Here is a 1,153,433-nt window from a genome sequence, read left to right as displayed (position 1 = left end):
GAAGTTCGATTGCTTGCTTGTTTCTTTACTACTCAGTCATTGCCATTGGTGAGCCTACAATCTGACCTAGCAGTTTCTAGGCACTGAAATTATGGTTCTTTGATGGAACACCATAATTAGACAACTAAAATAAAGGACAACTCTGTGCTGAGACATTAGTATGGCCAGAGAGTAAGTGAGCAAATACCCCAATTTATGCTGTGCCATGGAGAATGAGTGTATTTTCTTTTAATATTTCTATGGTAATGATAGTGTAAATGCTGGCACTGAAATGATAAAAAATTGAGATGTAACTAAATTGGGAAAATGGGGAAAGGAGAAATAGGTATCATGGTGTAAGAGTGCCATATCAGTTGTATCTGTTAGGATTAGGTTTGGCTGTATATAAAATGAAAATACAAAAGAAGATAGACTTAAATAGATTGTAGGCTTATTTCCTCTCAGGTAAATGAGTTTGGGAGATGGACTGCCCAGATTGATCTGGAAGTTCCACCAAGTACTTGGAATCCTATGCCTTTTAAATCACTGTTTTGTCATGCTAGTATGTTGCCTTCCTCTTCAAGGACCAAAGTGGCTTCTGGAGATGTATTCATGACAACTGCATTCCAGGAAGCAGGAAAGAGGAAGAGGAGAAAGAAATCCTCATTCAGAAAAATACTGAATCATGAGTACAGATCAATAAATTATCATAAAGGGAACTCACCCAAGTAGCCACAACCCAGGTCAAGGAACAGAATATTACCGGCATCATAGGAACCCTTCCTGTGCTTCCTCCCAATCCCCAAAGTGTCCTTCTGCTCTCCAAGGATAACCACTATTCTCGCTTCTACCATTATAGATTGGCTTTTCCTACTTTTGCATTTTTAGAAATGAAAACATACAGTATATATTCTTCTGTGTTTGGATTCTTCAATGTAACATTATTTTCTGTGAACTAATCTATGTTCTTGTAAGTAGCACACTTCATTCAAGAACTTGGGAAATGTCATTTTATGTTCTTCTAGCTTCCATTGTTCTTGCTGAGAAGTAACCTGTAATTTTGAAGGTAATCTGCCCTATTTCTTTTTCTTTAAATTTCCATATAATTAACATACAATGTTATAGTAGTTTCAGGAGTACAATGTAGTAATTCAACAATTTTATACATTACTCACTGCTCATCACAATAAGTGTACTCTTAATCCTGTTAACTTATCTCACTCATCACTCTGGTAACCACCAGTTTGTTCTCTATAGTTAAGAGTCTGGTTTTTTTGGTTATCTCTTTGGTTATCTCTTCTTTATTTTTTGTCTGTTTTATTAAATTCCATATGTGAGTGAAATCTCTGGTATTTCTCTTTCTCTGACTGACTTATTTGGCATTATAACCTCTAGATCCATCAATGTTGTTGCAAATGGCAAGATTTCATTCTTTTTTATGGCTGCCATTGTATATGTATACCACCTCTTCTCTATCCATTCATGAGTTGAAGGACACTTGTGTTGCTTCCATAATTTGGCTCTTGTAAATAATGCTGCAGTAAACAGGGGTGCATGTATCTTTTTGAATTAGTGTTTTTGTATTCTTTTTTTTCCCTAAGATTTTATTTATTTATTTGACAGAGAGAGAGACAAGGCGAGACAGGCAACACAAGCAGGGGGAGTGGGAGAGGGAGAATCAGGCCTCCCGCAGAGCAGGGAACTGGATGCAGATGCGGGGCTGGATCGCAACACCCTGGGATCATGACCTGAGCCGAAGGCAGACACTTAACAACTGAGCCACCCAGGCGCCCCAGTGTTTTTGTATTTTTTGGGTAAATAGTAGTGGAATTACTGGCTCATTTGGTAATTCTATTTTTAATTTTTTGAGAAACATTTTTCCACAGTGGCTGCATCAGTTTGCATTCCCACCAGTAGTGCACAAGAGTTCCTTTTTCTTCACATTCTCACCAACACTTGTTTCTTGTGTTTCAAGACAGTGAGGTAGGCCAGAGACTTATGATTTAGCGGTAACCTTGGTCAAGTTACCTAAATATTCAAATCTTCTTTTTCCATCTCCTAACTAGGAATAGTGGTAGTATATATTTTATAAGGTTGTCATGAAAATTAAAATAATTCAAATAAGCACTTGGCTTACAGTAAATGTCACGTTATTTTTTATTGCCTAATAAAATATTTTTTAATAATAAAAAAAGATTTTCACAGTAGCCACTAAATCTTCATCTTCTTTGGTGGGTTATGCTCTATTTCCTTCTTTAGTTGGTTAGTTGGTTTCTGTTTTGAATCAGTGCTACCAGAATTAACTGTGCTTTCTCCAGATGTACACAAACTTTCAGCAATTTAATGTAAAGTCTTCTGAGTGTCTTTGTAGTTCTCAGTGTAATTTTACATTTTGCAAAAAGGACAGTAGGAAAATTCAAAATGTTCACTAAATGTACTACCCATCATATACAAAATTGACAGGACATGTACATCACTAGATATGTATACTAAACTTTTGTTTCCCTTTCTCTTTCCCCGTAGTGGGCGTGGATTTGCACAAACCTAATCAGTTCTACCAACTCATATTCAGCCCCCCTTATGCCTAATAGAATGTGTTAAATAACTGAAAGTGTATCTGTCTGGTAGCTGAGAAACAAAGACAAGACAAGAAAAAATTATACTACTCCTTTAATCCCTTTTAAACTCTTCTCCACACTCTAATTATTGGTTCTTCATCTGATTTAAAGATAAAATGTGGCATGTCATTCTCTAGGAGGTAACTATAATATTTTTAAGGTCTTGAGTCCTAAGATCTAGAAGAACCAATCCCTGTCTTACAATAGGAACAGCTGCTTTTATCTGGAGTCTCCTGTCTCCAGAGGTTAGCATAACATGAGTTAGCAGCATATACCATTTAAGGACAAATAAAAAAATTATTTACATTATTTTTTTTTTATTTTGAGAGAAAAAAAGTTCAGAACCAAGAAAAGTCTATTCAAGAAAAACAGAAGATCTCTTTGAACTTGGGACCTGTGTCTCATAGTATTTCTTATACAGTCACCATGCAAAAGGTGGCCTCAAGCCTTCAATTTTCCAGGGCCTCCAAAACACAGTTTTTCCTCCTACATTTCAATCTACTTCTGAAACACATATATAGCCTCCTTGGTAGGATCCATGTGCTAACATCACTATTTCCCCCTGTATATGTAATACAGTGGTCTATGTGTTTCAAGTAAAATAAAGATATTGACTGAATGAATGAAAAAGCAATTAGCATAACTTCAGGCAACACATTGATTTCTTTATGCTTTATCTTGTCATATTCTGAACAGTCTTTTAACAGTTTGTTAAACAGGTCTGGCTACTATTCTGCTCACTTCCATTTCCCCAGGAGAATGTAGGTAATGACGCTTTGGTTTTACCTGACTCTGATACTTATTAATGGCAATTTGAACACATTATTTCACCTTTGAGGTCTTCAGTTTATTCATCTGTAAAAGGAAGATAATGGCTCCTGCTGTGTTGACCTCACAGATTTTCAAAAGGATCTAAGAATCGATATGAAAGGCTTAAAATCTGCCAGTATACAAAAGGAATGTGTTCATATTAACCAAGCACTGAGCATGGGTCCATAGGCTGAGAAAGCCTTTAAGCAGAGGGTGCCTGTTAGGGAGTCCTGTGTTAGGTCTGCTCCTTCTAGGCTCTTGTTTCTCTCCTTAAATAACATGTAGTCACTTGCACTAGCTAACCAACACACTTCCCTGATTAGAGGGAAACATATGGCGCACACGGACAAAAATAAGGGAAAGTAGAAAGTCAAACATTGAATTGAATACCAAATTGATTTTAGTTTGGACTTAAAAATTATATGTTATCGGGGCTCCTGGGTGGCTCAAATGGTTAAGCGTCTGCCTTCGCCTCAGGTCATGATCCCAGGGTTCTGGGATCCAGCCCTACCTCAGGCTCCCGGCTCAGCGGGAGTCTGCTTCTCCCTCTCCCTCCGCCTCTACCCCTGCTTGTGCTCACTCTGTGTGTGTGTTTCTCTCTCAAATAAATAAATAAATCTTTAAAAAACAAAGAAAAAAATTGTATGTTGTCAACATTTAGCAGAGCCATTCAAAATATGCACCAGAAGTCATTTACTAGTTTTGCTACAATATAAGAACTATGTTCTTTCCCCCTTGATCTCTCACATTTCTTCTTGTCTATCTTTAATGTTTTTTCTCTGACATTTTTGTTGTAGGCTTGAATCTCCACCCATCTCTCCCTTCCCCTAAAAGGGCCAGGACAAACTTGATCTCTTTTAGATGTCCTCCTTAAAACCAAGTTAATGGCTCACCTTGTTTTTTACTCTGCCTGGTATAGCTGGAAGGAGCTTTTCCCAGCGGCTCTTCAAAGTACTAAGGGTTCTTGAAGGAGATATTCCTAGAGCAGGGATAAGAAGTATAGAAAAGGAAAAGACACAGAAGGAGAAATTAAAGTCTGCAACAAGCAAATATTCTGTATAAAAGTCTCTCAAGAAGTGATGTTTCTCTATTGATTTTCCAAACAAATGGGCTAGCTGAAGCCTGCCGAACAACCCATCTCTGGGACCCACATGCATTGCTTGGAACTTCACTTTCAAACATACAGCATCACTTCTTTTAGGATGTAGAGCTGTAGAAACGCACATATAACATATAATGGACGTATTGTATAAATAAGTTGTGTGTGTGTGTGTGTGTCAGCAGCATTAATTGTGACAAAACTAGTACTCAACAAATATTTATGGGGCATTTGTTACAAGCCCGGCACTATGTTAGGTGTTGGAGATGAAACTATGGATAAGACAAATATAGCTTAGAGTGTAGTTTGCTTACACTTTTATTATAGAGCTTTTGGTTTTTAAGTAAGCTTTTCTGCTTTCCTTAAAGTACTTAGCAGCAAACAGATAAAGAAAATATACTACAAATATATTTGAATTTAATGTGTTGCTTTTCCCAGCAGTTATGACTTCTTCGTTTACCTCCATGTGATCACTATGATACATAAGTAGTACTTGAAACATTGTCTGATCATGTGCCCAGTCAATAAAATTTAGGAGGAGGAGGAAGGTGAAGATGATAGAGTCAGAGAACTGTAATTAACTACTAGATTTGAAAATAGCTGTACCCTGAGATATGGGGAGGTGCAGTAAGTTGAAGAAGAACACTCGGGGCTTTGGGGCAAGTTCCAATATTTGCCATTTTCGTTTGGGCAGATTAGTCTCTTGGGGCCGCCATGTGCTCACTTATAAGAGGGGAGGATAAATCACATCTTCTTTTGTCACTGGAGGCTGCATGGATCAAATAATACAGTGTATGTGTTAATAATTTTGTGAGTTGTAAAAGTTCTATTAAATATAGTGGTTAGTAAAGATTTATGCTGAATATATATCAAAGTATCAGTAGATCCACCTTCTTTAAATGTAGCTAATGTTTTAATAAATTCACACTAACTGAATGCCCCAATTCACTGGAAAATGTGAGATCTATTTTTATTTCTCAGAATGCAAACACAAGGGATGTCTGAGATAGGCATATATTTCTTTTGTGGGAGGGATAGATGCTTAGTTGTTTGGAAAATGGTCCATGCTGGTGAATCTGTGCCATCTCTGTCATCTCCATAGCAACCAACTCTGATGTAACAAACAGAAGAACTTGATGGAGAGATCAAAAATAACTCAGAGATATGGTAATGGTAATTCAAAAGTTACTAGCAAAGTAAGAAAATTGTTTCCATGTAAATAATTTTCTCTTCCACTTCTGTTCTTAATGTGAAATTCTTCTTTGAAAGTTATTTGTTACTGTGGTTCTTAAATTGTAAATACCATCTATTCTTTTTTTCTATTAAAAAGTTAGTTGTTGCAGAGTGAAGCATTTTTAGTAAAACAAAACATGGCAGGCTTATAATTCCTGACTCACTTAAGGGAACATGTGGTATCTTGTGCAAGATAACATTCTTTGGTTCCAGCTGTGGTTCTAAGAGTAAAGTAGTCAGGAATGGATCTCACTATCCTTGACTCTTTGGCTGCCAAAGTTAGACTATTGAGGAATAAATGGACTGCTAACCAGAATTGTATTGTATGTCCTTGTCTGTTTTGGTATTTTTAGTATTTACCGACTAAAAGTGAATAGTAATAATGGTAAACATTTACACAGAGCTCACAACATGCAAACGATATTCTGGGAGGTGTGTGTGTGTTCTCATTCACTTTATTGTAACAATACTTTATGAAATAGGTACTATTATTATCCACAATTTACAGGGAACAGAGAATTTCAGTAACTTGCCTCAAATCACATAGCTGGTAATGTAAACAGTACTGTTTGTTTACTCTAGCCAATGGTAATTTACTTGGTTTGTTATCTAGAGGATCACCATCTAAGAATTATGATAGACCATACTGTAAGTAGTGTGATATCCCATTTTAATCAGGGATGATGAAACCCTTTTTTTTTTAAGATTTTGTATTTATTTATTTGACAGAGAGAGACACAGCAAGAGAGGGAACACAAGCAGGGGGAGTGGGAGAGGGAGAAGCAGGCTCCCCGTGGAGCAGGGAGCCCGATGTAGGGCTAGATCCCAGGACCCGGGGACCACATCCCAAGCCCAAGGCAGACGCTTAACGACTGAACCACCCAGGAGCCCCAGTGAAACCTTTAATACATAATTAGGTTCAGGGAAAAGGGAATGAGCGATGTTTTTCCTAAATAGGAAGGAACAAAGAAGAAGGGAGATATAGTATCTTTTGGTTCAGGCCAAATCCCTCTGCTGAACTTTGTAATAACATTGATAGCTACCATTTACATAAAGCACCTTTTATATGCTAGGCAATATAATGCATGTTTTCTATGTATTTCTCATTTAATTCTCACAATAGCCTGTTCTGTAGGTGTTATTTTCATTTTACAGGCGAGGAAATGGGGATGAAAGGATTTTGAGTATGTGATGGAATGATAGAATTGTCCAATAATTTTTTATTCTTTCAACTGGGCTGAAAAATTTTTAAAAGTTCATAATGGTGGGCAGTCCAGGGTTTAAATCTTAGGCTGTTTGATTCCAAACTCTAGAAAGTGATCAAAAGGAATTGATGAAATGTACTTACGCAAATGACTGGGTGCTTCTGCAAGAATATTTATCAAAGTAAATAGAGTGGGTGGATGTAGTTAAAAATTTATCATGTATGATTCTTGCCTTGCCTCTAGTAGATGCACTGGAGTGATAACTTATTGCATTCCTTGTGTATTTTGCTGTATCCCAGAGTCTCAGAGTTCACCCCATAAAAATGGCAAATATGCCTATGTTTTATTTTACGTTTATTCATTCATTCAAAAAAAATCCTTATTGAACACCAACTTTGACCACACACCATGCCAACTTACAGACATACAGAGATGACTTAAAACGTCTTCCTTGACCTCGGGGCACCTGAGTGGCACAGTCTGTTGAGCATCTGATACTTGGTTTTGGCTCAGGTGGTGATCTCAGGATCATCAGGTCAAGCCCTGTGTTGGGCTCCATGCTCAGCATGGAGTCTGCTCAAGATTCTCTCTTTCGGGCACCTGGTTGGCTCAGTTGGTTAAGCGACTGCCTTCGGCTCAGGTCATGATCCTGGGATCCTGGGATCCTGGGATCAAGTCCCACATCGGGCTCCCTCTGCTCAGCGGGGAGTCTGCTTCTCTCTCTGCCTCTGCCTGCCACTCCCCCTGCTTGTGCTCACTCTCTCTCTCTGTCAAATAAATAAATAAAATCTTTAAAAAAAAAAAAAAAAAGATTCTCTCCCTCTCCCCCTGCCCCTCCTCCTTGCTCTATCTCTCAAATAAATACATCTTTAAAAAAAAGTCTTCCTTGGCCTCAAGTTGCTCATAGCTGAGTGGATGGGATGATAAACAAATGATTACAAGTGAACATGTCAGACAAAACTCTCATGTAGGGAGTTTGGGAGTGGTAAGGGAAGGAATGTCAGACAGGAAGTAGTGTCTGTGCAGAGATTCAAAGGATGAATTGAACAATTTTTTTAGGTAGTCTGGGTATGGAAGCTGATTTCAACCATGGAGAGAAGAATGAGATGTTAACATAGCAATATGTGGAGAGAAAATAGAACAAATCTGCCTTGCCTGAAAACTGATCACTACTCTGAGACACGTGACTTTTTATTTTTGTATTAGCATCACTAATTTAATGCTTCTGATGTCACAAGAGGATATACACTTGCAAGACCTTTTGCAATAATACAGATCCATGAGGGAATTGTGGATGATTTCTCATTGTTTTCTACTGGTCACGCTTAAGGACATTTATCTGTTTCATGAAGCATATTTCAGGATTGTTTGTCCTATATGTTGCAAATGTAAGTATTTTAATTAGGAAGGTAGAAAGCTCAGGATGTACTGAAGTGTAATGGTTGAGTTGCAAATTGACCATTTATGATGATAAACTTACCCACCCAGAGCTCCTGGCAAATTGTAATTATCCTTTCAAGATTCTGCTTAGACACTACTTCCTTTCTCATCTTCCTTTCCTCATCACTGAAGGGTCTTTAGAAATGTTATCTTTTATCCCCCAATCAGTGAAAGTTTGTGAAATACAGCTATTTCTTTCAGCTTGAGGAACATCATCTTTTTTTTTATTTAAGATTAATTTATTTATTTGAGAGAGAGAGAGAGAGAGCGTGGGTGTGTAGGGAAGAGGGGCAGAGGGGCAAGCTCTAAACAGACTCTGCGCTGAGCTCAGAGCCCAACATGGGCCTCCATCCTACGACCCTGAGATCACCACCTGAGGTGAAACCAAGAGTCAGATGCTTAACCGACTGTGCCACCCAGGTGCCCTGAGGAACATCATGTTCTAAGTGAGGAATGTAAAAACAAACTTGTTTTCTTGACTCTTTTCACATGGTCATGTACAATCCTGATTTGCCTCATTTTTCGCCCATTCCAATCTCTCCCTTTGTCCTCAGAACTCTTTTACTTGTCCCTCTCTCCTCAATCTTAATCATCTGTTTTATTGACAATCCTCTGTCTATTCATAAATATGATTTTTTTCTCTACTCCCCAGTGTTTACGAATAATGGGCTGATGGGTAAATTACTCTCTTTTCAGAGCTTCCCCAAATTGATCTTTTACCTGCTAATAAATTTCCTAATCCATTGACTTCATACAATCCAGTGCTCCTGGGGTGTTTGTCTGGAATCAGACAATTGGAATCGATGACACCATACAAAAGCCAGATCCCTTATATTCGTGTGAGAGTGGGTGGGCTGGAGGAAAACAAGTCTTAAGCTTTCTAGAATCTTTAAATTTTTGAGCCTAAAAAAAATTTAGATATCGTTTAGTTCAGTCCTTTGATTTTAATGAAGAACAAACAAGTCCAGAATCCCACAGCAATAAGGGAAACCAAATTAGAAGGCGGGACCACACGCTTCAAGCTGTGCCACCATGCCCAGTCTCCCAGAGCAAATCTGCTGAAACCACATGGGCTTGGCCTTTTGTAAAATGTAGAAGGTTTTTTGTTTGTTTTGTTTTTCGTCCTCTAAAGACCTGGCCTGAAAAACACTATCCAGTCTGATTCAGGGTCTGATTGTCTTCACTGGAGTGCAAGGAAGTAGGAGATTACATTTCAAATTGTTCAGTGATGTCCTCAGCTCTGAAGCACTTTGCAGGTCAGAGAAAAGAGACATACATAGAAATTAGGTTCTTAAATATAATTCCAAGGCTATTTAAATTGCATGATTTAATACTATGTAAGGAAAAGGTGGGAAGCCTCAAAAGAAACTGACCTTTACCCCTTTGCTAAGGAAAGCATTTTTTGGCCTCTTAGTCTCACAATTGATATCTGAGTTTATACAATGAAATGCTGTATGATAGCCACATCACCCTGTCATTTACTTAAAATATTTATTTTTTTCTCTCTCTCAAGTCCTATCATTCATATGAGAAATATAAGGTCATTTTTATTATGTTCTATAGTAATTAAAGAAAAAATTTTTCCCTATCCTAGAAAGACCAAATTATGTTCTCCCTTTGGCACTCACAGTAAAATAATGGCCTCATAATGGGTCACTTTGCTCTTCTCTCAGGCCCAGAACACTTTCCTTCCCCTCACTGGCTCTGAGATCTGAAAGTTGCTTTTTATTTTCCTCTGTCGCTTCTCCTGAAACTTCGGGCCTTCTTCTGAGTGGCTATAGAACATGGTAATACACTTGCTCTCCTCCATGGTAATTTCCCTGAGGTATGGAATTTCATTCTTGCCATCTGAGCAGTGTTAAGGGATTTGGATCACTCTTTCAGAATTCATAGTACAATTTTCACAGGAGGATGCAGAAAAAATGAGTCTCATACCTAATTCTATGTAACAGTTGCAGTGGGAGCGGAAATGTAGAAGTTAGAGTCTAGGGGAGAAACTCAATTTTAAGTTTGGTAGGTTGCCTGCTGCTAGGGTGAACGGAGCATGAGTCTAAGTGTAACCCTGCCTTTTCTAGATAGAAATATCCAGAAATATATCCGAGCATATTAAAACACACCTGGAAATCATGAAACAAGCAGCAATGCATTCCTGTAGCCACCTCAATGGAGGCGGGGCTAAGCCGTGTCTGTTAAATGTGTTTTCTTATTTTTCCAATGTTCACTAGGTGTATAATACATATGTATGAACATAAATACATACATACGTCTGCCCCCAAGTAATCATTATGGGCGGTTTGTAATTTGCTGCTTTTATACAGAGGGCACTTTTAGAGGGCAAGTGTTAGTTATTTTACATCTTAAGGCAAGTCATTAGGTGAGGGCTGATCCTGCATTCCTTACCAGGAAATTACTCAGCAGGAGTTTGGAGGCAGAAACACATATAGAAATTATATGTCCTCAATGTGCATTTGACTCTCCTTTGGAGTTGTTCTTTATGGCCTAATGGATTGTTGAATACGTGTCTTGTAACTTCTATTCTTTATGTTCTGTTCTTTATGTCAGTGAAATTCTAAAACTGTGGTTGAAACTGGAACTAACATCCAAGGCAGCCTTGAAATGGAGAAAAGGTCACAGACGTGGCAGGGCTCATTCAAAGACAGTTCATCTCTGGTTTGCTCCTGTGGCTGAAATACCACCCTCACTAATGGCTTCAGGGCCCAAAGACTGTGGCTGCAAGGCTTCTTTGGGGGTGATGCAAATCCACTAAATCATTATCAAAGTGAGCTCTGTGTCTGAGGTATCTTTTATGTTTCCCCACAGTACATACAAGAGAACTGGGCGGGGAGGGATGGTTGGAGCAAAGTTTCCATCCGAAACTCCTGGAGAGCTGCATGGGGCTCTGACGGTCACTAGGGTTGCTAAATGGGGGTGAGGGAGGGCACCACCTGTCCGTCTGACTTTGCAGTATTAGCCAGCTTTTGTAGGGTTTTTTTCTCTGCATCATAGTCCACATAGAAAGTGATCGTATACGGAGAGCACACTGGGATTAAAGAGATCTCTGTTTTGGCACCTTTGTCACATACGTGCTGCTGCGTACTAGGTAGAAACCTGTGCCTTCAGAACAGACTACAAGCCGTGTCACTTTGGGCAGTTGATACTTGGCTAAGGTGCGGCTACTGCATATCATATTGGATACCTTGCTACTGGGCAGGCAGGGAACTAGGAGGGCTTTGGGTGTGGACCCACTCAACTGGGAGGCCTTCATGTAGAATATCCTTCTGTGACCCCACCTTGCTCTCAGCAGCTGGCTCTTCCTCCCAAGGGAGTGTTAACGGTAGGGGTGCAGTCGGAATGGCGCTAAAACAATGGTTATAGAGCTGTAGAAGCTTGTATCCTGGAACCCCACCACAAGAGCAGGCAATGGGGCAAGTCTAAAATGTTGACTGGTGTGGATTCCATGACTTTCTTTGCCCTGTGTAGACTCATGACATGCACTTAACTTTAAGGGTTATTTATAGTTTGCAGAAAGTTTTTCATGAGTGTTCCCTCATTTAATTTTCACAATAACCCTATGGGGTGAATATTATTATTTTGAAGATTATCTTGTTATTTTGCTGATGATGCCTCAAATGTACTTTTTTCTTCCATGTTGTTTCAACAAACAAACATAATTTAGCATAACACCTGTGGCCTGCAGACCTACCCCAAGACATACTGCCCCAAAGACATCATCATCCTAATCCCTGGAGGTTGTGAATTTGTTAAGGTTACATAGCAAAAGGGAATTAAGATTGCAGATGGAATTAAGGTTGCTAAATCAGCTACTAATCCCTTAAAATTGGGAGTTTATCCTGAATTATTTGGGTGGGCTCATTATAAACACAGGGAGTTTAGAAGTACAAGAATGGGCATGAGAGGTCAGAGTGGCGCTGTCTGAGAAGGACCAGACCCCCTGTTGCTGGCTTTGAAGACGAAGGAATGGGCTCAAGAGCCAGAGAATGTGGGTGGCTTCTAGAAGCCGGAAAAGGCAAGGAAACAGATTCTCTAGCGCTTCCAGAGGGGAACATAGTCTTACTGACATGTTGATTTTAGCCCAATTAAACTTGTGCAAGACCACTAACCTACAAAACAGTAAGGCAATAAATTTGCACTGTTTTAAGTTTGAGGTAATTGGTTACAGCAGCCATAAAAACTGACAGATTTTTCCACACAAGTGAATGGTCTAGGTAATTACAGTATAATAGTTTGATTGACAGTTTTAATCCTTTAGATGGAAATATCTATTAAATATATTTTACATTTCTCTACTTCATTAAACAGGATACACTGATCATAATTTGGAGCATAGTTGTGAACATAAAAATTTGAGGCTGCCATAGTAGAGATGAATTCCTGGAGCTACTGATGTAGGAAGGGCTGTTGACCATTATACTAAATAAGCCTAGCCCAGTTTTTTCTTTCTTTCTTTCTGTTTTTTCTTTCTTTCTATCTATCCTTCTTCCTTCCTTCCTTTCTTTTTTTTTTTAGTTCTTGAGTCTCATTTCTCTTTGTCACTTCTTTCTTGCTGCTGGCTGTTCATAAATTTCTACCAGCCACGCCCAATAATGCTTATAATCTGCTTATAACCAAACTTGTTAAAAAGTAACTTGAAATTATATTTAATTGAATTCAGAAAATATATTCTGAGTGATACACACACACATACATATGTATTTTTTCCTAATACGCTTGGTTTTTCAGAGGGTTGAACATAATATGAATGCATCATCTGTCAGCTATTCAGTATATATTTAATATTCACTAAGATCCTGTGAGATAAGTGGGAGACTACTAAATGCATAATTTCTGTGGGTTTATCTCTGTGTCTGACCTACCGGTGAGAACATGGTATTTTTAAATCAATAGCCTGGAGGTCAGGGCTGGAGGCTCTGAGATGCTTGCAAGTTCGAGATCCTGAAAAGCCTGCATGGTTGAGAGGTTTGAGAGAGAACACAGGTCAGGCTGAAGGAGAAGGCAGGCCTATGATAATGAGTTTGGGTTTTATTCCAAGAGGAGAGAATTAGGGAGAGAAGAAACATGATTTGAGCAAAAGATCACTTGACTACTGTGTAAAGAATAGATTGGGTGTGGGTGGGCAGTAAGCAGGAGTGGATGAGAGGAGAACTTAGTAGGGAAGCTGTGTGAGGCAATCCAGATGACAGAGTGGTGGCTTCAGCTAAGGTGGTAGCAGTGAACTAGAGAAGGGGATGGAGTCAAGATAGACTTTGGAAGCAGAGCATTTTATCCAGATCTTAAAGAAAAGGGTTATGATGTTATGTTGGGCAAAATATTAGTGTAATTTAGTGTAATGGAGAGCTCTAACTTAACATAAATCACATTTAGCACAAGGCAAAAGCCCTAAATATCATGGCAGAGGTATATATAGTATGAAAATCTTGACAACATTTAAATCAAGACTGACTGTTGCTCTCAGTGTCGGAAGCTTAAAATTGGGCCTCTCAACAAAGCTGGAGAAGCCCATCCCTTTGCCATCCTGTCCCCCAGAATATCCTTTCTCCTATTCCCAGTGCCAGAGCTCTGACTCTTGAGTCACCACTCAGGCAGGCCAGGCAGAATCCTGCCTGCTTTTGGCTCTGCAGTATATACCTATAACCCATGAGCCCTTCCAGAAAAGCTTGGAAATCTGACAGGAATGTTTACGTGAATCTTGCCCTATAGAAAATCAGTTTTTGTTTGAACTTATTTTGAGCTCTGAGATTTAAATAATGCTATCTCGAGCTTAAGAAAATCTAGAAAACTGATATATCATTGAATTAAGCAAAATATGCTTCACATGTTGAATTTCAGTTTATTTGAAAGTCTCTACACCTACTAAAACAATTGGTAGAATTCATCATTTTTCTACATTAAAAGTATTCTAACTGATCGCCAAAAAGAAAAGAATTGCTGCTTTTTAAAAACCTCTAAAAATGATAACAATAGAGTAGTCACAAGAAAGAAAACTTGACCGTCCTTTCTAAATCTTGTCTTTCAAGTAAGCTTAGATTGATTTTTTTTAATGTAAACAAAATCAAATGTTTTCCCCTACAACAGTACTCTTCAACAAATTGATATTCACAAAGAGTGCTTTGCTGTGTCCTAAGAATTTTAAATGAGTAATTAAGTCAGTGAAGTAAGCCTGTACGCATGTGGAAAATAACCAATGCCCAGAAGGTGACTCAGTGAGTGCCTGTTAACTGAATGGCCTCTAAGCCTCTTGACTGGAAGAGTTCAACTGTAGCTGCACATTAGAATCGCTTTGAAAAATGCTGAGTCTTGGGCCATACTCCAGACCAAATAAGTAGAATCTCTAGACGAGGGACTGGGGCATGATTGTTTTTGAGTTTTTCCAAATGCTCCCGAAATGCAGCCAAGATGGAACCATGGCTGCATGATCAATGATATTTTACTTTCAGACATATCAGGATTACTTAGGTGTTTTCTCCAAACTTACATGAATCTTAGAGAACTGGAATTCAGAACTGTCTGGATGAGAAGTTCATTCCATCAAGGGTACGAGGAAGTTGGCACTATTTGCTGCTTACTGTTAGAAAGAAGGTGTGTACCATGTGATTTCTTTGAAGAAGTGGCTAAAAACAACTCACCACCCCCTGAACAAAGCTACTTTCTCCATAGGTCAGACCTGCTTGGTTATTACAAAGAAGGCAAGACCTTAGAATACAATAAAAGAGGAAGCTTAGTAATTACTCCACCAAGTTTCAAGACACCTAAAAGACACCACTCCCATTAGGAAGATACTCCCGCCCCAGTACACACACACACACACACACACACACACACACACACACACACACACACAACTCTACATTTGAAGAAATTGATATGCACAGGAGATGAAAGCATCCTTTCTAAAGGAATACTTGAAACTATTCAAAGATGAAGGTCACAACTGAATTCCATTTTCTCAGTTTGTCTGAAGTACAGTAATCCACATTATGGTAGGCTCATTGAGCAAATACAAATTGATTTTAACAAATGGGTGAAGGAATATTACTTCCTCCACCACTAGCAGTGATTATGTGTTTTGGCCTCTTTTCTATAACTACCCAACATCTCTTAAAGTTATTATTCAGAGAGTTACAGGTTAACAGAGGGTTTTGTGTGGCTGAAACTGGTAAACATCTGGGAATCCAGGTGCTTGACATTTAAATTCTCTGTGGCAGAAGTGTTCCTTCATCATATGAAACTGTCACATTATTATTTTGCCTAATGATACCATCATTATCGTATTCACTTGAGTGACAAAATGCCAGAATCATGCTCATCAATTTTCTGCTGTGTCCTTCCAAATCAAAGAGCTTTTTCTTTCTAAATCTATCGAATTAGCATGGTGGGCTCAGGAACAGAGTGGAGTTTCAGTAGTAATATTCAAAAATTATATGCCATCTTAGGCCATCCCTGTAATTCATGCATTAAATTTAGTACTGCCAAGATTTAGCCATTTAAGCTTGAGTTGTTCTAAATTTAATTATGTGTGTCAAGACAAATATTTAAGTCTGAAAATTTCAACTGCAAGAAATAAGAAAAAAGTAAACATAATTTAGGGAGGATAAGAAGAAATATTCTTATTATACCAATCTACTAACCTATATGATTCTAATTCCTTTGACTGAGTTAAAAGAATTTGTTTTTCATGTATTTAAAAATGATGTTTTGTATGCATACATATTAAAGCATGTATAGTTAGTAGAAATTACATGAAAAATAGTTACAAGTGTTGAATATCTCTATTTAACAGATGATTTGGGGAGACTGAGTAAAGAAAGCAAAAAGAAAAGCAAGATACCTTAATTGTTAGGGACTTGAGTTGGAGTCAAATAACATGAGTTGAATCTTGGCTCAGCCACTTGTATGTGAACTGGGCAATTATTTAATTGTTCAAAGCCTTATTTCAGTGCTACCCAACTTATATGTTTGTTGTGAAGATAGAAGTAGACAACATTTCTGGCACATAAATGCTCAGTAGTTGTTAGCTATCAGTAATAGCAAGGATTACATTATATTATTACATATCACACTATATTACATTATATTAAATGATACTATATTGTTATAAAGTAACTTTATTCCAATTATAAGAGATACACAACAGAGATGAATAGACAAAGGGTATCTAGATTTCAGCTAACATTTGAGAGATACTTTAATAATATTAATGTAAATAAATCCCAAACCTGCAGGATGATAGTTCAGTATGATGAGATGATTAATTCTTAGATAACTAGTTGACATTAGTGCAATTGAACTCACTAAATAGGATCTGCTTCAGCTCAACTAATGGCACCATCTTAACACCCACTCAATCATGCAAGTAGGAACCTCTTGGGCCTCCGAGATATTTCTCACTCCTTCCCTGCTCTTCACCCCAACTGTGAACGCAGTCAATTTCATTGGTTACAACTCTTGAAAACCTCCAGACTCTTCATTCGTCCCCATTCCTCTCTCCTGCTCTAGTGTCACATTTGCCTCTCCTGCCCTGGGTCTCTGCTTTTCTCCCATTCTCCTGCGCACACTGTCTCTTGAATTCCTGGGTTAAGAGCTTTCCTTCTTTCCTAACGCATTTGCTCTCTCTGTCTTCCCTTCACTTCATAGAAAGTCCTTATCTTTCTTTCCATTACAGGATAGCTGAAAAACAAAATCCTAATATGAGAATTAATTAGTTAAAATCATTTTTTGAGCACAGTTTTACTGAATTCCCAAATTACTGATTTTCTGTTTCCCAATTAAAATTAGTCTGTGCAGTTAAACCCTCTGACTTCACACACATCTAGAAAATCAAGTGACATACGCAGAAGCCCTAGTTGCTAATGATTCTTTAATTCCACTTAAGTCAATACAGAGACATAGATTATACCAGCATAAAAACAAACTCAGTGGCCTTTTGCTATGTATCCAAGGAGAGATCTCAAGCATGAGGTAGGTAAGGTAGGTGGTATGGCACTTACAGCATGGGTTGTGGGGTCAGACTGCCCAATCACATCCATCTTTCTGGAGCCTTGGAGATGTTAGTCACTCTTTAGAAGAGATGCTATGAGAGTAACCATATTAAATGCTCAGCACAGTACCTATTCTATTTTCAGCATCCTATGACTGGTAGATCAAAATGATAATCCCATTCTGTGTCTTCTCAGAGTGTTTGTGTGTGTGAATGTGTGTGTCAGTGCTTTAATTTTCCCTTCAGAAGTGATCTCCAGCACAGTTCCAAAGAAAGAATGAATCAGGAGGGGAAAGGTACTTTTAAAGGAGTAGAAGGAATACATATAAAGGTTTATAAATCTTTTTTATAAATCTATTGTGTTGGCTTCCTGAAAATTTCCATTCATAAGTAATATTTATTCATTTATTTTAAAATACTGTCATAAATGTCTGTTGAGGGTCTACTAAGTCCACTGTTCCAGCCACTGGGGATACCACAGTGAAAAGAAACACAAAGTTCCTTTCCTGGTTTACATCCTAGGAGAGGGTGATCAATAAACCAGTAAATATACAGAATATCAGATGGTGACTGTAATAGAGAAAAATAAAGCAGGATGGAGAGCATGAGGTGTGTGGAATTTATTATTATTATTATTATTATTATTATTATTATTTGATGAAGACTGCTGCTCTCCTGCCTGACTGACCCTTACTGGTTCCATAAGAGGAGTAGATCAGCCTGCAGATAACGGCATATGTCAGTACAGTCAGCAGGGATGGGTCCGGCATAGGCTGGGGCTGTCAGGTGGGGCACACAGCAGAAACAACGTTCCTTTGCATAAGGAAATTCTGCAAATATAGCATTGTACTAATGTAATATGGAAGAGACACTAAAGACTAAGGGGAGTATCAAAAGAATGGAGCTAGAAAGAAACTTAGAGATGTAAATTGAATGGTGCACTCCCGTGCTTTCTAACACAAAGTTACTTCTCCAGTTAGGAAGATCTGAAAAGACAGACTGGAAGAAAGGAGCTTTAACTTAGCATTATAATGGACCTTTAAGAATAGATTGTGTTGATTCATTATGTAAAAGAACAAATCCTGGATTTTATAGAGAAAAATCTGATGAAGCCTCACTGTTAAGGTGTCTAGTGAGGAGGGGAGAGAAAGAGAGAGCAAAGAAGCCATCTGAGGGAAGAGGATTCCAGGCAGAGGGAACAGCAAGCGCAAAGTCCCAGAGGCAGGATCATAGTCATATTGTTTTATGAGCAGCAAGAAGACCTGTGAAAGAGATGAGGTCAGCAATGCAGAGAGTGGGGGGCAGGCAGAACACACCGAGTCTTTAGACCAATTTAAAGACTTTGGCTTTGGGCGCCTGGGTAGCTCAGTCGGTTAAGCATCTTCCTTCAGCTCAGGTCGTGATCCCGAGGTCCTGGGATCAAGCCCTGCATCGGACTCCCTGCCCAGCGGGGAGTCTGCTTCTCCCTCTCCCTCTGCCCCTCCCCCTGCTTGTGTTCTCTCTCTCTCTCTGTCAAGTAAATAAATAAATAATCTTAAAAAAATACTTTGGCTTTTACTCTGAGTGCAAATGGGACACCAGTGGAGGGTTTTTGGGTGGAGGAGTAACATGATTCAACTGATGCATTACGGGGATCTCTCCAGCTACTCTGTAGAGAATAGACTGAAGGAAACTGTGGGGGGGAGGGGCAGGCGGTGAGGGTGGAAGCAGGAAGCCCTGTTAGGAAATAATTGCAATAATCCAGTCAGGGTTGAAGGTGGCTTGGGCCAGCATGAAGGCTATGGAATTGGTGAAAGTGTTGAGATTCTGGATATAGTAATTTGAAAGTAGAGCTGACAGGGCTGACTGCTGGATCAACTTGTCACAGAATATAAAACGTTCTGTACGTTGGTGTATTGTCGCAATGAACACTCCTGACAAGCGTGAGAAGCAGGTGTTGCATTTACTTCATAAGAGGGAGAATTGGTGATCTGAGGCCTTAAAACAGGTATGAAGCCTAACAGCCTCAGCAGGGCAGAGGTGTGGTCTTGAGCCCCATGTTGTTATTCCCAGCTGCCTCCTCCCAGAGGAGCCTCTCTCCCCAAGAGTTCTTTTAAGGCCCCTTTATCCTCATACAACATCTATTTAAGGGCAGAACAAACATCTTAGTTCAATTCATAGTGCCTTCCTATTACATCTCCATTCTCTTATGCCATCGAATTTCCCACATTTCTCACACAATGTCTTCATGGTGTCCTGAGTGAAAAATTCACCAGCTTCCTCTTCATTTGGTGATAGGTAATTTCTGGCTTCATCTTGGCTGGACTCCCTACCTCTCTACCACTGCCCCATATACCTGTACTAAACACACACACACACAAATACACACACAAATTGAGTACAGTCATAAAATCACCTTGACTTTATTAAATGTAGTTTCCAGGTTAACATAACAACTCCAGTGTGTATTTTCTAACTGGAAAGGATAAAGAGAGCAAAATATAGCAATGGACCCATACAGAAAGTATCAATTAGTCCTCTTGCAAACTAGTTATTAAATCTCAGATATCACAAGGATGTCCTTTTTTGGCTTTGGCTTTGTCTGCTCAGTATAAAATAACTTGTTTTGTGTTTTTTTAAAACATTCTGGAATAGAACTGGTAGGGGAAAATGGTGTGAGGGGGATATGGAGTCAGGGAGATTTTTAAGCAGGCAAGTTACTTCCTTGAACATAATTAGAATCTACACAGCAGGATGCTGATTTTTCTCCTCATTCTCATGGTTGAGGAATAAATGAAAATTAACAGCATCTTTACTGAGGTGAAAATAAAGTGATTCCAGCTTAGTACCTTATAAAATCAAGTTAATTTCCATCCCTGTGATAAATAATCCCTCAAAGGCCTGTCAGTGAAAACTCAGATACATCTTTGGCAATTTTGTTCACTTTAGGTCCTGGATGGTGTTTTTTATAAAGGCAAGCACAGTGTGGGAGGGGTAATTGGTTAGACTCTAGACAAACTTTTGGCTCTCTCTGGTGCATCTGTGAAGAGAGTCACAGAAAGCTACTCACATCCTGGATTTTGGCATGCATGATGCCTTTCTTCCTGAGTCATCAGGGCACCAATATGAGGCCATTTGGCTGGATTGACTTCATCAGGAATTAGGCTATAATGTATGTTAGTATTCTTACCTCCAAGGAGAATATGATTAGTACTTATGGGTACAACTCTCCATTCTTTCATTCTCTCTTCTGTAAAATGAGTCTGAAGGGTTGGCTTGAAGTTACAGAGAAGAATGATTATGCACAGGCTTCCAAATCATCCAGCTCTCTACTTGTTCCTAAAAACAGTCAAATTAATTCTGTTACTTCAGTACTCTGTTTCTGTCGGCCTTGACACAATAAGTCACTTCTGAGAAATGGCAAGTCCTATGTCAGGATCCATCAGTGAAATGATTTTCCAACCTCAGTGGTTCCATGATAATGATTTTATAAGGACGATGAATGTGTGGCCTTCTGGTAGACAGGCAGCAAAGTACTCATCTCCAAATGTATAAAACAAATAGATTGAGGGTGTGGTCAGTCAATTATTGAATAAGAAGAAACTGTTCCTTATTCCATAGCAATTAATTGCTATAGATTCCATTCAATCATTTCTCTGTGGGAAATAGTCTTATGAAATGTAAACATTCCTGAGAAGGTAACATGTTAGGTTATTATCGACCACAGTAATTATGGTAGATTAAATTACTCTTCAAAATACTTGCAGGCTGGGCGTGGCATATGACTTGCTTGGGACTTAAGGTGGGCAGGTTGTAATTCCCTGCCCTTTGGGAATCAGAGCATGGTTTGATTCCCTGCCCTTTGGGCTAAGTGTGTGCCTTGCTTTGGCCAAAGGCATATTAGCAAACTGGATTGCATCATTGGCCTTGATCTCTTACATTTCTGCTATTGCTGTACTTCCCTTAGGATGCTTCTCTCCCCTCAACCTGGGCCCTAGGATGGCATACATGGAGAAGACAAGAGCTCAAACAGCAGTGAAGTCTGGTCTAAGCCAGTCAATCCTTAGCTGACCTGTATACATGTATCTCTTATTTTAAGTTCATATGTTTCTGGGTGGTTTGCGATGCAGTAACAGCTGAATAGCGATAACAATTTATTAATTGGACACTTAGTAGTTAAAGGTGCTAAATATACATTATCTCTGAAACAGTTGGTTTCATGTTAGATTAGTACAGTAAGTTTAGGATAGACTTCTAAATCCAATTGTACAATGATGTAAAAATGGATACACTGGAGTATCTATGGGGGGACATCTCCTTGCTTTCCTAAAAGAAAGGGGAAATCTAGAATATTCTATTTTATTTTCCCCCTGAGAGTGACTTAACAACTGTGGCAGTATGATACAATATGAGAATGGAATATGATAGTTTAAAAAGAAATAAAGAAGAATGAAAAAAATGTTTTAGTACCTACTTGTGACTTTTTAAGGATAGAAGATACATAGTATGATACAGTCATGTGCCAGGTTTCTATTTGGATTTACTCATTTATTTCATCCTCATAGCAATGAACTTAGGGGGTTGACACTATTATTATCCCCATTTTACAGCTGAAGAAACTGAGACATAGGAGTTTAAGGAAACTGTCATCCTCACCCAACTAAGAAATGGAAGCACCAGGACTAAAACCAAGGCAGACTGACTCCAGAGTCCATGTTGTAGCAAACCATGAATTAACCAAATCCTAAGGAACAGTACTACTGAAATTTGTAAGAAATATACAGCATTCCTGGGGCGCCTGGGTGGCTCAGTTGGTTAAGTGTCTGACTTCGGCTCAGATCATGATTTCGGGGTCCTGGGATGGAGCGCGAGTGGGGTTGAGTCGGGCTCTGTGCTCAGCGGGGAGCCTGCTTCTCACTCTCCCTTACCCTTTGCCCCTCCCCCCACTCGTGCTCGCTCTCTCTTTCTCAAATAAATAAAAAAAATCTTAAAAAGAAAAAGAAATATCCAGCATCCCCTAAGGGAACAAGGAACTCCCATCCCTTGATCCTTCATACATGTGAACCCCGCTGAATGGGGTGCCTTTCCCTCTTTGCCCAGCACATTCCTTAAGACTCACCCTAGATGCACTACCTCCAGAAAGCCTCCTTGGTCTCCCTAGTCTGGATTAGGTGTCTTTCTTCTATGTTTTGGTTCTCCTTGTGCTTATGTCATTCACCTTCAACACCGTGTTGTTACAGTTGATTTGCTGTGTCGCTTCCTCAGAATATGAACATCTGGAGAGCAGGAATTATGTCTTTGTGCTAGTTACACAGAAGGTTCTTAATAAAGGCCAGTTGTGAGTTGTATGAGATAATACACTTATGGGTACAATAAGTGATCGGTATTTGGAAAGATTCCTTATTACCTTTCCAACTTGATTTTATAACACTCTGCATCATCTAATAAGCTTCTTTCAAGCTGGTCTTCCAGTCTGAGAGCCCTCAGAGCTCTGGTCTCCCTCCAGGCCTTTTACATGGTAGCGTCCCTGCCAGGAGTGCTCCTCAGCCCTGCTCTTCCTATAGCTGGCTTCTTCACCTCTCGCAGCCCCCAGTAGCCTTGTCTGACTTCTTAAATCATCAACTCTACCTTGTTATCCCCTTTCAGTGCAGCCGCATGTGTTTCTTGCATATTGTATTGGGAGAGTCCATCAAGATACTAATTTGTGTTTTCTTTTTGTTGGTATAGAGGAATCAAAATACTGAGAGCTATTGTGTTTTGTTTTCTTTATTTTTCTCTCCCAGGTCTCAGAAGGCCTATTTTTAAAGAGGAGATTGTACTGGGTACTCCAGAAGGGAGAGAAGAAAGGCTAATGCCTGTGAGGTTGAGGGCCCAAGGTCGGAAGAAAACATTTCCAAACCCAGGGAAGGGACACAGGAGTGTGAATCCACAGGCAGTGGTTCCTTTCCAGTTTCCTGGCAGAATTTCACAGTTCTGCTGAGCAGGATCCTATTGTGTCTCTAGGAATGTTGGTCCCTTGGAACTAGACTCGTTGCCTTAGCTAAGAGTTCTGAGTTCAAATGTAGCATGGGGCAACAGGCTGCCTGCCCTTTCAGGGCCATGTGGGCTCAGTCACTTCAACAATCCAACCCCCACCATGCTGGCCTGAAGACTGAAGGAGGAGGAGGTGGCCCCTAAAATGACTGAGATTGAATTTCCCACCAGTTCAATGTGTTCGGGACTCAGAGGTAGGTTTAAATTTGTTTGAAGAGAACAGATTAATCTGACAGTTCAGGCTTACTTGACTATAATTCATACCTGCCACAAAAGCACTTATCACAATTTGCAATTATATATTAGGCTTTTTTCACTTGTTCATTGTTTGTCTTACAGATTCTAAGTTCGATGAGGGCAAGAAGGCACTCAAGTAATTTTTCTCAAATCAAATTCAAATTAATGAGTTTTGCACATGATATGGTAAAGACTGTTCACTTAACTCACTAGTGAAGTATACTTACCAGAGTGCAAGGTGGTAAACAGCATCAGGAAAAAAATAATCACAGAAAGGTCGAGAAGCTTTCTCCACTTCTTATTCCTATTTATCAGCAGCAGAAATTTAACTGAGAAAAATATTGCCAAATAACCTCTTCCAAAAGATTTCTTAAATATATAAGAGTCCTTGCGTTAGGTGATCTGTTGAAAATGAACAAGGGAATGGGGAGACGGGTGGTTGTAAGGGTAAAGAGGACAAGTACATGTGACAGGAAGGAAAGAGAAAAGGGCAAAGGGGGAAAAGGGCACACTAAGGGAAGGAGACTCAGTAAAGGCCTGGGGATGATTCCTGAGAAGTTGGTCAAGAACATTCTATAAGAACTGAGTGAGTGGACTTAGGGGAAAAATCACCATGAAAAGCATGCTCAAGTGATCAGGAGTCCTGTGGTGGCAGAGTCCTTGCCCATCTTTCCTCAGGAGAGATGGTCCATCATCTACATCTAGACCTGTACCAGTTAGTTCCCTCCTCAGCATGCTGCACTAGAACCTCACCACAGCCTGGCCAGTGGGACCCTGAAACAATAACAAGACTTGGGTGCATCCCTTTTTTAATAATTCTAATCAAAATATTTTTATTGATTCAAACAATATACATGCAGATATTAAAATATGAGATGGTTTGATGGCAAATTTCAAGATAATTGAATTGAAGTTGAATGTCTCTTTCTCCTTCTACTCCTGCCATGTGCCCTTCCTTTGCTTGCGCCTTTAGTATATAGTTAATCTTCTTGTTAGAGAGCCTGACCTCCCAAACACACATTATACAGTGGGACATCCATAAGTCCAAAGGAGAGAACCAGAAAACCCAGTGGGTATGAGTAAGGAAGAGCCATACCTGTAGTTTGGGGTCCCTGAACTAAACACATCTTAGATGCCTGAGCTGGTTCCACAAGTAATTACAAACAAGGGAAATACATGGTATTTTGAAGCATACAACAGGAGTTCCTAATCTTTTTGGGGATAGGGAGGGATTAAGGAAAACTTCCCCGAGGAAGCAACATTTTAGCTCCAGCCATGAAGATGATCTGGAAATGGTTAGAAGCAGGATGGAAATGTGAATGGAATTTTCTTTCGGAGCTGTTCTGGGGATGTGAGATCTCAGTTTTTGTCTTTATGCACCTATCTAGACCTCACTGTATACCATAATCTATATGAAGGGTTGATTATACAAAGGTAAAGAATGAGGTCTTCCACTCTCATAAAAAATTGTGCATAAAGTACAGAACTTATATTGCTCAGTTAGGGGATGCAGGTGACTATTTGGGTTGTTTATTTGTGTTCACTTCTCCTGAATTTGTCAATTGGTCTTACTATCACTTGCCTGGTTGTTCTATTCTTTACAAATCATTACAGCATTGAAGCATTCAAGTGCTAAGATTCTACCATGAGTACAGTGAGTTTGAGCTATATTTCTAATGGTAAAGATGGCTTTGTGCAGAGTGGCCTTAAAACCAGCCATTATCCTTGGATGCTCTGCATTTGGCCACAATGGACCACGGAAGAGAGGGTGTTGATGGAGCACCGTAAGAAAGTACAAGTCATCCATCTTTGATTTCCCTATAATGGTCCTGCAAAATGCTCTTCTGCCCCAAAGAAAACTTTAACTAGTCACAAGAGGGTGCTGGTTATGGGAAGGAAAATTACCTTTCCCCCATGCTTTAGCAGTAAAAGTAAGGATAAGAATCAGGGTTTGAGACAAAGGCTGTTATTCACTGGCTCTCTTTTTTAGTTATTGTTTTGATGGTGGTGAGCTTTGGAGTCAGGACAGAATGGAGATGTTGGGAGAGGAAGGGCATCTTTCAAAATTTACAAATTACTAATTAAAATGAAATGGCCTTTTGGCACTCTCTGAAGTGGGTTATTGTAAGAGAAAAAAATCACTTGTTTTCCTTTTGCTTTTGGCATTATAAATGAATATCCCCTTAGGAAAATTGTATGTGGAGACTCAGAGGATTCATTGCTCTATTCATTAAGTGTGACAGGAATGAAAATGATTTTATGAAAACAAGGCTGTATGAGTTGGATTATATTTTTTATTGCTTATAATCTAAATTTTTTCCAATGCCATCATAGCGGTATCTGTTGACAAATATTTTAGTAAGCTCTCAGTGTGTTTTCTCCCGAAAGTAACTGGATGAGGGTGAGAGAAAAGGAGGTTAGGTTAGAATAAAGACATAGAACCAACAGAACTCTGGTATCAACCCAGCCTGTTTTTATTCTAACTGGAAATCACATGTCAATGCCTTTTTTCAGGATCTGGCATTTACCATAAAGGAGACATTTAATCTAAAAAAGGCCAGAAAGACCAAAAAATATATAGAGAAGGACTATAAAGATAAGATATATATATATATACACATATATATATATATTTATGTTTCCAGGCAATAGATAGATACCATGATCATATATGAATAATGACAGAAAGACGGACTTCCCAGTACTTGTTAGCAAATTCACTTTTTGACTCTAGATATTTTGGGTAAGGTTTTCACTAATAAATAAACATGTATGAACAACTACCATGACAAAAACACCAAGGAATAAAAAACAGTTAACAGTTGTTGATATTAGAGTTAATAATTTGGCATTGTAATTCATACTGGATAATAAAACTACAGACAATGTTAAGTTCTGGTCAGTTGCTAAGTGGTTAGATCTTTAAAACCAATTTGGAAAAGGAAGACATGGAGCTATTGAACAGAGCTTTGGAAAACCATTCTTTAAGGATATTATTTCCCATGACCATACCTCTAGTTTCCAGAGTGCAAACTTAGTTTATGCCTACTGTCCCGCGTAAATATTAATGAATCCCTTTAACTCTAAAAGGTATACCAATTGGATAAAAAAAATTCTATCTACCCATGGGTCATCATGACTATCATGAAGTGGCTTCAGTTTGAGGAAGATGAACCATTTTGAATTCCAACTGAGTGTATTTATTGAGCAACCACTATAGACTCAGCAATGATAATAATAATAATGATAGCAGTAATCTTAGCAGGGAATGATTACCATGTTCTGGGTAATATACTGGGCACTTTACATGCATTAGCTCTTAAGTTTTGCAATAATCTTATGGAGTAAGTACTCTTATCACCATTATATTGATTAAAAAAAAAAAGAAATAGAAGCACCGAGTAATAACTTTCCCAAGGTCATACAGATAGTACGTATTGAATCCAATATTCAACATTTTTATTCCAAGCCCTATTTCCTTAACCATTTTTTTAATCAAGAAGCTTCCTAATGAGTTAAGTAATTAGGTTAGAGAGTATAGCATAAACACATGAAATAGATAACATGGAATAATTAATAAGATAAAATGTATTGTATTGCCTAGTTCCCAGGGGCTCGTCCATCTGTGGAACACAGAGTTATTGCAAGGAGTTTTTAAAAAGTTATATAAAGCATAAAACATTATTTATAAATTGAATAAATAATATGCTTCATGTCTCTGCTATACTTTTATGATTGATAAATTATACCTTAAATTAAAAGCAGTACAGAATTCCAAGTAGTTTCTTTTGTCAATTCAAAGATATTTTTCTTAAAACCCTACTACTTTCAAGTTTTATGTGACCAGGGTATGGAGGATACCAGCAAATCAATAAAAGCTGGATAAACAAATTGCCTAACAACAACAAGCTCCCTATATGGAGAAAGTGAGTGTGACTACTTGATAGTTGTATTGGGAGATGAAATGTGGTGATGTGTGTGTCTGGAACAGCATCAGGCACGTAGTAGATGCTTACTAAATGATTGCTCCACAAACGCTACTGAGGAACACATGTTGTGAGTAGGGTGTTTGGTGGCCATGGAATTTGGAGACGCCAGGATAAGAATGGAGAGATTAAAATGAGAAACATAAATGAGTTGTTGAAGACAGAAGGGGGTCTAGCAGGATAGGGCAGAAGAACAAGCGGGAGATGGTAGATGGTGGAAGTAGTAGTGATTGGGAATGGAGAATTTAAATATATGGTTACTTGAAAAGGAGAGTAGCACCCTCCAAAACACTCAGAAAATCCTTTGGGATATTTGCTTCCTTCTTTTCAACTATTGCTATAATTCGCTTTTCCAGAACTGCTTATTTATTTGAGAGAGAGAGTAAGCGGGGGAGGGGCAGAAGCAAGGGATAGAGAGAGAATCCTCAAGCAGACTCCCCCCATCAAGGGCAGAGCCTGCCCGGGGCTCTATCCCAGGACCCTGAGATCATGACTTGAGCTGAAATCAAGAGTCGGCTGCTTAACCAACTGAGCCACCCATTCATCTCTTTAAAGCCAAATTTTATGCATGTTGAATTATATATGCTAAAAGATAAACAGTGGGAGCATTTATAATAAGTTCAAAGAACAAATAAATGAAGTGATTTTTTTTTTGCACTTATATTCCTCATTGTTTTCCGGATGTTTTGTGATCATTCTCCACTCTGCATTGGGATGTGGTAAATGTTCTTAATTATGGTCGTCAGAATAATGAAAGAGTTTTCATATCACAGGTGTTGACAGCAAACAAATCTGTGGTTTCAGAAAGGGAAGTTTCAGTCTGAAGACAAATGAATGTTACAAAAGCAAAATAGATATTGCAAGGATCCTAATCTCAAATTTATAGGGAGAACAGCACATGTCATGCTGTGCAGCCCAGGTCTGGGACATTTAATAAAAGGAATGGCTTCCATTCCAATTCCAACAAGAACATTAATTGTTCTCTTCCTGCACTGTGTCTAGTGCTACAGCACAAATCTTCCCTTAATTTGATTTTGGAAGATTCAGAAAGGTCCCACTCTTGATCTGAATTGTTCCACTTAGCGGCATTATTGAGTTTTATCTCAGCAGCCTGGAGGTGAAACCCATCAACCAATCAGCACGTTTATACAGCATCCCTACTATGCATTTGGTTTTGTGTTAGGTGCCTTCTAGAGCCTACAATGGAATCACAGAGGCAAAACCTGCACATATGAAATAATAAGAAAACAATGAAGGCCAAACTGTGTGGAAATGACTCTCTATGCAATAGAAACCCAGAGAAAACAGAGATCAGTGCAGGCTAAATAGGTTTAAAATTTTTTTCTTATAATTTTAAATTATTATTATAAATCACTACCATTATAACAACATTTACTGTGCATTAAGTGCTCACCATATCCCAGGTACTATGCAAAGTACTCTGTGTGCCTTCTTTGATTTAATCCTCACAACAACTCTTTTCATTATTCCCACTTACATTGTGAGAAAACAACACACTCGTATTATTCCTAATTTATGAATGAGGATATTGACTCTTAACGTGGTTATGTAATTCAGCCATAGTCAGAGTTAGCAATGCCAGGATCCATACTTGAGTTCAAGTTTGTCTGACTCCCAAACCATTATGCACATGACCACAATATATTCTACTGTAAATTTGTAACAGGATGAAGTACATAAAGGAAGTCTTAAGTATATGTAGATTCCAAAAAGGAAGAGAGAAGAGGGAGGGTATTTCATTCAATAGGAGGAATAGCATACAGACATACACACTGGCACAAGAAGGAGCATGGCATCTGTTAGGAGCAGTGGAAAAGAATATGTCCAGAGCAGAAAGTTAGTGCCATGGAGGACTGCAAAGGCTGAGTGGATCTGGTTTGCATAGCCTTGTGCTGTGAATCTACACAAACCAAGGTGTGGAGCCTGAAGCTGGGTCAGACAGGCAACAGGTGGTACTATTCAATATTCTAATATCTGATAGCAAAAGATTTACATCACAGTGTGACTTGAAAGAAAACATGTATCTGATAAAGAACTTATATTGAGAATATATAAAGAATACTTAGAACTCAATAATAATAATAATAATAATAATAATAATAGGAATAGTAGGAAGACCAAACATTCTGATTTTTTTTAAAAAGACCAAAGATTTAAACAGAATATATGCTAGAATAGCTAATAAGCACATGAAAGATAATCAACATCATTACTCAATAAAGAAATGCAAATTTAAGCCATATTGAGATACCACTACACACCAACCAGAATGATTAAAATTTCAAGAACTTAGAATACCAAGTGTTGACAAGGATGTAGAAAAACTGGAACTCACATTCCACTGGTAGGAAGACAAAATGATTCAACCACATTGGAAAATAATATGGCAGTCTTTTTTATTATAAAATTTCCAGATGACTCAGCAATCCCATTTCTAAGTATTTACTCAAAAGAATTGAAAATATATGTCCACAAAAGGCATTATGCAAGTGTTCATAGTAGTTTTATTTAGAATAGCCAAAAACTGGCAACAATCTATATGTCCACCAACTGATGGCTGGATAAACAAATTGTGGTATATGGTGTATCCATAAATCAAATATTATTCAGAGGTTAAAAAAGAAGAAACTACTGATGTATGCAAAATTATGGATAAAGCTTCATTGACAAAATCAGTGTAGTTCTTAGCCATAGAGTTTTGGAAAAACTGAACTTTATTCCTTTTTGTTTCTCCTCCAAACAGTATCCTGTTCTCTACATTTAGTGTCAAAAAGAAAATACTATCATTGTCCCACTGGCATATGTTTACCTTTTAAATACTTTTGGAAATAAATCTATATGACTTAAATACTGTTGTACTATCCAAGAAGGGAAAAAAAACAACATCTTGAATTTTGTCAACAATAGGTTACTGTAGATTTTTTTTCACTCAATAGAGAATGCCTTGGTATAATACTTAGAAGTCATTGTCTTTATTACAGCATTTCCTTACCACCCATATCTGACATAAGAGTGGTCTTGTGTTGATATGTACTTGCTTCTACCCCAGTGATACACATTCACCCAACCATTCATTCAAAAACATTTTTTGAGTACTCTCTAAAATATTCAGTTCTATGCTAGATCCAGAGAATAAATCTTATTTCAAAGGCCTGAGCCTCCTGGCAGAGATAAGACATGCCAGTAGTTGATAAGGATATAGTATAATTGTCATTGGTTCTCACCTCTGGCTTCATAAGAGAATCACCAGGGAGACGTTTCAAGAAATGATATTGGGTTCCAACTGAGAGATTCTAGTTTAATTGGTCTGAGGCAGTGCCTGGACATTAGTATTTTTTTTTTTTTTAACAACACACAAGTAAATTTAATAGCATCTGTAATGGAGGAAAGTACAGGGTACTGTGGGAGCATTTGGGAGTTACCTAGGATCCAAAATAAATATCTGGTGGAATTGATTCACTCAATGAGAGAAAGAATATCTAATTAAATCAGGAAGAAGTTTCTCCTAACCAGATGCATCAGAATATGGCAAAACAGGAGAGTCCTTCACTCAACAAATACTTACTGAGTAATGTCTATATCAGAGGCACTGTCCAAAGACCTAAGAACTAGGTCGCAGTAACCAAACAGAAGTCACTCCTCCTCTTACAGAAATTATAGTATGATGGTAAATACTGACATTATACTATTAATTGTGGAAATGATAGTTAAATTACAATTCTAAAAAATGCTATAAAACACAGGAACTATGAGGGTCTAGCTGGATAGACCCAGCTCACTCTGGGTGGCCAGGAAGATTTATCTGAAGGACTGATATTTATGTTGAAACTTGAAGGATGGACAAATGGTTGTCAGCACTAATGGGAATGCAGAGAATTGCTAGCAGAGAAAAAAACTGTGAAAAGCCCTGATGTGGAATGCATGGTCAGTGGGTGGCCAAAGAACAGACTTAAAGTAGGGTTACGGAGGAAAGTATTTCTTCAGTGTGGCAGATTACCCAGGATTTAGTAGGCGATGCTGAGTCCTGAGTGTATCACATCCCTTCTGTTCCTGTGCAGCATCAGCATCAGCAACACATCAGTTTGTGTGTCTCTTGGCAGTTAACAAAATATTTCCACAAATATCTCATGTCCTCAAAACAGTCCTGTCTCTTAGATAATGTTCAAAGATGCTAATTGACTTGCTCAGCTTCACATAGCTTAAAAACAGTCTGTAGAACCCAAGGCTGATGACTCCAAACCTGAGCCTATTTCCATCACAACACAGCTAATATTTTTTAAATAAACTAATATTATATATATTGTATGCAGCTAAGTAAAGATTGCTCTGGTAACTTTAGAATCACTTGTCTAGATTTTATGACAGTACTAAGATGTCAGGAACACTTTGTGATTTGTTGTTTATTTTTATAAGAACGAAGGAATCAAAAGACAAAGGGCGAATTTAACAGTAGCTAGGCAGACCTGTCTAGATGAAAGGAATTTATCAAAATAGATCTTTGTTCAGAGCTAGAGGGGCCTTATTTACTCAGTAACTGCTTCCAAGAGGAAGTGAATGCCCACACTCCCTAGGACTAAATGTAAAGAAAAGAGAGGCTTCTCACTGCCCAAATTCTACAGATGAAAGAGAAAGAGCTTTGGCTTGTCAAACAAAGGTTCCAAGGAACCTATGGGAGCTCTGAGGAAGCAGCCAACAGATGCAGTCTTTGTACTGGTCTAGGGTGTTTGTCTGGCCAGGAGGGAAGCTGTGCCTTCCTCAGTTGCCTCCACGTGACCCAGGAACATGTTCACTGGCCGCCATTTTGATGATAGCATCAGATCAGAGCCACCACCTCCCCAAAGTGACACTCCCAAGGAATTTACCCAGTGCCTGCCTGAATGGAAAAGATTCATGGTAGCCATGGGACAAAGCAATTCATCCTTCTTGGCACTTTTGCTTGTAGTCCAGACTGGTTAGATTGTAAGTAGCTATTACCACAAAAAGATTCAGAGAGAAATATTTTCTATAGACATTAAATTGGGACACAAATTATGTATTTAAATAAGTAAACCACTACCTAGACAGAACCAAATGCCAGAAAAAGTAACATCTGATAACTTGCTGACAGTGTCAACTCTTTAATATTTGTCTCTATATCCTAAATTTGCAAAAATATAATACATATATATTCCAGAGAAGGGAAGTCAGGTAGTTTTGAGTTTGGGTGGGCATCTCAATTCCTTGAAAATAACCAAAGGTTTTATAAATACATGATTATCTCATTTGGTCAGTATTATTAGAAAGCAAAATATTTGAAAAGCAAATTTCTAGATTACTAAAAACAAACAAGTATCAAAATATATATTCCCCTATTTTTACTTTTTACCATCCTTTAGTATAATTGCCCTTTGTTTTCATCAGTTGTAGTTAAGAGGCTCAGTTTCCCTGTCCCTCCAGGCAGGCTCCCCATGGCCCTTTATTTCTCCGATCTCTTATCCAGTCTGTCTTCTGGTTTAACAGATTCCACCCCCTAAAAGTTCACATATTTAGTCTTGATTCCTCTTTTCCATTTCCACTTTGGTGTCAGAGTTCATGTATGACCTGAACTACTGCGAAATGTTTTAAATTCTTCTCATGGTTGCCTGCTTCTAACTCTATTGTCATTACTCTATTGTCAGGTGAGATGGCTATCTGCAGTGACAAAGCAGCACCTTGGGGCCAGGCTTGCTGTGCTTAGAGATTTTCCAACATCATGGAATCTGCCTTCCCAAGGTAAATCCCAGAAATCTACTTTCTCTGGCTTCTTGGTAGCAAGGGCACAGGTATGAGACCTGGGCTCCTTTACTTAGGCTCATCCGTGTAACACTTGGATTCAGAAGTGTGTAAGTAGAGGAAGGAAGCTCTACACATATCGCATTTTGCTGGCAATCGTGGCAGGAAGTCTGGTTCTGGAAACAGAGTCACTGTAGCATTCAGTGGAAGCAGCATCTCAGATGGCCATCTCCAGTGGAGCCCATCCTGAGCATGATATGGGGTATCATTTTTCAGAGTAGCCTAGAGTCTAGTTCTTCAGCTCTCCCAGGGGTTCCATGAATCACCCAGTATTCTTTCAGTAAAGTCCACTCTTTTTCTTACCCCTTATAAGCGTGGAGTAATCTTTCTGAAAGGTAAAACCAATCATTGCACTTCCCTACTTAAACTTCTTCAGGGCTCCCTACTGCCTACAGAATGAAGTCCGGATTCTTAACTTGGCATTCCGGGTTCATCATCATGTAGGTTCCATCAGCTTTTCCAGCCTCTTGCCCTCCATTCTCCCCACACAGACACTGATCCAGGCACACCAAACAACATGCAAGACCCTCGATGTGCCATTGTTTTTAGTGCTATACCCTTTGATTGGAATGCTCCTAATTCCACTTCTGTCTGTCCAGTAAACACTCCTCTCCTTCTTCATGTCTTAGCTCACCCTGACCTTTATTCCCTACAACCTCCTTGACAGTTATGCATTTCCCTTCTTTCTTTCAAGTTATGTTCTCCATATCTCTATTTTAATACTCATCACACTGCAGAAATTGTTTAGAGATTGGCCTTACCTACCCAGGCTGTATGCCTTTCAAAGTCAAAAACTAGGTGCTATTTATCCTTGTATACCCACTTCTAGCATAGTCCCTAATGCTTGATATGAGCTTTATATATCATGCGTGAATAGATAATGAATTCACCTAGTCCTTTTAATTCATTCAGCTTTACCTCTCTGTTTAAGTTCCTTTTATGCTTTAAATCTTCCAATGACCCAAATCTTACCAAAACCTATAGAATTTAAGTATAACCTGACCCTGCCTCTCTTCCAACCTGGGGAGCTGATAAGGGAGGATTCTTTTCAATCAAGAGTAGCAAGCATGCCCAGTTTTCATTGCTAAGTATGCCTATAGGGTGTAGGATCTGGCTGGAGGGCCTCAGGCATGGAATGACGCAAAGGGAAGGGGCGCTGTTGGTAGAGATGGAGACAAACAACGCTAGTAGCCACACATGAGAGATGGTGTGGGTGAAATGCAGCCACCAAAAAGCTGGATGGGAAGGAACCAGAACTGAAATGTGAGTTCAACGTTTTACAGAACTTTGTGGTGAATGGGGATCTACTTGGTCATTGGAAAATTCAAGATTGGGAAAAGGGAAAGAAGTTAAGGCTCACTGCCACTTACAGATTTCCAGTGGCCCTCAGAGGAGTTCCAGTCCCCCCAACGGCAAGTGGCAAGTGGAGAACTAAGAAAGAGCATGCTGTCATCTGTTGTTAGAAGGCAGTTAATATCTTACCCACAGATCAAATGAACTAAGGAATGCCACCAGTGGAAAAGTAAGCTAAAAAATGCATTAGAAATGACAAAGGAAATGACATAAATTAGATGAAATAAAAGCAACAGAAATTCAAACAACAGACACAGATTTAAAAAAAAAAAACATGTTTTAAAAAAGTTTTAAATTGAGTTGACAATTTACTGGTCTTTTATCCCTCTGTCTTTCCACTGGAGAGTGTACCCATCCTGTGCCAAAGCGGTTGGTGCCTGTGGCAGCCATTTCCTCGGGCTGATGTGTTGTCTACCATGGGTCCTTCTAGCAGAAGCAATGCTAATGGGCACCAGGGCTCACTGCCAGGTGCCCTCAGCCAGGCTGCACACAGGGGTGCAGGTCAGAGGGCCTTGCAGCAAACCACCATTGCAGGGCTTGTTGGGCCCCAATTTCTACGGTGGTGTTTTTGCAGAGTTCTAAAGAGAGCTCCCAAAGAGTTCATTTGGGCATCTGCAAAGATTTCAGTCTAAAATCAGTCAAGGTAAATGATTCTACAGCTAGGATTTCAATGTATTTTCTCCTCCTTCCCCCTTTCTCTTTTCATTAAGCTGAGTGACTTAGGCACTGATGTTTCCTGTCTCTAAAGCTGCTGGTGGTATGGTGATTTCATAGAGCATCTCATTCAGATTCTCCCACAGGGGCTAGTATCAAGACACTGACCCTGATCTATAATCAAATTCACTGGCTGTCTGAATCTGTCTCCTTGAAGTAGCAGAATCCTGCTGATATGATAGTAAATACTGCCCCTCTGGAAGGGAGCATTGTGTTTGAGGTCCTGGATTGTCCCGTAGAAGTGGTTGGGATGGCAAACACTGGGCAAAATCAGCACTGCAAATTTTTCACTACAAAAAGTAGATTATTTTGTTACTCTTAATGTATATTATTTATCAGTAAGGAATGGACATAGGGTATACTATAGGACTGTTTGTCTCTTACATTATGATGAGATGTTAAATTACAGTGGGATGGAGAGGTGACAAAGGTATTATCTTAGTGTGACCATGGTTTGAGTGAGCTTTTATCCATTAAGTTCTGTTGCTCATCTTGGATATAAGGACTTGAATTAAAAGACTCAAATGCCCAACTTCAGTTTGGCTTCTGTATGTTTAACTCCTATTACTGCTGGAGTAATAAATGTATCTGCTAGAGCATTCCCAAGCATAACTCATCGTAGGCTCATTTTATATTCCAGAGATTGCTTAGCAACGATATACAATAAACTGTGCTTCTCTTGGGATACAAAGATGGCGTTGACTTCTCGATTAGACCCGACTTTAACATTCTTTCTTAATTAATGATGACAGTTTGTTCTCTGAGTCATCCACACTCTGTGATATGTGGCTAGCTAGGTATAGATCTATCCTAAGGGTCACAGACAGAGTTTTAGTTGGAAGAACTATGAACAGGATTATATTCATGCCTTCAGTTCTGTTAGTATCATACTGAATCAGTTGCCAACATTTAAATATCAGGAAATTTCACATAAAAGATTATGTTACTGAGGGTTTTTTTTTTAAATCTGAGAAATCTGATAGCCTGGGACCTGTAGCATCTCATGCCAACAAACTGGCCCCGAGGATGGCTGCCTCCTCTCATGGGCTGTCTACTTTCGATTTTACCAAGGTTCTCTGCTTGCTCTTCCCTTTCATGTTTGACCGTCTTGAACCCAAAGGCATTGGAGTTTGCAGTCTCTGCTTAAGGGAAGGACACTCACCTTAATTAAAGTAATTCCTCCTCTGTGATGAAGAAAGCATGAATTTCCCACTTACTTTCACCACAACTGCATTTTATTTTCTCAATGGGATAAAGCTCTGTGGCCGGTGAATCAACAAGTCTGTCAGGATCAAACTAATTTTTGACACTCAAAAATAGATTACTTTAAGTGTTTAAAATTCTTAGTGAAATTTTTAGTTAATCTTAAGATTCTGTGAGTGCTCAGGATTTCTAAAATCCTTCATACCACGAACTAATCTACTCAGGTCAATCTCCATTCCTTTTGCCACCTCATTCATTCCCTTTGACCAGAACCCTCTCCCCAGACCCTCTGAAGATCCCAAATCTTTGTTTTTAGACTCCACTTAACTCTCAGTTTGTGCCAGGGCGAAGGGGACCACATGATGCAATTTTCCTTGGACAGCCCCACGGTAATTATTAATAGCATCCCTTTTGTTCTCAAAAGTGTCCATATTTGAGCAATAAAATAGATGGCTACCCTACCCTGCTACTTCAATCCATAATGATATCTGTGTTTGTGATTATCCTAACATACAGCAGTCCATGGTCTAGGATTTAACAATTATAATTTTCTTTTTTTTTTAAGATTATTTATTTATTTATTTATTTGACAGAGAGAGAGAGAGAGCACAAGTAGGGGGAGCAGCAGAGGGAGAGGGAGAAGCAGGCTTCCCACTGAACAGAGAGTCTGATGCGGGGCTCGATCCCAGGACCCTGAGAACATGACCTGAGCCGAAGGCAGACGCTTAACTGACTGAGCCACCCAGGCGTCCCTAACAATTATAATTTTCTTATTTAATAGCAGTCTTCTCTGAGTGTGAGGAGTTCTTTTTATCAACATTAAATTGAATGGGTACCTCTAACTACCTACCTCCCATAGAAGGCAAACTTCTTTCCAATAACAATAATTTACCTCATATTTGTTTAATTTTAGCACTTCTCAAAATGTGCTTTGGGGACTCCTGTGGGTCTACAAAATTGTTTTCATAATCAAAGACATTATTTGCTTTCCTCTCTCGCTCTCTCACCAGTATACAGTGGCATTTTCCAGAGGCAACATGACATGATATGGCAATAGATGGAATGTAAAGTCCAACTGTTTTCAGTCTCTAAAGAGATTTGCAAAAATGTGAAATAATACCATTATTCTCACAGTTTTTTTGAAGAGTAAATTTAGGCTCCTTAAAATGTATTATTGATGTTAGCCTATAATGGGGTTATTATTATTTTGGGTTTTAAACAAATTGCTAAATATTTAAAATTTTTCTCAATTTTATTTTCTAATGGCACATGAGAAAATGTTTAGGTAAGAGTATAGAGGATTCTGAGACTGATCGTTTGAGAACTGCTGACAAAGTGCTTTTATACTTTTCAAATAATTTCACATTTATTGTGTAATTTTGAGTCATTTTATCTTTTCTTAAATTGAGATGTGATTCACATGCTGTAATGTTCACTCTTAAATTCAGTGGATTTTTCATATATTCACAAAGTTGTAAAATTATCACTACTATCTAATTTCAGCATATTTTCATAACCAAAAAAGAAACCCCAGACCCATTAGTAATTAATCCCCATTCGCCCCTTTCCCCAGCCCCTGGCAACCGCTTATCTACTTTCTGTTTCTGTGGATTTGCCTATCCTGGGCATTTCATTTATAAGTTATTGTGCAATATGTAGCCTTTTATGTCTGGCTTCTTTTACTTAGCATGTTATCCAGGTTTATCCATGTGGTAACATGTATCAGGATCTCATTCTATTTTATGGCTTAATAATATTCCATTGTATGGATATACCAAACTTTGTTTATCCATTCATCATTTGGAATGTTTCCACTTTTCAAAAATCCTGTAAAAAATGCTCTTGTAAACATTCATATGTGAGTTTTTGTGTGCAGACATGTTTTTGTTTCACTTGGGTATAAACCTCAATGTGGAATTGCTAGGTCATATGGCAACTCCATGTTTAACATTTGAGGAACTTCCAAATTGTTTTTCAAAGCTGCTGCACAATTTTACATTCGCACCAATCACATATAGGGTTCAGTTCCTCTACATCCTTGCCAACATTTGTTATTGTCTTCCTTTTTTTATTGTAGCCACCCTAGTAAGTTTGAAATAATATTCCATTATGGTTTGATTTGCATTTCTTTGGTGGCCAATAATCTTGAGCATCTTTTTGTATGCATATTGGCCATTTGTATATCTTCTTTATAGAAACGTCTATTGAAATCTCTATCCCATTTTAAATTGTATTATTTGTGTTTTTATTGTTGAATTGTAATTTTAAAAAATATATTCTAGGTACTACACCCTTATCAGATATATGATTTTTAAATATTTTCTCTCATTTTGCGGGGTGTGTTTTCACTTTCTTGATAGTGTCTTGGAGCACAGAAGTTTTTAATTTTGATGAAATCCAAATTTGTCTAGATTTTTTTTGGTTACTTGTGGTTTTGGTATCAGGTCTAAAGAAAACAATGGCAGAGGTGTCAAGTGTTGGTGAAAAGATATAAATTTCCAATTATAAAATAAATAAGCCATGGGCATGTAATGTACTGCATTGTGACTATAGTTAATAATACTGTAATTATACATTTAAAAGTTACTATGAGAGTAGATCTTAAGAGTTCTCATCACAAGGAAGAAAAAATTTGTAACTATGTGTGGTGATGGATTTTAACTAGATTCCTGGTGACTATGTCTCAGTAGATACAAATATCCCAAACCATTATGCTGTATACCTGAAACTAATATAATAAGTCAATTATATCTCAATTAAAATAATAAACTAGATAAAGCCAACAACAACAACATGAATGAATGAATGAATGAATGAATGAGTAAATGAATGAAAATAAATAAACAAACCAATGCCAAATTTCAGGTCACAAATATTTAAACCAATGTTTCTTCTAAGAGTTTTATAGTTTTAGCCCTTACATTTAGTTCTTTGATCTATTTTGAATTAATTTTTGTATATAGTGTGAGGCAGGGTTGCGACTTCATTTTTTTGCATATGGATATACAGTTGTCCCAGCACTATTTATTTAAAAGACTCTTCTTTCCCCCATTGAATTATCTTCCTTGCCTTTTTCAGAGTAGTTTTACTTTTACCTCAATTTTCATTACTTCCAAGTCAGTCTCTACTAATTGTGCCTTTCACTCAAGTTCAAAGTGCACATTTCCGGATAGAGCACTGGCTGCCAGATAATTAGTGAAAACATGTGACAATGAAGTCAATTCTGAGACAGTTTACTCAATGTCTATGAAACATCTTCCAGGATGAGTGATCACAGCAAGCTGCTGGGTCTATGAAAAGATGAATGATTCTGTGTAAAATCATCTTAGTTTCCTTTTACTATATAGATTGGATTTCTTGACGTTCTATGTCCAGTAGGTTTGCTCCAAGGTGTTTTATTTATTTATTTATTTTTTTGAGGATTTTATTTATTTGACAGAGAGACACAGCGAGAGAGGGAACACAAGCAGGGGGAGTGGGAGAGGGAGAAGCAGGCTTCCCACTGAGCAGGGAGCCCGATGTGGGGCTCGATCCCAGGACGCTGGGATCATGACCTGAGCCGAAGGCAGATGCTTAATGACTGAGCCACCCAGGCGCCCCTCAAAGCTGTTTTAGGTAGCAAATCTCTTGCCTATTTATTTGGATTGACTTTGGATAGTTTGTTTTATATTGATAATAGCTTTTTTTTTCACTTTTAGAAGAAAGAGCACCAAAAGTTAGAAATCTGTACATTTTTTCTAGAAAATTTTGAGAATTCTACATTTTTTGAAAGAAAAATTTTAATGTACATACTGAAAAGTAATTATTTGACTATAAATCAGTTCTAGAAATATAGAATGTAAGAGCTGTGAGATCATATAAATCCTTGATTTTTTAAAGGGAGAATAATGAAGCCTACAAAAGCAAATATAGGAGACTATAACTAAGGTCTTGAAAGAGTTGAAAAATGGAAGGAACTTTAAAACTTGCAGTAGTAATCCAGATACAATACATATTTACAGAATCTATCTACTTGGTAAACAACTGGAGTGCTTCTCCCAGTATAAAAGAGTTGACTTATCAGCTATCATAATAATACATTAACTAAGCCAACAGGAACTAGGCAGCAAGGTTAAGATGAAAAGTTACCATGAGGCTGTCAGAACAAAGGAGTATCACAATAAGAGATGAAAATCAAGTAATTGTCTTCTAAGAAAGTATGGGATGGGGGAATAGCAGACAAATGCCTTGAATGTTTTAGATATGGAGAGTCTTGAGATTGAGAGTGGTTAAATTGGCCATTGAAAGACAAATTTTATACATGGCCAAATCTTAGAATAATGCTCCAAGGAGAATAAATATCAGATATAGAGAATATGGATTTGGGGTGGAGGATACTCCCACCCCTGTCCCCTTTGGCAACCGCCAATTTATTCTCCATATTGATGAGCCGGTTTCTGTTCTTTGTTTGTTTGTTCATTTGTTTTATTTTTTAGATTCCACATATAAGTGAAATCATGTGGTATTTGTCTTTCTATGACTTATTTCACTTAGCATAATACCCTCAAGGTTTATCCATGTTGTTGCAAATGGTAAGATCTCATTCTTCTTTATGGTTGAGTAATAGTCCATTGTATATATGTGTAAATATATAAATATAGATATATACCACATCTTCTTTATTCACTCATCTATCAGTGGAAATTTAGGCTGCTGCCATATGTTGGCTATTATAAATAATGCTGCAATAAACATGGGGTGTATATTATCTTTTCAAATTAGTGTTTTTATTTTCTTTGGGTAAATAACCAGTAGTAGAATTACTGGATTATATAGTATTTCCATTTTTAATTTTTTGAGGTACCTGCTTGGGTCTCTATCATTTCAGGTGATGCCTTCTTCCCCTGAGGGGAAGGTCTGAGATCCATTCACTCTCTCAGCCTTGGTCCTTCCCATTGCAGGCTCTCTCCTTCTCCAGGGGGCCTCTGACGAGATCCCCAAGTGGCTGATGCTGAGTCTTCCCAGGAGATAACATCCCTATAAGAGAAAAGAGAGGAAGGAGTGGCCAGGAGGAAAAATACTAGTGGTTTCCAACACTACTCGTTTCATATTAACTCCACATGGGATCTCTTGGAGTTTACAGAGTCACATATATGCATTCACACATATTTAATACTGATAACATTTCTTTTCTAGAAAATAATGAACATTTCTAATTTTTGAGTGATTACTGATAGATAGTTCTTCTTTCTCTGGTGAAAACCATGATATAATAAGTATAATTACTAATACTTCTTATCCAGACAAAAGCATATTTCAAAGTATAGAGGAAGAACTGTTTAGTGAAGCTGAGAGTAATTTATGCCTTAGAAAAAAATGGTTTATGTCCTTTTTGGCATTTATGCTAGCCAAGGAGTAGAGAGTAGACATAATCAGATGTGTAACAAAAACTTCTGGGAAGGTAGATTTCAAAAATTTTTAAAGAACTGTGGATTTGTGCTTAAAGATGGGAGACAGGACCATGCCATCCTGATTGCCAACAAGGCAAAAGTTGTTGCTGTTAACTGTACATGAGTGAGTGAGATGTCAATCTTGGGCCAGATTCTAGAATGGACTACATTTTACTAAAAGTACATGTCTACTAAAAGAAGACAATTCAATAGACCTGAGTTAATGAGTATCCAAGAGCTGCTTTCTAATGCAAGAATGTCAACTTGAAGAAAAGTATCTGGAGAGAGGAACCTATTGACTATATTATCAATGATTTTAGATAAAAATATGGAGGGCACTATCATTAAATATGTATATAGCATATGTATGTGATAGATGACAGAAGTCATGGCAATTTAAAACATGTAAAAATCTAACGAGATAGAAATTCACAGGGAAATTTTTCCATATTTTTCAGCATGACAACATAGGGATTACTAAGCTATAGCTCACAGAAAAATATTTTGAACGTTTATTGGATAGTAAGCTCAGAATGTTTCAGCAATGTAATAGGGCAATGCAAAACAAACTCTGCAGAGCAGCTTGCATTTCTATAAGAACCACATGAGAACTGCTCCTGTCTACCCAGCAGCATCTGCAATAGAGCACTGTATTCAGGTAATAGAGTTTAATACCTCTATTGGCCAGGGATAGAGAAAAAACTAGTTCATGCTTTTAATCTGAGATGAGTGCCCCGGATAGTGGAAAGACTTCAAGTTTGAGACCTGAGGAAGAGTTGAAGCAAGTGGACAAAGGGAGACTTCAAAAATATAAAGGTTGTCTGGAAGAGTAGCTGGATTTCTACCTCCCCATCTCTAGCCCAATGATCCCAAAAAGCAAATTTTAAAAAGTAGATGGAAGGTACAGGAAGACAAATTTTGGCTCAATCTCAGGAAAAAAAGAATCTAACAGAGAAGTGAGGGGTTATTTAAATATGGAATTTAAATATGGATTTAAATCATCCATGGTTAGAGCCACTCAAGAATGGGCTAGGGGTGCCTGGCTGGCTCAGTCAGAAGAGCATGGGATTCTTGCTCTCAGGATCGTGAGTTTGAGCCCCACGTTGGGTATAGAGATTACATACATACATACATAAGTTAGGAAAAAAAGAGAATGGGCTAAAAACACAATCAAACAAATGGGCTTTTCAGCACCAATGTGTCACAGGGGCCTAAACAATTTTCCAAACCAGAGATACTGTGATTCCCCACATGTAGAGGAAACCACATTATGTCAAGGCTCTTGCTGTGAGAATTTCTAATTAGTTATTTTAGGGACTATGATCATGGAGATTTTTGTAAAAGATAACAGAGATAACAGAATTAGTTGCGCTGTCACAACACGTGTCTTATGCTCTAAGCCATGAGGAATTCTTGGCCGTGTGCTTGGTGTCTTCCCCATTTGATGGTAAGCTGTCTTGTGGAGGCACCATATCTTATTTATATCAATTCACTTGCTTAGAAGGGTCCATTTTATTAGCCTCATTTCTTTTAAAATCTCCCAGAATTTAAACTACTCACCACTGTCATTTTATATCATGTTTATCCAGGCCAAAAGTATAAATTAAGCTGTGTCCTCATGGTCTGTAAATTAATGTGGTTTAACTGCACAATCATATAAATCGAGAGGAAAATACTCTTCTGAAAATGTACCTCTCTGAATCTGTGGTTAAAGAACATGGATGAAAATGTAAGCATAAATAACTTGTCAGAATAAATGTCAGTAGTTTCCTCATAAGGTCTTAAGTTGTCACAAGGCACACATTAACTTCTTATAAACAATGAATTTCCTCTATAAGCTACCATTTTTAACCCAAAGCTGCCAAACCCAAATAATAAAAGCCATATGGTGAAGAACAGTGAATGCTGTAGCTACGTCTACAGAAAATTACTGCAAGAGGGCAGCCTGGCTAACTCCCTGGGCTCATGGTAATGGCATGTTGTGAAATATTCTATACTTAGGTAAAAAATAACTTCCAAGGAAGATGGGTCAGCTTGACAGTAAGCTGGATTATGTCAATGCCACTTACTTACTATACTTAAAATGAATCACTGTTAGGAACTATGTGAACCCTTTCTCTCTTCACTGTCAACAAGGACAGGAGATGTTCCAAGCTCAAATGGACAATATGTTTGGTGGTGAAATGGTGGGAGAAATACCAATGTTTTTTCTGAGAGAGAAAAAACAGACCTAACGGCTGTGAGCAATGGTGAATTTCATAGCAGAACTGAGATCACGAGGGCCAAATTTTTACCTCCCTGGTTTCTTTAAACTGGTCTCTGTGGCTGTACCTAAAAGCAGTTTCTGACTGCCTGCTTTGAACCATATGAAATCCTTCTAACTTTACAAGAGGACTGAACACTTGGATCAGCTGGGATCATGTGGTCTGTTTCTGTGGTTCCTCAGCTTCCAATGCAGGGAGTCCTAGAATCAATTGTAAGCAATCCTCTCTTTACCTTAAACTCTGGTCTGCTTTCCCATCCAGATGCTGGCAACACCTGCTACATCCAGGAGTCCTGGGTTCGCCTCTGAATACCCTACAGGTTATCACGAGGATGACAGTACTGTCTCACATGTACAGATGGCTGGAACGTGACTGTTACATAAGGTGATTGGGCATGGGAGGGAAGGAGGGAGGGATGGGCAGGGAGCAAAAGTAAACAGAGTTCTAGACAATTCACCTTTCTTTTCTAATGGCATGCCAAGTATTCCAGAATGTCCTTTTTCCTCTTCTCTTCTCCTCCACATCTCCCTCTTCCTCCCTCCACCCCTAAATTTTTCCCTTTTATCCCCCAGAGAGCCCAAGATAAAGATATGGTCAGTCTTGGTCAAAGGGAAACGTTCCTCCCACCCCAGGAGAGGGTGTGACCAGTTGTATCTGGGCTGGAGTACTAAGGTGTTCTGGCAACTGCTTTTTTTTTTTTTTTTTTTTTTGCTGGAAATAGGTCCTCTTTTGGAATGTGCTTTGCTTCTCAGTTTGTGAGAGTTCAGGTCCTCACCTCCTAGGACACAGTTCAATCTTCACTGTTCAGTCAGCCATTTACTTCAGGGCATTGGAGGAATGATTACTAAAGTTGTGGTTAATAATCAGTATACAAATTTAGGTGTTTAGGAGTTGTGCAGGAATCTGGAGTCTCCAGGGTGATTTTCCTTCCCACATGATGGCTTTATCCTTTATATTAGGAAAGAAAAATTAAAATTGATACAGTTAATTGGTGTGGGCCTGGAAATTTTACTATATACATCATCTATATGTTTCACTTTCATCAAGAGAACTCACCTTAAAGAATGGAAAAGTGGTCCAGAGGAAATAAAAAAATATTAAAAATTACTGAGGAAACTGACCACTAGATGCTAGTTAGGAGGGAAAAAATTATCTTAGTTTTCATAGTGTCTAAAAAGGTTTGGGGGCACAGCTCACATATGGCACTCAGAGAGTAAACCCTTCACAGTGCAATGTCTAGAAGTTATGGAATTTATAACGTAACCAGAATATATAAATGGAGATGCACCATTAGTGAGTGTCAGAATTAAGGACTTGTCGAAGCTTAAAAACAAATGACTGTGAGGAGAAAATCTGACCTATATTGTTTGACTCGATGGTCTCAACAATAGCAATTGACTAAAAGTGCCATGCCCTTTGAACTCTAAAAATTCTAAGAATGAAAATAGGAACACACAGTAAAAGCATTCTGACTTTTTTTCCTAGTCAAAGTGTAAAGTATACACACTTTCTTGTCTTAGTATTTATGGGTACATTTGCAATGGAGCAAATATTCCCCCATTAAAGAAGCCACATCTCTCTGCAAACCTAATACTCTATTGAAGAACTGCTCTTATTTCTTTTAATTTAAATTCAATTAGCCAACACAGAGTACATCATTAGTTTCAGATGTAGTGTTCAACAATTCATCAGTTTTGTATAACACCCAGTACTCTTCTTATAAACCATACTCTATCAGCAATGAGGCTTTATTGGTTCCCATTCATCTATATTTGTAGGTAAGTTTACAGAAACTTTTCACAGAGTGTTCACTTGTACCTAGCACCTTGTTAGGGACATAAAGGGGAGTAAGTTACTGTCCCCTGTCCTCAGAGAGTTTGCAGTCTTATTGAAGATTTAAGATTTACATGTATTATTAAAATAGTAATTAGTATAAGTGATTTACTCCAGGCTGACTGTATCTTACAAATACCAAGTCAATGATTCTCAAATATTAGTATGCATGAAAACTATGTAGAAGGCCAACTAAACATGAAGCCATCTTTTGACCCAACAGGGCAGGGCTTCTGTACCATCGTCCAGCACTCCAGATTATTTGGCTGTAGTTGGCCCAGTGAGACTCCTGGGTGGGTGTGTGGAAAGTCAGGAATTATCAGGACAGATCTGTAGAAGGCAGCAGATTTGAGATGAGTCTACAAGTCACACTTCAAGGTTTGTGGGATTTAAATATAGAGAAGGGAAGCATATTCTTGAAAGAGGGAAAGGCCTGAAGAAAAACACAAATTTGGGAGCAAATGTGGTATAAGACAGAGATACCCAGAAAACAAGGCTGAGAGAAGCATGTAGGATATCCACATAAAAGCTGATTTCCACTCCCCTCAGGTTGACTGTCTACACAACTTACTTATCCTGGACAGTCTAACTTCTTTATGAAGGTACTCGGAGTATATACAGTAGGAATCTTTCTTTCTCTTTATGCTTATGCTTGAACCCAAGTTTCACATGTTATGTTCAACCATAAGGCTCAAGGAACATAAAAAAAAGCAAACCCTAGAGCTTCAGTTTCTAAGCCAACCAAATCATGTGTCTATATACAAATTCTAGATCTGATGATTTAGTGTTTAGTGTCACATTCATAGTCATTATGGTAGACATATGGCATAGTTCAAAAAAAAAAATCATTGCCTTAGGAACCAGAAAGAACAGGATTTACATCATTATTATATCATGTAGTACCTGGGACATTTTACATGGCCTCTTTGAATTTTAGTTTCCAAATCTATAAAAGAGAAATAATTATAACAATGCCTATAATTACAATATCTTGTATTGTGTTTTGAAGCTTAAATGAGGTGGTGGTGTAAATTCCCTGGCACATAGTAAATAACTGTGAATGAGTGAATAATGTTTCTAATATCTTTATATTTGTAAAGGACATGTTTTAAATGAAGTAATCCATGATTATGCCTTGATGTAATTCATTTTAGGTCATATAGGTCAAATATAACACAGTTGTAACATATTAAGAGAGATTTATGTTTTTCTGTACCAAGAAGAGGTGCACTTTGACAATTGTAGAGCTGGTTAACAATATGCTGTGATTTGAAGGACACCCTAAGATATGTTTCCAAGGGGGCCAAGGTCTCCCAAACGAGTGTCATTCTCTGGTGACCCCTGGGGAGGTATGCAGCTCACATCAGCCATTCATGCTTAGCATTAAGTATCCTGTCAGATCTCTGCTCTATGTGACAGTGAAACAAGAGATTGGCTGGACATAAAGGAAAGGTGGGACCATTTTGTAATAAGGGGCACCCACAGAAGACTGAGCTGGCTAGAGGGAGGGTCCTGCAAGCCTTAATCTGGTGAGGAAAGTACCAGAATAGAGAAAATAGGGCACAGAAAGGAGGCACTGACAAATGTCAAGAGTTTCCCCTTCAATCTCTGTCTGGTTTGAGTGCTACTGTTCCCTCATTTCTGTTAAATGTCACACAAATGCCTTTTCATTTTGGGTGTCATCTCATAAAGTAAAAACCTCTAAGATAAGAAAGTGAGGCTCAAATGCTCTCACCAGGTGGCCTAAGGAAATTTAAGAACAGAAGAGGTTTCTTAAAAAAAAAAAAAAATCATGCAATGAACTATACAGGGTGTTATATAGAAAAAAAACTATTGAAACAGTTTGAGTAACTCTGTTCCTTTAAGGTTTTTTTTTTTTTACACTTTTTATTATTATTGCTCCCTGTTCATTACTATCATTTGCAATTACCTTCTCTTTTTTTCACCTAAGAAATCCAAGATGTAATGTGCCTTTATGGTTTGGAGACTTTTTTTTTTTCCTGTTTACTCTGCTGATTTTCCTGATGTATCTTTAGAAATTTAGACAGAGGGGAAAAAAATGCTTTCTCATCTACATTGATAATATGGTGAGTGTTGGTGAAAGAATTTTCTTCTTTGATAGGAAAAGAAAGCAGAGTTACATTAGTGTGGAATTAGAAATAAGGTCTAAATGCTAACCATAGATTACATCAGAGTAAGGTTACTTATATGGAGAGAAATTGACTATAAATTGTAGAAAGAAATGTGTTCTGTTATACCTATGCATAGTAGTTGTTTAGTTGAAGAGTATTGGGTTATTAATTTACTACATAATGAGAAACAAACCAGACTCCTTAGCTCTGAGCAGTATTAAAATACATCCTCCAGGGGCGCCTGGGTGGCTCAGTCCTTAAGCGTCTGCCTTCGGCTCAGGCCTTCTCCCACTCTCCCTGCTTGTGTTCTCTCTCTTGCTGTGTCTCCCTCTGTCAAATAAATAAATAAAATCTTAAAAAAAAATAAAATACATCCTCCATATCACTGTTAGAACTATACCCATCTTTACACGTGCTTACACACACATATACATACACCCACACACACACACTCACCCCTTGGATGGCCCCAATGACCCATCTCTGTGCAGATTCCTTGTTAATTATTTAGTCAATATCAGCACAATAGTATCAACTCAATCCTGAAAGAGTGGAACAGGGAAGGGCTTATATAAGGCTTTATGATAACTTTTGGTTTTCTATCAAAAGAGGCCATAGGGTTCAAGAAATATACAGAACTTTGCTTTCAAACAGTAGATAAATCACTTTGCAACTGAATGTGGTACTGGGGAGAAAAGTGCTGCTCAACATCAGAAGCAGTGTTACTTATCTTTTGAATGAGTGCAGAGAATTCCTGAATGAGAGAGGTCAGGGGCACTTCTCTGAGCCAAACTTCATGTAGGCTGTGTAGAGGGTTGCCTCAACACATTATCTGAGAAGCCCTAGAAAAATCCATCTGTACCAAAACCTTTACCTTTCACACTGCCATACACTGAAATTCCTACTATTGGAATTGCTATTTCAATTCACACACTGAAAATGCACTTTCTTAGGAAGACCATTGGAGGCATCCGGTAGAGATTGCCCGAGGCACCACCCAAGTGCAGAGCCCAGAAGTCAGGGGATGTCAGAAGGGCCAGAGGAGCCTCACTGTGGGCAAACTTAATGAACCTCACAATTTTGCCTTCTCCTAGATACGGCCAGTCAATATTCTAGTTAATGTGAACAAATTAAGTAGGGAAAGAACAGTTGTATCTTTCACAAGCCACACTAGCAAGTGGAATGTGATTTCTTGCAAACACTCTTGGGCTTATCTCTCCATGTTAATTGTGACAGTAAAACAATAAAAATCAAGATTTAATTTTAACTCATGTTGATCATTCTAGGGCAGTAAGTGATGATGACGGGCTGGAGAAATATTAATCCACATTGGCTATTTAACATCTGCCTTATTTTGAGGAGAGCACTATCAAAGGCTCCTGCTCACGACAATGAAAATTCTCAGTTATATTTTAGTTTATCGCCGGTTTCTCCTTATAGTTTTCACTCTGTTGGTTTTACTGCCATTGCCAATCATCGTTCGCACCAAGGTAAGTGAACCTGGAGAATAGGCTGGTGGGTTTCCTGATTTATTTAATTGTCCTTTATTGTTTCTATGTAATTGCCTCGTTCAGACCTGAGTGGGGGGAGGGATGCCACTTTGAGTTGGAAGTCAGGATGGTCATATGTCGTGTTTTGTCCTCTGTTCTCCTTTTTAATGGTTAATGTTGGTTGATTCTCAGCATGACTAACTAGAATAATTAAATAATATACTCAGTCAGAATTGTTCTCTGCCTGGCAACTAGATGAGAGGAAGAGCAAAGAGGCACAAGCCTTGAGAGCTTGTCATTCTGGTTGATCAGTCTCCAAGGAGGAGCCTGGGTTAGCACAGTCCCCTCTCCCAAGCCTGGGCAGCAATGTGATACCCCGGGAAGAGCTAGAAAAACAACGGGGAGCCCCAGCCCCAGTAAATTAACACAGACTAATTTACTTGTCAGCTTCAAGGCTTGCTGTGGGCCACCAAACCTCCTAGAAATATTGTTTCCTTATGGGATGAGAAAGCATTGAAAGCATGAAGTAATTTTCCTTGGTCACTCAGAAAATTTAATAAATTATTACACCATGTTCTGATCATTTGATATTTTATTTCATTTTGGTATACTATAAGCATTTTTCTGTTTGCTTTTAAGTGTAGTCAGTCTACTAAGTCCAGAACAATAAACCCAGGACATTTTTAATCCCATGCTAAAATGATTCGAATTGGCACACGTTTAGTGAGCACCTTCTTTACGTCAGGCATGATGAGTGTCAGTTGCTAAGAGGACAAGCACTAGAGTTAGGCTTTCCGCTTTAGGTCCCAGGTATACCACTTACAAGCTGAGTAACCTGGGCAAATTAGTTAACTTCTCTATGCTTCTATTTTCTCATATGTGAGATTGGGATAGGCACAGGCTTGCTGTGAGGATTAAATGCCTAAGCACTCCTCAAGCACTTCCTCGGAGCAGTGCTGGCACACAGTAAGTAGGGCCACACGAGTCTCCCTAAACGTGTTGACCCACAGCTGGTGCAATTCCCACCACCCCAGGATGCCTTTCTGATGCTCTTCTCTAACAAGTATTAATCAAGGTTTTACCGGTCTGGGTTAAAATAGAATCAGTGATTATAATACGATGGATCCTCAAAAGTCTGCCCTCAAAAATCTGCCACTGCTCTGGGAACCTCTGAAGGAAATTCATGCGAGCTAATGAAAAGTCCTTTTTGATTCTACCGACGTCTCCTCTGCCTGTTAAGTTAGAGAAGGGACTGGCCTCTGCTGCCCCTGGCTATGGGTTTTCTGCTGCAGAGGGCAACCACCCAGCTCTAGCAGCTTCCCTTGGCTGGGCCTGTCCTCACACTGACATCTCACAATTTCCTGCTGAGGAAGGGAAGGACTCCCCACCCTTTTTGGTCAAAGATCATTCTGAACCCTCAAAGCCTTAAAGAATTTCTAGTGAAAACAATAGGCACAGTCCAGTGTTTTGGTTTGGTTGGTGTTGTTTTTTAAATTTTGTGTGATTAATCTTTCCCTCTCCTCCTTTTCCCTCCCACTCCAACTACTTCTGAAGACTCCTATATGGATCTCTGGTGGCCACTAGATGACAAATTGGAGGCACAGACACAGGGCTCTAATCTGAATACTCAACCCAAAACCCCTTTGAAGACTTGTTACTCTTTGTAGCATGCATGATGGCCTTCTCTTTTAACTTCCCTGGTCCCATGGGTTACCTAGACCTGGCTGAATTCTACCATTCTATGAATACATCCGGGTTCATACCTGGACCGCTGCTATATTGTAATATTTCTGGGTTAGTTTCAATTGAAGTCCTCACTTATGGCAGAGAAAATCAGAAATTTAACTAGTCAGTACAAACTTGGGCTATGGCTACTACTCCTTTGATGTACACATGCATGACACTTTATCTTCCATAATTTTCAGAGAAAGTTAATATAAATTCTTTGAAAGGGAGAACAACTAAATAAATGAAAAGCAGTGGTTTCAGTGCATCATTCATTAATCAGAAAGTGTATTGCTAAAAAATGCAGCCATTGATTTTTTTTTTTTTTTTTGCAAGGTGCTATGACAAGAGTACATTAGGTCTGTGGAGAAACCAGGGACCTGGCATCAAGTTGCATTCGATGAACTGTGTTCCTCTTTCCTTTTCCTCTAATCAACTCATTTGTTAAAATTCAATCAATGTTAATGTGAGGGTTTTTTCCTAGTACAATAACATGATTTCGTTTTTGTCTACTTCAAATACATATTTAATCATTCAATCAACTGCTAAATAAACTCAAAGAATATTATTTTAACTCTTGCTTACAATGAAAGCAGAACTTTTTTTTCAAAGAAAATAGGCCTTTGGAGGGTATGAACTTAAAGGAGAGGCTACTTTGACATGGATGCAAATCAATCTATTGTAAATTTCAGGTTACTGAACTGGAGAATTCAATGCTTCTAAACAGTAATAGAACAACTAAAGAATTCAAACAAAACAAAAAATCAATTTGCTTTATAAAAACACAGTAAGTCTATACGATGTAGAATGAACAGTGAATTACTGACTGTTGTTTGTTTTTGGGTTTTTGTTTTTTTTTTCATTTTTCTCCTGATTATTGAGTTGTTTCTATAGACTGGCTTTAACCCTTACTTTAATTCCATCTCAGTTCAGAGATGTGGCATCAATGATAAGAAACCCCCAGTGGTTTTGCAATGTAATATCCAAAGTGAAGGAGAAGGGATTCCCTTTGCAGAGCATACCTCTGTTCCAGGCATTCTGCCAGCTACTTTATCCAAATTATCTTATTTAACCTTCATTCCAAACCAAGAAGACAATCACATATGTTCTATCATTCCCATTTTACATTTGAGGAAATTGATGCTCAAAGATATATGACCCAACAGAGATCACATAGATGCTGTAGAAACTGGATTTAAACACAGAGTCTGTCAGAACTCAGAATTCATGCTTTAACAGTGGTTATGTTTTAGTCTTTTCTATATTTGTATTTTTGAGGATTTACCCTCTATTTTTGAAGAGTTATATAAAGTGTGGCTTGATAGTCATTATCAACAACTCAGGTATTTCTCTTTGTGATAAAACTTTAGACAGGTCAAACACAGACGAGGTGTATCTTGGCCATTTCCTCACTTGACCTCATGCTACTCAATGTCTTCAAGGTAGAACATTGCAATGATTCTAACCACTGGGGACAGGCCTATGAGGACTGAAGTAGTGGTCTTACATGCCATTTGCTGAATGTCCCAGAATCCCAGCTATACAAGTAGGTCATGTCAGTTTGTCAGGATATGCTGCCCCTTCCCTTCACACCTGTGCCCAGATATTCACCTGGAGTCACAGCATTAGGTTGGCATCTTACTATTTCTAGTATCTTGTTTTTATTTTTCTTAGTACTCTGTACTATTTCTGTACTCATTTTTTTCAATTCCTGACTTTTCTTTGTATTTCTATTAATAAAACAAAGAGACAAAAAGAAGGCCAGGGTGTTTTGAGGAGCAGTAAGTAGAGAAAATTGAGCAATAATATTTTCTGTGTGTAGAGTGCATTTCTTCCAGGTATATCTTTGTCTGGCTTATCTCTAGTTTATCTCTAATTAGGACCCCTTTTTTTAGATTTTATTTTATTTTTTTATTTATTTGAGAGAGAGAGCGAGTGAGCCCATGTGAGCATAAGTGAGGGGAGGGGAAGATGAAGAGGGTGGGGGAGAGAATCTCAAGCAGACTTTGCCCTGAGAGCAGAGCCCCACACCCAGTCCATCTCATGACCCTGAGATCTTGACCTGAGCTGAAAGTAAGAGTCCCATGCTTAGCCCTCTTAACTGACTGAGCCACCCAGATGCCCCAGGATCCCTTTTTGAGATAAGGAGAAGGGAAATAGACAGGCAGATATTGAGCAGCATGCCCTAGTTGATTGGTTATAGAACCAAAACCAGATTTCAGTTATCTCTCAGATACTTCAGAGTTTCTCTGCAAAATATTTTGCTCCAAGAGAGACTTGAAGAGAAAAGAGAATGGGAGAATCAACACAGCAGAGCATTAGTGCATAGACACAGCACGGGTTAGGGAAGGAGGAACTATAGCATTAAGGGCCAGCTGTATTTCTGCAAGTGTCATGTGTTATCTATGCTTCCTTCACAATATATTCATCTGCTATATCATGAATTTTAAAGTTATGATAGAAATGATAATAAATAGAAGAAATGATACATAATGAGAGACTTATGGTGCCAAATATTAAAAAAAAACAGGAAAAATATGCTCATAGAGAAATGCAACTTGTAAGTGATAAAGAATGTACTAGAAGGAGAGAAGTGGTATGTTGGGAAGTCTCACAGAGAAAATGAAAATGAAGGGGAGAGAATTTAAAATGACTACAAGCGAAAGAAGAGGAAAGGGAGGAATTCCAAGAAACCATGAACTTTGAAAGGGACAAGTCAAATAAACATATTAATAGAAATAATTGATACTGTCTTAACTGTTGGCTTAAAATACGGTAGAGATTTAAAATAAGGGGGGAAATGCTGTAAACTCCAAGAAAGTAAGCATTTTAGTCACAAAAGAGCATCAGAATGATGGAGGGCAAGAAAAAAGAAAAAATAGAAATCATGCTCATAGTAGTGTGGTAGATGAACAAAACCAGGAAACCCAAATTTGGTATATAGTCTTTCATGAATATTTTATGAGAACTTACAAACCCAAAGTATTGTGCTAAGTGAACTGTGGGATATAAACATAAGTTTAAATTAACGTTTCTGCTTTCGAGTAGCTTGCACAGTTTCTGAAAAGTCAATATACACTGTGGCAAACGTTAATCACAAAATAAGGTTGTATATAGGGGCGCCTGGGTGGCTCAGTCAGTTAAGCATCTGCCTTTAGCTCAGGTCATGATCCTGGAGTCCTGGGATTGAGCCCCACATTGGGCTCCTTGCTCAGCGGGGAGCCTGCTTCTCCCTCTCCTGCTCCCCCTGCCTGTGCTGTCTCTGTCTCTCACTATCTCTCTTTCTCTGTGTCAAATAAATAAATAAAATCTCTAAAAAAATAAGGTTGTATATAAATAAGTACCAAATGATTTAAACAAATCATTTGTGTCTAAACATGTAATTAAAAGGTAGATAAATCTCTGGGGATATATCCTCCTCCAGCCCCTCCATGCCCCCAACCATGCACAGTCCCACTTGCCCATCACCTGACTCTCCTTCTGCTTTCTTTGTCTCAGAGAACCTGCTAGCCTTCACCCCATTCCCAGCCTGAAACTTGTGTGTCATCTCAGATGCTGCAAATCATCAGACTATGTTGCCTCACCTCCTAAACCCACCCCCCTCCCATATGCTTCTTCATCTCCATTCCTGGCACTGCTTTCCTTGAGGCTATCCCATCTTTCTTTCCCATGGACCATTTCACAGTCTTTTCCCCAAAGTCTTCTGCCAGAGCACTATTTTTAAAATGCCAACCTGGTCCTATTGTACCCCTGGTCAAACTTCTTCAGTGATTCCCTTTTGCCTACAGGGGAAAAAATATCTACAGAAAACATGTATACACTGATGGATCTTCAAGATTTTGCCATTTGTTTGTTCTAACAACCCTCCCCTAAGCCCTCAATACCTGTCTCCCACATTCACATTTTCCACATTAGCGATATTTCGCTATTTGCAGTCCCTGGGTTACTATTGACTATTCATGGCTATTCTTGCCTCTCAGTCTTGGCACATGCTGTACCCTGGAATGCTCTTGCTCTGTCCTTCTTGAGAAAGGCAGCTCTGGCAGTGATACAAACTGAGAATCCTCTTCCATGCCCTCATTGCATAATGGATACCTCGGCCTAAGTTTTATAGTATGTATTCCATTTTGCTTTCATCATTCCCTCCCCCCCAGATGTAAATGCCTTAAGAACATAGTGCCAGTCATACAGGAGATAGCTGATAACTATGCTGAATGAATGACTGATGATTTCCCATGGCAGAAGGATGGGGGGAACTTAATCTAGATCTTGGAGGAAAGATAGGATGCGGGAGAAAGAAGATGATGAAAGGAAAGAACTTCCAATAGAGTAAGAAGTGTGGCAAAGGGACAGAACAAGAATGCTGATGTAAGAGGAGGGTGTCTCTTTTTTTCCTTCCATGGTACATTTTTATACCTAACTTGGTACTGATAATGAATGTGAATATCCATTATAAGCTTCATAGCAACCATTAGAAATACTCAATATCATCCCCATTTTTACAGATGAGCAGAGACTTAATGAAAGAGGTTAAGCAATTTGCCCAGTCACAGCCTGTAAAGGGAGTAAGAGGATTATCTGACTCCCAAACCCATCAAGGATATAGCTTCTTTAATGGTATTTATATCAGATCTTTAAAAGCTTACATACAGTTTGCCTTACTCCATTGTTTCTGGGTCTTCAGTTACAAAACCCTAAGGTGGGATGAGGCCTCCCTCTGCCTGGATTGCAAGGTAACCATGACCGATGGTGGACAGATAGTAGGAGCAAGCCAGACTTTGGTTGTCTAAGCTGCTGAGACTTAGGGACTTTTGCCACAGCATAGCCTCAGCCGCCCTGACTTCTCTCGCATATCCGAAAAAACTCCCCAAGTGATTCTGTCATGCAACCCCTGGCCCACTTCGTCATCTGTAAAGTGAACAAGACTCTTAAAAGAGTTTTTAAATGTTATCTGTGGATCTGCTGCCCCAGATTCACCTGAGCTACTTGTTTAAAAATCACAAGCTCTGGCTGTGAAGCCCAAGATGGTGCACGCTTACCAGACTCCTCCTGATTCTGAAGCAGTTAATCCACAGACTGCATTTTGATCACCTTCTAATGCATTCTCAGGTTAGAGAACCAGGTGAACTCCCTTGTGGTGCACAGGGGGTGAAGATGGTACATCTTCAATGCTAATTAGTTGCAGAGGTTAAATGAAAAGAAGGAGTTAAACATTCTCCAGTAATTGGCATAGTGGCTCCACCAGTTGCCTTTCCCTGCTATGGGCTAAAAACTAACACGAATGCTAGTTATTTTCCTTGACTTTGTAAGTTGAGCTCCTCCTTACTCTTTATCTCCCGATAGGAGAATATTTCTAATCATTTTAAGCCTTGCAATTAATATGGATTGAGTCTTGAGAAATCACTGCAGCAGAAGGGGTAGGTGTATCACAAACCATGCAAAGCCCTTTACAGGCTCTGTCAAATAATAATAGTGTTTTTCTTGTAGCACCCAGATTTAAAATGCATGATTTTTCTTCTTTCTTAATTGCTCTGCATTCCCTTTAGAAAATCAATTGCAGTGAGTGAGGCCTATGATTGGTCCTGCTTTTCTCAAGCTGTGCTGAGAGATCATACCCACATGCGTACTAATTCATCAGCCAATTGCTCCCTAATATCAGTTAGAGTGTCATTAAAAAATGGAGGGAAGGGGTAAAAAACTATATTTTACAGCCAATTTTTATTTCAATTCCCTCTGGAGGTATAATTTAAAAGAGAACCAAGGTGATTTTTAAATATAATCAGCCACACTTCCCAAGACAATTTGACAGTCGGAATTTGTGGGGGAGAAGCCATTATCCAAATGGCCTAGTCATAGCTTCATTTGCCTTCCTACCTCTGCAGCAAGTACCCTGGCTGCACTTGGTTGAGGTGGTTAAGACAAAATATGACTGTGTTATTGTTAAATGGGGCCTGGGGAAATATGAAAGTGTCAGCTGTGAGGAAGTAACCGATGCAGGAGAAGTTTTAGCTCCAGTTCTTGTTTACTGGCAAGAGAGATGAGAGCTCCAGGAAAACTGGAGAGACATTCCCCCACTGGGGTGAGGGTTAAGATATCCAGTGCCAGCAAGTAGGAGAGAAAAAAGAAAAGAAAACAAGGCAAAGGAAAGAGGCTCCTAGGTTGAAGAATTTTATGTTTAGGATAGCTATTAAGATTTTTATATAAGGATCAAGACATATAATTAGAAACAACTGTAGGAAGAACACAGAAAAACCATGAGAAGAAAACAGTTATTCAACAAATATTACTGAGTGCTTGCTACATGCCCGGTGCTGTAAACAACAAAATATATGCTTTCGTGGCATTTTTGCTTGGACTGAAGCCCAGCTCTACCACATACTAGCAATGTGATCATTGATCCCTGCTTGAACATGGAATTACAATACCCACCTCAAAGAATGTTGGTGTGGACTAAATAAGTCATGTGGAACACCAAGTATTGTATCTGGGTGTGTAGTAGGCATTCATAAATGTTATTTTCCCATCCTTTTACTTATTCATAAGTGAGAAAAGCAGATTTATCTATTTACTTGTTAGATGTCTTCACCTTTTAAATAAGTTCTTCTATCTATAAAGTTTATGATCAGCAGTGTAGATGAAGTTCATACAGTTAGGACACCTCTACCCCAACCATTCTCCACTTTAAATATGAAGCAAATACATGTTTCCGTTGACCAGAACGGTCAGACAAGCAAACAAGGGCAGTGAAGGTGAGAACCTATGGATGAAAATGCTCCCACATCATCCTGGGGTCAGTCAGGTTCAATGACCCAAATTAAGGGTAGAGAGTAGTTTTTTTGCTACCAAAAAAAAAAAAAAAGCTACAGACAGACAACTGTCTGTGGTAGCATTCATGGGAGGTAGACACTTCCCAGCCTCCCCACCAGGACCTGACTCAAGCTATTGGATACAGCTAGATGATTGGATTTGCATTGTCCTCCTGAGACAGGACCCCAGGCTGCCAAGATAAGACATTCCAGATGAGAACCTAGGGACTTACTAGAGGCAACTGTAAAGCTTCTAGATGAGGAATAAAGACTACAGAAAGAATAAACACAAAAATAAAACAACTACCACTCAATCTCAACATGCAAGAAGATAAGAAAGACTGAGGATAGTCAAACTATGGAAAGAGCCCAGATATCCATCGAGAGATGAATGAATAAAAAAGATGTGGGGTGGAATACTACTCAGCCATCAAAAAGAGGAAATCTTGCCTTTTGCAACAACGTGGATGGAACTAGAGGGTATTATGCTAAGCGAAATAAGTCAGTCAGAGAAAGACAATTATCATATGATTTCACTCATTTGTGCGATTTAAGAAACAAAACAGGATCATAGGGGAAGGGAGGGAAAAATAAAACAAGATGAAATCAGAGAGGGAGACAAACCATAAGAGACTCGTAATCACAGGAAACAAATTGAGGGTTGCTGGGTGGGTGTGTAGGGATGGGGTAGTTGGGTGATGGGCACTAAGGAGGGCATGTGATGTAATGAGCACTGGGTATTATATAAGACTGATGAGGGGCACCTGGGTGGCTCAGTTGGTTAAGTGTCTGCCTTCTGCTCAGGTCATGATCCCAGAGTCCTGGGATTGAGTCCCGAGTCAGGCTCCCTGCTCTGTGGGGGAGCTTGCTTCTCACTCTGCCTGCCACTCCCCCCTGCTTGTGCTCGCTCTCCCTCTCTCCCTCTCTCTGACAAATAAATAAAATCTTAAAAAAAAAAAGATGAATCACTAAACTTTACCTCTAAAACTAATAATACACTATATGTTAATTAACTGAATTTAAATTAAAAAAAGAAAGAAAAGCTTAATAATAATAAAAAAGAAAGACTGAGAATGGAATCAACACAGTGATGAAAGCACTTCAAATAGAATGAAAACAACAGGGGAATCAGGGCAAGTTTGAGGGTCTTGAGCTACAGATTGTAGAACTTGTTGAAAAGCTGTAATATTAAAAGAGTTTAATAATTTTGCAAGAAGTGATTTTTAAAAGGTGGCCATGATTGAGGGACAAAATAAAGAGCCCAGAAACATATGTGCCTGCATTTGTAAAAATTTGACATAGCAACAGGAATTGGTGGGGAGAAGATGGACCATCCAATTTAAAAAGCCAGGGCATTTTGGCTCTCCATTTTAAGAAAAATAAGGTATCAGTTTTCTATACAAATAAATCAAGGCCCCACACTTGAAAATTTTTAAACTTTAGAAAAAAATATGGAAGTACGTAATACAGGAAGAATTTCTCATACAAGGTAGTAAAAACAAACAAACAAAAAACATAACAAAGAATTTAAAAATAACTGCAGTAAAATCTTGTCATCCAAAAATAGAATAAAGCAAATTCCAGAGATCAGCCAGAGATTAAGAAAAATATTTGCAAATATTTCACTTATAAAGAAATAATTAAGAATCTAAAAATAGCCACAAATTCATGAAAAAGAGAAGCAAACAAGCAACAAAAAATGGTAAGAGGCTATAAATAAGGTAGTGTGCAGGAAAGAAACAATTATGTTCAATAACCATGAAAAAATACTTCAGTGCTATTCAAGCAAATACAAATTAAATTAAGAAGAACTTTTTCATACCATCAGATTGTCAAATAAATTAGCCCAATATACCAATGGTTGGTGAAAAAGGAACTTTCTCACATTGTTGGTACTGATGTAAACCGATACAACCATCTTGGATAGCAATTGGGCAATACCCACTACAATTAGAATCCACCCCTTCCATTCAGAAATTTCACTACTACTTTTATACTCTAGCTTAGAAAATTTCTTTCCTATATCCACATAAAGGTAGGTAAAAAGATGTTCATAGCCTCATAATAATGAAAAATTGAAGAGAAAGGGCGCCTGGGTGGCTCAGTTCGTTAAGTGACTGCCTTTGGCTCAGGTCATGATCCTGGAGTCCCAGGATCGAGTCCCACATCAGGCTCCCTGATCAGCAGGGAGTCTGCTTCTCCCTCTGACCCTCTGGCTCTCTTCCCTCTCGTGCTCTCTATCTCTCATTCTCTCTCTCTCAAATAAATAAACAAAATCTTTTAAAAAAACAAAAAGAATTGAAGGGAAAGACCCTTCAGTAGAAAAATGGACAAATGAATTGTAATACATATATAAAAAGAAATGCCATGTCCATTTAAAATGAATTAACAATAGGTCTACATGTATTAATATGAATGCATTCTTGAAATACATGAGTAAAAAGAGTAAAAAGGCATTCTTAGTGAAAAAACAAGTTGAAAAATAATATATGCAGTAAACCTTATTTGATTGTAAAACCGTATGTTGGGGTGCCTGGGTGGCTCAGTCGTTAAGTGTCTGCCTTCGGCTCAGGTCATGATCCCAGGGTCCTGGGATTGAGCCCCGCACCGAGCTCCCTGCTCGGCGGGAAGCCTGCTTCTCCCTCTCCCACTCCCCTTGCTTGTGTTTCCTCTCTCACTGTGTCTCTCTCTGTCAAATAAACTAAAAAAAAATCTTTAAAACTATATGTTGTTTATTAATGATAGAGATTTAGTGAAAAGAAGGAGTACATGCACCCCAATGTTCATAGCAGCAATGTCCACAATAGCCAAACTGGAAGGATCCGAGATGCCCTTCAACAGATGAATGGATAAAGAAGATGTGGTCCATATATACAATGGAATATTACTCAGCCATCGGAAAGGATGAATACCCACCATTTGCATCGACATGAATGGAACTGGAGGGGATTATGCTAAGTGAAATAAGTCAAGCAGAGAAAGGCAATTATCATATGGTTTCACTCCTATGTGGAACATAAGGAATAGGGTGGAAGACCACAGAGGAAGGGAGGGAAAACTGAACGGGAAGAAATCAGAGGGGGAGACAAATCATGAGAGACTCTGGACTCTGGGAACCAAACTGAGGGTTGCAGAAGGGAAGCAGGGTGGAGGAATGGGGTAACCGTATGGGGGGTATTAAGGAGGGCACGTGTGGTGATGAGCCCTGGGTGTTATACACAACTAATGAATCGTTGAACACTACATCAAAAACTAATGATGTACTATATGCTGGCTAAATGAACATAATAAAAAAAAATAAAGAAAAAAAGGATAGATTGCTAGAAGGTTTCTAATACATTTTTCTTTATTGTCAGGAAAGAGAAATTTCCTCTCCATATTGGTAATCAGTCTGCACTTAATAGCTTCATCTCTCTGGTGCTGTTGGAGAATCTTCATACAATAGAAAAGGTGGATGTGGCCCTAAGTGAGCCAGGGAGGCCCCGTGCACACACACAGAGTGGGAAACCCTGGTTAAGTGACATTACACCTCATGCTATGTAATGGGATTTACAACATCTGTATTCTGCACAATGGCCTCTGTCTGGCTGCATGTTGTTTGTTTGCTGAACAAAATTACCCATATAATTTTTGGAAATGGTAGGGAATATATAAATTTTTGAACAGAAAATTTTGTTATTTTATTTTGAGGTATTTTTATTTAAGGAAGCCCTCTCAACTCCCCGCACCCTTTGTTTCATGTAGTATTTTGGGACTGAATCATGATTTTAAAAAATCTTTTTTGTAAGATCGGTCTTAGACTTTTGAATCTTTTTTTCTTTCTATATTTTCCATCACAATAAACAAAACAGAAGTAGACATTATTGTGTTGCTCTAATTCAGCTCAAGAACTCATGTACCAATGTGCTTTGTTATTTCTAGAACAAAATGTTATTCAAATTATTACTTGTTATAGTTGCAGAGTTCATTTTAATAAGGATATCAGCGACTTCTACTAGACTTGAGAAGAATTGAAAGAGAGGGGAAAACAATTCACCCACAGTCTAACTGACTTGACAACTGGCCTTCTTTTATTGTTGCTTTATCATTGTTTGCCTGTGGTAGTAGGAGTGGTGATGGTTATGGCTACTGGTGGTAATGGTGGAGCGGCTCCATTTTAGGAGTAGAGGGATTGCTAAGAAGGCAGAGAGAGGGAAGAGAAAAACATTAAAGGGATCAACAGGAGACAAAGATGATATAGCTAGAGATAATGGGTCAGTCTCTGGATTTCTACTGAAAAAATAAAGGAATTTTTCCCCTACCGCAGAGCTGGTTCTGCGAATCAGATATCCAGGACACACTTCCAGTGGCAGCACAGACAACTTACGAGTTTTCTTCTTCATCAGAAGAACCTGTTCACCAAAAATTACTCACCCTAATATTAGTTTTTTTGAATATGTATGAATAATAGAAAACAATGAGATGTTTTCCTGTATCTTTTGTTACTTCTTCTTAACAAAAATGTTCACAGATCTTTGGTTTTAAAAAATAATTCTATATATTTTAATATTAGATTTTTTTTAAGATTTTATTTATTTATTTGACAGAGAGACACAGCGAGACAGGGAACACAAGCAGGGGGAGTGGGAGAGGGAGAAGCAGGCTTCCCGCTGAGCAGGGACCCCGATGCGGGGCTCTAGCCCAGGACCCTGGGACCATGACCTGATCCGAAGGCAGACGCTTAACAGCTGAGCCACCCAGGTGCCCCTTGATATTAGATTCTTAAAAGAAAATGCTTGACACTGTATCTGTATTAACTTTCTGTTGTTAAATGCCTGAAGGGTGTTGATGGGAAAGAACACTTTCCTGCCCATGACTCCAAGCCTGACCAAGAAAGATCACCTAACAGAAAACAGGAATTGGAAGGAGATAGTCCTAGGATGGTGGACCCATCAATAGGAAATCTGTGTAATTTATCAATAAGGGACACTTGAGAAGGAAAAGTGTTGTCAGAAAGACAACAGGTGGAAACCAGCACTATCCCAAGAAAACTGAGACAGATTGTCATCCTACCCACCCAGTCCTAGCCCTCTGGATAATTCTGTATTGCTCCTTTTCTAGACTTTAAGCTTTCTTTAAGTTATGAAAAATGGGGCATTTCCCACCGATTCTGGGAATGCAACTCTTAGGAACAATGCAGATATGATGCCTTAGCCAGTTGCAATTATAACCTCCTGGGACTCATATGCAAAAATATAAAATGTGCATGAGTGTTTGGGGGAAGCTCCATAGATAAGACATAAATTTGAACCTTAACACTGAAGGATGGGCAGAGTTTCAATATACGTTCTGAATCTGGGGATTGAATTTGGGTAGAACATTACCTGGAAGCAAGTGTCTGGTTTCCAAGTTGGACCCAGAGTTAAAGATAAAAGGGAAGGTCTGGAAGAGTAAGTAACCAAGTGCTTCTCAAACTTGAACCTGTATAAGAATCACCTGGGGAACCTGAAAATGCTGATTCTGATTCATTAATCTGGGGAAGGGCCTGATTTCTGCATTGCTCACAAGCTCTGAAGTCATGCTGATGCTGCTGGTCCATGGACCACCCTGGGGGTTGGGCAGAGCAATTCAAACAAACAGCCCAAGTGTTGATTCTGGAATGGTAAAACAAGATTTTTTTGCAAGGCAGAATATCAAGGTAGCATTTTTATTACCAGAGATTTTATTAAAATGCTAACAAAGGCCAAGCAGATGAGAGAATAAAGTGAAATGGTGCAGTGCTCTGCAGAACTGAAAAGTAAAATCATGTGGTATTTGTCTTTCCCTGTGTAACTTATTTCACTTAGCTTAATACCCTTGAGGGCCATTCGTGTTGCCACAAATGGCAACATTTTATTATTTTTTTCTGGCTGAGAGATTCCAACTAATGTGTGTGTGTGACATCTCCCCCTCTCTCTCTCTCTCTCTCTCTCTCTATATATATATATATATATATATATATATATATATATATTACATATATACACCACGTCTTTATCCATTCATCCATCAATGGACACTTAGATTGTTTCCATACCTTGGCTTTTGTAAGTAATGCTGCAATGAACATAGGGGTGTGTGTATCTTTTCAAATTAATGTTTTCATATTCTTCAGATAAGTACCCGGTAATGGAATTACTGAATCATATGGTAATTCTATTTTTAATTTTTTGAAGGACCTCCACACTGTTTTCCTTTTTGCCTACACAATTTACATTCCCACCAACAATGCATGAGGGTTAGGGTTTCCCTTTTCTCCACATCCTTGTCAGCACTTCTTATTTCTTTCCTTTTCATAGCCATTCTAACAGGTGTGGGTTGATCTCAATGTGGTTTTGATTTGCATTCCCCTGATGGTTAGTGATACTGAGCATCTTTCATGTACCTGTTGACCATCTATATGTCTTCTTTAGAAATGTCTATTCAGATCCTCTATTTTTTAATTATTGTTTTGTTACTGAGTTTTATGGATTATTTTTATATTTTGGATATTAACTCCTTACCAGATATATAATTTGCAGATATTTTCTCTAATTTATTAGGTTGACTTTTATTTGATTTCCTTCTCTATGCATAAGCTCTACAGTTTGATGCAGTCACATTTGTTTATTTTTGCTTTTGTTGCTTTTGCCTTTTGAGTTGGATCCAAAAAAAAGTATCACCAGGACCAGTATCAGGGAGCTTACTGCCTATGTTTTCTCCTAGTTATTTTATAAATTTCGGTCTTACATTCAAGTCTTTAATCCATTTTGAGTTACTTTTTGTATCTGGTATAAGGCAGTGGTCTAGTTTCATTCTTTTGCATGTGGCCATCCAGTTTTCTAAATACTATTTATTGAAGGGCTTGTCCTTTCTCCATTGTATACTCTTGGTTCCTTTGTCATAAATTAATTGACCATATATATGTGGGTTTATTTGTGAGTTCTCTATTCTGTCCATTGATCTATTAATCTGTTTTTTTAATAACTATTTTTGCTATTTATTTGAAGCACAGTAAAAAAAATCGGTACACTTTGGAATCTGTTTTTAATGCCAATACCATACTGTTTTGATTATTATAGATTTGTAATATGGTTTGAAATCAGGGAGTATGATGCCTCTAGCTTTGTTTTCTTTCTCAAGATTGCTTGGTTATTCAAGCTTTTTGTGTTCCATACAAATTTTAGCAGTTTGTTCAAATTCTGTGAAAAATGTCATTGAAATTTTGATAGGCATTTCATTGAATCTGTTGATTGCTTTGGGTAATATGGACATTTTAACAACATTAATTCTTTGAAACCATGAGCACAGATTATTTTTCCATTTATTTGTGTCTTCTTCGATTTCTTTCATGAATGTCTTACAGTATTTAATATATAGGGAGGTCTTTCACCTCCTGGTTGAATCTATTCCCAGGTATTTTATACTTTTTAATGCAGTTGTAAATGGGATTGTTTTCTTAATTTCTTTTTCTTACAGTTCATTGTTACTGTATAAAATGCAACAGATTTTTGTATATTGATTTTGTATCCTGCAATTTTATTGAATTTGTTTATTAGCCCTAATAGTTTTTTGGTGGAGTCTTTAAGATTTTTCTCTATATAATATTATGTCATCTGCAAATAGTGACAGTTTTACTTCTTCCTTCTAATTTGAAAGTCTTTTATTTCTTTTTATTGCCTAATTATTCTGGCTAGAACTTCCAGTACTGTGTTGAGTAGAAGTAGTGAGAATGGGTACATTTGTCTTGTTCCTGATCTTAAAGGAAAGGTTTTCAGCTTTTTACCATTGAGTATGATGATAGCTATGGGCTTGTTATATATGGCTTTCATTATATTGAGGTACATTCCCTCTATACTCACCTTGTTGAGAGCTTTTATCATAAATGGATGTTGAGTTTTGTCAGATGCTTTTTCTGCATCTACTGAGATGATCATATGAATTTTATCCTTCATTAATGTGGTGTATCATCTTGATAGATTTGTGGATGTTGAACCATTCCTGCATCTGTGGAATAAATCTTGCTTGATTGTGATGAATGAACCTTTTAACGTACTGTTGAATTCAGTTAGCTAATATTTTGTTGAGGATTCTGCATCTATGTTCATTAGGGATATTGGCCTGTAATTTTTTTTTTCTTGTGTGTCCTTTTCTGGGTTTGGTATCAGGTTGATGCTGGCCTCATAAAATGAATTTGTGAGCATTCCTATCTCTTCAATTTTTGGACAAGTTTAAGAATGAGAAGTGTTAAATCTTTGAATGTTTTGGTATAATTCTGTCTTGGAAGATTGTATTTTTCTAGGAATTTATCCATTTCTTCTAGTTTATCCAATTTGTTGGTGTATAATTTTTCATAGTAGTCTTTTATGATTATTTGTATTTCTTTGGTGTCAGGTGTAACTTATCTGATTTCATTCTGATTTTATTTATTTAAGCCCTCTCTCTTTTTTTCTTAGAGAGAAGTCTAGCTAAAGGTTTTTCAATTTTATCTTTCAAAGAACCAGATCTTGGTTTTATTGATCTTTTCTATTGTCTTTTTAGTCTCTATTTCATTTATTTCCACTCTGATCTTTATTTTCCTCCTTCTACTAACTTTGGACTTTATTGTTCTTTTCCTGGTTCCTTTGGGTGCAAGGTTAGTTTATTTGAGATTTTTCTTGTTTCTTGAGGTGGTAGCCTGCCAACAACTATGTCTCCAATTGTTTCAGATTTGTAGGGCCTAGAGATGCTCCATGGTCAGCAGAGCCAGGCACTCAAGGGGCATCTCCTGTGTTGGCTCTACTTGCCTGCTGGCTTTGGCAGGTTTGTGAGTGCAGGGCATTCAGCTCCCCAGCTCTGGCAGGGATGCAGGGGCAGTATAAGAGTGGGGCACACCCACTAGTGTTAACAAGGTAAAGGAAGAATGCCAAAATGGCACCAACTAGCACCTCTATCCCTGGACAGAGTCCTAATAGGCTCTGCCCCTCTCGAGATGCTTTAGATTAGCAAATGACTCTCCTTCATGTATGGTCTAGGCAATTTTCAAACTGCTGATTTTGTGCTGAGTCCCAGGGTGGATGAGTTTGTACATGAGCCCTTAAAGAGTAAAATCTCCATTCCCTACAGCTTCATGGTTCTCCTGAACCTAAGCCTCACTGGTTTTCAAAGTCAGACATTTCAGGAACTCTTCTCACTGGTGCAGATCCCAAGAGTTGAGGTGTCCAATGTGGGGCACAAATTCCTCACTCCTCAGGGAGAAACTCCGTATTTTGAGATACCTCCCAGTTGTGGGTCACCATACCGCACATTGGGGTTTTTGGTGAAACCACATCTTTGTCTCTCGTACCTGTCTGGATGTGGCTCTTTTATCCCTTGTTATGAAGGAAACTGTTCAGCTAGTTCTTCAGAAAAAAATTATCTCATGTGTAGCTGTAGATATGTTACATCTGTGGGAGGAAGTGGGTTCAGTTCTGCCATCTTGAACCCCAAATCTCAACCATTTCTTAACAATGCCCTAAAACAGAAACACACAATTTTATACCTAGCAAAGCAACAGATTCTCTTAGGAATTTCATTTCTGTTGAGTCTCCCTGTGTTTCCTCAGGAGCTCAGTTGTCTTTCTAAAAAGCAAAGCAGGAGGTTCTTAACCTCCAGGTCCATGTTACTTAGGAGCTGATTTAGTCTCATCCATGTCACATAACTTGGCATGTCCTTCTTTCTCTGAAACAAAGCACAGCAAAAAGTTTTTTCTAGGTTGATTTCTCCCTTTTATAGGAGGGGAAGGCAGGTATACACTGGTGCCAACCAATAGGCACCAGGGAATGCAATTGAAAGTCACATATGTCATGCCCCAGGGGAAAGGCAGTAACTTGACTACTTATGCACTCCAGAAGAACTGGAAGTTCTTTTTAGGCATTTTATAGGCAAATAAAGGTGAACACGAGCATTCATACACACTGAAAGGAGCACAGAAAATTGACTATACACCGTTATCTGTTTTGAAGGAAATGTGAAAGAAACTTTATGAAGGAGGATTTTTTGTTTTGTTTTTGGTTTTTCATGTGTACTAAATTTTGGCCCTTAGAATCCCTAAGAAATAACTACTGCCCAACTCAAAGGTGCAGAGGCCTTCAAGTTTCTTTTTACTTTCTCGGTGACACAACTCCATTCAGTACATGTGGTTGTGATTTAAATGATGATTTTCCAGCCTCATTATTTCACCTTGCATTTTTCCTTTGTTCTTTCCAGGAAGCAGAATGTGCCTACACACTCTTTGTCATTGCCATGTTTTGGCTTACAGAAGCTTTGCCTCTGTCAGTCACAGCTTTACTGCCTGGTTTAATGTTTCCGTTGTTTGGGATCATGACTTCTAAGAAGGTAAGTCCTCTTGCAAATGTTTGTCATAATTAGGTTCCTTATTTTGTGCTGATACTCCCACTGAGAAGAGTTGTATGGAAAAGGAACAAGAGGGGCACCTGGGTGGCTCAGGCAGTTGAGAGACCAACTCTTTGATTTCGTCTCAGGTCATGATCTTGGGGTTGTGAGATTGAGCCCCGTGTGAGGCTCAACACTCAGTAGGGAGTCTGCTTTAGAGTCTCTCCCTCTGCCCCTCCTCCTGCTCTCTCTCTCTCTCTCTCAAAATAAATAAATAAATCTTTTTTTTTTTTTTTTAAAGGAACAATAATCCTGCCTTCCCAGGCTGATATCTATGCCTGGTGTCTCCTTCCCAACAAAAGGACCAACCCTTTTACATCCTGCATTAGCTTTTTCTTTTCAGCAGAATTTGGTCTTGCACAGTGTTAGCAATTTCTGTTTTAATGAAGAAAAAGCTACCCTGTTTTCTTTTCCAGAAACCTGCCATTTCAAAAGATAAAGCCAAATTAACTTTCAGGTGTATTTCTATTTTGTTCTTGCTGAGAGGAGTTTATTCATGCTGAGAGGTGTTTCTTACCTTTATACAATCTAAGGGTACCCCCGTCTGAAGAAAATGGATTCAGTTTCCCATTAAAAGCATGAAATGCATTGGAATCAGAATATCTATCTTCATGCAGTCTCCACACCCAGCACACAACTGCCTAAACGATAGCTGAAAGAGTCTCAGGAAAGATGCCAAGTTCAAGATGCCAGTTCCTGCAATTTATCACGTTTGGACTTCTGTCTTCTGCCAAAGTCCAATATTGTTATCTTGAGGTTCATCTGTCTTGTAATGTGGGTGGAGATTTTTCTTTTTAACTAACCCATGATACAGGGCTTTTTTGTTCTGCGGGAAAAGGTATTCTTTTCCTTCTCTTTATGTCATTCTTCCTCAGTTTGTAGTTCAAACCATCTTTTTGCATTTCAGATCCATTTTGCTCCTCTTTTCTTACTGCATTTTTCCTTCCCTCATAATCCTGACTCTTTTCTTTCTAAACACCACTGATTGGGAAGAGAGGGCAGCCAGGGCTGACACTGCTGTCCCACAGAATCTGGGCTCTATAACTAAAGAAGTTTTTCAAACGCTCCAACACACTATGTGGCTCTTAGTAAAGGAAATTTTAAAAGAAGGGATTGGCAAATTCTCAAAAATAATGTGTCAAGTTGTTAACCCCTGTTCTGCTGGCTTGGGTGGTTGTACCTCTAAAGACAATTAAGTTCAACAGTGACATATTTGTCTCTTATGATTTAATAACAATAAAACTGACCCTTTTTTAAAAAGATTTTATTTATTTGACAGAGAGAGACACAGCGAGAGAGGGAACACAAGCAGGGGGAGGAGGAGAGGGAGATGGAGAAGCAGGCTTCCCACCAAGCAGGGAGCCTGATTCAGGGCTCGATCCCAGGACCCTGAGATCATGACGTGATCCGAAGGCAGATGCTTAACAACTGAGCCACCCAGGTGCCCCTAAAATTGACTTTTTTATAGAGGCTGAGATAAAAGCAAGATTAACTGGAATTGGGGCATTTCTGTAGCAAACAGGCTAGAGGAAGACAGGAGGAAAAGGGTGCCTAGGAAAGCCTGGCTTTGTGAGAACTGCCAAAGAAATATCTTTGCCTCTTTACAGGATGTGGAGGCCCAACTAGAGGCAGCGAAATTCTAAGTACCATCAGCAGTTGTATGACTCAGACTGCTGGTACCTGTCCAAGAGTCCATCATCCCCTGGAAGTATCAGCCTCAGACTAATTTAATGGCCATAGAATCTTAGACTTGGAAGCACATTCTTCTGGTCATTTCATGCTGGGGCAGATTCCTCCTCCCAATAGTTCTTATAGATGAGATCACTCAGGAAATGATTAAAGGCTTTTTGTGTATGGGCCCAAAATACCCCACAAGGAAATACATATCATTTTCGAAAACTCTGAATATTTAAGTCACTCACCTTTATTGAGCCCAAGTGTGAAACTCAGTCACTTTGACTCTAAATTTTTCTCTAAACACCTAAGATTACACACACACACGCACACATACAACAATAACAACAACAACAAAAACATCATCTTTTTTCCACATGACAATGTTGCTTGGATGTGAAAATAAATATCATTTCCTCCTTAAGTTGTCCTATCTCCCGTCTTTATGGTTTCCAGACCTCAACTCCCTTCTTTAACCCCACAACCTCCACCTGCTTCGTCTCCACCATCTTCATTCCTCTTCCTGGAACTACCTCTAGTTTATCAGTGATACTTAGAGATTAAATAGTTAATAAATGCAATGTCTGTCATGCGGTAAGCACTCAATATATATTAGCAATATTATTATTTTTTCTTTTTTTTTAAATTTTTTATTGTTATGTTAATCACCATACATTACATCATTAGTTTTTGATGCAGTGTTCCATGATTCATTGTTTGTTCATAACACCCAGTGCTCCATGCAGAACATGCCCTCCTCAATACCCATCACCAGGCTAACCCATCCCCCTACCCTCCTCCCCTCTAGAACCCTCAGTTTGTTTTTCAGAGTCCATTGTCTCTCAGGGTTCATCTCCCCCTCTGACTTACTCCCCTTCATTCTTCCTCTCCTGTTATCTTCTTCTTTTTCTTTTTTCTTAAAATATGTTGCGTTATTTGTTTCAGAAGTACAGATCTGTGATTCAACAGTCTTGCACAATTCACAGCACTCACTGTAGCACATACCCTCCCCAATGTCTATCACCCAGCCACCCCATCCCTCCCACCCCCAACCACTCCAGTAACACTCAGTTTGTTTCCTGAGATTAAGAATTCCTCATATCAGTGAGGTCATATGATACATGTCTTTCTCTGATTGACTTATTTCACTCAGCATAATACCCTCCAGTTCCATCCACGTCATTGCAAATGGCAAGATCTCATTCCTTTTGATGGCTGCATAATATTCCATTGTGTATATATACCACATCTTCTTTATCCATTCATCTGTCGATGGACATCTTGGCTCTTTCCACAGTTTGGCTATTGTGGACAAGCAATATTATTATTATTTGCACATTGGCAAGAGTGAATAGGTCACTCTAGAAACATTCTGACTGTTGCAAGGCTAAGTGAGTCTATCTTCCCTCTGGTATTTCAGCCTAAATCCATTTTAAACTTTATGTGACTTCTTTCACCTTAAGCTTAACAGGAACTTACAACAAATCAAAGTCCTTAGGACTTTTAGTATAGAAAACTTTTCTTCTCTTTCCAGATAGGGCAACTGATCTTTTACTAGGAAATATCTGACCAAAGCTACAGGGAAAGGTCTAGAGATTTAGTCAGAAGACCTGAGCTTAACACCTGATATTCACCACTAATTACTTGTATGATCCTGATCATGTCCCTTAGCAACTCTTTTTTTCTCATCTGTAAATAAGGAATGATGATGCCACAATATCCAGGGGTTATTGTAATAATCAAATAAAATAATATACGTGAACAATGATACATACTAGGCATCAAGTATTCTTATGAGTTTTAATATCCACAGTTAAAGGTGTTAAACTATCCTGCCAGCCTACTGAAGCATATTGGAATCTCAACTGCCATTGAGAATAATGTGTCTTTAATGTCCTCATCTAAGTTCAGAGCTCCACACAGCCTTCTCTTTGGCCACCATAATTTTAACCTCACTTTATGTATTTATTAAGCCAGTGCTAAATATCTATATGTTATTGAGAACCTTGTTGTAATAAAGAATATCAACAAATACTGAATTTCTCTCATATCCGTTGAATAAAATCTGAAATGCTAAATATTTAGTGTGCCCCATTAGATAGTCCAAATCAGATATCATTATTATTATTGTCATTGAAAATATGCTTATATGTAAATTTTATACATATAAATGTGGAGGTACACATACGTATATGCAGATGTTATATTACATATTTACTCAGTCATTTGATAAATATTTATGTGACTCTGATATATTCCCAAGACTCTGCTAGGCTCTTGGGAATATATCAATGAATAAATACAAACAAAAGTCCTTGTCTTCCTAGGAGAAAAGAGACAATAAACAACCTTAATATATGAGTAAATTACAATGAGTTAGGAGGTATTTGGTTTTATGAAAACATGCAACAGGATAATGAAGATCAGGAGAGAGTTGCAGTTTTAAATAGGATGATCAGAGTAGACCTCAATGAAGTGTGAATACCTGAACAAAGACTTACAGGAAATGAGGGAGTTAGTCATGTGGCTATTTGGGAAACAACCATTGCTGAGGGGCAAATACCCACCACAAAGACTTCAAGGCAGGTATATGTCTATAGTGTGACTAAAGCAAAATGAGTGAAGGGGAGAATGACAGAAGGTGATGTCAGGGAGATAATTTGTAGAGGGACTAGACCATCTAGGGCCAAAGTAGGCCACTGTAAAGTTTTAACTCTCAATGAAATGAGACCCTCTAGAAAGTTTTGAGTAGAAGAGTGACATGATCAATTTGACTTTTATTTAGAAGGATAATTTGGACTGCTGTGTTGAGAAACAAGGCAGAAGGAAGGAAATGGGTAGCAGGTTATTGCAATAATCCAGCTGAGAGGCCATGGTAATTCAGACCAGGGATAGTAATGGGGATATTGAATATATTGTTAATGTATTTTTAAGATAAAACCAACAAAATTTCCTGCATGATTTTATATGGCATATGATGGGGACGGGGAGAAGGATTCAAGGATGCCTCAGAACTTTTTGGCCTGGCAGTTGGAAAAATGGAGTTGCCATCAATTGAAATGGGGAAAACTATGGGCAGAGTAGGCTTGTTGCAAAAGAGAGGCTGACACTGGGAGTACAAAGTTTGACACTGTTTAAAATAACTATTTGATATCTAAGTGAAGGTGTTGAGTAGGCAGTTAAATACAAATGAGTCCAGATTTCATGAGATAGAGCTGAGTGGAAATATAAGTTTGAGAATCATCAACATATAGATGGAATTAAAAGCCCTAAAACTTGGTGGGGTGATTTAGAGAGTAAGTGAAGATTTAAAACAACAACAACAACAACAAAACAAAGAGGACAAAGAACTGAGCTCTGGAAAACTACAACATTCAGAGATTGGTGAGAAGAGAAAGTACTAGCAAAGAAGAAAGAAGGATAGGTTATTGAGGTAGAAGGAAGGCCAGGAGAGTGTGGGATCCTGGAATCCAAGTTTAGAAATGTTTTAAGGATGAGGCAATGATCAAATGTGTCAAATCTGCTAATAGATCAATTAATGTGAAAACTGAGAATCAAGCATTGGAATTAGCAACGAAGCATAAATAAATATTTTTTAAAACAACAAAATATATATGATATAATTCTAATCATATGCATCATAACTGACTTTTCTAAAAAATCTTATTTAATTCACAAACTTGATGTGAAGTATTATTTAACTTTAATGGGTAAGTATATTGACTTGTAGAAAGATTGTGAACTGGTACATTTTATAGCTAAGAGAGAGCCCAGGTGCTCTGATTGCAAAAGTGCATGTTTTTTGATGAAATCCCATTTTGAAACAGAAATATGACTACCTTGAGCTTAAAAATAGATTTCAAATTTCATTAGGAATTTTATTTGACATGCCTATTTTGCCTCAAAAATAGTTATAATTATCAGTGTCATTTACAAACCAGTAGCATTTTCTCTTGTTACCTCCTGTGTACATAGGCTATAAACAAACACATATGCTTGTGACTAATAAGCTACAAATACACTAACTCTGATGGAACCCAAAGAATAGGTAATAGAATGAGAAACAAAGAATGTGAAAATTCCTCCTTAAGTTTACAGTTGATTTCATTTAGACAGTTGGGCTACAGGCCATTTTTTGTTTACATAGTCTATTAAGACAATTGGCAAACTATGAATCTGAGGGCCAAATCTAGCCTGCTACCCAATTTTTAAAATAAAGTTTTGTTGGAAACACACAAACCCATGGTCATTCATTTACATAATGTCTTTGGCTACTTTTTTTGCTACAAAGACAAGTTGAATAGTTGCAATAGAAACAGTAAGACTCACAAAGTCTACAACACTTATTATCTGACCTTTTACAAAGTCTGCCAACTGCTGATAATCTAAAGAGATTACAACAAGAATATCTCATGGTCCTGGACTTCCTTCTATGTTTAATCACTTACTAATAATGGCTTGCTTCTATGCATTCCTTTGTATTTTTAAAGTAATCCTGTGTTTATTTTTTCATTGAATTCTCAAACTATTGGAATAGGGTACGTGGATCTTATTTTCATGAGCAAGACTGTAAAAGAGATAAAAGAAGAGGAAAACTCAAATGTCTATTCATTTTTCAGTAATCAACTTGAGTATCAGGTCCTGTAAGAAAACTTTCCCAATTCCCCTAGTAAAAGGTGGTCATTACTCTTTGAGCTTCAACTATAACTTGAAAAAATATTTCTCACACACCTATGATACCTTATTGCAGTCTTTGTTAACTTGTTTTTCACATATAATAACCTGTAAGCTCCTTGAGTCTGGGGACTTACTAATTCAGTATCTACTGAGTGCCAATATGTGCCAGGCTTGTGCTAAATCCATAAATACAGTGATCAGTAAAATATATCTCTGCCTTCAAAATATGTATAATCTAATAATGGGGATAATTAAGTAAATAAATGATCACTATATAGATGAAGATCTGCTCCCACAAAAGGAAGTAACATCCAACCAAGTTGAAGATAGTCAAGGAAGGCATCTTAGAAGAATTGACATCTGAGTTCATCCATGAAGGAAGATTATGGATAACCAAAATAAGAGAAGAGGGTCATTCCAGGTTAAATGACTGGCAAGTGTTGAAGCATTTCTGTGACTGGAGTATTTCACACGTAGGGAGAAGTTGGCAGAGCACTGAAAGTCTAAGCTGGAAAGGTGAGATGGGGCTAAATGATGAAGAGTCTTATAAGACATGTTGGGAAGATTGGATTTGGTCTTAAAAGACATGGAGTCCAGTGAAGAGTACAGGAAGCACAATGATGTGATTAGATTTACACTTCAGAAAAGTCGCTGTGACAATGGTAAGGGGCGGATTAGAAAGAGACAGATCAAACAGTAAGGAGCTTAATTAAGATAGTAATGTTTGAATAGAGCAAAGTGGACAATTTAAAATATATAGGGGAATGGGACACCTTTGTGGCTCAGTCAGTTTAGTGTCTGCCTTGGGCTCAGGTCATGATCCCGGGGTCCTGGGATCAAGTCCCCCATCGGGCTCCTTGCTCAGAGGGGAGCCTGCTTCTCCCTCTGCCTGCCACTCCCCCTGCTTGTGCTCTGTCTCTGACAAATAAATAAAAAATCTTTTAAAATAAAATAAAATAAAATATATGGGGGAACTAGAGATAATAGGACTTCATGACTAACACACACATACTGGAAGTGAAAAAGGAATCATAGCTGACTCTTAGGCTTCTAACTTGGGCAACTAAGTAGATGGAAGTTTCATTTGTCACGAAAAGGGATATGCTGAATTTTTAGATGTTTGTGGGAAATTCAAATGGAAATGACCAGCTGGATACACCAGACTTATCTGTTTGGATACAAAGATTTTAGTGTCTTCAGCATTCATTCAACAAATATGTATTGAATGCCCACTGTGTGCTGAACATTATTTTAGTCACATAGAGTTAGAAATTGAATCTGTAAGATTCAATCTTCAGGTGTACAAAACAAGAAGATTAGAGACAAAACCCTGTAGATACCAACATTTAAGAAAAGGGAAGAGCAAAAGTAATTTTCAATGTAGGCCAAGAAGAAAAATTCAGAGAGGCAGAGATAGACCCAGGGAGGAAAAAAAAAATGTTTCGTAAGTCTGTAAACACTAGTAAATTAATAATTTGAAATAATACTTGTACTGAGAGTAGTAACGACTGAGAGCGTTAGGAAGATAGAAGTTTGGGAACAGGGGTGCCTGGGTGGCTCAGTCATTAAACATCTGCCTTCAGCTCAGGTCATGATCCCAGGGTCCTGGGATCGAACCCCACATCGGGCTCCCTGCTCGGCAGGAAGCCTGCTCCTCCCTCTCCCTCTCCCCCTGCTTGTGTTCCCTCTCTCGCTGTGTCTCTCTCTGTCAAATAAATAAATAAAATCTTAAAAAAAAAAAGTTTGGGACAGAGTGTAGACAATTCATGATTGTGATCACTCTACTGATTTAGGAGCTCAGAGACCATAGCTTATTCATTGACTCTCTTCCTCCCTCTCTCATTCATGCAATATTATTTACTGAGCTCCTGTTCTGTACCAAGACTGTACTAGGTGCCAAATATGCAATGACTAGCAAAACAGATTCCTGGTCCTCTTAGAATGTATAGTATATTACAGAAGAATGCAACAAGCAGGTAAACACTATTGACATAATATAATATGCTATGAAGGAAACAAACAGGGCTCTGTAATACAGAAAAAATAGTAGAAACTATTTAGAAAATCTGGATATTTGAGGGCACCTGGGTGGATCAGTCATTAAGCGTCTGCCTTCGGCTCAGGTCCTGAACCCAGGGTCCTGGGATTGAGCCCCACATCTCGCTCTCTGCTCAGCGGGAAGCCTGCTTCTCCCTCTGCCTGCCGCTCCGCCTGCTCGTGCTCTCTCTCTATATATATCCCTCTCTCTCTCTGACAAATAAATAAATAAAATCTTAAAAAAAGAAAGAGAAAGAAATCTAGATGTTTGAGGATTGAAGAGGTGTGAAGAGGGAAAAACATGTCAGACATTTATCATTGCATTCCCTGTTCATATAACAGTTTTGGCGCATGGGAAACACTTATTCGGTGTTAGAGTAATTAATAAATGAGATAATAAGGAAATTGATAGAATTATTTTCTATTATGCAATTACTACAAAATGTAAAGAGTTAAATACAAACTGTGAAAAACATAATAAATCAACATAAAACATAATGAAGAAATTCACTTGTCCACTTTTAATTCCAAGGCTAATTTTTACTTTCTTTTTAAACCAAGCCAAGCTTAGTAAGTTATATTAAAAATGCTCATACAACTTAAAATAGCAAAATTATGAGAACTGATTTTTCTATTCCTTTGTGGTTTCATAATTTTCCAACTCTCCCATACCTTCTACTAGATATTGTTTTTTTTGAAGGGATATTTCCTCTTATAATCCTCTCCTTTCAGCACAGCCTCCTGACTCAGTTTAACCAAGCAGGTCCTAAAGTCAGGTCTCTTGAGTATCAGTCTCATGAAGCACTACACCTAAAAATTTAAAAATAAGGTTTCTGTGATTAAATAAGTTTGAAAAATATGTTGGGTGTGGAATCCCACTCTGTGAGTGGCAATGCATGTTAATATTTAAAGGTTTTGAGTTAGACTTACAGGAAAGAAAATTCTAATATTTCAAAACTCTGTTTTCTAAACTAATTAGGCCACAGAACCTTTTTGTTGTTGTTGTTTGAGAAAAAGATTATGTGCCTAACATTCTTAGGAGAATTCTCTGGTAAATAGGTTGACCCAAAGTGTCTGTATACTCTACTAATCTCTGAATGGTGTTAGCTAAAAATGGCTTAAGATGTTGGCTCCTATTCAAGGGTATTTATTTTATAGCAAATAATTTTGAAGGTAAAACCATTCAAAATATTTAGGAGTGACACTACAGTTTGGGCATAATGGATGGTAATGAAGACACTGGTGGGTTGGAGACTCAACTTGGACTTCCCCAAGTCACAGTCACTGCCATTCTTCCATAGCAGCATAAACCAGTTAACCCCAGTTTGGAGATAGAAAAATTAAGGCATTGAAGGCACTTGCCTAATGTTACACAGCTATTTCAAAACCCAGTATCTTGAGCACTCTTTTTTTGTATGTGTTTTCCCTTAACACTCCTATTTCTGGGTAAGCATATAGAACATAGTTAAATTTGTATTGTCACATATCTACATTTTTCTTAATAGAAAGATTAAGTAATTTGAAGGTCAAAGTTAAGAGTAGCAAAATAATGCTTTCTTGGGCAATATTATTTTTCCCCCACCAACATAAGTAATCATGGGTTTAATCATAAATTTCAGGTGGCATCTGCTTATTTCAAAGATTTTCATCTACTGCTAATTGGAGTCATCTGTTTAGCAACATCAATAGAAAAATGGAATTTGCACAAAAGGATTGCTCTGAGAATGGTGATGACGGTGGGTGTGAACCCAGCATGGTAAGTACTGCATTTCCTGTTCCAGGTTTACTTTCCAAACAGATCATTTTTGTGCAGAGCAAATAACTAAATAAGTAATGCACATCCAGGCAATCATTCATCACAATATAATTCATGCCTTTCTTTCCTCTGCAAATATGAAAGGGATATAAAGTATATTGGAGTTGTAGGAAGAAACAACAACAACTTTCAGGTCTAATTACAGGGAGATTGGAATAAGTGCACACAACCCTCCTACCTTTCATGCACGGTAGGAGCCAAAGCTGAGAGAAGCCTTGAACCCCAACAGACAAGATTGATAGACTTCAGAGTAGATTTCAGTCCTATCTTGTTTATTTGGCTGATCACACATTCAAGACTTGTTCAAGAGCATCCTTGATCATAGGGAGGATGTTAAGAACCAAAGACAAAGACATTACCGACAAAATACAAACGTGTAGAAACATTCCAAGGTGAACATTTTTCTTTTTACTTATTTATTTTTTTAAAAAAGATTTTGTTTATTCATTTGACAGAGACACAGCGAGAGAGGGAACACAAGCAGGGGGAGCGGGAGAGGGAGAAGCAGGCCTCCTGCCGAGCAGGTAGCCTGATGTGGGGCTCAGTGCAGGGCTTGATCCCAGGACCCTGGGAACATGACCTGACCCAAAGGCAGACGCTTAATGACTGAGCCACCTAGGCGCCCCAACATTTTTCTTTTTAAATGAACTGTTGCAAAGTGAAACAATCAATTAAGAAATTTCATCTACGGAATGTGAAATCACTCAGTTGACTGATTTTCCCCACTGAAATAAATGTTTTTTTCCATTAAATTAATTGGCTATTTTAGTTTTAATTCTAGCTCTTGTTAAGGACATAGTTGTGAGGGGCACCTGGGTGGCTCAGTCGTTATGTGTCTGCCGTCGACTCAGGACCGAGTCCCGCATGGGGCTCCCTGCTCGGCGGGAAGCCTGCTTCTCCCTCTCCCGCTCCCCCTGCTTGTGTTCCCTCTCTCACTGTGTCTCTCTCTGTCAAATAAATAAATAAAATCTTAAAAAAAAAAGAACATAGATGTGAGCTAAAAAAAGAATATTTCCAGTGTCATAAACACTTACATGATAGCATTAAGCTCTAAAGTCTTAGGTGGTTCTTCTCTTCTCATTTTTCTTTGAAAATAAGAAAATTTTATTGAATTACATTGCATGATTCATTCTAGAGTATATCCACATCTGTGTTTATGATTTATGAATCAAATAGGTTTGTTAAACACAAAAAATAACTCAGATGAGACAAATTTTTAAAATATTTGTTACTTAAAGTGTTTATAACATGTATGTATTAAGGGAATTTCACTCTTCATGCCTCGTGGGGTGCCTTAGATATGTTATCTTTTCCTTGACCATCGGCTCACTGACCACAGGGCTGGGGTAGTGAAGCCCACGGTGTAGCAAGAGTCTGTCCTTATACCACCGAGTAGCTTTGCAATTTAAGGCATTTTCACCACACAGAAGGTTTATCTGCTCACTATCTTTTTTTATAGGAGGATTTCATGCCTTGCCAATGCCTTAAATGAAAAGTATTTCTAGTTTACTTTTTATTGAGAATGATTTCCTTTTTTTTTTTTTAGATTTTACTTATTTGACAGAGAGACACAGCGAGAGAGGGAACACAAGCAAGGGGAGCGGGAGAGGGAGAAGCGGGCTTCCCGCTGAGCAGGGAGCCTGATGCGGGGCTCGATCCCAGGACCCTGAAGATATCTAAAGAGTTTTATTTTGTTTTACATGTAGAAATTATTCACCCGATCTGAATTTGAAACTGTAGAATCTGTCTTGTAGATTTACTTTTAAAGAGAGTCATAGAATTTCATAAATGGCTCCATATGGAAAGATGTGCTTCTGAATGATTTTCTGGGATCTCCCACTCAAAACAGATCATATTTCTTCCCCAAGTGTGATTTTGATAGCTTCTAGATATGATTTAAAATCCTACAGTCTTAGGTGTGTTATTTTTAAGGGAGAAGAACTACTTTATTTATAAGAGAGGACAATGTAATATATCCAGTTCTTGACCACAGGCAGGAATGTCAAACTCAGGAAAGCATAAATAATAGAATCTACAGAAAATTCTGAAACCTCATTTTAGCTAGTAATTTTAACCATTTCCTCCACCTACCATATATTGAACCAGAGTAGTCAACAGTAAAAAGTAGATTTATAAATACTAATTTCTCTCCTTGCTCTTGTGCCTCCTTGGCACACATACTAATTAATAAACAGAGATGTGACCAAAAGACAAAAGAAAGAGTAAGGGATCCTAAATTGAAAAACTGATTGCATTTCATCTTACTGGTATTTCAAGATAAGTGCCATCTGTAAAGGGCATTCAAATATTGGTATAATATTATAAGCTGTTCTGTTTTAAGAGAAGACATTTATGGTTCCAGGGAGACAAATCTCATAAGAACACCACTCTTCCATGTGCCGTTCTGATTCCTATCTGGCCATGACCATCTTCAGGGTTCGCCATCGGAGGGGAACCCTAACTTAAGTGTGTTTTGAAAAAATTCCCAATTTACAAACAACATTCTCTACAGTTAAATAATTCAGAGTTAGTTAAGCCAGAGAGCGCAGCTCATCCAAAAGGTCCTCTCGTTTCAGGCTGACATTGGGGTTCATGAGCAGTACTGCCTTTTTATCGATGTGGCTTAGCAACACCTCCACAGCTGCCATGGTGATGCCCATCGTGGAGGCCGTGGCACAGCAGATCATCAGCGCTGAGGCAGAGGTCGAGGCCACTCAGATGACTCATTTCAGTGGATCAATCAACCATGGACTGGAAACTGATGGTATCACATGTCGATACAGCCGCAGTGGGGTCTAATCATTTGGGCAGTTGGCAGAAACTCAAGAATTCTGGCTTATATTTTATTAACTGTCCATATGTGCATGATGTGAATTTAACTTTCTTCTTGCTGTATTTCCCAATAGTATACATTACCCAAATATTTTACCTTCAATTAGTGGTTGAATCTACATTCTCTGGAAAAAGAGGAAGAATGCCCTTTCTAGCCTCTAGCCAGTCTGATGGAATTCTCTCTCTGTCTCTCTCAGTAGACCCCAGGTTACTCTTTCATATTGAATTGACATTCTTGCACAATAGTGGGAATCTCTAATTCCCACATTCTATTTGGAAAGAGCATTACACTTGGCTGTGGTTATTTCTGGCTCTGATAAATTGCCCTGATGGAGTGGAAACATTGGGGTGATATTTCTATTTATAAAATACTTTATTAAGATGAATGTTATGTCAGTACAGGTGAATTTGTTTTCAGTTTCTAGTAATGCTTCCATCTTAACACACACACACACACACACACACACACACACACACACAGATAACCCTTTAAATTATTTTTCTTTTATTTAATGTTTTGCAGAAGGTGTTGAAACAAATGAGAGGAAAGAGAAAACAATACCAGTTCCAGGGTAAAGAATATTGACATTTTAATTAGGATTTTCTAAATTACATTTTAATAAAATTATAAACTGAGTCAATTTATATTTCAGATACAGTAATGATGCAGGAAAAATTTCAAGCAAGACAGAGCTGGAAAAGGTATATTAAATGTGATTCTTTCTAAATAATTATACATGAAATTATATTAGAGTTACAGTTAGAGATGTATGCATTTTATTTTTTATTTTTAGAGGGGGAGGGGGAGGGGCAGAGGGAGAGAGAGAATCCTAAGCAGGATCCAAGCTCAGTGTGGAGCCTGTCGTGGGGCTCAGTCTCATGACCCTCAGATCATGACCTGAGCTGAAATCAAGAGTGTGATGCTTAACCGACCAAGCTACCCAGGCGCCCTGAGATGTATACATTTTAAAATTTGTTACTTCCTTCCTTGTCTATAAATTACTTTGCTTACCTAAGTCGAAGCACAGTGTAATGGTTTGATAAGCCCTCATAGATAGACATAGACTAAAATCAACATTCTGATAGAAAACTTTTTAGGCTTTGAAAATTAGCATCATTATTATCTTCTTTTACTGAGTTCGTGGTGATGAGAGTTAGCATATGTAGTTTATTTTTTTTATTTTATTTTAAAGATTTTATTTACTTATTTGAGAGAGAGAGAATGAGAGATAGAGAGCACGAGAGGGAAGAGGGTCAGAGGGAGAAGCAGACTCCCTGCTGAGCAGGGAGCCCGATGTGGGACTCGGTCCCGGGACCCCAGGATCATGACCTGAGCCGAAGGCAGTCGCTTAACCAACTGAGCCACCCAGGCGCCCTAGCATATGTAGTTTAAAGAAATATAATTCCAGTCTCAGAATATTCTTTTGTTTTCTTATTAAAATCTTATTGGCCCAATAGCCTGATTTTCATTAGGACTATTCTCATTTCTTTCAGGTTATAAACTTAGAGCAACTCTTATTCATGTAATTACAATCCAGTTATCGTTAGTGTTTCCACTAAAAAAATTCAGTGCAGAATATATGAATTGCTACTGTCAAATACAGATGGAGGAGTTGTTGTAGTCATTCTTGCAATTAAAGGAAGGAAGGAGACTTTTGTAAACTATCACATGGAATTCATTTCGCCAGAATAAATCAATATAAAAACTCTATACTAAGTTGTACTGGGAGCAATAGATCTTGAGACCACTGAAAAATAATCCTACATAGAAATAGTTTTCCGGTAACCATAGCATTAGGAATAGGAGCGTGGGGCATATGTTCCTTCCTCAGGCTACAATACATTTACATGAAACTCAGTAGGAGAAAGAAAACCCTCTTGTTATTTACAGAAATCTTCAAGGAAAGAGTGATTTCTCTGTAAAGAGAAGACAAATAACAAAGATAAGTTTTAAGCCATTAGCTACAGGGTTTTAAACATGAGAATTGAATATATATTGCTGAAAACATTATCATCTTTAGGAATAGAAGTAATTCTTTTAAAACAGAAAATCAGCAGCATATGAGGTATTTACAGAAGAATACCTTAAAAATGAGCTTTAAAACTTATAAAAATTGGCAAGCATAAACAGAAAGAATATACTTGCACTCAGTAACTTTCTCATGGTCACATTTAGAAATCCAGTTTTCTGGCATGATGCCTAAATTTTGGGTCAAGCCCCTTCAAATCGATTTGACATCTAACGCTGTCCTTGGCATTATAGGAAGGCCCACTGTCGAAAAGTCCTGCTCCTTACTCTAAGCAGATCAGAGTCTAGTGGGGAAGATGGACTTTAAAAAAAAAAAATGTGTGTGACATAAATCCTACAACAAAAGTAGGCACAAGGGCTCAGTCTTCCAAAGGTGGAGCAACTAGGTCAATAAGGACGTATTGCAAGAGCGGGGCATGAGTGAAAGAGATCTGAGTCTGGGAGGAGACAGCAGGTTCAACCAGCAGAGTGCAGACTCCATGCATGCAGGGACCACGTCTACTTTGTTCACCATCTAATCCCCTGGCACGCTTCATTGCCTAGCACAGGGTAGGTATTCAGTAGATGTCTATCTTAATTAATTAATTAATTAATGAGTGAAAAGATAAGAAGTAGTCTCATTAGAAAAAGTAATGAATTCAAAGACCCAAATATATAGAGAGCAGGGCTTTTTCAGGAAACATCTCCACTGCAGGTGCTAGGGATGATTTGTGCTAGGTGAAATGTCTAGATAGCTTGAGCTGTGTTAAAAATAGTTGGTCATGCCACGCCAAAGGTTTTAGAGTTTATCTTAGAGAAAATAGGAATCTTTGAAACTGGAGAGCAGCATGGTCATTTCTGCCCATTGAGAAAATTACTATGGCAACACCTTGAAGGCAGAGAGTGTAAACCTAACTGGATTATTTGATTAATCAGACTTTGAGGACAAGAGAGAGAAAAGTATAGAAGATACCTCTGCTAGAGTAAACTAGGTAAAGGTAGGCTGTGATACCACTGATGGGGATGGGGAACAGAGAAGGAGGGATAAGTTTTCAGTGGGGAAAAGTAAGGTAATTTGGGTACATTTTAGGCAATGAAGATTGAGTTCTGAGTTTGGGAGAAGAGAGCAAGCAAGGCCTTTGAACAATGATTCTATGGTCTTTCTAGAACTCAGTGTATAAAAATTCAGCTTCGTGTAAAAGAAAAATTAAAGGATAACCTTTTACTTTACAAAAGTGTTCTTTATTAGAGATAACATGAAAGTATTACTTGCTTTTGGTGTCACATTAAAAAGTGTTGCCAAGACCAATGTTAAGGAGTATTTGCCTATGTTTTCTTCTAAGAGCTTTACAGTTTGGGTCTTATGTTTAGTCTTTAATCCATTTTGAGTTAACTTTTGTGAGGAGTATGAGATAGGGGTCCAGTTTTATTCTTTTGCATGTGTTTATCAAGTTTTCCCAACGCCATTTATTGAAGAAGTTGTCCTTTCCTCACTGAGTATCTTGACTCCTTGTCACATGTTGGTTCACTGTAAATATGAGGATTTATTTCTGGGCTCTCGATTCTGTTCCATTGGTCTGTGTGTCTATTTTTATGCCAATTCCAGACTGTTTTGATTATATAGCTTAGTAATATAGTTTGAAGCCAGGGAGTGTGATACCTTCAGCTTTGTTCTTCTTTCTCAGGATTGCTTTGGCTATTTGTGGACATTAATTTCATTTTTGGTGGAAAGAAAATAAGGGTTTGGAACTAAAATTTATCAGTCCTAAAATTCTTGTTAATAAAGCTGCAAATTTCTGATATAGATGATAATGATGGTAATTTTGCCTTTGCTGCTGCTGCTGATGGTGCTGATTACGCATTGGTTTTGAAGATGGTAGATAGTCAATAGGCCCTCAGATTCCAGAAACTGATTAGAGTAGCCATATTCGAGTGCTGCATATACCTAAAAATTGATGTTTTCCATGACTTGCCAAGTTCTCTTCTTATTATAGGCCATGACCCAAACATTAGCAGAGCTCCCTACTTGTGTCCCCAATAAAAGTAGTGGGTAGGTACTTAGCCTGTAAATCCCGCATGAGTCCAAAAGTAGTTAAAATATTTTTTGAGAAGAAAAGGAACAAAAAGAATGGATTACCCTAAAGGGACACCAGCAGTACATGGACAAATATATTTGTCAGCTTCTAGTAGGGTGACTGAGACACTAGTCATCATCACTCGTATTATTTCCATAAGAAACGAGTTCCAGATATCTGAAAATCATTCTTTACATATGAAAGGATAAATCAAGTTGCTAGATTTTCCCCTTCCTCACAAATACTAGTATCATTCAAAGAGATATCCCAGATTTTTATACTGGCTCAATTTCTAAACCTCCAGGCATCTTCAATGAAAGGAATTGGAAAATCAGTTTGCTTTTAATGAAAGGTCTAAGATCATTGTTTTCCATTCATCTTATATAATGTGTAATTCTCTAAAGGGAAAAATTCAAAGGAAAAATGTCCTTGAACAAATTAAATCTTGTTTTTTAATTAGGTGTTTAGTTTGGGGGTGAAAATCCTTATTGTTGAAAACCAAATTCTGTAAGAAAACACTGTTTAATGTTCTCCAAGAATTCAAAGAACCATATTAACAGTAATAAGCATAACTCCTAATATCATGGTCTAGGGACATTAATTCTGCCAAGTTAGGGGATATCAATTTTAGAATATCTGGTGTCCAGATCAAACATAAACAAAAGTTTGTTCTCCTTGGTTACTCTTCCATTCGATACTGGGTGGAATTGGATGGCAAAGCCAATTATTAGGGCTATTCAATCCTCACCTGACACAGCCTAGCTCTCTTCTTTCACTCCTCCAGCCAAATCCTGTAGTTTAGAGAGAGATGATGATAGAGAAAGAGCAGCACCGAAGTGCCGAGAGATAACAAGTGTTGGCAAGGATGTGGAGGAAGGGGAACCCCTGTGCACTGTTGGTGGGAACGTGAACTCCTGCGGCCACTATAGAAAACAGTATAGAGGTTCATCAAAAAACTAAAAATGGAATCACCATATAATCCAGCAATCCCACTTCTGGGTATATATCCAAAGGAAATGAAAACAAGATCTCAGAGGGATATCTGCACTCCTATGTTCATTGCAGCATTATTCAGAATAGCCACAATATGGAAAAAGTGTCCACCAATGGATGAATGGATAAAGAAGAGGTGTTATGCATATACAGTGGACTATTATTCAGCCATAAGAAAGAAGGAAATCCTGCCATTTGCAACAACATGGATGAAATTTGAGGGCAATATGCTAAGTGAAATAAGGCAGACAGAAAAATAACAAATACTGTGTGGTATCACTTATATGTAGAATCTAAAAAAATAAAAAGTAAAACTCACAGAAACAGAGTAAAAAAGTGGTTGTCAAGAGCTGTGGGGTGGGGTGCAAACTTTTGGCTTATTCCTATGAATAAGGTCCAAGGATATAATGTAAAACATGGTGACTATACTTAACACTGTTGTAGGTTGAAATAGGGTAGGGTAGTGGTATTTGAATGTCTGACGAAAGAAGAAAGAAAGAAAAAGAGAGGAAGGAAGGAAGGAAGGAAGGAAGGAAGGAAGGAAGGAAGGAAGGAAGGAAGGAAGGAAGGAAAGGAAGGAAGGAAGGAAGGAAGGAAGGAAGGAAGGAAGGAAGGAAGGAAAGGAAGGAAGGAAGGAAGGAAGGAAGGAAGGAAGGAAGGAAGGAAAGAAGGGAAGGAAGATAGACGTATGAGGTGACGGATATGTTGATTGGCTGGATTAGGGTAATCTCTTCATGATGTATGCATGTGTCAGATCACAACTGTACACTTTAAATATCTTAGAACTGTATTTGTCAATTATATCTCATTAGGGTTGGAAAACATTGTGGGATATTTTATGTGTACATCAAGGTGATGTGATGTGCATATTAACAGTGAAAGGAATTCCTCCATCTAGTTTATTGGCACCTAGATGTTTATCTAGTTTAGGCACTTCACATATTTTTTTATTATGTTCAATTAGCCAACATATAGTACACCATTAGTTTTTGACGTAGTGTTCACGTCACATATTTATCTTTTGCGTGTCTGTGTGTGTGTGTGTGTGACCACATTTGAGTTCTACACTCTTAACACATTTCAGTTGTGCAGTGCAGTGTTGTCCATTGCAGTTGCCAGATTTTGCACTGAATCTTCAGTCCTTATTCATCTTATAGCTGAAAGTTTGTACCCTTTACATGGTCTTTTTAACTGTGGCAGTTTCCTATGCCTCTGTGAATAGGAGAAGTTGAACTTTTAAAAGAAATCATAACTATCCTCTTTACTAATCCAATTAGAACATATTTCATTGAAAAATTTGGAAGCCTCGTTATCAATGTTATTATATCAGAACAAAAGATTAAATTTCTGATATATAATGGGGATCCAGTATCCTTCACAAACAGTATAGACTAGAGTGAAGGCTAATGCTTGCATATGGATAAGCAGGTAAAACCTAATTCATCTAAAATTACACCAGGTGTATTTTCTGATAAAAGAAGGGACTAATGATATACTATATATTGGCTAATTGAACATAATAATAAAAGAAAAGAAGGAAGTGGGTGGCAACAGTTGGTGAGGCAAATTCACTTCTGAATAAAGAATTATTTTAACATTTATTTTAAAAGAGAGAAAGGAATCACAGCAGCAACCTGTGACTATGACCTCACTACAGACTTCAATTTTTATTGCAGTCAAAGCCCTAGCTCCATTGGTATCTATACTTAGCTGTGTTTCCACAAAACATTTTGTTGTTAAAGAAATGATTGGCTGTTGATAATAGCTTTTGTCCCATATATCTTTCACTTTTGAATCACCAAAATGTAGTTCTTCACATTTGAAGTTATTGATATATCATCTAGCAAATAACATAAGGTCAGCCATGTTGGAAGCATCTGTACTTTCCTCTAAGTGTACGGTAAGCCTCCCACACTATATAATTTATTCTAATACTGTATTTCGTTTCTTAAAAATCTCAGCAGTGTTTTTCTATGCATCTTCCAATAATATTTCCTAACAAAAGAATACATTTATTTTACTTTATGCCCAAATTATTTTTATGTACTTGATTATGGAGTATTTTATACATATACATATTTATGAAATGTGACAGAAAAATTTAAAGAATAACAAAATGCATAAAATGGTGTATTCCACACCCCAACTTAATTAATTTTGAGAAATCTCCATGAACCTTTCTCTGATTCCATCCCCTTCCTCATAGTCACACATCCTTCCCCTTGATGAGACAGACACAGTCCAAAATGTTGTATTAATCATTCTCTTGTTTTCTTTTCAGTGTTTCCGCTTGTATTAGTTACTTGTTCATCACAACAAAGACCCCAAATAGCAATAGTTTTAACAAGATAGAAATAAGCTGGTATGGTGGCTCCACAATCACGATGACCCTGATTCTTTCTATCTCAGCTCTGCCATCCTCAGCACTTCACTGCTACCTCATGGGGCAAGATGGCTGCCTCATCTCCCTCTAACCATTCTCTACTCCAGCTAGCAGGACAAGGAGAGAGCAGAAGGCATATATACTTAGAAATTACTCTGTTACTTTCCTGGCTTTAGGATTATTCATATTTTCTATTTCTTCTTGAGTTGTATTTTTGGGGAACTTATGCATTCCATCTCAAATTTCCTAGCATGTGGTTGTTGATAATATCATCCACCAAGACCAATTTCATTTCTTAAGTATTTTTAGTTATAGTTTTTGTCATGGCTAATATTTCTACTTATGCTTTTAAACTTTTTTTGAAGTCTTTCAAAAATTTGTCTATTTTATTAGTCTTACAATTCTTGTCAAAAAACTGACTTTTGGCTCTTTGGTCATATTTTGTATGTATTCTAATTTATTCATTTCCTCTCTTTATTATATTGTTCTGTCTTTATTTTTGCATTCATTCTGCTGCTCTTTTACCTTTTAAATTAGACATTTACATTATGAAATTTGAGCTTTTCTTTTCTTCCAAAGTAAGAATTTAGGGAGATGAATTTTCTTCCATTAATTTAGCTGTACCACATATTTTTCAGTTCTTTCTGTCTTCTGGATTTCTATTATGAATTGCTTAGAAGTGTATTTTAAAATTTGAAATAAATGAGGCTTTTGTAACTACTTTTTGTTTTTTTGCTTTTTATTTCTAACTTAATTTAACTGTGCTCAGAAATTGGTTTGTATGACATCAGTTCTTCTAAACTTGTTGAGGCAGATTTGTGGGCTAGCACATGGTCGGTTGTGATAAATATTTCATTGTGCTTAAAAAGAATTGTATATTCTCAACTTACCGGTGCAATGTTTTCCAAATGTCTGTTAGATCAAGTTTGCTAGTTGTTTTTCAAATCGTCTGTGACCTAATTTTTTGTCTACTTAACCCAGCAATTAATGAAACTGTTTTGTTGAAATCTCCCTCTAGGATATGGGTATGTCCATTTCTCCTGCTAATTCTGTCAATTTTGGTTTCTGTATATTTTTAGATTATTTAGATTATGTTATTGTATCCCTACCAGTTTAGAATGTTTATATATTCCTGGTTAATTAATGCTTTTACCATTTTGCAGTGCCCCTCTCAATGTATAGTAATGTTTTGGGGGTCTTAGGGTTTATTTGTCTGATGCTAATGTAGCAATGCCAGCTTTTTTTTTTTTTACATTTATTTTATTTTATTTTAATTCCAGCATAGTTAACATACAGTGTTATATTAGTTTCAGGTGTACAATATAGTGATTCAACAATTCTGTGTATTAGTCAGTGCTCATCATGATGGGTGTACTCTTAAATCCCTTCACCTATTTCACCCAGCCCCCACCCACCTACCCTATGGTAACCATTAATTTGTTCTCTAAGTTAAGACTCTGTTTTTTGGTTTGTCTCTTTTTTCTTTGTTCATTTGTTTTATTTCTTAAGTTCCGCATATGACTGAAATGTATGATGTTTGTCTTTCTCTGACTGACTTGTTTCACTTAGCATTTATACCCTTTATATCCATCCATGTTCTTGCAAATGGCGATTTCATTCTTTTTTTGGCTGAGTAATATTCCATTGTGTGTGTGTGTGTATATATATATATAAGTATATACATTTTACATTATGTAAATATATACATTTCCAAATTATAGAAGCAGCCCAAGTATCCAGTCATCTACCGATGGACACTTGGGCTGCTTCCATAATTTGGCTATTATAAATAAGCATTATTTTTAAACAGCATTATATATAATGCTTCAATAAACATTGCAGTTTATACCTTTTTGAATTACTGTCATCATATTTTTTTGGATAACTACCCAGTAGTGGAATTATTGGATCATATGGTAATTCTATTTTTAATTTTTTGGAACCTCTATAGTATGGACATTTTAACAGTATTTGTTCTTCCATCCATAGCACAGAATATCTTTCCATTTGTTTCTATCATCTTCAGTTTCTTTCATCAAGGTTTTATAGTTTTCAGAGTCCCAGTCTTTCACTGCCTTGCTTAAGCTTATTCCTAGGTATTTTATTATTTTGGTGCAATTGTAAATTGGATTTTCTTAATTTCCCTTTCTGCTGTTTCATTATTAGTGTATAGAAATGCAAAGTATTTCTGTATATTGATTTTTGTATCCTACAACCTGACTTAATTCATGTACCAGTTCTAAAAGATTTTTGGTGGAGTCTTTCGGGTTTTCTATATATAGTATCATGTCATTTGCAAAGAGAGTAAATTTTACTTTTTCCTTACCATTTGGATGGCTTTTTTGTTGTCAGATTGCTGTGTCTAGGACTTCTAGTACTATGTTGAATAAAAGTGGTGAGAGAGGACATCCTTATCTTCTTCCTGATCTTAGGGGATAAGTTCTCAGTTTTTCACCACTGAGTATGATGTTGGCTGTGGGTTTTTCATATATGGTCTTTATTATGTTGAGGTATATTCCCTTTCTAAACCTACTTTATCAAGAGTTTTTGTCATGAATGGATGCTTTGCTTTGTCAAATGCTTTTTTTCTTTTGCATCTGTTGAAATGATCATATGGTTTTTATCCTTTCCCTTATTGATGTCATGTATCATGTTGATTGATTTGCAAATATTGAACCACACTTGCATCCCAGGAATGAATCCCACTTGATCATGAGGAATATTTTTTTAATGTATTGTTGAATTCAGTTTGCTAGTATTTTGTTGAGGATTTTTGCCTCTATATTTGTCATACATATTGGCCTCTAATTCTCTTTTTTTTATAGTGTCTTAATCGGGTTTTGGTATCAGACTATGCTGGCCTCATAGAATGAATCTGGAAGCTTTCCTTCCTCTTCTATTTTTTGGAATAGTTTGAGAAGATTAAGTATTAACTCTTCTTTGAATGTTTAGTAGAATTTACCTATGAAGCCATCGGATCCTGGACTTGGTTTTTTGGGAGTATTTTGATTACTGATTCAATTGCACTGGCTGGTAATTGGTCTGTTTAAATTTTGTTTCTTCTTGATTCAGTTTTGGGAGATTATATGTTTCTAGGAACATATCCATTTCTTCTGGGTTGTCTAATTTGTTGGCATATAATTTTTCATAATGTTGTTGTTGATGATGATGAGTCTGACTAAAGCTTTATCAATTTTGTTAGTCTTTTCAAAGAACCAGCTCCTGGTTTCATTGATCTGTTCTGTTATTTTCGTTTTTGTTTTTTGTTTTGTTTTTTAGTTTCTACTTTGTTTATTTCTGCTCTAATCTTAATTATTTCCTTTCTTCTACTTGTTTTGGGTTTTGTTTGTTGTTCTTTTTTAGCTCCTTTGGAGGTAAGGTTAGGTTGCTTATTTGAGAATTTTCTTGCTTCTTGAGGTAGGCCCATATTGCTGTATACTTCCCTCTCTGAACACATTTTGCTGCATCCCAAAGATTTTGGACCATTGTGTTTTTATTGTAATTTGTCTCTGTGTATTTTTAAATGTTCTCTTTCATTTCTTGGTTGACCCTTTCAGTGTTGCATAGCATGTTATTTAACCTCCATGTATTTGTACTCTTTCCAGATGTGTGTGGAGGGATGCAGGAGTTGATTTCTAGTTTCATAGTGCTGTGGTTGCAAAACATGCATGGTATGATTTCAATCTTTTTTAATTTGTTGAGACTTGTTTTGTGGTCTAATATGTGATCTATTCTGGAGAATGTTCCATGTGCACTTGAAAAGAACGTGCATTTGCTGTTTTAGAATGGAATGTTCTGAATATATCTGTTAGGTCCATTTGGTCCAAATATGTAATTCAAAGCCACTGTTTCCTTGTTGATTTTCTGTTTGGATGATCTATCCATTGATGTAAGTGGGGTGTTAAAGTCCCCTACTATTATTGTATTACTACCTATTACTTCCTTTATGTTTGCAGTTATTTGCTTTTTGTTCTTTATTTTTTAAAAGATTTTATTTATTTATTTGTCAGAGAGAGAGAGAGAGAGAGAGAGAGAGAGCACAGGCAGGGGAAGTGGCAGGTAGAGGGAGAGGGAGAAGCAGGCTCCCCGCTGAGCAAGGAGCTCGATACAGGACTCGATCCCAGGACCCTGGGATCATGACCTGAGCCAAAGGCAGATGCTTAACCAACTGAGCCACCCAGGCATCCAGTTTTTATTCTTTATTTAGTTTATCCTGTGCATGCGTGCGTGCGTGCGCACACGCACACACACACACACACACACACACACACACACTGATATTCTATGCTCTATTATTTTAGATTTCCTGAACATTTTATCATGTGTATTAATCAATTAGGTCTGCCATAACAAAACACCACAGACTTGGTTTAAACAACAAGAATTTATTTTCTTACATTTCTGTAAACTAAAAGTCTAAGATCAAGGAGCCATCAGGTTTAGTTTCTGGTGAGGCCTTTCTTCCTGGCTTGTAGACAGCTTGCTTGCTCATTATCTTCACATAGCATTTTCTCTCTGCAGAAGCAGAAAGAAAAAGAGAGATCTCTGGTCTCTCTTCCTCTTCTAAGGGCACCAGCTTTATCAGATTTTTAACGCCCCACCTTTGTGATGTCGTTTAACCTTAATTACCCCCTTAAGGTCCCTATCTCCAAATACAGGCACATTGGGTGTTAGGGCTTCAACATATGAATGTGAGGTGGACATAGTTCACACTATAACATCATATATGCTTTATTTATAAAAATGTAAAAATAATACATTATTTTCTTCCTCCTGAACAGGACAAAGACCTCAGGACATTTCAACTACTCTATCCCTTCCTATTTACATGTGATTGTTTTCTAATTTTTTAGTTCTAGTCTATCATTCTCCTATAAACTATATAATTTTATTTTTTAAATCAATGCTTTATAGGACTATGTATATATTTACTAGTATCTTTGCTCACCATTGTTTCTTGCTTCCTAGACATTCTATCTGGGGGGATGCTCCTTCTGCTTGAATATATCTTTTGAATGTACTTCAGAGAGTACCTTTCGGTTGTAAACTTTCAGTTTTGTTTTATAGAGAGATCTTTACAATTTCTGAAATATATTTTTGTGGTTATAGATTTCTAGATTGACCATTATTTTTTCTTTGCACATTGAGATGTAATTATACTGTTTGTTTTTTTTTTTTACTTTTTTGCTGTCGAGATATTTAAGCTAGTTGTCATTCACATTACCGTTCCTTTAATAAACAGTCCTTTCTCTTTGGTTACTTTAAAGATACGTGTGTGTCTATGTGCATGTATGTATGTTGAATCTTTTCCAATAATCCTTGAGAATTCTCAGCCATTATTTTCTCTGGTCTCCAGTTAAACACGTTAAACTTTCTCATTCTGTCTTCCAGACTTTTTAACATTTCTTTATTTTCCTTCTGTATCTTGCTGTACTACATTATGAATATCTTCAGATCTATCTCCTAGTTCATTAATTCTCCTTTTGGCTATGTCTGTTTTGTTGTTTGACCCATTTACTGAGTTTCTAAATTCAGTTATTTAGGTTTCAATTTCTATAAGTTCTATTTATCTCTCTTTAAGATTTCCTTGGTGATTTTTATAGTCTCTTTCTCTTTACTCATATTTTCCATCTCTCCTCTAATTTTGTTAATCATAAATTAATTTACTTATATGTCTAATAACTCTAGTGGCTGAAGTCCTGTAGATCTCTGTTTTGTTTTCTGCTGGTTCTCATTTTTGTTGCCTTATTAGTGTGTGTGTGTTGGGCGGGTGTTTTGTGCTCTTTTTGTCTTTTTCAATTTTTTATTTAAATTCCAGTTAACATACAGTGTAATATTAGTTTCAGGTGTATAATGTAGTGATTCACCACTTACATACAACACCCAGTGCTCATCACAAGTGCTCTCCTTAATCCCCATCACCTGTTTAACCCATCCCCCAACCCACCTCCCCTCCAGTAACCCTCAATTTGTCTTCTATAGTTAAGAGTCTGTTTTCTGGTTTCCTTCTCTTTTTTTCCCCTCTATGTTCATCTGTTTTGTTTCTTAAGTTCCACATATGAGTGAAATCATATGGTGTTTTTCTTTCTCTGACTGACTTATATTGCTTAGCATAATACTCTCTAGCTCAATCTATGTTATTGCAAATGGCAAGATTTCATTCTTTTTTATGGTTGAGTAATATTCCTGTGTGTGTGTATCACATCTTCTTTATCCATTCATCAGTTGATGGACATTGGGCAAATCTTTTCATAGTTTGGTTATTGTTGATAATTCTGCTATAAACATTGGGATGCATGTATCCCTTTGAATCAGTATTTTTGTATCCCTTGGATAAATATCTAGTAGTGCAACTGCTGGATCATAGGATAGTTCTATTTTTAACTTTTTGAGGAAACTCCATACTGTTTTCCAGAGTGGCTGCACCAGTTTGCATTCCCATTAACAGTGTAAGACGGTCCCCCTCTCTCTTCATCCTTGCCAACATCTGTTGTTTTCTGTGCTGTTAATTTTAGCCATTCTGACAGGTGTGGTATCTCAGTGTGGTTTTGATTTGTATTTCCCTGATGATGAGTGATGCTGATCATCTTTTCATGTGTCTGTTAGCCATCTGTATGTCTTCTTTGGAAAATCCCTATTCATGTCTTCTGCCCATTTTTAAACTGGATTATTTGTTTTTTGGGTGTTGAGTTTTATAAGTATTGAAATGCTAGGTTTCCTTGAAACTTCTCTGGAAATTCCTTAAGTCCTGAGTTGCAGCTGCATGGAAAAGTTTTTGTATTATTGTTTTTATTTTAACAGACAGGTAACACCAATTTAGGCTAAAAGTGCTCATGATTAGGAGGTTTCAGGCTACATTATGTTTTCCCTTAAGTCAGCATGAGATTTCCTTGCTGTCTACTTTTGCAAAGGACCCCAGCTTTATGAGTGGTTTTCCTATATAATTCCCCATAGAGGATGGGCCTTAGGCATTATCTGCCATACCCAGCTCTTTCTGCAAAAGAAAAAAATGAAATCCTCAGATCAAAAAGCTGCCTATCACTCACTTAAGATTCCCACTTCCACTTTTTTGAGGGTCAATGCAAATTCTTTACTTTTGTATTGTTTTGTGATACAGTTTTAAGGTTCTTTTTAAATATTTTAAATAGCATTTTATTTAACAGGAAATCTGATTTGTCATGTGGCTGAAAAGAAAAATCAACTATATTATTTATATATTATGTCAGTCATATTTACTGCTAAAGAAAGAAAAAGATTTTTTCCAATACATATATATTTTTATTTTTGGCTATTCACAAATAAATTACAAAGGAAGCTTCTAAATACTTAATATTTAGGATAATAACATTTTATAAAATAAATCTTAGACTTAATTATGATTTTCAATATTGCTGAAAAAATAGAATTTTTATAAAGAGTCCTCAGGCCTTAAGTGCTGAATTTTAAATATCTTTCTATTCATCATACTATTACTACATAAACTAATATTCTAATTCACAATATGCAACATAATTCATTATTAACTACAGTGGCTATAAATCATATTTCCAGGAGTCTTATTGATAACTTCAATTTTGTTACCAACTGCTCTGAGTTGTTCAAATTATAACAGATTAGATCCTTACCAGATCTTCATGAAGAGTTTGTATCAGGAGTAGGAGAAGGATCTCCTCTCATATTTTCTTGCTGTTCACTTATGCATTATCTTTATTGTAGGCTTTCTTTACATAAATAATTTCCTATAGAAATCATTTAAAGCAACATGCATGTCATGAAAGGGCTGTTTTAATTAAAACTAGAAAGCATAATCTGTTATCCACTTAACCAAGCACATGTAAACTCAATATGCGGAAAGCAAAGGAGACAGGGCCCCACTGTCATTCCCTCCTCACACTATGGAGATTTTACTCTCTCCCACTATCTTTCACCTAGATCATCTACCAATGTATGGACCATGAAGGGATCAAGGTCAGTCTGTGCAATAATTATTAGTTAAGATTCATTTATTTATCTTTTAATGTAAAAAGAGAAATATTGCATCTTCCAATAAAATGCCAGATTGAATAAGCCCATTTGCCTTCACTCTGTCCTAAATCTCCACTAAAACAAGAACAAATAGACCTTTTAAGTCGTAAGACACAATTACATAAATGTCAAGAGAAGAGATGACAGCAAAATCATTTTGGAAGCTGGAAAGTAAAAGGATGGGTAGGAAATGACTCAGTTATCTCATAAAAGTGTAATCCTAAACAACAGTGAGGAAAGACAATAAACAATGCAGGTTACATAGCAGCCGCCTTCAAAGTTTTTAAAATGTTGAAAATCAAGGGGTAAGTAAGAAATTGCTTATGAAAAGAGTTGAATTCCCATTTTTCCTCAACTCTACATAGAGGCAGCTGCTTCTTCTCCACCAAAGAGAAGTATCATCTTTAGACTGGTAAAGCAGAGGGTTAGGAGAACCAGACACAGTTCAGGTCACAGAAAGGTTTCACAATGAAAATAGGGGCATTTGTGAAGCAGTTTATCTGCTGAATGGTGAGAACCTTCCCTTTTACTCAACTGGTCCCAGGAGCCAGGCCTCTTCCCTCCAGGTGTCAGCAGGCAGGAGACCAGAAGGGCCTTCCCTGGAGAATGTAATCAACACAAAGAAAAGGTGAAAATGTATACTATTGGGTTTTCTCAGAAAAAGAAGAGGCCCACTCAGATGATACTTCAGTGAAGCCCACAGTCAACAACAACTCCCAAAGCACATGTACAGAGCTTCCAAACAGCTTTTCATTGTCTTAACTATGAACAAACAATGAGAAAGTTCTAGATATCTGAAGATAACCTCGGGCATGAAAGAGAGTTCCAAAGAAACAAAGAGGGAGCAGAAAGTTGCAGGAAACAGAGACTATGCAAGAAGAAAACACAGGAAAATAAACTATCATTAATATAGTCAGAAAGGCAAACAAAGGAATTGCATTCATGTAATATGAATGGTATCCTTTTTTTTCACAACATAGATATGTTTATTGTTTTATTTTTGCTTCTTATTTACAAACGTAGCATACAATACATGCTGTCTTGAACTTCCTTTTTTTAAGTTTTATTTTTTAGTAAATTTATACCCACTTCACCTATTTATCTGACTCCCTAACCCCCTACTTCTGGCAACTACCAATCTGTTCTCTGCATCTATGAGCTTGTTCTTTTGTTTTTGTATTTGTGGGTTTTTTTTTTTTTAAGATTCCACTTGTAAGAGAGATCATATAATATTTGTCTTTCTCTGACTTATTTCACTTAGCACAATGCCCTTGATTCCTATCTGTTTTGTCACAAATGGCAAGATTTTATTCATTTTTTATGGGTGAGTAATATTCCACTGTGTCCATATACCACAATTTCTTTATCCATTTATCCATCAACTGACACTAAGGTGGTTTCAATCATTGCTATTGTAAATAATGTTGCAATGAACATAAGCATGCATATTTCTTTTTGAGTTAGTGATTTCATTTTCTTTTGAAAAATACCCCAATGTAGAATTGCTACATTACATTACAGTTCTATTTTAATTTTTTGAGGAATTTCCATACTGTTTTCCATTGTGGCTACACCAATTTACATTCCCACCAACAGTGCACAAGGGTTCCCTTTTTTCCACATCCTCACCAACACTTAGTATTTCTTGTCCTTTTGATAATAGTTATACTAACAGGTATGAGATGATAGCTCATTGTGGTTTTAAGTTGTATTTCCCTGATGATTAATGATGTTGAGCATCTTTTCATGTGCCTGTTGGCCATTTGTATGTCTTCTTTGGGAAAAAGTCTGTTCAGACCTTCTGCCCATTTTTAAATCAAATTGTTTGGGTTTTTTGCTATGGAGCTGTTTGAGTTCTTTATATATTTTTGGATATTAGCCCTTTGTCAGAAATATGATTTGAAAATATTTTCTCTCATTTAGTAGGTTGTCTTTTCATTTTGTTGATGATTTCCTTTGCTGTGCAGAAGCTTTTTAGTATGATATATAATAGGAAATTCCAGAAAAAGAATAGAGAAAACTGAGGAGACTACATCAAAAATTGAAGAAAATTTCCATAGTGGAAGAATATAATCCCACTGGGTGCCAGCCAAGAGATGAAACACACATTGAGAAGGTTATTGATAGTTAAGAATATTATGAGAACAGAGAAAATCCTAAAAGTTTTCGAAAATGGGAAAAACTGATTCATTAAAAAGGATAAAAAATAAGAATGGCTGAAGACTTCTCTACAGCAACACTGGAAACTCAAACAATCGGAAAAAAAATGCCTTCAACATTCTGCATAACATTTATTTTCAATTTTGAAATCAATATCCAGTCAAACTATCAGTGAAGTGAGAAGATAGACTAAAGTCGAGGTAGATCTTTGTGGTTCTAGAGAGAAAAATGACTCGAGTTAAGACAAATTAGGAAGGCCTTGGAAGAGGTGCTCTAAGATTGTGAAGTTGGTAGAATATGTGATGTAGATTAAGTATCTTATCATTTGATTGTTCTGAGAGAAGATTTAAACAACCACAGAATAGTTTGGAGCCATTTAGTGGTTATCTAGAAAATTAAGCAAAACTCGGGAAACTAAGTAAGCAAGGAGGGGTAGAGAAGGAGTACAAAACAGGAAAAGTGATATAGATCATATTCCTCAGATGTTCATGGATCTCAACTCTAGACAACATTCTGAATGTTGAACTCTGCTCTAAGTAAAATTATCATGTAGCCATAATGGGAGGATGATGAGGACGTGGAAAGTCCTGAGTGTGTTCAGTGGTCAAGTCTATGAAAGAAAGCTTAATTCTCATCATTTAACATAGTAGAAACTTAATTATAATGCCTACAACTGAGAAATCAATATATGATATCATATTGATCTTATGCAAATAAATATCCAAAAAGAGCTAGAAGATTTTAAACTGGCTGCCTTAGGCAAGCAGAAAATGATTAGCCAGAACTAATATTTTGTACAATTAGCCTTGCATAATTATTTAAATATAAATAGAATCCCTGACATTTTCATACCACTCTCACCCCAGTGAATTATTTTGTACATAATTGGAGACCACTGGTTTAGTTCATGCTGGTCCATGTATGCATTTTTAGTAACCAAGATTGGTAATGTTCAATATGCCCCTGGAATCTGCAGTCACAGCCACCAGGTGGCGATAGTGAGTTATATCTGGATCTGCAAGATTTCTCTTCTGAAATCCCTTGAGCACCACCAGTGTGATGATGTCATGGGATTCTGCTTTTGATCATGTCCTAGACAAAATTCATCGGTCACTTGGAAGAATTTGTGGAAGGCATATCCACAAGGTCTTAGATGTCATGTATTTGTGTGAAATAACAAGCATAGCATTGGGATTGAATAAAAACAATAGGTTATAATTGCTGTGTTAAAAGCAGTATGAAATGTAATCAAGTGTAAAGTCTTAGATGTAGGCTTAAAAACACATAAATAAAAAGTGTTCTGGAAGGTAAAATGGTACAAAGGTAACCACTGATTGGAAACTCAGATACATGGATTCTGGTTTCAGCTCTACAGTGACCAGCTAGGTCACATTTGAGACTCATTTTGGTCTTCTGAAAAATGAGGTCTTTGTTCCACATTAATTTCTAAATACTTGCCTGCACTAAGAGTCCACAATTCTTTTATATATTGGAAAAACTTTTTTATGATTGTGGAAGATACAAAAAGTATCAAGAAGACAAAAGCCCCAATCCCATTGTTAATATTTTGACATATTTCATTTTAGTATATTCCTGGGCACTATGTGTGTGTGGATATATTTTTATTATAAAAATTTCATCATTCTGTGTATTTAATTTCACATAAGTCCCCCATCGTGAAACATTATAAAACAAGCACTTTCCCATTCAGTGTGTCCATGGCAATGTCCTTCAGTCACCTCAGCATGGGACGTTCCCTCTGGCCGTGTCATCCCCGACTGTCTCCAGCTTCACCCCTCTACATGCTTTGCTTTTCCTCCCTTCTTTGCATAGGAATCTTTTTTTTCTCTCCTAAACTCTTAAGAGAAAGTGCACCACACATACACACCAAATTCCTCCTCCACCTCTGAGAAATGTAGTGCTTACTTTGTTGTCCTGATATCTGCAAACACATGCTCGTAGCTTTCTATTCCAAATTCCTTTTGGGCCAGGGTCAAATCCCTTGGTCTCAGGTTGAAACCACTGTCTTAGGCAAAAGGCTAATCTGCTGAGGATCCTCCCTTCCCTTGTTTTTGTAGTTTCTGTACTAATAGTTGGCTCAATTAATGGTTCATCTCAGCCTTTCTTAAGAGCTCTTTTTCTGCCCATTGACCTTCACTACTGTCTCTCTGGTCTTCAGTCTTTACCCCTTACTACAGCATCATCTCTTCAATCAGCCCAGCAATCACATGAGATTTCCTAAGGATAAATGTTACAGTGAAAAGAGACAGGTGCCCATGACAAAGTTTCAAGAAATTCCAGTTTTAAGGAAGGATAAAGGAAAATGAATTGGCAAGGGAGATAGAGAAACAAGCAGAGATGTAGGAGAAAAACTACAAGAATGAGATATCACAGAACCCGCAAGAAGAGTTTTCCAGCAGGAACAAGTGATTAACTCTTTTGGGTACTGTCAAGAGGTCTACAAAACTGAGACTAAAAAGTATCTGTTGGGTTTAGTAATACACAGGTTATTGATAATCATAGCAAGTGCAGTTGGGGTGGAGTGAAGGGACACAAGTCAGGTTGGAGTGGTTAAAGGATTGGAGTCAGTGAATGTAGACAACTCTTTTAAGTAGTTTGGCTGTGAAAATGGCAGTGAGGTAGGGCAGTAGTTTAATTGAGAAGAAGGTAAAGAAGGCTGCCTTTTTTCCTTTTGTAAAGATGACTTGAAAATGATTAAATGTTGGTGGCACAGAAGCCAAATATCAAGCAAAGGACCACATGATGTGTAAACTTTTTTCTTGTTGAACAGAACTCAGGCACGGGAACCAAGTATCGAACAGAGAGGGACCACATGATGTGTAAACTTATGTGCTTGTGTATTGCTTACTCTTCTACCATTGGTGGACTGACAACCATCACCGGCACTTCTACCAACTTGATCTTCGCTGAGCATTTCAATATGTAAGTAAAGTTATTGGATCATTGATTTAATAAATAGGCAGCACGTGACTTACAAGGGTTATTCTTAACTGATTCAGAAAATTCAGGAACGGAAATTGCTGTACTGAGTTAATTCTCCTTTGTTTTTCATCAGGACATCTATAGGTCTAGAGACCTTCCCTTCTACTAGGAGTTAAATATGGAGGACATAGTGAATTAACAGGTGCTTAAAGATTCCCCAAGTCAGCTCAGAAGAGGTAACTCCTGGCTGACCATTCTGATCAAATGGGGAAAACATATCTCATTACAAATAATACTGCAAACGATAGTTAACTAAAGTGAATAGGGATTATTTTCATAGGAAAACCTATGTAGGGTTTGGAAACTAGCATTTGAACTTAAAAGATGAGTGGTGCACAAAGGTGCTAATGACAGAAGTCTGCCTAGAATTCAAAAAGATTTGAAGGATTGGGCAATTGCAAGAAATGGCAGTAATATTCTAAGAAAGATATATGACTCTAAATATAAGTTTGCAACTGTGATGTTAATCCATTGGAGAACATGCGGAATCTGTGCGTAGAGTCAGATAACTTGGGTTAAAAATTCCATAATTTTCAGACACTTACTTTGTAAATTTGAACAATAAAAAGTACATTACTCTCCCAAGACTTAAATTTTGCATATCTAAAATGATCACAGTTCAGATGATTATTGTGAGAATTAAATGAAGTAAACTATGTAAAAATATTTGACACTATTTATGAGAGCTCTTGTAAGAACTATTGAAACAATATTTTGAAAGTCTATGTTTTTACGTGAGGGCTCAAACTGATTCTACACCTGAGATGTATTTTCAAGTACTAATAGGACAGATTGTTGTCAGAGTTCCAGCAGGGTGGACAGCATTAAGGATGCCCTGGAACAGGATTTACGTATTTTCACAGAAAAATTAGGGTTCAGAATCAGGAAAACTACATTCTTCAAAGCAGATTCACAGATTTTATGAACTTTCTGAAATTATTTACAAAATGTTATGCATGCATAGCTTTTCCAAGAAATGTCTCACTCAAAAAATGTCACACTCCATTCTAAAAAGAACAAGAACTGTGTGCAAAGAACAGTGAGTGGTATAACAGTTTAGGACACTCTAACACAGACCACCATGTTTATTGATTATTTCTATGATTACACATCCATCCTGTATTCTCCAACAGCCAACTTAGAAAAGAACCTTAAAAAGTCATCTGGGGGGTGGGGCGCCTGGGTGGCTCAGTTGGTTAAGCGACTGACTTTGGCTCAGGTCATGATCCTGGAGTCCCGGGATCGAGCCCCGCATCGGGCTCCCTGCTCCGCGGGAAGCCTGCTTCTCCCTCTCCCACTCCCCCTGCTTGTGTTCCCTCTTTCGCTGTGTCTCTCTCTGTTATATAAATAAACAAAATCTTTAAAAAAAAAAGGCATCTGGTTTATAAGTGGGAGATTTCTGAAATTCACTGTGTCAGAAAGAATGTATCTAATGTATCACCTAATTCAAGACAGGAAATGTACCTGACCTCTTTGTAAAAGCTAGACTTCTATCCTTTTTCATGAATTCCCCAAGGAAAGAGATTCCACATTTTGGTCTTCTCGGTAAATCTTTTTCTAAAATTTATACCAAAATTTTATTGTTTTATTCTTGGTGTTAGAGGACTTCTGGCTTCCACCATTCCCATGAGGTTGATGTTGTTAAAGTAATCCTACTGAGTTTGTCCTTAGTCTGCAGTCTTGTACAATGCATCAACCAAATTTTCTTTCTTTTATTTAACTGTTCCCTTGACTCTTTGGATGCAGTAATGCATTTGCAGTGACAGATTGGGAGCATTGTAGCACTTTAAGCAAAGTGTTTTAGTAACTATTTTCCCTAATTATCCTTTCTTCTAATTCTCCTAATCATGGAAAATTGGCCAAATATTCTTTAAATTTAGAAAATGCTTAACATATACTTTGAAATTTGGTAAAGTCTTTTCTTCAAAAGTTTGCTTTAACATTAGGAAACATTTGCTTTTCCTATACACAAACAGAAAGAAACTCAAAGTATCCCTTCTTGATAGAAAATACTAGAATAGAGGGGGAAAACAACCGTATGTGAAAAAATATAATTGATGTTATTAAACAAGCCAGATATTTAACTCACTTTTTCTTAAATATTGGCCCTAAAAACACAACAGCATCTCAAAGCAACAATGGAATGAAATGCATTCAATTTCATTGGAAAAAGCACCAAAAACTTAAAACTACAGGGGAAAAAAAAAGATTTATATATTCTTTGTCCAGCTGTTTGGAGCTGCAGAGAAATTGCTCTTTATTTTCAAATATTCTACAATAACGCCACCTTTTCCTCTTGACACTGCTTGCCATCTTTTCTAAAGCAATATCAACAGTCATTTTGTATAATTTTATTTTGGATCTTGCCCAGCTCCATGGGTATATGAATCCTAAGAATCAATGATTTCGCACCATTGACATCTAGAGAAAGTTGCTATCTTACAAACAAATGGTGGGAAGAAGAGAATGAATAACACATTTCAAAACCTTTGTTTACCCTTCTATCCACCTATCAATCATGTACAGATATAAATATATTTATATGTGTATATATATGTATTTATAATGTCTTTTGTTCTCTTTTTTGCACAAAGAATGTAAGAACAGTGAATTCTGAGAAAGCTAAATTTTATTCGGTGCAAATAAAAACAAACACCCATTCACTCAGTCAGTCAACAAACATTTGTTGAGGACTGATGATGTGCACGGCACTGTTTTGAATTCTTTTGGAGAATGCAAAAAATAAAACTTGCCAGGAAGCTTTGAGATTCTATCTGGTTTTCTAGACAAAATATACATATGTGAAAATCATAAAAATTTTTTAAACAAAATAACATTTGGTTTTTGACAGGTAGGAGAGAAGTAAGGTGATATGTATTGAACTCTTTTTTTTAATTTAATTTTATTTTATTGTGTCATGTTAGTCACCTTACATTACATCATTAGTTTTTGATGTAGTGTTCCATATTCATTGTTTTCGTATAACACCCGATGATCCATGCGGTACGTGCCCTCCTTAATACCCATCACCGGAAATTTTAAATACATTTTAGTGCACACATATTCTTGCCGTGAAGGTGGCATATAAAGGTGAGTAAAGCATAGGCTCCGGGCTTAAATGCCTGTGTTGAAATCCCATCTTTTCCATTTACAAACTAGATGATCTTAGATTACTTACTCTCACAATGCATAAACAGGTGTTTTGCATTATTTCATGAAGGCACTTTTGGTTTCTTGCATGACCTCCACAAGTTACAGAAAATGTTATAGGAAACATTAAAATGCCATTGCATTAACTTTAAAGTTAAATTCAGACAGGAAACTCAGCTGTACGAAGAGCTAATTCTTCTTAGAAAAAGTGTTGTGAAATTCTAAATGTATTATAATTTATCCTTCAAAATAATTTATAAGAAATATGTCCCAGTGTTGTCACAGTCTATAAAACACTCTTAACAGAGGAATAGCCTATTTTCATTGTAGTTTGGTAGAATTACATATTGAAGCACATAATGTATGTTGTATTTCAGTGTATATTATTTCTAATTTAGATGTGAATTTTTGATTATTCATTAATACTATATCTCTTTGTGTATTATATAATAATATATTTCCAAAAGTAAAAAAAAAATTTTTTTGCTTACTTTAAAAAAAAAAGATTACTTACTCTCTTTAGGATTGTTACCTTGAAAGAAAATGGAATAATAATAAGGTTTCTCTCTTAGAGAGTTGTTTAAAGTTTTACAAAAAAATAAATAGTACTTTAAAAAATATCTAGTGCAGAGCATATGCTCAGTAAATGTTGGTTATTACCATTAGAGTTGAGAAAGTTGATGTTCAGCCTAGCAGACTGAGGTCCAAACCATGGTCATTCAAACCCTGAGTCTGTCTCCCTAAAAGATTACCGTCTAGAACCATTATTGAACACATCCTAAAAGAGGACTGTAGCTGTGTGTAGCACCCCTCGATCACTAGAGAAAACTTGTCTGTACAATATGGCCCAATTTAAAAGCATTAAACACTGTACTTATGGAGAAAATGAGTGAAAATAATTCATAAAATCAAAACACAAAAAGTTTGTAATTATTTTTTAGGGAGGCAGTAAAATAGTCTGTGGATTTTCTTTTCTTTTCTTTTTCTTACTGTTTAGAATACCACTGTGCAGATTGATTGCCATTCTAAGAGTCTGGGGACAGGAGACCAATTAGGAGTCTGTTACCAAAATGCTGACAGATTATAAGGGGCAGAACTAAGCTAGTTATGAAGTGATAGGATTTAGACTCAAGACACTGTACAGGCAGAAAGTGGTGAGCAATTAGGTGTGGGTATTTAAAGGCAATGAGAGGTTAGGGCAAGTCTGGGAAATTTTGCCAATATGGCTAGATAGATAGTGATGCCATGAACTTCTAGGTTCACTGGCGAAATTAACAAATTTGATTTTAGATATATTAAAATGGCCTTCTAAGAGCCTACCCACAAGATTTTCAGTAGACATTTACAAATGCATTGTTGTAGTTAAAAATTTGAGGGCTATATACATATAAACACAGAAATTAGCATCTTGAATGTAGAAATGGTCACATAGGGAGAAAAAAGTTAAAAGACTCAAAACATGGATAGACCCGTGGGAAATACTGACAAGAAAGAAGATGAGAAAAGTTCATCAAGTAGGTGGAGAACCAGGAGCATGTGGTGTTTTGAAAGCCAAATAAGACCATTTTCAAAATGGAGGATTAGTCAGGGATAAGCAGTGGGGCAGGAAGGTCAAGGAGGATGATGGCTAAGAAAAGGCTTGGCTCTTATCAGTGCCCTCCAACAAGACACGTGGGAGACAGGGCAGGACTTAAGACTGCAGAGAGTTAAGATGTGAGTCGTAGCGGGAAAGGGAAAGCAGCTAATTTAAGTGATTCTTTCAAGTTTGACAAAGCAAATAAGAAAGAACAAGCATGGTGCGACCAGAGGCAGAGGGTTCTCTCGGAACAAGGAAGATGTCAGGTTTGTTGTACACTCGGGAAGGAAACTGTAAAAGAGATGTGTGAAGTTTTGAAAAAGAAAGAGAAGAATATTGATTGGCTAGGTGTCAGGTAGAAGCGGAATGAAATTAGAAATAGGAGTAGAAATGTTAGTCTTGGAAAAGAAGGACATGTCGTCCTGAGTAATAACGAGGAGCAAGTAGAGAAAAAGTGAAGACGGAGAAATTTCAGATCATGTATACAATTCCCTCGTTTCACAGATGAGGAAACTGAGGCTCAGAGACTTTAAAGATTTATTTATTTATTTATTTTAGAGAGAGAGAGGGACAAGCGGAAAGGGCAGGGGGAGAGGGAGAGAGAATCTGAAGCAGATTCTGCACTGAGCATGGAGCCCAACTCGGGGCTCCATCTCATGAGCGTGAGATCATGATCTGAGCCCGAACCAAGAGTCGGTCACTGTACCAACTAGGTGCCCCAAGGCTCAGACACTTTAAGCGATGATCATTTGTCAGTGGAGGACCTGCCAGGTGAAGGCAGATGGCCTGAGTCCCAGTGCTCTTTACACCCGACAGCCTCTCTGTCTCACAGACCGTATGTGAGGGCGCCAATTTGGCAAAATTCTTAAAAAGCGAGTTTGCTGCCAGTAGCAAGAAGGACTACATCAGTATTCACATTCATGAGTTGCATTTTCTTTTTATAAAATGTAAGCATGCAAACATACCAAATGTCATTTGAAATAGTTGCAAAGCTAAGAGTGTGGCTAGTTAGACTGAACCATCCCCTTGTTGTCATGAGCTGATATATAGTTTGGAAGGCGATTTTCAGAATAATATTAAAAGATGGAGCTAATTATCTAACTGAACTATAAAGTACGAGATTTCTCACATTCTTGGTCTTTGAATCTAGCACCAGGGGTACCTAAATTCTGATTCATCTGTGATTAATTGATCATTAGCCTTAACTAATCCTTAGAATAGGACATTCTGGAAATATTTTTTGTTCTACCCACATCCTGTTACAACCTTACAGGTTTGTTAGATTTTTATTGGCTCCTCCATTAGGTAAATCCTGCTTGATCAGTGCTCTCTACCTGACCCTTATTCCATTCTGCTCCACTGATGATAGTCATCACATCATCTCCTCCTTTCCTGACAATATTGTTAATAAATACCACCCTGCAATTAACCCATTTCTTCCTACTCTGGTTCTTGAAAGACCTGCCAACTCTGTCAACTTCTTTCTGTACTTGTGCAGATGCTGTTTCATCTGAAACTCTGTTCAGTTACTCCTACACCACCATTCCCATCTCCTCTTATTGTAAACTATATTCACATTTCTATAAATTTGTCTCATCCACACTCATGCAGGCCGTCACCCCTGATGATTTGCAATCTTATAGAGTCTGCATGAATCATTGTCTAATTCTTTTAGCACACCAGGGGCACAGGTAGATGATCAATAAACATTGGCTGAGATGAACTGTACCAAGACATAAATGAAGTGCTTATTGTTCTTGGGAACCATCTAAATAAATAAATAATCTTTTGACATTAAAATTATGCTATTAAGGGAAATATTATTAGAGACAATTACTGCTTTCATAGCAGACTAGTTTTGGTGCATCAATATTATTTAACAGAATAGCTATTAGTTAAACGCAAAAAACAAATCTACCAAATGAAAGTGGAAGATTATCACAAGTAATATTTCATAACTTGCTAATTATCAAAGTATATTATTCAGCTTGTGGGTGTCAGCTGTGAAATATGTGGGTATACAAAGAGCATGGAAGGAAGTTTTATTATCAATAATTAGCACAGTCACTGTTACTAATTATGTGTTAAATTATAACTACTCTAGATTCACAAATTAAGAAATGGTAAAATATGTTTATAGGTACCCTACATTCAAAGCCCAACATCCTAACATTTCTTCTTGGCTAGTTACAAAGGGAGAAGGTAAACCAGTTACCTAGCAATAGCTACCTTCAAAAGTTACCACGATTTTCCTCTGGAGAGATGAGCAGTTCTATTTCTCAGAAATAATTTCTCTGGCAAATACTATAGAAGAAATTTGCGTACTGCCGAGTTTGGACTCAGACATTGGCTCAAATTTCAGTCCTGCCATATATTACCTTAACTTCTGTGAACATCAGTTCCTTCATCTACCAAATGGGGTGATACTAGAATGTATTATTGTGAAGATTAAATGGGATAATGCATGCGTGGCTCTTAGCAAGAGGGCCTGGCACATAGGAACTTGTCAGTAATGCTAGCTACTTTTGCTGCTGATTCTAGTTTTGCTATTGCTATTAGAAATATCAGCTTGGCTCATGAATAACAAGTAGTTAATATTTGAAAAGAAACGTTTGCAAATACACAAATACAAAACTGAAAAGTGGCTTTGACTCAGAAATAATCAAAGCAGTCATTAATCAAGAGGGCTATAATCCGTGTGGACACAGCTTATAGTGCTCTAAGGGCCAAAATTGGTTTCAAGGCTGTAAATTTCCACAACTAAATCCACTCTTTTAAGGTGACTTCTGTGTTTTCCTTAGTATCAATGCCATCATCATTCTGGGATTGGGCATAAAATCTGTAACAAGACTATCTTCCTGAGCTTCAGTAATGATGGGCACACATGCTTCAGGCCACAGCATGTCTCTGTCACGGCAAAATCATTTCTGTAGTGTTCTAAAATGTCCTTGCAACATCAAGTTTGTACCCTGGCTTATGGATATTTTGCAATATACATTGAACTTTGTATTTTCACTTGGGGACCGGAGTTGAGGGCACTGGGCTTTAATGAAAAGACATTGTATTTTAAACACTCCTTCTGGGGTAAAAATTCTGCTTGACTGTACAATCTGTGACCTTGAACAATCCATTTAACCTTCTGAAACTTAGTGTCTTCCTGTGTAAAATGGAAATATAATGCTTTCCTCACAGGATTTGTGTTAGCATTAAATGTGCTTAGCTCATCTGCTCATTCCTAAACCCCTGCCTGACCTCTAAAACTTAGATGCCCCAGAGTACACTCCCTGTTCCTCTTACCTCCATTTTCTCCTGAAAATTTCACACCCATTTCTGTGGTTTATATCACCAAATATTGGTAACTACCTATTTTATGTCTCTAACCTGCCCTCTGCTCTCAGTTCCAAACTCACTTATTTAACTGCCCGTCCAATGTGACCACTTGGAAACCTAAGGGACATCTCAAATTAACATGCCCCTTGCAGTGTTTTTGACCCACCACTCCCCTACTGGTCTGCCAGCCTGTTCTTCCCTCCGACTTCATTTCAATAAACGGCACTTGTTCCCCATTTCTCCACGTTTTGTGCCAAAAAGATTTAAAATCAATGGCCTTCTCTTCATCTTTACTGCTACCAGTCTGACTTCAGCTAAAATCTACTCTACTTCCTACTCTATTCTACCATATTCCTCTGCCAAACTTCTTTTGTCTTCTAATAAATCTCCTTGTGTGTTTGTTTTATATTACTGTTTTACAAATTACCATTAACTTAGTGGCTTAAAACAGCATGAATTTATGACCTCAGGATTTCAGGATTTCTAGGCCCAGGTTATCTGAGTCCCTTGCTCAGGATCTCACCAGGCTGAAATCAAGGTGGCAGCTGGGCCTTGAATTTCCACAGTCAGTGCCCTATTCCAAGATCATTCAGGTTGTTGAATTCAGTTCCCTGTGTTTGAATTACCAAGGTGCCTGTTTTATTGCTCATTTATTTGGCAGGGGGTCACCCTCAGCTTCTAGAGGCTATGCCTAGATCCTTGCCATGTCGCCCCTTCCTCTGGCTACATGAAAGCTCACTTCTTTAGGCCAGCAGGAAAGGCTGCCTCTTAAGGGTTCACCTGATTAGGTCAGACCCACCCAAGTCGCCCTTTTGTGTAACTCAGAGTCTATTAATGGGGACCTTGGTTACCGCTGCAAAATCCCTTCACTTTTTCCATAAAAGAACCTAATCACAGGAGTGAAATCTCGCCATATTCACAAATTCTACCCACACAGAAGGAGAGAGGATTATACAAGAAATGTAAACCAGGGGCAGAAATCTAGGGGGTCATCTTGGAATTCTGCCTATCACCCCTTGGCTTCCACTCTTGTTGCCTTCAATCCTAAGGATCCATCTAACCAGTATGTTTTATGTAAATCACAAATTTACATAGACTTTAAATTAGATCATGTCACTAACTTATTTCCTATGTTCCAATTACTCTTAATTGCATTTGTACTAAAATTCAAATTCCTTCTGATGGCCTACAAGTGTTTATATTATCTGACCCCTACTGGCTACTTCTTAGACTTTATTTCATGTCACTAACTTTAGCTCACCATCCACGACCACACTGGCCTTCTGATCCTCAAACATTCTACACTTATTCCTACCCCAGGGCCTTTGTACTTGCTATTTCCTCTGTCTGGAATGCTGTTTCCCAGTTATTTCCATGACTGGCTCTTTCTTGCCATTTAGATCTCATTTCAAATATTACCCTCTTTAACCACACTATGTAAAATTTCTCCCCCCTAGTAACTTTCTATTATGTTATTTGGTTATATTTTCTGATTCTTTTTATGCTTACCTATTTACTGCCTGTGCTCCTCATTTAAATGTAAACTTTATGAGAACCTGGACTACATCCATCTAATTCACCACTGTATCTCCAATATCCAGAAGAGTGCCTGATACATGGTAGACACCCAAAAATATACTGTTGGGTGAAAGAAAAGATTCTATCAGAATTAATTGGATTCAACATAGTTCCTGATGGAAGAATTCTATATTTACTTTAGGCAGATACTTGCAGTAACTTCACTTATACAGGGTATTAGGAAGTGGGGGGAAAAAAACAGTGAAACTAATACCTCACAGTATGCCATTCATTCCATTATCATTTGAAATAGGCACTGCAGATCTAAGTATAAAGGTTATGATCATGGAGGCCACTGTCCTGTGTGTTCACTTCCTTACTAATGAAAGAAACAAAAACAAAACAGAATTTAGCTTTTTCAGCCTTTCATTTTTCTAAATGAACTATCCTTCCAGGCAAAAATTCTAAGAAACCCCTCTTCAGTTAAACAAATTTTACAGGATTAGGTGGGGAGAACAGCACAGCCTGATTTCAAGGTATAAGCCATAGATGGTGAAAACTGAAATTGGGTTTAGCGTACCGTTTGGACCCTGCCTCTAGTAACATTTCTAAATGCCTTTAGGCTGAACAAAGTAACGTAGGGCATCAACCTGTAATTCAAGTCAATAAATTGATGGGAAATAAGCTTAAGCATTTCCTCCTTATTACATTTTCCAACTGAAGACAACAAACATTTTTTTTAAGTGAGCAATTCTTAATAGAAGCTCATGGACATGATAAAGCATTTTTCCATTCATCAATTCTCTGTATTCCCAAGCACGTCTTATTCATCATTTGTCATTTCTAATTGCATAATATGTAAGCTAAGCTTTGGATCTTTTTGTGTTAGATAATAATCATCCTCAACTTGCTAATGATAACTCTAGTATCCACAACAACTTCTTATAACCTCAAGGAAATTGTAGAAAACATTAGAAATCTAGAGTTTTAAAAGCCCATTATTTTTTTAAGTTTTTGCATTACTTAGCAACCATCCTAAAATAGAAGAAGAAATAATTTATAAAGTACAAAAATATAGCTTATGTTGATGCATGTAGCATGAGACATTTCGTTTATTTACATGACTTTTTTAAATGGAAAAATACAAAGTATGATTCAACTATAACAAGAATTTAAAAAGCTATCATTTCTATAAATTGCTTTATATTTTGTAACTTCAAAGGTAATTAAAATATGTTAATGGTGTTTTTATTGCTTCTGTTTAATTTCTGTACTTTCCAAAGTTCCAGCTACATCTTTGTGTCATTGTGTCAAGGAAAAAATCAAGGACAATTGTTTCTCAAATTTCCTGTTTTCCCCTCTTCTGTCATAAAATAGATAACTGTATGAGAATTTATTTGAAACATATACTACATTTTGGTTTTTGTTTTGTTTTGTTTTAAAGATTTTATTTATTTATTTGACAGAGAGAGACACAGCGAGAGAGGCAACACAAGCAGGGGGAGTGGGAGAGGGAGAAGCAGGCTTCCTGCAGAGCAGGGAGCCCAACGTGGGGCTCGATCCCAGGACCCTGGGATCATGACCTAAGCCGAAGTCAGATGCTTAACTGACTGAGCCACCCAGGCGCCCCGAAACTTATACTACATTTTGAAAAAATAAATGTGAGGTTACCAAAGAAACCGTGCTTGTCTCTGACCACCCCCCATTTTTTTGTTATTGTTTTGTGATTATGTGGGCTAAAACGCTGAAAATAACTAGGAGAAATAAAGGAAGAGCTCATGTTTTCCACAGAACTTTTGTTTTTATCTGGTTCAGATTTATTCCATTTGACTGAGCCCCAAAGCAATGTCTAATTCTAAGAAGAAAAGGCTAGCATATGCCTGGTAAGACTGTTACAGTTTCTTCAGGGCAGAGGAAACAGAGGGAAAACAGCCATAGGAGACAATATGGATGGATCAGAGTCCCTTCCCAAGTGCCTGGGATGCCAGCTACCATTGTGAAATGGTAACAGACATTCAGGTCCGTGAAATTCATTTTCATCTGCTCCCATATCCGCTCACCCCGCTCACATACTGATGCTTTGAGTGCTAACAAGGCACACATACCCATACGTTCCCACTTCTGGTGCATTCAGTGAGTGTCGGGCACTGTGCTAGCTTTCCCAAGCACTTCTTTACAGACTGAACAAAGGGAACAAAAATCATAACATACCCTCTTGCTTGTATGGGAAGTAGCAAAAATTATGCAGTTGCAGAATCAGGACAAAAGATAAGAGGTAAAACCAACTGCTAGACTTAATGATGAGAAGGTCCCACATCGTCTTTCTTAGCTGGGAGCCCGGGAAGGACGTGAACTGCTGCTTCTCCCCAAGGACCATCTGAAAGGATGGCACTTGCACACTCCCATGAACACTTTCCTGTCTTTTCACACAGGCGCTACCCTGACTGTCACTGCATTAACTTTGGATCATGGTTTATGCTTTCCTTCCCGGCTGCTATTATTATTCTATTATTGTCCTGGATCTGGCTTCAGTGGCTTTTCCTAGGATTCAAGTAAGTAAATATTGCATGTTAATCAGATAAATAAAAGTGTCTCAGTTCCCACTTCTCGGCTGCTCACCCAGGGGTCTTTCATCCATTTCATGCACATGGAGTTTTGGCACTTCTGTTCCTCAGAAAACTGCCACACATGAGCATGTATTTTAAGGATAAGCTAGAATATCATCTAAACAACGTTGGCTGTGAAGGAGAGTTTGTAAAAAGCAAATCCATCTCATTCTCCTTTGAGTCCTAAGCTAATAATTTATTAATCGGCCAGAAGGGCATAAGGAACTCATTATAAGAAGGACCCAGTCCAGCTTGTTAAAGTGGAATTTCAAGAGGTTTTGCCCCTCCTCTTGCTTGTATGTGGGGATTTCGTCTGATTATCTAGTTACTTTAAACTGTAACATGCAAGATTTCTGCTTCATCCTACCACCAAAATTGGTATGTCCTTGAAAAAAATCACATAAAGACCTGAGAGCGTGCCCTGTGGAAAGAATGTTAGATTAGGAATCAGAAGACCAGGGACAAAATGAGTGGTCTTTCTCAGTCTCAGTGTTTTCAACTGTAAAACGATGGAATTTAACTGGAAAGTCAGTCAGATCACTTACAATGCTGTAATTCTAGCACATATGGGTCCAAGGTGAAAAATGTCGAATATATGTATTCAAGGAGAATTTGCAAATTTTACCTTGGGTGGGACTGAAGCAGGTGCCTCATAAGTGCCTACGAGCTACGTAAATGACTTAAATGACAGCCAGCACTTAAAATTATGAAGGGCTCCACAGCAAAATCTAAAATGCCGCTTTATATATTCAACACATGTAACAGTACTCCACAAAGAAAGGGGAAATGACTAGAAATCAAACCCTGAGGATCTGTTCCTGAAAAAACAAAACAATTCAAATTCATCTTTATCGGCTTTTATTTAAATAATTTCAAGGACCTATGGAAAAAACAACATGTTATCTACTAAGCTAGTGAGACTGAAGTCAGCTATGTGTACTTCCTTGGAAAAGCAAAGCACTGGGATCAGGTGGTGTTCCATGCCCGGGCCCAGATTTTCCAAGCTGACTGGTATTCTTTCCTCTCTGTTCCTCTTCCTGGTTTTCCTCCAGAACCACCACAGTTTTATTAGTAGTGGGAAGATGGTACTGATAATTTTTTTAAAAAGATCTATTCGTCCAGACTGTGGGAGCAGCATGTGATGGTCCCCCTGCTGAAGCAAATGTGTGGAATGTCACTGACTTCAGCAGGTGGGCATCAGTGGGGAGAGGCCAGCTGCGTACTAAATGCCCCTTCCTGGAAATCCAAGCCTTTGGGGTCTATTCAGTTGCACAGGTAGCAATGCAAGGTGCAAAGGACAGGAATCCCAACTAAGGGAGGAAGCATCCGGTCACAGACCCATAGCGGTTTCCTTCTTTGTCACCATATATAATGACTTTATAAAAAATGTATGCAACCATTGCCATTATTTTGAAATGATCCACCATGTATAAAGGAGAAATTAAGAAAATAAAGGGCAGATGTAGTGAAAGGTGTTCTGTATGAGATCAGAAAAGCCTGCGAAGTGCATATGTTAGGTAAAGTCCATAAATCATGATCAGTGGCATATTTAAATAGTCCCGTTGCTGTCCGCTATCAGTTAGACATTACACAGCTTCATGCTCTGGCTAATTTTTCAGTGTCCATTTCAGTCAGTCAGGGTCTTCACCTCCAGAGGTTTTAGATCAACACACAGAAATTATCAGCCACTCCCCTGGCAGGCCGCCATACATTCTGATTAGTGTGTTGGCTGTTAACACAGTTAACTCACCCATTATAAATGACCCCAACATACTTGGGAAAAGAAGCTCATCTATCAGTGCCACTGAACTTATTTAAATGAAGAGGATGATGCATTGTCATATGCTTCATCAGTTCCTTTGTGAAGGCATTAACCTTCATTTATTTGTAGCAAAGCCAATATGGCTTTCAACCTAACTATTTATCATCCCCAACCAAAGGGACCAAGTACATGTGCAGTCTACGAGGTGGAAAACATTTTTTAAGGAGACTCACCTTTTTTTGTTTTTGTTTTTGTTTTTAGAAAGAGGGAAAGAACTGGGGGAAGTGCAGAGGGAGAGGGAGAGAATCTTCAGCAGGCTCCACAAGCAGCACAGAGCCCAATGCGGGGCACGATCTCCTAATCCTGAGATCATGACCCAAGAGTCAGATGCTTAACTGACTGAGCTATCAAGCACCCTGAGACTCACCTCTTTTTTTTTTTAATTCTACTTTTCTATTCCACAGTAGGATCTCAAAGTAGTCCATGGCTCAGTTTCTTATAATACTAGTATTTATATTGTGACAAGGGGTAAAATTTCAAGACTGGCACTAGTCAGTAATTTAGCTGAGATTATAAAAATTAAATATTACTTCATTGATCTTAAATATAACAACATCCATCTAATTATGTTCAGTGGTTGGGGTGTGCACAGGAAAATGATTTTGAATGTGTAGGATGGATGACTTAATTGAGAAAACTCTGTTCCTTCAAAGGCAACAATAGTTTAAACAAGTCTGAGTAGCAGAGCTACAGAAAAAATAAGTAAATAAAATGTCTTTGTGTGATAGCTACATTCACACCATCTTAGTCTTCCTATTTTCTCCCTCATATATATCCATGTTTAGCCCAGCGATTTTATAGGACAACATTATCCTGAACTCTTTCTTTTTCTAAAACTGCTTTTATTGAGGTATGATTGGCATACAAAAGCCATAGATATTTAACGTATACAACTTTATGTGTTTGGAGATACATATATGCCCATGAAGGAAGAGATCAGGGGAAGATGTGTGAAAAATACAGAACAAAAATAAGCCTTGAAAATTGAGCAAACCAGGCCAAACAGGAAGAAGGGGAGAGGACATTTGAAGGAGGAGATGAGGAGGTGTAGGCATTACACACAGATTTGTTATTGGCAGGGAGATTAGTATTTTATAAAGCTTTCACACAAATCTCTTCTATAAAGGGAGAATTCTTTGCTTAACAGGCTCCATTATTCTTTTCAGTTTTAAGGAGATGTTCACATGTGGCAAGACCAAAACAGCCAAACAAAAAGCCTGTGCTGAGGTGATTAAACAAGAATACCAAAAACTTGGGCCAATGAGGTAAGACACACACATGCACACAGGCATCCATGCAAACACACTCATCCTCACACACATACACACTGCTTATTCTGCAAGTACTTGTTTAAAGCTAAACATGCACTTAATTGTCTGTGGTGTATTTAGAACCCTTGATAAGAGCCTTGAACACGCTAACCATTGTAAATATAACTAATGTGACAAAATACATACTCTTGTCTAACTAAAATTTACCAGATAGAATGAAAAGAAGCCAAAGAGCCACAGAGGAGTCAAGTCCTTTTCTAACTCTGCAGATTCTCTCAAATTGTTGACACATAATCATCTGGTTTTTACAGTGTTTAGTGTTCTGCTAAAATTACTCTGCCTAGGGACGCCTGGGTGGCTCGGTTGGTTAAGCGGCTGCCTTCGGCCCGGGTCATGATCCCAGGGTCCTGGGATCGAGTCCCACATCGGGCTCCTTGCTCGGCAGGGAGCCTGCTTCTCCCTCTCTCTCCTTCTGCTTGTGCTCTCTCTGTCAAATAAATAAAATCTTTAAAAGAAAAAAAAAAAAGGACTCTGCCAATAGCTCAGGGAGTTTCTACAAATGTCCTGACTGAGAAGATAAACGAAAGGATTGGAATTTTCCCACAGGTATCAGGAAATTGTGACCTTGGTCCTCTTTGCTGTAATGGCTCTGCTGTGGTTTAGCCGAGATCCTGGGTTTATCTCTGGTTGGTCTGCGCTTTTTCCCAAGTAAGCATCCATGTTATGTCTGTCAACCCTTCCTGTTTTATTGTTTCTCTCCTCAGTGGTTCCTATAACTCTGAAAGATTGTATGGGACTCTTTTCCTTTCTTTCCATTGGAAAGATTGTTTAATTCTAATCTTTCCAGGAAAAAAAAATGGTAAGGAATGAAATCTAAGGTAAGACTGCAGATAAGATAATCATATACACTGTAACTAACAGTCAGGCTCTTTTGGACAAGGCCACGCCCATCCTTACAAAATTAGGAATGCAGTCAGAAAGCCATGTTCGCTGGTGCTTAGGAGTCTAGACTTTGGAGCCACACTGCTTGGCTTTCATTCCTTGCTTTTCCACTTTGGGCAAGTCACTTGCCAATCAGTTTCTTCATCTGCAAAATGAAGCCAATAATGGCACTTAACAATGGTGCTGCCCTTCTCCCTACATAAGTGCAATATACATGTTTATTATGTGAGGTAAATGCCACTCCATCCTTGTTAATAACCTCATATGAATTCACATGCTATGGTTTTTGCCACCTTATTTTTTGATTCAGTTCACTATCTTGTTTTTTTCTCTAATTATGTTCATTTTTATATGAGTTCACTATAAATCTATCCCTGCCCCTATTCTGTAGATAAGGAATTCCCGAGTAAGTAATAAGACTGACTCTACAAACTAATGTTAGCAGCTGGGTCGAGTTAATTTTATCTCACAGTGTCTTCTAGACCAGCAGTCATGCTGAGTCATATGAAGTGAGGGGGACGACGATAGCATGATTTTCTAAATTAAGGACCATCCTACATATCAATATAAATACTTTGGTTTTGAAATTTGTGTTGTTAATCCATCTTTCACTGATGTACTCTGGTTCCTAAATTGAGCAGATCTCTGATGATGACTTCCTGTCTCACATCCCACAGCAAGAATCCATGTTTGTGGGGACAGAAACCAAAATTGTTTGGGTTAAAAGTATTCTGCCCACATGGAATAAAGAATTCCCTCTCTTCTTGAATCAGGGCCTTCTGGCTATATAGGCATTGTCAACATTTTTTGAAGGTGCAAAGTCTGTGTGCAAATTTCTGGTGAACATACAAGTGCACCAATTCGACGTGGTAGCATGTTTCTTTTGTTGTTGTTGTTGTATTTTATTTTTTTTTCTATTTCTTTGTATTTTTAAAATTTTATTGTTATGTTAATCACCATACATTACATCATTAGTTTTGGATGTAGTGTTCCATGATTCACTGTTTATGTATAACACCCAGAGCTCCATGCAGAGCGTGCCCTCTTTAATACCCATCACCAGGCTAACCCATCCCCCCACTCCCCTCCCCTCTAGAACCCTCAGTTTGTTTTTCAGAGTCCATCGTCTCTCATGGTTTATCTCCCCCTCCGATTTCCCCCCCTTCATTCTTCCCCTCCTGCTATCTTCTTCTTTTTTTTTTTTTTTTAACATATATTGTATTATTTGTTTCCGAGGTACAGGTCTGTGATTCAACAGTCTTACACAATTCACAGCACTCACCATAGCACATACCCTCCCCAATGTCTATCAGAGAAAGACATGTATCGTGTGGTAGCATGTTTTAAAGGATCAGCTTCAGCTGATAAACTTTTTGCTTAGAACTAAGGCTTTCCACTTTGAAAAGTCTAAACAAAAGGCAGCATCCAATTATTCAAAGCAAGCTATTCATAGAAAGCTATCATTTAACAGTTTGAGTATTACTTTTTAGTTTTGTAATAGGTCCTAAACCAACATAAAGTAATTATTTTCCTTTTTATTTTTATTTTATTTATTTATTTTTTTTACCCCACTCCTATTACCTTAGGTAGGGAGAGCCTTCTCTAAACATCAGTGTTAAAAATCAAATGAAATCAGACAGTAGCTAATAAAAAACAGGAAGAAATCCCAGTAGGAAATTCAATATAATCAGTTTCTAATTTCTGTTCCTTACAGAAGGAAAGTGTAATATAGGAGATATTTTGTTCGCAGCAGAACAGAGTGTATTTGATATAGGCAGGTGCTCATGTTACCTAGAATTCTGAGAGAAAACAATGGGAACAGGAACAAAGGTTTGAGAGAAGAAGGGATTTGAGGATACAAATCTGATCAACTTTGATTCATAAGTTGCCAAAGCAAATAAAATTTGTGTAAGCTTAATATTTTGTAATAGTGAGACAATCTTTGTTCATAATAAACTGAAAATAAAATGAAAATAAACTAATAATAAAATAATTATAGTTTTAAAAGTCTTTGGAACAAAATTACTTCAGTATTTATGGCTTGATTTTATTTAAAGTATATTCTGTAGAATATATGTGTAATATAGAGATTTTAAGCATTTGGAATTTCCAAAGCTAGAATGATATATCAAGGTTTATAGCTACCACCTAATGTATTCATTCCATCTGTTTGAACCTGGGCTGAATTCAATGTGTCTTTTCATAAAACAAAATCAGTTTACGTGATCCCTGACCTAATTTGGCAAAAATACCATAAAAAATTACAACTCAAATAAGAGCAATAAGGAACAATTAAATAATAAATATTGGTTAAGTTTGTTGAATAAATTACACCAAGATAGCTTTTCACTCAGCAAAGAAATAAATAAAATCTATATTTAAGGAAAAGAGACTTCTTTATAAAGTTGTCAGAGTGAATAAAATAACGCATTTTCTTGATTATTTAGACTGCTCAAGTAAATCACAGAAATAGAGAGCTTCTATAGTAGGTACACGTTACTTAGTTACAAGGGAGCAAAATAATTCTAAGGTGTACACATGTCTTCTCAGACTCCAAGGATTCACTAGTTAATATTGCTGAATCTTAAAACTGAGTTCTAATAATTTATGTCTGTTTCATTCATATCTGGTTTCCAGGTGCTTCTTAACTGTTGAGGCTTCTGGGAGCCTATCTTTCTTGCTGAAATGGCGTGGTGATTCTAAGACTGCATCTGTTCCTGAGTCACTCTTAATTTGTACAGTGATCATTTATGAGCATCTCATAAACCATTCTAATAATTAATATTCTTGATTGAGTTTCATAGGGTGCAAAGCATTAAATGGGTTGATTTCATTTATATGATATGGTCAGGGCCTATAATCACAGTAGCAGGTGTTAAATCTTAGAAAAACAGATCAGTTTCTTTTCATAATTTACAGAAGGGTTTTGGAGGATGCCAGAAACACCCTTTCCTTGCCACAATCCAATAGGAGGATGTTATACAACAATTATACAGGGCTTTGTCTAGTCTAGCAATTGTTTTTGCCTCAATTCTCTGCCAGTGTAATTAAAGGAAGTAATTCAAAGAAAAAACTGTTTACCAAATCCTTAAGCTTTACCTAAAAAGGAATTTGCCATGTTGGGCTAGTGTGTCAGTATGTGTATTCATGGTTTTGAAAATAAGGAGACATATATGAAAACAATGGGCACATGGTCTGAAATTTTGGGCTCGGTTGGAAATTTGGTCGGAAATCCATAGATTTTAGACCAGATTATCCAGAAAAATTAATCTGTACCATCACTACTACTTGTATGCCAATAGCATAGTCAACTTCTGTTCAGTTCGTACAAATTCTTAATGCCAGTTTTTAATGTGCCCATCTGTCCTTTTCCAGGTACCCCGGTTTTGCTACAGATTCAACTGTTGCCTTACTTATAGGAATTCTATTCTTTCTTATCCCAGCTAAGAGATTGACTAAAACTACACCTACAGGAGAAATTGGTTGAGTATTATTTATAATTCTGAATGAATTCATTTCAACAGAAGAGCAAAAATTACAAAATTCCATTGGTTTCAGTTAGCACTTAGAAGGAATGGACATGCCCACATAGCCCCTGGCCTTGCATGCCCTGTGTGCACACCGCAATCCTTATTCAACCAGCACATGTCCTCCCCCTACAAGAAGGATCATCTTACTTGGCAGAAGTAAGAAGTAGATTTCCTTATGCACCATGGTTAGGACTCCACTTCGAGTGACACTATATATGGTCCACAATAAACCCACTTCCCCTGCCACAATCAGGATTAACCTTACTATTGGCAAACATAGGAACAAGAACTTGGAAGTCACACTTCATGATGAGCCCTTGGTAATAAATGCTGAGGATCTAAAAAGGTGAGGAGTTTCAAGGGAAAGGGCATTTACAGCCTCATAGTAATGCTGGAGAGAATGCAAATCAAGCCCACACTTAGCCAGAACCTAGTGTCGCAAATGAAAGACGAGGCATTCAGTGGGAGCATTCATTGTCTTTATAATACATGGACAAAAAAGTATATTTATGTGAACATACCCTCCTTCTCCTAACACACACATACTTTTAAAACATAGGATTCATCCATATCTGTGTTTTATACTAATGCAGCATGTTTTGGGTAGTCAGATTCCTATGTTGTTATTGTGGGACAAATAGTTTAAAATTGTTTGGAAATAGTCTAGTAGAGTTGTGGGGGTTTTTATTGTTGAGTTTTCTTTTATTTCTCTCTTTTCCTTCTTTTTTTACTGGAAGGAACAGGGATTCATGCAACTGGGTTGGCCCACCTGACTGCATGTGTTCAAATTGATAGACGACTAATGAGTCAGATGTCTAGGACATGATATATGTAAATAGCATAGCATTGATATAAGTGCCTTTTTGTTCATTACTTGAAACTAGAACACCTCAAAGTGTGTTATAAGGAGATATTAAAGTACCGGGTAATAATTTCTATGAGACCCTGAGGACACTGACCATTGCAGTCAAAGTCTTAAGGCCTGTCAGTGGCAAATGTTGAAGAACCAATGCTTGGCTTAACTTCCCTGGCTCCCACATCTGAATCCCCCTCTCAGGAAGAGCCTTGTTTCTGTTGGGGAGAAAGAATTTTCTTTGCCCTTCAAGATCCTTCTTGCTGGACTGAGAATCAAGTTGACATGAGGCAGATTAATGATAGAAGGTCAAATTTAATAGTGTATATACAGGGAATCCACACAGACAAGGAAGTTCCAAAGACAGTAACATGACACTTATATGAGCTAAGAAGAGGGGTAAGGGTCTGAGGATACAAAGAGGAGAAAGACCATTAGCAGAAAGGTAAAAGGAAATGTTTGGAAAACAAAGGGTGCCTTATTCTGCAGATAAGTCTCTTAGGTAAAGAGGAATCTTTATTAATCTGTCTCTCTTCCTGGTACAAGCAGGTAGTTGAGGGGAGGAGAAGAGCTTTTTCTGAATCTGCTGCGTTTTGATTGCTTTTAACTCAAAATAATGTTCATGCCAAAGTGGCCCACCTTGGGGCAGCCTGCAATTGGACCCCATACCCTACCCACCATTCTTTCTCTTCTCATTCTTCAACTCCTGTTCTCCCTGATAAACTCATTCACACTAGGTTTAAAAATGACAAATAAGACATCATATGTTAAATTTTATGTGAGAGGTACATTTCAGAGATGTTTGCATCTTTACAGGGTATATGCTTTAATTCAAGCAAGAAATAGCAAAATTTCCATCAGTGGTGATCGTAGGTTTGGTTTAGGTTTGGGGGAAGGAAATAGGAAGGAGTCTTAATGGTAACCCTAAAATCTTACCATGTAGAAGGCTGCTTGTTACACACAAATGTTAAATGGGAATAATATATTCATGGATGACCTTTTTTGTCAATAAATCAAATGAGCCATTATGACCCAAATATCAAGAGAAATCTTTATGATAATTGCTTTATAGGAATTGTAAGAGTCTTACGAATGATACTTAAATTATTTAATCTGGAATTTGAATTTAAACTGAAATCCTGATGAATCTATTATGGCCCTCCTCATGATTTGAAAAAACAATATTCAAGTAAATGTTAGTGAATAAAGTTATATTACACGGATGATATTAGAACCAATAGCATATTACAGACATTTTGCATAGCAGAGAAGAGTACAGTCCAATGCACTGTGTTGCTCATAGTAGAAAAAGATGTTAGTTGAATGAGTGAATGAATGAATGGAGGAATGAATGAAAGGCATTATAAATGACAATGTTATAATCTATCAAAATTTACTCTGTAATATGATCCAATGGATTTTTCCAAGTTATGGCATTTTTAAAAATTTTTTTGTAATGCGGTGTTCCACCTCAGCCAGGTAGAAATTACTCAAAGTTCAAATCAAGTTCCCTATCCAAAAACAATATAGGAATATTAAAAACTTCTTGTGAGATGGTGATTTAGGATAATAGAAAAAAATGTCATATTGTCATATGTTAAGCAATGTGTAACTATAGGACTTGTGTTTTTGCAGTTGCTTTTGATTATTCTCCACTGATTACTTGGAAAGAATTCCAGTCATTCATGCCCTGGGATATAGCCATTCTTGTTGGTGGAGGGTTTGCCTTGGCAGATGGCTGTGAGGTAATACTCTGTGCCTAAGATATTTAACAATTAACTTAGACTTTTCAAAAGAAGAACAGGAGATATTCAAGCTTTGGCATATTCAACTTTATTCTATCATTTAATGATGCAGAATTCAATAGCCATGCAGTAAGTATACCACACAGATGAAGTGGGTTTAATAATTTTTACAGGCTGCAGGTATAAAACATCATTTTTTTATGATGTCCTAATATGTGAAAAGGAATAAAGCAAAGAAGATTAGAATTCTCTCACATTTTTTTTTTTTAAGAGAGAGAGAAAGCAAGGGCGGGTGGACAGGGAGGAGCAGAGGGGGAGAGAGAGAGATTCTCAAGCAGACTCCATTGCTGAGTGCAGAGCCTGACCCTGAGATCATGACCTGAGCTGAGATCAAGAGTCGGACCCTTAACTGACTGAGCCACCCAGGCACCTCAAAGATTAGAATTCTTAATCCGTAAAATAGTATTAGAAAATTAGCTAGTAAGAAAAAAAATAAAATCATGTACAATGACTCCTACCAAAACATTTTCTTTATAACTTTACCTTATTTCATGATGAATTTGAGTAGCTCACAGACTTCCCTTCAATATATCATAGTCCTAAGGCTGTCAAAGAAGGAGAATGAGAAATAATAGTACTTCATTACATCATTTATTTATTACATTATTTATTACCTATCAAGTACATTAAAGGTACTTTGTACATGTCTATTGAATGAAGTCCAGAGAGAATTTTACATAACCATGGCTAATATTGTATTATGTCCAATTTTAGGGAGAAATAAAGCCACCATGAGGAATAACGTTGCTATTTCTTTGGCCTATCATCTATCCAGTTTATATAAAGTACAAGTTTGGGGAGGCCTTTGTTACTTGAAAGTCACTGTAGGACTCCTAGAAGAAAAGTATCTTCTCAAAAAGTCCATGAAAAATTTTTACTCTTTGACTCATTAAAAACCTCTCACTTCTGGGGGCGCCTGGGTGGCTCAGTCATTAAGCGTCTGCCTTCGGCTCAGGTCATGATCCCAGGGTCCTGGGATCGAGCCCTGCATCGGCCTCCCTGCTCAGCAGGAAGCCTGCTTCTCCCTCTCCCACTCCCCCTGCTTGTGTTCCTGCTGTCGCTATCTCTCTCTCTCTCTCTGTCAAATAAATAAATAAAATCTAAACAACAACAAAAAAAACACAAAAACTCTCATTTCTGGATTTCATAGCCTTCTGTGAAACACAAAGCTCACAGCTGTTCCATTTCCTTATTCAGTCATCAAAGTAGAAAGGATGGTGAGAGAGATATGTGTGTCCAGCCTTTTAGTTTCTGGAAAGTTAAATTTTTATTCTTCTCAAGACAAATAACTATCTGCTATCTTCTTAATAGCCTATAGGGAGACTTTTTTGCTTCTGACTTCATTGTCATTTTTTCTGTATGGTATTTGGACACTGAGCTCTCAGCAATATGATTTAGTAATGGATGAAAATCCTAGAAATTGTCTCAATTCTGAGTGGCACTTACAATGTTGTTTTACGTCTAGATTTGGCTTGCCTCATAGACCACTCAAATTAAAATGATAGAAATATAAAGCAAATACACTTTTCTACTGTTTCAGCAAGAATGAGATCTGGTTTCTGAGAAATCAATAACTTCCATTCTTTTGACTGATAATTTGAATTATGAGGGAATCAGAATCAGCAATTCTGACATTGATATGAATTCTGTTCATCTCTGCTTCCCAGAATATCTGTCTGAATTGGACCCTAGATACTCAAAGGAATTTTAAAAGCATTACCCAGACCCTAGAATTGCAAAATTTAAGAAAATGAAAAGGCACAGACTTCCTCTGATACACTAGGCTCTCTCACTGGCAGAATTAGGGAAACCATGGAGGGAGATCTATGAAATTCCTAGTATATAGAATTAAATTTCTATGGGACATCTAGAATAACCCTACCCCTGAGTGGGTATACTGAAGCCATGAGCTTCAAAAATACGGCTGTGGACAAATATGCCTTTAGAAACTGATTTCACAAAGATTTTGAAGACATTTACTCTTTTAAAATTTTGTTCCAAACTGTAATTAGCTTGGCAAATGGCCAGAACTAGATAACCCTTCTGGGTGGGAGCTGTGAGATAGCAGCTAGCTCCTAAAGCATTCACCTTTTTGTAGTTCCCTGTCTCTTAAATGCCCCTTAACATTGTTTTAACATAAGCACAGTACACTAAGTGACTGAGGTATGAGTAATATTTATGTACTCATAATGGCAAACTTTAAACATTGATTTAATAAAAAATGTTAATATACGAGTAAAAGAAATAGAGGGACAGGAAATATATATATGGTGCATGGTGTAAGAAAGCTAAATCCTTATGTAACATATTAGAAAACCAGTAAATAATGTCTAAATTTGAAAATTAGGAAAAAGCATAATTTAAAAAGTAGCTATAAATAGCTAATATGGGTTGAAAATTGTCTCTGAGGAACACAACTTAGGAGAGGAGAGAGGTAGACCAGAGGGCTGCCATTTTCCTAAAGCCCTATAGTCCCACATGACTTGTTAAAATAGCCACATGTATTATTTTTTAAAAGATTTATTTATTTATTTATTTATTTATTTATTTATTTATTTATTAGAGAGCGAGAGAGCATGGACGAGAGAGAGTGATTGAGAGTACAAGTAGAGGGAGCTGCAGGCAGAGGGAGAAGCAGGCTCCCTGCTGAGCAAGAAGCCCGATATGGGACTCGATCCCAGGGCCCTGGGATCATGACCTGAGCTGAAGGCAGCCGCTTAACCGACTGAGCCACCCAGGCGTCCCTAAAATATCCACATATATTAATTAGATAAAATTAAAATTTAATTGAAAAAATGTGAGAAGACAATTCAAATTTCCTAAAGCATGTCAATAGTGTTAAAATAAGAATAATTGAGAGTTCCTCCATGTCAAAGCCACCTAGATCTTCCAAACCATGGAAAAATATGAAAGATTAAACTTATGTTTCAGAAACTGAGTTCTTAGAGCAAGTGATACATTTTATACATTTAAATTGTGTCTGATTAAAATGAATTGTTAATGAATAACATTGCAATTTTGTTTTTTTTAGGAGTCAGGACTATCTAAGTGGATAGGAAATAAATTATCTCCTCTAGGTTCATTACCAGTATGGCTAATCATTCTGATATCTTCTTTGCTCGTCACATCTTTAACAGAGGTAGCCAGCAATCCAGCTACCATTACCCTCCTTCTCCCTATATTATCTCCACTGGTAAGTATCTCATTCAGCTGCTGTTATACTAATCAAAAGAGTAGTGTTCTACTATGCTTGTTCTCATATTGTGGTATAGAATCATTTTTGACACGAATGGTTTCCTGTAAGTAACTTATAGAGTGGTCTTTATTTGCATTAATAAACTTTTAGGAGACCTCAACTCAGGAGAACTCTTTTCTTCCACATTGAAGCAGCAGGATCTTAAGAGAAGCACTTACCTTCTCTCTGCCGGGATATTTCATTTGCAGATAACTGGGAGGGTCGGCCTAGATCCTTCCTAGCTGTAAGACTTTGGGAGTCCATGTTTGCTGGCAACGTTAGTATTTAGATCTCTAACACTGACACTTCTCCCTCCAGATTATTCCTCAATTTCTGAGAAGTGGTTCATATAAGTGATTTGCAAGTGAATGAAAAGCTAGGCTTACACTTCAGGCTTTAAGCTTAAATATCTTAGACACAGTTCTCTATGGCCCAGGGAATAATTTTAAAAGATAAGTAAAAAACAGATTTGCAAGGAGAGAGAGGAAAAGACAATCTTCCTTTTTCCTCCCCACGTAGCTAGCAATTACAAGAAATAGCTTTAAGTAAAATGTTTTTCTTATTGGGACAGCTCAGTGTGGTGAGAGGGTAGCACATTAAATTAAGAAGGACTGCCCTTCTGGAATTGTTCCTCTACCAGCTCAAGGGGCATATGTTGGCATTCTTAGGCTGCTGCTTCAAGTTAGAGAAGAAATGTAGGCAGTTTATATTGGTAAAATATCATTTTGGTTTTTCTGTTTTTCACTTCTCAACACGGCACAGTTAGAAAATTATGTGATGAATTAAGAATAGTAGTAACTGTCCTTCTGTGATGATCCCTAAGCAAATTTTATTTTCTTTATTTATTTTTAAAGATTTTATTTATTTATTTGACAGAGGGAGACACAGCGAGAGAGGGAACACAAGCAGGGGGAGCGGGAGCGGGAGAGGGAGAAGCAGGCTTCCCGCGGAGCAGGGAGCCCGTTGTGGGGCTCCATCCCAGGACCTCAGGATCACGACCTGAGCCGAAGGAAGATGCTTAACTGACTCAGCCACCCAGGCGCCCCCCTCAGCAAATTTTAAATTATATATGGCACAAAGGCAGTAAAGTTAATGGAATAGTGAGATGCTTTGGAGCCAGAGGAACCTGCGACCCTTCATAAGCTCTCCTGCTTGCCAGCTTTGTTTTGGACAAGTTACTTTAGCCTTTCTGGGCCTTAGTTTCTTCTTCTGTTATTTGGGGCTATAGTAGCCATCTCATGAGTCATTGGGAAAATTCAGTTATTTTACATAAATGCACACACACAGAACACTTAGCGCTAGATAAATAATAAATTGTTTCTGTTTTTATTTAGTTCCTAGAATAAATGATACTTTATTTTCTAAATGAACCGAGCTCTAATACTTAAATGAGCACCAATAACCATATAAAAAACAAGAAGAGAGATTTCTGAAAAATACTCTTTAAGTTATAACTGCATTTATGTGTATAATATTATATTTAGATTTTTACCTGCTTCCGGGAAAGCTTATCATAGTGATTTTGTTCATTTTGATCCTTGGTGCCTACCTTAAAATTTTACATAGACTCCTTTTTATCTTTTCCAACAGGCCGAAGCCATTCAAGTGAACCCTCTTTATATTTTGATACCTTCTACTCTGTGTACTTCATTTGCATTCCTCCTACCAGTAGCAAATCCGCCCAATGCTATTGTTTTTTCGTATGGCCATCTAAAAGTTATTGACATGGTGAGTGAGCTGAAAGAAAGCAATCAGATCCAATAGACATTTTTGTGTGTGATGTCTTGGGTTATCACTCCTTTTACACACTAATCAGCTGCCAGGAAAAGCATGGCTTGAGTTCTGCTTCTGAAGGTGAGTACATGATTGGTCACAGAATTATTTTTAAGAATGATAACCAGAAGCAAACCTGCCATTAGAATTTACAGTCACAAATACAGAAATACTGAATGCATCAGTAATGTCCTAGAAAAATGAAAAGAGTGGTAGTCAAGGACTAGCTTGAGAATACTCTAGTCTTCCCTCAGTCTTGATTACCAACGTCCAAACCGAACAAGAATATAACAAAAGTAAATTCAGTGAGCTTACTATGCAAATGCAGTTCCAAAGTAAGTCCCAGTTCCCTCCTTCCACACATAGTGCTGTCCCTACCACCCTGCAATGTAAAAACTCTGGGAAGGTCTCTATGCAGAAGTCACATAATATCCTTTTGGAAAAGAAAATCTGCATAATACAATATAACCATTGTCCAGTGTATGTGAATTAAAAAAAAATAAAAACAGGATTCTGGAATAAATGAGTGGCTTGCATGAATAGTAAATGGGCCTCTGTAATAATCATTGCTAGGTATCCCCTTTTCTTTTGGGGCTCCATGTTTTAATACAGAGAACTCAGAGATAAGCAAGCTTTCTCTGTAAAAAGATAGTAAATATTTGACACTGTCTGGGCCATATGCTCTCTATCACAACTACTCAGTTCTGCCATTGTATCATGAATGCAGCCAACACCAATATGGAACCACCGTGGGTGTGGTCGCAGAAAACTTAATTTACCAAAACAGGTCATGAACAGTAGTTTGCCAACCTCTGTTTTAATGGATAGAAAGCAACTTTGAAATTTTTAGTGGATACCAGGATGATGATATAAGAGCCAGAAAAATGAGAACTCTAAGGAAGATGAATAGAAGTGGCATTTTATTAAATCTCAATAAGAGAATACTGAAGGCTAAGCTAATAATGGTATTGAGTGAATATGAAGGATCCAGTTATCATATAGTGACCTGAACCTTATCCACTGAAATATAAGACCTCAAAACTCATATTCTGATTTAACATGAAATGGCAAATTTTTAAAAGGATTTTTTTTAATCAGAAGAGGAACCCCATAGAATCTCCAACTAAATCTCATTTAGTTGGGGACAGATTCTCTTTTGACATGCATGGAAGAACTCACTGTTTTATGACATGACAACAGTTTATACTAATCATTTATGATGCATGTAAATCTGACATATACTTTCTGCTATAGTATTCTGATTCTGCTATAGGTTTTGTCTTCAGAAAACTGACATTTATGCTCTTTCCTATTCAAGGTTAAAGCTGGACTTGGCGTTAATATTGTGGGTGTTGCTGTGGTGATGCTGGGCATGTCCACGTGGATTGGGGCTATGTTTGACCTCTCTACTTACCCTTCTTGGGCTCCTCCAATTAGTAATGAGACCATGCCATGACAAGCATGAATGTTATGACTATCCTGTGGTGAGTTTTGAGAACCATTGAGAATTCACTGCAGATTTGGCATTGGAAAATTGATGACACATTTAAATCAGTCCTGATCTCACTACTGTGGTTCTAGTAAACATCCAAAACCTGCTGTCATAACCCAGAGTTCACAATTCCTTTGAGATGCAACCAAAGAGCATCTACGTGCCTTTATCAAGAAACGCACAGCTGAGATTTTGCTCATGAACCGTATGCATCCTGCTTCAACATAAGAGTAATTTATAACATGACCTTCAAAGAGATTAGGTGATTTGCTTCATTTTACAGTTTGGGTTTGGTGTAGCATGTCAAACATCAATTTATTATTTCAGAAACTTCCCACAGAGTAAGAAATAAAATATACCAGTTAATTAGGTACTTGGATAAATCCTTTCTGTAGTGTTGTTGAAGGGAATTTGTTGAAAAACCAAAACTGTGGCCAGCTGGTGGTACAAAAGAAAGGTTTAATCTAAATGAAATGTGCATTCTCTCATTTAAAAAGCACCAGATTATTCTTGATGTATACATATGGTATGAAAATTGAAATTGAATTAGTAGTTTCAAAATTATAGTTGAATCCACTAAATAACAGAAAACTCATGGATAAGGATTAATTTCTACTCGACCTTATGGTTAGATTAATATAATTCATATCTTTAATATCTCAGTGCACTAGGAAATGCATTTTGTAGAGCTATGAATAATGCTTGCTATGATTTGCACTGTTAGCACAGTATAGTTATAAAAGAAAGCTAAACACTATAAAACTATTAACACATTTATGTAAATGTATAGCAATTTTTCTTGTTTATCTTCAGAAATACATAAAGTCAGGGGCATCTGGGTGGCTCAGTCAGTTAAGCATCTGACTCTTGATTTCGGCTCAGGTCATGGTCTCAGAGATGTGAGATTGAGCCCCACGTCAGGCTCCGTGCTGGGCCTGGAGCTTGCTTAAGATTCTCTCTCTCTGGGGCTCCTGGGTGGCTCAGTTGGTTAAGCGACTGCCTTCAGCTCAGGTCATGATGCTGGAGTCCCGGGATCAAGTCCCGCATCGGGCTCCCTGCTCGGCAGGGAGTCTGCTTCTCCCTCTGACCCTCCCCTCTCTCATGTGCTCTCTCTCTCTCTCTCTCTCTCTCTCTCTTATTCTTACTCTCAAATAAATAAAATCTTTAAAAAAAAAAAGATTCTCTCTCTCCCTCTTCCTTTACCCCTCCCCCTGCTCTCTCTCTCTCTCAAAAAATAAAAAAGATTTTAAAAAATTAAAAAATAGAAATACATAGGTCATATGTAAAAAGAGAAGATTGAGAAATTTAAATGAATTATCACTATGTGTAGAGACAGAAAAAAGTCACATAACTCCATTATTATCAACATTGAGGTGAAATATCAGATGGAAAATAAGAATAAAAAATTGAAACTACTGACAAATTTACAAAAGAGAAAATAAATTATTCATGGGCAAACAAAAACAAAAAGGAAAGAAAAGAAAGAGATCTGAACGAACGAAAGTTGAAAGAGAATAATCTCCGAACACTAAGGATGTGAAGAGGAATAAGGTCTATTGACATTCCAAAATCCGACTATAGGGAGAAAAAAATGACAATCAAAAACAAAATAATGTGCAGTTAGGAAAAGATGGATGAGTTAAAACATAATAATTCTCATGCTAAAAATAAAAAGGAAGACAGGTTAAGAAAATACCTTTGGTATTTTTAATCTTCATAGAAGTCATCAGACCTGGTTTGGGTTTTTTGCAAATGATAGTATTTATAAAGTTGTTCTTAAAAATTAAATATAGTAAAAAGTATTTTTAAAAAGGAAGACATTTCCTTAAAAAATTATATATGATAGATTGTCCATTATTTTGTTTATTCATCAATGCAAAATTTATCATTTTTTAAAAATTTGTCCATTTAAGCCTTAAAATATATTTCTGCTCTATGTATATCTTCTAAGTTCCCTCTATTCACTTGTTTCTTTCCCTATCATATGTTACACATTTTCTTATGATCAATAGTATTTCTTTTTGGCTTTTTTCTAGTCATTCAATTTATCAGTGCTGAATTATATTATGTGATGAATACATTTTAATTATGAAAATGAAATGACTTTTCAAATTAGAATGAGTAAGTTTTGCTCTCAAGAGAATAATATAAACATTTCAACCTGAATCATTTTAATGAATTACTTCCAACAGCTGCCCCTGAGTACAGGAAAAATAATACTTTGTCAAAATTTGTTTAAGTGAGCCATATCATTCTCTTGCTACATCTTTCTGTTTAGTTGACATATCAAAAATGACTTAACTCATCCATTTCACATTTGTCCCATTTACATCAAAGTTCTCAAGCTATTTTAGTTTGAAAGTTGAATACTGTCTTTGAAAGTTTCCAAAAGGGAATCTGAACAGATGATCAAACAAATCTCTGTCCTCCCACTCTATGGTAGACAGTGTTTTTGTTATTATCCTGATCCTTAAAGGTTCGCTAGAAATCTTTGTCACTTTAAATCCCAGGATCTTACTTAGGATTGGATCTTGTCTAGATAATAGTAGCAATTTCACTAAGTGCCTATTTACTGTCTGTTCATACAAGTGCTTTAGAAGACTCCACTGGCATATGTGTATCCTTCACTGCCCTCAACTGCCTCTCTACACGTAAGCATCTCTAGAATTCAGACTTCTTTCCTTTCAAATGTCTGCACTCTTCCCACCTTACTTGGTATCCAGGGCTTTGTTCTCTCTTTTCAGCCTGGGAGGTAGGGAAGTACACTTTTAGCCAACGGCACTAATTAACCCTATTAGCCAAAATTGATAAAACAATATCCTGATAAAACAATAAAACAAAACCTTAACTGTTTCTTGACATGTATACTACATAGTATTATATTTCAAAGATTTAATATTAGATACATTATTCTATCTCTGCCATGGCTAAATATATTGGTAAGGATCATTGTGATCCTTTTGTTCAAAGTTTTATTGATTTAGTTAATGAATGACTACCTTTGCTTGGCTATGTGGACTTGAGCAAATTAAATGTTTTTTTACTTTTAGGAGGAGGAGGGTTGTACTAATAATGAAAGAATAAACCCAAACAAACTGGGTCAGTTTTAGTACTCTAACATAATCTAAAAAGGAGAAGTTAAAATTGTTACTCTAGGACACCATTAGCCATGTTATTCAGAAATGAAGCACTTTAGCCAAAGTAAAAATTTACTAGGTAAGTTTTGGGAATGGAAATATCAAAACCACAGGTCCTCGTTATAGAAGCAAGACCAGACTAGCCCAAGAGTAAACAGTAAAACAGCATATAACTAAAGCAGAAATTAAAGGGTTTTTCCAAACATGGGGATCTTCATTTGCCTAGGAAGAAAAAGGCACAGCGTTTAAAAAAGAAATAGAGGGGCTTTCCTTACTTATAGTATGGTAGTATAGATACTGGGGGCAGTTTTAGGGGGTAGATCTTAAAGCCAATTAATAAAAAATATTGTATAACATACATTCCCATGTCAGCAAGAAAATAACCAAAGTCCTCAAAAGAAAAAGATGATGGAGCACCAGCAAGAATCCAGACACTTAAACAAGGATTGACAGTGGCAACTGCTAATCCCTAGAGATCTCAAAATTTTCTTTTAATAGGCACACAGGGAATAAGGGATGGGAGACAAAGCCAGGACCCAAGCAAGTTGTGCGTTGAGTGGAAAACTACATAGAGTGAGGATCTCAAAGGACTATTCTCCGAGAAAATGTGAGCTAGGAAAAAAAAACCCATCCTATAGAGGGAAACATCAAGGGAACCTTGATGTTTTGGTCTATGCACCAGGTAAAAGGGTTAAATCTCCCTTGAGAATTCATAACTGTGCAGGTTATGGGCTTAAAGTCTCACTACCAGTTTATGTGGGGAAAAAAAACGTTAATCTCAAACTTTAAAATAATCCTGGGTTGGTAGTATGCCTAAGTACCTGGCAAAAGAAGGAACACCTTCTTCAACCAGGGGCTCGAAGAATTTCTAGAGTTAAAGCTTCATAGGGGATTATAATCAAAACGTGTAAAGTCTGCCAAGACATAAAATATACTGTTCAAAAGCCACATAAACAAAAGAGACAATCCAAAGTACAAAGACAACAGATACTCTAATTGTCAAATACAGAATATAAAATGAGGAAGTATGTTTGAAAATATAAAAGAGGGTATTGGAAATATCATAATAATAATTGTGGTAATAAATGTCTCCCTAAGATTTCTGTCTCCTGATTATTGAAACACTAATCTAGGTACTGCTGTGAAGGGGTTTTGCAGATGTAATTAAGACTATTAATCAGCTAGCCTTAAAGTATGCAGATTATCCAAGTGGTCCTAATGTGATCATATGAGCCTTTAAAAGCAAAAGAGGGGGCTGGGTGGCTCAGTCATTAAGCGTCTGCCTTCAGCTCAGGTCATGATCCCAGGGATCGAGCCCCGCATCGGGCTCCCCACTCCACAGGAAGCCTGCTCCTCCCTCTCCCACTCACCCTGCTTGTGTTCCATCTCTCGCTGTGTCTCTCTCTGTCAAATAAATAAATAAAATCTTTAAAAAAAATAAAGCAAAAGAGGAAGGTAGAAGAGTCAAGTGGGACAAAATGAGACAATGGGAAATCAGAGAGATTTAAAGCCTGAGAAGGACTGGACTCATTATTGGTGGATTTGAAGATGAAAGGAGTTATAAGCCAGGGAATGCAGAAAGCCTCTAGGAGCTGAGAATGACCCCTGGTTGAAATCCAACAAGAAAACAGAGGCCTCGGTCCTACAGGTACATGGAACTGAATTCTGCCAACCACATGGGAAGAGCCTAGAAGTAGATTCTCCTTAAGAGCAGAGCCTGGCAGACGCCTTGATCTTAGGCCTATGAGACTTGTTTTGGACAGGTCTGCTAATCTACAGAATTTTAAGATAATAATGACTACTGTTTTAAGCCCCTAAATTTTTATGTTTTGACAACAACAGAAATCAAATATAATAAGGAACGAGAGACTATGAAAAGTGACCAGATAGATCTGAAAAATATCAAATAGAAATTTTAGATTGAAAAGTATAATATTCTAATTTTGCCCTCAGGTCCCCATTTTCCTGGCAGCAGAACACTTAATCTAATTAAATCTAAGTCAAATTCACCATTGAAGTGTTTTAACTGATTTCAGAGTTTAACTTAGTCAACTTAGTTTTTGTGTTTTAGAGCCTCTCTCTTATTTCCTTCAGCTTAGGGTTTTTATCTAAGTTTTATAGACCATACATATGAAACTCTCACTGGGTGGCAGAAACCCATCTAGTCTTTGTGATTGGACTGGCTTCCACTGAGATGTACATCCCTTTGAAGTGTACAATTCCCATTGGCTTTATCATTCACTTTTGATTCGAAGATCTACTCATGCAACTCACATCATCCCTGAAATCAACGTCTCTTCATCACAACCACACGCCCTATTGATCCACCACTTCAGGAGCTTACAGGACTTTGGATGCTCTCTGCATCTCTCTGGGGTCCAAGCAGTCTTAGGAGGAAGGTGTGTCTAAGTCCTACCTGTACTTAGACACTCCTTGCCATTAGCCTACTCTGCTGCAGGACTCCATGTTAAGTGCAAGGGAGAGAGAGCATGAAGCTCACATCTTATACCCAGAAGAGTCAGTATATTAATTAGTTCATGGCAACAATAATGAATGTAATCTATAGCCACAGAACAGAGCAAATCGGCCCAGCTCAAGAAGACACCAAAGCCATTGTTTGTCTAAAGCAGTGTTTATGAGCATAGGATCTGGAGGCTGACTGCTGGGACTGAATTCCTGCTCTACCACTCACCATCCCATCCTCAGATATGTTAGTTAACCTCTGTATGCTGCACTTTCCTCATCTGAAAATGGGCCTCTGGAGGCAGAAGGATATTTTCATAGAGTTATAAAAATTAAAGGAGTTAATACACAGGGAACACTTACAGCAGTAACTGTAAGTAAAAGCTCAATATTAGATAGCATTCTTGTTAATGTTGTATCATTTGTATTCCTTACTACATCACACAGAAGTAATTGCACTGATAGAATCACTAGCCTTGGTGAAACTCCTTCTTCAGAAGACTCTTAGCCAGGATCTCACTGAAACCTTAGATTTACACCTACTGAATGGAGCACTGGGTGTTAAACACAAACAATGAATCATGGAACACTACATCAAAAACTAATGATGTAATGTATGGTGATTAACATAATAAAATAAAATAAAATAAACCTTTGATTTACGTTAGAAAGGTTACTCCTAGTCTATAACACCTAAGTAGAGATTTCCAGAGAATCGTTTCATTTTTACCCAATTGGTCCTTGGTTGAGAGAGAACACTGGAGGTGAAACAGTGAACAAAATATATATTTTTTTAAATGAATCTCCATTTATAGAATTCAGCGCACAAAGAAAATATAGGAAAATTTAGACACCATATACAATAATACTACAAACCAAGTTCAATAACTTCTTGAAATAACGTGGCATGTTGGTATTGAATGAGCCTCTCACTCCATTAAATGATTCTCATCATTAGTTTTCATTTCAGGGATTTTCAAATAGTTCAACCCCCCCACCCCCATTGCCAGTGCTCCCTGGAGTATTGTCGGCAGGGTTGTTGATGAATCCTGACAGCTGTAGTTCTGCACACCTGCTGAGCTGAGTGCACCCTCTGACCTCCCCACTGCAGCACATCCACGGCTGGGCCACTGAGTCAGACGCCATGCCTTTGTGGATATCGTTCTGTAAAAAGTATGCAGTGAAGATTACCAAAATATCAGAAATGTCACGTAGCCTCCTCCTTCATTCCGGGAAAATTTATGTGCTCTAGCATCCATGCGTAATAGCCAGCATTTCCATTATTTTCCTTATTTATTCTAATTGCTTCATTCTGTCTTTTTTAATTTAGCACACCTCTCTTTCTTGACACATTGTCTTTTTTTTAAAAAGCAAATGTGTTTGGACTTCTCAGAAAGTCAGATACTATGTCTGTTATAATCTCAAGAATAGTGGTCTCTTACAGTGCTTCTACACAAAGAAATGACAAATATACATCTACTCCAAATTCTATTATGGCCTATGGATATATTTTCAAATAAAGCTTGAAAATGAAATACCTTATATTTTGTGCAGTGGCTTTCAAACTCCAAGTCATCTTGATAGAGAGTGGGGGAAATTTTTGGTGGAAAAGCTTAGGGAAGAAGAGATGTTCTGAATAAGGAAGTTTGATTTATCTTAAAATGACTGCCATGAAATTGCTTCTGGTTTGAAGAAAGACTAATTCCTCGAACAATTTTGTATCTGTTAGAATGCTGGCCTTCCAGACTAGCTTCCTTTCCTTCCTTAACACTTCTTGATGGAGTTTAGGGACTTTCACTACCTTTGACAATTAAAATAAGCTGTGTACCAGAAGCAAAAATTTTTGAGACTAGAACAGGAACCCAATGAACTCTAGTCATAACACATAAATCAACTTAGGAAGAACTGACATCTTAAAAATTTTGAGTCTCCTGATCCATGAACGCATTGTATCTCTCTATTTATTTAGGTATTCTTTAATTTCCCTGAGCAGTGTTATAGAGTTTTCAATGTACAGTCTTGTTCATCTTTAAGCACATTTATCCCTAAGTGTTTCATATTTTTAATATTACTATATTTCATTTTTTGATGCTATTGTAAGTGGTCTTGTTTTTTAGCTTCAATTCTGAATTGAATTTCTGAATTGCCAGGATTTAGAAATGCCATTTATTTTTATAAATTGATTTTGTACCTGCACCCTCACTAAGCTAACTTATTATTTCTAGTTGGGTTTTTTTTTTATATAGATTTCATAAGATTTTGTACATAATATCTTCTGTGAATAAACTCAGTGATATTTCATCCTTTCCAATCCGGATACTTTTATTTCTCATTTTATCTTAAGGTATCCTTGTCTTTTTTCTGGAGAGCCTCGGTGGTGCAGTCAGTTAAGTGTCCGACTCTTGGTTTAGGTTCAAGCTGTGATCTCAAGGTTGTGGGATAGAGCCCCATGTTGGGCTCCACAACCGGTGTGGGGTCTGCTTGGGTTTCTCTCTCCCTATTCCTCTGCCCCGCCCCCCTGCGATCTTTCTCTCTCAAATAAATAAATCGTTTTAAAAAAGGATGTCCTTGTCTTTTTTCTTCTTTTAGTAGCAAAGCATTTTTTTTACCATTAATTATGAATGTTGGCTGTAGAATTTTCAGAGCCTCTTTATCAGATTGAGGAAACTTCTAATGCTAGTTTGCTGAGTTTTTGTTTGTTTGTGTTTTAATCAGGAATGGATGTCAGAATTTGCCAAATACTCTTGCTACATCTTTGGAGGTGATCTTACGATTTTCTTTTTTAGTCTGTTAATATGCTAAATTACATTGAATTAAACAAACTTTGAACATGATATTTTGTATTTTTTATTTATGATTAGATTTTATTCACTAATATTTTGTTAAGAATTTTTGCACCAATGTTCAGGAGGGGCATTGTCTATAACTCTCTTACTTTGTTGTTGTTGTTGTATTAGGGTAATTTTGCTTCAGAGAATGAGTTAGGAAGCATATTCTTCTCTTGTCTGCAAGAGTTGTAGAATTTAAATCCTTTTAAACTTACTGAGATTTGTTTATGAAAGAAATTGTTTATCTTGATAAATATTCTGCCTTAAAAATGATATGTATTCTGCTGTTGTTGGGCAGAGTCTTCTAAAGTGTCAATTGGGTCAACTTGGTTGCTACTTTTTCTCGTAGTCTATATTCTTACTGATTCTTTTCCTACTTGTTCTATCAGTTATATATTGAGAGAGGAATGTTGAAATCTTAGCCGATAATTGTGGATTTGTCAATTCTCCTTGCATTTTTATCAGGTTTTGCTTTATGTTTATCAAAGTTCTATTTTTTGGTTGGTGTGCCAGTGTTTAAAATTGCTATGCACTCTATGCCTTTATCGCTATATAATGCTTTTTATCAATGTTGATATTCTTCACTCTGAAATATATTGATATTAATATAAGTATTATAACTTTTTAAATTAGTTTTAGCATGGGTTATCTTTCTCCAGCCTTTTATTTTTAACCTACTGTGTCTTTATATAAAGTGAGTTTCTTGTAAGAAATATAATTGAAGCTTGTTTTCTTATGTTTTAATCAAATATGACAGATTCTGTCTTTTAATTTAGGTGTTTGGGCCATTTATATTTAAAGTGATTATTGGTATAATTGCATTTAAATCTACCATTTTGATTTTTTTTCTATATTATTTTTTCTGTGCTTTGTTTTCCCCTTATCCTGCCCTCCTTTGGATTAATTGACTACTTTTTTTTAATACTTTTTACTATTTAATTTTATTTCATTTCTTGACTTACTGTAATTTTTGCAGTTGCTTGAAGATTTATAGTATACATCTTTAACTTACCGCAATTTACTTTAAGTAATATAATTGTATAATTATATAATTACAATATTAGTTTATACCTATAACCCCCCCTTACCACTTTGTGTTGTCATATATTTTATTTCTATATGTATCATAAACTCAAAAATGCATTGCTACTATTTTTTATCTAAATAGTCAAATATCTTTTGAAAATATCAAAAATTGTTTTATATTTCCCCACATTCTTCATTACTTTTATATAGGCTTGTTATTTCAATTTCTACCAGATATAATTTTTATTCTTTAGCTTTTGTAAGTTGAAAAAGTATATTTTTGCTTTCGTTTTTGAAGAATATTTTCACTTGGAATGGAATTTTAGATTGACAGTATTTCCCTCTCAGGAATTTAAAGTTGTGTCACAGTCTTCTGGTTTCTATTCTTTTTGATGAGAAATGTACTTTAATTTGTAACTCTGTTCCTCTATATGTAATGTGTATTTTTTTTTTCTTCTGGCTGCTTTTAAGATTTTTCTTTATTACTGATTTTGTGCAATCTAATTGTGAGGTACGTTGATGTAATTTTGTTTGTTTCTAGTGTTCAGGATTCATTAGGCTTCAAAGTATATATAGAGTTTTTTTAAAAATCAAATCTAGAAAACCTTCATCCACTATTCCTTAAAATATTCTCTCTACTCTTTTTATTTCAAGGACTATAATTACAAACATATTTGGTCACTTGAAATTATCCCAAAGTACACTGAATCTGTTTTTGCTTTTTGTTTTTTCCATCATTTTCTCTGTGTGTATCATCTTGGATAGTTTCTATTGCTACATCTTTTGGTTCACCAATTCTTTCTTCTGCATCGCCTAATCTTCTGTTAATTCCATCAAGTATATTTTCCATCACAAACTTTGTAATTTTCAACCCTAGAAATTTGATTTGGGTCTTTTATATTTTTCCTGTCATTATTGAGCATACTCATATTTTTCTCTACCTTCTTGAACATACATAATATAGTTTTAATAACTTTTAATGTTCTTGTCTACTAATTCTATCATATATGTCATTTCTGCTTCGATGCCTATTGCTTGATTTTTCTCTTTTAAGAGTCAGATTTTCCTGTTTTTCCTGCCTGGTAATTTTTTTTCAATTGAAAAAAAGGCATTGCTTATTTTGCTTTGTTTAATACCAGATATTATTATTTATTTTTATTTTTTTCCTATATACTTGAATGTTATTCTGGGGCACAGTTGCATTATTTGGAAACAGTTTGATCCTTTTAAGGTTTGCTCTTAAGATTTATTGGGTGAGACCAGAAAACCCTTTAGTCTACAGCTACATTTGCCTCAGTACTAAGGCAATAATACCCTTTTGAGTATTGTACTTGATGCTCCACTAATTTTAAGGATTTCCATTCTAGCTGGTGGGAACATGAATTATTCCCAGCCTTGTGTTAGTTTTTGGAATTGTTTCCATGTAACAATTTTAATTAGTTCTTCTGCACCCTCAGGTAGTTTCCTAAGAGACTTGTGTTGATCAGTAGTCAGCAGAATAGCAGACAGGATTCCTGGAGATCTCTCTGCACATGTCTGTGCATGTTTCTCCTTTCTGATACTCTGCCTGAAAACTATAACCACCGGTCCTCTTCAGACTCCCAGCTCCATCTATTCAACATGTGATCACCAGTATCTGCCTGGATTCCCCCTTTTTTGAACTGCTGCCTAGAAACTCTCCCCTTGTTCTAAGTTGGAATAATCATAGGACTCTCTTTCAGAACTCACTGTCCTATGTCACCTGATGTCCAATGTCTGAAAACTGCTGTTTCGTATAATTTTTCCTATTTTAGTTGTTTTAGCAGAGGGTAAATCCTGTTTCTCAGGCTGCATTTTGCCAAAAGTGGAAGTATCTAGAAGAGTCAGATTTAATTATAATCCTTTTTGTTTTTTCCTAGTAAGGTTGGAATCAGAACAAGTTGAGTTAATGGTTCTGAAGTCTCCAATTTTAATCACTGGTGTATAATGCAGCTCTTAAATAAAAGAGTAAATACTAGATGAGGAGCTTCTTTGGTGGTATTCGGAAGTAGAGAGGGTTACTTCATGAATGCAATTTTGAATTTGTCGAGTTTGAGATTTATTCACTACTTATGAGAGACTCAAGAAGAAATAACTAAAGGGCACTTAAATAATACAAATATGAAATGGAGGACAATGGTCAGACCTGCATTCTAGTTTAACATATAAGATGAAGTGAGTCTAGAACATAGAAAAATTGTGTAAGAACACCCTTTCTGTTTTTTCTTCAACTTCAATACTATGATAGCTACCTAATATTAATGTCTTAAATTGTTTATGTATTTTTAATTTTTTTAATTCAAAACGGAAGATTTTATGGCCGTAGTTGAAAGTATGCTGGGACAAATGTAACTCATATTTTTTGTTGTTGTTTATATGTAAAAATAACAAAGGGGTAAACAAATTTAAAATCTTGGGTTAATTGTTCAGAGAACAATTCAGCCCCAAAGTAAGTTCAACCTGAGAGGATAGGTCTCTGATAGAGGTTGTGGTCTGACAAGAATATTTTATCTTCACAGCCACAGAGCTTTATGGGTAGATCATCTAACAAATGTCAAATGAATAATAAATAATGACAGGTTATTCCTCAGGGTCTGGGAAGTTATTCTTGACTACAGTCCTTGATATTGTTTTCCATAAACTTTTAATCTCCATCTCAGCTGTGAAAGTAATTGCTTCTGGTCAGAGCTGGGGGTCCACTGGGACCAAGCAGTCCTCTCCTCAGGGAATCCAGTAGGTTCCTCTTACATGCCCTCATCCTCCTCCATACAGAACCTACTCATGGGGCCTCCTTAGAATTTAAATAGGGCCAGAATTCATCATCAGAACTGGAATTTGAATTCTTTTATTGCATCTGTAGTCAGGACTGTATGTGTGATTTAATGTGCTAGAGATTTTATACTTTGAGTTAAAAGTAGTTTTATAGTTAATATATTACTGAAGGCTACTGTTACTTGTATTTACTTCCCCATTTTTTTTTTTTATAAATCCAGAATTCTAAAGGTTATAAAGAACCTCAGTCTTCCCATGGAGACAGAAGTCCCACTGGCCACTATGTACATTCCATTTCCTATATCTATCTTCTTTATCTTCATATATTCATTTGACTAAAGAATATAAACAAAGAAACACAACTATATACAATTCTCTAACACACTTTGGAACATTTCTAGTAGCTTGCTTTTTAAAATCTGTCATTAGCCAAGTAGTTTACAAAATATAAAGCAAGTTTCCAAGAAAGAGCATTTTTAACTAGTAATCCTTGATGGGTTTTCCTGGGAAAACCTATGTGGAAAGCAGAGATGATAACTCAACACACAAATACTACTTGCTATAATATTACTATTGCATCTTATTCAATCTCCTCTGAATCTATTCTCCAAACGTTATGCACATTGAATCAGTAGTAAAGTGGCTCAGTATATCCAATAAGAACACTCAAAAAAAATTTAAAATAGACTTTAAATTTAGACTTTTTGAATGTCACAACAGAGCCAGACTAAATAGTTTACCCAACTTCAAGACTTACTATATAGATGCAGTAATCAAGACTATGTGGTATTGGGAAAGACATGGATATATATAGTTGACACAGAATGAACAACCATAACTAGTCCCACATAAATATGCCTATTTTTGACAAAGGTACAAAAGCAATTTAATGGAGGAAAACTTTCCAGCAAATGGTGCTGGAGAAGTGAACATCCACAGACAAAAACAGAAAACAAAGCAAACAAAACTTTGACCTAAGCTTCATACTTTGTATGAAAATTAGCTCAAGATTGATCACGAACTTAAATGCATAAATGTAAAATTCTAAATGTAAAATGCATAAAATTATAAAACGTTTAGAAAAAAACATGGAAGATAATCTTCACGGATCTTAGCAAAGCGTTCTTAGACTTAACACCAAAAGTATAATCCATGAAAGCAAAAATTGATAAATGGACATCAAAATTTAAAATTTAAATTTGCTCAACAAATACCCCATTAGGAGAATGAAAAAACAAGCCACGAAATGAGAGAAAATATTTGCAAACCACAGAAAATAATACTGATAATGGATGAAGAACTCTTAAAACTCAGTAAACAATCCAATTAGAAAATGGGCAAAAGATATGAAGATACACTTCCTAAAGGAGCATATACAGATGTTAAATAAGCACATGAAAAAATGTTCAACATCATTATCCATTAGGTAAATGCAAATTAAAACCACAATGAGATATTACTACACCCGTGTCAGAATGGCTAAAATAAAGAATAATGACAGCACCAAATGCTGGCGAGAATGTGGAGAAACTCAATCACTCAGACATTGTGTGGGAATACAAGTAGTACAGCCAGTCTGGAAAACAAATTGGCAGCTTCTTAGCAAAAAAATTGGACATGAAACTGCCCTATGACCCAGCAATTGCAATCCTGGACATTTATTCCGGAGAAATGAAAATGTATGTTCATACAAAAACCTACATACAAGTGTTTATAGCAGCTTACTAGTGAAAGTCAAAACTTGGAAATGACCTAGTTGTCCCTCAAAGTGTGAATGGTTAAGCAAACTGTGACACATCCATACCGCAGAATATCACTCAGCATTAAAAAGGAACAAACTTTGCTTTGCCCTAAGTTAGGTCCTTGTAAGGTCCACTGAAATTCCTAAAGCGTCTTTGGCCACACAAGTTGGCAAGGCGTGCCTTGAGCGCCTCTTCAGTGTTGGTGATGTTGCGCTTAGTGAGGTGGTAAGAGTTTTGTGGGAGTAGCTATAAATATTTATTACTGACATCGTTCTGAGTCCTACTCAAACAGTAACTTATGGAGGTTGGGTTGGAAGGTGCTGTTGACAGATTGGCTGTTAGAAGTACAGACATCACTTTTCAGCTACACCTGAACTTTGGTGAACTGAAGAGATGGATGCAACACTCTGCATGTTCAGAAGCAGTATTGAGCCTCATTTTTTTCTTTTTCTTTTTATTCTTCACAATCCATCTGTTTTTCATTCTTACTATCTGAATGGCTATAATGCACTCAGAATGTCTGTGTGAATTGAAAGATGCATCACACCATAGTTTCATGTTTTCAAAGAATTTTCACATTGTTCATTCTTAGTAGAGTCTGGTTAAGTGCCTCCTAAGAGGCAAAGCAACAATATCTGAACTATCAGAGCAATTTTTAGTGTATCTTCTAACTCTTCTCCATGAAAAAATGGCAGCTCGTGAATTAAACTTTCCAAAATTTTCTTGACATTTTCTAATCTCCTTTTTTAAATCCCTTAGAAAAAAATATGACAAATGCTGATTTAATAGTGCCCTCTGTCTCCCAAGTTTTGTTCTTAATTCCTATCAGCATCTATACAAACATTCTAGGAAGAGTTGGAAAATCAGCTATGTCCCCCCCGCCCACACCACTGCCACTCCCATTTAGAGGGAGATTCCTGTTAGAATTAGTTGGGGGCTGATTCAACCTGTTGTACAAAGCATTATTTTAAAGTGAGACCTTGTGATGGGTTCTAGGAATTCTTTGTGAAAATGTATCATTGTAATAAATATTTCTGTCACTCTTGGGGAAAAAAATCAGAATTTTCTTCCGGAAAAGATCATTTAGTCCACATTTTCACTTTTTGGATAAATGTGGGTGCTCAAAGATCTTTGATATGAAAAGCTCATTGATCAGTTGATTTTAAAGAAGGTATGACCAAGTTGTTTTCAATGAATGAGTGGCAAATGAAAGCCTGGAGTGGGGAGATAAAAGAATATAATAGAACCATGTTTATCCAATATTATTTAAATATTATCAAGGGGCGCCTGGGTGGCTCAGTAGGTTAAGCATTCAACTCTTGATTTCAGCTCAAGTCATGATCTCAGGGAGTCTGCTTGAAGATTCTCTACCTCTGCCCCTCCCCCTGCTCACATGTAGGCATGCTCGCTCTCTCTCTCTCTAAAATAAATAAATCTTTAAATAAATAAATACTATCAATATGCCTTTGGATTTAGATTATTTGCCAGAGTACTATTGTCTAATTTAAGATTAGGAAAGTAAAGTATGTGTGTGTGTGTGTATGTGTGTGTGTGTGTGTGTGTGTGTGTGTTTATGTGTGTATATGACTTAAGAGCCTGGTTCAGGAGTAAGAAATACCGGGGCTCAAGGCACCTGTGGCACAGTTGGTTAAGCCTCTGCCTTCAGCTCAGGTCATGATCCCAGGGTCCTGGGATCCAGCCCAAGGTCGAGCTCCTTGCTCAGCGGGAGCCTGCTTCCCCCTCTCTCGCTGCCCTCCCTCCCCCGCTCGTGCTCTCTCTCTTCTTTCTCTCTCAAATAAATAAATAACTAATCTTTAAAAAAGAAAGAAAGAAAGAAAGAAATACCAGGGCTCAAATATTGCCATTCCCAGTTGCATTACTTTGGCCTGATTATTTAACTCGCTAACCCTCAGTTTCTCTGTAAAATGTCATAATAGTAGTTAACTATTGAGATTGCAAAACATAATGCATGTATTTATTTTTCAGGAAGCATTTTAAAATAGTCCTTACTATTTTATTATTGCTTATAAAATACATTTTTCCCTATATGGATCACTGTTTTTATACAAGAGTAGGATTAGAAAATCAACTCCTTTTTTGAATCCTCTTGATAGTTTCTTTTAATCTGTTTATTTTTAAACTTTTACCCTGGACTTCCTTCCAAGAAAGATTGCAATTAGATTATAGATATTACAATCTAAGACAATTTTTTAAAAATAGAGGAAGAAAGAGCATACATAGGGAAAATAAATACAGGAAAATCAGTTGAAGCTAAATGCATTACAGTACATTTAAGATACATTTCATATAGTCAGGTGTCTGTTTACCTTCCTGATAAAGAAGATCCTACCCTTATATAATAGTGAAGCTCCTGAGCTGTTTCTTAGAATGCTCTATAATAAAATCCCATAAAAATAATCACAAGACATCACTCAGGAAAAGCAAGTCTTGTTATGGGTGAGAAGTAGGGGTGAGTTGAGGTGGGGTGAGGGCAGAGTGGAGGAGAAATGCCACACTTTTAGTTCAGGTGTTTGGTATCCTACTGGCTTGACCCTGAATATTTTATCTAAAGAATGACGGCCATAGTCTTCGAAATATATTCCATATATATCAATTGTTTTTATCTATTCTTAATTATGAAATACTTCAAATATATAGAAAAGCACAGAAAATATCAGTAACAATAGCAGTATACCCACTATCCCATGAACCCACCATGCAAATTTTTAAAATTAGTAACAATTTATAATATTCATTCCATATATTTTTTCCAAAAGAAATAAGTGATCCAAATAATATCTAAAGCCCCCTAAAACTCATTACTGCCACCAAAGGTAATCACTAACCTCATTCCCATCTAATCCATGATATCATACATTTTCTATATTTGTGTGTATGTAAAATCAATTTATAGTACTGTGTTTGGAGTGTTTTTTAAGTTTTATATAATTTTTATCATTCTATGGGTACATTTTTACAATATATTTTTCTTAGGAACTGTAACACTATGTGTAGATCTAGTTTATTCATTTTAATTTCTGTATAGCATTAGATTTTATTTTAAAACACATTTTTATCAACTCCTCTAATAATGGACAATATTTTTTTCCTAGTAATAGTCTTGCACATGGCTCATTGTGCACATATATGAATTTCTCTAGAGAAGATCAATGCAATTGAAATTGCTCAGTTCCAGAGTATGGACATCTCCAATTTTACTAGGTATTGCCTAGTTGTCTTTCAGTAGTGATTGTATTCATTTATACTCCAAGTATGACAGCAATATACAGGAGTTCTCATTTGCCCACATCCTTTTCAACATTTGTTGTTAAACATTTCAATTCTTGCCATTCTCATAGGAAATTTATCTTGATATTGCTTTAACATTTTTCTAATATTTTCTGAGGTTGAGCATTTTTCCATATATTTATTAGCCAGCCCTTGGAATTTCATGTTCTTTGAATTGTCTATAAATTGGGTTTCCCTAACCTTCTGTTATTTCTTTTTATTGGTTTATAGTAATTCTTTACTTTAGATAACAGTCCTCATGCTGGTTGGCAGGTTGTTGCGGCTACTGCGGTGGTTGTTCTTGTTGTTGTTGTTTTTCATGATGGATTACCGTTGAACCAAATTGTTCATTTTAACATAGTAAAACTTATGTGTTGTTTCCTTTAGCATTTTGTGTTTTTTGTCTTTTTTGCCCTTTATGAATATACTCTATACACTCATTTAAGAAACACGTCCCTGCCCCCCAATATCATAAAGCTATTTTCTTATGTTTTGCAGCAATGTTCATATAAAAATTAGTTTATAAGTTTTCTTTCTTTGTCTTTGTCCAACTTTATTTTCATATCAAGGTTACAATATTCTTATCATGTAAGTTAAGTTATCTTTCCCACTTTTTCAATTCCCTGGAGTTATTTATATCAGGTATAGATTATCTTTCTTCTGAGACTCGAGAAAAATTGGCTATATAAATACCTAGGATTTTCCCACAAAATTTTGCTGTGAAAGTTCTCATATAGCCAAGTTGAAGGAATTGTGGTGAAGGTCCTTCTACCTACTACCTAGATTCTACCACTAACATTTTACTCTACTTGCTTTATCACATATCTGTCCGTCTCTCCATCCCTCTACCCAACTAGATTTTTGGTTAGTAAATAGATGTGATTCTACTTTGATGTTATAAATCAATTCAGATTTTAAAAATTTTGTTATGAATGACTTTCCCCTTAGTTTTCAATATTATTGGAATAAAATTTTCAATATGATCTTGTTATTTTGTCTACTATATTTGTAACTGTGTCCATCTCCCCATTATTTTTTTCACAAATTGATCACAAACTATTTCATAAAACATCTCAATAAAGTACAACAAATAGATTTTAGACAATGCTTCATGACCCCAATGTAATAAAATTAGTAGCTAATAACCAAAAGATAGTTCAAAATAACCCCATATGTTTAGACGTCTTAAAAACATCTCTAATAAATGGTAATACAATGTGAACCATATTTTATGTTGTTGTGTTTGTTACATATGTTCTAGATATTACTTGCCAATAACATCTCCATGCTGTCAGTATTTATTGCTACCAGCTGATTTGTGGTTAGATTCAATACACATTTTCTTTTGTACTGCATTTGTTCAGATCCTGTTTTATGTGCTTTAATAAGATCCTACAGTCTTATTTTTATAGGTCCCAGGCTGATTTTATGTTACTGATGTTATCATCAGAACAAATACTTTTTCCCTGAGCTACTTTTCCTGTGGAATTCTATACAATGTTCAGCCAATTCACTGTAATCAGTACATGCTTCGCTTCACTTATTTCAACATGGCTAAAAGCTGTGATCTCATCTGTTCTTGCTAGAAGATGGCATGTGTCACTGATTTTCCTTACTCAGATTTCTGTTCCTAGCCAGATTAGTTTTTTCCTGACTCGGAAAAAGCGGTTGCTTGAAGAACATTTGCTGAACACAACGAATGACAATTGTGCACTCACTGTTCCTGGTCCTGGTATCTCCAGGTTTCCCCTCAGATATTTCCCCCTGATGTTCAGAGTCAGTCCCATGAGGACTTCTGGACTAGACCACCGCACTTACACTTCCCTCACTCAGCTAGTCACAAGACACTTATTAGACTCGAAGCTGTCTTGGGGCCCAGCATTAATAAAAAGAGTAGCTCACCCATTTTACGGTACAGTAGGCATGGTTCTGGGGGATTTCCATGTGCTTACTCACATATTTTGGATGCAAAGATTTTATTTCACAGTAGTCATAAAAACATTTTTAACCTTCCTACAGTGAGATGTTATTTGATGTTTGCCTTACCAGTTTGTTAAAGGTGGAAAAATTAATTTAATTCAGATTCAGCAGCAGCAAGATTAGTGATAAGCAAGTTTTCAGCATTTTCCTCTTGCCCTTATGGTTAAGATTAAGATTGCCACTACAGATTAGATTAACATAATTTCAATTATTATTTGCATAGCCTATGGAAAAATATGCAAAGGCAGCCAAACATAATTTATTATTTGGCCTTTAATATACTTAAAGTCTTGCCAGTGACTGTAGAAGGTTATAAATGACCCTCGCAGAATTTTTTTTTCATTATTTTTTTCCTTCTTCATTCATTTGGTGTTATTTACTAAAGCTACAGTCAGTGCCTTTGCATGCTTATCTAATGGTTTTTGTTCGTGTTCAGATAGATAAGGGAAAGTACATATACAGTCCCCAGGCCCTCTATGGGATTTGACCTCGGGTTTTCCTGGGTGCTGAGCCACTTCCTAATGTTGGTGACTGCATGCTTGCACTTCCTTTGTTAGCTGCATGATGTATCTGTGGGTTGCAGAGCCAAGGGATTCAGGATTTTAATTCTCTTTTGAGTCAAATTCTTTAGGCTTGCTCTTAGTCTTCTCGATTCTGGGCAAAAACTCCTTCTTCTAATCACTGTGGAGGTAAGTGTTTGCCCTGAGCCAGGCTCTGCCCCACTTCTCATTCCTTACAACATAGGGGAGAGGACAGGGGCACTTCTGCCGAACCTCCTGAGGGAAGGAAGGAAAACGAACAAACAAAACATGCAGCCCTTTCATGTGCATTCACGTCTCTTCTTCTGGGAGATTCTGATTTGCTACACACTGGCTCAATGGGGAGAACTAGTTTACTCGTTGGTCTTTGAATGTCTTTCCTTCTCCCTGCAGTATTTATCAGGGTTTCTCAACAACGTAACTACTGACACTGTAGTCCAGGTCAGTCTTTTATGTGAGGAGCTGTCCCGGGCATCGTAGGATGTGTAGCAGCTCTCTTGGCCTCTACCTTCCAGATGCCAGGAGCAAACGTCCTCCATTTGTGACGACCATAGTTATCTCTGGACTATGTCAAATATCTCCTGGGGGGCAGAATTACCCCAGTTAAGGACCACTAATATATATTACATTTAGCTGTAATTATAGATACTATTAATCTAACTTACAGAAGATAAATAATTACAGAAAACAAGGATGGCTATTGTAACAAAATACATTTTAAAATTTTACATTTAAAAAAGCAAGTACAATATGTTTTTTAAGTTGATCAGATTGACAAAAATATTAAATAATTCAGTAGATGGGAATAATGTTGAAATGACCAAGAGCACTGCATTGGAGCCCACCAGGACTTAACAACTAGCGGTCAGGCATCTATACTATAGTGACTGAGAAGCACTCCCCCTGCTTTCCTTCAGCAGTACTAGAATGGGTCCTCTGCTCTAGAAATTGGGCAGAGGACTGGGGTTGCAGGAATGACAAATGAAACAAAGCAGTCCTTGTCTTCAAACATTGTTTGACAAATATCGTTTTTCTGAAGATATAATCCTAATAAATTCAAGGAATCTAGATAGTATGAAGTTGAATGAAAGTTTAATTCTAAATTTTGTCATTTTCTCAATTTTTGCCAAACTACCTTTGCCAGTGTCAATAAAATAAAATTTTACTAATTTTTGTCAGTGAAAGAAAGATCATTGTGAATTGCCAAAAACTGTTTAATAAATCTTTTTTGTATTTTCTATTGTTATTCAAATTAAATTAACTAAAACTTTGCCATAATAATTTTAGGAATCTGGGCGCCTGGGTGGCTCAGTTGGTTAAGCGACTGCCTTCGGCTCAGGTCATGATCCTGGAGTCACGGGATCGAGTCCCACATCGGGCTCCCTGCTCAGCGGGGAGTCTGCTTCTCCCTCTGACCCTCTTCCCTCTTGTGCTCTCTATCTCTCATTCTCTCTCTCTCAAATAAACAAATAAAATCTTTAAAAAAAATAATTTTAGGAATCTGTTTTCATGACTAGGTAAACATGACTTTAAATTGGCTTGTCATTTGTTTATGTTCATACGTTCTTCTTCAGAATATATATTTCCCTTAACAATATATATTCAAAATATGACATGATAACATATTTCATTAGTTTATAATGAGTGCAGAAAATATCTCTCTGTAAGACTAGTCCGTGAAGTATTTGCCTTTCCTTCACTGATATACATTGAGATCTTTTGCAATGTTTTGTTATTACAATTAGGTGATGGGCATTAAGTAGGGCCCATGATGTGATGAGCACTGGGTGTTATACCAACTGATAAATTATTGAACACTACATCTGAAACTAATGATGTACTATATGTTGGCTAATTGAATTTAAATAAAAACTTAAAAAAAAATAAAATCCTCACCTCAGCTTTCAAAAAAAAGGCTTAAACAAAACAAACAAAAGATACTGCAATGAAAAGCCTTCTTCATGTCCCCTTGTGCGCTTAATTGCCTGTTCATATATTTTCCCATTTATTTTTCTATTGAGTTGTTTGGCTTCTATTTATTAAACTGTTGAATTTCTTTATACATTCTTGCTTGTAATCCTTTGACGCTTAGAGTTGCATATATCTTATCCTGGTGAATGACCGTCTTTTGCCTTTGTTTATTTTGTTTTTTTAATCGAGTTGAAGATTTTAGATTTAAACCCTCATTAAATTAGCTTTTAATCCTCATTTTTACCAAATTAATGTTTTCTTTATGTTTTATTGTATATGTATCTTACGTAAGAAAAGCCTTCTCTACTCCACTTATAAAGTTATTCCCTATAATTTCTTTTAAAATATTTGTTTTGCTTTTAACATTTGTTTTTAATCCATTTAAAATGTATTTTTGTAAATACTGAGGATAAGCATCTATGTTTAAGTTTTCAGTATGAATAAACCTATTGGCCTGGTAATATAAGGTGAGCAGTCTAATATTTTCCCCATCAATTTATAAGACTGTCTTCACATGCCAAACTCCCTTAGAAGAATAATCCCTGTGTGGGGACTTTAATCTCTTTTATTTACCTGTTGGTCCCAGGTTTTTTTTAAATAAAGTTTTAATACCGTTTTTAAATAAGATTTATTTTTGGAATAATTTTGGATTTACAAGAAAACTGCAAAGACAGTATAATTATTCATGGTGTGCACCCAAGTTCCTCTATTATTGACACCTTAATAAGTATGGTATGTTACAATTAATGAACCAATATTGGTACATTATTATTAACAAAAATACATTCTTTAGTCACATTTCCTAGTTTTACTTAATGTCCTGTTTCTGTTCCAGGATAAGACCACATTAAATTGTCCTATCTCCTTAGGCTCACCTAACAATTTCTCAGACTTTCTTTGTTTTAACGATCTTGACAGTGTTGAAAGGTACTGGTCAGGTAGTTTATAGAATGTCACTTATTGGGATTTGTCTAATGTTTTTTTCTCATTATTAGACTGGGCCTCTAGGTTTTTTGATCCGCTTGGGTGCCTGCCCTGCTCTCCCCAGAAAGCTTCATTATGTGAGTAATACAACTTTTCATACCCTCTTGGTGCTTGTGTGGCTTATTAGCCTGACATAGGAACTAAATTTGAGGAGGGGAGACAGTCAATCCTGCCTCAGTAGGATGGCCATAACAGTTACATTGTTCATTAAAACAAATTAAGATCTTTGAATTGAGGCCCTAAACTGTGTTCTAGTGAATGTTTACAGAGCAACTAAATATTCTTTTAAACTTCTCACCAGGATATCAATTATGAATGTGTGGTGATAGATTTTGTGTTGCATCTGTCTGACTTTCCCCTGTGGCTCAACATGATACTCTCTCTGAGATCATAGTCATTCTCTTATATTTAAAAAAAAAAAAAAAGCTCTAAGGCTTTGCTTCTAATGTTTTGGTATTTAATATAGCTTTGAATTTATTTTGTGCTGCTATAAGGAAAAGATATAATTTTATTTTCTATATAAATGACCAATTATTCTAATACTGTTTGTTGAATGCCCTTATCTTTCCCCACTGGTTTGAAAGCCTCTGTCATATAAAAACATTTCCCTGTAAGTTTGTGCAATACCACCATAGACTTCAAGAAGGGGAGCCTCTAGCTTAGGGCCCATGCTTCAAAGGGTCTGCTGTGGTCCCCCTCCAGCCACATCCCTTCCTGTGGTGAGAGGAGACAGCAAGGCAAGAGACAGCAAGGCAAGAGCCCATGTCACAGTTTTAAACCTAGCTAGTGATAGATACCCTGGATCCCAGAATTCCATGCCCAAACAACTCTGGGCCCACCTATATGGCCTGCACAGTGTGCTTCCCCCAAGAGAGACCATACCACAATAGGCCTGAGGACTGGCCAAGTGGATGCTGTGTTGGTGGATTCGTGGAAAGAGCTTGGATGTATAGGCTAGGGTCCTGGTGTCCACACATAATGTGCATGAGACCTTTGGGAATGGGAAGAGGACAGGGTTAGGCTGAGATTCAGGAGCTGGAGTCTGAGGTCTGCTTCTCCTGTACCACCACATTCTGAGACAGAACTCCAGGAATCCAAGAATTATAAATTCAAATCTTGCCTTCCAAATATATATACATATAAATGTGTATATGTCAGATTAAAAAGATAAAATATATTTCACTTGTTTGCTAGCTTAGTTAAATGGCACACGGGTTTCCATTTGCACTCTTGCACTAGATCCTACAAATGTTAAGGGGCATCTTGTGTTTGTGTATGTTTCTAGGTTCTTTATCTTGTTCCCCTGGGCTATTTGTCTGTTCCTGTTTCAGTAGCACCCTGCCGTAATTACTATAATAGTTAACCAAAAGGGCAATCGCTGCCGATTTTGTTCAAAATTATCCTAGTCATTTTTGTCCTTTTTTCCTCCGATATAAATTTGGGGGATCAGCATATCAAGCTAAAAAAAAGTCTCCCTTAAGCTATCACTTTACAAAAAAACTGTTTTATTCTCTTTCTAATTTAGAAGCTCCCTTTCAGCCTAATTTATGAATTTTCTCATATTTTAACTCCCTGCCATTGGTTCTGTCTTAGCCTCTGAATCAGTCGTTCTAGACCAGAGGTGATTTTTGTCCTCCAGGGGACATTTGATGATGTCTGGAGACATTCTTTGGTTGTCACAACGGAAGTGAGGGGTGCCACTGGCATGCAATGGGTAGAGACAGGGATGCTGTCAAATGTCCTCAAATGCACAGGACAGCCCCGAGAACAAACTGTCCGACCCAAAATGTCAATAGTGCCAAGTGCCCCAGAACCCTGCTCCGGGTGGCACAGGAACATGTAGACCCATTGATACATACCTACACATCTGTGTACGTTAGACGTGTGTGTACTTGTTTGCACATATGCGAGTATATTGTAATCAGTGCTTAGGTAACTACTTTCTCACCCACTGCCCCTCATCTGAGATTCGCAAAGCAATTTACCAACATTATCTTGTTAATCCTCATCCAATGCTCTAGAAATACGTGACAACATGATTACACTTGTTTTATCAATTCAGAGACACAGATTAAGTGCCTTACCAGTGTTCTTTACAAAAGAAAAATTATTGAAAAACATATTTCATGAAGTCCCCTGCTTCAGCTATTATGTGATAGTTGATAGTTTCATCCTTTCTTCTACTTATAGAAGTTGGATGACTTTTCTTCAGGCAACAATACACTTACTACTTTTCAACATGCTATTTAATTCTAAGTACCTAATTCTTAACATAGAAAGGAATCCAATTTTAATGCACATTTTAAAATTTTATCTAAGTGGGTAGAAATATTTTCATACTTGAAGAAAAAAATCTAAGGAAAACTTCTATAGAAAATTGTAATGGGGGCACCTGGGTGGCTCAGCCAGTTAAGCGACTGCCTTCGGCTCAGGTCATGATCCTGGAGTCCCAGGATCGAGTCCCACATCAGGCTTCCTGCTCGGCGGGGAGTCGGCTTCTCCCTCTGACCCTCTCCCCTCTTGTGCTCATTCTCTCTCTCTCTCTCTCTCTCAAATAAATAAAATCTTTTAAAAAAAAGAAAGAAAATTGTAATGGGTTAGTGATTAAAAATCTGAAAAGAGCTAATGCTATAAAGGAATTTACTAAACTAATGAGAAGCAGTGCCTTTAGGTTTTAGACTTCATTTGTAAGCCTAATATTTAAAAGCAAACTGATCTTCAGTAATTCTGGAGGGATTATTACTAGACACATTGGTTCTTATGAAATCATAAATCTGGATGTGCCTATAAAAGAATAGTTCATGCTGAAGGCACTGGTCATAAGGGCAAGCACATCTTCTTTGCTCCCATAGCTGGTGGAATTATACTTAAGTATGTGTGATGGTTAATTTTATGTGTCAGCTTGGCTGGGCCATGGTGTCCAGATATGTGGTCAGACATTATTCTGGATAATTCTGTGATAATCGTTGTTTTGGATGAGATTAGCACTTAAAATAGCAACTTAGGATAAAGCTGATTACCCTCCTTAATGTGGATGGGCCTCATCAGGAGAATTCCTGAGAACCATAGCCTGACCTCCTCCTAGCAAGAGGGAATTCTGCAGCAGATGGTCTGTGCACTTGAAGTACAACATTGGCTCTTTCTGGATCTCCAGCAGGTTTGGGACTTGCCAGCCTCAATATTCATGAGTCAATTCCTTAAAATAGGTACCTTTCCATACAAAGACACACACCCTATTTGTTCTGTTTCTCTAGAGAACTCTGAGTAATACAGTATGTAATGAAATTCTTTTTGTAAAAATTCTTTATTATCAGTGATATGTGGAAAAATGGATTGAGAAACGTATACTTTGAACTAAAAAGAATTATACACAGTGTCAAGTAGCCAGTTGTGTTTTCTTTTATTTAGACAATTGGTTTACACACTCTTTCATCTTTCTCTACTCTCAAATCCCATCAATGTGCTGTGAGTAGTAGAAACATACTGAGATAAATATCACATATCCAGTTCTCCTGTCCTTGAACATATGGGAAACTGAATTTCCTAGGAGTTCTTGCACTTAGGCAGGCCAGTGGGACTGGTCTTGGCTAAAGAAATGTGAATAGAAATGACCTGTGTCACTTCCAGGTTGAGGCAGTAGAAATCTTCCTGTGCAATTCTCCCGTCTCCCTGCTCCCCTCCTACAGCAAACCCTGAAACCTGATGTTGAAATGTCGGTACCTCCCATAACCAAAATCCTTGAATGAGCCTGGGGAACAGAGCCAGCCTCTGCCTGGCTCTGATACAGAAATATACCTTTATTGTCTTTAACCACTGGAATTCCTGGCTGTTTTACCACAGCATAACCTAGTCTACCCTGACCAATATATATGGCAATGCTTCCTTGCTGGCACTCCTTAAATACTGGGAGAAAAGTTGATTGCAACTATATCCTTTTGAAACATGGTCATATTCTCTAAAAGAACAATAAGGTGCATCCAGAATTAATACAATATATCAAGAATTAATTAAGAAAGTTCTAAAATTAACACTACCGTGTTATATGATACTTTGATTAAATCCAAACATATTTAAATCAGTTTATGTTATATCACTTTATGTCTCACAGTTTTTCTGACATTGTCCAAATCATCTCAATTCCCTGTACCACCATTTCCTTACTACAATGTTATAAAAATTAGGAAGATGACTAGTTTTTTAACATTGTGAGCTTCTCAGAGAAACGTATTTAACAAATAACAGCACAAGTTTTATTTGAGGCTAACATTCCAGGGCACATACAAATCAAAGAATAGTGATCACATAATTTTAGACCCATTAATGTATCATAAGGAGATATAAATTGACGTTATGTACCTGACTTAGTTCTCTCTTCTACTTCCTCGCCTTCTAGAAGTGATGAAACATAGATATCACAATGTTTTTCTGGTTCCTGAGCTAGACTTCCCATCTACATGGAAGGAAGATTTGCTTCTCAGGAAAAAAAAAAAAAGAAAAATACTTAAAGCTCAAACTTACATCAACAGCGACAAGCACTGGGTCTTAGTCATTTGCCCTGCCAGAGTAAACAGCTTTTCAAATCTAAAAGTCATGAAGAGCATGTTGGATTGGCCTTACTTTCTGCGTGTAAGCCCTGGATCTAAAAGTTACTCTCTTGTGATGCTGTACTAGTCATTTAATCAACCTTACCCTCAATTTCCTCATTTCAAAAATACATTTATAAATATGTAGCTCATATAGGTATATCTAGTGCTTAATAATTACTCAAAATTATTGATTGAATAAATACAAGAATGAATGGGTGGGTGGTAACTATGAAATTCATAGATTGAGATAATGCCTGTGAAAATATTTTCTAAATGATTAAGAGCTCTAACATATAAGGTATTATCAATAAAAAAGTGTTTTGAAAACATTATCTCTAATGTTTATTAGATGAGAGTCTGCAACCTTGGGTTAGCAATGTAGAATTCTTATGGATTCTGTAAGCACTTAGTGGACTCCTCAGAAGCTTTGTAGCAACCAGAACAAAAGGAAACTTCCATGCTCCACCCCCACCCCCCCAATCTGTCCCTGGAAACACATGTTCACAACATGTTTGAACCTCATGATGGAGTTGGAGTTTCTGCACCGGGAAGCTAAAGTTTGGCCTTTCTAAAAACAGTGACTCAGTAGTTTGAGAGGGACCACAGAGGGGATGCCTCTACACTTCAACCTTCTATACTCATCTCTCAGAGAAGATAGGCTGTCAGGGAAGAGGGGGGATATCCATTCCAATGGCGCCGCTAGGGAAGAACTTTCTCCAAAACAATGAATACATGTGAAAGACTTGTATTCATGACCTTGAAGTGGTACAGGAATTAGGTTTAATCTGCTATATAGTTTAGGGTATTGAAATCACAGGAACCTCCAAAAGGTGAAGCAACTGCTTCAGACCAGACCTTCAAAGAAAGCCTTTGAGCTTAAGCTGCAGTACTTCAAACGGTTACAGACTCTGACATCTATGAGTTCTTCAAAAGATCAACTTGTGTCTGGTTCTGATTTGCTATTGATTTAGAGAAAATTCTTTATTTTCTTTGGGCATCAAAGTTTGTTTTTGTCATAAGCAAGAGCCTCTCCTAGCCCACTCCCCCCAGACCCAGCTCATTGCAGAATTCTCAAAGGATTTCATCACCAATAAAGACTGACTTTAACTCAGGAAATTTACTTAGAATTTTAGAGTATTAGGCAATTTGCTACTTATCTGTGAGATCCATCTTTGACATAAAATAAAGCTATTAAATTTGCTATTATCATTTCTAAGACAGTAGGACAGCCTAATTAGGTAATGACTGGTGATGACAATTATACCATCTTTATTTTTCCTTGTATTATCTAAACTTCCCTCCTCTCCCCACACCAGTGCCATTATCACCACCACAATCAAACTCCTTTTTCATTGGTTTAATCATATTCTGCTGGCAATGGTTTGTAAGACAAACAATAACAAAAAGTCTCAAGAAAAAGAGAGTTTAACATTTTCACAACTCCTTAGTTTTTAAAGAATTTCAAGGAGCTCCATTCATAGTGGACAGCCACCAGATAGCTACAAATGGATGTAATCTAAGTCCAAAGATATTTTCCAAAAATAACACTCCTTAGGGTCACTACCTTAAGTCTGAAGCAATTAACATGAGGGCAGAAAGCTCCCCGTGGTTTGCGGCTTTCTTTATATGGTTCCTGATATTTGCTCTCAGGGGTTTCAGTAAGTCTAGAGTGATTTCTTCTAAGTATGCAAGAATGAAGGTGTACCAACATAGCTCACTCGCTTGTTCTCTCTCTCTCCTTGTCTCCAACAACCCATAGGATATAGGGGGTATAAACACGCTTCCCTACTCCAGCCAATAACATTCCTGAAACAAAACAATGGATTATTAACACCAGAGATTGTCAAACTACTTGTAATAAAATAGTTACACAAATTATGAAATGTAATCTGCAGTTTTGTTCTATTGTTTTCATTAAGATTGAGTAGACAAAGTGGTAGAGACCTCTCACTACATGCAAATAAATTCTTTTCTCATCCAGGCCTCTCCCCATCCTCCACCAAAACCCTTCTGGTCACACTAATTATATGAGGCAGCTTGTCAGGACAATGGAGGCTTTCATGCCCACCACAGATAATCACATTTGGGTGTCAAAGCAAACGTTCTACCAAAGTTGAATAAGTAAGGAAGATTTTATGCAAAGCTATTGCAACAGGAGAGCAAGGCCAGAACTGAGTTTGAATTCATGTCCGTTGAAATAAAAGGCAGGAGAGTTTGTAAGCACTGCGGTGAGCTTGTGGAAGGGTGCTGGAGGACATCAGGAGGGAGGGTTGGTTAATGAGATGTGTGGAGCCACTGAGTTATTCCTGAGTTTGCGAATGTTTTTCTCTGTGATTAGGCCATCTCTGTTTGCTACTATACACCCACAGAACTAAAAGTTAGCCTCCTATTCTCCCACAGAAACTGTGGCCCTCTCCCCTTGATGATTACATTTTAAAGAAATAACCTCCAGCTCCAGGAGAAATACATTCCTGGGTTTAAAACTGGCAAAAGGCTTCTAAAAGGTTTATATCTCAAAGGGGCAGAGAAAGAATTTACATGTTTCCTAAAGCAGATGCTCTGAGAAAAGAGAGGTCAGGAGCCTGGAATCAGGAAGAAGTCTGTCTGAAGTCAGGCAAGCTGAGAGGAATGTTAAGGCTGTCTTGGTCATGGGTCCATTTTAGTTGCTGCTGAACTAGAGTGTCTCCATATGACATTCTACAAAATAAAATTTGGCAGAGTATGGACTTATTTTCACGGCATACAATAAGGGTTAGCCACAGAATGGCCTCGTTGGGAGAAGTTTCTCCTCTAAGTCAGATCTCCACATAAGTAATCATTGAAAACTACATGATGTCAGTATGTTTTTCCAGTATGTTCTTACTGACTATTGTAATCAAAACACAAAACTGATTTTCAAATGAAATCAAGTCACCATATGGTTCAAGTGACCTGAAGAAAAGCAGATGCTTTCTGGGTACTTGCTTTATGCTCAGACATGAAGGAGAAAAACTTTTCTTCTTTTTGATGATATACAATGATGGAGCTGCTAGTTTGCTCCCCACTTCCAAACATCACAGAATGAGCTTTCTTACCAAAAACCAAGGACTTTGGTTTTCATTGCTACCTCAAACCCTCCCCAACTCCCACCCCTGGTACTTTTTGTTCTTTTGTTTGTTCATTTGGAAGTTGAGAAGCTTGCTTACCACCTTGCTCTTAGAATATAATTTGAGTTCTGTTTCTCTAGGCACCCAGAAGCCAGAAGACCTAACACAAATAAAATTAACTGCATTTTAAACCAGGCTCTAAGCTGGTTAATGGAAAATGAGATGAATTGTTTCTGAATGGATATCAACGCTCATCCTTGCCATTGGAACACCTGTCCTGACAAATAAAAGAACTGTTGCTTAAAAAATAATTTTCTGTGTATAAATCTCTGTGTATTTCTAATCATACTCATTGTCATATAAACAAAGTGTAAGTTAGAAAGGAGCTCACTTTCCAATAGTTGGATCTTCATTTCCTAACATTCATCCACAGTCTCTGCTGGATTACTCACCCATACCTGTGCACATTGTTCCCACCATATGTTTGCCTCTACCAGCAGCCATCAAAAATTACCCAGCCTCTGGGCTAGAATATTGCCCTAATTGTTACTTCTCTAAGGTGCTTAGAGCCAACCACTCACAGATTGCTTTTTTCTAAAGGATGTGGTTTCTTAGTATTCATCTGTGTTTTCTTTGTTTCTTTTTCTAGCTTTATTGAGAGAGATGTGACGTATTGTATAAAAGGTGTACAACGTGATAATTTGATATATGTATATATTGTCAAATGATTACCACAATAAGATTAGTTAACACTTCCGTCACCTCACGTATTTACCTTTGTGTGTGTGTGGTGAGAACATTTAAGATCTCCTCTCTCAGCAACTCTCAAGTGTACAATACTGTATTGTTAACTATAGTCATCATGATGCACCTTAGGTCACCAGAACTTATTTATAAGTGAAAATTTGTACCCTTTGACCGATATCACCCCATTTCCTCCACACCCCATTTATTTCCTTATGCCTTTAGTGCATGTTGGGCTATTCAATTGAGTTAAGTGGACACAGATTACAACTTTTTAAAAAATTCTGATTGGCCACAGTCACCCTTGACTGAAGTCTTAACACTTCTATAATAATTATGCTAATGACCATCTAATCAGAAGAAAATACTTCAGTGTCACCTACTGTAAGGCATATCTTTAGGGCTGTTTTGGTTAGCATCAGATCATTTGTAGTCTTATAAAGTCTTCGTGACCAAAATATTAAATGGGAGAGACCACTGAAGATTTTAGATATAGTGCAAAATCAGGAAATGGAGTCACTTTGACAAGATTAGATATTATTATCAATTCCTTGAAGTAACATGATAAATACTTCATGGGAAAAAATGGCTTATTGAATGTTAATAACAAAATTAATCAGAAGGAAGGAAAGAAGAACTATACATAGTGTATATTTGAGTGTGTATGTATGCATGTGTGTGCTTAGAACTGGTTAAGAATGAGCCTACTTTGAGATTGGAAAACTGGTAACTATCCGAAAAGCTAACTCAGCAATATCAGAATTGGATTCTCTCCACTGTGCCATGGGTCTTGCTTCCTTCCCAGAGAGAAATGATAGAATATTTACCTTTTCCTGACCTCCTGATTGTACTTTGCCATTAGTTGTCCTTCCTTACTGAAGTTCCAACAAATTGGGGGTGAGGTGAAGGAATGTTTCTCTCTCTGGAGTCTAGGTGTTTCTGGATTGACTTCACAATGTCTCAATCACGCTGACGTCTACCAAGTGCCAGTGATTCTTGCTGAAGTGTTGGCAACAGTCTCATTTGGGAAACATCCTGGGACTGGGAATACAAATCTGGGGGTGCACGGTGGGGTGCACAGTATGACCCTGATGTCTGGATAGGTAGGGACTTCTGATTCAGTAAGAATCTCTCTCTCTGCTCACCTAAAACTTGCTGGCTGGGGATCTGGCCTCTGCGGCCTGGCTCGTACTTACCTCACCTCTGAGTCTTCAAGGCCACAACAAAGCTCTGGTCATCATGTCACTGTTTGGTCTGGGGCACGGCTGTTTTACTCATATGGCATCAGTAGCTTCACTGGTAGCAAGGATTTGGGGGTTCTGAGGAATGTCTGGGTTTGGTAGGAACTTCTGCCCATCTCTGAGACCCACATTGGCTTTATGAAGATATTTCAATTTCACTAAAACGCATTCCACATCTGGCTGACTGGACCCCTGTCATTTCCCCCTAAGCTTAAACACATAGGTAAGGCATGTACTGACCTTTCTATCTACAGGCAGGTATGATTTCAGCATGTGAACCCAGGAACTGCACTCCTTGCTTTATCTTCTATGATTGATGAGTATTCTGTTACAAAAATCCAAGTGGACATAAATATTTCCTAATACTGGATCCTACTGACTATCCCATTAACCCAAGTCTCTGTTTAGCCCCAAGGTCTGCAAGCCCTGTTTCAATTCAATGCATTTTCTAACCATGAAGCAATGTCCTCTTACCTCATACCTGACACAACGATTGATACCTGTGACATTCCCGGTGACAAACAGCTTCTTGCAGTGTTACCCAAACATACTTGATCTTGGCAGCTTGGTTTCCATGGGACTTGGTCTCAGCTACTGAGGAGGTTCCAGTCTAATTATGAGTGTCAGAGACCTCTGCTCCCTTTTCAGGAAAGATTCTAGTTCCTAAATAAACTGTGTGTCTCAGGAGGAAAGATAATACCTCATTTCCAGCTTGCAAGTTTGAAGTCGTTTTTTACACCCTTTCATTCTGGGTATCTCACATAATACTGCCTCTGTCTAATTCATCTGTGCGGGAGGGTAGGGGGAAATAGACTAGAAAATTTGAAATATGGCTTTTGTGTGTACTCAGGAAGAAATGAGATCATCAGTCAGAGCCCAGGGACCGTCAAAACTCATTTCTTGACTTAACAGTGTACAGTTCAACCCAGGATTCCCACACATACACCCTCAGGAATTGCTTTAGGACCCACAGTGGAAGGTGAGGTTTTAACCAAAAGAAAACAAACTTGACAAAACCATTACATTTCAAAAGAAACTTAAGTATGCATTTGAAAAGAAGGGGGTTAGGGCAATCAGACCAAAGAGGAGGTGGACAGTCATGGTCTATGATGATGATTCAAGGGAATCAAGGGATGATTATTCAAGGGAATAGACCATTCAGGATAGTTTTAAATTGAGTTTTTAACTTTTAGAGAGTGTGACAAAGTTCAGTTGATTACAGGGGGTTTTCCTCTTCAACTGTCTAAGACATCAAATTCCAGGCACTGTATTCTCACAGCCGTTGTAACTCCTATTTCACACTCACTCTCATGATCTCCTTCTTACTCTTAGGCGTTGCTTTCTATTATTTAAAAACATAAATCAAGTACCCTGGAAAATGTGGCATTAGAGGGTACTGATTCAAACAGGGTTTCAGTAGGCAAACCAAATAATAGATCTTAAATCTTAATATGACCACAATAAAACGGAGTCACTTGGGGACTCAACATGGTGGTGTATCAGAAGAATATCCATACATACCCCAGAGATGTGTTTAGATATTTCTTTTTTTTTTTTTAAGATTTTATTTATTTATTTGACAGAGAGAGACACAGCGAGAGAGGGAACACAAGCAGGGGGAGTGGGAGAGGGAGAAGCAGGCTTCCCGCGGAGCAGGGAGCCCGATGCGGGGCTCGATCCCAGGACTCTGGGATCATGACCTGAGCCGAAGGCAGACGCTTAACGACGGAGCCACCCAGGAGCCCGTGTTTAGATATTTCTCATGTTAAATTTCTTCTCTTGAAACCCAGCTGGTCAAAAATTGATCCTTCTTTCTCTTTCTACACAGTCCTTTTAAGGCCTGATCTGTCTCTCCCATTTACTTCCTTTTCAGGGCTCCTCAACTCAGCCTAAGCCAAATCTATAAATCACCTGCCCACAGAAGTTCTTGCCTTGAGAGGAGAAAGCCTCCTCCTTCTGAAGAAGGAAAACAGACAAACAAACAAAAATCTGCCTCCTCAGAATCCCCCAGCTTGAATGTTTGAAGCAGAGTTTAGATTTTGGCCAACTCGAGTCACGTGTAAAGGCTTTTCTTACATCCCTTCTGAACAACACGGAGAAGCCCAATTGTCCTCTGCCTAGAGGCTGCCCCATGGTCCCGACTGGCAATATTTTCTCCTCACTCAACTACATTTTAGAACAGCATATTTGTAAAGTAGCTTTTCTTTTTAAATTTTTTGCAGTTAATAATTTCAAGAAGCTGAATAATATCAATAAACAAGGTAAGTCCAAAGATACAAAATTAAATTTTTAAGTTTTACAAGTGATGTCCCCAGCCCCTAAGTGGATTACAAAGTTCAACTCCTGACGTGGGCTTTCTAGGCTCCCTGTAGGCTCTGCTATTACCTGATTCTGGTTCTCTGAGTCTTTGCAGAAGCAATACAGTTCAATGGTTATGAGGACAGGCTCCGAGACTCACAGCTCCATGCTCACTGACAGGTTATTTAAAGACCACCCTATGCCCCATCTCTGTGTGACAGATGATGATCAGTTGGAGGCACTGGCATCAAGATGGCATCAAGATGGCTCAGCTGACTATGCCAATATCCCAAGACTCCACCCTTCCCCCTGTGTCTGTAGATAAGATCTCTGCTGAGTTTACCTGAACACATCTCTTCCTTGAAGTCTTCAAGATTCTAAGACACTATTGTTCACATGAAAAAAATCTGGGATGCACTCAGTCTCTAGTTCTTTTTCTTTTCTTTTTTTTTAATCTATGAAGCCACTTTGATTTTACCCAGAAAAGTTCGCAAAAGAATTGATCAGAAAATAAACTATCCTGAGGCACCTGGGTGGCTCAGTCGATTGAGCTCAGCAGGGAGTCTGCTTGAGCTTCTCTCTCCCTCTGTCCCTCCCCCTGCTCATACTTGCACTCTCTCTCTATCTTTATCCCAAAATAAATAAATAAAATCTTAAAAGGAACAATCCTGAAAATAATGACGATGCTTCATAATGTGATTTTCTTAAATCTAAGGACACAGTATGGATCTCTCTAAAGAAGCTAGAAAGTGATTTGCTCTCAATTCCAACAGTTTTGAAATGTTATTCTTTTTTTTTAAGATTTTATTTATTTATTTAATTGACAGAGAGAGAGAGAGAACGAGAGAGGGACCACAAGCAGGGGGAGTGGGAGAGGGAGAAGCAGGCTTCCCGTCGAGCAGGGAGCCCGAGGCGGGGCTCGATCCCAGGACCCCAGGATCATGACCTGAGCTGAAGGCAGACGCTTAACGACTGAGCCACCCAGGCGCCCCTTGAAATGTTATTCTTTAAGGAACTCTAAGCAAGCTTGAGGAGGAAGTTATATCACTTTCATTTAAAGTTGCCAGATTATTCAAAATGAGCGAATATAACTTTCTTATTTCCTGAAATTTTTTTTATAGATTGCCGTTTTTATTACACAAAGACTTGGTAAAGAAAAAAAATCAAAACAGGTAGAAACTAGCTCACCTATTTTTCTTTTCAGACCATACATTTTTAGTACCTAGCACAATATCCTTTCTATTCCCGATTATTTTTAGCAAAAGTTTTTCCACTCTTAGATTATGTAGAGATAGACTGCCAAAAATTTATCATTAACAAGTGGCATTTAAATGGCAATTTTTCAATAGTAAAGTATAAGGCTATAATTAATAGCCATTATTGATGTGTCAAAATACCACACACTCAGTTCATACCTGTGATTGTAGTCTATGATTAGCCAAGTTGAGAAAAGGTATATCCCTGGTATGTTGTTGCATTTGACTTACAAATTTTTCAAAGATTGTTTTAAATCATATTTGTTCCAACATTCTGTTTAAGTGAAATTGTCTCAGAAATTAGATTTGGGGATGCCTCGGTGGCTCAGTCATTAAGCGTCTGCCTTTGGCTCAGGTCATGATCCCAGGGTCCTGGGATCGAGCCCCGCATCGGTCTCCCTGCTCTGCGAGAAGCCTGCTTCTCCCTCTCCCACTCCCCCTGCTTGTGTTCCCTCTCTCGCTGTCTCTCTCTGTCAAATAAATAAAACAAAATCTTTAAAAAAAATTAGATTGGCTAAAATATCAAATGCCTGTTTGGAATGGGACTTTGCAAAAGCAGTGTTTATTCACTGTGCGTTTTAAATCAATTGAACTCGGTGCCATACATTAGAGTTGCCTGGGAAGGTTTAATTTTTTTTTTTGTATTAATAGTGGAAGAGCCTAAAGATTTAAATTTAATTGGGCTAGAGTGAAGCTTCTAAAAAGAGCCAAGATCTGAACCACTGATTTTCCCTAACAGGGACAATTGAAGTGTCAGGAAAAACTGTAGGACCAGGAATCTGTACATTAGTTGGTATCTTTTTATTCATGAAGGGTTGATTTAAAACTAACCAATGATGCAAAGGTCCCTTATCTATTTTCATGTTTGATATCCCTATATATTTTCTTTTTTTAAAGATCTATTTATTTATTTTAGAGAGAAAGAGCACAAGCAGGAGGGGCAGAGGGAGAAGGAGAGAGAAACTCAAGCAGATTCAATGTGGGGTTCAATCTCACGACCCTGAGATCAACACCTGAGCTGAAACCAAGAATGGGATGCTTAACCGACTGAGGCATCTAGGCACCCCTCCCTATATATTTTCTTAAAGGTGGTTCACCCCAATTCATATGGGCCTTTATTTGTGAGCAAGCATATGGGGGAGACAAACTTCACAGAGAAACTAAGAATGAACCATCTCACTTTAAATGCAAAACCTAGACAAGCTTCCTTATGTAGTGATCTGGACCAGAGCCCTTTCTATTGTTATCTTGGGGGCGTCTCAGGGCTGTAAAGGGTGAAATACCCCAGGAAACACTATGCTTCTGATTCTAAAGTCAAAAGTCTAGAGAGACCATGTCCCATCCTCTTGCTGATTCAGAAGAAGATAGAAGATCTGAAAAAGGAGGAATTCCTTACAGTGCCTGGAAATGCGAAAGGCCTGGGCAGAAATACGGAAACGCGCACTCCCTGCTTCCCAAAGGATCAGAGTTCAGTAGCATTTTGCTCACCCAAAGGACACATTTCTGGCAATCTCCCCACCCCTGACACATAACAGACGCTCTGTAAACCCTTTGGGAATTGATTAGAAAAATGGCAATAATAAAATGCTTGAATCCACAGAAAAAGAAGTCCTCTTTTGAACCTCAGATAAAAGCCCATTGATTTACAATAATGAGGAAATGATTTTTTTTTTAATTTAACAAACTTGGTCATCTGTGTCCCTAGATTACATTAAACAACCTTTTAGAAAGGCCAGTTAGGCTGTTGAGCTAGAAGCTGATGCTGAGAAAGAACAGCTGATATAAAATCCAGAGCTGGAAAAATAGGGTCTCATTGCATTCACAGTAAAACTGAAATAACTGAAATGTATCACTCCAGTTGCATAAGAGAACTTCATATTTTGTCCAGGATACTGTACTTAACAGGACAGGAAAATATCTAACGTACATTAAAAAAATGTGACTTTATCCAAATGGCTTAAATGTAACAGTCAATAAATTCTAAGCCTTAATTATTAAAATTTCAATTATGGGGAACGATTTATTTTCTGATAAAGCTACACAGATGGAACAATAGTCTTTTTCTCTTCTATATGAAATTAAGACTCCTGGTCCTAGAGCAGATATATACTCACCGTGTTCGCCCTGAAAGCCAGTAATTGCCACACTTCCTGTTACCGTTCTCCCAATGGATTGAATGCCAGTCAATGTTAGCTACCGACTCCTGGGGGTTTCTGAAGCTTGCATGCTGACTCTGTAATTAAAAACCTGGGCCAGGAAGTAATTGTCAGCTCAAGCCTTCCCTCCTACTGTTGAATGTCTGTCAACTCAAGGATTTATTTTTTTAATATGAGAAAATGTCAGTTGCCGTCTGAAATAAAGTTTTTGATGATTCAAGCAAACATTGAATACCTGATGGTTAAATAAGAAAAATACAAAAAATACAGCATTGCTTTGAAAGCAACTCCTTTCCCATCGTGAAAAGGATTTTACCCAAGAATGCATCATAGATCATAAATGTTATATATTCCTATTTTGTAAATTGTGTGTGTGTGTGTATATTTTAGGGTTAGTATTTTTTAATAAGAAGAACCAAAAAAAAAAAAACCCAGGATCTCTTATCACTACATCTGTTCCTATGAACGTAAAAACATTCTTAGTAAGAAAATACCATGAAGTTTAGTAACAAAGATAATATTTCTTCATCATGAGCTTTAACACTTGATTGGACAACAGTATGCCCATCCCGATTTCATGCCAAAATGACAGTCTAATATTTTTTAATTCAGAAAGAAAAACAGCTGACTTATTCTGAATACAGTTGACCCTTGAACAATGCAGGTAAAGAGAGTAAGATGAAGTCAGTCATGTCAAACAGTGATGTAAGCAGCCAAGGACTTTGCAGCTAAGACTAGATGTCACTGAAATGAACAAAGGTTGATGACACCCAGAATTGATAACCAGCAGAACCAGAGGAGGCCAGCAAAGGCCCAAGACTGATTAAACGCCATGAAAAAGAGAGGACTCTTGCAGCAAACTTCCAGATTCTCCAGATGCTGACCCTTTCACATCTGACCACATCAAAAGCCAACTGCAGCTGAAGACTCCTTCTGGCTGATCTCTGAACAGAACAGAGATCCTCCACGGCTTGCACGTGATAAGCAGCACCTGCCAAGTGCTGACTCTGCCTGGACCGAGGCCTCATCTCAGCTGTGTGCTCTCGGATTGACTTCGAGTTTGGGGGTGACCTTCTTGCCCCTGGTTGTATCTTGTTTGTTGTGTGACTTTGTCTTGTGCTTTGCTTTGTGTGACGGGTATGAAGCCGACTTAAATGCATAGTAAAATATCACTGAGTTTGGAAGCCTGAAACTGCTTTGTAAGTATATTAATCTCGCTTTAGAATTGAATAAAGCTGACATTGTGGAAAGACACACTCATGTGAGTGCACCTTCATAGTGTGCTGGCAACAGCAGGGGTGAGGGGGACCAACCCCTGCGCAGCTGAAAATATGCATGTAACTTCTGACTCCTCAAAAAGTTAACTGCTAATAGCCCACTGTGAACCACAAATCATACCAATAACATAAACAGTCAATTAACACATATTTTGTATATGTATTATATACTATATTCTAATGATGTAGAGAAAGAAAATATTATCAAGAAAGCCGTAAGTGAGGGCGCCTGGGTGGCTCAGTTGGTTAAGCAACTGCCTTCAGCTCAGGTCATGATCCTGGAGTCCCGGGATCGAGTCCCACATCAGGCTCCCTGCTCTGCGGGGAGTCTGCTTCTCCCTCTGACCCTCTTCCCTCTCGTGCTCTCTATCTCTCATTCTCTCTCTCTCAAATAAATAATAAAATAAAATCTTTAAAAAAAAAAAAGAAAGCCGTAAGTGAGGGGCACCTGGGAGATTCAGTCAGTTAAGGATCCGACTCTTGGTTGACTCTTGGTTTTTGGCTTAGGTCATGATCTCGGGGTGTGGGTTGAGACTCAGGTAGGGCTCCGTGCTCAACCCACAGTCTGCTTGAGATTCTCTCTCCCTCTCCCTTAGCCCCTCCCCTCCTTGCTTACATGCTTGCTCACTCTCTCTCAAATAAATAAATAAATAAATAAATAAATAAATCTTTTTTTTTAAAGAAAGTCATAAGGAAGAGAAAATATATTTACTGTTCTGTACTGTATTTATTAAAAAAAAAATTCTTCCTATAAGTGAACCCGCATAGTTCAAAGCTGCATTGTTCAAGGGTCAACTATATATGCCGGTGGTAGTACTTCCTTCCCAAATTCATTCGTGCAAGTTTGAGTAGGCTTTATCTACATTTATTTCTAAGTGATCGAGAAAGTGTAATGGTAATAGCTCATTTCAGTCTTGTCCTCCCATCAGCTACAACTTCAGCCACGTAGATTCTCCTGAATGACCTGTGTTGTGAAACAACTCTACTTCCACAAGACATCACTGTCACCCCATCACACCTTTTCCCCTTGAGTTCTTCCCCAGAAAGAACCAGGACACCAGCGTTTGTACAGTGTTGTGGCTCTGCCCTTTCATGTGTTCCTCCTTGAAAATGAGCCATTCTTGTTCTGCACACATCCCTGCTCCCAGAGACTTTCAGCAAGAGACTTACAGAACACTGTCCCCTCCACGTCCCTCCTCATCACTTCCTTCCCACATGAGCCATTCTGGCATTGGAGTCTCCTTCCTCTTCCTCAACTGTCATAAACAAAGGCCTCATGCAAATCAATCCCTCATGAAGATCCATCCCTTTAGACTTGTTTGACCTTAAGTCACTAGGAAGGGTATCCCCTCCACATTTCTTCCTTCAAATGACTTTTATGGAGACCTTTATAAATTTCCAGTGAATAGCTTAAAAAAAAAAAAAACCTATACAGGATAAAGGGTAATGATAGGATGTTAAGAAAGAAAAAACACACTAAAGGAAGAGGAACATTACAGTCATTCCTCTTCCTAAACTAGATGAGTAGCAATAGGGTGTACATGTGTGATTATATCTAATACCTGCTTTTATGAATTGCTTCTAGATCACTTTCACTATAAACCTTAACAGTAACAATTCCATCCTTATTTCATAGTTTTATGAATATGTCTAGAGGCCTATTTGAGGAGTACACTTGATAAATCCAGTTAATAGCTAATAACTCTCTAAGACCACTCAATTGCTAAAGAAAGTGGCACATGCTAAGTTTTTATTTGCAGGCACTGAAATAAATTACTACATTTTGATCCCACACAGTTAGAGGTAGGGATTACTAATGATGCTAAGTCCCATTACTAATCTTTTTCTTGCACAATCAGGAAATACATTTTCAACGTCTTGCAAAATATAAGAAACTATGTTAGGTATTTTGATGCATTAAGAAAATAAAAATAAAGTCAGTGACCTGAAGATCACTTACCATCTAGTTTGGGAAGGAAAACATGTACATACAAATAAATATAAGGCCATACACTGTATTCCAAGTTCGTAGATTTGTAAAGCTTCGGAAATGTAGAGTTTTTAAAGAATATGTACTTCATACTTATACAAGAGCATAGACTCCTGATTAGTAACTGTACAGAGATAAATTTTGTGTTCTTGATCTTTTGCAATGAAAATCTCTATGTAGCTTAGCAAAACCAACTAGTTGAGACCTTATTATTGATATATGAATTCCTTCTTTTGAAATAAGAATATGGTTTCTTTGAAATACATTCTTGTTTGTTTGATAGGTGATAAATGCATTTGGCATGATATTCAAAAGGTAAAATATATAAACAGTGAAAAGTAAATTTTAACCTCTTTTTCCTTCTCTAGTTACCAGTCCCCCTCCCCACCCCAGCCAATACTTTTACCAGTTCCTTGTATATCTTTCTGGACAAATATTATACCTTTACAAACTGTACATACATGCTCTGCCTTTTGACATAAATGGCAGCATAGTATACATACTCTTTATTTTATTCACTAAATAACATAACTTATAGTTATGATATTCCATACTAGTCCATGTGAAAGTGGATATACCATAATGCTTTTTTTTTTTTATTTTATTATGTTATGTTAGTCACCATACATTGCATCATTCGTTTTGGATGGAGGGTTCCATGATTCATTGCTTGTGTATAACACCCGGTGCTCCACGCAGAACGTGCCCTCTTTAATACCCATCACCAGGCTAACCCATCCTCCCACCCCCTCCCCTCTAGAACCTCGGTTTGTTTCCCGCAGTCCATCGTCTTATACGTGGAACATGAGGAATAGCAGGGAGGACCATAATGCATTTAATCAGTACCCTATTAAAGAACATGTAGTTATTTTCCAATTTTGCAAGTGCAAGCAATATTTTAGTGAATATCCTTGTACATACATTATTTCACACATGAAGTGGAATTGCTGGATTAAAGGGAGGTGCATTTTAAATTCTGATAGACACAGTCAATTTCCTTCCAGCAATAGATTTCTTCAATGGCAAATCACTTATGAAAATAGCAAACTCGTGGAGCAAGCTGAACATCTGTTTTCTTATGCAAGAACCAAGTGGTTTAAAGCTTTACATTTTAAGGCTATATCTATAACCAGAGTGATAAGGCCAAAATTATTCAAGAGCTATTTCAAATGAAGCATATGTCTTTAAAATTAGCCATAGTCGGACGCCTAGGTGGCTCAGTCGTTAAGCGTCTGCTTTCCGCTCAGGTCACGATCCCGGGGTCCTGGGATCGAGCCCCGCATCGGGCTCCCTGCTCGGCGGGAAGCCTGCTTCTCCCTCTCCCACTGCCCCTGCTTGTGTTCCCTCTCTCGCTGTGTCTCTTTCTGTCAAATAAACAAATAAAATTAAAAAATAAATAAATAAAATAAAATAAAATTAGCCATAGTCCATAGAGTACAATTGTCGGGGAACAAATTTTGAGGACAAATTTGGGTGCCTTTGTTTTTAACTAGCATTAAGTTCATAAGCAGGGTAAATTTGGAAATTTTCTGTCAGTGGGATCAACAAATATGGTCTAATCATTTTTCTGAATATTTCCCCCAGTGTTTTATTCTTTTACATCAACAAACAATATTTGACAAATATTTATTGAATATCTATTATGAGTCAGGTACTGTTAGATACTGAGCATGACAGTGAATATGACATGGCCTCTGACTTCTATTAGAAAAGCCTCATACAGAGAGAACAACATGTTAAAAAAAAAAAAGGCAGTCAAGTGGTACAGATGTGTTAACAAGGACCAGTGGATATACGAAGAAAAATATCAATTGTATCTGAGGAAGAAGAAAAGACTTCATAGAGGAGATAGCACGTGACCTGAGTTTGACAAGTTGATGTTCAACGTGCACACGGAAGATGGGGCTGACATGAGGAAGCAGACACCAGGAGGATGAAAACATTTGTCATAGTCCATGAAAAAAATTCAGAATAGTCACAGAGATAGACGTAAGTAAACACACAAACACATGTATGTGTGTATATACAAAATATATATTATATCACATATAGGATATATATATAATACACCATGTATTATATACATCGTATATATTTATACTTATATATAAAACTGTGGAAGGGTAAGGGATAAAACCATGGATTACTAGGGAGGGTAAGGGATAAAACCATGGATTGGGGAGGGCAAGGGAAGAACCAGAAAAGGAATGCATCTTGAGACAAGGTTGGAAGGGAAGTCAAAGACTAGATCCTGAAAAAGCTCTGTATGATATATTAAGATATTTTGACTTTGTATCTCCTAAGACCAAGCAGTGCACCACTGCCCATACTGATAACGCTAAATCTGTTACAGTTTCACATTCCATGAACAATTCAGCTCTGGGGTGGCTGAGGGTGCAGGAAAACTCCCAACCAGACAAGTCCCTCTGAACAAGTAATCTCATCCATTTACACAAGGATACATATAATTTTCTATGTGTGCCATGATAAAGGGAAAGGTAAAGACAAATGGGCAGGTAATAGGCTACTTAAGCTCCTAAATCACATGCAGTTTGGAAAGATCACTAGGAAGTGCATAAAAGATAAAGAAGGTTTAAAGGCCAAGTACTGAGTTGAGAATTGATAATAAAAAGGTACAATTAATTTCTCCCAGGAGGTAAAAGGATGGCACCCACATTTTGGCTTCATTGACCAAGAGAATAATAATGCCTTTTGCTGAGTTTAAGGGCAAAAGATGAGAAAGAGCTTTTGCAAGAAGGATGAGTTGAACATTAGAGTAGTCCTTGAATGTCAAATACCAGAGGGACACATTAGTTACACATGAGATGCCCATAGAGATATCGAATGTGAACATTGGCTATATGTGTCCTTAAAATCAAGTATTAGAAACTGTAGATACTGCAATTATCCTGTTCCCATTAGAAACTGCCCTAACTGTGAATAACAACTATGTGGAAAGTGGCTTAAACAAGATTGAGAATTTCTGGCCATGTAGCTTGACCAATCTGGAGTTGGATATTCCAGACTTGATGCTTTAGCTCCAGGGTAAGATCAATGACCCAGACACCCTAAGAGTTTCCAATGCACTATGTTTTCTGGTGGTTTCCCACTTTAAAGTCACCACAAGGTCATAAAACGGCTGCTGTAGTCCTAGCCAAAACATCCACATTCCAGAGAGGAAGAAGGAGAAAAAGGAAAGGACAAAAGGCCAGTTGAGTTTAGTCATTCTGTTACGATTTCCCAGAGACATTAAACTTGCCTCCAGAATGAAGCTGGACCCTTTGGGGTGACTGAAGTCTAGAGAGCCTGGAGAAAGAAGGTATCCCCACGGGAAGAAGCCTTTGTATGTACAGAAAGGCAACTTGCAAAAAATAAGGTTTCACATACACCCCCGTCCCCCACCCCCCACCCCGCACCGGGCTTTCATTTGCATCTGATCAGCTAGTCATGCATTTGTTCACTTCCTCATAATGGACTGTGCCCAAACACATTTCTAGATGCTGGGAGCATGAAGAAGTGCATCAATCAAAATAAAATAGTAAGTATTGAAAATAGTTTCAAGTATATCTGAATCATAAAGTTTGTACTAGTGGTTATCCTTATTTATTAATGCCTTTCTATACGCTCAGCATACCATAAGAAAGGAGAAGCACTGTGATGTAACTAATATAGATCTTGAGTTTTTTACAAGTACAAATTTTGGTTGAAGGAAAGGAGATAAAAGACCAAGGGCCTGAGCTCTTTTTTGGATCACCACATGTCAACGGTGTTAATCTCCGCAGCTATGGTCATGGCCAAATGGTTGTGCTACCTCCCAGATTAGAGGTTCTTTCCAGCTGACAACTAAGAATTTATGTCAACATAAGGGGTGTCAGTGAGATGAAAAACAAAACTAGAACATTCTATGCTGTCTTGGTGTTGCGTGAGGACCTTTTAATTCTAGCAAAAGTTGCAGTGCATTTGTGGTGTTTGCTGGTAAACTTGCCTCGTAAACCAGTGTTGGTTTGTACTCTGGCATTCTCACTGCCAAATGTTAGTACAACAACAACACTGGCTAACTATTGCATTTCCTTCCAGAAAAACCATTCGATAGTCCTTGTCTAAGGAATGGCCCATTCAATAAAAATCATTGCAATCATGACTATTATATGAACAGATCAACTTCTGACATTTCTGCCTTTAAAAACATCATACCCACCAATCACCCTACTCCTTTTAACGGTTTTCCTTTTGTGACTCAGACGTTTCCTTTTCAATTACCATCCTATTTTCCTTTTAATTAACACTTAGTGGAAAATGCTATGACAATGTTATGAAAATAATCCCACACAAAACCTTTAAGAATTTTATTTTCCATTAGCCTCCATTGTGAGAGTTGTTTTCATGTCTTCTGAAAGGCACATTTAATCGACCAAGAATCACAGTAGTTTAGGAGATGAGGGGATATTTGTGTGCATTCTCTCAGCTCAGAGACAATACGCCACAGATCTCCCCAAGCTGACCACATCTAGTGAGTAGTTGGGTGCTTCACACCTGATGGCTTTCTTTGGTTTCTTAATAACAACGATTGCATTTTTCAAGTGATAAATATTCTTGGCAGCTCAGGTAACTTTTCAGATTTTTTTTCTACTTTTGGCAGGACTTGTATCATCTTTTTTGGGTTTATCTGTTCTTCCTGCCTTCTATTTTCTTCCCTGCTTCCGACAGCTAAGAAATATAGAATATGTCTTTTACTTTCATTCTCAAACTTTCAGGCCTTCACAAAAAGTAGAGAAAAATGTCTGAAGTTAATGAAAGGCAATTTTTCCTTCACCCACTGGAGAAATTGAAAATATGACCTTTCGAAAAGACATATACAGAGACAGCTTAAAGTCTGATAAAATCTATGTCAAATTAAGTGACCCCCCCCCATCCCATAATTGCTCTTCAGGTGGTTGAGCTCCATCAGGATTACTCAGGACCCAGACTAGCTTGAGCAATTTACAAATACTTTCTCCCTTTTCCCTGTGAATTACCCCTTAGTTTTGGCCCCATTACTTCTCCCTGTCATTTTCCAGCTTTCACCCATTTGCAGACTAAATTACTCGTCAGACATGAGGAACCTTGAACACCAATTTCATGCACAGAAAGTGGAAACGAAGAAGCTCAGAGCAATGTCTCTTTTACTTGAAAAGAGCATCTTTATTTCTGTGCCAAGAAGAAAATACGTGCCCTGTTCTGGGTTTATGTCTCACTAATAATTTAATCTGCACTTAGTCTCATTTTTAAATTGTAAAATAGGGATAAATAATCATTTTAGAGTGGTTTCGAGATTGGAGAAAGGTCCTTTTATATGATCAATAAAAGAGGTTATAGTAGGAATAATAAGATGAAGCAAATGACTGTCTAGCACTTTCAGCAACATAAAGGGCTTTCACATGCAGGTTTCATATTATATATTTTTTAATTTGCCTTCACAACAATCTCAATAATTAGATAGCTAGTAGATACCACAGATACGGGAAGTCAGAAAATTCAAGTGATTTGATCAAAGGTCACACACTTTGAAGGAATCAAAACCTTGACTAAAACAAGGACATCTGATTTCACTCCCCAGACTGTCTATGCATTCAAAATAAAATAAAATTTGACTAAATCTGTTTATCTTCATTCATAAAATACTATTGTTCTGATCACTGAAAAATAGACTCTAAAAATGAGAAAAGTCTTATATTCCAGTCTTTCACTCTATCCATAAATCTTTTTCACAACATATCAAATCCTCTGAATTCTTCTTAAATGCCAGTGTCAGAGAGCATCCCACCTTTTATATGGCAGCCTGTTTCACTGTTTGAGTTATCCTATCTTTCGTGGAACCAATTTTTTCTACCCCTCATCTTCAAAGCCCCGATGCCATTTGCCCTCTCTATGTAGGGCATTCTGCCTGGCATTTGGTTACATTCTTCAGATGGATCTTTCACCCTAGCCTTCCAGATAACTACTGTATGATGGCTCTGCATATATTTTAAAATAGGTTTTCTCTCTGTTCTGTCTTCTCTTAGGTAAATTCCCCCAAATCCTGATATGAGACATTTACCTGCTTCCTCTCTAGCCTTGGCATCTGTTTTTTGAACATTTCCTAATTGTCAAAAGAGCATCCAGGGGCACCTGGCTGGCTCAGTCGGTTAAGCGGCTGCCTTCGGCTCAGGTCATAATCCCAGGGTCCTGGGATCGAGCCCCGCATCGGGCTCCCTGCTCGGCGGGGAGCCTGCTTCTCCTCTCCCTCTGCCTGCCTCTCTGCCTACTTGTTCTCTCTCTGTATCTCTCTGCCAAATAAATAAATAAAACCTTTAAAAAAAAAAAAGAGCATCCAGTTGAAACGCCAGCTCTCTTCTCTAGAAGACATTGGAAGAGTCACTTAGATATTTAAAACCTCAACCACCCTCTCCTGCCCTCCATGAAGGGATAAGAAAACCAAAGCCCAGACGGCTAAGTAATTTGTCTAAGGACACAAAGTTTGTGGCCCAGGACTCCTCAATCATATGCAGTAATATTATTCTATTATCATCATGATACTAATGATTCTCCCTTCTTAGATCTGCAAATATGAAATGCTGAAAAGTCACTGGGATGTTAAAACAGTCACCGAAAGAATGTTCTCAGTTGATTCTGCACTAAATTGGTCATTTGGTGTACCTTTTTCTTGGGGTTAACCCCTGAAAAATGTCAGGGCTCCCACAGAAGCAATCTTTGCACTTTCACGGAAAATCACCCCCTAGACCATTATAGTCTACATTATAGGTCAAATGATATCATGCATTCTACCTCCAGCAAAAATTACTTGCAAGACTATAGTTGAATCTCTGTTGCTGACCTTCTGAATGATTTAAGGAATATCTTAGATGTCTCCCAGTTACTAAAATTAGCCTACCTGGGGTACTAGAAAAAAGAATATTATATACTTACAGTGTATTTCTAAGATCTTGGTACAAGGAAGTATTAGATATACAAATATTTATTAACTGGTATAATTGAGGAATAGGTTGTTTTGATTATTCCTCAAGGTTTCCGGCTGAGCATTCATCTCCTCACGAAATAAAATGGCTGGGGCAATGCAAAGATTCGCCACAGAAAGTCTCCTTTATGTGTGTATAATTGCATGGTTGTTTTTTTTTTTTTAAGACTTTATTTATTTGACAGAGAGAGACACAGCGAGAGAGGGAACACAAGGAGGGGGAGTGGGAGAGGGCGAAGCAGGCTTCCCGCCGAGCAGGGAGCCCGATGCGGGGCTCGATCCCAGGATCCTAAGATCATGACCTGAGCGGAAGGCAGACGCTTAACGACTGAGCCACCCAGGCGCCCCTACATGGTTTTATTTTTAAACAATGTGTTTTAAAACAGGTGGTTACCAGAGGGGAGGAGAGTGGGGGGTCGGGTGAAATACGTGAAGGGGATTAAGAGTATACTTGTCTTGATGAACACCGAGGAATATATGGAATTGTTGGACCACGATATTGTACACCGGAAACTAATGCAACACTATCTATTAACTACACTGGAATTACAATTAAAAAAATAAATATGGTAATTCTACAGACTAAAATCTGACAGCAAGATAACCAATAACAATATTAATACATTTTAAAAGTTTAAGTAGGCACACAGGAAAAATAAATCCTCTAAATTTTACATAAGTAGAAAGCTTAAAGAATGAATAGTAATAATATCAAAATTTAAAAATCAGAAAAATAAGAGGTCTGAGGTGTTTCTGAGAAATACCAGAAGCTTAAAAAGTATTTGTGATGGTCATAATTAAAATGCTATAGACTGTCCATCCATCCCTGCTTTAACGTCTTAGAGGCTATGATTAATATGCTTATATAATTAAAGCTAACTTCTAAAAATCTTTATTCCCTATGGATTAAGATCACTGAAGTCTCTAAAAACAGATTTCTTCTTCTTTTTTATTGTAACAATAATACATATTCAACTTGGAAAACTGGGGGAAGCATATCCACAAAAATTAAAATTATTAACTCTGTTACTCAAATGAGATCAGTGAGAATTCTGCCATTTATCCATTTAGCCTTTATATATGCCTAGATGTAAATATGAAATATTTGGGTCATATGATATATGACATATATATAGTGTAACTTTTTTTTCACTTTTGAAAATACCATAAAGACTTCTCCCTACTTTTTAGTATTCTTCAAAAATGACTTTACTAAAAATACTGTTGAGACATTATTATGGATATATCAAAATGTGTTTAGCTCCCCTATGATGCATTGTTTCCATTTATTGTAATTCAACTTCTTTCTGGTAAACAATATTGTGTATACATGTAATGTATGTTTTATATACATATATACACATACATATGGGAGCATAAGATAGAGCTATCTTAAAGTTTCTTGGTGCATATTACTAAAACACCTTACAGAATTTAATGATTTATACTCCCACCAGACAAATATGGAATGCCTGTATTTTTTTAACTTGTTCTAACTTGCACCTATCATTATTATTATTAAGAGTACTGTGGTAAACAGGAGAATAGTCCCCCAAAGATGTCTTTGTCCACATCTCCAAAACCTGTGAATATGTTCCCTTACATGGCCAGAGGGACTCTGCAGATGCGATTAAGATGTGAGATGGGGTGATCATCCTGGATTGTCCTAGTGGGCTCAGTATGGTCACCAGTATCGTTATAAGAGGGAGACAGCCTCAAGGAATCAGAGTAGGCATTGTGACAGCAGAGGGAGAGAAGATGTGGTGACCAAAGCAGAGGACAGACAGGGAGAGATAAAGATGTGGCACTGTTGGCCTTGAAGATGGAGGGAGGAGCCACAAGCCAAAAAAAAAAAAAAAAAAACGCAGGTAGTCTTTGAAAAGCTCAAAAGGCCAGGAAATAGATTGAAATAGATTCTTCCCTAGAATTCTTAGGATACAGGAACACAGCCCTTCTGATCTCCGAACTGTAAGATAATACATCTGTGTTGTAAATTAGTGGTAATTTGTTACAACAGCAATAGAAATTAACACAGCTGCTGTCATTGATTGTGGTTATTGTTAAATTATTGCAGGTCATCTTTTAGACTATAAATACATTGTCTTTTTTACTTTTACTTTCATGAACATAAAAAATGCTTGACAGTACCCAGAGACCATCTGTTGATACCCACGTTAATAAAATCATAGGTCTTAATCAGTGGAAGAAGTAGGTTTCATTTACATCCTTGAAGACGTGTAGACTCAAAGACCATTAGCTCTCCAGGGGAGTTTAGAGACCATGTAGTCCCACAAAAACTAAGTCTTTTTACTCAGGAGGAATACTTCAAATTTTTGAAGAAGCGATGAACATTTAGGTGACAGATTTATTTCACTTAACTTTAATTCAAATTCATAATGAGAATCACAGTCGCCTGCTATGTAGACATGAAAGCAGAGATCATCAAAGGACCTCCCAACAATACGACAAGTAGGAAAACCAGTCAGAACCTAGGAAGAAGTCACACCAAATAATTGATTGGGGAAGGCAACAACAAGTTCTTGCTAGGCTTTCCTCATGAAACAGAAGCTGGGTCCAGTCCCTATTTTACAGATATTGTGTGTTGTAACCAGACGCCGCTTTGGAATCAATCAGTAGCCTGCAATGCCCTGCACCAGCTTCTTTTAGGACCTTGTCAAAATGAGAATGACACCCTACTTTGAACAGGCCCAGTTTAATTGGCTTTTTTAAATAAACAATGAGATGGAAGATTCTGGACACCAAAGAATGGAATTCTGTTAAAATGACTGTCAACCTATACCCTTCAATACTTACTCTTGTTCAAAATAACATTCCACCCTTGGCCAGCGAGTCTTCTGTTCTCAAATTTTTGAGCAGATACCAAGTAAACATGTTAGTCCAGGTTTTCTGAGAAGCAAACATCAAGATGGGAATAAATGTGCAAGGATTGTAATATGAGAAATGCCCATGTGAATGGAATAAAGAAGAAGTTGGAGAAGCCTAGGAAAGATTGAGATGAAAGTCTGACTTCAAACGAAGGAGAGAGCCCATTTTCTCTAGCCAGCCAGAGATGCCATGCTCTGGAAATAGGAATACCTGGATTCTAACTACCAACCCCGCGCTACTCTCTAAAAGTTGTGCAAATGTGGACAAGTGAAAATTCTCCAAGACTTAGTTTCTTTGGCAGCTGAACAGAGATACTAATAGTGTTCCCCTGCTATGGCTGTGCTAGTAAATGAAATAATGCATATAATTCTACTCAGTGATTAGCATTAAACTTTCAATAAATCTGGTTATTACTGGGTGGCTCAGTCGGTTAAACATCTGCCTTCGGCTCAGGTCATGATCCCAGGGTCCTGGGATCAAGCCCCATGTCGGGCTCTCTGCTCAGAGGGGAGCCTGATTTTCCCTCTCCCTCTGCCCGCCCCCACCCTGCTCGTTCTCACTCTCTCTGTTAAATAAAAAAATAAAATCTTTTTTTAAAAATCTGGCTATTACAAATATAACTTGATTAGCTCACTTCTCTTCTAGATAAAAGGAAAATGGCTTAAAAACAACATTTCTCTTTTAAGATGCAGCATAGGATAGTGAACAGTGTTATGAAGATATTCAGAAAGTGTGGGCTGTGCCATCCTACAGACCAGAGTTTCAATCACATTTCTGCCCCCTGAAGCTTACTGACATATTGTAAATTAATTAAAATTCCTGAGACTTTCCTCATCTATAAAATAAGGGCAATAATAATATCTATAGCATATAGATATAGTTGTTTGAAGGATTAAATAAGGTAATAAATGTATTCAAAATGCCTACCCAGTGCCTAGCACATACTAAGAACACAGTAAGTTTTAGTTATAATCAACCATTGTTCTCTGTTACATATGATAATTTCATGGCTGATAAGTTAAGTAGAGTCATCAATTCCTAAAGCTAATAACTGCAAATTATTATCCTCAATATTTTCATCATATTTTTAAAAAATGTTTTTTTATAAAATTTCTTTTCATGTTATTTTTCATTATTCACGTACTCAGTGGTCACACTTGTCATCCTTGCCAGGGGATATGCCCATTTCAGAGGATGTGCCCTCAATGTGCCCATTTCAGCAGCTTTGTTTCTTTCTTCTTAGATTTTGCTTCTAAGCTGCTTAAGTGCTTGGTAGCCAGAGATGCAAATTTAACTCAATTGTGAATAAAATAAGAATAAATATATTATGAATGAGAGGCTGAGAGATTTTCCTTGGGCAGAGTATTGAGCTTGATTACCAAGATGTCTTCCAAATGCATTTTAATCTCCAAAGGCCACCTTCCCAAGCCTCTTGACTCTGCAATATTTCCCCATAAGAACTGAGTCTCAAGCAGGTTGCAGTTGCTAACTATAGTCCTGTGCACATAAAAAAAAGATGCCAATAATGGTTGTTAATTGAGTGAAATGGAAATAAGCTGAAACTTAGTAACATTATGGCCAGTCTTCTTTCAGTGTAAAGGTGTTACAGACTAAATTGTCTATAAATGTTCACATTATTTCTATCAATCGTGTCACATATCTGGTCATTCATCCTTAGGAACTTTGATTTTCTATCTTTTACACCAATGAAAAAATGAAAACTTTGCTAGTCCTGTGGCAATCCTCTGTGAGGATCCATTCCTGTGTCTGATTAGACAAGTATTGGTATATGAGCCTGCCTTTAGTCGTGGCAAACATTCAATATCCCTCTGCTTATTTGGTTTTAAAAAGGTTTGTGAAGTGTACATCTGGGTATTCTCAGCACTTCATTTTCCTTCTTTTCCAAGTGGCATTTAATACTAAACAAAAGCTGATCAGGGGTTGAGAATTATCCTTGGCCCCTTGTGTTTCCATGGTTACAGGTCTGTGTTGTTCATCTTCCGAATTCAGCCTCAATGACTTACACTACCTTTGTGACCCATGCTTATTAAATCTTGATTACTATGTTCCATCTGTGTTGGCCTCTTACTTATACACCACAATAGCTTCTAAAGGAGGCAGTCTTCCTACATTGTGATTGAAGCATCTGAACACAAACACCACTTTTTTCAGTATTTCTCACTTCTCATGACACAGTCCACACTAAAATAACTGGCCCCTTTTCAAGTTACGCTTTGAGGAAAGTAACATCTTTTTAACCTCTTTTAACAATGCTATTCCTTCACAATTCTCTCCAATGTATGATTAATCATCCACTTTTCTACCTTCCCATCTAGAAAAACTATTATTTGTTTGTTTGTTTGTTTGTTTGTTTGTTTGTTTGTTTGTTTTATGGCCAGAGTAAGGAACAGATTAATGTAATCTAGAAAACATTGAAGCAGTGCTACTCAATTAATAGAACATTATAACACTAGTTAACAGAATCTATTTTGAAAATGAAAATATCATTCAATTCATTCAGGAGTGCCTGCTGCCCTTTGTAAGTAGATTTTAGAAATCTTAGATGAGACTATATGTAGAATAGAGAAAACTGAATTATCAAAGGAAGGTAATTAATAAGTGGTCTATGTCAGAATTAGGCATAGCTGCATGTACCAAGAGTAATAAAAATAATAATGATGTCTTTAGTAAAAGAGAAGTTTATTTTTCTCATAAAAGGATTCTAAAAGGCTTTTGGCTTTCGGCTCGGGGAGGCAAAGGTGCAACTTTCTTCGGTTGTCCCGAATTCGGGTTCATCCGACACCAGCCACCTCCGCCATGCCGCCTAAGTTCGACCCCAACGAGATCAAAGTCGTGTACCTGAGGTGCCCCGGTGGTGAAGTCGGTGCCACGTCTGCCCTGGCCCCGAAGATAGGCCTGCTGGGTCTGTCTCCAAAAAAGGTTGGTGATGACATCGCCAAGGCAACCAGTGATTGGAAGGGTCTAAGGATTACGGTGAAACTGACCATTCAGAACAGACAGACCCAGATTGAAGTGGTACCTTCTGCCTCTGCCCTGATTATCAAAGCCCTCAAGGAACCACCAAGAGACAGAAAGAAGCAGAAAAACATTAAGCACAGTGGAAATATCACTTTTGATGAGATTGTCAATATTGCCCGACAGATGTGACACCGATCTTTAGCCAGAGAACTCTCTGGAACCATTAAAGAGATCCTGGGGACTGTCCAGTCTGTGGGCTGCAATGTAGATGGCCGCCACCCTCATGACATCATAGATGACATCAACAGTGGTGCGCTGGAATGCCCGGCTAGTTAACTACAAAGAAAAATGTTTCAATAAAGGATCGTTTGACAACCAGTGGGGGGGGGGGGGGAAGGATTCTAAAAGTAGGTAGTCCCTGGAAGGAATAGCAGCTCTGTGGTCATGGGGACCCAGGCTTCTTGCACCTTACTGTCTCAGGATCTTTAGCAGGCTGATTCACAATCCAGTATGGTTGCTAGAGCTCTACTGCTGTACCTACATTCCAGGAAACAAGATGGAGAAAGGGGAGGACTCTCTGAAACTCTACCCATCATATGTGCTTATATCTCTTTGGCCAAAGCTTAGTTATATGGTCGCCTATAATGCAAAGGAGTCTGAGAAATGTAGTCTCCTAAATGGGCTACCAGGTGACCACCTAAAAATCAAGATTCTGTCACTACAGAAAAGGAAAATGGATATTGTGAACAACTGGTAGTCTCTATCACAAGTTCCAAAAAATACAACATAAAGATTATAAAGGATGCCATGAATAATATGCACTACAGACAAAATCATATTTAAATAACTGCTGTAGCACTGGAAAGAAAACTGTTTAACATATTTCTTCATTTTAAGGACTATTTGACAAATTAAATTTTAATCTCTTCCCCTTCTTTTTTTTTAAGATTTTATTTATTTATTTGAGAGAGAGAGAATGAGAGATAGAGAGCACGAGAGGGAAGAGGGTCAGGGGGGAGAAGCAGACCCCCTGCTGAGCAGGGAGCCCGATGCGGGACTCGATCCCAGGACTCCAGGAGCATGACCTGAGCCGAAGGCAGTCGCTTAGCCAACTGAGCCACCCAGGCGCCCTGTCTTCCCCCTTCTTATCTCACAGTATCATCTTTATCTTCTATATGCAATTTAATAATAAAGATAATTGACATTTATTGACCAAACTAAGTGCTAGGCAATGAGCTACATTTTAAAACCCTCAAGCCAAACTTTTGAGGTGTTTATAATTTATTTCCACTTTATAGAAAACAAATTTGAGGAGGTAAGTAATTTGACCAAAGTCATAGAACTATGAAGTGGTGAAGCCAAGACTCTAACTCACTCAAGTTGACCAGGGAATTCTGTTCCCCTATACTATAGCACTATTCACTTACTGTAATTAGCATTTGTCTCTTATGCTACTTCTACATACAATTTGTACCTCCCTTACTTTCTGCTTTTTATATCCAATTACCATTTTCTACTCATTTTCTAAACTAGCACTAGATAAATAACCTAGCTTTTCTACTAAGAAGCAATTTAGGGTTAGTTAGTGTGTTCATTATCCTATATTGCTTAATAGAGTCCTTTGCATAAAAGTAGGTGCTCATTAAATAATTAGGGGCAACATATAAGATGGCTGGAAGAAGGTAATGGGTAATATACTGGTGAATGGCTTCAGGTGAATGATGGAGGAAGAAATAGACCATAATGCATGGGCTGGATGCCTGGGTGTTGCAGTCAGTTAAGTGCCTGACTCTTGATTTTGGCTCAGGTGGTGATCTCAGGGTCATGACATGGAGCCCTGCAGGGGACTCCACGCTCAGTGCAGAGTCTGTTTACAGTTTCTCTCTCCCTTTCCTTCTGCCCCTCTCCCCTGCTCTCTCTCTCTCTCTCTCTCTAAAATAAATAAATAAATCTCTTTAAAAAATAAAGTGTGGTCAGAAAAAGCAGAAATGCCAGGTGAGTCTACACCATTCAGTTTTGCATTAAAAGATTAGAGATTAAATAAAGGTTACAAGGCTTAGCAGGATTTTGTGCAATTTGGTTCTCATTGTTTGGGTTTTGTTTGTTTTGATTTTAACATCTGGGAATGCTGAGAATGTCTGAGGTATAAAAAGTCTCAGGAACTAAGGAGAAAGATAATGTTTGTAAAGGAGAGGACAAAATGTAAATGTAACCCCAGAGGAAGTGGGATGAGATGAGGCGGTAAATGAAGAGCAGAGCCTCAGCAAAGACAGTGAAGTCCATTTTCCTGAACTGTATGGAAAGATGGAGGCACAGGAACAACAATTAACGTCCTTTACAACAACCTGAGGTCAGGCACTATTGCTAGTGGAGGAATTGAGGAGAGGAGAGGAAGTAGAGATGAAAAGGAATAAAAGAGGGAAAATGTTGGCGTCCAGCCAAGAAGTGACCCATGAACTAGACATGGGAGGTCAGGCACAGGAAAGTCATCAAGGGACATCATTACAGATGGGCAAGTGAGGATGGCAGCAAGAGCCGTCCTGGAGGAGCTAGTGAAGACGTCATAAGGGGAAAGGGAAGCTACTGACATGAAAAGCAGCCAGCGAAATGGATGAAGACCAAGGAGGCTGAAAACAGGGCCAGGGTATCTGGAGGAGAAGACTGAGGTATGTGAGGGAGATGAGAGGTGAGCAAACTCTTCCTCTGATAAACATTCTCTAGTCAGGTCATCGCATTAGAAGGTCATTTGAAACAATGTGCTACTTTAGCATATGACAAAACAGGAAAAAAAGAACATTCTGTACAGATCTAATCTATGGGGTGTTCAAAACAACAGCATGTTATTTATTATCATATTTCATAATCACAGAGTCATTATACCGAACTGACATTTCTCTCAAGTACTCCTTTTATTTTCCTCACCACCGCTACGTTTAGCTTCTATGATACTCTTTACAAATTTATCTCTTTGGTTAAATGAAGTCTTGAACTGTTCCTTCATGAAATAATGAATAAATCAGAATGTACTCCAGACACAAGGCCACATCGCCACCAGCGGTAACTTTCAGCTGTGGTAATGCAAAGGAGAGATTTCTCCCTGAAGAGATCTCTATGATAGTTTCTATACCATTACAGCATTCGTGTTTAATTATTTACTGAACATGGCATGGATTTCCAATCATTTATCTACCTTTCTTCCTCTGGTCCCCTTTCTGGTAATGAGTAAAGATTTTCAAGAAGTTAGGGATAGCCTTAGAAAAGTTTACAATAACATTAGCAAATTTCAACAAATCATCCAAGAAAATATTCTTTGGGCTCTTACTATGATCCCAACACTGTGTGGGCACTGGGGACACAGTAGTGCACAAAACAAAGTTCCTGCCATCATGCACCTTAATTTCTGATGAAGCAAGCGGACACCAAACAAAAAATTTAGTTTGTGGTATATCAGTTGAGAATAAGTGCCATGAGGAAAAAAAAAAAAAAAAAGGAAAAGATAGGATATGAGGTAGTATTAGAGAGAGGAGTAGGGTAGGGAGGGAGAAAATGCAGTCTTACAGAAGTTTGATAGAAGCCTTCCTTGTGAGGGTGGTATTTGAGCAAAGATCAGAAGGAACTGAGACAGTAAACTAGGTATCTCTGAGAAGTAGTTAAGTGGGACAGGGAATAACAGACCCAAAGACCCTAAGAGACCCTGAAGCTGGAGCCAGGATGGTCAGAGAAATGATGGGGATGGGGAGAGGAAGATCTTGTTGAGTATCATAATATGGGAAGACATTAGAGGATTTTGTGCAGAGCAGTAACCGATTTGGCTCACATTTTAAAAGGATCACTCTGGACCCTTGTTGAGAATAAACAGTAGATGGCAGTAGTAGAGAGTCACACAGACGGTAGAAAAGCAATTGCAATACTGAAGTGAGAGATGATGGGAGCTTGCTCGAGAAGAGCATTAGCAGAAATAGTAAAAAGTGATAGGCTTCTGGGTAAATTCTGGATATCCGTATTTGCTAGTGGATGGGATATGGGATATGAAAGAAAGAAGGAGTCAGCAGTGACTCCATTATTTTCATCATGAGCAAGTGGAAAGTTGGAGATGCCATTTGGGGCAATGAAGATGACTATAGGAAAAGCAAGTATGTTGCTTTTCTACTGACGCTGAGGGAGACCGAGGCAATGGATATAAGGCTAATTGCTCCTTTTGCAGTGAGGTTCGATTAATGGTGACATCTGGTAACATTTTCATAGCAATAGAAAATGGGTAATAACCAAAAATTGGAGCTGGTTCTCAAATTTTCTTGAGGCAGGAATGAAGTGCAGCAGGTCTTTGAGTAGAATTCAGGGGCGTTTATCTGTTTTTTCCCTCCCGCCGCAGCATCACAAGTAAGGACCTGCACCTTGTATCAGTCCCATCCACCATCACCCCCCATTCAGGGCTGTTCCATCAATAGCAGGGGCTCACATCTAATTTGCTTATTGATTCCAAAGAAAAATCTAATACTTATGGATAATGTTCTCTATTGGATCAACTGAATTCTCTTACTTAATGAAGCAAAGTTAAGTGATTCTGAAATAAAACATTTGCTGCTGTGTAAAAGTTGTATCTACTTTTCTTTATCCCAAATACAATATAACCTAAATATCTTTAACTTTTTATTTCCTATTTCCTCTCTTTGCAAGGCAAGACAGTCTTTTAAAATATTCTACAAACAAAAACAAAAACCAAAAACAAAAATAACTCCCAATTTAGAAACGTTTGGCCTTCATGTCCACACTCTCTGTTCTGTTCCCTTTCTTCTCATCTTTATTCCAGTTGTGGAATATTATAAGGGAGCATACTATGGGTCAAGCAAGAGCCTGAAGACCTTGATCTGGATTTTGACTCCTTAGCTACGCTGTGTCTGCTACCATAAGAATAAAGGCCTTCATAAACTACTAAATGACCAGTTAGTTAACTAAATCATGCATTTTTATTCCTTATTATCCAGGAGGACACTTTTTGTGTTTATCTAGTTGTAAAGGAAAGAAATAAGCTGATGAATCATATCCAAAACCGATTACATTGTGAAAAACTGGGAAGGGATATTGAAACTGGCACGCCATATGTTTTAATGTTTCTATATTACATATATATGCTAATATTTGAATTCATTTGAGTCTTTTTGTATCCCATATCTCTCTCCAGAAGGTGATTAAAGGATATAGGAGACTAAGTTGCAAATACACATATATATGAAAATGAGAGAGAATACAAATAAGTGAAAATGTATGCAAAGGACCCTGATAGTCCAAATATGTTAGTAACTGGATGTACTCTCCACAGACTTATGTTCTACTAGCCTTGTTTTCTCTTTTTTAATAGCACTATTATAGTATTTATCTACTGTTATTTCCTTAAGTTCACTAATCTTTTCATCTGCTCTTTTTCCAGCTTTATTGAGATATTATTTACATAGAACATATGTAAGTTTAAAGTATACAGTGTAATGAGATGATACACATGTAGAGTGAAATGATTACTACAATAAAATTAGTTAACACCACATCCCCTCACATAATTACCTTTGTGTGTGTGTGGTGATAATATGTATTTATTTATTTAAAGATTTTTATTCATTTATTTATTGAGAGAGAGAGAGTGCCTGTGCCCATGTGCAGGCAAGAGGGAGAGAGAGAATCTCAAGCAGACTCTGGGCTGAGCACAGAGCCCTACGGGGGTGGCTGAATCCCATGACCCTGAGATCATGACCTGAGCCGAAATCAAGAGTCAAATGCTTAACCAGCTGAGCCACCCAGGCGCCCCTGTGGTGATAACATTTAAAATCTATTCTCTTAACAGCTTTCAGGTCTATAATACACTATTGTTAATTATAGTCACCGTCATGTATATTAGATCCACAGAACTTATTCACCCTATAACTGGAAGTTTACACCCTTTGAGCAACATCACCTCATTTTCCCCAGCCCCTGGCAACTACCATCTTATTCTCTATTTTTATGAATTCAGCTTTTTAAAATTCCACATATAAGTGAAAATATATAGTATTTGTCCTTCTGTGTGTGGCTTATTTTACTTTTCATAATGTCCTCAAGGTCTCCATCCATGACATTGATTATATATATATATATATATATATATATATATATATATATATCACATCTTCTTCATTTATTCATCCATCAGGAGACACTCAGAATATTTCCATATTTTGGCTAATGTGACTAATGCTGCAATAAAAATGGGGGTGCATATATCTCTAAGATAGTGGTTTAATTTCCTTTGGAAATATACCCAGAAGTAGGTTGCTAGATCCTGTGGTAGTTCTATTTTAAATTTCTTGAGGAACCTCCATACTGTTTTCCACAGTGGCTGCACCAGTTTGCATTCCCTCCAACAGTGCACAAGGGTACTTTTCTCCACATCCTCTCCAACACTTGTTCTCTCTTGTCTTTTTGGTAATAGCCATTTTTACAGATGTGAGGTGACACCTCATTGTGGTTTTGGATTTGCCTTTCCCTGATGTGAATCTAATATGCTATCAATCCATCCAGCCCATTTCTTGCAGTTCCTTTCATGTTTAATCTATTTCCTCTTTTATCAGGTTCACCACATCCCCCTCTAGGACCTGCTGGGACTTTTTGTTTGCAGCCTGCCACCCAGGAAAGGAGATGGGTCAGTTCCTGAGGGCTGTATTTGTTGCCTTGTAGGGAGAGGCCTCTACAGCAACTTCTAGCATGGGAAATCTACTAGCTCTTGCAGGGAATGGTGGGGTACTTCTGAAAGTGTTGCGCGTTCAGTGGTATCTGTATAGCCAAAATCCTGAAGGGTAGGCATTCCATATTTAAGTATCCCAGGTTTTCCCAAACAGGGCCCTGACTTAACCACAGCAAACCTGTCTTGGCTGAACATTTAAATAGTTCTGGATCTCTGCAACATTATCAAATCTTCATTTCACAGCTCAGTTCTGTCTGCTGTTAGTTCTTCTACTGTAAGAGGTAAGGGTCTCGTGATAAGCTACCAAAGGAGCCTCTGGCTTTCACACTTAGCCTTTAACTGCTTGTCAATGAATCTCAGTTTCTTCTTAATCGTCTCCAGGGTGTCAATACAACTTGGCAGAAACCAACCAACTACTTGTAGGTATTGTACCCTCCCTATTTTCAAATGACTAAATCATCACAACTACAAGAGCAGTTCATTCCACTGAGCTGTTTTCCCAGGTCACCACTGGTGAACCTTTAGCAACCAAGGTACCATATTGTGCCAGGGGCTATGTGTGTCTCCAAATAACATTCATAATGAGGTCCTCTCTGCCTGCTGGGATAAGAATGAGTGAGTCTCCAAATCCAATCTTATCACCTCATGCTTAACTGACTGAGCCACCCAGGTGCCCCATTTTTTTAATATAAAGACTAAATTCTAAGTTTAACCAGAGGATTCATTAAAGCAATCTTGTTGGAAGCAAGGAGGATCTTATTCTTATGACTGCTTCCTTTGCTAGTTTGTAAAATCCAGAGAACAGGAAAGAATAAGCATCTGCCTTTGGCTCAGGTCATGGTCCCAGGGTCCTGGGATCAAGTCCTGCATCGGGCTCCCTGCTCAGGGGAGAGCCTGATTCTCTCTCTCCCTCTGTTGCTTCCCCTGCTTGTACGCTCTCTCTCTCTTTCTCTCTGTTAAATAAATAAATAAAATCTTGAAAAAGATTTTTTAAATTGTGTCTCCTATATTTGCATTTGATATATAGTTTTCATGGAAAAGCTTACGTAGGGAGTTCCAAGCCTATGGACAAGGTTCTGTCTCATGCACATTTCCCTGTCCAAGTGTTGCATTGTAGCTTTTTATTGACTCTAAGTCATGGAAATGGTAGACTGACTGGATTTAAAGACATTGGGTCAGATTGGACATTCCCCCGATATTTCCAGCAGCAAAAATTCTAAGAAAAAATGTGACAAACATTTATCAGCTATGATTTGATTAAAGGCAGTTTACACCATCAACACCCCTTTTGTCTTTGACCCCAGTGGCAATTAACAGCTTTTATTCGTCTGCTGTTTGTGTGCTTAGGTGTGAAGTGGTCCTAGCAGGATACTGGCATGTAGTTGGCATCTTTACCCTTGAGAAATGATTGTTTGCAAACTTCAGGGACATAGTCCCAGCAGAGCCTTACTTGCCTCTGCAAAGAACGTTGAGGCAGCCTGTGACCAACGCTGAATTCTGGGATAAGACAAAAACAGGAGGCTCAAGAACTCGTGTCCTCTGTCGCTGTATTTCTCAATCCCTTCCTTTTTCTCATCTTCCTGTCTTTTCTTGCATTTTCATTCCTCTTGTTCTCTGTGTTCCTATGCAAATCTTCTGGGCAGTACAGACATGGGCAAACTTTCCATGAGGGCTGCCACCATTGCTTGCATCCAGGGCTGGCTGAGGAGTTACTGACCTTGGAGTTGAGAAAGACACAGAAGGAAACCAAGTGAAGGTCTCTCACAGCTCTTCAGGAGCTCATCTGTCTCTTCTTTTTACCATGTATCATTAAGATTTACTTCAAAACCTCTAAGGTGCTCAACCTTTGGAAATATTGCACTGCCCCAAATTAGAACAAGGATACTTTCACAGTGGGATGTTGTTTATTACAAACAAAAGCAAAATCGTACTTCTTTTATATGCATAGAGAGTCTCAGCTTGGGCCAAAGTTTGTCTTCCCTTGGAGTCAAGATAAATTTATTTATAACAGGAGCACCCTGAGGAGTAGCCAGGTGACAAGGTCCTAAATCCTCCCAAGGTTAGAAGGAACCGGATAGGATGTATTCATATCAGTAATTCTCAAACTTTATCAGGCACCAAATTACCTACAAGCCTTGTTAAAATTCAGATTGTTTGGTCCCACCTCTGGAATTTCTGATTCAACAGGTCTGGGTAGGGCCCAAGAATTTACATGTCTAAGTATTTTCCAGGTGTTAATGATGCTGTTAATCCAGGGGAACCATGGCTTTGGACATGGCAAAAGAGGAGTGTCTCTGAAGGTATTGCGTATTGTGCTGTCCTAACCCCTTGCAGCCTCAGGGATTTACACTATGTCCTAGGGAGACAGAGACAAAGTAAATGAAACATCTCTGAGGCTCTGGAGTATTTGGTTTTGGTATCTTTCTAATTGAATCTAATAGGAGAAGGAGGAAATTATTCTCATCCATAGTTAGAACCCTCTACCTTGAGTGTTCAAATGTTTTAAGGCATTGTGGATAGCGCCTGGTCGGAACGATGAAACAGACACAGTGCTTAGTGCACGTATGTATGTCACCTGAAACACACTTCTTTTGCTGATGACAGTTGTGGTGGTGGACTTTAACTCCTTTGGTCAGAATTTTGCCTAAGGTCTTTGAGTGGCATCATTTCAGTATCAGATTATAGTTCTTGTACTTTCTATAATTTGCAATTTGCCAATTGACTGGGTACATGCTCCCAGGGTTTCAATAATGTGTACATTCAATAAATTAGAAACTAAACAAATTAATGCTATGATTCTTACTTAAAGAATGAGATAAAAAGGAAAGAAAAACATTACTTGCTTCAGGCCACAGAGGTTGGTAGCAGAATTAGAAATAGGAGAGAGAATGCTCCCTAACTTTCTTCATGGACCACCTTAGTTACTGTTAGATAATTCTTTTAAACTGCTGACCATTTTCAAATGAAAAAGATCAATTCTGATTATTATTGCATGCTAGTGACACAAGGAAGAAAATGTGTTTGGCTAACTGGGAAACAGCTATATCCACTGTTTTTTGATAAATCTGGGATTGCTTTAACAAGGGTCGAAGGCACAAAAACTCCATGACAATTCTGTGGAGGGAAGAGTTCTATTTTTCAGGAAAGAGAGTTATGAAGGAGAAGGTAGGTAAATAAAGTGTGCTGCTCATTTTGGGGTGAAAATGAAATCATTTTCCCCACAGTCTTTAAGGATGGATGCAATCTTCCTCCACAGAACAAATAAATACCAGGAAAAATGAGAGACTGTCACAGATGGAAAAGAAGCTTCCCCTACTATGTATAGGAGCAAGAGTAGGTTTAAATCATGTCCAAAGTTGGATTATCTCTGGATTTATATAACACAAAGAAACTTTAAAAGAGGTATACAGAGTACAAATCTTCATAGGATCTTCAGAGAAGGCTTTGTGTAGAAGCCACAGCCCTAAATGTTGTATAATATGCAGGCTCTGTTATTAGACAATTAAAACATGCATGGGGTTCGTGAATGCTTTGAAAATATGACACATATAGCATTAAAAATTGCATTTGTAGTCGTAGAGAAATGGTGGCTTTTCTAGTATGATTAATGTACCAGAATTGGGGATGATATTAGAAGAATCATATGCATATTCACAGATTTGGAAACTAGGAGAGCTCCAGCAAAATGTATATCGTGTGAATGCATGGAGGGATAAAATAGATCTAAAGAAGGCCATCTTCATACTATGGATGGATGAGAAACATTTCCTGAAGAATCGGACACTTTCGTCATTTTTCCAGCTGCTAAAAACTTGTGAAATTAAGAGCTCACTTCACCTTACAGATGGTGTTCAAGGTAAAAATGCATGCGGCGGTTTTGTAATTGTCACTAAACATTAGGTATTTTCCCCACAGAGGTGGCTCTAAAGCCGTGGATCTAACACTAAGCTGCCATTTAGAATTAGGTAGGGTGACTTTTTTAAAAACCTGATACCCAGGCTACGGCTGAGACAATTAAAGCAGAGTATTAGGGATGGACCTTAGGCCTTGGTTATTGATTTTATTATTTTTTTATTTTTACAGCTTTATTGAGGTATAATTGATATACAGTTGACCCTTGAACACAGGTTGAAACTGCATGGGTCCACTCATACGCAGATTTCTTATAGTACAGTACAATCAATGCATTTTCTCTTCCTTATGGCTTCCTTAATAACATTTTTTCCTCTAGCTTACTTTATTGTAAGAATACAGTTTATGTATATATAAATACAAAATATGTGTTAAAGGACTGTGTTATCAGTAAGGCTTCTGGTCAACAACCGGTTATTTGTAGTTAAATTCTGAGGAGTCAAAAGTTATATGTAGACTTTTAGCTACATGGGCGGTTTGTGCTCCTGATGCCACGTTGCTCAAGGGTCAACTATACAAAAAACAACTGTACAAAAAAATATTTAATGTGTACAATTTGATGAGTTTAGACATATGCAAACACTGGCGATACCATCACTACAAGGTAATAACCATGTGCGACACCTCTCAGAGTTTCCTTGTGTCCCTCTGTTTTTGTTTTGTTTTGTTTTGTTTTGTTTTTGTGGTAAGAACACTTAACACTACCCTCTTGACAAATTTTGAATGCACAATACCATGTTGTTAACTATAGATACCATGTCGTATAGCAGATCTCTAGCACTTATTCATCTAGCATAACTTAAACATTTTGCCTATTGAATAACAATAACCCATTTTCCCCGCTACCCAGCCCCTGGAAACCACTATTATATTCTCTGCTTCTATGAACTTGACTATTTTTGATATGTCATATCAGTGGAATCACACAGTGTTCATCCCACTGTGACTAGTTTATTTCATTTAGGATGTCCTCCAAGTTCATCCATGTTGTCACAAATAGCAAGATTTCCTTCTTTATTAAGACTGAATAATATTCTACTGTATATACACACACACACACACACACACCATATTTTCTTTATCTATTCATCTGTTGATGGACATTTGGGTCGTTTCCACCTCTTGACTATTATGAATAGTGTTACAGTGGACAGGGGAGTACAGACATCTCGATGAGACCCTGATTTCAACCTTTGGATATCTACCCAGAAGTGAGATTGCTGGATATCTGGTAGTTCTATTTTTAGGTTTTTGAGGAATCTCCATGTTATTTTTCATAGTAGTTATTACACCATTTCATAGTCCCACCAACAGTATTCTAATTTCTCTGCAGCTTCTCCAATGCTTATCTTTTTGTTTTTTTAAATAATGGTCATCCTAGCAGATATGAGGTGACAGCTTATTGTAGGTTTTTTCTCTTTTTTCTTCTTTATTTTGATTTTTTTGTTTTTTTTAAGATTTTCGTTTATTTATTCTCAGAACAAAGAGTAAATCGTTTATTTTCCACAGTTTATTGCTTTTGACTTGCATTTTCCTGGTAATTAATGACGTTGAGTATATTTCTGTACACCTCTTGGCCATTTTGCAGGATACAAAATTGATACAGAAAACTGGTTGCATTTCCATACACTAATAATGAACCATCTAAAAAAATTCAGAAAACAATTCTACCTACAATAGCATCAAAAAGGATAATATACTTAGGAATGAACTTTTTTTTTTCCTATAAAAATAGAAAAATAATTCTAAAGTTCATATGGGACCACAGAAGAATCAGAATAACCAAAGGAAGCTTGAAAAAGAACAAACAGCTGGAGACATCACATGTTGTGATTTCTAAGTATATTACGGAGTTGCAGTAATTAAAACATGCAGCATGGTACTGGTATACAGACAGACATGTATACTAACAGAACAGAACAGAGAGCCCAGAAATAAACCTATGCATACACAGTCAACTGATCATTGACAAGGAACGGGGAAAGGATAGTCTCTTCAACAATGGTGTTGGGAAAACTGGATACGCACATGCAAAAGAAAGAAATTGGACCCTTATACTAAAGGACACTATACTATTGGACCCTATACCAAAATCAACACAAAATGCATTAAAGACTTCAATGTGAAACTAGAAACTGTACAACTCCTAGAAGAAAATATAGGGGAAAGTTCCTTGACATTGGACTTGGCAATGACTTCTTGAATATGACACCAAAAGCACAGGCAACATAAGCAAAAATAGACAAGTTAGGACAACATCAAACTAAAAAGTTTCTGTATAGCAAAGGAAACAACTGACAAGGATAAACGGGCAACCTAAGGCATAGGAGAAAATATTTGCAAACCATATACATAATAAAGGGCTGATTTCCAAAAGGTATAATGAACTCCTAAAAGTCAATAGCAAAAAGCAAATAACCTGGTTTAAAAATGGGCAAAGGACTTGAACAGACATTTTCCCAAAGACGTCAGTTACTGTTTCTAAAGCTCCGCAGGCGACTCCACGTGCAGCATTACTGCTTATAGGGGTCTCAGGCGAAACTCCTGCATGTACTATGTAGCTCCCAAGTGGTCTACCTATATTTACCCTTTTTTATAACCTGATTTGTCACAGGAGTCTGAGTCTATTCTATTGAGATTTTCCCTTTGTATAAACTCATTATTTTGGTAGTTACCAAATATAGGTACCTACAAATAAAAGGCAAACTAACATAGAGTTTGGTTATCTGTCTCTGTATTAGTTTCCTATTCCTGCTGTAAGAAGTTACTACAAATGTAAGGGTTTAAAACAACACAAATTTATTATCTTAAAGTTCTGGAGGGCAAAGTCTGAAGTAAGTCTTAAGGGGCTAAATCCAGGTGTCCACATAGCCGTGTTCCTTCTGGAGGTTCTAGGGCAGAATCTGTCCTTGCCTTTTCCTGCTTCTAGAAGCCGCCTAGATTCCTTGGGTTGTGACTCTGATCTCTGCTTCCATCATCACATCTCCTTCTCTGACTCTCACCTCCCTGCCTTTTTTTTGTAAGGACCTTTGTGATTACACTAGGTCCACCTGGGGTCCACCTTTTCCAGGATCATCATCTTATCTCAAAATATTTAACTTAATCACATCTGTGAAGTCTTTTTCCATTTAAGGTAACGTAATCCCAGGTTTTGGGGAGTCAGATGTATTCGGGGGCCACTATTTTATCTACAATAATGTAAATAAACTACCATGTGATGGGACGTGACCAGAGCATTATTGAATTTACATGATATTAAGCTGGGGCTCATTTTGCCAGTCCCATTGGTTCAAACACTGATCAACAATACATATTCACAACAGTGCAGATCATGAGAATCTCTCTCCACAATGTCACATATGATTATAAGTCACCATTTGTCTCACTCAATTTCAATGCATTTGTCCAAATGAAATGCCAAGTCACAACTTTTTTCCGAAAAAAAATAGCTGCCAGTTTGAGCACACTTATATTTTAGCATCCTTGCCAATTTCAGTTGTTTGAATAACATAGGAATATAATCATAGTGTGTATTCTCTATAATGCTAGGATGCTGGCCCTTACACTTATAATATAGTAGAACATATGGTGTTCTAGTCAGCCCTCCTTGTACTCATCATTCATTCAGTAGATATTTTCTAAGTACCTACTAGGTGCTGTAGTGTTCTAGTTGCTAAATCGAGGGACCCCAGAGATTGCTCTATAGGATTCACATGCACACACGATAAAAGACTCAACCTTTGAACTCCTAACCTCAGGGAACATCAACCACCAGGCTATAGGGATTCACTTTGTACGTTTCACATTCAGAGAATCTGGGTTATTTGATTGGTCACTGTCACAAAGAGAGTGCTCTGTGGAGTAGAGAGTGATGCCATCTCTCAGGATGCAGGCCAGCCTGCCTGTGGCTGGTTTTGACAGATGTTCATTCCTGGTCAAACAAGTGTGGCTGGTATTGTCATGAGGGCTACAGCATGAGGACTGGACTTAAGGACCCCTCAGAAAGAGGTCTGGAGCATCATGAGCATTCTGAGGTTTCTCCAAGTGAGGCAGTGTCTATAGGGGGCAACATGTTTAGTGTATCCAGGACAAAAGGCAGATGTTAATGCTGTTATTGCATATTTCACTTATTATCATTTCTTATCTATTCTTTCTCCCTCCTTATGTGTGGATACATTTCAACCCATTCATCTTTTTTTTTTTTAAGATTTTATTTGTTTATTTGACAGAGAGAGAGAGACAACAAGAGCAGGAACACAAGCAGGCGAGTGGGAGAGGGAGAAGCAGGCCTCCCGCCGAGCAGGGAGCCCGATATGGGGCTCGATCCCAGGACCCCGGGATCATGACCCGAGCTGAAGGCAGACGCTTAACGACTGAGCCACCCAGGCGCCCCAACTCATTCATCTTTTAACTGCAAACTATTGTCATCTCACTTTTTAATTTTCTGATTCTTGCATTTTATGGAGAATGCAAAGCAGATGCTTTCTAATATTCTGTTTTCTAGTGTAATTTTTTTAAACTATGGTTCACCTTTGTATCATGAGTTCAGTGGTTTATTGTGTTATGTTTAAGAATCCTAAGCTTCATCTTGGATTACTTCTGTTTTCTCTTCTTTGAATGATTAAAGTCCATAAGACGTGTTGCTTATCACATGGAAGGTCAATGACTTTCACTTTGTCTCTATCACCAACTAGCAATTATTAGAATTTTCCTCTCATTTTTGAAGCCACTAATTAAATATTTGGTACCTATCTGGTATAGTTTTCCTGAACTCATTTCCTGAATTCATCCTCTACTCTACCTATATAGCTATGAATTAATTCCTAGATATTTGGAAGTCATGTGTAGCTTAGCCCTTGTCCAAAACAGTGCTAATGTCTACAGACAAATGCACAGGCTTCTGCTTATAGGGATCTTTTTGTCTTTCAGTCTTTCAATCCCATCTTCATGTTTCAAGGTGCCACGTATCACCACATGTTCACTTCCACATGAGAAACCTTGGATACTCAGAACTGTGGTTTCTGAATCAAGCTAGAAAAAGAGCTAGCTTCATGGGGGTGCCATTGTAACTGTTTGAGCAACTGCAAACCAATTTTGCCTCTAGGGAGAACATGAAGAGTAGAAGGGCAAGGAGTTAAGCTTCCAAGTCCCCTGTAATAGCTTAGAGTGTAAACACAGGTCTGCTTCACCACAGGCCACTGGCTGCTGAGCTCAGGCTCAGGACCTGTAGGGACGGGGCTTTGAGCATCATAGCATATGATAAGGACTAGTCCAGCAGAGGCCACGGTGCACTGCTGCAAAGGGAAGTGGCTGGCTGGTGCAGAATACTCAGCAGGTGCCTGATAATTCAGACCATCCAGCATCTCCTGAGGTCAGACTTGCTTGTGAGCCCACAGGAGACACTTCCAGGAATAATTCATAGGTACTTTACAGAGGGCTACAATTTTACAGAACCAGATTACACCAGAGTCAGGGGCATTTGAAGTTACTGCCATCGGTGACTCGGTTGTTCTGGTATTCCAAACAAAGAGAGCAAAGCTTCTAGGCTTCTCTATTCAGCAGGCCTACTTTTCAAAAATTGTTTTACTAGTGGTGAGAGGGCCCTCTTTATTCATCTCGGGTAATGCCAGCAGTGACAAAAAGAGCCTAGCCATGTGAGGAGGCAAAAAACAGTAATGTCGATGGAACAAGAACAATTCCCAAAGATAGATAAGACATATGCTCAAGGCATTGAAATTGGCAGAACAACAGCTAAGGATGCTACCCCACCATTGCAGGGAGTGCAGTGGGGGTGTGCGGTGATTTCTCAGAGTTTAGGAATTCAATGGGGAGTTATGAAAGTGGTCTGCATTGGATGGGGGTACTTGAAGGTCTGGAATTCCAGCAACTTTGTGGGTAGAAACTGAGAGTAAAGGCTTTTTTTTATTATTTTTAATTGACACTCACACTTTGGTTGTAGCATCTGTCCCCTGCCCACTGTAGAAGCCAGGGAGGCAGGGTTTCTGAAGTTTGCATCGTTACAGCACTCAGTCAGCAGAATAGAAATATTACCCAGACATGAATGGACAGTGAAGGCCTTATCTTTCCTGTGGTTCAAATTTTAGGTTAAAAAAATAAGGATATCATTTAAAGAAGACGGATAAGTAAGCTAAAGACACCTCCAACAGAAAAAGAGCATGACGATCAAAGAAGTATGTCTCTTATGGCAATAATCAAATCACTTCAGGAGCAGGAAACTACATTCAAAAAACATCTCCCCGCATCCAGGCCTGATAATAAACCATCAAGCAAAGTATAAGCAAATCTTGCAGCTAGGAAAAAGGCAAAACCAAAAATGAGCCAGGGAAAATTTGCATCCAGAGGGAGGTATTTTCTTGCATGAGACAGTAGCAGACCTGGAACCTATTCCCTACCAGGAAATTATTGCAGAGATTCTGAGTCTGTGTCCAAGAAGATACTTGGGGGTGGAAGGATAATGCCCCTCCAACTCCTTCATAATCATCTATGTGCTTGAATCCTTGACAGTAACTGTACAGAGCAACTTAATTTTTGCAGTGCTGGGCAGGGAGGCTGTCATCGATGGACTTGATTCTTACCTGCCTGGGCATCTGCTGCTTCTGTCTACACTGGGTGTCAGTGCTGAACAATTTTTGCTCCTATTTTAACCCTAATTATGTATTTGGGTACTTACCGATCACCTGGGAATTTACTAATACTCTTACTTACTGGTTAACTAGCTTACTTGCTGTCTTCCACTGGGTCAGTCTCCTCCTTTACCTGCCCCATCCTCCTCTGGCCAAGGTGGAGAATTTTGAGGTTTGTTCCTTGGCTGTTGCTGGATTCTCTGTTGATTTCTTTTGTGTCAATTGACACAAGAGCCTTTTCAGCTATTAGGAATTATATGAATATTCACTTAATCACCATGGGGCATTTCTGACTGCCAATTACTTTCCACGTTATTATGAATCCCTTCTCCACAAGAATTTATTGCCCGCACCCTGAACGCTCTCCGTGCCAAGCCCTCAATCTACTTTCCTAACTGTAGTCAAAAAAAGGTCTTGCCATCCCCCTCTCTCTCTGCTGCTTCTGAACATTTATCCAATGACATAAATTTCCTTGTTTCTCTACCAAACACTGTCCCTTCATTCCTTTAAAACTCAAGTCAAAATGTAACTCATCTTTCATTTTCCTTCACCAAGACACAGTACTCTTCCCAGAATAGCAGACTACTTTGCAAGTCTGGGTTCATCCTTGAACCTCTCCAAATATCCGTAACCTAATTGGATCAATTGTATATGGTTTCCATTGGCTGGATTCTTGTCTCTCTACTGTACTACAAGTTGGAATGAACTTTCTAGGAAGATTCCTAGATTGCAGCTTAGCTGGTTTTTGGACATACAACCCAAGTGTCAGCTGGGAACTCCTCTTACTTTGTAAAATCTGAGTTACATGGGCTTAAATTTTCTCTTCTCTTCTGTGTTCTGTCACAGTCCAAAGCCCTCTTCAAATGGATAAGAATATGAGAACCACATAGTCCTCCATTGAAAATCACCTATAGGATTTTCCTGTTCTCTGGAAGCCCTTTTCAGCCTCCTCAACCCCACAGACTTCTCTCATACCTTTTTCCTTGCAAGACCCAGTCCTACCTTCTTACCATGGCAGCTCTCTCATCATTTCTCTCCTCTTCACCCTCACCCATGAGCAACAAAGTGTCTTGGCAACAGCCAACTCTCAGACCTTTGAGCCTCAGTTTCCAACAGCTCCAGGCACTTATCAAGGTATTTTTTCCTAAAGACAGCTTCATCTCTGAAGGCATTCTGTTGCCAGAGCTTTCACCTTTTATGTAAATTGGGCATGGCTGATGAACCAAACTTCTGGCTCTGTCACTAGAAGGCTGAAACACCTCCTGAGAGAAAACCATTCTATGAGAGAAAGGATGCAAGTATCTCAAGCTAGACTGTGAATGGAAGAGAATGGAAGTTCTCATCTGGTCTTGGTCTATCACTCCAGTTTGTCTCCCAGTCAAGCCATCCCTTGAATTCATATTTGCGATATAGAAGTACAGTCTGAAAGACCACTTTCACCAAAGACTCTGTGCCATTCGGCATACCTCAGCAGTGCTGCTACTATTGCCCAGAAGGGTCTCCATGAGGCCTTAGCATTTCCCAAGCTCCAATTGTTCAACTATGGTGGAAGGTGGATGGAATCTGGTGGGTGCAGTAATATCTGGGGAGCTCAGTCATAACCCAATGAAGACTCAGACCCAATGGGACTGAGAAGAAAAAAGGAAAATGAGAGGTGGGGATCAGCATTGTGTTATCTGACCAGACACCTCTAAGAATACTTGGCAAGCTGGTGGGGAGCTGAGTTGCAAGGGTTTGGGATCCCAACGGAATAGGTTTTTGGACATACAACCCAAGTGTCAGCTGGGAACTCCTCTTACTTTGTAAAATCTGAGTTACATGGGCTTAAATTTTCTCTTCTCTTCTGTGTTCTGTCACAGTCCAAAGCCCTCTTCAAATGGGTAAGAACATGAGAACCACATAGTCCTCCATTGAAAATCACCTATAGGACTTTCCTGTTTTTGGACATACAGGGAAAAGAGCCAGTAAAATTTGAATTACTGCCACTGGTCAATTGTAGTATCCACATCTTGCATGTTGTAAAAACTCAGAAAGCTGAGAAAAAACAAAAACTGTAACCTCCATACATGTATAAATAGAGAACAGGAGGAAAAAAAAAAAAAACCTTCCCCTCAAGTAACACATACATAGACACTCTTCCAGAAGTGGTTAAATATTTGTCATACTCTGTCTTCTTTTGTAGAAAGTGCAATGGAAACTTATTCTGGATATACATAAGGTATTAGGGGTAGTCGAAGGGATCCAGAAATCAAAAAAATAATAAAATAGAAACTGAAATAATAAATATCCCTTATATTTGTGGCACCTAATAATTCACAAAGAGCTTTCACATACATTTTATCATTTGCAACAAAAAAGACAAGTCAAGATCATCCAATCCAACTCAGCAGAAAAACAGATCTAAAAATGTCAAGTGAATTACCTAAATTCACACTGCTGGTTAATATCAGACCTAAGAGTCAAAGAAAAAGAAAAGGAACCTGAGGGATAAATTTTAAGAAGAAAAGAGTTTTAATTTGGGAAAAGATGGTTAGCACGTACAAGGGAAACACTTTATAAACAATAACAGTGACATTTAGACCAAGAACAAGGAAAATTCTCTTCGAGAGTTGAAGTTAGCTAGAAATGAAATTCAGGCACCAAAGGGCTATGTACCTGTTTTGTCCAACTTTTAAATAGTCTACCCTATATAATACTCATTATTTTTTAAAGATTTTTTTTCTTTACTTATTTGAGAGAGAGAGACAGAGAAGCAACAGAGATAGCAAGAGAAAGCACGAGCTGGGAGGAGAGAGAGAAGCAGGCTCCCCGCTGAGCAGAGAGCCCAATGCGGGGCTCGAACCCAGGACCCTGGGATCATGACCTGAGCCGAAGGCAACCACTTAACCAACTGAGCCACCCAGGTGCCCTTATATAATAGTCATTATTAACACACATGCATAGAGTACATTTGCCCGATAACCCACAACAAACAGGGATCAGAAAGATAAAGAAGGCTGTGGCCTTCGTTTTTAGGAGCAAATGTTTAGAAGCCCATGGATAGTGGCAGTGAATTCAGGAGGAGCCATGTGAGTGCTGCAGCCCAGCACCTGTATGCACTCATATACCATCTATACACCAAAACTTTAGCAACTGCAAGACAGATTCTCCACCCTTCACACAATGCCCCATGAGCTTAAGCCTTGAAACTCTACTGAATTTGTTGTTTAGTTCCTAGTGTATTTTGGTTAAACCTGGTTTCTGTGTGCCCCCCATGTATAGCTGCATCACCTCCCTTGGGACCAAGCACATGGAGCCAGCCACAGACTCAGGGAAGGTATGGGTTTGGCACTCAGGGCATTGGCGGTGCCTGTGGGTCAGTAGGAGGGATCCTATGGTGAGGTTTTCCCAGCAACTCATGGGCAGGCTTCCCGCTGGAGCCCAAAACAGAGTCAGTAGTAACCCCATCCCTTTAATGTCCTCTGATATTTTTTGTGCCTCTTTTCCAATCTCTTCCCTACCCCAAGTCAGGGAATTCCTGCTTGAATACTCTGGGTGCCACAGAAAAGAAATGGGTCTCTTTAGTAGTGTCCCCACAGCTGGGGAACCAAGCACTCACTCAACCCCTTCTCTTTCTCCTATGGCAGAGGTGGCCAACCTGTTCCTCTTACCTACGCCAATGTGTCCAAACTCTTTTTTCGCTTTTTCTCTCCAATGGAGTGCTGGAACTTCTCCTCTGGAGAATCTGAACTTCCAGAAAGACCCTCTCACCAGTGAGTATCTACCTAACTTGAGATCCACATGCTCCTAAACTACAGCCAAAAGGAGCTGAAACCAGTTCACAGGCTCCTGCTGGCTCCCTAGCCCAAACCAATGTCTGTTTGCCTATTACCTGATCCACGGTTGGGCAAACCTCCTCCCAGGTCCCCTGGCTTATGGTGCTAGATCCCACAACGACCACAGAGTCAATTTTGTTTGTGAATGGAAGCTGAATTTTAGTTGTTAAAGGAGGGAGTGGTGTCTGGGTGGATCAGTCAGTTAAACATCCAACTCTTGATTTCAGCTCAGGTCATGATCTCAGAGTGGTGAGATGGAGCCCTGTGTATGGCTCCGTGCTGGGCATGGAGCCTGCTTAGGATTCTCTCTCTCCTTCTGTCCCTCCCGCCCTCTAAAGAAATAAATAAAAAGAAAAAGAAAAATTTTAAAAAGGAGGACATCTTTTGTCCTCATTCCTTATAAAAGGAAGGACATCTTAGGCCTCTTTGAGTTGATGTCACTCTGTCTGCTCCTTGATAATGCAGCTTTCTACACATAAGAAATGCAATTAATGTTAAATGGTGATGGTGACAATGGGATGATGAGTAACAACACTGAATTTTGATGAGACAACACAGGAATTGCCTCAGATCTCATTTATTCCATAAATATTTACCGTCAACCTACTGTGTACACTGTTGGGAATACGAAAATGGGCTGGCCGCCGTATCAAGCAGTGCTCCTGGGAAACAAGGCTCCTCCCGGAGAGCTCCCACGAGTTTTGTTATCCATGTGGGACTGATTAGATCAGCTTTGACGCTTCTTGTTTCAAGAGAATCTATGCGTGTTCCACAACGGAGCCAGAGCTGAAAGGAGCTCAGTAGTAAGTGCCTCTCCCAACTGTACTAAGGAATGATCAAGGGCAGAAATCCTGTCTTGAAGAACAGGAAATAGCTTGCATTTGCACTCCTTCCCCAACAGAGGGCACCAATGGCCAGATTACAAAAGCACCAGGCAATTAGACCTTAATTTTATTTTCCCCTCCCCTCGGGGGTCCTGTAAGAGCAAGAAGGGATTGCGGGGAGTGAAAAAATTAAACCCACACTTCCTTCCATGCTGGTCTCCAACCTCGGGACTAGACCTAAGATAGGAGAAGAGATGCAGATTTTAATTAGATATGACATTAATATTGATTTAGACTCTTTAAAACCTGAAAATGAGACGAGTCTTCGAAACCTGTGGAATCTATAATGCCATCAAGAGGTGAGAAAGGATGATCTCTGGAATATGTTTGGAGGCAGAGGTTGGAGAAGAGCTGTTTCTTTGGAGCTCAGTCTATTCAATCATTTTGTTACATGAGACTTGAAAGTCAGAAGATGTGAAATACCTCTATATTTCCTTTGAGATTGCTTGTCCTGGGTTGTGTAGTACATTCCCCCACATAAAAAGACCTTGAGATACATTCCTTGCTCAGAAGGAACTAAACCAAAGTTCAAGGTAAAGGTCTACCTCCTTCCTTTTCTTGCCACTCTGACCACCACAACTCCCTCTCCATGAATCCAGGCAGAGCAGTCTTAAACTGTGCCCTGGGTCAAAATCATTTCCTAAGATACTCCTGACCCAGAGTCCTGCTCTCCTGCCTATCCCGGTGTTTGTGTTTACATTCTGTTAATGGTGCTATTGCCCTATTAATCGTCCTTACTGATCTTGTATCTCAATTGTAAATTGTGGCAAGTTCCTTCCAGAATTGGTCTTGCGAAAGATGAAGAGCAAGAGAAAACAAAGAAGGTTTACCAGGGACAGTGAAGGAATAACACTGAAGCAATAAAACAATCATAACACAACTGCATTTGCAAACCAGTTTTTAAAAACTATCCAGATTTACTTTTATTCCAGAAACACACATTAAAGGAGAGAGTTTAGGGGACTCTCTCCTGTAAAGCCTAGAGGGATATCTGCTCACAATCAGTGGAAAATAAGTTATTTCTGTGACGATTCTTAATGTCAAAATGCTTCCTAACAGGGAGAGAAAATGCATCTTTGGCCTTTCTAGAAAAAGCTTTAAATAGAATTCTTGAGACACATCCACCATCTATTAGTCATGTCTTAAGCTCCCAAAGCAACATTTTCTTAAGATTATTTGTTCTATTTTTAATAAAACTTACAAAATTGATCCTAAGCGTAAAATGACTTTTTGCTAGTTTTGGTAGCAAGGATAGAGTTGTATAAACTATTTTGCAGTGCCAAGTTTCCTCAAAAAAAATTTTTTTAGAGACAATATATCAAAAATGACAGGTTAAATTGGTTAGATAAGAGATAAATTCCTTATCATGAATTAAGTTTTTGTTTAAATTTTAACCTAAATGATATTTTTTAAAAGATTTTTTTTTAAAAAATATGCTAGATGTAAGAAACTGAAACACAGCCAAGATACAGTCAAAATGACTGCAAATAATCCCCTACATTTGCAGGGAAAATAGATCTTAAAATTTAAGTTTCGAATTAGAAGAAAGATAAGTTTCACAAGCCTTCATTCTTAATGTCTAAAGATAGACTGTGTAGGTCGATATTTCTTGAGAATATTGGCAGATTGGTGTTGTCAGCACTTGATGGTTTGAATGAGACCCACTCCCAGAAACTTGGAAATAAGATTATCTTCTGAAGAGTAAATCAAGGAATCAACTTTCCTCCCTACTTTCTGCTCTAAATGGAGTAACCTAGGAATTAACCAGAAAATGGGTGGCTAGAGCATAAGATTTTAGTCAGTATATAGTTTCAGGGAGGGCTAAGAAATGAGGCAGAAGCAATGCAACCAGCAGAAATACCCAACCACACCACAGAGTTATTCCAGCAACACCATCTGCCACTTGGCATCCATGACGTTAGGGAACAGGCAACAGAACTAGCATCTCATCTGTCCTGAGAGCCTCAGATGCCTGTGACCCAAGATCAGATCTCACCTACGCAGCCACCACCCCACATCACCTACTCCCTCCTTGTGCGACTCTGGTGGGTGCCTCTGCTTACTGAACGTGGATCACACATCCATCGCTAGCTGCAGAGTCTGAAAAATGTCATGTTTTCATATTCCAGCCTTCAGTGAAGGCTCACAGGAAGGGAGCTGCAGTGGGCACAGGGGGAGGCAAAGCAGTCTCTCCACAACTTTCTTATGCAAATACCTATATTCTGTAATTTATAGACCTTACACATCTACTACCATTTTTCACTAATAAGAAAACTAGTTAAGTATAGCCAAAAATGTGTTTATACCTGAAATGGATATGAAAATAAATCATAAACGCTCTCAAGCAATGGATAACAGAAAGAAAAAAATATATATATATAACATCAACAAGGATAATTTAAATATGGCTCCCTTGGCATTTGTTAAAATCAAGGATCCCAAGGGCGCCTGGGTGGCTCAGTCAGTTAAGCATCTATCTGCCTTCAGCTCAGGTCATGATCCCAGGGTCCTGGGATCGAGCCCCACGTCGGGCTCCCTGCTTGGGGGAAACCTGCTTCTCCCTCTCCCTCTGTCTGCCGTTCCTCCTGCTTGTGTTCTTTCTCTCTTTCTGTCTTAAACAAATAAAATATTTTTAAAAAATCAAGGATCCCAAACTCTAATAATTTCAGGACTAGTCATATAAATATGTGAAGAACGTATAACACAATGGTAAACTTGGCAATACACACTGTCCTGCTCCCCGTGTCTCTTGCATTCTGTTGCAATGAGGGGAAAAACTTAAATGTAATGGCAGGGAAGGGCAAGAAGAGATTATTAGCTGTAGTAGATGGGCTTCATTTCCTTCCCTGATCCACTTTATCAAGTCAGTGCACTTCGCTCCTAGCTGTTGTCACTATCAGCTGCTAATAGCTCACAGAGCTCCCTTCTTAAGAGAATTGCCAACCAGCAACAGAAACAGCCTTACTCAGGAAACTATTTTCAGCCTACATATTGTAGTCTACAGCCAATGACTGAATGATACAGAGTATAAAAATCCAACCCCCTTGGGCCAGACTAACTCCTTGGGGCAATTCATACTCAGAAGTCCCTTTGAGCTCCCACAACCTTACCTAGCTTTTCCCACCACCTGCCCAACCCAGCATCCCTCACTCATTTTCTCCTGAGAACACTCCTTCGATACATCATTTGAACAAGAAGCTGCTCAAGTTTTGCTTCTAGGGAATTAAGATAAGCTAAGAAACTAGGTAATTTCAGTATTGTTGTAGTAGAAAAATAGAAAAAGGCAAAGAAAAAGAAGGCACAAAAAATTAATAAAGAGAAATATATGAGAGCTAAACAGCGTAAAAAAATGCATGTATGTTGAACTCTAAACTCTAACAGCAGATAATATACCTTATTTTTAATTGTACATGTAACATGTTATGAAAACTGACCACACATTAGACCAAAAAGAAAAAAATCCAAAAGTTTCAAAATGAAAATAATACTAAAAGCATTATTTGACACAATGCAATAAACCTGGATATTAATAATAAAAATGTTTAAAAGGACGTTTTTACATAAATATTGAAAAACATGCTAATAAAACAACTCGAGTCAAGAGAGAACACAAGATTTCAAAATTTATTGGTAATAGCTGAAAATATAACCCATCAAATCTATGAGATACAACTAAAGCTGTTTTAGTGTTGAATGCCTATAAAAATACAAATACAAAAGTAAAATTCGTTAGACACCTTACTCAAAAAGCTATAAAAGGAAAACAAAAGAAAGCAAGAGGAAATTAATAAAGATAAAAACAAAAAATTGATGGATTTGAAAACTGAAGAAGAGTTAAACCAATAAAATCCAAAGAAGTTAGTTAAAAATTTTAACACAATGGACAGATTACTAGCTAATTTAATCTAGAAATAAAGGGAAAAACCAAAATTATCCAAAATTATAACTGACAAAAGAGAAATAAACACTAAAACGGAACTGTAGGGGCACCTGGGTGGCTCAGTCAGTTAAGCCTGTGACTCTTGGTTTCAGCTCAGGTCATGAGCTCAGGACCCTGAGATCAAGCATCACCTGGGGCTCTGAGCTTAGGGCAGAGTCTGCTTGAGGTTCTCTCTCTCCCTGTCCCTGCATCCCTCCCCTACTCACATTCTCTTGCTCTCTAAAATAAATAATCTTTAAAATAAAAACAGAACTTTTAAAGAGAATAATGAAACTCCTTTGTGAAACTGAGCAAATCAAATTTTTTTAAAGATTTATTTGTCTATTTCAGAGAGAGAGAGAGAGAGCAAGGGGGGCTGAGGGAGGAGAGGAAGAGACAGAGAGAGTCTCAAACAGACTCCGCACTGAGTGCGGAGCCCACAAAGGGCTCAATCTCAGGACCCTGAGATCACCACCCCCCAGTTAAAACCAAGAGTTGATGCTTAACCAACTGTGCCACCCAGACACCTCTGAGCAAATCCATTTTAAAATATGGATGAAACAAATCATTTTCTAAAATAATGCAACAGAAGGACTTCCAGTTTTTGGCTCCACATGGAAGGAGCTTGGAAGTTGCCATTCTGACCCAACAGCAAGTCAGTTGCTGAACAGACCCTGGCAAAGGTTACTTGGGCCAGGTGACAAGAGTAACCTCATCAGTGGTATGTCATGTTGATCGCCCTGGCCCTTAGTTTGAAGTAATGAGAATGACATTTTGTCTCTGGGGTCTTCCTCCTAGACACCCAGTCTAAACGTGAGAAAAACATCAGACAAACCCAAACTGAACTGATATTTTACAAAGTATCTCAGCAGTACTCCTCAAAAGCCCTCAAAAAAGTCTGAGAAACTGTGCCGGACCAGAAGAGGCTAAGGCACCATTGTGACTAAATGCAATGTGATATCTTGGGTCAGATTCCAGAACAGAAAAAGCACATTAAGGAAAAACTAGCAAAATCTGAATAAACTTCAGAAGTTAGTTAATAGTGACTCATCAAAGTTAGATCCTGAGTTGTGACAAATGTGCTGTATGTACCCTAATTAACAATCAGGGAAACCAAGTATTAGCGCTCTTTGCTCAACACTTGAAACTCTTTTGTAAATCTAAACTATTTTAAAATCAAAGTTTGTTTTTAAAGAGCAATTAAATTGCCTCATATTTCCAACATTTGGGTCACTTCTTTGTCTCTTGAGAGTGATTCTGTTTTTCTTACCTGTGTGTTTCATCATGTTTTGATTGAAGGACAGACCTCGTATGTAGAGGTTGAGGTAAATAATATTTGTACCTAGAAACAGCATGTTCTAGGGGCGCCTGGGTGGCTCCGTCATTAAGCGTCTGACTTCGGCTCAGGTCATGATCCCAGGGTCCTGGGATCGAGCCCTGCATTGGGCTCCCTGCTCAGTGAGGAGCCTGCTTCTCCCTCTCTCTGCCCCTTCCCCTGCTTGTGCGTGCGGGCATGCGCGCTCTCTCTCTCTGTCAAATAAATAAATAATCTTTCCAAAAAAAAGGAAGAAGAAGAAAGAAACAGCATGTTCTTTCTTCTGCCAGGGTGCAAGTATGGTGGCTGACATGTCCTCCTGCCTTGTTCTACCCTAAGTGATCCTTCCCATACATCCCTTCCTCCTTGAAGGGTGTTGTCCCTCCGTGGGTTTCAGATTGCTCAATTGCCTGATGTCTTTAGCTCTCTTATGGGTTCAAGAAAAGTTATGATTTTGTCATTTATCCAGCTCTTTCTCATTGATAGATGGGAGCATGTTCTTTTCAGCTTCCTACATCCTAGGTGTGAGAAAAAACTCCAGAGATTTCTCCCTGACTTTGTATACTACATTTGAGCATGCATATTGGGAGGAATGAAATGGATGAAAGTGATTGGAATCATATATTTTAAAATAAGAGATTCTGAAGGTTTGAAAAGAATTACAGAATCCTATCACTGCAAGGAATATATTAGCAGCCATCTATCCTAGATAAAATCTTTAGGCCATGTCCTGTTTTGTTAAAATTAAAATTTCACTCCTCATATTCCTTCCAGGATACTCTAGTTAAAAATCACTATGTCTGGGGCACCTGGGTGGCTCAGTCGTTAAGCGTCTGCCTTCGGCTCAGGTCATGATCCCAGGGTCCTGGGATCGAGCCCCACATCGGGCTCCCTGCTCCGCGGGAAGCCTGCTTCTCCCTCTCCCACTCCCCCTGCTTGTGTTCCTTCTCCCGCTGTGTGTCTCTGTCAAATAAATAAATAAAATCTTTTTAAAAAATCACTATGTTTCCTGCACATCCCTATCAATCAAAAAATATCTATCGTACTTTTCTTTCAGCTGAACTGAAAAGCATAGCAAATGAAAAGTTACAATATTGAGAAGGTTTTCCAACTCTACGTAAACTCCTTTCCTGATTCTGGTTTTACACCAGTATATGGAATCTTCCCCCTCCTCAGGTAGAAAATAATTCACTATTCCAAACACTCACCAAATAAATATATTTCTTCTATAATGTGCCTTTCAGAGAGAAGCACTTCTTACAGTGAATTCTTTACACTGACACCACACACCAATGTGTTATTCACAAGGATGGGGATATATAAAATGGGCAGATGGTGGGAGGTCAGGCCTAGCTCTTTTTGCAAGAAGGTTGAAAGATGGATTATAATAAAACAAAACTGCCCCATCTAAGGACTCATCATGTCTAAGCCAAATGTGGTAAGCACCAAACAGTCAAAATACTGAGGTGACGGAACAAATTCAGATTAAGTGTCTCCAGTCTCTTATCTGAAGCAGAAATCCCCGTGAAGAAATCAGGAACAACTGCAAAGTGAGACCTGAAGGCCATGACCTATCTTCTTTTTTTGTAATTCTCAAATGCTGGGGAGGAAAAAAAATCCTGCAATTATACCATTGACTAGTAAAATTTAACCTTGTAGAAGTGTTCCCTAAACTTTCCTTAATATAAGGATGCCTGCATCTGGTTTGGCTCAGGTCATGATCTCAGGGCCCTGGGACTGAGTCCCGCATCAGGCTCCCTGCTCCGCGGGAAGCCTGTTTCTCCCTCTCCCACTCCCCCCTGCTTTTTTTCCCTCTCTCGCCGTGTCTCTCTGTCAAATAAATAAATAAAATCTTAAAAAAAAAAAAAAGAATCATCTGGCTTCTTATTAAAAATACAGATTCCTGGGGGTGCCAGGATGGCTCAGCCGTTAAGCGTCTGCCTTCGGCTCAGGTCATGGTCCCAGGATCCTGGGATCGAGCCCCACATCGGGCTCCCTGCTCCGCGGGAAGCCTGCTCCTCCCTCCCCCACTCCCCCTGCTTGTGTTCCCTCTCTCGCTGTGTCTCTCTCTGTCAAATCAATAAATAAAATCTTTAAAAAAATACAGATTCCTGGGAAGTATTCCAGATTAACAAATCAGAATCTCCAGAAAAGGTTCCACAAATTATGCACTTTCAACTACAACCTATGGGATTCCTTGGATCAGAATTATTTGGGAAACACAGTCAGAACGCAGTCTCTTCGATAATTCCTTGCCCTAAGCAGCATTTTTGTATTACTAGCTAATCATTTCTGATGATGAAGGCCTGATAATCCTGATGCTTAACACTAAAATATTAAATATGAGGAGCTGCTTGTGTGCTTATTAAACTATAATTTCCTTTCTGGAGATATAAACAGATGAAATTCAATGTTGAATTCACCTTACAGTAAGTTTTAGTGAAAACCTGTTAGGTAGCAAGCTAACCAAAGTGTTTTATTTTTGCCTGAATTATTTCCTTTAGAAAATTATTCAAGGACAAGAGATAACTTTTTTAAACAAATTATTCCAATGCATATAAAATTATATGAGCAAGAATACATCAATTCATATACATATGACTGAGAGTGGAATCATTGCTCCAAACCTCTTGAGAGTATGTCTCACACTGAACCCAGGTTGAGAGCCTCTTGGTGAACTATCTAGGGCTCTATACTTCAGCACAAAAGGGGTTTCTAATGAGGAGAACTTTGTCTTTTGTAGTAAAGATGAAAGGCATTGAGGCTTGGTTTTAATTTGGGGGAAAAGGATGAAAATACTGCAGAGACCTGTTTTGTTTTGTTTTGTGTTTAGGTTTTTATTTACTTCAGAGAGTTCTTTGAATTCTCCTATGAACTATCTCCTAAGCTTTTATTGTTGACCGGTAGGCAGTGTTTCTTAATGTTTGGCTCAAGAGTCAGAAGTGCTAGAAGTTAAGTGTTTAAAGTGCTAATTCCTAGGCATCCTTAGACTTACAGAATTCATATTTTAAATATGGAATCCAGAAAGTTACATTTTTAAAGGTCTTCCACATTATTTAGATGAATTTTGAAGTTGGAAAATCAGTGTCCTAAAGTATGGGTCTGCAAATCTTTTTCTGGAAAGGGCCAAATACTAAGTATTTTTATTTATTTTTAAACTACTTTTTTGAGGTATGATTGACATGTAAAAATCTGTACACATTTAATGTACACAGATGTATGAGTTTGGGGGCAAGTATGCACCCATGAAACCATCACCACCATTAAGATCATATATTCATAACCTCCCACAGTTCCCTTCAACCCCCTTTATTATTATTACCATTGTTGTTTCAGTGTGGTAAAAACATTTCAGGTAAGATCTACCCTTTGAGCATATTTTAAGTATACAATACACTATTGATAGCTATAGGCACTGTGCTGTATAGTAGATTGCCAGAACTTACTTCTCTGGCAAAACGGAAACTTTGTACCCTTGGCCATTACCCTCCCCCTCCCCCCCGCCAATGTTCATAGCAGCAATGTCCGCAATAGCCAAACTGTGGAAAGAGCCGAGAGGCCCTTCAACAGATGAATGGACAAAGAAGATGTGGTCCACATATACAGTGGAATATTACTCAGCCATCAGAAAGGATGAATACCCAACTTTTACATCAACATGGAGGGGTCTGGAGGAGATGATGCTAAGTGAACTAAGTCAAGCGGAGAAAGTCAATTATCATATGGTTTCACTTATCTGTGGAACGTAAGGAACAGCATGGAGGACATTAGGAGAAGGAAGGGAAAAATGAGGGGGGGGGGAGATAAACCATGAAAGACTATGGACTCCGGGAAACAAACTGAGGGTTTTAGAGGGGAGGGGGGAGGGGGGATGGATTAGCCCAGTGACGGGTATTAAGGAGGGCATGTACCGCATGGAGCACTGGGTGTTATATGAAAACAATGAATTGTGGTTCACTACATCAAAAACTAAAGATGTATTGTATGGTGACTAATATAACATAATAAAATTAAAAAAAACAAACAAACTGAAACTTTGTGCCCTTGGCCATAACCCGCCCCCCGCCCCCCATTTCCCTTCCTAGCCCCTGGCAGCCACTTTTCTACTCAGGGCTTCTGTGAGTTTGATTATTTTAGATTCTACCTATAAATGATATCATACAGTATTTGTCTTTCTGTGTTGGATTATTTCACGCAGCATAATGTCCTCCAGGTCTATCCATGTTGTCACAAATGACAGGATTTCCTGCTTTTTCGAGGCGGAATATCCCACTTTGTGTGTATATCACTTTTTCTTTATGCGTTCACCTGTCGGTGGACATGGGTGGTTTCCCTATCTTGGCTATTGTGAATAGTGCTGCAATGAATAGACAAGTACAGGTATCTCTTCAAGATCCTGATTAAAAAAAAAAAGATCCTGATTTTAATTCCTTTGGATAAATGTCCACAAGTGGACTTGCTGGATCATACGGTTGTTCTATTTTTCATTTTTGAGGAGATAATGTGATTTTAGCGTGCATTTAGCTAGAGAGATAAACAAAATTATACTTTTATCCAGAATGTTTTTGTGCTGTCTACCTTTAAAAGAAACTCAATAATTCTAATTACATTTTTAATAAAACTCAGAAACTCCAGTCATAATTAAGTGCTTCTTTTATTTGTAGCTTACTTAGAAACTGACTTTGACTTCCAGAGCTCTGGAGACAAATTATAATACTCCCCATTGAAATCTCTACCAGTCGCCCTTTGGCTTAATGTCTTTTGACCTGATTCCTTTAACATTATGTGAAAGACAGATGAACATACTCTTATGTTTACAAAACTTATTTCCTACCAAATTTCTATAATTTTCTAGAACCAATATCTTAACTTTAGCATCAGCTTTATTTTTATTTTATACCAAAATATTGCTACGTCCAAGAACTATAAAGTTCTCTTCAAAGGTAAATTTTTCTTTATCAGAGGCATTCTAAGATGCCACAGGTTCCCACCATCACACCTCTCTTTCTGTCTTCATTATTCTCATCACCTAATTCCCACATCCACCACACATACTCACCCACACTCACACTGACACAAGCTGCACATCCTCTCTCTCTTTTTATTTTATTTTATTTTATTTTATTTATTTATTTGACACACAGAGAGACACAGGGAGAGAGGGAACACAAGCAAGGGGAGTGGGAGAGGGAAAAGCAGACTTCCCATGGAGCAGGGAGCCCAATGCAGGGCTTGATCCCAGGATCCTGGGATCATGACCTGAGCAGAAGGCAGATGCTTAAAAACTGAGCCACCCAGGCGCCTCCGCACATCCTCTCTTTTTCCACAGACAACTCAACATCGTTGCCTGGGCTTTGCCTATTTACTAATCAAATGTTTGCATAAGAGAAAATCTAAGTGGTTATAACAGAGAAATTGGAAGAGAATGGAAAGGAATGCAGAAAGGGTTGTTTTGGGCTAGTCATGAAATGAACTGACTGCATAGAAAAGGATCTGTATATACATCTCTGCCTCCATGATCTTGAAAGAATCTGATGACATGGATGTGTTAATACAGAGCTTGAGAGCTGGGAGAGATCTTTGAGTCCTCTGGTACAAAGCCCTCAGGAAAGAAAGAAAAAGTAATAGGAGTAGAGAGTAGGTGACTTAATTCAGGAATTTAAGTAGTTGGTGGGGAAATGAGAATTAGAAACTGCATCTGTCAGTTTTTCAATTAAGATGCCAGTTTTTTCTATTCACACATCCTTAGCAGAGTGTACTCATCCTAACCCATATGAGACAAGACTGATATTTTCAGACCTCCTCTTCCAGGATCATTATCAGCACAGTAAGAGTGGCTGTGTATTCGCCAGTGCTCAGGGTTCAGGGCAACTAGCTGTATTCAGATTGCACAAGGAAAAGAACTATGATTAGTTTATGCTAATTAATTTGGGTTTGTTGCATAAATACACAAGAAGTAAACTAAATAGTAAACAGTATCAGTTATCCCATAACCAGGCCTCACAGAGCACTGGAATGTTAGTGCAAAGCAATTCTAGGGACCCCAATTTTTTGTTCCTATTCAGCAGTGACATCTTTGTTCCCTACCTCAGTGTTCTGATATGATGTTGACTCAGCTAATCTCCAAATTTAATGCTCTTATTTTTACTAATAATAGATTTTCCCCCTTTCTCTGTATGTATGACCAATACCAACTCCCTTAGAAAAATGACAGTCACCATTTAATATGGAACAACTCACACATGACAGAGCACTTGTGCCCACTGCCAAGGCCATGAGTTAACCCCCGGATTTGGTTCTTTTAGGTCAGATGCTCATCCCTGTTTCCATCAGTCATGGCCAAGGTGGTGGCATAAAATATGGCATCATATGACCTAAAGATTCCTCAGTGGAAGTCATGGGTATAGCAGCCCTATGGTTTCCAAAAAGGTCATTGTAACCACAAGCACTTCACATGGCCCTGCCTATGAAGAAATAAGCTTTTTAAAAAATATACACAATGAAGTAATACATAATATATACATGTAGTACACATAAAGCAAAGGGTTTTCTGGCTGCAACTGAATGTACACAGTAGTCACACCTGAAATGAGTGATGACAAAGGCGGGTGGGGTGGGGGCATGAAGCTTCACAGATGAAGAGAAAAGAAGAAAAGTCAACAAAAACAAGATTTTGTAAGCAAGAGAGCAGATGTTTGGTCACTGACTCAGCATTACTGAGGAAGTTGAATCCTAAACTGAAAATATGGAAAACCAAGAAGCAAACCAATTTATACCACGTAACCCATGAAAGAAATGAAGGCACCGGGCACCTTCGGAAGTTGGGGTGGAAATGGAGTAAGAACAAGAGGTGTTGCTGAAGTCTGTTAAGAGAGCAGTGGCATCCCCAGTTCCTCTGCCTGCCCTGGCAAAGCCTGAGGCTTATTCTCTAGGGAGGCTGGAACAGAGGGTGTGTGAAGTGGGGGGCACTGGCAGAGCTGAGATGGAGTACCATACTGAAAAGTGCCTTCTGCCAGGACTCAGAATAGAGAAAACCAGCAGCTGAGTTTATGCCTTTTCAGGAGATTAGGAACACTTTCCTGAGGAAGTCAACTACTAGGGGTTCCCTAAACAAATGTCAAGCCAGATCACCCTGCAGTGAATCCCACCTTCGACTCACACCAATCCTGAGCACAGAGCTTCCCATCAGCCTTTTGGTGCCATATTCTTTAATACAATTAAATAACATCTCCAGATAGTTGATGAAAGCTTCTAATAGGAAGGGAAGAGAAACAAGACCACAGGGAATAGTAACTTGGGGGAAACAAAACTTTGAAAGGACTTCGTGGTGAACACTCCCCTAATAAATCACAACTCTCTGTGGCCACCCCCTTTGCAAAGGGGTTATTGCTTCTCCTCTCATCAAGAGAGTGAATTTCTCCACCCCCTTGAATCTGGGCAGGCCAGTGAAGTACTTTGAGAATGTGTCAAGGGAGTCTAGTAGCCTCTGCTCTTGCCCTCTTAGACCCCAGGAACTGTCCAGCCAGCCCACAGAATCATGAGAAATAGTAAATGGAATTGTTTTAAACCACCAAGTTTGACATGTATTCACTTTAAGATTGCAGGAGAAGGGGCACCTGGGTGGCTCAGTTGGTTAAGCGTCTGCCTTCAGATCAGGTCATGATCCTGGAGTCCCAGGATCGAGCCCCATATAGGGCTCCCTGCTCAGCAGGGAGTCTGCTTCTCCCTCTGACCCTCCTCCCTCTCATGCTCTCTATCATTCTCTCTCTCTCTCTCAATAAATAAAAATCTTTAAAAAAAAAGATTGCAGGAGAATCATGGTCTTACCCTTTTAAAAATATGCTTTAGCAACAACCAGGTCTCCATTTTTCTCAAGTTGAGATAATGACAAACTGTGGGAGAAAAGGCAAAATAAGCATGTTACTTAGAGGAATGGGGCTTAATGTCAAAAGAATCCATTAAAACTTTAAAGTGTCACTTTTCCTAACAATCTTTATAGAACTCTTGTTTTCTCAAAGTCCTATGCATGTGTAACTTCGATAAAAGCTAAAACTACATCTCAAAATGTAAAAGCCAAAGAAAAAAGAGAGAGAGGGAAATGCACCAAAATGTTCATGATGGTATTGGATGCCTGAATGGTAGATTGTAAGTGATTTTTATTTTGTAGTTATGTATTGACTTATGTATTCTCTAACATTTCTCTATTTTCCAAATTTTCAACAATGAGCATGTATTGCTTACATAATCAGAAAGAAAAAAATTAGAGAGATAGAGAAAAAAAATAAGAAAAATGAGAAAGCCCTCTTGACCAGGCTTAATTCCCAAGTTCTCCCTTGCCCCCACATCTCTTCCCATTCTCTTTAGGCTTCTGAATGTTTTCTTTTCTTTTTTTTTTTTTAAGATTTTATTTATTCATTTGTCAGAGAGAGAGAGAGAGAGCGTGAGCTGCAGGCAGAGGCAGAGGGAGAAGCAGGCTCTCCGCTGAGCAAGGAACTCAATGCGGGACTCGATCCCAGGACTCCAGGATCATGACCTGAGCCGAAGGTAGACGCTTAACCAACTGAGCCACCCAGGCGTCCCAGGTTTCTGAATGTTTTCATCTCTTTCTTGCTCTCACACATAATGAGAACACACAATCAGTTCCTCCACAATTGTCAACTCTTTTTAGGTTTTTGGTTCTTCTTGAATACAAACCTCAGAAAAATAAAGTTGCCTGTATATGGCAACTTTTTTGATTTCTAAAAATTCTCTGTGTTTCTCCATAACATTTTGTCTCTGCTCTACCCTAACCCCTAAGGCTACTGGCTCTGCCTTCCTATTCTATTCTCTCCCATCTAGAGGTACAAACTCAGATCCTCCATGTTTATGATTTGATAGCAGGTTAAAGAGTGATTTGACATATCTGTGTTGAATTACAATCCACTTTCCCAAACTGTTTTTCCTCAAGTCTGGGCTCATGTTGGCCAGCAAAACATTCATCCCTGGTTCCACTCCCTGTAAGCTCTCTTTAAGGGGAGCTGTGACATTGAATGTCACTGTTCATCCTTTAAGAGCACATGGTAGGCTGTCTACACTGTTGCTCATGTTACAGGTTGATCTGCGTGAAACACATACAATCTCCACAAACCTAAGGGTCTTACGGAATGGATCATTTAAGGAGACAACCCATATTAGAAAGATTTTTCTAGGATGTTAGTTCTTTCATTCTTCGAAAAAAGGCTAATTTCACAAATAAAACATTGTAGAGACAGGGAAGGCTGAAAGGAAAGGACAGATAAGGATTTGTCTTTCACTAACACATAAATATTTTATATGTGAAAGCTGGGGTAAGCTTCTACTCTGGTGTTTGAATTTTTTATTCTCCAGCTGAAATATTTTTTTCACATTGCAGCGGGAATATTATAACACAACAGCATTTTCTAACCTTGCCGCTGTCACACACAACTGTTATGGTTCACCCCTTGAAATTTTGCTTCAGATTACCCATGTAAGTGATTATCAATACTTTGCACATATGCTTTATAGATTAGTTTCAATATCTGCACTTTTGGTGGAAAACAGTCTTCCTCATCCTCTTTTCTCACCTATTGGAGGAGGGGTGAGGGTGGGAGGAGAAAAAACTGTTAGAAGCTAAGGGCAGGGCTAAAGTATGAGTATTCATGACTAAAGTATTCACTCGTATCTAAAAAAGCCTACTTGCGTGAATTGTTACAATAAACAACTCTAAGAGCAGGGAAAGATGCTTGTTTTTAGGTGGAGCACAGCTTGTATTTATATACAGTGTAAGGTCTTGATGTATAAACACTAGAAGTTACTGCAGCCTCTCTCTCTAAAAAATAGCACCTACTTCCTTTGTGCTGAGGAGGGACTAGGAAGCTCTCCACTGTGTCGGAGAAAAATCATCCAAGGGAAAGAAGGAAGGAGGGAAGGAGGCAAGCAAACAAGGAAGGAAGGAAGGAAGGCAAGAAAAGCAGAGAAGAAAGAAGGAATGCTACTGATTTACACTCTACTAACCAACTCAAATCCACAAAGAAATTTTAGAAATACTGATTTATATTAAGAAAAACATTCCTACCTTATATTCAGAAGTGGGGAAAGGGATGTCTGGTCACATTGAAAAAAGAATGCTAGATTCTGTCTTATAAAGCTGTGAACAATAATAATCTATAGTTAAGACTTTGTGTTTAAAGGTACCGAAGAAAATAAGAAGACTGAAAAGAAATTACCTTTATTCTATCTCCCAGAGTTTGTGGGCATAGCTGGTTATGTGTGGTCTAGTAGGGAGCACAGGTACCAGCACAGGAGACTTGGGCCACATACTTGGATTTAGAGAACTTTTGGAGGATGACAATTTGGGTTTTTGGTTTTGTTTTGTTTTATGTTTTTTTGGTCAGGGTGTATTAAAATGTTTTAATTTTATAAAATAAAAAAGTGATAGAGATTAAGAAAACTAAATGTGATAGAGATTAAGAAAATAAAAGAAAATCTACAAAGAATGGGGATGGGAGAGGGAAGTTACCAACCTCTACCAACCCTGATTCTTCCACCTATATTTTATCACAACTCTTGAATCTCACTTTAAACACAATCTTTGTCTGCCTTGTAACACCATTCCAAATTTTCCTTCTCTTCCCTTCAAATTTCCACATTTACCCCTTTTCTCTTATTCCCTCCACTTCTTTTCTTGCTTGTCTTCCTTCCCCCGCACCTTCTCTAATAGCAGGAGATATGCAAGTTGTAGAGCAAAATAGAAGTACTATTTTTATTTTTATTTCTAAGATTTTATTTATTTATTGGACAGAGAAAGAGCACAAGCAGGGGGAGGGCAGGCAGAGGCAGAGGGAGAAGCAGGCTCCCTGCTGAGCAAGGATCCTGATGTGGGGCTCGATCCCAGGACCCTGGGATCGTGACCTGAGCCGAAGGCAGACGCTCAACCGACTGAGCCACCCAGGCGTCCCAGAAGTAGTATTTTTTTAAAAAGATGGTAAAAAAAAAAAAAAAAGGAAACACAGCAGAACATTTGGGAAATCAGTTCAATTCTGCTTCCTCTCTGCAAAAGCAGGACGAAGAAAAAGGAGGAGGAGGAGAAGCAGGAAGAAGAGATGAAGAGAGAGGAGGAGAGGAAGGAGGAGGAGAGCATTTCCATAAATAATCTCTGGCAGCCTGTGGGGGCAATAGGACCCAAACTTGAAGCACTATGAGTGACCAAGCCAAAGAAGGGGGATCAACCGAGAGAGGGTGCTAATGAAGAGTGAAAAGCACAGGATTAGTGGTAAATATAAAACCAACAAGAAAGCTGTTAAAATATCTATTCAGTGCTCTCAGTTGGTTAAAGCAAAAGTATGATAATCCATTAGAAAGGCTTTTGTTTCAATAGTATCAAATGTCATAGGAATTAGGAAGCAAAATCATGGCTGAGGACATTGTTGAAAAAATATATTAACACTTGGAAAGTTATAGCACACATAAATTCTTAAATACTGCCCACTCAAAAGTATTAATAATTCAACTTAATATGTAGCTGCTAGTTCAGACAAATGGTTTTAGCATATTTATTTAAATAATGAAAGACTTCATTAATTATGAAGATTGGTGGTGGGATAAAAAGGCATTCAAATTGGTCTCTTTCTATGATATGTTCTTATAGAAAGTGTTAAAATCCTCTAAATTTAAGCATAGATGAGATTTGCAATCTATTAGAACACCAAAAACTAAGGGCTGTAATATTGCTAAATATTTATTTGTACTCAGTATTACACATCCTGTAAGGTTTTACCTCTTCTTTTTTTAATTTGATGATCATACCCAACAGATTGCTTGATTGTTCTATGTCCAATTTTCTTGTGAATATTCTAAGTAATAAATTTTTACATAAGTGGAATAATAGCCAGCTAAGAAACTTTATTAAAAAACATACTATGATAGGTAGAGAGGCTTATCAGTAAATTTAATTTCTAGTAGTAGGACAACTGTGTTAGAGCAAACTCACTTGTAGAGATAAATATACTTTTAAAAATACGTTTTCTTTGGGTGTTGAGTTTGATAAGTTCTTTATAGATTTTGGATACTAGCCATTTGCAACGACGTGGATGGAACTGGAGGGTGTTATGCTGAGTGAAATAAGTCAATCAGAGAAAGACATGTATCATATGACCTCACTGATATGAGGAATTCTTAATCTCAGGAAACAAACTGAGGGTTGCTGGAGTGGTCGGGGGTGGGAGGGATGGGGTGGCTGGGTGATAGACTTTGGGGAGGGTATGTGCTACGGTGAGCGCTGTGAATTGTGTAAGACTGTTGAATCACAGATCTGTACTTCTGAAACAAAAAACGCAACATATTTTAAGAAAAAAGAAAAAGAAGAAGATAGCAGGAGAGGAAGAATGAAGGGGAGTAAGTCAGAGGGGGAGAGGAACCAGGAGAGATGATGGACTCTGAAAAACAAACTGAGGTTTCTGGAGGGGAGGAGGGTGGGGGGATGGGTTAGCCTGGTGATGGGTATTGAGGAGGGCACATTCTGCATGGAGCACTGGGTGTTATGAACAAACAATGAATCATGGAACAGTACACCAAAACAAATTATGTAATATATGGTGATTAACATAACAATAAAAAAATTAAAAAAAATAAAAATAAAAATACGTTTTCTAAGTTAATTCAGTCAAAACTGCTGATCATCTTCTCTCTGTTCAAGACCTTATATTAGGCACTAAGATGGGTCAAATGTTTTAGGTGAGAAACAAAAATACAAGTAATTACAAAACCACATTTGCTTTTATGTACACTTTAATAGTTCAGCAGTACGGTGGGAGATCAGAAGTGGGAGAGATAAAGATAATAATGGAAAGATCGAGAAATCCCCATGGATTGGTAAGAATAATGCAGTGCCTTCCACAGACATCACAGGGAAAGAAAATTTGAAAAGGTGAAAAACAAGAGCTAAGGCCCAGGGGTACGCATCTCTTATTTCTGAAGTTTCTTTCCTGTATCCATCTGAAATCGGATGCTCTGTGATTTCCACCCCTCTGATGTTTCTCCTGCCTCTGGGGTCACACACACTAGACCTATTCATTCTTTTAAAAGAAGGCTTTTAATTACTGCTGATTGTGTCTGAGTCTTTTGTAAGTAAAGATCTTTTGTTCCTTCTTAAATTACAATTTTTAAGTGTTTCTTAACTGTCAAAATTGAATCACTTTATTATCTCCATTGTTTTCTTCTAAATCAATTTCAGATTGACATACTATTTCAAATGTGTTGTCAAATGTCTTTCAGTGGGTCCAAAACAAAACCGGATTACAAGCTTTCTCTCTCCCAAACACAAATGAAATAAACAATAACCTAAAATGGCAAATGTATTGCAATCAAAGTAAAAAGTAGAAAATTCTGGGGCTTTTGTATATGGCTCTGAACTCCCAAGAAGTATTAAAGGAAAAAGTGAATTGAAATCCTAAAAGTCTCACTAATACTATCAATGTGGAGAGAAATGTACAATAAGGTGAGTAGGAAGCAGGGGAAAGCCTTAGGAGTAGAAAGCAATATAGTTTTTCAGGTTTTTAAAAGCCCAGCAGAGGCAGAATATGTCGTTAAGGATTGCCATCATTGTAGGCGTTAATCCCAAAATAGAGGACCAATGTAAAGACTTAAACCACTCGCTCTTAAAAACATAGCATACCTTGGACAAAATGGTGTAGATCCCATGAGGACTGGAGAGGGCCATTAACAAAATATTAAACAAGAACTCAGCATTCAAATCCTATGAGGAAGGCTGCTTCATATTTCATATTTCAGAAAGGTGAATAAAATGTAGTCCCCACTTTTTAAGCAGATGATAAGTCTTAGTAAAGTGTTAAGGCCACTTGAAAGAATTCAATCACTTTACATCCAAAACATTGAGAATGTCTAGATCCAACTGCCCACATCAAATATGAGCAAGCTGAGGAAAAAAAGCAAAAACAACAACAAAGGAAAAATAAGAAAACAGAGAGAGAAGGATGAGAACAAAGCATACAGAGATGAAGAACCCGCTACGGAAGAAGGCATTATCCAAGGTAAAGAAAATCTTCCAACTGTGCTTTGAGCCATAGAAAAATAGAATATGGATAGGAATTCAATAAGGCATAAAATCAAGGAGAAGAAGATAAAGCAGCTATATAAATAGCTATGAAGAAACACACTGAGAAAAAAACACATTATTTCAGAACTAACCAATACCTTAGAATCAGCAAGGAACAGAAAATCTGTTAGTTGCATAGAGGAAAGAACTGAATATCACTGTAACAGCCAACTAAGAATATCAGGTCTCAAGCCCTGAAACCTGCAAATACTACCTGATCAAGGAAAAGGGTCTTTTCAGATGTGATTAAGTGAAGGATCCTGACATGGAGAGATGATCCTGGGTTACCCAGGGGTGCCTGAAATCTAAGATGTCTCTCTCTTATAGGGAGAAAGATAAATGTCCCTATAAGATAGAGACGAAGGGAGATCTGTCCCACATAGTAGAGGAGGAGGCAATGTGACCAAGGAGGCAGAGGCTGGAATGATAAGTGCCACATCCACAGGAAAGGATGCTGGCAGCCACCAGAAGCTGGAAGAAGGGGAACGGAGTCTTCCTAGAACCTCCAGGGAGCACAGCCCTGCAGACACCTTGATTTCAGCTCAGTGAGACTGATTTCAGACTTCTGGCCTCCAGAACTCAGAGAACAAATTCCTGGTGTTTTAAGCCACTAAGTTTGTGGTGCTTTATGACAGTAGCCTCAGGAAACTACAGAGGGAGATGACTGCTCCAGCTTTGCCTTCCAAACCCTGTGAAGTTTTCTGTCCAGCTCTAACCTAAAACCGTATAGGCAAGCAGATTGTAGGAAAAGTAATTCCACCTTAACCAAGTTGATATGGTTGGTAAGCCAACACATGAGTAGCCTGAGGTTTCCAAACAAGAACCTCAGAGGTTTGGAACAATTGCTCTGTAATCAGAAACCATTCAAACTAAACAAATCTATATTTGCTTGTAAAATGAGCTACTCTCTTTTTATCTTGTTCTTTAATGATGCTTATTATTTTCACGTCCAAGATGTCCATTCAAGCTTAACCAGTTTGCTCCTGATGTCCATTTCAGGCTTATACTGCAATGAGGTCATGATTTTACTCTTGCAAACACATATTGGGGAAAAAGGAAGTTACTTCTTAAAATTATTTACAAAAATTTGAGAAGATACAGCAAGTAACAAAGACTGCTAGTATTTAGGTAGTTGACTATCTTCCGATCTGCTTCCAGAGTGAAGGATTACATAGGAACAGAGTAAAACTGCACTACATGTGGGATACATCTGACGCTCACCACCCAATATTTTTTCTGATTATATCTTTCATTTATTTTTAAAAAAACAGAATCAAAGAGCAGCATTTTCTGATGTGCAAGACAGGCATGCCTGAATGATTTTAAGTTTCATGCAACATGATATAAAAATTAATCACATAGAGATAAAGATATTCCCTTTCCAAATATCTTTCCATCGATTATACCAAAGAGAAAGTCTCAACCTCTTGCTAGTGTCTTAAACACACTTTAAATAAACTTATCTCTTGGGGCACCGGGTGGCTCAGCCAGTTAAGCATCTGCCTTCTGCTTGGGTCATGATCCCAGAGTCCTGGGATCAAGCCCCACATCTGGCTCCCTGCTCAGCAGAGAGCCTGATTTTCCCTCTCCCTCTGCCGTTCCTCCTGCTTGTGCGTTCTCTCTCTCCCCCTGTCAAATAAAAAAATTTTAAAAAATAAACTGATCTCTTTAAAATAGAGATCAGGTCTCAGGCCACGGGCCTTTGGCAGGCAATAGGATTTGCTATAATTTGTTTATTGTCTTCAATGCACTTACTTTTAATAAATGTCTTCTGCTTACTCCAAATCACATCAAGTTCTATTTATATTAGTTATAGAAAGTCAAGTTAAGGAATATGGTCAATAAGTAATATTAAAAGTGAATGTGGACACGGCAAGTATTATGAAGGTAGTACAAAAATAAATGGACTTAGGGAAACAGTGTGTGGGGAAATCATGCAATGCACATCCACCAAAACTGGCTGTCACTGCCGTAAGTGACACGCAGAAAGTGACAGTACCATGAGAGGTTATTTGCTGTGTACCGAAGCTATTGTATTTATACTTCGAGTTGTTCTTCACAAGGGATATTCCCTAGTAAAGAACAGTTACATGTGTAAAACCAGACTCCATTAGTTGTGATGCAGGTTCAGCTGCTATTACTGGTAACCAAGTTAAAAATGGCTCAGATAAAATAGAATTGTATTTCTTTCTCCTGTAATAGTCATATTGCAAGTAGCCTGGGAGGTTCCCATTTCTCTTGTTGCTCCTCTTGCCCTGCTGGAGCTGCTACAGTTTCAATGATGCCTTAGCACAGGTTCTGTTCAATGATGCCTTAGCGCGCACATTCTACATTTCACATAGCAGGATGAAGGAAGAGGCGAAGCGAGGGAAAGCTCCTCCCCTTTAAGTGCTGTATCCTGGTAAGGGCTAAAGCATACGGCCACTTTTCAATATAAAGGAGGTTGGTTGGTGGGTCATATGGTCCAGTGAAAATTCCATTACTCTAGAAGAAGAGAATGGATATTAATGGGCAGACAGCAGTCAGTTTAAAGAGCCAAGGGATTTCTCAACACAGAAAAGATGAAATTATATTTAGTGTTATTTATCATTACAGCATCTTATTGTACCTTATGGTTCTATTCCATACTAAATTAAATACAAACCTCTTGGCCTAAAGCTCAAGTACCTTCACAGTTGTCTACAACATAAAAATATGACATTAAGCTGCAAAGACAGTTTGAAATGGCAACCCATTCGAGTTGCTTCTTTTTTTGTTTTTTTAAAGATTTTATTTATTTATTTGACAGAGAGAGACACAGCGAGAGAGGGAACACAAGCAGGGGGAGCGGGAGAGGGAGAAGCAGGCTTCCCGCTGAGCAGGGAGCCCAACACAGGGCTTGATGCGGGGCTTGATCCCAGGACCCTGGGATCATGACCTGAGCCGAAGGCAGATGCTTAACGACTGAGCCACCCAGGCGCCCCTCGAATTGCTTCTTTTAAAAAGCTATACAATGTGACTGAATTTATCTGGCCGAATCTGATAATTAAGCAAGATGGGAATTTGAGCACTTAAGAGCCTGTGTATATGGTTTATTTCTTGATGACATCCACTGACACTAAAGCCTAGAAAGGTATTTATATATTTTTAGCTCTACTAATGACCAGCAGGTCACAGAAGGTAAACTTAAGACTCCCATAGAAGAGGCTGACACTGATAAATGGAAATGAGGTTAAACAGAATCATTATAAAAATCCCTCTGGTAAAACTTCAAAAAAACAGAAGTTAAAGCCAGATGCTTCTGGTCCACAGTTCATCCCATTTAAGTCTACACAAGCATCAAAAAAGCCCTCTTCTAAGACTTCAGAGCAAATGTCGAAGGTTTTGGGAATGGCAGGAGGAGTGGTTAGCACTTGCCACTTTTGGGATATTTTATATGAGGACCCCAAAATCATATAACTTGAGTTATGGGAAGCCCCTGAAATCTGTCCTGGATCTAAGGATCTTAAATCATTTTCAACATCATGATAGCACCATTGGGAAAATAACTTTTAAACTTTCAGTATCAGGAGGGCACGTGATGTGATGAGCACTGGGTGTTACATGCAACTGATGAATTGTTGAACACTACGTCTGAAACTAATGATGTGCTATGTGTTGGCTGATTGAATTTAAATAAATAAATAAATAAACCTTCAGTATCTTGGAAATGACTGCGACATGTGGTAAGCAGAAAGTTTAGTGGGACACCCTGACCACCCTCCCTGAGAATCACATAGATTCCACTCCAATATAACAGTGAAAATAGAGTGAAAACAATCATTAATATAATAGAGTGGTATTAGTACTTACTACTCAAACGGTATCAGAATATAAGAATTCACTCATATATCAGAGCAGAACATGTTCTCATTCAAGTATGTATGACCTAACACTATTTCTCTTTCAAATCTTAGAATATTTTCAGTATGTAAAGAATTGTGTCCATCCGTCCTTAAAAATTAATGCTACACTGGGCATGAGGTAGGCATTAGTTTAACTGTTATAAGGTATAGCTCTAAACAAAATTGTAGAGTAAGCAGAACCTCTGTCTTCACTTCCAGCCTCGCTGTTTTGCAATTTCCTCTTCCTGCTGGTGTCTTTCCCTAATCTCTCCGGCACCTGATCTCCTTGCATTCTCCTCTACCCTATCCCCCCATGGCCTCGCTTCTGACTTGCTCCATGCTAGTCTTCCTCTCAGAGAAGGATCTTCTACACAATGGCAATAGTACATTACATTTCGTATTCAACTTTGAAAAGACTAAGGACAGGGTGGCTGGATATTCCTGCCCTTTTCCACCAATAATATCCTGGATTCCCATGAAAGAATTCATGCCCCACTCATTCTTGGTCATGTCATTTGGATTGGATAAACCATTCCCAGCTCTAGGGGTGAGCCATAGATTGCCTTTTGTCATCTGTAGTCAAGTGCCCCTGGAAGGTCAGGCAGGTTTTTAGTAGAAATAAAGAGTATAAGGATTGTGGAGTTGGTTAGTTACTTCTAAAAAAAAAAAAAAAAAAAAAAACACTTGGGAAAAGAAAATGGTGAGTTTAGTTTTAAATTCCCAGCTCAAGGTCTAGAGAATACACAAAAACTTCCTTACATCCTATAGCTAAATAGATAAGATTTCTGAAATAAACCCAAAGTCCAATCCTGCAGGTGGCTAAATTATAATGTACACAGAATTCACAGCCACAGATTCTCTTACGTTAAAGTTATAGAACTGATTAGAAAAGAGTGGGAACTATGAAAACTGATTAAGTTCTAGAGAAGCTGGGCACCTTGAACTTCCAAATTATGCTGTGCCTCCTTTGCCAGAAGTAGCTTATTTTCACTGTAGAAGGAGGTTAGACTCTTCTTGCCTAAAGAACTTGTAATGACTTTCCCAAGAGAGTTGCTAATGCAAGAAATCTTAATTTTCTTCTTACTATTACTCCTGACCTATAACTATATTAAAATCCAGGGTACTGAGAAAAAAGTATGACCTGGGAAGTAGTACCATACACAATATTGCAAGATTCTGCCAATATACACAAACCAAAACCTGAGGAATGTTTATCATAATGGATTCTAAGGGTTTAGAATCAGGTAGAAGGAATGCAATATTGGCCAAACCAAACTTACTGATGTAGGGGGATTAATGAGAAATTTTGAATTTAATGTCTTACCTAAAGTAGCTTGGATTGGCTCTATGGGCTCAATTGCTTGACTGAAATTTGTAGTTAAATGTGGTTTATGCTGACTGAAGTTTCATTGAAAAACCCAAATTACCCTGGTATTCTGCGAGAAATGTATAACATATTTAAGGATTAGTGGAAGGCTGTAGTGACCTTATAACATGTGACTTCCTCACCCATCAATCAGGTTATGTCCCCAAGGAAGGTCTGGAGGACACTACCTTTTTAAAGGCTTTGAGAAGTAAGCTAGTGAAGGGATCACCAGTATCCTTGAAGGCCTCTGTAATAGCTGTTCTCTGGAGGTCAGGAGTAACAGTGGGCAATGCTGCTATTAAAATAGTTCTCTCTCTCGGGGTGCCTAGGTGGCTCAGTTGGTTAAGCATCTGACTAATGGTTTTGGCTCAGGTCATGATCTCAGGGTTGGGAGATTAAGGGTGGGCTCCACACTCAACAGGGAGTCTGCATGAAATTCTTTCCCCCTCTGACTTTCTCCCTCTCCCTTCCCCTCTGCTCCTCCCCCTACTCGTTCTCTCTCTCTCTTTCTCTTAAATAAATAAATAAATAAATAAATAGATAGATAGATAGATAGATAGATAGATAGATAGATAAAACCTATAAAATAAAATAGGTTCTCTGAATTCCATGTGGGAAAGTACAATCCCAGTGTACTATGAGCCAAGTGCCAGGTCGTAATTGTCAGAGCCAAAGAAGGTACAGTTAAAATAGGAAGCAGACTAATTTGACCAGTAGTGATCTTTGGCACTGGCTAGTTGATTATGGTGATTATAGGTCTGAAATATATGAGCAGCCTATAAAAGCCATAATTTATTTGAATAATTGGAACAGCTCTAATAACTGAATAATGGTGAACAGAAATCTAACTTAAATCATCTCAATAGAGAGTCCCAGTCCTTCAATCAATTCCCAGACTTGAGCCAATTTACAGATAGAAAACCCCCTGAATGAAGGCAAGGCTGGGATTCCTTGAGGAGGGACCCTCATCCATTACCAAAAAATTATCTTATAAAACTTCATAGCCTTCTTCAAAGGGATTGTGGACAGGTGCCTGGGTGGCTCGGTTGGTTAAGCAACTGCCTTCGGCTCAGGTCATGATGCTGGAGTCCCGGGATCAAGTCCCGCATTGGGCTCCCTGCTCGGCGGGGAGTCTGCTTCTCCCTCTGACCCTCCCCCCTCTCATGTGCGTTCTCTCTCTCTCTCATTCTTTCTCTCAAGTAAATAAATAAAATCTTAAAAAAAAAAAGCATTGTGGACATTTACCAATGTGACTGAATTGAGGAAAGGGAAACACCCAGATTTGAGGGAATTGGGCCCTGTCTATAAACTAAAGCTAATTTGGGGGGCAAAACCCCACCAGTCAGGCAAGAGGCTTATGGAAGTCAGGTGACTAATAAGGTTTTGGTTCATGTCTGCCTCGTAGTGGCTCCAGTAGGACTTCTATCCACTCTAGTAATTTTTCCAATCCCAGAAAACAGAATTGAAATAGACATACCTAACAATTGCCAGAATCCCCATAGTAGTTCCCTGACCCATAGAGTAAGGCAGGAATTATAGTAGGAAGAGCCAAGTGGAAGCCTCTAGAACTGCACTGAATTATCATAAATTTAATGAGATGGTGACTCCTGTTGTAGTGCTATTCTAGATGTGTTTCTTGACTAGAATAAATCAACATAGTCCCCTGGTTCCTCGTGTGCAGCTATTAAACCAGTGAATATCCTTTCCTCTAATACTTACTAGAAACAACCAAGAGTAGTTTGCTTTCAACCCACTGCCTCTCTGTCATATTTAGTCTTCAGGCACTTTGATAATCTATCTATCCCATAGGATATGATGCTGGTCTAATACAATGGTATTACACTGATTGGACCTTCCTGGTAAGCAGAAATAGAAACCCTGGTAAGTCACATATAGGTCAGGGGGTAGGAAATTACCTCCATGAAAATTCAGGGTCTGATGGTCTCTTTGTAGTTTAGGGACATTATATACTTTATTTGGGTGTACTGCTACAAACCATTTACTGAAAAACCTGAAAGGCTGCAAGTTTGAAATGGGCCCAAAGCAAAAGATAGCTCTACAACAGTTCCAGGATGCAGTATGAGTTGTTCTGCCATCTGAGTCATAGGACCCAGCAGATCAGTAATGTCTGAAATGTCTGGGCAGAGAGGGATGCTGTATGGAGTCTTGGCCAGACCCTATAGGGGAAATATATCACAGAAATATATTTTAGGGCAAAGCTATGCTATCATCTGCCGAGAACTATTTCTCTTTTGAAAAATAGTTTATGGCTTGCCAATAAAGGTAAATAGAGACTGAGTGCTTGACCACCGGTCCTTGAGTTAGTATATTTTCTGAGATGCCCATGATGAACTGGGAGTTGCCTGATGCCCAAATCATAGTAAGAGTAACACTCCCTCCCTCAGGAAAAAGTAGTATAAATAAGATCAGAGTCAGACAGGTCGTGAGGCACAAGTAACAACAGCAAATGGCTCAGATTCCCTAAAAAGTAATTCTTTAAAATTCTACTACCTTCTCCACGATGTCAAGAATTCCTTGAGAACAGAGAATATGACGTGTTCATCGCTTTATCTGTAATGCTTGGAAAAATCCCCAGCAAATTTCAACACATTTTTATTGAATGGGTCCAAGCATAAAATAATTAGGGCCTAGACAAGGAATGTGCGAATACAGCAGAAAGGAATTAATGGGTTAAATTAAATTAGCAAAAGAGTTGTCTTCTGAGCCAAGTGTTGAGAGCACAGTTGGGGAACAATCAGGCAGCATGGGAAGCATGGACAATGGCAGTGAGAGTTCTGCTTTTTTTAACTAAACCTGGGGCAGAAAAATGAAATATTACTGGAAGATATAAATAGAAATTTCAGAAAAAGAAATGCCAGAATGATGCAATGAAGTTTAGTGTCTGTGAATGTCAGATATAAGGAGTTCTTTGAGGCAATTAGCATCCTAAGGAAACAGAAGGTCCTCCAGAAAGGATCATCATCAAATTAAAGGGGGTCATGAAGAAGAAGCAAGCAAAGAAGAAACTTAAACAATGGAGAAACAAGAATAATGTAGTTGTGTCAAATTTGGCAGGTCTAACAGTATTGTCAAATATGGAGTCAAGAAGGATAAGAATAGACCCTTGGCTTTAGATATCTTCGGTCACTCTTTAATTGCAATGATTTCAGTAAAATGGAAATAATGGAAACCACAATAGAAAGCCACAAAATTTGAAAAAAAAAATAGGGAAAGGCTGCAGGGATAGTCTATTTGATCAAGATGAAACAGAGAGGAAGTAGATGCATTCAGGGTGAGTACACACTAGGCAGGGGACATACCTCCTCCCAGTTTGAATACAGCAGGGTTGGAAGCAATGGGGAGAAGGTGAACAATGAGAGAGAAAGCAAGAAATACAGGCATGGGGATGAGACTGAGACAGGTGGATGGGTGAAAAATAAGTATGTCTGTGGAGAACAGCTGGTTTATGATTATGATATTGGGAGACGGAGGAAAGTGAAAAGAGATTAAGTCTCACAATCAGTGATGTTTCCCCAAAAGTCCACCTCACAGGGCCTGGGAAGAAAGGATCGATAGGGAATGATAGATTTTCAAAACTGTGAGTGCTCATTACTCGTAAAGAAAGGAAGAATAAAAAGCTGAAGATTATAGAAAAATATGCATTGCTTCACTTTGATTTGCCTTGTCAGTCTCATAAGCTTTCATTTTAATTGTATTCCAAGTACACAGGACTACACTTGATTATAGTCATGCATTTTGGATTAGTGAATATTTAACAATAAACTTTATCATGACTTATGTGCTAAATTATGCTGTGTACTCAGTAACCTCAACTATGAAATATAATATTCCAGATTCTAGTTCAGTTGTAAGGTACATGCCCATTAACAGAATCTTTAAAAGCCTATACATATAAATCCCAAATTTAAATATGAAAATCATATATATCATACAATCTTCGGTTTGGAAGAGATAGAGAGATTTAAGAAGTGTTCTTTACTCTTGCCCCATAAGATTCAACAAAGTTTTAGAGGCTTTCCACTGAAGTGAAGTTTATTATTTTAAATATTTTCCTTCTACTTCATTATTCCTATTTTCAATCTAAAAACTCAATAGCCTTAATATAGTTCGAATTTATTTGTTTATTACTTTGTTTATTTTCCTCATTTTGTATAAGAATTCCAAGGGAGGGGCACCTGGGTAGCTCAGTTGTTAAGCGTCTGCCTCCAGCTCAGGTCATGATCCCAGGGTCCTGGGATCAAGCCCTGCATCAAGCCCCATGTCAGCCTCCCTGCTCAGCGGGAAGCCTGCTTCTCCCTCTCCCATTCCCCCTGCTTGTGTTCCCTCTCTCGCTGTGTCTCTCTCCGTCAAATAAATAAATAAAATCTTAAAAAAAAAAAAAGAATTCCAAGGGAATAGGAGAGGAGGAATTACCTTCAAACTCCTATACTAATGTTGCTTTCATTGAATCACATTCAATTAATTGGCACCTAACCCCAAACCTATGTGCAACCTCCTGAAAAAAAAATTTAATTAAAAAAATGTTCAGTAAGCATGTTCAGTGAAAGATGTCCAAGTGTTGATTTTCAAGACTATTTTTTTCTATACATATTAGGCTACCAGTTCTGCAATTCTCTTCTTTTACTATCAAGACAGAGCAGTCATAAACATAGCTAGTCATTAGGAGCTTGGGTGTTTGTAATAAAATGAAAATTGCCTTGTTCCTGTTACTGATGATCTCTCTCCCTTTGCTGGTAGTGAGTAGCAACTATTAAATGAGGTTTTAATACTAATTCTTTGCTAAGCTCTCTGAGGTTGCAAGGGAAAGACAAGCCAAGTTAGATGATATTACATTATTATAAGGATGGCCCTGAAAAGTAAAGAAGCATGGAAACTGTCTCAGCACTATACTCCTGTTCAGAAGTGCATCACCTCCAGGGATAGGATTGCATTGAGTTCCATGAAGAATGAGCAAGGGCCCATTTTCACCCAGGATTTTTCAGACTAAGGACCAGGACCCCACCTCCTATTGTGGTAGCTTCACATTAACCAGACCAGCCAGTATGGAACATCTCATTTTGGCTGAATATTGCATCAAGTCATCTCAGTAGCAGATGGCATACCTTAAGTCTGTAAGATGGCACATTTTATGTCTATATTTTATGTCCAAGTTTACTTTATGCAGGGCACCCATTCATAGCTGGATCCCCGTATCTATTTCATTTTGTGCACCTGCCATAAACCATAGTAACTTAAAACAGAACCTCATTTCCTTATAAAGGCTCTGAAGGTCACCCTTGTCCACCGTTCCTTTCTGGTATCATTGCTTCTGTAGGTAGGTACTGCCAAAATAGTAAAACATTTGTTGTCAAATGTGAGTATGTAAGATTAACCTGTAACGCTTATTTAAAATGTAGGTTTCAATCCACAATGCCTAGATATTTTGATTAAATAAATCTAGGGAGAGACTAGTGCTTCCATTTTTAAAAAGCACCTTCTGTGTTTCTGATGAAAGTGGTAGAGGATTGCACTTTGAGAAATTCTGTAGAGAGAAAATCTGGGAATTGATGTTTTCTCCGTCTGCTCTGCTTTTTCCAGAGTCACTTAAGGCTATTCAGAGTTTTACCTGGTCACGTAATCTTGCAGTAAGGTTCTTTAAACTCTAAATGTTTCAGAATCAGACCAAGATACCCATAGAACAAGAACAGAACTCATTAAGGACAAAGGTAGTTCTAGAAGTTACCTATCACATCAAAATAAGAAAAAAAATGCTGTATCAGAAATTATTTTGTGCAAAATGCTTGTAATTCACCACCATCATCACTTCTACACTGTTAGACGCTGTTAGAATGGAGGCTATTAGAAGACTCCACCCAGCTGGGTTTGGAAACTTGAAGAGATCATAGCCTGGTGGCAGATGGTAGCTGGGGAAATAACGCAAAGCACAACTAAATGATAGCAGGAAAATGAGGATCCATATTGAGAGGGAACACACCATAATCTTTAACTAATGAGAAATTAAGTTCAGTTAACTAAGCTTGTCCAAGCCTTCAGTATTATGTAGTGTGAGCTTTTGGAAAAACATCTTTGCCTAACATGAATAAACCATTTCTTTTATAGACAACTTAAACATAATCATTTATCTTCTTATATTGACAGTGAGATAGCTTCATTACCAAGCTTTCTTTAAAATACTTTCTAATTGATTATTTCTATTTAACAGGTATTTATGAATAAATTTAGAAAGAGACAAAACATCATTGGGAAATTTTGCTGCTGGGTTTGCAATATGAAACTTATAAACAACTTTATTTGGAAGTAGTAGAGGCCAACTTTCCTCTACATGTACCTTCCCCAGAAAGATTATATGGGTAATACTTCTAAAATATTATGGGAGGTTTAATTGAAACTACATAATTTAGGATATAGGATTTGGAGAAGCAATGTCAACTAGCAAGAAAGGAAATACAGGCTCCGAAGGAAAAATCACAAAGGCTAAGCATCAGAGAAGCTGGGATAAATAAAAGCTAAGACAGGGCAAGGGGCCAAATAATGGGGTGGCTGAGAGCATGGACTTTTATCTCTCTCTCTTTCTTTTTTGCCTAGGTTTGCAACCCTAACCCTTCTCTATCTGTAAAGAAGGGATAGTAACAGTATCTCTTTCACAAGACTGTTGCAAAGAGACGAGGAGTTACCATAGGTAAATGACTTAGAACAGTGCCTGGCACATAGCAAATTCCAAGTAGCTCTTGGCTGTTATTCTTTTTTTTTAATTTATTTATTTGACAGAGAGAGAGACACAGTGAGAGAGGGAACACAAGCAGGGGGAGCGGGAGAGGGAGACGCAGGCTTCCCTGTGGAGCAGGGAGCCCGATGCGGGGCTCGATCCCAGGACCCTGGGATCATGACCTGAGCTGAAGGCAGATGCTTAATGAGCCACCCAGGCGCCCCTCTTGGCTCTTATTCTTAACTGCAGGAGATTCATGCTACTCTTAAGACAGAAGGGTTTAAATAATAAAACCTTTCCCAGAGGTAAGCTAAATCCCTTCCTCTCTTTCAATTTAAACTCATATTCTCTTATTCTGTCATTCATGGCAGCAGGGAATAGTTGGACACTCTTCTCTGCATGATGACCCTTCACACTCTGAGTGATTTCATGTAATGGGAAACATTTGTGGATGTAGAGCTCTTCAGGGAAAAGCATGTCCCAATCTAATTTCACAAAGTAATGTCAGAAAGGAAACAATCAATGAGGTTAGTCCAAATCAAAGCACTTTAGAGGAAGTCTTTTAATCCATCTTTAGGCCAGTAAAGCTTGGCGAGAGAATCACTGATGTCCAAAGGAGGGGTAAGAAAGTGTTTCTTACATCTATACTTCTTACTATATTTTGAGGCTAAAATTAAAAGTTAGGGAAAGATTTAATCTAGTAAATCAGTATGATTTAGGGTCTGTTTCTACATTAGGATATCAGAGTATTTATAACACACGATTTTGATTTATCCTTATCTTGGTTTTAGTTTCCTATTTTAAGTAACAACATGAAGGCAAAGGACACCATTTACACATATTCAAATTTTCACAGAACCTAGCCAATGGTTTACCTATTACAAGTGTTCATTAAGGGGTGCCTGGGTGGCTCAGTCGTTAAGCGTCTGCCTTTGGCTCAGGTCATGATCCCAGGGTCCTGGGATCTAGCCCCGCATCGGGCTCCCTGCTCAGCGGGAAGCCTGCTTCTCCCTCTCCCACTCCCCCTGCTTGTGTTCCCTCTCTCGCTGTCTCTCTCTGTGTCAAATAAATAAATAAATAAAATCTTAAAAAAAAAGTGTTCATTAAGTATTAGTGCTCAATGAGTATATAGTGAACAAATTAGAAATTAGGAACTAACAATTTCTGAGCTCTGTTTATTGGAAATAATGACATCCAGGGAATATCACACTGTGATATAAACATTCAATAAATATATATTTCTTCAAGCAGTGCAGACAAACAGCAAATAAAAGTTTAAACTCATTTTCTTTAATGAGTGCTAAGGGTGCTCATAGGCCAATTGGGGGATTCACGGGTGAGGTGTCCCAGTATCTCATGGATGGGGTTCTTGATGGGAATCCCTGATTCAGTTAGTGGGATCTGCGTCCCTTTAATATCCTCTGAGAATCTTATCGGCCACTCTCTCAGCCTCCTTCCTCTCTCTCCTCATGCAGCACAGGACTCAGTACTCCATATATGGTGAGAAGGAATTGGGCCTCCATGGCAACATGCCTGCCACAGGGCTGGGGTAGCTTGGTTCTCAGTCCCATGCACTCACGGTCCCTGATGGGAGAGAGATCAGAGGCGAGGAAGATCTCCCTTGGCACTGAGCTATGCCCCTTGTCAGGGAGGCATAACACAGGTGAAGTCAAACTGTTCCTCTTACTCTCTCTAATGCATCTAAACTCATACTTTTTTTTTCTCCAATGTTGGGCTGGAGCTTCTTCCCTGAAAACTTGGACTTCCACAAAGTTTCTCTCATCCCTGGCTGATTGTCTAAGACTGTCCACAACCAAGAGGGGCTGGATCCAGCTCACAGGCCACTGCAGAGTCCACAGACAGGACCAAGGTCTATATACCTATTACTCAACACATGGGTAGGTGAGACTCCTCTCAGGTTTTTTGGTAGATTGTGCTGGATCCCACAGTTCCCACAAATACACTTAGTGGATTGATGCCAAATTACTGTTGTGAATGGGGGATACAACAAGGGACATCTTATTCAGCCATGTTGCTGATATCACTCTTGAACATACACTTAACTCATAGAGATTCTTCCCTAATTAGAAATGTATTTTGTGTCTGTGTCATAGTCTCTGTCACCACTGAACCAATACCACACTGAGACCTTCCAAGATTTCTTCTCATTCTCTTTAAGTTCCGAGGTTGTTTCATTTGGCTACTTTAATCCCAATAAATAAATCAGAGCATTTGACATTGCAGGCCCAGGGTTCTTCCTTTCAAGTAGTATCAGGATATGTTCTACATATTAAACATTAATACATGTAATTCTTCTGCCGTTTCCCACAAGACAGAATTGAAAGATATATATTCAGGATGATTTTTTTTCCCTAAAAAGTCTAAAATGTTTCTCAATGTTTTTTCATTACTCATATCATATCTTCTATATGTATTTAGGAAACGGGCAAAGAGCTTTACAGTACTCAAGATCAGGGAGCCTGGCTCAGTCGGTACAGCATGTGACTCTTGATCTCAGGGTTGTGACTTTGAATCCCGTATTGGGTGTAGAGATTACTTAAAATCTTTTAAAAAAATACTCAAGATAATGTAATGTGAAACAAAATTAGAACCCAGTGACTACAAACTGTCTGAATTACAGCTTTGCAATAATCTTCCAGTAATTGCAAGAGCTTAAGATGTCTCCATTGCATTTCAAAATCTCTTAAATACAAGCTTGTTTTTACATTTAATGTTCTGTAGGATTTTACTTAGCTTTTACTCATGTTCATCTTCACCTTTTTTTTCATCTTCTATATTCAGAGTTTAGGCAGTTTCTTACTACATTGTCATTTCCAGGTGAGGTTGGTGAATGACTGCTGATGACATTTAAACTGTAGAGAATTCATAAATATCTAAAATATTCCTTACTTGCATGAACTTTTCATTCTTTTAAATTAAAATATTTAGAATTCATAAATCTCCTATTAAAATTCACATGTGGGGCACCTGGGTGGCTCAGTCAGTTAAGCATCTGCCTTCTGCTCAAGTCATGATCCTGGGGTCCTGGGATCGAGCCCCACATCAGGCTCCCTGCTCAGCGGGGAGTCTGATTCTCCATCTCCCTCTGCCCTTCCCCCCCTGCTCATGCATGCTCGCTCTCTCTCGCTCTCTCTCTCTCAAATAAATAAAATCTTTTTAAAATTTTTAAAAAATTAAAAAAAATTCACATGTGAGGGGCACATGGGTGGGTCAGTCAGTTGGGTGTCAAACTCTTGGTGTCAGTCCAGGCTGTAATCTTGGGGTCATGGGATAGAGCCCCACGTCCAGGTCCACACTCAGCATGGAGACTGCTTGTCCCTCTCCCTACCCTGCCTCGCATGCTCCCTTTCTCTCTCTGAAATAAATAAATAAAATCTTTAAAATTTAAATGTGATACTTGGAATAGATAATATTTTAAGTCATTATAACTAACACTTTTTATAATCAAATTAGTCAATATACATAGTTTATTGAATCTTAAGTAGATACTCTTTGTAACTAATTCAATTCCTCTGTTCATGGATTTATTATTTTTTGAGGACTATTTATTAAAAAAACTGTAATTTAGCTTTTGACCGGGGTAAGCAGGTTAATACACAACTCTGTATAAGTTAATGAACACTTATTTCAGTGATGGAAATTTTTTTAAATAAAATAAAGAGATTGAGACCTGGAGGCAGGGAAATTAGCTTAAACCTAAATGGTACTTTCAAAATAAATGTTATGTGAACTTAAAAAGTTGATGGGTTCAAGGATCAAAACTACCACCTAAAATGGAAATTGAATAAACTCTTTCCAACAGTTACAAATTACCAGGTAAAAAATGACTACAGAAAGAAAGCAACTCACAAAGGAAAAAAACATGAGCAACAAATGTTGAAAATCTTTGACTAAATATTTACAAATCAAATGTATGTTGGGGCACCTGGGTGACTCAGTCAGTTAATCATCTGCCTTCCTCTCAGGTCATGATCCCGGGGTCCTGAGATCGAGCCCCGCGTCGGGCTCCCTGCTCAGTGGGGAGTCTGCTTCTCCCTGTCGCCTAGCTCATGCTCTGTCTCTCTCTGTCAAATAAAGTCTTTTTAAAAATCCATGTTAGAAAAACAATGTGATACCAGGGTTTGTTTGTTTTTTAACTCCCAAATTGTCCTATTTTTTTAAGATTTTATTTATTTGAGAGAGAGAGTAGGAGGACGGGCAGAGGGAGAGGGAGAAGCAGGTTCCCCACTAAGCAGGGAATCTGAAACAACATGGCTCTTCATCCCAGGACCCAGAGATCATGACCTAAGCTGAAGTGAGACACTTCACCGACTGAGCCACTCAGGACCCCCTCAAATTGTCCTATTTTAAAAATTAATAACAATTGTATTAAGAATAGAAAAAGAAAAAAAACAGTTAATCCCTTATATTGATGGAAGCAATATTAATTGATATAGCCTCCCTGGCAATTGGATGACATGTACACAAATTTTCTGGCAAATAAAAAATATATACCAAACATCTTGAAATATATGTTTATCAACTTAGAAAGACCTCTCCTAAAAAGTCGTTCAGAGGAAATATTTAATGTTATCTGCAAAAACATAGCTGCATTAGTAAGGGCTATAAATGTCCAATAATCTAGATTAAGTAATTGTGTTTCACAAAGTGACAGGTAGAGTTACTCAAAATTAGAAAGCTCAATTTTGTAAAGAATAAAAATATTTATGCATATATAAATATAAATAGTTGTAATTTCTAGAGTATATACCTGGGAACTTCTGTGATATCTATTTTTTTATGATCCTATTATTTCTATTTTACTATTTATAATTTTTGTGCAGTGATCATGTATTTAATCAAGTTTTTAAAAAGTAACCTAATAATTATTTTACAGAAATGGCATATGCCTTAAATATATCATCCAAAAAAATCTCCTTATGCTGTGATGCTTTTTAATGAAAGAAAATTGGGTAGTGTATAAACACCTGTTGAGCCATATAGTCAGCACCATCCCCATCTCTGACAACCGCCCTTCCTCACCCTGGTAGAAGAACCCCACAGCTGTCTTTGTACTGGCTAAAGCTGTTGGGACCAGGGTTGGGCATTTGTACAAACAAGGCCACTTCCAGTCTCTTTCCCTTTATCTGGAACTGGAATTCAGATCAGTGAGCAAAACCTGAACTGAAAACAAACCTAGATCTATGGGATGTTGTGAAAGAAAGGTAGAGGAAATTAGCCTACTGAGAGATAGAAAGAAGGTGAGGAAAGAATAGAGAGATGACAGACTGTGGAACTACCAGAAAGATGAAAAGGAGTAATCCTAGTTCTGAGCTCTTTCCAAAGCTACCAGGCCTGATTGTACTTCCTGTCTCAGGATTCCAGGAGAAACCTATATCCTATGATAAGCTACTTTAAGTAAGTTTCTGTTATTTGTAAAGAAAAAGCATAGATTAAGAAATAAGTCTATCAGTTAAGAAAGCAGAAATCACACCAATTATTTTAACCAGAAAATTTAATAGAAGGAATTGATTTAACAGTTACTGGAGGATCAAAAATAGAAAAAAGAAAACACTCAAGTATCATAGAGGTAGCAAGTGCAATAGGAAGCTACCACTTACAGGGCTGGCATAATAAAGGGAAGAAAGTAGCAATATTATGAAAACTAGCAGTTTGAGAACAGGCTGCCTGACTGGGGCTTGTAACTCAATGATCTTAGAGAAGAGGCCCCGAGGACCTGGGCCTCAGACAGCTGAGAATATGATGCCAGCCAAATGGGGCTGGTATCTCTGAGAAGGCAAAGTGAGACTGGTTGTAGCAGTTTGGGGGCAAGAAGTCAAAAGTAGAACCAAAGGCTACTGTTATCTACTGCTACTTCTGGGGTGAAAAACCAATGCTCAGGTGGTGTTGACAGTGGCAAGAAGCAAAACAGGAAAGAACACATCCTTTTTTCCTTCTTCAGCCTCCAGTCTTCCTTTAGAATTCTCTATTGTCAAAGTCTATGAGGGATGCAACTGGCAAAACAAAAATGTGGTTTGCATAGTCCCAGCCCTAGTAATACAAGGCAGAACAGGAAACAGTAGGTTTGAAACAGCAAGAAAATAGCTTAATAACAAGCAAATATGGTAGAAGTAAATTTTATGTTACTTCTTAATTCTATGTTTATGCCAAATACAGTCTAAAAATACTTCCAAAATGAATGAATAACACTGTAGAGAAACCATAGAAACCATTCAATAGATCAATTAGCAAATTCGGGGGAAATTTGCTATTTTGGCAGCCTGTGTTTCGCTAAAAAAAGTCTTTTAATTAGCTTTGTTTAGTCCTACATATAATTAAGTTTGTGAATTTAGGAGCAATTTTATATATTTCAGTTGAACAAAAATAAGAAAATGTTAGCACCTTTTTGTTGAAAAATATTATTTTGACAGTACTAAAACCTCATGCAAGAAAGAATAGAAAGATAAAAATAAATGGTAACTATATGAGGTGATGAATATGTTAACTAACTTGATTGTGTTAATCACTTCACAACGCATGCTTATATCAAAACATCACATTATATATCTTAAACATATACAGTTATTTGTCAGAAAAGAATAGAAAAATTAAATACTCCTAAATCTATTAAAGAAAATAAATCTATTATTTTTATAAAACAAAGAAAACCACATTCTCCAAAAACTTCATTACTGAAAATTTCCAAACACTAAAATAACAAGACCAATCCTGGATAAACTCTTTCAAAGGATAGAGGAAGAGCAGCTATTTCCTATTTCATTTTTTGCCAACATAGATACTGCAAGAAAGAGAAATTACAGACCACCCTTTCTTGCAAATACAGAGGCAAAAATCCTTTTAAAATGTTGTCAAGTCAAATGTAGCTATATATAAAAAGGATAATGCATCAAAACTAACTGGGGTTTATCCCAGGAATGTAAGGTTAGGTAAACATTCAAAAATTAACATGTGTAATTTTTTACATTAACAGAATAAAGGAAAAAATAATCATTTCAATAAGTACAAAAATAGTATTTAATAAAATCCAATACCTACTCATAATTAAAAAAAAAAAACAAACCTCTTCCCATACTGGGACTAGAAAGGACTATTCATATTCTTATAATGCTTGTCTATGAACAATTCATAGCTAACACTATACTTAATGATAAGAGAGTAAATACTTTCACCCTGAAGGCAGGAACAAGACTCAAATGTCAACACCCACCATTCCTATTCAACATTGTACCAGAGGTCTTAACCTGTTATAAGACAAGTAAAAGAAATAAAGGGTATAAAGATCAGAGAGAAAGAAGAAAACTATTTGTATATGACATGTGTATATATTTTTTAAAAGCCAGGAAAACTATTGGAAGTAATAAGTGATTTTGGCAAAAGTGCAGGATTAACAACATTAATAACAAAGTTATTAACAAGGTTAACATACAATTTTTTTTCAATATACTGGAAATGAATAAGTGGAAAGTAAAATTTTATTTTTTTTAATTTTTTGAAAGATTTTATTTTACTTTTTTATGTAAGCCTCATACCCAACATGGGGATTGAACTTACGACCCTGAGATCAAGAGTCACATTTTCTACTGACTGAGCCAGCCAAGCCCCCCTAAGGAAAGTATAATTTTAAACAGTGTCATTTGCAATAGCATCAAGATCATCAAACACCTAAAACTAAATCTAATAAAAGATGTGCAATGCCTCTACACTAAAAATTTCAAAAACTTATTAAGAAAAATCAAGTAAATAAAGTAGCATTCACCATATTTATGACTTGGTAGCCTCAATATTTTTAAAATATCAATTCTCTCCAAATTAACCTCTGGTTTCAATGTAATGCCAACCAAAAATTCAGGAAGATGGTATTTATGAGTATGTAAACTGACAAGATATTTCTAAGAGTCACATAAAAATTCAAGCCAAGACCATCTTAGATAAAAGCTAAGACCATCTTAGATAAAAACAAACTTGGAGGACTTACGACTATCATATTTCAGAACTTGTTATAATGCCACAATAATTAAAACTATAACATTGGTGCAAGGATAGATAAATGGGACAATGGAACCAAGTGGCAAAAGCACCACAGCAATTCATGGAGAAATGAATTGCTTTTCAATAAATGGCTCTACAGTAATTGAAAATTTATAAAAAATAAAAAGGAGCTTGACTCTTTACTTCATGCACTATGCAAAAATTAAACTGAGGTCTATCAAAGGTAAATGTGAACAGAAAATAAATGAAGCAAAAAGAAGGGGGAAAAACCCAGGGGACAATATCTTTATTATTTTGGGGTAGGCAAATATTTCTTACACAGAACACAAAAAACAGTAGCAATAAAAAATGGATATGTTGGACTGCTTTAAAATTAAAAACCTCTTTTCATTAAAAGACACCATTATTGGGTTTGAAAACGTTACTGGAAAATGATATTTGCAGTTTCTGCAACTGTCAAGGGCTTATTTAACAGTTTATACAAATGCCCAGGATATTTAAGAACTCACACAAATCCATTAAAGACAAACACAAGAGAAAATTGAGCCAAAAAAGGAAACAGTCATTACAAAGAAGAGGAAAGTGAAATAGTTAGTAAATACACAAAAACATGTTCAAGTTTACTACACTATCAAATTCCACAAAAATATCAGAATGAGAAGAATAGGCAAGGATGACAAGAATGTGAAACAATTGGAATTGTCATACACTGAAGTAGACATTTATTTATATTGATATTATCACTTGGGGAAATTGTTTGGCAATATCTACTCATATGGGGGCGTCTGGGTGGCTCAGTCAGTTAAGCGGCTGCCTTTGGCTCAGGTCGTGATCCCGGGGTCTTGGGCTTGAGCCCTGCATTGGGCTCCTTGCTCAGCAGGGAGCCTGCTTCTCCCTCTCCCTCTGCCTGCAGCTCCCCATATTTGTGCTCTCTTTCTCGTTATCTCTCTCTGTCAAATAAATAAATAAAATCTTATACACACACACCACACACACATACACACACCCTCATGTGGAACATAAACACACCTTATCAAGTTTCTATTCCTAGATACATACTTAAGAGAAATGCCTACAAATGTTAAGAAGGACATATACAAGAATATTCATGGCAGTGTTGTTTGAATAAATCAAAACTGGATTAATGTCAATGTCTACTTACAGTAAAACTGATCAATAATTTGTAGTATATATTTTTTAAAGATGTTATTTATTTATTTGTCAGAGGGAACACAAGCAGGGGGAGCAGCAGGAAGAGGGAGAAGCAGGCTCTCCACAGCAGGGAGCCCAATGCGGGACTCAGTCCCAGGACCCTGGGATCATGACCTGGGATCAAAACTGAGCCACCTAGGTGCCCCATAAATGGTGGTACATTTTTAAAAACAAAATGCTATAGGGACACCTGGGTGGTGCAGGTGGTAAATCATGCAACCCTTGGTTTTGGCTCAGGTTGTGATCTAGGGGTTGTGGGATCTAGCCCCATGGGGCTCCGCATTCCTCACAGAGCCTGCTTGGGATTTTCTCTCCCTCTCCCTCTGCCCCTCCCTCCTGTGTGCTCTCTCTCTCTCTCTAAAGTAAATGAATAAATCTTAAAAAAAAAAAAAGAAAAAGATTAAAAAAAAAAACCCAGGATGCTATAAATTAGTGACAATGATTAAACTACAATTTCATACAACAGCAGAAATTTACTGTTAGAAGAAAGAAGCCATAACCAAAAAAGAATACAGTCCAAGATTCCATTCACAGAAAGTTTAAAAAAATGGGCAAAACTAATTAATTCCATTAAGTCAGGATATTGGCTACCCTCGAAATAAGAGGGACAGGAGGGGCATAAAGGGGCCTACTGAAGTGCTCATAATGTGCTGGTTAAGTGGGCATGTTCATTTTGTGAAAACACATTAAGCTACTCTTACGATTTGTGTACTTATAAAATATGTGTTATAATCCAATAAAATTTGCATTAGCAAACCTGAATGGAAAGATTAAGCAGCTAATTAGACACAGATGAGAAATAATGTGATGACTGGAAAACAGATCTGAAGAAACTGAAAAATACAGCACAGTGAGAAAATATGAAAAATTAAAAGATACAGAAGGTAGAATTGAATGAGGATAAATACAAACTGATACACACTTAGATACAGTGTAGTGAGATACAGAATGATTCAAATCAATAATGAAGAAAATGGCCACCATGACATAATAGCATGTCAGGAACCTGAGCTTTATCTTAGTAATATCACAACAAAATTATTTCATATATATGAACATCAGTTTCCTTGTTCAAAAAATGTAGGAGGAGGGGAGAGAGAGAGAGAGAGAACCGAATAAGATGAGCTGCACTGTACTAAAAAATTTATGCTTCTTGATCTTTTAATATTCTATTTTTTTAATTTTTATTGTTATGTTAATCACCATACATGACATCATTAGTTTTGGATGTAGTGTTCCATGATTCATTGTTTGTGCATAACACCCAGCGCTCCACGCAGAGTGTGCCCTCCTTAATACCCATCACCAGGCCAACCCATCCCCCCACCCCCTCTCCTCTAGAACCCCTTGATCTTTTAATATTCTTGATTAGACAAAACCTCATTTTCCTTTTTTCCCTTGAAGAAATTGGTACTTTTAACATCTCATGCTTCGTGGTTTTTATTCACATATGTGCCATGGTAATAATTTCTCTGTCTGGTACCGGGTTTTGAATAAAAACAAAACTGCAGTATTTGATGATATATAAGGAAAATTTTTTTTCATGGAAGCATGCATACATATTTTGATGGAATTGTTTTTCTGATCTAACACATGATTTAGATGTTTTTGCAGGACAAGGATAATGTGTTGGGAATATATTGAGTTCATTATGAAAACAGGTTGTACTAATATCAGGTATAGAAATGATACATTAGAGTCCAAGAGAACAGTGCCAAGCAAATTATAATTATCATTTTTCAGTGATCTTTAAAATAGGGTGCTATAGAACCTTGGCTAGGAAGATCATAATCACTACCCTTTACTGAATAGCTGCTAGGTCAGCTGTTTTGTGGGTCCTCTCTTATAAACCATATTACAATGTTGTATATAGTGACCATGAGATAAAATGTATGTATGGGGAAATGATGAGGGGATTGAGGCTCAAGGATTAATAATTCACCTAAACTCACAGATCCGGTCATTGACAACAATGGATCCACTCTCAGGTCTCTTGGGTTTTATGAGACCATTGTCTTTCCCACTTTTGAGATAATGAGAATGCCTTGCATTCTCCTTTCATATCAGGAAAGTTGTTCCCTATGAAACATCTCTGCCACATTTGAATTTGAAGAAAATATATACCAAATGAGGAAAAGTGTATAGAAATGCAGGAAATAATATTGAGAAGTTGGTTTTTTTTAATATAAATTGTTATTTACTATCTGGTGAACAATACAAAATCTTCACATAAAAAAGAGCAAATTGGGGCTCAGTAGGTTGAGAGTCCCACTCTTGATTTGGGCTCAGGTCATGATCTCAGGGTCATGAGATTGAGTCCCTCATGGTCAGCATGGAGACTGCTTGTCCCTCTCCCCCCTCCTTCTCCCCCGCCCCGATGTGTGTGCATGTGCACACGTATGCTCTGGCTCTCTCTCCGTCAAATAAATGAATAAATGAATAAATGAATGAATAAATAAATATTTTTTAAAAAGGAGCAAATTGGCTCTTATTTCTAAATCCATAAATGCAGTTGGTAGTGGTCTTATAAAAACTGCTAGGTGGCTCAGTTGATTAAGCGACTGCCTTCAGCTCAGGTCATGATCCTGGAGTCCCGGGATCAGGTCCCATATCGGGCTCCCTGCTCAGCAGGGAGTCTGCTTCTCCCTCTGACCCTCTCCCCTCTCATGCTCTCTCTCTATCTCATTCTCTTTCTCAAATAAATAAAATCTTTTAAAAAAAACTGCCTTACTAGAATGTCTTACAGAAACATGACATTAGGTTACTAATTTAGGATCTGTTTAAAGAGGTGCCCGGGTAGCTCAGTCATTAAGCGCCCTTCAGCAGGGTCCTGGGATCGAGCCCCGCATCGGGCTCCCTGCTCAGCGGGAAGCCTGCTTCTCCCTCTCCCACTCCCCCTGCTTGTGTTCCCTCTCTCGCTATGTCTCTCTCTGTCAAATAAATAAAATCTAAAAAAAAGATAGTATTAATTCTCTCTGTTTTCTATGTTATCCAGAATAAACTACCTTATTTGGAGAAAGATGCTTCTGAGGCAAGAAGCACAATGAAGCAGCTCAAAGTTTCTTACTCTTAAGGGTGGTGATTGTTCCTTATTAAATCAGTGGTCAGAGATCAGCAAGGCTGCCTCCAAAGTAATTTCGGATGAATCAAGCCCTAGGGAATCAAGGCAAAGGTTTCCTATGCACATGTTAATTTGAGTATGTCTCATGGCGCCAAGGCAGTCACAGAACCCACAGCAATGAGCATGCTAATAAAGTAGCTGCGTGTACAAGTGGGGAAAGAGAAGTTGAATAGGGCCCTGGTCTAGTTTAACCACCAGATTTCTTTCTATTTTAAATTTTCACAACAAAGTGGTTATGCAAGCTCAGGTAAATCTCAAGAGGTTGAATAATGATTCACAAACCAATTGGAATGTTTCCATTTGAAATGTAGTCATAAAAAGGGACACTGGCTGGCTCACTCAGGAGAGCATGCGACTCTTGATATTGGGGTTGTGAGTTCAAGCCCCACATTGAGTGTAAAGATGACTTAAATACGTTTTAAAAAGTAGTCATAAATAAATATAAATGTAGTCATTATTTTGGTAATGCCATTGATTGCTTAATGCTGCTAGTTTCTTTAACAGTGAGAGGTAGCAGAATATGTACCACCCCCACAAATATGCCATTTTGGCATATTGATTATTTTGAGTCAAAGTTAAGAAACAGTAAGGACACTCTTAACTGCTTCTGACCCTTCCTTTGTCCCCCTGAAAGCAGAAAACAAATCTCCATGTAAAAGATAGCCTCCCTATACCAGGAGGAAGAGAAACATCCTCATTACCAGAGACAGGAAATTTAGGGCTGAGAAGGCTGTATAAATAAACCTTGTTGCTTCTTCACTAATTTACTACCCCAAGCCCAAACTTCTTTGTCTTGTCAATTCTTTGCAAATTTGTTGTTTGTATAAAAGGCATAAAAAACACCTACTTTGGTCACTTCTTTGAGTACTGCATTTGATGGGCTCCTGTACATACGAAATTACATTTGTTTTGGTTTTTTTTCTTGTTACTCTGTCTTATGTCGATTTAATTATTAGACCAGCCAAAGCACCTCGAAGGGAAGTAAAGGTTTCCTCCCCTCCAGCAGAAAAGGGAAATGTAAACCCTTGCCGTAATTGCCAATACACTGCTTTACACAGAAAACCACTGAACTGGAATGGAAGCTATACCAGGTTTTCAGTTAATGAGGTTTCTCAATCAGTCAGCAATAGTTGCTGAGTGCCTGCTCTAGGGGTGCACTTTTCCAAGTAAACTCTGTGTTGTTTGATTTTCTATGTATAGCTACAAATGCCTTTCCAAAATTTGGAAGAAGGGGAAATGAGTTTGCTTTAAGAGACAAACATTGAAATGAACATATAAAGCAGCAATAAGCAGATCTGCCTCAAAGAGACTGAATGGCTCCCCTGGCTAATGGTAACTTGATTGAATGAAATAACAGCGTATTTAAAGGACGCCTGTGTTAATGAATGGAGAAACGATTTAGTGACAGACACATAAAGGGACAGAATAAGAGAGAGTGAGAATGAGGAAGTGGGGGAAGAGAAAGAGAATGTGAAAATCCAAGTATCTAGGGGGAAAAAATGAATCAGGCCAACGCAAGTCAGATGTAAATTAAGCATTGGAATATTGTACTTCTATGGGTAAAAACAAATAAAAAATAAGAGGCTTAATTCTCCCTGTTGAACATAAGAGAACTTCTCTCCCACTTCCCCTTTCTTAGAGAATTTACTTAGAAAGCTTGTACGTTCTTTCTCTCGTCTTTGAAATGTATATGTCTTTTATTTTTTTATTTAGATATAATTGACATAAAACATTATATTAGTTTTAGGTGTATGACATAACGATTTGCTATTTGTATATACTGTGAAATGTTCACTGCACTAAGCCTAATTAACATTCCTCACCATACATAGTTACAAATCGTTCTTTTCTTTTTTTTTTAAAGATTTTATTTTTACTTATTCATGAAAGACAGAGAGAGAGAGAGAGAGAGAAGCAGAGGGAGAAGCAGGCTCCCAAGGAGCAGGGAGCCCGATGCGGGACTCGATCCCAGCACCCCGGGATCATGACCCGAGCTGAAGGCAGACGCCCAACCATTTGAGCCACCCAGGCGCCCCAAATTGTTCTTTTCTTGTGATGAAAACTTTTAAGATCTACTCTCTTAGCAACTTGCAAATACGCAATATAGTATTATTAACTATAGTCTCCATGCGGTACATTATATCCCTGTGAGTTATTCCCCCATCCCCTATCTCAGACAACCACCAATCCCTTCTCTGTATCCATAAGCTCAGGGTTTTTTTGTGTGTGTTTTTTTGTTGTTGTTTTGTAGGGTATTGTGTGTGTGTGTGTTTTGTTTGTTTGTTTGTTCTAGATTCTAGATATAAGTGAGATTGTATGGTATAGGGTTTTTTTAAAAGTTAAATAAACCTTGGGGAGCCTGGATAGCTAGGTTGGTTGAGCCTCCACCTTTGGCTCAGGTGGTAATTTCGGGGTCCTGAGATTGAGCCCCATGTAGACTCCATGCTCAGTGGGGAGTCTGCTTCTCCCTCTCTCTCTCTGCCCCTCCTCCGCACTCATGGGCACGAGTACTCTCTCTCTCTCTCTCTCTCTCTCTGTCTCTCTCAAATAAGTAAATAAAATCTTAAAAAAAAAGTTAGATAAGCCTCTTACTAGTTTTAAGAGCTAGAAATGTCTTTCTCAATGACCTAGGAGTCATCTCTTTGAAAATGTAATAATCAAATCAAGACAGATAACACCCCTACTTCCTAGTTTCTGTGGGAGATTAGTGGCCTAACTTCAGTAAGAGTCTCATTCTAAGGGGCAAAACTGCTTCCTGTCATAAAGATATAAGAATTTTTTTTCTTTTGGGTAAACCAATTAGCCAACACAGATGGTCATCCCAATTACCAAGTTAATTAAGGATGAACTATGTGTGACAAATGGTGCTGTTCTCTTAAGAACTAGTTATTGTTCATCCTGAGAACATTTATATAATGGATTGTATCTGCTTGGCTATACAAGAGTGAGACTTTTTGTTTTTGCAGTCTCTTCGGTGGATTGTCTGTGATGTGTATCACATTGTGGTTTATTGCTTATTCAATAATAAAATTGTTTACCTTCTCTTCTATCTTTGTGGTAAGAGTTTCTGTGCTAGGAGAAGATTTTGTTTCTAATTATATTTCTCCAACACAACTCTCTTTGCTCTAATTCCATGGTTATTCCAATTCTTGATTATAAATGGCTTTCCCTTAACAGTCTGCATCCAATGCATTAAATAGGTGTGAGAATTTTTGACTTGCATTATTTTTCTCCTAGTAAAATAATAAGCATTTGATTATACACATCAGTCTCTATGAGTATGATTATTGTTAGTACACTTTCAAAGAAGAGTCCATTCTTAATTATGCTGTCAAATTTTTAGGCTTGTAAATCTGAGAACCAACTTCCAACCCCTGATGAATGGCCAAGATGAATACTATTCTGCTTCAACTCTTAGCAATAGCCAGCAGGCTTTCCCTAGTGAATTACTTTACACGTGCACCTTTTCATGTAAAATTTCTTCAGAAACAAGAAGACAACAGATTGGAAAAACTTGTCTCCCTAGAAAAAATTGCTGAATGTTAAAGCACATGTTGTCTGTTCAGATCTTGCTCTTAGCTTTGCACTAAAAAGAGGTAAGTCTTCGGACATCTTTAAATTTCTTTCTGGAATATCCAAGGGAATTTATCAAGGTGGAAAGAAAGAAGTATTCTACTGAGGAATGAAGGAAAGAAAACAAAAATTTATGTTTCAGTGTTTCTATCCTAACATCTCTCAGATACAGGGCTTGGTAGATAGCAGATAGAGAACGCTGTTCTCTGCCTAATTTCCATTAAAAAAATATATGGAAGACTGAAGAAAGTCTACAGGTTAATTATTCTTTCTATTACCAAATGCCCATTTTATCCTACATTTGTTGTAGATGCTCTTAGGTAACATTAAAATAGAAAAAATATCAATTTTCTGGGAAATTTCAAGGTGCCATTGACTATCTGGAGCTGACCTTTTCATTTAATAACATGCGTGATCCCTACTCCTTCATGTGAAGTTCTAATAACAAGCTCTCATCTCTATTTATTCCTTCTATGCTCATTTTGTCATTCAGCCTCTTAGTATGCTGGCATACTTTTATCCAGAGCAGCTCATGTTAGTGTATCAGTTTTTCTCTATACTATATAGAACCTAAAACTATGTATATACTTCACCTAGCTATAGCCAGGCTGCACATGTATAAATTGTTTAAGATATAAAATTACTGAGAGACACCTGGCTGGTTCAGTTGGTGGAGGGTACAACTCTTGATCTTGGGGTTGTAGGTTCAATTCCCATGTTGGGTATAGAGATTACTTAAAGAAATAAAATCTTAAAAAATAAAATAAAATAAAATTACTGAGATTTATGTTCATTTGAAGTTTGGAGTACTTAATTTTTATTCTAGATTATCTTATCCTCCAGCATTTTAGTTTTCATTTGTTTACTAATAAACTTTCTGGTTTGTGAGTTCATGGTTTTGTGATTTGCTTGAATTTTGGTTATGATACATACTGGTGGTGTGTCCTGAACTAATTTTATTGATCAAACTAATTATTCATCTGAACCTCATCCAAAAACTGAAAATATTTGTGAATATAGTGGCTAGTTACATTTTAATCTCATCCCTCATTTTCATGCTTTGTAAGAAAAAGGGTAATAGATGTATAGGCTTACTAATCTCAAAATTTTATTCCAACTTAACCCCAAAATGCATAAAATATATACTCCTTGTCATACTCATCAAGGGTGAAAAACTACAAATGTAAAAAAAAATGGACATTTGATAATAGAAAAAATAATTAATCTGTAGAATTTCTTCAGTCTTCCATATATATCTTTTAATGGAAATTAGGCAAAGAGAATGAAAGAAAATGGTGAATATTAACAACTCAACATATATTTCAAGATACAACTTAAAACAGTACTTCTGAACTTAATCACACATATCACATACACATATAAACTTCTATATAGACACACATACATGTACACACACGCACACACACACTTTCTCCTTTATTTTCAGAATTCCCCATAATATTTTGCACCTCTCTTATGATTGAGATTATTTTTTTTCTTATGTTATGTTAATCACCATACATTACATCATTAGTTTTTGATATAGTGTTCCATGATTGAGATTAATATCTGAAGTTTTCTTTCTATAATTTTCTCTAAATTCTTACTAATAATTTTCACTTGTTAAAAAATGTTCTATCTCATTGTATGTTACAAATGATAGGTTATTGAGGTGGCTTTTTGCTTCACTGTAAGATACCATAAATCTCATTTACAATAAAGCACATGCATATCCTCATCTCCACTTCCAAACAACCCAACTGATTTTTAGTTACTCTTCAAGTGTAAGAACTTTTTTTTTTTTAAGTAAGCTCTAGGCCCAACATAGGGATTGAACTCCTGACCCCAAGGTCAAGAGATGCATGCTCTACTGATTGAGCCAGCCAGGCACCCCAAGAACTTTTAATAATAGCCTTAAACATCTGCTTTGTCTTACCCTTTTCAATGCTTATCAAGAAAATTACAAATGAAGAACAGACTCTTCTAATTAAAATATATTAACATTATTATATCATTAGGAATGTGATTTCTTAAAAAAGTATAGTAAAATTTTGCAATTTAGTGTTATATTTAGCAGTTAAAATGTTATTTCATTTAATATTGTTCTAGAGAGTTTTGAAATGCTACATTCAAAAACATTAAAACAGAAGGAGAAATTTGGGCTTAAATTAATAAATCACAAGATTCCGGTAAGTCTGATAAAACCATTCTGTAAATGGCAAGAATATGATAAATGGCAAGATTCATTGGCACCCAGTAGAACCTGAGATGCCAAGAAAACCAAAATATCAAATTATTTTCTTATTTTATGTTAACATACCTGTTTGTCAGTTGCAAAGTTGCAAAGAATTCAAAGAATCATGTCTGATTACTTTAGTACTTTTCTGTGCTGGCTGAGCAATGTCAGGAGAAGTTCACCAAAATAAATAGGAACATTGATGTGGTCTTTCTTGGGGCCAGAGCATATGGTTGGTTATGCACAGATCTAGGGAGGGTCACTCACATTCATGGTTGCCCCGGACTTGTGTCTGTCAGGCTGTCTGTCAGGATGGATGTACATGTCTTGAGAAAGAGAAGGTTTTTTTCCTGATATGAACAAAAAGCATTATTCAGGCTGCAGCTAGACTCAGACTCTAGATACACACTGAAAAGCAATAATACAATAAGCCAGAATCTCTGCCTGATTAGATGACAGCTTCAACTAACCTTGCATCTTTTGTATATGGAAATTCAAATGTAATATTTCCTCAAGAAATTTAGTGACTTTAATGGAGGATACCATATTATGAAATAAAATAATAAAAATTATTAGCATTTATAGTATAAATAGAAATAGAAATCTACTGAGTTTATTATTGGTTTCTCCCTGTTGCAGTCCTAATTTATTTCAGTCAAAAAATGGCTAAAAATTTTGAACATCATGGTATGAAATGCAATACAATTAGACAAAATACAGGAAAAAATTTTTAATGAATAATACATTCAAAAAGTAATAGAAGAAATATAATGAAAAGTACAACCAGAAAAATAATGGTACATTAAACTACTTAAGAATATTACAAAGAAAGAAATAGTTGCCTATTAAATGCTATTAAAAAGAGTAATATAACAAATAGCATGAACTTGAAAGCAATATATTAATATATAGCCAAGAGAGAAGGTAAGTCCATGCATTAACACTTATGCTCTGATTTAGAAGATACAGGAAAGGAAACTTGTAATAAACTCCTCAAAATAGGAGAGCAAAAACTTAACATTGAAGAACAGTTATAGATGCTTGTAATAGGCAGAATCAAAGAACTGGGGGAAGAGATCTTGAATAACAGAAAGGAAAACCAGTGGAAAGCTGTCTTGTGGTCAGGAGATCTCTGAGGAGCTCACTATAAGAGAAGGATAATAATGAAAACATCAGAATAAGTTCCAGAAGTAAGAGGAAATAAGAGTAGGCAGAAAGGAAGAGTAGCCCCCAAAGTGAAGAAGCAAGTATTCCAAAAGGCAGTAGGTATAATCTAGGATGAAAAGTCTCTTGCTGGCTTGAGTTTGCATCCTATCTGTCCTATTCAACTGGCTGTGTGACCTTGGGCAAGGTAGTAACCCCTTTAAGGATCAAATAGGTATGTGTATGTAAGATTTTTACCATAATAATATGCAGTATGTATGTTCAGCCATCTAATCATGAATATATATATATGTGTATATATATATACACATATATCTATATATCTATATATATCTCATACATATTATTATGGCAAAAACCAAAGGGAAAAAAGAGAAATGTTGCAACCAGGAATAGTATTCAAAAGAGTTTTAGTTTGAGCCTGGAAATTCCAAGATGTAGAGGAAATAGAAAGGATGGCAGATCCTTCTCACCATAGAGTTATGAATATTATTAACTGATTCCTCTTCATCCCTAGGCAGTTTAGAGACTGAGCCATTCAGAGTTTCTGTTGACCATACCTACACCAGGCCTTCTTGGGAGTTAGTTTTTCCAATGATTTCCTCAAAATGCAACTGAACATTTAGTTGATTATGTTGATAGTTTTGTGGTTGATGATGTTTATTAGTCCTACCAATCTGGGTCTCTTTCTTCCTTCCTAGCAAAACCCTTTCTTTGATCACATGACTATCCCTTCTTCTCCAGGGCTTGGCCTGATTGTCTAAGAATGAAGGTGAATTCTAGTGATCGGTTCAGGGATCTAGGCCTAAGCCAATCAGCACACGGCACACCTTAGGCTGCAAGATTTAGTCACAAGTGGGTATGTGACCAAATTCTGGCTAATTGGGAGAGATTTGCTGAAGATTTCTGTGGGGGGAGGAGGAAGCATCTTTGGTATTATAAGATGGTTCTCTCTGCATCCTTTCTGTCTTTTTCTGGTGTAGTAACAGGTGATGTGCAATATAGCATTTTCACAACTATGTAGAGAGCAGCCTAAGGAAAAACCCAATACTCCGAGGAAGGCAGGGGGAAACTATGAAAGAAACAGAAACAGAATTATGGAATTAAACAGACCTAAAGTTGGGCCTCTGGAGTCTCAGTCATATAAGCCAATAAATTTTCTTACTGTTTAAGCCAGTTTGAATTGGACTTTGACGTACTTCTGTGTGAATTGGGTTCCATATCAAAAGATCTCTGGTTCATTCTCTGACCAGAGTGCCCTTTATCCAGTTTGCTTGACCTTATAAATTACTGTATTTTAGCCAGGAGGACTTTAGGTCATAAAAATCTTGGGGGATCTCCTGATCAATTACAGAATGTACCAAAGAATTAAAGACTTCTTAGATACCATTATTTTAGGGAAATCTTCCACTTGTTTGGACTAGTTTGTCCTTTTGTTCCAGATTAACAAATAAAACAATAGATTTCTTTCTCATACTTTCTTTTGCTAATATAAGTAGAGCTTGGATATAGTACAAAGCCCAGAGGTGTACCCAGTGATTTCTGAGTCCTTTTCTCTTTTAGATTAGTATATGGCTACCATGGGGCTTCTATTCAGAACTGTCCTTCATAGGAAGTAGGCTGCTAAGAAAGAAAACTGAGGGGCACCTGTGTGGCTCAGTTGTTAAGCGTCTGCCTTTGGCTCAGCTCATGATCCCAGGGTCCTGGGATCGAGCCCCGCATCGGGCTCCCTGCTCAGTGGGAAGCCTGCTTCTCCCTCTCCCACTCCCCCTGCTTGTGTTCTCTCTCTCGCTGTGTCTCTCTCTCAAATAAATAAAATCTTAAAAAAAAAATGAGATGATTCTAACCTAAGACAGTTTTGTCTAAATGAAAAAATAAGACAAAAATTAAATTAAATTCATTATGAATTTTATACTATATTTTTAATGAATAGAGACAGTAGAATTCGTATGTTATGTTAAATAGCCTGAAATTATTACAATTTTAATAATACTGAATAATATTGGAAATCAAGGAAATGTACACTGGAGGAAAAATAATTCAAAACTTAAGAGTCTATTTTCAAAAGTCAAACTAACAATTTTTTGTGGCTTTCATCTTCAAATCACTATCCTCTCAAAATGCATTTTATTTCCAATCTGTGTAAGTAGCACTCCATTTCTTTTACTTCAGTGAGTTTTTTTTCTCATTATTTGTTCACCAATACTTAGTTAATTTGCTCTCCAGAAATAAGCTTTAGGGGAAAACATGTTGAACATATTTTAACAAATCTCAAATTTCAGGCTACTAAGAATTTGTTTAGTTGCTGTGTCCCTGGACCATGGGCTTGTACCCAAGCCCTGCTACAAGTGATCTTTCACAGCACATCTGTATCTCTTGCTTCACAGGTGTTTGGTCACGTTTTAAAAATTATTTGACAAGAAAATTATTCATTGATTAGTGGTGAGTTCAGATATTACCTCCTTTGGGAAGGCTGTCTGGAATCTTCTAAAGCTACCCCTGGTTCATTTAAGGTCTTCTAAGGAATGTGCCTAGTTTCTGCCATTCTTTACCAAAAAGTTGGAGACCTTTCACTTCCTCTCCATATTGCCATATTGAAATATTTGCAATTCATAGAGGTTAAGAGACTGGGTTCCTGAGTTAGACTATCTGCATTCAAATTCCAGCTGTGTTACTTTGTAATTGAGCAACCTTGAGGAAGTTACTTAATATCTCCAAGTCTCAATTTCTTCAGCTGTAAAGTTGGCATAATAATAGAGCAGTACTTAATGGAGGTTTTGTGAAGATCAAGAGAAAAGCTCTTAATAAAATGCCTGGCTTGTACTACACGTTTTCACCCTTATATATATATATGGCAATGCTTCTGGGTTTAACATTAGCTATTATTATTACTGTTGTTATTATTAGCTACTTAAATATTTTACTTTCAGTGTGATTAGACACTACATTTCAAATAGTAATGAAATTCTGTTATGAGAAGGAAGGCTGTTGATTTAAGGTAGCTTTGGAAAAATTCCAGGCAATTTTATAGCCAAGAATTAACAGTATTAACAAGAAGCATTCATGGAAGAATTGTGTTTTTATTGTTCGTAGGCTATCTTTATACAGGAAAACAAGTGTAATATTCCAGTCAGTCTATATTTCCAGTCAGTCTTCAACCCAACATTTGAATTCAATGGTTACTATCTTCAGGGCATTAGCATGTGGATATCTTATTACACAAACTCTAGAATTCAAATAAACACTTGATAGTGATGGGGGAGAAATGTTAATAGTACTTTGCTATATATGCAAAATCCTGCAAACTTTCTTGTATTTCCCTGCATGCTTTATCATTGTGGAAAAGTATGGGTTGTGAGAGACTTAGAAAATAGACAACTAACTAAAAATGCTGATTATTTAGTAAACTCTTTATTTTTTCTTCCCAGTTCCAGCTCTTGAAAATTTGTGTGTGGTGGAAATATATGTAGGTATATGTTTGCCAGAGGAAAATTTATTTATGTATATTGCAATGCTTCTCGGTGAAAAATCCCCCAAAATTCGGTCTATTAGAATTTCAAAGAATCTCACATGACTGTTTACTGTGATTCTTTATTATTACCTCTTTGAAATATTCAAGTTGAAAAAATTAAATTAGTTGGAACTAACAGAGACTATCTTGTTAAAAGCTTAACTGTGACTTTTGGTTGGACAACAGAAAAATTTGAGTTTATTTTGGAAACTGACCCTTGAAACTCTACTCTGTGGTTTGTAAACTTCATATGCAGGAAAGAGAAGAACAAATGTAAGACCAACTTGCTGATTCAAGTGTGCCAACTGTAAGAGGGAAACCAATTAGAAACCAGTAACAGTCTCCTCAGAGATGCACTAAATTGGGTCTGAATTCCGTTAGCTTTTGTAAGCACTTAAACATTACCATGACCTCATGAGTACCTTCTCTGAATTCCAGAGACTGTGTATGAAATGTTTAATTCATTTTTTTTGTCAGTACTTCCAATTCTTTTAATGAGATTACATGTACTACTTCTAGTATTTAATTTTACACCTGAAAATTCTTTCCCAAATTAAAAAAAAAAATCAACGCTTTTGTGTATCAGCAGTGTCTAAAGTAATGGCACTAACTAACGTCTATTACAACAGTCCCCCCATTGTCTGCAGGGGATATGTACCAAGACCGCAAGTGGATGCCTGTGGATAAAACAGAACCTTATATATACTTTTTTTCCTGTACATACAAAGCTATGATAAAGTTCAATTAATAAATTAGGCACAGTAAGAGCTTAACAACAATAACTAATAATAAAATAGAACAATTTAATAATCCACTATAATAAAAAATTATGTGAATGTGGTCTTTCTCTCAAAAATGCCTTACTGTACTGTACTCACCCTTCCTGGGATGATGAGAGATGATAAAACGACCATGTGAGGACATGAAACAGGGAGCATGACGCAGGCGTCATGTCTAAACTAGGCTACGATTGACCTTCTGCAGATTCGCGGGTTCCTCAGGGGGATCATCTGCTTCCGGATTCCCATTGACGGAGGGTAACTGAAACCGCGGGATGTGAAACTGCAGATAAGGGGGGACTACTTGAAACTTGAAACTATTTACAAGAGTTCAGTGGTATTACCTTCTTTTATTTTGCAATGAATATCATCTGCCAAAAAAAAATGTCAATTCTCTATAGGTCATTTTATTCCATGCCTTTTGGAAAACTTTTTATTTTTTTAATCAACTTCATTAAGTTATAATTTACAAATAATGAACTACATCCAATAAACTATACGATTTGTTGAGCTTTGACAGACGTATGCATCTGTAAAACTACTGCTTTGACTTGAGACAAAGAATGTTTTCATAACCCCCAAACGTTCCCCATGGGGACTCGCAATCCATCTCTCCCTCTGCTCCTGGTCCCAAGAAACTACTGATCTGCCTTCTGTTATGACAGGTTAGTTTGCAATTTCCATACTTTTATATAAAAAGAATTATACATATGTACTTCTTGTGTCTGGCTTTTTTCACTCATCATGGTATTTTTGAGATTCATCCATGTTGCATGTATCAGTAGTTCACTCCTTCTTATTGCTGAGTAGTAATAGATTGTATGCATTTGCCACATTTTTCCCCATTCACCTATTTATTTTGATAGCTTCTGGCTTTTGGCTATTGTGAATAATGCTGATCTGAGCATTCATTTACAAGTCTTTGTGTGGACACGGGTTTTCATTTCTCTAGGGTAAATATGTACTTAGGAATAGAATTGCTGGTTCATATGGTAATTACATGTTTAAATGGATAAGAAACTGCCAAACAATTGTTCAAAGTGTTTGTACCATTTTACATTCTCACCTAGTAGAGTGTAAGTTCTAGTGCTCCATATCCTCACCAACAATTAGTATTGTTGGTCTTTTTTTTTAAATTTTATTTTATTATGTTATGTTAATCACCATACATCATTAGTTTTTGATGTAGTGTTCCTTGATTCATTGTTTGCGTATAACATCCAGTGCTCCATTCAATACGTGCCCTCTTTTTAGTTTTGATTCAGAGGAGTATGTAGGACTGTGTCATTACGGTTTAATCACTTTAGTGAACATCACTTTTAAAAGTGGAGCAGAGAGGTGCCTGGGTGGCTCAGTAGGTTAAGCATCTGCCTTCAGCTCGGGTCATGATCCCAGGGTCCTGGGATGGAGCCCCATATCAGGTTCCTTGCTCAGCGGGAAGCCTGCTTCTCCCTCTCCCTCTGCCCCCTACCCCCTGCTTGTGCTCTCTCTCTCTTGCTCTCGCTCTATCGTAAATAAAAAATAAAATCTTTAAAAAAAATAGAAGTGGGGCAGAAGTGAAACTCAATGAAGCTAGGTTCCATTTCTGTTCTATCCCTAATTCTATTCAATAAGTTTAATTCATCATCTACCTTGTGTCATGTACTGTGTTAGGAAAGAGACAAGAATAAGAAATTGTTTCCCAGAAGATTTCACTTCGTGAGACAGGAGTAAAAAAAATATCACATACAATCTAGTTGCTGCTGTAGTAAAGGTTTAGAAAAATATATTGACAGTCACAGATGAAGGAAGAAAAGTTGGAGAAGACTTCACAGAGGTGGTGTCACTCAAATTGAGTTATCTCCATTATAATTCCTTTTGAAAAGGAAATTCATTTATAACAGAAAATTTAGAAAAAAAATAAATAAGGTTATTTACTTCATAAACTGTATTTTAGATGCTAGTAATCCCATATGGACCAAAAAGCTGAACAAGGAGATGGGCCTTAAATAAGAAAGAGAAACCCAGTTGCCTGATAGGTCTTCCCTACAGATGAGTCATACACTGATATGGTTACTAGAGCTAGCCTCACTTAACTGTAAGCCTATTGTCCTGCCAAACAAATGTGCTTCCTTGGAAAAAAAGGAATGGGTCTGAGAGAAAACAAGATGGGTACGAGAGGCCTGGAGGTGGGCAGAGACATAAGAAATAGTAGTGCCTACTATTTACCCAGAGCTCACCATGGGACAAGCATCCTAAGTGTTTTGTTGAATTCTTACAGCAACCTTAGGTGGGTTTTACATAGAGAGAAGCTGAGGTAAGAGATATTAGGGCTACCATGGTAGATTAAATGATTATTTCAAAAAATTCACTCTCCCCCACCCTTACTTTCCCACCCTGTTGATACTTGGTTTGGTCCTGTGACTGGCTTTGGCCTCATGGCTGACAGAGTGTACTTCCCTGTCCCTTTCCTTAGAAAGACTTTGGGTTTGGCCAAAGTCTTTCTAAGATTTGCTTTGGCCAGTGAGATGCTAATAGGTATAACACAAGTAGAAGGCTTAAAATATGCATGCAGGGATGGCTTCTTCTCTTAATGCCTCTGCTATCACAATGAAACGGACTTGCCCTAGATAGTCTACGGGTACAAAGAGGATGAAAGACAGGTGGAACAGTCCTGGAACCAACCTGTAATTTAGAGCACAGTCCAGCTTAGACCAGGTGAACCCACAGACAAGTGAGAAAGAATAGTTGATTATTGTTTATTCCACTGAGTTTTAGGGTGGTTTGTTATTCAGACCCCTAAGTGTCAGAAAGAATATGAACTCTTGACAATATGGCTACAGAGTCTATGGCTACCACTCATTCGGCTATTTTCAGATATCTTGGTAAAGATAATTGGTTGGAGGATGAAAGATAACCAGGAGGAACTTATGGGTCTGGAATTAAAAGAATATTTTAATCAAAGAAGTAAACCTTGACAAAGTATTTAATCCCTCTGTGCCTTCCTTATAAAACTATCGTGAGGGGCGCCTGGGTGACTCAGTTGGTTAAGCGACTGCCTTCGGCTCAGGTCATGATCCTGGAGTCCCAGGATCGAGTCCCGCATGGGGCTCCCTGTGAAGCAGGGAGTCTACTTCTCCCTCTGACCCTCTTCCCCCTCATGCTCTCTCTCTACCATTCTCTCTCTCTCTCTAATAAATAAATAAAAAAAATCTTAAAAAAAAACTATTGTGAAAAAGAAAATGCAGTAATAGCTATCAAATCTCTTTGAATATGGTAAAGGTGTTATGGAAATGCTAGTTTCTCTTTTAAGTCTATTTTCTTTCCTGCTGTTTCTCAGTGCCTTAAAGAGTACCTTAAGTGCGATAGGTGCTCATTAAATATTTAAGAGAAATTAAAGTGAATTTTTCTGAAATAGTATTCTCATTTTGAAAATGACAAAAATACTTTTGAAAATGACAAAAACACAAAGTATTTTTATCATTAGGGAAGTAAAGTCTAGGAAGTCACTTTCTCTCATAGCAGATTTGTATGGGATATACTCTCCCGAGGGTGTCTGCTTCCTGCCCCACCACCCAACTAAAGTCACTCAAACTAATTCTCTATAAATCCTCACCTTAAATGAGAATGCTATTGCTGTCTTATACTAGGATACTTTCTGCCTCAGAGAGTGTTTTATTAATGGGAAAATATTTGAATTTAATATTTGCTCTGCAGCTTAAAAATTGACTTTCATTTATACAATACAGATAATTCAGAAAATAGACAAATGAGCATCTGGGTTTAAAAGTTGGGTAACTATGATAGATAGAAAATGTCCATTTGCCTTTTTTCCTTCTCTGTTTACCACAAACAAAGCAAGATCTAGCCAAATGAGATATCTCATTAAATCACTTTAGGATTCAGGTCATGGCAATGGTTAGTTTGGTTTGGGATAGGTGAGCAGTTTGGTTCCCTACATCATCACAGGAAAATTCAAGGACTAGAGATGTTATTTAACTTGCTCTATTTTCTATTATAACACAGACTGCCTTTTTATCCCAAAACTTCAATGATTTCCCGAGAAAATTTTTGGTGGTATAGATAAAGGGTTACACCAGTTCCAAACTTTCCTGTTAAAATATTAAATGGGAACATTTGAACAGTATTACATCACTGCCATGAAACTAACAGTCTGGAAGCAATAAATTTTACTTAAGTATCCTTCATTGTAGTGAGTGCTTCACCCTGTGACAGATACTCTCCAGTGAGGGTTTCGAGTGAAACTCCTTCTATCTCAGCTAAAAAATCTTTTAATAGCTACTCCTAATCCTGAACCATTTTTGGCCTCCAGTTAATATGTGTTAGGAATGTAATTAATCTATCACTATCAGTAGTACATTAAGAGTTATAGACTAACCCCAGTATTGAAAGAAAGGAGAAGGGGCACCTGGGTGGCTCAGTTGTTAAGTGTCTGCCTTTGGCTCAGGTCATGATCCCAGGGTCCTGGGATCGAGCCCCACATCGAGCCCCACATCGAGCCCCACATCGGGCTCCCTGCTCCGCGAGAAGCCTGCTTCTCCCTCTCCCACTCCCCCTGCTTGTGTTCCCTCTCTCGCTGTGTCTGTCTCTGTCAAATAAATGAATAAAATCTTTAAAAGAAAAAAAGGAGAAGATCAATTTTCTCATTATTCTTGCTGTAGATTTTCATAATGATTTCTTTGCTTTATTTCTTGAAAACCTATTGTATCTGTTCAAAGACCACATGTTTGCAATTCTTGATTTGGACACTCTGTAAGATAAGGGAAATAAATATCAGGAATATGAATTTAACTGATATCCTGATTTTTTGGACAGGATCCAGGGTATTAAAGCTGATTTTAGTCTACTCAAAAAAACTTACCTAATTTTATGGTCCCTAGACTTTGGATGAAATAGAAACTAAAAAGGAGGAGAAACTAAAAAGGAATTTAGCCTTCTAGTAGGGACTTGAATCTTTTTTTAAAAGAGAGAAAAAGAAAAGAAAGGACTGAATTGCTCCAGATTCCATGGTTTGGGAAAGACCAAGACCACAGTATTATTTTTAAAATCTGATAAAAACAATTTTTTTAATTAAAAGAATTTCTCAAGTTCAATGTTGTATAAACTCAAAAATTTGGGAGGCCTTAACAGCTTCCTCTCATTTTTGTGTAATACCCATTTCTTAAGTACTTTAGTTGTACTTCTTATATTTCTTTCCGATTATTCCCTTTCCTCTATTTTCATTGCCTTCACCTATTCTTGTCCTCTTGTCATCTCTACAGTGCAGCCTGAGTGATTTTTATTCTAAAAAATAAAACATGAATATAATTCTGATGCTTAACACCCATCATTGCTCATAGGATAAAGGCCAAAACCTTGGGTACGGTCGATAGGGCTCTAGGATCTGGCTTCAGTTCTGGGCATTCCAGGTACTCCGGCCTTCCTTCAGGGACTTGGAACAAACCATATTCCTTCTTGCCTCAGGGCCTTCAAATACATCCCCCTTTCTGCCTGAAATATTATATAGATCTAGATGTGTACACACACACACACACGTATATATACATATACTCATTATTGAAATTATCAAACATATTTATACTAACAGTACTAATCTTATTTCATCTTTGGCACCAACCACCCCACCTCCAGCCCAGATAATTTTGAAGCAAATCCCAGCCATATTATGAAAGACACTTTCTAATTCATGCTTATCTTTATGATCTCTGCTCAAGCACCACCTGCTTCCCTCATCCCTCTGTCAGAATGGGTCATACCTGCCTGTCTCAGGCTGTCTTCTGTTTACTAGTACAGTACTTCATAATGACTACTAATCTATTCAGTTTTCTACAAAACTATAGCATCATATTAGCTTAAGAGGTGTAATGATGATGTGTCATTCAGAAGATGCACTGTTTAAATGGAGAAAAAAATCTGAGCAGTTGACAGAAAAAATTGAATATGCCCCCAAATTATAGCAGTAAGTATTTTCTTTGAGATTTTCATGTGGTTATGTGATGGGGACTTGGTTCCTGCCTTAGATACACCTATATAGATATTATTGCCCTTTATGACTTCAAATAATTCCTTTCGGGAACACATCTCCCCTACAATGGTTTCTATTCCTTTGGTATAAGATTGTTTATCTTAAACACAAAGGATCCTGTAACCAATTTTTAAGTACTCTCTTTATTAAATCTGCTTATGAGTGATAATTAGGTAGGATCTGAAATATTACTTCTGACTACCTCACCCTAAATCAGAAATACATTATACAATTAGCACATCTTAAATTACCTTTCTCTTACCCGGTAAATAATCTTACTAGATAGAGAAAATTATTGAGTTAGTTCCTCTATAGTTCAACATTAGAAAGGAAGTGCTTTCATGTGATGTCATTTCTAATTTCCATCAAATTGGATGTTTCAAAGGACTTTTTAAAGACTATTGTTAAACTTGCTAGAAATTGATACAGTATATAATTCAACTGCTTCATTTGTCTAACATGGTATGTGTAAAGTGGTTATTCTTTAGAAAATGTCAGTTGAAATGAGGATTTCAATTATTTCGTTCACCTAGAGTTGGTGACTAAATTTGGGGTAAAGTCATTTTAGCAATTGTGTGATATATGAAAAATAAGTATGTAAAGATTCTGGTTACACTTATACCAACAACTCTACAGCATAAGACTTTTTACAGGTTAAATGCTAACCTAGTCTTGTAACCATATTTGTAAAAGATGTATTTTAGCATTCAAGTGTCTGAGCAAATTAAAGATACAGCACCATCTTATGGATATTTCTATATCTGTAAAATTTGGCAATGCAAAAATCATTTTGAGTTTGTGAGGGGAAATCTTTATCAGAAAAAAATTGTAGAAGGAGAATATTTTAACATAACAAAGAAAAATGATATAGTATCAAATAATCTGAATATATATGTGCATGTATGAATGTGTGTGTTTCTGATGGCATGGTAAATGAAGGCACAAACTGAGATTTGTAATTCTTTTTCCTTTCAAAATTAGGAATTCTTTTTTCTTTTTTAAGATTTTTATTTATTTATTTGACACAGAGAGAGAGATAGCACAAGCAGGGGGAGTGGCAGGCAGAGGGAGAGGGAGAAGTAGACTCCTCGCAGAGCAGGGAGCCTGATCTGGGGCTCGATTCCAGGACCCTGGGATCATGACCTGAGCTGAAGGCAGATACTTAATCGCCTGAGCCACCCAGGCACCCCCAAAATTAGGAATTCTAATAAAAAGAAAAATAAACAACTTTCATTATGATATAAATTCATAACTTTGTGAATTAAGACATGAAGCCGAGGATACTGTCAGTCTCTAAATGACACCTCAATGTCACTGATTATCACCTTGCTAAGATGCTTTAAAACTACAGTACTACTGAGAAGTAGAAGTGTTACTAGCCATAAATCATACTTCCTAAAGAATGCTGAGAAGTTTAGGTGATAACAAACCTATTTAACTCTCTGCTGATACTGTGTAACTGGTAATAAAGTCTCCTTATGTTTATCTAGTATTTAAATGTTTTCATAAGTGATTTATGCCATTATGTTTAGATTTTAGATGAGGATATTTTTGAACAAACTCTTCTTAATAATCCTTATTATTGTAATGTAGAACACAAAGCAGTTTAAGGAGATTACAGAAAAATTGATGAACAAAACTCCCCAATTAATTGTTAAGGTATAGTTAGGTATGTATTGTTCATATTCATAATCTGAGTGCACCTTAGTTATCAAGCATGGGCCTTTGGCATTACATGATTTACCTATTTCATATTTTACAGAGTTACTCCACTCTAAAACACAGATTCAGTGATTCTTAGCGTTTTGTTGTCTTGAACTCCATGATAAAAGCTTTGGAACCTCTTCTTAAGAAAACAGTCCATGGATACCATACATTTTGCATACAATTTTAGGGGCTCTGGACTCCTTGGAGCTCATTCATGCCCTATGATTTTAAAATAATATTCTCCTTGGGCGCCTGGGTGGCTCAGTTGGTTAAGCGACTGCCTTCGGTTCAGGTCATGATCCTGGAGTCCTGGGATCGAGTCCCGCATCGGGCTCCCTGCTCAGCGGGGGGTCTGCTTCTCCCTCTGACCCTCCCCCTTTTCATGTATTCTCTCTCTCTCTCATTCTCACTCTCTCAAAATAAATAATAAACAAATCTTTAAAAAATAAAATAATATTCTACTTATTTTAACATTTATTTCTTTAGGCCCTATTTTAATAAGCAAAAGCCAGGAACTTAATTGCAAAAATATGAAGTCTTCTTGTGGTAGAGAGAATCTATAATTTTTACACACACACACACACACACACACACACACACACACACACACGCTCCTATTTGGTTTTAACTCATTTCCCCCCACAACTAAATTATATAAAAAGATCAGTGTAAGCAAAGGGGTTCTTTTTGGTTTACTTTTATATAGATTTTATTTCCATGTTATTTACTTAAGAGTGAGATCTAAATATATGATGTTGTCTCCAAACGATATAGAATATTTGGCTTTATCCAAACAGGTAGTATAGTTTCTAACAATATCCTGATAGGAATCATTTTCTATATAATACAGACTTGAATCTAAATTTCTAAGTTTCATTTCAAATGGAAACTTGTCACCAATTATTCCTAGATGTCCACATTAATAGAAAAAATATAATATAAAGTTGAAAAATTCTAAGCATACCATATACATATTTTTATGTTTATTTCTTAAATGTAGACAGGTGTTTTATGGCTTAATAAGAAACCCAGGGAGGGTGCCTGGGTGGCTCAGATGGTTAAGCGTCTGCCTTCAGCTCAGGTCATGATCCCGGGGTCCTGGGATCGAGTCCCGCATCGGGCTCCCTGCTCAGCGGGAAGCCTGCTTCTCCCTCTGCCTCTCTCTCTCTCTCTCTCTCTGTCTCTCATGAATAAATAAAAAAAAAAAGAAACCCAGGGAAATTTAATAGACTTATAATAATAGTATGATGTTTAAATTCAGATCCAAGATACTATATTAGATGTTAAATTAAATTTTTAAATCAAATGCGGAATTATTTCTATATAGAAATAACTTTATTAATATTCTAGAAATATCTTGCTAATTTAATACAATGCTTTAATTTTTGAGAGAGACTGCATAAAATTTATGAAAAATTTAAAGATCTGATCACTTAAAATAGGAATGAAAAATTTCACAAGCTGTACTTTTAACTGTAATAAGATCCGTGGGATATATTTGTTCAACATAGTGTAATACCTACTTTATTCTGAAATCGGCAGAGAGAAGAATATTTGTGAGTGAATATTTGCTGAATAACAACAATGTGTTGGGGCGCCTGAGTGGCTCAGTTGTTAAGCATCTGCCTTTGGCTCAGGTCATGATCCCAGGGTCCTGGGATCGAGCCCCGCATCAAGCTCCCCATCGAGCTCCCTGCTCCGCAGGAAGCCTGCTTCTCCCTCTCCCACTCCCCCTGCTTGTGTTCCCTCTCTGTCAAATAAATAAAATCTTTAAAACAACAACAACAACAACAACAACAACAACAACAATGTGTTAGTTATACAATAGTAAAATTAGAAACTTGAAGACTAAGCATTCTCAAAATATGGTCCTTAAACCCCTGGGCATCCCTAAGGCCCTATCGGAGAGGTTGAAAATATTTCCATATGAATACCAAGATGTTGTTTGTCTTTTCCACCATGTGGACATCACACAGATGCCACCGAAGCCGAAGCAATGGTGGATTCATGCTGGAGCTTCAGCATGGATCAAGGCAATTGCTCCAAAATTCACTAGTACTCACGGTGTTCTTCACCTGCTCACACTCACAGAAGGAAAACAAAAGAGCGAATATCACTTAAAAATTATTTCTGATTAAACAGTAAAGAATATTAATTGTGTTAAACCTCAACCCTTGGGGATGCATTTAAAAAAATATTCTGTGAGGTGAAATGAGAGGTATATCTAAAACACTTCTGCATAATGAAGTGTAATGGTTGTCTGGAGGAGAAGGGACTGTTTGAGTTGCAAGCTGAACTAGCTGCCTTCTCATAGAATGTAGTTTTTACTGGAGAGAACAACTTGACAAACAAATTATAATTATTTATACTTAGATAATCTGGCAGACGTTTGCTCAAACGTGAGTGAAGGGAGCTTGTCACAACTGACAGTATGGTTGCCAGTGATAAAATTCAGCCTTTGCAGCAAAAATTAGAATTTGGAAAACTTCTGTCTGCAGTTGTGAGCTTGACAGTTTTCTGGTACTTAATGACTTTTTTTTTATGAGATTGCTGGTTATTGACGAATGTGCTTTTTTAGGGGTGCTATATAATTAAACTGTCAACTTCTGGACAATCGCCGTTACCCAGGGAACAAGTGTCAGAAAGGTTTATTGATGTGGTTTTAGATTCCACATTGCAACTAATCTTAACGAAACAACCACTTGTTGAGTTTTGGGGTAATATCAAAATAGAATAGCCACAATTACATAAAAAGGCTATTAAAATACTCCTTCCTTTTTCAACTGCATATCTATGTGAGATTGGATTGTCTTCATCTATTTCAAACAAGACAATATATTTCAACAGGTTGAATGTAGAAGCAGATATGAGAATCTACGATTGCTATTAAGTCAGACATTCAAAAGATTTGCAATGTGTAAAATGATGCCACTCTTCCCACCCAGCTTTTGATTTTGGAAATATAGTAGTTTTTCCGAAAAATATATAACTTATGCTATATAATAGGTTTGTTATTATTATGTTTAAATGAATTAATAAAGAACTATTTCTAAATTTTCTTAGTTTTATTTTTCTAGTGTTAAAAATACTAATAAATATAATCCACAGAACCAAAAGATCTTGGGGTCCTTAGCAACTTTTAAGAGTGTAAATAGGTCCTGAGAATATGTTTGCTAATCTCTACTACAGACCAGAGTAATAGTAGTTAATAAAAATATCTTCATTTTCCTCATGTAATGTAATTTAACTATCACTTATAATGTCTCTATAATATCTATATATTGTCTCTATATAATGTGTGTATAATATCACTTATAATGTCTCTAATAAAAACTCTACCTCAATTTAGTTTGATTTTTTTGAGCATTATTTTTGAAATGGTGTAAGTTTTTTTTACAGTAGAATTTTCATCTCTTAGGTGAGACATTGGCTGTATTTCTAGTCAATCAGTGCAATGCTGTCTTTACAGTGTCCTAATATAGTGCTTAATATAGAATAGGCACTCAATAAATATTATCGATTGGCAGAAAATACGTTTAGCAACAAAGTCAATGTAAGTTCAAAAAAACTATGAAAGCTAGAGGGAAAAAACCTCTACTTATTGCCTTATCCATTTGTGAGCATAATTCCTAGATTTTACCCATTCCCACAAAAAACTCATAGTTTGTGTCTTTCTTAACATTTAAAATACAAACATCTCTTCTAGGCTAAATGCCCACTTCTCTAGGAGAACATAACCACCACATACATTATATATCTTGAGTTAATGTAAGACTTTTCTCATGACATTTTGAGCACATAGGTCACAATATGCTTCTGCCTTTTTTTCTCCCTGTACTTCACAACCAATTCATTTCTGTTACTTCCTCCAAATTTGTCACAAAGTGGAAAATTAAAGAACAAAACTGTAATCAATCATTAATGAATGGCCACAGATTGAATAGGAACAGAAGGAAAGTAGCTGCTTCTTGTGGGGTCAGACCTTCTTATAAAAATTATGAAATCTCTGAGATCTTAATAAAATACCTTAACACGGGGGTGCCTGGGTGGCTCAGTTGGTTAAGCATCTGCCTTCGGCTCAGGTCATGATCCCAGGGTCCTGGGATCGAGTTACGCATCAGGCTCCCTGCTCACTAGGGGGTCTGCTTCTCCCTCTGCCCCTCCCATCACTCATGCTTGCTCTCTCTCTCTTTCTGAAATAATAGAAAAATATCTTAACACATATTTGGAAGTTTCTTTATTCTGGTTCTTTCAAGACAAATAATTTAGAAATATAAATTCTAAGTTATGTAAAACCCAGTAAAAATGCATGGAATCATTTACTATATTATCTACAGTTTGTTTCTATAGTTCTATGGTTAGCAATGAGCTAAATAATAAAGCAATTATTATAACAGTAAAATACTCGGCATTTGCTGAGTACTTACTCTGTACCAAAGAGTTTTTTTAGTACTTTGCATGCATTATCTTATTTAATCTTCACAAGCAATTCTTTGACTGTATTGCATGTGTATGTGTATGTGTCTCTATCAGTGTGGACTATTCATTTACTGGTCCATTTGTGCTAATCATCTGCATGTATTTTTACCCAATACCTGTAGAAGGTGGAGTCCTAGAACAATTCTCTGCTATGATTCAAATTCTAACTGGAGAGGAGAGAAAGGGAAAGCTGAGCAAAGAGAGGAAAGGGATTTAAGTGAGGTTGCCAGGAGAATTATTGCCTCATAAGATATAAATACTCACCTTAAAATCTGTTGTTCTTCTCTGACTTCTGTAAATGCACATTCTTTTTCTTAGCTGGGTTTGTGAGTTGACAGTTTTCCCATACATATTTGTAAAAATGGTTTTTCTTTTGACCTGAAAAAGATTCCTCTCTCTGTTGTAATATAATTTTAGCCATAACTAGACTACAAAAAATAATAGACTGCCCAATTCCAAAACACTTAAGGGATATTTTGTGACTTTTTTCGCTATTACCACAAGAGCATATATTACCATAATTTCTTATTTTGCTCATGTCTGTTTCGTATGCATCGCCTCAGGGGATAACTTTTATTGTTTTTATCTACTCAGAATAGTGCATAGCCTAGAGTGGGTGCCCACAAAAATGCCTGTTTAATGAAAGAATGATTTCATCTGTGACTTGAAAGAGTTAATATCTTCCTTTCAGGTCAAATGCACAAATCAATTCTCAGCCAGAAAACAGACCCCCTATAGCTATTCAGGTCACACACCTGTTTCCTTAAATATCATTGCCAAAACACATTTTATATTCTATTTTATTACTGTGCATCCATCTTTCCGTAGCATTAGAGGTGTTTCATTAAACAGCAGTGTAAGTTCAATTTGTTTTTATATTCACCTTGACAAAATTAAAAATGAATCATTGAATAAGGTCATGTGTATTTTGTGTATTTATGAAATTGTACAAACCAATCATAGTCTTATGTTGGGCATGATTTATTCAATTATCCGGGAGCATCAACTGATGTTTTAATTACCTGAAAGGATAATATTTAAGGCAGAAATTTGGCAAGAACATCCATGTAAGCACAAAATTAAAAATGTTAATCAAGGGGCGCCTGGGTGGCTCAGTCATTAAGCGTCTGCCTTCGGCTCAGGTCATGATCCCAGGGTCCTGGGATCGAGCCCCACATCGAGCTCCCTGCTCCTCAGGAAGTCTGCTTCTCCCTCTCCCACTTCCCTTGCTTGTGTTCCCTCTCTAGCTGTGTCTCTCTCTGTCAAATAAATAAATAAAATCTTTAAAAAAATGTTAATCAAGAACAATTAATTTTTAATGATCACGTTGTCTTTTCAGGTTCCTTTTCTTTGAACCATCCCTTAATTGGAGAAGAGTCAGGGAGGGTTCCTCAGAGACCCATCCTTGGCCTTCTTCTCACTCTGAATACATGATTTCTGGCCCTAACCATCTGCATCTGTAGCTTCCACTAGCACCAATATGCTGATGATTCCCTTATCCCATAACAAGTTTGAGTAACAGCTTTGCCTCTCCAACTGAGCCTAGGATCTCTGTGATAGTCTCCTCAAAACTTCATGTTTCTCCAAACCTATATGTCTTCTAGAAGTCCATATTTCATCTATTATCAGTCAAATTACCCAAACTGAGAATCATATTCTTTCCTTAACCCTCTTCCTCAGCTCCTCATCCATATTCTGTTAATTCCTTTGTCCATCTTTTTTTTAAAAGATTTTATTTATTTATTTGAGATAGAGAGAATGAGAGACAGAGAGCACGAGAGGGAACATGGTCAGAGGGAGAAGCAGACTCCCTGCCGAGCAGGGAGCCCGATGCGGGATTCGATCCTGGGACTCCAGGATCATGACCTGAGCCGAAGGCAGTCGCTGAACCAACTGAGCCACCCAGGCGCCCTCCTTTGTCCATCTCTTAAGCTTCCCTCCTTCCCTTCTCTCCTGTTTAAATTCAAGCCCTCATTGTGTCTCCCCCAGATTTTCTTAGTAATTTCACTGGTATTTTGTTCCTGTCTTCACTGCCCTTACCTTGCTCCAGAGTCTGACTCTTAGGAGTTACAGATCACCTTAGGTTGTACCTTACTTAAACCTTTATGTGTATCCCCATTTTCTTCAGGATATGGTTTAAATTCCAAAGCATGGCATACAAGACCAGGATGCCTGCCCACTGTCCTGCTCAATGCTGAATTTGTCTCTGACTGTTCTCTAGTCTCACCTCCTCCATCTTCATATACATCCTTCACTTCAGGCATGCCAGTTTACTTGCAATTCTCCAAATGTGGCAAACAATTTCATCCCTTTGCAAACGTGGTTCCTCCTTCTTCCAGTGCCCTCACCCCAATAGCTCTGAATCATTCTTCAAGACACATGTCAAGCATCCTTCCCTTACTCTGTCCTGCATGAGGTAGTTCTCTGTATTACCATTATCCTTGGGGTTATTGGAACAATCATCAGACTGCAATATCAATATTTATTTTCTTTTTTAAAATAAGTTATTTTTTCATTTGTCATTCTTTAATCTACAAACTTAAGGTCTAAGACTGTATCTTGTTCTTCTAAATATACCTAGCATAGTTTTAACATATGTTAGTTTTTTAAGCAATGTATGTTTAATTACTTAAACACATTCTTTGTTGTCTTTTGGATATTTCTTTAATTTATGCCCCTTAAACCATTTTCATCTTCATAGAGAAAATACTGTAGATCTTATTCTAAAAATTATTAGTTGTTTTCCAGTGGGCCCCCCAAGGCTTGGAGAATCTTTAATTTGATAACTATTTTTGGTAGGAAGAGAATAATAAGCTATCACATCAAGTGGTATTAACTAATTAAAAAAGGAAACAAAAATATACCTTTCCTTGGCAAGAAAAATAAAGGCAATAAAGCTGCTATATTTAAATTATACTTTTATGTTGCTAGGAATTAAACTCTTAGTTATCACTTTAAAAAATAATACACTTAATATACTGATTTATAATCAGACAGATTATAATAGAAAAAGCCACATTTGGAACTAGAAAGGACTCACTATGTTGAGTCTTTGTTCTAACAGTTGTATAGGAAAGAGGATTCTCTAAGTCTCAGGTTCCTTTTCTGTACAAAGGAACTAAAAATGAATGACACTGTGTATGTAAAGGGCTTAGTGCATTCATGGCTACAAAGCCCATAAAACGTAACTGTCATCATCACCATCATCATCACCTGTTAACCAAAGGTTACTTTGGTCATATTAGATAAGCACATTTACAAAACTTTGCAAATGTAATTTGCTATGTATATAAGCAGTAGATACCATGACTTAAATGAGTAGGCCTGTCATTTATTATTTACCTTGCCGAGCATAAAACATTGTCTTTAAACCAGTTTCTGAGATATCCTCTTCCTTGGCAGTTGGAAATCCGCCATTAGTAATGCCCTCAATGAACATTTTATCACTGTGGGCACCCATTAAGGATTGATAGATAGGCAAGATTCCCTAGGAGTAAATATCTCCTTGTCTTTTTACCCCATCTAGGGAGAATGTCAGTAAATGCAGAAGGAAAGCCTCTCTCTTGTGTAGCTAACCGTGGAAGTGGCTTGAAAGACTGCTTTTTGGCCATAGAGTAGACAAGCTCCGAGCCGGTAGTGTCACCTGCCCGGTGATATTTCCCCTGAGCTTCACAATCCCTCCGCTTGCTTGGCTACAGCACACCGCACCTTGTGTTGAATGCACTATATTTCGTATTTCCCCCTCTCCTCCGGATTGAGAACATCAGAAACAGTCACCAGAACAAACTCCCAGGTGGTTCCGGCATTGGGACTGAAAAATCTGTGCAGATAAGACAGGCTTCAGGTGCAGCCTCGAGACGCCCACTTGAGGCCAGAACCAACAATGACCGAGTGTTTGTGTGCTCCGCGGGCTCGGCCAAACGCTAACAGTGCTGGACACCGGGCGTGTGCTCAAATATTTGTTGGATATATGTCTACACTACACAACCTGTTTTGAGTCAACCGCATCCCAACCTAGAAAATAATCCAGCTATGTGTGAGCTGAACCTGAGTGCCATTTCGCAAATACAAATTCTATCTTCTTCATGCGTCTGCGGGAATAAAAACAGTTTAAAAAGGAAGCCTCGCGTGTTTTGTTTTGTTTTGTTTCCTCTTGTCAGGAACGTTCCTCTGACTTTGTAATTTGGACTATCAGCAAGAGCGTCAAACAGCAGCAGAGCAGAGCGAGAGACTTTTCAAAGTCTCTTCTCAACGTTATTTTTAAGGTGAGCGGCTCAGGCCCCACTTTAACGCACTTGGGTTCAAGCCTGGGCATCAGGTTCGGGTCTGAATGGTGCTCCGGCCGCTCTCCTCACCTGGGGGGGCGGGGCGAATGCGGGCAGCTGTCTGGCCCCCGTCCTCCTGCTCTTCGGGAATCTGGTGGGAGAAAAAGGACGTGTGGCGGGGGTCCAGGCAGTCCAGGCAACCCCGGGTGTGCGCACTCAGAGCCACCAAGTCCAGCCCCCCCCTGCCTTTGCAAACTGCGCGTCCCGGTACCCGGCACCTGGGCCCCGGCAGTAGCTGCGGCGCGCGCACGCGCACTCGGCGACCCCGCGCCCGCTCAACATTTTATTCCACGTGTTGCTTGTTGTAGGAGCCACAGGTTCCCCACCTGCGCCCGGGCGCTCCGGCCGCCCGGCCTCTGCCCACGGGCATTGCAGGATCACGGGGTTGGCGGGCCCCGGGCCGGCCGAGGAATTCACGAGGCGCTCACGTTCACCTCCAACGCTAACTCCGCCTATTTAATCCCGGCGGCTCCCCCTCTTCTCCCGGCTCCTGCCCGCCCCTTTCGCCCTGGTGGTAGGAAACATTCCGGTCCCAACTCGACGTGTCCGGAAAGCTCCGGCCAGCTTTCCCTTTCGTTCTGCGACTGCTGCGGCCGGCCCCGGGGCTTTCTCAGACCGGCAGGCGCGGCTGCCCTGGGTGAGGTGCCTGGGGGCCGCGGGCCGAGCGGCGGGGCGCCCCGAGCACTATGCTGGACCCGTCTTCCAGTGAAGAGGAGTCGGACGAAGGGTTAGAAGAGGAGAGCCGCGATGTGCTGGTGGCGGCCGGCGGCTCGCAGCGAGCGCCACCGGCCCCGGCTCGCGAAGGGCGGCGGGACGCGCCGGGGCGCGCCGGCGGGGGCAGCGCGGCCAGACCAGTGAGCCCAAGCCCCTCGGTGCTCAGCGAGGGGCGAGATGAGCCCGAGAGGCAACTGGATGAGGAGCAGGAGCGGAGGATCCGCCTGCAGCTCTACGTCTTCGTGGTGAGGTGTATCGCTTACCCCTTCAACGCTAAGCAGCCCACTGACATGGCCCGGAGACAGCAGAAGGTGAGTTGCACGCAGGACCGGCCGCCTCTAGCCGCCACTTCTTCCTCTCCGGAGTTTTCTTTTGGGAGACCTCTGGGTCGCTTGCCCTCTGCCCTTGTTCAACGCGGGTACTATTTTTGTTGGTCTTCGAGGTTCGAGGGAAGACCGTCCTTTAGCTGGCTGGGTATCGGGTTGCAGAGGACGCATCCTCCCCTAGCCCCCACTTTCCGTTGGCAGAACCTGTCAGCTCGGCATCCGTGCGAGTAACCGGTAGCGCCGGCTGTGCGGTGGTTGCACCCGGTGGGGCTCCGCTCCGGCCAGGTTAGAACGCAACTCCTATCAATTTAATTTTCTAACAACAGTGGTGCATTCCTGTCCACCCAGTTCAGCTGGAGCTGGGCTTTGCTGTGGGTGTAAATGACTGTGTAGTTAGGCGAAGTAGGAATCTGGACACTTCTGTTAGCTAGAGAAGCCTTCACTAGGGCGAAGGGGTAGAGATTTTCCCCAGTGAATAAAAGTTAAGTTTCCTATATTGCTGCAAAACTAGGACTTCAAATCCTAAACCTTGGAGAGGGTACGGAGTTTGGTGGCGTTGCTGTAGGCTGGTAATTCCTGGTCTGGGCAGGCCTAATGAAACGCACTATTGATGAAAAACAAAGGATTGGCGCGTTGCCACTTATTAAATGCTTTTTTTAATCCTAAAGTGATAAGGAGTTCCAGGTGTAGTATCTTCCGACCTTAGTTTTAAAACCAGATTCTAGGGTACTAATGTAGTAACACATGAAAGTCATGACTCAAGTTGCCCTAATCGGGTAAATGTTCCAAATAAAACATGTCTAGTAAATATTTCTAATAGAAAGATTTCTCCTGAAACTTCAGGTTCATCAATTTCCTTAGTTGGACAATACGTGGAGATCCAGAGAGCTTGTAATCTGCCCAAGGCATGTTTTGATGCATAGCTGTTTTCTGAAGTATTAAGCATGTGAGGCACTTCAAAAAAATTTGGAAAGCTTTTTGAACTGCCTTCTGAAACACCACTACATCTTCCACTAAAGGCAGTCTTCCCGCCACCCTCCCACCCTCATTTATCCAGTCTTTAAAAACACCTAAACCAAGAAAGCTGTTTTGAACCCTTCATTCTCTGGTAGTCCTTATGGGAGGGTTCTCCACAGCTGTCACCTGATTACAGATCCTTCCAGAACCTAACCTGTAGGTAATTCAGTCAAGGCTAGAGCTGGAAAAGATGTTGGTACTCTCTAGGCAAATTCCTCATTTTGGAGGAGAGCACTATAAGCACCATTTCCTAATGTCAAACGAATTGGCACTATTGAAGTTACCATCCCTCGGGTCGGTTGTGAGCACCCCATGGAGTTCTTGCGTACCTTCCATCCCACTCATAGGTAAGTGCTTCCTCATCGTATTGCAGTTACCTGTTGCTGCTTCGCTCCCATAGGTCAAGCAGCTTTTAACTTCACTAGTCCTTAACTTAGTGTAGGTAACTTTTGGCCTGTGCTCTATGTGGTTCTATATACTTCTGAATGCTATCCAGTCATCACTTTGATCATACGTCATTTAAGCTTATTTTTAGTGTATTAAAGTATAAAAATGTATCAAACTAAAGATGTAATGTATGGTGACTAACATAACTTAGTAAAATGTATGGTTAAACCAACGGTATCTGTTCGGACTTTTTGGCTTCTGTAAAAAGACACTGGTAGCCCAGTATCAGTTAACTTCACATTTTGTTGAAACTTTCATTTGTAGCTGCAGATCTGACTCCTACTTAAAAAGTTTCTACAGAACTTCAACTTTCAAACAGGTACATTTATACTAAGGAAACTATTATAACCTTATCCAGGTGTTACCAAATCCAAACAAAACCCTGCATCTGATCATCTGATCTCGGCAAAATGTTTGGAATGCTTAGAGACTTCAATTCTGTAAATGGGAGAATTGCATACAGTCAGATTAACTTTTGTGAATTTTATTAAGGGCGAGGCCATATAACAGCCTGTGTGTATTTCCCTTATTCAAAAGGCTTTTTTTTTTTAAATAAACATGCTTACTAAAGAGAGCTGGAGCATTTCTTGGCAGGTTTCCTCCTAGGACAGTGAAGTGGGAATTCATATTCTTGTGAATTTGCACAAGTCAATGCCAAAAACTTTAAGTCTTGAATTATAGTTATATAAAAATAACAGCATAATTGCAAAATCACTAATCCGTCGTATGTTTTTATTCTGTATCTTCAAGTTTAGGTATCTAGTAAAAGGATTTTTTTTTTTTTAGATTTTATTTGACAGACACAGGGAACACAAGCAGGGGAAGTGGGAGAGGGAGTAGCAGGCTTCCTGCCTGAGCAGGGAGCCCGATGTGGGGCTTTGATCCCAGGACCCTGGGATCATGACCTGAGCTGAAGGTAGATGCTTAATGACTGAGCCACCCAGGCACCTTTAGTAAAGGATTTAAAGGCTTAAATGTTGAAATGCGTATTGCTGCTTAACTTTAAGAATTTTAGAAATTCTCAGATTGAGATCTAAAAGCGTCTTCATCTTATAAATGACAGAAGACCCTTACCTTGACTGCCCTAGCTCTCTGTTAAGGGCAGGTGAGTTTCCGTGAACTAGAGCTGAGCCCCCTTGTGGTTTTGGGTTTTTTTTTCCCCCCTTTCTTGGTTAGAAGGCCCACAAATCAAGTTAGGGATTTTAGCCAGGAGTTATTTGTAAAAGCTTAGTAGCATTAAACTCGGTTGACTAAAACATGCCTTTCTTTGCTTTTTGGCTGGAAAACTTCGACTCGGAGCAATCACAGTGGCCGGCGGATGGCAGTTAGGCCCTGTGACTACTGATGGCTGGACCCGGGTACTGACAAAGCTTCGTACCCGTGGTCACACCACCTGAACGAACATACCCAGGGGTTCACATGTGATACAAATACGAAGTAACCACTAATGGGAAAAGGACTTCAGCTGGGAAGTGCCTAAGCCTGATGCTTATTTACCTTGGTTACTTTTGCACCATCCAAACACCACAGCAATAAACTTTGACTCTAGATCTTTGGTTAAAGGTGGAATCAGTGTTGAAACTACAAAACAGTGGCACAGATCACAACTGTTTCATCATAAGGCAAACTATATAAAGGCAGGTTGTTGAGCCTTTGGAAAACCTGGGGACCCTGTAGGAAGACAGGTGAACAGGTGATTAGAATGTAGGAAGAGTCTGACAAACATAATGGCCACCGTAGCAGAGGTTAAGTACATTCACTCATACAGATACGGGCTTAGACTACAGGTCTCCACTTATAACTACATTCTAGATGTACAGGACTTAAAGTGCTAATAGTTTAGCTGGGTCTGTAGGTTTCTAGTGGTTGCACGGTTTTTGTTTTCATTGGATTTAGTAAAGTCAGCTGTTGAAGGAGCCAACTATTCAGAAATAAGGAATTAGTACCTAATAACTTTGTATGAATCCTATACTCATGTTTACAGTGGCCATGCACATAAAATGCAATCACTAGATTGACTTATTAAACCTTCGTATAGAATAATCATTTCCACCACTTTGCATAATTTTCTTTTAATTCTAAATTTGGGAAATGTATGCAAATACTGTGAAATGACATGTGGGGGAAGTAAGCTCATTAGGTAAAACTGTTCAGAAGAGTGCATTATAGGGAAATAGTATTGGGTGAAAAAGTAGGCTCTTCCCTGGAACTGACATCTGAATGTTCCATTACAATAAAAGGGCCATTTTTTATCTCTGGAAATGATAGCCCCTTATGTCTTTAACATTCTTAGTTAACTGCTTAGATGATCCCCCAAGTTCAGAGAAAGCCGGTTTTCTAGAAAAACCCTACAGATTTACAAAGGTTGAGAATCCTTACCTTATAAGAGTCCTTGTCTTAGTGCTGTGTTGCCCCTCTTTGGTGCCAAAGCTACAACTGTGGCCTTAGTGTATTCTCAGCAGGGTCTATCCTATAAAAACTTGTCTGGATACGTGGAAGTGTCCGATTTAGTCCATGTTTCAAAGAATTAGGTATAGTTTGGGGAAAAGGAACAAAAGCAAAGTTGTCTAATCTTTGGAAACTAATGTTAAACGTGTGGATTTTGCCTTTAAGATCTTGACAGAGTAGGAACCCAAGCGGTGGGAGAGGGAGAAGCAGGCTCCCACCGAGCAGGGGGCCCGCTGTGGGACTTGATCCCAGGACCATGACCTGAGCTGAAGGCAGACACTTAACAGTTGAGCCACCCAGGCGCCCATTGCTTTATTTTAGAGTGTTCATAGGGACCCTCTAACTGTGGAGCCTGGTGTGGGGCTCAAACTCACGACCCTGAAACCATGACCTGAGCTGAAACCAAGAGTTGGACATTTCAACCGACTGAGCTACCCACGTACTCCCCCCCCCCGCCCCAAACATGCTTTTTGAGATCTCCCGAATCCCCCACCAACCCTTGTAAAGGAAGCCATAAAAACAGTAATACCTGTTGGTACAGAACTAAGGACTGCCGAGCAAAACTGTTAATGCCACTATCAAACCTGAGAGACAGTGTAGGAGCCCAGTAGTATGCCTTGCTTTACTTGTTTGCGGGTTTCCAGCAGCTGATATGAAAGTCTTAAAGCCACCCTCTTTGGGAGTTAGGATAATTCATCCCATGTACATGATGGTGCAAATGTAGAAGGGTATGGGTTATGTTGGCTTCTAATAACCAGGAATACATTGTCCTCTGGGGAGTGAGGTGGAAACGCATTAAAGCAATCTCAGACTGGACTTCAGTATCTTGGGAAGATGTGTGTTGCTTCAGTTCCTTCAGCCCTCCGCAGGGTATCTTGAGGCCATAGCACTTTTTTTTTTTTTTTAAGATTTATTTGACGGAGACAGCGAGAGAGGGAACACAAGCAGTGGGAGAGGGAGAAGCGGGCTTCCCGCGGAGCAGGGAGCCTGATGCTGGGCTCGATCCCAGGACTCTGGGATCATAACCTGAGCCGAAGGCAGATGCTTAACCCACTGAGCCACCCAGGCCCCCATAGTACTTAATTTAATGGAATGAGTTGTGCTAATGAGAACTCAGATGGATTAAGTGATATTGGCGTTGGCTGCTTTCAAAAGTGAAATCGGCTGTACTTGTGATACACCGTGACTGCTTATAAAGTGAAATGATGTAATCCTGTTTTCCCTCTTTAGTTTTTTTCTTTTAATGGAAACTGTTCCCTTTATTTGTACACTCACAAGATAGCACAGTTTGTAAGGTCATTAAAGAATTTTAAAATGAAAACTAATTGCCAGGTTATGAAATATGGAAATTCTGAGTGGAAAATCCCACCAGTTAATTTGGTAGTGAGGCAGGCCTTTTGGGTGATTGTGCTATTTTGTATGCATTTCAAGTTTATTTAGATCTTTGGGAAGGAAGTGGTGGGTCACGGAGTCCTGTGTGCTTCAATCTTTAGGCTATAAAAGTCCTAATGATTATAACTAGTGGATATATCATTGGAAAAAAGGGCACCTTCCCAAAGTTAGGAATGTTTAGGAATCAAATTATGAAACTATTGTCCTAATTTGGTAACCCTTCATTTTAGGACTACTGTTTTGGTCCCTTTGTTTCAAAATCAGCTAAGGAGTTTGGTAGGATTTCCTTTAAAAACAAAACCCCAAAAAACCAAAAACCTGTGATTTCTATCTTCAGCTGTGTGTTAGAATTACCTGGAGAGCTCTTAAGAATCCCATCATCCAAGTTGCACCCCTAACTAATGAAATCGGTCTCTGAGGTTGTAGTCTTAAAGCTTCCTTGGTGATTCCAGTGTACAACCAAGGTTGAGAACGGCTGCTTGTTGTCGTTAAAGCTACAGGGAACTGAGCTTATTTTAACCTGGGCAAGGTGAAAGTGTTTTCAGTAATGAGTGAGATTACTGAGTAATTAAACCAGTATTCCATATTAAGGTAAAGGCAGCAGGGATGCTCTAAGCGTGGAACCAACCTATCCAAATAATAATCTACACTTTATTGAATCAATACAGTGGGAGACCGGTACATATTAGACTTCTAAAAGGTCTTTAATTAGGTAATATGCTAGAGGCGATTAAATTGCATTTGCAATTGTGTAATTCAGTATAAAACCACAGATCCCGGATTTAGCAACAGAAAATATAGGATGCTCAGGGTAAGCCTGAGTGTTGCCTTCCATCCCAAAATAAACTGGGGGAGTATAGTGAAATCTCAGAGTAGGAGTTGACACTGAGTAATGTCTAACTGGAGAGTAAATTTCACCAAGGTCTTTGAAGATCATTAGTGGGAGGAATATTTCCCCTGTGTATGCGGTAGTAGTCAGTGAAGGTCTTTCAAAAAGTAAATTTCAGAGGCATTCTTAAATAATTGTCTTTTAAGTGAAGTACTTAAATTTCTTTAAACAGTTTTAAGTGTTTTGATATTTCTATGTAGTCTTTTGGCAACATTTTAGCATTAGGTAGACAGTATGGAAAACCTATTTCAAATTAGATTTAGTGTCAAGTCAGTGTTGTGTACCTGAAACTAACATTGTGTATCAACTATAATAAATTAAAACATTAATGGGTTAAGTTGGTTTGCGTTTGAGAGTCTATTTGTAGAGCATCATTGATGGTCTTTTTGAAATTTTATATCCTCACTTTGTAAACCTTATGGTTTGAATATTTCCATTTTCTAACCTTCAAGTTAGTGATGAATCTGCGATGAAAATGTTACTGGGGCAAAGGGTATGACCAATTTAAAGGCTATCTTTCCAGTCTGGTAGCTGAGATAGTTAACTTGCTGTTAGCTGATTGTGAGGGCGAATGTATGTGTATGGTCTAATATCCTTTTATCATTTTTCTATTGAGATATTGGTTTTACTGATATGAACTCTTATATGTTGAGGATAGTGTTCCTTTGTGGAGGGGGTTTCTATAATCTGTCTCTTACTGTTTTTAGATCTACTTCAATTTTTTTTTTCCTCTTAACGTTGAGTTTCTTTGACAACTTCCCATCTAGAATTGTTTGAAGCAAGGAGTTGACTTATTTCCCTAAATGGCTAAGCAGGTCTTGCAGCCTAATTGATTATGCTCTACTTCCATTACTAAGCTGTAAGTCAAGTTCATATTGTTTCCTTCATTAACTCATTGGTCGAATATTTATTATGCCTCTACTTAACACTATCAGATGTCTTAGAAATACAGTAAAGAATAAAACAAGCAGAAGTTCCCTCACAGGCTAGTGTTCAATAACTTAGATTGTATATTTTTCTTTATATCTTTAGGTTACCTATTCTAATTGATCTAGGTCTTCCTATTGCTAGTATCATATAATTTTGATTTAGGCTAATCCTGTATCTTAATAACCTGATGGGATTAGTTCCTATTTGTCAAATTCTTTTCATTCTGTCCACCCCCCCTTTTTTTTTTCTTAATGGCAGCAGTATTGAAGCAGCTAGGAGAGCATTGTCTTCAGAGGGCCTGGCTTCATTCTTCAGTAGTGTCCGTGCATGTATCCACCTCATGTATGAGGATGGCATTTCCTGTCTTTGGGTGCTGGCTTTTTCACTAGTAAAATGGGGATAATGGCCACATAGAATTCTTGTCATAATTAAATTAGATGACATATATATAAAGTGCTTAGTTACTGATGCATATGCTCCAGACTAGACGCTATCATTTTTTTTGTTAAGCCTGTTGGGGGAAACTATTTTACTAAATTCACTCTTCTAGCAACATAAACATCTCTTAGTAAAGCCTCTTATGTCTTTGTGAAGTTTTGTAGGTTTCATTATGTAGACTGAGGTTTATAACCAAGGCTATTTTTTTTTTTTAAGATTTTATTTGACAGCAAGAGAGGGAACACGAGCAGGGGGAGTGGGAGAGGGAGAAGCAGGCTTCCTGTGGAGCAGGGAGCCTGATGTGGGGCTCGATCCCGGGACCCTGGGACCATGACCTGAGCCGAAGGCAGACGCTTAATGACTGAGCCACCCAGGTGCTCCAACCAAGGTTATTTTTAAACATTTTATAATTTTTTGTGGCTTATCTTTTTCTATTACTGTTAAATTCTAAACTAGGCTATTTTAAAAAAAATTTTTTTTAAACTTAATATTTTTTAAAGACTTTTGAGAAAGGGAGAGAGAGCGAGAGAAAGCACAAGCAGGGGGTGGGGGGTGTTGCGGAGAGAGAGAAGCAGGTTCCCTGCAGGGAGCCTGATATGGGGCTGGATCCCAGGATCCTGGGATCATGACCTGAGCAGAAGGCAGATGCTTAACCAACTGAGCCACCCAGGCCCCCCTAAACTAACTTCATTTTAACTGTTCATGTTACTATATACTACTGATTGTTTCAGTAATGATTACCTGATCCTTCTAGAATGTCTATGTGGGTGGCTGAATCTTCTGATAGTAATGACTTGTTCTTTCCAGTAGCTCTACCTTTTCTGTTTGATGTCACTAGTAAGAATGTTCAGAATAGTGTATTTTTTTTGCCCTACCTTTGTCTTTATCCTGGCTTTACTGAGGAATGCTTTTGGTATTACACCAAGGAATACACTGTTAGTATTTTAGAATATTCTTTATTGTTACACTATTTTTTTACATTAAAAGGATAAAGATACCAGGAATTGACTTTGAATGTTATCAAATTACTTGACATCAGTTGAGGTAATTGCCTTAATTTTACTGATGTGACTAGTTTTCATGTTTTTTTTTTTTAAGATTTTATTTATTTGACAGGGAGAGACACAGCGAGAGGGGACACAAGCAGGGGCGGTGTGAGAGGGAGAAGCAGGCTTCCCGTGGAGCAGGGAACCTGACGGGCTCAATCCCATCATGACCTGAGCGGAAGGCAGACGCTTAACGACTGAGCAACCCAGCACCCCTAGTTTTCATATTGTTAAACCATATTTACATTTCTAGGGTAATTGCTCCCTGATTGTTTTTTTTTTTTTTTTTAAAGAACACTTGATTTCCAGTTCCCTAGACTTTCATTTATTTTTACCTGTATTCAGAAAGGTCTGTCACTTTCTATGCTGGCTGTCGTTGTAACAGGTTTGATTTTTAAGGAATAGTATTAAGTGAGGAATATAAACTTTTTTCTCAAGAGGTTTTTTTTTTTTTGGTATATAAGATAACAGACGCTTGTTTGACAGCAGAAAGACTTCACTCATGAAATTACCTATATCCAGAATCTATTTTGGATTTTTTCCTCTTCATCCTATTAGATATTCTCCTTATTCCACATTCAAATATGAAGATCATGACTTCGGAGAATTGGCCATATGTCTTGTTTTCTCTACAGTTTTCAGTCTTCAGATTTTATCCTTTCTTTAAAATGACTAGAGGGGCATCTGGGTGGCTCAGTCAAGTATCTCTTTGGTTCAGGTCATGATCCCAGGGTCCTGGGATTGAGCCCCGTGTTGGGCTCCCTGCTCAGCGGGGAGCCTGCCTCTCCCTCTCCTCCGGACCCTTCCCCCTGCTTGTGCTCTTGCTTGCTCTCACTAGTATGCGTGCACGCGCTCTCAAATGAATAAATAAAAAATCTGTCAATATTAGCCCAGATACTCTTGTTTTTATAAATATACATGTTAACTTCGTAAACTTTGTTTTATAGTTTCTCTTTTCCTAAGGTTTTTTTTTGGGGGGGAAGGGGCTGAGTGAGAGAGAAACATGGTTCTTTTTTTTTTTTTAAAGATTTATTTATTTTAGAGAGAATGAGAGATAGAGAGCACATGAGAGGGAAGAGGGTCAGAGGGAGAAGCAGGCTCCCTGCTGAGCAGGGAGCCCGATGTGGGACTTGATCCCGGGACCCCAGGATCATGACCTGAGCCGAAGGCAGGTGCTTAACCAACTGAGCCACCCAGGTGCCCCAAACGTGGTTCTTTTATCTGGCAGCTTAATTAGGATCCTTTTATTTTCTGCTTTGTAATAAAATGAAAGTATATGAGGCTATGAATTCTAGATACGGTTTGGCATCAGTCTGTAATAAACTTTTGCTAATGTTACTTATTTTTCTCTTGAACTAGTATTAATATAGTTAACTGGAATATTAAATTTTTACTGTTGAAGTTTTTAATTTCTAATTTTATGTTGACAGTGTGGTTCACTGAACTATATCTTTGTAGTATAATTAGTTTTTTAAAATTTAATTTTTTTTTTAGAGTGCAAGTGGGGGTGGGGGCAGAAAGAATCTCAAGCAGATTCCATGCTGACTATGGAGCCCCACACAGCGCTTGATTCCATGCCCTCGAGATCGTGACCTGAGTCTTATGTGTAACCAACTCAGCCACACAAGCACCCCAGTTAGTAGTAGTTTATATCACAAATCATGAAGCAAATTTTCTGACTTTAGGATTTTTTTATACATCTAATTAGTTTTATAGTAATTCCTATCTTATTTGTCTTTATAGTACTGTGTTATCCTGCTATAACTGTATCTTTAATTTGCTTTATATTTCCAGAAGTATTTAACTCAAAAGCTTTGATGCTAAATTCTTAATAGTATAAAGATAAGTATATACTTAAAGGGAGTTCCTTTTCACTGATTTTGATCCATTTAGTGTGGTACTGGACAAGAATTCTACTTTAAAGTTGGACAAAGTTGAAATTGGAGTTTATTAGATACTGATATCCATAACATACCTGCTCCTGTTCACCTATATATACACATATATCTGCATATGCATGTGTGCCTACACACATTTTGAGGTTATTTTATATTGAGAAAAATTAACAGTTTTTGCCTAGTCTTTGCTTTTATAAGAGCTTGAAACTGTCATTGCCAATGTATCCATCTTATTTTCCATTTTGTTCTGTGTTTTCGGTTTCCTTTGCTTTTTGTTTTGTCTTCATGGCATTTGAACTCTCCTATCCTGGAGCCAGGGACAGATAGTGACAGGATATAAATCTTATGCCTTCCTCATGGTTGTGCTTATTGTTTTGATTCACTGGGCAGAGCATGTGTGTTTTAAGAAACTTATGTCTCTAGGGGCGCCTGGGTGGCTCAGTTGGTTAAGCGACTGCCTTCGGCTCAGGTCATGATCCTGGAGCCCCGGGATTGAGTCCCACATCGGGCTCCCTGCACAGCAGGGAGTCTGTTTCTCCCTCTGACCCTCTTCCCTCTCATGCTCTCTATCTCTCATTCTTTCTCTCTCAAAATCTTTAAAAAAAAAAAAAAAAAAAAAAAAAACTTATGTCTCTAGTTTTCTTCATGGGTTATGAAATTAGTGGACGTTCATCTGAATGGATTTCAGTTTTATATTCAGTCTGCAGTATTTCCTTTAAAGATACTTTTATGTATCTGCATGAATACTGGAAGCTGGGAAAATTAAATTATGCTATGAAACCTGTATTTTTATTACTTTCACAAATTTAAGGAAATATATTCCAAATTTTATTTAAAGAGATGAGAATCTTATTTTAATTTAGTTCTCTAGAAAAATATTTAAAACTCCAAACACTGCTTTAGCCAAAAAGGCTTACAAAGTGCTGAGTATCCTCGGGAGCCATTCTGAATTATAACAAGACCACTATTGCCTACATTTGTGAAGCTCTGGTTTTCCTAACCAGAAGTACTTTATGTACTCTTGAGCAGTGGGAGGTAGAGAACTAAAAGGCATGTTCTTGTTCTCTCAACCCTGCTTCAACTAGAGGGCCACTCTGCTTTCCATGATAGAACAGTATACCTGAAATGACTGGGGGAAGTCAAAATGTCCTAATAACCTTAATTTTTCATAATTGTGTTTCAAGCGTACAATCCCATAATTCCTATAAATTCTGGGCTTTGGACTTTATTTCCTTTTTCACTCTTACAAATATGTGAGAGAAGTGATGTGGGGATATACAGTTTAATCTAGTATAGACCATGCCATAAGGGAGCTAAACCTAATACATGAGATGTTGAATTTGTGGTCCTTCAAATAAGTAGAGATCAAAAGGACAATTGTTTGGAGTTTAGGAGGGATTTGGGTACAAGAGGTAGATTTGAGAATTGTCACGTGGATTGTAATTGAAATCATGGGCCTGGGTGTGGTAGAAAAGCGGATCCAGCAAAGAGGTTTTAATGCGTTGGTCTTTAGGATTTAAGGGGGAGAGAAGGTTGAGCTAACAAAAATGGAGAAGGGGCAGCTGATCTAGAAGAAAGCCAGCATGGTCTGTGTCAAACTGAGGAAAGAACTGTTTAATACAATGAAGTAGAGAACAACAAGAGCTACTGGTCAAGTAGGATGGGGACTGGAAACGCTACTTGGATTCAGCAGTATAGAGATGACACTACCAACTCATTTTAGGTTTAATTTCACAATCCACTTCCCATGTTATTTCTAAGCTGTTATTCATATGCTGAATTCAACCTTTCTTACATTATCTGACAAACAGCTTGACTTCTACAGGATGGCTTTGCCACCCAAAACTAAGCTTCAGTGCTGTGCTTTGTATAGACTGTTGTGTAGAGGAACGGTATAAATATAAACGTATTTTGTGAAAGTGAGAAAATTATTGATAAGCAGGTTTCAAATGTGGTACAACTGAGATCTACATAAAGGGTGCGACAAATAGCAGATCTTTGATGTTAATTGGTATTTACGGGGTTTAGTAGTTCTTAATTTCAATTGTGTGTAAAACTGTCAAAGATTTTCGTGCAAATGCTGGAATACATAAAAGTGGAATGGAAGGTGGTTAATACCCCTAGCTTGTTGGTAATCTCTCGCCCCTCCCGTGTTGTCTCCTTCCTCTTGGCCTTTCCAGCCTTCCCTCTTGTTTCCGGGAGGCCCCTACCTGTAGCAGAGCAGGGCTCTGCCCTTGTCCTCTCTAGATTGCTGTCTGATGTGTGAAAAGGATGGATACTTCAGGATGCTGTGACGATCCTAGAGGACTTCTGAAAAGTACCTAGCACAGTGCCTGGCATGGAGTAGATCTTCAAAGGTGTTCCCCGCCCCCCCCCCCCCGTTTTCTCATTTTCACTTAGAAAAACGTTCTATAAAGCCTATTACATTTCGGGAGCAAATATTGAGGCAATATTTAAACAGGCGTTGTGTACTAGGCTCTATTTTAGGCACTGGGAGTGTAGGTGTGGACAAAACAGCCCTCATGAAAGCTCTAGTGGAAGAGATGATTATCAACAAATACACATGTAAGTATTAAGACACGGTGACTGTGGAAGGGGGTTTAGCATCCCTAGCTATTTTAGGTAGGGTGGTCAGGGAAAGGCTCCCTGAGGAGCAGGTATTGGTTGAGTTAAGCAAAAGTATTGGAGCCACTTGAAAATGGGGTGTAGGGTGAGGAGAAAGAACATCCGGGTGGCATTAACAGGAAGTACAAAGAGCTTTGAGTGGTGAGCGTAGCTGCCTTCCAAAGAGCTTTGAGGTGGAATAAGGTTAGTTTAGGAAGAACAGCAACGAAGTTACAGTGGCTAGAGTGGGATGAGAACTGGAAAGTGGAGAAGGCATGAATCTGGAGTGATAGGCATGGGCAAGCTCACCTACATTCTGTAAGTCATGTTAACATGTTCAAAATTTAAGTTTGGGAAGCTAATGAGTTTTGAGCCAGTACAAGAAGTGACCAGATTAAAAATCTAAAAGGATCTTTGACCTGAAAATACACTGCATAACTCCAGTGGCCACCATTTATGTGGAATTTAATTCACACCCTTAAAGTTGTGTAGCCTTGAGAATAGGCTATAGGGGCAAGCGTGGAAGTGGGAAGACCAGTTACGAGGTTCGGGCAGTGGTTCAGGTTTGAATAGGATGGTCGCCTCAGAGGTGGTGTATAATACAGGAAGCATTTGCCCCACGTTATAATGTATTTGAGCTTAAATAATCAGTATGGACAATACTACTTCGAGATTCTAATTTGCTGAAACTAGGCTATTACATATTTATGTAGCTAAACACAACCTTAACTAGTCCCTTAACCTTTCGGGACTTAGAATTAGTCTGCTTGTGCCTCCCCATTGCCAGTCAGCTTCCCAGAAGGAGCCTTTTTAACTCCTCACACTTTTTAGTACCTCTGGGAAATACTTCATAAACTGAAATACCCACTCCACTTTCTCTCATTCTTTCTAGACTTTAGCCATTACTTCCCGTAGAACACACAGGGGGGAGGGTCTGTTCACTCCTACAAGCACCTGGCTTCCTTCTACTTGGAATACAGTTCTTTACCATTATTGGTTTCTGCTGGTTGCTTCCAATCTGTTATCACCTTCTTATAAGCAATAGAATTGTTAGGCACATGGCTCTCTGGCTGAAGACATTTCTTGTCTTGCCCTCCCTTTCCTTTTGTTATCCACGGGACTGAGCATGATCGTCCAGAGAATGTGGGTCAAGAACAAAACTCTGGAGGACGGCAACTTTATTTCTCCCACGTGAGAACAGGACTACATCCTATGGCAGCATCAGTCTTGATGAGGAATTACACAGGCGATATCTTTGTTTTTACACAGTTTTGGAAGACCCAGAGGCAGGCTTCCGAGATTTCACTGAGGAAGGCAGTAAGTGAGTCTTGCCAGAATGAGAGCAAGGATGTGGCAGACAAATTGTTGCCCCAAATTATTGGTGGCTGGGGAACAATCAGAATCTGCTATTCCACCACCACCTGCGGTTAGCCATAGCCAGAAGACTGATTTCAGACTAGTGGGGGTATGAAGAGAAGTGATGTGTGCAAATGTATGGGCCATTCTCTGGGAAGGGAAGGAAACCTTCTCTACCTTTTAAGGTCTTCTAGCTGGACTGAGAATTAAATTTACGTGAGACCAAGAGAAAAAAGGTTTATTGCGTGCACACACAGGACCAATAATTAGAGACCTAAATGACTAAGGCACTTTTTCACTTTTTAGGCAAAGAAAATAAATCAGAGGAATTGACAGGACAAAGAACTGAACTTGGGGAGCTTCAGTTAGTAAGGAATTCTAAACAGAATTTGGGCCAGGGTAGTAAATTAGTAAAGGGTTGTTTGTGTAACCTTCCAGGTTCTAAATTTTCCATCTCTTGTGATAAAGATGTGTTTACCTCCTGGTACAGGGAGGATACATCTTGTGTGGGAGATGATTTCCTGCTTTTGGGGGCACAGAGCAGGGTCTGAGTGTTCTCCTTGCAGCATCTGTCTCAAGTAACTTAAAGTAATATGCCAGGGTCACCTGGGGTGGCTCAGTTGGTTAAGCATCTGACCCTTGGTTTCGGCTCAGGTCATGATTTTGATCTTGTGAGATTGAGCCCTATGTGGGGCTCCATGCTCAGCGGGGAGTCTGCTTGAGTTTCTCTCTTCCCCTTCCCATCCTGCTCCTTTAAAAAAAAAAAATGCCAGAGTGGCCCATGATGGGGCAGCCTGCCTTGGACTCTACATCTGAAACAAGAGGGGAGGGGAATGTCTCCACTGCCATGCCCCTCTGCCCTTTCTCACTGGCCTGAAGAGCTGTCTCAGTCTGCGGGTTACAGTAGCCATTCGGATGAAGAGATGGTTGCTACTTGAGGGAAGCTGAGCCACACAACTTGCAGAGGGAGATTTCTGCTTCTCCTGTTCATGCTAGTTCTTCAAGTTCCTTGATTTTTGTTAAAGTAGGTCTATTCTGTCCATACTCTAACTACAATTAGTCTTGTAATAGAAACAATCACCTGTTTTGTTTCTTGTCCTGGTGTATGGGTCAGGAGACTGCAGGGATTTCAGACACTGGAATTTAAATCCATTGTCAACACCTGCACCTAGACCCTTCTGTAAGGAAAATGCCCTCCCAAGGTTAATTTTATCTTTAAGAATCCTTAAGATTTCTGTACTTTGTAGTAGTTGACTCTAGAACCTGAAAGCTTAGTGAGTGGAGTTTATATCAAGACTATCAAACTACCTAGTATGCATTGGTTGCATTTCTTACAAAACTTGAAACTTTTCTTGAGTTCTTGTCTGTTTTGTCTCCCTTCCTTGTCTCCTTAGGTTGTTGCAAATTATAAACCAGTGATTCTCAATGGGGTTAGAAAATACCCCCAGCAGACATTTAAAAAAAATTCTGTGGGGTATGTTGGCTTTCTCCATGATTGGGGGTGGGGGTTGCTACTGGTATTTAGTAGGTAGGGTCCAGGGATTCTAGAAAACCTGAAATGCATGATGATTTGTCTTTCATCCTACATAGCATTTGAATGTCCTTTTGGGCATTTATTTAGGTAAAGCCTGTCTGTAGTTATTTGAGCCTAGAGTAGAGCTTTTTATAAAATACAAAATGTCTTGTCTTTGGGTTTATTTTATTTTTTTAAGATTTTATTTGAGAAAGAGCAAGCATGGCGGCGGGGGGCGGGGGAGGGTCAGAGGGAGAAGCATAGTCCCTACTGAGCAGGGAGCTTGATGTGGGACCAATCCCGGGACTCCAGGATCATGATCTGAGCCAAAGGCAGTCACTTAACCAACTGAGCCACCCGGGCACCCTTTTGTGTGTTTAATATATACGATCTTCCTAGAACTACAACTTCTGGGTAAGTTTGGGAAGAGATTCAATTTTATTAATTTTTTTTTTAGGAACTTTTCTGAGAATTGCTCACCCTATTGAAGAAATGTCCCCGACAGCAATGGTACCTGTGATTGCGTTTCTGAGGCAGGATGCTTGTGTCTGCTTTTATTTTGAATTGTTCCATTCTCCTGGATTTTTATGGATAAGTGAACTGTTGAACCCTTCAAAATATCAAAAAGGAGTAGTGTTGACGACATGCAGCTCATTTACCTTAAACAGACTTCCACATTATATATGTGCATATACGTGTCTAGTTTATTTTCTTAGACCAGCTATGCTTAAGCACTTATATCTGAAATGTTATTTCCCTTCATCTTATTCCAGGTAGGATGTTGTGTTTGTGAAAATATGAGCAGATTCTATAACCTAGTGATAAATTTCACTTTTGTGTAGCAAAAGGGTTATCTTTTTCTAAAGGGGGAGGCTTATGAGTTAGGGCCTAGTTGGAAATCGCTGTCACACCAAGGGGCAACTCAAAGATGAGAGGGTCAGACAGCTTTAAGGGAACCGATGAGGGATGGGGCAGCCTTCAATGTTCACGGAGGGAAGACCTTACTGTCTGTAGGCCTCCATGCGCAAACGGAGGGAACTCGGGCCTGAACTGACCAGGAACCAAAGGTGTGGGAGTAAGTTGTCTGTCAGAGGCTGTGGTCTCCAGGAGAATACAGTCATGACCAAAGGGTGCATGGTAGCGAGGGAGCCCAGAGATGGTCTCCTGTCAGCCTGTATTTCCCTCTCTGATTTTGTGTGGGTCCCTCATGAAAAGGGAATCCCAAAGAGAAACTGAAGAGCAAATATGCCTGGCTGTTAGGGCCTATTAGTCCTGTAAGCCAGAAAGCTGGGTAGACAATAGGAGAGAATGGATCTGGAGAACAAAGGGGGAATCCAGCACATGGGATGTCTGATTAGGTTTGGAGGTCACTGTTCTAATGGCTAACGTTGATCTCTTTACCTCTTCCCCCACCCCCACGTCTGTCCCCCCCTGTAGCCTTCCTCTGGTTTACTCTAATGTGAACTCTCAGCTGAACAACAGGCTTAGAGTTGGGATTCTCTTTTCATAGTTCTTGTGAGTTGAAGGCCTTGTGTTCCCATTTCCTAATACTGTTTGAACCTTTTCACATGCACCTTTGGAAGAGTGTGACGAATTTTCTGAATCTATGTGGGTTTGAAATTTTCTTTGTTTTGATAGAGAAATTGGGCATTGAAATCTGGGTTGAAATCCTCCTCCCTTGGAACTTTGAAGGCTTTAATGCACCTTCTTCCAGCTCCCAGTGTTGCTAATGAAAAGTTTGAAGTCTGGTTTCATTTTTAAAAGACCCATTTTTTTTTCCTTTCTCATGTTTTTAATGTTAGCTTTAGAGGGTTCTAAAATGTTAAAATCTCTTAGCTTTAAAATTTTGTTGTGCTAGGTACTTGTTAATTCACCCTGGCTATAGGCACACTTTTTAACCCAAGGAAATTCTTACTTTTTGTGAACTTGTGATGGACAAAGGTTGGGTTATAAAGGATGGTGGTTGCTCTTAAGGTGAGGCAGCTCCTTGGAATCACTCTACTGTTGTAATCACTCTACTGTCTTAGCACACTTACAAATTTCACAAGGTTCTATGTGGATGAATTTTCTAGTCCTACTTTGGAGATTATTTAAAGTGTTCTTGGCCACCTCTTGGCTTTGTTTTAAGTATCAGTAATATAAAGTTAGCTTCCGAAAATCCAAGAACTGGGGTGCCTGGGTGGCTCAGTCATTAAGCGTCTGCCTTCGGCTCAGGTCATGATCCCAGGGTCCTGGGATTGAGCTCCACATCGGGTTCCCTGCTCCGCGGGAAGCCTGCTTCTCCCTCTCCCACTGTCTCTCTCTCTAATAAATCTTAAAAAAAAAAAAATCCAAGAACAGAACAATGTATTTGTATTATATGTGTAATTAAAATACTCCCTATCTTTTTTGATTTAATTTTCTATATGAATTACTAGTTTTATCTTTATCTTCCATGTGGACTAATGGAGCTACTAACTGGAATAAAGCCCATAGTCTCCACTGACCCTGATGATGAAATAGAAACATCTGGCTGAGAAAGGGATTTCAAAAGAAACTTGTTGGTTATTCAACACTGTTTTTGTGTAGGGGCATTAACCAGTTGCTGCAAACATTAAATTGTGACCTAACCAACTTTTTTCAACGTGTGTGTGTATGATTCCCAAGTTCAGTCAGTCACTTATGAAATGGAGTCTTTGGGGATTTTAATGTTAAATATTGCAAACTTACAATGAACCAAAACCCAGTTAATTTGATTATTTCAAGCATTGTTAAGAGCACACCAGTAAGGGAGTAGTGGAGAATTAGTATATTCTGAAAAAGAATTTGTGGGGTATGAGCTACGGTCCAGGAAGAGGCCTGAATTTTATCAGTAATACCTTGGGAAGTTATTGTCATAGTGCATGGCCCTCAGGCCATGCTCCCCGACGAGATCAATCTGTTGCTTTCAGTAGGTAGTAACATCAGTATTTTCCCCCAAGAGCCAAGTATGTGACAATGAGAACAGTTTAACTTTTATGAAGCAACTTTTATTTTCCTTAAAGTGTTTGCTTAAATCCTGCCTTTTTTTTTTTTTTTACTTGTGAGGTCCCTGATGAGAAAGCACATAAGACCCCTAGTGTCTTCAATAATTTCAGAATTACATATTGCTGTTCAGAGGCCTGACAGAGTAGTGTGCATATCTTCACAAAAATAGTTTAAAATGTCAGCTATAAATAAGGTGCTCAAAACCTTGTTGACCAGCTGCTGAGGTGTTCTTCAGAGCATGAAGGTTAAAAAGGGGTAAAATAGATAATGGCTTTCTAAAATAAATGAGTAGAATTGAATGGCACTTAACAGTGTGCACACCAAACGTGTTAGACGTTTGAGCTCATCTTATTTCTATTTCTGTATTTGCTCAGAATGTAAGCAGGCTGCCTTAGGTCAGTTTGTAAATGATGGTATCAGAATTATCTGATCTGTGTTTCCACACCCTTGGATCTTGAATTCACGGACTTCCCAAGGTGTTTTTTTTCCTTGCAAAATAGAAATGTATCCCTGGTATATGAGCTCTTACCTAAAACTGGTTGGATCGCACTGAAGTCAGGAGTACGCGGCTATATCACAGGACAAGTGATGTGACCCAATGCATTACCGTCTACAGTTACAGCCTGACTTAAAGGGACTTGAAAGTGTTTTTGATCTTCTACAGTAGCTTTATAAAGGCAATTACTTGGGGTTGTATGGGAAATTGAGTAGGAGATCTTAATATGTCAGGACCTCATAATTGGAATTCTGAATTCTCATAAACTGTAATGGGGGTCTATCAAACTGCTAAGAGGGTTATTGATTTTGGTTCCAAGTGCCTGCCACTCGGGCACATGGATGGAGGACTTCCAATTCCTTTCATCAAAGCAACACTGAATCTGGTTATGGAAAACGGTTATCACTTAGTGGCGGTAGCTCAACCTGGGTTTCTTGTACTGTTTTTTTTACTATCTCCAGAACTATATATTTCTATATATTTTTCCTGAGTATAGAAATAATGTGCTTGTAGCCAAGTCCGGAAACAGAAGTTGGGAGGAAAATACTCAGGATCTGACCAGAGGTAACAGTGAGTGCTGAACAGTTCGTCATGACGGTTGCCATGCCTACTTTGCCATTGATCATGCTATAAACTATTCTGTATCTTGGCTTTTTTTCCCCCCCACTCCACATAATATCCTGAATATTTTCCTATTGAAAAAACTTAATGGTCTTATACTCGTTCCTCCTACACACCCCGATTTAACATTTATGCCATGAGCTTAGCGTACCTTTTAGGGATGAGGGATGGATTTCACAATATTTCTAGACTGGGTGTTACGAGTGTGCATATTTTGAACTTTGTAGTATATAGTTGAACCCTGACTAGTATAGGGTTGGGGCACCAAGCCCCCTGCACCTCATGCAGTGAAATCTGTGTATACCTTTTGACTCCCCAATAGTGCTAATAGTTGACTCGTGACTGGAAGCCTTACTGATAAAAAGTCAATCAATATACTGTAGGTTATGTATATTATATACTATATTCTTAAAATCTAGAGAAAACATTAAAATCCTAAGGAAGAGAATACGTTAGCTGCACTTACGGGGGGGAGCCCTCATATACAAGTGGACCCACACAGTTCAAACACCCGTTCAAGGGGCAACCATAATTGAATAATTATACCGATCTATACATACACACCTGTGAAGAGTCTAAGAATACCTGTCTCACTTCGTCCTTGCCAACCTTGACTATACTATTCAAGATGTCTTTGTAAAGTTGGTTTCTTTTGTTTTCACAAAGACAGTCTTACTGTGCTCTATGAAGAGTTAGTTGTCTTTGTATATTGGACATAAAAGGGATCTTAAAAATGTTGATATGCTGGCTTTTTACATGTTCTTGTAGCTGTTGTTGGGCCCACTGTGAAGAGTCTTGTGAGACAAGGGGGGACCCAAGAATCCATGTTGGTGTGTCCGGAAAGCTTGTCAGGAGAGGTTTGTGTGTGTAAGAGGAGTATACTGGTGGCAGTGGGGAGTTGGGCGTGTCAGTTGGTCTAGAGGAGGAGAACATGAATGGATGAACTAGAAGGGCTGTACAGTGTTTAAACAATGAGAAGCAAACGGGCTGATGTGAACGAGGATTTAATGATGATCCTTAGGATCTCGCTGGTGCCCCCTGTGAGATGTGTAACAGGAGGAAAGGACTTGGGGAATTTCCAGTGAGGATTTTGTTGCCTCTGAACAGAAAGGCCGTCTAATAGCTTGAACCACTGGGCTTCACTTCTCTCCCTTTACAAGAACACAGTGCTGGCATGACTCACCTGCAGTCTCATCCCTACTGTGACGCTTTCGCTGTCGTGGTGGCAACTACCTACATGTGAGGCATTTATGTTCCAAGTGGAAGGAAAGGAGGAGCCATGGGCTTCATCGTAGAGAGACTATTCTGGAAAGGAGATCCCCTTCCCACTTCGATGACTTTCTATATCTTATTGGCAAACCATAGCTGTAAGGAGGCTGGGATGTTAGGTTTTTCTTACCAGCCTCTGTACAAGAGGAAAGCAAAGGAAGAGGGATTTGGAAAAGCAGTTAAGCCACCGAGAGTATGCCAACAAGGGGGGCAGAATATAAACTAAGTTTTGGCCATGTTTATAGAGAAGGCTTCTATGCAATGGAAAACACTACCTAGAATTCAGAAGTGGTCAGGGTTTGAAATCTAGACCTAGGTGCAATCTGCATTTGCTTCGTATTTAGTCTTATAACTGAAGGACTTCAAGGTTTTTCTGTGGCTTCTAAATTCCATTTTGTAGGTCTCCTGTCGGTTGTATCAAGATCACATCCTGCAGAGGGGGGAAGACCATGTCCTGTACCTTCCAGCCATAAGGCCGGATTCCCCGTGACCTCTTATCCTGCTCCAGTGTGCTGTTATTTCATTAATTGCCTTCGATTCTTCTGGATATGTTTAAGTGTGGAGGGGAGGGTCCTTTATCCATGTTTGGAGTTTGAATTCCAGTCTGTAGTTTATCAGATGACACATTTTTCAACTCCTGTCCATACAGTTGACCTTTGAACAACCTGGGTTTGAACTGCACGGTCCACTTACATGTGGATTTTTTAGAGTACTATAAATGCAATTTCTCTTGCGATTTTATAACTTTTTAAGCTAATTGTAAGACTATAGTATATTATAAAACCTGTAAAGTATGTGTTACTGACTTACTGGAAAACTTCCAGTCAACAGGAAACTGTTAAGTTTTTGGGGAGTCAGGTTATATTTAGGTTTTGGACTACATAGTAGTTGATGCCCCTAACACCTGCATTGTTCAAGGGTTCACTGTATATACCTTTACATATCTGGGGGATTGGATTGCTCCTAGACTAAATGTATGTAGGAGCTCTAAATTCCAGTGACTGTTCCCTTACTGGATGTCCACCGTTCTAAGATAGGGAGAACTAGCTTCCAGGCAGAATACTGCGAAGGGATACTGAGTGTAAGGAAGTGATCCTTCTAGGAAATTTGCAATCCCTTTTTATAGGATGGTGCTTGTTTTCCCCTCCATGTCCTTTCCTGTCCTGACAGCCGCAGTTGGGGGATCAAAGTGACACTTGAAAAGCTTTTCAGACTACTTCCTCTCTGGGGAGAAAGGCTTTTAAGCAATTCAGAGCTTTTATAGGTTATATTTGTATGGGTTGTATTCGTATATAACAAGGCAGTAAACATTATCTAATTTTTTAGGTCTGACGCAAATATGGTGATGTCCCTTTATGCTATGACTTTCAAGGACATGAATCATTTTTGAATTAGTGGTGACTAACAGTTGTAGTGCTGAAGTTGTTTTCAGATCCGTGAGGGTACTTATCTTCCCTGGGGTCAATCCCACAGTCCCTTTATACCAAACGCTTATGCAACACAATAGCACCTTAAGTGTTTTTTCTATAGAAATTGTTACTCTCGCAGGTACTTGAAGCTAAATTTTCTATCCTTGTTTATGCATACTGTTTATCTGCAAGGATAATAAATGTTAACCTGGAGGTTGCTCATGCAAGTCTCCCTAGTCCTTGAATGTACAGCACTCCCTGTTCCAGCCCAGCTGAGCATTGTGATGGAGGGGGTCTGGTTTGCCCATGTTCTGTAGCAAATGTGGGTGGTACCTTTGTCTTGACACCTTAATGGTTCAAGTTTCTCTATTGACTTTTCTGTACATAGACTTCACCTCCTTTGACTTTTTAATAATAACATGCTGTGAGTAAGGGTAGGTGAAAGTAAGACTCACTTCTGGCAGCTTCTAGGACATGGGCCCAGAGGTGCCTGAAGCCTGGTGGTGTTGACTGATAGCGGCAGGGTCTCCAGAAGGACTGGGATGAGGTTTTCTGAGCTGTATGCCATGAGGAGCCTCTGGGGCTTTTTGCCTTGGGCTCCAGATTAAGGGAATGTTTGTAAAGCACTGAACAGTGGTATGCAGTACATGTCCCCCACCTCTTCTTCCTCCCACACTCCACTGCCCCCCTTTCTCCTTCTGCCTCTCCCTTCTCTTCCATCTCCCCCTTGATATTCCCTCAGCCCGATTTCCCTGGGCAGTGTGGGATATGAATAGTGTAGATCATCACAGAATACATACATACCTTCCAGATCCTAATTTAACACAACATATAAACATTTATTTTTATTTTTTGATGGAGGAGTACATAAGGATCTAGTCAGAAAAACTATCACAAAGTGGTTTAAGAGAGGGGATGTAATATAGGGAACTAGTTGCTAAGGTATTAGGAAAGCCAAAAGCAAATAGGAATCTGTTATGCAATGCAGAGGTTACCAGCTTCAGGAAGCAGCTACCATTCCTTGGGCTAAAGTGGGGGAAGGATAGGGTTGGTGTTATTAGAGCCAGGGATGGGGTGGGCTGCCTGGTGGGAGTTGAACTCAGGATCTGGGGCCATCCAGTGGTAACTGGAACCGTGGAGGGGACTGCCCTTGGGGACGTGGAACAATGGAGATGGGGCTACTGCTGGAGGTGCCACCTGAAATAGAAGAGGTTGGGTGAGAAATACCTTGACCTTTCTATTCATGATGTCCACTTTCAGGCTAGCCTGTCTCCAATCAGCTGTCCAGGCAGCCTGGGCACTGAAGTCTGGGGGGTTCAGTCATGTGAAGGGGAAGACAGGAATAGATGGGGAGGCAAACAGGCCAAGGACAGACACAAAGGCCAGGGCCTTTTCCTTAAGGATGGTTCTAAAGATTGTAGTCCTGTTACTTCTCTAGCATGAGGCATGTCCTTAATGTACCTTCCATATCTTATCTCCACTTTAGATTCCTTTAATTGGTGCTAGTTCTTTAATTTCCTAGGATTTTTGGAGTGGAGATTATAAAGCAGTCTGCATGCAGGATTCTGCAGTAGCCTTCAAAACTTGTTTTCCTGCTTTTGTCCTTACCACCTCCAACTCGAATGTGATCTCTACAGTCAGTCAGTGATTCCTTTGTAACGGAAGTCCAACTGCTTCTCTGTTCAGGACCTCCACTGGGTTCCCCTGTGCTCCTAGAACACCTTCACCGTGGCCTGCAAGGCTCCGTGTGATCTGCCCCCTTTTATCTCTTAGACCTCTGCCTTGATCTTTCTGCTCTAAACTATCTTCCTGTTCTGGAACACGCTGGCATGTTCTTAAATCTGCCCCTTTGTTCTCTCTCTCTCTCTCTCTCTCTCTCTCTCTCTCTCTCTCTAATTTGCCTCCTCTTCTTTCTTTACACAATTCCTGATTCTCCCCCCCCCCCCGTTTTAATTTTCCCTGTTGTACCGATCACCTAATATATAATGAGTATTCACCCTTACCTACTCTCTCCCATAAGCTCAATGAGGGCAGGGAGTTTTGCCAGTTCTGTTCATAGAATGTCTGGCACATGCAGTCTTTGAAGGAATGGCTAGAAAATCTTCCTAGATTGTCAAAATTTCTTATCTTTTTCAATTGTATTACATTTAATGGGACAGTATTTTACCAACTTTTAACGAGTATTTTGTTTAATTTTTAATAGAAAACTTCACTCAATAGACTGAGACCCTACTCTGATATCTTTTACATGTTTAATGTTGGCTTCTTGGTGGACCCAAACTAATGACACTGAAATAAAAGCCTCACTGTTGAGCCAAAGGCAGGGGAGGAAGGAGAGAGATCTGGAGGAAAAGCATTCAAGGTTCAGGGAACAGTGAGAACAAAGGGGCAGATGTAAGAGCATGCCAGCATGTTCTAGAACACCAGGGAGGTAATTTAGCTAGTTGAAAAACGCAACCATCTCATTGTGAACTTATAACTTGTCCTAGTCAGAGCAGAAATGCTTGGATGACCAGCGAGGAGCCTACTAGCTATAATATGCCCTTGGCGCAGACTAAGAAAGTTGCCAAGGTGAATGGAGAGCGTCTAATAAACTTGTCTTGACTGGCTATGTTGGAGCTTCTGCTAATAGTATTACCTTGTGAGCCTGTCCCCCGTCCCATCCCATCTCCCCCCCCCCCACCTCTGTCTCCTGATCAGTGAAATCATAGAATATTTGACTCATTTCACTTAGCATAATATCCTGTAGGTCTATCCATGTTGTCACAAATGGCAAGATTTCTTTTTTTTTTTTTGCTGAGTAATACTCTATTGCATATATATCCCACATGTTCATCTGTTGATGGACACTTATGTTGCTTCTGTATCTGGACTATTGTAAATGATGCCTCAGTGAACATAAGGGTACATGTATCTCTGAATTGATACTCTTATTTTCATGGATAACTAGAAATGGAATTGCCGTACAATTTAGCAATTCAATTTTTAAATTTTTGAGGATCCTCCATCCTGTTTGTCACTGTGGCTGTGCCAATTTATATGCCCACGAACAGTGCACAGGGGTTCTCTTTCTCTACATCCTTGCCAACACATGTTTTCTTTTTGAGAAGAGCCAGTCTGACAGGTGTAAAGTGATAGCTCATTGTGGCTTTGACTGCATTTTCCTGATTAGTGATGTTGAGGGTCTTTCCATGTTCCTGTTGGCCATCTGTAGGTCTTTGGAAAAACGTCTGTGCATCTATTCTGCCCAACCTTTAATTGGGTTTTTTATATTAAGCTATGTAAATTCTTCATGTATTTTGGATGTTAACTCCTTACCTGGATGTGATTTGCAAATATCTTCAGTAGGTTGCCTATTTTGTCTCCTTTGCTGTGCAAAAGCTTTCTAGTTTGATGTAATCCCATTTGTTTAGCTTCTGTTGACCTTACCTGAGGAGACTGGTCCCCAAAAAATTGTGAAGACCAATGTCAGAGAGCTTACTGCCTATGTTTTCTTCTAGGAGGTTTATGTGATTTTTTTTTTGACTTTTGACTAAGCAGATTAAATATAATGAAAATAAGTTTTACCCAGGCATCTTACAGATTGAGGAGAAATTCAGAATGTGCCAACATTCTTCAGTAGAGCCATGCAACATTTGGATAAACATGAATAAATTACATTTGTGTTTATCAAATAGTGGGCAACTAACTGTTACCACTGATAGAACTAGGACTTTGAGTTGTCTCTAGATAGCTTAGTAAGGGGGCTGAGTTTAGATTGAATTTTTTAGCCTTCAGATGAAAACTGATAGATGCAGAAGGCTGGGAGGTTTAGTAATTATTCGTTAACCTGCCTGGGACTTTGGGAAGCAGGTTCCATGCTCTTGCATCTATTCTCTTAATACAGTATGGAAAGCTGTTCTAAGATGCTTCAGAAACCTTTTCTTGTGAAGTCTTAAAAATGTAGGGGAGAAAAAAATGACCTTGCTTTAACCCTTCTAGGTTCTTGGCTGAGACCATCCCCCCTGTAATAAAAGATTGAAAGGTGAGAAACAGTGGTTTAATATTCTGTGTGCCTCCCTACTCATGGGAAAGACCTAGGAAGACTCAGTAACTCCCTCAGTGGCCAAAGCCAGAACATTAAACACTATCTCCAGTTAATGACAAAAGATGGTAGTCTGGGGGAGGATGGAGAAAAAAAGCCAGTTATGGGAGGTTATCAGGCAAAGCACAGTAAACAAGGACATGTGGTTACAGATCTAAGTTAGTTGCCTTCTCCATTGATAAGAGTTTCTAGAGATTCAGTCATCCCCCTCCCTCCTGGTACAGAGGAGATACTTACAAATGAAGACTGCTTATAAATGTTTAACTGTCTCTTTCAGAAGGGGTAACTTCCACTTGGTTTTCAGAGCTGCTCTTGTGTCTGCTCTTGAAAGTCATGAGCTCAAGATAATCCTTTTGCCAAAGAGGCATAATTTGGGGTGGCAAATTTCCTTTTTATAACTTGTGTTTGTAAACAGTGAAGTTCCTTAGATGCACTTTCTCTCCCCTTTCTGATCTCCACTGCTTCTGAGTTTGGTATGAGATGCTTGAAGCTTTTTGGTTGCCTGGGTGTCCAAAATTGTTGAGGAGAAAAGTTAGCATTGCTTGTTATACACAGATGCAGTGTGTGTGTATAGTCCATTAACAGGCAAATACTTCAATTTGCAGTGACCTCTGAGAAGAGCAGTGGGGGGGAAGGTATTGGAGGTGGTATTCTGTCACTTACTCACATCTAATCTTGATGTTAGAGACTTTGTGAGCCCTGGCTCTTCATCCATGGCGAAAACACTCAGCACAGACCTGGTGCATGGTAGACTGTAGATAAATGGTTTTTTCTCTCTAAGGTTGTGCAGGTGTTTGCCAATTTGAGGGGAGACTTTTCCTTTTGACTTTTTCCGTGTAAATTGAGAGATTCAGATTCCCTTGTCCTCATTCCAGCAGTGACTCTGGTATCTGAGGACTGTTTCTGAGGAAGGGCTTGTTTGCCTTGGAATTCTGCCTTGGCAGGGACTTCGCTGTTAGTCCTAGTTATGAGGCTTGAGAGGGCATTGCTTTTATCAGGGACATTTATTAAAACAGCAAAAGCTTAGCTCTAAGAAGATACTGAGTATTCTAATGAGATCATCTCATTAGATAGGAGGTTCAGATCTTCTGGCAAATTACCATGTGGTTCTATAACAAGTTATCTTGTTTCCACCCTAATAGTTTGTGTAGGCAGGATGTTTATTGGCTTTGCTAATTGCTTTCAGTCTTAAATATTAACCAGCACTATTATAATACCTTTATTGCTCTTACTACTGTTAGCTATTCTATGCTAGGAACACTTTCTCTTTTCTAGACTATGAAATAAAAATTTGCTTCAGGGAAGTTAAGTAAATAACTGATAAAGGCTATCGGGTTTGAATGGCAACGTCACTAATTCCTAGCAGTGTGAGCTGAAACAAAGTTATGAAAATGTGTTAAATGGGTAAAAGAATAGTATCTTTCCCATGGGGGGCTCTTGATGAAATGAAGACTTTGAGTTAGACATAGAGAAATGTGGTGGCTCTTGTTCAAACAAGTGAAATGAGAACAATAAATACAGTAAAATGGGGGGGGGAAGAGCTACACACAGTTATCGAAGAAAGCAAAAGACGCATGAATTTATCACTGAAGACTTCTGGTAAGCAATAACTATCGAACTAGATTAGAAGAGAAGAATGAGGTTGGGGCGCCTGGGTGGCTCGGTTGGTTGAGCATTGCACTCTTGGTTTCAGCTCAGGTCATGATCTCAGGGTCCTGGGATTGAGCCCTGCTTCTGACTAGGATTCTGCTTGAGATTCTCTCCCTCTGCTTTTGCCACCCCCTACCCCCGCTTATGTGTGGGCATGCTCTCTAAAATCTTAAAAAAACAAAACAACAACAAAAAAGGAATAGTGGACTAGAGAGACTTCAGGTTTTACTTTTTATTAAATTCAAGTTTCTAAAGCCATGGTTCTCAAACTGCAGCATATGTTAGCCACCTAACGGGAGGCTTCTGCAGTGCACCTTCCTGAGCCTACTGGCAGGCATTCTGGGTCAACAGGTGTGGGATAGGGCAGAGGAATTTACATTTGAACAAGCACCAAAGTTATGACTACGAGCAGCCTCTGGTTAGAGGGATGTTGCAGGGTCATACGTAGCATGGCATACTGCTAGGAGTGGATGCCAACTTGAGGGTTGTCTCAGGATGTGAAGGTTTCAGTTGACTTTGTCACATTACTAATAGGCTGTATTAGGGTTGTCTAGACAAGTAGAACCACTTTGTGGTTAGAGGGGAGGGGGGAATGCTCCAGGAGAGAAGAGGTTTGTTGTTTTTTTTTTTTTTTTAAGATTTTATTTACTTGAGAGAGGAGGGGGGAGAGGGGTCGGAGGGAGAAGCAGGCTTCCCACCAAATAAGGAGCCCGATGTGGGACTTCATCCCGGGACTCCAGGATCATGACTGGAGCTGAAGGCAATTGCCCAACCAACTGAGCCACCCAGGTGCCCCAAGAGAAGAGGTTTAATAAGGGAATTGGCTCACCTGATTATGGAGGCCATTCTGCAGTCTGCTGTCAGCAAGCTAGAGAACCAGGAAGGCCATTGACGTAATTCTGAGTCCAGAGGCATAAGAATTGAAGGACCAGTGGTTTAAGTCCTCATACAAGTTTGAAGATACAAAAGCCAAGACCACTGATGTCCAAGGGCAAGAGAAGATGGATGATGCTACACAGTCAGCAAATGGACCCTTCTCTACCTTTTTTGTTAATTGGATCCTCACTGGATTCATGATGTCCATCAGCATTGGAAAGGACAAACTTTATTCTGTCTCCTAATTCAAATGCTAATCTCTGGGGAAATACACTCATACACACCCAGAAATGTTTACCAGCTTTCTGGGGCTCCTTTTAGTTCAGTGACATTGATTGGTAAAATCATCACATCAGCTTTATCGTTTACTGGAACTTGAGTTTTGACTGTGTTTGGGTCTATTTGTTGTTGTTACCTACCTAGATGTAAATAACTGGTCTGTCTTCGGCTATTAGAGTTAGCACAGACTTCTATTTAATAGCTTCCATCACAACTTTTATTTCTGTAATTCTCATGCTAAATCCCTGAATATATTTCACTTTAAAATTGGGGTGGCACTTCAAATACCTTGTCCTTGGCTTTAGATTTCTTGTATTAGGCGACTTTTGCATCTGACTAAACTCAACCTAGAGTTTGCTTTTGAGACTTGAGAAACTCATCCATAAAGCTTCTCAACACTGGTTAAAAAATTACCACAATTTTCTTGATATTTGAGAGATTTGTACCTTTTGCTTTAGGCTACAATTTAGTATACAATCTTTCTAGCATATGAAGCAATTTTTCTTGCACAGGCTTGTTAAATCAGTTTTTCATCTTTTTATTCCTTAGAGATGAATAAACCTTGCTTACTAGGTTTTATAGTACCATTATCACTTAATATTTGAACATCCTCAGCACTTTAATACGACTAAGTGGAATATGTAAGATGCAATGCTTACCATTTAGTACCTTGCATTACAATAAATGTCTCAAACCTAATCGTGAAATCCCTGCAGATAAACAGCTAGAACTCAGCATCTTTCCTTACCCCTCGATTTTTAGGATAGAGGTATATGTGCCAGTTTTCTCTCTTGATATTTTAACCATTGTGCTGATGTGCAAAAACAATACAACTTGGTGTTCCTTCAAACGCCTATTTTCCCCCCCTTAGATGGAATGTCCAGTAGGTACTGTAACTTTTCCTGGGCAATAACTTGGGTAATAGATCAATTCTGCCGCCTGTAGTCCTACAAATCTCATTTTGGTAATTTTCAATTTTAAGTTGTAGTCAAAACCCCAAACTTCGAAGTTTGAAGATCTTCCTCCTCAATATGAGGGCCTGCTTCAGGCTGAAGGTTGCAGTGGGATAGTTAGTACCGTGGGAGAGATTTATAAATGAAGCTTCATGTAAAAAAAAAAAAAAAGGGAAAAACAAACTTGAAATAAACACATGGGACATTTATGCAAGAGGGCTGATTTTAATCGGGGTGATTGGAGAAGGCACCAAAGAGATGGCATTTGAATGAGGTCTTAAGACTAAAAGGAGATGGTTTCAAAGGAATAGGAGAGTGGCAGGTATGTTGAGAGTAGTTGGTATAATCTGGTGGGATTTGCAGTATAACAGACATGGAGGGGTGATAAAGTTGGAAAGGTCAAATTGTGGATGTTTGGGTACCATGCAAAGAAATTGGGATTTAATGAAGGGAATACTCCTTAGTTATAACTCCATACACATCCAGCCCAGCCTCAGGTCTGAGCTTGGGGCATGATGATTTTCAAAGATGTGATAAAGGATTGACAGTGATGTCACACAGCCACCAATCCAAGGACTTTGAGAAAGCTCTTAATCATCTTAATCTTTTGTGGCCATTATCCTGCTTCTGATGGACAGCAATAACCCCTCTTCTCCCTCATTCCTAGTATTTGTGGTAGAAAACTGAGGATATCTATCTGGCTCAGATCCTATCAGTGGGGAAATGGTGATTAAAAAGCCTAATTTGAAGTTTTAAATTTCTCAGAAGCACCTTGATCTTGCCCTGCTATGAGCTTACGGGGTAAGAAAAACTGGAGAAAACATAACCTACAATATATATACATACACACGCATATATATGGACTTGGCAACAAAACCTCAGAATAAAATATTGGTACATCTTTTCATTTAAATATTTAGGCCACATGTCTATACATCTGAGTTTTGCTCAGTCTCTTAAAATCGCCTGCTGTAAATCTCTTTTGCCTCTTAAACTCAAATAGCTGACCTTTCTAACCACATCAAACCTCTGATTTCCAATCCTTTATTTGGTGTGGTTTTGGGTAGTGTTGTCACATGGTTGCATACATTATACCTGAATTCCTGTCTGCAAACTGTAAGTTAGGATGCATCACTGTAGAGGTATTTTAAGAGGTATATTCTACTTACTTAACCTATATTTTCCATTCTAATATTTGAGTGCCAGTCTTCTAAAATGTTCCCTGTGTGTAAATAGGATATAGGCTGTCCGGTGATAATGCCTTGTTATGGCATGTTCTTTGAGAGGGGAACTCCTAGACATGATTGCAGATACATGTCTCTTCGGTGACCAATCTAGATCGCAGGGATGACCAAGATTCCTAGTAAGTAGCCCTTTTTAGAGGAAAGGGCAAGCAGCCTTAGCTTTAAAGCTATGAAAGAGTTTGCCACTGATCTTAGAAGATGAATTTTAATATGAATGTGAAATCCGACTTAAGTCCTGACACTTAACCCCATCTTGTAGGTTCAGCCTCACCCCTCCCAGGCGGGGCTAGTTTTGGCTTTTGTTGGGCTTGTATGAGGAGTTTGGAAGCAGAAAGCCATAGACTCAGCTTTCTGCTGGGCTGGTGTTCAGCCCCGTTCTCATCTTGGTGCCCTAGTTGCCTGGAAACTGAGTTCCTACCTTGCTCATCTGTGAGCACTTCTCTGCTGGGGATCCTAGTTTCCTTTCAGATACAATGTACTACTTTTGAATTCCTTGTTCACCTTTTTATCAGACCTGTGTGCTCATAATGCCTTCTAACTTGTCCTCCACCTGGATCCTGTTTTCACTTTCAATCTTTGGTGCCCCCTCAACCCCCATTTCATTTTGTAGGCTCCTCTTATTTCAGATCCCTTACACCCAGGTCCTCTTTACACTCTCTTCATTAACTGACTCTCTTGCTCTTGTACTCTGATCAGTGTAGAATTTCAAGTCAGGCTTTCTATACTCTGTCTTGCCAGACTGCTTAATTTTATGGTGAAATTATCTTTTCTTCGTCAGATGTCGTAATCTAGTGTGACAGCATAACTTCCCAAGGAACTAGATTCTTCATTAGAGAGCTCACACACGCATTGCTGCCTCTGCATTTTAACTATTATCCTTTGTATCAAAGCACCAACTTTGCTGTTTCCCTCTCCAGGGTGTCATTTTTTCTGATAACTGATCTCATGATTTCATGTCTAGGTATATATACATATGCCTGATTACAGCTGAAGAATTTAAAGCTCTTACATAGCATAGTTTATTCAGGGACACATTGGATAGCCAGAGATGAAACCAAGAACAGGACACACCTCTTGCTAATCTTGGATTCTTGTAGCCCTCTTTAAGGAGGTTAATGCAAAGTCCATTAATATGGGCTGGTGGTTAAGCTGATCCTCTTGATTCCCTGTCTTTTGTCTCAGGAAGATGTCTCCGTAGTTACGTAAGCCTGGACAGGATCTTCAGGATAGCTTTCTTCTATAGCTGAGACGTGACTGTACTTGCCACAGGGCTAATGTAGTTGCTGTTGGGAGCTTAGGGGAAGCTGGGTTATAAGGAAATGAGAAGTCTTGGGTCAGGAGAGTAGGAGATTTCAAATATGTGAATGACAACCTAAATTTTCAAGGAAAGGATCTAAAAACTAATGTTGGAGAACGAGGGTGCAAACTTTTTCTAAATATGTTCATTTTAAAATTCGGTAGTGAGACCACTGAATCACTTGTTCTTAATTCTGTTGGGACCAGTACTTTTTTTTTTTTTAAATAACCAATAATGCATAATACCACTTTTTGTGTCCTAAAGTAGAATTCATTGATCATATAGCCATATTTAAATGTTTATAACAAATGGATGATAGTACAATGCCCTATCTATAACACGAAGTAAAAATAACTGTAGTAAACTAACGTGTAAATCAATGTGTAAGTACTTGAGTACAGATGTCTAGAAGATCTAATTTAAAATGCATGTGCTCCTATTTATATAAAATCATGGGATGTACCAATCACCAGGGCAGTGACATAAGTGTATACGGTTGTTGATTCAAAGAACATGGCCTGCAATATGATTTTTCCAAACTAGCAAAACTGTTAAGATTTCTAGTAAAATATGGTCTTTCCTAGATTTGCATAGTAGTTGTATTTTTGAAAAATTGTGTATATATTTAGAACTACACATAAATACTTTTATATAAACTTAGTATTGGGCTCAAATAAGTGTATCTTTCATCTATGTGGATGTCCTAGAGGATGTTTGAAGGTCCAGGACCATCCTTCATGTAGATCATTTAGCATAACTAGCCCCTGCTCATCTGATGTCATCTGTCTCTTCACCCCCATGTCATTGGGACAACATAAATAACCCCACAGATTTTCAGAAATGTTCCTCAGTGAGGGTGGTCTGTGGCTTTCTTATCATTTGGCTGGTGATCCACACCTGTAGATGAACTTCCAGTCTACCTTTTAGATTTGAGTAACTGGGTGGATGGTGGTGCATTTCCTTCTCAAAGCGTTGCCTTTGAGATGACTGATCCAAGCACCTTGATGAAACTCACTGGCTCTCGAGGTCTGGGCTAAAATCAGACTGAACCGTCGGGAAGGTTCAGAGGCTAATAGCATTGTAAACAGATTTTGATAAGGATTGCCAGGGCAATTGATGATAAAGTCTATTTCTTTTGAAACAGGATCCTGTCTGGTTAGAGGAGGCAATCACTACATCTGAGGTAGCTTGCCCAGAGGCTACCAGATTTTATCATTGATAGTACATCTCAAGTTTGTGTCAAATATCTCTTCATTTTTTGTGTGTGTCAAATATCTCTTCATTTTAAAGTTTGATTGTAATTCTTAGACTGCCACTTCAAAGGTCAAAGTAATGGTACAAGTAGATTAGTTACATTCCTTCTAAACTTAACATTTTGATGTTTTGATAGCTTTTTCCATTATGGCAGATACAAGTGTCATTCTGTGGGTTGCCTTCTCCATCCTTCTGTATTGAGGGGAAATTTCATCCTGCTTTTGGTAGGAAAGAAAAATACCCCATTTAGTAAAGGAGTACAGGCTCTTGTTAGTGTTTTTTCGGAAGTGGGAATTATCTAGCAGCCACAGAGCACTAAGGAAGCCTTTTGTTTTTCCAACTTTGTTATCCTTAGCTAGTTGTGAAAAGCACCATAATCTCTTAAGTACCTTTATCATATGATATTAAAGCATTGTTTTCCTTTGTGCCTTCCTTTCACATACAGTTTTTGATTTCTGCCCTGACTAGAGATTTTTTTTTTTTTTTGAGGTGCTTTTAAACAAAACCAAAACCAAAAAAATCTCCCATGGTATTGTGGCTACTGAAAGGCTTTTAACAAGTTCTCTAATTTCCTTTAATTATCTTTAGAGCAAAATCATGATTGTTTTCAAATTAAGCATTGCCTGGGCCCTTACTAGGTGATGTGAGACACCTGTTTTTCTCGTTTTCGTCCCTTTCCTACCTCTATATTTTGATAGTGGTCTTTGAATTTCTAGAATGTTAACACATACCATTTTAAACACGTAGATTCACATGGTTAGGACTTCAACATACAAAGGCTGTGTGCTTATTTTTCTTGTGTCATTCTGTAAGCACTATGTTGTTGGACTTCATAATAAGCTTAGTGATTTTTTTCCCCCCATATTATCACTTTTTGGTACTTAGGATTATTGTGAATATTAATAAGTGTCAGTTTCTGAGATGGTTAAAAAGGAATGGAGGAAAGTTGCAGATGGCCAGGGGCCTTCCACTGCGTTTTAGGGCATGATCTGAAACTGGCAAGAACAAAGCTGCAAACTAGAATTAAAGCAGAAGAGAGGTCCTGAGACTCGGCTCACCCTGTCATACCAGATTTTTCTGTTTGCTCCTCTAGACCCACCTTCCACCCTTTCTCACCCTGTTTTCAGCCCCAGAGGCTGACCTGTATGGACTCTTAGCCTCAGGCTCCTGGTTAGGTTTGGCTCTGGGGAGCCTGGCTGAAGCTGGAGGTATAGGGGAAGACAGAAGTCCGTGTAGTCATCCCCCATTTCTGCCCCCTAGGATCGTCTGGAGTGGGCTGTGCTCCTCAGCCAGAGCTCACTGCTCTCCACAGAGCAGCCAACTGTGTCGCTGTTTCTCAGAGTGGCAGTGACTGCTCCATCACCTCTTTCTGGTCTAGGAGTGGTAACAGTTCAGCCACTGTTGTCTAGGCCAGAGTTCCATCCCTTGTGGTTCTGTTACGCTCACACCTTGTAAATCACTCTATTGTAAAAAAAAAAAAAAAAAAAAAAAAAAAAAAAAAAATTCCTTTTATCCCATTCTGAGTGTCCCATCTCTTTCTGGGACTCTGACTGAAGGACTGGTCGTACTGGATAGTTGGCTTAGAGTAGAAAATTGAGTACCACGCTTAGTAGGAATTAGGCTCTTGAAATTTGGATTCAGTTGACTCAGTCTTGAAGATCTTCAGTTCTTCTAAGAATGGTTTTAGAGTAGTTGAGAATCCAAGTCAATTTTTCTTTTTCTTTTTCTTTGACTATTTTATGGTAGGCAGAGAGGTTCTGTTCCGCCCCCCCCCCCCCAATAATCAGATCTTTGGATTTTTTTTTTTGCTACTCTTATAGCAAACTTTGAGAGAAATTAATATCCCTATGGAAACCTAATAAATACTCAACTTTCATCTTCACCTCTAATAAATTGGCTTTAAATTTATGGTTGCTGTAGCATGCTTTATGCTACAAAGTACATTTAAATGGAAAGTTTTCTGTGGTGCTGCATTACCTAGTTATTTTTCCTAATCCTTGAGCTTGATAGTAAATTTATCATACATCCCATATAATTAGATCTTAGACTTCTAATTTTTTTTCTCCATCTGGTCTAATTTTGATTTTTAGTGGTAGTGTGTAATGTGCAAGGTGGAGCTAAACTGCCTTGTCCCTTTCATATTTTTCTATTCGACATTCTTTCAAAATAAGCTTTATTTTGTCAATTTCTACTGGTAGTTTGACTATTACATGTATATACAAGTATATATACCATATGTGTCTTATTTGTGTACTAGAACTGTAGACGCACTTTCCAATTGTAATGTTGACCATTACCCCCACAAAATCTCCACTCTAAATAGTTTGAAGAGTTTTAAACAGTTCAAACTCCAATACAAGCACTAAAAAGAATTTAGCCTGGGTAAAAGACTGCTAAATGATGCCCTTAGATCACTGCATGTAACCTCTAGCATGGCAGTCTGTGAAACAGCAGTGATAGTTTGATAGACTTGTATTTTCTGGAATATTAGTTAAAAAAAGACATTGTGTTGCAATAAATAACCTTTATATTCACAACCTTTCTACCTTTTTGGTGTATGAGCATGCAAGTTTTATTATATACGTAGCTTTAGTAAAGAATCTTTTCTATAGATAGTGTATCTGCAAATAATAGAGCAATTTATACAATACTTTGCTATCCATTTCATATCACTAAAAATTTGCAAAGGGATTTTAATGATGGGAATACTTTTTTTTTTTTTTAAATCGGATAGATTTGAAGAGAAGTTCTCCACTTTGCCATGAAGCGTATTTTGGCTTCTGTTTAGTATGGTACATTTTATCATGTTTATCAACTTCCTGCCATTCCTAAAATGTTTTAACTCAGAAAAATGAAAAATTGTTTTGTGCTTTTTCAGATACTTGATGCAATAATAAAACCCCTTATAAGTTGGAGGCTGCCACTCTGAGGCTTTCTCAGTTTGTAGTATGTGGCTACTTTTTTTACTTTTTTATTATTTTTATTTATTATGTTAATCACCATACATTAGTGGCTACTTTTGGGTAATTGTTTCATCAGTTTTAGATATGATAGAATTAGGCTCTCAGGCTCTGTTGGGCATCTATGCTGTGTACCAGTGTGTCCCTTAAGGAGGTTTGATGTGACTCTGGCACCCTTGAGTCCACTCTCTCAGCTCTGGTATACAGTGGTACAGAAAAGACAGCAAGAAAGCCAGAAGGAATCTGGAAGTTGGTGATGGTAGATTGCTTATTTTCTTTTCAGTGCTGTTTCGTAGACTGCCATGCTAGAGGCTATATGCAGTGATCTAAGGGCATCACTTAGCAGTGTTTTAGCCAGGATGAAAAAACTCCTTTTAATGCTTGTACTGGAGTTTAAACTGTCCAAAACTCTCAAAACTAATTGTTTAGGGTGGAGATTTTGTGGGGTTAATGGCCAACATTACAAATGGAAAACGGATCTGTAGTTACAAAGTAAATGTTACTACACAAATGAGACCTGCATGGTAGACATGTATACTTGTATATGCATGTGATAAATATATTCTCTTAGCTGGCAAAGTGTTGTACTCTTATAAGTCAACTAATAAAACCAAATTGTTAACTATAAAATTCTATTCTTAGTGGCTTGGATGCTTTGAATCTTTACAACCGAGTTGTTTCAGTAACCTTGAAAAACAGAACGGTCTGTATTCTGTAAGTAAATTCTAATACATGTTAGATTCTTACATAACCTTGCCTTTTATCTAATAACTTATTTTCACATGCAATATTCACTACTTAAATGACTATTGGAAAGCATCATTGAACAGACATGGAATGCAGGGACCAAAAATTTCCACTTCTGAGTAGATCTGAGTAAATGATCTAAGTTTTCAATTGGTTGTCTTTATCTTCACTTCCTGTTTCGTCAAAAGGTAAAACCAAAGGTAACTTGATTTTTAACACTTAAGGGATTGGTTTTCCTTATAAAAGACTTAAATGTAATCCATATTTTGGATTCCCGTTTATTTAAAAATTTGTAAAGACTTTATTTTTAAGTAATCTCTGTATCCGGCGTGGGGCTCGAACTCCCAACCCCCAAGATCAAGAGTCCCATGCTCCACTGAGCCAGCTAGGTGCCCCGGGTTCCTTTTCCTTTTAAAATTGTAACTAACTTGCTTACGTAGTTAATGCTTGCCTACCTCTAGAGAAGCACTTGCTCATTTTTTTTTTTTTTTCCATGTCCTGGCACGCTTAGGATCGTTTCTCTAGTACCTCCTGGTAACTGGGCAAGTGGCTTCCCTCATTAGGAGTCAATGGGACCAGGTGATTCTTGCTGTCCTGGGCCCAACTTTATTTCTGGTTTATGGCACGTGTGCTGTATAGAGCTCATGACAAACTTAGGCAGCACAGTGAATCAGTTCTTCAATACTGTTGTTGGTAAACACAAAGCCCTGTAGGAATGGCTCCAGTCATTCAGTTTTGCTGTTCTTCCTTGTTTCAGGGCTCTGAGTCATGTGGTTTTTCCCTCTTCTGCTCAAACCTTCAGTGGTTCCCTAATCCAGAAAAGTGGAGGGTCTTACAGTGACCTGCAGGATCTCTCCTGTCAGCCCTTTCACGTCCCATCTTACCCACCCTTGCTTCCCTGTTTTTTACTCACTGGCAGTCTCTCTGCACTGCCTTCTGCATGTTAGCCATGTTCTCTCTGCTCTTTGCTCTGAGATGTTCTTCCCCAGAGATATGTGTGACCTGGCCCGAGACCAGCCTGGTCATTCTTTGAAAAATGGATTGGATTTTCAGTTTCCCTATGCATTACCAACTTAGCTAATAAGGGAACTTGGGTTTGTGCTGGTCTTTTTGGGAAAGGTAAACTGCAAAATCTGGAAAGTATCTCTGCTTGTTCTTGTCGAAACTGAATTCTTGAATGTCTTTACCACTGAATCCATTGGCATTTTCAGCTGCTGTTTTCCTACCCCTCTATAGCATGGGATGTTGCCCTGCTTAAAATGGTCTCCTCGCTGAATTTTGGTAATTCTGCCCTTACTCTAAGTCTGTAATGCTTTGATGGTTCTTTTTTCTTTTTTCTATTTTTTGCACATGGGATTTTTTTTTTTCTCCAGCTATTTCTGGTTAATTGCCCGAGTTAGACCTTGATTTTCAGTTATTACCCGTTTAGTCTACCTTAACTATCTGACCTATTCCCATGATGTTAGCTGTCACCTCTGCTCTCGCAGGCCTGTCTTGGTCGTTATCTTTGACATTCCTTCCTGAACAGTTCATAAATTTATTGTAGCCAAATGTGTTTAAGGTGTTCTCTGGTTCCTGGCTGTCATTTTTCTGTAGCAGTTCAAACCTTGTTTAAGAACCAGCTCAAATATATTTTCCATCTGAAACCTTCCCTGAGCACTCAATCTGATATTTCCTGAATTGGTACATTCTTATAAAGTCCATAAATTAATCAAGGACTTTTGTTAACTTGAATGAATTTTTTTAAAAAACCTTAATGCTGTTGAAGTAAAAAATTTTTAAAGGAGGGCGCCTGGGTGGCTCAGTTGGTTAAGCAACTGCCTTCAGCTTGGGTCATGATCCTGGAATCCTCGGATCGAGTCCCACATTGGGCTCCCCGCTGAGCAGGGAGTCTGCTTCTCTCTCTGACCCTCTTCCCTCTCGTGCTCTTTCTCTCTCTCAAATAGATAAAATCTTTAAAAAAAATTTTTTAAAGGAAATGTCTTTTTGGGTATAAAATCTTAAAACCACTTCCTCAAATTTAGTATTTAAACTTAAAGCATGATACATGTACCGTTTGTTGAACTGATTCACAGTATTTTTATAGGATGAAAAAATGGTCAATTTCAGTAGGAATTAATGCAAACCACTAAATACCCATTTTATCTATTAAAGCTTTTGAATCTTGTCATGGCCTGTTGTGTTAAAACTATCTCGTATGATCATGATTATGTAAAATGGAAGTAGATATGTAATGGACAGAACAAAGGCTAGGAGGAAATATGAAAATGTTAACTTCACTATCCATTCACAACTGCCTTCCCTCCCTAGGTAATTTCCCCAATTTTCTGATACGAATAGGTGTCCAAGTATTATGTTGCCATTTTGTAGTTAAAGGAGTTGTAGTCACATGAGCTAAGGAAAAAAAGTGAGAAATGGTATATTTCATCATGAAACCTTTTTTTTTTTTTAAAAGTAGACTCTATGCCCAGTGTGGAGCCCAAAGCAGGGCTTGAACTCACGACCCTAAGATCATCATCTGAGCTGATATCAAGAGTTGGACGCTTAACTGTCGGGGCAACCCAGGCACCCCATGAAACTATTTTTTTCATTAAAAATTAAGACTTTAATTTTTCTGTATTGGACTTGGAACTGTCTTTAACCTTTTATTTTTACAAATTGTTTCCTTTATGATCTTTTTGTCTGTTTTCTGAATAACCTACTAAATAGAAATTGAAGATCCCCTAGTGTTTAGATGCAACTTTTTTTTTGCAGTTATTACAAACTAGAAAATGGAAATTATTGAAAAAAAATCTACTGAACCTGTTTATCCTCTTCTAATGCACAGTATATGGGAGCAGTTAAAATTCTTATTTTGGTACTTACTGCTTATTTTTGAATTGTTGCATATTCAGAATAGTTTGTCTCTGCAGATCTTTTGAAACCAGTGGGATTTTCATCCTTTGATTTTTAGCAGCATTCTGACTAATAACTCTTCATTGATTTCATGCTATTTCTATAGCATTGTCAATGAATAGAATGCCATTTTTTTGTCTTCATATAAAATAGAATCTTCACTCTGTAGATTTTACATTTACTTTGCCTTTTAATTTTGCAGTGGACACACTTTTGGTGATTTCCCAGGACTGGGAATCTCTGCAATATAGTGTTGGGTTAATGGCAGGGACTATGGAGGCAAACTGAATTGCATGGTGGTTCTGTTTCTTACTGCTTGTGTGATCTTGGGCAACCTAACCTTTCTGTGTCTCAAGTATTCTCACCTTGAGGGCGCCTGGGTGGCTCAGTTGGTTAAGCGACTGCCTTAGGCTCAGGTCATGACCCTGGAGTCCCGGGATCGAGTCCCACATCGGGCTCCCTGCTCGGCGGGGAGTCTGCTTCTCCCTCGGACCCTCTTCCCTCTCCTGCTATCTCTCATTCTCTCTCTCTCTCAAATAAATAAAATCTTTAAAAAAAAAAAAAATATTCTCACCTTGAAATGGGGAGAATAGTTTCTTCCTGTACTACTTTACCCTGTGATCACTGCTGGAAGTATAATGGATAGTTGTATATATAGTTGTATGCCTCATTCTGTGAATTCACAAGGATTTTTGTCTTACTGCATGTCACAATACTTGAAAAGGTAGCTGCTCTTTGTGCTGTTTTGGCTGAGCGTGGCCTAAATGAGTTACAATCGTGCTGTCAACTTCTGAGATGTTAGAGCCGTCTTTGATAAGATTTTTGTTGAAGATTTTTAAACAGTTGTTAAAAATGCATCTTTTCTGCAGGGTTAAACTTGAACTTATATTTTTAAGCCGTTCTAAAATACACTTAATACATGAAATGGTAGGAGATAAAGGTTTAGGGTTACTTAAGAGTGAAGTATCCTCTTGATATACCAGTTTAACTATATTCTAAGCTTTTCCTACAAAACTTTTATGCCTTCTTCACATCTAAAAGAAAGCTGAATCCATCTACCAGTTTAACATTAATCTTCCTTCACAGGGTAATTGAAAAAATTGTGGCTTTTGCATGCTGCAAGGGTAGGAGTGTGGGAGGTCAACCTTGTAATGCTGTTCACAAAGGTTTTTTCTTGTAAAAACCATTTAACAAAATCAATGTAGTATCTCTCCAAAGTGTGGAGGGAAGGAAATTTCTAAATTTTCCTTTTGGATTCTCTGCTTCCCCCTTTTGTTGAAGGAAAGTAGAACACATTAGAATTGGTGCAAGTAGTATAAACTTCACCTTAAAATATGGTAGGTAGAATTGGTTGGATTAGAGAGTGGAGAACAGTGCTTTTTGACCACAAAAGAATACTTAGGCATTATCATGGCAGACCTTGGTCCGTGAGCTTCCAATCATTATGGCCCTGTTCCTTTTTGAAGGACAGGGTAGGACCATCATATTTTTTTTTAATCATGTTTTGTTTGTTTGTTTGACTTTTTAAAATGGTGATTTGGAGATGAACAGATTTTTTTTTTTTACAAAAAGTATTTAATAAAACATTTATACACTTAAGTTCCAAAAAAATGGCATCAGAGACAACCGGACGAGAACTGTAAAATGTGATGGGAAGATGAGCTAGAGGGGAACAGCACGGTGTCAGGGTGTTTTGGGTTCCCCCCACAGAAGGCCAGCCACACCTAGCATTTCCTGACTTGCATCCTGGAGTATCTTCAGGTGTTAAAAATTAACTATCCACTTCAGGTTTTATATCCAGTGGAGCCACCTGCCATTCGTAAGTTGAAAGTAAAGGTATAGAAAAATTAGAGCCTGCTAACATTAATAAACGGTAGGAGCAGGGCACCTGGGTGGCTCAGTTGATTAAGTGTCTGCCTTGGGCTCAGGTCGTGATCTCAGGGTTCTTGGATGGAGCTCTGCTTTTGGCTCCCTGCTCAGTGGGGAGTCGGCTTCTCCCTCTCCCTCTGCTTCTTCCTGCTCATGTGTATGAGTGCTCGCTTGCGTTTGTGGTGCGTGCGCGCTCGCACTTGCTCGCGCTTTCTCATAAAATCCTAACAAACCCAGTAGGAGTGGCTGTCAGTACCTGATAACTTAGACTTTAGAGCAAAGAAAATTGTTGCAAAGGGGTACACTACCTAATGTAAAAGTCCGAAGACAGGACTCTTAAATGTGCACATACCAAACAATGCCTCAATAAAGCAAAAATTGGTAGAACTGAAACAGATCTCCACATTTTAGTTGGACATAAACACATCACTCCTGGCCATTGATAGAACAACTAGACAAATCAAAAAAGGTTTCGGGAAAGCTGAACACAGCCACCACTGAATGTCAAAGTGCTTATTTCCTTGAAAGAAACTCCACCTGATCATAGTATAGAATTCTTTGTATTGCTGAATTATATTCCTTAATACTTTGAAGACTTTTGCATCTGGTGATTTTTTTGCATGGTCTGTGTAATCCTGGTATCAGGGTAATGACAGGTTTATAAAAGGGGAAATACTCTGTTTTCTAGAAGAGATTGTATAGAACTATGGTTATTCTTTAAACATTAGCTAGAATTCTCCAGTGAAACCATCTAGGCTGGGACACTTTTTTTATATGATTTTAAATTAAAAATTCAAACTACTTAATTACAGGGTTATTCAGATTATGTGTTTCCTCCTCAATGACTTGTAGTTTTGTTTTTTGAGGAATTGACGCATTGTTTTGGTAAGCTGTTAAATTTATGAGCATAGAGTTCATAGTATTGACTCATATTTTTTTTTTAAGATTTTTAAAATTTATTTGACAGAGAGAGACACAGGGAGAGAGGGAACACAAACGGGGAGTGAGAGAGGGAGAAGCAGGCTTCCTGCTGAGCAGGGAGCCCGATGTGGAACTCGATCCCAGGACCCTAGGATCATGACCTGAGCCGAAGGCAGATGCTTAACGACTGAGCCACCCAGGCGCCCCATTCACTCATATTTTTAATGGCTGCAGGATCTATAGTGTTGTATTTCATTCCTGATAATGGTGATGTGTCTTTTTCTTTATGGCCATTTTTAGAAGTTTAAGACTGACTTTTGCCCCAAGAACTAACTTTTTCTCCATTGATCTGCCCCCCCCCCCCCCCCCCGCTTAAATTGGGTTTATTTTGTTCTTTTTCTAGGTTCTTGATCTGAGAGCTTAGATTGTTTTATAAATCTAGATACATCATATATACATGTTTATTCAATTTAATGTTTCTCAAAAATTCTCTCGAGACCCTCTTTGACCCATTGATTATTTAGAAGTGCATTGCTTAGTTCTCAGATGTTTGGAAATTTTCCTGTTGTCTCTGTTACTGATTTCTAGTTTGGTCCCATTGTAGTCAGGTAAACACAGTGTATCGGTTACATTTTTTTTTAAGTTTGTGGCCTAGAATATGGTATATTTTGATATATGCTTTCATGGCATTTGAATGTATTCTGGGCAGAGTGTTAACATTACATTCTTTTAGTTGAAGGTGTTGAATTCTATGTCACTGCTGATGGTCTTTCCTAGTAATTTGAAGTGTTGAAGTTTCTAACTAATTGTAGACGAGGATATTTGCAGTTTTATGAGTTTTGCTTTACATATCTTGCAGCCTTGTGTCTTTGGTGCACACACATTTAGGTTAGGGATGTCATCTTGGTGAATTGACTTGTGTAATATCTACTAATTTTCTTTGCTCTGAAGTCTGTTTTATGAGAGTCCTAATTTCCTTTCGACAGTGTTTGCATAATATCTTTATATTTACTTTCAACTGTCTGTGTCCTTTTTGAAGTGAGTTTATTGTAAGCAGTATATAGTTGGGTCATGGTTTTTAATGTAGTGTATCTGTCTTTAATTGGTATGTTTAAATCATTTGTATTTAATATAACCATTTCTATTTTAGGGTATAAATCTGCCATTTCGTTTCCTCATTTTCACTTCCCTCTTGGTCCGGACTGCGTATGGATTACTTTAATGTATCTACGTATAAGTAAGTCTTGATAGCGTTCTAAGAGGTAGCTCTGGGTATTACCTAAATATACATAACTTGTGACAATCTACCTTTTTACTATTCCTATTGAAATTTAGACTCTCATTTTTATAGTGTTTTAAGTATTTCCTATATTCCTGTGTGTGGGTGTACAGCCCACATCTTATCTGTCAGTGGACACTTAGGTTGCTTTCATATGTTGGCTATTGCAGACAGTGGTGCAATAAACATAGGGGTACACGTATATTTTTGAATTAGTGTTTTTGTGTTCTTCAGATAAATACCCAGTAATGGAATTACTGGATTATAGGGTATTTCTATCTTTAATTTTTTTAAGAATCTCCATACTGTTTTCCACAGTGGTTGCACCAGTTTACATTTCCACCAACAGTGCACAAGTGTTCCTTCCCCCCCCCTTCACATCCTTGTGACTACTTGCTATTACTCTTTTGATTTTAGCCATTCAGACAGGTGTGAGATGAGCTCATTGTGGTTTTGATTTGCATTTCCCTGGTGAATGATGTTGAGTAAGTATCCTTCCCTGTGTTTGGCCATCTGTGTGTTGTCTTTGGAAAAAATGTCTATTCAGGTTCTCTACCTGTTTAATTGGATTGTTTTTCAGGGTTATGTAAGTTCTTCATATATTTTGGATATTAACTCCTTCCAAAATATATCCTGTATAAATATCTTCTCCCATTCAGTAAGTTGCCATTTTGTGATGTTGATGGTTTACTTTGTTGTACAAAAGCTTTTTATTTGGATGTAGTCCTGATAGTTTTTCACTTTTGTTTCCCTCACCTTAGGAGACCTGTCTAGGAAATTGTTGCTGTGGCTGATGTCAGAGGTTACTGCTTGTGTTTTCTAGGTTAGTGGTTTTGTGTCTGACCTTTCGGTCTTTAATCCTTTTTGAGTTTATCTTTGTGTCGGTTATTAGAAAGTAGTCCAGTGTCGTTTTCTACATGTAGCTGTCCAGTTCTCCCAGAACCATTTATTGAAGAGACCTTTCCCAGTTGTTTAATCTTGCCTCCTTTGTCATAGATTAATTGACCATATAAGCATGGATTTGTGTCTGTTTTGTGCCAGATCCAGGCTATTTTGACTTCTGCAGCTTTGTGGTAGGTTATGAAATCTGGAATTGATAATTTCAGATTTGTTCTTTCTCAGGATTGCTTTGGCTGTTCATGGTCTTTTGTGGTTCCATACAAATTTTAGTATTCTAGTTCTGTGGAAAAATGCTGTTGATACTTTGAGAAGGATTGCATTAAATCTATAGATTGCTTTGGGTTACATGGATATTTTAACAATATTCCAATCCATGACCATGGAGTAGATTTGTGTAGTCTTCAGATTCTTTCATCAGTGTTTTTATAGTTTTTAGGGTACAGGTCTTTCACCTCCTTGTTACATTAATTCCTAGGTATCGTACTCTTTTTGGTACCATCCTAAATGGAATTGTTTCCTTAATTTCTTTTGTTACTAGTGTATAGAAATGCTACTGATTTCTGGGTATTAATTTTGTATCCTGCAACTTTACTGAATCCATTTATTCTCTAATAGTTTTCAGTGGAGGTTTTCGATTTTCTATGTAAACGTATTAGACATAAAATAGATGAGCTCTTGTCATTTGTGACAACATGGATGGACCTAGAGGGTATTCTGTTAAATAAGTCAGACTGAGAAAGATAACACATGATTTTACTCATGTGCAATTTTAAAAGAAAGCAACAACAAAAGAATAAATAAAAAGCAGAATGAGGCCCATAAATCCAGAACAAACTGATGGTTGCCTGAAGGAAGGGGGTGGGGATAGGGGCTAATGGGTGAAGGGGAGTGGAAGAGAGTCTTCCAGTTATGGAATGAATAAGTCATGGGAATAAAAGGTGCACAGAGTAGGGAATATAGTCAATGATACTGTAATAGCGTTGTATGGTGACAGATGGTAGCTACACTTGTGATGAATATAGCCTAAGAGGTAGAGAAGTTGACTCATCATACATCAGAAACCAGTGTAACAGTGTATGTCAACTATACTGAAAAACAAAATGGATGAAATAATTTTTATACACACTATTGGAGTGATACTGAAACAATAAGTTTTGCTTCAACCATCAAACGTAATTTAGAACTCTGAGAAGGAGGAAAGCTTTATCTATTTACCTGTATTTTGGCTTATTCTGTTGTTCTGCCTTCCTGATATTCCAGGATACTTTCTTTTGGTCTCTTTCTGCTTAGAAAACACTTCAGCCATTGTTTTAAAGTAGGTTTGATTGTGAAAAGTTCTAGTTTTTCTTTATCAGAGAAAGTCTGGATTTCCCTTCTATTTCTTTATTTTTGTTGGATATAGGATTGTGGGTTGACTGTTTCTTCCACCTCTTGCAGAACATTGTGCTACTTCTGGTCTCCAGGATTTCCAATGAGAAATTTTCTATAAAGTGTGTCATATTTTTCAGCTGCTTAAAAGATTTTTTTTTTTTAAGATTTCAGAAGTTCAATTATGTGTCCTCTCATAGATTTCTTTGGGGTTATTGTGTTTGGAGTTTTCCGAGCTGCTTGAATCTGTAGGTTTATGTCTCCCAGAAAACAGTTTTCAGCCACCATTCACTACTTTCTCACACTCCATCTTGTTTCTCCTCTGCTGTGATTCCAATGACACAAAATTTAATTATAATCCCATAGTTGGCCAAGGCTCTGTTCATTTTCTTCAGTTTATTTTCTCTTTGTTCAGATAGGACATACCCTGTTCTGATTTCTAGTTCACGGATTCTTTCCTCTGTTCCCTCCATTCTGTCATTGAATTCATGCACTGAATTTATTTTTTATTAAAGATTTTATTTATTTGACAGAGACACCGTGAGAGAGGGAACACAAGCAGGGGGAGTGGGAGAGGGAGAAACAGGCTCCCCACCGAGCAGGGAGCCTGATGAGGGGCTTGATTCCGGGACTCCGGGATCATGACCTGAGCCGAAGGCACACACTTAACTGAGCCACCCAGGCGCCCCTGGTCCTTATTTTATATGTGAGACCCAAGATTTTTAGTTCTGCTTACTGGGCGGAATAGGGAAAAGTACATCTACTCAGTCTTCCCAGAAGCAAAAGTGTACTTTACAACACTTCTTGACAGAATTCTGGAAATCAAAGATTAGTTTTCACCAGGGGTTAGGGACCAGTTGGGGTGATGTTCTAAATGGGCAATATGAATAATCCTTACTGTTTTGTATTGATGGTGTTGAATTATAGGAACCATCACTGGTGATGAAATCATTTATAACCTAATGTGCATATACAAGGAACACAAGGCTAGAGAAATTTAAGGTAGATGGATTGTGTCAATGTCAACATACTGACTTCAGTATTATACTTTAGTTTTGCAAATTATTACCATGGGACAAACCAGACATTGGACCTCTTTATTTCAATTGTGTGTGATCCTACAGTTATCTCAGTAAAAAATTTTTAACTGAAAATAAGTTAATGAATTCAAAAACACAAAACTTTGTTTCCAAAACTAAAACTATAGGGTAAGGTATATTCACAAAATCTTGCTTTCAGTGACATCCCCTCCCTCTTTCCCTAGATAACCATGTCAGTGTTTTTTGTTTGTTGTTCTCCTATTGCTTTGGGAAATACATTTTATATCCATTTTAACTTTGCTCCCTTGCTGTTCCCACTCACAAAGAATCCTATTGAAAGATTGTCTATCATGCTTTTTTCATTTAATAGTTTTCCTTGGTCGCTCTATGTTGATCACTCTATGTAGACTGGTCTCTTAGAGCTTTATCATTGCATTGCATGGGTAAATCATAGTAATGACATGATTTTTGTGCTGTAGTTATTTTGTAATTTTGTATTTCTGAGTATATTTTGGAATACACTAGAGATGGGATTTCTGGATTAAGTATAAATATTGGCCAATTTGTGAGAATTTTTAATTCTAGAGAATTGATAATTAATACTAGGGTGGGATAATCCTCCCCTCCACCCAATTACTATACTTTTTCTGTCTATTCTTGCTATTTTTCTACTTTGAACTTTTCAGTCAACAATCGAAGGGCACCTGCATTGTTTGTTATTGGATGATGTCTATATTTCATTGGTCACAAAACTTAGTATATGAAAAGGAGGGCATATCCTCTTGGTGAGGAAGAAATGGATTTATTAATGTTGAAAAAACTGGATAGACGTATGGAAAAGTAAAATTAGATTGTTCCTGTGCATCATGTGAGGAACAAAGTTTCAGATTCAGAATACATTCCAAATACAGAAAATGAAATTGTACAAGCACTTAGGAGTGGAGAAGACATTCCTATACAAGATTCAAATGCAGAGGCAGTTAAGACATTAGTACATTTGCCAAAGATTAGAAGCAAGGTTGAAATAATCAGACAAACTGGAAATCTTCACTACATGTCGCACAGAATAAGGACTAACCTTGATTTGTAAGGAGCTACTAAAAAATGAAAGTAATAACCTAAAAGAAAAAAGGATAAGAGAGTAAGTGCAAGTGGCCCTTAAACATAGGAAAGTGTAAAAGCAATTGTTAGTTAAAACAACGAGAGCTCATTTCTTCTGATCAGAGTGGCAGAATTCTAGAAGTTAATCTTCTGGCTGGCAAAGCACTGAGAAGACTCTGACATTGCCTAGTAGTTCAAATTCAGTGCTTGTGCAGAAGTCTTTTCAAGGTGCAGTTAAGAGCATGAACACTATCACTAGATGTTATAAATACTCCCTTAGCTACGTGACCTTGCACAAATTTCTTGACTTCCCTGTTTCTCATCTTGTCGATGAACTAGGGATGGTAAAAATATTTATCTTGGGTGATTTCTGTGAGAATGATACATTAAAAGAAAATATGGGTTTTCCCCCCCCCCATTACTTGTATTACTGATTCCTAATTTTTGTTAAATGACTGTTAGGGTAACTCAGTAAGCTGAAGACCTAGGAGTACAAGAAGGTACTTGAAGGTTGAGACTGGGCAGTTGCAAGCCAGTGCCTTGTGCCTGTGCAAGTCAGTGTTTGGGAAGATCAGGTGTGGAATTAGAGCTCTGTGAAGTGGGGGGAGGTACAGCAGAATCCCAGAGTGCTTTTTTGAAAACCCTGAACCACCTCTACCCTTCCAGCGATAGGCTATTCACCTACCTGAGTAGATGGTGAGGGACCTGGGTAGGAAAAAGGACAGAACCTGGTGCAGGGTGGGCAAGAGACTTTTTCAGAGACCCAGCTCCAAAGGTTAGGTCTGTCCCAGGTTCTGTTTTGTTAAAATTCCTGAGTGAACATTCAGTGGAGTCCATATCTTGCAATGAAAAATAACTTTTTGAATTGCAGCTGATCTCCATCCATAGTTAGAAGACCCCGCTACTCAGATGGTGGACAGATAGGACAGTTACCTTTAGAAATTCAGAATCTCTAGGCCCACCCCAAGCCTATTAAAAGTAGACTCTGCATTTCAAGAGGATCTCCAGGGGGATTTGTATGCATATCTCAGAATCAGAAGCACTGTTTACTTGAGACTCTTAGAGGAAAGCTATCTAGGGGAGTGGGAGAAAGAGACTATATTCATAACTTAAAACTTTATAACCTGATTGGTTTCCTTTTTCATTACCAGTATTGAGACCTCATGGATGTATCCTAATCTATTAATCATTTATATGCTAAGATGGTGTTTAAACAAGGTACATCATTGTCACTTAATACTTCAAGCTTAGGAGTTAGGTTCTAGTCTACCCGTTTTACAGTGGGGGAAACTGAGACAAGGGCAGCTTTTTTTTTTTTTTTTCCTTCCCTAAATAGAAGAGCATTGTGCAATTAGGACCTCACTGTGAGAGGAGCATCAGGTGTTTCTCTACTGAAAAGGATTGAAGAGTTTGGAGCACACTCCTTGAATAAAAATGATTTCTTTAAAAGCTAAATAAAATTTAAAAATTTAGGAAGTAGAACTTCATTTTGAGACAGTAGAATTCATCTTCTAACAATAACTGGGTTAATTCCAAGCAGAATGATTGCAATTAGAGCTGCTGTCTGAGAGTTGAAAGGAAACTTTGCTATCAGTGACTGGTAAGTTAGAGGTGGTAATTGATGTAGTTTTATAATTATGCAGGAACTGGTGAGTTTATTCTGCATTTGCCTTGTCAAGGTTAATGATGCTCTGGAATATACTGTGAATTTTTGTTTTTCATTATTAGCCATGGCAGGTTTTTTTTTTGTTTTTTCCCCCCTTTGAGGTCTATTTCTGTTGCATTGCTACATGGCCTGACCTGCCTAGAGCATTCCTTGCTTATGCTGCAGCCAGGGAATAACTTCTAGAATAACATATTTTACCTGACTTCTAAATGAGGGTTAATGTTTTGATCTTTTGTTAAAAATTGTAGAGGAACTTTGCTGGGGTACAGCTTTGTGAAATCAGTTTCTCGAGATGTGAGGTCAAAGCATAATCATTTGAAGTTTATTCTTGAGCATTATATGGGACCTTGAGCACACTTCTTTCTAGAAGCAAATTAGCATTTTGGGTTAGTTTAGGAGTACATCTCTAGTGGGTGAGCTTTGCAGATACTCTTTTAACACTTTGACTAAGGAAAGCATACATGATGTGTACAATGATAATTTAATGAGTTTCAGGAGTAACATACTGAAAGTTTTATTGTACCTATGTTGCAAAGTCTCTGCAGAAGTCTTTTTTTAAGCCTTCCTTACATTTTAATATTCTTTTTTTTTTTTAAGATTTTATTTATTTGACAGACACACAGCAAGAGGGGGAGTGAGAGAGGGAGAAGCAGGCTTCCCGCCGAGCCGAGAGCCCAATGCGGGGCTCGATCCCAGGACCCTGGGATAATGACCCGAGCCGAAGGCAGACGCTTAACAGCTGAGCCACCCAGGCGCCCCTTCCTTACATTTTAAATACATCTTGGCTTTTGCCTGTAAAAACTGCCTGCTTCAGCTTTATTTTCCTTCATGCTTTCTAATTTGAGCGTTAAGCTTTGTGCAAAAGCTCTGTGGGACCGACCTAGGAATAATTCCCACTCAGCCCGTTAATAGTACACAGACCGTGAATCAAGTGTCTAAAGGAGGATTCTATTAACCAAACTACAATCAGTTTAATAAAATTACAACTGTGTGTGAACATCATAGTTTGATTCACAGGAACTTATAAGAAAAATAGATGTTGGCTGTCTTTAAAACCATACAATAAAATAACTGCATATTTATTGGTATAAATACTAAATATTTTCGGCTTTGTGGGCCATAGTGTCTCTGTATCAACTCTTGGAATGCAAAAGCAGTCCTAGCATGCAAATGAATGGGCATGGCTGTGTCCCAACAAAACTGGACACAAGTTTTAACGTGATATAATTCTTGGTATGTGGTGAATAATATACTTGATTTAAAAAAAAATTTAGGGTGAGACTGGGTGGCTCAGTCGTTAAGCGTCTGCCTTCAGCTCAGGTCACGATCCCAGGGTCCTGGGATCGAGCCCCGCATCGGGCTCCCTGCTCTGCAGGAAGCTTGCTTCTCCCTCTCCCACTAGCCCTGCTTGTGCTCCCTCTCTCGCTGTGTCTCTGTCAAATAAATAAAATCTTTAAAAAAAAAATTTAAACACGGGAATATTGTTTTGGTAGGACATACAAAGCTTGCTAAGCCCCATAATACAGATTTTCTAGTTTTCATTGATACTGTTATGGTTACAGGGGTGCAGTTAAGATGCTGTTTAGAGTATTTCATTTGATATTTCAAAATTCTACGTTTGTTTCAGGCTTCACTAAATTAAGATTTCCTGTTATTTTGTTTATGTGATATGCTTAGTATATCTTCCTCTGTCCCTTGAGGATTTTGCTAATATTACCACCCAGGATATTCCCAGCTTGACTTGTTTTTCAAAATGCTTAGCCAGGATATCAGTTGGAAGGCAGAATAGCTTGATGTAGTTGGACCTTGTAACCGGGTTTCACATGCTAGCCGTGGGCTCACTTTTCCTTAGCCGCCTCTTACTAAGCTTTAAAATGGGAATAATAGGATTAGCTTTGCCCCCATGTCCCTACACACACATGAATAAAGTAATTTTAAAATTGAAGCTGGGGAAATGCAAATTTAAAACCATGAGCTCCCACTACAAACCTGTTAGAATGGCCAAAACTCGAAACATTGACAACAGCAAATGCTGATGTGGAACAATGAGAACTCCCATGGCTGGTGAGAATATAAACTGGAACAGTTGTTCTGGAAGACAGTTTGATAGCTTCTAAGAACATACTCTTACCATACAGTTCAGCAATTCTCATTACTCTTTGTCCAGAGTACTTGAAAACTTATATCTACACTGGCAGCTTTATTCATAATTTCCAAAACGTGGATGCAACCAAGATGTTTTTCAGTAAGTGAGTGGATAAATAAGCTGGTATATTTAGACAGGGAATATTAGTGCTTAAAAGAAATATCAAGCCATAAAAGTGGGGGAACCTTAATGCATATTACTACTAAGTGAAGGAACTGATTTGGAAAGGTTTCTGTATGATTCCAGCTATGATCTAGAAAAGGCAAAACTATAGAGAAGATAAATGGCTGCTGAGGGATAGGGAAGGGAGGGATGAATAGGCAGAGCACAGGATTTTTAGGGCAATGAAAATACTGATACCGTAGTCACGGGTACACGTCATTAGTATACGTTTGTCTGTAAACCATAGATTGAATAATACCAAGCGTGAATTTTCAGGTAAACGAAGGCCTTTGGATGATTATGTCAGTGTAGGGTTAATAACTGTAGCAAATACACTACTCTGGAGGATTTTTTTTTTTAAAGATTTTATTTATTTGACAGAGACAGACACAGAGCTGGAACATAAGCAGGGGGAGTGGGAGAGGGAGAAGCAGGCTTCCCGCTGAGCAAGGAGCCCGATGTGGGGCTCGATCCCAGGACCCTGGGATCATGACCTGAGCCGAAGGCAGACGCTAACGTATTGGATCTAGCATAAAGGTGATGCCCTTCACACCCATTCCCATACACTGTTAATACTTGCAATTCCCATATTAAAAAGTTTTTATACCTTTTTTCGTTTTCTACATTTACCATCTAAGACCTTTTTTAGCTTTTAGCATTTGTTCCGAGTTTTAGATCTGTAACTGACAATAAGGAAATGCTGCTTCCGGTTTTTTTTTTTTTTTGGAAGTTCTATTTTCTGTCAGTATATCATGAAAATCCTTTAGAATAACTCAACATCTATAGCGTTCATGGATGTATGGCACCATGCAAATGGGGAATTGATGTATTACCAGAAATCACTGAATAAGGTACTGATACAAGTACTGATAAGATACTGTTTAGTCTCTGGGGACTTCCTTTCATGGAATTTGGAAGACTAGGAGGGGGAGAAATAAGTGGAATTCCCAACTAGCTGAGGACCTAGAATACTAGAATCTTTAAAAGAGGAAAAAGTAACAGCAAATGATATAAATGATTGAATAAATAAGAGTTTGCTCAGTTTAGCAAATAACTTGCCTAATTAGTAGTCTTAGCAGTGGGTAATATAATAAAACAATGGTTTCCGAGGATGTTTTAGCTGCATATATTAAAAACACCCCTTAGTAATATGCATTTAAGAGTCCTCCATGTCTTTTCATGGCTTGATAGTTGATATTTGTGGGTATTTTGTAAAATGCATTACAAAACTGTTTTTTACTAAGATGTGAGGAAGCATTTCTTAGACCCTTGCCATGTTTTAAAAATTTTAGTTAATCTTTTTGTGATCCAAAATACACAACATACATGCAGAAAACCATGTGAAACAGCTTAATGGGTTATTAAAGGGACACAGCCTTGTTTTGGTGGCAAGGTAGTAGTAGTCTTGCCAAGAACTCCAGAAGCCCACCAGTGTCCTCTCTAAGAATATAAGTAACCTGTGGTCCTAAATTTAAATTGGAGTTATCAGTATGAACTTCTGTATGTATAAATACCTGTATATCAAAATCCTATCTCTATATAAAGGTAAAAACTCGGGGCATCTGGGTGGCTCAGATGTTGAGCGTCTGCCTTTGGCTCGGGTCGTGATCCCAGGGTCCTGGGATCCAGCCCCGTGTAGGGCTCCCTGCTCAGCGGGAAGCCTGCTTCTCCCTCTCCCACTCCCCCTGCTTGTGTTCCTTCCCTCACTGTCTCTCTCTCTGTCAAATAAAATCTTTAAAAAAAAAAAAAATAACTCATATTTCCCAGCTCTTCCCTTTCTACTGAGAACACACAAACGATAATCTAGTACTAATGAGCATCCCTTGTGCCAAGACTGAGTTCTTGAAATACTGCTGTCCATAAATTGATCCAGTATCTTAGTTTTACTGAAATAGAACGTAATTGTGGCAAACTCGGGGGCTTCAGAAAATGTCAGGTGGATAGTATGCCTGTGTTCAGAGCTATGTGACTTTGGTTTGCTTTACATTTACAATGAGAACTTCAGTTTTGAGCTAAGAAATAATTCATCCTCAAAGTCCGTATCCCTCAAGACAATGCTCAAGTATCTTCATCGATCTTGTCCAATGTCAAGGGAGCAGTTAAGTTTGGTCACTTCAGTAGTAGTTGAAGCTGCTGTTACCCAGTCTTCAGGACCTTGATCAGTAAAGTTGTCCTGATGGTTAAGAATGAGTGGCAGAGAATTCAACAGAACCATACTAGAATTCGGTAAAACTGCACTTATTTCTAGATCAGAAAGGTGTGTAACGATATGGATGGTGAAGTTAAAAAATATGAACATAGAATGTAGGGATTCCAATCCAAACATGACTGCACCGTCAAAGTATCAGGGTCCAATTTGGAGGCAGAAACTTGCAAAGTAATTTGAAAAAGAAAAACTTTGATTAACAACCTACCACAAAAGGAGTGAATAGAACTTTAAATGATGTCTTAATGGGATAGATGAGCCCATCCAAGTGTTATGGGCTGAATTGTGCCCCCTCAAAATGCATATGTTGAAATCCTAATCCCCCCAGTATGTCATCATATTTGGAGATAAGGTCTTTAAAGATGTCACCAAGTTAAAATGAGGCTGTTACGGTGGGTCCTCATCCAATCTGATTGGTGTCCTTACAAGTAGGGGGGAGATGAAGACATAAGAGACAACCAGGGTTGTATGTGCATGGAAGAAAAACCACGTGAGGACCCAGCAAGGGGGCAACCATCTGTAAGGCAAGGATAGGGGCCTCAGAAGAAACTGAACCTGCTGACACCTTGACCTTGGACTTCAGCTTCCAGAATTATGAGAAAACAAATTCCTATGTTCAAGGCACCTAGTCTATGGTATTGTTATGGCAGCTTTAGCAAGTTAATAAACCGAGGAAGCAACAAACTTGGGAAGGGATCCCCCTGTCCAAGACTGGAATTGAGAGCTCATTGTAGAAAGTATGGTTCTAGCCCACAGTATACCAGAAGTTTCCTGAGTTGTCCAGGCCACCACTGGTCCACAGTTGCCAAGCAAGCAGGATACTACCCCTCCAGATTAGAAACAGCTTGAGTCTAGTAGGCAGGGATTCAGATGGGCCCGGACGGTGGAAGAAGGCAGAAGCATTCTAGCAATGGAAGCATGCCCACTGGCCAAGTGGAACAAGGCCTAGGGTGTACCATATCCAGCGCCAAAGGCTATAGTAGAGTGTTGATTGGGCCAAGGTTTGGGGCTGTGCCTCACTGAGAGTCTGTGGTTTGGGGCATGCAGCTGGGGTGGAGTACTGTGTGTCCCCTGTTCACACTGCTTACAGCTGGGGAATGGGACTAAGCAGCCGTGAACCCAGGCACGTTCGAACCAGGGAAGAATGCCCCTTCCTCCTGCAATGTCCCACCGGCATTTTCCACTGACCCTTTAACACCATGTTCACTGCAAGGAGGAATATTTCTCCGTGTTCAGCTCTCTCCTCTCAGGGTAGGCAAAAGGTGGATTTGGAGCCATGGGACGGTAGAATGTCAGCTGTCCTACATGTTCTCCCTCTTCCATAAACGAACAGTCTTTAACCTTGTTTGGGAATTTAAAAAAAAAAAAACAAAAACAAAACTTCCAACTGACTTATATTGCTTTTAATATTGCCCATCTTTAGATAAGCCAATAAAACAGACTCTTCTCTATAGACAACAAATGGTTACCAGAGGGAAGTGGGGGGAATGGGTGAAAGAGGTGAAGGGGATTGAGTCCACTTTTGATGAGCACTGAGTAATATACAGAATTGAGTCACTGTACTGTGTACCTAAAACATAACGCTGTAGGTTAACTACCCTGGAATTAAAATTTAAAGATGGGCATTTAAAAAAAAAATAACAGGCTAAACAGATTGCTAGGCTTGAGGCTAGCTATAACTGTCGAGGGAAAGAATGTAAGTGACAGTTTTGGCAAAAATGCTTAGTGCTACCCTAAGGAACTCATGGTTTAGTCTGTATTATATTCACGGAGATTGCTATATTAGATAGCAATGATAAGCTATGATAAGCTGCAAGAGAAAGAAAAAAATCATTGGGGTTGCTATTAATGGATTACAGGAATCTGGATGAAAACTTGCTATACAGACACATGAACTTAAGTCAGTGTTAAAGCAGCATTTATGTTATAAATCCATTAACTGTCCTTGCCAATATAGTGAAGTTACTAGGGGGAATTAGGCAATAAACTGTAGATTCTGGCCTTTATTTCCCAATCAGAACACTTTGTTAGATGTGTTTATTTTTTAATTTTATTTGACAGAGCGAGAGCAGGAACAGAAGCAGCGGGAGAGGGAGAGCAGGCTTCCTGCTGAGCAGGGAGTCCGATGCGGGCGGGGCTCGATCCCAGGACCCTGGGATCATGACCTGAGCCGAAGGCAGACACCTAACGACTGAGCCACTCAGGCGCCCCTGTTAGATGTGTTTTAGTTTGGGTGCAGTAGTAGGAGAAGAAATGACAGGTCAAATTTTTATTGCCGGTTCTAAGCAAATTTATTTCTGTATAGAACTGAGCTGGTCACAAAAGTGATTTATTTACTCAGAAGGGAACACTAACCTATGTTTTCATAAACACAACAAATTTTTGTGGCTTTGATTTGTAGTTCTTTGCCCTACGTTATGAGTAGCTTCTGACAATGCAAGTCTCCCATCTCGTGACTCTGCCACAATAAGAATATCTGAAAACCCGAAGTCACTGGGGTTAGTAGCTCTTAATTACACTTCCAGAAAGGATCCTATGACAAAGGTTGGCGTATCCAGTGCTCTAAGTACTGCTGCAGAGAGAAAGGACTTCTACTTAAATGAGAAAGTACTGCTTTGTAGCAGAGTTCACAATTAAGAGCCCTAAAAAAAACCTCCATACAGAGCTAGTGTTTTGGGTCAGTGTGCCTGTGTCTTTTTATCCCTCCATTCAAGTTTAAGCATGGGAAGGGCTGCAGCAAATCAGTAGTACCCATGTACATTTTTTTTTTCCTTTTCCTCTTTGTTTGGGAAAGGAGTCTTTTCTGAGATGAGAGGTGCACCTTTCCTAGGAACTGCAGTGTGTAATGTTGCCACTTGTCAGTGTTGGCTTTCACCAGCCCTTGATAGTTCTGAGACCCTCCATTTGGCTTCTCCTGATACCTGTCCTGGTAATCTAATTGCTTGACTCTTAACCGGGGAAGAAGGCTATGACAGGATAAAAGATTTGGGAAGACTATACTTGCAAATGAATAAGTACGGAGGGTTTTGATCTCCGGATCTGTTAAAATTAGTTTAGGTGCAGATAAATCGTGTTTTATTGTTGAATGTACGAAAGCAGAAGAAAAAAACCAAAGGATTTCTCCCGTACTTAGCAAGTCCCTGTGCTGGGTCTTAGGTATAGAAATACAAGGAGGAATCATGTAGCTTTTGCCCTCAGGAAACTGGGCCTGGATGTTCCATTATTAACTATAATTAATACTAAACGGATAACATTGCTAAATAGAAGTCCTCCTTAGTACACATTCTTTTGATAAGAATGCTCCTTACCAATCCCAAGCGTTTACTTACTGTTTCACATGAGGTTCTATCACATTTTTCTAGTTTAAGTGTATTAGAAATAGCAAATAAGAGACAACTTGCGGAGGTAGAATAGGGATTACGGGGAAGAAAAAGGATAGTTGACTTTAAGGCAAGACCTAGAAAAATCCTATCAGGTGTGTAAGAATTTGAGGTATGTCAATCCAGTCATTAAATATAGGGAGACTGACCCTCTATGGTACATGGTGTCCTGAGGACATCTCTGTTACAACCTAGAGGAGTAGTCTCCAGAGGTTTAAGAAAAGCTTAAGTATTTTCTGCTTCATTGACTCAATACGGCATACTCTAGTCAAACCAAAAATGCTTGGCATTTCCTTAATGCCAATGAAGAAATAATCTATAAAAATGGTAAATTGATCTCTTGGCTTTAAAACGATCAGTGATTCTAAAACTGTCAGCCATTCATTTGCACAGGATTTCAGAGCGCATACTTTTACATCAAAAATAGTTTCCTGAAAGAAAAGATAACTCTTACAACTTATATCTGTGGCTGTTAAAAAAACAAAAACAAAAACAAAAAAAGTGATGGTCTTCAGTGGTTGTGAATGTTTATGTTTCAACTCCTGGGCTGGGTGTGTGTGTGTGTGTGTCTGTGTCTGAATATATAGAGATATGCCTTGTTTTGGGTTACAAGAAGTCATTTTAGGGCGCCTGGGTGGCTCAATCAGTTAAAGTATCTGCCTTCAGCTTAGGTCATGATCCCGGAGTCCCAGGATTGAGTCCCACATCAGGCTCCCTGCTCAGCAGGGAGTCTGCTTCTCCCTCCGACCCTCCCCCTTCTCATGCTTTCTCTCTCTCTCTCTCTCTCTCTCTCTCTCTCAAATCTTTACAAGAAATTGTTTTTTTCCTTAAAAAATAATTTATAAAACTTTTTTTTAAGAAATAAAAAGTTATTTATTTTTAGAGCTTGAGCTGGCGGCGGGGGGTTCTTAAGCAGACTCCACACCCAGCAAGAGCAGGACGCAGGGCTCAGTCTCATGACCCGGAGATCATGACCTGAGCTGAAATTGAGTCAGACTCTTACCCGACTGAGCCACCCAGGTGCCTCACATAAAAAGCCATTTCAGGGGCGCCTGGGTGGCTCAGTCGTTAAGCGTCTGCCTTCAGCTCAGGTCATGGTCCCAGGGTCCTGGGATCGAGCCCTGCATCGGGCTCCCTGCTCCGCGGGAAGCCTGCTTCTCCTCCCACTCCCCCTGCTTGTGTTCCCTCTCTCACTGTGTCTCTGTCAAATAAATAAATAAAATCTTAAAAAAAAAAAAAGCCACTTCAAAGGAAGTTGAAAAGTTTAAAGAAAGTTCACTGTTTTTTTTTCTCTTCTAGAGAAATACTGGTTATGCCAGTGCCCTGCACTGATGGGGGGAAGGGAAGTGCAGGGGTCAGGATTAAAGCTTTGCCCTAGACTTTTCCAAGCAAACTTAGAGTTCAGGTCCAGTCACATCCTCAGTCAGGGACAGGCAAGAGCATTGCAGTGACTGGGAACATGGGACCACAGCGGATTGATGGCCCTTTCCCACCGTTTGGCCAGGGTATAGCTGTTAGTTACTTGAAGCAAAAGACTTAGTGTGAGCATGGTTGTGATTTTTTTTTTTTTTTAAGATTTTGACAGACACAGCGAGAGAGCGAACATAAGCAGGGGGAGTGGCAGAGGGAGAAGCAGGCTTCCCGCCGAGCAGGGAGCCCAATGCGGGGCTCGATCCCAGGACCCTGAGATCATGACCTGAGCCGAAGGCAGATGCTTAACGACTGAGCCACCCAGGCGCTCTGGTAGTGATTTTTTTCCCCCCCATTCAAGACTGGTTAAAAAAAAAAAAAAAAACCTGGTTAAAAAGAACAGCTGGGAGTTCAAAAGCTGAAAGCCTGAGGATAGGAATTGTCATTTTACGTCGTCCACCCCCCCACCTCAGTTAAATTTGAGTATAAATGTACTAAAAGAACCAGGACTTAAGCATTCATCTTGGTTATTTAAAACCGTGTCAATAGCTCTGTTTGAAGTGCATAATGCTCAGTTGACAATGTCTAGTTTTCTTAATTAGAACAATGCTTAAAGATGAATTTGAATATCTTCTTTATCCAACTTTTTTCCCTTGAAGAGACCAGTGATGTCAGAGGCCTGAGCTGTGAAGCCACAAGATCACTATCTAGTGGTTAAAGGTTACTGCAATAGAGGGTTTGTGTCACATTATCATACATGGTTCTGATTGAGTTGGTCATTTTCCACGGTATTCTGTGTCACGGTGGTAGCAATCCAACATTCTTGCAGATCCCCAAGTGAGACTCCACAATGAAATGTTTGCTTCCCTACTCTTTGTCTTATATTACTAGGGCAGGAATTGAGGGAGGTGGTTATTGTTCCTACCTTGCAAAGAAAGAAATGGGCCTTTCTGGATTGTGACTACTCTTTGCAAAATACTGGCAATATGTATTTCACTGAAGATTTATATTTGGAAGGTAAGGGATTAAGTGGATTTCTACAAACAGCACTGAGCTGTAGGACTTGTTCACTGGTTAAAAAAAAAAAAATTAGTGGGCGCCTGGGTGGCTCAGATGGTTGGGCGTCTGCCTTAGGCTCAGATCATAATCCCAGGGTCCTGGGATTGAGTCCCACATGGGGCTCCCTGCTCCTTGGGAGCCTGCTTCTCCCTCTTCCTGTCTCTCATGAATGAATAAATCCTAAAAAAAAAAAAAAAAAAATTAGTGGTTGAGTTCATATACATTATGATAAGGTAATAAGGGAGTTGAGGGGCGAAGTGAAGAGGTCTATATCCTTAAAATACATGCATATAATACACCGATGTTGGTTTTTTTAATTAAAAACCATTGTTATAGAAATATAAAAATATTAAAAATATGAAACAATGTTAAAGGTAGTCGTCATAAGAACTATATCCTTTTGTATATATAAATTTGATTATAAAACGGGGATTGTGGTCTGCATGGTCTTCTACAAGTTACCAGCTATCCTTAACTACTTGTCAGCAATGTCATTTTAATGAGGTTTATATTATTCTGTTGTATGCATGTGTAACTAACCAACTGCTTAGACTTTTGGATGGTTCAAAAAAAAAAAACTGTTTTGAGGAACATGTTCTTCTTTTAAGAACAAGCCTCTGTGCCAGACATGCCAGGCCTTGGAGAGGAGATGTGATTTCTTCAGTGATGGAACTTATGTTCTGATGGAAGTGCTCAAGAGTATGCAGGTGGATGGGAACGAGATGGTTATGGTTTGAGATTTATAATGGGCTAGACTTGCACCTGGGATGTGTATGGGCATGTGTGTGTGTATCTACATTAAAGTCCGAGAAGGAAGGTTTTGAGCTGAAGTCCAACCAATGAGACTGGGCCAGCTGTTAGAGAAATGAAGTAGAGCATTTGAGGGCAGGAAGAATAGGAGGTCCTAAGTCCCTGAGGCAGCAATGGCCTCAGCTTGTGGTAAAAAGGAAGAGAGATCTTTGACCATCTATTTTTTTCCTCTTTGAAGATGAATTATATGTAGGTTCAGTGTTAACTTTAAAAGTTGGCCTCTTTTTCCCCCAAATATAGGGTAATTTCAGGGGGATATTTGGCATTCATGGTGTAGATTCTTCCATAATAGAAACATAAACTCTACTCAGGTTATTAAGTCTATGAACTTTTAAGATTTTACCCATATTGACACTTCTTAGACATTTTGAGTTTAAAAAAACTTATGAGACTTAATTTTGTTGTCTTTATATTTAAATCCTTACTAAAGTCTAATAGTTAAAAAAAAAAAATTCTCTTGGCTCTTCCATGTAGATTGATCTGTGATTTCCAGTAAAAACAACTCTTCCTTTTCTAATAATGCATATTTTTGACTAGTAGTATTGCATTGACTAAAAACTCCAGTATATAAGTAGTAGCAGTGGTACTAGGTATCCTTGTCTTTTTCCTGATCTAAATTGGAGCTTACCTAATATTTCACAGTTAATTGTGCAGAATTTGTGCTAGATCTACTTTGATACCCTTTACTAAATGAAGAAACTTGAATATTCCTTGCTTGCTTAACGTTTTCTTAGCAAAAGGTGATGAATTACTTAGATCCTTTTAAGCATTAATATGATCACATGGCTTTTGTTATTTGTTAATTGTAACAGATTTCATTAGGATATTTCTTGCATACCGAACCATCTGTGCATTCCTGGCATAAACCTTAGTGGGTTTAGGTACTTTGTTACTTAGGAGCTTGATATAAATACAGGTTCTCAGGCCTCTTCTGGCTACTGAACCAGAATCTGAATTTTAAAAAGATTCCCACGTGGGGTGCCTGGGTGGCTTAGTTGGTTAAGCATCTGCCTTCAGCTCAGGTCATGATCTCAGGTCCTGGGATTGAGCCCTGCATCTCCCTGTCCCTCTGCCGTGCCCCCTGCTTGTGCACACAGGGCTCTTGCTCTCTCAAAAAAAAAAAAAAATCTTAAAAAAAAAAAAAAAACTCCCAGGTGACTTACATGAATGTTAAAGTTTAAGAACCATTGTCCTAGAACTTGATTTTTTGTAAAGGTTACATATGTATTTTTAAAATATTAATCTGTGAGGTAAAAATTTTTCATTTATTTTGACAAGTTAGATTGAGTGCTGCGCTTGGAGATGTTAAACTTTCCAACATGACTGCATTTATCAAAGTACTTCTCATACTGTGAATCAAATAAGAATAGAGCTAGTGTCATGGCTCTGGATGTATCTGTTCATTTACTGTGAATGTGTAATATATTCCAGGTATTGAACTTGACTGTAGACAGTGCAGTAATCTGTGTAGATAGTATTTATGGGGCACTGTTTACCTGTGATAGTGTTTACTTCCCAGGATAAGGGAGTGTTAGGTATTTTGTATTTACTGTGGATAAGCCAGAGGCAGCCTATTTAAAGTTCATTAGCTTGTAGGTGGCACGGCCAGGAGATGTAGATTTATCTCCCTTGATTTTGAGGTTCAGGGACTTTTCTTCTACACCAATAAATGTATTAACTGGGGGGAAAAGTGAATATTAGGCATCAAACCAAATCCTGTAGAAGAGAAAGAGAATAATTGAATATTCTTAGAGTTGTAATTGTTAAGTATATGTTAACGAAGTGCCACTGTTTATCTCCTTATTCAGGGTTTTTGATGAAAAGATTGTTTAATTTGGTTCCATTTTAATTCTTGAGGTTAATTATGTGTTGTGTGTTTACTTAATGAGCTATGCTCAAAACCTATTTTTGTCTTATGTAAAAAAAAAAAACTTTTTTGAATTTAGTCACCATTTTATAGTTAATATTTTCAGATAAATTGGCACTATCTCAGGGTTGGTATTTAAAGTGCTAAATCTTTGAATGCTAGGAAGATTACAAACTTGAATCTGATTTAGTTTACAAAGCCATTAGATTTATCGTACGACTGTGAAAATGTGACCAGCATTTTCACAATGGAAGACCATTTTTCTAAATGTGGGTTACACCTGAACAGATGATTGCTGTAGTACTCCTTGCCATTGATAGAGGATTGGGGGGGGGGGGCACCTAGCAGTCCAAAGTAACCGTTGAGTACTTTCTGCAAAGGGGAGACTTCTCTTCCCCCTATTATCTGCTGCTTGATCTTTCTAAGGCAAGTTTATATAAATACCTTTTATGAGCTCAGGAAACCTCAAACATTCCTCCCATAATGTAGCTCTTTTATTTTCCTCTGAAACAAGAGTTCCATGAGGTAGAGTTTAAAATAAAATGGAAGTCTCTAGAGTTCCAGTATAGTTGGGTCTACAAAAAAGTGTGTGATGGAGGCTGTGGTAGAATTTCTTATAATTTTAATAAGAGATCCTTGTCATGTCTTTGGTTTGAAAGGTTATTTTGTAATATTTTGCACTGACCAAAGCTTTGTGAAGACTAACCTTTGTTTGGCTTTGTAGTATTTGGGATAATAAAGGATGTGTGTATGGTTGATGTAGAGACAGAGGCTATAAATACCATCTAGGTACCTGTGGTTCTACTTGAGAGAGTTTAGCCTTGTTTCAGCTAGTAATTCATATCTTAGGTAACTTTGTGGGGTAGTTTATATGCTTATTTTGGCTTTTCATCAAGGAGAGTAGCATATTACCTTGATCCCAGGGGCTGAGTGAGCTGCAGCCTTGAGCAAGCAATGATGGTTAAGTTGAGGATGATGGTGTGTTCTGGGAGGTTCATAGTGTTTTCTGTTCTTATTTGCTCTTGATAGTTAAAATGGGTTCGGGAAGGAAAGAACTCATTTGTTAAAGCTTTACTGTGGAGTTAGAGTGCTTTTATAGGTAATCTTGAAGGTATTATGAAGATGAGGATTCCATATCTGAACTTTAGTCAGAGAATAATATTAAAAGGTTAGGGGTTGGAGGGATGGACCAAGGAGTTTTAAACAGTGGAAATGGAAAGATACAGGGGAAAACTTGGGAAATCATAAAGGGCCTGAGTGGTCTTTTTACATGCTTGACACCATGAATCTCTGCTACTTTTAGGGAAGTTTTTAGTGTATGTATGTGGTATGGCTGCAAAGTATGACTTTTAGGTTTCTTCATTTGCACTCAGTACTCTTTGGATGAACTAAAGTATTCATCTTGGATTGTTCAGACATGCAGTCAGGAATCACATCAGAAGTATACAAATCCTATCCATGGTATATTGACTAGAAGTTGATGTAAGATAAACATTTGTGCTGTTAGGGTAATCAGTTGATCTTGAGAGACCAGATGCTTTCCTTATTAGTTTGTTGGCTTGGGGTGAGCAACCTACCTTTATTTGTTCTCTCCAATTATGTGTAAAGGGAGCGTCTTGTAATTCCGTTTCTTTACTTTGCTTTATAAAATAAGCTTCTTGAAAGATATCAGGTCTAATTTACTTGAAATCCATAATTTCATGCTACTAAATACCTTTGAGAATCTAATGGGTGCTTCTTTAAAGGCTGTTGAATTTTTAATAAAGGTAATTTAAAATGATACGTTTTCTGGACTATCTTTGTTTCAGTTTGTTACCAGAGGAATGGTGATCTCTGTTCACCAAAGGGTATACTTGGAAATACATTCCACTTGGTTCAAGATTATGATTTGATTGATAGACACTGAGTCTGCTTCCTGTTTTTAGGTTCATTTCTTTTTAATATTCAATACAAAAAAGCAAGTGTGATGTGTGGGATTTGGTCTGTTGCTTACAGGCTGACTTAACCGCTTGATTTAGTTCCCTTAAGGCATAAACATGAATATAAAATGTATTTTCTTCGTCAGACTTTGAGAAATAATTAGATGCATATAAATCATTTCATTTAATGACAACATTGAGATAAAGATGCATTTATTTGGTTTAATCAACCCATTTGATAATTTCTAAAGCTTAAATGCCTTTAATTCTGAACAAATATTTTAGATTGTGGTTTATAATTAGATTGAGTTTGTTTTTTTAAATTTAAAAACTTACTCTGAAATTGAAAAATTTCCAAGGCTGTTTTTAGAAAAATTCTTTGATGTCTTGCTATGCTGAGAATAATTAAATAGCAATAAAATATGTTGATAAAGTCAGTAAATTACAGTGTACTTGGTAATGGCATCCTCTATAATCTTTCTCCAGGTTGTGTTTGAAAAGCTGTTGTTAATCGGGCAGATGCTATTAATTACTGTGCTGGTATATCTCACTATGTGTTTCACTCTTACCCTTTGCCCAATTCAGAACATACTCAAGATTTAGTTGACATTGAGTAACAACCCAAGGAAGACTAAGAATGTTCAAAAGAAGAACTAAGAATAGTAAGGTTTAAGAATTCGTGTGTGTATCTCTGAAAAGAACACCATCTCATCCCATCTCTGGTTTCCCCAGTGTATTTCTACAGTATAAAATTTAAAAGGTAGTATCTTAAACCAAAGTGGAAAAATGATTTCTTACATCAGATTGTGATGTAAAAGTAAGAATTTCAGCATCTGAACCTCATACATTACAAATTGGTTATTCGTAATCTTTACTCACCAGCACAGTGTCATACAGTATATTCTGCTCTGGTCAGTACGGTCTACAGTGTTTAAGAATAGTAATTCAGACAACTGGTAGAATGGAGGTGCCTTTGCATTCACTGTGGGCATACCGCATATGCAGCTCTGAATTTAAAGTGATTTGTACCTTTTTCCCTTTGTTGTACTTCAGGTGCTACCATTTACTGTTGTACTTGCTTAGAGTTGATATTCCTAATCCTTCAGTGTTATGACTTGATAGCCTGGAAAAGTTACAAAGATGGGCTCTTGGGACACTTGGGTTCTACAGAGGGCTTAGTTCTTTTTCTGCTTGTGAATTTTCAAATAGCAACTCAATTAGGCAGAACTAGTCATGCATTGGATTATCTTGTAAGAGCTATTTTGAGAGCTTAAATTTGAAACCTAGGTGGTGTTCATGAACTATAATTTCAAGAATGAAGGACAGAGTACTAGATGTAGATAACTTTAAAAAAATCAATTTCATGTGGATTAAGTTGGATGTTTCATTAAGGGTTCGTTTGATCTTTATATGTCTTGATATTTTTAAAGTCCTGTATTTCCTGAATTTTTGAATTCATTTCTACAGTCTTTATTTTAAAAAAAAAGTGGATGTGAGAAGATTAGGAGCATTTTCTTAAACTTCTTTTTTTTTTTTAAAGATTTTATTTATTTATTAGAATGAGAGATAGAAAGCACGAGAGGGAAGAGGGTCAGAGGGAGAAGCTGACTCACCGCTGAGCAGGAAGCCCGATGCGGGACTCGATCGTGGGACTCCAGGGTCATGACCTGAGCTGAAGGCAGTCGCTTTAACCAACTGAGCCACCCAGGCGCCCCTATTAGGAGCATTTTCTTGAGTTACGGAAGAACTTTAATAAAATTGCATTTAAGGAAAAACTCATCTTCTCTGACAGTTTTTCTGCTTTTGATCCACAACTGTATTGCAGACTTTGATACAGGGACTTGTATTTCTTGGAAGAGCAAAAACAACTCCAAAACCTGCATGATAGGATTCTTTATTCTTCTGTGAATACATTATACTTATTTCCTTCACCCTACCTTTTTGTTTTCAAAGATTTAGAGTGTGAGAGTGCATGCACAAGCACGGGAGGGAGAGAGAATCTCAAGCAGACTCTTTGCTGAGCATGGAGCCCGATACTGGGCTCGATCTCTCCACCCTGAGCTGATGACCTGAGCCGAAACCAAGAGTTGGGTGCTTTACCGACAGCACCACCCAGGCGCCCCTTTAGCACCCTACCTTTACAGTTTATTTTTCTAAGAAAATGGGTTAAGTGCCATTTTTATTTTCTACGAACTCTGTATTCAAGTCCGTGCTCTGTTAAGGAAACTAGTTTTGTAGCTCTTAGCATTGCAGAGAATTCCCCATGCATAGTTTTGCCTTTCTAAATGGTGGTGGGTTTTTTTGTTTGTTTTGTTTTTGCTTTGTGTTTCCATGCACAAGTTTTTCAAATCTTACGTTGTCAAATTATCAGTGTTTTCCTTTTGGCCTCTGGGTTTTATGTACAAATAACTTTTGAAAAGGATTCATTGAATATACACATTTATCTATGGACATTTTTAGCTATGTGTTAAAGTATTTCTTCTCTGGAAGTAGGGGAATTTGTATTGTTGTTCTCTGGGTTTGGGGACTAAGGATGTTTGGGGTTAGGTTGTAATGCTTATATAGTAAGTGGTTGAACATTTTGTATTCCTTTGCAGTTATCCCCTCTAAGACCTCTCTGAGTGCTTTCTAAAGCAAGATAAAGTGGTTGAGGCCATTAAGTAAGAGCTCTCACTACTAATTACTGGGCTTTGGAGTAAATGAACCAATTAGAGGCTAACCCTTCCTTGAAATGTATTGGCCTTAGAGGACATGGGCTAGTAAAGCAGTAAGCCAGCCTTTCTGACAGATAGAAAAGGGGTTATAAAAACGTGAAGTCCTGAGTAGACTCTGGATGCTACAGTTGGCATTCTGCATCATTCCAGCCCACATGACACCCTAATACTGAAATCTTTTACTCTGAGGACATTTTCTTCACCCCCTCACTGACTTCTTTGTGTCACATGGGTCCAGTGCAACCAGTCTGAGGACCTAGGAACACTGTTATCCTTGCCTCTGCCATTGGACACTTCCCATCTCTGAGGACATGGGAACTTGAGAGTATCTTAAAGCCTGGGACGTAGGCAAGTACTGCTTCCTCCTTTGTGGTCAATGTCTGATGACAGCGAGGGTGCTTTGAGCCTTCAGAGTAAGGGCTAGTGAAATACAGAAATGTTTGTACTGCTGAAGCAGGCAATTCTTTAATTGTGGTGACGGCTTGAGGACTTAAACCCTAGGGAGGACAAGTTCACCTAAGTCTGACTGAATACAGGTGACAGAGTGGAGCCCTGTGACCTCAGACTTCATGCATAAGATTTTGGTAGAATCTAAACTCAGTTATGGAAAGGGTGGTTACCTAAAGACTTCCTGAGGTTCTTGCCATAGCCAAATCAGCCTAAGACCATCAGGGACAAAGCTGTTGTACAACAAAGTCATTTTTATTCTTTGCAACAAGGGAGATAACACAGCAGAGGAACCGCTCAGCTTCTCACCAATAAAAGGAAAATAGAGTTATAGGATTTTGGAGAAGAGTGAAGTTTAGGTGAAATGTAAATAAACTTTGCGATAGGTTTAGAGCAGGACGATGTGAAAATAGGTTAACGTCACTGCAAAGTGGACCATGATCCTGTTTCCTTGGAAGCTACAAAGTTGAGTGATGTGGAAATGTTGTATCCATAGACCTTTCTGAATTTCCACACCTGGGTTGTAAATCAAGTTTACTACTTTGTCCAAGTGACTTAGATCTTCCAGGCAGAAGTGAAATGCTTCATTCTGACCATTAGGATTTCAAACAGCAAAATTTTTGATAATCTGATTTTAGAGAACTCAGTTCCTTCATGAGTAAGAAAATGTATGCTTGAGGGGGTTAATTATGGCACTATACCTTAGCAGGAGTCATTGAGGAAAATAATGCTTCCTATTAATGTAGAAGGTGGCTCCAGCCTGATGAATAGCTGGGCAGATTTTTACTTTAAGTTAATTTGTACCTCCTCATTCTTCAGTAGGGTGCACTCAGTCTCCAAGGACATTTATGCCATCTAGCCTGAGCACTGTTCTTCAGGGATTCCTTGTCCTCTTTGGATTGACCATACCTGCACAAATACCTTTCCAGTATTTTTAGGCTGGTGCTTGGACCTTGAGAGCTGTCTAGTGAGGGTTAGGGGTCACATATTCAATACTGCTTTGCCTCATCCCCGGACTAACATGAATTTTTGTGAGTAGTGGAAGATAATCCCGAAGGATCCTCTGCTAATGTCAGACTTCCTGAAACGCGATTACTTTGTCAGGTTTGGATTTACTCCCATTTCCCTGCCCCAGACACACATTTGGGAGCCTGCAATGGGCCCTGTAATGCACTAGACACTTAATGTTAATACAAGGTGGTTTTGTTTTTGTTTTTGTTTTTGTCTTTTGGGAGCTCTGTTGGGGGAGATGGATATGGAAGCAAATGGTTGCAGTAATACAATAGTGTTAAAGGTGGACTGTTGGGGACAGAGTTGGTGTTGATGAAATGCCCATTTCCAACTTCCATTTGAACTTAAATGACTGTTGATTTACCTGGAATTTGGGCCTTGTGTTGGAATATATCTGGGCTCAGAGTCCAACAGTTTAGAGAACACATCATCCAGAAATTTTGTAATAGCTGGTAGTTTTCATAGACCCTTCTGCGATGCCCCAAGAAAGGGTTCGTGATACTTGACACTGCTATCAAATGGCATGAAAAATGAGTGGTTAAACTTTCCGCTTTTCCTTCTGAGTGGGGAGACACCTTGTGAAACCCTTATGAGATGCAGGGAGATTAAATATCTTAAATCACTCAACTAGTACGAACATGAGCTGTTCCTGGTGCTTAGTTTTATTTTAGGAATGGCTTACCCAGAGAATATTTAGAGGAATTAGGAATTGTTTCCAAATAGTTTTGTGTATTTCTTAAGGGAGTCACTTCTTATATGCCAGGCATATAGGTAGCCTTACCTAGCATTTTCTAGCACTGGGGATGTGGCTGTGAGAAACGCCAATGCTTCATTCTCCTGCAACCTGGTTTTTAGTGGAAAGAATGATTTGGGCTGGGAAGATAGTCATAAGCAGTCTTGATTCTCCTTTCATCTGTTTTCCAGTGTGCGCTTTTATTTCAAATTTGTTTTCTTTTGAATAGAGGGTAGCCAAAATCAGTTTGAAGACAAAACCACTTTTATAGAAAGTGGAATCTGATGATGTTTTATTGCCCTTTACTTCCCATGGAATAAAGATCTAAAAATACTATTTGTAATCCTGTCTTAAATCTGGGACTCAAAACATGAGTAAAAACATTCACACCTGAAGATTAGAAGGCAAAATTATTCACAGAAGTTGTGCTGTATATTTAATTGACTACTGAATACCACACACACTGCTAAATCCATAAATACCAAAATTAAGTTCTTACAAGCAAAATTTTCCAATGTTGACAAATATTAGATACAAGAATGTCCATTCCCTATTCACCCATTTTCAGCTAAACATCCTTGTTATACAAATCTAATCTATAAATGTGTTGCTTATCTATTTGTAAATCATTTGGACTTTAGTTCAGGCATTCTGATTAGTCCTTTCTCCTAGTTTCTTGATTGCATAATCACCCTCCTTCCCCTTTGAAATTTGCTGTTGGCCTTCTAATACTCATTATTAGCTGACCTACCATTCTGCCTGGCCTCTCACCCATATTTTCCTAATGCTGCTAATTTGCTGCCTAAATGAACAAAACCGATATATAGATCTTGACTATGACATGGGAAATGTAAAAGATGAAAGTCCATATGATCCCTCCTTAGAGGGTATAGTTTGAAGATCTGGGTATTTCTGAGTATGTTTTATTTCTGTTAGAACCTTGTTACCTGGCTCTTCTGAGCTACAAGGACCTGTGAGCAGCAGGTATAAGGGTGGGGCTTCAGGGAAAAGGAGACTTTCTCTAGTCGGAGCCTTGTGAGAGAGCAATGTTGGTACCATAGGATAAAGAACTTCAAAGAGATCCTGGAAAAAGCCTGGCCTTCAGAGATTTGAAGGTTCCTAGGAGTAGGGGTATGAAAATGTGCTGGATGTCTCTGACCCCCAAAAGCCCAAGAGGAAGCTGAATGGCTAGACTGGGTCATCCATGCTTTTGAGCCTGAGAAGATGATAGGCTTGAGAGCAAAGAGGCTTCCCTCTGCTCTCTGCAAGGGATTGGCAACCTCTTCACAAAGCTCACATGAGTGTGATTTAGAACGAAGTTAGGGCTCTGGTTGTCAAACTTACCTGGGGAGCTTACCTAAGTACTGATGCCTGAGTACCTACTCCAGGGATTCTTCCCCCCTCCCCAAGATTTTATTAATTTATTTGACAGGGGGAGAGACAGAGCGAGAGCACAAGCAGGGGGAGTGGGAGAGGGAGAAGCAGGCTTCCCGCTGAGCAGGGAGCCTGATGCGGGGCTCGATCCCAGGACCCTGGGATCATGACCTGAGCCGAAGTCAGATGCTTAACGACTGAGCCACCCAGGCTCCCTCTACTCCAGGGATTCTTATTTAATAGGCCCTGAGCTTTAGGAATCTTAAACTCCCCAGCCACCCAAGTGAATGTAATGTGCAGCTGGATCAGAGAACCACCAGACTGGAACCAGCAAAGATAACAATCTACAGAAGACAACCTGCAGCCAGGAAAAGGAAAATAAATACAAATTTGGAGTGAGGTATTTTACTGGAGGAGACCTGTTAAATACTTGGGGGAAAAAAAGGAAAGAAAAAGCACCTAAGGAGATTCATTTGCAGCACCTAAAAATCTTAAGCATGATTCCCAATTACTTCATGAATAAAAGGGAGGTTGGTCACTGCTGAGATCTTCCAGTGTTCTGGAAGATCAGGAACAAAGATAGTTCAAATTACAGAAGTATGAAAAGATGAGAAGATAAAAATCATAAGGGGAAAAATATGAGAATGGGAGAATAGATTCCAGAGGTCTGGCAGGCAAGTAACAAGTTCAGTGAGGTGAAAAAAAAAACATAAATAGTAAAGATGAGAATTATGTAATTGTAAACAGTCTTCCTGACCTGAGCATAGGAAAGATTTGGGCCAGCAAATTTAAATAGCTCACTAAGGTCTAGGTTCACCTGAGAAAGACCTGTGGTCTAGACCTATTTTGGTAAAAAGTATGTTCTCCAAAGCTATAGATGGTTCCTGGGAGAAGAAGAAAAATCCACTTACTTTAGAAAACAGTGGGAGGTGGGAACCAGCCTGGCATTGGCTTTCTCATCTGCAAGTCAGGAAGAGAGGATATGGGGATAACCACACATAACTGAGAGAAATGGACCATAATCCAAGAATCCTATTTCCAACTTACATAACTTACTTGCCTACATGAAAGATGTTTGAAGATATGCACAAATTTAGAGAATGACCCATACCTAACCTATTGGAAGGAAAAGTGCTAACCAAATACTAAAAGAATCTGAACAGGGACCTCAGGATGGGAAAAGCTACAGCAAATACTGACCATAAACCTTAACATATTTGTGTGTAGATAATTGGAAATTAAACCTAGATGGAGATAGCTGTGTGGGGAATTTGTAACTTAAGTGCAAAATAAGGACGCATTGTCTTCTTAGAAAACCTAAAAGTAAACTGTGTCAGACAACTTAAAAGTTGAGAGTGGTAGGCCGAGAAGTGGAAGCATTCTAAAAAGATCACAGGAGTGTTGAGGGGAAATTCAAAAGAAAACACACACTGAGCTTACTAGGGGTATGAAAGGGTAAATAGAAGGTCATAGTGGAAAAACTCAGTTTATCTTAATGGAAGTAGTTGTAATCTTGTTTTCAAAGAATGGAGCGCTATCATCTGATGAGACCAGGGAGAAGGAAGGTGACTAATGGAATGGAAGAATGTCCAATGTCCCAATTAATAAGGTGGGGGGTAAATAAACTGATAAATTCTTCGAAATAAATTTGTAATAAATTTTGTTTAATGCCTCTTGTTCAAATGTTCTTAAGTATCATTGTTATCATTTTAGAAAATCCAAAGTAAGTCAGCAGTATTAATGGCAAAGGCAAATAGGATTGAGAATAGAAAGGAAAGAATAGATATTGAATAAATAGACATTTATTTTGATAAGTTAAAAACGTAGATCCCAAACATCAGTTAAACTATAAAGCAATAAAGAAAGAAAAAGAATAGACTAGAAAATCCATACATGTAATACATTATATCCTCATGTTTGGTGTAGAAGACCAAATACTACTTAGCATGTACTGATGTGCTAGAACTTCGTAAGTCCTTTCCAATGAAAACTAATAGAAACTTAAAGGCAGTAAGTAAAACTTTAGAATAAATAGTTACTAGTACAGTTTCAGTACAACCAAGTTATCTAGTTGTAGTATATTTAACATTTCTTGAAGATCTTAGAATAGTAAAATAGCAAAGTTGTTGAAAGAGGCTATCCCTGTTACTGAGAGATGTAATTTTAAACCTAGAAAACTCAGTCTAGTAAATAGAATTTGATAAGGTTGCTAGGTACATGGTAAATACCCAAATATCAGGCATCTGCACTACACACAAAGCATCTAGAAATAAAGTAATTTAGAGTGACAGAACCAAATATTTAGTGACAAATTCAAGATAAGTGTAAGACCTACATAATGTGAAAATAAACCAAAGTTTTTCCCAACATAAAATCAAATCTGAACAAATCAACTTATACTTGTCCTAAGATGGAAGATTCAATACCAATAAATACAAGTCACTCAATGTACACATTTAAAGGCTTTTCAGATCCCAACATGGTTATTTTTTTAATTGGAAGAAATAGTTTATGGAGAATAAGTGCTTGGGTAGAAAAATTACTGAGGGGGAAACTGGCTTACTCAGTCTTCTCTAAATACTACAAACTCTGTACAATCAATACAGTATTGTGTTAAAAGTTTAAATAGGTGAGTGGAACAACATTAAAAATTTAAATACTTGAATTTAACATGTGATAATTTTTTATGAAAAGTATGCTAGGAAAGGATATTCTTTACTGAATGGTACCGACATGATTGAAGGAAATGAGAATTTTTATATTGGGATAAAAGAACAAATAGAAAAAGTCAAGAGTAGTAGAACACTTCACCAGGACTAGAAGCACAAACTATAAAAGAAAAATAACGACTTGAAAAAATTCTCTGAATAGCAGAAGAGACCATAGTGAAAAGCACCCCCATCCCCACCTTGCAAATACAGTACAAAATGATGTATTTATGGCAATTATGTGGAAAGACCTGGTAATAGACAAGAACAGGGTAATGGGAAACAGAACAATTCAGAGAAGAGCAAATCCAGATGATCAACAAATTGATGAAAAAATGCAAATTAGAATAAATGCTTTCTACTTATCAGAATAATTTTATTTATTTTTGATAGCAAGTGAGAGCTGGTGGGGTTGGGGGTGGGGGGAGAGGGAGAATCTTAAGCAGGCTCCACACCCAGCATGGAGTCTGATGCAGGGCTCTATCTCATGACCCTGAGATCATGACCTGAGCTGAAATCAAGAGTTGGACACTTAACCGACTGAGCCACCCAGGCGCCCCTCAGACTAATAATTTTGAAATAACACTTTATCATGGATATAGCAGGAAAGGTATTCTTGTAACATCTTAGAGGGATCTGTTGATTAAAATTTAATATATTTCAGTATTTCCACATGTGGAACTACCCTATAGAATAAAAGCACCATTAAGAAAGGATATTTGTGGAAGAATGGTTATTGGTACATTGTTTGTAGTGACATAAAAGTGAAAACAACCTGAGTGCTGTCAGAAGGAGAATGGCCATAGGAATTGTGCCACATCCAAGTATCCTGTAGTAGTCTGCAGGTCCTAAGAGAAGGGCTCAGAGCTAAACCAGATTACTTGGGAGGGGAGGTTTCTCTGGAGGTGTACTAGTTGAGAGATGTAGGCTACCAAAAGCTGTAATTTCCCATTCTCTCCTAAAACAATTATGATTTAAAATGCCTGTGTATTTAATCGTGAGCATGTTTTTAAGATTTTTATTTATTTATTTATTTGACAGATAGCACAAGTAAGAAGAGCAGCAGGGAGAGGGAGAAGCAGGCTCTCCGCTGAGCAGGGAGCCTGACGTGGGGCTCAATCCTAGATTCCTTGAATCATGACCTGAGCCGAAGGCAGCCGCTTAACCGACTGAGCCAGCCAGGCACCCCTGTGAGCATGTTTTTATCTACAGAATTGGATATGGAGAAAAATAGTCAAAGTTGTATTACCAATTTTTAGTACTTGTGGTAGAGGTGTTCTGAGTTTCTTTGTAAGATTAAAAAGTGAGTTTGGTGAGGAAGAATACGGACTCAGGAAAGAAAAATAAAAAGATTGTGTGAAATGTAGGGGCTTATGTACAACTGTATATGTAGACAGTTTTAGGGGCGCCTGGGTGGCTCAGTTGGTTAAGCGACTGCCTTCGGCTCCCTTCGGCTCGGGTCATGATCCTGGAGTCCTGGGATCGGGTCCCGCATCGGGCTCCCTGCTCGGCAGGGAGTCTGCTTCTCCCTCTGACCCTCCCCACTCTCATGTGCGCGTGCGTGCGCGCACTCTCTCTCTCTCTCTCAAATAAATAAAAAAAAAAAAGATTGTGTGAAATGTAGGGGCTTATGTACAACTGTATATGTAGACAGTTTTAAAATCGGTCTTTCTTCAGGTGTCTTGACCTCAAGATAAGTTGAGCCTACCTACCTACCTCTTTCCTCCTAAAAATATTGAAAAGATGAACAACAACAAAAAACATGGAAGGATACCACTGAGTAGCTAAGGCCATTGAGGAATTTCTAGAAGTTCTGCAGCAGACAGGGTGAGGTCAGGAGAAAAGTCCAGTAATGCTGACTGGTCCTTGATTCAACACATGGAACTTCTCAGGAAGGGACTAGTCATTGGGTGAGTTTCACCCAAAAGGCTTCAGTAAGTGTGTAGTTTCAGAGTAGCAGGATCGTGAAAAATGATGGGTGGGTGATGGAGTGGTGCACAGGGTAACAAAATGAACATGCATCAGTTAATTCTACCTGTGTGACTCCTTGACATTCTCACTGAAGACTGTTCTGAAAAACAAACGGGCCTTTGCTGCAATGGGTTTTGTGTGGACACTCAATTCTTGAAGACCTAGAAGGGTTATTTACTGGGTGGTGGAGGGTGGGAGATGTGAACCAAGGTTCATGCGCCATCGTATATTGTGGGCAGGTGTCCTAGTTCAGCTTCTCTAGCACATGCTCCTCTTTCTCATGCTGGGCAGAGTTGACTCTCCTGCCCCTTTGCTTTGAGCTTGGCCTTTGGACTTCAGCGAATGCAGTGTTTGTGGGTGTTACTTGAGCAGAGGTTTGAAATGTGGTACCTGGTTGGGGTTGGCTGCCTGAGAGCTGCCAACCTCCACTATGAGAAGAACGTCTTGGTGTACCTTCTGTTCCTCAGCCTGGTCCCAGAGTGAGACCAGTAGAACAGTCACCCTAGTTGACCAGGAATTGGAAGCAGAGCTACCCCAGCCTGAGGCTAGTGTATTGGTTGGGGCAATAGCTGAATGAGACAATTTATAGAGAGGAAAAACCTGTTGTTGTTTTACAGGTCTCAGAACTATAAGCTCCTCTGTCTTTACTAGAAAAATTTTTTTTGAACTTGAGAAGAAGTACCCAAATGGAAAAGGAATCCTAATAGGAACTTGGAGGTGGAATGGAAGAATCAGCAGTGAACACCGAAATTAGTAAAACTTATCGTAAATGTTGAAATACCAGTTCATAAGAAGGCTGTGAATCTTAACACAGTTGTTAGGAAAGGGTTTTCAAAATTCAAGAGCTGTTCTGGAGTCTGAGCTCAGTAAATTTCAGGAGGCTGGCAGGGAAAGGAAATTAAAACCTTGTTTACGGTCCTGTTTTACTAGGGGGAAGACTATAGAGTTGATGCTTTTTTTTTTTTTTTTTTAAAGATTTATTTACTTGACAGAGAGGGAACACAGGCAGGGGGAGTGGGAGAGGGAGAGAAGCAGGCTTCCCACTGAGCAGGGAGCCCAGTGCAGGGCTCGATCCCAGGACCCTGGGAGCTGAAGGCAGACGCTTAATGACTGAGCCACCCAGGCACCTGAGCTGAAGGCAGACGCTTAATGACTGAGCCACCCAGGCGCCCTAAAGGGTTGACTCTTGATGATGATAAGCACATATAGGTGCAAATAGGTTAAATTAAAGGTAAGAAAAAAACCTCAGTATTAAAACAAAATGAAAACAAACAAAAAAAAATCTGTCCTCTGTGACAGAGGGAGATTTTGTTTCCTAACCAGGGTAATACCTTTCCTCCTCCTGGGAGGAAGTTTGGAGAGATGTGCAAGCAGCTCCTTTAAAAAAATCACATTTCCTAAACCACAGGATTCTTTAGCTGGGACACAAACCCACTGTTCATGCCAGCATCTTGCATCACCTCAGTGGGACTTAGCAAGGAGAACCCATGGAACGTGAAGCTAATGCTGCCTTTTGTGTTGTGAATAGTATCTTTTAATCTTTGACCCAGGAGTCTTGTCTCCTGTGCCAGCATCTATAAAGCAATGGCAGTCCAATTTGTTACCTTGCAAACAATAAAATCTCAGACTTTTCAGATATTTTGCTGTACTGTTTATCAAATATTTTGCGTATCACCCCTGGATAAAAGGTACAGCACGTGGAGAGTCTAATTGTCATCAAACTTTTATAACCCAAAACACAGCAACTGAATCTATAAAAACTAAAACTTCTGGAAGGTAGGTTATTCTGTACTTTAAAAGTCCTATTTGAGAGACTTTAACACAGTTCTCTCAGAATTTAACAGATGGCCAAATCTCCCTCAAATTTTCGTCTGTCACCCTCAGAAAGCTTGATTATATAAAATATGTATACACATATATACCAAATATTAAACAATACATAAAATAGTTATAGTCTAACCCTCCAATGAAATTTTAATATTAAAAAGTAGAAACAATGCAGTCTTTATTTGCTTTCCTAAATCCATTTAAACTAGAAGTTTGAAATGAGCAAAAATCCTAACCTAACAGAAATGAAACATTCTTCTAAATAATTTTAGAATCAAAGAGGGTATCAAATGTGAAATTACACTGCAGGATTGGTAAGAGACCTATAGCAAATGTTATGGCGAGTGGTTAAACTGTAGTTGGTAGAAAATTCATAACCTTATGCTTTGATTAAACAAAAGGATATGAAAATAAAAATTCAGACCTAGAAACTAGGGAGTCTTAACTAACTTTTCCTTGGAAATGGTTCTGGTTCTTACTGCTAAATATAAGCTTGTGCTAACACATTGTTCCATTTTTAGAAAAGAAAATAGCTTTTTAGCTTTGAAAGAAATTGACTTGAGAAGGCTTTTTTGTCAGCTAGTATGTTTCCAGAGTGTGTATTTTTATTTTTATAGGAAGACTTGAATAAGTTTCAGCAAATTTTTTATATTCAAAAACAGCTTTCAATAATTTAAACGTACCTTTTAGAGATTAATACATATGACAATATGTAGTGCTTGAAATTTAAATAAAATTGAAGAGTTATTTTCTTCTAAAATCTAAAATGCTTATAAGACTTTAATTCAGCATCTGAACTACATTGATTTTTTTCTGGCAGTTTTTTTTTTTTTTTTACAGCCTGTTAATAAAAAATTTGACCTATAATACACAAAGTTTGCACAAGACAAAACTAAGCAAACATAAGTTTATAATCCATACAGCATGCAGAACAAACAAGGTGAAGAAAAATGTGAATGCCAAACATCCGAGAGCAAAACTGTTGAGCTCTGTCTTCATTCCTTTAAAATGTAAAAGGTGATTTAAGTAAAGCTTCACAAGGGAAGTGGACTGAGAATTTGAAGTGCTGTCACTGAGACGTAGTTTGCTATAGTAGTCAAGATTAAAGTATTCTGTATGCCAACTTTTTTTCTGATATTAAAGCAATGCCAGAAAAATACTTGTTCATTTTCTAACATTTAGGATGTGTAAACATATAAAGTCCTTATGAATCGTATGTTTCTTTTGTGAAGCATTTTCCAGGTGTTTGTGTGTCCCAGGTGCATCCTCCAGCCATTCTTTCCATGGTGTTTTATGCACAGTAGTAGGTTTATTAGTGTAGGTAGCATTGAAGTTTAAACAGTGTTTTTTTTTTTTTTAACATAAGCAGTTTGGTGCTGTCATTAATAACAGCACTCAGTAAATGAACACTGATTTTTGAACCAATTATTAGGATTGATTTATTATAGAAGAATTGCTTAATTTAAGCAGAACACACAATATGTAGCTCTTAGGCCAGCTAGCATTTCAGAAATGCCAACTGCCAATTTTTGTGCTCAGTTAGGTTTAAAAGTTCCCATAGCACCATGTCCTTTCTAGCACTGAGCGTTACAACTTTTTTTAAAGTATTAATTTAATAACATTTAGTGTGCTTTTTTTCATTACTAGAGCAATCGGACATCTTAAAAGTATTTAAGTCATATGAATTACTCATGTCTTCCCTTTTCTGCTTGATCTAATAAAGTTAACATTTTGCCTATTTCATATGGGGAATCTGTGACATACAAAAGTTTTGTGTATTTAGGATCATGGATTCATTTCCTTGCCTTGGAAAGTCCTTTCATATCAAGAGGGTACATTTTCACCTTTATTTTCTTGTAGTGTTACATGGTTTAAGTATCTTATCTAGGTGTAGAAGAGTGCTTTGTGGTTACTGGATTTGCATGAAGTAAGCATGTGGATCTGTGAAGAGCTGATGTCCAACTTTCCAGAAATATATGGTAGGTTTCTCCAAGTATTTACACTTTAAATCTCTCTGTAAAGATTTTCCTTTGTATGGACTCTGAATATTACATACTTTCTCCTGTATTTTACTCTGGGATTATTTTTGCCCCTGGATTTTTCTGTTACATCAAATAATTTTACTACTCAGGAATTTGTTGTTCACAAATTGAGCTATATCTGTTGAACTTACTGAACTCCCTCATATACAATTCAGGTTTTCAGGATAGAAAGTAGTACCCAACGGTAAGGTGATATTCTTGCTTAGGGTTGTCCTCGGTTTTTCACCCATTAAGAATGCTGTTCATTGTTTTGAGATGTAGGTTGTAATGTTCTTCCCAAGATTTATTTAAGTTTTAAAATTAGGAATCCATGTAGAATTTGACAGATGCTTCCTAACATGTATTAAGATCATTAAATGGTGTTGGAGAGTTCGACCTGTTGAAGTGACCCACGAGTCAAATTTGTATTTTAAACCATTCTTGAAGAAATCTGACCTAGTCTTGGTGAATTATTATTTTAACATAAGAATGAAATTGATCCACTTTCATTTTCCCAAATACTTAAAATCAGAATTTTTCAGGAATTTTTTGTGTGCTCCCCACACTTCCTGTCTGCTTGTCTGTCCTTCTGTTCTTTAATGGCTTCACTCTTCATTGAATTGATCAGCACAGTTCTACCCTTAAAATAGTGGAACCTGCCTTGGGGATGGCCATCTTCCCCGCCCTAAAACACAGATCTGATCATGTCAGTTCAATTTTTAAAGTCAGTGGTGTCCAATTACCTTCGCTGTGAAACTGAAGCTCTTCAGTGGAGTCGCATCTAGCCTTGATGTGCTTTAGGTTCCCACAGTCACCCTTGTTCCAGTCTTCACTGCATCACTTTATTTTACAGAAGCAGGATGTGAGGTTCTTGTAGCCTGGAATGACCTACTGCCTGGTTGGCCTGGTGACCCCTGCAGCTTCCCTCATAGGTTCAGAATCCTCCTCATCTTGGAAGTGTTTGGTGATACCTTAGCTGTGCACACTTAATGTAGGTGTCATTCTTCCCTACTCCCATTATATTCACATTTGCATTCTACCTGTTGTTCAGTCTTTTAATTACTTTTCTGGCCTTTTCACCACTACACAGGACAGCTAGCATGTTTGGCCTTATTCATCTGACTGTGCCTCCTAAATAATAGAGGCTCAATATTTATCTGAGTGAATGGATGGAAAAACAGACTACCTGTAGCCTGCATTATAGTAGATCCTGGTCTTTTCCTCTTCTGCCTCACTGCTACCAGTGTTCTTTCTAGGAGATAAATCCTTTTTTTTTTTTAAGATTTTATTTATTTGACAGAGACACAGTGAGAGAGGGAACACAAGCAGGGGGAGTGGGAGAGGGAGAAGCAGGCTTCCCGCCGAGCAGGGAGCCCGATGCGGGGCTCGATCCCAGGACCCTGGGATTATGACCTGAGCCGAAGGCAGACGCTCACGACTGAGCCACCCAGGCACCCTGATAAATCCAGTTCTTTTATAACAGCATTGTAAATCCATTAATGGATCTCAACACCCACATGATAAAGGACTGAAAGCACTGTTTCTCCAGACTTCAACAGCCTAAGGTTGTGGTTCTGAACTCCTGACTTTTAGAATCTTCTGGGGAGCTTTGAAAAACAATGGGGATGTCTACACCCTGCCCCAGACCAGTTATATTAATCCCTGGGGTTTGGGTCTCAATATGGGTATTTTCCCAAACTCCCTTGATTCTGATATGCAGCAAGGTGAAATTTGCCCAGCTCACAGCTAGAGAATTTCCAGTAGCCTCCAGTCAAGTCCCTCAGTTCATCTAGGAAGACCGGAGTCCAGGACTGAGGGAGCATGGAGAATTCATCCTGGCTCTGTTTGACTTCTCTGCTGAGCCCTGCTTCATTGCTCTGAGAGTGGCTCTTCAGGGCCTTGATGGCCTGGTGGTCTGCAAAGCCATGTGAGTGCCCTGCTGCCTCCTCACCATGTGGCATGCTTGCTGTCAGAACTGCCCCATGGGTGCCACCCTATACACGGCAGGCACCTCACATCTTCAGCGTGCAGGAGCTGGACCCTATTCTTTGTAGCTCTCCTGAGTTTACGTTTCTGTATTTGCTTTACCTAACCTGTACTGGGCACTGGGGGCAAGAAAGACTGCTTTTCTTTGTCATTCTCCCTTATGAAATGGACACCAAAAGAAATGAAGCTCCCTTAAGCGCCCAATATGTACTAAGTTAGTGGGATGTCTTAGCTGAGGTTGCTCTAACAGTGTACTTATTATAAGCTGGGTGCCTTAAAGACTTATTTCTCAATTTTGGACGCCTGGGAAGTCCAAGATCAGAGGGCCGGCAGAGTCACTGTATTGTGAACGTGCTCCCTCGTTCATAGACACTGCCCTCTCACTGTCCTCACTGGCCCAGAGAAGGAGCATTTGTCTCCTCCTTTTTCTATCAGGACACTAATCCCCTCTCAAAGGACCTGCTTTCATCACCCAGTCTAACCCTAATTCCCTCCCCAGTGCTGGACCTCCAGATACCATCACAGTGGGGATTAGGATTTCAAAATATGAATTCTGAGGGGAGGGACACAAACTTTCTCTAACCTGGGACCAGTGGCACTTGAGTTGCAGATGCTGTGTCCAGTAAACTGAGGAGGTTACTTTGTCACTTAACAAAATGGTCTGATGCACTCTTTAAAGGAGCTTCTGTTTTTTAATGTGAGGGACCCTGTTACTCCTCATGTTCTTATATTTTTTTGAGTTTTCTTGAGGTATTGACTTTATAATCCTCATGATATAGGGTGAAGTGTGGATGGGGTAGGAAAAAATGTGTGTGGCTGGTGCTGTGAACAGACTGATGACACACAGTGTGCTTACTCAGGCAAGGTGTCCTGAAGGGTTAGGAGTTCTATAGACACACCTGGGTTCCATTTTTTTTTTTTTTAAGGTTTATTTATTTTAGAGCATGAGTTGAGGGAGGGCCAGAGGTGGGGAGAGAATATCTCAAACAGCCTCCCTGCTGAGCACGGAGCCGATGCGGAGCTCAGTCTCAGGACCATGAGCTCATGACCTGAGCCAAGCCTAAGAGTTGGATGCTTAACTGACTGTGCCACCCGGGTGCTCCTGGGCTCTAGTCTTTATCCCATCAATTATAGTTGGTGTCCTTGGGTAGCCACTTAACCTCTTCATACCTCAGTTTCCCTATTTGTAAAACAGATACTTGTTCTTATATCATGGGTGGTTGTGTGGATTGAGTTAATTATGTAAAGCACTTACAGTAATACTTGACACAGAGCTAACATTTACTAAACACTTCTATAATTATGGACTGTAACCCTCAGTGGCCATTTGAGATTTCTCTTACTATCTCCATTTTGAAGGAGGAAAAACCAGCTTTAGAGATGTTAACTGGATAACCCAGGATATGTGATTTAACAGCAGACAGATTCAAATCCATGTGTGTCTCAGCCTGAAGCCTCTACTTTTTGTTATAGCCTATTGCTCCTGAAATAGAGGAAGGCATTTAAACCACTCATGAGTATTTTCTTAGAAGTCTTTAATTAGGAAGTGTGCAGTTTTTACTTGACCTGAGAACCACTGAGAATATTGACCTTTGACAAAGGGATTAATGTCATTCCAGTATACACATAGGGAACGATTTAGAGGAGAGAGGGTCCTCAGGTAAAGAACTGGCAATGCAAGGTGACAGAGTCTGACAGGGGTGGAGTCAGGGAGTAGTGCAGATGTTGTGGCCTGCAGGGCTCCGAGTCCTCAGAGTTGTGCTCCTGCAGCCCATGGATCCCAACCGCTGCTTTCCCAAAGCATAGATAGCTCTGCCACATTAGGAACCATGCTGTCAAGGCGCTTTCCAAAGGGAGAACGTGAGATTTGGACTCGAATTGTTTATGAATGGTAAAACCATGTGTTGGTAGAAGAATAAGAGGTGTCTTGTCCAATCATAAGACTAACCAGGGTTGTCTTGAGGGAAGTGCTAATAAAACAGAAAGTCAAATTAGACTTGTCTCAGTGACTTGATTCTCTAAAACTCTTGTGGTCTGCATCTCCTGTGAAACGTAGAACAAGTTTGACAGTGCACTTTGAATGGCAGCCTTGCGGTGACCTGGAAATACTTAGGGCAGCTGTGGCTTTTTTCTTGGGTGGCACTTAGTATATGCTGTCTTTCAAGTTATCTGTGTTTTCTATTATAAACTCTGCTTTGAAACATGGTTATCATTCCTCATTTGGGTTTTCTTTTTAGAGTAAAATGTCTCTCCTATGCTTTCTTGTGACTTTAGATGTAAGGGATCTTTGGGCTACTCAATACTTGAAGACAAAACCTAAAAGGGAAAACACTTAAGTCTAAACATATGGCTTCCGAAGGAACTGTTATTACTTATATAATTATCCACAATATGATTTTCCTCATATCTACGCAGAAACTAAAAATAGCACATATCTTTTTCTGCAAAACTAAAGACGTTATTTTGTGTCTTCTTGAGGCATTTTGTTTTCAATCTGGAAAAAAATTAGTCTTCTATAACTGATAATGTTTTAAAGATCAGTACTGAAAGACCAGTGGGTGAGGTAAGATGACCTTTCTGAAAACCTTTCAGGTCGTTCTTTTACTTGATGTTAAGATTGACTAGTCCTCTTTCTGCCTCCTATATTTGCTTTAAAATTTTCTAATAGGATGGTTTTACTTAGATTCATGTATGACTTTGTATATTTCTCATAAGACTGACTAAATGTTCATGTTACCTTCATACTTGCTACCCAAGCCCTCAAGTAGTAGCTAGGAAATGAAAGTTGTAAACCTGAATTTAGGCTTGGTAGTATCTGCAGTTTTCCTATGATTGTCAGGTGCTTGTCTCACTCAGCCAAATTGGTGATTAGACATTTGAAGTTGCCTGCTGTAAGCCCTCCTTTATTAAGGGACAGTTTGGCTTTAATTATCACGTTTCCCTTTATTAATTTGTGGTTGACACCTGGCTGTAGACTATAATAAAAGCTGTATAGAAGGCCACTCATTTTAGCCATAACTGCCACCTGACCTTATTTTTCTAGAATTGTTAAAAAAAAATGCAAGCTTACTGTCTCCCCTGGGAAATAACAAAGGAGAGGCAGTAGATTAGGCACAGTAAGGAAACCAGAATTCTAGAAGCCCAGTTTTTCAACATAGATAATCTAAGTTCTATTAAACATTTTTTTCACCCTTTTTAACTATAATCTCATGAAATGATTGAAAATCTGGGAGTTCTTCCAATCACTGCTAGTCCCCTTCATCATATTTACTATGAACGCTTGGAGTTAAATAATTTGGAATGTCAGTAAGTGCCTAATCTACAGTTACTACAGTCATTTACACACTACCACACTGGAGGGATAAGGCAAAGGGAGTAAGTCACAGGCACAGTGGGTGTGCAAGATGTGTAGAATTAGAGCCTTTGTGGGTCTCACTGCATGCTTTTGAATGTCTTCTCATCTATTGACTTGTCCTTGTAGATGTCATTCCTCTCCAACTGGGAAGTTTAGGTTTCTTGAAAAGCACAGTGGGTGGCACTTTTGGTGGTTTCTGAGGAAATTAAGAGGGTGGGGTGGCATATAGTGTTCAAAAGTGTAGACTTTGGAATTAACAGACCCCGATTTGGAATCCTCCCTCTCTCACTTCCAGGCTCTGCCTCACAGAGTTAGTGAGTTTATTATCTAAAACCTAGGAAGCATTCAATAAAGGAAGACCTTGTAACTATCCTGGAAAAAATTAAAATGACATTACGTGCACATTTAAAAACTCATTAAAGTTTCTGAAAGTGTTTGGAAGCATTCAAAATTTGATAGCATTGAAAACACAATTTGGCAGGCGGCCTTCTCCTGAATCTTTCCTTATATCATCTAGGGAATAATGACTTTTTATTAAATAATAAGTGTTAGAGGCTTGTCTTTTATATTTGGCTTTTGTATTTTGTACGTATTGGTCATCTCATTCTTAAGTCAGTCCTGTGAAGGAAGTACTATTATCCCCACTTTATAGATAAGAAACGGAGCTCTAAAGAGTGACTTTCCCACTAACTAGCAAATGGTGAAACTGGCATTTAACTTGAGCTCCGTCAACAGGATCTGAGACCTGTCATTCCTTAGCCTGTTAGCTAGGGTGTTGTCATCTGCTGAAAAACATTATCCCACACTCTGTGCCACAAAGTCCTTTTAAAAGCTTTCGAAATAACGCTTACATATTTGAGATTTACTGCCTCTTGCACTGGTGTCTACCCTTGAGAACACCTTGTCTTAGGTGTTAGCAAGATAGCTTTTCAGAATCATCTTGGTGTTGAAGGGTTTTCTGAGCCAAATCTGTATATTGAAAGGGAAAGAACTGTTCTCTCCCTGCCCCATGGTTCAAAGAACATGAACTGTAGGACATGTAACAGTAACTGTTTTGGGGGTTTTGAGGAGAGTGAACTTAAGTGAGTAAAATGATCACAGATGCAAAAAACTGTATCTGTATAAAACATTTCTAAAAATACAGCTGGCTAGCAATCTACATTAACTTTATAATGACTGTGGCGCAAATAATTGAAAAACTGTTGCTTCATGTGAGAAATTGAACCTAGAAATCAAACACATCTGAGGATTGGCATATTAGCTCCACAGACTGCTAGCTCTTGGGTGACCTTGGGAATATCACCTATCTGGAGTATTTAACTGTAAATGAGATTTAATAAAAATGACAACATAGGTTTGTTTAGATGATTAAATGGGTTTACATTTCAGCTAGCATAGCTACATAGGAGTCTTTCAGTTATTGATGGCTGCTCCTTCAACTGATTTTTAATGTTTCTACATAAAGGACACAATGTCTCTAACAAAGTGTGTGCTTCAGTTTTAGAAATAGTGCAGACAGCTTTATTTTGAATAGACACTGCAACACTGTTAGTGCAGTGGGTGCTGTAGGAAGCTCTGAAGCTGAGAAAAAGTTGATAATGATGGTCCTTCTGGTGTAGAGAGCCTGGGAACTAGTGATTCATGAGTTCCTGACCGCTGCTACCACCTCCCAGGGACTAACTGGTCAGTCACTGGTCCATGCACTTAGCAAATAATAGTTTCTTACCATACTCCGGGTACTCTTCTGGGTGCTCGTTAAACACCTTTAGTTTCCAGGGTTTCAGTTTATCTTTTTGTTTTTGTTTTTGTTTTTTTTACCCCCATAGGTCAATCGTAAGCAGTGTAAAATGACCAAATTTTCTGAGGCCATTTTAATCCCTTCTAGGAGGGAGAATTAAATCTACTATCGGACTTAAGCTTAAAAATTCTTGACTTAGAGATAGACCCTCCAATTGAGACCCTGTTAGATGTCATTGTTACTTGAGCCCTGACTTTCTGCTGGAGATAAATCCAGCTCTTTCAAAGCTCTGATCTGGCCATTGCATCGTTTGGAGTGCCTGAACTCTGCTACATGCCAGAAAATGTACGGTTTAATTGGTATAATCCATCAGTGTCAAGAGCTTCCATCAGAGAAGCCCCTGCAATGGGACTGGATTGATGAGCATAAGTCAGGGAGTGTGACCCTGTGTATGTCTGAGAGCCAGATGACCTGGCCCACCATCTGCCCTGAGCAGAGGTGAGTAGGAGGGAGCACAAGGAGCAGAAAAGGCAGGTAGGAGGATGCCTGGGCTGCAAGTGTTGCTTTCAGTGTAACACTTTTTGGGTTTTGTAGATGGGGAAATGAAGCTTAGAGAGGTGAAATGATCTCCTGCCAGCTGGTTTTAACCGGTTAGTGGCATACCTGTCTTGAATGCACCCAGTACTCTCCCTTCTCTGTGCTTTGGTATTTGGCCCTTGCCTCTTACCTGGAACAGACTTCCCATTGATACTTCCATGACTTAACTCTTCCACTGAGGTCTCCAGGCTTAAATGCTTAAAGAGTTCTTCCCTCCCTCGCCATCTTATCTAAAATAGCACGCCTCTTTATCCTTCTCTGCTTTCTTCTGCTTTATTCCACTCAGCATCGTCTTACACAGTTACATATATTTATTTGCATCTTTGTCTTTCTATCTAGAATGTAAGCTCCACAGAGGCTGACTGTGGGTTCTCTTCACAATTTTATTCTCAATGCCTAAGAAATGCTTGGCACATAGGAGGTGCTAGATATTAAGGAACAGACTTGTTAATCAGACACTTTTATGTCTACAGTCACCAAGTATTCTGGTTGCCGCGGATACAGTTATAAATAGGATAGCCACTCTGTCAAGATCCTACTCTCTAGTGGAAGATGGACAAAACAAGTTGAGTGTGTGTGCTATCCTGTGATAGGGATGTTGGTAGGGCGAGAAGGGAACATGGGGGATAGGAGGGTCTCCAGGCTTAGAGATCAGGGGGCTGCCCTGAGCATGTGGTCCTCTGCGTCTCCGAAGCAGCTTGAGTGGAGCAGGAGTGTGGGAGTGTTGGGCTGGGGCAAGTGGATACCAGGCAGGGGGAGCTCTAAATGGAAACACCTGGACAAATAGGGGACCTGAGAGCATTTCAAGCATTAAGTTGTTTGGATGAGGAGATCTGGGGGGGAAAAAAAGTTTTTTAAAAATATTTTTTCATTTGAGACCCAGAGGGAGAGGGACCCCGGGATCTGACCTGAGCCGAAGGCAGACGCTTAACCATCTCAGCCACCCAGGCGCCCCGATCTGAAAAATTTCTTGACCCAGTTGAATATATAAACCTGTAGTAATACTGGTGAAATAGTCAAATTTACGTGCGTAATCTTGGTACGTTAAATCCTGTATCCTGTAGAAACGAAAATCCTGCCTTTTTCTATTATAATAACTTGAAATGTCTCAAACTTTTAATGTGTATCTTCCATGTTGCTCTTGTCATAAGTAGAACCCCTTTGGGGCTACCTAACAAAGTCTTCCAGAGCTGCTTATTTTTACTTTGATAAAGTCATTATTCATACAGTAATAAACGCTGTGAGCAACTCCTTCGTGCCAGGCACAGTGACTGAAAATGGACAAAAACCCTTACTCTCAAGGATAGAGTTTACATTTTGAATGTTTGTGATCGTGCTTTTTGGATGTAGGTTTGGTGTTAAACACTGTTAAGAAAATAATTTTTTTTTTTTTTTTTTTTAAAGATTGTATTTATCTGACAGAGCGAAAGCATGGGGAGAGGGAGAAGCAGGCTCCCTGCCAAGCGGGGAGCCTGACGTGGGGCTTGATCTCAAGTCTCTGGGATCATGACCTCAGCCGAAGCAGCCGCTTACTCGACCAAGCCACCCAGGTGCCCCTCATTTTTCCTTTCTTCTGTTTCTTACAATTACACATGGCCATATTCATGTTTATATACTGAGGTAATCCATTTTAACTGTTGTGAGCTGACTTCCTGTCTCTGTGGTTTAGGCTTTAGTGCAGTTATCCTACATTCTATCCAATATCCCCTTTGCTTCCCTTCCCTCTCTCCTTATTGGCATAGGGTTATATTTTTCTTACATCACCATTCATTGTTTTTTGCATATATGATATTCAATACTGGGAATTGTACAGTTGTCCTTTTGTTTTTTTTCCTGAAGCTAATAATGACTTAGTTCCTTACTTAGAACTTCCAGCTACAAACTTGCCCTCACTATCTAAAAGCCTCTCAACACAGCTCTCCACAACTTGGTCATCTTGAGGAAAGAAAACATCCTTTTTTTTTTTTTTTTTTTTTTGGTGGTCCCATCTCTGTGGGGACCTTCATTGATTATGAGACTGGGTGCTCTGTAGGCTGCTTTTCGGTTTTGTTGGAATTTTCTTTTGCTGTTATCCTAGGTGTTCCTTTTTAAGACAGGAATATCAGAAATTCAAACTACAGTGTGGAAGGCCACAGAGCTTTGGGGTCCTAGATACAAAACTAGTGTCTGTTACAGTGTTGATGAAGAAATAGCACGCCTTGATGTCATCATTTGACTGTCTTAGGAACTAGGGAGAGTTACAGGGTTTGAACCAAGAGCAAAAGAGCAACTGTGTTTGCAAAAAAAAAAAAAAAAGATGTTCAAAGGAATAGGAGTTTCAAATCTATATTAGAAAAAACTGTAACAAGGATTAAAATCAACATCTAATTAGTAAAGATACACTTAACCACATAGCTTTGGTGACATTTTAGAATTCACTTGTAGTGAGATTGCAAGTCAGTCATGAGCTGATTTTTTTTTTCCCACAGGTGTCCTATGTTGAAAGTTCTCGGGGCCAGCTAAGGCACAGGTGGCAAAGATGCTTTGATTATATCACCAATGACTCTGAAGATACAAACGATCCCCTGTTGGATCATAGCATAGAAACCTCTCACTGCTTTGCCCATGTACGCGTGTCATTGTTACTCTTCTCCTAAAAGACAATAGGAAAGTACTGTTTTGATAGTCCCTCCGTTCTTGCTTTTATGTCTTCATTAACTGGTTTGTTCAGTGACCTGTACATGTAATCAAGAAATATAAATGGGTGAACAAACCAACTGATACACAGCAGGGCATGGTGAAAATTGTGGGTAGCTAAAAGAACGTGTCCTGTGAAGGAGTCCATCACTTCTCAGGTGCAGCTAATAGTTACGACCCCAGCATAGTAAAATTGTCCTCCTTCCTCCCTTTCTCCTTTTCCTTCCTTGTCCAGAAGTTCAATTTTTAATAATGTCATTTTGAAAATCACCTTTGTCCTTTGGGTTCGTTCAGAACTTGGACCAGTAACCACCAGCTAAGTTTTGTTTTCTCAGTCTTGAGAGAGCATACCTGTGCTGCTGCTCAGGCTTCTTGGGTAAAGTTGACTTAGGTGTGCTGCCTCGCAGGGCCTCTTGGTTACTTCTTTGGCAGATGGCTCTGAGGCTCCCAGACTGTGGTTCTTCCTCCGGAGAGCTGGGTATCCCTGAGGGATTTTTACATATTGCAGGGGCTTCTCCGTTCCCTTTTTCTTAAGAGTTTATTTGTAAGTAATCTCTACACCCAACCAGGGGCTCGAACTCGCAACCCCAAGATCAAGAGTTGTGCCCTCCACCAACTGAACCAGCCAGGTGCCCCTTCCTTTTTCTCTTGAATCATTTTCCCTCTTACCAAGATCTCTTGCTTTGGCCGAACAAAACAACCCCAAAAAGGTACAGTGGCAAAGTGCACTGTGATGACAGCCCCTAACAAATCTGCCTTTTGAGTCATAGCCCTCCAGTTTGAACAGCATTGTCCTTTACGACTGGTGCATACCTGTCATCTATGATTTCCACCATCTTGGGAATTCCATTGGCCTCACGCCTTGGTTGAAACTTCTGTTCTCTTGGAGGATGTCCTCTTTCTTGGGAGAGCATCTCATTTTGATGAAGTACATCCTCCAGTAATTTCCTGAGAGATGATGGTTCATGGGAGGAATATTTTCTAAATTGTTGAAATTTGAAAAAGTTTCACCTTTTCACTGACCCACTCAATTGATAGTTGGACTAGGTAAAGAATTTTAAGTAGAGAGCCATTGTCCTCAGCTTTTTTAAAGACTTTGCTCCATTGTCTTAGTTCCTGGTGAGTCTGAAGCCATTCTAACTCATCTTTTTATTATAGTTGATGTGCTTTGATTCATAATCAGAATTCAGAAATACTGTATCACCTTGTTTTATTACAAGGTAATTTGCATGATAAAGTGTACCAAGGTAGAGTAATATTTCTCTTTGTAATTCTGAAAAATCAGAACTGTAACTTTGTGAAAAGTTTCTTTTCTAACCTTGCATTTCAAGCCACCCTTTGTCATGTGTCTTAATCCTTTTTGTCTACTGACATCTGCTTCATTACTCTTCAGAGTGCGTGCTTTTTCAGTAGAAGAATGGTTACTCAGAGCCATAATAATCTTAATGGTTTTGGCAGTATCTCCCAAGACTGTGGTTATCCATTTAGTGAGAAGATAGTGAATTTTTTATCCTATTCAGCTTCATAAAAATATGGTTTACTGCTCTGAAATTACATGGATTCCTTGGCCTCTTCTTTTTCCTTTAGGACTTTGATTCCCCACCCCCCGGCCCCGAAGTAAGAAAGCCCTTAGACACTATTTTTAGTTTGTGCTAAGTAAAAATTTCCTTTCTAAACAAATGCAGTCTTTGAATATGTTAACCTTAAACTGCTTTTTTTTTCCTTAGTCATTTTCCCCTTGAACTTTCTTAAAGATTGGTTTAAGAAACGTTGATGGTTTGCAGCTATCACTGTCTTTTTGTTGTTTTGTTTTTAAATTCCAAAGGCTTTCATGATAGAAGAAATAATTAAATGAATTCGATTATTTTTAATTCTGAAAGGTGGTTCAGCATCAGCTCTGAGGACTGCTTAGGGAAAAGGTCAGTAAACTTAATGCAAATCACATCTTCCTTTGGTTTTAAGTAGCTTTTGCCCCTATGTCCCTGCAAGTCTGATTTCATATCATTTTAAGAATGATAGAGATGAGTTGATGTGTGCCTGTTTAAAAAAGTGGCAACAACTTAGAAGATTTCCTATTCCAAATATACTAAGAAGTACAGGTGCTAAAATTCATGTTTATACCTAAATCACCTCTTAATTTGTCTCGAAATAATTACTTTGTACATTCATTGTACCTTATATCCCGTAGAGACTTTCAAAATAAGGTGCAAGATTGCATTTGCTTCACCTCTGTGGTCACTGCAGTATGTATGAGAATGTTTATAAGAGTCTTAAGGTGAATGATCAAAGATTTTAGAGGTTGAAGTAAAATACAGTGAAAAGTTTCCTTTATTTGCAGCCTAACCATTTTCTTACTGTGCTGAGGTTGAGGGCATAACACCAAACAGAATTAGAAATTAACTTGAGAACCTAGAGGGAATATAAAAAAAAAAAAGATCTGACACTTTTTATAATTGACACACAGTATTCCTAGTTTCAGGTGTACAAGATAGTGATTCACTATATTTATACATTTTGAGATGATCACCATGGTAGGTCCGGTTACTATCTCTTACTATACAAAATTATTACAGTATTATAGACTGTATTCTCTATGCTGTACATTTCATCCCTGTGACTTATTTTATAACTGGAAGTTTGTGCCTGTTAATCTCCTTCACTTCACCCCTTGCCTGGGGCACCTCCTGGTTCCCTGTATCTGAGTCTGTTGCTGCTGTTGGTGGTGGTTTAAAATTCCACCTACAAGTGAAATCATAATACTTGTTTTTCTTTGATTTATTTTACTTAGCCTAATACCCCCTAGGTCCACCCATGTTTCACAAATGTCTAGATTTCATTTTTTTTTAATGCCTGAGTAATACTGTATGTATATACCACATATTCTTGATCCATCTACCAAAAGAACAGTGAGGTTGCTTCCCTATCTTGGCTATTGTAAATAGTGCTGCAGTGAACATAAGGGTATACATATCTTTTTGAATTAGTATTTTCTTTTTTGTCTGATAAATACCTGGAAGTAATATTGCTGGATCATATGGTGGTTCTACTTTTAATGTTTTGAGAAACCTCATACTGTTTGCTGCAGTGTCTATACCAATTTACGTTTTCACCAGTAATGCTTAAGGGTTCCGTTTTCTCCACATCCTCATCAATGCTTACTTATTTCTCCTACTTCTGATCCTAGTGATTCTGACTGTGTGAGGGTATAGCTTATTGTGATTTAGATTTGCATTTTCCTGATGATTCGTGATATTGAGCATCTTTTCATGGTTCTGTTGGCCCTCTGGATGTCTTTGGAAAAATGTCTATACAGGTCTTCTGCTCATTTTTAATCAGATTGTTTTTTTTGTAACTGAGTTTTGTGAGTTCTTTATGTATTTTGAGATTCAACCCCTGATACATTATTTGCAGGTATCTTCCCATTAAGTAGGTTGCCCTTTCATTTTATTGGTTTCCTTTCCTGTATAATAGCTTTTCAGTTTGATGCTGTCTTGTTTTTTTGGTTGTCCTTGCCTGAGGAGATGAGATCTATAAAAACAAACACAAAAAAAACCAAAACTGCTAAGAGCAGTATCAAAGAGCAAGTGCCTATGTTTTCTTAGAGTTTTACGGTTTCAGGTCTTAAATTTAAGTTCTTAATACATTTGAGTTTATTTTTCTGTGTTGTATAATAAAATGGCCCAGTTTCATTTTTTTTGCATGTAGCTAAAGCTTTTTCAATGCCATTTATTGAAGATTGTCTTTTCCCCATTGTTTTCTTGCCTCCTTTGTCATAGTTAACTATGTAAGCTTAGGTTTATTTCTGGGCTTTCTGTTCTCTTGATCTATGTGTCTGTTTTTGTGTCCATACCATACTGTATTAATAACTATAGCTTTGTAAGATAGTTTGAAATCAGGTAGGATGATCCCTCCAGCTTCCTTAAGATTGCTTTGGCTGTTTGCAGTCTTTTGTGGTTCCATACAAAGTTTTGAGTTTTTCTAGTTCTGAATAAAATGCCATTGGTTATTTTGATGGGGATTATATTGAATCTGTAGATTACTTTGAGTAGAATGAACATTTTAACAATATTCCAGTTTCTCAGCACAGTAAACGTTGCCATTTATTTGTGTCATCAATGTTGGAGGATTTTCAGAATACAGGTCTTTCATGTCCTTGGTTAAATTTATTTCTGGGTATTCTTCTTGCTGCCATTATAAATGGGATTTGTTAAAAAAAAATTTGTAGTTAGTATATAGAAATAAACAGATTTCTATGTATTTTGTATCCTGCAACTTTACTGAATTCTAATCTTTTGGTGGAGTCTAGAGTTTTCTATATATAGTATCATGTCATCGGCAGCTTGTGACAGTTTACTATCCAATTTGGATGTCTTTTATTTTTTTTCTTGCCTAGTTGCTGTGGCTAAGATTTCTAGTACTGTTGAATAAAAATGGTGAGAGTGGGCATCCTGGTTCCTGATTGTAGGAGAAAAGTTTTCAGTTTTTCACCATCGAGTATGATGTTAGCTGTGGGCTTGCCATATGGCCTTTATCACATTGAGGTATGTTCTGTTTGTGCCCACTTTGAGTTTATAGCGTAAATATTGAATTTTGTCAAATGCTGCTTCTACATATGTTGAGATAATCATGACTTTTACCGTTCATTTTGTGAGTGTGGTATATCGTGTTGATTTGTGGGTGTTAAACCATCCTTACATCCTTGGAATGCACGATCCTTTTACTATATTGTTGAATTTAATTCACTGATAGAATTTTTGCATATATATTCACTAGGGATACTAGCCTGTAATTTTTTTTGCAGTGTCTTTGTGTGGTTTTGATATCAGGATAATTCTGGTCTCATAAAATTAGGAAGTTTTTTTTTTTCCTCTCCAGGCTTTTGGAATAATTTGAGGATGATAGGTATTCACTCTTTAAATGTTTGGAATTACTTGTGAAGCCATCTGGACCTGGTGTTTGTTGATTACTGATTGAATTTTGTTACTAGTAATCTGTCTATTCAGATTTCCTGTTTCTTCATGATTCAGTCTTGGAATATTGTTTCTAGGAATTTATCCATTCTTCTAAGTTGTCTGATTTGTTGGCAGTTATCAACCAAAAAAGAAGTCATAGTAACAAAAACATAATTTAATCCAAGATCTAAAAACTACAAGGAAGTCTTTAACAAAGCATAAAGGGAAGCAAGCTTATTTGTTTCATTTGCTTCTGATAGATTTGATGCCTGTTAAGAAAATACTAGGTTGTGAATGTTACTGTCAAATGATGTTTTTTAAACTTTAGCATTTTATGTAGGAAGAAGAGAATTATTTTAGGGAATCCTAGCTATATTTGTATGGTTATCTTATGCTTCTGCTGATCTTAATTTTTTCTTTGAACTATGTGGATATACTCATGAAGACAGCCGGGGTTTGATGTAGATAAGTTTTTTATGACTTTAAAATGAACTCTGTATAAGCAGTATCATGTGAGTAATGACCACCTCCTTTTTTGGGGTCTAAAATGACAATTTTTCAAGTATGTAATCGTTGCTTATCAGTTTTTTAAATTTTATTTAGATTCAATTAGCCAACATATAGTACATCATTAGTTTCAGATGTAATTTCAATAATTCATCAGTCTTATGACACCCAGTGCTCATCACATCATGTGCCCTCCTTAATGTCCATCACCCATTTACCCCATTCCCCCACCTACCTCCCTTCCAGCAACCCTGAGTTTGTTTCCTAGAGTTAAGAGTCTCTTGTGGTTTGTCTCCCTCTCTGATGAATTCCTCTTCAGTCTTCCTGCCCTTCCCCTATGATCCTCTCTGCTATTTCTTAAATTCTACATGAGTGAAACCATGTGATAATTGTCTTTGTCTGATTTATTTTGCTCAGCATAATCCCTTCCAGTTCCATCCATGTCAGTGTAAATGGTAAATATCCATCCCTTCTGATGGCTGAGTAGTATTCCTGTGTGTGTGTGTGTGTGTGTGTGTGTGTATAAAATCCACATCATCTTTATCCATTCATCTGTCAATGGACATCTCAGCTCTTTCCACAGTTTGGCTGTTGTGGACATTGTTGCTATGAACTTTGGGGTGCAGGTGCCCCTTTGGATCATTACTAGGTATTTACCCCAAAGATACAAATGTAGTGATCTGCTAGTCTTTTAATTCAACTAGAGATTGAATGTCCAAGAGGGAATGTTATGTCAGAGTATTGTTTAATTTTTCAAATTTCAGCCAGTATTCAGGACATGAATGTCAGGACTGACTACGTTTGTAACATAAATTACTACAAACCATCTAGCCCAGAAACCTAGGTTTTTGGGTTGGGTCAAATGAGCCTCAACCAAAGGTATTTCCATCCTCTCTATTGCCACATTTTATAATAAGGAGCACTTTGAAAAATATGCCCAACTTAAGTTAACAGAAGCTGATTAGCAGTGTTTGAAACATCACCTTTTGGCCATATTTCAGAGGTTTCTCACTTAGCTGGAGCTCACTAACAGTAGTCATTATGCGTATGACCAAGGGCTGCCTTGTTAGAAGAATTTTAGGAAGTGCCATTCACATTTACTCAACATAAAAGATACCCATCCTGGAGTTGTGCAATATAACAGTTCTGTATGCTGCATTGTGGGGTGCAAACTAGAGGGTATAAGGATATCTGTAAGGGACAGTTCAGGACATTTTTTTTTATGATGAATGACTATGACCTGGGATTTGAAAATCAATTATTAAGGGTATAAATATTCTTTAAATGTAGCATCTCTTAATAAATGTGGTAGATATACTTTTGTAATATAAAGGAATTTCAGATTGAACTTATAGCAAGAATTTCAAAATGCTTATGCATAATTAGATGATCTGCAGTATTAGGACACAACACAAATGATAATACCAGCTAAACAGTGCTAGTGACTTGTTTTAACCTCACTTTTCTGAAGTTGAGTTGTTTTGAATCTGTCAGCTTTGTCAGTACATATTAATATATAATCATAGAGTCCATGTAATTTTTGATTCGTTCATTCTGGTGCTCCAGTGTCAGCCACCTTTCGAAGCCAGTAACTATCCAACAACAAATCTGCAAGGAAACTAAAAGGTGATTTTTTTTTTTAAAGACAAACTTTTCTGTGCCATCAGGGTGCTGTGGTAGGAAACAATAACAAATGATGGTCTGATCCTGTTGGTTCACATACATGCTGAAAACAGATGGGACAGTAGCAGCTTGGATTATCTTCACCATTTTGTTAACATAATTGAATGTGGAATCCAGGCAAACTTCTATAGGAAGGGTTCTTTGGAAGAAAATGATGTGTTAATTAAATTGCAGTGTTTCCAGGATATACTCTTGATGGTGAAGCCTTCATATATTTCCGTCAGTGCAGAGCATAAACACCGGCCTTGTTTGTGTAATGTCTTGTTTCTCTCTTTTCTTCTGCCACAGAGGATATTTCATCCTTAGTAGTTTGTTAGGGGATTTCTCTACAAAACAAATAGTGTCCTTCTAAGCATGACTGTTCTGGAATTTTAGGTAAATGAGACCATTTAAACAGCTGCAGATTCATTAATATGTAATGAAAATTCTTTTTAATCTTTGGAATTGTGTCTGTCCTCTGACCTCTTCATCACTAAGAATTTTGACAAATGACACCTTTTCAGTATCCTTTGCTTCACTCATCCCATATGCAGTTTAATGTTAACATGTAACTATGTGATTTTGCAGTTTATGTGAGATGCTTTGGCTTTTAATTGCATGAGCTTGAGCTCTTGAGTCCAGTTTGATACACTTGTCAACTAGCTCATAAATTTTCAAAGATTAAAAAATTCTTCACTTTTTAATGTTTAACATGGATGTATTTATGGGGAAGTATCAGCATGGTTTGTGTAGTACTTTTGCTTAACTTGCTAATGTTTACAATGAAATAAAACAGACTGCAGAAAAGAATTACCGGAAAACACAAATCCAGATCTAGTATGATCCTCATACTGCCTAGTTAGTGTCAAACCTTTTTAGTTGTCACTATTATCTGAAGGTATTCTAAATTAAAAAGGAAAAAAAAATGTTGCCCATTTTAGTGCAAAGACATCCGTAAAAAATTTTTACTTAGATCTAAAGGAGACTGAGCTATTTTGAAGTTGGAGACTTAATCCAAAAAAAAAAAAAAAAAGTGTAAGATTGCCTGCTTAAAGAATGTTAAGTAAGACTACACAAAAATTTAAAAATAGGTTTAGGAAATACTGAGACACAAATGTCCTTTCACTCAACAATTGAAAATTAGGAACTCACACAAATGTAGCTGTTCATAAAATAAAAAATTAGAAATAATACCTATTTTTGAAGTTCTACAGGCCCTTAATCCTTTCAGTCAAATTGCATGAATTGAACATTTTTCCAAATCACCAAATTCCTTCAAGAGTCGGACTTGGGTTAACTAATAGAACAAAAGCAATAGTAGATAAATTTGTAAACAGTTGATGAAGTTCACACAAAGACAGTAATAGGAGTGGTAGTAGTAATGATCACCAATGCTACTTTCTAGGTTAGTAGGAAAAATTGTGAAATACAAAAGCAAGTTAAACAGAATGAAAACTAAATATTTTACAGGTGTATGCTCAACCAACCCTCCCGTGAGTGGGTAGGGGGAGTATGTGTATATTCTGCACGTATGCATATGCATTTATGTGTTAATATGTATATAATTGAGTGTGCTCTAAATTAGTCCTATCTTTGGCAGTCATAGCTGTTAAGTAAAGTGTACTCTTTTACAAACCAAGATCACGGGAAGAAAATTTCCTTAAATCGCAACTGTATTTTGAAGCATCATAGTTTATTTTACAAAATACTGGAACAAAGATGTATTTTTCCCAAAATATCACTACACTCTTTGAAGGTAGGCTTATTTCTTCTTATCCCCATGTTCATCACAGTACTTGGTATGCGACAGGTTCTTGAATATTTGTTGAACTGAGTTACTGAATATTTGAAGAAACATTAAATACTAAGAGCCTTTTTAAAATAAAAGTTGAGGCAGTTATGGCTTTAAAGTTTCCTGTTTGTGTGCATTTAGAAAACTTTAGGACAATGTAGTAATTGAGAAGTGATATGTACGTCTTTAGCCTTAAACAATGAATGTGAGAATGAATTTTTGTGCTGCATATGTATGTAGCATAAAGTGCATCTCCTTTCCTTAGAAAAGTTAGTTTTGACTTAATCATGCCCTACAAGATTGTATTTAAAAAACGTGCTTTTAAGATGTATATTAATAAGAGACTAATTTCTAGGTACCAGTTGATAGCATTGACAAGTAATTTTTTCCGCAAGGGCTGTGGACTAAGTGATCAACGACCAGAAAATCCACTGGGCACTTTGTCGGGTTAACTCCTTTTGGGGAGTAGAAGTTGCAGTTTCAGTAATCATATTCTTTCCTATTCATTCTCCTATCCCTTCCTCCCCACAGCCTTGTCTGCTCTCTCTCCCTTCTTCCTTCTCCTTTTCCTCTGCTGGCTCAATTCCTAATTAGGAGGGAAAATTATTGGTGCCCTATCCTTTAGGAGAAGGCTGTTGGCTTAGTGAACTAATGTTAAGCTGCCATGCATTTTATTATTTTTTTTTCAAGATACAAATCAATTTCCATTTGCATTTTAAAGAACTAATGGGTTTTAATACTACTCCAGGAACTTTTAACAAGGCAGAGGTTCTGGAAACAATATTATAACCCAAAGAATTTGTCATTATAGAATGCCAGACATTTTAGTAGGCAAAGGTAGGGTAGGTGAGTAATGTTTAGGAAGATGTGACAAATCACAGAACTGTCACATGGAAGCCTTTTGAGTTGTATAAAACTTACCCAATGTTTTTTCATTTTAGCTACTTTATGTAATTCCTTGTAATATACTAGTGACTGTAATGCTAAATTATATTTTAAATTGTTACTGTTTTAATTTTTATATTGATGTTTATAATTCTGTCTTGTAGCCAAATTTTGCTGTAATATCCAGGAACATTTCAAGAATTTATACTACTCAGGACTTCAGAAAACTATTTCAGAAAGCATGAGAATGTGCTACTCTTTGCTACAAAAGTAATTTGGATGGTATTGTAATTTAGCAATGTCAATAGATACAGCATAAGTAGGGTTTGTTCATAGAATTTTTTTGTGAGAAACTAAACAGAAACTAACACTGGAATGTCTTCCAAAATGAAAAAAAAAATTCAGATGTACTTTAGCCCAAAATATTTAAGTTTTCTGTTCTATATATTCACATCCTAGATTATCTTTCAGTTTTTAGCATTTTGAATCCCTTTCGAGTTATCTTGAGTTTTCTGGGACATCTGCTTTGTGAATCTAAATTTTCTCCTATAAAATGGAACTGATAATAGTCCTAAACATTAACGAAGAGTAAATAAGACTCTTCTAGTTGGCTTGGCTCTAGGTCTTTAGGTGGGCAGTAGATGGAGTAGAGCCAAAGGCAGTCCTAAGAGACAGTTTTAGGACCAAAATGCAAATGCTGTGGCCTCAATTACATGGCACTTCACTGTTCAGCAGCCTTTATTTTCATGCCTTCGCTCTAGTGTAGGTTTCCTCTTAAGACAGATGTGTTATGTGGCAATATATAGGACATGTGGTTACCAATGAGTGGTACTACACAGTGACCCTTCTCCATCCCTGTCATTTTTGTTGCATTTGGAATTTCTGTGTGGCCCAAGTCTTTCCATGTTTATTTGAATTACTTTAATTGCTTACAGTATGTCTGGCATTCTGTATGTTGTTTGGTTTTTAACTTGTAGGTTTGGTATATAAAGTCAACATCTTCTACAAGATTCAGACATGTTAAAGTTACATATGTGAGGACTAATTTTTCTGGGCAAGTTTCTAACTTCTACCACACTATGTGTGCTGAGACTTCTGCCTCAGTAGAGGAGGTGGCCGAACCTCATGGGTTCTGTATGTTAATTCCCCATGCCCTGGAAATATCCTGTATCATTATGTCTAATGAGAAGTTTCTTCATATATAAGCCATTTATATGGTATGTGCTCTCCAAGCAGACAAGATTTCAGACTTAAGTTCCTGTATCTTAAAATATGGCTCATAATTACAGTAACCAGAAGACAAATCTCCTTTATTTCTCATGAGTAAAAATCTAAAAGTTGCTTTTTAGTCCTGTGTATCATGCTTCTGTTTTTCCATTTTGTTAGCTTCAACTCCACAATTTGGATTTTTTACTAAATACTATGCTCTGTAAATAAACCGAAATCAATGATGCCTCTCTACATTTGGTTTAGTTGGGTAGATGTCTTAACTCATGGGTACCAGATGCAGCAATCCTCTAACCTAGCTGAACATCAGACCCTCCAGAATTTAATTGAATAGCTTTCCAGGTTACTGTATTCAGAACTCTGACATAGTAGGTCTTTAGTATCTGCCTTTCTAAAAAGTTTCAAAGATTGTGATGAGCCAGGTTTGAGAAACTCACTGGCTTTAACATTCTTTTAAAAGCGATCACACTTGGGGCACTTGGGTGGCTCAGTCATTGAGCGTCTGCCTTCAGCTCAAGTCATGATCCCAGGGTCCTGGGATCGAGCCCCGCATCAGGCTCCCCGTTCTGCGGGAAGCCTGCTTCTCCCTCTCCTGCTCCCCCTGCTTGTGTTCCCTCTCTGGCTGTCTCTCTCTCTGTCAAATAAAAATAAAATCTTTAAAAAAAAAGGCGATCACACTTGCCTCTTAGTGGGATCTACATTTGTCCAGTTTTTGTCTTGCACAGCATATTGAGTTGTGTTGTGAAAAATTTCCTTTTGAGCTTCCTTTTCAGATAACACTGAAAAGATAAAGGATTTGGAAGTGACTTTTAACTGTGACACGTTGTCAGGTCCTAAGAGGCAGAGAAACACAAGACAATGCAGAGAACAAAGAGAAGATGTTCTCAAAGCCTTAGTGAGTCAGAAGGTAGAATACAAATAGAAGTGTAGGATACCCAGTTACATGAGAATTTTAGGTAAACAGTAGATAATGTTTAGCATAAGTGTAGCCCATGTATTTCATATGACATACTTAACACTAAAAACTACCCCAAATACATGGTTAGCCTAAGTATTTTATCATTATCCATTGCTTATCTGAAATTCAAATTTATTGGGACAGCCTGTATCTGGCAGCCTTACCTGGAAGCCCACTGGTGTAAAAGGAGGCGGTGGTATCCTGCTTAGTATCCTGCTTAGACTCCCCAGTGTAGCAAAAAGTAGCCATTCAACTAAATTAGCTAGAAGCAGGCTGTATTTTAAAATACCTTATTTTGTTTTCAGTTACTTGAAAGCTAGCTTTGTAGTTGACAGAATAAACTATTTGCTTTTTCTTAGTGGGGAAATGTTTATGTAGTCTGGTTTGACCTCACTTTGTGTACAAGTGCCTTTACTTACCAGCAGTATTTTATACAGGATTGAGCATTGCTTTTAGAATCTAAAAATCTAAAGCAAATATTTGTCATTCTAGTCTAAGTATTCACTTCTTTTAATGTTAATCTTGAAGGAGGACTTTTATCTGTCTAATCTTCACAAATCCTTGAATTTGCTGATGCAGATGTTATGCCATGACATTGCGGAGGTATCCTAGCATTTTTTTGCTAGCTAAACTTTTGTTAGGTTAAAGAAGGAAGTAAACAATTCCCTTCAAAGGGATAGTGTGATCTGTGCAGTAGTAAACATGAGTTAATTCATTTGAATTCTTAAAAGTTGTTGCAGCTAAGATTTCTGTTTTAGATACAGGCTAGAATTTTATTTGTTAGGGAAACATTGTTAGGCATTAGGAAACATTAATCTTTATTTCTTCAGTGCAGTTTTCCAGGTCAAGCCTCCTTATTGGCAAGGTCAGGACAGAGTAGCACTGCTAGTTTGCCTACATAATAGTCCTTCTCTAGCTACAGTTCTTCCTTAACCAGACTTTTGTATGTATTCGGATACCAGACCGCCATTGTGCGGGACTGGCTGGATTCCTCTCGAATCTCTACGGTGACCCTTGACTCGTCAGTCATGACTGTCTTTTCTCAACTTCAGGGATTTCTTTAGGAATGGACCCATGAATCCTTTCTGGATAGTAACATGTAGGAGAGAAATCCTACATGTAGGGGTGTGCTGATTCTGGGGAAGTTTCCTCACTCTACCCCTTTTTGGAGTAAAAGTACTTTAATCTTTGGTTTTTGTGACAGGATGCTTTGATGGAGTTAATATGGGTTTCTTTGGAGGCAGGGAAACTGAGGACAAACCAGCACATGAAGGATATTTACAGATAGAAAAGGCCTGGATCCTTGATAACTTCATTGAGCAACTGAATTAACTGATCTGGAGCCCTCTTTTCTTGAGATATGCCAGTAAACCCATTTATTGTTTAATAGGCCCTTTTGAGTTGGACCTTTTGTAACTTTCAGTCCAGTGCACTCAAACCAAATTAGAGGAGTAAGGTAGATGCTCTCTCATGAGAGTCTGCCACTGTGTGTGTCAGAGGGATGGGTCAACAAAGATGGCAAGCTGAGATTTCCTTTCCCCTTTTTATAGACAGCCATTTCTCACCCATGATGTATCTGCTTTAGAAGGAAAGCAAAAACTTAAAACATTTCTGAAGAAAGCAAATAGAGATCATATTTTCTTGCAGAAGAAATCCCGGAGCACTTATTAGCTCCTGGAAAAGGCCATTGTGTGGCTTGGAGCTGGTCAGCATGTTTAAGCTTTTAGACAAGTTCACAGTTGTGTGTTGCTGGTCTGTCCAAATTCTTTGTGATGAATATAAAATCACTGTGTCTTCAGCATACGGAACTTTGCCATGAAATACCAGATGGCACCGAGGCACAAAGTTCTTCCTGCCGGAGAACAATATCATCTGCAAAACAGAACTAGTCACACTGCAGCTCAGCAAAGAAATCCTTGGCTGTTTCTTAGGCCTCACTGAATCTGGTCATGAACTTAGCACACAGTCTATCTTGGAATTTCAAGACTGTTTCTTCCCAACTCCTCACTCAGTTATGTTACTGTTGGTGTCTTTTGCCAGTGGTTAGGACAGGGTACCTGCCCAGAAAAGCCATAATGCCTGGTGATACCCTCTTCCACTTTAGATTTTCTCCCACTCTGGATGACTTCATATCAGCAAATACTAAGTGGGAGTGAGGCCATCTAGATGACTGGCATCCCTGTGTAAGGAACATGTACTTTAGTAAGGAGAAAGTCCTGTTAGGCAAATGCCAGAGTATGAGGGGTATAAGTGACACACAGAACGGGATGACTTCATTTGAGGGGAGCAGGTGGAAGGAGGTTTCTTAGAGGTTTCATTTGGGTTACTTTATAAAGGAAGAAAGGAAATCTAAGGAGTTTTGCTAGGCTCTGATGGTCCTGTGTCTTGACCTGGGTGTGGAGAATGTTTGGCTCAAGAAGGAACCCCAAAGGTAGCCAGTGGCTAAGAGTGTGCTAGTCAGATGTACCTGGGTCTGCCTCCAAGTTAGGTGAACTGGACCACTTCCTTAACTTACCTGGTCTTAGCTTCAGATTTGACATAAGGAACCTAACTCATGGGGGCTTAGAATAATCCTTGTAAAGAGGTTAGAAATGTACTTACTGTGTGGTGAGTGGTCAAGTAGTATTACCTATTACTAGGTATTAAATTACACATTTATTAAGGGTAATCAAGGGAAAGTCCTATTGTTTCAAAAGGGCAATCCTCTTACCTACCTTGACATGAGCTATCAGGTTTGTAGGAAGCTGGGACTCTACTACCTTTGGCTTATGACACACTGCTGCTTCTGACTTTGCAAGTGGTGAGGTGGCAGAATGTGTGCTGACTGCTTCCTAGTTCCTGCCTTTTTTTTTTTTTTTTTTTTTTAACATCGTTCATCTCCAAGATGACTTTTTTGGGAAGCCTTAGTGATTTTTGTCAGATCTTAATGGAGGAGAGGGTGAATCTTGATGGCAGTAAGAACATCTCAGAATGCCTCAGAAGGTTTGTACACCCATAGTCCTCTCTGACTTGCTTGATGGCAACAGATTGCTAAGACTGTTATATATGATCGTTGGTGTATTCGTCAGGGTTCTGTAGAGAAATAGAACGAATAGGGTACAGATCTAAGAGATTATTACAGGAATTGACTCACATGGTTAGGGAGGCTGAGAAGTCCCACAGTCTCCCCTCTGCAAGCTGGAGAACCCAGAAAGCTGGTATAATTCAGTCTGAGTCCAAAGGCCCAAGAACCAGGAGCTCTGATGTCCAAGGGTGGGAAAGATGAATGTCACAGCTCAAGGAGAGTGAGAAGTCACCTTTGATTAGCTTTTTTCTGTTGGGGCCTTCAATGAATTAGATGATGCCGGCCTATATTGGTGAGAGTGGATCTCTTTATTCAGTCTACTGAATAAAGTGCTAATCTCTTCTAGAAACACTTCCACAGACCTACTGAGAAACAGTTTTTTTACCAGCTCTAGTCAAGTGGACGGATACAAACCAAGTGTGATAATTTTTATTTGCTTTTGATGAGCTTATTAGTTGGGACCATTAAAAAGGCCTTCATAGGTCCATCTCATTCTGAGTAGTGGATGAAGCTGATGCTGGAATGAATAAGAAGGGCTTAAAGCAGATTGTTGGAGGATAATGAGAAGATTTGCCAGTTTGCTCTCAACCTATATTCATGTTCAGGAACATGAAACAGTCCTATTGAATAACTGTTCCACACTTGACCGGATTCTCTCTTGTAAGATTAAACTGAATGAAGACTGTCAAATAACATGTCAGTGGGATAGGCAGCATGTAATGAGAGGGTAAAAACCATGGCCTTGGATTGAGGATGCCTAGCTTAGGATCTTGGTCTTATGACCTAACTAGTTTTGTACCTTGACCTCTAAGCCTCTTTTCTCATCCATACCGTGAGACTAATAATACCCACTTCACTCTCTCTGGCAATGGAAAACACTAGGTTAATACTTAGGTATTGCCTTTTGGCTCTTGTTCAGTTTCTCCTGAAATCAGTCCTACCATAGGACTTGGCTACAAGCTATAGACCGTGGGTCATATTGCTGTGAGCGAGGCCACACCTGTTGGGCAGGATGTAGCATGACCCTGTTCATCTGCCTTCAGTGGCCGTTTGACCATCACATTTCTCTCTGCCACTGCCATCCAATTGAAATCTGAGCCATGTAAGTAATTTAAAATTTTCTAGTGACCTTTTAAAAACAGATGAAAGACGTTTTAATAATTTACCCTGTATATACAAAATGTTTTTAGTATATAACCAATATTTAAGTATTAGTCACAGATGAAAATCATTTTAATAATTTACCCTATATATACAAAATGTTTTTCAACATATAACCAGTATTTAAGTATTAGTGAGATGCTGTGTATTTTTTGTTGTACTGAGTATTTGAAATTTGGTATGTTAGACTTTGAGCACATGTCACCTTGGACTAGCCACGTTTCAAGTGCGTGGTGGTCAGGCATGGTTATGTACTGGACAGCCTAGCTCTGGGCAGTTTATCGTTAATTGTCCATCTGCATCCATCTTAAGATTGGTTTTTGTCTCTGACTTCTGCAGTTTTGGAAATAAAATCACCATGTTTTTTTTGTTTGCTTGTTTCACCATGTATTTCTAAAACGGCAGTTACAAAGCATTTAATGTGTTAAACACTTTTCCCCCTATTATAGTACTGACAACAGCCTTATTAAATTGTATGTTATTACTATCATCATTGTTTAGATAGGGAACTGGATGGAGACATGGAGGTTAAGTGGCCTGAAGACCCTACAAATTGTTGGGGGATCCTGGAAACTGACAAAGGTGGTCTGACACCAGAGGCCGTGCTCTTCATTACTGCCCCATTTGTCACCTATAACCTTGTCGATGAAATAGGTGAACATATCTGATAGCTGTTTTCTGATACATTGTGGTGGATTGAGGTAATCTTGAGGTTTTATAATTGCATGCTAGACCAACTTTTTTGTGGGGGTAGGTGAGTATGAGTGGAAGATGTCGCTATGCTAGTAAGGAATAGTTTCATAGCAACTGGCCTTCCATTTGTTCCTTTGCCCACTTTTTCATTCTTTAAAAAAAATTGAGCATATTCTATGAGCTAAAAATCATGTTCTAATCCTGATGCAAATTTTATTCTAGTGGGGACATGTAAAAAGCAAAATATACAATCTCTATGACACATCAGATGGTGACAAACACCTCTTACTGGGGTGGGGGTGGAGGAGAGAGTGACCATGAGGGAAACAATAGTATGGTGAAGAGAAAGAATATAGGCTTTAGCCAGGCTGCTGCTGCTTTTTTTTTTTTTTTTTTAATTTATTTGAAAGAGAGAGGGAGAGAGAGAGCATGAGAGAGGGGAGGGTCAGAGGGAGAAGCAGACTCCCTGCTGAGTAGGGAGCCCGACGCGGGGACTCGATCCCTGGACTCCAGGATCATGACCTGAGCCGAAGGCAGTCGCTCAACCAACTGAGCTATCCAGGCGCCCCAGAATATTTCTAGGCTTTAGATCAGGATACTGGTTTAGATTCTTTCCCTGGCTCTTACCAGGTGTGAAGTTACACAAGGTGCCTATCTTCTTTGAGCTTAATTTCTTCATTTAAAAAATGTAGATAAACACTTTATCTATAGCAGCTTAAGGAAGATTTGATGGACATGTGTGGAATGTGTTTAGTACAGTGTAGCAAGGAAATTGATAGAATTCATGGATTGAACATTCCTAGTTAAAGTATTCACCAGCAGGTTCCCTCCCCTACCCCCCAATCACATAACGGCATGTAATCTTGCTGAGGCTTGAATTTGACTAGGAGGCCATTGAGAATATGGATAGACGTGTAGTTCACTTAGTGACTGAGTAAGCCTAGCCTGGAGCCCATTTGTTTATGATACACAGTGGGATTTTGTTGTTCTGTACTCATCACAGTATATATTTCATTATAAAATGTTCAAGTAGAGGTTGGAAATTTGGGGCTTTTTCATCCCCACTTTCAGTACTGTGGGACAATAGAATTCAGTCTGCCAAAATAAATTCTGGGGTTCACTGTTCATTGGGGCAAGTTTACTGGATAAAGTGTTTTTCATATAAAGTAACTTATGGAATGAATGTTTTATCTCATAATTAAAATAACCTTACCAGCAAGGAATGGTAGTAATATATGGCATTTTCTCCTTGGTTGGGTACCTCATTGGGATTTGTATGCATTAGGATTCAGTTTGGTCAGTAATAGGCCCCAATTAAGAGTGATCTATATATAGGTTTATTTCTCTTTTTATGTAAAAGAAATTGGGGGGCGTAGTTGGTCCAGGGTTACAATGGCTGCTCCCCATTGAGAAGGACATCAGGCTCTATCTTATACCATCTTTATGGGCCGACCTGAGCATTCTAGAAAACACCTCAGATTCCAGCTTAGAGGAGGAAAGCGTTAAAAGTGTTGGATTTTCATCTACCTTTTAGAGTTTCCTGCAAGTCACACACACTTTCGCTTTTTTTTTTAATTTTTTATTGTTATGTTAATCACCATGTATTACATCATTTGTTTTGGTGTAGTGTTCCATTATTCATTGTTTGTTCATAACACCCAGTGCTCCATGCAGAATGTGCCCTTTTTAATACCCATCACCAGGCTAACCCATCCCCCTACCCTCCTAGGCGTTAACGTGGAAATAACCAGGTAAGGCTGGTATTTGTAGTCTCAGATAGGCGTATCCGAGATATCTGTTACAAAAAAGCGCAAGAGAAGTTATTTGGGTAGGAAACTACTAATAGCAATGCCTTCCACAGGATTTATCATGTATGAGACATGGTCACAGCCCCTTTGTTATCCTGTTCTGATAGGCGGTTTGGAGAAGTTTGTTGTTTCGGAAACATGGAATGCACAGATTATTTTATCCCAATGGTTTTATGTAGATCGTTTTGACGGACTGTGAAGGAGGGAAAAATGAAAATGTGCTTTAGTCTTTCCATGTTAAAATCTTTTACTATGTCTCATGAACAGGCATTAAAGCTATGCTTGTGTATTTCAGAGACCATCTGTGCCTGGAGTAAATCCTTTGACTTCCTTGAAAAATGTTTGTCAGTATCTCTTTGAGGTATATGCACACACCGTCACCCACCCTCCAATCCTGGAGGTACCATACCCGCTAGTCACCTGGTACTTTGCTGTGGAATCTGTGATCGCCTTGACTTACCCGGGTATCACACTGCACCCCCTCCCCACCCCCACCACAAGCGTAAAGACTGGATGGGAGAGCACAGGCCAGAGCAGGCTTTGCAAGCAGTGCTTGCTGGATTCCTGAGCCCCTGACTATCATAAATGGTTGGTCTCCTGCTAGTCAAGATACGGGCCTAAGTCTTCAGTTGATCGTGACTTAGAGTGAAAAGGCTAGAATCTAAATTGAACACGAAAAAAAAAAAAAAAACCAAACACCTAAGAAACATAAAACATCTCTGAACTTTGAAAATTGTTTTTCCTATTTATTACAGATAAATTACCCCTGCCAGCCAAGAATCTTAAAACTTAGCTTTCACTGTCAGTATTTGAAGTGTTTTGTTTATAAAGCTAATCTGTTGGCTGTATTTAGATATTTGCAAGGATGTTTATGTTCTAGTTTCTGCAGTTTAGTTGCATATAAAAAGCTCTCTAAAAATTCCCATTGGATAACTTTCACATTAAAACTTTCTCTGTATTTGAAAAATGTTACGCATTCATTGGTAAACATACTAGTGTGGAGACAGTATGTGGGGAAAAACGAAAATACAGGATAAATCATGATAAAGTCAACTGCCCCAAAGAATGTTAATTGTGTCAAACTGGACGAACCCATGCAATAACAGGTTTCCTGTTTCTTAAACTGAACTAAAGTTTTCTTATAATGACCTGTCATTAGGTGAAGGAATTAGAATTCTAACAAAATATTAATCAAATGGAACAATAGACCAGATCTAGCAAGATGAAATGTGGCTTAATGAAACATGTAAGAATGTTTTAGAAATTTTTGTTGATAAGGACGAAGTGAGTCAGTTGATGTGACTGCCAAGAAGAGTTAATTTGTTTTTGGTGTGAATTAATAGTGCTTAGAATGTGGGAAGAGGCCCTCCCACTTGTCTGTGTTGGCCACACTATCTTAGGAGAATCAGGACCTGTCTACCCAGCACATTTTAGGAAGCACATTACTATTGTAATGAGTTTCATTTGTATGTTATAGCTTTCAATGTGCTTTTTTGTACTTAGATGTAACTAAGTTTTATTTAACAGTTGAATACTTAATTTGTGAACAAATTGGAGAATACCCTTAGGATGTTGGGGAACTGGCAGAGTGAATCCTGGAAAGGAGAAGACTCACAAACAAGCCAGCACCTGTCTTCCAGTTTCTGAACTGCTTTGTGGAAGAAGGAAAGTAACGTTTATTCTGGTTTGTCTTAGTGTTAGAACTAGGATTGTAGGAAAGTCATAGGGGAAACAGGTTTCAGTTCTTGAAAATGAGCATAGGCTTTATTGTGAGGTAATGAAGGTGTGTATTTTAATAGGCTCAGAGGGAGGCTGAGAGAGGACTTCATAGGGATTTTGTAAAGATTATGCGTTGATCAGAATATTGAATAGGATTACTATTATGGTTCTGTTTTTGGTCTAAGTATCAAAGATATGCTCAACCTTGAAATGTTAAATGTTAAAAAAAAAAAAAATGGGACTGTCAAGTTCAAATCTTCTACTTGAACGGAGAATTGAAAAGTCAGTTCATTTGTTGTCCAGTCTCCCTGCAGGAAGATCAGATCTAAACTATATGCAATGCGTCATAATCACTGAGTTAAAAGATTTGCAAAGTTGCCATCGTAGCTTATTTTAAATCTAAATTAAAATTTTAGGGAAGAATCCTGTGATTTAAAATTCTAAAATGAATATAACAGTATAGGTTGAAAAATCTTTCACTTATTTTCCATCTGTCCAGTGCCCACAGCCATCCTTCTTCCATAGTTTCCATCTGCATATGGAAACAAATTCACATACGTGTTCTAATTTTTCCCCTTTTCTATGGGAGTGGTGGCTTATTTTTACCTACTGTTCTATAACTAGCTTCCTTCCGCCCAGATATTTTGAAGATGTTTTTTATATCCGTACATAAGGGAACTTGTTCTTTTTATGGAGCTAATAGTATTGCCACTGTTTGAATGTAGCATTTATTAGTCCTCTATTTATGAAAATTTAGGCTATTAGCTTCTTTTTTCCCCCTGCCACTGAGCTTGGGGGTGGGGGATGACTAGCTGCTACTGTGCTAGAAGCTAAAATTGGCCAAAATTAACTGCAATTTACATTCAAGCCTTCCCCTATAAGTTGCAAGCCTTCGATCGACTCCAGAATCCCAAAATATTTACATCAGGCAGAAACTGCCAGTGCAGTTGTAATCTAGGTGGGGGAGAGAGATTTCTGGTGCTTCCGACTCCACGACTCCACCATCTTCCCAGAATCCTTCCTCTGTCATGTAGATTTAATTTGTATTTTACTTATTATGAATGAAGTTAGGCCTGCTATCCTAGCTTAAGTATATCCATTTTGTCCACTTTTATATTGACTTACTGGTCAGATTTTTTTTTTTTTTTTGAAGAGTTTATTCATTTAACAGAGAGAGACAGCGAGAGAGGGAACACAAGCAGGAGGAGCTGGAAAGGAGAAGCAGGCTCCCCGCTGAGCAGGGAGCCCGATGTGGGGCTTGATCCCAGGAGCCTGGGACCATGACCTGAGCCGAAGGCAGATGCTTAACAACTGAGCCACCCAGGCGCCCCCACTGGTCAGATTCTTAATAGCGTCTGGGATCCATGTTTGGAAATTAGCTCCTTTTTTTTTTTTTTTGGCATGATGGCATTTTTTTTTCTTTTTTACTTTTCTTAAAATTTTTTAGTGTTATGTTAATCACCATACATTACATCATTAGTTTTGGATGTAGTGTTCCATGATTCATTGTTTGTGCATAACACCCAGTGCTCCACGCAGAACGTGCTCTCTTTAATACCCATCACCAGGCTAACCCATCCCCCCACGCCCCTCCCCTCTAGAACCCTCAGTTTGTTTTTCAGAGTCCATCATCTCTCATGGTTCGTCTAAGGAAATTAGCTCTTAAAGATGGAAGTTACACACATGTATTTTTACTCATTAGTCTTTTTCTAATGATTTTGCCTATGGTATTTTTGCCATGCACAATTTATTTATTTTTATTTTTAACATTTAAATTTATGACTTGGGGATTTCGGATCATGGTTAGAAAGGTGTTTCACATACTAGCATTAAAAGGAATTTTTTTCTTCATGTATCTTTACAGTTTCATCTTTTTATAGTTCCAGTGAATTAAAACTTTTAATGTAACAGTAGGTGTGATGGTACAATTTAATTTTTTTCCTGCTTGGCTACCCAGTTACTTTAACACCATTGATTGAATAGACCATCTTTTACTGCTGACTTGTGCTATAATGGTATTTTCTAGTACATTTCTGAGTGCATTTGGATCTAATTCTTGGGTCTTTTCCATTAGTCGTTCTGTTGATGTAAAATATGGTTTATTTTGATAATGCAAATAGAATTAAGGGAACTCTACATTCTAAACGGCTATCTCTACAGCTAGATTTAAAATTCAATTGTTTTCCTCCCAATCTTTTGTGGAAATACAGACCTCTCTACTTAAAAAGTACTTATTGACTCCTTATATATCACTGTAATATTGGCTGACATTTTAGGTCTTAAATGTAACTGCAGCAACTGTTGTTCATATAAACGTTGAAGTCTGGTGTTTAGCCAGGTGCTTCTGGCACGTTTGTGAACTATGCCAGCATTGTTGGGAGTTTCCAAGAAGTTAGTTTGCTCAGATCTCCTTGGTGTTCATGAATTTTCCATGCCATAATCCCCAAAAATTAACTCCTTGGTACAGTGGTGAAATAAACACTGTAAAGAACAGAGTGCGTCTGCTGAAAGAAAATTGAGGTTTTCAGGTTTTGAAAGCTATGGTTTTGTTTGTTTGTTTGTTTTGTTTTTGTTTTAATCAAATGACGGAGATGGGGCAAAGGCTCAGTAAGATCCCCTCCAGTCTGTTATTTCTACATTTTTCCGTGTCCATTATGTTACCTGGACACTTGGTTTTCAGGTTGAAGCCCTTCCTAGCAGCTCCCGGGCTTGGCAGCTGAAGTGCTCTCAGCTGTCTGCCATCCTGTCTCCATCTGGTCCTTTTCTGAGCCATGCTTAGAGAGCTGACGTCGTGGACTTAATTGGCCTTCCCAGTGCATACACACAAAAGGTCCCTGCTTTGACGCTCTCCATATTACAGAAGCAGAAAGTGTAATATGGTGATGCCTCTGCATTTGATTTCGGTTTAGCTTTCCCTAAAATGAAGGAGATAACCTTAAACAGAGTGGTCTTTTTCCATCCCTGCTCAGGGGAAGAGGTTTCTTATACTGGGTACAATAGGACCATTCTCTTCCAGTCTGTTACTACCAGCAACAGTTTCTCTACAAACTGTCTTATTAGATTCCTGGATCTAACAAAGAAGGGCGCTTTTTTTTTTTTTTTTTTTTTTTTGGAAAGCACTTGTCTCCTATTTGAATGGCATTTTAATAAGCCTTTTGAACAGATTTAAGCTGAGGTCGTATCAGCCTTCATTTTGAAACCAAATCCTACCAGTTTGTCTTTCTTTCCTAATCCATCATTTTCTCCTCAGCATATTTCCAAATGCTTCCCATCTCTCTGTAGAATCCAGAACTGGATTGAGTTCTTCAATAGTGGGATGAGGATCAAATGAAATGGAAAGGTCACTCCTTTCCTGTTCCTTATGGTATCTTGGGATTGTGTGGTTTTATCTGGAAAACTGTGTTCTCTCAGCAGTTGAGCATTTTCCAACTGGTGCCTGACCTCCGGTGCCCCACCTCTGGTGAAGTCTGTGCCCCATGGTCAGGGCTGACTTCAGGGGCACAGTTGCACAGGGCTCCGTGCTTAGAAGGGCCCATGCTTGGTGTAAAGCTCTGTGTCTACCATCTTGAAATTCGTAATTTTTTAACAAGGAGCTCCTCATTCTCACATTGCACTGAGCCCTACAAATTAAGTAGCTGACCCTGGTGACTGATGACCAGAAGACATGGTTGATAAGTCATGGTTCATGTCCCACCCACCCTCAGTAGTAATGATGGCAGTCAGACCCAGGGTGAGGGAATCTGTGCGCTTGAACTCTCCCCTCCCCTGGTGTACGGCTCTTCCCTTGGTGCGCTTACACATGTACTCCCTGTCTGCCTATTGCCTCTCTGTTCTCAGGATTTGTCTCATCAGTTGTCTGTCTTACCTCAAGCATTGAGGTATGTGCATGGAATCCAAACTTTTAGCATCAAAAGATGTTCTTTCCAGAGGATTCTTTCTCAGGGTTCCTCTGTACTCTGTGCTCTTCCTTCCTATTATCCTTCATCTAAGGCAGCTGTTGTTCACCCATCTCCAAGGATACTTGTCCTCTATGCTCTCTCTGTTCAGGACAAATGGCAATTTTGCACAACAGTTCACTTCTCATCTGAATTTTAGATTTTACCTGCTTCTGTAAAGGAGACTGGGGTAGTAAACACAGGAACTCCATCTGGTGTAGAAATTTATAGTGCATTGCAGTATTAGGATTCCCCAGTATGAGAAGTGAATTGGAAACATTTTAAAATTGAGCCATGGTACAAGTAGTAGTTTTTTAGCTTTTTTTTTTTCCTTTAACATAAAACTAGTTCTAGGTGTTAACTTTCAGCAATAATTTTTAAGAATCGTTATATTTCTCTGATTGGCTAATGTTTCAGCTAATTCCCTCTTTTCCTTACAGCTTAATAAGCAACAATTGCAGTTACTGAAAGACCGGTTCCAGGCCTTCCTCAACGGAGAAACCCAAATTGTGGCTGATGAAGCATTTTGCAATGCAGTTCGGAGTTACTACGAGGTAAGTTTAAAGAGTTTTGTTTTTGATACTTTGATGCTTTTTATAAAAGTTTTTAAAAGTGTCTTTCCCATTTTAAGGAACTCATTAGTAATGTAGGAAGGCTGTGAGTTTGCAACCTTTCCAAAAGCATTGTCAATTATATTTTGCAATTGGAAAACTAATTCCACAACCTGGTTTCCAGAGATAAATAGAATTGGAAATTATTGACATGTTTTGAGGAGAAGTAAAGTGTTTAGAAAAATTCTTCTGGCAGTGATATAGCTGAGTATAGCTATCTTTGGGTTCACATGTCTAAATTATCCTTTTTAATCGGGATTTTAATAGTAAATTGCTATCTTGTGCCATTTTGTTCCCTAAGCCTTAAAATTAAGGCTAGTACTAATTTCAGTAGGGTAAATTGAATTCTTTTTTCTTCTTGGAGGAGTAATACTACCAGTACCACCTTGCTATTTGTTGTGGTTTTAGTTTGTGATTCATCAGGAATTCTCTATGGATTACCCATGAGCACCAATTTTCACACATGGTCATTAACTGCTTCAGTGAGTTGCCAGTAGATGTTAAATTTAGAAAATTTCCTTTTTATCCTAAGCGTTTCAGAGTCATTGGGGGAATGCATTCCTTCTTATTGTGTAGACAATCTATTTTTTTTTTTAAATCTTTACCTGTAGAAGCAGAACATGCATTATATGTTAAAAAAAAAAAAGATAGTAGGAAGGGAAAAATGAAGGGGGGGGAATCGGGGGGAGACGAACCATGAGAGACTATGGACTCTGAGAAACAAACTGAGGGTTCTAGAGGGGAGGGAAGTGGGGGGGATGGGTTAGCCTGGTGATGGGTATTAAAGAGGGCACATACTGCATGGAGCACTGGGTGTTATATGCAAACAATGAGTCATGGAACACTACATCAAAAACTAATGATGCAATGTATGGTGATTAACATAATAAATAAAAGAAGCAGAACGTGCAAACATATTAGACTAGGAAAAAGAAAATATGGAGAATGCAGTAGGTCAGATATTCCCTCACACAGGGTATATCTTTGCATGAAGAATAACTGGATATACAGATAATTGGTTGGATTTGTAATTCATTGGTGGTATGCCTTAGAAGTTACTTCGTGCAACCCAAGGGGGGTTTGTATTACCCCAAGAGCTGGCCTGTTGAATTGTATAAAAGCATAGACATCTTGCTTACCAAATATGTGAATGGCATGAGTCTCATGACAGTAGTGATATTATCTAACTGGATCTTGACTCAAAATACCTTAAGTATAGGACCTCAAAAATCTTAAGTATAGGACATTTTATTTCATCTTGAGTCAGTCTTGCAAGGTGAAATCTTGCATTGATAAGGGCCTATACTAGCATCATGTAATGAAAGAAAAGCTAAAGCTAAAAGTCTGTGTTCAGGAAAAAGGAAATGGGGTTCAGGAAAGTAATTTGTGTAAAAAGATATAATTTTAAAAATTAAACAGTTCATTTTTGGTTTGGGTAAATGTATTATGGCCACTGGGCATGTTAACATTAGGAAAACAAACTGGATGAGGGGAATGTGTGGGAGCTTGCAGTGATATATCTGCCGCTTGTATAAATATAAATATGTATATTTATAAATATAAAATTATTCCAAAATATATTCCAAACTGTGTTTTAATATGCTTATTAAATAACTTAATGTGGGGCACCTGGGCAGCTCATTTGGTTAAATGTCGGATTTTTGGCTTAGGTCATGATCTCTCACGGTTGTGAGATCGAGCCCTGCATCAGGCTCCACACTGGGCATGGAGCCTGCTTAAGATTTTCTCCCTCTCCCTCTCTCCGTCCCCTAACCCCTGCTCAGGCTTGTTCACTTTTTCTCTCTTAAAAAAAAACAAAAACAAAAAAACCATAAAACACCTAATGTGATATGGCCACACTTTCACAAAAGGCACGCTTACGCTGTGTCGATGGAAAGATTGTAACTTTCATTAAAGAGTGTCCCCGTTGTATTCTACATGAGGATTGTATTCTCTTCTGGGTGCCATATATTAAAATGTGGACAAACTTAGGGTTATCTGGTGTGGAACATATCATATGTAGGTTATTTGAAGGAACAGGAGATGTTTAATCAGGAGATGGATTAAGTTGTGTTGTATTTGGAACCCACAGTAAACTAGGACTACGATGGAAACTAAAGTGGGAAGATTCCAATCCAACATCAGATTAATTGCACTGTCCAAATGTGGAATTGGCTGGTGAGGGCAGCATCCCTGGAGGCTAGATTCTGGCTGCACTTCACAATCACTTGGAAGGCATATTGCCCCAACAGGTCCTGAAACTCTCCCCTGGACTTAGTGAATCAGAATTTCAGAATCTCTACTTATCAAAGCTCCTCAGATTGTTCTACAATTGGTAGGTTTCTAACCAGTGGAATTAGAGGATTATTTGTTGGGATTGTTACAGAAAGAGTTGTAAGAACTAAAGAGGTGGTTGGACTAGGTGATCTAGTCTTTCTGGCCAGTGTTTACTTCTGAGACTCTGTCTACCTTGTCTTTGTGCAACCCTCAAAGCAGTGTTAAGATTGGTGATATTAATAATGTGTTTATGGAGACTATATTCCTGGTTGACATTTGGGAGTTACTCTCTAGGTGGCACACAGTTGGTACTTAAACTCTTGAATAATAAGGACATTTTGTTGGATAAATATGGTAAAAAGTTTTTTTTTTGCTTAACTTTTTTCCCCTCATAAGTCTTTTCCCTTTATTTTAGGATTACGGTTTTGTATACTTTGCTATAACTAACAGTGCCGGTAGTCTCTCTTAACTTCATATGGTATTTTTTGTGGCCTAATAAAAATACGCAAGTGTTTTCTTCCAGTGTCTCTGGTAAAGAGTACAAATATTACCCACAAATTAGAGACAGAAACTAATGCTCACAGATGTTAAATGACTTGTCTGGTGCTATATATTAAGTAAGCATCTGAGTTAAATATGAATCTAGATTTTCAGACTCATATAGTTGTTTCCTAGTTGCGTTTTGGATACACCTGTGTCAGGTAGTGTGCGCGAAGCACTTTGAAAAATATTTCATTCTTTAGAATAAACCCTTTAGTTGCTGGAGTGGTTGGGGGTGGGAGGAATGGGGTGGCTGGGTGATAGACATTGGGGAAGATATGTGCTACGGTGAGCGCTGTGAATTGTGTAAGACTGTTGAATCACAGATCTGAAACAAATAACGCAACATATTTTAAGAAAAAAGAAAAAGAAGAAGATAGCAGGAGAGGAAGAATGAAAGGGAGTAAGTCAGAGGGGGGACGAACCAGGAGAGATGATGGACTCTGAAAACAAACTGAGGGTTCTGGAGGGGAGGAGGGTAGGGGGATGGGTTAGCCTGGTGATGGGTATTAAAGAGGGCACATTCTGCATGGAGCACTGGGTGTTATGAACAAACAATGAATCATGGAACACTACACCAAAACAAATTATGTAATATATGGTGATTAACATAACAATAAAAAATTTAAAAAAGAATAAACCCTTTAAACAGACTTGTCTATTTCATCTCTAAAATAAGGGTGCTAAATCTGTTTAGCTAATTAATAGAGCTAAAATTTCTCTTTCCACTAAAGCTTTTGAAAAGTACCTTCTTGGGTTCCACCCAAGACTGAGTCAGAATTCCTGAGGATGGAGCATCTGAAGTTTGAACTTGGATCTGGATGATTTCAATTCACCCTATTTTGAGAAACATGTTGAACTAGAACTTACAACTACTAGAATAGGGGTTCCCTGAAGGAGCCATTTTTGTCCTAGTTGTTATTATATCCCCAGTGTGTAGCACACAAATGCATTCAGCAAATATTTGTTGACTAAGTAATTGAGGATTGTGGCACTTATTTCTCTATGTAGAAATTTTGTATTTTCTTTATTTTCCTCCACAACTCTATTTTCCTGAAAGTATTGTTTGTAAAAGTATCGAGTTTGTTTTGATTGTAACTGTTCTCATTCATGGTTTGTTTCTTCAAAGACTGCAAATATTTCAGAAGCATGGCTGAGCTTTTGTGTTCTTTCTAACTTAGTATTCTATAGTTCTATGATCTTTTTTGGCTTCTTACATCCTTTTGAGGTCTATCTTTTTTCAGGGATATTTTGTTTGCTATATACAACTGTTTTCAACCATTAATAATCTTGTCAGTAATTTTCTCATTTATTAGGTTTTGTAGCCTTTAGCTGTGATGGCCATTTCTAACTAATGATAGACCTGAAAAATCCTAGTAAGTGTGTACTGATTAAACAATATATATTCATACTCTAGGAACACAAATTCTCCCAAAGTCTGAGGCTACTGATTTTTTTTTTTTTTTAGTTTCATAAATGCTATTTAATGATTTTATGGTCTTTTCCGCTTGGTTGAATGTCTGTTTTCTAAAGACAAGAGTTACCTGTGTGTTTTTTATTGGTTATAACTTCAGGTACTTGGTTTATATTACTTTATACCTGGGATCTTAATTATAGTACTTAAAATATAGGTTTTCCTTTATGTTATTTGACCTAAAACATTTCTTCAAGGTACATTCATTACTTTAAAAGATCATATCTTTCAACTAGATCATGACAGGATTGGATTTTAATATTTTGTGGTGCCGTCTTGGGGGTGCATTCATGTATCTTTGTTTTAATAAATACTTACCATGAATACTATGCAGAATGCTATATATATTGTGAAGGCAATGATTTTTATTTGACAACATAATTTTTATCACATGCATTTTGGTAAGATGTCCTAAGTTTGGCTTCAATATCAACCTATAAAGTACTAAGAAAAAGAAGTCTGTTTTTGGAGAAATTTCACCAGTCTTTGTTCCCATAAAGTTGAGCATAATTAGAAAAAAAAAAAAAATGGACCCAAGCATGTAAGCCACCTAACGAGGCAGCCACAGTGGTACAGAGGGACCAGAACAGGAAAAGAAGAAATGCAGGTAGTATACGTAGCTGCTTAATAAAAGCTAACAGTAATAATCTCGGTAATTTTATTGTTGCTAATGATTGTTAGATTCTGCTGTACTTTTTTTTAATTGAAATTTTTTTCCCTTCGTGTGTGTGTGTGTGTGTGTGTGTGTGTGTGTGAGAGAGAGAGAGAGAGAGAGAGTGCGTGTGTTTTATCCCCTGTAAATAACTTACTGTCGGGAGGGAGGCATAAAGTGGACATTAATTTTACAAATATTTGGTTTTTTTGTTTTTCACTTTAGGAAACTTAAGATGATTCTGGGAATGGGGAAACAGGTCTTACTGCAACCTAATACTCTCCAACTTGTTCTTGCCATCAGGTACCTGCTCGTTTCACAAAAATCAAGTGGGCTTCATCCAAATATAAACAAGGACAGTGTGATTTATAACAGATATGTGGGAAAGTAAATGGCCTTTCTCAGGGATTTCCAAAAGAATATACAAGTGCTTAGTAGTTGCTTTCAACATACCAAACTTAAAAGGTTTAGTGGTGGTGGTGGTGGTGGGTTGGCTTTGTTCACAACTTCTGAGAAAGGGTGTGATTTTTCTTTTTCTACTTGTTTATGTTCTTTTGGTTTTGAAGACTGGATGAGAGTTGTAGGAGTGTTCAGTGTTTAAAAAATTGCCAAAAATGTATTGTCATTAGTCTCACCCCCACCATCACCATTTGCTTTTCAGATTTTCTACCTGCTAATAAGACAGAATGAGTCTTAAGACTAAGTTAAATTGAAATTAAAAATTTTTTCAGTGTTTCTCAAATTTCATATAAAATGAAAAATTTAGTATTAAAATATTTTGAACTCTAATTTAGGCCCTTTTATTACATAGAATTTTTAAATTCTGGGATTCAGAAGATTTCTACTTTATTAAAGAACAGTTTTAAATAGAAGTAATACATACTTATGTTAGGGAATTAAAGAATACAGAGGAAAACTTGCTATCCGAATGATAAGGGAAATGTGTGTTCTAAGGTGGCCCACCCAGCCAGCAGGGGAATCCCAGTCCCGGCCCAAGGGCCGTTCCGGGTTTTCCCTCCTGCCCTGCCTGCAGTGCCTCGGAAAGTGCCACATAATATGGAAGTAAAAGTGTATAAATTACCCCCTTTGTGCGCCGGCCTCAGACCTTTGGAGATCATCCTCCTCTGAGCCCGCCAGCGTTAAATAAACCTCCTATCCTCCAAGATCTCCGAGTGCTGCTTGGTTCTTCCATCGGCTGATCCAATCCAGGTTCCGTGACACTAAAACTATTGTTAAAAACCAGTATTTAAAAAAAGGAAAAGAAAACCAATATCCCCTATAATTCCAAACCCTGTAAACAGCTCCTTTTAACAGTTTAGTGTTTCTCTTTTGTACATATGAAACTGGAATCATTTGATTTTTTTTTTGCATACTACGTCATGAGCATTCTTTAACAGCAAATGTTCTCCATAAACATGGTTTTGAATAGCTGCATGATAGACCATCGATAAAAAAAAAAAATCTATTTAATTTCCTTCTTGTTAGACATTTAAACTTTTTCTATTTTTACCTACAAAAATGCTGAAATGATGGTGCATGCTCATTTACTTCTGCAAGTGGTATTACTGGTTGATCTGAAATGAGCATTGTTTACTCTTTATACAGGTTTCTAAATTGCCCTCAAGAAAAGTAGTATCAATTTATGGAACTAAAACAGTGAGAGTGCCATTTTTTTCCCCTCCACACTGGTACTATCATAAAATAAATCCCAACTATTTGGTTGTCTTGTTCCTGCTTTTGGGAAGTTTTAACACTCCATATTGGCCATTCTCGTTTCTTTATGAATTACCTATTCATATCGTTTGTCCATTTTTCCATTTGAATATTTTTTTATTTTTTTAACACGGATTTATAGAGGTATGTGGGTGGCTCAGTTAGTTAAGCATCTGATTCTTGGTTTCAGTGTAAGTCATGATCCCAGGGTCATGAGATCCAGCCTTGCATGGGGCTTCTTTCTCAGCGGGGAGTCTGCTTGAGATTCTCTCCCTATGCTGGTTCAATCTCTTGCTCTCAAATACCTTTAAAAAAAAATACACTGATCTATAAGTGTTCTTTATCGACCAAGAAGACTATTAATCCTTTGTTATGCTGTAGTCACTCATTTTGCACATTTCCTTACCTCCAATACTGCATTTTCTATTCTGGTGGAATGAAAGGCACATTCACATCCCAAGTGGAGACTGCACTGCATTTTGTCTGCTTTGGATTTTCTTGTTCAAAAACCATTTGTGACCGTGCTTTCCCACCGTGTTTCCACCCTTCCAGCTACCACCCTTCTTGGATTAGTAGCTGTGTGAGTAGATAGCTGAAGGTTGGTATAACTCATGTCATAGCTGTGGACCTGTTTCTTCATCTGCTGAAGGGGGAAGAGATCTCAAACTGCTTCTAATTGCACAAGTCTCTGAAAAGTAGTTTGTGTCTTGCTACTTTTCCTTTCTTTGTCTTGTATACTCTCACATCTCGAAGATGAAAAAAATAAAGGAATGTGGCTTGATAGTGCAGTTCTAGGACAAATTTCTGGGCCATAGTTTTGAATTTTATACTCACATATTAAAACAAAGCAAAACTGTATTTTCCCAGTCCAGAACCCCAAGGAACTTCAGCCTGCTTCTCCCATGGAAATTGGGGTATCTGTTCCAGCTTTCTGGGACCAGCAATCACTTTGGTATCCTTCCTTTTACCTACTTTCCTTCCCTGACGTTATACCCTAACTCTTAGTATTTACTTAAAAATTAAGTGCAGAGGTGCCTGGCTGGCTCAGTCAGTAGAGTACGCAACCCTTAATCTCAGGGTTGTGAGTTCAAGCCCCACATTGGGTATAGAGCTTACTTAAAAGGAATACACCCAAGGGCTGGCCTACTGTGGTGGTCCAGGTGACAGTGACATATGGCCTAGAATGAGAGCCCTGGAAATAAAGATCAGTGGGATGATTGGGATATATTTGGAGTATAGAGATTAGTCTCTGACCTTGATCTTTATCCCCGTCTACCTTGTGTTAACCTTAATAAAATTGTCAGTTAATAAAAAGTGCAGTTGTTTGTTTGGCTTGTGAAAACTGAGAACCTTTTAATGCTTTTTTGTTTTGCTTTATGTAATTACTCTTTTAGAATTAATAGGCACAGCCTGAGTGTTACTTTGTGTGTGTGCCAACTAGAGGGAGAGAGGCTGAGCAGGTCTGCTTTTAACTATTTTCATGAGAATTTCTGTATCATTTTACTTTGGGATAGAAAGATTTACTTTTCATATTCCAAGGGATGTTTGACCTGTCAAAATCCTTTAAAATTCGAAATAATGCCGTGGAAAAGGGGTGTTTTTTTCATAGTGAACTGATGATTGCTGAGTAAACCAAGATTGGCAGCCTGTGCAGGAGGGTATATAAAAAGGTCAGCACATTCATAGATGAAATCCAGTAACCAGTAATGAGAAGTGAGGTTTTAAATTTGCATAAAGCTCTGCAGATCACATTGTATTTGTTGTTTTAGATAGTAGCGGTTTTATTTCACATCACATTTTCTTAAATTCTAAGGGTGGCATTTTCAATTAAGCATTCTGTGAGAATCTGGAAAATGTGTTTTCATGTCTGAGATACCGGTTTCTATTGAGGGGAGCTTGCTGTATGCTGCCTGTCAGTGTGTTTTGTAGACTTGCCTGCCGCCTTGATGGTATCCATTTTGTGGTGAAGAAGGCGTAGTCCATAGGTAGTAGGATTTCGTTGCTTGAAGGCAGCTGAGGAAATTAGTCTGAGCATTTTCCTCTCTTTCACATATTTTTAGAAGAACTCGTGATGGGGTTTTTCAGACTTACATGACGTATTTGTGACAGAGGGCGTGGTTAGACTTTATTAACGCTTAATCTTCTCCATCTACATTCTCATACAAGGATATGATATTTTTACAGTAGGTTGTAGGTTAGTATACCTAGTGCAGCATTCCACTTTGGCCAGGGATTTGGAAATTCAATCCAAGCCAGGTAGCCACAAAGAACAGAAGCACATGTGGCTTACTTCAGGTCAGCGTTCTCTAATCCCCAAGCCCAGGGTGCACGTTCTTGTGCACCCAGATGCTTATTTTTGAGTGGTGCCATAGTCTTGTTACACTTGGACTAACATCATGATTCAGGAAGTATTTAGACCTATCTTGGTCTAACTATCATGCTCTCTATCGGGCACTCTTGGTTCTTTAGATAAAATCCAAGTCAGCAAAGCCATATCCTTCTTCCGGAAAAAAATACCACGGTACTGTTATAGAAAATCTGAGTAGAGGGGCGCCTGGGTGGCTCAGTTGGTTAAGCGACTGCCTTCGGCTCAGGTCATGATCCTGGAGTCCCGGGATCGAGTCCCACATCGGGCTTCCTGCTTAGCAGGGAGTCTGCTTCTCCCTCTGACCCTCTTCCCTCTCGTGCTTTCTATCTCTCATTCTCTCTCTCTCTCAAACAAATAAAATCTTTAAAAAAAAAAAAAGAAAATCTGAGTAGTGACACGTCCGCGGCTTTCTGATGGGCGAGCTGTTGGGTTACACATCACATTTTGTTACGTTTATTCCTTCATTAATAAGAGAAATGCTCTTTAAGTGTCTTTGAGAACTTGCTTCGTTTTATTCCTGTTACTTTATATCATTTTAAGATTAACATTTCTTTGAAAAACCGTATGAGGCAAGTTGTGTCTTATGTGGATTGTTTTTTACATCAAAGTTCTTCCTAATATTACAGTTAATTTCTTTGATTACCTGGAGCATTTTTTTTCTTTTTTTTTTAAGATTTTATTTATTTGAGAGAGAGAGAGAGAGCCCATGAGAGGGGGGAGGGTCAGAGGGAGAAGCAGACTCCCTGCCGAGCAGGGAGCCCGATGCGGGACTCGATCCAGGGACTCCAGCATCATGACCTGAGCCGAAGGCAGTTGCTTAACCAACTGAGCCACCCAGGCGCCCTGGAGCATTTTTCAGTTTCTAAAAGTTTTCAGGGGTAAATAGTTTCCCTGAGACTTTGTGACCCCGAAAGGGTCGTCACACTTTGTGGTTGTTTGAATATCACTCTTAATTCGAGTGTGTTTCCTCTGCTTTATGTTCTGTCAGGTTTACTCAATAGAGCCTTTTTTTTTTTTTAAGATTTTATTTATTTATTTGACAGAGAGAGACACAGCGAGAGAGGGAATACAAGCGGGGGGAGTGGGAGAGGGAGAAGCAGGCTTCCCGCGGAGCAGGGAGCCCGACTCTATCCAAGGACTCTGGGATCACGACCTGAGCCAAAGGCAGATGCTTAATGACTGAGCCACCCAGGCACCCCCAGACAAAAAGCTTTAAATAGAGGCTCAATGAAAAAGGCTCTCTTGAGGGGTGCCTGGGTGGCTTAGTCGTTAAGTGTCTACCTTTGGCTCAGGTCGTGATCCCAGGGTCCTGGGACCGAGCCCTGCAACAGGCTCCCTTCTTCTCCCTCTCCCTCTGCCTGCACTCTCACTCTCTCTCTGTCAAATAAAATCTTAAAAAGCTTTTTTTTTTTTTTTTTTGGTCAACTGGTTTTAGGGGCGAGACTTTGAATCGCATGTACCATTCCTTGTTAGCATAGTCCCCGTGGATGCTGGTCTCACCTTGATCGAAGTTTTTCTCTCCCATAGTCCTAAAAAATGGATAGAAAGAGTTCTTAAAGCGTAAGGTATTAAACAGGTAAAATATGCAATACAGTGACTAGCTAAGATAGTCATTCGTTGATCATCTGTTTCTTAGTACATTTTGGGTATAGCTTATGTGACTTTTGTTTTCAAAGTGCTTACTTACTAAAAGGCCTGTTTTCATTTGGTACCCCACAAAACCAACAATATACATAGTTTCACACTTCACAGTTGAAAAAACGGTTTTGTCAGTAAAGGTACCTCTAGGATGGAGAATCTTATTTTCAGAAGATCACTGGGAGGAGCATTCTTTTGCATAGAAATCTAGGTTTGTGATGGGAGTTTTATTTAAAAGTAGTAGAGCTGGTGAAATAACATTTGTTGTCTTGATAAAGGACAGCTATTCGGAAAAAAAAATTGAAGCTGCTTAGGAAGTACCTACTATTAGCCAAAGGGATAATATAGAAGCTGTTAACATTTATCCCGTAATCCTTCATCCATCCACTATGTGTGAGGGGCTATGCAGGTGCCCTCCAGGTGCTTAGCTTCTACCTTGCTCTCAAGTACTAGATTTTAAGGGTATAAGACACATTCCCAACTTTCGTAGCTGTGATTAGAGGAAGGATCATGAAGAATGCTAAAAGAGACAGTTTCAGAGGGAAACTGATTAGTTGTGATTTACAGTTGAGGTTCTTAATCTGGATAGAATTCAGGGAATCTGTGAGCATAGATGGGGAAATATACCTTTAATTTCACTAACCTCTAATTGAAATTTAGCATTTACTTACATGATGTACACAACAAAGTACAGTAGAACTAGCCATATCTGTGGCTTTGTCCCTAATCAGAATACATGTATTTTTTTTTTAATGTAAATTCTAGTTAACATATGGTGCAACATGGGTTTCAGGAGTAGAATTCAGGGATTCAAAGATATATGTATTTTCATATCACATATTTGATTGCAGCTATCTTGGAAATCTGGGTAAGTTCCTGAACTACACTGAAATTACAGTACTTTTAAATCCCCTAGAGGGGAGGGGGTGGGGGGATGGGTTAGCCTGGTAATGGGTATTAAAGAGGGCACGTACTGAATGGAGCACTGGGTGTTATATGCAAACAATCATGGAACACTACATCAAAAACTAATGATGTAGTGTATGGTGGTTAACATAAAAACAAACAAAAATCCTTTAGTACATCTTGTTAATGAGGAATTGGAGATGCACATAAATTACTGTAGCACACATTTGTTTTTAAAAATATTTTCATAATTGTGTTTAAAAGCCTTATTCTGGGAAAGGATTCAGAGGCTTTGCTAGACTGCCAAAAGGTTCCTGTTACCAAAATGGGGACTTTTGAAGGCTTCATCACAGAGGAAATAGTTTAAAGCACAAGGGGTAAAAGCGGGCAAAGAAAATGGTGTTTTGTTTCTGTGTTGGAACAGCAGATTTAACACCTTTTAACTATGTGACTCCTGGAAATGAACCTTGCTCTTTCATTTTATTCATCTGTGAAACAGTGATAATGCACCTACCTCCCAGGATTGTTGATGGTTAAACCAATTAATGAATTTAAATTGCTAAGCACGGTGCTAAATGTGAGCTATTATTATTATACCTGGAGCATTGCTTTCCCAAAAGTACTTGGCTTTTTTGTGGGGGGGGAGGGCGGCCGGTTCAGCACTTAATTCATATTATCATGTGTATTGCTTCCTAATTAAAAGCTCTTTCAGAGCAGGAAACCATGGCTTATATGCTGCTGAACATCTAGACACTAATCAATTTTGAATTAAATAGCTCATCTGATAAACATTTATTGAAATGCTAATCAGGTACTGTCTTAAGCCCTGGAAATAAAAGATGAATAAGGCAAGGTCCCTTGACCTCAGAGTCCAGTCTGTTGGGAAAGAGGGTTGCAGGAGCAGTTGATGATTAAAATCATCCTGGCCAACTTTACTAGCATGGAGTAGGAATGATTGAAACCACATGCATTCTTCTAAAGTTCTCCCTTCTCTGTTGAGCAAACCCAGGAAGATTTGAATGTGCTGGCACCTACCTTGACATGAAAATATTAGGCACATAAAAGTTGACATTTTGTGGATTTCTCATGAAGCTATGAAAATTAAGCATGTTAATTTACCACAGGGCGTGGCACATAATGCATTTCAAATGGTAACTTTTCAGTTGAACCATAGGAAACTGCCAGTATCTGTTTTTGATGTACTAAAAAGCTTCCTTTGGATACACCTAATAGTATTTAAAGCTGTAATAATTCTACTTGCTTTCTCCTAGGGGTGGTTTTGTGTGGCAGTAATCTTAGGAACATCTAGTTACTGGTCAAGAATCAAACATCATTCACTTTTAAGAACAGGACCGGAGGCATATCATTTATAGGGGGCCAAGTAGAAGATCCCAGAGGTTCTTCTGGGATGTATTCATTCATGTGATGTATCACCATTCATGTGATGGTGATACATACTTTTATAATACCTTACACTTAATGTCAAGGTCTATTTAAGCATGTACAATTTTAACAGCATTAATACTGTGTGTGTTCCTAATTTTGTTTCCACATGTTGCACATTTTCTTTCAAATCACATTTAGAAGTTAATACACTTATATTTAATTCAACGAGATGGTGTTTACACTGTGGCACACATCTATTGTCTCTAAAACAGTTAACACTGACCAGTTGGCGAGACACCCTCAGCATGACACTCCGATTTGTTTTATTTCTCTTCAGCCAACATTTGGGTATCCGCTGATCATGTGGTTATGGAGTGGCCCTGCCTGTGCTCCAGAATTAGGGGAAAATAGCGAACTGTTAAATTCAAACATAATGTTTAGGAAACATTTTAGTAATTGTAGTTCTCTATTGCAAGAACTCTCCTTTTTCAGTAAGTTTTTTTTCCATTTTGGGATGGTACGTACGTGTTTTCACTTTTTAAATTACAACAAATAGTTGCAAAGGAAATTTTTCCTTACCCAATGGGCTTTAATCTTCACATGATTTTGATGAAGCAGTAAGTGATGATTTCTTATGTGATTTTTTTTTTCAGTCAGCTTGGACTCTATTTAATCTTTTATTACTGCTGGGATTTTAGCTTGACTAGTTTTCTCTGTTCTGAAAGTTTCTATGTCACATAGGCCAGGATGGGAATTAAATTCCCCTATATGCTGCTTTTCTTGTAAAATTATATGCACATCTAGTATAGCAGGGATAGGTGTTAAAGCAGTGATCATTATAGGGACGCCTGGGTGGCTCAGTCAGTTAAGCATCTGCCTTTGGCTCAGGTCGTGATCCTGGGGTCCTGGGATTGAGTCCCACGTCAGGCTCCCTGCTCAGCGGGAAGCCTGCTTCTCCCTCTGTCTGCCGTTCCCCGCTGCTCATGCTCTCTCTCTGAAAAATAAATAAAATCTTAAAAAAAAAAAAAGGCAGTGAACATTATAGATGGATTATGAAGGTCCTTCAAGAGGTGAGGCATTAAATAGACTTCTCGTCAGTTCTGTCCATGTTGGGAAGAAAAGGAGGCCAGCTTCCCTCCCTCTTTCTGTGCCTGGGAGCCTTTGTTTTTAAAAGTGGCTTCACTGTGTGCTCTAGTTGGGCACTCAGAGTGAGGAGGGGCAGTGTGAACTTGCCCCCCCCTTATTTCCTTGCAGCATGGAGAAAGTAGATGATTTGAACAAGCTAGGGAGCAGAGAGAAGGGCTGTTTGGGAGACTTCCCTGCTGGCTCCCCTCCATGCAGAGCTGCACACCTCAGTCAGACTGGCACTTTTCTCTTTCACCCCCTTGGCCTGCCTTTCTCCTTCCCTTCCCCTTCTTTTCCCGTACTTCCTCCACCCACTCTAAAGAGCTCTCTGTATACTCAGCTCTGCCCCTGCCCCACCCCCCCCACCCCCCCACCCCCCGCCTCTGAAGTGACTCCTGGCCCCTCTCCTTCCCACACTGGAGACCCTGGTTTGCCCATGGCTGTCACCAAGTATGCGAAGGAGGCTAAGTCCTTAGAACATAGAGGGATTTGCATCTTGGCTGCTGCTTTTTTTTTTTTTTTTTTAAACTTAGCCTCTTCAAAATTGTTACACTTAAGATGGCATCAGGTAGGAGTCCCTGAAGATTTTTTACTATTGAACTAATAAGTGGCAAGTGATTATTGTAAATGCAGCAGGTTGGAGATAAAAACAAGATCAAATGCACCTTGACTTTAGATTCCTGGCCAAATTCTGTGTGAGAAAGAGGTTTATTTGCTTCTGTTCACTGCTCTGTCAAACTAGTGGACAGTTCAGGTCCTTGGCTCCCCTCATTGTCACTGAGTCTGTGGTTGTTGCACTTCTCTGCTCCATAGTGTGTTCTCATTCTTTTCAGTGTCGCGTTATAGTGCTTGCATGTTTGATCAGTTTGTTGACAGTTTTTTTTTTTATCTTTGTCTTGTTCTAGCAGCCTGAATGGACTAAAACACCATACACTGGGTGACTTAAAACAACAAACAGAAACTTATTTCTTGAAGTTCTGTAGACTGTGAAGTCGAAGATATGGTTCTGGCAGATACAGTGGGGTGGCTGGCGAGGAACTGCTTCCTGGTTCACAGGTGGTGCTTTCTTGCTGTGTCCTCAGAGTGGAAGGGGCTAGGGAGCTCCGTGAAGTCTAAGAGCCCTGATCTCATCATTGAGGGCTCTACACCCAGGACTTAAGTCTTCCAAAGGCCCCACCTCCTAATACCATCACATTGGGTGCTAGGATTTCAACTTAGGAATTTGGTGGGACACAAGCCTTCAAATCATAGCACCTCATTTCAGTAAATTGCCTCTTACATACTTGACTAGTCATCATTGGGGAGAGAAACAGGAGTTGCTGAAGATAACCTGTGCATTTTGCTTTTCATTATCCTCTGCCCTGTTGGCTCTTGCCACCTTCCTTATCCAGAGAACACTACCTGTCCTGTAGGACTGCGCTCCCTGCTCACATCCTGCAATCCTCCCTCCTCTCTCCATCGTCCTTCCACTTCTCCCTTATCCTCTCATGATTTTTCCATGGCAGAAGATTTATAGATGTGTGGGAATATAATGGGGAACATGGAATATGAAGTTGCTGGCGTTGTCAGAGGAAGAATGTAATGATTGAATTGCATAGTGACCGTCACATAAACTACACAAAGTTTCTACCTTAGTAAACCTTAAATGTGTATTTAAAAATGTGGAATATAATACAGATAAGGAGTATTTCATTATTTTCTGCCCAGTAATTTTACTACATGAGTAAAATGATTGTTCTTTCCGGGGTGCATTCTTAAATTTAAGGCCCTTGGAGCTAAAAGATGGTAAGATTTCAGTTGCTAAATGTTGTGTAAGATTTTCTGCAGTAGACTGTTTACACATTATTTTAAAGCTACTTCATTATTACTATTAACTTTAGGGTATGAAAATTAATTTTTCATTTATAAGATAACTTCCACATGGAAAATCTAAGTATTAACTGTTAGCCAATTTGTAGTCTCATTGGGAGAAGAAAGTTTCTGCCACTTTTATGTCATGTTTATAATTTGTGTAGAAAACTTTTATATGGTCTTACTCATTTAATGTTTTCACTTAAAAATTAAGACTTATCCACAAGAATGTTTTTTAAAAATGTCTTTGTACCTTTGAGATGACTGGGTGGCTCTTGTCGGTTAAGTGTCCAACTCTGGATTTCAGCTCAGGTCATGATCTTGGGGTTGTGAGATCGAGCCCCACATCAGGCTCTGTGCTGGGCGTGGAGCCTGCTTAAGAGTCTCTCTCTCCCTCTGCTCCTCTCCCCTCCTCATGCGTGTGCTCTCTAAAAGAAAAAATAATAAAATGGTTTTGTACCTTCAATTTATACATTTTTGAAGTTGCCAGGTTATTTAGGCATTGCTACTAAATATCTGTCCTATTTTGCTTGTTTGGCGGGAGCAAACTGAGAAGAGGAGAAAACTTCTTAATTGGATTCTTGAAGCTGTTTGGAAAATTAATGCAAAGGGGTAAAAAGTGATAATGCCAGATGGAAATAACCTGGGAATCTGTCATACTTGAATTCAAAAATATTAAATGTACAGAACAGTTAATATTAGGAAAGATTACTTGCACTTTAAAATCTTTGTTTTGCCATTTAGTTCATTATAAATTTCCCTTAAGTGCCAAATTTTGTTGGTATATCGAAAAATTAGATAGAACACGTGTGTTAGATTGTCAAAATTTAAAGTTTTCTTAGAATAAAAAGCGTGTTCGCATTCCACGTAGAAACTAAACATTTTCTTCCACATGGAGTGGCTATAAATAGACTCACAGTGCTTCAGATCAGATTTGCTCCAAATGAATTCATTGTAAACTTTTGAAAAAAAAAATTTTCATGTTGAAATGTGTATGAAATATATGGCCCTTAGTAAAATCTGTGGGATCATGATCATGTTGTTCTTAATGTCTCTGTTAGGGTCACAGGGATGACTTTAAGCTTCAGTGGTATATTACTAAGAGTAGACAATTGGAATTTCTACTTCAGAGTTGTGTACTTCTTGTGTTTTATAGTTGTAGAACTTGCTTTTCCTCACAGGTTGTGTGAAAGTTTTAAGCCTTATATTTTGGAGAATTTTTTGAGCATGACAGGTGAGGATAGCTGGTTTTGTCCATGGGAAAGCACCTCTTTATTTAGAGGCGGGGCTGTATTTACACTGTAGACCTTACTCAAAGGAGCATGCACTCAGTTGGAACTGCAAGTGGGCCACACAGGTGGCCCTGGTACACAGGCCTAGAATAAGGCTGGTGTTTTCCTAGGCATAGGTATGTGGAAGAGAATCTTTTCATGTCTTTGAGGTATAGGCAGAACAATTGCAAGGCAAATCCTGTGTGGCTTATAGATGAGCCAAATTTGGATTCATGCTGTTTTTCCATAGGTTTTCTCCACCAGCCAAACCTTCTCCAGGAGGCAGGATTATAAGGCCTAATCAATCCTAACTAGTAACAGTGGACAGTCCAATAATGTTCGCTTACTAAAGGGTAAGTCATGTCACTGGAGAGAACACCCATGCTATTTAGTCCTGGGGATGGGTAAAGGGTATTTGCAAGTTAGGAGGTTTTATATATGATGGAAGAGCTCAAGAATCCTGAAACCTGCTAACAGACATTCATCATTGCTAAGAAGGAAGCAGTGTCTTAAATGGCATTCTCAAAGTGAAGATGGGTTCTTCCACCACCTACTTAGTAAATTCAGAGTGTTAACTTCTACCTTTTAATGGGACTGTTTAGGTTCACAGGTCAAAGTCAGAACATCTGCCATGGACTGAATAGCATCTTGAGAACACTAAAACCAAGGCTGTTTGTTTGTTTGTTTCCTTAAACGTTTAACTTTTACTTTTCTGTCTCTGCTAGAGTCTTCACTAAATAAACCGTTGCCTCCGGTAGCTGCTGTATTGCTGAGTCTGGGTATTTAATTCTGTAGATAATAGCCACAAAGAATAAACTTGAAAGTAGTAAACATAAATAAAGGTAGTAAAACACTGAAGTCTAGTTATCGTAGACTCATGAGACAAATGCTACCAAGATTAATGAAAAAAATGCATGAATAAGCGCAATTAGATAAGCACAGATAGCACAATTCGAGTTAAGTTGGGGTTTTTTTTTTTAAGATTTTATTTTTTTGACAGAGGAAACACAAGCAGGGGGAGTGGAAGAGAGAGAAGTTATTATTAATAACTGTTCTGGAAGTTAGAAGGAATTTTTTTGATAAGGCTAGTATATCTTTGTACAAACCATATTTGAAAAATAGAAGAATAGAAAACTAAACATCGGTCTTTTTTGTGTTTTTTAAAGATTTTATTTATTTGACAGATAGCAAGAGCAGGAACAAAAGCACGGAGGGTGGGAGAGGGAGAAGCAGGCTTCCTGTGGATCAGGGAGCCCAATGTGAGGCTCGATCCCAGGGCCCTGGCATCATGATCTGAGCTGAAGGCAGACGCTTAAGAACTGAGCCACCCAGGGGCCCCAACATCAGTCTTTTTATATGGATACAAAAATCCTTAATAAAATATTAAATAAATTTCAGTGCTGTATATCATGAGTGGGTGAGTCAATATTAGAAAAACTATTAATAAGATAAGAGAAAGATCATGATTATATTAATATAACAAATGGCATTAATACAATTCAACATGTGTTCAGGATAAAAATATCCAAGATAAAAATGGGCACTAAAAAGATTCTTGAATATCAGAAATTTACAGAAAGTATCATAGTTAATGATGAAGACTTGAAGTTTTCAAAAGAAAATCAGGAATAAGACAAGAAATGCTACCCTCCGTTACACCCTCCCTTACTATAATGTACTTCTAGTAACTGCGGATATGAAAGAGTCCTTAAACGTGGAAAGGTAAAATATTCATAAGTGTGGGTGCTGTGTTTTCTACCTAGACCATTTCGGGATGAGCTATTGAGAAGGTACAAAAACATTAATGACTTCGATTGCTGGATGCAAACTAGACAGACATACAGAAACCTGTAGCACTTTTGTTAAATAACCTAGCAGAAGATGGCAGTAAGAAAAAATAATTCTCAAAAGCATTAAAACCTAAAGTACCTGTTAGATATAAATCTGACTGCAAGGCCCCAGGGGAGAGATACTATGAAGTATTAATGAACATACAGAACTTGTTTCTGAATGGGAGGATTTGATGTCCTAACTTGCCAGTTAACCTATCCATGTAGTGAGGAAGTCATTTCAATGACAATCTCCAACAGGATTTTGCTTTGTCTTACATTACTTGATAAGTTGATACTGAAACTTATATGGAAAAGCCAAAGGATCAAGAATAGCCAAGATGATGCAGAAGAGGAGAAAAGGCGTGGGGAGATTTGCCCTACCAGGGTCAAGTGAGTGTAACTGAGATGGCTTGTTTATCTCCACTCACTATTAATAGTGTCATAATAGGTCATAAATAAACCCATGCGTAGATGTAAACAGGTTTCACAAGTGGCATTATAAACTTTTAATGAAATGATGGACTGATAAATAAACATTACTAGGATAATTGGTTACCCATAGAAGTTAAAGATAATACTGGATTCTGCCCTCACACTCTGCGCAAATACATTCTACACATTAAATACAGAAATGCGAAAATCAAGAACTTTGAGGAAAAAGGGAAAGAAAACAAAGGATGACAGGATTTTTAAGGCAAAGAAGGCACAAACTGAAGTGAAATTTTAAAAGCTGAAATACTTCATAGGACTAAACAAGGGGGCCAGATTAAACAGATGGTATTACGAACAACAAGCCTATAATCAACATAGGCTTAATACCTAAAATATATGTAACTCCTGTACATCTGTATGAAAAGGCAAACAGTCCCTGAACAGAATGAGTAAAGGATATGAATAACAATTCAAAGAATAGGAAATCTAAGTGGTTAATAAACTGTAATAATTTTATGTAGCTGCTGTAACAGTTGCCACAAACTGGCTTAAATTTATTTTCCTAGGGCACCTGGGTGGCTCAGTCATTAAGCGTCTGCCTTTAGCTCAGGTCATGGTCTCAGGGTCCTGGGATCAAGCCCCTCATCGGGCTCCCTGCTCGGCGGGAAGCCTGCTTCTCCCTCTCCCACTCCCCCTGCTTGTGTTCCCTCTCTCGCTCTCTTTCTGCCAAATAAAATCTTTAAAAAAAAATAAACTTATTCTCCTAGTTTGGGAGGTTAGACATCTGAAATCAAGATGTAAGCAAGTCTCCAGTCTCTCAAAGGTTTAGGGTAGACTCCTTCAAAGCTGCTTCCTGCTTTTTGGTGTCCTTTTGCATTGTCTTCCTCAGCCTTCTGATCCTGTCGCTCCGGAGTCTGCCTTCATTTTAATATTGCCACCTTCCTGTCTGTCAAATCTTCCCTGTGTCTCATAAGGACTCTTGTCATTGGATTTGGACCCACCTGGTAATTGAAGATGATTTCTTCATTTCAAGATCCTTAATTTTATCTGCAGAGACTTTTTTTCAACAGAAGTAACATTCACAAGCTCTGGAGATTTGACAGGGATGTCAGATATATCTTGGAGTAATTCAACCCACTACGAAATCAAGAGATGATTAACATTCCTAGTAATCAAGGATATTCAGATTAAAATGAGCTACCATTTGTCTTTCAGTTTGGCAAATTTGAAAAAAAAAAAATGAAATTTTAATAAGGGTATAGGGGAATGAGGACTTACATGCTTCTGGCTTAAGTTGTAAATCTTTGTAAACATTCTGCTCAGTTTCTAGAAGCCTAGTGCCTATACCTTATGACCTGGAGATTGAACTTCCAGGGTGTACTTTAGAGAAATTCAAGCACGAGAAAACCCATACAGAAAGGTCCATTGTGACATTGTTTGCAACGTTAAAGAAGGGAAGACAGCTCAAATACTTATCAATAGATGAGTGAATAAATATAAAGCATGACCTGTTTATACAGTAGAATACTATAAAATCGGTAAATCTCAGACATCAAAAAAATTGGAAAATGATTTGTATAGTATAGTTCTATTTATAGTTGTATAATATGTAGTGTAACTTTCTATAAATACATGCACATAATGCTCACTAAAATTAGCATATTCAGATTGGGGTTTATCTCTGGAACTCTCGATTATTGTTTTGGGTATATATAAAGGGCTTCTGATTTCCTTAAAAAAGACATACTGTACAGAGTTGCATAGTGTTCTCCCAAATTGATTCTTTAGATCCTCAGAATGTGACTTTATTTGGAAATAGGATTGTTGCAGATGTAATGAAGGTGAGGGTATACTGGAGTAGAGTATGCTCTTAATTCCTATGGCTACTATTGTCAGAAGGAAAAAGAGCTCCAGGGGAGAGAACATCTTGAAAAGATGAACACAGGGGCAGACATGGGAGTGACATGTCTGTAAGCCAAGGGACTAAGGATTGCTGGGAACCACCAGAATGTGGTAGAAAGGCATGGACCAGCTTCTCTTTGAGCTTGCAGTAGGGACCAGTCCTGCCAACACTTCTTTAATTTTCTATTTCTAGTTTCCAGAACTATGAGGGAGAAAAAAAAATCCTGTTTCAAGGCATTCAGTCTGTGGTATTTTGTTACACAGATCTGGAAACTGAATGTGTGTCCAAGATGTTAAGAATCATTGAAGTTGGGTGATGAGTACCTGAGTATTCTAAAATTCTGTTTTTAATATTGCATCTTAAATTAAAAGCAAACAACTCCCCCCAATTTGAATTTTCTATGATTAACCTTTTTAAGGGAGTTGAAGGACAAAATGTGTACCTAATTGTCAATGAGCACTGTTCCATGTTACAGATGGCATCATAGCTGATACTTGTGGTAAAACCTCAACAGTACATTTCCTATAGTCCGTTAAGATTTTAAATATTAGGGCGCCTGGGTGGCTCAGTCGTTAAGCGTCTGCCTTCAGCTCAGGTCATGATCCCAGGGTCCTGGGATCGAGTCCCACATCGGGCTCCCTGCTCAGCGGGAAGCCTGCTTCTCCCTCTCCCACTCCCCCTGCTTGTGTTCCTGCTCTCGCTGTCTCTCTCTGTCAAATAAATAAAATCTTAAAAAAAAAAAAAGATTTTAAATATTAAAGTAGGGGACTCAGTATCGGAAAAAGTTGCTCTTGGCCAGTATCTAATATGGAAAATAATTGTGCATCTGGACCTAGTTATAAAAACAAGTAATTAGGCTATGAGACATTCATGTGGACTTTGGGGTCAAATCTTGATTAATCTATGTAACTACTTCTATGGTGTTTAATAGATTACTTGATTTCAGTTTTCTCATTTATAGCATGGAGATTATAGTTTACCTCATTGTATTGTGAATAGTAAAATATCTAAAGTGCTAATCACCAACATTCAGTAAAGACTCAAATTGGAGCTTGTGTTCATAGCAATAGCATTATAAATCACTATATTTCAACAAATTATAGAAGTACTATAGTTGAAATACTAGCTAGAACAGTTTGTAAGACAACTATACTAATAACCTTGAGAGTAATTTTTATTCCTGTACATGGCAGTGGGTTTTGTCTAATTTGCTCTCACTCTGTGTCTCGAACTCAGTAGCCCATCCTGCATATTTCTGAGACACGTATGTAAAAAACCCACTAATTTTGTGTGTCTGTCTTCCTAGTTTTTCATGGGTTCTTTCTATAATTGTTTCACCTATGGCCCTACTTGTTTGATTTTATTCTGTGATCGATGAAAGAAAAGTATTCAGTTTTCTAGAGAATTTAAAAGGAAAAACTGAAGACCACTAGAAATAACTTAAGTTGTAGAGAGGATAGAAAATGTTAACTTTATATACTTGGAGGTAAAGAGACTGTCGCTCACATGTATTTTCAGGTTAACTCTCACTTTCACTCTTTTTTAAAAGTTTTATTTTAATCACCCGGTGCTCATCACAACAGATGCATTCCTTAATCCCCATCACCTCTATTTACCCCATCCCCCATTTCATCCTACCCACATCCCCTCTGGTAAGCATCTGTTTGTTCTCTATAGTTAAGTCTGTGTCTTAGTTTGTCTTTTTTTTCTTTTTGCCCCTTTTGCTCATGTGCATTGTTTCTTAAATTACACGAGTGAAATCAGATGGTATTTCCCTGACTTATTTCACTTAGCATAATACTCTTTAGGTCCATCCATATCATTCCAAATGGCAAGATTTCATTCTTTATGGCTGAATAATATTCCAGAGAGAGAGAGAGAGTGTGTGTGCGCGCGCGCGCGCGTGCCTACATGCATGCCACATCTTCATCAATTGATGGATACTCATGCTGCTTCTCTATCTTGGCTACTGTAAGAAATGCTGCTATAAACAGGGGTGCATGCACCCCTTTGTATTAGTGTTCTTGTATTCTTTGGGTAAATACCCAGTAGTGTGATTGCTGGATAGTAGGGTAGTTCTGTTTTTAAGTTTTTGAGGAACCTCCACATTGTTTTCTACAGTGGCATCCCCACCAACTGTGTAAGAAGATTTTTTTTTCTCCACATCCTCACTGACACCTGTTGTTTGTGTTGTTAATTTTAGCTATTCTGACAAGTGTGAAGTGATAACCTTATAGTTTCAGTTTGCATTTCCTTGATAAGCATCTTTTCATGTGTCTGTTGGCCAACTATATGTTTTCTTTTTTTTTTTGGCCAACTATATATTTTCTTTGGAGAAATACTTATTCATTTGCCCATTTTTTAATCATTTGCTTTTGAGATGTTGAGTTGTGTGAGTTCTTCATATATTTTGTATAACCCTTTATTAGATATGTTATTTGGAAATCTCTTCTCTCATTCCTTAAGTGGCCTTTTAGTTGCATTGATTGCTTCCTTCACTGTGCCGAAGCTTTTTATTTTGATATAGTCCCAATAGTTTGTTTTTGCTTTTGTTTCCCTTGCCTCAGGACATCTGTCCAGAGAAAAGTTGCTGTGGTTGATGTCAGAGAAATTATTGCCTGTGCTCTTTTCTAGGACTTTTAAGGTTTTACGTGTCATCCAGGTCTGTAATCCATTTTGAGTTTATTTTTGTGTATTGTGTAAGAAAGTGGTCCAGTTTCATTTTCCTGCTGATAGCTCTCCAATTTTCCCAACATTTGTTCAAGACACTGTCTTTTTCTCATTGGATATTGTTTCTTGCTTCGTTAAAGATTAATTGGCCATGTAATTATGGGTTTAATTTTGGATTTTCTAATCTGTTCTATTTGTCTATGTATGTCTTTTTGTGCCGGTACCATACCATTTTGATTACTACAGCTTTGTAATATAACTTGGAAGTCCAGAATTGTGATGCCTCCAGCTTTGCTTTTCTTTTTCAAGATTGTTTTGGGTATTCAGGGTCTTTTGTGGTTCCATACAAATTTTAGGATTATTTGTTCTCGTTCTGTGAAAAATGCTCTTGGTATTTTGATAGGGATTGTGTTAAATGTGTAGATTGCTTTGGGTAGTATAGCCATTTTAACAATACGTGTTCTTTCGATCCATGAGTATGGAATGTCTTTCCATTTCTTTGTATCATGTTCAATTTCTTTAATCATTAGTGATTTACAGTTTTTAGAGTACAGGTCTTTCATCTCTTTAGGCTTATTCCTAGGTTTTGTATTTTAGGTGCAATTATAAATGGGATTGTTTTCTTAATTTCTTCCTGCTGCTTCATTATTGGTGTAGAGAAGTGCAACAGATTTCTGTAGATTGATTTTGTACTCTGCAACTTTACTGAATTTGCTTATCATTTCAAGCAGTTTTTTGGTGGAGTCCTCTGGGTTTTCTGTAGATAGTATCATGTCATCTGCAAGTAGTGGAAGTTTGACTTTGTCCTTACTGATTTGGATGCCTTTTATTTCTTGTCTAATTGTTATGGCTAGGACTTCCAGTACTATGTTGAATAAAAGTTGAGAGGGAGGGGCATCTGGCTGGCTCAGTCATTAAAGCCTGTGACTCTTGATGTCAGGATTGTGGGTTTGAGCCCCACATTGGGTGTGAAGATAAGAAAAATCTTTTAAAAAAACAAACCCAAAATAAAACAAAAAAAAACAAACTAAAAGTGATGAGAATGGACATTCTTTTCTCGTTCCTGACCTTAGGGAACATTGAGGATGATAGCACTGGGTTTTTCATAGATGGCCTTTATTTATTTATTTATTGTTTAAAGATTTTATTTATTTATTTGACAGAGAGAGACACAGTGAGAGAGGGAACACAAGCAGGGGGAGTGGGAGAGGGAGAAGCAGGCTTCCCACTGAGCAGGGAGCCCAATGCGGGGCTCGATCCCAGGACCCTGGGATCATGACCTGAGCCGAAGGCAGACACTTAATGACTGAGCCACCCAGGCGCCCCATAGATGGCCTTTATTATGTTGTGGTATGTTCCCTCTAAACCGACTTTGCTGAGGGTTTTATCCTGAATGGATGTTGTACTTTGTCAAATGCTTTCTCTGTGTCTATTGAAATGACCACACAGTTTTTATTCTTTCTCTTATTGATGTGTTACATTGATTTGTCAATATTGAACCATGCTTACAATCCAAGAATAAATCTCACTTGATCATGGTATTTTTTTTTTTTTAATACATCTTGCCTGATCCCTGTGCACTGTTCTCCCTCCCTCCCTGACCTCTTTCCACAGAAGGGGGCTCCCTCCCCTTCACAGCGCTGTGGCTTTTCTCTCCCCCAGTTCATGTCTCCAGACCTCCTGTTGGCCATGTTCTCTCCCTCCGGTTGTGCCAATTGTTTTTTTAATCCTCTGATCATTTTCCTAGTAGTTCAAAATGATTTGATGCTGATCTAGATGTGTTCAAGGGATGAGGCAAGCTCAGGGTCCCCCTACTACTTGCACCATCTTATCTCCTCCTCCTTTAATATATGTCTGCATCCCAAAGGTTTTGAGCCATTGTTTTCATTAGCTTCCTCGTACTTTTTAATTTCATTTCCTGGTTGCCCCATTCATTGTTTAGTAGTAAGTTATTTAACCCTCATGTTTTTTGTGGTCTTTCCGGATTTTTTTCTTGTGGATGACTTCTAGTTTCATAGCTGTTGTGGTCAGAAACGATGCATGCTAAGACTTGGATCTTTTTTAATTTGTTGAGACTTGTCTTGTGGCCCAATATGTGATCTGTTCTGGAGAATGTTCCATGTGCAGTTGAAAAATGTATTCTGTTGTTTTAGGATGGAATGTTCTGAATATATCTGTTAAATCCATCTGGTCCAGTGTGTCATTCAAAGTCAATTTTTTCTTGATTTTCTGTTTTCATGATCTGTTGATGTGTTAAAGTTCCCTAGTCCTGTATTATTAGTGATTAGTTCCTTTGTGTTATTAACTCTTTTAATTACTTTGGTTCTCCCATGTTGGGTGCATAAATACTTAAAATTGTTATATCTTCTTGTTGTTATATCTTCTTTATTATATAGTGTCCTTTTTTGTCTCTTGTTACAGTCTTTGTTTTAAAGTCTATTTTGTTTGGTTTCGGTATTGTTACTCCAGCTTTCTTTTGACATCCATTTGCATGATAAATGTTTCTCCATCCCCTCACTTTTTTTTTTTTTTTTTTAAGGATTTTATTTTAGAGCACAAGCGGGAGGGAGAGGGAGAAGCAGACTCTCTGCTGAGCAGGGAGCCAAACACAGGGCTTGATCCCAAGACCCTGGGATCATGACCTAAGCCAAAGACCGATGCTTAACCAACTGAGCCACCCAGGCACCCCTCCATTCCCTCACTTTCATTCTGCAGGTGTGTTTAGGTCCGAAATGAGTCTCCTGTAGGCATCATATAGATGAGTCTTATGTTTTATCCATTCCATCACTCTATGTCTTCTTGATTGGAGCTTTTAGTCCACTTTTACATTCAAAGTAATTATTGATATGTATGTATTGCCATTTTATTACTTGTTGCTGAAGATTTTCCCTCATCCTTTATTGTCATTTTCTCTTTCATTGTTTGCTGGTTTAAATGGTATGTTTGGATTTCTTTTTAGTCCTTGCATTTTTTTAAAGTTCTTGAAAGTATTTTTACTTCACATTGAAAAATGAACAGCTTTCCACACTGTTCATTGCAAGATACACAGTATTCACAAATACAGTGCTGGTCATTTGAGGATATGTGCACACCTCAATTTCTCCTTCATGCTTTTTCTTTTAGAAAGATTCTGTTTACCAAAAAGAAACTTTAGCAGTACAGGAAAAACTATTTTCCCAATAAATTTACAAAAACCTAAGATTCCCAATGGAATCAAGATTATCTTCCCGCTACCATCACCTTAAGATAATCACATGCTTACTGGAACGCTAATATCTGCACCCTAAGAGTACATTTACTTTCAACAATGAGGGTGATTCTTAAAACAACAAAAGAAAAAACTTCAGTGTGGTAAATGTAACAGTGGATCTCTGCACATATTAAGTGTCTGAAATAGGCAGCTAATACTGGATTTAGTATTATTTTATAAACGTTCCCTTAGCGGTAAACATCAGTCTACACGTTCGCAAGAGTCCTAGAAATAAATACAGTGATTATGCACAGTATGTTATGACAAACTAGTTTCAAAGAACAAAAGATCAACATCTTGATAAAAATTCTGATTAGAATAAAATGGGACTCGAAAATTTAAAACATTGTCAAAATAACATCACATTTAAAATTTTTCACAGTTTACACAAGTATGAGGAGTTTCCAGTTGTGGAACACATTTTTCTGTTGTGAATTAAAATATGAACATATTGGAAACTTAATTTCAGTGATGACAGCAGTTTGGGTCTTACTTTAGCATTATTTTCTTTATAAAAAGTTGCACTAAGTGTCCATTAATAGTCTGATTGGTCTTCAGTATTTCATAAATGTATATAAAAGAAATTCTTAAAAGCCAATAGTACTTTATATGTATGTATATTGGTGATTTTTGATTTGTCATTGTCATTAGGTTTATATATAACATATGCATATAGCAGTATATATTAAGTTGATGGTTCTTTAAGTTTGAACCTATTCTTTACTCCCCACATTTTAGGTATACAGAAATACTAATGATACAAATACAGAAATACTAATACTTTTGTGTTTCCTACCTTTATACACTGTCACTTGGTTTCCCTTTCCACTCAGAGTCCCCTTTAATATTTCTTGCAGAGCTGCTTTAGTGGGCATGAACTCCTTTAGTTTTTGTTTGGGAAATTGTTTCTCTTCTTCTGAATGCTAACCTTGCTGGATAGAGTATTCTTGGCTTCAGGTTTTACCCATTCAGCACTTTGAATATATCATCCCACTCCTGTCTAGCTTGCAACCCTGCTGCAGAAAAATCTGATAACTTTATGGAGTTTTCCTTTGTATATAATGGGTCATCTTTGGTCTTGCTGTTTTTAGTGTTTTTTCTGTATCACTACATTTTGCCATATTAAATTATGATACGTCTTGGTGTGGATCTGCTTTTGTTAATTTTGTTGGGAGATCTCTGTGCCTCCTGGATCTGGATATCAGTTTCCTTCCCCAAATTAGGGAACGTTGCAGCCATTATTTCTTCCAATTATATTCTCTGTCCCCTTTTCTCTGTTCTTTTTTTGGGGTCTCCTATAATATGAATGTTACTATGTTTGATGGAATCACCAAGTTCCTTAAACCTGTTCTCATTTTGCATAATTCCTTTTCTCTCTTTTGTTCAGCTTGATTTCTTTCCATTACTCTGTCTTCTAGGTTATTAATTTGTTCCTCTGTTTCTTCCACTGTGCTGTTCATTCCATCAAGCGTGTTTCTGATTTTGTTTTTTGAGCCCTTTGTTATTCTTTATCTCTTTGTTAAGGGTTTCACTCATGTCTTTCACTCTTTTCTCAAGTCCAGTTAGTATCCTTATGATCATTGCTTTAAAGTCTCCATCAGGCATGTTACTTATATCTGTTTCACTTTGATCTCCTCCTGTGGCCTTGTCCTGTTCTTTCATTTGGGACGTTTCTCTGTCTTATTTTGTCAAAGTCTCTGTGCCTGTTTCTCTGTGTTAGGAAAGTCCGTTGCTTCTCTTGTTCTTGAGAGCAATGACCTTATGAAGAAGAGGTCCTGTAGTGCCCTGCCGTTTAGTGTGCTCTCTTCCCCAGGGTCTGGTGCTTCTGTGGTTGTCTTCAGTGGGTGCTTCATGCACTCTGCTGTCGTGTCCTGGCTGTTTTTTCCTTCAGGCCAGTCTTCTGCAGAAGCTCTCTTTGTATGTTGTGGGCATCGTTTGGTCTCTGGTCTGAATGTGGCAAGTTTTAAGTAGGTATGCTCTGATCTGCTTGTGAAATGAGATCTGTCTCTGCTGCCACCAGAACAGAGGACTTCCAGGACGTGCAAAAACTCCTGGATTGGGAGTTGCATTGTGGGCAGGGGGTTTGGGCCAGTTTTCTGGGAGAGAAGGGTCCTGCTAAGGCCAAGACTGAGGCAAGTGTGACAGGAAGGGTAGTTCCACCAGAGTATGGGGGCAGGGCTTGGGTGTAAGCAATTCGATAGTGAGTGTGGGTGCTGGCTGGTTCCTGCAGGTGGCCCTGTGTGGTGCTGAAGCATTCCTTTGTTCTTGGAGGGGTCTCCCCCTTCATGCTTCCTCTCTGGGACATCCTCTGAGGTGAGCAACTAACCTCCCCCACTGTATGCCCCAGGTGCTCTTCAGGTTGGCATTTCCACCCTCTATGTCTGTGGGCTGTTTACCCTTCCTTCTTGCTAATAGCAACCCCCAGATCCTCTGAGCTCTCCCAGAGCAGAGTGTGCTGACCTTTAAGACTCCAGGCTTTTAGCCCTGCTGGTTGCAAGAACTCATGAAATTTGGACCCTGTCACGTTCCAAGCCACTTGCCGTAGAGGTTCATTTTTCTCCATGTGCTACCCTCTGTGCTTAGTCTGTCTCTCACCCTTCTCTGCAACTGCAGCTCCCTCCCCATTACAGTGTCCATGACCTTTTTCTCCCAAGCTGCATCTCTGCACTTCCCACTTTCTTTGATATGGCTTCTTCTCTGTCTAGTGATGGAGGTTGTCCTGCCAGTCTTCGGATTGATTTCTGGGGTACTTAGTATGATTTCATAGATATCTAGTTGTATTCCTAGGACAAGGCAAGCCTAAGGTCATCCTGCTCTGTTGCCATCTTCCCACAGTCTACTTTCCCTCCTGCTTTATGTGGGATGTCAATCATTTAGTTTTTCCACTTGCGTAATTTTAGTGTCTTTGCAATTAGTGGAACATAAGTAATTCAACTCTATATCTTGCATAGAATGAATTCTCTTATGTGGATTTTACAAACCCTTTGTTTCCTTAAATCTCAAATTAAGTTTTGAGTCATTGGTGACCTGAATGCTGTTCTTGGAATTTGATATGGGTTAATAATGTAACAAGTAGTGAAATAAGGCTCCTTTTCAATGTACTGAACAGTACCATGCCAGGAGAGTTTATCAAAAGGTTTACTACTTTGTTTTTATGGGAGATGTCTGGGTATGAGGGAACATAAAAGACCTTTTGTTTGAAGTTTGTCATGTACACTAGGAAAATAATCATAATCAAACTCTTTCTTACCACCTATTGTGAATCCCAAAATACTTTCTCTAATGGACAATCGTGTTAGCTGTTTAGTTGGAGACGGTAAGAGGTGTTTATATGCTAGGTCTCTAGTCTTTAAGAGTGGATTTTATATGGGGAAAAGTGATACGAGATGTTCTATGTCAATATAGATTTTCTTGGAATTCTAGGATTTTAATCAAGGTTTCTAGGGATTGCAGGATTTGACTTCATTTTGGCTAGTGTTAATAGAAAGCCTTCTGGGTTGCTGAGAAAGTTGGTTTCATTTAGAACTTTGTTTTCGGTATTACTGCTGATATGATTTAGGGCTTTGAGGTGCTGAAATGTTACAAAATTAATCTGATAGTTATAATCATTTGATGTATAACTTGAGGTATATAGATATGTTGATACACAGACTAAAGGATTTTTAATTCAATGGTGTCTACTTATACATTAGAAAGAGTTGTTACTTTTGGGTGCCTGGGTGGCTCAGTTGGTTAAGCGACTGTCTTCGGCTCAGGTAATGATCCTGTGCTCTATCTCATTCTTGTGCTCTATCTTGTGCTCTATCTCATTCTCTCTCTCAAATAAATAAATAAATAAATATTTTAAAAAAGAAAGAGTTGTTACTTTATGGCTGTATAATGTTCCATTTTTCAAATACAAAGATGTGGATGGAATTCTTTTGGAGAGAAAATGTCAGGTGGCCTCTGCTCCTGTGATATTAAATAAGCCTTTTCTGGACAACTGTTGTCAAAGTCATTCTTAGCTGAGGAAAGACTTGTCAAATAATTGCCTGTTTTTATATATATATATATATATATATTTTTTTTTAATGGGTGGCTTTATAAAGCAGAGGTTGCCAAAGCTGCTGGCATGTCTTCATATTTTGAAAAATAAATGCTTAAAAAGTCAAACATTTGACAGGGACCCTGAGTACTAGCCCCTGTGCTAATACAGCAGCAAAGGGGGAGGAAACAGGTGTCACAAAAAAGGGTGAACACTGCTCCTCACAAGACATTTTAAGTCAAGCAAAAGTATGAACAGACACAAGCATACATGCAATCTATGGCAAGATTTACTGTCAGATGCAAAAGACAGTGTGTCATAGCAGCAGGTGCGTTTGGGGAGATTGCAAAGGGAAGACTGAGATTAGTCTTAAAGCTTCAGAAGAACTTTATTTGGTGGAAAGTGGAGGGAAATAGGCTGTGTAGACTTGGGAAGGGGAAAGAGGGCCCATTTAGTGAGCCCTGCCACGCCAGCAGTGTACTTGGTGATTTACAAATAAATGTGAAAGTGGTCATCTGATGATACTCCATGGTGCTGCGGGGCTGACATTACTTCACCTTACAGATGAAAAATCTGAGGCTCAGTGTGCCTCACCTCACCTCACCTCACCTCAGCGAGCATGTGGTCAGGACTGGGTTTCGGAGTGGGTCTGCACACAGCTGGGGGCGTCAGCACAGTTGCTGTGGGTATGATGCCTCCATCCCCCTGTTTTTGATTATCTGCTGCCTCCCAGGAGGGATTCAATTACCTTGTAAATGAGGAAGGGTTTTGTGACCTGTGAATTGGAAAAATATAACCGATCTAAGTGGGAAAATCTTCTTAATTACCTCTACCCTGCTATTTCTGACTGCTAAGTGCTTACTCAGAGTTAACTGTGCTCAGTGGGACTGGTCTTAGGAAGGCAAAACCTAGAAACCTTCGATGACTGACTTTGGCTTTGAAAGGTCTAGAATCTACTTTAAGGTTTAGAAGAACTTTAAAATGGCAGAGCCTCAAAAGCGGCCTTCATATACATTTGGTCTTCATTGTTGGCTCTTGTTAACTACAGGAGCAAAATAGTCTATTAAGAGAACGGGACAAGTTTTGGTATGCCCCCCCCCCTTTTATTGAGTATATTCCCTGTTCTCCACCCTTTCAAATAAAAATCCAGTCTAAATGATAGAGTTAATATTTAGATGTCTTTTGTCCTAGGATTAAAGAAAGATGAGCATACCATCCGATACTGTCCTTAATCTTGTGTTTACTTAAGGATGTTTACCTCCTTCCTCTATCCTCCTTAATGCAAAGGTTACAGTGTGAAGGTTTTCCCCAATTACTTCTCAGACTGGTAGTAATATGTTCCTTCTCTGTTGATTACCAATCTATGTTCTAACTAGGTAGACTGAGAAGAAAAAATTGTCTTTCAATTTAGTGTTAGTTATGTGAACCTTGAATTCTGAATGCAGAATGGAATATAATTTATGTAGTTTGATTTACACCCATTACAGTTTAAAGGGTCATATCCTAAAAGCTCATTTATCTTTGTGTTCAAGTATGGCTATAGGAAATCCAGTGTGGAGTATTAGTCTACAGAACAATTAAAGATTGAACTCATGATGCATTTTCTAGCTATGTTATGCTCTAAAATTATCACCTTTGTAAAGATAAAACTAAATATGTTACTGCATGAGGAATAGCATAGGTTAAAATATGGAGGATAATGACACTAACAATTTATTCAAACTTCACTGAGAACTTAGGATGTGCTAGATATTGTGGTAGAGGATGAGTGCTGGAAAAAAAAGAGTAAGTTTGAGTCCCAGGCCTCAAGGAGATTAATAGATAATTTTGTAGAGGGAGTTGTATCAGCTGCTACATAATAAACCACGCCAAAACTCTGTATATCAGGACAATTTTTTGCATAAACTGAAAAATGAGAGTCAGTATCTGTTACTGCTTAGAAGTCTAGGGTTGACTAGGTGAGTCTTCAGGTCTTGCCTAGACTCCGTCTTTATGATCACATAGACATCTCTGCTCGTCTTAGGCTCTTGCACATGTTGGCCCATCTGTAGATTGATCTCAGGTAGGCTCAGCTAGGATACCTAGGCTGTCCTCCAAGGTTTCTTCTCATCTGTTAGGCTAGTCTACTTTACTTGAGGGTGGTGGGGTTCCAAGAGATGGGGAATGGGGAAGAATATAAGGCCTCCTGAGGCTTAGGCTCAGAACTGACACATCAGTACTCCTGCTCTAGTCTGTTCACCTGTATAAGTCACCGGTCCCTCCAGATTCAAGGGGTATAGAAATAAATCCCATGATAGAAGGACCTGCTAAGTCACCTTGCAGGTGGTGTCACTAGAGGGAAGGAGGTAATTGGTGTCATTTGCAATCAGTGTACCTACCGTAGAGACAGTTTAGTACAAGGGATAAAGCCTGTGTAAGGTCTTATATAGTGACTGCTGCAATAGGAGTCTGGGAAGCCATAAGCTGTTTGAATTGAGGAAGCGTAAATTTCAGGATTGATAATAGTAGAAAATTAGGCTGGATGAAAGGAAAGAGGACCAGGCTGGAGAGGCTTAATATTCCATTCTTAGATGCTTGGTATTATCCTTTGGATAGAGCAAGCCATCTAAGGTTTTCAGCAAACATGAATGCCATTGTAAACTTCATTACTTTCTGCCTATAGGTTGCTCTGGCAACAGAATGAATCCAAGGTGAGCAAAACAGTGATGGGAGATTAGATAAGATGCTATTGCAGAATTGTACACTGTGGGAATGATTTTGAAGGCTAAACTACAGCAGTGGAAAGTATTCAAGTGTGGTAAACCTGACCGTGTTAATCCTTCATTCAAACAAGCTCTTTTGAGCCAGTGTTAAGTGTTTGAGAAATGTGAGTATTCTTCTTCCTCAATGTCGTGATGGCTTCTTGGAGCTTTGGAGCTCTTACACAACTAAGCTTTGTTCATGCGTCTGACTGTTAGGCATGCAGTAAATAGAAAGGAATAGTAATCCTGGCTCACATTAGTGAAGGAATCGTGGTTAGTGATGTGGTGATTTAAAATGTGTCTGCTTTGGCTGTTTTCTCTAATATACTTATTTACCAGAGCCTTTAATGAAATTGAAAGTCATTGTATTGATTAATATAAATAATAAGAGCCTGAGTAAATTTTGTGGTTTTTCATGCATCTGGACCTGCCCTAGTACATAGTATGTGACTTTCAAGGTAGTTCAGAAACTCATGTTATTTTTAAACTTTACTGTATTTCACTTGAGCATATTCAGAACTCTTTTCTGGGTTCAGAAATATTAAGAGGAGAAAGTCCATTTGTATATTAAAGAATTTTTATTGCATTTATCTGAGAATATGTGAGCCTAGTGATTAACTTATGGGAGAAATTGAGAAAATACATTATGAGAACTTAACAGTTTACAATCAAATATAATGTTAAGCTAAGATTTAGTTTTATCTTTAAACATCTTTAAAGATAACTACTTTCGGAAAATATCAGCATTATTTGCTTTTTGGTGGTTCTCTGTGAACGACTTTGAGTCAGTAATCTCTTCCTGCCAAATCCCATTATGATGCATTTAATTACTTGCAGAAAAGCTACATGGTTTTCAAACTTAAATGCAAATCCAGTGTGTTTTGTGGATTCCTGGAGATCTCAAATATCATAGCCCTGGATACTGTGACTTGCGAAATAATTTATTGAAGTTTCTTCAGTATTCCCTGTATCTTAGAGGTACTATCTGGGCAATGCTATCTGAATATATTTGGCTATTTCTCTCATCAGAGTAGAGATTTCTGGAAGTTTGAGCATTCTTAACAAAGGTTGATGAATAGCAGAGGAATAGAAATCACCTGCTTTACACACCCCCCAACTTAATGAAAATTATAACCTTGAAATTTTAGTTGGAACCTAGAAGTTTATATACATGCACATTCCTAATTTGTGTGTAATTCCTTTCTCTTGCCTAGATGATGACCTCCTTAACATAGGAGCCATGTTGTGTTCCTTGTAATATAGGCTCTGGCTTCTGTTAGTACAGAGTGTAGAGTGTGTATTGCATGTTTGTTGTGGTTAATGATTATTTAAGTATCGTTCCTTTGGGTAGAACTCAGGAATTTACAGCCTGTAGCTGTTTTACCTACTCACATTCCAGTTTATACCTTTTTTCCTTGGTGGCAGAGTACCAGTTAGGTTTACAGTCCCCCTCACCATGTGCTCTGCTAGGGGACGGGTTCTCCCCAGCAGGGTAAATCGTGATTAACTGAGTTTGTCATGATAATTCTATGATTTCTAGGGGGTCCCATTAGGCATGGGTTTGTGAAGCACTGCTAGCCAGAGTGACATCAAGTTTTGTAGAGATATGGCAGAAGAAAAGTCTCTCTGTGCTTCTGGATGGTCTGCCATTCTGCCTGTTGATATGTGAAATAACAGTAGTTGCCTTGGGGGATCATGATGTGAGCCTACGTAAGACGAAAACCGATGTACTTAGGTAGAATGACAAGATGGAAGGAGGGGATTTTTGAACCACTGGATCAGCCAACCATGTCAGTTCTCTTTAACCCTCCTGCAAAGTTCAGAGTGAAAACTTCTTTCACCTTGCTGTTAAAAAGAAAGGAAGTCTATATATTGAATAAATTGTCTAAAAGGAACAGATTAGAATAGCATCAGTCATCCAGTCCACATGCCCTCCCCCTTCTTTTCTATTCAAGCATCCTGGCCCCAGGATAGAAGGCTCTTGGGTCTGGTCCTGATAAAATGGACGCAGTGTGTAATCAGGCTTCATGGACTAATAGGTTGCTTGTGCAGGTGTCCATTGTGTCTATTCCAAGGAAAATGGGAAAGGGTGTCATTTTTGATGTATTGTCAGTTATAAAAACTTACTCCCTGATAAGAGCTCAGATGTGTTTGTTTTTCATGGAGAAGTGAGTTTTGGGATGGTTCCTTCCTCCCAAGCCTGTTCCATTAGTTTCTTAGCCTTACTATTGACATTTTAGGACCAGCTAATTAATTCCCAGGGCTGTCTTGTGCATTTTGGGATGTTTAAAAGTTGTCCCTGGCCTCTACCCAGTAGATGCCAGTAGTACTGTGTCATTGTGACAGTCAAATATCTCCAGAAATAGCCAGATGTCCCTCAAAAGGGAAAGTTGTCCCCCATTTGGAAACCACTGTGTTGAGGGGGCAAAGGATTGTTTCTTATAGTTGCATTTGTTCTAAGACTCAGGTAGAAGACAGGGGAAGTTCCATCATTGCCTTAATCACTTCACCTTATGGTGAGAAAAATAAAATAGTAAACTTTTCAAATCCGTCTGTTCAAACATATGAAGAACCTTGAGATTTGAGATGTTTTGAGCCAAAATATAGTTACTGTTTAAACTCTTAACCCTTAAAAATTAGCAAACTAAAAGAATTACTTTTTTTTTTTTACCAACTCTACTGAGGCATAATTAACAAAAATTGTATATATTTAAGGTGTACAATGTGATGTTTTGATATATGTATACATTTTGATATTCTAGCAATTAAGCTAGTTAACATATCCATCCCCTCACATAGTTACCATTTGTGGGTGAGAGAGATAAGGATACTTGAGGTCTGCTTTCTTCGCCAATTTTGAGTATACATTATTATTTACTACAGTCACCATGCTGTACATTAGGTGTCTACAAGTTAGTGATTTTTTTTTTTAATAAACTAATTTGGAAGGAGGTAATTCCAGTGTTTTAAATTCTATTCCACTGGTGGTTTTTTTTTTTTTTTCTCAAGTGTCGTTGACACCCAATGTTACATTACTTTCAGGTGTACACATGTTTGGACAAGTTTATATATGATGCCCTGCTCACAAGCGTAGCTACCATCTGTCACCAAACATGCTTTACAATACCATTGACCGTATTCCTTATGCTGTGCTGTTTATTTCCATGACTTAGAGAATTACTTCTTAAAATCCTACCCCCAAATGTTAAATAATCACAGATGTAAACAGCCTCTAATGTGATGATATAAACTGTTGTCTTAGTAAGGCTTCACTTCATCAATGTTAATAGAATGGGCCAGGGATTCACTCGGTTTGAAACTGGGAAAAGTCTACATTTTATCTGTCTTTACAACATGCTCGAAGAAAATGGTATGAATGATACGAGTTTGTTTCCAATTTTACTTTTAAAAATGAATATTAACTTAAATATTATGGGCTGGGGAGTACAATTAAATGTTTTTGTCAAAATGAAAAAATTCTTCCAACATGCCTTTGGTTTCTTTTTGTCTTTTAGTCTGTTTTTTGTTGTTGTATCCCCAGGGTGTTATAGCATGCCTGGGGCATAGGCTACGTCCTGTATAAAGTAAGTAAATGTTTGAGTGTTGCCAGTTTTTTGAAGCCTTGAAACAGAACTCAAGTGAAGATTTAAAATAGAAGCAAACCAGCATTAAAGGATCTTTAAAGCAGTAAAGATGCCATGGTTTGCAACAATAAAGTAATATGGTGATTGGCGACAGTTGTGGTCATCCTTTCCTCAATCCACTACTACCCTTCCAGTTACCACATCTGTTAATTCAGCCTTTGAAGTAACTAGCGGACCTGTCTGTTCCTCTGCTTCTCTACTCCGCCATTTCAGGAGTCCAAGCCACTGTCTACTTAAGCTCATCTTAACCGCTCTACTCTCCTCCTCCAATCCACTTCCCACGTAGGGCAGCCAAAGTGCACTTGTTAACAAGTCAGCATTTTGAAATGCTTATAAGTTGCCTCCCCAGCTTGGAACTCCCCACATGGTTCTCTTGTCCTTGGGACCTAATCCAAAATCCTTGGTGTAACATTTACTACCCTGAACACCGACTGCTATTTGCTTTCCTCTCTCATTAACTTTCACACTCTCTTCTCTCATCTTGCCAAACATATATTGCTTCAGATCCTTTCACTTGCTATGTCTTTCCTGTGTTGGGGTCTTGAAACTGCCATTTCCTCTCCCTGATATATTATTCTTTTCTTGGGTAATTCTGATTTATCTTTCAAGTCTTAGGCTAAGTACCACTTCCTTAGGGGAGAATGCTTTGCACCTCTAGTTAAAGTCTGGCTCCTTTTATATTATTCTTGATACTCTTGTTTTCCTTTCAGAACCATATTTATAATGTATAAGCTACAACTTGCAGCTATACGTGTGTGTGTGTGTGTGTGTGTGTGTTTAAAATCTGCCCTCACCAGATAGTAAGCTCCAGTAGGTGTGTCTGTTTACCTGTCTGGTGTATGAACCATGCTTAGTGTTTACCTGGCACATAGTAGGTTCTTAGTAATGATTTTAGTGAAAAGTTGAATTTGTCTTTCATGTTGGCAATGTATCAATCTTAAAACATGTTTATTGTCCTCATGTTGAATCTGGGATAAGCATTTAATGTTGGGAGAGAGTGGGAATGATTTGTTCCTACTGCCCATTGATTAGCATATTGGGTAGCATAGAACCATGCATGAGAAATGGTGACTGGCCAACCACATGCACTAATACATAAATTTATATTTTGCTTAACAGAAAAACAATATAAAGTGGTATTAGGCAGCTTTTCACTTTATTCAGAACTGGGGAAGACACTCAAAGCTTAAAAATATAAATTTCCCTGTTTATTGCTTTAGAGTTTATTCAAATTGTTATATACCATGAGTCCTTGCTTAGTAGCTTTTTGGCCAATAGGATTTCAGTATGCAGTACACTAATATAAACAACTGGATTGGCTTAACTACCTCTGATGTCACAATTTCCCCATTAGGAAGTCATAATTTTCTTGAAATCACATTATAGTAATAACAACTCTTGTTATTCTGTTTCATTATAAGAAAGATAATCTACCAAAAATAAAAATGCTGGAAGGAGTAGCATACCTTTGATCGACGCAGACCTTTTTCCATTTGTGCGCTTTAATATCTACTGCCAACAATTGGAGTTAGCTTCTTTGCTTTATAATTGATGTTTTGTTTTTTGTTTGTCAGTTAATAGGCAAATGGAGGAATGAGCCTACTTCAAATTACTCCTTCAACTCATAGTTCTGTTTCATCGCGACTGTTAAGGCTTAGCATCTTTCTACTACTTAGCCTTCCTGACTCTAAAGGAAAAGCCATTTGGACAGCCCACCTGAATATAACCTTTCAGGTGGGAAATCGGATTATATCAGAATTAGGAGAGAGTGGAGTGTTTGGAAATCATTCTCCTTTGGAAAGGGTGTCTGGTGCCTTGGTACTTCCTGAAGGATGGAATCAGAACGCTTGTAATCCTATGACCAACTTCAGCAGACCTGAACAGGCAGACTCTTGGTTGGCCCTCATTGAACGGGGAGGCTGTACTTTTACACACAAAATCAATGTGGCAGCAGAGAAGGGAGCAAATGGGGTGATCATCTATAACTATCCAGGTACTGGCAACAAAGTGTTTCCCATGTCTCACCAGGGAACAGAAAATATAGTCGCGGTGATGATAGGCCACTTGAAAGGCATGGAACTTTTGCACTTGATTCAGAAGGGAGTTTATGTGACGATCATCATTGAAGTGGGGAGAATGCACATGCCATGGCTGAGCCATTATGTCATGTCTCTGTTCACCTTCCTGGCTGCCACAGTTGCCTACCTTTTCTTGTACTGTGCATGGAGACCTCGAGTGCCCAATTCTTCCACCAGGAGGCGAAGACAGATAAAAGCAGATGTGAAGAAAGCTATTGGTCAGCTTCAACTGCGAGTGCTCAAGGAAGGGGATAAGGAACTAGATCCAAATGAAGACAGTTGTGTTGTTTGCTTTGACATATACAAACCCCAAGACGTAGTACGTATTTTAACTTGCAAACATTTTTTCCATAAGGCATGCATTGACCCCTGGCTTTTAGCCCATAGGACATGCCCCATGTGCAAGTGTGACATTCTGAAAACTTAAACCTGGAGAATCTTCTGAAGATGTAAGCGAGTCTTTCCAAAGAAATTACATGAATTCTCTTTTAGCACTTTTATGTAGAGAAAAAACTGAACTTCATCTTCTCTACCTAAGTACTAATGAGGATGAAATTTGTGTGTTTTTAAAATAAAACTCCATATCATGCCCAGGTATTTGAACTTGTTGTTTTTCTATTAGGTTGCTACTTTTTTGCCCTTATCCAAATAAGAAAATTAGTATATGTTAAAAACAAATTAGTCTTCAAATTAAAATGATTGTGACATTGAGGCCACAGAGAGTCGTGATACTTTAAAGTTTCTTTTTTTATATTTCCATATTTTTGACATCTAATATCGTTGTTAAATAAATTTCATTATAGAATTAGATCTTGATTTAATTCTCCATGGTTAATTAATACCAGGAAATCTGGTTTCCAAAGTTACTAAGTAATGTGTTCTAGGTAATTATTTTAGATGATAGCACCTCTGGTTATATAACTAAAATATTTTAAATTGTTATAGGCTTCATTTAGGGCAGCATCACAAAAAAATCACTTTTGTTTGCCATAGCCCTTTAAATCCTAGCATAGTGAATTAGCTAGGGTGGCAGATTTCCCTTCTAGAAGTGACCGTAGTAAATGCTTTTGTTTTCTTAAAATGGTGATGAGTGTGTCTCTGGGAATTTTGATATAAATCTAGAATGGAGCTGAAATTTTGTTTAATTGCGTTTACAAATTGTGTCTTTTGCCTCATTTTGCTTCTCTTCTTGAGTAGATAAAACACCTGTGTATAACAATAAGAGGTTGAAAGATTTGAGTTATGGTTTTGACTAAAATATTTGTGGGTGAAATGCTAAACCGTTGATATCCAACTTAGATGACACTTTGAGTCTACACACTATGTACTACACACTTTCAAGAATGGGTTGTATGGAAATAAAATCAGATGAATGGCCTTTGGGAAAGAAGATGGACCATTGTGAGCTGTAATTTACACGGTAATATTTTCCTTTTATGCTGTTTTGGTTGGGCCTATAGGGCCTTTTTCTCTTCCTTTCCTGCCTCAAATTATTTTGGTTCACATTTCATAAAAAGAACTAGCTCCCTTAGTCCTGGTAAGACCTAATCAAAACGGTCTCTTAGCATCCTCTGTGTAAAGGTCAGACCTTTGTGTTTAAGGTCAAAGTTCTTGGTTTCCTAGCTAGTGGATGAGAACCACTGAGAAATACCCTCAAGAAGGTGTATGGCAGCACCAGGGGTTGGCCACGTTTGTTAGTTCACAAGTCGCTTTGGTCTCAAGTCATTTTGTGACATTGATGTAAGTGTAGCAAAAATAAAGGCAGAGCTGATGACGGTGTGTGTGTGTGTGCACGCGCACTTGCGTGCACGCGCTCATGCGCGGGTGGGTTCACCAGGGATGTTTGTTGATTTTTGGCAAAGGTTTTGCTCAAAGCATCTATGACCTTTAACACTGCTGTCAGTGGTTAACTCTAAATGGGGACCTTGACGTTTTTCTTTTTTAAAATCAGTAGCTTCCTTTTTGTTTGAAATGAATTATGCTAAACTAAGACTGCTATGTATAATTTTTTTCCTCCTACTCTTCCTTTCTTCCCTCAAAATATTGTTAGATCAGTAGCAGATGCCAAGATCTGCAGAGAAAAGAGTTTAATGTTCTTTACTGCTGTCATCCCTATGGAGAGTCAATGTAAGAGTGAAGAAGTGAAGCTGAAGTAATCTAACAGGATTTAGAAATCAAAATCCTCCTTTTAAAAATCCAAATCAAAACCAGACTGAACCAACCAACCTGAGCAAGCAATTATTAAATAAATTTAGTACAATGGTTTACATGATAAATAAAAAATTTGCACCATGACCAAAATGTGAGTTAAAAGTGGTACTACAGAGCTCACTGCTTTTACCACATAATTATTCATAGTACTAATTTCTAATTATTTAAAACTTGCCATCTTGTTACATGTTTCCTTGATTTATTGTCAAGAAAAATAATTCTGTGGCTTTCTTGCATATGCTTTCAAGTCTTGTATATGCATGTGTTGTATGATTTTTATATTTAATTTTTTGTTTAAAGTGATACCTGTTAACATGTAGCTCAAGGATTGAATTGATTTTACAATCTAGAAATCACCCCTAACAGTATTTGAAGCATTCGGGCCAGTAAGTTTCCAGCAGGCTCAAAGCTCTTCTCTAATTGGCTGTGTTGTCTTTTATGTCATAATCACATTACCCAACTGTAAACAGTATCTGGAGTTTACATTAGTGAGACTGGGATTTTTTTTTTTTTCAATCTAAAGTGTTTCTCTCGCAAATAAAACATCTGAACCTCATAAGACATCTTTAAGAATTTCTTAGAAAAACATGCTGGAAGACAGTGAAACTTGTTTTCACCCGGAAGATTTTTCTCATGTTGTTGTTCTGAATTGATTTTCAACAGATGTGGAAGCCACATCTTTTTGTTGGGTTGGTACTTCAGTCTCTAGGTGAAGAGAGAGATGAGTCTACTCAGGATTGGCACTCACAGAAACAACACTGCATCTTCCTGGCTTATGAAATTTAGTTTTCTTTGGCTTCTTAGTCAGAACTGTTGCAGAGCTAGTGCTGTTTGGACTGCTTACATGAACATATCCTTTCACGTTAGGAATCGCATGTTGTCAGAGTTGGGGGAAACTGGAGTGTTTGGAAGAAGTTCCACTTTGAAGAGAGTGGCAGGAGTTATCGTGCCACCAGAGGGGAAAACTCAAAATGCGTGTAATCCCAATACCAGTTTCAGAAGATCAAAGAACTCCGAGACCTGGCTCGCCCTTGTTGAACGGGGAGGTTGTACCTTCACGCAGAAAATTAAGGTAGCTGTTGAGAAGGGAGCCAGTGGAGTGATCATCTACAACTTTCCAGGAACTGGTAATCAGATTTTTCCCATGTCTCATCAGGCCTTTGAAGACATCGTTGTGGTGATGATCGGTAACCTAAAGGGCATGGAGATTTTGCACTTAATTCAGAAGGGAGTTCATGTCACAGTCATAGTTGAGGTGGGGAGAAAACACATCATCTGGATGAATCACTATTTTGTGTCTTTTGTGATCGTCACAACTGCTACTTTAGCATATTTCATCTTTTATCATATTTGGAGACTTCGGATAGCCAGGATTCAGAACCGGAGATGGCAGCGGTTAACGACCGATCTCAAGAAAGCCTTTGGCCAGCTTCAGCTTCGGGTGCTGAAGGAGGGGGACGAGGAAATCAGTCCGAATGGAGATAGCTGCGTAGTTTGCTTTGAACTCTATAAGCCTAATGATACAGTGCGTATTCTCACTTGTAAACATTTTTTCCACAAGAATTGCATCGACCCCTGGATTCTGGCCCATGGGACCTGTCCTATGTGCAAATGTGACATTCTTAAAGCTTTGGGCATTCAGGTGGATGTTGAAGATGGAATAGAATCTTTGCAAGTTCTCATGTCGAATGAATTGTCTGGTAACCCCCCTAGTGAAGAGGGGACAAACAACGAACTTCCTCCTGCAGGAGGGTCAGACAAAGTGACCCCTGTGGCGGAGGAGGAGGAACCCTCTGCTCAGAACGACAGCCAGCCTCGTGCAGTAGCGGGAGATGTTCATCCTTCACCTTGACAGCATGACCTTTGAGGAACTGGATTAAACCTGTTTGTCAACTCAAGTCCTAATACTTGACAAGCAGTTGGTTTGTTTGAAGTGTGGTTTTTGTGTCCCTTTCTGTTACTTTGGTAACTGTCTCCATTCTTTGTCAAGCGGAAAAAGGGCCTAGCAGGATTTTTTTGTTCCATTTTTTTTTTTTTTTTTTTTTTTGCCTTTGCTAAATGTTAACTGTTTGTCAGTGTCTGTCATTCCTATGAGTATATATGGCTGTTTCTACATACAGGTGCATGTTAAAATCGAGGACAAATTTTTTCCCCCTAAATGTTTGTACATATATTGGGCTCTATATTGGTAAGAAAATTGTTAATACATTTGTATGTTCCTTATACAGAAACCATCAGTTAAGTTTGGAAAAGAAAAATTATCTTTTACGTGCTAGGAAGAGTACTTTTTTGAGATTATATATAGTACAATATACTACCTTTGAAGTCATTGTGCTGTGTTTTTTCATTCTTATCATGAAAATTTTGCTGTTCAGAATTTTATTACTCTTGACAAGCAGTCCTTTTCAAGCTGTTAGTACCTTTTAATGTGATTTGTATATGCATAATGATAGCAATTTTAAAATAAAAACACTAGCTCTTTTAAATAATTCCGTGCCCAGTATTGCATATAATTAATACATGTTCATAATTTGTAGAAAGATTTAAATGATAAATCCTCTGTTTAGTTTTTTTCCCATGTGTTCCACCATACTACCCAGTTTGTTTTGCCATTAAATATTTAAAATATGCTAGGTTATTTTGGAGATAGATATCACAATGTAGATTTATTATGACATCTTGGAATTGTGTTTATTTTGTTCACTGTATTCCCAGGATCTAGCACAGTGCTGGGCACTCAAATACTTTTGGAGTGAAGGAATGAATCAGTACTTTATTCATTATGTAAATATGTGTTAAAAGAAAAACTGGACAGTTTATCCCAATCATACACAATAATGGGAAGTTAATCCTGAAAATTTTCACCCTAAATCACCTTGACAAAATGGAAAACTGATTTTTTTTTTTTTAGCCCAGAATCCCTTATTTCAGTTTAGCATGCACAGTTTTAACAAGGACCTTTGAACTCTCCTGAGCTGATAGTGGGGTTTTGGTTCTTGTGCAACACTAGAGAGACATCTATTAGGAGTGGTTTCTTGAGTTTAGGGCTAATACTGGAATTCAGAGACAGGTGGAAGGGCAATAATTGGTTCTAACTATAACACCAAGCAAGACTGAAAGAGGGAGAATCAATCAGCTAAGGCCTGGGCGAATCAGCACACAGCAAAATGCATCCAAGATGACCAGGTTGGGGGGGGTGGGGGGGGTGAAACCTGACTGGGTATGCACAGGCTTTTTTATACCCAATCCTGGAGAGCTTTGACTAAGTTAATCAAAGGAGATGCTCTTTGAAAGAACTGTAGAGCACCCATACTGGGGAGGATTTAGCAGGAATGCTATTTTGAGGATCTTTCTCAATTTATCTGGGAGAATAAAGTTATATTCTGAGGTACTAAGGATCACATTGAAAAGACAGGACCCTGAGGACCCTTTGAGGGGCTACACCTAGTAGGAGCTGAGGCTAAACCAGGATAAATTGACTTTCTCAGACTGGCCACTGTTAGCATCTCTGCCCCTAGGGCTAGTAGTTCATGGGGCTAGCTAAGGTGGCTTCCACCAGCTGCCCAAGAGATTGTTTGGGGCTATGGAAGTAAATGCATCTGGCAGGGCTGGCAGCCCCTGAATCCAGGTTTTAGAGTCATTACCATTCTGTGTCATCCTAGCAAATTAACCTGGGGGGCATGTTCCATGACAGACCCAGAACTTGAGGAATTTGTTGTTTGCTCTTCACACTAACACTGCTCTTGCCTTCTCTTTCAGTCCTTCTCTGCACCCTCATTGGTTTCGTTTCTTTTCTTCGTTCTTCGTCGTCAACCTAAAACCTGACTCGTGTATGAAATTAACATTGACTCACTTTTATAATTCAGTGTCTTGTTAATATGGACATTTAACCCAGCGTTTGTTTGTCTCCGTTTGAGAATTTTCAGTGGATGCCCTTTGAAGGGGGTTAGAACCTATGTTCGGGTCAGTGAGCTCGGGAACTGTCATCACTGAGTGCCGACCATGTAGTAGGCGGTGGACTAAGTGCTTTCTATTGCTTTTTCTTATGTCAGAACAAAACAGTTTTAGTTTTTGTCTTTAGAGTGTTGTAAACAGATCAATAAACTACTTTTAGTCTCAATTTAATAACCAGGACCTGGAAATAAGACTGCTATGTCAAATGTAAGGTATTCATTGTAGTAGGTTTTTATCTACTTTTTGGGTTACATCATTTTCTCTTTCCATAGTGATGTAAATAAATTTTGTCATAATGGCATGGCACTATAATATGAAGTATTCTGCCCCTAATACCAATGTCATGATGCATTTCCCTTGCATTTCTTCTTTGTATGTATTTTTGCATTCTCCAGTAGTTTGATTACCCACACTCATCTCTCATGGGGGTTGATGTTCCTTATAAAAATGCAACTTTTTAAATTCATTACTGGGATAAATTAGATTTAATATTTACTGAAGTGAAAAGGATTCTATTTTTTTTTTAAAGATTTTATTATTTGAGAGAGAGAGAGAATGAGAGAGAGAGAGCACGAGAGGGGAGAGGGTCAGAGGGAGAAGCAGACTCCCTGCTGAGCAGGGAGCCCGATGCGGGACTCGATCCCGGGACTCCAGGATCATGACCTGAGCCGAAGGCACTCGCTTAACCAACTGAGCCACCCAGGCGCCCAGTGAAAAGGATTCTAAAGAACTTGACAACTGATTGGGTGATGCAGTAGGTGATTTTATCTATACATTTCCTTGTCTTACAGGACACACTAAACTAAATGTATGTATCCCTGTCTCTTACCATAGACTTACTATAAGGCAACTGTACTATAGAGAGATGTTGGTCAGCCGTAATACTTACCATAGTGTGAGTATTTCCAAGGGTTTAATGAGCTTGGAATCTGGCGTTTCTGATGGTATTTAAGTTTAGTGTATAGTTAGTGTTTTCTCCTTTTACAAACATACTGGTTTTTGAAGTAGCACACAGGAATCCAGTGAGGGGAAAGGATCAGAATTTGGAGAAACACTGATGTAAAAAGAGCAAGCCTTCACATATTGCTACTGTGTGGAGGAATCATGGTGACTCCATATTCTTTACTCCATCATTTACTATGGGTACCAGTTTCTGGATTTTAGAATTTATTTAGCTTTGTATTTAGTGCATGTTTTAAATGATTAGTGCTCAGTGATGAGGATTAAGGATTATGTGTTATTGCAATAACCAACACAAATATCTTAATATATGCCTGTTTTTCTAAACTACAAGAACTTTTTTGGCAGAGGGAATGATGCACCTGAGATGAGTAGCTCCCTGTGTGCACAGGTGTCAGAGCTCTTCATCACATCCCTCCACAAAAACCTCCCTTTTTTATAGACCACCTATAAGCATAACACCTGTCTTCACAATTGTGCTGTCATCTTAGACCTCCTAAGATTCAGTGCTCCTTGGTGACTTCAGCTGCTGACATGAATTTTCCTCATTGTTAATGACCAGGGTAGTCCTGATTTCAAAACTTCTCTGTTCATCTCTCAATTCAGTAACACAACATTGTTGCCACACATCGGCTTTTGTCATTTTTGGAAAATTTCCCAGCTAACAGCATCTTTTTCGGAATTCCCTCTCTGAATTTACTTGACCTTTCATTTCTACCCTTTGCTCTTTGTTGTCACTCCAAGCAGGGTTTCCTGCACCCATTCTTTCTCAGCCCATCTCTTTTCCAGCTGCAGCCTAGAACCAACTGTAAGCCGTTTGCTTTACCACATGCCTCTGAATTTCTTGCCTTCTAGACTTCTTTACCAGGACCATTTGTTGGTCCTGAGTCCTCTCTATTGATTTTCACCGGATGTTTACTTCCATTTAAAAATTCTTTATTCTCTTAACTCCTTTTTTAAAATTTCTCATTGATCAGTACTTCTTGGCCTTGTCTGCACATCAGAATCCCTTGGGAAGCTTTTAAAATTCTCAGTGCCCAGGCTGCACCCAGGACCTGTACTCTGGGACTCAGGCATCAGAATTTTTTTTAGTTACCCAGTTGATTCCAATGTGCAGACAAGATTGAGAACTGCTACCCTAAGGCTGTCCCAAAGAGCCTTTACATTAATCAAGTTCTCAATTTCGCCTTTTGCTTCTTTCACATTGACTTGTTTTCTCTTTACTCAAAATATTGAGGTAGAAATCTAAACATCAATCATAAGTGGTGATATTTCATGAATAGTAATTGATAAAGGCTTCTGGGAATATGAAGGAATGGATTTCAACTAGAGAAGCAAGGGATACTTAGAAGGAAATAACATTTGAAATGGAGCTACCATTTGGGAATGATATGAACAATAATTGTTCCTTTCCCCAAAGAAAGATGTTTATTGGTAATTCAGGCAAAAAAAAAATAAGAAGAATTTAACCCTGATAAATCGTGGATTCTTAATATTTTTCTTTTACAAGTTTTTATTTAAATTCCAGTTGACATACAGTGTAATATTAGTTTCAAGTGTAGAAGTCAGTGATTCATCGCCTATATACAACACCCAGTGCTGCTCATGACAAGTGCACTTCTTAATCCTCATCGCCCATTTAACCCATCCCCTGGCCCATTCTCCTCTAGCAACTCAGATCGTTCTCCATACTAACAACAGGGTTTTATAAGGAAGTGGTGTCCTATAGAACTTTGGTTAAGGAACTCAAAGACCAGGAATTCCAGAGGCTGTTGTAATAATCCAGGAGTGATAAAGACAAAATATGAATAAAAGCAATAGTAGGTGAATCAGGTTAGATAACATGGGTCACCTTCAAGGTAATGTTCTTTGATTTCATTTGCTCATTTGTATTTTCTACCTCTTTTTTTAATGACCAGGGTATCACTGATTTCAAAACTTGTCTATACCCATAACCTTCATCTTCTGTTTACCTCCAGTGTAGCAACACGGATACAGAATGGAAGGGTTAGGGTTGGGAACGGTTAAGGAAGGGTCAAGGATGACTCCTGGATTTCTGGCTGGGGCAGTAGGTGATGATGATGCCATTCAGTGAGGTAGAAAATAGGTGAAGCAGGTTCGGGGTGGAAGAGGAGTTCAAATTTTGAGTATGCTGGATTTGAGGAATCCAAGGAATTTATGGTAATGTTCACTACACATCTGAAAGTATAGGTCTATGCAAATTAAATGAGGTAAGTGAAAACATAGCAAAAGGCATGATGTATGCTAAGTACTCAATTGTGATTTACTAGCAAATCAACCCACCGTTGACTTTTTATATTAGTAATTTTCTAAAATGTAAAATTTAATGCTACTTTGGATTCCTTGATTTTATAGTATCCCCATGTACAGTGCTGTATGAGTTTCTCTCTCGAAAAAGGATGGTGAGGGGGTGGTAGTGGTAATACCAATTTCATTATAACAAGGACTTAAAACGTAGAAACTTAATCCTAACAAAAACTGAGGTATGCACTATTATTATCCCATTCTTTAGATGAGAAAACTAGAGACCCACAGAGGCTAACCAATTCGCCCAGTGTTAAGCAGCTGTTATGTGACAGGATCTATGTTTGACGTTGATCTGGTTTCACAGCTCCTGGTCTTTACCACTACCCTATAGTTGGCAAGAAAAGCTAGTGTTTAAGAAGAGAGTGTTAGATGAGTCCTGTTTAGAGGACTTAGAGGATTGGGCCTTAGAAAAAAAACTCCCAGCTAAAAGGTATTGGGAGTGCTAGTGGGAGGGTAGAATAGTGGTAACTGGTGCAATCTCAATGTAATTAGTGATAAAGCAGTGTGGGTGGGTGAGGGTGTGGGCAGGATGTATCTGAGAAGGGAAAGTTGAGCTCCAGGGGAAAGCCTGCTTACAATTAGGAAGTACTGATTCTGGAATTGATCTCTTGTGTAAAAAATGAATTAGTTGGGGGGTGGAGAGGGAGTCTGTGTAGCCTTTTTTTTCCTTTGCAATTCGAGAGCATTAAAAATATTTATAATTCCCCCTTAGTAATTACCATTCCATTTGAAAGTTCAGTGATAAGCACAGTTGCCTATGGAAAAGACCACTATGCTTTTACATCAGATGACCTGTATGTGTGTCCTTTCCCCAAGGCAGAACATCTCAGAACAACAGTCCTCAGGCCAGGAGTGGCAGCATCACTTCCAACAATTGTTGGAAATGCAGATTCTCAGGCCCCACTGCAGAACTCATGGAGTCGGAAAATTGAGTGTGGTGGGGGGGCAGATACCTGTTTTAACAAGTCCTCCAGATGATTTTGATGAACATTCAAGTTTAGGGACCTCTACTGGGTCTCAAAGTCAGTTTATGTTCAAAAAAGAATGTATCACATAGATGTAATCAGAATGAAAAAGTATAATACATGAAGATAATTGTGCATCTTAAAGCAGTACACAGATAAAAGTTGCTATTGTTACATTGAGACACATTTAGGCATATTTCATGTGCCCACCTTCTCTGATTTGTGCGTGACTTGTGCATATAAATGCTTATTCCCTTCCTTTCCCAGTTCTGGTTTCTCTACCATCACTATTACACTGCCAGGGGATTTGTGAGAAAGCATATGAGTTCCAAAGTAGAAAGTTAGAAAAAAAAACCCAAAAAGCAGAAAGAGCTTAGGGCAGTCCAAACACTAGGTTGGGCAGCCCACACTGGGTAAAGATGGTTCCTAATACCACCTATTTAGTAAAGGTCTGAAAATATTAAAACAGGACAATAGATGAAATGCAGAGGGGAATTATATAAATTCCTAGGTTTGGGTTCATAAACCCAGCTTCACAAATGAGGGAGACCTAGTGTCCATAAAAATGTAGCAGAACTAGGGCGCCTGGGTGGCTCAGTTGGTTAAGCGACTGCCTTCGGCTCAGGTCACAATCCTGGAGTCCCGGGATCGAGTCCCGCATCGGGCTCCCTGCTCAGCAGGGAGTCTGCTTCTTCCCCTGAACCTCTTCCCTCTCATGCTCTCTATCTCTCATTCTCTCTCTCTCAAATAAATAAATAAAAAATCTTAAAAAAAAAAAAAAAAGTAGCAGAACTACATCTAAGCAGGCCCCCTGAAGGTGCGTGGCATCTTCTGTGTTAATAGCACCACTGCTTCTGTAGCTAGAATTACTCCTTTTCGTGTTAATGGTGAGATCTTACCCCAATGGCAAATTCACTGATTTCATTCGTTCAACAGATATTGAGCGACCTGGAATTACAAGGGTGAACCATACAGATCCCATTGCTCTAATGGAACTTGCTTTCTGCTGGGATTAAGTTATAGTACAGATGTAGTACTTTAAGTGGTTGTAAGGGCTGTGGAGAAAAATAAAACTGAAAACAGGGCAGGAACCGTCAGAGGCAGAGTTGCAGTTTTAAATGGAGGAGGCTTCACTAAGAAGATGAACAATGGAACCAAAGACCTGGAAAGAATGCAGGCTCTGCACGGGAACACATATGTGGGAATTGCAGCATGTGTGGAGAGCCACCAGCTTAGTAAGGGGGCCTGTCACTTGAGCAGTGGTTAACCTGGAAGGTTGGACACCATGTTAGCTGCCATTAAAAATTCGAAGAATGGCCTTGGGAAGAACTTATATTTCCTTTGGTATTATAGGGGATAGAAGTCTGTGCGAACAGTACTACTATAAGGCAAGTATTGCCACTAGGAAGCAAGGGATAAGGCAGAGGGAGAGAATCCTCAGACTCCCCGCTGAAGTGCGAGCCCAACACAAAATTCCATTCCACGACCTTGAGATCATGACCAGAGCCGAAATCAAGAGTCAGACACCTAAACCCATGGAGCCACCCAGGCGCCCCAGGGGAATCCAAGTTCTGAAAGGCTCTTGGATTTGTACCTTTGAAGTCCCTCACTATCCTGAAAACCCAATCCTGGGATTAAAAACCAACATTGTTCCATGCATAGTTGCCATCTGGTGGAAAAATGAATAACTACAAGGTATAAACTACAGAAATTGATTCAACAAATATTTATTGAGAGCCATTAGATGCCAGAGAGATTCTGGTTCAGTGGTTTTGGGGCTCATTTTTCTTTGACTTAGGATGTTTGCTTTGAAGATTGACTTTTCAGAATTTTATTTCATTTTCATTTTGGAACTTCATTTCTCTGCTGTAGGCTCCTGGCTTGTCAAGAGTAAGTAACTTGGTGTCCTTAAGAGTCATGTTGTAGATACCTAGAATATGAAAGGATAGTAGCTCATTCTCTAGTATCTTGACAGTATTGTAGAAAATAAAGCAACTTGGTTTTTAGAAATATTTAAGTTTTTATTTATTAGAGTGAGAGCAAGAGCAGGATAAGGAGCAGAGGGAGAAGCAGACTCCCCGCTGAGCAGGGAGCCGGATGCAGGGCTCAATCCCGGGGACTCCAGGATCATGACCTGAGCCGAAGGCAGACGCTTAACTGACTGAGCCACCTGTGCACCCAGTTTTTAGAAATATTCTTTCTAAATTTTCTGTGTCAACATTAGTATATCACCAGTCTTCTCAAAAGTGTCCTGAGCTACTGTACCTGCAGCGAAGGGGCCGGTGTTTGTTTTCCAATCCATTGCGGATTATTTTGTAAAATAAAAATCATGTGTTTGACTTATTCTAAATTGCATAACAAAAATAATTTGGATTGATGGAGGTGTAGATGGATATGTGAGAGAAATGCTAGACTAAAATGTCATTTGTAGAATCTAGCCTGGAGGTATAGGTCAGAACAAAGGCAGTTGTTGCATGTTTTAACTTAGGATTTCTTCACATTCGATAAAGGACTGAGTTTGGGTTAAATGATTTTTCAAACCACTACAAACCTTTCTTTCAGTTTTTCTGGTGGACACTTTCATAACAAAATGTTGGTGTAGAATTCTGCTTTTGGATGTCAGGGCAATGTCACATCACTGTAAGTTTCTAAAAATTCTCTGTACTTAGTGATGGACAGATATTAATAATTTGGGTACTGGCTTGGTCCATGGCTCACACTTCCATAACACTGACTAAACTCTTGATTTATTCTGTAATACTAAAGTTGTGTTAAGAAAGTTGTTATCCCTCTTCCACTAGTGAGGAGACTGAGCCAGGATGCTGGAGGGTTTCTCAGCTCGTGTCACGCCCTAAACACCCGGGTCTGATTCCCCTCCGGTGTGTGTTGCATTATTTCCCCGCTGACAAAAGGAGAGTGGCACAGAAACGAGGGTGAAGTGAACAGAATTACAGAATTGACTTTAGAATATTGTAAAGCTGGAAGACTGAGCACATTTTCTTTGCTCCATATAATAAAGGATTTATTGAACATTAAATACTATGAGACTACAGAAGTAATACACTAAATTAAATTTTTTTCTGTATCGGAAAAAAAATCACTTTATAAAATAGGTAGAACAAAATAGCTCAACCCAGGAACTTAGTGTTTTCTTTTTTTTTTCTTTTTTTTTTTTTTTTTTAAAGATTTTTGTTAGAGAAAGCCCACAAGCAGTGGGGAGGGGCAGAGAGAGAAGCAGGCTCCCCACTGAACAGGGAGCCCGACATGGGACTTGATCCCAGGACCCTGGGATCATGACCTGGGCCAAAGGCAGACCCTTAAAGAAGTGAGCCACCGAGGCGCCCCTTAGTGTTTTCTGTGGTACCATGAAATGTGGAATGAAATAAGAGTGAGGGCATGGGTTAAGGGAGGGTAGTGTCTTTTTTCACTTTATATATTCATATAGAAATTTACTGTAGAAGTTCACATTTGCTATGTCCTAGCTTTTCCACTGTGAACGGGTTTTTTTTTTTTTTTTTTTTTTTTTTCTCCCCCTAAACCATCTCAGTCTCGGGATTGGAAGGCCAGCTGATGCCCAGTGATCTTGCTTCTCTGTGTATGTTTGTCCTTTGGCTTGGTAACTTTTTTAGTTTCAGGCTCTGTAGTTACAGGGTTAAGGAAAGTATGCCATTGGCTTAGGGAAGTTTAAGGAAATCATTGTGTTGGAAAAATACCTGTAAAGAAAACTAAAGGATCTGCTATTAGCTGATATTAGATTAAAAAAAAAAAAAAACTTTCTAAAAACTCTATAATATTGATGATAGGAATAGCATATATTTTTACCAAAAAAAGTTTCATATATTTCAGATCTTTATGTTTATTTGGATATAAACTTTCCTCAGTTGAACCACAGGACAATGCAAGAAGATTTTTGTAGCTTAGAGGGTTTAGATTTGCTCTAAGGGTATTAGGTTAGTTACAAGGAAGGGTCCTTTGAGAGCATCTGCTTTCTAGTTTAAAGATAGAGGTGTAAACTTATCACTTTCCTAATTTATTTTTCAAATAAAAGATTGTTTGCTATCAGTTTTTTCTTTTTTTTTCTTTTTTTTTTTTTTTTACATTTGCTAAGGGAAAGGGACTGGTTAAATCATTGGTTTCCAAACCTTTGAAATTCATGGATCAGTGAACACCAAGGTCAAGTATATCCTTCCTATTATTTTTTGCCAAGAAAGATGAACCACAATAAGAAAAAATTAACCCACAATTTATTAACATTGTACTATAAGTGGCTTGTTGAACCTATGATTTCTATTATAATGAATAAATTTAGCTTTACTAAAATTACTTTGCAATCTACATTAACTTACACTGAATCAGGGAAAACTACATCCCACAGGGGTCAAAACACCACCTTTTGGATTCAGTAACTTTCCAAAGTACATTACTAATAAAAGGACCTCATGATTGCCTTTGAAATTTGAGTGTTGAATGATACCAGACCTTACAGAGGTTTAAGGGTGCAGGTCTAATGAAATTCATAGCCTAAGGAAGGGAGAAATACAGTGATGCTCTACAGAATTTGCTGTGGCATGAGGACAGCTATGTTTGATCCCTTCAGGGAGGATGGGGAGCTCCTCCCTGAAGGCTCAGAATAAAGAAATGGTATCAAGCAGTGAGAAGCTTCATAGAGGAGGTAGAGAGTAACAGAAACTTCCACCTCCCGATTCTTTTCATCCCCTAAAATCTGTTGCTCCTTTTTAATGAACCATAAGCTGGTAAATCCCCAAATTGGATTGCATGGGGGCGGGGGGGGGGGGGGCAGGGCAAGAAGAGGGCTCTCAAGTGAGACCGTCTGGGCTTAAACTTTCACTTTTCCACTCTTCCACTCCTGGTTACGTGATCTCTGGCCTGTTTCTTTTCCCCCCTCTATGCTTTATTTTTTAATTTTTTTAAATTATTTTTTAAAGCCTTTAGAATAGATGCTAGCACCTACTTTGTATTGTGAAGGTTAATATTCTAGCTTTTTTCAAAATGCTGTTTTAATCACATGACTCCCTGACTTTAATGTTTGGAAAGCATTCCATGTCCTCGAGATAAAAGCCAAATACCTTCCAAGTCTTATGAACCCTGTCCCTCCTCTCTGGCATCTTCTCATGCCCCTAGATCCTTTCTCCCTTCACTGAAGCCCAAGGACCATTTCAAGCCCACTTAGACCAGCTGTTTCCCCCATCCACTATCCCTTGGTCTCCCCACATTTCTAAATGAATTCCTCTCCATTTTCATATCTCCACTCACCTCCTTAGGGAATCCTCTGTGACCTCCTCAGATGAGTTCAGAATGTGGTTACAAACTCTCATGACTCCTGAAATTCCTAATAGTATTCACTAAGCCGCGGTCCTATTAGTTTGTGTAATTATTTCTTTTCCTCCAGTGTAAGTTCTGTGAAGGCAGCAAACTCATCTTTGGCTCGCTAGTATATTTCCAACACTGAGCACATTGCCCAGCACATAGTATGTTTTGACAACATATTTATGGAACAAATGGGTGAGGTATGGGAGAAGAAACTTGTCGCGTGTTGTGCTAAACAAGTGTGCCCCTTTATTGGAACAGAAACTATGTTCTCCAGAGAGATGGAAGGGAAGACTGGAAAGGCAGCTTGAAAGACCCCAGATGGATGAAGAGGATGACACAATACAGTCCCGATAGGGAACCTAATGACTGGCTTTGGGCATATGAAGTGAGCTGATAAATACTGGTGTTGACAATAGAAAATGAGAAATTGACACGTAGTGGGACTAAATCCATCACTGTTAAAAGGCTTCATGAATTGGTAACACCTGAAAAATCATTTTAAAAACAGCCATTGTTTATGCACAGCATACATTATGGGAATTAGTAGTAGTTGGCATTATTAAGGAGAAGAAGGCATCTCTTACAAGTGGGGCTCTGTACTTTCTCCGTGTTTTTCTGGCAGAACACATGTGGGCAGCCTTCCCAGGAAGCATCTCATGGATAGCCACAATGATTTGGCAAGCAGATAATGTTCTTCTCGTCATTATACAATCCTTCTGAAGCAAAGAAGCAATGCATGGATCAGATCAAAAGTAACGTGTGAACAATAAGTGCTTTTGTGGGAAAGTGTATTTGAAGTTTTATTTGGACAGTTGAGCAGACTTTTTGCAGATACAGTATTCTGTGGTAGTCCTCACATTTCAGTTTTGTTACTCACCATGACTTTTTTTAGTATATAAACCGAGCAGGTGAATGGAAAGCACCATTGGTGCTCAGCAGGCGCCTGTACAAGATATAACTCGCTAAAATATGGAAAACTGTGACTACATGCTATGTTACAGTTTTTTGATGTCCCTTTTCTAACTCCCACACTGAACTGGTTGGGTGTTCGGTGACATTTTCACATTAAAGGTCACTGATGGGTACGGGCCAACATCTGTGGAATTACCAATCAGAATTATGGCTGCCAGGGGTGAAACTTGGATAGGAGTGGGAGAATTTCGAGAGAATAAGTACTGTTGCTTTTGGATTCCATTAGTCTCTGTTCTTCCAATATGTGACCTTAGGCCAGTTACTTCACAGCCTAAATCACTTAATCTATAAAAAATAAAAATAAAAATGGCATAGGGTGATTGTGGGCACAAAAGGAGATAACATGTGAAGAGCTGTAGGGAGACAGAATACCTGCTCATCAGTGAGTTTGTCCATAAACAGAATTCCCATGGCTGCTTCAGTACCAGTATGGTGCCCTAGATGTACCCCAGACAGAATCTCTTTGAGGATCCTGGGGCTTAGAGCAGAAAGCTGGTACGTATGCATCCAAGGCTTGGAGACCAACTTCTAGGACCAGCCTCTTTATATGGCCACACTTTATCTGCCTTTAATTTAATTATTTCTGTGAGAGGATACAAGATTAAGATCGTTTATATCTCCTGGGACTAAGTCCATCATTGTTAGTTCCATAACTTATAATACCTGAAAAATCTTTAAAAACTATCATTTCTGCAATTATAGCAGATTGTCATTTATGCATTGTTTTTAAACAATATACATTTTTCTTCACAAAACTAGTTTTACTTTCCTCTGTGACATTACTCATGCATCCTTCTGAGATGTCTTTCTCCCATTCATGTGGACAAGGTCTATGTCTTAGGTTAAGCATATAATTAAAAATCAGTAAATCTTAGTGGTTAATTGAAGTTATGCAAGTGCATCGTTGGGGAAATAACCATCCATACCATTCATTCCCTCCTCATTAGCTCATTCCATGGATATTTTCTAAGTGCTTGTTCTTAGTGCTTGGCCTGGTGGTAGGCACTAAGAAACCGTCTTTGGTTTCACTCTCCACTGTGGAGGCTTACACTCTATAGTGAGTACAAAAAAAAAAAAAAAATGGCACTGGAACCTGGACTTAGTTATCACAATTACAAAGTGATAAGTACTTTAAAGGAGAAAAAAAGGGTACTAGGATTACATACAAACAACACAGGATCAGGCTGATTCAAGGCAATTGGTGAAGGAATCACTAAAGAAGGGTTGATGGAGTAGGGATCTGATGCATTATTAAGAGATAATTAGATGATGGTGAGATGGTGTGAAGTTTTGGAAAGAAGACGAGTGGAGCTAGTGCATGGAGGATGAGCAAGGGAGAATGCCTAGTGATGAAGCCAGAGTGGCAGTTTGGAGCTATTTGAAGTAGGACCTTGGTGACAATTTTGGTGGAAAGTCAGTGAAGAATTTGTAAGCTGGAGAAGGATTGAAATGACCAGATTTAAAAAACAAACAAACAAAACCACTAGTTTGATACTACTGAAGGGAAAAAGTTGGGGAAATGGGAGTTGGGTGGCTTTTAGGAAAATTTGTGAGGCAGGAAGCCTAGTTAAGAGGCTGTTGCTCTTAGCCAGCTGAGACAGAATGAGGGGCGTGAAGAACTCTTGTGGGCACAAGAGGAGGAAAGATGATCTGGAGGAATTTAGGGGCTGGTGGGGTCATCAGGGTTTAGTGACAAGTTGTAAGTTGGGAAATAAACATGGAGAGGATGGAGGAGTTGAGAATGGTTTCCAGGTCTCAGAAGAAGTAGGATCTGACATTCACTGAAGCAGATAGAAGGCAGAGCAAACAATAGGAAAAGTCATGCATTCTGTTATGCGATTTGTCCCACTGGCACCGTAACCTTACACGTAAGGAGAGCTATTGGTTGGTATTAGCCATGTCTGAAGCTTGAGTGATATGAGGATCATTTGTTGGATTGCACTTTGTGATGGTGTCAGAATTGGGAGCATGTGCAAAATGGATGCTCGTCAGCACAGAATCCCAAAGGGGAGCACGGAAGAGAGAAGCAGCCTTCTTAGGATGGTAGACCTTCCTTTCCTATACCTCGGATCAGAGGAGGACTGTTGCTTACTTCTGCTTTCAGATCATTGCTTTTCCTTCCTCATGCAAACTCTCTCTTGTCTGCTGGAGTGTATTCCTTTCAGCCATACCACGTCTTATACGTTCGGTTTTTTAGTGTGTATCCGTCTCCTGGTTCCTCTCACACAGGCATCCATAGCTCAGGAAATCTGGGAGCTAGATGCCTATCTAATCTTCTTTAGCTTCAAGAGAATTCAGTGTCTATAGATAGTCCTTACTTTCTTCAACGAATCTTTATTCAGCTCTAATTATAGGACAGGCTCCATATTAGGCACTGGATTCAGAAGCATACAAAACCGAGTGTCTGCTCTGGTGGTACATACTCTCTATTTTGGGGAGACAAATATGTATCTGGTGCCATGTACTAAAAAGAAAACTAGAGCAAGATAAAAGGGTAAGAATGACAAATAGGCGGGGGTGTGGGGGGGGAACTTCTCTCAGAAAAATGATATAACGGAGACCCACATGAAGCAAGAGTAAACTGTGTGGGTATATGAATGTATTACGTATTGCTGTATAACAAATTAGCCCAGAATTTAGCAACTCAAAACGATAAATATGTCTTGTCATCTCCCAGTGCCTTAACGTTAGGAACCAGGGAGTAGCTTTTAGCTGATGTTTCTGCTTCAGGTCTCACATGAAATTGCAGTCCTAATCTCAGGGGGGCCACATCGTCATTATTTTGTCATCCATACCTTAAACTACCCCGTTCCTGACTTGTCTCCCTCCTTGCCTAAATGCAGTTTCCCAGTCCAGCTTCTCCCTCATTCCCTTTTTTTTTTCCTGCTTCCTAAAAGAAAAGACGTTTGCTGTCTTAATTTTGGCAACTTGTCCTCTTTCATCTCCTGTAGATGGGCTCCCACTCTCTTCCACACCAGGAAATCTCTGTCAAAGGTGACCTCTGATGATAAAGACCAGTCTATTCCTAATTTAGTTGATTTCTCTTGTGTCATTTGGTTCTCTTTCTCTTGAGATGCTCTCCCCTCTTGATCACTAATACGGTATTTTGCCTTCTACTTCTCTGACACTACCAGCCTCTCTTGGATCAAGTTCTTCTGCCAATTGTTTAAATGTAGGTATTTCTTAGAGTCTTGTTCTTGACTCTTTGTTTTTAGTTTACTTTGTCTTCAAAGCTGACTCCTACGAAAACTAAGCTAATAATCCCTGATGCCCCCCCCACCCCCTCTACAAATATGTTGTTCATCTGTATTCTTCTTTGGTTAATGGAATCTAGGCACCCCAGTTTTAAAAAAATCATGAAAATTTTCCTGCCTTTTTACATTCTGTAAATAACCAACATATGTTAATTCTGTCTTCTCTAACTCCCTCTTACCTCTCCCTAGTTCTCTAGCCCATGACCTTTGCCCTAGATCAAACCCTTCCTATTTTTACCTGGTCTGCTGTACTTGTTGGATAACTGATATCCCAATCTCTGTTCTGGTTTATTGTCCTCTACCCTTGATGCTGCCACCAGTTTTTTGTGTAACTCTTGTTTCTCAGCATGTTAATACCTGAGTTTCCCAGCCATCACCGACTCTCGGTTATCAGAGAGAGCTCAGATCCCTTGCTTGGCACATGGTGCATTTTGCCATCTGGTCTCTATTGGTCTGCTTAGCACAACTTTTGCTGCCCTCACCCTTAAATTTAATGCTCCTGCAGGATGAAAGTTCTTACGTTGCCCTCAAAAGGCTATGCTGTTTATTCCTCTATGCTTTTTACTTCTGTTGTTTTCCTGAAATGTGTTTTCTCCCTTTTCCCCTTCAACCCACAGGTCATTCAAATCACAGGTCCCTGTCTTTGTTTTGTGCCCCCTTTGTCCTCAACCTTGTCCCTAGACGGTGGAGTTCATAACTTCCTTTTCTTTACTCCCCTTGAATAGGCTGCCATTCTTGCTCTTACTGTATTTATCCTGTCTCTCCCTGGTTGCGTGAGCTTTGAGGGCAGGGTCTCTGGCCCGTTCACTCTTCTGTCCCCTCAATACTTAGCAAAAGGCCTGACACAAAGTTACTTAGTAAGTATCCATAAATAACATGTAATTTGACTGAGTTAGTATGGTTTTAGGTAGGGTTTTATAGGGGAGTTAACACTCCAAAGACTTATTATCCTTGCTTCAAAAAACATTGTTGGGTTACTTGGTAGAATTGAGGACTGAGTTAGGCAGAAGTTGAGAAAAATAAAAATCCCTGCCAACTTAAAAGTATTAGATACCAAGTAATTAAAAGCTTTTTCTGAAGCCAGCATTAAGGTATTTATATTGCACATTAAACAGATCTTGCTGTTCCAGCTTCATACGCAATTACCAAATTTTTAAAAGTTGTTTGTCTCAACTCTAAATACTCTCCCATAGAAAGAATGTTACTTTTATTTCTGTATCGGGGTGCAATCTGGAGACAGAAACCACACAACTGAGTAGGGAAAATTTAATCAGTGAGAGATTGGTTGCAGTGGGTGAGGAAAACTGGAGAATATAGGAGTAGCAGATACAGGGAGCACAGCATCCAGGGAAGGAACAAATCTGGAAGAGGGTCCTGCTCCCCACATCTCAAAGCCTGGGATCCAGACCTCATTGGAGAAGATGTGGCATGTCCTACTGCATGGCAGAGAGTTTGACTGAAGTGCCACACTAATGGGACAACTGGGGAGTCTGCCTTCTGAGGTGCGGCACTGTAGAACTCACTGGGGATCTGCCAGTGGGGGCGGTGCACTAGGAAGCCACCCTCAGGCTGGGAATAAGTTGCCCACGTGTTCGTGCCCCATGCCTGCAGGTGTAAGAAGAGAGCCCTTCTTCCTCCAGTGTCCCTCCAAAACTTTGTAAAGTTGTGCTGACACAGGCAGGGTACTGGGAGGGTAGCACAGAAAAGTAATAAATTGACTACTTTGACTCCTGAGCTTCCATATGTTCCCATTTAACAATATAAAAGTCTCATAGGAATTGGGAAAAAATACATGTATATATAATTTATCTTGAATTCTAGTACCCAGTGAGAGTTGTGCAATGAAATGAGGGTGGCAAAGGAGATGAAGGCACCCTTAATGTGTCCCGAAGTAGTTAATGGTATTCTTGGACAAAGTACTTATGGAATATCTTTATTTTCGTTGATCTGCATAAAGTAAAGGCATTATTCTTACACCTGTCTCTTAAGAATTAGTTTCAGCTTAGAAACAGAAAATAAGTCTTTTCTATACTGACTGAGGCACAGCTGATGAAGAGACAGGAAACATTGTGTATATGTGTTGAATGTTTGCCCAATGTAGAATTTATAACCCCTGTTTCAGTACATTAGCCAAAATGTTCGAGAGTCAGGAATCCTCTGGCCCTTGAGCAAAGATAGGAAACAACATTTTGGGTGAATGACTCTAAAAGGGGAGAAATCAAATATTGGGGAAAAGTTTAGAGTCAGGTGATGGTCAGTGGGACCAGTGAGGCCACTTTATACAGAACATGTGTGCTGCTTACCCACACGCCAGACAGACATGATGATAGTCTAGTCCAAGTAGTGGGGTCCTAACTCAGTACCATTATTCTAAGTCAGTTTTTAGGGTAAAAGTTGACATGGATTTTTGTTTCATAAGCTTAACAGATCTAACTCATGGGGACTGCACTGAATAATCCTACAGGCTCTTCTGGGAGAATTTTTTGTCGTCATAGGAAAAATAGGAATAAAAGTGTTACCTGCTTCGAAGAGGATTCTTAGGACTATTGATGATGGAATAGATATTTAATGAATCTTGACTGATATTTGTTGATATTTGGGTCTGTAACTTAGAAGAAAGGAGAGTTCTAAGGCCAACTCTGATGTTTTGCTCAGTAAGACATTATTACCCACCTCTTCCTGTCAATTTCACGAACTTCTCTCTCTGTGGTTGTCTTTGTATGTTATTGCCTGGTACTAGGGAACATCTAGATATTTCTTACAGATTTTGCTTTTCTGTCATCCATTCTTACCGGCTCTGAGACATGTGCAAGAAGTTGGGGGACTGGTGAAGTCAGGGATGGGGGGATGGTTGCACCCTAATCCCCCAGCTGTGGAGGAGCTTTGATTAAGTTATACATGCTGGGTGCTGACTTGGATATCAGCTATTGACCTTCCGATCCTCATTCAAATAATTGGGAACCCCCTCCCTGCTGAAAAACTAGCCAGAACTCTAAAGTACAGATAAAGAAGTTGAGTTTACATCTCCAATTAACTTCTTAACTCTGAAAGGATTCAGTTGCAGAGATGCCCATGACCTTCATGTGGGGATGCATGTAGTTCAGGTTGGCTCATCATACGATTTCTTAGCTTTCATTACTGCCTCTTGTAAACATTTCATCATTTTAGAAGATTGGGGTCCTTTATGTCATTATTTACCATATGTTATAAAACATTTTGAATCATTGTAGAATACTTGGTGTCATAATTCTGGCTGGATTGTTAGAAGCAAGGAGTGTTAGTGTTCCTGCCTAATTGTAAATGGGTTTTTTGTCTGTTTTTTGTGTCTTCTAGGTTTTTCTGAAGAGTGATCGAGTGGCCAGAATGGTTCAGAGTGGAGGGTGTTCTGCTAATGACTTCAGAGAGGTGTTTAAGAAAAACATAGAAAAACGTGTGCGGAGTCTGCCAGAAATTGATGGCTTGAGCAAAGAGACGGTGCTTAGTTCATGGATAGCTAAATATGATGCCATTTACAGAGGTGAAGAGGACATGTGCAAACAGTCCAATAGAATGGCCCTAAGTGCTGTGTCTGAACTTATTCTGAGCAAGGAACAACTCTATGAGATGTTTCAGCAGATTCTGGGTATTAAAAAACTAGAACACCAACTCCTTTATAATGCATGTCAGGTAAGTGGTCCATATTTCCCATTCCCCCACCTGGCTCAGAATGAACATCAAATATTTACAAGCCTATGAAAATGTACATTTTATAATCACTTTGCAAAGTTGAGTGAAAATGAATTTTAATAAATTGAGTAGTGGTATTTGAAAGAAACTTTGAAAGAATTATTTGATAGAGGGAGAAGAATATCAGTACATTCTATCCTGTAAGTAATTGTTCCCATGTGCCTTATGTTAGGACATCAGATTTTTACCTATTGGGTACATAAGGGGAATACCCCAAATAATAAAATGAAAATCAGCTGTTATCTAAAAAAGTTGGGCAATTTATAATAGGCAGGTATTACTGACTGCAAAATAATTTTTTTCATAAAGTTATGTTGGTCTTCTGAATTCTATGGAATTGAAACTTCAGAATTTCTTTAACCCAGCCGGATAGAAATGAATGAAAATGTTGCTGAACTATGTAATTTAGAGATGACCAAGTAAGAAATATTTTTTCTCTTCAGTTGTTATTTGAATCATACATAGGACAAATTGAATGAAATATCATGTTCCACATCTTTCATCTTTGGGCCTTATGATTTGTCTAATGTATTCATTTCATGTTTGCATTTTGTTTATTTTGGTGGTATAAATTATTTAACTATGCCCTAATATACAATTTAAATAGACAAAATTCAGGCATTTTGAAATTCATGCATTCATTAGAGTTACACTTCTATAATGTACATTTACATTTATTTTTAATCTTTTCACAAATCTTCTCTTAATTTCTGCTTTCTATGTGTATCATTTGCTTTGCATTACTAACTTGTGAATCACTTCAAATGAATAAATTGACAGGTAATAGTAAAGCAATGTAGCATCTTAAGCCTGTGAACAATTCATGCATTCGTCATAATTGTTTTCACTATTATTAAACCAGGTAGTTATTTGACAATAGTGGCAGATGACTATAAAACCACAATCTTCTGTTTTAAAAGGTTAATGCAACTGGGACTTTGTATTTTTAATGAAACAGTAACTCATTTGTACAGCTAAATATTGATGAACATGACTTAGTTAAATTCAGATTCACACATTTGGTAGATATTTATTGAGTATTTATTCAAGTTTTTGACTTGCTGGGTGTTGGGGAAACCAAGCTGAGCAAATGAAGATATTTGTTCTCCGTATCTCCATATGTTGAAGTCTAGTAGAGCAGATGGACCTCTAAAATGAGTTATAACAAATGCATTGAAACTTATACTGGGTGTTACAGGGTCATAACGTCCGCTGACATCAGTTGTTTTTTTTTTTTTTAATAATTGCAACAGTGTTATGTCTTTTTATGTAATTAACTCCTTTATCATTGTATAAAATCCCTCTTTATCCCTGATAACTTTTTTTTTTCCTGAAGTCTGCTTTGTCTTAAACTAATACAGCTACTCCAGCTTTCTTTTGATTAGTTAGCCTGGTGTCTTTCTCTATTTACTGTTAACCTATCTGATTCCTTATGTTTTTAAAGTGGGTTTCTGGTGGACAGCATCAAATTGCCTCTTGGGTTTTTTGTGTTTTTTTTTTTTCTTTTTAATCCAGTTGGACATCTCTGTCTTTTAATGGCTATGTTTAGGTTATTTATATTTAAAGTGATATAGTTGGCTGAAGTTCTAGAGTCTTAGTTAAGGATTGTCACTTCCTTGGATTTGTCATTTATCCCTTGTCCCCTTCCCCACCCATTTCTGCTTTCTCTCATTTGAATTGAGCATTTTATGTGATTCAGTTTTATGTGATTTTCCTTTGATGTACTGTGTTTTTTGGTGTTTTTTTTTTTTAAACTTCGTTAGGAGTTGTTTAGTGGTGGCTCTAGGGTTTACAATCTACATTTTAAAATATTCAAGTCCATATTCAAATAACATTATAAGTCTTCAAGTGTAGTACAGCTGTCCTAGAATAGAGAATTTCCAAATCCTCCCTCCCATCCCTTGTGACATCTGTCATTTATTTCACTGATATTTCTGTCCTTCATTACCGTGTTGTTTTTATCATCTAGTGCATTGTTACTATTATTGCCTTAAATAGTTAATTTTTAGATATTAAGAATAAGAAAACAAGAAAAAAAAATTTTTGTATTTTACCTTCATCCTTCTCCTGATACTCTTTGTGTAGACCCAAGTTTCTGACTGGTGTCATTTTCCTTATTTTTCTGAAAAACTTCTTTAAATACCTCTTGCAAGGCAGGACAATTGGTGATGAGGTCCTCAGTTTTTGTTTGTCTGTTTTTCCTTCATGTTTAAAGGATAATTTCACTGGATATAGGATTCTCAGTTAGCCTTTTTTTCCTCTTTCAACACTCTGAAGGTTTCAATTCATGCTTTTCTTGCTTGCATGCTTTCTGATGAGAAGTCTGAAGCTCCTGTGATCTGACTTCAGTATTTTCTCCTTGTCTTAGTTTCCTGAGTTTGAGTATGATATGCCCTAGGGATAGGCTTTATGATTCTCTTGCTTGGCATTCTCTGAACTTTCTGTTTCTGTGGGTTGGTGTCTGTCATTCAGTTTGTGGAAAATTCTCGGCCATGATTACTTCAGATTTTCCTTCTGTCCCATTCTCAGCTCCTTCCTGTAGTCCAGTTATATTTGTGTCACCTATATTTGATATTGTCCCACAGTTATGGGATGTTTGTTTTTGTTTTTTTTTTTCCTTGCATTTGAGATTGGGAAGTGTATGTTGACCTTTCTTCAAGTTCACTGACTCTTCCTCAGAATCCTCAGGTCTGCTGATGAGCCCATCAAAGGCTGTGTTCATTTCTGCTAGTGTTACTAACCTCTAGCATTTCTCTTTGAGTCTTTCTTGGAGTTCCCATCTACCTATTCACATTACCCATCTGTCCTTGCATGTTTTTAACTTTTTCCATTAGAGCCCTTAATTTATTAATCTAAGTTAAACTTTTTTTTTTTTTTAATAACTAACATCTCTGTCACCACTAAATCCCATTGGGATGCTTGCTTTGTTTCCAGTCTGTGTTTCATTTTCTCTTTTGGCATGTTTTGTAAGTTTTTTTTTGAAAGCCAGGCCTGTTGTATCAGATTATAAGAACTGAGGCATATTTGCCTTTAGTGTGAGAATTTACATTAATCTGATGGAAGGTAGGCTGTGTTTAATGTTTATTGTAATGTCTGTAGGTGCAAGAAGCTTCAAATTCTCCTAATGTCCTTTTGATTTGAGGCTTTCCTGAGTATTCATCTTCAGAAAGAGTCTTACAGCTCCTCCGCTGTTACCCCGGAGCTGTGTTGGTGTTGTGGTAGAGTGTTGGGGAGTAGGGACTGTTCTACAGTCTGACTGGATTTTTAGTAGGCCTAGGTCTCGGGGCTGTAGCCTTCACAGATGTTTCTGTCCCTTGTCTAGGAGTATGGCTTCCCTTCCCACCATGTGCCTTATTCCCTTCCTCGTTTAAAGGATATCCAGTCTGTTTCCTTGAAGTTGTGCCGCCTCTTCACTCAGGTGTTATTTTTCCCAGTAGAAGAGTTCAGAAGGCTGCAAAAGACTGCAGAGGGTAGCCTTTTCTCTCTCCAGCAGGGACAATTATTCAGTGTTTCCTTTTGGCAAAATCCATCCCCCTTTGTTAGGTAGAAGAATGTGGGAGTTTTAACAGTGGTTTTTCTTCCCTTCTTCCTGCCAAGTCTACAGGGGCATCTTTCTTGGATCCCTACAATGAGAACTTAGTGGGATTACTATAGAGCCCCCTTCTGATGACAGCACCAGGAGTTTCTCATTCTCTGCACTCAGCTTCTAGTAATTTGTCCAAATTAGTTGTCAGGTAAGTAGTCCTACTCTTTATGGCCCCTACTGACTTCTGTTTCCAATATTACACCTCTCTGGTTTTGATTGTGTCTCCAGGTGTTGGGTTAGTGGTTTGCCCTGCAACCTTCGTTCTCGGACAAGTCCAAGAAAAGTCATTGATTTTCAGGTTGTTTAGCTCTTTGTTTTAAAAATGGGAGTGATGACTTCCAATCTCTTTACAGGTCTGAGCTCAAACTGCAATTCCTTTGGTTCTGAGATTTGAAAAACTCTTAAGGATTATTTCTTTGATAGACTTGAAAAAAATTACAAAAAATACTCGTATAAATAAAGGAAGAGCTGTACTTTGGAGTAACAATCATTTTATGAAGTCAGTGAAATAATGAAAATGGATGAAAACGGCTGAGATTCTTTTTTCTTTCTCAAGGGCATATGTATCTTATTCTTCCATTGTGTTTCAACAGAGGTCTAAAAAGAAAAGGTGATAGAAAGCACAGACAGTAGACTGCCTTTTACAGGAAAGGAATAGTTGGAGAAGAGGAATAGTGGAGCAGGGTTTGGGGGAGTGGAGAAAGGACCTTAAAGCTAGCTGAGCTGTTGGAACCTGGCTCCAGGTACAGGTCGGTGAAATTTACTCCACTTTCCTGACATCTCAGGAAAGGCTTAGAGACTTACTAACTGTAACTCTTCTGTATTGGTTCACCCTTAGCTGGTCCCTTGTTTTTTGCTGGTAGTGGTCCCCTAGGACATCTCTCAGATATGTGCTTGCTTCAGGGTCAGAAGCTCTGCATACAGAGCTGTTCTGTTAAGATGTGCAGGATGGTATAGTCCCTGGTACTTAAGGAAAAACCAGAATGTGAAGGGTGCAGTGCCAGAGCTGCAGCCTGATGCCACCCAAGCTTCATGTGGTCACAGTCTCGTCCCAGAGCTGTAGGATCAGCATCAGCAATGGAAAAACAGAAAAGCAGAGGTGGTTACATTATGTTTGATTAGAGCCAGGAACTTAGTAATTATCAAAATTAAGGCATGAAAGTAAAACCTGAATGTAGAGGATATCACAAATTATAAAACTAGGGATAATTGAAAGAAAAATTATTACATGTTACCAAAAAATAAAGAATAAGAACAATCCAGATATTTCATAGATTAGCTCTTGTGCTAGTAAAACCACCTGCCACACTTTGGATTCTTTGGTTTGAGTGTGTTTGTATTGCTGCACATTTACAGAACAAAGCATTAGGTAACGAAGGAAGGAGCTCATTCTAAAATGAGCAACATAACAATATAAGAATCTGATATTGTTAGCCATGATTTACTTGACTAGAAGTACAGTGAAGTAACAGGACAGAAGGAAAAAGTGTGTTCGTGAAAAGTTTAATTTCAGAGTAGTTTTAAGGAAATGCAGTGAATTTCAAGTAAATATAGTTACACCTTTAAAGAAACAGTTGATATTAAAGCCATGTATTTTATAATCTTGTTAAAAATTTTTTCACCTATTTTTTAATAAAATGCTGCTACTTAAGTGGTACTAGTAATCAGCTGCCTTTAAACAAAAAATAGGTTATTAAAGATTATTTTAAAATGTGACAAAGGGGGGGGTTGCCTGGGTGGCTCAGTCATTAAGCATCTGCCTTCGTCTCAGGTCATGATCCCACGGTCCTGGGATTGAGCCCCTCATCTGGCTCCCTGCTCAGCGGGAGGCCTGTTTCTCCCCCTCCCACTCCCCCTGCTTGTGTTCCCTCTCTCGCTGTGTCTCTCTCTGTCAAATAAATAAATAAAATCTCTAAAAAAAAAATGTGACAAAGGGTAATACATTATGTTCAAGTCATGTAGTTAACTTAGTCTCCATAATCATGTACAAATATAATAAATTATGTACCAAGCAGTGTGTTGAATGATAGGAACACAGAGACCAGACCTAGTTTTTTGCTAGATTTATTTTTTAAAAGAAAAAAAAAAAAAACGCCATCATAAATGCCACAGTGGTGTAGTGAGATCCTGGCTCTATGTTCTTGAGGTTGAAAAGAACACAGTATTGGAGGAGTGTCATGAAAACACCAGAATAAGATGCTAAAGAGGTATTCTGCCAGGAGGGATGAGCATGTTGTAAAGCATCCAAAACAGCTTTGGCACTTGGGGAACTCCAGGTCTTTGTTGCTGCTGGAGTATAAGGAAGAGAAGGGACTGTGGTTTGAGATGACAATTAGCAGATGTAGGTTAAGGATGTTGCAAACTGGAGAGCGATGCGGTCCTACAGGACCAGAGTGTGCATGGTGGGACCATATCAACAGTATCTCTCTTCTTACTTCTTAATTTGTATTTTAAGAGAATTGGTAACTGAATTTGACAGCTATCTGAATCCTCATCTTCTCTGCCCAAGGCTACCTTTATTAATATTGCATAACCTCATTCCATTAACTGAAAAAAGTGACCCATCCATATTTACCCAAGAGTCCAAGGAAATTTAACTGAAATCTTCCTCTAAATATCCCTCTACCCGAATTTCTTATAGTCTGAAGACTGTAAGAACTCTGAGTGATACTACAGAATAGTTGCACATTTTAAGGGATAAGCAGGAATAATTTACAAATGGTTAAAAAGTAGTGTTCAGGGGCACCTGGGTGGCTCAGTCTGTTAAGTATCTGCCTTTGGTCATGATCTCAGGGTCCTGGGATGGATCCCTGCTACAGGCTCCCTGCTCAGAGTGGGGGTGGTGGTCTGGTTCTCCCTCTCCCTCTGCCTCTCCCCCCTGCCACGTGCCTGGACAGCTTGCTCCCTCAAATAAAAAAAAAAATTTTTTTAAGTAGGTTTATGATACCCTTTCTCAGGAATTTTTGGAGCTTTGGAGTTTAAGCAGTTTGGGCTTAAGAGTTTTAAGGAAATCAGCAAATCTAGGCAGTTGCTGTGTTTCTTGCCCATCTCACTGTGAGTCTTCCCTTGGAAGATCTGCATTCAGGATGTCAAAGGAAAGTAGAAGAGGGAAATTGCTGTCTGCCTTTCACCTCTTTTTTCTCAACTAGTGTGTGATTTGATAATACTTTTTATTTAATATAACTTGTCTACTTTGGCAGAAATAAAGCACACCCTACAGAGGCAGTTAAATTTGATAACAAAAATCATTTTCAAAATAAGAAAATAAAGCTGTAGAAATGACAATTAGGAGGTTATACTTTTCAAATCTAGATAATTTTAAAGCTCAAATGCTGAGGAAAATCTTCAAGTAAATGCCATGAAATGGCAGTTATGTTTTAGGGTACAGCAAGAAGAAACTTCAGACCTTAAGAATGAGTCAATTTTATAGTATCTGATTTTTGAAATTCTGGAATTAATAATTGGAATGGCCATAATATTTATATACATGTTCATTTTTTTTTTTAAGATTTTACTTGACAGAGTGTGCAAGAGAGAGCGATAGTGATGGTGGGGGGAGAAGGGGAGCATACTCCCCACTGAGCAGGGAGGCCAACTCAGGGCTCAGTCCCAGGACGCTGAACCAAAGGCAGACGCTTAACCATCTGAGCCACCCAGGCACCCTACATGTTCAATTTTTTTTTTTTTTATTTGACAGAGAGCAGGAGCAGGGGGAGGGCAGAAGGAGAGGGAGCAGCAGACTCCACGCTGAGTGTGGAGCCCGGTGCATGGCTGATCCCAAGACCCAGAGATCATGACCTGAGCCAAAGGCAGACGTTTAACCAACTGAACCACCCAGGCAGCCCCATGTTCACTTTTTTAAATGAACGTGTCGTGATACAAATTAGATGACTCTGATTTCATTTAAATGAATTTGGATATCTGATTAGTAATAATGAATCAATTTCCTCTCTAAAAATTAAAATTGTGAATACAATTTTAATATATTAAATCACATATTTTTTATCAGTAAGTTTTTTTTCATTTGACTATGCATTATTTTGTTTTTTTACCTATGGGCCTATATATAAGGGAACTACGTAAGAATATTCCTAAGTAAGATTTCTCCTAAAATGTTTTAATTCACTTTTTCACAAATCGGACTAGATCACAGGTATAGGCTACCATCACACATTCTTTGGATTTATTTTTAGATTCTTCATTACCCAGATCTAGCCTATAGAAAGTAGGGTGGTATTCCGACTTTTCCATTTTTTATTTTTTTAAAGATTGATTTATTAGACTGTGCACACACACACACACAGAGGGACAGGGAGAGGGAGAAGCAGATGAGGGACTCAATCCCAGGACTCTAGGATCATGACCTAAGCCGAAGGCAGATGCTTAACTGACTGAGCCACTTAGGCGCCCCATTTTTTTAATGAGAACAGACGTCTTAGAGACGAGGCATCTTTGTAGTAGTAGTGGGGTGCGGGGCAGGGGTGCGGGAGTATTTTTGCTAATGTACTTCAAGACCTGCTCTCAACTCTTAATGAAAAAGGATCATGTGGATATACTGTTCCAAGTATAAGTAACTATGTCTTTCCCATGAAAATATTCTATCAAAATTAAAATGAGATGTTTAAAAAATGTCAGCAAGGGAAAATGCAAAAATGACAAGATTTGGTTCTTTGAAGGTATTTACATGTGGTGAGGAGACAGATCTATAAAGAAAATGTAATGTTAAAAAAAAGAAAATGGTATAGTTAAACAGTATGTTACTGAGGGTATGTATACAGCATGATGTGAGGATGTGGATGACCGTATTTTAATTTAATAGATGATAGTTTGCACAGATTTCTTTAGTGTTCACCCTGGCTGCACATTAGTATGACCCAAGGAGCTTTAAAAACCACTGGACACCTGGGCCCCACCTCAGACTAAGTGAAACAATCTGTGGAAAATAGGACCCACTGTCTATTTTTAAAAAAGCCCTCTTTCTACATTATGGTGATGAAGATGCACGGTTAGGTTGGGAATCCCTGGCCTGACTGTCCATCGAAGACTTAATGCCAAGGTGACCTCAAACTGTAGGGGAGGCTGAGAAACCATCTAGTAATGTGTCCAGGAAGAAGAGGTGATCTGGCAGTGTGGAAAACCTAATTTTCGTCTGGAGCTTTAATGAAAGTTTAATGAAGATTCTAAGAAGGCACAAATTCCTGAATTTTAGAAGATGGAAAGAAATTTGATAGACAGATGGAAAATAACATTTACAAAGGCACAAGGAGAGTGAAAAGCTTGGAATCTGTTAGGAAGGTATGCCATGTGTATTGCTGGAGTAGCAGGAGATGAGGCTAAAGAGTTAGGACTTGAATATTAAGGGCCTAAATGCTAGCCAGAAGAGCTTGGAATTTATCATGAGCTAGGGAACACAGGTAGGCTGTAAGCAATGACAGGAAAGGAACAGTTTGGGATTCTGGAAAGATCCTTCTCTGGGGCCTAAAGAATGGATTTCATATCTTCCATACCCTGCCACCCTGTGGACATAACCCGGCATTATTATTTTTTTTTTTTTTCCTGCTCCTTGCCCTTGTATGGTCCTGTTTTATTTCTCAGTTGCCCGTGAAGTTCCTAGACTACTGGATTGGACCCTAGGAGTCTGTTTTCACGTTCTCTTGGATCTATGCCCTTCAGATTCTGTGCTTCAGAATCCTTCTGGGCTCCCCCCAAACTTGGGAACTTTGGCTTGAGTCAAAACACTAGAACACCTGATTGCTTGGAAAGGGACAAAGATGGAAGTCTAGGAATTCAGGCAGAAACTGGGAGTCCACTTGGGTCTATGGCATAAGACCTACCATTTACTAGAACTTTGAGTAATACCGCCTATTCCTCTCCCTTTTTATAGAAAAGGTAGTATGTTTTAATGGCTTTCTTTCCATTTGTTAATGTTTATATGATGCAGCCTTTGTTAACCATGGTCTGATGGGGCATCTGTGATTAGGGTTTTCTTTCAACATAGTGCCTACTCTAGTCAGGCACTGTTCTAGGCTCTCTATATGGCATTCCCTCTTCTCAAGGAGCAGCATTTTTGGAGGGAAAAGTGTGGGGGAGAAATCGGGAGTTCTGTTTTGTACATGCTGAAAACGAGATACTAAACATCCATGTGGAAATGGCAGGTGGTGGTCAGGTATGCAGATCTGAAATTCCAGCGAGTCATCAGGGTTGGCATATGGATTTGGGAATCATTTAGATAGAGTTAGTATTTGAAGCCAGGGGACACTATGGGATCATTTTAGGAGAGTCTGGAGCTCAAGATGAGAAGGGGCCTAGGATAGAGTACTATGGACACCAGGATTTAGAGGCTGCACAGAAGGGACAGAGCCAGTGAGGTAGGAGGAAAACCAGAGTGTGGTGTCAGGGAAGCCAAGAGAAGACTTGTCAAAGAAGGAGAGTGTTTATGCCACAAGCTGCTCAGAGGTCAGGGAAGATGACAATGAAGTGACCCTTGCATGTGTCATGGTAGAAGGCACTCTTGACTGTCCTGGAGTCAGTTAAGAGTAGAACCGGGAAGGTAAGAAAATAGAATTAACAGAAAAATCTTTAGGGGATCAACCAGTAACAACATTATATATTCAAGAAATCCCTTCTATATAGTACTTGGAATCATTTTATTAAATTTGTTGGGCATTTATGTGCCAAGCTCATGCCATCAGACTTTCTTCTTAAGTGTTTATTACTTTTCAACTTTTAGAAATGTATGGCCCAGAAAACTTAACACTCATTTCTTTTGGTAGATGGTTAGACCAACTTCTCTGTTTTTATAATCCACTTAGAAAAAAAAAATTTGAAAAGGCTGAGGAAGAGAGGTGGTCACATTCTCACAAAAGAGTACCTGGTGATATTTCATGTTTTGAGCTGATTATCAGGGTCATAATATCCTAAATCCTCTTTGCTTTAGAGTATAAAACATTTCCATTTACCCTAATCACATTAGAGCAGGGCCAACTGATCATTATCTTAGTAAGATTTTACTTGTGTAACGGGTGGCTGTGATTGATCTGGCTATTTGTTACAAACTTAGAGAAAGGCCTTTATTATTGTTCACTGTTTAAAATGATGTTATTTTCTATTTGTGAGTGTTTTCATGTTTCTCATATGAAGATCTCCAGATTAATAAGGCTTACCTTTCTGTCTGTGAATCTTCATCAGAGGTTTGTGAACTCATTTTGTACACGGTATGGTACCAAGAGCAATAGTGTTTGAAAAATATGGATAGGTTCGCTACCCTGTTTTTGAGAAATGAGATGCTACTGTGATTGTTTCACTGAGTTAGATCCACTGAAAAATACTGTAGTGATTAAAAACAACAACAAAACAAAAACTCACTCTGCTTATTTTGACTATCACTGCCTTTTACCCTTTTCACTTAGGTCAGCTCCTCTGCATTCTGTCTCACCATAGCCCAGGGCAAACTGGTGAATCTGAAACTCCTCAGACACAGTAGGTTCAAAATGCCATTTTTTTCCCCTCATCCCAAATGTGTGGCTCTCCTTCTATTTGTGTTCAGCCTTCCGACTCCTAACCATCAGTCCTTTTATGTCTTCCAGCCCAATTACCTGCATTGCTGCTTTATCCATAATACTATATCATCTCTTTCATGTCCATGGCCATTGCCATAGCTCAAGACTTTAGTACCTCCTAGATGGAGCATGGCAGTAACTTCTTAACTGCTTCCCCCTTCCAACTTTACATATATTGCCAGATTAATATTATTGGAGCACCATCTTGTTCTTATCATGACCCAATTTCGATTAGAGAAAAATGGCTCCTCTCTGTCCACAGAATGAGGTTCATACCCGTTGTTGTTCCATCTGGCCCCCACCTGCCTTACTTATGTTCTTTCCCATGTAGTAGTTCTTTACATACCCTGTGTTCTGTGTAAACTGAATCACTCCCTGTATTTTCTTGGATTTTAATTTTGACTCCTATTATTCTCTTCACTTGGTATTCCCCTTCTTCATTCTTCAAGACCCAAGAGAAATTCCCTGCTCTCGCCCCCAGTCTTTTTTCTTAAATATTGGGGGAGGAGGGGAAAAAATGAGGAATTTACAATTCCTTATCATTACCTAAAAGCCTATCCTATTCTACTTTATATTATATGTAAATTTATATATAATAAAATATATAATATATATATTTATATATAATAAATTCTTCTACTTCACTTTAATAGCTTGAGCCTGGGATATTTAATCTTTATACCATTAATTCTGCAATAATATTTAATGTGTTTCCTATTGTGTGTACTCACAGATAGTGAATGACTGAAAGAGTGGAAATTGAAAGTGTGGCATTGGGAATGTTTTGAAGCATTTAAGTTGAATCCTGCTGTCAGACTGCCCTGTCCCTTATTAACTGTGTGACCTTGACCTGGGAAAATTGCTTAAAGCAACCTGTGCTTCAGATTTTTCATCATTAAAGTGGGAGGAAGTTATGACCTGTCCCATAAGGTTGTTCTGAGGCTTAAATGCTCATGTAGGACAGTCCTTACATGTAGTAAGTGCTGTATAAATTTAGTTCTCTTTGTTTGTTTGTTTGACAGAGAGAGACACAGTGAGAGCAGGAGCACAAGCAGGGGGAGTGGGAGAGGGAGAAGCAGGCCTCCTGCCAAGCAGGGAGCCCAATGCGGGGCTCGATCCCAGAATCCTGGGATCATGACCTGAGTCGAAGGCAGATACCCAACGACTGAGCCACCCAGGCACCCCATAAATTTAGTTCTTTTTAGTCCTGATGAGGCTGGAGTTCTGATGTGCTCTGTGTTACCTAATACTAAAGTCTTTCAATTTCAGCATTACTTAATTATTAATGTGAATGTGTACTCAACTATTTTATCGAGGTGAATATAGTTAAGTGTTGCTTGAAAGTATTATGAGCTCATTACTTTTGTCCAGAAGATAAAATGCTAATATCAAATGAAATACTAAAAAAGATTTCATGATGTAAAAAAACTTGCCATCTACCATTTTAGAGAATATGCATGCGTTGTCTTCAGGCTATTGAAGTCCCATGGTTTTTATGTTTGAGGTTAAATTCTTATGTTCTTGCTTTTGAACATTTTGATCCATTATTTAATATAGTTTAGTTCAGTTCACATAGGGTAATTTTATATCTAATTAACTCATCTTTTCCCTACTTTTTACGATTCAAATGAAAGCATGGTTTGGGAAATGTACTTTTCTCCCCAGTTTTATTGAAAAATATTGACCTGTATCCCTGTATAAGTTTAAAATGTACAGCATGATGGTTTGATTTACATACATTGTGAAATGATTAGCTAGCTTCCATCTTCTCATATAGATACAATAAAGAAAAAATATTTTTTCCTTGTGATAAGAACTCTTAACAACTTTTCCATATATCCTACTGCAGTGTTAGCTACATTCCTCATGCTGTACATTACATCCCTAGTGCTTATTTATCTTATTACTGGAAGTTTAGACTTTTTGACCACCCTCCTCCATTTTCCCTCACTTTCTCCCCACCTGCCTTTGGTAACAACAAGTCTGAACTCTTTCAATGAGTTTTGTTTTTTAAATTAGGAAAAAAAAATGTTTTTTAGATTACACACCAAAGTGAGATCATACAGTATTTATCTTTCTTTGCCTTATTCTACTTAGTATAATGCCTTTAAGGTCCATACTGTCACAAATGGTAGGATTTCCTCTTTTTTATGGGTGAATAGTATTCCACAACTTCTTTATCCCATCCATCAATGGACATTTAGATTGTTTCCATGTCTTGGCTATTGTAAATAATGCTGTTATGAACATGGGAGTGCAGATATCTTTCCAAATTTGTGTTTTCATTTCCTTTGGATATATTCCCAGAAGTGGAATTGCTAGACCATATGGTGATTCCATTTTTAATTTTTTGATGATCCTCCATACTGTTTTCCATAGTGACTGCACTAATTTATAGTCCTACCAACAGTGCACACAGGTTTCCTTTTCTCCACATCCATGCCAACATTTGTTATCTGTTTTGATGATGACCATTATAACAAGAATAAGGTGATATTTTTGTGGTTTTAATTTGCATTTACCTAATGACTTGTGAAGTTAAGCATCTTTTCATGTACCTGTTGGCCTTTCATTTATCTTCTTTGGAGAAATATCCATTCAGGTCCTTTGTTCATTTTTTAAATTGTGGGGGTTTTTTGCTTTTGATTTGTATGAATTCTTTATATATTTTGTATATTAGCCTCTTAACAGATGTGTACTTTGAAAATATTTCTTCATTCCATAGGTTTTCTTTTCAGTTTGTTGATGGTTTCTTTTGCTGAGCAGAAGCTTTTTAGTGTGATATAGTTCTACTTATTTATATTTGATTTTGTTGCTTTTGCTTTAGGTATCATATCCAAAAAAGTCATTACCAAGACCCAGGTCAAGGAGCTTTTATTTCCTGTGTTTTCTTCTAGGATTTTTATGGTTTCAGGTCTTCTATTTAAGTCTTTAATTCATCTTGAGTTAAATTTTCTGAGGGGTATAGGGCATGGGTCCAGTTTCATTCTCTTACATGTGAATATCTAATTATCCCAGCAGCATTTATTAAAGAGATTGTCTTTTCTCCATTGAGCATTTTAGGCTCCCTAGTCAAATATTAGTTGACTGTACATACTTGGGTTCTCCAATTTCGGGGTTCTCAAATCTGTTCAATTTGTGTGTGTGTGTTTATGTTAGTACCATACTATTTTTGATGACTGTAGTTCTGTAGCTCTGTAGTATATCTTGAAATCGGAAAGTGTGATGGTGCCTGCTTTTGTTATTTCTCAAGACTTCTTTGGCTTTTCAGGGTCTTTTGTGTTCTGTATAAATTTCAGGTGTGTTTTTCCTTCTGTAAAAAAGAAATGCCATTGGAATTTGATAGGGTCTTCCAGTCCATGAACACAGGATACCTTTCCACTTGTGTATGTTTTCTTCAATTTCTCTTATCTATCAGTGTCTTTGAGTTTTCAGAGTAGAGATCTTTCACTTTGTTAGTAAAATTTATGCCTAAGTATTTTATTGTTTTTTATGCTATTGTTAATGGTATTTTTTCCAGAAAATTCATTGTTAGTATACAGAAATGCCACTAGTTTTTGTAGCTTATTTTTGTATCCTGTAACTACTGAATTCATTGATTAGATCTAACAGGTTTTTTGGTTGAGTCTTTAAGATTTTCTGTACATGAAACGATATTCTCTACAGATAGGGACCAATTTACTTCTTGGCAGTTCTGAAACCTTTTATTTCTTTTTCTTGCCTGGTTGCTTTAGTTAGGACTTCTAGTATTATCTTGAATAGGAGTGCTGAGGGTGGGCACCCTTGTGTTACTCCTGATCTTAGAGAAAAAGCTTTTAACCTTTCACCATTAAGTCTGATGTAAGCTGTGGGCTGGTTTATTATGCTGAGATAAGTATGTCCTTCTGTGAAATGCATTTTTAAGACTCTTAGAATTATTTTACAAGGACCATGGCGGAACTGCTATTTCTGAGTCAGGTTTTTTTTTATATATATATATATATATATATATATAATCTGGAAGATCAGAATGATATAAGGGAATTTTTTTTAAATGCTTTGTATCTAGCAGACATAATGTTACCTGAATCATACGTAACATCTTATATGCAATGTGTTTCTCTTGAGGGTATGGGAATAACGTCATCTTCTTACATTCTTTTTGTTGCATGAAATTACAAAAAGTTTGTTACCGTGTTGTTGGCTCATCTCAGTGATCAGGAAAAAGGGAGGGATGGGGTTTTTGTTTTTAAGAGAGATTGACTCACAGAAGATCAGTTTGCAGGAGATGTTAGGGTCCAAGAGCCTTGTAATTATTCTTTATATTTGCATTAAAATTGAGACCAGTTATGTGAATTCCACCATTCAAGAAGGATTTGTTTTACTCCTCTTGATAGGGTAGGATGAGCTAACAAGGGACCTACACTGCAATTTGGGGTAGAGGTCTTAAATGTCTGAAGTTCAACAATAAGAGGAAACTGTGAAAGATAGGTCATCAGATAGTACCTGCTTTATTATTAAATGATTGGTTAGGTAATGTCAGATTTGGAGATTGATTGAAACAATGAAGATAGGTTAAGAATGTCCCAGGCAGAAGAAACACAAGCAAAATGCATGACTGGGAAAATGTAACATCTTTGGTAAACACTGAACAAACTGATTTGTATAGATAGTGGAATTACCCAAGAAATTGAAAAGAGAATGGAATAAAATTTGGGAGGACCAGGATACTAAACTAAGGTGTTCGTGTTTATTCTTTTATTTACTTTTATTACTCTTTTATTACTCTTTATTCATGTTCACTTATTCATTTAATCCCTCATCTCCTTTCTTTTTCCTTACCTCCCCCCCTTCTCTGAGATTATAGCCTGATCAAGGGTAGTGGGAATGATATGTAGAAATGGGAGCCATGATGAAGAGTGGATGATGATAAACAGGTTTACTTTTAGGTGAGGGCATTGTAGGTGCGTAAAAGGAAAGGCCTTGCCTTCAGTTGGGAAGCTGGAACTCAGGACAAATGCCGGTGGTACATACTGACTTACGGCATTGTTTTGAGAAGTAACTGGAGATACTCTGATGTCTAGAACAGCCAAGGACCTGCGTGTGTGTTTGTAGTATGGGGGGTGGTGTGGCAGCATAGAAAACAGCAGAAATAACCAGTAGGGTAGAGTTAGGCTCTATTTTTGTGATAAATTTTGGTTCAAGTAATAATAGAGAATTAACACAACTTATTGATGCAGTAGATTAATTTGACACTTAAAGCTTTTGATCAGTAATTTTAGGTTCTGTTGCAAAATCCATATATATTTGGTACTGTCAAATAAACACTGGGCTACTAGAAAACTCTATGATAAAGTGTTTGTTGGAGTGTTCTTTTGGAATCAGTGTTAGGTTTGTGCCAGTTACTACTTATGATATATTATCTGTAAATGACCAGATTTATGTATAATATACAGTGGACCAGCATATGAACAGGGAAAACACGAAGTTTATATAACAAATCCTAGTGTACTTGCGTTTTTCATACTGAAGGATAAAGATGAATATTACAAAACAATATAATTTGTTTGAAAAGTATGCCATAATTGGAGTGTGAAGTCAGAGAAAAAACTAATTTCTTCAGTGGGAAAAAGGACATAATTGAGTAGGGTCGGCATGTACAAAGGTATCATTATGGAAAAATAGCTATTCCTTTTTTTAGTGATTGACAATGTTAATACAGTTATCCTGGTTCTAGAAAATATATTAATGAGGGAGGGTGATGATGCTAAACAGTGCTATGAAAAGTGCTTTTTATAAATGATCTTTTTTTAAAGATATGAACAAATTTAATGAATTCAAGTATTTGATATTTGTAGTTTTTAGAGCATTGGATAAAAGATATCACAAGTTATAAAATGGAGGTGTTGGGTGAAACTTGGTAAAGTTATTTTTATGCTGTTTAAAATTTTCATAACTGTAGTAGAGTTGGGCTTTGGGTCCTCCTGAGGCCTTCTGCAAAGGGAGATTTGCTGATCCCTGCGGTCTCTTGGAGCTTGTTTCCAGTGACACGAGGGGAATGTGGGGAGTGGGGCAAGGGAAGTCTAGGGTTGGAGATTTGCAAGTCAAGACCAGTAGGCTGCTGCATCAGGTCAGCATTTTCTCTACTCACAGTCCATTTTTTAGTATTTCCCTCTTTGCAAATCCATTGTGATGCTAATCAACCAGGAAACACATCTCTTCCATCACTGAATTCTTATAGTACCTGATCTGTAGCTTTCTTATGGCCATTGTATTCTGTTCTGTGTACTGTTTTCACTATTTTTGGTATAAAGTGTGAGCTCCTGGAAGGCCCTTACTTTTGTAGCTACTGAAGAGCCTACATCATGGTTGCTGTACAGTAGGTGTAAGAAAGGGTAAATAGTAAAATAACTGGACCATTACCAACACTTTTGAGAGCATGTGTCTTAGTGTCCCTTTACAGAGATTTAACAAATCTCTGTAAAGAGTAAGGTTGATGATGTGTAGGTCTGAGGGTGGCCGTCTTCCATGGTTTATGTTTTAAAAAGACACATAGCCTCTTCTAGAAGAAATGGATAGAGGCTTCTAGAAAGATTTCCCCAAAGCATGGTTCTTTACCTCTTTTTTAGTTAGGGAGTTTGCCACCCTTTTGAGTTATGAAATTCAAACCATTCCCCAAGGGAAAAAAAAATGCATAACTCTACAGAGTTTTGCTCACAACTTGAGTGATTCAGATTCCCAAAGGCCCAGTTTAAGAACTCCCTAGCCTAGAGAATTTTAAATGTGGAAACCACAAGCCCTATATAAAGAACAGGAGGAAAAAATATATATGTGTATTAAAGATTTGTCAAGCTAGTGAAATATTTTCATCATTGAAGTGGTCATTGATTTTTTTTAATATGGCAATTAATGATTTTGAAGTGGTTACTGAAACTGTTAATTTTCAACTGATAATTGAAAATGCTTTGTGTAAATAGATACTAGAGGCATTGCAGAGAACAAAGATACATTTGGGCGCCTATTATGGTCCTGACCATTGATTGACTCTTTAAAAAACGTGAAAAATAGGGATGCCTGGGTGTCTCAGTCGGTTAAGTATCTGCCTTCGGCTCAGGTCATGATCCCAGGGTCCTGGGATCGAGTCCGGCATTGGGCTCCCTGCTCAGCGGGGAATCTGCTTTGTTCTCTCTCTCTCTCTGTCTCTCTGACAAATAAATAAAGCCTTATCAAAAAATGTGAAAAATATTCTGTGATAGAGGATTCTGAATGTGGAAACAGTACTTCCTATGAAATGAACAGGAGGAAAATAAAAGTACATTTCCTATGCTAAATATTTGCCGGTCCAGAAAAATATCTTGATAACTGAAGTAGTAATTGATTTTGAAGTGTTAATTGAAATTGATCATTTTCAATTGATAATTGAAAATGCTCTGTACACTAGATACTAGGGGCATTGCAGAGAAAAAAAGATACATTTGGGCATGCTGTGTGCCAGGAAAGGATATCTGTGAGGTAAGTAATCTCTTGTCACAATGTGTTCAAATCAAGAATTTAAAGAAAATGTGGTTGTCCTCATAAAGTGAGGCTTGCGTCTGGGCCCTACCATGGACTCCAGAGCCCACATATCTCCATTTTCTTTATCTCATACCCCAAATCAGGCACTAGAGACAGAGGTGCTATCCAGCATTTTAAAATCTGATGTCCCACATCTGTGAACCATCTAGGCTTGATTGATTGATTGATTGATTTTGTGGAGGGGAAGATGGAGGAGGTGGTGTAAAAACCCAAGTTCTCTGGAGGGTTCAGAAAAGAAAAAGCATTACTTGCACCATAACCATATGTACAACTGCTCTGGTGAAAGATCTACTTGAAGTGGCCAGGAAGACCCTCTACCATAAAAAAAGTAGAGTCCTGGCCAGGAACTCAGAATACCTGAATTTTGGTCTGCTTAAATAATGTGATCTAGGTTTCACTCTACATGACTCTAGATTGGATTGGATGTGGGCTGTGAGGGAAAAGAAAAGGCTAAAGATGACACCTAGGTTTTGGGCTTGGGCAACTGGGTGAATAGATGAGCTGTTTATATGACATGGCATTATTCATCGAAGGAGTGATTGGTATGGGGAGCTGGAAGTCAAGATTGCATTTTGGGTTTGTTAGTCTTCATGCAAATTGAAATGGTAAATAAGCAGTTGGAAATGTAAATCAAACTTCTGAAGGGTTGGAGCTATAGATACATGCTGTTTATGACCATGTGCTTTGAGGAAAGCACCCAGGTGGTGAACATGTAGATTAAGAGGTCCGAGGGCCCCTCCAATATTTACAAATGTTAACCTCTCCAGTTTCATAGTGGAAATTAAAATCCATTTGCCTTATTAGAATTTATTTTTTGAACATTTTGAAAAGCAGTACATTATTAAATCTAACCAACGGGATTGGCTGGAGGGAGGTTGGTGTGGTTATAAAAGAGCAACATATGGTGTTAAAAGTCTGCAGTGTTTTGGGGTACCTGGGTGGCTCAGTTGGCTGGGCATCCCACTCTTGGATTAGGCTTGGGTCATGGTCTTGTGGCCCCATGTCAGGCTCCGTGCTCAGTGAGGAATCTGATTGAGGATTCTCTGCCTCTGTCCCTCCCCTCACACATGCTCACGTGTGTGTGCACATGTGCTTGCTCTCAAATCTTAAAAAATATTCTTCAGTGTTTTGACTGTAGTGGTGAATATATGAATTTAGATAAATTAGATAATAGAGTAATACAAATGGTAAACATAAAACTGAGAAACTCTGGATAAGATGGACGATTATATCAAAGTCAGGATCCTGGTTGTGATATAATAGTACAGTTTGGTAAGATGCTGCCATTGGAGGAAACTAGGCTGTGTATAATGGGTGTATCTATTTCTTATAACTGCATGTGAAACTAATTTCAATTGAGAAGTTAACTTTTAAGAAAACATAATTATATAAGCTTTCAATTAATTTTAAAACAAAAGTAATAAACACTCAAGAAAACAAGGGGCACCTGGGTGGCATAACTGGTTAAGCATACACCCTTGGTTTCAGTTTAGGTCATGACCTCAGGGTCATGAGATTGAGCCCCAAGTCTGGCTTTGTGCTCAGCAGAGTCTGCATGAGATTCTCTCTCCCTCTTCTTCTCCACCTCCTGCTTGTGAACACATGCTCTCTCTCTAAAATAATAAATAAATCTCTAACAAAACCCCCAAAACATGGGACATTAACATTCTTACATGTAAAAACAAAAAAAGTTAACCAACTGATTTACCTCCTTCAATTCTATCTAGTGTTACATTACACAAGGATATAAAAAAAAATGTCTGTCTTAGCTTTTCCTTTTTTTTTTTTTTTCCTTAACACGTTTGGGAGTATGCATTTCTAGTTTCACAAAATGATAGCAGTAGTCACCAAAGTTAGTAATCTCTGAAAATTTAATTAAATTAAGAGAAGGCTATTCAAATGTTATTTGGTACAGCGGTGCTCTGCTTTTCTCTGCCTACATTTTTCCAGAGAAATGCAGTTAAGGTATTAATATTTTTCAGAAGTAGTAGCAAATGTCTCTTACAAAGAAAATACTTGCAAAATCCAGAAGTGAGTCAAATAACTTCACTTAAAATTAAGAGCTGTTAATATAAAGATATATTTGAAGATGTTAAGTAGTGTTTTGTGAAGTTTGAAGAACTATGACCTTCTGTTTTCAGATGTTGAATACTATTTCTTAGTGGAATTAGAACTCCTTACATGCATGTAACCATTTTAATTTTTCTATGTAAAGATATTTATCAGCATTTAAGCAAAGATGAGATTGTTTACACATTTAGTGTATTTGAAGTATTGTAGTTACAGGTTCTTACACGTAATTTTTGCTTTTAGGACTTTGATTTCAGTCACCTGGAACAGATATGCCACACAGTCTTTAACAATTTTGTTAGTTTTTAATGTAAATCATTTTGACTTTGAACACAGTAAAGAGAAGCTTTGTTTCTTTGACTTTGCATCCTATTAATTAACTTGTGTTTGTTCTTGAGATGACATAGAAAATTATTTACCAGTGATTTAGTTTAAGAAAATTTTGGCTAGGGGCACCTGGGTGGCTCAGTCAGTTAAGTGTCTGCCTTCTGCGCAGGTCATTATCCCAGTGTCCTGGGATTGAGCCCTGTGTGGGGCTCCCTGCTCAGCGGGAAGCCTGCTTCTCCCTCTCTCTCTGTACCTCCCCCTGCTCATGCATGCATGCTCTCGCTCTCTCAAATAAATGAATAAAATCTTAAAAATCTTGGCTGTTTTTAAACTTGATTTCAAATGAATTTGATTTTTTTTTAAAGATTTTATTTATTTATTCATGAAAGAGAGAGAAGCAGGCTCCCAAGGAGCAGGGAGCCTGACACGGGACTCGATCCCAGGACTCTGGGATCATGACCTGAGCCGAAGGCAGACGCTTAACCATCTGAGCCACCCAGGCGCCCTGAATTTGATATTTTTTTAATCAACCTGGAAACATTTTTTTTAGGAAGGTAACCCCAGATCTGTTTTTCTAATGAATAAATATCAGAATTCCTATGTCCCTCTAATCCGTTGTTTGTGCTGGACACAAAGTGTTCTTTCCAAAATCCTGTTTAAAATCTCTCAAAGAATTCCCGTTGTTGTAGGAACCAACTCTAGATGCCCTATTGTGGCTGCGAAGAGTAGTTTATGAAGTAGCTGGCCTCTCTCTAGCCCCATCTCCCATGTACCTTCCCCCGCCCCCCAGTATCTATCATTTCTACAACTATTCATCTCACCTCCAAACTCCTGGTGCTTTTACTAAAACATCTTCCCCATGTCTTGACTCTTTATATATGTCCCGACACCACCATCCTGTCAACCTGCATTGCCCCTACTCATCTTTTTCAGGCTTTTTTTTTTTTTAAGGCTGCTTTAAAGAATGTAATCTGGTCAGTTTGAAGTTCTTCAGGAAATAGAAAAGTTAATCTGTATTCTCCTGGGTGGTTTAATGTTGTACTCAATATTAATCCAGTCTTCAGGTGCACCTTTATTATACCACAGTTGTATTGTTGTCCAGGTTTCTTTATGTTGGAAATAACAAAGGGAAAGGAATTAAAGTCAGGAGAGACATTTGTAGTCCACCCAGTGCATCCCACACTGTGCGTGGCTCGTAGGACCTCCTCAATATAGCAGTTTCTATAATGAACTAATAAAGGAAATTGATTATCAATAATTGGGGGGAAGGGAATCATAGGGAAAAGTTAAAAGAAATTATATAAGAAAGATTATTTCACTGGATAAGTGAAAGTAATTTTCCATGTAAATATCTTTAAAAATGATAGCATGCTTCTCTTGCTTTCAATCAAATTTAGCAGAAGAGAATGGAATTCTAATGTGCCAATCTGTAAGAGAGTGGAAGGGTTTCTTGGCAGCATGAGGCTGTTGATACTAGAGTGAGGAGAATATGAAGGTTTAAATGGTAGAAAGTTCTATCAGTTAATCAAATGGTACTTTTATAGTTTAGCACTAATACACAAACTTGTTATAAAAATGAAGGGAATATTTTTTGAAAGGAAAAAGAAGTAAAACATTATTCAGAATCTCACCACTCTGGAAATTTGAAAGAACAAAACAAGATATTTATCTATCTGGAACTACTTAGGGCTGACCTTCACAAAGAGGGATGGACTGAATAAGCTTAAAGACAATTTAATGTAATTTCAAGGAAACAAGGACTTCCTGGTTTTAGAGTTGTTGTGGACAGGTTGGACAAGGAATTACTATAATTAGATTTTTTATAAAATGAGCTATTACCCTGAGCAATTTAATAACTTTTGTGAACAAAACCAAAATGAAAAGTGCCCAAGAAATTTAATTGGACTGCCATTCTGTGTTGTCAATAGGTAGCTGAGAGAATTTATTAAAAACAAAAATTGAGTCGTTAAGTCTTTACTTTAATCTGTAGGTCACTGTCATTAAGTAATCACATATGTGTAATTTCTATTTTAAAGCTGGATAATGCAGATGAACAAGCAGCCCAGATCAGAAGGGAACTTGATGGTCGTTTGCAGTTGGCAGAGAAAATGACGAAGGTAAATTATTAACTTTGACATAGTGTACGACATTTCTTTTTACTCCTGTTTCTGTGAGCTGAAAAAGTTCTGTATAGATAGTATAATTTTATCATTTTCTTCTCTGTGTGCATGCCTCTTAAGCCCAAATATCTGAGTGCATATTATCTAAATGGAGCATATTATCTATTTTACATATCCTTCCTTACACATAGAACATGTTTAAACTCAATAACTTTTGCAGATTATTCTGAAAGCAATGCCTGAATTTCTCAAATGGCCATATTTAGAAGAATTTCAATACTGTGCTACATATAACCTAATTAGGGAGTAAAACATTGTCTCTGCAAAAATCACGTATTCCAAGATATCCAACATGGTGCTTGGCACATAGTGGAGTCAGCTAATATTTGAATGGATGAAAAATCTAACTGGAAGTTTCTAGTAAAAGACTCTCACAGATGGTGGTCAATATAATTTATTCATATAGTCACTGTGTTTCTCTGTAACAGGAATAAGTTTTAAACAAAACCATTAATTTCTTCTTAATGCTTAATATTTTTTAGAGTACATGGAACTTCATTATTTGCATCATTCTTTAGTAAATTGATGCATAAATTTATTAGTGGTAAAAGAAAATTCTTTCCCAATAGACTTGAAGTTATAGTGCTATTAATCTGAGGTATGATTTTTTTTCCCTTTTTTCCCTTCTAGTCAAAACTTTGAATATTTGGAGGTACACTCTTCCTTTACCTCCCTCCATCTTTCTGAAGAATCCTCCCTATTGAGGGAATTTTCATTTCTTTAAATTTTAGGTATGATGTGTAAAGTATGCAAATATTTAGTTTACAGCTCAGTGAATGTATGTGTACATGGCCCATGTTAACCACCTTCCAGATCATGATAGTGAACTTTTCCAGCCTTTGAGAAGAAGAAACATCCCATGCTGATTTTAACAATTGAAATATTTTTGTTTTTGCAAAGGAAAATGCATTTATGAATAATGTGTAAGTTTTCAGAATACTAGTACTGTGTTATCTAAAAGTATATAAAAAGTAGGGAAATTGTTGAGAAATTGGAGATAAACAGGAAAGTTGTGAAAATTAAGAGAAATTTAGGTAGCAGAGATGACAGTAAGTTGTGAGAACAAAGCCAGAGATAGATGAAGAGGAATTTCCAGATGAATGAAGACATAGAGTGCTATGAATTAGGGGCTAAAGAGTTACATTCACACAAAGAACAGTGGTTAAAAGGGCAACATGCCATGTTACTATCCTCAGGATATCTGGAGAGGCACTACATCTTGTAGAGATTCAGATGTCGAATTTATAGGATGAAAGTCAAGTAGATTAAGGCTATTGGAAGCTTTAGAGAGGACAACACTTTCCCCAAAACCCTTAGCTGAATTGGAAAACTGGCTGGAAAGACATTGCTTTTCTTGAAGACCTGAGACTGGGAGAGACTCCAGAGAGATGTTCCAGACCCTGTGAGGCAGGACTCTGGATCTGTGACCCACATTTGTAGATTGCCTAGGTGGATATAGATAATAGATATGAATACACTGAGACTGTGCATATTGTAATGAGTTGGATTTGCTTCTCTAAGGGCCTGGCTGAGGATGTGATGCTTTAGAGTAAAGTTTAGTTGAATTTCTGGAGGGTTGTGAAACAGGAGGGAGGGTCTTGGGTGTCTCAAGTTCATGCCTGGGAGGAAAATGTGGGTTTATAACCTTTGGACTTGAGAGGAAAGGGTGAGTGAGGCACATAGACTTCTCTTTGTCAGCACCCCAATGATTTCATCACAAACATTGATATGTTTAAAAAAGTGTGGAGAAGGAAGTGAAGCCAATGGAATTGGAAGGGGAGTGCTCGCTTCGGCAGCACATATACTAAAATTGGAATTGGAAGGGGAAAAAAGCCACCAAAAATAAGATGCCTTTTGGTGAGTATATTGACATAGGAGATAAAACTTGTTTAATTGCTTTCTGATTCAATTTCACCAATTGTAAGCCATCTTCATAAAATATTCATAAAGCTAATTATAAGTTACTGACCTTGTTGCATTATATTTCTACAAAAATCCTATGAACCCCTGAGGACAGAGGATACAATGAGTCTATTGTATAGACTAGGAGATTGAGATTTAGGGAAGATTACTGACTTCAAGGTTACATAACAAATAACATGGAGGCTGGCTTCAAACCCTGGTCTTTGACTTTGCTCTCTTAGGCCCCCAGCTGCCTCTTCAGTCTGATAAATCCAGAAGTGTGGTCCATTAATAATCATTGGTAATCAATAACACCTCCTATCATACTTCACAGCACAATATAACAACAAGAAAACCCCAGGGCAGAAATTTCTTTTAAAGGATAGAAGTATTGACTTTATTTTTTGTTTTAAAGATTTTATTTATTTATTTGACAGAGGGAGAAGAGCAAGAAGAGCAGGGGGAGAGGGAGAAACAGGCTCTCCGCAGAGCGGAGAGCCTGATGCAGGACTCAATCCCAGGACCCTGAGATTATGACCTGAGCCGAAGGCAGACGCTTAACCAACTGAGCCAGCCAGGCACCCTAGAAGTATTGACTTTAATACTTTAGCCAAGGCATAATTATAGGAAGTAGTAGGAAAAATGTGAACTGGGCCAGAAAAACCTGTAGGCAAATCCATGATTGCTCTTTCTTTTGATAGAGAACATTGGGCAAGTTTATTTAACTTTTTGGAGCCTGAATTTTTCTATCCATAAATTCAATGAATAAATGTTTATTGAACACCTACTAAAATAACCTGGCAATGTTGTAGGCCCGTGAGATACATCCAGACAGATATGTAGCTGTCTTGGGATAAAACCAGACAAAAATATCCCTGCCATGCCCTGGTGGAGATTGCATTTGGGAGAGCTGATAATAAGCAAGGAATGTTCCATATAACTGAATTATGGAAGGTGATCATTTCCTATTTAGAAAATAAAGACAAGGTGGAATCAGGAGTGTAGGGTGCTTAAAATTTCCAGTTAAGTGGTCAGGCTGGGCCAGTTCTTGGCAGTTCTGTCTTGTCAGTTACACGAAAAAAGAAAAAACTTGGAATCATCTCTCTGACTCCCTTCTTTTTCTCGTGCCTCATGACAAATTTATTAGGAAATCCATTTGCATTTGCCTTCAGAGTATTTCTAGAATCTGACAGCTGTCCCCATCTTCCACCTACCAGTCTGGTCCAGGTTTCATCTAGTGGAAGGTTAGAAGCGCTTTAAAAGGGACTAAATTTGAATACTGAGAATTTTTTTATGGAACAAGCATTTTCATGTATATAATGTGTTAGGGCCACTGAGTGAGTAAATTAGAACATTTAAACCATGGTTTATGAGAACAACTCAGAGTTAAACTAAAGAATAACCCTATTTCTGAGTCTGTTCTAATTTAAAAGATTAAATTTAACATGTATAGTTGCCTGAAGTACAGTTGATTTTTGTTTCCAAGTAAAGAGGCAACATAAGCAGGCTAAATAAAGTTGATAAAATACTATTAATAAACCTCAGAGCTTTAAAGCAGAGTTGTCTGTCTTTTCCCCCAGAGAGGAAAAAAAATTGGGTATAGTCTATTTCTTGAAAAGCTGGAAAATGCCGATTAGACCATCAATTTTGGTGATTCCTGCCAGTCTCCTTGAAAAATGATCGCGAATGATGTGTTTTTAACTAAAGCTAAATAAGAATTTGGCTTTTTATGTGCTAATGCTAAGTTTTCCATATAATAACACCTTAAAATTTAAAAAAAAAAAAATTGGCGCATCCAAACTTTCAAACGTGATCTTTTTTTTTTGCTTTGCTAAAGTAAAATTTTTATAAAGGCAAAATTATGACTCCTACAAATATAAACACACAATAAAGATCTCATTCAGTGCATAATGAGTGAGCAAACTAGTTACATGTTAAAACTAATCCAAAGAGCATATCAAAACTGGGTGTTTTTAGGCAAGGTTAAAACAAGATTCCCGGATTAGATCTAAAAGTGGTCAATTTCCAGTGAGGTTTTAAACTATAACCATTGGATTATCTTACTGAGCAGACACACATTATTTGCATCTTTTCCAGACAAAATTCTGTAAGTTAACATGTAACTTCACCGTTGGGACTTTGAATCAATAAACAGTAAGTTGAACGAAGTATATTTGCTCAGATGACCCTTGGATGGCCTTTGCCCCCATAGGACATTGAAAGGACCTGCCCCCTCATCTTTTTGCCTCATTTCTGAGTTTTGGATACTTTTCATAACAGCTTTTAAAGTCAGTGCAGGGGTGCCTGGATGGCTCAGTCGTTAGGCATCTGCCTTCGCCTCAGGTCTTGATCCCAGGGTCCTGGGATCGAGCCCCGCATCAGGCTCCCTGCTCTGAGGGGAAGCCTGTTTCTCCCTTTCCCACTCCCCCTGCTTGTGTTCCCTCTCTCTCTCGCTCGCTCTCTGTCAAATAAATAAATAAAATCTTAAAAAAAAGTCAGTGCATACACCGGGTGTTATATACAACTAAATGAATCATTGAACATTGTATCAAAAACTAAAGATGTACTATACGTTGGTTAATTGAATTTAAATAAAAAAATAAAGGCAGTGCATAAATATAAAAATCTTTTTATGGCTTATTTTGCTTGTGTTTTTTTCTTTTACATGCATTGAGAAACCATTCCAAAACATTACTTTTTTTTCTCCAAAGGAAAACAAGGTATTCTGTAACTGAAGAGTTATGTTTTTCCTGAGGTTGCAAACTTTTTTGGAATGTTGCTTCACACTCTAGAGGAATGTTAAAAGGATCCCTAAGAGTCTTCCTTAAGAAAGTTCATTATGAGGGGCGCCTGGGTGGCTCAGTTGGTTAAGCGACTGCTTTCGGCTCAGGTCATGATCCTGGAGTCCCGGGATCAAGTCCCACATCGGGCTCCCTGCTCAGCGGGAAGCCTGCTTCTCCCTCTGACCCTCTTCCCTCTCGTGCTCTCTCTCATTCTCTCTCTCTCAAATAAATAAAATCTTAAAAAAAAAAAGTTTTAAAAAAAGAAAGTTAATTATGAATGTGGATACTTAATTACTATATGATAATATGCAATTTTAGTATTGATTATATGTAAATTATGTTAAAAGAAATATGTGACAGTTGTATTTGGGGAAAAGAGAAACAGGTGGCCTGAGACTCTGGGACTGATTTGTGAAGTGGCACCAGATGTTGCTTTCCATCCCATGAAAACACTGGTGCAGGTGAGTCACAGGTTAGGTACAGGATGATGAGAGCATTCTGGATGGGTTCCAGTCATCCCAGAGATGGGGATTTCTTAGGTTATACTTGGAATGATGCCAAGGGAAACTCTGAGAAAGGCACTGATTTTTCTGGAGCATTAAGCAGTCATTTGCAAGGTGGTTGCTTTAGGCTTTCATTCCCAGCCAGTTTTGTATGGTAGTCAACCCACTACGTCATACTTCATATCATAAAGCTATAAACTCTCTTTAAGGGAAGAGCTAATGCCAGGTTTTTAAAGATTATGAAAGAGCCAATAGTGTGAGAAGGCCTCCTTTTGCTGTTGGTAGGAATATAAATGGGTATAATCATCTTTAAGGGCAGTTTGGCATATCTGTCAGTATCTGTCTAAATACCAGTATTGGGAATGTCCTTTTCATAGAGTTGAAAGAAACCAAAATCTGATTACAGTAATCTAAGGATCAAATGGCAACGCTCATGTAATTCAGGAAGAAAATGAATCTTCTAAATTGATATTGTTATTCTTTTTTATGTACAGCTTTATTCATAAGTTGGCCTTTTGCTTTAAATTTAAGATTTTCTAAACCTTTACTAAAAAAACTGAATTTATGGTCATAAGGGATCTGGTCACATTTGTGTGATGTGAAAATTCTAGAAATATCATATTGCTATTATGTATTTTTTAATTTGAATGCTTATAAAAAGGATATCCTCTTACTATACATTTTGGTAAGAAAAATGTTTAAGATGTCTGTTTCCTAACAGGCAAAGCAGCATATACTGAATGTTTTTCTGACCAACCAGTTTACCCTAAGCAATTCAAAGTTAACAGTGACTAAGATTTATCTAGATACTAAATTTTCTTGCATGTAGGTTTTGAGTTTTTCCTTAGGCAAGTCTTATCAAAAATAGTTAATGTGAAAATGTTATTCATTTTGTACCATAATGATTCTGAATAAGGGATGTAAGGTACTCTTAGACATAATCAAAATTGCCAAAGCCTGATGATTTTAAAACCTGGGAGAGTAAAGTATTAGGTAGGTGCATATATATTGAGTGTCACAATTTCTAAGACAGAGATATACATCATATAATCTTCTATGATAAAATTGAAATATGACTTTTGTAACATTGTTTTTTTAAAAATTATTTTCAAGGAAAGAAACTTCCCCAAATTTATAGCAAAAGAAATGGAGAATATGTATATAGAAGAGTTGCGGTCTTCAGTGAATTTGCTAATGGCCAATTTGGAAAGTCTTCCAGTTTCGAAAGGTGGTCCAGAATTTAAATTACAAAAATTAAAACGTTCACAGAATTCTGCCTTTTTGGACATAGGCGATGAGAATGAGATTCAGCTGTCAAAGTCCGATGTGGTGCTGTCATTCACCTTAGAGGTAGGTGACTTTATCCCATGCTCGCCTCTGACAGCATAGATGAAACTGCAAAATAATTTCTGCTGACCTTCGTGGTAACTTTTTGAATTGAAAGCAGTGTGATATATTTTGAAGAAGTTACATTATTCCTCATTTGCTAGGCAATCAGGTTGTGAATGCAAATTAATACAAATTGTGTTTTAAATGTAATAGCAGTTTTAGGACTAAATAATAAGTTTTGAAAAAATTCGTCTTTGTGCCAACTAGCCTGGTGTAAGTTTATTGATAAAGTAAGCACTAAAGCAACTTGAGTGGAAATAGGATTTAAACACATAATTGAATTCTCTGTAATTTGGGAATTACTTTCAAGCTTTTGGTTAGCTTTGTTTTTAACCTACCTCACCTATGGTATTTTTGTAGAATCAAATCACACCAGCCAGCTTTGAAACACAGTATTGGGTGCATATAGATGATAAGTAGAGAATTCTTCCTTTCCAGGATGTCCAGTTTCATTATACAGTACATAGTATAAAGGATAGGAACAAATGTCATGCATTTAAAATTGTGTTCCCTGAGACTTCAGAGTTTTATGCTTTTTATACAATTCACTGGAAACCAGATACTGATGCAGACTCTTACCACAGCCACCTGTTGATTTTTTTATTACATTTTTTCATTGCTGATCTGTGTATTTGGGCTAATCCATGTATATGTTTATGCGTTTATACATGACACAAATATATATACTTGCTATATCAAGCTTAAATTTATAGCGCTCTCAAAAATTAAAGCTTGTTATTCCTTCCTTGCATTGTTAAATTATCTTTGCTCGTGCCCACTACTGCTATTGAAGTTTCTGGATTGATGGAGTCTTAGGAGGTACCATTTTAAATTTCTTGATACTACTTTTGGCTTGCTTAGTTTGTGGTAGATAAAGCCAAAGCCAATGTGTGCTTTTGTTCTTTATTCCACTTAATCAACTCTAAGATAAATTCAGGCTTGAGGATAAGCCAACTGCCTCTCTTTCTTAACTTCCATGCTAATGATTGCTTTGTAGGTTAATATATTAAATTTACTATCAGAGTTAGAAATAGGTTTTCTTCTGACTGGAAACTCTGTTCTGGGATTGCCTAATGATTTTGCCATTACTCTGGGTTTCTTCTCAATCTCTTTGCCATTACTGGGTTTCTTCTCAGTCTCTTTGGTATCTTAAAGAAATATTTAATGGGAAACTACACAGTATCTTACATGTAGAAGTCTGTTTTCCTACTGACCAAGATACAAAGTGCCAAGGTTTTTTTTTTTTTTTAAGGATTTGTGCAACATAAAATTAGTTATAATTTGTAAAGCAAATTATTTTTGTAATGTATAAACCTACCATGCAGAACTGGAAACTGTTCAAGACACCTTCTCTTTTCTGTATTGTTTAAAAGTTTTAAACACAATTGTAAATAATTGGCTTTTATGAACTCTTTTCCCTTTTGAAAACAAAATTATCCTCATGAGTTAGTGTCTGTGTGAAACTATGAATTGTTCTGTACTTTATTGCCAGTATATTAAACAGGGTTGCTCAGTTAACAGTAAAATGGTGTTAGAGAAAATGAGTTAAAACTTCATTTTACATGGTCTGAGAAGCTTGCCTATTTATAAAATTGTTTTGATAGTCCTCTATTACTATGTCCATATAAGGCAGATATTTTCCTTCCATAGCATAATAGAGATGTTTTCTATGATACACTTCCAGTATGATAAATAGGAGTTGTGTGTCCAACAAGAAAATGAAGTCACATTCAGTGCACATTACACAGTGCTTACCTGTGGACACCTGAGAGAATAGATGAGGTCCCCCTCTGTCCCCAGGGCCTCTGACCTCAGCCTAACTAAGCTCCGTAATTATCCCTGGCCCATTATCCAAGCCTTGCTACTCAGCCTAAGAAAGTTCTGAAAGGCAAGCAGTTATTCCAGTTTAAGGGTCTCCCATTTTGTCAGTCAGGCTTAGAATTGGTCCAGTGGGAAAAGTTTTTTCTACAAACTAAAGGCTGAGTCTAGAGAATAAGTGCAGGTTTGAAAAACTGTTTAAATTTTATCACCTCTTTTAAAATTGCTACTGACTGCTCTCTTCTCTCACCACACCGTGTTCTCTTGCCAACCTGAATTTTTGTCACAGCTCTTACCACCTAACGTGTAATTCAGTTATTTTTATTATTCATTATTTGCCTGATTCTACTAAAATGTAAGCTACAGGAAGTTAAGGTCTTGTTTTCACTGAGGTATCACAAGAGCCTAAAACACTACCTGGCACACAGTTGACTTGATAAATACTGATTGAATTGGGGACTTTGATGGTATCAAAAAGCAGCAGTTAAAAAAAAAGAAAGAAAGAAAGAAAAAAGCAGCAGTTAGCCACAACACGATTACATTTAGGTCGCTTCATTCCTGAAACCTTCAGAGACAATAATAAAGCAAGAGCGAAGCTAACTCACAAAACCATAAGCCATCCCGTGGTATGTTAAATATTGAGTAAGGGGAAGGCAGCCCAGGTTAATCTACGAAGTTGAGTCTGCATGTTGGAAGATAAATGGTGTCACTGGTATGAGTACAGATGATTTTCACACTGTTTTCATTGGTATTGGGCTCGCAGACCCTGTGAGGGCTTCTTTATGTGGTAGTATATGGTCCCCAAATACTGCTCAGCTTCATTTTCTCAAAACTGCACGTGACTCAGTGCCACATAACTCTCGGGACAGTGCATTATTCAGAAGCATGTTACCAAGCTTTATATTTTGTACATGACTGCCTTCTTTTTGCCTCTAGAATAATTCTGTGTATATTATCTCTATTATATCAGTCACAGAGATTGGGGAAGTGGGGATGGAATTGAGACTACATTCATTTTCCATGGTTCTATTACCAAGTTTTTTGGGGAACTGATCGAAACAGTTACCTGAAATTAGGTCAGTTGATGGTCCATGGAATTCGTGGCTGTCTTTATCATTAAAGATTGAGACCAGCTACATTTTTTTTTTATGCCTTTTGGAAATCAGATCTGTAGATGTGTTGTTTTATTTATATGTATGGACTCAGAACAGAAGTTACTTCTTTTGAAAGTGGCAGTTCTGCCAAAGAAAACATTCCTGGCACAGATGGGAGTACTAGTTTGTGGAGTGGGAAATGGTTTCACAAGTTGTGTGTTTCAGGAGGTCCTGTTTACAGTAGCTTGTAGGAGAGGTGACAGAAATAGTGCTAAGCAGGTGTTTCCTTTCTTCTCTCTTGAACTTTGTTGAACACGCTTGAGAAAGAGATGCAGGGCAAATAAGCATATTTCCAAATATGAACTAAAAGATTTCTACATTATGTGTACACAATTCTCTTGCTTCCTGTATTTTAAGTGACCTTCCATAAATTTTATTAAGAAGCCATTTCGGTCATGTTGTTAAGTCCCTGTGGAATCGGTTTTTGATTGATAGTTAAATAGGTCATTTGTCTCAGCTTCTGCTTAGCTTTATTTGTCTAAAGATCTAATGAGTTTCAAAACGATTAACAACGACATTGATTTATTAAGAATATATACCTCCTTTTGCTTACTTTCCATCAACGAGATGAAGTGCTTTGTTCTAACTTCCTTGAATGTCTGACAGCAGCTAAGAAAGGTGTTACTGGTCTCTATCAGTTCTTAGTCTGTTTTCTGTTATGCCCTTATTTTTATTCATGGCGTTGGTATGCATTTCAGTGTGATAAAATGACAAAAGTCTTGGTTGAGAAAGGAGAATGGTTCTGAGTTTGACCTTTCTTTTTTAGTGATTAGTTTCCCATTATTTTCATGGGGGGAAAAAAGGCGTTTATATTTATGAACATAACCCTTCTGTTGTGAAGATTAAAAGGAAGAATAGTTTCTTTTAAGATGGTTTCTTTGAGAACTTTTGCCTCAAGATTCGTATCACAACTCAATGAAAAGTGGAATGACTTATAATGTATTAAATGATCAATACATGATGTTTTTAGTGGATATTTTGGTAGCTACATGGCATGAATGCTGTTAATCTTGTTTGTACAAATAAAACATGAGATCAATAAAGACATGAATGTGCATATTATAAAAATGCCATTGAATATATTTTATGAGTTTCAAGAACTTAGGAAACTTCAGGATGCAAGTTTTGATTGAAAAAAAAAACTATAGCAAAAATACTCAATAATACTTACATTTTATGTGTACACCCAGTGAAAATGTTAGGTTACAATATTTTAAATCAGCCTTTTATATGAACATTAAAAAGCCCACTTGAAAAATATTTGTTTCTCTTTTTTCTAGGAGTTACAGATGCGTAATACAGTATCAGTCTTTCTACCCATTCCCAGTGTGCTGCATTAAGTTAGCACATACCTTTAGTGGAAAAGTCCTTTTTTTCCTTGCGAAGTTAGTAGTGAGATAGTCATTGGGCAAGTTATATTTTCCATACTTCATAATAAGATATACATTTTCTATAATGAATATTCTTTTATAAATATTAATAGTCCTCTAAAATAAGTGAATATAGAAAGATCTGATGATGTCACATACTGATAACCACAAATTGGGATGATGATGATGTGCACCACTCATAAATATACTTTCACTTTATGTGGAACTCAACCTGTACTGCTTTTAGCACATTCACTGAATTTTCATGGGTAATTCCTCTTTACCTCATGCAGACTTGCTATCATATTTTAAGGATCTGAGTTTATACCTCACTTAACTCAGTCAGGCTTATATTTAGAGATCTTAACCTTACTTTAATAAGCTGCAGGAGATATTTCTTCAATACTAGGCTTCCTCAGAATGTTACTTACTGTACCTTCCATGAATACAGGTGGATTCTAAGGAAGATAAAATACCATTGGTGTTACCAGATAATTTTATCAGCTGATCGTTCTACTTGTAATCAATGCTGCTATCTCTATGTCTTGTTAAAGGCTACCAATTTGATGTATCATTTAAAAAATTTTTTTTGTCTTTAGATTGTCATAATGGAAGTGCAAGGTTTGAAGTCCGTTGCTCCCAATCGAATTGTTTACTGTACAATGGAAGTGGAAGGAGGAGAAAAACTTCAGACAGACCAGGCTGAAGCCTCAAGGCCACAGTAAGCCAGCTGAAAAAAAAATTTCCCCTTCCAAAGAAACATGGTTTATTTATTTGCAGCATTGTGTGATTTTATACTCCAAAAGCGTTCTTGGTTAGCTTTGTTTCAACTGTGTTAGAATCATTGTGTGCCTTTCTAGGTAAGGATGCTATAATTAGAACTGTAGCAGAATCCCTGTGTAGTACAGGGAGAAAATCTAACCTGCAAAGGAGAAGCTAGTTATTTAGCCAGTCAGTGTTTGTAAGCCATTTAAAAGGAGAGCATGTGTAACCATGTGTTATTTAAAAGGTGGTGCTAGATCCTATTTCAGTTTCTAGACAAAAAAAAAAAAAAAAAAAAACTATAACCTAATAGCCCTAATAGCTTTTCCATTTCCACGTATTACTAATGACTATATAACACTGATGATGTTGAGGTGGATACAGTTTTGCCCAGTGTCTTAGAATACTTAAGGAATAGGCTTGAGTTAGAGAACCAATTAATGACAACCGCACAGTAATCAGAAGCTAAAACTGTTCTTTGCTGGCAGTTTCAGGTTTCAAAATCTGGGAATGAGTTTAAGTTTGGAAGATGTTCTTTTTAACCGATTGAAACTTGGGAAGCATCACAGTCTCTGGTAGAAATAACCAGGCTAGTCTGAGGAATTTGAGTGAAAATTTCCTGGCTTTCATTTGTACACTGCCTTGAGAAGAGATGTTTTTTCCTTCCTCAGGACTTACGATTTTTGTCTTAGCACAGCATGATGATGTGACCTGTTCATTCAGGATATGTCTGATCAGATCCTGGTTGGCCGTGGTTAGATAGAGGTGAACAAAAACTTTCATTTTCCTTAGGCCAGGCACAAGGGTAAGGTGGGGACACAGATACAAAAGTAATAGGACAGATGTGCACAGAGTATTATGAGATGGAGAAGCAGCAAGTTGCAACTTCTCACCCTGCCTTATAAAAACTCTTACAGGTCTACCGCTAACCAGCCTCTCATTACCTCTGGGACCTCACCTAGCCTCTGGTCAGTTACTGGACTTCATGTAATTCCTCAAACATATCATTACACTTGCTTTTCCCTCTGCCTGCCTTCCCATTTATCTTTATATGTCTGGATCCTTGGTATTAGACATTTCTCCAAAGAAGACCTACAAATGACTAAGAGACACATGAAAAAATGCTCATCACTCATCATCAGGGAAATACAAATCAAAACCACAATGAGATACCACCCCACACTGGTCAGAATGGCTAAAATTAACTCAGGAAACAACAGATGTTGGTGAGGTTGCATAAAAAGGGGAACCCTCTAACACAAATGCAAGCTGGTGCAGCCACTCGGAAAACAGTATGGAGCTTCTTCAGAAAGTTAAAAATAGAGCTATCCTATGACCCAGCAATTGCACCACTAGGTATTTATCCAAAGAATACAAACATAGTGATTTGAAGGGGGACATGCACCCCGATGTTTATAGCAGCAATGTTCACAACTGCCAAAATATGGAAAGAGCCCAGATTTCCATCGGCAGATGAATGGATAAAGTTGTGTGTATATATACAATGGACTACTACTCAGCCACTAAAAAGAATGAAATCGTGCCATTTGCAATGATGTGGCTGGGACTAGAGCGTATTATGCTAAGTGAAATCAGAGAAAGACATACCAAATATTTCACTCATGTGGAATTTAAGAAACAAAAAAGATGAACGTAGGGGAAAGGAAGGAAAAATAAAAATAAAAACAGAGGCAAACCATAAGAGATTCTTAACTATAGGGAACAAACTGAGGGTTGCTGGAGGGGACATGGGTGGGTGGGACGGGGTAATTGGGTGATGGGTATTAAGGAGGGCACTTGATGTAATGAGCACTGGTTGTTATATGCACCTGATCAATCACTAAACTCTACCTCGAAATAAATAATAACTATGATTTCAGCACAGGTCTTGATCTCGGGGTTGTGATGTTCAAACTCCTGCATTGGGCTCCATGCTGGGCATGGAGCCTACTTTAAAAAAATCTTAAACCTCACTTGCTGAGAACACCTCTTTTAGATAACCCAATATGAAGCAGATATTCTCTGGCTCATTTTAATCTTTGACTAATGTGCTTCTTATCTGTTCACTTTGTATTTCCCCCTTGAGAAAAGGGTAGATACCTTGTCCTGTTTGATCTTCTAGTACCCAGTAGGCTGTCAGAATTTATTCAGTTGCTTGCACTTATTTTTATGACTTAGTCACAGTAAATATTGAAGGGTGTAGTATTTACTCCTGCAGGCAATTAGAGTTGAGTTACAGTGTGACAATAAAGTGACAGTGAGAATAAACAACTTTTTAAAAAAAAATATTTTATGTTTGACAGAGAGAGACACAGCGAGAGAGGAACCCAAGCAGTGGGAGTGGGAGAGGGAGAAGCAGGCTTCCCATGGAGCAGGGAGCCCAATGCGGGGCTCAATCCCAGGACCCTGGGTTCATGACCTGAGCCGAAGGCGGACGCTTAACTACTGAGCCACCCAGTCGCCCCAAACAACTCTTTTTAAAAGATGCTTTAGATCTAGGAGGAGGCTGTGAGATAGAAGGAAATTGACTGGGGCTATTTTTGGCAGGGCATATGGATTCAAGGGAGAGGTTTGGTTTTTGTTTTAAAGGTTATATTAGTCTGTATTAGTATATTCAGAGAGTTGTGCAACCATCAGCAATTCTAGAACATATTCATCACCTCAAAAGAAACACTGTACCCTGTGTAAGGAAAACTGTACATCAACCTCAGATTACCCCCATCCTGACCGACTACTAAGTGACTTTCTGTCTCTATGGATTTGCTTATTCTGGGCATTTCAAATAAATAGAATCATCTAGTATGTGCTCTTTTGTGACTGGTTTCTTTCCCTTAACGTAATGTTTTCTGCTTCCTCCATCTTCTGGCATGTATCAGAATTTCATTTCTTTTTATGACCAGATCATAGTCTAGTGCATGTAGATACCACATTTTGTTTATCCATTCATTTAGATTGAGGACACTTGGGTTGTTTCCACCTTGTGGCTACTGTGAATGCTGCAACCAAAGTTGTACTGATACCTGTGTGAGTCCCTGTTTTCATTTGTTTTAGGTACATACATAGGAGTGGAATCACTGGACCATGTAATAATTGCATGTATAGATTTTTGAGGATCTACCAAACTGCTTCCCACAGTGATAGCACCATTTTATTTTCCCACTGACAATGCGAGTTTCAGTTTCTTCACATTCTCACCAATACTTATTATTTGCCGTATGCACAGTCATTCTAGCAGGGGTGACGTGATATCTCATTGTGATTTGATTTACACTTCGCTCGTGACTAATCATGTTGAGCATATCTTCCTATGTTGTATTAGCTATTTGTTTTTTTTTCCTAAGATTTTATTTTATTTATTCATGAGAGACAGAGAGAGAGAGGCAGAGGCAGAGGGAGAAGCAGGCTCCCTGCCTAGCAGGGAGCCCAATGCGGGACTCGATCCCAGGACCCTGGGATCATGACCTGAGCCGAAGGCAGACGCTTAACCGACTGAGCCACCCAGGTGTCCCTGTATTAGCTATTTGTATATCTCTTTAGAGGAATGTCTATTTAAGTCTTTTGCTCCTTTTATATTGAGTTGTCTTTTAAGTTGTAAGAGCTATTTATATATTCTAGATGTTAGATTCTTGTATATGATTTGCAAATGTTTTCTCCCATTGTGTAGATTATCTTTTTATTTTCTTGATATTGTCTTTTGATACTGTTCAATTTATCTATTTCGTTGTTGCTTATGCTTTTGGACCTGTGTTTAAGAATCTAGTGCTCAATCCAAGGTCACAAAAATTTAACCCCATGTTTTCTCCTAAGGCTTTCATAGTTTTACCTCTTACATTTAGATCATTAATCCATTTTAAAGATTTATTTATTTCGAGAAAGAGAGTGCACGTGCGTGTGCACAAGCAGGGAGAGGGGCAGAGGAGGAGGGAGAGGGAGAATCTCAAGCAGACTCCACACTGAGTGTGGAACCCCACGAGATCATGACCTGAGCAGAAACCAAGAGTCAGCTGCGTAACCTACTAAGCCACCCAGGTGCACTCATTAATCTACTTCTAAGTTGAGTTTTATTTGTGGTAGGATGTAAGGGTTCGACTTCCTTTATTTGCATGTAACAATTCAGTTGTCCAGTTCTTAAGTTGAAGAAACTGTTCCTTTTCCATTAAATATTCTTGGTACTCTTTTGAAAATCAGTTTACATAGATATATGGGTTTGTTTCTGGACTCTGAGTTGTATTACATTGATGCCCTTATGCACATTATTTTGCTTACCATTGCCTTGTATGAAGTGGGTTTTGTTTTTATTTTATTTTTTATTTTTTTTTTGGCCTTGGGTGACGTTTTAAAATCACGGGTATGTGTCTTCCAGCTATGTTCTTTCTCAGTATCATTTTGGCTATTCTGAATGTCCGTATGACCTTTAGGATAAATTTGCCAGTTTCTACAAAGGTTTTGCAAATATCTCTAGCTGGGATTCTCATAGCAATTGTACTGAATCTGATCAATTTGGAGAGTACTGCCATCTTAATTAACAATGTTTTCTTCCTATTCATGAATGTAGAGTGTCTTTCTAGTTATTTAGACCTTTGTTTCTTTTAATAATAGTTTGTAGTTTTCAAAGTGTAAGTTTTGCACTTTGCTTAAATTTATTCCCAGTATTGTTTTCTTCAGTTATTTTGGATTATTTATTGTAAGTATATAAAAATAATTTTTAAAATATTGATCTTGCATGCTGCACCCTTGCTGAACTTGTTAATTCTAATGGTGGTTTTTTTATTAGATTTCTTAGATTTCTTTTTATATAAGATCATGTCATCTGCAAGTAGTGATAATTGTATTTCTTTCTGCCTGATCTGAATGCCATTTATTTATTTATTTACTTACTTACTTACTTACTTACTTACTTACTTACTTACTTACTTACCTACCCTGACTAGTTCCTTCACTGCAGTGTTGGGTAGAAGTGTCAGGAGTAGACATCCTTGCATTCTTCTTGATTTTAGTAGGAAAGCATGTATTTTTCATGATTAAGTATAATGCTAGCTCTGGATTTTTTATAGATGCCTGTTACCAATTTGAGGAAGTTCCTTTCTGTTCATAAGCTTTGTTAGTGTTTTCATCATGAAAAGATGTTAGATTTTGTCAAATGCTTTCTCTGCCTCTGTTGAGATGATCAAATGGGTTTTGCTTTTATCCTATTGAAGGTGCATTACATTATTTAATTTTTAGGTGTCAAACCAACCTTGTATTCCTGGCATAATTTGCACCTGGTCATTATGTATAATTCTTTTTATTTGTTACAGCATTCAGTTCTCCAGTATTTTGTTAAGGACTTTTGCATCTCTTTTAAGAAATAGTGGTCTAGGGGTGCCTGGGTGGCTCAGTTGTTAAGCGTCTGCCTTCGGCTCAGGTCATAATCCCAGGGTCCTGGCCCCACATCAGCCTCCCTGCTCAGTGGGAAGCCTCCTTCTCCCTCTCCCACTCCCCCTGCTTGTGTTCCTTCTCTCACTGTCTCTCTCTCTCTCTGTGTCAAATAAAATCTTTAAAAAAAAAAAATAGTGCTCTATAATCCTTTTTTTTTGAGACCTATCTGATTTTATATTGGCCTCATAGAATGAATTTGGAAGTGGTCTCCCTTTTTTTTGAAAAGTATGAACAATTGGTATTAATTCCTTAAATGTTTGGTAGAATTTACCAGGGAAGCCATCTGGGGCTGGACTTTTCTTTGTAGGTAGTTCTCCATTACTAATTTAATCTCTTTATTGTAGATCTATTTAGAGTGTCTGTTTCTTCTTGTCAGTTTTAGTATTTGGTGTATTTAGAGTAATTTGTCCATTTCATTCAAGTTACCTAATTTATTGGCATACATTTGTTTATAGTATTCATTTATAACATGTTTTATTTCCATTAAATATTCCCTCTTTCATTTCTAAAATGAATTCAATGAATTCTAATATTCGAATCTCCTTTTTCTTAGTCCATCAGGCTAAAAAAATATTTTTAAAAAAACCCAAATTTGGGGTGCCTGGGTGGCTCAGTCATTAAGCATCTGCCTTCGGCTCAGGCCTTGATCCCAGGGTCCTGGGATCGAGCCCCGCATGGGGCTCCCTGCTCAGTGGGAAGCCTGCTTCTCTCTCTCCCACTCCCCCTGCTTGTGTTTCCTCTCTCGCTGAGTCTCTCTGTCAAATAAATGAATAAAATCTTAAAAACAAAACAAAACAAAACAAAACAAAAAAAACTCTTGTTTCATTGATTTCCACTGTAATCTTCTTTATTTCCTTCCCTTTTTTCCTTTAGGTTTAGTTTGCTCTTTTTCTAATGTCTTAAGGTGGAAAGTTATATTTTTGAGTTGAGCTCTTCTTAATACAGGCATTTACATCTATAAATTTCCTTCTAAGCACTGCTTGAGCAGCATCCCATAAATACCAGTATGTTCTCTACATTTTCACTGCAGCAAGGAGACTTGGATCGGGAAAGTGTTATTTGTATAGTAAATAGTCATTGGAAGAAGTTTCTCAGTAGCAAGAGAATAAAAGACTCAGATCCTATCATGCCACCCCAGTGACTGAGGGAATAGAAGTCACTCCTGAAACCCATCGGGAACGCAACAGTATGTCACCACTCACTGGTTGGGAAGCTCCTTTATGGCAAGTATATATATATATATATATATTTTTTTTTTATGTTTCTTACTTAGTTCAGGCTGCTATAACAGAAATACAGTTTTAATACTGGGTGGCTTAAACAACAAACATTATTTCTCACAGTTGTGGATGCTGGAAGTGTGAGATCAAGGTGCCAGCACTTTCTGGGACCACCTCCTTGCCAGGTCCTCAGATGGTGGGGAGAGAGCTCTTACATCTCTTCATCCTCTTATAGGGATACCAGTTCGATCATGGGGGCTCCATCCCCATGATCTCATTCACATCCACCTCTCACAGCCCCCCACCTCAAGACATTATCACATTAGGGATTACAGCTTCAACATCTGAACTTTTGGGGGTGCACATTCAGGCCTCTCAAAATTCATGTCTTCACCTGCAAAATAGTTTAATTCTATCCCAACAGCTCCAGTATTTACCTCATTCTAGCATCAGTTCTGAAGTCTAAAATCCAAAGTCATCTAAATATTATCTAAATCAGATATGGGTAAAGTGAATTATGTTTCATTCTGAGGCAAAGTTCCTCTCCAGCTGTGAACCTGTGAAACCAGATAAGTTATATGCTTCATGACAACAGTGGTGGGAGAAGTACAGAATAGATATTCCAGTTCAGAAACAGAGAAATGAGGAATAGAATGGGTGACAAGTCCCAAGTAAATCTAAAACCTAGCAAGATAAACTCCTTTCGACATTAAGGCCCAAGAGTACTCTTTGGTTCCATGCTTTGCCTTCTGGACCCACTAAGGCAGTGATGACACCTGTATGGCTCTGCTGGATGGATGTTTTGCCCCTGTACCTTCTGATGGCTGCCATCTGGCATGTTGAAACCAAGGCAGCGGCCCCATCTACGAGGCCCTGCTAGGCAGAGGTCTAAGCCTTTGAAACTGAGGTGGAGATAGTCCTATCCGTGCCCTGCCAACTCCTCCAAACCCTTGCAGGCTTGTTGCACTAAAGTCCTGTGCTGGGATTGGCAGTCCTAATGATCTCTGAATCACCTTTGGAGTCATTCCTCCCTCGTCTTGAAGACTAGAATGTGTTCATAGCTGAATCTCTGGTCCAGTTTTGTAGGGTCTAAAGGAGTTCAACAGTCTTCCTTCATTTGTTTCCATCCCCTTCAGTTTTAACCAACAGTGTTCCTGCTGAGATGGTTGATTAGGTTCGTGGTTCATACCTATACTTACCTCCTTATCTAATGTCTGTCTACCACACCTTTAGCGTTCTCTTCTGAACATGCTTTCTCATTATGGACAGACTGAGAATCTTTAAAATCTTTATGATCTGGTAACTTTTTACATAACTGTTGTCTTTAATTTATTTTCTCTTTTTTTTTAATTAAAAAAATTTTTTTTAATTCATTTTCTCTTATTGCATTTTACTGTAAGCAGTCAGGAGCAACCAAGCCACTCCTTCAACACTTTACTTAGAAATTTCCTCAGGTCATTCTCCAGTTTCATTGCATGGAGGTTCTACATTTCACAACACACTAGAATATGAACACAATTCAGCCAGCCTCTTTGCAACTGATAACAAAGATAATCTTTTTTGCGGTTTGCAGTAACATGTTCCTCCTTTCCACTGAGACCTCATCAAAATAGCCTTTACCATCCATATTTTTACCAACATTGTGTTCGTAAATATTATGTATTCTCTGAAAAGATGGAAGCTTCCTCTATAGCTCTCTTTTCTTACTGAACCTTCGCCAGAATTTCCTTTAGAGTCCCTTCATTGTAATATTGGCTCTTCCTAGCATCTCAAAATTCTTCCAGCCTCTAGCCATTATTAGCCAGTTCCAAAGCTGCTTCCACATTTTTAGGTATTTGTTACAGCAGCACCACACTTTTCAGTTTGGGCTACTACAAGAAAAATACCATAGATTGGGTGGTTTAAACAGCAAACATTTATTTTGTACAATTTTGGAGAGAGAAGTCCGAGATCAGGGCACCAACAGAGTCAGGTTCTTGGTGAGGGCCCTCTTCTTGCTTTACACGGGGCTAAGTTCTCCCTGTGCCCTCACAGAGTGGAGAGACAGACCACCACCTCCATGACCTCATTCGAACTCGATTCCCTCCCAAAGGCCCTAACTCCGAATACCATCACACTGAGGATTTGTGCCTCAACATGTGAATTTGGAAGTGGGGGGCATAAACACTAGGACAATGGTAGTCCATGAAATCTTGAGGGGGTGCAAATGCCCTAAGAGTTAGAATACCGTGTTATTTTTTACAGAATCTTTTTAAAAAGCTTTATTGAGGTATAATTTATACAGCATAAAATTCTTCCATTGTCAAGTAGATGATTTTCAGTAAATTTATGTACTTGTACTGTTATCAGCTTGTGCTGCTATCAATTCAGTTTTAAAACATATCACTTGAGAAAGTCTCTCATGTCCGTTTGCAGTCTTGCAGCTGCCAGTTCCAGGAAGCCACTCATCTACTGGCTAGTGCTAGAGTTTTATTTTTTTCTGGACATTTCATATAAATGAAATCATGGACTCTGTAGTCTTTCGTATCTGGCTTTTTTCATTTAGCCTAATTTCTGCAAAATTTATTGATACTTAAATATTTGGTCAATCAAATGAATTAACTTTTTTATCAGTAGTTATTTTAACAATAACTTTTTTCACAAGTAGATTTTCATAAGGTGTCTCATTTAATTTATGATGTATTCATAAAGAGATTCTGATAATAGGGAACATCTGACTGGATAATTTAAATGAATTAACATGCTTACAAGTTAGAAAATATTACCATAATCCTCCAGTACTTTTTTTATTCTTACCACAAGGAAATTTGGCTAAAATAGCTTTTCTCTTTCCTCATGAACACTGAGTTAACTGTAAAATGAATTAAATGATTTATATTTACCATTATATCCCAGGGGCAGATTACCTTAAAAATATCTTCTGAATGCTAACCAACTGTGGCTTTTCAGCAGTGTGGTTGCTTTTATCTTGAACTCATCTTGCACAACAGGAAAGAGATTCATCTCCTCCATCATTATAGTGAATCATGCCTCAGACACGTTTTCTAAATTTTTAGCTTCAACAGTTTGTGTGGTATTGGAGATCAATTCATCCTTCTGATACTGATTAAAGTGCCTTATTTAGTCCATATTTCCAATAAACTTAAGGTTTCTAGCCACTGTCTGTTTCATTCCTGTAGTTCATATTTCCTGCCAGCAATTAGGTGGAAACAATATGTAAGGTTGGTACATAACAGAATATAGAATCTGAGATCTAATAAAAGTGTGTTTATAGACAAGTTTGGTTTATAAAGGGTAGTAATGAGTTAATCTATTAACGTTTTTATTTTTTAACAGAGGGAAGGGAATGTAGGTAAACTGTATTTCCGTTAGGGAGGAAACTATCCATGGATTTTTAAGTCATTGTTTCATAGTCCCTCAGTGAGCCAGGAAAGGTTTTGTTCTCTGTAAATAGATGCACAGAAACACTGTTGCTACACGGGTATAGCTGTTTACCATTTCCAGACATTTTGTTACTTGATTTTTAGCCCATTTCCTTAATGATACCACTTGAAAGGAAAGGGAGCGTAAGAATGACAGAGTGACGTGGGAAGGCTCAGGTAGTCATCACAGATCTCTTGACAACATCGTGCCTACAAATAATGACCATCCTTTGAGTGCCCAAAAAACACAAAAGCTAATAATATCCTATGGAAGGCGAAGATAGATCTTGGTACCAGGGAGATAAAAGCAAAAAAAATTGTTGGTAAAAACAAACCAGGAACTGGGAGGAAGGGGAAATTGGGGAGTTGCTCTTCAAGGTATATGAAGTTTCTGTTATGCAAGATGAATAATTCTAGAGACCTGCTGTGCAATATTAGGCTTGCAGTGAACAGTACTGTACTGTACACTTAAACATTTAAGAGGGTTGGTCTCATGTTGTTCTTACCACAGTAAAAAAAAGATATAAAGGGAAGCAGCACTGTTTTGGGGAGGGTTTGTTTTGTTGTTACCATACTGTATCTCTTTGATGCCATAGAGCTATTTTATTAAAGATATTTGAAGGTTAATTGGTCTCTGCTCCCCACCCTCTGAAAGTAATAAAATAGAAAAGTAAGGAGCAATAAGGAAAACTGATAAGTTTTATCATTAGAGAGATATATTTACAGATACGAGGACAGAACATTCTTCAACTTCATGAAAATAATAGGAAATACAGGCTCCAGTACCCGTTTCTGGAAACTCTAAATTCTGAATCAGAATTGTAATAATCTATCAAATTATGGAGAGAATAATGCCACTACAAGTGGAAAGCTTATCACAGTGACGAGGTGTTGGGACAGGTGTTTGAGAGATTAAATACAGACTGCATATAAACTAAAAGACACTAGCCATGCTTTTTATAAAAGCATATTAGCTTTCATTTTAGTAATTTCTGGGTTTGTTTTCATTAGCCTGCTGCTCTTGCAGACCAGAGATCAAATATACTACATTTTTAAATCTATCAAAAAGCGTGCCTGTTTTTAATGAACCTAAAGGTAAACAGTTGAATGGTGTTAAGTTTCATCTTTTCTCATTTCCATCTTTAAAAACATGAGATTGTTTTGTCTTATATAAATGAATTCACCAGAAGTAACATTTCTCTAAGCTGATGCTCCTGGTGCAGAACAAAAATGTAGCCTAAAGAGACAAACATTGGCCAAATACAGAAATTACATTCATTGAGAATTTATTTGGAAGTAAAGGAAGCTAATTTGAGGATCCTTGTAATTAGTGACATCAGAATTAAAGGGAAAATATGATAGATTAAGGTTCCAGATGCTGGCTGAAGAGCCCTAGTGAGCTGAAATGGAAAATGAACAGTGAGAGGGCTTGGGAGAAACTTTATATAATTGTGATTATCAACATCTCTGTGACAGATTTACAGCTTGCAAATAACTTCCCTTTATCATCTGTGACTTTTTTTCAGAGCAACCTCTTGTAGTTTTTTCATTATTATTCCATTCGATTTTTGGAACCAGTGTATTGAATGGGCTAAATTTGGTGGAGCGTGAGTAGCAACAACTTAATTTTTATCCCTGTGTTACTCTGAGACATGCTCCAGGATTCACCTTCCGTATGCTTTGAAGACATCTTGGCAGAAACCATGGCTCTTCCGGTCGTTGTTAGGCATTAAGTAACATGTTCAGGTATTACCATTTTCAGACAGGTTTAAATAAAAAACTTAAGCCTTTTCAAAACTTGTTCCTTTTCTTCCAGCTCATCCAGAAACCTGCAGGAGGGGAAAAGGTGCTGTCTTCTGTTCTGTTCACTCCCCTTCTTTCGTCTGTTCGTATACTTATTCTACCACTTTTGGGTAGGGTTGAGCTTGGAAGGAGGGGAAAAGGTGAAGGGCCACCATGTTTCTGTGCGTAGGGGCTCTTTGTAGTCCTCTCACTTAGCAAATGCCTTTTGTTACGGCACACGTCCACGTCGAAATTTGCTCTAGTGCGGCTCACCCTGCTGCCAGGAGCTTGGGACATCACACTACTCCGTCCTAGAATGATGCATCCTGTAGCTGCCCTCTTCCTCTTCCCTGAGCTACTGACTTAATAATATTACCCACATAGCCTCTTCCTGCTTGCATTTAATCTCCTTAGCAGATGGCTCCAATGTGGTAGAAGCTCCTTGAAGACAGGGACTGTGTATTGTACCTCCTGGTTTCTGTCTAGCACCAGCTGCAGGAATATGGACAAATAGTGCTTAGTAATCTACATGTCTACCCATTAGAGTGTGAAAAATACAGTCTCCCAGTAGGTTCCACGGTATAACACCTGAGCCAGCACCGCTTATAATCAGAATGTCGAGTCCTGTTTTCCCATCCCCAGCTTCCATTTTTCTAGAAATTCCTTGGAAAACATGCTCTGAAGAGCCAGTTCTTCTGCTTGTGTGTGCTGAGTGGCAACTGGAATTCAGGATCACTTCCCACTCTTGCTTACCCTGGCTTTCCTGAGATGGGGGACCTTCTGGGTAAACAAGACCACTTCCCCAGGGAGACACAGGGACAAGTATATTTTTAATAGAATCAATATATGATTCCTTGGTTTGTAAGTACTCATTCCTAAAGCTCTTCTTTCTAGAAAAGAGCCTGCTATATGCAAGTTCTTTCTCAACTCCCTTTTCACAGGCTCTCTTCTTTGACTTTGCAAAGGAAAGGCACATCTCTCAACCAACTTGAGTCTTAACCATGATTCTTGTCCTAGAGTGCAAAAACCTCCAGGTCACCATTCAAAAGGAAAATTTGTGATGTGTTTTGAGAAAGTGATAGACAAATGATGTCATAAATCCTTCTGTAAATTAGGTGGCTTGTACTTCTTTGCTTTCAATAAAGAGGAAGGATGTGTTTTCAACTGCTAAATGATTGAAAAATAATTTTTGCTTATCAGTCACTGTATTTGGTGACATTTCAGTAGAAAATAATTAAGCAAGTTAATGGAAATTACTATAATAATGTTTACTAATTTTTTGTACCTATAATAGGAAAACAAAATCCTAGCAATTGATCAGTTGAGATCGATGATGAACTCAATCTAGAATTAAGTAGTAGTCACCTTTTAGACACATTAACTAATTGGAGGGGGGAGAAAAGCACTGTCCATTTCAATAAGAGACGCATATCAAAATTTTTTTATATTTACTATGAATCACTTGTCATATTTATTTTTGGATCACTTGAATACTGTTAGTAATTATAATAAAAACTAAATACAGAAGGAATTTTATTTCCTAGTTTTTGATTTGGTTTTTGACAAATAACTGTGTATATTTAAGGTTTAAAACCATGCTTTGGTATGTGTTATGAAATGATTATCGCAGTCAAAGTAATTAACCTGTCTTTCGCATCCCATAGTTACCTTTTGTGTATATGTGATGAGATTGAGATCTACTTATACTCTTTTAGCAAATTTTAAGTATATAATACATTACAAACTATATGTCTATAGTCACCATATTGTAATTAGTTCTTGAGAATTTACTCATAAATGACACCTTGTACCCTTTGATTAATATCTCCCCATTTCTTCCACCCTACAGCTTCTGATAACCACCATTCTCATGCTGTTACTATGAGTTTGACTTTTTTTTTTTTTTTTAGATTCCATACATAAGCTAGACCATGCAATATTTATCTTTCTGCATATGGCTTATTTCACTTGACATAATACCCTCCAGGTACATACATGTTGTTGCAAATGACAGGACTTACTTCTCTTTTAAGGCTGCATGATACTCCATTGTGTGTATATACCACATTTTCTTTAGCCATTCTATTCTTGATGAGTACTCAAGTTGTTTCCATATTTTAGCTACTGTGAAGAATACTGTAGTGAACATAGGAATGCAGATATCTCTTCAAAATAATGTTCTTATTTCCTTTAGATATATACTCAGGAGTGCAATTGATGGATCATATGGTAGTTCTATTTTTAATTTTTTGAGGAAACACCACACTGTTTTCCGTAATGGTTGTGCCACTTTATGTTCTCACTAAAATGCAAATGTTTTTCACATCCTCACCAATACTTATCTTTTGACTTTCTGGTAATAGCCATCCTAACAGATGTGAGGTAGTACCTCGTGGTTTTGATTTGCATTTCCCTGATGATGAGTGATATTGAGCATCTCTTCATACACTTATTGGCCATTTATAGGTTTTCTTTGGAAGAATGTTCAGTTAATTTACCCATTTTTATTAGGGTTATTTGATTTTTGCTATTGAGTTGTAGGAATTCCTTATATATTTTAGATAGTAATCCTTTATCAGATGTACGCTTTGCAAATATTCCAGAAGTTGCTTTTTCACTTTGTTGATTATTTTCTTTGCTGTGCAAAAGCTTTTTAGTTTGATTTTACCTTTTGTTGCCTGTGTTTCTGGTGTAATCCAAAAAAATCCTTGCCAACACAGAGTGCTTTTCCTCTGTGTTTTCTTTCAGGAGTTGTATGGTTTCAGGAATCATGTTTAAGTCTTTAATTCATTTTGAGTTTTTTTGTGTAAGATAAGGACCCAGTTTTACTCTTTCACATATGGGTGTTCAGTTTTCCCAGCGCCATTTATGAAAGAGACCCCATCCTTGCCCCATTGTACATTCTTGGTGCCTTTGATGAAAATCAGTTGAACACACATGCATGGGTTTGTTTCTGGGCTGTGTTTTTTGTTCCTTGGTCTGTGTGTCTTTTTTCATGGCAGTACCATATTGTTTTGATTACTATAGCTTTGTAATATTGTTTGAAATCAGGAAGTGTGATGCCTTCAGTTTAGTTCTTCTTTCTCAAGATTGCTTGAGCTGTTCAGCGGTTTTTGTGGTTCCAAACTAATTTTAGAATTTTTTTTCCATTTCTTTGAGAACTGCCATGGGAATTTTGATAGGGATTATATTGACTCTGTTAGAGCACTTTGGGTAGAATAGACATTTTAACAGTAATCTTCTGAATCGTGAACACGGGATATCTTCCAGTTTGTACTTTTGACAGTGCTTTTCATTAACATGTTATAGTTCTCAGTGTTCAGATCATTCACCTTTTTGGTTAAATTTATTCCTACATATTTTATTCTTCTTGTTGCTGTTGTAAATGGGACTGTTTTTTAATGCCTTATGGATAGTTTATTGTTAGTGTATAGAAATGCAAGTGATTTTTGTATGTTGATTTTTGTATCCTGCATCTTTACTGAATTTATTCATTACTTTTAAAAGGTTTTTTTTTTTTTTAGGTGGAGTCCTTAGGGTTTTCTATATGTAAGATCATGTTTTCTGCAGAGCCAGTTTTATTTCTTCCTTTCTGGTTTTCATGCCTCTTTCAGTCTCTTTCTCTTTGTGCCTTTCTTTCTCTCCTTCCTTTCTTCCCTTCTTTTCCTTTCTCCCTCCCCTCCCCTCCTTTCTTCCTTCTTCCTTCCCTTATTTCTCCCTCCCTCCCTTATTTCTTCTTTCCTTCCTTCCTCCCTTCCACTGCTTAATTGCTCCGGCTAGGACTTCCATATTATATTGAATATAAGTGGCAAGAATGAGCACTTTTGCCTTGTTCCTGATCTTTTTTTTTTTTAATATTTATTTGACAGAGACAGACACAGCGAGAGCAGGAACACAAGCAGGGGGAGTGGGAGAGGGAGAAGCAGGCCTCCCGCTGAGCAGGGAGTCTGATGCAGGGCTCGATCCCAGGACCCTGGGATCATGACCTGAGCCGAAGGCAGACGCTTAACGACTGAGCCACCCAGGCGCCCTGGCTTGTTCTTGATCTTAGATGAAAGGCTTTGTGTTTTCCACTGTTGAGTGTGATGTTTTATATACTTTTATATTGAGTATATTCCTGAAGGAGATAAATATGTATTTTTATATAGATAGGTATCTTATATAGATAGGTATCTTTATAGATACAACATTATACATATTAATATATATTTTCTTTAGAGAGCATTATCATCAGAGAAACTAAAACATATAAATTTGGTACAGATAATTATGATAGGGTCCTCAAAACATACTCAGGTATTAAAATATAGTAGAATAAAACGAAGTTTCTGCGGGGGGGAAATGGCATCAAAGTAGAATCTCAAGGTAAATGAAATAATGTCAAATTTCTTTTTTTTTTTAAAGATGTATTTAGAGTGTGAGTAGGGGAGAGGGGTCGAGGGAGAGGAAGAGAGAGAGAGAGAGAGAGAGAGAGAATCCTCAAGCAGACTTGCAGCTAAGCACAAAGGCCAGACACAGGTCTTGATCTCATGACCTGAGCCAAAATCGAGAGTTGGACTCTTAACTGACTGAGCCACCCAGGCACCCCTCAAATTTCTGTTAAAGAAGAGTTATACAGGTGTTTTTAAAATGGATGGTGGTGGGATTATCTTGCTATGATAGAGTCTATTGAATCCCCTTAAGAATGACATCACAGTTTTTTTTATATATTTTTTAATTAACATATAATGTATTATTTGTTTCAGGGGTACAGGTCTGTGGTTCATCAGTCTTTTTTCTTTTTCTTAAGATTTTATTTATTTATTTGACAGAGATGAGAGAGGGAACACAAGCAGGGGGAGGGGGAGAGGGAGAAGCAGGCTTCCTGCTGAGCAGGGAGCCCGGTGCAGGGCTCGATCCCAGGACCCTGGGATCATGACCTGTGCCGAAGGCAGACGTTTAACCGACGGAGCCACCCAGGCGCCCCTGTGATTCATCAATCTTACACAATTCACAGCACTCACCATAGCACATAGCCTCCCCAGTGTCCATCACCAGCCACCCCATCCCTCCCACCCCCTCCACTCCAGCAACCCTCAGTTTGTTTCCTGAGATCAATAGTCTCTTATGGTTTGTCCCCCTCTCTGGTTTCATCTTGTTTCATTTTTCCCCTCCCTTCCCCTATGATCCTCTGTCTTGTTTCTCAAATTCCTCATATCAGTGAGATCATATGATATTTGTCTTTCTCTGATTGACTTATTTCACTTAGCATAATACCCTCTAGCTCCATCCACATCATTGAAAATAGCAAGATTTCATTTTTTTTTTTTTTAAAGATTTTATTTATTCATTTGACAGGGAGGGACGGTGAGAGAGGGAACACAAGCAGGGGGAGTGGGAGAAGGAGAAGCAGGTTTCCTGCCGGGCAGGGAGCCTGATGCGGGGCTCGATCCCAGCACCCTAGGATCATGACCTGAGCTGAAGGCAGATGCTCAACCGACTGAGCCACCCAGGCGCCCCAAGATTTCATTTTTTGATGGCTGCATAATATTCCATTGTGCGTGTGTGTGTGTGTGTGTGTGTGTGTGTGTATTCTTTATCCATTTATCTGTTGATGGACATCTAGGCTCTTTCCATAGTTTGGCTATTGTGAACATTGCTGCTATAAAAATGGTGCAAGAATGACATCACAATTTTCTTTTAAATATCATTGGTTACAGCATACCAGGGATTAGACCCTTTGCAACCCTTAACATTTAAATTTAAAATTTCTAGATGTGAACTTGAAAATGTGTGAAGAGTGTATGTAGGTTTTCAAGCATGCCATGTGTTAGAGTCAGACTCAGTCCTGCGGTCAGAAGATATTACCGTTGCTATGCTTTAGATGCAAACTACTTAACTCATGTGGTCAAAAGAATGCCCTTATTCTTAGCCTCTCCTATCCTTCTATCAAGAATTCAGCTTGGCAGTCTAGGAGAGGTCCCTGGGGCCCCACCTCCACTGCAGCTGCTACACATCTTCACCCAGACCAAAGCAGTGCCTAAGGGTGTGACATAGGGCCAGTCTTCTCTTGAGACATGTATGCAATGATAACTGCTTGGAAAACTGCTGTGAGGAGAGAACTGGGGTAGCACATACAAAGGATTTGCCAGGATCCTTGGGACAATCAATGAATAAAGAATGATGATGATGATATCAAGAAGTAGAAAAGATGTTTTAGGAAACCTAATTGAATAGTATTTAATGTGAAGTGGTAAATAAGTTTCAGAAATGACCAGAATTTGTAATCATTAGACATAGAAAGACCTATATTGGGAGTAAGAGTTAAGGAGGTAGAGTTTTTAAAGAATTCAGATTTCAAGATTTTAAAATGGTACTTTCAGAGTGATTATAGTGGGCATCTATCAGGACAACATGGTTTTAAGGAAAAGAATGAAACAGACTGGAATATAAATCCCAGCTTTGCCACAGATGCTAGTTATAGGTGTGATAATTTTTTGACAAACCCATGTTATCATGGCTAGTTGATTGTCTTCCAGTGTGTGCCTTTATTGGTGAAATGGGACAATATGGTTGGTATCGAGGATTGTATTGTGAATTGAGATAATGTGTGTGGGAACACTCAATTGCGTTCTTCTGCTTTTACCTCTCTCCATATGCTATTTTTTCTTTTAGCCTTTGTTTTGTATGTTTGCCACTGAATTTTTTAATGTTTCTTTCTTTAAAATGTGTACGTGTTCTCTTAGCATCCTGTTTTTAAAGTCCAGAGAATTACGGAAGGGGGCTCACATTTGATGAAGGATTGAGTGCTCTTGACAACATGAAAGAAATTTATTTTATGAAGTGAAATGGGCTTTTATCTCCAGAGCCCTGCCTGAGATTTTTGGCTGGGGTGTTTTTATTGTCATATAATATTTTTTTGGTAAGAACCCCATAACCATTTTTTTTTTAAGATTTGAGAGTTAGTTTCAATCACATGTAGACAGTTTTCAACATGAATAGTGGCCTAGGGTCAGTTATAAAGGGACAGCATTTTTTGGTTGTCATATATTTCCTATCAGCATTGGTTTTGTTTCTAAGTTGATGTCATTGAAGATTTATATCAGCTCTGGTAAAATGCAGCTGTCAGAGGATTGCTAGCCCTGGGCATCAGAGCATTCTGCAATTGTTGACAGTAACCTTGCAGCCATGTCTTCCATGTTGGCACCGTGTTACTACATTATGTGCAGGGCACTCAACTGTGACTTGTACAGGAGCTGCAGAATTGAAATGCAGCTGGGGACTCCCACGACAGGTGACATGTGGATGTGCAAAAGAAAGCATAAGCCTAAATTCACTGCAACCCTATATTACTGGGATTGTGTGAGATATGGGGCGATCTGTCTTGGAATCCTTTGTGGGCCCTCAGTGGTGAGAAGGGAAGACAGGAGGTTGTTTCTGTAAATTAGAGTGTTTAAAATGGTCCTCAGTGACCTGGAGATACAACTAAGTAGTGGTCAGAAGGGCCATACTCCACCATGCCTCTACATCAGAGCAGGGTGCTTCCTTTGGCTTCCAAGACCAGTAGAGTTGGGGGAAGGTTTTGCACACAGATTGATCTCGGCACAGTCTTTTTGTATTATAGCATTTTTTTACTTAAACCTAGTCAAATATTAATACAATGTATTATGATGTTTTAAATTTTTATATTCATTCTAATGACTCCTCATTTTGGGATAATATCTATAGCATGTATATTTATGTATATACACATATAGATTTTTTTTTCAGCTTGGTAACTGAAATACAATTGCAGTAGTTAGATGAAGACTGACATCCTTCTCAAGTGAGATTTATTCATTATTGTGGTAAGAACACAGCATAGAATCTCCCCTCTTAATAAATTTTAAGTGCACAATACAGTATTTTTTACTATAAGCAAAATGATTTTCACTAGATCTCTAGAATTTATTCATCTCCTATAACTGAAACTTTTTACTTATTTTATTTAAAGATTGATTTGAGAGTGAGAGGATGTACATGCATGTGGGGCGGGGGCAGTGGGAAAGCTCTACTGCGCATGGAGCCCAACACGGTGCTCCATCTCATGAACCTGAGATCATGACCTGAGCTGAAACCACAAGTCAGATGCTCAACCAGCCGAGCCACCCAGGCGCCCCAGAAACTTTTTACTTCTTTTGAACAGCACTTCCTCACTTCCCTCCCCCCCCCCCCGCCTCCAAGTCCTGGCAACCACCATTCGGCTCTATTTGTCCTTTTGTGACTAGCTAATTATATATAGTATAATGCCTTCAAGGTTCATCCCTGTTGTCACATGTGGCAGGATTTCATTCTTGTTTAAGGTGGAGTGATTTTACACACCTTCTTTATCCGTTCATCCATTGGTAATGTGTTTCGGTTGTTCCATATCTTAAATAGTGTCAACAATGCTGCAACGAGCTTGGGAGTACTAATATATCTTTGAGATCCTGATTTCAATTCTTTTAGATATATACCCAGAAGAGGATTGCGCTGGATTGTGTAGTAGTTCAATTTTTTAAATTTTTTGATGAACCTCCATACTGTTGTCCATACTGAATGTACCATTTTATATTTCCACGAACACTGTTATGAGGGTTTCATTTTCTCCATATCCTGGCTGTTGCTTTGTTATCTTTTGTTTTTTAGATTAATAGCCATCCTAAGAGGTGTGAGGTAGTCTCTCATCGTGGTTTTGACTTGCATTTCCCTGATGATTACAGATGTTGAGCATCTTTTCATGTGCCTTTGGCCATTTATTTATCTTGTTTGGAGATATGTCTATATAAGTCCTTCACCCATTTTCTAATTTTTTTTTTGGTCTGGGGTTTTTGTGTTTTTGTTTTTGTTTTACTATTGAGTTGTATTTTCTATATGCTTTGGATATTAACCAAAATTATTAATATCAGATAATATTTGCATATATTTTCTCACATTTCATAGGTTGCATTTTCATTGTTTGTTTCCTCTGCTGTGCAGAAGGTTTTTTTTTTGTTTTTATTATTTTTTTTTGCATTCTACTCCCAAGTATATTTTGAAGAGAAAGTTTGCTTTTCTTTTTTTTTTTTCCTATTAACATATAATGTTAAGATGCTTAACGACTGAGCCACCCAGGCGCCCCACTATCATATTGTTTTAATTACTATAGGTTTGTAATGTATTTTGAAATCAAGAAGTGTGATACTTTGTTTCTCAAAATTGCTTTGGCTGTTCAGTCTGTAGTGATTCCATTTGATTTTTAGGATTTTTTAATTTTTGTAAATGCTGGAATTTTGATAGGAATTACATTGAATTTGTAGTTTGCTTTGGGCAATATGAACAGTCTGAGCAATAATAAATTTTCCAATCCATGAACATGGGGTATCTTTCCATTTAATTATTCTTAAATTCTTAAGTTTTTTCATCAATTTTATGTACTTTTCATTCTATTAGTCTTTACCACCTTGGTTAAGTCTATTCCTAAATTAATATTCTTTTTGATGCTATTGTTAATGGGATTTTTTTTCCTAATTTCCTCTGGATAATTCATTGTTAGCATACAGGAATGCAATTGATTTTTGCATATTCATTTTGTATCCTGCAAATTGATTAAATTTGTTACGGAGTTTTAACAATTTTTTGTGGAATCTTTAGTGTTTTCTACATACAAAATAATATCTGCAAACAGATCATTTTACTTCTTCCATTCTAATTTGTATGCTTTTTAAATTCTTTTTTTTTTTTTTCATAATTGCTCTGGCTAGTACTTCCAGTACTGTACTGAATAAAGTGCTAAGAGAGAGCATCCTTGCCTTGTTTCTGATCTTAGAAGAAAAGTTTTCTGCTTTTCACCATCAAGTATGGTGTTAGCTGTAGGCTTGTCATATATGGCCAATATTTTATTGAGTTAAATTTCTTTTATACCTAATTTTTTCAGAGATTTTTATCATGAAGGATGTCGAATTTTGTCAAACGCTCTCTGTTGTGATGATCATGTGATTTGTATTGTTCATTCTGTTACTACGGTGTATCCCATTGATTTTCATATGTTGAAGCATTTTTGCATCCCAGGAATAAACTCACTTAGTCATGGTGTATGATCCTTTTAATTATTTTGTTTTGCTGATATTTTGTAGAGGACTTTTGTATCTATATATGCCAAGGATATTGGCCTATAATTTTTCTTGCTATGTCTTTGTCTGGCTTTGGTATCTGGATAATGCTGGCCTTTTAAAATGAGTTTGAAAGTGTCCTCTTCAGGGGCACCTGGGTGGCTCAGTTGGTTAAGCGTCTGACTCTTGATTTCCACTCAGGTCATGATCTCGGGGTCGTGAGACAGAGCCCCACACTGAGTAGGGAGTCTGCTTAAGATTCTCTCTCCCCTTCTCCCTCTGCCCTTCCCCTGCCCCCCTCCTGCTCACATGCTCTCACTCTTGAAAAATAGAAAATAAAAGGAAAGTGTTCTCTTCAGTTTTTTGGAAGAGTTTGAGAAGTGATTAGTACTTAATTCTTTCTAAAAATTGTGATTTAATTTACCAGTGAAGCCATCTGATCTTGGGCTTTTCTTGTTGACAGGTTTTTGATGACTCATTCAATGTCCTTGCTAGTTATAGGCATGATAAGATTTTTTTATCTCTTCATCAGTCTTGTATGTTTCTAAGAATTTATCCATTTCTTCTAGGTTATTCCATTTATTGGTATTCAGAACAGTCTCTTACATGATTTTATTTATGTGGCGTGAGTTGTAAGGTCTCTTTTGTTTCTGATTTGGAGTCTTCTCTCTCCTGTCCTATCTAGCTAAAGGTTGGACAGTTTGGTTTAGGAAATTTCTGCTCCAACTACAGAAGTGATGTTTCTTTCCCCTACCAAGGCACTTTTATTAATGTATCATGACAGTGACTTTCCTATTTTCAGATATTTTTGTTACTAATTTACTAATGAGTTGATTATTTTTAAATTTATATAATTTTTAAAAAAAAATAATTTTTAAGCCTTCCTGTTTAGAAGAAAGGGGTACATCTATAGTATTGTCAATTTTTTTTTTAAGATTTTATTTATTTATTTGAGAGAGAGAGAATGAGAGATAGAAAGCACGAGAGGGAAGAGGGTCAGAGGGAGAAGCAGACTCCCTGCTGAGCAGGGAGCCCGATGTGGGACTCGATCCCGGGACCCCAGGATCATGACCTGAGCCGAAGGCAGTCGCTTAACCAACTGAGCCACCCAGGCGCCCTATAGTATTGTCAATTATCAATTGACTTTGACTTTGGCAGAATGAGACTTATTATTCATGGTCGTTGGTCCTACTACATAAAAGTTGAAGAACCCTTTAAGTATAGGAACCCTATTAACTGGAAGATAGGACAGTGTTTTTTCTTAAGTTTTCTTTTGTTTTAAGAAAAGAGTAAGTCTTCTATAAATTTAAGGGGGGATTTTGGTGGCTTTATTTTTTTGTACTTTAACATCTTCCAAATTAAAACTATAGGCTCTAGAAATATCGCTGCAAGTATAATGACATTAACATCATTTTAAATAGAGTTTTAAAAGTTTGGGTGCCTGGGTGGCTCAGTTGGTTAAGCAACTGTCTTCAGCCCAGGTCATGATCCTGGAGTCCCGGGATCGAGTCCCGCATCGGGCTCCCTGCTCAGCGAGGAGCCTGTTTCTCCCTCTAACCCTCCCTCCTATCATGTTCTCTCTCTCTCTCTCTCTCTCTCTCTCTCTCTCTCATTCTCACTCTCTCAAAATAAATAAATCTTAAAAAAAAAAAAGTTTGGGAGACAAAACCTATTTTTAAATTGTTCTTGGAAAGGCTTCATTGACACAAGACCACCAAAGAAACCACAGTGATGGTAATTTGGCAAAAGAAATAAAAGAAGTATTAGTCAATTTTTAGACAAGAACACTTTTGTTATCTTGGCTCAGATGTCCTTATTATATAAAATGCAAGATGGATTTGTTTGGCAAAGATACCATATCTTTTGGCTTTTATAAAATAGCAAAATTTTACCTGGAGCAAGTTTTTGAAATTCTGACTGTGTTCTTATGTTTAATTTTCCTCTTTTTGCCATAATATAGCTTTGTTGGCAGATGGCAACATTTGGATCATATCAAATTTGGCAAATTCTCATAAGACTCTTCAAAAATTTTAATATTTGCATGTGAAAAGTTTTACGTAGCTCTACCAGAATGGTAGAGGCAAAGTCTTCTGCATTTTTCTTATTTTCATACCCTGTATTACTCCACATTTAAATAAGGTAAATGTCTAGGAAGAACGTGAATGTGTGTATTGCAAATACAATTTTAGGGATATAGCAGCTTAACCTATCATCTTCCACATTTAAAAACTGTGTTCATAAGGTGGCATCTTGTATTTTTGTTAAAATCAATAGCTGAAGGTCAATATTCACATCAACATTGAACAACTTTTCCAGTAGATTGCCTTGAAAAATTCAAAACATTTACATCCACTTACTTATTTTACATAGGGGCCAGTGTTTCAGATCACCCCATTCTCCTGCTTTCTGCTCAATAGTGGATTCCAGGTGAAGGCTGCAGAACTAACTTCTAGGAGAGAGACTTGTTATTTAGGAAATTAGGCTTGTGGGGAATAGGGCCACAACAGATGTACATTTTTTAAGTTCACTTCCAAACACCTTCATGTCATAACTATATTTTGGTGGATTTCAGTATTTACGTGAACTCCTTTCTTAAGCACACATCCTACTTACAGTGGGGACTAGAATTATAAATGGCTTAGACTAAGCGACTCAGTTTTTGCGGCAAACTCATTAAAATTGCAGAACTATTTGTGGAAGGGCTCTGAACAGGTTTGTGGACTTAATGCAATTAGTCACTTTTGTGATGAGACTTACTGACAGATGGACCTGTTTCTCCCATACTCAGACAGATTGGTGATTACATTAAAATTTCATCACTAATATTTTCTTGGGCATATCCGTGAATGTTTGGTGGCTTAGTTTTTCAGAGAAGGTCCCCAACCAAGCCAGTGACCTTTGCTGTTGTCCCTCAGTTGGTAGGATCTTTAAAAAGCGAAAGCTTGTTTACACCAAGCTGAGCTTGGCTTTGTTGCTTTGACTCTGTGGGGTTGCTCTTTCTGTTCACAAAGAGGCTAATTCGTTTACTTAGCTACTTTCTGTTGTTTGCCTTGTTTTTTTGCCATCGTGTAGCTTGGGGATGGCTTGGACAAAAAGTGTACATCCATGTTATAATTACTCTTTTCTTAAAACCCGTGCAAAGATGTAATACTCAAACACCACTTTCTTAGAAATTGATCACAATTATTCAGTTTTTATAGCACTACTTATGTAAATTAAGATATATTAGCAGAAGGATAATTAATCCAATCTAGAAATATTCATCCATATGGCATGGATGAGCAAGAACTTCACAGTAGAATATAATCACTCTCTTTTAGGAGATAGAAGACAGATAAAATTTATTCTGTACTACTTTAATATGTGAGTAATTCATATTGTATGTGGCATTATTCCTTCTGCAAGAAACTTCTACAGTGGGCCAACACTTGTGATAGAATACAAAGACAAATAGCTTTCAGATTTGGAAGGCTGTTACTGAAAGTAATTCAACAATGGACAGAATCCCCTTTTTAATTATCCAGATTAATACTGGATTCGCATAGCCTTCTGTCTGGATATCTTCACTTGGGTATCTTACAGACCCTGAAATTGAATGCATTAAAAATAGAAACACTTACTTTTTACCTTTAACACTCTTCCTGTGTATCATCCCAGTGTGTGGTACCTCCATCTACACAGGTGCCCAAGCCAGAAACTTGGGCATTCAACTTTCCTCCCCTTTCCAGTCCTTATATCTAAATCCTGTCGGTTGTGCCTCCTCAGTGCCCAACAGAACAATTTCCCTTCGCATGCCTTCGTGGTCAGCAGCTTGGTTCCGCCTTTGCTAACTTTATTTCATGAGCCTCTACTCGGTCTCCCTGCCTCCCTGCTTGCCTCCCCTGCATTCCAATTTCTAAAACAGATCAGGTTATGTCATTGCCCTCAACATTTTTTAGTGACTTCCCTTTGCCTTCCCTTTGCCTGACTCTGCGTTTACCTGACTTCCACTTCTCCACCGCGCCCCCTTGCATTTGGCCAGCTACCGTATTTTGAAGCAGGAGCGTGATACTACATTTTTATGGGAGCAGTTTTCATCTGTGGAACGGTCCCCCACATCCTAGGTAAGTTAGCTCCCATAGCCTCTGCCCATACACATATTTAAATGCCCTGAGAAGGAGGAGGTACTGTTTGTGGGGAGAACCAGTATCTGTCCTTGTACGTGGCCTGCCTGCCTTTTGCCCCTACCTGTCTCCCCTAGGGGAGGCTTTAGGGTTCTCTCCTCTCTGAAGCCTTCCTGAGCCCTTGCCCTCACTTTCCCCAGCGGGCTTCCTCAACACCGTGTGTACTTTGTCCCCCAAGCTCTGTATGTTGTAGTTTCCTTTATCCATTGCTGCTCAAAAGCCAGGAGCTCCTTGAAGGCAGAAGCCCGGTCTTGTTCAGCATCGCATCCTCAGTGGCTCTGTGACTGACCTCTGTTTGATGAAACATTTGACCCTTAATAACTGACAATAGTATTCTCTTGAATCTATTAAGCATCACTGAGATTAATTAGTCTGTAGGGAAAATACTGATTAACAAAACTAGATATGCATATGAAACTGTAGATACACGCTGACTAGTCTTCTAGTGTTCATGCATAAGAAAGCTAAACATGAGTCTGGACGTACTAGCAGCTGGGAGCCAGTTGTCACCCTAATTTCCACCCACCATGCAGTTAAATACAATCTGCTAAGTGACATTGTATATTGTCCCCACAGCTTCCTTCCCAAATTGCAAATAATCTAACACTGATACCCCATCTTATACATCCAGAACATTTGTACAGTGACAAAAACAGTGTATATTAAAATCTCCTCTATAAATCACATGCAGTTTCTAGGGGAAAACACCCTTTAAATGTAAGCTGGAACTTTAACATTCCTTAAAGTTATTATAATAATCTAATTTTTTAAAAGGTATTTTTCAAAAATATTTTTGTAACAAAGGTAGGATATTTTTATTTAACCAAATACACAACTGTGCTTGTTTTCACTTAAAAATTTTCCATCCACATTGGTTACTTATTTCACATATGTAAGTATTAACAAGTGACAGCTAAAAATATATACATATAGGTAATTAAGAAAAAGGAAGTTGTAATTCCAGAATAATTAAATATCCAACCAGGCAACTAAACTCTATTTTGTAAACATAGGATTTGGGAGGTCGAAGGACCCAGATAATATTTTGTCTTCTAAAAACAAATTATTCCCTTTTTTAAAAGAAATGTTAAGATGCCAAGTCTGGCTTTGTCACAAGTTCTGTATGCTTCCATTGAAAAACGTGGCAAATGTATCTTCCCTGATTGAACTGGAATACAAAGCCACAGTTAAATGTGATGATTCTTCTGACGCTATAAACGTATCAGACATATTTCATTAACTTAATGTTTGTGAGGTATGAAAAGGGAAATTAGAAGTAAACTACCTTTCTCATCTGAATTAGTTTTGCAATGTGTACAAATAGTCTTTGCCTCAGTATTTCATTTTTTATGCCAGGGAAGACTTTGGTGGATAAAAAGATCAGAGATCTACCTCATAGAGAAAATTATGGTTACTACTTAAGCAGTAGCATTTAATTCTTGTGAAGTATTCTGTAATAATTCTCTACTTAAGCCAGCTGGACACAGGTGCAATGATGGTAGGATAAAAAAAAGTGTACCCAAACAACTGAAAAAAACCCACAAAATAGTTTTATGCAATCACTGCAAAGCTTTACAAAAAATTTAAGTGCTCAAAAATAGATGCTTAATGAATAAATTATTAAGACACACCTGTTACTTGTTAACAAATTTTGCCTTAAGAAAGTTCTACTTTTTCACTCTGTTGAGACAGGTTGGGTAAGAAATGAATAGTAGTCTCAGGTAAACACACTTAAAATGTATCCATGTGTTTATCAGCTGTGACAGTTCTCATATGATATTCACTGCTTTAGAATATTAACCACTATAAATATGCTAAAACCACGTATGATATTAGTTAAATGCGATGTCATATTTTAAGATACAGAAGTGGCTTTCAGATTCAGGTGATTGCTCTTATTTAACAGTATCCCCCATTCCTTTCCTTGAGTTGGTTGCATTATCCATAAAAACTATTCATGCATAAATATGAAAAATGTTGCCTATGTTTGTGTGTATCGCTGACAGTCTGATCTAGAGCTAATGTACAGGGAACTTGTGCAGTCGTCCCACATGGCAGATTGAAGAAGCACAGTTCCTCATCTGATCCAGTTCCCCTCCTGTATTTAACATAGTAAAATATACTTGTCAAGAAAACTTGGTCATCCAAATACTGTAGCTCTTCTCATAGTCCTTTGAGGACTGGTTAGAATAAAGTATATGGTGTCATTTATTAAATCATTTTGAGCTCTGCCAAGTGCTGCACAGGTCCTGGGGTTGAAATGATGACTAAAATCAGACATAGCTATGGCCAATGGCACTTGTCATCTAAAGCAGGGGAGACAGGCATTCATAGCTAAGCATCTAGGAACATATTACAAACTGGGTAACTGCTTTGAAGGAAATGAATATAATCCTATGCAATCCTATCAGGTGTACGATATGGTGATTCAACACTTCCATACATCACCTGGTAGTGATCATGACGAGAGTACTCCTTAGTCCCCATCATCCCCATCACCTAGTTTAACTCATCCCTCCCACCCACCTCTCCTCTGGTAACCATCAGTTTGTTCTATAGTTAAGAGTCTGTTTCTTGAGTATTGTAACATACACCGGTCATACCCAGAGCCACAGTGGTGGCTGCGGTGAGGGATGAACTGCTTACACAGCTGTAGATAGACAGCTGTAGCTGCTAAGACAGATCTTAAAGGTAGAGAAGTAATACAGGGAGTCTTCCATATTAAAATGAAGGTCACTCTTCAGCTTTCCTCAGCACGATAGTACTGCATTTCCTACTTCTCCCTTTCCCTACAAGCCTAAGTCCTTAGCGGCTGGACTCTGTGTTCCTTCATCTTTGTATTCCTCACATTCAGCTCCATGATGGGCACATACTAAGTGCTTATTACAGATCCATTCCAGAGGTTTCACAAGTGAGAACAAGAAATACAGAAAGCGTCCTTATTTAAAGGCTCCTTCAAGTGCCAGTGACGTAAATGTTGGAGAAACCCAGATCAAGGCAGCAGTTTCCAGTTCTTTAAAACCCTAACAGGTTTTATTCTTCTTTTAACTCATGAGTCCCAAAATTATTTTCCAGAATATCAGTGTGAGTATCCTTAAGTTTAAAAATAAGCATGTCTGTGTTGCGTTTATGTTCTAGGGTTATCTCAAAACTTAGTCCCTGGCCATCAGAAGTCTGCAAGCAGGCATTTCTTTTCCTGAATAACATGGGGAGAGGTCTCCTAGGAACCAGGGGCAGCAAGTGCCCACAGTGACTGCTTAGTTTGCGAAGGTTGCTTGACCGGATATCTCCTGAGGCTGTTTGCCCTGTCCCCGCTCCGCTGGTGCTCCAGGGGCTGGTGCTCCAGGGGTTGGTGCTCCAGGGGCTGGTTTCAGCCGTCTCCTTGTTTTGCATACTATAGCATCTGCCTGCCTTGTGCCTTTTTTGAGCACCTCCTGCTTTCTGAGATCTTCTCAACCCCCTCAAGGAATGATGTCAAGGAATTCTACCCTCTGGAAATCTCAGATATTTGTGTAATTCAGAAACTTCTCTCCTCCCAAGCTCCTCCTGTGAGGTTGAAAAGTCTTTTTATTTCACCCAAAGAAACTGTCATTTAGGAAAGAGAAACAGTTTTATCTTCAGGGAGATCCTCAGGAGGACCATTCCTAGGAGAAATGAAGTAAACCAGGATAGATAATTCAGTCTGGTATTCTCTCTAATGCCCCCATGTTACTGCTTTAAGGACCAAGAGTCTTTTACCTTGGGAGAAGCTGGAAACATTGGAGGAGCATTTGCTTTTAAATGTAAACCATTAAAAATAGATGCACTGACATTATAGTACCTTGGCAATTTCAAGGTCTTCAAATTAGGAAAATAAAGAAGAAAGCATTTTCACACTGTACGTCTGGCCTCCAAGAGCATTAACATGCCTTGAAGTTCTATCAAATTAGAGATTAATTATTGGAATATCTGGTAAAACAAATACTAGTTACAGATGGATTTTCCAATTTACTAGTAACAATATGCTTTACTGATGAGTGATAATTATAGTTTGAAACCCTGTATTTTAAATTTCTTAAGTACATTTTATCTTCGAAGGATAATGAATTCTTTCACACTTGAAAGTTTTTTTTTTTTTTTTCAGTTCGTATAACACAATCACATTTTACTTCTGTGTCAAAAACAAAACAAAACGAAACAAAAACAGGGACAAACCAGGCTGATGTTCTCAAATTACTTAAAGGTTGAGGTTATAACCCCAGGATGAACAAACATACTTTGATAAGAATGTGTAGGTGATTAATTATTGGTTTATTCAGTATAGTTGTGCTCATTTCTGCACCAGTACATTTTATTATTTGAACCTCTTTCTAGAGAACTATTGTATAACACACTTCGTGCTTTAAAGTTAATGTAGCTTATATCAGTTATTTTATATTTCTGTAAGTGCTTTAAAATCTTGGTTTCCATCTTATAAAAAGTTACACTTTATTGTACTGCCTTGACCAAGTAAAATCGTAATGCAAGATATGACAAATGATTCTCTTTAAAATTAGATGCTTCAAGCTAATATCTTTGAACTACCCTGTTATGAAGGAGAGAAAGGAAAATGTTTCCGAGGGATTCTATCTTCTATTTTTTTCTGAAACCTGATTTTGTGCTAACATGCTTGCTAGACTTTCCCAGAAGAAAATGGTATAAGTATAATATGATTACTCCGGATATGGAGGTTTAATGGCATGAATACTTCATAAATGAAATACAGACTTTAGAGGATAATTTTAGCCTGTTGTTCTTGAAGCTTTAGCAATCTTTAGAGCAGCAAAATGGGAGCTGTCTCTTTGAAGGGAAACGGAAATGTCTAAGACACAACAAGAAAGAATGAAGTTGAAGCCCCTGGGATTTTTTTCTCTTACTATGAAAGTGATCAGTACCCACCTCAAGCCATCCCCAAATATTTTTTTGCCTTGGGGCACCTGGGTGGCTCAGTCGTTAAGCGTCTGCCTTCGGCTCAGGTCATGATCCCGGGGTCCTGGGATCGAGCCCTGCATCGGGCTCCCTGCTCGGCAGGAGGCCTGCTTCTCCCTCTCCCACTCCCCCTGCTTGTGTTCCCTCTCTCATTGTGTCTCCCTCTGTCAAATAATGTCAAATAAATAAATAAAATCTTTAAAAAAAAATTTTTTTTTGCCTTCAAGTGCAAAATACCATCCCAGGATTTCTTCTTTTGCCATGTTGAATAGATAACATTGTATTGTCTTTCCATCCTAATCAAAAGTTTTAATGTAGCATTTTTGAAAGATATCCCAAAAGTCTAGTGATAAAACTTAGTTTAATTGTAAAGGATATTTTCTAGTTGTTCTGTTCACATTTGCATCATGTCAGCATTTTAGACTGAATTATTTTTTAAAGGAAGATTAAGGTAATGTGCAAAATACTTAAAATTTAGAGTAACACTGAGGTTATAACTCTCCTTATCCCAGGTTGGTCTCCTTCTGATCCTCTTCTCCCTCTCCGCCCCCCCTCGCTTCAGCACCCCCCCTTCCTCTCTCTCTGTCCTCTTTTTTGTCATGTTTTGCTATTAGTGGAAGCCTCTCTCTTTGTAGTTTCTTACATTGTCTGGATTTTAGTGTTGCCTTTTTATGAAGTTGATTAAGCTTTAATGTTCCCAACTATTATCTTTTCCAGGTACGTATCATTTTGCTTGTGCAGTAAAGCTAACGTAGTACTACTATGGATACTAATAACTGTAGTCATTCCATGTGCGCTTTCTGTATGATGGGTGCCGTGCCATTATGGGTGTTAACTTAATTGCCTCCATTTACATCTCATCAGTTTTTTTTAATTTTTATTGTTCTGTTCATCACCATACGTGACATCATTAGTTTTGGATGTAGTGTTCCATGACTCATTGTTTGTGCGTAACACCCAGTGCTCCGCGCAGAACGTGCCCTCTTTAATACCCATCACCGGGCTGACCCATCCCCCCACCCGCCTCCCCCCTAGAACCCTCAGTTTGTTTCTCAGAGTCCATCGTCTCTCCTGGTTCGTCTACACCTCATCAGTTTGATGAGGAAACTAGTATGAAGTTATGGTAAAGTTGATCACCCAGGCTCCCTGTGCATGCTGGAATTGGTCTTTGAGTCCAGAAACGGTCTCTGGGGTCCGCCCTGTTTAGCTGCGTCTCCATCACTCTACTCTGCCGTGGGCAAGGGCTCTGGTACTGGTTCTCATTTTTTTTTTTTTTTTTTAATAAATCTGACTCCCCCCACCCCATCTTTACATGAAACTATTTAGAAGAAGGTTATATTTGTGTAGTTAATGTCATTCAGGCTGGCTATCATTGTATAGCTATACAGAATAATTCCTTTGGTTTTGCTGAAAGAACAGAATAGAATACTTTGACCTAAATAACAATGTGATTTGTCAGGTAAATGTTATCTTCATGACCGAGAAAGCCATGCCATGATTTCGTTCATTCACATAGCTATGTTGCCTTGGCTATACTACTGACCTCTACGTGGTTCAAATTTGATATCAAATTGAAATTTCAAATATGTTTACGGTATGTCAACAACAGTAATAGCAATAAGTGAAGCAGCTTTTATAAACACTGTTGATCACCCAACTTAAACTAATTTCATTAAATGTATAGGAAATTTATTTTAATAATTATTTTTTTTGAAATCCTGTATCACATGGGAGACAGTAGGATTTGTACATAGGGTCACTGTTAGAAATTACAATTAATAAAATTTGTTACAGATTGTGAATGCTTATGGAAATCAACCATTACATTTCAAACAGTGGAAGTTTAAAGACACATTCTTTGAGAATGACATTTTCTTTAGATAAAATATGTATTTAAAAAACAATTCATGGGGCACATGGGTGGCTCGGTTGGTCAAGCATCCAACTCTTGATTTCAGCTCAGGTTATGATCTCAGGGTCCTAGGATCAAGCCCCAAATTGGGCTTTGCACTCCCTCTCCTCCTGCCTCTCCCCCCACCTGTTGTGCTCTCTCTCTCTCTCAAAAAAATAAAATAAATCTTAAAAAAAGGTTCATTTAATATATTTTGTAAATTTAGTCTACATTAGGGTTATCCAGAGAGACAGATATATGTAGATCTAAATATATTCTCTTCAAAAAAAGTATTTATTTATTTGAAAAAGAGATTGGGAGAGAGAAAGCACGAGTGACATGAAGGGCGGAGGGAGAAGCAGACTCCCTGCCAAGCAGGGAGCTTGATGCGGGGCCATCCCACCAAGACCCCAGGATCATGACCTGAGCCGAAGGCAGACCCTTAACCAGCTGAGCCACCCAGGCTCCCCTAGATCTAAATATATTTTATTAAAAACTCTATGTATATGGAGAGAGAGAGAGAGAGTTTTTAAAGAACTTATTCATGTGATTATGGATGTTGGCAAGTCTGAAATCTGTAGGGCAAGCCAGCAGGCTGAATATTAAGGTAAGAGTTGATGTTACAGTCTTGATCCACAATTCACAGTGCAGAATAGACAGGCTGGAAATTTAAGCAGAATTTTGTTTTTTTGTTTTTTTTTATGTTAATCACCATACTTCATTAGTTTTTGATGTAGTGTTCCATGATTCATTGTTTGTGTATAACACCCAGTGCTCCATTCAGTACATGCCCTCTTCAATACCCATCACCAGACTAATCCCTACCCCCCTCCCAACTAGAACCCTCAGTTTGTTTCTCAGAGCCCATAGTCTCTCATGGTTCGTCTCCCCCTCCAAAATACCCCCCTTCATTTTTCCCTTCCTACTATCTTCTTTTTTTTTTAACATGTAATGTATTATTTGTTTCAGAGGTACAGGTCTGTGATTCAATAGTCTTACGCAATTTGCAGTGCTCACCATAGCACATACCCTCCCCAATGTCTATCACCCAGCCACCCCATCCCTCCCACCCCCCACCACTCCAGCAACCCTCAGTTTGTTTCCTGAGATTAAGAATTCCTCATATCAGTGAGGTCATATGATATATGTCTTTCTCTGATTGACTTATTTCGCTCAGCATAATACCCTCCAGTTCCGTCCATGTTGTTGCAAATGGCAAGGTTTCATTCCTTTTGATGGCTGCATGATATTCCATTATATATTTATACCACATCTTCTTTATCCATTCATCTATTGATAGGACATCCTGGCTCTTTCCATACTTTGGTTGCTGTGGACATTGCTGCTGTAAACATTGGGGTGCACATACCCCTTCGGATCCCTACATTTGTATCTTTGGGGTAAATACCCAGTAGTGCAATTGCTGGGTCATATGGTAGCTCTGTTTTCAACTTTTTGAGGAACCTCCATACTGTTTTCCAGAGTGGCTACACCAGCTTGCATTCCCACCAACAGTGTAGGAGCGTTCCCCTTTCTCCACATACCTGCCAACATCTGTCGTTTCCTGACTTGTTAATTTTAGCCATGTTGACTGGTGTGAGGTGGTATCTCATTGAGGTTTTGATTTGGATTTCCCTGATGCCGAGCGATGTTGAGCACTTTTTCATGTGTCTGTTGGCCATTTGGATGTCTTCTTTGGAAAAATGTCTGTGCATGTCTTCTGCCCATTTCTTGATCATTTGTTCTTTGGGTGTTGAGTTTGATAAGTTCTTTATAGATTTTGGATACTAGCCCTTTATCTGATATGTCATTTGCAAATATCTTCTCCCATTCTGTTGGTTGTCTTTTGGATTTTTTGACTGTTTGTTTTGCTGTGCAAAAGCTTTTTATCTTGATGAAGTCCCAATAGTTCATTTTTGCCCTTGCTTCCCTTGCCTTTGGTGATGTTTCTAGGAAGAAGCTGCTGCGGCTGAGGTCCAAGAGGTTGCTGCCTGTGTTCTCCTTTAGGATTTTGATGGACTCCTGTCTCACCTTTAGGTCTTTCAACCATTTTGAGTATTTTTGTGTGTGATGTAAGGAAATGGTCCAGTTTCATTCTTCTGCAAACAGACACATAGATCAATGGAACAGAATAGACAGCCCAGAAATGGACCCTCAACTCTATGGTCAGCTAATCTTCGACAAAAGCAGGAAAGAATGTCCAATGGAAAAAAGACAGTCTCTTCAACAAATGGTGTTGGGAAAATTGGACAGCCACATGCAGAAGAATACTCAATGTATTTTTAAAGGAAGTTTAAAATCTGTCCTACAGATTATTAAAATTGAAAGTGAAGGATGCTTACAATAAAATTTTGAAATCCTAACAAACTTGGATTTTATATTACAATGAATAATTTTAAAATTTGGACTTTTAGTAGAACAGGGTTCTTTGTGCTGCATTTTATTTACATAGATATGTTTCCTATGAATCAGCTTTTAAAATGACTTAGTATATTCTTTTATATTTAAGAATAGTTTAAAATCTTGGGCTGTCTTAGAGTTCTGTCCTTGGTTGTCTTTTTGTTGTTGTTGTTTTTAAAGAGAGCACATGAGAGCACACACGTATGTGAGTTGGGGGTGGGGGCAGGGCAGAAAGCAAGAGGGAGGGTGAGAATTCCAAGCAGGCTTCATGCCCAGTGCAGAGCCAGACACAGGGCTTGATCTCACGACCCTGAGATCATGACCTGGACTGAAATCAAGAGTTGGACATTTAACGGACCTAGCCACCCAGGTGCCTTTGTAGTAGTTAAAATTGGAAACAACCTTAAGGTCCATCAGGAGAAGAGTGATCGAATAAACTCTGGCACAGCCATACAAGGCGGGGAGGGGAATGCTTTACTGTCTTAAAATTCTGTAAAGTCCATGTATTGATAAGATCAATATGTAGTGTTATGTACAAGCACAAGTTATAGAGCAATTTGAGTATCCCTTTTATTTAAAAATAAATTTAAAAAACTGTGCTTAGGTACACACATACACGAATGGATAGAGATACATATATATGCCTGGATTTGTAAAGATACAAATTCCTACCATCATGGAGTTTTTAATGGACACATTTCATATGTACATTCATTCTTGTAGTTTCTATTATCACCTCTGTGAATAACTCTCAAATCTGTATCTTTATTTGCAGGCTTGTAGCTAAAGTCCAGACCTGAATTTCCAGCAACTTACAGGAATCAGACTCTTTAGTTTTCAAATAAGTCCCTTCACCTCTTGTAGTTTTGACCATGGTAAATAATGCCACCAGCTGTCCACATTTCCGCAGAAATGTAGTTATCTTCACTGTTCTATCCTTTTTCTTTGGCTTAAATCCATCAGTAATTGATAAACTGATACATTTGGGCCCTGGGAAATGACATAGAAATGTTGAACTTTTTAAATATCAAAAGCTGCTCTTCCAAAAGTGTCTTCTGCTTTAAAAGAGTTTTCCATAAAACTGTCTTAATTGTTCATATTAATAAGCAATGCTGTATTGAAAAGAACTTGTTCAGTGCTTAATATTATTTTTAGAATGCTTTCAATGTTGTGTTTATTTTTACTTATATAACAGATTCTTAGTAATTCTTTTTAAGCTTCTCAATTTTAAGTTACTCAGTTAAGAAGAGATAGCCCTGTATATTTATAATAGTGACATCTTGCATTTACATTGTATGTTTTACAAGTCGAATGTACCTGTTTTATATACACATCTGTTTCAGAATAGTTTTAGTGCATTCCTGGCTGTTGTGAGCAGGACAATGACAGAAAAATACCAACAGATATAGGCAAGGGATACAGCTTTTCTTATGCAATTAAAGGCTGCTAAAGCTCCCCTGCATAGAGCTGCATGCACAGGGACACAGCTGTGTGTTCTCAACCAGGCAAGTTGCCCTGGCATCCAGGCCCCAGAAGGGTACACAGCTGCCCATGATTCTGTTTGACACTCCTGAGGATACATAGCATCAGGCCTTTCTGATCAGCTCACTGCATCCCATTCTCAAGCCTTGCTTTTCCTTCTTGACCCCTCCTGCAGAGCTTGTGAAGAGTGTTCAACTACCTTGTCACCAAATATGAGTAATTCAAAGTAATTCAAAGCAATCCTGACGGTTTATCATGAATTAGGTGAATCTAAATCAGTTTGAGGGACAAATCTCCTGTAGGACAGCAGAAAGAGACCTCAGACCTATATGAAATTGATTGCAGAAAACTTGGGAAGAGTTTGACCAAATATCTGATGTTTGAATATTTAAGTTATGAGCCTAAACTTTATTGAGGCAAATATCCTTAGATAAGTGTTACATCATTTTAATCTTAAAATGCCTGCTATGAAAATGATAATCTGTAGTTGGATTGTTAATATTTTTCATGCTACAGTTATTTTAAGAATTTTATTTCTTTCCCTATAGTTAGATCTTTTTTTTTTTTAAAGATTTATTTGAGAGAGAGAGCACAAGCAGGGGGTGCACAGGGAGAGAGAGAGAGAAAGAGAATACCAAGCAGACTCCCCGCTGAACACGGAGCTGGACAAGGGGTTCGGTCTCCCACCCTGAGATCACAACCTGAGCCAAAAGCAAGAGTCGGATGCTTAACCAACTAGGCCACTCAGGTGCCCCTCTAGTTAGATCCTTATTTCATGTTTTCTCTTATAAAATAAATGATGTATTTGGAATTACAGATTATTGTTAATTATTTTAATAACTCAATTTTTGTAATAGAATTAATGGTAATTTGGTAAAGAAAACATCATTTAAAAGCAATCACTAGGGGCACGTGGGTGGCTCAGTCGTTGGGCGTCTGCCTTCAGCTCAGGTCATGATCCCAGGGTCCTGGGATCAAGCCCCGCATTGGGCTCCCTGCTCCGCGGGAAGCCCGCTTCTCCCTCTCCCACTGCCCCTGCTTGTGTTCCCTCTCTTGCTGTGTCTCTCTCTCTCTCAAATAAATAAAATCTTAAAAAAAAAAAAAAGCAATTACTAGATTGAAAATAAGGCAAAACTGTTATTTGTAAGAAGAGTTTATAACTTTCTTGTATACCAGCATCTGTCAGACAATATAAAGGACACAGATTCTTTAGAATTCCAAAATATAAAATACTATGAAATGACTTTAACACAGAATGTGTAGGAACTACATAGTAGAAAAAAGTTTAAGACTTTATCAAAAAATATTAGGATAGATTTTAATAAATGGAGAGAACTCCCTTTTATTGAATAGAAGTATAGTAAGTTGGAAATGTCTGTTTCCTTCTTGTTCTAACTAGTATCCTAATATCTCATAAAGCCACAAGAATTCAAACAGTATAGCACAGCTCAGGAGATCAATCTTTAGGACAAAGTTCAACATCAAACCCCAGTTTTTATAATACCATAAATATATTTGACTTCTAAACTAAATGAGATCAGGGTAGATGAAAAATTAAGGTAAAATGCCATTTAACATCACTATTAAATTTTAGAAACTTGAAGGTTTAAACAGAAACATGTTGAAGAAATAAAGTTAATATTTATATAATCTTTGGTTAAGTAAAGACTCCTTAAGCAGGATGTCAAAATCAGAAACTATAAATAAAAGTGCTAGAATGTGGCTATCTAATATTTTTAAACTATACATTTAAAAAAGCCATGAAAAGAGTTAAATAGAAAATAGCCAGCTGTGACAATATTTGCCATATATGGTATCAGAAACAGCACATGTCTTTATCTTCAGAGGTTTTTTTTCAAATCAAAAGAAAGCCTAATGTAATATATAAATGGACAACTGTAATAAAAAATCAAGTCATAAAAGAAATTCAGATGACTAATAGAGAAAATGCTCAGTCTTAGAAGTAATTTTTAAAAGTGCAGTTTAGAACCCTGTTCAACTCTGTATGATTGGATTTATTATAGTTATGAGTTTATATGTCTTTCTTCCCTACCAGTCTAAGCTCATCTAGGTCAGGACCTGTTGTCTTGATTTTTTATTACTATTTTTTTAATGCCTGCCCTTCCCTATATGCCTGTCACATAGTTGGATAAAAGGATGGAGAGATAGATGAAATAATTTTGAAGTTACATATGCCCTGTTCTTCCGTGCTGGTCATAGATAAGGAATGTAGGTTGAGCCTATTTGTAAGTTTTAACTTCTGTCATCATGTATGCATTATAGGTTCACAATAACAATTTTGAATCAAGGGATTTGGATGATTTTTGATAACTGTTGCACTGTTAATGATTTTCAACATACTTTGAAACAAACATGCTAGTAATTTTTGAGAATCCTTTTAGGTCTCGGTTTGAATCTAGTTCTATACATACTCTTAAAAGCATGTCAGGAACGCAAGGCAAGGTTCAGAGGGATATATGTTACAGTATATATTCAGATTATTTGTCATCTATCATCTATTAGAATATAAGTTCCAAAAGAATAGAGACTTTGGTTGCTGACACTAGAGTATTGTCTGGCGAATTTAAAGTACTCAGTAAGTTTTTTGAAAGAAGAGGCCTAGATTGTTTTGTGTCCTTCCCTCACCACCACCTTACATCACACCTAGCCTTATATCACCTTCTTAGCCATCATTTTAAGTAGCAGCCAAATATTCCTTTGTAGGCCACATAATTTACATGATCTTCCCTTCATATTAGATACTTCAGTTGCTTGCTTTTGCTTTTATGCATAATGCTATAGTGAATATGTTCCTGCTTATAGTCTTTCCAGTATTTATGATTATCTTGTTAGGGCAAATTCTTAGAAATAGCCTTACTGGATGAATAGACATGGACGTATATTTTGGCTCATGGTACAAATTTCCAGTATACTTAATAGCAAATACATAATTAATGTCAGTTTTTTCAGTTGGTATGTGAACTACTGTATGTTTTCATAGCCAGGAAGTCCTGCTGTCCTCATAAAGGTGCTTTGTAGATATTTTATCTTTTGAAAATTTACATTGGAAGTCTGAATCCTCATAAATAATACATTCATAGAAGTAGGAAAAGGCAATGTATTTTGAGTCAAAGCAAATTGACAGCAAGGGTAATGTATTCTTTTATCACATAATACAGAGAAAATAGTGGGAAGATAATAACTGGTATTAATTCCTGAAAGTGTTTAAACATGCCAATTAGGTAGAAAACAAGGAAATATCTTGGTGAATATTGAAAATATTCACCTATTACTTCTTCCCTCCTTCCTTGCCTTTTTGGGGGGTAGGGTGGGAGGGAGGACTTTGTTTTTAATTCATTTATTATAGAATTCATAAGCATTTTCAAACTATATATCTTTCTAACTTTTAGTTTTTATAAGAGAAATTATCAAGGGGGTGCATTTTGTATTCCGGAATGTCGGGGTTTATAAGGACTATTAAATACCACTATATATTTATGCACCCCTTTAAATTACACATTTTTGTCAAATATCATAAAAGCTTAGTCCTTTGGCTTTTACAGTTAGGATTTGCTGGTATCCTTGTGCCTTTGCTTCTCCCTGACTGAAAGCATGTTTTTTATTTAATTTTCTCTCCTTTCACAGGAGCTGACCATTAGTATTCCCTCCCCTTGACTCAGGAGGTCCCAGACCTTGTTAGGTAGACAAATTCTTGTGGATAGCTTACCGGGGCCTGTGATAGTCCTGTAGCCTGCCTTTAGTGGCATAAGTTTTCGGAATGGATATCCCGGATTGCTTTCCAAATTCTAAATTACTAATGTCTTCCTATTAAGTCATCTAGCTCTTTATTTTCTAATAAATTACTGGCTTTACTTGCAATGTGTTGATTAGGTTCCTTGTGTGACTTCCCTAAGCATGTTTTGTACCTTATCACCATTCCTAGCATAGTATTCTCTAATTTTACACAAGTCTAATGGTAGAAAAATAATCATGGCCTTCAGATGATAAAAGATAGTGCATATTCAAAGGCCATGGTTACTATTAAATATTTTTATATCTCCAAATAGAATACCAAAAGTTGACAAAAATATGAAAGGAAGTTGTCAAAATCTCTGATCTTGATGGGAGATGATACTTTTACCTTGCTATATAAAGGATATCAAAAGATCAGTAATGATAAAATAGATTTAAATAGCACAGTTAACAAGCTTGACCTAATGGCCACATATACAACATTGTACCCACAATGGAGAATACTTTTTATTTCCACATACTCATGGAAGAGTTAAAGACCCACATAAACACACACACACACACACACACACACACAGGCCTACATATTTTGGAATATATAAAAGCTAGTTTCAGTTATTTCAGGAGATGAGTATCTTGCAAGTTCTATTATTTAACCCAATGTAATAAGCGTAGGACTTACTTGGAAAAAGTAAAACTTCATTTATAAATTCTAGAAACACCTGTAAACAGCTAAATAATAACAAAAATAATGTAAATTTGTGGGACACTGTACTTAAAGTGGTTAAGGGAAATGTATAACCTGAAATGATTATAATGCTAAGCTTGAATTCTTAGAACAAAAGAAAGACTTAAAATTAATGAGCCATGCTTTCAAGTTAAAAATGTAAAACAACAGCAGAATTAACACGGATAAATTACAGTGAAATAAAAAAGCAGAGTTTAATGAAATAGAAAACAAGCATGTAACAGGAGATCATGAAAGTCAAGCAGTAGTACTTTGAAAAGAATAATAATACAAACCTATATCAGAGTTAAAAATGGAAAAAATATTAGGAATGAAAAAAGATATGTAACTATAGATGCAAAAGATAAGAGGTATTTTACAACTTTGTGCAAATACTTTTGAAAAAGATGAAATAACTTTTTCTAGTAATATATCAAAATCGGTTCAAATAGAAAATTGGAGTAGTTTTATGACTATAACCAGTGAAGAAATAGAATCAGTAGCAAATATCTTCCCACAAAAAAACATTGGACCCAAATAGCTTAATGGGTAAGCTCCAAGAACAGATAATTCTTTTTTTTTTTTTTACAGAATCTTCCAGATAATAAAAATGTGGCACTGTTCAACTCATCAAAAAGGCTAGCATAACAAAAACAGGACAATGCAAGAATATAAATCTACAAGAAAAAAAAAAGGAAATCTGCAGGCTAGTCTCAATCATGAATATTGATACAAAATGCCAAACTACAGCATTCTAAATCTGTTTTTTTTTTTTTTTAAGGAAATAGGTTTATCTTTGAAAAGCAAGAAAATGCTAAACCACCACAATTACTAATCATCACAGTAGGTATAGGAAAAAAGTTTAATAGAGCATTCATTTCTGGATTACAGATAGGTAGGATCTTTCTATGATCTATATCTGATATCTCTGATATATCTATGACCATCCATAAAATGTACCTGCATCTGTGATAGAAAATCCAGGACATAACTGATACACCATAATATATATCACATATCTGATATATGTGTATAAAACGCATACTCTGATTTATTTGTGGTTATCTAATGAACTCAGAAGAGAATTTCCTTTACCCATGAAAGACCAGCTATAAGATACCTGGAGCAATGATCACCTCTAGAGGTAAAATGCTAAAAATACTCCCTTTAAAAAGAAATTTAAGACAATAATAAATATAGACCCCAGAATCCTAGCTACTCTGGTGGTAGTGTGGGCTTGGGTTGAGAGGAAGATGTGACCAGGGTAGGGCACAAAGAGGACTCTTCTGATATACTGGTATATTCTCCCTCTTAACTTGAGTGGTGGGAATGCTGATTTTTATTCTTTAAACTGTATCTCATTTTTGGACACTTAAGATATGATTTACATAATAAAATGTGTTTAGTGAGTAGATGAGAGATGTCTAGTGAATAAAGATTTAGAGATGTAGGGGTGGAAAACTTTTCCTTCTAGTTTCTTTGGCTGGTCTAATAATTGACATAAGGCAGATTAACAGAAGAAAAACGAATTTAATTTGTATGTATATGAAATATGAGACTCAAAGAAGTGACCAAGGGGGCAGCTTTTATATTTCTTAGACAAACAATAAATTTGTGAAGAATTGACAGAGAAGTTTGAGCTCTGGGGATGGTACGTTAGTAAAGAAGTAATGAGGTTTGTTTATACAGTCTCCTTGGCCCTAAATTCCCTGTTTTTGGTAATAAGGATATTTTCTACTACGGGTGACTGGGGAGGGTATCTTTCATGTGGGAGATGTATTTCCTGCTTTCAGGGGCACAATGGAGGAGTCAGAGTATCCTTGTTGCACTTAAGTAACTTTAATTCAAGATAATGTGCCAAAATGGCATATATTGGAGTGGCCTGTCCTGAACCCTCAAAGAATAGTTGTTGAAGATGTGTGTTTATGAAGGATCTGAGGTAAACGGCAATTTTCTGGGAGTTCCCAGGGTCATGAGTGAGCACAGTTCTTTACATATGCATTGTTGTTTATTTGTCTTATTCTAACAGAATTGGCAGCGCCTTTCCCTTCACGTATCATCCTTGCGCAGGGCCATGCTAATCTTGTATTGTTCCAATTTTAATATATGTGCTGCCAAAGCGAGCATGCATTTCCCTTCATGTAAAGTGGCAAGGAGATGGGGTTAAAAGATGAAGTTCATCAAGTCCCCCAGTGATGGTTAATGTGGTCGTCAGTATATTTCTCTTTGGAGAACGGCATGTTGCTGTAGATGGGAAATTACAAACAATTGTATAAAACAGGATAAGTACTTTTGAGGGATTTTGACATTAGAGGAAAAAAACAAATTTTTATGAGGAGAATTAGTTTAAAAGATGAACAAATTCTATATAAACCTGTTAGGCTGTGTCTACATGGCTACTACAAATCTTTGATTTCAATGGTAACGAAAATGTCTCGAAGGATTAGTTTTCCACATTTAATCACAGGACACCAAATAAAGACAAATATGTCCTGGGAATCTACTCCAGAGTTGTCATCTGGATGGCCTTGACCACTCAAGGCTGAAGATCTCACACACGAGATTGAGAATTTTTCTCCCTTATTTTGGTCCTGAATCCCTTTTCATTTTTAGTCTTAGTTTAGCTCTACTTTATCTCAGGCCATCTTAATTCTATGAAATGGCAAAAAATTCTTTGCTGACCCCTTTCTAGAAGTCTAAATAAAAATTAAGCTGCTTTTCCATCCTAATTGAATCTGTCCTTTTCCTCTAGCATAGGACTTTAATTTCGGAGAACAAGTGGCGTCTGGATATGGGTTTCCGCGGTCACTGAAGTGGCCTCTGCTTTACTGTACACATATTACGGTGTTATCACTGCTGTGGTTGCAGAGGAAGACGGCACAGTTATTCCGTTTTTATTAGACTTTCCTCCATTTTTTTTGTATTTCCCAAGCTTACTGAATGTGGTTTATAAAACAAAGTTCAGATAATGCCTTGAGAAGGGTAAATTTGTTTTTTTAAAACAATAAAAGAAAATCTGTATTTTTCTATGGCGATTTACTTGTAGCAGGGATCCTTGTTTTGTTAAATCTCACTTTTGTGAGTTTTTCTCAATGGCATTTTCTTCCTGCTATGCTGTGTCTCGTGTCTGTGATCTCAGAGTTATGAGAAATATTGATAAGATTTTTTAATACCAGGTGTGTGCCAGTTGACTTTGTAAATACGCTATGATGAATTGGTGTGTGGCAAAGCTGAGATGCCACTAATTAAAAGATAAGCCAAGAAAAATGTTATTTTGTTATGATGATTTGAAAAGCCAGATGTCGACAGACTTACTCCATTCCTAGGAGAGTGTGTTGGGAAATTAACTGCAAAACGTTCATATTTTTACAATGCTTATTTCTTTCCTTTTGATAGGAGCTTTTACAAATCATATAAAGTAATAGACTTGAGATAATTACCTCCACTTTTTAAAATATAAAATGTCTAGTAAAGACTTTCCAAGAAGTGATAGGGTAAAGTCTTCATGCAACAAAAGGTTTCCATGAAACTGTCTTTTATATAAAGAAACTTTTAGCGATTTCTCTCTAGGCTTCCATAATAATGGGGTTATAATTTGTATTTGAATAAACAGTAGATTTCAGTGACTACGTATGTAATGCTTTACCTTAACCTAAATTCTCATTGTACACTGTCCTTTATACTCTTATGTGCTAATTTTTGGAACAGCTTTGGAATTATTATAAGCTGTAAAACTTATTGTTATTTTTCTTCTTGACTGTGCCATCTGTCAGAAACAAAAGCAAAGATAAAAATCTCATTGAGCCACAAAAGATTCTGTATGGCTTAATGGGCCTTCTAAGGAGATACATCTGTCTGGAAAAAAAATGCTGCATTTTAAAGAAAATCTTTGTGACTTTGTTGCAGATGGGGAACTCAAGGTGATTTCACCACCACCCATCCTCGGCCTGTGGTCAAAGTGAAACTCTTCACGGAAAGCACTGGGGTCCTGGCCCTTGAAGATAAAGAACTGGGAAGGGTGAGTCGTACTCAGCCCTGTGTGTTCAAGGTCACACATTTTTACTTCTTTTGATTCACAGTTAAAGTAGACCAGTATGTAGCGTGTGAACTTTCTGTTCATAAACTACGTAAAATAATTTATTTGTAATTTTCCACAGTCCCGGATTACAGCTCCAATTTATTGAACATAATTGTCAATGACTTAGAAAGTAGTGTGATGGGCTTTGGGTATGTAAAGGATGCGTATACTAAGATCATAGGGACCTGTTTTTCTTACACATGTACTGCTCAGTGGATGTGAATGGTACAGGCCAACTTGTCCTTCTTGGTGAGAAGTAATTCTCATTTAAACATTTCTGTCCATGAGTTAAAAGCAGTATCTTGTTCTTTGAGGTCATCTGTTTAGGTCCATTATGATTTGACTGATTAGAATATCTAAGGCTACTTCTCTCTTACCACTCCTGCTTTCCCTGTGAGAAGCTCTTTTTCACACATCTTTTAACACTGAATTTTTTATCCTGTACTTACCTCATACCTGGAATATATTTATCCTCTAATGCTAGTGTCTCTCCACTATACTCAGCTTCTTCTGGCAGTTAAAAGCATTAAGATTAGGGTAGATTTGTGATCTTAACACCTCTCTGTGTGAAAGATTATCTGTAGTCTCATTTATAAAGTAGATGGGCTTCAGTGAGTAGGCTATAAAGTTATCTTCTGTAGCGTGGATCTCTCTTCCCCAGACCTGAAGACTGAATTGATAGGTATTTTCCAGAGGTTAAAGCCTTCCAAAAATCTTCCTTGAAAATTTCTGGTGATGATTGACAGCTTGTGTGGTGCTAGATTTTGAAGGATACTGGGATCATTGGGTATATTGGAATTTTTTTTCTCCAAAGTTGTGATTTCTATTCATTTCAAATCCTTCTCTTCTGTCTCCTTTAGAGTTTTTCCATTTCTAGGGATTTTGTGAATCCGTACCCACACTCCAGAAATTGAGAGTCAGCAATCACATTCCCAATTTCGTCCTCTGTTTCCTTATTAAATGTATTTGTTAAGACTTACAAGCTAAGCCATACCATTCATTCATGTGCCTACATATTTGTGCACTGATTCATCCAACAAAAGTGTAGAGGTAGCATAATCTCACAGAAGAGCCCTGGAGATTACATTTGGTCTTATGGATTGATGAATCAGAATTTTTCATTTAAACTATTATTATGTTAATTTTACCCTATTTCCTTTATAACTATTTTGTACTGTCTAATAGCAGCCATTTTAAGTCTAAAGCTATAATGTATTTCTTTCGGTATTTTTAATTCATTTCTCCACTGGCCATATATATATTTAAGCAGGTTTTATTTTATTTTTTTTATTTTTTTAAATATTTATTTATTTGACAGAGAGGGAACACAAGCAGGGGGAGTGGGAGAGGGAGAAGCAGGCTTCCCGTGGAACAGGGAGCCCGATGCAGGGCTCGATCCCAGGACCCTGGGATCATGACCTGAGCAGGAGGCAGACACTTAACGACTGAGCCACCCAGGCGCCCCTAAGCAGGTTTTAAATTGGGTATGTAAGTGGTATGTTTTCCTGTCAGTTGTATGTCTGAGAAAGGCCTCATACCCCTTTGCTCCCTTCATATAAGACCACTTTTCTTTCCGTATAAGAGTTTCTGAACCCCAGCACTATTGATATTTTGAGCAGGAAAATGCTTTGTTGTTAGGAGCTTTTCTGTACACTTTAGTTAGCAGCATTCATAGCCTCTGTCAGATGGCAGTAGTTCACCCAGTCTTAAATCAAGATGATCAAAAATGTCTCCAGACATTGCTAAATGTCCCCTGGGAGCTGTGCAGCATCACCCTACTTAGAGATCCATTGAACTATACTAATGATCTGAGTAGGTTCCATGATTATAATTATGATTTATGTGTTAATGACTTCCAATTTTTTATTTTTCTTTCTTGGAGCTTTGGATTGCATATCCAGCCTGCATACTTGGTATTTCTAGTTGCATTTAACAGTTGTCTCAAACTAAATTTTTCTAAAATAGAACTTAATGATTAGCACCCCCATAAAGTCTTTCAGAGAGGCAGTTTTCAAGCCAGTGACCTTGACATATAATACTCCTGTCTATTTGCAAGTTCTGTCAGCTTTCCCTAAATTTATTCCGAATATATCCACATCTTAATATCTCCTCTGCCCTAGTTCAGGACACCATCCTTCCTCGCTGGTGATAGTTTGCTTTACTGCTGTGCCATTTATCATCTTGTCCCCTCTAATCTAGCTTTCACACTTCAGCCACTATGATCTATTTAAAATTCAAAACAAATCACATCATTCCGCCCTTAAAATCTTCGTGTCTTCTCTTTTATTTGGATTAAAATTCAGACTCCTCATCATAGTGTAGCATGCCCAAGAATGGTTCGCAGGGTGGGACCCTGGATCAGCAACATCAGCAGTATCTGGAAAATTGTTAGAAATGCACATTCTCAGAATCTGCTGGACTTGCTCTGCTGGACCAGAAACTCTGAAGGTGATGTGCTGCGGTCTGTTTAACGAGGCCTCCTGGCAATTTCCACACACACCAACATTGAAGTACCCTGCTATAAATGAACTGACCTCTTCCTCTGATTTCATCTCCTGTCACAGCCACCTTGCTTACTATCATCGTTCCTCCATACTCAGCTTTCTTTCTGTTCCTCAAACATACCTGATTCATTCCTGCTTTAAACTTTGGATCTTCAGATGGGTTATAATCTGAGCCCGTGGATGTATACACTGGTGTGCAGAAGACGCTGGTGATCCTCTCTGGGTCGTGGAGCTACTAGTAATGTTTGCTATGTATTTATCTACTTTTATACTGAGAAGCAGGAATAGTTTTTTTTTTTTTTAATTTGAAGGAAAAGGGCTTACATCATCTGAAATTTAGTCTAAACTTTTATAAATAGATATCTAGAGATCTTAGTTTTAAAGTGAAGTTTTCTAATTAAAATTTTGCATAGCAGTTGAATTCAAAGATGAGCAACACAATCTATAAAATAGATTCATACCACAAGGAGATACCACCACTGTACAGCTGGTAAAATGGCTAAGGTACAAGAAAGCTGACAATAACAAATGTTGACAAAGATGCAGAACAACAGAAACTTAATCTCTGCTGGTAGAAATGCAAAACCATACAGCCACTTTGGGAATACAATTTGCCAGGTTTTTTTTGTTTTTTTTTGTTTTTTTTTTTTTTAAGTGAAACATAGACATGCCATATCACCCAGCAGTTTCCCTCTTAGGTATTTATACAAGGGTTTATTAGTAAATATATGGGAATGTTTATAACAGCTTTATTCGTAATCACTAAAAACTGGAGGAGTGAGAGGTCCTTCAACAGAGGAATGGATAAACTGTGGTACCTCCATAATAAACTTAACTCATGCAACAACATAGATGAAACTTAAATGCAAGGGAAAGAAATCGGATCGCTCGCCCCATTTAATGCTCTCTGAGAATGGTAGTAACATTTCATGGTGAGACAGAAAAGTGAGAATCCGATTAAGACCACTCAGCAAGTGCAAGAGTCAGTGTTTGAACTTGGGTGGTTTGACCCCAAAACCTATGTTCTAAATCATTAAGTAGAACACCTGATAAGATGAAGAAATTTGGCAGTATTTTACAAATTATGGTATGAGTGTGGGCCAATTTAATTTCATGGCTTAATGCAAGAATGAGATATTATTTAAGCTAATGTCATTTTATGCATAGTTCTTTAATACATTTTATATCATTTTATGCCATGGGTTTGCTTCTTATTACAGTACTCTCTGGCTGCGCTTTTATATGTGACAGTGATTCTCAACCCTGTGTGTGCATAAGAACCCCCTTAGGGAGTGCATGATGTGAGCCCACACTTTTCTTTTGGTTGGTTTGGGGTGAGTCCAGACAGTATTTTAAGCACTTCTCAGGAGATAGTATGTGCATATAAGGTTGAGAAGCACTGGTGCAAAAAGTATCACTGGGCAACCAGGGTTGAGAACTAGTAAGTCCTAGGGGTAAGAAAAAGTCTATAGGGGTGCCTGGGTGGCTCAGTTGGTTAAGTGACTGCCTTCAGCTCAGGTCATGATCCTGGAGTCCCAGGATTGAGTCCCGCATCGGGCTCCCTGCTCAGCGGGGAGCCTGCTTCTCCCTCTGACCCTCCCCCCTCATGTACTCTCTCGCTCTCGCTCTCTCAAATAAATAAATCTCTTAAAAAAAATCTATAGCATATAGTTTTGCAAAATGATAGTTCAAATTTAAGTAGGCATTGGGCAGTTGAAGGTTAGGTTCTTTGGCAAGTGCTTGTAATGCAGATTTTGTTTGTAGATGGCAGGTGCAAATACCTATTTATGGAAATGGAGGTGGCATATGGAGATTTTTCATCTGAATTGGTGGCCAACCCTCCACCCAGTGCTACTTAGGGAATACCTGGAGGCAAAAATAGCGAATTTTTCATACAATGCGCTTGTTCCAGCAGGCAAATAGTTGACCAGTCAAGCACCCAAAAGTATATAGTTCATCAGTGATATTGTAATAGTACTGGATGGTGACAGATGGTAACTATGCTTGTGGTGAGCACAGCATGAGGTATCAACTTGTCAAATCACTATGTTTGTACACCTAAAACTAATGTAACATTATGTGTCAACTAGCTCAAATAAAAAAAAAATTAAAGATGATTTTGTCCCTAAGACTTTAAAAGCAAGGCTTACCTAGATAGCCATATAAATTTCTAAATAATTATGTCACAGGACATCTATGTGGACAGTGAGGTTTCCATTGAGTCTTTCAGAATGAATTCTTGCACTCCTTAGTAACTTTTAAACTTGCTGAAAGGTGTTCTTGAGTACAAAATGAATTTTTATTTATTTTTTTAATTCTTAAAGATTTATTTATTTGAGAGAGAGTGAGAACAGAAGCAGAGGGGGGAGCAGAGGGAGAGGAAGAGAGAATCCTCAAGCCGACTCCCCACTGACTGGATTCTGGTGCAGGGCTTGATCCCAGGACCCTGAGAACATGATGAGCTGAAATTAAGAGTTGGATGCTTAACTGACTGAGCCACCCAGGCACCCCCAAAATGAATTTTTAAAGTTTCCACCTAAGTGGCTTTTTAGTTTTAGAAGCATTGATATAAAGACATTCTAAAGGTTGTTAGAAAAAGCCTAGTGTCTGTTCATACACTTTGAGTTGATGGCCTTGGTACCACATCATCAGTATACATAGAAGGTTGCTGGTTCTTCTGCCTCTCTGAGGATGGAGACTCATGCAAATCCAAGAACCTGTTTTCCTTTACAAAGCATTGGAGCCAGATCATTGTTCTTCTAATTTGATTAAATAATATTTTAAGATAGCAAAAGACTTAACAGTTTGCTTACCTCTTAGATATACATTTTGAGAGTAGGAATATTTTTGAAAGTAAGGTTTTCATTTTGTGTATTTCTCTCACTTTTTCTGTTTGAATAGCTCTACTTCTATTTAACATTTCTTGAGATGTTGTTACCTCATAATTCACAGTGACAGTCTTCATGCTTGTTTTACAAATACAAATACTATATGGAAACAGCAGCTGGTGGTTGATTTCAGATACATTTTAAATATTAAGGTAAATTAGAACTGCTGAATTGATTACTCTATTAAAGTGAACTATTTCAAGCAGCTTGTAATAGCTTAGTGTAGCAAGTAAAAATTAGCTTATATTTGCCTTTTTCATTGAGTTGTTCTCTTTGCATTATGAAGCATCAAAGGAGATCTATCTGAAGAATGGTCAGAATATGCATGATTTTTGTTTTTGAAACTTGACAAGAGAGAAGTGATACAGTAGTGTGTTAAAAGGTCTGTCTTCTTGGGAGAGAAATACCGTGAGGAGCTCTAACTGGTCAGTCTAATTTTCTCTCTTGCCCCTCTCGTTTTTCTGGAGCATATCCTTTTCTGTTTTTCTCATTTGTACAGCATTGGGTGAGTTGAATTCTCTAAGTTCTTCATTAATGTTAAAACTTTTAGGAGCTACTTTAATTATTTTAGCCAAACTTAGTATATTTGATATCCCATATATAACTGGTTAGAACCCGTTGAGCTTAAACATTTCTCTGATTGCCTGGTTTATACACAGTCATCATAGAACTTCTGATTTCAACACACAAAGTAATAAATTAGGAGTAGACTACAGATATTTTGAGAAAGCATCCTAATTTTTCAAAATAAATACGCAGTTAACTTAGTAAAAATTACTTTAGGGTTTTTTCCTTCACTCCAAACAGTTGAAATTTATATTTGAGGATTAAAAAAAAAAAAGTTTCCAGCATTATACGAATTTGATTCATCTACATGTGAATCAAGCATTACAGAAGCTGCTAGCAAAATCATGATATGTATTTTTCTTCCCCTTGAGAGCAGAACTTAATATCTAGTTTTATTGAAATTGCCAGCATTGGATGACTGTTATCGTGACCAGTGAATTAACATTCTCTACTGCAGAGTGGAATGGAGACTCATTTGGCATGAGTGTGCCTAATTCATGTGCCTAATTCAACTCACCCTATACTGTGGACTTTAATTTTTGTAGTTTTAGCAAGCAGTGTAGCTTCTCTGAAACTGCAAATCACAGAAAAGATCTCCTTCCTCCTCTAGTCCATTCATATAGCCATTTGTCATAGGACTCTGCTGTCCTATCTCAAGAGCCATGCCAGTGACAAGAGGCAGGACCACAGACAGGTGGAGGACCAGAGATAATTCATACATGACGCACATTCTTTCTAAATACTTTTTCTCGCTGCAATTAATTATGTCTGGCTCATTAATCACATGCTGTGAAGCGTTATGAGTGATAAGAAGACTTATCATTCAGAGTCTGACTTCGAAGGAAGGGAGCCTCCAATAACATGCTTCAGTTGTTAGTGACTCTACCTCAGACCCTTGCTAAGGAGTTGGCTGGCATCTTCAGTATAGAAGTAAAGGAAAGCATTTTCTTTCTCACATTCAGGAGGGTGAACAGGTTGTAAATAGTCATCCTCCATGGTGGTTCCATGTGGGTGATTATATTAGCAGAAGTTGACATTTCAGTTTCCCCATGGTAATAGAGATCTGCCTCTCTCCCAGAAAGAACAGATAATAGACACATACACTATACTTATCTCTTATTTCTAATAGGTGTGGTGTTATTTCATTATGGTTTTAATTTGCCCTTCTCTAACGACTAATGTAATCATGTTGAACATCTTTTTGCATGCTTATCATCCGTATGTCGTCTTTGATGAATCCACCATTTTTTTTTTTTTTTGAGAGCATGCATGTATGAGCTGGGGGCAGGGCAGAGGGAGAAGCTCCACACCCAACACAGAGCCTGTTCCAGGGCTCAATCTCATGACCCTGAGGTCATGACCTGAGCTGAAATCAAGAGTTGGACGCTTAACCCACTGAGCCACCCAAATGCCCCAATGAATCCCCAATTTTTAATTGAGTTGCTTATTGTTCTTGAGTCTGGAAAGACCATAATAAATTGTTTACATCTCCTTTATCAGAGATATGTTTTGTAAATATTCTCCCAGTCTGTAGTTTGTCTTTTCATTCTGTTAACAGTGTGTTTCAAAGAGCAGGAGTTTTTAATTTTGATGAAGTCCAACTTGTGAATTTGTTTTTATCGCTCATACTTTTGGCGCTGTATCTAAGAAATCTTTGCCTAGCCCAAGGTCAGAATTCTCTGTTTTCTGTTAGAAGTTTTACAGTTTTAGGTTTTTACATTTAGATCTTTGATCCATTTCTAGTTAATTTTTTTTATATCTAGAGCTAGAGCTATGTATAGATTGAAGTCTACTTTTTTGATATATGAATATCTGGGTGTTCTAGTACTATTTATTGAAAAAACTTTCTTCACTGAATTTCCTTAGCACTTTTGTTGCAAATCAATTGTATATGTATCTTTGGGTCTATTTCTGGACTCTCTAGTCTGTTCCGTTGATCTGTTTTCCTGTATTAATGCCAGTGGTGCACTGCTCTGATTAGCTTTATCGTAAGTCTGTGATATCAAGGACTGGTAATTCTCCAGCTTTGTTTTTGTTTTTTATTCTTCAGTTCCTTTAAGTTCTTTGCTTTCTCCTATGAATTTTAAAATCGGTTTGTAGCTTTCTATAAAAAATACTCAGTGTTATTTTGACTGATTGCATTGAATCTGTAGATCAGTTTAGGAGTTGATCAACAGTATTGGGTCTTTTGACCCATGAATATAGTATATCCTTCCCTTTTTTTTTAAGTCTTGCTTCATTCCTCATAGCAAGGTTTGGCTTTTTTTTTTTTTTTTTTTTTTTTACCTGATCTGTCATTGAGTATTTCATATTTTTGATGCTATTCTACATTGTATCATTTTGTTTTAATTTTTTAAATTAGATATTGCCAGTATGTTGAAATACAAATGACTTTTCTGTATTGATCTTCTATCCTGCAGTGTTGCTAAACTCACTAGTTGTAGTAGCACTTTGTAGATTGTTTTTCCATAGACAGTATTGTTGTCTAAAAATACACTTTGTTTTTCCTTTCTAATCTAGGTGGTTTTAATTTCTTTTTGTTGCCTTATTACACCTACTAGAACTTTCAATACAGTGTTGAACAGAAGTAGTGAAAATGGACATCCTTATCTTGTTCTCAATCTCTTGGGGAAAGCATCCAGTCTTCCACATTAAGTATAATACGAGCTGTGTAGGGTTCTTTGGTGGATCCCCTTCATCAAGCTGATAAAGTTCCTCCTGCTAATTTTTATTTGGGCTGTGATATTTATTATTTCTTTTATGTATCTTGGGTTTAATTTATAATACTTTTTCTATTTCTTGAAAGTGGAAGACATTGATTTGAGAAAACGGTTTTTTCTAAACTAGGTATTTGGTGCTATAAATGCTCATTTGCTAATTATTGTGCTAGCGGCATCCCACAAATTTTTATCTTTTTCATTTTCATCCTTTTGAAAATACTACATTTTATTTTGATTTTTTTTTCCTTTGGCCATAGGTTATTGAGCATGCGTTATTTAGTTTCCACATATTTTAGAGTTTTTCAGAGTTCTGTTATTAATTTCTAATTGAAGTCTGTTATGATTAGAGAATACACTTAGAGAACTTTGATCCTTTTAAAATTTACTGAGGCTTAGTTTATCACCCACAATATGGTCCATCTGGTGAATGTTCTGCATGTATTTATAAAGACGATGTATTCCTCCACTGTTTAATAGGGTGTTTCAAAAAAGTGTAATAGTTCAAATTATTATTCAGATCTGCCATATCTTTATTGGTTTTCTATCTACCTTTTTTTAATCAATTTTTGAGAAATTGGTATTCGTCTCTGAATATAATTTTGGATTTGTTCTGTCATTTTTTTGCTTCTTGTATCTTGAAGATCTGTTGCTAGGTGCATAAATACTAATGATCTCCATGTCCTTTTTATTAATTAACTGCTTTGTCATTATGAAATGACCTTCCTTATCCCCTGTAATACACTTTGCTTTAAAATCTACTTTATCTCAGCCATTCCAGGTTTTTTAAACCAGTGTTAGCATGTTATCCTTTCCATCCTTTAATCTATTTCTTTACTTTTAACATATGTTTATTTAAGCAACGTATAACTGGGTCTCTCTTTTTTATTCAGATTTATCTGGCAATCTTTTAATCATTATTATGATTTATTGATATGGTTAAGTTTAAATCTATCATTTAGCTATTTGTTCCGTCTCTCCTGTCCTGTATTCCCTTTTTTCTCTTCTTTAGACTAATTGAATGTTTTTATGGTTCCATTTTTTTTCTTTGTTAACTTATTATCAATAACTTATCCTAGGCGTTGCTTTAACTCATCACAGCGTAACTTCAGGTGATATTCGAAGACTGTGTGTCATGTAAAAAACTTACCACACTAGTGTATTTCCATTTTCTTTTAAAGGGAGGCCTAGGACGTAGTATCATTTCACCAACATCTAATAGGTTCTGACCTGCAGTGCATGTCCAGTTGTTGGGGAGATGAATGAACAAATGAATCTCTTGAACTTTGCCTGATTCAGTTTCATTCCTCCTATGGAAAATTGTGGTAGACAGTAGCATAACTCCCTTTGTTTGAATGCCCGAGCTTCCTTACCAAGTGATAAACTGAAACAATTGCAGAATAAGGTATGGTTTAGATCCTACAGGAAGAGTGAGGTTCTAGCCCATGTCTTTTAATACATGGGGGAAGCAGGTTAGAACATCCTCAGGTCCATTACGAACCTCCTCTTACAGTTGCTGCATTAAGAAAGGAAGTTCCTATGCATCTTGGAGCTGTTTGGGGCCACTTAAGAATATTCACCTTCATGGTGTTTAGCACGGGTACAGAAAAGCTAGGTAATTCTATTCCCTACTAGTTATTATTTGTAGTGTTTGAGTCAAAAACAATTTCTTTAGATAAAAGTACAAGATTCAGATTAATTTTTGAGCACCAGAAACTGAGAAGTTTAAAACTTGTTTCCAGAAGACCTTGACTTGGCTCTTGGCTCTGTAGGACGAGTGGACAAGTCACTTAACTTCTCGTTCTGTGCCCTGACCTTTATTCCCCACCACCCTCTATCTTACTGTATATTGAATGTCTATCAGATATATTTAAGGATGAAGCTGGAGTTACCCAAGTTTAGACATAGTCTGTAACTTCCTCCTTCCCATCCTACTGTTGTATGTTCTGGATTCACAGAAAGAAAATTGACTTGGCTCTAAAAATTCTTACAGTACTTAAATCAATAGATAAATACTACATGCATATGTATTCTGACAGTATTTAATAACCCAAGCAAGAACAAAGCTACGTTAGTTATTATAATGTTTGTGAAATAATTAAGGGAATAATTTGTTGGATTGAGGAGGAGGGATGTAACATTGAGAGTGTCTTTTGTTATCCTGGAGTAATTTTCCTTAGTTATTCGTTTAACTTCAGTGTCAAGTTATTTACATAACGAGAGTGATGCCTATCTTTTAAGGGTGATGTGAGAATTAATTTAAATTTCACAAAGCACTTTGGAGGCATTCAGTTGAAAGGTTCTTTATAAATGCCAGGCATTATAAGAAATGTGATAAAGCTACTCATGCAGTATCCTCTCATAGAAACTGTATTGGTAAGGAAATATAAAGGTTACTGCTATTCATAATTTATGGTTGAGGGGAATAGATCAAGAATAATAATGATGGTTTTCTGTCTAGACAAGTCTTAAAAAACACAGATGTAGCTGTTCCAATAAATTGCTCCATCCAAGGAGAAGTATGAAATTGGCACCTTACAAGCAATAAAAGTGATGTATTAAGATGAATAAAGGCCTATATCTTTAATTGAGCCATAAAAAACATAGTGACAGCCTTGACTATGTCTTTCAAAATCTTCAACAAAGACTTCGTAATAGAAGAAATAATCCTTGATCATTTGGATATATGAAACTTTAAATTTGTTAGAAATTTATGCATGATGGTCTTCATTCCAGTAACCAAAATAATCATCCTCGTGATTAATCATTTAAAAAGTTTATAGGATAAAGAAAGTCAAAACTTTAACAAAACAAAAAAATTAAGATTTCATAAAAGCAGAATGCTTCAGGAATGTGAGAGAAATAATCACACACAAAAACCTCTTGTTAAAGTAACCAGACAAAGCTACTGATAGAAGTCTAAATGTAAAAATATCTTTGAATCACACACTTGGCAGAAGAAATTTAAAAGGTAAGTTTAGGGTTTTTTTTTTTTAATCAAACCTCTGCATTTAGTGTTCTTTTGTGATCAAATCTCAGCCTTTATTGTCTCTATTAGTTTCCTGTTGTGACTTTGACAAATTACCAAAAACAATACAAATTTATTGTCTTACATTTGTGGAGGTCAGAAGTCCAAAATGAATCTCAGTAAGCTAAAATCAAGATGTTGGCAGAGTGGAGTTCCTTTCCAGAGGATCTAAGGGAGAATGCAATTTATTTTTACCTTTTAAGCTTCTAGAGACTGCTTATATTCCTTGGCTCATGGCCCCCTTCCATGTCCAAAGCCATCACTGTCCAGTTGAGCGTTTCTCGCATCTCATGGCTCTGACACCCGCTCTTTTACCTTCTGCTTCCCTAAGAACTCTGGTAGTTGTATTGGGCCCACCTAGATAACCTAGGGTTATCTTCCTATTTTAAGGTTGGCTAAATAGGGATCTGAATTCCACCTGCTACCTCAATTCTCTTTTGCCATATAAGGTAACCTATTCATAGTTTCTGGAGATGAGGATGTGTAGAGACATCTTTGGGAAACTTTATCACAGGAATGGAAAGATGAGAGTTTCATAAATGTTTACAGACTGGCAAGTAAATGGCATGCAAAAGCTGGCCTACAGAATTACTACTGTCATTTTCTGTTACCAAATTTGGCAAGCCCTTTTCTCTTTTCACCTCAGTTAAAGTGTCAATTTTAGGCTTGCATTTTTATTCCTAATTTCTCTGAGCATTTATCTATCCTGTCAGCCAACCAACAAATACTTGGTAAGTGCCTACTCTAGGATATGAAGGGGAATCATGGTGAAGGAGGGCTTAATTGAAGATACTGGGTTACATTAACCTAGAAGCCACAGATGAGATACTCTACTACACAATGGCTTCTGCCTTCAGGGAGCATAGTCTACTAAATGCACTCTAAGAGCCCCTTCATATAATGGTTCATTATGAAGTAGAGATTTCAGAAAAGATTTAGGAATAATTTATCCACCTTGGTTTTTCTTTTCCATACGCTCTCCTCAACCCCCATCCTGCAAATAACAAGGTTTTTAATCTCTATCTTTTAACGAGTTAATGTCAGGAAAAAGTACTGAATCAAGATAATACTTTTTTCTTTTACGCTTTTATTTGAAAAGGGCCTTATTAAAAAAAGTATGATATAGAAGGAAGGAGTTGAATGGTTCTCTGTCAGGCCAAGTACACATTTGGTAAGGGGTTGGGAGTTTGATCAGTTCCATATTGTAAATTCCAGGATTCTTTCCAACTTTGAAAATAAAGGGAGCTGGATTTAGCCTACAGACAATGAGGTTGACGGAAGACTTAATGCTAATCTTTCAGTACACAAAAGAGCATTGTGTTGGTGAGAGTGAGCAGGTGTTCTGTGTTTCAGCTAAGTAGGACAGGAAGCGGTGATATTAAATCGAAGGGGAAATAATTTCGACAAAGCAACCTCGAGTGTATTAAAACACTGGAAAATGTTACTAAGGATGTAGATTTCTCTCAGAAAAATCTTTTGATTTATATCTTCTCCACACACTGAAAATACAGAGGCTCTGATATTGGAGAAAATATATCCTAGTTATTAACATGTGCTAAATACAAATTTATTGAAATGAAGTAAATTCAGTTAGTCTTTCTCTCAAGGTTATAGCTCTCAGGAAGGTACTTGGTACTTGAAAAGTTCACATTGTGAACCTTAGCTAAAGTATAAATTCTTAGTCATTATGAATCTTAGCTAAAGTGTAAAATCTCCATCATTTGAAGGAGAAAGATAGAAAAATGTCAGCTGAACCCAGAAAGTCAAGGTCTCGCATAGAGATAGCTCTGCTTATCTGAGATGTTCCCTTACACGTACGTGTCCTTATAGAACTCTATCTCAAGGACATCTGATTGTCAGCAGAAAGGATTTTTAATCACAAATTAAAACATGATTCAAGCTAATAGCATTTTTGCTCTCTTCTTACTCCTTTTCAAAGATGTATTTTTTTTTTCAACGATGTATTTTTAAGGCCAGTTTATCTCTCGGTTGTTAGGACACCTTACCACACCTCTGCTCTGGGATGTATACAGCTAGGTAGAGGGGGATTATTCTTTACTCAGGGGTATAAAAATGTGATTGTTATTTCCTGCCTTAAAAGCATCTTTTAATGGCATGTTATGGGATAGCCTATAAACTGCTTGGCAAAACACGCTCCTCTACAGCTTACTCCCAGTCTTCCTTTCTGCTCTCAACTGTCAGCACAACTTCCCACTTCCTTGCCCTCTGCACCCTCCCTGGCTTATTGCCCCTACCTTTGCAAACAGGGCTCTTCTAGCCGAAGTGATCTTGCCCAACCTGCCCTATCTTGATCACCTAAGAGTTAAATGAAGTGCTTTCTTCTTCCTCCGATAGATTTGTGTTCTTGAAACTATCACAGTCTGGTCTCACATAACTTGCTGAGATCTTGAGTGATTTTTCTGTTAAACCAGGCAATACCCTTTTCCATTTTTACTGTGCTTACCCTCTCATTTGCCATTTGGCACTGTTCGCCATTTCCTACTCCCTGAAACACTGTCCACCTTGAATATTGTGCATCACATTCTGGTTTTTCTGCCTCCTTGGCCTCTAGTCTCAATTATAGAGTTCTCTTCCTAATCCTCAAAAGTTTGTGTTTCACCCTTTTTAAAAAAGTATTATCGGCTGTATTCCCTATGCTGTACTTTTTATCTCTGTCACTTATTTTATAGCTGGAAGTTTGTACCTCGTGATCCCTGTCAGTGATTTTGCCCATATCCCTATCCACCACCCCTTGGCAACCACCAGTTCTCCGTATTGTAGAGTCTGGGTTTTTCCTGTTCTTTGTTTTGTTTGTTTTTTAGATTCCACATGTAAGTGAAGTCATAGGGCATTTATCTTCCTCTGACCTATTTCACTCAACATGATTGCTTTTAGGTCCACCCATGTTGTTTGAAAGGGCAAGAGCTCATTTTTTATGTCTGAGTAATATTCCATTGTGTATATATACCACATCTTCTTCATCTGTTGATGGACACTGGGGTTGCTTTCATATCTTGGCTATTGTAAATAATGCAGCAAGAAATAGAGGGGTATGTACATCTTCTTGAATTAGTGTTTTTGTTTTCTTTGGATATATACCCAGTCATGGAATTACTAGATCATATGATAAGTCTATTTTTCATTTTTTGAGGAACTGCCAGTCCTCTTTTCCACAGTGGTTGCACCTACTTACATTCACAGTGCAAGAAGCTTCCCTTTTCTCCGCATCCTTACCGACATGTATTTTGTATGTTTTTGAGCCTAGTCCTTCTGACAGGTATGAGGTGATATCTCATTGTGATTTGCATTTGCCTGATGAAGAGTGATGTGAGCATCTTTTCATGTGACTGTTGATGAGATAGAGAATTGACATGGCAGAAGATCTAATGAGCGAGCATTTGTATTGGTTGAAGTCCTGGGCGGGGGCGGGGAGAGCAATCAATGGAAGCTGCCTGGGGAGAGGTTCAGGGAACAAAGAAAGAGCTGACCAATTAAGCTTGGGGAAGGGCTTGAGAACCAAAGAATATTAGCATATATCTTCAGTATCTTCAGTTAAGCCCTTCTTCACCATGATTCCCCTTCATATCCTAGAGTAGGCACTTAGCAAGTATTTGTTGGTTGGCTGACAGGATGTGTGTCTTTTTCTAGAGGGCCACTCTTAGGGTGGCTCAGTTCCAACAGCCTCGTGTCTTTGTCTCAGTTTCTTCCCCCTGTCTTGCCTTGTAATTCTTATGGGTTCTTTGAGACTCCCAAGTGGAAGTAATTTCCCTATGCATTCTGTCCTGATTTCTTCCAGAATTGCTGGTTGCACCCATCTTTGAGCTAGAATTTTATCAAGTACGTATCTCTATTTTAATTTAAGACTAAAATGCCATTATTGTGGTCACATACTCTCTTTTTCTTCCTCTACGCTAACAGTTATTTATAGAAATGGGCAATGAATTGCTTACCTAGCCCCAGGGCCTATCTAGCTCCCTTTAGTTGTAATTTTTTCCCTTTAGTTTTTACATTTTTCAGATCTTTGTTGAAATTGTTTAGAAATTTAGAAGGCCTTAAACGTATAGGTCACAAAGTTAAAATCATGCGAAATGTGCACAAAAGTACATAGCTTGGCTTTAATATATTTTAATAGGAGGAAAACAGTGTAGAGGTGTCAGCTTGTACAAATATATGTTAAGATCCCATGAACCTCATATTATTCTAAACATTATGTATATATGTATATTTACACTTCATTCTTAAGGGTTTCTTTCTGTATATTAAATTTGACAGAATTTTAAACAAAGCCTAAAAAAATTTGTGTTTTTCATTACACCTCTGCAAAGATAGCAAGTAATGTTGACATTTTATTATGAAGACGATAGGTTGGTTTTATATTTAAGGTAAGGAATCATAAAATGTGTCAAGCTAAGTGACAAGACATTTAAAGTGTTGGTGACAAAAATAAGCTAGAAGAAGCAGAAATGTGTATAGAAGTGTTCAGAGAAGTGAATAGCAAAGAATAGGCAACTTTGCTAAATAATAGAAGAAGCTAACTATTTTGTATAGAGCTATAATTTAACTTAGATGTAAACCTGGAATATAGCAGAATCCTTAGTAAATTTTTATATCTGTTAAATATTTTAATTACTATGCCAAGTCCTATTCAAGTAGAACAGCTTATCTTAAAATCTGTAAGCACTTTCCTGTGAAAGAGCCTGGATGCCAAACTCTGTTAATGTACTACTTAGGGTCCTACTAAATGCTGCAACAAACATTTCACGAGTTCAAAACAGTAACACCTGCGGAACAGTTTGTGATGGGCATTCCTGATAGGTGGGGTACGTTTCCTCCATGCGGTGATTCAGGGCTGTAGTTTCTTCCATTTTATGTTATGGCTCTCATTTCCTAGAGCATTGGAGTTCTCTGCATGTGGCTAGCAGATGAGTAAAAAGGGATGAAGAAGGCATACATGTATCTTCATCATTTTTCCCCAAAGTGACGCTTACCACTTCTCTGCATATTCCATTAGCTAGAACTTTCATATGTCCCTACTTAGATGCAAGAGGAGCTAGAAAATATAATCTCTGGCTGACTAGCTGCTTCTAGCAAGTTCTATGCTAGGGAAAGCACTAATCCTAGTACACAGATGACCGGCATTAGTTGGCCCCCTGTAGCCAAAGATGAGAATAGTTGTGTTCCCCTTCCTTCTACGCGGAGAACACATTCACTTCAACTCCAGGGAATCAACCCAAAGTCTCAGCCAGGCCAGAATCCAGCGTCTCCATCAGGCCCAGCTGGGGCTCTGGTGACCTGTGAGCTGGAGTTCATGTTACCCACCTACTGTCCACCTCCCCTCCCCACCCTGCTCTAGCACCAGTCCAGTCTACAGCAGTGGAACAGGTGCAGGAGAGCTGCCGGCCAAGTAGCCCATTCGGGGAAAAGAAAAAAAAAAGTTGCAGTGGAAAATCCATAGCAATATTTGTCCAGGGACGGCACTGAATTCCTGTCCTGGCAGTGTTGAGGATCTCTTGATTAGACCCTTGTTCTGCATCTGAAAAAGAACTCCTTTGTCCTTTATTGCTCCTGGCCCTTTGGGGCCTACACATGGGGAGTCGCTGCCTGTCTGTTATCATCTGTGGCAACATCACGTAGAGGGCCATGACCACTTCATGTGTGTGCAATTTGGGGACCTGGAAACTGCCTTACAGTCATTGTTAAGACTAAGTCCAGGGTTTATCCATCAGTACAGTTATTTTACAAACAGTGTATTTCATATGTATGGACCTCCGTTTGTTACACGTGTCAGTGTTTGTCCCAAGAAACAGACAGTTTTGGGTCTTTCAAGTCCCGAGAAACAGACAATTCTAGGTCTTTCAAAAGGAAGAAATGTAACACAGGGTATTAGCTTCACATGTGATAGAACAGAGCCACCAAAGAAATGACAGTGAGTAAACTCAGAGACTGACAAAATCAGAAAACTTTGGTACATCTTAGGGATAGAAGTGCAGTAAGGGGAAGTAAGATCATCAGATAATATCTGAGCTCTTAGCTCTGATAAGAAGAAACTATGGACTCCCTGAGGGATCTGAGCCATCCGTATTCTTTCACCTTTGAGTGTCCCCACGTAATGGGCCCTCACATGTTTAATTGAACAGAGTTAAGCAGTAAATCCTTCCACTGACTTAAAAGTACACATTAGGAAACTGAAATGTGGCAGAAATGGTATTCAGTAGTAAGAGGATCCTTAATTTGTGGATCGGATGCAATTAGTTGTTTGGGGACCTTATTTAGTAACTGTCATCAGCATTTAGAGAATGAGAAAATGGCCAAAATATTCATTTAAGTATTCTCATCCTGTATTTAAATATTCGTTTAAATATTCTCATCCTCTCATCCTTTTGGAGTTTGGTACAATACCAATTTTTGTGCAAACAAGGAAGAATTAAAAAGGAATAGAGTCTTTAGGTGGCTCATGCCAAAATAAATTTGGGGGATAAAAGGATGTAGTAGGCAGAACAAGAAAAAGCTTTCCAGAATCGCTAGGGGAATGGCAGCTATATAGCTTCAGAGAGCGAGATGCAGCTCTTAGTCTTTGTTTCTTTTTTGGAATCTTCCCCTAAGTTGATAATAACGTTGTTTTGTCTACTGGTTTGAGCCAAAAATTATCACTTTTTTTTTTTAACTCTCATTTAAGAAAGAATCTGTAAAATATTCCACTGGATATTTTAGCCGTCAGAAAGGACTAATTCTATGATACCATTTTTTTAAAATATCACAAATGCCATTTTATGTATTGCTGGATGTGCCTTTATATGCTCAAGTGTATAGATAAGCTGGATTCACGTCAGCTGTGGCTTTTAGGATAGGCTTGAGAAAAGTCTCAAAATAGTAGTTGCATTTAACAACGTGGAAGTTGAGAATAGTTTAAGTAGCTTTTATGACTGTTGTCTTTCCTAGAGAGAAAAAGAGCTTTGCTTGAAAATTTCTCTGTGAATAGTTCCACTTATCCATGGAAATGAAGACTTTTGTGTTTTGGCAGAGCATGCCAAATTCAGTTGCCATGTTTTGTTTGTAAGAACATTTTAGCATACCTGAGCATGTTTATAATTCTTCCATTTACATAGAAATTTCAGGTTGGTTGACTTTTCACATTGGTATAAAATAAGAGTGGCTTAAAATATACATACTGCATTTCATATCTTTATCCTTCAGAAGATAGTTCTCCCATTTAAAAAATATCAAGGCTTGGATATAGGCCGTGTCTAAATAATGTTATGACTGACTGAAGTGGGGAAAATATATCATTTTATGTACAGGCACTCCTCAGAGTTACTATGAGTTTAGTTCCAGAGTTCTGCAATAAAATGGATATCCTGATAAAGTGAGTCAAATGAGTTTTTTGGTTTCTCAGTGTATATAAAAGTTATGTTTACACTATACTGTATTATGTGTGCAATAACATTGTCTTTAAAAAGTAACTACCTTAATTAAAAAACACTTATTACTAAAAACGTTAACCATCATCTGAGCTTTCAGGAAATCATAATCTTTTTGCTGGTGGAGGATCCTGCCTTGATGTCGATGATCACTGACTGATCAGGGTGGTGGTTCCTGAAGGTTAGGGTGGCCATGGTAACTTCTTAAATTAAGACCACATGAAGTTGGCTGTTATTGATGGACTCTTCATGAACAATTTCTCAAGCATGTGATGCTGTTTGCTAGCATTTTACAAACAGTAGAACTAACTTCAGAATTAGAATCAATCCTCTCAAACCCTGCCACTGCATTACCAACTAAGTCTGTGTAATATTCTAAAAATTTTGTTGTCAATTCAGCAGTCTTCACAGCATCTTCATCAGGGGTAGATTCCATCTCAAACCACTTCCACAAGAAGTACCTTCTTACCTGCTAAAGGTTACCAGGACACTGCAGCCCTGTATTGAGTGACTCTGCCTGTCATGTGAACACTTACAGGCCATTGCAGGGTAACTGGTTGGCCGAATTTCAATATTGTTGTAACTCAAGGAATAGTTGTTCAGTCATATCTTCAGGTTCTACTTCTGGTTCTCTTGCTGTTTCCACCACATCTGCACTTACTTCCTCCACTGAAGTTTTGAAACCTCCCAAAATCATCCAGGAGAATTGGAATCCACTTCTTCCAAACTCCTGCTACTGTTGATATTTCGACCTCTTCCCGTGAATCATAAATGTTCTTAATGGCGTCTAGAATGGTGAATCCCTTCCAGAAGGTTTCTCTTTACCTTGCCTAGATCCATCAGAGGAGTCATTATCTATGGCAGCTTTAGCCTTATGGAATGTGTTTCTTACATAGGACTTCAAAGTGAAAATCACTCCTCGATCCATGGGCCGCAGGATAGACGGTGTGTTAGCAAGCATGGAAAGAACATTAATCTCATTGTAATATTTTGAAAGAAACCTTTTTTTTTTTCTGAGCAGTAGGCTTCAACAGTGGACTTAAAATAGCCAGTAAACCTTGTTTTAAACAGATGTGCTGTTATCAAGACTTTGTTATTCCATTTATAGAGCTCAAGCAGAGCAGATTTGGTATCATTCTTTAAGGGCCCTAGGATTTTTGGAATGGTAGGTAAATGAGCCTTAGCCTCAATTTAAGGTCAACAGTTACATTAGCCCTTAATAAGAGTCTGCCTGTCCCTTTGATGCTTTGAAGCCAGTGATTGACTTCTCCTCTCTAGCTATGAAAGTCTAAGATGACCTCTTCTTCCAATAGAATACTGTTTGATTGAAAATTGTACATGTACATTGAAAATGTTGTTTAGTGTTGCCACTTTTATTAGTTAGATCTTCAGATAACTTGCTGTGGCTTCTACATCAGCACTAACTGCTTCACCTTGTACTTCTATGTTATGGAGACGGCTTCTTTCCTTAAACCTCATGAACCAGCCTCTGCTAGTTTCAGACTTTCCTTCTGCAGCTTCCTTATCTCTCTCAGCCTTCACAGAATTGAAGAGAGTTAGGGTCTTGCTCTGGATTAAGCCTTGGTTCTAGGGAATATTATAGCTTATTTGATCTTCTCTCACAACCACTAAAACTTTCTCTGTATTAGCAATAAGTCTGTTTTGCTTTTTATCCCTGGTGCATGCACTAGAGTACACTTTTAATTTCCTTCAAGAACTTTCCCTTTGCAATGACAACATGGCCCAGGAGACCTAGCCTTCAGCCTATCTTGGCTTTTGACATGCCTTCCTCACTAAGCTTAGTGATTTCTAGTTTTTTATTTAAAGTGAGACACGTGACTCCTTCTTTCACTTGAACACTCAGAGGTTATTGTAAGGTTAGTATCTTAATTTCAATATTATTGTGTCTCGGGGAATAGGGAGACCCAAGGAGAGGGAGAGAGACAGCGTAATAATCAATTAGTAGAGCAGTCAGAAAACACACATTTATAAACGCAAATTTAAGTTTGCTGTCCTACGTGAGCATGGTTCGTGATGCCCCCAAACAGTTGGAATAGTAACATCACAGTTGTTCACTGATCACAGATCACCATAGCAAATATAATAATAATGTAAAAATTTGAAACATTTTGAGAATTACCAAAATGTGACGGGACGTGAGGTTTCAAGTAGGCCTGCTCAACGCAGGGTTGCCACAGACTTTCAGCTTGTAAAATGCAGTATCTGTGAAGAACAAGAAAGTGAAATGCACTAAGATGAGGTAGGCTTGTATATGAAGAGTAAGCTCTTCTTCTGTGTTGGCTTTGTGAAGCTGTAGAGTTCTGAAATAATCACATGGTAATTTGGAGGTTTTGTTAAAAATTATTTTGTTTCAGTCATAGTTTCTCATAGTTTCTAAAACATGTTATCAGGGGGGAAAATCCTTTGGTAGTGACCTAAGGCAGAAAATGTGCTATGATGTCAGTCTTTTCCATCTCTAATTGAGTTGATTTCCTTTAATACTATTTTACAATGAAAATATTAAAATGAGTTAGTTTTGCTGCCTAAAATAATTGGTTTTACTTTTTTAAACATGCTATCTATAATTTCAAAAAATACTTCTTTCTGAACTTTTGTCCTGAGGAGTTTAGAATAGTCTTGAAATTATAGGTGTCTAACAAGTATTTCTCAGCTGTCAATTCAGCTGGAGCCTTTGTGCTCTTACCTCATTATGAAGTGACACAGGAAGAAAACTCGTTATGTGATAATATGAAAACACATATTTGTCAAAAAGATAAATGAGTCTGTATTGAAAACCCATCTGTTGTGGTGGGAGTCAAATGGTTTAGACACATTTGGGCATGATACCTTCTTTTTAAACAGGAAAACAGAGAAAAGATTTCCGTTCCAATCATTAGACACTGTATTGTGCACTTAAATGTTTTCTTTCTTTTTTGTCTTTTACAGGTGATATTATACCCAACTTCTAATAGCTCCAAGTCAGCTGAGTTGCACCGAATGGTAGTTCCAAAAAATAGCCAGGACTCTGACTTAAAAATCAAATTAGCAGTGCGAATGGATAAACCACCACATATGAAACATAGTGGGTGAGTGTGTACTTGAAGATCTTTTTCTCCTGAATTACTGGATTTAATTTCAATGTATCTCTTTTGTCAGTTTACTGACAGAGCCAGTAAGTATATCATGGAATATCCCCAAAAATGACATTTATGGAATAACTTAATTTTTTAAACTCCTAGATACCTTTTTATCTAAATACATGGGTATTTAGTTAAGATAACTGCTTCTATGCTAACAAAATATTGGTAATCGATTGCAGTGGTATTCTACATCATTTATATTGATGAAGAGTAGTGATAGATGGAGATAAACTCTAAGAGATACTTTCCAAAATATAATGCTGGTTCAAACTAGTATAGCATTCAGGTCTCCAGAAATAAACTTACATAAAATAGATTAAAGCTAAAATGTTATTCAGATACAACCCCAGGAGGCTGTGCAAGTTTTGTCAGGGAGGGATGTGAGTGTTCATCCAGTGTGTGAGTGGAAAATGGCATCACTCCTGGAGGAACTGACGCTGCTGGGTAAGCCTGTTTCCTGGGGACTACCGTGCGCCGGGGTCAGCCCTCATCTCAACCAGGGTTCTTTTTCCCTTGTAGTTGGTGAGGTAACAGGTCTGAACTCTTGAATCTAATAAAATGAGTTCTTTAAAAACCTGGGTCTTTCTCACATGAACCCTGTGGGACTCACTACAGTCAAATCCCAGCACAGGGCTGTTAGTTATTAGGAAGGAATGCAACCTTTTTTCACAGTGGAGAGAAGCAGTTGCTAAAATGGCTCCCTCTGAGATTAGCGACCAACATAAGAGTCTAAGAACGTGCATTCCTGTATGGAGAGGTGCCGTCTGCTGGCTTTGGAGCCAGATCACCAGCACTGCGGCGGAGTTAACTGATGAGTCAATAAGATAAGGATTCTTTGGATGACTAACAGGGACTGAGGGCTACATTGCTTCCTTGGTTTGGATGGGCAGTGTGTAAGCAGCATCAGAACGAGGCTCACTGATGGGAAGAACAGCTCAGAGGGTGGGCTCTTTGAAAGGAAAATGTAGCCCACATTATGGCATCTTCAGTGTAGTAACACAAACTAAAGGCCAGCCATGACTCAGCTCATAATGGAGATGGAGTTCCTGGGATTTAATATTTAGAGTTCTTCTCATTCCTCCCTCTACCTGCTCACCATTGATTTATTTAGCAGGCTTGTATTGAGCGCTTACTCTGTTCCTTCTGGAACAAACCTCAAGAGACAAATGGGATCTGGTGGAAAGAACACTTCTGATTTTAGGTGCAGTTAGTCATGAAAATCTCACAAGACACCTGACTTTTGAGATGAAACTTGAAGTATGAATTTGGGTGGGCAATGAGGAGGAAGGGCATCCCAGTCACATGACATAGCATATCCATGGTCAATAAAGAGTTCTGGAAGGACTTTTAGCCAGTGAAGACAAGTTGGGTACAGCTGGCATAGAGAGTGAGAATATTACCACCCTAAAGTGCTTAGAGACTAGTAGAGTCTAGAGTTAGGCATAAAGGAACACATAGTCCAGGCACTGCAGTTATTTCTCTACTATTTTTATATCAGTCTCTTTTGATGAAGGGCACCATCATGGCCATCACCATGATGAATACCCCTGGAGCCTTCAAAGTGTCCCAAGAACCAAGACACTAAACAGGAGGTTGGGCACATAGCAAGTCTGCAGCCTTTCACTTCTGTGGGAAGAAAGCCCTGCTCTCCTCTTTGGCAACTTCTTCCTTTAGAATGCTCCAGGGCAGGTGGGGCAGTCCAGCCCCTGCCAAGACTTGATTTTTTGGTTGGTTGTTTTCCTTCCCCCCCCCCTTTTTTTTTTTAATCCTTTACACTGAAGGAGAACTGGTTTTTATCTTATCTCTGAGCCCTTGACTAAGTCAGGAACCCCAGGATGGGTCTGGAGTTGACTTCTGTCAAAGACTAACCGGTGAAGGGGATCACTAAAGAAAATTGTAATCTCAAAATAGCCTCTCAATTTAATATAGAAAGCCCAAGAACTCACTTTGGATTCAGATCAGGAATGCTTTAGATCCAGCCACATGAATTATTATCTGCCATTCCTAAAAGATACCAATAGGCAATTCTAGACATTCAGGTATCTCTGCAGTTTATAGTATGTAAAAGGAAGGAGTTCTAGAACTGAAAATACATGTGATGCTGTCCTGCTAGTTTGTATGTTATGCAGCATAATCAAGAATATCATATTTCATAATAGAGATTCAGTAGAAACTAATGTCCATATTGGACATAATGATGATGATGATCAACCAGAATTAAAGGTTTTCAGCGTTGCTGTCATGGCAGTTTATCCCTATGGGCAGGTACAGGTGCTTTAGCACAAGCAGCTGTTTGGGTTCCTTGGTGCTTGTGGAAACACAAAAATATTTTAAATATCACCCCTGTGTATATGGGCAAACATGATTTGACGTACATCATAACTGTATTCATCTTTTTTCTGCAGTGTCTCATAAATGGATTTTACTGAACTTAATTACATTTAAGAAGAGAAAGTCCACTAACCTTTTTCTTCCAAGTACTCTATCATATGCCAAAGCGATAATAGGATATGAGTAGTAGATTAATAGCATTTTGCTTTGGGGCTGGGTTGTGTTCTGTCAATAATTCATCCGATAATGAATAATTAATAGATGAGTAATGAATAATTGAAAAAGAGACAAGTCAAGTTAAAAAAAGATTAATTTATCTTTAAAATATGGCAGACCCCTCTTATAGATAGACTTGTCAAGTGGATTAAACAATAAATTGGGAGGGTTATGGATTTTTATCTTCAGAGCACTTTTGAGAACTAGACTTTGAAATCCTCTGGGTCTTTAGTTATAAAAACCTGTTGGATGTTCTAAGAATGTGGGCATCTCTTATGTGAACTATTATAACGTGTAATGAATATTCATCACTATATATATATAGCACCTGTGTGGGCCTTCACTATATTTTACCAGTGTTTATTTTTTGTGTCCCCAACTGCCCTGTGAGTTTCTTAGACCTGTTTGAATCTCAGTGCCCCACCCCCAGTATGCAGTCAAGGATAGGTATTAATATAATAATGATGATGAAAATAGTAGTATGGTCCTTAGAGTTTTAAGGAAAAAATGGCAGTAAGTTACATTCCTAAGTTGAGATACAAAGGGTTCTAAACACAAGTTAGAGGGTAGAGTATAATTTTAACGTGAAAAATATCTAAAACAAATGTGTTTGGTTCTCAACTGTTGCCTTTTTAAATAACCTTTTTTTTTAAAAAAAAGATTTTATTTATTTGAGAGAGAGTGAGAGAGAGAGCACAGAGGGGGTAGGGTCAGAGGGAGAAGCAGACTCCCTGCCAGCAGGAAGCCCGATGTGGGACTCGATCCCAGGACTCCAGAATCATGACCTGGGTGGCTTAACCAACTGTGCCATCCAGGTGCCCTAAATAACCTTTTTATAAGCAGAAAAATAGATCTGATAAAAACCTTTTTATATAATCTCAGGAAACAAACTGAGGGTTACTGGAGTGGTTAGGGTGTGGGAGGGATGGGGTGGCTGGGTGTTAGACATTGGGGAGGGTATGTGCTATGGTGAGCACTGTGAATTGTGCAAGACTTGAATCACAGATCTGTACCTCTGAAACAAATAATGCAATATATGTTAAGGAAAAAAAAGAAGAAGAAGATAGCAGGAGGGGAAGAATGAAGGGGAGTAAATCGGAGGGGGAGAGAACCATGAGAGACAATGGACTCTGAAAAACAAACTGAGGGTTCTAGAGGAGAGGGGGGTGGGGGGATGGGTTAGCCTGGTGATGGGTATTAAAGAGGGCATGTTCTGCGTGGAGCACTGGGTGTTACGCACAAACAATGAATCATGGAACACTACATCAAAAACTAATGATGTAATGTATGGTGATATAACAAAAAAATTAAAAAAAAACTTTTTATAAGCAGAAAAATATATCTGATAAAAAGCTCATGTTTCTCTGATAATTAATCAGTCCATGACTAGACATTATAGTTTTTTTTAAAAAATAGGATTGACTACATGTAAATGAAAATATACTTATTTTAAATAAAATAAAGATGATTTCATTCTTTTAAAACCAAACTGGACATTACCACATGACATAGATTTGATTTTTTAAAAAGGGCTCATTTATTCTTTGGGAATATGTCCTATAGACTAATTATATAAACTCATATATATCTGTTAAATGAATTACCAGCTAGGTTTTGAATGGCTAAATAATTCATATCCAGTTTTTAAATTTATTTTCCTCCTTTTTTGGGTGGCTGGAAGACAGAAGTGTTCTTGAACAAATGGACTGTCCTTTAGCATAGCCTAGTGGCTAAGTAACAGTATTAACTTAAATCCCAGAATACCATTCCTGTTTTTATTAAATAACATTTTCCTAAATCAGGTGTTATTTTTTCAGTCAAAAGAAAGGTAAAATAAAATGGAACTAAATAAAACAAATGATTCTTATGACAATTCTACAATGGTAAAGGAGAAAGAAGAAAATTAAACTCACAAATACGTAAAGGCAGATGATCTGGATCTATCCGAGGTCTGCATGCAGCTGATTATTTTATAGGAAAAAATAAATAAAAACTTCGTGAGTGTATAACTATATAATAGTTTTGTCACAGTTAAGAACTGGGAAGATAAAATGTTAGCCAAAGCACTGTCCCATAAATCTCCTGTTTCTCTTTGTAGCAGAATCATGCTTGGCTCTTTAAACATTTGTTGATTAAACAGATGTACTGAAATATTTTGTAATTGTCATTTATTAAAGTCTCTGTTAATTTATATCATAAAGATTTAAAAGGCACTAGGCCTGTTTCTTGCTTCAGGGGAGACACAGTAGTTCAGCTTCCAGCCGGAAGAACAGCATAAGCACCAAGCTGTCTGCATTATTATTGTCCCGTGCTTTCCCAGAGAGCCGACCAGCCATGCATTCAGGGGCTGGGGTGTCATGCTGTCAAACTTGGCATTTGCTCATAAGTTGAAATGACTGCACTTTAATAAAACTGCACTGTTGATGATTTTAAGGTTTATGATCTGCAATTTGTTTAGGGGATAGTCCATGATCAAAGGGAAGGAAGATCTTACTTTTGTCAAGGTGGCGTTTGCTGAGAGGATCCAGGCCTTACAGAAAGTACAGGTCTGTTTTTTTCCCTGGAAAAAGTTCTCAATTTAAGTTGAGTTTTTAGAATGATTTTCCTACATGTCCTTGTCTAAAATAACTGTGTTTTGACATGTGAACCTATATGTAGGTCTGTTTGCCTTCCCAATGTGAGTTTACCTTATTCTGACTTATTCTAATTTCATAGAAATCCCACTTCTTAATGCCTTGCCAAAACTTCTGACAAAAGTATTTTGCTAGGTTCTTAATAATTTTTTTCCCAAACACAGCTTTCAGCTTCCAGAAGAGAAGTCTGTCTGTGATACTTTGTAAACATCAGCGTAACTGTTACAGAATGATAAAAAAGAGGAAGCCCTAAAGCCAACTTTGTTTTTCCAAATGCCTTATATTCATGTCCCTTCCTATATGCTAACTTAAATCATTAAGAACTTTGTTTCATTTTAATTTACTAGTGACTAATTATGTAATAATTAGTATGGTAGAAACATTTTCAAGCATGGCTTTAATAATCACTAAACTAGATGTTTTAACTTCTAACTCTCTTTGTAAAACTTCTCTGATTTCTCCTGTAATAAATTAGTTTGCCTTTAAGCTTCAGTGCAGCTTTCTGTTCAACACCCTTTTACTCTCAAGAGTTTTCTCCAGGGCGTAATATTTTAACCTATGTTATTTTCTTCTTTTTCACGAATCAAATAACTACACTCTTTTGCTTTCAGGTATCCTTCAGTGTCCTATCTGAGCATCTAAAAGGAAATCAAGCCAAGTAATTAAAAGTAGAATATGAGGTCTTTTAAAATTTTCTTTCAGAACAGACAGACCATATTCATAGGTTATCCTAATTATTTTGGGGCATTCAAAAAATTATAGTGAAAACTATTTAGGAATACTATATAATTTTATAAACAGCATACAGGATTATAATAGGTCAGTTCCATCTCAATTGCTGCCTTACCATAAAATTTTTGTACTAGGTACTGACAGAATAGTACTTTTTGTTTCTTTGCATGCATCCAGAAGTTTTAAAATATTAACACTGAGTTTATAAAGCAAAATCTTGGGCTTGTTAAGTGAGCATTGTGGGAGGTCAGGAAAGATTTGGACTTTATTTAAAATTTTTTAGTTCCTTCCTCTGACTTGTGTAGTTGAATGGTGTACAGATGGAGGACAGGGCAGTGACAGTTGTAGTAAGAGCCAGGACCCTTGTCCTTGTCCCAGTTCTGTCACTAACGTCGGTGACTCACCACACCTGTCCTGGCCTGCTTTCATCGACTGCTGAAGGGGATGTCCGACTAGGGAATTTGAATGGCCCCTTCAGAAATTTATGATTTATCATTTCCTCCCTCACCCCTCCAGGAGCATATGGCACTCATCCCGTGGTGTGCCTGCGCAGAGAGAATGTGCAGAGTTTAGGGTGAATAGAGCTGGCAGAAGGGAGGACACCTGGGAAGATAAGATATTTGGGGTTTATTTGAATCTTCTCAAGACAAGAAAAGGAAGTATGAAGACTGAAACATCAGGCTGCTTTTATGTAAAGTTAGTCTGAAAAATACACTATAGTTATAGAATTGCTTCTATTCTGATAGTAGTAAAACACAGATGGATATAGAGGCAGCTGGGTAGCTCAGTTAAGTGTCCAACTCCTGATTTCGGCTTAGGTCATGATCTCAGGATTGTGAGATTGAGCCCTGCGTCGGACTCCACGCTTGGCATGGAGCCTGCTGAAGATTCTTCCTCTGCCTCGGCCCCTCCCCCTCCTCCCTCTCTTAAAAAAAAAAAAAAAAAAAAAAAAAACAGAAAAGAGATGCATATAAAACTTGAGAAATGAAATACACTAAATAGAAAAATGCTACTATGAGTGAAATTTTCTTTATTTTCCAGATTTTGCTGTTATGATGAACGAATGCAGTAATCAAAGATCAAATAGGTTTTCTTCTAATTAAAAAATAGGTAAATTTGTTGTACCAAAAATCTGATTGTTAGGGAAATTCATTTGAGAGGATTCCTTAAGGAGAGTCTTGAAGGGCTCCTGTCCATCCAATATTTAAAGGGTCAGCATGGCTTAGGAGCATGAGCTCTGGAGCCAGACCACCTGCCTTCACATCCTGGCTCTCCCGGTTAATAGCTATGGGATCCTGGGAAAGTTATGAAACCTCTCTGTGCTTCAGTTTCTTCATAGATTGAGAGGAAGAGTACTTTTTTATTGCAATATAATTAACATACTGGTTTCAGGTGTACATCATAGCTTTAAGAATTCTGTACTCAGTGCTCATCATGATAAGTGTGGTCATCTGTCCCCATATAATGTTACCACAATATTGTGTAATGCTGTACCTTTCATCTCTGTGACTTATTTATAACTGGCAGTTTGTACCTCGTAATCCTCTCTATTTCACTCATCCTGTTCTCCACTTCTCCTCTGGGAGCCACTAGCTTGTTCTCTGTATTTTAGAATCTGAGTTTTTTCTGTTTGTTTCTTTTTCTTTTTTTTAGATTCCACATATAAGTGAAATGCATTGGACTTTCTCTGATTTATTTCACTTAGCATAATACCCTCTAGATCCATCCATGTTGCTACAAATGGCAAGATCTCATTCTTTATAGCTGAATAATAATCTTTTGTATATAGATACCACATTTTCGTTATCCAACACTTGGGTCACTTCCATCTCTTGGCTATTATAAGTAATACTGCAATAAACATAGAGTATGTAAATCTTTCCAAATTAATATTTTCATTTTCTTTAGGTAAGTACCCAGTACTGAAATTACTGGGTTGTGTGGCATTTCTATTTTTAATTTTTGAGGAACCTCAGTACTATTTTCCACAGTGGCTGCACCAGTGTACATTCCTACCAAGAGTACGTGAGGATTCCTTTTTCTCCACACCCTCGCCAACGCTGATTTCTTTTTGATACTACCCATTCTGACGGGTGTGAGGTCATATCTCAGTGTGGTTTTGATTTGTGTTTCCCTGATGATTAGTGAGGCTGAGCGTCTTTTCATGTCTTTAGAAAATGTCTTTTCTGTATGTCTTCTTTGGAAAAACATCTCTTCAGGTCCACTTTAAAATCAGATTATTGTGGTTTCATACAAACTTTAGTATTCTAGCTCTATGAAAAATGCTGTTGGTATTTTGATAGGGAGTGCGCTGAATCTGTAGATTTTTTTCTGTAGACATTTCAACAATATTCCAATTCATGAGCATGGAATATCTTTGCATTTGTTTGTGTCCTCTTCAGTTTCTTTCATGATTGTTTATAGTTCTCAGAGTACCAATGTTTAACCTCCTTGGTTGTTTATTTTTAGGTATTTTTTGATGCAATTGTAAATGGGATTGTTTTCTTGATTTCTCTTTATGCTACTTTGTTGTATAGAAATGCAACACATTTCTGTATATTTTGTATCTTGCAACTTCACTGAATTCATTTATCAGTTCTGGTAGTTTTTTTGGTTGAGTCTCTAGGGTTTTCCTCTATGTACTATCACATCATCTGCAAATACTGATAGTTTTACTTCTTCCTTACCAATTTGGATGCCTTTTATTTCTTGTCTGGCTGCTGTGGCTGGGACTTCCAGTATTGTGTTGAGTAAAAGTGGTGAGCGTACACATCCTTGTCTCGTTCCTGATCTTAGAGGGAAAGCTTTCAGTTTTTCACCATTGAGTATGATGTTTGCTGTGGGTTTTTCATATTTGGAGAAGTAGTATCTTAATGTGTACAACGTGCTTGCAGGAATCGCTGGCTAGCTCACAGTAATGTTGTGTTTTAGCTACTGATAAAACCCTAAAGAAAGCATGTTTGAGTTGAGACACTTACTAAAAGAAGGAAAAATAAACATTAAATAATTAAAATATGAAACAAAACAAAGACCGAAAGGCCATGATGAGAAATGCCAGTGTGTCAGAGGAGCTACAACAGGGCTGGGTGGAGTGTGCTGCTCGGGCATTGGCGGAATAGGATGTAGAGAAGACGTTTGTGGACCGTACTAAGGAGTACAACCCCTCCTGGCCCTGCGTCATGGCGAGGAAGGAACTTTGGTAGTTGGGTGACCCATGAAACCAAACACTTCATCTGCTCCTACCTGGGCCAACTGGCCGTTCTGCTATTTCAGTCTGGTTAAAAGCATGGCCTGTGTCACACACCCAGTGATCCATCCAAGAACAAGGACTGCAGCCCAAATTCCAAATACCAGAGACTGAAATTTTTAGCCTTGTCTAAGGGAACACCTCAATCTTTGAAACTTTATTGTGTTTTGTACAGGTTCCTCTCTGTACGAATTTGTTGTGGCAATAAAACAATTAGTAAAACAGCTTACATTTGTATTTTCTGTTCTATACCTCTCTGCCCCATATTTTTTTCTCCTCAAAATCCATTCCTTTAAAAAAAAAAAATCTATCAGAGACATAGGCACTAGCTACGATTTGTTCAAATCTAGGGTTGAAAATACCCTATCACTTGATCTTGAGTAGGGTAGAGGGGGTCAGTCTTTCCAGTCCTTGAGGTTAGTTTCTGTGGGATATAATAAGACTAGCCTACACACCGTTCCAGGATTTATCACCCATCATGCAACCATCATGCACGGAAGAATACACTCAGACGTGCATGTCAGGAAATGGATGGCAGAGAAACTTTTGGATTAAGTCTTACTACCGATCTGATAAATACTATCTTTGCTCATTTTGTTAAATGTTGCTATAGAATGTTCTGGGCCTTGGGTCTCAGGTGGTGTTGATGAATGTGTAGTGGAACCTTTTTTTCTAAGCTTCCTGTGGCTGTGAAATAAGTTGATAATAAGTTGAGGTGATGAGACGTTTGCTGGGCTCTAGGTTATTCCCCTCCCTTTCTTCCTGCCTTATCCCAAAAGGATGCTCTAAAAATTAAAGGTGGTCTTAAAAGGAAAAATGAAGCTTTTTGAGCAGGAGCATTCCATGTAATTCTAATAAGGTGTTTCCAGGAGTTTAAACAAGTAAGCCTGTTGCGGTGTGATTTAACTAGCTGTGTTAGAAACCCCATTAACAATTAAATGAATGAAGAAAAAAAAACACTATTTCCAACTCACCCCCCACCTCTGACAACTTTCTCTTGCTCCTTCTCAGGCACCCATGAGGACTGTTACCGAGCAGTAGAGGGGACCTAGACTGGGCGACCTAGGCTCTAGCCAGGTCTGCCTGCAGGGTGCCCTGAGTCTGTAGGTACGTGGCTCCTTAGTTTCTTCATCTTTAAAACAGCATGTTGAGCTCACTAAAATTTTTTTAGTTTTCTTCCGGCTCTGAAATTTTTCAATTTTATTTTAAACCTAAAATTTGATGTCCTAAGGAAAGTAAGATAGCAATAGTTCATATTCTTGGGATAGGATGGAAACAGGTAAATGATTTTCAAGCCACGTCATTCACTTTAAGGATATCATAAATAGGAGGCAGGGTACAAAGTGGTTAAGAACACAGGCTTTGGGAGTTAGACCTAGGTTTAAACTTGAGCCCTGTCATTTTTAGGCAAACTTGGTCAAATTCCTTAACTTCTCATAGCCTCACTTTTCTCAGCTCTAAAGGTGAATTGTCCCGAGCAAGAAATGAGATGTACTCCTAAGGCATGTAGCACAGTGCCTGTATAGGCTAAGTGCTCAATCAGCTAGTAACAATCAGTATCAGAATAAATGTTATTTTAAAAAATTATAGTCCCATGAACTGTAATAAAACCTTCTAGTTTTAAACACATTGTTAGATTTTATTTGGAAGAAAATGCTCAAAGACAGATGGGGAAAGGGCATGCAAATCCTAATTCCTTCAGAGTATAAAAATTATGTCCCCCATTAGGGCCCTCTGCTTTAATTGTTAGGCTTTAATGTGTTTTTATTTGACAGCTATTATGGATGTAGGTGGTGGTAGCTTGTGTGTGTATTTTTGGCTGCTAACTTTATTTTGCCTTCTCTATGTCCAAAGGGAGAAATTACATAAGAGTGCTCAGTTAAGCTCAAGTTCTAAAAAACAAAACAAAAAAACACCTGAAGATTATTTCATAGCAAGCAGGAAGAGTAAGCTAGGACTGCACTGGGCTGTAAAATAAAGGGAAAAGTTCTGAACTTATTTTTTAAATGGCAGAAGCTTTCAAAGCCTGTTATTTTAAATAACTAGTGGTGTCTTATATGTTTTTAGGGCAGTGGCTAATTTTGCTTTTAATTTTCTTGTTTAAATCATTGGACGAGCATGGATCCTCTCTAGCTCTAAGTAGTCTGTCAGGTTTTGCTAGTTGCGGTATTAAAATCTGCCCACTTTTGAATAAGTTGTTGATCTCAGTAATTTTTACATGCCAAGTAAGTTTTGTGTGTTTTAAATTTTTTATACGTGCTTCATTTAAGGAGGGATTGAAAAGTTGACTCAGTACTTATTCAGAACCTTGCGTTTTGTAGTTACCATAGCATCCAAGACGTTCGTGTAGTTGAATAATTACTCTAATTAAATATGCTGATGTTTTATGAAAATAATCGCCGGGAGACTTTGGCATCGTTGAGATGGCGGTTCTGAAGATGCTGCTTGAATGTTCTCAGCTGGTCCCTGGTACAGGCCCTTCCCAGTGGCGGACACTGAAACCCTTCCCCCACCTCTGCCCCCACACTTGACAGTTGTCTGATCATATGTGCTGTAGTGCGCAAGGGCCCATCCTCACCACCCTCCACAGAATAGTGCCTTTTCCCCCTCACTTCCAGCTTTCTCTCCTAACGGGCTTCATTCTTTAAGCTCTTCTCATTACCTGCTATTATATTTATTGGCTGCTACTAGTCTCACCACTAGAATGTTATCTCAATTTGGGTGAGTTACTATTGACTAGCTCCCCCCCCACCCCCATCAAATCTAATTTCCAGAGGAAAATTTTCATTGTCTTACTGCTATTTTTATACCTTGTTTGCTTGTTTAGAAAACTGCCTACTGATTAGAAGCTAAATTCTAGAGTGAATGTTTTCTTTTCCAAAGAAAGAACAGAATGCAGAATTTATGTTCACAGTTCTTTCATATTCAAAAGAAGTGTTGGATTGATTGGGTATAAACTTCAAATTATGGCATTATCTAATGGGTACCACTGTAAATTTGTTGGAATATGCTTCAAAGTATTTCTCCAGAGGAATTACAGTAGGTTTTATTAGTCCAAAGTCTTCTATAGGACTAGAAATCTAAAGACTTAAGAAAAAAATGTATTCCTGTCCAAAAAACTTGAAATTCAAAATCCTTATTCTCTGCAGGGAGGCTTCCTTTCATAGCTTTTTGCCTAACTATGACGCAGAAAGATTTTTTTTAATACCTATTACCTGCCAACATTTTATATTTAGACCATTTCTGTGATATGTGTTAGACCTGTAGGACAGTGTTCATATGCAAGAATGATAAATAACCAGTACTTATTAAAGGCAAAAAAGAAAACTAGATTTGAGCTCTGTTTATACTGTCTTTGTGGAATCAATAAAAGTCTTTCACCTTTTTTTCCTATAGTAACTCCTGATTTGAAAGTCCTATTTATTTCAGAATTTATTCTGTCAATTCTGTTTCATGAACACTTTTACTCCATTTACATTGGCCCCCCAAAAAAACTTCATGAAAATATTCTCCCCAACAACTGACAAAGAAGAACAAAGAGAAAAACTAATGCCTTGATCATCAGAGACAGGAAGCCTCAGGGATCTATCAGAGGGGAGGGAGTGGTAGAGCAGAGGGAGCAAGCCAAGAACCTCTGACTGCTGTCAGCTTGTGTAAAGATTGCAAAGGGGTCAGAGCCTAGTGTGGGTCCAAAGCAGGAAGAAATTTAGGAGCCTGAAGGGTACAAGAACTAGAAGACAGGATGAAGCTTGGTAGTAGTGAAACACAGTTAGTAGCAAAAGAACTTGATCAACATATATTGCTGCAAAGCTGGCCTCATTTGGAAGACCCTGACAGCAAAGTAGGTTTGGGGTGGGGGTGGTGGGTGGTAATGACCGATCCAAAGGGAAGAAAACGGGTGTTAGTGGAAAGTAGGGATGGGTAGAACACCTGAGAATACAGAAACGATCAAAGAAATCTCTTCAAAAGTAGTCCCAACTCCACTACTTTCACGAAGGACATCCAGTCCTAAGGAATACTTCCTTAATCCTCTCTTTAGGATCATAGCTAGAGTCTAACAAAATGGGGCATTGGTAATGGGGCATAAAAATCACATCACAATCATGGTTCCATATTAAGACTGTTTGAAATGCCTGAAAATCATCAAGTTGATAATGAGGAAGATAGCAAATGAATTTGTTTCAGCTTGATGGATGGATGTTCTGATTATAAAAAGAATCATCACAACTTTAACATTAATACCAGTGTTAATGGCATGAACAGAGAGAGCACAGAGTTCGCAAGTATTGAAATGTCTAATCACTCGTCCTGGGATCCTTCATATCCACATCAGAAGAAAATTCTATTTTCATGATTTTAAAAATGTGTTGCCTTTATAAAAAATATGAATATATATTTTAGTGCCTTTGCTTATTTCATATATCAGTACTTCTGAAAAATTTTTAAAAATTGACCGTGGGTTAGAGGGATATAGCAGCAGACCAAATATCAGTCAGAAAATTTGAATATCCACTATTTCCACCTTTGTGAGATAGGTAACCTTTTTGCCAGTTAGGTCTTTAGATTTGTCTTTAACCACTTTTCACTTACAGTAGTTAATCCCTATCTCTCCATAGTATTTCCCACAGACAAACCGTTTCCATTCCTTCTCCCAACCCTAATTCAGTCTCTACCCGCACCCCCCCCCCAAAAAAGAAAACCTGTTTCGGTAACTTTTGTACTGATCTGCCTGTATTCACCTGTTTTCCAAACTATTCAGGAATTTTGGAATACTATTTATATTTCTGCCAAAAAATTTTTAGTGCTTCCCATTGCTAATGGGATTAGATTCACATTCTGTAGCCCAGCATTCAAATTCTTCAAAAATCTAACCCCATGTAGTCTTTTTTCTTTTTTTAAAGAGTTTTATTTTTATTTGTGAGAGAGAGCACAAGCTAGGGGAGGGGCAGAAGGAGAGGAACAAGCAGACTCCCCACTGAGCAGGGAGCCTGACATGGGGCTCAATCCCAGCGCCCTGGGATCACGACCTGAGCTGAAGGCAGATGTTTAACCAACTGAGCCACCTAGGTGCCCCCCACCCATGTAATTTTTTTCAACCCCTTCTCCTTAAGGTACTCAGCGCAAACCCCTAACTTTGGCGAAATCAATCTGTTCATATACCCGACCATGCTTTTACTAACTCAACCCTATTTCTTCTACTCTCACTCAACCTAGTATGGGTCTAGTACTAGGTTACATGTTTTCCCACACTAGTATGGATGTGCCAAGAAAAGTAATTTGTTTTCTCTCTAAACTTCCTCATGAGCGGACTGTCCACTGACTGCCAAGTAATTTTGTCCCCACACCCCTGGTTTTGAGAGAACTGGTCATCTTCGCATGGGTCGTCTTATACCAGAAGAGTGGGCTTTCCTTCCTTCTGTCTGCCTAGAACCTTCCTTACGTAAAACTCTTCAGTCAGCCAGAACTCCCTTTGCTACGTTGAAGGAAGAGATATGCTTATTTAAAAAATTCATCCATAAGTGGATCCAATAAATGGACTCCCTCAACTACATCTTTTGCCATATATGTTCCTTCCAACATTGGGCGCATCCATGTGACTTGCTTTGGCCCCTGGAACAGTAGCAAACTTGGCACAAGCAGAGGCTTAAAAAAGCACTCATGCATTTTCACTTCCTCTCCTGCTCTCTGCCTTCATCATGAGGACACATATGGGCTAGATCACTATAGGAGCAGAAATGAATAAGCCCTGTTCTGGCTGAGATCTCAGACATCAGTGAGCCCCCACGAAATGAACAAAGCCAGCTAGCCAATTTAGAGCTGACCCATAGATTGATGAGTGGGTCAGGTAGATAGAGCCCAGATCAGATCAGTAGTAGTGCTTAGTGAATAATAGGTTTGTGAAAAATGGTAAGTGATGTTTTAAAGTACTAAGTTTTAGGATGGTATGTTATACAGTGAAGGCTGATACTGTGCACTCTTGCTACTAAAGCCTATTCATTTTTTTTCCTCTCTTCTATACATCAGATGTCCTAACCCTTGGTCTGTGCTATAGTTATCTATACATGTAATTATGTATGTAATCTTTCCTGTATAATATGCCTTTCTCTATATGATAATTTATTGATTTTATCAAAATGGGCATTTAAGCGATTTCCAGATTTTGGCTACTTGAGACAGTGCTACTATAAGCGTCTTGTGTAGATCTTCTGGGAAATATATGCTGTTTTTCCTGAGAGTGTACCTGAGTAAAATTGCTGAATTGATGACAATGTAAATGTTATCTTTACAAAATAATGCTACCCTTTTTCAAGTTTTACCACCAGTTGCAACAATATACATTGCCTCCGATTGTGGTAAAAAGCCAAAGACAAAAGAATCTTACAGTTGGATACATTATCATATATTTAGAGAAAAGCATATTATACAGGAAAGATTACATACATAATTACATGTGTAGATAACTATTGGCATATTTGAAAGTTGCTAAGGGAGTAGATCTTAAAAGTTCTCATCACAAGAAAAAAAAATGCATAACTGTGAGGTGCTGGATGTTAACCAGACGTCCTGTGATCATTTTGCAATATATACAAGTATTGAATTGTTCTGTTGTACACCTGAAACCAATGTTGTATGTCCTTTAATCCTCAGTTTAAAAAATGAATAAGGAGTGGACCCGAAATGAGTAAAATTAGTGTAAAATGAATAAGATAGCTACAAGAAAACAGGAAGATGTTTCAGGTTGCAAATACTGCAGAGAGAGAATATGGATAAACTTATGTTTTGCCATACCACTTTTAGCTTTGGACACAAATACACCTTTTTATTCAAAGGAAGACAAGTTTTCCGTTAAGTTTAGTCTTTGCCTTGACCTTAAGTAAGACACAGTTGTGGACTTTTGATAAGATCTCTTTACAGTTTCCAAAACTTACACTTAATTATAGACATGTATATTGTTCAAAGGTTTGACCATTAGACTTTACTAAGTAGATCTGAGAGAATGAAGGTGTTAGGTGCCATGTTTTAATTTTATGGTATAGAATTACATATTCTGTGTAACTTTGAGATGTTTTCATATTATAGTAGTAATAGGCATTATAAAAAATGAGTTATAAGGGAATAATCAAAAAGGACATAAAAGTCTACCTCATATTTTTAAAAATTTATGCATTTAAAAATTAAAAATGAAAGTCCTTCTGTATTCTCTGATCCTATCAGCAGTATTAACGATTTTGTGCATGTATCTTCGTTATATTAATATATTCAATTTAGAGTAGTTTTAGAGGTCTCATTTTCAGCAGTGATATTTTTGCTACCATCAAGCACATTAATGTTCTGACCATTAAAGTCATATCATGAATAAATGGGTTAAAAATTATTTCTTAATTAAAATTACTCCTGCAGCTTGCATTTCTACAAAATCAATTGGTTGTAATAAATTATATAAAATGAAAAGTTGAACTTTGTGATACAGAGCACAAATTGCATTAATGATTGATAATATGCATGAAATGAAAAATTACTAGGCAGGGAGGAGAAAGTGTTTATCCTGCTGCCAAATATTCAGTGAATGGATTATAGCTGTGATCATCCCTCTAATGTTTCTCATAGTAATTGTCAGGAAGAGGCATGAAGAATCATGGGACCTTAATAATATGCCTTGCCATTTTAATTGCTGAGACAAGTAAGAGAATCTTAATTGCCAGGAGATGCATTACTAATTAAAGTGTCATTCTACATTCATTCTGAAATAATTAGCTTGAATATTTGTAAGAGCTGAGATATAAATTTAGTTCCAAATTCAACAGCATACCCACAACAGACTTTGTTAAAATGATCTATGGTTAAGAAAGGTTAACAATCATAAAATTTTTAATGTTTCCTTAATTTGGTACAATTTAATTTTTATTGGATTATTGAACTTGAAAGAATGGAGTTCATAGAATCGTAAAACTTAGTATGGTTTTTAAATTGCTGTAACACTAAGTTGAATTCCTAAATTCCTTTCATATTTCTGGGATATTGATATTTTGTTTTGACATTTATAACAATTCAGGAAAAACCTTTAATGAATAATGATGTCAACACAGAGTTACATTATAATGTATGAATTATAAGGTCTGTTAACACTACGTGGCAACTTATAAATTAGTCATGATTCAGTGGACTTTTAAAATTCGGGAGTAAAGTAAGTTTGAGATTAAGTAGTTAAGACTTATGTACATTGTTACATATTGTCCTAGGTCATTCCTTCTCATTATGTAACATTCCATAGTATTTATCACATTTTGTCTGTGCAGTCCTCTAATGATGAACACCTGAATTGTCTCCAGTCCATCATAATAAATAGTGCTCCCAATTGTCTCCCTTTGTGTTCACTTGTAGGCCTATATAAGAATTTCTCCGCCACATGTAGCCAAGAATCAGACCTACACATACTTAATTTAATTAAGTATTCCAGGATTGCTTTCCAGTTTATCTGTTCCTATTTACAATGCTACTTCCCTGTATCATTACCCAAAATTAGTACATGTACGTTTCTAATTTTTGCTTTTTCTGATGAGTGGGAAATGTTTTATTATGTTTCATGAGTTTAAATACCTATCCCTATGCATTTCCACTAGTTAGGCTCCTGCTTTTGTGATTCAGGTGTTCTTTCTTCCCTGCCAATTCACTTTTTGTTTTAAATTCTTTTCATTGTTTTGCAAATGTTCCTTCTCTATATCAACATTGTCCAGTAGAACTTCAGTGATGGAAATATGTACCTGGACTGTCCAGTAGGTTGAACTGCTGTGATGCTAAGTTGAATTCCTCAATTTCTTTCAGCTCCCCGGGATATTGATATTTTTTCATTATTTTGTTTCAGGATTTATCATAGTGTGGGGACTACATGTGACTTTTGAGCACTTAAAATGTGGCTAGCATGACTGAGGAGACAACATTTTTATTCTACTTAATTTTTGTTAATCTCAATTTAAATAGCAGGGCACCTGGGTGGCTCAGTCGGTTAAGCATCCCTCCCTTGATTTCAGTTCAGGTCTTGATTTCAGGGTCCTGAGTTCAAGCCTAGTGTGGACCTAGGCATACTTGTCTACTCTGCTAGCAAGAGGTTCCAGATAATCTTTTGTTGGTTTTAACTATTACAAACATCCTCTTGATCGATAACCTTCTTGAACAGAAATGCTTAATGGTCAAATCCATCAATTTTTCTCCCATGTATTTGTGCTTTTTGGGTTGTTTTAAAAGTGTCCTCCATCTCTAAATGACAGAAATAATCTCCTTCATTTTCTTAAATTTATACATTTATCTTTTATTTTTAGGTCTTTAATCCATATAGAGCTTCCTTTGGAATATGGTATGAGAAAGGCCTCCAACTTTTCTCAACAAGCCAGTTTTCCCCCTTCATGGGGAATCCACCTCCACCTTTGCTTTTGTGGTATAGAAGAAGGCATTGTTTGTAGTAAGCTCACTTGATCAATTCTCTTATTCTATTATCTGCAAGTAATAGTTTTTTCCTGTTAATTTAGTGTCCTTTCTTTTATAATATGGTCCAGGACCTCTAGTGCTATGTTACTTAGAAGTGATAGCAGGCAAACTTGCCTTTTCCCAGTCTTTTGTTTTGTTTTGTTTTTTAAGATTTTATTCATTTATTTGTCAGCACAAGCAGGGGATGTGGCAGGCAGAGATCTCTAGCAGGCTCCCCGCTGAGCAGAGAGCTGACACAGGACTCAGTCCCAGGACATTGAGATCATGACCTGAGCCAAAGGCAGATGCTTAACGACTGAGCCACCCAGGCATCCTGCCTTTTCCCAGTCTTAGAACTGAATCTGTATTAGGTTGTCCAGAAAAACAGAACCAATAGGATACACAAACACGTGTGTTTATATTAGATATATCATAAGGAATTGGCTCACGGGATTATGGAGTTTGACAATTCCAAAATCTAGATAGCTAATGTCTGAAGGCCCAAAGTTCCATAGAACCAGGAAAAGCCGATGCCCCAATTTGAAGGCCATCAGGCAGGACTTCATGTTTTAGTTCAAAGACTGTCAGGAGAATTCTCTCTTACTGAAGGGAAGGTCAGCTTTTTGTTCTCTTCAACCAAGGCCTTTAACCAAGATGAGTTCGACCCACTTTAGAGAGAGCAATCTACGTGGTCTACCAATTTAAATGTTAATTTCATCCAAAAAGCATCCTCACAGGAACACCCAAAATAATGTTTGACTCAACTTGGCTCAGCCAAGTTGACCCATAAAATTGACCCATCACAGTATCTAAGATTTCATTTATTAAGCATATTTGCTTTATGTTCTTGGTATGCAGCTTTGCTAAATTTCTTAAACCAAAAGTGGTTAAACTTTTTCAAATGCAAATGCTTTCTCAGATCAAATTAATAGTACCTTTTTTCTCCTTTCACCATCAGTATGGTGATTTACATTGGTGGGTTTTCTTTGTCTCTGAGACTCGTAAGTTTTACTATTAGATGTCGGGGTGTTGACCTATTTTTATTGATTTTGAGAGGGGTTCTCTGTGCCTCCTGGATGTTGATGCCTGTTTCCTTCCTCACATTAGGGAAGTTCTCTACTATTATTTGCTCCAATATACCTTCTGCCCCTCTCTCTCTCTCTTCTTCTTCTGGGATCCCAATTATTCTAATGTTGTTTCGTCTTATCGAATCACTTATCTCTCGAATTCTGCCCTCGTGATCCTGTAGTTGTTTCTCCCTCTTTTTCTCAGCCTCTTTATTTTCCATCATTTGGTCTTCTATATCACTGATTCTCTCTTCTGCCTCATTTATCCTAGCAGTTAGTGCCCCCATTTTTGATTGCACCTCATCAATAGCCTTTTTGATTTCGACTTGGTTAGATTTTAGTTCTTTTATTTCTCCAGAAAGGGTTTCTCTAATAACTTCCACGCTTTTTTCAAGCCCAGCTAGTATCTTTAAAGTCATGATTCTGAACTCTAGGTCTGCCATCGTACTAATGTCCGTATTGAGTAGGTCCCTGGCTGACGGTACTACCTCTCGTTCTTTTTGCTAAGGTGATTTTTTTCGTCTTGTCAGTTTGTCCAGAGGAGAATAGATGAATGAGAGAACAAAATGCTAACAGGTTTACAACGTCCCCAGCAAATATACTGTATACAAATCAGAAAAGACCTGAAACCAGGGGAAAAGAAAGGGAAAGAAAGAAAAAAGAAAGAGAAAAAAAAAAAAAGAAAAAAAATAAAAACAAAAACAGAACAATACAAAAAAAGCAGAATGTGATCAAATATGATCGGGCTAGTGCATAGATCAGTGCCACACACTAGATTTTGGGCGTATTTTGGTCTGTTAGAAAAAAGTGCCTCCTAAAATTTTAAAGGAAGAAAGACATATATGTACAAAATAAGGGTTGATACAATGAAGGGATAGAAGATGACTGTAAAGATGAAAATTATAAAAGATTTTATAAAAGGACTTGATAAGATAAGAAGTTTGAAAAAAGAAAGAAGATTAAAGAAAAGAAAAAAGAAAAAAGGGAGAGAATGTGATCAGGCAGGAGACTAGAACAGAACCATACACTAGTGATTTAGGGTATATTTTTATCTGTTAGAAGAAACTATCTCAAAATTTTAAAGAGAGAACAACATATATATATATGCCAAAAATAAGGGTAACTACTATGAAGGGATAAAATATGACTCTAAAAATGAAAAAAAAATTTTTTTTTAAAAAAGAGATTGATGTTTGAAAAAGGGAAAAAGAAAAAGAAAAAAAAACAAATTAACTTTGATGAACTAATGAATCATGGTAAAAAAAAAAAAGCCATGAATTCTATGTGCAGTATTCTCCTAGCGCTGGAGTTCTCCCGTTCTCCTTGATCGGTAAACTTGGTCTTGGCTTGCTGGCTGTTCTTGCTGATCTTCTGGGGGAGGGGCCTGTTGCTGTGGTTTCCAAATGTTTTTGCCGGAGGCTGAATTGCCCCGCCCTTGTCGGTCAGGGCTAAGCAAGCTGCTCGGGTTTGCTCTCAGGAGCTTTTGTTCCCTGCAAGCTCTCCGTACAGCCTTGGAGGACCAGGGCAAAAATGGTGGCCTCCCAATCTCCGCCCGGAGGAGCTGAGAACTCAGGGCCCCGCTCCTCAGTGCACCCCCAGAGAAAAGCAGTCACTCCCTTGTCCCTGGTCTCCGGCCGCTCTCCGTGCTCACCCGGCCTGTGACCGAGCGTTTCTATCTCTGGCACCCGACCCCGTGTGGAGTCTCCAAACCCAGCATATCCCTGCGGTGCGTTCCCGCGCCGATCCTCCCCGGGAAGGAAGGAGAGTCTCCCCGGATTTGCCGCTTGTTGGGTCCCTGCTGCAGGAGCAGTGGCCCGACTGGGCCGCGGATCACAGTTTATGGCAACCCCGAGCTCAGAGCCCGCGCCTCGGCTCCGTCTCTGAAGCCGGCTTCCCCGCTCCAATACCTGGGAGCTCTGGCGCACTCAGGCTCCCCCGGTCTTTCTGTGACCCCAAGGGTCCTGAGACCCCACTGTCCCGCGAGGGTTCCACCCCCGCTTAGCCACTGGAGCGACGTCCCTCAGCGGAGCCGACTTCTAAAAGGTCCGATTTTGTGCTCCGCGGCTCTAGCACTTGCCAGAAGCGGCCGGCGGAGGCCCCTCCCCCGCCGTCTATCCTCCTGAATATCACCTCGGATTCACTTCTCCGCACGCCCTACCTTCCAGTAAGTGGTCGCTTCTCTGTTCAGAGAGTTGTTGCTACTCTCCTCTTTGATCTCCTGTTGAGTTCGTACATTGGTGGGTTTTCTGATGTTAAACCATCCTTACATTTACAGAACACAATGTTTTATTAAAGTTATTTTAAATATAAATATTCTCAGCATTGGCAAAGAACACACATCACCAAATTCATTATCTATAAATTGATGATGATTCATAGTATTCACACATACTGAACGAGTCCAACAACTGTAGTCTGCTTCAGAAATGATGTATGTCTAACAGTGGAGTGAGCAAGAAAGGAAATATTTTCTTGTTTCAAAATTCCAATAGATACTAATTTTTGATGCACCATAGCTAGAACGCATGTCATCTTAGAATCCAGTTCTTTCATAGCTAGTCAAAATTAGTTTTCACAGGTGTAACATATTAAATTTTTATGCCATGAGTTTTAATTTTTATGCCACAAATTTTTGGGGGGATAGTGAATCTGTCAGATCTCAAGTTTATTCTCCTTGGAGTTCATTGAACCTGTTTGATGTAAAAACTAATAAAAACTAATATTTCTTGGGGCCCGTGGGTGGCTCAGTGGGTTAAGTGTCTGCCTTTGGCTCAGGTCATGATCCCAGAGTCCTGGGATCCAGCCCCGAGCTCCATATCTGGCTCCCTGCTTGGCGGGGAGTCTGTTTTTCCCACTCCCTCTGCTCCTACCCCCCCCCCAGCTCATGCTCTCTCTCAAATAAATAAAATCTTTAAAAACAAACAAAAACCATTTCTCATCACATTTGAGAAGTTTTTGGCTTTTCTTCTGAGACTTCCATTATGTGTATGTTGGGGGTGCTACATGGAATTCCACCAATCTCTGAGCCAATCATTGCGCCTTTTTTCTTCCCCTCCTCCTTTATTTCTGTTCCTCAGACTGGATAACCTCAATTGCCTGTTTTCATATATATGGATTCTCTGCCAGCTCCAATGTACTATTGAGTCCTTTTAGTGAATTTTTAATATCCATTCTTTTACCTTTTTTTAAGATTTTATTTATTAGAGAGAGAGAGAGAGCCCAAAAGGGGCTAGGGTCAGAGGGAGAAGCAGACTCCCTGCTGAGCAGGGAGCCTGATGTGGGACTCGATCCTGGGACAAGGCAGTTGCTTAACCAACTGAGCCACACAGGCACCCTCCATTCTTTTACTTTTAAATGCCAGAATTTTTTTTATGATTTGTTTCCTTATTGACATTCTTTTCTTGATGAGACATTGTTTCATAACTTATTCTATAGACAGTGTTTTCATTAGTTTGGGAAAATATTTAAATGTCTAATATTGTCTTGTGTCTTCTGCCTTATTCTATGGATATTATGATAAAATTTGGGTTTTGAGAAACCCAGTTATACAAACATGATTTCTATGAGGATGCCTTGCCCTGTTCCAGATTTTCTCCTTTTTCCCAATAGTGAGAGGTAGTCTAGGGTTTCTTCTAAGGTCTTAGCCCCTCGTCCTCTAGTATGGTTGGAAAAGTAAGACTTACAGTTAAATTCTTTGAAAAGTTCTAAAAGCCTCCAAAAAAAAAATTTGAGTCACTTTTGGTGATGTTAGAATCAATATTGCATCCCATCAACCTGCAGAGTACCATTATCCATGAAAACAAGGTCTATTTGCCATGGAATTCTTGTCAAAGTTTCAAATACATGTGTCTTCATCAGAGATGCAGTGATATTCTTCATTAGTTCTCAAGGGAATATATGGTCAATATAAATAATAACTTGTGCCCTTTCTGTACAAGTTATGTGAGCATACTGGAAAGAGTCCTTCACAGCAGCAAGGAGTAGTTTAAATAGGACATGTATCCATTATCTGGTAGAATATTACCCTTTTAGAGTACACATCTGTTATACTACTAATTAGCAAGATGAAGCATATGATTTCTTATACCTGTGACATCAAAATAAAGTAATTGCTTTAAATAGATTTAAAGGAGTTAGGCCCTTTATATTCTTATTTAGTTCTTACAGCTTAATGTGAAATTATATATATAGTTTATATGATGCATTTATATATCATTTATATGATCTTGATGTCACTATTATATCAATTTACAGAGAGATTACTGAGGCAAAGGAAGGTAAGGAATTTGATTAAAGTCCTATAACTAGTAAGTAACCGTGGTTTAAACCTATTTGTCTGATTCCAGAGCTTGTTCCCTAAACCACTAGACAACACCACCTAATAACACACAATACTTTTCTCAAGTGATTGCAGTAGGAGTTCACAAAAGTCAAATGCTGCCAAAGGCCAGGCAAATCAAATAAATGCATGAAGTCATTAAGAATAAGGTCATGAAGAGTGGAATAGTCCAGATAATGGGAAAAAGAGAACATGAAAAGCAATTCAAACTGTATATTTTTAATGCTGTGCTTTCAAAGCACATCTGCAGGCCAGATTTGTCTCATAAGGTCACCATTTTGCATCTCTTGGTTTATGGAAATTGTCTCTCTCTGTTCTTACCTTTGAAAAAATTTTAAGGCTTTGCTGGTTGCCACAGACTCAGAAATAGCATTTATTTTTTAATGAGTAAGGGACCTTGAGTTACATATTTTTTCATTGATTTCATTGAGGTAAGAGAATGAAAGGAATTTTAAAATATTTTGAAACCTTCATATGTTCTCTTAAAATAAGTCCTCATTGATGGACACTGCTATTACTCTGCCATCTAATCAAATGATCCTTTCCATTGTCTCCATTGTGGTTATCTGATATTAAGGTTTTAGAGGCTTGGCCCTATTGGTTACTGAATAAGTAATTGGAAAATCCTAAATATTAGGGTCTCGATTTAGGACATAATCCAACATCAGTCTAATATTTATTCATCCTGTCAGAATTGTGTCCATCCACAGACTAGGAGTGATGAATATCTTAATTCATAAGTATGTTTTAAGTCTGTGTCTTGGTCATAAATCTAAAAACAAATCTGCATAACCTCTTTTAGCCAAGTGAATATACTTGATCCCCTCTGTGTAGTTATTTTGCTAAAATAACAGATACTCTGTGGGGAGGGCTTTGTGGAAATAGGCTTTACATGTTAAAAGCTTAGAGTATTCCTAGTTCAAGGAATTTACCTTAGTACAAAAGCAAATGGTTTAGATTGTTTAAATGTAAAATTAGGTAACAAAAGTCCTCACGTTAAATGCTCCGGAGTTTAGATAAAAATCAAAATCATTCCTTTAAAAGAGTTCAGTAAATAGAATTTAGAGCACCAGATATTCAGACTCCTAAATCAGTGGCAAATTAGGTAATACACGGGGCTGGAGATGTGAATATTATATAATGAGGATAATAAAGGAGTTGAATGTGGTATGCCTCGGGTGCACGTTAGTAGCTAATTCCAATAAGAATGCTTTGCAATCATTTGCCGGTTGAGATGCATGTGTTCAGCTAAATGGAAATCTTGGACGTTCTCTCATACACCCCATTATTTGTAATTGAACACCTGATTTCTATCATGCAACAAATTAACATCTGCACTGGATCTGTCTTTTATGCATATGGATACACTGATTAGAATTTTGCCGATAGGCAGATACTTGAAAACAAAAAGACAACATTGTGAAACACTTCCAGCCATAATTTTTGATTACATATTGAGAATCGTTTAATTATCTTACTCCATTTAATTAGCCCTTCTACTTAGGTCAATTGCTTTTTTTATTAGCATGACGTGTTGGCAATTTGTTAATTGGCATGAAATAACATGAGACTTTTCTGGGTATTTTGTATGAGATACATATTTCATGTGTGCTTAAGGAAGTTACGGGAACTGCAGAGAAGTAAATGTATTCATTAGTCCCCTTACAGCATTTGCCAGTGTCACTGTGTGGTGCCACCGAAACCCGTATGTCTGCCCTTTGAACTTCTGTTCTGCTATTATGTCGAATGAGTTTGTTTGGTGACAAAAATTTGTCGACCCTGGGTATGTATACATTTAAAATAGAAGGTTCTTTTCTGAAATTAAGAGAACAATAAAAAGTGAAGAGTGGTGCCTGGGTGGCTCAGACGGTGACGTCTGCCTTCAGCTCAGGTCATGGTCCTGGGGTCCTGGGCTCGAGCCCTGGCCCTGGGTCTGGCTCCCCTCTGAGCAGGGAGTCTGCTTCTCCCTCTCTCTCCCTCTTCTGCTCGCCCTGCTTGTGCACTCTCTCTCTCTCTCTCTCAAATAAATAAATAAAATCTTTAAAAAAAAAAGTGAGGAGATGGGGATGTGTGTGGGTGGGTGGGTGGGTGGTAGGTGAGAGGGAGATAGGCAGAGAGATACATACATGCATGTAAGAAAGTTATTAAGAAAAGGATTTAGTCAGTATGAGGTGTTTAAGCTCCAGTCCTCTTTGCCAGTGTTTTGTGTTTTAATTTTGGCCTATCAGCGGTTTCCTTTTGCAAAAAAATAAGTGGAAGCTGAGGCGCTTTTAAATGAATTACAGAATATAATCCACAAATATCTATCGAGGTATTACTACACCGAGGAAGGAAAGTTTATTTTCTTCTGAAGACTTCCTCTAGGATATGATGCAGACAGCTACCGGTCTCCTGCGCTTGGGGGGGGGGCGGGGGGGCAGATGTGTGGCCACCGCCCATTTCACCACTAACTCTTAACTACTGTATTATATTCAATCACTTAAGTACAAATCATTTTTCCCCTAAACCCTAAATTATTATCACAATTTTGAGGAAATGTGTGATGGTGAGAATGGAGAGCATAGAATAAAGTTAGTTTTCCTGTTAGTCATTTCTTTATATTCTAACTAGGATTTGCGGTTATGTCAGACCAACATAAAATTAAAGAGCTAAAAGAAATTTGGGGATTACTTGGCCCAACATTAATGTTGTATAAGGAAAACAGTGAAGGGCAAGAGTGGTTAAGTCTTACTAAAATATGTACAGGTGTTTATGCAGCTGACCCGTACTGAAGCTTTGCTGGACAAAGCACCACGGTGGACATTCTGGCAAATAAAAAATAAATTTACATAAACTCCATCCCCTTGAGAACCGGTCCATTTTCCTTTCTTGTTAGTAATTTTTTTCATCCACTTGGGGGCACTGTGATCAAATTTTAGAAGAAGAGAAAAGTTATTTTGATTTCTGTCACTTAGAAAAATTGTTTATAGTATTCTAAGGAAATCTTAACTGATTATATACTTTTAGGTAAAAATACGTTTTAAAACATATAGGCGTGGCTGTGGTTTTTGTTTTGTTGAAGTTTCAGAACAGGTATAGATTAATAAGTGGTTAATGTTTGGTCTCTGGACCCAGGTGCACCAGCACCAGATTCTCAGGCCTGGTCTACTCAGAGCCCAGCAGTCTGTATTTTCACAAACTCTCTGTGTAAGATTTCAGTTCTTGCTAAGATGTGAGAACAACTGAATAAGGATTAAGTGGGTTTTGACGTGTTTTTGAATTTCTAACTGTTCAGAAATTATTGGGTTAAAAATTAGCTTATCACATATGCATGAAATATTGTGAAAATATATTTCTAGGAAATGTTACTTTACACTATAAGTAAATGAATCTGAAAAAAGAAGCTGTTTTTGGCCTATGATTATATAGCTGGGTCCATAGGAGTCAGAATGGTTAGTTGATTGGTCACTTTCACCCCCCTCAAATTTAATCAAATGAAAATTTGAAATGTCACTTGTTTTAATATAGATTAATCAGTCGATTAATGGAATTTCTCAAATCTAACTCCTTGTGATGACATCCAGGCATGGCCTATATTTCAACATCATGCTGCTGACAGTATTTCTTTACATTTTATAAGTATCTTTACCTTTAAAGATCTGTTATTGATTGGGTCATTAGATTCTCCTGTAAGAAACCAATCATTAGAGGCACCTGGCTGGCTCAGTCTGTGGAGCTGGTAACTCTAATCGCAAGGTCAGAAGATTGAGCCCCACGCTGGGCCTAGAGCTTTAAAAAAAAAAAAAAAAAACCAAAAAATAAGAAAAGTGAAAAAAAATCTATTTACAGTTAGTAAAAACAGACTCTGCTGAGACCAGTTTTAGGATTCTTATTCCCTCTGAGTGTAACATTTAGTATAGCGACTATACTAATTCTCTTTTTAATAAGTAGTTTTGTTCCTCTGTTCCTGAGAGTTTGTGGAAACTACTAAAGGAAATACCACTGCACTTAAGAACTCCAATACTTTAATGTTTTACTCAGGAGGGAAGATCTGGAGATCGGGGTGACCAGGTGGCAGGATTGGGACTGTGAGTTTTCCCTCCCCGGAAAGATTCTCTCACATCCTTCAAAGTACGCTAGGCCTCTGATATGCCCTGTCTCCACCTCGTTTTCTTTCTCTGCCATTGTAGACTTTCCTTCCTTGTTTCTCTTTGTTCGGTTAAAGCAGTGTAGAACTTCCAAAAGTCTTTATGCCGAGGGAGAACAAATGATATAGTCACAAAGAATATGAGAAGCACCTGTACGGGTTGCCTTCATTCTTGTGGCTTCTGACAGTTCACGTGCTGTCCTCCAATAACTGCACTCTCCTCAGAAGGCTGACCTGACTTAGCACCCTTTGAGGGTCCCCTCCTGTTTAGCTCTTGTCTTTGCTCCAGATGTAGACTCGTATCTTAACACCTGCAACCGGGGAATGGCCTCCTGTGTAAGGAAGCACTTTCTTACAGCCAAGCCAGAAACCAGGACAGCATGCCTCTCGCCCAGTACACAGTGCGTGGCCTTGATCTTACTGATCTGAGATGAAGACCACATTCTCCATATGTAAGAGGTGAAATCTTTCATGACCGTAATTGTTTTATGGATATAGCAGCTGGGAACCCTTCCTTCACAGTTAACTATAATTATAAAATGAATCTTGTGGCAAAGTCAGAAAGGGTAAATGTTGAATGAATATATTGTAAGGTAATACTTAAAGGTAGTCTAACGTAGTTTTTGTAATATTAAAAGTAGCAAAAGTTTTTTATAAACTGTTGTAATTTACAGCAATAACTATAACTACCTTATAAGACTGTTGTATTAACTAAGGTAATGTATGTAAATCACAAAATGCCAGCAATTCAATAAATCTCAAAAGATAAAATGTAACCTGGTTCAAAGAAACAATAAAATGAATTGAGAATAGTTATTTGAAGAATACCAGTTTAGATGGTATGTTATGACAGAATATATTCTAATGTAATATTATATAGTCTGTCATATTGCTTAAAATTTTTTTTTGTTTTGACTTTTTGTTACTTGTAGATGGAATAGAAAGGGAAATTAACTTGAATGCTAGCAGAATAAGTCTCACCAGAAACCTTATTTCAGACTTTATTGTTGGAAATTCCCTTAATATTTACTAGAATTTTGTACTGCTTTTTAGAGTTCCAAAATACATTTTAGTTTTGTTTGATGATTGAGGATCATTTATTCACCTATGATCATCTGTTTGGAAATCTCGGACTTGTAAGAATGCCTGTGATAGCTTATCTTCACTTTTCATAATATTTTCTACCTTATGTTAATGTTTCTAGGGAGCATGTCTTGTGTCCTAAACTATACAAAATAAATATTAAGTATCACTAAAGGGCACTATTTCCAAGATAATAGGTCTTATAATCTCTGAAGTAAGTTTTATTTTTTTGTCTGTTTCCTTCTACTCATGGAGCAGAGGCAGGCAGGAAAAGTCCTTGATAAACTGAAAATTATTTGGATCCTTGTCAATTACACTGTAATTTATGACTTTCTAATAATCCATGCATCCTATTGAAAAGCAGATCTATATGTGCCAGCCACTGAATCATACCCCAGACCCCAGGATATAATTATAATAGGGACCTTCAAACAAGCTTCCCATTTTATTTCCCTAGGAAAAAATAGGCCTCCTTAACTGAAAATGGACATCTCAAATTTCTTTGCAGTTCTTCTGCTATTTAGGTGGTGCCAACATAAAAAGAATTGGGGCGGGGGAGGTAGAAGTCAATGTCTTCTATGTACTAATTTTTTTTTTGCACTGTGTTTTATTATTGGGGTTTTAAGTATCAAGAAAAATTCAGAGAGTGGGGCACCTGGGTGGCTTTAGTCCATCAGTCTCAGGGTATTGGTCTCTGCGTGAGTGTGGAACCTGCTTGAGAGTCTCTCGCCCTCTGCCCCTCCCCCCGCTCATGCTTTCTCTCTGTATCTCTCAAAAAAAAAAAAAATTTCAGGAATACCTTTGGAATGGCTTTATTCTTTTCTGTGAAGTAATCTTGATACCTTACAAATTTATGGAACAGAATTTTAATCTTTATCCCTAGCTGTATGGCTAAATGGCACCGGGCCTCTGCTTATATTTGTTTTAAAATTAGATGCTGCTATATTTTTTAATAAATAGTGAAATGGTTATTTATCTCCTTTACTCCATATGTATTTTTCTATTTTACATACACTTTGGCCTATGAATGTGAAACTCTCGAACGATTCCATCAGGAAGGGAATATTGAGATATTTGAACTAATGTGTATTTGAATACATTTGAAATAATGTACATTAACCTTGGGGGAAACCTTGATTTCCTATACTGACACATGCCTTAAAATGCAAGAAAGAAAAGGACCAGATTTTGTTCCAAAGTTGCATTTTAAAGGAAAGTATCTTTGGAAGTGTTACAGTTTTTGTTTGACAAAGTAGTTCTATATTTTTCCAGTAGATGGCGCAAGCACTCCCTGAAAACAGAACAATATTTTTGTCCTTTGAGAACTTGGTAATAAAGGTGGCACTATTTAAGGAGTATTAAGTAACGTTCAGGACATTTTCTTTTTTAAAAAATGTAAGAAGAAAGGTTAGAAGAAGGTGACATGGTAGTTCCTTTTGGACATATCAAACTTGTCAAGACATTTTATCAAATTAATGTAGGAAAACTTTAATGCTTAGTAGTAGGTGAATGATCAGAGATACCACTAAGGTCAGTTTTAACCAGAAATGCCTGAAACTTGAAATTCTGAATATGTTTTGTAAATGTCAAAGGTTTTTTTCTATTAACTATCTTGATTTCATTTTTCTTTGTATCCTACATTCATAGGCAGAAGTACTGTGAACATAGTCTAAGAGGCAAATAAATAAATGGAATTCTTAAGCTTTCAAATTAAAGGAGAATGGGAAACATTTTACAGGCCTGGCCCAGTGAATCCCAGCCTCACTGTACATGGCCCCCTTTATTTTGTTATTCTCCCTCAAATAAATAGATATAGGTGAGAAAGAAACTGTATGTCAAAGTACATTTTTCCGCAGTATTCTAGAATTTGTTGATAAATAGCAACTGCTTGAGAACCTAAGGAAGTCAGTAACTGGGAAACATATATGTACTCCACAGAAATAATATTTTATCAGATGAATGAGAAGATCTAGTTTTGTGGTAACTTGTGCAATATCCTAGTTATACTTGATTTTAGAAAAATAGACAAATTTTTGCCCCACTCTTTGAAAGTTTTTTTTTAATGGACAAAGTTGTAAAATTTATTGTCACTCCCCCATGCTTTCCAGAAAGTCCTTCAAAAAAGATTGCAATATTTTTCAGTATGTTCTACTACTACTGCTCTTATGATGATATCTTGATTGACATTGTGCTTTGTAGTCCCAAAGGCCCGTTTATATGCATCATGTCACTGTTTTTGTAATGACACTGTTTGTGATACTCAGGGCAGATACTGCTGTCCCTATTTTATATGGGAATAAAAGGGAAAGTCATACCAGGCACATACAGGTAAAGGGACTTGAAAGATATCATTTGTTTCTGTCTTTCTCTTCTTCCCCTCTCCTTCCCTGTCTCTCTCTGAATATTTTCACTTTTTCATCCCTGTTTTGAAAAAGCAGTTATTGCACACCCCTGATACTTCTTCCACATGGAGGCACATCCGTGAGCTCATACTCATGGCCTCTTCCCACCCTTGCATCGGACTTCCCTGATTGGCTAGCCGGAAGGCAGGAACTGCGCCTGCATAGATCAGCCCTTTCCACTCTGTGCCTTGAAGGCGAGTTGACCATAGGGAGTACCCGTTCTCTGCTGCTCCCTGAATAAGTCTGTCAGTGGCAGGATCTTCACACGGACAGGCCTGTCCTGTTCAGCGAGGTCTATGACTGAAGATCAGAAAATATGTCTGATGATAATACTGAATTAGGTGATGTTTTTGCCTCTTGTTACCTCTGTTCTCTGAAGCTAACTTGTTCAGAATCAAGACAAGAGGAAAATACTTTTAAAGTATTGGGCCTTCTCAGAGACTCCGACAATGTCCATGTATCAGCAAATTTTAAAAAAAAAGAATATCGGTAGAGTTAGAAATCTGGGGGAATTTTGAGATCGATAGACATAGAATGTATTCTGTTCCATTTTGACTAAAAGTCCCCTATGATGCTGTGGCCTTGGGGCCGTTTCCAGCATTGGTTCACACTGTGTCACCTAACGTTCAGGAGTCTCAGGGGCACCTGGCTGGCTCAGATGGTAGAGCCTGTGACTCTTGATCTCAAGGTTGTGAGTTCAAGCCCCATGTTGGGGCTTAAAAAAAAGAAAGTTCAGGAGTCCCTTTTTTGGATAATGGGGTGGTGGGTGGACTGGACTCCTGAAATTCTGCGACTGCTTTCATAGCAGCTGCTTCCTGCTCCCCTTGGGTTTTGATCTTCCATATTAAGTTAAATATTAGAATAACATTCTGCTAAAACTGTTTGAATACTCATGATTAAGTAAGTATAAAAATACCAACTTTGTGGAATATCCAAAGTCTATCCAGGGCTTTTTCTTTTACCTTGATACATATTATATAAATTTTTGCTGCAGATTTACTTTCCTTCTGTTTTTATTATAGTTGTTCCTAATGACAGACCTAGAAGCAGCCATTTAGTCATTCCAAAAATGTTTATGGATTATCTGCTATATAAAGGCATGGTGCTGGGGTGGAGTGGTGAGTCATGAGGGATGTGGCCCTTGCCCTTACAAGGACTTAATGGTCTTGTATTAGAAACAGACTAGTTCAATAGGACTTGCCATAGGCCATGGCAGGGCTATGGAAGAAGTGTCCACATCTTGCCTAATACATGTAATAAAGGAATATGACCTCATTAGGGATATCAGGGAGGGCTTCTCTGAGAAAGGTGATAGTTGATCTGAGCGATGGGAAGAAGTTGGAAATGTGAGACTCAAGATCTAAATTAATTTAAGTTGTGGGAAGTGAATGAAATTGCAAGAGGCATCGGACTGATGGGATAAGACAGAGAACACACAAACTATTAGAGGAGCAGGGAGAACAGAGCATCTGTGCAAAGGAGTACATGGCGTCAAAGAAAGTGTCCACGCATCTCAGCACAGGCAGTATCTACAGATGTGAGATAGTACTGAGATCTAGGACCAACTCATGTCCAGAATTCAAGAGCAGGGTATCAGAGAAAGATGAGCAAGAACAAGAGCAAAGCTGGGTCCTTGGCCTGTGTATCAGGTAGCTTATCCACACATTCAGGGCAGGGGATGAGACACTGAGGCCAAGGTATACAGCATCAGGGCTGGAGTGATAGTCCCTCAAGTCTTGAACCAGAGCTCCACACGGTCCTCCATGACTACAGATAAGATGGGTCACGAGGCATAAAATTGAAGTTCAAGTGACACAGTGTAAGTAGGACAAGGCTGTTAGGGAAGCAAATCTGTGAAACATACTGGGTGTCAGGAGGAATTCGAGTGCCTTTGTAAATGATTCACATGAGGTTAAGTGAGTTGAAAGACGGGTATAGTTTGTTTTCTAAATTTCAGAGTCCTCCAGAAATGTCCTCGTTAACCAAGACCAGAGAGTAACATTAGAGAACAAGAGATCATTCAGAAATCAAATGTAATCCATGGAGATTATGATCCAAATATTACAGAAAACTTTTTTTGCCCCAAACAAATATTTATAGATTCCTAGTAGAATGATGTTAGAGGCGAAGAAGACATTTTAGTTATGATTAGGATATTCATAAACTCTGAACAGAGTGTAAAAACTCAGTTGTGTAGTTTTATTGCCTAAAGACTCATTATCAGTATTTTAGTCTGATCAATTTCCCAAAGTGCATGCTGGAGAACATTACTCCTACAAGATATTCTATGAAGAAGTTTCTGTAATTTTGGAGATGCTACATCCACCTATTCTCCCCTCCTTTCCCCATTTCTTAGTGCGTCTTCCACGTCTACTATAAACTCTTACTCATCTCCTCATACAGAATGTTTAGCTTTGTTTAGCTCAGTATTTCTCACATGTATTTGCCCACCAAATTTGTTCTTTTTCTTCATAATACTTGGTATCCAGATGTCCCAAGACACACAGTGGAAAACACTGAATCTCAAATTACCTTCTTGATGATTTTCTTTTTAGAGTGTATATAGTTTATAAATGGGCATTTTGTGTACACATTTCATATTGAATATATCCTAAATATGAAGGAGGTAGAGCAGGTATCTTTCCATTTACAGAAAACAGAGACCTAAAATTTTCTGCTAACTCAGGATTACCTGTATTGTATATAATGTTTAAAAGTGATTATTTTTCTTTGCTTTGGGAATATTGTGCCCCCAAAGGGAAGGCATTTTCAGTAGTCAATAAGATACAGTTTGACACAGGGCACCTGGGTGGCTCAATCGGTTAAGATGTCTGCCTTTGGCTCAGGTTGTGATCTCAGGGTCCTGGGATAGAGTCCCTCATCGGGCTCCTTGCTCAGCCCGGCGCGTGCTTCTCCCTCTCTCTGCCCTTCCCCCAGCTCATGTTCTCTGTCTCTGTCTCTCAAATAAATAAATGAAATCTTTTTAAGAAGATACAATTTGATACATAAAAACCCCTTGCTAAAACTTTTATTATTACCAAACCATTTGCATTTTTAAAAAGAGGAGAGTTTAATGGATTATCTCACAAAAATATCTAGGATTGTCTAGGTGAATTATTTCATTTTAATCGGTAGGTGCCCCAGAGCTTCTTCACCAAGTGCGGAGTGTCTTTTTGGACTATGTCCCTAGCATGACACCCAGAGAGTCACATCTTCACAGCCTGTACCCTCCTCACAGGGGAAGGAGGCATAGATGCAAGTTAGCCTGGTTGGAGTGGGTTGCTCAGTACATTGTTTGGACATATTTTCACTCATCCCCTTCCGAGACAGTTTATAATCCACTTGGAAAGCTAATTTTCTTTAACTTTTAACAGAGCAGTAAAGCTTTTGCACATGCAGAAAAGCATTACTTATTTTCAAGGGCATTTAAGCAGGAAAAACATGAAGCCAGGCCTACAAAACCTGCTCTCTGTGTTAGAGTTTTTGAGAATGAGACTCTAACATATTTGTGTAAGTTTATAAATATCAGTGTTGGTGAGACCATGAACCATTAAAGAACTGTTTTAGGGCATGTTTTCTGTTGAGATATAAAAGAATGCTGCTGATTAGTTCTCAAAGATAGATACAGGAAAAACTGCTTTTCTAATAGATTTTCTCTGTACGGTGTGACTTAGATTGTTTGGCTTATGTGTCTTTGTTTAAAAGTACTATTCATAGACTACTTCTATAATTTCCCCAGTGTAGTTTTGTTTCTAGGGGACAGCGCATTGCCCTTTATTTTAGATCTCCTTTAGGAACGGCCGCTCATAGTTGTTAGTGTTTTAGCTGAGGCTGGGGTACTAGAGTCTTCCCATCCTGTCAGTGTGCCTCTGTTCACATCCAAGAGTATATCAGCGATGGCAAGCCAGTTTTTAGAAGACAGCTTTGACATCTCAGACTGTTCTACTTATTCTGGTAACGCTAACGCGGGCTGAGATTTCACTCAGACTTAACTGAGCGTAAACTACCACAAGATGGGACTTCTGAGGAAAAGGAGGGGAGACCCTTTTTATGTCACTGAAATTCTGTAAACTGTGATCCAGAAAATGAGTGAAGAACTCTACCTCTTACTCAAGTTTGCTTTTGTAAGTCTGTTTGTACAGCACACCCATTTCAAATTCTTGTTCTACTTGTAAGAGTCCCGGATTTTTCTTCATTCATAATTTCTTTCAAAATGTTAAGTAATTTTGTTCGGTGGTGATCCTTTCCTTGCCTCCCCGCCTCACATCCTCTTTCCCGCAAGAATTCAGGAAGTATAAAAGCCATTGTAAAGTATTTATTTCTAGGTTTCTTAATGCCCAGGTCACACTGTTGTCTTGAATCAGTTTCTTTCTGTCGTCCTTAGCTGAAAAATGAACCCCCTCCCCCCCCAAAAGGCTTATCTTGCGGGGTTAAATAAAAGAAAGAATGCGGTAAAAGGAAGATTCCTTTTATGCAGGCAGCAGAGAACGTGCAGGATGACTGAAAGTGCCTGAGGGCATTTGGTCCCTATTGGTTTTCACATCAGATGCAATGGTGCCCACAGATAGCCTGTATTGTTGTCAGTTAAATGGGATCATGAGTGTCTGAAAGGTGTTTGAGAATGAACCGAAAATCATTTTCACAAGTGGATGATTACTTCTGCCACATGTTAACCGAACTCTATCAGAATGGCCCAGATTTTTGAGCCTGCATTAATTGCTCTTTCAACCTTGACTGAGGTTTCTCTTTAAGAAAGCCCTTTCCACGACTAAACGACTCTATATATTGATTTTTTTTTCCTTTCTGTATTTTTCCTTGAAAAATGAAGCCTTGTATAAGGAAGACTTTATCATTCAAATGTAGATTGATTGTTCCATTTCTTTGAATTGAAAGCTAGACTCAAGCGATCCAACAAAAGTCAGTCCTTTTTTCCAAGCAGTGAATAATTCCCATATTCTATATACGATTATGTTTTTCATATATTCATTGGTAATGATTTTTCTTCATAAAGTGAAACCATGAACTCCCACAGCATGGACCCAGTGCTAATAAATTGTCATATTTTCCTTTCTATTAGAACTGTATGCCACCACTCTAATTGAAACTTAACTACAATATTTAGTAATATGTTTGGAGAATTTTTGTATGTTGAAGTATTCTTAGAACAATCTTTAAGTTAGGTTTTATAAAGTGCTTTTAAAGTATTTGGATAGTTGTGATTAGTTTCTCCATGTTCCCATTTTCCATTTCAAATATGGCATAGAGAATATTAGCTGTTTATTTACTAGAATAGTGTAGGATATATTGGAGTGTAGGATATATTGTGTTACAAAGTTGAATTAAATCTCAATTTTAAAAATTAACCAGAAAACGAGTTCTTGAAATTTCATCGACTTTTGTGCTTATACACATTAGCAGAGAATATATACCATTTACAGAAAAATGGTTTAACTTATTATTAAAACTAATTTCAGGGGGGTTTTGGCTTACAGGAAGACAAATCACAGAATGATATATGTGAATCTACTTTTAAAAAAACATTCAAGGGGGCACTGTGTAAAAACAAGCATTTAAAATAATTTTATTTCACCAGCATTGCAACGTGAACATGTGATGAAATTTAAATATCTCTCTGAAAAATCAAGAAAAATAAGCATTGTAATATTACTGATTTTTGTTTGCTTGAAGCTTGTTTTTACCGAACTCCACTTTTCTCAATCTGTTGTTGAGACCATTTTATTGGTAATAATACATACTGTTAATGAGCAACACATATCTAAAGAAAAGTGCCCTATTCCTGCTGTCACAGAACATCCTGATGGATTTCATAAAGGCTCTGCTCTTGTTTGTCCACAAATGAAAACTTTTAGAAGCAACGTGGGTTATTAACACATAACTCTTTAAAGGATCATAGTGATATCATAAAGACTGTACCATTTTTAGTGTTGAGATTCTCTCCTGACTATATATAGCTCGTGATAGAGAAGATGAAAAATAATGCTTTGTTTGCCTTGTTGATAGTAACTTGAGGTTTGGCCTTACCAAAGTTCTTTAATTTTCTCTTCTTTCTTCTCTTCACTTGACATTTTCCCTAACAGCATCCACATCCTATTTTAATATGCAATCAAAAATCTTAAAATTCAGGGTGGCATATCTTCTATATTTGAGGATAGAGCATGACCCAAAAATAGCAACACCAAAAAAAAAAAAAAAAGTCATAGGCAAATGAAACATTGATACACTTTTAGTTGGTTTTGTGCTTTGTTTTCTAGCAACAATTGCTATGTCTCTTTGGAGCAAATAGTACTCCCCATTAGAAGCAGCCCTAGAAGAGGGATTAATTCTTTAAGATTATTGCTGTGTTTATACTGATTTATAAAACCAAATGCTTCAAGGCTTTAAGTCTTATGTGTTAAATCCAAGCTTTGTGTCAGTGCTGCTAATTTCTTTGTTACCTAATCCCATGTAAGAAGAGAAGATTTTAAAGTTAAGCAGGCAATTTTTTGTTCAAAGGGAACAACTTCTTAATACCTTAAGTTGGATGTATTGATGAAAGCAAACACTATTAAATAGTATCGGAGCAGTTACTTTTAAGTAATTCAAAATACTCTAGTTACATGAGTATTGTGCTGCATTGAAAATATTTCAGTGGAAAAAATGTTATATATTTAGTACAAATTAGGATTGGAAATATGTGCTTTTCAAGTATGTTGTATACAATAGATTATCTCTCTTATTCCCATTCAAATAATTCTTGGGTCAAATTTAATTTTGATTAGGGTTTTTTTTTTTTCCTAGGGCCATACTCTGAGGCCTGGAGAATGTAGTAGGACTATGAAAATTGCTGATATGTGTTCCTTCATTTTCCATCCATTTGTTACTTAGCTGAAATAATTTAACAAGGATGAATAAAAAGGCTTTTTTAAAAACCAAATTCTATAGGTTGAGGAAAATGAGTAATGTTGAAAGCCTCATGAAAAAAGCAACAAAAAACAAAAAACTGGCTTTCCTCTTTAAAACCTCTTCAAAATAAGGTGAAAAAAACCAGCAGTATGCATTAGAGAATGTTGCTATTATGCTCTATGATAAATATTTATTTTACTGGATAACATTATAAATTGTCACATAAAGCCCAATTAACTGTATGTTCCCGGTTTGGTATTTGGCAGGTCTGATTTACATACCTTAAAAAAAAAAAAAACTGTCTTTTTTATTTGAGTTAATCATACAGTTGACTGAGAGGAAGCTAATAATGACTCAGCAGGTTACAAAATATTCAGGGAGAATACAACTGCTGCGCAGACCCACTGACCTGTAGAACACTAACCAAGGTAGTCTCTGTCCAGAATGACAAATACACTTCCTACAAGATCTTCTTTACACCTTTATTTGGTACAATCAGATTTCATAAAGCAATAAAAAACCAATTCGTTCAGAATCCAGAAAGGAAAATATTAATAGATATTTAAAACTCTATGAAACAGAAATGGATGACAGGTAAATAACTTTCAGTGATCTGTTTAATTAATACGATTGCTAGATTTAGCTCTATCAACCATACCTTCTCCTTTACAGAATCATGATGTTCATAATTGATGTTCATAATAATGGTCCCAAGATGATATAGGGTTCTTTCTAAATCATTAAAAATCAAATTATATTTTATAACTATTTGAAATCAAACTGGCTTATGTATACACATTCTTCAAAAATTCGTTATGGATATAGTCTCTATATAGAGCAACTCAATTTTCAATAATTAAGAATACTCAGATATCACTATGTAAGTGTAATGAACTAAATCTTACTGCCTAGTAGAGCATAATGTGTTAAATGTAACTTTAGTATCTTTTTTCTGAAATAAAAAAAATCTTACTAGATTTTTATCCATAAAAGAGAATTTATAACCTAACACTCAACATTAAAAAAAAAAAAAAAAAAAAAGGAGCAGGGCGCCTGGGTGGCTCAGTTGGTTAAGCGACTGCCTTCGGCTCAGGTCATGATCCTGGGGTCCCGGGATCAAGTCCCGCATCAGGCTCCCCGCTCGGCGGAGAGCCTGCTTCTCCCTCTGACCCTCTTCCCTCTCATGCTCTCTCTCTGTCTCTCGTTCTCTCTCTCTCTCTCAAATAAAATCTTAAAAAAAAGGAGAGAATGTATTTTGATTTTTATAGATGTTTCTAATAAATTGATTATGTGATGACCATTTGATCATTCAAATGATTTTGGCTTTTTCCTCACTCTCTCCACAATTCAACTCTCGTAAAGCTAAGACCACCAAACCACAAACTTGGGAATAGCCTTGAAACCTGGTAAACCATTTAACCATTAAAGCTTATAGGAGTTCTCCCCTGTACTCATGATACCTGGAGACCACAGATGATATTTGTCACTGTATTTGGCTTTGTCATACTGGAAATATGATTTATGGCTCTATAATGATTATATTCCCCAGGTCCTTCATAGTATTTTTTTTTTCTGATAATGAAGATAAGACGTGATCTCAAACATTGTCAGTGGTAATATAAAATTGTACAGCCACTGTAGAAAACCAGTTTGGCAGTTTCATATAAAGTTAAGCACACACTTTATAATTCAGTAATCCTGCTCCTAGATATTTACCTGAGAGGAGTGAAAACACAGGCCCACCCAAAGACCTGTGCATGCATGTTTATAGCAGTTTTGTTTGATTGCTAGAAAAGTGAAAGCAATCCAGATGTCCACCAACTGGTAAATGGATAAACACATTGAAGTGACTTCATACAATAAAATATAATATTCAGTAATGGAAAGGAATGAACTCCTGATACAGGCAACAACGGGGGTGAATCTCAAAAGACTTTTACTAAGTGAAAGAAGCCAAACACAAAAAGGCTCCATATCATATTTTTCCATCTTTATGGCATTCTGAAAAACAGCTGTAAAGTCAGAAGTCAGAACAGTTGCTGCAGAGCTGGGGGATATGAGGAGGAGATTGATCATAAGAGGACCTGAGGGAAACTTCGGAGGGATGCAGATGTTCTGTAAGTCCATTGTGTTGGTGGTTACATTGCTATGTCAACACTCACCAAATTATATACCTAAAGTGGAGGATTCTTACTTTATGTAAACTATACCAATAAGCCTTACTTTAAAAAAATGGAAGACATGCTTAGTGTAGAAATTGTGAAAATGTAAAGGCATAAAGAGCAATATGAAGGAACACCTGGCTGGTTCAGTAGAACATGCAACTCTTGATCTTGAGGTTGCAAGTTCGAGCCCCACATTGGGCATAGAGATTATTAAAAAATAAAAAGAACATTATGAAATTCGTTTTTAATCTCAACAGCCCAGTATTAACTGCAGGCTTAATATTTTGATGTATCTTTCTGGATTTTCTTCCCATGCATATACTACGAGCTCATGTGACTGCTTTTTTTTTTTTAATCTAGCATTATAATAATTTTTCCACATCATTCTTTTTTGACATCACTTTTAGTGGCAACTTTTACTCATTCCTTACCATTTGATCCTTAGACGGTTTTGAGTTTTTGATTTTAAACAGTACTGATGAACATCTTGTTCTTCATTCTTCCCTCAATTTTAAATATCTTTTATGCCCAGAATCTAATTTTATACCAGTGAAAAAGCAGCTGGACAGTGATTCTAGAAACCTATTGCCAGAAATCATTCTTTGGGAAAAAACCCTCAAATTTGTTGAAATTAAGCTCAGTGTGTTCTTATTCAGTATAGCTATCTTTTCTCATGTATTCCTGTCCATTTTATTTCATAAAATTTTAGTCTGGTTAATGGAAAACTGGAGGGCAGAAACTATTCACTTTTGCTACATAGCATTTATAACATTTCCTTTATGCAGTCAATCTTTTGTTGAATGTAATTTTTTTTTCTTAGGCAGAGAATAAAACTCTCCTGCCCAGCTGCTTCCTAGATACACTTGTCCATTTGTGACTTCCATATATGATTGATTGAATTCCTTCTTTGAGTGTAACACCCCAAAATATCTCACAGCCCAACATGCTAATGCTTACCTTGGTTCCAGTCTCAAATTGTCTTTTATTCAATTTCTTATATCCTCTCCCAACCTCCAGTATACATACATGTGCACCCACTGCTCTGCTGTTTTCAGAGAAATCCTACATTGTTGTTCCCAGTTTGTCGATCCATGGTTTTGAATGATGTTGCAGCAGGTAGTAGTATTCCTCGTGCAGGACCTTCACTCTCAGCAAGGCTTACACTTGCCGATGGTGTTGATGGTTTGCGTATCTCTATTCACTTTCACTTATATGTGACCCAGTTGCCCAGCAGCATGCTGAGTGAGACCCTTGAAGGAGCTCAGAAGCAGGCAGTCGTCATGGGCAAAGGTGATTCCAAATGTCTCCTGTGGCTCCTAGGCAGGTGTTTGGTGCAGATGTTGTGAGTGCACTTTTATACAGCACATCTGTTGTGTCTCCGGTATCTAGCTCCTGGGGTCATTGCTGTTAACCCTGTAATAGGAGTTAGGGTGTGTGCATTTCAGGAGAGGGAAATTACATAGGAAATACAAAAAGAGAGCAGCTAAACACCTACCACCAAAACCACAGAAGAGAAATTAGAGGCTGGAGCAGAGGTGGGGCAAAGGGTTTTAAAGGAACCTCAGGAGGAGATAGTGAACAGGTGAGAACAGTAGCAGTGGATGTCTCTGTCAGTCGCTAAATGAATTCACATTATATCCAGGAGCACAGGCAATGTGGTGTCAAGGATATTGTGCAAGCCAAATGGAAGTTCACCTAGCTAGCTGATGTGTCTGAAACAAAGTACATAATTGACTTGGGCAGTGTGGATGATGATTTCCAATGCAAAAGCCTAGTTTTTATTTTGACTTTTAGTAACTGCATGTTTGTTTTCTTGATTCTGAAAATTTAGAACCCAAGAAATCAAGCTCATAGATACAGAGAACAGATTGGTAGTTGCCAGAGGAGGGAGAGCTTGGGGTGGGACAAATGGGGGAAGGGGTATTAAAAAAAACTTTTAAAAAGTGCCCATTCATTTCAACATACCTTAGCCAACATCTTGCATTTCTTTTTTAAAAGGGGGCAAGAACGTTTGCTTTGCTTTTGCAAAAGAGAATTATTTTAATGAGACAGCAATGAAAAATTCAAGCTAAGATTTTAGTTTTAAAAGTTGTGAAAGTCTCTGGGGCGCCTGGGTAGCTCAGTCACTTGAGCCTCTGACTCTGGGTTTAGGCTCAGGTCATGATCTCTGGGTTTTAAGATGGAGCCCCATGTGGGCTCTTCCTTTCCCTCTCTCTCTGCCCCTTCCCCTGCTCTCATGCTCTCCCTAAATAAATAAATAAATATTTAAAAACAAAATTAAAAAAATAAAAATTGTGAAAGTCTCAAGACTTTAAGCCCCCAAATAAATGAATAACCATAGCTTAATACTCAGAATTTTATATAAATTTAGTTTGAGTAACCTTTACAGAGATCAATCTTCACTTCAGAAGAAAAGAACAGTGATAAAATATTGAAAAATCTTTAATTTAAAAATTAGGCCTGTATTTGTCATATTTCAAACTTCTAACAATGTTTTCCACTTTTGTAGGCGGTGTGTATAAGTTTCTGTGGTATAATTTCAAAACAGGTCTCCATGATATGCTTCACTTCATTAATTTTTAATTTCTTCTTCCTCCTTGATGTATATGCCTACATCTGTATATTCAGTAAGAACAAAATTTTATTCTCAGATGATTGACTACTTTATTCATTTCCATTCATATTACTGTTAGCAATGCAGAGTTAAAGAAAAGCCCTGGGGGTGACTATGTTGAATTATGCCATGTTCTCTCCACATACATTATTGCCGAATTTCATAGTTAGGGAAATTTGCAGCAAGATACTTCCATAAATCAGCTAAACCACCAAATTATGAGGTTGGCAGAGACCCTAGAAATCAGCAAGCCCAGTCCTGCCATTTATAGTTGAAAAAACAGAAACCAAGGTGGGTGCCAGCATAACTTGGGGTCACCCAGCTGGACAGTGACCCTTTGCTCTGGGTTCTTGACTCTACAGCCGCCGCCTCCTTAGGCCACACTCCTCAGCCCTGGTCATCTGAGAGCTGAGTCCTCTATTCCCAGTTTGTAGCCTTTGTCTCTCCTAAGAAGTGTGTGTAAGAATAAAATTCCCACTGGTTCTTTGATTATCCTTTCTAGCTCCAACTTCGCTCAATTTGTAGTAAGAACTGACAAATTGATAAGCCACATAAATCAATTCCCTTTCAAGAACCTAGAATAAGCTCAGTCATTTTGTAACACAGAAGCTACATGTTGTCTCAGCTTTCAAATGAACTAAACTTTGCCTTTAGCAGGCTAGTCTCAAGAAAAGAATACCTATGGAAGAAATATGATTACACAGAGCCACAACATTATTCATCTAAAATATTCTTTGCTTGTTTTTCTTACCAGATATCTGTATGCCCTAGGACAGAAGGTTTGGAAAAGATGGAAAAAACGTTACTTTGTTCTTGTTCAGGTTAGTAAATTATTTTCCTGTTACAGAATCAATCTAAGAGTGCTCAAGCTTTTGCGTACTGGGTTAGATCTATTGATATTCACTGTGTTAGAGATGAAAACTAAAAAAAAAAAAAAACTTAAATATTTCATTTCAAAATAAAAGTAAATTTTTTCACATGCTAACACAAGTAACCTTTTTATGTAAAATAACTGTTTTCTGAATCAAACAATTTAGGGAAATGAGCGGCATTATTTTACACTCTTGCCCATCTCTTTAATGTGTCGCTTAATAGAATGCAGCTGTATTTTCATATCTGCTTCTACATTCAATGTGTTGCAATATCAGATGAAATTTAGCCTTTGGAAAATTCCACCATACACACATGAGAGAGTAGCTGTGAAAAAGACTAATGATGTCTGAATATTATTACAAAAATAGTTTTGACCTCTCAGATTCTCTGAAAAGATCTTAAATTCTTCAGGATGACAGGACCATACCTTGGGAAAAACTGCATCATTTTGATATTTTATAGATAAACCATAATACTTAGAAGCTCCCATTTTTATTTTTATTTTTTTAAAGATTTTATTTATTTATTTGACAGAGAATGAGATAGATAGAGCATGAGAGGGGGGAGGGTCAGAGGGAGAAGCAGATTCCCTACTGAGCAGGGAGTCCGATGCGGGACTCGATCCCGGGACTCCAGGATCATGGCCTGAGCCGAAGGCAGTCGCCTAACCAACTGAGCCACCCAGGCATATAAAATACAAATACAATTTGTATTTTTATACAAATATTCCATTTTTATCATCTATTCACATAATTATATCAGTAAATTACCTGGGCTGGTAGATTTGTTTGCAATAGGATTCTGAATATAGGCAGATTACTGGGATATTCAGTCTCTGTTTTGTTTTTTAATCATAGATAACCTTTGCTCATAGAATATACTCATCAAAATAAATTTACAGTAAGGAATAAATTTCTGAGTAGTAGTCATTCCATTCTATGATGAATCCAAGCTATTTTATCCCCAGTGGATATATATGAAAAGAAAATCTTGTCGATTCCTGCCCACACATTAAGCAAACTTTAAATGGACTGTATCAGAATAACATGGCAAAATGCTAAGGAAGGAAAACTGTCATTTCCAGATGTAAGGTTATCTATCTATTGTTGGATGTGCCACAGTGGCATGGTAACTTCATGAAAAGTATAAAAATTCAGTCAAAGGTAGTTTTATCTGCATGGCAAACAGCCAGCCTTTTTGGTTAAAATGTAGCCTTGTGATTGGAACCATTATTTGGTCAACTAATTTAACAAAAGATACACATACTTGTACACATGTAGGTTGGGCAGTCTTGATATAAAGCCCAAGCATTTGCTTTGAGTAAGGGTCTCCTGTTTGGAGTTCTGGGTGATCTGTTCTCCGAAAACCATACCCATATGACCTCTTCTTTGGTTTCCACGTTTAATTTCTTTACGTTGTTATAAGAACTTAAACGCATTTACTAAGCAGTTTTAATGCAGATCTTTCTGGACATTTGATTTTATTCCTATTTATAGATGGCTCACATCTAATTTGACAAGTTTGTATTAGCAACTTTATCACATCTTTCTAAATCACTCGAGTGATTTTTCATAGAAACAGCAGCTTTTTCATAGTCCTACTTCATGCATTACTATGCAGACTCTTTTTTAATAGCTGATGTTATTGGCACAAACCAACCTAACTGACTCTTAATAAGCACAGAGTTTTACCTATTAGTCATTACATTTTTTTATTTTTCCTTTTCTTAAAGACTTTATCTTTTTAAAGCAGTTTTAGGTTCACAACAAAACTGAGAGGAAGGTACAGAGATTTTCCATATACCCCCTACCCCCACACATGCCATGGTCTCCCCCATCAGCAACATCACTTGATACATTTGTTACCAAGGACGAACCAACACTGGCACATCATAGTCATCCAATGTGCATTGTTTACGTTAGGGTTCACTCTTAGTGTTGTATATTATATGTGTTCGGACAAATGTATAATGGCATATATCCATCGTTGAAATGTCATACAGAGTATATTCACTGCCCTGAAAATCCTGTTCCCTCTCTATTCGGCCCTTCTCTCCTCTGTGACAACCATTGATCTTTTTACTGTCTCCATAGTTTCCCCTTTTCCAGGATGTTCTATAATTGGAATCATATAGCACACACAGCCTTTTCAGATTGGTTTCTCTCACTTAGTAATATGCTTGTAAGTTTCCTCCATGTCCTTTCATAGCTTGATAGCTCATTTCTTTTTAATACTGAATAATAATCTATATTCCATTGTCTGGGTGAATCACAGTTTATTCATTCACTTATTGAAGGGCATCTTGGTTGCTTCTGAGTTTTCGCAATTATGTATAAAGTTGCTGTAAACACTCCTGGGCAAGTTTTTGTGTAGACATAAGTTTTCAACTCCTTTGGGTCAATACCAAAGACTATAATTGCTGGATCATTTCTATTATGTTTTAAAGAATGAATCAGAGTGTTCATTAATCTAGAGGTCTGGTTAAGTGACAGGCTAAGAGAGTTTCAACTATGTTAATTGTATATATGAAAATTGAGTTTATTAGATTAGTCTTGAGAGATCAGATGATCACCTCATGGTTTTGGCCAGGTGAGATTTGAGGTAATCCTTTACTCCTTACCTTATTTTCTAGCATATGATCACAAGAATCAGAAATTATAGGACAAACATGTATACTTTGATGATCACCCTATAAAAGAGTTTTGAAATGAAAGAAAGAATTAGAGTACTTTGAGATCATTAACTGGTATACCTTTGAGGAGCATTAACCCTGTCTTTGGGAAGCTAGAAAGTTCTGTCAGTAACAAAAATAAATTTAACATTTTTTTAAGATTTTTATTTATTTGAGAGAGTGTGCAAGTGAGCAAGCGGGGGAGGGGTAGAGGAAGAGAATCTCAAGCAGACTGCCCTCTAAGCACTCGTGACTCTCAGATCATGATCCGAGCTGAAACCAAGAGTCGGATGCTTAACCAACTGAGCCACCCAGGCACCCCAAGTATAACATTTTAAAAGGCAAAATTTAATTTAAACCCATAATTAAAATTTAAATGTAAACCATACACTCCATAATTGAAATTTAGAGAAAACACTACCAGACTATAATGAATTCAGATTTATTCCACCTGAGATGTCATCTTAAAATCTGAAGTAAAATTTAAGCATTATAATTTTGCACAAATATATGTACATACGTGCACTCATACAGAGAATCCCATGCCAAGTGTTTTGAGGTAAACGTGCCAGTACTCTGGCAACTTTTTGAAGTTGTAAATACGATTGGATCTTCCTTTCAATTCCAAATGTAATGGTCAGACAAACTGAATGCACACACTTCAAAATCAAGATGGATGTGTATGGAGATTCCATGAGAGCGACCCATTGGGAAGAACTGGGTAGTTTTTATTAGTATTTTTAAAGAGCGCTCTCATTCTATTGGCACGCAGCTTGTAGGTTCATACCTGCAGGCTGCATTACTGGAAAGCGAAGGAGTCATTTTTTGAGGGAGAACACTATACCCCTGCTGTGTCTGCTGCTGCCGTCGGCAGAATGGTGCCCTGGCGATAATGTGAATCTCATCACCACTTGTGAGTGTGTATTATATGAGTGATATAGCTGGAGATGTAACCATCAGCTCAAGAATTTGTGCTCATAGAAACTGATTGAGAGTCAGATTTGGCCAGCTGCAAAGTCATTGTTCAAAGTGAACACTCGAATAGCTGCTGAGGTGAAAAGACCTTCATAAAAACATTTAAAGCAGAGTTCAAAATAGGAAAATAAATTATTTACTAATGTGGGGTGCTTATTTAGCTTCCAAGTAAGGTCGTAAGTAAGATTAATTTCGGTCCCCATTTAGATTCTGAAGTCCGTACAGTTACCAGTGTATTGAATAGATTTTCATGTTTTTTAAGAGGCTGCTTTTTCTTTTTTTTTTTAAATGAAGGTGGTAAATGTTGGTCCAAGCCAAATTGAAGGAACAATTGATTTTAGAAGAATATGTTTGACATCTTACCAAAACTTAAGTGTTTCTTATTCATTTTTCTTGTGCTTATTCAGTGGTCTAGTATTAGATTTGGAGGATACCATTGTTGTAAAGTACTTATGACACTAATACATTTTTGTTCATTATAGTACAACCATTTAATATCTTTAAAATTCTCTGATTTACTCAAACTGAATTCCTAATTCTGTAATCTGCTAATGACTATTCAAATAACCGTTATGTCCCCACATGTTGCATATTCTGTGCTAAATCCAGGCATTTTTGAAGCACTCACCTACTCCAGTTATTGCTATATTTTTTTCTAATATTTATTAAGCAGTAGTAGCAGACATTTATGTGAAGCACTTTCAACACATGATCTTTTTTAATCCTCAGAATAAGGTATGTTTGAGGGATAGGTAATAAATATCCCTGTTGTACAGATATAATCTGTGTACAAAGGAGTTCTGTCATTTACCTGGAATTATAAAGTCAGTATGTGGTAGAGTCAAGCATTCAAATCCAAATTTAGTCTACAGAGTAAACTTTTATTTTCCCTGCCCTAATGCTAAGATTCAAGTGATGCACACAAATGAAGACAAATAGCTACAGGAATCATCACGGTGGATCATTAATTTCATGAGGTACAAAACAGTTTGACTAGACATGGCCATTAAGTGAAAGCACAGAGAGTCTCATGCTCGTGAAGGCTACTTACTGCGTGACATCTCTGGAAACTGAAGTAGACATCAGTGTTGTTTTGGCCCTGTATCAAAGTGTTCACTGCTTGTTGTCGATGTGTCAGAATCATGACTTGAAGTTGCTGCAAACAACAGCAGGCTATCAAGACATAATGTTAATTACACATCAGCTGAGTTGGCACAGGATGTAAACAGTCATCCATGTCACTGAGTGATCCGTGCCTGCTGCAAACATCCGAGAAGCACTCTGTTAGTGAGATGCCATCAGAAATCTGCTTGAGACTTAAGTGGCTGCCCCAGCCTGTTGCTACCTGAAATATTCAGTACACATGGAGACCCACTGCAGCACGCTGCTGTCACGTATTTGAGAGTACCATTACGACATGAAGTTATGTGGTCTAGATTTAGTCTTAGGACATCAGCTATTGGCTGAGAGCAATGTGAAGTGAAGAAATGTATTGTTTGTCGGATCAAGAAAGTCATGGGATAGTGGCTCTCTAGCTTTATGTTTTAAATTGATTGAAAATTTACAAACCCAGGGCATGTTCAGTGTAGGATGAAATCAAATCATACAGAATTATTTATGGAGAAAATAAAAGGCCCTCATCAACAATACCCCTACCAGCATTGCCACCTTATTCCATTCTCATTTTCAAAGGATCACTGCCAAGTAACCACTGCCAGTAGAGTGGCTTTCTGAAATTCTATCTGTGTGTGTGTGTGTGTGTGTGTGCGCGCGCGCGTGCACACATATTTTCTGATTTGTGTGTGCTTATTTTCTTAATAGAATCAGTCCATATATATATTCTATATATTGCTTTGTTCCCCTTTGAAAATATTACAGATGAGGTGCCATGTCACTATATAAAAATCCACTTTATTCTTTTGACTGGATGATTGGATCCCATAGTATGGATTAACGTAATTTATGTAACAGTTCCCCCTTTTTTGGACATTTAAGTTTTTCCTTTTTTTTTTTTAATAAGCAATGGTAGGGCGCACCTGGGTGGCTCAATCAGTTAAGCATCCGGCTCTTGATTTTGGCTCAGGTCATGATCTCAGGGTCGTGAGATCAAGCCCCAAGTTGGGCTCTGCAGTGAGTGTAGAGCCTGCTTAAGATTCTCTCTCCCTCTCCATCTGCCCCTTCCTCTCTGTTCTCTCCCTCTCCCTCTCTCTCTAAAAAAAATAAAATAAGCAATGGTACAATCAACACACACACACACACGCAGTCCTTATGTATTAAGCTTTGTGTGTGGGGGGGAATATTCTTATAGAAATAGAATAACTGGGCCAAAAGGCATGGATACCTATAATAAGTAAGATTATAAAGCTTTAGATGACTCAGGAGTACTTAGTCACCAGAACTTTGGCTTGTTTTTTCATTTGTCATTTTTTGTAACTAATAAGTAGTCATTATGTGTCAGCATGTGTTATTTTATCTTTCAAGATGCACACACTTGCAATATGGAAGAAAATTGAAAGTTATTGGTTATAGGGCTTATTTGGAACAAAATGTTAGTGGACAAGAATTTTTTCTTTAGATTTTTTTTTATTTTTTTAGCACGCTTTTTTTTTCTGTTAGTAACTTTATTTATTTTTTATTATGTTAATCACCATACATTACATCATTAGTTTTTGATGTAGTGTTCCATGATTCATTGTTTGCGTATAATACCCAGTTTTATTTTTTAAGATAATTCTTGCTTTGTGATCATTGAATTTTCCATTGGGAAGAAAAAAATGGTCCTATTATTTTATACAATTTACCCCTGGACATTAACAGTACATTAACTTTTCAAAATCGTTCTAAAATATGAGCTGTTATGATTTACCTGTATCTCAGGAGCTAAAATTATAAAAGGTGAAGTGAACATAGGGCCAGATTTAGCAAGGAGAATCTCCTATGGATCAGGTGGTGATCCCAATGCAAAAATGCCTCTTTTATATACCCCCGGTGTTCCCTTAAAACTTTTGTTTCTATCTTCATGTTTAGATTCCAGGGAACTGTCTGATTCCTCTTATTGTATCGCTCGTACCTACAAAAACGCAGAGGACCTATGAATGAGAATCGTGCAGTGTTATGAAGTCAGAATTAAGTATTGGTAGGCTCAGGGGTTTTTTTTTTGTTTTTGTTTTTGTTTTGAAAATTGCTTTACAAGTCTCAATTTTTAAATGCTGTGCATATGTGTAGCTTATGTGTATATGTATATTTATATGCAATATAGATCTTTCTACATACATACTTGTATGACTGCCACATAGTAAAGACTCAGTAAATATTTAAAGAAGTGAGTATTATCTGTCCTTTAATTTGGATTCCTTCTCACACCTCTATGTGGGACCTAAACCTGACTTCTGTTTGGGCGTACCTGACAAAGCCGCGGTGTCCTGGTTGATGTACAGCCAGAACACAGAACAGAGGGCTGTAGCCCTCCAGGTTTCCTGCCGCTGGACTAGCTGAAACTGCTCTCATTGTCACACGGCTCTTATCTACCCATGTCATCGTAGCAGCTTCCACTTTCTGCCATTCTCCCTATAATCCCTTGTTTGCATTGCCAAAATAATCTATTTGAGGCATAACTCCAATTTTGCCACTTGCTGCTTAAATCGTTCTGTGACTTCCCATTACGCTTAGAATTACCCCGACCATGCCCCAGAGAAGATCCTACATGTTCTGGGCCTTAGCTTCCTCTTTGGTGAGTCCTCTGTCCCACTGAGCAGCACTTCAACTTGCAGTGTTCTGCCCCAGATTAGGTACAGTGCCAAGAATTGGAGTTTAGTACCTCAGAGTCGCTAGCCTCCCTCACCAAATGTACCTCAAATAAATACATAATATGGGCTTATTTTTTAGTGGGTGATTTCTATGCGAATATACCTTTGAATTAAGTTCCCTGCCTTTCTTTCATCTAGTGGTTGTTCGGCTACTTTTAAACCCGTCTATAGAAATTCTGAACATTTTATTGTTTTCATTTCCCCACGGCTGGCTCATTCTACCTACCCATTTAAGTACCAGGTCAAATGTCATCTCAAATGGGCCTTTTCTGTCCACCCAATCTGAAGTATGTCAACTCACTCCATGTCCCAGTACCTTGTTTTCTATTTTTCAGAGCATTTATTTCTAATCACAATGATCTTTTTTTATTTAAAAATTTCCTATTATTTCTTTACCTCTTCTAGAATATATGTTCCATGAAAACAAGGACCTAGTCTTTCTTATAATCTACTGTGAGTAGAAACAATTTATTAAATAAATACATGTGCATCACCCTGAGCATTGTTTTTAAAAGACTGCCTTTCCCCTCTTTAATTTATACACCAACTGCTAAATCGTTTTTACGCCGTTTGGTCAAAACAGTAAATATATATTCCCCTCAAATCCATCATGATCTTGAAGATATATTCCTTTCCCTTGATTAAATTAAGCTGTGGGATTTTTTTTTTTTTTTTTAAATAAGTCTAGCAGCACCTTTGGCCTCTGCCAAGAACGTTTCCAGCTAAGGATTTTTTAAGCCTTAATCTTTACTGAAATTAGATGGTGGCAGTTGCTAAGCTGTCAGCTGTTAACATGATCTCTGCCGTAGGAATACAGCATGCAAATGCGAATGTTGTGGTCTCTCAAAACTCATAGTTAGCACTCACACATGTGGACACAGACAGGTGTTGGACAGGTTGGCAATTGAAAATGAAATGGGAGGATTCCCAGACCAGATGCAGAGACCTCATGGGACCTTAGCAACTTAAGTGAAGGTGCCCTGTCAGAGGTAGTGATGCCAAAACCTGATTTAATGCTGTCCTCAGATTAAAGTCTGTTTATATCCCCCAATTTTCAATAAATCCATTCTTTATGGAGTTAAGAGTGGATTGAGTTAAGGATATTGGATGTTTGTCATAGCTGTGTCTTTCCATTGAAAGGATTTTCAACTGCAATATAGTACATTATATAAGCTTTGTTCGGTAATATACAAGTAAGCTTATAAGTGAAAACAAATACTAGGTCAGACCACCTGTTTCTGTCTAATTCCCTGTCATGTGGTGATGAAGCAGAGTGGAGGCTGCAAAATCTCCAGCTTGGGAGCCCAGGAAGCAGGGTACCTCCCCCCGCCGCCCCCCACCCCCGGTCCCATAGCTTCTCTTTCAGTGACATATTTTAACTTAGTGCCAGCTGATGGTGACACTTCTTTCAGAGTGCAACTTCTCCCAATTACCCTCAATTTGGATATTGGCTAGCAAACCAGTAGGTATAAGGTGTTAATGCCATTCAGAAGCATTCACTGGAATGTGCCCTGCAGGTTCATTGTAGAGTTGGCTTCAGGAATGTGCTTTAACATGACCTTGCACAAGAGATGGGTAATGTGAAAGCTCTTGGGGATACTAAAGAACTCACAAAGAAGTGTAAAATGCAGCATCATTTTATGGAACTAGAACCAGGAGGCAGGGAGTTAAAAGAATGGTATTCATAGCTGCTTCTGGAACCAATGTATTCAAAAGCCAAACGGTACTTTTTCAGTTGTCTCCTGGGTTGGGTTTCCTAATTCTTAGTGATAGCTTTGTTAGCCCTTGGTGTTTTGTTACTCTTCCATCTGTGCTCTTTGTTGAAACCCACAGCCCAATAATCCACGACAGATTCTGGGTCTGGTGAGTGACTTTTGAGATAGTAAAATATTAAATAAAATGTTAAAAGAAGTATGACTTTTGAGATAGTAAAATATTAAATAAAATGTTAAAAGAAGTACAAAATGAAACAAACGTTTAATACTTTATCATTTAAACCACTATGGCTTTAGAAAGTAGGTGATTCCTTTGAAGGTGAAGGTTTTTTTTGTTTTATGCTTTTTTAGTATTTCTAAAGATCTTGAATTTGGGACTTAAAATTTTATATATCGTTCGTGTTAAATAATTATTTAAAGTTAGCTAGAAATATAGTACTTAAATCCTAAAACAGCTACTGGACTTGTATCAAGCTATATTAAAGAAAGAAGCAACACTGATGTTAAGCATTTTACATTACATGTGGAAAAACAAGTCTTTTGACAGGTAATTTTGAAGACTAGATCTTAAATGGCAAACAAATTTTTAGCATTTTAGGTGGCTTACACATATCATGTCTGGGTTCTTTAGTGCATGACCACATGAACATAATTAATGTAGAAATCTTTAGAGATGAATCCTTTTTTTAAAAAGAATAACAATTTCAAAAACCTACATGAAAATGTATAATCAAGATAATGTCCATTAGAAATAAAGGGGATAGTATCTAAAACTACATTTAGGCATCTCCATGTTTTCTTTCTCAGGTTCTTGTTCATTTACGATTTATTCAACAAGTCTGTGAGCTGAATGGGAAAGAAACAGCCTGGGGGGAGAAGAGAGGAAAGGAGGGAGGTGGGGAGAGAACCAAGTGAGGCTGGGACACAGAAGCCGAGACAGGAAAGCCAACGGCCCTCAGGTCCTTCACAGCAGAGAAACGTGTGTCCCCAGAATCAGTTCAGTCCCCAAATCGGCCAGGTGCCTTCACTCTGTTACAGCAACAAGGCACATCTCCAACCCCCAATGAAAGGATTCTTGGAAGTCACAAAGGAAGAGAGAGAGGATGATGGTTTCCTGACAGCAGGGTGTCAGGAAATGTGTTGGGGACTCCTGCCCCACAGGCAAGTAGGTGCCAGGTGCTCTACATCAGTTATCTCTGGTTCTCCCAGAGCTCTGGGGCGTGCAGTAGCCTTGTCTCCTTTGACAGGAAATCGGACTGACATATGTAAGGGTTAAAGTGATTTCCCCAAGGTCATATCCGAGATGAGTTGGAAAGAGGAAGTGAGGGAATGAAAGTGGGGCTTCTGTTTCGCAATGGCAGACTCCTGTTAAACCTGGCTTGTCTGCCTTCCCTTCTGTTTGAAACACCTTCATATGATTATCCTCAGAGAGCCCTTTTCTGGCCCAGTTACCGAAAATATACCCCCTTCAAAATCATTCTCTTTACTCTGTTTTGTTTTTCTTCACAAATGATTCACACTCAAAATTGTTTGAGATACTTATTTGTGGAGTCTTTTCCATTCTGTATGAGATTGATTTTTTCTATTTTTTTTTTTTTTTTCTGATTCCGAGGCTGGGGACACTCTTGTAATGCTCAGGACCTAGAAATATTCATTGTAGATACTCAGTAAATATTTGTTGAATGAATGAATGAGAGGGGAAAATACCCATAAGAACGGGGGAAGATATGAAAATTATAAATGCAAATGGAACTAAAGTCAGTTATTTACCAGACTGACTAGTAAACAATGAAAAACTAATTCCCAGATCTCTAAAAGATGTCAAAGAAGGACTAAATGTATCTTTCTAAAAGACCAGACTACATTCATGCTAGTCTTCAAACTCTTTTGCTAATATGTCCCTTAAAATAATTTTGTACAACTTGTACTTTATTATACATTATTATACATTATGGTCATGTAAATTTTTTTTTTTTTTTTTAGAGGGAGAGCAGGGGGGTGGGGGAGGCAGAGGGAGAGGTAAGACAGATTTTTTTTTTTTAAGATTTTATTTATTTATTTGACAGAGACAGCACACAAGCAGGAGGAGCAGCAGGGAGAGGGAGAAGCAGGCTCCCCGCTGAGCAGGGAGCCCACTGCTCAATCCCAGGACCCAGGGACCATGACCTCAGCCAAATGCAGACACTTAACTGACTGAGCCACCCAGGCGACCCAGGAGAGATTCTTAAGCAGGCTCCAGGCTCCCTACACAGGGCGTGATCTCACGGCCCTGAGATCATGACCTGAGCTGAAATCAAGAGCCAGATGCTCAACTGACTCAGTCAGCCAGGTGCCTCAGGTCGTTGTAAACTTTTCATCATAAATTTATATAGTCACAGTGGGTACAGTTTCTAAAATAAAACCATTAGTTAATTGTAAGCATGCCAAATAGAATCTAATGCTGCTGTGATTCTGTAGCTACCTGTAACCATTGAAAATTGTATTTTATTAGCTTTTTCTCCTCCTATTTTTATTTCCCTGGGTCTTCCCCAACAGAATTTTACTCTTAGGAAATAAGTATTATGTTTCAGAATCCTCTTCAATCACTCTGTCATGCTTCTCTGCAATTAAAAAGTGTACAAAATTGGAATTAAAAAAAAATTCCTATGAAGTCCTAACTGTCAATACCTTAGAATGTGACCTTAGTTGGAAATAGTGTTCTAATTAGGATGAGGTCATACTGGAAAAGAGTGGGCCCCTAATTCGGTATGACCGGTGTCCTTCTAAAGAAGAAGGCGTTTGGGCGTAGTCATGCACACAGGGAGAACTCCTTGTAAAGATAAAGGCGGAGATGGAGATGATGCTTCTGCAAGCCAAGACATGCCAAAAATTGATAGCAAACCACTAGATGTGATGGGCAAGACCAGGGATAGATTCTCCCTCACAGCCCTCAGAAGGAACCAACCTTGATTTTAGACTTCCAGCCTCCAGAACAGGGAGACAATAAACTTCTGTTTATGCCACATAAATAAACAAACTTAAGCTGAGAACAGAGATTTCTAAGAGACATAAAAAATAACATAGGGAAGACAGAAAGTCCCTTTCCTTAAAAATAGCTACTTCTTATGCTAAACACCCAGATTTGTTTCCCTTTCTCCCAGTGTTTGAACAAACCAAGTCAGGTAAACTACCTCGCTTGAATAAAAATAAGACTGCGAAAAGGAGAAAACAAACTCTTATAAACAAAAGCGTTTAAGTATTAAAAATTATTTTATATTGATGTACATTTGCAATCATGACTAGCAGACAACTGATAAGAGTATATAGATACATGACAAAACCTGAAGGACAATTATTAAACGTAAAAAAGTTAAATTTTATTGTAAATGCCCATCTTCATGAGCTGGTAGCTTCCCTTCCCAAATTTCCTGTAAATGAGTAATTTTTTCTAAAATGAGAAAGGGTTTCAGATTGATTCCTTGTTTATAGCATTATTTAGAGACGTAAGCATGGAGAAGCCTGGCTCACCTAAGTAGGTAGATGGAAACAGTTTTGTCAAGCATCACTCATTTTCTCAACTGGTGTTGTGTGTGTGTGTGTGTGTGTGTGTGTGTTTTAAGTTCCTAAGTTAGATGCCCCAAACACATAGTGATCTAGCATAAAAACAATTTTTAAAAATATTTTTAGTATTCTATCATCTTATAATTAAATTAGTTCCTTCTATAATTCTGCCAAAAGCAAAAAATGTAAAAACTAATATTCAAATACTTTGTTTTGCCTCTGAATGTAGAGAACCATCCTGTTGCAACTGAAGAATTCCTATCCAAACCTTACTACATAAATGCCTGCTAGAAAATGATAGTTGGGTTAGAGAAAGCCGTTCGTTTCTACTTTCTCTCCAGCTTGAGATTGAGGAGGTAAATCCTGTCAGTTCTCTAGTGGGAGATGAAGGGGAATCAATGAGAATTTCCTGTCATTCGGCAAAAATCAGACCTGGAAAGATTACTGTTGGTTCGAGGATAAGAGGAAAGGTGGTGGGGGGAGGGGGGCTGGAGACCTATGACGGGATTCTATAATATTAATCCTTATTTTGCTTAATTTATAAGAAACATGGACTCTATTGAAAAGTTTGAAAATGAGAGTTGGATTTGATTAATAGAAGAGATCTGACAGAAATAAGACAATAAAACAAAAAAACTGATGTTGTTTTAGGCAATAATGTACAGAATGAACACTACACAGAATGAAGTCAGTAACAGAAGACAGGAGAAGCTCTAAGTCCAAAAACTCTACCCACAGTGGCAAATATTAAAGGAAATACCCAATATGATAAAAAAAAAAAAAAACTGCTTATCTAAGTGAGAAGAGAACACAGATAAAACAGAGTAGCAGTAAAAGTAACAGTGAAAGTAAAAAACAATAAAAGGAACATTTTCTGATATTTAAAAGAAATTAGTCTGCAGATAAACGGACTTCCACATTTCAGGAAATTTAGTGACAAGATATCTTCAAACATTTCTTATGAAATATTTTTTTCTATTAAAAGTATGTGCGTTGGGATGTGTGGGTGTCTCATTTGGTTAAGCGTCTGCCTTTGGCTCAGGTCCTGATCCCTGGGGGTCCTGGGATGGAGCCCTGCGTCAGGCTCCCTGCTTAGCGGGGATTCTGCTGCCTCCTTTCTCTTCACCCTCCCCCTGCTTATGCTCTCCCTCTCCAATAAAATCTTTGAAAAAAATGTGTGTTGCCTCCTACATCTTAACACTCAACTACAAAAGTCAGTAGAGTTAGATCTACAGAGAATTGATTGGAAATTGTGTGACTTGAGAATTTAGTATACATCTGTGATCTGTAAGTCTCCTTCCTGAAAATGTTTAAAGCAGAACTCCTGGTATTTGAGATGAATGAGTATAGTTTCTCAGAAATATGAAACTTAAAATATAAAAGAATTAGAGTAATAATAGAGCTAAATATTACTGTTATAAAATATCTTGAGTCAAACATAGACATGAAAAGTGATTCCTGACCAAGTTATGAAGTATGAAGTAATTTTCTTTTTAAAACAGATTTATTTATTTTAGAGAGCGGTGGGGGGTAGGTGGCAGAGGGAGAGGGAGAGACAGAATCCCAAGCAGATTTCCCGCTGAGCACAGAGCCTGATGCAGGGCTCAGTCAGGACCCTGATCATGAGCTGAGCTGAAATCAAGAGTCAGATGCTCAACCAACTGAGCCACCCAGACACCCCATGAAGTAATTAGAACAAAATGTGAAACCTGATTTCCAGATTTTTGTCAAAGTTAATGAATGGAGTGATGAAAACAGGCTGTACTCCTCAAGTTATATGAGAAACAGTCAAAAGTGATTTTGTTTTTTAATAAATATGGGGTTAGCTCTGTCCTTGAAAGTTTTAAAGTAACTAGTATAGAATAAAAATGGGATGCTGAGAAAACTTCAGTAAACCTAAAACATTTTTGAACACTGCGTCATAAACTAATGTACTATATGGTGGCTAACTGAACATAATAAAAAAAATTTTAAAAACCCTAAAACAGAAGACAGCTATGTGTGTGTGTGTATATATATATATATATATTTATTCTTACTATATATGTATTAAATATACATATTAGGAATCCGATTCTCAGAATAGGATTAACCAACAAATCCGTATGTATGGTGATTTTAAGAGCTACACCGCAAACAGCAAGAATATGGAGAGAAAGTAACATGACAATATTCAGACGAAGGAAAATTTAAGAGCAGTATTAAACACATCAAAGGATGATCATTTTATATTCATTGAAAATATAACCAGTGGGGCACCCAGGTGGCTCAGTCGTTAAGCGTCTGCCTTCGGCTCAGGTCATGATCCCAGGGTCCTGGGATCGAGCCCCACATCGGGCTCCCTGCTCCGCGGGAAGCCTGCTTCTCCCTCTCCCACTCCCCCTGCTTGTGTTCCCTCTCTCGCTGTCTCTCTCTCTCTGTCAAATAAAATCTTTAAAAAAAAAAAAAAACAATTATTGTAAAACAAATGGTGATTTATTGAATATGTATCTGAGAGAAGAAAATAAAGGGATAATGCCTCAAATTCCTTGCTATTCAATTCACTTTCCTTTCTCTCCCATACCTAATAGTAGTCTTAATAATCTTTGATTATAGTTTCTTACGGATAACTATGTATTTTATAGCTATCTTAAATAACTTTGCCAGAAAATAAGAGGTAATTGGCTTATTTGGGAAAGCAGTATAAGTTTCAGAATGTGAATTATAAAATAGTATGGTCTATTAGAAGGAATTCCTAATGAGATTTGAGGAGACTTGTATTTCTAGACTAAAGATGATGATTTCCTCCTAGGTGACCTTGGGAAAGTCAGTTTCCTCATCTGTGAACTCTGGAGTTGAGATCATCATCTCAAGGGTCCAGAACCCTGATCCCTCAATAGTACTGTGTTCTAGAGAATAATCTTATGTTTTCTTTTCACTGAAGCTTAGCTCTGGATTTAACTCTTTATGATTTAGTGAGACCTGAGTCCCCTAGATATCATAGTCTCCAGTTTCGTAATGTATTCTCTTAAGATCCTCTCCACACAGGGGGAGATAAACCATGAGAGACGATGGACTCTGAGAAACAAACTGAGGGTTCTAGAGGGGAGGGGGGTGGGGGGATGGGTTAGCCTGGTGATGGGTATTAAAGAGGGCACGTTCTGCGTGGAGCACTGGGTGTTATGCACAAACAATGAATCATGGAACACTACATCAAAAACTAATGATGTAATGTATGGTGATGAACATAACAATAAAAAGATCCTCTCCACACAAAATCTATAATCCTATCAAATGTAACAATATTTCATTCGTTAATTTCTATTGATTAAATACCTTGTAGAGTGTAAAGACAGTACTATCAGAAAGTAAACCTATAATGTGGAATCTAATCCAATCTATACTATTACATAATATGTATCTTACATATATATAAGAATGAAATTGTACGAATTATTAAGTTCCATTACAATTCCAAAGCTGCTAATTATTTTTCCAGGTCAGTTTTCAGTTTGCACTACTTTCTAATATTTTGGCTTTACCTTTCTTTCCAAGTAAAAACAGAAAATACAGCAAGATCCCACTTAACGTGAATCAGATGTTTTTGAGAAAGTAGGAATTTCTTTTTAAAATAATCACTCCCTAATCACTTGTTTCCCAATTATTTTTTGATTTATTATTTCATTTTGTTTTTTCCTGAATTATCTTAGCATTTTAATGGGTTTCTTATGACTGTGATTACATCATAGCTACCAGGATACCTGAAAGAGTAAGAATGTGGTTCCCCTATGTCTGAAATCTGGGTCCATCACAAAATGGATGCTTAAGACAGACTAGTTAGATAAAGGAATGAATTTAGCCTCATGTTTTTTGTTTCCTGAACATTTTAATTGGAGTGTTTGACATTTTAAAAAAATAAAATATTACTTGTAAGTGGAGGAAGATTCGTTAAAGAGTACAAGTTGGGTAATTTGGACTGCTAGACTATTAGTATTTTTTTTTTAAACAAGGCTTAGTATGTGATCTGTACTATCAAATAGATTTTCGAATGTGGTTGAATATTTTATTGAATTGAAGTAAATTTAACTTCATGGAGAAATTAAAAGGCAGGGACTGTATGCCAGACAGTGTGGGAGCTGGTGACTCAGAAACAAAGAACACACACTAGTAAATGCAGCTAGAAACTGTGTGAAGGGGACAAGTTTGTAAGGGTCTTCGAAGGAGGAGTAGGGTTTTCTAGATTAGGAAATATAAACCATGCGATTTTAAAGGTGAAGGTGATATACTCCTGCTTGGGAGTTCAGGTGGAAAAATGAATAAAAGTGGGCGAGTCTTGTTGGAGAGCCTGTCTGGAGTACCAAATGCAGTGGTAGCTCTAAATTCCAACTAATATTTGCGGGAGATTTTTGCAAGCCGGGCGGGGAAGACAGACCTTTCCGGGTGAGTCATCTCTCTCCCAGCAGATTCCAGATTCTTCATGTGGTGATGTGTCAGGAGACTTTCTTTCAGCCAGGTTTTTAAAATTCTTCCAAATGAAAGAACGGAACAGGAAAATGAAGTATTGCCTCAATAAATTTTCTATTTTGTTAATAATTGGTCACAAAAGTATTCCTTGGTACTAGTTTCCTGAAGTCTAATAATTATATTTTAACTATAAGACAAATCTGAACATATTTTGGTTTCATATACTAACCCCATCATAGATTTTTTTTTCCCCCTGGAATGTAGTGAACTGTGTCAGTAACATATAGTTTTTCCTCATACATATAAAAGTTAGACCTGTTACTCAGAATCTCCATAAAAAAAGAAGAAAATTGAAGGATTAGCCAAAGGATTCAAATTGGTGGTCTTGGCTAGTCCTAAGGTAATGCTAAGAATTCTTTTGTGGAAAACACCTAGAAGTGCTGGGTAAGTTATAACAGCTGTATTGCATAGCGGTATTGCAAGAAGGAAAACCACACGCGCCAAATAGTGAAGGCTTCTGCATTGATCTTGCAGCTGTATTGGGGCTGGTTTATGGGGACAAGGTGTTGATGTTGGTGTGTAGGGATTTTATTGTTCACTCCGAGAACGAAAACATACCCTGAGGCATTCTCAAAGTGGGAATTTGGATAAGAGATCTTCTTTTAAAGAACTTAGAAGAGCTCGATCTCTGTGAAATGTGGACTAGAAGAAAAACTGCCCCCAGGCTAGTAAATTTATATTTGGCCTGAGGCTCTGAATATGGAGTAAAAATGACTCCTGAGAATTTGTAACTATTAGCCTATACTCAGAGAATGTTGAAGTTCTAAGTTATTTTATACAAATATAAGGGAAATGCCCAAGTGAAGAAATTAACACAAAAAGTACTTCTGGATTGATGATGTTTCTGAGGCATCTGACATTTAAAAAAAAAAAATTGTTTTTGGAAATATGAACCTTTAACATAGGTCTTATAAAATATCCCCAGATGAACCGGTGCTGGATATGAGCTCATCATTAAAAATTACAAAACAATAAATTATTTACACACCCAAGAATTTCAGTAATAATTGTCATCTATATAAACTATAAAGTAATTGCATTTACAGTGATGAAATTTATAAACTGATTCAAAAGTACAAGAAAAGAACAAAACAACATAATATGAAAAATGAACAAGCAGATTTGGCATGGGGCTATGTAGAGCTACTAGTAAAAATTTAAAACAATCATTGAAATTACACCCTTTTTGGACAGGTTAGACAGTAGTTTAGACACATCTAAAGAGAAAATTAGTGATGTAATTGATAGAATATTATAATCTTAAGAAATTACTACTCAGCATAGAGAAATGAAGAAGCATAAAATATGCAAAGAGCTAAAAGACAGGAAATTATCTAAAGTTCCAAGATACTTCACATAGAATTTGAAGAAAGAATAAAGGGAAAATGAGGTAGAGTCAACATTTGGAAAGATAAGTGAACAAGATTCTAAAATTGATAAAAGTCATGAATTCTCAGATACAAGAAATACTACAATTATCAATCAGGGTAAACATTAAAACTCCCCAAAATTTCACAGTAAAACTACAGGATAACAGGGGTGCCTCATTGCCTTAGTCGGTAGAGCATGTGATTGGTTTTTTTTTTAATTTTTTATTGTTATGTTAATCACCATACATTACATCATTAGTTTTTAATATAGTGTTCCATGATTCATTGTTTGTGCATAACACCCAGTGCTCCACGCAGAACGTGCCCTCTTTAATACCCATCACCAGGCTATCCCATCCCCCCGCCCACCTCCCCTCTAGAACCCTCAGTTTGTTTTTCAGAGTCCATCATCTCTCACGGTTCGTCTCCCCATCCGATTCCCCCCCCCCTCATTCTTCCCCTCCTGCTTTCTTTTTTTTTTTTTAAAGATATATTGCATTATTTGTTTCAGAGGTACAGATCTGTGATTCAACAGTCTTGTACAATTCACAGCGCTCACCATAGCACATACCCTCCCCAGTGTCTATCACCCAGCCACCCCCTCCCTCCCACCCCCCACCGCTCCAGCAACCCTCAGTGTGTTTCCTGAGATTAAGAATTCCTCATATCAGTGAGGTCATATGATACATGTCTTTCTCTGATTGACTTATTTCACGCAGCATAACACCCTCCAGTTCCATCCACGTCGTTGCAAATGGCAAGATCTCATTCCTTTTGATGGCTGCGTAATATTCCATTGTGTATATATACACCACATCTTTATCCATTCATCTGTCGATGGACATCTTGGCTCTTTCCACAGTTTGGCTATTGTGCACATTGCTGCTATAAACATTGGGGTGCATGTACCCCTTCGGATCCCTACATTTGTATCTTTGGGGTAAATACCCAATAGTGCAATTGCTGGATCATTTTGAAAACCGCTCTGTTTTCAACTTTTGAGGAACCTCCATACTGTTTTCCAGCGCGGTTGCACCAGCTTGCATTCCCACCAACAGTGTAGGAGCGTTCCCCTTTCTCCACATCCCCGCCAACATCTGTCGTTTCCTGACTTGTTAATTTTAGCCATTCTGACTGGTGTGACGTGGTATCTCGTTGAGGTTTTGATTTGGATTTCTCTGATGCCGAGCAATGTTGAGCACTTTTTCATGTGTCTGTTGGTGGTAGAGCATGTGATTCTTGATCTCAGGGTTGTAAGTTTTGCCGCACATTGGGGGTAGAGTTTACTTATTTTTTTTTTAATTAAAAATTAAAACACAGGCTAACAAAGATAAAGAAAACATTTAAGAGAAACCAGAGAGAAAAAGCAAATTAACTACAAGGGGACCAAAGTTGGACTTTATCAAACTTTTCAACATGGATATATAAGCTTTCTGACAATGGAATAATATCTTCAAAGTGCTGAAGGATTACTAGCCTAGAATACTATATAACCACCTAAACAGTCATTCATAAGGGAGAATTAAAGACTTATTTTAAAATAAACACTGACTCAAAAAGCTTTTACTAAAGAAGGAAATTGAACTCAATGATGGAGTGTGATTCAAGGAACATTAGTGGCCAAAAAATGGGTAAAGACAAGGGCCGCTATAAATATCGACTGTATCAGATGACATATTTTAGTATAAGGCATATACGTGTAAGATTATGTGTCTTCAAAAAATATAAAGCAACATTCGAGGGAATTGTATGAAGAAGTCACAGATAGATAGCATTGGTAGGAAATTTTAACATACCTCTCAATAATTGACACATCGGAAGAAATATTAGAAAACCGTGTAGTATATTTTTCTACGCAATTAGTAAATTTGATATAATGGATATAATCACTGAACAATAATTGCAAAAGATGCATTCTTTTTAAGCATTCTTTTAACAATTGGCTGTGCCCTAGGCAATAGAGCAGGTCTCAAAAAAGACCAAAATTCTGAATCATTCTGGTCACAGTGGAATTACTTTAAAACTCAGTAATAAAAGTGGAACTGCAGATCCAAATTTAAAAGCACACTTGTAAATAACTCGTGTAGAAAAGAACAAATGAATATGAGAAATACTTAGAACTGAACTAATGAAAATGCTATATATAACTTGTGAGATGAAGCGAAGGTAAATTTAGAATAAACCTAAATATACATGCATTTAGGTTTGTTGAATTATAAACGAATAACAACTGAAAATGGATAAGCTAAGTAGATGAATTAAAATATTTGTGAAAAAATAAAGTTAACTACCCCCCAAAAGAAGGGAGAAGTAATAAAGCTCACAGAAATTGGGCGCCTGGGTGGCTCAGTTGGTTAAGCGACTGCATTCGGCTCAGGTCATGATCCTGGAGTCCCGGGATCAAGTCCCGCATTGGGCTCCCTGCTCAGCAGGGAGTCTGCTCCCTCTGCCCCTCCTCCCTCTCATGTGCTCTCTCTCTCTCATTCTCTCTCTCAAATAAATAAATAAAATCTTTAAAAAAAAAAACTCACAGAAATTAAGGAATAGAAAACAAAAAGTAACAAAATGCAAAGATATTCTTTGCAAGCACTCAAAAAAGGAAATAAACTTTTAGCAAAACTGATTGTGGAAAAAGGATTTGAATGACTGATACATTAGAAAATGAGCAAACTTGTTTAATAAAGAAACCCACAGAAAAAGAAATCCCAAGTGTAAAAAAATATGAGGAAATGCTCAGCTCTATTAGTAATGAGAATTGTACATTCAGATACTCGTGAGATACCACTTCCCATTCATCAAAATTGGTAAAATATAAAAAGACTCAAAATACCAAGTTCGGCAAAGATGGGTAGTATCAGAAGCTCTCATGTACCACTAGTGTATGTATGAATTGGAAAGTAGTTTTGCAATATCTAATGAGGATGAAGGTACACACGCCCTACAACCTAGCAGTTCTGCTCCCTGGTGTAGCCCTTCAAATAGCTCTCACACGTGTGCAAGAATGACTGTTGGGCATTATTTTTAATGGCAGCAAGTGTAAGAAACTGAAGGCCATCACTAGAACATTGGGTAAGGTGTGATAATTCAGTTCGAAGTATATGTATCAAGGTGGTTAAATATGTTGAACTTTGGGGAGGGGAGGTTGCAGAAGAAATGTGTCTGATTCATTCATACAAAGTTTTAAAATGTGTGAAGAAATACTTTATCAATTTACTTACATGGTAATTGTGATTTATAATAAATATATATTTGGTCTTCATCCCCATTCTAACACAGAACCCTTCTACTTTCCTAATGAGTGCTAAAGGTGACTTTTGTTATGTTACTGGTGACTTGTAGAACCCACCTAAGGATGGGCAGCTGCTTGCCTAGAGGACCAACAGTGTATTAGAGAGTTGGAACTTTCACTCTCACCTACCCCTCACCCTCCCAGACCTAGGGGAGGGGAGAGGGGCTGGACATTGAATAAATCGCTAATGGCCAGTGATTTAATCAGCCATGCCACTATAATGAAGCCTCTATAAAAATCTAAAAGAAGAGGATTGGGAGAGTTTCCAGGCTGGTGAACAGTTGATTTAGGGAGGAGGTTGTGGGAACTCCTAATCTGTAGCCCGTCAGAAATACAGGTAATAATTTGGACTAGTATCTGAAGTACAAGGAAAGGGTAGACAGGAACCTCCTATCTATAGATTACAGCCTGGGGTTATGACTGCATCTGAAGAGGGGGTTAGGGTGAGTCAGTCTTGTAGGACTGAACCCTTAATCTACGGAATTCTAATTCTGTGTGCTCTCTTGGTATAGAGTTAGAATTGAGTGTATTGTGGGACACCCAGGTGGTATCCAGAGCATTGTTTGGTGTGGAAGCCACCCTGCCTACATACCCAACAGGTTGGAATTGGGTCTAGGAACCTAAAATATTATATGTAATAAAACTTTTAAAACATGCATAGAAATAATAAGCACAAAGTTCAGCGTGGTAATTACCTCTGTGGAGAGAGAAAAGAAAATGTGTTTGGGGGCGCCTGGGTGGCTCAGTTGGTTAAGTGACTGCCTTCGGCTCAGGTCATGATCCTGGAGTCCCGGGATCGAGTCCCACATCGGGCTCCCTGCTCAGCAGGGAGTCTGCTTCTCCCTCTGACCCTCTTCCCTCTCATGCTTTCTATCTCTCATTCTCTCTCTCTCTCAAATAAATAAATAAAATCTTTAAAAAAAATGTATTTGAGTAGATAAAACTAAACAAAAAATTCTAAAGTATATATATACAAGAAGTTATGATTCGGGGACACCTGGGTGGCTTCTGTCTTCAACTCAGGTCATGATTCCAGGGTCCTGGGATCGAGTCCCACATCGGGCTCCTGGCTCAGTGGGGAGCCTGCTTCTCCCTCTGACCCTCTTCCCTCTCATGCTGTTTCTCTCTCTCTCTCTCTCTCTCTCTCTCTCTCTCAAATAAAATCTTAAAAAGAAAAAGTTATGATTCAGGGGCACCTGGGTAGTTCAATTGGTTAAAAGCAACTCTTGGTTTCAGCTCAGGTCATGATCTCAGAGTCATAAGATCGAGCCCTGTGTCAGGCTCCACACCCTGTGTGGAGTTTGCTTAAGCTTCTTTCTCCCTCTTCCGCACACATGCGCTCTCTCGCTCTCACTCGCTCTCTCTCTCAAATCTTTAAAAAATACACATGTTAGTATATTGTACTTTTGTTCATGCTTGAAATATTTTATACTTTTAAGATAACACTGCATTAAATCACTATGGAAGAATAGTGGAACTTGAGACTAAGTTATTGGCCTTAAGTAAGAGAATGAGCTTCTTTTTAGAACAAGTAACGGAAGTATAGTGTCATCGTTCACCCCCCACCACATCTCTCCCAATCTCTCCAGATCCCCCGCAATCATACCTTTTTACACAAGGAAACTGAAGCCGCCTTTAGTAACGGATCTCTGTAGGAGCCACCACCAGGTTTCATCTGTAAGCCTTGAGCATAGGCAGGTGAAAAAGTAAATTCATTGACAGTCTGTGAGGGCAAGGAAAGGAGAACTTCAGAGTACAAGAACCACAGGTGTTCTCAGGTTATTTGCCTCACGATTCCCAAAGGTTTTACTTTTTTTTTTTTCAAAATAAATAGCTGTACTCTTTTTCCTCGTTAAAATATGATTCAGGGGCACCTGGCTGGCTCAGTCGGTAGAACATGCGACTAGATGTCAGGAGTTGTGAGCTTGAGCCCCATATTCAATGTAGAGGTTACTTAAAATTTTTTTAAACATAATTCATATTTTTTAAAAAACTCTAAATAAAATCACCCACAATTGTACTTTCTAATAATTACTATAGATATTTTAGTCTGTGTCTTACTCATATGTATATATAGTGTTTACCCAAAAGAGCACACTCTACAGTTTTGTTTTTCACCGACTTTTTATGTTATGATGTTATCTTCGAAATAGTTCCGTGTCTGGAAAAAAAAAGAAATCCGTCATATGTGTTTTGATGGCTGAATAGCATTCTACTGTGTGGTTGTGCCATAATGTATTTAACCAAACCACTGTTGTTTTTTTCCAGTTTTTGCTTATGTTCAGTACTGTGGTGAACACACTTCACATGCATCTTTGAATACTTGTCCATTTGTTTATTTGGAATAAGTTCTTAGAAGGGGATTTGCTGGCTCAAAGGGATTGCATAATACATAGTAAGGCTTACAGAGTATGAGTTTCCAGCGGGCTGGAGACTCAGGCAGGAGTTGATGCTCCAATCCGAAAGCAGAATCACCTCTTCTCTCAGTAACCTCAGTTGCTGCTCTTCTCTGTCCCTCCATATCGATAGAGACTAGTTCTTTGTTGAATATATATTTTGCATACATCTTCTCTTAGTTTGTGGGTTTGCCTTTTTACTTTCTTCGTGGTATCCTTTAACGAGGAGAATTTCTTAATTTTAACATAGTCCAAGTAATTTTTTTCTTTCATAATTAGCTCCCTTTTGAGTCCTCTTTAATCTTTGTCTATTAAAAACTATTTTTATGTTTCCTTAGTTTCATCTGTATTTAAAAGTGGAAAGGGGGCATAATTCACATTACTCAAAACTGTTTTCCGTGGATCCTGTGTTGTAAGATATTTTGCAGTTTAGGTATTAATCTACCAAACGTTCTTATCTCCTCCTGGGAACAGCACCTCCTGTCTCTATTTTGGGGGAACTTCTCAGAGCCCACCTGTTGTAGCATGTGACATTCTTGGCCACAGATGTAAGCTCTTGACCCAAATTGGGCTAATGTTACTCTTACCCCTTAGCCACGGTGATTGGTGCAAATACGGCCTCATGACTCAGGGTGGGACAGCCAGGGAGGTGACTGAGAGCTGTTTGCAACTGTGGTTCTCGGTCAGCCAGACTGCCCCACAAGAAAATGAAGCCAGTTTCAAAAGAGAAGTAGAATGGAGAGACAGCGGATCTTGGCAGTGTTAAGTCACTGGCTGCCTAAAAACTCACTTACCAGGACCTTCCTGTGAGTTTGGTTACAGTAAATTCTCAACATTTATTAAAATCTTTTTTTCTTTTGCTTTAGTTGAAGGTTAAAATCAGCATGCTTTAAAATGTAGTTCCTTGGTGCCCCTGGGTGGCTCAGTCGGTTAAGTGTTGGACTCTTAATTTCAGCTCAGGTCGGGATCTCGGGGTCGTGAGACCCAGCCCCACATGGGCTCTACACTGAGCCTGGAGCCTGCCTAAGATTCCGTCCCTCTGCCCCCACTACCTCGCTCTCTCCCACACAAGCGCACACTCTCCCTCTCTCTCTCTCTAAAAAAAATAAAATAATATGTAATTCCATGATCATGTAAGTTTGAGAATGCTCCTGTTGTCTTACCCTTAGAGATTCACAAAGTATGTTAGCCTATTAAAGGTCATAAGAAAACATGCAGTAGAAGAAGCCTGTTTAGTTAACCCAGTAATTCTCAACCTTATCTTTAACATGAATGCTTTTTTATGATGCTTCTATTAATATCTCATAGAATCTTGGCCAGCAGATTGTTGGTTTGGGAAATGCTGGCTCATAGGCATGGAAGGCCTAACTGCAAGCTGACAGATGAAAGGTGCTTTAATCCCTGAGCTAGGTTTTGAAAAATGCTGATATTTAATAATTTATGAGCAAAGCATGTTATCTTTTAAATTTGGCAAAGAGTCTTCTGATAAAAAAAAAATTTAATGCAAGCAGTCTGCAAACCTTTTCTTGTACAGGTTAGCCAATACACATTTGCTATGTGCAGTTATAGAGAAAAAAAGTCTGAACCACAAGAACTAATGCAACTTGAAGGATACACTGTGGATTACACAGATCCCCACCCAGGTAATTCTAAATTGTATCACTTTCTCTGCCATTCATGTATTGATGAAATTCTCATAAATATCCTATCTCTGTTCTAGATTTCAAACTCCATTGAATGAATAGGGGGCATATTTCACTTATGTAGCTAGTAGACAAGACTTCATGAGATTCAAAGTATATCTTTCTGAGGGCTACTTAGCTTTAGCCATAACTCATCATTTGTTATCTTTAAGACAAGGGTACAATATGTGAAAGTTACTGTAACAGAAAAATTATATGAGAAATATCAGCAATGCTTATATGAACTTCTTTACTGGAAAGCCAAAAGGTAAAAGAGACAGAAATAGGGAAAGAAGCAGCAAATGAATTTTTGTATATTCTACCAATTTTCTTCCCCATATCATATTCTTAAATTTTCTCCCTACTTCCATATTAATACTACGTATATACTAGGTGCTTGGTATCTAACATTGGTGAGGGAATGAATTAAATATGTGGAGATTAATGAAATTAACAAAGCAATACTAAGAAATACGTAGATTTAATGCAGAGATTAAGGATTTAATATGGAGAGATTAAAAGTAGGAATCTGTGATCCCGTTCACTAATTGGTCACAGAAAAATGCAAAATAGCTTCTATGTCAAAGAATTTTGCAAAGGATAAAATACCATACAGATACAAGTATTGTTTTTGCCCTACCTGTGTTTCTTTTCTGCTAAAATCACCATATATTTCTCCTGCAGGTAGAATGAGAAATGTGCCAAAAGATAAGACTTTCTTCTCTGGCCTGAGTTTGCAGACTGTGCTATATATTTCTATGGAGTAGGTTTTTATGACTTGCAGAATGTTACTGTGTCATGAACTGTTCGTTTCCTTAAGCTGTTTTTAATTTTTAAAGTGATATGGAAGTTTAAACCTTTCTCCTGTTAACAGCATTGAGCTACTAATGTCAAACTGATTCTCTTCTATGTGACTGTTTAGTGCATGAGCTTGAAATCTGCCAATTATGTAAGTTTTTAATGACGTCTTTCTTCCTCCACAGGCCTTCAGGGTGGTCAGATGTTCTTTAATGCAGTTAAAGAAGGAGACACTGTGATATTTGCCAGTGATGATGAACAGGATAGAATATTATGGGTTCAGGCCATGTATAGGGCCACAGGTCAGTCATATAAACCCATTCCTGCGATTCAAACCCAGAAACTGAATCCTAAAGGAGGGACTCTCCATGCAGATGCTCAGCTTTGTAAGTTTTGTTGAAAAATAATTGGATTATCAATTAATAACCTTAATAAGATAAAAAATTGAGACACATTTGTTCAGTATAATAGTTTACATCATTAATGAATTCCTAATTGAATAAAAATCATTTGTATTAGAAGCCATAGAATCAACTCTAATTTTTTCACACAGATCTGGAATAAATGTTGCGTGGGTTTTCAGTCATGAATTTGCCAAGCATTAGGGTATAATCTCCAGAACATACAAGAAAACTCTCTAAAACTTCTCCAATAAAGTTTACTTAAACTTACTGTTTTACCTTATATGTTCTATAAAATTGGGAAAAGTATTACAAAATCAAATCAGCATTGATAGGACTCCAGAACACCAAAATGATGAACCATCACTTCCTAGGGTTGTTCTTAACAGTCCAGAAGGATAATAGGGCTATTTTCTGTTGTAGATTGATAAAAAAGAGCAAGTCATCAAGCCAACTTTATCTAAATACCTTAGTCTTCATGTCATCCTTTGTATGCTAATTTAAATCATTTTAAAAAACATTTTTCATTTGAATCTATAAATGATTAATAACAAATGATATACTAATTATAGAAATATTTTCAAACACAGCTTTAATAATCATTAAACCAAATATTCTAACTTGTTATACTCCTTTGCAAAGCTTCTTTGGTCTCGTCTGTAATGTCAGTTTTTCTATGACTTTAAATTCAATTTTTGACTTTTCAATTAAAAGGTTCTACTATTAAGGTTCTTCTCCAGGGGAGTAACATCTTGACATGCGTTATTTTGGTCTTGTACTCTCTTGTATCAAATAACTACTCTCTTTTCACTATCACATCTGGGCATCTTCACGGCACATTAAGCCAAAAATTAAAGATGGAATATGAGCTCAAATCCAGCGACCTTTGTGTTTCAGGGTTAGAAGTATACCTCTTTAAACTTACCACAGTCCGTCTTCACGGCACTTCATCAATAGTATATGCAGCTTAAAAGAGTATACTTCCGTTTCTCCCCTTCTAGCCTCTAGACCGTTCTTGTCCTACATCTTACTTCTACACGTATTATAAATCCCACAATACCTTGCTATTATAATTATTGCCTTAACAGTCAATTACCTTTTAGGGAAATTTAAATAATATCAGAAAATATTTGTTTAATATACTTACCCAAGTAGTTATCAGTTCCAGTGTTCCGTTGTCTTGTAGAAATCTTTTACTTCTTGGGGCGCCTGGGTGGCTCCGTCGTTAAGCGTCTGCCTTCGGCTCAGGTCATGATCCCAGGGCCCTGGGATCGAGCCCCGCATCGGGCTCCCTGCTGGGCGGGGACCCTGCTTCTCCCTCTCCCCCTGCCTGCTGCTTCCCACTTGTGCTTACTCTCTTGCTCGCTCTCTCTCTCGCTCTCTGTCAAGTCTTAAAATATATATATATATTTCTTGAAAGACTTCTTGTGACTTCAGTGCAAGTCTGGTGGTGATTAATTTTTTTAGCTTTCTTATATATGAAAAAGTAATTTACCTTCATTTTGAAAAAAAAATTCTTTCAGTACTTTAAAGACTTTGCCTCATACTCTAACACCTTTTTTTATAATGAGAAATGTGTTCATTTTTGCCTGTTTCTCTGTACATAATATGTCTTTTTTCCCTCTAGCTGCTTTAAAGATTTTCTCTTTAACACTGGTGTTGAGCAGTTAGTTTATAATGTGCCTTGATTTAGTTTTCTTCATGACAATGTCCTTGAGTTTTATTCTAAGACACAGTTAAGTCACTTGGAAACAGTTCAGTCTTTTCCAGTTTTACTCTTAAGTTTTGTTAGGTGGAACTAAACAGTATCTAGTCTTGGATTAATTTTCCCCATTTCTGGACCACGATTCTTCTTAAAGACTCTAAGTGATGACCCATGAATTTTGAGGTTTCCTACTGACTGTTGACAACAAGTACTATTGCAGGCTCTGTGTGAGTTTTGGGCACTGCCCCCTCTCATCCTTTAGGATGATTTCTTCTCTGGCCAGAGGTGGTCTCCTCACATGTGTGAAGCAATCAGTATTCAACTGAATATGGAAAGAGGAAGGGGGAGGAAACCGTATTCTTGCAAGCAGACTCTAGCCATTTTGACCTTCCTGAATTGTCGGTCCGTCTTCTCAACTTGGGGAGCACACTAGCGCTTTGTGGGTTCTTGTTCCCTGTGCCTCAGCTTTGAAAGTTTCTCCGGGTCTTAACTTGATTCTCAGCTCACCACATTTGTTTCCTGCTTCTCAGGAATCACTCTCCTGGGTTGTCTGATGTCCAATGTTTTGAGAACTATTTCTTTAATGTATTTTTTTCTGAATTTTTAGTTGTTTCAGATAGGAGGTAAATCTGTTCTCCATGACTGCACCCTGACAAGACACAGAATGATTGTTTTTTGCAAGTTAGGGCAAGATTTCTCAACCTCAGCACTATTAACATTTTGGGCCAGATAATGCTTTGTTTCAGGGGTTGCCAGGAGGGCTAACCTGTGAATTATAGGATGCTTAGCTTCATCCTTGGCTTCCACTCACTAGATTCCAGTAGCAAACCATACCCCCCCAATCTGATAACCAAAAATATCTTCAGACATTGCCAAATGTTGGGGGGAAGCAGAGTTAAAGATGGGCTTAGAAACACCCTCATTTGAGAACCACTGAGTTACAGTGACTTGAAAATTATATTTGTGAAAAGGTCTCCTCATTCACTTGTGTTTCAGTATTTTTTTTCACATCCTAAGTGTAAGAAATACCCAACCCCTGGCCTAGAACATTAAGACCATGACTATGGGGCGCCTGGGTGGCTCAGATGGTTAAGCGTCTGCCTTCGGCTCAGGTCATGATCCCAGGGTCCTGGGATCGAGTCCTGCATTGGGCTCCCTGCTCCTTGAGAGCCTGCTTCTCCCTCTGCTTCTCTCTCTCTCTCTCCCCCCCATCCCCCCCCGTCTCTCATGAATAAATAAATAAAATCTTAAAAAAAAAAAAAGACCATGACTATGCAATATAGAATTAATGAATATAAGATCTAGTAATCAGTTGATTCAAATAACCATGTAATCTCTTTCTCACAAACCCTTTCTACGATCAGATATCAGCCTATTGTCAAAGCAGTGTTGTTTGGCTAAGTGGAATGGAGTTTTCTATCCCCTTGATTCACTTGTTCCAAAAAATCCAAACTTGGGGCGCCTGGGTGGCTCAGTCTTTGAGCGTCTGCCTTCTGCTCAGGTCATGATCCCAGCGTCCTGGGATCAAGCCCCGCATCAGGCTCCCTGCTCAGCGGGAAGCCTGCTTCTCCCTCTCCCACTCCCCCTGCTTGTGTTCCTGCTCTCGCTGTCTCTCTCTATGTCAAATAAATTAAAAAAATAAATAAAATTTAAAAAAAAAATCCAAACTTGTTCTAAAAAGCCACACTGTTTTGGTTATGTTAACAACAGCTTTCCTGTATTCCAGATGTTTAGTAAAGTTTTCTATCACAGAAGACCCTGCTGTTTTATCTTTCTTTAAAAAGGTGGGGGAGAGGAGGAAGGAAGAAAAATGTGTTTGTACCTCATTGAATGAGAATACTGATCTTGACCTATCTCAGAGAATCCATCCATTGGACTTCTCCAGAGAGTAGATAGCCCTTAATATTTTCTTCCCTTCTCCGATTTCCCTGGCATTTCCTTTTCTTCGTTTTTGATCACCTCTAGGAAGAACAACTTTTAGAGTCATTAGTAGAAAGTAAGAAAATGATACGAAATTAAAATGACTAGTTATAGAAATTAGTATGCTCCTAATCCATTAAAATATGCTTTTTCATTCCTCTGCTGACCTGTAGCCGGGAAGGGTAAGTATTTTCATGATTTTTTTTTTTTTTTGCTTCATTGTAGTAAAATCTTTATAGTAATGTGATTTTTTTAAAGGAATATCATGATCTTGTTTGCAATGTCAGTCTCCTACTTTCTAGGCAAACCCAGAATATTTAGGTTAACTTTACCATTTATGAAAAAATATCTATTTTTGCCAAAGAGTAAAGTAGAAACAACCTAATACCTACCATTCATGTGGGAATAAAGGTAATGGCTGTGAAGGTGTTATAATAGCATGGAAAAGAAATACTCAGTAATGTTAAGTGGAAAAATACTAAATTATGTATGTGATATTATAACTTAAAAAATTTTATAAATATAGGTAGAATTATACCTAAACTATTCACAGTGGATGAGTTTAAAGGGTTTAGTTACTGATTCATTTCCTCTGTTTTCTGAATTATCTCTGAAGTATCTGTTAGAACTTAAAGAAAGCTCTTTTTAAAAACTAAACACACTGACTAAATGTTGAGATAGAACAAAATAATAAATTTCCAAAGTCTACCTTATTTGAAGGCAACCTTATCTGTTTTAGTATATAAATGATGGTATGTATTTACAGATTTTTCTGGTACGTGAATCTATTCGACTTCGCGGTTTCTTTGATTTTCAGGATATTTAGAAATTCTAAGAAAAGGTAAATTGAACAGGTAGGGTGCTATCCAGATTTTCTGCTTCAAACAGTGCATTGCCTTTTGCCAGACTGACAGACATTCTTTGGTTAAACTATCCTTCACTATGCAAAGCACCTGTTTTTCATTTTTCTCTCTTCTGTATATAATGTAATGCAATATGTATGTAATATAATACAACACAATACTAGTTGACTTCTAATAATAAAGAAATGTCAAAAATGAACCAGAAAAGTTACCTTCTTTTTAAGTCAAATTTTTTTTAAAAAATTCTTAAATCAGAATATAAACTTACATTTAATTTTATGAGCTTATTTTCTTGATTGATCTTACAAGTTAAATTTCACACTTCATAGGTATGTTTTACTTTACATTGAATATATTATTTCACGTAAATGTTGAATACTGGTTTGCTTTGTTTATGATTCTAGGTCTGTATGTGTTGATTAAAATTGTCATGCGAAAATACTACTTATTTGTTATTTGCCCCAGAAAGCAAGATGTGTAAATTCATACATCCGTTTTTAGTCAGTTTAACAAAAACAAGCTAAGAAATTATTTGGGTCAATAATAGAGGTGTGAACAAACTCCTAATTAATATATGTATTGTTGTTTCTTTTTGGTGTTCAGCATAAAATGTGTACGTAAAACAAAAAATATCAACCAAAATAATCCACGTAGAATTTTGTAACATAAAACTTCCTATTAATGGCCACATAGGTGCTATAAAAATACATGAGGTCCTTCTCTGTGCCATGTTTACCTTCTTGTGAATTTTCAAGCTCAGTGAGAGTCTGAGCGACAAGGAAAGTATAATCAGATGTGGTATCAGTAAATGCAGCTACGGGCAAGCTCTTAACCATAAGACAATTTTAAACCAAGTTATTGTATTTCAAAAGGTTCATATGCTGCTTAGTTCAGTTCAGGATTTTGCAGAGGAGCAGATGAGCCCTTAGGTAGCAGCACCTTCTTCATAGTCCTTTTGGTACTTGATTCCCAGGCCTGGACACCTGAGTGGTCTCAGAATGCTAATGAACGGCTACCTCTTCTCCTGCAGTATCTCATTTGCCTCTCCCCCACTTCCTTTTCCTCGCCTGTTTTATATCCCTAATTTCTCTCAACACCAGGAGCAGCAGGAAAAAAAAAAAAAAAAAAAAAGAAATGCAGCATCCTTAGAATTAGTTGCGAAGGAAGAAGAAACGTGTCAGTTAAATTTTTTCCCCATCTCACATTTGGAACTCGGACTTAGATGCCTGTCCTGGGTCTTGGATTCTGGAGCACATAGGGGCTGGCTGTGGTCAGTGCCCACCAAAGAGCCCCCTCACATACACCACAGGGGGGCCTACCAGCTTGCTAATAGTCCTCACGTTGTTTTGTAGGCTAGCTATTTTCAAGTCAGTGTTAACTGTTTAAATTGGTACCGTCAGCCTCCTTATTCTTTTCCCTTGACTTCCAACAGCTATTACCCTAATGAAAAATTTAAATTTTCAGGTTCCATTTGAATAAGCTTCTATAATTCCATAAATCTATAGCAAATAATAATCTTTCTCAATTTGGGTTTTATTCCATCCACTTCTTCCACACCTGGTGACAGTACCACCTAAAGATGCTGGAGCATATATCCAATTGTTACCATAGAAACTCTCCACCAGTATCCTCAATTACCATGTCCCACATCTGTAGTTAGTCCATAGGTTAATCATGACAATTTATGACAGTTTTGCTGTGCATTGTTCAAGCTCATATCTTGTTGGCTTCTTTTGATAATTTTCTTACATCATTTTGGAAGACAAACTGAACTGAAATTTGTCATTATCAGTGAACATTTGATTAGTGCCATGAATAATTTTTCATTTAAAACTAGTCACCATAATTTTGTGTTTTAATAAACATTAATTGAAGATAATCGAGCATAACCCAGTTTTAAAGCAAGTCTCCAAGCCTTGCATTTGGTTATGTAATTGATTGAAAGCACAGTTCATTTGATCCAGATGATATCTCTGTGTTTTCTAAGAGTAGATGTTGATATGTTATGCCAAGAGAAAACTATATGAAAATATTATTTTACAGAAATAAAACTAGGTAATATTTTAACAATAGATGTTTTCTTATTTTACTTTAGTTCATAAGAGGATTTTAAAGTGAAAGATTTCTCACACAGGGAGATCAAAACTGTTGCTTTTTCAAAGTTTATTTCTTCATAAATTCATGGAAACTAATCAGTGGTGTGTGGTGAAGTATATTTGCATAAAATATTTTGTTTTTTTATTATGTTAATCAACCATACATTACAGTATCATTAGTTTTGGATGTAGTGTTACATGATTCGTTGTTTGCATATAACACCCAGTGCTCCATTCCGTACATGCCCTCCTTAATACCCATCACCAGGCTAACCCATCCCCCCACCCCCTCCCCTCTAGAACCCTCAGTTTGTTTCTCAGAGTCCATCGTCTCTCATGGTTCATGTCCCCCTCCAATTTCCCCCCCTTCACCCTGGTTTCTCTTCAGATTGCATAAAATATTTTAAATTGTGCTTATCAGACATAAAAAGAAAGAAATAGAGATTCTTGTCTTTACAGCCTGTGTTTTGAAGATGGGATAATCCCTAAGAATACATTTCACTTTCATAGAATTATGGCGCCAGAGAGATTGTAGGTTGTTTTTTTTTTTTAATAGAATATTGTTCGCCTACAAGTTTTATCACTGTCAATATGGGGTCTGTTTTGTGATTTAAACTGCTATTAGGAATATTTTTATCACTAAAGGTAATCATTGGCAAAGTAATTTTTCATTCATGTGTGTGATTCCAAAGGGCTTGACACATTAGCACATATATAGTTTAGAATTATATTTCTTGAGGAAAATGCTTCATAAAGTATATTCATTTTTGAAAATATGATTTAATTATAGAAATGAAACAGACTCAATTTTTTTTCAAGAACTTGTAGATATTATTTAAAGGCCATATACCCATTGCTTTAAAATAAATATTTTGCTCCTATAACCCATTATAAAAGGTAGAAGTACAAAGAGGATTATGTAGAACATACTGTATGTATTTAAATATGTAATGTATGTATTTTGTAGAATAAAAGAGTGATGGATTTTCTGTGGAATTTCTTATATATCCTGTTCTTAATAGATAAGTCATTAATTGGTGTTATTTTTAACTTGTTATGACCTTCTCTGGTGAAAGAAATAATAAAATTCAGCAGTTGTTTTATAAAACTAGGAATTACATAAAGGTGACACTAAAAGTTTTTTTTACTCAAATAAATGGATAAATGAAGACTTTAAGATTCTTTAAAATATAAAATAACGGTTTTATAATATATGTGCCTGCATTTTTCAGTATTCTGTCTACTCATTTTATATTATTTCACATTATCATTTATGTAACTTTGAAAGACTTTCATTTGAAAGATCATCAGACATAAGAATAAAATACAAGAGAAGTTGAATCGTCTCATTTCTCAGTTCAGGAAAAGCGGTTTAATAACATTTAGTGTTCATCCAATTAATACTGATTTACCATATGTAATGCATTTAATCATTCAGTTAAGTAATTAGTAAATGTAAAGGAATACATATGCCAATTTCTCCTTGGATCATAACCTCATACCTTCCATCGTCAATGAACACCCATTGATGCTTACTTGCCACAATCACCTTTTGATATCTGTCACTGATGTGAGATCTTTTTTTTTTTTTTTAATGTGATTCTGAAGACCCTTCAGCTTGAATTACGTAGTTCTTCCATCCACAAGTATGGCTGAAAGTTGAATTTGACATAGGATCAATATGATCTGGGCTAAATATCTAAATGTGACTGATTATGTTAGCATCATGTCCACAGATCAATACTGAGTTTTATTATGAGCCTGACTCTATAATTGCGTTTAATCAATAAACTTTTGTCTCCTTTCCTTTGCAATTTTAGGATTGTACCATATAGGTTTTAAAAACTACATTCAGCTTACATTTAGGACTCTACTTCTTATAATTACCAGAATGAGATCTATCTATGAATTTTAAGGAACAATGGAGCCTCAGCTCTACCATTGTCAGGAGAGTCCACTTTTATCCCGATAACTGATTGCTTGCCCAATGTGCGCTACATTTCTAACAGAGCTAATGTAGTAACACCCCAGCACTCCTTTTGGGTGGTGTATGGCTTTTTCTCTATATACTTAGTAAATAACTCACATTGAAGACTTTGACAAAACATACCATTAATGAAAGCAATCATAAAAGCTTGCCTTTTGATAAACCCGCAGGGTCTACAGGCGTTGAAAGATGCAATCTGTAAAGAACAGTAAATTTGGACCTTTGATTGAAGTGCCATTTGGGACGTTATGCTTTGTCTGCATATTTGCACAAACATGATGCTCCCTTTTTCATGTCTCCTAAACTTGAAGCTTGAGAGCATTCATTGCCATTTCTACATTAAGGTTGGTCCCATTAAATAAGACTCAAAAAAAAAAAAAAAAAAGACTGGAAGTGGTCCAGCGGAAGCCTGTGTGTTCATTTCTGCCCTAGTTTGCCATTTGGAAAGCAAGCTTCTAGCCATCGTTGCTGTTTTTTATGAATAGATCTCGGTTCTTTTCCAGTTGGTTCCTTCTGTAAATACATACTTAAAGCGCATCTACCTTTCTTAAAATTGGAAAATAAGATCAGTTCTCTGATGAATATTAAAAGTAGCTTTGAAAATAGAAATTTCCTCATTTCAAATGATTTGCAGATTTTTCCAGGTAATTATTCATTAGACTCCAAAAAATTACAATCTATGTTACTATGCTGAATTCTTGGCATCGTATTTTTTGTAATACAAAATAGCCTGTTATCATGAGGCATGCATTTTGTGTTCAAAAACTGTATTTGCCATTATTAAGCCAGAAAAATAAATGTATTATACATGCTTTTTTGAATTTACAGATGCAGACCGTTTTCAGAAACATGGTATGGATGAGTTTATTTCTGCTAATCCTTGCAAGCTAGACCACGCCTTCCTTTTTAGAATACTGCAGAGGCAGACTTTGGATCACAGACTGAATGATTCCTATTCTTGCTTGGTAAGTACAAGTCTGTCTCTCCAGTCTCATAGGTTAGAATGAAAGTTTTTTTTTTTTTTTTTAAGTGAGAAACACTTGTTATGAAGCAGCATTTTATTCCTGACTCCTTTAATAACTGTAGTTGGGAGTTAAGGATGAAGGATTCCAATCGATTGCTTCCCAATTTGAAAATTATACACTTGAAGACCACTGCCGGGCCACTCAATAGACAGGAGAATAGACTCAAACAGACCCTGAATTGTGGTTTATCAGTCCCTCTGGAGAAGGCTGAATGAAAATAAAGGCTTTAATGAAGATAAAACAACCTCTGGGACAGGATTTACTAACACCTGTATAGACGTCTTAAGGTTTAAATTCTGCTCACCAAATGTTGCTATCTTTTATTTTTCTCTTTTGTTCCTAGAAGGACAATCCAAGTGATGGGGGAAAGAAACAGTGCGAGAAATATGACAGGGCCCCATGTAACAGAGAAAATCTTTGGTTTCATTTAGCCCTCCAAAGATAGTTTGAATTCCTTAAAAATAAATAAATAAATGGGATTGAATCGTGTAAACTGCTACTCTGTCTGTGTTGAAACCGGCCAAAATTTGGAATATAAAATATAATTTACTTTTTGAAGGAATGCTTGACTTCCTCAGAATGTGGGCATTAAACTGCAGCCTAGGCATCCATATGTGCCCTTCCAAGGATTTATATTGTCGGTGGCAGTTCCTCTGAAATGTATCTATCACCACAGAGTCTCTTGGCTCCTGAATGTGGTAGCTACCTACAGTAAAGCTACCTTGTCTTTAAGATTTCAGACAGGATGTGCTCCAAGCTCACTGGAGGTGTTTGAATAGACAGGAAGAACTGAAACCACTTATTGTTGTGATGACAACTTACTGCCCTGATAAATCACTTTTTTAAATTTTTTTTTTCCTGATAAATCATTTATAGACTTTAAGTACCTATTATTCTGTAACTGTAACTGTATGGCTTAAACCCGATCCGGCCCAAACTTTACATGAAGAGGAAGAGCATCACAAAACCCTATGCTGTCTTTCCAGGGGGAAACACACCTAGAGTGGACACCAATAAGGGACTTCCCTGGTGGATTCCACTCAGCGGAGGGAGTTACTGAATTATTAGAAGTTGTTTGGGTGATGTGGATGATCGCATGTGATGAGGAGTCTGAGGAGAACACTACCGTGTGTCTTCAACTGTATCTAAAGGGTAGTAAGCATGGTGTGATGAGACTGTTTAGAGGCAGGATGGTCCTGGATGTAAACCATGACTCAACAACTGATTTTCAGTGTCCCGAGCGGTTCACTAAAGGTCACCGAACCGTAGCCTATGTGTCTAACCTGGAGACCGCAGTAACTCCCAGACATGTTGTCTGTCTAGTTGAGCGCCTGCACCATCACCACAGTATTTGAGTGCGCTTTTTTCTCCCCTATTCTTCTGTGTGTTACTGCTGCTGTACCTTTTTGCACTTCTCACCCATCTTTTCCTTCTCTTGCAAAATTATCCTGCCCCCTTTTAAAACTGTTTATTTTTAGACCATATGATCCATCGAAACATTTTATAAAGCAACTCTGCTTAACCCTGACCTCCACTGTTAGCCAAGCCGGCTACCTGCTGGTTCAGTTGGCTCACAAGCATCCACGTACACACACGCACCCTTCACATCTCATTTTGAGAGAACCAGAAACTATTGTAAGCCATTAGCCCTTGTTATATGGTCCTAGAGGGACAAAGAGAATGAGAACAATGTCCCAAATATGCAAATTCCCAAATAGGATGTGTTTACTACCACTAGACTTAACTGGAATTTTCTTAGTTCACTTTATAAAATGTTTTTGGCAACTAGGCAGTTTCAATTATAGTATCTGCTTTAACCATTCTCTTTATAATTGATTCATACAGGGTTTGAAGTTTTTCAGAATGTTATTCTCTGTGACTGATGATTTAGATACTGTGAATAAATTTGGCCAACTTTGAATGACAGTGGAGAAAAGCAGGTAGCCCGTGTCTTGCCGTGGCAATGAAGAGAGAACAGTATTCGATTACGAGTGTCCCAGATCAGGTCCAAAATTGATGACATTAGCTTTATGAAAATAATATGAAACCTACCACTAATTTAAAAAAAAAATGTCAAAAGACACTTGGATTCAGCTTCTTCTTACAGTGTCAAAGAGTGCCTGCAGAAAAGCAAATCCTAGTACAGAAAGGAAATTTTTTTTTCTTTTGCAGGGTTGGTTTAGCCCTGGCCAAGTCTTTGTGTTAGATGAGTACTGTGCCCGTTATGGTGTGAGAGGCTGTCACAGACATCTCTGCTACCTTACAGAACTGATGGAACATTCAGAAAATGGTGCTGTCATTGACCCAACCCTGCTCCATTACAGCTTTGCATTCTGCGCCTCTCATGTGCACGGCAACAGGTATTTTTACTTACAAACACACAGTGAAATGTGTAGGGTTGACTTGGGAAGAGAGAAAAATGTGCTTTGCCCCTATCACCTAGTAACAGATTTTAAATAGCAAACACTTCTTGCAAGAGGCGGGGAAAAAACTCACAAAGGAAAAATGTACATCAATATGCTGTTGATTTACGTTGGCTGCACTTTAGGTTTCTTTTTGCCGTTAAAGCCACTTGATAGAGAAAGGAAGGGAATATCTATGAGATTAGAAGTTGCCTTTTAGTCCTTATGTACCACCTAGTACTAGGGTGGCGCAGCTTAAGTGTCCTCTGTATTTCTATTGTTATGCATATGTATGTCTGGGTAAGGCTTGCTGATAGGTTTGTGTATACCTGATGCTTCTTGCTTTTCCACTGTGGAATAAGCTTTCACTGATAAAGCAAGATAAATAAGGAGGTTTATGTGGTGTCTTCTCTTAGCCCCTTCCCTAATCTATACTTCATTTTATTTTATTTTATTTTTAATTTTATTTATTTGTCCGGGGGAGCACAAGCAGGGGGAGCGGCAGGCTGAGGGAGAAGTAGGCTCCCCGCTAAGCAAGGAGCCCCCCTAATCTATACTTTAGGAACAAGTGTCCCCTTTTAGTGTTTTGAGCCAAAAGGGTAAAAAGTCACCTAATGCAGGCCCCAACCATCATGTGCCTCTAAGCTTAAAATCTCTCCGTGTCTCAGTCCCTCTCTTCTCTTAATCCTGTTCCCAGGGAACCTTTTCAGGGGTTCCCCCCACAAAGGAGGTACCCTTTCTCCCATCCCCCTTTTAGCTTGTTTCAACCATTATTCCTTCTCTTTCTCTCTCTCTGTACTTCTTTTCTTCCCACAAGCCTGTGTAAGCTTTTACTAGCCTCACAACAGAACAGAGTGGTCAAGGGATTCTGAAGTCAGACTGCCTGGGTTCAAAGTAATACGAATTAATAGTGTGAGGTAGGGCAAGCCTCATAATCTAGTCTTGTCTGAACTTCCCTATCTGTGGGAAAGATATAACGGAGTATCTCTCTCAGAATTCATGAATCATCATAGGGATCAAATGCATTAATGTATATCAAGCACTTCGAACAGTGCCTGGCACATGAATAGTCAAAAAAAGAGTTTAACTGGTAGCTCACATTGTCTTAAGTATCGGTAAGCTGTCAAGCTACCTTTCCATTGTTCTCTTTTATCTTCCCAACCAAATTTCCATCTCCATTCCTCTCATTGGGCTTCTAGCTCCTCCCTTGCCAACAAGGCTTCTTGAGATAGACTGGGTAAGGACCTAACCCAGTAGCCTTTTCTCCAGCTTCGCCCCCCCTTACTCCCATTGAAAAGTTGATGCTCCGGACTTTCCAAGGACTTGTGCTACTTGAGACGCCGCTTATCTGCCCTGATGCAGCACTATCTCATCTCGGCTCCCTTCTTATTTATTTTTGACCATCTCTTTGCTAATAACTTTTTTTTCCTCCAGACTCCCAAGTGCAGTATAGTTCTTTTCTCACATCTGTTCTTGAACTTGCTCTGTTCTGAGAATTTTTCTACTTCACAGAAAAATTGTACTTCAGTGATCTTGCCCCTTTCCACAGCTTCAGTGACCTGTCTTTATACAGAGAATTCCAAACCAATTACTTTCCTAAGCTATAGGTCTCTATCAACAATTGACAGCTTGAATGTTCGGGCACTTTCAACTCTCTGTGTATAAAATGAAGTCCATCATCTTGGGGTGCCCGGGTGGCTCAGTTGGTTAAGCCTCCAACTCTTGATTTTGGCTCAGGTCATGATCTCAGGGTCATGGAGATCGAGCCCCACATTGGGCTCAGTGCAGGGTCTGCTTGGGATTCTCTTTCTCCTCTCCCCCTGCCAGTCCACCCCCCTCTAAAATAAATACATGTTTAAAAAAGAAATTGAGTCCATCATCTCACTAAACCAGCTCCTGTACCTCTTTTAGCTCCTAACAGGGTGCCTGGCAAAAAGTAACTCTCCTGGCACAAAATAGGTGTTCAGTAAACATTTGGTTAATGAATGAATGACTGCATTAGTTATGTGAATATCACTTCCATTCATGGCCTATTCATTTTCCATTCATCTTTTTCTTTCACCTCCTAGACCCAGTCTGTTGCCTGTGCCAATGTTCTGCCTTTATAGCACCCTATCATTTCCATTGCACTATCCACACTCAAGCCTTCTTTTTCTTCTGGCTTATTTATTTTTATACATCTCTCTACTACTTCTTTTTCTCCCAACAACAGTCTAGCAATCACCTTCAGAATTACAGATTAACTTTTATTATACTCCTTTTGGAAAACTTCAGATTCTTGTTTGATTATGAAATTAAAGGTAGGTTCCAAGCTATAATAGTATCAGGGTTTTCTCAACATCATTCCTGCCCCGTCCACCCAGACGTCTCTCCCAGTACCCCTCCCCCATGATCTTTAACCCAGGCAACTTGTTTATTCTCCACGTAATGTTTCTTTTCCCAAGTTTGTGATAGTCCGGTATCATAAAACTCCTTGAAGAAGACTTCTGTTGACACGGACACAGAACACCTTTTGTCTGTAGTTTCCTTATAAACTTTATCGTGCAAACCGACATGCTAAATCCACACACACTGCCCTCCTTCTATCCCACAAGGTCATATTTTGAAGACAAAAATTGGTTCTCTTCACCTGTTATGCTCTGTAGGAGGATGTGCCACATTGCCTTGCATGTTGTGGGCACACAGTAATTTTTTTTTTTAAGATTTGATTTATTTATTTGACAGAGACACAGCGAGAGAGGGAACACAAGCAGGGGGAGTGGGAGAGGGAGAAGCAGGCTTCCCGCAGAGCAGGGAGCCCAATGCGGGGCTCGATCCCAGGACCCCGGGATCATGACCTGAGCCGAAGGCAGACGCTTTTAACGACGGAGCCACGCAGGCGCCCCCACAATAAATATTTTTGAATTGAAGTTGTTGTTGTTGCCACTTCTCATCCCACAGTAAAAGAAAACCAGTTCTAGTCTCAGGATCAGTTCAGGGTTTTACCTCATTATGGAACTCATCCTTACTTGGGCATTAGGGGAAAGTTGCAGACGGTAGCCTTGTCTCCCATTACTCCAAAGTAAACTGTCTGCACTCCACAAGCTTCGCCGGGTGGGGTGGGGGCGGGGCGGGGGCAGTAAGGGAGCGGCGAGAACAGGGGACAGTTGGGATGGCTAACAGACAACCAACATGCGCGGCTTTTTTACTACACCGGTTTCTTAGCTCCTGGTTCTGTCTGTCTTCCTCCCGACCAGTGGATATCAAAAGACAGGTCTCCCAATGTTAGGCAGGACTCGGAAATGCAAGAGGATAAAAAGGTTGCAGTCAAACAGACACACCCAGAGAATTGTGTATGATCAAATTGTTGTAGTCATTGACACTGAAAGGGATAATCAAATTGAGAACATTAAGTAGGAAATTCAGCTGATGCTTCCCCCGAAACGGGTGTGTTTGAGACACATTCTAATGGAAAGTTACTGAGGCACCTGGAAGCTGCTGCCTCGAGGCAGCTGATTTGAATCTATAGGTTGCCATAGTTACTTTTATTCTGTAAAACTATTGTTTTCTCTATAATGGCACACCGTAAAGTGTAATTTAAGGTGTGTTTATATGTTCATGCATGCATTATACCTAATATTACACATTAAATCGATTTTCCAGGTTAAAATGTGTACATTTTCAGGTATCTCTGGGTGGTATAAAACAAATTGGAGTCGGTCTGGGATTCAACATTTGGGTGACATGTAGCTTAAGAAAAAGGAGAAATGCCGGTTTTAGGGAAATTTGAACCTCAGTTTAAGGTAGAAGTTATCTAAGATAAACTGAAGGGGTATGATGTTTCCTGTAATCTGTAGAGTCTAACAGATGTCATTCAGAAATGTCATGCTGTCACAATGAAAGAATAAAAAAAGAGGCAAAAGATCCCTACTTGAGTCTGGCTCTAAAATCTGCAAAGTGACCCAGGTTGGGCAGATCACTTAACCTTTCTGAAACTCTAAGGTGTCATGTGTAAAAGGGGAAATATGGTAATTATACTCTATCAGTATTGATTAGTTGTTTTTCTGTCATGCTTGCCTTTGCCAGTCAGCCACGGGGATGTAAATTGTGAGAGGAGAAAACCGGGAAAAGTAGGTAGAGCTGCAATACCTCATGCTAAGTGGAAATACTGCAGCGCATATGTAATTAGACTCTTCAGTTTTTTGCTAATAGAATGTTCGGGTTTTAGCAACCTCGCCATATGAGCATAAGCTTCTCTTATCCAGGTCTGCAGTATCTGATATTTATATAGACTTTTGTTGAAAATACTGTCAGTGTCAAGTCTGACTTTTCTACAGTGCTTGCCATAGTCTCTCTTTATGATCATTTTTATGTCTGTCAAGACACGCATTCAGAGCACCGTTTTGCTCATTACCTGAGCTACCTCTGTCAAAAATTCAAAAAGGAAAAAGGATCGCCTTTTGTTATCGACTGAAGTGAAGGACAACAGTGCTGTCTGGATTGGAAATGCTTCCGGGAGCACATCCTTATTACCCAGCTTTGAGCTCTCTAGGTGCTCTCTGCCACCACATCTCCCGTGAATAGCACTCGGAGCGCTTCAGAATAAAAGAATAGAGTTAAACAGAAAAGGTCTGGCTGGTGCTAAGACTGAGGAAGAGAGAGAAAAAGGAAGGAAGAAAAAAGTGAGTCAAGGACAGAAACAGACACATTCCTGCAGGAGGAATGTGTCTCACACAGCCTCACACTCGGCGATTGCGCCGCTGAGGACCCACAGCAAGGAGAAAAGAGACTTTTGGAGACAATGCATTACAGGGCAAAGTTCTAGGTTGATATGTGTGGTTATACATCTCGGTTTTGCTAGTCAGGCTGAGGGTGGGGAAGGTTAAGCAGCAACACAGAATGGCTTTTATGTGTCCGCTTACCGTAAGGTGTGTGTGTCCAATGTCTTCATGGGCTCTGGGGCAGTTTAGTAGGGCCATCTGCGGCCTGCTCCGCACCCGACAAGGGCCAGCTCAGCTGCACCAGCTTTCAAGTACAGGTACCGGACGACGACATGACTGGAGTGCATATACAAAGTAATCCCTACTTTCTCTGGACTCCAGGTTATGTCACAGAGTAGTAGGTGGCCTCCGTGGAATCAGTCACGTTATTATATGACGATGTCTCTGTCTTCATAGATGATAACATTTCCTCTTATCTATCACTTCAGAAATTGTGCCTCAACTTCCTGTCTCTAATTTTAGAGACCATGATGCCTTTGTGAGTAAAATCATGGATGATTGCATCAAATAGGCTCATCAAGGATTTTCCTTACGACTTTCTTTTTTTCCTTTACCACTTCTTCGTGCTAGTCTTTGATATATGACGTAGAGAAAATAAGTGTAAATGTCCTATCAGTTGCGAATCTGGAGACTCGCTTCTGGGACAGGTGGGCAACCAGATCAAATGCTGTAAACAAGATTTGTCTTCATGTAATGTGGCCAGGTGAACAGGTTTCATCCTACTGGTGCAAAGGTGGAAGGGACGGTGACCAATGAGTACCTCCTCAGTATACCCTGAGGCTTCTTTGTGGATTCTATCCGAAACTATAGAACAACCTCAGATCTGCCTCAGTCAGGCTTGCCCAGCAATGTCATCTGTCCCCACCGAGCTTGGAGTTCACTACTAGAGCAAAGTCGTTACGCCTTTCAAAACAAGACAGACAAAAACAGAAAGGGAGTGGTAGGTGAAGAGACTTAGTATGTGGCAAATAGCACTGAGCTAGGAGAACATCTGCCTCCCTGCCCTGGCTCTCCTATTTCATTTTGAGCAGTTGGTCCTGTCTGAGCCTCAGTTTCTCATCTGTTCACGATGAATAACTCTATCAATGCCGTGTACCTCCCGTTGCTGGAAAACACTGTGGGCCCTAACGTGACAGTGGCAAAGATGTGGCCGAAAGCAGGAGTCAGGAACCCAGTCACCCAGGGTAAGTGAGTCCCTAGACTGCAACCCGAGGAATAGTTATTAAGGTCAGTTACCTCTGTTTTCCCTCCACACCATTCATTCACAGCATAAAGCTCGAGATTTTTCTGAAATAATGCACAAAAGAGCCTACTGAAGGAAAATCATTAAGGAAGAGAGAAGACAAAGGATTTCTTCAATACGTGTTAGCGTTCAAATCAGGTTAACAACAGATGCAAGAGCTACCCACTAGTGTAGCTTTTCTTAAGCGTGGGACCTTTAGAGCCTTCTTCGTGTCTAGAATTAGGTGTGGAAAAGTTTGGGGTCTTCAGTTGGATTTCCATGTAATTTTCTAATGTACTAAAGTTTTTTAAGAATGTAGTATGTAATGCTGTTACATAAAAAGCTATCTGTGCACATCTATACCACTTAACTGTTACTATTACCAGTCAGTTTAGGGTTTTTAGATGTGTATTTATTTATTTTTTTTTATTTATTTTTAAAGATTTTATTTATTCATTTGAGACAGATACAGAGAGAGAGAGAGCATGAGCAGGGAAGAGGCAGAGGGAGGGGGAGAAGCAGGCTCCCAGCCGAGCCGGGAGCCAGACATGGGGCTGGATCCCAGGACCCTGGGTTCATGACCCGAGCCGAAGGCAGACACTTAACTGAGCCACCCAGGTGCCCCTAGATCTATGTTGACGCACAGAATTGGCCTACTGTTTTCCTTTCTCCCACTGCTCCTGTCAAGATGTGGTATCCAGGTTATCATAGCCATATAAAATGAGTTCGGGGAGCTTTCCAGCTTGCTCTGGATAAGTGTCAAATGACTTTTTTTTTTTTAATATTTATCAATAACTCATCTTTAAAACTATCTGGGCTTTGAGACTTATATGTGGAAAGATTTTTACCTACTGCATTAGTTTATTTTGTAGTTAAAGTACTATACAAGCTTTCTGTTTATCTCTTGACTGAGTTTTGTCAGGTTACGGCTTTTCAAGAAATAGTGCATTTTATCTAAGTTTTCAAATGCATTGATATTAAGTTCACATTGTTCTCTTTGTACTTTTTGCTCTACCTGCTTTTTGCACATTCTAATATTGTTTATTTTTACCTTCTCTTTTTTCTCCCCAGTTCATCGTGCCAAAAGTTCGTAAACTTTATTAGTCTTTTCAATAATGTAACTTTCGGCTTTGTTGAACTAGACTGCTCCTTCCCCTTTTCATTAATTTTTTTAAAAATCAACTTTTTAGAATAATTTTAGATTTGCAGAAATATTGGAAGGATATTACAGGGAATTTCTGTATTTGTTCCCTCTAATGTTCCATCCTATATTAGCATGGTACATTTGTCAAAACTTAAGAAACCAACATTGGCACGTTACCGTTAACTGACTACCGGTTCTTATCTGGATTTCCCAGTCCATTTTTTTTTGTCCTTGTTATTGATGTCCTTTTGTTCTGTCCCAAGGTCCAACTCAGGATGCCATTCATGCTGCCTTCAATTTGTCATGGCTCCTCTGATCTGTGGCTGTTCCTCGGTCTTGTCTTCTTTTTCACAGCCTTGACAGTTTTGGGGAGTTCTGGTCGAGTATCTTGTCAAACATCCCTCAACTTGGGTTTGTGTGACATTTTCATGGTTAGAGGTGATGGGTTTTTGAAGAGATAAATGCTCTCTTCTCCCAGCCTATCAGGGAGTACATGATACCCAGAGGACATCACTGGTCATGTTAGCCATGATCACGTGGGTAAGGTAATATATGCCAGGTTTCTCCACTCTAAAGAAAGTACTTTGCTTTCTCTATATTTTTTGAAAGTAAGTCACTAGGTCCACCTCACACTCAAGTGGAATTAAATGGCATTTCCCAGAGGGAGGACCAGTTACATACTTCATTTGGAATTCTTCTGCAAGGAAAATTGTCCATTCTCCTCTATTTAATCAACCATTTGTTTATATCAATCCGATTCATATGTAGTTATTTGATACTTCGGGTTATAATCTGATACTGCTTTTATTTTCTTGCTCAGATCGTTCCACCTTGAGCCACAGAGCTCTTTTAGGCTTACTCCCTGTGATGTGCCCCATCCTTTTTTTAATTTAAAGCACTTTGTTACTTTCTGGTACTAAAACATGCTGCAAAGTCCTCTTGTATTTTCGGTGACTGATGAGTGGAAAGTTGTCACTACCATGTGGTTTCTTCCTTCTGCTTAGGCCAATTGTTACTTTGTATCATACTTTGTACTTGAGGTTATTTATTAAGGCACATTCAAGTTTTAAATTGTTAAATCTTCCGGTAAATGGAAATTATTATTATCTAATGATCCTTTTAATAACTATCAATGCATTTTGCATTCAAGTTTCCTTAGATGGTTATTAATGTAACCTTCTTTTGGTGGGTATTTGTCTGATATGTTTATTCATACTTTTAGCCTTTCTGTATTTTTGTGTTTTAGTGTACCTTATAAATAGCAAACTAGATTCTGATTTAATTCTCCATTATGACAATTTCTTTTTTTTTTTTTTTAATCCACTTAGTCCATTTACAATTAGCATGTGTGTTGATGCAAGTAAATTCATTTCTACCATTTGATTTTGGCCTTTTTTTTTTTTTTTTGACTCATGTTTGTAAGCTTTTTGTTTTTCTTGCCTCCTTGTTTCATCCAGAATCTTCTATTTTTTCCTCCTCAATAGTTTACATTTTCCAACATTGAGATTTTACTGTGCATATTGCTTATATTTTTAGTTTTATGGTAATCAACAAATTTCCTCTCCTTCTAAGAGTGGAACATTTTGCTCCAGCCATGCCCTTCCTCTCTCACATGCTTATTTTGCCTGGTATTTTAGTGGTGTCCTTGTTTATTTATATTCTGTTTTGTACTCAATACTTGCTTAGATTTAGAAATTATTTTCCTTTTTCCTAAAGTATATTCTCTGGAATTTCTGATAATGGAGCACCTATAGATAGTGAATTTTTATTTGGAATTGTGCTTGTTTCATCCACATTTTATAAAGAAAATTTTGCTAGGTGTGCAGTTCTAGATTGACAGTTACTTTCTCTCAGAACTTTGAAGATAATACTCTATTTCCTTGTGGCTTCCCCTATTACCAATACAAAGGCCGTTCACAATCAAATTGCCATTCTTTTGAGGAGGATTAGTCTTTGCTCTCCAGATACTTTCAAGATTATTTTGTTCTTTAGTGTTTTGTGGGTTTGCTATAACATATCCACATGTGGATTTCTTTTCATGGATTCTGTTTGGGATTCCTGTGGATTTCTGATCCATGTGCCCTGATATTGAGTAAGTGTGGATTTCTTTGAATTTACTCTGATTTGGATGTGAAGATCCATGTTTGCCATCATCCTGGAATATTATTATCTCTTTAAATACTGTTTCTACTCTAATCTCACTCTTTTCTAAAATTCCAAGGATCATATATGAGGCATTTTATCTTCTGTATCTCTTTTAATGTCTGTAATACATATTCTGTCTACTTATTTCTCCAGCTGCATTCTTTGTTATATTTTTAGTTCTCTTCTACTCAGAACTTGGCAAAGTTTTTTCTATAAAGGGCCAGATAGTAAACATAATACGTCTTTTGGGCTTTGTGGGTCGTATGGTCTCTGCTACAATTGTTCAACTCTGTGTTTTAGTGCAAAAAGAGCCATGAGCAATATGTAAACAAGTGAGTGTGGTTTGTGTTCTTTTTTTTTTTTTAAACGATTTTATTTATTTGACAGAGACACAGCGAGAGAGTGAACACAAGCAGGGGGAGAGGGAGAAGCAGGCTTCCCGCTGAGCAGGGAGCCCGATGTAGGGCTTGATCCCAGGACCCTGGGATCATGACCTGAGCTGAAGGCAGACACTTACTGACTAAGCCACTCAGGTGCCCCTTGTGGTTTGTGTTCTAATAAAACTTTATTCATAAAAACAGGTGGTGGGCTATAGTTTGCCAACCTTTTCTCTACTTAATTCTCTTTAGCTATAACATCTACTTTTCAACCCATATATTGCTAATTTCAATTACTAAATATTTTAGTTCTGGAAATACTATTGGGTTCTTTTTAAAACCCATTTGATTGTTTCTGAACATCTCTGATTTGATTCTTGGTTTTTATCCACCCCCTTTTTTCCTTAGACCTTTTATAAATTCTATTCTGATCAATTTCAATAACTAAATTTTCTAGGTGTTTATGTCTTATTTCCGCTGATATTTTTGCCGTGGTCTCTGTTTTCTTATTCAGCTAGTGTTTGGGGTTTTTTTTGTTTGTTTTGTTTTTAGTAAGCAAATATACTTGAAATTCATGAGAATTCTACAAGGCCTGGTTTGAGAATACTTTCTTTTAAAGAGGATTTGCTCTTTTATTTGGTGATGGAGGTGCTACTGGAGCTACTTTATTTTCTTATCTTGGCGATTTCTTGATTGCATAGGTAGTTCCCAGTTTAATGAGGCCAGGCATATGGTGCATATTCTCAGGAAAGACTCCTTCACTCCCTCTTTAGATGTAGAAACAGATTTTCTTGTTGGCTCCCCCTTACAAGAATATTGATTCTTTCTGGACCATCCTTTAACTGAGAGTACAGCCCATTCATGGGTCCCAGTCTTTGCAGGAATCTCAGGTTCAGCGGTCTGTGGGGTCGCAGACCCAGTGGTGCATTCTCTTAAACACGGCTGTAAAGCCTCCTTAGTACACACATTTTCCCCCAAGGCAGCCCTGATGTTCATATTCATCCCTACTTTGGTTCCAGTTTCTGGTTCATTTTCATTTTCCTAGCCTTTGGAGAGTTTGACTTTCTTAGAAGTTTACCTCATTTAACTATATGCTTGTTATAACTTATGCAGTGTTTAGGTGTTTTGTAGTGAAAAGGTTTATTTGGGGTATCAAGTCGATCCGCTATACTAGGAGCAGAAGTCACATGATAAAATTTCCGTTTTGAAAAAAAAAAATATTTGAACATCTCTCTGGAGAACCTGTTGGAGCCCTTTCTATAACCTCTACTTCAGGTTGCACCGATTAACTGCTGCTCGTCTGTCACATCTCAACTTCAATATCATCCCAAACTGAGTCCTTCCCCGAAAATCCATACTACCTCAAAGCTTTGTACTTTTGCCCTTCTTCGGTGTAATTGTACATTACTGTCTGATTTTTCTTTTTTACGCCTTTCCCTATTATAAACTCTGTTAGGGCAGGAGACATTTTTGTTGTGCTTGTGATAAGGAAAATCTGTGTCCTAAGATGGCCGACCGAGCCAGCAAGAGAGTCCCAGTCCTTGCCCCGGGGCTCTTCCGGCTTCTTCTCCCTGCTGTGCTTCCCTCACGCACCAGTCCTGGTCCTTCTCCCTGCCCTGCTTCACGCACGCGCCAAAAGTGCCAAGTATGCAGAAGTAGAAGTGTATAAATTGCTCCCTTTGTGCTCGGGGCTCAGACCTTTGGAGAGCACTCTCTGAGCCCACTGGCATTAAATAAACCTCTTATCTCCAAGATCTGCAAGTGCCCCTTGGTTCTTCCGTCGGGCGATCCAGTCCAAGTTCCGTAACACTAGTAGTATCCCCAGGACCTAGGCAGGTACTCAGTAAATATCTGTTAAGTAAGGAAATGAATGACATGGGACCATTGGTTTACAAATTTTATGGGTGAAATATTGGGGCCCTTAGTAGAGTTCACAATTAACTATTGTTCTTAATCAAATGCAATGATTTTTATGACCCATGGAAAGACCCTGTGTAAACCAGAAAAATTGTATCATTTTACCACACAGAAATTAATAGATTAAGACAATGAAATACCTTTTTATGTATAAAATTGAAAATGATTATAACAAATGATAAAAACCGCAGTTGATGAGGTTGCAGGGAAATTAATCATTTCACGCACATGGGTCACAGTGCAAACTGATAAGTACTTTCTTAAAAAGCAATTTTGTAGTATCAAATGTTGAAAATATCATTACATTTGCCTTAGCTTGGGCTGCCATAACAAAATTCCATCAACTAGGTGGCTTAAACAATAGAAATGTACTTTCTCACAGTTCTGGAGACGGAAGTCAGAGGCCAGCAGTCAGGTTCTGGGGGAGACTCTCTTCCTGGCTTGCAGATGACTGCCTTCTCCCTCTGTCCTCAGAGAAAATCTCACTCTTGCTCTTCTCATAAGGCCACTGGTCCTATCAGATTAGTGCTCTACCCTTATGACTGACCTCTTTTAACCTTAATTACCTCCTAAGCGGCTCATCTCCAAATGTACTAACATTGGGGGATAGGACTTCAACATATGATTTTCATTCAGGGTGGACACACTTCAATCCACAGCACCACTTAAACTAACAATATGCTTTTAGGAATTTACCCCAAGAGGGCACCTGGGTGGCTCAGTCGGTTAAGCATCTGCCTTCGGCTCAGGTCATGATCCCAGGGTCCTGGGATCCAGCCCCACATCAGGCTCCCTGCTCAGGGGGTGCCTGCTTCTCTCTCTCCCCCTGCTACTCCCCCTGCTTGTTCTCGTTCTCTCTCTCTCTCTCTCTCTCTCTCTCTCTCTCTCTCTCTCTCTCTCTGTGTAAAATAAATAAATAAAGTCTTTAAAAAAAGAAAAAAGGAATTTACCCCAAGGAAATAATAAGAGATGGGTTAAAAAAATTATAGTGTTAAGATTATATATATATATGTAAGAATATAAGTATATCATATACTCTATGGAGGAAGAAATACAGGGAAAAAGTCTAAATTCAAATGGAATATTGGATTAATAAATTCTGGTACATCCATAAAATGAAGTATGATGCTTCTATTAAAAAAGCATATATTAGGATTTTTGAATAATGTGAGATGTTGATACTTCATTATAAGAATTAAAAAATAATCCAATTACAAATCAGAATTAAAACATTATGATTAGGGGTGTCTGGGTGGCTCAGTCAGTTGAGCAGCTGCCTTCGGCTCAGGTCACGGTCCCAGGGTCCTGGGATCGAGCCCCGCATCGGGCTTCCTGTTCCGCGGGGAGCCTGCTTCTCCCTCTCCCACTCCCCCTGCTTGTGATCCCTCTCTTGCTGTGTTTCTCTCTGTCAAATAAATAAAATCTTAAAAAAAAAAAGTTATGATTAGATTTTATAGAATGAAAACTGGAATTATATTTACAAAAGAATATTACCTATTATTTATAATTGGGACATCTAAAGAAATTTTAATTTTTGTCTTTTGTTTTTCTGGATTGCTCTCCTAAATTACGTTCATATAGACCTTTAACTAAAAAATTGGTTTGTTAAAATAATATTAGGTATGGGTCAAAGATGACCTATCAGAGAATACTACCAATCTTATGCTCTTTATTTTTGTCTAAAAATCACCATGATATTTTATTTCTCTTGACTTGTAGAATGATGTGCAGTAATGAATTTAGTTTGATTCCAGGAGAGGCCAGTTATCAAACACCTTGATTACTGTCCATGACCTGTATGTTTGTCAGTAACTTAACAAAAAGCTGAGTCACAAGATCTCATACCTTCATAGAGTCCAATTACTGCATTTTTTAAGAAGTATCTTGTTTTTTAGAACCTCCAAAGAAAATAGACTACAGTAGGAAATACAAATAAGAATTAGGGAGGAGTGCTTGGAAAGAAAACAGGATTTTAAAATTTCATTTGCGAAGTATTTTCTCCTAGAAAATGTTTCTTCTAGCTCAGTGAACGTAAGGGTCAATTAATTTCTTCTGGATAAGTAAAACTTCCGGGAAAATTAAAGGACACTGATTATGTGACCAATATATGACCATCCAAATGAGGTACCATTTTGTTTGGAACAGTAAGACGTGTTCTAGGTTAGGGAACAGAAATATGAGACTGTTGTTTTCTTCCTTCTCTTTCCATCATTTCTTATTCTCATGCTGTGTCTTCCTCTCCTTTTTATTCTCTTCACAAATGGACATTGATGGGAAATACACGAAGTGCAAAGTGACTTTTACCTGCTGTGCTGTGAGCAGAATTGACAGTCCAGAAATGCTACTCCCTACGTGTCTCTCCCCTTCCCACTTTGTCTAGAGGAAGCTAAGATGTCCCACATTCCTCATGGGAGAGGGCACATGAAAAGAAGCCTCTAAGAAACTCAGAATCACCATGAACTTGGTCATCGGCCCTGTCATTGCTTGCAAAATAGCTTTTATTGCAAGCCTCCAAACTGCCATGACAAAGGATGGTACTTGATGAGCTGGGGAGGGAGGGGGTTGGGAAATCTAGCTCATCAATTTACCAGACTTGCCTACACAATGTTAACTCCAGGGGTATTAGTTCCTGAGGACTCTGTTCCAGGCAACATACAGACTCCTAGAGATTATAAAACCAAGGACACTTTTATCCCTCAAGTATCTAGAGGTTGGTCTAGCTGATAAAACGATTGAGAAAATAACCATGGAATATGTTACAGTTTTCATTAAATAATAAAACAGATGGCTTGTCAGCACTAAATGATGCTTTTTAAGTGGGAATTGTGGAGAGATCCCATGATTAAATAATTTTGAGAAGTGATGTCAAACCGATTTCTTTACTATCAGACTTCTCAAACACCTTAATATGCCTTGCTTCCATTATGGACCTCCAGCAAGGTCTCATAATTTGAGACCAGAAAAAATCCTTGGGCTTTCTAACCCTCTTTTTTGGAGGATGTTTTCAGGAGCATTGTTTTTTAAAAACCTGTTGGCTGCCGGATGAAATGGGTATTAAAATTCGTTCTTATTGTTCTTTATGGGCCTCTGAAAGGTTATATTATACTGGAAAAAAGGACCATAAAATGTATGAACTATAAACTGTTCAAGGGAAGTGAAGCTATGAGGTTAGTCCATATTTAAATATTTAAGCACATTCCCTCATTGATGTTTGCTCTTCTGCTCAAATGCCTGACTCTACAACCCAGTTTCACACTCTTTTCCTCTTAGATCTTTCTTGAAATATAATGTAATGATTCTTTCCTTCATAGAAACTAATTTCTTATCAGAACTACCTCAAAAGCCATGAGAGGTAGAAGATGGAGAAGATAATACTGTTCCTCTCTCTTGTTTCTGAGTAGTCTTTCAAAAACACCCTTCTCAATTTAGAGCTTACATTGTACTTTTTTACAGAAAGAGTTGATAGTGATGACAAGAGGGCCAGAATACAGAATGGATTCTGTTTGTTTCTAAATGCCTAATCTTCCAGATTGATGAATAGCACGAGTTCTAAAATCCGTCATGAGAGCTCTTCGTTCATGTAGGAATTTAATAAAATAAATTTGTATAGGCCTTAATACGTATAGGAACTATTTTTGGACAAATCTGCCTTTCAAAAAAGGGTGTGTGTGTGTACGTGCGCCTGCATATGATGCTTTCTCTGAAGGCAGAATGAGACCCATAGGCAGATAGATGTAAGAGGAAGATGTTGAGCATCAGTGGCAGAGTTCCATTGTGTGCGAATTCCTTTTTTTAAGAATCTTTCCAGTATAATTAACACAGACCTAACTACATTTGCTGTCCCTTTGCTTATTATGTAATGCCAGAAGGAAGTTCTGTGTCCTAACTTGTTTATATCTATAAATAAAGGAAATGCGTCTACCATTAAACTTTCTTTTATAATTTGCTCATATCTTAAACTTTCATGGAACATTATTCTTACAAAAATCATGTGATCTCAATAACTACAGGCCCCAGGAAAAAAAATGATAAGTTTAAATCTCGAGACATGAGAATGCCCTTTTTTTCTTGGGACAACTTTACTATTTATTTATCGGTCATAGAATTAAGCTCCAAATAACATTCAAATCAGAAAATTGGCCTTTTACTTTAGAATTTTCAATAACCATATTTTAACATTGTCTTTTTATCAGTATCAAAGAGGCATTACATATTTTACTTTTGTTACCTCGGGGGGAAAATTCTTTTATTGAGACTTAAAGCAAATGATTTCACTAATAATTAAAATGGCAGGTAAATACTAAAAATTTTATGCTAAATGTAAAAACAGCTAACTTTTGTCAGATCTTTTTACCCAGAGTACTTAACTATTATTCCTGTACTGTTTGCTTTTCAAAAAATTTCCCATTTTACGTACTGTTAAATGATTTAAAACATTCCAATTAATGTATGCCCTATTAATACTAATAAGCAATATTTGTGATATTACTCATTCATGAGTTTTTATTATCTGCTATACCTGGTATTTTTATATTCGGTGTATTGTTTATTCACGTCCTTAGCATTTATTTGCCGTTTAGCATTTAGCATCAATTTGCCAGCTGCCATTCTGGGTACCAGGGGTGCAGCACAAAGGAGGCAAACAATAAACAGATCTATCACATGTGGGGTGATGGCATATTATGTACAATGACCAGCAATAAAACATGCTAAAGGAGAAGAGACCTGTGGGAATGAAAGATTACACCTTTACAGCAGGTGGTTAGAGGTAACCTCATTAATCCTGAGTCATGTGGGTAGACATGAGAAGACAGTGAGCAAGCCCTGTGTGCCTCGGGAAAGACCCTCCCAGGGAGCAGCATGTGCAAAGGCCCTGAGGCCTGTGAGTTTGAGTCCTGTGTTTGAGGAATAGCTAGGAGGCCGGAGTGGCTAGAGTGAAGGGACCTGCTAGGAGGGGTAGAGAAGATCAGAGTGAGTGTGTGTGTGTGTGTGTGGGGGGGGGGGTGTCCTGTAAGGTCTTGCAGATCATTATACGAATTTTGGCTTTTGGAATGAGTATTAGCATTATAAGGTATGGCTTAGGCTTGGAAAAGGCTCGCTGTAGTGTGTTACCAATACTCTGACATAGAAAAGACTAGAAGAGGGAGACTAAGGAGGTTGTAACCATACTTGGGATATGTTTTGAAGGTACAGCTGACAGCAATTAATTTATAAGCTGAGTTTATAAAGCTATTATTTTAAATCTCTATTACCCTGGGTCTACTAGATGAATGTTCATAGAATACAAGTAGTTTAAGTTTCTCTTAAAGCTGCCTCCTGCAAGTATAAATTTTAAGGACTGACTTTGTTGAGTTTTTTTTTTTTTTATCAGTGGTGCCTGGGTGGCTCAGTTGGTTAAGCATCTGCCTTTGGCTCAGGTCATGATCCCAGGGTCGTGGGATGGAGCCCTATGTCTCACTCTCTGCTCAGCGGGGAGCCTGCTTCTCTCTCACCCTCTGCCTGATGCTCCGCCTGCTTGTGCATGCTCTCTTTCTCTCTCTCAAATAAATAAATAAAATCTTTTTAAAAAGTAAAGAATTACTGATTCAGGAGCAGATATTTGAAATTTTATTGGTATTTAAGCTTTCTGCCTTATATAAGTAATATAGAAAATGTCTGAGGTAAGTATATTTAAAATATTCCACATTACTTCTCAGATACAGTTTACATTTTTTTTAAAGATTTTATTTATTTGAGAGAATGACAGAGAGAGAGAGAGCACATGGGGGAGGGTCAGAGGGAGAAGCAGACTCCCTGCTGAGCAGGGAGCCCGATGTGGGACAAGATCCCAGGACTCCAGGATCATGACCTGAGCCGAAGGCAGTCGCTTAACCAACTGAGCCACCCAGGTGCCCCAGTTTACATTTTTTAACAGAGATTTTTTTCCTCTTTATTATTTTCTGTGAAATGTAGGGGAAAGAGAATAAGACATGGGCACTAAGAGCGCCAGATTTAGAATGCAAGAGAACCTAGGTGTTCAAGTCCAGGCTCCTACTCTTTCTAGCTGTGCGACCTTGGGGAAGTCACCGAACCTTCCTGAGCTTCAGCAGCTTCCTTTCTTGGAGTCTGGAGAATGGGTTGCTGTGTATGCGTATAAAACAGCACAGTACCAGGGGCATATTTAGAATGTTCTTATTTATCATTGTTATGTTTATTTTAATAATGGCTATGACAAGGAAGATATTGATGACATAGGACATGTTTGCGTTTATTGGAAAGAATAATTTTAATATTCTTTAAAAGATTTTATTTATTTATTTGACAGAGCAGGAGCAGGGGTAGGGACAGAGGGAGAGGGAGAGGGAGAAGCAGATTCGAGCTGAGGAAGGAGTCTGACACAGGGCTGGATCCCAGGACCCCGTGGTCATGACCTGAGCTGACTGACAACTGAGCCACCCAGGCGCCCCAGGAAAAATAATTTTAGAAGGAGCTTTAGGCATGACTGTAGCAAAGCTGTTATTTATTTTATTCCCAATCACTTAGGTATAGATGTCCACTTCATATACCTAATATTCAGTACATAGTCTGGTGTATGCACTAAAAGGCATGTAAATAAGGACAGGTCCAAAATACTATTGTATTTAACTTGTCAGGTGTATACTGAATTTAATAATAAACTCACTAAAATGACAGCCTTTCACTGTATATAACCATCTTTATCTTAGTGAAAGTTGACACAAGTGATGTTCCTCTGACTTACCTTTCTCGCTTTTCATCACCTAAACCCCTGGCTCCATTGTGCCGGGTAGGCGAGGTGCCCCAGTGAAGTTTAATATGACAGGATGACTTGCTGTATCGCTGTGAATCACAATCTCCTTTGACAGTTGGAGCAAACAGTAAAATTCACTCTAATATAACCATGTGGTGTCTGTCAGCAAAGCCAAAGAACCGTATCAGTGGTCAGAATAATAAATATATAAGTTCTTTATTCTTTTTCACCAAGTTTGCATAGGTGTATATAGTGAAATGCTGACCCACAACTTTGTGGTATGGATTTCTGTGCTATCTTTATGATAACACAATGTAGTTATAGTTTGCATCTGAATGCTCAAATTCCCAAGTTAATAATATATATAATACTCTCTGCTTGAACTTTTGTGATCATTGTTATACTTACTCTTAAGTTATAGTCTTGGTTTTGTGCTATCGTTAGCTCAGTGGGAATTGACTCTGAAGTAATATGTGAAAAAATCTATTATATTATAAATTATTGTAATAGGATAAATTATTATAAAGTATTGGGGTTAGCTCAGAGTTCATTATTTTGTAATTTATAGATCAGACTTTCTTTTCTCCTTCCTAAAAATATTTGAAAGACCAGTATTTGCCATTAGTTTTTCTGCAGTTCACATCGAAAATACATTCCGGTAGAATGTACTATTCTGACTATGAAATAAAATAATTGATGTTTCCCTACTTAGGAATGAAGTATAATTGTAAGATTTTCAAAGCATAAATTCCAGCAGCATGTGCGTTTCTGAAATAATAAATTATTTACTCTATAATGGCAAAAATTTTTTCAGACTTAAATGATGCTTTGAGATGAGTAAAAGGTCTTTAGGTCATTATGATTCAGGTATAACTTTAATTGCTTTTATCCTAATTGAGTAGTCGCAAGCATCAAAGATACACATGCACACACATGTTTATATGTGAAACAAGAGTGGGAGCGCCAAATAGCAATCTTCTGGGGAAAGATATATCAAGCATTCATTTTTCTTTGTTTTTCATAATCATTTCTACCTATCTTATCCATAAGTATTAAAAATTAGTTAAAATTATAAGTACATAAGTCTTTGGGAACTAAAATATAATCTTTAGAAAAATAAGCTAATAAAGGGAGAAATGATTGGTGTTTATCAAGTGCAAAAGATTCATTTTGTTGAAATAGACACTTTTTGAATATGAGATTAATAGGTCTTATTGCATTAACAAAGTTACAGTTCATAGGTTCAAAATTTTTGATGACTTATACAAGCAGATACTTTTTTTTTTTTTTTAAGGTTTATTTATTTGACAGAGAGACCGCGAGAGAGGGAACACAAGCAGGGAGAGTGGGAGAGGGAGAAGCAGGCTTTCCGCCGAGCAGGGAGCCCGATGCGGGGCTCGATCCCAGGACCCTGGGATCATGACCTGAGCCGAAGGCAGACGCTTAATGACTGAGCCACCCAGGCGCCCCAATATACAACCAGATACTTAAACTGATATAGAATAAATTCTAAATCATTATTAGAAATATTTTATACTTTTAATCCTGATCTTAAGTAAAAGAAGATTTCTGTTCAGTCTTCCTAACTACCTCTAAAAGTCCTGATGTGAACTTGCCTTGATTCCATAGGGATATTTGGCTGAGCCCAAAATGCAGGAACATAGCTGATCTGTGTTCTCTATAAGTTTTTATTCAACTATTTGTTTTGAATTATAAGCCCCCACATTTAAACAAAAAAATAATGCAGTAAATCACCAAATGTATTCAAATTTTCTGTGTTTTTTACAATTAGAATGAAATCTCCAGTTTCACATTAGCTTAATTTTTACTTGGAAGAAAAGTAGTTAAAACATTTTAGTTTGCATTCAGTATGCTTTTATAATATTTTCATCCATGGGATATTTATTCAATTTGTCAAATGTTTGGTACCACATAAAACACTTTTCACTACCATTCTCAAGGACTAGTCATTGTTTTCAGTAGATCTGGAAAATATTTATTGTAATCCTTTACCTTGAAGGCTGTTTAAAACAGAATAATTCCATTCCATTCATTCCAGGTCAGAATATGAAGCAAATGGCTACAAATACCTCCTTTAAATAAATTTCCATTATAAAGATTTTATTTATTTATTTGACACACACAGAGAGAGCGAGAGAGAGAGAGAGAGAGAGAGAGAGCGCACGCGCACAAGCAGGGGGAGCGGCAGGCAGAGGGAGAAGCAGGCTTCCTGCATGAGCAGGGAGCCCAATGTGGGGCTCGATCCCAGGACCCTGGGATCATGGCCTGAGCTGAAGGCAGCGGTTTAACCAACTGAGCCACCCAGGCGCCCCATAAATTTCCATTATAGATGCAAGTAATATGTATAACTGTGGCCCAATATGCATTTTCCTTAATTATTCTTCAGGGAACTAGAGATAATAAAGATATATGTATATACAAATATATTTAAAAATAAAGATATATAAAAAATATGAAAGTAAACATTCAATCAGTATAAATTACTGATTCTGTTTGTTTGTTTGTTTGTTTTCCAGGCCTGATGGAATTGGAACTGTTTCAATGGAAGAAAAAGAGAGATTTGAGGAGATAAAAGAAAGACTCTCTTCCCTTTTAGAAAATCAGATAAGCCATTTCAGGTATATCCTCTATTCATTAAAATTAAGTATTTACTTTCTTCACTCAACACACCGGTTCCCTATAGAGGTTTATTATGTCTTTCTGTGGCTACTCAAGAACTACCAGTAGCTTCTTCTCCATTGCCTGCCAAGTAAGATCCATATTCCTCAGTCTGTGGTCTCCTTCTAAGCCTGCCATTCAGTTTCCACCATTCATTAAGGTAGGTTCCTTACCCCTTCAATTTGTGGAATGCATCTCTCACTTGCTTGTGCATTTCTCATCCTCAAGTAACCTCTTCCCCCGGTTCTAGTGAGTAGTCCTCCCTCTCTCTGAATCACCAGGCAAGGAGCTTCTTGTGTCCTGTCTTCATAGTAGAGCGGTTTTCGATCATTCCAGCAAAGACTGGAAAACCTGAAGTCTTTTAGCATTTATCATCTGTACTCTTCACTAGTCACTTATCACATAGTTATAATACCCATTTCTTAAGTCATTAGTTATTTACATTTTGTGAGAACAAGGGCCTTGTTGCCTGGCACAGTTCCTTGCTCAAAAAAATTAACCATTGATACTAAGAAACATTTACAGAATGAAAGATCAAAATCTTGATATTTTTTTCCCCTGATTATAGTTAGCTCAATAGAACCTAATGGTTAAAAAGGGAAATATTTCTGGAGAATGCAATTCAAGACAAAGGTGAAAACAAAGAAAGAGGGGTAGTTAAGATCCCTGAAGAGAAAATGAGTGGTAAAGAGGACAGACTCTCCATAGTGATAGTTAATAGAAACCCCAAGTGATGATTGAGCTTAGAAAGCAACCAGTTCTGATGAGAGCAGGTCAGAAAAATTCTTCAAGTGAATTAAATTGACAAAATACTTAGATGTTTTAGCATGTTGAGAGAGGATTTACCCACCTGGAATTGAGTTTGGAGTTCTATTTTAAAAAGATAATAAAGGGGCACCTGGGTGGCTCAGTTGGTTAAGCGTCTGCCTTCAACTCAGGTCATGATCCCAGGGTCCTGGGATCGAGCCCCGCATCGGGCTCCCTGCTCGGCGGGGAGCCTGCTTCTCCCTCTCCCACTCCCCCTGCTTGTGTTCCCTCTCTTGCTGTCTGTCTGTCTGTCTGTCTCTCTCTCTCTCTGTCAATTAAATAAATAAAATCTTTAAAACAAAATAAAAAAGATATTAAAAACAAAGACAGGTATTAATTATAAACAAAATAATGACATGTAAATCATAGTAAATACCGTGTCTCAGCTATCTAGCACATTTAAATAATATAAATACTGAATTTAACCCCCCAAAATGGCATAACTGTGTTAAAAGATAAGAAGGGCAGGAATTACATTTAGGATGGGGGAAAGCAGTCAAAAAAAGGAAAAAAAAAGCTACATATGTCTAAAGTGGAGTAACAGGATTATATTTACCCTCCCATCTGAAACAAAAAAATTAAAAAAAATTTTTTTTTCGATGTGGAAAAATGCTTTTCAGCACATTAAGCATACGACAATGAATACAAGTGGTTCTTGAGAGATGAGAAACAAATGAATAAGCCCTTTCATTTTCTCCGCTTGGCACCAGGAGAGTGCTTCTGAGCCATGGCCCAGGGAGGAGAATCCCAGTGGACACTCTGACTTGAGGAGACAGAGATGTGAGTCCAGGGAGGGCAAGGCACCCAGAGTTTGCAGGTCAAACTTCTGAAGAGGAGAGGAGAGACCTGCAGGTGTTTGCTGAGGGGCCCCCTGGAGTCTTCAACTGAGTATTGATTTGAACATGTATGTAAGGAAACTATTTGAAGTCAGACAGATAATCCTTTCACTCTGTGGTAGGATTACAGGAGATAATCCTCAAAGCTAACATAGAGCTAAGAGGAGTACCAGTTTCTACCACCCAGATTGGAAAGCTTCTAAGTCATGGACAGAGGGTCAAATACTCAAGAGAATTCTTGCCTCAGTAATAGAAAAAAATTAGCCCTGTTTTTATTGCTCCTAATAAGGATTAAAATCAAGTTTCAAATAAATCAAACTGTTTTTAAGTAATTTAACTGCATTCCAGAGCAAAGTTCAAGAATAAAGGAATGCAAAAATATTGAGCCACCAATAATGTAAAATAATAATGTCTAGCATCCAGTCAAAAATTTCTAGGCATACAAAGAAATGGTAAAATATGACCAATGAGGAGAATGAAAACAGCCAAAAGTGGAAGTGACACAGAAGATAGAATTAGTAAACAATAATATTAAAAGAATTCTTACCAAATGTCATATGTTCAACCTCTTAAGGGCGCCTATGGAAAACCTACAACTTCATACTTAACAATGAAAGATTGAATGTTTTTCACCTGAGATCAAAAGCAAGGCAAGGATGTCTGCTCAAAAATCAGTAATCAAGGTTGTGTGGTGTGCACAGTTCAGAAATCCACTCATACACATGTGGTCAATTGATTTTCAAAGATATACAAAGATAATTTGCAAAGTACACTTTTTTCAATAAATGGTGCTAGAACTATTAGATAGCCACATGCAAAAGATTGACCTGGACCCATACCTCATACCTGATTAAAAAGTTAACTCAAAATGGGTAGACCTAGAAAACAGAAAATCTCTTTGTTCTTGTATGAAACAAAGATTCTTCAAAACACCAAAATCATGATTCATAAATGGAACAGTGTTACCTTGAACTTCATCAACATTAAGAACTTTTGATCTTCCAAAGACATTGATAAGGGAATAAAAAGGTATATCTCAGAATGGGAAAAAGTATTTGCACAATACATATCCCACCAAATACTTCTTTCTATCCAGAATATATAAGTAACTCTTAAAACTTAGTAAGAAATGAAACAACCCAATAAAAAAATTGTTTCTGATATTTCACCAAAGACACATGGCAAAAAGCCATATGAAAAGATGCTCAATGTCATTATTCTTTAGGGAAATACAAACTAAAACACAATGCAGTACTACTACATTATTTGTATAACTAAAATTAAAAAAATAATTACCACCCAACAAGTGTTGGCATGGATATGAAACTGGAACTCTGCATATACTCTTGATAGGAGTACAACCCACTTTGTAAGATGGTTTGCAGGTTTTTAAAAATTCAGACACCTAACATAATACCCAGCCATCCCGCTGGTAGGTATTCTCCAAGAGAATTGAAAGCCCATGTCCACACAAAGACTTTCATGTGAATGTTCATACAGCATTACTTCATAATAGCTGAATATGAAAACAAGCCAGATGGCCATGCCAAGGAGGAGATAAACAGTGTATGGCAATACTTCTGAGCAGTAAAAAGGAATGAACGGTTGATAGCATGAATATCAAAATATACTGCGAGAAATCAGATGCAATGAAGTGTGTACTGTAAGATTCCTCTTATATAAAATTATAGAAAATACAAACTAATTCAAATACAAAGTAAATCAGTGGTTGCCTGGGCCCAAGGGGTGGGGAAGAAACATTTGGCAGTCATGAATATGTATATTAAATTGATTGTGGTGATGGTTTCACAGGTATATACATATGTGAAAACTTATCAAATTATATATTTTAAATATGTGCAGTTGTATGTCATTTATACCTCTAAATCTATTTAAAGCTAAGTACCTCCATGGTGGGAAGTTAGTAGACTAATATATAAAAGTGAAAAATCAAGAATTTGAAACATTAACATGTAGGTTAGGAATAAAAAGTTTAAATACAGAAAGAAATAGCTAAAAGTTAAAAACGTTTTTTTCTGGAGAAATTACTTGGGGCGTGGGGTGCAAATGACATAAAAACTTCTGTTTTTCATAAGAAGCCTTTAGAAGAAGTTTCCTTTCAGACTATGTGTATATATAATTTTGATAAAAAGAAATACTGTATTTTAAAATGGTAAAGAAAAACAGTTTAATTGTGGGACATGTCTATGCAGGCTCATCTATCTGTGTAATTAATTTACTAAGGTAGGAATCATGGTGATTTTAATTTATTCAGATTAGATATTAAACTTGGTTGAATTTTATTTGATGATTGAGTATTTTCCACTTTGCTTTGTTACTACAGAGCTGTCAAAGTGGTAAAAACCCAAAATATCCTGAAAGGCAGAACAAAACTATTCCTTTCTTTTAAAACCCGTTTTGTAAAGATTAATTAAGCCTCTGTGTAGTTATTTTCTGTACTTTATTGATTCAGGATTACTTGTACTCTGTAAATGTGTTGAATTATTTACACATCATGGGCAGCTAATGCTAATTCAGAACATACCCAGTGGGACCTCAGAGCCCTGAAATGCTAAATGTAATCTGGGGATCAGTAACATTCCATTCATAAAATGTGTCACCCACAGGTTAATGGAAATAAACAATAGGAAAGACAATGGGTGGATTATGCAAATACACTGAAAAGATTTAAGCAGGGGGAGGGGACTATAAGAACCCAATTTGTGTTTTATTTAAACGTGGATTAAGGTTTATGGTATACAAAATGATGAAAGCTACTTTGCTAATTTGCTAATGCTCTAAAAAGCAACACTGCACAGGAAAAAAAAAACAAATTGGTTGTTGCTTTTGTGCATGGTAGCAGAGGAGTAAGAGAATGCATTGAAGCACGAGTTAGTTGAAGGAAACTTTTAACAGTAAGTGAAATAAACACTGTTCTGAAGAAAAATTGAACTAGATTTATGATGTTTCTTGCATTTATCTGACACTAATAAAAGTTTCATAAAACTAAAACCCAATCCTAATATGAATTTAACAACTACTTTCTGAGAAATCCATCTTTAATCAGTCTTTAAAATTTGCTGCTATAAAACAAGTTGAATTTAAATGTGTGTTTTTAGGGAAACCTGTTCAGATTGTCTTGTGAAAAAAATAATTTCATTGTGGATTACACCTTAGAAGATGTGTTTACCAAGTCCCTGAATAATGGCAAAGGACGTGGAAATCTATAAACTTCAAGTCACTGGTTTGAAGATTTCTAATCCAGACAGCTCAGCTGCCTTTAGCACTTGATCTTGAGGCAGGGGGCGGTGGTTGGGGAGAACGTGATTTACTGAACCTGATTCAAGAAAACCAGGAGCTCCAGCAGGATGAAGAGGCCCTGACATTCTCTGCTCTTTAAGTGGAAAGTGACCTGAAGAGGAACCCCCGTGTAGAGAGCAATAAATCTGTTACCACCATGTGTCAGCTAACTTCTGAGGAGCCCACTCCCTCGCCCAGCCTCTGACCCTGATTGGGGAACACCGCGATGACCTGCCTTCTGGTTGTTGGTGTATATTAGGAATGCACGGCACTAGAAAACTGAGGATAACCTTCCCCACCGGCAAATTGCGGAGCTCTGGAAAGTTTGTGTTTTGTGTGGGGAGGTTGTAGAGTTAGCTACTGGCATAATAGACAGGCAGATGTCAGGAAAGGGGGGGGCAGGTGGAACCTGTTTTGTACTCGAAGTTGTGTCTGTGGGATGTGCTTCCATCTCAAGCCACACATAAGTACAGGAGGAAATGGGGGAAATCATTTTGTTTATCATGGGGCTTGAATAACAGCAAACCTTAAGAAGATTTTAGGAAATGTATTTTAATTATCTCTTTACTGGTAGAATCTTGGAGGTTTTTGTTTTGTTTAATTTACTATGTTCTTTCTGAACATCATCAAAATTTTAGAACCTTTTCATCACAGTTGATACCCTTACTGTTAAAAGAAATTGAAAGCATGGAACCAGGTAAACTTCTGCCGTTAAGATTTTCCCAGATGGGTTGATGCTATTTTAACCGCCTTTCACTGTTCTTCAATAATGCCAAGTAATAGAAGAGGGAATTATTGAGCAGTCTTGGATATTAAATGTTTGACTTTTTTGTTCCTCCTTTTGTTTTTAAAGATACTGTTTTCCCTTTGGACGACCTGAAGGTGCTCTAAAAGCTACGCTTTCGTTACTTGAAAGGGTACGTTCGAACACTACTTTATAAATGCTATTTGCACTCTCAGTTGCTGTGTATTTTAGTGACTGAACCAGGCAGACAGGCCCATTCCTCACAACGAGTGTGTTCTCTGAGGCTGTCAGTCACATTTCATCACTTTCTCACCTGCTCTTAACTACATCTAACTCTTCCTGCCTCCTACTTCTTCCTCCCCACAGCTTTTCGGAAGCCCACCCCTGCCATCTGAGGCTGAGTTGATGGCATCTTGGCGTACCCATTTTCCCCACCTCTTAATTTCCCTCATGAAATAGTCTTTTTTTTTTTTTTCAGTGAAGTATAATCATCCGTTTTTCAGACTTCACAGTTGTCTTTCATTACCCTCCCCCTACCCCCGACTTATTTGTGCATCTACCTGTCCCATTTCTCATACCTATAAGGGTTTATCACTTAACATGCCCAAACGTATCCTTCCTTTCATTCTAAATCAGTCTCAAATTTCATTTCAACTCGTGTTACTTTAAATGAATTCATGAATTGTGAAAATTCGTTTTCCCTCAAAACATAAATAGCAAACAAGGCTTTCCTAGCCGTGCTAAAATAATTTATTAATGAAAGTACATTCTCCACTCCTGTTTTTGTAGCAGACAAGGTTTGAAAGGGAAGTATCATTTTCATTTATTTATAAAACTATTCATATGCTAGTTGGAGCCTAACAGTTAAGTGATGTGGACAATTCCTGTTCCTTATCAGCATTAAAATGAATTTCTAAGGATCATCTATATCATGGTAATATATATATACACATATATAGTATATAATATCATGATTATTCTGGTTCTGGTTTATTGACTTCAAAGCACTTGGTCTTGTCCACTTTTCTGCCAAAGAATTCTAGATATATTACACTGTTTATCAGCACTTCTATTAAAAGCAAAAAGGAAAGGCATTTTTCAGTGATTCAAGGACCTGCAAGATGAGGCTAGAACTGATGACTGTATACAATGGTTGCATATGTCTGTCCCTGTTTTATCCTTGATTCCTGCACTTCATATGATAGAAATATTATTATAGCAGTTACCTGTTTTATTAGAATTTTTATAATAAAGCTGTGTGTAACCCAGTCTTTTCCAAAGTATTCATTTCATCCAATTCGTTGAGGTATCATAGAAAAGATAAAATCTTTGCGGAGTGCTTTACTTTTGGAACGGCATCCCATCCTGAGTACCTGATACAGCCTCTCCATGCGCTGGTTTCCATGATAGAGCTCCCCTCCTCCCCCAGCAGGGAAGAGTTCCTAATGGCATAGATGCCCTTATGTACAGACACGGGGCAGGATGAACAGTGACCTTTTTTCCACCTAAAGTCACTTACCATGTCTCTTGCTGAACTGAGAGAGAAATGGTAGGGCCATTCTTCATTTCCATGTCTCTGTACTTATTGACGTCTTAAAAAAACAAAATCTGCATGTGAATTCGTCATACTTACTATGCTTTGGAAGAAATGGAGGGGATACAGGAAACAAGCTGTGTCTCCCTTTTTGCTCTTGCCAGGCCTTAATCTGTATTTTGCCAGGAAAGAGGATACAATTCCCCCCACTCCAAATTAAATATCCAGCTCCTGGGTAATATAAACTATCACCTGATTTCAACCCTGGACTCACCTCTGTAACAGACATATACATTCTAATTTTAACAGCTATTTCTATTATTTAAAAGTGTGTCAGGCTCCTCGGTGGCTCATTTGGTTAAGCATCTGACCCTTGATTTCGACTCAGGGCATGATCTTAGGGTTGTGGGATTGCACCCCACTTTGGGCTCCATGCTGTCTTGGAGCCTGCTTAAGATTCTCTCCCTCCCTCTCCCTCTGCCCTCTCTCCCTTGCCCCCCACCCCCCCACTTGTGCATGTGCGCTCTCTCTGTCTTAATGAATGAGTGAATGAATGAATGAATGTGTGTCACCATGGGAAGGTCTAATGGTAAAGTTCATGGTTATGCATATGGGACAAAATTAATTTTAAATTTAAACTTTAGTAATAATCACATTAAAAACAGTACATTTAAAAACATAATAGTACATTAATGCTTGTTTTTTTTAACTATCAGCAGAAGGATTTTTTTGCCTATAAAGAATCTAATGTGTAGTTCTAATTAAAGTACCAAATATATATAAATGTGTTAAAGATTTTTAATATGAGACTATGAAGAATAATTGAATTTGATGGGAAGGAAATTTTTAAGTGATAAGATTTGCTGTTTTGAAAAAGAAAGTTTGCCTAACAAAATTAGAATATGTTGTGAAGGATCACCAATGCTTAAATGGTTGAGTAAATTTGAGATTATAAAATCCTTTGTGCTGAGGCTGATTGAAAGAGAATGAAATCATAAAGCATGGAATGGATGGTTTCATATTCTTTTGATGAGCCTTTAAGGTAAAAGACTAATAGAATAGTAAGAATACTTACTGTTCTTGTTTTCTCTATATTCACATTTTGCCTTCTATTTTATAATTTGAATATAAGTAAAGCCAGAAAAGCTGCATTAACTATACGAAAAGATAGAGGTTAACTAATGGTATAATCAAAACTGACTGTAAGCAATTTTACCACTGAGAAAGTTTTAAGGAAATTATCAGTGAGTCATTATAAAAGTGCTTAAATACATTATGTTTTGAATTCTGGATATAATTGTATTTTCCCTTGGCCAATAGTAATACTTCTAAGGGAAAAACAAAACAAAACAAAACAAAAATATATTTAGGAACTCAACAGAAAATCTGTTGTTTTTTAATTTCAGAAAGTTTCCGTGTATTTTAACATTTGATATTCCATTCATTTCACTAAAAGATTTTCTCCCCCTCAACAGATTAAGTAATTAAAGTTTAATTGTGGAATTAGAGATCTTTATTTTTATAGAGCTCAAAAACAGTGCTTGTTCTTCATAGAATTTTTTACTGTTTTCATATATATATATATATTGCTCAAAAGATTTAAAGCTTTTCTATCAGGGATGTGCAAGACAAACTTTATTACTTGTCCCAAGGACTATAATCCTGATCTGAAACAATTGCTCTGATGGTGTTGTGGGCCCCTGGAGGAAAAGTGACAGTCATCACATGAAACGGTGGTTTGGCCTATGGGAGGTTTTGATGTGCATAAATGAGGCTTGGACAGGAGGAGCCAAGATTGGAGGATTACATTCCCGGTCGTGAAGTGCCGACTCCTTACTTTCCCCCAGTGTTACCTAGGACCCCTTCCTCATAATAGATCTAGGACATTTTGTGTAATTTGATTGCAGTCTCTGTTTTATGCAATCTCTCTCTCTCCCCCTCTTCAGGTTTTAATGAAAGATATCGCCACTCCCATACCAGCTGAAGATGTGAAAAAAGTGGTCAGAAAATGTCTCGAGAAAGCAGCCTTGATCAATTACACTAGACTCACAGAATACGCCAAAATAGAAGGTCAGTGCACTGAGCGATTGTCCAAGTGGCAGTGAGAGCCAACAATGCCTATTAACTGAATTTTCTGTGAGAAGTTCTTTCCTTTCCTGAACAAACCTGTACCGTGGCTAAGGGAAATGTCTCATTAAAATCTCAGCTGGTGAACTGAAGAGCTTTTTCCTATTCATTGCTTTAATATGCCTCCTGGGACTCTGCTTGAATGAAAGACCCAGGATTCGTGCTTAAGTTGTCCTTTGTTCTTATTTTGAGTTTTCAAGGAACCAAAAGGTGTTTTCATGGGTTGTATTTTTTGACATTACCGTAAGTATGTCTAACGTTTAAACTATGGGTAGTGTCTTCTTTCCCAATCAGTAACGGTATAGTGTTACATAATTTTATTTTCTGTTCAACAGTGTCTCGCAGAGAAGGAGGAAACTTGATTATGGTGAGGGCCAAAATAAACTGATAGAATTCCCTGCAACTTTTCATTGCTTGCCGTATATTAATGCACTTGAAAGATTACAGAGGACTGCACATTTTTTCCTCTTCCTTCAGGTTTCATTCATTAAGAATACTGAAATTTAAGATGCTTAGAAATAACTAGATTGAAATTCGTAGCAAAGTCACAAAATCAGCTTTATTCAGCAGTCCTTTGATATAATTAAAAATAGGAAGGGCCTCAAATATTTTGCTTTAATTATCATACAACTGGCTTGTGTAGTACAAGTAGCATTAACTTAGGGGAAAAGTTTGCAATGTTAAATACTTATATCTAAAAATAAAAGTAAATCCTCTATTAGAAAAATTTTAGTAACTTTAATATAAAATTGTACTTAATTATAAATTTATTATTGATATTAAGATAGTTTTATCAAAATTGGGATGATGAAAAAGATTGAGTATAATTGGCTGTGTTATATCCTTTTTTCCTCTCCAAATCTGATCAGGCTTTCCAACAAGCATGCAATAACCAACCTCCTGAGTGATTAACAAAAAAGCCATCCCATCACTATAGCAACCAATATTATATCATGAGAGTAACAACATGAAACCTCCTTAGTTACCAGTTTAACATCATTAATTATGATATCATGTTGTGTTAAAGCAAAAGCAATGAATATTAGATAATTTGGGGAAAGTGGAAGATAAACATTGGTTTTCACATCTTGAATACCCATTCAAACAATTTTTATGTTTTGGAATATTATGTGTTGTGAACATGGGTTGAAAGAATTGATACAAAAATAGACATATTAAAACCTTTCAAATCTGATAAAGGGGAAAAAGTTTGTGCATAACTTGAATAAACATAAAATTGTTTTATCCAGATGTTTCAAATCTATCCAAAAAACCTATGAGAATCCTTTTGTTCTTAACTGTCTATTCTAATTAATATTTTTGACCATTATCTTGTCCAAGAATACTGAAAAGATATGCAGAATATTTCTATTTTCTGGTCAGAGTCCATTTTAACATGTACAAATAAAATTATTTGTCACAGCTTTTATTAATTAGCTAGCTTTTATTAATTAGCTAGGCGTGTTAACACTGGGGGTCAGAAGACATAGCTGTTCTTCTGGATCACACAAAAAAATAAGTCTGTTAGAGAAGAGCCTACCATAGGACTAAATGGACAGTGGGCAGGGAATTCTCCTACTTCTTTCCCTTCTGGAGTCACCTGTCTCTTATTTCAAGTTGACTGTGAGAATATTCTAGAAAATGGATCCTAGAAATCTAATTGGGTGGGACTACTGAGCAGTCTCCATTTTCAAAACAAAACAAAACAAAATACATGCTTAGTATATGAGAAAACTTCTGTGCATTTCATTATCTCCCTTTCTTCCAACCCCCCATTCTTATATCTAAAAAAGGAAAGCACTTTTTGTTTATGCTCAGGACCAGACCAAGAACAAAATCTAATTTAAGTTAGAAATAGGAAGTGGCTACTTTTCCTTGCTTGGTTGACCTCCTGCATTATGTGAACAGCATGGGTAGAATCTGTTTCTCTCCTAAATTGTCTCTTCTTACATTTTAGGCCCAGCAGAAAAGGAAGCAGGTAATGAATGTTTGTGCATGCACGTGTCGTTATTTCTATTGTGGTGCGTGATGTTTGATGTTGATGAAGAGCTGTCCGCTTTTCAGGGCTCCTTATTAGATCACGTTGGTTAAGATACTGAGAATACTTTGATTTTGTTGGAACTATTGTTAATGCTTTGTAGGGAAAATACAGGCCATTTATGTCTGTAAAAGTTCAGTGATGTTTTTTATAAAATTCAAAGCAAAAAACCTGAGGTTGTATTAATGTTATACATTATGTTTTAAGCATGGACACTAATCTTAGTTGGAAGCTGTTGCCAATATTTGGAGGGCTCTTACAGCTAGAAAAGAGGACATCTTTCCTTTATCACTCCTGAAAAATAACAGAATAAAAAGCATAAATGCTATTAAATAGGAAGTAAGCAGCTCTTACCTCTGAAAGTTGCTCATCAGAGGAATGAACAGGGGTTCTGAAATCCCAGCCTCAGGCAGTTGCTAGGAAAGCGTTCTTCTCCTGGTCTCTGAATTTGTAAAGGTTTTCTTACTTTTTTCTTATGCCACTTATCACCACTGTAATTACTTTAATTGCATGTGCTGTTGTCTGTTTATCCTACCTGTCTCTTCTTTAGCCCCTTGCAGGCAGGGTCCTGACTGAACGCGTTCGCTGTTGGGTGCCAGCACCCAGCCCTGCGCCGCTGACACAAAGTAGGCTCTCAGTGCTATGGAGAGAGATGAGAGGTTAGCTAGTTAGTTCATCCAGTGATGAACCTGCCTAGTCCCAGTTCCCTTCTCTCATTCAAACCCTGCGTGCAGCATTATAGACAAGTTTGACTTGTTTTTAACTAAAGTCTTCGAGTAACGGGCTCTGTTTCTATTTTTCCTAACTTTTTCAATTCTGTTTCAGTATTTGACCTCAGAAAGCATCAGGCACAGAATGTTCTGAGCCAGGAGAAGGGGAAAGAACACACCTACAATGATCACTAAAGTGCACTTTAGAGACTACCATCACCTCTTATGACAGCCCATTGTAATAGCAGCAGTCCTATGCTCTTTGACAAACTTTTTCAAAATCTCTTATGGCATTTTATCCCTCACAATGTTTCTGTTGTGAAGATAGTTCGTATGTAGTTGACCCACAGTAAGTCCAGAGGTGTTAGGGGTTTCCCACTGACATAAAGAAGTCAGCCAGCTGGGACTTGTATCAGGCGTCCTGATCCCCATCCTACAGAGTCTGCCTCCTTCCCTTATGAAATGTGAAGGGGTCGCAGTGCGCCTTCATGAAGGATGGGGCAAAGGCACCATGTAAATTTGCACACATTCCCATTAAAAAGAGGGGAGAATGGGAGAGTACTCCCATGTACTTCACTTCCAGACAGAAGCCACATATTCGACATTTATACTACCACTCCATGGTACAGGCTGATAACTCTAGGAGAAACACTTTTCTTAATATTAAATGCCCCCAGGGGCGCCTGGCTGGCTCAGTCGGTGGAGCATGGGATGCTTCATCTTGGGGTTGTGAGTTCAAGCCCCATGTTGGGTGTAGAGATTACTTAAAAATAAAAAAATAAAAGTCTTTAAGGAGGTGCCTGGGTGGTGCAGTCAGTCAAGCGTCCAACTCTTGGTTTCAGCTGGGGTCATGATTTTAGGGTTGTAAAATAGAGGTGTTAGGCTCCATGCTCGGTGCACAGTCTGCTGAAAGCCCTCTTTCCCTCTGCACCCCGACCCCGTGCTCATTCGCTTGCTCATTCTTTCTCTCTCAGTGAAATAAATAAATCTTTAAAAAGTCTTCAAAAAATTTTTAATAATAGAATTAAATAGAAAAGAGGGAAAAATCAGTGTAGACTAGGTGATTTAAGTGGATTGAAGGGGAAAGCTAATCTCAGTTGAAGAATCTTCTGAAGTAACAGAAGAGGGGTTTTGAAGAAATAATAGTTCTATTTCTTTGGTTGCATTTGGTAGCAAGTTAACAGGGTTACCTAGTAAATGTTCTTGGAAGTACTTTTAAAAGTGACTAAAAATGAGAGAGTCAGTTACATGTGTAAGAGCTCAAATGCTTGATAAGACTTCCAAGCAGTATTCTCTTGGGCATTATGATCCTGTTCCTCAGTTAGTTTGTCATCTAGAGAAGAGTTGAATGCTGCCCAAGATTTGTCATGATTTTGTCATCTATTGACTGCCTATTCCCTCAGGCTTTTTTATTTACTCTGCTTCATTAGTTCCTTAAACAACTCTACAAAACAGAGACTTTAGAAGAGGTAACCGAGACTTCAGAAAAAAGTCAGTAAGCTGCACAAGGGTGTGCTGTTGTTACTCGATTCAGCAGACATGAGATTTGCACCCCTGTATCTCCATGTTCCTGGGTTGCCCTGCCCCCAGGGCTGATTCCGAGTGCTGACCTCAACACCTCAGGCACGTCGCAAGAGCCAAGGGGTCATTTTTGCCAAAAGTATAGATATTTGATAAGAGCAAACATTTATTACCAGGAACTGTTGTAAGCACTTTACATGTATCCATTCACCCTTTCCAATAAATATTTTTTTTATTGATTTTCCGGGAAACTGAAGCAGGGAGGCCACTAGCCATACTAGCCAGAAACAGCTAGGAAGGGGGAGATTACAACACACTATCTTCCTGTTGAGCTGCTGTCTTATTTAACTGCGTCTTCCTGCCTCCCATTTCTCGGCAACTTGGGTAGTTAAATTTACACTCGGTTAAAATATGTGGACATTTGAAAGGAAGTCTGAAACAGTACGGTCCATAGAATTACAATGAAAGCTATAGATGTACCTTAAAATTTTCTAGTAGTCACATTAAAGAGGTAAAAAGGAAACAGGTGAAATTAATTTTAATAATAGTTCATTTAACCTAATATATCCAAAATATTATTTTTAAATGTATTCAATATACAAAATTATTGAGATATTTTACATTAGTTTTTCATACATAGTCTTTGAAGTTGGGTGTGTATTTTACTCTACTAGCCCTTTTTTTTTTTTTAAAGATTTTATTTATTTGATAGAGAGCGACACAACCAGAGAGGGAACACAAGCAGGGGGAGAGGCAGAGGGAGAGGGAGAAGCAGGCTCCCCGCGGAGCAGGGAGCCCGATGTGGGGCTCGATCCCAGGACCCTGGGATCATGACCTGAGCCGAAGGCAGACGCTTAACGACTGAGCCACCCAGGCGCCCCTCTACTAGCACTTTTTATAGCCCCATTTCAAATACTTGTTTACCTGTGGCTAGTGGCTGCTGAATTAATTGGACAGCACAGATCCTATCATAAGGCTAAGAGTTGGACTCCAGAATCTGAATCTTTTTGTTTTTTCCCCCACAGACACACATCTCACACTGTCAGGTGTTGAAAGTGATTAAAATTTGTAACCTCTCCCCTCCCCCAACCCACATCATCTCCTTCCCTTCCCTACGGTACACGGTATAGTTCGTTCATACTACTATTGTCCTAGAAGGTTTGCTCCACTAGGGCAAGACTTCTGCATTTCAATAACTGCTCTATCTCCAGTGCTGAAAGACGTGCCTGGCACATATTTGGTACTCAATAAATATTTATTGAATAAATGAATGAGTTTATGGCAGAGAGGCTATTTATAGCAGAGAGAACATCTGTAAACTGACAAACTGGCTTGCAAAAGGTCATCCAAATCAATCACTGAATAATTAACAATATAAAAGCAAAAACTAACCACTTAAAAATAACAAGATTGGAAAAATTAAACCAGAATTTCATGCTCTTGTCATGCGCAGGGAGCGGGGGGGGGGGGGGGGGGACTAACTCAGGATCACAGAAGCCAGAGGTTATAGAGAACAACTGCATTAACAATATTTAGCAGTCTAACCTGTTTCAGTTGTTTCTATAATTCAGCATATGCTCAGTTGGACCCCTAGTTCTCTCTTCCATCCTTGGGAATTCTTCACATTCTCCATCTGCAACACAAATTTGCAGAATAAAGGGATTTTTTGGCTTTGTAATAAATGAAATAGAACAAATGCCCTCTCTCTCTCAATGACTTCTTTCCTTCTTGGGAATTCTTTGCATTTGTTTCATGAGAACAGATAGTTCATTTTGAGAATTTAAGGTTTCTAGAAAGCATTTTTTTTTAATTTTAAGAAATGTTTGAGATTTACACGGCTGCAAAATCAGTTTTCTTCCTTGATTTAATTTTATCATGACTGCTTAATGTAATGGTAAGATTCTTTTTACAGTATTTATAATCTAGGGTTCAAAAAGGTACTGAAACTTCTTTTCCTAATTGTGTGTCTTTTTTTTTTAATGGTATACCTTGTTGATGCAAACTAGCTCCTTTTAAAGGAGAATCAATTCCTTCATTCAAGGAATTTCTTATAGACAAGAACAGCAATAATGCATCTAATAACAGTCCCTGCTTTCTCCTGAAAACTATGCACTGTATGAGGACTTAAGATAAAAGAGAGACAGCTCCTTAGAGCTTGCCTTGACCTGAGATCTTTTGCCTACATTTGGGAGCTAGACTTATTTTTAATCTCAAAACATGGAGGTGCCCTAAACCAAAGGTAGCATGGAGTGAACAGGCAAAGTCTTTGTGCACTGAGGATCTGCCTGGGCCCTTTGGTTGCCAGGTTTCCAGGTCTAACCCCCAAGTGCTCTCATTTTCAAAGTCTCCGTTGAACAGGTAGAGATGCTTTCCCAGAGGGCCACACTGCTTGCTTTCTTGGAGAGAAGTTGCACTTTGGCAGTCCTTATATCATTAGGATGTATTTGCCATCTGGGTGGCATTTTAATTTAACATTCCATTGTCAAAGTGTAGTGATAAATAATAAATAAATAAAATCTGTTGTATAGAAGTGAGTAGATAAAAACTGCACAGTTGATGAGGATATTTTTTTGTTAGTGAATAATTTTTTACTAATATTTCTAGAATAACCATTTTCTTTCATAAAAGTTGTATGTGTTTTCTTAAAAATTTGATTTAAACATTTTTTGAGTATTATATGTTACAATGAATTCACGTTACTAACGTCTAAATAATAGACCTGAAATTTTGTGCTCCCATTAGAATTGATGATATTCTGATGGAGGTAATTTGCATATTGGAAGAAACAATTCTCAGCTTGAAAACTAGAAAGCAAGTTGAGGAATCAAAGAATTTCTTTGTAGCCTTTTTGGACATGGCTTGGACAGTGGGACTTTGGCATGAAACTTAAACCTCTGTGACCATTTCTGCTTCTGAGTCACAGATGATTTAGAGACAAATTGATAAATGTAATTTCTGGCTGTAAGAGAGAATGACTTATTGTCATCTTTGAAATTTTTGAGAAAATCCAAAATCTAGAAAGAGCTTTTAGTTTATAAAAATATGTGTATGTAGAGTAAAAACGCTGGTTGAGCTACATCATCTGGATAGGATCAAATTAAAATTTATTTTTGTCCTATATAAAAAGAAAAACTGGATATTTTTCAGATGATCAATGGATGCTTTAAATCACCTAAGAAGATAAATTTTTTCTGATAGCCATAAATTACTTTTATTCCATCATCTAATATGCAATTGAAATGTTAATTTTAAACTGTCTTTTTCTCATCAATATATTGAGTTAAATGTCTTTAACACCACTTCCTTGCTACATCAGTAGCCTTAGTCTATGTAATGTATACACCAGAAGGCATTAGGACCATATTCTCTTTTAAGTACTATGTAAGTGATATGAATTTGGCCATTTCCACAGCTGATCTGGAATGAATGAGGATTTGTAGTATGTTTATTTGCTTCGGCTCTTTTCCCACCACCTCACCAGCCACACAAGATAATAACCCCGCACTGTGTAATTTGTGTTCACACCAATTAGTTAGCTCATGACAATGTTGACAGATTAATTCCTATGAATCAAGAGATGTTTTGGGGACATAATAAGCAGTAGTTGCAGGGATTATTGACTAGAAGAGGCAAATGAAGACATTAGCCTCCAACTGACAGGGCTTTAGAGCTGTCTGTATACCTTCCGGTAGCTCAAGGCAGACTTCAGACGTGAGGAGTGTGTTGCACAGTTGAACATTAGCTCTCTGCACACTCAGGTAACGAACTACGTGAAAAGTCACATGAGGCCATAGGAGCACCCGGTATACCAGTGGCAGCATGATGGTAATGCCGGAAACACTCTCAGGGCCACTGCACTCACTACCCACAGCTTTAGTGACCAAAGGACTTGGAGGGTTCTGTCAACTCCTGACAAACCATGGAGACATTTAAGGACACTTAGCGCCCTCTCCTCTAAAATTGGTTCTGAGTCTGCATTTCATTAACATCCTTCCTGCTTTATCTGAGTTTAATTGTGAGGAGGCATTAGTATCTGTCACTCGATTAAAAACAACTACTGACAGCACTTTCCTGCCGCCTCTGGTTTGGGCTTCTCGTACCTTACGTTGGCGTTAATGTTGCCCGCACTGGATGATTTGTCATGCTTATGCCAAGGTCTTCTGTGACCTTAAGTAGTGGTACCTTTCCTTGACTCACAGTCTTGGTCATGAGCCATCCACCTTTTCCTTCTTTATTTTTGTAGTGTGAGTTATAATAGATGAGGACAGTCTCCATCAAGGATGGTCGCAGCTAATCCCATATTCAAAATGAAACTGGATTCAATCTTGATTGATGTTCTCTTTCCAAATCAGTCTATCACAGGAACTTGATCTTAAGTTCTTAAGATCTTGATCTTAAATAAATTTAGATATTCAAGAGCAGTCCCTTCCTTTCCACCTTCGAAGCAGAGTAAGCCCCAGCTCTCTAGCTCTGTACCTACAAACTTATCAGCTTCCCCACCTACCCATGTCTCCTGTTCTCCAGCATCAAGGAATGAGGTATCTTCCTCTTCAAGGTTGACTCATCCACCTGTGATATTGATCTCAATTGCACCTACTTATTTCTGGATGGAATTTACTCTATCATATATCTCTTTCTCCTGTTCCTCCCTCTTTCTACGTATTTCCTTTCCATCTATAACCATGGTGTCTCCCTAAACAAAGCTGCCTTACCCTGACCTCTCCACTGCCTTCCATCTGCCATCCAAAGAGCGGCATATACTCAATTTTATTTCACTCACCTTCACTGCACTTGTCTCCCCAAAGAAGTTTGGTTTCCAGTCTCACCAGTCTGTCTCATGGGGAGGTACGCTAGCTGGGAGTATAGCTGAGCAGAGGGAGAGTGAATGGGGCATTGCCTTGAGACAATCCGTTCCTTTCCTTTTGCCTTTGGAATTGATAGCAGTGGCTGGTATCTGTGGCATTGTCAAGACTGGGCCCGGCTGTGCTGCCAAGGCATGGACACTGAAATGGCCTGAGCCACTCTCAGGTAGTCACACCTTCACTCCTCTGCATCCCAGCCTCTGGCCTCGTGAATTACAACCTCAGGAGACTTTTGGTCAAGTGCTGCAGCTTTGAATCTCACAGATTAAGAATGAATCCCTATCCTTAGGCGTTGCCTAATGGATTAATAGTAAAAGGGAATTACCCACATTGGTTCTGTATTCTGGGATCCTGTGCTCCAAAGCTGAAGTTTCTCTGTCCTCAAAGAACACAGGCAAGCACCTGCCCACCATCTCATCCTGAGTTTCTCCAAATGGCTATGAGCTCTCAGATCAAAATAATTAGACTCCAGGGGTGCCTGGGTGGCTCAGTTGTTAAGCATCTGCCTTTGGCTCAGGTCATGATCCCAGAGTCCTGGGATCGAGCCCCGCATCGGGCTCCTTGCTCAGTGAGAGGCCTGCTTCTCCTTCTCCCACTCCCCCTGCTTGTGTTCCCTCTCTCTCTGTGTCTCTCTCTGTGAAATGGATAAATAAAATCTTAAAAAAAAAAAAAAATAGACGCCTGAGGAGTACAGCCCTTATAAAAGACAAATGGTATCTATCATCTAGAACTTATTATTCTTAGGAGCAAAAATTGAAATTAAGCATAATGCATACACTCAAGGACATGTAGGAAAATTCTAAAAATATGATGCAAGAACAAGAAGTCATGAAAAACCAAATGGAAATATTAGGTATGAAAATAATATGGTTTTAAGAAACACTGGATACAGGATGAATACAGCTGAAGAACTTATTAGTCATCGGGGAGATCAAAGCGAAGCAGTAGGAAAGGCAAAAGATGTAGACAATGTAAAAGGAAAGCTAAGTGATGTGGAGAATAGAAACAGTAAGATAGACTTTCATTAGAGTAAGGGAAAAAATGCAGATAAATACAGTATGAGAGGAAAATAACAAGAGATACAAGAGATATAGAAAATAATGGAAGAGTATTATGAACAAAGACAAAAGTTGAAAATCTAGATGAAACTGATACATTTCTTGAAAAACTGTGTTGGTGCGATCAACACAAGAAATGAAACTCAGGCCAGACAGTTTTAAAGAAATTGAAATAGTGTCAGACCCTCCCATTCCCAAATCCCTAAGCCTGGATTGGTTTTGGAGGTGAGTTCTACCAAATTTTTTAGGAACAAATCCTATACAAAATAAGTTCAGTGAAATGGAAAATGAGTGAAAGCTGTCCACTTCATTTCATGAAGCAAATATAATCTTAATTCCCAAACCTGATAAAGGCAGTAGAACAAAAGAACATCATTATAGGCCCATTTCACTGAGAATATATGCAAAATCTCTAAGTATAAGATCACAAAAATCCAACAGTGTATTGGGAAAATAATCCATGGGGTTTATACCAGGAATATAAAAGGAGTTCAGCATCAGGAAACTAACAAGCTAAAAGCAAAACTCATATCTCAAGAGATGTTTTTTAAAAAAAGTATGTGAAACAGTTCAGTGCTAACATGATCAAAAATTATACTGTTAGCATCCTAGAATTCCTTAACTTTATAAAACCCATATAGAAAAAACCTACAGCAAATATTTTACATAATGAAGAAAGTTTAGAGGCATTCCCACTAGGATTAGTGACAAGTACTTACAGTATCATTGTCATAACACTGAGAGTCTTGGACGACATTAAAGAAATGAAAAAAGTAAATCCAAAGAATGGAAAGAGGAGATAAAACTACCATTGCAGAGGGAAGAAAAAAAAATCATTATAGATGAAATGATCATCTCTCTAGAAAATCCAACAGGATCTACATAGAACCTTTTAGCTAAAAGAGTTCAGTAAGTTTGCCAGATGTAAAGTCAACTTGCTAAAATCAATACCCTTTCTCTACACTAGTGGTTCTCAAATGTTTAGTCTCACAAACTAGTACACTCTAAAGATTGAGATCCCAAAGAGCTTTGGTTTAGATGGATTATTTCTACCAATATTTACCATATTAGAAGTAAAACTGAGAAACTTATAAAATATTAATATTTACAATTAACAATAGGGAACTCATCACCTGTCAACATAAATAGCTTTTGAAAAAAAAAAAAATTTTTGCACACCTCTTTAATTGCTGTCCTAATAAAAGACAGCCAGATTCTCATAGGTGCTTCTTGCATTGAGCCTTTTGCAATATGTTATCTTGGTTGATATATATTTTTAAGAAATCTGGCCTCATGCTGATATGTAGTTGGAAAAAGGAGGAGTATTTTAATAGATGTTTGTAGGTAATTATGGGTTTTCCTCTGTGATATTATACCAAAGCTTGGCAAGTGATAATTTCTTACAGTTTAATTGCAATGTAGAATCTGAAAGCATATCAATGAACTTTTTATACTATTAAACCAATTGGTTCATCATGTATTTTGAATAGATCTTTTGCCATGCATGATTTTTTTTAACACAATGTACCAATCATTTGGAAAATATTGGTCCACGGAGTTAAGATCTTTTTAGTGTTAACAAATATGTCAAAAAGTCACCCTTATTAATATCACCTGCCTCATCAGAAAAGTCTCAAAGTCTTGGGAGGCTGTCAAGTTCATGACAGATACAAGTTTTCTAATATTCTGGTTTTCCTTGAAAGCTTTAATTTTATAATTAGCAACAAATACTGTTTTTTTTAAGTGACAGGTTGATTTCATTTTTTTCAGAAAATGCCTGCCAAATGTCCCCAAGTCTAAATAAGCAGACTTTGTCCATCAGTAGTCTTTTCAACTAAATGGTTCTCTGAAAATAACAGTGCCCCCCCCCAGACTCAAACAATCACATACTTCTCCTTTAGACAGTCATTCCACTTCAGTATGCAGATGTGCTTTATGCAAAGTTTTCATTTTGTCACAGATATTTAAAAATGTGTGCTCAGGAAGGGCAGGGATTCAATAAAGTTTGTTTTACTGTTTTATCAAGGACTTTTGTATGTAAAACTGGCTTTTTTTCTGGTATGCGTGGGGGTAAAGAACCCAGGGAGGAGTAGAATTTAGCACCATGGCCTTGATATGCGCTGAGGTAACAGCCTTTTTACCTGCCATTGCTTTTGTACCATCACTGTAAACATCAACAGAGTCAAAAAGGCAAAAAACATTTCAGTATTATGAAAATAATTTTGACCTCACGGATCCCTAGTGGTCCATGGACCACACTCAGAGAACCACTGTTCCACACCATAGATCAACTAGCTAAAAAAATATAAACAAAAGTATCTTTTACAGTAACCAAACTATAAGGCATCCAGGAATTGACTTTGCCAAAAGCATGTAAAATTTCCTAGAGGAAAGGTTATAGAGAGTAATATAAGTAGATATAAGACAGGGGCGCCTGTGTGGTCTAGTAGGTTAAGCAACTGACTCTTGGTTTCAGCTCAGGTCCTGATCTCAGGGTCATGAGATCGAGCCTGGGGTCAGGGCTCTGTGTTCAGTGTGGACTCTGCTTAAGACTCTCTCTCCTTCGCCCCTGTCCCCCACGCTCCGCCCCTGCTCACACATGCTCTCACACTCTCGCACTCTCTCTCTCTCTCAAATCTTTAAAAAAAAAAATCAGTATAGGATGGTCCATGCTCTAAGAGGGATGACTTGATAGTATAATATATAAACTTTCCCCAAAATTAATCTATACATTCACTGCAGTGTCCCATCAGAATTCCAGAGTTTTTTTTAAAAGAACATGATAGGGCACCTGGGTGGCTCAGTTGGTTGAGCGACTGCCTTCGGCTCAGGTCATGATCCTGGAGTCTTGGGATCGAGTCCCACATCGGGCTCCCTGCTCAGCAGGGAGTCTGCTTCTCCCTCTGACCCTCCTCCCTCTCGTGCTGTCTCTCATTTCTCTCTCTCAAATAAATAAATAAAATCTTTAAAAAAATAAAAATAAAAGAACATGATAAATTTAAATGGAAGAATAAAGGCTATTAAATAAGTCAACCTAAGGGAAAAAAGGTGTATGAAGACTTGCCTTGCCTGACACTAAGATTACAAAATCATCACCACATCCTGTGAAGAAGAATGTAGACTCATGTACAGATAGGAGCCCCCTATGCTTCATCCATAATAAAGTGGGAACATAAGTTAGTGGGGAAAGGATGGGCTGTTTCAGAGATGTTAGAAGGAAGGACTGGGTGGTGCAGTGGGATAAGGGCCCGACTTTAGGTTTTGGCTTAGGTTGTGATATCAGGGGCCTGGGATGGAGCCCTGCAGGGAGGGGGTGCAGCACTGAGTTGGGAGGCTTGAGACTGACTCCCTCTATCTCTGCCCTTCCCCACTGCACGCACGTGCACACATGCCCTCTCCCTAAAAAACTTTTTTAAAAGAAGGACTTATTTAGTGGGGGAAAAAAAAAAAAACTGAATCATTCTCTGATAGAAACATGGTCTCCAGAGCCATCAGAAACTTCACTGTAATGAAGTCAGTGTCAACCACCGTGGATTTAGTATTTCTCTTTATTGTAAGTATCCCCAACTCATGTTTTTACCTTTTCACTTCCTTGATGATTTTTCGAAGCTTATCTGGTATCTGTTTGAGTTGAAGCAAAATTGCTTTAACTTTCTTATAAAACATGACATGTGCCATTTTAGTTACTTCATTTTCTACATAGAATTGTCAGCTAACCATCTACACTTGGACAAAAATACTTAGCCCCCTCTGAACTGATGCCTTGAAAGCTCCATGAATCATATTGATTCACAGTTGCAAGAGGAAAAAGGTTCATAAAAATAAGATAAGGTAACCACACAAAAGAGTGCATCAGGAGTTACTTAATTGAATATATCCCATATTCCCCAGGATCTGGAAAATATATATATTCTTCCAAAAGCTTCCCTTTGATGAATATTTGTCTTCTGTAGGAATTTTCAGTGAGAACATAAGCACCTCCTGAAAAAACAAAGCATTTATGTAATGTCTCCTTTGGCATGCCCCTTACTGGGACGTATTCCCTCAGCTGTGATCTATAACACTCTGAACAGCTCTTGCTGGAATCTTGTCTCCTTCCTCTGAAGATGCATAGAAATCTCATTATGAGTGTTCAACACCTGTTCCCTAAAAGGTCCCAGAAAGGATGTCCACTCACTTGACAATGTGTCATGTATTTGTTGTGTGTGTCTGTGTGTGTGGGTGGGTGGTTTGGGTTTGTTGTTGTTTTGTTTTTTTTTTTTACTTGTATGTGGAATGCAATGCACAGATAAATGCAGTTTTGACATAGCAAGTTTTCTTTCTTGAGCAGTTTGGTAGAATTTATCCTCCTCCAAATCCAAAGTTTGAAACCAACTGATTGGTGACCTTTTCATTTATTTACTAACATGTGTCAACAGGTAAACCAAGTGACATAGAGCAGTGTGGCTTCTGCAGCAGCTTGTTAATCTGAGTAGTTTAGATGTATTCAAAAGTCTTTTACAATTGGACAAAACCAGAGTAATGCAAACTGACAGATTTTACCTCTTTATTTCTCAACAGAGTTTGTACGTACTCAGAGCCTGGACAGATGAATAGTTTTAGAAACTAGAGTTCATTACTTAGGGGCCATAAATAAGTGGCCATATAGCTGCAAGCACTAAATGAAAAGGCCTAATCAGTGTTTGTAATGCCAGATTTTTTTTATTTCAGAAAAACCTGTAAAATATCCCTGAGGCATTTTATATACACACACTTTCATAGTGGCCAGCAAACCCAGGATGTTAAAACTGTAGAAATATTCAAGATATCACTAAGCCCAACCCTCCTCTCTACACCTGTCCAACAAGGAGACATTGTCCAAATCTGAGCATCAAATATCACTACTAATGCATTAGTTGGCTGCCCTAACACATCTTTCTTCTATGTCAAAGGAAACAGAGATACATATAGACATCAAGATCTTGGACTCATTCCTTAGCACCCAACATTACAAATCTTTTCAAAGTATATCTTTCATATTGTTTTCTTTCCTTCTCCTTCAGCTTGCCTCCCAGCTGGGCAGCCTCTACAGTCCCTTTCACCCTCCTGTTGCCCTTTTCCTAACATCTTCATCCCCACTACCTCATGAGATCCTGCCTTGCCTGACTCCCATTGTTTATGACAGACCTTCTCCTTGAGAATGAAAGAGAGTTTAAGGGGCAGGAGGAGAATGAGAGTATGGAGGTGTGATGGTACTTTGGTGCATGGATATAACAAATGACCATGGAAAGGCTGTTTTAAGTAAATGTAGTTAGAAGACAAGAAGAATTAGGCCTGGAATTTAAGATTCTATAGACCTTAATTATGTGATAATTTAGTATTGGCCTGGTTATTTATTATTATATATTAAAACTATTATTCTGATGGCTTTCAATTTCTGAATCTGAATTATATTGAGAGGAAATGTACAATGTATGTATAAAGAACAGTAATACCAAGGAGACCATTTATCAGTTTCAGCTGCTGAATATATATCAGCATGAGGTGTGTGTGTGTGTGTGTGTGTGTGTGTGTGTGTGTGTGTGTGTGTGTGTGTGTGTGTGTGTGTGTATGATATAGAGGATGTGTAGATATATATCAGGGCTAAAGACCAGGCTTTAGGAAAACCCCTGTTATACAGTTAGCAGGTAGAATTGCCAGTGGAAAATTTTTATGCTGTCATTAGAATCCTGCAGCAAGGGGGGGAAATCGGAGGGGGAGACCAACCATGAGAGGTGATGGACTCTGAAAAACAAACTGAGGGTTCTAGAGGGGAGGGGGGTGGGGGGATGGGTTAGCCTGGTGATGGGTATTAAAGAGGGCACGTTCTGCGTGGAGCACTGGGTGTTATGCACAAACAATGAATCATGGAACACTACATCCAGAACTAATGATGTATGGTGATTAACAGAACAATAAAAAATTTAAAAAAAAATCCTGCGGCATATTTCCAGCCACAGCCAACCAGAGCTAGCTAAATATCCATTGTAGAGAGTTTTCTTCTCTCTCAAGCCTTCATAGTCCTTGCAGCCAGCAACACTATAATGATTTTTTTTTTTCCTATGAGATCTTGGATCTTCCTGATTCACAGACTTGAGAGCTAGGGTCTCAGTAGTTAAAAGGACAACTTTAATGAAACTCAAACCAAGGTGTCTGTGTTTCTCCACTCTTATAAAATCACAACAGTTGTCTGTGACAACTGTTAAAGTACATATTAAAGCCTACTGATATTTGTCTAATTCTATCACCATCATCCCTTATTTTAAGATCTTAAGAGGAGACTGTGTCTCCATATTCCTCCTAAAGAAAGTCTCACAAAGCATCACTGACATTTATCTCACGTATGTATCTGGCCTTTTATGGCCCATTACTCCTGGATCTCCACTTGTTCTTGGCTTCTGCAGACTGTTCAGTTTGGGTCCAGTCTGGCTGCTATTGGCCTATATATTCCAGTGGCCAATTCTTCTTTGTTCCACAGTTGACCATTTGCTTAAAAATGAATTTATTGGTGGGCAAGATAATGCAGGTAAAGTAGTTAATGTGACCGTCACCACAGGACAATTATTCCGAAGTACTACATCATTAGCATGGTTAATTCCAAAGAGGTATTACCTGGAACTTTGTTTTAAATGACAGTGTCATTAAATGATTTGGTCCCAAAGGGGTGCTAGGAATTAGCAGGCCACAGACCTATTTGTTTTCAAACTTCTGTGTTATTAGTATTCTCACAGATCTTAAACAGTTGTACAGAGGCCATAACATACTAGATATTTTCATTCACACAGAATTGTTCAAATATGCACACTATGGTATCTGGAATGTCATTACAGAAAAGTAAAACGTGTTCAGATTCTACAGAAAAAGTCCCCTTTCTCTCCTAAAATGAAGTTTATACAAGGGGTCAGATAAAGGAGGAAATAATCTGAAGTTTCAACAGGTCACCCTTGTATTTAAACTCATTTTTCATAGACCCTAGTAGTTCTCAGAGTGCATTCCCCAGACCAGCATCATTGGCATTTCCCTGGAACTTGTTAGGTGAATTCTTGGGTCCTAAACAAGACCTACTGAATCTGAAACTCCAAGAGCGATGCCAGGCAATCTGTGTTTTAACAAGCTTTCCAGGAGGTTCTGGTGCCTGCTGAAGTTGAGAACCACAGATCTTACCACTGGATGACCTTTGGGATTCCAAGTAAAAGAAATCAGATGTCGTACCCTTGGCCCAACTTTCTTGATCTTTTAAACCTGGCAAGGCAAAGCTTCACTGCTTGGGTCTCAGTGTATCCCAGGCGAATGCTTCCGTGTTGCTGATCTCCCTACTCCTTCCAAGCTGTGGTCCTTTGTCTCCTTTCCCTACAGAGTGTTCATGTTTGCCTTCCCTCATGCTCTTTCCTCTTTTTCTTTCCCTCAGGACCCACAGGACCTGTTGCTCCTCCTTAAGTCTTACAAGTTTCTCACCTCAGTTCCCTCCTGAGTGTCAGGGCTTTCTCCTCATCTCTCTGATTGATAATCTTTAGAGGAAGGGAGAGCAACAGAAGAGTGTGTTTCTTTTTGTTTTCTTCAGACAGAAGGAAGAGAAAGGTGGGAGCCTTCACTATTAGACTGCTGCTAGCTTTCTCTAATCTAAGGTTTCTGACCTCAAACACATTACCCATTAAAAGAAACATTTCTTTCTGAAGATCTCCATGTTATCCGTGAGCAATTTAAAACCTTCCTATTGACATATCTTTGATCCTATTTCATGCAAGATAATAATGCAGTTCTTGCATATTGAATGCATTTAATTCACTCTCCATCAGAGCTTTATAGCAGAACTTCCTCATATTTAACAAAAACAGATGATACGTAGCTATCTTATACGTAGCTAACCTTATAATCTGGTTAGGGAGAAAGATACAGATACAGAAATTCTTGGAGGCAGAAATATTACCTTATTCATCATTGTATCCCTTTAGTTGTTAGTACAGTACCTTTCAGGCAATAAATGTTTGTTGAGTCAAATTCAGGGTCACAAAATCGGGATGTTGAAGAACCAAGCAAGAAATCTTAGTGCATATACAGGAATTACTTTTTGATGCACTCTAGCTGGTTATCATGACCTAGATGCAAGGAAGAGGAATATTATGATGGTGTTATTGCCATGGTCCTTCAATTCACCATCTTAAATTCTCTCCCCCACTGGAATTTTCAAACTTTTTTTTATTATTATTATCGAATTCTATTTTTTGTTTAGTTGCAAGTATAGATATGAGTTTGTAAGACTTAAGGTCAAAACCTTACAAATTTTTCCGTATCCTATATGGAAAAAAAAGGACTGAAATTATCTTATTGGTCTTTTTCCCAGGTCCTCTCACAACCTTCACTCTGAGCATTACTGTGTATCCGCCACTGGAGTTTTTGATGGGAAATAGCTGGAGGGGAGGCAGCTGGGGAGAATGTGCTGGAAGTATGCAATGGGGGAGCAGAATTAAAACCTACCAGAGCAAAACAGCCAAGCTGTCTTCTTAATGTCTCCCCACCTCCCTACCTTTTCTCCAGTGAGACCTCTTCTTAAATGTACAGAGGTATAATTAAAAGGAATATCTTTGAACAGCCAGGGAGTATTATTGTAAAAAAGTAAAAATGTTCCAAAATGAGGAAAGATCATACCTAAGATCAGTGCATTGAAAGTCATGAAGAAACCTCGCCACTCTGGGCATATTCATTTTAAATGTTATTATTTGAAATGTATTACAACCCTCAGCAACTTGGTGTGAAGCTTGAAGAATATAGAGATATCTGTAATACCTTGAAAAATGTTACAAAAAGTGAAAGTGAACATTTTGAGGAGGAATTCTCAAATATTCAGTGTTCAGATTTTTAATGGGGTTGTTGATAACCTTGTTATCTACTAGAGTTCTGACTATAAAATGCATTTAACTTCTTGGCGATAGTCAAATGAGTGACAGCCAGAGATGGCATACACAGCGTACTTGATAAGATGCTATTTATTTAAAGTATTAGAGTGGCCATTATGTTCAAGTACAAAGTTCTCTCAATAAATTTAGTCTAGGAAAAATAAAATGTTTTAGACTGTTTTTAAGTTTCAGTAGAACACAGCGTACTCTCAGAGCTTTATTTAAGGTAGTGTCAAATATAAAAGCTGGTTTTGACATATTCACTCGTAAACAGAAATAAGTTTTCAGGTTGTTTCTGTGATTATTCTCCATTATTGCATACTTATTGGTAAGGATATGGTGACTTTAAAAACTCTTGAAACTTTCAGCCATTTCAGAAGTTTCTATTGAGTATGTACGGTCAGTTTAGTGTGTGTATATGTGTGTGTTATTCAGAGAATTGAAAATGAAAAAGAATTCAAGTCTTTGCATTATTGCCTCTTACCTGGCATCAGAGGTAAGATTTTAATCCTATCTCAAGTGCCCTGTATGAACTTGGACACCTCCTTTAACCTCTCCAAGAACTCTTTTTCCTAATCTGGAAATAGGGGCCATAATTATCTAACTTGCAGAATGGTTGTAAGGATTCAGTAAATAATGTAACTAAAGTTGGTAGGAAAAATAATTTCTTTTGTGATAAAAACAAATATTGTTGTCTTTCTATTTCCTTATGAAAAACACATGATCTAAACATAGAAATATGTTTAAGCAATATAATCCAATGTCGAGAAAGCACAACATTTATATTTATAGGAAGCATAGAATTTATTAGCTAGAAAGAATTGTAGAGATTATAAGGTTCAGTGACTTCCTAGCATTTGTTTGGCTTATGACCACTTTGAGAATGTGAGAGTTATGATCCTTCTTGCCCCCAAATGCCTCTCTACACAGAAATTAGCATATAATTTTAAGGATACACCCTAAAACCTATTCCTAATCTCTAAGTCCCTTGGGTCAAGAATTCTCAATTTAATTCACCACTTTGAATCTAAAGATGGAAAAATTAAGGAATATAAGTGAAATATAAGTGATATGCTCTTGAGAATTAAAAATTATTTTGAGAACTCTTTTTTTTTTTTTTTTTTAATTATATCTACCTGACAGAGAGAGACACAGCGAGAGAGGGAACACAAGCAGGGGGAGTGGGAGAGGGAGAAGCAGGCTTCCCGCGGAGCAGGGAGCCCGATGTGGGGCTCGATCCCAGGACCCTGGGATCATGACCTGAGCCAAAGGCAGATGCCCAACGATGGAGCCACCCAGGCACCCCGAGAACTCTTACAAAGAAGTCATTCTCTTACACTTTAAGAATACAGCCTTCATCAGTTTTTTGAGCATTGTTCTCAGACTGCAACTGCATTTCATTTGTGGACTTGCTGACTAGTCCACCTTTGGCGCATGTTAATGACAAGAGCTCTTTGCAGTCGCAGACAAGTTAATTGAAATAATTTGGGTACTGATTTTACTTTTAACACACTTTTTCCCAAAAAATTGTGTTCTTGCATTGTCAGTAAACATTCATTAGGTACCTGTGATACTGAGAGCACAAGATAATGAGACCCAGTTTCTGACTTTGATTTGGGCACAGTCGAGTAATAGGCTCACAAGCCCATAAGAGGGGAGCCCAGAGAGAGGAGCAATTCATTCAGCCCCAGAACTTTGAGAAGGTCCCACATTTAAGGTAACATTCAAGTTGTATCTTCAATGATGAGTAGGAGTTTTCTAGGCAGAGAATCCAAATATCTTAACTCCCTGTGTGTGCAGATTTTGCAATGCTTATCTTTTTAGTTTAGAATAATTAATACATATATGGAAATTAGTCCTAAAAAAATGGAATGTCCCTGTGTGTGCAGATTTTGCAATGCTTATCTTTTTAGTTTAGAATAATTAATACATATATGGAAATTAGTCCTAAAAAAATGGAATGTCCCACTGAATGTCCCATTCCCTAGTTTCATCAACTGTGCACCCTCATTCCCTGAGCCACACAGTCTCCCAACCTCAGGGTCATTCTCCTCTATGGCCTGCAATTTCTAGTTACTCACAAGGGCTTGCAAATTCTTCAGAGCATCCCTGCACCTTCCTATTCTGTTCCCATTACCATCTTCCCATAGTTCTCTATTTTACTAGACCTGACCTAGGTTGCACAACCTCACCAATCCTTTTTCCTACACAAGCACAAATACATTTTCCTAAAATTAATTTAATCTGAAGCCTTGCAAAGAAACACTTGCTCTCAGTTATACATAGGACTTGGTTATCTAGTATGCTTATTATCTTACTTAAAGCCTGCCACAATCTGACCTCAGGCTCATCACCCATTATTCTCCAGCATGTTTGTACTCCAGCCAGGCAAGGGCAGGGCAGAGATGGTAAGAGCCCACATTAAGCTCAGGTCTCACCTTCTCCACTTGCTAGCTGTTGCACTTGATCTCTCCAAGCTTGTTTCCTTATCTGTAAGTTATATGGACAAATAACCAAGCAACTTAAAGCTGTTGGGGAAATTAGTGTGTGTGATGATGCATGGAAAGTGCCTGGGGCTGTGCCTGACACATTAATTGGCTCTCAGTAAATGGTAATAACATTTGTAATCATCATCATCATCACCTTCCTCTGAAGTGCACCACATCTCTGTCACACAGTCCTTTCCAAAAACCCATCCTCTACTTACCCAGGTCATTTGTTATTCCTTTATGACCTGCTTCCGGTCCTACTTACCTTCCTGCTGATTCCTCCCCCGAAACCCACCCTCTCTCACGTCTCCTACATTCCTGCTATGTTTGCTCTACACTGTTTCCAAACTTTTCTTAAAGATCTTGTGTTTCTCACCAGACTTCAGTAGTTAGAGCTGCCCCAAAATGGAGTAGACTGTCTTGCAGAGTCATGAGCCTCCTTGACCTCACTCTCTTTTGAGGATGTTGAAGTGATCATGAAACAGATGGAAGATTGGATAGTTGACATCTAAGGATCCTTTCAGTAGTGATTTTTGGAGTCTGAGTTGTTTAAGATCAGGGGCATGGCTTATACCTCCTCCTACTTCTCACAGTTAAGAACATTGTAGGTACACTCAATTACGTGGTGTTTGGCAAATTGGTTTTCTGCTCTTGATCCCTGTCGCAGACAAGCAGTGGCTTTTCATCCTGCAGGGAAGTTTGGGAGGATGAGTGCTGGGTTGGGGGCTGGAAACCCCTGTGTTTATCACACTGTGACCTATAGTAAACTTACAGTAAATGTTTAATGAACAAGCACCAGCCATAAGCAATGTTTCACTCCATCATTGTATATATTCCTTGGAAACAAGCAAATGGAAGAGTAGCCTCCAGATTTAAGGCTGAAGTTTTAGGAAGAAGTTGAAGGAAAAGGTCCATTGCCAAAAAACAGAGCTCCTTAGGTTCCACAGAAAAAAGCTCTTTTTCTGAAAATTTTATTTCCCTTCCTTACAACCTCCTTCCTGGGACAAAGAGAGGGTCCATGAATATAAGACAGTGTTTATCTTCAGTGTCCTTTTTGCAAACTCTGTTCTTCACATTCAGTTTTGAAACGGTTTCATTACACAGGGCACCTCTAATGTCTGCCAGTTTGTTTTATCTCTAAAATCAACTGCTTTTCCTTCTCTGTTGCTGAATTTCAGGTAGCTGCACTTAATCTCATTGTGGCCTGGCCTTTTTATACCAGTTTGCCTTGATGCTGAAAGAGCCTTCAGCTTTAAAGAATGCCTCCCCTCCCCTCTCCAGTTAGAGGAGGGGAGAGGGTGACATAATGGTGGGTAGGGAAGGAGGGGAGGAAATCAGTTCATCGAAGGCTGTCAGAGTGTTTTAAGTGACTTTTTACTTCTTGAATTTAAGATCAACATAAACTATATAGACATTTCAGGCTGAGAATTTAAGTAGCAACAAAAAAGAATAGTTTTTGCTAATGTCAGGAATGACTCATCTGGTAAGAATGGTATTGTATTGGTAATACAATACAGAGAGAAGGAAAAGACTGTGGTATCTGCTCTCTTTGTGTTTCTGACCTTGAGGAGGACTATAACTTGTTTGTTGCAGAAGTTGAGCATCTAATGTGCTGATGCATCTGTTAGTTCTTATATATTAAATGGCACAACACTTGCAGTTCCCTGTAATTGCTTTGTGGGTGAAATGTTTGCTGCAATCTGATGAACTGTTTTTTTTTTTTTTTAAAGAATGTATTTATTTGTATTGTTTGCATCTCTTATTTCTCAAAACTGTGCTTTCTATTCTATTTCAACACCCTGGTCTCCTCATTGCAAATTGGAATATGTTTGGCTTTTCATTTTCAAGGTAACATTATTATGATTTCTTTTTAACATAGAGACCATGAACCAGGCACCTCCTGCTAGAAAGCTGGAAGAGGTTCTTCATCTAGCAGAGCTCTGCATAGAAGTCTTACAGCAGAATGAAGAGCATCATGCAGAGGTGATGACTTCCTTTAACTGTCCTATAGAGCTCCATGTAATGCTTTGCCATAGTGGGAAGAGCACTGAAGAAGGGGCCTGCCCATATACTTTGATAGGCATCTGGCCATTTACCTGTAAAAAACTGAGAACATATGTGCATTTCCTGGATACGCAATTACTATATGTTACAAAGGGGTTGTCTATGTATATGATTTATTATCTATTCCTGACAGTAGTCACGGAACATGGGAGAGCTTATGGGATCTGCCAAAGATGTACAAGTAGTAAGAAGCAAAGCTCGAGCACAAACCCCATCTCATGATGTCAGATTGCTTGCTTCTCCCCCTCATGCCATGATTGCTTTACTTTAGAAATGTAAATCAGTGTGCAAAAGGAAAAGTTGCGATCAACTATAACAAAATCAAATAGAAGACATTCATAACTGTATGACTGAGAACTAGTCTTTTATTCTTACCATCAAACTTTTCTTTAAATTTTCAATAAGCCTGCATTTTTTATAGTTTTCTAAAGTTTTAATTATATATTAACATTCACCCTATAGAGTAGTATTTCACCAGGCCAACTGCTTATTCTAAGACTTACAAGTCTTTCTAATAGTCCTTCTAAAACTCTTTCTTTCTTTCTTTCTTTTTTAAGATTTTATTTATTTATTTGACAGAGACACAGAGAGTGAGCACAAGCAGGGGGCGTGGGAGAAGCAGGCTTCCCACGGAGCAGGGAGCCCGATGCGGGGCTCAATCCCAGGACCCTGGGATCATGACCTGAGCTGAAGGCAGACGCTTAATGGCTGAGCCACCCAGGCGCCCCATCTAAAACTCTTTCTAATAATCATGAGTTTATTAAAAAAAAAAAAAAAAGTTTTAGGACTTTGGTGGGGAGTGCTTGCTTCGGCAGCACATAGCTAGGATTGGAATGAATTGGGTGGGGAAAATATATGGAATTAAATAAATATAACAAATTTCAGTGCTCTAACAGTACTTTTTTTTCCTGAAGAAGCACATGAAATGGGCAAGAATTTTTTTGAAAGCCCAGATACTTAAGAATTTATAGAATATTTATTTGTAATGAAGCCAATTTCTCAAAAATATAAGAAACTATAGGAAGTACATTGTAAGCAAATTCTTAAAAGAGTGTTCATGAAACCTTACTATAGGTAACTAAGATTTATTGTATCTAGTTATAAATATGATCATTCAAAACATCTGCTTTTAGCTCACACTATGGAATCTAGTTTTTACCTTGCATCTGTCATGTGTGAACTTGTTATGGATGTTGTATTTTAAACTGAAGAAACAGCTGCTTCAGTAATTTGAAATGAATCCCCATGAGGATCTTTTCTAAGCTGGTACTACTGCTATGTTATGATGAAAATGATTATATGATAAAATATATGTATGTGTTGTCTTTGTCTTTTGTTAAAAGGCATTATCATCAGAGTATTACATCTTTTTAATTAAAAACTATTTCTGATTGGATATTCAATTGCAGTATATTTCACCTAAACAGGTACATCTAATATTCCCATACATTTCACAGAAATACTATTTAATTTTCCTGCCCTCATAAGGAAAATAATTACTTTCCTGTCTTTTAAATACAGTTATTAAATGTTGTCTATTCCATGCAATCACTAAATGCTTATTAAAGATAATGTATCCCAACACAATTAAAATGTAAATAATATTTTCTAATCCATAAAAATATGGTTGACTTTATTGAACAGAGAAAAATCATAACTCATAAATATCATTCTACTATATGCTGAAATATAGAACCAGTATAATGACCTCTTTTTAAAAATGCTTTGTAACACTATGGCATTTTCCATTCCCCAATGCTTCCAAATTCTTGGAATCCATCAGGGAAGAGAGGTGAGTAAAACTGTTTCCACTATTTTTCTAGCATGGAATAACTCTCTTAGTGAAGGTAAGATAGAACCCACTTTGATTATAGTTAATTTTAAAGCCAACCTAGTTCTCCTTCCAATTAAAGACTGTTTCTTGGAATGGGCTTACAGTTGTAGTGTTTTGGTAAATGCCTCTTATTAATAATTGCATGCACAATTAAGGCCAGCTGAAAGGATTTTGATAATTAGGTTTTATCTCCTCTTTTTTTTGCCTTTTTCTTTTTTTTAAGATTTTTGTTTTATTTTTTAAGTGATCTCTACACCCAAATTTACAACCCCGAAATCAAGAGTCACATGCTCTACTGACTGAGCCAGCCACATGCCCTGCCCTTTTCTTTTTTTAATCAGAAGATCCAACTTTTTCTCTGAACAATACTGGGGAGTGAATTGGTCTGATTCTAAAGTCATTTCCAGAGTGAATTAGGAGACTGAACTCTTCACTGATCTTTATTCTGCTGGATGTTCAAGCTGGGGTCTCTGTACTCCATGAGCAAGTACCTGGCTCGGCTCCCTTAGAGGTCAGTCCATCTACCTCCCAGAGCCCTCCCTTTGGCTCCTGTGCAGGCTTCTCTTACTCTCATTCTACCCCTCTCACAGTGGCAGTTTACTCTCAGGGCTAAGAGGTTGTTTTGATCTAGCAGTTTCCCAATCAAGCAGTTTTTGTGTCCTTCACATTTTTGACAGTGACTGGCTTACAAGACAGTCCTCCCTTCTCTTGGATGGCCTCTCAACCTCTTCTCTCAGGCTTTTTTCTGATTTGTTTTCTCTTTTAAAAGATAGCTTTAAGATTCTTTCCAGAAAATCCTTAAGGCTGTGTCCACATTCCAGAGTAGACTGTGCCTGACCAGAAACTTAGGCAAACCAATCTTTGTACTGTCCATCCAAAGCCCCTCACTTTGTCAGTGGCGAGACGTCCCAGATGCTGATGAGAAAGCCTTGGGCTCTCACCAGCACAACGTCTCCACATAACACCATTTGACTGATAAGAAAAGGTCCCAGAAAGGTTGAGCAACTTGCCACATGTGCACAGGTGGTAAGTGACAGGACTCCAGACCTGGGCGTTTTGCAGTGAACCACATTGTTATTTCTCTTTCAATAGAGGGGTGCAATGGTTGTCCGACCCTGGTTCTGCTGCCAAGTTTCATACCGGGCATCATAGCAGGGATGTAAACACAGAGTTATGGTGCAATCCTGGAGATGTCCCTTTCCATTCATTCTCTTCCTTTCCTTGCTGACTGGTGTATCCTAGGACCCTGCCTAAGGGGATGGAGTCCTGAAAATATCAGGAGAGGGGCCAAAGGAAGAAACAGGATCATACAAACACAGCTCAAGTTGCTACTTTGTTGGGTATTATTACAGCAGAGTCTTGTTTTAAGGTCCCTAAAATAGTCTAAATGTAATATTGTCCACCATGTCGGTGACAGTGTAAGCAAAAAGGATGTTTGGCAGTAATTTGGTATTTGCAGCATAGACCTCTCAGTTCACTGCACATAGCTGATTCATCTATCACTTCAGCTGCCTGTGCGTCAGGCTCCTCCAGCAACAGAGGTAGGACAGGAAAGGAGTTCAGTGTGGGCACACATATTTGCACATATGCTCACACACATGAACATCAGTATCTGAACCAAATTATGTTTCTGGATGGATTCTAACATGAAGAGAAAGGATATTTGATATTTTTTCCCATTTGTTTTGCTTTTGCTTCTTTGTGACCTTGCTCTTCTCACTAGTGTGCACATCTAAAGAACATCTTAAAGTCTGGTTATTCGTTCACGAACAAGATCTGTTTACTACCTACTACTAAATTACAGTAATCTCAACAATTGGATTGTATTAATTACATAGCATTTATATCTAGATAGCCAGTGAGATAAACCAACATTTTTTAGGGTGGTTTTAGGTTTAGGGTTAGATTAGCCTCTGGTCCAACAAATGTCCCTCAGTATGGAAGAAGATGATCAGCAGGTGGTTTAGAGATGGTAGAGTTATACAGGCAAAATTCCATTGGCAGCAGTGACTCTCAAATGAGCTTCCATGGGCATAAGTATCCTACCAAAAATGTTTGTTAATTATTTTGTAATTTTTAATACTATAATATATACAATAATATATAACAATAGGGGTAGTGTTTTACTCTGACATACGCTTTGAAGTATTTTCAGTTTATCATCACAGTCGGTTACTTCAATATTTATATTCCTGTATGAACCCAACTAGGGAGAGATTTTGTTGAATTGAAAGAGTTGTAAAAAACTTATGGTTAGTCTGACGGTGGTTTAGGTGTCACCCTCTAGTCTACTGGCCCCTCAAAAGAGCTTACATGTTTCTAGAATATGGCCCGTCAGTGTTACATTGCCTGGTGGTGTGTGTGTGTGTATGTTGGGGCTGGGGGTTGTCCTAGACACTAGACTATCTCCTGAGCTTTCAGGATCATCTACAAAATACAGGATTGCAAACTGATCTTTTCCTGGGGAAAAAAATGAGCGCATACAGCATCCCAAACTCAGATTCACTGTTTTTGCTCATTTATGCAGCCATCCTCTTTTTTGTGGTTGTAAATTATAAATTTTAACTATATGGTGAGGGTAAAAGTAATGAAAAGCCTCTTCCCTCAAAGAAATTAGAAAAGATATAAAGAAATAAGATATTAATAGGTGCTCTTGCAAGAAAAAAATCAGGACATTAACAGTGGTCTGATCTGCAAAACATGATAGATATACAGATGGACAGGTAATGTGCTATATATAGTTAATTAAGAGTCTACATGTGTAAGAGCTGGATCTCTGACCTCCAACCAACCTGGATTCAAATTATTGTTCTGTCACCTGCCACCTATTTGACTTTGGGCAAGTCATTTAATCTCTCTGAGTTTGCTACCATAGAAAATAAGGATAATTATAGCATCTACCTTTCTGGATGGATTGTTTGGAGGGTTAAATAATATAACATATAAAAAGCCTTTAGAACAATACTTGGCACGCAAAACATCTAAACTCACATTATAAGATCTGTATGGATTTCAGCTCATTTCTGTAATTACTGATAATGATTAGTTTTGTTTTTTGTTTTTTTTTACTTTTGTAGATCAAGAGATTTTCATAAGCATTGAATTTTCACAGCAACCCGAGGGGAGGTTAGGACAAGTATTATTATTGCCAGTTTGCAGATGAGGAAATGGAAGTCCACCCAGGGAACGGATTTGCCCAGGAGCACTCAAGTCTCCCCACTAAGTGCAGAAGCTCAGTACTCACTTCCAGTTTCAGGGTGCCTTCTTAGCTGCCGCTGTTTCCAATGACATTCAGAAAACAAACACAGCTTTCAAAGTATTGTCACCTTGCCACGTATATTGTTGTCACTGTATGAGATATTTTTTATTGTTAGAACTTTGGTAGAAGTGGTTTGGCTAAAGGATTATAATCAAGTTTTGTATTTTCCTCTTAATCAAATTAAACATCGCCTTCTGCCTCTGCCATCTCATTTACACTAGTTAGTGGCTTAGCATTAGAGCCAGGATAATTTTAACCCAGATAATCATGACTTGATTGGTGCCCTGCAGATGGCTGCGTTTCTGGTGGAGACCCTGATGCTCTGGGGCCTCTACCATCTCCATGAAGTGGTCCTCAAGGGAGGACATGATACAGCCTCTCCTCTTACTCACAGGGTCCAGGGTGAGATGACTGCCACCCAGGAGGATGGCAAACAAGATGAGGGGATAGGTGTAGAATCCACCCTGTGTTCTCAAGGTAACAGCCTGTGACCCTTGCTTTTTCTTTTCAAAGACTGTGATTGCTCAAAGCTCTCTCTAGTCATCTTTAGGAGAACAATAAGCATTCATCACAGATTGGCTTGCATTCATCAGGAATACAAATTTGACACACAGATATATATATACTTCTGTAAAGCATAATGACAATTTTGAGTTGATGGCAAACTCTTGCCATCCTGAAGCTACTTTTTTTTTTTTTTTTTTTTTTTAAGAAAATTCTCTTCCATTTTATTTCATTCCCCACTGTGGCTTTATCTTCCAAGTTCACTTTAAAAAGAGCTATGGAAATTTTTCCAAGTCTTGAAACAAGCCTGACCTAACATGATTGTTATTTTCTTTATTTTATTTTATATTTATTTATTTATTAGATTTTATTATTTATTTGAGAGAGAATAAGAGCATGAGAGGGGAGAGGGTCTAAGGGAGAAGCAGACTCTCTGCTGAGTGGGGAGCCCAATGCAGGACTCGAGCCTGGGACTCCAGGATCATGACCTGAGCCGAAGGCAGTAGCCTAACCAACTGAGCCAGCCAGGTGCCCCTATTTTCCTAAATTTAATCTTTTGAAAAAACATTGGTTATGAGCTACAAGTGAGACTTTGAAACTGTCTTACTTTGCATTACTGCATTTCTTTTTTTTTTTTTTTTTTAAGAGAGAGCACGAGCAGGGAGGGGCAGAGGGAGAATGAAAGAGAGAAGCTTAAGCAGGCTCCATGCTCAGCATGGAATCCAACATGGGTCTCAGCCCTACAACCCTGCGATCATGACCTGAGCCGAAATCAAGAGTCGGACGCTTACTGCCTGAACTACCCAGGTGCCCCGTGCCACATTTTTACTAGAGTTTCTCTCCTGCTTGACCTAGTATGTCAGGTCAGTCACCGCTGCAGCTCTAAAAGACAAGAGCAAGACATATGTAATGAAATTACACTGTTTTATTTGTTTACTTTTATATTACTTGTCATATACCCATTTTGGTAGATAGTTAAGGATTCAAAGATAGTATTTTGAAAGAGCAATAGCTCATGACATAGCGCATACCATTTCCAATAGTTTTTCACATTTATATATTTGTAGCAGCAAAATTGAAGTCCTAAACATTGAGCCGGGCATTAAATGTCCCTAACTCTAAAGTCTGTTTGTATTCTTCCTGTAGGCAACATTTTCTTATATTGCCATCCATTAATTCATCACATGGGGATGTTTTTTATTAATATATTGAACATTATTCTTGTGATACAAGTTTTTAAGAAAATACCCAATCTGATGGGGTGACTAGATGGCTCAGTTGGTTAAGCGTCTGACTTTGGCTCAGGTCATGGTACCGGGGTCCTGGAATGGAGCCTCGCATCCAGCCCCGTGTCCAGCCCCATGTCCTGCTCCACATCAGGCTCCAAGCTCAGCAGGGTTTCTCCCTCTGCCCCTCCCCCACTTGAGCTCTCTCTTTCTCTCTCTCAAATAAATAAAATCTTAAAAAAAAATACCCAATGTGTTGATATTTTATAATCCTTTTTGTTTTGTGTCTTGACTGTTGTGTGGTTTTAGTGTAATTTACATTTGAAGAAATTAAATGAAGTTTTACAACCATGTATCTCTTAGAAAGTTCTTGAAAGTAAATGTTGACTTCTCTGGCTATACTATGATGAATCCTTTTTTAAGTGATTAATTTTGATTGGAAGAATAATATAAATTTCTATATCACAGAAATGTGAATGTTTTGTAGTTACTTGGTTAAAAAGTTTTAACACCAGCAAAAGATAAATTTTAAAAGGAGAGGAAGGGGGCACCTAACTGGCTCAGTCCATAGAGCATGTGGCTCTTGATCTTGGGGTCGTGAGTTCAAGCCCCATGTTGGGTGTAGAGTTTACTTAATAATAATAAAAAAATGTTAAGGGGGGAAAAGACCTGAAAAAATAATTCACTAAAAACAGTATAGAGCCCTTATACATACGAAAAATGTGTTCAAACTCATTCATAATTAGAGAAATGCAAATTAAAACAAAACTGAGATGGAACAGCCAGAGAAATCCATGTTACTTTTTTGTGTGAGTGTGATAAGAGCACTTAACAGAAGATGTAGCCTCTAAGCAAAATGCCGTTAACTATAGGCCCTATACTGTACAGTAGATCTCTAAGACTTGTTTGTCTCGTATAACCAAATCATTGTGCCCTTTCACTAATACATCCCTGTTTCACACTCCTCCCAGGCATTCAGCCCTCTGAAACCACCTCTCTGCTCCTAGGGATTTGACTGTTTTAGGTTCCTCATTTAAGTGAGGTCATGTAGTGTTTGTCCTTTTGTGTCTGGAGTATTTCACTCAGCATAACATCCTGTAGGCTTAACCATGTTGTTGCAAATGGCATGATTTCCTTCTTCTTTTTTAAGGCTGAAAAATATTCCATTATATATAAATGTCATATTTTCTTTATCCATTCATCTGTTGATGGATATTTAGGTTGCTTCCATGTCTTAGTTATTGTGAATAATGCTGCAATGCAGATATCTCTTTAAGGTTCTGATTTCAACTCCTTCAGATGTAAACTCAGAAGTGGGATTGCTGGATCATATGATACTTCTGTTTTTAATTTTTTGAGAAACCTCCATACTGTTTACCATAGTGGCTGTAGCAGTTTACATTCTCACCAACAGTATACAAGACTTCTCTTTTCTCTACATCTTCAATAAAACTTACCTTTTGGGTTTGGTTTTGTTTGTCTGTTTGTTTGTTTGTTTGTTTATAATAGCCATCCTAATTAGGTGTGAGATGATAGCTCGTTGTGGTTTTGATTTGCATTGGAAAATCAAATTATGATTAATAATGTTGAGGACCTTTTGCGTATAGCTGTTAGCCATTTGTTAGGCTTCTTCAGAGAAATGTCCATTCAGGTCTTTGCCCATCTTTTATTCAGGTTATTTGGGGTTCTCATGCTATTGAGTTGTAGGAGTTTTTTGTACACTTTGGATATTAACCCTTTATTAAACAAACTTTTTGCAAATATTTTCTCCCATTCCATAAGTTGACTTTTCATTTTGTTGATGATTTCCCTTGCCATGCAGAAGCTTTTTAGTTTGTTGTAGTCCTTTTTATGTATTTTTGCTTTTGTTGTCTGTGCATTTCGTGTCAATATTCATATTCATTGGTTAATGGTCCCTTATCTTTTTTATTCCTGTGGCATTGGTTGTGATGTCCTCTCTTTCATTTATGATTTTATTTATTTGCATTTTCTTTTTTTTTAGTCAGAAGTTTTGTTGATATTGTTTATTTTTAAGAAACTTAATTCTTAGTTTCATTGATCTATTGTTTTATAGTCTCTATTTCATTTAAGTTCTAATCTTATTTTCTTTCTTTGCCTAATGTCAGACTAAGTTGGTTCTTTTTCTAGTTTCTTGAGGTGTGACATGACGTGGTAGTTTGAGATCTTTCTTCTTTTTTAATATAGGTGTTTATTGCTATAAACTTCCTTCTTAGTCCTGCTTTTACTGCATCCCACAAATTTTGATATGTTGTGCTTTCATTTTTGTTTGTCTCAAGATATCTTCTGTTTCCCTTAAGTTTCTTCTTTCACCCAGTAGTCTTTTAAGAGTGTCTTGTTTATCTCCATGTATTTGTGAATTTTTCTGTTTTCCTTTTGTTACTGATTTTTAATCTCATTCCACTGCTATTGGAAAAGACACTTGGGATGATTTCAAAAGTTAAGTTTTTTGTGACTTAGCATGTGATCTATCCTCGGTATTGTTCTGTGTGTGCTTGAGAAGAATGTGCAGTCTGCAGCTGCTGGGTGGAATGTTCTATATCTATCAGTTAGATCCATTTGGTCTATAGTGTTATTCAAGTCTGCTTTTTCCTTATTAATTTTCCATCCAGATGAGATCTGTTCGTTATTGAAAGTGTACTATTGAAGTCTCCTCTTGTAATTGTATTGCTTTCTAGTTCTCCTTTCAGATCTGTCAATGTTTATTTTATATATTTAGGTGCTTTGAGGTGGTGTGCATATATATTGTTTTATCTGGCTGGAAAATTGACCCTTTATCATTATGTAGTGACCTGCTTTTTCTCTTATGGCAGTTTTTGACTTAAAGTCTGTTTTGTTGGATGTTAGTATATGCACCCCTGCTCTCTTTTGGTTACCATTTATATGGAATATCTTTTACCATTCCTTCATTTTCAGCCTATGTGTGTCCTTCAATCTAAAGTCTCTCATAAGCATATAGTTGGATCTTGTTGTTTTATTCATTTATTCAGTCTGTGTCTCTTGATTGGGGAGTTTAATTTACATTTACACTTAAAGTAACTATTCTTAGGCAAGGATTTACCTTTTAACTGGACTCCAGACCTTTTAACACTATTTTAAAGTGGTAACAACTTAAATTTAATCACATACAAAAACACACTTTTACTGCCCCCCCACACACATTATGTTATTCATATGAGAATTTACTTCTTCAGTATCGTGTATCCATTAACAAATTGTTCTGATAATAGTCCTTATTAATACTTTTCCCTTTTATGATTAAAAAAAAAAAGCTTTTGTTAACACTCTGCATACTCATGATGAGGGTAATAAAGGTTGAATTGAGACAGTTTTCATCCTTAACTGAAACTCACATCTTGATCAGTTGATATCAGGTCTCACATAGCCCAGCCACATTTATAAAGTGAAGAGTAATCAATCTCTTCACTGTAGGATGGGATTAGTAGAATCAAACATTTTGAAAGTCTGTCCTTGAAGGACTAAGAGAAAAGTATGTTCTAATCTTTACACGAGAACTCTACATTCTTTAACTCCCATTACCATATAATGGCAGTTCTGTTTGCAGTTTGCTCATTAAAGAAGACCTGAGAATGTATCCCCAAAAGCTCAAGCTTAAAATACAAGACCGCCATGTTAAATTTTTTGTTGACATTAGTCCCAGCAAAGGCTCTGGCTGACTGTAAATGTCTTCTCCTATTTATCTAAATATGGATTTCTTAGGAAACTTGGCTCTCTGTTAAAGGTATTTTTAATTAATTGGACCAACTTTTAAAATGTATGCCACATTTAAAATCATACAATTTCCTATATTATAGTTTGCTCCTTTATATAAATCAAATAGATCTGAGGGAAAAAGACACTTAAAACTTTATATTTCAGTATGAGTTATCTGATTTGGATTTGATTTTTCTTTACAAAACCCAAATTCATTCATTACAGTCATGCTTATCTACTTAACAGTTTAGGGAACAATTTGGCAATTTTGTGGTTGGTAGGGTTTATGGGCCAGCTGGCTGGCAGGGACCCCAGGAAGTTGGGCCTGCTGCTAGGTTCCATGGGCACGTGGTGTTGGAGCTCTGATCCATCATCAGACCACATTGTTTTCAAGAACTTTCTAAAAAGTAAATACTATTTTCATTCATCTAAACAGGTTTTTTTAAGACGATTATTGCCATTACCCAAAAGGAATTAGAAAATATCTAGCTGAGTATAAAGTAATAACATATACAGACTTGTCTTTGTAGTGTTTACAGCCTAAATTTAAGAGACAGAAATTAAAATATTCACATATGTAGTCATATATGCAATACCAAGACTTGTGAAATTAAAATGCTGAGCATCAGAGAGACTGTGTAAGACTTGCTAAGACTACCTACCTACCAGAGTACCTAATTTACATTGGAGGGTCTGGAAATCCCTCTCTATCCCTACACTACGGAAGTGTATTTGAGTTTTGGACCTTAGATTTATTTTAAAAAGTACTACAAATAAAAAGTAGCATTTTTTGAAAGAAGAAATTTTACACACAAATTTTAAGTAGGCAAACTTGGCATTAAATGAAATATGAAATCTAAAATAGAATTAAAATGCAAAATGACATGTATTGTTTTACTGTAAAAACACATGTTTAATTTAGAACAGATGAAAAATACATAAAACAAGAAGTTTAGTATCTCATAATTTTAAGCATAACTACTATGATATTTTATGTATTTCTAATATCTTTTTCTGTGAGTAGAAATATTTTAAAATGTGGTATCCTATTCTACAACATTCTACAATGTCATTTTCAGTGACGTTTTCAGGTGGCACAATATTTGTGTGTGTTTCTAAGAAGTAATCTAATTTTGCATTGTTTCTTTATCCTTTTACAGGCATTTGCCTGGTGGCCTGATTTATTGGCAGAGCATGCAGAGAAATTTTGGGCTTTATTCACAGTAGATATGGATACTGCACTGGAGGCCCAACCACAAGACTCCTGGGATAGTTTTCCTCTTTTCCAACTGCTCAATAATTTCCTCAGAAATGACAGTAAGCACTTGCGTTTTCTTTAGTATATGAAATGGGGAGGACGGAGAGAATGTTGTGTGTGTGAATGTGTATTTACAGAGCTCTCGCACTAACTCAGCAAGACTGACATAGATAACAATAGTTATCTCTTTTGCTCAGTCTCCCTGAGTTTTTAAGGCCGGGTTCTGGGGAAAAGCAGTAACATGCCCACTTTGCTCCACTGGCCCTGGAAGTTCCTGTTATTTCTCCCCTCCTGCTGACATAGGCATCTTTCTCTTTGCACCTTGTGAATCAGAAAATCTTCAAAGGTTAGCATTTCTAAAGCACTGGAGAATACTTACGTCTCTGAAAGACATCTTAGAAATGTGTCATTAGTCTGGGAATTCATGCTTTGTTAAGGTTTCTATTTCTATTTTCTATTTTTATTATGCATTCTGATAATATTGTTTGCCTGAGAGGGATTCACTTCCGTAGATGATGGTGTAATATTGCTGTATGGTATGGGTTGTTCTCTCAGTGTTGAGAAATTTAAGAGAATGTAAAGGTCCTCTACTGAGACATTTCCTTCCAATACAATAATAACGTTTACGAATTTTCTGATGCATGGTCTTCTAGCGGCCAGAACAAACCTAGTTTTACATCAGGACTTTATAGGGACATTTCTTAACATACAGATTCCTAGGCCTTTCCTATGATGACTCTCCTTGAAATTTCCCTTCAACCCAGCTTTGGTTACCGCTGACATCCTTTGCTTTAACACTTGCAGTGGTCATAGCGTCACCAGGTACGTATTCTAGACAGTTCTTCCCATTATAGACCAAGGTGACCTCTGTGTCATCCTACCCTCTGGTTCTGACTTGTTCTGCTCAATGGATGGAACAGGCTTCTACTATTGTGTGTTTTCTTCTCCGAGCCATTGCTGACAGGTCATTCAGTTCTTCCTCACATGGTAGGGTTTCTGTGCCCACTACCCTGCTTATCACCTTCCCCTGCCCAGACCTCACTCCATTTCTCAGGATTGCCCTGGAGTGTGGTGCTGTGAAGAACACAGCGCTCACAGTGTGACCCGAGTAACCCAAACCCCCGGGAGAGGTGCCCTTCCCCTGCCCTGTCTTCAGCTCATACTGCTCCAACTCGCCAAGGAACTCGGTCCCCCTTTGATACGTTTCAAACTTGCTGTATTTTAAAACGCCAGAGCTTTTTACTGCTCTCTTCCCCGGCACCACTGCTGTGTGCTTCTAGGTTTAAACTTAAACCCATGTCTTTACGTTTGTCTTTGCTTTTTAAAAAAGTACTTCTTTTGGCTTTGTTCATCACTCCATTATTTCTTACCTTTCTTTGGTTGTTCATCCCTTTGAATCTCTGATAAAACTACTACTGTTTTACTGGGGGTTGGGGGCGGTCCACACTAATATGAAATTTTGTGTAGTGTAGTATTAGAACCTCCCCATGGACATCAGATTTAGGACAGCAGGTTAAGAACCTCTGTCAGAGTAAGAGAGGCATCATTTTTAGTAATTAATAACATGAACTTTGATGCCAGACAGATTCACATGTGTCTCTGCCACTTGCACCTTGACCTTTGACAATAGCTCAACCTCTGTGGACCTTAGGTTCTTCATCTATAAAGGAAGGAAAATATTAGTACCTACAGTGTCATTGGTGGTGAGAATTAATACCATAGTATCTCATGTATAGTAGATACAAAATAAATATTAGTCTGTGAAAATTTCAGTCTTGACTCTTTGAACCAATTTCATCTCCTATCCAGTTTCATTTCCAATGATCCTATTAGAAAGCCAAAGAACTAAGCTCCATTTCCTACTTCAGATTTAACCAGTGTCTACTCTCAAAAGTTGCTAACCCCACACTCAATTATCTGTATGTGAATCATGCATTCTGCAAACGATGACCAGCCAGCTTTTAAGTTGTACTTTGATTCCCTCCTGCCAGCTAGAAGACTTTAAATGACCTTCTCCTTTTCCCAGTCTTTTAGCATCATTTGTTTTCTGCTAAGAAGTTATAACTCAGGTTTAATATTATCTTAAGACAATAAACCTGGACCAAAAATAAATACATATACTGTGCATTAAGTCCCTAACTGAAAGTAAATAAGCATAGGCTTATTTCTAACTGCTTTCTCCATTTGCATGAAAATTCAATAATTGACCATATTTAGATTTATTTAGGAGTTTATTCAAAGATGGGGCATTTATTAATGTTCACAGTCAAACAGTAAAGATGATGAATCATTTAACTTATTCAACAAATCAGAATTTATTTATGGAGAAAACAAGTGTAGACCTCTTAGAAATTTGGGTGGGGGGGGGAACCTCTACTGCAACTCCAATGAATTAGCATCCTTTAATGTTTATTTTTAAGAAGAGCTCTTGCATTGCAAGTGTAAATTTGTGAGAGTTATGTCAACAAGAACGCTAAAATGCAGGGCTTGTCTCTCATGGGGCTCTGTGGGGGGGAGGGTTTGGGGGGAGCTCCCTTTTCTCCTCAGCCAGGGTTGGAGGCCAAGATCAGCCCCCAAGGATCATTGTCAGGGCTGCCATGAACTGGCAGCTTTGTTTTCCTGCCTCAGACATCTGTAGTTGCTGGGAGCCCCCACTTGGTCTATAGCAAGCCTGCTGACCCCACAGCCAGACTAGGGTGTGAAGTGGTAGCACTGGGCATGGAATCTCTGGCTCTCCTTGGATAGTGCCAGGCTCCCATGAGCTGATGCTGGCCTGCATTGCCCCAATAGTAGCCTGACCTCCTGCATGCCCCATAGACAACACCTAACAAACACTCTTAAATGCAGTTCTGCACAGGATTGCCAGGGGTGGGGTGGTGAGGAAGAGCCCGGAGCGGGTGTTGGAGAAGGAGCTCCGTGTGAGCCAGGGCAAGGAGGTCAGCCCTGGTGCCTCAGTCGTTAGGCATCTGCCTTCGGCTCAGGTCATGATCCTGGGGTCCTGGGATTGAGCCCCACATTGAGCTCCCTGCTCCGCGGGAAGCCTGCTTCTCCCTCTCCCACTCCCCCTGCTTGTGTTCCCTCTCTCACTGTGTTTCTCTCTGTCAAATAAATAAATAAAATCTTAAAAAAAAAAGGGGGGGGGTCAGCCCTGACGCTCGGGACAGTGACAGGGGCTGCGCGCCAAGCCCCGCTTCTCAGCCCCTAGCTGTTCGAGCTGGATAGTGGGCGCTCCACACGGCTGTAAGCAGGAAGTTTTCTGTGTTGAAGTGCCTGCTTCCATCAACTGACAAAACAATGTATTAGAAAAGTTTTCAAGTTCTAACAGTTTTTCTTCACTAACCAAAGTTCTGAAATCATCTTATTTTGTTCTAAGAGCAATAAACCACTTTCTGTGGAACTGTGGGGGGAAAAAAACCACTAAAATGAGAACAACAGAAATTTAATTTTTATCTAGACTTGGCGAATATTTAATTCAAAAGAGTTGCATACTCCTTTTCCTGTTTTAAGCCATTTCTGTAACATCGGCTTCTATTAAATGCATAGTGTATCGTTGTATGTTGTTTTGTCACACATGATTCAGTTAAAACATGGAAGCATTTATTACTGATCTCTTTTGAGCAATGTCAGTTTTGGGGTAAGTCTAGATCTTGGCTTTGATTTGGCAATGATTAACAGATTTGAGAAAACATCAATTATTTCAGAGAAAAACAGCTCCTCTATGTACTGAGGTAAATAGAAAAGTTCCCCAGTGCTGTAATTTCCTTTTGGTATCGGGAGTACAAGAGAGTCTGGGGAATTGAAATAGAATATAGTGACTTTCACCTCAAACTCACAAGTTACTATCCAAAGCCAAGACCACTGAGCATCTTAATAGTTGGTAAAACATACCTTTTTTTTTTTTTTTTGCTATTAATATCGCTCTTGATAATAATGAAGAACATTGTTAATAATTCTGTGCTTGTTTTATTAAATTCCTGAAATATTCAGATGGTGATTTACTGAATGCAATCCAAATGTTAAATGTCAATGTATCGCTGCCACCATATTGACCTTTTGGAAAAGCTTTAAGAAAACATAAAACTTGTCTCCCTTTAATCCCGCCTAGAAAGAAAGAGCCTTACATCACTGCCATGGCATGACAGCTTTTACCACATTGACCCAATTAACATTACATCCCAAATTCTAATTAGTTACAACTTTAGCCGGGAGTAATAGAAAGAGACTGCTCTGCAAGTCCCAGTCTTGGAAGGGGAAATATTTTGCTAAATAACAGTGTTTGCTGTTACCTCACATGTGCTGCACAACTAATTATATAGATTTTAAATCGTTGTGATTTATGATAATGTTGCATGCGTATGTCTGCTTGGCCAAAATAAAAATTACTAACACATCTCCCAGTAGTTGGGGGTATTAGTTAGAATTTTTACTTTATTTGTGCCTTGAAAACTTGGTAACTGTGTTGTTTGGGGTTTTGTCTTTCAATGAATAATTCAGATGTCTCCACTGGTTGTTTACCATCTTTCTTTTATTAAAATCTTGATGCTTTGATATTTTAAAATAGGTGCTTATCTTTTGGAAAGTGGACAGGATTTTTTTTTTTAAAGGACTTTATTTATTTATTTGACAGAGACATAGCGAGAGAGGGAACACAAGCAGGGGGAGTGGGAGAGGGAGAAGCGGGCTTCCCGCTGAGCAGGGAGCCCGACGCAGGGCTCCATCCAAGGACTCTGGGATCATGACCTGAGCCAAAGGCAGACGCTAAACGACTGAGCCACCCAGGTGTCCCTGTGGACAGGATTTTTGACAAAGCTCTTCATTTTTCCAGCTGAGGAAACTAAATCCCTAAGAGGCGATGTGCCTGGGCAGGATCTTGCTGATGGGGATCACCAACAGGGTGCTCACTTGGTGGTCTCCAGTTCAGTCTGGGTCTGCACTAACAAAAGCAGATTCTGGGGCATTTATAGAATAATACATTCTTTAAAGGAAGATAGGAAATTCCTTGAAGTTTTATTTTTACCTTAGAAAATTCTCAGAAGGTCCTTGAGTTGTGGGGGCAGGGGAAGAGAGTTGGTTAAAGGGTACAGAACAAACCGGAGAATGGTATATGTTGTCCTTTCACGTACGTTATGAAACATCCATGATGAGAATGCCAGGGACTAAACTAATGAGTGGGGGAAAAGATTCAGGACAGCAAATTCAGTTTTTATTTTAAGGAGAAGAAAATTCTGCGGGGGGCATGCATCTTGCCTTAGAGTTGGGCATGATTAGGGAAAGTCTTAGCCTTAAGAACCAGTCCTTGGAGATGAAATGTGGTGTCTCCTCAAGGGAAGAGTACAAGCTGCACCATAATTTTAGCAACTGTCACCAATCTCCCGCCCCTCACAGACTTACCCACTGATTCCCAGAGCAGGACTGATGATGAAAACAAACTCCGGCTCCTTCATTTCTGTCCAGAAAAGACTGGGCTCCTGCTTGTCCCTCCAACCTACCTCCGTCCACCCTGATCCACTTCCCCCCAACTAAAAAGATAATTAAATGGGTAATCACTTTAAATGGTATCTAAGGAAACAGTCTTGAGAAAGAGATGTATTAAAATTGAGGGAAAATAAATGTTTTCATAGTGAAGCAATTAGCATGATAGTTAAATGATGCTGTGCGACTGACTGTAAAGCTGGTACAAATAGATTCTCCCCTTGCATGCTATCTTCCACAATTGTCTTGTCGATAATAGATATGGCAAGTGACCGCTTCTGACAAACGAAAGCCATCTGCAAATGGCACAAATCATTTCTTTCAGCACTACTGAAAGGCAAACCCTTGGAGCTAGTCACCTTTTAATCTGTGGATATGTTAGCAAGTGGCAAATGACCATTCTTTTGGGAACAGATTCCCAAGTGAAAAATACCACGATGCTTCTTCTTTAATTAACAGCCTTTTCACATTGCTAGCACATTAAAGCCATCCTGAAGAACACCCGTGCTTATATAATCAATGTCACAGAGTCTCTGCCTAAACGAATAATAAATGTTCAGGCTCTACACTAAGTGAAAACCTATTCTCCAAGACTTTCACCTTCATAAAGATGGGCTCATAAAAATCGAAAAAAGAAAAATTGGAATGTGGTCTCATGAGGATAAAAAGGCTAGTGTTAATAATTAACAAGGAGAGTGAAGTGGAGTCAAATTAGCCATAATAGAGCCCAGAGTGACTGGCAAAGTCACCTCTCATTATCAAAAAACTCATTAAGAAATGAAGAAGTGGAAATCCCGCTGGGTTATTCTCACACTTAGGCTGTATCAGAGATTATTTTTCAGATTTCTTTCAAATGAAGAACTGTTAGGTCACCATATTGCGTATGAGGTTAATCTTCAAGCTTTGAAATATGAAGGGCTGACACCTGCGTGTTATTCTACCTCAAGCACTTAAATAAGCTGTGCACCTGAAATTCACGAATTGGTGTTTATAGATACATCTGTACATACATCTACTAGGAACAATGCAGAATGGATGTAACTTCTAGACTATAGCAGCGCTGTGTACCAGCCTAGTTTTATAGATAGGCACTTTTATAAATGATGAGATGACCACTAAAATGTGAAAATTTATTTAATTTCAATGTCCAGAGTGGACTGAATTCAAAATTATATGTCAGAATTTGTTTTGCCAGAGAGTATAGTAAATATAAAAACAAGGAGTCACTAGCTTTTTCTTTTTAGTTGAGTTCCACCGTGTTGCTCTGCATTCTTTACTACACGTAGACATTTTAAATTCTTAGTCTACTTTTTATATTTTCGTAGAACTTAATGCCTTCAAGAAAATAACCTGCTGTAAAAGGCCTGTGTGTCCTTCACAGTAGATTGGCAGAAACCTCTGTAAGTCCTAAAGGCCATGAGCATCAAGAACCCTGCATTTGAGGGCTGTTGATCACATTACAGCCATTCTCAACTGTTTGCATCATCTAGAACAAGCATTTTGGAACATAATCCCAATCAGAAGGTTGTACATAACTGGACTAAAATTATAGACTTTTCCCTTTGGCTTTTATATTAATCTCATAAAAGACAGCATGAGAACTACAGGACTGTGAGACTTCTTTATCTTTACCCTAAGCCTTGGTTAATGTTGATATTGTTTTTTTCCTGAATTAATCCTGCAAGAAACAGGTGCTCAATGCCTAAAATTTATAAATTCCAGTCACCTTGCAGAAACATGGATTAAAAACAGTTCTGGCCCTTGAAAAGCATATCATCTAGTAGGGCATATGGACATATATACCCTACTCACCATAATGCAATAGTTTATAAAAATATAACTCAATTATATGTACTGTACTATGGCATTTTTAATTATAGTTTTAAACTCGGATTTGTTGGATTTGGAGTTGTTGTCCGAAATATAGGAAACATTGCAACACCAGGGTTCTCACTCCTTTGGTAGGTAGGTAGGTAGATAATTTTTAACAAGTGTACCAAGGGGAAAGGAAGAATTGGATGTGGTTTTAGGAGATTGTTATGCTAATAAATGTACAAATTAAATATTACCAAACTATATAAATTTACATATCAAAGTTTTAAGTAAAAGGAAAATAAAACCCAATGAATTTCCTATTCTACTTACAAAGCACACTTTCAAAGTTTCCTTTAGGCAGTGGATTTTTGTTGGTATTTATTCAGTAAACACACATGTATTGAGTTCCTAAATAACGTGCCAGATTCTTGGCTGGGTGCTACTCCTAGATCTCCGGGGATTTTTTTGTTTGTGTGTGTGTATTTTCTTCCTTTTACATAAGTCTGTTCTAGGCTGCAGTCCTCCTGACTTTTCTACTGAAGCCCATGTTCATATTTTCAGTGGTAGAGATCCTCATTATATGCATTTGTCAACATGGAGAGTGGCCTACTAATTTTATATCTTAGTCCAGTGGGCTTTCATTGTGCAAGATCCCTACAGTTTGTAGTCCCTTGAATAATTGTTTTATGGCCAAGTCTTATTTTTATTACGGTCAGTGTTGTTTGTTTTGCTGGTCATGAATTACTCGTTTCTTCCGAAATGCCTATTTAGAATTTTAGTGGGGGAAGTCATTCTTCCTAGTAATCCATTAATGCTGACTAATTGGAAGGGAGTGGCACAATATAAAATTGGGTTACATGGACCCAGGAGTCAACAGCATATTTTTACCCTAAAAAGAATACAGGAACTCTTTTATCTGTTTATTCTTCATTTATCCAGTGATTATTATCTCAGTAATTGTTAATTGGATCATAGTTTAAATTCTCAGTTAAAATCTTCCTATTAAAAGCTAATGACAGGGGCACCTGGGTGGCTCAGTCGTTAAGCATCTGCCTTCGGCTCAGGTCTTGATCCCAGAGTCCTGGGATCGAGCCCCGCATGGGGCTCCCTGCTCTGCGGGAAGTCTGCTTCTCCCTCTCCCACTCCCCCTGCTTGTGTTCCCTCTCTTGCTGTGTCTCTCTCTGTCAAATAAATAAAAATCTTTTAAAAATAAATAAATAAATAATAAAAGCTTATGACAAGTACTTTTGTAAATGTAAGACTCTTTTTGGTATGTAAATAATCAACACTAATTTATTAAATATTGGGATGCTCAAAATAATTGGGCACATCTGCATCCCTAGTTTACCTTTTATTTAAGCCTTTTTGTTTCTTTTGCCATTTCTAATTGTACTGTTAGGCTTGATGTCATTGATGCTTCATTATTTTCTGACAAGGTGATACTTGGAAACGTGGCATCTTTGGGGGAAAAAAGATGATTTAACAAAGTAGATGCTGGTCCTTCACTTACATTCTTGTAACCGCTCTTTTAGACTCCTGAGCTGTCCTTTCTACTTCCACACCTCAGATATAATGTCAGAAGCTTTCTTGGATAAGGCCATACTGAGAACTTGCCTCTTCCAATGAGCTGTTAGAATGGGTGCCTTGGAGAGGCTTGATTTGGACAGGCGGCAGCCCCATATAACAATCTATCCTTACTAAACCAGATGGAGAAGATAGAAACACTCATTCTGATGCCTGGGGCTACATATTAAGAGGGCTTTTGACAGTGTCTGATAGGAGCGGAATGCAAACTGGCATATGGGCAACTGAGAAAAAGAGCACACATTTCCATACACAAGTACAGTGCGTGTGTATTTCCATAGTCCTGCCTTTTGACACCACGCTTTCTCTTTTCTTTCTTGCCCCCTCTGCATTTTTTTCTTTATTTCTCCTCCTTTCTCCTCTTCTGTTTCTCCCTCTTTCTTTCTTTCCTTCCTTCCTCCCCGCCCTCCTTCCCTTCCTCTCTCCCCTTTCCTGAGTCTAATTACCAAAGAAGTAATACTGCCAATTTCCAATTTTCTAAAACTTTGGAAAATGGGTCTATAATTTGATTTTTAAAAAAATAAAAAGGACACTCTGCTGAAACATGAGCAGACTTTTGGCCAGAATTAAGCATCTGTGACAGGTCGTAGGAAAACATTTTCTTCCCCTATCTTCAGGATGTGAAAGTTTGCTATCAAGAGTCATGACTGAACAGAAAAAATCCTCCCCTTGCCGCATTCATTAAAATATGAGACATAAAATAGCCAACATTCATATCCAGAAGAATTTTCAGCAGTCTGATCTTGGACATGGATCAAAAATAGGACTTTCATACCAATATTAGTTAATACTGTATATTCTATATAAGATATGAAGAATATGCAGGCTTCAATAAGTTCTTAGTTTCCTGAATAATAATGTAGTCATTTTAATGTTGTATCTGTGTAGTTTTTCATTCAGCAAACATTTGAACACTTGCTTGGAGCCAGACATTTTGCTGGATACTAAAAATACAGATATGGTCCCTCCCTCAAAGACTTTGCACCCTTGTAGGGAGAAATAGAAGTGTCAACAGGCGCAGAAATATGCTGTGGACCACAATGGAAGCCTGTACGGGGTAGAGAGAAAACAGGTGAAACCAGTAACTGGGCAAGGGGACAACAGAACAAAGCATTTCCAGAAAAGTTTCAAGCAGTTCAGTGTAGACTTGAACTAAACCATGCAAATCATTATGGCTGGATCACAGGAAATATGAGGGTCAGGCAACAGAGATGAGCCAGAGAGATCATTTTTAAGATAAATCGTGGATGGCTTTCAAACCATCGAAAGGTGGTTGTGATGATCCACTAAAAGATTATAATCTTTAGGAAGGACATTATAGTTTTATATTTTGGCAAGCCCCTCTGCTCTGAGGTTTGAAGAAGATGGATTGACAAAGGGAAAATTAGGATCCTGAAGACCAGTAAAGAGATTATTGCACTAATCAAGGCACGAGATGAGAAGGTTAGAAGTAGGGCAATAGCAGTGGTGATGAAGAAAGGAAGGGATGTGTTAAGAATTAAGGACATAAAATAACACAGTGATGGGTGTTAAGGAGGGCACTTGTTAGGAGCACTGGGTGTTGTATGTAAATGATGAACAACGAATTCTCCAGAAACCAATATTGCACTGTATGTTAACTACCTAAAATTTAAATTAAAAAAAAATACACAGATCTTGATTACTAATTAGATGTAGAAAGTAAAGGCCAAGCCTGTGGTACAGTCACCAGGTACTGATATAGTGACCTAGTGGACAATCTCTATTTTCACTCCCATGGTGGGAATACAAGAGAAGGAGGCTTATTTAAGAAGTTAATGAATTCAGTGCTTATCAAGTGTATCAAAAAAGAGAGCTCTTGCTAGAATTACATTTGAGTCAACTGGTACTTAATCTTAGAATCATTATAACATTTAATAACAACATTGAGTGTTGATTCTCCTATGTGCTTCATTTTAACAAACTAAGTATGACTTAATAGCCAACATACCTAATCTCTAAAGGCATAATAAAGAAGCATTCGAATTGATGAGGTAGAGTACTCATTTGTAGATGTAATAATTTCTTAAGTGAGCATGTCTTGGACTAGTTAGAAATAATGACAGTGCTTAACAGCACTGTCAAGATGTAGAGCCTATGGGTCTCTCCGTTTTTTATTAGTAGGCCATATAAATTAAGAGTTAGGCTACAGTCTAGCTATATGGCACTGTGAAGTTGTCTGGCTTTCGATGTATATTATAAGCACATTAAATATTTTCACAGTGTTAATTCATTTTTCAGCTCATTGACTATAATAGTTTTCTTCAATCTCTTGACTTTTTCATAGTGTCACTGAGTTTTTCAAAATTCTAATTCATTGGGGAGGGTATGTGCTATGGTGAGCGCTGTGAATTGTGCAAGACTGTTGAATCACAGATCTGTACCCCTGAAACAAATAATACGATATATGTTTAAAAAAAAAAGAAGAAGAAGAAGAAGATAGCAGGAGGGGAAGAATGAGAGGGGGGAATCGGAGGGGGAGACGAACCATGAGAGACGATGGACTCTGAAAAACAAACTGAGGGTTCTAGAGGGGAGGAGGGTGGGGGGATGGGTTGGCCTGGTGATGGATATTAAAGAGGGCACGCTCTGCATGGAGCTCTGGGTGTTATGCACAAACAATGAATCATGGAACACTACATCCAAAACTAATGATGTAATAATGTATGGTGATTAACATAACAATAAAAAATTTTTAAAAATAAAAATTCTAATTCTAAAAACATATAATTCATCTAAGATGTGGAGTAATGTGTTTGTCATTTGCAAGATTTTTTTCTACCTAAAATAATCTATACATTTCTAGGTCTTAAAAGATGCTGATATGCTGCTGATAGGTTGGACGACTCTATGAATGGATAGATGGATAGATAATAATTTATGGTAATGTAAATTGAGGGGTGATGGTAATATATATAGTCTATGGGGGTTAAGAGGGGGCTCTTGTTCTATTGCCTAATGACTAGATGACTTCACCACATGCCCCTAAATTCTCTGTGCCTCAGCTTCCTTATTGATAAGATTAAAAAAAAAAAATAGTGCTTTTGTCACAGAGATTTGTGATGATTAAATGAGAGAATGCATATCAAGGACTTAGCCCCATGTTTGACACTCCAAAAATGCAGGCAAGGAGGAGGAGGAAGAAAAAGAGAGTTCTTAAGTGGAGAGCCAATAAATTCAGATATGGGTATATTTTTTAATTTGCTTACCACAGTGATTTAGGTGGTTTGAGTGAGAATATTTCATCCTTAATGTTCAACATCCTTATTTAGGTGCCATTTGGCAAAAGGAACTGAACTGCGTGATCTATGTAGTACCTTCTAGCTCTGTGATTGAATCTCCAGGAATAAATAAAGCTCCTTTCAGTGTGCTAATGAAAACATCATTAAGATAACATTAGTCTTCTAAATAAGACATTTATCTTTAAATATGATTATCATTCCCACTTTAATAGGAAATCTTTTAGCATATAGATAAGCCAGAAAAAATTATTTAAGCACAAAAAATACTAAACCATATTAACTAGAAATAGAAAAAAAAAGTGTCGTATTTTCCTCTGTATTTAGAATTGCTTCCTGCCCCACTTCTATATGTCTATAGTTTTCCAGCCTCTGACAAATTTCAGAATCCGTTAAAACAGTATTCATGCCACTGTGGTAAGCATCACATACTTTGCCCAAGTTTTAAAACACTGTTTAGCTTTCAGGGTATTTTTGCCCTGAAGAAGATTATGTGGGGAAGGTGGCATATTTAGCTGAGTATTTCATGAGGCATTACTTTAAAACTGCTAGTTACTAGATTTTGTATATAAGCACATGCAGCTATTCAGATTCATAAAAGTGAATGGGGTTACTGAGAGACTTTTCCCCATCTTCCACCTCTGCCACTCTAATCCAAGTCACCATCATTATCACTGTCATCCTTTACCTGGTCTGTTGCAGTCAAGCACTGAGAGCGAGCCACCTTCTTGCTTCTGCCCTTTGTCACCAACTCCATTTTCCACACAGCAGCCAGAGATATGATATCATGGCACTCCTCTGCTTAGTAATAATAAAAATAATGATGCTTCCCTGTGAACATACTTCTCACCATGTACTACTGTGTAGACATAATCTTGGACTATTTTTTCCCCTTTCTCACTCTACTCCTGCCACACTGGCTTTCTCGTCCTTCTGGAAGTACACGAGCTTGTTCCTTGCCTAGAACTTTCATACTAGCTGTTACCTCTACCGGGTGATCTTTCCTCCAATCTATGAGAGCTTGTTTCATAGATTTCATGAGAATACTAACCCTGTTCATGAGGACTCTGCTCCCATGACTTAATTACCCCCTCAAGGGTCCCACCATCACATTGGGTGTTAGGATTTCAATGAATTTGGCAGGGGAGTGGGTGGGTGTGACACAATCTACAGATAGCACTGACCTTTCTTCTAGTGAAATTACATCCTGTGCATAGAAAGCATCCACCTTCTGGTGTAGGGAGGTGCACCTTACCTATTACCTACCTATTTGACAGTCCTATCCCAATAGCACAAATTCTAAGACTTCCACAACTGCTTTAGGTGGGATGTCCCATAGTGTATTTCATTAAAGACAAATGGACACCTGAAAAATGCATATGACGTTTTTAAAGACACATGTGAAAAACTTGATGACTAACAAGAAAATCCACAAATAACTGAAAAATTCATGAATCAGAATAGATATTCCCAAGGCCACAGTCATCCTACTGGTGAATTAAGTTAAGTGTATTTCTTAGAATGAATCAAGCTTAGCTCTCAGAATTGAATGGGTTTAGCTCTTCTGTGATATACCGTCTAGCACAGGGATTGTAACTCTCTTTATTGCTCTATTTACATGTGTCAAGACCTTCCAGGTATCCAGCAGCTCTGTTGAATCTCTAGCAAGTGGTCATATGCCTCATGTGTTAAACCTCTCAGAGAATAAAAACATCCCACCTGCCAGGAAGATTTTATAGAGATAGAATCTGTTTGCATTTTGACAGCCATATCTAGGAGGTTAATTATACTTCTTGATTAGCTTTCATGATATATTCAATAGGAGGAGCAAGATCCATTATCATCTGTATTTTACCAGTTCTTCTGTGTCAGACTCTTTCAGGAAACGTTTTTTTCCACCCCTCTTTCCCAAATGCCTGATATGATCCCTCTGACAAACCCTGTTTCTGCTTGACTATTTCAGCACTTTTATGTAATGGAAAATTTCACAAACATTTGCAAGAAATCTTTGTGCCCTTGGTTGTCCGCTACGTCGATCTCATGGAGTCCTCCATCGCCCAGTCAATTCACAGAGGTTTTGAGCAAGAGACATGGCAGCCTGTCAAGTAGGTATCTTGCCCAGTGTCCATAGAACGTCTGTCTCTTTAGTCCTGACCTTATGACTTTACACATGGCCATCTGTGGTTATTGCTTATGCTGGTCCCTTCCCACGTTGTTTGTTTCTCTACAGGAATATCGCCAACAGTCTTCCCAATGTAGCTCTTCCAAAAGTTCCAAGTCTGCCTCTTAATCTTCCACAGATTCCTAGCTTTTCTACTCCTTCGTGGATGGCTTCTTTATATGAGTCCACGTGTGTATCCCTCACTTATTTCCTGGTGGTGTGTTAGCTAGTGCATGGCCTGGGCTGTGTTCTGTGCACATTTGTTCAGATTGCATGGCATTTATCATTGTTGGTTGAGGAATCCTATGTTTTGGTTTTGTGTGAGTTTTTTTAAGCTCTTAAGCTAAGCTGAGCAAATCGATGATAAATGATACAGATTAAAAAAAAAAAAAACCACTCACTGGCTTGATGTAGTTCATATGTGATCTGTAGGTGAGAGGTCATTTTGTGACCCAGGTTGTAGACTCTAGCCTAAATGATACACCACGCTTCCGGCAATCACTGTGGTAACAGTATGTCTAGGAGCCATAGTTGGCTCCAACTTTGTTACTGCCCATATAGTTTCTCTTGTACATGAAGAAAACCATCGTAAGAATTGTTTAAGAATATAATGTTTTTCTATTTTATCTTAGTTGCACTTTTAAAGAAATAATATTTCAGGTTGCAGAGAAGCGATCATCCTTTATTTCCTAACACCAGCAAGTCCTTTCATCTGTCAGTTGATGCACTTTGTTATTTTTAAATAATCTTTATATCATAAAAACCATATCTGTTAGCTCTACGTTGTGGTCAGCCCACCTATTGCAGACTCAGTAACTGAGAGTCACTAAAACAAAAAGGACATAGGCTTTGAAATTCGAGTTTAGATCCTAGTTTAGTAATCATTAAATCTTTCTTAGCCTCAGTTTCCCCAGTGCTGAAATGGTTATGACACCTAATTTAAAGACATTTTTGTGAGGATAAAAAAGAAAAAAATGATGAAAAGTGCCTGGCACATCCTAGGCTCTCAATAAATACTAACTACTCCTATGCTACATTATGATTTTTATCGTTATTATTACTGTCATCAATCATCATTATTTATTAACTGTATAGTTTTCAAAAGTATGAGACTCAGAGCAAGCAAATGAACTCAATAATAGTCCATGCTTTGCCCAAGATCTCATATGACGTCAGCTAGAAAGAATAATAATTAGAAGAAAAATAGCTACCATTCATTGAACACTTACTATGTTCCAGGTAAAGTGCCAGATCTTTTTCTCAGCTAAGCCTCTGGACAACCCTGGGATGTAAATGTCATTGTCCCTATTTTAGGGACTTAGGAAACTAAGTCATAAAGAGGTTAAGAAACAGAAGTTGCCTGAGGTCCCACAGTAAGTAAGTGACAGAAGCAAGCTTTGAACCCAGGTTTGCCTGACCACAAAGCTCTCACTCCTCTTGTTCATGTGTTCGGCTTCCAGAGAATATAAGGATGCTGGGCTAAGAATTTGCCCAGCATCGCTTCTGCCTGTCCTCCCACCACTGTTACATCTGCTCCCCAAGGCTACATACCCTCAAGAAAAGAAAGAAGACCAAGAAGGAGAAGAATAACTTGCAAAATATCTTAACAATATCTCTCCAAGTTAAACATCATCACTGTGCCCATGATAGTTATCAGGATGTTAGGTTACATGTGAATCTTTTTCTTTCAGACAAATGCTTGGGGCAGTTATAGTGTATAGAGTGGTGTCTGTGTGTGCTTGGCAATTATCTAGGAAGAATAATGTATCTTTCTAAGTTTATGTGTTTTTGTGCTTAATACTGTTTTATAATTTAACTCCTCTTCTTCCTCATTCCTCATCTGTTTAACACCCTTGATTTTAACCAAAAACATTATTGTGGGCATTACCTTGTGAAATTTAGATTTTGTGTGTGTGTGTGTCTTTATTTTTTTAGCTTTGAGGCATGTGTGAAACCTGAATCTCATTTATTGGGAGCCCCTTTTTAAAATGACCTGCATCTCAGGACAGGAATCATGACAAATTGTGGCTTTGTAAATAAAGTGCTCATACTTTCATCATTCTGAGTAAATAAAAAACATGTTTTACAAGTTAATCACTCTTATCTTTACCTGCTAGGATTATCAGCATTAGGCTCTTCATCAGGGTGCTCAAAATTACTTACAATGTTATGATGTAATCACTAGTTTTTTGGGTTCTGGGTGGGTTTTTTTGTTAAAGATTTTATTTTTATTATTTTTAAGTAATCTCTACCCCCCAATGCGGGGCTTGAACCCATAACCCCAAGATCAAGGGTCACATTCTCCACCAACTGAACCAGCCAGGCACTCTTAGTTTTTTGAACTTTCATTATAAAGCATTAAATAGCAAAAAAAAAAAAAAAAAAAAAAGTCCATTTTATATATGTAAGGAATTAAAAAAATAGAATATAACCAATGCTTTAAAGATACATCCTGACCTACTAATGTATCAGTATCACCTTAGGAGGGGCTTCTCCATGTCTTCCTTCTTGGGTTTTTTTGGTTTTTGTTTTTTGGGTTTTTTTAGCTCTAAAAGTAGGTGCCAATAAGATAAGTTTCCTACTTGTAATATATGGTGATTAACATAACAATAAAAAATTAAAAAAAAAAAAGATAAGTTTCCTACTGGCATTTTTAGGAAGTTATCTCAGAGTTCCTTATTCATGTTTGAGTTCTTTAATCTGTTAATCATACTTTCGGAATAGGTCACTGATTAAAAATAATTTTAAAATGAAAAAGTTCTGAGTAAATTGCCGGTTATAAATTACAGCTCAAGAGAAAACCTCTTTACATTTTTTTCTATTTATTTATAGCAAACACTTGTTACCTTAATTATGTTCCCAATTAAGTACATTTATCATTCCATAGCATCAAAGAACAGAAGAAACATATATCCATACTCTCTATGAAGATTTAATTGTCATATGTTATGAGAGAGTCCATTTTCAATAGAATCCCATCTTCACTACTTCAGATTTTGTTTTGATGATGGTTTTTGTTGTTTTGTTATGCTATTAGGAATACATACATGTTTCAAATAGCTACTTTATATTTCTCCAAAGTAAAAAATTATTAGATTTGCTTCTTTAACCAATTAGATTCAATTGCTCTTAATATAAGTCCTCTAATTTACCACATTGTACACTCTGGATATATAAGAAGATTTTGCCTGGTCATTTTTTTCCTCTTATTTTTATTATATATATGGCAAAAGGGAGAAATAAATACAGTGTTTTTTTCTAACATTTTTCAAAGCAGTGTCAACATGGTGTTGTCTGGTTCCTTTGTTTAATGGTACTTTAGGGGCACTGATTTTTAAGGTTACGAGATACTGAGTAGAGAGCTATGGGTGGCATTCAGTGCTTTGCTGAGAATGGTCCATTGAGCACTTAACTGTGAGCGCATCTTGGCTAGGCAAGGAGACCATGAGGAATTACTGGCGGAATGGGAGAAGGAACACAAAGGAGGTTGGTGATGCAGGAAAGATGCTGAGGTGGAGGTGGGGGAGGGAAATAAGCCTTTAATTAGCCAGAGAAGGAGGCATTTTTTTAAGCCAAATAATTGATAGGTTTAGCTAAACAAAGGGGGTATTTAAAAGAATTTTATTTTTATAAAAGTTTCCCACTGTGCTCTTGTGATAAATTATTTCATTTCTCTCGTGTTCTTTTGCACACTAACAATACAATTTTTAGGTTAGTGTATGTTAAGCACTTACGGGAAAGCTGAGAACTGAGCACCTTTTTTCTCCTTTTGTTATCTTTTACTGTTAAGTTTCAGCGTGTTTGAACATAGGATTATTTTACTTTCAAAACCTCTGTTTCCCTGTTAGGCTATATACTTGCATAATGGAAAGTAGTAGTATTATCCTTTGCCCAAATATTATATGTACTTTGCTACAAATTACCTTCATCCATGGTCTGAAACTCTAGTTCCCTGGATTAATTTTGCCACAGCAGTGAATGCATAGCAAATCCAGGCCCCAAGTTAGAAAGATGGAATGACCTGAAATACATGATTTTGTTCCCACTTCAGGGCACCCTGAATGTCATTTCTCTGTTAGACTGTACGTCATACTGTTAGGTTTCATTATGAGCTAGAAAAGTCACGAAGCATTTCAAAATAGGCATAAGATTTGCTTCCCTGCTCAGCCTGTTTTCTCACGTGCACTACCTGTTTCCCCTTCCCCTGTCCTTGAGAAACTGAAGGATCTGTACGCTACGCACCTGTCTGTAGACAGAAACCACTGTGATGACAAAGGCACACGTGTATGCATGAGTAGAGGAGTGAAGCTCCTAGTAGCTCTCGTATGGACTTTCTTGCATAGAACATACTCTTCTGAATTTCCAGGAGGAAATATTTATGTATTTTATCTGTATCCTATGGATTGGTTAAAAAAGCGTTTAAAATGTTTGTTCTTCCATGTACAATTTGATTTCTTTTCCTTAGTAAAGTACCCATATGCATTCTATCCCTTTCTATGAAACCCTACTATATTCATTTCTATTTGTTTTGTTTTGGTTTTTTTCCTCACCATATTCATTAAGAAGTGAAAAGGAAGAGATTTAGAAGGTTGAATAAAGAAAATACCAATTACTGAGATTTTAAGGCAAAAAACAATGTGTTGGCTATCCTCACAGCTAACAGTGGAAGTTCATGATGCTCTTCATGTTTCCTTTTTCTTCTAGCAATGGCTCAGCAACATCAGAAGACCTCTTTTGGAAACTCGATGCACTGCAAATGTTTGTCTTTGATCTGCACTGGCCAGAACAAGAATTTGCCCACCACTTAGAGCAAAGACTTAAACTAATGGCCAGTGATATGATAGAGGCCTGTGTCAAAAGGTAGACCTGTGTTTTCAAGTTGCTGCTTTGTACGCCAGCACCCAGAGTAGCACTTTTCACCAAGTACCTGTTACCAGTTGTCACAAGGAAAGTTTCAATATGTACTACCACAACAAAATTTAATGAACGTTGGGTTCTCAGACCTAAATTCTGGGGCCTCCTGTAACTCTGTAACTGATAAAATTGGCCTAAAACTTTTTTTTTTTTTAACGCCTCCTCACATTACCCTTCTCAGTAGCATCCATACTATATTAATCCTTTCTGTGGTGCTTTATTGTTGTCTCTCTGGGAATACTGTGCTTTCAGTTCCCAAGGCAGTACTTCCTGAGACATATGGAAAAGGGCAGTTAAGTACTTTATGCGTTACGCACAGTGTCTGCTGTGAAACGGCATGGCAAACCCAAATTATGATCAGGGCCATCACTGTTTCTGTTTTCTGGTATTCTCTTTCCACGTCAAAGGAGCTTTCCACATCAACTATCCAGTTACATTCTTCAGAACTTAATCAGAAATAAGTTATGAGGCTTTGAATTCCTCCAGATGTGCTTTCATTTTCTTTAATAGTTCTTACAAAATCAACAGTGTATCGCTAATTAGCCAAGCATTGTTTTTCCCATTGCCCTTGTTCATGATGCATACAGAACAATGTGGGCAGCATATTGGAGTAAACACTGGTTGGAGCAATTGAATAATCCTGAATTCTTCAAAGTTAAGAAAAATCTTGTCTTTAGAATAATGTTTAATAGCTTCCTAAGGCAAGGCCATGAATTAGATTATTTAATGTTTTAAAAATATCATATTTGTCATATGTGATTCTAATGTCTCAAATCTATGGGTATTCTTTGGATACTTTCACATAAACAATTCCAAATTGCCTGTTACAAACTTTCTTTCGAACACCTACCTACAACTTTGGGTATTTGAAAGAAAATCTAAGTGACACAAAAGAATTATCCATTCTCTGTTGTACATTAATCATGATGTTTTAGGGTTTTCCAAACTTGTACTTTTTTTTTTTTTATTTGGTAAACCCTCACGCAGAAGATTTGTTCTGCTTTAATGTAGAGAAGCCAGTGGTTTTTATACTTGGAAATTAATTCAGGCAGTTAAGTAAAACTAAGCGGTTTTTCCATAAAAAGTTTTACACTAGATATAACAAATAGCTTCCTTTGAATAGAGATATTGTCTGCGTGACTGCAAATCTGTTTAATATAAAATATCTCCCTGATCTTTCATATGAGACACCTGACAAAGAAGAGCATCCCACCCCTAGCTCCCAAGCAATGCCACACTCCTTATTTGCATGTTTTAAATTAGCGTGTTGTAGTGTTGATTTCACTTTCACTAAACAGGTAAGACATAATTCAGAATTTCTTACCCTGAATTCATGTTTTAATGAATAGAACAAGAACTGCATTTGAAGTCAAGCTGCAAAAGGCAAGCAAAACCACTGACTTGCGCATTCCTGCCTCTGTGTGTACAATGTTTAATGTATTGGTCGATGCCAAAAAGCAAAGCACCAAACTTTGTGCCCTGGATGGAGGACAAGAGGTAAGTGAACTGAGTGTCACATATGAATAGGCAGCACGGGGTGCCCTGGCAGAGGGTGCTGGATGCTGTGTCCAGAAGTCTCTCACTTGATTAGATTAAAAGACCCAACTTTTCCAATAGAAGTGTTTGGTCTTTTCCTTACTGTAATAATGGAAGGCCCTTTATCCTTTGCTCCCATTAGTTTCTTCTTTTTTATGTGAAGACTGCCCAAAATTTTACACGTGGCCATTGAAGCTTTTAACAACTTAGGTGTTGTGTATTTACATAAACCTTGCTTTTCACAAGCAAATAAGAAAGCTAGAAAGCTACCTGCTTTGTTTATACAAATCTAGAGTATCCAGAGTTTGCATTCAAAAAACAAGGCACAGAAAATAGCATATGAAATATTTTTATTTACACAAAAGTTTCCATGTTTTAAAGATCAAGTAGAAATGTACTAAAAAAAACTTTTTTTTTTTTTAATAAATGTCCCATTTTTTTTTTACTTTGATTCATGTTTTGTTTGGTTCTATATTCAGAAACACAGCTTATTTTACCCCATGATTTATTTTTGTTGAGAGGGGCGATTGGGCGAAAAGGATTTATTTTTCTTAGATTATCTGTGTAAGTTATTTTGTTGCTGCTTTTCTCATTGTAATTACTTTTTCATTTCTTTACTCTTCCCATATGTTCTCCTTCATCGTCTTTTTTTTTTCTCCATGGCATGATCCAGTTTGGTAGTCAATGGGTAAGTCTTTCTTTTTTTTTCTTTTCTTTTTTTTTTTTGTAAAAGCACACTTTCATTTGAGTGATTATTTGTGTAAATGTACACTTTTTATTTTCATCTTTTCAAGTTAATATAATTAATTCAATTTTCAGGTTTATGTTTTCCGTGTATGTGTATAACACTAACAGCTTATTATAACATAGCAATACCCAGAGACACATTAAAACACATAAATACTTAAGCCCTAAATAATGTCAAGGGGAATGTTTCTTCCCTGTTAGGCTGCAGAATCTACAAACTGCTCTTAGGTTTTTTAAGGATAAAATTATTTAAAACAAAATGAATTCACCCTCCTTTAAACAAAATTCTAAATTCAGAAGCAGAATGATTATTAATATTTTCAAGGTGCATATATCTATAGTATATACTTTTACCAATACTAGGAAAATTTGGAGGTTTGGATGACATATACTATATATCAGGGTACCTGTAAATTTGAGGACCAGGAGGCCATTCCTAAGGTCACTTCATGCAGAAGAACCCAATTGTGGATTTCAATAAGGTACATGCCCACCAGTGATACAGTCTTTCTTCCCACTCATGGCCTGGGAAGTAACCATTACCAGAGACAGGGAAGAGGCAGGCCTGTGTGTCAGGAGCCTTTCCTCTCCTCCACACAAGGTTGTCTTGAATTACCACCCAGAACCTCAGAGGAACATGATATGAAAATTTTTATGCATACAAAAGTGACTAAACACTATATATATATATATCTATCGGTTTTATATATGTGTTTTGATAAGTCAAAATGTTTTTGTGCTCTATGGATATGTTCACTCTCATAAGTCTTAGAGTTGCTGCCCAGGAGTCAAACTCAGGGTGACTCTACTGGGCTGACAATTCTCAACCAAGTAGAAGGGCTTAGGTAGCTCTGAAAGTGGATGAGAAGGCCCACTATTTGTGAATTTCATACTTATTTAACCCAGATATAGACATTAGGTAATTGGCCATAATTTGTGCACATGCACACGTATTTCATTCTTTGAGCAATTCAAGGGGAAAAGATGTATTTCTAATACCATAGCATACAACCTTACAGATATAGTAAGTGATTGATAGGTGTTATAGAATGTTCAGTAATTATCATTCCCTGAGCACCTACAACATGATTTATTACCTCTAATCATCTGAATGAGGAAGCAGCTGGCTTGGATATCATAGCTCATCTCTCTATCTTTTCACGTTTTTCAGTACCCAGATGTAAGCCTTTGATGGTCTACTCAGAAATATTGTCTTACGTCTCTTTATAAGTCCATCCATTTCTCATCAGGTTTATAGAATCATCTTGCCTCTTCCCATTGATACTGGATTTATCCATCTGCTTTTATTTTAATATACGTGGCAGTACCTGACACATAATACGCATAGTAAATAGTTGTTGAATGAACAGACTGATCTGTTGTCACCGCTTTAAAAATCCTCCCCTGTAAGAAACAACTGTCTCTAGTACCTCAAAAGAAAAACAGGCACACACACAAATAACAAAACATTGTTGCATTGTCAAACGGTTCTTTATATTAACAGGTAGATGGCTTTGAAAAGTAATCTGCTACTGTTCATTATGTCTGCACATGTACCTTCTCACCAGAGACAATTAGTTTCCCACAACTTTCACACAATTAATGTAATTCAAAATGTGCAGGTGTAAAACCCATTAGCAACTATGAAAAGTGGTAAGCAAGAATTTCGTGCAAAAGAAGGATTTTATACTTTGCTTTTAATCACCAATAAATATACCCACATAATTGCACAGGCTTTCCCTCTCTGTGCTTGGGATAAGTTTTGGAATTGTTGCAAATTAGCAAATATGTTACATGCGGAGGTGAGTGGACCTCATTCTGTAGTAAGCAACAAATTAAAAACTAGATTATTACACGATTTGGAATCTTGTAAAATATATGCTTACCTAGATAAACCTAGTAGGGATAGTTTTCTGAATTTTAGGGAATTACTTCTCCAGAGTCTCCAGTAAATTTGTTATATGTCATTAGTGAGATGAAACCTCCCCAAGTCCTTTTCCACAAGGCAGCCCCTTCTGTGCTCCTGAGTTACGATTCCGTTTTCTCGCGTGGCACATGATGATGCAAACGTGCTCAACCGCAGCCCAGAATGGTGTTTAATGGAGTCATTAGTGAGCGAATGATCTGCTCATGTGACAGCTGTGTGTAATGAGTCAGCAGTCTCAGGCCAGTTCCTCGGGGACAGATGTTGAGACCACAAAACCACCAGTGTTTAGAAAGCGTTGTTCTCCACCAACTGCATGGGTCTTACTTAGGTAATGCTCTGCCCTCGGTGCCCCCAGCATCCGATGGCCCATCCACTGAGGATGAAAGCACATTAATAGGGGCTCCTTGTGTAGGATTTGTTCTCAACTATAGTAAAATGCTTTCATTTCCAGAACTGACAATCCAATACCTTTAAAGTTCTTCCCAAGAGAAGGACCAAAATCTTTTAAGAATGCTAGATTATACTGGCATTTGATTAGTTTTCATTTCTGGAGTGTTTACGTTAACAACAGTCAGGTGAAATGAGGATATGTACCTGAGCGTAGGGGGACGAGGGTTTCAGACCTGTGTCTGATCGCTGAATTCCCTGGGCTCCATGAGGTACAAATTCCTTAAAGGTTAATCTTGATCGAAAGTCAGAGTCATCTGCTGGAGAAGCACATACACTTCACTTTTGAGGGTGAATGTAGGGAGAATTAGTCAAAGAAATGGACTGTGCTTTGCCAAAGCCCTGGTATGTAGGATTATCAATCCGATTTGAAATATTCTGATAGAAATTGTATAGGCTTTTATTGTTGCAGACAAAAACTTTGCAGATTTTTATCAAAAATTCAATCTGTTAATCCAAATAAAACATACCAGTTTTAGGTTAGGTAATGTAAATGTCTGTGCAGATCAATTCTTCTCTGTGATCTCTTTTGGTGTGTCTGTGTCTTTGGAAGCTGTCTGGACCCCCTGAGGAATAACTTTCTAGCTAACCTTCTATCATCTCTATGTGGCCGATGTGAGCTCTTCTCTTTGCAGAATGTACATGTACAATATGAATTCTGAGGCCACCTGGCTGCTCCCACCCCCAGTGTTTCCAGACCACCTCCTCCGACTGTGCAGCTAGAACAGATTCTGGAAGTTCCCGGCAATTTTAACATTAGTGAAAGTCCCAGCTAGTCAGATAAGTTTACAATAGCAAAATCTCATAAAAACCTAACGAGCCTTATCCTATTTGGGTTTGTCCTTGGGTAGTACATTTAGTATACTTTTCTTCCTTTTTAATTTTTTTTGTGTCTCTCTCTCTCTCCCTCTCCTCCTCCTTCTTCCCTGCTCCCCTCCTCACCCCCTCCTTCCCTCCTTCTCCTCTCCCTGCTTTTGGCTAGATCAGGTGTCAGCAGTCTAAAGGTGTATATTACAGGCGAATGTGATGGCCCCTGGGGTCCATGCCTTTCCCTGCCTTTCGATAAAAAGGGTATAAGGAACCTCTTTAGTGGCTCATCTCTTGATTTTAAGATGTGTCCAAATCCATCCAGTCTAAAATGTAGAAGCTCTACAATTTTATATCCAATAGCCTTTTGATGACATTTGATTACTCTTGAGTTAAAAAATGAACATACGGCTGGGGCACCTGGCTGGCTCAGTCAGTAGAGCACGCAACTCTTGATCTTGGGGTTGTAAGTTCGAGCCCCACACTGAGTATAGAGATTACTTAAAAGTAAAATCTTTTAAAAAACGAAATCTATGGCAAATACAGATAAGCACTGAACATATCAAGTGTATGTTTAAGAACATGGAACCGCTCAGAGGTCTGAGCACCTTGATCCCTGTATGCTCTGCAGCACTTTCCAGGGAAGAGGGAAGTGAGAAGCTTGAAGCCCATCTCCTGTATGTGTATGCCTTTCCTGTTCTACCCCAAAGAGGAGCCTCAGTCTGGTATTTCACTTCCTCCTGCTGCTCAGACACAAATTTGGAGAGAGGAGGGTATGAAAAGAGGAGCAGGGAGGGAGAGCCGGGCAGAGCGCATTTGCATAAGCTCCTCACACCAGGTTGTCTGTAGAGCTTCAGCTGGAGCCCAGGTCCTGTGTCTGTGTCTGTAGGGGGCTTCCTAGCTATCTCCACTAGCAGCCAGATTCTCCAGGCTCTTTCTCTTCTCCGTTGTTTTTCTTTATTGTCTCCCCTTTTCCTTCTCTTCAAGCTGTTCTAAAAGCAAAGGAGTTGGCCCTACTGTGATAGAAATCCACCCTCTGTGTTTCTGTTCCAATTGTCTCTGGGGGAGCACAAGTTTGGGAATCAGTAAGGCTTTCAGTAAAAAAGACACATAATGTTTCCCTTCACTAGGTGGAATACGTGCCGGGAAAGGTCCACATTCATGTGTGTGCGGGTAATTTTAGACCACTTGTCAGCACACACACATACATGCAGAACAGAGAATTCACATGCCCCAGAATTAGGCTTCCTGTTTTTTATGTATTCAGGTAGATAGCCACTTGTAACTGTCAGAGCCTACGGGGGGGGGGGGGGGGGGGGAGGGGGGCGGATCATTCCTGTGTATTCCAAAGCAGACCTACATTGATGTTTTGTTGTGTGTGGAAACTTTGAGACATGTTTTCAGAAGAAAAAATAGCTTTCAAAAACTTACATCCTAGGAAACCATTCATCCGGCAGCTGTTAAGTTGGTCTAATGTTTATACTGACCTGAGTACTTTTACTCTATGCATTATGTTAGCTGTTCCAAGAAGCCTTGAACCATCAAGATAGGGTTAGTCTTTACAAGTCACATTTTCTCTGAAGTGGCTATTGGGGACAATCGGGTGTCAGATAAATGCTTCTAAAGCAAGAATTACTGTTTAAATGAATGTGCCTTCAAACACTGCAGAAGCCGAAGCTCCTGCTAATTTAAGAATGCAACTCTCTCATATTCTCTAAAGAAAGCGAAAAAGGAGGCTTTCAGGTTTATTTTAAATACATCTTTTTTGTATTTACTTAAAGGCGTCTTTTTCATGAGGAAGCAGTGATAAAACTATGGGGAGTGAGTGCTGTTTCATTATACCCTTTATGGCCTATTAATTTGTTACCATCTATTCACCTTTGATGATGACATTTTAATTTTGCCCTTGCTTGAGCATATTGTAAGAATTGTATAAACTGCGGCTTCCCTGCACTGACAAAACGGTCCTTTTACAGTGAACAATTGGGAGCTCATTTTATTTCTAGAGCACATTTAAAATAACTTATGAATGAGAGTTGTCAGACATGAAATGCTGTATTAATTAAATCTTTTTCTAGTCTTTTTGCTTCTCCAGCTAAACCAACCCTTTAGAAAAATACACGGCCACCTTAATTATAGAGGAGAAGACAAAAAGTATCCTTCACATTCCTCTGCCTGAATAAGAATAAGAACCCAATTCATCTATATAATAACCCCATTAGCTGCTTAACTCAACAGTGCACATGGGAAAATTTTCAAGCCACAATGTAAAAAGTGTTGATTGGGTGGATCGTTTTCAAGGTTTTGTTCTTCTGATGTTCAAAATGATCATTTTCAGCAAATCCGATATGTCATAACTAGGAGCTTTAAAGCATTTATGACTAATGACAAAAGTTTTGTGTCCACATCAACTAATGCATCTTTGTCTTTTGATATCCAGCAACAATACCATTCAAAAATAGATGATTTGATTGACAACGCTGTAAAAGAAATCATTTCACTGCTAGTTTCAAAGGTAATGTATTATTTATTCACCTTTTTAAGTCAGACTCAAAAATCATTTTGCTGGGAATTTTTAGAAAAATCTGTCTCATGTTTCTAAATACCCAATTGAAAAACAGTTTTATAAAGAGACGCAAGAAAAGTTCAGATTTCAAGAAGAGTTCAGAACAAAATGTGAACACTCTTTGTCAACAACTTTTGATTTTTTATTTACAATTCATCTTGGCTTTTCTTGCAGCTGTTGGCTTTTAAAAATAACTCTGTCTTCCAGTAAGATCTTATTATTTCACATTTATGTTCCCTGACTATTTGTCTTATCTGTTTGGCTGATTCGAGTTGTCACCAGTCGTTGAGTGTAGCCTGTTTGTGGGGATGACAGCACCGAGGCTCTAGAGCTAGTCACGGGCAGATGAAGAAGGCTGACAGCCTGAGGTTCTCCTCTCCTGGGGGGCTCCCACGGTTTCCAATCTGATGCTCCAGATATCTCTGACAAGGGCTATAGCCTGTAACTGTATAAGTAGAGATGAAGCATAAGTATTCCATTGAATGATTAGACAGTTAAAATCCCACCAAGGTGTAACAGACTGCCATGAGCTGACACTCAAGATCCGGGTCTGCCAGGGAAAGAGACGGAAAATGGAACTCAAGAGGGTGAGGAGTCAGAATGGATGTGGTCCAGCGGCACATTCACAGGAACAGATGGAGCCCTTGCTCTTGCAAGGCTTGATCAGAGAACCCCCAATCAAGCTTCATAAAACAATTGGAAGAATGTACAGAAAACAAAGGAAAAAACACCCCCAATTTAATAAACAAAGGACATGTTTAGAAAAGAAAAAGCAGAGATGCCCAAGAAGCATGAAAAATGTTAAACCTCACTCATCATTTAAGGAATGAAGAAAAACTACAATTAATATACTACTTTTTCTAGCAAATTAGCATAGATGTTTTTAAACTAACACTTGGTTTCAGAAAAGGTGAGGTGGGATACTCACACTTTCTGTCTACAGGAGTGTAAATCATTACAGCCTTCCTAGAAATAATTTGGAACTATATCGAGTACATTAATACCCTTCTACCTAATAAGTATTTTTGCATCTTTTTCCTACTCAGATGCACAAAATATATATACATTGATATGGTCACATTACTTCTAATGAAAAATGGGAAACAACTTTAATCTCTAACATGAAGGGAATGGTAAAGTAAATTATGGGACAGCTATATTAAGAAACCATGCATTCAAAGACTATTAATGATAAAGGAAAGGTTTGATAATATAGTATTAAGTGGAAAAAAAAGTTTAATATTTTAGAAATGGAAAGTATGATCTGAATTTGCATCACATAGAGTAAAGACGGGATAAACACCAAAATTGTTGACAGAGCTTCTCTGGATGGTGGGATTATACTTGATTTTGGAGGCAGGTGGATTCTTCAGGGTTTTGGGGGTTTGTTTGTTTATTTCGTTTGGTATTTTCTGAATTCCTTGGTAGCAAGTCTTGAGATAGAAAAGAGCCAGAAAGAAGATTTTAGCATACCACCACCCCTCCAGTTTGTTCTCATTCTCTTCACTTCTACCCCCACAAGAATACCTGCACCTTCACGTACAACACACAGTTACCAACAAGTGGAAAGGGAAAAGATGAACAGTAAAAGCACCCAGCCGGTGGGGGAGAGGTGAACTGCTGGAGAACAAAGCTCCAGAGGCAGAGCAGGGAGATTTCCAGCCTCTCAGGAGCCCAGCACAGCAGCTCCCAACACTGCACAGACAGCCCACTAAAGTGAAAGGAAGTTACTTTGTGCCTTCATTGTCTGCGAGTCATCCAGGGAGATTTTACCCAGATGGCACCTCCCCATCTTCACAGTTCTCCTGTGCAAGTTGTCTTTTGCGAGAAGGGGGCATACTGGAAGTCATTAAATTGCATGATAGCATGCAGCTGGTAAAGGGTTAAATAGGCAGCAAGGAAAAGAGACTAGTTCAGGATTTCTGCTGGTGGGGGGAGGGTTGCAGAGGAGGCTGGCAGGGCTGCACATCATCTCTGCACTCTTTCCTGGCAAAGTAAAAAACTGATTTATTTTTATATCAGATACATCTGTTTTAATGAAAAAATAGTATATTTGAATCAAGTAAGCAAACGGTATTCTAGAGATCAATACTCTTCAGTTCAACTTTCTGTGGTATAAAAATATTTATCCAGCACCATCCAGTAGAGTGACTACTAGTCTCATGTGGCTATAGACCACTTGAAATGTGGCTAGTACAACTAAGGAACTGAAATTTTGATTTTACTTAATTTTAATTAATTTTAACTTAAATACCCTAATGGAACTAGCTATTATATATGGAGATCAGATCTAGATTAGTCTTTTTCTGTGGATCATTTCTCCTGCAGTTTAACAGTACTTTTTTTTTTAAGATTTTATTTATTTATTTGACAGAGAGAGAGAGTGAGAGCAGGAACGCAAGCAGGGGGAGCGGGAGAGGGAGAAGCAGGCTTCCCACTGAGCCGGGAGACTGATGCGGGGCTCGATCCCAGGACCCTGGGATCATGACCCGAGCCGAAGGCAGATGCTTAACAACTGAGCCACCCAGGCGCTCCCACTTTAACAGTACTTTTTAATAATCTTTCATTCTTTAGTTGAAAAGTATAAAATAAACTGACTTCATAGATTGAACCAATCATCTTAAGCTCTCATAGGAGATGACAAATGATTTTTTTTTATTTTATTAAGCAAAGAAAATAAGGTTCTATAATTCAATTCTTAAATGTTAGCAAGCCAAAATTACTTGAGGTCATGTTAAAATGTAGATTCCATGCCTCACTTTCCAACAATTCTGAATCAGAAGTTTGAGAAGAGGAGCAGGAAGGTACATGTTTAACCAGTCACCATGGTAATTTTGTTGTAGGAGTACAGTGAGCCAGACTTTGAGAAACACTGCTCTGATAAATCTCTATCCAGGCTATCATGTGAAAGATCTTTAAACTTCAGTATAGTGTTTAAAAACAAAACAACCCTCTAAGATAGTGTGTTCACATTTTTTTGTTGTTGTTGAAGAAATGATATCTTAAAAGGGGATATTTATGAAGTACCAGCTGTGAAACCCTATGGGATGAGCAGTCTTACCCTAATTCACAGATACAAACAAAGTCCTCACAGGAGTCTACTAAATTGACCACAAACTTAATTAAGAGAGTCAGGAACCAAAGTTTTGAGCTTCAGGTTCCTAATCCAATGTACATGCTGATTCTAGATGTCTAGGAAATCAGTGAAATGCAAAATACTCTAAAAATTAAAATGGGTAACACCTACATTTACTGTCTTTACCCTGTCAGATTTCAAGAGTCCTATCCTAGACATTTTTATTTTATCCTAGCATATTAACTCAACATGAAATAGAGTAGAATAATGAATTACTTGTGTTGTATTCCAAATGTTTCTTCTCATGTTTTAATCTGTGCATCTTGATAAATATATTTGCTACGTTTGGTTAAGTTAGAAAGAATACTTCCTTCTTTTTAACTCCTCTCTTCAATCCCACCTCCATATCCTCTTCTTATTCCACACATCTTCACAAATGATTGAACAGTGAGCCAGGGCTCTCTATCATACATAGCGCTCAACAGTATGTGCCCCAACTGCATGCACATTTCCATGCTGAGAAAAGAACTTGGCTTTCCATCTCTGTGTCCTTTCTCCACCTAGTACCTAAATGCTGGTATTCCTTGGGTTTCCATCTTTAGTCTTCTTTTGAGCTCATTCCACAAATTGCTGTGACTTTCACACTTCTGATTTTATGTACTAATGATTCCCAACTCTGTGCCTGAGAGGCAGAGTGCAATCATGGTGAAAAGCCCAACTTCAGACCTGAGGAACCTAATGTCTTCATCTAAGAACATTGGGAAGCCATGGAAGGGTTGGGGTAGCAGCAAGTAAGGGTGAGGAGTTAATCATATCTGCATTATAAGAAGATTCATCTGATTGCCTGTAGCAAATAGATTACAGAGAGGGTCCTGCGGAGACTGTTACATTGATCTCTGGTCGACTAACCCAAAGACATTTAAGACATTTAAAGAGTGCTATAGACTGAATGTTTGTGTCCCCCAACCCAAATTCATATGTTGAAACCTAATAATCCCTAAGGTGATGGTATTAGGAGGTGGGGCCTCTGGAAGGTAATTAGGTCATGCAGATGCAGCCCTCATAAATAGGATTAGTGCCCTTATTTAAAAAAAAAAAAAAAATTACCCCACAGAGCTCCCTAGCTCCTTCTGCCATGTAGAAATGCAGCCAAATGCCATCATCTTTGAACCAGGAAGTGGGTTCTTACCAGACACCAAATATATCATCTTCTTGTTTGTGGACTTTCCAGCCTTCAGAACTGTGAGGGGAAAAAATGTGCACTTTTTTGTCACCCAGTCTAAGGTATTCTGTTACAGCAGCCCCAGGGTTAGTAATGGGGAGAGAAGGGAAAACCTAACTTGCTCCTAGGTTTATGGCTTGAAGCACAGCATGCATGTTGAAGCCATTGACTGACCCCGGGTACCTGGAAGAGGAACAAATTTTGAGGGAAAGACCACGATGTCAGTATTGGACATGTGGAGACTGAGTTGACTGATATCTGAAGGAGGGAAGGCCAAGGAGACAATCAGATAGCTGAGTCTGGAATTCAGAGGAAGCATATGGAACCAAACTATCAATGTTATTATAAGATTTCATCCATTAGAAATGATGGTATGTCAGTGGCTACTGTTCTTAGGCAGATATTCCATAACTCGAAACCCTGTGGAGAAATGGAAATCAACCTTAAAACGGAAAAAAATAAAGATGCTCCTAGCCAGAAAGGGACTTAGATATTTTTACTGAGGGAAAAAAAAAATGATAGTGGGAACATTAAATCTTGTGAAGGAAAGGATACCAAAAATGCCATATTTATCACCACCTTATAATAATTAAGTTGACCAAAGTGTGGGAGAATCAGAAGATCTGAACTCTGCTCCTGTTTCTTCATGTTACCCTCTGGGTCTCCCTATACAATTTCGTATCCTCATCAAAAAAGCATGAGTATTAGATGACAAAAAATATCTATACCCTTTTGTCAGTCTAAAACAAAAATCCTTACATACATTTCTTTATAGAGGCCTCTGGAGACCCACATCGTTTCTCCTCAGGTTCCAGAGTCCCATAGCATGCACAGTGCTAGAGTTGGAACCCTGAGATCCTCTAGCAAGGACTTTTCAAGTATTTTTATAATGTTCAGAAGACATATTTAATGTTCTCAAATATATCTTGGGTAGCACCCAAAAGCATCACATTGATCAGAGCAAAACTGCCCTGAGTAAAGAGGGGAAGGAGGCCTGGAGCTCTGCCCAAGGCAGACTCCCAAGGTAAACCAGAGTTTACCCCAGAGTCCAGTCCCCTGGCTCACAGATGAGGAAACAGGCCTCAGGTCACATGGAAGGTAACTGTGGAGCCAGGACCTGGCCTTTGTGGTCCCTAGGCTTGTCATCTTTCCATCACGCTACACAGAATTCAGCAAGAGCAGAGAAGAAAAGAGTGGGAGCTTTACCTCCCAGTCTTCTGGTGCCCCCTTTGTATCTGGGTTGTACTCACCAGCCCGTGTGTCCCTCCTGTGACAATCGCACATAGGCATACTCGCGGTGGGACCAGCATGGGTAGGTAGAGGGGAATGGGGTTCATTGTATGTCAAATGAGGATGCTAGAGAAAAGCTGAGAGAGCTGGAAGAAAGGACTGGCCAGGGAAACGGTTAGCAGAGCAGAGAATGAGGCTGCGACCACTCTCAGGACGCACCCTGGTTAACGGGGCTCAGGAGATCCTGGGTATGAAGCAAAAGAGCATAGGAATATATTCAATCCACGAAATCCTTCATTATTGCAAAAAGGGATTTAGGAACACGGACACACTACCTCACTGAGTTCATAGGTATAGAGCTAGGTGTAAGTATATACAGACACACATACATTCTTTCTGATAACCTAAAATATTTTCCCCTAAATTTCCTTTAAGAATAAGATGGGCAGAGGATACATCACACCTGACTACCTAGATTCTGTAATTAAAATATCTCACCAACTCATCCTAAGATTAATTTAATTAAATTTACTCATTTGGATCAAGGCTATATAGTCAGAAGACACCTGTTCAAATCCAACTATATGCTTAAAAGGATTATTAGGAGAGAGGAAATACAAAATACGATAGGTCGCTCTCTTTGTGGGGCAAGGGAAAAAGGAACAAGGAGAGGAGTGTGGAGAATTTACCAGTGTCTGTGCTAGATGTGCCCTCTTGGAAGTTGTCTTAGATACTTTGTGGAACAAGGTATGTTACAAGTAAATATTTGCTGTCAAATACTACCCATCCTTGGGCGGGAGCCATGCTAATCTTCTGTATCACTCCCATTTTAGTATATGTGCTGCTGAAGCCAGCACTCAAACGGTGCGCATCCCCAACACAGATACAGAAAATCTAGAAAGACCTTTTGGGAGTCAGTTGGAACAAAGGTTCAAAGAAGTGGATTCACAGTTGGAGAAAAGAGGATGAGGAAGGGACAGTTGCATTGTATCATAACATTAACATTCTGATTCAGGGCAGGAAACCTGGTTTTTTCCAGTCCATGGTATTCTAGTTCCATGTGGATTTTTAACAATACTAGCTAGTCCTGATCTTACCAAATAAACATAAAACATCTGCTAATAAAATAGTTATCTCCAGCACCACTAACCCTTCCCCCCTCCCAAAAAAGAAAAAAAAAGAAGAGAAAAGGAAGGGAAAGAACTTAGTTTTTTATCATCAGTCTTATTTGGATGAATCTCTTTTCTGTGGAAGATGTTATAACTTGCAGTGTAAATGATGCAAATACCCTTATTACCCTTATTCGTGAAGTGTCACAGCTAAAAAAGCAGGAATTGTGTTTTGAACCCACCAATCTACAGTTGGAATCCTCCCAATAACGTTTTAGAATTTGTGGTCTACTTTCCATGCATGTGGGAAAATGAATCTTATACCCTGTTAAAATTCAACAGGAAATTGAAAGCGCCATGCCTTGTGGCATACTGCATGTTTCATTCGACTAGTCATTTCAAAGTGCTTTTCATCTTTAATTTCCTTGAGAGTGTGCATAGTGAGGTAAAGTTGGTAATTACCCAGACAGACTTTAGGTGTTAAATATTATTCAAACAAACCCAGTAAATGGCGTCTACAATAAAGAGCAGGGAAACAAAGAGATTACAGTATTTCATTCCAACCCGACACCCTCAGGAGAACAGAGAGCACAAGGCAAACCCCTAAGTATTTATATACTCCCTGAGCTGTACTGAGAAAGTTCACAGGAAGCAGTTAAAGACACAGCAACTAAACCCAGCGTTTAACTGGATGTCTTTGGAATCTTGCTGTTTTGTGCAATTAACGGCCAAATGGAAAATATATCATCATTAGTCAATCTTGATTTTTAATAGAGTTTGGTTTTTAAGGCCGCTCTTCTAATGCATGTGCCTTGGAGAAATCTCACAAAAACAGCTTTCCTGTAGGAACTGTATGGCTCAGCTGGTTGATCCCTGTGGTGCAGACACTGTTCACCGCCATGGAAGCACATAGGGTCCCTTGCTGTACCATGCCCCCCCCAGGGACCGTTTGGGGTGGGGAGGAACTCAAGGAGAGGCTCTCTGCTATTGTTAAAATGGAGGCAAAGAATGTTGTGACACGGATGCAGCAGCCCAGTCCTCGTGTAGGATTTACACAGATACGACCCAGTGCTGCTTAGGAACCTGGTGTCCTAAAACCATCCACCAAGAGTTGCTTCCCCAAGTGTCATTTTATCCCCTCCATGCTGCCGTCCGGAAGCTAGCTCAGCTCCTGTACCACCTGGGAGCTTACGGACATCATCCGGTTAGAGGTCATACTTTCCCTCGTGTTTCAGTTACACTGTTTACCCATCTCTACTGGCCCTTAAAACGTTCTGCCTGTCAGGACCAGTAGTATACATGTCTGTCTCTCCCACTAGTTTGTATGTTCCTGGAACGAAAGAAAGCAAAGGTCAAAGATTCATATTGTCTCTTTCCCACATTAGGGGCTCAATAATAACAAAATGACATTTACTGAGTGCTGATATGTTGGGCACATGACTTATTTAATGCTTACAACTGTGTACCCCTAATGGTAAAGAACATGAGCTTTGGAGCCAGACCACCTGTGTTCAAAGCCTCCTTCCCATGCTGTCAACCAAACACCCTTGAAACAGGTGGGATTTTAACGCAGGTCTCATTTACATCCTCAACTCTGTTCTACCTCAGTAGATATCTTTTAATTGAATTAGACCCATTGGCCAATAACCAAACTCATTATTACTCCTTAGCACTAAACAATCCTAAGGCTACCCCCACTAACTTGTGACTTTTTAGACCTATTACATAGGTTTTTAGACCTATGTAATGGATAGTGATTTAGCTAATCATATCAATAATATTAACTCTTTACATTTCTTTAGTATTTTGCTGTTTTCACAGTCCTTTCACATAAATCATCTCAACTGGTCTTCACTGATCCTTGTGAGATGGACAGGATGGATGGCTGTCATTTTCCCCCCTTCGACTGATGAGTATGCTAAAGCTAGAGAAGCTCAAGGCTTGACCATTGCCCTATAGCCAGAGATTGTCAGGGCTACAATTGAACTAAGATCTTCTAAATCTATCCACAGGGTTCTTGCCTCTACCTTGCCTTGTCCCCCAGCACCACTTACGTGTGTACGCACATACTCACTTGAGGGCACCAAGAACCAGGTGCTGTGCTAGAGCCTTCACTGGCTCAGGTAGTCTGGTAACCATAGCAATTGTCGCACTCCTCATGGCAAATGAGATCACCCAGCACACACTGGCTCTCAAGATTTGAGTTAGAAGAGATGAGGCATTTTCCACAGAGGGCCATTAAGTTTGGAATTCCCTTTCCCTGGTCTGACATAGCCCTGGAGTATTGGTCTTCTGGGTCTTTGCAAACCACATCAAGTTGAGTTAGCCAGCTGTGGTTGGTAAGACATCCTAATGGGCAGGAAGAAAGTGCTAAATTGACTTTTAGTTGTGAGCAATTTGTAATTTTGTGTTTTTTGCTGTTTGTATCCCTTAGGACAACTAACGAGCCATACATAATTTTCATTCTTTAAAAATACGATTTTAGTCAGCAGTTTGCATGATTTTGTTTCTGTGTTCTTACATCATGTCGCACATGATGTGATGGAGAAACCTATAGGGAAGTTTTTGTTTCTTTTGCATAAACTATTTTGCAGTAATTGACCAACCATAGAGAAAAGATTATCTCCTGTGCATGCTCAGTGAGTTCTCTGGTCACCAGAGACCAATAAGCTGTGTCCCTAGAACTATTATCACTTTGTTGAAGAAGCTGCTATGTGAACAAAAACCAGCCTTCGTTAATTTCCCTTTTTGTATTTAAAAAAACCTTGTCAGTATTTCCCCTTTGGGAGTATATAATTTGTCAATAGTGCATATTATTTTAGTTCTAAAGAGGAAAGATGCACAGCAGTAAATTCCTACTAATTTCTTTTCTTAGTGCCAGATCTTAGTGCTTCCACTCAGTGAAATATAATTCCCCACATGTTTAATCATATTATGGTATATATGTCTTAAATTTAACTTAAGAGAAATATAAAATTGTAGAAATGTAAAACACTTGAGATGAATTTTAATTCCACACCACCCACAGTGCACGCACGCGTGTACACACACACACACACACACACACACACACACACACACACTAACTGCTAGAAGAACTGATGGGTGCAGTGGTTGGCCTGAGCCCACATAGTAGTCATTGTGGAATCAGGAGCTTATATTAAGCTCAATCTAGTGCTCTTTCCCTCATGGCCTGCAGAGTGTTTATCTGTTTTAGCTCTCCAACTGCTTTGTAAGCTTCTGAAAGCAGATTTGGTCCTTGTATGTCCTCATTAGAGCTGCTTGGTCAATGCCTGTTAACCAATGTTGGACTTTGTTACCATGTTACAGGAGCCTCAAATGTTACACATTCCTTCCATTATCTGGTCATTTTGATTCAACCTCTTCTGTAGATAGAAAAAGTTGGGGAATGGTCAAGTGATCTATGATAGAAAGGAATCTGATTACACTTGGCCATCATTGCTTCTAAACATCTCTCCTGAAGTTGAAAATTGTTTTAAGGAATAGTCTCAGGAATTTCAAGTTATTTATCAGTGGTTAAAATTATCACACATGTTTGGTGACCAGGCTGCTATTACATGTTATTCTTTTATCTTAAAACAAAAAAACAAAAAAACACTTTATTATTTCCAGCAATAGAAAAGGACCTTAGAGCTCATCCTCAAAATGGAAGAGTAAACATTACAAGTCAGCCTCTTGACTGTCAGTTTATTCATCGTGGACTTTTGTGGTGTGGGAGAAGTTGGTCCAAAAATTATTTGCCTTGTTATTAATTTGTAATATTCTAAATACTCACTATAAACAATTACAGTTTGTTTCAGTGTTGGAAGGGGTGTTATCTAAGCTGTCAAGATACGATGAAGGCACTTTCTTTTCATCCATTCTGTCATTCACTGTAAGTATTTGAGTGAGTTCTCTTCTGCTGTCTTTTGGCTGTTGTCATAGTACTTATCCAACAGTTAAGAAAATAATTCTCATAATTATCTCTTTTCCACTTAAGGTGAAAGCAGCTGCAAAATATGTCGATGTTCCAGTAAGTATTTTTTATTTGCTTTTAAAAACTCTGTGTGTGTATAATTCTTTTTAAAATAATTATGGTTTACCAGTTTTATTTCAAATCTTTAAAGCATTGAGTGTCATTCCCTCAGGCAGCAGTTTATTTTCCTTAAGCAAGTGCTAACCCTCGTAAGAAGGCTTGACGTGTGATTATTTCAGTGTACTTTTTCCATTTTAACTTGGGAACTTTTATGGAGGTCAAGTCATTACAAGAACATGTCAGCTCAGTTGCAGAGGATTGTTCTAATACTCTAGGACCGGGTAGTGAATGCCTCATACTATTTATAGAAAAATGCTCACTCTCTCTTCCCTTTGTATGGAAGCTGTAACAGGTTTCTTATAGGAGTTAAAGTGACAATAAAGATGAACCAGTTAAGGAACTAGTTTTCTAAATACAGAAGTGTTATAAATCAATATTCACCTATTTTAGCATTTGGTGTTTTGCACAATGCTTGGGAAATAATTCATAACCTGTAAATCTGTTCAAAGATTAGGATACCATGAGCTACAATTATAGAAAATTCACATGATAAATATAATCAACAAGTTAGTGCAGCATTTTTAAATTGATAATCCTAACAAATTACTTTTTGCCTTCATCCTATTATCACATAAGTGATCAAGGCCTAATATGTTCTCTTTAATCATGTATCTTGGCATGTATATCACTTTTCAAAGAATTTGAGCACAATGAAAATAAAACTTACAAATTAAAACTAAATGGAATATAAATCATCTCATCTTTGCTTAAGATTGTGCTTGGGTAACATCACATCTAGATTGTCATTATGAATGTCAGTGGTTTAAGGACTGGCAAACTGTGTAGCAGTTGTAGATAGCTCTTATTTTTAAAATGCAGAACCAGGGGCGCCTGGGTGGCTCAGTTGGTTAAGCGACTGCCTTCGGCTCAGGTCATGATCCTGGAGTCCTGGGATCGTGTCCCACATCAGGCTCCCGGCTCAGCAGGGAGTCTGCTTCTCTCTCTGACCCTCTTCCCTCTCGTGCTCTCTCTCTCTCTTTCTCACTCTCTCAAATAAATAAATAAAATCTTAAAAAAAATGCAGAACCAAATTTTATACTATGGACTAAATAGTCCCCAGATTTATTGCTGCCATAATTATTATAAATGGATAATTTTTCTTTTTTCATCATGATAAATGTACTCTTTAATCTGCATCCCCTACTCCCCCATCCACCCACCCACCACCCCTCTGGTAACTATCCGTTTGTTCCCTGTAGTTAAGAGTATAAATGGATATTTTAAGTGAAAAGGCCATGGACTTTCCTGCCTTTGCATAAGGTTTCTTTGGAACAAGGCTTTTTTATTTCACAAATGATTCCCGAAGAATTTTTGGTATACTCCTTGTCTTGTGCCTCGAATCAGAAAATCAGCACTGGGCAATAAGCAGAAATAATCACAGGTGTAGGGTCTTGCAAAATGACAGCACAAAAGAGAGAAAGGGAAAATTAAGGAGAGTTTATATTTCCTATCTTAAAAAGAAAGAGACAAATCATCATAGGAACACATGAAATTCATTGGAATTCCTAACATGTTTTATAATACAGCTTTGTTTTTATTTTGAAATACAAGTGGAATTGGACACCATAAATATTTCTGTTCTTAGGGCTTTTGAAGTTTTTTTTTTTTTTAAGACTTTTTTAATCTGTGTTTTTGAGAGAGCACGAGTGGGGGGGGCAGAGGAAGAAGGGGAGAGAATCTCAGACTCCACACTGAGTGGAGAAGCCCAACTCGGGGCTCAGTCGCATGGCCCCTCAGATTATTACCTGAGCCAAAACCAGGAGCTGGATATTTAACCAACTGCACCACCCAGGCACCGCAGGGATTTTGAAGTTCTTAATTTGACAGTGTACTAGATCTGTTAGGCCTTATTATAGAGCTTCAGAGTTGACAGATACAGAAGGTGGTTCATTCATTCTCCTTCTCAATGCAGAAACTGCCTTTTCTGATATCCCTCACAAAGATTCATTTCAGGCTCTTTTAATTTTCTCAGTGATTACAGGCTTACCATAAGACAGCCTCCTCTTATGTTTAATGAGTTGAAATTCTGTACCTCTGTGAATTCTACCTTGGTTCTAATCCCTCTTCTGCATGATAGCCCTTCAAATACTTGATGATAATTAATCATGCCTCCTCTTCCCAAAGGATATGGCTATTCAAAGCGATATATTGTCTGAGGAATTCTTATTTTCTGTATTAGACATCTTTAATTTCTTCACTGAACTCACTAATTATTTATTTATTTAACACTAAGTGCTGGGTCCCGGGCTTACATGATGAAACTATACATTGACTCCCCTCAAGCCATTCAGTGTCTAGGATGAAAGAGATAGAGAAACAGACAGACATTAAAACAGCTACAGCAACTATACCCAAGCTCTTTATCATGCCAGTCACTCTTCACTCTCCAGATGGATTCAGCTTACCTGTGTCATTATGAAATCACGTAGCCCTACTGCCCCAGCAGAGCACGCTAAACCTTAGACATGGTCTGGTCATGGCAGATTACTAAGGGAGGATTTTCTCCCTCAGATCTGGACATTACACCTCTATTACTGATGCCTGTGAATATTAACTTCAGCAGCCAGAAGTTGCTGTTGACTGTTAACTTTTTTATGCTAAAACCCCAGCAAATGTGCCTCTCTAAAGCAGTCTTTTAAGGAGAACCTCATGAGGAAAAAGAACACTGGTTCGTCTTTCACAAAAACTAACTCAAAGCTGATCAAAAACCTGCCAGTAAAATGCAGATGATAAAACTTCTAGAAGAAAACATAGGAGAAAATATATGTGGTCTTGGGTTTGGTGATGAGGTTTTTAGGTCCAACACCAAAAACATCCATGAAAAACTATGTAAATTGGACTTAATAATTAACTACTTCTGTACTTTTAAGAGAATGAAAAGCCAGAGACACATATTTGGTAAAGAACTTGTATCTAACAAATACAGTGGCCTGAAGGAGCACATGCACTCCAATGTTTATAGCAGCAATGTCCACAATAGCCAAACTATGGAAAGAGCCTAGATGTCCATCAATAGATGATGAATGGATAAAGAAGATGTGGTATACACACACACACACACACACACACACACACACACACACACACACACACAATGGAATATTATGCAGCCATCAAAAAATGAAATCTTGCCATTTGCAACAACGTGGATGGAACTAGAGGGTATTATGCTAAGTGAAATAAGTCAATCAGAGAAAGACAAGTATCATATGATCTCACTGATATGAGGAATTTGAGAAACAAAACAGAGGATCATAGGGGAAGGGAGGGAAAAATGAAACAAGACGAAACCAGAGAGGGAGACAAACCATAAGAGACTCTTAATCTCAGGAAACAAACTGAGGGTTGCCGGAGTGGTGGGGGGTGGGAAGGATGGGGTGGCTGGTGATGGACACTGGGGAGGGTATGTGCTATGGTGAACGCTGTGAATTGTGTAAGACTGATGAATCACAGACCTGTACCCCTGAAACAAATAATACATTATGTGTTAATAAAAAAAAATTTAAAAAAAGAACTTGTATCTAAAATGAACAGAGAACTCTTAATACTCAACAATAAAAAAACAACCCAATTTGAAAAATGGCAAAAAATCAGAATAGACACTATAACAAAGACATACAGCTATCAAATAAACATACGAAAAGGTGCTTAATGTCATTTGTTGTTAGGGAAATGCAAGTTAAAACAATGAGGTACCACTACCTACCTCTTAGTGTGGCTAAAATTTAAATTTAAAAAGAATTGACAATAGCAAGATGTTGACAAGGGACTCTCATTCATCGCTCATGCAAACGGAATATGGTACAGCCACTTTGGAAGACTGGCAGTTTGTTACAAAGCTGAACAATCTTACCATGCAAGCTACCAATTGCACTTCTAGGTATTTATCCAACTGATTTGAAAATGTACATCCACACCAAAACCTGCACACAAATATTCCTACCAAACTTATTCAGAATCGCCAAAAATTGGAAGCAACCAAAATATCCTTCAATAGATGAATGAGACAATTGGAATATATATCCAGGAAAAAAAAAAAGGAAAGAAAAAAGAAAAGAAAAAGAAATTAGCTAACAGGCCACACAAAATATAGATGAATCTTAAAGGCCTATTGCCAAGTGAAGGAAGCCAGTCTGAGAAGGCTACATACTATATGATTCCATTTATATCACCTTCTAGTACAGGCAGAACTATAAAGATTATAAAACAGATTAGCAGTTGCCATAAGTTCAAGGTCAGTGAAGCAACTAGGTGAAGCCCAGGAAACTTTTAGGGGCAGTAAAGCTATTCTGGGTGACACTGTAATGGTTACATGATATTATGTATTTGTACTTAACTTTACAGGGGCGCCTGGGTGACTCAGTCGTTAAGCGTCTGCCTTCAGCTCAGGTCATGATCCCAGGGTCCTGGGATCAAGCCCCGCATCGGGCTCCCTGCGCAGGGGGAAGTCTGCTTCTCCCTCTCCCACTCCCCCTGCTTGTGTTCCCTCTCTCACTGTGTCTCTCTCTGTCAAATAAAATCTTAAAAAAAAAAAAAAAACAGCAAAGATTGAACCTGAACATGGGCAAATTTTTAAAAGATCAATTAGGATATCATGGAATCCCAGGACAGAAAAGAGATTGTGATTTTTTAAAAATCTAATTCTATTGCAAATGTGTGGAATAACCTCACTGAAAAAGATGGAGAAAAAAGTGCTGATTTGAGTGACATTGGAAATGACTGGAGTCTGTAATAATAAAGGAGAATGGAACTGTACATAAGCATGGTGGTCTAGTTGATCAAGTGTTTCCCCACAGGCTAACAAGTCAGAAACCACTGTGCCTATCCACTAGAAGTGAACGATTAAGTTCAGGGACAGTGTTTGGTGAAAGCCAAGTTTCTCACTGTTGGAATAAGAGGTTGGAGACGAGGAGGAGGCTAGAATGGTCTGTGTGGTAATTGATTAGAGTTGGAGACATTAGTGTGAACTTGTCTTGAGCTTAACATAGAGCCGGTTGCATGTAGAAATATTTATATATGCATATATTTCCTTGGCTTGTTAACTGAGAGAGCCCAGAAGCAACAATACCCCAGCAGCACCCACCACACCTAGTGCCCAGCCCTTAGTATCTGATCTCACGTAAAGTGAATCAGGACTCTTTGGAGAAATGGCAGATTCTAGGACTGGGGCAGCAAATATATAAGATGAGCTTGGGGCATCTTATAGCGACAGAAAGTAAGGAAGTGTTTAAAAAAAAAAAAACCCACAATGATAGGGGATATGTTAAAGAGACACAGGAGGCATCTAAAAGAGCTCCCAATGGCCTGAGCTAGATCATTTGAGCAAGTAAGTAAGGTCGGTAGTATTAGATTATAATCCAAAGTATAAAATAAACATCCATTAGTCCACACTCATACAAGTAAATGTTTGAGCAAACAAATGGCGAGAAAGATAAATCTCCCTTACAGAAGACTTCCCAATAATTAGTGTAGATACTTTAGTCACAAGGAGACAGCTTAACCCCCCACAACTTAAGGTTGTGCATAGTGACTTCCTATGAGTAGTATAGTATGAGAAGGAGGGAGAGATGGGGGTGGGGGTGTGTGATAGATTTATCATGGAAACACCTGACAAATACTACCTCAGCCAATTGATTGAGGTCAACAGCAAGAATGATAAGTTATGTTGATAGTATTTCCTCTTAATACTCTGTGGTCTTCTTCCAAAAAACCTGTAACTCCAGTGTAATCATGATAGGTATTGCTCCTTTGTCTACAGTATTTTTTTCTAGTTCTTCTAGAGAGAAGCAAAACGCTTATCTAGGAAGGGCAAGTTTTTCTGCTTTCCAATTTGGAGTCAAAATGTATAATACTGTTAATGGAATTTTGAATACTGCTGAATTTAACAAAGAGAAGGGTGAGTCTGGCCACTTCACTGCTTGAAAAAATAGGTTGGAGGGTTGGTTGGTTTGTTTGTTTCCTAAGAACAATGAATTTTTTCATTGTTTTAAAAAACTTAGATAAACTATTAGAAAATCTTGAAAACTTTATATCCTTGTGACGGTTTCATTGTTCACATTTCTCTCCCTGCCCCCCTCCCCGCTTTTATGAATTATTCCTCTTCCTGGGCTTCTGTAATATTTAAGATGGGATAAATCTAGTTTGAAGCCTTCAGTTCTGTTTATTTCCTTTGCTTTTCTATGTGAATACAATGTAATTATTCTACTTTGTACAAAATTGGTAAAATACATATTTTTACAACCTAATCATCATAGATATACTCAAACCTATTTTTTTAGGTTTTTGAGAATATATAATCTACTTAACCTACTGAAAATTCTTTTTAAAAGCTTTAAGAATGTTTTCATTCAGATGGAAAACTGTAGAAATTGCTGCGTGAATGCCAAAGTAATAAAGAATCTATTACACAGTGAAAGATATGTATTGTTGTTAAAAATACGTGGGATAAGTTCTATGTTTGTAGAATTATGTCCTGCGTTCCCTGATGATCAATTACAGACTACTTCTGAATCTGCAGTGCTGGAGCTGAGATAGAAATTGCTATTACAATTTCAAACTGAGACCTGCAGTTGTTTTAAATCTCACAAGATTCATATGTGCAGATTATCATAAACCAGGATAGCACAGTTCCACTCTTGATCGTTTCTTCAAGGCAAGTTTTGTAGGTTATGAGAAGTGCACTTTCAAATTAAGTCATTTATGCTGCAGCTTCTAGTTCATCTTTGAGACAGGAATAGTATATTTAAAAAATTGTCTCCATGGTGTAAATAGACACCATGACAGTGTTTGCATAGTGTATTGTTAACCTTCCGTGGAAGGTTAAGCGGCTTCTCCTGCATCTAAATACGTTGCTGTGCAAACTGACTGCAGCATTGCACGCACCTACCCATGGACCGGGAGAGTGAAGACTTGCACCTGTGGGATTACGTGTAGCAGCAGGAAGTCAGAGCATTTGCAGTGTATAATTAACAAGGAATTTTTTTTTCTCTCAACAGCATTTTCATCTCACTAGGTTAACTAGTGATTAATGGCTGAAAAAAATTTGCTGGAGCCTGCACCCTTACCTAAACTTATTCACTCACTGGTGTATTCTGTTACTTCGGCAGCCAGTGTCAGGGGCACTCACCTGACCATACTTCACTTCCTTCCACATTTATTGATTTCTTGTTGCTCAGGGGGAAAGTTTTTAGATGTTTGTGTCCTTTTACTATAACTTTGTTTCCTCAATTTTGTTCTTTTTTTTTAAATCAAATTAGAATTTGAGAATTCCTATTTTGATTTAGAGATTACTATCCTAATAAACAAGATGGAGGAGTTAGTGCTTGGTGAACCAAGGATCTCAGAGCTTGAAATGGGGGAATGAGAAAAAACATTGACTCTAAGGGGCATTTAATCCATAGAGTGCTTGCTACGTGGTTTTTAATTGTTCTTCTCCCCTATTCGTTAAGAAAATTATAATTACCAATACAGAAAAGATTTCTAAATATAGCTCTCTAGAACACAATATTCTTGATTGGAAAAAAAAAAAACTCATCCAAATTGACAGTTCCTGAAGCTTACCAGATGTCTGCTTTGCTAAGGCCAGTGGACACCCACCTGCACCAGCACATGTAGCAATTCGTTGTCTCTGCCAAGCAGTCACGTGCATCCCATTCATTGACACACACAAAAAAAACCCCCAAAACTCAAGTGTTTAGTTTTTACTTTTTAGCGAAACTTCATTTCCTAATAAGTGACCATGTAATGTTGAAATTAAATGCATAACATGTAATAATGGAATTAGATGCAGTGACTTCCAAAGTATGTAAATTTTACTGCCATAAAACAAGTCTTTGCACAAAGAAGCGCTGAACCAGTGATAATGTCTTCTATCCAAACACATTTGTACTGTAAGCAGAAACTGTTTAAAAGGAAAATTGCATCTTTTCCAGCAATTTATCAGAGATAATTACCCTTCATACGCTAAAAGAAGGATAAAGAACTATAATTCTAATTGGTAAATGTCACCAATTGTTGCAGTTATTCTTACTTGTGTATATTCTTTTAATGATTATAGTCTCATGCCACAGCTACATGAAAATATATTCACTAGGTGTGAAATTCCCATATGTCACAGTTTCAAGAATAGGTAAACAGCTCAAAGATAAAAGAAATAATGCTAATGAGAAATGTAAGAATTCAACATTTTGTTTTCCAGGCAAGTGGATCTTAATTTGCCAAAAGGGGAGAAAATATCATTAAAAAAAAAAAGATAAGCACTTAATTTGGTTGAAATAAACTTTTAAATGAGCTTGGCTTCACACCCTCAACCAGAGATTCCTACTTCCGTAGGAAGTGTAGAAGGGTCTCAACCTACAGATTTCAGTATCATATCCCTTGGGTCTGCCTAAGGGACCAGCATTTAATTTTCTTTTAGGCTTAAACTGTAAAGTGTTTGTTAGCTTTAGATGTTAGAAGATAAACTCCTCCTGGATGGGGTTTCATTGTTGTCGAATGTTACCTTGAAAGAGGTCAAAGAAACAGGGCAAAAGACCTTAGAATCTATGGCACGTGTTTAAAGTCCCCATTCCCCTGTCTTCCCAGCTATAGCTTAGTTTCCAATGAGTCTGATGGGTCAAGTGATTGACTAGATTCAATTTGTAAGCCGACTCTTCTGTCAAAAGAAATAAAAATGGGGTTGGCAGGGGGGAAAATGGTAGAGAAGGCAAGCCTCTCCTTTGCATGTTCTTTAAGTCCCAGTTTAGCTAAGCTGTGCCCAACTGCCTTGGTATTATACATAATACCTATATCATAGTAGTTTGTTTCCAAGCACCTGACCGAAGCTCAGATACTGAGCTACCTTCCTGTACACTACCCATTATACATAGAAAAGTGTTTTCTTGTCATTTTCATTCCGTGGAAGTATGTTTTCTGAATGTTCTCATTTTTTGGTGTTTTGACAAAGTTTGAGAAGCATGGAGAGAAGTACTTATCTTAATGGGTTAGCTGTCTTCAAGTATTAATAGTAGTAAACTTTGTGCAAATTACCTTGCTTCTTCACTGGAAAAACTGATCTATAACACCTCCCCTCTCCCCCCAAAAAAGAAGAAACAACCTAGGTTTCTCTCTTGGTTAGCCTTGTCATTTTATTTAAACTTTCAAACATTGCTTAAGAGAATTATGTAGAAAAATAGTGAAGGAATGAATTTGATAAGGTTTGAAACACACTCCCTACATTGTATATGGACGCTCTTCAAGGAAAGACCAGCGAAGACGTTTAAGTAGTTGTTTCAAATTATAACTAATAACTAAGTTTGTTACCTTGGGTCATGTTTGACCTTGAATTTACGTGGTATACATTTCCCTGTAGGCCAAAAATGAGAGCAGTAATAAGAGTTTCCTGTGATTCTCATTACCTAGAAATAACTTCATTACCAAAAAATCAAATCAGTTTTTATTAATGAGATGTCCATTGCCTATACTGGGCACTACTGGTAAAGATATGGGTAGTTTTATCATTGTATATAACATATACTCCCCCCACCAAAGAAAGCGATAAGAACTTTTTGTCCTTCTTTTAAGAAGAAGCGCTACCACAACACTCAGAGGAATGCCTTGTGTTTCCTACAGTGATAATAGTTAAATTCTCTTTCACCTCATTTCTTTGCAAGATTTATTTCAGCAAAATGAGTCTGTTGATGGAGGTTATAAATACATTCTATGGATATGAAATGATACAAGACTGACTCATTTGGGCATCAGTTCTACCATTTTGTTATTAATGCCATATTCTAATCAAATGAATAACTCAGTACAGATAATGGATCAACCCCAAGTGTAGATCATTCAAAGGAGTACTTTTATTAACTAGTCTAGCTATTTGAAACTCAAAAAAGAACTAAAGATAAGTCCAGAAGGAAACTCTTTAGAAGCCATTCAAGTTTTTGTCCCTTCCTGGTACTGATTTTGTAGACTCAACCCTATCTGCTCTAACATTACAAGACACCAGATGTTGGATAACTTTGGAAAGTTATCTAATTCACACTTTAGACCCCTCTTAGGAAATTGGTTCATCAATATTCTTTTTTTTGTTAAGAACTTTTTTTTTTGAGAGAGAGAGAATGAGATATATAGAGAGAGAGCCTGAGGGTCAGAGGGAGAAGCAGACTCCCTGCTGAGCAGGGAGCCCAATGCGGGACTCGATCCTGGGACTCCAGGATCGTGACCTGAGCCGAAGGCAGTCACTTAACCAACTGAGCCACCCAGGTGCCCGGTTCATCAATATTCGTATTGTATTTCTAAAATAAAATAGATCTTTGAAATACTATTGATAAACAGGAATGAATAGAAGCAATGGATAATCCTCAAAATTTTGGTTTACATTTCAGTTTGTAATATCAATTAAATTTTTTGCCCAATATCTTCCTAATAATATTTTACTCAAATTAATAAGAAAATTTAGCTTATGTGCCTTGAGCACCTGGAGTAATTGAGGAGGGCAATCCAAGGAAAACTAACATTTTTGTTTTTAATATATGTGGATAACCAGCCAGAGATAGTGACAATAAATTATATTGGCAATTAGGAAATGATTATTTCAAGTGGGGACTTTTTTAAAAAATGCATTCATTTATACTTGGCATATTAACCTTTCAAGATAGCCCTTAAAGAAAAAAGATACCTAGGGGCACCTGGGTGGCTCGGTCGTTAAGCGTCTGCCTTCAGCTCAGGTCATGATCCCAGGGTCCTGGGATCGAGCCCCGCATTGGGTTCCCTGCTCTGCAGGAAGCCTGCTTCTCCCTCTCCCACTCTCCCTGCTTGTGTTCCCTCTCTCGCTGTCTCTCTCTCTGTCAAATAAATAAATAAAATCTTTAAAAAAAAAAAATCTAGTAGTTTACAACCACATGTCTCTACTCCTTTTAGTAATGATGAATAACTATGACCTCAAGTTACATACATCAATAATAAACTTTTATTTATTTTAATTATGGAATTTACTGAAGATGCTCATTGTCGATTTTGGTCTTGAGCATATTTTACTAATGTAACTTTGAAATGATATAGTGACTTATTTTCTAAGGTTGTGATTAAATGGTATTTTCACAACTGAGACCTGATATTTTATTCCCCATGCTTTTCCCCCACAACAGAAACCAGGAATGGATCTGGCAGACACCTATATTATGTTTGTTCGGCAAAACCAGGATATTCTTCGAGAAAAGATCAATGAGGAAATGTATATAGAAAAGCTGTTTGATGTAAGTAACTGCCCTTGCGAGGCTTCCTGGCATCATAGAAATATGTGCAGGAAAAAATTGCATTTTGATGGTATGCTTGTAAAGCAGACTCCTTTTCTGATCCTTTTTCTTCTGTGCCGCTAATATAGTTGATAATTTTATTTCTCTGTTGACAGAAGCCTTAATTGGCTTCTTTTGTACATGAAAACTGTCACTGTTAGAATGAGAGTCTCAAAAACCGTCTAAGGTTAATTTTAGCAGCAGGACGATAACCAGTTTATCATTGTGTGCAGCAGCATTTCACTCGCCCTTGCTGCATTCCATAAACAGAATCATGTTGTAATGGATTTGGCTCTTCCTATAAAAGTTTTTTGAGTCAATACAATGCTCTTTAGTCAAACAAAGACCTAAGCTGCAGTAAAGGGCAAATACCTGCCACTCTGCTGTTCTTGAGCATTTTTTTATCTTGATTTACAGCACTGATGCATGCCAACAATAGAACCCTGAAGTTTTATCAGGACAGAAGTCTTCATTTACCCATGGCAACTCCTAGCAATGGGGGGTTGTGGTTTTAGAGAGCATGATCATTAAGTTTCATTTATCTGTAAAGGAAACTTAAGAGAGCAATCCATTTCAATCACAATGTTGTCACTCATTTGTAATTATTCAGCAGTCAAGTCAAAGGAAATGGGACTTTGCTGGGATGTAACTTCACATAACTCAGCACAGTGCTGATTCTGAAATGGAATATTTGTTTTGAACTGTATGTATTTATGTGCATCTCCCCTGCATTTTAGAAATGCTTTTCTGGCAGTTTCATTTAATTATGCAAGTGACTACAAATGTTTTCATAACAGCAATTCACGGGCTTCGTGGTGACACTCAGCTGCAGCAGGTACAGAAGGTCTTGCTGCGTCATCCTCTCTGCCATGGTCTGTTGTGTCAGTGTTCACTGTTCATCAGATTGGGTGGTCAAAATGAGTCTTCCCTTTCAGATTGTGTGCTTCGGGCCTCTACCCAGGCTGTTTTACAATAAAAGTATCATCTGTTTTAATAAGCTAAGTGTTAATATGTGTGAAAAGAATGATTTCCTAAAAGCTTTGATGCCCTGCAGGGATAGAAAAATTATCATCTATCCAGCTGGCTGTTTTACAAAATACTGAAACCATATTAGCAACTTCTGCTTCCATTTGGTATTGCTCTGAATTTACAAGCATATGTTTTACTTCCAGATCCTCTTTTACTTTTTTTTGCTTATGTGGTAATTTTCAGCAATGTTGAACAGAATGGGAAAATCGGATTGATGTTATTCCGTTTATGTTTATTCTTGGTATAGCTGAAGTACGTATTCTATGATGAGAAAAGGTAGACTCATCTGGAAATAGGCCATTGTACGTAGGAGAGAGAGAGAGAGAGTGTGTGTGTGTGTGTGTGTGTGTGTCTTCAATTTTTCGTCTTGGTGACCTATTTACTACAAAGCTTGCCATCAGTTCATAACAGAGGTAGAATTTCTTTCTCTATCAAGATATTACCTACACTAACTCCCTCCCATTCACCAAACTTTTTTCAAAGACTTTTTGTGTGACCACAGTAACCAATGGAGCTAACTGAAGTGGATGCAAGGAGGCCAACATTAAAATTATGTCTAGTGTGGGGGAGCCAGGCTGGCTCAGTTGATAGAGCATGCAACTCTTGATCTCAGGGTTGTGAGTTCAAGCCCCATGTTGGGCACAGAGCTTACTTAAAAAAAAAAAAAAAAAAAAAACACGTAAAATTATGTCTAGTTTAATTGTCCTGGTTAGGTATACTTTTCTTTGATGCCTAACCATCTCATGGCTAAGTTTGCTTTTGAAAGGAACGCTTGACAAGCAATTCTGTTTTGGTTGTGAAGGTTTTGTCATTTTGCATATCCCCAGTAGAACACTGGACTTATTATTTGTAAAATAGTAATAATGTCCTTAAACATTCTAATATTTTTAAATTGCACATTTTTATTACTGTAATTAAAAATAAAAAGTAGACCCTAATTCTATTGATATGTCATCAAGAATAACATATATGAGGGGGTACTAAGAGCCCCTAATTAGCCAAGACTGAATTTGCCTCAATTATAGTTAGTAAATGAGAGGTTATCAAGTATGTGTTGAAAGGTAAAGCAGAATGTGTATCTTAAGCAACAGATCATTACTGAGAGACATTATATAATTATTGGAAATCCTCTTGGCTGGAGCTTAAAATAATATTGTTAGGTGTCAAGAAACAGTTGAAAATAATGACCCTATAAATACTGTTGGCAACCTTAGTCTATTACAGAAAAAAAAAGATGGAAGAGAACGATTTTACTCAGGCATCATGACAAACTTTTGCTATTCCAATTAAAGTAAGAAGTAAAAAGAAGGAAAGGAAAGGAAGGAAGGAAACAGAGACTCCTCACTTCGGATGCAAAGGAAAATGTGCACACACACATACGTGCCTATGCCCCCTACAGTGAATTAACACTTAGTGGTTTAACCAACCCAGATAAGGGTATAGGGGATCCACTTTCTGTCATGCAGTATGAGAGCTTCACTCCTTAAGAAGAACAGGCTTTTGGGCGCCTGGGTGGCTCAGTCGTTAGGCGTCTGCCTTCGGCTCAGGTCATGATCCCAGGGTCCTGGGATCGAGTCCCACATCGGGCTCCCTGCTCCGCGGGAAGTCTGCTTCTCCCTCTCCCAATCCCCCTGCTTGTGTTCCTGCTCTCACTATGTCTCTCTCTGTCAAATAAATAAATAAAATCTTTAAAAAAAAACAAAAAAACAGGCTTTGAACCCAAATGAGATTCGCTGAGTTTTGGAAACACCACAAATTGCAACAGTTTTATATCAAACAGTTATTCTGAAGTCACATATTCATCCTGTCTCCAATAGCAACACTTTAACACTTGCGTGTTTTACTAAGTAATCTTTTTTTCTGCATGATGCTCCACTCATGAAAAAAACTATTGAAAATTCTGGCAGACTTTCCCTGAGAGGAGTAGTTCTGGTGTTTCTGACCTCAAAAACTTTTTGATCAATTAAGCATCTTAATTGTTCCTGATATTTATAGTGAAATACTTTAGAGTTCTATTTAAATAACTATACCAGTGACTAAGGCCAAATAATGACCATTATCCTAGATTTGTGTCCATTGTTTTGGGATGCACCGACAAAGGAGAATGGTACCTCCTACAGTTGTCCATATACAACCAAAGCCATCACCCAGGTCCTGAGCAGCTCACGCAGGTTATTATTATTGTTCTGGCCTCCATGAAAAGTGTTTTTGCTACTTATGTCCAAAGTCTTAAAGAGAGGGAGGATTAAAATTTGTATTATCTTCAAGGCCCTACATAGGATAATCTTAGGCTTCTACATTAAACCTTGAAATAGTAAAGCTAAATGTACCTTTGGAAGATCAAAAAAGTTAATATCAGGACAAATAACCAAGACATTCTACTTCATTCCATAAGTGGTTAAACATCTATAAAACGTTTTTTGCATAACAAATAATTTTTAAAAAGTCTAAATAAACGATGGCAGATTCGTGCTGTTCATAGAAGGAACTGAGTTTGTTTTAAGGCATATCCCTAATCTTCTCCAGTTATCAAAATAGTAATCCCAGCCCCAGCTGTCACCACCACCATTCCCACGGCACCTCCGTGTACCAGGCAGTGGGCTCGGTGCTTCACTCCTATCATTTCTAACCTGCAGAGCCAGATGCCATCATCCCCATTTATCCTTACTTTCAGGTTAAGGAATTTCCCACTCAGAGAAGATGAAGTGACTTGTTGAGTGTTGAATCAGACTTTGAAATTGCGTCTCTCCGATTTCAAAGTCTATGCTATCCCTACCATACCTTAGACTTACAAAATCTGTAATGGTAAAACAGTACTGTGGGGGGAGGGCTGGACCAGGAATCCACAAACGTTGTGTCACTTGCCTAAGACATAGTAGAGTTAGTACCTATAAACTGAAGAAATTGGTCTAGAATTCCATACGGTTTCTGAAATATCTTCCAGTTTTTAAACCAACTAAATTAAATTCATTTTAATTTTAGCAGTGGTAACAAAAATTAGTGGGCGGTTGAATGCTTAGTCTTGCACCCCACAGTAGCAATTTGTAAGTTTTTTTGTCATGGGCTGAGTGAAAGCAGGGTATCCCACCCATGAAGCAATAGCAAGTGCAATAGATAAGGTAGAAGAGAGATTCTGTATTAAAAATAGCTGTGCCGTATGACACTCTGTGTATCTACCACAAGGGCTCTGAACCCCAAATTTAGAAAATTAATTGGAACTTACCTATTCCATAGTCATGCAGAGTCTTCCTGTGTGACCAGAATATTTTAAACAGAGACCTTCTCTTCCTCTCAAATGGTCACTGTTACACATGCTATGTTTAAAATCTACATGTTAAATTTACATTTTCAGTTTAGAAAAATGTGTCTTCTCTGGATAAGAGAAATCTTAAGGAAGTTCTCCTGTAGTAAGATCATGGCTTCACCCAAAGGTTTTTCTGTTTTGTATGCAATCTCTCTTACCCCAGTGTGTTTTTTTCTTATATATATAAAACATTGCTGTCAGCAACCTTTGATAGTTTTTATCAAATCAAAAGCATCTACAACTTGTATGATCCCAATCCAGAAGTATGACAAAGATTTTCCAATTCTTAAGTTCCATTTTTAAAGTCTGCTGAGATGTTTCTTCCCACACACTCAGGCCTCCAGACACACAGTGGCAGCCACTGATGCCCATGTGTCAGGAGAGAGGCTGGGCAGTCCCTTCAGGGCTTTGCATCTCTGGGTTGGACCATGGTGATGTTTCCCAAGTCAAAACTGACATCTGCAGTAATTGCCCAAGAGCACCCTCTGTGGTCATTGCATAATGTCCAAGAATATCACAACCTGGAGGTAGTTAGGGGTTGACTAGAATACATTTTATTGTCCAGGATATACACTAAACCTACCTACCTCTCTAAACCTTTGTACATTTATTGGGCATTGCGCTTCTTGCGTCTCTTTGAAACAATTTCATTTCAGCTCTCATGTTGCTGAAGACACATCAGGGTGCAGTATTTAATTGGTAAATCATGCAGATTAAACTTTCTCTTGTGTTATAAACTGATTAAATAATTGTTGAAGAGTTTCATCTCAACTAGATTTTTTTAAAATACTGTGATGTCTTGTAAAATTAAAAGTAATTCTTTAAATGTTAATCAGTTATATTCATCTAAATAGTGTTTTATAAAGGATTAATTTCTCAGAACTTTCCTTGAAAAGAATTCTTTTCAGTGAAGAAACTCTAAATTAAACATTTTGAGAAAAATTGACCTAAACTGTCTAAATGAGTTCAGTAGCTATTTTAAGATATGAATATGAATTTTAAGATATATGAATTTTAGGATATAAAAAACTGAACCTATTACAAGAGAATATGTTTCTCAAAATAAAACTCATTTTCCGTATCTGTGCTTTTGTCTCTGGATCCACTCCCAGATAAGAAAGAGCAGAAATGCTCAGAGTTTTTGAGTGTAGTGTTTCACATCAGTGACCAAACTCTGTGACTCAGGAATTTATCCATCCTCAGTAAGATCAACACTACTCTTCTTAACTTATTTAAAGATTCAATTTATTATCATGTTGATTTCATGAGAGTAGTTGAAATCAACAGAGCATGGGTAAGCGTGGCTGCTAGATACAACTTTCCTTTCCTTTGGATAAATTTCTTTGTGTGTGTAATCAGCCTCTTTATTGGGAATGTAGGCTGCAGCCCAGTAAGACTGAAGACTTCTTTGTCTTTCTGCATTTCTTATAATTCTAGGATATTAGAGGTATATTCTCTTATATGTGAATGTCGATTTAAAAATAGCCGTTTTCCTCTTTTGAATAATCATTGACTTTCAAATGACTAGGAAGTTGTTACATAAACTACATAAATTAGTGTAGATTCCCACTACAGAGGATTTTCTTTTTGGTGTTGTCTCTATATTAAAAGAATTCAGATGTCAGACATTAACTGTTGGACCATTATGCCCAACCATGATTTTCCTATCAACACTCAAAGATTAATATCACTCTCGTGTCATAACCATTATTTTCCTTCTTCATCAACAGAAAGGGATGTATAATGTAAGTCCAGCGATGTACTAGAGGCTAGCTGAGATAAAGTGTTTTCTAAACATGGTGATGTTAGGTACCCTGGTACCTCACTGTGTACCAAAGGGAGATAAAAAGTTTGATCTCTGTTTGTGATCTCTGTTACCTTTAGCACTGTGTTATTTAGCTGCTGTGACACATTGTTTCCCAGGTGTTTTTGGGTTTTGTTTTGTTTTTTTTTTTTTCATTGTTTGAATTTCTGGTTTGTCTTACCTACAGTATTTGGACTCACACTGAAATCGTGTGACCTCTTTTAAGATAGTCAAACTTGTTCCGTGGATTGCCTCACCTGCCTCAGGAAATGCCGTACAGAGCTTGCTCCTTAACTGTTTTTTTTTCCCCCTCAAAGTTTGTTTCTTTTTAAAACCTCTCCTCTCGAATTAAGCTGTCTGGTTCGTTTTTGTTAATAATCCTTATTTTAACGTGAAGTTATTATTTGTAAGTATAAGAATTTATAAAAGAATCTACTTTTGATGTACTGTAGGTGCCAAAATAGCTTTGGCAAGTCCAGACGCAGCTTAGAGCAGCCAAAGGCCCTCATTTGAATCTAAGCTGTTGGTGAATTATAAAACCTGAGAAACTTGAGATACGCGTGCCTAATTGCCTAAAAGAAACTCAGCAAGAAAATGTAGTGTAGCGTGTTGATCTTATTTCTTTCATAATTCAGAAGAATCTTCAAGAAATATGTGGACTTCTTACTTATGTTCCTGAAATGTGATCATGAAACACAATTGTCATTTGGCCCATTCCCAGAAATACATCTTTGCATGAGGCACCTGGACATATGTGGCAGGTCTGGTAGAATCAGCTAATTAACAACACAGGCTTAAACAGGCACCTCATCTGGCAGTGCAGTCAGTTGCCTGATGGTGCTCAGCAGGATCGGGTAGTGCTTTTTATTTTTCTCTCCTAATGGTCTGCTGCCCACCTAATTTTGCCTTATTGTCAGTCACTACTTACCGCAGCTTGGGGCCCTCCCAGGAGGCTAAATTATTATCAAAGGATTAGGGAGATGTAGCCTTGCAGCTCTGACATTTCTGATTACTTGTCTATGCCAGAACACTAATTAGCTGTGACTAATTAAGAAAAATGTCCCTGCCATAGAAAACCATTTAAAAGAACTGAGGAGTAGAAAAGCAATTCAAAAGCTGAGCAGTGCTCAGATTTGCCGATGCTCTTTAGATTTCCACCAGAGCCTTAACTCACCTTTAATTGTGCTCAGAATTAAAAAAAAAAAAAAAAAGCAGGGGGGAGAAAGAAGAAGAAGAAGAAGAAAAAAGAAAATCTCACATGTGAACTGATCTGAGGTTTTGACTTGAAGAGGAAAAAAAAAAATGTTGATCACCTAAACTCCCTTAGCAATGGTAAAATTGTCTTTGATGAATGGAAGATGACAAAACTTACATTTTCATCAAGAAATTTTTCTAAACACCAAATGTGTAAATGTGCATTTGCATTCATTCACCCAAGCCAATAACAATGACTTAATAGTCATTGAAGGAAGTAGAATATTCTCTTGCCTGATTTTATAAAAGATAGTTAAAATGATGACAAGCAACACATTGGGCATTTTCAAAGTTAGTATTGATTTCACACTGCTTCCACATTGAAGATCGTCTGGAAGTAATGACTTCTCCATGCAGAGCCTGGTTTTTCCACAGTGACTTTGCATGCTTGCACTGCAACTGACCACTAGTGACTTACTAATGAAAATATCCGGGCCTCCCTGGAGACCAGCATTTCGGTCAGTTGAGCAGTGCAAGGTTTTCCTAGAACCGGTAGCTGCTACTCTCCTTCTCTTCAAACCTAACTTCATCAGCAGATGATCCATGGCCTAAGGCCATTTTCTGGCTTTTTGAGGTCCTCTTCTGTCAGCCAGCCCGTCTGCATGCCTTCCTTGTGTCCCTGTCTAAGTTCACGGGTGGATGTGGCAGTAACAGCCAGACTGTTGACTAGGTCCAACTGAAAAAAAAATCTGGGGGTGCCTGGGTGCCTCAGTTGTTAAGCGTCTGCCTTCGGCTCAGGTCATGATCCCAGGGTCCTGGGATGGAGCCCTGCATCTGGCTCCCTGCTCAGCGGGAAGCCTGCTTCTCCCTCTCCCACTCCCCCTGCTTGTGTGCCCTCTCTCTCTGTATCTCTCTCTGTCCAAAAAAAAAAAAAAAAATCTGTGTAAGGAAGTGGTTGTTGTGGTAAAACCATTGTTAGATGTGTTTATTGAATGCACTGAAAGGAAACTCTATAAAAGAACAATGTTCAAAGGTACTTATAAACACCTAGAGAGAGCCCTTAATTTCCCGGTGATGGCCCAGCCCTAGGTAAGAGACCATCTGAATTTTACTATGTTAATATGGGCAAAATATTTCATTTGAAATAAAGTTCCAACCCCATCTCACCTAAATTCTTCATGCTATTTTTTAACTCATTTCCCCTTTTCCTCTTAGTGGAGAAAAAATGTAGCCAGCATCCTCTAGGGAATAATCCTTCCTATATATGAAGACTGTTATTAAGGCACTTGTCATACTGGTCTACTCTGGGATAAATAATCCCTATTTGTTTCACTTCCCTTCATAGGCTCCTTTCCTAGCCCTTTAATCATCTTTGTGGCTGTCCTTTGAAACTTCTCTAAGCATTCTCTGTCATGCTTAGGGTTTTGAGTCAAGAATGGGATGCAGTGTTTGAATGTGGCTGAACAAGATTCTTTCAAGCCATGTTCCTACTGTGCATTCTAAGAAATAACATTCCCATACTTTTGCTCTACAGATCCTCATAAATGTGGTTCCATATACTCCCCACATTTCTTTGTGTTGACTTTCCCCTCAGTTACCACCCATACTACATGCATATAATGTATATGTTTATTGATGGAGAATGTCCATTCAGTTGTTTTAGATGCATAAGGAAACCTTTAATTCACCGTTCAATTACTATGTGTAAAGCATGGTGGAGAATACTGGCATAAAACGGTTTGGCATTGTTTTGTCCCACAGAATTGGGTATCTCTGTCACGGTGACAGCGGATCCTAATTAAAATAGGAAATTGAAACTCCTCTTATTAATCAATTATTCATCCAACCAGTATTTATTCTGTAGAGGCCACATAGCATGTGGCAACATTAAAGAAGATATACCAAGTCCCTGACTTAAGGGAGCTTACATTCTTAGGATCAAATGGGTCTATTGAAAAAGTGAATTTCTCATTAAAATGTTTTACATTTTCATCTACTGAATAGATATTAACATATTTTCTTTCAAATGAACTAAACTAAAATTTAGAACTAAAATTTAATTCCCTTTCAAAAGAGATAATAGTGATCATGAAATTCACTTATTTGTCCATTTCAAGTGGAAGATTGGAAACTTGCCCAAAGTTAGGGCCAATGCAAGGTTTGTACCTAGCTCCATGACTACCAGCTAAGGGCACGCTCTTCCTCTCTACCCTTCATGGGTTCTTTGCTTGAAGCCAGGCTTATTTCCAGTCCCAGGAGAGTTCTCATGTTCCCTTAGACTGAAGTCGACAATGCCACAGCAGTGATATTTTTCTGCCTTAAAAAAAAAAAAAATAGCTCACAAAGCCAACAAGTATAGAAGTCACACAAGACATGTTACCTGGTGGTAAAAATACACAGGCAGCACTGCCAACCATACTCCAGATATGCGCCACAGCCTCAGGTAACCCCCAGGGATGGGCGCCAGTGGCCCTCAGCATATGCTGGGGAGGCAGCTCCCTGCTCACGTGACAGAGCTGAGCACATCAACATCTGAGCGCGTAGTAGTATATTTTATGTGTAAGGGAACGTATGTGGACACTCATATATGTCCCTAGACATGGGGGTACTATCTCCTTTATGTAATTCACCCCTTAAAATGAAATCACTGTCTTTCCTTTAAAGCTCTGTTTGGTCCTGTGTTCAATTTCTTTAGCCAAATGCAATTGTTTACCTTTTGGTGAGTTCTACAACTTTCACATCTGTTCAGCTCTTTTTCTGTTACTGAAACATGTGAATCAAGTCAACAACCTGGCTCTGATACTCTTCTACCCTCTCTCTGTTAAAAAACTACACTGTCATTATTATACATGCAGTACTTTCTTCAGTCCTTCAGCACGTATACAATGCATGCTATGCGCCAGTCTGCTAAGGGCTGGAGATAGCAATAAAAATAAGACCTGGTTGCTGCCTTGTGTTTACACATAGCCCGCCAGTCGTGGCAGCCATATAGCACATTATGCAATATTTTTATAGATGCCTGTACAGAGTTCGAGGAGCAGAAAATATGGGAGCATCTGATTCTGCCTAGTGAGAGATAGTATTGGCTTCCTAGCAGAAATAGTGGTTGAAATGAATCTCAAGGGTTGACATAGATCTGGCCAGGGAAACATACTTGGGGATAAAAGCCCAGGTAGAGGGACTGACGTTCCCAGAAATCCTAGATTTGGAGAAACCCAACATTCAGGAGAGCAGCAGTTCATTCAGCTCGCTGAGAACGGATCCTATGGGAGTGGCCCATGAGTTGGAGACAGAATGGGAGCTACTTAGTCCAGTCCTTAGAGCACTCTCAAAAAGCAATTTGGGAATGATTGTTTTCCATTTTTGCAAGGAAACAAACAGAAAGACTGGCTAATCGTTAATTCTCAGCCCTAGATTTTCTCTCACACTGTGCCATTCAATAGCCATGCCAGGAGTCTGATTTATTTTTATTCAGATCCTCTGTATGAATTTAAATGCAATATTGACCAAAATTTTATACATAGTATTCAAAATGAGTCATTCCACCAGATGAAAAGGGCATTGTGCCCAAATGAACTATGCATTAAGAGATGTGCCCCAAACTGGTATCTGCAGCAGTGTAACTGGATTGATTGCTGAGTTTGGCCAAACCAATGATTGTGGTTAGTCATTTCAGTCAAAAAATTAGTCAAACCAACATGCATCCCATCATTTGTCATGAAGTAGGAGAGAGGGGGACAACTGATTATCTGAAATCATCACTTATAATCTTTTTAACACCAGGAAAAGAGCCCCAGAATAAAATGACAGAGGCACTTACCTGCTTGGTAATCATGAATAATAAAGAACAGTATTGATTTTATTTTATTTTAAAGATTTATTTATTTTTGAGAGAGAGCGCACACGAGTGAGGGCAAGGAAGGGGGGGAGGCAAAGGGGAGGTGGAGACACAGGGCTGCAGGACCCTGAGACTATGACCTGAGCCGAAACCAGGGGTCAGTCGCTCAACTGACTGAGCCACCCAGGAGCCCCTAGAACAGTATTAACTTTAATGTCTTGTGTAGTGGAGGAAAAGATAGGCTAGTTTAACACTTTCAGGACATTTTGGAATGAAGGGAATTTTGGATGATGAAATAGTAGCAGAAAAGAGCTTGTACAACTCCCAATTTATGAAATTTGTCCTGTTATATAACTTGTTCTGTTTTGTAACTGAAGAGGATCTAATTCACCTAGAGATATCTTGGTATTTATACATTTTTTTTTTAAGTAATCTCTACACCCAGCATGGTGTGCAAACTCATGACACTGAGATCAAGAGTCAGATGTTCTACTGACTGAGCCAGCCAGGCGCCCCTACATTTTTTAAAAGAGAAAATATGGGAGCAGAAGTATTAACTTCAAGAATAGGAAAGTTTTTTCAGCATTCAACAAACATAATAGGTACCTACTATCCTACTATATGTCAGTTCTCCCATGTTATTAGCACTTTCTACATTTTCTTAACAGACATCAAAGTGCTCATAAACTCTCCTTTGCAGACTTCCTGATAGAGGCAGAAAATGAAAACCACCCTGAGTATGAGGCTATTGAACATGGAAAAAGAAAGACATGAATCAAATACTCCTCTGTTCTATGTTTAAAAAAAAAAAAAATGAAGAAAGCTGTATATATAGATCGAGCCCCCTTATGAATGAACCAAGGATTTCTTTCCCACCTTCCATTGTTTTGTTACAGTGGGGGAGAGGGAGAACCCTTCCCAGTATTCCTAAGCGTTAAAATGTATAGCACTTTGAAACATCTTAAGAGGGGCACCTTGGTGGCTCAGTCGGTGAAGCAACTGCCTTCGGCTCAGGTCATGATCACAGGGTCCTGGGATCGAGGCCCACATCAGGCTCCCTGGGTGCTCAGCGGGAAGCCTGCTTCTCCCTCTCCCACTCCCCGCTGCTTGTGTTCCCTCTCTCGCTGTGTCTCTCTCTGTCAAATAAATAAAATATTTAAAAAAAAAAAACATCTTAAGAATGGGGGACACCTAGCTGGCTGAGTAGCACGTGGGTCACTTGATCTTAGGCTTGTGAGTTTGAGCCCCACATTGGGCATAGAGATTACTTAAAAATATCTTAAGAATGGGACATATGGGAATGGCCTAGCACAAGAGCCATTTGGTTGGTTATCCTAACAGGAAGTATGGTTCTTGAAAGAATTTATTCACCTTATATACTATTAGGTTTACAAATATCTTTGGTCTTTGGAAATGTAGATTGTTTTAACTCTCAAGAAAATGTGGTAGACTTCTTTGAAACAATTAATAAGCATTTTCCTGTTTACTGTGTTATAATGACTATCAGGAACCCCCAAGAATAGTGGAGATTGATTTCTTAGTTATCTGCTGGAAGTAGGGAACTACCCTTAAGAATCAGAGATTTTATTGACAGAACAGACTGGTTTCTAGAAGGAAATGGAATAACCTAGCAGTCGTAAGTACAGACTCTGAAGCATGGCTATAAGATATAAATTATATCTTATACATAAGATATAAATGCCACTTAGTGTATAAATCTGAATAACATGCTTAATCTAAAGTCGATTTTCCACCCATATAAGCTCAGTTTCCACATATGCAACATGGGAATAATCATAGCCATTTCATGAAGTTTGTTGTAAGAACGATTTTATTTTTATTTGAGAGAGAGAGAGAGCACAAGCCCTCACAATTATTTAATTGAGAGGAAGAGGGAGAAGCAGGCTCCCCGCTGAGCAGGGAGCCCAATGCGGGGCTTGATCCCAGAACCCCGGGATCACGACTTGAACCGAAGGCAGACACTTAACCAACTGAGCCACGCAGGCACCCCTGGTTGTTGTAAGAATTAAATGAAATTTTAACTGACGCACTTAAATTTCCCAGGGAAGACTTAATATATCAGATGCCTTTGTAATCAGAATCCATAAAAATAACAGACATGAATAACTGCACCTGAAAATTCGTTAGAAATCTCATTCATTCCTCATGACACCTGATTGTTTCATTTTTATAATATGTTTGTGCTTCATTTAAAAGCCAAAATGAGGGCACCTGGGTGGCTCAGTTGATTAAGCGTCTGCCTTCAGCTCAGGTCATGATTCCCAGGGTCCTGGGATCGAGTCCCACATGGGGCTCCCTGCTCCATGGGAGGAAGTCTGCTTACTCTTCTCTCTCTGCCTGCCGCTCCCCCTGCTTGTGTTCTCTCTCTCTCTCTGTGTTAAATAAATAAAATCTTTAAAAAAAAAACAAATAAGTTAAAAACAGACAAAAATAACAGGTGATAGAAGGTTCTGGAACTCTAGACTTGCATTTTTTTTTTAAATAAAGCTATATTTAAGCACCATATAAAAGGGAAAAGGTGTGATAATTTGGCTTTTCCCTGAAGTTCATTCTTAAAAGAATCACAAGCTGTATTGGTTCTAATCGTGCCCTTTATTCTGATAATCAAATCTAATATAGTATTTCTGGAGAACATCAGAATCTTATTTAAAAGCTAGATTCACATAATCTATCCTTCATATGACAGAGGAGAAAACTGAGACATAAAAAGGAAGTTATGACGGGCTCAATCAGGCAAATAGCATAAAAGGTGTTGGCCCTTCTGCCTTCTGGGCTTCTGTATTGATGTCCTTCTCCGGTGTGTGGACAGCCAGCCCTCAGCGGCCATGTTCAGAGGCAGGTCTCTATCTTTCCCCCATGAATGGCTCTGGGTCTAGCTGGGAATGTTGATAGGTGTAGGTTGAGTTGAACACTTCCTATATTTTTAACCATAATAGACTGGTTTCAGTTTTCCTGAAATGTAACCCTTACTCGTATTCCAAGCCAACAAAAAATTCACACTTAAAACTTTATAGTTGCTTGTGTTTCAGGAGCCTGTTTTGTGGAAACACATAGCATCGTTTCAGTGAGATGCTTCATGCAGGGGTGGGGCTGGGGGGGGAATGTTGGTGTTACTGTTTCAAATTTACCATTAATATGAAACTTGCATTTTAGTGTTTGGAAATGGGAAGTGACTGGCCACGAATTTAGTTATATGAAATAAATGCGCTGTTGACAAAAGGAACACACAATGTACAATGAAGCATTTATGTTTACTTTTTAACATCCTGGTCAAACCGTAGGGCATTAATGTTTCTAAATATTTTGTCACTCCCCAAAGCTACAAAATGATCCTAAAGAATGTCTTACATTTATCAAACTTATCAAAACCTTCAGCATTGCAAAATTGTTATTTGTTCTTTTATTCAATCCAACTTAGCATTTGAAAGATAGTTTCCTAAAATGACATTTTCTAGATGGTATTTTACTTCAGCTTGGTGACTCACCACTTCTGAAACAGACAGCTTCCCTTGAAATAAATGAAGAAATACATACATACTGTGGGAATTTAGCCATTCCAGATCTCAGTGCACTAAAAAGTGTTGGATTGTTTTTTGTTTTGTTTTGTTTTTTTCTGCCGTTCACCTATTGAGTTGAGCATAGCTGAAGAATGAAAATATATCAACTAGTTGTACCAATTCATAATCAATAAAAAGCTAAACACTTAAGCAGAAAATTTATCACAGATTTGTTCCTAGCAAAGCAGCTATTTCCGCCTTGCCATCATCATCAGAAGCCACATTCTGACAGAAATCATTTGCTTGAAGCAGCCGTGATATATAAACCCTATGTGGTCTCGTGATTCAGATTTAGGAATATCAGCCACAGAGGGTCTAAAGGCATTGTGCATTAGTATGTATTGAGACCTCATTCCAGGTGGCCGGCAGCTGGACTTTTTAAAAATAAAATTTCAAAATAAATGTGAAGTGCTCGTTTCCAGGCAGAGAGTGTTTTATTTAATTGACTCATCCTCAGAAACATTACAAATTAGGCAGAAAAGAGAGTTGTGCATGTTTAATATATTTGTTTTATATTTCCCCTGGTCAACAGAATAATGAAATTCCTTAACTACTTCTCTTTAACTTGCATGAAGAAAGCACGGTATGTTGCTAAATCTCTTTTCACCAGCACCGCGGAGAAACAACTTTAATCCTTGTTAGAAAATTGCCGAGTCTGGGACTGACAAAGAGCTCATGCTTGTTCCATTGTGAGTGCTCCCCGGCCCCAAGAGCAGAGCCCTTTACAGCTGCGTGGATCCCGCCCGGCTCAGCTGCACTATTTAGGAGAGGAGGTTTGTCAATTTCTATTGACAATGGAGAGAGTTTTTCAGGGCCTGTAGCAGTGCTGACACAGTTGGGGATCAATGCCAGCCATTCAGACTGCACCCTCTTTCATTGCTTTGGTTTGTTAATTCAAGACTAAAGGTCCACTGAGGGGGTTCAGGGTGTTTAAGAAAGCTGATGAACTGTTTAAGAAAGCTGATGAACTGCAAGCGTTTATAGCCCTGGTGTGGCAATTTCCATAGTCAGTGGCAACTCCTGGCACTGAGGGAGCTGTGTCCTTGTTGACCCTCTTGTTATTAAAAATGCACAAGTGCTGCGCTTCTCAATATTTCAACACTCTTTCATTGTCAATACCACCTTCTGAGCCCTTCAGCTTGTTGCTTGCTCTAAAGATCTTCTTAGATTGGGTTTGAAAACTTCACCTTAAACACTAGATTAGACTGATGTTCTGTTTTCCGTGCTCCTGTTGATTTGTTGAACCTTCCCAGGGCTGGAAAGCAAGTAGCAGCTTGATGGGGAGACGGGCTGCTAATATGATTTACCAGTCTACAGTCATGCACAATAAGTGTGAATAAATACAGGGGTCTCACAGAGTCAACCCTAGCCTTTCCTTTTCTTTTATTTTTGCTTTAAAAGAAATATCTCAAGAAAATGAAGTGAGTAATGCATGCCCTTACAGGAGTTGAATGAACCACAGAAAGAAAACACACACACACACACACACACACACACACACACACACACACACACACACACACACACATTTTTTGTTAAAGTGGTAGGCTACTGTCATGGATTGATGTAGAAAAAAAATGTAGAATATACGCTTACTGCTTTCCTCCTAAGCAGACCAAAGCAAAAAAGGAAGCAGTGATACCATACCCGTGACTTCAGTGCAAACTGCAGAGCCCCTTCCTTGTCATACCCCGAAGGGGAAAAGTGAAGAGTCAATCAACCAAATTGTTTTAGAAAATTAACTTTTCCAAAATGAAAGGACATTTGCTAACATTCAGACTTTACTGCACATTCACCCTTTTTGAATGTTTCTTTTTTTTTTTTCTTTTCTTTGCGTTGAGGGGGGTGGTTTTGTTTGGGGTGGGGGAAAATGAAGCTAACCTACCTTTGAATTTTGTGTCAAGATGAAAAAAACGAGACCTACTATATTCCAGCCCCCAAAAGAGGAACATATCAATTCCAGCACCAGAAATAGGAAAGTGCTGGAGATTTCTATTTGGTGGTTTTGTTGGTTTGCTTATTTGTTTGCTTGGAGTATGTGTGTGTGTGCTTCTGTGTCTACTTCACCATATACAAGAAAGAAGCAGTCCTAGTGCGTTTTTTGTTGTTAGCTTATTGTTAGTAGCAACATAAACTCTAAGCTGAAGTGCTGCTTTCTCTTAATTGCTTGATTTAGCTGAAAATCTTCAAAATGCTTTGACTTGGGAACCAAAAAATATGCATTTTTATCTGAAAAGGATAATTTTTCTTACAGAATTTTCCTTATCAAGTAATTGGTTGCCTTTAAAACTAAGATGATGGTACAGTAGCTGAAACTTTTTACTTTACAATGGTTCTCTTTTCTTCTCTGTTTTTTTGGTTAACTTCCAATCATTTTATTCCCAACTTGTTTATCTCTAAAATTACAATTTTGGCATTGTGTTAAAGAAGTGCTATTAGTAATAAATGGCTGTGTTACATTGGATATCCTTCTGATTATCACTTAATCATAAGTATCATTATTGTGTAATGGGAAAATTGAGTTAACTTTAAATTATGTAAGGATTTTTTAAAAACATAAAGGTGCATGTGGTGGAGAAATTTTAAGAAATGTTTTCATTTCCCTCAAATTCAGACAACTTACCATAGATATAGTAACTTTACAGTCTAACGGACAGATTAACTAGTATGTTATGCTAGACTTCATATATCATATTTTGTTCCCCCCAACAAAAAAAAATATTATCTCTTACAGAAGGACTGCAGTTTAAGAGTCATAACCATTAGACTACATTTTAGCTTTCAAATTATCTGTAGCCTGGTATAGGGGTGAGAGTCTTAATTTAGTTTCTCATATTCACTATCACCAATACCTGAGAGTGTTTACCGGTATTAAAATAGAACTCGAGGTTGAGGCTATAAATAATTTGAAATAAGGAAGTATAGGATTTAAATACTATTGGAAATTACTGTCAGCTGAAGTACTGAATTCATTAGCAGTTTATATTTTTTAAGAACTTAGGGGTGTATCTTATTTTCATAAAACTTATTTCTGATACTTTTATAATGTCTGGAAAATGAAGAAAGCAGTCAGGAAAGAGCAAAATCAGGTACATGAATAACATTTTTTGAAATCATAGCCTATCTCACATTTTAAAAACCTGAAATTTTCATTCATCTATGTGCTATCATATTTAGCAAATCACTTATTCATTTTAATTACCTATCTCATTTTATTCATATATGTTCAGTGTACTAACAAATTAATAGAAATAAGTCTAGCGAAATGTGAAACTGATTCATGTTTAATTTATGCTTAAAATACCATTTCTTATACTAAATTTTATCAGAACAATGTTAATAAATACAAGTCCAGATGAATTTCAGACTTGTATCACGTAAGATTTCTCTTAGCAATTGAATTTACTACTTTATTATGGAAGAAAAATATTTTTTTAAGATTTTTCTCTTGTGTTTGAATACCTAAGCACACATGCACCACTCATACGTGATCTATATGGTGTCACTGTATTTCTGTATACAAACAAGACACAAAATCCTTTCTCTTTCAAAAACTCTCGTCATTTCCTAAGTGCTGAATGGACTTTGCTATTTCTTACAGTTATCTGGATGAGCAGCATTATTATTTTTACAGTATTACCTAAACCTAGCTCTAGCATGTAGTAGTGAATCCCTTAAAATGTCACTACTAATGGTAGATTGCCTTTTAAACACAAAACACATAGTATCTTACTGTACTATTCTCCTAGACATTACATAGGAGCAGGAAATTACATTAGAGAAGAATTTTGATTTTTCCCCTCAAGAGAGTGGTAATAAAGAGGAAAAAATATGAACCCTCCAAAAACACTAGCAAGATGAAACAAATTCTTTCGTGATTTAGTCAACTGACCTCTTCTTTTTGATTCTTTAGACACAGCAATTCCATCCTGATAAAATTCCCTCCTAAGGTCCCAAATCTTTATTTTAGGTGGGTTTCAAACATCTTGACAAGTAGTTCACAACCAACAGTAGATAAGGGTGTGATTGAGGATCTCTGGCTAGTAAGCCGTGGTAATGCTTTCCCATTGCTTCTGTAACAGGTTATTTCTAGGTATTGACTGCATGTGTCATGGCATGACGCATCTACTGTTTGATTTTTACATAACGTACAGGCTAATAAGAAATTTCCCTTCGAAAATAATTCACCTGCTTTCTCCTGCTGCTTGGGAGTCCATTCAGTCCCATAACATGTATTTAGCGCCCATTGTTACCTACAGATCACAAAGCATGCCACTAGGCTGCAAGCGCAGGAACACGGTTTCCCATGAATATGTTACAGCCGAAAGACTCATGTTAATTCATGGAGAGAACAGCCTAGGTCAACTTAGCAGATTTTCTAGCAAAACATACAATTCTGTTAATAGGAAATTATAGCATTATTGACTTCAAGTGCTGATCTGTGGTCATTCCAGAGTGTGTCATTACCCCCTCATTACTGAATCTGTTACATGAATACTGCAGAGGCTGTTTTTCTGTTTTGTTCTCCTCCTCTCTGCCCCCATCCTTCCTTCCAGCAATGGTACAGCAGTTCCATGAAAGTCATTTGTGTCTGGTTGGCTGATAGATTAGATCTTCAGCTTCATATTTACCAACTGAAGACGCTCATCAAGATTGTGAAGGTAAACAAAATGTGCTTAGATGTGAATTGCCTACCAAGCTATCAAGAGTAATGGCTAGATATTGACATACAAAAAAATTGTGTTTGATGTAACTGAGTGGATCTAAGTACCTTAAAAACATCACTCTCGGCAATGCTAGGCTACTGTTCACTTACATTTTCAGTTAGATTATTAAGTCAGTTTTAATCTGTCTTTTCTGCCCTAATAAAAAATATTTTATCAAGTAATCACATTTTAAGATAATATACATAAAGCCTCGGGCACATTTACCTGATTGTAGTAGGTCCACAGTAATTTGGTATTAATTTTCTTGATTACAGAAATGTTTTCTCCTAATACATTTCTTTCATATTTACTGGATCACATATCATTATGAGGGCTTTTGAATTGTGTTTGTCCACAGCATAAGGAGAGTCTCCATTATTTTGTTACATACTGACACTAAAGTCACACTGTCACTGCCTGACTTCCTTTGGAAGCATGCCCCGTCTCTCATATAAGAGATGATCAGGGGGCGCCTGGGTGGCTCAGTTGGTTAAGCGACTGCCTTCGGCTCAGGTCATGATCCTGGAGTCCCAGGATCGAGTCCCGCATCGGGCTCCCTGCTCAGCAGGGAGTCTGCTTCTCCCTCTGACCCTCTTCCCTCTTGTGCTTTCTATCTCTCATTCTCTCTCTCTCTCAAATAAATAAATAAAATCTTTAAAAAAAAAAAAAAAGAGATGATCAGTTTGAGTGTTGGGGACCATCCCAGACAACCAACAGGTATCACATCACATAAGCAAGGCCATTTTGACTTTTGCTCTTCAAGAGAAAAGGTTAACAGTGTACATATTATATTTAGTAAGGGCTTTAAAATCATATATTTACTATTAACATAACAATAAAAATTTTTAAAAAAATCATATATTTACTAAACATGATTTTTCACTCTTTGTAAATTCTAGTGGAAACACAAAATTTGCCATAACTTTTTCTTAAAATTGAGACAAATCCAACCTTATGCCTAAAAACATAACTCTTGCTAATGAGAAACATCTGTTCTTTTTTTTTTTAAGATTTTATTTATTTATTTGACAGAGAGAGAATGAGAGAGAGAGAGCACGAGAGGAAGGAGCAGACTCCCTGCTGAGCAGGGAGCCCGATGTGGGACTCGATCCTGGGACTCCAGGATCATGACCTGAGCCGAAGGCAGTTGCTTAACCAACTGAGCCACCCAGGCGCCCCAGAAACATCTGTTCTTTTAAAAAGATGACCTTCACTTCCATTTTAGTGCCATTTATCAAATGAGATATGTATACCGTATGTATAGAGAAAGATCTAGATCTGTATGTATATGTGCCCATATATGTATATGTGTATATAGGCACATATATATGTTTCTATTTATGTGTATGTGCATATATGACACACACACACACACGTACTCAGTGGTTCTTAGTGTCATTCTTGACCTATCGTTACCACCACCACCAAGTTCCCACCTGGGAACTTGCCAGGTATGCAAATTATCAGGCCCCACCCCAGACCTACTGAATCAGAAACTCTGAGTGGGGCCCAGCAATCTATATATTAACAAGCCCTCCAGATGATTCTGATGTTAAAGTTTGAGAAGAACTATTGCATTACATCATTAGGTTTTATCCACATTAAAATATTTCCCATCATTCTCTAGGTTCCTACAGCCTAATTAGAATACATGTTCTTTTGTGCCATAGCCACACAGGTTATCTCAGATTAGAAAGAACCATAAATAGGAAAGTTCCATTCTAAAGTGAGAAATCGGCAAATCTACTGGAACATAAGACCAGACCTATCATCTCACGGTAATAGCAATCACGATTAGTCATAAATAACAAGTAAAATTATAGCCACTCACTAATTTTTAATACTACTAGACATATTACATTTCAATGGACAAAATATCTTTGGTCCAGAGCCCTTCTTACCAGGTGTTATTTTACAAAGAAACTGAAAGCATACTAGAATCCATTCATACTTGCCTTCATTTCTGCAGTGTTTCTTCCTTGTTTCTATAAATGTGACCTGGAGAGCTTCCAAATGAAGCTTGTTTTTCATAAAAGAGAATCTGGGTTATCTGTGTATACTTTATAAATATATGTGTATGTTAAGGTTGTAGTCTGTACTGTGACTAATTTTGGGATTAGCTGCTTACCCTTATGATCAGCCATATTTTCAAGTTAATATCTGTTGCATTCAAGATGTGAGAAAGGACCTAGTCAGTTGATTGGTATTCGTTGATAGATTGTTCTCTGTTTTCAGAGTAAAAGTCTCTCTCGTTTACTAGCCCATCACTGGTTTCTTTCAAAGTTATTCCTCTTCTCATATTCACATTGTCATTACAATTAAAGATCAAGCAGCAATGAATATTTTAGCAGAATAAAATCGTAATGTCATGAATTATATGGTGACATTTCCATTGTACTCTAAGCCAATCAATTTATCTTATTTTAACATAGTCTTCATTATGGGCGACCAATAGTCAAGACAGATAAATATGAAAATAAATTTCATGAATATGTTTGACTTCCCATGCTTTGTTTTTCACAAGCAGGTCCCCAGACTCAGCCAATGCTTTCTTTGGCTGATACACTTAATCAAAACGTAGAGCTTTATTTAATAATTAAAAATTATTTTCACAGTGAAAATCAGGATAAATTAATAATCTAATGTTTTACTTCTTTTCCTACTTTGAATGTAAACAGACTTTAACCAATTTCATACATAGACTCACAATTCTTCAGAAGCTATATGGTTATATTTATAATGTTCATTTTTCAGTGAATTTAAGAAGCTGTTAAATAGCAATGTATACAATTGTGAAGGTCCCCGAGTAGGCTCTCCTTCCATCCACATCGCCTAGAGTAAGCCAGCATGTTACCACAGAGTAGCACATTCTACCCAGGAGCCAAGCTGCTCGACTCTGGCAGTCTAGTCCTTACTACTCACGGACATCGTCATTCTTCTGTGCCCAGCGGAGACATCTGTGCCCACAGATGCCATCAAGCTGTATGTGATAGCCAACTTTGCCCCACAAAGACACTTAGATACTAATTGGTTCATTCATGTTGCTCGCTAAGAAAAAAATTCCCCTAAGAGTTTCACAAAGAGTTTAGGACTAAGAAATTATTTGCAAGGTTTTAACATCAGAATGATTTATTGAGGAAGGGAGAAAAATCGAATCTTCAAAAAATCAAAATGGCTGATGGATTTGCATTCTCCCTAGTGGCCGTATGACATTTAAAAAGCAGTTAACATATAAAAAATAAAATAAAATAATTTTTTAGAGTCTTAATTACATGTAAATTAGAAAGCTTTCAGGACTGCAGATCCCCACAGTACAAATCTGTCCTCACCAACATACGGACAATTAAGCTAAGTCTAAGGAAAGTCAATTCTAATAAAATAAAGTAGGACTCGGGCGCCTGGGTGGCTCAGTCGTTAAGCGTCTGCCTTCGGCTCAGGTCATGGTCCCAGGGTCCTGGGATCGAGCCCCGCATCGGGCTCCCTGCTCCGCGGGAAGCCTGCTTATCCCTCTGACCCTCTCCCCTGCTTGTGTTCCTGCTCTGTCTCCCTCTCTGTCAAATAAATAAATAAAATCTTTAAAAAAATAATAAAGTAGGACTCACAAACTCGATATATAATTGTCAGCGGAACAATTATACTTCATGTCCGATGCATTATCTGTACATGAATATTTTGTGTGCTTGATATATTTTTAATGGAACTATTAGACAGTTACAGCCTTGCACACAAATCTGTGGTAATAATACTATGTATATCAGTTACCAGATTTTCTGGATAAAACTTGCTTTTCAGAGCTATTTCTATGGGTTTTGATGCGAATTACCTAAGTTTTGGTGTAAAAGAGTACCACCTTAGTAATAATAAGATTAACAGCTTAGAAAGAAAATATGAGGGCGCCTGGGTGGCTCAGTTGGTTAAGCGACTGCCTTCGGCTCAGGTCATGATCCTGGAGTCCCAGGATCGAGTCCCGCATCGGGCTCCCTGCTCGGCGGGGAGTCTGCTTCTCCCTCTGCCCCTCCCCCCTCATGTGCGCGCGCTCTCTCTCTCTCTCTCTCTCTCTCTCTCTCTCTGTCTCTCTCTCTCTCTCTCTCATTCTCTCATTCTCTCTGTCTCAAATAAATAAATAAAATCTTTAAAAAAAGAATATGAGGATGGTGGGGTGTAGGTGTCTTAAAATATTAAAACATAAGTAAAAATAGTTTTGATCATTTAGAGAAAAAAGTCTCTGAATCAAATTTTTATTTGCTGTTAAGATACTGACGTCCGATACTGTACCATATTTCTCACAGTTCAGTTTACTTTTGGTGGACTTTGGTGGTGAACTTTTCAAATATAAATTTAATTTATAACAAGTGATTATCCAAATGAAAAAAAAAATATTCACCTTCCGTACTGCTTTTGGCATATCGCCTCTGAAACTTGGAATGATACTGGGGGCATAAGTCAGCGTAAAGAAGACAGGAAGATAAAATGTGAAATACCAATGGTCCCACGATCTTTTAATGGATTTACTCCTTCCCCAAAGTCTGTTAGTAAGCCAGCTGTGTCTATCAAGGAGATTAAGATGCCATTCATCATCAGCATTTCCTACCTCATACGAATAAGTACCTTCAATTCAACTGTGTGAATATTAAAAGTTTTCTTCTATATATTATGTTGAGGGAAATCAAGCATCCCTTAATGTTAATTTTCAGCCACTGGACTTATAATACTGGGCCAGGAAGTACAACATTCCTTCTTATTTGACTTTTTTCATCTATTAAGTATAAAGCAAACAACAAAAAAGTGCCCACTAGAAATCATTTAGGACAAAACAGTGGCACATTGATAGATACTGATACTTGAGGGCCAGTCCATTGACATCTGAATGCTTACTATTCTAAATGTAACCTAGGACAGTAAACAAAATCTTAAAAGATAGCATTAAAAACAGCCTTAGAAGTGCCTCCATGCAATGGGATATCTTCATTTAAAAATCAATAATGTAATTGGCCACAGAAAAATCATATCTGAGAAAAATTGCACTTAAGGGAATAAGTGAAATAAGGGAAGCTTTATAGGTGATGTATCTTCTGTGCCACAGAGCCCAGTGTTCTGTTGTTCTTGTCACTGTTCTTAGGAATCACTACATAAACGCTAACATGATGTTCTATTTTCTTTTTAAAGATCTTTATTTATTTATTTGACAGAGAGAGACACAGTGAGAGAGGGAACACAAGCAGGGGGAGTGGGAGAGGGAGAAGCAGGCTTCCCGCGGAGCAGGGAGCCCGATGCGGGACTCGATCCCAGGGCCCTGGGATCATGACCTGAGCCGAAGGCAGACGCTTAACGACTGAGCCACCCAGGCGCCCCTATTTTTGATATACAGTACATCAAATAATATACTTTTCACAGAAAATATAAATACATGTTTTATTAGCCCATCTATGGAAGCTTTATGCCAGAATTTGACACTGCACATTCCAAGGGGATTTCAAAAGGAAAGGGCAGAATTCATACAGACTTTTAGGTGTACACGAATTTTTACCCAATGGTACATATAATAAATGTTATAATTCAGAAATACAGAAAATGCAAATTTCTTTTACTGATAATAGTAATTCTCTCCCTCCACATCTCCCCCCAAAAAGCTAATGCATTTTATAAAATGTATTTTTCAGTACTAAAGGAACTGAAAAACCAAGAATTCCTTCATATTAAAAATGTACATCAGTGCATATCATTTGCTACAAGTCATTCAAATAGTAAAGTCTGTGCAATCAGGAATATTTTGGAGAAACGCTCATTTGTCATCTGTCACAACATTTTGATCTATTCAGAGTGATTCTAGTTTGGAAAGCAGTAGCCAAAGTCTCATTTCATTTTCTCCCCAGGAATACACCAACAAGTTGATTAACACGGGCAGCTAGAATCGGAATCCATTAGTGAATTGTCCAAGATCATCTTTGAAATGCCAACTGAGGATAGATACATACATCCATATTGACATCCGTGCATACAATCCATAAGTCATCTAAGCAGATTCTCTCTTCTTCCTCCAGAAAACATACAGGGACTTCCGACTGCAGGGTGTGTTAGAAGGCACACTGAACAGTAAGACCTACGATACTCTGCACAGACGGTTAACAGTGGAGGAGGCTACAGCCTCTGTCTCAGAAGGAGGAGGACTTCAGGGCATCACCATGAAAGACAGTGATGAAGAAGAAGGCTGATAACCGCCAGTGCTGTAGGAAGGAGGAGGGTGTTGCCCTTGTTTATGTTGTACCTGTCTTTGTAATTACATTGATTGTCTGGACCCAATAAAAATGCTTGTATTCCCCTCCACTTTGTAAAGAGTCAACCTGGAAGCAGAGTAAAAGGGGAAAATGCCAAGTTTTTTTGGTTTTTGTTTTTAATATCCAGCCTCTTCTGTGTAGCTTGACCTAAAATGAGCTTTGGCTTTGTGATTGGAACATGATTTTTTGGTTTTTTAGAAGCTTTGACTTTTTCTTCTGTAATTACATCAAAGTAGTGTCCTCTGTGTGAAATGAGATCTGCATTTCTCATAGTAGACATTGTGAGAAGAAGCCACTTCGGATCACTGGGCCAGCTCCGTTGTAGCCTTGTTAAAATGGTGTGTATTTAATAGTTTATCATTTCTGTGTCAGGATTTTTGGGTTTTTTTCGTAGTTAATTTGCCATTGTTGTGATGTGTGTAAAAACTTTAACCTTGGTTCTTAGTAGTCTGAATTCATCTGCAGGCTTAAAAGGACTGCCAAACCAAATATAGACTAGATCCTCCATCAGCTTGTGTCTTGTTCTATTCTGAACATATCTTTCAAGTTAAAAAAAAAAAAAAAATCCCAAAGTGTAAGGTGGTAAATGCGCTGCCATCAACATACCGCATTCTCCTACTTCTAAGTGTAACAGCTTGCAGGCAATAAAAATCTTATTTGGTCAAAAGCACTTCTGTATTTATTAGACTTATAAAAATTAAATGCAGTAAAAAATACAGTATTACAAACATCCCAACAATTTGGCTCTGTGTTTTTGTTTCTTGTTTTGTTTACAATCAGATGAGTAAAAGATATTAACACTGCTTTGCACCTAATAGGCACACACACTTGTTAAAAGAATAAGTTATTACGACAGCATATTTCCATAGCAAAGGTAATGCTGACTACATACTTACATATTACTAACATTAGCAATTAGTGTTAACTAATAATAAGTAATACTAGGAGTGCTAGTGATTTAACTAGCAGTTGACATATTAGTTAACAGTTATTTCTTCCCCCACAGTATTTTCTTGCTATAATTTTGAAATATAGTAATATACTTTATAATTTATGAATTTTAATTTTTGTATTTTTTTCCTAAAATATCCTGGCATATTGTGCTACTACATTCATAAGTAATTTTTAAATTAGGTAAGTTAATACAAAATAACTGGAGGTATCCCTGAATTTATGTAAACTCTAGTTCCGGAATTTTGGAAGTGAAACAACTTCTTAGACCTCCAAATTCATTCTCTTATGGTGTTATAAATGGTGCCTCAGTAGCTGGACTAGCCCACAAAAGTCCATTTGATCTAGTTATACGATACTGGTTTCGGCTCAAATCTGGGTCCTAGGGGTAAGACCTCCTGTGATACAAGATAAACATGAAAGGAGATTTCTTCCCCTTTCCTGGATTAGAGACTAACTCTCCCAACTCAGTATTGTGGGAACGCAGTTTGTCCTGGAATGGTCTTTCCCCTCTCTCCGCCCTCACATCCAATAGCATCCTGTCTTTGGGCCACCAGGTGTCCAGTCATGCTACCCTAAACTCAGTGGTACCGTCCCCATGCTTGCTGCTGCAAGCTCACATGGCTGTATACTTGGAAATCACCCAACCTTGTATTCCCTTAAATGTCTGTGTCTTTGATACAGCTCATCTCTGAGTAATTGGCCCATGTTGTCCTAAAGTATGAATGATGACTGACTGCTGCCCGCCCCCCCAGCCATATATATATAGATACTCAAGAAAATACCTAGCTAATCCAATTCAGATGTGCAGGGGGAAAGCACTTGGGGTCAGGAGGGTCCTAATGCTGATCTGAGCTATTTCACCCACCTGCTGGCCCTTTTTCCTGGTCAGCCTCCTGTAGTTTCTCTCCAGACTTGAATGTTCTCTGCTTCCCTTCTGTACCCCGGAGATTTCTAAAAGCTCCACTCCTCAGTCCAACCTCCAGTGGCTTCCACAGGGAGGACAGAGCCAAAGGCAGGTAGTGGAGATGCTCATGGGTTTACCACGACTCTGTGAACTAACCTTTGAGCCCCAGAAAGGTGTATGAAGAGAAATTTATAAAGTAACTGAAAAAGAATGAAAAGTCATTTTTGGGTTTTTGCCCAGAAATTCTCTTCAACATAACTACAAATTGCTTGAAATGACTTAATAATTGTTCATCAGTGTTTGTGACCGTTAGGGTGACTGCCCAAGCATCTGTCTATTAAAGGAAGCCAGGTGTTGTTATTTTTTAACTATTATCTCATTAAAAGGGATTTAATCGAAAGCCTTACAAATCTTAGAAAACTTTTAAAGTGAAAATCATTTTTAACTCAAATAGCTCTACCTTCCTGAATGGTTTGGGGGAAGGGCCAAAAAGTGCATTCTTTGTGCAGTTTAAGAAGTGTTGCAGGAGAAAATACCTAATGCAGTCTAATATACAGCTGGAATGGGCCTGTTAAATAACACGTCTAAAAGGAAAGTTTCTCCAAACTCATGGAGAAAAATAATAATAACGCCTTTTCCCGGAAAGGGAAAGAACCACGCAGTGCTTAACGTAAACTTCTCAGCTCCAGCTGTGGGTCGTTCTTGTATTCACGGATTTTTCCACTTGAATTACCCTTAGTTCTTGTTCATTGTCCCACGCTCTGCAGAAAGGATTTCCTGCTACTTTTGCAGTAAACGCCGGTGCAGTGTCTCAGGGCTCCCACCCCGCCCCCCACGGTCAGAGCCCAGCCTGGCCCGGCGTCGCCCTCCTTCGCCCGCGGAGACTTCGGGTGAGAGGGTACGTGAGCTCCTGGAAGGTGCTCTTGGTGGGAAGGAGGTCACCCTGCCACCGCTGCTCATGGAGCCCCTCCCGCTGCGACCGTCTGCAGTCCGGGAGGCGCGTGCCCCCAACCCCGCCTCCCCCGCTGCGAAAACCCGCCGGGACCCGGGACCGACCCCGGGCGCGGGGGCGCAGGCCGGCGGTGCGCGGGATTCCCGCGAGCCGGAGCTCAGAGCCGGCCTTCCCAGCCCCTCCCGCCACGCGTTTCGTAGAAAGACCTGAGCCGGGAGATTTGAGCAAGAGCTCGGCCGCCTTTATGTCTTACTCCCCAAACAGAAAACGGAAACTTCCCGGTCCGGGTCCCCAAAGGGAGGTGATAGATCGATGTTCCTGAGAGCCGTTCACGCGCCGCGGGAGGAGAGCGAGCGGGTGGGCCCCTGCGCGCTCTGCCTCCACCGCCCGCCCGCACCCCCACCGGAAGCCCTCCTCCCGTCCCACTGGGTCCAAAAAAAAAAAAAAAGAAAAGAAAAACCCGTGGACTAGTTGCGGAATTTGGAGGCCTGATTTGTGGGAGTTCTGAAAGGCAGTGCTCACCCTATCTTTACATGGGGTCCCCTTACCTCATCCCCACCCTCTGCCCCGGTGCTATGCGGGTCTCCTTTTCCTTTCAAGCTCTGCTCGCCGGCCGGGCAAGAACTTTCGGGGAAAGCGGATGGCTCAGTTGCCTGCGGTACTCTGCGGCGGAGAGTGGAGCCCACGGGCCTGGGCAGCCGGAGGAGGCAAAAGGGAGCTGGGACGCCGCAGTCCCCAAAGCGCGCGGCTGGCGGCTGCCCACCACACCCCTATCCAAGGGTGAGGCTTCCCCCCCACAGCGTTGGCTGAAAGGTGGGGTGCAGAGATGCCTTAATTTTCTCTTCTCTGTGACACTGAAGTAAGATACTTAAAAGAACAGAAGCGGATACAGACTGAGCACAACGCTCTGAGCCTGGGTTCCCGAAGTCATGAGTGACAGTCATCGTGCCCTTTGTCCGTGTGCAACATGCCATTGGTTTAAGGGAATAGGCACTGGAGTGTGAGAGTATACTACTGAGAAAAGAGGAAGGGAGGGAAGGAGAATTCGATGTGTTTCCCAAATGAAGAAGACCCCTGATTTAAAGAAATACCCAGAACCAGGTGCATATGTCACAGCTTGGGAAATCGTAGTAAGCAGGAAGACTTGGAGCCAGAAAAACCTGCATTTGCCTCCTAACGGCTGCCCCTCTTGCCCGCGCCTGAGCTCTGTGTCCTTGGGCAAGTCACTTGACTTCTTTGTAAAACGGCCACTTAATCAGTAAGGTGGTTGTAAGAAGTAGAGGCATGTAATAAGTTGTGGCCAGTACTAACTAGTTCTTCGTGAGGAATGGATTGAAAAGAAATCGTGGCAGGCCCGCCTCTGCCAACGTGCACCACCACTCTCTGGCCATTCTCCCCGGGGTGGTTTCAGGATCCTTCTAGATCACAGCCCGCTCAACGGATCTTCACCCCGGTCCCTGGCGTGTCAGTGGACTGGCTAGAATTGTCCGGTTCCGGGGTTATATATAAGGCTGGCCAAGTGGGAGGAGAGGAGCAAACGGGGAGGGGCAAACCTACTTGGGTCTGCTGAAAGGGCCGGCATTGCCGAGAGCAGCCCCTGGAGCAGTGGTTGGGAAGAGGGGAGGCAGCTGGAGACGTGTCTTTGGGCCATAAGGGGATGATGTTGGTCAGGGCCTCTGAAACCGGATAGGTATGATCCAGAGATGCTAGACCTATAGTCAAGGAATCTCAGATCTCTGCCTGTAGCCAGTAGGTTAAGTTCAAGAGAATTTAAGGGACAAATTGGTGTTCATTAATGTTTTCCAAAATTTAAGGAGGCCTAGATTGGCGACCTGCGTCTCAGACCAGAGATGCGCACACACGGAGAATGCGCAGCGGAACCGAAAGAGAAGCAGAGGAAAGCAAACCGCCAGCATGCCCCAAGCTGGCCTCAGCCACGCAAGCCGAGCAAAAACGGCAGACGGTGAGGGTGGCAGTCAGCACCGAGGCCTGGCCTGGAGTGCTGAACTGACAGCCCTAGAAGGCTGTCAGGAAAACGCCAATAACTTGGAGACCAGCCCGGGCCCCGGGAATGCCCCAGGGTCACATCCCAGCGTGTCCGTGAGAAGGAAGACGCGTGCCCTGGTGGTGCTGGGGCCAGGCACTTGGTGGCCTTGGGGAGGCAGAAACTCATCGCTTCTGAAAGGCGAAGACACCTCGCCCTGCTTTGGGCTGGGACTAGAGCTACTTTTTTAACTGGAGAGATGTTTCCCATCTTCATCATTCCTTTAAGGTAGCCTGCCTTCAGCTTCTGGTTCCAGATCCAGGGAAGAATTTTACACACACACACACCACACACACCACACACACCACTCTGGAATACCACAGATGCCTTTAATCTCCCTGTACTTTGCAACTTTACATTAAGAGTGACTGTATTTATGTGCTTATTTGTGGGTGACTTTTAAAATATAGCAAATAAACATATTCTCAAATTGTCTAAAATCTTTTTCCATCTCTAGGATCAGGGGTTCTCACGTCAGAGAGGAAGTAAAGAGTTGATTTCGAATTCAGGAATCATCAGGCAGGGTAGTTATCCTTTCTTGGGTTCTGACACAGCCTTGTTTATGGAGCCCCTACACACACTGTGTACCTTTGCAAAAATTAAAGGTGGTGTGTCAAATTATTTCCTTTTCTGCTTTAAATCAATTCTAGTTTGTCTTTTAACACTACTTCCTTGCTACACCCAACAAGTAACACCTCTCTTGGGTGTGATTGGCAGAAAGAAACATTTAAATGCTGAAATTTGTTGTTTAGGGCATTTCTCTAAAATGCCAAGGAGGCAAAACTAATTTAACTTTGGAAGAAGATTTTGATGGGGAGGTAGAAAAAGTTTCATTAAAAAGACGTTACATAGGAAAAGGTCAGAACCCAACAGGACTGTATTTCCGAAAGTGGAAAGTGGAACATGGAAAGGCTGGGGTAGCGGCCGATTGTGGCAAGAGAGAGCTTTGTTAGATCCTCCCCACCCCCAACGCCCTGTAATAATTTTTTAAAACACACTTCAAAGTTATTGAAGAACTTCATTCATTGTCATTCATTCAAACCGCCCAGTTGTTTTTGTTGTTGTTGTTGTTGATGTTGTTACATTGTGTGATTGCTAGATGTGTTCTTTCATATAAGTAGGAGAGTCTATCAGAAAGTTGATTAATTTTAGAACTGCATTAACTGCTTCTAAAGAGATGAAATCTGCTTTACTCAAACTGGGATTTTTGAAAAGCTTTTGTGAAAGGTTAATTCATCATTCTACAGAAGAAAGTGTCCCCTGGGGACCTCAGGACTGAATGTGGGAGAGCAGGCCCCCAATGATAAGGAAAAATCCTCAAAGTTGTGAAAAATAATTTAGCAAATGTGATTCTTTCTGTGTATTTTAACATGTCCATGTATTTAACCAGAAACTGAATCATTGAGCAGAAGGGTTGTTTTTTAAATACAGTTGTCTGAAAAATATTTTGGAAAAGTTTATAGCCTCACTTTTTAACAAGATGATAGATAGCTTTTCATATGTAAAGTAGTTTATTTTAAAATCTCTTTTCAATCTCCAAGCCTCCCAAGAATGAAGTGGGCTTTGATTTAGTCCCATTTCACAGAAAAACAATTCAAGGCAAAGGGAACTGCCACCATCTGTTCAGGTTAACAAGGAGTCCACTAGCTGTGTGGCCTTCCCCAGACGAAGGCGCCCTGGCTGAGGAGGCCAAAGCAAGGCAGGAAAGCGGCATCCTTTATTCCAGCCCTCGAAATGTCTGGACAAATTGGTGGTAAAAGTACTTATGAAGAACTTTCTTAGAAAGGGGGAAAGGTTGGTTGTTCTCCATTTCAATGGATAATTGAAGAATCCAGCTTTAAAAGGATAGTAAGGGACCTGGAGGAGCCAAGGGGATTACAATTTACCTTTTATGGGGCAGCAATTGGGGGGCAGGTGGGGGCAGAATTCGCTGCCTACTTGAAAAAGTGGATGTTTTCTCCGCTTAAATTCCTGCCCTTATAGATTTAATTAAAAGCTCTAGAAATCAATGTAAATAACAACCCCAAACTACTGAGGGGTTGGATTGCAAGTTATAGAATATGGCCAGTTTTGCATAGGGGTTTTGCAGAGAAAAGGGAAGCTGGGAGAACGGTAAGAGGCAGAAGACAGAGGAGGGGAAAACGGTCTTCCGCATTGCGGATTTCCAGTTACCACGGGCACCCAGTCGCTCACCCAGGGCTGGACGCGAGACTCACTGGCTGGGGCCTAGTGCAAGACCAAAGGGCCCCAGCACTCCTGCGCGGCCATCGTGGCTAAAATAAGGGGACGCTGGGGTCCCAGAGATCTTGCAGCTGGATTTGCCCTTGCCCCGCGTTCCACAGGGAATCACTAAGAAAATGCCTCAAGGAGAGCTCCAGAATTTGAATTTACTAGGGATGTCTAAGTTCACACTCCGGAAAAAAAAAGGAAAAAACACTAACCCTAAAAAGGCAACGACAGCAATCACGTGTATTGTGTAGCTGCCACGCTTCGCTTTTCCATCTTACATTTGAATTGGCCAGTTGGAGCCGGGCTGACATTGGGGTCACTCTGCCAGGAAATGTTGTGGCCTTCGCTTATCTTGAGAAATAATAAATTGCAATGTCCTATTAAGAGTAAAGGGTAATGATTTTGCTTTTCAAACAAAACAATATCTGCCAGATAAAAGGGGAAGAGATCCTTTGGAAGGTAAGGAACCCCAATTATTATCAAGCCTACCACCTTTTGAACACAGCATATGCTCTTAATTTTTTAAATTCTTTTGCCGTTCCCAAGAAATCCAAATCAGCGTCATTAAAGCCAATTTCTTTCTCTCCCTTTTTTTCTCCCTCTCTGCCTCTTCTTTCTATAGTGGTGTGAAAGTTCAGTTATTCTCCATCGTGAGTAAAAAGCTTTGGAAATCAGTTAATGTGCCAACACCGGGAACATATCCAGGCCCACGGTGCGAAAATGGAATGTGTGCTGTTGAATTATTATTTTTGTCCTGTAGGTTTACATCTACGCCTTTGTATTATGTAAATTTATGAGAAGCTGTGAATCACAGGGTTAGGTAGAGGAGGGGTTTCTTCCCCTCCACAGGCAGCAGGAACCGACCCCATTCAGTCATTGAAGGATGCACAGCCTTCTTCTTCTCCCTGCTTTGTACCCAGACCCAGCTCCTCTCCCCACCGCCGACCCCGCGGCCCGGCAGGGGCTCAGGGCTGCCACGCAGGCCCCAGGGGCCTCAGTGGCGGGCACGTTCGTGACATCAGTCGGCCGGCCCCACGAGGTCACCGCGGGCCGCGGAGTGCTGCTTCCCTGTTTACCAGCGTCAACACTGAGGCGGGGCGCTTAACGCTCCGCAGCGTCTCCCGTACCCTCTTCCTCTCTGGGTCTAACGGGAAACTATGAGGGCAGACCTGCCGTCAGTGAAAGCCAAAGAGTGAAATGAACTTAAAGAGGACACGGAGGGGAGAGAAAACGAAACATGACTTCCAAATTAATTCAAACCAAGACAGCAATAATTTAACATGGTAAAAGTTAGTAAGATTCCTTAAAGACGGATCAAGCCTCTTCTTGGCATTTACATCTCAACTCTCGAAATGCGTACAATGCCTGTGGGAGCGGGTCTGAGAGAGGCCTGGCGGGGAGGGGTAGTTTGTATCGCAAAGGGGGGTCCACCTGCACCAAGAGAAGGGGGACGGCAAGTGGCTGAGCGTCTCCCTCCCTCTTTCAGGGACTGTGGAAGCCAGCTGGAGGTGGCCGCGGGGTATCGCGCTCGTTGGACAGCCAACCCATTTCCTCCTCTTTTAGCAAGGAAGAAGAGCTTGGCAGGGAGAGCTCAGGAACCGGAATGAAAGGACAAATTGGAGGGTGGGACCCAAAGGGGAAACCCTTCAACAGAAGGATCTAGTTAGAAAATTCTCTCGCTTTCCCCGGGACCGTCAGCAGATACCCAGTAATTCTAAGCACAAGCCAAACGGCTCCGAAGGGAGGATTCTCGGGGGCAGAAGTAGGCACAAAAATGTATGACAATGGACAATGAAAGGTTTTTGGAGTAGAACTCAGAAGTGACCCCCCCAACCCCGTTTAAAATCGGCTTATGAAAGTGTTTTCCGGGAAACTGAAAATGACAGGCAAAACTTATTAAAAGATGCTCTAGTTCCTTCTTGGGCGTGCCACAGCGTCAGGCCTGTTTTCTTTCTCTTGACATCTAGATTAAATGGCCCTTCAGTTACACTCAGTCGTCAAAGCAAGTCTATTAGCGACTGTTCTGTTCAAAAACTTTTCAAACGGGAGTCCTCCGCCATCTGTTACTTGGTCTTTAAACCCGATCCGGCAGCCCCTCCCGAAACTCTTTGGTGACTGCCCCCTTCTCCCAGCCTTGGGGGTGGGGAGGGGAGGGAGGGAACCGCCGCAGGATCCGCGGGGGTGCGGCGGGGAGAGGGAGGAGCGCGATCGCGCCCCAAAGGCCCGCGGGGGGGCGAAGGTGTGGAGGCCGGAGGTCAGAGGGACGCGGGTGGCGACGTGGCGGCGCAGGCAATCGGGGCACCGGGCGGGGGGGGGGGGGCGTGCTGGCCGCGCCCGGGAGCGGGGGGCGGGCGCGGAGTTCTGGCTGGCGGCGGGCTGCGGGAGTAGCGCCCCAGCTCCCAGTCCCCTCTAAGGGGCTCGAGTCACCATACCTAGCCCCTCCAAGCCAGTGTCACAGAGCCCGGTCGCCCTCGGCCTCGCCAACGTCATTTTAACTGTTCGGGACTCTTGAGCCAGGACCAATAAGTGGAGAGTCCAGCCGGGGAGAGTTGTCAGCTTTTCCGTCTCACTTCGGGCTTCCATTAAATGGCTCTGCTCCGGGAAACGAATCGTGAGTGAGGCGGGGCACCTCCGCGCCGGCGCCCGCAGCGGGAACGCAGTTCCCGTCCGAGGCCAGGGCCGGGGGACGCCGAGGTCGCCGCGGTTATGGAGGCCCCCGCGGCCGGGAGCCGCGGGTCGGCGCGGGGCGCTCCGGGCCGGGAGCCGCCGACTGCCGGGGGCCGGGAGGTAACTACATTGTTAAACGGTTCTCAGAGTTTTTTTCGCTCAAGGATTTTTTGATTTACATCTTTTGCGTCTCCATTTCTCTAAGCTCATTTTCTGCTCTGTAATATTTGAATTTCTATTATAGACACATTTTTCGTGGGAAATAAAGAAGAAAGTTTGAAAATAACATCAAAACTGCTCTAAACCTCTTGGGTAGTATCAAGGAAAGAATCGCGCTGTACTGAAGGTAGTTTTTATTTTGACCACAAAAATTATCTGGGGACTGCCGCAAAAACGCTAATCAGCCAATTGCATAACCAGCTATCAGTGTAGAACAAGACAGTATATTCGGGGCATTCTCTTCTAATTGTTCATTTCCCAGGATTCAACGACACCGCTGTAAATTGCAGGCAAAACTTGTCTGGCTTTTGTAGCTTGACTTCTAGGTAGTTTCTCGAATAAGTAGGAGAAATTGGGTTGCTTGTTTATAAACTTCTTTTTCCATCAAGTCCAGCCCTGAGTCGAGTCCGTAGGGAACGCACCTGACAGGCCTGTGGGAACGGGTGAGAAAAATCCCAGCATTAGTGCAGGGGCAGAAACAAACACAGGGCAGGTGATCCCTGTCCGTAATCTTTATCGGCTCATAAACAGCTCTCACCTTTTGGGGCTCTTCATTTACTTTTACAAACTGATTTCATATGTAAATACTGTTCTGAGAACAATAATTTCACTAGGTTGCAACGAAGCCCTACTAAAAAAGAAATAGTAGTAACAACAAAGGTCTAAAGATAAACAACGAACCACTCGCCCACCTCCCCTCCCCCAAAAGAAAAGAGGGCTCTGAGTTAACAACTAACCAGTGATACTACCCTTCACATGCTCTACTAAATTAGCAAAAAAAAAAAATCCATATCTGCTTCCAAACTAAAAGCACATTAGTAGCCTTAAATCTGAACTTGTCGCCCAAGTGTTTGTTGATGTGCTAGAAAGTTCTCACTGTGTATTCATTAACTAATCTGACGTACTCAACAAGACTCTTTCCTTGAACCTTGCAGACCCTCCTGTTTGGGGCCTACTCCAACACCCCACCTCCATCACACACCATAAGAAATAACAAAAGACCAGTCCGAGATAAAGACTGAGCAAAACTGCAGAAGAATTTAGGAATGTTTTTCTCCTCTAGAAGGAAGGTAGGTTGCTATTTATTAAACAGGAAGAAGTGCGGATGGGTCTGAGTGCCTGGGGAGGGGAGGTGGTTAAAATAATAATCTTGCCCCATTTAGCTGACCGCAGCTAATAAGACGCAAAGGGAAAGCAGACTGCTATTTTTGATGAAGAGGCAGGAGTCGTGGATGTTGGAAAGACCTGAAAATCCTAAAAACATGACCAGAGATGAATTAATGCACTTGGCAGAAGGTTAGATAAGTTATAATATTTCTCAATCCATTTTTTATTTTTTTAAAATGCAACATATTCTGTGACTTATTAAGGAGTAAGAGATGAAAGACTGTGGATTATTTGGTCATCGAAGGCTCCATTATATTGCCTTTTATATCAGATTGCAATAATTTTGACCAAAAACTGCACTTGCTTGTGATAGGGATATAAATAAAAAGCCTGTGAAAATCATGCAACTTCTTGAGCAATCAAGAACACAGTTTAGGAAGCACTGAAATAAAAATTAGATTCCATAGGCAAAAAATGAGAACTTTAACTTTTTTAGAGGAGTAGAACTTTTTCTTATTTTCTCAAAGGTCTTAACTGAGAGTTTATCTGGTCTGTTCATGTCAAGGACTGCTCTGCTCTCTTCAGTACATCTCATGCAGGATAAGCCACACAGTTAATACTCACCTTCCACAAGGATTTAAAGTGGGGAAAATAAATACTGCCTTTCTGTGGCTGGGACGGGAGGGACACTTAAATCGCCAGCTCTGTCCAAAAAAGAGGGGGATTATAAGATTCTCCAAGAAAATCCAATTGTAGTTTCTATTTTGCCATTAACAAAATGAACAAGGTTTTCTTGCATTCTTTTAATAAACAATTTTGAAGTATTGGACAGTTTTAGAAGCTTCGAAATTTGCCAAATATGCTCTGCTTTTCTTGGTGTTTTGTTTATCTTTCAAATGTGTTTGGAAAAAAACCCCAAAGTACTGGACAGATTTGACAGTAAGATGGAAGACTTTCCTAAATACATTTTGCATTCTGTTTAAGGTAATCCTTACTTAATTTTTTATTAACAGTTTTAGGTTAGGTTTTGAATAGAAAATACTCTAACAAATGTAATATCAAGACCTTGATTTATAAAAGCACCTCTTCAGGATTAGCAAGCTCAGGTCTGATGGTTTTAAAGGAAGGGCGTAATTGCTACTTTGAGATATCTGTGTTACTCAGATGACACCATACTTTCAAACACTTGTCAAAAGGCAAATCCCGAAAAGACCAGTGAAAAGCAAACAGTTGAAATATTAACTATACAAAACACGTATACCCCTTAGCCAATAATTTTCCTTTTTAGTTCAGTGTCCACCGAAGGAGAAATTTACTGAGGTCAAAGCAAGGCTCTTTTGCCGTTGAGGAGGGAGTGGGGGAGGGGGGAAAAGGGAAGAGGGAGGGACACGCGACGAACGTAAAACAAACTGGTGGCATTCAGTCAAGACGGCAGGTAACGCTCGGGAAGCGGGTGAGTTGTACAAGTCAGTTGGGCGCTCCAAAGCTTTCCAGAGCCAGGCCGTTTCGTGCTTCTTTGCTTTTTCCTTTAAACCTGGCCCTGTGTTGGAGCAGTGCAGCATGAGGGGGATTTTTCGATGTTGGGAAGTGGCAGGTAGGAAAGGAAATCTGACCTGCCCCAAAAGGCAGCAATTAAAGTCTTAACCACGACCCATCTGTCGTGGGACGGCCCCCCGCCCCAACCCCGCCTTTCCCCTAGCAAAGCAGCCCCGCGCTCTTTGTCTGAGCAGGGAAGAAGAGGAGACAGGTTCTGAGGCCCCAACAGCAAAAGGAAGGAGAATTGCCAGCGTGTGCGCACCCTGGGTGACCGAGCCCGGGCCAAGAACCGCTCCGAATTGGTGTGGTGTGGCGCGTCCGCCTGGACTCGGCTTTAGTGCCCTACGCGCGCCTCAGTCGGCACTGCAGTACCACTGCATCTGTTCGCCTAGCCCGAAGCCACCCCAAGACCCGAAACGAGGCACTTCCCTGGCCTACTGGTTAAGGCCGGTCGCATCCAGACCTTTCTCCCCATTTAGCCCTTTGGCTGCCTTCAACTTCCAATAGGACTCACGCCTCCTCCCCCACATCCTTAGCAACTGAGTTTCTTCACCACCCTCCCAGTTGCCCTGCTTTGCCGCTGGGCATCAAGGAGCCTTCCCAGCCCAGGCTCTGGGCGGTTTCCACCCCTCTGCGCTCGCCCGGCGGGGGCGGGGCAGACCCTCACGAACAGCCCGTGTGAGTGGCCTGGGCTGAGCAATGGGGTAGGGAGGAGGGATTATTGTGAGGTTAATTTCCTCCGTTTGGGGTCCCAACTTCGCATTTTGGGGTGGCTTTCCTCAGGGGCTCAACAATCCCAGGGCTTCTAGCCTGCTTGCCTGCAGCCCCCCTTTCCAGGGCTCTTGCGAGAAGACACCCACAGCCACCCGATGTCTGGCACCCGTCACCACCTGTTCTACACGCACTCACTGAGGGTAACTCACCAGGTAGATGGCACCGTGGGCTGCTGCGGGCGACCACTCACCGGGGCGTGCAGGCCGCCAGGTTCTGAGGCGGCACCTCTGCGCTCTTCCTCCACTTCCTGGCTCGAGCTCCCGGCCGCCGGCTCCTAGCTGCGCAGCCGCTAGTCCCGGAGCTAAGCTCTGCATGTTCGCAGGCTTGCAAAGGGGAGCAACGAGGAGCGTGAGCGCGGCTGCCCTCGGCGCGCTCCGGGCCGCGCGAGTCTTGGCGGCGAGATCCCGCGCAGCCGGAGGAGCAGCCAACCGAGTCTTCCCGGAACACTCCTTACGCTCTACCACTCCTCCCGGAGAGTTTTGACCGGGGCGCCAGATCTCGGGGCGCCTGCATAAGGGGGCGTTGCAGGGGCTAGGTCTCCGCGCGCTCGCGCGCCCGCAGGTCCCGACGCTTGCCGCCTCGCGGTGCACACACAGCCTGGCTGCGTCCCGCGCTGCTGTAAGGAGGAGCGCGGACTCTAGCAGTACGGATGTGGGGGGTTGGGGGTGGAATCCCTAAGTTGTTTCCCTTCTCAGCTCAACTTTCAGTATTTAAAATGCTCCGACAGAGCTCTGAGAGCAGGTACTTAAGAAATACTTTTCCCGGGCTCTCAGTGGGGGTACAAAAGCGCGCGCGCGTGTGTCTGTGTATATCAGGGGTGGGGGCCGGCCGTAGCCGAGGCTTCTTTTGGTGTGACACCCGCTTATTCCTTGCAACTCCTCAACTTTGTGGCTGCAGTGCGTCTTTCCCAAGCTTATGTCACGACATCGCATTTACAAAACCACACACACATAACAAGCCTCCCAAGGCCTTTAATACTCAGGGACGTTTTGTGAGGCCAGTTACCTGCTGGCGTCTTCCAAGTGGTCCAGACTCGGTTCGGGCCGCAGAGACTCTGGGATGCGGGAGTCCTGAGCCCCACGCCCTAGAGGAGCCCTAGAAAGAGGGCTGCGGAGGAGGCGGCGCGGCTTTGACCCAGGCCCAGTGTCTGCCCGGCGGAACCGTGCAGGGAAAGCTCGGATTTCGCTGCGGTCGGCTTCCTGGCCGTGGCTTTCTGGAGCCTGGCGTTTCATAAATATGGCCTGGCGTTTGCCCCTGAATTAGATTCTGTTTCCTTTTTTAGCCCTTGCACAATGATTTTAGATGATGTCACTTAGAGCTAAACGAGAAAATTGATCTCAGATTTGCTTGGCCTTTAAAGCCTGGTTAAGCAGATTGAGAATTAAAAAGACAGAGGAAAAAGCGAAGGGGCGGGGGGAGGATGGTGAGGTGTGCGCCCGAAAGACTGTGCGCAGAGGGGAGGGCGTGCCGCTCTGCGAAGGGCGCCCCCGCCTCTTCTGGGCGGGGGAACTTCACTCGCCAATGAAAAGTAGCCACTGACTGCAGAGGAAAAAAAAAAAAGTTTTCCTGTTGACTGTTGGAAGCGAATTGAGCAATTATCTAGTTTACCTTCTCCTCTTGGAAGTTAACGATTGGCGAGATCTTGGCTGCGTTATTGACACAACACTTTCTATTGATAGAAATAAGTAGTGATTGTCCTCGAGTCATTGGTGCGCCAAGAACTCTGAGATGGGCTGGCAGGAGTCCATTGGGCTGGGCAGGCAGGTTCGGCTGGTGATGCTGGGGAGGAGGAGGAGGAGGCTGCTGGTGGTGATGGTGCCCGTCCTCCTCTCCGCAGGTCTGTGACAAGCAGGGAACAAGGACGACGGCGCAGCCTGGCCCCGGCTGACGGACGCTGGCGACTCAGTCATGGACAGTACCTGCCACAACGCGACTGCCAAAATGTTAGCTACTGCTCCGGCCCGGGGCAACATGATGAGCACCTCCAAACCCTTGGCTTTCTCCATCGAACGAATCATGGCGCGCACCCCCGAGCCCAAGGCCCTGCCCGTCCCCCACTTCCTTCAGGGAGCCGTGCCCAAGGGGGACCCCAAGCACTCCCTGCATCTTAACTCGTCGATCCCCTGCATGATCCCTTTCGTGCCTGTGGCGTACGACACGAGCTCCAAGGCAGGAATGACTGGCTCGGAGCCGCGGAAGGCGAGTCTGGAGGCTCCGGCGGCACCGGCGGCGGCGCCCGCGGCGCCCGCGTTCAGCTGCAGCGACCTGCTCAACTGCGCGCTGAGTCTCAAGGGCGACCTGGCCCGAGACGCGCTGCCGCTGCAGCAGTACAAGCTGGTAAGGCCGCGTGTGGTCAACCATTCTTCCTTCCACGCCATGGGAGCCCTGTGCTACCTGAATCGAGGTGACGGCCCATGCCACCCGGCGGCCGGCGTTAACATCCACCCAGTGGCCTCCTACTTCCTCAGTTCCCCTCTGCACCCTCAGCCAAAAACGTATTTAGCTGAAAGGAATAAACTGGTGGTCCCGGCGGTGGAGAAGTACCCCTCGGGAGTAGCTTTCAAAGACTTGTCCCAGGCTCAACTGCAGCATTATATGAAAGAAAGCGCCCAGCTTCTGTCGGAAAAAATCGCATTCAAAACCTCTGACTTCAGCCGAGGCTCTCCTAATACCAAGCCCAAGGTTTTCACTTGCGAAGTGTGTGGAAAGGCAAGTACTCTGTAGAAGGGAGGTCTCCCTCCCTTCCACCCACCCAGCCTGCCTGCCTGCCTGCCTGCCTGCCTGCCTTCCTCCCTTCCTCCCTTCCTCCTTCCTTCCTCCCTCTTTCCTTCCCTACTTTAAAAATTTCATTTTATTTTGTTATTATTTGTATGCATTTGCTATAAGGTTATTTCCTTACCACCCCCCTCCCCGCACTGGGCTTGATTTCAAAGTGCTTGTTGGGCTAACCTGTTCTCCCTGTGTTTAACTTTAAGGTCTTTAACGCACACTATAACTTAACTCGTCACATGCCAGTGCACACAGGAGCTAGACCCTTCGTTTGCAAAGTGTGTGGAAAGGGCTTCCGGCAAGCCAGCACCCTGTGCAGGCACAAGATCATTCACACCCAGGTGTGTGTTTGTCTGTCTCAATTTCACCTGGGTTACTTCCAAACGGTTTGTAGAAAAATAGCTGCTAAACTCTTACTCTTTAGCGTAAGTTTGAAATGTGCTAGCTGGACAGGGGGAAATGCCATGTTTTTGCCTTTGTTCTGCTTAAAAGCATAAGAGACAGAATTACTGTGTTTTTGAGTTTGCAGGACTCCCCTCAATAACAAAATACCCTAACTTCCCACTTTTCTTCCCTTTCTCGCAGGAAAAACCTCACAAATGTAACCAGTGTGGCAAAGCATTTAATAGAAGTTCCACTTTAAACACACATACCCGAATACACGCAGGCTACAAACCGTTTGTGTGTGAATTCTGTGGCAAAGGATTTCATCAAAAAGGTATAGAACCCAGGAGGTGTTGCCTTTCAGGGTAGTCTTACTGAAAGTTCTAATCTTTTCCAGGTATTTTAGAAAAAAACAAACAAACGATTTTTTAAAGTGCAGCTAGTTACTGGCACATATGTTGACATTTCAACCTCCTACCAGTGCGTCTGATAAGAATTAGAGAAAGACATGGTTTATATACTGAGGGGGTATTTCCTAACTGCTTGTTCTAGTTTTACAAAATTGGATTGATAAATGTGTTTTCAAGTGTGGAGGGAACGGCCTCATTGTTGGTATTTACAAGTAAACTTGGGGAGAGAAGTGCAGGCACTGAGCGCAGTCCTGCACTTGCTCTCCGAGCTCTCGCAGCTCTTCCACTTGCTTTCCAATCGTCCACTCCTCTCTTTTCAAGCTCTCTTTTCAGATCCACGTCCCTGTCATTTGTCTGTTTCAGGGAATTACAAAAACCACAAGTTGACCCACAGTGGGGAGAAGCAGTTCAAGTGCAATATCTGCAACAAGGCTTTCCACCAGGTTTACAACCTCACCTTCCACATGCACACTCACAACGACAAGAAGCCCTTCACCTGTCCCACGTGTGGCAAGGGCTTCTGCAGGAACTTTGACCTCAAGAAGCACGTCCGCAAGCTGCACGACAGCAGTTTGGGGCTGGCCCGCACGTCTGCTGGGGAGCCCGGCATGGACCCGTCGCCCCCTCTTCAGCAGATGCCACCTGCGACCTTGCCGCCTCCGCCGCCCCCGCTGCCACCCCCTGGGCCCCTGCAGCCTGGGCTCCACCCGGCCCATCAGTGATCAAGGCCAAAGTCCCTTCCCAGCCCCTTTCGGGTCCCCACTACTGAGGCAACGGGGGAAGAGAGCTGGGTCCTGCAGATCCAAGCTTGTCTGCAGACCCCAGGGCATATTGGGCCCCGTGTGTTAGAGCTGATCAGAAGCCTCTGCATTTCCCAGCCTTTCGCCTCTTGCATGCACCTGCTAAATGGTTTTGTGTATTATATCCTATATAGGCACTAACAATTATGAGAAAATTTGGGGTTTTGTTTCTGATTTTTTTTTTTTAATTTGGAAAGACTTCATCTCGGGTGGAGAGATGGTGTTTGTTTTGTTTTTTTAAAAAACAAAATTCTGCTGTATTTATTGAGATCTGTATTATCCTACCCGGGAATGCTGCACCATTTTAATTTTATTATTGTATATATTTCCATTGTGTTATTCTGCTATCTCAAGATGCCTGCCGATTATTATCATTTCCTCTTTCCCTGAGGTAACGAGACACTGTGTGTATGTTATATATACACGCATAGATGTGTGTGCCTGTAAAGGCACGTTCCACATTCGTGATCACATACACACACATACACCTAGAGAAAGGTGGTTCACTATGGATGAATTTGAATTTCGGTTTTGATTCCTGCACGTGAAAATTGATTCATTGACTGTTGGAAATAAATACTTGGAACATGCTTATTTAATCAACAAACTTCAGGGCTCTGTTCATATTATTCAGCTAGAGATCACTCTTCTGACAACCTCATCCTTCCATATTCTTTAAAAGCCCAGCCCTGGGTTAATATCACCTAATGTTTAATCTGAAAAACTCACCAAGAGCAAACGACAGTCTCTCTAAACAGTTATAACTTTGGTAAAGTAATGAAATTTGACAAAGTTCAGAGACAGATGTGGAGTTTTCTAACAGAAACATGTCTTTGTCCGGGGTCATCTGATACGTTTGTAGCGCTCAGTTAAATGGAAACAACATATCTAGGAGAGGTGTGTAATATACACACCAAACATGCTTTAGGACAATACCATTTAGAAGGGTATCTATTGTTTGCATCCTGAAGGCACATACTGATTTGTACACAGCTGGCAAAAAGAGCCTCCGTGTTTTTATGTGTGTGTATATGTTTATAGACGAATATACTTCCATTCAAGGAGGAAACATGGATGAAAACCAAAGTGTGGCGGGTGCCAGGTCCTTGAAATGCTTCAAGTGTTAATCAGCAGCTCCGCTGTGAGCTCGGGCTCTGGTGTTTTCTAACTGCAAGTCTCTCCTGTTTTCTTGCCAAAACAGTGAAACAACTGCTAAAGACTTTAATTAAGAGGGGTAATTAGTTCAGATTTATCAAAGCCGGGTTGTTATACTATTAGCTGCTCAGTAGAAGCTGCCAGACAAACTCGCAGCGCAGCGCAGCCATCCCACAGCAGCGGGACCACATCCGGGGAGAGTTGCTGGAGAAAGCGGGCCGCAGGGGTCCCCGCCTCGCCACCGCTGTCCCCGCACCCCTGCCAGCCCGCTGGGTGCGTCTCGGCCCCTCCCTCGGCCTGGCGCTCCCGGCAGGCCTGGCTGCCGCGGACAATCTACCGCAGTTCCACACGGCGGGCGCAGGCTGCAGAGAACCCGAGACTTCCTTCCTGCGCCTGGGGCAGAGCAGCGTCGCCAACTCTTGGAGCGCCCCGACGGATGCAGGAGAGAGGCGCGGGGAACGAGTCTGAAATTTGCTGTCCCGCCTCACTATTGCCCGTCTCGCGGCGCTCCGGGAAATGTGGCGCCATCAGCCAAAGGCGGGACGAAGGCCGAAGATGGGCAGGGGGCACCGCAGGGGCACGGCGGCGATTTCCTTAGCAACCAGAATCCGCAATCAAGGCAGGGAAAGACTGACGCGGGGCGCCATGAGCCCCCGACCCGAGGGGCTCCTCAGCAGCCCAAAGGCCAGGGAGGCCACCGCCCGGGAGAAGACCGAGGGCGAGGGGGTGAGCGGCCCCCGTTGGAGATCCACGCCAAGTGTAGTCGGGGCCCCTTTCGGGTTGGGGAAGCCCAAGGCGCGGAGCGCGGAGTTGCAGCGGAGGGTTCGGAGAACAGGGAATTACTGATTCCTCGCGAAGACGTGGGGTCTAACCGCCCCCGGCTCCTACCGCAGAACGCACACCCCTCGCCGTCCCATCGCCCTCGCGCACTGGGCCTTCTGGGGCCAGGCCCAACGATCGTTAGATCGAATCCCCACGTTTCTCTTTTCCTAACATCCCAACACCCCATCTTATCCTTTGCTGCAACCAGATCCATGTTAGATTTGACTCAGAAAGAGAGGGAGACTTTGGAATTCCATAGTTGGGTGGATTCTGAATCGACGCAGCTGGCAGAAGTGCGGCGTCTCCCTGAATATCGTCGCGGATTGAAAACTCCCGTCCAGGCGCTGGCTACGTCCTCTCCCAGCTGCCCACGCCACAGAGGGAGTTTTTGGAAATGTCGTAGTTGATGGGTAACCACCTTTTGGAGGTGGCTTGGGCGGATCTTGAAAGCATTTGTTCTCATTGAGTAAACATAATGAGGTCAGGGGTCATTTTAAAGGGCAGAAAATGGCCTTTGCTTTGTGAACTTATCCTCAATAAGTATTTGAACTTATTCTCGAAACTCCAGGATGTAATTCTTGCAGACTTTCAAGGTGACACGATTTTAGTGGTGAAAAGCAAGTTGAACATTGTTGAGGAAAATTACTAAACCATAAAGTAGTTACAGTGAGGAAGTATTTGTATGTGATATTCCATCACCTTTTAACCCACGCTAGTGTGCTTTGACTTAATATTGAAAAAAAGTCTTCTATGGAAAGATAGAATTGGTTTGTGTGTGTGTGTGTGTGTGTGTGTGTGTGTGTGTGTTGGGGGGAGAGGTGGAATGAATGAGGGAGAGACTGTGTGTGTGTGCGCGCGCGCGCGCGTGTGCGTGTGCGTGCGTGCGTGTGTGTGTGTGTGTGTGTGTGTGTATACGAGAGAGCGCGCGCGCGTTGGGGGGTTCTGTTACTGTAAACCGGAATGAATGTATAGGTCTAATTTGGGATGGTACAATAGTTCCAGAGAAGGCAGGCAAAAGGAAACGGTTGTCTGTCTGCTTAGAGGTTTGAGTAGCTTGAAGAGGTGGTGATTAAGTAGGAGAAGCCAGAAGGAAATTCTCTAAAATAAGCACTCAAGAGAACTACTTGTCAGGAGACGAATTATCGACGAATTTTGGTTTATGACAAAGCTGCTAGAGCCTACTAAACAGCAAGGAGAATCTCCTTAAAGATAGTATGAATTTAGAGATTAAGTGGAGGGTGGGCCGATAAAAACTGATGAAGAGGAATACTTAGCTAATAGTCAATGGAAGAAGACCTTACAATTCTGCCCCCTCCAACAAATATTAAAAGGTGCTTTTTTTCCCCCTTAACTGTCCAACCTGCATGTGTGTGTCTGTATGTGCTTACATAAATGTTTATGTTCATTCATGAAACAGGTACCATAAAAGTATGCATAGCAAATTGGCTCATCCCAGTCTACCTTCTTTTTACCAGCAAACTTACTCATGTTTAATAAGGAAGAGTGGCCAACATTCAGATTATCTGCAGAGGAAAATGGCTTATCTTCAGCTCTCTCTGTTGAAATTAACTTTTGGTACAGAGAAAGATGGACCATAGGTCTTCAAGGACCAATTTTAGAAAGTTACTTATCTGAAGCTTTATGTTTTGGTCAGTTTTGGAAACCAGAATATAGTCCAGAACTAATAATGTAAGTAGTTAATTTCTACCACTTTTAACACAATGCAAATCCTGATTTCCAAATATCTCTTCCCAAAGGATATAATTTGTTCAAACTCAAAATTTTAGTTTGAGAACAAGTTATTGTGCAAGATTAGAACTAAGGTGTCATTTTTTTTCCAGTAGTAAATGAAAGAATTTTTAGAGGCCTCATCGAAGGAGTTACTTGTTAGTGAAGTTTGAAGGTTTATGAGTTTTTTATAGGGCTATGCTCCTTTATGAATGTGGAAGAAATGAATCCAAAAGGTGTAATGGAGTTATGATTCCCAGAATCTGTGCACCCTGTTTGATAGATGCCTCTTTTCTTAGTGGTAGTTAGCAGTGTCAGAAATCATAATTTTGTTAGAATTGGTGACAACTCAAAGCATTGACTAAATTATAACTGTAATGGGTATGTTTTTTCTTTGTAAAGTATTCATCCTCAAATAGACAAGATAAAACATAAATTATGTCAAATTCAAAATTGGGGAAGAAACAAAAATGTTTGTAAGTCTTTGTAGATTTTTGTTACACTTCAAGTTTATGATTTTAAGGAATCATGACTTACTCTGTTACCAAACAGTCCACATTTAAAAGCCTGAAAATTAAAGACAATCCTAAATTTCAATGGGTTAAGAATATGAAGTTGTTGACTTGTCCTGAAAAAGATTTTGAACCAGATAAAACATTGCCTTTTTTGCTATGTTTTTGCCAAACCACAGATTACTTTCACACAAGAAATTACACACTTTCATTAGGTTAATTAAAAACCAAAACATAAACCATATTTGTAAGTAGAAGATACCTTATTATGAATTTCATTGTTTCTGGAAATCAATGCATATGTTCATTCCAGCTCCAGGGCATACTAACTAAAAACAAATATTCTAAAGATATATTAATCAACACACTGGTCATTTGTGTACTCGTCACGCCGAAGCAATTGCCAGTTCAAGCCACGGTAGGTTATCTTACTCCAGGCAATAGACAAGAGGAGGAAGCCTGGTGTTTAAATGACCTTGACAGGAAAATTGGCTTCTGTTATTATATTTTTCTGCTTGTATTGTGACATGTTGCTCATAATGAACTTTAAGCAAAAGTCAGAATCCGTCATGCACTTGAATGGGCACAAAGTTATTACAAATACCCATGTATATTGTCTGTTCAAGTTTGAGGTGACATTGGTATCAAATGAAATCATATTGCTATTGGTCTTATGGAGATAAAGTTACTAAATAAAGATGAAATAAAATTCTGTCAGTAGAAGTCTCCAGGGCTAATCTTTTGCCATCAAACAAACAAATGTTGCTCATGGGCACAAAGGTGGGAGTGGAGAGAGAAAACATCACGTATCAGTTCCTAAGTGGAACTAGAAATCTATCATGAAAGGAAGAACAGACCTTCAGTTTGATTTAACTCTGTCCTTCTTGATAACAAGAATATAGACATTTTGCGTGTAAACAATCTAAAAGTTCAGACCCCGCCTGATGGAGATCCCTCAAATCACAGTAACAAATTTGGTGATGTCTTTTGATAACCCACCATAGAAATGTAATTTTTCAGTTAAATGTGAACCAAATCTGGAGTAGGTGAGACATTCCACGAATGTATTTTTTTTACACAAATCTCTGAATAAGATTTGCATCTTCAAAATTTCAGCAAAAACCAGAGTTTGGAACAAACCTCTATAGGACAAGGAACCCAATTTCTTTGATGAATAATAGGAAGGGGGAGAGGGAGAGGAAGAAGAGAAAGGGGAGGAAGAAGGGGGGGCAAAGGAGGAAGAGGAGACCAGGAAAACCTAACATTTGAAAGAGATTTTTTTTAAAGATTTTTTTTTAATTTTATTTATTTGAGAGAGAGAGCACAAGAGGGGGTAGGGTCAGAGGGAGAAGCTGGCTCCCCGCTGAGCAGGGAGCCCGATGTGGGACTCGATCCGGGGACTCCGGGATCATGACCTGAGCCAAAGGCAGTCGCTTAACCGGCTGAGCCACCCAGGTGCCCTGAAAGAGATTTTAAAAACAGAATAACTGGGGTGCCTGGGTGGCTCAGTCTGTTAAGTGTTCAATTCTGGATTTTAGCTCAGGTCATGATTTCTGGGTGGTGAGATCCAGCCCCTCATAGGGCTCCCCACTGGGCATGGAGCCTGCTTAAGATTCTCTCTTCTCTGACCCTGCCCCTGCCCTCCCTAAAAAAAATTAAAATAAAAACAGAATAACCAATTGCTATGTATGACTCTCATTTCAATCCCAAATCAATCAAATGAACTGGAAAAATAAAAGTCACTTATGACACCTGAGACTCCTGGAAATTTGAACACTGACTGGCTGTTTAATGAAATTAAGGAATTATGTTGACTTTTTAAGATGTGAAAAGAGTATTTTGGTTTTGTTTAAAATAGTTTTTTAGAGCTATGTATTCAATTATTTAAGGGTGAAGTGATAATATGTCTGGGACTTGCTTAAAAATAATATAGGAGAAGAGAGGTGAATTTAGGTACAGATAGTAAGATTGGCCATAAACTGAAGGGGGAGGGGCAGAGGGAAAGAATCTCAAGCAGACTCCTGGCGGGGCACAAAGCCCTCTTCGGGGCTCGATCTCACGACCTTGAGATCATGACCCTGAGATCATGACTTGAGCCGAAATCAAGAGTTGGGTGCTTAACCAACTGAGCCACCCACGTGCCCCAATATGCAGGGGTTTATTGAAAGGCGATACATAAAAGGGAAACTATCTCAGTATTGTACAGTCACTCTGAGTCCCAAGAAAATCAGAACTAAAATTCAGTATTCATTTATCATTTTGTTGATTCATTCAAAGTGCAAGAGACACCAGCTTAGATATGCAATAGGACATAAGACTCATATTATTTTATCTTCCTGGAATTTGTATTCTATCAGGGGAAACAGAAGTCAACAGTGATTTTAAGTTGTTTATAAGTGTGAACAGAGTGCTATGTGTTCAGATAACAAGAGTAATCTTTGGAGTAGCCTGAAATCTAGTGTTCTATTCTTTTCATTCACTTAGAGCTATAGTTTCAGTTAGGGGGCAATTTTCTCCCAGGGGGCATTTGGCAATGTCTGAGGACACTGCAGTTTCTGCAACTGTGAAGGGAGTACAACTGAGTAGAAGCCACAGATGCCACTAAACATCCTAAAAATGCATAAGACATTTCCCTACAACAAAAAATTATCTGGTCCAAGATGCCAAAAGTGCCAAGATTGAGAAAACTGATCTTAGAGGCTCTAATTCCTCAGATTAGGTTTTGATGGGGTCAATTCAGTGTCTTTATTTGACCTATTCATTTCGGTACTGATTCATGCTCCACGATATTGTGGCCCAGAGTATCAATTTTTTCTCCTGCAGTATCCAATATGCTATTAAGCCCATTAAGTGAAAATTTTATTTTGGATATTATATGTTTCAATTCTAGAATATTCATTTATTCTTCTTGTATAGTATCCTGTTCTTTTCTACTGAGATTCCCCATCTATTTGCTCATTATGCCTAATATTTTCCTTTGAATTATTGAAGACTTTTATAATAGTTGTTTCAGAGTCCTTTCCTGCTAATGCCAACATCTCTGTCATCTTGGGATATGTTTCTATAGCTTATTCTCCAAATCATATGTCATATTTTTTTGCTTCTTTCAATGTGTAGTAATTTTTTATTGTATGCTAGATGTGTAATACAAGCAACTATATTATTAATTTTTATATCCTTTAAAGAGTGATGAGTATTTTTTTAAAACAGGCAGTTAATTTGCTGGTGAATCAGCATGATCCTATTGGAGCTTGCGTTTAGGTTGTGTTAGCACAGTCTGTAGTAGCCATAGTTAAGATGTAGTTTTCCTGAGGTCTCAGCTAAATGCTTTGATATTCAGCAAGTTTCTCCTCTCTTGCTGGTCAGAATTCCAACAACTCTCAGCATTGGCAAACTCTAAAATCTCTGTGTAGCTCAGAGTCCCCCAGTTACTCTCTACCAGGCTTCATAGAATTTATCTCTATGCATATAGAGCTTAGTATGCAGCCAAAGACTCAAGGGGACCCCATGCATATTTCCGGAGCTCCCCGCTCTATACAGTTCTTACTCTATCCTACAATTTCCCGCCACTTCAGCACTCCCACAGTCTGGTATCTTTCTCCATCCAGCAAGATGGTTGCTTTCTGTTTGGACCACTTCCCTGTACTTTGCTTTGTAGAGAGTCTCCATTGCTAAAGGTAGAAGATGGAATACCACGTGGTTGGGGTGGTTGGGTATTTTTACCTTTGAGGAAATTCAGTCTTTCATTTATATAATCACTTATATAAAAAAATTAGAAGAGTAGTATGAGAAGTGGACCAGAACACTGGACTACCCTTAACCTCAGACAAATTGGCAGAAAATGTTGCATAATCCATGGTGCATCTTCACACATATTTATACAGTATACACACATATATATTGCTGTTTAATTAAGCACAACGGTTTCATAAAGTGAGTTTAAAATATGAGATGAGAAACACATATATGTATTTAGAAGTAACTAAAAATAATTAAAAGTATGAAAAGTACAGTGGAAGAGAACTGAGGGTCTCTCAAAGAGGATCTAATGAAGTCTTGGGAGTGGGAGAAGTGGATATTTGGAAAAGCTTTTCTAAGGAAGTGATTTTCTTGAAAAAGCTTTTCTGAGGAAGTGATTTTAATGGGAGCATTCCTACTACCTTCTGGATCTTCCCTGTCTATAACCCAATCTTTTTTGGCAAGAGACAAATCTTAGAGAATAAAAGAAAATACAATTCTAGAACAAAAGGGTTACCATTCTACTTTGAGCCTCAGAGTTGATCTTCGGAATCTATGGTGAGACAAGTCTTGAAATCTAGGCTTTTTCAAGAAACAAGTGACTTTTCTTAGTTTCGAAATCCACATTTAGTCCTGGATATCTTGGGGGCAGTTTTAAATATTAATCTCAAACATATAAAAGATAAAGAATATAAGCATTTCTATAACAACTGTTGATCTTGGAGAATGATACTTGGATTATGAAACTTAATCAGGGGCTGTTTCTAATTATAGCTGTTGCCCATGGACTGTCTTCGGGAGTAAATGAACATGTACCTTGGGCTGGCATATCGCTATCTATCTACTGAATGCTCCTTTCTTCTGTAAAGATGAGTAAAGACTGCCTGAAGCCATTTGTTTTCACTTGGAAAGGACAGCAGTATACTGTCTTACCTCTGAGCTATGTGATTTCTCATGCTCTCTGCACATCCTGAACTACTAGACACTTGAGTCTTACTATCCCCCAAGAAATCATGTCGATCCACTGTATTGATTATATCATGTTGACTGGCTTTGTTGAGCAGGAAATTGCAAGTCTATAAGACTATTATAAAGAATGCCCTTTGGGGGGATGCATTCTTTATAATAATTGACTGAGGGAAGAAAAGTATGAGCCTAGTATGAAGATTGCTCCATATGATATGCTGACAGTAGTCAGAAGTGAAACCTGGAACATTATAATCCCAAATAGAGGACAAGTAAGGGAAATACTCCCTTGGGAAAGAACTTTTGAGTAATATATCTGATTCTCCATTTGAAGGAGAGATGGAAAGAAGTATGGATATACATTTATTCTTAATCGGTAGCTAATTGTTTACCCAGATGGTCAAGGACTGAGAAGGAACATGATGGGAAAATTTATGAAAAGGAGATCTGGAAAACAGATATGTGAATGGACCTTTCTGAGTGGCCCCACATCTGAGGATAGTTCTGTCCTATATGATTGGGACAATCCACAACTGTGATGAAATGTCATTATTTTCAAGTAGACAAGATTACCTCTTTCCCCGGTGATCCCATACCTGCCCACTGGGCTCATAAACAAAGTGGCCTTGATGACAAGGGTGAATGTTATGTATGGGCTCAATGGACTTCCCTGGCACTCAGACTGATGTGGCTTTCATGGATGAATGACATCCTTGCCAACAAAGGATCTAATGAAGAGCCTTTGGTATGGTATTACAGGACCAGCTGCCTACCTGGCAATATACTGATCACATTGGACTCCTTCCTCATGGAGGATAGCATGTTGTCTTTGCTGGAGTAGACATTTATCATGTACAGGGATTTGTTTGTCTTGTTCCTAGTGTTTTTTGCCAGCACTTCCATCCATGGATTCTCCACATTCCTCATTTACCTTCATGCCACATGAATTTTTAAACTATTATAGTAAGAAAATGGAACCTGTGAATATACTGTGAGTTTACAGGAGGTATTTGCCATGGATGAAATGGGTAAACCATTCAACACACATAACTGACTAATAGTATCCAACATATATAAAGAAACTTGTAGATTAAAAAGAAATGGCAAAATAAAACTAATAGAAAGACAAGCAAAAACTTGACAAGGAATTGCTGAGGAGGAAACCGAGAGTGCTCATATATATGTGAAAAGATGCTTAATCTTCTTAGTAATCATCAAAATGCAAATTATCACCCCAGTGAGATCCAGTTTCATACTTAACCAACTGGACAAATTAAAATTTTTATAATAGCAAGAATAGTGAACACATAGAGCATCCACAACATCTATATGCTCTCGATGGGAACGGAACCCATAATAGTTTTAGAAATCACTTTAGAAGACATGTTGGCATTACTTAGCAAATTTGTCTATACACTTTTCCTATCACCTTGAAATTCCTCCATTAGCTGTGAAACTTAGAGAACTTCTTGTACATGGTACCAGGGACATATAGGTAAAAGGGTAGAAGTCTTCATAATTGCACTGTTATAATTATAAAAAATTGAGAGCAACTCAAATGTCTATTAACAGGAAAATACATAAATTGTGGTATGCTTAGATAATGTAATAGTATACAGCAGTGAAAATAAATGGACAACTACTATATGTAACAACATGGATAAAACTCAGGAACACAATTTGAGTAAATATGCAGGTTACTGAAGGACGCACACTATGTGAATCCATTAATAAAAAATTGTAAAAGCATCTGTGGTAAAGCTACCAATAAAACCCAGAAATGAAGAACAAAAAAAAAATTGGAATAACTCTTACCCATGAGCAGGAAATAAGCAAATGAGGTAGGATACACAGGAGGTGTCAATGCTAATAGGTATGGTCTTTTTGTTAAAATAGCCCATTATAGAAATGTTTGTTATGACGAATTCCTAATAGATTTTGTAGCTATTATTTTCTATCTGATTAACACTTAATAAATAAAGTTTAGGGCACCAGATGGCTCATTCAGTTAAGTGACTGACTCTTGATGTCGGCTCAGGTCATGATCTCAGGGACCTGAGATTGAGTCCTGTGTGCAGCGCGCAGCCTCTTAAGATTCTCTCTCTCCCTCTCCCTCTGCCCTTCCCCGGCCCATTTGCTCTCTCTCAAACAAACAAACAAACAAACAAATTTAGAAAAACCACTACATTTTAGAACCTCTAGGATACATCTAAATCAGAGGGAAATTCAAGGCCTTAAATATCGAATGTGGGTAGAATTATCTTCAGGGCCCCTGGGTGCTCAGATGGTTAAGCATCTGCCTTCGGCTCAGGTTATGATCTCCAGTTCCTGGATAGAACCCCCTGTCTGGCTCCCAGCTCAGCGAGGAGTCTGCTTCTCCCTCTCCCTCTGCCTCTCTCCCTGCTTGTCCTCTCTCTCTCTCAAAGGAATAAAAAAAAAAAAATTATCTTCAAGATAGTTTTTTTTTTTTTAAGGATTTTATATTTTTTATTTGAGAGAGAGAGAGAGAGAGCTTAAGCAGGGGGAGTGGCAGGCAGAGGGAAGAGCCGGCTCCCTGCTGAGGAGGGAGCCCGACCTGGGACCAGATCCCAGGACTCTGGAATCATGACCCAAGCTGAAGGCAGACGCTTAACTGACTGAGCCACTCAGGCACCCCAAGATAGTTATTTTTTAAGTTTTATTTAAGCAATCTCTATACCTAACATGGGGGTCAAACTCAGGACCGCAAGATCAAGAGTCACAAGCTCCTCTGACTGAGCCAGCCAGGTGCCCCTTCAAGAGAATTTTTAACCAACAAAACAAAACAAAACAAAAGTTTTACAGTTATTATTGTGAAAGGAAAATAAATGTTTTCTACTAGTACCTGAACATAATATTCCTGGGAGGATATGCAAGAAGGTGGTAACTTATCTGAGAACCAGCAGCTGGAAGGGTGGGAAAGTGGGGGTGGGGGAAGGAGAGATTTTACCTACAACACCCTCCCACCTGCAGTTTCACTCTCCGCAGTTTTGTCAAAGGCAGCCGGGAAGCAGATGATCCTCCTTCTGACTAATCTGCAGAAGGTCAATAGCGGCCTAACCTTACCTCAAAATGTTATGTCATTCTCCTCACTTCGTCTCATCACGTGGGTGTTTCATCGTGTCGCATCACCGCAAGAAGGGTGAGTACAGCCTAATAAGTTATTCAGAGAGAGTTAGAGAGGGAGAGACAATATTCACATAACTTTTATTATAGTCTGTTGTTATAAGTGTTTTATTAACTAGTTAATTGTTATTAATCACTTATTGTGCCTCATTTATAAATTAAACTTTATCGTAGGTGTGTATATATAGGACAAAACAGTATATATGGGGTTTGGTACTATCTGTAGTTTCGGGCATCCACTGAGGGTCTTGGAACATATCCCCTGAAGATAAGGGGGAGACTACTGTATATCCTTTTTTTTTTTTAAGATTTTATTTATTTATTTGACAGAGAGAGACACAGTGAGAGAGAGAACACAAGCAGGGGGAGTGGGAGAGGGAGAAGACGGCTTCCCGCCGAGCAGGGAGCCCGATGTGGGGCTCGATCCCAGGACCCTGGGACCATGACCTGAGCCGAAGGCAGACGCTTAACCGACTGAGCCACCCAGGTGCCCCTACTGTATAGCCTTTTGAACCAAAAGTGTACTGTATGCTCTTTTGAATTATGAATCAGTATATGTTTGTGGCAGACTAGCCTATCATTAGTCATTTTCCTTTCTTCCATGCTGAAAGAGACTTGATTTGGTTCAGGTGTTCATATTCTGACTTGTGAAATCAGAATCTGACTTGTAACTTAGGTATATTTTGCTTAATTTATGCCTATCATTGTGTGTTTTTCTTTCTTGTCAGGGGTTTGTTGAGAGTGAGCAGTGGGGTATTGGTAAATATTTAACAATTGGCTTTCAAAAAAAAAAAAAAATGTCCAAGAGCGCCTGGGTGGCTCAGTCAGTTAAGCAGCTGCCTTCGGCTCAGGTCATGATCTCGGGGTCCTGGGATAGAGCCCCATGTCGGGCTCCCTGCTCGGCGGGGAGTCTGCTTCTCCCTCTCTCTCTCTCTACCCCCGCCCCCACCCATGCTCTCTCTCTCAAATAAGTAAAATGTTAAAAAACAATTTGTACATTCAACAATTTCCCTGGTGTAAATACTCCCACTGTGGCTGATTTAAGCTACCAATGTGACATCAGCTGGCTCACAAAATACCTGAAAATTTAACAATTGACTCTTGCAAGCCATTATGAGCAGCTACAACACACCCCTGAGGGTGAACATCTGATTGTTTCTGCCTATGAGAAATGAGGGAAATTATTCTGAGAATTATTTGGGGGAAAGCTTTCATTACTCATAAAAAGAGATTCAGAAGAACAAAACAATCCTTTTTCTTCTGGGGGCTTTTCCAGCTTTTTATTGTGAAAAAACAATTAGCAAAGATGAAAGATTTTTACAGTAAAGATTCTACTATTAATATTTTACTATATTTGGTTTATCACATATCTATCCATCTATAACTCTCCTGATCCATCTTATTTCTTAATGCACTTCAAAGTAAATTACAAATGTTAATACCCTTCTCACTAGATACTTCAGCATGTAAAATATTAACTAGAGTTCACTACTATATGTTTAATTTTTTCTTTTGAAATAAAATTTACAAGTGAAATGTAAAAATCTTAAGTGATAACCACATACACTGTGTAACTCAAATTCCCACCAACATACAGAACATTGTTCTCATTCCAGAAAGTTCCCTTATTCTCCTTCTAAGTCAATCCTCATCGCTTCCCTCAAAAAGCACTTACTCTATTTTTTCTATCATAGATTAATGTTGCCTATTCTAGAATTTCATATAAATAAAATCATACACTATGTACTCTTTTGTGTAGGACTCTTTTCAGTCAGCATAGGGTTTTTGAGATTTATCCACATTGTTGCATGTGTCAACGATTTCTTCCTTTTTTAATTGTGTAGTAATATTGCATTGTATGAATACACCACTGTTTGTGTATTCTTCTATTAGTGGACATCTGGGATTCTTCCAGTTTTTGAATATTTTAAGTAAAGTTGCTATAAACATTTTATACAAGTCTTTTTGTAGAAACATGTTTTTATTTCTCTTGAGTAACCACCTAGAAGTGGGATTATTGGGCCAAAGAGAAAGTGTGTTTTAATTTTATAAAAAGTTTTCCAAGGTGGTTGTAACATTTTACACTCCACAAAAAATAAATGCAAGCCCCAGGTACTCCACATTTGGCATTGTGGTGCGCATATAGTGGTATCTCATTTCCTGATGACTAATGATGTTGAGCACTTTTTCATGTACCTGTTAGCTATTCATTCTTTTTTATGAAATATTTATTGAAACGTTTTATCTATGTGTGTAATTGGGTTGCTCATCTTTATATCATTAAGTTGTAGGAGTTATTTATATATCCTAGATACCAGTCTTTTACCAGAAATACATTTGGCAAATGTTTCTCCCAGTCTGTAACTTCCATATCTATTTTCTTTCTTTTTTTTGTTTTTTAAGACTTTATTTATGTATTTGACAAAGAGAGAGACAGTGACAAGCAAGGGGAGTGGGAGAGGAAGAAGCAGGCTTTCTGCTGAGCAGGGAGCCCGATGTGGGGCTCCATCCCAGGACCCTGGGATCGTGACCTGAGCCAAAGGCAGACGCTTAACGACTTAGCCACCCAGGCGCCCCCATATCTGTTTTCTTAATGGTGACTTTTCATAAGCAGTTTTTAATTCTGATGAAACTTAATTTATCAACATTTTTTCTTTTCAAGTTTTTTAAATAGATTTTATTTATTTATTAGAGAGAGAGAGAGCACAAGCACAAGCAAGGGGAGCGGCAAGCAGAGGGAGATGCAGGCTCCCCACTGAGCAGGGAGCCCGATGCGGGACTCAATTCCAGGACCCTGGGATCATGACTTGAGCTGAAGGCAGATGCTTAACCAGCTGAACCACCCAGGCGCCCCCCAATTTTTTTCTTTTATTCATCTTCCCTAAGAAATGTATTCTTACCTCAAAGTTACTGATGTTTTCTTCTGCTTTTTTATAAAAGTATTATGGTTTTAGCTTTTATGATGAGATGTAGAGTCCATCTTGAGTTAATTTTGGAGTATAATATGAAGTAGGGATTGAGGATCACTTCTTTTCCATATGCATATCCACTTTTCCCAAAACTATTTGTCAAAAACCTTTCTTTTTCTCATTGGATTTCTTTGGTGCCTTTGTTGAGAATAAGATAACCATGTAATTGAAGGTCTGTAGTTGGAGTTGGTATGCTCTTCCACTGATTTAAAGACTATCTTTATTCTAATAGTATACTATCTTGATTACTATAGCTTTAGAGTAAATATTATTACTTTTTAAAGACTGTTTTTACTATAGACAGGATTTTTATACACATTTGAGAATCACCTTGTCATTTACAAAATCCTGCTGGAATTATGGTTGGAACTATACTCAGTCTATAAATCAGTTTAGTGAGAATTGACATATTAACGACACTGAGTATTCCACAATCCATGAATATGGTTTATCTCTTTATTTAGACAGTATCTAATTTCTGTGAGAAATGTTTCACAGTTCTCAGTATAGAGGTTTTACATATTTTGTTGAATTTATTCTTAAATATTTCATTTTTTCTTGGTCCTATTGAATTATTTCTAAATTTAACTTTCTACTTGCTTACTTCTGAGTTTTGTACATTCACCTCATATCCTGCGACCCTGCTAAATTTATTAACTTTTGTAGTTGATTAGTAGATTCCGTTGAGTTTTCTGAGTAAACATTCATAATCTGCAAATAAAAATAGTTTTGCTTCTTTCATTCCTGTCCTTTTGCCTTTTATTTCTTTTTCCTTGCCTTATTGGAATGACCAGTGTTCTTCTTCTAAATATTTTAGTGTTTTTATTTGTTGCCTAGAACTTTAGCAGCCACCTTGTAATAAGAAGGAAGATAACTTGAAAAGAACGTGCTGAAGAGTACAAATCTGCAAGGAATCTACACCCTAATGATTTCATCAAGCTTCTGAATTAATTACCTATTGCAAATTTACTTCTAGACTTCTAGTGAGGGGAGGTAGAAATCAGTTTTGGAGGTAGATTTAGCATAAAGCTTAAAAATCAAGGTGTTTCTCTTGCATAGGACTTTCTAAGACCTGGAGAATGGCTTAGCAGTATTAAATTTGTAATTTTACATTCTTTTGCATGAAGAGAGCTTCAAAAATGGTAGAAGCTTCAGGTTCCATAATGCTTGAATCTGCCTAAGATCTTCCATTGTTGAAGTCATTTTGACCTGTGATTTCTGTTATTTGGAGCTAAAAGCATCTTAAAAAATGAAGAGGTAATATGGCATTTGTATCTTTTAGCATCTTCTGACGGAAAATAAATTCTGTCTTTATTTTCCCTCCTTTGTCAGAGCATATTCTCAAGATTGTGACCACTTGCCAGATATCATCATCATAATATTTACTTTTGAATCAGAGAGTGGGACCTCTCTCCTTAAGAAAATGAGTGGCCCTGTGTACTAATTAGGATTTCCGAGGACAACCCATAAAACTGGATCTGTATACCTGAAAAGAAAAGGAATTTGTTGAATGGAAATTTTTGGGCTTACAGCTCAGTTGCTCACAGTTTGGATCCCAGAGCTTTGAACTGAACTCAAAAACAAAGAGAGGCAAGGAATAGTCATGATCTTGCTCAGGATTATGTCATAGGCACCATTTGTCACTGGATGCCTAACACCTGCACAGCCAGGGGTCCTGGTGCTAATATCTCAGAACAAAGAATCCTGGCCAGAAATACTGCATTGGTCTTTCAGAGATTGGTGTTCAGATGTTTACTCCACTCATCCTCCTGAGCTTCCCCAGATTATAGATCCAAGGCTCGTTAAAAAGTCCTCAAAAATGAGTTAACAAAAGATCCTTTCATTCTTCATCCACAGCTACACTCTATGCAGGCTGGTAGAGTAGGTTGAAGAGTAGCATATAAGGGAGGACCCCTGTGAAGAAATACAATTTTTTCCCCTACTTGGCTACCTGAAATACCTTCAGAGTTTTAGGAAGGAAACATTCTAAGAAAAGTTTCGGTAAGAGCATTAAAAATGATTTTTTGTTTCAGGAGGAATTTAAAATAGATCACCAAAATATATAAATACAATAAGAAAATAAAGTTTAAAGTTAACAGGTGAGAAAATGAAGGCAGGAAAGATAAAATCAAGCCTGGACTGGGTTTAGGACATGAAACCGTGTTGGCAGATCTCGTTGGCTTACTGACACTGAGACACAAGTTATATTTTAGGCTTTAGAAAAACAAACATGAAAAGGGAGAAATCATCAGTGGTGTAACTGACTACCTATACAAAGATTTGCTGCAAAGAAGTAAAACTACACTAGGAGTGAGACAAAGTAGAGATTTCCACAGTAGGTCTACCTAGAGAGAACACTGAGTGGATGTAGTGAATTTCATCCTCAAAGAGTCCCTTACAGTACAGTCCCTTAAAAACTGTATTCTACCGCTTTGCTCAGCCTGGGCCATTGGCGAGATGTGAAAGTAAAACTTAACAGAACATCCACTGAAGGGCCTAGCAGTTTGATTCAGGAATTTAGTTTGTTGTTTTGTTTTTTTTTCCCCTAAAAATAGAGATTCTGTGGGTATAGTTAGACTGTATTTCAGCTACTTTTTCATGAATGTTGAGTCTCCCCTAATGGAGACTGAAAAAATTTTGAGCATCAGTGAATTAAGGTAACATAACCTGTAATATGTATTGCTAACTAAATCAATAAACAATGTTTTAAATATCAATAGAGATGGAAGATTGAATTAAAAGCCCATTATGGGGGCACCTGGGTGGCTCAGTCCTTAAGCCTCTGCCTTCGGCTCAGGTCATGATCCCAGGGTCCTGGGACCGTGAGCCCTCGCATCGTGCTCCCTGCTTGGCGGGAAGCCTGCTTCTCCCTCTCCCACTCCCCCCTGCTTGTGTTCTCTCTCTCGCTGTGTCTCTCTCTGTCAAATAAATAAATAAAACCTTTAAAAAAAAATCCCATTATGAAAATTGAGGAATCAGCTTAGGTTATGTGACTGCAATAGATTGCTATACTACAATGGCATAGAGGAGGTCTGAGGGATAGGTTTATACAGGGCCAGGATTCCTGTAGGAGGTAATTTCGACCTTACTCTTATCTACAATGAATCATTGAAATCTAATTTTTTTAGATTAGGGCAGAGCTGCAATGAATTTAGCCTGGAGAAATTTCAAAGTAGTTGTAACCAAATACTCACCTCAACCATAAAACAAAACAACACCCCCCCACACACACACAACAAACAACTACCCCTCTCAAAACGTCAGGTTATTCTATAATATATAGCATTGGGTGATGTAACTTTGCTCATTGATGAACTTTCCAAGATAAACTGGTTATAAATATATAGCCAATTAGGACAGTAAATTGACTATACTGTTAGCTTGGGGAGCTGTTCATCCTCAAATTGTAACAAGTTAGTACAGTATAAGGGAGAGAAATCTTTATTTTGCACAAGACCTACAACTCAGCATTACCCTGAAGTTTGGACAAGAACTTCATGGATTTGAGCGTCTGTGTAACTTGTCTTAAAATCATTTCCTTTCCATAAATTTAAAACATGAGAAAGATCAGTAAAAGCATAAAGTAATTTTTTAAACAGCTTTATTGAGGTATAATTTATATATCAGACAAAACACCCATTTAAAGTGTGCAGCCTAATTTTTTAAAGTAAATCCACAGGGTTGTGCAATCATTACTAAAATCTAACTTTAGAACATTTTCATCCCAATATAGATATTGATATAAATATATGGACATAGATACATAGATACTCTGGAAGTCTCAAAACAATTTTTTTTTTGGTAATTCTTTTTTTTTTTAAGATTTTATTTATTTGACAGATAGAGACATAGTGAGAGAGGGAACACAAGCAGGGGGAGTGGGAGAGGGAGAAGCAGGTTTCCTGCCGAGCAGGGAGCCCGATGTGGGGCTCGATCCCAGGACCCTGGGACCGTGACCTGAGCCTAAGGCAGATGCTTAATGACCCAAACCAGGGGCGATCTGCAATCTTTTGCCACAGGCCACTTAGCCACCCAGGTGCCCCTTTTTGGTCATTCTTAACAAATTTCTCCACCAAGTCAAAGGTGGAATAATCATGCCTAAATCTTTTGCCACATCCTCTCTCATTTACTCCACAATTCCCACGCTGCTATTTTCCTAGCTTCTTCAATGTGAAGAGAAACCTGGTAACACAGCAAGTCCTCCCCACCTCAGGGCTTTTGCCTATGCTGTTTGTTCTGATTTAACAATCATTCTTCTCTGCAGGAACCCTCAGTCCTCACTTCCTTTTATTCAACTTTTTGAATCTCAAGTTAAATATCAATTCCTTGAGGAATGAAGTTTTTCTTGATTCACTAAGGCAACTCCTCTATGGTTTCATAGCTTCTTATAGTTTTCCTTTATAGCACTTATCACAGAGTGAAGTGATACATTTCTGTGATTATTTGATTAATTTAGCTCTTCCCCACTACATGACAAGCTTCTAATGGCAGGGTTAATCGGTTAGTGCTGATTTTATTTATTTTTATTTATTTTTAAGATTTTATTTATTTATTAGACAGAGACACAGTGAGAGAGGGAACACAAGCAGGGGGAGTGGGAGAGGGAGAAGCAGGCTTCCCGCCAAGCAGGGAGCCCGATGCGGGGCTCTATCCCAGGACCCTGGGATCATGACCTGAGCCGAAGGCAGACGCTTACCCACTGAGCCACCCAGGCGCCCCGATAGTGCTGATTTTAATACCTATCGCAGGGCATACAATAAAAACTGTATAATTAATGAGTGAATGAATTTATTCTATATTCTATGTACATATACAAGGTAACTGAACTGCTTTTCAGAGGTGTTTCCTCCCATACTCTCACCAGCACCCTACCTAGCATCAAGTACCATCCTCATAAAGGTTGGAACTAAAATGACAGAGTAAAAAGCATTTTAATGTCCTTTTATTGATAATGAGCTTGAATAGTTTTTACATGTTCATTAACACTGATATATTTTTGTCATCAGTGCATTGTCTGCTTATGTCCTCTGTCTATTTTTTTAAGTAGGCTCCACATCCAAAGTGGGGCTCAAACTCATGACCCTGAGATCAAGAATCACATGCTGTACTGACTGAGCCAGCCAGGTGCTCCCCTTTGCCTAATTTTTGGAGTCTCATTTTCAGTAGAACTTCCAGCTTTTTGCTGCTGCTGACCACTTGTTGGTCTTGCCTAAGTTTCCACTTGACTCTGCCAGAGGGCAGGACTCTTGCCTCTAACCTTCCTCCCAATCCAGGGGCGATCTGCAATCTTTTGCCACGGTCCACTTAGCCAGTCTTTATTTAGGACTGATGCTCTCCTGAGTTAATGAGGAATCAAGTCAGGGTCAACACGTTCTTCCTGTCAACCTTCTTTTTTGTGCTGCTAGCTCTATCTGCCTGCATGTTTCCAGTTTCTAGCACATTCCAATTCCTGTCAGTCTTGCTTTCTGCATATTTTCGTGGCTTTGGGGTTTGCTATTCTCTTGGGTTCTCTTGGAGTCTCTTGCTTCTACCTCTCCTTCACTAAGCACCGGTCTCTCATGAGTTCTGCAGTTCTTTCACCAGGTTTCTTGCTTTCTGTTCCTTGATTGACTGCTGCCAAGAACCCACTTGGACAATAGCATTGGAGGTCACCTGGTGGCATTCAACCTTGGGTCTAGAGCAGAAGAAGCAGCAGTATACCATCATGGTGGGGTGCTGCAATGGGCATGTTACAAAATCAAGAAACCTTAAAGAGGGGTAGTCAAGGGTAATAATATATTGTGTAGCATTGATTTAATTAATTATTACATTGTGTAGCATTGCTATCTAATTAATGAATGTCAATAGAGTCAATTCAATTAAAATAGTCCAGTATAGGCTAAGGGACAGAAAGCTCTAGCATAAATATGAAAAGGGCTTTTGGCTTTCTTGCTGGGTCATGCTCTCTTTATAAACCCTCATTTAGTTCCTCATTATTGGCATTTGGAATTGGTGGTTGTGGTTGAAAAATTAATTATCTGAAACTCCCCTATTGTGAGTCTAGTCTGCATTGACTTCCACTTTGGACTATGCTCCTTAACTAATCTTCCTCATGATCAGCAATTATTTCAAACCCTCGTTCAGTGCACACTTGTCTTATTGATGAACTCTCAAATCTGCTTAGGTCTGACTTAATAGTGTTCACTTCTGAGGCCTGAAGTCCTCAGAAATATTTCTTCCAGGGGCTCCTGGGTGGCTCAGTTGGTTAAGCGACTGCCTTCGGCTCAGGTCATGATCCTGGAGTCCCGGGATTGAGTCCCGCATCAGGCTCCCTGCTCAGCAGGGAGTCTACTTCTCCCTCTGACCCTCTTCTCTCTTGTGCTCTCTATCTCTCATTCTCTCTCTCTCAAATAAATAAATAAAAAATTAAAAAAAAAAAGAAATATTTCTTCCAAATTTATAAGTGGCTGGTATCAGACCCTTAAATGATACCAGGAAATTCTAGAGGAATATTATAGGACATTGATCTGAATCTTTTGGAGAAAAGTTGGACAAATGTGTCATTCTTTTTTTTTTTTTTTAATGTAGGCTCTACACCCAGTGTGGAGCCCAATGTGGGGCTTGAACTCACGACCCTGAGATTGAGGCCTGAGATGAGATCAAGACACTTAACTGACTGAGCTACCCAGGTGCTACAAGTATGTTATTCTTAATACCTTTATTCTACATATATTAGTTGAACATCTACTACTGTGGAAAGAACACAAAAGAAATAAAAATTAGGGCAAAATATGAGTTTTGCCTTCATAGAAATTTCAGCTTAATACTTATTTATAGAATAAACTATAATTGAATGCATACTGTGACCTATTCTGTGATAGTATAATCAAAGGCCTATTTAATTCAATACATATTATTGAGTGCCTATAAAAGGATGGAGATAATCACTCTTGTGAAAAGTAAGACAAAAGATTTTTCCTTAAGTTTTACAGGTAAATGAGAGGTTGCTTTTCATTTGAGGAAATCAGGGAGACCCTCAGTGAAGAGATAGTATTCAAGAAGGTCCTTAAAGCACGGGTAACATTTATCCATGTTTATCCACCCACCCACCCATCCATCCACCCATCCATCCACCCACCCATCCATCCATCCATCCATCCATCCATCCATCCATCCATCCATCCATCCATCTGTCCACCCATCCATCCAGCACAGAACTTGGTATGAAGCTCACATCAAAGCAGCTCAGATTCAAAAGTAGCAAATGAACCAGGACTATAGCGGAATAGACTGAGAATGTTTTAGAAGATACAGCTTGAATTGCATTTAGGTGGGTACTGCTGATTTCTTCAGGGGATATAATTTCCTGACTTTGCTACATCAGCCTATGTCTTCTTTGGGGCCTGTAGGCACCTTACTCTTGAAAGTGAAAGACTCGACAAAGATAATTGCTGAAAGGATGTGGAGAAAAGGAAAACTTTATGCAATACTGATGACAATTTAAACTGGTATAGCCAGTATGGAGGTATCACAATAAATTAAAAATAAAATTAATAGAACTAATGATCCAGCAATTTCACTTCTGGGTGTATATCCAAAGGAAATGAAATTACTATCTCAAAGAGATATCTGCACTCCCATGTTCATTGCAACATTATTGACAATAGCCAAAATATAGAAACAACCTAAGTGTCCGTCAGCAGATGAATGTATTTAACTGTGTCCATCAGCAGATGAACATATATATAAATGGAATATTATTCAGTCCCTGCAAAAGAAGGAAATCCTATTATTTGTAACAACATGGATGAAACTAGAGGACAGTATGCTGAGTGAAATAAGCCAGACACAGAAAGACAAATACTGAATGGTATTATTTATATGTGGAATCTGAAGAAAAAAGTTGAAGTCATAGTATCAGAGAAGAGAATGGTGGTTACTTGAGGCAAGGGGGTGGGGAAAAAGGAGGAATGTTGGTCAAAGGGTACAAACTTTCAATTATAAGATGAATACATTCTGGAGACAACTTACAGCATGATGATTATGGTTAATCATAATGTATTATCTACTTGAAATTTTCCAAGAGAGTAGATCTCAAGTATTCTCACCATACACAAAAAAGGGTAACTATATGAGGTGATGGATATGTCAATTTAGCTTGATTGTGGTAATCATTTTACAATGTATATGTTTATCAAAACATCACGTTGTACAATCTAAATGTATACAATTTTGTCAATCATATTTCAATAAAGCTGGAAAAAAAAAAAAAGACTGAGACTCATAGTCAATGGAGGACACCGCCAGTGCTTTTGAGAAATAACCAGCTTCTCAGAGGTAGATAAAGAAATAGGCAATCCCCAATTTCAGCCTTTCAAAAGCAGCCAAGTAGTTTCTTACAATGCTTTCATTTGTGACATTAAACATCTGAGGCACTCTGCTCGGTTAGGGAGAGTACGGTTGCTGATACCCTTAAGGGCTTCCGATGAGCCTGCTTAAAATCTAAGACTTAAGACCATCTGATCCTGCTGTCTTCTCATCCCTGAATCCTGTGCCACACTCAAAATGCAGATCTCCTTGGTCAATTTTTCTCTTATGCAAAGCAATTGTCATCTTTCAAGGCATTCATCAATTCCTTTGCTAACCTCTCTTCACTACATTTCTCTATCCTATTTCATCTAGGTTGTTGCCACTCCATAGTCTTGCCTCCTTCCCTAGTTAGCCTACACTTCACAGTACATGAGGTCAGCTACTTGTTCACCAGTATTTTCAGCAACCTAATCTTTTGATTTTATTGCACCCTCACCTCGAGCTTCAGTCTTAGATCAGTTCATGTACCCGCTTTCTCTCTTACTATACATAGGTTGCTAACATCCTGCTGGAGAAAGCTATACAACTGAGTGGATTTATGCCACTAATATGACTGGTTTCAACCTCAGGTGGGAAGTTCCACCTCCCTGAAGGCAGAACATCTATATAAATTATTTGGAATTCTTCTGCATGGGAGGTTTGCCTTTTTTCCATTCATTTATTTATTTAATCATTTATATAAATCAGTGTACACTCATGGATGTTCACTTTATATTTTGGGTTATAATACAATACTAGTTTACTTATTTTTTTGCTCCAGTTGTTCCAGCTTTGGCAATTGGGAGCTTTTACATTTGGCTCCCATGTCCCTTTAACATAACCCCATCATTGTCAGTGTGTGTGTGTGTGTGTGTGTGTGTGTGTGTGAGTGTTTCGTTACATGCTGGCACTGCAAGATGTTCCAGGCTCATCTTGTAAATTTCATACCATTTTTCCAAGGGCCCTTTGTTCTTTTTATTGGAGAATGATATTAGAAATCAAGATTGGTGGGGCACCTTGGTGGCTCAGTCAGTTAGGTGTCCGACTCTTGGTTTCAGCTCACGTCATGATCTCAGGGTTGTGGGATTGAGCCCCGCGATGGGCTCCATGCTCAGTGCAGAGTCTGCTCCAGAGTTTCTCTCCCTCTTCCTCATGCTCTTTCTCTCTAAAATAAATTTTAAAATCTTAAAAAAAAAAAGACAGAAATCAAGATTCAGGCACTAGGTATGCTGTTTGCTACTGGGCTGTCATTGCTTCCAGGCCCTCAGAGCTGTCAAAGCAAAGATATATAGGGGTGTATAATACCTGGCTTATATCTACATACATACAAATATTTCTGTCTGTATCTATATGAAGCTAAACATGAGTTTGTACTGATGTCTCAAACTTGAGTCAAGTAGCACAGGGATCATTCTAGATCTTCTTTCTTATTTGTAATCTCCTGCTCAAGCCATGAGAGATCTGGTTCCTACCATCTATTATCCATTTACTTACTTGTTCATGTAGAATGGTTTCTGAATTGGTAACCTGTACATTTATGGAGAAAAAAACTTCATCAGCTAGAATATAGTGCTTATGTACAGCTGATTTTGTCTTACACTGACCACTTATGTCCAACATTACTTAGGTCAGCAGTTTTTATCCCATTCCTTTCAGTGAGGTTGTTTTATATATTTGTAATACAGTTAGATCTTCTTGTCCCAGTCTGCCTTCCTTCCCCTTCCTGGGATTCCAAGATCTAAGTAATTTTTTTAAAATTTGCACATATTAAAGTTTACTCTTTGTGCTATAAAGTTCCATGGGTTTTGGCAAATACATAGTATCATATATTCACCATTGTTGTGCCATGCAGATTATTTCACCACCCCCAAAATCTGTGCCTCATCTGTTCAGCCCCTCTCACCTTGAATTCTTGGCAAACACTGATTTCCAATCCATGGGCACTCACTATCTCTTCATTTCTTTAGATTTCTTTAATTTTTTTCATTGATGTTTTATAGTTTTCCACATATATATTCTGTATATATTATGCTAGATTTATACCAGAATATGTAAGTTTTTGGTGTTATTGCAAATAGTATTAAGAAACATTTTTAGATCACAGATGTTCATTACTGGTACATTAAAAAAAAAATCTTCCTTTTTCACATTGAATTAATATCCTATAAACTTGCTATTATAACTTATTAGTTCCAGAAGTTCTTTGTAGAGTCTCTGGGGATTTCTCTATAAACAATCATGTCATCTATCACTAAAAATAGTTTTATTTCTTCTTTTCAAATCTGTATATATTTTTATTTCTTTTTCTTGTCTTAGTGCATTAGCTAGGATTTCTAGGACAATGTTGAATGTGAGTGGTAGGAGAAAACATCTTTGTCTTGTTCCTAATCTTAGGAGGAAGACATTTAGTAACTCACCATAAACTTGATGTTAGCTGTAGATTTTTTTGTGAGTGTTATTTTTTTAAGTTTTTATTTTAATTCCACTTAGTTAACATATATACATGTTATTTATCAAGTTGAGGAAGTTCTCCTGCATTCCTAGTTTTTGAGAGTTTTTATCACTAATGGGTGTTTCCGCTTTCTCTATAAAGCAGAAAGTTGATGCTCTTTCTGTATCAGTTGATATGCTCATATGACCTTTCTTCTTTATGCTACTGATATGGTGGATTAAACTAATTGATTTTTGAATGTTGAAACAGCCTTGGACATTTGGAATAAATCCCACTTGGCTGTGGTGTATAATTCTTTCTATACATTTTTGGATTAATCAAATATGAATAAAAAAAAATCTCCTACCTTAAAGGATAGTATAGTTAATTAGAGGGGAATAAAGAGGTAGACACATGTCTTAACTATAGAATCCAAGGTGGAACATAGCAAGTGTTCTAAAAAAGAGGAAAATCCTACAGGTTTTTATTGGAGGGAAAGATCATAACTGGTTTGGAGGAGTTAGGAGACATTGCTACGTAAAATGTGGCTAATGTAGTGTCAGAATTTGAGACCTGGAGGAAATTTTTGGATCATCTAATTCAAATCCTCTCCCTTTCTTATGAATGAGGTAGTACACAGTCTGTCTCTCCCTAAGTAAGGAGTGGGATCTGACCTGAGTTATCCCATCCTTATGTCACTAAGTTTTCTTCTGCCTCACACAACCACCCACTAAAATAAGTAACATAAGTCTTGACTTTTAAGTAGCTTATTTAGAAAACGAGCATGGCTGTTCCTTTGAATTTCCTCATTCCTTCAATAAAAAGAAAACTGGAGGCGCTAGGTGGGTATGGAATTGCCTAATTCTGCAATTGTGTTCCATCATGTTCTTGTGCCTCAGACCCATAAAGCCAAACAAAGAAAACATAATCCCCATCTGCTACAATCTGTAGCTACCCTGCTCCTCCCTGAGGGAGGTGATTCCCGGCTGATGCAGCCATTACTGTATATTCTCTGCACAGACTTGCCTTTAACATGTGAGTTAACTCTTTTTTCTAGACTTGGGCCAGTTTTTTTTTTTCCCATGGAAAATTTACAGAGAAACTTAAGTTGAAGTTCTACTGTGTTTATTCTTTGTCATTTAGAGTGATAAAGTTCACTTTACCCTGGGGACATTTTAAATAAGGAATTTGTAATAGCTTATTCCAAGAAAAGTACATTTTTTAAGGCTATTCAAAATGAAAACAGTTGCTTTATATAATTGCTGATAATTGGGTTCTTTCCGTCATAGACATGTGCAATAGTGGATGGATATTTCTACTCATCTCATAGGGAGAATTAATTTTCCTGAAATAATTATAATAATGAAGGTAACAATAATAGTATCTGATATTTATACTTAATCTTCCAATGTGATCAGTACTTTCTTTTTTTTTTTTAAAGATTTTATTTATTTATTTGAGAGAGAGAATGAGAGAGAGCATGAGAGGGAAGAGGGTCAGAGAGAGAAGCAGACTCCCCACTGAGCAGGGAGCCCGACGCAGGACTCGATCCCGGGACTCCAGGATCATGACCTGAGCCGAAGGCAGTCGCTTAACCAACTGAGCCACCCAGGCGCCCGTGATCAGTACTTTCTATAGATGACTTTTTTTTTTTTTTTTAAGAGAGAGAGCAAGTGGGGAGGAGGGGCAGAGGGAAAGGGAGAAAGAGAATCTTAAGCAGGCTTCACACTCAGCACAGAGCCCCACATGGGGCTCAGTATCATGACCTGAGCGGATGCTTCACTGACTGAGCCACCCAGGTGCCCCCATACAGATGATTTTTTTTTTAATTCTGTCAATCAACCCATGAATTAGGACTTGGTAATATCATCTGCATTTAGAAAGTAGGTAATTTTTGACTTAGATAAGGTAAGTAAATTGCCCAAAGTGGTAGAGTTAGGGAGTGACTGAACCAATATTTTAGTTGTGGTTGGTCTGACACCACCAGTCCTTCAGTTTTCACTGTGGTGCTCTACTTACTGGCACTTACTGGCTGTCCCTTGTTAGCCTAAGACCTTGGCTGGCACTCATCCTCTACACACACACACACACACACACACACACACACACACACACACACACACACACCCTCTTACTCACCCCACCGGCCTCTCTAGCTTCCAATTATCCTGACATTTAAATCCATCAATAAACAGTGTCCTCCTCTACAAGCAACCACTTCCCCACAAGAACGCTTCAGTCCAGCTAAAGGAGTCTCTTTTTTTCCCCTCTCCGTGAAGTTTCACCTTTGCTCAAGCAGCTCCCTTCAGCTGCAATGCCCACTCCCACCTCCTCACCACCTGTCTATATTCTAGCTGGGTCAGCTCAAAAGAAAAATTTCCAGGGATGGAGAGAAGATAGGCAGTGGGTGGCTGAGCCCAAGGTGAAATAAAATAATGTTTTCTTTTATTGATTTACCAGTGTTTGTCTTTTAATTTCTGGAGAGCCTCAATTGCATGCAAAAATGTTAATAGGAGTTGAAGGTCTCTTATTCATACAGTTCCAATCTAGTCTACAAATAAAAAACAGTGAAAATGATTCATATGTGAATAATTCCCCCAAACCTTTGCTTATTGAAATGGATCAGAGATAATTACCAGGTTGGAGACTTTGCATCCACACAATTTTCTAGTCTCACAAACATAATTTTCTTTAGAATGAATAGAAAATATTTGCTCTTTTAAAACCGGTTGTGGATGGTGGAAGTGTGTTCTTTCTGTATCTGCAGAAATGTGGCTGTGCTGTCCACTGCTGCTACCCTTTCGAGCTGGGGATTTCTCTCTCTTGCCCAGCCTCTCCAGCACTGTGGAGCTCACATCATTTCCAACTCTCATCTGCATTCATCTCAGTGTGAAATCCGTGTATTCTGTGGGTCATTACATCCACAAAGAAGAAGTCAGTGTAATCTTATACTTTGGGTGTTTGTCATTTCGTCCTGCAAGATGACTTCACATTCACACGTAAGTCAGGGGGACAAGGATAACCTGTCACATCCTTGGGGTTTATTAACTTTTAGTATTGAGTGGAGAGTGGGAGGAAATTTTAATTGGAGTTGCCCTGAAAAGGGGGTGGGGACAAACGCTTTTTGTCTGTGATCCTTCAGAACCATCTGGAATACACATGAGATTCGTTTTCTGCCATTGTCTCTCCAAAGCATCAGGCTGTTGTTCCAGGTGTATGGAGTGCCAGTATGGCTTAGGTTTAATACTTGATTTTCATTATGCCCAACAGCTTGGTCCTTTATTCTCTGAGGGATGTGTTTTCAATACCACAGGAGATTTCTTTATGCCCAACCAAATGAATCTTTATAAACAGCTCAACTGGTGTAAGGCCTCAGGTGGGCTTCAGGGACCCACAAGAACAAGGTTTATGTGTAGGCACAGGGGATATTCAAGTGTGGCATTATATTAAAGGCATTTTTAATTTCTCTATCTGGGCTTTTAGAAAAACAAGCACCCTTCCTCCTGAAACTGAAGAACAGGTTCCAGGCTTCCTTGAAACTATGTTGGGGAAAAAGAAAAAGCAAGGCATGTACAAGACACTGAGTAAAGTGAAATGAGGATATTGTGGGAAAGAGAGGAAATAAAGGACAAAAATTTAATGTTTTTTAAAGGAGCAGATAAGAAAAAAAAAGGTGATAGCTATAGATGAATTTCCAGAAATGGATGAGGTTTTTTTGTGTTGCTCTGAGTTAACACATTATCTTTAAAATGGAAAAGGAAGGGAACCTGAGTGGCTCAGGTCATGATCCCAGGGTCTGGGGATCGAGCCCCACATAAGGCTCCCTGCTCAGTGGGGAGCCTGCTTCTCCCTCTGCCTCTGCCTCTCTCTCCCTCTCTCTCGCTCTCTCTCTCTTCTTCTGTGTGTGTGTCTCATGAATAAATAAATATAATCTTTTTTTAAAGATTTTATTTATTTATTTGAGAGAGAGAATGAGAGAGAGAGAGCTTGAAAGGGGGGAGGGTCAGAGGGAGAAGCAGACTCCCTGACGAGCAGGGAGCCCGATGCGGGACTCGATCCTGGGGCTCCAGGATCATGACCTGAGCCGAAGGCAGTCGCCCAGCCAACTGAGCCACCCAGGCGCCCTAAATAAATAAAATCTTTAAAAATATATGGAAAAGGAAGTGGGGTGCCTGGGTGGCTCAGTTTGTTAAGCCTCTGACTCTTGATTTTGTCTCAGGTCATGATCTCAGGGTTGTGGGATCAAACCGTGTGTCGGGCTCTGCCCTCAGTGCAGAGTTGGCTTGTCCCTCTCCCCCTGTTCTACTCTCTCTCTCGCTCTCAAATAAGTAAATAAATAAAATCTTTAAAAGGAAAAAGAAGTGAGAAAGGAAGTCAATAAACAAAATGAATAAACATTGCTCCATGTGATAATATGGGTGAATTTTAGGAATATAATTTTAAGTGAAAAGTCCCCAGAGATTACATCCTGCATGATACCTTTAAATAACTCTTTTTATTGTGAAATGCAACACACTAAAAGTGTATAGAAATACCCTTTTTATAAATTTCAAAACAACCAAACCAAAAGTATATGCTATTAATAAATACATGTAAGCGTAATATAATTACATCCAAAGGAAAGCGAGGCAACAATGAACTCAAGTTTCGAGGTGAGAGGCAGGGGTTTAGGATGGTCAGGGATCTGATGTGGATGTCAGTTATTATCATCATTTTAATTTTTGTTGGGTGGTGATTTCACAATTGTTTATTATTAAAATCAACAAGCCAACAAGTGAACAATAGATAAATAAGAACCTTCTATGTATAAATGATGGAAGCCTGTTATGAATTTAGGGTTATGATTAAAGCAGTTCTGTGCACCTGAGGTCCAGTTTTAAAAATCTGACAAAGGAAAGGGGGAAAAATATTTGTTCTTTGAGCAGCATACTCTAGGCATGGCTGTTCCTATATGGTATGTTTTTTTCCCCCAATATTGAATATTAATTATTCTTCCTGTCTTTAAATACAGATAAATATGTATAATAAGTGAATCTCTAGAGAACTCTCAATTCCACCAGCAAGCATTAGCCTTTTGGGAAATACTCTCCCTTCGCTGCAGAAAAGTAGTGAGAAGGTAATTTGTTCACCCATGTTCCAGGCAAAAGCGCCCTCTGCTTTCAGATAGTGGTGTGACAGTCCTATTTTGAATGTCGCGGGTCTAGGGTGGAGCACAAGGTATATGTCTCCCCTGTCAGAAACAAAGAATTAAAAAACATAAGTATCCAAATGGATAACTTGGATTTCCAAGCAGAACTAGTATTCCTCCCTGCCTCCCACAAACTTTCTAAATGTAGAGCTTTTAATCTTGACTTATTATCCTGATTCTTTGCATTAATTGTTGCAAGTTGGGTTTCCTGGGAAACAGACTGAGTTGGAGATTATTGAGATACACTCTTGGGAAAAATATCTGTAAGCATGTAAAGGAAGAAGGACGAGGCAGGGGGAGAAGTTGAACTGTGATGCCGTCCTAACAGAAGCCTCAGCTTAGCCTGGTGTGCTAAGAAGCTGGCATAGCTCCGCAGAGAGGTCCTCGACTGAGGCAAGGGGGCTGAGCCTTTGAATACCCCTTCTCCAGGGAAAGTCTACATCCAAACCTGCCTTTGGGGAGGATGTTCCTGCTGCCATTTTCTTTTAGACATCTTCCCTCCCCCAAGTCAGGATATAGTGCAATAGCAGCCAATTTTTGGTTTGCACAAATGTACTGAGCCAACCCATCTGTGACCTCAGCATGGCCTTTCTTCACCTCCGGACTCTGGGTCTAAGATAATACTTGCTTTAGGTGTGAGTGGAGGGGGAGGCATAATTGCAATATTAATGGATGTCATAGGAATCTGGGTCATCTGCTCATGCAATTACTTGTGCCCTCTGGTCTTGTTTATGGTTGATCTTCTCATCTTACTATGGCCAATTCTCTGCTGCAGATGTCATGGCCTTACTCCAGAACTCTAGGTATCTAATGTTATAATTCTTCTATGGGAACTTGCCATGAAATCCATACAACATCTTTTCTCATCACAGACTCCTCTAGGGTCTGTTGGATTATATGGCTCAATTGGCAGGGCTGCTTGTACGACAGCCTAAACCTTCCATAGAGTCCTTTACATGTCTGGATCCCATTACAAGCTGTCAACCTTCCATGTCACTCGGTAAATAGGTTGGGGTAGTATTTGCAAGTGTGAAATGTGTTGTCTCCAGAACCTCACGTGTGATAATCCTGGCATACCTCAGACCACTGAACTCCTAAGAAACAAACAAACAAAAAACAACTTTACTGAACAACATTCTAGCTGCTTTTGCTTAACTGGTCCAATTTTCATGATACCATTGGTAGAGTGGGTCAGTGTTATGTCACACTGAATGTCAACGTCCAAATGGCCTAGGCCTTTTTGGACTATATTGTGACGGAGAGCAGGAGAGTTAATATAGCCTTAGGCAAAGACTATAAAGATAAACTGTTGTCCATCTTTCATGGATGTGAATTGTTTCTTGTCCTCCTTGAGAGAGATGGAAAAGAAAGCATTTGCCAGACCAATGGTTACATATCATGTATCCGGAATCATGTTAATCTGCTCTAGAAAGTATTTCATATCGAGCACCATAAGTACAATTGGGGCTATACTGGTTTGAACTTGGATCTATCTACCTTCATTCTTCAGGATCCATCAGTACTTTTTTTTTGTTTCTTTTTTTAAAAGATTTTACTTATTTATTTGACAGAGAGAGACACAGTGAGAGAGGGAACACAAGCAGGGGGAGTGGGAGAGGGAGAAGCAGGCTTCCCGCTGAGCAGGGAGCCCGATGCGGGGGGGCTCTACCCCAGGACCCTGGGATCATGACCCGAGCCAAAGGCAGACACTTTACAACTGAGCCACCCAGGTGCCCCTAGGATCCATCAGTATTATAGGGGCCACACAAGTGAATTAAATGAAAATGTGCTGGATACTGCCACCCCCTACAGCCTTCAGATTTTTAAGGATGCTGTAAATCTCTACTCTTTTTTCAAAACAGTATATATTCGATTGATTAGTTTGGTTGGTTGATTTTCATTGAAGTATAATTCACATACAATGAAATCTTAAGTGTATAGTCCAGTGAATTTTGGCAGTTATGTACAACTGTGTAAACTATCACAGTCAAGATATAAAACATTTCTACATACCATTTCAGGTTAATTCTGACTGCCCTCTCAACCCTGACTCCCGGCAATCATTGATCCACTTTTTGCCTATGTATTATATTTGGCTTTTCTAGAGTTTTATATAAATGGAATCATACAGTATGATTTTTTTGTTTTTGACTTCTTTCTCTCACCATAATGTTTTGAGATTCATTCATATTGTTCCTGGTATCAGTTGTTTGTCTCTTTTATGATTGAGTAGTATTCCAGTAAATGAATATGTAATAACTTGTTTACCTACCCTCCTCCTTTTTCAATATTGCTTTGGATATTCTAATTCCTTGGCATTTTCATGTAAATTTTAGAATGAGCTCATAAATTTCTATGAAAATCCTTGCTGGAATTTTGACTGGGATTGCATTACATTTGGAAAGACAGGAAATACTCAATTCTGTTTCACTGATCTATTCATCTATGCTTTGGCCAATACGACATTGTCTTAATTATTGTAGTTGTAAAATTATTAAATTTTAAATTTAATTGTAAAATTATTAAATTTGTAAATCTTTTACTTGGCCTTCTTTTTCAAGGTGAGGTGTGATACCACCTTAATGTTAATTAGATGAAGTTGGTTAGTAGTATTGCTCAAATATTCCATATCCTTAGTGATTTTGTGGGGGTATAATTTTTCTACCAATTACTGAGAGAAACCTGTCAAAATCTCCAACTCTTGTGGATTTGTCTACTTTCTTCCCCTAATTTTGCCATCTGTATTTTGTTTCCTTTTAGCCCCCATTGCTGCCTTATTTTTGATGAAGTAATTTTTTTTAAGGATTTTATTTATTATTTAAATGACAGAGAGAGAGAGAGAGCAAGCAAGTGAGGTAACACAAGCAGGGGGAGTGGGAGAGGGAGAAGCAGGCCTCCTGCCGAGCAGGGAGCCCGATGTGGGGCTCGATCCCAGGACCCCGGGATCATGACCTGAGCTGAAGGCAGTCGCTTAACCAACGGAGCCACCAGGGGCCCCGAAGTAAGTAATTTTTTAGGACCTTAGTTATCTCCTCTATTGTATTTTTAGTTATATCTCTGGGTTTGATTTTAGTGTTTTCTCTAGAGATTATGGTATGTATTTTGTTACAAAATATCTTTAAATAATATTCTATCACCTCATGAAAAGTATAATAATCTTAAAACAGTGCAAGTACTTTTATTCCTTCTCCTGACCTCTGTTCTCTAATTCTTATATATTTGACTTCTGTATATGCTATAAAGTTTACATTACTAATGTTATTTTTATTTTTCATAATCGATAATCTTTTAAATAACATTTTTAAAATATGATTATATATGTTAGTGCTTTTTTTCTTTCTTCATATCCAGAATTTGATAGCATTTTTCTTCAGCCCGAGAAACTTCTTTTAGTGTTTCCCGTACAGATCTTCTGGAGACAAAATCTTTCAGGTTGCCACTAATGAGAATGTTTTTATTTCATCTTCATTTTTGAAGAATGATTTTGCTGAATATGAGAGTCTAGCTTGGCCTTTTCTTTTTCTTACGGCACTTTAAAATATTTTTCCATTCTCTTTTGGTCTTTTCCACTAGCTTTCTTACTGTTTCTGATGAGAAGTGATACCAGATTTCCTCTGTATATAATGTGCTTTTTGTTCTGTCTGCTTTTTTTAGATCTTCTCTTTACCTTTGTTTTTCAGGAGCTTGACTATGTTGTGCATAAGTGAGTGTTTGTGTGTGCATGTGTGTGTGTTTTGTTCTCCACTTGTGGTTCACTGAAACTTTTGGATCCATGGGGTGATGTATTTTTATAATTTTGGGGAAAAATTCCATTATCCCTTTGAATTTCTTCTGTTCCATTTTCTTACTCCTTTACTTCTGGCACTCAACTTATATGTATATCAGACTCCTAGATATTTTTCCCAGAAATTTAAGATGTTCTGTTTCATTTTTCATTCTTTTGGCATTTCAATTCAAATAATTGTCACTGACTTGTCTTCAAGTTTACTTATTTTTTCCTCTGCCGTATCCAATGTGCTGTTGAGCCTATTGCTTGAATTCTTAATTTTGATACCATATTTTTCTTTTATGGTAATTTCTTTTAACTTTTGTTTATAGTTTCCATCTCTTCTAAAATTCTTCCTCTGTTTTCCATTTTGTCTTTTTCAAGATCTCTTTTTAATATTTATCATAATCACTTTATTTTTTTAAAGATGTATTTATTTATTTGAGAGAGAGAGAGCAAGCAGGGGGAGAGGCAGAGGAAGAGGGAGGGAATCTCAAGGAGACTCCCTGCTGAGCACAGAGCCCAGTGCAGGGCTTGATCTCATGACCTGAGCTGAAATCAAGAGTCAGATGCTTAACCGACTGAGCCACCCAGGCGCTTCTATCATAATTACTTTAAAATCATTATCTTTTAATTATGGGATATTTTACAATATGAGATAGCTCTTAATCTGTTTCTGTTCATGGTTTTCTTCTCTTCGCCATGAATCAGATTTTCTTGCTTCTTCTATCTCTTGTATTGTTTGATTATATGGCCAGACATTATGTGTAAGAGAATAATAGAGATTGAAGTAGATACTATGGTGATCCTTCTTTGGGCAGGTCATCAGTGTAAGACTATTAGGCAATCTAATCTAGACTTTGAACTGAATCTGAACTTTGTTGCAGCTTTAGTTAAATTCAATAGATCTCTGGTTTGAATTTAATTTTTTTTTGCACAACATCAGGACTTTTCATTCAGCCATGCTTAGTATCTGAGCTCCGCCCAGATTCTGGAGTATCTCTGTGTTCCGTAGCCTAGTTGCCAGCTTTTGGAAACACTTCAGGGAGTGTTTCTCTTGGTTCTGTCACACTGTCACCAATCTTTGGTATATATTCCTTATGCACTTGGTGGAAACCTGTGAGAAAATGTTAGCCTAGGGTGGGTGCAGACTCACTGTTGGCTGGGGACTTCTTGGGATTCCAATCTGAATGTCCTGCTATCAGAGGCTTGTTAAATTTTGGTTGGATTCCCCTTGCCGTTATCAAGGTGCATTCCTCCTCTTCCTACTGCTCTGCCAGAAATAGAAGCAGTTCATCATGCTGTGAATTGTGCAAGACTGTTGAATCACAGACCGGTACCTCTGAAACAAATAATGCAATATATGTTAAGAAAAAAAAAAAGAAGATAGCAGGCGGGGAAGAATGAAGGGGGGGAAATCGGAGGGGGAGACGAACCATGAGAGACGATGGACTCTGAAAAACAAACTGAGGGTTCTAGAGGGGAGGGGGGTGGGGGGATGGGTTAGCCTGGTGATGGGTATTAAGGAGGGACGTTCTGCGGAGAGCACTGGGTGTTATGCACAAACAATGAATCATGGAACACTACATCAAAAACTAATGATGTGATGTATGATGATTAACATAACAATAAAAAATTTTTAAAAAAGCAGCTCATCACTTTTTGTTTTTTAGTTTACTTTGGTTTGTGTCCTAAGCCCTTTTATCAGTTAAATAAAGCCACGACTTAGTTTTTTAGCTTTTTTAGCTTGTTGGCAATAGTGTTGGAGTAATAGTCTCATTACTATGTATAATCTAACTGGAAGTGAAAGTCTCTTGCTTTTCTATTCACTATCTTAGATAGGTAAGGGAAGAGTCAGAAGATTCCACCTGCTTTCCTTCCCTGCAACTGCTCTTATCTAACATGTCAAGGAATTAATGTGTTAATTCTGCCATGCACTAAATATATTCATTCATGGTCCAGAGAAATGACCATTGGATGAGTCCATGAATTAACTGGACCCAGTGGATCTGCCATGAATCAAATCTAGGCCAGAACACCATGTATTATTTAATTCCCATATGCTTCCATTCTAACTGTTGGACTCTAATGGCACTTCAAGTCCCTGGGTATCAATTTCAACTTAGATAACTTATCTAAGACTCCTAAAACAAAACATAACAAAAGCAACAAATCAAACTGCATTCCTTCTCCCAAGTTTACTCATACCCAAGTATCTGGGCTTAGGAGCCTTTGGGGAAGGATTAGAAGAATTCTTCTTGTATATCCTTGCCAGACTTTGCACAGCTCTTTCTCACAGCACTTCTCTCTCTAGACTACATTATTCTCTAACTCTTTAAAGTGACAATAAAATGGAAAATTGCAGGACACCAAGAGACAGAACATGCTAAAGATCTTTTTAATCCATTTATACCCCGTCAAATAGAATACTGAGCAATACTGAGATGTTTCATTGCTGCTTCCAGTCCTTTACCTAAAGGTAGGATTCTTCAATTTTTGAAGAATTCTGGGCCATGAATTGACATTACCCTCTCAGTGTTGGGAGTGGAGTATGAGCAGAGAGGTTCTTGAAACTTCCAACTGAGTCTCTGCTGTATTGAAGTGCTGTCTCCCAAAGGAGATGTTATGACCCTTTTTTTTTTTTTACTTTCTCTGGGATGCCAAATTCCAGCAAATGCTTTGGGTAACCTGGAATCTAGTCGTCACTCATTTCCTCTTGCTAATTTCTACTAAACAGGGACATTAGAGGGAAAGTGTCTTCCTATTCTCCAGAAGAAAGACAAAGACTGGGTTTGCATAATTTCTAAACAACGAGGGACTTGTAATAAGAAATTTACAAATATTATATGTTCTCTTTCTTTGTTGCACTATATAGTCTGTCTTCTGGGAAAGAAGCCCACAAATCTTAAAGCCATGGAACCTAGTCCAGTCCCAGTCTATTAATTCCATCTCCTTCCCAGGGGGGAATGGTAGTTATATATTTTTTATTAACAAACATTCAGTGAGCATCTACAGTCACCCATGCATTGTTCCAAGTAGTGGAGATACTTTTGTTAAAAGTGACAAAAGCTTTTATGGGCGTTACAGTCTAGTGAGGGGAGGCAGTCAATAAACAAGTTAATATGTGAGATGGTGTTAAGTGCTATGGAGAAAAATAAAACAAGAACAAGGGAGAGGGCTTCTGGATTGGAACTGGTGGTGGTTGTAATTTTAACTAAGGTAGTTAGGAAAGAGCTCATGAAAAAGGTGACATTAAAGATTATCTGGGAGGGTAGCAAGGAGTCTGAAGGCCCAAGGAAGGGAATTTTTCCAAACATCTCCCATTACAACTAAGTTAGCAGCAAATTGGGACCCCAATGCAGGTATCCCTTGTCTCCTGCGTTTTCCACTATGAGACACTGTTCTAAGGACCTATAGGGAATTCACTGAAGCACTATATCAAGTAATGTGGTGTAGCTGTGAACTGTTGGCAAACAGGAGTTGCAAACGAATTAGCTAAACAAGTCCTCATTGATTACCTACTGTTCAGAGAAGATCACAGGTTCCCTACGGATCTCAGAGAAACACACACCGGATTTCCTGCCTTCAATAAGCTGACAACATGGGGTGGGGGTGGGGGCAAAGCACAAACCAATCAAGCAGATGTTTTGATGATACAATCTGAACAGTGCAGTCGCAGAACTACAACCAGGGATGCTCTGAGGGCAGTGTCTTTTGCCAAAATCCAAATGTCATTTTTCACAGGCTTGCTGTGAAGAAAGACAATTCTGTTCACTCACCTTCTTTTCGGCCTTGCTCACACACATGGATTATCATATTGTCAACAGTAAAATCTAATAAGAAGGATGGCAATATATTGTCTTTTGTTAGCTGGCTGAAACCCAAGGCCTGTGGTTGTTGAATACAGAAGGGCAGATAGATGGAAGTTTCACGCTGTCCTGTAATTGCAAAGTAGCCCTAACTTTAAGAGCCCTTTTCAGAACAGCATCTATTACCTGTGGCTAAGTTGGGATGGTACATTTTAAAATAATACAGAATAGACCTACTGGTGAAATTTAATTGTTACCAATTAGATCTAGCAGAAGAAGAATTTGTATCAAGCACCATGACTTACCTAACTGGACTGCAGAAGTGAGACTGTCATTATGCTCAGGAGACCAAATACTTGTTTTAGATGCCAGTTTTTACACTGCATGAAAAATAGTGGCTGGAAACCAGGCATTATATTGCCTCCCTGTGTTGTGTACCATGGTGCCAGAAGTAACAAATATGCAATTCAAAAGGTGTTAAAAAGTAGTCCCAGTAAAAGAAGAGAAATTCAGAAAGGCTAGGATCCATCTACTTTGCAGCAAGCCAAGCTCTTTATTTGATCCAACAATTCCATTAAGAAAATATCAGCCAAAACAGTGATTGTCCTTGTATTTTCATAAAAACTTACAATATCATTAAGGGCGCCTGAGTGGCTCAGTTGGTTGGGCGACTGCCTTCGGCTCAGGTCATGATCCTGGAGTCCTGAGATCGAGTCCTGCATCGGGCTCCCTGCTCAGCGGGGAGTCTGCTTCTCCCTCTGACCCTCCCCCTTCTCATGTGCTCTCTCCCATTCTCGCTCTCTCAAATAAATAAATAAATAAAATCTTTAAAAAAAAAACTTACAATATCATTAAAACAGGCTGGTATTTGTCTTTGGTATCCTGAAGAGGACTGTCTCAGTTTTGTTTTGTTTTGTTTTCTTTGATTTTACTTTCCTCAGTTTTAAGGAAAAAATATATTTATATTTATTTATTTTTAAAGATTTTATTTATTTATTTGTCAGAGAGAGCACAAGCAGGGGGGAGTGGGAGAGGGAGAAGCAGGCTCCCCGCTGAGCAAGGGGCCCGATGCAGGGCTCGATCCCAGGACCCTGGGATCATGACCTGAGCCGAAGGCAGACGCTTAACCGACTGAGCCACCCAGGTGCCCCCCAAAAATATATTTACAACAGTTCAAGTTTTATGGCACATTTAAACATTTCCCCCTTCATCCTGTTTTCTGTTTAATGGCAATTATCAAAAGAAAAAGAATGATGGCTGTATTTGAGCTTACAAAAAGCATTTGCTTGAAAAGAGATAAAAACTTAATATTGGGAGGTGCCTGCCTGGCTCAGTCAGGAAAGCATGCTGCTCTTGATCTCAAGGTTGTGAGTTCAAGCCCCATATGGGGCATGGAGCCTACCTAAAATGAAAGAAAAAAAGGAACTTAATATTTGGGGTTTTAAGCTTAATTCCATCCCTGATTTTGTGTTTATTTTTCAATTAACATAAAATGGGCCCCATGGGTCCTATTTCTTAATATATATACACTTATATATATATATATATATATATATATATATATATATATACACACACACACATACATGCATAATTTTCACCGTATTATGTATTTCTTAGTTGAGAGACACTTGTGGGGTGCTATGTCTTCCTATTATTGAAATGTTATTAAGGATCTGCTTTTGGGAGTTTGAATTAATTAACTACTTACATTTAAAAGCCTTAAATACCTAGACTTGTTAATTAAAATTAGGTACAGCATTATTGGATTTTTATTGGGAACTTCATTTCAATTGTTTCAAGATAGTCTCCAACAGGTCACGGAAAAAGCAACTTCTAACTGCATCCAGATCAGAATCCCCTGAGGAAAGGACTTGTCTGTGCTTTATGGACTCAGGCACCATCCAAAGATTAGGTTTATTCTAATTTTCTATAGGCTTAGAATTTGTAGGTACGGAAAAGTTCCATCACTCCTGAGGTTGTCTTAATGAACCACCATGAATTGGAATAAAAGGTTCTTTGGCCTCTCCCCTTGAGTCATTCTCTCTGCTGAGGGAGTAGCAGGAGATGCTTGGTAAGCAGGCCATCGCCTGCTTACCAAGCCAGGGCCCTGTTAGAAATCGGATTAGGCTGTGTTGTAATTAACAGGTTGTAAGTAAACAACAAGTTCAAATGTGGCATGTCACCGGTTGATAACGTGGTATGAATTGGAAAAAAACTATTCCCATTTTGGTTGGTGGTGTGGGATCTGTGAGTTGCAGAATTATTGCCAAAGGTGATTGGTGATTGCCTTGCAACGTTTCTCTGCCCCTGTGTCTCCCCCTCCCCACCCAGAGACCTAGAATGGGAAGGTATGGGGAACATAGCACAGGGCATATGGTATCTACAGCGAAGGAAGAAACTTTATGAAGGCTCTGGAGAATAAGTGATGGGTTTCAAGTAATCTAAGGAACCAAGCGCCCAACAGAAGGCTTGAAAGGAATGGTGCTGTAGCTGCCAGGAGCAAATGCAGGTGGGCCTAGGGAATGCTGGCTTTGAAGGACATCCAGGAGAGGGAGAGACTGGCAGCATGGGGAGTTTTCATTTCTGACGGCAATAATTTAGGTTCATGCTGTTATTTGTATTTTCTCTTAAAAAAGAAACCTTTTCGTTGTTGTTGTTCCTAATAAACCTGTGATCATAATGATAGCAGTCGAATAGGGCAAGCTCTTCCTATCCCTTATTTTAGATCTTTCAGGGATGGCAGGGTAAAGGTGGGGATAGAAAAGGGGTTGTAAAGGCTAGCAGAGTAATTATTCCTCAAGGTTAATTAATTTGGGGCCTTGTAGCCCACATTTCAATGGTTGGTTTAGAAGACTGCTGGAGGGCGCCTGGGTGGCTCAGTTGGTTAAGCGACTGCCTTCAGCTCAGGTCATGATCCTGGAGTCCAGGGATCGAGTCCCACATCAGGCTCCCTGCTCAGCAGGGAGTCTGCTTCTCCCTCTGACCCTCTTCCCTCTCGTGCTCTCTCTCTCTATCTCATTCTCTCTCTCAAATAAATAAATAAAATCTTTAAAAAAAAAATAGAAGACTGCTGGTACACTAAGCCACTGGAGAAGTGTTATCACCAGCAGTATGAGTGAAAAGGTGACATTTGGCAGAGAGAGAGAGCTGAACATGGTTTTCATCACTATTTCTCTGGTAGAATGTTATTTTACCGGCATCGGTGACATGGTTTAGGTCAGGAAATGGGCCTTTGGAAACTATCTTTACTCTTACTATTTTTATAAGGTGCAGTAGGGGAAATTGCCCAGATGGAAGAATAACAGGGAACAGGCTTCACCACAGTATGAGTTTCCTCCTTATATTCAGCCATTCCTGGCAGCAGCTTAGTTAAGGTGCGTAAATTGGGGGATGGGGGGAAGAGGAATAAAAAGCACAAGGACTTACGGAAAACATGAGACCTGGGATAGAGAAGGAAGAGTGTGTGTACGGTAATGGTTGCTAACAGTTACTACGCATTTACCTGGGAGGTGCTGTTCCAAGTGTTTTACATATATTAACACACTCAATCTTTATTTATTTATTTTAAATATTGACTTACGTAATCTCTACACCTGACGTGGGGCTTGAACTCACAACCGCAACCTCAAGGGTTGCACGCTCTTCCACTGAGCCAGCCAGGTGCTCCAACACATTCAGTCTTTCTTTATAACAGCACCATAATGTAGGTACTATTATAATCTCTGTTTTCCATATGACGAAACAGACACAGAGAAGTTATACAATTTGCTTATAGTCACATAGCTAGTAACAGGCAGAGTCAGGATTAGATGCAAGGAAATTCCAAAAGCCAGGCTCTCAGTCACTTCACTACATTGCTACAAAGCATAGGACACAGATGTGGACTGACAGGGCTAAGGCAGTGGGGATGTTTCAGGGAAAGGCAGTGGGGGCTGCATCAAATGGGAGCCCAGTTGGGGTGTGATGTATACCTACCTCTCAGGGGTGTCAAATACAAGATTTCTGCCAGGGTGGCAAATTGCATCAAGGAGTCACCCGGGTCCTTTTTGAGTCCAAGATTCTGTGACCCTTTAATTGGCCTGGAAGAATGAAATACAAAGTGAAAAGGGGCTGATGAATGGGTGGGCAGTGTGCACTAAGGTGTTGGACAGATCTTTTGACCAGGAATGGGTGAATCACAGAACTTAGGTTCACAGAAGGCAGTTCTCTATCTGATGCATCTGTCTTTTCTCTGCTATGCCTGGCAAGCGGGTAAGACTTTGCTGGAACTAACTTCCAAGAGCCCACTGCTCTGTTTCTGTTTCCCTGCATAGCTGTCATGGTTCCTAAGTTCCTCTTGAACAGTGGCTAATGTCTCTGAAACCTCTACCTCTCAGGACATTTAGAGCAAGCTTAATCTCTGATCTACAATAGGCTTTCAATCTTTGTTTCCTGTTTTTTTCCGGATGAATGCTTCCCAGCATCTTCAGTTTTCTTCTGAATGTGAAATGACATGAGGTCATTCATCATCCTGCTAATTTCTTCTGAGTAGTCTTTAGTTTGGCAGGAGCCCTGGGGAAGGTGGCACCTGAATTGAATTTAACACCTTAGGTGTGGTCTGACTGGCTTGGGGGAACACTAGACAATCACCGCCTTCCTTGTGGACGTCCTTGACAAAGACTGCTATCTCATCAGTTCCTGACAGTCTCGTTAGAGTTGACTTGGAGTGAGCTTATAATCAATGAAAATGTAAAATCATTTTTAATCATGTATTTCTCATCCAATATTTAAACTTATTTTTAACTAAGGACATGATATTACATATTTCTGTGACATATTTCATCATTTAGGTTTATTCTATTGTTTAGTCTTTTTGGATATTGGTTCTGTCACATGGAAGTAACTGCATCCAAGGTCTGTTTTCTTCACGGTTTGGTTAACATGACATCAGTGTCTCATCTAAATGATTAAAACAAGTGGTGAAAAGGCAGGTCAGAGCCTTGTGATCTCACTCTAGGAGCTCTCATCAGAAGCAGTTTTTGTTCTCTTCGGAAAGCTAAAGCATTCTAAAAGTCAGGACAAGCCGCTGTTCTGAATTTTAGCCAAAAAGAATACCAGATGTCTGGAAAAGCCCCTTTATGACTTCTACACCTTTTTTTTAAAGATTTTATTTATTTATTTGAGAGAGGGAGAGAGAAAGCACAAGCAGGAAGTAAGAGTAGGGGGAGAGAGAGAAGTAGACTCCCTGCTGAGCAGGGAGCCTGACCTTGGGTTCAGTCCCAGAACCCTGAGATCAGGACCTGAGCTGAAGGCAGCTGCTTAACCAACTGAGCCACCCGGGCGCCCCTATGGCTTCTGCATCTTATCTATGTACCTGTGTATAGGTCTACATCTGGGGTGAATCACTTTATACATGGGTTTGTGGGTCTTGAGTGGGAACTTGTTCTCCCAGCGTTGGTCTCTCCAAATTCCCTCTTGTAAGGACACTAGTCATATTGGATTAAGGGCCCACTCTACTCCACTATGACCTCATCTCAACTAAATACTTGGGCAGTGACCCTATTTCCAAATAAGGTCACATTCTGAGGTCATAGGGAATAGGAGTTCAACATACAAATTTTGGGAGACAGAATTCAACCCATAACATGTGATGAACATGTGGTAGGCTGCCCTGACCCCCTTCAGCTCCCGAAGATACTGCTGGAAGAGGGTCTGCAGTCTGCCTCAAAACACGGAGCAATGAGTGGGTATAGTTTCTCAGCACCTTTTCCCCAACTTGGATATTTCAGAATGGCCACCCCAGCTGCAGAGCTTGCTGTGGGGTCAGATGGGGGCCTCATTGGAACCATCCCACCCCACCTTCTCCCTTTGCTTCTGACCCCTCCCGTACACAGAAGGGGATCCAAAGACCATTCCCTAGTAACCTTCTGCAGGCTAATCACTGTTTCAGAGTCAGCTTCCAGTCTGGTATTTATCAAAAACTCCCAAAATTTCAAAGAAACTTGCTCATGAGCCACTATTTGAGCCGATGTATAAAGCTGGCCTATGCCACGGATAATTTTTTCTATCACTTTTCAAATTGCTGAATCTATCAGTCTCTTATCTTGCTTTCTGGGTCATCCCTAATGCACTTCACAGCATCTGGTTTTATCCTAAAAGTGTGTGGTTAGGTGGATTTAAAATGTTCTATGCAGGGCGCCTGGGTGGCTCAGTTGGTTAAGCGACTGCCTTCGGCTCAGGTCATGATCCTGGAGTCCCAGGGTCAAGTCCCGCATCGGGCTCCCTGCTCGGCAGGGAGTCTGCTTCTCCCTCTGACCCTCCCCCCTCTCATGTGCTTTCTCTCTCTCAAATAAATAAATAAAATCTTTAAAAAAATAAAATAAAATAAAATGTTCTATGCAGAGAGGGAAGGCAGACTGACAGAGAGCACGGTAGTAAGGAATAAAAATGCCAGTTTTTTACAAATTGATCAGCTGCCCCAATTGTTAAAAATGCCAACTGGTGGTATGAAACCATCATTTTCTCTGTAAATTGTTATAAAAATTACAGTGTAGGCTGATTTTCAACCCAGATGAAAAACTATGGTTTATCTACAGAAACATGGGAGGATGTATGGGTCAATAAAGAGAGACTTTTGAGGTAGTTGGGCTCAGGCTACAGGCTAGTGCTGCCATTTTCCAGCAGGGGGGCCTTGGGACACCTTTCATTTCCTCATGAGAGAATTGCAGAATTGTGTGGATTAGGGGCGCCTGGGTGGCTCAGTCATTGAGTGTCTGCCTTCGGCTCAGGTCATGATCCCAGGGTCCTGGGATCGAGCCCCGCATCGGGCTCCCTGCTCAGCGGGAAGCCTGCTTCTCCCTCTCCCACTCCCCCTGCTTGTGTTCCCGCTCTCACTGTGTCACTCTCTGTCAAATAAATAAATAAAGTCTTAAAAAAAAAAAAAGAATTGTGTGGATTAGAGAAAGTGTATATAAGGCACCTAGTAGGTTCTTGGCATCTACTAGAACATCAACAAATTGTATTCAAATAACAGTAATAATAATGTAAATAATAATAATAAGTACTTTATTTGGAAGTAGAATGATAAATTATTTCAAGTGGCTCCTATATGTATTTAAAATATATTCTAAAATGAACATAATAGTGCATGGATTATTCTAGAAACATGGCTTATGTTGGCTCATACTTTTAAGATCCTTCTGCTGAAATCATCTCTGCACCAGCAATGCCAAGATTATGGTGAAGGATCTGTTTTTTGTGTGTGTAGTGTTTCAAATAGCATCTTCACATCCAATTTCCTGAATTGTCATTTCAACAGTTTGCAGTGAAAGAAGTAAACTATCACTTGAAAAGAATGTATTATATAAAATGTGTTTCTAAGAAACTTGAATTTATTTGAAAAATTTTGTTGGGTCTCAGTTTGCTAATGAAAAAACGTTATTTCATGTAAGTAGCTTTCTCAAGAATTGAAACTTCTCCGTTAAGTGCTAAAGATTTCATATGGCACCAGGTTTTTAAAGGTTTTTAAAAGAACACCTAAAAGTACCAATGAACAGCTTATTCTGCCTGTGTGTTCAGAATTAGAATAAAGCTTTTGACAGTATCATCTATGCACTGACATTATTATTAAAGGTCCTTAAACTTATTATGGAACAGTTGAACAATACTTGTTTGTTCATCCCGGAATCACGTAAGAAAGATCGTTGGGTTTCAAGGTTTTCAGGTGCTTTTTTCTTTTCTTCTTCTTCTTTTTTAAACCAAAAGTGATGTTGGCAAAGACAAAGAGTAGAGTGACAAAAGCGGATAGTACCTGTGGAGATAAGTTCTCATGTTATCGTTAATCGTGATAAGTGTCTTTAAACATGGGTAATTTTTTTCATACACGTATTTTTTTTTTAAAACAAAGTACTTGCATAAAATTGCTTTTTTCCCTTTGGAATTCACTTACCCCTTGAGAGGTTGTAAAATAACCTGTTATATGAACTTATGGTGGATATTTCAATAGCGTCTCACATTGCATCAAATGAGGAACATAGGGGTTTAATCCGGGCATTGCTAGGTTTAATATGCTCTCACATACCCCAGTGTGCCTGGGACGCACAGCTATTACATTTTTGAGAACGTAACATTCTGATCTACCTCTCCACCTTATTTGTTAGTTTCTTAAATATTTAGACATGCATAAAGAAGACAAAAGTGGTGCAGTTGTGCCATCCAGATACCTCCAGTCGAACTTTTTAATAAAAAAGAAAAAATACTACAGTCACATGATTAGAAAGTTAGAATAGGGCTCTCGATGTGTTGGTAATGTATAGTATTGGTAATGTAAGATGTGTGATTCTCAGGCATTCATTTTATTATTCTGCAAAATATATGTGAATCTTATATATATAGTTTTTTATGCATCCAATGTTACATGGAGAACAATCTTTAACTCTCCCTCAAATAAATGAACAAAAATGGGGTGCCTGGGTGGCCCAGTTGGTTAAGCGTCTGACTCTTCATTTCAGCTCCGGTTGTGATGGTGAGATTGAGCCCCGTGTCAAGCTCCATGCTGGGCATGCAGTCTGCTTAATATTCTCTCTCTCCCTCTTCCTCTGCCTCTCTCCCCCACACCCCGTGTTCATGCACTCTTTCTAAAAAAAATAATAATGATAAATAAAATAAAATAAAAATAAATGAGCAACAAAAATAGACTGAAATAAAGAGCATAAAATTCTTCTATCCCTAGGTACTCTATTTTTTAAATTTTATTTTATTTTATTAATGTTATGTTAGTCACCATATAATATATCATTAGTTTTTGATGTAGTGATCCACGATTCATTGTTTTCGTATAACACCCAATGCTCCAAGCAGTACATGCCCTCCTTAATACCCATCACCGGGCTAACCCATCCCCCCACCGCCCTCTCCTCTAAAACCCTCAGTTTGTTTCTCGGAGTCCATAGTCTTCATGGTTCCTCTCTCCCTCCGATTCCAACCCCTTCATTTTCCCCTTCCTTCTCCTAATGTCCTCCATGCTCTTCCTTATGTTCCACAGATAAGTGAAACCATATGATAATTGACTTTCTCTGCTTGACTTATTTCACTTAGCACAATCTCCTCCAGTCCCATCCATGTTGATGTAAAAGTTGGGTACTCATCCTTTCTGATGGCTGAGTAATATTCCCTTGTATACAGGGACCACATCTTCTTTATCCATTCATCTGTTGAAGGGCCTCTCGGCTCTTTCCACAGTTTGGCTATTGCAGACATTGCTGCTATGAACATTGGGGTGCATATGGCCCTTCTTTTCACTACATCTGTGTCTTTGGGGTAAATACCCAGTAGTGCAATTTCTGGGTCATAGGGTAGCTCTATTTTTAATTTTTTGAGGCACCTCCACACTGTTTTCCAAAGTGGCTGTACCAACTTGCTTTCCCACCAACAGTGTAAGAGGGTTCCCCTTTCTCCACAGCCTCTCCAACATTTGTTGTTTCTTGCCTTGTCAATTTCTGCCATTCTAACTGGTGTAAGGTGGTATCTCAATGTGGTTTTGATTTGAATTTCCCTAATGGCTAATGATGATGAACATTTTTTCATGTGTCTGTAAGCCATTTGTATGTCTTCTTTGGAGACATGTCTGTTCATGTCTTCTGTCCATTTTTTGACTTGATTATTTATTTTTTCGGTGTTGAGTTTGAGAAGTTCTTTATACATCTTGGATACCAGCCCTTTGTAGTGTCATTTGCAAATATCTTCTCCCATTCTGTTGGTTGCCTTTTTGTTTTGTTGACTGTTTCCTTTGCTGTGCAGAAGCCTTTTATCTTGATGAAGTCCCAAAAGTTCATTTCTGCTTTTGCTTCACTAGCCTTTGGAGATGTATCTTGAAAGAACTTGCTGTGGCCGATGTCAAAGAGGTTACTACCTATGTTCTCCTCTAGGATTTTGATGGATTCCTGTGGATGGATTCTCACTTTGAGGTCTTTCATCCATTTTGAGTTTATCTTTGTGTATGGTGTTAGTTTCATTTTTCTGTATATAGCTGTCCAATTTTCCCAGCACCATTTACTGAAGAGACTGTCTTTTTTCCATTGCGTATTTTTCCTGCTTTGTCGAAGATTATTTGACCATAGAGTTGAGAGGGTCCATATCTGGGCTCTCTATTCTGTTCCATTGGTCTATATGTCTGTTTTTGTGCCAGTACCATGCTGTCTTTGTGATCACTGCTTTGTGTTATAGCTTGAAATCGGGCAATGTGATACCCCCAGCTTTTTCTTTTTCAACATTTCCTTGGCAATTCGGGATCTTTTCTGATTCCATACACATTTTAGGATTGTTTGTACCAGCACTTGAAAAATGTCAGTGGAATTTTGATCGGGATGGCGTTGAAGGTATAGATTGCTCTGGGTAGCATAGACATTTTAACAATGTTTATTCTTCTGATCTATGAGCATGGAATGTTTTTCCATCTTTTTGTGTCTTCTTCAATTTCTTTCATGAGTGTTCTGTAGTTCCTAGAGTATAGATCCTTTCTTTAAAGGAAACTACTATTTTGCCAATTTCTAGTGTATCTTTCTTGAAAATGTTCCAAGCATTTATATATGTATTTTTAGGGGCGCCTGGGTGGCTCAGTCATTGGGCATCTGCCTTCAGCTCAGGTCATGATCCCGGGGTCCTGGGATTGAGCCCTGCATCAGGCTTCCTGCTCGGCGGGAAGCCTGCTTCTCCCTCTCCCACTCCCTCTGCTTGTCTTCCTGCTCTCGCTGGGTCTCTCTCTGTCAAATACATAAATAAAATATTTTTTAATAAAAAATAATAAAATATGTATTTTAAATATTCTTTTTATTGGACTGTAAAGACAGCATAAGGCTGCCAGGGAGTCAGGCTCCAGAGCTAGAAAATCTGGGCTGGAATCCTGTCTCCTCCAATACATTATGTGATCCTTTTTAAAGGTTGAATAATACTCCACTATATATGTATCTACCACATTTTCTTGATCCATTCATCCATTAATGGGCACTTAGGTTTTGACATATTTTGGCTATTGTGAATAATGATGCAATGAACAGTATTAGTAGGAGTAGTAGCAATAAATGTAAGTTACTAGTTCTCAGGTTAGGTGGTGAATTTCCAAGTGTTCATTATATTTTTAAGATAGAATAAAATTTAAAAAGACCATAATTGGCAAATGATTCTAATGTGTCATTATTCAAGGGCTGTGATTAAACCAATTCTATGCACCTAATTTCCAATAAAAGTAATAAAAGTTTTCAGATTATCTCAGATGCTTTATTTTTTGAGCTATTTTATTTTATTTTTATTATTTTTTATTGTAGTTGACATACAATGTTATGTTAGTTTCAGGTGTACAACATAGTGATTTGATAATCCTGTACATTACCCAGTGCTCATCATGGTAGGTGTAGTTACCATCTGTCACTATACAAAGCTATTACAGTGTTATTAAGTATATTCCTATGCTGTACTTTTCATCCTTGTGACTCATTTATTTTGTAACTGGAAGATTGTACATCTTAATCCTCTTCACTTGTTTTGCCCATCCACCCACCCTTTCCCCTCTGGCAGTTGGAAATTTTAAATAATTGTTTTTCTCATTCAAAAAAATTCTATTTTATATTTTAAAATATTTCCCACCTAGTAATTTGACATTATATATCTTAATTTCAATATCTGAAGCCTTTAGTTTTCGGAATCTGTTGTTTTTTTTAGATTTATTTATTTTTATTTTAGAGAAGGGGAAGGGCAGAGGAAGAAGGAGAGAGAAAACCTCAAGCAGACTCCCTGCTGCAGTGGAGCCCCATACGGGGCTCAATCTCATGACCCTGAGATCATGACCTGAGCTGAAACCAAGAGTCAGATGCTTGACTGACTAAGCCACCTAGGCACCCCCCTCTGTTGTTTGTTTTTAATGCAGTTTGTTACTCATGTGTCTTGTAACTAAAAGGGAAAATATAAATAAGTTGGACCACATTAAAATCAAGAACTTTAATTAATCAAAAAAAGCCATTAAGGGGTGCCAGAGTGGCTCAGTTGGTTAAGCATCTGTCTTCGGTTCAGGTCATGATCCCAGGGTCCTGGCATGGAGTCTCACATCGGGTTCCCTGCTCAGTGGGGAGTCCACTTCTCCCTCTCCCTGCCCTCCTGCCTGTGCCATCTCTCTGTCTCTCTCACCAATAAATAAATGAATAAATGAATAAATAAATAAATAATCTTTTGAAAAAAGCCATTAAGAAATTAAAAGTAAAGATTTAGAAAGAAAGATTTTTTTGCACCAATATTTCTGATTAAAAACATATCTAGTGTAAGAAAAAAAAAGCACCTATAAATCAGTAAGAAAATTACAAACCATTAGATAATTGGGCAAAGAACTTGAACAGGTACTTCACAAAAGAGGGTTTCTAAATGGTCAATAAGCCTACAATAAGGTGCTCAACATCACTACAGTGCTGGGAAATTAAAATTTAAATTAAATACTTAAGTATTGGTACACATCTGACATAAGGCTAAAATGAAAAAGACTGGCAATCCCAAGTGTTTGTGAACATGTGGAATTCCTATACACAACTGCTGGGATTGTAAATTGATGCAATCTTTTTGGAAAACCGTTTGGTAATATCTACTGAAAATAAACATATACAAACCCTATGACCCAGCACTTCCACTCCCAACAGAAATGTATACATATAAGCACTAAAAAGCACAGACAGAGCATCTTCATAGTAGCATTATCCAGTAATAGCTCCAAGAACCCATCAACTCTAGAATGGAGAGATAAATTGTGGTATAGTCATACATGGAGCAATGAAAATGAAGTACTGTGACACCACAGCAACATAGATTAATCTCAAGACATAATGTTGAAGGGCGAGAAGCCAGACACTAGAGTACATACTGTATATTCCATTTCTAGAAAGTTTAAGAATGGGCAAAACTAATCTATGGTGTTAGAATTCAGAACACTGAATACCTTTGAGAAGGAGTTGGTGACAGGGAGAAAGAACAAAGGACTGTGCTATTGAAATCCTAGTAATGTTCTTTTTCTCAGTTTGGGTCTGTTTATATTTTATTTATTTTTTAAAAATATTTTTTAAAAATTTATTTGTCAGAGAGAGAGAGAGAGGGCACAGGCAGGGGGAGCGGTGGGCAGAGGGAGAGGGAGAAGCAGGCTCCCTGCTGAGCAAGGAGCCCAATGTGGGACTCGATCCCAGGATCCCAGATCATGACCTGAGCCGAAGGCAGATGCTTAACCGACTGAGCCACCCAGGTGTCCTTATATTTTAAATATTTATTGAGTAATTCACTTATTGCTTGTGTATGTTACTATACGTATTTGTATTTCAGTAAGAAGCTAATTTGAAAAAAACAACCTGTATATTCTTTTTTTTTTTTTAAAGATTTTATTTATTTGACAGAGATAGCGAGAGCAGGAACACAAGCAGGGGGAGTGGGAGAGGGAGAAGCAGGCTTCCCGCGGAGCAGGGAGCCGGATGCGGGACTCGATCCCAGGAACCTGGGATCATGACCTGAGCCGAAGGCAGACGCTTAACGACTGAGCCACCCAGGCGCCCCAACCTGTATATTCTTGATAACAGTTTGATACTAACATATTTAATATTTGTGTTCAATTTTTTAAATGGCTCAAATTGGCCTTTGTGGGCTATTTTCTGTATAACATCTACTGTTTCCTAGGAAGTGTACTAAATATTATGCATTCATTATTTTAAATCTTCACAATAATCCTATAAGTTAGAAATTAGGTCCATTTTGTATATGAATAATTGAACTCAGAGAAACGAAATTTTTGACCAAGATCACACAACTATTAGTATATGCTATCCTACCCTGACAATATTTAAAGCTACAGGTTAATTTTTAGAACAGAAGCAGTTTTCAAATTGGAGTCTTGGGCTGGAGACACATACAAATCATTTAACCTGGGTATCTTCACTTACTACCTCTCATACAAATTACATTTGACAAGTAGAGCAGTGCTGTTTGTTTTTGTTTTTGTTTATTTTAATTTCCTGAGCTTTTGGGCTCCTGTGAACAGAGGGAAAAGTCATAAACAGCCTCTGTTAATACCAAATATTTTACCTGAACATGTTTGTCTGAACTACTTTACAAATAAAATGCTTGGAAAGTTGATTGTAATATCTCTGTATCTGTCATTGACCAAAGAATCCTATCCAATCACTGGGCTTCTGAAGCTCTGATAAATACTTGCTACTGTTTGTCTTTTGATGCCTTATACACAGAGGCAAACTGCATAACACTCCAAAGGGATTCTCTTTCCGCTATGAAACATATTGTCTGACATTATATTAAATAGCTTGAAAATACTGTAACCACTGATGCACTGTTGTTGTTAAAGTATCTTAGAATCAATGAAAGAAATTAATAAACAGAAAACCCAGTCTTAAGAGAGATCTTCTCCTGGTTTTCTAGTTAAGAAAAAATAAATTAGCACTCTCAGCAGGGGGGAAAGCAGTAGATTGTGCGGGATTCTTTTGAAAAAGAACTTCACTCCCAATGTTAATTTAATTTGCATGCACTTCTGGAGAAGTCATTTATCACTTTACTATGCATATACCTTGGATAATATTTATGCTTCTATATAAGCTTTTAATAAAATACACTGTCCCCAGCATACCAATTCAGAATTGGTTAATGAAGGAAACAACTGAAGGAAAGTTTTGATAAGAATTTAGTATAATCCCTTCACATATCATTTAGGGACTATAGGATCAAAGACTGAAAACGAGGGGTGTCTGATTGCATTTATTCTCTTCTAGCTCTGTTTACGCTACCCTGAGCTTCTCTTTGATTCACATAAGCCCAGCTGACATCAGTACGCTGATGCTGTTTTTAGTAGGCATGAATTTGGGGAGCTCAGATAGCTTAAAAAGAAGACTAAAGCTGATTTGTCTTGCAGATTCTGAGCAACATTACTGATATCAGTTTGAACTAGGGTGTAAGTGTTCTTAACCTGCTCCTGAATGGGTGTGCTGGGCAAATAGTTATATTAGAAAGTGAAACGACTCCGCCATCTTATCTTTGACTGTTTCATCCCGAACTGGGACTTGCTGTTGGGATGCTTCTATCTTCATGGCTGTGTGAGCTCCCAGTGCCAGGTTGCTTTCTGCTTAAAGACAGAGCTGTCCAATTTTTACTAGGTATCTTAGTGTTTTGGTTTCCTCACTTGTGTAAATTGAGCCCCCTCTCCTTGCCATGATATCCTGAATAATAGATCAGACTGTCAAAATCACTTCATATTTCATAGGAAGAAGGTGAAGGCCAGATATTTGAAAACCAAAGGGATTGCAGATGTTTACTAGATAAGGAAACACCAGAAGGTAAAGAGGGCTGTGTCTGTGTGCTGCTACAGCGCAGTGTCATAGTCAAGAGGGACTCGGACTGCCTAGGTTCATGTCCCCATACCTCCACTCACTGTGAAACTTTGGAGAAATTACTTAACAGCTCTTGAATCCTCAGTGTCATTGACTGTAAATTAAGAATAACACCGGCGGAGCAAGATGGCGGAGGAGTAGGAGACCTGGATTTCGTCTGGTCTCAGGAATTCAGCTGAATAGGGATCAAACCATTCTGAACACCTACGAACTCAACAGGAGATCGAAGAGGAGAGTAGCAACAACTCTCTGAACAGAGAAGCGACCACTTACTGGAAGGTAGGACGTGCGGAGAAGTGAATCCAAGGCAAATTCGGGAGGATGGACGGCGGGGGAGGGGGCCTCTGTCGGCCGCTTCTGGCAAGTGATAGAGCCGCGGGGCACAAAATCGGAACTTTTAGAAGCCGGCTCCGCTGAGGGACGGCGCTCCAGTGGCTAAGCAGGGGGTGGAATCCTCGCGGGACAGTGTGGTCTCAGGACCCTCAGGGTCACAGAAAGACCGGGGGTGCCTGAGTGTGGCAGAGCTCCCAGGTATCAGAGCAGGGAAGCCAGCTGCAGAGACGGAGCCGAGGCGCGGGCTCTCAGCTCGGGGTTGCCATAAACTGTGATCCGCGGCCCAGTCGGGCCACTGCTCCTCCAGCAGGGACCCAACAAGTGGCAGAGCTGGGGAGACTCCCCTTCCTCCCCCTGGAGGAGCAGCGCGGGAGCACACCGCTGGGATCTGCTGGGTTTGGAGACTCCACATGGGTTTGTGCGCCAGAGATAGAAATGCTTGGTCACAGGCCGGGTGAGCACGGAGTACGGCCGGAGACCGGGGAGACGGGAGTGACTGCTTTTCTCTGGGGGTGCACTGAGGAGCGGGGCCCTGAGTTCTCAGCTCCTCTGGGTGGAGATTGGGAGGCCACCATTTTCACCCTGGTCCTCCAAAGCTGTACCGAGAGCTTGCAGGGAACAAAAGCTCCTGAGAGCAAACCTGAGCAGCTTGCTTAGCCCGGATCGACAAGGGCGGGGCAATTCTGCCTCCGGCAAAGACATTTGGGAACCACGGCAACAGGCCCCTCCCCCAGAAGATCAGCACGAACAGCCAGCAAGCTAAGACCACATTTACCGATCAAGGAGAACGGGAGAACTCCAGCGATAGGGGAATACTGCACATAGAATTCATGGCTTTTTTTACCATGATTCATTAGTTTTTCAAAGTTAATTTTTTTAACTGTTTTTTTTTAATTTTTCTTTTTCCCTTTTTCAACCAACATCTTATCAATCCCTTTTTTAAAAAAACATTTTTTATTTTTCATTTTTAGGGTCATATTTTATCCCTTCATAGTAGTTACCCTTATTTTTGGCATATATATATAAGTTGTTCTCTCTTTAAAATTTTGAGATACAGTTTCTTCTAACAGATCAAAATATACCCTAAATCACTAGTGTATGGCTTTGTTCTAGTCTCCTGCCTGATCACATTCTCTCCCTTTTTTTTTCTTTTTTTTAAAATCTTCTTTCTTTTTTCAAACAACTTCTTATCTTATCAATTCCTTTTATAAAATCTTTTATAATTTTCATCTTTACAGTCATCTTTCATCCCTTCATTGTATCAACCCTTATTTTGTACATATAGAAGTCTTTCTTCCTTTAAAATTTTAGGAGGCACTTTTTTCTAACAGACCAAAATACGCCCAAAATCTAGTGTGTGGCACTGATCTATGCACTAGCCTGATCATATTTGATCATATTCTGTTTTTTTTTGTATTGTTCTGTTTTTGTTTTAATCTTTTTCTTTTTCTTTTTTGTTTTTTTCTCTTTCTTTTTTCTTTCTTTCCCTTTCTTTTCCTCTGGTTTCAGGTCTTTTCTGATTTGTATAGAGTATATTTGCTGGGGACGTTGTTAACCTGTTAGCATTTTGTTCTCTCATTCATCTATTCTGCTCTGGAAAAATGACAACATGAAAAAAGTCACCTCAGCAAAAAGAACAAGAGGTAGTACCATCCCCCAGGGACCTACTCAATACGGACATTAGTATGATGTCGGACCTAGAATTCAGAATCATGACTTTAAAGATACTAGCTGGACTTGAAAAAAGCATGGAAGTTATTAGAGAAACCTTTCTGGAGAAATAAAAGAACTAAAATCTAACCAAGTTGAAATCAAAAAGGCTATTAATGAGGTGCAATCAAAAATGGGGGCACTAACTGCTAGGATAAATGAGGCAGAAGAGAGAATCAGCGATATAGAAGACCAAATGATGGAAAATAAAGAAGGCTGAGAAAAAGAGAGAGAAACAACTACAGGATCAGGAGGGCAGAATTCGAGAGATAAGTGATACAATAAGACGAAACAACATTAGAATAATTGGGATCCCAGAAGAAGAACAAAGAGAGAGAGGGGCAGAAGGTATATTGGAGCAAATAATAGCAGAGAACTTCCCTAATGTGAGGAAGGAAACAGGCATCAAAATCCAGGAGGCACAGAGAACCCCTCTCAAAATCAATAAAAATACGTCAACACCCCGACATCTAATAGTAAAACTTACGAGTCTCAGAGACAAAGAGAAAAACCTGAAAGCAGCTCAGGAGAAGAGATACGTAACCTACAATGGTAAAAATATTAGATTGGCAACAGACCTATCCACAGAGACCTGACAGGCCAGAAAAGACTGGCATGATATCTTCAGAGCACTAAACGAGAAAAATATGCAGCCAGAAATACTATATCCAGCTAGACTGTCATTGAAAATAGAAGGAGAAATAAAAAGCTTCCAGGACAAACAAAAACTAAAGGAATTTGCAAACACGAAACCAGCCCTACAAGAAATATTGAAAGGGGTCCTCTAAGCAAAGAGAGAGCGTAAAAGCAGCAAAGACTAGAAAGGAACACAGACAATAATATACAGTAACAGTCACCTTACAGGCAATACAATGGCACTAAATTCATACCTTTCCATAGTTACCCTGAATGTAAATGGGCTAAATGCCCCAATCAAAAGACACAGGCTATCAGATTGGATTAAAAAACAAGACCCATCAATATGCTGTCTGCAAGAGACTCATTTTACACCCAAAGACACCCCCAGATTGAAAGTGAGGGGGTGGAAAACCATTTACCATGCTAATGGACACCAAAAGAAATCTGGGGTGGCAATCCTTATATCAGACAAATTAGATTTTAAAACAAAGACTGTAATAGATGAAGAAGGACACTATATCCTACTTAAAGGGTCTATCCAACAAGAAGATCTAACAATTGTAAATATCTATGCCCCTAACATGGGAGCAGCCACTTTTGTAAAGCAATTAATAACAAAAGCAAAGAAACACATTGACAACAATACAATAATAGTGGGGGACTTTAACACCCCCCTGACTGAAATGGACAGATCATCTAAGCCAAAGATCAACAAGGAAATAAAGACTTTAAATGACACACTGGACCAAATGGACTTCTCAGACATATTCAGAACATTCCATCCCAAAGCAACGGAATACACATTCTTCTCTAGTGCCCATGGAACATTCTCCAGAATTGATCACATCCTAGGTCACAAATCAGGTCTCAACTGGTACCAAAAGATTGGGATCATTCCCTGCATATTTTCAGACCACAGTGCTTTGAAACTAGAACTCAATCACAAGAGAAAGTTGGAAAGAACTCAAATACGTAGAGGCTAAAGAGCATCCTACTAAAGAATGAATGGGTCAACCAGGAAATTAAAGAAGAATTAAAAAAATTCATGGAAACCAATGAAAATGAAAACACAACTGTCCAAAATCTTTGGTATCCCAGGCAGTCCTGAGAGGAAAGTATATAGCAATACAAGCCTTTCCCAAGAAACAAGAAAGGTCTCCAATACACAACCTAACCCTACACCTAAAGGAGCTGGAGAAAGAACAGCAAATAAAGCCTAAACCCAGCAGGAGAAGAGAAATAATAAAGATCAGAGCAGAAATCAATGAAATAGAAACCAAAAGAACAGTAGAACAGATCAACGAAACTAGGAGCTGGTTCTTTGAAAGACTTAACAAGATTGATAAACCCCTGGCCAGACTTACCAAAAAGAAAAGAGAAATGACCCAAATCAACAAAATCATGAATGAAAGAGGAGAGATCACAACCAACAACAAAGAAATACAAACAATTATAAGAACATATTATGAGCAACTCTATGCCAGGAAATTAGATAACCTAGAAGAAATGGGTGCATTCCTAGAGATGTATCAACTACCAAAATTGAACCAGGAAGAAATAGAAAACCTGAACAGACCTATAACCACTAAGGAAATTGAAGCAGTCATCAAAAACCTCCCAACAAACAAAAGCCCAGGGCCAGATGGCTTCCCAGGGGAATTCTATCAGACATTTCAAGAAGAATTAATCCCTATTCTCCTGAAACTGTTCCAAAAAATAGAAATGGAAGGAAAACTTCCAAACTCATTTTATGAGGCCACCATTACCTTGATCCCAAAACCAGACAAAGACCCCATCAAAAAGGAGAATTACAGACCAATATACTTGATGAACATGGATCCAAAAGTTCTCACCAAAATACTAGCCAATAGGATCCAACAGTACATTAAAAGGATTATTCACCATGACCAAGTGGGATTTATCCCTGGGCTGCAAGGCTGGTTCAACATCCGCAAATCAATCAACGTGATACAATACATTAACAAAAGAAAGAACAAGAATCATATGATCCTCTCAATAGATGCAGAAAAAGCATTTGACAAAGTACAGCATCCTTTCTTGATCAAAACTCTTCAGAGTGTAGGGATAGAGGGTACATACCTCAATATCATAAAAGCCATCTATGAAAAACCTACAGCGAATATCATTCTCAATGGGGACAAGCTGAGAGCTTTTCCCCTAAGGTCAGGAACACGGCAGGGATGTCCACTCTCACCACTGCTATTCAACATAGTATTAGAAGTCCTAGCCACAGCAGTCAGACAACAAAAAGAAATCAAAGGCATCCAAATCGGCAAAGAGGAAGTCAAACTCTCACTCTTTGCTGATGATATGATACTGTATGTGGAAAACCCAAAAGACTCCACCCCAAAACCGCTAGAACTCATACAGGAATTCAGTAAAGTAGCAAGATAGAAAATCAATGCACAGAAATCAGTGGCATTCCTATACATCAACAAGGCAGAAGAGAGACGAATCAAGGAGTCGATCCTATTTACAACTGCACCCAAAACTATAAGATACCTAGGAATAAATTTAACCAAAGAGGCAAAGGATCTGTACTCAGAAAACTATAAAATACTCATGAAAGAAATTGAAGAAGACACAAAGAAATGGAAAAACGTTCCATGCTCATGGATTGGAAGAACAAACATTGTGAAGATGTCAATGCTACCTAGAGCAATCTACACATTGAATGCAATCCCCATCAAAATACCATCCACTGTTTTCAAAGAAATGGAACAAATAATCCTAAAATTTGTATGGAACCAGAAGAGACCCCAAATAGCCAGAGGAATATTGAAAAAGAAGAGCAAAGCTGGCGGCATCACAATTCCGGACTTCCAGCTCTATTACAAAGCTGTCATCATCAAGACAGTGTGGTACTGGCACAAAAACAGACACATAGATCAATGGAACAGAATAGAGAGCCCAGAAATGGACCCTCAACTCTATGGTCAGCTCATCTTCGACAAAGCAGGAAAGAATGTCCAATGGAAAAAAGACAGTCTCTTCAACAAATGGTGTTGGGAAAATTGGACAGCCACATGCAGAAGAATGAAACTGGACCATTTCCTTACACCACACACAAAAATAGACTCCAAATGGTTGAAAGACCTAAACGTGAGACAGGAGTCCATCAAAATTCTAAAGGAGAACACAGGTAGCAACCTCTTCGACCTCAGCCGCAGCAACTTCTTCCTAGAAACATCGCCAAAGGCAAGGGAAGCAAGGGCAAAAATGAACTATTGGGATTTCATCAAGATAAAATCTTTTGCACAGCAAAAGAAACAGTCCACAAAACCAAAAGACAACCGACAGAATGGGAGAGGATATTTGCAAATGACATATCAGATAAAGGGCCAGTATCCAAAATCTATAAAGAACTTAGCAAACTCAACACGCAAAGAACAAATAATCCAATCAAGAAATGGGCAGAAGACATGAACAGACATTTTTCCAAAGAAGACATCCAAATGGCCCACAGACACATGAAAAAGTGCTCAACATTGCTCGGCATCAGGAAAATCCAAATCAAAACCTCAATGAGATACCACCTCACACCCGTCAGAATGGCTAAAATTAACAAGTCAGGAAATGACAGATGTTGGTGGGGATGCGGAGAAAGGGGAACCCTCCTACACTGTTGGTGGGAATGCAAGCTAGTGCAACCCCTCTGGAAAACAGTATGGAGGTTCCTCAGACAGTTGAAAATAGAGCTACCATATGATCCAGCAATTGCACTACTGGGTATTTACCACAAAGATGCAAATGTAGGGATCCGAAGGGGTACGTGCACCCCAATGTTTATAGCAGCAATGTCCACAATAGCCAAACTGTGGAAAGAGCCAAGATGTCCATCGACAGATGAATAGATAAAGAAGAGGTGATATATATATACACAATGGAATATTATGCAGCCATCAAAAGGAATGAGAGCTTGCCATTTGCAATGACGTGGATGGAACTGGAGGGTGTTATGCTGAGTGAAATAAGTCAATCAGAGAAAAACATGTATCATATGACCTCACTGATATGAGGAATTCTTAATCTCAGGAAACAAACTGAGGGTTGCTGGAGTGGTGGGGGGTGGGCGGGATGGGGTGGCTGGGTGATAGACATTGGGTAGGGTATGTGCTATGGTGAGCGCTGTGAATTGTGCAAGACTGTTGAATCACAGATCTGTACTTCTGAAACAAATAATGCAACATATGTTAAAAAAAAAAGAAAAAAGAAGAAGATAGCAGGAGAGGAAGAATGAAGGGGAGTAAGTCGGAGGGGGAGACATACCATGAGAGACGATGGACTCTGAAAAACAAACTGAGGGTTCTAGAGGGGAGGGGGTGGGGGGATGGGTTAGCCTGGTGATGGGTATTAAAGAGGGCACATTCTGCGTGGAGCACTGGGTGTTATGCACAAACAATGAATCATGGAACACTACATCAAAAACTAATGATGTCATGTATGGTGATTAACATGACAATAAAAAAATTAAAAAAAAAAATAACACCTAATTCTTAGTGGTGATGTATGGATGAGAAGCAACTCTAGGGGTACAATGGTTACTAGTTATATTAATTATAATTATAATGTTTATGTAAATATATATAAGTATAATTATACATGCATTATACTCACTTATGTTATATAGTTATATAATATGAAATTATATATACTGACATTAAATTATATATAATTATATATTTATTAGTATATCAGTAATTGATATATAAATAAATGAGCATTGTATTATTTTTATTATATTCCATTTACTAGATTATGTATTTATCATATATATAAATATTTATATAAGTATGCATAACTATAATTATAGTAATTATATTCATTACACTTATACTGCCTGGCATGTTTTAAATACCTATTAGATATTGCATTGTTTTAAAAGTTGAACACTTCTTTAGGTCTGCTTAGTACCTCCACCCCCCCCTCCGCCTTCATTTGGGAGAGCACAAGATTTGGGCACATAATTTGGGCATAGCCTATCAAAATGTCCCAAATTATACAGCCGTTTATCATAATTAAAGTCAAGCAAGTGACTCAGCTGGGTCAATTATTCTAGATCTTTTAGATCTTCCTTAGCTAATACAGTTGCTTAATGCAGCAACTATAGTTGTTCATATGTTTAAATAATAATGTAAATAATGGATAGATAGTAAATAAAAATGAAGAAATTTATCACATTTTCTGGGTTAAAGGAGGAAAGAATGGGAAAGTGGGATGAGTATTAAGTAAACATCAATTTCTAATGGAACTAATGAGTATATTAGCCCATATATTTCCTTTTGTTTTATTCCTTAAGCTGGTTTGAGTAAGAGTTCCAACACTCACAATAAGAAGAGTCCTGACCAATCTTAAGAAATAATAGAAGTAGTCCATGTCCGAGACACTGTACAGTGGGCACTGGGAGAAGTCCTCAGAGCAGCTTAACCATAAGTGCTGTGCAAATCAAAATGAGGCCAGATTTGGATCTTTAATAAAACCATAACATGAAGATCAGTTTGTGCAAACCAGATTTTCTTTGGGGTTTTAAGAATTTTTACAAATCAGATTTGGGAAATTTCAAATGCCTGGATGCTGGGATAATTGATATTCGAAGTTAGAGTCTGCAGGGGCACCTGGTGGCTCAATCGGTTAAGTGTCTGACTCTTGGTTTGAGCTCAGGTTGTGATCTTAGGGTTCTGAGATCGAGCCCCATGCCAGGCTCCGCACTGAGCACTAAGTGTGGAGCCTGCTTAAGATTCTCTCTCTGCCCTCTCCTCCCCCCGCACTCTCTCTCTCAAATAAATAAATAAATCTTAAAAAAAAAAGTTAGAGTCTGCAACTTCTTCCTTTTATTAGAAAAAAGCTTCTTCCTGAATATTTGCTGCAGGCTGCAGGTCTCAGGGCAAATGTCCTTTTTCATATATCATGGAATTAATCATTTTAGTTTGAATCCCTTATGTTCCTGACAAAAGCTTATAAAATTCTGTCTCTCAGTTAGCTAGAATGTATTGTCTGACAGCTACTTAAATTTAAATCTTACTCATTTTTTGTGTGTGTGTGTGTGTCCTATCTGAAGTTTTAAATGGAAATATAAATTCTAATTTTTAAAAATTTAGCAGTAAAATAGTTTGGAATGATGAACTGATTGAATTATGTGAAGAATTTTAAGCGTGATTTTTCCTTATGTTTGCTTTCACCCAGTGGTGATCATTTTCACCCAAACAGCTTTCAGTACTTGATTGTGAAAACAATGCTCCAAAAAAATCTGATATCTTAATGATAATGAGATTGGTCAGTGACATTTAATCGTGTCTTTATCCTTTATCTAGTTGTCTGTCACATTCATTTCATTAGTCATTCCAATATTTGGTCCACTCGTGTTTTATCTCCAGGACAGAAAATCACCTGTATTAGAAGACTCTGTAAGTAGTTGTGGGCTCTGGGCTCTCTGCTGCCATTTGAGTAAATAATGCTTTTTAAATAAAAAGACTGTGCAATTTAAAGGTCACATTATAATGACTCACTTTAGTCTTTAATATGGCCAGCCATCAGAGGTGGAGTTAGCAGAGAGATTTGGATAAGAAAGATTCACAGTTCTGATTTTCATCTATGCACCTTAGCAACAGTTCCTGAGGACAATGTGAACGAAACTCCAAGACTAAATAGCCCATAGGATAATACACTCTCTAGCATGCTGAGAAATAGAGAGTGAAGAAAATTAAAGCTCCAATGGTCTCATATAAGGATTTCATAAATTATTTTCTAGTACAAAAATGAGTTTGAAAATAGCTCTCATAACATTTCTTAGACTTGTACCAGATTTAGAACTATGACAAAAATCCAAAATTATGAAGGTATTGACACTTATACAGTATACTTAAATATGAATGAATATAATTTTAATTGTAACTACTATGTACTGAATACTTATGACTTGTCAGCCACTGGGCTTAGTGCTTTACAGAACTTAGCTCATTCAATTCTCACAACAGCTCCAATGTGGTAGCTATTATGAGGTCCATCTTATTCATAAGAAACTGAGGCAAATAGAGGTTAAGGAACTTGCCTGTTTCTGCCCAGGGCAGGACCCGGGGTTCCAGTTTTGTGGAGCTTGGACTTTTCTTGACAATGCTTTTCCATGGAAATATTAAGTGTGTTTGCCTATCTTCTCTACAGATACTCATCTATTTATCATTTCTCACAACTAAACACAAGGTTTTTTTTTTTTTTTAATGGGTTCAGTTCACACACACGTATTTATATATTTTTAAACTTTTTACCTTAAAATAATTATAGCATGTTAGAGTTCTCCAGAAAAACAGAACCCGTAGAAGGATATAAATATATATGTGATTATGGAGGCTGAGAATTTCCATGAACTGCTGTGTGCAAGCTGGAGACCCAGGAAAGCCAGTGGTACAGTTCAAGAACTGGAGGGTCAGTGGTGTAAGTCCTGATCCAAGGGCAGGAGACTACTGATGTTACAGTTCAACCAGTCAGGCAGAGAGTGGACTTCCCTTTTTGCTGCTTTTCTGTTCTATTCAGTGCCTCCGTGGATTGGATGATGCCCACTCACATTAAGGAGGATACTCCAAATGCTAATCTCATCAAGAAACAGACACACCCAGAAGAATGTTTAATCTGAGCACCCCATGTCCCTGTCAAGTTGACACATAAAATTAACCATTATATAGAGATACACAGAAAGTTGCCACACACACACACACACACACACACACACACACACACACACAAATACAAGTGCATAGGGAGATACCATGTGCTCATCACCCAGGCACTGCCAAAAGTAACATCTTGTGTAATGATAGTACACTGTCAAAACCAGGAAATTGACATTGGCGTATTCCACATAGTTTATTCTGATTTCATCAGTTTTATAAGCACTCTTTGACCACCATAGTTTTTTATAGGTTTATAATTCCTTCCATCGCATGGAAGGTCCTAATTTTCTCTAGTCAAATACTTTACTCTTTTTTTTCATGGCTTTGACTTTCATAAGTTGCTTACAAAGTCTTCCTCACCACCAAATTATGAAAATATCTCTTATTAAATATATTTTCTTTTAGTACTTCATTTCTTTTAGAATTTCCTTTTATGTGTAGTATAAACCGAATTTAATTTTTCCCCCCAAATGAACAGCCACTTGTGATAATACCACTTACTGAATAGCCAATCCTTTCCTACTGATTAGAATGCCACGTTTATCATACAGATTTGTATGTTTTTGTACTCTCCATTTTGTTCTATTTTTCTTTGACTCTGCCAACTGTGTTACTTATTTATTTAATATTAGACAGCTTAGTCTTTTTTAAAAATTAATTAATTTATTTCAGATTGGGAGAGAGAGAGCATGCAAGCAAGTGGGAAAAGGGTAGAGGGAGAGAGAGATCCTGAAGCAGACTCGCTGCTGAGTGAGGAGCCTGACACAGGGCTCAATCCCAGGACCCTGAGATCATGACCCAAGCTGAAATCAAGAGTCAGCCGCCCAACTGACTGAGCCACCCAGGTGCCCCCAGTACTGGGTAAGTTAGATGTAATTTTCGAATGTGTATAAATATTGTACCTTTTAACAAGAAAATAACATTGATCTGAAGCTATGGAGCATGAATGACTTCTTTTTCTCTAAGCCCATCATGGTCCAGTGGAGAGCCCTAACTCAAATGCTTCTGGTAACCAGGCAAGTATCAAATGTACAAGGAGGTCAGCACTAAGTCCACAAAGATTGGTTTATACCATAAACATGATTACATATCTTTCCTAAAAGCATCCCATTTCAATTATTTAACATAACTTTCTGTCCAAACACTTCTGTCACCTTTGAATGTCTACCTCTAGTCTAGTGGAAATAATTTGGTATTAGAATCAAAAACCTCCCCAAGCTTCCCCATTTATTAACCGGGAGACTTTAAACAAATTACTTAACCTTTCAGAATCTCAGTTCCCTTATTCTGTAAAAGAAAATGGTTGGACTAATTATTACATGAAATAATATGCATCAAAACACTAAGTATAGCATCTTGTACATTTTTTTTGGTACATAGATATTAGTGGAATTTAGGCAGTAACTTATTTAGGGAGGGAAACACATCTTGTGATCTAGATAAATGTCCATTTTAACCCATTAAATTCAGGCAGCTAGGAAATTTGTAAATAAACATTTGTTGTTGAGCTTTTATGTATGGTACTATTTTGGGTACAATCTGGGGAATACAAATAATTGTCAGATGTAGTACTTACTCTTGATAAGTTTGTGGCCTGGTGAAAACACAGACGTTGTAGAGTTTAGGACATCTTTTTTTTTTCTTCTTCATCTCTTCCTGTCCAACATCTTTTCTCACCCTTTCAGGACTTGACTAACTTACTCTCAATTTGTTTCCTGAGTTGGGGCTTCTCCAGAGGTAGGCATCTATGTCACAGGCCTGGCCTTTGAGAGATGACCACTTCCCAACTATCATGATTGCTTCAAGACTGGGCATGAGACCTACATCAGCTCAATAAACTGAGAGTTTTGCTGGAGCTGTTGGGAAAGAAACTGTACAAATTGTTACCCCAGGAAAATTTGAGTCTGAAGCTGCCCATGGGCCATCATAAAACAAACAAACAAACAAAAAACCCGTGGGGCACCTGGGTGGCTCAATAGGTTAAGCATCTGACTTTGGCTCAGGTCATGATCCCAGGATCCTGGGATGAAGCCCCACATCAGGCTCCTGGCTCAGCGGGGAGCCTGCTTCTCCCTCTGCCTCTCCCTCTGCTCATGGTCTCTCTCTCTCTGTATCTCTGTGTCTCAAATGAATAAATAAAATCTTTAAAAAAAATTTTTAAAAAATGGACATTAGAGGGGCACCTGGGTGGCTCAGTCGTTAGACGTCTGCCTTCGGCTCAGGTCATGATTCCAGGGTCCTGGGATTGAGCCCCGCATCGGGCTCCCTGCTCTGTGGGAAGCCTGCTTCTCCCTCTCCTGCTCCCCCTGCTTGTGTTCCCTCTCTCACTCTCTCTCTCTCTCTCTGTCAAAATAAATAAATAAATAACCTTTAAAAAATTTTAAAAAATGGACATTAGAATTCATAAAGCAAATTTTTGTCTTTGAGATCAGTTAATAAAATTTCCCAGGCCAGAGCTGAGGCACAGAACTGGGAAGTTCTGATCCGAGTGAGGTAGAAGGGTGATGGAATCTGAAACACAGAGAAGAACCAGCCACTATGGCCTCTGGCCTCCCTGTGACAACACAAGAGGGTGTTGTGGGAACAAGGGCATAAAGAACTAGGCTGGTCTCGGTTTGGGTCAGGGCCTTATTGCTTACCTTGGCAGTTATTAGGAGCTCAGGGTCCTCTTCTATAAAAGGAGAAAATAATAATACCTGTCTCAAGTGATGTTGAGAACATTTGGTAGGTATTGACCACAGACCACAGAGCCCAGGCATATATATATATATACATGCTGTTGTCATTATCATCATCATCGATGTTGGTCTTACTACGATAGGAAAGATAGATGCTTTAAGGAAGGGGCCGTGCCAAAGGTAGCTTGTCGCTCTTCACAGGTTTGCTTCAGGAAGGTAAATTTTTGCTATCAGGAAGTACAAAGATTCACCTTAAAAACCACAACCTTTCCAATCAATGAAGACGAAGAAGCCATTGGACGCTTTTGAGCAGCAGAGTGATATTTCACATTTAGCAGGATCCTTGGTAGCTGTTTTGACAGTAGGCTGTAGGGAGGGAAGGCGGTGGCAGAGGCCGTTTGTGAGGCCATTGATATAATGGAGGCAAGAAATGGTAGTGGCTCAGAGCAGGGTTACAGCAGAAGGAGTAGAGTGCAGGGACTGAGTCCTTGTCTTGGTCCTTTCAGGCTGCTGATAACAAAATGCCACACTCTTTGAGTGGCTTATAAAGAGCAGAAATCAGTTCTCGCAGTTCTGGAGGCTGGAAGTCCAATCCCACGTTGGGTTCCAGTGAAGGCTTGCAGACTTCTTGCTGCATTCTCACATGGCAGAAGGGGCCAGGGCTCTGTGGGGTCTTCTTATCAAAGTACTCATCCCAGGGCACCTGGCTGGCTCAGTCAGTGGAGCATCTGGTTCTTGATCTCAGGGTTGTGAGTTTGAGCCCCACGTGGGGCATAGAGATCACTTAAAAATAAAAAATCTTCAAAAAGAAAGCAGTCCCACTCATGAAGGCTCTACCTTCATGACTTAAGCACCCCCCAAAGGCTCCACCTTTAGGATTTCACATTGGGCATTAGGATTTCAACATACGAATTTTAGGGGGACACAAACATTCAGACCATAGCAGTCCTGAAGGTTGGGAAATAGAGCTAATGGACTGATGTGAAAAAAAGAGAGGAGTCAAGGATAATTCCATGTATTTCTGGTCCAAGCAACTGGGAGAAAGGAACTGCCCTACGGGACTTTTCTCTTGCCTCCCATGAACTATGTTTTTCTGGTTTTCCTCCTTCTCCTGTGCACAGTTTTTCTTGGTAGTATGTGAGAATGCTGGTTACAATGCCCAACCAGCCCATATACAAAGTACAACTTTTTACCCCTGGTTTTATTCAGGTATAATAGACATATAACATTGTGGAAGTTTAAGGTGCAGAATGTGACGATTTGATACATGCATATATTGTGAAATGATTAAACTACAATATTGGATTGAATTTATAAATTACCATCAGAGGAAAGAGGAAGGATGAGCCAAGAACATGTTGAAGGTTTACACCCTTTAAGAGAAGTCCACTTTGATAGGGAAATCAAAAGATGACCTCTCAGACCACAGAAAGACTAAGAAAACCTATGAAGGGCACAAAACACGGGAGTGAACTCTTAGAGCATATTGTTCAAGAAATTAGGTGGCTGTCATAAGGTTTAGTTATTGTCCAACCTGAATTCACAAAGTTGGAGCATATTTGCATTAATTTCTGTGTCTTTGTACCGAGTTAGAGTTCACTGTGACATGTATTTGAACAGTTTTCCTTTGGGTTAATCTAATTTCAAGTTTAAACATTCATTAGTGTTGTTATACTTTGAGTCAGCACTTTGGAATTGATATGTTCATTTGTACACATACTTTGTTTCTTCAGTTACAAACATGTGGTGAAACAATGTTGGTTTTTAGCACTGACTTGGGGATCAGGGTGTGATTTTACCTGATTGAAGTGTTTAGTTCTTGATTAACTCCTGTAATTTAAATATTTACTGCTGTTCACCCGTCTCCAGCCATTGAAAATTGATTTTAAAAGGTAAAATTTGGTGCCATCCAGTGGCAAAATTGCAAATTGCAGCACAAGCTCATTTGTGAAGAAAAGGATTTAAAATTGAAATGGTAACTGGCTCATTATTATACCCTGTAATTCACAGAGATATTAATATTTATAAAAGAAAAATAGCATAAATTTGGAATTACATTTAAATGCAACATGAGATAATATAATATAAAAATTAAAACATGGAATTAAGAGACTGGAGACATATTCTGGAGTTGTTTCATTTGTGAGATAGGAATATGTTACCTACATGATGGCGGAGAGCTGGAAAATTTGTACTTTTAAGATATAAATTACAATTACATATCATACTTTGGCATTGACTGAGTTTGATTATAAAAGATTTTTATATTACACTCTGTTAAGTAACACCTTTACATTTACATGTTTGAAAAAAAAGTTTGGGCTGGGGTCAGAGGGAGAGGGAAAGAGAGAATCTTAAGCAGAGTCCACATCCAGCACCCAGCCCAAAGGGAGGGGGCAGTGCTCAATCTCACAACCCCGAGATCATGACCTGAGCCAAAATCCAGAGTTGGACGCTTAACTGACTGAGCCATACCGGTGCCCCTGAAAAATATTTTTTTATTTTGTTTAACTTACAAGAGCCTTGTAAAAGTCTGAACTTTTGAAAGTCATTTACAGGCAAAATATGAGGAATATTGCCCTACGTACCAAAATTAAGAGTGAAAATATCCATTGTGTAGGAGACTCTTCCTGCTCACAGATGCATTTTGTGGCAGTACTAGGAAGTTTTTTGTCATTCAGGTGGAATGACAACCATATGTGTTAAAAACACTTTTTTGAATAATAAATATATATTTATAGCAAGACTACATGGTCAGGACTTGTATTAGTTAGGATACAAGTTTGGTTGTTGAAAGTCACCAATAATAACAGTGTTTAAATAAGATAGAGATGAGTTCTCCTTCATGTTAAAGTCTGAGTAGGTGATTTAAGACTGGGGAACTGTTCTACGATGTCTCTGATTATCCAGGACCCAGGCTCCTTCTATCTGTGACCTTGAACATGCAGCTTCCATCTAATGGTCCATGATGGCTGTCTTGTTCCTCTTTTCATCCATAGCTTTCCCTATACTTCTCCATCTTTTTTTTTTTTAAGATTATTTATTTATTTGAGAGCAAGAGAGTGAGAGAGCATGAGCAGGGTGGGGAGGGGCAGAGGAAGAGAGAGAAGCAGACTCCCTGATGAGCAGGGAGCCTGATGCGGGACTCAATCCCAGGACCCGGGGATCATGACCTGAACCGAAGGCAGATGCTCAACCGCCTGAGCCACCCAGGCCCCCCTATACTTCTCCATCTTTAAAGCCATAGGAGGCAAATGGGCGGAGGAGAGTTCTCGGGACTAGTATGGTTCAAGACTTACTGTGCCTTGTAAGTTCGTGTCTCTTTTTTACAGAAAGTACTGCTTCCTATAGAATATCTGGTACAAAACCAAATCAATATACTCTTCTATTAGTGAAATATGCATGTATACATTAATTTAATTATACCAAAATTAAGAAAGAAGTTACACCAATGCAACGGGTCCCATAAAACCAGTGTTTCAAAAGCAATATTCTCAACCTTTGTTACATATTATAATCACTAGGGGAGCTTTAAAAATACTGATGCCTGAATCAAGCCATTGAGGTTCTAATCTAATTGGTCTAAGGTGTGCTTTGGCCATCAACAAATTTCAAGACCTCCCCGGGTGATTCTAACTGCAGCAAGATTGAGAACCATTGTTCTAGACCTTGGTGTAAATCAGGATCACCCCAGGGGCTTCTAAAAGCCCCCATCCCACCCTTCATTTCATTACGCTGAAATTAATCTGGAGTGGGTTTTAGGCATCTGTTGTTGTTGTTGTTGTTGTTTTTAATTTCTGAAGTGATTGTAATTGCAGGCAGGGCTGAAAAATCTCTGCTATAGATGGAAAAGTGTTTCTTTCATGTTTTTTTTTTTTTTTTTTTGCCACTCTACACACTGACACTTATACTTGAATTTACAGATCTATTCTGTTAGATTACATGAGCGGTTTCTGGGATTAGAAAACTATAAGTACGTTTTAGATTTAGCCCTCTCATATGAGCACTTCTTTAAAATCTCAAATTTCCCCCAACTTCGCCTGGAATGCTAAAGTAGTGTCAGCAATAAAATTAACTACCATTTTACACACCTGTGTTTGCATACAATTTCTTAACATTTTCAATTGTTAGGTTGCTTTAAATAACTTGATTATAGTTAAATGGTTAAAACTTTCTTTTGTCATTAAAAGATTTGAGAGAGAGGCAATTTTATTGATGGAAAGACTCTTCAGAAACCATAACCTTTCTCTACTGTTGCCAACACATAGGTTACTCTGGGTTGTACTAGGAACCTCAGAATCTTAATGCAATCCAGTTTGGCCAGGCAGTTGTTGGCCAAATCCCTACTAGAGCCAATAATTTCTTCGTGCTCCAGATTTCCACTTTTGGGGCCAAAGGTTTTTGTTTTCTGTTATGGTAATTAAAACGAATCCCAACAGTGAGATCTATTGAGTATTTGCATAAATTTGGCCAGACTCTTTAAGAAATGTGTCAAAGAAATCCCTTAACACAGTATGCAGCATGTGTATCCCACCGGGGTACTGTTAAATGCTCCTCCAGGTTAGGGGACCATCTACCCCTGACGCCTCATGTTTTCTTAGAAGGAAGGGAATTTCCATTCTCCTCTGAAGGACGGAAAGGCTACAAGTGGGACATTTCCATCCTTTCCCTGTTGCTTTTCTTTTTTCTCCCTATGAGATTGACTTATCCGGAGAGTTATGCTTGGCTCTGCCACCTCACATTCTCACCTTTTGAGATCTATTTGTGCAAAAAGGAACTGTAATCCTGGTCCTTGGGGCATAGTATAGCAGCCTGACATGGACTATGTCCTTACATTCATGTCTACTAAGCTCAAGTGCCTCCCAGTGACTGTACCACAGTTTTCTAGTCCTGCCCCACCCCTACTCTCCCAGATGAATACTCCATTCTTCTCTTATCTCATTATGCTTCCAGCATGTCCCTCCTTGAACCACAGGGTCAGCTGATGACGCTTATTCTTTCTTTGCTGAGAAAATAGAACTTACTAGCAAGGAACTTGCACAGGATCCCACTACCTAATCTACTAAAGCCTCTATACCTAAACTCACATAACACTCCTCCCTCCACTTAAAGGAGATGAAGTTTTAAGTACAAATCTAAGGCCTCTTTCTCTACTTGTGCCCTGGATTCCCTTTCTTTTCACTTTCCTAAGGGCATTGCTCTAGCAAATTCTCCACTCACTCTTCGGTTATTAATTTGCTTGATCTACATGATCATTCACATTAGCATATACATGTGCTATAGTATTTCTCACCTTTAAAAAAGGTTCCTTTGACCCCCCCCTCCCTCCCACTGGCTTCCACCATTTCTCTGCTCCCCTTAATAGCAAATTTTCTCAGAAAAGTAGACCACCTTTTCAGTCTCTAGTTCCTCTCCTCCCATTCCTCATGAATCTGTTCTAGTCAGGCTTCCATCTCCATCACTTTGTTCTGATCGAAGTGCGAAATTACCTCTCCATTGCTAAATCCAGTGGTATACATAAGTTCTTAGTTAACTTGATCTAGCAAAAGCATTTGACACAGCTGGACACCATTTTTTCCACATCATTGGTTCCTCCTTCTTAGTCTCCTTTTGGGGATCCTCTTCATTTATGCAGATCTTTTTCCTCTTTCATTTTCCATTCTCGATCACTTTTCTTCTCTTTCACTCCCTAGGAGACTTCATCCATTTCTACAAGTCTCTTTTTTTTTTTTTAAGATTTTTTAAAATTTATTTATTCATGAGAGACAGAGAGAGAGAGAGAGAGAGAGAGAGAGGCAGAGGGAGAAGCAGGCCTCCCGCTGAGCAGGGAGCCCGATGCGGGACTCGATCCCAGGACCCTGGGATCATGACCTGAGCCGAAGGCAGACGCTCAACCATCTGAGCCACCCAGGCGCCTGCTACAAGTCTCTTTTTTGTGTGTTTGGGTATTCATTCTTCTCCTAGTTGATTTACACTCCCCTTTTGATATCTTGTTAATTTAAATATTTAGTTAACCACTATTAACACATCTTATGTTAGATAATAAAGGGTAAAGGAGGTAAGAAAACAAAAATAGTCATATAAAGCTAAGTAAAAACACTGGTAACTATTACAGTTCTCATTTCTGCAACAGGTCACATGGATGTAGCTAATATTTATAACTGCCTTCTTTTACTACTCCTTCAGTATTTCCTTTGCTCTGAGCATTTACCTCCACTGGTTGTGATTCTTTGCCTGGTGAGGTGACCCTAATTCTCATCCTTGTAGGGTCTGAGCCATTAGCAGTTCTACTTAAATTGATTGCTGTAGTTTTCTGTGCACTTTACTCACAGGACATGATAGTATTAAGAAGTGTCCTACAGGACCTTCTGTTTTCCAAACTCATTTCTCTCATGTACTAGCAACCTCATTTTCCCAGTTTTCACTCAAGATCAATCAACCCCTAGCCATACAATCATACTCCTTTTGCCTGTTGATTCAGTGTCACAAGGAGCAGGTGCCAGTCTCAACTCCCAGTACAATGAGTTCACTGGACTATTCCTTAAGCATAAGCTCAATATGGTGGCAGAGCGTTAGGAAATTTATTGAGGCTGATCTTTTTTTCTAAAGATTTTATTTATTTGAGAGAAAGAGCATGCACAAGCAGGGGGAGGGGTAGAGGGAGAGGGAGAAGCAGACTCCCTTCTGAGCAGGGAGCTGGACACAGGGTTCTGTCCCAGGACGCTGGGATCATGACCTGAGCTGAAGGCAGCTGCTTAACCAACTGAGCCATCCAGGCGCCCTGAGGCTGATCATTTAAACCTCATCCTCCTAGCTTTATCATTAATAAAGTTCATGCTTTTGGGGCACCTGGGTGACTCAGTCAGTTAAGTGTCTGCCTTCAGCTCAGGTCATGATCTCCTGGGATGGAGCCCCGCGTCAGGCTCCACACTCAGTGGGGAGTCTGCTTGAGGATTCTCTTTCTTCCTCTCCCTCTGCCCCTCCCTCTGCTCATGCTCTCTCTCTCTCTCTCAAATAAGTAAATCTTAAAAAAAAAATGAAGTTCATGCTTTCGTCTGTCAGAGTCCTGCATCTGCTGGGGTAGGGAAGAGAGGAGTGCTATTTATTGGCCCTCTAAAACCACAATCACAAGGTCCAGAAAAACGAAATACTCACTTTTTAAGTTACACCCAGTAAAGCCAGTGTAGAAACATTTAGGGTAGATGTTTAGGAATCTGTACTTTTAGGACTTATGCTGACTTCACTGAAGCTCTGAATTTTCAGGGATTCTCTTGCACATGCCTGTGTTCTTTAGAGGGTCCAGTCTAACCCTTACAAAGGCAGCTGCTGATGCTGGGAGCCTTGAACCCTCCACATTGCCAGGACTTAAGTTCCAGGTGCCAGAATTCAATTTCCTTGTGGCTGATGGGTATAGCCTTTCCTCAACTGTAATTCATTACAAAGTGTTTTCTGGTTTCACACAATTTAAGGAGGCTGCCATAAAGCTCATTGTGCAAAGAAGAAAGGTGATTGGTTTAAAAAAAAAAAAAAAAGTATAGCAATAGCAGTCCTTTGAATTCAGCCTGTAAAGCATTTACTATCCAAAATATTTTGTACTTCTTCAGTTATGCACATACTTTCTACTTTTGGAATATTTTGACAATTGTAACCAGAGAGACAGAAAGGATGGGAGTTTTAAAATAAAACTGCATTTGTAAATCATTTGTATTAGAATATAATAAATCTCCCTGATGTCACCTGTGCTGTTCAAAAGCAACTACATGTTTTAATTGCTAGTGACAAGCTATACAACTGAAAAAAAAGATCATCTAATCTAATCTAAATTCTTTTCCGAGAGAATCAATCAATGATGTTGCTAATAAAAAGGAATAGGAAAACTGTTCACCTTGTAGCCATTATTGCACATTCATTATTGAGACTTCTGGTTTGGTTGCCATTGAGGGATTTTTCTTTGAAAATGTGAAAATCAAGGTAACAGTTTATTGTCAGACTTTTGTTGCTATGGAAGTATTCATTATCTTGGAACAGCTAATGAAATGGAAACAAATACAATTATTGGAGGCATAAATGGAGTATGATCTTGTGACTCCCTACATTGCGGCTAGAGTAAGTCTCTTTCCTGACCTTTCTCAGTAGGTTATCTGAAATGAATCTGTGAGAATATGCGTTGGTAGTTGGAAGGGGTCCATTAAACAAAGTCTGGGAGAGCTGAACCAAGACTGTGCTGCCTGTTAATGCTCATATAGGGTTTCAGTATAGGGTGTGGGGAGGCAGAGAAACAAAATTGTGAAAAGTCTGAGTGTTTGATTTGGCAATGTTGATATGAATAGAGGTTGTCCACTGTGTCTTTAGAACTTCAAGTGAATGTTCCAAGCCCCAATTTTGGTCACTTTCTAAGTTCTTTAAATGGATCAAGGCAACACATGAGACATGTCGCAAAGATCACATGAAAGACTGGTTACTCTCATTACTGACTGTCTCCAAAGCAATTCAGACCAGCATCCCATTCATTACTTCTACCTAACTGTGTCTTCTTTATCAGGTCATCAACTCCTGGTCCTTGGTGCTCAATGCCAATCTCACTGCAAATCTTAGGTCTTACCTCCAGATTCTGAAGAGCCTTTTTGGCCCTCCTGTTGGTTTTTTCTACTGAGCAAAATTTTCAACTAGCTTTAAGGTGGTGTAACTCTGGAATTTCTCTGTGGGAAAAGCATAGGGGTGGCAAGAAGATAGGAAAGCAGGGGTTGGGGAGCTGTAGACAAGTTGCACATGTGTGGTTAACACATTGTTTTGATTTCAGCTTGTTTATTACAGAGTAATTAAAATGCAAAGTTTTAAAATGATACTTAGGGATAAAATTGAGAGAACACTCGTACCCAGGAATTCTGGTCTATCTTAATATTTGTGATGGCTTAGACAGAGGCAATTAATGGAGATCCTATGGGATTGGGGAATAAAACCTGGCATAGCCCCAGACCTTCATTTTTAAGCACCACAGATCCCAAAACCCTGTTGTCCAGCCTATGCCTTTGATTGCCCATCAGAAGGATCTGAAAAAAATTGCTAGCTGCACCCAGATGTGGCAGGGTATATTGCCTATACCATAAAACCTTCTATGATATATTGGTCAGAGCTTTTATGACCACAGTGACAGAAAACCCGATCTAAGTTGGCTTAAGCAAAGAGGCGTTTATCTACTATAAGAGAAATGTACAGGGTTAGTGCCTGCTTCAGATCCACATTGTTTCAGAGGCTGAACGTGATCTCTCTCTGTCCCTTGGCATTGTTCTATTCCATAGGTTAATGTCATTTTCAGAAGGGCTCTCATCTTGCCAGTGAGATGGCTGCAGCAGGTCCAACTTCACACTGTCACCCAGAAGAGGCCAGGGACCTCTCTTCCTGGTAACTTCCCTGCAATTCCATGAATTCATGAAAAATGGACAAACTTGTGTCACATGCCTATCCCTGAGCCAACTTTTATAGTTAGGGAGATGAAATTGTACTAATAGGGTTCATATTCATTCTTGAACCAGTCACTATGACAAAGGGAACTTGGTATTCCGATAGGTTTGGTATGAGTCACATTGAAATCTCTGGAGGTAGAACCCCATCTTAAGCTCCTGGACAGGGAGGGTAGGAAAAGCTGGGCTTACCAAATGCAGTTGAGATAGTGATCTTGGAAGAGTGGGGAATGGATGTCAGATGGCAAAACTACAACTGCCCACCTCACGTGACTAATTAAAACTCAGGCATTGCATCTTTTTCTACCTTCTATTTTCACGATGGTCTTAATTTGCAAGTTATGCATTCCATCATTTTTTCCCTTCCCCTTAAAGAACTACAAAGCATGAAATACAATGTTTATGGGACTCTATGCAGGGGCTTGAATGCTTGTCTTAGCCTGTCACTTTTAATTCAATAAATTTGTATTAGATGATTTATGTAGGTACTGTATTTAATTGCTTGATTATAGAACAGAAGACCCAGACATGCTTACTTTTTACACATGATAGGCATTTATTTCTTGGTAACATAATAATTTGAAGAAGGTGTTCCTAGTTGGCTCTCACTCATGCAATGAGTCAGGAAGCCAAACTCCTTCCATCTTGTGACATCACCATCCCGGGGACTTGTAGTCATGTGAATCTAGCTGGCGAAGGTAAAGAAGGTGCATGTGCTTCTTAAAAGCCTTGGCACTGAGCAGGACTCTTCCACTAACATTTCATTGGTGAGAACTGGTCACATGGGCCACATACCCATGCAAGGGCACTTAGGAAATGTAGTTCCTAGCCATCTTTGCTATAGGTACTGTGCAAGGCGTGGTGTGAGGAGATGTGAAAAAGACACAGTCTGTTTCTTTAGAAGGAAGTTGATTTCCACAGACACAACAATAGCAAATAACAGATAATAAAAATCAGTTACGGGACCCCTGAAGAGGGAGATGTGATTCATCCTGAAAAACTGAGCATTTTGGTTTTGTTTCACATTTTAACTCCTGAGTGCTGGGCATAAAATGTTGAAATTCCTTTGCATACTGCCATTCCCTGAACTATGCACATACTTAGTGATGTTTGATGCTGATATTGTTCCTCTTACTAAGGGCAAGTCCTACTCTCTTTGAAATTCCCCATGTGTCTGGTACAATGACATGCTCACAGCAGGTACATAGGAAGAGTTGGCAGGAATGCATGGGACAGCTCTACCATTATGATCTTAACCTTTTAAAGTTTCTTTCCTCAACTTTCCCTTTCTCTCCTACTAGAGCTGTTCTTGGCCTTCATCATGAGCCTTGGACCTCCTTATTCCCAAGAGTGTCATTCCTGGTTTTTCTAAGAGCAGCCACTCAGTGGATACTTATAGTGTCACACTCAGATCCACTACTCCCTTGAATGAACCATAGCAGCAAGACAGTATCACCTAAATATTATTCTGAATGAAATTCAGCTGTTTTGTGAGGATCCATCTCATCATACTGGAACAGGTTAGACTTTCTCATTATTATAATCTGTTAATTACTACATGTTCTTCACTAAGATCATCCTTAAAAAAAAAAAACCTAGAGAATATATCATTTCAAATTTTTACATAGAGTATTTTCTGCTTTTTTTTTTTTTTTTAAGTGAAGCTCAGCTACAATCAGTTTCAATGCTTTTGTGCCTTTCTCTCTGGGTGCCATTTAGGCAAAGCAAATTTTTTCCTAGGAGAATCTCACAATTCTGAAATAAGGGCACATCTCTGTATCCTAATGTGAGCTGTTTTCCATGTTATGTTAATATAGCATATGTTGAAGCACAGTTATCTTTAAGCCTTTAACTCAAACTACTTTATAGTCTCTAACAGAGAAGAGAACCCTAAGAGAATGCATGTTAGAATAAAGAACAGGTTCTTGTAGAAATCTCAAGTTTGGAAAATCCTTTCATGTGATTGAGTCCAAACACTTTATCCAATGCTTGATCACCTGACTCATTTATAACCATCTTTTCTAGAATTCCAGTCCTGTAGTTTTAGTTACCAAGAGAGTTTTGACAGTGGCATGAATATTGACAACTTCTTCTTGTTTGGGGAAGGAAAAGGAAATAAGAATTAAGGAGGGAAGGGTGTGTTCTTAGTGGGAGCTCTGACTAGCATGATGTAGTGGGAGAAATGTTGAAAGACACCAAAACAGATAAATTGCAAACATGGGGATGGATTAGGCAGACCTAGTTTTGTGAGTTCTGAAGCTTATACAATTTGAGGGGCCTCTTTAAGAAAAAAAACCATAAAATTATAAATGCACAGTTAGGTACAAAAGTTAATATTTATTTAGAATGAGAAAAGAAATAACAAGTTACACATTTTTGAAAAGGTAGTAAATGCCACAAAATCAAGAAAAACTGACACACTTCGCTAATACTTTGTTGTCTATATCTTTTACTTTTTAATCAGTTCGTGTGAAGTGACATTTATTTTTTTTTTTAAAGATTTTATTTATTTATTTGACAGAGAGAGACACAGCGAGAAAGAGAGCACAAGCAGGGGGAGTGGGAGAGGGAGAAGCAGGCTTCCTGCGGAGCAGGGAGCCCGATGCGGGGCTCGATCCCAGGACCCCGGCATCATGACCTGAGCCGAAGACAGACGCTTAATGACTGAGCCACCCAGGCGCCCCGAAGTGACATTTAATTTAAAGAGAATAGAAAATTAGTCCAGTATTTCATCTAACATGGTTAATTGAAATTTGTTTTTTGACTGTTGAGAGACATAAAAACATGTAACATTTACATAAGTTTGTACACTATAATCATAGAAATTGTAATAAATTCTATTTCAAGTACTTTCCATTGAAAAAGAAACATTGTGGGTGCCTGGGTGGCTCCTCTGGCAACCATCAGTTTGTTCTCTGTATTTATAGGTCTGATCCCACTTTTTGTCTGTTTGTTTATTCATTTGGTTTTTTAGATTCCACATACAAGTGAAGTCATATGGCATTTGTCTTTCTCAGTCTGACTTATTTGACTTAACATAATACCCTCTAGGTCCATCCATGTTGCAAGTGGCACAATCTCGTCCTTTTTTATGTTCTGTGTAATATTCCTCTATCTATCTATGTATCTATCTCCTATCCCATTCCATATATATTTCATTATGTATGCATATATCTCCCATCTTACTTATCCATTCATCTATCAGTAGACAGATTGCTTCCATATCTTGGCTGTTGTAAATAATGCTGCAATAAACTTAGGGGTGCATATATATTTTCAAATTAGTGGATTTTTCTCCTTTGAGTAAATACCCAGTAGTGGAATTATTAGAACATACAGTATTTCTGTTTCCGTTTTTATTTATTGATTGATAGATTTTTCCACTAATTTTGTTTAAACTTCTTAAAATTTTAATTCCAGTGTAGTTAGTATACAGTGTCATATTATTTCAGGTGTACAATACAGTATTTTTTCTTTGGAGAAATGTCTGTTCATGTCTTCTGCCCACTTTTCAATTGGATTATTTGGTTTTTTGGTGTTGAGTTGTATCAGTTCTTTGCATATTTTGCATACTAACCCTTTATTGGATATGTCATTTACAAATATCTTCTCCCATTCAGTATGTTGTTTTTTAGTTTTGTTGATTGTTTCCTTTGCTGTGTTTAGAAGATTTTCAATTTGATGTAGTCCCAGTAGTTTATTTTTGCTTTTGTTTCCCTTGTCTCAAGGGACCAATCTAGAAAAATGTTGCTACAACTGATGCCAGAGAAATTACTGCCTGTAGCTCTCTTCTATGATTTTTATGGTTTTGGGCCTCACATTTTAAGTCCTTAATCCATTTTGAGCTTACTTTTGTGTATGGTGTAAGAAAGTGGTCCAGTTTCATTCTTTTGCATATAGCTGTACAGTTTCCCCAAAATCATTTGTTGAAGAGACTGTCTTTTTCTTACTGCACATTTTTGCCTCCTTTGTCAAAGGTTCATTGACCATATAATCGTGGGTTTATTTCTAGGCTGTTATTTCAATTTTTAATTTTTTAAGGAACCTCCATACTGTTTACCATAGGGGCTGTACCAATTTACATTCCCACTAACAGTGTATAACAGTTCCTTTTTCTCCACATTTTCACCAACACTTGTTTTTTCTTGTCTTTTTTATTTTAGCCATTCTCTGAAGAAGACATACAGATGGCCAACAGATACAGAAAATATACTCAACATCACTAATCATCAGGGAAATGTAAATCAAAACCACAATGAGATATCATCCTATACCTTTCAGATTGGCTAAAATCAAAAAGCTTCATTCACTTTAGACAAATTTCTGCCTAGAGAGGACACAGAGAAGGAGAAGGAAGGAGTAAAAAAGATTATCCAGAAAAACTTCACAATTTTGGATAAGTCTTAGAGCCTCATTTATTTATCTCAGGCTATTTATTTCATAAATTTCCATTAGTCTTGGTGATTTCTCTAGGTTGAATTTATAGAAGGAATTACATTGGATTTCTCCAGATGATCCCATGTTTTACCTCTGAAGAATGGGAAATTCATGGTTATATTAAGTAGCATATCATATAGTGAGTGTAAATAGAGTCATTTGCTTCTATTGCTATGTATTTAAGAATAATAAAGGTCAATACCTGAGTAACTAAGTTGTGAGAAATTTTGTTAGTTCTAAATGCTCACCGTTCTCTGCCTGCATCTAGTTTTCTGAAAAAATAAAGACTTTCAATATCGAGAAGGTAATAAAAATTACCAGGGTTCTGAAACTAGTGATCTTTCAAATCAATCTGTTTGACTGCGTTTTCTTGCTGAATTGAAAAAAGGAGTTTTTTAAAATAAATACCAGAGACCCGAAAAATGCTTTTGAAACATTGTGCATTAGGGTGAGACACTTAATTCCCCCTTTTCTCCTTCATATATAGAGTTTAGTCAGAACGATGTTTTGTTAGAGCCACAGGAATGCTTATAAATGGCAGTGTTCAATATATTTGGACCTTGGCTTTGAAATGTTGGTAAAAGTGTTTGAAGGATTAATTTTTGTTCCTTTTGTTCAAGGCACAAAACAGGCTGCTACTGCATAGGAAGGAATAGCTTCACTGTTTTCTATATCATGTCAGTGAATCTTTATATGTACTTGTAATTTCATAAATTCTTTTAGTTTGCCAGAGTTTATTTAGCGATTGCCTTGGGTTCCCTTGACCAATGCTAACTTTTAAGTATTAGGCTTTTAAAAATGTCTACATGAATATGTACTTAAAACTGAGGAGAAAAAACATATACATCCATATATCTCTAAATCCAGATTAAGAGCTCTTAATACATCCAGATTTTGACATTTTCTTAAGATGTAACCAAACAAAATGTATCTGATAATGCAAAATAGACAGGCAAGACATTATTTGGCTGTATTGCCGTCTGTCAGAAGTTGGTAAACCTCTTCCAGGTGATTTAAACCTCTTCACAGCGAAAAGATTAGTATGAGTGTCAATGACAGGGATGGGCAGTGGTGTGCTGAAAAATTAGCCCTCTAAATAAATAAATACATACATAAATAAGCAAGTCCCAATTTCATAGTGTTTGCTGATTTCTATGGTGTAAATACTTCCATCATGGTGCCTTTTAATCTACCAATGGCTGGCTCTCAAAATTTCTAAATCTTTAACCATCAGTAATATCCAGCTCCAGTTGGTTCCTGTACATTGCTATCCATTTCCTTCTCTAATTAATTGAATGAACATTTATTGAACATCTACTGTGTATTAGCCACCATGCTAGATGTTTATGAGAATAAAGAGATTAATTAATATGTTCTGGTCCACAGGAATTTATCATTCACTCTCTCTTGAAATAAAGAAGTTGCTTGGGCGCCTGGGTGGCTCAGATGGTTAAGCGTCTGCCTTCGGCTTAGGTCCTGGGATTGAGTCCCGCATCGGGCTCCCTGCTCCTTGGGAGCCTGCTTCTCCCTCTGCTTCTCCCTCTCTCTCCCTCTCCCTCTCTCTCCTCCTCTGTCTCTCATGAATAAATAAATAAATAAATCTTAAAAAAAAAAAGTTGCTTAAAATTTGGGATATAAAACTGAGGAACAAATAAAGAACAGCATCTCATGATTTGGGAAGATTGTACCAGTTCATTAAGTAAGGTATGGAAACTTTTGTTCCAAACATTCAAGAATAAATTGCAGTGGGGGTGCCTGGGTGGCTCAGTCAGTTAAGTGTCCAACTTTTGATTTCAGCTCAGGTCATGATCATGGGGTTGTGAGTTTGAGCTTTAACTGTATCTTCTTACTTATCATTTACCATTGAGATATAGGGCATGTACCAAGTGTTAGTAAAATTGACAATAAATTTTTGCTTAGCTATTGATTTTTAGAATGTATTCTTTCCATCAGTCTACCTCAGAAGGGAGGAGGGCAAGTTATAGGAACTCAATGCCACCAAAAGCCCTTCAATTACCTTTTACCATTTTTTCATCCCTATGTAGTTTAACCTAATTTTTTTGTGTGAATTCTGCCCAGGCCTATATCTCCTTGAACCTTCCCTCTTGACAATAGCTCTCTTCTTTCTTGATCATTCTGTTGTCACCAAACTCCAAAATAATCTGAATAGTCCTGTTACTTTTCTACTCAACGAAACCCTGATTTTGTTTGATGAAACTACATTTATGTTTTACAGTATCTTGAGTACTTTATCAGGTATTTTAGCCCTTCATATCACAGGATGAAGATAAAAGAGCATGAGGTTACTTTTATTATTCCTCTTAACCATTTCCAGCACCAGTTTGTAAACTTTTATTCTAAAATAGCAATTCTAGTCATCAGTGATTTTCAGAACCGGACAACAGGAAGGGACAGAAAATCATGCATGCAATAAATAGTTAAAAAGATGATATTCTGGTGGTGCCTGGGTGGCTCAGTCAGTTTTAAATATCCAATTCATGATTTCAGCTCAGGTCATGATCTCAGGGTTGTTAGATGGAGCTCTGCATTGGGCTTCACACTCAGTGTGGAGTCCGCTTGAGATTCCCTCTCCTCTCCCTCTGCCCCTCCCCACCCCTTGCTCTTGCTCTCTCCCAAATAAATAAATAAATAAATGTCTTTTTTTAAAAAGATGATATTCTGTAATGATATGCTAAGCTGGGACAAGAGAGGGACAAGGACTCATAAGTATAAACTGCACCGTGTTTAGAGTGAAATTGGTCCATGAACACAAGGTGTCATTTCCATTTATGTGTGTCTTTTAAAATTTCTTTCATCAATGCTTTGTAGTTTTTAGTGTACAAATCTTTCACTTCCTTGGTTAAGTTTTTTTCCTAAGTATTTTAATCTCTTTGGTGCTACTATAAATGGTATAGTTTTTTAATTTCCTTTTTGGATTGTTCAATGTTAGTGTTTAGAGATGTTAGTGTATACATATTTGTGGTTGATTTTGTATCCTGCAACTTTGCTAAATTTATATATTAGTTCTAACAATTTTTAAGATGAAATCTTGTTGGTTTTCTACATATAAGATCATGTCATCTATGAACAGAGATCATTTTATTTCTTCCTTTTTGATTTGGATGCCTTTTATTTCTTTTTCTTGCCTAACTGCTCTGGCTGGGACTTCCAGTCTACACTGAATAGAAATACCAAGACTGGACATCTTTATCTTATTCCTGATCTTAGAGAAAAATCTTTCAGTTTTTCACCATTGAGAATGATGTTAGCTGTGCACTTCTCATATTTGGCCTTTATTGTGTTGAGGTAATTTCCTTCTATTCCCAGTTTTCTGAGTCTTTTTATCATGAAAGTGTGTTCAATTCTGTCAAGTGCCTTTTCTACATCTATTGAGATGATCGTGTAATTTTTATCCTTTGTTCTATTAATATGATGTATAATATATCAATGTGATGATTTCCATATGTTGAACCATCTTTGCATTCACCACTTGATCATGGTATATGTTCCTTTTATTTTTTTAAAGATTTATTTATTTATTTTAGAGGGGGGAGGGGCAGAGGGAGAGAGAGAGAGTGTCTTAAGCAGACTCCATGCTAAGCATGGAGCCTGACATGGAGCTTGATCTTACAACCCTGAGATCATGACCTGAGCCATAACCAAGGTGCCCTGGTGTATGTTCCTATTAATGTGCTGTTGGATTCATCTTGCTAGTATTTTGTTGAGAATATTTGCATCTATCTTCATAAGAGCTTTGACCTGTAATGTTCTTGTAGGATCTGCCTAGCTTTAATATCAAGGTAACACTGACCTCACAAAATGAGTTCAGAAGTGTTCCAAGACAAAATATTGTTAAAACTTCCATACTACCCTAAGCAATTTAGAGACTCAGTACAATCTGTATCAAAATCCTAATGACATTTTTTATAGAAATAGAAAAAAATCATAAAATTCATATGGAGTAACAAAAGACCCCAAGTAGCTAAAATAATCTTGAGAAAGAAGAATAAAAATAGAGGCCTCACATTTCCTAACTTTTAAACATATTACAAAGCTACAGTAGTCAAAAAAGTATGGTACTGGCATAAAGACAGACATATATATCAATGGAACAAAATAGAGAGCACAGAAATAAACCCACACTTAGGTGGTCAAATGATCTTTGATAGGGGTGCCAAGACTACATAATGGGGAAGGGAAAGTTTCTTCAACAAATAGTGTTGGGAAAACTGGATACACACATGCAAAAAAATGAAACTGCACCCTTATCTTACACCAAACACAAAAGTCAACTCTAAATCGCTTGAGGACTTAAATGTAAGACCTGAAACTTAAAGATTCTAAAAGAAAATATGGAGAAAAAGCTTTATAACACTGGGTTTAGTAGTATTTCTTGGATATGATGTCAAAATCACAGACAACAAAAGAAAAAATAGACATATTGGACTACATCAAACTAAAAAGCTTCTGCACAACAAAGGAAACTGAGTGAAAAGAGAACTATGGAAAAGGAGAAAATATTTGCAAACCATATATCTGATAAGAGATTGGTATCCAAAATGTAAAGAATTCCTACAATTCAAGAACAAATAAGCAAATAACCCAATTTAAAAATGGTCACAGTACTTGAAGAGACATTTCTCCAAAGAACATATACAATGGTTAACAGATATATGGAAAGATGTTCAACATCACTAATCATGAGAGAAATGCAAATAAAAACCATAATGAGATACCACCTCACCTCACCCGTTAGAATGACCATTATTAAAAAAAAAAACACTCAAAATAGAAAATAATGTGTTTGAGAGGATGTGAAGAAATTGGAACCCTTGTGCGCTGTTTTTTGTTTTGTTTTGTTTTTTAAAGATTTTATTTGTTTATTTGAGAGAGAGAGAGAGAGCATGAGAGGGAAGAGGGTCAGAGGGAGAAGCAGACTCCCTGCCGAGCAGGGAGCCTGATGTGGGACTCGATCCCGGGACTCCAGGATCATGACCTGAGCTGAAGGCAGTCGCCCAACCAACTGAGCCACCCAGGCGCCCACCCTTGTGCACTGTTAATGGGAATGTAAAATAGTGGATCTTCTGTGGAAAACAATGTGGAGGTTCCTCAAAAAATAATAAGCAGTACTACCATATGATCTAGCAATTCTATTTCTGGGTATTTATCCAAAAGAACTGAAAAGAGAATCTCAAAGAGATACTTGCAGTGTTGTGTTCATTACAACATTATTCATAATAGCCAACTGGTGGAAATAACCTAAATGTCTATCAAATGAATGGATAAAGAAAATGTCACACACACACACACACATGCACCCAAAAACAAGAATATTATTCAGCCTTAAAAGAAGAAGGAAATTCTATCATAAATTAAAACATGGATGGACTTTGTAGACATTATGCTAAATGAAATAAGCCAGTCAGAGAGTCTACTTACGTGAGGTGTCTAGAATAGTCAAACATTCTCAGATGAAGGAACACTAAGAAACTTCGTTGCCAATAGAGCTGCTCTAAAATAATTGCTAAGGTACATTTTTCAGACAGAAAGAAAATAATACAAGAAGGAAACATGACATATCAGGAATGATGGAACAGCAATAGAAATGGTAAATATCTGGAGGCGCCTGGGTGGCTCAGTCGGTTAAGCGTCTACCTTTGGCTCAGGTCGTGATCTTGGGGTCCTGGGATTGAGCCCTGCATTGGGCTCAATAAATAAATTCTTTAAAAAACTGGTAAAAAGCTTTGCGCAGTGGCAGTATCGTAGCCAATGAGGTTTATCCGAGGCGCGATTATTGCTAATTAAAAAACTGGTAAATATCTGGATTAACATAATAGAATGTTCACCTCTTTTTGAGTTCTGTAAAATAAGTTTGATGGTTGAAAACTGGATATAAGACCAACAAAAATATTGATTATATTTCCACATATTAACAATAATAGTTGAAATTACAGTTTATTTATTTTTTAAAAGATTTCATTTATTTATTTGACAGAGAGAGACAGAGCACAAGTAGGGGAGCAGCAGAGGAGAGGGAGAAGCAGGCTCCCCACTGAACAGGGAGCCCCACGTGGGTCTTTATCCCAGGACCCAGAGATCATGACCTGAGCTGAAGGCAGACGCCCAACTGACTGAGCCACCCAGGCGCCCCTGAAACTGACATTTTAAAAATGCCTTTTAATAACTCCAAAATTTGAAGTACTTAGGTATGAAGTTAACGAAAAAATATACAGGATCTCTATGCTAAAAACTGGAAATTTTGAGGAAGAAACTCAAAGAAGTCCAAATAAATGCTCATGGATTAAAGGACTTAAAAATAGGATATCAATTCTTCCAAACTGATCCACAGATTTAATGTAATTCAAATGAAAATCGCAACAGGATTTTTTTTAAATATATAAACATTTGTATGTGAAGGCCAAAGAATTAGGATAGCCAAAACACTTTTAAAAGGAGGAATTAAATCAGAGGAACTATAATACTTGATTTTAAGATTTACTATAAAGCTAGAACAATTGAGGGCGCCTGGGTGGCTCAGATGGTTGGGCGTCTGCCTTCGGCTCAGGTCATGATCCCAGGGTCCTGGGATCGAGTCCCGCATTGGGCTCCCTGCTCCTTGGGAGCCTGCTTCTCCCTCTGCCTCTCTCTCTCGCTCTGTCTCTCATGAATAAATAAATAAAAAGTTTAAAAAAAAATAAAGAACAATTTAAAAAAAAAAAGCTAGGACAATTGAGATTGTGTGGTATTGGCAAAGAGAACATGGATGGAACAGAATATATAGTCCAGAAATAGAGCTATACAAATGTTGTTGATTCATTTTAGACACAGATGCAAAGGCAATTCAATAGAGAAAGGGTAGCTGTTTAAACAAATCATGCTGGAGCAATTAGACAACCACTAGCAAAAAAAAAAAAAAAGAACCTTGACATAACCTCGCATCTTATGCAGTAATTAATTTTAAAATGGGTCATAAGTCTAAATGTAAAACTTAAAACCATGATAGAGCCATTCTGGAAAACAGATTGGCAGTTATTTATAGATTTTAGAATTAAACCTAGGAAAAATCTTTATGGGGTCAAACAAAAAGTTCTTGGATAAGGCAGCAAAAGCACAGTCTATAAAAGAAAAAAATATTAATAAATTAGACTTCATCAAAATTAAAACTTTTCTTTCTGTGGAAAGCACTGTCCAGGGAGTAAAAAAGAGAAGGTACAGATTGAAAGAAATATTTGCAATTCAGATAGTCTATAAAGATTTTATATCCCTAATATATAAGATCTCTCAAAACTGAAGAGAAAGAAAACAAAGACTCCAATTAATAATGTACAAAATACTTGAAAAGTCAGATCACCAAAGGGTTATATGGAAGGTCAACAAGCAAATAAGCACATGAAAAGATATTCAACATCATTAGCCATTAGGAAAACACAAATGAAAAGCACAATTTTGGGGCACCTGGGTGGCTCAGTTGGTTAAGTGGCTGATTTTTGATTTCACCTCAGGTCATGATCTCAGGGTCCTGGGATGGAGCCCCGCATCGACCCCTGTGTCTGGGCTCAGTGGAGTGTCTGCTGTAGGATTCTCTCTCTCTCTGCCCCTCCTCCTGCTTGCTCTCTCTTTCTCTCTCAAGTAAATAAATAAATCTTAAAAAAAAATAAAACCACAATTTTAATGCCATCATAATCCATGTATTAGACTTTCTAAAATTACGGTGACTAAACATACTGAGTACTGGTAAGGATACAGAATAACTGTAACTCTTCTGGCTTCCTGGTGGTAATAAAACATGATAGAGCCATTCTGGAAAACAGATTGGCAGTTATTTATAAAGTGAAGCTTCCCATAAACCTCGTAATCCCCCTCCTGGGTAGCAAAATGAAAACACAACATATCAGGAAGAAGGATCTCACCAGGTACCAAATTTGCTTGTGCATTGATCTTGGATTTCTAGCCCACAGAGCTATGAGAAACTTCTATTGTTTAGATCACCCAGTCTATGGTATTTTGCTGTAGCAGATTTAGCTAAGACAACTGCTATCTCAGGGATATGTTAATACACCAGGAATAATAGGTCTTCTAGTCATAGAAGCTTGGGTAATGTGTCATAAATTATTCTCTCAGAGCTTCACAATAAACATTAAGATATTAAAGACTCTAGGAAATACTTTGTCGTAATAAAAAAGAAAAGAAACCTGTTTGAGTTGAGAAAGTCTCCCCCGCCCCCCATCAAAGCTATTAATTTCTCTTGAACCATTTCCCTGAGTAAACCAGTTTGGGAGGTTCTAGTGTTCAATAGTCTTGAGAAGTTTGTCAGCAAGTGAAAGAAGATCAATGGGTCTTTCACCTGACTGGGAAGAAAAAAATCAAAATAAAAACTTGTATAACTGTTAATTTTATTTTATTTTATTTTTAATGTTTTATTTATTTATTCATGAGAGTCAGAGAGAGAGAGAGAGAGGCAGAGGCAGAGGGAGAAGCAGGCTCCCTGCCTAGCAGGGAGCCCGATGCGGGACTCGATCCCAGGACCCTGGGATCATGACCTGAGCCGAAGGCAGACGCTTAACCATCTGAGTCACCCAGGCGCCCTACTTTATTTTAAAAATAAACATACATGGGGCACCTGGGTGGCTCAGTCAGTTAAGCGTCTGACTCTTGGTTTCAACTCAGGTCTTGATCTCAGTGTCGTGAGATCAAGTCCGGTGTTGGGCTCCCCACTGGTCATGAAGCCTGCTGAAGATTCTCTCTCTCCCTCTGCCCCTCCCCCACTGCACATGTGTGCACACACAATCTCTATCAAAAAATAAAAAATAAAAAACATACAGTAAAATTTACTCTTTTTTTGAGAACAAATTGACGAATTTTAACATATGTATAAATTCTTAAACTCTAACCACCACCACCACAGTCAAGATACAGAACAGTTATATCATCCACAAAACTCCCTCACCCTAGTAACATCCTGTGTAGTAACATCCTGTTCCCATCCATAACCCCTGGCAACCAATGATTTATCCTCTGTTGCTATAATTTTGTCTTTTCAAGAATGATGTATAAATGGAATCATAGTCCAGTCCAGACGAGTTCCAGAAGAGTTTGTCCTCAAATCTCTTCTTTTCCTTTGCTTTCAGTATCCTCACCAACTCCTGGTTTGTGTTGTCTGTGCATACACACACTAAATCCTTATCTACAGCCTTAAGTTTTCTGAAGTCTTGAATTTCCCTGTATATGGTCAGGTAGGTATCTTGGGGCAACATTATATCTGGATTTTCTTTTTTTTTTTAAGATTTATTTATTTATTTTTTTTTGAGAGAGAGAGAAAGAGAGAGCATGAGTGGGAAGTAGGGCAGAGGGAGAGTAAGAGAATCCTCAAGCCGACTCCCCACTGGGCACAGAGCCTGATGCAGGGCTCCATCCCATGACTCAGATCATGACCTGACCCAAAATCAAGAGTCAGACACTTAACCGGCTGAGCCACCCAGGTGCCCCTGCATTCGGATTTTCTAATACAACTCCTCAACTCTGTCTACTGCAGTAGGCATTATCCTCCTACTCAATCGTTTTCCGTTCCACTGTTTCTTTCCCTGTCTCCCCCTGGTTTCCAGGCATCTTCAAAGTTCTATAGATTCTACCACTGTACTATTTTTCTCATCAATATGAGCCTTGCTTTTCATGCCTATACATTCTTCTGCTTTTGAAGTGCTCCAGGCACACCAATGCTGACAGTCATGAAAATTGAAAAGTCTCTTCAACTGCCTATGCTTTGTTTGAAACTTCTTCAGATGCTCTCTTATTCTTCTTACATTAAACTTCCCTTGTATTGGCCCCTTTTGGTTTCACATCATACTTTCTTAGTACCCGTTTTCTTCTTCACTACTCCAGCATGTGCTCCTCAGGGTTCTCTACTATCTAGATACACAGTCAGACTCTAACCCCATGCCAATATTTTGATAACTAAGTGATTCCTGACAGGTATCAATGTATCTCAAGAGACTTCCAAAAAAATTATTACCTGTGACTAGGCTACTTCATCATGTGCTTTCACAATAGGAACCGCATGCCAGTCAATGCAAGGGGGAAAGAAAAGGAGGTAAACATTAGCCTGGTGTTGCCAGAGAAGCAGGAATATGGCTGTACGCAGCGCAAGGCCGATGTTGCAGTATAAACACATCATCCATTATGGGTTGAATTGTGTGTCCCTCAAAATTCGTATGTTGAAGCCCTAACATCCAGTCCCTCAGACGTGACTGTATTTAGAGACAGAAACCTTTAAGAGGTGATTAAGTTAAAATGAGGCTGTTAAGTTAAAATGAGGCACTTTAACTGGCAGCCTCATAAAAAGAGATTAGTACATACAGACAACCAGGGATGTACCTGCACGGAAGAAAGGCCGTGTGAGGATACAGTGAGGAGCTGGCCAACTACAAGTCAAGGAGTGAGGCCTCAGAAGAAATCAGATCTGCTGACATTTTGGCCTTGAAGTTGTGGCCTCTAGAAATGTAAGAAATAAATTTCTGTTTAAGCCATCCAGCCTATGGTATTTTGTTACAGAAATGCTAGCAAGCAAGCTAACATTATCAATAAAATAACATTACCAATAAAAACAGTATAATGTATTCATGGCACAAGACGTAAACTGGTGTAAGTATTAATGGTCAAGGTTCAGTGAAATAGACACTGGACAAATTTGGCAATCATAATGAAGTAGGGGAAAAAGGAAATTGCATTTCTCCAGTTTCATCCCCTTTCTTCATTTATTGAGATAATAATATAAATAATAGTCATTAGGTCATGCTAATGTCATTTTAAATATACGTATGTTGAAATAAATTTATCTTTGCAATAACAGCAGCAACCTGAACACAAGCCACCTCTTTCTTGCTTCCTCTCCTTCACCCAAAATGGGAAGTTTATGGGCAGCAATAATAGTAGGTGTTTCTGGTGAGAGTCTGAGAGGAGGACATGCAGGAAATGAAGCTTTTGTGCACTCTTCCTCAAATTTGTTTTTGGCTCCATGAAATGGATATGACTGGGTAGGAATAAAGCCATCCAGGCCAGGTGATGAGAAATTTTAAAAAAGGCCACATATGCTTGGTAATTTTGTTTGCTCTAAATAGCATTGGCAAACATGTACAGTATTATTGAAGGAATATTTCTAGTTGTAATTATATCAAATATAATTTGTAATAAAATTATATTCTAAAACTGATAAATTCCATTTTAACAAATTGCACCAACAAATTATTCAAACTCATTAAACCTCAAAAGGAAAATACAATCAAAGTAAAATAATTATAAGTCATGTTGGCATTTGCCAAGTAATCTTCCCATTAAGAAATGGATTTATTTTTTAAATTTTTTACTTAAATTCAATTTTGTTAACATATAGTGTATTATTAGTTTCGGGGGTAGAATTAAGTGATTCATCAGTTACATAAAACACAGTGCTCATTACATCAAGTGCCCTCCTCAATGCCCATCACCCAATTACCTCATCCCCCTGCCAACCTCCCACCTAGCAACCTCAGTTTCTTTCCTATGATTCAAGAGTCTGTTATGGTTTGCCAAGAAATAGATTTAGATAGTGGGGTCCCAGGCCTCTAGAACAGAGAGTCTTCCATACATATATAGTCTTTTATATTAATTGATTTAAAGAAACGGATATTGATATTAAAAGTCTTCTGAAGCTTAAATTTTATAATTCAGGAATTATAACCTAAAAAACAACTTACTTTTTAAAAAATGTCTCATTATTATCTGACTACTCCATCTCACCCATTCTCCAGGTTTCTCTGACTTGTTCTGTGACCTTTATGGATTGCATCCCCAGACTGTGCCCTAAATTTTCTTGTTGAGTTGGGTTGATGAGATACTCTGGCCAAAGTTTGGAGTAGGGAAGAAAAAAAATTCCAAGGGACTCTCTGAGTGTACTCTCATGTTTCTATGAGACCCTGGCTGATATTGCTCTGAGAAGTGACCCCAGGAGACAGATCCTCAAAGTGGCATTCTGGGATTACAGTGCTCACATATTTGAGTGTATGGATAACTTCCTTTAGGGGGCAAAATGGGACATAACATATCACGTGATGATATCACATTACTCAAATTATCATTGAAGGTAGCATGCGATGGAGTACAGGGAGAGGACTAAAGAGAGATCAAATAGTTGTGGCACTTAGTTGCCATGGCAACCATGAAATAAATTGTGAAATGGATTGGACACTTCTGGCTGCTCTGGAGAGTATATAAAAGGGATAGACGTAAAACCCACAATTCCCAGCTCAAAGCACTAGTCAGTGAGAAATTACAATAGCTTAAAAAAGTCAGAAATACCAAGGACTCAGATTTTGCAGGAAAGAAGGTTTTGTTAATTTACTAGATAAAGAATTCTGCTCATTCCCATCAGCAGTGTATGAGGGTTCCTTTTTTTCCCATATCCTCTCCAACACTTGTTATTTCTTGTGTCTTTTATTTCAGTCATTCTGACAGGTATGTGTACACACACACACACACACGCGCGCACGCACGCGCACACGTACACACACTGGAATATTACAGAGCCTTAAAAAAGGATGAGATTAGCCATTTGCCACGATGTGGATGGACCTAGAGGGTATTATGCTAGGTGAAATAAGTCAGACAAAGACAAGTACGCTATGATTTCACTCATTTGTAGAATTTAAAAAACCAAATGACAAAACAAACAAAAAGCAGACTCAGACCTATCAATATAGAGAACAAACTGATGGTTGCCAGAGGGGAGGGGCTTGGGGTAATGGGCAAAATGGGGGAAGGGGAGTGGGAGATACAGACTTCCAGTTAAGGCGTGAATAAGTCATGGGTATAAAAGGCACAGCATAAGGAATATAGTCAATGATATTGTAATAGCTTTGTATGGTAACAGATGGTAGCTACACCTGTGGTGAACATAAGGTAACATACAGAGAAGTTGAATCACTATGTTGTACACCTGAAACTAATGTAATATTGTGTGTCAATATACCAAAATTAAAAAAAAAAAAGAATTCTCCACTGCCAAGTATTGGTAGTGGGTAAGCGAATGAGTGATAAAACAGGGAAGCTATTATTATCAATTTAAGTCTTGTGACCAGCTTCAGAGCACTGTAGAAGCTAGTTTTAAGTTCATTAACTGTTTTTTTCTTTTTCTTCTTACATTTTAAGAAGAGTGCTAATAGTGGCTAACATTACCGTTTAGGTTTCAGTGGCAAGTATGGCAGAACTGACATCACTCAACAATGATACTGTGGCTGATGGACTGTTTCCCCATGATGGGATCAGAAGTTCTTCAACCAGTTAAAGGTCAAGAGTGGAAACTGAGTAGCAAAAGGGAGATGGACTGTATTGGTTATTCTCAGTTTGCTTCCCCCGACCCATATCTTGATCCATACCATGCCCTTCACCTTGTGTGCCCTAGAACACTGACCTCTCTGGATTCCATTACCAGTGTTCCTTTGCCATTTGGCTTCTAGATCAGTTTGGTCAAAGGAAGACAGCCTATTGGAAAGTGTGAAGAGAAAGAGGTTAGAGTATTTATTTTTATTCCCCCTCTCCAAACTTTGCTTGGCCACAGTTTTGGCAGAGGCTGTATTTTATGGTTATAGCTTCTACCAGCAGTTCTTCTGTGGCTCCAAACTTTTTCCAGTTTCTGGAAGCAACATTCACCATTCTTGCCTCTTCAGTTCAGGTTGACAGTGATTTCCCACTATTGTTCCCTGGTGTTTCTCCAGACCTTTTGCTCTCCTAGCCTTGTCCATCTCTTTCTCTCTCTCTCTCTCTCTTTTTTTAATTTAAATTCAAATAGCCAACATATGTAGCGTTCAGTAATTCATCCGTTGTGTATAACACCCAGTGCTCATCACATCACATGCCCTCCTTAATGCATATCACCCAATAACCCCATCCCCTCAGCCACCTCCCCTCCAGCAATCCTCAATTTGTTTCCTATAGTTAAGAGTTTCTCATGGTTTTTCTCCCTCTCTGATTACTTCCCATTCAGTTCTCCCTTCCTTCCCCTATGATCCTCTGTGCTGTTTTTTTCTATTCCACATATAAGTGAAACCATATGATAATTGTTTTTCTCTTATTGACCTATTTCACTTAGCATAATACCGTCCAGTTCCATCCATGTTGATGTAAATGGTAAGTTTTCATCCTTTCTGATGGCTGCATAATATTCCAGGGTATATATAGACCACATCTTCTTTATCCATTCTTCTGTCGATGGACATCTTGGCTCTTTCCACAGTTTGGCTATTGTGGACATTGCTGTTAGGAACATTGGGGCAGATGCCCCTTCGGATCACTACATTTGTATCTTTGGGGTAAATATCTAGTAGTGCAATTGTTGGGTTGTAGGGTAGCTCTATTTTTAACTTCTTGAGGAAACTCCATACTGTTTTCCATAGTGGCTGTACCAGCTTGCATTCCCACCAACAGTGTAAAAGGGTTCCCCTTTCTCCACATCTTTGCTAACATTTGTTATTTCCTGTCTTGTTAATTTTAGCCATTCTGGTCCATATCTCTTTGAATAATACTTTCATTAAACCCTTTCAGGTCCAGCCTTTGTGCTTATCATTTCTTTCCTGCTAGTACATGGACTGATACACTATGGAAAGAAGGACAAATTGGGAGGCATCAGGTGAGGACAGCCATTGGCATTGGGATGCAGTTACAAGTGGTAGGGGACATGCAACTTGGAAGGCAGAACACAGAATATAGAGAATATGGGCAGATAACCAGTTAGTATTCTAGATGAGCAATTGGCATTACAGAGTAATAGCAAGGAGTAGTGGTATGAATTGATGGGCATGTGGAGTAAGGGAGTGAAGAATTTAAGAGAAGGTAGTCTTTGGGAGAATCTGGTGACCAGGTAGACAGAATGAGAGAATCAGGGTTTCCAGACATCGAGACTTCAGGTGCCCGAGTTCTTGTCTCTGTCTGGGACTTGGCAAATATATGGGAAAGCTTCAGTCTAGATGATTCAGTTCCCAAACAGATTATCAAACACTGGTTAATTTACTCGATATGTCTGTTTATTTGTTCATCTGTTCATAAAATATTTATTGAGCTTCTTCTGTATTGTAGGCTCTGAGATGGACACCAAGACTATAAAGGTGAATAAGATACATTATCTGACTTCATGGGGCTCACAATCTACCAGAAGGTAAAGACATGCATGAATATACTTGCAGTACACAGTGACTAGATATCTGTAGACATATTCTGCTGTATTGCAAATGAAATACGCATGAAACTTAACTCTTCTTCTTCTAAAAAGCTCATCCCCTCCTCTACCACTCCATTTCATAAATAGCACTGCCATGACCTTGTATCAGGGAAACGAGATGTGATTCTTTTTAATGAAGGCACTGGTTTATCCCTTGGCCCAATGGCCATTGATCATTCCTCTTTTTAAAAAATCTATTTTGTATGTTGTTATCAGAACATTTTTCTTATTTGTGATTCTGCTGCACAGCCAAGGGCAAGAACCACTGTATTAGATATAAATTCATCCTAAACTGAGATCATAGTTGGTCTTTAGGGAATGGAGTGAGCTGTATCTTGTCAGGGGTGTGTGTGTGTATGTGTGTGTCTGGGAAAGGGAAGAGTCAAGTATTTCTTGCTAAGTGGATATATGGTCTTGGAACTAGGTGGTAGGTGAAGATGTCAAAAATATAGTGTGGCTGGCTGGTCAACTATGATTCTCAGTATGGTATTATTTGCTAGGGACCCCAACATTTAACCTCCCTCATTGTTATCAGCACTTTTTGTTCTTAGGGACTGACTCATGCAGATTGAACTCAAAAGAGATTGAAAGCCAAAATGTCTGTTATTATTAATTTGCAATCAGAAGTACATGTCACTGCTTGACAGTGCATTCTCTCCTGCTCAGGGAAGTCTGTGTTACAGTGCAGTCTGGAGGCAACCTTCTCTGCAGAGGTAGATGTAACATAAAGTAAAAATCCCTTCAGCTTTGGCTCCTCCCTCACTTGAGCCCTATGAGTCCTGAGAACGGCTGGGAGCTGTAGTGTGTTCTCCGTAGAGAGGGGAAGTTAGAATTGCAACCAGAAAGACTTTCCATAGACACATTTTTGGCAAATTGCTTAAAGAGATTTCAGAAGAATGGGACTTGAATTTGCAAGCCTCTAATAATTCATTGTGAATTCTTGTTTTTGTATAAATAACAATTTACTTTTGTATTTCATTTTGAATTCACAATTTTGCCTTTTGTATTAAAAAGGTCCCCCGGGGTGGCCTGGCCAGCTCAGTTGGTAGAGCATGTGACTCTTGATCTCAGGGTTGTGAGTTCAAGCCCCATGTTGGTTTACTTTAAAAAAAAAAAAAAGAAAAGAAATAAAGAAAGAAAAAGAAGGTCCTTCAGATAGTATTTCCTCAAAGTCCGGATCTACCCCTGTGTCTCTAGTGTAAGGATATAGACACTCTTCTGGCTTGGCTAGGGGACACTCATTGCACAAGACCCTGTTTACCTTTTTTTAGATTCCATGCATCTCATTACTCTTCTGTTACCATATCATTCTTTTAGGCAGAAAACAAGCAATTAAGTTACAGTTTGTTTATATTATTGTATCTCATAGAGATCTTCATGAGAAGACAACAGGGTCTCCTGAAGAAGAGCTGGGAAATTTCTTAGTCTTTCAGCAATTCATTTAGAAACAATTTCTAATATTTTATTTATTTATTTGACAGAGACATAGCTAGACCAGGCACACAAGCAGGGGGAGTGGGGGAGGGAGAAGCAGGCTTCCTGCCGAGCAGGGAGCCAGATTGGGACTCGATCCCAGAACCCTGGGATCATGACCTGAGCCGAAGGCAGACACTTAAGGACTGAGCCATTGGCCACTTCCCTCCTTTTTGCTGTTGTTCATCTGTTTCATTTGAGGGTGATACTTTTCTGACTTTTTTCTTGCGTTCTGGGGGTTATTGTGCCCAGTGTACAATGTATAATAATAACAATGATGCTGTTTTCAAGATAGTATTCACCATTTCTGTGATAAGCTTTTTTTCAGCCTACCTAATGAGGGAGCATAAGTTACAGAGCTTGTCAAGAATGAAAGGAGAAAAACAAGTTTGTTTCCACCACTTTTCTTTTCACAGTTTTTTTTTGTAAGTGAGATACTCCTGCTAAATGGGTCTGTAGAAATCGTAGATATAAGGCTGCTTCTCCAAAATCCCTAGGCAAAGGTCTTTTAAAAATAGGATCAAAGAGCTTCAGTGTACCTGTATTTCAAATTGATTTTAGAGCTCACAGCGAGGCTCTAAGTCAGCTTCAGTTTTTCTAGACATTTAGAGCAAATAATCTTTCAAAGATCAATCTAACAAAGTGATCTTGACTTTACATTCCTGCTTGTGCGGTTATTGTACATTTTAACTTTTTTTGTTCATTGTATGATTTTTTTCAGTAATGGAATTCCTATCCGTTTTTTTTTTTTACTTTTTTTAAAATTTTATTATGTTATGTTAATCACCATACATTACATCATTAGTTTTTGATGTAGTGTTCCATGATTAATTGTTTGCGTATAACACCCAGTGCTCCATTCACTACGTGCCCTCTTTAATACCCATCACTAGGCTAACCCATCCCCCCACCCCCCTCCCCTCTAGAATCCTCAGTCTGTTTTTCAGAGTCCATCGTCTCTCATGGTTCGTCTCTCCCTCCAATTTCCCCCCCTTTATTTTACCCTTCCTACTATCTTCTTTTTTTTAACACATAATGTATTATTTGTTTCAGAGGCAAAGGTCTGTGATTCAACAGTCTTACACAATTCACAGCACTTGCCATAGCACATTCCCCCACAATGTCTATCACCCAGCCACCCCATCCCTCCCACCCCACACCACTCCAGCAACCCTCAGTTTGTTTCCTGAGATTAAGAATTCCTCATATCAGTGAGATCATATGATACGTGTCTTTCTCTGACTGACTTATTTTGCTCAGCATAATACCCTCTAGTTCCATCCATGTTGTTGCAAATGGCAAGATTTCATTCCTTTTGATGGCTGCATAATATTCCATTGTGTGTGTGTGTGTGTGTGTGTGTGTGTGTGTGTACACACCACATCTTTATCCATTCATCTGTCGATGGACATCTTGGCCCTTTCCATAGTTTGGCTATTGTGGACATTGCTGCTATAAACATCGGGGTGCATGTACCCCTTCGGATCACTACATTTGTATCTTTGGGGTAAATACCCAGTAGTGCAATTGCTGGGGCATATGGTAGCTCTATTTTCAACTTTTTGAGGAACCTCCATACTGTTTTCCAGAGTGGCTGCACCAGCTTGCATTCCCATCAACAATGTGGGAGGGTTCCCCTTTCTCCACATCCCCACCAACATCTGTCGTTTCCTGACTTGTTAATTCTAGCCATTCTGAATGGTATGAGATGGTATCTCATTGAGGTTTTGATTTGGATTACCCTGATGCCGAGCGATGTTGAGCACTTTTTCATGTGTCTGTTGGCCATTTGGATGTCTTCTTTGGAAAAATGTCTGTTTGTGTCTTCTGCCCATTTCTTGATTGGAGTATTTGTTCTTTAGGTGTTGAGTTTGATACGTTCTTTATAGATTTTGGATACTAGTCCTTTATCTGATATGTCACTTTCAAATATCTTCTCCCATTCTGTCGGTTGTCTTTTGGTTTTGTTGACTGTTTCTTTTGCTGTGCAAAAGCTTTTTATCGTGATGACGTCCCAATAGTTCATTTTTGCCCTTGCTTCCCTTGCTTTTGGCAATGTTTCTAGGAAGAAGTTGCTGCAGCTGAGGTTGAAGAGGTTGCTGCCTGTGTTCTCCTTTAGGATTTTGATGGACTCCTGTCTCACCTTTAGGTCTTTCAACCCTTTTGAATCTATTTTTTTTTAAAGATTTTATTTATTTATTTGACAGAGAGAGAGATAGCGAGAGCAGGAACACAAGCAGGGGGAGTGGGAGAGGGAGAAGCAGGCTTCCCGCCGAGCAGAGAGCCTGATGTGGGGCTCGATCCCAGGACCCTGAGATCATGACCTGAGCAGAAGGCAGACGCTTAACGACTGAGCCACCCAGGCGCCCATTTTTGAACTATTTTTGTGTGTAGTGTAAGGAAATTGTCCAGTTTCATTCTTCTTCATGTGGCTGTCCATTTTTCCCAACACTGTCTTTGTTGTTGAAGAGACTTTTTTTCCATTGGACATTCTTTCCTGCTTTGTCGAAGATTAGTTGACCATAGAGTTGAGGGTCCATTTCTGGGCTCTCTGTTCTGTTCCATTGATCTATGTGTCTGTTTTTGTGCCAGTACCATACTGTCTTGATGATTACAGCTTTGTAATAGAGCTTGAAGTCTGGAATTGTGATGCCACCAGTTTTGCTTTCCTTTTTCAACATTCCTCTGGCAAAGAAACACATCGACAACAATACAGTAATAGTAGGGGACTTTAACACCCCCCTCACTAAAATGGACAGATCATCTAAACAAAAGATCAACAAGGAAATAAAGATTTTAAATGACACATTGGACCAAATGGACTTCACAGATATATTCAGAATATTCAATCCCAAAGCAACAGAATATGCATTCTTCTCTAGTGCCCATGGAACATTCTCCAGAATAGATCACATCCTAGGTCACAAATCAGGTTTCAACCGATACCAAAAGATTGGGATCATTCCCTGCATATTTTCAGACCACAATGCTTTGAAACTAGAACTCAATCACAAGAGGAAAGTCAGAAAGAACTCAAATACATGGAGGCTAAAGAACATCCTACTAGAGAATGAATTGGTCAACAAGGAAATTAAAGAATAATTTAAAAAATTTATGGAAACCAATGAAAATGAAAACAGAACTGTTCAAAATCTTTGGGATGCAGCAAAGGCAGTCCTAAGAGGAAAGTATATAGCAATACAAGACTTTCTCAAGAAACAAGAAAGGTCTCAAATATACAACCTAACCCTACACCTAAAGGAGCTGGAGAAAGAACAGCAAATAAAGCCTAAACCCAACAGGAGAAGAGAAATAATAAAGATCAGAGCAGAAATTAATGAAATAGAAACCAAAAGAACAGTAGAACAGATCAATGAAACTAGGAGCTGGTTCTTTAAAGGAATTAACAAGATTGATAAACCCCTGGCCAGACTTATCAAAAAGAAAAGAGGGCGCCTGGGTGGCTCAGTTGGTTAAGCCACTGCCTTCGGCTCAGGTCATGATCCCGGAGTCCCGGGATCGAGTCCCGCATCGGGCTCCCCCTTCTCTGTGGGGAGCCTGCTTCTCCCTCTGCCTCTGCCTGCCACTCCCCCTGCTTGTGCTCACTCTGTCTCTCTCTCTCTCTATGTCAAATAAATAAATAAAATATTAAAAAAAAAGAAAAGAGAAATGACCCAAATAAATAAAATCATGAATGAAAGAGGAGAGATCACAACCAACACCAAAGAAATACAAACAATTATAAGCACCATATTATGAGCAACTATATGCCAGCAAATTAGATAATCTGGAAGAAATGGATGCATTTCTAGAGTTGTATAAACTACCAAAACTGAGCCAGGAAGAAATAGAAAACCTGAACAGACCTATAATCACTAAGGAAATTGAAGCAGTCATCAAAAATCTCCCAAAAACAAGAGCCTGGGGCCAGATGGCTTCCCAGGGGAATTCTACCAAACATTTAAAGAAGAATTAATTCCTATTCTTCTGAAACTGTTCCAAAAAATAGAAATGGAAGGAAAACTTCCAAACTCATTTTATGAGACCACCATTACCTCGATCCCAAAACCAGACAAAGATCCCATCAAAAAGGAGAATTATAGACCAATATCCTTGATGAACATGGATGCAAAAATTCTCACCAAAATACTAGCCAATAGGATCCAACAGTACATTAAAAGGATTTTTCACCATGACCAAGTGGGATTTATTCCTGGGCTGCAAGTTTGGTTTAATGTCCACAAATCAATCCATGTGATACAATACATTAATAAAAGAAAGAACAAGAACCATATGATCCTCTCAAGAGATGCAGAAAAAGCATCTGACAAAGTACAGCATCCTTTCTTGATCAAAACTCTTCAGAGTGTAGGGATAGAGGGTACATACCTCAATATCATAAAAGCCATCTATGCAAAACCCACGGAGAATATCATTCTCATTGGGGAAAAACTGAGAGCTTTCCCCGTAAGGTCAGGAACACGGCAGGGATGTCCACTCTTACCACTGCTATTCAACATAGTATTAGAAGTCCTAGCCACAGCAATCAGACAACAAAAAGAAATAAAAAGCATCCTAATTGGCAAAGAAGAAGTCAAACTCTCACTCTTTGCAGATGATATGATACTTTATGTGGAAAACCCAAAAGACTCCACCCCAAAACTGCTAGAACTCATACAGGAATTCAGTAAAGTGGCAGGATATAAAATCAGTGCACAGAAATCAGTGGTATTCCTATATACCAACAACAAGACAGAAGAAAGAGAAATTAAGGAGTCGATCCTATTTACAATTGCACCCAAAACCATAAGATACCTAGGAATAAATCTTACCAAAGAGGCCAAGAATCTGTACTCAGAAAACTATAAAATACTCATGAAAGAAATTGAGGAAGACAAAAAGAAATGGAAAAACGTTCCATGCTCATGGATTGGAAGAACAAACATTGTGAAGATGTCAATGCTACCTAGAGCAATCTACACATTTAATGCAATCCCTATCAAAATATCATCAACTTTTTTCAAAGAAATGGAACAAATAATCCTAAAATTTGTATAGAACCAGAAAAGATCCCGAATAGTCATTGTATGATTTTATTTTTTGTGTCTTCAGATAGTGGTACATGAACGATCACCCAAACATTGGATGACAACCTGGCTCTTTGGTGATTTGCAAGTCTATTAGTTTCCTGCTGCTGTAATAAAGCGCCACAAACCGGGTGGGTTAGAACCACAGGAATTTATTGTTTCACAGTTCTGGAGACCAGAGTTTGATATCAAGGTGTCGGCACCGTCATGCTCCCTCTGTAGCCTCTAGGGGGAGAAGGAGAGAATTCTTTCTTGCTTCTTCTAGTTCCTGGTGATTTTGGGGTTCCTTGGCTGTGGCAGCATAACTCCAGTCTTTGCTTCTGTCTTCACATGGACTTCTTTCTTATGCCTTTGTGTGTTCTTTTCTGTCTCATATAGTGGCATTTTCACCTGAATCCAGTATGATCATATCTTGATTCTTACCTTAATTTTATCTGCCAAGACTGTATTTCCAAACAAGGTCACATTCTGAGGTTCTGGGTGGACATGAATTTGGGGGAGACATTATTCAACTCAGTACAAAGGCCATGGAACTCTGTTAGGTGCTTAGGGACACAGTACCCTTCCTTTCAGGTGAGAAGGTATTTCACTGTTGTGGCTCAGTGGATAGCACAGCCATGCTTCCACAAGTCAAGCCACGGAGCTTTCACGGCCTCCAGGAAGAGGCTGAGGCTGAGAGAAGAGGCCGAGGATGTCAGCAGGCAAGGGCAGCCTGTGCTTAAGAAAGGAATTAAGGAGCAGAAGATATTGCTAGCTATGAAAGGTTTCTTGAACTAATTTGCTTTTTTTTTTTTCTCTTTTTTTAGAGAGAGCGAGCGTACGTGTGAGCAAGTGGCAGGGCAGAGGGAGAGGGAGAGAGAGAACATTAAGCAGGTTCCAAGCTCAGCAGGGAGCCGAGTGCGGGGCTTGATCTCACCACCCAGGACCTGAACCGAAACCAAGAGTTGGATGCTTAACTGACTGAGCCATCTAGGCACCCCAAACTAGTTCCCTTCTTAAAATTAGACAGAGGAATTCTAAGATTTGGGTGTTTTCACAAAATCTTTGACTCCTTTTCCCTTTCTGAAATACTTTTCTGTTCTCCGTGGCAGCTCATTCTTGTTTCCCTTGCACTGGACTTGCACACAGTGAATACATTTTGCTTTAATTCTCCTGCTATAGGCCTGGCCTCCTCCACTCACTTCATTCTTTATTCTTGTTTTTTCCACTCTCCCTCATTTTGTTCTTTTCATTTCCCTGTTTTATCCGTGGTTCAAATCTCTTTTTTCCACGTTACAGCATGGATCCCTCAGGACTTAGTATGTGTAGGGTGAACAGTAGATTTCAAAGACAGAGCGCAGAGTCTCTGACTCCTGGGAGTTTATACATTGGTGTGGTGTTTGTCTTGATATATCTTTGGCATTGTAGGCATTTGTCTTCTTAGGGTAGGGGAAGTGTTTATATTTAAACTATGTTTACAAAATAGCAAACAAACATTTGGAGTTAGCCTATGTATATTGGTCCAGACAGCACTCTGGCTATTTTGTAAATTCTTGTCTTTTGCCATTGTTTTGTTTTAGACGGTTGGGGTCCTTCAATAACAGTTAAGTGATAGTGACACAAAGGCCTGTGCCTGTCACGGGCAATGTCAACATTACACCATCCAACAGGAACTTCCTCCTTTGGTGTTCTTTTTCTGTTCTTTTCAAATTCTGTTATATTTTTCTGAGGAACTATACAAATGGCAATTATCATGAGAGTCAGTTCAATGTCAGGGATACTTTCTCCACCTGATTTTCTGCTTCCTGCTGTGACCTTGCCAATGCTGAGATTATTTCTCTTACCTGCTATCTCTTATATTGCAAAAAACCCAAATTTTATGTGTGTTTTTTTTCCACTCATACCTAGCTCTGTAGTGAGATGACAACAGTTAAAGGTTGGTTTCATTCAGTACCTGACCCAGACTGGGGCTAGAATGAGAAGATCCTGACTCTCCTACCTCCTAAACCCGATCTGCTAGTTGTTTCTGGCTCAATTACACTTGCAAACACGCCAGAAAAATTATACTTGAGTTTTATTTTTGCTTTGATAACCTCCCCCCTCCTTTCTCCAATCTCTTCTCAGTCCCTCAAGTCACCTTCTCTCTTGAGACTTTCATTCAAACAAGACTGAGAGGAAAAGCACTGGGTTTTCTTCCTTGATTTGAATTTATTAGATCCATCATTTGTCAGGGAGATATACTCCAAAATTTGCATTCCCCAAATTTGCTTATATTATTATAACTTATAATTCTCAACCAATTTATAAAATACAATGATATGTAACTGAAAACGTGCAAGTCCTAGTTGACTTCTGGTAACAGTTACTAAGCAGGCGATGATGGGCAGCAAACTCACCCAGTGAGGTATCCCTACACACACTTAACTCTCACGGGATGCCAAGACCCTTGAGGACTTTGTGAAACATTAGAAACCAGTAAAGGTTGACGCTGGAACTGCGAAGGAGCTTTGAAATTTTCTTGAATTTTATTTTCTTCAGGAATGCTTGTTAAGGACTGCTAATGGTAGAGGAGGTAAACTAGGAATTAGATTTCTCTGCTTTTTTATAAAAGGGTGGGTGGGGAACAGTCCCCCAGGACATCACTATCTCCATTCAGAAACTGTTTGCAGGAATTACGATTTATCTGTGGGTGGTTCCTGCTTTTGCCTTATCTGATCAATTTTAAATTGCTTGAAGATAAAGACCGTAGGTTTCTTTCCTAAGATAACTGGGGAGGCAACAATAGTAATTGTCATTTAGAAACTTTGCCTTCCTAAACTATTTTTTTTTTATTTTGTACATTTGATTTTGCACTTTCTGTCTACAAGAAGCTTGTGTTTATAATAGAATAATTTATTAGGGTGGGCAGATTATAGCTGATATGTTCATGTAAGAATATAAGGTCTTGAGAAATAAGTAGAACAAACTTAGTAGCATGCTGGATTGCTTCTACCTCCTCCCTCCAAACGTCCATCTCTTTTCTCTTTATGGCAAAGTTAACTTCAGATTGAGAGTGGGTTCTGAACACACAAAAATGGGGAGGGGGGAGGAGAAGATAAGACGGAATAAAATAGTGAGCACCAATAACAGCTCACATATATTGAGAACATGCTTCACTTAATCGTCTTGAGAACTATGATTTTTCCCATTGTCCTGACAAGGAAAATGAAGAGACAAAATGATGGCTTGTTAGTGAGTGGAAAAGGAGGATTTAGTCTAGGTCCAGCTCACTGCCGTGTTCAGATGCCTAACTACTACCCTCAGGGTCTTTCAGGAAGGACAGAACCAAAGTGAGGAACAATTAGGGAAGAAAGAAAGCCAAAGAAGGTGGGAGAAAGAGAGGCAGCTTGAGTGGCCCCAAATCAACTTTCTAATTTAGGAGTGTCAACCTAGCAGCCCACATGGGTAGAAGGGGTCTCCCATGTTGAGGGTGTCTGAGGGGTTGACTGTGGGAGCTGACTTGCGATATATCCAAGCCCTGTTTTTAATCTCATCTGTTGCCCCTTTTCATTGTGAAGAAATTTCTGAGAACTGTCACATTTATTAAAACAAATATCACTATAGTGAAAAACATTTGAATTCCCCATTTTAAGGAACAGTATTTCTCATTCACATATTTTGCAAAATTCCTGAATACCATAAGCATTTCAGCAGTAGTTTGGAATTTATACACAGGAGGGATTTGGGGCCAGGTTAGTATTTCTTCAAGGTGAGGGTAGGTCAGAAGTAGATGGGGTTTCAAAGTAAAGCAGGAGAGAAGCTGACTGAGCCTCTTGGGCCCTTTGTGGGGTCACCATGGTCCAGGGCCCTTTTCCAAATTTGTCTATTCAGGGAAGTAATTTTGATAGTTTTCCCATGAATGTTCAACCATTTGCAGAGATATTCACAGTAACCAGTCATATGATTCACTAATTTTGACAAGCATTTGCTGAAAACCTTTTATGCTGAATATTCTCCTTTGAGTCTTCTAGAATTTTTGCCCCCTTCTCTACCTGCTCTGTCCCTGAGGGACTAACACTTACGGGCTACACCAACCCTCTGGCTTTTCTTGTGTTCAATTTGTAGACAGCACCAGCAGGAGATGGGAGGGTAGGAGAATGAAGGGAGGTTATTCATTCCTTAGGCCAGAGGCCTATAAACTACGACCCCTGGTCCGTATCTGCCCTGCCATGGTCTTATAAATAAAGTTTTATTGGCACACAGCCACACCTATCCATTTAAGTATTGTCTATGGCTGCTTTTACACTCCAAATGACAGAGTTGGGTGTTATGATAGAGACCTTTCTGGCCCATTACAGAAAGAAGTTTATTGACTTCTGCCTTACATAGCTCCCTCTGGGTGGAGTTTTTTGTTCCTTAGGCAGCTCCCTGCCTGCTAAAAGCCACCACTATCAAGTGGTACTCCCCATAGCTTTAGCTACACCACAGCTAGAGCTCTTTCTAAGTTCTGGTAACCATCTCTTACCTGGCCACATGAAGGCCTGCAGGTACTTCTCACTGTTGCTAGTCCCTGGGGGGTGTGGGGGGGAAGGCAGCATCTTTTTGTTGCCTTCCTCTATTGCTGCACACGCTTACTCCTTTCATGTCTCCTAACTTACTCAGTTGGATTGTGCCATCTGTTTCCTTCTGAGACTCTGACTGATCTATCACATGCATAGTATTGTGTTAGAAGCAATAGGGAAAACGTGAGTAAGGATATATACACACACATATATACTTGCTTTTATTAAAGGTTTTATGAGCTGATAGTGAGGACAGGTGAGAGATGGAGATAAGCTAGATACAAATGGCTATTGAATAAGAAAGCCTGTGGCAAGTACAACAAGAGAGGCAGACACAGAAGGGAGAGGTCGGATCTGCTTGGTATTCAGGGACAGCTTCATTGATGAAAGTGGCATTTGAGCTGAATGCTAAAGGATGGATTAGTTTTGGAGAGGTGGACATTTTTGTAAATGAGAATTACAGAAAAGTGGACAGCATGAGATACTGGGGGAGAAATAATAATTGTCAGTTTCTTTAGACACTTGGCAGAACACTTTGGACATCAGCTTATTTTGTTATCATAACGACCCCGTGAAGTAGTTCCTATTATTATTCTATCGACAGATAAGGGAACCTAGACTTTTTTGAAAATGAAATAACTTCCCCATGATTTTACAGCTTGAGGGGGAAAAGTAAGGATTCTGATTTAGGCTCCTAATCCTTAGGGATATAGAAAAGCACAGATTGTGTTTCAGTGTCAGTTTAAGGCTGGTTCTGGGGCGCCTGGGTGGCTCAGTCGGTTAAGCGACTGCCTTCGGCTCAGGTCATGATCCTGGAGTCCCGGGATCGAGTCCCACATCGGGCTCCCTGCTTGGCGGGGAGTCTGCTTCTCCCTCTGACCCTCCCCCCTCTCATGTGCTCTCTCTCTCTCTCTCTCTCTCTCTCATTCTCAGCCTCTCAAAAAATAAATAAATAAATCTTTAAAAAAAAAAGGCTGGTTCTGCTATAGAAATAAAGCTGAGATGGCTGATTTGGGCCATATCTTGAAGCAACTACTATGTTGTGTGAAGGACTTGGGGCAATGGTCTACAAATAGTGGATAGTCTCAGGGGCTTTTGCTCAGGCTAATGAGATGATCAGAGTTCTCTGCTTAAGGGAATATGACCTAGGTAGTGCATAAAAGGGGTTTGGGCGAGAGTGATAGGAGAGGGATTTTAAAGGACAGAGTCAACACCAGGGATCAGGTTGACAGATGGAGGAAGAACTGAAGCAGATTTGGTGTTTCAGGCCTGGCTCAGTGGTGATTAGGAAGCTGGTGATACCAGGAATGGAGCTGGGAAACCCAGCACAAAGGGAAGACTTTAAAAGAGGAGTGATTAGGAGTATGATTTTGGGTATGTGAAGCTAGAGATACAGAGGACAGTCTCAGCTTCCAGAAAAGATTTTAACTTTCTCTGCGCTTGGAGTACAAGTGGAGTTTAAAAGAATGTTCTAGGCTCTGGATTATTGACACAAGACTTTTATGGTTAAACACATCTGTGGTAGGTATGAGAAAAGTCTGTGTTGGAGAAAGTTATAAGAATAGGAAGGACAGTTACTTTTTGGCCATTGATTCCCTAAAGGACCACAGATGGGCGTCTGGCATTTCTTCAGCCTCTAGTGCTGAGGCTAGTCTTCATGAAGTGCATTTCTCCCTGTCCCTCTAGGGCCACTTAAGACTTTTTAAGAATATAGACTTTGCCATATACACATAAATTCTTAATATTTATTGGATGTGGATACACTACGTTTAATTTCCTAGTCTCAGTTTGTTGGACTCTAAAACTGTTCTAAGAACCGTCATCTGGCTTCACAGGCTTATTATGAAGCTGTGAAACTCTTCGAAAAGTGTGTATGGCTAAACAAACATAATAGACATGCGTTCGCAACTTTTTTCCAGGAGATACACACATCTATCTAGGTATAATGCCTGTACTATTTTCGTCCTCTGCGTCTCCGCCTATCCTCTGCTACGGACAGTTACAAACTTGGTCAATAACTGTCCTGGGAGGACGTGATGCCCCCAGCTAAGGACGCACGCAGGTCAGAGATCAAGAAGGCAGAGATTTTCGGGGAGGAGCAGGGGCAGGGCATGACTTAGCACCTGGCAGCGCCGCCGATTGGCGGAGGAGAAGGTTGTTCCCTCAGGGCGGCCGCTGATTGGCTGCGGGAGGAAGAGGCATGACGTCCTCAGAAGTTGAGCAAACACCTCCTCCTCCCGGCCCCCATCCCAATTTCTGCTGGGAATTCGGAGCCTTCCCTATCCGGACCCAGGAGCTCGGACGCGGCCGGACCGGTCGGAACCTTAGAGAGGACCAGGTGAGGAGGGCCGCCCGGAGGGGCGCTGAGCCGACGGGCGGTGGGCTCAGCCGGCGAGATGCGCTTGGAGATCGCCGGCGAGGCTGGGACTGTCCTGCGAGAGCGGCGGGCGAGCTCTGCCTCCTACGCCTTGCGTCGCGGGCCACCCGGCAACTCCGCGGAACCCAGCGGTTGCCCGGACGGGCGAGGGAGAGGGTGGGGAGCTTTTGGGCCTCCCTTGCGAGCGTTTCCCTTGGAGCGAGGGAGGGCTGTCGGCGCAGTTCTGGAATTTCTGAATAGAAAAGGGAAGGGATGGCAATTAAAGTTTTTTTTCTTTTTTCTTTTCTCTGTCTCTCTCTCTCTCTTTTTTGGCGGGGAAGCGGGAGCGGTTGCTGGGGAGTAAAGGATAGGTGTGGAAGCTGCAGAACGAACACCCTGTTAATTTTCGGACTGCACGCTTATTTAGGTCGGCTGGCTGCGCGGTGTGGTTGATGGAGATTTTGGGGGGCAGTCCTCTTCCTTAATCCCAGCTTTCTCTTTGCGCGGTTGCCGGACGACCTTTCCAGCTCTGGCCTGCTTAGCCAAACTCTGATCACAAACTCCCAGCCCTGACCGTCTCGGCGTGGCCATTCTCTTTGAGATGGGGACTCCCCCCCCCCCGCCCCCAGCAAACTGCTGCTCCTTGGCTACACTGTAACAGACCAAGAAGGTGTAAGAAATTTGGGCACCCTGAATATCAGCGACTCCTGAACTCGTGAGACCCTGCAGGGGCTGCGAGGCCAGTGTGAGCACTTAACGCAGAAAGGGGCCCAAGCAGACGCAGTTCGTTGTTACTCTGCCCGATTGAGTTGGGCTAAGTGCCCTGACAACTTACAGAAGTGATGTCCTTTTCAGACACTGATTTCAGGGGAGTGGGAGCGGAGAGGGGAGAGGAAGGAAGGAAGGAAGGGAGAGAGAGCGTTCAGTAACCTGAACAAAGGTGAACATTTTTTGATATTGTGGGTCATCAGTTATCAAAATGTGGGGAAGGTGAAGCTGTAATGATGCGGATGTAGCTACTCATGGGACTGGAAGGATCATTTACTCAGGCCGTAGCTTTCACATACTTTATGGTAAAAACAAAAGTCAACAGTAGCACTTTGCATGGATGCCTATATGTCTGCGTGTATATTTTGTCACTTGCACTCCCCCCCACCCCCTTTTCCATGTAGATGAGTGAATCTAGGGGTATATGACCTTCTGGCAGTGTAAACTTGTGCCGTTCTGCAAAGTGAGTTAGGAGGACAGAGATTTAGGCCAACAACTTTCCCTAGTGACTTTCCCACTCTCCAGAAAATCATAATTGTTTTCAGTCTCACTTGCTACTGGTGACAGCATTATCAGAACTTTATTTTGATTTATTTGCAATGGAACCCTCCTACCCGCCCCCCTCTCCTCTTCCCAAGCTTTTAAGCCTTAACAGACCTTAACAGCTCAGGATTTTGGAAGTGATCTTTGGTATGTATGCAGTGCCCCTTTAACAGAAAAGTTGTCATTTTTCCAAATATTCTTTTATTAATTATCTCATAGAAATAACATTGCAAACTGTGGAAAGTGTTCTTGGTGAGAACACAAATTATATGGAATTAAGTAACTATACATTTGGCATGGGGAATAACAACATTATTACTGTTTTCATTGAATCTAAGAGGCCATCGATTGTAAAATACATCCCTATTTCAGGGATGCTAAAATGTGAAAAATGTGTCATAAATTTAATGAAATACAGTATTAAAATGGTAGGTTATTTATCTTGAACACCCAGGCCAGAAGGGTGAAGTTGAGGAAAGGGCTTACTGGGCTCCATTTTGTTTTCCTTGACAAATGAAAAGAGGAGGGGCGTGGTCAATGTGGAGCCATTGTGAAGGCCTTACTACTGTGTAACAAAGAGAAAAGGAAGGTAGTGTTTTCTATTAGTGGTGTGGCTGTGCTCACCTTTGAGGAGTAGGCAGGCTTGGGGCCTTCTTCGGTTCTTGACATTTATTGAGCATTAATGGCATGCAAGACAGTAGTCAGTACTTTATGCATATTAGCTCAGGTAAACTTCCCAGTAGCCCCGAGAGGGAGATATTAATATGAATCCATTTTGCAGATGAGGCACAAACAGGTGAAGTTATGTACCAAGGTCACAGAGTAAGCATTTATAGTTTAGCAAAAAGACAGATGAGCAGATAAACATTTTGGATTAGACTCCAATTTAAAATTAACTTTGCATTCCATCTCAATGATACTAAATTTGTGGGCTAAAGACCAGAAGAGTCACGGGTCTTAGATCTCTGGATGACTTTGAGTAGCTGCTTGAAAACACGTATATTCTTCGACAATATTAGTAGATTCCCCCTGCCCCAAGTCTACTGTTTTTGTTTGTTTTTTAACCTATGGTTAACAGTTTTATAAGGAGTTTAATGTGGAAGCATTAAAAGAATGTACATATGCAACAGGAGGTGAAAGTCTGGAGGATGGTGTTGCTGCTTGCCCAAGCCTTGTTCTAGCCAGCCTTGGGGTTGGGAGGCATTTGGATTAGTTCTAGGCTATCACGAGGTGTTCTATTAATTTGGAACCCTTTTGGGCATCTCCAGGATTATTATGGTCTGGAAACCAAGTATGTAGTATGGGCCAAGACTCATTGCCATGGAGCTGTGGTCCTCTGCTCTTGAAGGTAACTTTTCCTTAGATATAATCTTTTATAAATACATCTCACAAAATCTTCTCTGGTTCCTTTATGTGATTTAGGGTGGTGATATACTCAGTGATCATAGTTCATTTCATAGTAACTGAAAGAAAATGGTGGGGAATGTATGGAATTCTAGGCTTGCTCTATCATAATCTGTATCTCTAATGACCATTTTCCTTTTCACTTCTTTGAAAAGGTTAGAAAATACCAAGGACATTTAAGGGTGTCCTCCCTCTGCCCCATTCTCGTGTATACATTGCAAAGATAGGTAATTTGTAAATTAAAGGAAGTCCTTAAGTTTTTTCCGCGTTGAAAGATGGTAAGAGAGGTATGGTGGTTATCATAGAGTATGTTCTATTGCTAAGTCCATCCACTCATTGTCCTCCTATCTCAGTACATGTCTGTGGAATTCACTATAATACTTCTGTGACTTTTTAGAGTTATTTCAAGTTCCTGATTAAAAATGTATACTTTAGTGCTGTTCTTGGTTTACAAAAACATAGAGAAGAATCTTCTAAATTTCATTTTTATGATACTAGGAACGTTGGCATTTTATGTGTTGAAGGAAAAAGACTGTTTAGAAATTGTCAGGGGAAACGTCTTATTTCCCTCTGCTGACTATGTGACACTTCTATTCCTACCCTTTCTCTTCTGTTCCTCCTCCTTATTTTCTCTAATTCTTTCTTTGTCTCTTCATCTCCTTTTCTTGCTTTCCCACCTCCTCCTTGCTCATCCTACAGGCTGTCATTAGCACTGTCAAGTGGTCTCACTAGAGCGAGTAGGTAAGCCAGGGGTCTTCCTGCTTTGTTTCACTGAAAGCATTGTCAGAAATATACCTCATGTTTACTTCCTGATATTCTTGGAAGAGCCCACAAAATTCAGGACAGGGAAATCCAAAACAGCCCACCTAGGCATTTCCATGAAATACCAGACACCTGCCGTGCCCTATCTAAGAGCAATTAAGAAATCCTCACTACTGCCGATTTCTTGATGACCTTAGAATGAAATGAATTGTGGGCCTGGAAAGATCCATGTTAAGGCCAAATTTCTAAGTTCAAGCAATTACTAGCACAGTAGTACCTGCTACAATTAAATCTCTTGTTCTAAGCACCCAGAAACCTAGAATTTACCTTGGCCATGACTCAGGAAGGATTTTCAGTGGCACCTAGGAAAGGGATCGATGGAAGCACTCCATGCTGGGGAGATAACTGATCACTTACGCTATTAAAGTCGATGCCATATGAATCTAATTTATTTCTAAAATGAGCTGGCAGCAGTAACAATACATCAGATCTACATGGTGTGGATCTGTAGGCTTTGGCGAAGAGAAAAATCCTGAGTGTTAAATATTAACCTAGGAATCCTGCTTCGGCTTAGAAGCAACAACTCTAGGCAGATTCCAGTTCAGTTTTTTCACCTGTAAAATAAAGATAATAATAGTATCTACCTATTAAGATTTTTGCAAGGAGGAAATGAAATAATGTCTGGAAAGTGTTCAGCATAGTGTTTGGCATATAAGGTTAAATCAATGGTAATTACTGTTACATTTATTTAAAAACAAAGTTAGAATTATGATTTGAGAATTCCCTACAAAAAGTGAAAGTGAAAGCAGCTTCCCAAAGAAACTTCAGAGGATCACTTCCTGCTACGCTTCTTTTCTAGTCTACAGAAAGTCTGCCTTTGCAAATACATATGTGTGTATTATATGTGTGTATGTGTCTGTGTCTCCTCCCACACCATATCCCCAACCCCCAGACAAGGGAGGTAAGGAGGAAGTGGAGGGATGGTCACTGAGTGAGGTGAGGCTGTGATTGTAAATCAAGTTTGAGCTGAGGAGAGACACTAAATTATCTGAACGTCTTCCCTCATATTGGCTCCAAGAATTGCTACTAAGAATAGGGGATGCAGGGTCACTTGGTCACCTATGGTATGTGAAATAGAGCCCCGGGGGGAAGATGGGACCCTTTCTAGGCTCATCTGTGTGTTCAGAAAAACTCACTTGTCTTGGAATTGGTTTTATTTAAGAACCTTAGGGATTTAAGTCCTAGGGGATTGTTGCAGTTTTTCCTTTGGTTTGGGGGAGAATAAGTGCTATGGACTTGGGCTTGAGTTTGGGCCTAATATAATCTCTTTTAAAAACAAAACTGTATAGGGGCGCGTGGGTGGTTCGCATCCGACTCTTGATTTCTGCTTAGGTCATGATCTCAGGGTAGTGAGATAAAGCGCTGTGCTGAGCTCTGTGCTGAGAATGGAGCCTGCTTGGCATTCTCTTTCTCCCTCTGCTCCTCCCCACTGCTCACCCATGCTCTTTCTCTTTCTCTCTCTCTCAAAAAAAGAATTGTAAAAACAAAACTGTATAAATAAACCAAAAATTAGTTAGAATATATAGCAATCTTTTAGTAAAATATTGCTCATCAGTATTTTGGCCAAGTGACAGTTAGCCTGAGCTGCTTTCATCCGCGTGTTTGCTTGCTGTGTGTATTATTTTTCTTACGTCCCTCTTTCTAAAGGCTTCTTAGCTGATGTCCTCGCTGGTAGCTTTGTTCTTTTAGTCTGCTGTGTTGTGAGTTGACCTATACATTTTCTATTTCAAGTGTTAAGTAGTTGCTCCCTGGAAATGTACTTGTATGTGCCACTGTTGAGACAAAACTTACCCATCTGTAAAGTGGATTTGATATAGAAGATTGCAGTCTGATGTAACAGAAGTGTGTTCATAAGAATTTTGATGTATGTTAGCAGTGATTGGTAGGAAATTTCTAGAAAGTGTGAAATTCAGTCCCTATGTTTTGATGCCAACCTTAAACATAAAAACTAAGGCTTAGCATTGAAATGATCCATAAATTATCATCTGAAATTGCCAAGTGTATGTAACTATTTGAAGAGGGACGGAGTATTGTTTGATATTTATGCTTTAAAAATCTGTATAAAATTTACTCTATGCTGGCACATAGTAAGCCTCTTGTAAACATTTCTTGATTGAATAAATGAGTGGAATTATGCAATCTGGAATAGCAGCTAGAAAACTGGTTGAGACAGGTCTGGGTTTAATATCATAGCAGGAGGAAGTGGTATGGAGAGGAAACCCTGAAAAGGGGAACAGCATGAGTTTGAGTTTGGGCCTAATATAATCTCTTTTAAAAACAAACAGTTCAGGGAGGATTAGGACCGTGCTTCTTAACCTTTTTTAACTACCTGTCATGGAGAAGCATGTTTGTTTTGTTTTCTTAAATTTCCCACCTGCCAGGACCAATACTTTCATAAAATTCAGTCACAATGAGTTACAGAAAAATGGTCGTGTGATATAAAGGTTTCCAAGTGCTTACTTTGTATTTCTGTGCATAGCTCATCCAGGACCAGGAAAAAGCAGGTCACGAACTACCAACAGGCTGCCAACATACTTTGAGTAGCTCTAGTTTAGGGAATGGTCAGAGATGAAACTCCAAAGAGGTTGGAGCTGGATTGTCAAGAATCTTGAACACGATTAAAGGATTCCAACCTTTATGCCATCGAAATTGGCATAAATTATCTTCCTGTATTTGCCTTGTAGTTAACATGCTTAAAACTTTTGTGCCGAATACGTTTGATGAAACATATATTTAAAAAACACTTTCGGCTTGGCAGATACTGGCTAGTGTCCTATAATTTGCTCAGTACTTTTTTTGTTATTATTATTTTGGAAATAAATAACGTCACTAGTGGAAATTTGGGTTTGTTGGGTAAAGGAGCACTTGATGGCACCCAAGCTTTCCCTCCTCTTTTCTCCATCTTGCATCTGTTACATCTGAGTTGGTTGGATTTTACAGCCGATTTCTCAGGAGACCAGAACTGATCTGTGAGCCCTCCTGCTTTTTGTTGTCCTGTTCTCTTATGATGTCTTTACAGTCACCAGGTTTTAAGATGCTGCGAGTACAAAGGACCAAACTGGGCAGGCTGGGGCTCAGCTTCTCCAAAGGGCTTCACCACAAAGCGGTGGTGGCCCTGAGGCGGGAGGATGTGAATGCCTGGGAGAGAAGAGCACCTCTGGCTCCCCGGCACATCAAAGGCATCGCCAACCTGGGATACAAAGTCCTCATACAGCCTTCCAATCGGCGGGCCATTCATGACAAGGTAAATGGTTCTAATTTTTTAAATATGTGGGAATAAAATGAAAATCAGGGAGCATCTGAGTAAAAATGTGTATGAAATCAAGGAGCATCTGAGTAAAAATGAAATGATTGCCAGTGTCATTTAAACACCACATGACAATATTCCTTTCTCTTGATTATAATGAGATGTCTAGTTAGAATGTGTACTTGAGTCCAGAATTTAGTCAATTAGGTATTATTTTCACCCCATTCCATGCTTTCTGCAGCTGAGGGATGGAGGGATTGCCTTTAGAATGAGGTAATGTCCTTTGGTCATCGTCTCCATGTGCAACCCTGGTTCTGGGACTGGGGAGACTAAGGCCACTAAGACATTACTGTATTTCCTAGGAATAAATCCTTCTGCGTAACCATCATACCTGAAAAATGAGTATTCCATAATACCGTCTCACATAGCCCGTTTCAAATTCCCCATTCTCTCAAACATCTTTGTGGTCTTTTATTTTAACTGAGGCTTACTTAAGGTTCGTTGCATTTATTGTTATGTCTCTAGTTCTTTTAACCTAGAACAGCACACCCTTTTGATTTGTTTGTTCCGAGAACGTTGACTCCTTTTGAAGAGTCCAGACTAGTTGACTTGTAGAATGGTCTGCTTCTGGGTGTTATTAGTCTGAGTTTTATCCTGGTGATTAGATTCAGGTTAAGACACTTTTGATATAAATATTATCCCATGGTGTATTTTCTTTCCCACTCTATCACATCAGAGACACAAAATAACCAGGTTGTCCCAAGGTTAGGAATTCGCGGTCACTTGGCTGAGGTAGTTGCCACCAGATCTCTCCATTAAGTATCTTTTTCCCTTTGTAATTACTGAGTCATCTGTGGGGTGATGTTTTGAGACCTGTGAATCTTCTGTTTGTTTCTCAACTACCTTTTGTTAAAGATATTAGCATATGTTGATAATCTTTGCCTGAATCATTTTTTATACATGGGAAGCTTGCAAAGTGATGATTTTTCTGATTTTATCGCTCTTCTAAGTTTACTTGCTGATTTTCTTCTATAGAAAAGAGATTTCCCTTAGTTTCTCTTTCCTCTCTTGCTCTTTTGAGTATCATTATGGATGCATGGGCCTTTTTCATTTAATGTATGATATAATCTATTAGCCTTTTTTTTTTTTTAAATGTCTCAGTTATCCCAGATTTGAGATGGAGGGTTCCTTTAAGGGTGCTCCTATGTCCTTTGGAGTACTTCTGTCTTTCAGCGTTCTTGTTTCCTAAAGCAACAAATGGTCTTAGTCTTACTTGTGCTTTTCTTGCCCCACACCTGGAATTAGCCATCTATCTCATCAGGGAGCCCTGATTTCTTTTAGTATATAGAAACCAAGATCTGATCTCTGGTGTTAGGTGTGCTTATTTTTACTGGGATATTGTTGCTTTTAGCACTTTTAGTGAACAGAGCTAAGAGACAGACAGATTACACATACATAATATATACATATATATTATTTAATATTATTTAATCATGAATCAATACTGATATTTCCAATTAAAATTTTTGACATTACAGGTTTTTCTTACCTTTAAAATTTTATATTTGCATCTGTTTTCTACAGCAGTGAAAATTTTAATTCTTTATAATATTAATGCATGTTTTTTGCTTTATCCTATATTATACATAAAATAGCTTTGGAATCATGATACTATTATTATAACTAACAATAAACCTATAAATGCTAAGTGAGTAGATCTTACAAGTTCTTACGTAACTATGCATGGTGACAGATGTTAACTAGATTTATTGTGTTGATCATTTTGCAGTCCATACAAATGTCAATTATTATGTTGTATACGTGAAACTATATAATGTATGTCAACTATACCTCAATAAAAAAATAAACTATTAAATGGAGTTTAATATTTTTTGAGTAAAAAAAGCCTTTTTGGGTTTAGAATATATCTCAAAGAACATTCAGATTGCTGTATTCAAGTTATTTGAATTATTCTTTCTGTGTAGTTATGTCGTCAATGTGATATACAGTTGGATTTATGTTTTTTCTATACATTTTAAACGTTGCTTTTAAATCCTTTTTGATTTAATTATATTTTTAAAATAAGTGAAACATTTACAAGTTTCAAAGATTAAAACTATGTAAAATGATACAGTGCAGAGAAGTCTTCCTCTTACCTAATCCCTTACATCCTATTCCCACCCACTCCATAGATTACTATCGTCATTAGTTTCTTTTTTTAATTTAATTTTATTATGTGATGTTAGTCACCATACATTACATCATTAGTTTTTGATGTAGTGATCCACGATTCATTGTTTTCATATAACACCCAGTGCTCCATGCAGTACGTACCCTCTTTAATACCCATCACCAGGCTAACCCATCCCCCCACCCCCCTCCCCTCTAGAACCCTCAGTTGGTTTCTCAGAGTCCATAGTCTCTCATGGTCCGTCTCCCCCTCCGATTTCCTCCCCCTCATTTTCCCTTCCTTCTCCTAATGTCCTCCATGCTATTCCTTACGTTCCACAGATAAGTGAAACCATATGATAATTGACTTTCTCTGCCTGACTTAGTTCACTTAGCACAATCTCCTCCAGTCCCATCCACGTTGATGTAAAAGGTGGATATTCATCCTTTCTGATGGCTGAGTAATATTCCATTGTATATATGGACCACATCTTCTTTATCCATTCATCTGTTGAAGGGCCTCTCGGCTCTTTCCACAGTTTGGCTATTGCGGACATTGCCGCTATGAACATTGGGGTGCATATGGCCCTTCTTTTCATTACATCTGTGTCTTTGGGGTAAATACCCGGTAGTGCAATTGCTGGGTCATAGGGTAGCTCTATTTTTAATTTGCTGAGGCACCTCCACACTGTTTTCCAAAGTGGCCGTACCAACTTGCATTCCCACCAACAGTGTAAGAGGGTTCCCCTTTCTCCACAGCCTCTCCGACATTTGTTGTTTCTTGCCTTGTCAGTTTTTGCTGTTCTAACCGGCATAAGGTGGTATCTATGTGTGGTTTTGATTTGAGTTTACCTGATGGTTAATGATGATGAACATTTTTTCATGTGTCTGTTAGCCAATTGTATGTCTTTGGAGAAGTGTCTGTTCATGTCTTCTGCCCATTTTTTGACTTGATTATTTGTTTTTTGGGTGTTGAGTTTGAGAAGTTCTTTATAGATCTTGGATACCAGCCCTTTTTCTGTAGTGTCATTTGCAAATATCTTCTCCCATTCTGTTGGTTGCCTCTTTGTTTTGTTGACTGTTTCCTTTGCTGTGCAGAAGCTTTTTATCTTAATGAAGTCCCAAAAGTGTCTTTGCTACCCAGAGCGATCTATACCTTCAATGCCATCTCGATCAGAATTCCAATGACATTTTTCAAAGTGCTGGAACAAACAGTCCTAAGATTTGTATGGAATGAGAAAAGACCCTGAATCGCCAAGGAAATGTTGAAAAAGAAAAACAAAGCTGGGGGCGTCACGTTGCCCGATTTCAAGCTATATTACAAAGCAGTGATCATCAAAACAGTATGGTACTGGCACAAAAACAGACACACAGACCAATGGAACAGAGTAGAGAGCCCAGATATGGACCCTCAACTCCATGGTCAAATAATCTTTGACAAAGCAGGAAAAAATATGCAATGGAAGAAAGTCTCTTCAATAAATGGTGCGGGGAAAATTGGACAGCCACATGCAGAAGAATGAAACTCGACCATTCTCTAACACCATACACAAAGATAAGCTCAAAATGGATGAAAGACCTCACTGTGAGACAGGAATCCATCAAAATCCTAGAGGAGAACATAGGCAGTAGCCTCTTTGACATCGGCCACAGCAACTTCTTTCAAGATACATCTCGTCATTAGTTTCTGATTGATTATTCCTATGTTTCTTTATGTAAAAATGAGCGTGTGTGTGTGTGTGTGTGTGTGTGTGTGTGTGTGTGTGTGTATTCTTAGTTCCCCCTTAGTCTTACATAAAAGGTTGTAAACTATACATACTCTATTGTACCTTGTTTGTTTAGTCAACAACATACCCTGGAACTCACTCCTTGTCTGTTCATGGAGATCTGCTTCATTCTATTTAATGGCTGTGTTTTAATCACTCTGTCATAATTACTCCATCATTTGTGATTTATTTAATTGGTCTACTATAAATGGACAAATAGATTGTTTTCATAGAAACCAGGTATGAATCACATTTTCATCCTTGTAGTGTCTATCCATCTATAGTTTCCTTTAAAGTAGATTCCTAACTGGATTCATCTTATTTTATTCAACTGCTACTTTTGATGCTCCTTTAATTCTGCCTGGATCATGCTAACCTTTTACTTAGAAATCTGAAATGACTTTTATTGCCTCCATGTACTAGCTATTCAATCTCAGTTAAATGTGTAAACCTCAGGTTTCCCATTGATAAAATGGCCATAATAATAATACCTACCTCATGGGAGTTTTAAGAAAATTAAATGAGATAATTCCTGAAAAGAGCTCAGTAAAGCAAGTACTAATTTATTAATAAATGTTGATTTTTATTTTTTATCCAATAAAGATCATATTCACCATGATAATATTTAGTCTCCTTTTCCAAATTGATTTATCCGTTATGCCCTAAACATCTCCTTACTTTCCTGCCTCCATATTTGTATGTATTTCTGCAGTACTTTCTACTGATATTACTACCTTGCATTTCCCATCTCCATCTCTCCAAATCCTACCTAGCACTCTGAGAAGCGAACTGAGGGTTTTAGAGGAGGGTGGCATGGGGGGAGTGGGTTAGCCTGGTGATGGGTATTAAGGAGGGCACGTATTGAATGGAGCACAGGGTGTTATACGCAAACAATGAATCATGGAACACTACATCAAAAACTAATAATGTAATGAATGGTGACTAACATAACATAATAAAATAAAATTTAAAAAAATCCTATCTAGCCTATTAGATTACTTTAAAGTTTCATATTTCCTTGATAATCTCACCCAGGAATTATTTCAATATCCATTAAATTAATGTATCACTTAGCTTCTGCTGTTCATAACTCTTTTGAATTCATCCTCACTTAACTATGCTCCTGACTTCTTTTTACTGTATTTTGTGAGCTTCTTTATAGGAGGGATGTTGTCTGCCTTTTTAGTGTCTTACCATCTCATCTCTAGCACAGTCCCCTGGACAGAGTGGGGCAGTAATAAATACTAATTGAACCAAAAAAAAAAAAAAGAAAAAAGAAAAGTAAATATTGCAGATACATGCCTTTCTTTTAAAAATACACCTGAGTAATAAATTACTATTTTGCATTTAGTATTTCAGTACATTGTTGATACAAAATACACATTTCACAAATATTTTTAAATCATATGTGCTAGTGGTTATGATCAAACTATTAACTGCTCTTAAAAAGGAGTAGGTGGTGAATTTTCTAACTTTTTTTTTTTTTTGCTATAAAGTCAAACTTGTTGAATTGATCTTTAGCCAGAAAGTAACAAAAAATAATTGAAGTAATTATTCTATTATTTGTTCTAATCCATACAGATTTTATGCCGCCAAAAGATAATGCCTTTAATTGCTATGCTTATTTATTAAAGAAAATAAGAATCAACAAATTAGGGAAATAACTTTTAACCCAAATTGCATTCCCAGGAATATGTCAAAGCTGGTGGCATTCTTCAGGAGGATATTTCTGAAGCTTGTCTAATTTTGGGAGTTAAAAGACCCCCAGAGGAAAAATTAATGTCTAAGAAGACTTATGCATTCTTCTCCCACACAATAAAGGCTCAGGAGGCCAATATGGGCTTGCTGGATGAGATTCTGAGACAGGTAATTAGTGACTAGTAATCACAAATGTTAACATAGAAACAATTTTTCTTTCGACTTTTATTTTTTATTATTATTTTTTTAAAGATTTTATTTATTTATTCATGAGAGACAGAGGGAGAGAGAGAGAGAAGCAGAGGGAGAAGCAGGCTCCCGCGGAGCAGGGAGCCTGATGCAGGACTCGATCCCAGGACCCTGGGATCATGACCTGAGCCGAAGGCAGACGTTTAACCATCTGAGCCACCCAGGCGCCCTCTTTCGACTTTTAAATGTCAAGTGGAGTTTTAGTTTTCTTTCAGCATCTTGGAAATACATCATGTTATTCACCTCACTAGGAAAGGTGATCTGTGAGTTAGTGCTTGAATAGTTCTGCTGCTCTTCGGGCTCCTCTGCTGTGCTAGTTTGGAATTTGTAATAAGAAGCCAAGCGTTTCATTCCTTTTGTACTGAAATGGAAAAAAATGGTAGAAGTGTTCCCCCCCAAACGGTTAGCACTTTATGAGGCCAATTGGTCAGATATTCCCAAGTAGAACTGAGAGCTAAAAAGAGCCTCAGGGATCATATAATTCACATCCCTCATTTTTCAGATGGAGCGCAGAGGGGTGAAGTGACTCGACCAAGGTTGCCCAGCTCTGTAGTGCCAGAACTGGACTGGAGATTATTTTTACATTTATTAACATTCATGAAGGAAGGAATAATTTTTTGAGTTATAAGTACTATACAAAAACTATCAGCTGTTTAAAATACAGAGTATTCATTCAAATATTTACTGAGTGTTTGCAGTGTGTCTGACCCTCTTCACTGCAATGGCAATAAACTAACTGTCTTCACAGAGCTTACATTCTAGTGGGAGGAGACAGATGATAAATATATAAATAAGATATCTGTCACTTAGAGATATGTGTGATGGACATAAATATGATACAGAAGGGAAAAAAAGGGGTTCTGGGCACTGTGGGTGGTGACAGTAGTTTAAATAGGATGATCAAGGAAAGCCTCATTGCAGATTTGGCATTGAGCAAAAATTTGAAGTGATGTGAAGGATCAAGTCATATTCATTGGGGTAGAGTCTTCCAAGCAGACAGCATAGTAGCACAAAGTCCCATGGGTCTGGCTGAGTGGAGGGTTAGTGTCAGTCATGTTCTAAAGTGCTTCTTCAGCCTGCTGTGTGGATGATATTGGAGATGGGAGGGGAAAATTGATAGGATTGTTAGTTTAGACTAGTATGGACCCCAGGTTCCAAATGACAGTGGCTCGCACGAGGCCAGTGGAAGCAGAGGTGGTGTTGCATAGACCCAATATCGGGTGGATTTTAGAGGTCCGATCCTGCAGAAGTTACTGGTGAGACAAATGTGGAATATGAGAGAAAAGAGTGGAATGAGATGAGTCCAAGGTTTTGGCCTGAGCAATTTCAAGGAGTTGCTACAAACTGAGATGATGGTACTGCAAGAGGGAGCAGGCTTGGATGGGAGGATCAGGAGTTGAGTTTGGGGCCTGTTGAGTTTAATTTGCCAATTAGACATTTAAGCAGATTGCAGACTTTAGACATTAGATTTTAAGGAGGGAGGCATTGATAAGAGTTTGAGGCTCGGGGCGGCTCCTCCTGATACGTATTTGTAGTTGTCAGAGACTTGATGGCATCTACGACCATGAAACTGGATGAGGGTAGGCAGTGAGTATAGATAGAGAAGTCCAAGGTCCAAGCCCTGGGGTACGAATGCTAGATTGGAGCATTAGGACCTAGACTAGAATCTGAGAATAGGCAGAGAACAGGAGGCTTCACAAACAGTAAAAGCAGTGGAAGAAAATCTGTACAGGCCTATAGAATACATACCTATTCATTTCAAATATGCTAGACCTGGCCTAGTGAATTCCCAGTGGTTTTGAAAAGCAAATTCAAAAAGTAATTAATGGAAATAATATAAGATTGCACCTTAAGCAGATAAATTCCTTTAAAAGTACTTTAGAAGCATTTTCTTCAGGAGCGCCTGGGTGGCTCGGTTGGGCAACCGCCTTCGGCTCAGGTCATGATCCTGGAGTCCCAGGATCGAGTCCTCCATCGGGCTCCCTGCTCAGCGAGGAGCCTGCTTCTCCCTCTAACCCTCCCCCCTCTCATGTACTCTTTCTCTCTCTCATTCTCACTCTCTCAAATAACTAAATAAATCTTTAGAAAAAAAAAAGCATTTTCTTTGTTAATGGCTTTTTGTTCATTACAGGAGAATTAACAAAAACAGAATGGGCATGGCTGCTTTTTGGCAGTATTTTGTAACCAGTTAGAGTTGGATGACTATTAAACATTCTTAAATTCAGGCACATGGTAAAAATCATGATCTTTGAGGAAATAAAATGCCTATTTAAAACAATCTATAATTACAGTGTATCAGTAGCTTTTAAGCGTGAGTTAATAAGACATTCCTGAGAGGGAAGATTCCCAAAGACAGAGGAAGAATGTGGTTTCAGTGAAGGTGAGAAAGTGAAAAGCAGGCAGCATGTGTTACTTTGTAAATGAAGCTTACTTGTAAAAGGAGAGAAGGAAAGGAGAAAGGGAGAGAGAGAGAAAATGAGATAGATTTGTGTGTATGGACTTGAGAGGGGGAGTTGTCATTTTTAAGGTAGGAAGGAGCAGTGTACAAAGGGATAATGCAGGAAAGAAAAAGTTCAAGAGTGGTCTTGGAAGACATGGGAAAAAGCTGGGATCCAGCTCACAGGGATTAGCCTTGGGAGGGACTTGTTTTCTTTGAGACTAGAAGGAAGGGTGTGGGGGTGAGTGGGACTATAGATAGGTATGTAGGTGGTGCTGGCCTAAAAGTTAAAGGAGATCATGTCTTTGCTATTTTATTGACTACCATCAAGGGGCATTTATCACCCTGTTAGGACCATCTCTAATCACAAACCTATCATTGGTTTGTGACCCAGCATTTTCTAAATATTTCATGGAGCACCTGATGGTAACTTACAAAGTCAGGTCAAGATATATTTTATAAGAGGAAGAAATGTGAAATATTTATTTGCTCATATATGTACTCTACTCATTGAAATTAAGCTTAATGGGTCTGGGTGGAAATTTTTTATCCTTCAGGAAATCCGACTTATTGATTACGAGAAAATGGTGGATCATAGAGGAACACGGGTAGTGGCGTTTGGACAGTGGGCAGGTGTGGCAGGTAGGTATGCCAGGGTTTTTACATCACCCACTTTCTAAATTTGCCTGGGAAGTAACTGTTTTCTTTTTTCTGTGGCAAGGGCATGGAAGTGTTCATTTCCACTAATAAAAATAAACATGTGGGTACAGCGAAGGGTGATGAATATTAGGGGAATAAAATAAGGTAAATCATTACACATCTTTATTACAAAAGTTAAAAAGAAAAAGCAGGAAAAAGGAGAAAAACTATGAATAGGTTCTGACTTTTTAGGTAGTTCTGTCTGGAAGACTAGGGGAGGTCAGTTTGGTGATGAGAAATTGTGGGGAAGAATAAAGGGGGAAAGAGAGGGAAAAGATACAGGGATGGGAACCAAGAGAGGAGCAGTCTAGAAAGGATAAGAGCTGGAATTGGGGGAAAACTCCACTTGATTTTTGTCCCAGTTGGTACTTTGAAACTTCTTGAGGAAGCACAACTTTTATATTAGAGCTCTGCATCAGATTAGATTACTTAAAGGTTTGTAATTGTTGGAACAAGTAGAAAATTTGTGGGTATAGAACAGTAAGACACCGTCGGCCACCCTGATGCAATTGGTGGTTATTGAGCAGTCGCCCAGATGGCCCATAAGAACAAAACAGTTCTTAATAAACATAAAATGTTTGAAATCATAGAGTATGTGCTCTAACTATAATAAAGTTGATGTTGAAATAATAATAGAAAGATATCTAGAAAATTTCGAGATATTTGGAAGATAATGTATTTCTGAATAACCCATGAGTCAAGAAGGAATCACAGGAAAAATTAGTAAATACTTGAATTGAATGAAAATTTAAAACAGCATACCAAAATTTATGGGGTGCAGATAAGGTGGTTACTTAGAAGGAAATTTATAGCATTTAATGCTTTTACTAGAAAAGAAGAAAGCCCAAATTAGTGATCTAAACTTCTATCTTACAAAGCAAGAAAATGAAGAAGTAATTAAATGCAAAGCAAATACAAGGAAAAGAATAATAAAGAGGGAAAATCAATGAAATCAGAAGCTGGGTTTTAAGCAAATCAATAAAATCGATAGGCCTCCAGTTAGACTGATTAGAAAAAGAGAGAAGCCACAATTTACCAATATTAGGAATATATGAGGGGTCATGACTGTATTTCATATAGACATTAAAAGGGAAAGAAAGTATTATGAATAGGCCAATAAATTTGACAATGTTGATCAAATAGACAAATCCTTGAAAGACAAAAATTACCACAACCAACTCAAGAAATAAAAAACTTGAATATCAATGTACATAAGAAATTCTACTCATAGGGGTACCTGGGTGGCTCAGTCGTTAAGCGTCTGCCTTCGGCTCAGGTCATGATCCCAGGGTCCTGGGATCGAGCCCTGCATTGGGCTCCCTGCTCTGCGGGAGGCCTGCTTCTCCCTCTCCCACTCCCCCTGCTTGTGTTCCCTCTCTCGCTGTCTCTCTATGTCAAATAAAATCTTAAAAAAAAAAAAAAATTCTACTCATAGGCATTTATCAAGAAATGAATTATTTTTTATAAAGACTTATTTCTAGTAGCTTCATTCATAATAGCGTAGAAACAGTCCAAATGTCCATCAGCTGAAGAATGGATAAATAAGTTGTGATATACCCATAAAATGGAAACTCCTTGTCATTAAAAAGATGTAAACTACTGAAACTACACTGAATTATGTATGAATCTCAAAAACATGCTGAGTGAAAGCAGACACACAAGAGAGTATATACTTATAATTTCATTTATATGAAACTGTAGAATTAACGACTCTATACAGAGAGAAGTTAGTTAGACCAGTAGTTAGTTCTGGGGCAAAGGACTGGGGAGGATTGCCTGGGGTGATGGAAATATTCTATATCTCGATTATGTTGGTGGTAATATGGGTGCATACATATGTTCAGTTATCAAACGGTATGCTAAATTGGTGCATTTTATTGAATATAAATTACACTTTTAAAAGTTGACTTCAGAAAAAACTCAAAGAACGTTTGGAAGGGATACAGAGAAGGAGAAAGCAAGAGGAGAATGGATGCTGAGGTCTTTGCTATGGGTATGCTGAGTTTTCGCTATTTGAGTCCAAATTGAGAAATCCATAAGGTAGTTGGTCAGGTCTTGAAATAAAATATCTGTGTTAGAGATACAGACTTGGGATCATCAGCATATACAGAATACTTGAAATTTAGGACTGGATAAAATTAGCTAAGAAAAAAAAAATAGAGATCGAAGAGACTAGGGCACTGGACCGAATCCTGAGGCTAATTAATTTAAAAGAGGACCTTAAGGAAAGGGGAGAGGACACTAATTTAAAAGAAATGGGCATGGGAAGAGGCACCTAGAGAAATGTGGGATGAAAATTTTTAAGTCAGGGATGCTGAGGGAAGAGGGTTCCAGTAGAGAGAGAGTCCACGTTGCCAAATACCTCTGACAGGTAAGATCTGACAATTGTTCACTGAGTTTAGCTATTTAGGTCACTAAAATTGCCGATGGCACTCATAAGGTCAATGCTGACCATAATTTTGTTTGTTCATTAGTTTTGGTTTGAGAGGAATGTAAGTGTCTTTAAATGTTGATAGGAGTGAGCCAATAGGGAGGGATAGTAAAAGGAATAATTTCAAAAGTGAATTCCTTAGAGAAGGAATGGGAAGGGATGGGATTTGGAGCAAAGATAGAATAACCTCAGAAAAGAAGAGGGACACTCTTTCCATTTTGGCAGGATTGAAAGTGGAAGGGAATAGGTAGGGAGGCAGCTGGGTTAGTGCTTTTGATGGCAGAAAATTGAGGGGATGGATAATGTGACCCCTGGGGCCCCTTCCAAATCTGAGATGCTGTGATCTGTGCTTCGTCAGAGCACGGAGCAGGTTGGAGAATGGTCAGAACAGCTTCAACTCCTGACTGATGGCTTTTCTGTTGGTCTGATTCTGCAATAGGGATGATCAACATTTTACATGGAATGGGGTTAAGGCTCCTTGCTTTGGGACATCACACACCTTTTATGGTGAGATGTGTATTTTGTTTGTTTATTTATTTTTTTGAAAATACATATCAGGAAAGTGTCTCAGGTGGTCGACTAACTTGAATTCCTGTATGCTTGCTTTCAGCACATTGGCATGGCTCATAACTACAGGAACAGTGGTCAGGCTGTGCAAGCTGTCCGCGATGCTGGCTATGAAGTATCTCTGGGATTGATGCCAAAGTCGATAGGGCCTTTAACATTTGTGTTCACAGGGACTGGTAATGTATCTAAGGTAACTTCTTAGATTTCTAAGAAAGTCCTCTTTCTGTAAAGCAATCAAAACCCTGAAACTAACTCAAGGAATGTGAACATTTTGTGGTCATTTCAGAGCCTTGCTTCTGGATGAGTAGGTGTTCACAATTTTTGGTACTTTTCTTGCCTATGTAACTTTTCCCCCAGTATAGAGCCGTAATGATCCAGACTTATTTTCTTTGCTTTCAGTTGACTCCAAGCTGTCAAGAGTCTTTGAACACTTTTTCTTTTTAAAGGGATAAGTCATTGTTAATGGTATAAAGGTCTGTTCTTAGGGTGATCTGTTTTACCTTCATCGCTGAGATGTCCAAAAGTTTGGAATTGAGCACAGGATGTAAATTTTTTAAAGTGATTTGAAGTTTTGCCAATAAGATTTTAGGAAGCTTAATTCAGGACTGAATTCATACTTTCTTCCTTCTGGGATGGTTTTGAGAAGGCATTTGTGATCCCCCAGAGAAATCTGTAATTGTAAAATAGATCTTCACTCAATGAAAATATTTTACAAACAGGACCTCGCTATTTGTATTATACTGTGAGATAGGCATCTACTTTGTTTTCATGGGAAATACAGTTTCCCCAGTTGAAATAATTCTGCAACAGAGCAAAAAGTAAATAGAAATGTTTTATTGTGCTCTCATTTTTAAAAATGTAGACACCCTTGTGTCTACTCTGAGTAACTTAAGTAAAAAAAATTAAAGCTCCTTCCAACTAATGCTGTTCATACAGGAATAAAAGCTGATTTGTAGACTGTGTGCGAGAAGTGTATCTGTACTTCTGTGTTGCAGGCCTCGTCGCTGGGCCGGATAAGTGGAGCTAATAATTGTGGGGAAAGTGCATTGGAATCTTTGCAGAAAACTGTGTTGGCTTTTTTCCTATTGATTTAGATTTTTTACTCATGCATTATTTACAGGGAGCCCAAGAAATCTTCAATGAGTTACCTTGTGAATATGTAGAACCACATGAATTAAAAGAAGTTTCCCAAAATGGAGGTAAGGGGGAGGGGGATAACTGTATGTATCTTTTAACTGTTTTTAACAGTTTCTGTGTTACAGTATTTTATCACCATAAATCTTTATCATTTGTCACCTACTTTACTAATTTCTTTCTCTTCTGCAAGACCTGAGAAAAGTGTATGGGACAGTGTTAAGTCGCCATCATCATCTTGTCAGGAAAACAGATGGTGTATATGATCCTGTAGAGTATGACAAATATCCTGAGCGCTACATAAGCCGTTTTAATACTGATGTGAGTATCACACTCAGCTTCTGAGCTGGTTGCTCCTAATACACTATAGTTAGGCTGTTTTTAAGGAGAGAGATTATAAATGTATACATTGGTTTTCAGTTCCCCATATTGACTTGTGAATCCTTTGGGTTGGCCTTAGGAGTTGTTGGCTTTTACTGACGTTTGGAGTGGACTTTGCTTAGTGGTTTTGGTTGGATATGCCCTTTGCTTCACTGCCTCTGTTTCTGCTTCGTGTCTGCATGTGCCCCATAACTCTAAACCATGTCCTGTGGAGTACTCTTTTCTGTATTTATCCTGGACCAGTTAGTACTATTAGCAAAGCCCAGTGTCTGTGAGGTTTCATCTCAACCTAGGGTTCTATGGCCACAAATTGCAGTCATAACCTCAGCCAGCTGTCTTGGAATGCATGACATTGATGACGGGGGACTATGGTGAAATAGCACAGCTACATAGGCACAGACCCATCCCCATTGTACAGAAAGTTACCTATAATTCAGAACCTTCTGATGGGGACACACTGGCCTTATCTTTTAAGAAGAACAATGTATTTATGTGTTCTGTAGGAGACACTGCAAAGTTCTCCTCAAAATAAACCAACAAGCCAAAAAATAAACAAAAAGTGCATGCATTTATTACAAAAAGGAATGTTTTAAATAATTTTAAGTATGTTTGAACAATAAGATTATAGATTCTGGTATGAAATATAGCTATTAAGGCATGTAAAGCTTGTTGTAGAGAAGGACTTTTACCTGTAGCTTGAGAATGCTTGAGTTGCTTGAGAAACAAAAATTACGAAACTAGTTTCAGACTGAAAAATTAAAAATCTAGTAAATTTCCATCACTTCTCTTTCCCCCGATCACAGAAATATTGGTGATTGGATGCATCCTAAAATTTATAATGACCTAGCTACCACGTATGCATGTATGTAGCGCATTTGTTCATGGAGCTTACAGATGTTATCTGATTTAATCTTCACAGCATTCCTTTGACGAATGGGGTACATATTATCCCCATCTGGCAGGTAAGGAAAATAGAGCCCAGAGAAGTTGAGGTAGCATGATGTAGATCACCCTACTGGCGGTTGAGCTGGAAATAGAGTGCTAGCTAGGTCACTTGATTCTGTCCTTTCCCTTTTCTTGGCCATGCAGTACATTAGAAAACAGAAACATTAATATATTTATGCTCATATACTTCTCTATCATGGAGCAATTCTGCACTGAAACCTGGGTGAGTATTGTCTTCACCTCACAAAATGACCACTGACATGGCAAATAATAAAGTCAATTCGAAGTAACATGAAATTATTTCTTATGAACTTTACTGATAGCTCTCTTTCAGCCTACTGCATTGAAATTTGCTATTGCCTGTCTTGTTGAACTTGGCACTTGCTTTACAGATTGCACCCTATACAACTTGTTTAATTAATGGAATCTACTGGGAACAAAACACCCCTCGTCTACTAACTCGCCAAGATGTCCAGAGTCTCTTGGTCCCAGGCAAGTCCTCTGTTGCTGGTGTGGAAGGCTGCCCTGCATTACCACACAAGTAAGGACTTTACTTCAGTAATGATGGCAGTTTTCAGCAGCAGGGCCCGCTTTTAGGGTATTATCTGCAGGGGATTCACATATCATGGGACTTGACTGCTAATGACTGGTAGTCTGCTTTATCTCACTTGATCTCTTGGTAGCATTTGACAGTTAACCTTCCTTCCTTCTTGAAACTCTCTTCTCTTAACTCTACATGAAGCTCAAAGGTAGCCTCCTCAGAAAGATCTGTGTTCCCATCCCCATCTCTGTCTAGTCTGTTACTTTTTTTCCCCCTGAAATTCATGATCATTTATTTTCCTGTGTTTATGATTTTTCTCCCTCCTGTTTGTCTTAGTGACAAGTACCCAGTACATTGCCTGACATACAATTTGTATTCAAATAATTATTAAATGTTGAATTACATAATTAGTCAATAAATATTTGTTAACACCTCCTCTGCCTGGCACTCTGCTAAGCTGAAGGATAGAGAAAAAATATGATTACTACCCTCAGGCATGTAGCTGGCATGAAGTAAATGCCAAGGGAATGCTAGGAGCAGTAAATAGCACAAAAATTTAGAAGAAAGTGGGAACATTGGTCTCAGCAAAGCCTTGAAAAGGAAGACTGAGGAGAAAGAGAATTTTAAGTGGTAGGATTGGTGCTTGATAAATGTGGAACCACCAAGACACAACTTAAGACACAGCGAGTGAGCAGTCTAGCTCTAGTGCAGGGTTGACAAAGGCAAATGGTAGTTGGAAGTTGCGCAGGAAATTTTTGGTCAACCCCTAAAGGATTTCAAAAGCTGGGCTGAGATTTCTGTTCATAATTCTAGAGATTTCCCTGTATTAACATGTGAAATTATGTAGTGGCTAGATAAGCACAGACCTGTCCCCACTGTACAAAAAGTTACCTACAATTCCAAACCTCCTGATGGGACACACTGGCCTCACTTTATGTGAAGAATGATGTATTTGTGTATTCTGTAAGCATCAGTCATACAAAGTCCCTTTCAGAATAAACCTGGTGCCACTAAGCAGGGTGGAGGTAGTGTAGTCAAACCTTTTTAAGTTATTTAGAGTTGGCTAAATAGGTTAACTTTAACTAGGCTGTTTCTTATGATTTCTCTAGGGAAAGGGTTTTCTACTTTGATTGCCTTTTTTCTCTCCTCCTCCTCTTCTTTTTCTTCTTACTTTTGTGTGTGGAGACTAAAGCTTATAGTGGGAAGATTGTCTATATCCTAGAAGAACACAGTGTCCTGAACAGTGAACTGTAGGAAAAAGAGCTGAAGAGCCCAGGAAATATTTGGCACCCACACTGAAAGTTGTTCAAGTACCTTTCATTTTTATTCATTTTTAATCTTGTTGAGAAGTTCCATGCTCTCATCTGAGTATTGATGTTATTTTCAGACTTGTGGCAATATGTGACATTTCAGCTGACACAGGAGGATCAATAGAGTTTATGACTGAGTGTACGACAATAGAACATCCCTTTTGTATGTATGATGCAGACCAGCATATTATTCATGACAGGTGAGTTTGCTTGATACACTAGTGTAAAATATTCAGTGTTTTACATTTTTCTGAAGGATATGCAAATATCCAGAGAGGTGCTCAACCATATTTAAAAATTTGGTAGAAAAACAACATGCAAAATCAAACACTTATATACATGTATATTATATTTAAATGGGAGATGGGTTGCTGAAGAAGGGAAGTTTTGTTTGAAGTCTTGTTTATTTTCTTTTATCCTTTGGTACACAATTATAAATTATTTTGGAACAAATATAATGGAGTAGATGCCTGGGAAAGTTAGAGCTTACGAATAACATTGTATACAGCTGAATAAAGCATATTGCTTCTCCTAGTGTGGAAGGCTCTGGGATTCTGATGTGTTCCATTGACAATTTGCCAGCACAGCTTCCAATTGAAGCTACAGAATACTTTGGAGACATGCTTTACCCTTATGTTGAAGAAATGGTAAGCTGACTGATAGCATCCACAGTAATTCTGTGGCTTTAAATAGATCTTAGGAATGTTCTGGTCTTCTATACGTAAGAAATCGGTTGTAAAATGAAATGCCAGCCCTCCCTCAAAAGTATTTGTAGATGCTCTTTTATATATTCTGCTTACTTGTCTCATGGGGTATATAATTATATAACTGCCTTCATGATTAACTACAATTGGATTTATCTCTCATTATGCATATTTTATTAAGAATGTTCATGACATGTGAGATAAGATTTCCTTTTTTTTACTCTTCCTGCTGTCTAGGTCAATTCATGTTAGAACATTCTTACTGTGCTGTGATGAACAAATTTGAAAATTCAGAAATGCAGAAAATTTTATTGGCTGTTTGTCACTAATGCTTAGTGAAGTGACAGCTTTTGTTGTGGTCATGTATTTTTCATTGTAATCAGTGATTGACTATTGAAATACTGTGTTATCTAAATTCCATTTCATTTGCCAAAGATAAGCATTCTTACTTCAGTATTTATCTTAAGCATACTCTTCTGTTTTTGTGCTGAGAATTTCTATCTTTTCACACACTATGAGTGTACCGTTTTTTATCATATAGACAGAGTTGGAAAAGCCACTTTATAGTCTTTGCATCATATTTCCAAAATTCTGTGTCAGCTTGTGGTTGAACTTTGTTGTCTTTTCCCTTGAAAATGGGTCAGGTCATAGTTTTCTGGTTTTCCAGTTGAATAATTTGGGGTTGTATCCTGGGTGATGTGAATAGTTATGCTGTGGAGACTCTGGATTGTTACATTTTCCTGAAAAGTGTTGATTGTTTGTTTGTTTAGCAGAGAATTCATTGGTTAGACTTAAGTTGAAAACTTGTCTCACCTGAGGTGGGGGTAGCTCAAATAAAAGTTCAGCTCTTTCATCTTTACCTGGGTTGCTTACCTACACACACTCAGTTTGGGGCTTATCCAGAGACTTGAACAGAGCTCACATGAAAGGTGGGCTTCACTTTTTCTAAATCTGCCATTTCTGGCATTTGCCACTTACATTTTGGAGGCTGTGGTTGCTCTGGGTTCTGTTCCTGCTACACCCACGAAAAGTCATGCCAAATGCTAGACTCCTCTCTTTGTGCTTTCTTCCCAAGAATTATAGTGCAGCAAGTCTTACCTACCTTAAAATTTTTTTTTTAAATTTTAATTACAGTATAGTTAACATATGGTGTTATAGTAGTTTCAGGTATACAATATCACTATATTGTATATATTGTTCAACAATCCTATATATTACTCAGTGCTCATCATGAAAAGTGTACCCTTAATCCCCATCACCTATTTCACACATCCCCCACCTCCCCTCTGGTAACCATCTGTTTGTTCTCTATAGTTAAGAGTCTGTTTTTTGGTTTGTCTCTTTTTTTCCTTTGTTCCTTTGTTTTGTTTCTTTAATTCCACATAGGAAAATCATACGGTATTTGTCTTTCTCTGACTGACTTATTTTGCTTAGCAATACTCTGTGTAGCTCCATTCATGTTGTTGCAAATGACAAGATTCCATTCTTTTTTATGGCTGAGTAATATTCCTGTGTGTGTGTGTGTGTGTGTGTGTGTGTGTGTGTGTGTGTGTGTGTGTGTATACATATATAATGTATATTACACCATATCTTTATCCACTCATCTATTGCTGAACACTCGGGCTGCTTCCATGATTTGGCTACTGTAAATAATGCTGCAATAAACATTTTGTTGAGGATTTTTGCATCTATTTTCATTAGAGATATTGGCCTATAGTTCTCTCCCGCCCCCCCCCCCCCTTTTTTTTGTAGTGTCTTTATCTGGTTTTGTTATCAGGGTAATGCTGGTCTCATAGGATCAGTTTAGAAGCTGTCCTTCCTCTTTTATTTTTTGGAATAACTTGAGAAGAGTAGGTATTAACTCTTCTTTAAATGTTTGGTAGAATTCATCTGTGAAGCTATCTTGTCCTGGACTTTAGTTTGTTGGGAGTTTTTTGATTAGTTATTTAATTTCATTGCTGGCAATTGATCTGTTCAAATTTTCTGTTGCTTCCTGATTCAGTATTGGGAGGTTATATGTTCCTAGGAATTTATCCATTTCTTCTAGGTAGTCCAATTTGTTGGTATATAATTTTTCATTATCTTCTTTTACAATTATTTGTATTTTTGTGGTGTTGGTTGTTATTTCTCCTCTTTCTTTTCTGATTTTGTTTGAGTCCTCTCTGTTTCTCTCTCTCTTTCTGGATAAGTCTGGTTAAAGGTTTATCAATTTTGTTGATGTTTCCAAAAAACCAGCTCCTAGTTTCATTGCTCTGTTTTATTATTTTGTTTTATTTCTGTTTTGTTTATTTCTGCTCTAATACTTATTATTTCCTTCCTTCTGCTGGTTTTGGGTCTTGTTTATTTTTCTTTTTCTAGCTTTTTATATATTTGAGGTTTTTTTTTCTTCTTGAAGTAGGCCTGTATTGCTATATACTCCCCTCTTAAAACAGCTTTTGTTGCATCCCAAAGATTTTGGGCCATTGTGTTGCATTTTCATTTGTCTCCATGTATTTTTTGATTTTCTCTTTGATTTCTTGATTGCACCATTCATGTTTAGTAGCTCATTATTTAATCTCCATGTATTTGTGGTCCTTCTAGATGTTTTCTTGTGGTTGATTTCTAGTTTCATGGTGTTGTGCTCAGGAAAGATGCATAGTATGACTTCAATCTTTTTGAATTTATTGAGACTTGTTTTGTGGCCTAATATGTGATCTGTTCTGGAGAATGTTCCATGTGCACTTGAAAAGAATGTGTATTCTGTCTTTTAAGGATGGAATATTCTGAATATATCTGTTAGATCCATCTGGTCCAATGTGTCATTCAAAGACACTGTTTCCTTGTTGATTTTCTGTTTGGATGATCTACCCATTGATGTAATTGGGGTATTGAAGTACCCTACTATTATTGTATTACTGTCAATTACTTCCTTTATGTTTGTTGTTAACTGCTCTATGTATTTGGGTATTCCCATGTTGGGTGCATGAATATTTACAATTGTTATATTTTCTAGTATATAATATATATTATTCTTTATACTAATATATATATTCTAATATTAGGGTGTATATATATTTCTTTGTCTCTTGTTACAGTCTTTGTTTTAATGTCAATGTTGTCTGATATAAGTATTGCTACCCTGGCTTTATTTTCACATCTATTTGCATGATAAATTCTCCATTTCTTCACTTTCAATCTGCATGTGTCTTTAAGTCTCTTGTAGGTGGCATATAGATAGGTCTTGCTTTTTTATCCATTCTGTCACCCTGTGTCTTTTGACTGGAGCATGTGGTTCATTTACATTCAAAGTATTATTGATAGGTATGCACCTATTGCCATTTTGTGACTTGTTTTATGGCTGTTTTTGTGGATCTTCTCTTTTCCTTTCTTCTCTTGCTCTTGTCTTTTATGGTTGACTTTCTTTAGTGATGATCTTGGATCTTTTCTCTTTTATTTTTTTCCATATATATTACTGATCTTTGGTTTGTGGTTCCTATTCAGTTCATATATAACATCTGCATATAGCAGTGTATATATAAAGATGAGGGCTGCTTAAGTTTGAACCCATTCTTTACTCCTCTACCTCCCACATTTTAGGTATATGGTATCACATTTTTTTTTTAAGATATTATTTATTTATTTGACAGAGAGAGAGAGACAGCTAGAGCAGGAACGCAAGCAGGGGGCGTGGGAGAGGGAGAAGCAGGCTTCCCACAGAGCAGAGAGCCCAATGTGGGGCTTGATCCCAGGATACTGGTACCATGACCTGAGCCAAAGGCAGACGCCCAGTGACTGAGCCACCCAGGTGCCCCTATGGTGTCACACTTTACATCCTTTTATTTTGAGTCCAGTCCCTTGACTGATTTTTATAGGTATACTTAATTTCACTGCTTTTGTGCTTCCCACTTTTCTTACTTACTTATGGTTGTTCCTACCCACTCAGAGTCTCCTTTAACATTTCCTGTAGGGCTGGTTTAGTGGTCATGAATTCCTTTACCTTTAGTTTTTCTGGAAAACTTTATTTCTCTTTCTATTCTGAATTATAGCCTTGCTGGATAGAGAATTCTTGGCTGCAGGTTTTTTCTTTTCAGCACTCGGAATATATCATGCCACTCTCTTCCGGCCTGCAAAGTTTCTGATGAAAAATCCACTGATAGCTTTATGGGATTACCCTTGTATGTAACTGTTTTCTTTTCTCTTGCTGCTTCTAAAATTTTCTCTTTATCACTATTTTTTGCCATTTTATTATGTGGTTTTGTGTGGATCTCCTTGGGTCAATTTTGTTGGGGGCTCTCTGTGCCTCTTGGATCTGGATTTCTGTTTCCTTGTCCAGACTGAAAGAGTTTTCAGCTCTTCTTCAAATACATTTTCTGCCCCCTTTTCTCTTTCTTCTCCTGGGATCCCTATAATGTAAATGTATTATACTTGATTGTGTAGCTGAGTTCCCTAAGTCTGTTTTCATTTTGTATTATTATTTTTTCTCTCACATGTTCAGATTGATTTTTTCCATTACTCTATTCTCCAGGTTCCTGACCTTTTCTTCTGCTTTCTCTAGCCAACTATTTATTCCATCTAGTGTATTTTTAATTTCAGTTATTGAATTCTTCATTTCTGGTTGGTTCTTTTTTATGTTTTCTATCTCTGTTAAGGTTCTTACTGAGGCCCTCCCCTCTTACCTCAAGAGCATTTTACTTATCTCCATTTCACTTAGGTATCTTGCTGTGATTTTGTCCTGTTCTTTCATCTGGGACATATTCCTCTGTCTCATTTTGTCTAACTCTTTGTGTCTATTTCCATGTGTAAGGAAAGTCAGCTACATCTCCTGCTCTTGAAAGTAGTGGCCTTATGAAGAAGAGGTCCTGTAGTGCCCTGTAGTCCAATGTTCCCTATTCACCAGAACTGGATGTCTCCTATGTGTGCTGTGCGCACTCTGTTGTTGTGGCTGAGCCATTTTTTTCTTCTGTTGTCATCTGCATGGCCCTCTTTGCCTGTTATGGGCAGGGTTTGGTCCCTGTGATGTTAGTAGGTTGGTCTGGGGCTGCCTTGGGCTTGAGTTGCATCAGACCTGGCATTTGCCATAGATGCAGTAGCACTGAGGTGCAGGTTGCTTTCCCTGTTTTGTCTTCTGAAAAGCTTTTGTGGGTGGGTGGGACCTGCTGTCAGATCAGCTCTCTGTCCCCAGCCCACTGCTGGGGTTCAGTCTGACTGGTGTGTGTGGTTCTCTTTCCCTCTCCCTGGAGCAGGTATTGCTTTGGAGTGGTGCTGGTCCATCAGCGCTGCCTGCATACTGCCAGCCTTGTGGCAGCACTTTGGATGTGCTCAGACCAAGAGTATATTGGAGGGGTTTGATCTGCAGAAGCCTGTGGTGTCAGATGTGGGGTGTTAGCAAGGCTTGCACAGTTCTTCAGTGGGAGGAGACATTGAGCTGAGGCCTGGCTTGAGGGGGTGTGTCTACAGGGGAACACACAGGTAGGGCACACTGTTGTCAAGTTAGGTAGAAGTGTAGGTGCTATGCTGCTTTCAGCTGGTAGCATGTGTTTATGCTGGGGGGTGGGGCAGGGAAGTAGTGTAGGCCAGCTCCTTGATTCCTAGAGAAGTCTCTCATGGATTCTTGCCCCCAATCCCTGGCACATGCTCTGAGATTAGTAAACAAATCTTCCTCCCGTATACCCCAGGCATTTTTCAAACTGCTGCTTCTATGCTATATCTCAGTGGGGCTTTTTCTTGTGCTGTCTCTTTAAGGGCAGGAACTCAGTTTCATCTTGCCCTCCTGGGTCTCCCAGAGCCAAGCCCGCAGATTTTTAAAGTTACAGGTTTTAAGGACCGGTGCCTGTAAAAACCTGTGCAATTCAGCCCTTCTGGTTTTCAAAACCAAATATTATGGGGATTCATCTTTCCTGTGTGGGTTCCCAGGTGTGAGAGTCTGTTTCTCTCCCTTCCGTGTGCCTGTGTTGTCTCTCCCTCCTGTGGAAAGTCCTGAGGATCCCTGCATCTCAGCCCTTCCTACCCTCTTCATTGTGGCCTCTTCTCTTCATTTAGCTGTGGAGTGTTTGTTCTGCCAGTCTGCAAGTCATTTTCTGGGTTATTTAAACTGATGTGATTGTTACATAGTTGTGTCTGTGGGAAGAGGTGAGCTTAGGGTCCTCCTGTTCCACTGTTTTCCCCAGACAAAAAAAGTTGTATCTACTTTTTTGAAGCTAAAAACTGAGGCTTTTCATGTTTTACTCAATGGGAAGATTGGTCTGAAAAGATCTAATTCACCATTGCTGGAAAGAAAATGTATATTTAAGTAGGCAATATGTTTTTGCTTACATAAATTGGCAGTTGATAGACTCTTAGGCAATGTGACAAGGTTAAAATTACCTGACAGTGAGGTGTGGGAGGTTTTTGGTCAGACTGAGGCAGGTGATATTGCATAGATGTCTGACTAAGCTGGCTTCTCTAAATTGTCACACCTTTTTCCTCTTATATATCATGATAGTCCTCCAAACAGTGTGGTGGGATTGTCTTGGGGGCATCTATCTCAGCACTGTCTCTGAGCACTGGACATTTGTGAAAATTTATGGCTTTATATTGTAGTCTTGATATGTGTGTATCTGCTTACCACCAAAAAAATTGAGTATGTTGTCTGTGTTCTCTTCTGATAACTGCATGGGAACTGTATTTAAAGTATATGCCCTGTTAAGCATCTGACTCTTGGTTTTGGCTCAGGTCATGATCTCAGGGTCGTGAGATCGAGTCCTGCATGGGGCTCTGCTTGTCCCTCTCCCTCCCCCTCTGCCCCTCCCCCCTACTCTCTCTCTCAAATAAATAAAATCTTTTTAAAAAAAGTATATGCACTTTTACCCCTAGATTTTCCTTTTTGACATAAGGTTCAGACCTTGTGGCATTAAAGGCTATCATTCTAAACCAATAGAGAAGTTTATTTCACTCGAATTAATTACATATTTATTGTCTGCTGGAATAAGGCACATCTGTGGATGAAGAAAATTAAAATACACCTTCTGACCTATAGAAGCATGAGGTCCAGGAAGTGGATGAAACAAGTGTGCAACCCTGCCATAAGGTAGACTATGAGAGCCATTAGGAAAATGCTAATGAAGTTGTGGAGGGCGAGGCTCTGTCTTGTTGGGTAAAGTCAGAAGGGTTTTATGAAAGAGGTGACATTTGAGGCAGCTCTTGATAGATGTATAGGATCTGTTCATCTGCATGGGAATGGGAGGCATACTGTCTGATGAAGAGAGGAGAGCAAAGGTGGGAGTTGAGTTAACAGAGGGGTTCTGTGAGCTGTCAAGTCCAATACGGTAAAGGGAAGTATGTTGGTTCCATATTGGAAATGGTCTTGACACCAGGATAATAGCTTGAAATTAATTTAGGAAAGAGTGATGAGCTCTCAAAGGTGGTATATGTGAAAGTGACATGGCATGCCATACACTTTAGGACCGTTGTGCTTATACTTTTGTCATGGTTGAATTCCAGCAAGGAAGACAGTTAAATGCAATCATTCAGCAGCCTTTTGTTTTTCATGTTTGCCTTTCTTTGGGTGGACTCAGGATAGTTACTTCATTTTCCTTGGAAAAATCCATATGATTATTGCATATATCCATTTATCTATTTATTGAGTATTTACCATTTTATTGCACAGGCAAGATGCCAAGTGCAGTTCTTAGCTTCAGTCTGCTTGGGGGCAGATTTTGAGAAAGGCTTCACAGAGGAGGCAGTTCTTCAGCTGTATCTTGGAGGATGAAGAGTGGGAATTCCATGTAGAGGAATAATAGCATGTGAGGCATCCACATGGTATAGCACAGAGGCGTGGGAACGTTAATGCAGATGAGCATCTTCATAGTGTTGATAGGACTGGAGTTTTGGGTATGAGACAAAGGGAGAATTGTGGTTGGAGAGGCAGAGACAGACTATAGAGTCTTGGAGACCACATAGGGAACGAGAGACTTTTATCTTAAGGGTTTTGGAAAGCTACTGGATTATTTTAAATAGACACAGAAGAAACAGTCAGGTTTGTGTTTTAGATTGAAGATAAATGGAAGGAGAGAGGTGGGAGGTAGTTCCCCTGGTCTCAGAAAAGCCTGAGTAAGGCTGCAGAATTAGGTATAACGGTAGAGAAAACGGAAGGATACACAAGAGTTCGGTGGTTTAGCCATATGCCAAGTGAAATTCGAATCCCATGTTGTTATTCACTGACGGCTTCTGGCTGGAGACAGAGTTAGTAGGTGGAGGAGTCGGCTTGAGGAAGGAATAGTCACGGGTGCCTGGGTAAAAGAAGCAATGGAGGACACCAGGTGTGCCAATTCCATGAGTTTCCCCAAAGATGCCCTACCTGCCTTATAGATATATATCTTTTTTTTAAATGCCCATATCCCAGGAATAGATAGCATAAGTGTTGGATGTTTTAGACACATGAAAGTAGTTTTGATATTTATTTTATTTTTTTAAAGATTGATTGATTGGTTTTAGAGAGAGAGCACAAGTGGGAGGGGCAGAGGGAGAGGGAGAGAATCTCAAGCAGACTACACACTGAGCACAGAACCCAACATGGGGCTCGATCCCACAACCCTGAGATCACGACCTGAGCCGAAACCAAGAGTTGGATGCTTAACTGACTGTGCCGCCCAGGTGCCCCTGGTATTTATTTTAATACGGTAAATAAATATTTCTCTGCCAGTATCTGGTAGTTACATTTTGCTCTTTCTCAGCTGGGGGAGTGCTCTAGACTTAAACCTACAAGGATAAGGAGGGAATGGTTGTCTCATTGACCCTAAGGTCCTGACCGTCAGAAGGAATACTACTAACGTATATGACCTTTACTCTTGGCAGCCTATTCAGGAATTGGATACTTTGTAAGAAAAGAGGAGGATTAGAAGGATGGTGGGATGTTAATCTGAGAGATGTGGCTTTTGTTTTTGGCCATCTGACTCATTCTTGTAAGATAATGAGAAGACTGGATGACTTTTTGAGGTCTACTTTTTTCTTGATAACTTTCGAAATGCTGATGTGCCTATACATTGAATAATATGGGCCTGAGGGAGACTCCGTATTGCAGGCTTGATGGCTTTTTGTCTGAAAGGCCCATTTTCTTTTCGGCTAGAACGGTGTGAACCTTTGGGTGGGATTCAGGCCCTCAGAGTGGGAACTATGGCTGTAAAGCTTGTGGTGATGTTTGCCAGCATGTTCAATATGACACATCGAACTGGTGGGGAAGGATAAACCATTTTGTGTTTTTAACAAGCAAAGATGATCAGATTTTAGTTTTAAAAGTGGAACTTGTGCTGAAATAGGTTCTTAGGGGACAAAATTCATTGCTTGTGGACTTCTATTACCAATTATTTATATTTAGTGATCTTCAGTAAACTTTTGTAAATTCTTTTTTTTTCCTTTGACTAATACTTTAAAATGGAAACAAACACCAGGAATTCTTCTCTACAATCATTTATCTCTTACCAATCTCATTTTCCTTTCAGATATTATCAGATGCGACACAGCCTCTTGAAAGTCAGAATTTTTCTCCTGTGGTACGAGACGTAAGTTACGAAAATAGTTTTTTTCCACTACCATCCTCACTCCCTCTCTCCCTTTCCCTTTCTCTCTCCATCTTTGTTATATGAGCCCCTGTTTGTGGGTCTAATATATGGACACTAAAGAAATGTCTTGTGTCATACACATTTAGGCAGTAATTACATCCAACGGTGTATTGACGGATAAGTATAAATATATCCAGAAACTCCGAGAGAGCAGGTAAGCATTATTCTTATCTTGGTTTTGTTGAGTATTTTTAAATGCTTCTTTGTGAGTTAATGATACTAGGTTTATACAGTTTTGAAAATGTCTGTACATATAGGAAATCCAAGCTATGTGACTGGCTGAAACCAGTGGGAATTATTTTCCTCTGAATATCATTTTGGCTTTCTAATCTCCTATTGTAGACTTGTGTGTAAGCAAGCAGAAGTCTAAAAAGTTGTCCTTTGAGTAGCCCCTTTTTCTTTCTCTAGCATTTTGCATATTGACATGTCTCAGCTATTTTCTTTTTTTTTTTTAAGATTTTATTTATTTATTTGACAGAGAAAGACACAGCGAGAGCAAGAATACAAGCAGGGGGAGTGGGAGAGGGAGAAGCAGGCTTCCCGCAGAGCAGGGAGCCCGATGTGGGACTCGATCCCAGGCCCCTGGGATCATGACCTGAGCCGAAGGCAGACGCTCAATGACTGAGCCACCCAGGCGCCCATGTCTCAGCTATTTTGTCAAAGAAAATAAGCACACTAACCCTTTCTGTGGTGCTTTCAGTCTGATTTTTAGTTGAGGGTTTGGACTCTATTTTGTTTAGTAAAATGTTTAGGCAAGTGGGCTCTTATTTAGAAAGTAAGAGAAGTCATGAAGAAAGAAAATGGTGAGAGGTCAGTGTTCCCTGGGAATTCTTCTTAGGATGAAGGTGCCAAACAATAATGTGGTAAATGTATCCTAGAGAATAGTTCTCTTAGAAAGGTACTTAGCTAAGGGCCTTGTTTCCTTAATTGATTTTACTGCTCAGAGTTTGAAAACATTGACATTTCCTTGGAATGTTCTGGTCCTCTTCATCTGATTGCACTTGATTTGTGTTTATATCTGCTCCACTAGTCTATTCACATTTAACAAAATAACCCATGCACTGAATTCTCAGGAGAGACCAGAGTGGGAAAATTAAAAAGAAGCAAACAAACTGCCTTATCTTCTTTCTCAGTTCTTCTATCTCTAAGAAGTGAAGAGATTTGCTTGGATCAAGTATACTACTGCTGTGCTTGTCCATCCATGATGTGTCAGTGAAATATTCTGGCATAAGATACCAAGAGAGATTTGTTTTTGTTTTCGTTTTTAAACTGGCTAGCACTATAGTCCTGTAAGAGAGTTTCTTATAGGGGAAACTTCACATATGTTCATATTTCATAACTCTCTGTATCGTTTGATTCTTACCATCTGATGATCTCTATATTACTAATCCTAATAACATGTGTAACATGACTGGTCACGATGTTTTCACTCTTACACACCATATTTCTTATAGCAGCAAGTCTGCTAGGACTTCCTATCCCCCTTCCTAGTGGAAATTCTGATAATGAAGATTGTATTTTGAAAGGAAATTTAAGTTATCTTAAATATCTGCCTTACTCGAATAGCCTCTTCGTCACTTAGCACAGTGATTATTAATCAGTGATTCAAGTGTTTGAGGTAGCTAATGGGGTGGACAGTATTAAGATCTAGGAGCGAGTTTTTAAAAATGTGTTTTGAACATTGTATTTTTGGACATCAAAACAATGAAATTTAATTACTTAAACTATAGAAAGTGTTGTTAGAAAGGATATACAATAACCAAATAATTGTGTTCTTTTCTGGGGGGTGAAATGGATGGGAGTGGAGGTTAAAGGAGATTCACTTCATCAGTAATGAGTGTTGGGGGTGAAGAGGGGCAGGGACATTTTGTATTTAAATTTATTTTTATTCACTTAGAATTAAGGGCAAGGTTAAAGTTTGAGAGACATCTTGGCCTAAAAGATTCCAACAACAGAGCTTTCTGTTCCTGTCCCTGGCACCAAGGCATTCCCATGGTCTTACATTGATATTTGTGAATTTGAATCAACAGAGTTTTAATGAGTATCTTCCATATTTAAGACAAAATTTGTTGAGCACTATTGGGTTTATAAAGATGAACAAGACAGTCACAGTGTCGGAGGTCATAGTTTATAGGAAAGACAGTTAATCTGTGATGAAGGGACAAATTCCAATAGAATAAACTGTTCAAGCATTAAAATCCTGCCTAGTAATTCATCTTAGGTTTTTATATTTAACCCATGGCATTTGTAATTTCAAAAGTCTGGTTTTAATTGTTTTCAAGTGACCCTAATGATAAATGACAAAACAATGCCTAATATGGCTAATAACAATCTCCTTCTCAGATTGTTGTCTCCTCAGATTGTTGTGAAGGGTAAGGTTTCTGAAGTATAGCCCCTGGCATGATTTTGAATCATGTCCCTTGGAAGGATAAAATGTGAAACCAAGTTACTCAATTGTGAGTAAGCCAGGCGATGGTCCAGCATCTGCACCTCACCAGTGGTTGGGAATTCATGAATGTATGGACATACACCTCAGAGAAGTCAGGGTCTGTTATTTATCATGCAAAATCTAAAGTAATTAATGAAAAATGTTGGCCTAGGGAACTCCTGTTGAGGTTCTTATTATAAGAAATGTGGGGAAAATTATTGCTTCACAGTCTAAGGTTTGGTTTGTTTGGGGGGGACAGCAAAATTTTGTTATTTAAATATTTTTGTTGTTGTTAAATTATTCTCCCCTCCCCCTCTTTCACTGATAGGGAACTTGCTCAGTCACTTTCAATGGGCACCAAGAAAAAGGTCTTGGTTCTTGGATCTGGTTATGTATCCGAACCTGTATTGGAATACCTGTCAAGAGATAACAAGATAGAAATAACAGTAGGTAAATAAGCCCTAATTTTTAAAGAAGAAGGAAAACCGATTTCAAACCATGCTTACTCCGTGAATTTTAGATGACTATCTTGTTTCTAAACTCTGAGAAATTTTTTTTGGAGATGTTAAAATGTGTTTTACTCTCTGACTAGTGAAGGGTAATCTAAAAATTGGACTTTTGTATTCTTGAAATAGGCTCTGACGTGAAGAACCAAATTGAACAGTTAGGTAAGAAATATAATATTAATCCTGTTAGCATGGACATTAGCAAACAAGAAGAGAAGTTGAGCTCCTTGGTGGCAAAACAGGATCTTGTCATCAGGTTAGTATCTAGGAAGAGATGATTGTCATATATTTTGTTGCTGTTGTTTTGTCTCTTTCCTTATTTTCTCTTTCTCCTAAGTAAATTTTTTTTTTAAAGATTTTATTTATTTGACAGAGAGAGACACAGCGAGAGAGGGAACACAAGCAGGGGGAGTGGGAGAGGGAGAAGCAGGCTTCCCGCCGAGCAGGGAGCCCGATGCGGGGCTGGACCCCAGGATCCTGGGATCGTGACCTGAGCCGAAGGCAGATGCTTAATGACTGAGCCACCCAGGTGCCCCCTACGTAAATTTTCAGTTGAAGTGTGCACCCAGAAATGTACCCAAATCATAAGTGTATATAGTTCAGTGAATTTGCACAGTGAACACACTTCATAACCATCATCCACATCCAGAAACAGAATAACAGTACCCCAGAAGCCCGCCATGTGTCCATTTCCATTATTAGCCCTATCTCTCAATGGTAAGTACTGTCCTGGCCTCTCATGTATACATTAATTCTTGCTAGTTTTCAAATTTGTACATTTGGAGCTACTCAGTGTGTCCTCATTTATGGCTGCCTTCTTTCTGCAACACTGTGATTGTGAGAGTTGTTTGTGTTGTTGCCTGTAATTGTAGTTTATTCATTCTCATTGCCATGTAACATTCCATTGTGTGAATATACCCCTATTCTCCATTTGACTGTTGATGGATGTTCAGATTGTTTCTGGAATTGGGCTATTATGAATTGTGTTGCTATGAACATTTTAGTATTTGTCTTTTGGTTGCCATATATACACATTTCTGTTGGGTATCTATCTAGAAGTGGAATTGCTGTGTCAGAAGTATTAATGTTTCATGTATTTTGGCGGCTATTTTATCATTTGGACTTAATAAAGCTTAAGTGAAAATGAGTAGATTCTGTAGCCTTTTAACCATTTTTAGTCTTATTGGAGGAACAGATCTTGAACTATAGTGTTTACTACTGATAAAAATGCAGATCTAACTTCTAGGTACAGAGCTACATGAGGGTACTCTATAATTAAACTGGGTTTTAAAATACCAAAGTGATGAGAATAGTCATTTATTCTTAGAATATAATTTTTCCAAGATGGAAGAAAGCTACCTGCTCATCCATAATGAGGTGACTTTCATAGTTAGATCAGATTGAAATGCTATCTTTGGAGGAAGTTCTGTGATGTCCTACTTTAAACAACAACAACAACAACAAAAAGGGTTTAGAAAACATACAGTAGGAAAGGTAATCCTGTGTGGGAACTTATGTGTTATCTCTTGATGTATTTAAATTATAGGCTCACTTTAGGCACTTCAAATGTTATTCTATTTATATAAATTTAATGTGCAGTAATTTTTATTCAGCAAAAATTTACCAGTGACCCATAGACCTTGTTTGTCATTGATATGATTATGATTCATAATGGAATGTTCTAGCCTCCTGAATAAAACAAAGGGAATTTGTTTCGCCACACAGATACCTAAATAAAACATTGTTTTTCTTTTCCATAAAAAAAGAAAACATTATAAGACACATTTAGTTTGAAAAAATTTAACATTAACAAAATCTGTTTTATATTTAATTTTTCTCAGTTCGTTGAGTTTCCATGCTGAATAGTGGTAATGTTGTTAGACACTGTTACCCTGTAGCATTCTTTAAATTTTTTTATTTTTTAAGTTGGAGAAAGTGTTTTGATGAAAACACAGTAATAGTGACTACCAAAATAAAATGAGGAATATGTTTCACAAAAAAATTTATAAGAATATGTCAAATCCTTATGGTTTTAATTTGGCAATTCTAGTTCTTAATGATTTAATGCAAAGTAGTAATTGAGTTCAGTAAGTTACTTTGCAAATTCCATTTGTATTTTGTGTATGTTTTAACAAGTGACATTTCTAATTATTTGGATTAATTGGGTTGGAGTCAACTCAAATCATTCAAAAGTTTTGTCCCTTTAGTAGGTACTATATTACATATGCAGTGAGTTATGACTGCTAATCCTTTTGTCTAAAATAGGCACCATTAATCAAAGTTCTGGCATTCTAGTTCTTAGCATATTATTTGGTTAGTGCAGATTATGCCGAGTTTTCAGATGTTATTAGATCTTAATAAAATTTTTATTAAGAAAGTTTTTAATGTGGGGAATGTGACAAAAAAAAATTCTACCTTTAAGATGATGCCATTGTACACTTTCTGTTAATATTTTTCCAACAAAGAGTTTTGCATGTATTTTTTTCATTGGTTTTTAAGGGCTTACCATGTTTGGTAATAATTCTTTTTAATTAAAAAAGTCAAAAAACAGAGATTGAGAGTTTTCATATTGATACTGGCAAAGTATGAACACAGTTTTATTCCACAGGATAATAAATCTAAGTAGCAATACTTTACTAACCTGAGGAGGCATAAGTATCTCAGAGGTGGTTTTATTTTTTTGTTTTTAGAGAAAATCTGAAATTTGCAGGATGAATTTGACAAATACAGTGATAATAGTGTGATCATGTTTACAAGTTTGTATTTATATTTTCATTGTACTATGTAGCTTGTTTCACCAGATAGTCAGTAAGCTAGTAGAACTTGAATATTGTTAGGCAATTGACATGATGTTTTATTATTCCTTGGATAGAACATGAATATATTCATTTATATTAACAATTACGGAAATTCATTTTTTGTGATTGTGTAGTCCTAGTGCCAAATTAAAACACCAAAGCCAGATTTTTAGAAAACTGAGTTGAAGTTAAGTTTTGAACACAGTTTCATTTTTTTTTGCTTAGCATATAGATTTCTAACCATTTTGAAAGCTTTTGCACCGATCAGTACCATTAAAGCTTATTTCTTCCTTTGGACCTTCTTAGATTCTACTCTGTAATGTAACATCTGGGTCACTTTGACTTAGTTTAACCCAGCCTGATAGCCATTTGGGAAATATGGAAGAAAAAGAAAAAGAACCTTATCTTTTAGTAGAGGAGCCAAGATAGAAAATCATAGAAATATAAGGATGAATGGAATAAATCCCATTAAATGTTGCAAAGAAATAGCTGAATGAATGCAGAAGAAGATCTGGCTTTGGGGGAGTCTGGGGGAGCTTCTTAGAGGAGGTGACTTTCCAGACATTTCTTCAAGTAGGGTATGGCCTGGATGGGGGTGAGTGGGTGGACATAATATTCCAGGTAGAAGGTACAGTGAGAGTAAAGTTCCAGAGCTGGAAAAGTACAGGCGGTGAGTGGAGAATTATAATAACTTCTTTGGTTCCCATATATGGTTTATGAAGAAGATAGAGGGAGAATAATGGAAAGATTAGGTGAAAGTCAAATTGTGGAGGGTTTTAAATGTGATAACAGGATGAATTTATTCTGTAGTTCTCAAGGAGTTATTGGTCACCTTGGAGAGAATAATCAGAGTGATGCCTTAGCTTTAGTGCAGTTCAAGGTATATTCAAAGGTAGGGTTGGGGAAGTTTCTTATTAGTTTCTCTCTCTTTTTAAGCTTGTTGCCTTATGCATTGCATCCTCTTGTGGCGAAGGCATGCATCACAAGCAAAGTTAACATGATCACTGCAAGCTACATCACACCGGCGCTAAAAGAATTAGAAAAAAGGTAAGTTTCAGTCATTTTCAACTGAGTAGCTCCATGGCATTATTTTTATTTTGTATCCAACTTTTTCTTCCTCCCTTTCCCACCTGTTGTAGTGTGGAAGATGCTGGTATCACAGTCATTGGTGAACTGGGATTGGACCCTGGTCTTGATCATATGTTGGCAATGGAAACCATAGATAAGGCCAGGGAAGTGGGAGCCACGGTGAGTCTAATTTATACCCAAAGGTCCATCTAGGAAAATATTAAAAGGTCCAGATTTTGGTGTACAGAAATAATCTTTTTATAATTTTGATTAAGGAAGCTGCTGTATTCTAACTCATGTTGACTGGAAATTTCTAGTAAAATCCTTTAACTGCGGATACATCTGTATGGTAAAACAATGTCCAAGGCTTAATAATAGATTTTTAGAGAAATAGATGCTACTGTAATATTTTGTTTTAATGAAAGATTTTAGACTGCCTTTGGAGATGGTAAGGTTTGACTTTTATTTTTTAATTTTTTTAAAGTAGCCTTAAGAACAATCATTTTTATTTTTTCCCCCACTTGATTTGTTTTTTATTATTTTTAAAATTTAAATTCAATTAACATATAGTGTATTATTCGTTTCAGAGGTAGAGTTCAGTAATTCACAAGTCTTACATAATACCCAGTGTTCATTACAGCACGTGCCTTCCTTAATGTCCATCACCCAGTTACCCCATCTCCCCACACCCCTCCTCTCCAGCAACCCTCAGTTTGTTTCCTATAGTTAAGAGTCTCTTATGGTTTATCTCCCTCTCTGATTTTGTCTTGTTTTATTTTTCCCTCCCTTTCCCTATAATCCCCTGTTTTGTTTCTTAAATTCCCCATATGAGTGAGATCATATGGTAATTGTCTTTCTCTGATTGACTTATTTTGCTTAGCATAATACCCTCTAGTTTCATTCACATCGTTGCAAATGGCAAGATTTCTTTTCTTTTCTTTTCTATGGCTGAGTGGTAATCCATTGTATATATACATATACTCTATCTTCTTTATCCGTAAATGGATAAAAGCTTGACTTTTTTTTTTTAAGATTTTATTTATTTATTTGACAGAGAGTGACACAGCGAGAGAGGGAACACAAGCAGGGGGAGTGGGAGAGGGAGAAGCAGGCTTCCCGCCGAGCAGGGAGCCCGATTCAGGGCTCGATCCCAGGACCCTGGGATCATGACCTGAGCCGAAGGCAGACGCTTAACGACTGAGCCACCCAGGTGCCCCAAAGCTTGACTTTTAAAAGTGGAGAAAATTCTTTAGAATATTGTCAATCTTTTGGTATATAAAGTATCTTTTGCACATGAGAAGGAACTATTGGATATGAAAATGTGATAGAATCAGATTAAGTGCTTTAGGTTATATATATGTAACAGTTATGGAATCAAATATGGAATCAAATTAATTAGAATTACATTTTATATAAAGATTAATTATATATTCCATGTTAATAGTAATTATTTATACTTATATATTACAAAATATATAATCAAATATATCATTTGAGCACAAAAGTCAGGAGGAACTGACCAAGCAGAATTGCATTAATAGTTGGATTTTTAGCTAGCAAAATATTAGTCACAATCTCCAGTGGATTTGAAAAATGTGTGTGTATGTGTGTGTATATATATATATATATATACACACACACATAATATAACTGATTTAATCAAATGGCATTTGGTTTTAAGGAAGGCTTAAAGGCTTTAAGGAAGGCTTTTGAAAGCCTTTGTAAGTTTAAGAAAAAGAAAACATAGCAAGTTTACCTCATTTACCCCATTTCTGTCATTGTCTTTCATCCCTTATTTTACAGATTGAATCTTATATTTCCTACTGTGGTGGGCTTCCAGCCCCTGAACATTCAGACAATCCTTTGAGATACAAATTTAGCTGGAGTCCAGTGGGAGTTTTGATGAACATAATGCAGCCGGCCACCTACCTGCTCAATGGAAAGGTGAAGGATTATCAGCAAAGCTTTAGAGATACAAACCTGCAGTAACTGTCTCAGAAAGTCCACACTCTTCCTCCCTGATACAGAGACCTTTGATATTGGCTGTGCTGTGTGTCCTCCATTCTCTCCTCCACCAATGTTTCCCAGCGGGTATTTTCTGTTCCACTTAGTGTGGTCTACATGCTGTTCCCAGCAAAGCCTGTGCTCATTCTTTCTTCTTCACCTTCTTGCAAGTTGTTTCTGCAGTTTGAAAATTTACTTCTCAACTTGTCTGCATATATAAATACAGTCGTCTTGTGATTTGTTTCAGCAGGACAAACATTTACTGGGTCCTAAATATGTGCTGAGTCCCTGCTCAAGGTTGTCACACTGAATGAAGTTCCTGAGCTCGGAGAACTCATAGCTGGAATGGGGGTGGCTCTTGGAATGGAGGGTTTAGTGGGTCAGTGAAAGAAGCTAACCTTCTTTCCCAGCTGCTGTGTGTCAGAATGAATTCAGTGTTATTTTCATCACCTTGCGGTAAGGAAACTGTGGCTCAAAGAGAATGTTCACGATCATTCAGCTGGGATTCAAACCCAGGTGTAACTAATCCCAAAGTGTATTCTCTTCTCTCTTACCAGATTGCCTCATGGGAGGTAGGACAGACACGGGGTTAAGTGGCTAAGCTCCGGCAGGAGAGGTTCTAAGAGTGTGCTACGGTGCCACAGAACGCAGATGAGAGGGCAGTTGATTTGACCTTGGTGAGGATGGGGAAGAAGAAAGCAGAAAAGAGATGTGCTTGGCCTGGGAGGAGAAGCAGGTGCCAGCTGGGCAGGGATGCTGCCACCTTAACTGCTGAGCACCAACCTCGTTGATTCTTGCGACCACCCTAGTAGGTGGCTTAGCGACCTCAGTAGGAAGCGTAGGAAGCATAGCTAACTCAGCCACAGTCCAAGAGACCACACGTGGCACAGCCAGGGCCCACAGCGCACTCGTTTGCCTTCCTAGTTCGTGCCTGTAGCCATAAGGAAAGATTCCTGTAAGGAACACATGTGACGGGACTGAGGGCTCCTCTTGAAGTCTTGTGCTCTGGACACCTCACCTCTCCCTAGCCCTGCGGGGAGTGGTGAATGATGTGATCAGCTGCGTGTCTTACAAAAATTATTCAAGGAGCAGTATTAAATTCCAGTGTATCTGAATTTAAACGTATTTTGTGTACAAAGGAGGAAGTTGAAAGACACAAAGTGAACGTTCTTACCAGGTATTGTCTTCTGTGCTTACGATGCGTAGAGTGTACATCATGGCCTTAGGTGCACATTGGAATCATTAGGCAGTTTAGAAAATAGAAAATAATGATGACTGGGCCCATCCCCAGAGATGCTGATTTGCCTGGGTTTGGGGATTTTCAAAAACTCCCCCGAGTGATTCTAATGTGCAGCTGAACTTGGGAAGAGCTGACTTAATGACCAGAGGACTATATGTGGCTGCACTTAAAACACTAGCAAACAAGCAGGACACTTTGATGCTACACATGCATGTGTTTCAGGATATGAACCAGGACCCCTGAGTTCCGGTCCAAGTGCTGGCATCCCTCACCGCACCACCAAAGTCCAGGCAATGGTGAAGGTCCACTGGGCATCAGACTCCTGATGGTAATGTGGCTACTGATGTCCCACCCAGTTCTCCAGTTCTAAGAATCATGAAGGTTTGGGCCCGAAACAGTCTGACGTTCTGCCAAGCACGTCCTTATATGCCACTGCCTGCCTCCTGTCACGTGTAGCAGCTCCTTCCACCTCCTGCCATCCTGATAAAGAGACTGGCCCATGTTTGGTGTACACTAATCTGTGAATGCAGGGAAAATGTCTTGCTTCCATTGGGCAAATGCTTATTTTCAGGAGGCCATATAAATGAAAGGGTGATAACCATGGAAGGGTCAGCAGAGTGCAGCCTGTGTGTGAGAAGGAGCACGGGCTTTGATGTTAGTGGGCCTGGCTTTGTGCTCTAGCTCTGCCATGACCAGCTGGGTGGTACTAGAACTTCTGTGAATCTCTCTGAGCTTTGGGCTCCTGGTCTGAAGATAAACAGAATCACACCAGCCGTGTGGGGTACTTGCAGTGGGGCTCACTGGGGTCAAATAGATGGCAATCTGCCTAACAGCAGGTTCTCAGGCAGGGGGTAAGTCCCCAGCAAAAATGAGCTATGTCAACAAATTGAGGGTGGTGAGTGCTCAGGAAAAGCAAGAGATTATTTTCAGGCAGCAGAAGTTGTATATATTGAATTTGAAGTTTTTCCCTTTCATCCTAAACTCCTTTTGTAAAAACGGAATGCTTTTTGCATCTCCCCGACACTGTGGGGGAGGCTGAGAGAAAACACGATGCTTTTCTTTTCTTTGCTAAAATGATACTTTTTTCAAGGTCCCACTCAAGTTCCCTCTTGTGGATGCAGCTTTTCCTGACCACTCCAGCCCCCATTCACTATTCTTTTGTCCAGACTCCCACACGTTGTGTGTAAGAAGCTTCCGGATGCTGTATTATTCGCTCAGTAATTCAAGTGCATCTGTCTGTCTCCCAGCACAGATTGTTAAACTTTTTAAAGCTTCTCTTGTATTCTTGCCCCCCCCATCCCCTCTGCCACTATCACCCCCACCACGGAGCAGCCCTTATATAATTCAGGGAGTCATGATGGAGAGTCAGGTGACCTCTCTGGCTTCTGCTTAAGGTTGAAGCCTTAAACTTTTCCAGCAACTCAGGCAGTGGCCTATGAACTAGGATGTATCTTACTGTCCTGCATCCTTGCAGGAATTTCCAGCCACTGGCACCATTTTTAACTTCTAACTTCTAATGGTGTTTCTAGCAAATATGATTCCCTTCCACATATTTGGAAGACAGCGGCTGTGTCTTCTTTTAGTCCAAGGGCGGTGGGGCATTGGTGGCACTGGGGAGTGACGTGGTAGAGCCACCACATGGATGCAGCGTGATCCACCACGTGGGTCCACCACGTGGATCATGTTTGCTCTGAAAACAGCTCTGAGATAGGTTTTGTAGCTTTCTTTCCATTGCCTGCCCCTAGCTGGACTGCAGCACCCAGCCCTCCTTTGTAGGAAGAGCCGCTACTCTCCATTGCCCGCAACCATTTTGAATGCAGTTAGCAAGTGCCATGATTGGAATGCCGCACCTTGTCAATCAGTAGCCTTCTCGAAATACTGATCCACAAATAAGCACAATTAGGGGGACAGTATGGTGTAGTAGAAAGAACATGGACATTGGAGTCTAGACAGATCCAGGTTCAAATCTGCCTCTGGGTGACTCTCAGTTTTGTGTGAACTAAAGGTAATGTGTATAGGGCACCTAGCTCAGAACAAGTCCTATATTTCCTGTATTTAAATGTTTTGTCACTTTAGCAATCAAGCTTATTGTCAGTCAGTAGTTGGGGAAAGACGTGTGGGTGTGGGAAGAGCTGGATTTAGAGCAGCCTGTGGCCGTAGTGGGTCATGAACCACTATTTCTGCTCCCCGTGGGTGTTGGGAGTGAGCACCGTCGAGTCAGAAAAAAATGCATATTCTCTGCCAAATAAATAAGTATGTCTTTCTTCATCTAAGCCGTTAATAAAATATTAAATAGGATAGGGCTTATTCATGAACCCCACAATATAGCCCTAGAAATACAACTCTGTATCGAGGTCAAGTGACAGTGATTACCCTGGAATTTTGGGGACAAGTTGTTTTGGCAGCTGTCAGTCTCTTAAGTGAATCATGACTCTTCAGCTGCTATTTCCCTAGTTTCTTCCAAGGATCTGATGATAAACTTTTATGAACCAGCTGATTTCTTTCTGATTAGTAAAGTGCTGGAATATAAGTAGTCTCTACAGAATTTTTCTTTAAAACAATTTACTCACCTTCAAATAAGTAAAAAACAAACTTTAGAATTGCCATGAGTTCTAGAAGTGAGATGTGTGTGGAGACCCTAAAGGTTAACATTTGCTTTCTTACTAGATTTTTTTTTTTTTTTAATTTTACTATTCTGATAGAAGAGATTAGTGTGAAAGCCATAGGGCAGAAATGGTCCCTCTGGAAATGTTCACTGTGAGTCCAGGGGAGTTTCCTAAGAAAGTTAAATGAGAAGTCCTCCTCGAGTCCTTCAGCTTCTCACTCCTAGAATTTTAGTGGTGCTTGGTGCTCTGCAAACCTAAGCCTTGAACTGCAGAGATGTCACCAGGCCTGACTCCAGTCAGCAATGCCCATTTCCTTCTGGGCCTTCAGCGACCTACACAGACATTTCCTTTTTCTCTCTCAGACCAAGGCACATGCAGAACCTATCTACAAATAAACTCTAGGGCTCATTAAGTTTAGCAGAAGACTCCTTTGGGTGGTTTTTGCAGCTGCAGACATGTGGTCAGAAGCTGTTTCCAGTGGTGCAGGAGGGACAAACCTAGTTCTACCAGCAGCCCCCAGATTCTCAGCCCTGATTTGATCACGCCAGAATGTTTTTCATCATCTCATAAACCTCACACACCAAAAGAACAATTTAGTCCTTTCATCAAAATCAAAGGGAAAAATATGCTTCTGTGCATTTTGACTGTGATTGGGGAGGGAGCGGGTAGGAGGATTACGGAGAAATAGCAGAGCTTGGGAATTCACTTGACTTCTCACCAGCAGTAAGACTAGCACTAGCAGTAAGGGGTAGCACTTCTTTGAGTTTCCCTGTATGTTCACGCATTGTCTTTCTTGTAAGGGGACATCTCTCCCATTCCCTGTCCCCAGCGTACACCCGTAGGGTGACTAGTCCAGGCTGTGAGCTCCTTGTACTTGCTCCAGCACAGCTCCTGGTACTTGGCTGACATTCAGTAAATGTTCAGTGAATGAAGGAGGGAATGAAGACAGAGATTGCAACTTCTTCATCACTCTCTTTCCCTCCACAATGAGTGTGATCCTGGCACGGACATGGTAGGTGCCCTGTTAACGCTAGCTGTGACGGAAATGCACAAGCCTGGTGCCTGATATGCAACATTCAAAGGCACACGTAAGTGAAGAGTGAAGTGAGGATCTTGCCACTGTTATCTGAGCTTAGCCATTGAAATGAGGGTCTGTTGCTTTTTGCTTATTGTTTATTTAAAAACAAACCCCTAATGGGGCATAATTCAGGCCATCTAGATTTAAGTCAGATTTTAAAGCTTGGGAGAATCATGGCCTTCTGAATTGTTAGTGGAATCGCTTGAGTATGGGATGCCAGTTATGGTAGTTTCATTAAAATTTTTTTTCTCAAATCTTCTATTGCTTTCTTTTAAAATGTTGATTTCTTTTTTTTCTAAACATTTTATTTATTTATTTGACAGAGAGATATAGTGAGAGCAGGAATACAAGCAGAGGGAGTGGGAGAGGGAGAAGCAGGCTTCCGGCTGAGCAGGGAGCCCAATGCGGGGGCTCGATCCCAGGACCCTGCGATCATGACCTGGGCTGAAGGCAGACGCTTAAAGACTGAGCCACCCAGGCGCCCCGTTGATTTCTTTTTTATGCAAATAATGCAGATAAGTCCACAGGGGAGCACAATGTTATAACCCCATTGTGTGTTTTCAATGTTCTTCAGGTTGTGAATGTTGCAGGGGGCATCTCCTTTCTTGATGCAGTTACTCCCATGGATTATTTCCCCGGCTTAAATTTGGAAGGCTATCCTAACAGAGACAGTACAAAATATGCTGAGATTTATGGCATTCCATCTGCGCACACTTTGCTGCGGGGGACACTGAGATATAAGGTAAGCAGCTGTATTTGAGATGAAACATACTTCCTGTTTTTTTTTTTTTTAAGATTTTATTTATTTATTTGAGAGAAAGAATGAGAGAGAGAGAGAGCGCACATGAGAGAGGGGAGGGTCAGAGGGAGAAGCAGACTCCCTGCTGAGCAGGGAGCCCGATGCGGGACTCGATCCCGGGACTCCAGGATCATGTGACCTGAGCCGAAGGCAGTCGCTCAACCGACTGAGCCACCCAGGCGCCCATACTTCCTGTTTTGATGTAAGTGACGCGTACGCTTAATTTTTCTTAGTAATGAAAATAATTAGGATAATAAACCAGGTTGGAGTCTGTTTTCTCAGCACTGTTTGAGTGAATGTTTTAAGAGACAACTCAAGATGGCCTGATTCATGAGGACTTGGCGGGGGGGGGGGGGGGGGGGGCGGGCAGGTGAAGGGTTGGTCACCTTCAGGTGTAGTGAGTTTTGGGGTCAAGTGACCTCAGAGGCGCTTGGTTTCTCTTTGCCTCTCATCTCTTCCTTGGAGTGCTGGCTGCAGTCCCAGGCTGTACATGGTGGCACGGTGGTGACAGCATCCCCAGCCTCTTGGTTCACATCCAGTGAGAATGAAAATGTATAGCTAAAAATGTCAGTGGGGTCAGCGGGATAAAATACGCCAATCAGCTTTTGCCTTTTGTTTCATGTCCTGAAGGCTGAAGATACAGTCAGCATCATTTCCCCCAAACCAAATCTAAAATGTTTTTACCACAAAGTGGGGTGTAGATTCCAGGGGTATAAATGTAAATGTCCACCACACATTTAAGTATTAATCACAAAAGAGTAGTGACAAGAACGACCAGATTAAGACAATCAGTGTAGTAGTTTCCTAGGGCTGTTTTAACAAACTGCTGCAAACCATGTAGCTTACAACAACAGAAATTTATTCTCTCACCATTCTTGAAGTCAGAAGTCTGAAATCAAAGTGTGGGCAGAGTTGTTTTTTTTCTGGAAGTTTGGAGGGAGAAACTGTTCCATGTCTCTCTCCTCTACTTCTGATGACTGCTTGCAATTCTTGGTGTTCTTTAACTTGGCACACTGGTCCAATCTCTGCCTCTTATCTTCGTATCACCTCCTTCTGTGTGTGTCCCTCTGTCCTCTTTTCTTCTTGTAAGGACACCAGTCATTGGATTTAGGGTCCACCTTAAATATAGATTGGTTTCATATCGAGATCCTTAACTAATTATATCTGCAAATATCCCAGTAAGGTCATAGTCTGAGGTTCTGGGTGGATGTGAATTATGAGACACTTCTCAACCCACTCCAAGCAGCATCTCTTAACATACCACCTCTCTGAAAATCAGAGATCTGGTTTTAGATCTGGATGCCCCATGAGATTTCCTGGGGAGGGCAGAAAGGGGGTTTGTCATGTGGTGTTAGCCACCATTCACTAATGATCTTTTTCTCTGGAAGATGGAAGACACACAGGCCCATCAGTGATAACTCTTCCATTCTTGTGCATGCTTTCCACTTGCTCTTTTCTCTTCACTAGCTGCTGCTTTTGCCCGGAACTTTTTCTCTCAGATATCTTCACACTCTCATTTGGCTCCTTCAGGACTTGGCTCTCATGAGGCTTTCCATACCATGTTATTTAAGATCACAGGTCCCTCATCCAGAACTTTTCCTGTCCCCCTTCCTTACGTGGGGTGGGCCTCAGGAGTCAGTGAACATGGGGTGGGCCTCAGGTGTTATTCCTGTGTGCACAAAATTCACGTAAGAGCAGAGGTTATTTCCACAGTGTTGGCACATGAAGTCTGGCTTCTGGTTTGCTTTGCTTCTCAACGTCAACTCCTCTTTATTTGTTTGTTAGGCTTATTTGTATTTATTTTAGAGAGAGAGAGAATGAGAGCAGGGAGAGAGAGAATCCTCAAGCAGACTCCCTGCCAAACATGGAGCCCCACCCTGAGATCATGATCTGAGCCAAAATCAAGAGTCAGCTGCTTAATGGACTGAGCCACCCAAGCACCCCAACTTCTGCTTATTCTTTTTTTTTATTATGTTATGTTAATCACCATACATTACTCCTGTTTATTCTTAAAGAGAGAAAGCCGCTATAGTTCTTACTCTTTAAAGCTTTTATTACATTTATTGGCACTGAGCAGTACTTTTAGTTAGGTTTCTATGTATATTTTTGTTGTCTCCTGAAAATGATTGTAAGCTCCTAGAGGGCAGGTACCTGTACTCCTGTGAATGTGATGTCCTCATGATCCAGGAATCAAACAAGATGTCAGTGAAGACAACCAAAGGCGATCTAGGAACAATGGATGTTCCATAAGCCTCTAGGCACAGCAGAAACTCTAGTCTGAACTGAAGCCGTAACATCCTCAGTGCTGGCAGATTTCTTGATTCTGTTTTCTTCATTTTGTTCTAAGAATATAGTAGTTGCATTTTTGAAGGGGTTCAGGAATTAGGATTTTCTTTTGTCTTTTGTTTTTGTTTTTAAGTAGGCCCTGTGCCCAATGTGGAGCCCAACATGGAGCTTGAACTCAAAACCCTGAGATCCAAGATCTGAGCTGAGATCAAGAGTTGGATGCTCAACCAACTGAGCCACCCAGGCGCCCCAGGAATTAGGATTTTCTGATAGTTTTAGATATAGTCTCTTGCCAAACATGTAGACCCAGGAATAGAACATTTTAAGAGCTTTAAGAATTGGGGCACCTGGGCGGCTCAGTTGTTAAGCGCATCTGCCTTCGGCTCAGGTCATGATCCCAGGGGCCTGGGATCGAGCCCCACATCGGGCTCCCTGCTCAGTGGGAAGCCTGCTTCTCCCTCTCCCACTCCCCCTGCTTGTGTTCCCTCTCTCGCTGTGTCTCTCTCTGTCAAATAAATAAATAAAATCTTTTTTTTTTTTTAAAGAGCTTTAAGAATTAAATAAAGCTCTCAAGGATGTGTATGGATGACAGCCATTCCCACAGAACCCCAGAAGGTGGAAGATGTTGCAGTGTTCATATCCATGAGGGCCACCATTCTGGGCAATGCCTTCAGTTACCCTTCAGTAACCCAAATATTCTTTCCAGTATTAAAGATGAGACACTATCATTTGAGTATGACAGAGAGGCCTTGGTTACTCTCCTGTGCCTGCCTATCACCTGCGTGTCCTTGCAGACCCAGCTTGCTGTCACCTTGCCATGGGATCTTTTCCAACTCCTCCTTGACTCCCCTCCCCCACATTCGTGTGATTTCAGAAGAAGCCCTCTGACTCCTACCTCTCTTCCTGCTCCCTATGTGCATTAGGATAGTGGCTCCAAATCAGCAGAATGGATTATCTCTTTTGTGGGGTATAAGAGAGGGAACTGTTCTGCTAAATACTATTCTGCTGAGCTGGAAGTGTATAACACATGAGGACATTTGCCCTTCTGCTGCCAGAAATACCCCTCCCATGTTACTCAGAAACAGAAGTAAAGACCCAAGTCTTTGAAGGTCTTTTAGGTAAGCCAGCAGAATTGCTGTGACACTCTTGATTCCGGTCTGAACCTGAAGGTGTTTGCATCCATGCAGGCAAGTCAGATGACTACTTTCAGCCTGTCTTCTACATGAATGACAAAGACAGATCCCTCTTTTCAAAAAAGCCTTTTAAGTTTTTTCTTTGAAGGGAAAAAATTCACATACTACTTAATAATTCTTTTACAGGGGTATGCCAAAGCTTTGAATGGATTTGTAAAACTGGGTCTTATAAACAGAGATGCATTCCCTGCCCTTCAACCTGAGGCCAACCCTCTCACCTGGGTGAGTGACTCCAGAATTACATGTTGTTTGCTGTTCTTCAGAAATGGTCAGGTTTGAACTTTGGTTTGGACCAGCAAGGTACCTATCTGTGGCTTAGATAAACCCTAACCCTCCAGACCCCTTATTTTTCCTTGTTGTGGAAGGATGGAGAGATCATGGGCCTGACCCACTGGGCTTATTTCCTGTAGCAGCTTGTACTATTTATTTGCTCCCTCAGCCCTGAGAAGAGATGGATTTGGGCTCTGGGCTCTACCACTTGTCTAAGTGGTGACCCAGTGACAGTAGATAAATTTGGGCCTCCTGCAATTGATGACCCAGGAGAGCTATTGGTGGTATCACAGAACTGGACTCGCTACCCCCAAATCCCATCAGTTCTCTCTTTTGGTCATTTTTAACCATGAGTAATTTGAGTTTTCAGTTACTGAATTTATGCCCATATTTGTGTTGGATTAAAATCTTAGAGTCTCCAGGTTGGAAGGGACTTTGAAGGCTTAGAATTGAATGTAAAGCAGAGCTTCCCCTAACTACCAGCTGTTACTTGTTGGTCATCCGACATGAACCAGTGTGCCCATATTCCAGTAGAAGTGCCAGCAATTTCTCACAAGGAGAAAAAGATCAATATTGCTCACTTTGGTATTCTTGCTAGCTATTGCTTTGGATTCCATTTTCCATGTATCTGAGAGCCTTCCAAATCTGTTTTACCTTTCATAAATGTACATGTTAGACAGGAGTGAATAAATATCTATAGAGTGAATTCTGAGGTTGACACAGCTAGATTGGGAGGGTTGGTACAGGTATTTTTAGGGGTAGTCTCAGTATTTTGGTAGCTACAGTTTAGAATAGGGGCTGGCAAACTTTTTTTTGATAAAGGACCAGATTGTAAATATATTAGGACTTATGGGCCATACGTACTCAATTCTGCCATAGACAAATACGTAAACAAGCATGGATATCTTCTAATAAAAATTTTCTTTACAAAACCAGGCATTGAGCCAAATTTGGCCTGTGAACCAGTTTGTTTTTCCTTAATTGAGAGCTTAAGTTTTTCCCTTGAAATCCTGGAAAAGAGTCTTATTTAAGAAAGTACAAAAAGCTATGACCATTGCTTAAGTGTTACTGCTTTGAGATTTTATTATCTGTAAGGTCTTTCTCATCTCTTGAACCTACAAAAGAACTCTGGTTGCTACTGGCAACCGTAGCAATGAGCCCCTTCCACTTGATCCTGGCCAAAATGGGTTACTGGAGGGTGAGGGAGATTGGGTGAAAAAGTAATGGAGACGATGTGATGGTAAATATGATGCCATCCATTTAGTGTTGATTTTGTGTTATGACCCATTTTTATTGCTGAAATATTGTTTTGGAATATAATTTATTGATGGGTGAGTGTGTAGACATGTTTGGATATATGTATAAGCATTACCATTTACTATTTCTAGTTACTTCTAATTTAAAATTTGAGGTTCATTTGTGATCACATGTCTTAATAGGATCATTTCTCAACTGATTATTTATTAGGAACTTAGAATTTTATCTTTATTTTTATGACCAGAAAGAGCTCCTTTGTGATCTGGTTGGGATTTCACCCTCCTCCAAGCATGATGTGCTCCAGGAAGCAGTCTTTCAGAAACTAGGAGGAGACAGTACCCAGCTGGAGGCTGCTGAATGGTAGGCACCCACAGTCAACTTAGCAAAATACTGGATTCCTTTAATATCAATAAAAATATCAATGATTTTTTTAGTCCTTTCTAGTCAAAAAGGGGTCAAGATAGAACCAGGCATTTTACATTGTCTTTGATTAATTTACTGTTCTAATGTTGGCCTATTGTGGAGAGATTGCCAAGTACCGTGTTCATGTGTGGATAAGAAAGTAGATAAAGAGAGAAATTTAATGGCAGTTATAACTTGGGAAATACTTGAGACACTTCAACTACTCAGTTTCCAAGCAAGGTGGGATATTTTTTTCTCTCCTGGAGGAGAGTCTCCTAGTCTTTTGCAACTACTTGAAAATGTTCATTCACACAGCTGTGGCACATTATGCTGGTCTCCCTAATGTGGGAGAACTAACCTGTAAATTAATCTCATGTGAAGCTTTGCGACAGCGGGGACTTACAATGTGTCAGTTCAGCTCCAGGGAGCATTGCCTTGGGGAGTCTGATGATTCTAAAGATTAAAACATTACTATTTTATTGTTATTTACAATGTAGGAGAGTCCTGTAACTTGGACTGTCATCTTGTGATTCTTCCCTTTATCAAGATAAAATCCAAAGAGCTCCCTTCTTCCCAAGTGAGATTCTGTGTAGGACTTGACATAACACAGCCACCTCTTGTGCTTCTCAGGTTGGGCTTACTTGGAGATGAACAAGTCCCTCAAGCAGAGTCTGTGGTGGATGCACTCTCCAAGCATTTGGCCAGGAAACTCTCCTATGGTAGGCCATTGGGTATTAGCTACACATCCCAGAAGCAGCACCCTAAGATGCAGTCAGCACAACTAGTGAATATGAGGGGAGGGCTGAAACCAAGCAGTAGGGATGGGGAAGTATGCTAGGAGGGAAAGAGCACTTGGGCTATTTTTTCAGAGGGAAGAATAAGAGAACTATCAAATAGGAATGAACTTGGGGAATATAGGAAAGGAACAAATTATTAGTTTTACTTTTAATGCATTAGGGAAATGCTGAAGGAGGATTTTTGGGGGCAGAGTGGGTGCCTTCAGGTCTGTAGCCAGGTGACAGTGATACCAACCTGGACAAAGGAACGTGGCCAGAGTTATCACTTCTTGAGTTTTTTCTCTTGGCCTTTGGGCTAAAGAGCAGTATAGGTAATTGTCTAGAGACCACATATGATGGGAGGAGAAACTTGTGAGAGCAAAAGGGTAGGAGCAGATGAATTGCAATATTGGAGTTGTGATGATAATGACATTGAAGAATGTCTGTTTATTTATCTTAAGGCCCTGGAGAGAAAGATATGATTGTGATGAGAGACAGTTTTGGAATCAGACATCCTTCCGGACATTTGGAAAATAAAACTATTGATCTTGTGGTTTATGGCGACATCAATGGCTTTTCAGCCATGGCTAAAACTGTGGGGTTACCCACTGCTATGGCAGCCAAGATGTTGCTTGATGGTAAGTTCTTTCGTTGGAGATGTGAATCTGTCACCATGTCATCTCCAAATCATTCAGTACCTGGATGTCAAATAATTACTTTTGAATATGACACTGGTGTTCACTAAAAGTGAGCTGTCTCAGAAGTTCTAAATACTGACTGGGAGATCACCTTATGGTGAGTAAAAGCCATGAGTTTTAGACTTAACACATTGCTGGCCCAGTTCAATCACAGGAAGGCAGAGTGATGGGGTGCAAGTTACTCAGCATATCTGAGCTAGAGCTCCCTTATCATAAAGTGGGGATTGTTAACCTCATTCACAGTTTCGTGTTTTTTTTTTAATTTTTTTTGTGATGCTGAAGTGAGATAGTACATGAAGTTCCTAAGTTCCTACCACATACATCACCCCCCAGGCAATGTTAACTCTTTCTTCCCTTCATTTTTCATATTTTAGGAGCGTTAACACTGAAAGAGCAGAGGGTATTCACTTCCAGATCCCCAAAAATACAGACCATGTTTTTTAATCATCATTTCTCAGTATATTGTGAAATATTTTGAACTCAATAATATTTTGAACTAAGTGAGTTCAAATTTCAACTCTTCTCTCTCCCGTTAAGATCACCTATACATTCAGTAAGCATTACCTCTGAGTATAATCCTTCATTTGGCCCTTGTGAGTGTGCAAAGGGAGTAACAAACATCAAGCATCTAAATGTGAAATACTGAAACAATGTATCTACAGTAGCATATCAGCTAATATCAAATTAAACGACCTACGTAGTTACCAAGGAACCAGAGGGAAGAGGTGATGAGGGGTGAGGTCATCACGGGCTTTAAGGAAAGAACTCAGACTTGCTGTTTCAGTCATCCTAACACAATTATTATTGTGCCCAAATAATCAGATTGGTTTTAATTCATTCTCTTGGTGTTAGGCTTTTTTAAAAAAAGCATCAGCAAACAAAGCAGACAAGTTAGGTTTACTTTACTTTCTTACTACACTTTATTCTCTGATCATTTTGGCAATAGTTAATGCAGTTAAATGTGTAAATTCTGATACTATCCCTAAGTCCAGCTCTGCTTTCGATCTGCAGTTAACACCTTTCCCTATTTATGGTATGGTGACTCTTGCTGTGGAAATTAACCTTAATAATAACTTTAAAATGGTAACTACAAATTTATTTTCTTCTAGGTGAAATTAAAGGTAAAGGCCTGATGGGTCCCTTTTCAAAGGACATCTATGGACCAATATTGGAGCGAATTAAAGCAGAAGGCATTATATATACAACGCAGAGCATAATCAAACCATAATTGAGAATTATATCTTGTTTTTATCTTCCTAGCACCGTAGCTCTGAACATTTGTGCAACAAACCTGCTTGCTAATGTGCTGCTTGGAAATATAAAGCATGATATTGTTTGAGTCAGTCAATACAATGATGTTTTTAAAATATAAATCTCTATTTTAATATGAAAACATTTGGAGCAGGAGATGCCAGTAATTACCAGAGAACTTCAATAATTCTACATTTTTTTCATGTGTATGCAAAAGTGAAGATTGTGCTAATGTTAATTTATTGTGCAACTTTTTTCTTATGAGAGTATATTTTCCTATGATCAGCAGATAAACTTATCTTTTTAGTAAGAAAAAAATTTTTCACACAGCTATATTTTTGTATTTTTCAAATTGATTCACTTAGATACTCTTAGATTACGTATCTATAAACCTTTGCAATAATTATATTTTATGGCTTTTTTGGTAAAATTATGAAAAGGAAGTAGGTAAGAGTAAATCAAAATCCACATGATCACCTCATTAGGGACAGAAAAAGCATTTAACAAAATTTAACACCCTGTCATAATAAAAAGATTCAACAAACTAGGAATTGAAGGGAGCTTTCTCAACCTGTTAAAGAACATCTATGAAAAACCCATAGCTAACATCATACTTAATGATGAAAGACTGAAAGATTTCCCCTTGAAATCGGAAACAAGAAAATGATGCTTTTGGCATTTATACTCAACTTGTACTGGATCTATCTAGGGCAGTTAGGCAAGAAAATGAAATAATAACACATCCAGATTTGGAAGGAAGAAGTAAAACTATATTTGCAGATGGTATGATCTTATACATAGAAAATCCAAAAGAATACTTTAAAAAACATTAGAGCTAATACATGAGTTCAGCAAAGTTGCAGGACACAGGTAATAATACAAAATTGATTGTATGTCTATACAATATCAATAAATGAAACAAAAATGATACTGAAAAAAACCAATTCAATTTACAATAGCATGAAAAAGAATAAAATAGGAATAGAGTGTGAGTCCAGAAATAATCCTCATATTTATGGTCAATTGATTTTTGAAAAGGGTGCTAAGACAATTCAGTAGAGGAAAATAACATTTCATCAAATGGTGCTGAAACAACTGGATATCCACATGCAAAAGAATGAAGTTGGACCCCATGCTCACAGCATATATAAAAATGAACTCAAAATGGACCAAAGACCTAAATATAAGAGCAAACACTATAGAACTTGTAGAAGAAATCATAGATGTAAATCTTCATGCCCTTGGATTAGGCAGTGGTTTCTTAAATAATTGAAACCAAAAAGCACAGGCAAAAGGAAAAAAATAGATAAATTGGGCATCATCTTCAGAATTAAAAACTTTTGTGCTTCCAAGGATAGGGTCAAGAAAGCAAAAAGATGACCCATAGAATGAGAGAAAATTTTTGCAAATCATATCAGGTAAGGGAGGAAACTACATTTAGAATATACAAAGGACTACTATAGCTCAGTAAGTAGACAAAGAGCCCAATTTAAAAAATGGACTAAGGATGTGACTTGGCAGTTCTCCAAAGAAGATATACAAAACCAATAAGCACATGAAAAGATGTTCAACACCATTAGCTACCAGGGAAATGCAAATCAAACCTATAATGAGATACCACTTCATACAGGATGGTTATAATGCAAAAGATAATAACAAGTGTTTGTGGGGATGTGGAGAGATTGGAAGCCTTGTAAACTGCTGGTGGAAGTGTAAAATTATGCAGCCACTTGGGAAAAGTTTGGAAGTTCCTCAGAAGGTTCATCATAGAGTTACCATATGAGCCGGCAACTCCACACAAATTAAAACATATGTCCACACAAAGACTTGTAAGCAAATGTTTATGGCAGCATTATTCACAATAGCAAATATCAAAACAAGCCAAATGTTCATCAACAAATAAATGAATAAACAAAATGTGGCATATCCATTACAATGGAATATCATTTGGCAATAAAAGAGAAATGAAGTTTTGATACATGCTACCACATGGATGAACCTTGAAAAGATTATGCTAAGTGAAAGAAGCCAGACACAAAAGTCCACATTATGGTATGATCTCATTTGTATGAAATTGTCCAGAGTAGTCAAATCTATATAGAGAAAATAGCTTAGTTGGCTGCCTAAGGCCGGGGGTTTGGGGGAGAGTGGGAGTGACTCCTAATGAGTTTGGGTTTCTTTTTAGGGTGATGAAAATATTGTAGAGTCGATTGAGGTAATGGTGTCACAACTTTGTGAATAGACTAAAAATCACTAAACTGTATACTTTGTGTGAATTACATAGGATACGACTTACATCTCAAGTTGCTATAAAATTAGATTATAATTTTTTTTTCCTTGGGGGAAAATATAAACTAAATATTCTTTTTTTGAAATACAGAGTAAACCCTTGTTTGACATTCTAGGACTATACGCATATCCTGGTATGGAACGGATTCTGCCCATGAAATAAGCAGCTATTGTGTGTGGGGTATATGGAAGTTGAGAAAACATCTATGCTATTTGAAAAGGGTCAAAGTTGATTAAGGTCTAGTCCTACCTGTCAAAAATAATATGTGGAGATCAATATTAATAAGTAAAGACATTTGTGTTATGGCACTTTTTTTTTTTTTAACCACAACATTGAGTTCAACAAAGTCAATCAGGAATTATGAGTGTCACATTGATTCTACCTCCAATCTGGAATAATGCCCAGATACAGTGGGAACTAGGGAAGCAGCACCTTAGGTGGGTGAGGGAAAAGTTTAAATATCTCTAAGCTAAGATCTCATTAGCTTTAACATAAATGTCAGGCAAAATGTTACTGCAAAAGAGGGAAGCCCAAATGAGTTTAACTGGTTTGGGCTTCATAATACCAATGAATGATAAAGGGGATATGATTGAAGAGCTATCTATTGTCAGTGCTAGAAAAGAATTGTCAGTAAGCTTGAGTAAAGGTGGATGTAATCACACACTGCATTGTCTCTCAAGCTTTCCAGCAGAAATGAAGGTGATGGTAAGATATGAATGGGAGCTCATAATTACAAGCATATGGCTTGCTTGGGTCAGCAGACTTTTTACTATAAAGGGCTAGATACTACATATTTTAGACTTTGTAGGCCAAAGGGGGCCATAATTGTTCATTTCTGCCTTTGTAGTGTGAAATCAACCGTAGACAGTACATAAATGAATGGACATGACTGTGTTCCAATAAAACTTCATTTACAAAAAAACAAGTGATGGGCAGACTTGGCCCTTGAGCCATAGTTTGTTAACCTCTGGTCCTACCATTATAGTAGACTGCTCACATCTTCGGGATCTGTTTTGGCCTCTTTCATATAAAATCCATATTTATGTTGTCCAGTTTTCCTTGTTCTAGACAAAATAGATACTAGAAGCTTCTAAAGAGCAGTTTGGTTGGTTCAACAATATATGAGCTATTTCCTTCTCCATAAAGTAAATATAGTAATAACTTGCAGGATGGTTACAAAGATGAATGAGCAAATGTAAGGGAAAGTCTGGCACCTCATAGATGTTCAAAGCTAGTATTCCCTCTTTTGCAATAATATTTTGCCTGACATGCTTAAGTTAATGAGATCTTAGCTTAGAGATGTTTTTTCAGTCATTTGGGTATCTTTGGAAGAATCCTCAAAGATCCATGCTGCTCAAACAAGCTATAGATATTTCTGCTCCATAATGAGAATCTTAAAACAATAGAATGGAAAGGAACAGAATAATCACCTGGTTGGGCCATTGATTTTACAGAAGAGAAAATGTGTCTCACAAAGTTAAAAGATTTGCATAAGGTGACAAGACTTAATATTGAAATTTGATTATTTGAGGTCATTCAAAATACTTGATAAAATTTGGGAAGCACTTTGATTTATAAAACCTCTTTTATGGTGGGTTATTAGGACCACCACTGGCCCATATGGTGCCTTTTTGAGAATTAAAGACACTGCTTCAAGACACTTCTGTCAAAAACTTATTGTCAAACATGTAATTTATCACAATACTTTACTACCCTCGTAAATATTAATCATTTAAGCACATGTCATAATAATTCGATGCCTATGGTGTGATTAGCTCCCCTGTAGATGCAGTGCACAACTCTCACAGCCATGCAAGTAACCACTATTATCCTTATATGCTGTATAGATCACCTTTCTTTACAAGGCTTTACATTCGCTGATTGTCTGCAGTGAAACTACATTTACCAGACTCAAATTCCACTGGAAAGGATCCAGTGAGAAAAACTTCCTGTTTTAGGGCAATACTTTAGTCACTGACAGCTAATCCATTAAGCTTCCTTTTTCCAATTTTGTTATAGTCCTAACACTCATTTTTAATTTTTATTGATCAGCAAGAATTATGAAACAGTGTTGAGTCCTAACTTTCAAGGTTAACAGGTCCTGACCCTCTACTTTAAGTTACTGGTTTAGTAGAATAGAAGGTTTCTGGTGTCTTCCAGTGTTCTGCTGATTGATAAATACAGTACATCATTGCATAAACCCTGAGAATCCCACTGCCAGCCTCAGAGCCTGATGAAACTTCATTGCTATTGCTCCCCTTTTTGTTCAATTAAAGATGATTCTGGGCTGTTGCCAGGCACAACTAAAGCAGCAGCCCAGCACTTGGCTTCAATTCATTTTGAAGTTCATTTCTTCCAAACCAGGTTCTTGGTGAAGCTGGCACAGGGTGAAGCAAGCCCCCATACTAGATCAGAACGCAATAACTCCAATAAAGAAAAACCATGCTTGTCTTATTAGCCAGCTGTTGATAAAAAGAAAAGTTTTTTCTTTCTTCTTAAGTTGAAGGAAATACGTAAAAGGAGGTAGAAATTAAAAGGGAACTGGTAGAGGAAAGAAACTGGAATAGACTAAAACAGAGAAGACCAGGAAGAAAGATGAGGGGCGTGGATTATTAAAATACTGTAATAATGTTTTAAAAAAAATTTAAAAACTGGCTGGCACAAGGTGGTTTTATTTAGTTTCTGGTCTATGAGATTTGAAATTTAATATTGGCTGAATTATGCAACCATTATGCAAATAGTTCAATATGTAAGATGCTTAATGAAGATAGTGGTCCTTTTCAGGGTCCTACTCATCTGCCTTTATGGCAAAGGAAGACATTTCTTCAGAGTTCTTTCCCAGCCTCTTATTTTCTTTCTATATGTACTCTCTGGGTGGGTGCATCCCACCCTTTGGCTTTGAATATCACCTATCTCTAAGGAATCCCTAACTTTCTCATTAGAGCTTCTGAGTATGTATATAACTACCTACTAATATCTCTGTTAGGATATCTCCCCAACTTCTTAAACTCAATGTTAATTTGAGAGTTTGTAGTATAAACCAGTGTTTTTCAGTGGGGCCACCCTAGGAATTTGCCCCAAAAGTAGCTCTTCCATCTGATTGCCCATCTGAGGAAATGGCAACCACTATCTTCTCCCTGCTCTGGATGTAATCCTTGATGCTTTCCTTTCTCTTACTCCCATATTCAGCAGATCAGGACTTCTTCCTCTTCTCCACTGAATCCACCCTTGTCCATCCTCGGACTCCATCCTTGTCTTTCTACCCATGCATAGCTAGCCTCATACAGAATTACTTTCTCAATGTCCATTCTCCTCACAGCAGACACATTAGTCTTTCAAAAGTACAAATATGATTATGATCTTTTTCTGACTCATTTTCCTAATTACAAGTATTTTCTGGGATTCCTTACCATTTAAACTACTTGTACTTAAAGCATTGTCTTAGGGTCTGCTTCTGTGGGAACTCAAACTAAGATTCCAGTGTATTTTTAGCACCCATCATGAGGCCTGGCATATAGTAATGTATATATACAATATATGTATATACGTATATATATATATATATAGTACTGACATACTTACACAAGCCTGGTGGAAAGTGTGGTAGAGGTGGAAGTGTAGATAAGGGAAGGTTGTTATAGTCTCTGCTTGTATATAAAGCAGATTTAGGTTATTTTTTAGCATTAGCTAATAATGCTGAAGAGGCATATTTTTCTCTTTCATTTGTTGCCTCTTAGAGTGCTTGTTGAAATTCCCCCAAAGCATAAGGATGGGTAAAGGGCATTATTTTGTGTTATTTGAATCAGCCCCAACTATCGCAATTACTGTGTCACAATAGATTGAGATTATGTCAATCATAATCCAGGGGGCTGGTAAGATCAGATTTGTGCTTCTAAAAAATTGCTTTGGCTCCACTGTTGAGAGGCATTCAGGACAGGGTGAGAGGGTGAGATGTCCAGAGGCCACTGCAGTAGTTGAAGAAAGAAGTTACCCCCCCATCCCCCAACTAAAAGTGAGAACATCATGTAGACGCTTCTCTGGGCTACTGAATCAGTGTTTTAGAGGAGGAAACAGAAACCACCCTAGGCATTTTAAAGAGAAAGGCATACAAGGCAGTAGGGGCCTTACACTCATAGCTGGGGCCCATGTATTGGGAAGCTTGAATCAAAAGTACTGGGTCGAGGGGCACCTGAGTGACTCAGTTGAGCATGTGACTCGATTTCGGCTCAGGTCATGATCTCAGGGTTGTGAGATTGAGCCCCACATCAGGCTTACGCTCATCATGGTGTCTGCTTGGGATTCTCTCCCTCTCCCTCTGCCCCTACCCACTCCCACTCCCCTTGTTCACACTCTCTCTGTCTCTGTCTCTTAAAAAAAAAAAGTACTTGGTCTTCCTGCCATGGCTGCTACTGGTTCTCAACTCAATACACTGGAACTCGGCTACAAAGAGCCACATCTGTCTCTACAACCTTGCTTCCTTTTACCAGCAGGGTCAAAGAGGGCAGGGAGATGGCCTTTGCCTTATTTCTGTCTTCTAATCTTGTGTGATAGTATTTTCAGAGTGGCCAGAAAGTCAAGAAGTATAGGCAAATATATAATAAATGGGTTAAAATTATATTATGATGTATGGTAAAACAATATTGTCTACGTTTCCAGACTTTACGGCTCCCTGTAATTGGTGGAATGTAATTCATACCCACAACCCTAGCTGCAAAGGAGTCAGGGGACTATAGTTTATAGCCTTTTTGTCTTTGAAGTGTAAGAAGTGTTCTAACTACTATCACCATGTAACAAACTACCCCAAAATGTAGTGGCTTAAAACAGCAGTCATTCATTTTCATCAATTTGCAATTTGGGTGTGACTCAGGGGCAACAGCTCTCTCTGCTCAACAGAGTCTCACTTGCGGTGTGTTGACTGGGAGCTGGGGGATCCACTGCGAGACAGCTTGTTCCCATATCTGCCCAGGTGGTTCTGCTGTCAGCTGGAAGCTCAGCTGGGGCATAGGGCCAGGACCTCTAGGCAGAGCTGCATTGCCTTTTATGACTTGGCCTCCGAAGTCACATAACGTCACTTTCCCCAGAATCACAAGTCCACCCAGATTCAAGGGGAGGAACCACAGACCCCACTGCCGAATGGGATGAGTTTCAAAATGGGATGAGTCATGTGGGATGGAAGATACCGTTGAGCTATTTTTGGAGAAGGCCATCTGCCACAGGAAGGCACCCTAGAAGGAGACTGGCATGTGGGTGGATTCTGCGAATACACAGTGATGACCCCAATTATCAATCTTTCCTCATTGGCCTTAATTATTTTCTAACCATTTCATGTTTCCTCTAACTGGTTCTTTGAACCTTTTTTTTTTTTAAGATTTTATTTATTTATTTGACAGAGAGAGACACAGCGAGAGAAGAACACAAGCAGAGGGAGTGGGAGAGGGAGAAGCAGGCTTCCTGCCGAGCAGTAAGCCCGATGCGGGGCTCGATCCCAGGACCCTGGGATCATGACCTGAGCTGAAGGCAGACGCTTAATGACTGAACCACCCAGGTGCCCCGGTTCTTTGAATCTTTTTATGTATCCCCATGAGCTTAGAACTGGACATACTCTAATGACAAAAGGTGGCAGTTTTCTCATTTACTCTCTAAAAAGTCCAAGGAAGGCAGGTTTAACTTCTTGAACCCATTAAAACTCTTACTTGAAGTAAATGTGCCATGAAAGACTTTTCTAATATTCTTCATTAGGAACCTTAATGCTGTAGTTTTGGTACATGGCTTCATTAAACAAGTGAGCAGCAAGGAAGAAATGTCTTGTATCTGTTCCTTTCTCTCTGTTTAATTTGGAACTGAGGTGACTCCTCTAGGGCTGAAGCAAGATCATAAGAATCTGAGAGATATGCTGAATGGCACATTGAGTTGCAGAGGGAAGTATTGCAAATTAGCATATTTGAAAAGTTTTTCAAAGGTCAGTCTGTGTCGTTTCTTGTGGCCTGCTTAGAATGTGCCACCTCGGATGGACTGAGCAGAACTTGTGTATACGATGAGAAGTTTCCAATTCACACCCACAGCCTTTCTTACTCCCACTTTCATATCTTGTTTTTCATTTAAAAAATGATTACTGTAAAGAAAACCTTACTAACTCTAATTTAATGCCAAGATGTCTAATTTCTTCCAACTGATGTAATATGTGTCATTTATATGCCTTACGATTTAATACCACCTACTCTAACACACTAATATTGTACTAATGAAAAGGAGCCCTCTAATGCACCAGAATATTTTGCAATTAGCAAGTTAGTGGGTGATTTTCAATCATGGTTTATAATAATAATAATAATAATAATAATAATAATAATAATGTGTGTTTTATTTTGACAAATATGTAGATTTTCCAATTTTCCCTAAAAAGTTCACTTTAATCCAGTAAATGATTAATACTTCTGATTCTATGTGCTATTTGCAAATGGAATTCAATTCTAATAAAATATTTAAAAATAAATCTGCTTATAAAGAGACCTTATTTTCCAAGTTCTGAATATCAGAGAAATGGTCTAAGGCATTTTATATGCTAACAAATTAGGGAGTTTTAGATCAGAAGTAAGAACATTAAGATTACTATGCTGGAATAATTAGTGGAATATGTATGTATGAAATGTTTGTATTAATTATATGTGAAGAAGGAGCTGCCATAAATTCTCAGGGAGTATCACACGGCAACTATGATGGACCTTACAGTTCTGGTATATTTATTAGAATTTGTCTATACAATGTTGACTTACCATACATGTTACTTGCATAATTACTTTCCTTTGGAAGAGATTCTGCAAGGCACCTCACTGATAAATAATCATGAAGGCAAAAAAATTTCCATATCCCCCCAAAGGGTGTTTGTTCTTGGGACAAAGGCCAAGGAAAAGACAGACAAAATAATTAAGGTGACATGTACTCCTGGTTCAGATCAGCTTGTGATTAAACATTGTGGGTTATGAGGGAAAAATATGAAACAAGAGAACTAGGAGGTAAGATTAGAAAAGTAACCAAGAAATCAAAACTAACTTTGTGGCTTTCCTCCCAGGGAAGGTGGGAAAGCTGCACATTTGTTTTTCTTGTGCCTGGTAAAGGCACAAGTAAAGGTAAAGTGGTGCTTACCAACATCGTGTGATTTGTGACACTCTATCATTTGTTGAACTTTCTCCTGTTTCACCTCTCTTCATGACTACTGCTTTCAAAGGAAAGCTAATTAATTTTGGTTCTATTTGAAGGATCTGGTGAACATTTCCTGATAGTGCTTAAGGAACCTGGAGGCTCCCTGAATTGTTGCTGTAGAGCAGTGGTTCTCAAACTTCAGCATGCATTAGATTGCTGACCTTCAACCTCAGAGTTGCTGATATGGTAGGTCTGGGATGGGAATCTAGGATTTGTATTTTGCACCAGTTCCCAGGTTTTGCTGCTACTGCTGGTCTGGGAACCATACTCCGAGAGCCATGAGTTTAAAGGAAACTTTTCCTGGCCTCTTGCTCTGGGCGTTCTTGGGGATGAGTGCCCTCCTCATCAGGCAGTGCTGTACAACGCTCCCAGCTGAGGCAGGGGACTGCCTCCAGTCCCCGAGTCAGCCTGTCACCAAGGCTGATTCCATTTTCCTGCACTTCAGCTCCACACAGCTCTTGGATCCTGACAATTTCCCTTAATTTAGGGCGTCTTACCTTCTTTCCACTCTGGGATTTAAGAGCTCCTGGTCTTTGTCAATTTATCTGGCTTCCAAACCAGCTTAGCCTGTCCCTGACGACCAAATCTGCCTAATTCTAAGTCCCAGCTTGGTTCTAAACCAAAGTTTCCCAACATTTTTTGGTACGTTGTAAGTAGTTAGGTCCTAATAAGGTAATCATGGTAGTTGTGTAGTGTCCGTGAGTTCCCCGTGTGCCTCAATGCACAGACTGGGATTCACAGCTCTCTCTGCCGCTCCATCCCATCCACCTTTTTTCACTTCCACCGTCCCAGGGGGACCCCTTTCTACAATTTTCTGCTACACCTGCCCCAGCACAACACTCCCCAAACAAATGCAAATCGAGAGCAATATTTATATTTATTTTTGCAATGCCTTGGATAAAAACCATTTAAACAATACTGGATAAGGTGTTATTCTCATAAAAACATCTTCTTTCAAAACAAGTGTATCTCTATTTCCCATAAAAGTTAGAGTTACATGCTAAAACAGTTAATTACCAAGGTAACATGAAAGGATATCAGGAGACTTGTAGAATAAGACCAGATAATGAATTACATCATTATACTAAACAATTACACAGAACTAGAAAACTGACTCAGTAGTAAAATATAAAAAATCTACAATTATAAATATAAATTTGGTCCATGGAGACACTAGAGCAGTATTTACAGTAAGTATCAGATTATTTCTACTTTAGGTGAATACTGCAGTTGTAAAATGTTGAATATCAGAGGGAACGGGGTGTTTTATTTACAAACTACTATATTAAAAGTTATATTTCTAGCAAACCCGATGATTGCTACAAATACAGCTAAAATTTGACACTAAAAACAAACATGTTTTATGTAGTTGGGAATTCCTCATATCTATAAATTGAAATTTTCTGTTAAAATCAATACCAAAAAAACCCCCACAATTCCATTCTTAGAAATACTGTAAAATTCAACCATTTTAGTTTAAACACAATAAGTGAATTACAAGAAGTTTTGCAGAAAGGCACACGTTGTTAATGATGTAAATTTGGCAGCAGAATCCTATGTCATGAAAATTACTGTCAAGTGATGGAAAGTAAGCAAACAGATAACAGAAGAACTGAAGTGATTTTCCTGTCTGGTTTCAGAAAGAGGAAAACAATGCTCAGGTATGGATTCCCCTCACCCCCCTATGTGCTAAACTAAAGACTCTAAGCTCTCGGCTATATTTCCATCAGGCAATGCTGCGCCATTACTGTCCAGAGAGGTGGATGGATTCTCTTCCTGCCTCGTGCTCACAAGACTGAGGACCGCTTTGTAGAGAAACTGATACTGCTCCTGGAGGACAGAGAATGTGAGGTCATAAACAAGAAGCTCAGTGAAGATGGACATTTGTAAAAAGAAGTAATATTTTCAGTCATGCTTTGGCACTGGTCAGAGAAGGGCATTGTGTTAAGGGGCCTGTTACAGGCTGCAGAAGTACACAATCTATATTAATATCTCTTTCGGGTGAAATTTAAAGTAGCTTTCCTAGTAGCCAACATTCATTGACCTAGAAAACTGACCAACATACTTTTGTCAATGGTAAGCACCCCATTGTTATTCGTTTATGTCATGGAATCAGAAGGTGATGTGACAGATTACTGTTACTGATTTATCAACTTGCGTGTAATCCTTTGGTAGGAGGCACCTATAAGCCACTCATAAATAACTTACTCATTCTCCTTTCTCCAGCTGTGATGAAATCCATTGGGTTTCTCTGTTTATGGAGAGGTCCCAGAAAGGACAGCATTGTCAGCTCAGGGGTTCATGCAGAATGTTTTTTACCAGATCCACTTTTTACCAAGTGTTCTTCACACCGTACCAGCCTGACTGGTCCTATGCCCTGCTTTGAACAAAGGTGAGCATGGGCCCTGCTATGGTCTCAGAGTAGAGACACAGAAGAATAAAGAGTTCTCTTACAGGTGCCAATTTGGGTGGTGGTGGGGGGGGCGGGGACAAAGGCAGTTTCAGAGAATGTGAGCCAGTAACTGACATCATAGTGGAAAATCATTAGGCCCACACGTGAATCGGTGCATCATTCAATGCATCCATGAACCAGGTGAAAGTTCAATCTCTGGAAAACAATTTCACATAGGAGCAGCTTAATATAACTCAACTGGCCTGAATGACTTTTAATAAGTACTCCTCTGAAGTGCACATTTGCAAGGGTTACCTTACTTTCTGGACAACTGGTCTGGACTGAATGAAGGCTTAAAGATGGACCCTTACACATCCACAGACCAGGTAGCTGGAGGTGAGTCTATGACTACTATATCCACCTAAAAGTCTTCCACTGGGGCATTTGCATGAAGATCCCTATTGTCTTTCCAGCCCTTGTTTCTACGATATTAAAAACTTCCAAATTATTTTCAGAGTTGAGACTTATCTCTCCAAATATGCTGTGTCTCTTTCTTGATTGTACAAGTTTCTCTTTTTAAAAGTACCCAGTTGGCTAATTGAACATAGGAAAAAAAAAGATTCAGTAAAAATAAAAAAATAAAAGTACCCAGGAACTACCCATTTGTTAAGTACCAAAATTGAATTCGTCTTTAGAAAAAAGTGAACAGTTCCAACGTTGAAGTCTTCAAGATCTGTCTTCTGACTGTTCTCAGGCTATGCAGAACTTGAACCCCACCCCAAGATAACTATTTTGTGGGGTAAGTCGGAGAAGTTGGTGCTTCTACTGAGGGTATTTTTCAGAATTACAGTAAGTCTTGCAAAAGGAGACATGAAATTTAAAAAATTTTATCCATCAATTTTCTGGAAGATAAACTTTAAATGTGTATTGTTTATTATTCCAGTTCCATAGATTGTGGACTGATTAACTTGTAATTCAGTTCGAATACTACATGGTAGTAATATGTTATGAGTCAATGAGATTTTTTTTTTTTGATACATGATAAAATTATTTTGGCAGCCTTTAGGAAGTAAGCAGCACTCTAACAGTGAAAGTTTGGTTCACTGTTCTCATACTTACAATGTCGGCAAAGACTCCTGGCCTCATCAAATTGATCATCTTGGCTACCTGGTAAACATCCATGGAATTTTCCTTTTCTAGTTGGTGCATAAGGGTTGTCAGAGCACAGAAAGTTCCTGCCGTCACTCCTCCATGCCTTGAAGCAAAGGGAAGGGACAAAGACTCCATTCAGATGCATCAAACATTCACATTTGGAACTCACAAAGCCTTGACAACTTTGTAGTGGGAACACAGAAATTAATGAAATGTCTCTCTTTATCATGTAGAGAACTATGGTTTAATTTGAAACATCAGCAAGTGTTCATGATATTAGTAATGGGATACTTTATAGAAGTTTAATGTTTATTCATACATTTGTTATTTTTATACTCTGGAAGGGGTTGGTAATAAATCACAAAGATTTGATAAGTTATATCTAATATATAATGTATATATAACACATAATTCCAGCATATGCTTTTTTATTTGTTCATAACAGGACCCTGGAAAGATCTATTGGTTCGATTCCTGTTCCTGATAAATAAAAACTGTATCAATTTTAATCCTATCCAGCACATCAATAACTTAGAAATGTCTCTCCGGTTAGCACCTGTAAAAATTCAAGTGCCAAAACACTGACTCATCACACAAAGTGATCTCAGCATACAATACAAGAGCACATTCTTGTGATCAGGTACCCATCTTCTGCCTTCAGCAGGAACTCCAAGAGAAGTGAAAAAAACACAAAAAACAAAACCGAATTCTGTATTAACCTTGTTTATAAAAAGCTGATGATCTCTCCTGGCTGAGTCACCACAACTGGTCCAAAGCACGAGGTTAGTACAAAGAAAACAAATATCTGACCACCTGGAGAGTGCTCAGGCATGAAAGAGTTTAAAGAGAGGAACTTACTCATCATGGACAATCACAGGCCCATCTCTGTTGGCAGCTTCCTCTTTGATAATACTTATAAGTTCAAAAGTTTTACTAATGGGGCTATCTGGATTTGGCCATTTGGGGCACTGAAAATGCCTCACTTCAAGTACATAATCATCCTGTAAGAAGAGAGAAAACTTAATATTTTTAGAAGAGTCATATTGGTGAGTGACAGTTTATTACGAGTGGAGTAACTGGGGAAATCAGGAATTACAGGAAGGTAATAAAACCCAATCACATGCACAAGTGAACAGCAGCGGTTGCAGTCCATCCTCCATCTCGGAGGGAAGAAACTGCTGTGATACCTCATTTCCCATGTATACATGTAATCTCCTTTTCATTCTAAAAATAAGGCTTATCTGTGTGTTCATTATGGTAATCAAACTCTGAAACCCTGTACCAAAGATGTCTCTGCGCCACTATTTAATACAAAAAGACATCTTCACTGTTAACATTTGTTTTTAAAAATAACATAGACTTCTTCAAATACCAGCATTAATTGCCCTCAATTACATGAGAGTGTAATTACATGACAGGGCGGGGAAATGCTGGCAAAGGGGATGGACATCCAGTCTGCTTCTGATTCTTGTGTCAGTGACCAGCCAGGCTGTGTGACTTTATATCCCTTAAACCTCTGACCCTCAGCTTCCTAAAGTGTACTCAATCAAATGCTACATTGAAAAATAAGCCGCAGAACCTAAATTTTATATGGTTTATCCACTCTCAGAATTAGAGTATAGTAAAGTGCAACATTTAAATCATCTAAAACATGATTTAACCTTTCTCCGATTGGGGACGTACTCTGCATCTCACATGCCTTACTCCCTATTATTAGTATCTGTTAACATTTTACTGTAGCTGTATACCAAATTATGTACTGTACTGTAATTCTATAAATAATTCTTGACAAGGAATTCGAATTGCTGCCTTATAGGTAACCAAGAATTAGCAAAACAATCCTAGTTCATTGTACTGCATCTCGTCAAAGCACTTCTGCACTTATAACACATTGTCTCTTGGTAGATAGTGGTAAGCTCATTTTGGTAGATAATATTTTTCCTCTTTTACTTAGAAGAATTCAAGGTAAAAATTTCCCTTAAAACATCAGAATTAGGATTAATGAAATTATTATGTTTTTTTTACTAAGTTTATTCTCAATATAAGTTCTGTCAGAACTACTCTGGAGTAAAAGAGAAATCGTTGATTTCCTGTGTGTGAATGGTGTAGTTTAGTGGCAGTTAATGTTTAATGATTCTATAGGATTTTGAAAATGAAAGTGACAAGTCAGGTAAAACTGATTTTTGGGTAATCGGTCTTAATTTGTAAGAAATTAGGTTCCTTTTTATTTCTACGGAAGATCCTTAAATCAGCATATATTTAACATAACACGTGCTTAACATGAGAAGTCTGTTATTTCAGTTATGTCCATACCTGTGTAGCTTCTAAGATAAAATCTTGAATTATAAGTTTTTCTTCATTAGACAGACATTTGTGTTCTTCAGCCATAAGAGTGACCTTAAAACTCTCACAGTTTATGGGCTCATCTTTATTTGGCCAGTAAACAAACTCATCTTCTGCCTGGAGGATTAAATACCAAAGAAGTATGATTTTCATCAAATGCTTAGTAAGTCAGACCGTGAAATGAAGTTAACCGGTTCACACAGCAAATTCAACTCAAATTTTTCTTTGGATCTCAAAACTTACTCTTAAAATATTGAGCCTTACACAAGTTTGATGTGCAGAATAAAATATTACATTTAAGAAACCAAACTATTGCTTTGTTGTTTTGCTCTTAGCTCATCAGTAACAATGATAAGTTGTTACTTCTGTAAATGATAACTGAGTAGAGAAGATTCAAGTGATTTTAAGAGCTCAGCAATTTCCAGTGTCATCTGGAATGGTCAGTCTAACTTTATAGCTAAGAAATAAATCTCCAAGTTAAGTATATGTGCAAAACCTAAACAAAATAGCCCCCCCTTTTTTTTGTACTTCTATAGATCTCTTTTAACTGAGGGACTCTCCAAATATCCTAACGAGTTTTATTTTTTAAAAAGTGTAAATAGAAGCATATGGACTGACTTCATGGTTGAAATTCTGTTTTTTCTTAAGCAGTATCACAGAATACTTAAATTTAAGTTCATTTTAACTTACTTTTATTTAAAACTGTCATTCTACAATGTCAGACCTGGGACATGGTAACATAACCAAACAAGGCCCAATAGTAGACAAGGTACAACTCCAGTGACATTAGTTTACTAGTTGAAAAAAATTACTTTATTTGTTGGTATACTTGGACTTCTGGCTGTTGTGACTTGTTATCTCCTATAAGGCAAGTACCAAAAGTGACCGGGGATGGGGGCGCTTACCATGTTTTGACCATCAGGAAGCATAACTACCACCTGGGCATTATGGTCCCATATCATCCTCCAGAAATCCTTGATGGTATGGAGAAGAGGATGCTGGGTAATGATGAATTCATTACTCTGATAGTAACCCTACGAAACCAAAAAGAAGATAGAAAGAGCCCCAACAGATGACTTTAAATATGCCAAATACATGTCTAAGCTAATGGACCTTAAGTCAAGGTAGTCTTTTTATTTTTAGATTGTGTCTGTAAATAATAATGTGATTATTATAGCTGATGTTTACAAGGCACTCTCCATACACCAGGCATAGGACTAGCATTTTCTTCCCCCTAATTCCCTAATTCCCTAATTATGTCTCACAGAAGTACTATGCAACAGGAACTGTGGTCCCCCTTTTTCAGATGATTAAACTGAGGCTTAAGAAGTTAAGTGTCGTGCCCAAGTCTACCTAGCTATCACGTCTAGAAGCAGACTTACCAAAATGGCACATGGACCATGTCTCCTACACTAGATAGAATGGAAATCCAGAGGGGAGTTTATATTTCTCACTTTCCACAAGTCCCAATGCAAAGTGCCAAATTTTACACCTACTGACTACAGAACACCCTTGGTGTCCAGACACCCCAGCTTCCTCTATTGGAGAGGAATAGAAGGCACTTGCAGATTTTGCTGCAGAAACCTGGAACTTGCAGCCATTGGATTGGTCATGATTTCCATGTTGCTGCTCACTAAAATTATGGCTCATTTATCCTCTTCTGCTCTGGGTCTCTCAGATCCTGTTCCTATTCCCCAGGGGCTCATTTGATTCGGCATGTATTAAGATGCCACCACCACATATCTCCCTGTTTCCTGCATGAATAGTCCTAAATATTTTCTTTGCTGGATAAATGAAAAGTGGTTTTGGCATGGGAATTACAACCTTTTCATCTGAATCCAAGCTTCCTATGATCGATAGGCCTGAAATGGAAACGAGAGGCATAAAACAGCCAACTGTTTCTCATAGAAAATCTAAACACAGAAGGAAAGGATTATGTCTTTAGGAATCCAGGTCTTCAAATGAGCCCAGTTCACTGGGTCAACACTACTGCAAACCTGGATTGGTAAACTCAGGGAGACGGGCTTTCCTGAAGTCACTGTGTCCTGGGTCTGTTCAGGGTAAATGAAATGGAGCCTCTTAGATGGCTGACTGTATGCTTTCTATCTTCTCATCGGTCCTCAATGGTGAGTTCAGTTCCTGCATATACTGATTTGTCTTGCTTGAGGGTTCTCCAGTCCCAGCACACATAAAAACATCAAGGAATGCTGTTATTCTTGCCCCAGTGGGCCGCAGTCTGTGGTCATTAGATTTGGCTTCTATCCACCGGTGGTGTTAACCTATGTCTGCAGCCACTGCTTCAGGAAGCCCATACTGGTTTTGGTTCTGGTAGCACAAGCTAGTAGGCAGCTTTCCAGTGATTTCTCTGACTTACCATGATATAGGAGGCATTGATGTAGTCTGGGCCTTCCCCACTCAGAGATGAAATGCCAACCCTTGATCTTTCCACTGGAACATAGAACATTCGTCATGAACCACCACGCTCACAGATCTATACCCTTTGCCCCCCACCCCCACATTGCAAAGCATAGCTGCATGTCTCAAGTTGAGTGTCTTTGATCTGTAAGCCAGCTCTTCTATGTGTTTTGCATTTTTTAGATGGACTTCAGGATTTAAGAGTCCTTTTTAACAGGTACATTATCAGGCATAATTAGAAAAATACTGAGTGAATCAATTCATTCCAAGATGTAAAAATATTGTCATATTGCCTTCCAGGTTTTTATTATAAAAGAGGGTTTTTTTTTTTTTCATGATTCAGTATAACCTACCAGGGATGATGGAAGAAGTTCTGTTCTTTTCCCTGTTGCATTGCTTTAGGGCTGTAGAATAGTCACTCTGTTGTATATTTGATTGACTCAGGAGCTGAGAAAGAGAGTCAAGGAAAAATATAGATTATTTAAGTCACCCAAACACACACACACACACACACACACACACGACCCGACCAAGAAACCAAGATAAGATACTGAATATACATATATCTGGTTTTCCAAGAATTACTTGAACTAACTCCCTGGCACATCTATGTTCTCTACACCAGGGGAGCTGGAAGAAGCACAGAATGTCTCTAGTTTGATGTTTAGCCCTGGGAGGATCTTCCCCGTGGCTTCCTCTATAGGTGTGTGCTATGTCTTCCACTTACATCTCACTCTGCAGTTGGGGGTAAATTGCATGGAATGCGTGTGTGTGCATATATATGTATATGGTTGGATTTCATTCATTCTTTTAGTACTCCATTTCACGAATAATCTACTTCCTATTTATTCCCCAACTAGCGAATGTTAGGATTATTTCCAATATTTTGCTTTTCTAAACTTTGTAGCAATGAATATCTCTTGTATGTTTCTTAATACCCACACATGGAATTAGGAGTCATCAGCATTTAATTTTTGATAGTCTGATAGATGATAAGTGGTAGACCATGGTTTTGACTTGCATTTCCTTAATTACTGTGAGATTGTGAATTGTAGCATTCATTAGCCATTTAGGTTTCTTCTTTGATGATTGCCTTTTTATATTTCTACTTCACTATCATTTATTAATTTGTAGAGGGTTTTGACGTCTTGAATGTAAGGCTATAATCTGTTTAAAAAGTTGCTAAGGTCGTTGTTCTCTTTAATCACACAGACACTCACAGCCAACTAATTTTTTAAGATTTCTGCAAATTATATCCTTTTCTACCCTGATGTCTTCAAAATATATATTGCTAATGTTCTTATAATAGTTATAAAACCTTGTTGTCACCTTTAGGTACCTTATTCATCTTGAATAGTTTTAGTGTTTGAGGTGTGGTAAGAATCCAATTTTACTTGTTTCCACATGGAAATTGTCCCAATTTCCCTTATTGGTTAGTCGGTCCTTTCCTCATTGATTTGTGGTGTACTATCTGCCCAATAACCCTTTCCACATAGGCATGGTTCCTCTGGATGATTTGTCTGTTTTTTAGTGTTAATGATAGTATCTACATAATAAATCTTCCATATACTGTACAACACACTTCTATTTTATTTTTTATTTTTAGTATTGCTTTGGATGACTTCGCTCTTTACTTTTCTAAATGTTAATTTTAAAATCACTTCTTGATTTCCCATGACAAATCCTGGGAGAATGTGATTGGTACCACACTGATACTTAATTTAGGAGGAGCAACATCTTCACAAATTTCCATTCAGGAAAATTGTATCTATATTTGTTGGGTCTAATTCTACGCTCTTCAATTCAGTTTTATAATTTTTTTTCTACACATTCATTGCACCTTTTGTTACGTTTATTTTTGAGACCATAGAGTTTTTGTTTCTGTTTGCTGTGGTTGTTGAATTGGCTGTTTTTGCTCTAATATCTTTTCTAACAATCGATAGCTAATGAGTTACAATGCTATTGATTTTCATATATACTTGAACTGTAATTAAGAGTTGAGTTCTAATAATAAATATTAGAAGTTTTGTTTCTCTTGATGTTCTATATAGAAAAGTGTATCATCTGCAAATTCTTTTCTACTTTTATACATTTTTTTTTTGGTTTAACCTGATTTCCAGTAGAATGTTGACTAATAGTGTCAGCAGCTGACATTTATTGTTTTTTCTAAAAACTATGAAAATTTCCAACTTTAAATTTTGTGTGTGACATTTACATTGTAGCCTCTGTAAGATGAAGAAAGCTTCCTTCTATTTCTAACTTACTAAGAGTTTTTGTTATGAATAGTACTTAATTTTGTCTACTGTTTTTTCTACATCTTTTGAGAGGGCCATACAATTCTCATAACTAAATTTGTTCATATTTTCTAATGTTAAATCGTCACTTCATTCTTGAAACAAACTCTACAAACCCTAATTGGTCATAATATTTAAAAAGAAAAACACACTGCTGGATTTGAGTTGCTGATATATTTTTTAAAGATTTTATTTTTTGAGAGAGAGAGAGCATGAGAGAGAGCACAAGCAGGGGACGGGGAGGGACAGGGGAGAAGCTGACTCCCCACTGAGCAGGGAGCCCAATCTCAGGACCCTGGGATCATGACCTGAGCCAAAGGCAGACGCCTAACCAATTGAGCCACCCAGGCGCCCCAGTATTTTTTAAATAGGATTTTAGCATTTAAGTTAATAAATGAAACTGACCTATACATTTCTTTATTTATACTATCTTTGTACAGTTTTGGTATCAAAGTTATACTTGTCCAGTAAAATAGTTAGGTTTATTTTCTACCCAGATATTTTATCCTAGAGTTTGGAATTTTCTGTCCCTTAAAAGTTTGGTAATTCTTTCAGTTCCGGTTTTATTTTGGAGGTGAGATTTTTGGTAACTGATACAATTTATTTAATGGTTATTGGTCTAGCTGGATTTTTCATTTCTTAAGTATATCTTGCTTACTTTTTCTTAAAAAAATTCATTCATGTAGGTTTTCAAATGTATTGTCACAAATATGTTCATACTATGCTTTTTAAGTTAGAAAAAAACATTTCTAAAATATTTATAATTATATCCCTGTTTTTTATCTTAATATCTATTTCTGTATACTCTCTCTTCCCTTTTCTCACCAATCTGGCCACAGGTTTGTTTGTTTTATAGTCTTTGACAGAACCTGCGTTTGGTTTTGTTTTCATCTGTTTCTATTTAATTACTTTAACTTTCTATTTAAGAAAGCTTTAACTTGCTTAAAAATTTTCTGTCTCCCTCTTTGGGTGTACCATGCTTCTCTTCTAATTTTTACATGATGTGCCTATTTCGTTTGCTTTTATTTTTTTTTATTCTCAAATGAGTATATTTAAGGCTATAACTTTCTTTCTAGATACAACTTCTATTGTATCATACAAGTTATGCAATGTAATGCTTCTGTTGACCTTTAATTCTAAAGATTTTACAATTTCCTTTTTCTCTTTTTTTTAAAGATTTTATTTATTTATTTGAGAGAGAGAGTGAGAGAGAGAGAGAGAGAGCACATGAGAGGGGGGAGGGTCAGAGGGAGAAGCAGACTCCCTGCCGAGCAGGGAGCCCGATGTGGGATTCGATCCTGGGACTCCGGGATCATGACCTGAGCCGAAGGCAGTTGGCTAACCAACTGCGCCACCCAGGCGCCCTATAATTTCCTTTTTAATAGGTCAATTATTTGAAAGAACATTTTTATTGTCCAATATCTGGATTTTTTTCAGGGCAAGTTTTCATGGTCAATTCTAATTTTACTGGATTAGGTTCTGAGAATATGGTCAGTACAGTATAGATTCCTTGAAATCAACTCTTCCCCCTCCAGCAGCTATTTAACATCTTTATTTTAGAATATGTGTACAAACACACATGTACACCCCATGCCTGTGCACACACACATACCACACACACACACATACACATTCATCTCCTGTGTCACACAGGGAATAGAAGCCACAGAATATTCCCTCAGTCTCCGGCATTGGAGCCCATACACTTCCTGCCACCACACCCATTTACGTGTCCCAGCATTTTGCCCCAATCCCTCCTTGTCTTGAATCCTTCTCCTTGGCCCCTTCTCAGGATTTCCTCTCCCTCTAATAATCTCTTCTCCCCTATGTGCCACTGCCATGGATCTCTTTCCGTTAGTTTTTTTTTTTTAAAGTAATCTCTCTTTATTTTATTTTTTTAAAGTCAACTCTGTTCCCAACGTGGGGCTCAAACTCATGACCCTAAGATCAAGAATCACATGCTCTACCGACTGAGCCAGCCAGGTGCCACCCTTCAGCAATCCTCAGTTTGTTTCTTATGATTAAGAATCTCTTATGGTTTGTCTTCCTCTCTGATTTTGTCAGAACAATAAAATAAGACAAAAACAGAGAGGGAGGCAAACCATAAGAGATGCTGAACTCCAGAAAACAAACTGAGGGTTGCTGGAGGGGATGGGGGGTGTTGAAGGATGGGGTAACTGGGGGATGGGCATTAAGGAGGGCACGTGGTGTAATGAGCACTGGGTGTTATATACAACTGATCAATCATTGTACTCTACATTTGAGACTAATAATACACTATATGTTAATTAATTGAATTTAAATTTAAGAAAATTAAAAAATTTTAAAAAATGAGGCATAACTGATATATGACATTACATTAATTTCAGGTGTATTATCATAATGCATTGCACAATAATCACAAGTCTAATTAACATCCCTTACCATATATAGTTACAAAATCTTTTTTTTTTTAAAGATTTTATTTATTTATTTGACAGAGAGAGACACAGCGAGAGAGGGAACACAAGCAGGGGGAGTGGCAGAGGGAGAAGCAGGCTTCCCGCTGAGCAGGGAGCCTGATGCGGGGTTCGATCGCAGGACCCTGGGACCACAACCCAAGCCGAAGGCAGATGCTTAAGGGATGGGCCACCCAGGCGCCCCTACAAAATCTTTTTTTTAATGATGGGAACATTTAAGATCTACACTCTTAGCAACTTTCGAATATGCACTACAGTATTATTAACTATAGTCACCATGTTGTACATTACACCCCTATGCCTGATTTATTTTATAATTGGAAGTTTGTACATTTTGACCCTCTTCACCCATTTGGCCCAACCCCTACCGTCTGCCCCCGGCAACCATCAGTCTGTTCTCTGCATCTATGAACTTGTTTTTTTTTTTTTTTAATTCCACATGTAAGTGGTATCATATGGTGTTTACCTTTCTCTGTCTGACTTATTTCACTGAGTTATTTTTGACTTACTTCACTTGCCATAATGCCCTCAGGGTCTATCCATCTTGTTGCAAATGCCAAGATTTCATTCTATTTTATGGCTGAATAATATACTACATTTTCTTTACCTATTCATCCATCAGTGGGCACTTAGATTGCTCCCATATCTTAGCTGTTGTAAATAATTCCACACTGAACATAAAAGTGCAGGTATCTTTTTGAGTTAGTGTTTTTGTTTTCTGCAGATAAATACCCAGAAATAAACAGACATGTAACTTACTTCAAGGGATTGTATCTATAGAAAAACTTGAATGACTAATGTCTTATAGGACAGTGTGTGTGTGCGCGCGCGCACACACACACACACACACACACACACACACTTCTGTATCTCCCTAGTCAGGTGTTAACAGGAAACAGAGTCAAATGTACCTCCCTTAATTAATTAATTAATTAATTAAGATTCTGGCCTCATAGTTGATCTTTCCATTTTGATCCTGGGTTATCTAATATAAGCCATATCAATTCTTTCATGCAGTTGTGTAGGGGTAAGTCATGCTAAAATGAGAATTCTGTTGAAAATGAGTAATACCTATATATTTTTTAATTTAGAAGAAAGCTATCCTAACCTAATGTGGATGATTTATACTCCTTTATTATCTATTTCTGGAAGTCAAACTTCATACTTTCTCTTTATTTAGTGTTCTCTTATTACTCAGACAAACTTTGCTGAACAAAAACATTTATGTCCTCCTGGCAGGTTCAAAGTGCAGCTTTCACCCTTAATCTTTCTCTTAACTCCTCCAAAGGCACAAAAGGTGCTGACTGAGAAGGCAAAAAATGAGAAGGAATCTGTAGTGACTAACATCTTTTCTGTTGTAGCCTGGAGAAAAGACGAAAAAAAAAACACCCTGTGATCTCAAGGTTTGTTAACTCTCCTGGGTTTTTCCAGGGTCTTTCAAATTTTTCCTAGATATTCCTTCTTCAGAAATTGGTCCTGTTTCTCTAGGAATCCTGGGAAGTAAAAGGTTAGTATAGGAATAAGGTAGAGCAAACAACACAGCCTCCATTCCTTGGGAAAACCACAACTGTGCAAATTCCCCTAGCACGGCTAGAGGGTTCCCGTAGGATCCACTTTCTGAATTCTTTGCTGATTGATTTCTGGAAGCCAGAGAACTTGGATTGTAGAAAGTATGATATTGAACAAAACATACTCTCTTCTCTAGCTCACTGCCTTGTGACAAGGTGGGTGGGAGAAATTGGGGTTGAAGAGCTATTGTTCTGGGGTGGCCTCTTCTCTAGTCTAGGGCCTTCAAGTGAGACAGATTTTTCCAACGAGTGGCATGAACAGCCTGAGCCGGATCATTCATCGTGAAGTGGTCTGGTTTTTTCAAAGGAAAAAGAGCCCTTATGCAGTCTGTATTAGGAGGTCTGCCTGTCCCTTCTGTTATGCTCTGTGCCCTCCGTTCTTGGACCAAGTTTGCATTTGTAAACATTAATCCAGAGTTCTTGAGAACTTTTCCTCTTGCTAGTCAAAATTAAGATTCTCCTTGAAATTGACCACGTGGTTTTGTTGCCCACTGTAAAGAGCAACACAAAGCCACTGTACCAACTGTGCTCTGAACCCGTGCACATGGCCTTGTCAACTCAAATGAGGCTGCAGGAACACTGAATTGTGTGGTAACATCCAAGAGGCTTCTAAGAGAACTCACCTTGAATTGTTTCTCCAGCTTCGTTTTGCCTGTTGGTCCAGGAATGAGGAGAGTGTTGACATAGGCATGAATATGGCTGTCTGGCACCTCAGTCTCTTTACTAAGTATGGCCTCAACCAGAGCATCATGAATGAAAACATACTGTTCCTGGCAAAACAATGACAATAGGGAACATCATTTCAGGTTTTCTTTATATATATCTAAGCACAAAAGTACTTAATCTATTTTTCACCGACGGACAAAGAGAGTCTTACATAATGGCGGGGTTGGACCCACAAAAGATTACTTACTAGACATGGCAGGAAATCAGATGTAGGAAAGGAGGCAGTCAGGAGACAACATAACTCTTCTTGTCCCTCACCTCTTTACTTCTTCTGTGTTGACATTGGTGGGAAAGAGGCAAGGCAATGCTCTCTGCCCAGCCTCCAAACGGGCTACCTGCTTTCTTATTTTGCATGAGGACTTTCCTGACTCTGTATTTCTCATGGGTCTTCTTCTGTCCATTCCAGTTCTCCCTTTAGTCAGTCCTATATAATTTAGTGCACTTTTATGTACAGTTTTTCATAGTTGTCTTCTAGTTCCTGTATGTGACTCTTTCCTGGTCTAATCTGACTAGAGAGTCATTTCCTCCATGGAATGAAGTTTGTTTGGTTAGATTTTCACCCACATGGGCCATATGTCTCTGACTGCTCTCAAGCTGCCATCCATAATTTCCAACTTAAATTCATTTTTATTTAGAAATAGGAGAAAAATACAGATACATAGACTTTGTCCTGTGTCATGTAAACCATATGGGCTTAAAAAGGGATATAATTTGAGCATAATCCATGCTTTTAAAATATGAAAATGAATGCATTTATTCACTATATGCAGGAAAAACCTGAGGTTTTGCTAGCAGGGAGGGGCGCTGCCTGATCTACTGACTCTTTTTTTTTAATCTTCTTTGTCATCAGTGTCATTTCAAAGATATTCCCCATTTGGTCACAAAATAGACATAATGTAGCTGGTCCATCTAGGACATATAATGCAATTACCTGGTGTTACGGGTTGAATCGTGTCCCCCCAAAATATGTTGAAGCCCTAACCACCCCTGACCAGTACCTCAGAATGTGGCCGTGTTTGTAAATAAGGTCATTGAGGATGTAATTAATTAAGATGAGGTAGTGACTGCTGTTCTTCTAAGAAAAAGGAATTTGGACACACAGACAGAGAAGACCCTGTGAAGATGGAGGCAGAGACTGAACGAAGTAAGGCTGCTACATCCAAGAATTATGCAGGGCTACTAGAAACTCAGACAAGGGAGGATCCTCCTATAGAGGTTCCAGATGCAGCATGGCTCTGCCAACACCTTGATTTTGTACTCTTATCCTCCAGAACTATAAGGCAGGAAGTTTCTGTTGTTGTAAGCCACCCAGTTGGTAGTGCTTTAATACGGAAGCCCTATGATACGAATCAACGTGGTAAAACAAAGTCTGGTCCATGCAACGTTAACATTCTAGTGACATCTCCAACCCTTAGGTAGTGTCCTTCTCGGTGGGGGTGGGGGAGAAAACAACAACAACAAAAAGTATCCTTTTTCTCATACCTCGGTTTGCACCAAATAATTTCTTTGTGAACGAATGTGTTTTAAGAAGCCAAATACGTTGACAGTTCCTTCCTGTTGAATTTGCTGCAACATACTGTCTAGCACAATGTATGTGCCTGTTCTTCCAACCCCGGCGCTGAAGAGAACACAAAGAAAGAGCCACTTCAATGTCAAGCATAAGATAAATTTGAAGATAGGTCACTCTTGGCTATCTTGGAAATTAAAATAATTTTCTTCCCCAAGTGACTGAGCCACATAATAAATAATTTAGCAATCCCCCAAAAAAACAGTTTAGTTGTTAAGCATAATGCTTCAAATAAATTGTTTACTTTCTAATTTTTGGCTATAGGTCAAATTATAAAACAGCCTATTTCTGTTGGAGATTTTTAATTAATTAATTCATTAGAGATTCTTAAATTTTCAGTAATCGTATTTATTATTCATTATATATGATACAGAATGAAAACATTCCATATCAGAGCATAGCAACTAGACATTTAATCTGAGAAAAATGAAAGCATCAGCTTCACCCAACTCTGAAAAGAAAAGGTCCTGGGTCTGTATTGCCAGGTAGACATGTTTGTGTAAAGGTTTTCACGTTAATTGGAAAAAGAATTTGATAAGGCTTTCAGCTGAAAATATCGTTTCAGTGAGATCGTGAGGAATAAAGCATAACCTCAGTCATTTCTAAAGGGCCATTATCTATTGACTTCCTCAGCCTCTACTGGAGGGACAGAATTCATAGGCAGGGAGTCTTTTCAAATGCTTCGACAAGTAGGAAGTGCTAGAGTGGAAAATTAGCACCTGCTCCTCACAGTACCCTGCTCCTCCTCCATTTGCTAAGAAACAATCCCTGACCTTCAGAGATCTGTTTCTTGCATTTTCCTGCTTCTCTCCGCTTATCATCAGGCTAACAGATGAAAAAACTCAAGATAGAGCTCTCAAATTTTGTCTGAGGATAACTCCTGAGATAGATAATTAGAATGTGTCAGATAAGCTATATGTCAAAGGAAAACATTTACTTCTGTAGAAACACAGACACCACTTGACAAAAATACTGTACATAGAAATCGACTTGATTTGTGTGGTCATAAAGCTTGGCATACAATCAGCACTTGGTAAATGTTAACTGTTATTTTTATTTTAACTGAAAAATACTAGATTAAAACCTCTGACACATTTTTTTCTCTTTCTTTGAAATATCTTTATTCCTCTTCATCAAATTAGTCTTGGACATAAAGTAATTGGGTAACGAGGAGTTGATAACACCTTAATATATTAGGTAGAACTCCGAAAATGAGAAAAGAATTTTGATCCCAAACTGTTTAAAAACAACTTGAGTATTTCGCCAAATTCTTCACCCTCTGTGCACTTTGGTTTCTCTCATATAACCCTGATATAATAACTCTACAAGGGACCAATAACTCCTAGGGACAGGGGTTATGTCCCAAGCATTTTTATCCCATGATATTATGTCATAATAAACGTCTGTTTAATGACAAAACATGGTTCCTCCTGCCTCACACATTTAATAAGTTAAAATCCAATTCAACAGTTCAATAGAATAATAAACATCATAAAAAATATCTGGTGCTTTGAAATATTTAGCAATCAAATTCTGAGTCCAGCATACTCATTTCCTAGTGGTCAATGTTTTTGAAAATGGGCATGTAATCTCATCCGCCCTCACTTCACTTCAAAATCATCCTGATTTTGGCAAAACCTTTGCTCTTTGGATTCCCTTTTTGTTAGCAGAAGGCACTCTGTGGGCTGAGAAACCCACCTCTGAGACTCACCTGCAGTGGACAACCACAGGCCCCACAGCGTGGCGCTTGGCGTGGGATGCCTTTCGCACAAAGGTGAGCAGTGGCAGCGAGTACTCTGGCGTTCCCATGTCAGGCCACTGAGTGTAGTGGTACTGTTCAACCACACGCCCACTGGGTCTTCCTTTCTGGGAGCCCTGCAAGAGTTCGGAGAGTTGTCACGGGATTACACACAGACATGCGTGCATGCAAACACACTCATGCACACTCACAGGTCCTTAAACATTAACTGGATTTTGGTGGTACATAATGAAGCAAAAAAACACACGGTCGCTTGTGATGGCTAATTTTATGTGTTAATTTGATTAAGCTACAGTGGTTGGTAGTTGGGTCAAATACCAGTCATACCAGATGTTCCTGTCAAGATTTTTTTTTTTAAGATTCAATTTTTGTTTTTTGTTTTTGTTACTTATTTATTTTTTGCTGTAGTGTTCCATGATTCATTGTGTATAACACCCAGTGCTCCATTCAATATATGCCCTCTTTAATACCCAATTAAGATTTTATTTTTATTTTTTATTTTTTCCAATTAATGTGAAAGCCTTTACACAAACATGTCTACACCTAACGTGGGGTTCAAACTCACAACCCTTGAGATCAAGAGTCGTGTACTCTACTGACTGAGCCAGCCATGTGCCCGTCCTTGTCAAGGTATTTTTTTAATGTGATTAACACTTAAATTAATAGATTTTGAGTAAAGCAGATCATACTCTGTGATGTGGGTAAACCTTATCCAATTAACTGAAGCCCTTAAGACTAAAGACTGAGGTTTCTTGAAGAAGAAGGAATTCTCCTTGTGATTAAAACATAAAAACCTTGCCTGTATTTCTGGCATGAAGTCAATTCCTTAAAAATCTCTCTCTCTCGGGGTACTGGGTGGCTCAGTCAGTTGAGTGTCCGACTCTTGGTTTTGGCTCAGGTCATGATCTGAAGGTCGTGGGATCGAGCCCCATGTCGAGCCCAGCTCCACGCTCAGCAGAGTCTGCTTGGGATTTTCTCCCTCTTTCCCTCCTGCCACTCACACACACACTCTCTCTCCCTCTCAAATAAAATAACTAAAATTTAAAAAAAAAACCTCTCTCTCTCTCTCAATCTCAATCACACACATAATGTTTCTCTGGAGAACCCTGATTTATACATCATTGTTTTTTTTTTTTCCTTCCTTATTTCGATCTCCACTATTTTTAGTTGGATGCTCAGTTATCACATGGGGCAGGAACTTTCATTTGAGCATCACATCCACCATGCGGATGGCACCAAGACCAATCTGGCTCCTAAGCCAGCACTGACAGTCGGAGACTTAGCAGAAGCATTTGGGAATGAGGCATGGTTGTGGTAAGAACTCTCAATGCCTTTAATTCTGTATCTTTTCAGCCTGCTTTGGTTGTATCACCCACTCACTTAAAAAAAGACCAGATGTATTACTCAATTGATGATATCCTTCATTTGTGGACTCACCTTTTTTATCTTTGTGTTTCTTAAAGTAAAACTCCTCACAGTATAATAAGCAAGCATTTGAACACTCTTCTGAGTGACCAGGAAGTTCCCGTACTCTTCACTACCATCAGCAGGCCAGTACTGGTCACATTTTCTCTGCAAAAGAGAAAGTAAAGATGCTATTTCCATATTTCAAAGGCTCGATATAAAAGTTCTCCCTGAAATCAGCAGAGGTCTAACACTGGGGCAGGAATGAACTCCCTCATTCTTCCAAACATTTTCTTTCTTTCTATGTGATTGGGAGTAGTTTTTAGAGGAGACCAGGGATAGAATTACAGAGCTAAAAGACTTGAAAGGATCTGGTCCAAACTTCCCCTTTCAGATGAAGAAAGGGAGGCCAGATGTACTGAGTCACTACAAAGCAGGACTAGAATCCAGCTCCAGTGAATTAAAATCGATTTCACTCTGTACTGCTTTGCAATGAGCCCCATTGCAAAGGGGCTCATTACTTTTTCTCACTGTATGAAGAATGCATTTAAATAGCAGACAGCTTGGGGGCACCTGGGTGGCTCAGTCAGTTAACTGTTCCGACTCGATTTTGGCTCAGGTCATGATGGCAGGGACCTGGGATCAGGCCCTGCTTCTCGCTCCATGGTCAGTGGGGAGTCTGCTTGAGGATTCTCTCTCTCTCCCTCTGACCCTCCCCCTGCTCACTCTCTCTCTTTTTCTCTCTAAGAATAAATAAATATTTTTAAAAATTATATAGCAGATAGCTTGATTTATAGTGAAATTCTGACCTACAATGTTAAGTTTCCTTTTAGCTGTCATACTTACTAGAAAGGAATCCTGATTAACCTTCTTAACTTCTGCTGCTTCCTGATGTTGACTCTATTAAAAGCAACTCAAAGCACTTCTGATTATTAGATGGGGGATGAGATAATGGATTACCTACATACCCTTCCTTTCTCCACAAGGTTTGTTATCATGATGATAACTTCTACGTTATGCTCCCATATCATTCTCCAGAAATCTTCAGCTGTGGATTTCAGTGGGCCTTGGGCAGCAATGTAAGCTTTTGGTCTGTTGTAGCCCTAAAGAAATAAATGACAAATATTTTTTCCTACATTACTGATTCTATGCTATTTTTACTGTTCAATATGTACGTTTTTAAGGTCAGTGCATTTTTTTTCTGTAAAAGAAAAACCATAAAAAATAATCCTGCAATGGTGGAGAAACTTGATAGTACTAGCAAAGACAGCAATTCTTTAACTATGATCTTTGTAAAAAAAAAAAGTTCTCTTTGCTTTGATACAGACACTATTTCCTGCACCCTTAGTCCAAGTACATTTAATCTAAGTCTATTTACTATGCTGGTCTTTAATTGTGCTGCTCTGAAATGTCTTTGAGGCATTGGGGCTCAGCTGTTTACAACAGTTGGGAAATCCCCTCTCCTTGGTGATACTGAGCAGCGCTAATCACTGCTAGCTCTCCTTCCCTGAGCACCCACTGTTACCCAGGATGCTTTGCGAACATTTGCCCGAATCCTTGCAAAATGGAAGCATCATCCTTGATCTGGAGATGGGGAGAAGCTCAGGGGAGTTAAGTGGCTTTCCAAGCTTTCCTGGCCACCCAGGGACAGAGATGGGATTCAAAACCAATTCTAACTCCAAAGCCCGTGAAAAAAGCCCATGTTGGATGTGACATACAACTCCTCTGGAAGCATGAAGTGGCTGCCTATACCAAATTCACTGTATATTTATAAGTGGTGCTCACTTCTCCGAATTAACTGTTCCACATGGCCTAAACCTGAAGGCAGCTAGACTGCAAGGTCAGTGTCAGGAAAAGAACTGAGCTCCACTGACATTCAACTGACCACAGTGAAAAACCAGTCAATTAGTCAGTGGTCCCTGGAGATCTCTAATAGTCCCACATGGCTGGGTATCCTGAGAAGTGCCAAGATTATAAGGCCAATAACTGGTTTAGTAATCACATGTTTGCCTTGTAGCCACAGGACTGCCTTGGGAACCTCTCCGTCAGGATTTATTGATCATGTCCTATCCATACAATATTGGGCTGGGAACTGTGGGACATTCAAAATAAACGGGAGTCCTGTCCCTCACACTTAAAGAGTTATAAACCTATCCAAATGCATATAAACATTCTACCTTGAACATTCATTTTCAACCTAAATCACCTCTCTCACCCAGGAGAGAAACCAAGTACAAGGACTTGAGTGTTTTTCAATATGAAATCCTTTAGCCATGGGATGTCCGACTGCTGATTTGTACTTTTTATTATCTATCATATAACATGTATTAAGCACTATATAAGCACAGCACAGTGGTATAATAAATTCATAGTCTAATATAATTTCATAAATGTTTCAATTGAAGCATGCTTACATCAACATAATTGGCATTGATGTAATCAGTCAGTTTGCCATCTTTCTCAGCAAGTTGTGCAAGCTTAACCCTACTATGATCATCTGTAATAAAGAAAAAGAAAATATTTCACTGTAGCATGGACCACTTTTCAGCACAAAGGTCATTTATATTTACATAATGATACATCAAATACAATTAAAATAAGTGCAAATATAATTCACATTTAGTAGGCTTTATGGGGATACAGAGATGACAAAGATAAATATAACAAGAGCTCCTGCCTTCAGCAAGTTGTCTAATGCAAATGATGAGCACGGACTTATATACAGAAAGGAATGCTCAGGTGTCAAGGGAGGTGCAGAGCATGAGGGGGGACTTGAAGGCAGAGACTGTGTTGGTTTGGGATGATAATAAGAATTTTCATAAAGATTGGAAGGTGACACTGGTGTCTTAGATGGGTTTCTAAGGATGGATCTTGGGGCTGTGAACAGTGGAGAGCCACTGAAAGGTAGAGGAGGGGGTCGGAGGGGGGTGTCTCAGAAAGCTAAAGAAGGATGGCAGAGTATGCATTCTTGAATAAGAGGCTGGTGGAGGAGGAGAAAGTAGAGAAGGAAGTAGAAGGGACCTAGGGATTTTCTGTGAATGGTTCTAGCCAACAGCTCGTTCATGGGTACAACCTCAAGGAGCACAGTGAGGGAGGAGAACGGCTGCCCGAGAACAGGGCGAGGGTCTGGCACTATTTAAAGGGGGGTGAAAACGACGCTAACTCAGACATGGTGTACTGCAGCAATGAAAACACTCTGAAATGGGGACTTTGAGATCAATTTCAGTTCTACAGAGAAATTATATATATTTGGAAGAACGACACATTAAGAAAGGGAAGTGTTACTAGAAGGAAAATTGGTAGTTTCACGGGGCAGGATTTATTTATTCTTTTCAAGGATGAAAACGTGAATACAAAAAAAAAAAAAGAAGAAGAAGAAGAAGAAGTGAATACAGTCCAAACCAGGACAACTGGAGAGACATCTTGAGATATTACAGCTTCTGGGACAACAGCAGCTCAAAGAGCAGGGAATGGATGCAGAAACAGACATATGGCAACAAAAAGATGGGTCTGATGCCAGGCTGACCTATTTTTTTGTGTAAATTTGCTGGGTTGTTTTCTTCATTTCTACAATAGGACTATTATATCTATGTGCCAGATCATTTCAGGGATTAAATGAAATCATGTATTTACAGAGCCAGGCACAGAGAAGGTGTACAACAAATGTTAATCTCCATCCCCTTCTTAATTACTTGGTAGGTGTTTTCTGTTTGGCTTGTAGCGGGAATAGTTTAACAACTTCACCCTGTCCAAGCAGCAGCTGAATTTTGATGTGCAGCCAGGAGAGTTGCTTCAGGTGAGGAAGACCAACATGAAGCAGAATGTCCTACTGAACCTTTCTAATAAAAATTTGTGTCAGCCCTGTGGAAAGGAAGTAGCATCTATCCAAACTATTTAAGAAAAAGTGATAATAAAATGGTTAGTATCCAAAATATATAAAGAACTACAACCAACACCAAAAAACCCCCAAATAATCCAAATAAAAACGGGCAGAAGATGTGAACAGACATTTTTCCAAAGAAGACACACCGATGGCCAACAGACACATGAAAAGATGCTCAATGTCACTGATCACCAGGGAAAGGCAAATCAAAACTACAATGAGATTTCACCTCACATTGTCAGAATGGTTAAGATCAACAACACAAGAAACAACAGGTGTCGGTGAGGATGTGGAGAAAGGGGAACCCTCTTGCACTGTTGGGGGGAATGCAAACTGGTGCAGCCACTGTGGAAAATAGTATGGAGTTTCCTCAAAAAGTTAAAAATAGAACTACCCTATGATCCAGCAATTGTACTACTAGGTATTTATTTACCCAAGGAATACAAAAATACCAATTCAAAGGGATACATGCACCCTGATGTTTACAGCAGCATTATCGACAATAGCCAAATTATGGAAACAGCCCAAGCGTTCATGGACTGATGAATGGATAAAGAAAAAAATGGTATATATATACATACATACATAACACACAATGGAATATTACTCAGCCATGGAAACAAATGAGGTCTTGTCATTTGCAACAACATAGATGAAGCTAAAAGTATTATACTAAGTAAAATAAGTCAGTCAGAGAAGGACAAATACATACGACCTCACTCGTATGTGGAATATAAGAAAGAAAACAAATGAGCAAAGGGAAGAAAAGACAGAGAGAGAGAGAGACAAACCAAGGAACAGACTCTTAACTATAGGAAACACACTGATGGTACCAGACAGAAGGTGAGGGGGAGATGGGTTAAATGGGTGATGGGGATTAAGGAGGGCACTTGTGATGAGCACCGGGTGTTGTGTGGAAGTGTTGAATCACTATATTGTGTTATACATCTGAAACCAATACCACACTGTATATTAACTAACTGGAATGTACATAAAAACTTAAAAAAAAAAGAAGTGCAGTTTAATTTTCATTGGCTTCCAGGATGGAACCAGAACTTAAATAACCAAGCTGGTAATACTGTGTTCATAGGATCCAGGGAGGCCCACTGAATATGTAAGGAAGGAGAGGAGTGTAAGTTTTGGGGGAGGGGTTGTAGATGGATTTCTAGAGATGGAGGGGAATGTAAAGGAAAGTAAGAGGGAACATATGTAAACATGAGATGCTGTAAGAAAATGGAAGAAAGATGGTAATTTCATAGGGAAAAAACAGATACATTTGCATTTGACAAAAGAGACAGCTGCTCATTGAAAAAAAAAAACAGCTAAGAAAATAAAGGGAAAGAAGGAATAAAAAATAATCCAACTCGCCCTTTATAAGACCCCAGAAAGAATGGCAAGAAAGAGAAGAAAAGGCTAGAAGGAAAAATAAAGTCTAAAGAAAATCTATTTGGTTCGTAAATTCACATAGAAGCAAATAGATCTCAAATGAAAATAGGACCAGGGGATATAAATAATGAGGGAAACCATAAGAACAGATTTATAGCCCATGGGACTTGAAGAAGGGCCTCGGTGACAATTTGAGTTTGTTTTGTTTAAACGAGACCTATCGTTAATTACAGGCTGTATTTCAGTTAGAGGAATATAATGCCATGTACTAGCTAACACAAGCCTTATTCCCTGATACCAAGGTCCTGACACAACGATACTGAGGTCTGCTGTCAGACGTGAGGACAACACAGAAGTGCCCAGGAATGACAGTGCTAACAGAGCCAGGGCTGAGTTAAGGATATACTCACAGGCAACGATATTTATGTACCGGTTCTTGTGCTTATTGTCCGGGTGATTGGAGCTGTCTGCTGTAATACCTAAATCAACAGTACAGCTCTGCACTTCCTGTAAAGAAATGTATGGACCACATTTGAACACCTATCCTTCCAAACAAAGTGCCTTAAAAATATAACATAGATGACAACACAAACAAATTAGTCTATCCCCCAAAAATTGTTTTTACATGTTATAACTATTTCTTGGCTAAGAGAAAATGCAGTGAAATAATGCCTTACCTGGTAAAACTCTTTCAGTGTCTAATGAGGGAATGAATGCCAAAAAAGTAAAGAAATCAAATTCCACAGCACACGACAAATGAGAAAAAAAAGCGTTCATATTAGGTTTACAATGGAAAACTATGATCATGCAATAAATACATTCGTCAAATAGTAACAAAACAGAATGTTTCAAACAGTTGCATGCAAATAAAAACTTCTAACAATTTGGAACCTTAAAATTATGTAAAAGGAAAAAAATAACACTTTTAAAAGGGGACAGTGGTATAATAATATGAATATAAAAATGCAGATGAGAAAAACCATATATTTGATGACACATTTTGTTGCATTAGTCAGATTTGCTAATATCCGAATGTAATTTTATTTGACTACTATAGCACTATTTGAAACTCTGAATTAGTGACACATTTTTTATTTACTTGGAGTAATTTTAAAGACAAACAGCTTCCTATTAGGTGGTTTGTAACAGACTTAGGGCTATCAGAACATTAAAAATTCTTCTAAATTTATTTATCACATATACTATATTGTTTTGAAACAAAATTTAGATAGCATTACTTTCAACATATTTAATTAGTAGACCTCTTTTTAATTTAAACCTTGTTGGGTACAGAGAAATTATTTCTGCCAATTATCTTTTAAAATGAATTAAAATCCTTTTTAGAGATGTTTTTCCATCTAAATACATTAGGTAGAAACTCACAATTATTTAGTATTAAGGTAATAACATGAAAGCTTTATAATTTTTGAGAAAGTATATAACCCAAATATGAATCTGACTCATCAGCAAATGGCCCAGCCTCCCTATAGATAAGGTTTTAAGGCCTCTTGTGCAGTAAGCCATTCTGACTCTAGATTTAAACACAATTTAATATTATGAACCACTTAAAAGGCATAGCATTATCAATTATTAAGCTAATTATTAAGTTAATGAAACGTTTTCTTGAATCAGACTGTGAGTTAAAAGCAATGGAATTAAGAATACACTTTTAAGTAAAAATGTGAGGTTATTTTATTAATTTAATTATGAGCTGCTTAATAATATTGAAAATGATTTTATAGTTGTTAAAACTATGATTCTGCCTTTGTGCATGTGCTATCAGCAACTTTTATTATAAATCGTCTATTTTTCCTTCTGGCTTTTAACATTTGGAAAATGAGACCCATCCTTGACACACTCTCCCTCTTTCAATCACGATTTTGTTTGATGTGAGCCTAATAGTTTCTGTGAGTTAACACGGCACCACCTACCCTCTAATCTCTATTATGGTAAGAGAAAATAATTTGATGTTTTAAATACGTAATTCTTTATATTATTCCACTTAGTCATTACCTCTTGTTGCTTTCTATTTCAATGACTCAGATTTCTTTTAAGATTAAACGAATTGGCTTCTATTATTTTTAATTTAGTGCAAATGTATCACATTTCACTTCTATTTCTTTTGATTTCTTAAAGCTTTCTAATTTATGGCATTTTCCTTCCCTAAACATATCTTGGCTGATGTGACTCCTGGGAAGCAGATGCTGGGTGCAAGGGTCTCGAGTGGGACACCCTCTGATCAGGATCAGTGCTCAATGTGTTTCAAAGAGGGAGATCCATAGAGCACTTCTGGGTTGAGGGTGGAGACAGAAAAGCAAAGTGATGTTTCCTAGAGGGGAGGGGCTAGAGGGGAGGCTAAAGATCTCTCGCTTGCTGGAATGGAAAGTATTGTGTTTGAAAATCACAGACCCAGGTTTGAATCCCAGCCCTGCTATTTTTTAAAAATTAATTAGTTATTTATTTAAACTGATGTATAATTAACATGCAGTGTTATATTAGCTGTAGTGTAGAGTATAATGATTCAATAATTCTATACATCACTCAATGCTCATCGAGATAAGTGTCCCAGCTCTACCATTTATGAGTTGTTAACTGACTTCTATGGAAGTGGACTTTATCAGTATATGAATAGAGATAAAAATCAAATAACTTCCAGAGTTGGATGAAGATTGAATGTAGAAGCATTTAGTGCAACGAACAGCATATTAGGGAGTGCTCAATAACGGTAACTTTATTTTTTTGTGGTTGTCATTGTTAACTCTGGACTTAAGTGTGCTTAACTGATAGTTTTGTGGGCCATGGTAAATTTGCAGCAGATTTCTCTGCCTCTTCTAACTTTATTATTTTATGGAATTATTATTATATTACTATATTATTTTATGGAATATTACTAGAAAAATTTTTACTGATTGTGCAGTTCAAATGTTTTTTAGAAACGCATATTTTCTTGAGGAGAAGATAGGATTTTACCTCGCATAATATTTATTAGACCTTGTATAATAAATGCTTCTGCATTTACACTGATGTAATACTTAACAAGTAAGAGTGTATACGTACTTTGGTTGAAAATCATGAAATTTAGTAGTTTAGTATAATTTATATAATTTAGAAAATTAAAAGGACTCGGTGGTACTAATTCAGATTAAAAGAAGAATACTGGAATTCTGTACTTTATGGGAGAAAATTAACAACGTTTTTTCCTACAAGGACAATGTGGCTTTTAAAATGGAAAACCAATTTTCTAAATTATATGGTAACCATAACACATCTAAACACTTAAGTGATTACAGAGCCAATATTCTTCCTAGAAGTGAAAATGGTTTCAGTGTCTTTAGGCCAAGAAATAGCCTACTGCTGAATCTTTTAAATTTACTATTTTCCATATTATTTAAAATAGGCATATTAAAATCATACCTCAAATTCTTCAGTAAACCCATTACTTGCATGTAAGTCTGCAACATGCTTTGGAAAGTGCTTTATTGGAATTGCTCCAACATCATCTAAGTAAATAGAAAGAAAATTAGTTCGGAAAGGATAATTCAACAGAAAGGAATATGCCTCTCACTTATAAAGATTTATAAAGTGCCTTCTTCTCAAACAACTTCAAAGTTCAATTATTCCTACAACCCCGAGGGAATTGCAGCTTCCAATGAGACACTAAGCAACAATTATCAATTTTCTCCAAATTTACTATCAATCATAACTTGCATTTTATAATTCTGATTTGATCATGAATCTCTTTTCTGTTCATGCTCTAGAGAAACAAGAATTAATATTTAAAGTTAAATAATGAATACCACCAAAGCCTCACGTCTTATCAACGGACTGCATCTTTTTATGGGTAACTTTCTTTAACACGAGTAGGAGTTGCATTTACATTAACACATTTCACATGAATGTGATTTCTGGGTAAAAAAAAAATGCAGAGGGAGGGTGCCCTGGTGGCTCAGTTGGTTGGGTGGCTGCCTTCGGCTCAGGTCATGATCCTGGAGTCCCAGGATCGAGTCCCGCATCGGGCTCCCCGCTCGGTGGGGAGTCTGCTTCTCCCTCTGACCCTCCCCCCTCTCGTGCTCTCTCTGTCTCTCAAATAAATAATCTTTAAAAAAAATGCAGAAATATTTTCAATTTTTACCATGAACTAAATATCATATATAGTGTAATTTCAGTTTTATAAAATTACATAGCTTAATGTTTTACGGTTAGTCAGATATTTACATTTGAAAACATTTTTTCCTTCTCTCTATAAATAATAGAAAACATTGATATGCAGACTATTCATTAAGGATAATGTCAAAAACCTTTGGGACTTTTAATATGTAAAATTTCAAGAACTCTAACTTGAAAATATGCTATGTAAACAAAGTCATTGGATCTGTTAATTAATTGTGAAGGGGCCAAATTATTTTAACTGGCTCTGTTTTTTCTTCCCCCCATCTGGAAAGACTTTCTTAGATTAAACATATTACTAGTTCACAGTATGCAATTTCACAAGTGATTTCTCTGACAAGGAAACATCAAACACATTTCACTAGAAACACTTATTTACATCAACAGATGTTCAGCATCCAGGCCATTTAATATTTTTAAGCTTCAGTTACCAAGAATTTGTTGATTTTTTTAAAAAGTAGAATCCATCTGTTCTCTCTCTTAGATGAGTGTACCTGAATACTAAAATTGAATTAGCCAGTTAAGCTTGAGAAACACTAGACAAAGGTGTAATTCTGCCTTCACATCTGCAGAAGGATCTTGCCTGGAAGTAGCTTTTATAATTAGACAAGAAAACAGAAATAACTTGTCACATCTAAACCATTAGCTCTTCCCATAAGGGTCCTTCAAACCCACAGATGTTATCCTGCACAGCTAACCTCTTTTCACAACCAAACTGACTACTTTTTATTTACAGTCATGTGTTTTGGTCATTTCTTTCACGAACTGGTCTGCAAGTAAGTGAGACTAACATATCTCTTTAATTTCCGATTCTACACGAAAAGGCAGGTATCTGGGTGATCTGGAGCGCAGATGAAATGAGGAAATGCCCTTGATCACAACTCTTCTGAGTAGTAGAACAGGGGATTCTGGAGTTCCTGGACAACGTCCTGATTTGGGATTATTTAACTGATTTTGTTCTGCCTTTAAGGTTTTGTATGTTTTTATTATAAGGATAGGCCATTAAAATTTTCTAACAATAAAAAATAATAATAAATGATATGGGACTTGTTAATTTGCTCACCCATGCTGAGTGCGTCTGTACATGAGGTATGAAAGGGAAGGGAATCAAAATGTAACAGACACCTGAGAGCTGCCAATCTCAGAATTCTGAATATGTTAATGAGAAAGTGTGCTGTACTTAAATAAAGGTACAGAATCTTAAAATTATCTAGAAAAACAGAAGTAAGTGGTGGCTAAAGACTCAGAGTGGATAAAAGAGGAAAAAGCCAAACGCTTTTAATTCCTATGCCCCCTGAAAATTACACAGAAAATGCTTCTCTCTCTCTTTTTTTTTTAGTGTTTTTTAAGTCATGAGATTTGAGGAGATAACATCTTGTGGAATTTGGGCCTCTAACAATAACATACAGAGTATCAGTTAATTTAAAAAGAGGCCTCTTTAAAAGAACCACACTGACGAATTTTTCCTTCTGTTTTCCCTGGTTCGGTGGTTCCCTGTGTCTTTGTTTTATCCTCTATCCTCCAGAGCTTCTTCCATGGTTCACATATTTCTGGGCAATTCCTTTTTTGTTACCACTTTTCATTCTGAAATGTTATAAAATGTTAATCAAGTAAGTGTCTGTGATCTTACAGTGTGAACTCGAGGGTCAACGGATGTCTCAGTCAAAATGACCCCGGCTAATTCTTGAATATTGTTAACCAGGTAAGTTCTGCTAAAAATAGACAGTATTCAAACTGTTTGACATTGTGACTTTAAGTATTTCAGGCAATTACACATTCTTTGTGTGCTCATGTTTTTCTTCTACTCCCACCATTTTATAGTTTATTTTTTCCCCTACCGTAGTTAAGGAAGCTTTTCTCACATAAATTCAGATGATCAGAAAGAAACTAAGCATTATGCTTCTCTTTGTTATTTTGTCCTATCCAGCCCTACTGCCTTGGTTTAGTCTGACTTCTGTGTTCAGGTTTCCATTAAAGTACTGGAAATAGCTGAAGGTCAGTCTTATTCTTAAATAATATTTTATTGCTATGTTATGTTAACAGACTATACCTGAATATTATGAGTTATTTTGCCATATCATCCATGTGGTTAAGAATGTTCAAAATTAATGAGAATAAGATAGAAACCTTGGTGCCTGATACAAGGCAGTAATAAATATTTTGGGCAACTCTCCATTAGAGCCATTTGCAAAGTACTCCAGTAAGGACAAACCTTCCCACATTATGCTTTTCACTCAACATCTACCGGCTACCCCTGGTCACACCTTAAGCTATTACCTGAAATTGGAAAGACAGGTGTTGGAGGTGTGGATATTACTCGAGGGGATGTACTGTCCTCTAAATAAAAGTGTGCAGTCTGGAAGCATTTCCTGGAAAGAAAAGAAAGCAATTTATTTACTAGCTGCCATAAGACGACTTCTGAGCTGCTTGCAAATTATGACAGAAATCTCCAGAATTAAAACATAAATGGAAAGCTATATCTATTTTATAAAACATGAAGTATTAAAGAATTTTATGGCCTCCAAATGGATCTCAGTTCTACATGTGCCAGATGCGTCCGAGTGAGGAGATATCGGACACGCTGAAAACAGAGATGGCATTTGAAGTTGTAGCTGATTGGTACCCAACAGGATTTTGCCACGATAAGGACACTTCAATGCCCTAGTCACTCTCGCACTGTTGTCATATACCAGTGTGTCCTGCCACCTCGGCCTGGACCGGAGTGGAAAAAATCATGTCCAAAGCTCTTTTCACTCAATATTTAAGTGACCATACCTTTCTGAGCATATTCAGCATATGCTAGCAAAAGGTAGCTATGACTATGTAGAAATGTAATTCCACAGTGGTAATATTTTGATGAAAAAGGAAGACATACTGAGTATGATAATGCAGTAATGACAGAACGAAGTGAGGAAATAATGAGCATATAACCAAGACCAGGCGTGATTTTCTTTCCAACAGATGCTAGTCTTGTTGATGAGGGTTTTGAGAATGAATATATTTGGAATCAACGACAGCTATGACCTACAATGTCACCTGAATCCATTTTCATTCAGATAATAAGAGTAACATCTGGTAAGAGCACACCATAAACTATTGAGAAGAGCAAAGAACCAACTGCTGCTTTAAACTAATGCAAACCATACTTAATTAAAAAAATTTAGATAATTAAAACTGCTAACGACACTCTTTGATGTGGGTCATTTAATTTATTTGAAATATTATTCATGAGTGGTTAGGCTTAAATAAAAATATCTGTTTGGGTAAAAATGCCAATCTCATTTTCCATTTAGGATTCAAGCTACAAGATACTTATTCTAATGAGCTTTAACATAACATTTGTTCTTATAGGACACACCTCAATTATAAAATTCCTTCAGTAATCAGTTCCCTGCATAAAATTCTTCAGTGGCCTCCCCGTGGAATTAGAATGATATTCAATTACTTCAGCAGGGGCTATAAGACCCTCCATGACCTGGTCCCCCACCTACATCAGGGGTGTCTTCTCCTAGGATCCCCTACTACTAGGCTCAGGCCCACGCTGGTCTTCTGTTCCTCCTTCCAAGAGGCCCCGTCAGTTCAACTTGGGGCTTTCGCTCTTGACATTCCTTCTGGCCACCTGCCTCCTTCCCATCATTTTTGCACTGGCTCAAATGCCACTTCCTGTGACAGTCCTTCCCTGACCACGTTGCTAAAATTACTAGCTCATCCTACCAAGTCACTATTATTGTCCCTTTTGTCAGCTTTGTGTCACTTACCACTTTCTGAAATTCTTTACTTTTATATTTGTCTTACATGGTTTTAGTTGCCCTCATCAGAATATAAGCCCCACGAAGGCAAGGGGCTTTGTCTAAACGCAGTGTTAGTCCTCAGTGCAAAGAGCAGTGGTAGGGGCCCCAAAATATTTGTTCAAGGAATTCACTGATGATGTAAGTATGAGTAGTATAAAATTATATAGTTTATTTGTAACCTTAATGTCACAAGCAAAAAAAAAAAAAAAATCCAAAAGCAATGACGTGCATAGTGACGATCAACCCTCTGCTGTGATCACATAAACCTTTGATAAGAGGACACAGATAATCGAGAGAACACAAGAATGCCTTCAAGAGAGAGCAGGTGGTGTGGGAGGGGGATGAATGGATGTGGAATCAGGTGTCAGAGCGGCCTGAGCTAAGTCCACATCCTGGAAAGTGGCGAGAGCACAGCAGACTATGAATGAGGGGAGGGCTGAGGGCCACAGAGCTCATGATAGAGAAACTACCCAACCGAGAGTCTGCATTTGAGCACAAGTGCAACCCGACTGGAGCAGAAACTACCGGGGGAGTTTGGTTTATCTGTGCAACCACAGTTGTAGCACGTCCTGCCACATGGATGGGAAAACACTGGGCTTGCTACTTCTTTTAAAATCACAGTTAAATCTCTTTGATTCCTCTAAAATGTGGTTACACAAGCTGGTAAAAGGGTTTCTGTTTATTTTTCAATGAATTTAAAGTTGTAAAATGTCTTAAGGGACCTAGTGCAAGATCGCAACAGAAAAAGAATCTCTCTGACATATAAAGATTACCTCCGGTGACAAGGACCTCATTCCTTTATGAATCATCCTTAGTTGCTAGATATTTCTTTCTCATGCCAACTGAAAACTCATTCTAAGTACCTCTAAGTGGTACCCAAAGAGGAGGCCTTTTCGTTACACTGTTATGCTTCTTACTGTGGATATTTTTTTGCTATCAAGCCAAAAATCTGATCTCCCTGTTACATTGATATATCAGCTCAATTTCTGTACTTGACAGATTTTTAGATACTGGTACCCAAGATCTTTCAGCACGTAAATACTACCTAGCTACAGCCCTCACCTGTTTTGACTTTCTCCTTGAAGTTTATGCTCCAATAATACAAACAAGTTACAGATCGCTGAACATGCCTTGTCCCGTCCTCACTCACGATTTGTCCTCCCTGCTTTAGTCATGGTTCTCCTGACCAAAATGCCTCACTTAGGAATACACCAGGCAAACACGATCCTCCTTAAGGACAGGTCGGAGGTATCTTCCCTGTGAAGAAGACTCTCATTCCTAAGCAACCTCTAGCATTCTAGTTTCTCTCTTTTCACTGCACCCCACCCAACACAAACTTCCATGCCTTTACAAGGACTGTTTTGAAAAATATGGTTAATTAATCCAAGGATGACCTTCACTTCCTGAACTCTATTCTACATAATTTTAAATATTTTTTTATTAATTGTTAGTTAGGGTTATTATTTTGCAATATATTTGTTTTGTGCCTATACCCTCATTACATTTTTAAAAAGATGGGGCCATGTCTTTTGATTTATATAAACCCAACTCTGAACGTAGTGCCAAGAGTACAATAGGTGTTAAGTGTTGAATGACTAGATGGATTTCCAGGAGTAACTAAATCCCACTAACCATAGGTTATTCAGCTGCATCCTAGACTTCTTGCCTACCTGAGCCCCAAATGGGATAACTTAAAATCTCAAAACATTTGGGAGGGAGAGGTGAAATACATATATCTAGAGTAAAAGATGGATGGATGGATGGATGGATGGATGGATGGATGGATTGATGGATGGGTAGAGAGAGGATGGGTCTAAGAAAATAGGAAGAAGGCAGCACCTCACAGAACAGGAAAGGGTAAATTAAAACTTTTGGTATTAGGGTTTAGTATGTTTAATATTCACTGTAGGATCTGGGTAAATACTAACTCTACTCTTTTTAGTTATGTAAGCAAATATTTGTTGGTCTAGCAAATAAGTGGTCCAATAGCATTACTTGTATTAATAAGCCACAAAAGAATGTTATAAAATCATACCAAAAAACTTGCAAGTGGGAAAAGTTAAAATAGCATAGGATCAATTCTTGATGAAAGTAATAATATATTGCTTCAGTATATTTTATAGTGCAGTTTTACCTACGAAGTGACATTCTACTAGAGGCAGCAGGGTACTGGGAGGCCTCCATTCTGGGTTGGCGGCTTATCCTTAGTGACTCATAAATTTGAACTTAAGATCAAGAGAAAACTCATATTGCTTTTCTTCCCACTCCCCAAAGCCAAAACGACTGTCTATGTAAAGTTCTTTTCTATACTGCTTTTGATGGAGTGCTATTTTGTTGATTACACCTTTGGTGTTTTTCAGGTTTCAACTCTTAAAAAAGCTCTCAAAAGTTTGCCCTTTGTCTTCTTTAAAAAAAACTTTTTTGAAAATCTTCCATATTGAAGTCATTTCGCAACTTAGAAACATACGATTTGGCTCATGTAAATTCTACCTTAAAACATCTGGAAAATAATTTCAAGGCATATTATTTAATGTATGACAAGATTCAATATCTATAGTCCATCTGTTCTGTATAAGCAGTGAATGTCTTCACGTCTATGTGCTAAGTGTTGATAACTATGTCTCTTGCTAATTATCACTCAGCCATGATGAAAAAAGTGATGACTGTTTTAAACTTGTAGACATAGGTTCTATCAATCAATGTTAATCTGATATTTGATTTACACCTTTTCATCACACTAAGTATTTAGAATTAAAAGCTAGAAATGTGTAATTATTATTCCATTTTTTGGATCCTTATACAAATGTAACCATATTCAAAATTATGCCGCATTCATCACAGAAACCCTAAAGAAGGTCTGACTGCAATCTTAGAGATGATCTAGTGAACCCTCCCCCGAAATGGTAGAGAGAGGAAAACCAGTTCATAGATGGCTACGTGACATGCCCAAGACCATAGAACAAATGCCAGGCAGAGCTGGGAAAGGGATCCAGATTTTATCACCTCTAATTTGTTCTGACTTCCTGCTACAACATGCTTTCTCTCAAGGTTTACCCAAAACCTAGGGGACCACCTTGAGTTAGGTAAGAGACAAAAGAAATGACTCATTATATCACTTTACAATTATTTTTTTCTCCTAAGAAATTAGGTTAGAAAAACATTTAAATATATCAGCTCGGAAAAACTCATAAGGACTGCGTTACTATTAGGACTTCTGTGAGTATGCCATTTTGTTTTTGAATCTTTCCACAGGCTGTTCTTTCCACAAAGGTCTAAAACGTTTTCATACTGGCTAGCGAAATCATATGGGTCTACACCAGAATTTGAATATCTCACAAAAACCTTGAAGAATGCACTAACATTGTCATTTTCTGTCATCAACTAATACCCCTGGGGTATAACTGATCTAAAAAGTTAGATTTTGAAGTGAATTAAATTCAAATGGATGTGAGAAGGACAGATATGTTAAATTTTAAATGGGTAAGTAAAAGAGTGACAGATTTTATCAGACTGTTCGATAGATAGATAGATATAAAATATATACATAAAATCATCAAAGTGCTCATATTTTAAGATAATGCACTCTGAATTCAAGGTACATAAAGTGTTATTTGTGAGGAAAAGAGAAACATCTTGTTGGTGAAGGTCAACTTAATATTTTTCAACTGGTAATTTCTATCTTTTTTCTGCACGTTATACGGATGAGATGACCCATTATTAATAAAATATAAAAACCATTACAGGGGTCCCTCAGTTGGTTAAGCGACTGCCTTCGGCTCAGGTCATGATCCTGGAGTCCCAGGATCGAGTCCTGCATCAGTCTCCCTGCTCAGCAGAGAGTCAGTCTGCTTCTCCCTCTGAACCTCCCTCCTCACATGCTCTCTCTCATTCTCTCTCTCTCAAATAAATAAATAAAATCTTTAAAAAAAATAAAAACCATTACAGATTTTAATTTTCCATGAAATATCAAATCATATTAAATAAGACACTTCCAAATTTACAAAAAATAAACTTGAAATATTAAGTAAAAAAGATTAAAATTCTCATTCTTTCAATATTATAACTGTAAGCCATCTGACATTGTTATTGGAAATTTATTCTAAAACCATTTTTTATGAAGTATAATTTGGGTTTATTTTCCATCTTATTTTTAAAAAATTAACTCTAATTCCAAATAATTTCAAAAATTGGTTTGGCAGGGAAAATCAGATTAGATAGAAACCAGGAATCTGACCAAACACAAAATCAATGTTGGTAAAAAGTTTGGCCAACAAACCCAGAGGGAGTAGGGAGAAAAGCAATATGAATTCTTTTTTTTTTTTTTAAGATTTTATTTATTTATTTGAGAGACAGAGAATGAGAAAGAGAAAGAGAGCACATGAGAGGGAAGAGGGTCAAAGGGAGAAACAGACTCCCTCCTGAGCAGGGAGCCCGATGGGGGGACTCGATCCCGGGACTCCAGGATCATGACCTGAGCCGAAGGCAGTTGCTCAACAAACTGAGCCACCCAGGCGCCCTGCAATATGAATTCTTGTTGAGCAAACATTTATGGATTGTGTACTGGGTTCATGCCACTCTTTTGAGCATGGAATCTTCTGTAAAAAAGAGTCATTGGCAATTAAAGGAATCAGTGAAGAAAGCAGCCTTGTTTGCATCGTGTTATGGACAAAACAGACTCCCAGCTCATGTATGGTAACAAAAGTATGATCTGTTCTCTGTCCTCTGCGGTTTGCTCTTTTCTGTAAAAGCAGTCGGGTATGAAACACAGCTCGTCATGAAAACATTCTACCTTAGTCAACCAATGTCCAAACATGCAACTGCGGGCTCCAGACCTCACTGTCTCAGACACAACCAGCTGCCCCCTACTTCCCATTCTTCCCACCTGCTGTGTCCCTGCCTGGAAGGCTGGTCTCTGGTCTCCTTTATCTCCACTTTCTGAATCTTATCCAGCTCAAGCCCTACATCTTAAACTGACTCTGTCATCTTGGCCTATCAAGATCCCTTGCTCTCTGACCCTGTTACCATTAGCGATTTCTGTTGTCATATGTAAACTTTTATATAGTATGTTATAAATTTTTCATGGGAAATTCTCAATAAGCATAAATTTCTCAGTCATAGTGACTTCATTCATTTGTTCACTCACTCATTCATTCTTTTTTGATATTTTCCATAGTAGTCAACATAGTACTACACACATGGGAAAGAGTCCATAAACATGATAAATATTTTTGAATAAACTGAGAGAATATACTTTAGGATAACACGGAAAGAGTGGTCATATGAACTTATAGGAAGATGTTGCTTAAAAAAAGGAATTAATTATAAAGCTTCTGAACAAAATTCTCTTTTAAAACAAAGGAAGAAATTACTAAACTATGATTCCTTATATTGTCATAAAGTTTTTGTTTTCCTAGATACAGTTATAATAGTTACACTGACTTACATTGTTTCCCCAGTAAACTCCCTAATTTGCAGTGTGTTCTGCTTGCTATGGGACAGGAAGCTTAGGAGGCGTGCAATTTTCTTTGTCCTTTAAAAGTCTTAGTAGACTATTGATGATAGCAAAGCTATATTTCATCCCCAAAGGCAAATTATAATTAATTTTAAAATCCCATGCATCCTAATACAGTCATCAACTTTATTTCCTCATTATAACCACATTTTAATTGCTTGATTTTTACATTTATGTATGGGTTATCTTTTTTGTTATCAGTATGCAGTCAATGTGCAGCTTGTATAAAATCCACTATTATAAATAAACTCTGTTTTTACTATATCAAAAATTATGTTTTCTGAAACAGTAACTTTTGAAATTGTAACAGCTGGAGCGTTTAAGCTGAGAAGCTTAGATTTATGTTAAATGCTATGATAATGTTTGAATGTTAATGAGATGAATATCAAAGTACGCTGTCGAAATACTGTATTAAATATTAACTGAAGCTGGAATTCCTCCATTTTAACTTTAATTGTTTCATTGAACTATGAAGAACAATCAAATCTTGTATGTTATGTCTTTGGATTTACAAAATCACCTTATTCATGGTTAAATTAATGGTATCTCTCAAGTAAAATGAATTTTGAATACGCTTTGAAGAGCTTTCAGGTAAATAACAGGCAAAATCTAAGCTTTATGAAACACACGTCTAAAACAAGCACTCAACTTACCTCCAGTAGATGAGAATACCCACAAGAACCACTAGACAGATAAAAGTCAGGGCTGACACGATCACGAGGGGTATAACTGCCTTCTTCTCGGATTCCAACCCCTCAGCTAGACCAATACGAGACTCATGGCTACTATTACTGGCCTCTGTAGTCGGAGAAAATTGAGAGAGTTGATATTTAAGCTTAAGAAAAAGTCACAACATTTTTCAACTGAGTAAGTGCAACCTTCATTGCTGTTGCTTACCTTTACAATTTCAAATCTATGACAGAAAGAATGTCTACGATTACAAGCCAATTTAAGTAAAACAAAGTTTAAAAAGTACGGCAGGCTATTAGAGCAAAGATTGGCACCCAGGTACGGGTGTCATGGCAAGAAATGAGCATAACACTGCCTTGAAAAGCTTGCTAAAAGGAAAACAGAAGTATTAAAATAAAAAAAAAAAACTACCCAGTTTTTAAATAAAATGATCAGGAAAAACAATGCTACTTACTGTACCATATATATCTTGATTTTCCAAACTTAATTTTAATAAGATGTTTCTAATCCTGCAATCAAATAAGTAGCTAGGAGCAATTAAAAATTCCATCAAGAGGGAAGGTTAAGATAACCCTTCTTACATTAGGATAACCATTCAACCCAGAAAACTATTAAAAATTTAAATGTAGGTTGCTTTTAAAGTGTTACTTTGCCCTTCTTATCAACTATTTTTTCTCTACCAAAAATAAAAATACTATTGTATGCGAACTGAAGGAATACATAGATCAAAGGAATTCTTTTCAAATATGCAAGTGTAAATTATGGAAAAGTTTAACTTCTGTCTTTGGATTAATTTTGAAAGATGGCAAGTGACTATTTTTGTGACCAGTTAGGTGCATTATTGTCCTAGCACTTTCAAAATCATTGCAACTGGCGCCATTCTTCCAAGTTGCTCAAAAGAGTTTCAGAACTTCAGGGTATCCCTTCTCCTTTGAAGTGTGGGGGGGAACCAACCCAACTGGACATAAGAACTGCTCTGCCAAAGTAAGAGCTCTTAGTGTCTGCCTGCAGAAATTCTGGAAGAACTACATCCAAGTTCCCCCATGAGAGTCTACACTGCATTCCAGACTCCCCGCACATTAGGTGCTTTTATACCAAGCATCTTACTTTAGTAATAGGACACAAAGGGAAATCGGTTTAATTTCAAGATTGAAGAATACATTTGAGAGTAACAAATTCATAAATGCAGCCCTAAAGTAAGCATATCTAATGGCAGAGAACTTAAGGTCACATTTTCTCTATTAAAACGATTGTTACCTAAATGGAAATTTTGTGGCTAAACAATGAAGTAATCCACTTAGTAAAGTCCCGAGTACCTAGAAATCACAAATGGTGGTTAATATCATTATCTGTATCAGTCATTCTTGAAATGTCATTCCCAGAATATTGGCATTGGCATAGCCTGGAACTTGTTAGAAATGCCAATTTTGGGCCCCATGCCAACCATCACAAAGCTGCTGAACAGAAACTGTAGGTAAGGCCTAGCAATCTGTGTTTTAACAAGTCTTCCAGGTGATTTTGATCCACATTCACGTTTGAAAACCAATAATGTACATTAATTTATATACAAAGTGAGCTTATATAATTATACCGGTCTTCAGTGACCACAAATATTTATAGAAATATGTATATAGGTGTATATGTATATATATGTATGTATATAGATACATACATATCTCATTTATATATATATGTTTTGCATACATATATATGAGATGTCAGATCATATATGTAAGATATATGACACATAAAGCATGTAACAAATTACCATACATATCACACACACTATACACATGCACTATATACACACATGCACACATATATAATCTTGTAATACAGACTTTACTCATAAGTTCTCTGGGGGGTCTGATTTTAAAATAAATGTTTTCGTTGAGGAGTTAGAATGATAAATCCATGGTAATCACATATTATGAAACCCAGGTATTTTATTCAAGATGAGATACCACATGAAAGTATAGATAATCAGGGGCCCCTGTCTGGCTCAGTCAGTAGAGTATGCAACTCTTGATGTCGGGGTCATGAGTTTAAGCCCCTGGTTGGGTGCAGAGATTACCTTAAAAAGTAAATAAATAAATGAATAAAATATCCCCCCCAAATTCAAAAAAATATATTTATAAAAAAAGGAAGTACAGACAATTAACTGGTTGCTTTACATACTGTAATGGGGAACAACTAGTTGTATTGATCTTTATAAACATTAGTTGACACTAAAATATCTATTTCAATATGGTCCAGTAGTGTATATGAGCTACCTAAATAAGACAAGAATCTACCAATAGATGATCAGTAGACAAAGTTAAGATTAATACTTGAAAATACATTTTTAGAATAAAACAGTATACTTTTGGTATTACAAATTAAGCATTATGTATATTTTATTGTCCTCAATAATGAAAGCACAGTCTCTAAGAGACAGACACCAATAACACATGATTCCAGCCTCAGTTTTGTGTTGACTCCCTACCTGACCTGAATCAAGTAATTTAGTATCTCTAGGTCTCAGTTTATGCATTCATAAATTGCAGATACTAATTTTGCCTTATCTATTTTGTTTTAGGGAACATGTCTTATAAATTATTCTACATTCTAGAAGTACATAATAAAATAAGTTTCAGAATTAGTCTATATGCATTTGATAAAGAGCCATATTCAATTACTTTGTAAGACAGAGTGCATATGATTTTTTGCAGATACAGTTTTAAAAGCAGGCAAGAATTCTTCCCTAATCTTATTTGATCTTAGTTACTCCAATAATTATGTTACCTGATGATATTGGAAGTTATATTCCTACTGTTTTCTCCTCTGAGTGGGAGAACATACTCTTAATAATTAATCAAATTAGTGCAATGATAAGAAATTGCTGAGTTTTAATTCATAATTCTAGGTTTGGCATTTTGCAATACATATATAGTTTCCCCATAAGAGCATAATCTAGCAAGAACATGCTGATGATGTCACTACCTATTAAGAAAGGAAAAAAAGGGATGAATTCTTGATATGTCTTTAAAATAAATCTAATAAAAATTTAAAAACCCTGAAATTTAATTGAAGCCAGATAACAATTCATATATATGGCAACACTAATGAATATAGTGACCTGTGGATTCATTATTCATTGTCACATATCAGAGTGTGTTTAAACTGGAATGCAAATGTTAAATAGGTATCAAGTCAGAATGTAGAAAAACTTCTCTATCAAAATGTACAAACTTTTAATTGCTGCTGCACTGACTGAAGGAAAAATATACAACTAATTCAAAGGATGGAAATAACAAAGAGAAAAAAATATCCTGATGAGACTGGTATCTATGATCTGGCTTATAAATATCTGCTTTTATGCAATAAGATTGCAAGCTGTTACCTTAACCTACCTTTTGACTTACTACGTTAACATTTAAATATTATCATTGTTAATTTAAAAAAAAGCCTTAAAATTTAATAAAAGCAAATTATAAGATTCTTATGATCAAGTCAATGAAATTATCCAGTATTTCATATGCCTAATGGTACTGAATTTCCCTTTTCTCCCCATTGGCATTTAAAGCAAACATCTGTATTATATATGTTGCAAGTAATCTACTTGAAGAAACATCTGGCCAATAAACTAATTTGCATAAAATACATTAACAAATGAAATGCATGCCTACAGAAAATGTTCTAGTGTTTTACATCTTGTCATACAATACCTATACATACTCTGCATATTAATGACCACTATCTAACTTCTTAGAAAGGTGTATAACCGCAAGTACAAAATAGAATGTGTCTTGTTGGTTCACACTGCCCTCTTTAGGCAACATTAAGGTAATCAAACAAAGACAACTTAAGAAAATTAAAAGCTTCTTTAAAACAAAACAAAACAAATCTTAGCATTAACTCTCAAAACTCAGCAACAGAACTTTTTGTAAAGCTCCCCAGGCTGATGTGGATGTGCAAATTATCATATCTTTTCCGTGGGGTGGGTCAGAGAGGTGTTTATAACATATTACGTATCAGAGTTTTAATAATCCATTTTATAATTCAGTGAAATTAGATTACAACTTATTTTAGAACATAAGTGAATATAAAAATTAAAACTGCCTAAAACAACACACTCCAATCTATCATTTAAAAAGCAGTATACTAAAAATGCGTTACGCACACATAATTGCTCCCACATGTAACTGGCATCTTGTAGAATATGAAAAATTGGCAATAAATAAGAAACGTTTTATCTATCCACTAACCAAAATGTGTTGAATATTCACTTGAAATAATGACTAAAATCATACTTTAAAAACTGTAAATGGATTTGTTGAGTGTCTTGATTAAAAACAAAATGATGTGCCACTTCACCAAATTTCTCCTTCCATGATTTTTCTATTTTTTGAGGAAGAAAACCACCACACCTCGGTCTATCTCTTGGATCCGTAACTAACCTGCCTCTGAAATGTTGAATACTTCTGAGTGCCTGCTAGTGACAGTTGGTGTTGAGGACTGTGGGGATCCAGGAGTTATTTCTGAGTCAACTGCTTCCAGGACCCCATCAACATCTCTTTCATTAACGTCTGGAAAACTGAAATCTGTGGAAGTCTTGTTATCATTCGGGATATCTGAGAGAGCCTGCCCTGATCCGCTCTCTTCATCACTTGCAACAGCTGCCCATGCTCCAGATTCTGGAGTGAAAGGAAGCAGGGCATCAGCAGTCTGAACGTCATTGTGTTGTTTTCCACCACTGGGCTTTTGGGGTGGCACATTTGCTGGTGGTGATTTATCAGGACTTCTGTCCATATTGGTCTGACCGGCTGATACGACACCTGTGACGTTATTTTCTTCAGAATTTTCAGATAGTGAATATGAGGTTGGGTTATTCTGATCCACAAGATTGTTCTCTTGGGTGTCTGAATCATTCATTATCTTTTCCTGCAATTCTCTATAGGAGGAGCATGACATGCACTTATTTATGGATAAGCCATCTCTATCTCTGTCATCATCATCATCATCATCATCATCATCACCATCGTCACCACCACCCACTAAATCAGCATCAGATCTGGCACTCTGAATCAGCTCAGAAGTTGTTCTAGAAGGAAACAGCAATTTGGTTGTGGGGACAGAAACATCTTTGTCAGGAGAAACTGCTGTAACGGAAACATACACATTTCCTAAAGGAACAAACTGATCGGCAGTTACGGGTGTATCAGAAACAACAGCTGGGATACCAGCAAATACGTCATCAGTGAGAGACCCCTGAGTGGAGGTGAAAACTTCATCGGAATACATGAGCTGATTTATAAGTGTATTTGGTGGCACATCAATAGATAAAAGAGGAGTGGCAAACGCATGCCTTCCTTTTGGGGGAAAGGCCTGGTTAATCTCCAAATTGGCAGTTGGGAACAACTCGTCATTACTGCGCAGTGAAGGTACCACTTGCTGGGAACTTTTGCTTTTAAGCAAAACTGGTTCAAAGTATTTCTCACTTGTGTAAGAAATGGTTAAACCTTGAAGTGAAGCAGCGTGCGCGTTAGAAGCAGGCGATACATCGACAACTGGTACAGATGTAGTGAGCAGCGTGTTTTCCCTTGAAGCAGAGTTTGAGGCCAGGAGATGCAATCCTGTAGAACTAAGGGGATCACCCTTGCGGGTTTCAACCGATACTGGCTCGCTAGGCACAGGTGGAAGAGCAGTTTTAAGCAATGTGTCAACATCAGAAGCCTGAAAGGAGGGCTGCAGCGATACTTCAGTATTAAAAGAAGCTGAGGGCTCATAAAAGAAGAGCTGAGTTGAAGGAGCTAACATTTCACTAGAAGCAGGGTCAGAGGAGGCTGGCTCTGAGCTCGCACTAAGCACAGGTCTAAGCGAAGTGTCGCCAAACGCTTGAGATACGGCGTGTGCAGGCTGAACTGAAAAGGTATTCTCTGGAGCTTGACTAATCTCATGATCAAAAACCTTAGTGGCAGGAGGATCGAGAGACCCTGGCAACATGCCCTTTGTGCTAGAAAAGGAAATGGGGGATTCTGGTAAAGATGTGTTCAACTTATTTACAGTATCGTACAGGTCGGGCAGGACTGTGCTTTCCAAACGGTAAACCATTTCACTGAAAGAAGAAATTTGCAGTTCAGTCTCATTTCCATATATCATGTCACTTTTAGAAAGCGGCTTATTCTCATCACCAAACACAGATGTTGTATATGTAAATTCAGCTACAGAAACAGGTGAAGAATTGTTAAGGGCTGTCAGACCATCTGTGTCAGGTAAAAGAAATTCACCATCAGAGGAGGCTCCAGACCACTCCCCATCCCCAGAGAGGCCAGGAGGCAGCGGCAGCCGTGATGCGATTGGGGTTATTACCGAAGACGGAGGCACTGAAATGTGGCTAGGGCTGCTAAACAAGGGAGCCGGATGAGCTACACCCACAGAACCATGCACGGGGATTGCAGAACTGTAGGGAACAGTGAAGAAGTGCTGGGAGCCCTCATTACTAGATAAGGCATAGGAAGGTTCAGGCCCTGAAGAACGTGCATGCATCATGACATCACTGCTGGGTGGTTCAACTTGAGAAAACATAAGCGTTTTATAAAGGACACGAGATTCACTACCACCAAATTCCAATGTCTCTGAAGCAGCATGAGTGGTGGGCTGATGTGACGTCACATCAGAATATTGAGCAAGGCTGGCCTCTAAGAGCAAATCACCCCCAGCCACTGGCAGAGAAGCATGCAGGGACAGCTTATCACTCTCAACAGCTGAAGTAGCTTGTGGAAGGATCTGAGAAACTGTATACAGATGGTGAAACAATTCACTACTGAAGGAAGCAGAGGAAAATGGAAGCAAAGGTGCACCATCATAGGAAGACAGGATGGATTCAAATGACACATCGACACTGGGAAATACAGGCGTAGCATGCAAGGCCGAATCACTACTTGAAGCAGCAGGGGTAGTGTTGAGGATCTGATTGTCAAGCAACAAAGGGGTGACTACAGGAAAGACGTCACTACTGTAGGAAGGTTGAAGAGGTGTCTCACCATTGTACACCGGTTGAGTTGTCTGCAAGTGTACCATGTTGACGGTGGGGACTGAGTCCTGTTGTCCGGAGGATGGAGTAAACGCATGAGGTGTCACCTCAGTTGGGAAGTAGGCAAAGGTAGAATAAGGCGGCATTTCCAGGTCCGTGACCGGGGGACCCTGTGACACCAGTGGGCCTGGCACTGAAGACTCAGCTGCCTTCTCAGATTCATCGATCTGTATCTCGGTGTAATTAGTCTGGAGAAAGCTCTCTCTGCCTGACCCAGCATCGGGCTGTGTTACCGCATCTGAAGTGCTAGCAAACCACACGTTTCCGTCGATGGAAGGATCCGTCAGAGATTCTTCAGAACCCGACGAGGCTGACTCTTCGGAAGCATTTCTTGTAGATTCTGGTAGAAGAAGATCATATGTGATTGCCTCTGGGTTTTCTGAAGAAAACACATACCCACGGGATATGTTCTCAGAGATGAACAGCGTCGAAGAAGTTGTCGAACTGGAGCCTGAAGACTCGTCAGCTCCGGTATCGAGCTTGAAACTTGTCAATAAATTCTCATCCTCACTGATATCAGTAGATACCTCTTGAGATTCTGTTATAGAAACTGTATTTAAAGATTCCACAGTCCCAGTCAAGTTCATTTGTGGAAATCTGAGAATAGTTTTAGAGCTCTCATTCCAAGAGGCTGCAGTGCCCTCCAGAGTGTGAGGTGGCATTTTAGTCACAGTCTGTGAAATCAAAGCAGCATCTTTTTCGGGGTCTAATTCAGTGACTGGTTGGGAAGTGGAATCTAAAATTGTGTTGGGAACATCACCCTTCCCAGAGAATTCACTTCCTTTTGTTGGGGATCGGTTAGTCTTGGCCTCATTGTATTTAGTCCCTACGTGATTGTAGTTTGTTGTAGTAGGAATCTGGGGTTCCTTTCTTCTTATTTGGTTTGTGGCACTGTCTCTACCGGGATTCACAACAGTGTCTTCTCCAATGTCTTTTCCCTCTTCTTCCTCCTTTGAAAAGCAAACAAGATTTAATGGAACATAAGGAGATAAGAAAAAATTTTGTGTTTCTTTGTTCAGTTCATCTGGCAACTGAACGCGTGTTCTCTCTCTGTCAAATAAATAAGTAAAATCTTAAAAAAAAAACCCAAAGATCTTCCATTCAAGACATACACAGACATTTTTTAATTTTTTTAAATTTTTTAAAATTTTATTTTATTTAAATTCAATGAATTAACACATACTATTATTTTTAAAATATTTTATTTATTTATTTGAGAGAGAGAGTGGAGGGGAGGAGCAGAGGGAGAGGGACAAGCAGACTCCATGCTGAGCGCAGAGCCTGATGGGGAGCTTGATCTCAGGACCCTGAGATCATGACCTGAGCTAAAACCAAGAGTCAGACGCCTAACCCACTGAGCCAACTAGGTGCCCCCATAGGCAGACATTTTGTTAAAGACAAATTGTCAAGGGGTGCCTGGGTGGCTCAGTCGTTGCGAGTCTGCCTTCGGTCCCAGGGTCCTGGAATCAAGCCCCGCATCGGGCTCCCTGCTCTGTGGGAAGCCTGCTTCACCTTCTCCCACTCCCCCTGCTTGTGTTCCCTCTCTTGCTGTGTCTCTCTCTGTCAAATAAATAAAAAAAATCTTAAAAAAAAAGACAAATTGTCAAACTATGCTTCTAGCACTAGTTATTTAATTTTGTATTTTCCTTAGAAACACCATTCAGGTGACCCAGTCTTCCAGGAACGCTTGTCACTATAATGGCCCAGGAGTGTTCTAGCTAGAGGTCAATCAAGATCCCTATTTTCTGGGCGCCTGGGTGGCTCAGCCATTAAGCGTCTGCCTTCGACTCAGGTCACGATCTCGGGGTCCTGGGATTGAGCCCCACATCAGGCTACCTGCTCGGCAGGAAGCCTGCTTCTCCCTCTCCCACTCCCCCTGCTTGTGTTCCCTCTCTCGCTGTGTCTCTCTCTGTCAAATAAAGAAATAAAATCTTTTTTAAAAAAAAAAGATCCATGTTTTCTGGGATTTTTTTTCTTTTTTAATTGTGCATTTTATGTCTAATCATATGCTTAGAAAACTAAACTGCCAAAAGTTTACCAAGACATGGTATTTTTAGTCCACATGGGATATGATTTTGCCAGTTTGCTAGCATTGTCATTTATTAGATCTTTTATTTATTTTTTTTAAAATTTTATTTATTTATTTATTTATTTGAGAGAGAGAGAGAGCACATGAGAGGGGGAAGGGTCAGAGGGAGAAGCAGACTCCCTGCTGAGCAGGGAGCCCGATGCGGGACTCGATCCCAGGACTCCAGGATCATGACCTGAGCCGAAGGCAGTTGCTTAACCAACTGAGCCACCCAGGCGCCCTATTTATTTTTTAAAAAGATTTTATTTATTTATTTGACAGAGAGGGAGAGAACACAAGCAGGGAGAGGGAGAAGCAGGCTTCCCGCTGAGCAGGGAGCCCAATGTGGGGCTCAATGCCAGGCTTGATCCCAGGACCCTGGGATCATGACCAGAGCCAAAGGCAGATGCCTAATGACTCAGCCACCCAGGTGTCCCTTATTAGATCTTTTAAAGTCATGTACCTTAAAAGAAGAAAACTGACAGAGTACAAATTAGTAAGAACGTAACCAATATCAGGAGAAAAAAAATCCGAATCTTAAACCATGTTCAGATACCTCTCAGAATCTGATGAAGATGGGGGCGCCTGGGTGGCAAGCGTCCAACTCTTGGTTTTGGCTCAGGTTGTAATCTCAGGATCATGGGATCGAGCTCCACGCCGGGCTCTGTGCTCAGTGTGGGGTCTGCTTAAGACTCTCTCTCCCTCTCCTTCTGCCCCTCTCCCCCACTAAGCACTCTCTCTCTCAAACAAATAAATAAATCTTTAAAAAAAAGAACGTGATGCAAATAATGCACCATTCATTAATCCTACCTAACCAAATCTTGTTGATCTCTATGAAGTCATGTGACCTCATGTCAACATTTCAAGAAGAACAGATCATTCATGCTCTATGATTACTTCATACATACCTGAAACCACAAATATTTTAATGTATACTCCTTCCTATATTTTCTTATGAAGTTATTGTGAATCTCTCTTCCACTATGGTTTTCAATTGTGTCACACCTGTTATTCTTCACAGCTTCCATTTAGAAAATTTTACTGTAAGGCCTTGATCATGCTGGAGATACTTTATCCTTCAAATTAACGCATTTTTATTTGAAGACAATCTAAGAAACATCCCCCAAACTATTCACTTCCAAATTCAGTTTTAAAAACCATTACAGATACATTCCAGGAATTTGCCAACCTCCATCATTCATTCCTGCATGAATCAACGGTAGTGAACAGTGTTATGGACTAAGTATTTATGCCCTCTCCCCGATTTATATGTTGAAATCCTACCCTTCAAAGTGATGATGTTAGGAATTGGCTCTTTGGGAAGTAACTGAGATTAGATGAGGTCTTAAGGGTAGAGCCTTCATGAATGGGATTAATGCCTTTATAGGAAGAGTCATGAGAGAACTTGCTTCTTCTTCTGCTCTGCTCTCTGCCATGTTGAAGATATCATGAGAAGCTGGCAGGTATATACCTATCCATGTGCATGCACACATACACACACAAAGGTATCCTTAGCTGAATTTCGTGATCTCTTGTAGGTTGCCCACTTTGGTAAAATAATCCTTTGCAAGAGAGAAGTGCCATAAGATATATAAATTATTGAGATACCTATACATGTGAAAATACAACTTAACTGTTATTTATTGCCAGATGGTAGCATTAGTTATCACACTCTGTGACCTCATGCACACGTGCACATATACATACACTCATACGACATTAAGAATAGCACCTGCATTTAACATATACTCAGTTACGAAGAATAGTACGTTTGGGGTTAGGATGAAATAGAAGGTGCATCCATCATTTTTTCTCTATTTTAAAAATTAGGACAATGTTAAAAATTATAAATATTCTTAAATACCTATTTACTTACAGGACATTATGCTAGCAACAGACACTTATAATATGAATAATCCAAACACAATTATTTAGATTGAATGGGCAAACGAATATATACAACTTATGTTTTGGCTCATATTTATTATCAATCTGTCAACCATTAGGTAAGGTGTTTATAAAAAAACTGTAGAAATATTAAGAATTGGTTAAATATTAGTCTTTTAGAAAACCTGAACACTGAAAAAATTCTGAATTATATAGTTTATAGCTATAATTACCTTTAAAGTTCATTTTTTTATCATCACCACCTTTTTGTTATTTTTACTATTCTATCAAAGTGTCTTCCAATTCTTCCATGAAAGAATCATGCATATCAAGTATGTGACTATCTACAAAGCTCAGCAACTAACCCTACAATGAATAATGCAACACGAACTTTGAAGCAACATCTGAAACCTAACCAATAATTGAAAAAGTACTTTTTAATTTTAAAACATTTTAATATAAAAATAGTTAAAATACCTTGACTATTTCTTCAGTTCCAATTAATTCAGGGAAGAGGTCAAGTTCTACAAAATTAGAAACAAAATTATTAAAATGTTTATTCAACTATTTTAACCCTGTGGGTTTACCTTTGGATGGAGAGGTGGGGGCGGGGGGAAGATTTGTTAGCTTTGAAAATACAGAATCTCCAAAAATAAAAATTTCAGATTTTAAGTTTCAACACTACTGAACACTACATAACAAACCACTACACATACCTATATGAAACTGCATTCGAAACCTTCATCTCTATCCTCTACTCCAACTCCCTTCTCCTTCCCCCTCCCCTCTATGTGGGATTGAAGCTAAGAAGGGAGAGGCAGACAGGCTGATATTACTGAGTTTAAAAAACCGAAATAATTTTTCATCAGTGTAGACCTTCATCCTTAGCAGGGTTGACAGTTAGGGACATGCCAGGGATTAGGGGGAGAATTGACAGGATTTATTTTCTTATTCAGCTGTTTCCTCCTTCAGTTCCTATTCTGGCTGAGGGTCAAATGATTCCTTCTATACTGTGAATTTGGGCTCACACTTATATGTACACAGGGTGTTGCACCAAATGGACAGGAAGGACTGACCAGAGTGATTCCAGGTCCTTCACCCCAGGGAAACTCAGTGGTGCTGTCTACACAAAGAATGCACTGGCCGGGATGATTCAAGTCTGCTGTTCCCAACAACCAGAATCAGTATATTTCCAGTACATGGATATCTCAATCCTAGAACAAAACCTGTCAGTAAATGTGAGGAAAGATTAGGAGCTGGTTCTCTCTCTCCAACAAGGAATCTAGACATGATGCCAAATTACTGAGGGGCTGACCGGAGAAGCACCATCCTTCATGCTTCATCAGAGCTGCATTGGGCTCAGCTTCAGCTGAGCATTATTACAATAATGCTTCTCTTATTCTCATTATTCTATAGAATTTCACTCCTTCTCCAAAATTCATGCTCTTCACTCTCCCAATGTTGCTTTTGTTCTATACTTTATACCTCTAGGTATCCTCAAGGGAGATGCATATTCTTTAAAGTTTTCAAAGGCAAAAGTGAATTAACATGAAATGTTTATCAAATCCGGGCCTGTTTTATAACACAGACTTTTTTTTTCCACAATAGCCAAACTGTGGGAGGAGCCGAGATGTCCTTCAACAGATGAGTGGATAAAGAAGATGTGGTCCATATATACAATGGAGTATTACTCAGCCATCAGAAAGGATGAATACCCACCATTTGCATTGACATAGATGGAAATGGGGGGGATTATGCTAAGTGAAATAAGTCAAGCAGAGAAAGACAATTATTTTATGGTTCCACTCATATGTGGAACATAAGGAATAGAGCAGAGGATCGCAGTAGAAGGGAGGGAAAACGGAATGGGAAGAAATCAGAGAGGGAGACAGACCGTGAGAGACTCTAGACTCTGGGAACCAAACTGAAGGTTATGGAAGGGATGGGGTGGGGAAGGCGGTAACTGGGTGATGGGCATTAAGGAGGCCACGTGTCGTGATGAGCACTGGGTGTTATACGCAGCTAATGAATGGTTGAACACTACATCAAAAACTAATGATGTATGGACTCTGAGAAACATACTGAGGGTTCTAGAGGGGAGGGGGGTGGGAGGATGGGTTAGCCCGGTGATGGGTATTAAAGAGGGCACGTTCTGCATGGAACACTGGGTGTTATGCACAAACAATGAATCATGGAACACTACATCAAAAACTAATGATGTAATGTATGGTGATTTACATAACATAATAAAAAATTAAAAAACACTAATGATGTATTATATGTTGGCTAATTGAACATAATAAAATATAAATAATAAAATAAAATATACATATAGAAAAGTAAAAAAAAAAAAAACAAACCCACAGAGTTTCTTGAGTTTATTTTTATCAGAAAATTTCTAGGCATTAAGAAATGTAAGACCATAAAATGAGTCCTGTGCATGGATTCCGTTTAGAGGAGAATTCAAGAAAAATTGAGAAGTGAGTCATCCTCTCAAGAGAATTTAGATAAAATTAATACTCTTGACTATTGAGCTATCTCAAAGTTACTTATCCTGAACAATGTTAATTTAGCCCTGAGTTAAATTTTAACACTCAATTATTTTTTTTTCTTGTTAAAACCCACCATGAAAGAGTTTGGAAACCTTTATTCGGATCATTAATATTCTCCGTTTTCTATTTTTTGTTTCTCATGCTGTTAATTCTTCACGTTTTCAAATTAAAGTGATTTCAATAGTTTGGAATATTTGTGTCTCTATAACCTCCAAGGAAATCAATACAGGTGAGTTTAAAGATGGGATGGATGCAGCTAAACTGTAAAAGACAAATAAGAACCTTCAATATGATTTTCTATAAACTATAATTGGAGAAGTTCATGCACCGGAAAGCCTTCAAATTCAGCATGTGAGACAATGCATAATTTTACCAAAATGCTTTTAAATGGAGTCACACCTTTTCATGTACTTTTAAAATATTTTAATGTTAATAAGGGCAAGTCATAACAAATATTTGTTAGTGATACATATATGATACTGTCGATTTTTCTCTGTTAAGAGGCCATGGGGAAAAAAGTCTCAGTGATAATCCATTCTCTTCAACATGCTTAAGGAAATGTTTTAAAATTAAAAACAAGCAAGCAAACAAAAATATGATCTAACTTTACTAACTTCATACTTTTAATGGGCAAAAGCATTTTCTTATTGATTGTCAAGGCTGGGGTAGGGTATGTGTAATTATCACATTGAGGACTGACTTCCTTTTCTTTCAACATTCTCTGAGTGTATCATTGCAGGGGATTTATTTTTATCCTTTTACCACAGCATAAATTAACTATATGGATTTGGGTTCCTAATAAGTTAGAATACATGACTTTACCCAGTCATTTCCCCCAAAGAGTATCAGTGAGTTCTACTGAAACTGGCTTTGCTATTCACTGCTATAGGAAGTGAGACGTCTCCTTTGGGCCCTTGGGGCAGAATGTATGGGTCCAGGCGGTCCTTTGGTCCTTCTTAGCTTCCTGGCCCTCTCACGGGTGAATACCCCAAGTGTGGATGCCTTCATATTGTAAGTATTAACCCACTTTGAAGGATCTTCATTTTTGGTTTCCAATTTTATTATTCAAATTGACCAAAATTCTGGGGTTGCCCTGGAATACTTCTTCCCCCATATAATCTGGGAATCTCCTGCTGGGCCTCTTCAGAACAAATTTGAAATAAAATAATTTTAGAAAATATTTTCTATCTTCCTGGAGATTCTGAGGCCATATTTCTAAGCCTGAGAGTTCACAGCACCCAAGGTGTAGTTCTGGTGATGGGCACAAGGTCTCATACTGGGTACCCTCTGGACCGCTGGTTCCTCACAAATAACTGGTATTTTAGTAGCCACTGACCTGACTTAGGCAATACTGACATATTAAGTAGTTCAAAATTATACTGGTTTACAGTCTTCTCATTCACTTCCTCAAACTAGACGGCAGGAATGCTATAAAATGTCCAACAGTAAAGACTGTTAATTTTTTTTTTTTGAGTGAACACTTAAAATTCACGTATGTGTGATAACTGAACAAAAGCTATTGGTTCATTCTGGTTTTGTCTGGGGGCACATGTAATGCTAAATTTTCTAAAAGAGCATGTTAGTCACACAATATTCCATAACACAAAAAAGCAACACCGACATAGGTTGGCAAGCAAGGCTTATTTAATTGTCTGAAGGAAGCCAAGTTTCACAGCGCAAAAGGGCAAAGCAATGTAGACTGCAATCTCTTCAAACTGTGATTTCAAATATTATTATATAATAACACCTGTAGCACAGGATGGTACAGGCAGAACAAGGATGGATGTATAGTGATTTAACAAACACAACTGTTACACAACTGAAAAGCACACAACTAAAGAAAGATGTGTTGATCTAATTCACCATGCATTTAAATTTAACATACACAACTATCAAGGCCCTACAACACGTACTTAAATAATATCCTCTATAATTGTATAATAATTAACTCTACATTCCAGAATAGAAAAGACACAATTATTTACAATGAAATAAATATATTTATGAATTGTTTATTCATAAATATAATTTTCTACAAAGCATTTGGAAAGAATATACATTTTAGTTTAACTTTAATAAGCTTTTCCTGGACAAATTCAAATTGTTTCTTAATACGAATTTATGCATGTATTTGAAAATAGCAATCTGGAGTAATGTTTCATGGACACTAGTTTTATGGTGACACTGTGGTACACAAGAGTGTAATTAAAACGCACGAACAACAATCAAATTAGCCAAAGTTAAATGCACAATTTGGAAGCTTCAGTTGTCTTTCGTGGATATTGATTAAAATATTTGAAATATACCATTGAAGGAATGAGGGCAACTGTAAATGACCTCCCTCATTTCTTTATAACAAAAGCAAAAAACAACACAGTATTTAGAAAACAGCTTATCCAAAATAATAATAAAATGATTCAATAGGGTACATTACAATGTTACTAAGGTAATGAACAACATGATCAACAGGATGAAATGGTGCTAATAAACACCATGAAATAAGCAGCAAACTCAAAGGCCACTTACATCTCCATTAGCCACATAAATCATAAAATTAACAAATCTTGTAGGCACCATCACACTAAACCACAAGATAGTACTTTGGTCAAGACTTTTACTGTGATATATTCACCACAGAAACAATATTTAAGATAAGGTAGTTTTAATAACAAGTTGAATATATATGAATTGAAATGCCATTGCCACGTTTTAGATCAGAAAAAATGAGTTCTAAAAGAACAAATAATTGCTTTATGAAAAATAGGAAGATCCCACACATTGGGTAAGTTGGCTTTTGATGGAGGACTTTTTGGTAGAAATAATTAAGGAATAATCTATCTAAGTTTTTAACCTTAGCTTTTAAGAGGAATATCATAGTGAAACATCAAATCAAATACCAGGTTTCACTAAAACATGATCACTGTACAAAATGCTTTATGGGACTGAGATATCCTTGGAGATTAAATGGTATGCCCAAATTCACATCTCATTAGTTCAACAGTGTCCTCAGCCTTTGAATAAATGGAAATCAAATTACAATACTTGTTATTTTGTACAAATGTGAAAATGCTACAAATGATACAAGAATGTTGTACTTTGGGCCAATACAGACGCAGTCTATCAGGATCACTCAGAAATCACTTCTATAGAAAATAAACATTTGATCTGTTTTTCTTTATGCAATAAGCATCTAAGAAAAATTCCTAAAGTTTAAAATTCTGACATAGTGGATAGAGTAAGAAAGACACACCACAAACAGCTAGAAGTAATTATTTTTTGTAAACTCCTGGGAGATTGTTTTATGTACAGAAATGAGAGTGGTATAATTAAACCAAGGTAGTAAATTAAATGAATGTATTTAACACAATTCTTATCCTAAAATGCATAATAGCATTAGAGGAGATTTTTATATACCATATTTCATCAATTCACATCTGATATTGGCCATGATAGTCAATGTTGCTCTGTTAAAGATGTCATTTTCTAGGTGGATCCATATGGGGAACTCTGGTGAGGGATGACGGGAGGAGCATGATATGGTGTAACTGATAACTGGTCAGTTGATTTTGATATTCACCTTTCAATAAGATTTAGAGCTCATATTCCATTTAAAAATAACCTAATTTTGAAAATCAATGCTATATAAAAACAGTACATTATACCCAGGCCATGAGGCAGATCATAAGAAATATTAAATAGTGATATTGCCATCATGGTAGTAGTAATATTCATTAGCCATCCGCATTTTAATCCGGGAAATATTTTGGGAAGTTTTGTAGCCTGTGGTTTAGAAGGATACATGATCTATCATCTAATGCTCTGACATACATACTTTAACTTAAAAATTTAACTAGTGAGGACAACTCTGTTGAGGTCATTAATGAACAGGCTCATAATGAATTAAAGTCCTTGCTATATCATATAGACCACAAAGGCTAATCAATATACCAGTTTTTCTTCAATATGTCCAACTGGAATATGCTATAATTTATTACCATCCGTGAAAAATTTACAAAATTACCAGTGAGTAGACTCATGGTATGGTGGGGATGACCAAAGAATATTTACATTTATGTGTGCATGTTTGCATGTATTTATGAATATGCATATGCATGATATCTGTGTATATAAATATACACATATACATATGAATACGTACATATATAATTCCATTCTATTGTCTTAAAACTGCTATGCTAACAAAAGGAAAACTAATTATATACATTTATATATTGTCAAATTATGATGGTCTGTACTTCATTTAATTATTGCATAAGGTTTTAGATCAAAAGATTTTCCTGTAATACTTAGAGAAGATGCATGCAAATAAAATAGAATTAAAAACAACATCTTTGTTTTGCTTTGCGAAAGAGTACTGGCAAATCAACTAAGAGGAAAGCACTCTACCCCCTTCACACAGAATTATAAAAAGTGGATGAAAATACCTAAGATATACATATCATAAAAAAAGAGAAAAAAGAAAAGACCTAAGATAAACTGTTAGATGTGTTGTATAGATATTTCAAAGTACTTCACATGATCCTAGGATCACGTATATACTTACTACAAAACGCTTTGGGGGCTGAAAAAGGAAATAAACACACATGAAACCAACTTTTCATTATCAAAAAGAAGTCTTAATATTTACATAGCTATTTTCATCTGATGACCATTACAGACAAAACAACAGATTTTGCTGTTCCTACTTCACAAATAGAAAACGTCAACATTTAGAATAAATTTACTTATTATCTTGCACCAGATCTGTTGAATGAAAATGGTTTCCATGCTTCACAAAATTAGCTGATGATCCAGACCAAAAAAAAAAAAAAAAATCATTTTGCCTTTTGGCCATAACAATATAAAGTCAGAGATAAAGCACCATTGTACCCAGTAACTAAACTAGCCCCATTTATGTGGATATAAAGGCATATCAAGGGACTTACCCGGGTCATCAGAAGGCATGTCAACAACAAGCTGGTCACTGTATTTTCCATATAAGCCATTAGTGCAGATGGCTACTATCTGAAGCACATAACTCATATTGGGTAGTAAATTATTGAGAATAGCACCCTAAAAGGAAGATGTCAGTAATTATATTAATGTATTATTCTCATCAGAGCGCTAACATAATAGACATCTGTCTTTAGAAAACATTTTCTTATTTGCCAACGGAAAATATATTTTATTAATCTAAGAAAAACTGTATGCCATGTTGTTAAGTTGAACTTGTGAGATTTGTGAATTAGGCTTTTTTGGTTTTTTGAAAAATCAATTTTAGTTTTAGAAAGTTTCATTTTTAACTAGAATTCATCAGATTCTTAAATGAGTATCCAAAACTACAAATTAATATTTTAGACAAATAAACATGTAGCATTTGCAAAGAGCAAAATGTGAAAAATATAATGAAGAACCAATTTATCTCTTTATCATAACAATATATAAGCAAGACAGTAATAGAATTATTATCTTAACATCATTATGAAATGAAAAACTGGCATATTCTCAAAAATTGCACGTCATACATAGTTCATAATGTCTCTGTTCTAGACACCTGCATTAAAAAGTTATGTATTTTTTAAATTTTTTATTGTTATGTTAATCACCATACATTACATCATTAGTTTTTGATGTAGTGTTCCATGATTCATTGTTTGCGTGTAACACCCAGTGCTCCATGCAGAGCATGCCCTCTTTAATACCCATCAGCAGGCTAACCCATCCCCCCACCCCCCTCCCCCCTAGAACCCTCAGTTTGTTTCTCAGAGTCCGTAGTCTCTCATGGTTTATCTCCCCCTCCAATTTCCCCCCCTTCATTCTTCCCCTCCTGCTATCTTCTTCTTCTTTTTTTTTTTTTTAACATATATTGTATTATTTGTTCCAGAGGTACAGATCTGTGATTCAACAGTCTCACACAATTCACAGCTCTCACCATAGCACATACCCTCCCCAATGTCTATCACCCAGCCACCCCATCCCTCCCACCGCCCACCACTCCAGCAACCCTCAGTTTGTTTACTGAGATTAAGAATTCCTCATATCAGTGAGGTCATATGATACATATCTTTCTCTGACTGACTTATTTCGTTATGTATTTTATCAGTTTTGTCCATATGATATCCACCGCCATGGTAACAAGGACAGTTTTTGTTTAAACGCAGGTTCCTGGGCCTGGTGGGACTCCAGCTGTGTGAATGCACAGTTCAGTAGTGCTTTTGACCTGCAGTGGGCTCTCCTAGAGCCATAACCAGGTAGGGTTTTCTCAACTAGACCCCATATGGCCAATCCTTCCCTAGCAAGGCAAAGTTTAATATTGAGATGCTCAGGTCACAGAAGGAATCTGTACTTTTAAAGAAAGTTTTCATTTTAATTCCAGTTAGTTAATATACAATATTATATTAGTTTCAGGTGCACAATATCGTGATTCAACTGTTCCATACCATACTTTATTTTCTTTAATTTGTGTGCATGGGTGAGGAGGAAGAGGGTGTGGATCTTTTCCTAAAGATTATCTGCCTTGGATTCCAAAAGTTCTGACTCAATTGACTTCACATCTGTTACTTGGAAATTTGATGCGAAGAGTCCCCTACTCTATTTTCTTGTGCTGGTAGAGTATGGTGGGGGCAATGATATATGACAGTATCAGAGCACTGAGATTCCAGATTCAATTATTTCCACAACTGTGAGATCACGGTCAAAGTATTTAACTGTTCTTTGAGTCCCTTGATTTGGAAAGAGAGGCTGCACTAGATGAACTCTAGGTCCTAAGTCTTCTCTAAGCGTCTACTCTATAATGTTGTTTGCAAAGCTGTGATCTTCCTGTAATCGAAAACAAATAAGAACCTAAGGTAATTCCCTGTAAGCTTTGATCTAAGTTAGTATAGTTTCTGCTTCCCCTCCTCCCCACTGGAGAGTTTCACACAAAGTTTAGGGCAACAATATGTAATCATTTGTAAGTTTTTACCTTGAAAATTAAACTCTAGTGCTGTCAATACATGAAACAAAGTCTTGTAAGTCCTTTCCATGAAAATTAAACTATAATGTTATCAATACATGAAACAACTGATCTTATAGTTACCAAGTCTTGATAGCCATCTGTCAAAAATTCATGCTTGGTTTGGTCTTCTCCCTCTAACTGCTGGTACAAAACTGCAAATTTCTCAATCATGGTATCATAAACTACTCGAGGTCTCTCCCACGTAACAAGAAGGCTGGTATAATTCTCCGGGTCAGCTTGAACATTTTCTGGTTCTGAACTACAAACTTCAGAAACCAAAAAAAAAAAAAAAAAAAAGGTACAGTTATTGATAGAGCTGTCAGCCTCTAGGATTTTAACAAGTAAAACATATTCTATGAAAATGTGTTGTGTTTTATTTCAACAGAAGGTAAAAAGTTAAACTTCTCCACGGTGGAGTTTTTGCTTATGGCATTTCGTATATCTGAAACACTTCTTCCTTCCCTCCTTCCTTCATCTGCATCCCATTGTCCCATTCAGGAAAGGTCTAGGTCAAATGATCCCTCCTGTTATGCGTGCTCTGATGTCTGCTGAAGTGAGCTGTGTCATTTTCAACTGTCTGTTTTGCTTTAACACTACTATTGCATTAATTGCATGTTCTCTTATATTACTTTTTCCTGAACAGGTCCTGAGTCCCGTAGTAGGTTATAAACATAAGAGCCACAGTTTTTTATTTCTATATTGTTTAGGACACTGTCTTGAATACATCTGGTACACAAATTCATTTTTATAAATAGACAAAGGATATCTTCAAGCTCATGATGTTTTTATTTCTCTTGTTTGGTACCTGACAAGTATCTTCGGCTCAGGATGAGGAGAATTTAAAATTATAAAATAGGGTCTATTATCAGACATTTTGTTGTTTCAAAATCCTTGAAATAACTTAAAATTCCCTATCAGAGAAAACCATAGGAGAACAACTAAAACTATCATTTCTGTATTTTTTGGACCTGCTGACAAAAATCCCACTTTGGCATTAATAGATTAATAGATTAAGCGATTAATTTTAGGAAATTAGATTTGTTTTGTCTGATCTGAAAAAATACTCTGAAAATAGTTCAGGGACTTCTTATAATAAATTCAAGCCCATGCTGGGAATCATGCCAAAAATTTAGTCGCATCAAAAAGTGTATTCTGATACTTTCTGAAATGCATTCATAATGTGATAATCTGAACTAATTATGAGGATGAAAATTATAAAATTTTATGATATTGTGCTAATGGAGCAAAGCAATAAATATACTCTATTCATAGGCCAGATAAACTTACAAAAGAGAGGGAGAAAGGTCTCTAAAGCTAAAGATTGATATGCTCAGAGAATCCAAGCTTTGCTTCTAGGAGATACCTGAAGTTACAAAGTCACTACATGAGACCATGCGGTTGACATAAGTCAACCAATGGTCGACTGCTACAAAGACTCAATAAAAATATTGCAACAACAGCATCAGAATGTGACCAAAAAGCCTTTTGTCTATACCAGCTTGTAGTTTTGCTTGTGAACACAAGAGGGCAGCCAAAACTAACAATTGACCTTGTAAATTGAAACAAATTGTAGCTACAGGATTTAATAATGGGAATTTTAGCCTATATGCTATGCTAGCAATGGTATATAAATGATACAGAAAGTATAAAATATATACTTTAAATAATACACGTACAACTTTATATGAGTTAGAGACAGGATTATTCACTGTAAAAACTATGTTTTGTTGTTGTTTGTTTGTTTGTTTATTAAGGATTTAGGGTGAGGTGTTCCTTTGGGAGTAAGAGAATAATTCTCCAAAAACATGAATTCATCAAAAAGCATGAATTCAGAATAAGAAAATGCATTCTGATTTAGGTCCGTCCTTACTCTATCTAGCGACACTTCTTTAATGGCCACCAGATGGCAGAAGATAATTGATCATCGCAAAAGTGAGCTAGCTACTCACATGAACTATATCCGTGGAGGAAGCGGATTGCTTCAGTCTTGCTTCTAATGAATCCCTAGGTCATTTTTAGAAGGTTGAAAGCAATTACAGACAATATCATTTGCAGATTTTGTCCTACAAAAATCAATCCCTCTTTTTAGAGAATAGGAATGATTTAAAGTGAACTATTCTCCTCCCTCAAAATGAAGCTATCTTAAAATGCATTAAAGTTTTATGCATGCACACAAAGCAAAAATCTCTTGAGAAAATATAAAATTATTAGCTGCAAAAATACCCAAAGGACTGCTGCATAATTAGCAGAAAATTACTTTGTTTGCATGTCTGTTTATTTCGCCTTAATAGTTGAAATCAGCAGATGTTTCAAATTTTAAGAATCAGCATTAATATAAAGTAGGACTTTAAAAAGAAACTTGTATTTCCTTGTCATCGAGTTTTTATTCCTTTGCTTTCTGCTTTATAAATCTGTAAGAGCTTATGGGTAATTTGTTTAATAGTTTAGACTTACATTTTAATTAGGAACTTTGTAAATGTTTCTTTTGTTTAATGATAATCAATAGCTTAGTAATATGTTATAAAACTGAGCTAAATTTTATCTTTTATATGCTAGCTGAAATAGGGGATTTTACAGGGAAAAGATAATATACTTTAGAGTGTGTTCAAGAGAAAAACCTGTGCTTCTGTATATTGTTTATGATCTTGCCAAAGGGCTGCCCTTCTATAGGGTAGGAATGGATTTTTAAAATAATAATCTAGTTCATTCTATATACACTCCTTTGTGTTCAAACAAAAAACTGGGTAATGACCATGCAATAAGTTATTAATTTGCACTAAATTTTCCAGGTTTTCCTTATATTTATTGAAATTTGCTTATCATATTAGAAGGATATATACTCTATAAAGCACATTATCTGGATTGAAAATCAAGGAAGGGTTTTCCAGATCAACATTTACCCAGACACCAAATACAAGATACTAACTGATATAATAAAATAGTAACAAAAAAATCATTTCCTTGATTATAGGGAGTTCAGCACCATACTGAGGCCTCATTTCCTACTTTAGGACTGAATCCCATGCCCGATTCCTTTCCACAAGCTACATGTGATCTGGGTCACAGTTACGGATTCTTTCAGGAACACTGGCCAAGAAGGAGAATCTAGTTCCTGCAAGCCCTTGGCCATGAGCCAGACTGTGACAAATCTGGGGTCCATGTCAAGTCACATAGACTACAAGTAAGTGCCTCAGTACAAATGCAAAGTCTGCTCACATAGAAAGAATGAGGATGTAGTTGCCTTTGTAAGGGAGCTGTAAGTGTTCTTACTTCAAAACCGACTTTTAACATTAAATTCTCATCTACTTGGTTCCAGGCACTCTGGACATACAAATAAAGATGGTGCTGTTTGGGGCGCCTGGGTGGCTCAGTCGGTTAAGCGTCTGCCTTCGACTCAGGTCATGATCCCAGGGTCCTGGGATCGAGCTGCACGTCGGGCTCCCTGCTCTGCGGGGAGCCAGCTTCTCCCTCTTCCTCTGCTGCTCCCCCACCCCCCTCCTGCTTGTGCTCTCTTGCTCTGTTAAGTAAATAAATAAATAAATAAATAAAATCTTAAAGGAAAAAAAAAGATGGTGCTGTTCTTGCCTTTAGGAAGCTCATTCCTATGATAGCTGCTAAACTTTAAATTTACTAATCGATGAAATATAAAGGGTCTATGTCCCAGACCCTTTACATAAGAATGCCAAATAAACTTGTAGAAAATATGCCATCGAGACCAAGTTAGGTTGTGCTTTCAAAATTACACGTTTTCCCCAATTTCCCAATTCAAATTGTAAAGATTTCACAAAGTTGCCGCTGATACAAAGTCATGTATTTTCTCAAATGAAGAGTGAATGCCTCACACAGAGGAATGCGCATGACCTGCAGAGCAAGTACCAAAGAGTGAAGCACTGGGTGTTAAAGGGAAAAAGTGGGAAAAAAGGAAAATAAACAAAGACGGAGAAATACAAATGAAGAGAGCATGACAACTCTGGCTGTGACAAGTCTCTCAGCTAAGCACAGAAGTTGATGCAGGTGGCCAAGGGAGATTTGAGTCTCCTTCCACGTCTGCTGTTCTATGTGCCTGGCTTGGAAGGACAGATACCCTGAGGGAGAAGGTCCAGCCTTAGCTCCATGGACTTAGGGGTAAAACTGTGGGTACAGATAAAAAGACAAAAAGGTGATTCTTGGGGAGTGGCAGAGAAAATGTCACAATTACCTAAGACGTCACTAGATTTTACCCAGTTATTTCCCAATGAGCTGAAGTTTGGTGCAGTTTAACACAGCTTGTGACAAAAGTACTTTGTGATACACACTGATAAATCCATCACATCCTCCTCCGAGGCTGACGAGCCTCCCTTCAAAAAATATTGAGACTGGGGCGCCTGGGTGGCTCAGTTGGTTAGGCAACTGACTTCGGCTCAGGTCATGATCCTGGAGTCCCGGGATCGAGTTCCGCATCTGGCTCCCTGCTCAGCGGGGAGTCTGCTTCTCCCTCTGACCCTCCCCCCTCTCATGTGCTCTCTCTCTCTCATTCTCGCTCTCTCAAATGAATAAATAAATAAAATCTTAAAAAAATATATTGAGACAGGTGTTTTGATGACGTTATTGTGAAGAACTTGAAGATTTACAGACCCAGAAGACAACCAATATTAAGGTCGTGATTTCCCCTCAGGGAGCAGCAGATCTTAATAAAACTACATGTAAACATTGCCACAAATGTTAAATATAGTAACTAGAAATGATCCGCCACTGATTTGTACCTCTAAAGGCTGCATTACTCACTTCAGATAAGTAGCCAAAAGGAATCTTTTAGATTCTACCTAATTCAGTCAATCTTTTCTAGGGACACATTGTAACTTCATCAACAAAATATATAACCTTCTAAGAAGTAAATAATCTCCAGGTCACTTTTCTGCGTTATGGTTGGTGCACAGTGTTACGTACACGTGACCTTAATGAATGCTATTTAAAACTACTGACCTTCAAGAAGGTGAGTCTACTGATGTTTAAATTCATCATGACATTTTTCAGGAAAGTACAGAAAATTCCTCACAGTTCAAATACAATATTAGGCTATAGGACACTCTTTCATGCAAACCTGCCTTGAAAAGCATTTTATATTGTTTTTTTTTTAAAGAGAGTTTTCATTGGCGGCACCTGGGTGTTTCAGTCCGTTAAGCATCTGCCTTCAGCTACGGTCATGATCCCACAGTCCTGGGATCGAGCCCCACGTCGGGCTCCCCGCCGAGCAGGGAGCCTGCTTCTCCCTCTCCCTCTGCCCATCTGCTCTGCTTGTGCTCACTCTCTCTCTCTCTCTCACTCTATTTCAAATAAATAAATAAATAAACTAAATTAAATTAAAAAGTTTGCATTGACTAATTGCGATGCTAGCAAATGAGATTGGAAGTGCTTTTATGATTTTATTCAACAAATAAAAGCCTTAAACATGGAAAACTTGAATAGCACCCCATACTTGTGATAGCTTGCTCCCATATGTATGTGCATACACACCCACAAGAGTGTGTAGATACAGACATTATATTAAAAGCAGCTGTAAGTCTGGGACACATTATGTTCAAGGGACTGTACTGCTTTGCAAACTTTAGCCCATTTAAACCTCACAACAAGGTGGCCTTTTACCTCTAATTTTATAGGTGAAGTAACTTGACAATTTTTTAAGACTTTATTTACTTGGAAGAGAGAGAGAGTGAGAGAGAGCACACGTGAGCAGGGGGAGGGGCAGTGGGAGAGGGAGAGGTCTTAAGCAGACTCCCCTCTGAGTGCTGATCCCGAAGTGGGGCCCAATCTCATGACCCAGAGATCGAGACCAGAGCCAAAATCAAGAGTTGGATGCTTAACCAACTGAGCCACCCAGGAGCCCTTGTAACTTGACAATTTTTATTTAACTAATAAGTACTGGCAGCAAGGTTTGATACCAGAAGTATACTTATAGGACTTCAAAGCCCAAGCTTTTCCCCACTGTGCTTCAGGAGGTCCCTGCTTCTTAGTGGGAGAGTCTTGCTAAGAAGGCAGCAGGAAAGCATCTGGTGCCTGGAAGGTATGGGATAATGTTGAACTTCACTGATTTTACACTCATGCTGTGTTTGTATGGTGATTCACACATGTTTCTCATTATCTAAAAGACAGTTTTTACTAACTCCTTCAAAGTTCTATTAAATTCTGTGTCTATTCCACGATGCCAAAAAGAAATGTCTCTAGTAAATGGCAGCTCTACATAAAAATTCAAAAACAGAGGGCTGATGTTCTGGTAAAATATGTATTCATTCACACTTATTGAGTTCCCGCTATGAATACAAAAACGAATAAGGGTTAATCTCTACCCTCAAGGAGTTTACATAGATATACAGACCTCACATGGTTTTTGCAATTATTTGCAATGTGTTTTGCAAATATATTTTTCCACAATGCATTTCCTGAAAGCTGAATTCTGACAATTTTCATGCCACCCCCCTCTCTCGGTCAAAATGAAGATGTTAGATATCTACAATATCAAAATATATAAATATAACCTGAGTATCCAAAATTGAGGAAGTGGTTTAGTAAACTGTTATGACTATACAATGGATTACTGCACAAAATTAAGAATAGTGCATTAATGATATATGTGTATCATCAAGTAAAATAAAATCAACAAACATATATGTACTGTAGTCTCATTTTTGTGAGATATAAGAATATATTTTTAATTTAAGAAAAAGTCCTGGAAAGATATTCACCAAAATCCTCCTAACAGTTATCTCTGGATGGGGACATTATAGGGAATTTTCATTTTTTCTGTGTGTTTATCTGTGTTTCCTGCCTTTTTAATAATGTTCATGTATTAAAAACTTATTTTCAGATTCAATTTAATAAAGATTAAATCATGGACGTAAATGCAATCCTCAATTTTTATTCTCAAATTCACCAGAAAGTAGAAGGGGGATAATGGTGTCCATTAAGAAGAAAACCATCACAGGAATATGCCCATGGCAAATGAATAAAGACTTGTTGAATACAAATACTCATGATGGAAAAACTAAGAATTCAATTGTTCCAGTTTGTGAAAAAAGCCAATGCCATTTTTTTTTTTTTAAAGGTAGTTTCCATGCCCAGCCTGGGCCTTGAACTCAAGTCCCTGAGATTAAGAGTTGCACGCCCTACCGACTGAGCCACCCAGGCACCCCTGCTATGTTTTTATTATATGAAAATGGATTCTTTCTGTCATTCAGGAAGTATTTGGTGAATGAGAGCTTTATGTTAGCCCAGCAATGGAGGTAAAGACTTAGTTACTTCTCTCATGGGTCTCAGTGTCCAGCGGGGGAGACAAATAAGTGAACAGACAATTGTCATCCTGTGGCAACTGCTGTGCACTTTGGATGCACAGGACATGACACGACTCCAGATGAGCATCACTGATTTTGTACTCTGTGGGCATGGCACCTTCACAAGTGCACAGTCCCATGCCCTGGCCACAGCCAGACTTGATGAGGATGGAGACAGACTCAAAGATGGCTCCCCAGTGGATGCAAAGTCTGTGTGAGTCTTGAAGAATGAGGAGGAGGCAAGCAAGTGAAGACAGAGGGAAGAATATGCCATGGTAAGGAAATAGTATGTAATATGTAATGTGGGAGAACGTGGTCTTCCATCTTCAGGGGACATCAAAGAGTTCAGTCAGGACAAGAGAAGGAAGCTAATGGCAGAGAATAAATGCTAAGGCTAGTAAGCGCTAAACAGGACCATGCAATGATGAATGGTTTGGATTTTATTCTAAAGGCAATGGAAAGCCACTGAAAGGTTTTAATAAAATACAACTGACAAAAGTACATAGCAAATAAAAATCGAATTTATTTCATTTGTTATTTGATCTATTGTATTTTCTAAAAGGAGATGCTTAAATGTAGTTTTTGGCTTTTTTTTTTTTCTAATCAATTGTCTATTATTTACCAGACAGAATGTTATAGTATTTAGTATTGCTGGTAGAAATATAATGAAATTTCCTCACTTTGGGGCAATTCAATTAGAAATTTATGGTCATGTTAAATGTAGCTATTCATCACTGTTGTCTTGTGCTCTATTTTGTTGTTGTTGTTAAAGGATAAATAATTCTCACAAACATTACATTAAAATAATAAAAACATGCTGTTTTAATGCTACTCTTCAAAAGCAGATGATTATTAGATTACTATTAGAGATGGCCAAAACTTCATTGTACAGCTGAGATCAAAGAAGGCCATGTACTTGGAAATGTTTTAAGTCCTCAAAGCAAAGGTCACTTCACCTATTTCTTTCATCAACCAGTCCACTATCAGTGTAAACTGAAAAGGAAAAGTCAGTAGATGCACCTGATCGTGTCCTCCGGACATTTTCAAAGGCTTCTGACTGTGGGTCAACTTCAAAATACACAGAGGGCACTGCAAAGATTTGCCCCTGGTGTTCTTCCATTGCTTGGGCCTAACAAACTTCTTTTCCTCCAAAGAAGGAAACTGGAGGAAAGACTCCCTTTTTATTCATTTATAATTCAGTGCATTTGCTTTCAATCCCTACTGCGTGCTATGCTCTCCACTGAGAGCTGCCAACACAAAAGGTGAGCACTTTCAAACCCCAATCATGCGCCAAGACTCAACTCAAACGTCGTTCTATCAGAGAGGCTCTTGACCACCCCAACCAGAATTGATCTCCCCATGCTCTGTACACCTCAGCCCATTATTCATTCATTTCCTAGAGCTCTTAACACAAACATCATAAAGTGAATTTGGAAGTTTGCATATGTGGCTTTGCCATCTATTACTGTGTGTTTAAAAAAAAATCACTTTCCTTACTGAATCTCAGTATTTCTCATCTGCAAAATGGGGTTGTTTGTGTGGGGAAGAACAGCAATTTTTATTATTTATTTATTTATTTATTTAGAAGATTTTATTTATTTATTTTGAGAGAGAGAGAGAGAGAGAGAAGATCTCAAGCAGACTCCACGCTGAGTGCAGAGCCTGACATTGGGCTCAATCTCACGACCCTGAGATCATGACCTGAGCTGAAATCAAGAGTCGGACACTTAACTGACTGAGCCCCCCAGGTACCCCAAGAACAGCTGTTTTTATTTTTATTTTTAAACTTTTTTTAAAGATTTTATTTATTTGAGAGAGAGAGCAGAGTGAGAAAGAAAGCATGAGCGGTGGGGAGGGGCTGAGGGAGAAAGAAAAGCAGGGAGCCCGATATGAGGCTCGATCCCACAATGCGAGGCTTGATCCCAGGACCCCAGAGTCATGACCTGAGCCAAAGGCAGACGCTTAACCGACTGAGCCACCCAGGGGCCCCAGAACAGCTGTTTTTAAATGTTATTTTATAAATGTAGTAACTGAGATTCAGAGAAGTTAAACAGCTTATCTAAAGCTATAAAGCTAATCATCAAATATTTTTAAAAATCTTCATCTTGTGTATTTTCCATTATTCCACAATTACCTACTATAACATTGAATCTATAAAAGTAGTAAAAAATTATATTTCAATACACACCTGCTGCATGAATCTCTTCCTTCCCAGTATATGAGGAAAACACCTGCCTAGAGAACTTGTATTGTTGTTCTCGAAAATTATTTTGTAAGTAGTCCATCAGCATGACATAACCAGACTGTTGCATTGTAAGAACTTCACAAAAAACAGCCAACTGGAAAAAAGATCATTTAACATAAAATTTAGCGTATCTGCTTCAAAGGCGTCTGTAAATGCTTTAAAATAGATATTCAGTAGTAAAGCTTAGAAAATAATTATTTTTAAATTGCTTCAAATTACTGCTTTTTGAATTTCCAAGATTACCTGGCTTTCAGAGATGCTAACCGTATCTTTAAAAATAATCCAGTCAACAGTGTCTGTGCAGGGAGGCGACGTCAATGAGCCATTGTAAGTGTAATACTTGTCAGTTGAGTTTGGCAGAAGGTTCAGCAATATGAAGGGATCTAATGCAGCTTGTTTCCCTACAAAGTAACAAAATATATCTCAGTTGGAATCTCAATACTGGAACTCAGCAGTTCAAAGCTTCTACAAAACAGAGACATTTGGTTTGTTATAAATTTAATAAGAAATGAAATTTTAAGAATATTCTAGGTATATTTCAAAAATGGTGATAAAACCAACATATTCTGAATTTCCTTACATGTATCACTACATAGGGTTACATGTTTCAACTTTACACTAGCAAGATGCTGGAGAGATTATTTTACATAGAAAAGATATTCAGAAATCATATAACCATCTTAATAGATACAGTGAAATCATTTTAGAAGACTTAATGCCAGTTTATAGAAAACAAAAAGAAAACCTTATTCTGGTGAAGATTATCTTCAGAAGCCTGTAATTAACATTGTATTTAAGAATGACTTATTGGGCAAGCTTTACCCCTAGAGATAAAGGATGAGACAAAAAAAATCCTGCTATCACCATTTCTAATTAACACTGAACTGGAGGGCTGGGCCAGTGCAATAAAGTAAGAAAAAGAAAAAAGTCATAAAGATTGGATATGAAGAAATGATACCATCATAATTTGCAAATACATGATTGTGTATGTAAAATACTGAAAAGAATTTACAGGCTTAGAATTAATAAGTGTATTTAGTAAAGTCACTCTTCATAAGACCAATATACCAAAATTAATTATATTTCTATGTACCAATATCAAGCAAGAGAAAATGAAATTTAAAGCAATATAACTCAAAACAACAAAATATCAAATACAAGTAAATCTAATAAATGATATGTACAACATCTATATTGAAAATTGCAAAACTTTCTTGAAAGAAATAGATAAAACCTTAAAATGATGGGAAATACCAAGTTCATGGTTTGGAAGATTTAGTATTGTGAAGGTGTTGACTGTCCCCAAATTGATTTATGGAGTCAACAAATCTTATCAAAATCCCAGAGGCTTTTGCACATGTGTGTATGTGTGTGTGTATTTACTGAGGTGCTGATTTTAAAATTTAAATGGAAATGAAAAGAAAAGGTAATCTTGAGCAATAACAAAGTTACTGAGAACCTTCATTATCAGGTAGAGAGACCCATTATATAAACCTATGGATATCATGATAGTGAAATATTCATGCAAAGATAGACAAAGAGAATAATGAAAAAGAATAGAGAACCCAGACCCATACTCTTGATTTAGGACAGGAAAAATTACTATGTAGTTGGAATGGATGGCCTTTTCAGTAAACAGTGCTATATCAATTGGTTTCCTATCGAAAAAAGTGAATCATGATTCCCTACTTCACAAGGTAAGCACAACGAGTTTTAAATAGATGTGGATCTAAATGTGAACAGAATAATAAAGATTTTAGAGGAAAACAGAAAAATGTGATTAAATAACTTCTTTCTTTTTTTAAAAAAAGATTTTATTTATTTATTTGACAAAGAGAGACACGGCGAGAGAGAGAGGGAACACAAGCAGGGGGAGTGGGAGAGGGAGAAGCAGACTTCCCCCCTGAGCAGGGAGCCCGATGTGGGGCTCGATCCCAGGACCCTGGGATCATGACCTGAGCCGAAGGCAGACGCTTAACGACTGAGCCACCCAGGCGCCCCTAAATAACCTCCTTCTTAATCATCAGTGGGCTACCATTGTTTCTTTTTTCTGCTGAGGACGAAATTTATCTTAAAAATGTTCTGTGGAAACGTGGATGTGACGAACACTAATTAAGGAGCCAAACACTGACTCACTGCTAAATTAGGTGGGAAATGAAATGACACCAAGAAAGCTAAAGGCCAGAAAAGGAAGAAAAGAGGTGAGATCTGAATAGGGATGGTGAAATGAAGAATCTTCTTGAAATGCTAACTGTTCTGTGCCTTATTTTTAAAATGTTATTTACATACATGTCCTAAATTTTTGTCTTGGATAACACAAGACTTTTCAATTAGAGTAGAGCTTTTCAGTTAGACCACTGTCTTTTGAGAAAATTGGAATAAGGTGATTTTTTGAAATATATGTCTAGCAAAAACATTTGCTTCATCTGAATCACCGCACTACTGCGAACACAGGTGAGCGTCCCAGCTGACTCCGAGCCGCTGTATTTATGATCGTTCAATCACTCTTCATTTGAACATGTGTTGGCGACCAACCAGTCAATCTGCTGCTCCCCTTTTATGGGGGGTTGAGAGCAGGTGGGGGAAGAGGAGTAGGGAGAGATAAGGAGATAAAGACAAAGACCACAATAGGGTCAAGCACTAGGGAAGAGCCACTAAATACTTAAAACCAACTCTTACTGTGGAATTTAAGAAACAAAACAGAGGCGCATAGGGGAAGAGAGGAAAAAATAAAACAAGACGAAACCAGAGAGGGAGACAAACCATAAGAGACTCTTAATCACAGGAACAAACTGAGGGGTGCTGGAGGGGAGAGGGGTGGCGGGATGGGGTAAGTGGGTGATGGACACTGGGGAGGGCATGCATTGTAATGAGCACTGGGTATCATATAAGACTGACACGAGTCACTGACCTCTACCTCTGAAACTAATAATACATTATAGGTTAATTAATCGAATTTAAATTTAAAAAATGTTTTAAAAAAACCAACTCTTACTACTTAGGACAGTAAGATTTAAGATGGTGCCATGTCAACACGGTCTGCGAGGATTTTTCAAGATGCAAATTCCTGGGCTGAATTTGTGATTAAGATTAACACCAGAAACCATTCTAATGACAAATCCCATTTGAGAATCACTGATGATGTTACCTGGGGTGTGTCTCTTCCTTTGCAACTTGAAAGAGTTCAACCAAAAGTTCTCTTTTTTTGTGGGCTCTGCTTGTGGAATATTAATACGCTATCTTTGTATTGGTGCAAGCTCACCCCCTCTCTCTCCACTCCAAGGGTAGGAAGTGCCTAACACAGAGCAGGTATGGAGGAAGGAAGGGAAAGAAAGAAAGACAGGAGTGAGGGAAGGAACGGGAAATGGGTTTGTCTTTTGGAGAGGAACACAGGAAATGAGCAATCAGCCCACGTTGGAATAAGATAGATTTTATAATCTTGATGACGGTTCTAAGTGTGGTTTGTTGAACAACTCACATTAGATGGAGAATGTGCAGCGGGATTCGGGAGTTTCGCGGCAGTTCCGGCATCTGTCTACAGAGAAGCCCTCCCTTCAGTCCTCTCGGTTCCCACCAGCAATGGCTGAGGGCGAACACTGGGAAGGCTTCAGTTTATTGGGCACTAGGGGATTTTCTAGACTCTGAAATAGATTTAGTCTAAGAACTGTCAAAATAGAAACATTTACCTTTAGGAGGACTTAACTTATTTAGTCTGTACGGATCCTATCTAATAACCATTCAAATCAAACTGACACTTACCACTAATACAAGTCTCCACAGTGTGGTAGAACAAACTCTGTGGACAGACCAGGAGCTAGATCCTGGCTCTACCACTACTTACCAACGGTAAAAGCTCAGGTGTCCTTGTCGAATATATTGAAATATTAAGTATCTACTGGGTGAGCTGATACACATGGAGAATTATTCTATTTTCTGGTAAAAGAAGAGGGAAGAAGTTGGTGCCCAAGGAGCAGGACAGGGAGACAGAAAACAGTAATGGAGGGCAGATGAGGATGTGTTCCCAGGCAGTCTGAGACACTGTAAGTTCTGCTTCCAAATGGAGAGCCGGGATAGAGGCAGAATCGTGTTGTTGGCAATCCAGATTCTCAGGGAGGTTATTATGTGGCAGCAAGTGCTCTGATGAAGCGCCTCCCTCAATGGCTTGCAGACAGTGAATGTTAAAAAGTAAACTTTAGGGTGCCTGGGTGGCTCAGTTGGTTAAGCGACTGCCTTCGGCTCAGGTCATGATCCTGGAGTCCCGGGATCGAGTCCCACATCGGGCTCCCTGCTCAGCGGGGGGTCTGCTTCTCCCTCTGACCCTCTTCCCTCTCGTGCTTTCTATCTCTCATTCTCTCTCTCTCTCAAATAAATAAATAAAATCTTTAAAAAAAAAAAAAGTAAACTTTAGCCGAAGAGCATGAGCAAAGTGGTTCTTAAGCTCATATGACCCTCATATGATGGCCAAAATGCCACAGTGACCCAAGTCAGGACCGACAAGTCAGTGTTAACACCACTCTTGTTGGCCCCACAGGCTGATGCCAGGCCCCAGAACATTCAGACTTCATATTTTACACAAGTTTCAGTGTAGGAATTCAAGCCAGCTGCCTTCTTTCAGTCTTGATAGAATCCACTTTCTGACTAAATGAGGGAAAAATTAGGAGTGGCTTATGGCATTCAGTGTTGAATTTTGCAATCTAGTGGATGGAGGGAGATAACAACTTCATCTTGCGTTGATTGCACCTTTCAAAAAACCCAATACAAGCAGCATTGCATGAGTTCACAAATTCCTGACTTCTGAAAAGTTCTGTCAATTAAGGTCCTCACATGTGATTGAAAAGATGAATCAATTCTAGGCCTGGCTTTTGCTTTCCAAAGGGATCTGTATGAATTTTGTTCCTGATTTCAAGAGTTTGCAGCTTGCCAGAGAGGAATAATCCTTATTTTATTAATAACTCAGGGCAGCATTAATACCATGTGTGTGGATGCCTACTAAAAGTAAAATAACAATAATAACAGGGTTGCTGTCTCCTGCCAATCTTGTTACAAGCATTCGCTGTGACAAATGACAAGATCCATGAGCTAGCAGGCAGAAAAATATCAAAGCATATGGCATCTTTTTTCTATGTAAGTGTTCGCCTCCTTCCAATACCCTGTTATAATGGTAAAGCAAAGGGCCTTTTGGGGAAACCACCAGGAAATAAATTTTAACTTGAGTAATAATTCTCTTTTCACTTTAAGATATGATTTTTTATAAAATTAACTGGTTTCAGATTATAAATTAGAGTCTTTAACAAATGTACAATGCAGACAGAAGAGATAAAAACATTTTATTTTTTTAAAGATCTATTTATTTATTTGAGAGAGAGAGTGCGAGTGCGAGTACAAGTGCATGTTTGCAAGTGCAAGGGAGGGGCAGAGGGATAGAGAGAGAGAGAGAACCCCAAGTAGACTCCTCGCTGAGCATGAAGTCCAACCTGGGGCTCCATCCCAAAACCTGAAATCATAACCTCAGCCAAAATCAAGAGTCGGACGCTTAACCAACTGAACCACCCAGGTGCCCCAGAATAAATACATTTTGAATGCATGATGTAATTAGATTATTTTCAAGAATAAAATTAGAAAACTTCAACTTCCTACTTATATTAACATTTGATGATTTTTACCTGACAAAAATTTCAGAAAGAATGTTCTTTAGTGAGACATATATAAATAAATTTCAGATAAAAAGTTCTTTTGTGAGACATGTATAAATTGTATAAAAAGATGGGTTCTCTTTGAAAGGGTCTTTCCTTCCTCCTTTTGGAACAACTGATTTTGTAATTTTATAAAAATTCATAATCATCCAAAATAGAAATCTAGAAGAAAGAGATTTCTCCAAATAGCTTACCAAAACGACTAACACGCTCGACTCCATCAATAATTGCTTTGTAATCCAAATTTTCTTCTATTCCAACCTATTAAAGAAGAATGACATTCTAAGAATGGGATAAAATATTGGATTAACTCTTCGATAAAATGAAAAGATTAGTGAATTCCATTTTACGTATCCAAAAGTAAAAACCTCCAAATGCATACTTTTTTTTCACAAGATAAAAACAAAACAAACGAAAAAACAGCTACGTTTGAAATTTTCCACTGAGAAAAGTACACTTTAAAAATGTTGATTCAGTCTCTGCTCTATACCCTGATGATGCTTTGCATGTACACATAAGCAAATCTGTGCACTCACGAATGGTTTGCTCCAGCAAGAAATGACGTACCCAATTAATGAATGCAAGAGTCCCCTTTTAAACCTACCAGCCAACCGATTGTTCTGTTTGAAAATGATCACCAATTATCACACTTGTGAGCTCTTATATTTGTGAAAAAGTATGCTTTGATATGTCACATCATGTGATTAAAGAAGGAATTAAGTTAGTATTAAATCTATGTATAATGATTACCTCAAATAAAATGGATAAAGCTCTTAACTTTCCTTTTCCTTTTACTGCTTCCTCAAAACTTGAAAATCGGTCCGCATCAAAGCAGTAGATTTGCATCTATGAAATGTAACGACAGCTTTATTATATACAAAGACATCACAAAAGTCACCAAAGAGACAATAAAATAATTTACCAATTCAGTAAATACTGTTTGAAAAACTCTGTAAACTGCATAATTCTATATTCTTAGTTTCAAAATATTTTATCATCAATTACACATATATACAACTGCATTTACTATCACTATCATCCTTCAGTGAGGAAGGAAATACAAAGTTAGACACATCTAGGACAATTATCTAATGTAATAAGTTATCAAATGTTATTTTAACTATTTTGCTGGCATTCTTTCAAATATGGTTTCATTCTTTGATTGGACACGCCTTTCTTGATGGTCTGAGTTACCTTTTTGGACATTATCATACTGCGTTCTATTTTTTTCTAATACAAGATTTATTTATTTATTTGAGAGAGCAGGCTGGAGGGGCAGAGGGAGAGGGAGAGAGAGCCCCAAGCAGACTCTGCACTGAACATGGAGCCTGACTCAGGGCTCAATCCCATGACCTGGAGACCATGACCAGAGCCAAAACCAAGTCAGGCGCTCACCCGACTGCACCACCCAGGTGCCCCATAATGCACGCTGTTAATGGTGAAACTCTCAAGGACTTTCTGCTTCTATCTAAAAAATACCAAGAAGAATTTTAAGTTCCTTATCCTAAGTGTTCTCTTCGGCTGCCAGGCTATATTCCTTGTTAATTTCTACTTCAGCCCATGTGTCTGTTGACAATGGCCCCTACTCTCACTTGTAATTTGGTGCTTCCCATGTGATGAGCTTAGAAATCAGGTAATTTAGCTAGTTAGAAGAATAATTAAGGGAGGAGCAGAACGCCTCTGTGAAGACTAATGCTTGGTTAGGGCTATGACCGGAGAAACCGCAGGTGTGGGGCAGAGGATGGCAGTGGCTCCGGCCTTGGGTGATCGCAAAGCCTTTTCAGAGAAAGGATTGCTAAAGTAACCCCTGAAGGATGAGCAGCTTACAAACTGACCGACAAAAAGATGAATGTATGTTCAGGTCAGTGGGGCCGGCTTGGGAAGGGCCAGTAGGCAAGAAAGAAGGAGAACTGTGGGAAGTGGGAAGTAATTGGCTGTGACTGCAGCTGAGCACGTGGCAGAGAAGAGACGGAGCCGGAGGGACAGGCAGGAGCCACACCAGGAAGCCCACGAGGCAGTCCCAGCCCTTTGCTCTTGAGAGCAACAGAGAACACTGGATGTGCTTCGTCTAACAGGGGTGGGGAGGTGGCAGCACTGGGGTGAAGAGGGTGCGCGGTATGGCGGAGAATAAAACCAGAGAGGGGGAGACCAGCTGGGGAATATTTAACAATCTAAGTAAGAGACAAAGGTGGTTCGAACTTCCTTCTGCCTTCCCACATCATTTAGGGGCAGAACTAAGACCTCATTGGAGGATGCAGGAGACCAGAAAAAAAAAGACCAAGTCAAGGATATGTGCGAGTTTCCCCGCTTGCCCAATTACACGGAGAGGGTTTAAAGAAAGAAAAGCAACAAACAAACAATCCCTCTGAGAGAACTTGAGAGGCTTTTTAAATAAGAAAAATATTTGAGGTTTAGTGCACAGATTCTGTACCATTTATTTTGCTGGCTCAGGGCTTTTTTTGTTGTTAGGGTTTTTCTTGATTTTCCTCTTTGCTCTAAAGAAGTAGTATTGTGACAGAGCTAAACTCTCCGAAGTGACAATGTTATATGTTTAATGAATTGACTTTTATTTCTTTGACAAACCAAATGTGATAAATGCGCTTTTCTTTAAGCATATTTAATATATTGAAAAACATAAATTTACAAGCTATAAATTAGAATGTGCTTATCCACATTAAAATTTTTTAGTCCTATAGCAGGTAATTCACTCATCTTATTTTTATTGTCAATAACTATTTTGACTATAAAAGTAATACAGTTTCATTATAAATGATTTTAAAAGTATGGGAATTTTAAAGGAGAGGAGAAAAGGTACCTAAAATGCCATCACCCAGGGAAAATCACTATTCATGTCTTCTTGGTTTCCCTCAAATTTTTTTACAACAGTAATAATTCCCTCTCTCATTTAATCCTCATAATAACTTCATCAGGCAGGTGCTACTACTCTTCTGTCAATTTCACAAGGGAGCCATGGAAGCTTAGGTAAATTAAATATTTGTATAATGTCATGTCGATAACTAACACCTAAATGGTGAAGTAAGGATTCAAACCTAGTCCATTTGACTCAGATTCTGGGCCCTTACTCACTACTTAATCAGTTTTCATGTTTTACAAAATCAGAATACTGATACTGCACATACTGTTTTATATTCTGCTTTTAACAAGCAGTAATATCTTAAAAAAGAAAAACCCATTAATATCTTATGATGAACCTTTTTGTGTAAATAAATTATTCAAACACATGGTTTTTACAAGATCTGTAATATTCCATCATAATGTATTTTTAAAATATATTTTTATTTTTCAGTAATCTCACAACCCCAAGATCAAGAGTTGCACGGTCTACTGACTGAGCCAGCCGGGAGCCCCTCCATCATAAGGTATTTAATCATTTCCTTTTCTTTCAACTTTTCATTACTGTACATAAATCTCTGCACATACATTTTTGAGCATGTCTTTGTTTTTTAGACTACATTATTACAAGTGGAAATGGCGGGCACTGGGAATGAAACATTTAAAGTTCTGGATAAAAACAAGGAAACTAAAAATTTATACTCTCTCTAGACATGTATGAAAGTGTTTGTTTCACTGCATACTCATTATTTATTATCATTATACTTTTTAAACCAATTTTTAAAGCCGAAAAATCTTCTCATTTCATTTTGCATTTCTTTGATTCTCCAGTAAATTGAAGAAATTTCCCCTTTTTCCCCCTCCTGAGCTGTGGAAGGAATTTCATCTATTCTTTTACTCATCAGCATTGGCTGGTCAGACGTCTACAGTGTGGCACTCTGGGTTGCCAGGAAGTGGAAAATCAAGTATGGGTGCTACTGAGCTTAGTCTAGTGAGGAAGGAAGATCTTAACCAAGAAATGAAATATAACTATAAATTATAAAATTGGATTATAAATGAATCAAATTATATGCTACCCAAAATCTCAATGATTTAGAAAATGAAACAATAGCCAGTAGAGCCAGTGACTTACTTCAAGTGGAAATTTTTGTCCTTCTAAACTATGTTCCGATCCTTCAGAAGACATATTGCATTTTCCCCAGTGGAAAGTTATCTTGCTTGCTTTGAACACCACTTCTGAAACTCCTCCACTGAGACGGTAGTCATTAGTGAGATTAATTTCCACTTTAAAGAAAAAACACAAAATTGCATCTGTGTTTTGGAAAATCAGAATCACAAATTTCAACTACATTTTCTCCTATCAAAGGTACATTAAGAAAGTCATTTATCTGATAAATAAATAATAGCACAATAATAATAAATAAAAAATACTTAAGGCTTCATTTGGACGCTGAACTCGTAACTCTCCAAAATACACTCTATGTATCTTATTGCCCCAAATATAAACTAAAACAAAGACCTTGACTGCTGTATGATTCTAAAAGCAGGAGACCACCAGTCCACCTGCCCTGTTCCGTTTGGTGTCCTAAGATTGCCATCCCCCCAGAGCTCTGCTTTCCTAAGGCATCTGCTGGTAGTGAGGGAACAGAGCAAAGAGAGAGGGAATAGAAGATGGAGAAGAAAATCTTCTCTTGGGAGTGTCCCCCACCTTCTTACTTTCAACCCTTCCTACTCCTTATCAGGCAGCTGTTTTCGTCCCATCTCCTTATCCCTGCAAGCAAGCATCATCCCAGGCTTCATCAGGCTCCAGAACTTGTCCCACACTGTGGCAAGGAAGGTGGGAAATCCATTCCCATTGACGGGGTTTAGCCATGTGATGTTTGCACCCTGAGTGGCAACCCAGAATCTTAAACTCTCCTCTTTGAGTTCCACAGCAGATATTTTGACTTTATCTTACAAATGGTCTGAAGATTAATGTTTCTTTTGTGAGTCTTATGCAAGATTTTAATGTCTCTCCATCAGATTTAAATAGTCTTTGTTCCATTAGGCAGAAACCACTGTTGGCATTAGGGACTGAATCTAACATCTTGGCCAACTAGCTAGAGATCTAAACTTCCCTTAGTAATAACAACAACAACAACAAGCACAATAGCAATAATGCTCTTCCAAATACTTTACATGTGCTAAACATGTGATTTTTACAGAACCTCACACAATGAAGGAAGAGATACCATTAGAGTCCATTTTACAGATAAGGAAACTGAATCAGGGAGAGTTTAAATAATTTGCCGAAGGTTCCACTTTAAAGAGCCAATAGTGGGGTGCCTGGGCGGCTCAGTCTTTAAGCGTCTGCCTTCGGCTCAGGTCATGATCTCAGGGTACTGGTATCGAGCCCCGCATTGGGCTCCCTGCTCTATGGGAAGCCTGCTTCTCCCTCTCCCACTCCCCCTGCTTGTGTTCCCTCTCTTGCTGTGTCTCTCTCTGTCAAATAAATAAAATCTTAAAAAAAAAATAAATAAAGAGCCAGTAGTGACCCTAAAAAGCATGGCTCTAAAGATCAAGTGCTTGACCATACTCTGCTAAGAAAAATAGAGCAGAGGTTACATGCTCTACTTCTTTGTAACATCCTTCAAAACTGGTAATAAACATGTCAAGATTTGGGGCAATATGATTTTATGTATTTAATTAACATCTTATAATATATAATAATTTTGTTAATTATTCATTAATTAAGAAACATCTACTGAATGCTTATTACGTATCAGGAACTGATACAGAAAAATTCCTACCCTCATGGGACTTAAAATTAAATTACTACATTCAAATAATTGCATTACCAAAATATCGAGAATAGAGAAAAAACTCGCTACTGATAAAACCACTCAACATAGCTACTATTATAATTTAGGAAATTTTTTTCCTATGACTATATTTGCTTTTATTATATAACTTCCTGATATACATATAATTTTGTTTAAACTATAGTATCAGAAAAGGAAAGCTGTTCACTTTCGAAAACTATTTTGTCCCCTACCATTCACTAGAATTTTTTATGGTATTATATTTTGCATGTTTAGAAAAAAAGACAGTCTTTTAAAAAAAGCAGTTAGAGAGTGCTTCCTAAGGACAGTATATAATTTTAAACTTTCTATATAGAAATGCTACTATTTTCTTTTCTTAAAATTTAATTATAGATGATTGCTTTTTTCATATCCCAATATTGAACATGGCATGAAGCTGAGCAAACAAGAGCCAACACAGTGTCCAAGAAAAGGAAATTTTGATTAACTAAGTGATTTAACCAGAGATGGAGTTATTAAATGACATAAGCTGTATACTGCATTATCTTTATCACGTCTTCTGTGGAGGCGTCATTATTGTTCTATTATTGGAGAACATGATGTGATGACTTCGGTCATTTTATTTTTGTACACATTTTCAAAATGTTATCTAAACTTCTTATTTACTGGGTTCTATTTGGTTTCTTCTATCTACTGTTTCTAGGCAGTTCATAGTACATTACACAAAGAAAGTGAAATGAAATAAAATGAAGGAAATGAAAATAAAATGAAACTGATATAAACATAATCTTAGCCCAATAAAAGTATTAAAGTCACAAACAAAATGCAAACATTTTACCTGTTTTCCCAGTGTTATGAATGAATGTGTTTTCCAAAGACGTTTTATCCCAACCCTGAAATTTAAGTTTCTTAAGATTCACGTTGACTTGGGTAAGATCTTCATCAATATTGATAGGAGACTGTTTTGGGCTACTACATGTTGGATATTTCTTTCCCCAGTTTTTTTGATTCAGTGCTCCTAGGGAAAGGAAAGGGTAAGAAGTTAGTTGCTTAAATTACTATGCAAAAGCTACATTTTATATTATAAAGTAGTTCAGACGTTACATAAAAATAGACATAACAGTGGAAAAAATGGAAACCTCTTTGAATCAGTTCATAAAACAACTGTGCATAGGTGTGGGTTCTGGGCTTTCCTGTGATACACTATAAAAAAGGCTTATAGAGAAGCTGCATTAAGTTCAGGGTTCAACAATGGCTTTGCTCAGCCATCAGACTCTTCCAAATCAACAGAAAGCCCCACTGCCATATCAGGTAGTTAGTCCGAGCCCAGCCAGGTTCCAGAGCGAAAGGCGTCCAGATGGCAGGTGTTAAATTTCGACTTCTTTAGCACTCTCCATGGGGCTAGTTCTCTTCAGACCTCTGTCACCCCTGCCATTGAATGATCTGGTTTAACTGTCATCTGCTCAGGGTCTGACTTATAAAAACATAATCACCATGCTCTCCTCGAAATATCTCCTCCTCTCTCTCTTTTTTTTTTTTTTGTCTTGAAGCCTACCAGGTTTTATTGCTTAACAATGAGAAACAGAAAGCAAGACTTTCTGTAAAGATTTTGCCTACACTGAAGTGAATTTCCACCTGTTCCACAGAATGCACAGTCCTTTGAAGCAAAGCTGCTCTGTGCTGCCTTTATTTCACACCTCCTGAAACCATGAACCATCTCTTGTAATCTTATGTCATTGGACATGACCTTAGCTAGAGCCCAAGCAACACTAAGAACAGGTATGTTTTATTTATGGGTCTTAAACTTTTCTTTTTCTACATGTCTCCAGCCATCCCATGAAAGAGCAGGGTGGCAGCATGGTTTTTGGCTTACCCCCCTTTCAAAAGTTTTTCTTTTAGAAAATGGGTATGGGTGGGGCGCCTGGGTGACTCAGTTAAGCGTCTGCCTTCAGCTCTGGTCAAGGATCTCAGGGTCCTGGGATCAAGCTCCACCTCGGGCTCCCGGCTAAGCAGGGAGTCTGCTTCTCCCTCCACCCTGCCCCTCCCCACTGCTCGTGCTCTCTCTCTCTCTCTCTCTTGCTCAAATAAATAAATAAAATCTTTAAAAAAAAACAGAAAACGAATATGGGTAAAGCCAAGATTTTACATGGTTAATGTTTAGGGAAATTATAAATAAACATATCCTCTATAGTAGTCTATGCCATCTTGTTTTTGTGATAAAAGCATCAGAGAAGATTTTGACTTCCATGAAAAGCTCTCATAATGTGACAAAGCGAACTTTGCATAATCTAGCTCAGGAAAGAAATAATAATTAGTCATACCATGAAATGGCCTAGATAGCCAGGAAAAATTAGGTAATTCATCTCCTTGTGAGGCAACTACCAAAATCAACAGGTGCTGAAAACTCATTTTATTTTAAAATCTAGCTCTATTCCTAGAGTGTTGGAATACAGTGAGATTTAAATTTGCCCAAGGGTGTGTATTTTGACTTCTAGGAACAGCTTTAACAATCTGAGTAATGATATGTTCATTTCACTGTAAAGAACACTGGCCTGTGGAAAAGAAAACACAGCTTGTTTCACTAATAGTGCAAGAGAAGCAGAGAGACTGCAGCATGAATCAGCAAGACCCTTTGTATTGCTTCAATTTTTTAATGCACTGCAATAAATTTCAAGCATCTTTAGGAAGATTCTCACGGTTATGGTACAACAAAAACTGTAAAGTGTCTCGTAACACTGCATATGATTAATCAACCTATTTCCCACATCATTTCGTGATCATTTCTGTGTGGTTCTGATTTGGCATATCCATCACTAAACACTTGGTTTCTGCCCTGAAATAAACTCCTCCTACGATCTCTGTCATCCCCTGAATGTAAAAGTCATCCCGATGCCTCTGGTTCCTTCTCAGCAAGCCCTTTTGGGTCTACCTTCAGATAATATCCTTAATCAGATGACTTCTCATCGCGACTGTTACCAGCCTCGCCCAGGCCACTGTCCCTGTGAGTCTATGTCTTGCTATCTCACAAGTAGCATTGCCCTCACCTAGGAGACTGTTAGGGAGCATCAGGCCTCCACCATAACGTTGCTAAGTCAGAATCTAATTTTAACCAGATCCCCAGAAGTTTCACATACACATTAAATTTTGAGAAGCAATGGCTTAGCCATTTTGAGTGCCTTCTAATTGGTCTCCAGCTTCTCTTGCCCCCCATCTACAAACCCGTTCTCTACCTACATGGTAGGCAGAAGTCTTTAGAAGTCTTTTTTTTTTTTTTTAAAGATTTTACTTATTTATTTGAGAGAGAGAGAGAGAAAGCACACAAGCAGGGGGAACAGTAGAGGTAGAGGGAGAATCAGGCTTCCCGCTGAGCAGGGAGCCCAACGCGGGCCCCGATCCCAGTACCCCGGGATCATGACCTGAGCCGAAGGCAGATGCTTAACTGACTGAGCTACTCAGGCGCGCCCCTGTAGGCAGAATTCTGAGATGCTCTCCTGCCCCCAGCAAATTCCCATACTCGGTTGTACAGGTCCTGTATAATCTCTTCCACTCAAAGGTGGGCAGGCTGTGAATTTAACGGGATGGTCATTCCCTTAATTAGGTTACATTATATGACAAAGGTGATGGGAGTCCCTGCTGTGATAATGTTCTGTTAAAGAAGGGCGCAGTCAGAGCAAACTGGAGATGGAGAGAAAGATTCAAAGTGTGAGAGATTCTCCTTCTGGCTTTGAACAAGTACACTGCTAGGCTGGAAGAGGCGTACATATAGCTAGGATCTGAGAGCGCCCCCAGGCTGACGGCCAGCAAGGACAAACACATAATATGCCAGTTACAAAAAGACAAATGCTGTGTGATTCCATTTACATGAGGTAGCTAAAGTAACCAAATTCACAGAGAGAGAAAGCAGAATGGTCGTTACCAGGAGATAGGGAGAGGGGAAAGGGGGAGCTGTTTAATGGGTACAGAATTTCAGATTTGCGAGATGGAAAGTTCTGGGGATCTGTTTTACAAGTGTGAGTACACTTAACACTACTGAACTGCACACTTAAAAATGGTTAAGATGGACAATTTTATGTTTTTTACCACAGTGGAAAAAATGGTTAAGATGGCAAAAACAAACAAACAAAAGACAGGGACCTGGACATCAATCTTGCCAAAAGGAAGTGAATCCTGCCAACAAGCTGCATAAACCCTAGGCTGCACATGAGCATACAGCCCAGCTAGCATCTTGGCTTTAGACTTATGAGACCTTGAGTAGAGACCCAGTTACGTAGTCCCTTCTCTCTGACTCCTGACCCATGGAAACTATGAGATAATAAATGTGTTTAAAAGCCACAAAATTTGGGGCACCTGGGTGACTCAGTCGGTTAAGCATCTGACTCTTGATTTCCATTCAGGTCATGATCTCTGGGTCATGAGATCGAGCCCTGAGTGGAGCCCTGTGTCAGGCTCTGTGCTCAATGGGGATTCTCTTTCCCTCTCTGTCTGCCCCTCCCCCTGATCACACTCTCTAAATAAAATAAATAAATAAAATCTTTAAAAAAAATAAAATCCACTAAATTTGTAGCAATTTGTTATGCTGCATAAGAAAACTAATACAATTAATAACTAAAGTAATCTTTTAACATATATATCAAATCATGTGTCACTTCCTGATCTGGGTTCCTCCAATACCTTTTCATCCCACCCAGAAGAAAATAAAAGCTCCTTCCCATGGCCAAGAGGTCCTCTAAGAGACCATCATTCCTATTCCCTCTGATCTCATTTCCTACCCTTCAGCATTAATCACTACTCCAGTCACACAGGCTTCTTTTCTTTCCCTGGAGCCTGGGAAGCCTCGGGGCTTGGCATTTGCTGCCACTTCTTCCAGGAATGCTACCTGGACTGCTCTGTTCCATGCCTGCAAGGCTCACTCACTCACTCTCCCACTTCTATCAGGTCTCTGCTCAAATGCATCTCTTTGGGGAGGCTCTCTCTGAGCATCCTGACACTTCTCTCCCTCCCCTCTCCTTACTTTATTTTTGTTCTCCTAAAATATCATGTTTATTTATTTGTTTCCACACCCTGAAGCTAGAAAAAAAGCCTGGCACATAGTACATGTTCAATAAATACTGGCTAAATGCCTACATCAGACAAACAAAAAATGATCATGTTTTTTGTTTCATGAGTTTAAAACCTGAAAGAAATCTAACATGAAATGGCAACAGAAAAGCAATAAACAATTAAAAAAATTTCTAAAATCAGCTGTAGGTCATATCTGACCGTTTATTACGTGACAATTATGTCGACTGGTCCCTACTAATCTTCTGCTGAAGAATATCAAGAAAGACCTGTAAGTTTGGACATTTTATAGCACAATGACCCTAAGTGACCAGATTATGTGAAGTGTATCAAATGATTATATTGAGTGTGGATCCAGTTTAAAATACCAATTAGATCATGGTGCCAAGTACAGTACACGTTCAAGAAGACTCCTGAATTTTTGTGATTAAAAGACAAAAAAAAAAATCCAGAATTTTTTCGGAAAAAGTCTGTAAAACAGAAAAAGTCCATAAAAAATAGTAACTTGAGGTTCTTCTTGCAAAGGACTCTAGAACCAAGGTTGTTTCAAATCATTGTAAGTAGAAAGCTAAAGGAAGTAAACTAATGAAGTATTAAAATTGTGCACAAGGATGAAGCATAGATCAAAGAAGCATTAAATAGATCTTACCTATCTTTAATAATGAAATATTGAATTAATCTTATCCTTAAACATTATTTTTTAAATTCCCAAATTAACATGTTTAATGTTGCAACTCGAAACATTACTGGTTAAAGGCAGGTTGACGTACCTGAGGAAGCAAGTGTACAGAATTCATTAGAACTATATCGTATCCACCTGAGTGTTATTAGCAACCTTTGCGAAGGAAGAAATTAGGACTCACTGTGGTTGCAACAGAAGATTATCAGGGTGATTACCCATAAAGAGGACTGCAGAGTACTAAATGTCAGCTCTAGACAATTAAAATAAATTATTCATTCACATATTCATCCATTCTCTCATCCACATATTGACTCATCTGAATTAGTATCATTCCTATAAATTTCCTGTACTTTCCTCTATGGGAGCACTTAACAGACTGTATTTTGTTTGTTAATTTATCTAACTCATCTATATGATATTGCCGAACTTCGAGTCTGTACCTAGTAGAAATAAATTAAATGCTTGTGATATAGTCTTTGTGCACCAAATGAATGTATTCAATATTTACATTCTGTGCCTTCTCTATTCCAAACAGAATGGAAAGCAATTCTAGACTCTGTGGGAGATCTGCATGAGTTCAAGTTTGTTCGCTCGTCTGTTTATTCTTGCATTCCAGGAGGTTGGGGGGCGTGTGAAGTCTAAAGTAGACAAATATGCCTAAAGGAGTAGATGGGATGGAAATACATGTGAGAGCGAAAGCACACAGTGGAGGCCTTGAGGGAAGCACAGAATCCTGACAGGCCGACAGAACCAAGAGCAAACTAGGGTGGTAGAAAAGTTCAGGCAGTGCTCAGAGAGAAGTGAGTCCTCTAGCTTGGTCCAATGAGCAAGAGTGGACATCAAGCAATTCTAGAAGGAGTTGTAAGGCAGACTATCAAATGTCCCTGGGTAGGCCCATGGGACGCACATAGTCTTTGGAACAATCAGGAGTTCACAGCTGCCTTATCAGAGAGAGTAAGCTGGCAGGAATACAAGATAGGAAGAAACAGAGAGGCCTCTTAATTGGGGGCAGTTTCAAAGGCATATTCTGTTGTCTTCTTTTGATTCTTACAGAGTCCCTGGGCAATGGACCGAATGCCCCAAAATTCATGTTAAAAATTATAATATGACCCTCAGTGTGATGATATTCAGAGATGGGGCCTTTGGTAGGTGATCAGATCATAAGGGCAGAGCCCTTGTGAATGGGGTTAGTGCCCTTCTGAAAAAGATCCCAGAGAGATCTCGCATCCCACCCCCCCCCACCCGCCCTGTGAGGTTACAGTGGGAAGGTAGTGATCTAAGGAAGCAGCCCTCACTAGTGCCTTCTTCTTGGACTTCCAACCTCCAAAACCATGAGAAATAAACTTCCGTTGCTTACAAGTTACCAGTCCATGGTATTTGTGATAGCTGCCTGAGGAGCTAAAACACCTTGTCGTACTTATTTGAACTACAGTATGTCTCTCAATCATATAGTAATTCCAGTACCTTTCTTAGAACCTGGCACTTAAGGATTAAATAATTGTTTCCCAAATGAATATGTACTTCAATAAGATGTCTACAGTTACCCACCCTTCAATGTTCTTATACTACACATCTTGACCAATGAGTGTTCTAAATGGAAACACATTTTTAAATACATTCTCTGTAGGAAAATATTCCTCCACCAGTACCTAGTATAAAAATATCAAGTGAACAAAATCAAAGTTTAAAATAAAGAGGAATGAGTTAAAAAAAAAAAGCAACAAAAAACAAATGCAGATTTTTAATATTTGGAGAAAAAAGTGAGAAAGGTATGAAAATGAAAGGAAAATCAAAGAAAAAAACATTTTGCTTTCTTTGTGCAGTATTTCTGTTGAGTTTTACCTTCCAGTATCAGAAAAATGGATAAAATTATAATAAATATATAATAATAATTATAATATTGGGTATTCAGCAGAGAGCCACTGAAAATTCATAGAAATGATAAAAATCCCAACATTTACTTTTCAACAGGAACTTTGAAGTAAGTTTCTGATCTCTCTCTCTCTCTCTCTCTCTGGTGGTAATTTAATGGATGTGGATATAGTTCAATTCAAGTTGACAGGTGGGAAGAGGATCAACGACAAGACACTGGAGAGCACTCACACAGAAGGAGCAGGAGGGGAGGGGAAAGCACCCAAAAGAAATTAATAATGAATGGCCTGAAAAAGAATGGCAAATTTAGGAGAAAAGGGTATCGTGAAAATCATAAAGGATAGTTTCATCAATGAGAGATTATCCCAAAGTAGATATCATACACTGCTGAAAGCCCAAAGGGTCATGATCGAAGAGTAACTACTAGATTTGTTTATTTCTTAAACTGCAAATCTCATATTCCTAGAACAAAACAACTTCAGTGAAATGATGGACCTGGAATTCAGGCTATGGTGTGTTAGAAGGGTGAGTTGGAGGTGACAAGGTAGAGTTAAGAAAATGCTTTTTAAAAGCTTACTGTGAAGGAAAAGACAATGATTGGGGCGCATCCAGAGACAGATGCAAGGATGCGAATGGATTTTAACACAGAAAGAGATTCAAGCATGCAGATGTATGGAGGGGATAAAATTATTACAAGAAGGAGTTTGAGGGCGCCTGGGTGGCTCAGTCGGTTAAGCATCTGCCTTCAGCTCAGGTCATGATCCCAGGGTCCTGGGATCGAGTCCCGCAACGGGTTCCCTGCTTCTCCCTCTCCCTCTGCTGCTCCCCCTGCTTGTACTTGCTCTCTCTCTGTCAAATAAATAAATAAAATCTTTAAAAAAAAAAAGAAGGAATTTGAAGTGAAGGGAGGTCCATAATCAAGGTCCACCCAAGGGGAGAAGATGGAGGATTATTGGCCTAGGAGAAGAAAAGAAACATAAAAAAATAATCAAAGAAATATGGATTGGTATCTAAGTGTTTAGAAATGGGAAAAAGAGAAATCTGATGGTTTATACCACAGAGCTTCAGCTGTAAAGCAAGATCACATCACATGGAAGGAAAAGAAGTTTGGGAGTGGAGCACATCATTTAGAGGCACCACACACCTGTGACCTTATCTGTACAACAGGAATCATAATCTCTCACTCTCAAACTGTGCAAATTCAATGAGAAAACATATGTGCACGGACTGGCAGATATATGAATCTTCTTACCCCTTTCCCTATTTTCTCAGGAAAACTGGAAGAGAGACAGGATCATCAGCTGTAGGGGAGAGGCAGGGAGGAGACTGCGCTTGAGGAAAAGCATGGAGAATGAAAGAGTAAACAGAAAAGAGTGATAGAAAGCACCGACGGCTCTGCTGATGCAGGAGGCCATGAACTTGCAGAGGCACCCCTCCAAAGTGTGTCCCTGTGTGTTTTGTTTTTGCAAGTTCAATGGTCCTGATGGACAAGCACAGAGAATAAGGAGCTGCAGTCCTACAGCGGCGAACAGGAGCCTGGGTGGGAAGGAACACTGCAAGTTCAGGGAACTGGAAGCTCCCAGCCAACCCCACCCACCCACCACTAATCTCAGATCTGATATGTGGAGAGAAAGGTCATTTTTTATTTTATTTTAAATATTTTATTTATTTATTTGTCAGAGAGAGAGAGAGAGAGAGGCAGGCAGAAGGAGAAGCGGGCTCCCTGATGCAGGACTCGATTCCGGGACCCTGGGATCATGACCTGAGCCGAAGGCAGACGCTTAACCGACTGAGCCACCCAGGCGTCCACAAAGGTCATTTTTTGAAAAGCTATTCGACAGTCACAAGCACAACATCTTCTGTCATCTTTCACTTTAAGTTAGAAAATGATAAGAGTGGGGCGCCTGGGTGGCTTAGTTGGTTAAGCGACAGCCTTCGGCTTAGGTCATGATCCTGGAGTCCAGGGATCAACTCCTACATCCGGCTCCTTGCTCAGCGGGGAGTCGGCTTCTTCCTCTGACCCTACCCCTTCTCATGTGCTCTCTCTCTTTCTCTCTCTCTCTCTCTTTCGCTCAATAAATAAAATCTGTTAAAAAAAAAGAAAATGATAAGAGTGACAAAAAGTCCAATACTGCAGTGTTTCTACTGCTATAGGCTGGTAGGGAATATTTAACGAATTAAAATCAGAAAAATCCTCATTGAAATTTAACACTGACCAGAAACTATGGAGACTTCTTGTTGCTCTTTCATCTCCTGACAAGCCACCACTTCTAAAAGGAAGAAAAGGTTGAGGATTTAGGTAACTCTGTGATTAATGTTATGACCTTTATATTTGCCTGATTCTCTCCAAATGAGTCCACTGTTTAATTTTCAGGATTGAGACTGAAGGCAATGCAGGCTGATTAATTGCACAACTCTGTAACATTTGTTAACTAACTGACCTCGATGAAAGGTAGGAAAACTGTAGATTGAGGAGAGACATACAGAGCGAGATTTCTTTTCTTTGTTGCTATAGTCTGGCTACTACTGATGACATCGCAAATACAGAACCAAAAAAAGAGCCCTGGAAATGACTCCTTGGTTTGGAATAAAAAATAAAAAAGCTCTTTGTAGAATAGCTCTGCAAGTTACCTTAGCATCACTGTGGCTCTTTTTCCTACCTTTGGTCTGAGGATCGGGGATTCAGAGTTGAAGTCTATAGCTGTAGAGTATAACCTGATATCCTTCTCCTTGTTATAGGGCTTTGGATCAATTTTCCTCTAGTATTATTTCATTGTTTTGTTTAAAGAGCATGCTGCCTATAAGACCAAAGATTCTGGCTGACTTCCTATATAAAACCACCAGCGAGGATCCTCCTCTCTATGTGCAACTATCACAAAATACTCTCAGAAACCGGATCTCCCAGATGCATGTTATTGATCACAAGCAAGGACTAAGAAAGAAGCCATGGGTAAATACCACAAATCCATTGCTCCCATCAAAACTTAATTCCATTAAATACAGCTTTTATTTGTTCATTTGTTCACTCATTCATCAAATACTTATTGGAGTGTTTCATGTTAGATAGAACATAAGTCTGGTAAAAACAACTCAGACAAATAAAAGAGTATCCATCATCAAGAACTCATGTTCTAGGGACGCCTGGGTGGCTCAGTCCATTAAGCGTCCGACTCTTGGTTTTGGCTCAGGTCATGATCTCAGAGTCTTGAGATGGAACCCCATGTTGGGCTCTGCACTCAGTCCAGCGTTGGCTTGAGATTCTCTGTATCTCCCTCTCCTTCTGCCCACCCCTCACCAACCCCCCCTCCCGCTAGCATACACGTGCGCTCTCTCTCTCTCTCAAATAAATAAATAAATAAAATCTTAAAAAAAAAAAAGAACTCAAGTTCTAGTTAAAACCCAAGGCATGTCAACTATTAATTAGAATATAATCTAATAAGTATAATAGCAGAGATACGCATGGACTATTCCAGGGACACAAAAGAGTTGTTCCGAGATAGGACAAAAGACAAAGAAGGCGTTCTGAATGACAAGATGCCTGAAGTAAGTCTTAATTGGTGGGCAAGAATTACCAAACTAAAGGTGGGGAAGAAAGCTGGGAAGAGAGAATAGCGTGAGCACAGAAAAGAAAAAGAACGGTTATTTGGGAGGAACAGTAGGAGGTTCTGTGTACTGACGCATAAAATGCAAGGCAGAGAGAGAGGAAATGGGCAAAGGTGAGCACATGTAGAGGCTTTGAATGCCAGGACAAGGGGTTTGAACTTTTTCTGCTGGGCTTTTGAAGGGATTTAAGTTGCAGGTGGCATGGCCTTATTTAAGTTTTATTAAGAGTCTGTTTGCGGGGCGCCTGGGTGGCTCAGTCGTTAAGCGTCTGCCTTCGGCTCAGGTCATGATCCCAGAGTCCTGGGATCGAGCCCCGCATTGAGCCCTAGCATCGGGCTCCCTGCTCTGCGGGAAGCCTGCTTCTCCCTCTCCCACTCCCCCTGCTTGTGTTCCCTCTCTCGCTGTGTCTCTCTCTGTCAAATAAATAAATAAAAATCTTTAAAAAATAAAGAAATAAAGAGCAAACTTATGGCTTATTTCTTAAAATCTTAAAGTTGAATTACGAATTATAATGATTTTTTTTAAATGTGGCATTAAGCAGCTTGTGAGAACACACAGACTATTGCTATGTCTCCAACCTTTCTGTTTTCTCAGTCTCCACTTATTTTTTGATTAGTCTCAGGCAGGAAACTCTTGTAAAAGAACAGAAGTCTGAAGACTGGCTCTTTCTTTGTTTTTTGAATGTATTTCTTAGCGATGATGTTTAAATAAAAGAGTTTTTGAATATAAATAATTCCAGTCCATGGCAATTTATAAATCTGATAAAACAAGCTGGCAACCAATTTCCATTGCAAAGAGATTTACTGCAACAGTCCACTGAACTAGCAAGTGACCCTACTCTTTAGGTATATATGTAAAAAGGCTAAAGAGAAAGGATTTAAACCTAGATGGTATGAGTCTCTGCCAAGGGACTGTCAATCCCAAATGAAGATAAAATTGTCATGCAAGACAAGTATATTTGATTTCTAATAAATTGATTATTCAAGGTTTTATCCTTTATGCAAAATAAAGGTATACTTGCATGAATTCAAATGTATCTTAACTTGTGTCCAGCCCAGTGGAGGATTCCTTAACAGCCTTTTCAGTAGTGATAGATTTAAGTAGATTCTCTTTTTGGATGAGCAGTTTCCTTGCCCTTGCATGACTGCATAGCATTGGGTGAGAGGAAGGGAAGCAGGCACAGAGAAGGGAAGCCCCTTGAGAAGGTACAGAAATCCTACGGAGGGTTTAGGATTTCCACAGGCAGTGGAACGTGAGGGAATGAAGAGGCAGGATGGCTTCTAAGCCAGCATAACCTACATCTTTGAAAGGTTGGAAGGCTCCAGCTGACACCTGTTTTAGACATTTTTAACTATCTGATAATGAGAGATGGCCAAACTTAAGAGCAAGGTAAACGTCAACAATGCACTTGCAGAAGAGCCAATTCTTGTGTTTGCTCTGGTTTAATTAAGGCAATACCACATCCTCACAAATGCCACTACCAAATAATAAACACCACACTTCTAAAAAGTATTCAAGACAGTCAAATTTAAAAAGTTCTTCGAGTTAAGTCACTCTTTTCACTGCTCAAAAACCAAACTTGTAAAAGTTTAGTAATACCAGAAAGTATTGCAAACAAAGTATTGTTTTCTTCAGTGGTAGATAGCAATGAGGTTATAATATCTCAACTCCAAGAAGCCATTGCTATTCCTTGTTTAGGAAATCTATCTAGGAGCGCCTGGGTGGCTCAGTCATTAAGCCTCTGCCTTCGGCTTGGGTCATGATCCCAGGGTCCTGGGATCGAGCTCCATGTCGGGCTCCCTGCTCGGCGGGAAGCCTGCTTCTCCCTCTGCCTCTGTCCCTGCTTGTGTTCCCTCTCTCGATATCTCTCTCTTTGTCAAATAAATAAATAAAATATTAAAAAAAAAGAAATCTATCTAAAATGTTGGGAGTTTCGGGACGCCTGGGTGGTCAGTCAGTTAAGCGTCTACCTTCGGCTCAGGGCATGATCCCAGGGTCCTGGGATGGAGCCCCACAGCAGCCTCCCTTCTCAGCCAGGAGCCTGCCTCTCTGACTGCCCCTCCTCCTGCTTGTGCTCTCTCTCTCTCTGATTGATAAATAAATAAATAAATAAATAAATAAATAAATAAATAAATTTTAAAAATGTTGGGAGTTTCAAAGAAGTTGACCCTAAGCTGTATCTCTATAAAAATCAACAAACGGGTTTAGCATAAAATGTTTATTTTCAACCAATTCACTGTAATTTCATTTGGTAGAACTCTAGAACACCAAATGGAGAAAATCTTCCAGATCTAAGATCTAATTCTATCACAACTCATCATGCCTTTTACTGAAACAATTGGATTTTATAATCTCCTAAATGAAAAATGTACTTTGTGAATTAGTCTTCTGATACCATGGTCAAGGAGCACACATCTAGGACCTTGATGGATAACTGGAAAGTGAATGCTGGTCACAAATACACTACTAAATCCAAGTCTGACTTTCTGATCCAATGCTCCGGACCTGTAAGGGCTTGCTACTTATATTCTGTTACTTTTTCTTAATACTCTAGATCTGAAAACAAAAATACGAGTTTTCCTTCAGTGAATCTAGGGTCTAGAAGAAGACATACAGATAAATCAATACATTGAGAATTACAGGTAATCTAAGAAAGACATGAAATAGGATCAATTCCCTGGGGTGTCAGGATTGGTTTAGAAGAGAACCTGATGTTGAGAGCTGAAAGCCAAGTATATGTTCACTAAGACAGGATTACTCCTGCTTTCTAGTCTCAGCCAGATCACCAGTCCCCTTGATAATTTGAGAAGACAATGGGGTTTCAATATCGAAGTGCAGCCGTCCTGTTTGGGATCTTACTTTGCTTCTTCAGCTATGTCTGGCACTGGGGGGTCTACGCCATGCTCTGCCAAGTCTGACTCTCATGGTTTCTGATCATAGCTTGTCCCTCACAGAATCTCAGGATTGGGAAAAACTACCCAAGTTCAACTATCCGATGATTGCCTGAATCCTCTATACAACACTCTTAATAACAGGGTTTTTTGCCTCAGCTTAAATACCTCTGATGTTGGAGTCTCTTTATCTCCCCCAGCATAGTTTATTCCAGTTTTAGATTTTTCGATGTTAGAAAGTCATTCCCCCTATGAAAGTGTGTTCCTCTCCAAAAGTAATTTCTCCCCAGATTGTATCTATTGGGGGACCAACAAAATATTTAGTTATTTTCCGGGCGCCTGGGTGGCTCAGATGGTTAAGCGTCTGCCTTCGGCTCAGGTCATGATCCCAGGGTCCTGGGATTGAGTCCCGCATCGGGCTCCTTGCTTAGCAGGGAGTCTGCTTCTCCCTCTCCCTCTGCCTCTCCCCCTGCTTGTTCTCTCTCTGTCTCTCTCCCAAATGAATAAATAAAATCTTAAAAAATAATTAGTTATTTTCCCACCTGATGGCCTTGAAAATACATGAAAAGTGACAAAGAGATGAATAGTCTCCTGGACTTCAACTTTTTCATGAGTCACACCTGCTTCACAAATGTCAAGACTCTTCACTAACTCCTCCAAATACTCTCCAATTTGTCTACATTCTTTGCAAAGAATGTAAAACATTGCTGTGTTTATTCTTTTCATAATACTTCTCATACTCTGCTATTACCTTGCTTACTTGTTTTTCAATAGAATGCAAGCTTAATCAGAGCAGGTACCTTATCTGCTCTGTCAATGGTTATATCTACAAAGACTAGTACTGACTGAATAAATTATTACTGTTTTTGTATTTGTTAGCATTTATCATTTCTCTTAGTTCTCATGAGTGCTCTCTGCAGCAGGCAGATAAATGCATTCACATTTTTAGAGTAACTAAAATGTGCGGCAAAATGCATTTCACAAAGGTAAGGGGAAATGTGGTCACTAAAATGAATAAATCCACTAAAACGCTCCAAATATTTCTAAGCAGCTACAGAGAATCCAGTTCAGTGGAGCATAAAACTCCATTTCATGTGCCCCAGTTTGTCATATTAGGAAGTTTCTGTATGCGTATTAAAAGAAAACACTTATTTAGAACCCAGAGTGATAATGTAACCATGGCAGATCTATTTAATTTAGTCTGGATTTTGCCTCACAAACAAAATTCTTCTAACAGAGGCTAAATAACAAATTTGTTAAAGAGTTACAAAACAAATTCTCATTGCAACATCCTGTTTTCATTTATTTCAGTTAGAATCCTTGGCAGATTTGAATAAAGGGAAACTCACATTAAATGATGTAGTTTTGAGGCTCCAGTATTATTTTCTAATCCAAACTATTTCTATAGAAAAATCATTGAATTCAATGTAGAATTACCAATTGAATTATCTTTTTTTTTCAATTAAAACTGGAGGGTAATTCAATAGTTGAAACTAATTGAATTTCTGCTTTGGTAGGCACATATTTGTAGGCTCTATGATATTACTTTTCCCTTTTCTATTAAACAATTGGAATTTGCATGTATTTTCAAGTGAAAAGAGCAACACATAAAACTACACAGTAAAATAGTAAAAGCCTCCATTTTAACCTTCCTCACCTCCTACTCCTTTATTTATTTTTTATTCTTTATTTTCTTCCTGGTACAAAAGGTGTTTTTCTTAAAGCATGGGGACAGGACCAGTGGACAGAAAGGAGCGACTGGTTATGTACTTTTAAGTTGGGAGGGGCAGAGATAAAGGAAGTTTCCAAAAGGATTTTCATATGTTAAAGGAGACTTACAGGATCCTGGAGGCCTGGCTATCTAACATCGCTTTTTGCCTCTAGCAAAGCATTAACATTTAGACGGTTGGGATTTCCCGGAGGAAGGTCACACTCTGCCTGTCTCAAGTATTTGTGAATGGGCTGCAAGTTGTCAGGGAATTTAATTTTAGCTACCTTCCCTTTTGTCTCTGTTCTCCTCCTCATCCCCCCACCGCCCCCGCCCCGAACAATTCTGACCTGTACATCTTTAAGGTCCTTGAGGGTGGAAGGTCTTAGCTTCTGTAACTTCTTCCTGCTGAATAGGGGCACAGAGATGTCTCTACCTACAGGTCAACGTTGGTCAGTTGGGAAATACATTTATATCTAGGAGTTACCAAAGAAAAGGCAGCTGAATCCAAGGTAGACAACATATATGAACCCCCTTGCATCTCCTCCTCTTTTAAAAGTTAAGTCCTATTCACTGGTTGTTGTATAACCTTTTCTCTGGAAATAATTTTAAACTCAACAGAAAAGGTTCAAGTACAGAAGAAAGCCTTTTCTTTTTCGTGAACCATCGGCAAGGATGGTGTCTCTGTGGGGATGATTGCACCTCCACCATCAGGTCCTGACACCCAGGCACGGCACCCCTCCTCCTGAGGACCTTCTCATCGCGACCTTGCTCTGACATTCCACCACAAGCCTCTCTCAGTGTGGAGAGCCTCCTCCCTGCATGTGGCCAAATATCCCATTAACACCTAGCCACCTCCCCAGATGACACCCTCCTCACCCTATGTGGGTTCCGACACCTCACACCAGGCAGCCCCACTATATCACTGTTGTCCTCATTTCACTGTGGCTCTGATCCCCCAGACCATGAGTAGGTGCTCTCCTCACCTCACTTAACATCTGACACCCTGCCCAGGCCAGTCGTCCTTTGTGGGTGCCTGGGGTCGGGCACCTGGCTCGGGGCCATATTGCCCACTCCACTGCCACCGGCATTTGTTTTTGTTTTTTTTTTTTTAGATTTTCTTTATTTATTTGAGAGAGCGAGAATGAGAGATAGAGAGCACGAGAGGGAAGAGGGTCAGAGGGAGAAGCAGACTCCCCACTGAGCAGGGAGCCCGATGTGGGACTCGATCCCGGGACTCCAGGATCATGACCTGAGCCGAAGGCAGTCGCTTAACCGACTGAGCCACCCAGGCGCCCTGCCACAGGCATTTGTTTTGCTTGCTTTCTCCTGATGGCTTCAGGACAGAAATATTCAGGAAGAAATCACATGGAAGGGAAATGAAGGAAAGAAAAGAAGAAGAGCTCCAGATCTTTGCCCGTGCACTTAAATATTGGGATATGTATGCATATACCTATAATCATTTTTCTAGATAAGTGAGATCATGTTAAATGTGTCAACATGAAGTGCTTATTGTCTCTAAGAAATCATGTCTCTGAGATCACTCCACAGAGTTCTGCCACATTTTTTAAGGTGACTGCATGGTATTCCACAGGAAGAATCTACTATGACTTGTTTTACAAATACACACACACACACACATACTATGGTCACCCACTCTTCTATTCTTGGACATTTTGACTGACTCCAGTTTTCCTCACTGAAACCCAAGCTTCAATTAACATCTTTCCGCACCTATATTTTTAATCTCACTATAGAAATCTCATCACATTAAAGGAGTGATAAATTTTAGAGAAACTATAATGCAGTAATAACTTCTTTGACATAAGGCTTCTAGAAGGCTGCTCAAGCCTGAAATAACAAGCAAAATGTCCAATCTTTTCTGGTAAAAATGAAACTCTTCTTTTATCTGGTATGATTTGAAGGGCACAAAAAGGCTTGGTGACCAAAATTATCCCCTTCACAAACTGACACATTGCTTGAAGTTCTCATGAAATTATTCTTGTAAGGATTCCACCTATAAAGGTAATCTGAAGCAGAAACATCTTCCCTGAAAGTGTTTCCATGAACTCATGAGTTCCTACTAACATAACAGAGTGGAGTCCATCAGCCAGTAAAACAGGATTTGAGAACAAGTACCAGGGGATGAAGTTGTCATGGGCAGAGTGAGACACGCATTAGATTTTATTTTATTTTTTTAAAGATTTATTTATTTATTTTGGGGGGCGGGAGGGGAAGAGGGACAGAATCCTCAAGCAGACTCCCAGCTGAGCATGGAGCCCAAGCCAGGGCTCGATCTCATGACCCTGAGATCATGACTTGAGCAGAAACCAAGAGTCGGACACTTAATCACCTGAGCCACCCAGGAGCTCCACACACATTAGACTTTGGATGAAAGTTTGACCAGTAAAAGAGCAGAGCTCTGGCAAATTCCTGAGAATGAGGTGCAGCCTGAAGGGCAGATCCTTGGAAAGACACTCAGGGGACTGGAGGGAGCTGGGTGTGGGATGGCTGGGGCCTGGAGGAGGTTGCAGGGAAGAGTGGTGCCCAAGGAGCCTTCAGGGCTTGCTTTAAGTCAAAGCGCACCTGCACCTTCATGTTTGTCTTTGGGAATGGAGAAAAATGACCTGTTCGAAAATTGAGATGTCACCAAAAGTTGCACTTCGCTTTCACTGGTTAACTATAATTAGTTATTTTTGTAAATGATCTTTCTTCCATTTTAACCATTTTGCTACATAAAAATAAGACACCATGAAATAAAAAATAAAACTTCACAAATATAACTGATTAACCATAAAATATAATTACAACCCAGCATTCTCCAGCACTGTTACTTGAATGAAAACCTTACATTATCAATTTTGTTAGTGCAGGTGTAAGAGCTTTTTAGAAACACTAGGGCTGTGCCAATGTGAATATATTATATAGGAAATTGTGATAAGTCATATTTAACAAGTACTGTTGAGGTTTAAAGGTAATACAGGATTTTTAATTAAATGAAATTATGCCCTTGGCAGTCACTTTTGTGAAGTAACTCTAAATATGTTTAAAAATAAATCCTCCATTAAAAATGATTTATTTAAATTTTATCTCTTTTGTTTACAAGGATAAGTGTATAAAAAAATATCACTCAAGGGACACCCGGGTGGCTCAGTTGGTTGAGCATCTGACTCTTTTTTTTTTTTTTTTTTTGAGATTTTATTTATTTATTTGACAGAGAGAGACACAGCGAGAGAGGGAACACAAGCAGGGGGAGTGGGAGAGGGAGAAGCAGGCTTCCCGCGGAGCAGGGAGCCTGATACAGGGCTGGATCCCAGGACCCAGAGACTGGGGTTGGCAATGACAGACATCTAAAAAACAGAATGAGGTTTAAGCAAGTAAGACTGGGTTCTTCACAATCAAAGTGAGGGAATCAGGTGTTCTTAGTAAGCTGGTAACAAACTTTTATGGGAGTAGAACTCATACCACCCCCTTTTAGGGATGTGCTGCTCTCCCTGGGCCCCCTCTGCACCCGCCATCCCCCCCCCCCCACTGTCCCAGGAGGGACAAAGCCAGGATATAGCCAGAGAGCTGGTAAGTGGCAACTGAGGATGGCTGTGGTGGTATTGAGGATTGAGGCTGCAGGCTGAGGGTTTCTGAACCCTTCAAGGATAATGCCATCTGCCCCCTTAGCCTTATCAGTGATCTTGCGACTCCCAAAGTTAATTTGAGATGTAAAGATAGAGCTGGCCCCTAAAATCTTGGTGACAGCACCATTTCTAAAAGAGGCAGTGTGACCAAGAACCTGGGCACTAAGAGGACACAAATCCTGTAACAGAGGTACAGATATTAGTGAGAACTAGGATATGTTCAGTAATTTTTCAGGAGTTCCCAACATTGACCAAGTCATTATAAGGCATGGCTTAATTGGGAATTTTCATATAACCTTGGAGGCAAGTTATGAATCTTTCCAAGCCCAGAGGAAGAAGTGAATCAAAGGAAATTAAAAAAAAAAAAAGAACTTGTAAAACTTTCAACTTTGGAAAATTACAAAAAAATAATATTTACTTAAAATAAGATAATATATTGGACCTTAGAAATTTTGTAGTTGTTTATTTACTTGTAATAATGGTTTCAAGTTCTATGATTTTGGAATATCTCCAGAGGCTAAAAGACTAAAATGACTGTACTCAGCATTCATGAATAGGATAGCATCCTTACACACTATAGCTTAACAAGTCACCATGAGTCATTTCCTTTACCTGCGAATATTTGCATTTAATCATTCAGTTTCTTGTCACCAGATAGGAAATGTTCAATTAAAATGTGTTGAGTGAGGGCGCCTGGGTGGCTCAGTTGGTTAAGCGACTGCCTTCGGCTCAGGTCATGATCCTGGAGTCCCGGGATCGAGTCCCGCATCGGGCTCCCTGCTCAGCGGGGAGTCTGCTTCTCCCTCTGACCCTCTTCCCTCTCGTGCTCTCTATCTCTCCCATTCTCTCTCTCTCAGATGAATAAATAAAAAAATCTTTAAAAAAAATAAAATGTGTTGAGTGAACAAATGAATGAAATTATTACCCACCAAGTTCAGGTTCTATCATCCACTGTAAGATTGTCAAACAAGTTCTGTGCTAGAATAACAAGATCTGGCAGATGCCCCCCCCCCCCAATTTCTACAGACAACTATTAAAATTTTCAAAAATATTCCCCAGGGTCAGAGACTAAATTCCAAGAAAAATAGTGGCCTGTGATGGAAAATTTAATTCATAAGTATAGCTGTAAAGTAATTTATCCTGTGGAGTTGACATTCGTGGCTTGAAGAGTGACAGCTACATGAGTGACTTAACTCTGAACAGCTGCTGAAAAAGAAAATGAGTATCAACCTTTACTAAAAAGAAGTTCAGAAATATTTCCATCCTACTTTAAAAGTTTTGAATGTGGCACTGATTTATATTACCAACAGCCAAAAAAACGTGGAGGAAATCATTATTAACAAGAGAGTTCAGGGGGGCTAGAACACTAGAATTTGGAAACAAGAAAAGAAAAAAGAAGGAAGAATGGAGGAACTGATAATATTGTTATCACCAGGACCCAGGAGCTCTGGGAGCCAGGTCAATAAAAAATGATTTTAAAAAGGTTACAAAAAAGAATGTTCCTTGGAAATTGCTAGAGATAAGTGTGCCTAGAATAATTCCAGGTAAAGATAGCTTGCAGCCAGACTCACTAGTAAGGGATTCCCCGTGGACCTTTGTAGGGAAAGAGGCCCCTTGTCTAGATGAGCAAAGTAATGGGAGCTATATTAGCAATTGTTCAATACCTCACCTCTTTGCTGATACAGAGAGCAGGTTTTGAAAATAGCACTACTGTATAACATTATTATATACTGAATGGAAGCCATAACATTCTTTCATATCAATGTTTCATAGCTGGAGAACTAAAACATTTTCACAGACATTAATTTATTCAAGTATATGCTTTCTCTTTTTGACACTTATCATTCATTCATTCACTCCACATATGAAAGCTCTATAAGGAGAGACTGAGGTAGATTCTGGATACTGCAAAATGAGATTTCCCAAACCAGGGGCAGCAGGATCACCTGAGAATTTGCTAGATATTAAATCTGAAGCCTCTGCCTCAAAGCTGCTGAATCAGAAATCCTGGAAATCAGACCCAGCAATCTTATTTTAGTAACCCCTCCAGGTAATTCTGATGCACACTAAAGTTTAGAAACCACTGTTCTAGATTATAGACCATCTACATTTAATGTTCTCTTTACTCTTCACCATTGCAATGGCTCCTTTGGTAATTTCATGTTCAAAAATGGAGCAAAATGCCATAGTTTAGAAGCACTCCAATTAAGAAAATAGAATTCCTTACTAATCCAGCATTTTATTTTTTTAAGTGTTATTTAAATGTAAAGCAGTTTCACACAGATTGTTACAGAAGTTATTTTTATCTGAAGTATGTTCTTGTACTGTGAGCAAACATGCACTGAAGAACTACCTGTGATAACTTGGCATGAATCTTAACACTATGAGACATAATTTTTCAATGATAATCTATAACGTACAATCTAAGGCATATGAATTTTCAACATGTCTTATAATCTATCCTCATATGGTCCAAATATGGTAAAAAACTTGCATATATCTGGCAAAGTTTAACATTTATTTGGCCCACAGCTGTTTGCTGTTTAATTGCTTAACATTAGGAAATTGGAAAGTGGTGTGATTATCTACTTAAGGCCAAATATTAATTAGGATCAAATAAATATAGTTCCTTAGATCTCTGTGGTATCTAATCTATATAACCATCTTGCAGTGATAACTCATAAATGATTAAACAAAGGCCTGATACATTAGAGGAATTTGCACCATATGCCAGAATTTAATTTTCTACTCAATTTACTTTTAAAAATGTTGATAGCATAAAAATACGTCACTAGGGCTTAGATTTTATTTTAAATCAAGCCTTCTTTCTTATGCTTAAATATGAAGAAGCAATCACCATAAATGGAAGGAGTAGAAGACTTATTATAATTTTCGGAAACATGTACATTTTGGGGGGTAAAAGACCATACTTTTTTTTTTTAAAGATTTTATTTATTTATTTGACAGAGAGAGACAAAGCCAGAGAAGGAACACAAGTAGGGGGAGTGGGAGAGGGAGAAACAGGCCTCCCGCGGAGCAGGGAGCCCGATGCGGGGCTCGATTCCAGGACCCTGGGATCATGACCTGAGTGGAAGGCAGACGCTTAACCACTGAGCCACCCAGGCGCCCCTAAAAGACCGTACTTAAAAGTCATAGAACCTTCTTCTCTAATCTACTCTGAAGCCACATAAACATATCCCAAACTGGGATGTGTTCTTTTTTCATTATCTCCACAGAAATTAGAGATGTAATTATTCTGCTAAAAGGAAACAATAGAGGCTGTTCTCTAAAGATGAACTGAATTGTTCTTTCAAAAGAGAGTGAACTCTTTCATGTCAATAGAGACTCACTTAGAAAATGGTGCACTGGGTTGGGGAATCCTTTGATCTACAGGTCAGCAACACTGTTGGACAATTGGGAGAAGAATTTGAGCTCTAGGGGTGGGCGACTGCTCTGAAGCATATTTGGAGGGCATATCAAGGCTACAGGTTACCTGCATAATTGTTCTGACTTAAAAAAAAAAAAACTATACTTTCTGGTAAATGATGTAGAAAATGTGATAGAGCAGGCAGGGATTCAGACAGTCAGCTATGAGAAATTGATTCTCACTGAACTGGGATAATGATCCAGATTGTGAAATGAATGCGAAGTGAATACACTGTGCCATAGCAGAGAAGAAAATCAAGTTGTGTGATCCTTTAAGTGCCCTCAATGGAATCCTGGCTAGGTGCGGCCCAGGGGAGACGCAAATGTACAATGATATGACCATAATATCGTCTATTTCCACGTGAATTATAATTTAGCTACCCTTTAAGGATACAGATGACTAATATAGTATTCCTGACATTACTGATAATGTAAAGAAGATAAAATAAAGAAGTTCACCTACTATGGTCATGTAGATATAGGACCCTTGGATACATAAACCATTAGACATTTAAGGAGTGAGGAAATATGAAGGAGGAAAAGACTTTCTGTAGTGCAAACCAACTTGTTAATCCCCATAGAATAAAAATTAATTCAAATAGATAAATCTTTATGTTATATTAAATAGACATTTAAGCTCTCTTTTCCCCAGCTCGATTATAAAACAAACACGTGTTTGGTGTAGACAAGCTAGAAGATATGGACGAGCGAAGATGAAATAAAAGACACCCACTTTTCAGGAGTGGCTGCTCTTCATACACTCCTTGAAAAGACACATGCATAAAACAAAAAGAGACTATATCAAACACAGTGGCTCTGGAACCAACATTTTTTATATCTACACAAAAGTTCAAAAATCTAACAGCGTTATTCTATGTTATCAGCCATATCCCTGAAACAACGGAATGAGATGTGCCCATAGGATTCTCAGGAAAGAGCACTGGGAATCAAGATCCAGCGTCAAGTTTCAAGTCTTCTGCTCACTTTGTGATTCTGGGCAAGTGACTTCATTTCTCTGTTTCTACACTTGTAAAATGCAAACACTGTCTTCTCAGCTCTGTTCATTCACGCCATAAACACTGACTGCCCATGTTCCTGTGTCAGGTACCCAAGAGGAGGGCACAGGGATAGTTTGTGAAAGTGAGGGATCCGCACTTGCCTGGGGGCAAGAAGAATCAGGAAGGCTGAAGGAGATTACAGAGGTTTGGTATTCAGGCAAAACAGTGAAGAACAATTAGAATCAAAGGCTGGTATAGCAAGAGGCAAAGGGTAAGGAAATTACGGGGGATGGATGTGTGGGCTGGAACCAGATCAGGAGAGTCACTATATGCTACACTAAAGAGTTCATTTTTCATTCTGTAGGTGATGGGGAGCAACAGAAAGGATTTAAAAAGGAGAGTAATATCATCACAACTGTACTTCAGAAAGGTAACAGTGTGATGAACATAAACCTGGTATAATAAGTTTCTGAATATTGCAGAAGATTTGTCTGACTTTCGTACCTTTATTGAGCCCTTTATATGTACCAGGCACAGTTCTAAGTGTTTTGTATATACTAACTCATGTAATCACTGCTGTGCCTTTTGGGGTGGGTACTATTATTATTTCCTTTTACAGACAGGGAAACTGACAGGAGGGAAAATCTAGAGTCCAGATTTGAAGCCAAGCATTTAGATAGTCCAGCCCGAGTGTGTCCTTCATAAGACACACTAGCAAAAGTATCCCCACTGAAACCTGCTTCCTTAGAATCTGGCCAGTTCCATAATCTTTAGCTCACTGAGAACTCCCTGTGGAGTCCTGTGATGATGTTGATTAGTCCTGCCTGCTTGAAACTCCCACTTGGATCCTGAAAAACCTCCCCTTCCTCATACCCATCTCTTTTGTTCTCTCTCACTAGTTCCTCTTCTTCGGTTTATTAACTAAAATGTTAAATGTAAAATCCTGCCTAATAGCCCTTCATACAAACAGGTCAATAACTACAAATTTAAGTCACTGTCAGTCAAAATATGGTGTAAATTTTATTACCCAGAATTTTGGATAGAACTAGATACCAGCTAAATCAGAACTGAGAATTTTGTCTCATCACATCCCTAGTTTTCAGTCTAAAGGCAGGAAGAATTTTACATATTTCTCACTCACCTACAGGTTAGCAAAGCTGCCCCCTTTATCTGGAATGATTTTTCACCCATGTTGGCTTAGCTCCCACTTATGCTTTATCTCAATTTAAAATACCTTTCTTTGGGAAGCTGTCCCCGAACCTCTTAAGCTATGTAGGAGTCCCTAGACCTTGTGTCACCGCAATCTACCACTAGGCATTTATCAACCTTTGTAACCCTTGTTGTTGGCATGCTTGTGATTGTTTTCATTCTTCACTGCATCCCCATAGCCTGGCACAGTGTCTGGCTCATGTTATAATCCCAGTGTTGGATAATTAAATGAAATGATCTCAAAACTTTAACTTTTCCTTTATTGAAGAATATATAGTCACATTCAAGTAGGAGGCAAGCCAGGGAAGTGATAAGAAACTGACTCCTTCACATTCTAACACAGATTAACTGAACTTAAAAATCTTCTCAAGGACATGGAGGGCACTATATCCATAAATGTAACTCATCTTCAAGAACAAACTTCTGGGGTTTTGAAAACTAAAAACTGTATGTTACCTATAAAAAATTGCTGGAAGCAGCTCTTACTTCCTAGGAGTGCTCAGGAAATATGAGAGGTCAGGAACCACACTTGTAAAAAAACTAGTTTAGAGATAATCTAGTTTGGCATATGCCAACTTTTTGGATTGGCTCTGATGCTGATTCTGGGTGGCTCTGCTTATTGCTTCTATTTCCAGGTGGCAGATGGCTTCAAAGTACAGCATTTCCTGTTTTCCAATTCGTTAAGATTTATAGCTACTTCTCATATACTAAAACTTTCTCTGAGCTCACACCACAGTATTTATTTTTTGTGTATCCCTATCTGTTGCAAGAAAGATTTGGGTTGGTTCCCTAAAATTATGTTATTATTAGTCACAATTCCTCCCAGGTAAAATTAATTCTGTGTCCCAGTGAGACTGAATAAAGTTGGATAAAAACTACCTTTTATCGGGCACCTACTTGTGAGGTCTGTTTTAGGCACAGAGGTACACTGAAGAAAATAAAGCTTTGCTCTAGTCAGAGTCTGGTTCTCTGTTTCCCCCACCCTTAGTTACTTAGACTTGGTTATAATATTAGAAAGATATCCACAAACTATTATTAAGATAAAAGCAGATCACAGAGCAGTACATATAGTAAAACGCCATACAATGTCAGAGAGGATCATTAGGAAGGACAAACAGATATTAAATATTAAAGACAGTTCTCCTTGTTGAGTATCAGGAAGAGACTTCTCCCCCTCCTTTTCTTAGAGCATTTACTTTAGAAAATTATCATTGTAAGAAGTACTTTAGCTTCTCCTTGAAATATATATAAATCCTTTTGAAAACTTAATAGGTCTTTTGTCAGCTTTATGATCCAGGAATGTCTTTCTCAAGGACCGGGGAGCCATCTCTGATGAAGTATAAATGCTGAGGAAGATAACACCCCAATCTCCTAGTTTCTGTGGAAAGTAGGAGTCTAATTTTGGTGGGCTCCTTGTTCCAAGTTGCAAAGCTACCTCCTATCATAAAGATATGAGGTTTGCTTTTCCTCCCGAGAAAGCCAATAAGCTAACACATGTGGCCACTCCAATTACCAGGTAAAATTAGGATGAACTATGTGTGACCAAAGTTGCTGTCAAGCCTCTATTTGAAGAATAGTCATTGTTTATCTTGAAAACATGTATATAATGGGTTGTATCTGGTTGGCTATATAAGGGCGTGAGATGCCTTTTTGTTTCTGCAATCTCTTAGTGGACTGTCTTAATGTGTATCACATTCTGGTCTAATGCTTATTCAATAATAAAACAGTTTCCTTTCTCTCCTATCTTCAAAGAGAACATTTGTGGGTTGGAGGATTCTGTTTTTAATTATACTTCCCCAACAGAAGACATTAATAGCAGTTATCTCTGAAGGATGAAATTCCAGCTACCTATCTAAAATATATATTTATCTAATGTATATTAGCGTCCATCTGGTCCACCTTCCCTCAGTTATCAGACACTGCTTTGAACCCTAACTCTAAATAGGTTTCGAGTTCCCTTCCCTTTCCATGGAATCCTAGGCTTAACACAGTTTGAGGAATGAATCTGAGCAGTTGTTCAATGTGTCCCAGAATATTCTGTGGTAGTTAAGAAGCTCCTTGCAGTCTACAAGAGTTCGCAGGCTGGCATGTCAGAAGCCACAGAGGACTTCTAAGGTTCTCCGCATTCCAGCCAGGAAAAATGCCAGCTCTGGCCCAGTCCAGGGGTCTCTAACTTGAACAAATCTCACTTTCTGGTTAAAATAGAAACTTGGTATTCATAGGTAGCAGGATGGAGAGATAGCTGTATAGATATATTCCAAGGAAAAAGGAAATGAAATCAATGATTCTTAAACATATGTGAATATATTTCAAGGTGATTTTTGTAATTCTGCGCTTCAGTCACAAAAATATAGGTCATTCAATAAAAAAATCCTTCTGCATTTAAGAAATGAATCACTTACATATTTTTCATCTTTGAAAATCCTTGGCTTAAAGAGTCAAAATTACCATACAGAAAAAAAATAAGAAACTAAGTAAGCCTTGAAGTTTGCCTTTACTGAGTCATAAAGTAAAAAGGTGATATAGGTCAACTTAAAATAATTGCAATGGTATTTTGCCTAAAAGTTGAAAACATTTAAATGAATTTTGTGTGACAACACAAACCATAGCTTAATCTTGGATTTTTTTTTCAGTAACCATGTAATACTCTCTTTTACCTTTCTTTTGCTGAAAGGTATATTTCATGGACTAGAGCACTTCAGAGTAGAGAACACAGAGTGAGGTAAAAGAAGTCCAGAAAAGAGAAGGAAGGCAAACAATACATCCAGACACACACCCAGAAGTCTGCACACAGACGGGAGAAACAGCCAGATTTTCTCATCCTGAGATGCTAGATGACCTCCAATCCATTCAAGACTCTACTAGACGCTGTCAGCAAGGGCAGTTATGAGTCTGCACCAGAGAATCTATGCAATTGCAACTTTACTTGCTGGGGAATACTCAACCATATCCCTGAAACAAAGGAAGGAGATGTGCCTGTCTCATAGTATAGTATACAGTTTTATTATTAGACAAATTTAGCAATGATTATTTAATTGTGATCCTTCTGCAGCCACGTCTATTTTTTTTCAATTCTATACTGAGAGTTGCATATAAATTTTGAATTTTAGATCATTTAACTGAACTCTATTCAATTTTTGCAGTGAAGATTGCTCTACTTACCACATTTAGCATATGGAAAGTTTGCCCAGAATATAAAATCTTCATTAAACTTTTAAAAATATACAGATGATAGGAAATACCTGTCTATAATATGCATTTAAGCCAGTCGACTCCTAAATCCTCTTGTGAGATTATCAGATACACCCCGTATTCTTTAATCTGTTTAGGCTCAAATTAAGACACTGTCAAATCATTATCACTTGGATTTGTAGTAAACTTGCTCAAAGAGATTTCCTCTGACAATGTGAAACATGTATTTGATCTACGAACGAGGACATTAAGCCCTCCATGTAGTCCAACGTCCTATGCTTTTTACTGGTAAGAAAACCGAACTACATTACATACAGATCTGTCTGTATGTTAGTGATGTCCAGAAAGCCTGCTGTGAAGTGCATTCCATGTTCTAGTTTGAGGTCTGTGACACCCCCTCACCTCTACGCAATTAGCAGAGACCCTACATTCAGCCTGCTGAAAACACAGTACTGTGGTTCTTGTCCAGCTACCTTGCCCTTCTTAGCAAAACTAATCTAAGTACATTGAAAACATTGGTTTTGACCAACTTGTACAAAAAATTAGCACAATCTAAACAGTATACAGTAAGATGTGAAAGTCTCCCGGCTCCAGTGGCCTTCCATAGTCCCATTCCTCAGGGGTTACCAGTGCCAACAGGTTAGTGTGTCTCTTTCCAGTCCTTTCTTCTATGTTTGTATAAATACATAATTTTTTACAGAAGTGATATAATGCTATGCATAGAGTTCTGGAACTCGCTTTTTCATTCCTAAGTTGGAAACGAGACATGAACAGTCATCTGTTTAATATAAGAAGTGATGAATCAAAGAGGAAAATATAATATGTTAAAAAGATATTTCAGATTCTAGAAGTAAAGAAAGACCTGGACAAGCCAGAAATCAGTCATTATTTGACACGGATTCAAATTCTCCTCTGAGTTTGGCCTACTTTCTTTTGGGTTAAGAGAAGTAAAACACCAAACCTAACTACATCCAAAAGTAAATGCCAAACATCTAACCACAATTATACACCACCTTATATTATGGCTCTTTTGTTTTCCATAAGTAGTATCTTCTAGTCTATATATTTCTTGGAACGGAAATACTATTTAGACAGAATATTCTGTTTAAGGAAACAGAATAAATTCAGTATTTAAAGTCTCTTTCACTTTGGTATATTCAGCCCAGCATCTAATAGTGACTCTTGTGTGTCCTTTCTTGCTTTTATCCAATGCAACTCTTCAGCTAAAGCTTTAAAGGTGTCTAGGTTTAAAACACTTGAGATATATCAATATAAAATTTTCAATTTCAAGTTGCTTTAAAGTATGAAGGAAAGGAAACAACAGAATATTCTTTCAAGTCCAGGAAATAAAGACTATATTTCAATAGTGACTACTTCTAGGATGAAGTGGTAAAAGTCCATCCATTTCTGATGATCTTGTTGCTTGAAGTTACAAAGGTCTGACAACACAAACAGAAGGCAAATGTGTTGTCTTTGAGTATGCCTGACAGAAAATATTCCCTTAGTTTCAGATGTACAACACAGTGATTCGACAGCTGCGTACATTACACTATGCTCCCCACAAGTGCAGCTACCATCCATCACCATATAATGCTATTACAAACCATTGACTGTATCCCCTACGCTGCACCTTCTTTCCCTGTGACTTCTGCATCCATACCTGGAGGCCTGTATCTCCCACTCCCCTTCCCCCATTTCACCAGTCCTCTGGAAACCACCAGTTTGTTCACAGAAGGAAAATTTTAACATCTCATATAATTGTGGGCTATGTGTTCATGATCTCAAAAATAAAGAAAAAAGAAAAAGAAAAACCAAATGACTCATTTTTTTCCCCACTGAACTGTCTTTTTTTAGGCATTGTCATAGAAAATTTAAGGTTAATAGGAAGAAGGAAATTCATTTTCTGAAATCCTTAAATTAAATGCAGTTACTATGGAAAGAACTAGATTTTAGTGCTGACATTCCCAGGTTTATAATTCACTCTTTTATAGCAGCATGACAAACAAACCTTGCTCACCTTCCTATAATAACTAAAAATGGGATTGTCAACTGTATTTACCAACCCTGTCATTTCCCAGCATAATTACAGCATACGTCCCAAACAGAAAAGTTGTTTTTAACCTATGTTAAAAAAACACAACTGAACGAATAATACCTTCTCCTCCCCCTCCAGCCTCTGTTTCTCCACCCCTCCGATAGCCAGCAAGGATCTGCATGGTTTCTTCACAGAATTGTATAGCCCTGCACAAACAACCTTAGCCGTAATGATTCCATTTCAATAACGCTGGCTATTTGCTGCATATTTTTAAATGGCTAATGATAAAGCCATGGGCTCTCTTACAGACAGAGGTTATGATTTTCTTAGTAACTGTTATTAATAGAATTCTATATGTACAAACAGTCAAGGGCAAGTCCTTCCTTCTGAGATTGCAGCTAATCTGGCAAATTTAAGTGATAACAGTACTGGAAGGAACAGAAACACAGAGGTCAACAAGATAAGCTGTTACGAACAAAATTCAGACTAAGATGTGGTCAAAACCAACTTACTTGGGCCATTCATAAAATTACTTAAATTTAAGAATCTTAAAACTAGGACGCTTGGGTGGCTCAGTCAGTTAAGCGTCTGCCTTCGGCTTAGGTCATGACCCTGGGGTCCTGGGATGGAGCCCCACATCGGGCTCCCTGCTCAGCGGGGAGTCTGCTTCTTGCTCTGCTTCTACCCCTCCCCTGTTGCTCGTGCTCTCTCGGGCTCTCTCTCAAATAAATAAAACCTTCAAAATAAATAAATAAATAAAATAAAATACAAAGAATTTTAAAACTAATTTATCCTGAAATTTTATACAGTTATATGGTTTTATATGTAAAAAATATACAAACATAATATAATAAAAAATGGCCTGGAAGGAATATATCTTTTTTCTTTAAGTGAATATCCCTGGAATGAATAGTGATTTTTATTCTTTTTTTTGCACTTGAATGTACTTTCTAAATTTTCCACAATGAATATTTACTACTATATATATATTTTTTTAAGTAGGCTCCTTGCCCAGCATGGGGCTTGAATTCACAACCCTGAGATCAAGACCTGAGCAGAAATCAAGAGTTGGATACTGAACCAACTGAGCCACCCAGGTGCCCCCATATTACTACTTTTTTTTTATTTTTTAAGGATTTTATTTATTTTTTGACAGAGAGAGACACAGCGAGAGAGGGAACACAAGCAGGGGGAGTGGGAGAGGGAGAAGCAGACTTCCCATGGAGCAAGGAGCCCGATGCGGGGCTCGATCCCAGGACCCTGGGATCATGACCTGAGCTGAAGGCAGACGCCTAATGAATAAGCCACCCAGGTGCCCCGATATTACTACTTTTAAAGCGAGAATAAAAAAAGAAAGAAAAGAAATGCATGCCTATCTACTATACCCATTGTGCTGCTACCCTTCATCTGTAAAATAAAGTCCAAGTTGGCTAGGCTTGTGTTAAAGCTCTTGGAATCCGGTCACATCTTACCAGCTCAATCTTATTTCTAATGAACACCCAACTCTGTTTCAGACGGTCACCAGGCCTGTTCATCTACGTGGGCCATGTAGATTTGCCTCGGGCTCTTCTCATCAGGTAAAGCTTCTCCTCTCCTCTAGCGTTTCTGATCTTAACTCCTGATTGTAGCCATTTTAGTCCAACTTCGGAGATTCATGATGCTCTAAACCAAGTCTGGCAATCATACAAAAATCATTTTGGACCCTAATTCCAATTAATTCAGCAAAATAATTTAGAAGGAAGCCCTGCTGAGAGCAAGAATCTCATCAATATCTGTTAAATGAATGAACACAATCACTACTGTGATCATAACAGGATTGGCAAGGAACATTTATTGAGAGCTTTGTATTTATAAGAAGGCACTGTGTCCAAACTTCATTGACCTCATGTAATGCTCTGAACAATCCTCCATTTCACAGATGAAAAAACTGAGCCTCAGGTAGGTTATGCATATTTCCCAAGGAAGTATAGCCAGTGTTGACGTGGGATTCAAATCCATCTGTGTCTGATACCAGTATGCTCTACACTATCAAATTTGCTAATGGAAGGTCTACTAGAAATCATTTTGCCTATAACATATTTTTTTAAATTAATCTAACTGAATATCCATGAAGCTAAGTAAAAATGATGTGATGAATTACAAAGTTTTCTTTTACATATAAAAATAGATACAAAAACAATAAAATTTTCTGTTGAATCTCAATACATAATGAAATGTTTACCTGTATAGGACCAGCCAATCTCTTCAACGAGTTTTCTTTGTTGTCTGTAGTATCCATAAGCCCAATCTATAACCAAGAAAAATCAATTGATCAATATGTAGAAAAATACATGTGTCCAAAGTAAAAATATATCAGATTCCCAAATCATTCATACCACAGATGGTTCTCAATTACTCCTTCCCATGTCACCTTCCCGATGACTCCTCTCAATGCCAAACACCATCATTATAGTCTCTGTCGTTCCTGTTCTTGTAATTAGTATAAATTTTAGGGGCACATTTAAAAAATGCTGAAGTTCAAGTAGGGACAAAGCAAATATTCTGGGTAAAGCAGGAGCAGCCTAGACGGGTTCATCCCAAAGAAAAATGGGTCAGAAAGAATAATTTGTCTTATCTCTAAATTTTTCTTACAACATTCCCTAAGTCAAATATCTGAGATTCTGTTGATTAGAGATACTTTTAGGCTTATAAACCAAGTTTGATCCATCAATGCATCTAGGAAACCCAGATGTTTTCAAATTTGTTTCCTTTGGCCAAAAAGTGAAGTTAGCCACCTTAAGGAAATGAGCATTTAAATGCGTAAATGTTGGGTGGGAGAAAGGCTATGTTAAACCATGTAGGTGACTTTGTCTCTTAGAAGAACCTAGATGCCCAAGTGAGGAAATACAATGGGGAGGTTAGACATCATAAAAGTAGATGCCTCATGACCCCAAGAGAGTGATTCTAGAACATGGGGCAAGTGAGATAGAAAGGAAAATGGATGGAAGCCAAAGTTTCACTCTGCATAATTCAAAATTTTGCCAGGAGCCACACCTGCACTCAAGAAATTAGGATGTAATAATTCATTCCTTCTTTCTGTGCCATTTCCTGTTAATCCCAGGCTGTACTAACATTAGCACTCCCTTTCCATTTCAGCTACCCGGGGGGCACAATAAATCTTTGTGAGCTAGGTTTAAAATCTGATCACTATTGACAAAACATTCTGTAGAAAAGGTTGCAGAATAGCTAGTTTACAAATAAATATGTGGGACATTACTTATTCATAAATGGAGTTTCTGTCAATATAGCTTTCATTTGAATACAAGGATTTTAAACTAGATCATACCATACCTATATTTAAATATAGGTATGATCTTTCTCACCATTTGGGAAAATAAACTATTTCTTCCTATTCTTGCTACACAGTTGTTTTCTCTTTATGACAATTCTCAATGTCAGGAATGCAAATATCTAAGGACGCTGCAGAAATTATTTTCCTTTCATCCGTGTTATATACTCTCTGATTAGTACAGCATGATAATAAATAACTGCTAAACTATTTTATGAAAGCTAAAAAGCAGATCTGCTATCAGAAATACATATTCTGAATCTGATCATTCAAAACCAAAACTTACTTTCAAGAAATAAGGATTTTTTTTTGTTGTAAAACTTTGATTGTTCATAAGTATAGGTAAATATTCTATTGTCCATATAGCACATTACAGCACGTTTTTATTTTTATAACAGTTTTATCGAAATATAATTTACATATCATACAACTTGTCCATTAGAGTATACAATTTAATGATTTTCAGTATGTTCACAGACTTATGCAATCATCACCACAATTTTATTTTATTTTATTTTATTTTTTTAAAGATTTTATTTATTTATTTGACAGAGAGATAGAGAGAGAGTACAAGCAGGGGGAGCGGCAGGCAGAGGGAGAGGGAGAAGCAGGCTCTCCAATGAGCAGGGAGCCCGACGTGGAGCTTGATCCCAGCACCCTGGGATCATGACCCGAGCCGAAGGCAGACGTTTAACAACTGAGCCACCCAGGCGCTCCCATCACCACAATTTTAGAAGATCTTCATCACCCCCATAAGAAACTCTACAGCCTTTGGCTGCCCCAAGCCACCCCCAATCCCACTCCCATGTCCCACCAGTCTAGACAACCACTATCTACTTTGTTTCTACAGATTTGGATATTCTAGACATTTCATATAAGCAGGATCACACAGTACAGTCTTTTGTGACTGGCTTCTTAAATTTAGCACAATTAATGTTTTCAAGGTTCATCCATGTTGTAGCATATATCAGTACTTCATTCCTTCGGATTGCCTAACAGTACTTCATTGTATGGTAACCAAGATGGTCTTAATGTTTCCTCAGCTTGATTAAACTTTGGACAGGCTTCTTCCTGACTCTAGGCCCTCTGGTCCCCCCCTTTCTCAGAGCATTTGGTTTAGAAAACTTGTAATTGTAAATCCCTTCTCTGCCCCTTTGAGATATAAATCTTTTTTTAACAGCCACATGCCAGTTTTACAACCAGGAATGCACTACTCAAGGACATGGGAACCATCTCTTTGAAGGGAAATAGGTCCCTTATCTCCCAGTTTCTGTGAAAGGGTAAGAGTTTAATTTTGGTAGGGTGCCCTGCTCCAAGTTGCAAAAATGACTTCCTATCATGAAGATATGAGTTTATCTTTCCTTTGGATAAAGCCAATTAGCAAACGAATGGCCTATGACCTCCTGCTCATATCACGCATTACTGTTCCACTGGGGCTCAACATCAGCCCTTAAAAATCTTACCCCTCATCTTCATCAAATTTGAGTTCTGCCTTGGTTCTGGCTTCTCTCCTCATTGCAACAACCCTGAATAAAGTCTCCCTTGCCTGTTTAACTTTTTCCAGTGAATTTTTTCTTTTCTTTTCTTTTAAGATTTATTTATTTTGAGAGAGTGAGAATGAGAGAGAGAGAGATAGTACATGAGAAGGGGGAGGGTCAGAGGGAGAAGCAGGCTCCTCGCTGAGCAGGGAGCCCGATGCGGTACTCGATCCTGGGACTCCAGGATCATGACCTGAGCCGAAGGCAGTCGCTTAACCGACTGAGCCACCCAGGCGCCCCCAGTGAATTTTTTCTTTTGACAATGGATATACCACGTTTTATTTGTCCATTCACCAACTGATGGATACTTGGGTTGTTTCTTCTTTTTGGCTATTATGAATAACACTATTAATATTCAAACTTATGTTTGTTTTTCTACTTAAAAAATAATAGTAGGTTCATAATTTATTTTTCAAATACAGTTGTCACATAAAATGGTAATCATTTAAGGTTAAATTCTGGGAACAAGTGTTTCTTCATGATCAAGAAATATATACAATTAGATATCAGAAAGGGCCTCAAAGGTCATTTGAGTGAGACTTTAACGGTCTACAAAAATATAATTCCTAGAGATAAGGTAATTTATGCAGCCAAAATGTAAATGGTTTGTATGGTAGTAAGTGGCAAAATGGAAGCAATAAGGCATGGCTCATGCCTTCTCCAATATCAAGGACCCCTAACAAATTTGACCTATTGGTTACTCTCTTAAGGAACTTTGCCTGAGGAACCCTTATAACATGTATGCTTTCAAGAGAAACAAAGTAAAACAAAACAATACGGTGGCCTAGAATTTAACCAGAAGAAATTATTTGAACAAATAAATTATAGAGAATTTATTATACGTTTTTTGACCTGGCTGTCAGTTGAAATTTTCCTCTGAAATTTTGCACTGGTCAGAAGGAAAATATGTATTGTCATTTATTATATGTTTTAAATATAAATATTTTTTAAAAGTAAGATATTTTGTCATATAAATGCATTTTGAAGATTTCAGAAGATCAAAACCTACATTTAACAAGTAATCCATTGAAATAAATAAAACAGTAAGCTCTTGTTTTAATGATTCACTCTAAAAGATGACAGCAAAATATCAGCAGATTTTAGCTTTCCTTGTAGGGCTTTATCACTACACAATGAGCATTTGTCCTTGGTTTTTAATTACTTACATTAGGAAAGCTTTATGCAATACAGGATTCCCAGGTGTTGGTAGCTCTCTTCAATTCCTTTATGTATTGTTCCCTTAATTGTTACTTCAAACAATCCGTTACACATTCATATGCTAATTACATAGTCCTTGGGCGTGAGAGAGTACCCCACTTTTAAAATTCTACTTAGAGGTCTGATAGATGAGATGTGATAGCTTCAATGAACAAGAAAAAAGAAGCTAGGTTCACTTTTTTTTTGTTGTATTATATACTTTGAAAACCAGTAAATCCTATATAAAATGAATCTATCAAAGTGCTTACACGTTTTAAATCAATTAAAATAATGAAATATAGAATGTTTTTTGTGGCTTCTCTGAATTTAAGTTTCTTTCACTTTTATGTTTTGTTTCTTTCAATTTAAAAGTATTTGCCAGGTCTGTTTTGGCGTGAGTGTTTTGTAGTGAAAAAAATAAGGAAGAAATTTCAGGAATGAATTGTACATGCAATGTACAAGCAAATATACATTATTAAATTTTTTAAGGCTACTCTAAAATTCGTCCTGAAAAAATATTCTTCATGAAATGGCCTTTTGACCTGCTACCAAAATTAGGAGAAATCCCAGGCACCCTTAAATGTTCCTGTTTCAACATATTCCATCTTGTACCTACCTTAAGCACCTACAGATATGCAAATATGTGTGTGTGTGTGTGTGTGTGTGTGTGTGTGTGTGTCCTTTATTTTTCCTTACATTCAGGTGATGGAAATCAAAGTCTACCACATAGAAGATATAGATTAACCTAGCTTTTTCTTTTCTTTTTTTACTCAAGTTCTTTTTAAAACAACAACAACAAAAAATCTGGATGCTCACTTCCTACTAAAAATATCATTATAAAATATTTTGAGTTATAGGGGCTGCTAGCTGGCTCAGCCGGTAAAGCACGTGACTCTTGATCTCAGGCTTGTGTTTTAAAACCCCTTGTTGGACCTGGAGCCTCCCTAAAATTAAACAAAAATTAAAAAATAAAAAATAAAAAAAGTTTGAATTAAAAAAAAATCTGATTTTTCCCTAAAGTCTCTGCTTCATGTTGATTAATAATTTCACCTGCATCCTACTCTATAATCCAGCAACAGTACTCTGACCACACACACACACACACACACACACACACACATTTTAATGCTATAAAGTTGCCAAACATGACAGCGAGAAGAAATAGACTGGTCCTCTGAAAAAGAAACTTCTGGTAGAAAATAATCACAGATAATATTTGAAGATGAGGACTTAGAACTAGATTTCTCAAGGTGGACCTTCCTGGCGTAAATGACACTTGCATATTTCACCAAAGAACTACAGAGGAGGAGAAAAGGATGTTAGCTGATGATAGAAATCTGGAAAGGCAGAGGAGAAGGAACAGAATTAGAGATGAATTTTTAAAGCCCTTGAATAACACTTTGGCAGTGAAAGACTTGGGGAGAAGGAGAGAAATATGCCAGGTAGAGGAAAAGCACGTGCACTAACAAGTGCAAATTGTGGAACCAAAGGTTGGAGAGGCCACTTGGGCTCCGGTGTAGGGTCTGCATATAGGTCACCAGGGACTTCTTGGTGACAGCTCACCAAGATACAAGGGTGACATCAATTTTCACACTTTCTGTCCTTATTCTCCTGTCGCCTCTTGCCTAGATTTCTTTTGAAAAAGGAAAGGAGATAGTCTGCTGAATTGACCAAAAAGTCGTGCTTCTATTTCATATTTATTTTCAAAATGTTAAGGAAGAGTATTAAATAAATAGATAAAGGTATGTAATTGAAGTGAAAAAGGTGGGGGTTGGTGGGTGAAGAAAGGTAAGTGGTTGTTGACCACTTGGGAGGAGGGCTTGGAAAGCCCTAGAGTCTAGTCCTCTAGACTAGACTAGTCCATCAGAGCAGCGATCATCCACTAAATCGTTCGGCACCAGACATGCCCAAGACTGAGGTGACAGTGATGAAAGAGGCTGATGGTATGGCAGTCATAACTGTCTCTTATTGAAAATAAAGCCATAAGAGACCTCTCTCAGAGAACAAAAGATAAAATCAGAAATAGGTGTTCCTTTAAGAAGAGAATCAGCTTTTGATTGAAGAACACCTGTGAACACATTACATGGCTATGGGAGGTTCTTTATTTCTGCAGATACTCTGTTGCAAATGTCTCCTTGGGTTTGATAGGAGAGCTAAGTTTAGGATCCAAGTGGTCTCACCCAAAACCTTGTTTGGCAAGCTGAGGCAAACTTTCCAAGTAAAATTACATCTGCCCATGCATACAGGATAGAGTCTATACTATCATACATGGCAGATTTTTCTTCTATGGATTTTCCTGTCATTGAATGTTAAGAATTAGCTTGCTGTCAAACTGTGTGTGTGTGTGTGTGTGTGTGTTTAAGATCTTATTTATTTATTTGACAGAGAGAGAGACAGCAAGAGAGGGAACACAAGCAGGGAGAGTGGGAGAGGGAGAAGCAGGCTTCCCGCTGAGCAGGGAGCCCGATGCAGGGCTGGATCCCAGGACCCCATGATCATGACCTGAGCCAAAGGCAGATGCCTAATGACTGAGCCACCCAGGCACTCCTCAAACTGTGTTTTAATAGAGCCTGTCTTTACCTAACTGGAACACAAACTTTTCTCTGGTATATATGCAAAAACACTTGTGAAACATAATTTAGTTGATTATGGTACTTCAGAGAATAGGCTTCTTTAGGATACAGTTACAGTTCAAGCATATTTACTGTTAATCACTTCAGATACAATCGAAAGGCCCCAAAACATACTGCTTTTAGAAACAGATGCATATAATTTCCCCCTAAGTTCTTTTCTAATTTCCACTGCTTTCTAGTGTTAGAATAAGAGTTTTATTGGTTTTCTCCCCCTCCAACAAAGGACTAAAAATAAAAGTACTTTTTACAGTCTCAAAACTCAAATTGTAACTTATTGCCAAAGATGATGGCACATGAAATCATAATGTTAAAGACAGGGAATTCTGGAAAGAGATGAATTTCTAGAGTCCAAGCAACCTCTTTATTTAAGGATAAGTTTAAAGAGATGAAAAACGTAGATAGTTGAGGCACTGTATGAACAAAAACAAAGTTGAATGGAAAATTAGCAAAACAGATGGAAATATTGAGCATATGGATGATGTAAGAAAGCAAAAGGAGCCATTTCTTCCATATGCTTGTTTTAATACTCAGACATCCAATTAAATACATATTTCTCATAGGACTAAGGAAGAGCTTGGAGGCAGGCAATTAGGTTTTTATTGTCCCTTAACACTGAGGACGGTGTATGCTTTCACAGCAAGGATTTGTAAGTTGACAAGATGTCTACCAAACCTATTCAAAACTCTTCAATGGAAGATCAAAATTTTCACAGGCTTGTTTTGGAAAAGCAGCTAGTGTTTTCTCTTATACTTAGATATATATCTGTATTTGACCTGATGTGATTTGTCTATATTCCTAAATTGAGGTGTTTTCTGTTGAAAACATTTTAATAATTTTGATCTTTATCACATGAGCAATTAATACATGCCTTTTTTCAGATAAATCAGAAAAACAAAGACAAGCAAAAACAATTTAAGAAACCATCCATAATCATGTCTCCTGAAGATAACCATTCTTTACCATTTTTTACATGTGTATGTTTTTCTAGATGTTCAACTATGCATGTATAGAAAATTTACACTTTACATAAATTAAATTACATTATTTGGTGACCCACATTTTCTACATAATGATAAATCGCTGATATCTTCTCAAGTTAATAAATATGGTTTCACACAGCATCATAATAGTTCATTTAAAGAATTCTCTGCTTTTGGATATTAAAATAAAGAGTTGATTTGACTTTAGAAAATTTATTCCTTTAGGCTTAAATGGTACGAGGAAGGAAAGCTCCCATTAAGCTAGTATGAGCTTTATGTAGAAAATGAAGTCTGTAGGAGATTAAGTACCACATTCTCCCCCTGTCAACCTTCTTCTACAACACCAAGAAAACACTAAAATGGCACGAACTCATTGCTATAGCATGGTAGTGAATTTATTCCACCATAAGAGAAAACCCAATTGTTGACAAAATAGTAATAATGGCCGCAGAGATAGAAATAACAACATGTGTAAAAACAACTATTAGAAGAAGAGCTAAGAGTAATATTAAGAGTGGGGAGAGAACCAAATCTGTATAAGAAAAAGCAGATGAAAGTGGGAAGAAAACATGGAATTCATCAAATTACAAAAATAACGTGCCATTATATTTGTTATGTATTATTATGTTATTATACTGTTATATTATTATCCATACAATAATAGTGTGCTATTATTTACCGATCTAACTAATGTTTCTGTTGTAAAGTCTTATGTCCTTGCACTTTCCCTGAAATCAGGAGCGCAACAAGGATGTCTGTTCTGTAGCTCTATGATTAGAGCGCTTGGGAAGTTTTGGACTACTGGCACACTAAAATAACCAACTACAGGATATAATGGGATTCCATTAACATTCCTATGAAAAGCATAAAACACCAATAAAGTGCATCAATAAGCAAAAATATGAACTATTAATAATATACAAGAAAATGTGAATTAATAAAGAGACCCACCCCTATCCTTGAATGGGATCACTAAAATATGGGGAAAATATCAGTTCTTTCCATAATAATGAATATAATGGTCAGATCTCAATGAGATATTTTTAGTTGGCAAAATTATTCTAAAGTTTATAAACAAATCTAAATGTAAAATAATACTACATAAGAAAGTTTAGAAAACGAGTGAAATAATGGGGGCTTGGTTAACCAGTTACTAAAGACAAACTGACAGGCAGATCAATAGAACAAAGCATATAGCACTAAAATTGGACCTAGTTATAGATACCAGTTTAATCCATGATAAGGTTTAAAACATCATAGTCAGATAAGGAAAGTATAAAGTTCAACCAACACTGTGGACACTGGTTATTTGGGAAAAAAAGTTAAATCACACTTCATACATACATCAAAATAAAGTCCAAGTGGATTAAAATGACTAATAAAAAAGGATGCACAAAAACTACTGGAAAAAATATAAGTGAATGCCTAATTTATTGTTAGATGGGGAAGGCCTTTCTTTACACAAACACAAAAAATCATAAAGAAATATTCATAGCTTTGGGGTGCCTGGGTGGCTCAGTCATTAAGTGTCTGCCTTCGGCTCAGGTCATGATCCCAGGGTCCTGGGATCGAGCCCTGCATCGGGCTCCCTGCCACGCGGGAAGTCTGCTTCTCCCTCTCCCACTCCCACTGCTTGTGTTCCTGCTCTCGCTGTCTCTCTGTCAAATAAATAAATAAAAACTCTTTAAAACAAACAAACAAACAAAAATAGACAATGCAGCAAACTCACAGATCATCCTATTGGCCGTGATGATCAGACTTACTGGATCATCTATTTTGGGGTAAACCTTGAAACAGCCTTATTTCATTTGTGTCTTACTTCTAAAACAATTATTTTTTTTGCTTAGATAAACTTAAGCCCAACATAAGTATCTATCCATTAGGCAGGAAAATCTGGCAACTTTATGGGTTGGCAGCCTATTCTGAAATAGGTATGGATCCTATGTTAAAATTGATTCATGATGTAGTTATGTCCCGGCAAAGCCAAAAAATTTTCTTGATTTCTTTCCAGGGTATTGACTGAAAATTCATTTTTGTCATTTTTTTTTTTAGACTTTCTTTTACTGGTCTAGAAAAAAACTTTTATTCATAAGAAACATATTCATTTGAATAAGCAGACTGATATTTTTAATGGATTTTTCATGATTTAAGATATTTTCAGTTTGTCTATATATTTTATAAGCTTACTAAACCACATGTTATTGCTCATTAAGCCTACTTAGGCTTTCGAAAAGAAATCAGGGTAAGCATGGTAGATCCATCAAATTTAAACTATGAACAAATATCAGTATTTGGTGCCTCTTTTCACTAATTCTTAGGGTCAGAAATTTAAACTCTCCCTTTGAGTCCAGACCTTGGATAAATAATTGTCTATCTACAATGATAAAATGGTAATAGGTATTTCCTGTTTACTAACAAAGATACTGTAACAAAAGATAGGGCACATGTTAAACCATTTGAACTTTTGGTAAAAATATGTGCTTATATCACCTCATATCATTTCCTGAATTTACTTTTCAAGTATTTCATTTTTTCTTTCAATAGTGAAGCAAAATTCAAAAAAACAATGTGTTATTTATGTCATATGCATAGCATATGCTTGTTCAGTTACAAAATTATTCGTTTACTGTTGTTGTCTGGTTCTTAGACTAAAGTATTCTTTAGTCTTAAAAATAAGTACAGATCCTCAATGCAGATGGAAAATACAAATCCCGATATTCAAATGTTGAACTGAGTCCTACAAGAATAACCTGAATGATGAAAAACATAATATTTAATTTTAATTAAACTTAAAGAGACTACCATTATCTAATTTCCTAGCTATGTTCCTAATGAATACATTTTTAAAAGCAAAGGTTTCAGAATATTTCTTTTTCCTTGTTTCAGAAGACTTAAGGCAGTTTAAGATCATTATTTATTTAGAAGTTCATATTGTTTACATTTTAAAGAAGTTCTTCATTTTATTACTTTTTTAAAGGACTTCTTTTTTTAGATTTTTAAAAAATTTTTTGTGAGAGAGAGAGAGCGTGCCCATGCATGAGTGGGAGGAGGGGCAGAGGAAAAACAGACTCCCCGCTGAGGGAGCCTGACCTAGGACTCGATCCCAGGACCCTGGGATCATGTCTGGAGGCAAAAGCGGATGCTTAACCGACTGAGCCACCCAGGCGCCCAAGTTCTTTTCAGAACCACCTTCCCCACTATCGATTTTAAGGAATTAAATGCTTTGATGACATCCTTAATTTGCTGACTTTTAATTATCAAGCACTTACCTATATTAGTCACTGATTTTGTTCATAACTGTATAAAAATAATTACATCCATTGCTTTTTTGGTATAGATGTTTCACTGTCACTAGACTCTCAAGTGATCATTGTTATGCATCTTCTTACTTGTTGTGTTATAAAATTTATTTGAAGTGAGTGGGAAACTGCTGAAATCCTATTGGCTGAATTAACTGGTATAATGTAGGGATGTTCTATCTGGCTAGCAGAATCATTTTTTTGGCTTCACTTTCTCCTGCTTGATAATTTATGTCCCTCACCCTGCTCCCCCCTTCCCAATGCCTCTACTCTTTGTAAAGCATCCCCTATGTATTCTCTTATCTTTCTTATGCAGATATGTGCATACCCCTTGGAAACTGGTGTCTCCACGATGCTCATTCTGTGAACCACCAAAATCTAAGAAAAGAGGAGTCAGTTCAACCATCAATCACAACACACCTATCTTCAAGTCTTGCACTGGTGACCTATCCTGACCAATGGCAGTTCTGAGTCTTACTCAGCCACTGTTTGAGAAGCTTTTCCCAACTTTTGCCTGAAATTTCTCTGCAGTGGCAGATGCTAAAAGATGCTCATTAGGTTGCCTAGATGACCCAGGTTCATTGCACTCAGAGGAACAGTATCTAAAAAGCATTCCTGTTAGTACATAATTAATAGCCTTGGAGAATGCATCTCATTAGTTACTTTTTATACACAATCACAAATGGTCGGCCAGAGGTTGGAAGTTATTTATTTTGGAATAGTTAACTCAGTTGGAACAAGTATATTTTCTCTCCAGGTCTACCTTCCTGTTTGTGAAGATGTCAAGAGACTGAACAAGTGGGGCACGTGGGTGGCCCAGTCGTTAAGTGTCTGTCTTCAGCTCAGGTCATGATCCCAGGGTCCTCGGATGGAGCCCCGCATCGGGCTCCCCACTCTGTGGGAAGCCTGCTTCTCCCTCTCCCACTCCCCCTGCTTGTGTTCCCTCTCTCGCTGTCTCTCTCTCTCTGTCAAATAAATAAATAAAATCTTAAAAAAAAAAAAAAGAGAGACTGAACAAGTTCATGCAGTGTTTTCAACCTGGACTGCAACCAGGCCTCTTTTGGCATTTTGCCCTGAAGTTACTGGGCCACTGGGACACCTCAAGGTAATTAACATACTCCTGCAGTGTCTAATGTGATCATCCTGGTGGTTAAATGAAAAAGAACATCCTACAACAGATCAAGGGTAGCACCTCTGCCCCTCAAGGGAAAAGAAAAGGTGTTTTTTACTGAAGAGATTTAGGCCTTAGGCTATATATATCATGAAGGCTTGAGATATTGGAATAAAACTTATGTTTTCTTTAATATATATTTAAACATCTAAGTGACTTCACACCTTTGTGACTTTTGCCATAATTTCACTAATGACAAATATTTTTTGGTGGAAAAGGTTTAACTGGTCATCTCATTTGTCTAGCCAAAGACATCCTGATTTAACCTTGAAAATAAAATTTCATAATACCCATTGTTTGTTCAAGGGAATGTAATTTTATTGATGTCTTTTGATTTTTGCAATAAAAGGAACAGAGTAACTGAACAGATCTATGATCATAAAGAAATGCTCCACATGCCACTCCAAGTTTAAAGTATAAACATGGGGGTCTCCTGGGTGGCACAGTCAGTTAAGCGTCCAACTCTGGATTTCAGCTCAGATCATGATCTCAGGGTTGTGAGATTACATCCCGTGTCTGGCTCCACAACCAGCGTAGAGTCTGCTTGAGATTCTCTCTCCTCCCTCGGCCCCTCCCCCCTCAAAAAGATAAAGTATAAACATGGTAAACTCTTGCTTAAGAACGATACTTTTCTCTTCTCCCATGTTCATTCTTTAAATGGTCATACTGACTGAATATGGATTACAGAAAGAAAAGGCAAGAGCTGAATGTTCAGTGATCTCATGTCTTTAACATGTAGTCTTAACATTTCATTAAAGATTTTATATTCATGTTATCTAGTTGATAGCTACTTGCCTCTGGTAATGCCTCAACTTCTCCAGTCAAACGTGCCTCTCCCAAAACAAAAAGCTGGTTTCATTTGTAATACTCTGAAAGGCTGTGTATCACAGTGAGAAGAGATCGGGATGAGAGATGGGGCCAGAAGAACTCGGAATGTAAACCCTGGCTTTAAAACCTCCTAGCTGTGGACCTTTGGAAGAGTCATTTGCCCTCTCAGATCCTCTATATGCAAAATAAGGTCCTCCTCTACTGGTGAGGTAGTTTAGAACCAAATGAATTAATTCATTTGAATGTGTTTCTAAAGGATAAGATAGTATACTGACATAAGCAACAATGCTTTCATTTGGGAAGTAAGCTAAACTCGTTTACAAATTATTTTCTAAAATGAACGAAGGTTATTTAATGTATTGTTAAGGCTGGAGTGTTCTCTATCTTTACTTTTATGTCCCATGTGAGATAGTAACCGATTACATTGTTTAAAATGGCTCTTGTATTGCTTACTATCTCTGTGGGCAAGCCAATGTTTCTAAGTCTCAATTCCTATACCTACAGAATAGGCATAATAATTATATCAACATATGCTTGAGATAAAGCACATATAGTCATTAGTCCATACATATTATGTTTATATTAATTTATAATTAATTAATATGTTAGATATGTAATTATACATATAATTAATTTTATTTATTTATTAATTATATATTTGCATTTCACTTAGAGTTCATTCTGCTATTGCTTTCCCCCCCACCCCAGTTTCAGCAATTTCACTGATTCATTATTCTCTGTGCAAAACAACAAGCTTAATTTGCCAACAAATAGGGAGTGGCGAGGCATTTTTCACAAAGACTCTTTCAGGAATATGTTCACTGAATTTCAACACAAGTAGAAGTACACATTTTTTCCCCTATGTTAATATAGTCAGTTTTACTCTGTAACATACTCAATCTAGTTGAAAAGATCCAAATGAGAATCAATAATATACAATTTTAATTTAAGTAAACTGAAATCAATTCATTTCAAAAGATGAATAGTTATAGAAATAGCTTCAGAGCAAATGAGTACATTGATTTCTTCTTATATCACATTTGCAATACCTGAGGCTTAGATTTTGACATTCTCTCTCTCTCTCTGTCTCTCTCTCTATATAATGAATCCTGAAGAAAGTAAGAGCCACACAGAGTATCCCACAGTAAAAGATCTAATATAGGAACCTGTCTAATGTGAAGGCAAGAAATTCAAACAGCATCAAAAAGTGACAGCAGATGGTTGAAGAAGTTGACTAAACAACCATTACAAATCAAAAAGACAACCTGAAGAATAGTAATGGACTCTTCCATGACATGAAAAATGACATTATTCTTCAATAGTGTCTAAAGGAATTATTACAGCTGAGAATACCCTTAGAGATGTCATTTAAAAAGTTACATTACATTACAGATATTTTTAACAAAGTGGAAAAACCCATTTATATTTTAGAAAGACTTTTATCATAAACTGGGGAGATTTTTAAATAAATATTTTGTGTTTTGGAGGATATACATTAGTTACTTAAAAAATTCAGTTCTGTAGAATGCCCCATTCCATCAGAATGACGCCAAATGGAATGTCACATACAATTAATTTAACAGTTAGTGGCTTTATACTAAACTACATGCACTAGAGATGCAGTTTAAATAAAACAGAGCCTTTTCAAAGAGGCCACAAACTAGCAGCATAATACCTAAAGTTCTTTAACATATCATTCAAGTTCACTGACAAGAAAATTGTAATTATTGAAATAATAATTATTTTAAACTACTGTTTTTTAACCTCAAAAAACCAACTAGCTCAGAAACAGCTTTCTTCAGTTTTAAGTGGTATCTATGTACCTCCAACTAACTAAAATGTTTGCTTCACATAGTATTTAAATGAAAGGAATATTTCCTATGAGGATGGCATTTCCAGAAGCCTCTCTGGTATCAGAGCAAGGTGCATTAGCAAGCCAAGAAGTCTGGCATTTTCCAAGGACATCCCAGCCACACTTCTTGAGACTGCACTTGCTTTCCACTTGAACACCCCTCGTTATTACAGTTAATGCACAGCTCCCTCCTGATCAGGGAGTGCCTGGTGACTTGCGGGGGTGGTCCACACAGGAAAACTGATGGTAATACTGTCACCCTGACACAGCTTTCCCGTCTCCCACAGAGCTCCTGTGAGTCAGCAGGAGACTATGTGCAGTGCATTGTGATGCCCTGGTGGGCCTTGCTTATTCATCTATCCCTGAAGGGTGAGAGATCACCCCCAGCTCCCTGGCACATCGAACAGGAACCAAGGTAATTTTATCGGTCCCTTGTATAATGTTGCTCTTTTTTTGTTTGTTTGTTTAAGATATTATTTATCTATTTGAGAGAGAGGGAGAGAGAGAGTACAAGTGGCCGGGAGGGGCAGAGAAAGAGGGAGAAGCAGGCTCCCCGCTGAGCAGGGAGCCCGATGCGGGGCTCCAGGATCATGACCTGAGCTAAAGGCAGACACTTAACCGATCGAGCCACCCAGGTGCCCCTATAATATTGTTCCTAATGCCCAATCCACCGAATTATTTATGGGAGACCTAGCAGTGCTTTAAGATATAACAAGAAAACCTTGGGATTTTTTTAATGTGTAAAACCAGAATGGTGCCTGGCATACGAGTAAGTAAATGAATGAAAGTTATAAACCTCACATAGGGGTCAGTTCTATAGTCTGGAGATGTAAAGCAAATATCCTGTAACAACTCTTCAAGAAGAAAAGGCACTGAAGATTTTATTCCATGGACTCAACAATCCTATCATGTTCTGATTTTAATCATTATTGTTATTTTGGTCTATAAAATGCCACTGACCAGGAAGGACATTTCAGCAAAAAGAAAAAAAAGATTAATAGATGATCTATGATTTTAATGAACTTGATTCTTTGAATTCAAGGCATGTCTTAAGGATTTTTCACAAAAACAATTGATCCTTTTCATGGCTTAATGCCTCTCTAACTTCCTGCACACAGCTAACAAATTGCCATGGACACACACTCCCCTGCCTTTCATACTTTGTGGGTCTCCAGAAGTTTACATTTGGGTATGAGAAGAAAGAGCAGTGGATCTTTTCTATGCATTAAGCGTACTTACTTAGGACCTTAAACAATATGCACAAGTGACAATACAAAATCACTACCAGAAATCTAACGTATGCTCAAAATGTTTCCAAACAAATAAAAAAAGTAATGCTTTAAAAATTCAGATAATATCAACCAACCGCAAACCAACGATTTAAGACCGTGGTAAACACAAATGATTTCACAGAGGCATAACAACCTGCAGCTAAGAAAAGCAATGCCAGGTTTTTACTCTTTAAAAATAGGCACTGTAGATAGAGGTAAAGAAGATAAATACGCAATTTTTAAAAATAAATATAGTCTGTGTAGCTGGATAATTCAGGCAACAGTTCCAATTTTTTCAAGCAACAGAGTTGGATTATTTTTGTCTGAACTTTATGAATAATTTCCTGAATGTACTGAGTCTGTGCAAATAAATTGAGAATTCTTCTGGTTAAATATTAATAATTTGAAATTCCACTCAATCTTATCCTATTGTACTGACAGTACTCGATAAAAAGGAAATGAGAGAAAAATTTTCCTCATACCTATTGTCTAAGGTAGGAGAATTCTTATTCTCTTTGTAAGTAATCCCAAAATAAACTTTCATTTTACATGCCATCTGGGTGTAGACTTAGAATATTTACCAAATTAGCACGGGGTAAATGTAGCATCATTTTATTAAATACATATTTGCCAAATAAATGAGTTAAATGATAGTAAACATGAAAAGTGTCAAAATAAGTGTCAGCTATCTCATTTATTCCAGGCACCTTGCTGGTGATACAGATGAACATTTTTCGGGGTCAGTTCCCCTAATGCAGAGCTTCTCTAACTTTTTCATATCATGACACAGTTAGAAAATACCTTTTTTTTAAAGACTTATTTTATTTATTTGACAGAGAGAGACACAGAGAGAGAGGGAACACAAGCAGGGGGAGTGGGAGAGGGGAGTCCGATCCCTGGACCAGGCTCGATCCCTGGACTCTGAGATCATGACCTGAGCCGAAGGCAGACGCTTAACGACTGAGCCACCCAGGTGCCCCAGGAAATAATTTTGCAGTGCGCAGGAGTAACACATTAGAACTGCACAGCTGAAAATCAGGTACACCTGTCATCTGCTACAGGCACCATGGCATAACAGGTGGGAAGCACTGCACTAATACCTTCAAACAACTTACCTAAGGGCCTTTGCTCGGCCATTTCTCTGCCTGCATATCTCTACTCTCTCCCTTCTCTGTCTCCTTTCCCACACCCAATCCTCCTCATCCTTCATGGAGCATCTTAATACCACTTCTGTGAAGAAGTTCTTTTATGAATCCTACACACTTTCTCACAATTATCACTGAATAATAATTTGTGTAATAATTTTTTTGATATTTGTTTATTGTGCTAGGCTGGGAACTCCTTGAGAATTTGAAATGTGTCTGTCTTGTTCTATTGTACGCTCAGTACCCAACCTAAGCACACGGTAGTATTCAATAAATATTCATTGCATGACTAAACTACAAATTTAAGATTTACAATCTCAGAGGAATATTCCCTGATATCCATAATCATTTACCCCTCTCTGGTCATCGATATTTTCCAGGGACTGTGCTAAATCTCTCCCTTTACTATTTGGTGCTGACCCAGCATTCTGTTAGCACCAAGAAAATAGAAGCCATTGCATAGGAATTTTTGCAAGTTCCCTCCTCTTCACCTTGTAATTATCTTTTATCTTCACTCCTAGACCTCTTTCCCATAGAGGAAGGTGTCCCCACACTTTCCCATCCTTCTACCTCCTACAAAATTTCTTGAGCTTCAATTTCTCCCTTTTTACTGGATTGTTTCCTTGGGCTCTTAAAACACACTCAGATCTGGTACCCTGAAAACTTCCCTTCCCTTGGCCCCTCTGTACCAAATGTACTAAGCATCTGCTCTTCCATATACTTATGTAATGGCAGTGGATGTATACTTGGCTCCAGTTCTTCGGTCTGGCGTTCACTTGAAGCGCAGAAACCAGTGAATCCCTGCATCCTCTCTGTACCAGGCACAGACTAAGTGCTCAATACATATTTAACACAAATTAAAAAAAAAAAATCCCTGTATATGGACTGATACAAAGCAGTGCTAAACACATTACCAACTTTATAAATATCTCTTATTTTCTGTTTCCCATACTCGACTGTTCTCAAAAAACAGTGGATACAATATTGGTAATGATATGCAAATTTTGCCTTGTTTTTATTTTCATATAAAATGATTGCTCTTAAAAATAAATATATAAAATTTAAAAATATATATATAAAATTTACTTCAAACTTGCTCCAGAATTGACATTTTTTTTTTATCTAATACTTCTGCCTAATTATTGAAATCTTTCACTATAAACTAATCCCTTATGGATAAAAGAATCTTTGTGTTCATACTACTGGAAAATGTTTCATTATAGTTTTCTATTTCAAATATAACATGGAAACAGACATTTCTCTTTTCAAAATAGCTCTACTTTTTATTACCAAGTCTTTAATAGAACTTTAATGACTTTTACCATTAAATTCTTCCTGTGTGGATTTGTCATTGAGATAATCTTAGTGACTGATCTTCCAGTTGTTGAGGTGCCTAAAATATTGAATAGCTTATTGAAATATTGAATAGCTCCTTAAAATGAAAAGTATTTCATGTATGTGTTATATAATTATAAGGATATATATATATATACACATATAGAGAGAGAGAGATGGGAGGAGGGAAGATGATTTTTCTTATAAGATGTATGATATGTGAGACAACAGATCTTATGTCCTGAAAGGTACAGTCGTGAAGGAGAGCTACAATCAATTGGTTGTGAAAACAATTGTGTTTATGTTGCAAAATATTCGAGAGTGGGATTACTTCCACTGTAACTTTTCTTTTCACTTTGAAACTTCTTAGCAGCCCCTGGCAGTGTAAGAAAAGTTTGAAAAATTTGCCACTTTCCTACCACTCCCTGCTCCCCAGGTTCCAGAAAAGGGAGGTTCCAGAAAAGGGAGAGACTATGAATGGACCAGAAAAGGAAGAATTTAAGAATCAGAGATAGTGGGAGGGTTGCTGTACACAACTGCTCAGGGTGTGCATGAGAATTTAGGCATCAGTACTAACCATATACGTTTTCCCAATATAGAAACATTTATTCTTAATATGAAAGAAAACCACAATGTATATATACTAGTTATCACTATCCTTGGAACAACAAAAAAAAGGAGTTTATTTTATTAAACTGGCCGATTATTATATAATCACATTAATCCATAATCAATGTTTTCATTTACATAGTCATAATGAAGACAGAATCTTTTTCTAATTATCCCACAGTTTAATAAATCAGTGCAGGTCATAACTGTGTATATAATTATCAAGAAATATATAGGCTTTCTTTTCCAAGCAAATGTTATAGATGATTATAGATAACAATTTGTTTCCCTAAATTGTCATCAATTAGAACTGACTCTTTTAATAAAAAAGACTATTAATAAGTCCAACCTTTCATTAACCTTAAATTTGAACTTTTACATGCTAAAACAGAAAAATCATCATCTTTATAAAATACATCCAAGCTAAATAGATTAAGAAACATACTGGAAAACTTTTGATGGAACTTTTTTGTTGTTGTCAGCTAAGTTGTTGTACCATTCTTTTCATTCCAAATACAGAACTTCCATGGTTTAAGTGAAACTTACTCCTTTTTTTTTTTTTAAGATTTTATTTGTTTATTTAAGAGAGAGAAAGAGAGCACAGAGGGAGACTGAGAGGGAGAAACAGACTCCCCACTGAGTGGAGAGCCCAATTCGGGACTCAATCCCAGGACCCTGAGCTCATGACCTGAGCCAAAGGCAGACGTCTAACCGACTGAGCCACCCAGGTGCCCCATAAACTTAATTATTCTTAAATTTCATTTTTGCATGGTTATGAATGCTGTTCACTTCTAATAACATATATTAGAATCCTGGTATTTTTAATTTTCAGGTATTTTCTGCTTACAAACTTGCTGAAATGTTGGTTTTAGACATACTGCATATTTTCTAACCATTTTGTCAATTCCGTGTTCAAAACCTATCCCAAATTACTTCTCTCCACTTATCTTGCCTCACCCAGACTCAAACTGCCACCATTGCCTATGAAATAACGCAACTGCCTCCTAACTAGTGTCCTTTGTTTTGCCCATCCCTCCATTCTTTCTGTCCTGCCTTCCTTTAATCCTTTCATTTAGTTAATTGACTCACTTACCCAATACATACTGATTGCCTGTTGTGTGCCAAGCACCACGCCCTAGGTATCTGGGATACACTGGTGGAAAACCAACCAACCAACCAACCAACCAACCAACCAATATCCTGTCTTTGTGGAGCTCTCCTTTAGTAAGGGGAGGCAGAAAGTAAATAAGGAAAGTCAGTCATATAGTATGTAAGAAGGTGGTAAGTGCCCTGGAGAAAAGTATTAGAGCAGAATAAGGCAGATGACTGAGCAGATACAATTTTATACTGGATGCTCAAGGGAGGTCTTGCTGAGAACATGCCATTCAAAGACTTGAAGGAGTTGAGTGAGTGTGCTTGCAGACACCCAAGGGGAGGGCAGTCCTGGCACTTGTGCAAAGCCCCTAAGACAGGATCATGCCAGGGGGATTTGAGGACCAGTAAGGAGGCCAGCATGGCTGAGGCAGAGAGAGGGCAAGGGAAGAAGAGTCAGAAATGAGGATGGAGGGGTGGCTGGGTGGCACAGTCGGTTAAGTGTCCAACTCTTGGTTTCAGCTCAGGTGGTGATCTCAGGGTTGTGAGACTGAGCCCCATGTTGGGCTCCTCACTGAGCTCAGAGTCCACTTGGGGCTCTCCCTCACCCCCTGCCTTTCCTCCTTCCCTCTGCTCTCTCTCTCTCTCTCTCCCTAAAATATATAAATAAATCTTAAAAAAAAAGAGAGAGAGAGAGATGAGGATGGAAAGACGAAAATGGCTTATACTCGCCTACTCTACAAACTTTAAGGTGTTACCAGAGTAATTTTTTTTCTTTAAAAAAATCTGATTTTATCAAATAATGCATAAATGCAGTTTAAAACTTCAAGTACTAAGAATGAGAAACAGCCCTGCCTTACCTCACTCTACCTCTCTCATCTGGTTTCCCTGAGGCCACAATTTTCAACTCTTACTATTACAGGATTTCTTTTCCTTTTAATGCCTGGAGTTCTTGGTCAGGTGCTTCGAAGAATGAAGAGGTAGACCAGATGAAGAGTGGTGGGCAGCAAAGTTAAATTTATTGAGTGGTAGTACAAAGTTTATTGCGTGATAGTACAAAGCTCTCGAAGAAGGAGGGGACCCAAGAGGGTTGCCACAGGAGTTTCTAAGTCTAGGGGTTTTTATGGGCTTGTTGGCGGGCTGTTTTAATCTGATTAACCCTCCATGAGCCTGTCATCCTATCAGGTTGTTGTCATCTACCTATCACTTGGGCTCCTTCCAGGGTGGTGTACAATCCTTTTAAGGGTAGCTTCCTCTTAGGGCAGGGGAAGGGGCCCTTGTCCCTGCCTGCCTTTCTTCCAACTATTCTTCATCGTTATAGCTATCTCTTCTATAATTTAACTTCATAATTTTAAGTCATAGTTTAACTGTGATTTCTTGTCTTATGAATTTTAAATATTATATATTGCCTTTTTATTTTGATGAGTATTACCTTTTTATTCTGATGTGTTTATCCTCCAACTGAAATAGCCCCCTTTCTCCTCCCCAAACTGGCACTATGGAGATCATCTTTTAGAAATATTCAACATTGTAACTATGTAAGTACTGATGACTGCCAAAGACAGTAGTGCACTATGATTACACTTTTTAATCAACTGTTTTCTTTTCCTTGCAGTTAGTTAATGCCTTTCCAAAAGGTTTTCATTCATTTTCTCAGTACCAATTGCTAATTTTCCCCAAATCTGTAAAATCTTTCCAGATCTCCAAAACACCTATAGATTTCAATATTGTCTGATGTGGTCAATGAAGTAGGTAATACAGTATTTCTTTTCTTTTTTTTTTTTTTCCCTTAAATTCCCTCTGTTCCAACTGCTGGCACCAGAGAGAGCTGCCTAGCTGGTATCCTCAAGTTTTCCTTCCTTCTGATTGCTGTTTCAGTGATTACAACCCTGGTTTCCTGAATTTCATGAATTGCCCTTATTGATTTATTCCCTTGTTTTTGATGGAGTACTGAAGCACACAGTCCAAAAGCTTCCACGAAAAAAATATAGGATAAAAGTTTTGAGATTGTCAGTTTCTTGCAGAAATCTCAGGTCTTTCTGAATGATCTGGTCCCATATTTACATGGTTTTGTTGTAGCCTGAAGTGGGGAAGTAAGGAGAAGCATCCTTTACAGTAAGCATTGTACCATGAATGGCCCTCTCTCTCTCTGGTCCGGGACTGTCCTCACAAAGGCTAGAAAGCAATGGGAAGGATGCAGGGTGATAATTGACCTCAGTAGGATCTGTTTTCTTTGTATGCCCTGGGGAAGGTGCTGCCTCCAGCTGTTAGTTTTCTATAGAACAGGGAACTCAAGCACCTTTGTTTCCACCCAACAATAAATATCAGCAATTCCATGGCAAGGGGAAATGTCTTTCTCAGCATCTTATTGCAGAATTAAATTATCTATAGTGTCTTTGGTTAAATTAACATGAAAATATATACTAAGGCTCAAATTAGTAAAAGAGCAAGTGTTTTAAAGCTAGATAAATCTACATAAGTATAGTTCACTTCAAAAAACCTTAAATGCACTGAATAACTTTAATAGGCAGCAAAAAATGAAATTATTTTCAATCTGTCGAAGTCAAGCTAAGTACCAACCCGTAGTTCTCAGGTACATTAAAAACTGAAGTATTACAGATTATATAATGTAGTTATTTTTCTAAGCAGTTGAACAAATTGTGCTTGCATTTATTAAAATAGCTCTGACATGAAAGTTATGTTTCCTATCCAGAGTCAAGTTCTCATTATTTTTAGACACCAAACCATAAATTCTAGAAATCATAAAATTATTCCTTCAAATTCTAGAAACTCTGGAAGCTATCCTTCCAAACTTACAGGAACAAAATTATCTGAGTATCTTCTGATTATTATGCCATTAAAATTTTATTAGTAAAGAATTAAAATACATTTCCTGCTTCATTGGAACAAAGAGTTAAATTATTTATTGTGTTAAAATGGATAAAAAATTATTAAAGCTCAAAACAATTATTATATTACTTATGGTCATCTAAGAACATAATGAGAGCACAAAACCAGTACATGAAGAAATATAGGGGTGCCTGGCTAGTTCTGTCCAAAGAGCATGTAACTCTTGATTTTGGGGTCATGAGTTCGAGCCCCATGTTGGGTGTAGAGATTTATTTATCAAGTTAATAAATTCATTTTTTAAAATCACTATTCAATACGTTATATGATACTTAACCACAAAGAACAGTTGCCCAACCTTAATTAAGTGATGCTATCATAATTGCACTGCATTAGCAGCAAGTACGTACAACAGTACTATTCTACTGGGGCAAGGGACTGGACAGTTTTGTTCTCGATATTCCCAGCACTGAGCCCAAATGCCTGACATGTAATAAGTTCTCTGCTCCGTACGGAATGAATGCATAGAGCATTCAAAACAGGGCATCCGTAGTAAGCAGCTCTGGTTTTTTTTTCCTACGTTAATAGGTAAATCTGCTGATTTTTCTACATGGTTATGGAATTTAGAAGAAATACAGAAAGCGATATTCCAAGGTTTTTGCATCACTGAAAGGCAGGCAAGAAGGATATTACAAATAAATTTTTATAAATGAACAAAATAAAGAAATGAATAATAACTCTTTTTGTAACGGTGGATTATAAAAGGTGAAAGAAAATTTAGGAGGACGGATGAAGGGGATAAAAGAATCTTTCAGGCTCTGATGTGCATTATGGAATGATTCCTACAACCATTTCAGTTAATAAAGTCAAAGGCCAAGTAATTGATATTTTCTAAAAACATTCTCCTGCAATAAAGAAATTTCAAAAGACTAATTATAAACAAATTCTGGTTTAATTTGTGAAATATTTCCTTCATCAAATTTTAGACTATACTAACCAAAACATTTTTTTGGTCACTATATAATTCCACAATATTCACTGAATCGTTTAAAAAATGATCTATGTTTTCTATTATATCCTGGAACAAACACACAGAAAGGATTTTAAGGGCTCATTGTTTTGTTTCCCCAATTACTAACCGCTTCAACAAAGGACATCTCTTTTTGCAATAATATTTACCTAAATTTAGCTTTTATTATATTGCTCAGGAACTTTACATTACATTGCCTCATCCCTATTTTTAGTTTTGCTTTCTCACTTTGAGTAGTTTGCGAACATGAAAATGAGATTACTGGCACGCGTCACGTCTTTGCCTGAATTACGGAAGGGACTTCTTAAAATACTGCTCTCTATTACTACTTTCATTCTTAAGAAAGAGACATTACTCAGAATCGAAGGGCATTCATGGTGGTAAATATTAGAAACAGAGAATGGGATACATACACAGGGACAGACTGAGATCCTCCTCTCTCTTTGGGCTCACTTTAATCCAAGCTCTCCTATTTACTCGCTACATGATACTGGGCAAGTTATTTGACCTTTCTACACGTCCTCTTCATTCGTGAAATGGATACAACAAAGCTTTTGGTTTGTCATTACAGTGAAATTACCTAAAAAATGAAAACCACTTAGTAGTGCCTAACACAAGGGTCGTATGCAAGAAACTGTGATCATCATGCTTACTATTAGACTTTGCAGGTAGTGATTTCATCATCTTCATTTTTTGTATTCCAAACACTGACTATAGTGCCTATCAAAAAATACATAAACGCAACTTCTGGCTCTAGGTATATCCACATGTTCCCGTGCCCTTCTACCAATGCAAAGATTGAGAGCATGCAGAGACATCTAAATGGATTGAGGCAACATGATTTAACCTTACCCAATCTATCAGGCTATTAGCTGTTTTCCTCTACAAACAGATACAAAGTATCAATATCTCTGACAATTCAAAATCATTCCTATGCCATGTGGTGAGCTGGTTAGTGTCTGGCACCAAGAAATTCATAGACTAGAATGGGAAGAAAAATGTACAATTATTATATAATGGGATCCAAACAATAGGAGGTACATCAGAACCATATGATTTCACAGAAGAGGGAGTGACCCTCTTGGGACAGTGAGAAAGGAATCAGAGATATACAATGTTTGTGTTCTGTCATGAAGGGTGACAGGCCTCTCCTGGGTTGTACTGGTTTTCTGAGTTGCCAAGGCTTTGACCTTGTTCATATTTATGCCTGTGTGTGTGGATCTAATTTCAGTTCACCCTTTCTGTTTACCCTCTCCACGGTCATGTTTCTTCCTTCCAGCTCCTAAGCCTGACCTCTGCACTCTGTAAACCAAATACGGATTCTTGACACTTATATCTCAGGTTTCAATGCTTGTTCTTGTGTCTCGTTCCCCCTCAGTGAACTCAGTATACTGCCTCAGTCTTATCTCTACCCAGACTTTGGTCAGGAGAGTATCTATTGACTGAGCTACAATTTTCTTCAGTAGATGGATCCGGGTCTGTTCGAAGATCAGTGCAGACCCCAGCATTTACCCTTGGAGAACATAGTTGTCACTGCTGTCACACAACTAGGTCTTGAGTCACAAATGATATTTCTAGAATTTTCCTGCACTTTAAAAGCTTTCTTTTGTCCCAGGTCCCAAGTGTGGTCTTCAATAATCCATAAAAGGTACCCTCAATCCTTATACTCCATGTAACACTACTTCGGGGGATCGGTCAAGCTCCCACTGAAAGCTGCTCCACAGCCCTGGCGTGGCCTGTACAGAGCTTCAGGGCCTTCCAGCCAGAGCTGGTCCTTGCCTGGGCCAAGGCCTGGGTCTCCCTTGTCCCAGGTCAACAGCCACCACCCCCCCCCCCCACAGCCTCAGCTCTAACTCCTAAGAGCTCCAGGATCCAAGTTCTCTCAGAAGGGAGAGAGTCTGAAAGAAACTAGATCAAGTTTCTTTCTTTCTTTCTTTCTTTCTATATATTTATTTATTTATTTATTTATTTGAGAGAGAACGAGTGAGAGAGTACACAAGCAGGGTGAAGGGCAGAGGGAGAAGCAGACTCCCCATTGAGCAGGGAGCCCAATGTAGGACTCAATCCCAGGATTCCAAGATCATGATCTGAGCCAAAGGCAGACGCTTAACCAACTGAGCCACCCAAGCGCCCTAGATCAAGTTTCTAAATGACATTCCATTCAAACAAAATCTGAGCTTTTAGTAACTTTGAAAATAAAACAAAACTTCTGATAACATAAATGTGAACTTGTACAGATAGCAGAATTTATCATCTATATATTCAGCATTACATGTAAAATATTAAGACCATAAGAAAGCGAGGGAGATGCAGAAAACGTATTTGAGAGATCTGGAAATCGTTTATGAATATTTCTAAGCATTAGAATTTAGAGACATTTTGAGTCATGACTGAAAGTAAACGTAATCAATTTGAATTGGGCTGTGAATTGCAATGCCTAATCGGATTTGTAGAGAACAGGAAGAAAAATGGAGATACGATCTCATCACCACTGTTTCAGTCCAATGAAAACCAATAGCACTGAAGGGCCTTTGAGGCTAAGAAATTTTTAATACTCTGGAACTTGAATGGTAAGACAAGCTGAAAGAGAGAGAGAAGAAAACAGTGATGCCAGGTTTTATCTAAGACAATTTAAGATACAGCAATGATTTTCATCTTTATAATAATGAATAAACAGAAGCATTAGACTAGATTTGCTGATTCTTTCTGTAGTGTCACCTCATAGAATTCCTCATGCACGCTCATTAACTGTTCTGTTCTACTTCTCACATATATACTCTGCATTAGTTTTCTCCTAAAGCTAATCAACCTGATTAGCAACCATTTGCGAACAGCTCCCCTGCACTCTTAGGTAGATTGTTAAGTATATGAAATACTTCCCTTACAGCAAGATGTGCTTATTCTTAGAGAAGCATCCACCTTGTTCTGATGTATAAATCAACAGCACTTCTTGGAAAGACTTCTCAATTTACTCAAAAGAAACACATTCAGAAATATTCCTGCATCTACCCAAAGAAAATGTAGTGATATAATTGAACTTGCCACTGTTCTTGCAGGGGAAAAAAAAACACTAAAAAAAAAAACAAAAACAAAAACAGTAAAGGTTGACAGCAAGCTGCAGTTTCTCATGCTCTAGAAATTACTATTTGAATATAACAGAGATGATCCCTATTATATGTATAGTATAATTACTCAAAACAGCAGATTAAAAGACTTCCTAGAAATTCCTTTAATTGCAGAGACACATTCTGAAATGCATGGGAAGAATACCATTTTGGGATTGAGGGGAAACATCTCTGTCCTGCTTCATTTGATCCGTCTCATAACAACACCACGCAAAGAACATGAGAAAATCGATCAAATACTTCCATGGTTAACGGAGATCTTCTCTGAAGGGAATTCAATGGGTAGGGTGAAATCTGTGAGAGCTGCGCATGTTCTTGGATATCCCTGAATGCTTAAATAGTTCGTTGTTTCAGTACCAACTCTATACATTTTCAGGTATTACTTCTGCTACTGTAACATTAAAATATATCACCAATAGATGTTACTTTCCCACTTATTGGGGAAAAATTCTTTTTCTCCTCCTTCCTCTTTTTTTCCCCCTTGAACTGGGTCAACCAAGGGATCCATACGGTACCATCAAATATTAGGGAAAATGACAACTGTTTAAAAACTCTAATTGAATACTGAATAAGTAATAAATGCAGGAAATGGAAAACTCTGTCTTATATACCATCATGCTTCTTTGTATTTCTGACCAACACAATCGCTTAGTGTTTCTAGATCACCTGCTCTTTGTACCCAGGAAGCAGAAACATTCACTGCATCTTGCTTGGGAAAGAGGCGGAGAAAGATGGTGTGCACAGCTCTAGGGGAAGGAATGCTATGAGACAGGCAAGAAGATGGTACTCAGGTTTCCCTCTTGGTGAGGAAAGTGAAGAAGACCTTGTAGCTTGCTAAAGGGAGGGATCTTGGTGAAATATGGGCGTTAAGACAGGCAGTGACAGAAACAGCAGACTAACCAACTAGGCTGTGCTGTGCTCCAGGCTATAAGGCGAGAGGAATACACAAAGGGAGGTTGAAGAACGACAGTGACACATGCCCGGACTTCTGAAAGCACCATGGCAGCCGTAAAGCCTGAAACCAAAAGTATCTATGTAAAAAACTTCAGATTCTGGCTTTTGAAAAAAAAAAATAGTGTTCCATTTTTTCTCCAAGGGAATTAATGCTTTGAACTGTGTATGCTAAGAAATTTTGAACCTTAACTCCTACCACTATTATGAATAAAGCCAGGTTCACTGATGATACAGGGGTTCAAAGTAGAGGCTTTGGAATCAGCCTTAGGTCTGCCACCTTCCAGTTATGCATTTAAGGGAGCTAAAGATGAGTAAGATGAAGAACAGCAGTAATGTCTATCATAACATTATAAATCATATGAGATGATCATATAAAGTGTTTGGTACCATGTATGTCTCAAAAAATGGCTATTATTAATAATGAAAATGTTAAGCTAGTATCTCTCTTACACCAGAATTCCAACACCTGTCTCCAAAAAATACATAACTATGCTTATCCCTGCAGAACCTGAGTGGGGGCAAAAATGAGACGAGGAGAAACCTGAGTGGGGGCAAAAACAAGACTAGGAGAAAACAGCAAGGAGAGACAGGTCTTGTTTATTTTTCTCATTAGGGTCACAGCCAGACTTATTTTAAGCCAATGCCTTTTTTTTATGGGACCTAAAACCATGGGTGCATCCTCTGTTTTCAAAGAGAAATAACATATCTTTTCTAAGCATTTGGATCTCAAAATAGCTAAAGATATTTAAATAAAAGAGAGAATCGATTTATGCAAATAAAAGCCTTCAGAGAATATATTTCACCTCCGTCCTCCACACTCTAGGAGAGAGGTATTATTTCTTAAATTAGGGTGATACTTTCACGAAGAGTTAGCTATCATGACATTTAGGCTATTTTTCACTTTTAGAGACTATTCACTTTTAGAATGATAAATCCCAAAATTATTCTAAAAGCTAAATAACAAAAATAATGAACGTAAACAATATATTCTCCCCCAAATCCAAGAGTATATAAAAATCCAAGCATGGGGGGAAATCTGAGATATATATATCACATAAAGAGTTCTAGTAATCTATTAGTAAAAGAGCAAACTCTTAATGGGATAAAGAGCAAAAGATCCGTACAAAAGACAATTCACAACAAATGAAATACAAATAATCATAAATACAAATATGTTTAACCTTCTTATTCATCAATAAATAAATGTAAACTAAGTGCAAGCTAAAACAAGTATAGGGGTTTTTTCCTTTCTTTTTAAAAGATTTTATTTATTTTTTTATTTGAGAGAGAGAGAGAGAGAAACAGCATGAGAGGGGAGACGGTCAGAGGGAGAAGCAGGCTACCTGCTGAGCAGGGAGCCCGATGCAGGACTCGATCCCGGGACTCCAAGATCGACCTGAGCCAAAGGCAGTCGCTTAACCGACTGAGCCACCCAGGCGCCCTCTTTCTTTTCTCTCTCTTTTTTTTTTTTGCCTCTAAATATCTAACCACAAAGGGACCCTCTCATTCACTATTGACAGGAGCGCCAGCTGCTACCTTCTTTCCCAAGGGCAGTTTGACAGTCTGCATCAAGTTTTAGACATATGCACACCTTTGGGATGGAACTTTTTCTTCCAATAATTTACCCCAAAATAGTATTTAGACAGTAGCTATTAGGACCTGGATTCAGAAGTCAGCTAGTCCTGGATCTGAATCTCATGTTAATCAACCATTTATTAGGTCTATGAATGTGACCGAGCTATTTAACACCTCACTTCCCTTTCTACGCATCCTACACAAGGCTTATTTTTCTCAACTTCCTAAGTCTTATCCCTGAATGAGGATAAAGAAGGGTAGCTGCCTCCTAAGATTATTATATTCAGCTGAGAAGACATATGTAAACTATTAGCATACTATCTGGTACCTAATACTCAGAAAATCTTGCTTATCATTAAGAAGTTAATATTAGAAGGGAACGGATATGGAATTATGAGAGTGTTCATTAATACAGTCATAACGGCAAAAGAATTGGTCAGACCACAGTTTAATGAAATACTATTTTGACAGCGATTGTTAGTTAGACCCCGACAACCATTCTCCCCCTTTTCCTACAGTAGCAAAATGTTTCACTGGACATCCAGCCATCCAAAAAACACCTTAAATGTTCAGGTCTCCCTTGTGGACACATAGGTAAGTTTGGCAAAGTAAAAAGTTCAACTTCTGTACTGTATCCGTAAAGGAAAAATGCAGACCATGACATTTCCCTATTTGTCCTTCCCGCTGGCTGCGACTCCCACATGGCTGTGAACCATCAGAGACAGAGGGAAGAGGGTAATACCCCAGAGATGGTGGAACAACAAGATGAAAGGATTTTGGGTTCTGACATTGTGGGGCACCAACCATCTCCAGTGACTGTAGGTGAGAGAGCTCCAGCAAGTCTGGATTGACAAGGACAAGAGAAAGAAACATGACTCTTAATTTGAGTTGCACAGTCCCTTGTGGTTTCTCCCACATCATCAAAACTATATGCTAACTAATTCAGCAATTTCAAATCGCAGGGCAAATTATTTGCTACATTTTAAAATCAAAAGGCAAATCACCATCTGCATAGGGCAAACTTTGTTTAAAACGTATGCTTCTCTCCCTCTTTGTGTGTGGTATGTGTGTGGATGTTACACAGAAGAATGTCAGGAAAGAGGTAAACTAAATGTTAAAAAATATTTATCACTGATGGAATTATGGGTGATACTTGTTTATATATATTTAGGCAATTTCTGAATATTTGCAATGATAATTTCATAATCATGAAATAGGTTTTTGAGAAGAACATGGAAACTCACTGTCGTGCAGAAAATATTATATACTGTTGAAAGGTTAGCACATTTTGAAAAGTTTTAAATTATTATTATTATTTTAATATTTTATTTATTTATTTTTAAATTATTATTATCTTTATTTTGGGCAAATCCCAAGTGCCTCATCAGAAAGACTGGATTATTTTCTTGAGTTACTGCCTGAAATTTATACACATACATATACACACACATATACGTGTGTGTATGAGAAATACTTGTAGAACTCTAAGCTATAGTAGGCAGAATGACTTTGCCTTTCAAATGGTGAAATAGATAAGCCAAATTTAATACTTGTGAAATAATCATGTTAAATATTATGTTGCAAATACGTAATTTTTTTTAAAAGATTTTATTTATTTGAGAGAGAGAGAGAGAGTGCACACGTGGAGGGGGAGGGGCAGAGGGAGATGGATAAGGAGACTCCCCGCTGAACTCAGGGAGCTGGATGCGGGACTCGATCCTAGGACCCTGGGACAATGTCCTGAGCCGAAGGCAGACACTCAACCGATTGAGCCACCCAGGCACCCCTGCAAATACATAATTTTTAATGTATTTAATTATTTTGACAATGGAAAGATGATACACTCTGTAGGTCTAACGTCTCAACCAATCAGATGACTGTGTGCCCTCCTTTGACCGCACGCATTACGTCTTGAACAAAGTGGGGTGCTGCTCCTCTCCCACCAGCCCTGCTCTTCTTTCCCAGCCATCAAATATGCAGTTCTGGTAGAAAAGGAGGGGTCTTTGGTGGAACTTCTTGCTCTTTTCTCAGTAACACTAAGGGCTATAATACTAAAAAGCATATATTTTGTAAGAAAAGGTTGCGGTCAAATAATTTTATGCCCATCCTGGTTGTCTTTTATATGTGAAGAAAAAAGAGACTTTAATATATGTATCTCGACACAGAAAACAAGTCCCCTAAGTCTCCTTTAAACAATGACATCCAGGAGGAGCCTAGCCAAGAATGACAAAATTACAGTATAAAACAACAAAACTCTAAACTCTAAGGCATAAAAAGTAATCCAGATATATCTTAGACAGCTGGTTGCTGAACTAAATTATGAATGCCTAAAGAAAATGTAGAAAATACTAACTTAATAACAATGTTCTGTATTTAAATAACAAATCTGTATTTTTGACACCAAGTACCAGGCACAGAGAAGTGGAAGGTGAAGCCTGTTGGTGGGGAGGGAAGAAGGCGGCTGGTGGTGGGTGATGCATTTCATGTCTGCTGTGGTGAAGGATTCAGAGGAACTGTTTTTTTCTTGCCAATCAGAGAAAAAAAGTTTTAAAACATTCTACTGGTTAACATGAAAGAAGAATTTAAAATCTGACCCAGGAAAAGATAAATGTGAAGTCTAGACAGTGCATAAAACAAAAACCAGAGAGTATGTAAACAATAAGGGTACATAAATATGACCTAATGACACAAGATGAAGGAAAGATGTTTAAAAAAAAAACACTTGAGATTTCAGATAAAGTCAAAATTGACTACATGATGTTTTTAAGGGTCATTTAATGAAAAGATAACAGGAAATGTGAACAATAAAAGGAGAGCTTAAGAATATGGCAGTGCAAACGAAAGAATGACATGGTGGCACCAAAGTAGAATTCAAGAAAAATCAAACTAAAAAAAATGGGGTTGCTTTATTTATTTATTCATTCAACAAATATTCACTGAGCTCCTATTCTGTGCCAGGCACTGTGCTGGGGACAGAGTGAACAAACACACAGACCCTCCTGAGGCTTACTAATGAGGAGAGATAAAAAGAACATAATTTAGGAAAATATCTAAGTGATAAGCATAAGGAGGAAAATGAAGAGGAGGTAGAAGGCATCTGGTGGGGGGAGGCGGTCACAAGTTTACAACAAAGTGCCCAGTAGAGTCCTCCTTCAATACAAAGGTAACACTGAGTGAAAACCAAAGGGGTAAGGAGGTGAAACATGATGAGCTAGAGAAGGGCATTTCAAACAGAGGGAACAGCAAAAACAGAGCCCAGAGGAGACTGCAGGGTGATGCAGGAGCAGCAAGGAGGCCAGTGAAGCTAAAACGAGAGTGTGGAGCAAAGGAGACCGTAAGAGAAGTAACAGGGGGCCAGGTCATTCACGACTTCATGAAAACCGTAGAGATGGGGACTTTCACTCTGAGTGAAACAGGAAATTGGGGAGTGACACGATTTGACTTACATTTGAACAAACCACCCTGGCTGATTTGTGAGGCAATGCAGGGGACCAGTCGAGAGCTAGCAAAATACCCCTGGTATGAGATGATGGATGGCAGCTTCGACAGATGGCAGTGGGGGCTGGAGACAAGATAATCCAAGAGACCCACTGAAGTGTGCTGACAGACAGGAGGTAGGCTGTGAGAGAGGAGGAACAATCCAAAGGACTCCAAGAGTTTTGGCCTGAGCAACAAAAATGGGAAGCTGTCATTTGCTGAGATAAAGAAGACTGTGGAAGTTAGGAATTACGGTGGAGGAAGAGCAGGAGATTAGTTTTGGGCAGGTCGAGTTTGAGCGGTGGACAGTTGGCTATGTAACTGCAATTCAGGCAGAAGTCCTGATCTAGTGGTACAAACTTGAGAATCACTCACATAGAGACTACAGGAAGAGATAGCAATGTGAGTAGTGTAGACAGAAAAGGGAAGTGTCCCAAGGAATGAGTCTCGGGGACTCCAACATGGAGAAGTTGGCAGATGAGAAGGAACCAGCAAAAGTGAAGGAGGTGGCCAGTCAGACAGCCAGGAAAACCAGGCAAGTGTGGTGTTCCAGAAGCTAAGAGGACAGAGCGTCACCAGGAAGACAAAGTGAGAGTTGTCAAAGGTTGCTCGTAGATCAATAAAATGGGGACCAAGAATATTGACTACTGGTTGTAGCAATGGAGACAGCTTGGTGAGATTGATGAGGACAGTTTTTTGAAGTGGTAGAAACAGAAATAAAATCTTTAAAAAAAAAAGAAACACCCATTATTTTAGCCACATTTACTATTAATGTGTATTATCATGTTAAGCTAATAATTTGAAAGAAAATACCAACACTTTATTTTATTTATTTATTTTTTTAAAGATTTTATTTATTTATTTGACAGAGAGAGACACAGCGAGAGAGGGAACACAAGTGGGGGGAGTGGGAGAGGGAGAAGCAGGCTTCCCGCCGAGCAGGGAGCGCGATGTGGGGCTTGATCCCAGGACCCTGGGATCATGACCTGAGCCGAAGGCAGACGCTTAACAACTGAGCCACCCAGGCACCCAGAAAATACCAACACTTTAATTATGAATGGATTTAATGCAAAAAAAAGAAAAAAGAAAAAAGAATCCTGTTGGAAACATGTGAGCTTTAGCTGTAAGCATTCACACAGAGCCTTGCTTCAGGATGAAGTCCTTCCAAAATCACTCACAGAACTCTGCTTTTGCCCAGAAGACAATTTCTTTTTTCTTTTTTTAAGATTTTATTTATTCATTCGAGACACAGATACAGAGAGAGAGAGAGAGAGAGAGAGAGCAGGAGCAGGGGGAGAAGCAGAGGGAGAAGCAGGCTCCCCGCTGAGCCAGGAGCTGGACGTGGGGCTCGATCCCAGGACCCTGGGATCATGACCTGAGCTGAAGGCAGTTGCTTAACCATCTGAGCCACCCAGGCGTCCCTTCTTTTCTTTTCTTTTTTTTTTTTTAAAGATTTTATTTATTTATTTTTGAGAGAGAGAGAGCGAGCATGAGTGGGGGTCGCAGGGAGAGGGAGAAGCAAGACGCCCTGCCCAGCAGGGAGCCCGACACAGGACTCGATCCCAGCACCCTGGGATCATGACCTGAGCCAAAGGCAGACGCTTAACTGACTGAGCCACCCAGGTGCCCCAGAAGACAATTTCTTACCAAAAACTTATGGAGTCATAGTAAGCTTCTCCAAAAACACAGACTACACATAACTGGATGACAAATATTCCTTCCAAAGAACATAACCCTAATGGCAGATTTTTTTTTTTTTTTTTGGCCAGGCTCCTCATACTGAATGTTTAACCTCATTTTAAATAATAAATAATTAAAGTCTCCTTAAACAGCAGAATGAAAATATAGTATCCCTTAAAAATTAATGTTAAATGCACCCATTTCTTATCTGTGCTCATAATTTTAAAACTTCAATAATTTAATTCATTTCCTATATAACTGTATTTTAAAATCTGATTTTCCCAAAGAAAGTCCCACAAGAATCGTAATCATGGCTTACAGCTACTTGTCAGTTCTTCATCAGATCTCCCATTGCTGCCTCTAGCTGTTATACAATAAAATATTAGCTTTTTGAACTTTTACTAGCGTGGTTAATATTCTAACAAGCATCACTATTTCAACAAACACTCTCTTCAGTGTGTTCTAATCAAACATCTGAATGTTATAATTATTTTCCTCAGATGTGATGTTTTTCTCTGAATTTTGTATTTCTTAAATTATAATGATTACATTTTGTCCTGGAGATATTAAGGCAAACATTTCAAAATAATTTCTTAAATCATCTATGATTCAATATTAGTACAATATACACTAAGTTAAAATAATGACCATTTTTTTTTCAGTATACGTGATTATGTATTTCCGGGGATCTTTTGTCCTATTCTAACCAGGACAGGTTTTCCTGAATTGGGTTTCTTTTCTTACCATTATTATCTGTAGAATTGGGAAGTTACAGAAGTCTACGAGAATAATTTTTATCTGCCTATCAGTCTCATAAATAATTTTCATTGCACAGAACACTAGCTTCTATAGCATTTCATTAAACCTTTGCCCCATTGTGACAGACTCTTGTGTTTATCAATCTATTTCTTCATAATCTCTTCATGTTTTGTATGTCTTATTGTGGACTCTCCAACTATGCTGTAAACAAGATCAGCAGTCCAAAGAGAAGATGTAGTTTTAGAATGCCCCTCTCCAACCCCCAAACAGGGCAGGGCATAACTCTGCTTTTCTCGCATTTTTTTAAAGCTTAAAGGTGTCAAGAATACTGGTCTCTTTTCCAAGGAAAGTAGGCTTAACTCTACAGATCTTCTGCTGCTCAAAAATGTCGACGCATTGGATCCACGATAAAATTCTAACAATAGAGCTATTGACAGTGACAGGTAACCAGTAGCTGTAAAATATACAGTGTTTTCTCCTAGTTTGAATCAAACAGGATCTCACATTATCTCAGATCTTGTTCTTGGTTAAAAAAAAAAAAGAAGGATAAAAGGAACTGAGAGAAATGCTCTTGGCTGGCCCGGGCTGGAGTGTTGAAGGGATGAGGAGGTGTTAGCAAGAGGGATCCGGTATCTTTTTGTTTCATTAAAACCCGGGCAAGACAGGAAACATAGGGGAAACTTAGCCACAGAAATGGTGCATCCACTGTGCAGGCCAACAAGTAGATTCTCCCACCACTACTCAGAATAAAGGAACTTATAGTTCTCTTTCTCTCGTGTTTCTGGCCACAGTCATCTTTCCTCCCTTCTTCTGTATTCACTATTGTACTCGACTCCAATCACTTAATTTTCTTTCTTCAAAGTCTGAATGCCCAGAGGAAAAGCCCTTAGGAAGTTGTCCGTGAACGTGTGCCAAATCAGTTCAAAATCTATATAGACTCTTGGACCTGTTAAAACGAGAATGTAATTTGATTGACCTACTTTTAGTTTACTTTTTTAAAATAAGAGGGATTGAATGAATTTGAGGGTGAACTGAGTTCTAATTCCAAATGCTGGAAATGTGATCCCAAGTTTCTTCTGCTAAAGAGGGTGCTGAATGAGTTGAGGTGGTGGCAACTCTTCACATTTGACAGGACAGATCCTCTTGGATTTCCTGTTTTTGAAAAGTTGACTGCGTTGGAAGGCATTGCATTTACTGATTTATGCTGTATTTACTGAGCACCTACTACATGGAACAGGGGTCTTTAGAGCCCAGTGCATGTCTCTCTTAAGACCAGACTCCTTCAGGGAAGAGAGCTATGGAAACAAATGAAATACAATGTGAGTGATGTTTCCCCTTTTCTGGCAAGGAACAGTGATGCATTAGAGAAGATTTCACAGCAGAGGTGAAAGATACCTGGGAATGCAAGGGACCTCAAGCCACCAAAGAAAAAGGAAAAGCTTGAGCCAAAATGAAGGAGCATAGGTGTGGAGGTTCAGGTCAAGCTGGATAGGTGGCCTGAGTTCAGGTTTTGAAGGACCTTGCATATCCTGGTAAAAAAATCATCTGACAGCAAGGGTGACAGGAACCTACAGGTCCTAATGATGAGTAGAAACAACACAAAATCCCACCCATTATTTTCTTAATGGCTTCCATGGATGGAGACCCTCATTCCTCTATTGTGTTTCATTACTTAAGTCAGTTGTTGAAGAATTTCTTTCTGACAATTACTGGAACACACCATGTAAGAGGAAAGTCCTTCTCCTAAGATGCAAGTTCCTAAAAGCATTCCAACATCCAATGCTACGAGTTTGCAAAAGGCCTTTTTTTTCTTTAGAGTTCTTTTTTTAAAACATTTTTAAAATTTAAATTAAAATAATTAACATATAATGTATTATTGGTTTCAGAGGTACAGGTCCGTGATTCATCAGTCTTATATAATACCCAGCACTCATTACATCACATGCTCTCCCCAGTGTCCATCACCCAGTTACCCCACCCCTCCCTCCCCTCACCTCCAGCAACCCTCAGTTTGGCAAAATGCCTTTTTAACATTGGCCTGAGGTGAGCAATAATTTATGTCAAACAAGTAATGACTACAGTGTGTTTATTGAACTGTATACATTCTGGCAAGAGAACAGGCTGGTGAGGATTTCCTAGGTTAACAGAGAAGCGTCTGTGTTATTTTCCTGGCTCTGTGCATGTGTGTGGGTGATATTTAATAAAGTGCAACTTTCCAACTGTGTTCTGATCAACTGATATGTGTGTATAGGGTTCACAGGTGACTAAGCAAGAACATACATAATATGCAAAAACTTTTCATACTTTATTACTGAATACCATAGACGAATCTTGAGAGGGTTAAACAGTGGGACCTTAAACTTCAGTCTAAAAACCCTAACTGGGAAGTGTCTTTTCATATCTTCTGCCCACATTTTGATTTGATTATTTGTTTTTTGGCTAACAGACACATGAAAAAATGTTCATCATCATTAGCCATCAGGGAAATTCAAATCAAAACCACATTGAGATACCCCCTTACACCTGTTAGAATGGCAAAAATGGACAGGGAAAGAAACAACAAATGTTGGAGAGGTTGTGGAGAAAGGGGAACCCTCTTACACTGTTGGTGGGAATGCAAGTTGGTACAGCCACTTTGGAAAACAGTGTGGAGGTACCTCAAAAATTTAAAAATAGAGCTACCCTATGACCCAGCAATTGCACTACTGGGTATTTACCCCAAAGACACAGATGTAGTGAAAAGAAGGGCCATATGCACCCCAATGTTCATAGCAGCAATGTCTGCAATAGCCAAACTGTGGAAAGAGCTGAGATGCCCTTCAACAGATGAATGGATAAAGAAGATGTAGTCCATATATACAACAGAATATTACTCAGCCATCAGAAAGGATGAATACCCAACTTTTACATCAACATGGAGGGGTCTGGAGGAGATTATGCTAAGTGAACTAAGTCAAGCAGAGAAAGGCAATTATCATAGGGTTTCACTTATTTGTGGAACATAAGGAACAGCATGGAGGACATTAGGGGAAGGAAGGGAAAAATGAGACGGGGGGGGAATGGAGGGAGAGATGAACCATGAGAGACTATGGACTCTGAGAAACAAACAGGGTTTTAGAGGGGAGGGGGGTGGAGGGATGGGTTAGCCCGGTGATGGGTATTAAGGAGGGCACGTACTGCATGGAGCACTGGGTGTTATACGAAAACAATGGGTCGTGGATCACCACATCAAAAGCTAATGATGTATTGTATGGTGACTAACATAACGTAATAAAATTTAAAAAATAAATAAATAAAAACCCTAACTGGGATTATATGTGAACATATTGTCTCACTGAAACGGCACAGACTGGCATATTGGATTGTAAGCAGAATGCAATAAGCAAGCATAATTACTTCCACACAAGAAAGTCTATATCAATCTCTTCTTGATGACCTACTTTCAGTGAGTTTTCTCCAGTAATGCAGTCACCCAAACAAATCTCCAGCAGACTATGTACTACCGTCTCAAAGCCTCACGTTAAAAAAAACCCAGCACTCCCCATGTATCTCTAAGGGAAAACTCGGTGTATAGAGGAACACTTTCTCTGCCAGCATTCAGAGAAGACCCAACCTGTCTCACTGGAAAAGGGTTTAAATGCCATTATCATTAGTGGAAAGATGGTCAGGCTACAGAATTTTGAATCCTCACTTGCTTGAATGCCATTGAGTCTAATACAACTTAATCTCTCATCGTGTTTGTAAAAACTAAGAGTTGTTTTATTTTTTCAAGTTGACAGATGCCGTAAGACTCTAATTAAAAAATGTGAAGGGTGGGTGGGGGAGGGAGAAGGGAAGGAGAGAGAGAGAGAAGCTGCAGCCTTGGAAAGCACCTGCCAGACAGGGAACTGGAATACGTTCTTATGGGTGTTTTATCATTGGGGAGTGGGGGAGGGTAGAGGGGTTACTATATAAATTTGAATAAATTACTGAGGAAAAAAGAAGCATCTTGTGTTTTGTTGATTTCTTCTGCCAAGAATACTAAGTAGCTAAAATGCAATGCAATGTGGAGAAGAAAATAAATTGGGATCACAGGCAAGAAAGAAGCCTGATGAGACGGATCATGCCATCTCTCTGGTGGGATGGATGGTGCCCGGATTGTGCTGTATCTTAAAGGATTTCAGGGCAACATGTGCTAGTCATTCTTGGCGAATTAAAAGTGATTTCATTTCATCCTTTGTGCCTCTTTCAGGGAATCCATTTTGCAGACAGCACTGACATCTATGTCCAAAAGTCTTGCCCCATTTTGATAGACTTTTAGCCAAGGATCATATGCATGTCAAGTCATTCTTTGAAATTTTAGCACCAAGAGTTTAACTTTGTCACAAATAGCAGCTGCCACCACCAAAAATTAAGACTCAATTTGGGACAGAATTCACTGTGGAAATTAGGGGACATTTTCATAGCAGTAGGTGCTGAACAGAACATACAAGAGGTGTGTTTTAACCTGCACATTTCCCTTCTACGTGTTGCCACTTACACTATTATTTTGAACGTGGTAGTGTAGGATAGTGAGGAGAATTAAAAGCATTTCAGATTAGAGCTGCAAAAGCCAACCAATTTTGGGATTCAAGTTTCTCTTTGAGTGAATAATCTAAAACAAGTAATATAGACATATCTTTTTGTTTTCATACAGAACAACAAAAGGAGGGGTGTGGGAGAGAACACAAAGGAGGCTTAAATTATTGAACGAAACAGTAAACGTTCCATGTTCAAAAGGAGGAAGTGATGCTCACAGGCTCACAGAGACAGTTTAAAAATGAATTTACATCTTTGTCTCCCCTGTTAATGACTTTCCACAGACTTAAAATCGGATTCATACAATCTAACATTTACTTCATTATTCCCAATTCTGTCGTGCTCCCACCAGCATTCATTTTATATCTGTGACCAGATTAACTCCTCAAAGAGAAAAAACTACTCAAGTCGAAGCACAGTTTTAAGCACACAGTGGCTGTTCAATGAAGATCTAGTGAAGTAAGTTTCACTGATCTCACCTAGACTGAACCTCCTTGGGGAGGGACAGCGCTGAGTTCAGCTCACCGAAGAAGCAGACCTTCCACCTCTCCTTTCTTTATGTTGGAGGCAGGAAAAAGTCAGGTTGAAAATATCCAGGACAATTCCCACCCTTAAGATTAATAATTTTCCCAAAGGATTTAATCTTTTAATGCTCAAAATAAAGCATAAAAGCACTGAGAAGCAGAAAAACATTCATATATATCCTTATTTATTGTGTGTGTGTATATATATATATATATATGCATATAGATACAATATATAATATATGCATACATACGTGTAAATATATAAAAATACATAAATATATATTATATATATGCATATCACATGTGATTTACTCACTCTGAAAGCCATCAAAAGAAACTTTACCTTAACCAAATATTACTCATTAAGAATCTATTTAGCTGTATTTCTTAAATATAGAAATCTTGCATCCAACTTCTGTATAGCATAATATAGATATATTTCTTCATACAAGTTAACATACCAACATTTTTATTCTTGACAGCTGCCACTTTATCCCTTTTCTAAATTTAATGATTTGGTAATTTATCACTTCACATATCAATATATGTTAAGAGACATACAGTAGATACCAAAATCCTATTGCATTTTTCATGGATTAAAAGAATTGTTAAAATCAATTTTAAGAATTCTGGGAAGCCTATTCTATGGATTATTTTTATTGCACTGTTTCTATGTAAAACACAAGTTGCAGGAAATTCACGAACATACTAGTTTATGCAATATGAATATGATACCTTCAAGCAGTCTGAAGTTGTGGATATTAAGAAAGCCTACTTACTGGCAGACGGCTGACTGAAATGTCTCAGTAGGACCTGCTGTCATTTTTAAGAGCACAAATACAAGAATTTTAGAGGTGAAGTAAATAGTTTTGATGACTTGATGAAATTAGGCTGGCACTTCAAAAACTAATGATATAATGTATGGTGATTAACATAACAATAAAAAATTAAAAAAAGAAATTAGGCTGGCACTATGAATATACTCAAATTCCTCCACCCTTAAGGAAAAAAAAAGATGGTTTTTTTGTTGTTGTTAAGTTGTTACTATGACCTCTACTAAAATAGATAAAAATAGATCATTGTAAGTGGCACTATTTCTTCTTATGAATTCTCAAGGCCCTGAGTTAATCAGTTCAGAGGAAATGTTTAGTTTCAACTCCTACATCTTATGGTAACAAATTTGGAGTTCTACCGTTCAGTAAATGAGCAGTCTTCAAGTTACCTGCCTCTATTTCTCTCTCTTTTCTTCCCTTCCAATTATCAACTTCCGTAGAACTGTTATGTATTTGCTGCCTCTACTTTTCCTTCCTGGATTATTTCTTTGACCCTATGTGGTCCCTGCTACACCTTCACGTTTCCAGGGAAGACACTCCCTTGAACACTACCAATGACCCACTCTCCAGAGAGTGGCACCAACTCCCAGCAATTACACCAACTGCACTTGTATCAAATGAGGTCATGTATTTGAAAGTACCTATTAACCATTAAAGTATTATATACAGAGGATGGTATTATTATACCTTCAAATGATCTATCACATTTCCCCTTTGACTGTCACACTGTAACAGCCTTTTCACTGAGCTTCCCGAGTCCCAGTCTGACTCTGCTCCAAGCCATCTTATCCTGATACTTCAGTTATCTTCCTAAAATAAAGAGATCTACTCAAGTCATCCCATGACTCATAACCCTTCGTTTCCCACTATATACTGGATAAATTCCAAACTCCAAACCTTTCAATTAGCCATGGGGAATCCTACCTACCACTTGATACTTTTCCACTAGTACACACCTCTCCCAATTTTTTTCCTCCCTCCAAACAGCACATTCATCCCCAGTCCATGCTTCTTTGTATACCACCGTCCTTTTGCCACTAATGCCCTTTCACCCCTTCCACCCTACTACTAATGCCCTACCCAGACACCCTGCAGGGTCTACATCCAACCCCACCTCCTCCTAGAAACCTTCCCAGAGGTGAATTTAGCCTACACTCCCACACAGCTCACACTTTCAGGTTCCACAGCCTCTGCCATGTAGGACAGCTACTTATGTACGGATTTTTCTCTCTTGCAAAAGCTTGGGAGACCCCTGGAGGCATATTCTCTCTAGGGGAAATATTTATTACAAGGAAGGTGCTCAATAAAGATTCAGTGAATTGATTTGTGCTTGTGTCTTCACCATTCATGATTACGAATATTAAAGTAGTTGTTTGGACCATGTGAAAAAGGTCTTTGTTAACTTTTAAATAGAGCTATAGTGCTTTTCAAATACAGTAAAAACAAAATACCTAGACGCGATAAATAATGCACATATAATTTGAACATGCACATACAACATGAAGTGCTGAAATGAAAAAATGCAGCTAAATCTTGTGCTTACTACGTGACCGAAGATAACTCTGACTCTAAGACATTATACATGGAGAAAGAAATTAAACAAGATGGGGGAACATCAAGAATATGCATCACTGACAGAATAAAATCTATCATGTGCCCATGTCCTGATAAATGCAACTGCCTCCCACCTCAGAGGCTGGTTTAGTTATTGCCCACCTGCTGAGAGACTCACATCTTTGGACCAACTCCAAGAACGTCTGGCCTCTTGAAGTTTCTCTGGCTTGCAAAGACTACGAGGTCAACCACTGTAGTCCATACTCCTCCTTCTAAGGTTACCCTGAAACTGAAACTGCCTTACAAAGAGGAGAGAGGGATGGGAAGTGTTCCAGGACCTTTGTCCTGTGGCACTAGCTTCACTTTAGGACAGCGTAAAACTTGCCAATAGCTCAACCTTAAAACAAATGAACTAAGATTAGTAGTATCATGAGGTTGACCTAGAATGGTGGGTTTTCAAACGTTGGCTGTACTCTGTAATCACTTGGGAAGTTTTAAAAAATATATTCATGTCTGGGCTCTGCACCCACGCATATGCTTGATCCCGGGGCGGAGGGGCCTGGACATCAGTGTTTTAAAAGTTTCCCAGGTATAGAGTCAGCCTGGTCTGCTAGGACAAAATACCGTAGGCTGAGTGGCTTAAACAATGTTTATTTTTCACAGTTGTAGAGCTGAGGAGTCCAAGACCAAGGGGCTAGCTGGAGAGAGCTCTCTTCCTGGCTTACGGATGGCTGCCTTCTCACTCTGTCCTCACGTGATACAGACAAAGAAAGCTCTGGTCTCTCTTTCTCTTCTTATAAGGAAACGAATTCTACCATGGGGACCCCACTCTCATGTCCTCATCTAAACCTAATTACTTCCCACAGGCCCCACCTCCAAACACCATACACACTGGGTGGTAGGACTTCAAAACAGGAGTGTTAGGGGAACACGAACGTTCAGCTCATGACACCAGATAATTCCAAAGGGCAGCCAGGATTGCAACCACTGACCTAGATCAGTGGTTATCAATCTTTATTTTTGCACTGAAACAAACACGATGACCATATTGCATGTGCAGTGTGCTCCTCTGGGCAGACCAAGAGTCGGTACAAGTCTGTGTGTCAGGGGAATGCCACTTTTATATATCTCATTCCAGAAAATGCCAGAGGGTGAAAATGTCCCTACAGAAATCACTTTTAATTTTGTGATGACAATGTGATTGAAAACCATGAGAAAATCTAGAAAGTTCTTTATATCTGGCCAGCATTTTGTTATTCTAAGCACACAGTCAGGACTCTGGTGGTAATCATGATCTCTGCTAAAAAAGATCATTTTATTTAATTTTCTTTTAGAGATTTATTTATTTGTCAGAGAGAGAGAAAGAGAGAGAGCACAAGCAGGGGGAGTGGCAGGCAGAGGAAGAAGCAGGGAGCCCGATGCGGGATTTGATCCCAGGACCCTGGGATCATGACCTGAGCTGAAGGCAGATGCATAACTGACTGAGTCACCCAGGAGTCCCAAAAAAGGTCATTTTAAAACAGCAACATTTTCTTTTATTCCTACTCATGGTACTGAGTTGATCACTTCAGAGGAAAGGTCTAGTATCAAGCCCCATCTTGAGTTAAATATATTAGAGCTTTAGATTTCAAGAAGTAAGAGGTCCAGTCAGTGATGGTGAAAGAACAGAAAAATTATGGAGTAAATGTTAATAGGGAAGGCAGAGAAAGAAGGACAGAATAATTCTCCAAGAGTTGAAAGCCACCTGTAGTCATTGTTATCAATGTTTGAATAGAAAATCCTTCTTTAGTGCTAATTAATAAATTATTCTTTCCAAATATATGAAGACTATATTTCCAAGGACACTTGTAAAAAAATTTATCTTTTGTCAATATGTACATAAATTGACACATGCTTAGCGAATGAGACCAGAAGGTTCACATTAACGAGGACCCTGAATAATTGTATTTACTTTAATATCTGTGTGCAAATATCAGAAGTAAAAAAACCCAAAACAACCTGCCCATTTTAACATACTAGAATTTTTAGGAAGAATTCCTTAAGCCCTACTTTAAAAACTGTATTAACTACACAGGTGACCAGCTGGCTTAGTCAGACGGACATGCGACTCTTGATCTCAGGGTCATGAGTTGAAACCACATGCTGGGTGTAGAGATTATTTCAATCAACACATAAAAACTAAAAAAAAATATGTTAACTACAAAGCTCCCCAAATTATATTAACACAGTAAAAATATTTTTCAATAATGGTATCAAATAGTATCAGTTTCTCTTTATCAAACTCTTCATCAAGATGCTGAGCAATGTTGAGTTTGTTTTTTGTTTTTTTTGTTTTATCTTAGATTCATGCTTAAAGGAAAAGGTGGAAAGGAAAGGCCACACACACACACACACACACACACACACACACACACACACACCCAAAAAGAAAGGAAGGATGGTGAATGAGAGAAAATAAAGCAAATATCCCAATAGAAGAACAAGTCTTTTTTCTGCTTTTAACTCCTGTGAGGATTTCTAACTCATCCCATTATCTGTTCCCATTTGCATTCAACTCAATTCAAATATTTGTTGAACATCTATGTGCAGGGCTAAGCTAGGTGCAGTACATCATCTCCGTGATTAATGATAAAACTACAGACAAATTCGAAAAGCATGCATAGCCACATAATATAACTGCACTTCTGTCATTTATCCGGTTTCCAGAACTGCCTTGGGCAGCTGACTGATTGAAAATACAGTCTTCACAGATTCAAGATACTTCGTTTCTCATTACTAACCACCCCTTATCCCCGTTACCTTTTCCTCCCTAACAGGTGAACATGTGTGCACACACACACTCACAGAGGCACACATACACACTGACTTATGCCCTGCCCCCTGGGACACATCCAGGCTTCACTGGTACCAAGACATCTATAATTAAATGTCAAAATTGCTCCTGCCACTACACGTGTAGGATCAATCACGGGGACTTTATTTTCCATGCAGACGGTTACTGGATCTATGTGATGCTCATATGCATTCGTGGCAGAATCAAAGAAAGTGAAGTTCTGGTGCCAGAAGTAGCATTAAAAATGGATGGGTCCAGGTGAATGCTGACCTAACGCAAAGATTGGGGTAAGAATCAAAAGCAGGAAAGGCCAGAGGAAACTGGCTGATCCTAACAGCAAAAAGGTACTGCTAAGAAGCTTCACAGTACCCTCTCTCTCTGACCTTGTGCATTAAAGATTTATTAAGCACTGACTGTAGGTGCTAAAGCCAAGAATGTTAAGTCCAAAGATGAATGAAATAAAGTCTTTGCCCTCATGGAGCTAGTCTAGTGGGGGAGACAGACAGATACTACAAAAATAATATAGTGAATGCTAGAACAAATTATGGAACATAAGCTGTGAGGAAAGAATCCTCACTCCTGAACTAGAAGCTATCTCTCCCAGTCAGCCTGAGTCCATAAAGGCCACCAAGTGGCCATTAAATTTTCTTCATCTATTGCTGCTCTCTACCCAAGGCCACCAGAATGTCTCTGTGGTTTTTATGTGGCAGACACAATACAAGACAGAAATAACTCAACACTTCAAATAATTTTAATGACTTTAGAAGCGTTTTTAGTTGTTGACAACTTCTTATCAGTACTAACGCTCAACATTTTATCCACTTTTTTTGATTCTAAAACAGCTATTCAATAGACTCTCTGCAGTGATAGAAATGTCCTCTACCTGCATTGTCCCATGCAGTGGCCACCAGCTACATGTGGCTACTGAGCACTTGAAATGTGGCTAGTGTGAATGAGGAACTGAATCAATTTACTTTGATAAACTTAAAATTGAACTGTCACATTTGCCTAGTGGCTATGGTATTAGGAATCATAGTTCTAAAATATAAGTATTTTAGGACTGTGCAATATGATCAAATAATTTTCCCTTTAATGCCTATACAGTATGTCATACATGTCTCTGAAGAATTACAAACACGGATAAAAACTGATTTCTTTTTGTAACCTGAAATTGCTGCTAGGGATCACTACCAATAAAACATTAAAAGCTAAAAGCACAATCTAAACATGCCTATGTCTTGTTTAAATTGACTTTGACTTTTACCGCTGGCTTTCTCGATGAAGTGAGAAACATTCTAAAATATTTGAAAGTTAAGATATTTAACACATTAAGAGGTATTTCAAAAAGACTGTTATTCTCAACTAGGTCTAAATGTAGAAAGTATCTTAAAAGTGAGATTTCAAGAGGGTTTTCACTGTGGGGATTGAATCAAATCAGAAGGACTGGAGGCATCAGGAATGTTAGGACTCCGTATGTTTACGCACTGCTTAATAATTACTGCCTAGTCGATGTCAGGCACTCAGTAAACACGTAACAAGAGTAGTTGAAATAGTATGGACAGGAATGTGCCACATCTGGATCAAGGTGGTTAAGTGACCACACACATTTGTCAAAACTTTCAAAATGGTACACTTTCTAGGGTAAATTATGCCTTAGTTTTATTTGTTTTTTAAAGGGGAAAAAATGTAATATGGGAGCACATGAGGAAAATCATGAATGGAGATCTGCAACAAAGCCCATGGGAATGGGAAATGTAGCATCACATCTCTTAGGAAGCAAGCTAGTAAATTCCAAACAGGAAACTGGTCTCCTAGGAAAGAAAGAAAAAGGCTCAGGCTCGAGAGTCAGAAGGAATGTATAGGCTAACACAGGCTGTGTGAAAATAGGTAAGTCATTTGGCTATTCTGTGTTTCACTTTCCTCAGCTATAAAATGTGTAAAATGAAAACACCTACCTCCAACAGTTTGGGGAAGAATGGAATGAGAAAAATGTACATAAAATATTCAGCACCTGGCAAACACTGAGTAGATGGTAAATGGAAATAAAACACAAGCTCATCTTCTTAATCAAGCCCTTCTTTCGAGATCCTCTGGTTTTGAATGAGGGGGGTTCCGTTTCCATACTATAGTCTGAATGGTTGGCAAATGGGTGGTCAAGCACTGCTACCAGGTTAGACAGAACTCAAAGTTCATTGGAGTAAGGGGAATGGGGAAATGCAGCTCATGTTTCCAGAAAAACCTGAATTTTTGCCAGAAGCAAAATTCCCACAACATAAAATTTTAAGCAAGTTCCCAAATATCTAGTGCAGACATAAGAGCATAAATGAATTCGTCAATGAAATGATTTATCCCGGCAAACCTCCCTGAGTGAAAGCAAGTACAGTCTCCATAAAAAGGAGTGAGAGATGAAATAAAGAAAATTTCTACTTTGCAAATCAAAAGTAATTAATTTTCTGAATGGAGACTAGTTATTATTTGGGGAGAAAAAGCATGAATATTTTCTATTCCTGGTTACGATTTGTTTTCAGAGAATAAACAGACCAAGCTGAGAGTCACAACATTTTGGATTCTACTGCTTCCATACTCAGGATAAATTAGGCAATTAATTCTTGCAAAGGAACTGGGTATAATTTGTAGTTAATGTGTTCCTTAAAGCATACGTAAAGATACGACCTAAAGGTTCAGATTCTGATTCATTACGTATTTCACAATAATGTTCAAACTCTTGAATTTAGTGTACCTTGCAAAGCTGTAACTCACTTCATTCAAAGATCCTGAATTCTCATTAGTTGAGAGAAACTGTTCCTTAGAAGCTCTTAAAACACCTACCTCTCCTCTATGACTCATAATTAAGCCTCCTTACAGGAAAGCCACTGCAGTTTGTCCTATTACCTGTTCAGTGGGTCAAGATTAAATAATGACAGAGTTGTGATGCCATTATAGTAGTGCTCCACCTAGCAGAAAACCTCTTAATTATTCTAGAGAAGGTCCAAATTCACTTAGGGAATTATCCTGGAGTCATCTTCAATTTCTGCCTCTCTGATTAAGCATCTCCTTCAGCTGAATAACATTCAATGTTGTCTAACTCATGTAATTTTTAAAAATATTATTAAGTTGGGTATCAGAAATCAAGTCCACCGTAAAAACTTGTTAATAATCCAGAAACTATGCTAACATTTAAATGTCAAACTAGCTCAGTAGTTGTCAAAGTATGGACTTGGACCAACAACATCACCATATCCTAGGAATTTGTTAGAAAATGAGATTCTCAGGCCCCCGCACCCAGACCTACTGAATCAGAAGCTGTTTGGAGTGGGCTCCTAAATCCGTGATTTAATAAGTTCTCCTGGTGATTCTGATGCTTACTTAAGTGTGAGAACCATGATCTAGCTAGTTCTGGCAAAGAGTGTTCAGGCCACAGGCCAATCTTGATAGAATTACCTAAATAGATGAACCCACAAATATATTTAATCCCCACCCACAAAAAACCCCCAAGTTTGTTCCTCTTTAGTCTCCAGTTATCCCCCAGTATTAATTTGGAAAGAAAGGATTTGTTTCAGTACAAATAATTTAATGATACTATTTTTCTGTTTGGAGAGTTACTTGAAAGAAACAATTGGTCTACATGTCCAGTTCAAAACATCAGGGCATTTTAGGGATGCCTGGGTGGCTCAGTCGGTTAAGCCTCTGCCTTCTGCTCAGGTCATGATCCCAGGGTCCTGGGATCCAGTCCCACATCCGATTCCTTGCTCAGCGGGGAGCCTGCTTCACCCTTGGCCTGCCCCTCTCCTTGCTTGCGTGCACGCACATGCACTCTCTCTCTCGCTCTCTCTCTCTCTCTCTGACAAATAAATAAATAAAATCTTTAAAAAAAAATCAGAACATTTTAAACACAGAAAGTGGTTAAGTCATTAGTTGCTAACTCATTCTTAATTGTTAACAATGAACACCTTAGTGAATGTTACAACTTGTTCCAGGATAATAGTAAGAATGGCAGCCTAACATTCATTCAAACTGTATTGGAGCGGTCATCCTATACAGCACCTCTCAGTTTAGACAGACTTTCCCGAGCATTTATTACCTGTGCCAGCCCACATCATTGGCTCCAAGGACACCGAAGATGAGCAATAAATATATCAACAAATACTACAGTAGTTGTTGAGGGAAAAATAATTGAAATGGAGGCTGCATATTTTATTTGTAGGTAATATGCTTGAGTGTTTCAAAACATATTACCCTGAAATCAAGATATTCATCTGATTTGAGGTTGACAAGGCCCGTAGGTCAACATGTAGGCAACAATGTAAGAGGTCAACTTTGTTAAAATGGAAAGGGACACAAAAGTTGTCACCCCTCAGTCACCAAAAAAAAAAAAAAGCACATTTTGAGTTCTAATACAGGCTTACATTCAATATCATTACATAAACTTATAATACTCTTAAATAATTAATTTAATTCTTTACAGTTAAATTTTACATCATCAAAGCATTAAAGAAACATCCACTAAATCAAAATCTGTATAACCAAAAATAATAGGTTATAAATAATGCTTTGAGATAAGCCTTTGCAAACCACGGAATACTGGAATGGAATATCATTCAGCCACAAAAAGGAATGAAGTACTGATACGGGTTACAACACGGATGAATACTGAAAACATGCTAAGTGAACGAAGTCAGATACCAAAGGCCACATATCGTATGATTCTATTTCTATGAAATGCTCAATAGGCCAATCTACAAAAAGAGAAAGTAGCTTAGCGATTGTCAGGGCTGGGGTCAGAGAGAATAAGGGATGACTGTTATTAGTTTTTTTGGGGGGGTGATTAAAATGCTCTGTAATTAGATAGTGGGTGATGGTTGTACAACTTTGTCAGTATATTAAAACCCACTGAACTGTACACTTGAAAAAGATGAACTGTGTGCTATGCAAATTATAACTCAAATTTTAAAAATTCACAATATGTTCAAAACAGTGGTTCTGATGGCATACAAAGCAATATTCTCTGGTTTATCTCTGTACTACAGTGAGATTTATTTTTTATTTACTTATTTTTTAAAGATTTTATTTATTTGACAGAGAGAGACACAGTGGGAGAGGGAACACAAACAGGGGGAGTGGGAGAGGGAAGAGCAGGGTTCCTGCCCGAGCAGGGAGCCCAATATGGGTCTCAGTCCCAGGATCCTGGGACCATGACCTGAGCTGAAGGCAGATGCTTAAGGACTGAACCACCCAGGCGCCCCATACAATGGGATTTATTTTAAATAATAATCTAAGTACCAAAAGGATCTGGCTTTCTTGTTAAAGCAGATCTATAATAGAAATGCAAATTCAACAGGTGTGTATTTGATGAGCACAGCACTTTCAAAAAATGTCTTCCCCAGCCCCCCCTCCAGATTCAACTCTGTGGTTTTAGAGAAAACCAGGACTAGACTCTCCTGCTAGTCTTAAATGTCAACCTTGTGTATCACATCATCTCCTGAGTATTTTTGTGAAGCTTTCAGAATCTAAATTATGTCCATTATCTGGGGGGCTGTTGGCAATTATCACCATATTTGAAATGTAACTCTCATTAGTTAGAACAAGAAATGATTTCTCCTTGTAAAGATTACTGTGCCAAGAGCAGCACCATCTATATTGAATAAAAATGTAGGTTAATATCTACAATGAATAATCTAAAATTTAAAAAAATTGGGATCCTCCAACTGAAAAGAGTAAAATATGTGTATTCACAAGTGGAGGTACATCTTCTAACTTTCAGGTTATACCTCCAAACCTATTATAGCCCATCGTAATAGAAAATCTTCATGAAGGAAAAAAGATTTTTTTAAAAATAAAATATAAAAATCCAATATTACAATTCTTCTGGAAAATGACTGGAACACTGGAATCTGCATCCCAGGTAAATAATTCTAACTGGCTGTTTCAAAGTGCAATTTCAGTACTGAATGTGTAACCTGGAAAGTGGTGGATGAAAGATGAATCCATGAATAAATACATCAACCTGGAACTTTCCTGTGACTTTGGCAGCAGTGGCAGAACGTTGATAGAAATTTTGATTGCAACTTTTTTTTTTTTTTTTTTTTTTTAACGCAACTGCCCAGACTTGAATGTGACTAAATTAAAAGTACTGGGAAACACTGAAAAGTCAGGTTGGTGCTTGTTCCTGTTACTACCTTTTCGGAGTGTGTGTGTATGTGTGTGTGTGTGTGTGTGTGTGTGTGTGTGTAACTCGCATCGGGCACGTGTATTTTTCATTCAAGCCCATAATGAATCTAAAAGCAAAAACACTATCTAATACGAAGCACCGCACCTTGGTTGTACTTCTCTTCTTATGTGTACTTAAAAGGATCTTTTCACACTTTGCAAAACAGGAGAGACAAGAGCTGTGTGGACAGCAACCGAGAATGGCAAGCCTCTCCCTCCTGGCCGAGCTCCCCGCGGGCGGATGGAAGGTGGTGGAGGTGAGAGGTGGGGACGGGGTGCATTCTCCCACGCCGCTGACACCCATCGCGGCGCCGCCAACCCCGTGGGATCCCCAGTCCACCGTGCCTTTTCCCTCCTTGCTAGATGGCGGCGGCGGTAGCAAGTACATAATGCTCTCAAATCCCCCCACTGTGTCCCAAACGATCCCGGAGATGAAACCCCACTGAGGTCTGATCACTCACCCAGGCGGCAAACACAGAGGAGCTGGATACAAGCGAGGAAGCGCTTTAGGATTAGCATTTCCAGAAGGTCCGGGGGTTCCCCCACCACGCGGCAGCTCAGCTTCTTGGGGGGTGGACAAGGAGGGGGCGCGAAGGAAATATTTTTTCCTCCAGTGTACAGATTGGTGTGAGATTGTGTGTGTGTGTGTGCGTGTGTGAGTGTGTCTGAAAAAGAGAGAGAGCGAGCGAGAGAGCGCCAGCGGAGAGACTGAGAAGAAGACGGGACTAATCGGAAGCAGGACGCGCGGTGGTCGGGGGAACCGGGAGCCGCTAGCCGAGGCGCATGCCGGCGGGAGCGCGAGAGTTGGTCTCCTCTGCGGGCTGCGGCCGAGGTCTGAGCGCTCGGAGCGCAGCGGTGCCTGTGTGCCGGGGGCGCGCTCCGGCCCTGGTGTGCGCGCCGCGGCTCGGTGGGGGCGGGGGCGCAGCAACCGCGCCGCTGGGAGCGTGCAGCCGGCCCGGGGTCGCGCGCGGCGGGCGGAGGGACGCAGGGGTGCGGTTGTCGCTCAGGGTCCGGGTCCCAGAGTGGCGTCTTACATAGCGACACCCCTCCACCCACCGTTCCACTCCCCCCCCTCCTGGTGCCTGCCGGTGGCTTCGCTGCTCTGCAGTTAGTGGAACCCGCTGGGGTTTAGAATCTTCGCGGAGAAAATGTCTCTTCATTAAGACTCCTTCACCCTTTTGGAAGAGAAGAGGAGGCCAGACCCCCATTGTCCCGCACAGCCAGAGACTGACCTTTGGGGTTCACCCCTGGAAATGTTTTTTCATTTTATTGTTGTCCTTCCTGCAGATGCTAAGTGGGTCCAATCAGCAAGTGGTGGGGGCTCCTGGGTAAGCAGGGTTCCCCTCTCCGTTTTCTTTCTTTTTACCAAATCACCAAAGTAGTTCCAAACCCCATTACCTCTAGGGCAGTTGACTGCAAATTATCTCCAGCCCTGTGACCAGTGAGACCCTGCCCCCTCCTCAGGCTCCGATCAAACTGTCGTGCTGTGTACAGCTGCGTGGAGGAACTTTCAACTCTGTAATGTTCCTCCCAGACGGCACTACCCGAGTGCCTCCTCGCACAGGGTCCTACGGAAAGATTTTTTAATTGCGTGATTGAAGGATGTACAAAAGAACTATAATACATGACTTCTGCTGCCTCGGAGCTGGAAATGTCACACCGTATATGCTTATGTCTATGGTGGTCTAACTAGACTGAACTCCTTAATGGCAGGGAGTTTGCTTTATTTATTGTTCTAACCCAGCTCCTAGTACAAAGGCAAAAATAGTCAGTAGGTGTACCCTAAATGTTTGTTGAATTAATCTGAAGCCTAAATGAAAAAGATAAGGCAACTGGTATCCTCCGTGAGCCTGACGGCACAAAGCCCTGAAAATTCGTGTGCTTTTCCAAGCTTTTCATTTCTATATCCTTTAGGCATAAGTATGTTTTTCTACTTATGTGAGACCCAATTTGGAGCCTTTTAGGAATCCTCTCTAAGGCACGGAAAGTCAAGTTCTGGAATCATCCCTTGTATTCTTAGGAACCATTTGATGTAGGTTATCCGTACAGTGTGTACTCCTGTGTCCTGTTCTTGGTACTAAAATAGTATTTCAGCTTAAATATTTAAAGAAAGAAAGCTTATCACATACAAAATTGAGTTCTGAATGTATTTTGAGTATTACTACCAGTTCCCACTAATATACACAGCCCCTGAACACTAGTTTAAATGTACAGAGCTAATGATGCCACTTGCTGTTGCTTCAGGAATTGATTGCAGCCATGTAGCAACAAATTTCAAATATATCTGGAACGTTTATTCAGGAGTACATATAAGTATTAAAGAATCGAGCCTTGATCTTGTTTTTCCCATGTATAAATTAGTATAAAAATGCTATAACTTTTGTAAAAGTTATAATGGGGATTGATGATTGCTCATGTGAGTTTCCACCTGGGAAGAAAATTTTTGCTAGCATTAGCAAGAAGTGTAGATATAAACTAGAAATGCTTTCAGAGCTTAGAGTTTAACATGAGCTGGAGTAGGCAGAGAATGTTTCCTAGAGATGTTTAGTTAATGGAGGAGGACTAGCCAGGAAAAAAAATTGATGTGCAAGGAGGTGGAGATGGAAATGAAACTCAGATGTCATGTGCTATAAAAACAGTGTGAACTAAATTTGAGCAGATTGAGTAGGGTCACACTAAGGGAAACACTGATTTCCTAGTGGAGGAGCTTGTACCTGAAGTAACAAGCAAAAAAGAACCACAGAAGAAACTTCCAAGAACTTCAGCTGTTTAGAAGGTAGGTTTGCTCTGGAACATGTAAGGTGTTCCAGGAGGTCTCAGTGATCAAGCCTACCCCAGCAGCCTGCCAGAAGAATCCAACAATAACAAATATCCTCCTATCTCCCCTTACTTGGTCAAAAAGTCCATCACTAGTCACTCTTTTGAGTTAGATCACAAAACAAAGGCACTGCTGAAATCAAGGTTACCCTGGTAAAAAGGGCAGGTAGATCCTGTGGTTTCTGCTAATTCCATTCCCATATTTAAAAAAGATTATTATTTCCCTGGGAAGGCACAGAAGTCACCTTAGGGAGTAGTCACGTTGCTATTAAGGTTTGTACAGGGGGAGGAATGGCAACCAATTTTATGTGGCCAAGTGACAACAATGGAAAATGAACTTGGAGGACCAGCCAATGTAGATCTGATAGTCCCGGGGAGGGTGGTGGAGTGGGAAGCTCAGAGGTTCAGGTCCTTAGAATATTAGGTCATTGCAACAGTCCAGGTGTGGGAGAAGAGAAGATATCAGAAGGGCAGGAACAACAAAAACATACTGGATCTCTCATTTCACAATTTTACAGGGGTCATGATCATTTCTGAGATGTGTATGACACATCGTAGTCAATATGCATTAGCCATTGTGAGTTAAAGTTATAAACCTGTAAAACCACATGGTTTCATTCAGAGTCTAAATTTATCTTTTTATCTACCTATCTATCCATATATCGATAGATATAAAGACATATATGTTCTATAAGTTAACATATTTGTATTTTTTAGAAATATATTTTATATTTATACTCTGTGTGTGTGTGTGTGTGTGTGTAAAGTTTATTTACGTTATGCTCTATCATGTCAATCATTTTTCAGTCCTGAGAGTTTGGATTTACATGCAGGGTTCTGCACATTCCTGGGATAATACTTTCTTCCCCCCCAAACAATAACAAACCGAGATACAACGAATATGATAGTTGCATAGCTGAATGGACATCTTGTTTTTTGGGGGTCTCATCTGGGAGTTTTGAGTGACTTGTGTCCAGAATCAGCCAGTGGTAATTCATGGGTGACTCGTTGAGTTCTTCAGTGTTCACCATAATCTCCTTAATTCCCCAATATTCAAATGGAGATGTGGATCTTCTAGTGGGTGTTCATCTCAGTTTTTGTCTAGAGCTGTGGTTTTTTCAACTGTAACCTAAGTTTCAGCTGGGCATCCAGATGTCACACACACAAAAAGAGGGTTGTGTCTATTTCCATTTACTGCACAGCCACAACTGTAGCCAGAAAGAGAAGAGCAGGTGTGCTCTTTCTCATACCAGTTGGCCAAAGGGGTAACCCTGGTGGGCCTGAAACTCTGGCTTCACTCTTTGATAGTACCAGTAATAGTTATTTTGTCGAGCTACGCCAACAAAATAAGCTACAAAGTAAATATTTATATCTATCTATATCAGTTCTTTAAAATTCATCCTTTACATTCATTCATTCAGTACATTTTTATTGTATATCCATTATGTATCAGACATTGCTTTATGGGCTGACTGTTCAAGGATGAATTACTCCATCCCTACCATAAAGGAACACATAGTCTAATAGGAGAGAAAGACATTGCTACTACAAAATGTCCTTGTGGAGGATTGTCAGATAAAATGCAGGATGTCCAGTTAAATTTGAACTTCAGATAAACAGTGAATATTTTTTTAGTACAAAATAATTTTAGTGCACTATGATGCACTAAATTTATTTAGTGAATAAATTTTTGTATAATGAATAATTTTTAGTACAAAGTAATATTTTAGTGCACTCCATGCAATGTTTGGGACATATTTATATTAAAAAATTATTATCTGAAATTTAAACTTAACTGGGTGTTCTACATTTTTATTTGCTAAAGCTTACCATCTCACTTTGATGTGTCTGGGAATTGTCTGATGTAAGAGCTAATCACTTGTGGTTGTGAAATGTCCATGGTTTCCCATTAGTTTCCTTACTCTACAAATTATTTCCAAAGTATCTCTAATATGAATAAGGTTAGGGGCAGATGGGGGAAGGAGAATATTTTCTCTGCAGAATCTGCTTAGCTCATAACTTCAAAGGAAGTGCTAGGAGACAAAGAATATTGTACAGTCACTAAAGAAAAAATGGCATTAAAGGGGAAGTAAAATATCTCCCTTCTTATACTATGGTAGTAACGAGTTGTTTCTGTTCGACTCACATACATTATTGCTCATTTTTATCCATCATCATTGACAAATATATTTGAGTAGATGTCATTAAGTCGGATTGCTTAAATATTTACAGTTTGAGAAAGTAATTGTTATTTGTTTAGAAGCAAAAGACAGTTTTTGGAATTATAAGATGTTTGTCAGAAGATGATCTTGTTACTTGAAACCCAGTGTTTTAGATTGTGAGGATAGAAATATCTTGTGTTTGGTATCTTAACAAATTTTGTTCACTCTGATTGACACCATGGCATCTACTTATGGCACCTTATAGTGAAATTTCTGAAAAGAGTTGAGAGTAATTTTACCTTCTGCAACATAGTCAACCCTTTTACTTGGATTTGTCCTACTAGTACTTTCTACCTAAAGAGAAATTATTTCTACCTGCCCAATGACTCTCAGGAGTTTAGTTAGATGGCCTATTACTGCCTTTTCTTAGGCCTAAAACTGGTGGGAGGCTACTCAATGATAAGTCCAGAGCTGAGTGTGATGTGGTAGTCTGAGTCCGTATGAAAGAAGCGTAACTATGAGTAAGAGAAAACCATAGTATATTACATGCTTTGCCTTTTAGTGTCTTGCTATGATCGACTATAAAATAACTTAATCTTATTGTATGCAAAGTATATAATTCAGTGATTAAAATTGTGTTAAAAAATACAAAAAGGTAGGAATCATTTTTTTGTCCATGTCAGGAATATTTAGCAATACAAGATTCAGCATAATTCTTCCTGTGTATATTAGTAGAATATTATTTTTTCATATTTTATGTTTTCATTTTAAAATAGCTTAAAATTAAAATTATAATCAAAACATAACCATACACTTCGAAAACTATTTGTGGATGAATATTGCTTAAATGGAAGTCAGAAATGTGCTATATTGTTAATTGTTGGTTGTGTTAAGATAATTGTTAGTTGTAGTAAGAGAATTGTATTCTTTAGAAGAGGTGATTCCTCTTCTACATTGTGCTGGTCATAAGATAATGACTGATATTTCAACATCTACATATCTGGCTCCCTTCTTCCTACCTCACAACCATCCCTATTATGAAAGAGAATAATCATATTTTTCTTTTACTCCAACAACATGATCTGAACTCCATTATTCAAATAAGTTCCAAGGGCATGTGTCTTCAAATTTGTATTGCATTACAAAGATCCAGATGGCCGAATTTAGGTTTAATAAACCTAAATGCTACTTTGATTTCCTTGCCATTTAATGGTGAAAATGCACTTCTCCCTCTTCTACCAGAGACAAGCATGGGATTTCAAGTCTTCCAACAAGCTTAATTTAAAATCAATATTTGTCTGCTCTCTGGGTCTTTGAAAAATGTCCAAGATGGTGTTAGAGTAGAAAGCAAACGTGTAAAACAAGTTCTGCAAATCAGAAAATCAGCACTGGACTGGGTCATTCAAATGAGCTGCTGTATTTCAAAGGTATAAACATTTCTGATAACTGGTCATTTAGCTGTTTCTTGCCTATCTCCAGTCAAAAATAATGTAAAACCACTCTAGATGATCCATTATACTTTTGACATTAAAAACCACTTTGTTTGTCTTTATTTTTAGCCAAAATATGATCTCTCTATAACTGCCCTCATTTGATTTTAGGCACCCAGAACAAATCTCTTCCCTTCCCCCCCCTTTTTTAAAAAGATTTTATTCATTTATTTGACAGAGAAACAGCGAGGGAGAGGGAACACAAGCAGGGGGCGTGGGAGAGGGGGAAGCAGGTTTCCTGGCTCGAGCAGGGAGCCCGATGCGGGGCTCGATGCGGGGCTTGATCCCAGGACCCTGAGATCATGACCTGAGCCGAAGGCAGACGCTTAACAACTGAACCACCCAGGTGCCCCTTTTCCATTCCCTTGAAGAAAGAGATTTTGCTTTCCTCTAATCCCAAATAATGAGATTTTCCTTCTCTTTATAAACTTGATCTGAATCCCAACTCTTCTGGAGCCAATGATCCATCATTTCTTTGAATCTCTCTCTCCCAATTTATTCTCTTCATCAGGCTATTAAACCATTTTTTTTCCAGTTAAAAAAAAATTCTTCTCTTTACCGCATGTCTCATTATCTAATTATAGTACCAGGTGTGTCTTCCTTCACGATTGTCTTGTAAGAATAGACCATAATCATTATCTCCATTTCCTTACCTTCCAATTTCTCTTGAAGCACTAACATTAGGTTTCTGCCTTCCTTATTCCATTTATAGTGGTCTTTAAAAGCTAAAAAATCCCATTCTAATAGCCTTGCAATTACAGTGCACCCCAAACTAAAAACTCATCATTCCTCCCAAAATGGTTATTTTCTAGAATCCTCAAAACCTGAAAAGTCTCCCTAGCTGTTCTTCCCCACCACTCAAATCTAATCAGTCCCTAAGTTCCACAGCTTGCTCTTAAATTCCATTCTGTTTCTATCATTGTTTCTTCACATAATCAGTGGGCCTGGCATATATTCAGGGATTAATAAATGTTTAAGTATGCGAACTAATTTATCAAAGAAGGGCAGCTCTTGGGTCAGTTCTATCAGCTACTTCTCATGCCTGCTTATAACAAGGCTCCAGAGAGCTCCTTGATGTTCCCTTGTCAGTTACTGGTCACTAACCTAGACCCTCAGACTAAGGAGGCATCCCCTCTCCTTGATGACAGACTTAGACTATGCAAAACATATTTGCCTTGACTTAGAACTTACATGGTAGTTTTTGTTCTTCAACTGACAGCGTGGCTAGAAGGCCTAGAACAAACCTCCAGTGCATTCCTAGCCCATTATAATCTTATTCTGTCCTCCTCCTTCACAATTAACTCCTCCTCTGCTGATTCCATTCAGGCAAAAGACCAGCCAGGCCTGGGAACTTCAAATTTTCCCTGATGTTTCCAGTAGCAGAATTTGGCCTTTAGTTATTTTAAGTTTGAAGAGTTAAGAAATATCTGTATTTCTGGGCTGTTGCAAAACCCTGGCATTTGCCATTGGCCATGCCCGATACTTTGGCATCCACTTTTACTTGCATTTTTTCTAGACAGCTTCTTCTGTTCTTTGAAATAGGAAGAGAAGCTGAGGAGGCCCATAGCCCTAGAGGATTCTCTCATTACTCTCATAAGAAAGGATATAACTCAAACAGATAATGTACAGTTGAGAAGCTGGTGTAAACATAAATCAAAGTTCTAGAAAACTATGATCAACCCTCTACTGAAACTCCTTCTAGCACAATAGTGATTATACTAACACTAACATAGTACCTATTGGGTACCAAGCATTATTCTAAAGGTGCTGTATATAAAACTGTTTAATCTTCCAGCAAATGATGTGTGTAACATTACCATTTTCCCAGTCTCATTTAAAAAACGGAGGCAAAATTATTTGTCCAATCACATAGATTATAAGTGGCAGACCTCGGGCATGAACCCATATACTTCATTATTAATCTACACTGCCTCTCCCTGAATACAATCAAGAGATTCCATGCCAAGTAATCCCTTCCCAAACTCAGACTGGTGCCTTACATGGTTGGAAACATGTTCCCACCTTGCTTTCCTGATACATAGTACACTCTACAAAGCTTGC

General features: G+C 38.4%; 7 protein-coding genes, 2 non-coding genes and 4 pseudogenes across 24 annotated transcripts; 10 read left to right on the top strand and 3 right to left on the bottom strand.

The window, feature by feature from the left end:
• Window positions 1-49,765: 49,765 nt before the first annotated feature.
• Window positions 49,766-131,355, top strand: SLC13A1 (solute carrier family 13 member 1). Its single transcript, XM_088018463.1, has 15 exons — window positions 49,766-49,864; window positions 68,620-68,748; window positions 78,813-78,949; window positions 81,586-81,773; window positions 82,365-82,413; window positions 82,495-82,543; window positions 102,277-102,428; window positions 114,495-114,614; window positions 117,657-117,755; window positions 118,368-118,469; window positions 122,079-122,185; window positions 124,722-124,831; window positions 127,923-128,084; window positions 129,717-129,854; window positions 131,218-131,355. The coding sequence occupies exons 1-15, from the start codon at window positions 49,766-49,768 to the stop codon at window positions 131,353-131,355; spliced, it is 1,779 nt and encodes a 592-aa protein (XP_087874589.1).
• Window positions 131,356-185,468: 54,113 nt separating this feature from the next.
• On the top strand, window positions 185,469-185,973 carry LOC114210668 (large ribosomal subunit protein uL11 pseudogene; annotated as a pseudogene).
• Window positions 185,974-279,730: 93,757 nt separating this feature from the next.
• Window positions 279,731-786,455, top strand: CADPS2 (calcium dependent secretion activator 2). Of its 15 annotated transcripts, XM_028104881.2 has the most exons (32): window positions 279,731-280,069; window positions 396,167-396,280; window positions 459,421-459,753; window positions 482,946-483,026; window positions 489,391-489,627; window positions 494,608-494,729; window positions 539,970-540,081; window positions 562,210-562,349; window positions 606,478-606,544; window positions 632,396-632,504; window positions 633,527-633,727; window positions 637,541-637,549; window positions 643,142-643,278; window positions 645,511-645,698; window positions 666,591-666,692; window positions 672,529-672,592; window positions 675,901-676,024; window positions 678,039-678,059; window positions 699,551-699,654; window positions 701,519-701,527; window positions 711,451-711,607; window positions 725,640-725,781; window positions 725,907-726,026; window positions 730,542-730,697; window positions 732,101-732,248; window positions 732,961-732,975; window positions 738,656-738,730; window positions 749,230-749,313; window positions 749,419-749,451; window positions 760,644-760,751; window positions 780,094-780,198; window positions 786,285-786,455. In XM_028104881.2, the coding sequence occupies exons 1-32, from the start codon at window positions 279,731-279,733 to the stop codon at window positions 786,453-786,455; spliced, it is 3,927 nt and encodes a 1,308-aa protein (XP_027960682.1). The 15 variants fall into 15 exon arrangements, with proteins under 15 accessions (XP_027960682.1, XP_027960690.1, XP_027960685.1 ...); XM_028104889.2 differs by lacking the exon at window positions 725,907-726,026; XM_028104884.2 differs by lacking the exon at window positions 732,961-732,975.
• On the top strand, window positions 435,628-436,539 carry RNF148 (ring finger protein 148). Its single transcript, XM_028104894.2, has one exon. The coding sequence runs from the start codon at window positions 435,628-435,630 to the stop codon at window positions 436,537-436,539; it is 912 nt and encodes a 303-aa protein (XP_027960695.1).
• Window positions 439,045-440,175, top strand: RNF133 (ring finger protein 133). The gene has a single exon (XM_028104892.1). The coding sequence runs from the start codon at window positions 439,045-439,047 to the stop codon at window positions 440,173-440,175; it is 1,131 nt and encodes a 376-aa protein (XP_027960693.1).
• On the bottom strand, window positions 538,090-538,190 carry LOC114210704 (U6 spliceosomal RNA; annotated as a pseudogene).
• Window positions 571,351-571,597, top strand: LOC114210589 (dynein light chain 1, cytoplasmic pseudogene; annotated as a pseudogene).
• LOC114210711 (small Cajal body-specific RNA 20) lies at window positions 714,033-714,182 on the top strand. Its single transcript, XR_003609572.1, has one exon.
• Window positions 745,062-745,166, bottom strand: LOC114210707 (U6 spliceosomal RNA). The gene has a single exon (XR_003609567.1). It is a non-coding gene; the product is annotated as a U6 spliceosomal RNA (small nuclear RNA).
• A 15,357-nt stretch (window positions 786,456-801,812) lies between the features above and the next one.
• Window positions 801,813-804,189, top strand: FEZF1 (FEZ family zinc finger 1). Of its 2 annotated transcripts, XM_028104838.1 has the most exons (5): window positions 801,813-802,241; window positions 802,392-802,613; window positions 802,880-803,014; window positions 803,259-803,391; window positions 803,831-804,189. In XM_028104838.1, the coding sequence occupies exons 1-5, from the start codon at window positions 801,813-801,815 to the stop codon at window positions 804,187-804,189; spliced, it is 1,278 nt and encodes a 425-aa protein (XP_027960639.1). The 2 variants fall into 2 exon arrangements, with proteins under 2 accessions (XP_027960639.1, XP_027960638.1); XM_028104837.1 differs by having other exon boundaries at window positions 801,813-802,613.
• Window positions 804,190-890,901: 86,712 nt separating this feature from the next.
• Window positions 890,902-891,032, top strand: LOC114210719 (U4 spliceosomal RNA; annotated as a pseudogene).
• Window positions 891,033-920,385: 29,353 nt separating this feature from the next.
• Window positions 920,386-969,868, top strand: AASS (aminoadipate-semialdehyde synthase). The gene is made up of 23 exons (XM_028104928.2): window positions 920,386-920,622; window positions 926,250-926,426; window positions 929,502-929,586; window positions 932,514-932,581; window positions 932,685-932,831; window positions 933,762-933,840; window positions 933,969-934,096; window positions 935,494-935,642; window positions 937,030-937,152; window positions 937,488-937,599; window positions 947,112-947,171; window positions 947,318-947,385; window positions 949,988-950,109; window positions 950,295-950,421; window positions 953,900-954,010; window positions 954,103-954,211; window positions 955,835-955,975; window positions 961,534-961,701; window positions 965,364-965,459; window positions 967,009-967,124; window positions 967,797-967,885; window positions 968,404-968,580; window positions 969,750-969,868. Exons 1-23 carry the CDS (start codon window positions 920,386-920,388, stop codon window positions 969,866-969,868), a joined length of 2,808 nt encoding a protein of 935 aa, XP_027960729.1.
• A 10,681-nt stretch (window positions 969,869-980,549) lies between these two features.
• On the bottom strand, window positions 980,550-1,145,432 carry PTPRZ1 (protein tyrosine phosphatase receptor type Z1). Its single transcript, XM_028104919.2, has 30 exons — window positions 1,145,365-1,145,432; window positions 1,092,889-1,092,954; window positions 1,061,203-1,061,382; window positions 1,058,696-1,058,847; window positions 1,055,461-1,055,556; window positions 1,054,905-1,054,971; window positions 1,049,261-1,049,418; window positions 1,048,961-1,049,111; window positions 1,039,550-1,039,734; window positions 1,037,418-1,037,544; window positions 1,030,397-1,030,443; window positions 1,023,329-1,026,914; window positions 1,018,853-1,018,997; window positions 1,011,174-1,011,265; window positions 1,008,144-1,008,229; window positions 1,005,407-1,005,427; window positions 1,005,140-1,005,236; window positions 1,001,875-1,001,957; window positions 1,000,429-1,000,563; window positions 999,494-999,628; window positions 998,009-998,172; window positions 996,213-996,348; window positions 994,628-994,774; window positions 988,037-988,130; window positions 987,643-987,716; window positions 986,174-986,302; window positions 985,239-985,385; window positions 983,784-983,926; window positions 982,893-983,028; window positions 980,550-981,211 (listed from the first exon to the last, which is right to left on the bottom strand). The coding sequence occupies exons 1-30, from the start codon at window positions 1,145,420-1,145,422 to the stop codon at window positions 981,071-981,073; spliced, it is 6,978 nt and encodes a 2,325-aa protein (XP_027960720.2). The 5' UTR covers window positions 1,145,423-1,145,432; the 3' UTR covers window positions 980,550-981,070.
• Window positions 1,145,433-1,153,433: the final 8,001 nt, after the last annotated feature.

This window comes from Eumetopias jubatus, unplaced genomic scaffold (genome assembly GCF_037043125.1).
Source record: "Eumetopias jubatus isolate StellerSeaLion01/CBP00866 unplaced genomic scaffold, mEumJub1_p1.0 scaffold_14, whole genome shotgun sequence".
NCBI lineage: Eukaryota > Metazoa > Chordata > Mammalia > Carnivora > Otariidae > Eumetopias > Eumetopias jubatus.
Note: the sequence above shows the minus strand (reverse complement) of the source record. Positions and strands in the feature narration are given on the sequence as shown.

Coding starts and splice junctions, on each gene's coding strand:
- SLC13A1 (XM_088018463.1), top strand. CDS start 49,766: ATGAAAATTCTCAGTTATATTTTAGTTTATCGCCGGTTTCTCCTTATA. Junction 68,749..78,812: donor GGATCATGACTTCTAAGAAG/GTAAGTCCTCTT, acceptor CATAAATTTCAG/GTGGCATCTGCTTATTTCAA. Junction 129,855..131,217: donor ATCTAAAAGTTATTGACATG/GTGAGTGAGCTG, acceptor TTCCTATTCAAG/GTTAAAGCTGGACTTGGCGT.
- CADPS2 (XM_028104881.2), top strand. CDS start 279,731: ATGCTGGACCCGTCTTCCAGTGAAGAGGAGTCGGACGAAGGGTTAGAA. Junction 489,628..494,607: donor TGCTGTCATTCACCTTAGAG/GTAGGTGACTTT, acceptor TTTTGTCTTTAG/ATTGTCATAATGGAAGTGCA. Junction 606,545..632,395: donor GTTACTTTGTTCTTGTTCAG/GTTAGTAAATTA, acceptor TTTCTTGTACAG/GTTAGCCAATACACATTTGC.
- RNF148 (XM_028104894.2), top strand. CDS start 435,628: ATGAGCCTACTTCAAATTACTCCTTCAACTCATAGTTCTGTTTCATCG.
- RNF133 (XM_028104892.1), top strand. CDS start 439,045: ATGAGTCTACTCAGGATTGGCACTCACAGAAACAACACTGCATCTTCC.
- FEZF1 (XM_028104837.1), top strand. CDS start 801,813: ATGGACAGTACCTGCCACAACGCGACTGCCAAAATGTTAGCTACTGCT. Junction 802,614..802,879: donor CTTGCGAAGTGTGTGGAAAG/GCAAGTACTCTG, acceptor TTTAACTTTAAG/GTCTTTAACGCACACTATAA. Junction 803,392..803,830: donor CAAAGGATTTCATCAAAAAG/GTATAGAACCCA, acceptor TGTCTGTTTCAG/GGAATTACAAAAACCACAAG.
- AASS (XM_028104928.2), top strand. CDS start 920,386: ATGTCTTTACAGTCACCAGGTTTTAAGATGCTGCGAGTACAAAGGACC. Junction 935,643..937,029: donor TGCCCTGCATTACCACACAA/GTAAGGACTTTA, acceptor TGTTATTTTCAG/ACTTGTGGCAATATGTGACA. Junction 967,125..967,796: donor CAGCTGGAGGCTGCTGAATG/GTAGGCACCCAC, acceptor TGTGCTTCTCAG/GTTGGGCTTACTTGGAGATG.
- PTPRZ1 (XM_028104919.2), bottom strand. CDS start 1,145,422: ATGCTAATCCTAAAGCGCTTCCTCGCTTGTATCCAGCTCCTCTGTGTT. Junction 1,018,998..1,023,328: donor ATTCAACATTTCAGAGGCAG/GTTAGTTACGGA, acceptor CTCCGACTACAG/AGGCCAGTAATAGTAGCCAT. Junction 988,131..994,627: donor AGCTGGAGAAACAATTCAAG/GTGAGTTCTCTT, acceptor TCTCTTTCTCAG/CTCCTGAGTCAATCAAATAT.